The 1,055,432-nt window shown below is 42.2% G+C and overlaps 6 protein-coding genes, 2 non-coding genes and 1 pseudogene across 30 annotated transcripts; 6 read left to right on the top strand and 3 right to left on the bottom strand.

Moving 5' to 3' along the window:
- Positions 1-24,016: 24,016 nt before the first annotated feature.
- Positions 24,017-37,167, top strand: Ltv1 (LTV1 ribosome biogenesis factor). Its single transcript, XM_028861332.2, has 11 exons — positions 24,017-24,162; positions 25,017-25,148; positions 26,655-26,825; positions 29,786-29,873; positions 32,546-32,684; positions 33,180-33,432; positions 34,702-34,829; positions 35,616-35,755; positions 36,046-36,098; positions 36,464-36,664; positions 36,779-37,167. The coding sequence occupies exons 1-11, from the start codon at positions 24,160-24,162 to the stop codon at positions 36,887-36,889; spliced, it is 1,419 nt and encodes a 472-aa protein (XP_028717165.1). The 5' UTR covers positions 24,017-24,159; the 3' UTR covers positions 36,890-37,167.
- A 93-nt stretch (positions 37,168-37,260) lies between these two features.
- Zc2hc1b (zinc finger C2HC-type containing 1B) lies at positions 37,261-89,868 on the top strand. Of its 2 annotated transcripts, XM_028861343.2 has the most exons (8): positions 37,261-37,808; positions 43,926-43,987; positions 46,437-46,556; positions 47,491-47,629; positions 60,837-60,976; positions 64,398-64,506; positions 88,847-88,931; positions 89,688-89,868. In XM_028861343.2, the coding sequence occupies exons 1-7, from the start codon at positions 37,781-37,783 to the stop codon at positions 88,915-88,917; spliced, it is 669 nt and encodes a 222-aa protein (XP_028717176.1). In that variant the 5' UTR covers positions 37,261-37,780; the 3' UTR covers positions 88,918-88,931; positions 89,688-89,868. The 2 variants fall into 2 exon arrangements, with proteins under 2 accessions (XP_028717176.1, XP_037056208.1); XM_037200313.1 differs by lacking the exons at positions 88,847-88,931; positions 89,688-89,868 and adding an exon at positions 87,517-87,721.
- Positions 89,869-91,743: 1,875 nt separating this feature from the next.
- Positions 91,744-135,749, bottom strand: Plagl1 (PLAG1 like zinc finger 1). 11 transcript variants are annotated; one of them, XM_037200486.1, is made up of 6 exons: positions 135,574-135,748; positions 120,565-120,605; positions 112,530-112,561; positions 108,410-108,498; positions 97,480-97,845; positions 91,744-94,841 (listed from the first exon to the last, which is right to left on the bottom strand). In XM_037200486.1, exons 5-6 carry the CDS (start codon positions 97,629-97,631, stop codon positions 93,263-93,265), a joined length of 1,731 nt encoding a protein of 576 aa, XP_037056381.1. In that variant the 5' UTR covers positions 97,632-97,845; positions 108,410-108,498; positions 112,530-112,561; positions 120,565-120,605; positions 135,574-135,748; the 3' UTR covers positions 91,744-93,262. The 11 variants fall into 11 exon arrangements, with proteins under 11 accessions (XP_037056381.1, XP_028717109.1, XP_028717130.1 ...); XM_028861276.2 differs by having other exon boundaries at positions 108,410-108,482; XM_028861297.2 differs by having other exon boundaries at positions 108,410-108,482; positions 135,578-135,748.
- Positions 135,750-175,179: 39,430 nt separating this feature from the next.
- On the bottom strand, positions 175,180-175,311 carry LOC114687144. The gene has a single exon (XR_003733650.1). It is a non-coding gene; the product is annotated as a small nucleolar RNA SNORA40 (small nucleolar RNA).
- Positions 175,312-201,334: 26,023 nt separating this feature from the next.
- Positions 201,335-202,037, top strand: LOC114687096 (annotated as a pseudogene).
- Positions 202,038-206,518: 4,481 nt separating this feature from the next.
- Sf3b5 (splicing factor 3b subunit 5) lies at positions 206,519-207,263 on the bottom strand. The gene has a single exon (XM_028861787.2). It carries the CDS (start codon positions 207,104-207,106, stop codon positions 206,846-206,848), a length of 261 nt encoding a protein of 86 aa, XP_028717620.1. The 5' UTR covers positions 207,107-207,263; the 3' UTR covers positions 206,519-206,845.
- A 34,996-nt stretch (positions 207,264-242,259) lies between these two features.
- On the top strand, positions 242,260-273,712 carry Stx11 (syntaxin 11). 2 transcript variants are annotated; one of them, XM_028861273.2, is made up of 2 exons: positions 242,260-242,852; positions 271,692-273,712. In XM_028861273.2, exon 2 carries the CDS (start codon positions 271,697-271,699, stop codon positions 272,558-272,560), a length of 864 nt encoding a protein of 287 aa, XP_028717106.1. In that variant the 5' UTR covers positions 242,260-242,852; positions 271,692-271,696; the 3' UTR covers positions 272,561-273,712. The 2 variants fall into 2 exon arrangements, with proteins under 2 accessions (XP_028717106.1, XP_037056234.1); XM_037200339.1 differs by lacking the exon at positions 242,260-242,852 and adding an exon at positions 247,150-247,510.
- Positions 273,713-288,780: 15,068 nt separating this feature from the next.
- Positions 288,781-288,863, top strand: Trnal-uaa. The gene has a single exon. It is a non-coding gene; the product is annotated as a tRNA-Leu (tRNA).
- A 56,417-nt stretch (positions 288,864-345,280) lies between these two features.
- On the top strand, positions 345,281-860,135 carry Utrn (utrophin). Of its 11 annotated transcripts, none has more exons than XM_028861232.2 (75): positions 345,281-345,378; positions 352,326-352,496; positions 463,380-463,441; positions 477,460-477,552; positions 479,000-479,077; positions 479,423-479,515; positions 480,399-480,571; positions 483,589-483,704; positions 484,646-484,806; positions 489,401-489,604; positions 490,972-491,153; positions 492,236-492,386; positions 493,654-493,773; positions 495,008-495,109; positions 499,221-499,328; positions 499,598-499,777; positions 500,782-500,951; positions 505,675-505,798; positions 507,483-507,570; positions 513,218-513,459; positions 514,015-514,195; positions 515,945-516,090; positions 517,260-517,472; positions 526,043-526,156; positions 527,012-527,167; positions 532,073-532,243; positions 534,419-534,598; positions 537,462-537,596; positions 539,631-539,780; positions 541,422-541,583; positions 542,433-542,561; positions 543,057-543,230; positions 544,643-544,798; positions 548,578-548,748; positions 555,255-555,434; positions 556,934-557,062; positions 557,355-557,525; positions 559,583-559,744; positions 560,356-560,493; positions 565,317-565,508; positions 566,533-566,705; positions 569,751-569,901; positions 571,346-571,521; positions 575,462-575,597; positions 577,328-577,477; positions 580,987-581,062; positions 586,404-586,609; positions 588,925-589,042; positions 593,215-593,420; positions 596,172-596,326; positions 607,707-607,896; positions 700,965-701,137; positions 715,543-715,699; positions 743,066-743,195; positions 760,870-761,138; positions 765,985-766,131; positions 768,847-768,925; positions 771,898-771,958; positions 787,178-787,239; positions 789,216-789,290; positions 797,860-798,061; positions 804,753-804,838; positions 808,784-808,941; positions 811,216-811,382; positions 815,019-815,130; positions 830,376-830,512; positions 836,542-836,580; positions 836,790-836,855; positions 837,911-837,976; positions 844,163-844,321; positions 844,684-844,924; positions 848,034-848,142; positions 849,586-849,678; positions 855,111-855,133; positions 858,106-860,135. In XM_028861232.2, exons 2-75 carry the CDS (start codon positions 352,418-352,420, stop codon positions 858,112-858,114), a joined length of 10,293 nt encoding a protein of 3,430 aa, XP_028717065.1. In that variant the 5' UTR covers positions 345,281-345,378; positions 352,326-352,417; the 3' UTR covers positions 858,115-860,135. The 11 variants fall into 11 exon arrangements, with proteins under 11 accessions (XP_028717065.1, XP_028717075.1, XP_028717070.1 ...); XM_028861242.2 differs by lacking the exon at positions 345,281-345,378 and adding an exon at positions 345,492-345,577; XM_028861237.2 differs by lacking the exon at positions 345,281-345,378 and adding an exon at positions 345,893-346,039.
- The last annotated feature ends 195,297 nt before the right edge of the window (positions 860,136-1,055,432 follow it).

The raw sequence follows: 1,055,432 nt of genomic DNA, 5'->3' as shown, positions 1-1,055,432 counted from the left end.
TCTTGGCTTTTAATGGAGGAGCGAAACCCTGTTGATACTGCAGTAATGAGAAAACACTAAGTCCCCTTCATTCAGCAGCCTCATGGCCATGACCAACCAGCATGACAAAAACGGTCCTCGAATCAGCATTCACTGGGGACGTCTTGACTAGTGATTTCCTATACACGTGAAATGTCTTGTGTTTTTGTGTTAGCTGTAATTTACCTTTGTGTTTATTCCTTAAATCATTTAACTAAAGTCTACAACATTCAGAGACCCATCTTGGGTATTTGAACAACTATTAATTAAAAAGGAAAAAGCAAACAGACTGGGTTCTCAGAGTTACCCAGAAAAGCTGCCGCTCTGGTTTCTTCTTCCCACCTTTAGTAGTGGAGCGAAGGCAGGCACTTCTCTGTCTCTGGTGTCACGAGAAAGTTCTGAGATTTAATTGAAAATAGACTTAAGGAAATAGAAGAATCTAATATGCTCTTCAAAAGTCACCAAATATGGAAAATGAGGTGTGAGCCCTTAGGGCCTCTGTCAGAGTTTGTATCCCGCGATAATTCGGTGATGCGCTGGAGCTTTAAAAAAAATAATACGGTAGTTTGGACTTGAGAGGGAAAGAAATGTGGGTTAAGACCACATGTCCTGATATACCCCACACCAACACACGGCAGACAAACCTGCCAAGACTAAGCTGTAGTCACAATAGGAAGAGGCGAGTCTACCGCATAGTAATATGTCTGCGTTTGAACAGGAAAATATTTTCCTTCGTCTCTTGCTCAAAAAGTCCATCCTGTGTTGTTCATGCATGGTCCTTGCAGCATAATTTAGAGTAATAAACTTTCTTTAGTGTGGTGAAACAGACTTAATCTAATATGGGACACATGGATTTATGTCATTTTCATCAATATGGAGAATTTGTTTATGCATTCCTAACTCTTCACTTATCATTACTAGTAAAAGAAGCTGTGCTTAGAGATCGTTATTCGTTCCCTCACATCCTTAGAGTATACAAATTGTCCCCTCACCCCTTAAAGTGATTAATCTTTTGTTAGGATTTGCTGTCTACTTACTGGTGATATGTTTCCTTTAACAAAGCAGAAGGAACCTTTAGAAGATAGGCCCTAGAGAGGACAACAGCGGCAAAAATAAGCAGTTGTCAAATTAATGGGGACAGCTTCCTGAGAGAACGTGCATTCATTCCTCAGCAACTCAAACCCGAGTTCCGGAGAGGGGCTCTGGGCGCCACTGCAAAGGCAAGCAGTGACCAAAGGGTGGTGGGGGTGAAGGTAGGAAACCCCACACCATCCTCAGTTTTGCTTTCTATTTTACCTTTCCTAGTTGCTAAGCTTCAACAATGTTTCCAAGCTTGAACTGCTATTAGCATTTCTAGAAAGCAACTGTAATATAGACCAATTATTTTTTTTCTTTTTGGTATGATCGTATTTTGTCTTGTGTGTTGTTGTTTGTTTGTTTGCTGTGGACAGCTTCATCCCAAATGAACAAATCTCATTTTACATAGTATAAGGTTTTTTTGGCAAAGAAATGGAGAATCCTGTGGCTGCTATTCCTACCTAATGCCGAGTTTTAGCCATGCTGGGTTTTATTGCAGGAAAATGCCATTTAGCTTGTTGCTTCTCTACCACAGCTGCGTATGAACAAAGAACTGTTGATAGATGCCTCCCAGTGGGGGTGCTGTTGGCATTTGGATCTGGGCAATTCTTTGTTGTGCTGAAATGTACCACATGTTGCAAGATGTTCAGTATCCCAGGCTCCTAGTGACTCAACGCCAGGACCAGGATCGTTCCCAGACATTGTAAAAACCAAAAAAAAAAAAAAAAAAAAAAAAAAAAAAAAAAAAAGAAAAAAAGAAAAAAGAAAAAAAAAAAAGCCTTCTCACATATCTATATACCCGCACAGAAGGGTGCACCTCCTCACCTGAATACCACTGTCTACTGCAACGCATAGGGGAAAGTGCCTACCCCCAAATACCATCTCCACTGCCTTGCATGTCTCTGACCCACTTCAAGCCTTCTGCTTAGATGCAGCTTAGATTGCCATTCTCTAGGAAAGAGGGCTGCCAGGCATTACAGTGGGCAGAGTGATGTGGTCTGATGCTTGTCTGTACTTCTGGAGGGCTTATGCGTGAAGCAAACTTTTGTTCACCCCTTCACGGTTCCACTTCAGAACTAGACTGCCTGGTCGCAGGAACACAGTGGCTCTGAACAAACCAGATAGTCTTTGGAAGTCAACATTAGATTCCACCTGGTAACGCTGTATGCCGAGGTGTGCAAGAGTCCCCTCTTCCTTCTGGAGACAACACAGTTAATTCACATGGAAATGCTTGGATTCCCTTGTGTAAACATATCCATATGGTTCAGATTTCCTAATAAGATGTGCAAATATGACATTGTGGCAGAAAATGTAGGTTAACTGGATTGCATGCATATTGTTCACACCACAGAGCCAAGGATATGCAAAACAAAGTGAGTTTTCCCCCAGGTGCAGCTCAATCAACCTGTGCTAACCATACAGAAACATACTCTTTATGCCACTGAAATTGAGTAGTCAATATGTCTTGAAAAATATTTAGATGAATTGCAGCCAGCTGCAAGGATGGAATTAATTCTTCCCACCCTAATATTTTTAATATTAAAATTCTAAAGACACTGTTTTTGGAAGCAGAACAGCTCAGCGTCAATAAAGGTGGTTAGAGTGTAAACCTATAGATGGTGCTTAAAAATTCTTAATTTCTTAATATCAGTATTTTTTTTTAAAGAGAATAAATTGAAGGAGTAAATGAGTCAGGATGCCACTCCCACCCTCGGGTCAATGTTGAGGTTTATTAAAATGCCAATAATATTTGTGCCACTTGCCAGCTTGGGGGGCTTTTCCCTTAATGGATGCTCTTGACTTGATTGTTGACTGTATCACTAAATTGCTTAGAGGGCATCCACCGTGAGAGATTGCCACTGTAGTGCTAACTAGCATTTGAGAAGAATTAGCAAGAGCTGAGGGTCAGACCACTTTTCATCACTCACACTACAGGCACTAATTCTTTAGTACTTCTTCTGTGACTGAGACATGTGCCAATGTATTCAGAGCATCCTGCACCGATTTCCCCAGTTAAGTACCTGCTGAGCATTCAAACCAGTCTCTCTTTTTCCCCCTATGTAGCAGTGGTTTTCCCCACAATGGACTGTCTGTGTTCTTTTGCTATTTCGCGCTTTGGTTCAAGTGATAGTGACTGCAAACTGTGATCATTTCCAGACTAGCTGGGTGAGTCTCCAGTGCGTGATCCAGTCTTTACACAGGTCTGCTTTCTGTGGGTGTTAATAACTGGAACTGCACCCAGACAAACGCGACAGTTCCTCCTTTTGGTTCTTCTTAATCCATACTATGTGGGTATGATAGTTGCAAGTGTACACGCCGAAACATGTATTCCATGATGATTGTAACCTGAAAAGTCCATGTATTATCTTTTTTTTTATTCCATATTGGTGTTTGTGTTATTTAAAGTGGAAAATTATACTCTGTCTAGTAGTATAATATAGAATGCTTCGCTGTGCACAATTCCAAGTGCCTTAGAGTGTTGTTTAGCTTTCCTAAGTATATGTATATGCATATATGTGTGTGTGTAAATTGTGAAACGTTACCTCAATAAAATCATTGAAAAACCCTAGTGTCTGTCTGTTACCATTTGTCTCATTTTCAGATAGTTTTTGGCCTTTTTATTTTAGATTTCTTTATTCATTTGTTGTATTTCTGAGACAGGGTCTCCCAGGCTGGCCTCTAACTCAAACATACAGTTGAGAATGACCTTGATCTCCCTGTCCTCTTTCTCCACCTCCCAAGTGCTAAATTACAGAGATTTGCTGCCCACACATCATGCATAGTGTTTTTTTTTTTTTTTGCATAGTCTTTTTTTTTTTTTTTCCCGAGACAGCGTTCCTCGAACTCACAGAGATCCACCTGCCTCTGCCTCCCGAGTGCTGGGATTAAAGACATGCGCCGCCGCCGCCACCGCCGCCGCCGCCACCACCACCACCCGGCTGCATAGTCTTTTTAAATTAAAAGTTCATGGAGCTGGAATGTGGTGGCATATGCCTTTAATCCCAGCACTTGGGAGGCAGAGGCAGGTGGATCTCTGTGAGTTTGAGGCCAACTTGGTCTACAGAGTGAGTTCCAGGACAGCCAAGGCTACACAGAGAAACCCTGTCTCGAAACAAAAACAAAAAAAGTTCATGGAGGTCTCGTGTAAAGCAAGATTCAGATACATTTTATAATTCCCTAGTATTTCAACCCCATCTAACTTTTAATGTATTTTGTATGTGAGACCTAGTGATTTACACTTTTAATTTTAAAAACCTACCTAAAGAATTGTTGTTTTTTAAGAGTGTGTGTATGAGTGTGTGTGTGTGTGTGTGTGTGTGTGTGTGTGTGTGTGTGTGTGTGTGTGTGTTAGGATTCGCTAGAGGAACAGAAATGATAGAATGAATCTATATCAAAAGGGGATTTACTAGAGCAGCTTACAGGCTATGGTCCAGCTAATGCAACAATGGTTGTCTCCCAATGGAAAGGCCGAGAATCTAGTAGTTGTTCAGTTCACAAGGCCAGTGTCTTCTGCTGGTCTTTGGTCTGTGTGGGAGGCCTGAAGAAGTGTGTTCTAATCCCAACAAAGGAGTGCTTCATCAATAGGCTAGATGAACATGCCAGTGGGAGTGGAGCAGGCAGGCAAAGAGCAGAAGTTTCTTCTCTGGGTCCTTTTACGTAGGCTGACAATAGAAGGTATAATTCCAGATTTAGGACAGGTCTTCCCACCTCAAATGATTAAATCAAGAAAAATCTCTCACAAGTGTGCCAAGATCAAGTTGATAATCAAGATCACTCATCAGGAGTCCGCCCCTTGTCAAGTTAACACACTATCATATCTGCTTATGTCGTTCTTCATTTCCAGCTATAAATAACAACCAGGTCCTAATAGTGGTTCATATAACTAACCGACAGACAAGCTCAAATGCATGTGTGTGTGTGTGTTAGGATTCGCTAGAGGAACAGAACTGATAGAATGAATCTATATCAAAAGGGGATTTACTAGTATATATACTAGTATATATCTATATACTAGTATATCTATATACTAAATATAGAATATACTATTCTATATTTTAGAATAGGTGGCAATGTCCCCTGAGGGACATTCTTGTAGTGTCTCATCACTTAAATATGATAACCACTGCTATTATCTCAATTCCTGTTACGTTACATGATGAAGACAGAGAGAAGGGAAAACACAAGTATCTACTTAATATGTGTCTATGTATGCACAAACACATTCTTAACAAGAGATGACAGAGCATTGTTGTTTCAATTATAATCCTTATTTCTGCAACTGCTCATGTGGCCTTAGCTGGTCATTACAACTTTTACAGCCCATTCTGTATTTCTTACACCCCCAGTAAACACCTCAGCAGTTCCTGGTTCTTTTCCTGAAAGACTGACTCATATCTTCATTCCTGAAGGTCTTGACTCTTCATCATCCTGCCTGCATTGGGTTGATGAAGTTTCCCATTGACTTTACTCACAGGACATGGGAACACCAAGACGCTCCCTAAAGGATCTCCTTCATTTCACACATAATCTTCCTTATCTCCGTTGTAGAGAAGCAATTGAATTTCCTCTTGCTAGTCTGGTGCTGGTACCCAAAAGGCCAGAAAAAAAGTGTCAGATTCCCTAGATCTGGAGTCATAAGTTGTGTGACATCGGTACTGAGAAGCAAACTCGGGTCCTCTGGAAGAGCAGTACACGCTCTCAGTACCATTGAGCTGTCTCTCTACCCCAAGAATTGTTGCTTTGCATTATGTCAGTGAAATTTTGATAATATTTTTCTGACATAAAAGCATAAGATAGACAGACTTCTTTTCTAGGAAAATTTAAATTTTTAATTTTTAATTTTTCAGACAAATTTTATTATTAAAAACACAAGTAAGCACAAACAATACATTATTTTCTATTATGTGCATGCCATGTATTTTTTCTTTTGTTTTCCTTGTTAAGAAATTTTCTACTCACTCCACATACTATCCACAGATCCCCCTCCTCCCTCCTCCCACCCCCCATTGACAGACTCTAATAATTAATAAATGAGGAAACAGTCTTCCTCATTTCGTTTAACTCTTTAATTCACTATAAGCAAGAAAAGAAGCTGGAAGCATATTATACCTAGAAATGGTGTTAGAACATGCCTTCATGTTCCTCAACAGGGATAAACAAATATAGCTTAGCCACTTTCAGCTCCAGGACGAAGTTATGGATGAGAGGAAAATGAAAAGGAACCCTTATACCATTATTTTCCTAGACAGCAGATATGAGAGAAGATGACAGAAACCAAAAACATTAAAAAGAGGGTTTGAAAGACCAGTGTAGGAGTAGTATTAAGAATGACCTCTACAAGAGAGAGAGAGAGAGAGAGAGAGAGAGAGAGAGAGAGAGAGAAGAAAGGAAGGAAGGAAGGAAGAGAGAAAGAGAAAGAGAGAAAGAGAGAGAGAAAGAAAGAAAGAAAAAAGAAAGAAAGAAAGAAAGAAAGAAAAAGCCTGGAGTCCTATTTGGGTTGGGTTGGGGTTTGTTTTGGAGATTTGAGGAGGAGGATACTGATGATTGAACCGAGCCCCCCCCCCCCCCCCCCCCGCCCCCCCCCCCCCCCCCCCCCCCCCGCTTGTAAGGCAAGCATTCGACTGGTGAGTTACTGCTGCCCTAGTTTGGGATTTTTTATTTTTTAAGAGAGAAAAACAACACGAAGTTGAACTGGTCTTTGTAAACTTTATCAAGGAATTTGTAACTTATCCTCAAGACAAAAGGAACCTATTAAATACTTTAATCTCAGGACTAGTATGTAGATATAATTCTAAACGGTCTTATTAAATAAGAAACACAGAGTCAAATAAAGAGTTAAAAGCCCAAAGACCAAAGCAGTAGCCAAGAGCTAAGACCACCTTACCTTATCTTACCACTCACTGCTGTCCTTCCCCTGAGAGAGAGATATCTTCCTGTGTCCTGTCTTTTTATTGCCTTTCTGTTTTGCCTTCTCATTGGCTGTAAACCCAACCACATGACTTCCTCGTCACTGCCTGTCTATACAGACCTCCAGGTCTCTATGGTTTGTAGTGAGATTAAAGGTTCGGGTCACCACTTGGCTGTGTCCTTGAACACACAGACTCTTCCTGTCATGTGATCCGATTAAGAGCGTGTGCTCCCACTACCAGACTTCTGCTTAATGGCTTGCTCTTAGCTCTGATCCCCAGGCAACTTTATTAACATACAAATAAAATCACATTTCAACACAAATAAAATATCACCATACTAGTATTCTTACATTCACCTCAGTTGTCTTGACCATAATGAACTAGATGAAGCAATGGGGAAGCATGGTGGCTGTTCCTATTGCTACAATCTGGTTGGGGGGCAAACGTGGCTCCAACTAAGCTATTTACCCTAACAAAGAAATGTAAACTAATTCAAAGGGTAGTTATGAGTTGGAAGTGTTGCATGTGGGGAAAGGAGACATGGAAAAGTTATGTCTATACTTAACCATGTGTCTGTACTGTATTAAAAAGTGGTAATGCCCCTTGCTGAAGGATGGAAGAGCAGAGACATAAGTTTGACAGAAGGGTAGGCTTGAGTATAGAGAGGAGGGTCAAAGAGGCTGAGGACACAGGGAAGCGAAGCTTTGCAATTCAACATGTTTGGTTTGCCTTCGGCTGGGACATCACATGTTGATAGGTGTAAGGAGTCAATCGCACACAGTAGTCTGGAGGTCAGGGGAAGTGTCTAGGTTGGGAATCAGGAAAGTAGCTTGTTGGGAGAGTATTTGCCAAGCCCGCATAAATTCCCAGGTTACATCCCCAACCCCATGAACTGGGAGGGGAGGATGCCTCAGAAACAGAGAGGAAGTTGAGAAATATGAACACATGCAATGGAAGCTATAAAAATGATTTTTCATATATATATATATATGAAGCTATAAAAATGTCAGAAATGACAGAAAAAAAGTGTAGCATAAGTCCATGAAGTTATCAGTAGAGTCAAAATTCAATAAACTATTTTCTCATTGCTTGATTTTATCTCTGAGACCACAACATCAAATTATTTACATCTCATTGGGCACTTCTGATACTTGCTTGTTTTTAATTTTATAGGATTTTGCTAGTTACTTTTATTTTAAATAAAATACAATAACTTTTTTGTTCAGGATATTAAATTATAAAGCAAAATTACATTTGAAAATTCCTGATATTGCACAAAATACTATATATAAGAATATTACCTTAATGAATCAAACAGTCTATTTTTACTTCTTATTAGAAAAATGGCTCATTCTTTAATATGGTCACAAATGAAATTAGTTTATATTTAGTTGCTTTATTCTGTGTACATATAGATATATATGAATTTTATCTCCATTATCCAACTTTTTTTAAAGACATTAGAAGATTCATATATACATAATGAGGTGCCCTGGGGATAGACCCAAGTCTAAACACAAAATTCATTTGTTTCATCTACATGTTGTGTAAATAGCCTGAAGATCATCTCTTACAACATTCTTAGCACACTTTGATGGTGTCTTGTCATATAACCTCAGATGTGGAATTTTCCATTTATGTCTTCATGTAACCATACCTTTAAATTATAATATAAGAATTTCTGCGTGTTGTGAAATATACCTGTACTCCCAACACTTGGAGGCAGGCAGATCAGGAGCTACATAGTGAGTATGATGCCAACCTAGGCTACATGAGATCCTTTCCTTGCAAAACACTAATAAAAGCAGCATAAGAATTACACTCCTCACAGAGAGATGACCAAGATGTTCACAGTACAAGCCGCACAAGGAACAGAACAACCGCATATCAGTATGATATGAATGTACAGAGAGAAGTGGATGCATGTCTCAGGTCACCAACATTCTAAGCATGTGCTCATTGATAAAGGACAGGTGGCATTGCCCATGTCCCTCAGTATAAATGTCTGTAATCTTTCTTTTCTCCCATTTCCTGAAAGCATAGAGTTAAGTTCATAAGTTAAATGGATACATGATGCAATTACCTCATAATTTCAAAAAAAACCTTATCCTGTGCAATAATGTCTGTTACTCGAAGGAAAGGGAAATAATAATGACTTATGAGACACTTATTTCCTGAAACTAAAGTCAGTGGAATGGAAACCTACAAAAGAAAACTTTAAAATTCACTTCAGGACTACAGAGACATAGTAAAGAAAATTCAGATTGTTATTTGCAGTGTATCCATCAATCAAATGTATAGACTCTGGATTCCAAGGACAGGAGTCAGTGAATGGAAAGTCAAGGAATAGGAAGTGACTATGACTACAAGGAATTTTAAAGAACACAATTAAAATCGTAGGTAGTGATTATACTTGCAGCCCTAGCTATCTGGAGGTTGAGAGAGGAGAGTTTCTTGAGTACCATGGTTCAATTCCCCACCTAGACAAAACTGAGACCTTGTCTCAGAAATAAATAAAAAGTAAATGGATAAGATAAGAAAAAGTAATAAATAAAAAAGTAAATGGATAAGATAAGAAAAAGTAATAAATAAAAAAGTAAATGGATAAGAACACGTGCTTTCTGGGGCTAGAACCAAGTAAACTATTTGAAATATAACTATTACAAAGAAGCTGAAAGGTACCAGAAATGTTAAAAAGCCAAAGGAGGAGGTCCAGAGTCAGTGTGCAAGTGAACTCAACCCCGTGATATGAGCAAAGCTCATGTCCTGACATATCCCAAATGATGAAGGTCCTAGTTTTGGAGACGGCCAGCCTGGAGTATGATGTTCTTGTCCGTGGGCCAATAACTCATGTTAGTTAAATGCTTTCTGTAGGCCAGGCACATCACACACGTTTCCTCATTTCACAGCAACCATGAAGCATCGAGGTAAGTAAACCGAGTCTCACTATCCTCAAGTTACACAATAAGAACGTAGCAAAGACCCCGGAAGTAATCTCAGCCAGCACACCAGTTGCACACTCCTGTCCTCACGTCCCACTGGAGGGAAATGCATTCTTCAGTGACAAATGACGTCTCTGTAGATGAGTATTTCCTTCCCATTTGGACTTTTAGAGAGCTCCATGGAAGTGGAGAGTAGTGTGTGAGCACTGTTCTTGTTTCTAGGTATGTACATGAATTCTATCCAGCACAGGTCCAAATACCTTCCCTTCCTCACTGTAGAAGAAATTGATTGGGGGTTGGGGATTTAGCTCAGTGGTAGAGCACTTGCCTAGCAAGCGCAAGGCCCTGGGTTCGGTCCTCAACTCCGGAAAAAGGAAGAAGAAGAAGAAGGAGGAGGAGGAGGAGGAGGAGGAGGAGGAGGAGGAGGAGGAGGAGGAGGAGGAGGAGGAGGAGAAGAAGAAGAAGAAGAAGAAGAAGAAGAAGAAGAAGAAGAAGAAGAAGAAGAAGAAGAAGAAGAAGAAGAAGAAGAAATTGATTGACTCTTCATTTACACATGTGCCAGAGACTTGCTTCAGCAGGGGGGTTCAGGTCCCCAAGGGGTGTGTGGCTTCAGCAGCAGGAGAGAGGGAAGAGACAGGATCTGAAGGTGAAGCGGGTTGGCTGCCAGCGGCCTTTAATTGAGAAAAGATTACACCTGTTATACTGTAGCTTTGCACATAGGACTAAATGGGCGACAAGGAGCATGTGAACTGGGGTGTGGCTTGAGGTCAGGGGTTGAGGAATCTAGCCTTGACCTTGACAATAGGGACCAGTCATAGGTTAATGGAAAGGCCACAAGTTCCTCTTGCTGCAAATAAGAAGAATGACTGTTTTATCAGTTACTTTCCTCAAGCTCCCAAGGGAATGGAGAGACAGGATACTAAAGTTTCTTAGTCTTACTATATGGGCCTGTTCCCCTCATAATGCTCCTAAAAGGGAAGGTCCTGATGTCTTATTCTTTTCTCATTATACCTTACCGTTCTAATTTCTTAACTGAACTCTTGACTCTAATGGCCTCAGGCTCTGGGTCTGAATTGCAGGCATTTTATCTTTGGGATCAGGTGTGTGTAGTAAATCTCTAATGTTCCTGTTCTTGGTGTAATTAGGAGGGCACAATGGAATTCCTGCTTCCATGGTGGTGGGGATTTTTTCCCAAAGAATTATTTTGTTTAGAGAGGCTATCATTGTTGGCATTCTAGCCCACCCCTTGGGGACCCGCCCTGCATCCTGGCGTAAATCCCCCTTTAAGGAAAACCCCCTCCCTTTTCCTTCCTCTCCCCCTTCCTCCCTTTCTTGCCATGCATGAGGTGTGCATGCCTCTGCTTTCCCTCTTTACCTCCCTTCCTCTTTCCCTCTCTTTCTCTATCTCCCTATTATAATAAACTCTCCACATGGATGCTGTGTCGGCATGGTATGAGTGATTTCCCATGCTCCGCAGCCCACCGCTGCATCTACATGGCATGTCTCCCTCACTCACGGGGGCGCCTTGGCCTAAGCTCCCAAGGCCACCCATGCGCTGAATCATTACATTGGTGCTGCGTGACTCTGCAAGTTCCCCCTGGTGTTTTCTCCTACCCACCAGCAGTCCAAGAAATGCTGGGACCCTGTACCCTCTAACACCATCACCTTTCCAACCGGAGGACCGCTGGGTCTCTTCACCCTATTGGTAAGATTCCTCCCTTCCCTTCTGGCCATTTTCCATGAGTGAGGAGGATTCGACTTGTCTCCCCACTGTGGTTTCTCAAGTTCCAGTACCAGCAACCACATGTCTCAGGCTTTCAGCCCTCCGGGCCCTGTTCCTATGCAAGAGCATATGGCACAGTGTGCACCCACTCACTCCTCGGCCCATAGCCTTTAGAGGACGATTCACTGGCTGTCTTGTGCCATCCATCATCGATCCTCGCTGACCCTCCGGGATCCTGGAGGTCAGTCTGTTGGACCTTCTACTTCACTGTGGAAAATGTGCCTGCCACCTAACCTCTATCCCAGCTCTAGCCTGCTGGATTTCTTCCTTGTCTCTGCTCCCTCATGCTCTTCCAGTCTCTGCCAAAGCAGTTACATCATCACCTGTCGCCAAGTCACTTTCTGCGACATGTGCAACCTTTAAAATTGCCCACCAGGCAAAGCTTGTTCTCTTCACCTGTCCCTTGCCTCTAATTCCTCTTCTTGTCTGTAATTTCATCCCCAGCCTCTTTTCTCTCTCGCTTAACTCTGTTGCCAGGACCTCATCAGCCTATTCCACCAGCTGACCAGGGAAGGGGTGGGCACTCGAGCCGAGGCTCTCCTGGCAGATGATATATGTGGCCCTGAGCCCCACCCCAGGCTGACAGGTGGCCCGGGGCTGGTGTATTGGGGGTCCCAGGCCCCTCCAGCTGGCAGCTGAGTGAAAGGGATGGTGGATGAGCTGCAGAAATATCTGGCCACTTGACTATATTTCTTCATGATTTTTAAGTGCTTGAGGTTCTCTGTTACCTATCTGTTCAGTTTGCCTTGGGGGAAACAAAAAACAAAAATCAAACAAAACAAAAACCCACATGACCCGTGGTTAGTCACCATATTTGATAAGGACAATGACATGGTCAGGGATGCCATCTTAACTGAGGTCAAAGACAAACAGGTCCTTTGGCTTCATCACCATCTTTGATGTGGTCCAGTCCTGCCTCTCCCAAGTCTCCACCCTGATACAGCAGACCCACTTCCCTCCCACCTGTACCAGGCCTCCTTTCTGATTGCTTTCTTGAAGCTTTACAACGTGTGAGTCAGAGATGAAGAGGCCAGCTTCGTCCTGTTCAGCACACACTGGTTCTTCCTTACCTTAAGACTTAGAAATTTAGAGCAAGATCCATGAAAGGCACAAAGCTACACAGGGAAACCCTGTCTCGAAAAACCAAAAAAAAAAATTATAAATTTATTTTATTAGATATGATTAAAAATCTGTTATAATTAAAAAAAATTAAAACTATTAACACTGGAAATTAAAATAACGCTTGTTTAATGAGGTATTAAAGCTGTACCTCAATACTTTTATACAAAAGAATACACTTTGCTCTGGCAGCTAAACTTTATAATTTAAGAGTAACTCAGACTATAATGGTTTGATTATGGTGATGCCATGTTTTCTCCCTCTTAAACTAAAAGAAAATACTTTATTTTTGACATTGCAGGAAGACATTTGAGAGATTTAAATGTTACAGATTACCTTTCAAATAAACAGTTTAAATGCTTTAGATTAATTTTTCCTTCCATAATATTGTTATGTTAAGATTTTAAATGTTCAGATTTTAGCACTAATAGAATTCTTATAATATTTGGGTAACAAGCTCAGGATTTTAAATTTTCCTTCGTTGTCTTCTAAATATGAACTTAAACTTTTCATTAGGCCAAAGACATCTCTGTCCAATCTGTACCTGGCTCTCTCTAAACAAAAAAATGTGCATACCTTTCAACCCAAACCTGTAATTTTTCTAGGACTCAAAGGGATGAGCCTAGATACCCATTACCTGCACCTGCTTTCCTACGATTTGGATTTCAATACTGACTGATAATACAAATATATCTAAAACTTTTATGTTCTTTTATAAAATGAGAATTTATATAAGCCTCAGAGGATCAAAAGAAGCCATTGGATCCACTTCATAGGAGTCAAAAGGACTCCAGATAAGTACAACAGTACAGCCTGAGTTTTCAAACTCCTCCCCTTCCCAGTTACTAAGGCTGTGGGCCTAAAGGTTCCAAATAAGTTCATGAATTTTAACTTTTGTCTCTAGTCTGTCTGCTTCAGCAGGCTTCCACTTGGCTGGCAGACACATCCAAGCATCAATTGCTGACTCTGCTCCAAATGACCACAACTTCTAGACTTGCTGAAGCTGATGTGATGTAGACCAGTCCAGCCAAACATAATGTTCCCTGTCTCTACAACTAGGTCAGATGACTAGACACTTTTGATAAATATCTCATTGCCTGGGTCCACTCTTTACCTTTGACTGGGCTTTCAACCTCCTTGGGCTCTGATCACCTGAGCCCTGTTTCAGCTTCAAGCAGCTATAGAAGAGCATTGTCTCTGCCCACCCCCCAAAACAGGCAAAAGGACTAAGTCAAAGAAAAACTCCATGGCATAGGGGATTAAATGTTTACCTATAATGCCAATTGATATCCTAAAAAATAGTTGTCAATTAATGGATTTATTAACTAAAATGGTTCTACAATAAGATAAGACACTTGACCTTCTTTATGTAGAACCAAAAAGGTATTATATGACCTTAAGAAATTATTATTTCTATATAAATCATTCAGGATTATAAACTGGCAGTACTCAAAGATCAGAACTATAGGGACTTAAAACAATAACATTACAAGAATGTATGTCTAGCCTCCCTGTTTTTGCTACCATGGTAAGCTGTAACTAATTGGGAAAACTGCATGCTCAGATTTAATTTATATATGCTCTCAAAGTTAATTTAGATATACCTAACAGATTTTGTCCCCCTGGACCTCAAACACCTTTAGGAATCTGAGAATATGGCATTTAATATAAAGGCATTTTATGATAGAGAGACAAGTCAGCTCCTGGCAGCATCCTGTATCTTCTCCAAGAGATGGATGACCACAGAAGAATTTCTACCTGGAAGCTTATGGCAAGGTCAGCCATGCACCAAAAAGCCACCTTGGACTGCTGCTGAGATCCTGTCCAGACTGTGAATAAATGGAGCAACAGAGGATCGAATGCCCCATGCTGCAAAGTCAAGGATGGTCAGTTTCCCCAAATTCCTATTCCACCAAAAAAAAAAAAAAAAAAAAAAAACCTGTCAGATCTTCTGGGCTTAGCAGCTGAACAAGTGCTGCCCTTGGGGCTTCTGTCCTCCATTAACCATGGAGAGACTTGGGATTGCTGCCTGGGTGGCTGGAAAGCTGTCTAATTTCTTCTTTAATTTACCCTTCTCAGCTCTGATGGTGTTTGATGACCAGATTAACACCCCCAATCCGAAGACTGGAAGCACCTTGATATCTCATTATTAATAAGTTTCTTTAAAAAAAACAAAAACAGACAGGTATGCCTCATTCACAGACGTCATGGTACAGGAGGGACTGGTTTCAGATATAACTCCAGAGGTTCAAAGTCTTAATACTGAGAAATGCAGTTTTGATAAACTGCTACAACATCGACTACAAACAGTTGTTAGGAGTCCTTAAATTTTTTTTTCTTTCTTTTTTATTTTCTTTCTTTCTTTTTTTTGTTTTTTGTTTTTGTTTTGTTTTGTTTTTCGAGACAGAGTTTCTCTGTGTAGTTTTGGTGCCTGTCCTGGATCTCACTCTGTAGACCAGGCTGGCCTCGAACTCACAGAGATCCACCTGGCTCTGCCTCCTGAGTGCTGGGATTAAAGGTGTGCACAACTGACACCTGGCCTGGAATCCTTAAATTTCTATGGATTTTTAACCCTTTTGCTATAACACCAAGATGTTAATCTGTTCCAGCTGTCTGCCAGATACCTGCAGGCTCCTGGGAAAAATTCTGCTATGATATCAAGTAATCTGGTCTGATGAAAACTAACAGTCTCCAGAGTCCATTTTGACCCCACCCATTTTCAAGCACATTTTGCCATTTCACCCCTCCTGCCTAGGCCAAGGCCAACCCACAGAGGGTCCTCCAGATATGCCAGCCCCTGCACCAGTTCCAAGGATGCCAACCACCAACCAAGGATGCATGCACCCCCACATCCAGAGAAACAACAGATGTGATATCTCAGGTACTCCTGAAGAACACATCATCCCTCAATTCACTGCTGGTACCACCTCTCCAGGCTCAAGTGGGTACCTACCCAGCAACCAGAACCTGGTTTTCCAAGATGTTCCAATAAAGGGCATATCTGCTCTTGTATCTCACTCATTCATTCACCCTGCCTCTTCTGTACAACCAGGGCACTTCTCCATCCCATTCTTTTTGGCAGTTATCACTCTCCCCATGGCTAGCCCCTTCTCCCGCTCATGAGGCCAATGATAACAATCTATTTTTTTCTCATAGCAATTTGACTTCTCAGCTCCCTCAAAAAAACAGACACCTGAGATCTCCATGCCTGAGATCTCCATGATGACAGCCAATTGAATGATTCTTCAATCATACTTCTCGCCCTACATGACCCTGACTCTTAACTTCGCCCCTTCCACTTTGTTGCAGGAAGCAGTCTCAAGAATTCAACGACCTTATTTCCCCACTTGCTATCCATAACTCACCTTCTTATAATAATCAAAACAGAGGAATGTTGGCATCCTGGCCTGCCCCTTGGGGACTCACCCTGCATCCTGATGTAAATCCTCCTTTAAGGAAAAACTCCTCCCTTCTTCTTCCCCTCCCCCTTCCTCCCTTTCTTGCCATGAAGTGTGCACACCCCTGCTTTCCCTTCCTTTCTCTTTCTTCCTCTCTCCTTTCTCTCTATCTCTCTGTTATAATAAGCTCTCCATGTGGATGCTGTCTCTGCATGGTATGAGCGACTCTCCACACTCACACAGCCTACCGCCATGTCTGCATGACGTGTCTCCCTCACCTACCAGGCATCTTGACAAAACCCACCAAGGCCACCTGCATGCCATATTATTACAATCATTGTACACATTTTTATCCTTTTACCAAAGCCCATGCAAAATTTCTCAAAGGGAAAGGCATTAATATTGAGAATCATTAAAAATGAAAGTTAAAAAGTGTTGGAGAAGTGTGGTCTGCAATGTTGAAATGCTGGAACTCTGCGAAGCAGCAATGGTCAGCACGTGGTCCACACCACACATGCTTTCAAATGTTTCTGCTTTGAACATGTCTTAGGATGAAATGTAACCTTTACCTGTTGCTGTAACAGGGCACCAGACTTAGTAGGGCCTGAGAACTTAGCACAACTGACTCCATGATGGAAGTGCCATTCAGGCTGTAAAACTCAGCATGGAGACAGCACCACCTGCCAAAACTAAAACATAGACCTAATCCATCAAAGTCTACAGTTAAGGAAAAGTCTCTAAATTTACTAATCTTGCTTTTTGGCTTCTGTAGTTCTGCTTCTGGCTAACTGTTACTTGTTAACTAAAGTATGTCAACCCAGTATATGGTTTTCATGCTTAAAAGCTCACCCTGAGAAAGGCTTGGGGCTACACTGGGATCCCACTGTAGCCAGCAGCTGGCTACTAAAGACTTTCTGTTGGCTTAAACCCAAGTCCAAGCAGTCTTCTCTGGTGAATACCCCACAACAATTGCTCCATTGGTAATGTATAAACAGAATCCTTAATATTTGCCAACTTTATGGATATGTAAGTGGCATAATTTAATCATTTTAAAACTTATAATTTATAATACTTATTAGCCTCGATTATATATTTCTAATATGTTCCATCCTTGCTTTCATTTTTATGTGTATCTTTATCTAAATATGGTCAACTTTCTGCATCTGAGAATTACACACTGGAAGATCCAATCAATGATAAATTGAAGAAATCTCTCCTTAAAAATGTGTCTTTAATGAACACATATACTCTCCCTATTTACATTACCTGCTTTCTTGCTATTAGGTAGTCCAGACTGGCCTGGAACTCACAATCCTGCCTCAGCCATGCAAGACCTGGGATAATAGGTGTGTGGCACTACCTCTAGCTCAGACTTTTTTAAAAATTGTTCCCTACAATAGAGAATAACAATTTCCACAGCATTTACCTTGCATCCAGCTTGCATTCAGAATTCTAAGTCATTAGAGGTTATTTGGTGCTGGGGATGCTGTGAATGTGTTCCTCTGATTGATTGATAAATAAAACACTGGACAGTAGCCAGGCAGGAAGTATAGTATAGGCGGGATAAGCAGAGAGGAGAATTCTAGGAACAGGAAGGCTGAATCAGGAGTCACCAGCCAGACACGGAAGAAGCAAGATGTAAAGATACTGGTAAGCCATGAGCCACATGGCAACTTATAGATTAATAGAAATGGGTTAATTTAAGATATAAGAACAGTTAGCAAGAAGCCTGCCATGGCCAAACAGCTTATAATTCTCTGTGTGTATACTTGGGTCTGAGCAGCCGCCAGTCCTAGTGGGACTGGAGAAAACTCCAGCTACAATTTTGAATGTCTATATGAGGTGTACAGGGACTCAGGCACCCTCTGGACATACCAATCTCCTTCAGGCACAGAGACATAAGGGTTGTGTGACAGACTTTTCCTGGACAGACATGAAGTTTGCTTACCCCAGGTAGGGAACTGACAACTAATCAAAGTACAGTTACCATAAGCATCCAATGTGATGAGCCACTGAGTTTTATTGGGTGTGTGTAAAGGATTATAGGTGAGGGGTTACATACAGATGCCGAAATGACACCAAGACAGCATTACCAGAGCCCACCCCTGCATGGGTGACAGCTCACCAAAACTGGAAAGCTGGAGCACACTGCACAGCCTGCAGGCAGCCCAAGCAGGCTGAACAGTGTCCTTTCCAAGTGGCTCAGTTGGCCAGAGCCGCTTCCAGAAAGCTGGTCTTTGTTTCTTGTTTGCACTTCAGTTGGTCTCGGCTTCTCCCTGGCTGCTAGGCTTCTCAGGGAGTGACTCTCAACTGTATTTATTGCTTCTATACTCTTGGGGATGAAAAGGATGAGTGGATTTGGTCAGTTTCAGTGACATCCTGGAAGTATTTTGTGTTCTTTACTTTTGGTCATAAGGAGCATCACTGAACGTTTCAATCTCAGAGAAAACTGTTACACAACTATCCTAGTTAGAGTTTCTATTGCTGTGAAGAGACACCACAACCACAGCACTCTTACAAAGGAAAACATTTAATTCAGGCTGGCTTATGGTTTCAGAGGTTTAGTCCATTATTGTCATGGCGGGAAACACGGTGGCATGTAGGCAGACATGGTGCTGGAGAAGGAGCCGAGAGTTCTACATTTTGATCCACAGGCAACAGGAAGAGAACTGTCTGCCACACTGAGCATAGCTTGAGCAAAGGAGACTTAAAACCCACATGCTTCCTACAAGGCCACGCCTACTCCAGCAAAGCCACATCTTCTAATAGTGCCACTCCCTTCAGGGGCCAGTTTCTTTCAAACCACCACAATTCTCAATATAAAGACATATACAATGAAGGAAGGTTTATAGTAGCCATTGAAATTTCCATGCACCTCCCTCCCAGCTCTTGAGGGATAACTGCTACTAGCAGTACTACACTTTTCTTCAGTTAATTCTTTACCACTGGATTTGTAATTGTTTTTCTTTTTCTCTATTACAAGCAGCACTTCAGAGCACATCTTGGACATATTTTCTCTTTTTATACTTCCATAAGCACTGTTAATATTATCAAGCATGTCATTTATAACTCCTGAAGTTACTGTTTCAGATTCTATTTAGTTTGCCTATCCCAAGTAATAATTCTCCATTTTTGTGTACATTGGTTTCCTGCTGCCCTGGAATTCTTGAGTGTGGCTGATGGAAAGAAGTTTTCTAAATAGGAGAAATACCGAGGGGGTAGAACTGAGGCTTGCATGATAAACACACTTTCAATGGCTGAGTTAGTTTCACATGGGAAAAACAACTCTCCAGAGCTCAGACAAAACCACAAGTTCTGTTTAACCATTTTAAAATAGATACAGTTAATTACAGAATACTAATAATAAAGTAAAAGTATGATTTAGATTTAATATCATTACCCCAAACTCAATTGATAGGCACTTTGGTAAAATAATAATGATAATGATGATAATAATAATAATAATAATAATAATAATAATAATATCCTGCTAAGATAGCACTCAAAACTATCTCTGATCCTGTAAGATCAGCACATGTGTTGGTATTTGGTGATGGTGAAAATTATTTTTGAAGTAGAATGTTTTATAGTAGTTTAGGATTTCACTGAGCCAGGACCTACACCTGAGCTCACACTCCGCATTCATCAGGGGCCACCTCTGTACCCTGGTACAAAAATCACCCAATGTTATGGTCCTCAGCTTCAAATCATTTTTCACACTTATCACTTATTTGTATCTGTGAGTGTATGTGAACAGGTACACGTGTGCCACCCCATGTTTGTGGTGATGATGATAGGATAACTTACAGGAGTCAGTTCTCTATTTCCGCCATGTGGGTCCTGGAAATGGAACTCCAGCCATCAGGCTGGGAGGCAAGTGCTTTTATCTGCTGAGCCAACTCACTTGCCCCAAGTATGTTTTTAAAGATAACGGCATATGTATTTAAATCCTGTTTTGGGGGAGTTAATGAATAAACATATGTGAAATGCCTGGGATAGGGCAATCAGTACAAAGCCTTTACTATGTAGTGAGAAAACCAGTAGGTTACTGCAGTCAGGCTACAGAGACCCAGGGAAATAAGGACTTCCAGGTCAACAGAACTGAGCAGGGTAGTGCAATCAATAGATACAGTGACAACATTTGAGATGGTCCCTCCTTTTGAATGATACACAAGAGAGAGAGAGAGCTGGAGAGCCCTCCAGATCCAACTGCGTGCTGACAGAAACACAGAGAACCTTGACTGTTCCATGACCTGGCCAGCTGCATGTGTTTTGTTCCCTGTAGGCTTGAACCTAAGATGGAGCCTTGAACGTTTCCAGGCACTGATAAAGCTGTGTAGGTTATTTCCCAAGGCAGGGAAATATGAAAAGATGTTGCTCAACAATCGAAACTTGCCATGGCTCTGAGCCACAGTTCTTAAATCCTCATATGGACTTTGAACTGATCCCCCCAGTGTTTACTGCCTCTTCCTTTGGAATCTCAACTGACCTCATCTCCAAATGGTTTGGCAAATCCGTTTCAAGAATTCCCTTGCCACCCATCTTGGGGCAACTCCAGCCTAGGACATAGAATGCTAAGACTTAAGAAATAGTGAGGGGAGGAGAGCCTTTTAGACAGGCAGGAAAGAGCCCATCTCACCCAGGTGCTTTGGGGACCTACAAACAGTTTGACAGGCCTGGGATATGAGGAGTAGTTGGAAAAAATAACAGGATGTTAAAATGAGATCAAATCTCTATCACCATCCAAGAGTTTGACTTTATCCTGAGGCTAGAATGAACACAGTGTCTAGGGAAGAGACTTGATGAGTGTTTAAAATGAACAATGTAATAAATTGGGTAATGAAACTACACATATGGAAATTTAGAAAGTAAAATCAACAGAATATGCTGGTTAACCATCATTGAGAGACAGCAAAAAATATGGGTAAGAGTATGACCTTCCTAAACTAGTTTTTCTATGTTTTCCCACTTATTCTACTACGCGGGATCAGTAACTTCGGTTTTCTGAATGTCAGACGTACATCATTGAGATGAGCTTAGTATTATCTAGTTGTGTTTCATAGGCCTGTGGAAGTAATTAAATGACATAATAAATAGAAAGCACTTTGCCATGTGTTTAGTGTTAGCATTAGAGCAATAAATAATACAATAAGCATATTAGTTTTTTAAAGTAAGTAATATCATTTAGAAACCCAGGTTCTACTCACGCTCTTCTACTTTAAATCTCAAATTTTCTACCTATTAAGTTTACTACAAAAAGTCATTTATTTGATACCTTGTTTTTTAGTATGTATAATGTTGGTGAAAATGTATCCAGGTGGTGGTGGCACACGCCTTTAATCCCAGCACTCAGAAGGCAGAGGCAGGTGGATCTCTGTGAGTTCAAGGTCAGCCTGGTCTACAGAGTGAGTTCCAGGACAGGCTCCAAAGCTACACAGAGAAGCCCTGTCTCGAAAGAAAAAAAAAATGTATCTCTCACCTCAAAGGGAAAGGAGTTTATTACACAAAATATGAGTGCCACACCCAGGAACACAGATTCGGATTACGCTGATTAACTGTAGGAGTGGACACACGGACTTCTATTAATTATTTTATTAAGAATCATAAATCTAATCCCAGCACTCAAGAGGCAGAGACAGGTAGATCTCTGTGAGTTTGAGGCCAACTTGGTCTACAGAGTGAGTTCCAGGACAACTAGGGATACACAGAGAAACCTTGTGTTGAAAAAAAAATCATAAATCAATGCATTTGCTAAATACATTGCTGGGCAATGCAGGTAGACAGTTTTCAGTAGCTCTGGGGAAACTCTGTTTTAATTGCTGATGCTAGCAAAAGGTTGCTAGGTCAGACACGGAGGAGGACAATGAGCAACGACTTAGGGGACTGAAGACAGGCTGGGGTAATCTGGTCCTGGGTCCGCAACATTCCAACTTTCCATACTCACAAAATTCCCATCAGTCATTTAGCCTTGTAGAACATTTAGCCTTCAACACGGGTGTGGTTCTTTTCTTTGGGAAACTTTGGTTTTTAGGAAGATAACCATCATAGCACCTTTCTGGCAGTGTCAGTGTGAGAAATAGGTTCTGCATGTAAAATGTCAGACCACTAAGCCATATAAACAAATGTTTATTAGGTGTATGTACCACGAAGTAGATACAGTAGTAAATAAAACAGACTGAAATGAAGCAAGTGGTACCTTCATGGGTCTTATTTTCAAATAACAAATAATAATGATTCTTCAGCTTAAAGCTTTGTTAAATGATGAATCTGCTTTACAAAGCATTTTCTCTTGACAAAGTTTGTGGTCCTAACCTAAATCATTTCTATTATTTTTCTTGTAGAAAAAGGACGTAGCCCACAAACATTTAGGGTGATAATATTTTGGCTATAATTATGGAGACATTCTGACAGAACTCAGACATTGAAAAAGACGCCAGAAACACAAATTGGAAAAAACATTGACTGTTAAAACTTGGAATTATTTCATCACTCTTTGTTCCAGCACCTAATGGAAATCTTCCTAAGAAATTATACTTATAGCCTGTTTGCTTAAGCCACCATAAAATATGTGAGCAACAACCTGGGGGATGGAGATGTTGTCACAGATCACCTGGTAGGGTGCTCACCTAGCTTGTATGATGCCCTGGATGGGTTCAGTCCTCAGCACATGAACAGCACATACCCATCATTGGTGTGGTGAAGGTAGGAGGATCTGGTCGGTAGTTGAAGGTCATTCTCAACTACATAGGAGGTTGGACGAGAGGCTGGACTACATGAGACAATGTCTCAAAAAGAACCCCCTTGGGATTATTAGTTTTCATTTTAGAAAATATGCAATCGCCGGGCGGTGGTGGCGCATGCCTTTAATCTCAGCACTCGGGAGGCAGAGGCAGGCAGATCTCTGTGAGTTCAAGCAAGATCAGCCTGGGCTACAAAGTGAGTTCCAGGAAAGGCACAATGTTACACAGAGAAACCCTGTCTTGAAAAACCAAAAAAAAAAAGAAAGAAAGAAAGAAAGAAAGAGAGAGAGAGAGAGAGAGAAAGGAAGGAAGGAAGGGAGAGAGAGAGAGAGAGAGAGAGAGAGAGAGAGAGAGAGAGAGAAAGGAAAGAAAGAAGGAAGGAAGGAAGGAAGGAAGGAAGGAAAGAAAGAAAGAAAGAAAGAAAGAAAGAAAGAAAGAAAGAAAGAAAGAAAGAAAGAAAGAAAGAAAGAAAGAAAGAAAGAAAGAAAGAAAGAAAGGAAGAAAGGAAAATATGCAATCATGAGAGTTTCCGAATATACTTTACTACGTCAAAATGCCCCCTAAAACCAAGAGTCTTAGGGACTGTGTTAAAGGGACAGTGGGAGGTGGCCCATCAAAGGGTATAAAATGAAGACCCTGATGACTTCTGATTCTGCTTATCAAAGCTAGGCTTTGGTTGCATGTTGTTAGGCGACCTTCTCCTCTTGTTCTAGAAGCCCGGGAAGTGACCACTTTCCTTCTGAGAACTTGTACAAAGTTAGTTTTTGTTTTGTTCTCATCTCTGCTGGTAATAGGTAAGGAATAATCTTCAGCGATGACGTTTTAGTTCATCCTCCCCTGTGTTCCAGACCAGAAGTTGGCCTTCAGGTAGCCTTAGGGGTAGGTGGGCGTGTCCCGTCCAGCTCCAGGAGACCGCCTCTCAGGGAAGCCCCGCCCACTCGGGGGGAGCCCAGCTAGCCCCGCCTCCCGGGAGTTCCCGCGATCGTTGAGGCGACGCGGGCCACGCAACTTCCGGGTGCCGGCCCGGCAGCTCCTCGGCGATTGGTCCGTGACCACGCTGCGGTGTGACGTGCGGTCTCGGACTTGTGTACCCACGTGTGGCGCGGCCGGCGGGCACCGGGGAGCCGCGGACCGGCTTACGCGGTCCCGGAGACCGAGTTCCGAAGCCCCATCATGGTGAGAAAGCCGCGGTGGTCCCGGCGGGAGCCGGCGGCTCCCGGTTCTTTCTGTCTGGGTTTGCAGCTCTCGGCGGCTGGCTTGGCCACTGGCCGCGCGGCTGGGTGTCCTGAGAGCGGTCACCTTCCGAGCTCACCCCTGGGTGCACTTTGGAAGGAGACTTGAGATGGTTTCCCTTTCGCAGGACCCCGGGAGTTTATGGTTCTGACGGCTTAAAGTTAACTCAGTCCCTGTGACATTTACAGAAGCTCCGCCCCCCTGCTTCCGGGGTTAGGTCCCTTGGTTGGCATGTTGATTTGAAAACTCATTGCTGAAGAGTAAAAAAAAAAAAAAAAAAAAAAAAAAAAAAAAAAAAAAATGTATCAAGGAGTAATGAGTCTAAACTTTATTTGTCTGTGTCCTGGTTTTATTTACTAGTTAGTAGATGAAGTGTCTGTCTCCTCTACATTTTCTTGTGGTAGGCTACTTGTCTGGTTGGCTCAACTTTTCCGGGGGGAACCTTCCTAGAGCACTTATTACAAAGGATTTAAGGCATTTGTCCTCCACTATGTTTGATTTTTATTCACTAAAGTCATTAGTTTGATGACTTACTTGCTAAGAACGGATAGTTTCTCAGACAGTCCTACCCTCTGTTAGGTATCTCACAGAGTAGGTACCCAATCAGTGTTTGCTGGAGAGGTTTAAGTATGGTCTCTACAGAACACCCGGACTGTTGTTTGGCTTAGATATGCAGATTTGAAAACAAAACAAAACAAAACTGTTCACCCTTTACATACTTCCACAGGTACATGAACTTTTGGAATCGTTCCCTGTGTGGGGATCCTGTTTTGTTGACCTTTCCTGATTATTTGTAGCCTCACAGAAAGAAAAAGCCCTTTATAGAGAAGAAGAAAGCTGTGTCTTTCCACTTGGTCCACCGGAGCCAACGAGATCCTTTAGCAGCAGATGAAACTGCACCCCAGAGGGTACTGTTGCCCACCCAGAAGGTAGGTCCTGCCTTGTAGCCACAAAGTGTTTGGATGTATGGTAGTTTTGTAGTCCTGATGATGGAACTCAAGGGCTTTGTGCATGCCCAGAAAGCACTTCACCTCTGAACTATACCCCCCAATCTCTATGAGATTTTAATAATCAGTTGACACTCTCAGAATCTGGTCCCCTAAGAAATGAGCTGTGACTCAGATTCCAATCTATGTGCTGACGTTTGATCTTGTGTATTTATTTTGATTAAGAGGATAAAGCATCTTTGAGATTATTAAATAAAGAGATCTTACAGAATATTAGTAAAGTTCACTAGACTGCAGCCTGCAGTGCTGTGCAGTGTTATTTAGCCTATGGCCATATGCTCGGTCTCTGCTTTCTCTTGGGATTCTGCCAGGTTTCAGTAGTCTTCAGTTTGCATTTTTGCCTCCTGGTCACTTATCTGTTGAAATACAAAACATCTGAACTCATGAATTAGCTTTGGAAATCCTAAGGGAGCCTTGAAAAGGATGGTTTATGTTAGCATACACTTGTTGAAATGGGTGATATAAAAGTATTGAAGGATGCTGGAGGGATGGTTCGGTCTTAAGAGCACTTTCTTGCAGAGGACCCAGGGTCAGTTCCCGGCACCCATATGAAGACTCACAACCATCCCTAAAACCCTTCCAGGAGATCTGCCTTTTTCTGTCCTCTGCGTGTACCAGGCATCCAGACACTCATATAGTCAAAACACTCATTAAAACATTTATTTTCTTTCATGTTTTAAATATTAGGGGGCATTGGCCTTCGTTTAGCTTTTTATTAAAGCCACCCACACCCCACTCCCATGTACCACCAAAAAAGCTTTCTTTGCTTATAAATACAAGAAACTGCTGGGCAGTGGTGGCGCACACCTTTAATCCCAGCACTTGGGAGGCAGAGGCAGGCGGATCTCTGTGAGTGCAAGGCCAGCTTGGTCTACAGAGCAAGTTCCAAGAGAGGCTTCAAAGCTACATAGAGAAACCCTGTCTTGGAAAAAAAACAAAACAAAAAAAACCCAAGAAACTATACATACTCTCAAAGTCCCCCAGATCTTGGAAAAAAACAAAACAAAACAAAAAAAACCAAGAAACTATACATACTCTCAAAGTCCCCCAGATCTTTTCTTCCAACGCTCCAGCTGCATTTTTGAATATGCGTTTTATTTTAACCTGGAATTGTACTGTCTAGTTGAAGGAATTGTTTTCATTATCATTTTGTGTCTCATGTTTTACTTTGTCTTTTGAGACAAGGTCTTGCTTGCATTGTTCAGCCTTGTCTTGAACTCATGGGTTCAAATGGTCGGCCTCGGCCTGGCTTGATTCCATTCCCTTTTTTAATGTTATGTAGCACTTTGGTTTGGATGCTTTGTAGTTTTGTCAAGAATTGGTTGTGTGAGTCCTGCCAGCCAGTATTTGTATGCCCTCTAACGCCTGCTCTGTCAGGATCCTCATCTTACCCATGACAGGATCGCTAATTCCATCTTGTTACCCGAGGTAAATGATGAAGAAAGACGAGCAGAACAGAGGAAGTATGGGGTGTTCTTCGATGATGACTATGACTACCTGCAACACCTGAAGGAGCCATCGGGGCCCGCAGAGCTTATCCCCAGCACCGCCTTCAGCACCTACAACAGTGATGAGAGAGAAGAAACCTCGTTGTGTTCAGTAAGCTTTCTTGGCAGTTTAAATACAACTTTGTGCAGCAGTGAGTAAGGACGGTTTTAACTGTGGGGCAGTAAGTGGTGTCAGTATGAAGAATGCAGACATGCCATGGCTGCCTAAGATTGTATAGATGTGTGTATGTATATCTGAACCCTTCGGAAATCATAGGCCCCTTCTCTGGTGGGCAGGTGTCAAGATTAACAGCTTTTTGTTTGGAACTTTGAGTGGTCAGGCAGCATTTTCCATAAAAGAAAGGCAGAGGACATTCTGCATTCTGATTGTTTCCTGATCATAAACTGTTCTAGGTGTGAAATTTTGACATCTCTTAACACTTTTGTGGAAGCCGCGAGGTAATCATGGAGAGAACAGCATGAATGGGTTGTAATGAAATGACTGTTAATCTTCTCAACAAAAGGACAGGCCACTGTATTATACTTTACGCTGTAAATACAAACCAGCATGTTTATCTGCACCTAGTGCTACTCGTACAAGTGCCTGTTGTGTTCGGTACTCCCCTTTGCATGCTATTTTGTCTTTATTTAGTCACCTGGCCCTTTAAGAAGGAAAAGACTTTCATTGGGGTTATCAACCAAACAGGAGAGATGGCGGGGGTCAGGGGAGGGTTGGGGAGGACCCTAATTTTTCTTCTATTTCCGAATCCTCTCAAGGCCTGGGCATTTCTTTCCTCAGAAGACAAGACCTTAACTCACCCAGGGCAAAGTGCATTGCTGAGGAGATGAAAGAGTCAGGTTTCAGGGCATTGTCCTGAAGAAAGACAATAACCACAGCTCCTCAATTCCTTTTCTCTTGTAAGGCCCCACATGGCACCACCACAGAACCAGCTTCTCTTGTCCCTCCCCTAGGCTGTCAAATCAGTAGCAGGGTTCTTACTGCTCATTCCCTTTTGTGTCCCACCAAGGGAGAAGAAGCTGTCCTGCTTTCTCTTCCTGGGAAGACAGGTTTTAGTGAAGTCATAGCATTGGTCAACATGAATTCTACACAACAGAGAAAGGCTAGATTTTAATCCTTTTGTTTGTTTGTTTGTTTGTTTGTTTTTCAAGACAGTAGCTTTGCGCCTTTCCTGGAACTCACTGGAGCCCAGGCTGGCCCCGAACTCACAGAGATCCGCCTGTCTCTGCCTCCCGAGTGCTGGTATTAAAGGCGGTGTGCGCCACCACCGCCCGGCTCTAGCTTTTAATCCTTAATTCATTTAGGGGGAGAGTAATTACTATTTTTTTTTTAAACAAATTAAGGCTATCTATCTAGTGGGCCATTCGTTTGTGTTTGTGTAGACAGAGAATAACATTATTTGAAAACAAAGGCGTCATTTGATACACATGTAAAGATGCCGTATTGCCATATAGTACATGGCAACCTACAAAGAAATGGCTTGGGTGCCATGGAGTTTGCTGTAAAAATGGTGCTTAAAGCCCTTTTTAAGTTGAAATTTGTCAGAAGAATTGACCACAGCATAGGAACAGAGTGGATTGAATGCAGTGCAGAGCGGTGGTGTACACGTGACTGCCTGAGCTCGTCTTGATCTCCAGTGACAGCGTACTTGGGAGTTACTACAACTGTTACAATAAACATACCTATATAGAAAGGAAAGTGATCATTATTGAAACTGTCATTCATTTGATTCTGTGACTACTTTTCAAGACTTGGAAAAAATCCCATGGGTAAATTTAGTAAATCCTCTTTAGTGTCAGAATTTTAAGAGGAATAACTGAGAATAAATCTAAAACATATATTAATTGTTTTAACCATTTTCTTAATAATTTTGTTGTTGATTAGGACAAGATATTGAATACTCTGTTCAAAGTAACAGAAAACCCCAATTCAGACTTGTTTTAAAAATAATAAATGGTTGGTGTGGTGGCACATGCCTACATTCCCAGGATTCAGAAGGTAGAGGCAAGAGGATCTCTGAGTTTGGGGTCAGTCTGGTCTACACACTGAGTTCCTAGCCAGCAGCAAGTTAAGACAGCAAGAGAGGCTGTGCCATTCCTGGACCATGGGATGTTATCACTAGTGTAAAGAGAAAAAAAAATGCATTAGTTTTGATACTCCAGGCAGGTAGAGTTGTAAAGTGTGTTGAGTGTGGACTGATCTCAGGCATTAACTCTTCATTTTTTGAGCTTCTGTTTTTCACAGAAATGTTCATGCTAACAGTTTGGAGATTAAGTGGAATCGTATACAAGGACAGTATGAAATATTTGAAAGGTCCCAGTTAGGGTGATGCTGGAGTGTTGAGAATGTGTGCTAGTACATGGGTTAGAGATCCAAGGATGTAATGGTAACAGCCTCCTGAGACTCTTAACAAGTCACTACAAACAGTGATTTACAGCAGAAGTCTGGAGGCCAGAAGTCTGAAACCAAGTTCTTGACAGGCTCAGTTCCTTTTTGGGGACTCAAGGAGATTGTGTCGTTACTCATCTAACTCTTACTTCCAAAGCTTGTCAGCACTCTGTCTCCAGAGTTCCCTGACCTGTGGGTGCTCCACTCCAGTCTACATATCTCCATCTCCACACCTCATGAACCCCTTTATGTAAGGGCAAGCCGACCACTGAACTCTGTTTGAGATCAAGGGAATACAAATGGTTGTGGCCTTCTTGCTGACAGAAGACCTAAGGTAGTAAAGGTCCTCACATAGAATGTGTGAGACACCTATCCCACTGACCTTCAGAGCAGATCACTATGAACTTGTTACTCCTTAGTCAAATGAATGGCTGAATCTATTCATGAGGACAGCTGATCAGCTGTTAAGGTCCATATGATCTCAACCTTAATGTTATAAGTAATGAGTAAATTGCATTATTTCATAGGGAATAAACCAAAGCAAACCTTATTTCAGGTATGGTCACAGCCTGAGGCTGAGTGGATATGAATTTTGGAAGGATGCTTTTCAACCCAGTACAATGGCTGGGCAGTATTTGCTAAATAACCCTCATTTCCTTTTTAAGAGCACTGGAATTAAGTTACCTTCATCAGTGTTTGCATCAGAGTTTGAGGAAGATGTTGGATTGTTAAACAAAGCAGCTCCAGTTTCAGGTGAGTTTTAACTTTTTTTTTAACATTTATTTTGTCATTGGAAAATTTCATACATGAGTACCATATTTACATGATTTCCATCCCACACATTCTCTTCCCCTGCATCCTCCCCTCTCTCTCAACTTCATGACTGCTTTAAGTATTGTTCATAATGTGTATATATAAATACAGCCTGCTGGGTCCATTTAATGTTGTTCATAATGTGTGTTTAGGGATGACCATTTGGGATTGGGTAACCTATCGAAGGTTGTCCCTGGAGGAGACCAGTTCTCTCTCATTGTCTGTCACTTGTAACTTTTGATCTAGGTGTGGGGGCTTTGTGTAATTCCTCTGTCCACCCATCTACATTGGAGTGTCAACTGGTGTTCTCTTCGTATGGATCTTGTTTAGGTGGCAGTATGGTTAAGATTCCATGGGTGCAACTCCCGTTGTATAGAAGATCTATCTTGTAACAGACATCTTGGACCTCTGGCTCTTAAAATCTTTCCACTCCCCTTCATGATGTTTCTTGAGCCTTAGTTGTAGGGGTTGTGTTGTAGATCTACTAGTTGGGTCCAGCCACCCCACAGTCAGTTGTTGTCTACGTCTACAGTTGTGGTTTTCTGTGTTGGTCTCTTGTCTGCTGCAGTAAGAGGCCTCTTTGGTGAGGGGTGGGAGCTGCATCTATCTGTGGATTTAAGAATGGGTATTTACAATGCAGTTGTAATGCAGTTGGGAATTATACTGGTTTAGGAATGTGGAAGTAATAGGTTCTCTTCTGGGGTCTGTGACCTCAGCAGTCATAGGTAATTGGCTAGGCTTACAGTACTAGACATAAATTTTCTCCTTTTAAAGTGTGTCTTAAGTCTAGTTGGTTGGCTATTGGTTACCCAAAAATACAAGTATCACTACTGCATCATTGGGTATATCTTGCTCTGCTGGTCATTGTGGTTGTAGTTCATGGTAGCTCAGCTAATAAAGGCTGAGGCTCACAGCCAAAAGGAAAAAATTTAACTTCTTTAAGCCGGGCGGTGGTGGCGCACGCCTTTAATCCCAGCACTCAGGAGGCAGAGCCAGGCGGATCTCTGTGAGTTCGAGGCCAGCCTGGGCTACCAAGTGAGCTCCAGGAAAAGCGCAAAGCTACACAGAGAAACCCTGTCTCGAAAAAAACAAAAAAAAAAAACAAAAAAAAAAAATTTAACTTCTTTAAGTTTTCATTTGAGTAAATTTGTGTTTTGCAAAAAGAAACACAAGGATGTAGGATTTTTCCATTGACAGTGGAGAGTTTATTGAAACAATAAAGATAAATGTAGAATTCACATAATAGAATATGAAGAGAGTGCATGGCCAGCAGTGTTTTGTATTATGCACCAAATTCTTATGTCTTTATAGATCTCATTTGGAAAAAAATGTGAGAATCTAGTAAGGGAAGTTTAATGTTTATATGCTCTCTTACGAAGATAATAGGAATGATCATTATTCTTTATCATTTTGAACAATGCCATATAAGTATTTCGAAGAAATCTATTGTATGATTCACTCAAGATAAACTGAAGAAGTATTTTTAAAAAAAAAAAAAACTTGCAGTACCGCTACTGTAGTAAGTTAAAACAAAGGTTGACAGAAGTAGTTGGTATTTTTTCCTAAGTTAAACAACACTTGCCCTTAGAACATTGTTACAATAATTTACTTTACAGGGTGGTCGTTGTATAGTAGAGTCTTAAGTTAAACCACAATAAAACACAACCTGAGAGACTTTCTGTCTGTAGGAAAGAAACTACATGGGGTGTTAACACTTGGGACACAGGAGAATAAATGCAAGGAGCACCAGGCCTGGCCTGGGAAGCTGGGCAAAGCTTTCAAGAGAATAGCAGGGTTGATTTGCTGCTTTGGGGTTGTTTGTTCAGAAGGGCTCTGTGAACGGGTCCAGTTGCTTTCTTTAGAAGGCAGGTGGAAGGAAGGGGAGAAGGCTGGGAAAGAAGGTCTTCCAGACAGCACTGACTGCATACACACTGCGGGAATGTAGTACCAGACAGTGTGTCCATTTCAGCATCCCAGGAGAGCAGGAAAAGATGAAGAGAAATGCAGCTGCAGAGTGGGGAGGCCAGCGTAGCAGACCTCATTGGCAGCCTTGTCAAAGAAAGGTTTGAACTGGAGACATTTGCTTGAGTTCATTTTATTAAATAAGATCACAAAGCTGAAGAAACCAGCTGGGGGTTATTAAAACTGTGTGGTTCAAATTTGTGGAAGCACAAAAGTCACCAAACACTTATTTTTAATAAATGAATTTGAAACCTGGATTCTTTCTGCTGGTGAAAATTTAGGAGTTTTGCTAAAAAAATTTAATAGAATAGATTGATAATGGAAGTGCTTTTACTAGTGAATATTGATGAAGAATGGGTTTTTTCCTTCTATCTAAACTGTACTTAAAAGTTTTTAGTCTTTCTTTTATCTGAAGTATATAAGTAGATCAGATTGTATAAAATCTATATAGACCCAGCTTTCTTGGTTCACTCCTTACCCCCCTGTGGGAGAGTGCAGGGACCTGAAGTTTCTGTTCTGTTTTCTTTGCCACAATGGTTGCATGTAGTCGAGGCTGGGGTCAGACCCACGGTGAAGCTGAGGTAGACCTTGAACTCCTGAATGCTGGGATTCAAGATACATATTTTGCTCCCTTTCTCTTGTCCTTTCAGGACCTCGACTGGATTTTGATCCTGATATTGTTGCTGCTCTTGATGATGATTTTGACTTTGACGATCCAGATAACCTCCTTGAAGATGACTTTATTCTTCAGGCTAATCAGCCAACAGGAGAAGAGGGAATGGATTTGCCGTATGTGTGGTGCTTCTGTTGAGGGAGGGTAGCCACAGTCTAGGAGTTAAGAGTTTTAAGAACATGTGGCCCAGCCGGGCGGTGGTGGCGCACGCCTTTAATTCCAGCACTCGGGAGGCAGAGCCAGGCGGATCTCTGTGAGTTCGAGGCTAGCCTGGACTACCAAGTGAGTTCCAGGAAAAGGCGCAAAGCTATACAGAGAAACCCTGTCTCGAAAAACCAAAAAAAAAAAAAAAAAAAAAGGAACATGTGGCCTGAGATATAGCTGTATAGAGCGGAAAATAATTGAATTTGAGACATACTCTCAGTAAGTGGTGTTAAAATCCCAGAATCCTGGTGGCTGGTTGCTTTACCTGCCGTGCCAGATTAGTCCAGTACCATTTCTAGTTCCGCTTCCTCTAGAGCCAGCCCTCAGCAGTGGCCTCTGGGCTTGTGTGAAGTTGCTGTCGGTGTTTCAGGGGTCTTGACAGCTGACTTGTGACCTATTGGCTCTAGGGAATCTGCGGGTGAAGATGACAATGAATGGGAAGATGTGGACAGTGAGGAAGGCAGCGGTGATGACTGTAGCTCAGCAGGCCCACTGTCAGAAGCAGGGGACAGATCTGTCCCTGCGTCACCTCAGGAAGCCATCAAAAAACACCTATTTTGGGAAGAGGAAACTAAAAGCCGTTTCACAGAGTATTCTATGACCTCCTCAGTCATGAGGAGAAATGAGCAGCTGACGCTACATGATGAGAGGTTCGAGAAGGTAAGATCCCTGAGAAACACCACTGAGTTCTGTCTCCCTGTGCAAAAGAAAGATTGGAGCCAGAGTTAAGCCTTTCAGGAACTGCCTGTCCCATTAAGACTGATCAGAGCTGCACCCTGGTCTGGATTCTGGAAAGAGCCTGTATAGGGCCCAAAAGTTGAATGGTCAAACATCCTAACATCTCTTTCTGATATTTGCATATGACCATAATTGGCAGACTTTTGCTATTTTCCTAAGAGTTGCCTGGCTTAGCATCAACAAAATTCCATTATCTTAGTTCTTTATATATAACTAACACTAAACAAAAAATTAGACTGTGAGATACTTTAAAACCTGATGTATAGCAGTTTTGATGCCTGTGACAGGCCAGCTCTGGTTTACAGCACAGTGTGGACTATCCACACAGGTTCTCTCACCTATTCTATCTCTAATGTGCTGATTTATGTACATCATCTACAAGTTTGTATTGGGTTAGGGTGTGGTTTCTCCACGGGCAGAGATTCTCAAGTGTACATCCAAGTCCCTAAAGCAGTAGTGTCTGGCATGTGGTAGGACTTGAAGTGTTCTTGTCAGTAGTGAGCAAATGAAGGAGTGCTTTCAAGATTACAGAATGTACAAGTTTGCTAAAGTATCACAAAACTGTTCTCTTCTTGTCAAGAGGGGTCCACTGTTCAGTACAAACACCTCACTCATCAAGATGGAAGGATAATGCATAACAGTGCTAACAGCATCTGAACAAGAGTAGAATTTATACAGTAGGCTCCCTCAACAGCGTGATCCTTGAGTCTGCATCTCTGAGGGATGCAAAATTATCTTTAAAGTGTTCTGAGGCAAAGATCTCTGCATAGCATTTTACTTTCCAATCTGAGTAGAATAACTACTTTTTATTTTAATGTTAAATAGAAAGCTGTTTTCAGACTAATTGTGTGTCTCTGAAAATATGTCGTCTGTGGAGTTGGAAGTCCATGCTGCTTTTGCAGAGGATCTGAGTTCGGATCCTAGTTCTAGAGGATCCTGGGCCCATTTCTGGCCTCTGAATGTACAGGTCCGAGTGTATACATGCAGTTACTAATGAACATAAAAATAAATCTTGAAAACAATATCTTCTATGCCATTGTCAGTGGTGCTTCCTCTCTGCTGATATAGTAATGATAGCTGGGAACTTCTTGTAGTGCTGGAATACTATGTAGGAGTCGGGTTAATATAAAAAATACATAGTTAATTCCTGGTATGTTTTTCATGGCATCCTTTTTGTTGTTTGTATTCAAGTTTTATGAACAATATGATGATGTTGAAATTGGAGCTCTGGATAACGCAGAACTGGAAGGTTCCATTCAAGTAGACAGCAGTCGGTTGCAGGAAGTTTTGAATGACTACTATAAGGAGAAGGCAGAGAAGTATGACAGCTCTTCCTTCTTGAGCTGCTTTGTTTTCCTACCTTCAAGTGACTGTTGGGGGGAGTCAAAGTCTAACTGACTGACTTGAGCTCATGGTGTAGTAGCTAAGGTTAAAGTGGGAAATAAGGTACAAAGAGACATTGGAGTCAGGAAATAACAAGGGCTTCTGGCCTTAGGCTGAAGAGTCATAACTTAGAAGTGTCTGCTTTCTTCTTTTTTCTGAAATGGTGGGTGTTCCGAAAAGTGAATAGTTATGGCTAATAGATAAGCTTTCCTTCAGTGGATTAGCAGAGCTCACCAGTGAAGTATTTGCTCAGTCAGCGTCTATATCAAAGTGCCTCTTATCTGAGAGAAGCTGATGTATTAAAATTTGCTAACAGGTCTTGTACCATGAAACACTGCAGCATGCAGATCCCACAGCATGCAAGGCGCCATAGGATTTAAGTGAATTCTCCGCATACTTTGGAGAGATAGATGAGCAGCTGGTGTTCATCTTAGGGAATCTGCCATCTTGTGTGATGTGGAACCATGTACAGATACAGCTAGATTTGATGTGCCTGTCAGCAGAGCAAATGAATGTGCAAACCCTGGGAGAGTGGAGCAGGACTGGGTAGATGTGCAAACCCTGGGAGAGTGGAGCAGGACTGGGTATGGTGACATGTACCAGGAGCATGAGAAGCACAGGAGTAGGATTTAAAATTGCTCTTGTCTCTGGAGCTGTTTTAGTGACATGCGATTTAATGTTTTCTTTATCATGTTTCCATTTTATAAAATGCACAAAAAAAGTTGTGTAAAATTGAATACTCTTGAGCCTTTTGAGGATCAAGATCTGCCAACAAACGAGCTTGATGAATCTGAAGAGGAAGAGATTGTTTCTGTAGTTCTTCAGGAAGCCAAAGAGAAGTGGGATTGCGAATCCATTTGTAGTAAGTAGCTTATTGTCCACTCAGCTGCTAAAAGTATGAAAGTAATTTAAAGTGTGTGGGAAAGTAGATATATTTTAGTAGAAGTTCAACTCTTACGGAATTTGTGAGAAAGGCTTAGAAAAAATACGACTGTTCTGCTATTGAGTTGTAAATAATTTCAAAATGGTTTTCAGAGAGGCTCTAAAGTGATTTTGCACTATAAAAACACTGAGACTGGGCACGTGGTGTGAACTGTGTGGTGCTTTTGCTGAACTTACAGTGTACTTAAGTGACACATGATCTTCTTCCAGGTACATACTCCAATTTGTACAACCATCCACAGCTTATCAGATATGAACCAAAGGTAAGTACTGACATCTGGAGCTTGTTAGAGTACCATTTTCAGGGCTGGAGAGGTAGTGCAACAGTTGAGATCACTGCCTGCTCATTCAGAGGACCCAGCTTGGTTCACAGCACACACATTAGGTGGTAACTCCAGCTCAAAGGATCTGATACCCTCTTCTGGCCTCCAGAGGCACCCATACATATGGCATATACTCATGCAGATACCCACTTAGAAATAAAAGTTTATCCTTAATGCTCTTTTCTTGCAGTGAGTAATCCTTTGTTGGTGGCATTGCCATTAGGAAAAGCACCAACAGTGTATCATTAGTGAGCTGTTTTGAATAGGAATGGCAAATAACTAGTGCTCTTTTTTCTTTGCTTCAGCCCAAACAAATCCACCTATCTTCTAAAACGGGAATACCTCTCAATGTCTTACCTAAGAAAGGACTCACAGCAAAGCAGGTTGAACGCATGCAGATGATCAATAGCAGTGATCTACCCAAAGTGTCAACCCAGCCACGTCCCCACAACGAAAGCAAAGAGGATAGAAGAGCCAGAAAGCAAGCCATAAGAGAGGAGCGGAAGGTAACTGCCCTCTGATGTGGGCTTGTAGAGAGCTGCTGGGAGGGCATGGTGGAAGTGCTCTTTCGTGGACAGTCAGTCTGTATACACGTGTAACCTGGGGATCCTCTCGTACAGGAACGAAGAGTTGAAAAGAAAGCTAACAAACTAGCATTCAAACTGGAGAAAAGAAGGCAAGAAAAGGAGCTGCTGAACTTGAAGAAAAACATTGAGGGTCTAAAGCTGTAGGTGTGGAACATTCAGTATAAGTTATATTTCCGTTTCTTCATTATGCTCCATAATTAATCAGGATCTTAAGAGAGATAAACTTGTCCCTATCATTTTTATATGCAAATAGCTGAGAAAAGTAGAATATTTGTATTTTTATTCAAATGAGGTTCTTTTGTCAGCTACCTTGTAACTATTATAATGTTTTGAGTTTATTGTAAGCTTATATTTCCTCTGAAATAAGTGACTTCATGAAGGTAAAATGTTTGGCTAAATTAAAGGAAAATGTCTTTATAACATGCACGGAATTAGTGTGTTCATTTATTTGTATGGTTGTCAGAGTTGTTCTTTGCAGATGTTCTCAAATATTTCTTTGAAACCTCTCCACGCCTTCTCAGGAATTACATGGTTTAATTTGCCGTCTGTAGAGGAGTGGTCTGGTTAAGCTCAGTTTTGAAATGCTGAGTTTATTCTCAGTGGTGAGAAGACTGTTCCTGAGAAGATTCCACGGGTAAGAGCTGATTTTCCCGTGTCCACAAAACGACCCTTTCAAAAGGACTGTGAAGATGAACACTGCAGTTGTGGTTGGGATTTCCTGCCCTGGGAGCAGATGGCTTTTTCCCTTTGGGATTTAGGAACAGCATAGCTGGAGCGATCAGGAATACTTACTTCATTGTAACCTAGAAAGTTTGTTGTTTAATGTTTGGAACTGTCCACAACTTATTAAAATACATACTCAGAAGTGTCCAGGTTTTGATGAGTTGTTCCTGTTTGGACATCTAGAGACTGATTCAAGGCTTAGGCAATGACTCCATCATAATGTTCATTATTTGGTCAACTGTGACTTCTCACTGACCTTTGCCCATTTGCCCCTGACCAGTGTGGACACTGTTGGTCAGAGGGAAGAACAAAATGGCTGAGGCAAGGCCAGCTGTGGCAGGTGAGCTGCACTTGATGGCTAGATTTTTACAAGTCTTACCACCTGTTAGTTCATTAAGTCTTGCCCACGGCTGATGGGTATCACCTTGTTCTAAGTTTTATTCATTTAAATCCAAATTACTGTATTTCTTTTAGAGTTGTGAAAAACTCCAAAATTGTATTCTATTAAAACGTAACAACCAAAAGTAAAAATAAAAAGGTGCATACGGTTTGTCATTGAGGAAATGTAGCATTACTGAGTGTGTGCTTAAATGCCAACCTGAAGAAACAGAGTTAGTTGATGTTTGATGTGAATATTGGGAATAAAAATCCTAAATGGATGGACCATTTATCATGTTGACCATCTCCACAGAAGAGTCTCCAAGCCTTCAAGAGTCTTGGGCACAGGATGTCACTCTGGTGTGGTCCTCTTCAAATTCATCTCTTATAAACAAGAAAATGCAACTCAGCTTTCAGTCTTGAGATGGCATGTTGCTATGGGGGCTGATGAATTTATAAGCTTAAAGACTGTAATTCTATTCCGGAGAACAGTTCTGTGGTGACTTTAATGAATTACTAGGATTTTTTAGCAAATTCTCCGTACACACCCCAGACCTGAGAACCACCCCCTCCCCCAAACACACCCCCAACTCCTCAGTTTTTAGTTCTCTGTAAACCCGGTGTTGAAAACTGAACATATCAGCTCCATGCTGCATGATAGGAGTTCACAGAGATAAGAGGGATTTTGCCTTCAAGAACTACTTGGTTGGAGACAGTTCAGAAGCACAGATAAGTGCTGATGCCATCATTGTGACAAGCACCACTTGTGATGAGGACCTGCATACTCACTGCTCCCCTGAAGTCTTTAGATAAGCCTTCAAGGTTGCTCAGTTGTTGCCTTCCTTCGATGATTTTCAGAGTATGTGTTTTAAAAGCACATCCGCCTCCCTGGCACTCCCTCTTCCCCTGCTCTGTGCTCTCTGTAGCACTGGCATACAAGGCTGCTTCTTAGGATCCTCTCTGACTAGGGAAAGGTTGGAGAGCAAAACCTTTTGTTTACCACTTTACCCTGCTGGCCACGCTAGCGCCTGGAATTTAGTGAATAGTGTTAAAGGGCATAGGAATGGATGGGTACATGGTAAGATAGTTCATAAAAGAACGGCTTAAACTTGGGCCAGTACAATGATACATTCATAAGAGTAAGCAAGGAGAAACCATCCCAAGTGGGCATTGAGAAATCTACTTTTGGTTATTGTATGTGTAGATGCACATGCCACTGTGCACATGGCAGTCAAAAGATGGCTTCGTGGAGTTGGTTCTTTGTGTGGGTTCCGGGAACTGAACTCAGGTCACTGGCCCTGCCTACTGAGATGAGTCTTGTTTGAACATTGCCCTGGATTGGTTTCAAAGCTTTGTCATTAGATGCTTCTGTAGTATTATAAGTCTGTGTGTCTTCACTGCTGGGGCCCTTTGTGCATGCTGTCTTAATGCACTGTATAGACATGTAGGATCCAAAGCCTGCATTGTGACATCATTCTATCACCTCAGTGGAGAGCCACCCCAAACCCTAACCCCTATTCACATATTCCATGTTGTTTTTGTTTTTACATGTTGACAGTGGTTTGCTTTAACTTGCCTGTTTGATCGAGTTAGAGGGCAGAAGCATAAGGATTCCAGTGCTTTGTAAGTGAGTTGTGAGTTAGTAAGTTAGTTATGGTAAAATATGTCATATGCAAACACGTGCTTGTGCAAATAAGAGAACACAGAAACAAGCGGCCTCAGGATCTATTCTAGACTTGTTTTCCCCCCTACTCATTTATAAACTACCCAATCTTACACCAGACATTGCTCCTTTTTTTTCTAAACCACTTATACCCGTTAACACAGCCTCCTTATCTTTGAACCAACTAGAAACACAAACCTGCCTCTGAAGGCAGCATTTGCAGCTTAGTCGAGGTGTCTTAGAGATGACCTAAACAGCCCCTAGCTCTGACTTCAGCTTCTAGAGTATGTGCACCTGTGTGCACATGTCAGCGAGCAAGGTGCTGAGTGAATCCTGGAAGCCTTCTGCCATGGGAGGAGTTAGGCTTGCAAGCTGCATTCTTGGCTTGAGTTTCTGTGTCTGAGCTCACCAAGAAGGACCTCCACCTTAGTGTCAGTGCAGAGCTACGGCACTAGCCTGAAGTGGTTCTGAGTTTTAGAATAGCGATGCACATTTGGAAAGGAAGAGAGAAAGCAAAAAAGGAAGTTAGAAAGTGATTATCATTTTTATTCTTACCACTCAAATGTAGTTACTGTGTGTTTTTGCGGTTTTGATTTTTTGTTTTATGTGTGTGTGTGTATGTATATATATGTGTGTGTGTGTGTGTGTGTATATATATATATATACATACATATATATATATATATATATATATATATTTTTTTTTTCCAAGATGAGGTTTCTCTGTGTATCCTTGGCTGTCTGTAGACCAGGCTGGCCTCAAACTCTGGGAAATCCTCCTGCCTCTGCCTCCCGAGTATTGGGATTAAAGGCGTGCACCATCATCGCCGAACTCTGTTTCTTTTGTCTACATGTAATTCACAAATCCTTTTGGTTGCTTGGTTGATTGTTTTGATTTGTTTTTTTGTTTATGTGTTTTTATTTTGTTTTTCTAGATAGGGTTTATCTGTGTAGCCCTGGCTGTCCTGGAATTCAATCTGTAGAGCAGGGTTACTTCAAACTCCTCCTGCCTCTGCCTCACAAGTGCTGAGATTAAAGGCAAGTGCTGGGATTGTTAAAGGTGTGTGCCACCACACCTGACTGTACCTTTTTTTTTAAGTCTCTTACTGTAGTCTTGGTCAGAGTTGAACTCAAGTCCTCTTGCCTCCTAAGTGCAGGCGTGGCAAACGTATTTTTAATTGGCGTATTCTCGTTCATCTGTCAGCAACCCATGTTCCTGAATGGCCACACAGTATGCTTTTCTGCTTTCCAGGTCATGTGTCCTCTCAGCGGCACAACTGCAGATAGTGTGAAAGCAACAACAGCTATAAGGAGACGAGTATGGGGGCACTCCCATAATACTTGATCTTCACAAACATTCCGTCTCCGTGTGTTCATGGGTCACGGTTCGCTCACTCCTACTTAACTGTTTCCTTTTGACAGAATATGCATAGCTTTGCAAAAGGTGGCAGGATAGCCAAGGGATCCCTTGCACCCTTAACCCAGCTTTCCCCCAAACTTCTTGTTGAACAGCTGCACTACAACATCCAAACCAGTAAATGTCATTAATGTGTGCTCTTGGCTTGGTACTGTTTGACATGTAACCACTACCCTCCATTGGCAAAGAGCCAAACCTCTTCCATCACACAAAGGGAGATTGTTCTCATCCTACCGTCTCACATCCAGCCTCCACGCACCAACCATTCCTACAGCTTGAGAATCTAATGTCTAATTTCCATCTCTGTCATTTTGACATTTGACGATATTTTGCAAATGGAGTCATGTCAAATGTAACTTGGCTTTATTTCACTCAGCATTGAGATCCTTTTAAGCTGTCCCATGGATCAATAGCATTCCTTTTTATTGCTGTGTGGTGTTCCAACGTATGGGTACTCCACAGTTCATGTAGCTTTTTGCTCATTGAAGGCTATTTTGCTTGTTTCAAAGTGTTCTTTTAAGGTTATATGGATCAAATCTTTGATTTGAGTCAGTACAGAGTATGACAGTATAGACCTTGAACTTCATGTGTGATTCAGCTGTTAAGGAAGATACCCTCTTCATTGATTATAGACAAGCTTCCAACTTGAATGTTGTTCAGAATGGAGTGGTCCATCCATATCCAGGTTTTTAATTGGGTCATATCTTTTATTTTAATGTACTTGAACTCATTAAAACTCACTGATTTAAGCCAAAGATCATTGGTCTTCTGGGGGTTTCCAGGTACTTCATTGATTAACAGGGACATCATAAACCTATAGTTGAATTTTTGTCTATCCTTTGTAGAGGCAGAAACTTGGGTTCAAATTTCAGGGTTACCACTTGGAATTTGTGGACTAAGAGAAGTCACTTAGCTTTCAGCCTCCATTTTCTCTGTGAAAACCACACCAGCCCTGTCTTAGAAGGTAACTGTGAGGAGCCGGTGAAATAACCTAGACATGGAAAGAACCAAATAAATATGACTTTAACAAATATAAGAACATTACCTTCAGTAATGTTGCGGGGAAAGGACAGTTTTAGAATCAAGTATTTATTAACAAGTTGGGGGGGGGAGTAGCTTTGTTGAAATGTTTACTTTTTTTAAGACCCAGTTTTGTGGACAGCTGAAAGGACTGGAGGGGGAGTATTTCTGTGGGCTGAGGTGGATGGCCTGTGCTGAGAACACAGACACCAATTAGCAGACCTGTGAAGAAATTGTTTAAATCAACAGCGTCTGCACACCCTGCCATCTGCTTCCTGTTAAGCAGATCTCTCTTTTTCACATGGTTCCCCTGTCGGTTTCCATGGCCCTGCTCTCTGCTTCTCCTGGCTTATCACCATCATTTTCTTGGCCTTAAGTGGAAGCTTCCCTAAGGATCCTCTCCACTGCTTTTTCCACGACTTCGTCCCTGGCAGTGTCCTGCTTTACCTCATTCCCCAAAACCTACATCTGCGTCCCTCACCCTGACCTCCCTCATTTCCATCCTGCTGGCTGGACAGCTCTGTTGAACTCAGTAGTTCCCAGACTAGGTCATTTTTCTTCCCCAGATGCACTTTTTTTTTTTTTTTTCAACTCCCTAGTTCTATCCACAGACCCAAGGTCTTCTCTGGCTTCCTGCCTGTACACGTAGCATTGTCCCCAAGCATTCATCTTTCTATCACTTCCCCACCCTCACCCCAAAAAACTCGTCCTGTTGGAGAGTCTTCGGTACATTTTCTCCTTCCTCGCCTGTTTAAATTTCCATCCCAATTTTAAAATTAACACACCCCTATCCATCTTCAAGTATGTCATGTGAATCCTCCACAGCTCTGTGCCGGTTCCCTTGAGGACCACAGCGTTCCAAGATGTCCCTCCTTGTCTATGTAAAAGCCATATTTTTATTCCAGTGTAAGACCCCTGTGCTTAGAACTGAAACTTTAAAAAAAAAAAAAATTACGTACTCAAATTCAGACTAACTGAAAAGAAGTACTAAAAAATGAAATCTTAGCAGTCCCTAATATTTTGCTTTTCTCTAACTTCTTTTAAAGTAATTAATCTTCTAACTTAGAAATGTATCTTCCTATTTTCTGTTTTTGTTGTTGTTGTTGGGCCCATGTAGGGTTCCTTTCAACATATTTAATTATTTCTTACAAGATTTGCTAGTCCTGTGCTAGAAATTCAGTTTTTGTCTGACTTATATCTTCCAGCAGTACTTAATTTCCCTCATTATCTAAGTGTGTGTGTGTGTGTGTGTGTGTGTGTGTGCGCGCATGCTTGCACATGCCTGTGGTAAAGAGGTCAGAGGTTGAGGTCGTGTCTTGCTTAACTGTTCATTCTATTGACGGTCTCTCACTTGAACCCGAGTCTTGCTGCTTGGCTGGGTTGTCTGGCCAGTGAGACCCCAGGATCTGCCCATCTAACTCCCTCCAGTGCTGGAGTTGCAGATGGAGGCCACCATGCTAGCATTTATTTAAGTACTGGGGGTCCATAATCAGGTGCTCATGCTTGTCCAGCAAGAACATTACCCCCGAGCCACCTCTCCAGACCCTCAGAGACACTTTCCTTTGTCTAGGGAAGGCATGGACCAGTTTTCCTTGAGACATCAATGGTAGTCTATCTTCAGCCTAAGCAGAATCCCAAAGATGTCACCATCAGATAATTTGTGACTTTATGCTAATACATTACCTCTGTACTTATGTCTAATGCATAGCTCTCAGCACCCCATTTACCCACCAAAGCAAATAATTACACTCTGTTTGCCTCAAGTTTGTGTAATTTACTTGTGTGTGGAGGAGAGAAGTTTATATTAGGAAAAGAAAACTTGTGGGATTGTTAAGGCTCTTCCGAGGAGGAGGAAGCAGGTGGTGGGGATGGACAACTGTGAGGCTGACAGGTGACTGAGGTCACCTACAGTCACCCGTCTTTCCTCAGCCAGGCAATTCCATGAAACTTAACATAATGTGCTCTTGAATCTCATGCAGATGGCAATCAGAAGCTATTTCCCTGTGAAGTCTGTGGGAGATGCTTTGCAGCAGATGTTCTGGTAAACATAAAGACATTTTGTAGATGTGTTTCATTGGAGTTAAATGAACTGTCAAGTCAGTGAGGAGGCAACGGTGCCAAGATTAAAGACAGATGTGGAGAGGGGCGGGGGAGAGAAGTACGTAACCTATGGCTGCCAGGCCCGGAGGACACTGAGGCAGGCTGATAATGCCACGTTCAGAAGTGACCCTGTTAACCACGGTCTCCCTGAAAGCATGCCAGATGGAATGGTCTTGGCACAGACCACTTCCCTTGAGAGATTCTGGCTCTCCCGCCTTTTCTTTAAGCATCAAAAATTCAAATTTCAAGGCCAAAACACCAGGGAAATTAGCTGGTCGAGAGGAATGAGCATTGGATTTCAGGCATCTGGAAACTTGGCTCGTAGCTGCAAATTTGTCACTAATTCTGACAAGTCCTGTAGCCGTCCTGTTTTCTGCCTTGCCACGTACACGGAACTCTCTGATTTCAAGGGGTTTTTATACCGTTGGAACAAATAATACATGGATACAAGCCTGCTCCAAGATCTAATTTTCCAGATACGAACTAACTGCATGTCAAGTTCCCAGGCTTTAAAGTTGAACAAAAGTTTGGATTATTTCAAACTTGAGGGGCACAAGAGGTGTGGGGGGGATGGGTTTCAAGCAAATGGTACCACCTTAGTGTTGTAAGGAGATAGCCAAGAAAGATAAATTTTTAAAAAGGAATTCTTACAATGATAATGTAATCATTTGGGTATTTTAGATCATGGGATAGTATATTGAACTTGCAGATTTAGGGTTTGGATGACAAGGGACCTCCAAAATGCAGTTGTAGGTTTTGTTTTTCTGGGAAATTTTAGAAACGAAATATCTGTTCTGGGTAAACTGTGGTTGGAGCCCCTGAAGCTACCAGTGGAACTCATACAAGCCTGTTGCAGCCCAGTGTCTACCAGTATCTTTCAGCACTCTGCTACCTTTGCTGACTAGGAGCTGCACCCCTGAGAGGAGTTGAGACCTAGGTGGTACCTCTGGCTAGCAATTGCTAAATGCTAAGTATGCTTACATACTCCCGAGTCTCACTCCTAAGCCTGTCTCTCGGCTGTACAGAACACTGAATCACATGGTCTGATACTCTCTCCTGTAGTTTAACATGGATGACTTGGAGGAACAGAGATTTTTTATAGAACCTGCATTTTGAGAATCCAGACAAAGCAACTTTGTAAATGGTAGCCATTATGGACGAGGACAAAAATGTGCATGTTGTGCCCTAGAGGCACTGTGACCAATTGTATTAGTCAGTAATTTTCAGTTGCTGTGATGAAACATGCTGACCAAAAGCAATTCAAGGAAGAAAGGGTCGTCTTTGGCTTACAGTTCCAGATAGATAAAGCCCATCGTGGCCACAAAACCATGGCATGGTGGGAAATGCATGGTAACTGGAGCTGGAAGCTGGCTGGTCACATTTTATCTAAACAGAGAAAGCCAACTAAATGAACAGGAAATAGGCCAGCCCTTGGTAAGAGACTTTGTCCAGCAAGGCTCCACCTCCTGAAGGTTCCATAGCATCCTCACACAATGTCCCTAAAAGGGGACCAAGTACTCAAGTCCCTGAGCCCATGAGGGACATTTCTTTTTCAGACCACCATACCATAACTTTCTGCAGGGACACCAAGCAAAGCTCTATGTGTCTTCTAGTTTGTCCTTTAGACAAGTTGAGTAATTTAAAGACTACTGACTGGAATAAAGAGCACATGGCCTAATTTTTAGAGTTTGAAATGTAAAATCAAATTTAAAGTCAAACTCTTTAGCCACTGTTTTAACCTTCTGTTACTATAACAAAATACCTGAGACAGTCACATTATGAACAGAAAAGATTCACATTTGTCCCAGTTCTAGAGGTGCCATTTCATGAGAACTTAGCTCCATTGCTTTGATCCTATGGTTGTAGCAGTAAAAACATAAAAGGAGGCAAAGCTTTTCCATTCATAAGCAGTAAGCAAAAGAAAATTAGAAGAAAGGGGTTTGAGTCCACAGTTTCTTGAAAGGATATACACCCCTGATGACCAAAAATCCTCCCAGTAAGAACTCACCCACTTTTGCTGTCCTGCTTTTGAGACAGGGTCTCTTTATGTAGCCCACGGTGCCTTGCACCCACAACCCTATTCCCTGGGCTTCCCTGCTACTGAAATAGAGGCCCACACCTCCATTTCCAGCTTAGACCTCACCTCTTAAAGGTCCACAAGTATAGGAAGCTGTAAAACGCCTTTTGTTACCTTTCCCTAAATACAATATTGAGCTGTGTTTGACATGACTGGGGAGAGTAATGGAATTTCTCTACTGTGGCCTAGAATTAGAGAATGGACTAAATTCTACAAGCACTTGCCTGTCACCATCCTGGAGGTTAAGTATGTCATCATTAAAACTTTGTGATCATACATTTTCCAAATCCAATCCCTTCCCTTCCTTGTCCAGGAAAGACATGGACCAATATGTAAGAAACTTTTCAACAAAAAACGCAAACCCTTCGATTCCTTGAAGCAAAGATTACAGGGAACAGACATTCCCACCGTAAGTCAGCCACCTCAGCCCAAGGTATGCCAACGATTTCTTTACTTCTCAATACAGAAAGGACATTTAAGCTGGTTTCTTGGCTCTCTGGTTTCATTTTTTGCTTGATAAGGCAGTGTAATGGAATTTAAATATAATCCACCTTTACTGTTTTCTGTATAATCTTACTTAGATTTCCAAATAAAGTTTAGATACTTTCCAGATGTAGTTGAAAGAATCCTGTTTACATTTTCATTAGCATGCCTTTCAGTCTAGAAAGTGGTCTGGGAAAAAAGTTACTCCCCGCTTCCCTGACCCTCTGAGATAAGGTTTCACTGTAGAGCTAAGGTTGGCCATGAACTGCCTGCATAGCCCAACTAGCTTTAAGTTCACAATCCTTCTGCCTCAACTTCCCCAGTGTTGAGACTGCACATGTGTATGCAATACCAGGAAGAAAGTTACCGTTGGGACCAGCAAGATACCTGCCACCAAGCCTGACAACCTGAGCTCAGTCCCCAGGGAACCAGACGGTGGGAAAACAGTCCCGAGAGCTGTCTGTCCCCTTACACTCCTCGAGAGCTGTGGTCTAGACACACCCCCACCCACAAATAAATCAGCTAAAATGAAATTTCCAAACAAAAGTTTAAGAAAGTCACCTTTCATCTTGCATCTGTCTTTCTCTAAAGTTTTATGGTTTCATTGTTTCTCTGATTTTGTGTGTGTGTGTGTGTGTGTGTGTGTGTGTGTGTGTTGTCACTGTTATGATTTGTAAATGATATTGCTGTAGTTTGCAAACTTTTTAAAATAGTTCTCGGGGAAAATTTTTTCTCTACAAAAAAACTTTCTCTGCCAGCTACACGACCCCATTTGCTATAAATTCAAAACCTAGGCTTTTTTTTTTTTTTTTTTTTTTTTTTAAATCTGTGCATTGGTATGTAGTGTGGGGCAGTAGATGCTGCTTTGGTTTTGTTTCTCACAGGGTCAGCCCATGAGGAAATCCAACTGGAGACAGCAGCATGAGGATTTCATCAATACGATTCGGTCAGCAAAGCAGTGCACTCTAGCCATTAAAGAGGGCAGGCCCCTTCCGCCTCCCCCTCCTCCATCCATCAACCCAGGTGTGTGCGTATCTGGCTTGCTTCGGGGGTCACGGTTGACTTTTAGCCCTATAAAAATGACAGTGATAATGACATTGAGGTAGTTTTATTCATTGTTTAAGTGAATATATGCAGCCCACATTGTTACCCTTTTCTTCCAGTTCACAGAGCTTGTATGTTCCCTCCTGTCGGTCCCACCTTGAGATGCCACCAGGAGACACCATCACACCTGGTAGTGTCAGTACATACCTAAAGGGCACGCCATTTGCACTGTGGTTGAGGGGCAGGAAGCTGTTCACAGTTCTCTACTGGTTCCACAGGGTCAGCAACGTACAGCTCCGTGTTTGCAAGTGATGTGCTCATAAAGCCAACCATGGAAAGTCATATGGGTTAAGTGGCTTCACCGCTTTCCTTCCTCCAAGCCTTGTGCTTTGAAAAGTTTCAAATCTAAGAAACAGGAAAGAATAGGACAATAATCATTTACGTGTCTTCTCAAGTCCAAGGATTGTGGACTGTACTACCTTACTATCTCTGTATCTCTGTCTCTGTCTGTCTGTCTCTCTCCTCTGTCTGTTTGTCTGTCTCCTCTCTGTGTGTGGGGCGTTTACCCACCACCCCCACAGTTCCCCAGAGCTTTCTTGAGTGCAATCGGCAGGAAATATTAGATAGAAGGATTTATAGTGGAGAATATCACGGAGATAAACAGAAAATAAAGGATAGCCTCGAGAGGGCCTGGAACCTATTCCAACGGGCCCCGACTGTCTCTGCCCCAGAGTATTTATAGAGACACCAAGGGGTGGAGCAAAAGACCTCCTCCCCCAGCACAGCCAAGTGCAGACCATCTCAGACGCCTGCACCCAGGTCCGTGGTCCTGATCATCCTCTATTCGGACCTGCTGGGTAAAGCCACGAAGAACCCGAGAACGGGCTCCCACATCTGTGTCTCTCTCTTCTCTGTCTCTCTGTCTCTTTGTGTGTATATGTGTTTTATTGGGTCAGGTACCACACACACACACACACACACACACACACACTCATGCATGCACGCACGCACGCACACACGCACACAAAGATCAGAGGACAACTTTTAGGATTGATTCCTTTCTTTCTACTGTGGGTCCTGATGATCAAACCAGGCTGCCGGGCTTGGTGGCAGGCAGACACCTTTACCCACTGAGCCATCTCAGTGACCCTGGAAGATGTCTCTAACCGTGCAGTCTTAGATAGCGGTACTTTATCCTTGACAATGTCAACAATTCATTTCTGAAGGAAAGAAAACACAGATTCATGTTTTCCAAGTTATTTGAAGAATGTGTCTAAGGCTCTCCCCATACCCACCCAGCCAGAATCCAGAATCGGGTCAAGGTCCAAATGTTGCTTTCCCTTGTCTTTTCAGATGGTTTTCGATGTTCTCCACCTTTGTCCAATGATTGAACTTTCAGAATGCTGCCTGTTCTGTACTTGTCTGCCTGTTTGGTCATAGCGATGTTTAACTTGTCTCTGTCCCATCTTTTACACAAGTTGGAAGCTAAGACTGGAGGCCCAGTTAGGTTCATTTTAACCTCTTGTCAGATGTGTGATTTGCAAATAGTTTTTCTCCTATTTTGTGTTGCCTTTGGACAGTATTGTATTTAGTTAAAGCACAACATTTTAAATTTTGAACTACTTTTTCTTTTGTGGTCTATGTTTTTCATGTTATAGAAGACAGTATCATTGCCAAATACAGCACTAACACCTCTCCCCTGAAGAATCTCTTGTTTGGGGTCAAAGGTCTCACGTAGCTCAGACTGGCCTCAAAGTTGCTGTATGGTCAAAGATGACACCAAGTCCCTGGTCCTCCTTTCACTTCCACATGCTGGAATGACAGGTGTGCACCACCCGGCCTAACCCCCTGTGTTTCTTATTCTGAAGTTCTAGGATTTACTGGGAGGTGGTTTGTCTATCCTGAGTTAGCATTTGGGGGAAATGCAAGGGAAGGCTTCCCTCTTACTACATGATATAGTTGGTTAAAATGTTATCACGGAACCCAACACTTTGTACAATGACTATGCAAAAATAAAAAATGAATCATTTAAAAGGCCATTCTTCCCTTCTTAAACAGTAACAGTATCTTATTAAAAGTTCCGGAGGACCCAGTAAAGTGGCTCAGTGTGTAAAGGTGCTTGCCACGAAGCTTGACAGACTTTGTTCCAACCCCAGGACTCGTATGGTGGAAGGTGACTTTCACATGCTCCTCCATACATACGCACACAAATAAATAAACCTGATCTTTAAAAAAATGTAAAGTCAAGTCACTGTACACTTGGAAGTTTAATCTCTCTGTCCTGTGCTACTCATCTACGGTTGTCCTCCTACCAGTGCAGCTCCACCTTGATTACCACAAGAATAAAGTAAGTTTTGAGACCAAAAACTGTGAATGCTGCAGACACAAGAAGCTGTTTTGGCTGTTTGGGGTCTTCTGACATTCCATATGAATTTTAGGACTTTTTTTTTTTTTCTATTTCTACAAAAGAAAAAAAATGTCACTTTGGGGGATGGAGAGATGGCTCAGCATGATAGAGTTCAGAAGACCCAGGTTCAGTATCTAGCACCTGCATGGAGGCTCACAACCTTGTGTAACTCCAATTCCATGAAGTTACAGAACCTCTGTAGGCGCCTGCACTCACATGGTGTACATTCAGACAAGCAGGCTGTCTCAGTTACTTTTCTATTGATGTGATAAGACAAGACCAAGGAAATTTAAAGAAGAGAGAGTTTATTTGTGCTTATAGTTTCAGAGGGTTAGAACCCATGGCCATCAAGACAGGGAGCAGGGCAGCGAGAAGGCAGGCACGGTACTGGGATAATACCTCAGAGCTTATATCTTGACTCATAAGCACAAGGCAGAGAGAGCTAATTGGGAATGGCATGGGCTTTTGAAACCTCAAAACCCACCCCCAGTGATACACCTCCTCCAACAAGACCACACTTCCTCCAACAAGGACACACTTCCTCTGACATGGTCACACCCCCTCTAACAACACCACACCCACTCTAACAAGGCCACACCTCCTAATCCTTCCCGAACAGCCCCACCAACAGGAAACCAAGCATACAAATATCTGAGCCTATGGGGAGCCGTTCTTATTCAAACCACCACACAAGCGCACACACATACACATGAAAAATAAACACAAATGTTTTGAATGCCACTTTGGAATTTTAACAGGGACTTCACTAAACCCATAGATGACTTCGGATAATACTGTCATTTTAACAGTATTATTTTCTACTGCATGGGCAAGAAAATGGCTTTACATTTATCTGTGTTTTCTTTTATTCTTTCACCAATGTTTTCCATGTATTAGTCTTTTGCTTTCTCATTTGAATTTATTCATAAGTTTTTTATCCTTTTTGATTTTCTAGAAAATGGAATTTTTAGCCTTGCTCATTATTCATTGTTTGCACATACAAAATGCAGCTTAGTTTTGGTATGCCGACTCTGTATCCTGTAACTCTGCTGGATTTATTTATTAGCTCTAACACTGCTTCTGTGGAATCATTAGCATTCTGTATATATGTCATCTGTAAACAGATAATGTTATTCTCCCTTTTCTATCTGTATGCCTTTTATTTCTCTTTCATGCCTAAATTCTGTCTAGTACTCCCAATACTTGTGAGATACAGGTGGCAAAAATGAGTGTTCTCATCTTGTCTCTACTGAGTACAGCACCACCAGTAGGCTTTATGTCACTGTGTAAAGCAAAAATAAGAGTATTCTTGGTAGGATTTTGACGTGTGAAATGAAATGTGTGAAACAATGGCACAAAGTTGAATGAGGAGAATAAACATATTTTTCAGGGTTTTATACAAGAATAGATATAATAGCGTGTGAAGATACATTGGAGGTTGCTACAGGGCCCATTCAAAAATACTGAGGTGTACCTAGTAAAACATCAGGTATGAAGAATGGGGGTGTGGGCAGAGAACATATGGGATAAGGTTGGACAACTGCAAATAAGTGGCCTGCTACTCCAGATAAAGACAGACACCGTCAAGCTAGTTAATAAAGCAAGAGCCAATGGTATGCTTTTCACAAGAAACACCCTTTAAGGACAGAATCTAAAAGCCTGGAGAAAGATAAAAGCAATAATCATAGAACTCGAGTATCTGCTGACATTGGGCAAAGAGAACTTCAGGATAAGTGTTAACAGAAACAATGATTCAAAAGCCACAGTCATTAAGGTGACCTATGTGCATGTCCTTAGTGCTTCTGAGAATGTAAAGCAAAACTTAACTAAGCTAGAAAGAGATAAATTCACTGTTCAGTTATTTTCAGACATCTTGTCATTCATATCATAATAACTGATAGGCTGACCCAAAGGAAAATCAGTAGTGCTATAGAAAACTTGGGTAGCAGTATCAACCAGTCTGTCCTCACTGACATAAATAGGACAAACAGAGCAGAATACACATTGCTCTCAAGTACACAGAGAACATTATATTCAGGGCTATAAAGTTAGCGACAGGAATCTTAGGAGGATTGAAATAATATAGAATATATTTTCTGACCACAATAAAATTAAATTAGAAGTTAATGAAAAAATATATCTGGAAAATTTCTGAGTACTTAGAAATAGCAAGTGATTTCTAAACAGCCCACAAATCTAAGAACAAGTCACACATTGAATTAGAAAATACTTTAAGTGAATAATAATGAAAACATCAAAGTTACAGGGTCTTGGCTTATAAGCTGATAAAATTTTGCTTTTAAAAGTAAAATATGAGCAAACTAGCCTAAATTAAATAGAAGGAAAAAATAATAAATGTAATTTATTATAACAACAAAATATTTTAAGAAGCATTTTGATCATCTCAAAAGAGCAAAACTGTTTGACAAAGTACAGCACTGTACATATTAAAAACAAAACAGAAACTCTCTCAGCAATTGGAAAATAAAAGATAATTTCTCCCGTAAAGAGAATCTTGGAAAAAATCTCTATTTCTCAACAGTGACCAACCAAACACATTCCCACGTAGCTCAGGGGGGAAAAAGCAAGAATGTCCATTCTGTCCACTTCTGTTAAACATGCTAGAAATAGTACCCAGTGCAATAAGAGAAAAATCAATGTATAATCATATAAATACACACATATAATATATATATATATGTATATATATATGACACATATAATATATGACATGAAGACTGAGCTGGAGAAGTAAGGTTACCTGAATCACAAGCTGTAATCACTAAAGAGGAAACAAAGAAAACTCTAGAAGGATGCTAGAATTAGAACAAAATCAGTACATTCTGGACTTCTGTGGGCTATACAGAAGCAATTAAATATGAAATTAAAAAACAACACAATAACATAAAAATGTTAAACATTAGGGATATAGTTGACAAAATATGTACAGAAGTATAAAATGAAAAACAGTATACTCCTTCGAGGAATTAAAAAGGACCAAAATTAATAGAAAGACTTACCATTTCCATGGCTTAAGAGACTCAGTAGTGTGCTGTGATGTCAACTCTACCCACATTTCTCTATGGTTTCAATTTAATTCCAATAAAAGTAACTGCAACTCTTCTTTGCCAAGTAGGAGTTAACCAGCTGACTCTAAAAGCATGTGCAAATTGAAAGGATCTGGAATAACCAAGCCAGTTTTGGGGGGAAACCCATAAAACAGAGGACTGATGCTCTCTTAGTGTCCAGACTCGCTATGAACATGGTATTTGTGGCAATGCAATGTTAGAAGGGCAACTGAACAGAAAATGGAATCTGCTATAGAATCAACCCCAAGCATGGTTGGTTTTCTTTTAAGGTGTGTTCTGGCTAAACTTGATATAAACGGAAGTCATCCAAGAGAAAGGAAAGTCAATTGATAAAACACCTCCATACACCTGGGCTGCAGGCAAGCCTGTGGTGCATGTTTTTTTTGTTGCTTGTTTTTGTTTGAGACAGGGGCTTACTACATAGCTTTAGCTGTCCTGAAATGAAACTTACTCTGTAGACCAGGCTGGCCTTGAACTCCCAGGGATCTGCCTGCCTCTGCCTCATGAGTGCTAGGATTAAAGACTCAGGCCACTATACCTGGATTGTTGTGCATTTTCTTAGTGGTTAATATGGGGGGGGGGTCGCCACTGAGCTGTGGTTCTCCTTCTGTAAGAAAGCAGGTTGAGCAAGGCATGAGGAACAAGCCAATAAGCAGTATCCCTCCATGGCCTCTGCATCAGCTCCTGCCTCCAGGTTCCTGTTCCTCTTGAGTTCTCGTCTTGACTTTGATGGTGAACATTGATGTGGAAGTGTAACCAAAATAAACCTTTCCCCCTCTAACTTGCTTTTTGGTCATGGTGTTTCATCACAGCAATAATGACCCCAAGACAAGATGCCAAGGTAATTAATTGGAGGGGAGAGTAGTCTTACCAACAAACATTGCTAGGAAAACTGGATATCAATTTGAAAAAAATAAACTCTTATACTTTGTATAACAATCACTTCAAAATAGATCATTAACAGAAGTATAACAAGTATTAAAATTAGAAAAACAGTGAACAAAACTAGGTCAATAAAGATTAACAAGGCTGAAGGAGCATGGTTCACTCGGTGTGGTGACACATGTATGTAATCTCAGCACCCAGGACTGAGGCAGGAAGATTCCAAGCCAGGGCTACTAAGTGAGAGCCTGTCTCAAAACAACCACAGCAGAGAGTCAGTTTTGTTTTGTTTGTGGGTGTTTTGTTCTTTTTATTGTGTGTGTGTGTGTGTGTGTGTGTGTGTGTGTGTGTGTGTGTGTGTGTGTGTGTGTGTTTGAGGCAAGGTTTCTCTCTGTAGACCAGGCTGTCCTCAAACTCAGAAATCCACCTGCCTCTGCCTCCTGAGTGCTAAGATAAAAGGCATGCATGCACCGCCGCCCCCACCACCACCTTAGGGGGCTCATGTTAAGACTACTGTCTCAATAACACTTAAAACTCACCATAAAGGGGCAAGAGATGTCATGAAATAACAACTGACCTTCACACGACAAAGCACTTAACGTTAGTTTCACTGTGCAAATTAAGGCCACAGCGAAATGCTACGACTCATGCTTCTGGTTTGCTTTCTGTTGGCATGGTAACCATGACAACCAAAGGAAACTTGGAGAGGATAAGGTTTATTACATCTTATAGTTCATCACTGAGGGAAGCCAGGGGAAGCGCGCAAGCAGAGGCCATAGAGAAATGCTGCTTACTGGCTTGCTCCTGATGGCTCCCTCAGTTTGCTTTTTAAAAATACAATCCAGGACCATCTAGGGGTGATATCACTCACAGTGGGCTGGGCCCCCCATATTAATCCTACATTAATCAAGAAAATACCCTGTAGACTTGCCTACAGGCCAATCTGATGGAGGCACTTTCTCAATTAAGTTTCTCCTCTTCCCAGATGACCCTGACTTCTACCAAATTGACAAAAAGAAGCAAACAAGCAATAAACCAGCTCAATCGATTATTTGTCAACTTGACACACAAATACATTATTATTAAGCCATAGTCTTCCCTTTATTGTTTATTCTAAGATCCCATGTTTATATCACAATATGAAGCATACTATAACTTTATAGATTCAAAGTCTTTTAAAAATATTCAGTCTCATAACCATGGATTCCTGTAAAATCCAAAATAAGTTGCATACTTTATAATTCCAAGGCAGGGAGAACCAGAGCAGAATTACAATCGGACCACAGCAAAATAAAGTCTAACCGTGTGAAAACTTCAATGCCCAGCGTCTGGAACTCACTCATGATCTTTGGGGCTCCAAAGGGCTTGAGCAATTCCTCTTCCCTAGCTCTGCCATCCACAGCACACACAGTGTGCTTTGTAGGATAGACTGGCTCCATTCCACGTCTACCACTGTCTTTAGGGGTCATCTCCCAGCCCTGCCATCTTCCATATGTTGGGGTCTCCACTGCAGCTGAGCCTGTGCCTTCACCGATGGCCTCTCCTGGACTCTCAGTGCCAGATCTCAGCTTCTCTCCATGAGACCTTCAACCTTGTAGTTTCCATGCTGTCAGAATAAGTACCATGTAGGAGATTCTTACATGTTACCAAATTCAGCTGCCAGCTTGAGATGCAGCTTTCAGCCCCTTTGGACCATAGCTTCTGTGTGCTGTCCCTGAGGAAAAAACTTCTGAGAAGATTTCACCTCAGGGATGTTGGTCTCTTCTCAATCGCAACTGATTTCTCAACCCTAATTAACCAGTGTCAATCGTCCCAGCAAAGCAAAGGTTTCACTTCAGTGGTGTTGGCCTCTTGCTAATCACAGCTTATTCTTCTGCCCCAGAGGACTGGAAACCACAGATTCTTCATCCAACCTGACCATATCTATAGCCCCAATAGTCCTTGCTTCCCTCTGAACCTTCATAAACCAGGCCTCCATTGTGTGCAGTTCTCCACACAAGCTCCCACAAAACAGCCCTTTAAGCTTTGAGCACGCCAGAGATTTTCTGGTTCAAAGTTCCAAACACTTCCACACTCCTTCCCCAAACAACACTGTTAAGTCTGTCTGTCGCAGCAATAGCCCAGTCTCTTGTACCAATTTCTGTTCTGTTTTGCATTCTATTACTGTGGGGGAAAAACACTGATTAGGACCAGTTTAGAGAGGATAGGGTTTATTTGGCTTACACATTCCAATCACAGTCTATCATTGTTGAAAGAAGTAAGGAAAGGAACTCAAGACAGGAATCTGGAGATAGTAACTGAATAAGACACCACAAAGAAATGCTGATTACTGGCTTGATCCGCATGGGTCACTCAGCTTGATACACACACACACACACACACACACACACACACACACACACACACACACCCAGGACCACATATATAGAAGTGGCATCACCCACAGTGGGCAGGGACCTCCCACATCAATCATGAATTTTTAAAAAAATGACCCATATGTTTGCCTACAGGACAATCTGATAGTGGAATTTTCTCAGTTGAGGGTTTCTCTTCTCAGGTGTCCTTTGTTGGTGTCTAACCAGCACAGCACTCACGTGTATAACTAAAATTGAACTCTGACAATTGGCTGGAATGTGTCACACTTAGAAGTCACATATACTGCTGATGAAAATATAAATAATGCCATCACTTGGCTCTGTCTCCTTAAGCACATATTTAACCTGTGCAAGAATCCTACTTCCACACATTTATGCAAAGAAATCTATCCATGAAATAGTCTTATAGTCACATTTGTTTATATAACATAAACTGAAACAATTGAAAATGCCCACCAACCAGCATGAAGGAAAACAAGCCATGAAATATGTACAAATGGAATCTACTCCATAGTACCACGATAAATATAGCAAGATGGATTATCTATTACCAAAACTACAGAGTGAGGAAAACTTGTCTATAGTGACAGGGAAATAGATCAGTGACTTGTCTGAGTGAGGCTACATCAGTAGAAGAGTGTTTGAAATGGGGCATGAGAAAAATTGGGGGGGGGTGTAAATGTTTTATATTTTAATTGGAATGGTTGCACAAATGCATGCATTTGTCAAGACTCACAAAACCACCAGCTTAAAAGAAATGCATTTTACTATGCAAGTTACTTTTCCAAAAGTTCTCTTGAAAAAAAGTCTAGAAACAAGCCACAGTGTAATCACACAATAAATACCTCCTAAAACTCAAATCATTTGAACAATTATACCAGAAAACAATCTTAGTAATTTCTTTATTTTTGCTCTATACTAATGAAAATGTAGCTTAAAATAATGCATCATCTTAATACGTTTAATGCAAAGATTTATGTCTACCATGTTAGTAACAAGAATCAGAAAACAAAACATTTCTTTGTATGTGCCTGTGAGTCCATGTGGGTGTGCAGATGCATGTGTGCCCATGGACATGCATGTTGGTGTGGAAGCCAGAGACTAAATTCAGATGTTGGGCTCGGGAGCACCAGCTACCTCCTTGGAGATAGTCTTTCATTGGCCAGAAGCTCACTTATTAGAGTAGACCTGCTGCTGGCCAGTGAGCCCCAGGGATCTCCTGTCTCCACACCTGCAGTGTCGGGATTGCTAGCACATGCCACCACACACAGTGTTTTTATGTGGGTTTGGGGGAATCAAATTCAGCTCATGGTACTGACAAGGTAGGTGTTTTACCTCCTCAATCACCTGCAAAGAACAAAGCATACCTCTTATGAGAAACAGCTTCATTTTCACACGAGAAGCTGCAGCATGTTGATGACTACCTTACAGTTATTTAGTGACGTGAAGCCATGTCAGATGGGGGTGCGTGATTTTCTTTCCTTACCCACTAGGCTCTAAAATGACAGGATGATTATTCCTCTAAAAAATAATTCTCTTTGCAGGTCTCATCACATGCTCAATTAATTTTCTTCCTTTCAGATTTTTATGCTAAAACAGAAATTTTGTAATTAAATTCCTTACTATATGCACTTAACAATGCTTCACAATGGTGTATTTTTATTGCAATTTGATTATGTTGCTTGTGCAGGGATTTTATATTAACCTGAATTCTTAGGCTTATGTACTAGAAAATTTATATGCACGTACAAGGAGAGCTTTATATATAATATGACCTAATATGCATGAGTTTGCAAGCAATTTCCTCTCACTTGTCAGCATGGATCCCCATTTTTATGACTCAGTTTTCATGACCTGTATATATTTATTCTAGTTCTTACTGGATTAACCAAGTACGCTAATGATTCAAATCTCCAGGTCACTGCAACACTTTACAGGAGGGGTGATACATAATATTTAGGATTGGGATCATTCTGTGGCACTTGAATCGGTGGTTAGCATCTCATGGGTTGCATAAGGATCTCAACGTAATTTTTGCATTTAAAAATGTTTTTTTATTCTTCTACTTCAATTTTATATGAGACCTGGCCACCATCTTTCCCATAATAATCCTTCTGTAGTGCAGGTTTTGAACTCACTATCCATGCTGTAAGGGTTAGCACCCTAAGCTTTGAAATTATTTTCAATAGAAATAAATAACATGTAGTTATTTTTTGTGAGCTCATAACTAATAAAGGACGAAGATTACTCAATTTGAGACTAGGATAGAACAAGCAGCTGTGACACACCATGTTCAGATGATTGCTACAGGGAAAAAAAATGCTTTTCCTTTCTCAGAGTATTTGAAAGTCAATGTACATGCAAACGGCAAGTCCAAATATTCAGCCACAGGACCTTTTCTTTTCTGTACAATTCTCCCATGCCCAGGCTTCTTGTTCCCTCTAGGGATCTCGGGGGACCTGGTGTCCATTTGGAAAGTGTGTTTGCCTCATTAGCTCAGAGACTTTGTTTGGCAAACATTGTTGCTTCTGTGGTAGCATGCAGCGAGGGTGGCAGTGAATAGATGGACTAATGGAAGTCTAACAATGCCTTTGACCAACCTGGAGCAGCGTGTCTGCTTCAAGGCTTGGCTTCCTACCTGGAAAAAAAAAGCGTGAACTAACCGCCATGCTGAATGCCCACTTCTAAATAGTTTTTCTACAGTGCTGTGAATGAGTTCTTGAGTGATCTCAGCACATTGTAGCTTCTAAGTGTTAGCCTTCTTGTTTAGCTGTTGGAAGCATAGGCTTGCTGGACCTGTTTCCATACAGCAAGAGCCAGCATTTATAACCTTCTCGGATGTCCCACCCTTCCCGCCGTGCCAAGCCCTAGTGTGGATTATCTATTAACTTTCACAACAACCTGATGAAATCAGTGATATAGATGTGCTGAGGAGATGGGGGCCTATGTAAGTTGAGCAACTTGTCCAAGTTCATACACATAGCAAGTGAAGAACTTGGGCTCAAAACCAGTCAGGCAGGCTCCAAAGCTAAACTCGTCTTTATTTCTTAATGCTTTCCAGCTTTTTAAAACCATTTATCACTGTGTGAAATTTTTGTTTATTGTCTCTGTACTCAAATACACATTTCTTGATTGCAGAGACATTGCATCTCCATCTAAAAAGCACTGTATGCACTACAATAGGCATTAACTGAATGATTAGCATTGCCTTCTAGAATGGGAAAACAAAGGGATGGCAACTGGATCATCCCTAAACGTTGACAGTTTTTACATTTGAGGAGTATTCATTTTAGCAAGCAGTTTGTTCAAGTAGAAAACTCTTCAAACTGCTTAAAGATAGGACTTCAAAAATAAAACAAGTTCTCTTTAAAGACATGGCTGTACACGGAGGAATTTTGACTATTCAGTAATATAAACGTCCATCCTGAGTGTAAGGATGATACAGCTCAGACCCTTTCTGGGAAGAAAATCCTTATGTCTGGGAAGGAATTCTTTATGTCACTCATATCCCTTAAAGATGCCTAAGTCAAGAACAAAGCTAGCCCTAATCCCTGCGGGCTTAGAGAGGGTAGGCACAGACCCAGCTTTGCTTATGAGAATCTCCATGTTATAAGATGACTTCAGATCTTTCTCAGTTCCCATGTCTTTCACTAGTCAGTTGTATCTGATAATAGCACATGAAAGAAAATTTAACAAGGTGTTATACAGAACCACAGACAATCTAGGGTCACCAGAAGCTGCCTGGGTTTTGGCCTGGGAAGCCGAAGCTCGTTCTCAAGCTGCTTTCCCATCCCCTTCCTTGTTTGGTCTTCAATTTTTGACCCCCTACCAACTTTTGTCTTTTTCTCTTTTTATAATTTCCCATTCTGAATATGTCATTTGCCTCCTCATATAAGTGAAAAAAAAAATGTAGCTTCTGCAAAAAGATATTCTTGTTGCTAATGATAACACTATGATATTGGAACCCAACCTCATCCCCTAAACCCACATTTTGAAACTAAACAGTATCTCTCTGTATAAGTCTGAAAAACCTTCTTTCTCAACTAGTACCATACCTGGGCTTCTTCTGGATCATTTCTGCACTTCCTTACCATAGAAACTAGCATGCTGTCATGTTAGGACTGTTTCACAAAACTGTAATTTTGAAGTTCCTAAATATAATTAATCTATTATCTAAAAAAAAAAAAAAGACACTATGCAAACATTTCAAAAGGATATTCTTAGTTGAAATAAGTACCTAGGGAGCACTTTTTCCCTGCCATGTCTTTATTTAAGTTTCCTCTTTTGGACTAGGTTATCTCAAACCAGAGTTTGGGACCTTGTTCTTCAATGTTGGAGCAGAGTTTACATTCTACTTCATCCATTTCCTCCAGTTCCATTCCACAGTTGTGTTTGAAATGTTAATTGTGGTCTGTTGGTGTATTCACATCCAGATTATATTCAATGCCCATACTGTATGAGGAGGTTTAACGAAACTGCTGCCCAGCGACACATTAATTTCTGCAAAACCCAGTCCTCTCGATGCGTGTTTGATCCAGCCCAAACAGCAGCTAGACTGGCATCCAGAGCTCAGGTACGTATCTTTCCTCCAGGTGTGGGCTCTGTGTCCTTGCATGCCTCAGGCAAATAGGTAGGATCTACCCAGGAGCGCTGTGGTGGTGACTTATAGAATTCGAGCAACAGAGCTCAACCATCCATCCTCAGAAACACAAGGGTCAGAAGACTGATCACTATCATTCGTCTCTGTGGGCGTTGTCTACTCCTGGCTTGAAGTACTTTTGGGTGTTGCAGGAAAAAAAAATGATTTCTAAAATGTTTGAAGCCTTTCAGGATGAAGACTTCAGTATATAAAGAATGTCTCTATAGCATTACACTAATCCCCTGCTTATTCAACGGTGTTTATCAGCCTAACCCACCCAGAAAAGAACTATGACTCATAGAAACTGGTCTGGGTGGGAGAAATGTTGCCAAGAAGATGCCTCACAGCTTGGGTCCTGATCTGGAGAGGAGAAGGGGGATGGATGAGATACACAACATGTCTAGTTTATGGCCTGAGGCGCCAACCAAAGACACAGAGTCTCTGATGGGGATTGACAAGACGGAACAGCAAAGGCAAGAGATTTAGGAGGGTTATAGTTCAGACAGTTCAGATTGGAGGATGAAAGGAATCGATCAGTTAGGCACTCCGAGCTCTGGGAACAGCCAAGCCTGAGAGTCTGGGAGCAGAGACAGGAAAATATCTGAGAAGCCAGGCTGCCGTCATCCCCACCTTCCTTTCCAGCCTTTTCCCACGGCTTCTTCTTTTTCTTTTATTTTTTTAAATTGAAACAGGGTTTCTCTGTGTAGCCATGGCTGTCCTGAAACTCGCTGTGTGGAGCAGGCTCTCCTTAAACTCAGAGATTTGCCTGCCTCTGCTTCCCAAGTGCTGGGATTAAAAAAAGACGAGTGCCACCATGCCTGGCAGCATAGTCTTTTCTGTCCCATTGTCTGTCAGTGGCTTCCTGTGTCCTCATAGTCAATGTAGACCTGAATGTAGTAGGGAAAAGCAGAGTGGCGTGCAATGGACTTTTAGAAGGGTCACTTCTGCAGTGACTGTCCAAGATGAACTGAGGGCAACCAGGAAGGAGACCCAGTGGGGAAAATTAGGGACCCTGGAGTGAGGGGACTAGTAAGAGAACAGCATAAGGAATAATTAATGAAGCTGAGAAAATGATTGGCACTAAAATAAAACTGGGCATCAGCGTTTGGGCATCTAGATAATAGTACAGGTTGTAAATCCCTTGTCTAAGATGATATTTCAGGTTTACTCAGAAATATTTCTGATTTTTATAATTTTTTATTTTTTTTTTTTTTTACAAAATTGGCATGTGCATGTATACCCAATACACATAGCTTGAAGGTAATTTATACAAAGTTTCCCATGTGCCTGTGTGTCAACTGCAACACATCCCGTGAGGTCATCTGAGGAGATTTTTCTCTTGTGACAGCCTGCTAGTGGTCAAAGTGCTCCTGATTTTGGAGCACTTCTGATAACACATCTTTGAATTAGAGGTGCTCAAAACCTGAGGGAACACAGGAGGGAGGATCCATGATACATGTGTGTTGGGTGAGTGGTAAGTACAGGTCTCGAGAGTTAGTCTTCCCAGCTGAGATAGTGTGTGTGTGTGGGGGGGGTGCCATGTGGAGAGGCAGGACTCTGGCACCAGCAGCAAGGGTTTGACTTCCCATTGTGTGGTGGATTGTTTGTAGGTAAGTCTTTGAGATTTGCCTTTGCCTGTAAATGACATTAATCACGTATAACTAGTTGAGTGCTTGGAAGTCTGGCCCTGGCCCAGAGAGTCCCTTGCCTGTCTTCTCTCCACTTACCTCATCCTCCTTCCCCTTGCAAAAGCCTTTTCTCTTGCTGGGGTTGCAATCACAATTTTGAAGGACCGTGGCAGCTTTAGGCTTGAATTCAACCTAAGTGTGGAGAAGTCTGGGGGTTCAACTCTTCTTCCACCATGTACAGCAGTACCAGCAACTGACATTACTACAGACGGTCTGTCCGATCCATGGAGCTTGCCAGTGTTGGTGGGGCCAAAGAGGGTGGAGGGAAGGAGCAAACAGAAGTGGTTTTTTTTTTTTTTTTTTGCTTGCAAAGAAGGCCAGCTGGCTATCCCGAGCATAACCAGTGACTTGGCCCTGTTCCCCTCCTTGTTTTCCAGAGCTTAGTAGCGACTGGGAGCACAGAGGGGAAATTGCTTGCTCCCTGAATTCCTTTGCTCTCTGTCGAGCATGTCTGAATGGCAGTGTTTTCTCCCCGAGTGCCAACGCCACCACTCTGGGATCTTGCCTAATAGTGAGCTTGTTCACAAATGGAACAAGAAGAGAAAGTTTGTTTCAGGCTTGCAGGACTGTTCATGGCACAGCCAAAATGTGTTTCTATTTCAAACATAATCAACTTTAAAAAAAATCTGCCATACCCTTAACCAGAGGAGACCAATATTGGCCTCTAAAAATAAACCTTTGGGGGCAAGAGAGATGGCTGGATGGGAGCATTTGCTGTGAAAGCAGGAGGACCTGAGTTCGAATCCCCAGCACACAAAAGCCAGTCGTGGGCACACATGTCTAGAATGCTAGCACTGGGGGCAGAGTCAGACAGATCCTGGGAGCTTACTGGCCAGTCAGATAGCCAAAACATCGAGCTTCCTGTTCAAGGACAGACCTAGTCTCAAAAGACAAGATGAATAACAATAGAAAAGGATATCCAACACCCTCCTCTGACCGCCACATGCTTGGGTAGACACTAACATCCACTTGAACATGTACACACACACACACCCCATACACACAAAATACTAACAACAGCAACAACATTATAGTTATTATTTTAGCTGCTTGAGGATGGATGATCTGTCCTATCACAAAATCCTTGCATTGGTGAGGAATTTACTTAAATAACATTGTCTTGGTGCTGTGTTTTCCAAGGGCCTGGAGATAGATCCACAGAGAGCTACAAGGGGCCTCCCCAGAATGCTTTGGTCTTTGTCTGCTTTCCATCTGTGCAGCTGCTCTGTAGGACTAGCGAAGGCCTGGGGGTATTGGAATTCTATGCTTAAAACATGTGCTGCCTGTCAATCTCCGTTTTCCATCTCTGTTCTGGTTAGGAAACAAAGCCATCTTCAAGGGTAAAGAAAAATAAAACATTCCATAACTACATCCTGACTGACATTAAATGATTTCTTCTGTCCACACACAACTGATTTTATAGGATGAACAGACCACCACCAACCCTGAGGGCTTCCTTATAAATGAATGTTCCCAAACTAAACTGCGGCATTGAGCACCAGCAAGAGACCACAGCCCAGGCTAACGGAAATGCTGGGTGTGTCTCTCCTTCTGGGTGCAAGAGTCCCCGTGATGACTCTAACCTTCTGCTAGTTGAGTGAATACTAACTAGTTTACTTCACGCTTGGTACCCAAGGTTCCGGTGTTGTGTCTCCTTCTATCCGTAGGGTAAGGCCCAAGCAACTCCCAAAAAACAACCAACTGTTACGAGTGCTGTGGGAACCCTGCTGCAAAACAGGGCTGTGGAAGCCAAGAATGAAGTCACGGCCAATCCAAGTAAGTCAGAGCGTGCACTTGGGTCATCCAGTTATGGGGGTAGAGCCGGCATCCTGCCATGGGGATCTGCTGGTGGTCAGTAAATGCTAAAATGGCATCCAGTGCTGCTGCTGCTGCTGCAATACACACACACACACACACACACACACACACACACACACACGAGCTTGTTGGAGGTTGAAGCTTATTTACCAGGAGGGAATATTTCTTATCAGGATGGCACCACTCTGACCAAGTGGGAAGTCCTGTTTGATTACAGCAGCAGGAGCCCACAGCTGTTGTTCCCAGTCTGCTAAACCTGAGAAGGTTGAGATTGGAAACTCACAGGTCGGGTGTACAAATGAACAATTTCTCCGGAGTGGCAGCAGGCACAGCCATCATTACAGTGCCGGCCTTGTGCCTCCCAGGGACCCGCTACATAGTTTACTCTGCCGCCTACGGAGAAGGGAACTGGGGCTCAGAGAGGATATTCGACCTTGCGAAGGCGCATAGCTGGTCGGTAACCAGCAAGTTGGATTAGATATCTATTGTACTCTCCACCCGCAGCGAGCTGCACAATAAACAGGGCTGTCTTCTCTGTGCCCAACATGCATTTTTGTAAAATCAGCCTACAAAGAACAAATTGCCCTATGGCATTTGCATACCTACTTTGCTTCCCGCTCCACGTCCCCTTCCCCTCCCCCCAGTTTCCCTGGCCCTGATCCTCATGCTCCTTTCCAACCGCAGGACTCACTACTTCTGCCTACATATCACTTGTCAGCAGGCACTGTTCAGACAGCGTATAGCATTTCACAGCCACAGCATCACTTCTGGACAGTCGTCAGGTTTTGAAGTTATCAGCCAGTCTCCGCCGGAGGGACAGCACCAGGAAGATTGGCTGTTGATTTGGGGTGGCTTTATCTCAGGCTGAAAAACCTAAGGGAGGGTCCCGGGAGATGGCTCAGTGGGTAAGAGCGTGGGTAAGAGCGCTCGATGTGAAAGCATGAGAATTCCAGTTCAAATCCCCAGTTAAAAACCTGGGTGTGGCCAGACGCATACCTTTGCCCTAGGGCGGTGGAGAAAAGTGATTAGAAGATGGGTGGTGCCAGTCTAACTCTGGATTCTGTGAGGGACCCTGTCTCAAGGGGAGAAGGAAGAGAGGGATAGAACACGACACTGACATTCTCCCCTGACCTCCACACGCCTACACCCACATATGTAAGTGTGCACATACATCATGCACAAAATACCATACACATATGCCACACACACACACACAACACAAAGACCTGAGTCAACACTTTAAAGCTGTCTTCACAGCCTTATGAACCCAAGTTGTTAGGGTTTTGTTTCTTTGGCTTTGTTTTGGCAACAATACTATTCGTATTTTTTTAATTAAATTTTTTTTTCATTTTTTCCAATTTTTACATACATTTACCATCTTAACTATTTTAATGTACAGCTCTGTGGTATTAAATGCATTCATCATATTGCATGAGAAAACTCCACCAACGGTTTCTAGCCCTTGTCCAGGTCTGAGAATGGAGCCTGGGTCTTTGCACACTCCGCACGAGGGTTCTACCCCTGAGCTGCATCTCAATCCCTGTCTTTGTTTCTTTTTAAATCACATTCATTTAGAGCGTGGGCATGTGGGCATGCACACGCCGTGACGCTCCTCTGAAGGTCAGAGTACACCTTGGAAGAGCCAATTCTCTCCTTTTATCATTCGGGTCCTGGGGCTTAAACTCAGGCCAGAAGGCTTGACAGTAAACACCTTCACTTGCCAAACCATCTTGCCAGCCTTATTTTGACTTTTTTATTTTCAGAGACACACTAAGTGGCCCAGGAAAGGCTTGAACTCATTCTAGAACCCCTGTAGTCCCGGAATCTGGGATCCTCCTGCCTCAGCCTCCCCAGTAGCTGGGTGTACAGACCTTTCACTCTGTAAAACTGAAAGTGTGTACCCATTCAACGTTAACTTTGTATTATCTCTTCTCTTGTTCTTCTATGATCTTGTCTGTTTCACTTATTCCCACAGCTGCACAGCATTTCCATATTTTCATGACTATATTATTTCTTAAGATTAAGTCGTAGGGTAATGTCTTCAAGGTCCAGCCATGATGCAGCATATGTCAGAATTGCATTCCTTTTTAAGGCTTTACATTTCATTGTGCATGTGTGTGTCTACGTGTGCATGCTTACTCCTCTACTTATCTGTCGGTGTGTACCCACAGCTTAGGTGCTGCAAACATGTCCAAGGCTCTTCTTTCAGTTCCTTGAGACCTGACTTTCAACTCCTGGGGTAAATACCCAGGAGCAGAATTGCTGGGTCTTATAGTAGTTCCATTTTTAAGTTTCTGAGAAGTCACATGATGTTTTCTATACCAGCCGTACAATTTTACATTTCTACCTACTAACATTGTTCAAAGAAGAGATCCATGTTTCCATGTCCTCACCAAATCATGTGTGTATGTGTGTGTGTGAGAGAGAGACAGACAGACAGACAAAGAAGCCATCCTAATGTATGAAGTGATATGCCATCGATACTTTGATATGTACTTGTTTAATGATTTATTTAGAATGCTAAAAAAAAAAAAAAAAACTTTTCAATGGCTTATTGGCCATTCATGTATTACCTTTGGAGAAATGTTTACTCAAATAATTCCCATTTTTAATTTACTGCTGTGTTCATTTCTTTTGAATCACTGTGATGAACAAATACCCAACAGAAACAACTTAAGGCAGGAAGGGATTTCATAGTTGGTTTTTTTTTTTTTTTTTTTTTTTTTTTGTGGGCCACCACCCAGCTCACAAATAAATACATGGAAACTTATTCTTAGTTTTGAATGCCCAGCCTTAGCTTGGCTTGTTTCTAGCCAGCTTTTCTAACTTAAATTATCCTGTTTCTCTTTAACTATGTTTTGCCTCTGGGCTTTTTACTGTTCTTTATTCTATATGTCTTTCTTCCATTCTTACTCCATGGTTGGCTGTGTGGCTGGGTGTCAGGCCCCTGGCATCCCCCTGTCCTCCTTTTTTTTTGCTCCTCCTCCTCTCTTGAGCCTAGAATTCTCCTTCTATTTATTCTCTCTGCCTGGCAACCCTGCCTAACCCTCTCCTGCCTTGCTGCTGGCCGTTCAGCTCTTTATTAGACCAATCAAATGTTTTAGGCAGGCAAAGTAACACAGCTTCACAGAGTTAAACAAATGCAACATAAAAGAATGTGACACATCTTTGCATCATTAAACAAATACTCCATAGCATAAACAAGTGTAACACATCTTCAACTAATATCCCACAACAGGATTCATTTAGGCTAGTGGTTTCAGAAGTATCAAGACATACATTTGAGGGCATGGCATGGAAGACAAGCTCACATCATGGTGGCCAGGAAGCAAAGGAAGGAATGCATTACTGAGCTGGCTTTCTTTTTCCTTTTTCCTCTTTTATTATTTGAGTCCCCAGCCTTGGTAGATGGTGCTTCCCTCATGAAGGGTGGGGTCTTTCTTCCTAGTGTAGCCATCTGCAAATGCCCTCAAACACATACCTGGAAGTGTTCAACTGATCTCTAAGTAATTCTAAAGGCATTCAAGTTAACAATCAAAATTAACCATTTGGCTTGTATACTTTTCTGTTGCTGTGATAAAATTACCTGACAAAAGGAAATTAGTAGAAATTAGTAGCAGCAGCAGGAACTTGAAGAAGCTGATCACATTCCATCCACAGTCACGAAGCAGAGAGCAATGAACCCTTATGCACTGCTCACCCTCTGCTCTTTATACAGCTCAGCTGCCTCAGCCTAAGGAATAATGCACTTATAATAGGTGGGCCTTCCCACTTCAGTCAACTTACTCAAGATAACACCCTTGAGGTATACACAAAGGCCCATTTCCCAGATATTCTAGACTTCATAAATTGAAAATTGAGATTAGTCAATCACAACTACACCTCTTATCACCTTGATACCCAAATACAACATCATTTAAAACCATAACCTTTCACTCCTTATCACCAAAGTCTCATGTTCATCTCATAAATCAATAAACAATCCAACTTCAAAAGTTCCCATAGTCTAACAATTCCAATGGTTCAAAAACTCAAAAGTCCATTTCTCATCCGAGACTTCAGTCGATCTTTAGCTATAATCTCTGACAAAATTAAAAAGAAGTCGCATGATCCCAACATACAACAGCACAGAATAAACATCATCATTCCAAAATGGACGAGCTGAGGCATAGCGAATGAGTGTTGGACCAAAATGCCAAAATTCAAAGGGCAAACGCCAAATCCTAAAACTCCATGTCTGGCATCTGAGACTCAAGATGAAATTTGCTGGAATCCAAAATGCTTAGCTTGTTCCACCCTTCCAGCTAGGCCACATGCATAACACACAACCTCTCTCTAAAGCCAGACCTACTCCATTCCTGCAGCTTTCCACAGAAGATGTCCAATGAGCCAGATGTCTCAAACAATCCTGAAGTCTTTGTTACAACTTAGACTTTGCCTTAACAATTTCTGGCTCCTTAGGACCTCATTGCAGGAATGCTGACCCTGCCATACATTGCTTGGCCTCTGCTGTTCTCTGGAACAATGGAACTGGACTCCATGTCCCCCAGGTCTTGCATCCTTCATGCCTACAAAACCTGTAGACAGTGCCCTCAACTTCTCTTGCCAACTCATGATTTAGCTGGACCCTCTTGTAACACAGCTGAATGGACTTCTGTGTGCTGACCCTAGGGAAACACTTATCTTCAGTTTGGGCATTCTTGCTCCAAATAAATTTAGATCTCTACAAGACAGATCCTCTGATGGGTAGGTTTAACCATTAAGACACCTTTCCTATTATCCCAGTGTAGCACATGAGGTTTCTCTTGAGTGGTTCTGATCTCTTTAGAAAAAAACAGCTGTTTGCTTAGCACCAACCTGAATACTATTCTGCCTTGAAATTTCCTCTGCCAAACAGATTAGTCCATTGCCTTTGAATTCAACTGCATCCTAGATCTTGAGACACGAGAGGCTAAAGCCAGATTCTTAGCCAAAATAGCACATGAATGGTCCTGTTCCCAGTTCCTGATGGAGTCCATGTTTATCTCTGAAAACCAGTGAGCCAGGCTGCCACTGTATGTATTTTTCTCAGGAGTCCTGTCTTCCAGACTCCCGTCAGGATAGCCCATTAATCTCTGCTTTCAGCATGCAAGAGCTTTTCTAGCACAAAATAGCCAACTCTCCCACATTCCATCCACAGAACAGTTCCAAAGGCCTCAGGACCACGTGGTCAGACTTACCACAGCACTGGTTCCACTTCTGTGTCCCCCCCCCACTTTAAAAAAAACAAAAACCAAAAAAAAAAAAAAAAAAAAAAACCCTAGTTACTTTTCTGTTATTGTGACAAAATATCCTGGCAAAAGTGACTTAGGATGAGGGGTTTATTTGCTGCATTGACTCTGTAATTACTTGGGAAAGTATAGACATCTTGATAATAGGTCTTCCAGTCCATGAACGTGAAATATGTTTCCACTTACCTTCTTAATTTTTTTTAGTAGTTTTGTAGATTGTTTTCCCCCTGTGCTTGGGATTGAACTCAAGGCTTTGAGCATGCTAAAGAATGTTAAATTAAGTTAAATAATGTAAATAATTAATGTTTAAAACAGTTAAATACCTACCCCTGATTTGTACATTTTATTTTACAAGTCCTAAGTGTCTTTGACTCATTGCAGAGTAGTTTATTATTTTTATGGTGTTATTAATAGAATTGATTTCATAATCACCAGTTTAAATTGTTATTATTGTGTAAAAATAGAGTTGATGTAGTTCAGTTTGTATGCTGGTACATTCCTGAATTTACTTATTATCAATTCATCTAGACAGTGATTTGTCAATGTCTTGCCCTTTCTAATGAAGTCGTTTATGGTTTTACTGAGTTTTCTTTCCTTTTTTCTAATCTCAGCTTCATTTATGCCTCCTAGAACCTCTATCATTTATAATTTCTGTAGCCTTTACATTGATTCTTCTCTTTTTCATGCCTTAAGTTGTCAAATTAGGTTTTTGATTTAATTTTTTTTTAGTTGAAGGGATTTTTTTTTTCAGAGCTGAGGATCGAACCCAAGGCCTTGCGCTTGCTAGGCAAGCGCTCTACCACTGAGCTAAATCCCCAACCCCAGTTTAAGGGATTTCTAAATCAAGATCTTGCCATGTAAACCTGACTAGAACTTCCTATGGGGACCACATTGGCCTGGAACCTCAAATGGTTCTTCCTGCCTCTGCCTTGCTAATGCTGGGGTCACAGCTGTGAGACTGGACACCAGGCTTCTTCCTCATGGTTTTTTAAAATCTAAGCCATTATGGCTATAAATTTCCCATTACTCTGCCTCTGCTGCATTTTATAGGTCTTGGTATGTTGTGTTTTCAGCTTCACCCCTCTCTGCTTTTCTTTTCTTTTCTTTCTTTTTTTGTCATAATTTCTTCTCTAAACCCTTGGTTATTTAACAGTATATTATCTGATTTCCATAAAGTTGTGGATTTTCTATATTTTATTTCTATTATGACCTCTAACTTCATCTTGTTGTGATAGGAGAGGACACTTGATCACTATATGTCTTTTTTCACTTTCTGCTATGAGTGAGTGGTGTAACGTGGTCCACGATGGGAGACGCCCTATGTGTACATGAGGAAATGTATATGCCATGAGACAGAGTTGTACATAGATCCCTGATGGAGCTGGTCTGTGTTGTGCCAGCTCTCGGTGCCTTGCTCACCTCCCTCTGGTTGTTCTGTACATCACTGAGAGGCGAGAGTTTAAATCTCCAACTATTGCTGTAAAACTGTTCATCTTTCCCTTTTAATTCCTTCATTTTTGTTTCATATGTGTTGAAGGACCTGATACTAGGTTAATGGTTATTATTTCTCTTTCCTTCATTGAACCTTTTATTAATGTAGAATATCCTTCCTTGTCTCTTGTAAATTTTTTTATGTAAAGTCAATTTTATCTGACATGAGTATGGCTATTCTTGCTCTTTTTTAATGACCTTTTTGTATGATAGTATTTTCTCTCCTTTGATTTCCAACCTATTTGTTTATTTAAATCTAAGATGAGTCCCTTATAGGTATCATTTGGTTGGATCACGTATTGTCTATTCTGCCACTCTCTAGATCTTGATTGGAGCATTTAACCTACTCACATGTAAACTAATCACTGGTGAGGAATGGTCTTCATTTTGCTATTTGACAATAGTCTTTGTTTTTGTCTCCTGTATTGCTTTTATCATTTGTCTTTTGTTGGTTTTTATAGTGGAATATTTAAGCTCCTTTCTTATTTCCTTTTATATACATTTTATAGCTAAGAGTTTTGTGATTACCATAAGAATTACATTCAAAATGTAAAGTCATAAGACTCTAATTTGAATTTATAGTATCTTATCTTTCGTAATGATCAAAGATTCTTTCTTGTTCCTTTAATAGCTGTTTCCAGGCCTTTGGATTTTTTTTTTACACTTATTTATTTATTTTGTATACATGGGTTCCAGAAACTGAACTCAGTTCTTCAGGCTTGGCTGCAAGTACCTTACCCACTAAGTCACCTTGCCAGCCCTGAGCACCCCCCCTCCTTTTCTGTTTGTTTGTTTGTTTGTTTGTTTGTTTGTTGAGACAAGATCACAGGTAATCCAGACTGGCTTCAAATTCACAGAGACCTACTGTTTCTATCTCCTAAGTACCGGGATTAAAGGCACACCACCATGTACCTTCTGGTTTTTGATGTCATACAATTATGTTTTTATGAACTTTGTATACATAAACACAACTAATCATTCTCTTAAATTATGTTGTAAAAAAAGATATTACAAGCTAAAGTTATATGTATCAGGCTTTCCTTTAGGCCACCAACCAGCTCCCAAATCATGACAAGGAGACTTACTAGCTATGAATGCTTGGCCTTATCTTATGCTCATTTCTTGCTAGCTCTTAGAACGTCTCTTTATCTCTATTTTGCCTCGGGGCTTTTTCCTACTCTGTGTCTGCTGGCTGGTGGTTGCCTGGCTGGTTGATCTCCTTCTCCTTCTCCCTAGTTCCCTCCTCTCTCTCCTCTCTCCTCTCACCTATATTTCTCCTCCTGCTTAGTCCCTCTGCCTGCCAGCCCCACCTATCCCTCTCCTGCCTAGCTATTGGCCGTTCAGCATTTTATTAGATGAATGAGGTGCCTTTGGCAGGCAAGGTGAAACAAATGCAATACATCTTTACATGATTAAACAAATGCAAGATAAACAAAAGTAACACATCCTTGCATGGTTAAACAAACGCAGCAGAAACAAATGTAACACACCTTCACATCGTTAAATGAATACTTCACAACATAAATGTAACACATCTTGCCATAGTTAAAGTGACATTCCCTAACAGTAGTATTAATACCAGCTTTTATCCTTGTCCACATAGTTACTTCTATTAAATCTTTATCTCTCCCCCCCCCCACACACACACCTCCCATCAACATCTGAGACAGGTGGGAGAGCTGGCCCCAAGGTCAGAAGGGCAGGAGAGCTGCCCCTGCCCACCACCAGCTGCAACATTCAGGAGAACAGGCCCTGCACCTCACCTGGGCAGCACAATAGAGCCAACCCCATTGGCAGAGGCGTGGGCAAGCCAGCCCTGAAGTTGTGAGCATGGGAGAACTGTTCCCATTGCTCATCAATCACGTGTGGCAGCATGGGCGGCGGGAAAAGATGGTCCTCTGCCCATCCCGCCATCAATGCCTCAGGCAGGTGGGAGAGCCGGGCTTGATACCCTAAGAGTGGGAAAGCTGGCCCTCCCCCTCATCTGCTGCAACATTGGGGAGAGCGGCCCCTACACCATATCTGAGCAACACGATAGAGCTGGCCCTGAAGGTGTAGGTGTGGGAGAGCTGACCCTGAGGACACGAAAGCAGGAAAACTGGTCCCATCCCGTACTCACTGCTGCAAAGGGTGAACTCGCCAGGGCGATGCAGGAGAGCTCACCCTGGTGGTGAGGACAAGGGAGAGCTAGCAAGCTGAGCAACCCAGGGTTACGGATTGGCCCACCCCAATATCCACCCCAATATCCACCCCATCTGTGATCTGCTGGAGCACATGAAGGGACCGATCCTGTAGACCCCAAGCTATAGGAGTTCCACAACATGGGGCAACAGCAAGATAACCAAGAGGAGTCCCAGTGAGGGCCCAGCATGGATAGTGTAGCAGAAACCAGAGACCTCGAACCAGGCCAATGACTCTTTGCAATGAACACGTGCAAGTAAAGATCTATGAACTAAAGAGTTTATTGCATGACTTACTATGTCACACGAGAGCTTCCAGGATGAGTTTTTCTTTTCTTCCTTAAATTTTATCGGGGGAGGGGGGAGTTAAAGGGTAGAGGGCAGATATGCAGGGACATGGAATGAATGGGAATGAGGTGCATGACACGAAAGACACAAAGAATAAATAAAAAGAAAGTTTAAAAAAATCTTTATTTCTTCATACAGTTTTGAGTTACTTTCTAATTTTTTTTAATGGATTCTGAAGCGTTTCCTTGAGCATTCCTTACAAGACAGAAATAGAAAATTCTTTTAGCTAGGAATTTAGTTTCTCTCTTACATTTAAAGGACATTAAATTACTGGTTGACAATTTTTTGTTTATTTAGTTGGCTATTTCTTTTATTTCTTACTTTTTTTTGGGGGGGTTGTTCTGAGTCAGGGTTTCTCTGTGTAGCTTTGGAGCCTGTCCTGGAACTTACTCTGTAGACCAGGCTGGCCTCAGAACTCAGAGAGATCCATCCCCCTGCCTCTGCCTCCCAAGTGTTGGGATTAAAGATGTGCGCCACCACTGCCTGGCCTAGTTGGCTATTTTTTAAGACATACTGTCTTCTCATTAGGTTTTGATGGAAATTGCTGGTGGTCTTATTGGGGTCCCTTGTTCCTGATGTGCCCCTTCCCTTATGCTGCTTTTGGGATTCATTGTCTTTGGATGTTTGATGTTTGCTTTAGTTTTGTCTTTAGAGTTCATCTTGCTTGGAGTTTGTTGTGCTTCTTGGATGTTTATAATTATGGCTTTCATTAGATTTGGGAAATTTTCGGACATTGTTGTTATTAATCTTCTCAGCTCTTCTCTTTGCCTTTGATCCACATTGAGTGTTACCTCCCACAATGCATACATTCATTGGCGTAATGATTAATCTCCATTGTCAACTTGACTGTATTTAGAATGACCATGGAAACACACCTCTGGGAGATCTACAAAAGCATTTTCATAAAGATTTAAGTAAGCAAGGGAAGACCCACCCTTAATGTGGATGACATCATTCCATGGACTGGTGTCATCCTGAACTGAGTCAAAAGAACGCTGAGTCCCAGCATTCACCTCTCAGTACCATTTCATTGAGCCATTACTAGCTGCTTCACACTGTGGTGACCACACTTTCCACACCATAATGGACTCTATCTCTATGAACTAGGAAACCAAAACAAGCCTCTCCTTTTTTAGTTCCTTCTGTCGGGTGTTTTGTCCCAGCACATCACTAGAACGGTTGGCTTGATGTACTCCCACAGATCCCTTAAGCGCTGTTTCATGTTCTTTAGTATTTGTATGTGAATATTCATGTGTGCAAGTGTGTGTGTGTGTGTGTGTGTGTGTGTGTGTGTGTGTGTGTGTGTGTAGCTAAGAGGATAGCCACCCACTTTTCTTGAGACAGGGTTTCTCACTGGCCTGAGCTCCCAATTGGGGTAGGCTGGCTGACCAACAAGCCTAAGACATCTGTCTGATTCCACCTCCTCAGCCCTGGGCTTAGGAGTGAATGCAGCTTTTATTTGGGCTTTAGAGGCTGAACTCCGTTCCCCAAGCTTGTAAGGCAGACATTTACCAACTGAGACATTTCACCCAACTCCTTCAATCTCTTTACTCCCTGATCATTTCTAGTGTCCGATTTTCAAATTCACTCTTCTACCTGATCAAATGTGTCCCCGAATCCTTCTAGTAAAATGTTCACTTTGGTTCTATTTTTCAGTTACAGGATTTATTTTTTGGTTTCTTTTAGTAATCCCATCTCTCTGTGGCTGTTTCCATCCTACTCATATTTCCCTTCCTTGACTTTTTCCAGCATTCCTTTGGTTCTTTGAGCTCTTAAAGACAGTCATTCAAGTTTTTGTCTACTAGATCTGTCTAAAAAAGTCTGTCACTAGGTCATTTTCAGGGACAATTTCTATTCATTTATTTTTTTTTCTTTTGAATGAGCCACATTGCATTATTCCTCTTTGTGCCTTGTGGTTTTCTTGTTGAAAACTAGGTAGGCGGGAGCTAAAGAGAAGACTTGGTGCTTAAGAGCACTTGTTACTCTTGCAGAGGACCAGGGTTTGGTTCCCAGCACCCCCATGGTGACTCACAGTCATCTGTAACTCCAGATCCAGGGGATCTAGTGCCTTCTTTTGAACTCTGTGAACAACAGACATACACCTGGGTACGTGTCGGTACATACAGGAAAAACATTCACACACAGTAAGTAAATCTCGAAAGAAGTTGTTGCTGGTTTTTTTTTGTTTGTTTGTTTGTTTGTCTGTTTGTTTGCTTGTTTGTTTTAACTAGGCAGGCAAATTTAATAGTGTAATGACTCTGGAGACTAGACTCTCCTCCTTGCCCAGGACTTGCTGAGTTTCAGTATTTGTGACTGTCTCTGTGCCCTTCGCCAGCCCAAGTAGAGCCTCTAAGCCAGTGGTTCTCAACCTGTGGATTTCGACCCCTCAGGGATCAAACGACCTTTTCACAGGGGTCACCTAAGACCACCAGAAAGCACGTATATTTAGATTATGATTCAGAACAGTAGCAAAATTACAGTTATGAAGTAGCAACAAAATAATTTTAGGGCTAGGGGTCACCACAAGGTGAGGAACTGTTTTCAGGGGCTGCAGTAGCGGGAAGGCTGAGAACTAATGCTCTAAGTTCTTTTCAGATCTTGTGCCTTTCTCTGGGGATACATGCTCATTTTTCAGTTTTCCTGGATACGTAGTATGATCCTCGAAACGTCATGTTTCTAATACTTAATTGCCCAAAAAAAAGGCAAAAAAATTTGCCTAGGCAAAAAAAAAGATAAAAACAAATGATTCAAAGCATTTGCTTTTTAAATCCCCCAGAGCCAACACAGGAGATCATCACAACAGCCAGCCTAGGAGACTAGGAGACTAAGCCAGCATTGCATCCATGGGGGAAGATACAGTGCTGGAGGCCACCTACCTCTTTGCCTGCACCCTTTTGATTAGCAACATCAGTCAGTGGTCAGAGCACAGATCTCAGTTAGAGAATAGAATCCTTCCTGCCCACCCTGGCTCCCACAAGTTACATGCAGACGTGCAGATTGACCCAGGGACGCATGGGTGGGCCACTGACCGCTCTACTGATGAAGGTACAGAAAAGTGAAATTGCTACTGTGCTCAGAGTTGAAGTTGATAAAATGAACTACGCTTTATTGTCTGAGCCTTTTCCTGGGAGTTGCAAGCTTTGGATAGTCTCCAGAGCTCCACAGCAGTCCATCAGTGGACTGGGGCCCTACAGTGCTGTCTGGATGGGGGATTCCTGGTGCTTCCCACTCTGCCTCCTCCCTAGAATTCTCACAATTTTTACTTTTCTCCTGAGCTGTGAAATAATGTAACAGTGAGGTAGATTTTGCTTATAACTAAGCACACACACATATACACACACAAATTATTCAATCTGTGTTTAATAAAATTTTACTAACAAACTTTTCTCTAAAGTGTAGTGACTCATCTACTAAATTAAAAAGAAAATTCTACTTCTTTCTTTAGAGAGTATATGATAATGCTTAAAAAAGGAAAAAGCACTATGTGAATTTTGAGGTTAACTAAACACATTGGCCAACAGGGAATATTTCCTAATTCATCAGGGTTAGGTGAGATTGACAGTGTGCAAAGTTGAAATCTGACTTCAGCCCCAGATATCTGGGACCTTTGACGTCTAATCTACTGAATTTGGAAAGAGGGTGGAAACAGAAAAACGAACAAACAAACAAACAAACAAAAACCAAAAAACAACTGGCATGTGAGGTTTACTGCTGAAAATCTCAGTTTTCTCCCTGGAATGATTCCTTCAGTATGTCAACATGACGGGAATGAAAAGGTCCTAAATGAGAACCCAGAAGTCCTGTATTCCAGCATGGTCTCTTGACTAGAGCACTCACTCTAAGCCCTGGTCTCATCCATCAGGTAGCAGAACAGTGGGCCAGTAGGTCTCAGCACATGGTATGTTTGGTCTCGACCAGCTGATGGGAGTTTATAACCACGATGCTCTTGCTCCCCAGGGCAGCTGTATTGAGAGGTGGGGCCTTGAAGATGTGACGTGGTCATCAGAACTCTGCCCTTATGAACAGATTAATGCTATTACTGTGAGAATGGGTGGGTTACCAGCACTGTGTTCTGTGTAAAAGGAGGTGCTTATTCCCTTACCTCTCTGGCTCACATTCACACATAGTTGCTGTCTTAGTTAAGGTTTTTACTGCTGTGAAAAGACACCATGACCTCGGCAACTCTTATAAAGAAAACATTTCATTGGGGTGGCTTGCTTACAGTTTCAGAGGTTCAGTCCATTATTATCATGGTGGGGAGCACGGTGGTGTGCAGGCAGATGTGGTGCTGGCTACATCTTGATCAGAAAGCAACAGGAAGTCAACTGAGTCACTGGGTGGTATCCTGAGCATAGGAAACCCCAAAACACATCCCCACAGTGGCACACTTTCTCCAATAAGTCCATATCTGCTCCAACAAAGCCTCACCTCCTAATAGTGCCACTCCCTATGAGATTATGGGGCACAAATACATTCAAACTACCACATTCCACTTCCTGGCCTCCATCAGCTTGTAAGCACATCATAATGCATTTAGTCCAACTTCAAAAGTCTCCATAATCTATCATAGTCCCAACAATGTTTAAAAGTCCAAAGCTCAAAGTCTTTTCTGAGATTCATGCAATCTCTTAACTATAATCCCCTGTAAAATCAAAATAAAAAAACAGATCACTACTTCCAACATATAATGGCACAGGATGTATATTACCATTACAAAACATAGCAGAGGAGCATAGTGAGGAAATACTGAACCAAAGCAAGACTAAAAATCATCTGGGCAAGCTCCACACTCTGCATCTTTACGTCCGATGCCAGAATGTTCTTCAGATCTTCAATTCTCTTTAGCTTTGCTAATACAGCACACTTCTTTCTCTTGGACTAATTGCACTCCCTGTTAGAAGCTCTCCTTGGCAGGCATTACACGACTGTAGCATTGCTAACATCTTGGGGTCTCCAAGGCAACCCAGACTTCAACTTCACAGCTTCACACAATCGCCTCTCTACTCGGCCTCCATTCAGGGACACCTCTGACACACGCCTGACCTCAGCGGTTTTCTTCAGGTGTGGAGGCAAATTCCATAACCCATTTCGTCTATCCTTAACTCCAAAGCTGCCAAGTTCTGCTGCTTACTTGGGCTGAAACATGGCCCCCTCATTCAACTCCACCTTACGTTCTGTCCTTCCCTGCCTAAGCTTGGCTATCCTGAAATTTGCTCTGTCAACCAGGCTGGCCTCAAACTCAGAGATCTATTAATCTCTGCCTCCCCAGTGCTGGGATTAAAGGTGCACCCCACCACACCCAGCTCTAAGCTTTTCTTTAGTTCCAAGTTGAAAACTTAGCTGGGTAGGATCTTGCCCTGAGGCCACCATTCCCTGTATTACATTTCTTAATCTGTTTATCTCCTCAAACACAGTACTTAGCTCCGTTTTACTTCCTGGTGCTCTTTTTCTCCTCAAAGTTTACATTTTGTAAGTTACCCTGCTTGCACCTTTTTATTATAAATCGTTATAAGCATGAACACTAGTAACCACATGACAGAGTCTATACTAGGCTGTTTTGGGATTTCTTCTGCCAATGGAATTAATCCAAAACTCTGATGGGAATGTCGTTCTGTATGCTGTGAATGTGTGTTGCTCTGATTTGGTTGATAAATAAAACACTGGCTGGCCAGTAGCCAGGCAGGAAATATGGTATAGTCAGGATAAGCAGAGAGGAGAATTCTGGGAAGAGGAAGGCTGAGTCAGCAGACGCCAGTCCGCCGCCGTTCAGGGAGCAGCACGTAATGGCATGCAGGTAAATCCATGGAAGACGTGGCGGCATATAGATTAACAGAAATGGGCTGAGTTTAAATGTAAGAGCTAGTCAGTGGTAGGCCTGAGCTAATGGCCAAACAGTTTTAATTACTATAAGCTTCTGATTGATTATTTTATAAGTTGCTGCGGGGTCTGTGAGGCTGGGCAGAACTAGAGAAAACTTCAGCTACAAAATTCTTCAATTATCCTCAGGCACACTCTTTGATAAGGGCAAAAGGCAGTTATTTCTTTCACCAAAATATCACGAGAACAGTCTCTAGGCGACATGCTAAAATTCTTCTCCTCTGAAACATCTTGAGTGAGCCCCCCACAGTTCATCAAATCACACTCAGCACCACTGTCTTCCACATTCCTACTAGTATGGCCCGTTAAGCAGTGCTTAAAGCATTCCACTGCTTTTCTAATCCACAGTCCCAAGATCTATATTACTCCCAACAAAAACATGGGCAGGCCTATCACAACAATACCCCAGTCCCTGGAACCAACTTCTGTCTTAGTCTCTTGCTGTGAAGAGACACCATGACCATGGCAACTTGTAGCAGGATGTTTCTCCAGTCCTACCCAGCCCCGAGGTCCAGACGAATCTCTCCCACCCATGGGTCCCACAGCCGCTTATAAAATAATTACTCAGAGGCTTATATTAATTACAAACTGTATGGCCTCCCCACAGCAGCAACTCTTACAAAGAAAACATGTAATTGGAGTGTCTTGATTACAGTTTCAGAGGTTCAGTCCATTATCCTCATGGTGGGGAGCACGGTGGTGTGCAGGCTGATGTGGTGCTGGCTACATCTTGATCAGAAAGCAACAGGAAGTCAACTGAGACACTGGGTGGTATTCTGAACATAGGAAACCTCAAAGCCCGCCTCCACAGTGGCACACTTTCTCCAGCAAGGCCACACCCATTCTAACAAAGCCACACCTCCCAATAGGGCTACTCCCTATGAGATTACGGGGCTAATTGCATTCAAACTACCACAGTTGCCCTCCTGCTATGGATGGTGCAAGCAAGAAGGCCCTTTGGCAAATGCAGACAATTCACCTTGGACTGCCCAGCCTCCAGAACTGTCACAATTAAAGCTCAGTCTAAATGACTCCGGTCTCAGATATCCCGTTATAGAAACACAAAACAAACTAAAATAGAAATGAGCACCAAGAAGTGGTGGCTGTTGCTATAACAAATCAGAGACACATCTGGGAAGCCACACATGCCGCTCTTGAGCTGGGTAATGGGTAGAGGCAGGAGGAATTTGGAGAATTGAGCTAGAAAAAGTCTAGATTGCGGTTCATAGGCTAGTAAGACTAATTCTGTTGAGGGCTCAGAAGACAAGAGCAATAGGCAAAGCCTAAATAATCTTAGGAATGGCAGTCATGGACCACATAATAACATGTTGGTCAACAGTGGGCTGCATATATAATGATGGTTCTCATAAGTTTCCAGTGAAGCTTGAACATGAGTACTGGCTAATGATGGCATAGCTTCCATAAGATTGTAATGTAAACACACTGGTGATGGATTGGTGGTGATGCTGATCTAAGCAAATCCATCGCCTGATGGCTGTACAAAAGCATAGCACATCCGATATGTGTGACACAAAGTACTTCCTGATGGTGAAGTGCCTGGGTTGCCGATTTACATGTTGATAGCATACGTTTTTAGCATTACTTTAGAGTATGTTCCTATTTACTAAAAATTACTGTATGGTAAAGCAGCTGCATTGTGCTGGCAATGGCTTCATACATCTCACGTTCACTAGTCTCTGGCCACTACAGTCTGGCCGGGTCCAGTTTCTAGCTCACCTAGAGGCCACTGAGTAAGTGACTATCCTGTGGATAGGTTTGGGTTTCTGTAAGTGATTTCTGTGCTATTAGTGCACCAGAACTCCATACCCACACACTCTTCAAAATGTATCTCCATTGTGAAGTGGTGTGTGACTGCCTGCCTGTACTTAAGTAGTTGTGCTCAAAATGCAGAAATACAGATAACAGAAGGCCATTGCACTGAGGTTCCGGAGGGAAATGAGAAAAGAGTATTAGAAACCAGAGTTTCTACTGCAGCTTCTCAGAGCTTGGCAGGGTTTGTCTGCGTGCTAGGACTTCAGAGCGGGCAGAATTTAAGAGCAATAGACGAAGACCTCTGGCAGAAAGAATGTCTAAGCTGTGAAGGACTCGAGGTACCACGCGGCTGTCTCGGCCACAGACAGTAAGGAAAGAAAACAGACATGATTTAAATGTGGAATTTATAATTAAAAGGGAAGCAGAGAGGGAGGATTTGGAAACCCCTCAGCCTGGCCATGTAAAGAATAAGAGTCTGTTTGGGAGAGACTGCAAAGGGTGTGGGCCAGCAACTGTTTGCTCAAGAGATTAATGGATACAAAGAAGATAGCTTCTAATCCTCAAGTCAGCAAATGACCCTGAAGGTATTTCAGAGAATTTCCAGGCAAGCTAAGACTTTTGAGCATCCAGAGATGTGCCCACAGGACTTCAGCATTCGATGCCCTATACCTCAGGACTCCCGCTCTCTGAATTCTGGGACAGCATCCCTCAGTAGCCTCAGCCATGGTTCAAGGGGGAGCGGGGAGGCATGTGACCCCACTCACTGCTCTGGAAGGCACGAGCTATAAACTTTGGTGGTATCCACCTGGTCTTAGCTCTGTGGGTGTAAGAAGTGTAGGAGCGTTGGTACCACGGTGGCCTGCCTAGACTGACAGCTTGGGGACCCAGGCAGAAGCCTCTCACAGACACATAGGCACTGCAGAGTTCAGCCTAAGGCAGTACTTCGTGGAGTTGTGGGAGCAGGCTAGCCCCTGAGACCATGGGATTGTGGGGACACATGTCAGTTACTTTTCTTGTTGCTGGGAGAAAAACAAGGCAAAGGAAACTTAAGGGATAAAAGGTCTCTTTCGGTTGACAGTTTGAGGGTATAATCATCCCGGCAGCCGAGGCACGACGGTGGCCAGGGTGGCTCCAGTTGTGACAGCAGGGGCTTGTCACAGCTGGTCACATTTCACCTGCAGTCAAGAAACAGAGAGAAATGAATTCTGGTCTTAAACTCTCTTCTTCCTCCTCCTCCTCCTCCTCCTCCTGCTTTTAATTCAGTCAGAGACGCTTAGTCTGTGGGATCGTGCCACATACATTCAAGGTGGGTCCTTTCTCCTGAGTTAAAGCCCTCTAGTAATATCCTCACAGACACACCCAGAGGTGATCGCCTAGGTGATTCTAATCCAGTCAAACTGACAGTGGGGCTTAACCATTGCAGGCCCTAAGCACACAACTCCGGTCTAGGAAGTCTGCAGGCAGGAGACTCCAAGCCGCAAGAGTTGCTGGGTAGACTGAGCAGAGCAAAGCCAGAGCAAAGCCGGAGAAGTGGGGCTTTCCTCAAACCCTGGGGGCCGACCCACTACTGCAGTGAGTCCAGAACGTGAGGCATCGTGTCCAAAGAGATTACTCTGGGGTCTTAAGATTTAATGCTATTTTCTCTCTTGTATTTTGGACTTATTGAGGAGGAGTTAACCTTCTTTCCTATTAAGATGAGGCTCTATTCTAAGCCTGTCTCATTGTTGCAGAGCCTTAGGAGGAGAGAGAGAGAGAGAGAGAGAGAGAGAGAGAGAGAGAGAGAGGCAGACAGAAGCAAGATGAACGCGTCATGTTGAAAGAAGTTATTGGCATATGTGGCAGAGGGTAGATAAGAAATATGGGTTAAGTTAAAATGTAAGAGTTAGCTAGTAACCAGCCTGAGCTATCTGCCCGAGCATTTACAATTAAGTCTCCATGTTAGTTATTTGGGAGCGGCTGCTGAGACACAGAGAAACCCCGCCTACAGAGGACAGCTTGTGGAAGTAAATTCCTTCCTTCCACCACGTGGGTCCCCGGGTCCAAATTCAGGTCTTCAGGCTTGGTGGGAAGCACTTGTCCTTTTGAGCCATCTTGCCAGCCCAAAGATGTAGCCAGACTTTCCTTTGGGCCACCAGCTCACAAATAACAACACGGAGACTTATTATTAATTATGAAAGCTTGGCCTTCCTTATAATAGGCTTTTCTCCAATTAGCTCTTATAACCTAAATTAGGGGAAATTTGCCGGGTGAGTGAATTGTGACAGAGATGAAACTCCCAACTCTGGATTTTTGAATTAGGGCTGGAATGAGTTAGGACTGGCGCTGTTGAAATAGAATGGATTTATTTTGCATAAAAGGACATGAATTTGGGCCTGCTTAGGCAGAATGCTGTGGAAAGAATATGTCCACCAAAATTCATGTTTTGGAAACTTAATCCCCAACGCGACTGTGCTGAGAGGGAATTTCTAAGAGGCATTCAGAGTGTGAGAGCTCCATCTTCCCTTGTGTATGAAAGTGTGGTCTCCAACCATTGGGTGTTCTGTCAAAGGTTGATACCACAAGAAGACTGTCACCAGATTCAGGCACCCTGAGCTCATACTTCCTAACTTCCAGAACTGTAAAAAAAAAAAAAAAAAAAAAAAAAAGTGTCTTTATGTTGTGGGATATTTGTTTCACCATGTGAAGATGCGTTTCTGCCTAAGGCCCCTTCTGATTGGTTTAATAAAGAGCTGAATGGCCAATAGCTAGGCAGAAAAGAATGGGTGGGACTTCCAGGCAGAGATGAATCTAGGTGCATGAGAGAGAGACGCAAGCAAGACACTGAAGAAGTTGGACACATGGTACAGAGGAGAGGTGACTGAGCCATGTGACAGGATATAGATTAATAGAAACAGGTTAATTAAGGTTATAAGAGCTAGTTGGGGAAAAGCCTAAGATAGGGCCAAGCTTTCATAATTGATAAGAAGTCTCCAAGTTGTTATTTTTGAGCTGGTGACCCAAAGGAATAATAGCTCAAAAGGACAAGTGCTTGCCACCAAGCCTGAAGACCTGAATTTGGACCCTGGGACCCATGTGGTGGAAGGAATTTACTCCCACAAGCTGTCCTGTATAGGCGGGGTTTCTCTGTGTCTCAGCAGCTGCTCCCAAATAATTAACATGGAGACTTAATTGTAAATGCTCGGCTGATAGCTCAGGCTGGTTTCTAGCTAACTCTCACATTTTAAATTAACCCATATTTCTTATTTACCCTCTGCCACGTGTCTGTACCTTCTTTCAACATGGCACATTCACCTTGCTTCTCTCTGTCTCTCGCTCTCTCTACTCCCAAGACTCCACCCGTCTTCTTCCCAGTGTCTTCTGTGTCTTGCTGTCCTGCCTGTACCTCCTCCTCCCTAGCTACCGGCCAGTCAGCTCTTTTATTAAACCAACCAGGCGGCACCTTGGCAAAGACACATCTTCACAGTGTACAAAAAGATTATTCCATAAACAGTCCTCTGACTTTGATATTAGTAGTTTGGGCTACTCGGTCTTACTCTGCTTTTTAAAAGTATGGCCATCTATGGTGCCATTCATTTATCTGGTAGTTAACTTTTGTATTCATCCATTTTCAATTACGATAATGAGAACCTGAGACTTTATGAGGAAAACAGAGTTGTTTAGCTTTCAGTTTTACAGACTGAAGGTCATGGGCTGGGCCAGTCATTGTGATTGATATTCACGGTGGCAGATGTGGGAGGGGGGGGGCGGTGGAGAGAACTGCTTCACTCCTTCCTAGGGCCATTCCACTAATGACCCCTCCCCATTAGGCTCCATCTCTTAAAGTCCACTCCTTCTTGACATCACCACACTAGGGACTAAGCTTCCAACACACCAGCCTTTGGGAACACACCCAAACAATATCCAAACTATAGCAACTTCTCCAAACTCTGGCCTTCGCCGCCCAAGTCTCATCAATAAAATATGCACATAGCACCTCCCATGTGCAATGTTCATTCTAAATTCATAACAGCGCAGACACATGAGTGTGTTAGCCTTCCTTCTAGAGTCTTATAAGAAAGCACAGAACACACAGGAGTCTCGAATACCCAAGAGCTTGTGATGTTATGTGAAGTTGACAAGCCCTCACAGATGCTCAAGAGGAATCACTATTCAACATAAGTTACTATATATGGTTGTTCCCTAGGTCTGTGAAGTCTAGGAGCACAGTCAGTCATGATATATATATACATATAAAAATCCCATGGGACCGCAAAGTCTAAAGGGAAAGAGTGAAAGAGACCAGCTTTGTCTCTGCGCCTTTATGGCTGAAGTGAAATTTTAGGAAGTAGAAGCATTTAGGATGAAGGAATGCTGAAGGAGAACAAAGACATAAACATAGGAATCCCAAGGATGTGGTCTGGAAGCACAGCGTTCCCTTGGCCAAAGCACAGGAACAAGTTAGAGTGTTTAAGAGGAATTACAGCTGGAATACAAGGCTGGTACCAGAACAAGGAAGACAACGAGTGCCAGGCAAGGCATCCAAGTCCAGGTCATCGGTGCCATGCTGAGTCCTCCACACCTGCCTGGCAGGCACATCCATGTGATCCAGCAGTTGGAATGCCCTGGGAACTTTTTGTTTCTGGCCACTTTAAGTTAGTCTGTCAAAAATTTGGTTTGAGAAATAGCAATTTTGAGAATTTTGTAAGAAATTCATGTTTACTGTAAAAGACATTGGGAAATGAAGGGAAAGATATAGAGCAAGTAAAAATTGTTCCGCATCCTAACATCCTAACCATTGGTAATGCTGACATTTTCCTGCATCCTAACATCCTAACCATTGGTAATGCTGGCATTTTCCTGCATGCTAACATCCTAACCATTGGTAATGCTGACATTTTCCTGCATCCTAACATCCTAACCATTGGTAATGCTGGCATTTTCCTGCATCCTAACATCCTAACCATTGGTAATGCTGACATTTTCCTGCATCCTAACATCCTAACCATTGGTAATGCTGGCATTTTCCTGCATGCTAACATCCTAACCATTGGTAATGCTGGCATTTTCCTGCATCCTAACATCCTAACCATTGGTAATGCTGACATTTTCCTGCATGCTAACATCCTAACCATTGGTAATGCTGGCATTTTCCTGCATCCTAACATCCTAACCATTGGTAATGCTGACATTTTCCTGCATCCTAACATCCTAACCATTGGTAATGCTGGCATTTTCCTGCATGCTAACATCCTAACCATTGGTAATGCTGGCATTTTCCTGCATCCTAACATCCTAACCATTGGTAATGCTGACATTTTCCTGCATGCTAACATCCTAACCATTGGTAATGCTGACATTTTCCTGCATGCTAACATCCTAACCATTGGTAATGCTGACATTTTCCTGCATGCTAACATCCTAACCATTGGTAATGCTGACATTTTCCTGCATGCTAACATCCTAACCATTGGTAATGCTGACATTTTCCTGCATGCTAACATCCTAACCATTGGTAATGCTGACATTTTCCTGCATGCTAACATCCTAACCATTGGTAATGCTGACATTTTTCCCCACCCCATTTTGTTTCTGCTCTTACCTGGGTTTTCTGGCCTAACACAATTCAAACATTCCCCTATGGTAGAAGAGCCCTTCTGAAAGCACAGTATTGTATCAGGAACACATGGTCTATTTGCCAGTTTTCTTGATGTTGAGCACATCAATTGTTCCTATTGACTTTGTGTTTAATATATATATATATGTGTGTGTGTGTGTGTGTGTGTGTGTGTGTGTGTGTATGTATCAGTTGTGGTGGTACACACTTTTGATCCCCAGCACTTGAGAGACAGAGGATCTGTGTGAGACCCTGTCTCAAAAATTAATTAATTAATATTAATTAGTTAAAGTTCCTTGTTGATGGACAAGAGGTTCATACACTGCCCCCCCCCATTTATACTGTGCACTCTTCTAAGTACTGCAGGGACAAAATCTCATTTAATCCTTACCATAGTACAAGGATATCAATGTAGATTCATATCCCTATTTTACAGATAAGCAAGTTACAAGAAAGATTAGGCAACTTGGACAAAAGAGCAATACCCCAAACATCAAACCAAAGAAGATACATCTAATAAGAAGCAGCAGAGCTTTCCCCAAAACTTAGTGTCCTTGGAAAAACTGGGTCCAAAACCGTAAATATCAAGGTTACATCAGGAAACTATTTCAGAAAAATAAATGACTCTTTTTTGCTTTCCACAAAGACTCCGATGTTCAGACGGAAAACGGGTTTATAACTTAACAGGTAGTGACTAGTAGCTGTTTCTTGAAGCTTTGTGTAAGAACAGTGAATGTCCTGGGGAGGTGGCGCACCAGATTAGTTCCCCAGCACCTCCATGCAGGGACTAAAATCACCAGGAAACTATAGTGGCAAGATGCAGACTGGGGTGGTGGCTTCATGTAGCTACTGAGCAGCTTCATCCAGCCCTGATGCTGTGGGCTCTGGTTTTATCCCTGGAGCTACCGGTGGTTTGTTAGCAAGCTAAGCATTTACCCAGACCAGGTTCCTCCTTCTTCCATAACTGAATGAATGGTTCAACAACCATAGTGAGGGTCGGAGTAGCAGTTGTTGGTTCTTTGGCAGAAGTAAATCCTGCCTATCTTCAGGTAAACCTAACCCCAAAGCCTCCATTTATTCCTATGTCCTTTGATTCACAATGCCCTTCTTGCTGGCTCTTCATGAAATACTGAATGGTTAGGAAGGAGGCCTCTAGGGCAGAGGGAGCTCCCTTCCTACGAGAGTGAGTCCCGTTTCAGAGCATACAGCCAAGCACACCTCAGGGTGGTGTGCCAACCTCCTTAGACTCATGCATCTCCACACCTGACAGTTGTGCTGAGAGTGTGGAGCACGCCCATTAAAACAACAATCCAGCGTGGGGGCGCGGTGGGGGGGCTGCAGTCTTTTTATGCTTCCAGAAGGCTTATCAAACCCTTTCCAGACGAGAGCTGGCAAAGAATTGGGAAGAGGTGAAACAACAGTTCATTGTGGAAGGATGTTGAGTCACGTTATATAAATGGTTGGTCATCGGGGGCTGCAATTTAAAATTCCCAAATGAACCACAGACTATAAGGTGGTGGTGGTAAGAAGCACCTGAAAGGGTCCCTGTTGTCTGTCTGTCTTTATTTATTTGTTTGCTTATTGGTTTAATTTTTGTCCCAAATTCAAGAATGGGTGAGTCTGTGTCTATAGCTACCAGAAAGAAAGCAGGAGGAATAGGGAGCTTGGAATTCAGTGTGATGGTTTCACAATTTTTCCTTATTCCCCCCGCCCCCTTGGGAATGTTCCATTTTGACATAATAACAAATCTGTTTATGTTTGCAAAGGATTAGCTACGGATCCTGCTTCTGGAGGAAAACTCAGACAAGGATTTAACAAATCTCCTAAAAAAGATTAACTCCTAGAGGCCAGGTAAGAACAAAGCCACATGCATCCCAGCGTAGCCGGTCACGTAATATTGTGCAGGATCCAGTGAGTGGACCCCTGAGGGAAGAGGCCTAGAGAAAGCAAGCCCTGAGAGGGACTGGCAAAGTATGCTCTTGAAGCCCAGGACAACCTCGGGTTTCATTCCTCGGGAACAGCCTCAGGTATCATTCTTCAGGTACCAGCTGCCTCTTTGTTTTGAAGCCGTGTTTCTCTCTGGCCTGGAATACAACAAGTAACTAAGCTGGGTGGTTATTGAACACCAGGGATCCACCGATCTCTGCCTCCCTAGCCCTGGGATTATAAACACACTTCACCATTCCTGGCTTAAAAAAGAAAGAAAGGAAGGAAGGAAGAAAGAAAGAAGCATAGGTTCTGAAGATTAAAATCCCACCCTCATGTTGCAAAGCAGTCACTTTACTGAGCTACTTTATGTCTTGACTGGATAGGAAAGGAATACTTCCCTTTGACCTGGAAGCTATTGACTTTCCCATTTTTTTAAATAAATCTACTTCCCCTTTTAAAAAGGTATCTCCCACTCACATCCATAGACTCCTACATCTATCTCCATCCTTGAGAGTTCTGCTGGGTGTGCACTGTGATTTCACTTGAGAGACAAGGTATCTCATGGTATGAGACTAAACAATCACACTTCCCGAGACTTCAAAATCTGGAGGCCCTGGTTACCTAACGTTTTCCACGTGGAGACTGAGGTAACGCTCATGTCCTTTCTTCTGTCCTCAGACTGGCTTCCTGTAGCTCTGCAGCCTGGATGGTCGGTCACCCAGAAACACCCACCAGAGAAGGCCAGAAATGTCTATTCTCATCTGGCATCATTAGAACAAGTGATAGATACTAGCTTTCAAGTTTATTTACTCCTCTGACACTTTTCAAAAGTTATTAAATTTATCAGCCTATATCAGGATGGGTTGCTCAAAGATTCAAAGATTTGCTTGAAGTGTCCTTAACGCATTGAAGAACAACAATATGTTTTTGATATTTATATCTTTTTGTGAACTAGTCATTGGAGAACTACAGTTACCTGCTAGGAAATATTTGTTTGTTTATATAATGTAGGCTGGGCTCAAAGTTGTAGAGGTCTGGCTGCCTCTACCTCCCAAGTGCTGGGATTGAAGATGTGTGCCACCATGATCAGCTCCAGACTACATTTCTTAGAGTGGAGGAAAAAGGTTGAAGATACTTTCTTTCTCTGTGAAAGAAAGCTCTAGCACACTGGTTCTCAGCCTCTCTGATGCTGCAACCCTTTAATACAGTTCCTCATGTTGTGGTGACTCCCAACAATAAAATGATTTTGGTTGCTACTTCATAACTGTGATTATGCTACTGTTATGAATCGTGATGTAAACATCTGTGTTTTCTGATGGTCTGTGTGTTGCCACCCACAGGTTGAGAACCACAGCTCTAAGGGCTTTCTTTGTACTACATTCTTCTATCACAGCTAAAAAACCTGAAGTCCTCATTCATGTTTTTTTTAATTTTATAATTAATTTAATTTTACATATCAGCCATGGATTCCCCTGTCCTCCCTCCTCCTGCTCCCCTACCCTCCCCCCAATCCACTCCCCATTCCCATCTCCTCCAGGGCAAGGACTCCCCTGGGGATTCAGCTCAGCCTGGTAGATTCAGTCAGAGGCAGGTCCAGTCCCCTCTGGACCCATTCATGTTTTTATCATAGCTTTGTTTATACAGTTGTGTTGGGAGGTGAGTCAATTCTTCCTTCTCTTTGGAGTCTTAAGGGTCAGGAAACATCCTTTTGTAGAGTTATTTACATTTAGTTCCTACTTCTTGGTTCAAGAACATATTCTTAATCGGGGACTTGAATTAGGAAAATTAAGCCATGTTCTCTGTCAACGTTTTAGCAAAAGAATCCCGGGCTACTCCCACTGCCGGTGCAGGGTACTGAAATGTTAATGATCTGGACCATGGGGACCAAATGCCATTGTTTCATGTACAGGAAAATCATGTATTTTCTGCAACTGACCAAAGACTACAGTAGACTATGTAAAGGTATTTGTGGAAGCGTCTGTGACCAGACCTTGGCTGAGGTTAGCTATTGTTTGGGGAGACTGCTTTCCCACCCAGAGGAAAGGGGGACTGTGGGAACTTAGATATCCCAGGGCGGTGAATTCGATTCTGTGAGGTTATCTTACTGCCTCATTGTCCACTGTGGGTCAGCTGTGGCTTACAGACCCTGGTCTCATGGCTGATCCCATAGTATAAGCTTCCCGGTTACCGTCACTCCACCTTGGGCTTCTTGACAAAGACTTTTTCCATATACAAACAAACTCAGGGCTTCCCTTTCTTTCAACCCCCTCCCATTTAGAACACACACACACACACACACACACACACACAGAGAGAGAGAGAGAGAGAGAGAGAGAGGAGAGAGGAGAGAGGGGAGTCATATCTAGGGGATATAATGTTTTCTGAAGAAATCCCAATAAGTAATAAGTGGGGATACCAAAAATCAATTGTAAACACTACTGTGAAACTGAGTCTGGGTAACATGGGAGAGATCACTCTGGTGGCTATACCTGTACATCAGTAAGAAAACATATGACACTCTAAGTGCTGAGAATGTGACCAAAGCTTATAGGCTTTTTAAGTCATCTTTGCTCAAAGGAGGTAAAAGTTCTGATGGGTGCTGATGCTAAAAAATAGTTTCTGGAGAAGTAATGACCAGGAGGAGGCGTGAGGGAGCCAGGAAGGTTTTTTACATCAATGGGAGTGTAGCCCATGTTGATGCCGGTGTCGCTAAATGAAAAAATGCAAGCCAGAGTGCTAGATGCTTAACGTTTATTATATGTAGGATATATATGTTGGGAAAGACAGTCTCAAGACGAGATACAGTCTTCAAAGGTTAGGTTTTACACTTTCAAAATCGATTAACAAGGTATCAAGTGAGGGAGATTACAAGTACAGTTACATTTTCAAAACACAATCCTCGGGATACAAACTAATGACTTAAACTAATCAACTACTACAGATACATTTTTCTATTGGGTGATTACAAACACAATCACCGGGATACAAACTAATGACTTAAACTCATCAACAACTACAGATACATTTTTCTATTGGGTGATTACAAACACAATCACCGGGATACAAACTAACAACTTAAACTCATCAACTACTACAGATACATTTTTCTATTGGGTGACTACAAACACAATCCTCAGGATACAAACTAACGACTTAAACTAATCAACTACTACAGATACATTTTTCAAATGGGTGATTACAAACACAATCCTCAGGATACAAACTAACGACTTAAACTAATCTACTACAGATACATTTTTCAATTGGGTGACTACAAACAGTACTAACGGGACTTTTAGCAGCGTTGAGTACCGCATTAAGATAGACAAAGAAAATTCTTATCTAATACACTAATACACTTATTTTTCTAATTCCAGTATATTGTCTTAAATTCCTGTTAAAGACATGAGCATGAGAGTCGGGGAGACACTTCTGACTAATGCCTCCAGTATTTTACTACTTAACTTGGTTACACAGTGATTTTTTTCTCTCAGATCTAACTGACAACTAGTTTTGTCTCTAAGATAAATGAAGTCATAACTCACATTGCAACAACATCACATGAAAAATATTGAGGACTACACTAAAAATTCACTTTAAAAATGAAGAAATCAATAGCTTCACAAGGAACTTTTCCTATAAACTACAAAGTAGGCTACAAGAAGAGGAACTAAACTACATCCAACCCTGAAGGCAGGCGAGTCCCTGAAAAGAAAAGAAAAGAAAAGAAAAGACACAACATACCGCCTAGTTCTAAATGCCATACAAAGATTACCCTCTTCTCTTAAAAACATCTTCCAAGTTGGAGAAATCCAAGCCTTTCCATCATGTCCTTCCTAGGCGGTGCTACACACAAAGTTACTTAGTCAACATCATTACAATAAAATTCAACACGATAAACCATTTACAAAATAGCAGCTGTCGTTTTGGATCTTGGTTGTGATTAAATGCGAGTAAAATGAGGATATAATATGAGGATAATAATATGATAATAATACGATAATATTTGCAGTTCAACTACAGAATACGCACGCGCTCACTAAATTTGGTACAAAGCGTCAACACTAAGGATATATATTGGCACAATGCATGCAGTTAGAGAATTCTTTCTCTCAAGCTAGTAAATCGCGAATAAGCTAAAGCCCCAATCCTGTTTTCCAAAGCTTCCTCCTCCCAAACTGTAACTGATGTTTCCAACTGTAACTGATGCTTAAAGCATCTTCCGCAAGCTAAACGCCTTCCTAAGAATCAATTTATCTGAAAGCGTGGTGGAAATGGGGCAGGATGGCGGTGTTGGTGCCAGTTGTAAAAACGTGAGGGATAGGGGGCAGCGGGAGCTGGCCCAGATTCACAGCGCTCACTGCTATTTGGGCTTCTTGTGGCAGTGGCTGTGGCAGCAGCGGCTGTGGCATCGGCTGCGGCAGCGGCTCTGGCTGCGGCAGTGGCTGCGGCTGCGGCTGCAGCTGCAGCGGAGGTGGCTGTGGTTGTGGCGGCTGTGGGGGCAGCTGCGGGGGCAGCTGCGGGGGCAGCAATGGTGGCTGCAGCTGCAGTGGCTGCAGTGGCTGCAGCGGCTCAGGCTGCAGCTGAACCTGCAGCTGCGCGTGTGGCTGCTGCTGCTGTGGCTGCTGCTGCTGCGGTGGCGGTGGTGGTGGCTGCATCTGCGGCTGCGGCTGCTGCGGCGGCAGCAGCGGGGGTGGAGGCGGCAGCGGTGCTACATGCTGCTGCGCCAGACATGTGATCGTGTGGGGCATTGGTTCCCCGGGCCCCATAGGGATGGTGTTAGTCACAAAACCATTCTGGGGGGGAGGAGGGGGGATTTGCCAAAACCCCAACAGAGAGGAAATCTCCAGAGAGGCAGGGATCGTTATATTCACAGCATCTACCAGCAGCTCCTTGGGCATGGTGACTTTCCCAAGGCCCTCCTTAGCCATCTCAAAACATGGGCTGAGTTTGAGAGGCGACTGAGGCTCTTGCAGAGGCAATTCCTCAAAGAAACTCATGTTGCAAAAGCCTTTGGCCTCTGATTTAATCGGCAGGCCAGCAAGTGGGGCAAATGAGGTAGAAGGAGGACTGTACTTAGGCTCCTGAAGGGTGTGAGGAGGAGAGGTGGGAACTACCCCAGGGTGCAGAGTAACAAGCTGCTCTGCCATTGGCGGCGGCATAGGCTGGGGGACCTGCTCTGGGGGAGCAAGCACTAGACCATGAACCTCGGGTGGCAAGCCACCTGCAAGCCCGTTCTGCACGGGCACCCCTAGCTGGAAAGGAGGCATGGCAGTAGCCTTCAGCTGGAAGGACGGCGCAATGGGAGGGAAGGTACCCATGTATTCCCCTGCCTGCATGCTCTCTTGCATCAGCTCCTGGGAGTGTGTCTTCTTGGTGTGACGAGTGAGGTGGTCTTTGCGCCCAAATCGCTGGGCACAGAACTGACACAGGAAGTCCTTGCATCCTGTGTGGACCACCAGGTGACGACGCACATCCTTCCGGGTGTAGAAGCATCTCTCACAATGGTCGCACTGGTGTTTCTTCTCTCTGGTCGCATGGTGGGCCTTCTCTTCCCGGTGGGCCTTGAGGTGGGTCAGCAGGACCTCGGTGCTCCCCAGCTCGGCAGAGCAGACCTTGCAGATGAGACCCCCACCGCTGGCGGAATGCAGGGCCATGTGCCTCTTGTAGCCCAGCATGGTGTGGTACTTCCTGCGGCAATCCTGGCAAATGTAGGAGATCTTGTTGGGATCGTGGGTCTGGAGGTGGTTCTTCAGGTGGTCCTTGCGGTTGAACGACTTCTCGCAGTGAGCACACTGGTGATTCTTCTGGGGTGAGTGTGTGGCCATGTGTCTGGAAGCAGAAAAGGGGGTGGGGAGAAAGAGTTCGCAACAGAATTAGTTTATGAACGAAGGCACGGAGAGAACACAGTCAAGATGTGACTAGTTATTTTCCCAAGGTCTTCATGGCATTTTCACTTAACAACTACTTGGCTGTATTTTCCAATTGCATGCGTTTTATCATTTAAAAGGGCAAGAATTACTAAATGCCAGATTCAACTTTATACCTGTAAGAAGTATTGACAAATTGTTTTCCTGTTATATAAGGCAGGGGACATTGCTGAAGGGTAAGAACCAACATAATAGTCATTTGGGATATCTGAAATACATAGTGGTTTCCATGTTCCTGATGTACTTAAATACATTCAACAGCTCAGCTGCAGAAAGGGGATTTGGACTGCATCAGATGGCCATGTCATCCCATATGATGTCTACTTATGCCTAACAGGGATGAATATAAAGGCAGGACTGGCTTGCAAACTTGGTATTTAAATCATTTTCTATTTGACTTGGTATTAATGAGCTGGACCCCAAAGTTCTGTTCAGGGTTTTCTATTGTTGCCTTTCCCGCCCATCCTTTGTAGGAGATTTAATCATCTCTCACCCATGGTCAAATATGGATAGTAACTTAACCTGGGGTTTCCTACCCATTTCTATGCTATCTCGGAGTGGGACACAGCTTGGCAGTGGTACTTGAACAGTTCTCATTTGCTCCTGTGGCTAAAGAGTTGACTCTTTCTCCTGCCTGGCATCCAATCTTCCCATTGACATTTATTCTTCACCTTACTTCCTTACGCAAGTTGAAATGATCTCACGATGGTGCCTTCCCTTCCCTTCTCTCATCTCACAATGCATGAACTACAGGCTTCAGTACGTCCTGTGGCTCGCACAAACACACCACCTTTTGCACAGCAGGTAGGTCACGCCAAGACTCAGAAGTCTTCATGGTGCTCATTCACAGTCAGACTTCCTTAGAGGTCAGCCTGCCCCACCAAATCAGCTTTATCTGGTCCATGGCTGTCTCTTCTTAGCAGCCAGCTGTTTATGGTACTGGGACCCACCTTCTCTTTCTGGTTAAGCAAGTCAGTTATTTTTTTCTTTCTTCGATCTCTGCTTAGAAAATAGGTTGTGATGGTTGGAAACTGGATGGAATGCTGCCCTATCGCCTTTAAGAAAAACCTAAGCATCCTGCCATCTCGCCAGGATGAGGATGGGCTAATGAGCTGGACCCCAAAGTTCTGTTCAGGGTCTTCTATTGTTGCCTTTCCCGCCCATCCTTTGTAGGGGATTTAATCATCTCTCACCCATGGTCAAATATGGATAGTAACTTAACCTGGCATTTCCTACCCATTTCTGTGCTATCTCTGAGTGGGACACAGCTTGGTAGCCGTACTTGAACAGTTCTCATTTGCTCCTGTGGCTAAAGAGTTGACTCTTTCTCCTACCTGGCATCCAATCTGCCATCTCGCCAGGATGAGTCCAGCTCATGCCTTAAAAGAGCATGGACTCTGGCCAGGGAAGCCAGAAGAGCTGGGGCAGGGACAGTGGATAACCATACCCTGCTTCCGGCTTTGCTCTCCTTTCCACCTTGACGGAACAAGTCATTTCTCCTGAACCACCACCTCTCTAACAGTGTGTAAGACACCAGTTCCTCTTACCAGGGTAGTTCTAACTAATTCCATTTATTGCAATAATCCATTTGCTCTACTGTCTTTTTTCCTTCCCGGGTCTCCCATAGAACCCTGGGGTGGTCCCAGTGAAGCTAAGGCTACCCTCTGGGTTTAAGTAATGGTGCCTACATGTATGCAAAATGAATCTGATGCTGAACGGGGAGCCCTTGACACAGAATCAGTGCACATGGTAGCCACTTGATATGGTTACTATGACAACTAGAGAATGGACCTACAACAAAAGATATTTGAATTTTAAAATACAGAAGCATTTTCAGTCTCATTTTAAATATCAACTTATATTACATTATCAGTGATAGTGATGCTCTTAAGCCCAGGAGCATAATTTATATCTTCCTTTTACCTCTTTTAAGTGCCTTCCTTCAGAGTACTCCAAGACGGAATGATAATGCAATGCTGCTACCACTCAGATTGGAAGCCAGGTTGCTAATTCTCTCACCTATGCATTTATATGTGAGTCGCCAGCAAGCTGAAGCTTGGAGGATCATTTCATGAAGATTAAACACAAGCAATATCGAGAGAAGTAGTAGTATACTGACAGCACTCACTGTCAGACTATGGTCTGATTGCATAGTTTGTCTTTCCTGTGGCATTCCCAAAACCATTGTGGGCAGAATATACATCTTGGGTACCACTTACCTCATAGCAGAGAGTACCTAATTGACATTAGAGAAATAATGCATACTATATGCCAACTCTCTTTGAAAACCACTGGCCTGGCATATCGTAGGTACTCTGAAAGTCTGAGCAAATGCCCATGTACGAAGTCTGGATACCCAAGTGAACTCATCTTATTCAGGTGTCATAGTGATCACTGGAGATACGACTACTTTAAAGAGTCCCTGAAAGGCTAAAATGTACCCACACCCTGCCTTCTCATCCCCTTCAGTGAGAGCCCTGAAGGCCCGAAGAGACACTCAAGGGTCCGAGTAGAAGTGCACACCTTATAAAGCCTCTCACCTCATCAATTTATATTTAGAGACGAAGGCTTTGCCACACTCAGCCTTCGTGCACGTGAACGGCCGCTCCCTGGTGTGCGAATAACTGTGGATGGTGAACTTCTCCAGGGTGAGGAAGGACTTGCCACAGGACTGACAGCGGAACGGAGCCATGGCCTTTGCTCTTCACACCTTCTTTTTCAGATGTGATGAGCAAATGCTGTGCCATTTAAAGCACAGACAGAAAGAAGGTAGGGAGTCGCTACAGCCGGACTCCAGAAAAGGGTAGTAGAGGCGGCAGTGTGGCCAAGCAGAGTGTGAGACACAGGAGAGATCCAGGGCAGGAAGGAGATTTTCATCACAATAGTTCGGCGTCCTGAATGGCCGTCTGTGGAGATAAGAGGAACAGTTTTCTCACACCAGCTATTGGAAAACTGTATCCGCCACCACCACCGCTTTGGAGCCAATGACCCACAATCAGTATGTTTCTTTAAAATGGTTCAAACGGGTCCAGCTCCCCATCCTCCTCTCTTCCTTCCCGCGGTCCTTCATCTGCCCCTGTGTTCCAATGGCTGATGAAACATTCTCCCCTCCTAAGAAGGGCTGCTATGTTCATAGACCACGGCCATCGGCTTCATGGTTTCGGCTCAGTGTGAGACTGGGTTGATTGATTCAGGGGGAAACAAAAAACAATAACAAAAAAGCAAGCCTCCCTCTTCATCGTCATCGTGTGTCACTGGTGCACAATGACCACCCTTTTTTTTTTTTATTCAAACCATGAGCCTGCCCTCTTTGTGCACTGTGAGCATAAGGGAGGTTGTGGACAACACCTGTTCAAACGCTCAGGGGACGAGAAGAAATCATTTGTATACGTCTCGGTGAATTTGTTTGCGAGATCACTATGCACAAGGGCAGACCCAAACAAAATATGAGGAAAGAGAGCCTCAGTTGCACTGATGTGGAGGAGAGAGAGAGAAAAATGTTCTTATGGTAAACAAGACTGGTGGGGTCCCAAGGGGGGCTGGGGCCATGGCTCTACAAAATCATCCCACATTCCTCAGTTACCCCTGATAGGAAATGGGCCTTTTGTCTCCTCCAGCTTGTTCTGTCCCTAATCCCAATCCTTATCACCCTTGTAGCCCAGTCAGCATCCCAGAAACCCTGGATCTCCTCCTCTCGCCATAGGTTGAGCTGCCTCAAGTATCTAAGGTAACATTGTAAACAACAGAGCAGACCACTGTTCAACGGAGTCATTTTCAGGGAGGGGGAGGCTAACTTCGCATGTGGCAGTACTTTTACGCATTTAGAGTACAGGTTGAAGAGCCCAAATCGGAAAAACGTCCGTGCTCCAGCAACTGAAATTTTCTGAGTCAATTTCTAATAGTACAAGAGGAAAATTTCATACCTGAACTCTATAGGACCAATCACAAGTCAAGATACCAATAACTTGAAAACACTTATAAAATTACCTCAAGCTATTGTATGAGGTGGGTATGAAACTGAAACGTGACTAAATTCCATGCTTAGGCTTAAATCCCACCCACAGGATATCTCATTATGTTATACACAAATACTTCAAAAGGCAAACCACTCTGAACTGCTCTCCCAAGTGCACTAAGGCTTATGTTAAATACATGTGAGTAGCTGTTGTGCACAGATTGGCCTTTAGGGCAAGTCTTTAAAGCTCAGCTGCCTGTAGCCTTTTGTTTATTGCTCTAAGTCTTTAGAGTTGCCATTTATTGGTAAACATTAATTTTTACTTCTCTTTTAAGGTACCCTCAAATCAGAAGCTTCGGTGGCATGTGAGCACTGGCTGAGCCGCCTTTAACTATAGCAGTACCCAGTACGTGCACACATTATTGCAAGAACCTTGTGTTTTTTCCTGCCCCAGATGGCTTTAGTGTCTGGGCAGAGGTCACTACACAGGGGATATGCTTGTTGTTGCCTTGTTCTATCTGCTTGGAACCTATCCAGCTGACTTCTGTGCTTAGGCCTAAAGATTCTGGACTCGTCTGAAGCAGGGGGCACACTGGTGTCCTCAGCCAGGATCATGGCAACAGGGCTTTATGATGGCTTTGGTTCTAGCGACATGCATACCCTTAGTCCTCTATTACCAAGTAAGATTTTATTTGTTTTTGATTATCCAAGACAGGGTCTCACTTCATAGTACAGGATGGTCTGGAACTAAACTATGTTACGCAGCCTACACTTGAACCTATGTCAATCTTCATGCCTTGCCCCCGCCCCCCAAATGCTATGATAGAGTGAGCCACCACACCCCACTCAAGAGTAACTCTAACTGGGTTCCTGCCCTAGCTCTACCCAAAGCCCTCCTGCTCCCACCCCTTATTCCTGTTTCTTATTCTAGCTCATGCCCAAGGCCCTTCCTTGAGTCATCTCCAACAGCTCTAACCACAGATTCTTTTTAGAAATTCCGCTGTGTGTGGAAAGCCGTAGTACGGGGCCAGCTTAAGAACACATTCATTCAGTTGAAACTGCCTGATGTTCTTTCCAGGTCTGTTTTCTCAAAGACTAAAACACACATGGATTATACAGTGTGAAATGTTTCTTTCTTCCCTCCCTTCAGAGCTAAAATAGCACTGAGCACTCATCACTTTGGAGGAGCCAGTGGGGAGGGCTCTGTACTCCTTTCTCCTACTAGCTAGGCACATAGATGGCTCTTTTCAATTTATCTAAGGAGATTTATTCTCCCCCACCCTTGCTTTAGGAGATGAACAGTATGCCCAACATAACTTCCTGTGATGGAAGTGTGATACAAACAATGACTACCCCACACTCCAAACATGCTGCTGGGAAACTGCAATTATCTTAAGGTAGACTTAAACAGCCACCGGCAGCCAGTGGGTGACACTGGCAGACTCTTAGATGCCCTGTCAAGAGATGAGGGGAAGCCTGGGCTTTCCTTGCACATGACTATGCTACTGATTAACCCTCGGGTGTTTTGCTGAAACACAAGAGGGATTTAGATCAGCTGTTTTATTAACACGGGGGGGAAGGGGATGTGGTTCCACAGTTCATACTCCAGCGCTATCCTAAATTCCAAACTCCTGGTTGATATAATCACATAATGTATATAAAATGGTCTGTGGGGGACAATGAACTGAAACAAAAATGACTCATCATCTTTCTAATTCTGATTGTAATCTGAAAAAAAAAATCACCAAGTACATAGTAGTTACAGACTAAGGACCAGGTGTCACAGCACAGCTAATGGTTCCTAACCATTGAGCTATACACATGACGGAGCAGTGATACATGTTGTCTCCCAATGCATACACCATCAATTACTCATCATGGGAAGAACCAGCATGGACCAAACATGTACAGAGCAACTGCAGGCTTAGCTTCACTGCAGCTGTGAACCTTGAGTGACGACATGTCAGCACACCATGAGAACAGCAGAAAAACAGCACTTCCTCCATTGTGAAAGCTGTCTTTTGACACTGTCAGTCCCAATCTCTAGTTACTTCTTCCCTAGATTCCAAATACCAACCGTCATGGGCTTTGTCCACGCCATTTCCCCCGGGCCTTCAGAGACTGGGCACAATCAGAGCTGGCTAGATGTGGCTATGATTTACTTAAGAGTGAGGCAGATTCCTCCAACTTCAACAGACAAGCTCCTCACAAAACAGAATCTCTCCCCCTCTCAGCTTAGGTGCTTCAAGAACATATTTCCCTAAAACTTGCTGATATTTAGGTAGTGTTAGACATGCCCAGCCTAAATATGAAAGGCAAAAACATTCTCAAATGCTGAGCTAATAAACCACACCGTGGTGAACACTCTTTAATTTCTCTGGAACATCTTTAGAGATTCTCAGTTTCGTACTACTAATATTACACTCATCATCTTTGCATATTCTATACACATGGAAACTTAGAACACTGTTTTCATGATATAATCACAAACTTCCACAAAAAAAATTTCCCAACTGACAATAAACTCTTTATGACTGAGGATCAAGCCTTACCCATTATAAAAAAGCTAATCATGTAGATATATACACCATCTCTCAGCCACCCCTCGCCTAATTCATACTAGCTCTATACTCATAATTCAGTTAAAACTTGATGTACTTAAAATAGACGGTCCACCATGTAGCAAAACATCAATAATTATAACAACTGAAAGACTATCGTCCCCCAAGAGAGTCAGTCTGCCCTGCATCTTGACATACAGATCCCCCCTTTGAATCTTAAGCATAGTACTATTTCAACACCTGTCACCCTGGAAAGACAGTAAATCGTACCCCCACCCCCAAACATCTCAGGACTTAATTTTCAGTCCCCCTGATTCTAAAAATACTGAGTGAGTGATACAGATCTGCCTGTGTGCCAAAGAAGGCTTGGCCATCTGCTTCATTCTGCCCATGCCGAATATTTGAGGGATGAGAGAGGATCAGACTGAAATAAGAACATATATATATATGGTAACAGTCAGGAAGACTGTAGTCCCTGGGGGCGAGGGGTATACAACAGTGAAGCAGAGGTCAGAACACAGATGGAGCCCCAGGACTTCCCCAGTGCTGAGAAACACAATCATTTAATGGGGAACAACTGCTTTACAGCATTCTCAAAATAAACCAGGACTTCTGGCTCCTGTGTCCATTGTCCCCAGGAATACAAAGTGAGGCCCATAGCTGAGAGGAAACGAGATTTCCATTTTGGTCTTCCACAGTATATACTCTTAAGTTGGTCGGTTGTTTTCGTTTGGTCTGGTTTTGAGCAAGTACTACTTGGAGTTTAGAAGGTTCTGATCCAAAATTTCTCTCTCACATTCCCAAGACTTGGGACCGTTACCACATGATAAAGATCAGTTTTAAAAGGGTCTTTAACAAGGTTGAGTTTTTGTGTGTTTGCTTACTTCCTCTCATAGTCACAAACTACCAAGGAGCCATTTGTCAAACAGAAAGGGTAGAAAATATTTTTCATATCTGGCTTCAGGGTACTTTTCTCAATTCTTTGAAGGACTGGATATCAAGTCTCTACTGGCAAATTAAAAATACATCCAGACGCATTAGCAGGAGAAAGAGGAAGCCCTGAAGCATCCTATCTGTTACTGCCTATCTTGTATCCTGTGCACTCATTACATCTATAGGGTACAGAACTTGAGGAAGGGCAGTGTCAGAAGAGATCCCACATGCCTTGGAAGTGTACACACGTGAGGCTCCCGAGCTACCTTACCAGCCTTGAGACACGAGGCCCATAGCAAGGCAGCAGGCCTGTGAGTTCTCTGAAACTCCATGCAAAATTAGCATGTGTACTAGAATTCTTATGGAAAAGAGAGCCATGGTTTTCTTTACATTTTTAAGGGGTTCTATACTCAAACAGGTTTAAAGGGCATTCCCTGAGGTGAAAAATGAGAGAAAGCTCTTCTGGGTGCTGGCAACATTTCACTCAAACATTTACAATGAACTAACACTTCCGAATTCATGTGCTACATGTCGGGTGCTATGCTTCATCAGATCAAAATGGGAAGTTCCTTAATAATGTTTTAAGCAGAATCTACACAAATTGATTTGAAGGGTATGTACAGGTGATAATTTAATAGGCCCTGTCCTGTAAGGCAGGCTGCTCACCTATCACAGGGGTTCACTTGTTGGCATATTTAAGCCTTCTGTGAAATATATAATACTCAATAGTAAGCTATTCTCGCTAAAATCCCCTGACATTTGAGTTGACACATCACTTAGATGTGTCACTTGCCTGCAATGAACTCATAAATCGGCTCCACTAAGCCTGTGATGCTGCCATGTCTGCAGACCTCTCTCCCATGGCGGCTCAAAGGCGACCAAGGCCAAACATCAGTCCACTGGGCTACTTCCCTCATGTGCTACATTCTCTTACAGCAAATGTGTTTCCTGTCCTGGAATGCCAACCATCGCCCCTCTGCCAGGCAAACTCCTGTCCCTCCCAGATGAAAGAATGAAGTCCTATGCCACACTGCGGGGTTCACTTAGCAGGTTAGCAGACATCTCCACCCACATCTGTCTGGAGCTCATACACATGGGTGGGAACCCCCCAGCTGCACTGCCCGGCTACCACCTCTGAGGAAAGACTCTCCACAGCCAGCTGACCAGTCGGGTTTGTGGCCTATGGGTTCCTTTCAACTGTCATTAACTGTTAAGCCAATGGCGAAAGCTCTTATTTTCTTAGAAATAAAGCCCATAATAAGAAAGCCGAACTGAAGTTTTTTTCATCTAATATCCAAGTTTAAATGGACAAAGCATGTAGCTGCTTAAACCACAGCTTCAGATACAGAACGCATTACACGACCCAGACATCTTAAAAAGGAATGAATGCTTTCTGTTCAAATAGTGTGAACACGATGGGGTTCAAGATGTGGACTGACTTCAAGGAAGTTACTCTGGCCACTCTTGAAACTCCACCCAAGACAAGAGCACATGAATCTTCAAAGGTCCCCCTGTGTTAGTTACCGGACAATGAGGCCCATGTTGATGCCCCTCCTTAAGTATACAAGGCTTCCATCAGGTTGGTTTTGTTTGTTTGTTGGTTTTTGTTTTGTTTTTTAATGACCCTCTACTCATAATAATAAAGGTCTAAGAGAAAGTAGCTGGTGGGGCCAGAGATGTTGAGACCATTTAGGTTTCTGCTCTGTCTCTACAGAGAGAACGCTGGCTGGTAGGAGGAGAGTAGAGGTTCTGGTGCTACTCTGTGAGCAGAGGACTTAGCTTAGTACCTGGACCAGTGGAGAAAGCACAAGATGGTAGTCAATGTTTCTTTTCCCTAGGGTGGGCGGATGATGAAGTACGCCGGCCCTGGGGTATAGACAAGTTTGTTTTCTTTGCAGCAGGCTGCAGCCGGACTGAACGATTCTATTCGGGGCTGTGGAAGGGGAGGGGAGCAGGCGCGTGAGGACGCGATGTTCCCAGAGCCCCAAAGACAGGAGCCTCTGCCCATCATAAATTCCCCAGCTTCCTTCAGGGTGAGACAATGAGGGGATGGGCTACAGTGAGGAAAAAATAAGCAAAGGAGAACTAAGTCTCACTTGCAAAAACTTAGTCAGAGGCCTCTCAGGAACTTGTCTATGTACAGCGGGAGTATAAAGGAGACCCAAATGGCTAACAACTACCACCTTCGGTTGCTGGACCCACCAGCAAAAAGCAGGGGTCTTTTTTGTTTGTTTGTTTTTACAGATGTGATTTCTTTGTGACCGGTTGTTCCGTTTTCATACACTAATCCTGGATTTGCATTTGTACACGTGTGCATGTGTGTGCATGTTGCCTGCAGGTTAAGAAACCAGAAAGAGGCTCACGAAAGGGAAAGAAGCGACGGGGTGGGGGGTGGGGGGGGGCGGACAGCAAAACGGAGACTATAACGGAATACATGTGACATGGGAAAGCAGAAGGAGGGGCTACGGGATGGGGGTGGGCAGCAGGAGGGAGAAGAGAATGGGGGAGGGGAGGAGAAGGCGCACTAGGAAGAACAAAAAGTATACACATAAAAGTGGTCCAGTGACTATTTTAGATGCTACTTTTAAAAAGCAGTAAAGTTTTTATTCGGTGGGTTGAAGACCCTATCCGCCCACGCCAATCACCGACTCTGTCCACAGGAAGGGAGAAAGGAAGAAGAGCAAACAATAGGTAGAGAGGGCCAGCAAAAGCATCTCGCCCGGAATGGGAAGTATATGAACCTCAAAGTGCCCCAAAGGAAGGAGCCATACCACCACAGCTGCTTCCCGTGTAGGACTTATCACCACGTAGGCGCGGCCTCGTTCACACGTCTGTAGCCTCCCCGCCCCCCCCCCTCCCTCTCCCCCAACACCATCACCAGCCCCCTTCTCTTCCCACGGAGTGGACACAGGGGCTGGGGTGGCTCCATCCCCACAGTGTCATGGCCTTCTGGGGGATGAGAGACGGAAGAAAACAAGGGAGGAGCCACCTTTGCAGACCCCCCCCACCCCCCACCCCCCACCCCCTCGTCACACACTGAATTCTGAAATGGAAGATTCAGGAAGAAAAGGGTGAATGTCTCAAATGAGCCCAATAGACAGGTGCGTCCAGGAAGACGAGTGTGGAGTCCCAGACTCGCTCTGAAGTGGGGAAGGGTCATCTTTGTTTTAAGACTATTTCTTGATGGAGACTAGGTAGCCTGGTGTGAGGTAAGGGGCTGCAGAGCAAGGCCGCCAATCCAGACAAAAGCCTTTGGTATTAGAAGCAGATATCTGAATGTCAAAGTCAGGGATGGAGATTGTTCCTTTGTGACAGCTGAGAACATATGCCTCCCCTCCCTGCAAATCCCTCCCGACTGGCCTTTAGACCCTTGCGCTTCTAGAGCTAATACTGAGGAAAACAAAATCAATCTGGGGTACACTGACAAGGGGAAGCCAGATCCATGAGTTAAAAGAGTATCTGGAAGAAACTTATAATCTGCACTGTCCAGAGAGGACACTCAAGAGTTGAGTGGGTCAATGTAGCCTTAGACAGTGATCCCTCCAGATAAACAGGAAGGGACCAAGAGGGTGGACACCCACGTGCCTGTAGGTGTGCTAGTCTGGATGATCAGAAGGTATAATTTTTTTTGCTGCTTTTGCTGAATATCTGCACAGCCGAAGTTCTGATTACCTTCGAGTAGGCTGTTTATACCATATACCAGGAGGACAAAAGAGAGGAGCTGTGTGCTGTAGATGGAGGAAAAACAGAATGGCAGAGGGATGGACAGGGAACGGTGGTAGGGAGCCCAGGGTTCAGCCTGCCCTGGGGGCATGAGGTGAGGGAAAGTGCAGCCCGAGAGTCCAGACTGGAGGCCCTTCAGGCATAGGAAAGAAGACTTATCTCCCGGGGAGCTGGGAGTCTGTGGAGGTCAGGGCCCCCGCAGCAGCAGACTGCTTAACAGAGAGGGCATCAGTCACTGCTCTCTCTTGCATGACTATCAGAAAGGAACAGGAAATCCGAGGCCCTGCTCAGAAGCCCCTGATGAATCTTTTTCCACACAAGAGTGAGTCCAGGACCAAATCACCCCAGACACACATTTGACAGGCCCTTCTCAAATGACAACGTACGCTATTATTTCTAAAAAGCTCTCTATCCGTGGATGGCTTATCCAGAACTTCGAATCTGTGCTATGAAAAAAGGGAATGTTCTTTAATCTGTCAAGCAAACTGTTCGTCTAGAAATAAATCTGAAATGTAGAAGTATTTAATCATTGGACCTTCACAGTTCTCCCTGTCTCATTCTTTTTTTTTTTTTTTTTTTTTTTTATTAAGCTGGTAAACATTTTATTGGGTTTCTGCTTTGAAAGAAAGTGACGGTAAAGAAAAGAAGAAGGCAACATTTCTAAGCTTCTGCGTGGTCTTCTCTAAAAAGGGAGAAAAGCTTAAAAGGAAAGAAACACTAGCTAGGCGGGCCTCCTCTTTTTTTTTTTTTTTTTTTAACCTTACGTCTCTTTCCTCCCCCCATTCGTAGCTTTAGGTCCTTTGTTTGTGTAACAGACCATTACAATCATACCCCGTTCAATGGGGGAAGAATGTGAACTCTCTAAGTAGCTGTCGGAGCAATCCACATGTGTGGTCCCTCCCCCTGCACAGCCGGCCCCATCTGCCTTTCTGAGCGCCAAGCCTCCAACAGGGCAGGCACCTTGCTTACAATAAGCCCAACTTCCCACTGAGGCATACAGGCTGCCCCTTCCCAGGAACCCACAGCCTCCCCCTAAGCCTCTCTGCCTTCCCCACTTTGGTACACATCCTGCTTGGGCCTGTCCCTTTCAGCCCCATTAAAAGAGCTGTCTACGTTCCTTTCTTCAGCCTGCTGGCTCTCGCCTGAATCCTGGGCAGACACATTCCAGATCTCCCTGGCTATCACACACTCTGTCCTCCAAAGTCATGTACACTATAAACAGAAGACACGAGTCAAGACTCCTCTCCTCTAGCCTTCCCAAACTAATTACAACTCCCTGGGCCTTTGCCCGTTCTTGGCAGATAGTGCTGACCCTCCTGGTATGAATTTCAAGTTCTTGGTTAATGAATCAAAATAGCATTTAGTAACAGTTGTCTTTCCAAAGGAAACAAAGTATTTAAAACACTACAAGAGTGTGTCAGTTGAGCTCATAAAGCCTTCTCACAGGATTCAGTTTAACTTCTACCCAAAGCCCCACCATATACTAGAGAGGCATCGGGTTTGTGTTTGACGCTCAGTGAACTGATTTCCCGGTCGTTACTAATGAGATACTAGACTAAGAAAGTGTCTAAGTCCGTGGTGAGCTCCTGGGAAGGATTAACCTTCTGCAACGGTACTGATGAGGATAGTGTGGAGCAGAGGCTACGCCAGTTGTCTTGGGCTAAGCCATGGGCTCTTTTATTCCCCACTCAAGCCGTAGCTTTTTAACCACTGTTTCCAGATCAATCCCTCCAATGGGTAGTGGGCTCCCTGGCTGAATGCAGTCAGCCTCCTCGGGTTTATGATTGATTCATCCTCTTCCCTGAGGGAAGAGCAACTTGACGACATCTTTAGCCCACAGGTCTGTCATCAGCCTATGGGTTTTCGAATTGTCTGGATTATCAGTAGAAAATGTCACAGACCTGCTAGGTAGAGTTGGGGCTGCTGACAGGGTAAGAGAGACTCAGAGGATGTGCAAAGTTGCTAAGGGCATCACCAGAGTCCCTAAGATGTAGACTAGACTGATGCTTTGACAAAAGACTCCTCAAGCTTTGTGCCGTTTACGGGGTATCTTGCACCTCAATGGCATCCCTGCATCCCTGAGTTGACCATGTGCTTCCAAGCAGCTTTGTGTTTTGAGTTTGTGTCCCTGGCTGGCTTGGGACTCCCACTATAAACCAGGAAGGCTCTGAAGTCATAGAAATCCACTTGCCTCTGCCTCCCATAAGTTGGAATTCAAGGCGCGTGCACCACCACATCCAGCTCCAAGTAATTCTTATCAAACATGTCCAGAGAGGAGTAATTTTTAAATTTTCATACCTTCTGCACGACCAGGAATGTCAGCTGTTGGTCAGGTATGGAGTCCTCTAGAAGTCTGTCCGAAGACTCGAACCTGTAAGGAGAGACACCTTGGACATTGTCAGGGAATGGAGCTAGAAGAACATTCCCCCATGAGTCTACCACCTGAAACTTTCTTTGAGAGCACCCACCCCCCCCACCCCCCCGTGGTATCAAGGCAGTCCCCTACACCATCTCAAGCATCTCAATTGATGGTCTTAATTTAAAGTATATCCTTTGTCCTACATGCAACTACATTAGAACTCTGAAGTTTTCCCCTGCTTTCTGCAAGCAGGAAAAAAAAAAAAAAAACAAACATATGAAATTGCTTACATAAAATATTCAAAACAGCACTCAGAGGAAATGGTGTTTCTTTTAAAACAACAATATTAAAATGCCATAAAACAGGTATGCAAATCTATGCAGTAACAGAACCTGAAACAAATTATGAATCAAAAGAAAGCAGTGAGTGGGTGGCATGCATTTGCAACAGGAGTTTTATGTAAGCATATAGATTTATCAAATTTTCAGAAAGGCTGACATCCCTAAATTGAATATGCAGTTAAGTGGGTACTAAACCTGACTATGCATTAGAATTAGCAAGGAAATCTTTTTGTTTTAATAAAAACTAAAAAAAAAAAAATAATAATAACAAATTCCAAGACCACCTCACAAATCAGCAGACTGAAAGAGCATGACCAGGGCCCTGGAAATTGATATCTTTCCCTAGTCTTCAGTAACCTGGTCCTCACACCAACCTTGTACCACCGAACAAACACACATTTAGAAATCCACATCCCTGTTCATCAATCCAGTCCATGACTTGGCCTTTTCCAACTCAGACTATTCTGCCAAATTGATTTTCGTGGGGTAGGGAGGATGCCTCGATTTTCTTAACCAATATGAAAATGATTGATTGTGAAAAGCTAATTCTCTCATCTAAGTGTTTGTTCAGTTGACCTCCTGTTCTCTTAATTTGATCAAAAGGCTACGTCTGTTTGTTTTGTATATAAACATCCTTTTAAATTAAAAAGTGGAAAAACTGTAGCTTTCTTGAGACAAGTTTGAAAAAAAATAATCAAATACAGTTCAGGAGAAAAAAAAAAAACTGGAGGTGACCATGAATTTGTCTGAATCTGTTTGTTTTCCATCTGGTCCTCAGTCTGCACATGTAAACAGACCATGTACGTGGTTCACCTCATCTCACAATGCTCCACGCTGACTGTGGTCATTTAATTGGGTGGTCCCCAGAGGCCTGTGTTAACTTTTTTTCCCCCAAGAGATTTAAAACACATGAAAGCAAAAGAATAAAATGAGTCTGGATGATTCTTCATTGAGTCTGCCCATCTCCCCAGCAGACAATACAGATTTATGTATTCAGAGAGGAGGGGACTCGAGTCTGCTGCCCAGGAAGGAGCTTACAGAACACGGGGTACACAAGCCAGGCAGTAGAGTAGCTTGGCTTTATTGTCAAAATATTCAAATCATCATGAAGAGAAAGCCATTCCTTTCTGCATTCAACAATACTTGGCCTCCGCGGACCCGCAGAGGAGCTTATTCTTCAGGAGCACAGTATGAGCATTGGTGAAAGGGGGAGCCCTGGAAGGGAGGGGATCAAGCCCCTCAGACTTTCCCACCTGCCCACCCAACACTGCCTCACACACAGAGACTGAACAATGAGGGGGAGAACCTGGAACAGGCCAGACGGAGCCCAGGGGGCCATCTTGTGCATCATGCGACAATGTAACGTGGCAGAGATGAGACCATCAAGAAAGAAAAAACAAAAACAAAAACAAAAACACTCATCTCAGACAGAATGCCACTTTTCAGGCCTTATATTGCAAAAGCTGAGAAAAATCCTTTTCAAATGTCAATTAAAAAAAAAAAACACACATGAGGTGAAAATGAAATTAAACAATGTTAAGGCGGTGTCCCAGAGTTCCAAAAGAGCAAGAAAAAAAAATCACATTTTTCTAAGAAGGGAGTTTGGCATGTGGTTAATAGAATTACATTCATTATTTTAAATGCATTTTTTAATGCCATTCATGGACAACAAAAATGGACGTTTCACCAATCTAGAGTGTATGGTTTCTGCCTTCGTGGTATGTTTACACCTTAGAATGTACCTTTTCCCCAGTTAATGAACTGGGTTCTCTACTGGCTGAGCATTCACCAAAGTTCAAATTGAACAAAGGGATTTCTTCCAGTTTCAGCTTATTCATGTTGAGCTACTCCTGGCTTGAGTTAAGCAAATGCTTGAAACTTACTTTTTTTTTTTCCTAAGGATCTGAGTGAGAAGGAATTGGGCAGTGCCAGACCCTGAAAAACCTGCTCTAGTTTTCAGTAAAACTCCTCTCATGTAAAGGTGTGAAGGGTTTTGCTTGGAAAAGCCTCTCAGATATGTCTTTTTTATTTTTTAAAAACTATGATCTCATATGCAATGGGGTCTACCAATTGGGAAGCTTACAGACAACTAAGTCTTATCACAGAGATTCTATCTTGGAAGAGACCTTAGGGGAGACCACATTCTCTTCCAAAGGATTTATTTTAAGATGCTACAGAGGGGCAGGCTGACCAAGGGTCACATGAAATTTTAATAGATCCAGGGACCTCATTATCTGGCCTCTGCTCTCCGATTTTAGAATAATCTCTGTATTCCCCACTCATAAAACTCAAGGTTTCAAATACGTCCTGAGTTCAGAGGGCTCCCAAATCGCTGTCCTGAACTCTCTTACAAATCCCAAAAGCTCCTTCCTTCCCACGGTGCCAGTCATGGATCACGAATCTTCTAAAGCAGAGACTTCCCCTCCAAACCTTCTTGTGGCTCCTGTCCACTGTCTACCAAGCTAGCTAGGGACACCACTGTGCAGTCACAACTGCAGACTCTTGGATGCTCACCAGGGGATGGCTGTGTGTTAAGTGCTTAGCCCCCTGAAAACTCGAAAGAGTGAGCAGTACTCCTGTTGTATTTCTGGACAAATGAAGACCTGCAAATATGCTAACGTGCCAGGCCCTGTAACCAGCAACAGCTGAACTGGGTGTGTGATCTGAAAGGCTGTCCCTACACTCTAACCTCTAGGCCTCTACACAATCAGAAATTCTGCACTCACCTTAGATTTGTTTTTTTTTTTTCTCCCCACATAATCGTGCTGCATAGATCGTGTGTGCTTATTACTGTTTCTCAAATCTGTTTTCTTCTTACACAATCCCCTACCGTCCAAGCGCCTTTCCTGTGGCCATTAAATCAGCATGGTGGGAAACTTGGCAATTTTATTTTGTTTTGCCAACAGGGGTCCTCTCTAGCTCATTTTAAACAGGTGGAAGCTTTCCAATCTTTCATATTTTCTCCCAGATGAAAACAGGCAAGACCTAAAGTCCATTTGTTAACATTTAAACCTGTCACAGAAATTCGGCAGAACTTACAGTAACTCAGGAAGGGAGGATGGATGGGGGTGGGGGAGAGAGACTCTTCCCTCCTTCCCCAGGTCACTCTAGACCCAGTTTAGAAAGGAAAATGCAATCTGTCTGTGCAGCAAGGGGGCTGGGGGGTAAGATCCCTAACCAGACAGCTGCGTGGGAGCATCCGTGTGAGGGAGGGAAGCTGACCTCCCCTAGGACTCCAGCCTCCACTCCCAGCCCTGTGGCCGACAGCTGCAAGGCTTCAAGTCAGCAGTACTGTGATATATGGAAGGGCAGAGGGTCAGTTCCTCACCTTCCAGGCGCCATGAAAATCTCTCTCTCGGTTCACGAAAACACTCTGCTAGTGTAAGCAAGGAAACTAAAACTGGTCTAGATGGCGTTCTGTAGGTGGCCATTCTGGGGGCTGTGGTCTCAGTGATGGTGACTGACCGTGTTCAGGGAGACTCAGATTTATGGGTGCCACCTCAGGAAGGAGCCAAAACTCTCGCTTAGAATTATGCCTCTCCTTTAGACTAGGACCTCTAGGACTGAAACCAATCTGTCAAAAGCAAACAACAAAGGCCACCTGGGTTTGCAGAGAGAAGCACAGCCACTGGAGGCAGGGTGGCCTGGGGCAGTCCAGTGTTTTAGCAAATAGAGCAGGAAGCCCCGAGACGATGCGCTAATGTTAGAGTATACTCACAGGATTAACTCCTCTGATTCCTATGCAAATACCTAGAAAGGGAAAGGCATATGGTGTTATTCTAAGGCCTTTATCTTAAGCTCTGAATTGCTAAAAGCAAACAAACAAAAACCAGAGGGAAATCTACTTGGAAGAGGCAAGAGGTAGGGCAGAGCAACTGTAGGCTGAGGTCCAGGAAACCCTACTTCCTAACCTAGATAGGCTTCCTAGTCAACAGGCTGGGACAGGGAGTGGCCAGCTGATTTCCCTAAGATGAAAATGATGGGAACTAGAACCAAGGTGCTTTGGGGGAGAGGAGAATCTACCCCTAACACAGAGAAGAAGAAAAAAAAGTACTTGAAACCAGGTGGGTCGATTCAAAGATCCTTGGGGCACTAGCCACATGTCTGAGTCTGGGGAAAGGGGACGGAGTTCAGGGTTTGAGGTCAGTCAGATCTCCCAAGCAAATTCCAGTGCAGTCTGGGGCTGGATGTCTGAGACCTATGGAAGAGGTTTGCAAAGGCCTTGATAAAAACTGAAGAGGGTTTGGGATAAGCCAAGACACATGGCCACAATGGAATGTTTGGAATGGCAGACCCCCTCCACATGTTCTATATCTAGAGTAGGCGGAGAGAGTGTGGCACATGTGGGAAGATGACCCGGCACAGGAAGATGTCCCTGGGGAACGGTGAGTGACACTGTGGAGTCGGCTAAGACAGTCCACTCAGACTAGGACCCAAAGCCCCAGCGCTCTGTGTTCTGAGCGGAATGGGCCTGTGCTACACTGTACTCAAGAAGAGACAGCAGAGTAAGAGAATGTGGAAGTGAAGACAATGGGCAAGTGGGGTAAGCGGGACCACTCTGGTCATAGAGTCTAGTCTCTATGGTCACTTGCATCAACCCCCCCCCCTCCCCCCGTCTCCTGAGACCCAGAAGGAAGGCAAGAAAGAACCAGTTAGTGGCACACCCCGCCCCCAGTAACAAGGGCAGCCTACCTAAGGATACTACTCTCCCATCTGTGGTACCTAAAACCTTGGGGGGAACAAATGGGAAGAATACTAAAGAAAAGACCAGTCCACTGTACTGGTCCAGACAGAACTTTTCTGTGGCTTCTTTGAAACATCCCACCAGCCTGGTGAGCAAGAAGTCTGAAGTCAGGGCCACCAAAGGGCGATTTCCACATGTTGGAGACTGAGGTCCACACTGGTCCCTGCGTTTTTTGGACTAGCTCCCCTTCATTCTAAATTACAACAGCCCCATCAGGGTGGGTCTTACTAACATGCCAGTACGTTCCTGTCACCTGCCCGTTTGGAATTCCTCAATGGTCCCGTTAGTTTCTGTCACTTGCCAAGAGACCCGCCTAATCCGGACCACTCAAGTTTTTCATCAGGAAAGCAGTGTGGCTCAGGCTTGTGTTCCAGAAAGAGACCGCACACTGTAGGCAGAGATTATGCCTTTGGATTTCATCACCGCTATACATTATAACAGGTAAACAGTAATTCCCATGGGGAGGGCAGGCAGAATATCACTACCACCAACAAAACACTGCCCACAAAAAAACAAAAAACAAAAAATTAACAGCGCCATTCTGCAGTTTTTCTATAACACCGTTTACAGAGTTTCCACTCTTCTGTGAATCATAACCAGCAGTTCTCCTACGCACTGCGAATTGAATAGATGGGCCAAATGAGAAGCGTTTAGAGAAAACAACCTAAAATGGCTGTGATCTTAATGTGGCTCCAATTTACATGGTGATTGTGTGCGCGCTTTATGAATCACTTTTAATTCCTGCTGCTGAGATAAAAAGAAAGAATTTTACCTTGGTAAATGCTACATAATGGGTCAATTATGTTATTCTCTCAATAAAGTACATTTGTTATGGTATAAACACACATCATTTCCAGTATTGTTTTAAATACCAATAGGGAAGTATGCTACATTGGCTAATTTTAATAATATGCAACACTCTCCTCTGAGAATATTCACTGCTTTCCTTTTTGTTTTAATTGCTAATGGAGACAGGAAGTAGTTTTAAAGATTTACTTATTTGTGATGTGTATGAATGTTTGCCTAAAACGTATGTGAGTGCATCATAGGAAACCTACTCCCCACAGAGGTAAGAAGACAGTGCTGGATCCCCTGGGAGAGCTGCCATTGAGTGCTGGGAACTGAATCCTAGTCCTCTACAAGAGCAAGAAGCACTCTAACTACTGAACCATCTTTCTAGCCCCAGAAAGTAATTTTAATGATATTCTTTAGGTAGGAATTTTTCATATCTAAAATTGGCACAATAATTTATTTTATTGTATTTTATCCCACTGTGGGACACACATATCCAACTTAATATAAAGTTATGCTCCTAAGATTAAAGAAGCAAACAAATGGCAATGTTCTTTCATAGAACCCAAGGCGGACAGTGGAGAAAGAGCAGCAGTCTTAGAGGTGGATCGTTCTAGGTCTGAATGGTGACTCTATAATTTGGAATGTGTGTTACCTTAGCCACAATGTATTAACTCTAAATTCCATGAATTTTCCTGTAAAGTGGGGATATCTGCTGTAGCAGAGATGTTATTAGAATATACATTACATACATCTAGGGGCAGAGTGATGAGTACAGAGTCCAGGTACCAAAAAGTACCAAGAATGATCTTGTACAGAGGGAAATCTCCTAACAAAGAGGCACTAATAACTTATTCGGGCACAATATGCATGATGAAAAGAATGAAATTGATTCACTGCAATCACTTTCCCAGAGTGCGGATCATTATCCCATCTCTTAACGTGAGCTTTTAAAATAAATGACTACTGTGGCCTGTTTCTGTATGTCGTGTATGAAAAGATTCCCCAGTTCTTAAGCAGTGTAAGAGCACTTGCTGTGTTTTTTAATTTGGTATCATATTTAATGACTGAAACCAATTACAAATAGGCCTGGAATGAATTGGTCTCATAAGTATCACCGAGTCCCTCACAAGACATACTGAAGCAGTTCACTAGGCACTTTTGGACTTGGCTAACTTTTCTCTCCTGAATGTGGTGGTGGGCAAAGTATGCCAGTTGCAAATAGAGTGGGTTGGAAAACAGGAATTTAAATGGACACACCTATCACTTTTCTCCATTAAAATGGGTTGGACAGAGAACTAATCCACAATCTTTTGTTGTTGTTGTTGTTTTGTTTTGTTTTTTGGAGACAGGGTTTTCCTGTGTAGCTATGGCTGTCCTGCAACTTGCTCTGTAGACCAGGCTGGCTCGATCTCAGAGATCTGACTGCCTCTGCTTCCTGAGTATTGGGATTAAAGGCATGCAGCACATGAGAACTAATGCATATTGAGGGGAATCCCACAAAAATGTTGGATAGGAAATCTAAGGCTGGATTCAGGGCCATTATCTTGAATTGAGTGCATGAAAGCACTCATGGTTGGTTTTCTTTTTAAAAGAAGATTTTTTCATAAGTTCCCAACCTTTTTTTTTTTCCCCAATTCTAGTTTGAATTCAGGGCCTGGGGTTCCTCAAATCAAAGTCTCTGACAGCCAGTGTTTTCTGGAATGTTATAACAACCCCTTCTACTGTGTGAGAGGTGGAAGGTTTTAATGTGAGCTTCAACTCAGAGAGCAAACAAGAGCTGACTTAAGACTGGCCAGGGGAGAGTTCAGTGGGCAGGCACCTGACAGCTTAGTGGAGACACATTTACTTTCCTTTGCAGGGGACAGATGAACCCAGAGGACACTGGAGGCAGAGGCCACGTCAGGAGTGGCAGCAATGGTAGAGGGATACATAATGGAAAAGTCAGAAAAGGCACTGAGGGGGGACAGAAATGGTATGTGTGGACACATGTCTAGGTATAAAGAACACATGAGCTCAGGAACATCATGGATGTCTTTGTCACATGTCACCCTGCCATTTTCAAGCCAGTGGTTAGTCCTGAAGTGGTCTCCAGTTTAGAGCGGCTATAAGCAGTGTGGTGAAGAGCACAGTTACGGGATCAAATCCCAGTGCCTCCTGGAGCCACACAACGTTTAGTCAAGGGAAAGTCTGCAGAACTCTTCAAAGCTTTTTCATCTTCTTCATGCAAGTATCGATCGATACATGACCCCAAGAATCTCTCAGGAAAGAGTGAAAACAGAAGCTAGCCCCCCAAAGGACAATGCCCGATGCTTTCAATGCCTCCTCCTAGAAGGGCTGAAGGCAACCCACAAACTCACGAAGGCAAAAACAAAACCAACCAACCAAAAAAAACCACCAGTGTTGGGTATGCTTCCTAAAGGGAAGATTTTTTTTTTTTTAAAGTAACAGCACTGATCAGGTACAATAGACCAATCAGGTTTTCCTAAAATTTAGTATTTGCAGTTGAAGCCTGCATAAGTAATTACATTCACAGGAATGTACAGGGAGCCATCAACCCCTATTCATTCAGCCACATTTAGTGAGCCAAGAGCTTTGCGAGGCTTGAAGATATAAAAATGAATACGGCACAGCTGCCTTCCTTCCAGCTAAGAGAATGCACCTAAACAAAGAGCTATGGGTATGTGGTAAGTGCTACGATCGAGGTATGCACAAAGGGCTGGGGCCAAAGGAAAAAGTCATAAATTCTTTCTGGGAAATGAAGCAAGTAAGGGGAGACAGCTAAGAAAGGGTGAGATATTTCCTCGCGATAAACTGGAGAATTTTCTTTACTACGTTCTGAAAAGGAAGGTAGTCATTTTGAGACTTATAAACTATTGTTATTCCATGAGCTAGCTTGCTCCACTCTCCGTCTCATTAACATTTGACACACACTTCCATTTACAACATTCTAAGACTATAAAAACCTTCTGATGAGTAATCATTATGTTCCCACAATAATCACACAACATGGGATGGATGAACTGAGTCCCTGGCATGAACTTAGAGCTCAAGTTCAAAGATGTTTTGAAACAAACAAAATGAAAAAACAAACTTTGGAGAAGTCATATGTAATAATATTCATGCTTCTCCTAACATAAAAAAGGCATCACCTGATTATATCCCGGTTCACATTTGTCTTTATGTCTGTGTTTTAAAAAGAGACGGGGGGTGGGGGGGGGTGTTGAATGGACTTCTACTTCCCATCATTCATTATGCAGACCATATTCCTACTTATAGCATAGTTGTGACAAAGTCTCCATTGTTCATTGCACACTAGCCCCAAACTTAAGTCATTCTAACGTAAGCATGAGAAACTCCCGGCTCCTTTGGGGTGAATTTCCAAATTCCTCTGTGTTAAATTGAGGTCTAATTTTCCCCTGTGCCTGGTTTTCACAAGAAGGTCCATTCCACCCCATGTGCCCCCTTTCAGCTGTCAATAAACAGAGGCAGTGAATTCCCTACAGCTTCACAAAGCTGGTTAGACAGAGCCATTCATTCCTCCAGGAAAACAGGGCATTGATTTCAGCGAGTTCCCAGGGAGCAGCTGAAACAAAGAGATCAAAGGCCTACCTCTCTCTCCCTCCAAAGCTTTCATTAGGCCCAGCCCAGACAAACTGCGACAGGTCTCCTTGAGACCAGGAGAGGGCCCGACAGACCACCTCATGGTTCCATTCAAATTCATCCGTTTTCTACATTCCAGTGACAGTCCAGAATGCTAACCATGACAAACCGACACAATCGTCTGGCATAATATACTGCTCACTAGTTCATCCAAGGTCAGAGGGAGAAAACAAGCACTGAGGGAAGTCTTAGGCTTCTAGGGCCTGCTGGGCCTCAATGGCCCTCTGACATTCCATAAATAAGCTTCTTCTGGGTCTCACTCTCCCTTTCTTCCGCCATCCTGTATCTTTAGGAGCGATGATCTCACTTAATGGTCTGAAATTTTTCATGCCACTGCACCCAAACTCTCTGGAAACTTTAATCCCAAAAAGTTGTCAAGGTGCCCTGGATGGCCCCATGGGCCGCCCTTGTCCATCTCTTCCTGTGTTACAGCAAACCTGTTTCGCTCCCACTGAAAACGGTCATTTCTAATTTCTAAGCTTTCCCAAAAGCGCGATCCCCAGGGAAGGCCACGCAGCTCAAAGAGCAGCGTGGTTTGTATAAATTCTGTTTGCAAAACAGAAGTGGTACTGCAGATGGAACAGTTGCTTTTTTTTTTTTTCTTTGATCCAGGGAATCACCCAAGCTGGCTAACCAGGTCCTCAATAGCGGTCTGTGTGTGAAAGAGTGTTTGTGCATTTGTGGGAGTGAAGAGGGCTAGCCAGGAGCAGGGTGAACCAGAGGGAGTCTAAAAGAAAATGTGTTTTCCCAAGGGGGGTTACCTCTATTGAACAAACATAATTAAAAGGGTTTCTAAATTTGCCCTTGAATTCAGAACTGCTCCTTTGACGCAACCCTCCCAGAACCCTGTTAATGAAATGCGTTCATTTTCTTGTGGCTCACTCCATGTCTGTCACTCACCCTGAGTAAACACGAGGAGAGATGGGTTACCTTTCAAAATTCCTAAACTGAAAAGAAAATAAACAACACGGGAACGAAAGATATGGAAAGCCTACTTCTTGACGCAGAACACACCCTTCCCACAGGGCCATTCCAAGCGTCAGTGCTGTCCCGGGGCTCACCACAGATTTCCTGAGCCCTCAATTCACTGATTCTTGTCTCTCTTTACCTACTGAAGAGGCACCACAGAGGATCCTGAACAGCCCCTCTGTGAAAGACTTGAGCTTATTTTCAGGGTGCGACAGAAATTAGCCAGGGTAGACTGTCATAGCACATACCTAACATCTCAGCACGCCACTCAGACACTGGAGCTGCTGGGCCATGAGTCCAAGGCCAACCTAGGCTCTATAATGAGACCCTGTCTCAGAAAACTAAAAAGTGGGGAGGAAAGAAAGGTGACTTGTGACGAATACAAGTGGCTGTTACATCAATAACGTTAAAGCTAAATCTGGCCACTGACTCACTTTAGGTTAAGGGGTTACACTAACGTCTCTGTCTTCTTAGCCTTCTGAAATGGAGACAGAAATATCTGTCAAGAATCTTTTTACAAGGTACTGTGAAATTAGCATGCCACAAGAACTTGCTTCATTATAGGAAGCTGGTCTTATGAACAGCTTCATGTAATTACAGGTCACTCTGACTCAATAGAGGTTCTCTGGAAACTCATTAAGTTCCTCTAAATCAAATTATTTTTCAAAAGTACTCATGAAAATGTACTACTTAAAGAAAACCCGTGGCAAAGGTCAGACGCACTCATCAATTCATCTGCCTATCTCTCAGAAGCATTTGCAAAGAATGGAGATCTTACAACTTGTTCTTCCTCATAACTACCTGAGACATTATGAATTTGTTTTTCAGAGGGGGGAAGAAGGGGGTGGGGGCTCTAGTGAGGTGGAGGGACTTGCCAAAATTGTAACAGTAACAGAGTGGAAACTTCAAGTGTTCAGTCTCTAGACCTCACACCGCTCCCATTATACCCAGCTACCGTGTACTCTGGATATAATTATCCACTGAAGCCCTCTACCCATAACTACATTTAATAACCAATCATGTTACTACTCTCAAGAACCCTTCCTCACATCTACCTTTCTGATTTCCATGATCGATCGATCTATCTATCTATCTATCTAATCTTTCTAAACTATGGATATGGGAGTCACATTATAATAAAGCTTCCTTCTAAATCCTTATTTCTCATTTAACAATCACCCTTGTGCCATTTTTGATTTTGATACAGAAGACTTTCATAAGGTAAATTGAATTTAAAGACACCAATTACTGTTGCTGCCCAGGGTGCCTTTATTTTCATTATGATAGCAACATCTTCTGACAGTTCCTAAATCAATATATTGACTTTTGTGCTGAAAAGTCATGTCTCACCTATCTTGGGGGGTCCCAGAAACCAGACACATGTGACACAGTCTCCAAAGTTTTTGTCTTACCATGCTTATTCTCAGGATGTTAATTGACATTATGTAGCAAAGGGTACTAGAGTCCTGTAATTTGGGGGGGGGGGATGTGTCAAACATGTCCCCCTGTGATGAGAGAAGGCAAAATGCTGGGGAGGAAGAATTTTTTTTTTAAATGGAAGAAAAAAAAAGAAATATCAACTTACAAAAGCCAATGACTCTGGGTACGAAATCAGGCCGGAGCAACCTGGAAGCAAACAAAAGGTATCCATGAGCATCCCACAGACGTTGAGCGTGCTTTGGTTACGGGTGATTTTTGAGACTGTTCAAGATTTGAGTTCAGTTGTTTAAGACGGCCTTGACTTAGTTTCCCCCAGCAGTAAGAGTTCACAAAACTATTAAATGTTACAACCAAAACTCGGTTCACACAATTCGATCTCCAGCTTGATCAGAGATGTGCCTTAACTTCTACTATAGGATCACATCACCACGAAAGTCAAGATCTAGAGCAGGTCCAGAACCACAAGGGGCTCCCCCACGGCTTTTTCATAGCCACAGGCATAACTACCTTCATCAAGCTGGTGTCTGTTTTAATACTAAACATCCATCCACTCATTAAGAAAAAAATAAAGACATCATTCATACTTAAGAGACTATTACCAAGTAGTATATCAAATCATGATTAAAGAATTCTGTTTTGTGCATTAGAATCAGTTTTAATTCAGAAAACAAATTTTCTTTCTTCCCATTGCTAATGCAGAATAAACCATTTATTTCAAAACCCAAACAGTGAAAATGGGTATGTTCTCTAAATTCTCATATTTTCAACATATCTCTAACAAGAAACCTTCAGCCATTTACCATCAGGCCATGTAGGTCTTTTACATATATCTTCATTTAATATACATAGCATTATCACCCCTGCGTGACCCAGGAGGAAACTAAGACCCTGGGAGGCTGAATAAGTTTTATATGGCTATCCTAGCAGTGTTTGGGATCAGAAAGTTGGCATTCAGCCTCAACTGTCCCTCAAGAGAATCAGTGTTAATAACATTAAGATATGCTGTGTTGTCGCCACAAAACTCCCAATTATGGCTAGGCTTTACCTTAACACAGAGAAATTGAATAGGAAAAAAAAAATGCCCCCCAAATAATGACATGAGTGTTTTGTTCTTTTGTGAGACAGACACATGTTATATAAACCAAGACTGGCCTCAATTCTGCTGTTCCAGCCTCCCAAGTGTGTGTGCCACATTATCCCAAACAGTAATTTACAAAATGAAAATAGCTCTTTATTCAAACACAAAATGATAGAAAATGGTCAAAACAAAACAAAACCCAAAGAATAGAGCCCACGGGAAGACCCCTATTAGAACAACGAACTGTTCAGCAGCCCCTTGAATTGCTATCCTGGTGATGTCAGGCAGTCGCAGACACGTAGCCAAGCTGACCTTTGAAAAAGCTCATTCAACTAGCCAAGGTGATGATGAGAAGTGAAATTTTCAGTCACCGATAAAAAGCTTCAAAATTAGGCTCTTCAGCCAATAGCGACATCTAAAAGCCTAAAGGTAACGTCTAGATAATGATAATAATTCAGCAGAATACTGATCAGGACAGAATTTCTGTAGGTTTATTAGCTTAATGACACAGCATTATTACTGAAGATTAGCAGCTATTTTCTCGTGCAAAACCAAACAACACATTTATGCATAGCTGTGGCAAATTGGCCAATTCAACAATACTTAAGAGGTACCTATCCAATAAGCCACTGATGTCCTGTCCCAGATCCTCGGGCTAGCCTTTGTTTACAAATGTCTCCTTAATGGTCTAGGGTCAGGAGGTGGCCAAGGGAGGCAGACTCATTCCTAGCATTGCTTGCTGTGCATATAAGTTATACATAAAAACAAGGGAGTATGATGAGTTTCACCTCTACAGGAGGCCACATATTCTCATTCCTTGTTTTAAGAGATGGAGATGACTCTACCTCATCAACATTTTAATCTCTCAACAGCTTTAAAATGCTTATATTTTATTCCACGTATAGAAGCTATTATTAGTTAATGTATTTAACTAAACTTTCTAGTAGCTCTTAGTTAACAGAAACAGGCCTTCATCACTGTCTGCTTACAGTCACAAAGACTCCAGAGACTGTCTAACATAATGCCTCCCCATACTGTGGTCATTCCACACATTTCTTCTCTTCCAGCTGCCCTTCCTACTCCCAATGCTTGTACACATGGCCATCAACATCCTTGCCTCATGGTTCACTGAGAAAACAGAAGCAATTGGCGAGGGTTTCTCACCCTTCTAACTCTAAACATACAACCATAGGAGAACAACCTCCTAAAACCAGAAGCTCATCTCCATCTCTCCAGCTAAACTTTTCTCTGCTGTATCACTTCCCTCCCTTCCACTATAGCACATGTCCCCACTTTACAACATATGCTGGCATGTCCCAACTTTAAAAACAAACATTCCTTGACCTAATGGTGCCCTCCAGCACTGATTCAACTTCCAGCCTTTCTCAGAGAAGCTTCTAGAAAATCCTCATTGCCTTGCTTCCTACTCACTTGCTAACCTTCTTTGAAACAGTGTGTCAAAGAATGCTTATTAATGCCATCAAGGAATTTTTATCCTCATTTTAAAAATTGGGAGATTGGCACTTAAGGGATCATGAAAAGACCTTCCTTGGAGCTACTTGGGAGCCCAGGGCTGACCCAAAGCACTCTCTCAGGATATCAGATTAGAGACATTAAGTACCCCTACACCTCCTTCCTATCTTATGTCATCCTTCCTGCAGAAAAACCAGACTTATCCCTCAGAATATCACTAATTTTTTATTATTTTTTATTTGATAAAGGACCTTTCTTTACTGGTATTTCGGTGTTAACTTATTTGTGTAAATTAATTTTCTTGACAACTTGAGGAATAGGTGATTCTATCTCCTTGATAAAATTCAACCATGGCTGAAAGGGAATAAAAAAAATCTTTCCCTGTATCACACTAAGTAGAGCAAGCAGTTGACCTTGATCACCTAGATTCCTGACCACAGATTCCCTGCCCTTTGTCATGGTTCCTTTCTCTTAGTTGTTCCCATTAGATGGTGACATGATAAGGGAGCCACTCTGAGATCTATGACCCAGTCCTATTACCTCCATGAGATAAGAGAATTTAGAGTTGATGTAAATTCATTACAAGGCCTCAGAAGCTTATTTATCTATCACAATGGGACTGTGAGGATTTGCATTGTCAAGATAAGATCCTCAGTTGAGGTGATCAGGGCATTTACCTCCCCTAGCTCTAACTCAAAGCTGACTTAGCATTATGGAGCTTGGGACTGGCCTGGAGGTCACCCCACATCCTACCCTCATTTTTCTAGGCACAAAGACACTGTGCTTTCTCAGAGCTTCCATAAGGCCTGGGTGAACAGTGGATCTGCCTCGAATCCATGCTTCCTTCTAGACCTTCTCCAGCGGCACAATCTGTGAGGCAGGACCATGCAACTAGTTCTAGGCTATGAATAACCAGGTTAGCTACTGGCAGAGGAGTTATCAAACATAATTTCCCTGCCACGTAGCCAAGAAGACTAAGCATTCCAAGAAGCATACAACTCTAAGATGGTGGGATGTTAGAAGACTTGAGTCTTCTTGCAGGGAACAAATCTACAGTGGATATTTGTCTGAGCAAAAAAAAAAAATTTTAAATTATCTTTTGAGTAAAGTCACTGAAGATTGTGAATAGCTTGTTATCACAGGATGACCTTAACCCATCCTGACTATATAGAACACGGTACCAGAGTAGGTTTCTGCTTTAGCAAAACTCCAAATATACATAATTTTCATTTAGTGGTCAGGAAGCAAGAAGGCAACCGACCTCAAGAGACAGAGAGATGCTACTGTGTTTTACATAGCAGTAAGACATGGGGTTGAGCTTTTGCCTCTGACAGGACAGGGCATAGATCTCCTTGCCTAATGACCTTGTCATTGGCTCTGAGAGAAGGGGGGGGGGACCAAAACATTGGAAGTCTGTACATGTCATTGCTGCATTCTTCCCAAAAGGGAGTCCAAGAAAGCTGAGTTCAGAAAAAAACTGACCAGTTTCAAAAAAGGAATGGGAGCCAGGCATGGAGGCTAAGTCAAGACCATCATTGAAAGTTCAAGGCCAGCCTTCACTGCCTGGTGAGACCCACTTAAGAGAGGATGTCAGGAAGATTGTGAAGGGCCTAAGTTCAGGAAAATGTTGCCAAATTAAACTGCCTCCAGGACACATGACAGCGAATGGACTAAATAAAGGCTAAGCTTTCTAAGAGAAGCCAGGGAGTCCCAGACAACTTCACTGACAGTCTAAGAGGAGCCAGAGAAATGAGACACTAGATCTACGGCATTCATCTCTGGACTCCATATCCAAAGGGGAAAAAAAAATCAAGGGTATGTTTATTAGCATACAGGACAGCCTGAAAACACAATACACGAATAAAGACATAAGAAACCATCCAAGTTTGGAAGTCTATTGTGCTGCCAAAGACAAAAGCCTCTCAGTTGAAGTGTTAAAATGACCCTTTGGCTGGCCCTCATACTTCCACTTGTAGGAAGTGAGTGAAAAAAAAAAATTGGTTAGTCCCCAAGTGAGGCAATTGCTTTAACCCCCACTTCCAATGTGCCTGAGAACAGGAAGATGCTCCAAACAATGACCAGACAGACTCAGAGGCCAGGAAGAAACATTTTGCTTCCTTTGTGGTATCCTGTTTCAAACTACAGGTCAACCTTGCTACAGGTCAATCAATGACTCTTTAAGTATAAACTTATAATAAAAAAATATCAAAGACTAGGTTTGGATCTGTATTATTTTAATAAATCCAAAGAAGTGTCAGGAGTGCCTAATTTTCCTGTACATCCCAGATTTCAAAACCTCACACTGAATGGCATGTCCCTATGTTCTACACAGCATCCTCTGGAGCTGTGAGCATCTTTCGTGGGCTTTTAAAAAGCAATTCTCTAGATTGCAGCTTGAACCATCTCTTTAGAGTGCAACAAGGTATTACACTAAAAGCATATGATGTAGACATACTCTACAGAAGGCCAGCCAAATGAACAGCTCCACCTCATACAAGCGCTCAAAACCTCAACCAGGAGCCAAAGTAATGGCATTGTAAAAAATAACTGACATTATGCCTGAGAGATATATGGCAGGGCTGGGAGACAGCATCATAAACATGAAAGCAGCTAATCTCCATTTCAACATTTTACTGCTCTATCTGTGGATGGCTCGGGTACTGACAGAGTGGGTCCCCGAGTCCCTCACAGTCCCTATGTCAAAGTGTAACCCCAGGTGAGAATGCATCTAGAGGTAGCACTGGTCCAGAAGTAATTAAATTTAGATGAGACCAGAAGGGTGGGGCCCTATTCCAAAGGATTAGTGTCTCACAAGAAACAGAAGAAATGAAAGATCACTTGCTCTGATCCTTCTGCCTTTACCTCCTGAGTGCTGGGATTACAATGTGAGCCAACACACCCAGTTTAACATTTTTAATGTTTGGGAAATTATTTTTTTAATTTAATTATCACTAAGAGTTCAAGTTCCCAGACAAATAAACCTAACAGATTAATTTTTTTTCTTCTGTTAACATTTTTAATCAGAAAGCAGGGTGACACATACCATGGCACACATGTAATGGCCAGAGAACATATGGTAGAGTTAAGTTTTTGCCTCCCACCATGTCCCCAAGGTCAAAGTCATCAAAATTGGTGGCAGGCATCTTTACTCACTGAGCAAGTCTACTGATCTTCCTGACTCAGACTCCTAGATATTGGGATGTCCACCAACATGCCAAGCTCAACAGACTTAACATGTATTTACTATGTGTGGTGTGTGTGGAGGGGTAATACAAATGCCATGGTGCTCAGCAAAGCAAAAACAGAAAAACAAAGAATGGGGGAAATTGGGCTGAAGGTGTTAAGTCTGTGGCAGAGGACCTGCCTAGCATTTTCCAGGCCTCGGGTTTAAATCCCAGCACTGCAAGAACTCATAAAGAAAATTGAAACAATGAAATATAGAGCCGAGTGTGGTTCCTTTGCTTTGTCTGAGCCCAGTGAAGAACACTGAAAACCTATCCACTAGTAACAGTAAAAACTAGACCAGAAATCTAACGGAAGCCAGTGTCCACTGGTTAGTGCGCACAACGAGTGTGGACTCGAAGGGCGGACTCCAGACAGCATCCTGCCAATGAAGGAAGGCACAGCCACCTCCGGGTTTGCTTTGCTGTAAATATTTCTGCTCCGTAATTTCATTTATTTGGCCATTTATTTTTAGCACCCAGGCAGCCCAGCATAAACAAGCAAGGGCAAACCAGTTTTGCAACTTACTAACTACATGGTGTTGGGCCAGCCTCTTGATCTCTTCACTGAGTTTCTTCACAATTGAAAACAGAGATAATGCCCCTTACCTTGCAAAACCAAGCACAATTATCACGGGCATTTAATAGCGGGGAGCTATTTAGCAATAGTGTTTTGTATGCTAAGTACCATGCAGGGCGTTTGAATAGAATGTCTAAGAACCTGACCAGCTGGAAATGACATTTAGATAAAAAAAAAAAAAAAAAAAAAAAAAAGATGGATGATGACAGCTAACAATTTAAGAAGAATGATAGATCACAAATAATAGGGCTCTGATCTAGCTAGAAGGATTACAGCGTATCCTCGAACTGGGCCCTAGAAAGTGTCAGTTGCAAATTAGTTGAGGTGAATGTCTTAAAGGTAGGGGAAGTGACAAAGAGAAGAATGTATCTATTGACCCAATAGAGGGAATCTTCTGGAACTGGCGAGGTGTGAAGGCCACCTGACCACTGGACCCCGTCTCCGAAGCAGTACATATGGGGGAGGCCAGGAAAGAAAGCCAGGAGTGAACGAGGAGGAGCGACGGCCAGGCTGGCAACCAAGGAACTCTGCTCACAAGAACTGGGATGCCGGAGTGTCTTAGCCAGTGGTCATCCCACGTGATGAGGAGGGGAGAAAACTGTACAAAGCAGGGGTGCATCACACAGGAGAACAGGGGCCTAACGCTAAGGGGCTCATAGGAGTGCCAAACAGAGGGAGAAGTTAAACAGCTTGGTTCCGTCAACTAAAAAGATGAATGACATTTCCCACACTGGTACAGGTAGGTCCGTCTCTCAGTATTCAAGGTAATCCTTACTAACTCCTGAAGTTCTCAAGGATGTGAATGCATTCAAACCAGCAAAACACACTCCTTGGCATGAAATATTATTGGTGGATGACTCTCTCTCAAAAACTCTAAACACAAAATGAAGAAATCCAATGTATGGCTAACTCAATCAAAGGTAGACTCACTTTCCCTTTCTGTAGAGCGGGAAGCTAGCTCTATCTCTAGCGTATCAAAAGACTCAGATAAAAATCGCTCCAGAAAGCCTGGAAGCTTGCCATCTTGGTTGCCAAGCTCTTGTGTAATACTGGTTTGGGAATCTATCATTCATTATGTTCTTTGCTACAGTCAAAGAACAGTTGCTTTATGACTCATAAGTATTACACTAGAAAGTCTATTAAATCCCAATCATAGATACATGTCCAAGGTTTACTTAAGAACATAGGCTGGCTTGATGACTAAGCAATGATTAGAATAAACTAATCTTAACATGCTAAGAAATCAAAGAAGAAAACAAAACAAATACTTCCTAGAGGATAGGAACAATTCATAATCCTTACTATATATTCACTCAATACTCTCACCAATTTTGCAGGAGAGAGCCCCTGTTTTCCATATTTTGTACATGGAAAAACAAGGCTACAGGGAGGCTAAACAGTTCCCCAAGATTACACTACAAAACAAAAGGAAAGAACTAGCAGATGAACAGAAACAACTGGGCTCCGAGATCCAGTCAGACTTTAATGAAATCCATTTTCATTTGTGACTCCATAGCACTGAGCCCTGGTGGGGCACAGCACTCCCATTTAACTTAGAAACAAGGTAGGAGCCTCTACAGTCACTATGGCTAACTCCTACTGTCCTGTTATTCTCTACCCAAATCCATGGCATCAACATAACTGGGAAAGGACACAGGTCTAAATTAAAAGATGTTCTGCAACATGCATGATCTAGAACCTCCAAAAGTGGGAAGGTGACAAAGACTAAGAAATTGCCATAGGAACAAAGTATGAAAGCAACGTGCTACGTGGACATTCACAAGACAATTGGCAATCTGAGTAGAGTCTATGGCTTAAGGGATTATGCCAATGTTAATTTATTTTGGTAACTGTACCATAGCTATGTAAGATGTTAACGCAGCAGAGTATATAAGAATACTCCACTAGCTTGGTAAATCTAAAAAGTCTCTAATTAAAATTTTTTTTGTAACTGTTTTAATTCAAGGTTTAAATATACCTTTTTAATCTCTGTTTCCTTTTTCTTGTCTTATTGTACAAGCAAAAAACCTCCAAAAGACATTTAACAGAAATTTTAAGGCTAGATACCCTTTTTAAAAATTATTTTTATCTTTGCATATGGAATAATTGTACACTTAGGAAATCCTCCCAAAAATATACACTACTCAAATAATGAGTGAATTTGGCAAAGTCACAAAATACAAGATCAAGACACAAAAATTTAGTACTTTTGTATTGATCAAGATAAATGGAAAATAAAATTGAGAGAAAAAAATATAACAGCATAAAATACATATGAGATAATATATAATATCTAAATAATAAAATGTAACAATCTGTAAATCCTCTATATAGTATAGCAAATCACAAAATAACACTGAGAGTAACCAAAGAATTTACAAAATGGAAAGGTATACTATATATTTATGTTTATAAATACTAATTTTCCATTATGATATTAATAGATATGGCAATAGACAAGTTTCCAAAAATTATTCTGTAAAGTTAGTACAATAATCATAAATAAAAGTCTGACAGACTCTTTTGTTTTGTTGGGTTTTTTTTTTGTTTTTTGTTTTTTTTTTTTTTTGGAGACAGGGTTTCTCTGTGTGGCTTTGGAGCCTGTCCTGGAACTCACTCAGTAGACCAGGCTGGCCTTGAACTCAAAGAGTGCTGGGATTAAAGCAATGGGCCACCACCGCCCAGCAAGCTCATCCTAAAGTTTATACAGAAATGCAAAGAATTTCTGTAAGTTCTGGGGCGGGGGAATCGAAGGCTGGAGAGGGGGCACAGTGGGGAAAAGACTTTAGACCCGCAGCACCCACATGAAGAGTCGGGCATGGTCCCACTCATCTGTAACCTCGGCAGGGTAGAAGGAGAGACAGGGCTTGCTGGGAGAGAGTCTAGGCAAAGGATGAGCTCCAGGTTCACTGATATATCCTTCTCAAATGCCAAGATGGAGAAGCAATTGAGGAAGGCACAGGTCAACCTCTGGCCTCCATATTTGCCCACCTGATGTGTACACATGCCACACATCTCTCTCTCTCTCCTTTCCCTCTCTTACACACACACACACACACACACACACACACAGGAAAGGGAGAATAAGAGAAGCTACTATGCCAAGGGCTTTAGGTCTAGACATGTAGCTTAATTGAAAAGTGCTTGTCTAAGAGCCATGAGGCCGCCCCAGTGTTCAACACTTAGCACTGAGAAACAAAAACTTACTGTAAACTATATTAAAATGGCCTGATACTAACTCAAGAATTGAAAAGTAATCTAAGTGAAAGAGAAAAAAAAAACAAAAACAAAAAACTAAGAAATAGGCCCAACCACATGACCTTTCAATGTTTAACGAAGACTCTGCTATCATTTGATGAAAACCAGATTTTTTTTTTTCAATTAATTCATATAGTGGTTGTTTGCCCATATGGAACAACGCCATTTTGATCCTGCCTTAACGCATACACCAGGATCAAATAGCAATAATCACAGATTCACTGTGAAAACTAAAAAGACAGATAGACCTTTAGGAAGAAGCCACAGGTAAATGAGATTGTGAAATCATTTACGGGTAGGGCTCGTGGAAACACAATTGCCCCTTTCCCCACCCCCAAAACACCCTGATAGACTGTACTTCATACAAATAATTCTGTCTATCAAAAGGCATCATTAAATTAGGCCAGAATGTGAATGTGATTCAGTGATAGAGTACTTTCCTAGCCTGTGCCAGGCCCTAGACTTGAGCCTCAACACACACACACACACACACACACACACACACACACACACACACACACACACACAGGTGGGTGGGGTGGGGTGGGAGGGAGAATTAGGCAAATAGAAAACTAAATTCCATAGGCAAAAAATATTTGTAGACCAGTAAGACAGCACAGGCCTTTAACCTCAGCACTCAGGAGTCAGAAGCAGACAGATCTCCATGAGTTCAAGGCCAGCCTGATTCACACAGGGAGCTGGAAGCAACCCAGAGCTACACAGTCAGACCTTGGTTTTTGTTTTGTTTTGTTTTGTTTTGTTTGGAGACAACAATTTGTAATCATGTACCTGGTAAGTCTCCCTTCCAGAATATATTAAGAATTAAAACACAAATTTAAAATTTGCAAAATATTTAAACAGGTACTTCTTCATAAAAAAAAAAAAAAATGTGATGTTCCAGCACCCAAAGGCAGAGATGGGAGTTCAAGACCAGCTGGACTACATCTTAAATTCTAGACTAGCAAGTCTAGACATAGTAAGACCCTGTCTCAAAAAAAAAAAAAAAATGTAAATGCTACTCATTATAAATACTCATAGAAATGCAATAAACCTGCACAAAGGCCATAAATTCAACTTCTTGGGCTATGCAGATTGTGTGTCCCTTATCATTTGAGGTTTTTAAAAAAAAATCTTAATATCCATAAGATATTTTTGGAGTGGGACCTAAGTCTACACATAAAATACACTTAATTTACCTACTTATTTGTAGGGCTGGGTATTGAACCCTGAGCCTCAAGGGGTGCTGGGTGTGCCTGTACCTGAGTTACACAGTCCCCTTCAGTTAGAAGTCATATATGCTTTATACATATAGCCTGAAGGCAATTTAATACACTATTTTTATTCACTTGTGCTTGGCTGAGACTTCTCATGTGAGGCCAGGCGTGGAATTTCCCACTTGTGGCATATTAGTACTCAAAAGCTCAGCAGATGGAGCAATTCAGAAAGACGAGGTTTTAAGATGAGGGACATTCAATCTGTACCCAAGAGACATATCTCCACCATTTGGGGCTGGAGAAATGCCTCAGCAGTCAAGAGCCAAGTATTGCTCTTGCATAGGCCCCCAGTCCCCAATACCTACTGGAACTCCAGCTCCAGGGGGATCCCAGCGTCTCCAGCTTCTGCAGGTACCTGCACTTACCTGTATGGAACCCATGCAAACACACACACACACACACACACACAAAAGCATCATTGAAATAAAGTAAATTTAATTGAAAGAAAGAACATCGTAGCAATTCAATTTGTAACGGTCCAATATTGAAAGCATCTCAAATGCTCATAAAAAATAAAATGGCTCAAGTGTTAGTCACGAATAGGGGCAAATAAACTTCCTGTTAATAGCCAGAAAGTAAATACTTTAGGCTTTGTGGGTCAGATGGTCTCACAGTAATAAACACGGAAACAGGCTTTGGCCATGTTCCAATAAAAGTTGCTATGTGAAAATATGAAATGGGCTGGAATAGGTTAATAGTTTGCCAGTCCCGTATATAAAGGGGGGAAAAAAACCTTATAATGCAGTATGAATGGCACTCAAGAACACAATGTGAGGGGGGAAAAAAAGAAAAGGAAAATACATTTTTCAAGTTCCTGATGATTGAAATCAAGACAGTCGAGTCGGGGAGTCAGTGCCCCATAGGAAGGAGCAGGGATGAAAAGGGCCTATGACCTCATCTGGATAGTCACACAGGCATATATATACATCAGGCATTTCATCGGGCCACACCCTTCATTTTTGCCTTTTCCATACTTTGTATTTGCAAGTACGTTGTAGCTCAATTTGGAGAAAAGGGCAAATTGGATGACTAGAATATTGATCTAAAGAAATAATATCCAGAATTCAACAGGGCTTAAAAATATAAAAGTCAGATTAAAAAAAATACATGAAGGAGTTTTATGTACATCTATCTAATTGTGGTTCCTAACGAACAGAAAAAAAAAATGTAGGTGCTCAGGGAAGACGGAATCAGGGGTAAAACTTGCCAGGCTTGAAAAAGAAACTTCAGTTCAAAGTGTCAAATATGTGTGCACACAAAACACACTTTAGCTTGTCCAGAAAGGCTTTGATTACACATTCTTTGTGATCATATAAGGAACAATTAAGACCAGTCAGCAGATCAGTGGTATTGACACATGTGCTAACTGAGGGGCAGGTTAGACGTCACGAACAAGGGGGAAACTTCCCCAGCCTTCCACATTGGAGCTGGAGAATATCTCTGAAGACTCTCACAGTGAAAGGAAAAAAAAAAAATACCACAAGGAAAACATGTTTAATTCTTAAAACAGGACCACATACTGCATGCCAAGCAACAGCGTATAAAAAGCCGTCTCTTTCCAGGTGACAAATGGGTAGAGAGCCCAGAAGCAAGCCCAGACTAATCTGAGCATCGCTCATAGCCAAAGGGGCACACCAAGCCCCTGGCATAGGGACAATTGCCTTCCTAGGTGAAAAAAAAAATAACTTAATCATGTGTTACCTTTACCATATAAACAAAACCTACACACACGTACACCCACATACGCATGAGCTCCATAGCTGTGAACAAAATACAAGCTGTAAAATTTCAGAAATCACTGTGGAATCAATTTCATTAACAGCGGAGTTTTTTTTTTTTGTTTTGTTTTTTAATAAATCAAGACACACACGCCACAGAGATGAAAGTCTCTTTATTTATCTGAAAGTTTCTTCAACCACGACCTGCAGCCAGAACGATGTTTCCCCACGAGACATGTGTGCAATGTTGGGAATGTCCTGGTCTGTAGTGTAGGAGTGTGCAACATAATAAAATATAAAGTTACATGGTGGAGGTTGCGCACTAGAAATCTGGCCCGGAGCCACTGAATAACTGAAATTGAAATAAATACCACAACATGCCAGCATTTTAAAACCCAGAGTGAAGGGTTACAAAATTTTTGTGCTTTGTTACCTTTTTTAGTATTTATATTTTTCATAACAAAAACCTCATTTGTGCTTAAATTGCTTAATTAAATTAAAGTTACTTTAAAAAAGAGCACATTGAATGATTTCAATTTTCTTTTAAGTACTTTAAAAAGTATATTAAAATTTTAATGTATAGAAACACATGATGGATTTAATGAATAGCAATGTGCCCACCAAAGAAACTATGAAATACAATCTTAATGCTGTTATGTTTCCTAGGTAACTCTCCCTGATCAAGACTCTTTATGACGCAGTGGAAAATATGAGATTTCAAGCCCTGGATTCAGGCTCCTTCATTTTCTTTAATATATTCGGGGGGGGGGGGTTAACATTTAGACCTACGTGTATCATTTAACAGTTATTAATCCTGAAACGTGGCTCAGGTCACTGCCCACTGGTCAAGAGATGAGGCATTTTCTATCTTCCCAGGAATTCTTTCTCAGTGTTCCCTCATACCCACTGCCCCCCCTCTCCAGGGAGGAGACCATTAACAATGTTCACTGCATTAATTTACATTTTTCCTTTTGTTACTTTTAATATCTCTGAGCTTCCCTAAATAATGGCTTTGCTTGCCAGCTTCTGAATTTCACATAGATGAAATCATGCAATATTCAGTAACTTGGTTTTTTTTTTTTTTATCCTCAACACTGAGAGGCGTCTGTGTGGAAACACAGACCTGCCTCGTTCGCTCCTATACCATGTTCCATTTTATGACTGGTACATAATTTATGTTTCCCCGTCAGATGGACATGAAGGCGTTGTCCAGCTCTGTGGTACTACACAGTAAGCCTTCTTGTACATGTCCTCTGGTGCATATGAAAATGTATCTAGGGCAGTGGCTTTTAAACTTTTTTGACCATGACTCATAGTAAGGAATGACATTTTAGAAAACCATTACACACGCATGTGTGTATAAAACTAAGAGGGGGGGGGTGGTCATAAAACAAAGACCCTCTGGCTTGAGACACACTCTGACATTTTCTCCGTTTGCGATTTTCATTTTTTTTTTTATCACTCTCTACTTAAACGATTGCGCAACTCACAAATACGAGCTTCGCATTTGGAACAACGCTCCTCTGTAGGATGTGTACAGAGGCACGGGACCGTGAGGTCGGGAAATGCAGATGCCAAATGTCGTCAAATCCGATTCTTGACTGAAATGAACGTTCTCATTTACTAGTATGTAAATGTCCCGCTGTTTTTAGAGCGAAAACCGCAAAACAACAGATTTTATCTTGTTCATACGTCACTAAAATATTAATCACTTACCATGCGCTAAGTAAGCAGCCGGAGACTCCAACCCTAGACCGATGGGTTAATACGCAGAGGGAAAAGGAAAAGTGGGGGGGGGGCACACTTCGGGGAGCAGAACCTCGCCGAGGCCCCAGAGAGCTAACAGGAGGAGCCTCGAAGCTGCCTTAGAGGGTGGGGTTAGAGGAAGATCCTTAGAAGAAGGACCTAAGCTGGGACATTTCTATTTTTAATTTTTACTTAATTCCTAAAACATCAAAGTAGCACATTTGTAACGGGATTCCCACCATTTTTGGACCCCTTTTCGGGCACAAAGCGGAAAACCCTTTCTAGCGTCCGTAAAGTTGATGCGCGGACTGGAGAAAAGGCCACAAGTTGCACTTTGAATTCTCCGAGGAATTTTTAGGAGTCCAACGCTTTCAAAGAGCTTTAAGAGCACAAGCGGGAGCGCCCAGTGATCGCCAAAGCATCAAAAAAAAAAAAATAAGTGCGCTTCCCCGAAACGGACGCCCATCCCTTCTCCCCGACTTTCTTTTTTAGCCTTTTGTGGAGTTCAAGAGTGTTGCCAGGTCTCGAGGACCGCGGCTAAGTGCCGCGTACCACCCAGCCACGGGTGCGAGCCAGCGCGGCACGCGCGCGGCGTTTAGCACCGTTCCGAGGGACCCCGGAGCCTTTCCCTGCATCCCTGACAGCCGCAGCCGGGAAACCCGTGCTCGGAGTTTACCACCTCGGTGCCCGAAGGGGCCCGGGACCCTCAGGTCCGCGCAGAGCGCGGCAGCCCACCCACAGCCACCCACCCCGCGGCATTGCCGCGCCACGTCCCCCCGAAGTGCCCCGATCGCCCACCTACTTACCCACCCGAGCTGGACTCAGGCGAGGCCACTCCGCTCGCAGCCTACGCGGCCATCTCGGCACCCCGGAGGTGCCCGCTCTCCGCTCTCCTCCCGCTTGCCGCGAGCCCCCGTGCCCGCGGCCGCGCCTCTCCGTGTGGTTCTCCCGCCTGCCAGGCGAGCGAGGACGGAGAACGCCCCAGCCGCGGCTTTATCAAGGTTCGGGGCGGTCTCTGCCCCAGCTGAGTGACAAATCGCAGACGCCGTGGGCTTTGCCGCGCAACAAGGCAGCCAACGGGATGGCTGCACGGACGAGGCTGCGGGCGGGGCTGCGAGAGGAGCTGGGCCCCCGGGTGTCACGTGGGAGCAGGAGGCCCCGTTTGGAGCTCGGGGGTCTGCGGGGGAGGACAGCCACGCAGGCAGCCCGCCACGGTGACTCATCGGCTGTATGCGCAAAGCCAAGGTCGCCTAGGTGCCGCGTTGGCGCAGGTAGCCTCGACTCGGCCGTGATGAGGGTTGATTGCGCCCGTTCTCCCCCCCACCCCACCCCAGGATGATCCACCCTCGGCCACATCGCAAACCAGAAAACTGGCAGGGTGGGGTGGGGTGGGATGGGGGGGCATGCATCGTGAGCTGGAGCTTGCAGCCAGAGGCCAAAAAAAACTTAGTCCCTGCGTGATCGCTTGGTACCACGGCTGGTGTGGGCCACACGGAGTTCTAACAGCTTTGAGGGTCAATACCCCAAGTCCCATGTCAGCCCCCCGAGAAACCATACTCTCCTTGTTGACGAGTGAGAGAAAACAAGACAGATTGGAAGCAGTTTTTGTTTGTGGCCACGGGCTCGCATTGTTCACTCTTTAAAGACATTTAAAATATTTTATATCATTTGAGTTCACAAAGAGCCCGAAGCGAATCTCCAGCATTTGCTTTCGTCCTTCTAAGGCTGTGCATATAAGAGGTCCGTGAATGTTAAGTGGGAAAAGTAAGGAACACGGCCGTTTCCGACTCCTTTCAGTTTCACGGTCTCCGAAGCGAGAGAGGCAGTTAATCAGCGCGCTCCCTGTCTCCTACCCTCACCCCAGACTCCATTTCCCACCGCCCGCCGTTTGCATTGCTTTAGGCTCGTTAGCAGCTAAACGTGCGGTCTTAACTGGAGATTTAGACGAACGGTCACTGAAGTAAGCCTTTCCCGGATTGCACTTCTCTGGTAAAGAAAGCGGGCTTTTTCCTTACGGCCATTTTTCTTAAGAAGTATGTGACTTCCACGATAAAGAAAATTAGGCTTTTCTCTTTACATGTCGATAAAAAAAAAATGGATATTTTGAATTCCCACCTTATAAAATCTCACAGAGCCCAAAAGCAATTTCTTAGTAGAATTTTTTTTTCAAAGGCAGGGGTCTCATGTAGGCCGGGTTGGCCTTGAACTCCTGATACTCTTGCCTCCACCTCCTAAATGCTGGTATTACATGCGTGCAAGACAATGCCAGACGCACTGCCTTACTGAGGAAAGATCTCCGTGTAAAGGCCTGAATCCTGCCTACGCGTTCCTCAAAGGTCAGTCAGTTTTTCTGCTTGAATGCCTGAAGAATTATTTATCAACGACCGAACGGCCTTCTCCCCCCATCCCATATATATCATGATCTTTTAATTTTTGAGTTACATTCTTTAATGAGCTTAATATGCCATTCCTGTTACATCTGAATCGGCTTCCGTGTTAGGACTGAGTGTTGTTTTTGTAGACTATTTCTCCGGTGAATTCCTTAGGTTTAAGGCTGCGATGAGAGCACGTGGAAACAGCTACGATTGGAAATACAGCTTGCCTCGGCAACTCGGTAAATCGTACAGCCAGCCCTGCACCAGACCCCTCCTCGCTAGAAGCAGCCCGTTTCCATGAACTCCAGCTGGGGTTTTCAGGAGAATACAGCACTCCAGGAGGCGAACTGAATAGCAGTATTAAGTGTTCAGTTTCCCGGACACTTCACAAGGATGCTACAGACTGCTTTCCAGTGTGCAAGATTTTTGTGACTTCTCAGGATTTAGTCTGTTTTTTTTTTTTCCCAACGTGTCTCAAAGGGGTGGGAAGACAGGGTGCATATAGGCACATTGTGGGCACAAAACACTTTAATTAATCTTGGCTCTGCTATCTATTCTCAAATTGGACACCATAAAACTGCTGCAGGTAAAGCACATCTGTAATCCCAGAACTCCCTAAAGGCCAAAACAGAAGAATGGAAAAGTTCAAGGCCAGCCTGCCCCATGTAGTGAGACCCTGTCTGGAAAAGGCAAAGAAAAATAAGACGGCAGGATTTTTTTTCTTTCCTTGGTTATTTTACCCACTGTTTTCTTTCCCTTGGGTGGTCTAATTGGGGCTTTTTCATGCTTTCCTGAAATATGCTTATACAGGAATCTCTCATTGATAATAAATCATAGGAAGCCTTTTTTTTTTTTCTATTATGCTATTTTCAGAGGTCCTTTTTGAATATGAATGGGTTTCCCTGGTATCCGTGACATCTAAACGTTCCCTCAGAAACGCCAAGTCCCCAAAAGGTTTTAGGACAGAGGTTGTAAATAAATCTCCACAAGGTCTAAACCAGTGAGGAATAATGGCTCTACACTAGAGTAGGGAAGAGGTGGGGGTGCTGTACAGCTCACGCTGGGCTGCATGGCTGCAGGGCTGCATGGCTGCAGAGCTGCAGGTCTGCAACTCAACAGTGCCACCAAATCTGTATCTTTTTTTTTTAAAGAATGACACATGATATTTTCTCAGGAAACCCTCTCATTTTTGAAACGGCACAGATGTCAAGCGTGTCTCTCATGGCGAAACTGAACCAGAGGGTCTCCACGGCGGTCCCTTCAGCAGTTAGAAACTCAGTAATTATTCTTTTTTTCTAACGTGCTTCCAAGCATCGTTTCATTCCACAGACTCTCCACTAACTTCTTCAAATGTCTTTATCAGTCAGGCATAGTGGCTTTATGACCCCAGCACTTAGGAGCCAGAAGCAAGAGGATTAGGTATTCAAGGCATTCAAGGTCTCCCTTGGCCACATAATAAGTTCAAGACCACACTGGACTACATGAGAATCTCGCAGGGAAAAAAAAGATGATTTTTCCTTATCAAACAAAAAAACCATGAAGACTGATGCTGAAGTTTACTCTAGGATAAAATGTGTCAGAACCCTTCATTATCAGGGACTCTTTCTTACTGGGGGCAGCGGCAATGACCGTTCTAATATTTACACCATGTGAACAGACAGTTGATACAAAATATGAACACAATAACCAAATAATAGGCGACAGTATCATTTTTCAGTCATGTAGAAAAGACATTGAGCAAAATCTGACATTCATTCTTGAAAACAAAAAGTCGAGCTATAGGGGACCTTCCTTGGCCTGCTAATGGGTGGGCTCATTTCCCATAGCTGTCACAATAAATTACCACAAATGGCTGGTTCAAAACAAGAAACTTATTTTCTCACAATTCAAGAGGGCAGAAGTCTGAAATAAGAAGTATCAGCAAAGACCACGTGCACCCTCTAGTGGCCGTTGAGGAGAATCCTTCCTTGCTTCCAGCCGGTTTGGGTAGCTGTTCCGTTTTAGGGCCACTCTGTCCCCCACTCTGCTTTCCATCTCCAAATTGTCTTCTTGATTGGTGTCTTACTATGACTATCTTATAAAGACACTTGTCATTGTATTATCTTTAAGATCCACCTTAATTACTTCAACACAAGCATAGTACCTAATCTTTTCATTTGGAATTGCCTCAAAACTGGACCTATGGGTTTCCTGGTCCTTGCTGGACCTTAATCCTTAATTTAGAATGCAAAGCCCCCCCTCCACTCTCACTATATATAAAGTAGCCACCACAGGCCCCAGGGATTAGGACATGAATGTGCATGTGTTGGGGAAGGTGTTACCTTTTAATCCTCTGCCCTGGTAAATCCAGATCTAATTTGTTGTAGAAAGCTGGTGGACTGATTGTAACTTTATATGGAAACAAAAGAACACGGAGGAGGAGAAAAAAATAACATTAGAATATAGGTCTGAGTGTCCTTAAGAGGAGAAGGGAGAGGAAGAGGAAGAGTAGAAGGAAGAGATGGAGGAAGAAGGGGGTGGAAGAGGGAAGTAGAGAGGGAGAATGAGAGAGAGAAGAAGAAGAAGGTGGAAGAAAGATGAGAAAGGAGGATGAAGAAAGGTAATTGGAAGGCAGATGCAATCTGGTCTTCAGGCTTACTCTAAAACTATAAAAATTGAGACTGGAAGGGACCAGCATCAGAAAAAAAAAAAAGAGGAGAGTACTGAGTCCAGACAGAGCCTTATGCAGTCCATGCTAGTTAGCCTTGACCTTGATATGTACTGGGGAATGACCCTGAACTCTTTGTCCTCTAGCCTTTACCCTCTAAGTGCTGGGATGAGAGAATGGTATGCTCATCACTCTCAGCTTTAGACCTGTTGATTTTCTGGCAGAAGTATAATCAAACTCGGAAGAGGAATAATGGTGTGGGAACTGGTTGTTTACATGGGGGTGGGGTGGGATCCTCTACTTGCATTTAAAACAAGAAAATGAAATCAGACTAGATCACAGATCAACATAAAACATGGGCGAGATACCATTTCCAAAACTGCTTTATTCATTACAGTAGCCGCTAGTCTGTTTAGCACTCTAACTGTGGCTAGTCCAAACTGAGATGAACTAACCTGGGAAAATTATACTTCAGTTTTCAAGGACCCTGGATTAAAAACAATACACAGGCCGGGCGGTGGTGGCGCACGCCTTTAATCCCAGCACTCGGGAGGCAGAGCCAGGCGGATCTCTGTGAGTTCGAGGCCAGCCTGGGCTACCAAGTGAGTTCCAGGAAAGGCGCAAAGCTACACAGAGAAACCCTGTCTCGGAAAAAAAAAAAAAAAACAATACACAGTGTCTCGTCAACAATTTCACCACATGACTGGCAAGATGGCTCGGCAAATAAGGGCTCCTGACAGGCAAACTTGATGACCTGAACGCCATTCCTGGTGGGAGGAGAGAACTGACTCCATAATTGTCCTCTGACCTCCACAAGCATGTTGCATGGCACTTGTGTGCCCCACTACACATAACAAACACATTAATACGTGTTAAAAAATAACTTTGTACTGACGACATGTTGAAATGATAATGTTCTAGATATATTAGCTTGAATAAAACATATGAGGAGTTTGTTGAAGGAAGCTGTGTTTTTACCATTTTACTGTGGCTACTGGGGAAAAAAAAATCTAAGCTGATGCGTATGACTCACACTTCCGGCAACTCTTATCTAGACAAAACCCTGGGACAGGCAGTTGTTTTGCAGGCTACACACAACAATGATCCTGAAAGAATGAATTGGTAAGTGGATTTACCAAAAATAAAATCGTCAGTTCTTCAGAAGAGATCACTCAAAGAGATGGGAACACAAGCCTTGTGCTGGGGGAAAATATCAACAATGTACATCACTGACATGGGACTTAGAATATGTGAAGGGCTCATGCAGCTCGACATGCAATCATACAATAAGACTGTCATAAAAATGAGCAAAGCATGTGGAAAGAAGCTGACCAAAGAGGACATAGAGATACCTAGCAGTCACACAAAAGACAAAGTTATTTCTCCCTTGCAAAGTAAAAAATAAACTAAAATACCACTACATGCCCACTAGTACAGCAGTCATCACCAAGACTGATAATGCTACCATGTGAAAAAAAACAAAACAAAAAAAAAAACCAGCAGTTGAAAGGAAGCATCTCTAAAAAGAAAAGAAATTGTTACAGTTTGAAAGCTTCTTTGTTTCTTTTCTCTTTTTTTTTGTTGTTTTTGTTTTTGTTTTTGTTTTTGTTTTGAGACAGTGTCTCAGTGTATATGCCAGCCTGACCAGGAACTCATGTAGTCCAAACTAACCTCAAACTCTTGGTGATGCTCCTGTCTCAGCCTCCCAAGTACTAGGGATACTAGGTGTGAACCACAAGGCTTGGATGTAATATTATCTTATCAAGCTAAACATATGTTTGTTTGTTTGTTTGTTTTAATAACCCACGACTCCTACTCTTTTTTTTTTTTTTTTTTTTTTTTCAGAGCTGAGGACCGAACCCAGGGCCTTGCACTTGCTAGGCAAGCGCTCTACCACTAAGCTAAATCCCCAACCCCTCTCCTACTCTTATTTAGCCAAGAGAAATGATACCATGTCTATGTAACAGTACTAGGGATTCTAGGTGTGAACCACAATGCTTGGTTGTAATATTATCTTATCAAGCTAAACATGTTTGTTTTAATAATCCAGGACTCCTACTCTTACTTAGCCAAGAGAAATGATACCATGTCTATGCAAATCCTGCAAACAAATGTTCATATGGGTCCCAAACTGGAAACTCAAATGTCAGCAATAAAATGAGCCCACTGATATTCTTAACAGAATAAAGGGATACATAAAACAGGGTTCTGTATCCAAGAAATGATATGGAAAAGTAACATACTACCGGTATCTTGGTTCCTTTTACTGTTTCTGTGATAAAATATTCTGAGAAAAAAAATTAATTGGGAGTGATTTTATTTTAGCTCACAGTTCAAGGTTACAATCCTTCATTGCAGGAGACGTCACAGGGGCGGAAGCTTGAAGCATCTGGTCACATTTGAACCTGCAATTTAAAAAAAAAAAAGTACAAGGAAATAGATGAATGCATGCTTGCTTGCTTCTTTGCTCCTCTTTTCCTCTTAAACAGTCCAGGATCCATGTCTAAGGAATGATCCCACCCAAAATGAGTGTGTCTTTCCACACCAATTAACATAATCAAGATTACCCACCTCATACACACACAGCACACAGACACGCCAAGAGGTCCACGTCAGTATTTTTTTTGTTTTTGTTTTGGTTTTTTGAGACAGGGTTTCTCTGTGTAGCTTTTGTGCCTGTCCTGGATCTCACTCTGTAGACCAGGCTGGCCTCCAACTCACAGAGATCCCCCTGGCTCTGCCGAGTGCTGGGATTAAAGGCATGTGCCACCACCGTCCGGCCCATGTCAGTAATTTAAAAAACCTGTCAAGTTTGACAATTAACATGAACTATCATTCTGTATGATCACATGTATAGGTTGAAGCTATAATAACAAAACTCAGATTATCTCTTTTTCTCCACATTCTGTGTACCAAAAAGTGAAAACTGGCTTCCGCTACATACTTCCACCACGGTGATGTTCCCACCACAGTGATGGTCTTTCCAAGTACATGGAGCCAAGAAATCATGAAATGAACCCTCATGAAATCACAAACCAAAATAACCCCTGTCTCCTATGAGCAGCCTCTACCAAAGCATTCTGCCACATTGCAAGAAAAGTAATTAATACATAAAATTGGTTCTGAAGGCCTGGTGACTGCTTCTATTAAATCTTGACTATGTGGCTGGTAAGCCTTTGGAACTGGTTTGGAGGAGGAGGAAGAGGAGGAGGAATTCAGAAGAGTTTAGAGATGTCAACTACAGAAACCCTGGAATGCTGTAAGTAGAGCTTACTGGGTGATTCCTGTGAAATCTCAAACAGCCAGAATGTGGGCAGCACATTCTGAATGTACTGAGTGTGAGCAGTAAAAATGCATAACTAGAGGCCATTTGTGTCACATTCCTATAGAAAACCTTGGGTAGATTTTGTCTGTGCCCTGAAATATCACAGGAGGCAAATGAGGGTTATGGAATAATTAATTTAGCAGAGGAATTTTCAAAGCAGCACAGGATTTAGGCTTTTTCTTTTCTTCCCTGTGACTATTGCCAGCTATGTTTAGTCAGGTTTACAGTAACTATTGGTAGCAAAATGTAGAGCAGAAAGACTTGGAAAACCTACAGTTTGGTCAGAAAAGCCTGTGTCAAGTTGGGAATAAGAAAAGTGTGGTTTGGATGAGATTAACACCATTAAAAAGCATCCAGGGACTTTGTACTAGGACAATATGAAAGATTGCTCAAGAATGCCTAAGGGATTAGTTTGCTCCACTGAAGACAGTCTCCAGAATTTGAAGACACTGTTTCATAATTAATTTATTTGAGGAGGTAAGCTTGTCATCGTGCTCATGTGAAGGTCTGAGAATAACTTGTAGGAATTCATTCTCTCCTTCCACCGTGTGGATCCCAGGGATAGGACTTAGGTAGTCTGGCTTGGTAGCAAGTACCTTTTCCCACTGAGCCATCTGTCTGGCCCAGCCTCCAGAATTTGAAAGAGTAAAATCACCTGAAAGATGCTTAGGGAAGTTTCTTCTAGGATTCAGCTTCTCAGGTACTCAAGGACTCTTGCGGTAGTTCAAAGAGACCTGTAGAATACTCCAGCTGACAGCAGACCTTCTCATCATCCACATGAAGCTGGCTTTGCATGCCTGGAGAAGGGAAGAATCAAGAGTGACCCTTCTTCTAGAGGCTTCCACCTATATTTCTAAAGAAAGTCTGAGAGGCTAGGCAATTTGTAAGAGGATAGGAGTCTCTGCAGGCTGTCTCTGAGAGAGTGACTTACAAAGCAATATGGGTGGAACCTAAGCTGCAATAGAGACCTCAGGGTATTGACGGGACTAGGAACATAGACTGTTTACCAAGGAAGCTCCAAAAAATGAAGTCAGTCTGAGAAATGGGTCGTGTGGGACTGCTCATCAAGCTTATTGAACCTAACATCACAACACACCGTACACCAAATGCCAGACATGGAGTGATATCTAATGTTTACCCTGCTGGGTTTGGGTCCTATCTTTTCTTGCAACTGTCCTTCTCTTCCCCCTTTAGAATAAGAACGTTTACTTTGTGGCAATATATGTTGGAAGTACACAAGTTTTAATGTTCACAACTAAGACTTTGTCTTGAGTTTTAGAGGAGACTTTGAACTTCAATTTTTGAATACTGTTGGGGCTGCAAAACTGTAGGGATTTGGGATGAATATATTTTGCATTATAGGGTGTACACAAGCCCTTTGGGAACGAGAGGTTAAATGGCTTAAGGCGATGTGTTCAGGTGTCAAGTCGACAAAGCTGTTCAAGGGGACCTAGATTAATGCTGGAGCTAGAGGCAGATCTTATGATTATCTACACGATGCTGGCATTGGAAGCATTCAGAATGCAAGAATCATGGAGTAACTGAGGCGCCAACCCATATTTTTAAAAATTTAAAAAAAAAAAAAAAAAAAAGCCTGAGAGGCCAGGCTTGAGTAGATTAAGAAACACCAAAAGGAGATAAGTGATGCTTACTTCTCTCTGGATATGTTCTAAAGGCTCTCCAATAATCAGTGGAATGATACCTTATTATGATATGATGATATTGGAAGATGGGGAGAGGATATAAGATCTAGTTAGAGGAAGTCCATCATTAGGGATTTGTAACTGGCTCTTACCTCCTGTCCTCCAAGAGCTGAAGAATAGCCTCTATCTACCACAGGCTCCCATTTCCATGACACGAGGGTGCCCAGCAACCATGAGTGGAACCCTGTGAGACCATGAGCCAAGATAAATGCTTCCTTTTTTAAGTTATGCCAGACATTCTATCACAGGTTCTTGGTGACACTTGGAGTAAGTCAGTTAACCATTAAAAACAAGCAAACATAAGCCGGGCGGTGGTGGCGCACGCCTTTAATCCCAGCACTCGGGAGGCAGAGGCAGGCGGATCTCTGTGAGTTCGAGGCCAGCCTGGGCTACCAAGTGAGTCCCAGGAAAGGCGCAAAGCTACACAGAGAAGCCCTGTCTCGAAAAACCAAAAAAAAAAAAAAAAAAAAAACAAGCAAACAAACAAACAAACAGACAAACCCTAGGGGCTGGAGAGCACTGGCTACTTTTCCAGAGGACCTGAGTTCAATGACTTGGGCCCCTGTGACAGCTAGCAGTCATGTGTAATTCCAACCCCCAGGGAATCCAGTGCCCTCTTCTGGCCTCCATGGACACCAAGCACACACATACAGACATACATGCAGACAAAACAAACCATTCGCATAAATAAAAAATTAATAAAAGCAGACATTGGAGAATCGTGAAAGAACCTTTTAAGGTGATGGGGATGATCCATATTTTGATTGGTGAGTTTATGTGGGTCTGTTTGCCATATGATACTGAATAACAACACACTTAAAATATAAACATCTTATTACACATAAACTAATCTTCAACACATGAATGTAAAAAGTCCATAAACTGGGTATAGTGGCGTATGCCTATAACCTTCACCCTGCTGACCTCAAATTCACTCATGGTGGAGGCTGACCTTTATTTAACTCTTGGTCCTTGTGACTCTACTCCCCTGTTGCAGGAAATTTGTTCACACCCACTCCAAGACTGCCAATAAAGTTAAAGCTTGAATCAGAGGGCAGAGTCCACATTCAGCGGCCCGAATAAACCATAGAGTTTTTGGCGGACCCAGATTAGGCTAGAGAAACACAGGAAGGAATAGGGAGGGGCTTAGAAAGATTCAAGGGTCTTTTGGATCTGGGAACGTGGAGAGGCAGAGTCAGCTGATCATTTCTGCATTGCTCTGTGGATCAACCAGCTCCTCAATATCCGACTCCCGAGTTCTTATTGATAAAGGAGTAACTAAGATAAGTGCTTCACTCCCCAGGGTGAGGGTTATGTGTTTTTTTCATTCATTTCTTTCTTACCCACATGTTTCCTGACTCAAGCTATATAAAGTATATATTCCTTCTTATGGTTGTTTTTAAGTGCTAGGAATTGAAACAGAGTCCTCTCACATGCTAAGCAAATACTCTGTCACTGACCTACAACTCCAGACACAGGGTAAATATAAATTAGGTATTTTTAGTAGGAGAATTTAGAGTTTAATATGAAACTAAATGATGGCATTAAAAATAGAAAGAAAATTCCTCTTTTCCTTTTATTAATAAGTACCTGTGATTGGTGGGCAGTGATTTAAAGTAGATTCAACTGCATCAATTTTCATTCCTGTTTCTTATAGCCCAACATAAAAACAAAATCCAAAAAGGGGGGGCAGCAAATTGACAATGATTGACAAAACACTGGCCTCTGAAGCAAAAGAAATTAGTTTTCAGATGTCAAATGCTGATTATTTATTCTCCTTTTCTACCTACTATAATTAAATTTTCATCAAGAAATTCACTTGCAATAGGCAAGAAGATAACAGAAAAAAAAAGAAAATAATAACTGCTTTCTATAATCCAAAAATAGCAACTCCTTTGCTTGTCTGAGTTATGTCTCAAAGAACCCTGAGAAAAGAAATCTCACTTGGTACCTGTGGCTCCTCCCAGCTTTCACAGCATCCCTTGGTACCTGTGGCTCCGCCCAGCTCTCCCAGCATCCCTTGGTACCTGTGGCTCCTCCCAGCTCTCCCAGCATCCCTTGGTACCTGTGGCTCCTCCCAGCTCTCCCAGCATCCCTTGGTACCTGTGGCTCCTCCCAGCTCTCCTGGGATCCCTGTGGCTCCTAGTATATCTGGGGCTCCTCCCAGCACACCCAGCCTCAGTCAGTACCTGTGGCTCCTCCCAGCACTTCTCACTCTCCAACCCCCACCCTAAACTTCTCCCTCTCAGGGGCTGGGTCTCGGCTTCCCTTCCCCAAGCCTGATCCCTGTAGAACTCCGCCATTTTTGCTATGTTGGCCTTTTGGCCTGGGCCATCTCTCTTTGTCTGTGGCATTTCTCTTGCTCTCCCTGTCCCTCACTCCTCTTCTGGTTTGGTTTAGACTGCCCGCCATGGTGAGCCTGGACTCTTTGCTCTGCCTGCTTTCTCCCTTATAACTACATTAAAATTCCTCTCCATATTTTAGGAGTAGTCATGTCCTCTTCTTTTTCTCTTCCTTTTATTTCACTTTTTTATTCAATTTTTTTGTTTTGTTTTGTTTGTTTTGCAGAGTTTCATGTAGCTCCAGGCTGGCCCCAGACTCACTATGCAGCTCTCTTCAAAAATACTGGAATTTCAGCTGTCCACCACATCTGGTTTTATGCAATGGTAAAGACTGAATCCAGAGCTTTGTGCCTACTAGGTAAACATTCCCAACTGAGCTACATCCCAAACCTATTATCAGTTGTTTTTCCTGTTTGGTTTCTTTTTTTTTTTTTTTTTCTCCCAGTGTGAAGGTCAAAACTAAAGCCTTGCACAGGCTGGACAAGCACTCTGCCATTGAGCTAATAAGTCCTCGGCCTCTCAGCTGCCTGTTCTAATATAAAAGGGTAGATATAGCAGAATAACAAGACCCTTTTAGATCCTTTCCTTCCAAATGCTGCTGAAACAAGAACATTAAGGGAGAGACATGTGCAGCAGCTGAGAGAGTTCAATGAGTTCTAAAAGGTAATTTCAGTGGCTGGGGAGATGGCTCCGTCACTAAAAGGCTAGCCTCACAAGGCCCTGAGTGAAAAGCTAGGCTCATAGTGGCCATCTGTGAGACAAAGGGGCAGAGGCAGATGGATCCCTGAAGGCTCACAGGTCAGCTACCCTGGCCTATGTGGTAAATTTCAGGCCAACAAGAGATATTGTCTCAAAAAAAAAAAAAAAAAAAATGGGAGGCACCTGAGGAGTGAGCACCTTTGTCCTCACCTCCATATGTATAAACACCCATGTGCATCCACATACACACAAATGCATAAATATGAACATGAACACACAGAATTCATTTTGAGAAGTGGAGGACTGGTAGGTAAACTGAGGGGGGGCTCAACACAGCAGTATTAGGGAGCAAAGTCAAGGTGAGGGCTGCTGCAAAGTCATCCCCTAAATCTTCAAAGTACAGAGGAAAACAACCTCACCCAAGGGGCAGGAGGGACCAGGAATCTGTTATCTGTACAAGCTAAACTGAGAAAAACCCTACTTAGAGACCCAGAACAAGAGGCCTAAGATAACTATCAAATACCCCAAACTGAATGTGAACTACTAGGGAAAATTGGATAGTCTTGCATCTACATAGTCTAGCATCTGTCTCCTCACAAAAGCCGTAATTCCAGTGTTACAAAAAAGGGAAACAGTAATTTTTACTGGGAAGAGACCTACTGGAGGGCTGGAGAGATGGCTCAGAGGTTAAGAGCACTGGCTGTTTTTCCAGAGGTCCTGAGTTCAATTCCCAACAACCACATGGTGGCTCACAACCATCTAGAATGTGATCTGGTGCCCTCTTCTGGCCTGCAGAGATAAGTGCAGACAGAACACTGTATACATGATAAATAAAATAAATCTTAAAAAGAGAGAGAGAGAGAGAGAGAGAGAGAGAGAGAGAGAGAGAGAGAGAGAGAGAGAGAGAGAGAGACCTACTAGAATCTACCTGGAAAAGGAGTTAAAATTAGTACCATTCCCATTGTGAGGTGTACACAGCAAGGATAAGGAAGGCACCTATTCCTTACAAATAACATAATTTTACAGCTACCAAACCACAAAAGCCTTCCTGTGTGTGTTGGATATGTATCCAAAGGATGGGAAATCAATGTGTGCAAGAGCTGTCTTCTCCACACTAACTGTAGTGTTATACAAGAGTCAAAATATAGAATGCATTAAGGCTTCCTGTTGATGATTGTGAGATGTACTAATCAACAGTAGAATATCTTCTTAAAGATTTCAGTCGGGTGGCAGTGGTACCTGCCTTTAATCCCAGTATTTGGGAGGCAGAGGCAAGGATAGTCAGGGCTACACAAAGAAACCCTGTTTCAAAAAACAAAAACACAGGATACATTCAAATGGAATACTCTTCCATCTTTAAAGAGAAGAGTGAACAGTTTGTCAAGTGAATAAGCTGAACATTGAAAAGCAAGAACCCCATGACCTTACCTATATGCAAAGCATGAGAAGTCAAACTCATTGATGATAACTAGGAGCTTATAGAGTATAGGGTTGAAGAACTATGGGTCAAAGGTCACATAATTTTAGTTATATAGGAGCAGCTAACAACAAAATCTCACACACTCGATTACTAAAGGAGGACTGGGAATGTACTTCAGCTGGTAGAGTGATTGGCTTGAATGCACGATGAATCCTCAGCATCACAGAAATCATTGTACACTTATAGACACAGCCCCTAAGAAGTGAATGCAGAAGGATCAGAAGTTCATGCTTATCTTTGTCTATATCATGAGTTCAAGGCCAGTTTGGGATATATGAAACTGTCTCAAACCAATAGTATTAAGTATTATTAAGATATTAAGTTTAATATTAAGATATTAATATTAAGATATTAAGTTAATTATTATTAAGAAAGTATTAAGATAATAATGTTTAAGCTCTCACGATGAAGCAATGGTAAGTATGAGACAAGATATATAAATAGCTTAATGTAGCCATTCCACAATATGTATGTATATCATGTTTTACCCAACATATACAATTCCATGTGTCAATTATACAAATGAAATAATGAAAATTAATGCCTGTTACTCTAACACTGATTTAAATTATTCCAGGAATACACTTTTTAAAAAGCAGCACCTATAATGTCAAATTAGCAATTAGCATATGCTTCCAAAATCAATATAAAAAGATACATCACATAGGCAGCATTTTTGCAGAAAACATTGTCTCCATATATAAATGATGGAATAATTAGCACACCAAAATTGAGGTACATAAAAAAATTTAGATTTCAAAAGACATCATTTATAAAGAGAATAAGTCTCAGAGTAAATGAGACTCAAAGCACTAAACTGAGTTAGTACTCAATACCCAAATAACTCCTGGTTTGCTTGTTTTAATGCTAAAATTCTGGATAGACTTGAGTGTGCATTGTACCTTGAATAGTGGGCTGCATTTCCTAAGGACTGGTCTATGGTTATACAAGAGAATGTCACCATTCCTAGGAGATACATGCTGAGGAATGTAAGGCTAAATAATCATAAATCTAATTTACCTATCCAGCCAGTCCAAGAAAATAAATAGACATTATATATTACTGAATGCAAGGGATGCGCGGTGAGTAACATTATACTATTCTCCCAGATTTTTAATTAGAAAGATTTCAGAGCCACAGAAAACTTATTATAGAAGACTAAAGAAATCCCTCCAGGTCAGATTCAAGCTTCTAATTATGTTCCTTAATTCGGGCTGCTGGGGACTTCTTAGGGACCCCCTCCCATAGATGCAGACACAATTCCCAACAGAGTTGTGTTCAGCATTGCCTCCAAGTCTTACTGAATTGTTTTTTAAACAGCCCCCCATATTGTTGCGTTGAAACTGCTGTCCCCAGCATGATGGTGTTTGGAGATGGAGTCACTGGGGGACCAGGGTGGGGCCTGAGTCTTATAAAGGGATACCACAGAGCCAGCTTCCTCCCGGCTGGCCCCCTCCTCTTCCAAAGACCACTGTCTGAAAATCAGGGGACCCCACCACCCGACATCAAATCTGGGGTCCCTGTGGCTGTGCTCCCGGCCAGCAAAACTGTCAGGACTTAGGCTGCTGCTTAAGGCGCCCAGCCAGAGCTGACAGACAGGCCTGGAACACAAGAGGCTGCTAAGTATAGAAGAAGGAGCTTGCTGGAAGCCTCTCCACTGGTAATCTAGTTGAAGCATACACTGCACTCCTCCGCAGGACCATTAGGATGACAGGAACATGATGGTAGAGAGCAGGGATGGACACTAAGTGGGTAATGAGTCATTCAGATGATGAGTTCTGAGTGAGTCCACATGCATTGTTACACTCACTAATTGAAGCTGGAGAAGGACTTCACACTCAGGCTTGAATTAATCACGTCACAGGGTAGGCAGAGTAAGGCACTCGACAAGTTCAATTTTGTCAGAACTTTTTTAAAAGGGAATTTTAATTGCGATTGCTGTAAGATTTTGTTAACTACTTGTTAAAGGAAAAAAAAACTTCTGCCATTATATAATCTACAAGACACTAACTATACCATTGAGCTTGGTAAGCTTTTCTAATATCTTGTATCATATTTTTTCTGCCCTTCAGAGGACATTTTTGCAGGGGGGGAAAGGAACTCTTATATAAAAGTGTGTGTGTGTGTGTGTGTGTGTGTGTGTGTGTGTGTGTGTGTGTGTGTGTGTGTGTACATGCTGGTGGGGTGGGACCCAGGGGTATGCTTACTTGTTTGTGAGCATGTGAAAGCTTGGGGTTGATATCTAGTATCTATTTAGCTTCACCTTTAAAATTATTTGTGTGGTGTGTGCGCATGTGCGTGTGCATGTGTGTATGTGTGCAGGCATGCATGTGTGCTCACAAGTTCAAGTGAGAGCCACAGCATTGGTGGGGAGGTCAAAGGATGACTTGCAGAAGTTCTCGGCCTCCACCACGCCTGGTTTGTCAGGCTTGATGGCCCACGTCTTTACCCTTTGTCCACCTCACCAGCTTCCACCTGATTTTTTGAAACATGGTCTGTGTTGACCAGCCAGCGAGGCCCTCATCACAGGAGTTACAGACATGGGTAACTGTCTCTGGCTTTTATATGGGAGATGGGGATCTGAACTTGGGACCTCATGCATGCGTGATTAACATCTCTCCAGCCTCCAAAATTCTTTTGAATGATGGGATAGCTACATAGCAAAAGTTAGTAGAGAAATTCTAAAGCCTGCTTGCTTCCCTGGCTACCCACAAATGTGCTGTGCTTGGAAGACACGGAAAACATAGAGAATGCTCCTGTGGACAGTACTCGGAGGCACAATCTGGTTGATTTTTTGTCCTCTTTTGATTGTGAAGTGACTGACAGATTAATTTCATTTTGGCATGTCATCATAGCCACTGAGCTTTTAGGTAGTAGGAGTAATAAAAATTCCACAAAGAAATTAAATATGCTCACTGTATGGATCGGGTAGTTCTTTTTCCTTTGAGAGTAGAGCAAGAAAGGTAAGACAATTGGACTGAATGTTGTGGGCATTTCAAGAGGGCGTCAAAAGATCAGGTAGCCATGGGATCTTAGACATGAACATGGAAAAACACCTGCACCCTAGCCAGTAACGTAATATTCTTATTTTGTACACAAGGCAATCAAGTCTGTGAGGCTGACGAATAGGAAATAGAAGAGACGAGAAAGTGGCTGGAGCAGAGACCATCCAGTCTTTTTGGCTACCTCCCACTCACCATCCTTCCTCTGCCTCCAAAGATATGGGATCATGGGTGTGTGCCACCATGCCTGGCTGTCCAAAGGGGCGTGTGTGTGTGTGTGTGTGTGTGTGTGTGTGTGTGTGCGCGCGCGCACGCTTATGCGTGTCTATGTACACGTGAGTGTGTATACAGATGTACTTGCATGTGGACTCCCAGGTGTTATTCTTAAAGAGCCACCCACCTCGCATCTTTTTAAATTTTATTTATAATTAGTGTTCTATGTGTGCTTGTGGACTCATGTACCTTGGCATGCATGTGGAGGTCAGAGGGCAACTGTGTGGGGTTGGCTCTTTCCTTCCACTTTGATGTGGGTTGCAAGAAATTGCCTGGCGTGTGCAGCAAGACCCTTTGCCTGCTAAGCCATCTTGATAGGCCCCATCTTATGTCTTTGAAACAAGATCTTTCATTGGCCTGAAGCTCACTGAAGCTGGCTGACCAGTGAGCCCAGGCACGGCCCATCTCCACTTTCCCGGCACTGGAATTAGAAGCATGTGCCACCAGACCTTGCATTTTACATGAGTCCAGAGGGCCAGACTCAGCACATAGCAAACCTTGCCTGCATTGAGATGCCTCTCCAGCCCCTCAGAGCGGGGCTTTAAAATCCACATGCCAAAGACAAACCCGGTCAAGATAAAACTATTCTGAAATCATGTATCTGATAAAGGGCCTATGTTCAGATAGACCAGGTACACCTGAAACTTAAAAACGACCCAATTAAAAAATGGACAAAAGTTCTAAACAGAGCACACCAAAGGCAATATGGAGATGGGGTATAAGTATATGAAAAGATGATAAATATCATTTGCCTTTAGGACAACACGCATTAAAACAACAGGATACCACTATACACTTACTAGAATGGCTAAAATCCAAAATTCTGACAAGCCCAAACGCCACCAAGGATTCAGAGCAGAGTAGACGGGGCTGTCAAATGGTCCAACCATGCTAGAAGATGGCCTGGCAGCAAGGGAATCCGTGGCTGATAGGTAGAACTGGATGGTTTTGTAAAATAAAATAAAAGGAAAAAATTTTAAAAAAAAAAGGAAAAAAAAAACAAAGTTAAAATCTTGCCACATTGCCCAGTAATTACACTTCTTGGTATTTATAAGGTGGCTAAAAAATATGTATCTACACAAAACACCTACACATGCATGTTTATAGCCTTCCCCAAAGTCTAGGAGCAACAACAGTGTTGTTTTGTATGTAAATGGATAACCAAGAGGTTTGAAAAGACTGGGAGCTGCATTTCCAATCACATGTTGAAAGGGGGAATATTACATAGGAAAGACATAGAAGATGACTGACTAGGTGAGATTGGACTTGTGCTTAGGACAGCAAAGCTCTCCTGTATGATGATGTAGTGATGGATATACAGCTGTATGCACTGGACAAAACCAGAGCATTTCATCACACAGTCAACACAGTAATGGATGCCAAGTCTCAAAGATCAGCCAGGAGGCCACGGGATCCTAAATGAGATGCTGACGAAAGAACCCAACTTAACTACTGATACTGATGAATGGTACCAAGCTATCAAAATGGGGGGAGGGATGTGGAAAAAAAAACACGCTGGCCTAAGGAAGTTGGGAAATGACTGAGGACAAACAGTCTCCACAGTCTAGTGATAAAGTTGTTTCCCACAGTGTGTCTGGGGACAGTTCTGAAGTCACCAGCTATGCCCACTAGGAGCAGGGATGGAGACAAAGCTTTCTCATGGCTGGGGAGGGAAGTTATAGATAAGCAAGAGAGGGGGACTGCAATACACAGTGTAAGCCCTGAGTTAGAGCCAGAGACTGTCATGAATCCATTGTTTGATTTAGTGCAGACACTCACAGGTCTATAAATAAGTGTATGTATCCATGTATACACATGGGTGACTGGATACACTTATATTTTCTAGCTCTACCTGCTGATAAGACCGACATGCAATACCATCAGAGCAGCAACCAGAGAGCCCAACACCCAGATCTCTGCTTCTAATACCGTTCTCCAATAAAAGCAACCAGAGCTCTCGGAGAAACTGCTGAAGTTAGGGCTCAGGCGGGTGCGCATTAGGATGCTGGAAAGCAAGGGAGTGCTCTGAAACAAAACGACAAGGGTGGCATGGCAGTGGGACACAGAAGCCAAGTGAAAAGCAAATGACCCAAACTAGCATCGTTTGTGAAGCCAAATAACTCATGTAGGATTGAATGCGAACCAAAGCAGATGATAAATAACTATTTATATCAGCACGGGCTTGTGCTGACATAAATAATTGAAAAAGAAGAATTCTGAATAATTCATGTGGGTACCGTGCTCTCAAGGTGGAAGAGCGGAGTCCCGCCCCCCCCCCCCCCCCCCCCCCCATCACTGAGCATTAGCTGCTTCATGGATCCTTCCTTCCAAAAGGCAACATGGAAACAGAGAACAGGAATATGGCATTGTGAAAAACCCACCAATGTCACCTCATACAGGTGATGGGCATCACTAGTGGTAAAATGTGCTTAGAGCACATCCCCTCTTTCTTTACATCTGTAGTCTTCTTCCCTGACCATGAGGAAACCCTCGGAAAACCCAAACTGAATAATTTTATATAACATAGTTAACCGTTACTTATTAAACTATCAAAGTCATTTAAAAAAGGAAAATATGAGAAACGGTCACAGCCAAGAGGTCCCTAAGGAGACATCACTAAATACCACAGGATTCCTTGATGGAATCCTGGGGCAGAAGAAGAACAGTGGGAGAAGATGAATGGGATTCAAATAAATGATGGAGTCCTGGTAATAGTAACGGGTTGTTTGCGGCTTGTTAATTATAACAACTGTATGACAGCAATATGAGACCATCAGTGTGAGAGCATGGTGCTGTTCATACAGGTATTAACTTTGTAAGCTTAAAAAAACATCTAAAGGTATTCTAATATAAAAGTGTGTTACACACATACACAGCACATGTACAGGATAGATGGAGAGAGCGCACCTGCCTGGGCTCCACCTGAAAAGATTTGGATTCAGCCAGTAAGGGAACACCACCACTCACAGAGGCTGGCATACATACCACACAACAGGCACAAATCTGTTTGTAAAAGAATTTCTGTCATTTAACCAGCTCCTTGTGAAGCACCCAGTTCTGCCATTCTGCATGCAGTTACATATTTACAGAGGGTCCGAGGAGTTGGAAAGCGAGTGCAGCAAATTATGGCCCTGGCCCCAAGGACCTTCAGCTTATCAGAGGGGAAAAAAGACAAATAAACCTTAGAAAAAGACTCAACTATAGTATGATGAACTTGGAGGGGGTAGAGGGGAAGAACTTGCAGCAAACCAAACCAAACAAACAACCAAAACCACCTTACACCCCAAAAAATACTACATTCACCCATTCACACACTTCTAACCCAGGAAGTATCACTGCAGATTATTTAAATAGTTCACTCTACCATGTCCCCAAAGAATTCCAAGACAAGTGTCTAGCTCAGTTGCTGCACGGGTTTCTCTACAAGCATCCTAACACATTCCCGATGATACTTTTTATTGAAACTCCTATTCCGTGAATTAATGATAAATTCAACTATGCCCAAGCCCCCGTCACTCAAATGTCCTTCACTGTTATTTCAAGTTGAATTAAATGTATTTGTGCACCTCTAGATTCCTTTCACGGGAACAGAGGAAAGCTCATGGTCCATTTGTGTTTCATGTTTTTGGTAGAAAAGTTTCCATCTAAGGGTCAAAAAAGTTGGGGCTGGGGATGTGGCTCTAGCATGCTTGTGGCCCTAACATCAATCCGCAGTTCTGCTAAATAACTAAGCAAATCAATTTTGAAGATGTAATCGGTCCATTTAAGAGCTCCAGATTGAGTCCATTCACTTGGCCTTCTCGATGAAAATTAAATGCATTTTTTTAAATGCACTTTTGAGAGAGAGAGCTGGTTTGGTGGTTAAGAGCACTGACTGATGCACCAGAGGACCCGGGTTCAATTTCAAGGCTGTCTGGTGTCTGATCATGCCAGGACAAAAATAAGATAAATAAAATAAAATTCACTTTTAATAAAACATGATCCTATCACAAGTGCAATCCTTAAATACTTAGCAACATAGAGATTGCAAGTAGGAAAGAAGGCTGATAAGAAAGGGCCTTCTTTTGTTCCTTGAGTGGAAATAGGGAGGAAGAAAAAGCAGGACAAGCAAGTTCTGGAGGCTAGCAATAGTGAATAGTGGAGATGGAAAGAAAGAGGCACAAACCACCGAGAAGGTGAACAAAAACCAGCAAGAGTGACAACTGAATCCAACCCCTACCACTCCCCAGATGAACTGGAGAGCCTGAATAAAAGCCACAGCAGTGCCACCAACAAATTCTGAGATTGCACAGCCCCTGGGTTTATGCAAATGTCAGTGTTCCTCTTCAGAAACAAGGTAAGCCATTTAAGACAACCTTTTCACTGGGAAACAAACACTTGGCCCTGCTAGGGAAAGCTTAATCATTTGATCTAAGAATTTCCATTTCTTCAGTCTCGCACAGACGTGCCAGAGCTCCCATGTAATCTGAGCCTAAAGAAAGGGTTCTGCTGGTACCCTCCCAGTCACCCCAGAGTAGCACTCACTTTCATATGAGAATAAACAGGTGCCACACAGGATATTAAGGGGGGGGGGGGGGAAGAGGACCAGGAAACCAAGAAATCAAAGACTCCAAAATGCAAAGGGTGGCCCTTTGACATCTCAGTATGTTAAAGAATTCAGAGACAGCTCAGGCTACTCTTCATCACTTTCACTTATTATAATTTTATGCTAGAACCTAAGCAAAGTTCCTTTGTGAGGTTAATTATTTAACTACATACAGTTACTCTATAAGCCATTAACTTTTCAAACATTTGTTTCTTCTGAGTTCTCTAAAATTAACTGTTACCCTTAACAGCAATGGAATGAATGCCCAGGAGTATTGGAAATGTTAGAATAAAATCACTGTATTTTTTTTTTTTATCTTTTTCAGTCAGAGCTCTTCGGTGTCCTGGTGGAAATCTTATCCTGGACTATCTTAACTGTGGCAGAACCAGGGGTGAACACATTTGCCAAAACCTGGGCCGTGCGATGAGTTTGATTGAATTTTTTGACGGTTTCTAAACTAACTCAATAAGCCTGTGGGGGCAGGGGAGGTGAGGGGCGGGGGGTTTGGGGAGAAAGCTTTAGTGTTTCAATGTCGGAAAGAAGAATTTAAAAGAGGAATAAAAATTCAGTGCTAGCCGGGCGTTGGTGGCGCACGCCTTTAATCCCAGCACTCGGGAGGCAGAGCCAGGCGGATCTCTGTGAGTTCGAGGCCAGCCTGGGCTACCAAGTGAGCTCCAGGAAAGGCGCAAAGCTACACAGAGAAACCCTGTCTCGAAAAACCAAAAAAAAAAAAAAAAAAAAAAAAAAAAAAAAAAAAAAAAAAAAAAAAAATTCAGTGCTATGAGGGAACGTTAGGGCACTGTTGTAAACCTGTGCTGTGCCTTCTCTACAATAAAAGGCACATCTTTTTGAACATTCGCTGTGGCCCTGACATCTGACCACAAAGGGACTGAAGGAAGCCTGGATGAACCATCTCTGCTCCAGCAGTCACCCGTTTTCTCTGCCCTATGCTGGGCGGCTGCAGGAATGGAAAAGGTCAAGTACCCAAAGCAAGTGGACCCTCTATAAACACCCTACTCAAGATTTATTTTCTTTATTAGTTTAGGGGAAGCACAGACCAAGGAACATACATGGAAATCAGAGGACAACTCTGTGGCGCCTGCTCTCCCCTGCCCCCTTTGTTTATATGGGTTCCAGGGATCAAATTCAGGTCACTGGCACCTTACCTGCTTTTTACCCACTAAAGCATATGATATGCATAATGGAACAACCATGGCACCACGTGTTTTCCCCCTCTAAAACAGCACGCTTGCTTTGGAAGTTTATGACAGAGCCAGGCAGAGTTGCACATGCCTCTAATTTTAGAAGTTTGGAGGCCGAGATAAGAGCGTCTACAAGTTCAAGGCCAGCCTGGGCTACGTACTGAGAGTTCTCAAAGGGAGGGGGGTATGGTAGTACATATATGTAACCCTAGTATTTGGGAGACGGAGGCAGGAGGATCAGAACTTCAAGAACGTCCTTGGGCACATAGTTCAAAGCCAGACTGGGCTATATAATTTAATAAACAAAAAAAAATCTTTACATAATAAGGTAATTATAGTTTTAATTTTAATTTTTCTCTCCCTGTATTTATTTATTTGTTTGTTTGTTTTTGGTTTTGTCTTTTCCCAGACAGGGTGTCTCTGTGTAGCTTTGGAGCCTATCCTAGAACTCACTTCGTAGACCAGGCTGGCCTCAAACTGAGAGATCTGCCTGCCTCTGCCGCCTGAATGCTGGGATTAAAGGCGTGTGCCACCATCATCTGACCTCTCCCTATATTTATATAAAAGATTTGGAATACAGAAAGACTCAATCTAAATACCTCTCCATACCTTTATTTATGAACATATTATTTCACTATATTTGAGGAACTTCCTGGGGCTTTTACCCACACAGGTTGTTTAACAATCTGCTATTTGGCTCTCTCACCATGGAAGTACTCTTCTCCAGTTCTGAAACTTCTATATTATCAACTACTTTAGATTTACACAAAGCACATCTTTACAAATGAACCTTTTGATACATTTAAAGTTATTCCCGAGGAAAGACGACCATTCCTATGTTTGACATAAACTCCAAATGCCACAAGTAAATAAAAAGATCAATAAGTTTAACATATAATAAAATCACAAAAACCCCTAAGTGCAGTAAGAAAAGACAAGCATGCACTGAGGTGGAGACGGGCAGATGGCAGCTCATGATGGAGGACTACTTTTTCTAAATCTACATATCAATGGGGAAAAAAAAGCAGAAACTCAGTAAGTAAACAAAGGATTCAAAAACAGCCATTTTGAGAGAGCTCTTAAGTCTACTGAAAGATACCCCACATGGTAAGAGAAATGCAAATCAAAATTATGTGGAGGGTTTTTCACTTATCAAATTGGCAATGATACAAAGATTTACCTTTACACACACATACACACACACACACACACACACACACACATACACACGCATTAGTTGTCAAGGGTTTGGAGAAAGGCACTCTGCTGGTGGGGGCATGCGTTGCCACAACCTTCTGACAGACAGTGACACAAAGCCTATCATAATCCCACCTTTGAGAATATATCCCTAGGGGATAGAGAAATGATCAGCAGTTAAGAGTGCTTGGCCATCTTGCAAAGGACTCGGGTTCAGTTTCCAGGTACACAGCAGCTCATAACTGTCTGTAACTCCAGTTCCAATGATCTACCACCCTCCTCTGGCATCCTCTGGCATCCACATGGAGTATGCATCCACATGGTGCACATCCACATGGTGCAGGCAAGCAATCATAATTAAATTAAATCTTTTTTGTTTGTTTTTTGAGACAGAGTTTCTCAATGTAGCCCTGGCTGTCCTGGAACTCGATCTCTAGCCCAGGCTGGCCTCAAACTTAGAGATCCACCTATCTCTGTCTCCTGAGTGCTGGGCTTAAAGGAATATGCCACTCCCACCCAACTTAAATTTTTAAGAATATATTCTACTATCAATTAATGCAGCTCTCACTCATCAGAGAAACATAAATGGTCAATAACTATTTAAAAGTGTTTAATATTCTTACTCATCAGGGAAATGCAAGTTAAAACTACTTGGAGATACCAACTTACCCCAGTCAGAATGTCTCCTAACAAATATGACAACATGTTGGAATGGGTGTAGAAAGAGAGAGGATCCTTATTAACTATTGGTGGAGGCACACATTAATACAACCATTGCAAAAAATCATTTTGGAGATTTCTCAAAAAAAAAAATTAAAAAGTAGAACCCAGCTATTTCACTCTTGGGCACACACTCAAAGAACTCCATACTCTACCAAAGAGGTATTTGTGTCCCATGTTAATTGCTGTTCTATTAACTATAGCAAGGCAATCTAAGGGACAACCTAGTTGTCCATCAACAGATGAATGGAGAACGGAAGTTCAGCTTTATAAAAAAAAAAATTTTAAACTTTCTACTCAGCTGTAGAAAAAAAATGAAATCAAAAAATTTTCAGGAAACTGAGTGAACTTAAAATGTATAATACTAAAAAAATGTATAATACTAAACGAAGTTATACAATCTCATAAAAAAACCACATGTTCTCCCTTGCATGGAGACCTCAGCCTATAATATAGATGTTTGTATATATAAACAAATGTACATGTGAGTAAAGTATAGCAAGAAAGGGGAAATGGGTGATAAATGACAGAATGCAAGTAATGGACACTTGAGTCATAAAAGAATATAATGCTAACTGGTTTTTTTGTTTTTAATTGTGACATAGGTTTTTCAGCTTTTGGTGATAGGTAAGTGCATAAAAATACAGTTGATAGTGAAAGTGTAAAATCCAGGACTCACTCCACAACTTCAGAATGGCTTTTCTAACTGTATGGAAGTTCATTGAGATGTCTAGACTTTGGGCCTGGTTAATTATGATGGTGTGTCTTTTTATTGTGGGTTGAACGTTCTTTATGAGTTTAATAAACAACAACAAAAAATGGAGGCACATGGAAGTTAAATCACATGCCCAGGGCCACATGCTCGGTAAGTATAAAATCATAAACCATTCACTGTGGATCAGAATGGCTCTAGAGGCAGGTTTTGTCCTTGAGGTCACTCATTGTCTGGAGAGGGGGTGGCTGAGACAGTGAGTGGGTCTCAGTAGGGTAGAAGAGAAGACAGGTCTGGGCTAGTAAAGGATGCTTCTGAGGCTGGAAGAGAGCAAAGAGCCATGACAGTTAAGGAGGGCAGACAAGGGGCAGCTGTGGGCAGATGAGTCAGAAACTAGCAGCAGTTGCTGATGTAAAACCTCGGTTAGGATTTGTGTTTTTAATGAGGTAGCATGCCAGGCTTTGTCCCTGAGAGCAAGAGAGGCTTGCTCCCAATGTTTATGTGTCTGCCGAGCACAGAACACAATCAAGGCCAATAAAAGAAAAGAGCTCCACGTTGCCATAGAGATTACCCAGCATCCTCATTCCGGAATGACCTGCACATCTTCTATTGAAATGTGAAAACAAATTTCTGAACTAATTATCTTCATTGAAATCAAATAAATTAAATGCATCTGCAATGTAATGCCACCATAAGGTCCTTAATATCAGAGATGAGAACTGGTTCAGCTTCCCTCCCGGAACCCTTCCGGGTATTTTTATCTTTTCTCTGCCACTCTCCTGTCCTCTGTAGGAGAAGAGGACAACACTTGTGTCCTCATTTAAAGTTAGTTTTGCTTCTAGATTTATGTCCCCATAATTAGATTATAAGTTTTTCCTAGGGAATAACTCTCTTATTCATGGCTCTCAAAGCTATGGGTAGTTAAGTACTTAAGTACATCTCTGCTCTAGCCATCTCAGTAGTTGAGATTCTACACTTGTCTCTGAATTAAATTATTGCAGAAAATGTCCTTATTACATGCTCAGAAAAAAAATGTATTTTTAAATAGATTTGGAACTTTAACTTTTTTTCACTCAGCTCACAATGTGAAATAATAAGACCTTACCTTTCCAGTACCGGTCCACCTCTGACCAAATTCCCACAAATTCCCAATTCTACCTGCTCATAATCTATTGAAAACCTCAGGCTAGGCCTGGTGGCATAGGCCTGTAATCCCAGCTACATGAAGGCTGAGGAAAGAAGATTGTAAGTTCAAGGCCAGCTTCTTCAACTTATTGAAACCCTTTGTCAAAGTAAAAACATAAATAAATGAAGTGATGAATAAAAAATTTAAATGTATTTGATATAGATTTGAAACTTGTAAGAAAATACTTTATTTTCGTGTATGTACATTATATTCATGTGTCTATGTGCATGAGTCCATGTACCCATGGAGGCCAGAAGAGGATGTCAGGTACTCTGGAGGTGGAGTTACAGGTGGGTGTGAGCTGTCCAGTGTGTTGCTGGGATCTGAACTACAGTCCTCTGTAAAGTATTAAGAACTGGTAGCCCCTAGGCCATCTCTCTAGCCCCAGATTTGAAACTCTCAACCTCTTTTCCTATAGCTCATCTCTCAGGAAATAAGATCTTACCTTTCCAAGAAATCAGCCTAACACCTGCTCAAATTTCCAGACTCCAAATGCACTATGTATTTTTCAATAGTCTATTTAAAACTCCAGCCAGTTGTAGTGGTGAACACACTGGAAAGCAGAGACAAGGGGATCGTAAAGCTGACGTCAGCTGAAAGTGCATAGTAAGACGAAGACTTGGTCTCGAAAGAAAAAGAAAAAGACAAGCAAGCAAACAGAAAATAATTTAGGGAATTGTATCTGTCACTCCACCATGACAAGTAATATCTTCAAACGAATTCTACAGACAAATATTTATAAATTAGACTTAAAACGAAAACCTGAAATCATGTTAAAATGAGACACTATGCAATATGTATGACATTAAAATCTAAACATCTGGGGCTAGGGAGTTGATTTAGCAGTTGAGAGCACTTGCTACTCTTGCAGAGGATCCAGATTCGAATCCCAACACCCACAGGATAACTGACAACCACCCTTAACACCAGTTCCAGGAGATCTGACACCCTCTTCTGACCACTACAGGTACCAGGCACCCAAGCCGTGCATGTATATAATGCAGGCAAAACATTCATACACTTAAATAAAATAAATAAATCTAAAAGAAAATCTAGACATATGCAGACCCTTTAAAATCAGATGTCTAAGAAACTGCCTCAACCAGGAGCTTTATTTCTCCTAATTCCTCTATCACATAATAACAAAACAAATACGATAAATTAAACAAAAATAACAGAATCACTCAATACAGGAAAATACAATAAACAGAAGCCTGGGACTCAGAGGACTGTCACTACACGGTGTGTGTGTTCAGGAGGAAGCCTGCTGGAGCCCTGTATTCTGAGGTTAAGGGATCTCTACAAGCATTTGCATCTAGTAAGTTCTATTGCACTGCTTTGAATATTCTGTATAAAATACACACACACACACACACACACACACACACACACACACACACACACACAGAGATAGTCCTTTACCTCTCTCTGCTTTTTCCACAAAACATTTCATACTAGATGCCCTCTCGAGCAAAACATTTCAAATGTTTTTGACCAAAGAAAAATATGTCGAACCTAGTGCAACGTATATTCAGGAAATAAAAATTTTATGTGGCATTTGCTGTATTAGTCATGACATAATTTTTTTATTTATTTATTATTTATACAAATTCTATTTATTCTTCTACATTAAAGCTCGAGAGATTGAAAGTGGCTGCTCCAATTATATGATTCACTTTCTTTTTGAATGACATCACCCTATGCTGCAATTCAGAAAATTCACCCTAAAATCAAAAAGTATACATAATTGATCATGGGACAGGACCTTCCCTCTATTAAGCAGTCTCTAGTATAGAATGATTCAATATAAGGTTAGTATTTTTGTTTGTTCAATTTCACGGTGATATGAAAGCATTCAGTATAAATGAGCCCTCCAGTTTTGGATGTTGATCCCTTCCCAGGCTGCTGTATGCAATGACACTCTCTTCTGATCCTGGGTGGCAGCAGGATCCACACAATCACTAAGGGAAACAACCGATCCCCTATCGTGAATGTGCAGCTAATCTAGATGTTCCATAGGTCAAGCATGGTCGATGCATTTCATCCTATGATGTTCTTAAACTTACAACAGCTTATCAGGATGTAACATCATCTACAAATGCAGAAGTGGTCCAGTCCATGGGTTCACTTAGGCCTTTGGGGGGCCTATGGCATACCATACTCATTTTCTAATACCAATCTATAATTGTGTCACTCAAATAAGTGAGTCAAGTCATAGGCACAAGTGGAAGAGGATCTGTGTGTCTACACTATCCCTGTGCCAGGAAGATGAGTGGGAAAAGATAAAAGGACAGTTCTGTTGGTGTTCAGCCTGGGTCCTATGAGATCACACAATGCATTGTGGTCTAGAGGGCCCAGGACTAAATTTGCAGCCTGAATATTAATTCAAGTCTTAATTTACCACTTTGGGCAAGATCTAGTTTCCTCATTTGTAGCAACTCAAGTCAAGGGCTCTTTCCCACGTATGCCTCTGAGCTTAAAAAGCATAGGGCATACAGTTGGTGCCCAATAGACACCACTAAACAGATGAATGGATGGAATTATTCCTTTCACATGGTTGCAGGCAGGATGTCATATAAGTAGTGACTTTTGTCTTGAGATTCAGCCTGAACTAACAAGAGACTCACTATGCTGGCCACTTCACACTGTTGTGTGACTAATAGTGTTTTTCCCTTTCCAAAACTCCAAACCCAAAAGAGGTGAGGGGGTACTGACATTTAATTTTTTTTTTCAACAGCTAGACCTTGTGAAAAGAGAGAGGATACAGACTCCTCTCTTCACCTCTAGGATAGATGGAGCATGAGTGCTTTCTTGCTGCCTAAAAACTGAAGGTAAAATCTGAACTACCCTTTGCTCATACATGAAAGCCCCTCCACATCATGAACTTAGATGGAGGGTACTATAAAGGCAGGACTGATTTTCAACTTCACAAATAGTGATAAATGTCTTGATAAAGATGGGTAAAATTTGTTGACCTGCTGCTTAAATGTAACACATTATCTCTCCGACCTATAACCAGATGGCCTGGTTGACCCCTGGTTACTAGCACCCTGACTCCTCCCACTCTTTTTCTATTTATTTACAACCACCCGTGACTCCACCTCCAACTACCTGTAACTCCACCTCCAACCACCTGTGACTCCACCTCCAAACACCTGTAACTCCACCTCCAACCACCTGTGACTCCACCTCCAAACAACTGTGACTCCCTCTCCAAGAATCTAATGCTTTCTTCTGGACTCTGTGGATGCCTGCACTCACATGTACATATACTCATACACAGATACACATCATTTAAAAATAATAAAAATAAATCTTAAAAAACATAAATGTAAAGCTGGGTTATAGGCATTAAGGGTGCCCCTCTGAAAAGCAAACAAAGGAACAGGAACCAATACTTCTTACACAGGGACTACTCTCAGGACACTCTTCCTTCATGCTTTTCTATATTTTTACTTTTCAATGATGACATTTTTGTTGTTACTTTTCCATCCTAAATTATCATCCTATCAAATCTGACCCACATCGGTGAGTCTTGTAAAGATTCACGGTTCCCTCTTGCACTTCTCCAGGGACCCAGGAACAGCAACAAACACTTTTAACTGCAGAATCAACTCTCCAGCCCCTTATCTAAATATTTTGAGTGCATCTAAATGGTAAGAATGAAGGGAACATTTTGAATTTAAAAAAAAAAAGGCCCCTTTCTTGGGTTAATTTTCAATATATCAAAGATGAAAGGAGATGTGTAAGAAAATATGACTTCCCATCCCCAGGACCACCAAGCACAGAGGAAAGCTGTTAAAGTGCTGAGAGAAAATGGCTCCTCCTAATACTACAGTGCATTGCCAGAAAGTGGAAAGAAGCATTCCCCCTTCCATATATGACTTCCTTTAAAGCTTTCCCAATGTCGCTCCTCCCTGGAAGGAATTAGCTCACATCGGCACTCAGAAAGAAAAATGGAGTTTTCAAAGACATCAACAGTGAGATGTGGTGAGGTGGCAGGTGATGGTGTGAACTATAACAGACATCCATCATTACAGCGTTCACTCCCTTTAACTCCACTGCCAGGGTAGATCCACTACAGCAGAGGAACTGTCTTTGGGAAGACATGCCCCTTCACTTCGCTCCCACCGCACCAGGCTTCATCAGCCAATAGGTCCCAGCACCAGGGTCTTCCCATGCACAGAGCTGTCTGTTGGCCTCACAGATCTTCCACCAGGATTGTGGCAGGCCAGCCAAGATCAAGGGCAGCGGTCACTCCTGCTCTCCGACTTGACACAGGCAGGCACCTCCAAAATACCAGCCTCTCACCCATCACTGTATCGCTCCCACTTCACAGCGGGGCAGATTCATGAGACTCATCCAAGGTCACACAAGGCAGCAGTTATTCTTACTGGGGGCTAGTGTGCCTGTGTATAACCACTACTTTAAACTCTCCTTGTATGTGTTCTGAACTAACTTCTGAAACTGAATGTCTACACACACATCTAGAAAAGGTTTAGGAAGACAATCTCCCCCAAGAGAAGCTGGCAGCAAGGTTTGACTCACCCATTCCTAAACCCCCCACTTCTGTCTTCCGTATTGTCTAAATTCCCCGCCCTCCCCATTTCTGTATCCCCTTTATATTCTTCTTGCCATTTTCCTTATGTGTCCCTTTCCTCGGTCACCACATTAATCTTCTCTAACACAAGAACACATATATTAAAGCAACTTTTCAACGTGTGTGAAAATAACGTATCTAAATACTATTTTTTAAACATATTATTTATGGGTAGGTGTGTGTGTGCCTGCGTGAATGTGTGGGCCTATGTCCAAGAGTGATTGGAGAGGCCACAAGTGGGTGTCAGATCCCCTGGAGTTGTCAGCTGATCCAGGTACTGGGGACCAAACTTGGGTCCTCTGGAAGGGCAACAAACACTCTTAACTGCCGAACCAACTCTCCAGCCCCTTATCTAAATATTTTGAGCGCATCTAAATGGTAAGAAGGAAGGGAACATTTTGAATCAAATTTAAAAGAAAAAAAAAAAGCCCCTTTCTTGGGTTAATTTTCGATACATCAAAGATGAAATGACAGATCGCCCGGTAGAATTTTCAAAGTGTCATTACGAAACCAGAAGTCATTTCCATTTTAGATGATCCGTATATGATTACACTTGAATTTTATCAGATGGGGAGGGAGGGGTTGAAAGAGAAATCTAAACTTTATGTGTAGCTTCTACAGAAGAGGTTACTTCCTCAGCATGCACGGGTTGTTTGTTGTGGAGGCCTGCCCCACCGCTAGGCAAAGCCCGGGCAGCTGCTCGCCCTCCCTGAGAGCACTCTGTTCTCTGTGTACCTCTAGCGTCATCTCAGCCTGTTTACTGTTATTTTGTGTCCTGCCAGCGCATTAGGCTTCTCCGCTAGATGGAGAGAGCTAAAGAGGAGAAAAGCCTCGGCATTGTATTCATCCTTGGATTCCGGGAAGGCTGGGTACTGGAGGGTCCTCAGCACAGGTGCACTGAATGATGGACCAGAAGTTCACATTTAACTGGAAAACATGTGGCTTTCAGGCAGACTGGGGTTGCCACAGGGCAGGGCACTTAAGTGAAGGCTAGCTCTTGATTTGGCGAAAGTAAAAGCAAGCCCTGGGTTCTTGAGAAGAGGCAATATACATGTTTGCATTGCTCTAAGCCGTCCTTCACAGCTTGCGTCCCATCCTGGTGAAATGATTTTCCAAATGGCAGGTGATACCCAGCATCCTTAAAGATCTAATCACTTGAAAAACCAACCCTTCTCTCCCTCCCCTAGTAATGGCAAGGGTAACTCATAGTACTCCTCTTCTTGGGCCCAAACATGGCAAACACTTCATGTCCCACCACTTTGTTCTTATTCTGAGCCCCCTTTTCACACCCTTTCGGCCATCTGGTACTATTTCACCTCTAAAATAAGTTCTTACCGACCCCCTCACGGAGAAGAAAGCAATTGTGCTTCAAGTATGTCCAAGGTCACACTACAAGGAACCCTACTCTGTCAGCTCAGAAAAACCCCTATGGAAATGCTTTTAGCAACTAGCACATTGTGGTGTGGGCCCAACAGTTGGCCTAAAACCAACAAACCCTCTTGGTGGTGCCATTACTTATTCCGCCGAACATACAGGAATCCGTTCTGGCTACTTTCCCCCAAGCAGATGCTCACGGGAGAAACACCCACAGCTGTCACTTCAGTTTTGTCGTTCAACGGGAGTGGCTCCTGCCACCCCCACCTCTGCACACTGGGTACACGAAACTGACACCCAGGGGATCGCTTTCCCATGCGAAGGTCCCTACTCAAGCACCTGCAAGAAGCCACACAACCCTGGCTGTCGCCAAAGTCTCCCGGGCGGCGGCAGGAACCGTGTACCGCCCGCCCCCGCCGCTCTCCCTTTTCTTCCGAAGTGTGCGGGGACTTCCCCGACGGGCCTCGGCCACTTTCTTCCCATCAGTTCAGTCCCTTAGGGGACCCGCCACGCTGGAACTTCGAGGTTCTCACGCTTGGGCTGGGGGGGGGGGGGGCGTGTCAGAAGGTATCAGAGTTTAGGGTCCGCACAGTGTCACCCGGGAATCCGAAGAAATGGGAATCGTGCGGTGCACACAAAGGCGGCGGAGCCCGCGCGCGCGCGCGCGCTCGACCAGTGGTGGCTCTGCGCGCGCCGTAACTGTGGTCGCTCCCGCGGCGCCGCGGAGTCCCCATACTTGCAAAAGTTCCCGCGTCCAGGGCGCGCAGTAGCGTGGGGCCCCTTGTTTGGACCCAGAGAGGAGGAAGAGAAAGAGGGGCGGGCTCAGAGCAGGCCTACTTGCCTCTGGCCCTCCGGGCCCTCCTCCCTATTATCCGCATCCTGGCTGGGGTCTTAGATCACCATCAGGGGTCAGGCCGTCCGGGTGCAGAGCCAACCGTGCTCCTTAATAGTCTATAAACTGACCGTTTAACTTTACCCGTTTCTGCTTACGTGGGGAGGGACATCGTGGTACCTGTCCATGAGAGAATCCATGTGTCCTGGGGCCTGGATCTTAAAAGGTGCTGGGAGAACGTCTTCAAGACAAACACAAGGTTCTGGGTTGTAGAAGCCATCAGAACCAGGCAGCCTGATCCTTAATGGTCGTTAGCTTCAGGCGCCAACACGCGGCTCTTATCTTTGTTAAAGTGGTTGCAAGAATTAAATGAGGTGAACCTGTGAGGCACAGGGCACGCTCTACAGGTGGTCTGTTTATGGGGCTCATTTCTCTGCAACTAGTCAGGTGTTTAAAAGGCACAATGCCCTCAGTTTAAATGCAAACATGTGCGCCGCAGAAAAAACAAAGATGCAGGGAAGCCATGCGGTTTCCTCACGGTCTTGCAGAACTCAGTTGCCACTTTTACAAGAATCTGATTTTTTGCACGGTCCTAGCTCAGCCAGGGTGATATGTAAATCTATGCCTTTAACGTCCGTGTTTGGGGCAAGAAAAGGAAAGAAGAAATTCCCCGTGAAAGAACAAAGTACTTCAGAAATACCTGTTTCTGAACTTTCACTGCCAAATTTCCCCAGCCGAGAAGAACAACAAATTAAGGACTGTCCGGTAAGCGAACACAGGGCTATCCAAATGCCTTCGGGTTACACGTTTGTTTGCTCTCTTAGCCCTGTGCCTTTGCGTTTTCCATGGGTTATTCATATTGCAGCAGTTCAGATGAGTAGTTTTACTATCCATCCCCGAAAGATTTAGAAACAATGGCAAACAACCTCAACGGCAGAAACCTGCTCAATTAGTTACAAGGTACTTCCGGGACTTTCCTCTTTGACTATCCGCATCTCTTTGCTGTGTAGACTCCCTGACGGAATGCTCTAAGTTCACACCAATAGCCAGGATTTGAATCTAGTCTTGCCTGGGTCCTGGGCATGGCTTCTCTTTTTTATTTCATAAGAAGAAAAGTGTAAACAAACAAAGAAAAACCAAACAAGCAAGAACAACATTAACTCAAGTGGTGGCATTTCCTTAATCTCAGCTCTCAGGAGACAGAGGCAGATGGATCTCTATGAGTTTGAAACTAGCCTGGTCTACAAGGCACGTTCCTGGCCAGTCAAAGCTACACACATAGTGAGATTCTTTCCCATAAAATACACCCACTCATAATTTACGTCTTTCAAAAGGGGGTGGGAATAGGCCTGGGAAAGTGAGGACCACCCAATTTTGGTTGTCACCCTCTCTAAATAATTCTCTTTACCAAGAAAGCTAAGCATCAGGCTTGTTTTTCTGAAGTAAGAGGAAAGAGCCTATCACAGCCCGGGCTCAACAGGAAGCACACAACAGGATGAATTCATTCATAACAGAATTGGTGAAATACTATTCAGCCGCGGTACCTCTTAAGTCACAGCCTTTCAAAGCACTTGATTCTTGAAAAACGACAAAATAATGAAGAACAGTCTTCCCTTCCCCCTTTTTTTCTCTCTCTTTCTTGGGTAATTGTTAGCTAATAAAACAGTCAAAATAAATTTTAGAAGAGAGCTCAAGGAGAATGGACAGGATGAACAGCAAGAAATGAAAGGCCCACAGCAAGGGGGGGCCGGGGCGGGGTATGAGAGGCACCTTTTCTTTTGTCTGCTTCTCAGAGGGAAAAGATTTCCTATTTGTCAGAAACTTGAAGAAGAAAAAAAAAAAAAAGTACAAACGTACATTGCATTTTCCTAGCTAAATTGTGCCGTGGACGCCATAGTTTGATGTTTATTGTGTCAGTGGCGGGAGGGGGCGAGCAGTATTTTCTTCCCAAGACAAAAATTGAAACCTCCATCTGCGCACATCCTAGAGCCTAAACATGTCAGTCCTGCTGAGACTTTGGAGTGGCTGGGGGATGGGAAGTTGCTTCTTCAAAAAAGGAAGACAAGTTCACTACCTCTTTTCCAGCAGCGAAGCATTCATGCAGGAAGTGACCTTACAAAGAGTTTCAAAAGAAAACGCAATAAAGGGGCCGAGAGAGGCCCCGCACGCAATTTTCAAGGGCTGGGCGATATTTTTCAGAGGGTCAGAGGAAGAGACGGAATAGCAACTCTGACAGAGGAACAAGAGCTAGGCTTAGCGTTTATCCTGTGCAAGCGTTTATCGCTTGCCTTAGCTTACCACGGTCAGCCCTGTGTAAGGGAGCGAGTTAGACCTTTTAGTCTCAATAGTACAGACTGCAGAATGGAGAGGAAGGGGAGATAGAGGAACTCCGGGTGGCTGCTTAAATGTCCTACCGAGGCTTCTGGGTCTCATGGTCTCCAAGCAAATTTATCCCTCAACACTAGACAGAGCATAGTTCTGCTAAACCACTTTGCCTGCTAGGACATTGATTTGCAAATGTCACCAGTGTGTCCAGCAGCATTCCAGATCCAGAGATCTTTAATCGGGTACAAGGCTGTGCACTGTACATGGATGCACCCCCAAATACCTTTCACACACTGAATTCCAAACCAAGGGTATCATCTGTGGAGGGATTCACACCAGCTAGGAGTTGGGAGTTTCTCTCAGTTGCCTACAAAATGCAGTATGAACTGCTGGAGGCGGGGGCCTCCTTCTCCACCCAACCAAAGAGTCTCTGTCTTTGCTCTCTGTTTCTTCTTACACAGAACTTAGAAGGGAAGTAGATCATGGAAGTGTCTGGGACATGCTCTTTCTGGTACAAGAATGAGGACCTAAAAGTTCTGCAGATAGCCTTCACTCTTAGGTCCTCTGGATGGCTAGAAAACAAAGACCTCAGTTCCAACTGCATGGTCTGCCATGATGCTAATAATATAAGCTATTCAAGTGCTTGGGACATTGTGTTATGACACCAACAGCTGTCTCCTGCCTGGAGTTGCAGGGAGGGGTTGGAAAGACTGACACTTATCAGGTCCCCTGGCTGGCTCAAGACTCAAGCGGGGTGGGAGGGGGGGGTGTTGAAGAAATCATTACAAGGATTTTTTTTTTTTTATCACTTCTTTCTTTCTAGGTATAAGAACCTTTTAGAACATGTTTTTATTTTTCTCTTTTATATTTGCATTTGGGACACACCTCTAGGAAGTCATTAGCAAGGCCTGCTTTAGTGACCAAATGGCTCAGCAGACCCAAAATTCCCTTCTCACTCACATCACAGCTTCTGGTTCTGCTGTGCCCTGTCTTGCTTCCTTTTCTTTTCCTCTGTGACCTCGAGTCCCTAAGCCCCCCCTCCCCTCCTTTCTCAATCCATTGTCTCCATTCTGACACCTCTTACTTTTGTCCAGTTGACATATTCTAAAACCCTCTTAGAAGAGTGAACCTCAATTGAGAAAAGCAGAGTAACCTCAATTGAGAAAATGCCTCCATCAGATTGGCCTAGGAGCAAGTCTGCAGGTAATTTTCTTCACTGATGATTGATGTGGGAGGGCCCAGCCCGTGGGTGGTGCCATGTGGTGATGGTCCTGAGCTGTATAAGAAAGTGGGCTGACTGAGAGCCAAGAGGAGCAAGGCAGTAAGCAGCATTTCTCTTCCAACTCTCTGCTTCAGTTCCTGCCTCCAGGTTCTTGCTAGAGGTCCTGCCTCACTTCCTCAGTGATGAACCCTAAGATGAGATAAACCCTTTTCTCCCGAAGTTTCTTTTGGACTTGCCGTTTATCACGGTGACAGAAAGCAAACTAGACCACCAGCTGTGATAGCTAATCTTGCCTATTGACTTGATGGAGTTAGTTCACTTTCTCCTTTCTAGTCAGTCTAGGATCCCAACCCATTGAATTTGGTCCCTCACAGTTAGGGTGGGTCTTCTCACCTCAATTTGCCTAATCCAAATTGTCCCTCACAGGCATGCTCAAAGGCTAACATTAGAGAAAGACTTACAGGTGTGTGTGCCTAGTCTGTCAATATTACCCACCACAGTAGCCTGAGGCAGAATTTAGACACTCAGTGTTTTCTGTGTAAACACCCTGTACTGAATAGTTTTTTGTCAACTTGATACAAACTAGAGTCATCCAGCCAGGTGGTGGTGGCACACACCTTTAATCCCAGCACTAGGGAGGCAGAGGCAGGCGGATCTCTGTGAGTTCGAGGCCAGCCTGGGCTACCAAGTGAGTTCCAGGAAAGGTAAAAAGATACACAGAGAAACCCCCTCCTTCCCAATTTGTTTTGGTCATGGTGTTTCATCCCAGCAATAGAAACCCTAACTAAGACATGCCTGCTGAAAAGAAGAGGGCAGAGGATTGCAAGCAAGTCCAAGAAAATCTCTGACACTAAGCACAGCTATTATTAAGAACTAAAGGAAGGCTGGGCAGTGGTGATGCATGCCTTTAATCCCAGCACTCGGGAGACAGAGGCAGGCAAATCTTTGTGAGTTCGAGGCCAGCCTGGTCTACAGAGCGCGAGATCCAGGAAAGGCGCAAAGCTATACAGAGAAACCCTGTCTTGAGGAAAAAAAAAAAAAGAAGAAGAAGAAGAACTAAAGGAAACCCTACACGAAACTGTCTTTGCATCAAGGAAATAAGAGGAGCCAGGGCAGTTTGTTTTCCTGGTATTGTCTAGTCTCTTGATACACAAAATGCCTTCATCTCCATCCTTTCCTAAACATGATGGTCTCTCATGGCTCAGACCATTCCCTTTATGTTATCTGTACCTCCTTCCCCCTCATGTCATTATTAAGAGCATCATAAACCACTGCTAGGCATAAAGATTCCAAATCAGCATCCCTGAAGGTTGCTCAGATACCTGCGTACCAGTTGTACATCTCCCCCCGTGGTGTCCTCCAGCCCCTCTCACACAATATTCAAAATGGAACTCGGTAACTTATCATGGCCACTTTCAAGCCTGTGTGCAGCCACACACCTTAGAGCACACAAAAGGCTAGGAGGATTATGAGTTTAAGACCAGTCCAGACTACAGAGTGTCTCTGTCTTAGGGTGACAACAACACCATCAAAAAGTTTGTTTTGTGTTTCAGTGTTCAGAATTGGAACAGCATCCCCATTCTCCCAGACACTGACATTTGAAAGCTTGGGACCGTCTCACATCTGCTTTTCTCCAATGTGCCTCCCAAATGCTATTAAAAGTATGTTTTGAATAATCTTGGCTAATTTATTTTTATGATGTCTAGTTTTGTGTTGTATTATAAGACATGACTATTTTAAAGAAAAAGTTTGCAAAAATAAATTTGAATAGACATATACGGATACCTTGATTAACAGCATGATGTTATTATCATTCACCCTGTGATAGCTCACTTCTGACAAGGACATGATATAAAATCCAACTTCCACCTTGAATAATTTAATTTTATTGGTCTAAAATTGCATACAGTTATTATGTTTTTACCTACAATAAGAGGATATTAAAATTTCAAAGCAATATGCCAGTCATTTTGAAAAGAAATTTTGTTATGAAAATTTAGACATGCATAGAAACAGTAAAATGAACACCCAGAGGACTCCCTTGCAAGGAAGGGAAGGAGGAGCAGAGAGCGGGGAGAAAGAGAAGGGGGGAAATGTTCAGATGTCAGCTTATTCTACCCCTCCTGGTCTCGCTGTGTCATTATCATAGTGTTATATAATTATAATGTTATGTAGAAGGGAAACATAGGCTTGTCCACACAGCATGTGCAGGACAGAGGTACATCATGCTGTACAACGCCATTTTATCATCATCAAAGATGATAATCACAACAGCATAGCATGATTCTCAGTCCCGACTAAAATTGTCTATGTTGTCTCAAAAATGTATTTTCCCCAGTTTGTTTTGATGTGTTTTGGTTGAATTTGGAGCCACATCAGTCCCAACCACTGCTTTTGGTTTGCACTCTGAAGTCTTTTTCAGTCTTTGTGTTTTTCTATATCACTGACTTATAGAACAAACCAGGTCCCTAAGGCCAAATGTCCTACAATTTGCCATGTGTGTTTACAACCTTCCTAGCTTGTGTAGGTTAACAATCTCTTCCTCTGTTCTCATGTGTACTGCGCACTTGTGCAAATCATTTTGAGCTCTCTTTTTCTTTTTTTTGTGATTCATATTCCTTTTCCAAATGCATCAAAACTCATCCTGAACAATGAGTCCTGAATTACAAAAGGGGTTTTAGTCCTACAGTTGTCTTCTATGACTTTGTCTGCAATTGACCAAAACAACTCTCAAAACAACAGTGCTGTAAGGATTGGTTTTGTTCCCATTGCAACTGCCTGAGCTTCACTCGTAAAAGCATACTTCTTGCATAATGCTTTCTTTTTCTCTTGCATTTGTTCCTCTTGGTTCTTGACATTTCCATCAAAGTCAATTGCGATGAACTAGCTAGTCACAGCCTAGCATTTTCCCTAAGAGTAGACCAGTGACATAATGCAAGATCTAAAGACATATCAATGGATAAACAAAAGAAAATTCTTTTTGAAAATACTCAGAAAATAAAAATGGTCTTCATTGTCTTAGATAGCTATATTTTTTTATTCAGGAGGCTTTCCTGGAAGAATATTGTTTTTTGTTTTTTAAGAAAATTTGGGCTGGGGAAATGGCACAGTCAGTGAAATATTTGCTGCACAAATATAAGACCCCATTAGAAAAGCCAGCTTTGTGGGAATGTAAACTTGTACAACCACTATGGAAATCAGTATGGCGGTTTCTCAGAAAATTAGGAATCAACCTACCTCAAGACCCAGCCATCCCACTCTTGGGCATATACCCAAGGAATGCTGATTTATACCATAAAGATACATGCTCAGCTATGTTCATAGCAGCACTATTTGTAATAGCCAGAACCTGGAAACAACCTAGATGCCCATCAACGGAAGAATGGATGAAAAAAATGTGGTACATATACACAATGGAGTACTACTCAGCAGAGAAAAACAATGACAGCATGAAATTTGCAGGCAAATGGATGGAACTAGAAAAAATCATCCTGAGTGAGGTAACCCAAACCCAGAAAGACAGTCATGGTATGTACTCACTCATAAGTGGATTCTAGATATAAAATAAAGAACAATCAGACCACAACCCATAGAACCATGGAGGCTAAATATATAGCATGGAGTCCCTAGGATGACTGTGGCTTATAATAAATTTCGGTTTTACTCAATTATTGAAAAAAAAAAAAAGCCAAATGAATGGAAACACATGAACCAAAGGCTGAGGGGCCCCCAGCTGGATCAGGCCCTCTGAATAGGTGAGACAGTTGATTGGCTTGATCTGTTTGGGAGGCATCTAGGCAGTGGGACCAAGTCCTGTGCTCACTGCATGAGTTGGCTGTTTGAAACCTGGAGCTTATATGCAGGGACACTTGGCTCAGTCTGGGAGGAAGGGACTAGACCTGCCTGGACTGAGTCTACCAGGTTGATCACAGTCCTCGGGGGAGGATTTGCCCTGGAGGAGGTGGGAGTGGGGGAGGGGGGAGAATAAGGGAACCCGTGGCTGATATGTAGAACTGAATGGTATTGTAAAATAAAATTAAATTAAATTTAAAAAAAAAGACTGTTTAAAAAAAAAAGAAAAGAAAAGCCAGCTTTGTCAGTTCATACCTGTAATGTCGTTACTGGGGAGGCAAAGTCAGAAGGACTCTCCTCTTTGCTGGTCATTCGGTCTAGCAAGTTGCCAAACTCCAAAGTCAGTGAGACACCTTGTTTCTTAGTCACTTTTCTCCTGCTGTGAAAAAACATCATGACCAAGACAACTTACAAAAGAAAGCACTTAATTGGGACCTTGCTTACAGTTACAGAGGGTGAGCCCATGACCGTCATGGTGGGGAACATGGCGGCATGCTTGGAGATGGAGCAGTAGCTAAGAGCATACATCCTGACCCACAAGTTGGAGGCAAGGTTAGGGAGCAGGGAAAGGAGACTAGGCCTGGTGTGGGCTTTTGAAACCTCAAAGTCCACCCCCCAGTGACATACCTCCCCCAACAAGGCCACACCTCCTAATCCTTCCTAAAACAATTCCACTAGCCAGGGACCAAGCATTCAAACACGTAAGCCTATGGGGCCCATTCTCACTCAAACCACTACACCTTATCTTAAAAAGTAAAGTGAAGAGCCATTGAGGAAGACACCAGACATTGACCTCTGGCCTCCACGTGCACACCCACCCACACACCTGTGCAAACACATGAACATGTATACACATATACGGTTCAAGTTTGCTTTCTACTGATGTGATAAACACTGTGACCAAAAGCAATTTGAGAGAGGAAAGGGTTTATTTGGCTTACACACTCTAGTCACAGTGCATCATTGAAGGAAACCAGGGCAAGAGCCTGGAGGCAGAAACTAAAACAGAGACCATGGAGCAGTGCTGCTCACTGGCTAGCTCCCCATGGTGTACTCAATTTACTTTCTTATACAATCCAGGACTACCTGGCCAGGGGATGGACGGCTCAGTAGTTAAGAGCATTGGCTGCTCTTCCAGAGGACCGGAGTTTAAATCTAAGCATCCACATGGCACCTAACAACTATCTATAATTCCAGTCCCAGGGGATCTGAACTCCTCTTCTGGCCTCCATGAGCACTGCACACATGGTACATAGGCGTACATGTAGACAAACTACCTATACACATAAAATAAATCATCAATAGGAATAAATAATTGCAGGCCAATCTGATGGAGGGATTTTCCCAGTTGAGTTCCCTCTTCCCAGATGGCCTTAGTTTGTGTCCAGTTGCAGTCAGACCTTTGCGTCAGGACCACCAGTAATGACACAGAGACTCATGAGTTATAAAAGCTCTGTCGTTAGCTTAGGCCTGTTACTAACCAGCTCTTACAACTTAAATTAACCCATTTTTATCGATCTGCTTTTTGTCTTATGGTTTTGTCACCTTTACTCTGTACTGCTCATGTTACTTCCTCTCCATCTGGCTTCCTCTCCACTCTCCGTGTCTCCACTCTTCTTCCCAGCTTGCTCTCTGCCCTGAAAGTCCTACCCAGCCATTCAGCTTTTTATTAAACCAATCAGAATGGCACATTCCCAGTGTACAAAAAGATTATTCCACAACATCCAGTTGACAAACAAAACAAAATGAAAACAAACAAAAAACTAATTCACACATATACATAAAAATGTATTCAGTAGAAAGATATGCAATGGTAACTCATACATCAGTTACCATTTTTGATTAGGAGTGGTAGACTTTAAAGGTTTTAGATATAACAAGCAGGTGACTTAGAAATAACTAGCATTTAGTTTTTATCTGTGCAGATATATGTTGTACTTGGTAGTGTCTGAGGGAAATATTGGGTCTTATAAATTAAAAACTGGAGCTGTATGAAGTAATATCTTTCCCAAGAATGTGTAAATACTGCAGTCAAATGTTATTGCAGATGTATATAATTTTTCATGAAGGTTTAGTTTTTTAATTCTTCCTGCAGATTTGAGGATCATTTCCAACTTAGAGATGCCTGGCAAAGGATATGCAACAGTTGTTAGTTATTTGCAGTTGTTGGACATTCCAGGTACTCATGTGTAATGAGTCTCTTAGTTGTCACCAATGCACCATAAGTTAGCCCCGAGTGCTATTCCTAGTGCTAAGGAAAGCTGAAGCTCAAGCTGATCAGATTTCTTTCTCTCACAAGTAAGCGCCAGAGCCCGGACTGGCATTCGGGTAGCTTAGCCTGGAGCCTTACCCCCTATATTAGCAACAAAATACCCAACAAAGGCAGCTACAGGAAGGAAAGGTTTATTTTGGTTCACACTTCAAGGGTGCAGACCATTGTGGCAGGAAAGTTTTCGTGACAGGAACTCAGCCACGCTGTCATTGTCTGTGATTGAAAAGCAGAATGCACGCTGGTGCTAAGCTCTCTTTGATCTTTATATTCAGTCTTGGACCCAGCTCATGGAATGATGGCACTCACATTTAGGATAGACCTTCCCAGCTTGTTAGCCTAGAAACTTCCTTATAGATATGCCCAGAGGTTGTCTCCTAGGTTATTCATCAGGTTGACGATCAATATTAACCCTCACAGCTTGTGACTTCCATGCTACATACAATACCCAGAGGTTTATGGAAGCAACTCAGAAGCTCTCAGCCTGCAGAGATCAGCATACTTTTATGGAGTGCATGGTGGTTTGAATAGGAATGGTGCTCATAGGCTCATGGACATTTGAATGCTTGGTCACCAAGGACTGGCACTATTGGGAGGTGTGGCCTTGTTGGAGGAAGTATGTGACTAGGGGTGGGTTTTAATGCCGCCATGACTCCCACCATGATGATAATGGACCAAACCTCTAAAACTATAAGCCATCCCCAACTAAATGCTTTCCTTTGCATGAGCTGCTGTGGTCATGGTGCCTTTTCACAGCAATAGAGCATTGACTAAGACAGAAGAAGTTGGTACCAGAGAGTGGGGTGTTGCTATCATAGGCCTGACCATGCTATTTGTTGGAGGAATATAGAAGACTTTGGGGCTTTGGACAATAAGAGAAGTTGGATGCTTTAAGTGTAGCTAATTGGACCATCCTAGTATTGGAAGACAGTAGTATTGAGAGCAATGTAGATTATGACGGCCCAGCTCAAGAAGTTTCAGAGGAGAACAGTATTAGTAAATGGCCTAGAGATGTCAATACCTAAGAATATCTTTTTTATTAAGTGCTCAGGAAACATCAGAACTGCTTCTGCTAAACAAACTTAAAATGTAAAATTAAAAGGTTAGTTTCAGGATTGATCTGTATTCTGAGATATGTTTGCCTTGGTCCATTTAAAAGGTGCATGGAGGTTGGGGATTTAGCTCAGTGGTAGAGCACTTGCCTAGCAAGGGCAAGGCCCTGGGTTCGATCCTCAGCTCAAAAAATAAAAAAAATAATAAAAAAAGAAAAAAAAAAGGTGCATGTATTAGCAAGGATGAGATGGCCAGCTTTGGCTTTGGAAAAGTTGCTAAGTGACAATGCATTTTAACATTTAAATACTCTGCTGGGGCTCCCTTTCACTGGTTCTCAGTCTCATCCATGTGGGAATATTTGGAAACAGAACTCAGAAGGAAGCTTTCTGACTATTTAGTCTGAGAAAAGGACAAAGCAGGCGTGGAGGTCCTGCCGCCAGCTGCCTCTGCCAAAGCTAACTGGGAGACAGTAGTGTGTGTGTGTGTGTGTGTGTGTGTGTGTGTGTGTGTGTGTGTGTGTGTGTTGGGAGGTAGGTTTAGTCAAGTCCAGACTTGGAAAAATGGAATCAAGATGGAACAGAGACCATCATAGGCCTCACAGACAGGCAGCTCCCATTTTCAAAGTGGGAGGTGAGCTCGGGGGTCTTCCGTGAGGCAATAAATGAAAAATTCCCATTCCCGAATAAGTCCTTTGTTCTCTGGTGGAAGTTCCTTGAAAGGCCAGGTTTACGTAGACTCTTCTAACACTTTTCAGGCTCAGCAAGATCCTGACTCCCTAGCCATTCCAGCTCATGTTCTGAGTCAGGCACGGTCTCTCGCTGGCTGGTTCTGCTAAGCTGCCTGGCCAGTGAGTCCTGGTCACTCTCTCCTGTCTCTACCACCCCAGCACTCGGACTACAAACGCATGCCACCACACCTGGCATTTCATACCGGGGTGCTGGACATCAAACCCTTATGCTTGCAAGTCAAGCACTTTTCCGACGGAACCGTCTTCCCAGCCACTTGTTCTGTTTTTCCAGAAAAAGCAAACAAAAACATGGATCACGTGTGAAACCACAAGAAGACAGCCTGGCAAGGTGCAACTTTATGGTTTGTGTTCACTGACTAGGGCTGTCAGAACAAAGGGCTGTCTTTGTTTTTTAGATTTATTACATCTTTTATGTGTATGTTTTGCCTGTGTGTGTGTGTGTGTGTGTGTGTGTGTGTGTGTGCCATATGCATGCCTGACACCCACAGAGGCCAAAAGAAGAGGTTGAATCCCCTGGAACTGGAATCACAGAGCCACCATGTCGGTGTGGGGAACTGAACTTGAGTCTTCTGCAAAAGCAAGCGCTCTCAACTGTGGAGAGCCCTTGTCCGCCCAGCCCACACAGGGCTATCTTACACAACGGAAATCCATTGTCCCAGTTCTGGGTGAAGGCTGAGCTCAAGGAGGCAGGAGGGCTGCTTTCCCCCCAGAATCGCTCCACACCTGACTTGCAGTTCCTGAGGGGTGGTTGGCAATCTTAGGGGCTCCTTGGCTTCTCACCCTAGTGTCTGGCTTCCTGCTCACATGACATTCTTCCTGTGTGAATGTCTGTCTTTAGGCAAATTTCCCCTTTTTAAAAATACACCAGTCATGTTGGATTAGGGCCCATCCTCCCGAACTCATTTTTAATTTGGTTACGTCTGTAAATCCCCAACTTCTAGATAAGGGCACACACTGAGGGGGTATGCAATTCAAACCACAGAATTATATCTCTCAAATGAATGTTTTCTGCTGTTTTGTTTCTTTCTGTTGCTTTTATTTCTATTTCCCTCAAATTAGTTGTCCTGGTTTCCTTCTCTGATGACACGAAACATACTTCTCCATTCTCTCCCATTTATTCCTTTCCTCTGTCCTTTCTTCTATATCCAACCCTACTCCATCCAGTTCTAGCCAATCTGCACAGCGATCCAACGGCAAACTTCTAGTAGTATAACTTTGAATAGGAAATCTTTGCACAGAAATCCTCATCATCCTCAATATTTTGAGTCTACGCTCCTTCCCTTGGCGTTTTTTCAGTCTAACACCAGGCAGAGTTTCTTGAAGACACCTCCATTTTTCACTGGCTTTCCTCTCAAGTGCCTGCTTCTCACTTTCTCTTCTCCTTTCCCCATTTCCCGGCCACCACCCTTTGATTACCTGAGTGCCCCCGAAACAGCCTTCCTTAAATGTGGCAAGACCCATTTCTTTCGAAAGAGCTTCACACCCTAGTTATCACAGCCTCTTCAGAAATCATGAACCATCATTTCACCTGGGCAGGGCCAGTGACATTTATCCCAGGATTTTGAAAGGGCTAGAAAAGTACTCTGCCGCCTAGCTAATCCCCAGCCTTCCTCCTCCTCCTCCTCCTCCTCTTCCTCTTCCTCCCACACCCCCACAATGTTCCAGTCCTTACAGCAAACAAGTGCCTCATTTCATCTAACCTAAAATGCCACTGGATGTCGGATGCACCACTCGTGAATTTATCACCGTTACCAGGGAAACCAATGTTTCCTTTTGGGCTTTCAGTCTCATTAATAAAGAAGTTTTAAATGGAGTCAGAAGGAAGCTTGAGGACAATTTTATTAAATTTTGAGAGAAAAACAACATGACAGGCAGGCTGAAAATCCCTCAGCTATCAAAAGGAGGGAGATGGGGGCGGGGGAATAATCATACCTTTTGAGTTAGGAGTGGCAGTCAGAGAAACAATGGAGAAAGCCTGGAATGGTTGGGGGCGTGGAAATCAGGAGGACAAACATGATTTGTACCACCCCTCGGGGCTGAGTTCAGAGGGTACCTGATCCCAGGTCCTGCGTCCTAGAACAAACGAGTGTATCAGAGACTGTAGCAGGAATAGCAGGAATCTTAAAAGTTCTTATTAATAAAATAAAACCCGAGAGCCAGGTATTGGGGTGAACACTGGAAGGTCAGAGAGACAGAACAAGCCAACAAGCCACAGCTATCTCACCTCGCCGGATTCTCAGCTGGTCTTGTCTCCTCAGACTGGAGGCCTCTGAGTCCTCATCCAGAATGGGTCTCAGCTGAACTGCTGCTCCAAAGCCTGAAAGCTTAACCAGCCGAATGCTGCTAGTTTCTTGTCCTCGCGCTTTATATACCTTTCTGCTTTCTACCATCACTCCCTAGGATTAAAGGTGCGCTTTCTGGGATTAAAGGCATGAGTCACCATGCCTGGCTGTTTCCAATGTGGCCTTGAACTCACAGAGATCCCAGATGGATTTCTGCCTCTGGAATGCTAGGATTAAAGACATGTGCTATCACTGCCTAACTAGTGGCTTTTCTGTTCTCTGACCCCAGATAAGTTTATTAAGGTACACAATATTTTGGGGGACACAATACCACCACAAGAGACACATGATTAGGAATAGAAACACAGTGTTTCGTTTTAAAGAAAGGAAAAGCACTCCCAAGAATGGAGGGCTAGTGAGCCCAGGAAAGAGCCCCAAAAGCATTGGGCTGGGAAGTGTGTAGCCCTCCATAGGCCTATTATTGGCACTAGCCCCTCCTGTTTGTATTGCTTGGGCTATTCTTGGGCATGCTCTGTACCTTAGGTAAAGGGTTTCCAGTCTTTTCTCCAGGTTCTTGCTTCCCTGAGCTATCAGGTAGGCCCTGCTCTGTCCTTTCTGGCTTCTCCAGGATCTTACTTCCCTGGACCACCTGAGGTCACACTCAGGCTCCCCGGATCCTCTGGGATCTTGATTTCACACATGGCTTTCCTGAGATCTTACACCTCCAACGTAATTGAGCAAACTGACTCTGGGCATGGAAAGCCACATCAGGAGGCTGAGGAGAGAGGAGAGGGTTAGCAAGGGATGGGTTGAAACATGGGTGGTGATTGTAATGGAGATAGTATGGGATACTCGAGACTGCAGCCCCCAACTCCAGTCCTGCAGAGAAAAAACAATGTCTCAACTCTCCCACAACTTAGTCTTTCCCTGTACACTATACATACCTCCACTGAAAGAAGACCCAAAGAAAGGCTTAATTAATGAAGTACTTCAGATGTGCAGGTCCCAATGCAGAAACAAAAGTAACATGAAAAAAACACAACGACATGTCTGCCCCCTGCAAAATTACTAACCCCACGGTAATGGCCTCCAGTGAGAATGACCTGGAAGAACTTCCAGACCAATAATTCAAAGAAATAAGTAAATAATCCTGGAACAGTTATGTAACACAAATTGCTAACTGGTCTTATTAATAAAAACCCCAGAGCCAGATATTGGGGTGAAAACTGAGAAATCAGAGGAATAGAACAAGCCAGCCACAAGTTCTAACTGCTAGTAAACCCTCAGACCAAGAGGGAGCTACTTCCTGTGTACTCACGCCTATATACCTTTCTGTGCCCTGCCATCTTACTTCCTCTCTCTGCCCAGCTACATCACTTCCTCTTTCCACCCAGCTCTATCACTTCCTGTCTGTCTGGACAGACCTCCAGACCTCTATGGTTAACTAGTGCTGGGAATAAAGGCATGTGCCTCCACACCTGGCTCTGTTTCGAATGTGGCCTTGAACTCACAAAGATCTAGATGAATCTCTGCCTCCAGAATGCTAGGATTAAGGCATGTGCTACCACTGCCTGAACTCTGTATTTAATGTAATGGCTGGCTTTTTCCTCTGATCCCCAGATAAGCTTTATTGGGGTGCACAAATAAAATATCACCACACAGTTAATCAAAAAAGGTCTATAAAAATGCCACAAAATCAACAAAATGACAGGAATCAAGATACAACTTTGAATAATAACAATATCAATAGTCTCAATGCCCCAAAAAATAGTCACAAACTCACAGATTGGTTTAGAAAACAGAAGCCATCTTCTTACTGCCTCCAAGAAACACATCTTGGCCTTAACAATAGATACAATCTCATATTTGATTTGTAGATATCTGTGAAAAATGGGCATCATGCTAAAAGCAATCTACAAATTCAATTCCTTATAAAGATTCCAGGGCCACTCTTAATAGGCATGGATAGGGGGAATAATATCCAAATATATAAAGCACCACAAAAAAAAAAAAAAAGGTTAGCTGAAGTAACCTTGAAGAGTACTGAAGGAGGTATCACTCTACTTGATTTCAAATTATACTACAGAGCCATAGTAATAAAAACAGTGTGGTAGGGGGCTGGAGAGATGGCTCAGGAGTTGAGAGCACTAACTGTTTTTCCAAAGGGCTGGGGTTTGATTCCCAGCATACACACATCATCCTCTACTGGGAGGATTTTACACCTGGTACTGACAACTTCATCAAAAGCCCACAACTGGAGAAATCTGGATGTATGGATGTATACAGTTCCTGGTTAGACTAGCAGCCCTTAGGAGACAATGCTGAGCAATCAGAAACTTAGAAGTCTGGGGAGAAAAACAAAGTTCTAGTCAATCCTTGAGGCACAAAGCAGAAATATTTGAACAGGTTAGTAACAGGACCTACTGAGTCTGGGCCATTGCGAAGTCAGTGTCTTCCTATGGCAATTGAAATAACCCTAAGTCAGAATGGGAAAGACAGTTTCTATGCACAGAGCCACATTCAAAAAATGTTCCTTGCATGCCTGCTACATACTGGCTTTATGCTAAATCCTGGACTATAAAAATAAAGAAAATGTTTGCTGCAGTCCGGCTTGAGAAAATCCCCCACCAGCCATGGCCAGTTTAGATGAACCTCAGCTGAACTCTTTGTACACTCCAATTGACACAAAGAATAATTTTGCCTAAGTAGCTTCATCAGGAGAAATTTCTGTAATTATGCCATGTAGCAGCTACAGCTTGAATTTCCATTAACTGTGAATTTGTAGTAAGCTTCGTCTCTTTTCATAACCATAATCTCTCCTCATGAAAAATGAAGACATGACACCAATTTAGAACATAGATTTAATACTATCTTTGAAACTCAGCTTGCTGTTTTAAAATGGTTATTAGCGATATCTACATAGAAGGCAGAGAGTAGTTTGAATTAAACCCTCCCTGGCTTATGTGTGGCATGCTGCTGATATTCAAGATTCGATCATTTGGCAGAAATCTAGAACAGAAAGTACTTATATTAAGCCAAAGAGTAAAGAGAACATTATGCCAGGTTGGTGGGATACTTGATGCTTAAGTAAATGTCATATTCACTTAATACTGAACATGGCAGAGATGACCAACTGGTTGGTTGAATAGTAACATGCTTGGCATCTGAAATTACATGTTGGCATTCGCATAAATTAAAGGAACCCTAAGCCAGTCCAAATATGGCAAACATGGCTCTGGCAGGGCTTGCCTGTCTCCCCTATTCCCTCTGCCTTGCTAAAAACTGTTAAATTACCTTCCTAAAGCTAGCCCCCAAGGTCTGTTCCTTTATTTGGCCACTTCCTCCTCCTGAGGCTGACTGCCAAGGTCCAGCTTGGCCACCTTAATTAACATGCCCAATTAAAATTAAACACCTCATCCTAACACGGGGTTTCTACCTTTACCTTTATAAACTGTCATTTCCCTATGGGCTGCCTCTGTCTCTATCCAGAGCAGTTCTTTGGCCCTCGGTGGTGAATTTCCCTTCCCCTTTCTCCCTTGTTCCTCTTCCCATCTTCTTCATCCTCTGTCTCCTGTCTTTGTCTCTTATTCCCTGCTCTTTGTCCCTCTGGGGCAAAGAAATCTCCTTTGAGCTGAGAACTTGGTCTTGGGGTATCTTGTGCTGACTTCAAGGTTCTCTCAATGTTCATAGTCAATGTTCACATGTGCATATCTGTGTGCAGGTAGGTGGGGGTTAGCAGACAACTTTGGGGGGGGTCATTCTTCAGATACTGTCTACTCTTTCAAAAATTATCATTTTATTCATAAGAGTGTTTTGCTTGCTGTATATTTGTGCAATGTGTGCATGTAGTACCCAAGGAGGCCAGAAGAGAATGTCAGATCCCCTGGAATGGGAGTAACAATTTTTATGAACTGCCACATGGGTGCTGGGAATTGAACCCAGGTCCTCAGCAAGAGTAAAAGTGCTCTTAATCCTTCAGCATCTCTCCACCCCAACTTTCATTTTTTTTTTTTTTTGTTCGTTTGTTTGTTTTGAGGCAGGATTTTATGTAGGTTCTGGTGGTTGAGTTTCGGTCCTTGTGTTAGCAGTTTTCTTTGAGATTTTCTTCTGTCATAAAACAACAGAATTTTCTAAGGCAGTGGTTCTCAACATTCCTAATGCTATGACCCTTTAATACAATTCCTCTTTTTGTGGTGACCCCCCCATCATAAAATTATTTTCGTTACTACTTCAAAACTAATTTTTCTACTGTTATGAATTGTAATGTAAATGCCTGTGTTTTCTGATGTTCTTAGGCGACCCCTGTGAAAATGTCATTTGAGGCCAAGCGGTGGTGGTGCACGCCTGTAATCCCAGCACTCGGGAGGCAGAGGCAGGTGGATCTCTGTGAGTTCGAGGCCAGCCTGGTCCTCAGAGCTAGTCCAGGACAGGCTCCAAAGCTACAGAGAAACCCTGTCTTGAACCCCCTCCCCCAAAAAAGAAAATGTCATTTGACCCAAGGGGTCATGGCCCCCAGGTTGAGAACCACCACTGCGAGGGGCTGTAAAAACATTCCATCCTGCAGAGAAGCTCCTTATGCTCAGGAAGCAAACAACTCAAATAGCTTCAGGAAGTCCCTGAAACTGACCAGATTCACTAAGCCACTTCCTTCCCAGGTATATATATATATATGCAATAAAGGCTGCTGAGACACCCTCAGGTAAGCTGAGCTGCCTAAAAGAAGCAGAGACCAACTAAGCTCCCTGGAAGAGGCTCAGACCAGCCGAACTTTCTGGAAGGGACACTCTCTAACCTGTTGAGCTGCCTGAAGGTTGAGTGGTATACTCATTCTCCAGCTTTTGCAAACTGTCACCCATGTAGGGATGAGCTTTGAGGATGCAGCTGTCTCTGAATAATTTATGCCTCTGTAAGTGACTCTCCACCCATATTTATGTAAGTAACCCCAATAAAATTCTGGTTCACCATGTTTGACTTCTGTGGTAACCATACTTTAACCTGCCGTCAGTTCCCTATCTGTAGTCAGTGGGTATCTGTCCACGTCTCCCCAGGAATAGTGTCAAAAAACAGTATGTCAAGCACTTACTAAGGTATCTCCTCCATCTAGAACACAGAGTCGTATTGCAGGCACATGTACACACATGTGTGCGTGCATGTGGAGGCCAGAAGTCAGCATCAGGTGTCTCCTGTAGTACTCCCCACTTTATACTCTGAGACAGGGTCTCATTGACCAAACCAATTGACTAGACTGGCTGGCCAGCTCCAGGGATCCATCTGCCTGCCTAGGGATCCCAGCACTCAGATTACAGATAAGCACCACCACACTCAACTTTGATATAAATGCTAGGGTCCTAATTCCAGTTATGCTGGTCTGTGACAGGCCCTTTACAAACTCTAATCTAATTAATGAATTAAACATGGTTCTGCTGGCTCTTCTCTCTCTCTCTCTCTCTCTCTCTCTCTCTCTCTCTCTCTCTCTCGTGTGTGTGTGTGTGTATGTGTGTGTGTGTGTGTGTGTGTGTGTGTATCTATTTGTTCTCTCACTCTTGGGTCTTATGTATTCAAGGCTTCCCTTGAACTCACTATGTAGCCAAGACTGACTTTGAATATCTGACCCTGCTGAGGCGTCTACCTCACCTGCTGGGATTATGGGCTGTGGCACCACACCTAGTTTTGTGAACTTGAACTACTAGTGATTGAACCCAAAGCCATGTTCAAGCCAGGCAAGTACTACCAACCAAGCTACATTCCCAGCCCTCAGTGTTTCTAGCACAGATGATGAGCTCCTATAACTCCCTGCTGTGACCACACAACACTTGCATAGTATTTAGCACTCAATTCCCCACTAATCCAATTTTATCTAAGAAAAAAACACAGCTCTGCTATCAAACTATGGAATTCTTTATGCAATTATGCCCAGTTCCTACCTTAAAAATACCTGTCTCTATGACACAAAACGTCAAAGATTCATGAAATTTTTTGGCCCCGTATGTCCTAGAGTCTAAATTCTAAAGATGTTTGGGAGCTGAAATAGGTTAAAAATATTCTGGCTAGCTGGGCATGAGGGTGTGTGCTGATAACCTCAGCACCCAAGCAGGGAAGGCGGAGGGACCTGGGGTTCAAAGTCGTCATTGGCTACACAGAAAGTTCAAGTCCAGCCTTGGATATATGAGACTCTGGAAAAAAAGAAGACAGACAGAGAGGGGGGGGGTATTTATTTCATTGCATTAATTATCTGTGAAGCTTCTTATCACAGAACATCAAGAATTCCCCCAGGACCCCTATGGTAGGAAAGACCTGACTCTCTCAAGTTGTTCTCTGACCTCCATTTGCATGCTGTGACATCAGTGTGCTCTCTCTCTCTCTCTCTCTCTCTCTCTCTCTCTCTCTCTCTCTCTCTCTCTCTCTCTCACACACACACACAGTTTTTTAGAAGTTTTTTTAATAAGTTTTAAAAGTCACTTCAATGAGTAATTGGAAAAACAAGAATTGTGACATTTCTTATTCAATCAAAAATATATTTGAGATTTACTTAGCGTGAGGCTATGTAAATATGTGCTCTCTTTTATGTGAGATCATGAAGTTATTTGAGTGACTGACAGTCCTTATACTTTATCCATGTGTCTCCTGATAGGATACATGTGTGATTCCTCCAGAGGCATTGAGGCACAAAGAAACCAACCAAACAACCATCAAAACAGAAAAAACAAACAAACATGAAACTACTGCTCTTGCTAAGCTTGGAAGGATGCAAACTGCTTATAGGTGGATTTTAATGCATTGTGGAACATTAGAGTTTCATTCAGTACTTAATAGATGAAAAGGTCCACAACTGATCTCTGCTTAGGGTTTTTCTTGTGTGTGTGAGTGTTTGTACATGTATGTGAGTACATATTGGTGTGCATAAGTTTGTGTATATATCAGGGGACAGGTAGCAACGGACACTGTTACATTATTATTATTATTATTATTATTATTATTATTATTATTATTGATGATGATGATGCTGGCCAGTGGCGAGCCCCAGAGATCCTCTTGTCTCTGCCTCCCCAGCTCTGGGGATACAGATGCACAGTGCTGTGTCAGCTTTTTACCTGGTGTTAAGGATCCACACTCAGCTTCTCGTGCTTCTGCAAGCACGATGCCTCCGGCACTCATCCATCAGAACCTGATTCTTTTCTGTGGCTGAAGAAGGTTGTGGTCTACGCACATTCCACACTCCGTTTCTTCTTCATTCCTCAGCTGGCAGGTGCGGGGGTTGTTTCCACTCTTTGGTAACCGCAGCCAATGCTGCATCGGACATCAGCATGTAATGCCTGTTTAAATGCTCCGTTTCCTTTCCTTTTGATATATGCCGAGGAAGAGAATTACCAAATCATATTCGTTTGGGTTTGAATGTGAAAAGTCCCCCATAGGGTCTCCTCCAGGTGTTTCAACACGTGACCCCTGTCTTAGTTACGGTTTCTATTGCTGTGATCAAACATCATGGCCACAAACACCTTGGGGAGGAAAGGGTTAATCTCATTTTACTGGTTATACTCCCATCCAAGGAAGTCTGGGCAGGAACCTAGAGGCAGGAGCTGATGCAGAGGCCATGGAGGGGTGCTGCTTACTGGCTTGCTCCTCATGGCTTGCTCAGCCTGCTTTCTTACAGAGCCCAGGACCACCTGACCACGGATGGCACCACCCACCATGGGATGGACCTCCCATACCAATTAAGGAAACAGCTCACAGGCTTGTCTACAGGCCAGTCTTAGGGCTACATTTCCTCTGTTGTGGTTCTCTCTTATCAGATAACTGGAACTTGTATCGAGTTGACAAACAAACAAATAAAACCAACCAGGACCGTCCCCAGCCCTTTTGGGAAGGCTATGGAACCTTTGAAAGGGGGAGCCTTGCAGAGGAAGTCAATGGAGAGGGAGTTGTGAGGGAGAGTTTTTGAGGTTTCATAACCTGACCCCACTCCAGAGTCTCCCTCTGCTTCCTCTGCTAATGAAATGTGACTGGTCTGTCTCATGCTACTGTTACCGAATCTTACCCACCATGGACTGTGTCCTCTGGAACTGTAAGCCAACGTCAACTCTTCTCCTTCAATCTGCTTCTGTCGGGCTATCTTACCACAGTGATAGGAAGGAAACTAAGAAAACACATCAATTCTTTGTTTAGCTTTTTGAAAAGCCGTCAATTTGATTCACATAGTTCCATAAACAGAATCATAATTCCTGATAATAATAATAATAATAATAGCAGTTCTTAGATATAAATAAATGTTTGTAAATGCTCCCAGAAGTGAAGGATTGCTTTAGCAGATGGCTATGTGGAGAGAGGAAATGCTGGGAAAAGAAGGGTCCCAGCAGAAGACATTAATTTTATCTGCAATGCTTCTTTTTGCTCTTTGAAAGTAGGGTGCCACATGCACACACATATAACTTACACACACACACACACACACACACACACACACACACACACACATATATTTAAAACTTCATTTTAAAATAAAGTAGGAAATTGATAAGGATAAGTGCTCGTTAATTTGGAATAGAAAGAATATATTATTACTCTTTATATATTTATTTTTAATTGTAGAAAGCACTTCAGCTCAGAGGCAGTAGAGTCCTCACTTTGCATTCTCAAGGTCTTGCTTTGTGTCTGTTTGTTGTAAGGACAAAACATTTTGTCCCCATATCAAAAATCAATGAAGTATAATATCTGTAATGTCAGGTAGGAAAATAACGGAGCTGAAAGAAGTGGAGATGAACCAGGGGCCAGAGCTAGCTGAGGGCTTGGACCTGAGGAATGGGAGGGCAAGGAAGGGAAAACCCTTAACGCTCTCTAATGTTGCATTACAGCCCCTAAAATTACCTCCTGTGTCCTCTCTACTCCCATTCTCTCTTTTTTTAATCCTACCTCAATTTTTTTTTTTTACACTATGAAGACATTTCTGCTTTGAAGGCCACTGTTACGAAAAGACATGGGAAGAGAAGGCTAAGGCTCTTTGAAGCAGTGAGGACGGAGTGACAAGAGTGCCGGCTGGGGACAGCTGGGGACGGGGGGTGGGAGGGGGGGCAAGACATGCAGAAGCAGAGAATAAGCAGGCCTGGAGGCAACCCAGATCAAAGTGACAGCACTTCAAAAGGCCCTTTGCAGCCCAACGTTTGTCTTCCATGAGTTGGAGTCTTCCCCCACCATCCCGCCCCACTGGGCAGCTTTTACCATTACGGGGTTAAGTGGCACAGTGACATGAAGATGCACATGTGGAGGGCCTGTAAGGAAGATGTAGAGCGTGGAGAGTCTGGGGAAAAAAAATGTGAGAAGTGGGAGGAAAGGCTAATTAAATTGATTGTCACCTCTGTGATGTAGACCATCCAGTGGCCAGATCACTGGCTGTTGAGGCGGCCGGGCAAGCATCTCCCAGACACTGACTCAAATTTCCAGAATTCACAGTAACGCTGCCTTTTTAGCTTTTATTTTTCTTACTCTTATCCTGGAAAAAAAATGAGCCTTAGATACTAAATTTGTGGAATATAATTAATGCCTCATCTCCCCCCCCCCATACTCTTTTTTAAGATTGGGTCTCACTGTGTAGACCAGGGTGGCTGCCAATTCACAGAGATCTGCCTGCCTTTGCCTCCTGAGTACAGGGATCATAGGTGTGCGCCGCCACACCCTGCTCTTTCTAATATTTTAAAGTTGTTAGTCTCACAGATACAGAAAGAGAGAGAGAGAGAGAGAGAGAGAGAGAGAGAGAGAGAGAGCGAGCGAGCTGAGAACAAAACTTTTTATTCGCAAAGGTACTCACTTTCACAGAGAGATACAGTCTGAGAAAGGGGACTTATCTGTGGGTCTGAGTTCCACCCTACATACTACCACCAGAGCCATCTTCCGGAAGCCCAGGGTGGAACACATCATTTTTCTGTTCTTAAATTCAGTTTGGTTCGGTTTTGAGACAGGGTTTCTCTGTGTAGCCCTAGCTGTCCTGGATCTCACTCTATAGACCAGGCTGGCCTCAAACTCACAAGAGATTCACCTGCCTTTGCTTCCCGAGTGCTGGAATTAAAGGCTTGTACCACTACTGCCTGGCCTCGAATTTTTTAATTACCAAACATTCCTCTCATCACCCCACCACACTGGGGAGCTGCTAACACATTTTCAAGGAACTGGAATTCTGTAAAACCCATCTCTAGCAACCTTTGCCTGTGCTGTAGAGCCTGGATGTTGGAACAAGACCCCATGGTAACCTGCTGCTCAACTGCTTGTTTGCCCGGTGAGAGCAGGCAAACAACCTAAATGTGTTTGCTTATTGGTCTAATGGCCTAATAGGCTGCTTGAGTTTGCCGAGAAGATTAACTGAGATCACACTGTGGGAATCCTGGGTAGAGTGACACTTGACAAGTCCTAACAAACATGATTGCTGTCGTCCTAGGAGCTGGAACTTGCTTTTCTAGCTTTGTGAGAGCAGGGGCCAAAGACTAGGAAATCCTTTAAATCACAGTAAGAAGTTATAAACCAGGCATGGGGGTACACATATGCAACCTCAGAACTCAGAAGGCCCAGGCAGGAGGATCAGGAGTTCAAAGCCAGCACCTGGGCAATATAAGACTCTATCTTAGAAAAGTGGGCAAGGGGCCAGAGAGATGGCTCAGAGGTTAAGAGCACTGACTGTTCTTCCAAAGGTCCTGAGTTCAATTCCCAGCAACTACATGATGGCTCACAACTATCTGTAATGAGATCTGGTGCCCTCTTCTGGCCGGCAGTCATATATGCTGTATACAAAATAAATAAATAAATCTTTAAAAGAAAAAGAAAAGTGGGCAAGGGACTTAGAAGTTTTGACCCGGGCATGGTGGACATGCTTATAATCTTAGGGCAGGAAGTTACATAGAAAGACCCTGCCTCAAAAATAATAAACAAAGAAAAGTAATAGAACAGTTTTGAAGTGGAGAAGGCAGATTTGATTTTTCTTCCTTGGATAGTGGTAATAACCCCAGAGACTCAAAACATCCTTGTTTTGATCTGTAGAAATCCTGTCTCATTCCCCGGTTGTCCTGGTCAAGACAGGCGTGGTATGACACATACCTATAACCCCAGCTCTTGATTACCTAGTCAATTCTAGGTCCTTGTAGGCTATAGAGTGAGACCCTGTCTCAAAACAACAGAATAAAAAGTCCTATTCAGTACACCTTTCTTTTATTTATTTATTTTATATTTTAATTTTTATTTTTTGGTTTTTCAAGACAGGGTTTCTCTGTAGCCCTGGCTGTCCTAGAACCCGCTCTGTAGACCAGGCTGGCCTTTAACTCAGAGATCCATCTGCCTCTTCCTCCTGAGTGCTAGGATTACCATGCCCCATTCAATAAGCCTTTCTTAACATGTTCTCCCTCCTTGGTAGTGTTCAATAATCTCAATAACATCTACCTAAAAACACCTAGACTCTTTTTCCTAAACCTCCCCCCACCCTGCACCCCATCCCACCTGCTCCAACCCCACCCCGGGCTGTTAGTTATGGATCAGTTATTTCTGTACCACTATGCATTGCCAAATTATATCTGCTCGCGGGTGGGATCTGCGTCTCATCCGTCCTTGCGAGCATCCACAGTGATCAGTAAGAGAGAAGGATGATGCCTGCTTATCTAATGAAAACTTGCCCAGTGCGCTATAGTTTATCAACGGTTTCCAAACTGCATTCGCCTGGTGACAGGCACAGAAACTTGAGTCCTATCTGAAGTAAGCAGGACTCTTTGTTCGGTGTGGTTCACAAATGTAATCCCTATCCTTTACTGCCCTCCAGTGTTTGATGAAGACATTGCTCTAAGGATGCCTGAAACAACTAACTACATCAGGACCGCACTTTGGTTCCTGGGATGCACTTTACTTTCAGACCCTTGAATGAAAATTTTTAGCACAAAATTATTGTCCCCACTGGGAGTGTTGTTGCCACTTTTACTGATAAGTATACGTACGGTTCGGATTTAGTAGATGAGATACCTCATATGTTCTCACACTCCTTGATTCAAATAAGCCACCAAGGCTTCAACATCTCTATCTTGAAAGTCTGAGACAGTAACTGATGACTTGAGTCAGAGGTGGTGGTGCGCTCCTTCAGTCCTGGAACCTGGGAGGCAGAGGCAGGCAGGAGCTCCGTGACTTCCAAGCCAGCCTGCTCTACAAAGCGACTTCCAGGACAGCCAGGGCTACACAATAAAATCCTGTCTGAAAACAAACAAAAAGCCACCACCACCACCAAACAAAAAGCACTAAACTATTCTAATATTATTTTTCTGTGTTAAATTATGCAGTTGAGATTTAGACTTTTTTTTCTGCTAGAAGATCTGGTTGGAATCTAGACTCAGTAATGATAATCTAGGCTTAGTTGATATTCCAGTTTGCTTTCTGTTGTGGTGATAAACACCATGACGGAAGCAGCAAGGAGAAGGGAAGTGATATAGATATGATAGGATAAAAGGATAGATTATTAAACCTACTTTTAAAGAGCACCTTGTTTAAAATGTTTTACATTGGTATAGATTTTAGTTTATTGATACAAGTTTAAACTTAATTTTGTTATACTGTATATATATATATATATATTTCTATTCCCGTTTGAGGTATTATGTTTATGTAACTCATTTAAAATTATAATGAATAATTTAAAAATACAGATCAATTAGTCTTCTATGATAGTCAAACTTATAGTCATGTTAAGTTTTCTAGGTATACATAGATATATTTCAGATAGACAGGTAATCTTCAAACATTTCAAAGACCTATAAAATATGACATTTAAAATGTTTTAAAAATTTAGACTTTCTGGACAATGAGACATGTCTGCTTCTGACAGCACCAGATTTACTTCAGAGAGGAGGATGGGCATCAAAGACACTCTATATGGAGTTTATCTTCTTCTTGACAAAAATAGTCATTTGGGCAAGAAACTGTTCTTGCCTGGACTGCTTGATTAACTGGACATACAAGACCCATAGAAAGGTGACCACTGAACTTTGCTTGGCAAAATGGTCCTTCAGGTTCCTGATTCACAGAGGAAACTGCCAGACATTCTATAGGACACTAAAAAAAAAAAATGACAAAGATTCTAGGCCCATGCGCTAAAGACAGATGCCCCAATTTTACAAAGGAACATTAGGTGACTGTCCAGGCTGCCAGCTATCTCTGTCTACCCTACAAGACTCCCAAAAGTTGCTTACATCCTTCTCCTGTTTCTCAGGTAATAGTATATCCTTCTGGGGTCTTTGATGTAGTTAAAGACTAATTATAATTTTCCTTAGTTATGATAAAAGATAAGTTAGATATGAAACCTTAGACTCACAAATATAAAATAGATAGGGTATCTTCTTTAATTTTGCCAAATACAAATAAACTAATTATTATAAATAAACTGGATATTATAACTGTAATTCTTTCTTAATAATTGTTTTGTTATCTATAATTTTACTATGTAAAAGTTAAAACCTTCCTTTAAAAAAGGGGGGGGGGGAAGTGCTATGAGATGTTCTGTATGTCAAATATGTTACTCTGATTGGTTAATAAATAAAACACTGATTGGCCAGCAGCCAGACAAAACATATTAAGCAGGACAAACAAAAAAAATTGTAAAAATAAAAGGCTAAGTCAGAGAGACACTACCAGCCGCCGCCGCCATAACAAACAACACATTAAGATACCGATAAGCCAGGAACCACGTGACAACTTATAGATTAATAAAAATGGGTTAATTTAAGATAAAAAAATAAACAACAAAAAGCCTGCCTTAGCCATACAGTTGATAAGCAATATAAATCTCTATATGTTTACTCGATTGAGTCTAAACAACTATGAAACTGACAGATAAAAAAATTTGTTCTAACCGTGGGCTAGACCAAAAAAAAAAAAAAAAAACCTCTAACTACAGGGAAGGATGAATTTCACCAGACAGCTTAGCATCCACCATGGAGGAAAGTGAACACAGGAGCTCAAGTCAGGAACCTGGAGAGAGTAGTGGAGTGGAGCCATGTTAATGTTGTAACCGGCTTTCTCCACAGGCTTACTTACACTCAGCTACCTTTATCTTTCTTTTTTGTTTTTGTTTTTGGTTTTGGTTTTTTGTTGTTGTTGTTTTAGTTTTTTGCTTTCAATTTCCATATATTTTACATTTACTGTTGCTTATCATTTCTGGTGTGTAGCTTTGCTCCTCAGAGAACAATTTGCTTCCAAATATAGTCTTGGTGTTCATCATCCGAAGCATAGTTAGTCTTCGTGTTCATCCGAAGCACTATTCTAAATCCTGGTAAATGTGTAGTTATCATTCTATCATTTCTGTCCTCTTGAAATTACGTTACACATTACTGTATGATCATATAACTGATTTTGTTTCTTCTAAACAGCTTTCTTATTAGACTGGTGAAGACTTCAGGTCTAGGCTGATAGCAGTATCAGGCCTGTTTTCCCCTCTGAGTTGTAGATAACAGTGTTCAAAGTTCCAGCACTGCTTTCATTTCCTGTTAAGTTCATCGAGTGCTGTAACACAAATCTTAAAAGATCTTATTAATAAAAACAAACCTGGAACCAGGTATTGGCGTGAATGCTGAAAGATCACAGAAAAAGAGCAAGCTACAGCCAACCTCACCTCGCCAACTCCTCAGTCAATCTTTTTTCCTCAAACTGGAAGCCTCCTGTGTCCTCATCCGAATGGATCTCAGCTGAACTGCTGCTAAAAGCCTAAAAGCTTAACCAGCCTCTAGTTCCTGGTCCTCATGCCTTATATACCTTTCTGCTTCCTGCCATCACTTCCTGGAATTAAAAGTGTGTGTCACCATGTCTGGCAGTTTCCAGTGTGGCCTTGAACTCACAGAGATCTGGATGGATCTTTGCCTCTGGAATACTAGGACTAAAGGTGTGAGTGCCACCATTTTCTGGCCTCTATGTCTGTCTAGTGGCTGTTCTGTTCTCTGACCCCAGATAAGCTCATTAGGGTGCACAATATATTGGGGGACACAATATCACCACAGAGTGCAGGCTTCTAATCATACAAACTTCTTCCCCTTTGGTATGAATTCTCTGGTGTTCATTTTATATAAGCATTCATTCTCTTAAAGACTTCAAGTAAATATGTGAAGATACTGGCTGGCTTTCAGTTGTGTTACATGGATAGCATATCTTTTTTTTTTTTTTTTTTTTTTTCTTCGAGACAGGGTTTCTCTGTGTAGCTTTGCGCCTTTTCCTGGAACTCACTTGGTAGCCCAGGCTGGCCTCGAACTCAGAGATCCACCTGGCTCTGCCTCCCGAGTGCTGGGATTAAAGGCGTGCGCCACCACCGCCCGGCTGCATATCTTTTTTTTTTTAAGATTTATTTATTTATTTATTTATTTATTTACTTGCTTGTTTAGTTAGTTAGTTAGTTAGTTATTATGTATGCAGCGTGTGTGCCTGCGGGCCAGAAGAGGGCACCAGATCTCATTACAGATGGTTGTGAACCACCATGTGGTTGCTGGGAATTGAACTCAGGACCTTTGGAAGAACAGTCAGTGCTCTTAACCTCTGAGCCATCTCTCCAGCCCAGATAGCATATCTTATTTTTTGCACTTTTCTGTATTTTTCAAAATAAGAATGGAGGTAAAGGTGGGAACTCTGTACCTGCAGAAATGTTATAGTTGATTAATTCCCAAATACCAAGCTTTTATGGAACATATTTCTAAAACTTTAACAATGAGTGGATAGATTTGACACTCTCTATGTAATGAAATTATCTATTTTATTAAATTTTAAAATGACAGCAAAAATATTATGTATTTATTATGTGTATGTGTGTTTTGCTTTCATGCATGTTTGTATACCAAATGTATGCCAGGTGCCCAGGGCAGCCAGTAGAGGGCATCAGATCCTCTGGAGTTACAGGAGGTTGTACGTTGTCTTAGACATGCTGGGAATCAAACCCAGGTCCTCTGGAAGAGCAGCTAGTGCTCTTAATCACTAAACCATCTCTCCAACCCTCAACCACCTTATTTATATCTTCCAGGACCACCTCCTCAGGGTGGCACCACCCACAGTGGGTGAGTCCTCCTCTATCAATCATTAGTCAAGAAAATGCCCCACAGATTTGCCTACAGGCCAGTCTGATGGAGGCATTTTCATTTCATTTCTTTTTTTTATTAAAAATTTATTTATTATGTATACAGTGTTCTGTCTGCATGTATCCCTGCAGGCCAGAAGAGGGTACCAGATCTCATTACACATGGCTGTGAGCCACCATGTGGTTGCTGGGAATTGAACTCAGGACCTTTGGACGAGCAGCCAGTGCTCTTAACTTTTGAGCCATCTCTCCAGCCCCCCTTAAAATTTATTTATTCTTTATGTACATTGGCGTTTTGCCATGGGTGTTGGGTTCCCTGGAACTGGAGTTACAGACAGTTGTTAGCTGCCTTGTGGTTGGTGGGAATTGAACCCAGGTCCTCTGGAAGAGCAGCCAGTGCTCTTAACCATTGGGCCATCTCTCCAGCCCGGAGGCATTTTCTCAGTCAAGGTTTCCTCTTTCTAGATGACATTAGTTTGTATCAAGTTGACAAAAAATTAACCAGCACAGCTAATAGTAATCATCATCCAGGATTAGCTAAAAAAATAATAATGCTAATAATAAATGTTCAGATAGTTAATAATAATATCCAGGCTTAGCTACGATATAACTCTGGGTAAATTAATTTCCCTGAGTCTCTTCCATGTGTTAAATAAAGATTGTATAAACTAAACCGTGAAGTTTATCAGTGTTAGTTAGGACTGTTGTGATGGTAAGATGCATTCCATGATCTGTTTCTTCAGTATGGCCTGTCTTAGTGAAGAATGCTTGAAGCACAGGAATAACAATAGATTATCTATTATTATCTTATTATTGTAAGTCCTTTCTTTCCATATTGAACAGGAAGCATTTACTGAACACCTTGGGATATGCTAGACACTGTTCTAGATGCTTGAAACAAATCAGTTAAGAAAACAGACTAAAGTCTTTGCCTTCATGTCATTTTTACAATTCAAACCCTAACTAGCTTATGGAAGCCTTTCTCAAAAATACTAAGTCCCTCCTCAAATTCTGCAGTTCTGATGTATGCACTCCTTAGTTTAACAGAGTGGTTCTCAACCTTCCTAATGCTGCGACCCTTTAATACAGTGCCTTATTATTTTTGTTGATACTTCATAACTGATTTTGTTACTGTTATGAATGGTAATATAAATTATCTGTGTTTCCTGATGGTCATAGGCAACCCCAGTGAAAGGGACATTTGACCTCCAGAGGGTCCGTGACCCACAGGTTGAGAACCACTGGGCTAGCACATATGTTATTTCATTCTATAGGTCTAGGCCTTTCTTCTTCCTCTCCAGTGCAAGCTGCCATCTCTCTCAGTCTGTTCCTGCAGCCTCCACCAAGAGTTCCCTGGAACAACAATTTGTATTCCTGGATAGGGTTTTATGAAACCGTGATTTACAGCTTAACTTTTACTCTCTGAGGTGAGGGGGTGGGGTGGGGGTGGGGTGATGCATTAGTGTTGACACTTTAATTGCATGAACACTTACAATCTGTTCCCTTTCACTTCTCCTGTCTACTCTCAATGCGGCAGCCACAGGAGCCCTCTGATGCAGTAATTTAGGAGCTCTCCCGAAGTGATGGCTCATTTCACTCATTTTTGAGAAAATGTCTGTCAAATACCCAAGTAACTATTATTTAATCCACTATCAGTCACTCAGGAAAATCAGTAAAGTTGCTGTAAAAGGCATTTCAGGGAATCTGTAAAGTCAAATGCTTCTCATAATAAAAACTGGAGTTTATTAACTTTTTTCACAGTTAATATTTGCACAGATTATACAAAAGCAACATCAACAACAGCTGTGATTGGTGTGAATCAAGACAATGGCGTCAAATTATACTACTAATGGGTATATTCTGCCTCACCTGATCAGTAAGGGCAGTTAGAACTGTTTGATTGACAAGAGTGTCTGTGCTGAAAGGCAGACAACTGGACATGCCTCTAACGCAGCAACTCAAGAGGCTGGGGCAAGAGGGTAAGGAACTGGCGGCCACTGAGGCCAGCCTAGGCTACATACAGCATTTGGGGGGAGGGGGAGTCCTTGATAAAGCCCTAAGACCACTAACTTTACGACATTTTAGCCCTTGACGCAGACCGTCTCCATTTTTTTCCGCACGAAGAAAACAACTCTAGTGTTATTGTTGGTTTCCTATGTTTACATTACTGGGGGGCACACCCAGGGCCTCAGGCACACTGGGGAAGCACTCTGCTGCAGAGCCGCTTGCCCAGTCCTACAGTGTAACTTGCAGACTTGGGCATTTGGCAGATTCGTTTTTGAAAGTGAATCAAAGGGCAGCACCTGGAGACCCTGTGTCTGGGTCTTGCTTGCTTCAACAGTGTTTGGACGGAGCAGACCCTGGAACTCCCTTTGTTAGCTTCCAGTCACCTCTAAGTGTCTCCAGTCGCAGCCTCTGGGACCATCTCCTCGAAGCCTGCGGTTCCTAGGGCCAACCAGCACCGTCTCTTTGTGGTTAGCTCCATACTGTGTATCAGCCATGAGCTCCCAGGTCCGTCAGAATTATTCCACAGAAGTGGAGGCTGCCGTGAACCGCCTGGTCAACTTGCACCTGCGGGCTTCCTACACCTACCTCTCTTTGGACTACTATTTTGACCGGGATGACATAGGCCATTTCTTCCTCAAATTGGCCGAGGAAAAGCGGAGGGCACCGAGCGAGCGGCTGCAGGCGCACGCCTTTAATCCCAGCACTTGGGAGGCAGAGGCAGGTGGATCTCTGTGAGGTCGAGGCCAGCCTGGTCTACAGAGCGAGATCCAGGAAAGGCGCAAAGCTACACAGAGGAACCTTGTCTCAAAGAATCAAAAAAAGAAAAAAGAGAAAAAAAAAAAAAAAAGATGCAGAACGAACACAGAAGCAGCCGCCGTGTGCAGGACGTGCAGAAGCCATTCAAGGTGAGTGGGGTAAATCCCAGGAGGCCATGGAAGCTGCCTTGGCCCTGGAGAAGAACCTGAACCAGGCCCTCTTGGATCTTCATGCCCGGGCTTCTGCTCGCACAGATCCTCACCTCGGTGACTTCCTGGAAAACCACTTCCTGGGTGAGGAGGTGAAGCTCACCAAGAAGATGGGCAACCACCTGACCAACCTCCGCAGGGTGGCTGGGCCGAAGCCAGCACAGACTGGTGTGCCCTCGCCATCTCTGGGCGAGTACCTCTTCGAGAGGCTCACTCTCAAGCATGAATGACTAGGAGATGTCACCTTCCAAGGGGCTCCCTCCCCTGCCTCAGGACCTTCACCTGAACCTCTGGGCAGCTTTGTAACCGTTCCGGAGCCCCTCCCAAGTCTTGGGACCAAGTGAAAATAAAGCATTTTGAAATAGCAAAAAAAAAAAAAAAAAAAAAAAAAAAAAAAAAGGAAAGGGAATCAAAGGGATCAAAGGGGTCTGGTACTTCAAGGAAAAGTACGTATTATTTACTATCGGTGGCATTTCAAGCTTTTGAAGCAAAAGCTGAAACCAAACAGCATCCAGAGTTTTGCAGTTTCTCAGTACTGTAATACATTCCTGATGAGACGGGAGTGATTACCAATGAATGTGATCTTTTATGCACAGAAATGTGTCATCATTTGGAAGCCCATTGGACTCAGTGAGCTAATACCGTCCAAATAACTGATCATAGATAGTCTAATATCTGGGTACAAAGGGTTTAAGTTCATAGTTCAAAATAGGTGAATGAATTTTAATGTAACAAGAGCAGCAGGCACATTGACTTAGCTTTATATTGCATATTGTAATTTGCATTTTAAAGCTATGAATGCTGGCTTGTACTGACGTATCAATTAAGAATATGAACAACTATTTGAAAAGGCTAAACATTCCTTCTGTACTACATACTATTAGAAAATGAGTTTGGGGGGAGCATGAGATGGCTCAGAGGGTACTGGCGTCACCAACAACTCCGGCGAACTGAGTTCCACCTCTGGGAGGCAGACGGTAGAGGAACACAACTCACCTCTACACAGAAGCGATGCACACACACAAAACACGTGTAGTTTTGTTTTAACATAAAGCATTTTGGAGGTTGAAGGTATGGCTCAGTAGTTAGAGCATTTGCCCAACATGTCCAAGGTTTTAAGTTCTAACCCCAGGTCTACGAAACAAAAATTTAAAGTGTGTATCTTTAAAAGCAATCTGCTCCAACAGTCTGAATGTAGAAGCCAATTTGAGAATCCAGCTGACAGAGTTTCTCTGTGTAGCTTTGCGCCTTTCCTGGAGCTTGCTCTGTAGACCAGGCTGGCCTCAAACTCATAGAGATCCACCTGGTTCTGCCTCCAGAGTGCTGTAATTAAAGGCGTGTGCCATGGCCGCCGCCAGGCCCAGCTGACTTCTATTAAGGTAAGATACTGAAGACATATGCAGCAAAAAGTCTGGGGGGTTGGGTTTTTTGTGTTGTTTTTCGAGACAAGAGTTTCAATGTAGCCTTGGAGCCTGTCCTGGAACTCCCTCTGTAGACAAGGTTGACCTCGAACTCACAGAGATCCGCCTGCCTCTGCCTCCTGAGTGCTGGGATTAAAGGCGTGCGCCGCCGCCGCCGCCGCCGCCGCCGCCGCCGCCGCCGCCACCACCTGGCGCAAAAGTGTATTTTTAAAAACATTCTTCTCACACTTGGGAGGCAGAGGCAGGCAGATCTCTGAGTTTGAGGCCAACCTGGTCTACAAAGTGAGTTCCAGGACAACCAAGGCTACACAGAAGGCCCTGTCTCAAAAACAAACAAAAAAACAAAAAACAGAAAAAAACCTGACTGTTCCTCCAGAGGACCCAGGTTCAATTCCCAGCACCCACGTGATAGCTCACAACTGTCTTAACTCCAAGATCTAACACCCTCACACAGACATACATGCTGGAAAAACACCAGTACATAAAATAAAAATAAATAATTACAAGAAAGAGAGAGAGAGAGAGGGAGGGAGGGAGGGAGGGAGGGAGGGAGGGAGGGAGGGAGGGAGGAAGGAAGGCCATTCTCGGTAAACTGTTTTCATAAAAATTTATCATTCAGTGTTTCATTATCTGTGTGTGGTGTATGCACACATGGTACAGGTGTGTCGATCTATGCACACTCAAGGCCAGAGCATTTTACTCCGTCACTCTCCTCTTTTTGTTTGTTTTACTTTTTATTTTCGAGGTTATACTACACTATCTCCCCCTTCCCTTTCCTCCCTCCACCCCCCCACTCCTCCTTGCTCTTCCAAATCCATGGCCACTTTCCCATTCATTGTTGTTATACACATACATACGTGAGTGTGTGTGTCCTAAATACCTGCTCAGTCTATGTTACTGCTATGCATGTTTTCAGAGCTGACCAGTGGAATTAGAGAACCAACCGGTGTGCTCTTCCCTGGGGAAGACTACTTCTCCCTCTCTCAGCATCCCTTAGTTGCCTGTAGTTCTTTGTGGAGGGTTGAGGCCTTTTGTGACCTCTTTCCCTGTCTGCTTTAGCATGTTTATTGTCTTTATTCAGTTCATCTCTAGGCTGCCATGTTGGTGAGACTCTCTGAGTGTGGCTTCTGACATTCCTAGGAGACACTCTTTGAAGCACACTCCCTGATCCTCTGGGACTTATTTCTGTCCCCACCCCCACCCCTTTAGAAATGCTCCCTGAACCTAGGAACCTTTTAGAAGGGTGTGTGGGTTGAGATTGGACACCACAACTCTGCATTTTGATTGGTTGTACTTTTCTGTAATGCTTTCCATCTGGTGCAAAGAGAAGTTTCTTCCTTTTTGCTTTCTTTTGTTTTTGCTTTGGATATTTTGTTTGTTTGTTTTGAGACAGGGTTTCTTTTGTGTAGTTTTGGTGCCTGTCCTGGATCTCACTCTGTAGCCCAGGCTGGCCTCGAACTCACAGAGATCCGCCTGCCTCTGCCTCCCGAGTGCTGGGATTAAAGGCGTGCGCCACCACCGCCCGGCAGGTTTTATTTTATATAAGTGAATGTTTTCCTGCATGTAAGTGAAGCACTTGTGTCTGCTGTGTGCAGATGCCGGAAATGGTTAGTAGACCCACTGGGACTGGATTACAGTTGTGGGCGGCCATGTGGGTGCCGAGGATCAAACCACAGGGTCCTCTGAGGAAGTCAGTTCTCTTACCCATGTAGTCCTCTCTCCAGGCCACCCTCCTCTTGAGACAGGGTCTCAGGGTCTGAACCTGGAGCTCAGCCAGCAGCCAGCAAGACCCAGCTATCCTTTTGTCTCAACTCTCCACAGCGCTGGGGTTATATGCCCATGGAGCTATACCCGGATTTTACAGTAGTAGTGGCGATTTGAACTCAGATCTCCGCGTTTGCACAGCGAGAACTTAGCTCCAGAGCTCTCTCTCCTGAAATCCATCACTGTTGCTTTTGTTTGTTGGAAACAGGGTCTCTCTACATAGCCCTGGCTGTCCTGAATTCACTGTGTTGACCAGGCTGGCCTTGAACTCGGTAGAACAGCTTGGCTCTGCCTCCCCATTGCTAGGACTATAAAGGCATGCCCCACCATGCCCAGCTACAGTTTCTTTTAAACCAATTATTTAAAGTATAATATTTAGTTTTTTCTTCTGTTGAATGCCAACAGATGTAATGCACAAAAAACTTCCCATGTCTTCAGTAATTTTTAGAAGTGTAATGGAATCCCAAGATGTGGTTGGAAATCATGTTTCTAAAATGCATCAGATCATGTTTTGTTTGTTTTGTTTTGTTTTTCCGACACAGGGTTTCTCTGTGTAGCTTTGCACCTGTCCTAGAACTCACTCTGTAGACCAGGCTGACCGCGAACTCAGAGATCCACCTGGCTCTGCCTCCCACGTGCTGGGATTACTGGCACCAGATCTTGTTTTAAGCAAAGACCTCCCTCAAAAGTCCTTGCATTTGCCTAGCAGCCTCCACTTCCTGTTGCTGTCCTGGTGTTCTATGGCCTTTCCCTTCCTGCAACATTGCGGGGAGGGGAGCGTCGAGGCAGGGTTTCTCTGTGTAGCTCTGACAGTCCTGAAACTCGATCTGTAGACCAGACTGACATTAAACTGGAGATCCCCCAGCCTCTGCCTCCAGAGTGCTGGGATTAAAGGCATGTACCACCACGCCCAGCAACTCATACAGCGTGTTTTGGTGTGCCTTCAGGAAGTCGAACACACTGCTGCTCTTGAACCCACTGCACTGACAGGCCCTATTAGAAGGGAAATAACTTCCCGTGCTCTGCATGGCTATTTCTTTTGATTCCCTAAAGTCTTTTCTCAAATGTCATCATCGAAATAACTTAGCATCATAAGCATAGTATTTAAAGTTCTGAATCCTTCAAGCCGCCCCAATCCACCTGCATCTTCTAACCCTTATATCTGCTTTAGCCTCTCTCTCTCTCCAGACTGGCATAATGTATGCTCTGGTGAGCACTGAATGAGTGAAAAAAATTCATTCACCATTTCTGAAGACATATGTCATAAAAGTTGTGTATAACGGAGGTGGCGCACGCCTTTAATCCCAGCACTCGGGAGGCACCGGCAGGCGGATCTCTGTGAGTTCGGGGCCAGCCTGGTCTCCAATGCGAGTTCCAGGAAAGGCGCAAAGCTACACAGAGAAACCCTGTCTCGAAAAACCAAAAAAGTGTGTATAACGGACTAAAGGCAATGAATGCTTAAAACCTTGATCTACAGAACCCTCCTCGAATCCCACCCAAGGAACACGGCAATCCACACCAAAGGATAAGATAAACCTTAAACTTTATAAAAACGTTAAGAACGACAACCAACTATGGGGGGAAAAAACGGACTCGAAACGCGTCAACACTCCCGTGCCGTCTTCTCCCGCGCTTGCCGGTTCCAGCACCGCTCCTCCCGCACAGTCCCCAGGGGTCCCGACGACAGTCTCTCTCTCTCTCGGCGACTCGTTGGGAATCGTCCGCGGGTAGGCAGGCCCGAGACGAAGGAAGACCACACAGCACAGGACGACCACGCATCAAGGAGGGAGCTCGAGGAGGAGGAGGAGGGGGTCCAGGGCTTGGCCGGCGGGGAAGCCTGGTCAGCGCTCGCCTCAGTTCTCCTCGGGCTTGTCGGCCGGCGGCCCGCTGGGCTGCAGCATCTTCTCCATCAGGTTGAAGCGCACGCGCGCCTTGCTCTCATTCTCGGCGATGGCGAAGTAGTTGAGGAGGTCGAAGTGGCCCATGTAGGAGCAGTAGGAGTCCCGGTGCTGGTTCACGAGCCACTCCCACTTGGTGGTGTCGGCGTGGCCCGTGCCGATGTACTTGGACTGCAGATGCTCCAGCTGGCTGTGGATGGTGTACCGGTCCGTCATCTCGCCGCGTCGCTCTGGGCTTCGAGATCAGGCCCGCAGAGCAGAAGGCTGCAGCTCTCAGCGTTCAAAGGAGACGGAAGACACCGCCGCCGCAAGGAACCGCTACCGGCGACACGGAACCTCCACCAGCGCAGGCGCGGGAGAAAGACGCCACCGGGACGCATGCGTAGCCGCTCTCCTCCCGGGCGGAAGCGGAAGAGAATGCTGCCGCGGCATTGGAGTTGCCTAAGAAACCCGGGGCGGTCCTCTTCCCGAGCCCGCCTACTTGGGGAGCGTTGCATGATGGTCGGCTGGGTGGCTCTTGGGTGATTACGTTCTAAGCCAAGCGTTGCATTCTGGGACTTGTAGTCCAAATGTTTGATGGTGGGGTTGGTTGATTGTTTCCTGACTGTTTACCCGGCTAATGTAGGATGGTGTCCAACGGGCTGGAATCATCCTCCAATGGCACCAGGCTACAAGGAAAGGAAAAACCCAAGTGGGTTAAAATTACAAATGACCGGGAAAATTAACTCTTGTCTCTAGACGCTAACGCGGCGTCACGGTCTCTGCCCTTGGTCCCAGCTTTGTCTCTTAGGATCTGGGTACTGGGAAAAGTTTTTTGGTCCCAGATGCTTGGTGATGAGTGTCAACACCAGTAGTCTCGCCTGGTCGCTTCCACATCGAGCTCCAGGCTCAACTCCTCACCCCACCTAGGCGCCAAGCCCTCCAAGCAAATAGCCTCCCTTTAAGGCCGCTCAAAAGCATTTCCTTGAAGTCAGTTGTGGCTCAAGACAAGGAACCTCTTCTTCGCTTGAACCTTGTCTTTTTCTGCTTGGTTACTGCCTGATGTTCAATTTGGAGATTATGCACCTCCTCACAAGGGTATAAACCACTTGAGAAAAAGATAATGTACTTCAAGCCGGGCGGTGGTGGCGCACGCCTTTAATCCTAGCACTCGGGGAGGTAGAGTCAGATAGATCTCTGTGAGTTCGAGGCCAGCCTAGTCTACAGAGTGAGATCCAGGACAGGCACCAAGACTACACAGAGAAACCCTGTCTCAAGAAACAACAACAAAGATAATATACTTCTTTTTTATAATGTTCTTTAAGGATCTATAGCTTGGTGGAGAAAGTATTCTCGGGGAAAAAAACAAAAAAACAAAAAACAAAAAACTGATGAATGGACAAAGAGCAATCTCAGCCCAAGAGAAGGGACAATGGGAGACCATTTGAATATACAGTAGTTTGGGGATATTTTTGTGAGATGGGCTCTGAGCTCCTAGACAGCCTGCTGCCTTGGCCTCCTGAATGTTGGGATTAGAGGTATGTGCCACTACATCCAGTATTTATTCTTCTGTTTAAACTTTGTCATAATAAGCATCTTGCCGGGCAGTGGAGGCCCACGCCTTTGATCCCAGTACTCAGGAGGCAGAGACAGGCAAATTTGAGTTTGAGGCCATCCTGGCCTACAGAGCTAGTTGAGGACAGTCGGGTATACACAGAGAAACCCTGTCTCATGAAAACAAAACAAACCACCAAAAACTCAAACAGCAACATAATAAGCATTTCTAAAACATAGAGACTATACCAGGTACTTATGAATTCACCATCCAGCTGTACTATACCTTGCCTCTTATTATTGCCATCATTATTATTGTTGTTGTTTGAGACAGGGCCTCAAATTCTCTGCACCTGCTTCAGACTTATTGATAATGGATATTTCTCCCATATTTTTGCTATAAAAACAGTGCTTGGGGAGAAGAAGGTATGGTGGTTTGAAAGAAAACGGCCCCCAAAGGGAGTGGCACTATTAGAAGGTATGGCCTTGTTGGAATAGGTATGGTCTTGGTGGAGGAAGTGTGTCACTGTGGGGGTGGGCTTTGAGGTCTCATATATGTTCAAGCCCTGCCCAGTGAGACAGACCACTTCCTGTTGCCTGCATATCAAGATGTAAAAACTCTCAGCTCCTTCTCCAGCACCATGTCTGCCTGTGTGCCACCATGTCCCATGATGATGATAATGGACTGGACCTCTAAACTGTAAGCCACCCAGTTAAATGTTTTTCTTTATAAGAGTTGCCATGGTCATGGTGGATCCTCACAGCAGTAGAAACCCCAACTAAGACAGAAGGCTAGAGAAAACATGATTGGATGTCACATTTAACTCATTAATATGTATGCATTCACATGCATACTAAAAGAAACTGGGCTGGGGAGACAGCCCAGTCTGTAAAGTTCTTCCTCTTCAGGGACCAGAGCCTGAATTTGATCCTCAGAACCTACATAAGAAAAATGTGGTGATATTGTGTCCCCCAATATATTGTGCATCCTAATAAACTTATCTGGGGTCAGAGAACAGAACAGCCACTAGATATAGAGGCCAGAAAATGGTGGCACACACACCTTTAATCCTATCATTCTGGAGGCAGAGATCCATCCGGATCTCTGTGAGTTCAAGGCCACACTGGAAACTGCCAGGCATGGTGACACACACTTTTAATTCCAGGAAGTGATGGCAGGAAGCAGAAAGGTATATAATGCATGAGGACCAGGAACTAGAGGCTTTTTTAAGCTTTAGCTTTTAGCAGCAGTTCAGCTGAGATCCATTTGGGTGAGGACTCAGAGGCTTCCAGTCTGAGGAAACAGGATCAGCCGAGGAATTGGTGAGATCTTTTCAGATTCGTGCTACAGAAAAGCAGGGCTGCGGTGGCACTTGTATTCCCAGCACTGGGAAGACTGGATCCCTGGAACTCAGTGGTCAGCCACCCTAGCATACTTGGTTGTCTGAGGCCAGCAGGAAGCCCTGTTTTAATAAATAAGATGGGTGGCACTTGGGAATAACACCTGAGGTTGGCCTCTGTTTCTACATGAACATCACACACAAACACCTGCATACACAAAGAGTAAGATTTGATGCTGTAATAACATTTCGTTTATTTATTTATTTGTTTGTTTGTTTGTTTAGTGTGTGTGTGTGTGTGTGTCTGCGAAGGTACTTTGTTGCTGGAAGGCTTCTCTCCAGGTTCCCCAAGCCCCGCAGTCCCACAATCCACTTATAAAATAATCACTTAGACGCTTATATCACTTATAAACTGTATGGCCTTGGCAGGCTTCTCGCTAACTGTTCTTTTATCTTAAATTAACCCATTTTTATAAATCTATACTTTGCCATGTGGCTGGTGGCTTACCAGAGTCTTTACATGCTGCTTATCCTGGCGGTGGCTGCAGTGTCTCCTCACGGTTGGTTACATCTACAGTACTTGATGTGGGGAGGGAGGGCACATGCCATATGGTGCCTGTGTGAAGGTCAGAGGACATCTTTGTGGAATCAGTTCTCCCCTCCCACCTTTACGGGGTTCCAGGGGTCCAACCCCATTTACCAAACTTACACTGCTAGGTCCTTCACCAGCTAAGACATCGGCAAGGCCCTGCAAGGAATATTCTTGTGCACATAGTTTTATACATGTGAAACAGTATCCATAAGAGTAGTGATGCTGGGACACAGGGAAGAGTGTCATCAAGCTTTGCTAGATGTGGCTAAACTGCTCTTCACAGAATGTGGTGTTGGTTGTTTTTGCTCTTTTTGGGGGCCCGCCACCCAGCTCCCAAATAAATCACACACGGAGGCTTATTCTTGATTATAAATGCCCTGCCTTAGCTTGGCTTGTTTCTTGCCAGCTTTTCTTAACTTAAATTATCCCATTTGCCTCTGGGCTTTTTCCTTTTCTAACTTCTGTATATCTTAATTTCACTTCTTACTCCGTGGCTGTCTGGCTGTCTGGCCCCTGATATCATCTCCTTCTCTCTGCCTGGCAGCCCCGCCTATCCTTTCTCCTGCCTTGCTATTGGATGTTCAGCTCTTTATTAGACCATCAGGTGTTTTAGACAGGCACAGTAACACAGCTTCACAGGGTTAAACAAATGCAACATAAACAAAAGTAACACACCTTAAAATAATATCCCACAACAGAATGGTGTAACATTTGGACAGGATTAGTGTTTCTTTTACTTCACCCACTTCTCAATACTCAGTAAAGTTTTTAAATCGGATGGGTGGAAAGAAGTTTCACTGTATCTTTAAGTTGAATATTCCTGAATACTATGGAGGCTGGGCTGCTTATTGGTCTGTTGTATTTCTATCATAATTAATTATAATTATTATTGTTATCAGCATCATTGTTATTATTTGGGGAGGTGTTTTGATACAGGGTTTCTCTGTGTAACAGCCCTGGATGTTCTAGAACACTCTGTAGACCAGGCTGACCTTGAACTCACAGAGATCTGCCTGCCTCTGCCTCCTAAGTGCTGGGATTAGAGGTGTTCATCACCACCACCTAACTGGTTCTGTTGCTGTCCATTGTGGATTCAAGTCTTTTGTTCATTTCTTTCTTCTTCTTATTTATTTATCTATATTTTATGTGCATTGGTGTCTTGCCATGGTGTCGAGTCCCCTGGAACTAGAATTAGAGACAGTTGTGAGCTGCCATGTGGGTGCTGGGAATTGAACCTGGGTCCTCTGGAAGAGCAGCCATTGCTCTTAACCACTGAGCCATCTCTCCAGCCCCCGATTTATAATTATAATAAGTGGAGCACTAACACCTTAGAATCTAAATAAACTTCTGAGTACTTTCTATATTTTCCCAAATGACTTTTAGATTTTGTTTTCCTAAAACAAAGTCTGACTTTGTAGGCCAGGCTGGCCTGGAATTTGAGGTAATCCTTCTGTCTCAGCCTTCTGAGTCCTGGGATTACAGGTGAGAGCCACCACTCCAGCCCACATGACATTTAAAAGCACCCCAAAATCCTAACACTTAACTATGTCAGCTTTCAGATAATGGGAAAACTCAGCATAATTTCAGTGGAAATTATATTAAATTTATAGATTAAATGGGAAAATTGTACCTGTATTGTATTGAATTTTCTCATTAGTGCACATAGAATATATTTCCACTTATTTGTGTACTGTTAAAAGCTTTAAGTAAAGCTGTATATTTTATTCAGTCCTTTCCCCATCTTCTACTAGGTTTATTTTGGGTGGCGGAGCTGCCATGTGTTGCTGGAGGGCTTCTCTCCAGGTTCCACCAAGCCCCACAGTCCCACAATCCACATATAAAATAATCACTGAGACGCTTATATTACTTATAAACTGTATGGCCGTGGCAGGCTTCTTGCTAACTGTTCTTTTATCTTAAATTAACCCATTTTTATAAATCTATACCTTGCCATGTGGCTGGTGGCTTACCGGCGTCTTTACATGCTGCTTGTCCTGGCGGTGGCTGCAGTGTCTCCCCCTCCTTCTTCCTGTTTCCCCAATTCTCCTCTCTTCTTGTCCCGCCTATACTTCCTGTCTAGTCACTGGCCATCAGTGTTTTATTTATATAGAGTGATATCCACAGCAGTCATTTTATTTAAAGATATTCCTTAAGAATTCTTGGTGCCGGGTGGTGGTGGCACACACCCTTAATCCCAGCACTTGGGAGGCAGAGGCAGGTGGATCTCTGTGAGTTCAAGGCCAGCCTGGTCTACAAAGCAAGTTCCAGGAAAGGTGCAAAGCTACACAGAGAAACCCTGTCTCAAAAAACCAAAAAAGAATCCTTGGGACCTGGGAAAGACTTCTATACATATTACTGATAAGAGATTTGGTCTAGAACTGGTAACCTTAACATATATGGGTGTTTTACCTGCATGTATATGGCTGGTGCCCACAGAGGGCACTGGACCCTGGACCTGGAGTAAGAGAATAGTTAGCCACCATGCAATCACACCTGGGTCCTCACAAGAGCAGTTGGTGTCCCACCTGTACGGTGACTCAAAATCTTCTGTAACTCCAGTCTCAGGGTATCCTGGGGACAGTGCATGCATGTGTTAAACAGACATAGACAAAACCCTCGAACACATAAAAAATAAAATTGCAAAAAACAAAACAACAAACTCCTTCCCTTTCTTATAGGGTCTCTCTATGTTGTTCTGGCTGGCCAGGAACGCCCTATGTAAACCAGGCTGATGACGATCTCACAGAGATCCACCTGCCTCTAGTTCCTAACTATTAGCTAGGATTAAAGGCATGTGCGACCACACCCAGCTTTCCTCCTTTATTGGTCTTGTTTTATTAGCTGCATGATGTTCCCGTGGCCAGGACATTACTGTAAATAACCATCCTTTCATTGGTTGGCTGAATGCTGTTTCCAACTCTGCAGTGATTAATATCATACATGGGTATTGTTTTATACATGTTTATTTATAGGGCAAGTTCTTCACACGGGCATAAAACACAATTTGAGCAAAACAATTGTTGTGAATACCCGTGGATCATTCTAACTCAGTGATTCTAGAGGACTTTCAACCGTCTTGTGCCGAAGAAATTATGTTCAGATTTAGAAAGCCAAAAGTTTAAATGAAAACCAACTAAAGACATTCCTTTGAGTGAAAACTTATTTTAAATATTTTTTACTATAAGACTTTCAGTATGTACAGGTGTTGCAATAATACTTGACACTAGGGGGCGCCAAAACACCACTTAAAGCCGGCATACAGACCGGTGGTGAACATGTTTGTTAATTGGACCCAAGCGAGCTTCCCAGCCAAAACAGGCCAGAAAGGTGTCTAGTGTCTGAGATGCTGGAGGTCAGACTTTGGTCCGCTGAGTGTTTAAAGAAACGAGCTAAGATCCATAATTTAGTGGGGGGGGGGGAGGAAGGAATGACTTCCTAGTCATCTTCCAAATATTACTTTAGGGTTTTGTATTTAGTTAGAATACTGGTGGTATGGAATGTATGGAATGTATGGAAGTCTTTTTTTCCGTGAGTTTTGGTTTTGGTGTGTGTGTGTGTGTGTGTTGCTGTGTGTTGAAGGAATGTAGTTTCAGACAAATAAAATCCTGTCTCCGATTTTATTTATTTATTTATTTATTTATTTATTTATTTATTTGTGGTTAAACAGTCTTTGGCTTCTGTTCTTTCTCAGTCATTGTGGGTTTTGTGTGTTCAAGAAGAGTTATAGCTCTGTTTGGGAGGCCTGTTTGACCCTACAGAGACACACATAATAAGGTCAAATTATCAATACCTTTTTGCCTTTTTCATACCCCTGTACTGGGGCAGACATGCCATGTGCAGCCAGCCACTCCATGACTCCTTTAAGATTTAATGGGCCAGTCCCTCTGATTTTTGATGATACCAGTAAATCACAGGCTGATACAATTTTTGAAAAATTTCTTATGGGGGAAATTTTTGAAAATAACTTTGAAGTATTCAATACACTGATGCTACAGTAATGTAACTTTTTTTTTTCTATTTTAATGGGAAAAACAGATGTTCAGTTGGAACGTCCAGCTCGACCCTGCACTGTCTGGGAAGCCCTATTCCTGTTTCTTTCTCTCTTCAAACCTCTCCTGCTCACTAAATGAGGAAAAGGCACCAAAAAGCCCAGCTGCAGATTTCTGGCAGCTTCCTCCCCTGAAACGGTCAGCCACTCACATCCTCACCTAAGCTCAGCTTTTGACTATACTTGGGCACAAACCCAGCCTTGCAGCGGACACGTCATCACCCTTAGCCTACAACCTATAAAGTCTCCCTTCTGGCCTCGGATCTCTGGGACTAGAGAGCTCACCCTGGAGTTACTTTGCTCAAATAAACCTGTTGTTAAACTTTTTCAGTTCAGCTTGACTCGGCTTACTTCTTCTGGGAACTTCTGGGGACAGGGACAGATAACCTATCAATAGTGTCTCAGCTCAGAGTGTTATAACAAAATACCATAGACTGGGTGACTTAGTCACAACAGAGATTTATTATTCATGGTTCTAGAAGCAGGCAAGACCAAGATACAGGCACCAGGAGACTTCTCTGGTGAGGTCCTGAGTTCTGTTTCACGGCTGCCTTCTTGCTACTTCTCATGCAGTGGAAGGAGTAAGGGAGCGCTCCCAGCCAACTCCAGTGGAGCCACGAATCCCAATTATGAGGGTTCCACCCTACGACCTCGTCACTCCCCCAGCCCTCTCCACCTAATACCATCATTTTGGGGTTAGGACTTCAACATACTATTGGAATGAGGCACACAAACATTTAGACCATACCAAATTAAGAATCGAAATTCACCCTTTGTTTCTGAGAGGCAAATTGTTGTTGAACATACAATGGGAAGAAGTTTCTAGTGTAAGGAGGGAGTCTGAAAACTGGGTGGTGGCCTTGGGAGATAGAGGCAGCTACATAATGAGTTCACGGCCCTGTCTCAAAAAAAACTGTGTGTGTGTGTGTGTGTGTGTGTGTGTGTGTGTGTGTGTGTGTAAGTGTGTATACTCAAGCACAAGTATATGCGTGCAGGGCTTGGTGGTGGAGTCCGGAGCTGACCGCTTGTACTCCAGCAAAGGGCTGCACAAGAACCATGATGGACAGTAATGGGGAAGGGGTGGGAGGCGTTGAGGGGCGGGGATTAGGAGAAGCATTCTAGAAGGTGCCACTTGACGTTTCTTACCGGTAAGGACAAGCCAACAATGACGGGAATTCTGGAAGAGCATTCCAGGGACAGAACAAAAGCTCGGGAGTCAGAGGAATCTCCAAGTGTCCTCGGAGGCACTGAGACATCTCCAGCAAGGTGACAGAATGCCCTTAGAAGAGGTTGGAGGTGGCAACAGAGACCATTTCGGGCTCAAGACTCTAGAACTGCTATCCTGTCCCCGTTCTCCTGAATGTCCCCCCTTTCCTCTTTAGCACTTACTATTAGCATACTTGCTTAACATGTACATCAGAGAGCACATCGTCTGTCTCCCTAATTAGAATATATAGCCCAGTAGGACAAGGAACTTTGTGTTTGGTTCAGAACTTAGTGCCTTAGCCCTTTCAATTGTCCTAAGTACTAAATACTTTTAATGCTCTTATTTTATTGATTGGAGCTTTAAGTCAGAAAGGAGTTTCTGGGTGAAATGGACTGGCCGCCACAGAGGTGGCTCAACACCCCTGGTGGCCTTTCACCACGCATTTATTGGACATTTTTCTTCAGCTTATATAACTCTCTATGCAAGGCTATTTCAAGTCTCTCCCCTTCTGGATCAATTTCTGCTTCGAGGGTGACTTATAAAGAAATTCTGGCCCTAGGGTATGTGTGTATATGTTGGGGAGGGGTGGTTGTGGACTCTTAGCCTCAATTTCCATGAGTTACCTGCTTAGTAAGTTGAGGAACCGATTCATTGCTAGAGTTGTACAAATATTTTCAGTCAGAGCCCCATCTTTGGAGTCTTCAATCATTGTATTTGCTTTTTTTTTTTTTTTCAAAAAAAAAATATTTTGAGACAAGGTCTCATGTAGCCCAGGCTATATCAACAATGATAATTATAAACTTCCCATCCTCCTGAGGGCTGGGATGATAGGCAGGAGGAGAAATAGCACCCGGAGTCCAGCTGAGTCCAGCTGTTGGAGCTGATTTCTGAGGACTCAGGTGTCAACCTGTAGTTCAGAAAAGATGGCTCTGAGCACTTTCCTATCTTGCAAAGGAAATACTGCCTTTCTTAGCAGGTCAGAAATTGTGTACTTGGCAGCCAGGACCTGCTCCAGGGTGTCATCTCTGTTTTCCTGAAATGAGACCTGCGACTCCCTGCCAGGCAGAGCAACTCCTCTTTCCCATGTAAGGGAAGACATGACGAGGTACAAAGAGAGCAGATGAAATCACACTGCCAGAATTCATACTTTCACATCAAGTTTGGGAATAATCCATCCATGTTGTTGCTGAAGATGTTCGAAATAGTTAAGAGATAAGTACAGCAGACTCCATGACAGATTTCTTGGGATTCAATCTCTCTAAAAGATGTAACTGGTTTATAATTTCAAGTTTAAAACAGTGAGAATGTGAACAAGGATGTGAATGACATGCTAATATTTAAGAGAAATGGATTCAATAAATTCCTGTTAGATTAAGATTTATAAGAGCCTTTGAAATGCTTTGGAAAGCTTTTCCTATTAGGATCCTGTGCTTGCTTGGTCAACCATTTAAAATGCTAAAAATAAATTAAAGATATTAAACCCATTGATGTAGTTTAAAATATTTAAGGGTGGTCGCTGGAGATAAAAATCAATATAAGAAAGTAATAGTGTTTCTATATTTCAGGACCGAGACCATGAAATGGGCCACACATAAATGCATAATTAATTTGTGAGAAAGGCACAGCACAGTGAGGGACAGAAAAGCAATCGTGGTAATAAGGGATGCTAGAACAATTGAGTACCACATGCAAATAAAAAGACGAGGTTGATGCCGGGCGGTGGTGGCGCACGCCTTTAATCCCAGCACTCGGGAGGCAGAGCCAGGCGGATCTCTGTGAGTTCGAGGCCAGCCTGGGCTACCAAGTGAGTTCCAGGAAAGGCGCAAAGCTACACAGAGAAACCCTGTCTCGAAAAACCAAAAAAAAAAAAAGACGAGGTTGGACTTCTAATTCACTCCACACAAAAGTCAATTCCAGGTGGAGATGAGATTGACCACACTGCAAACTTTGAAGCTGTCTGATGAGTCATGTAGGAGAATGCTTTCCTATGACCCCTGACTGGAGGATTTCTTAAAGGGGACTCGCAAAGATCTCGCTGTAAAAACAGGAGGGTGAATTTTTTTTTTTTAAGTTTTTTTTGGTTGAGAGCCACCTTGTTGTTACTGGGAATTGAACTCAGGACCTCTGGAAGAGCAGCCAGTGCTCTTAATCTCTGAGCCATCTCTCCAGCACCCCAGGAGGGTGAATTTAATTTTAAAATTTAATTTTGTGGAAGCAGGACCCTGTGGATCCACAAATGCCTTTTAACAGATGGTGTTCATCTTGACATTGGCATACAAAGCGATGGTTTTCACTGTGGTCTTTTCATAATTGACCTTCCCATCCCTCCTCCTCTGTTCCGGTCCCTCTTCTGGCTACGCCTGCCCCTGTTGTTCCCCTTCTTCCTATTAGAGAGCCCTCCTTTCTGCCTCCATAGCCCATGGGTTCCCTTACCGGCTCTTCTTTCCCCACTGGCCTCCCATGAACTCTCTTCCTTTCCTCTATGGGCCCTTTCTAGTTTCACGGCTTCGCGCCGCGCGCACGCGCGCGCACACACACACACACACACACACACACACACACACACACACCTCACCCACATGTTGCATTTATCAGTGTTTCACTTACCACACTCACCTTAGTGACCTCTCCTACCATCCGTTTTTCTGCAAATGTTATAGTTTCGGTTTTCTTTTCAGAAAAAAATGAAATCTCACAGTGTATACTACCTTCTCTTTATCCTCTCCTCTGCTGATGGCCCTCTGGGCTGCTTGTGTGTGTGTGTGTGTGTGTGTGTGTGTGTGTGTGTGTGTGTGTTTTGAGACAGGGTTTCTCTCTGTAGTTTTGGAGCCTGTCCTGGAACTCACTCTGTAGACCAGGCTGCCCTTAAACTCATAGAGATCTTCCTTCTTCCTCACCCCAAGTACTGGGATTAAAGGCATGTGCCACCACACTGGGCAATGGTTTTCATTATTGCTCTCACCAAAACAGTTTAGGAGGGGTTCTATTCGTTTTGCTCATAGTGTCAGAGAGTTCTGTCCAGGGTCACTTGGATTCATGTACTTTGACAGTACATCATGATGATGGGTGTGTGTGTGTGTGTCAAAGCAACTCACATTATGGTCAATACAAAGCAAAGATCAGGTACTGGAGAGATGACTCGGCAGCTAAGAGCACTGGTTGCTCTTTTGGAGCTTGGAGTTTGATTCTCAGAACCCACACAGGAGCCCACAGCCATCTGGAACTCTAGTTCCAGAGGATCAGACACTTCTTCTGGCCTCCACAGCACTGTGCACACATAGTGTGCAGATAAACGAGCAAACAGCATATCCATACACATAACAGGAAGGAAGGAAGGAAGGAAGGAAGGAAGGAAGGAAGGAAGGAAGGAAGGAAGGAAGGAAGGAAAGAAGGAAGAAGGGAGAGGGAGGAAGGAATCAGAGAGGGAGAAGGGACATGGGACAAGATAATCTGAAGAATCCATCCCCACCCACTCACAGTGACCTACTCCCTCCAGCCAGGCGCTACCTCCTAAATTTTCCAGAGCCTCCCAAAACAGTGATAGCAAGCAGGGCAAGCATGCAAAACATAATGGTGGGAGACATTTCATATTCTAGCCATAGGGATGTATACAGAACCTTTCCTTTCCTTTCCTTTCCTTTCCTTTCCTTTCCTTTCCTTTCCTTTCCTTTCCTTTCTTTTCCTTTCCTTTCCTTTCCTTTTTCCTTTCCTCTTTCTTTCTTTCTTTCTTTCTTTCTTTCTTTCTTTCTTTCTTTCTTTCTTTCTTTCTTTCTTTCTTTCTCTTCCTTTTTTCCTTCCTTCCTTCCTTTCTTCTCTCTCTCTCTCTCTCTCTCTCTCTCTCTCTCTCTCTCTCTCTCCTTTTTATTTTAGGTTTAGCTTTATTCTTAGAACATAATAATCTACAGTGTTCTGCCTGCACGCCAGAAGAGGGCACTAGATCTCATTATAGATAGTTGTGAACCACCATGTGGGTGTCAGGAATTGAACTCAGGACCTCTGGAAGAGCAGCCAGTTCTCTTAACTAACCTCCGAGTCATCTCTCCAGCCCCTTACTCTCACTCTTAGCTTTAATTTGCAGGTTGGCGTATTAGAATCTCGAATTTTCTCTCCTCAGTTCATCAGTGACACTTAGCAGTAGACTCCTGATTCTATACATAGTCCATGGTCGCTGTCTTCCCCATAATTCTCAAACTGTGAGGCTATGTACTGGCTGGGGTATCTCTGGACTTATGCTATCAAATGTACCACAGGCAAAACTCTCAGCAGTCTCATCCCTACAGCATGGAGGGGCCACCAGTGAGTGACATGGTCCTCACTGCAGTCCCACCTGCGAGTGGACAGATTTCAAGACACCCATTCTGGAAGCATCTGTTTAGGATTGCCTCATGGCCCTACCATCTTAGGTTGAGACTTCCAGAAGCACATTTTTAGACAAGGACCATGCTGTAAGAGACCCGTGTGCTCTCAGAACATAGGACACATGGAAAGCTTAGGGCATAGGGAAGCAAGGGTTTAGGGCAAGGATTCTCAGCATTTCCAGTAATGCGACCTTTAATACAATTCCTCATGATCCAAGGATAACATTATTTCCATTGCTACTTCATAACTGTAATTTTGCTACTGTTAAAGAACCGTAAATATTTTTGGAGATAGAAGTTTGGTGAGGGGGTTGCGACCTACAGGTTAAGAATCACTGCTTTAGGACTTACTTAGCAAGGAGGTAGGCTCAGCAGGAGATTCCCTTTAACTTGTGGAAATACAGTCCTAGCATTAGTCACCACCTTGGCTCCAGTGGGATTTGAATTTGGGGCGTGGTGGTGCCTCTTCAGTTGGGGACAATTGGAGACAAGCAGAGATTGGTTGATTGCAAGCCAGGCTTTTACAAACGATGGAGTGAGATGCTGGGCTGCTCAGCGGGAAGAAGCAATCCTGACCATTGCTGGGCATTAGAGCCCCCCTCCTACACAGTTGATACCAACGCCTGGTTCACAGATTCCTTTGCAAGGCAAATGAAGTCGGATGACTGGCAGCTTGAATATAAATGGAATCCAGATAACCCTGGATGTCAGGAAATGGACTGACGAAGTTGTCTGAAGTCTGATGGGAGGTCATAGGGCTTGTGGGAAATAAGTTTCGACCATCAAGATCTGCTCAATGACTCGGTTGTTCATTTAGACAAGTATTTGTGCAAATACCGTAGTGTTTATTACACCCCGAACTTTTGCACCCCTCCCAGATTTCTCTGTGGAAATCTGCTCCCCAAAGTGATCCTCCTAAGATGTGGGTCTTAGGGAACTGATGAGACCATGGGTGGCGCCATCATAAGTTCAGGTCTCACCTCCTGCCTTAGCCTCCTGAGTGCTGGGTTGCAACACCAGGTCTGGTCTAAATAACAGATTCTCTGTTTTCATCTGTTTCAGTGCCGGGGGTCAAATTCGGGGCCTTTTTCATATCAGATAACACTGGCAAACTGAACTGCTTCTCCAAGCTTTTTAATTTGCACGCGCGTGTGTGCACGCATGTGTCTGTACAAGTGTGTAAACTGTATGCGCTCCTATTCGTGTGTGCAAATGAAGGAGTGTGTGTTGCGAGATATTTGATCACACTGTGAAACTTCGAGACTGTGTTAATAAAATTAACCTTGAATCAGGGAGTGGAGCCAGCAACTTGTTGACAGGAATTAGCCATAGAGAGGATGGAGGAGCCAGGAATACAGATAGAGAGACACACAGGAAGGAGGAGGGGGGGGGACTTAGAGATTCATGGTCATTTTGGTTTGGCATGAGAGGAGAGAGAGTCCTCTTGCCGGGTCTCCAGCCAAAAAGGAAAGTCAGCTGGTTGCTTCTCGGCTTCTCTGATCTAGCAGGTTTTCACCCCAACATCTGACTCCCAAGTCTTTGCTGGTGAATAGAACAATAGAGACTCGGTTTAAAACCTGCATTTGGTGGCTGCAGCTGAACCAGTGCAGGCAGGACAGGGCTCTGACTTAGGCCACGGGGTGCAGACAGGAGTTAAAAGATCAGTAGATTCAGGTGCACTGCCAAGCTGACAGAAAAACAAGTACTTGCACTATAGTGCACATGTGAAGGTCAGAGGACCGCCCTCTTTTGATACGACTTCACCAAGGTACCCAGGCCAATCTTCAGTTTAATCTCCTCCTGACTCAGGCGTTGAAGTAGCTGGGATTGTTGCTGTGTCTCATTTGGTGGATGGGGAGGGGAACAAAACAACTTGACCACACAGCTGCCATGACAGGCTTAGAGGCCCAGACACAGCTTCTCGCAGGCAACACCTGGACCCAGGAAACTTGCATCTAAGAGGAAATACCTGACATTTCAAACATTCCCTATACCCTTAGACAAATATCAGCCAACCCTGGAAATCTCCTCACCCCAACCTCTGCTATGATAAAAACTTCACCCTGCCTGGGCTCAGGGCTCTCTGCTCTCACTGCTGCATGGGACAGAAGGCCCAAGCTCCGAGCTTGAAAATAAAGGCTCTTTGCTTTTACATGTGGGATTTGGTCTCCGTGGTGGTCTTTTGGGGGTTCCCCACAATCTGGGCATAACAGGCTCACAAATCTCTTTCCTCTTTTAAGATGCAGCTGGAGCGACATGCTCCTGGACTCAGATCTGCGTTCCAATTCTTGCCAAGCAAGAACCACAGAAGTGCAGAAGATTGTTGTGTGATCAGCTGAGAAGAAAGACCTGTAGATGCAGAGGTCGGAGAATGGCAGAAATAGTGCCTAAGGGATACAGGACATAAGTTTACAAAGGGGTTGACAAAACCCTTTTTCTCAGGAGGACATGTCTTCACAAGGCCTATAATATCTCCTGTTTTAAGTTTATGTGTATGGGTGTTTTGCCTACGTGTGTGTTTTGGGTACCACTTGAACCTCCTCGTGCTGACCCTGACTGAGGTCAGAAAGGGGTATTGGATCCCCTGGAACTGGGGTTAGAAACATCATGTGGAAACTCCATGATCCTGGAGGAATCAAACCTGGGTCCTCCAGAAGAGCAGCCAATGCTCTTATCCACTGAGCCATCCCTCCAGCTCCAACTGCCAGTAAGTTCTTAATTGGCAGTTTATTATTGATTTCAGACACTGTAGTTATATTTTCCTGTCTGAACTTAAAAAAGAGCTAACACAACTGGCCAATATGTACAAAAGATGAAGATAAACAAGATTCTGGTCATGTTTCAACACATAGGCCATCCCATGCTCATGCTATTTTCATTTCTCACTGCTATCACAAGAAAATGAGCAGCAATTAAAACTATTCTTTTTCTTGCTGGTTTCCATGCAGAGCTGAGAGGTTAAAATAGAATGTTAAGTAGCATAAGTGATGTGGAGAATGTCCCAGCAAGTGTTTGACAGAGATAAGTTTTAACACTCCTGCTAAAAATTGAAAAGCTGTCACTTCCGTGTTAGAGCTGAAAATAGTCATCGCTTACAAGTTGTTCTTTCTGATGCAAATGCGCGTCACCCTTTCTGTTGCTAACACAAACATGCAAACATTCCATAGGAATGCAGATTTAGAACTCTGTGATGAATGATGCTGGCTGGTTGATAACACATTTAATCGACTTTAAATGAACGCCGTCTCCACAGGGACCTGACGTGGTTCTAAATTCGAGGCTTCCGCACCAATTCCCCTTAGTAAATATGCATGGTGCAACTTTTAGCTAAAAATTCAGGGACCAGACAATCCCCAGGCTAGACGGGTGAATTAATGCAGGTGTGATAAGTGCTGTGTAAAGTATAATGTAATGGTGGTAAAGTAATGTAATGATTACATTACAATCATAGGAATATGATGGTTTCCTGGCATAATCAGAGCAGGGGTAGCTTCGTTTTAATATATTTGATTAAAAGAAAAGTTGTTTATGAAATGGCCTAACGTAGGATTAGCCAAAGTGGCTCCCATCAGGAGACTGCGAATCGATCGTGGAAGGACAACCAGGTAACAGGATTCTGACTCTCCACCATCTGGCTCCTCCTACCAGACCTAAGCTGCTTCTGGCAGGGATGTCTTGAGAGGGGCGTGAATGCTTGGGCAGCTTAAGCTACTGCCATTGGGACGTCTGTCATTCCTCAGTTTACATGCCACAAGCTGCAATGAGCTAGCCAGTTATGATAAAGCAGTGACGTGTAAATGCAGGGGACATAGAGGAGTCCCTTACCACTTTGTATTTGCCTTCTGTCCCTCAACTGAGTCAAGTTTCAGTGCAACTCACCAAACCACGGCGGCAGAGGCGGACCCGGGAGCCTAGACAGTGAGTTCCAGGTTCAACGAGAGACCCTGTCTCAAAAATAAGGGGGAGAGCAACTGAGGAAGACAGCTGACATTAGCTTCTGGCTTCTACATGAATATGTATACATGTCCATGCATAAGCAATATGTAGTATACATGTGCACCCACACATAGGCACACAGGAATGCATGCATGAATGCAAATAAGTGATATACCACACATTAAAAACACTTTTGAATCTGAGTGTGCACTTTCTTTTTCTTTATTTTTAATTTTTTTTTTTTTGAGACAGGGTTTATGTGTGTAGCTGCAGCTGTCCTGTAAGTCATTCTGTAGATGAAGCTGGCCTCTGACTCAGAGATCCCCATGCCTCTGCCTCCTGAGTTCTTTTCCTTTCTCTTCTTTCCTTCCTTCCTTCCTTCCTTCCTTCCTTCCTTCCTTCCTTCCTTCCTTCCTTCCTCCCTCCCTCCCTCCCTCCCTCCCTCCCTCTCTCTCTCTCTCTCTCTCTCTCTCTTTTTTGATACAGGATTTCTCTATGTAGTCTTGATTGACCTGGAACTCACTCTGTAGACCAGGCTGGCCTTGAACTCAGAGATCTACTTGCTTCTGTCTCTCAAGTGCTGGGATTAAAGATATATGCCACCACTGCCCAGCTCCTTTTCTTTTTTTGAAATTCAATTAAATAAAAAAATATTTTATTCGATGTGCATGTGCACCTGAGTGTACATATGTGCACCACACATATATTCAGGTGCCCATGAAGGCCAGAAGAGGACGTCTGATCCACTGGAACTGGTGTTATAGTTGTCAGCCACCTGATGCCCACGCTGACAACCAAACCCAGATACTCTCCAAGAGCAACAAGTAATCTTAACCACTGAGCTATCCCTCCAGCCCATAATTTCATTTTATTTGTTATTCTTGTATGTATGAAGGATCTCTCTCTGTCTCTCTGTGTATCTCTCAGTGTGTCTTTCTGTGTGTGTCTGTGTGTGTGTGTGTGTGTGTGTGTGTGTGTGTGTGTGTATGCACGTGAACATGGCCTGAGCATGCCACAGCTTGTGTGCGAAGGTTCGAGAATCACTTGTAGGAGTCATTCCTGTCCTTCTGTTTTGCGAGGTGTGTCTCTTCTTTGTCCTGCTGTGTTAAACATCCAGAGTAAGGGCTTCTGAGCATCTGGATGATTCTCTGGTTTCTACCCCTGTCTAGCCCCAGAAGTACTAGGGTTATAGATTTGTGCTGCCACATCCAGCTTTGCTGGGGTTAGAACTCACATTATCAGGCTTACAGGGCAAGCACTTTGACATGAATCATTTCACAGGCCCACTCTCCTTTTACTATATTATTATTATTATTAATTTATGTATATGGGAATTTTGTCTGCTTGTATGTTTGTGTACCATGTCTGTGCTGTGCCCAAGGAGGCCAGAAGATTGTAACAGATCTCCTAGAACTTGTGAGCTGCCATGCAGGTACTAGAATTTGAACCCAGGTTCTTTAGAGGAGTAGCTAGTGCTCTTACCTGCTAAGCCAACTCTTTAGCCCCCACTCTCTTTTTAATAATAAACTCCAACCTTGCTTTACACTGAATGGTACTGAAATTATTTCCTGTGTTATATATCAAGATCTCAGTGGAGATCTCCGAGAACTCTCTACACAGCTTAGTGATGAATGTGGACTTGTGTCTCCTGCTGTGGGAGACAGAACCAGGAAAGGTGTTGAGCAGGAAAACGAGGTTATCAATATAATGTACTACTAACCGTGCCAGGAAAAGGGCCAGCAGGGTGCAGGTTTTAGGCAGATGCATCCAGAGGCCGCTGTGGCAATTAGACTCAAGAGGTATCCTAGTTAGCTTTCTACGGCTGTGATAAACACTGTAACCAAAATCAACTTGTGGATAGAAGATTTATTTCACCTTTCACTTTAGGGTCCATCATGAGGGGAAGTCAGGGCAGAAACCTGTTTACAGGAACTGAAACAGGAGCCATGGAGGAACACTGCTTACTGGCTTGTTCTCCTTGACTTGCTCAGCCTTTCTTAGACAACTCAGGAGAGCCACTTTGCCCAGGAGTGGCACTGTCTATAGTGGGCTGGACCCTCCTCTCATGTCAATCATTAACCAAGAAGATACCCACACAGACTTGCCTTTAGGTCAAACTGATGGAGGCATTTTCCCAATTGAAGTTTCTTTCCCCCAGATCATTCTGACTTAGGTCAAGTTGATCAAAAACTAACCGGCACAAGAGGGGACCGGGAACGGAACAGGGCTGTGGGATGGATTGAAGAAACATGGGACACCCTTCCCCAGAGATGCCCAGGGCCCTTGCAAAGTTTCTCTCTCTCTCTCTCTCTCTCTCTCTCTCTCTCTCTCTCTCTCTCTCTCTCTCTCTCTCTCTCTCTCTCTCTCCCTCCCTCCCTTTCTCCCTCTTCTTCCTCTCCTCTCCCTCCATCCAGCCCCACTTCTTCCAGCGAGAAGGACTCGCCTTGTGAGATTGTCACTGTTCTCATGGACTTTGCTTTCCTGTAACAGTGTGTCCACTCTTTCTTTGTTCATACTGTTGACAATAACCTCAATAAATGAAGCAGATGTGGCCTAGGGATGTAGCTCAGTTGGTCGAGTGCTTGGCTGGCATGTATGAAGTTTCTCCAGAACCACAGACAATGAGAAAAGTGGTGCATACCTGTAACCCCAGCACTTGGGAGAGCGGGCCAGAATTTCAACATCATTCTTAACTTTCCTGACTAACCCTCCCACTTCTACTACATGGATGTTAACAGATGCAGTCTTCTGCAGGCAACCGCAGCTTCTGGGGTTCAAGAAAGTAGTGGCTGTATCATGCCAAGGAAAGAGCATTCCCCAACACTGCCATGTCCTCTGGCTTGCATTCTCTCTGTCCCTTCTCCCATGATGGTCCCTGAGTCCAGAGGGGGATGATAGAGCTGTCCCATTTAGAGCTGTGCATTCAACAGTTACTTATTCTTAGACTTTTGACCAAGTATGAGTCTTTGTAGTAATTACGGCCCACTACACAATAACACTTCTCTAATCAAAGCTGACTGTAGCACTAGTCCGTGGGCATGAGCACCATCATTTAGAAGGCAATTTGATGTACAAATCATGTCCATTTAGCAAAACAGTAGCTGTCGCTTCCCCACGAGGGCCTGTGACCTCCCCAGCCATGAGCTTTTGATCCAGTGCCCAGTACTGGACATGAATTCCCTCCTGTGGAATAGGCCTCAAATCTGATCAAAAAGTGGTTAGTTATCCCCATAACGTATTTGCCCCTCCTGAATCACTGTGCTCATTGTGTCTGGCTAGTCAGCAGTGTAGGACACAGGGTCCACGGCTGAATAAGACTACTGATGGCAATTCTTCTCCTGCACAGTGTCTCCTGGCCCTGTAAGGACTATCTAGCCGAGACAAAGCTTCCAGTTCAGCTATACTGTCTTTTCCGTGTCCTGTGACTAGAGGTTGTCGTGTCTCCAGCTAAGGGTCTTACCATCTAGTTCTGGTGGCCAGTGAACAGCAGTGACAATTGCCATGTATAATAATTGCTATGTACGCCTACGTATATTTAGGTGTTATAAGTTCAAATTCAGTAGTTACTCCTGAGGCTATGACTTTGCAATTGTGCTTTCCTTTTGTAACTTACAAAAATGACTGCAGACTCACAGAAACCTGTGCACATAGTTTAGACGCCAGTGTATCCTTCTCCCCCAGTGATGGCATCTTATGTAACTATACAATATCAAAACAGGAAATTGACTTTGGTGGGTTACTAGTAACTAAACTACAGTTACTCACCCCTTCCATATTAAAATCAAATTCCACTTCACCGTTATGTGTGCGTAGGTGAGACTTGAGTGAAACTCTACTAAATGCACAAAGACGAAGTAAAGAGAACAGGGGAAAACCGACGCTCTCAACAGCCATGGCGGGAAATGTTTCTCACCCAGGCTGCAGCCAACAGAAGCTGGGGTGGCCAAGGATGCCACAGTTAGTGTCAGAAACCTGGTGTTATCTAGAGGGTACAGAGAGATGCCCGACTTCACCTCAATTTGCCCCTTAGTGTTCTGTTAACACGCGCTAAAGCTCAAAGCAGCCGGCAGAATGGCTAAGAATAGACCCAGGATGACAGAGAACTACTAAGCTCATGCCAAGGTTAATGTCTACTTCCGCCAAACTCTTTCATTTTGCCAAAAGAACCTAAAGCCACTATGTTGAAAATTAATATGGCCTGGGTTTATATGTTTTCTTGCAATCTGTTCTTTGCACCGGCATCAAAGTATGTGCATCACTCACGTGACAGCTACTATTAATTTCTTTTTTTTTTCTCAAAAGGAACATTGCCATAGAAATGATTGTCCTAGCAAAAAAAGGCTCCACTTTCAATAAAAGTGGCATAAGGAGATCTGTCACATTCTCACTCAGCTACTCATATATTTTCTGCATGTTAGTCAACCTCTGAAAGTGTTCTGAGTCACCGTAACTCAGGGCCTGCTACTGAAAATGCAATTCAGCTGTTCCAGAGGGGAAATAAGATAATGGGTTAATTTGTTATTTAAGTAATAGCACAGGGAGACACAGCTCAACACAGTCAATGCCCTTTATTCAAAAAGTCAGTGGATTTCAACTCAGAGAGTCCAGGCTATAACAAAACCCTCCCCAAGTACACTGTTGCCTTTCAGTATGATTTAAAATGTCAAGCATACATTTGACTACTTAGAATGTGTTTGGTCTCCTTCCTGCCTGTACACACATGTTTGTATCAATACTGCTCTAAGGCCTTGAGCTAAGCAAGCCTGGGGACTTTTCTGAACTTTGACCTTAAACAGAGCATGCTCAGCAATGCACAACTTAAACAATATGTTTGGGGATGCACTGGTCCCCAAAACGCTTTCCTATAGAGGGTGTATAGGCTCCCTGAATAAAACCCCCTACTTCCTTTGTTCAAAGACAGCCCTGCTTTCAGGAAAACTCCAGGAAGTTTCCCTTACTCTTTAATCTTTCAGTTGTGCTCCTTGGCTTTGCCCTCACCAAGTGATGAACCCATTGTATTGGGTTCCAACTTACCTCTGCTTAGGAGACAAGAATAACTGTTGTAATAGCCAAGACTTGAGAAGGGGTCCTTCAGTTTCTTAGTTTATTATAAAGCTTTTAGAGTTATAGGCACTTGAAAGAGTTTAGAAGATCTAAAATGATGTGGGAATAGAATGGACAGGGGTGAGGGGATGTCCTAGCAGTAATTCTTTGAGCTCAGAGGCTTAAACTTTTGTATTTTTTGATGTTTTTCCATAACAAATAACAAAAAAATCCAGTCCCATTCTTTGCTTCATAGGTAGAAAACCCTGCTAAGAGAGCACGTGGTAATATGATAGTGTGGTAATAATGATGCTCATAGAATTAGCAATTGCTACTACACTCAGCAAAGTACTTACCCATTTCACCTTGCACAAAACATAAGAATCAAGGAAATAATGGCTGTTCAGAAAAAGGCAAGTTAAGTCTTGTTTTATAGTGAAAGTTTTTGGTTATGGAGAATAGATCCAAAAAACCCAATGATAATGACTTACTTACCTTCTGGGTTTTGTCCTAAGTGGTCTGTCTGCATTTGTTATCTTATTGAATCTCATAGTTCCTATATATGATATACCTTATTGCTATAGTCTGAATGTGAATTGTCTCCTGTAAGTCTCATGTGTTGAACATTTGATTTCCACTGGAGGTGCCATTTTTTTTTTTAAAGGCTTGAACCTTCTTTGAGGGGGTGGAGCCTAGCTAGAGGAAGTGGATCATTGGTAGGTGAGCTCTGTGAGTTATTTCCTTTCTGCTTTCTGCTCTACTCAGATGTGGGCAAGCAGCAGGCTCACACCATGATGGACTGAATCCCCTCAAACCATGAGATAAGTAAATCCTCCCACTCTTCAGTTGCTTCTGTCAAGGATTTGGTTGCAGTGATGACCAGAATAACCAACACACCTACGGTGCAGACTTTCTGCACACTTTGACATCTCCGAACTCAGGATGCATCTCTCCACTGCCAGCATAGTCCAGGCGTCAATCTGGATTGAATGATTAATGTTTTCAGAGAATGTGCTTTTAAAAGGATATATACTAAATATACTATTGTGTGAATGGGCGAGTATGCCGTCGCATGATGTGGTGTGTGTATAGAGATCAATGGATAATTTTGTTGAGTTAGTTCATACCTTCCACCTCTATGTGAGTTCCCAGGATCCAACTCAGGATGCCAGGCTTTTGAGGAAAGGGCCATTCTTTACCCACTGAGCTACCCCACCTGCCTCAGAGGGTGTGTGTTTATTTCAGGCAGACAACTGGATATAGCTTAAACCCACTTTAAATCAAGTTATACTTTGTCCTGCATGGGTCAAGTGAATTCAAACTTTAAGTTTCCATGATATAATACATATACATATATATATATATATAATATAAGTTTTCAAGTTACAATATATCACGCGGAGGATCCCAGTTGGCAAAGCCAGGATATTCCACTCATACAGGGAAACATGGTGGGCAGATGCAGTGGTCATTCACACCCAGCACTGCATCCACGTGGAGAGTTTATTATAATAGATGAAGGGAAAGATAGGGAAGGGGGAGACAGGGAGAAAGAGAAGGGAGGGAAAGCAGAGGTATGCACACCCTGTGGGAATGGAGAGAGAGAGAGCAGAAGAGAGAGAGAGAGAGAGAGAGAGAGAGCAGAAGAGAGAGAGGAAGAAAGAATACGGGTTTTTCCTTAAAATGAGGCTTTTATGTCGGGACACAGGGCAGCCCCAAGGGATGGGTTTCCAAGAGGGTGGGTCAGAATACTAACACTGGTTTCCAAGGAGTGGGTCAGAATACCAACAATGACTACCAATCTTCTGCAACCTCTGAGGGGAGATTTTTCCTCCTAGAGTTAATACTGAGATACAAGTAGGGGGTGGTAGTTGGAATTTTCATCACTGTGACAAAAACACCTGAGAGAAACAATTTAAATGAGGAAGCATTTCTTTTCCTCATGGTTTCAGGGGATTCAGTCCATGGTTGCTTGGGTCTGATGTGACATAGAGTTTCATGGTGGTGGAAGCATGTGGCAGAGGAGACCACTCACTTCATGGCAGTCACAAAGTACAGAGAGAGACAAGAGTGGAACAGGGTAAGATAAACTCTTATCCATCTCCTTCTCCCTGCCATGGACCACTTACTCGAAACCAGGCCTTACCTCCGTGGTTGGACTGCTTACTTCCCAACAATCCATTCAAATTTCAAATCCATCAGTGGATGGGACCTTTGATTCAGTCTTATCCCTCACGATCTAACCCTCTCTGCATGCATCCTCAGAGACTCACGTAGAGGTATGCTTTTCTAGCCTTTGAGCTATCTCTAGCGTTAACCAAGTTGACAGCCAAGATTAATCATCGCATAGGGCTCGGATTGGGACCATATGGTGTTCCCAGGGAGAAGATGTCAACAGATGAAACTAGGCATGCCTAGAAGCAGATTTGAGAAAGAACGTCTCCTCAAAATGTCTCCCCCACACACACTCCAACTGATAAGCGTGTTGATCCATGATGACAGTAGCAACACCCAAATGTGTGATAGCAAACAGAGTTGTCTTGTAACATTTCCTTCCAACCCCAAACACAGATTTATATGCTTACCATTAGCACATGTGTGCTTCCTTTCCTGATGACTACAAACCCAAAACAGAGCTTGCTTTCATGTCTGATGGAAGTGTGATACTATGCTACACCTTCTGAGGACATTCCATATGTATTCAAAACCTGTCCTGCAAGACCCTCTTGGCCAGGAACTGAAAGTCAGGTTAGAAGGAATATATGAGGTCCTTTAGCAAGGGCCTCATGACATACGAACTCAACATCTACCACCAAGTGTCAGGGGTGACAGGATCAAAGAGTCATCGGAAATGGAGTCCTCCAAAGACACAGTCCTGAGGGTCTGGGGATCAAAAAGAAATGCAATCATTCGCTTCATTAGTATTTAAAAAATGCAAAGTTGTCTATTCACTGGTATTTTGTATAGTAATATAATAGTAATAAAATGTATTTTCAAACTTAAAAATGATTAAGACAAACACGTTTCCTTACTGTTCTTTCCTGTGTGATGGGTTTTTTTCTTCTACCCTTTTATCCTCTATGTACAGAAGTCTTCTGTATATGCATAGCCCTTTCATGTCAATTTATTTTCTTTTTGTTGTTGCTGTTGTTGTTGTTGTTGTTGTTGTTGTTGTTTGAGACAGGGTTTCTCTGTGTAGCTTTGCGCCTTTCCTGGAACTCACTCTGTAGACCATGCTGGCCTCGAACTCATAGAGATCCACCTGCCTCTGCCTCCCGAGTGCTGGGATTAAAGGTGTGTGCCACCACTACCTGGCAATTTATTTTCTTAATATCATATGAAGAAGAGGAACATCTTGCAATGAAAGATGTATATAGTTAAATAAAATGTATCAATATTCCCATTTTTACAGATTAGAGAATTGAAACACACAGAGATTAGTTAACTTGGCCACATCCCCCAAAGCAGCATGTGGTGGTATGATTGGTACTGAAGACTGGCTTCCCCATAAGCATCATGTTGTGGTGTAGTTGGTACTGAAGCCTGGGCTCCCCATAAGCATCATATTGTGGTGTAGTTAGTACTGAAGACTGGGTTTTCCATAAGCATCATGCTGTGGTGTAGTTAGTACTGAAGACTGGCTTCCCCATAAGCATCATGTTGTGATGTAGTTGGTACTGAAGACTGACTGCCCCATAAGCATCATGTTGTGGTGTAGTTGGTACTGAAGCCTGGGCTCCCCATAAGCATCATGTTGTGGTATAGTTGGTACTAAAGACTGGCTCCCCCATAAGCATCATGTTGTGGTGTAGTTGGTACCAAAGACTGAGCTCCCCATAAGCATCATGTTGTGGTGTAGTTGGTACCAAAGACTGAGCTCCCCATAAGCATGAACTGAGAGAGTCTAACAGCTGCTGATGAAGGCTCATCACCCACTAACAGAAATATTAGAAGCAGAGGAAGAAGACAGGCTGTGATACAGACATGCTAAAACCCCAGTCAACCTGGCAAGAAGTGCCGGAGTAAACAGTGCTCATCAGAGCCCCTTTAAAAGCTGAAGTTGGTTGCACAGGACCCTGGCTGCCTGGGGATGGTGTCACACTTGCAGGTGAAGTGGCTCTCTGTGGCTGAGTCAGACCTGGAGTGCATGGACAGCTGGAACTGCCAGATGACTGCATTTCTAGCAGTCAGACATCAAGCTATCTCCTGGGAGGCGGGGAAACACCAGCTTACTACAATGCCTGTTTACAGAAAAAAAAAAAAAAAAAAGTTGGATGGATGATTCAACCCAAGCAGTCTGGTTTCAGAGCTCACACTTTTGTGTGTATGTGGTTTGTTAACGTTTTTAAAAGTATGTGTTAATTATACACAACAATGGGTTTCATTATGACATTGTGGAACATGTATGTAATGTATTTTGATTAAATTCACTCCATCACTCTCTCTTGTCCCCCATCCACCTCGTGCTAATCCCCTCCATTTTCCCACCAGTCCCTCATCCCACCTGACCCTTGTCTCAACCTAGAAAAGTTCATCAGGGTTACTTCCAGAAACATGGATGATTTAGAAGTGGCTAAATCACTGAGGAAAATGTCAATCCCTCCACCAGTAACCACTGACTGTTTCTGAATCTCCAGTTAGGATAGAACTTTGTGAGTTACTCTACCCTCCATGATGGATTGTTGATGGGCAGGTCTTGTGTAGGTAACCACACCTGCTGAATATTCACGAATGTGGCAGTCACACAAGTCCCAGACTCATACTTCTGAGTGCTACCCAAAGGAAGCATCAGGAGCAGACCCTGGTGGGCCTTCAATGCCAGGCTGGAGACAGACCCAGGACCGATCTCTCTTCCTCGAGGCCACACTTTTTCATGTAGCACAGGCCGGCACTTCTCACTAGTGTTGACGTTTGCAGTGGTCTGCTTGACCTACAAAACTGAATTTTCACTTTGCTATTTCATTAGACTAAATTCTTATTTTACATTTTATTTTCAAGAGACTTTTAGATTGACTCATCAGTAAATCATGGATGTATGATTCGCAAGATGACTATTGCTTAAGCATCATAATAATGATAACACAGAGCCTCTGGGCGGGGATTGTCACTCATGGGCGTGTCCACTGTCCTCAGAATAAAGAGACTCACGTCGATAACAGGTCAAAGACCAACACTCCCAGCACACCTTTCTACCCTTAGAGTAAAGCTCTGTGGTTTTATCAAAATAACATGAAATCAGATCTGGTTTGGGGGGCATCCTTCTAACTTTGTAGTTTTAATGTGGGGCTTGATTTGCATCGGATAGTCTGCAGCCATAAGGTATTTATGTCATGTTCACGTTCAAGGGACATTATCTTTAGATCACTTTATAGTGGAGACAAGTGAACCACACTGGGAGCTGGGTGTGTTCTTTCCTTTGAGCAGGCCTCGCTCAGAGATGTTACGCTAGGACCATGGAAGTGACAGCCCATGTTCAAATCCCGGCCAGCACCCAAACCTGTGGTGTCCTCTCTGAGTGTGGGCTCTGATTTGCACAGGGGCACTTGTTCTGTAAATGTTCCTTTGTGAGTTCAGGCGGAGAGTTGTGGGGCAATGTCCTGTGTCTTAATTCACCTTTGTTCATCGCCGACTTGTAGGACACGGGGTTTGAAGTAATTCCCTGCAGTTGCCTGCTTTCAACACCCAGCACGAGTGGCGCAAGGCCAGGGGTCCCCCTACCACAGCATCCTTTTCAGCCTCCCACGCTGAGTAAGGGGAGAAGCTGCAGACCCAGAGGAGTAGCTGACAGCTTCTCCTGGGCAAGGGTGTTACTCTCAAGGCCACATCCTCACTGGAAGAGCCCACCCTGTACATCTGTGAGTTCACTGCCCACGTTTCAATCTGTTTCGTGTGTGTGTGTGTGTGTGTGTGTGTGTGTGTGTGTGTTTCACACACAGTCTAGGTTGGCCTTGAACTGACCACGTTGTCAAGGAAGACCTTAAACTCCTGGTCCTCCTGCCTCTAGCTCCCAACAGGATTATGCTACCACACCCAGCCTTATGGGGTGCTGGGGATAGAATTCAGGTTTTCATAAATGCTAGGCAAGCATTCTGAGCTGCATTTAACGGTTCTAAATCCCCAGCTTCCACGTCCTGTTTTCATCATGTCACAAATTCACAGGAGACACAAGCCCTCAGCAGAGAAGGGATCTTTCGATCTGAGGAGTGTGTGAAAGGGAAAAGAAAAACAATGAAACTCATGGAACCATACCAGCAGGGTGAAATGGATGAGGAGGAGAAGGAAGAGAAGAAACCAGTGTTCAAACCCAAAGTAAGGCTTTCTGGTGGAGAAGCACGTCTTTTCTAAACTCGAGGCAGGGCTTCACCTAAATGAACAAAGGATGTGAATGTGAAGATGTTTTGCCTGTTTGTAAAAATGATACTGACTGAGAATAAATTACTCCCATTCAAAATCCACTTAAGAAAGATCCGACTTCTCTTCTGGCTGTTATTCTTGGATCTTTCAACGGTCTGTAAGAACATGGACCTTTGTGCTGACCCTGAGGCCTACGCTCTGTGTAAAAGACCTGGCTTATGTACTACAGTGTGTCTATATTTTTCTGTCCAAGTTTTAGAGCAAATATTAATTGTGCGTAGCAATGGGTTTCATTATGACATTTCCATACATGCACATAACACACTTTGATCACCCCCCCCCCCCCGCGCGCGCCCGACAACCCTACCCACCCTGTTTTGCTTTGATCAGCTCTGAAGAGGGCTGCAGTGTTGCATAAAGAAGTTTCCAGAAATGAGCGTTGAGCAACAGTCTCATCAAACACTTCAGCAGCTCAGGCAGACTCATATCTGTGGGAAAATCGGCTTTTACTAAAAGCCAATGAGCAGATATGCCATGGTGTCTCTAAGTGAAAACTGAAAAAAAAATCCATTCTCTTTCACTGAGAACTTTTGTTCTCTTTGCATGTTGGTGCAACCAGAACGTGTTCAACTTCAGGTGCCTTGCAATATGCAAATACACTAAGAGAAATATCCATTTATTAACGTTTTGTTAAAATAAAAATAAAATAGCATCATTTCCAGAACTGACAAGGGTGAAATTTAACCAAAATAACACAGTGAAATCCATAGACTTTGAAAACATAACCTAGTAGAAATGGGGAAATGCCTAAAAACATAACCTACCAAAATTAAATCAAGAAAATTTAATTAAACAGATCCATAATGAGTATTGAGACTAAAACAGTTCTACGATAAAAGGTCTAGTCAAAGAAAGAAAGAAAGAAAGAAAGAAAGAAAGAAAGAAAGAAAGAAAGAAAGAAAGAAAGAAAGAGGGAGGGAGGGAGGGAGGGAGGGAGGAAGGAAGGAAGGAAGGAAGGAAGGAAGGAAGGAAGGAAGGAAGGAAGGAAGGAAAGAAAGAAAGAAAAAAAGTAAGGAAGAAAGAGAGAATGAGTCCTAGGATCCGTTTGAAAAATATATTTCTTATACAGCCTATTTTCTTCTCCCCAAATAAAGGTGTATCGCCTTTAATCCCAGCACTTGGGAGGCAGAGGCAGGTGGATTTCTGTGAGTTTGAGGCCAGCCTGGTCTACAGAGTGAGTTCCAGGACAGGCTCCAAAGCTACACAGAGAAACCCTGTCTCGGAAAAAAAAAAAACAAAAAACAAAAAAACAAAAAACCCGAATTACCGAAAAAAGACAAGGACACAGATGGATCTAGAGATCTAGTCTATCTAATAGCCAAAGAACTTTCTGCCATGAAAGAAAACTCCAGTGTAGACTTCCCAACACAGTGATGCTCATGCTGGTGACCAGAATGCTGCTGACTAAAGTATCTGCCTACAGATACGGTAAGAGAGCAGGTCCAAAACAAGACAGGTCGGAGCTCCCTGAACAGACTGCCTCCATTAGCTTTATTCCCTTTTCAACTGTTACTCGGGTCTTTTTTCTTTCAAATAGCACCGTGTACCCTGCAGTGTATCCGACAAGGAGAAATCCAAGACAGGCTACTGAAAGAATCGCCGTCTGACCCGGTGAGTCTGCTTCGGAGTGGAGCTTCAAAAGAAATCAAAGCAGGACTGAAAGACATGTGTGTGCATCCGTGTTCTTAACATCCCCCTCCTCCTCCTCCTTTTCCTCCTCCTCCTCCTCCTCATCACTTTCTAGTGCTTGGATCCAAGGCCTCAAACTCTAGGCAAGTGCTTGTCCACTGATCCACACTCCCTGGCCTTGGCAACGTAATTCATAACAGCTAAAGGGTAGACGAAACCCAAGGTATGAAACCATAAGGAAAATCCGGTGTAGGTATACGATGGGCTGCTATTCCGATTGAAAATGAATGGGATTTGGATGTATGCTACAAGATAGATGAGCAGTAAAGGCGTTGTGCTAAGCAGAGTAAGCCAGTCGCAAAAGGACATATCCATAGCAATAAAACATGACGGTGGTTGCCGAAGCCTGGGAAAGAGAAGAATAGGGAACTTATGTTTAATGGATACAGAGTTTTAGTCAAGATGAAAAAGTTCTAGAGATGCACAACCATTGGGGATCACACAACAGTGTGACTGTACTTGATGCCTCTAACCTGTGCATCTTAAGATGGTTGCCGTGTAAAGTTTACATTGCACATATTTCATCACAGTCTAAAAAAAAAAACACAGACTGTCTTCAAGGAGTTCTAAATCCAGCATGGAAGAGAAATGGAAGGCCATGATAGCTCCACGGTGTAGAGATGCAGAGTTGCCTCTTAGCCAAAGGCTGTAGAAGGTGCCTTGTACGGTTTAGATGGCTGGATCTTCCGGTGGGTCTGTCAGCCCGTCAGACACGGCAGCAGCGTCTCAGACTCATCCGATCAACTGCCTTCTCGACAACTTGACAACCTGAAGGTGTCAAAAAGGAAATTCTTAGGCTGAGGGTGTAGCTCAGTTGGTGCAGGGGTTGCCTGGCATGCATAGCTCGGGGGTGTTCACCAGAGACTCCTCAGATACGGTTTAAGCCAATAGAAAGTCCTTATTAGCTGGCTGGTGACTACATTGGGTATTTGGGATCCCAGTGCAGGACTGAGCCTTTCTCAGGATGAGCTTTTCAACACAAAATCCATGTTCTAGGCTGACATACTTCAGTTAACAAGAAGTTAGTCAGAGCAGAACTCCAGAAGTCAAAAGGCAAGGTAAGCACATTCAGGGACTTCCCAGAACCACAGACTTTGATGGATTAGGCCTTTGTTTTAGTTTTGGCTGGTGGCGGTGTCTACATGCTGAGTTTTAAAGCCTGAACGGCACTTCCATCATGGAGTCAGTTGGCTAAAGTCTGGGAGCCTTAGGTCTGAAGCCCTGTTACACATAAACCCAGGCATGATGGTACTTGCCTGTAACCCCAGCACTCCAGGAAATTGCTCCAGAAAGGTCAGAAGTTCAAGGTCATTCTCGCTACACAGTAAAGGTCAGTTTGTGCTACATGAGACTCTTTTGCCAAAAGCGCACGTGTGTGTGTGTGTGTGTGTGTGTGTGTGTGTGTGTGTGTGTGTGTTTGGGGGGTGACTGTCTGTTGGGGGACAAATTTTGTGTGCTTTTGTATGGGTATGTGAATGTGGGTGCACATGCATGAAGACAGTGGGTATCTTCCTCCAATACATTCTACCTTATTTTTTCAGTCTCTTGCTGAACACAAAGTTCATCAATTGGCTAGGCTGGCTGGTGGACTCCAGGGATCGACCTGTCTCCACCTCCCACCCCCACCCCAACTCCTCCATTCTATGCTGGGTTTACAGAAGCAAGCCATGGCGGCAACCTTCTTACATGTAGGCTGTGGGTCCAAACACAGGCCCTCATGCTTTCATGGCAGATATTTTATTAATTGACCTACACTGTGGAACAATCCTTTTCTACACTATGAATATATATTACTCTCATTGGTTAATGAAAAGTTGATAGGTCAGTAGCTGGGCAGGAAATTAGTCGAGAAAGCCAAACTGAGAATGCTGGGAAGGACAAGGGGCGGAGTCAGGGAGTCGCCAGCCAGATGCAGAAGAAGCAAGATGAGAATATCGTACTGAGGGGATGGGGATTTAGCTCAGTGGTAGAGTGCTTGCCTAGCAAGCGCAAGGCCCTAGGTTTGGTTCTCAGTCCTGAAATAATAGTAATAATAAAAATGCGAGAATATCGTACCGAGAAAAGGTACCAAGCCACGTGGCTAGACATAGATAAGAATTGTGGGTTGATTTAAGTGTAAGAGCTAGTTCGTGATAGGCCTGAGCTACCGGCTGAGCATTTATAATTAATATAAACATCTGTGTGATAAATTGGGAAGCAGCTGCCTGGTATTTGGGAGTTGCTTGTGAGACAGAAACTTCCATTTACAACTCATCTCCTGAGAGTCTGCCCCTTCCACACACTCACACCAAAATGAACTTTTTATACTCCTCTATTCCCACATTTTTACAACATTTGAGGTGGTCTTCCCAACTCTGTGTAAGAGCCCCTTTTATCCTGGTTGCTCTGAGCAAAATTAGGACTTACTTTTGATTCCCCTTTCCCAAGCCCTACATCTTTTTACCAGTGAGTCCTCTTCTTGTGAACATGGCCAGAATTTGATGGCTTCTCACTTGTTCCATCACCATGGTTTCCTATGAGTCGAGACTTTTCAGAGAAGCCGAACCAATAGCAGATACAGAGAGCTGTCCTGTACGTATGCCTTGTGCATTGGAAGGAATTGGCTCATACATTTATGGAAGTCCCAAGAGCTTCACTCAACAGAGTGAAGAGCCAGAAGATGTAACCATGCAGGCCCAAGCTGGTCCTGAAGACTGAAGGAGCCCAAGAGCCAACAGGGGAGTTCCAGTCTGCGCCTAAGTCCAAAGGCAAGAGGATTCCAAGGTCTCATTTCAAAGACAGGCAGGCAAAGGAACTGACCCTTAGCCTTCTTGTTTGATTCAGGCCTTCAGGAGTTGGTATAAGGTCCAGTTGCATCAGGGAGAACAATTTGCTTTACTGAAGCCACCTATTCAAATTTAATTCCCATCTAAAAATCACCTTCATGGCCATACCTAGAATAACATCTGGGCGCTCTGTGACCCAGTCAAGTTGAGACACAAAGTTAACTGTTACTGTTTCCCAACGTACTCATGCACTTCTCTTTGGCTTTTAATCTATCCTCAACAGAGCTGTGGAGGGTGGAAACGCCATGTCACGCCACCCTGCTGCTGGAAAGTCTTCAGTGTTATCACATCTCAGTGGAAGCCGAATTGAGACCATGAAGACCCATGTGCCCTCTCTCCATCCTCAGCCCATCTCCTGTTACTCTGCCCTTTGCATCCCACCTGCATTGATGGTTCTCGTGGAAGGCGGGTATGTTCCAGCTTCAGGTCTTTATATCTGTACCTTACTAAGCCCCAAAGGTCCTCATCAAAGTACCCACAGACACTGCTTCGCCCCTCAGAGCATATAGCACCCATCTTTGTTCTGGTTCTTTTTCAAATAATCAGGGTAGGGGTTGTGGGTCAGTGGTAAGACGCTTGCCTCCTGTCCTTAAGGCCCTCTGTTTACATAACAGCACAAGTTTAAAAACTGTTTTTTGTTTTTGTTTGTTTGTTTGTTTGGCTGGTTGGTTTTGGTTTTTCGAGACAGGGTTCCTCTGTGTAGCTTTACGCCTTTCCTGGAACTCATTCTGTAGCCCAGGCTGGCCTCGAACTCACAAAGGCTAGGCTCACAAGTGTTTTTTAGAACAGCTTTAGATTTACACACACAACTGATGTTGCCCCGTGTAGTCTGCTCTAGGTTCCCTTTCTATCACAATCTTACATTAACAGACAGATTCATGCTGGCTGATAGGCCAGCCTCCCTCCTCCATCGATAACTGAAGGCCACACTCTCGTCACACTACCCTAGTGTTTTGTTTTTTTTTTTTCGGCAAAGATTTATTTCTTTTTCTGTTATGTGTATGGATGCTTTTGTCCTCATGTACTGTGTGTGCCTGGCACCCACAGAGGCCGAGAGAGGCCTTGGATCCCCTGGAACGGGAGTTATGGACGGTTGTGAGCCACCATGTTGGTGCTGTGAACCACACTCGCTTCCTCTGCAAGAGCATCAAGTGTCAGGCCAGTCTGTTTTTGTTTAACTCCATCCCCCACCTCCTACCTCTAGGAGACTTTTATTAGTCTTCTGGTCCCCTTCTTTAAATTAAAAAAAAAAAAAATTTAATTTAAAATTTTTAGCTGGGTGGTGGTGGCACAAGCCTTTAATCCCAGCACTCGGGAGGTAGAGCCAGGCGGATCTCTGTGAGTTCGAGGCCAGCCTGGGCTACAGAGCGAGATCCAGGACAGGCTCCAAAACTACACAGAGAAACCCTGTCTTGAAAAACAAAACTAAACTAAACTAAGTTTAAAGTTTTCCTTTCTTGTTTTATGACCTTTCAAAGGCTGTGGGATCTGTGTTCCCCACCTACCCAACCCGCCTCACGTGGATTTGTGCTTATGGAGGCCAGAGGCAACCTCAGACTGAAAGTCAGGACAAGTCTACCTTCTTTGAATCCAGGTCTCTCATTGGCGGGCAACTCACCAATGTTTCAAGCCTGGCTGGCCAGGCGGCCCCAGGTGTGCCCCGGTCTTGGCATGGGTCAGCAACCACAACATTTTCATGTGGGTTCTGGAGAATCTATCTCAGATCCTCAAGCTAAAGGGCCATCATTTCATCGCCTCCCAGGCCCGTAGCTAGCGAGATGTAAAGCGTTTCTGGACTTCATCTGGTATGTCCTTCATGAGAAGACTGGGGTACAGAGGAGAAAGGCCTTGGGAGTGATGTTCCATCTCCACCAGCATTTTAGGAGCATACCCCACCAGTGTTCTTTCTGGTCTTGAGCACTGGGTGAAGCGCATGCCAGCTCTGTGTGGTTAAAAACTACTCCCTTTTGCCTACTACCCTTTTTTGGGGGCCGGGGGTGGGGGAGAGCCCCTCTGCACGACCCAGCTTAGAGAAACTTCGTTTCCATGAGAATAGAGTTTCCGCCTTAGATACTTAGATAACAGAGTTACTTGGAATCGCTCTGCCCAGGAGATGGTCATTCTGGCCTCACCATTTGTGGAGCTGCTTCCTCAGCCATCTATTCACATTAGATGAGTAACTTTGGGTTTCCATCCCTCGCTATCTTGTCCCTGAAATTCTTCCTGCTTTGGCATCCGGAGCTCTTTTGGTGGGTGGCTTCCAGTTTTCTTCTTGTTTGTGAAGCTGTTTCTCACCTCCTCACTCTTTTCTGAGGCTCCAGTAAGGTGCCAAGGAATACTCCTGTGAGTGCTCCACAGACCGCAGGCGGGAAGGGGCTGGTGGAAGGCGGGGCTCAGTGTCAGGGTGATCGACAGCCTCCGGTTCAGCCTTCCCGCTGGTCCTCGCTGGCGCAGCCACACCCACGCTCAGAAACGGGTTCTTGCATCCCAGCCTCGGAAATAACTCTGGACTGCAAATGTCATCGGTGCCGGCGGGGTTTCCCCGGGGGAAGTCCAGCGGATCCCGCCCTGCCCGTGTCTCCATCCCTGAGTGCGAGGAAGTTCCCGAGTGGTCCACGTCGTCTCCCCTCACCTCCCCACTGCCACCCGCAACATCTGGAGGCGCTTAGGCGGGGAAGGTGCCTGGTGCCTCGGTTCCCGGCATCCCGCAGCGTGGCGACGGGTCCTGGGGAAGGAAGCCGCGCGCCTAGCCGAGGACGTCCCCCGGGGCGGGGCTTGGTCCCCAGCTGTGCAGCCTCCGAGCGGCGGGGGCGGGGCCAGCGGCGTCCAGATGCGGTCCGGGTGGCGCAGGGCTCGGACTGTGGTTGAGAAGCAGAGCCGGAGCCCGCGAGTAGCGCAGGGAGCCGGGCCGCGGGGACACGCGCAGCCGGTTTCCTCCCGGCCTCCGGACCCTCGATCGGCGCCCCACCGGATCTCGGTTCGTTCTGTCGCGGGAGTCCACTTGGCTCTCTAACTTTTTTCAGCATCGCGGGCGCGGGGCTGGCTGGGAGCGGGGATCGTGCTGGGCCAGGGCTGGGATGCTGAGCAGCAGCAGGTGGGTTTGGGGTGTGGTGCTCTCTGCGCTTCCAGGTACCTTCAAGACGAGGCTCTTTGGGTTTCTCACCTTAGAGCCAAACGCTTTTCAAATGTTTCGGAGTATAATGCTTCATGAGAAGTGCTTCAGAAATGACGAACGTAGACTGACTTTGTATGAAAGCTGCTACCTGAGCCGTCTTTTGTTTTCAGTTGAGTTTTGCTTTGTTTTCTTGAATGGAGGAGGGTTTTTCGGTGTGGCCGCCCTTTTCTCAAACCCATCAGAACGGGCGCTTCTCGACTTGAACTTGACAGTATGACTCAGGAGCCAGGAAATACAAGAACGTTGATACCGCCTTGAAACAACTCTCACAGCCGACTTTGAAGAGTTATTTTGGGATAGAGACCTAAAGGTGGCTTTGCTTAGAGAACCGCAACACGGAATTCTGTCGGCTTTTTGGCTCCACGAACCCCGGCTGAGACGTGCCTTTTACTTCCTGTGGCCCTCTCTCACACTTGTTCGGGCCATTTCTCAGCAGAGGGAGGAGCTGTTGTTTCTACACACGGGTATCCAAAAATGAGTCACCAGGCTGCTCTAATGGCGAGATTTTGTTAATAAGCTTTTGAAAAGTGAGGTTGGATCCCTGTACTTAGAATACGACCAAGAGATGCGAGCCGTCAAAACTGGGGCAGGAGGCCCAGGAAGTAACTCTTCAAGTTTTCAGTTTCCTAAAGCGTTTGATGGGACAACATGCTTGCCAGCCAGGGTCACTAGGCTGATCTGAGATAACCCTTAAAATCACGTGCTTTGCCACAGAAACTCAATAGAAAACTAATTTCATTATCTAATAACCATTTGGTTGTTATTTTCAGTGCTTGGTAGGAATAGCACATTTTACAGAGTGATTGTAAGTCACTCTGAAATTAAAAATATTTCAGGTAGTTTACTTTTACCACATTAGTGCTTTAAAAGACGTTTAGAAGCTTTTGAAGAAGGTCAATGGTTGCTGGAGCCAGATATTAAGACGTTAAGTCTCACTGTGGCTGGAGAGTGGCTCTTAGAAGTGGGTTTCCCTATCCAGAAGCTCTGTAGAGACAGGAATAACTGTGTCCCCGAAGCTGAACTGAGGTCAGCCCTAGACAGCAGTTACAAGGCTCTGGTCTGTTCCAGCCTCTTCAACAAGTTCCAAGTATACAGCCATGGGTGCAGTGCTAGTCTGGCAGCGAGGCCCATAGCTGAGCAGATTCTATGGACTACCAGATGGGTGCTATGAGAAATCTATACCCAAAGGAGGTGCCGCTGTGTGGGGGATGAGTTGAAACCTTGAGATTCAGAGTGTCCTGGATCATCGCTGGGACAGCAAGGGAAGGTTGGAATTCCGGTCACTTGCTTGTCTTTGTAAGCAGCCTATTTTTCGTTCAATACATGGTTTAAAAGCATATTCTTGAGACACAGCTTTCAAGTGTTTGAATTAACCATGTTTCATGTTACGTAATAGCTGTGGGAGGGTAAACGCAGTCTGTTATCACCCCTGGGCAGTTGTGGGCACTCTTAGTTATGCGTCTTTTTAAGAACACAGTGACTATTGAGCGGTTCATAACTGTAGACCACTGGAGCAAAGCAACTTTCTGCTCATGGGCTTATACAGTCGTGACTCTTCATCTGAGGACTGACTCCATGTCCTTGTATCGGGGAAAATTATAAAGGCCACTCCACGTAGTTAAAAGGAAGATTTATTTAGTGGATGACTTACAAATGAAGGAATGGATAGGTTGCGGGGGTCTGGGGAAGGTGTATCGCAATCCAGCGGTGTTCTCTGGAGCTCTGCACAGTCAATCTCCACCGTCCAGGGTCCAGGCGCAGAGCGCGCGCCCAGAGAGAGTGCTCGCCCATCCAGCTCTCGGGTTTCCAGCACCTCCCCTCGCCCCGCCTCGTAGGTGTGACAGTTGCCAGAGTCTCAATGGGGGTTGGAACTTCCAGATCCAAGCTGGAATGGCTACCCACTACATCCTTGACTTTAGTTACCTGAGTTCTGATACATTAAATAGAAAATTCCAGGAGTAGTACTATACTTTGATCTGTTGTGTTTGAGACATGGTCTCACGGTGTAGCCCTGGCTGGCCTGGAATTCACTATGTAGACCAGGCTGACCTAGAATTCATGCATATCTGCTTGCTTCCACCTCCTGAGTGTTCATCTTTAAAGTGTGTGCCACCACACACGGCAGTAAGATACTTGGAGAGAGGGAATGCATTCGTATCAAATTAATTATGCCATATATATATACCATTTTTAATTGTTCTACTACTAATTCTTACTTTGAACAGTTTATGAATTTCAACCTTATCTTAAATATGTGTGTATATAGGGAGCAGCATAAATAGGAGCCAGGCATTGACCAGAGTCTCTTGGGCAGGATCCCTGAGGATTAAGGTGGACCAAACTTCTTTTTCTTCCTTCCTTTCTTTCTTTCTTTCTTTCTTTCTTTCTTTCTTTCTTTCTTTCTTTCTTTCTTTCTTTCTTTCTTTCTTCCTTCCTTCCTTCCTTCCTTTCTTCCTTCCTTCCTTCCTTCCTTCCTTCCTTCCTTCCTTTCTTTCTTTCTTTTTTAGACAAGATTTCCCTGTGTAGCAGTCCTGGCTGTCCTGGATTTCACTCTGTAGACCCAGGCTAGCCTTGAACTCACGGAGATTCACCTGCCTCTGCCTCCTAAATGCCAGGATTAAAGGCGTGCACCACCACCGCCCAGCTATGGATCAAACTTCCTTGTCCTCTGAGGTAGCTAACTAGTAAAGGACAGCTGCTCGAATTAAATCAACTTTAATCTCTACATTTCATCTCTCCCTCTACAGCCACGGAGTCACATCCTCTATAAGAAAGAAAAGATAAAGTATATTATACATTTTGTTCCTGAGTTTTGGTACAGGTTTGACTCCTGATGGCGTAAAGAAGCTTCTTTTAAAACAATGAACCTGCCAGGTGGTGGTGGTACAAGACTTTAATCCCAGCACTCAGGAGGCAGATGGATCTCTGTGAGTTCAAGGCCAGCCTGGTCTACAGAGCGAGATTCAGGACAATGAGGGCTATTACATATAGAAACCCAGTCTTTAAAACCATGAACCTGACTGCAGATGAGGGTTGTCCTGGAACTGGAGGGGGTGGGTGGCCCAGCAGAAGGAACAGCCGTGCTGAGGATTGAAACAGCATTCTGTGGTCAGGAAACTCCAGCTTGTTTCCTGGGGGTGGGGTGAGGGAAAGCTGAGGGGAGAGCAGAAAGATGAGGGTGGAAAGACAGAAGGACAGGATCACAAAGACCACGAGCCACGTGGGCTCCAGGACTTTATTCCGTAGGGGCCTCTGAGGAAGCTAACCACACCAGATACATCTTTAAATCAGTAGGCTCTAAGGAGATGGATCAGTCAGCAAACCGCCTGCCACACAAGCATGGAGTTTGATACCCAGCACCCATGCGAAAGGTAGACCCAACCGCTGCCCCCTGGAATCTGAACCCTTGCCAAGTGGAGACAGAAGGGTCCCAGGACTTGCCAACCTCCTAGTCTAGCTGAATCAATAAGTTCCAGGTCTAGTGAGAGAGCTTAGGCACCCATGTCAACCTCTGCCCCCCACAGGCATGCTGACACACACACACACACACACACACGTGTGTGTGTGTGTGTGTGTGTGTGTGTGTGTGTACCAACACACACATGAAGATGTGCACACAGACACGTGAAGAAACACCAACACACATACCAATGGAACAGGCTGGCTGAGAGCAATGTGGTCCCAGGGAGATGACTGGGATATTGAGTCAAGAGCATGAACAAGGCTAGAGTCAAGTGGTGGTGAGGAACAGAAAAGAAGGAAGGACACTCGGGAGGCAGAGCCAGGCGGATCTCTGTGAGTTCGAGGCCAGCCTGGTCTACAGAGTGAGATCCAGGACAGGTGCAAAGCTACACAGAGAAACCCTGTCTCGAACCCCCCCCCTCCAAAAAAAGAAGGAAGGAGCCGGTAGAACTTACACTGTATAACATGCAGAACCCAGCTGCCTCTTGAGAAGTGGGCTGTGAAGAAGGGGGAGAAGAGTTACGATGAGGCCTGTATTTCTGGTTAATGACTGGAACAGGAGCATCCACCCAGTGGAAGAGCTAGTGTAAGCAAAAAAAATGACTATGCGCTCACGTACTACTTGTCACGTAAAATTTTACATGCCTTGGTGAAATTTTTGACCAAATATAACCAAGATTTTATGCTGCTTAGTTTTGGTGGACTTGACACAAACTCGTCATGTGGGAAGAGGCAACCTCAACTGAGTAATTTCCTGCATCAGGTTGACCAGAGGGCATATCTGTGGGACGTTTTAGTGATTAACAATTAATATGGAAGGGCTAAGTCATCTGTGGGCAGCACCACCCCTGAGTACGTGGTCTTGGGTTATATTTTAAAACCAAGCTGAGCCAGGAATGAAGAACATGCTAATAAGGAGCATTCCTTCATGGTCTCTGCTTCAGTTCCTGCCTCAAGCTCCTGCCCATCCATCAGTGATGGGTTATGACCTAGGACAGGTAAGCCAAACAAACTCTTTCTTCTGTGAAATTGTTCTTGCTCAGTGTTTTAGAATAGCAACAGAAACCAAACCGGGGCTGATATATTGAGTTGTTATGGGGACCAGGCATTATTCTAGGCTCAATAAGTAGATTAAGTCTTTTATTCCTCACTGGTATTCTATGATAAGTTCTCTTAACTACTTTAAGGAATGTTAATGAGTGACAGCATTAGAAATTTATCCCAAACACCTGACTCCATAGTTGGCATTATTGAACTTTTCTACATGCTGGCATGCTTTCTGAAGAAATAAATAACATTTTAGACTTTATACTAAACTCAAGTTGCCATTATTATTATTATTATTATTATTATTATTATTATTTTAGTCACAATGCTTCTCCAAGCAGGAATAGCTCCAGTCATAATACAGACACTTCGTGGCCCCTATTTTGCTATGTAGCATCTTTCTCTTGTTTTCCTTCCAAGAAATAGGTGATCTATCTAGGAATACAAACAACTGGGGTAATCATAAACTCCTCCAGTGTGGTGGGTTTGAATGAGAATGGCTTCCATAGGTTCATGTGTTTAAATACTTGGTTCCCAGTTGGTGAAACTATTTGGGAAGGATTAGAAGGTGTGGCTTTATTTGAGGAATGTCATTAGGGGTGAGCGTCAAGCTTTCAAAAGCCCATGCTATTCCCAGTTAGCGCTCTCTCTCTCTCTCTCTCTCTCTCTCTCTCTCTCTCTCTCTCTCTCTCTCTCTCTCTCTCTCTCTCTCTCTCGTAGATCAAATGTGAATTCTCAGCTACTGTTCCAGCACAATGCCTGTCTGCCTGCTGCCATGTTTCCCACCATGGTGATAATGGACTAAATATCTTCATGGAGACTCCGGGGACCTGAAGGTTCTCAGAACTCTGACCCACAGAGCTGCCTTTTAAGCACTGAATGCTCAGTTTTTCCTGTTTCTTCCATGTGGTTGGTCCGTAGAGAGACTGGCCAGGGGCCCAGGTACTAATCAACGGATTTTGTGGGTCCCTTGGTGAGAGAATCACTGACAAATGCAGCCAGGGAAAAACTCCACATTCTACATTCCTTGCTTATGACCTGCCTGCTGAGGTCTATTTCATCTTGGTTTGACTCTAAAACAGGTACTCTCCTGCCTCTAACTTGAAGAATCTCACACAGTGAACAGACTCTCCTGTACTCTTATCCTCTTGGTATTAGCTGGCAAATGTTATTTTCTGCTGAGATCCTGCTTTGTATTTGGGGCATGTGAGTAGATTCCATTGGTCCTAACAAAGGTATTCTCACCAACAAGCCACCCCAACCCCACTGCCACCAAGTCCAGCCCCAACTCTACACCATTCTCATTGCTTGATGACTCGATCTGCTCCGACTTGGGTAAATAGTTTTTCTTCAACACAGTATTGATCACCTTGACTTTGGATCCTTCAAAGATATAGACATCGAATTAATGCTGTACGCAAACTTAACCAAATGCACCAAGTTTCAAGCTCTAAAATGTTCATATTCAAAACATGGTGCCTTTCGATGTTTTCCTCCTGAGTGAATTAAATATCTTGACACTTCTTCAGATTTATTAGGAAATCGATAGTCACTTGTATGGAGGGCACCATGGAGCCTTCTCAGGCAATACAACCCGCCTGTCTCTTGGTTGAAATTCCTATAGCTGCCTCTGGTTCCTTAAGCACTTCTCTCAATAGAAAGTGAAAGATTTGCATTGCTATTTCATGTGGGTTTGTTTTGCTTCCTCAATTCTGCTGGGAGTTCCCTGAGAGTGGGCCACTGCTATGGTTGGCTTTGGCCGGTTCCCTCAGAGGCTCCCCACCCCACCCCCCGCCCCCACCCCCATGCTAGCCATTCTGTGACTTTTTGCTGATAACAAAACCATCTGTCAGAGTAAGCATTTGTGGTCTACTCCCTGAGCCTATGGACACTAGTGTATGTCATTCAAGTTATTCGTAAGGCTTACTAACTGATAACTTTTAATGCAAATTGGTTTTGGAGTTGGGACTCTCTAGACTAGAGACAATGAAATGTCTTTAGCATTCACTAAGGGTGTTTTCCTTTTCAGTAGGTACTAAGATCCTCTGGACACAAGTCTCCCGATAAAGTATTTCTTTTTTGTCTACTGGACTGTCTTACTCCTCCTTTTGTTCAAAGACACAAAACAATATTCTTGGCAGAACTTCCTGGTTAATAATGTGAATTCCAGCTTTTTGGAATAGTTGTGGAAACAGTACATGTTCTGGCTTCAGGTTCAGCATCTGATCAGCAGCAAAACTGCCTCTCCACCTGGCTTTATTCCTTACTTTCTGCTCACACCCATTGGACTAGTGGCCCACAATCTGATCATAGGTAAAGTAGGACAGTTCATGAGATGAATCCCATAATATCACTGCACTGCCCACCTTGTGCTCTCTTTATTTACTGCATCAAACTACATGGAACAACGTCTTGTCGATATTTCATGGCTCTTTGTTATTACAGAGTCCTTTTATGTGGCATACCAGCCTGGAAGGACAGAAATAACAAGTAGTATCATTACTGCTATCACTGCCTCCCTCTCCCCAACACCTATCTAAAAATCTCCGAACAGTCTAGTGAACCCCACTGTGTAGTCTGTAGGTTATAAATATCAGAATTGCCTAGGATACTTCAAAATAAGAAGGGGGGGGGACAACAAGAAGGAGGAGGAATGGAAGAAGGAAAGAAGGGAGAGAGAAAAGAAATTTCTGCCCTAGCTTTCTCCCATCTCAGATGGAGAGACAAGAAATCAAATTCCTTGAAAAGCTGTGCTTGAAGGAGGGTCCCCTTATAGGAAACAGTAACTCTACTAGGACAGGAAGTTCCAGGAAGTCTTCTGCAGAGCAAATGCTGAGGTGCTGGTTTTAAACCTTAATGGCCATCTAATAGCATGAAAGAGATAGCTTGGGAAGGAAGATTAAACATTCATAGATGCAGGAAAACACATCGTTTGACTCACAGAAATGGGTAATAATTTTTCTTGAAAGGGAAAAGCACTTGAGAGCATATTGATTTTTGAATCAGATCTTTGCAGGAAACCTCAGTCGCTGAATAACCTGGTAGATGAGGGCACTTTGCTGTTTTCTTCATCCCTGAGAAGGCTGGCAGGTGTCATTCCGGGGCCCTCCATGCATGCTTCAGGCCCCTGCGCAAATTGTCTCTGCCTCAGTTTCCTCTCCTCTCCCCTACCAAGATAACTCCTAGTAAGCCACTGGGAATTAACTCAGGCCCTATGTTCTCTAAGAAGATTTCCTGTTCTCAGAGTCTGACACTCCTCTGTGCATCGCCTAACGCTCATCTCTCTGTTTCCAAGTGTATCACCACTGTGAGGGCAAGGACTGTCTCTTTCACCCGAGACTCATGGAAGTTACTGAAAAGAAACATTCTAGTGACCATCTTTATTTGAGAACAGTTTATCAAGGGTCTCCATGGTAGATGCTCTAGAGAACTTTGCAAACAGCGGCCACAGACTCAGGCACAGCCCCGGACGTCATGGAGGCTGTAGGCGAGCAGAACTTGAACAGCAAGAGACTGTGTTGTAAACTGATCAGCGGGGAACATGGTGAATATTAGGAAAGAGGAAACAAGGGGAGTGTCAGTTCATAGACCCAGGCAGAGGTCAGATGAAAGGTCACATTCTTAAGAAGCCCAGTTCACACCCAAATCAAAGCTGAGAGGGTGGCTCTCATCACAAGGTGACCCTTTTCTTTCTTTCTTTCTTTCTTTCTTTCTTTCTTTCTTTCTTTCTTTCTTTCTTTCTTTCTTTCTTTCTTTTTTTTTTTTGAGACAGGATTTCTCTGTGCAGCTTTGCGCCTTTCCTGAAACTCACTTGGTAGCCCAGGCTGGCCTCGAACTCACAGAGATCTACCTGGCTCTGCCTCCGGAGTGCTGGGATTAAAGGCGTGCGCCACCACCGCCCGGCCAGAAGGCGACCCTTTTCAACGAAGGGAGATCTGCTGTATCTAGATCAAAATTGAGGTTCCTTCATACATGCATGTCAGCATGCAAGTGCACATTTGTACGTGAGTGTGTGTGTGTGTGTGTGTGTGTGTGTGTGTGTGTGTGTGTGTGTGTGTGTATGTATGTTTTGGGAGGGTGATGCTGCTAAGAAGAGAAGAGATTCCTTCGTTTGAAGAGTGAAATCAATAGAAAGGAACAGAGAAGGAAGTTTCAGAGTGTTTCATGCAATCTGCTCTGGTTAGAAGTTGGTCTTAACATCCCAGTGTGTAATATAGAGTGGCAAAAATCAAAATCAAACAATTTAGAGCTCAGAAATTCATGCATTAGTAAGGTAGACTTTTTAAAATTAATTTTAAGAATATAGGGTGAGCAAGATGGCTCTGTGGGTAAGGGCATTTGTCACCAAGCCTAATGACCTGAGTTTGAAACCCAGGACTCATATGGTGATGAAAACTGATACCCACAATATGCACACTTACACACACACACACACACACACACACACACACACACACACACACACAAAACTGAATAAATAAATGTGGGGCTTGGAAAGGCAGCTCCACAGTTAAAAGCACTTGTTGCTCTTGCAGAGGACCCCAGACTTGGTTTCCAGCATCCGCATGACTATTCACAGCACAACCATTTGTAAGTCCAGTTCCAGGGGATCTGACACCCTCTTCCACACTCCTCAGGCACCAGGCATGCACATGGTATACACACATGCATGCAGGCAAACACTCATGTGCATAAAATAAAAATAAATCTTTAAATAAATAAATGTAATAGAAATATAGCTTTTAAAATAATTTTTTTAAGAGCCGGGTGGTGTTGGCGGCGCATGCCTTTAATCCCAGCACTCGGGAGGCAGAGCCAGGTGGATCTCTGTGAGTTCGAGGCCAGCCTGGGCTACAGAGCGAGATCCAGGAAAGGCACAAAGCTACACAGAGAAACCCTGTCTCTGAAAAACAAAAAACAAAAACAAAATGATAATTTTTTTAGAGTCACTATTATCAACTAAGAGGCTGCTGTACTTGGTCCAGGAGCATTGTCACCCTTGGGCTTTTGTCCTAAATGGCCCAAGGGGTGAAGCACACTCGTGCTCAGAGCTGCGTCTGCTCTGATTTCTCGTCTGTGAACTCAGCTTCCAAGCAGAAGAGAGAGGTTGCAATACCTGTGTTGCAATAGAGAACCTCCTCCCAGCTATGCGGCTCAGGCTGGGCCCTTCCTTTTTCCTCTTTTCTGGCCAGCTCTTCATCTTTTCTTATTATCCTGCTGGCTTGTTTTTCCTCCTATATTGCAAGCTTATCTGAGGACAGGAATGATGCCTTCTTTGTACCTGAAGTTTTCTCCAGTCCTGCCCGGGCCCACAGCCACTCAGACCCAAGTAAACACACAGAGGCTTATATTTAAAACTGTATGGCCTAATGGCTCAGGCTTCTTGCTAGCTAGATCTTACATCTTAAATTAACCCATTTCTATTAATCTATACCTTGCCACATGGCTCATGGCTTACCGGTACCTAAATGTCTTACTTCTTCTGTGTCTGGCTGGTGACTCCTGACTCCGCCTTCCTGATCCCAGAATTCTCCTCTCTGCTTATCCTGCCTATACTATACTTCCTGCCTGGCTACTGGCCAATCAGCATTTTATTTATCAACCAAATCAGAGCAACACATTCACAGCATACAGAGTGATATCCACAGCGATTCTTGATTTTTTTTTAACTATTAGGATTTAATGTTTCAATTGCCAATCAAGACGTATTACTTACTTTACTGTGGCTGTCACAAAACAACGAGATCAAAGGACACTTAAGGAAGAGACCATTTATTTTGGCTTTGAGTTCCAGAGAGTTAGAGCCTATGGTGGTAGGAAGCATGGCAGCTAGTGGCAGGTATGTGGCGGGAGGAAGAAGCTGAGAGTTCACATCTTGAATCTTGAGCACACCACAGAGAAAGTAAATTAGTAGGAGGTGGGGCTTTTAACTCTGAATGCCCCCCCAGTGACTTACTTCCTCCTGCAAGGCTACACCACCTAAGCCTCCCTGAGCAGTGCCACCAGCTGGGAGTCAAGTGTGCAGTCCCCAAGACTACGAGGGACATTTGTCACTCAGGCTACCACACATTGTTAGTAGTATTTTGATTGGTAAATCATTGTATTTGTGTGGTACTTTGTGACATTTGATATACATGTGCAATTGCATGATTAAATCAAGCTAATATGCTGGCATGTTGTTTGCTTACCTCTATGACACGAAGTGTAGAGATAAAATTTAAATTTAATTCCTTTCTTTTTTATTTACTTTATTCATTTATTTGCATGTGGTATATATACTCATGTGTGTACACACACACACACACACACACACACACACACACACACACACACAATGAATGTGTGGAGACCAGAGATAGACATCATGTGTCTTTTACTATTTATTCTCTACCTTAATTTTTTAAATTTATTTTTTATTGTCGGACCGTTTCATACATATATATAATAAATCTAATTTTTCCCAAAAAACCTGAAATACTTTTTAGGTGATGAAATTTGTGCCTTAAGGAATCAAATTGTAGGCACATCAACTTGTCTTCAAAGGTTAACAGTTGACAGTGGGAATGTCCTATTTAGTCAGCATGTCTTCGTTGATATCGGACTGGACAATTTCTCTAGTTATTAATTACTCTGAACTGAACCTTGAGTGCTATGGGTATTTGTGTATCTGGCAATCACCTATCTGTATTTCATCGCTGTGACCCTCGGCATAAGCACGATGACTGTTTTCCGTTTTTATTACTTCACAGACAAGCTTGTATTCTTCTTATTCCTCTCCTTTGGGGCTAAGTTGCTAAATCTAACTAGTGCCACATTCTTCTTTTCTGTTGTGTGGAAATTTCTGGTTTCATGTGCTTATACTTGCTTTTCTTTTCCTCTGGGATTTCTTCAGACTGTTATCATTATTCTAAAGGACAGAAAAAGATTTATGGATTTTCTACCAGTGTGTCTCTCATTGATTTTGCATTTTTAAGCCTATAATTTCTCTGAGACATATTGGAGTTTATGATAAAGATTATGGAGAATTCAGCTTGTGCCAGCCAATTATGACAGCCTGATTTGTTTAAATTCTTATTTTTCTGATGTATGTGTGTTTACTTACCAGTGCTCTGTATGTAACTGTGATGTTTCTTGGTATTTTACTCATATCCATTTATCTACATTTTTATATCACAGAGTGCTATTCTCTTCATTGTTTTATGAAAGATGTCGTGTCAGCCAGGACCTCCTTTACTTCCTATGACTGTATTTTTCAATTTATAAAAAAAAAAGTGGTTTTATAAGTGGTCATTAGTTGAGAATTATTTTTGTGTGTGTATGTGTGTGTGTGTGTGTGTGTGTGTGTGTGTGTGTGTGTGTGTGTTTCACATGTGTGTGCATATGTTAGCACATGGAAGCCAGAGATCAGACTCAGATGTCATTCCTCTGGTGCTATTCCATTTATTTTTTTGAGACAGGCTCTCTCACTTGTTTTGGAAATCCCTGATCAGCTGGCCAGCCAGCCCCTGGGTCTACCTGTCTCTGCCTCACCAGAGCTGGGGAACAAGCTTGTGCCACCAGGCCTGGTTTTTTGTTTTTTGTTTTTAGTGTCGGTTTTAGGAAAGGAACTTCAGTCACATGGCTGATTAAGCCATCATCACCCCAGCCCCGTGAGAATTATTTTAGGATCATTGTCTCCTCTTTTCTCCTTTTCCACATCAGGGTTTCACTGGGTAGGTAGAACTCAAATTCACTGTACTCTTGCCTCAGCCGTCCCAATGCAGAGATCACATGGATGCACATCTGTAGCCAAATTTCTAACTGGTCTTATTAAATAAAAAACACAGAGCCAAATATAGGGGTGAAAGCCTTAGATCAGAGAAATAGGGAAAGCCACCAGCCAACCTTACCTTACCAGTTTGCAGCTTCCCAATGCAAGTTACTTCCTGTCTACCCAGGCCTTTATTGCCTTGCTGTTCTGCCCTCTCATTGGCTCTCTTAGCCCAGCTACCTCACTTCCTCTTCCTACACAGCTCTGTCACTTCAGACCTCCAGGTCTCTATGGTTGGAACTGGGATTAAAGGCGTGTGTCACCATGCTTGGCTCTGTTCCCAAGTGTGGCCTTGAACACACAGAGATCCTGCCTGCTAAGGGATTAAGGTCGTGTGCTGCCTGACTTCTTTGTTTACTTAAAATGGCTGGCCTTTCCCCCCTGAACTCCAGGCAAGCTTTATTTATTAATGCACGAATAAATTATTACCACATTTCAGCACAAATAAAATATCACCATACACATCACAGCTGGCTCTGGGTAATTTTCCTTTTCAGATTTTTAATTCACAGTCTCGTGGGAAGCTTGGGTTTGTTGCAATCAAAAACGTAACATGTGAAGAGTTTCTGATTCCCTTGTAAGTGAATTTAAGGGTTTATTCTGAAGTGGAATCTACACAGAGCCATTAATGTCAGAAAGGAGCACACTCAGCAGGCAGACAGTTTCTGAATTCTCTCTTCACCCCCCACCCCCATCTTTTGGAGACGGAGTCTCTCTATGATGCCACTCTGGAACTTTCTATGTATACCAGACTAAGCTGGCCTTGAACTCACGGAGATCCTCTTGCCTCAGTCACCTGAGTTACTGGGATTAAAGGGTAGGCCACCATGCCTGGCACTTCTGAAGTCTTAGTCACCCTACACTAGCCCAAATTCATAGCATTAGCCTATTGGTTAGTAATTTAGACTTCAGAGGCAAGTCTTCCTTCCTTCATCCCTCCCAGCCTCCCTCCCTCCTGGCCTTTCTTCTCCTCCTCCTTCACTCCCTCTCCCATTCTTTCCTTCAAGGAGGAAGTTTATTGAGTACACTGTAAGCGGGCAGTGACCTGTGAATAGCTAGGATCCCACCTACAACCTCTTCGCTTTTTTTCAGTACTGGAGATAGAACCCAGGACCCTGCACAGGCTAGAAAACCACTCTATCACTGAGGTACACCCCTGCTGCCCTTTTGCATTCTCTTTTGAGATAGGGTCTCATTAACCGGCCAGTCTGGCCTTGAGCTCAGTTTTAGCTCTGGCAGGCCTTGAACTTGTGATTCTATTACGGTAGGCACCCCCTGCCAAATGGATGAGATTATAGGTCTGTGCCTTTCGGGCCAGCTTGCTCTCTCTCTCTCTCTCTCTCTCTCTTTCTCTCTCCCTTCCTCCCTCCCTTCTTTCTTTCTTCTACTTTTTAATTTTTACCAAACTTATACATTTGAGAAAAGCCAATTAATTCCATGAATGAAAAAAAAAACTCAGTCTTTTTTCTTGTTTACACCAAAGACAACCACATCCAACCCCTTGATGTGTGTGTCCTCAATCTCCAGATAACATGCTTCTGTCACAATTTTCTGATTCTTCAGTTTCAGGCATTGATGGTGCTTTGGCTGATTTCCACCCCTCTGTAGCAGGACACGCACCCCCATCTCCAGTACAACTCTATCGTAATTTAAGCCAGATCAATATTCAGTGATCGTGAGAACACTAATTAAAAAAAGACCTCATATGACATCAGGGGTATGTCCTGGAACTCACTGTACGCTCTGCTTTCCAGCTAGTTAGTTACATTTCTCCTTGTTCTATTCTCACTAGCTTGGTTTTCTTACCAACTATAGAACTCCAGGTCGTCTAAATTGCCTCTCAAATTATGACCCACCCGGGGATTCTGGTATCTTCATCTTCCTGCACAAGCCCACGACCTCCTTCCTCATCTAGAAGATGGACAGTGTTTCAGTCAAGTGCCCAGCTGCCATTTTAGACCTTTCCTCTGCCATCCTACTTAGTAAAGTTCTTCCTGTACAAGCATGAGGGCCTGATTTCAGATCCCTGGCACCTACACGGAGAGCCAGCTATGGAAGCTTGGGTCTGTAATCCCTACACTGGACAGGCAGAGACAGGAAAATCTCAGACGCTTGCTGGCCAGGCATTCTAGCTGAATTGCTCCAGGTTCGGTGAGAGACCCTGTCTCCAAAAATCAGTTGGAAAGTGATTGGCTTCCACACATGCACACATGGGCACATGCATTTGTATACAAACATGTAGCTGGATGTTTTCCTGGGTACTGCAGCCACTTGGTCCCAAATAAACATACAGAGGCTTACAAACTGTAACTAGAGTTTTCCTGCCTTGCCCACAGTCAGGACAAATCTTTGTCACCCACTAGTCCCACAGCCGCTCAGAACCAACCAAGTAAACACAGAGACTTATATTACTTACAAACTATATGTCCATGGCAGGTCTCTTGCTAACTGTTCTTACAGCTTAAATTAATCCATTTCCATAAACCTATACCTTGCCAGGTGGCTTGTGGCTTACCGGCATCTTCACATGCTGCTTGTCATGGCGGCGGCTGGCAGTGACTCCTCCCACCTTCCTGTTCTCTTCATTGTCCTCTCTGTTAGTCCCTCCTATACTTCCTGCCTGGCCACTGGCCAATAAGTGTTTTATTTATTGACCAATTAGAGCAACAGATTTGACATACAGACCATCCCACAGCAACAAACTGTTCCGTCTATGGCTCAGGCCTATTGTTAACTAGCTCTTTTAACTTAAATTAACCCATTTCTATTAATCTATGTACCGCCATGTGTCTCATGGTTTTACCTGTGTTCCATTACATCTTGCTCCCCTGGTGGCCACAGTGTCTTCCTTGACTCCTCCTTTTTTTTCTCTGTATCTTTGTTTTGATTTCCCGCCTGGCTCTTATTCTGCCTTGCCATAGGCCAAAGCAGCTTTATTTATTAACCAATGGTAGCAACACATACAGCATACAGAAAGACCATCCCACAGCACAAACATGCACACAGATGTGTAACACACACACACACACACACACACACACACACACACACAAATTACAATAAATAATAAAATAATAAAAATGAAAGCTAAGCCAAGGACTTTATGGACACTAAGTCATGAGGCTATCAGACCTCAGATTGGCTTGTATACTTCATTATTCTTTAATAGCCTCTGAAATGTGTGGAACTGGAATAAACCACTTTAAATTTATTGAACATAAAAGCACATGTGAACATTCTCTTCCTTTCTAGAATTTTCTTAACTTTTCCAGGTGGCCTTCATCATTCTTCATTTTATTTATTTTTACCTATGCAAAGTTTTTGTTGGTGGAATGTGCCATATGGCTTTCTTGGTGACCCCGTGGGCTGTCCCTGTCCAGAAGAAACCACACAGAATCCTCCGCTTCACCAGAGAAATGTGCTCCACGTCATAGTTCCAGGGTTAGTGCTTTTGAACGTGCTTGCTAAACATTCATAACTTGCTGGGATAAAAGGAATCTGGAAGCAGATGTTTTAGATTTTTAATCCTGGGTTATTTTATAGTTGTGACACGTATTTAATAGATGTTGGAAAATCTTTACTTTTTAAAATGATTTATTTCTTTTCATTTTATATACATTGGTGTTTTGCCTGCATGTATGTATGTCTGTGTGAGGGTGTAGGATCCCTTGGAACAGGAAGTAGAAATGGTTGTGAGCTGCCGTGTGGGTGCTGGGAATTGAACCTGGGTCATCTGGAAGAGTAGCCAGTGCTCTCAACTGCTGAGCCATCTCTCCACCACCACCCCCCATTTTTATTTTTCTATCAAATAATTCTGTGAGTTTTTGTCTTCTTACAAAGAGTTAAACAGGGAAAACAGAGAGAGATGTTCGAATGTTTGGAAAAGAAGTTATTTAAAACCTCAGATAGGGCTGACAGGATGGCTCAGTTGGAAAAGGACTTGCTGTGAAAGTCTTGTGACCTGAGTTCAATCCCTGGAACCTATTTAAAGTTAGAAGGGAAGAAAGGAACTCTCACAAGATTGTCCTCTGACCTCCAGATATAGACATATACACCATAGCCCACACATGCCCCCACATGTCTCCTCCATGGCCCCTCCGTAAAAAAAAAAAAAAAAAAAAAAAAAAAAAAAAAAAAAAAAAAAAAAAAAAAAAGTTTAAATTTGAATAATATAGTAGCTCATAGATGTTAAGGTCATTCTTGGCCATAGAGGAAATAGGAAGTAAGCTGTTAATAGCACTGTTTGCACATGTGGTTACCAGACCTGCATTATTTATTTGAACGGATTAAGGTGCTGTGAATCTCATGAACTGATAAAAGCAGATAGAAAAGACAGAGTGTTTATTCTTCCTGTGTAAAAGCTCCTCATGGGCCATCCCATTGAGTCCTCTCTCAATCTATGCAGTCGGCATTCAAACATGGGAGAAGGTAGCTAGCGAGGAAAGGTGACGTAAGCAGGCTTGGAAAGCACCAGTTTCTTAGGAATTGCATCCCTTTCTTGAGAATCACCCTGTCTACCTACTGGGACCCTGGAAGCCTGAGGAATCCCAAGCGAGGGCTAACAGTGGCACAGGTGGGATCAGAACATGACTTCACGTAACAGCCAGGGCTGCGCCTTAGGCCTTTCATACTTCGATGTGTAGATGTGACATTCTAAGCAGACCCCTGGCTCTGAGGATAATTTTTCTGTCACCTTAACATTCTGAAGGATGAGTCCGGTCACATCAACTCCTGACAGGTTTTAGAGACTTACTTGAACTCCCACTAATTTTGGTTCTTTTAGCACAGTGAAGAAACTCCTCTGGTACTTTTTTTTTTTCCCCTGGCACTGTGTGGCAGATGCAAGCCATTGGGAGGTTGCCCTGTACCTGCTGGCTGCTCTTCATTTGGGTGAGCTGAACAAGTAGAATTGAGGTACACTCAAAACTATCCACTTCCATTCCAAAACTGGCTCTTCGAGTTCTGCGGATCTCTTATCAGACTGAACCCTGGCCAAGGTTAAAGCTACCAGGTATCTCTGTCCTGTCCTGACCTCACAGTTCCCCGGCTCCTGTGCAGCATGGGCACCGGGAAGCTGCTCCGCAGAGCCTTATTGCCTCCTCACTGTGACTCTAGTTTTCAGCAGGGAGGACAGAACTATCCTCTGATTTGTTAAGAAATGTGTGACATTTGAAAAATGAATGTGTGTGCTATATGAAATTTTAGATAAAATATGAATAGACTATCATAAATGTAATGTGTAGTTAAAAATATATGTACCTTAGGCCATGATCATCAAATATTATCATGATCATCAGGATAGTTATTTGGAATATTGCTTATATCTTCATTTCAAAGTATAACATATTTTCACTTTAAATGCATGAGAATTAACTTTCCATAAATTATGATTTTTTTTTCTGTGACTCCTGTTAGCTTCCTAAACTAGGATTAAAGAAAAGTACATTTGGGAGGCAAAGACAGTTGTATCAATGAGTATCCTTACAATAAAGCACCCCCTGCTAGCTACTTGTCATTTCTTGTGAGGGTCACACGAGTTGATCTACATAAGCCTTTCACAATAAGCAAGCTCTGGATGGATCTTCCCTTGATCATTCAGCCCCTCTCTTCATATGGTCCCCATTCTCCAGAAGGTTAGCTCCAACTTCCTCACAATGCCCCCAAAAGGAGGAGGGGGCAAGCCCCAGTGGCTTGTGCTATCCAGGCATCTTCTTCTGTCACGTGGTCTCCTGTCCCCTGGTCAAAGCAAGATTCATTAGCAAGTCCCTATTCAAAGCACAGAGAAACCAACAGTATTTCTTGATGAGTCGAAGTAACCACTTAACCACAGTTTTGCTTTCCGTGGCTTTAGTTACTTGTAACCAACCGTTGCTGCCAAAAATGAAGTGGAAGATTCCGGAAATATTTTATTTACTTTTTAGCTTTTATTTTATGTGTATAAGTAGTTTGCCTGCATGTATGTCTGTGTACCACTCACATGCCGGGTGCACGTGGAGGTCAGAAGAGGGCCTTGGATCCCCTAGAACTGGAGTTAGAAATGTGTGTAGCTGCTGATCATGTCTAATTCCTATTGCCCTAATGGTCAATGGAACTGAAGCGAAAGCTCGACTTTCCCAGTCATTGCCTGAGGGGAGTAGCAGTGTTGGATGAGAAGCTTCACAGATCAGACACTGCATCAGCACACAGTTCACGGGCGGGGACGGTGCCCAGCAGAGTGCTCAGCACGTTCTAGCTAACTCAGGGAAGCGATGGGGTACGCCAGTGCATTTCAGAAGAGAGTCTCCAACGGAAACGAATGAGTACTTTCGGCAGTTGGAGGGAGAGACTTCAGTGACTGCGAAAGTCACTTACCTGACAAACCTCATACATTGACGATGTTGGAAAAACTCAGATGTTTCTTCATCTGGTGTTAAAAAAAGAGTGGGTCAGAAATTTCATATATATACATATATATGTATATATACACACACATATATATACACATACATATGTATGTATATATATACACACATATATATATGTATGTAGGTATGTAGGTTGTCAGGCTTAGGCAGCAAGCATTTTCCCCACTGGCCTATCTTACCTGCCCAAGAATTAAAAGGGACACATTTAAATTTTTTTAAATTTATTTTTAATTTTTACACATTTTTAAACAAAAATAGAATCCCATCACTTTCCTCCGTCTAGTCCCCTGCCAGTGCCTTTCCTCAACTCCCATCCATGTCCCCTCCACTCCAAAATTTATAGTCTCTCTTTTTTATTATTGTTGCATATATATGAGTGTGTGTGTGTGTATGTGTGTATGTGTGTGTGTGTGTTTGTATGCATATGCACAGTATACAAATACAACTTGCTGAGTCCACTTTTTGTTGTTTGTGTCTATGGTTTCGGGGCTGACCACTTTGTATTAGATAACCAGTAAGGGGGCTCGTCCCTGGAAGAGGGAAATTCTCCCTCTCTCAGGTGGGTTGCCTATAGTTTTGGGAGTGGGACCCCATGAAGCTTTCCCCTTTCCATGTTAGCATGCCCGTTGATATTGCCATCGTTCTGGTCTTGTGTATGTAGCCACACCTAGGAGAGAATTTTACAGCAAATATTTTTATCATTTCTTCTAGCCCTAACTTGTATAATTATACTCAACCTCAATGAAGAATCTTTAAAACTCTCATGTTGTGCTTTGAATGAACCCTATGAAGAGGTTGAATATGTTTTTGGTAAATGTACTTAAAAAAAAAACAAAACAAAACACATTTTCCTTTTCGAATTACCTTGAGAACAACAAGAAAATATTTTAAGCTTCTAATGTTTAAAAGATAGAAGAATACTTCCTTGCCAGTGGTGGTGACACATGCCTTTAACCCCGGCAGAATGGGCCGATCTCGGAGTTTGCTACAGAGCGAGTTCCAGAGCAGCCAGGGCTACCCAAGGAAACCTTGTCTCAAAAACAAAACAAGCAAAGAATACTTTCTTCTTTTTTGACATGCCGCTTTTTAAAGTCAAGGAACAGAGCAGAGCACCAAGGATTACTCCGCTGAGTGAAATGATTATTCATGGATTTGAGTCAACCTGTTGGGGAAAGAGCCTTTGTTGTCTTTTAAGGGTGTGTGCTTATGGGCGGGCTAGAAAACAACATCGAAGCCACTGAGACATAGTGGAATGTCCTGTTCCCAACCATATGACTGCGGTGTGGGGGTGGCTGGGCAGGAGGGGCTGGAGCAAGCAGTTGAGCAAGGTCTGTACGAGGCGATCCCAGCTGAGCAGGCTATGACCTCCTCAAGCGTGGGCAGGGCTGTGAGTTCAGCATACCAAGCAGTGTGCCCTGGTGCGGGCTGCACCCACCAGAGAAGGGATGATATAGGAGCTTTTCCCCGGGTCTCATACGGTCCAGCAAAGCACCTTTTGATCTGTCGCTATCATCTCCTTTATTAATTTAAAGTTTGCTCTAAAATCTAAGGTGACCATTTATGCTCTATTAGGGACAAGATCCTTTCTGCTTCGTCCATAGCTGGGTACAACATATCCTTCAAAGTGCCTATGTCTAAATGTGTACTTAAGTTCACATTGAAAAGAAAACAATAAACTTTCTAACTTACATTGTGGTAGTTTAAATGTAATTAGTCCCCCATAAGTTCATAGGGAGTGGTACTATTAGGAGGTGTGGTTTTTGTTGGAGGAAGTGTGTCACTGTGGGTGCAGGCTTTGAGGTTTCCTATGCTCAAGATACCACCCAGTGTCAGAGCCCACTTTCTATTGCCTTCTGATCAAGATATAGCCAGCACGGTGTCTGCCTGCTCTCCACAATGATAATAATGGACTGAACCTCTGAACTGTAAGCCAACCTCAATTAAATGGTTTTTTTTATAAGAGTTGCTGTGGTCATATTGTCTCTTTACAGCAATAGAAACCCTCACTAAGACATCCATGAAAGCAAAATGAAGTCTGAAACCTGTGTTTATCGCACGTATAGAAAGGAAGGTCCCTACATGCTATAGGGTTTCTTTCCTTCCCGTCTTCTCCAATTCACCTCTGTAGCAAACTCCCCATGGTCCGATCTGGAGCGCCCTCTGCTCTGCATTCTGCACACCCATGTCTGATATTTTTTCTCACAATATGTCAAAATATTTGTAACATATTGCTGTGAAACCAGGAAGGATTATATTTGTTGGTATTAGGCAGTATTTTCTTGATGTATAAATTGGTTTATCATAATGAAATATGACAGTCTGGATGGCTTCTAGGCCTGTCAAGTTTGCTGACCACATTCAAGCAAGGGCAGCTATGAATGGAGACCAGTGCAAAACCCACAAACTCAACTTCAAACATGATGAGACGGCTGGTTTGTTTGGCTTTGTTTTTGTCTTTTCAATCCAGTATGGAGTTCTACGGTGTGAACTTCGTAGATGGCAGTATCATATGCCAGTGTCAAAGGCTGGCTGCCCCAGGCACCAGAAACTTGTTTCTCACAGTTCAGAGATGCTGCAAATTCAACGGCAGAGTGTTGACACGTTTGGTGGTTTGAACAAGGTATCCTCCAATGTCTGGGACATTTGAACAACCGGTCCCCAGTGGATGGCACTGTTTGGGAGGTTTAGGAAGTATGGCCTTGCTGGAGGGAGTATGTCGCTAGAGATGGGCTTTGAGAGTTTCAAGACTCACACCATTTTGAGTTTGCTTTCTCTGCTTTGTACTTGCTGGTCAAGATGTGAGCCCTCGCCGGGCGGTGGTGGCGCACGCCTTAAATCCCAGCACTTGGGAGGCAGAGGCAGGCGGATCTCTGTGAGTTCGAGGCCAGCCTGGGCTACAGAAGTTCCAGGAAAGGCGCAAAATTACACAGAGAAACCCTGTCTCGGAAAACAAACAAACAAAAAAGATGTGAGCCCTCAGCTTTCTGCTCCTAATGCCATGCCTGCTGCTTCCCCACCATGATGGACTCCTATCCCTCTGGAACCGTAAGCCTATATAAACTCTTCCTTCTATAAGTTATCTGGGTGTTTTGTCACAGCAATTAAAAAAAAAAAACAAAAACGACTAATGCAGCAAAGTTTGTTTCCTTGGCTTCCATGTGAACTCGTTCTTCTCCTAGTCTTCCTCTGAGTGTGCAAATTTTCTTCTACTGCAAGCCTTATCAGCTGTGTTGAATTAGGATCCCTCACCAAAGACTTCATTTTAGCTTAATTACTTCATTGCCAGCTCTAAATACAGAGGCATTCTGACATGCCAGAGTCAGGACTTTCCCATATGAATTTGGGATGAGGCATAGTAAAGGTGGAATGATCCACATGAGGTAGTTACTGGCAATCACGCTGATTAAGACAATCTAAAAGTTTTAAGTCCTTTTTATTGATGGTCAGACCAAGAGTGGGCTTGTGCCTCCGAAAAGTCTCTTGGTGCCCAAGCTCAGGCACATAGAGTTTTTAGGAGCCAAAAACCATGAATACCAGAATTTACATCCAAGTTAGATGAAGGTCAGTGTAGCCTTGAAACGTTCATTTCTGGCCAAGCATAGTAATGATTTTAGAAACAACAGGCCAATCGTTTCTTACTTAGATATTTTCTAGTTGTTTTGGTTTACTTTAATTACTTTGGTTATTTGTTTCCTTGGCTTCTACATGAACTCTGTCTTCTCCTAGTCTTCCTCTGAGTGTGCAAATTTTCTTCTGGACCATGGTCAAGGCCATGGAAATCTCAAATGTGTTGACAAAGGCAGGCATGGCCACTGGGGGGTGATGGGGGTAGAGGACTGAGAACTGTCCAAGCGAATACAAAGTGGAGGCAGGACAAGATGGTGCTACCTTTGTCATTCCAAAGGGACATAATGTAGAGCATAACAATCGAAAATGTCCTTTTTTTTGGTTGCTTCAGAGTGAGTGTGCTTAAAGCATCTCCTTTATGAGTAGAGTTAAAACTACACACTGTGTTTATGAAAGTTTCTTTAGGGATAAGCAGGGACAGGGACTCTCGTGGCCATTCTCGGTAGCATCTGGTGCGTTAGTTCTGTAGTTACCATCCCCATTCATTGATCTTCTTGAGTCCTCCTTCCTGGTAGGGCAAAGAATGTGTGTGTGTGTGTGTGTGTGTGTGTGCGCGCGCGCGTGTGAAGACCAGAAGTTAACATTAAATAATCTCTAAAATTTCTCTCTGCCTTATTTTTTGAGTAAAGTTCTCACTGAATTTGGAGCTCTGGGTGTAAGACAAATTGTTAAATGCTCTTAATAATAATAATAATAATAATAATAAAAACTTGGAGTCAGATATTTACGTAAATTCTGAAAGATCAGAGGAATAGAACAAGCCAAAGCCAACCTCACCTTACTGACCTTCAGTCTCCAAAAAGACCTACTTCCTGTATACCCACGCCTATATTCCTTTCTGTTCTGCTAACTCATTTCCTCTCTCTGCCCAGCTACATCACTTCCTCTTCCTGCCCATGTCTGTCACTTCCTGTCTGTCTGAACAGACCTCCAGACCTTTATGGTTAACTAGTGTTGGAATTTAAGGCACGTGCTACCATGCCTGGCTCTGTTCCCAGTGTGGCCTTGAATTCACAGAGATCCAGACAGATTCCTGCCTTCCGAGTGATAGGATTAAAGGTGTGTGCTACCATTGACTGACTTCTATGTCTAATATAGTGGCTGGCTTTTCCCTCTGATCCTCAGATAAGCTTTATTGGGGGACACAGATAAAATATCACCACATGCGGGGATTCACCTTTCTCTGCTGTCCCAGGGCCGCGATTACAGATTTGCATCACTGAACACAGATTTTCACATGGATGCTGGAGAATTTCAACTCAGGTCCTCTTGGTTGGGTGGCAAACACTCTTCCAGCTGAGCCATATCTAGAAAATAGCAAGATTTTATGGGCCAAATATTCAACAGTAGGACCCAGGTCCCAACGTCCCATATGTTTAGCTAACAGAGTCACGCCACCCTTCCTTTTGAAGCCTGTTAGACAATTTATTAATGCACTTCACGGTGCCACATCACAGTGAAGCCCTATCTCCATTTCCAGTGCCCTGTTGTTAGTGTCTGCCTTAACTGTTCATGTGAAGAGTGAAGGGATTCTAACAGACTCCTGTCAGTCTTGCTTACTGCACTGGTAGGGCTTCCTAGATTGTTTTCCCGACTTTCCAGACTGAAGGGGAATCTTGGTTGATTCATTTCCTATGCGGCCCCTCTCCATCCTCAGAAGCCAGAAGGCAATGGCTATGAAAGACACCATATTTCTGGGGGTGGGGATAGGCTAAGAACTAGCCTTTTCTTTCACTGTCGGGTCTTGGCCCTTTCAGTCTGTCTTCAACCTGGGGGCCAGGAAGATTCTCCAGAACTGCTCAACTTCTGTAATCACGAAGCATCTACAATAAGAATCTGTGGAATGGGCTACAAATTTGACTGTATACTAAAATCACGAGGAGCTCATTCTAGAAGCCCCAGGACAGCCAGCTGCTGCACTGGAAACCCTCCAGGTGACGTCACTGTCTCCCTAAGGCTGAAACTCACTCGGGCACCATCTTCTCTTTACTTCTCTATGTGCGTCCACGTGAAATGTTATTGCTCAACAAAAGAAGGGTTAAGCAAACCACCTCCCTTCCCTCCCCCCTTCTCTTCCCTCCATGTTGTACTGAGATCTCTCAGGCCACATTCCATGCCTGCATAAAAGGAAGGTTAGAAGACATGAGCAGATTTCTGATCGTTAGAAACCATCTCTAGCACTTTCCACCTGAGCTTGAATTAAAATAGAAGTCACTTTAGCAACTTTATGAACAGCTTACCAACGTTTATTATGTTACTGCTTGCCTCCGTGAAACTCTGGGTCAGTTGAATTGTCTGATTTGTTTTTATCAGTTACTATAGTTTTCTCTTTTAGGATTTCATGGTGCCTATCAACCTACTGACTCTAAAGCTTATTTTGATGCTCTTGTGTGCCCTCCTCTATGTTTTGATGTGCCTCCAGCAAAGATGCATATTTCTAATACCTCTGAAGACATTCTCAAAATGGAAACCTCTTGGTTCACACACACACACACACACACACACACACACACACACACACACACACACATCGTAGTTTTCCTGATGCTTGCTTACTGGCAGCTGGGAGAACTTCTAAGTGGGTAAAACATATCCATCTTGGTCTGTGCTGAGCAGGAAGGGTGGGCAGGAAGGTCGTGGGAAGGGTCCTGTTTAACACCTGCGAAACGGTCTGAACATCCCCTCTGCCTTTCTCGTCTCCTTACAGATTAGGGACTTGCAATGATCTTAGATCTTTACTGACTGAGGACCTATGGTGTCAGGTGGTTAGATCCTGAAAGCAAGTCACGCCTTGGACATTTTCTGATACCATCTTTTAGGTGCTTTGGACTCTGCTTTGCTCTTCATGCTGACAGCGGGGTGATCTCCGCCCTTAGTTCTTTCATAGCGTTAGAGAGCATAGAACCCGCCTATGGACAGAGTCCTAGAAACCTGGCATGTGTGATTCTTTCCCTCTGCCAACAATTACCTTCCATCATAATGCTTTGCAAGGCTTGGCCAAGATTCAAGGAAAGCATCCATGCGCTATTCTTGCTATGTCCATCAAAATGTGTCCATTTCGTTCATCCACTTCTTGGAGAGCAGAATGCACTGAACACTAACTTAAGCAGATGGATGTGGCACCCATTCTATGCTAGTTAGCCAGTGTACTTCCTCAGGAAACACAGAATGTCAATCTAATGGCCACGCACAGACTATACAATTGGTTATGAAATCTGTATGGATCTCATAAAATTGTGGGAAATATAGAATAGCAAGGGGACATAATAGTGACAATCACATTATCCCATGACTCAAAGAAAATTGCTATTAACATTTTGATGCATCTCGTTCAAGTCTCGTTCAGACAGTCATGTGGGACTGCTGCAATTCTCTTCTCCCTAGCTACCTTATCTACCCGAGAGAACATGTGTGCTTTTCATCTCATTAGATGGCCTCCTAAACTCTGTGATTTATGAAGTAGCCAGTAAGTAGCTTAGCATTGTGTGTGTTGAAGTCATTTTTGAATATCTGCAAAGATAATATGGTGATGAAAATATACATACCTACCATGCTCTACACATCCTCCCATGTGTTCTTAGAATAAATATATACTTGAAAAGCTTCCAATATGTATTGCTGAGCTGCCTTCCTGGAAGTTCCTATCTGTTTCCTCTTTCCAGCATTTTCTTTAGAAGTCTCAGAATCCCGTATTACTTTTAAATGTTTCCTGATAACTTGGTGGGAGCAGGAAAAAAGAGGCTGGAGATGGCTCAGTAATTAAGACCATGTACAACTCTTGCAGAGGACTGGGTTTCAGTGCCCAGCACCCACACCGGGCGGCTCTCAACTCTCTGTAACTCTAGCTCCAGGGGATTCAGTACCTCTGTGTGACTATTGGTATATTTGCCACAGGTTCTTTCTAGCCAGGAAGTACCACGTATAAGGGCAGGCTAGCCCCAACTCACATGTCCGCTCCACCAAAAATGTGTGCATGTAGAAAAAAAAACAAAAAAACAAAAAAAAACACTGCTTTGTCTTAGCAACGATTTGTACCAACCTTGTGAAAGGGACAAACGTTTCTGTTGCATGATGGATAAATGAGACTATGTTATATTATTGTCGTAGGACTGTATGATTCAAATTCTCCATATAAAGCTTTTATTAGTTGTGAAAGATGTCAACAATGCTTACCATTAGAAAATATCGGGGAAAGGAGCCAAAAAATCTCAACCTTTTCTCTCCATGGAGTCTGGCTGTATTGCCCAGGCCGTGCTACTGGAACTCAAAGGGTCAAGTGCTCATCCTGCCTCAGCCTGGCCCTAGCTGGAACCTCAGGTGCACACCTCTGCACTTGACTTTGATGTCCAAATTTTGTTTCTTAATCGCCTTACTATTACTAGCGTTGCCTTTATTTTGGTGTTGTTTTACTCCAGACAGGTTTTGCTTTGGCAGCATTTGTTTGTGGTGTGTGTGTGTGTGTGTGTGTGTGTGTGTGTGTGTGTGTGTGTACCTGGGTGGGAGGGTGCACGTGCATGAGTATAGGCAAGCATGTGGAGACCAGAGGCTGATGTTGGTGTCTTCCTCAGTCACTCTCCACCTTAGTGTTTGGGACAGAGGCTCTTGCTGAAGTTAGAGCTCCCGGATTTGGTTAGAATGGCTGGCCACCAAACCCTGGAGGGTCTCCTCTCCATAATCCCAGTGCTGGGATTACAGACGTACACTGCCACATCCAGATTTTGTAGAAATGCTGGGGATCAAACTTGACTCTTCTGAGCCATCTCCTCAGCACCTTTACAGCATTTGTCTTATTTATATATTTATTTACTTATTCATTTAAAACAGGGTTTCATGATGTAGCTGGGGCTAGCATGGAACTCACTATATATACCAGGCTAGCTTCAAATTTATAGAGATACGCCTGTTGTGAGATATTATTTTAAGATGTGCTACATTTGTTTATGCTGTGGAACATTTGTTTAATGATGCAAAGATTTGTTACTTTTGTTTATGTTGCATTTTGTTTAACTCTGTGAAGCTGTGTTACTGTGCCTGTCTAAAACACCTCATGGTCTAATAAAGAGCTGAACAGCCAGTAGCAGGGCGGGAGAAAGGATAGGTGGGCCTGGCAGGCAGAGAATAAATAGGAAAAAATATGGGAAGAAGAGATCAAGGAGCGAGAAAATGAGGAGAAGAGGACTCCAGGGGCCAGCCACCCAGCTACCTAAGCCATGGAGTAAGAAGTAAAGAAAGGTATATAGGATAAAGATAAAAGCCCAGAGGCAAAAGGTAGATAGGATCATCTAAGTTAAGAAAAGCTGGCTAGAAATAAACCAAGCTAAGGCCAGGGACTCGTAAGAAAGAATAAGCATCCATGTGTGTATTTATTGGGGAGCTGGATGATAAACCCCACAAAGAGCAGAGAACAAAGAATAAAGAGTAAAACGACCAACTACATATATCAGTCTTTGCCTTAGGAGCAAAAGGACACACAACACCATGCTCACTCAGCTCTTCGGTTTTGTTTTGTTTTGTTTTGTTTTGTTTTGTTTGGTGTGTGTGTGTGTGTGTGTGTGTGTGTGTGTGTCTGTCTGTCTGTCTGTCTGTCTGTCTGAGTCTGGATATGTGCACATGAGTGCAGTTGACCAAGAAGGTCAGAAGAGGGTATTGGATCACCTGGAGTTAGAGGCAGTTGTGGACCTGCAGACATGAGTTTACGGAAACTGAACTCAGGTCCTCAGCCAGAGCAGAACCTCATTCTGACACCACGGAGTCATCTCTCACGCAGCCCTATGACAGCATTTTTAAGCGGCAAATACATCAAGCCAACTTAACTTTTTATGGTCTTTTTGAGACAGGGTCTCTCCATGTAGCCCTGGCTGTCCTGGAACTCACTGAGTAGACCAGGCTGACCTCAGACTCACAGAGATCTGCCTGCCCCTGCCTGCCTCCCCAGTGCTGTGATTAAAGGCTTGCACCACCACCGCCCGGCTAGTATGTCAAATTCTTGATGGAGAAACAAAAAGCAAGAGAAAGAAATTGATTCCCAAAGCCATCTAAAATTTTAAACTACTGATTGAGTTGAGGGCACCTGTGATATTGAACTGCCGATGTGCAAAGGCCGTGAAACATGGCAAGGGTCATCAGAATCATAGTGTTTCTTTACTTGTCAGTAAAATTTAGCCCCTTTAATACACCCAGGGAAAAGGAATTAGGAGCACTGAGCAGAACCGTTGCTTTGCTTTGAGATTCAGTCCCACTGAACACAAAAATCTGTCACTGCAGGATCCTAACTGCTGTCTCTACTTGTAGGCAAAATGAAGGACCGGCTTGCAGAGCTTCTGGAGTTGTCCAGGAGCTATGACCAGCAATTCCCAGACGGGGACGATGACTTTGACGCTCCCCACGAGGACATCGTGTTCGAGACTGACCACATCCTGGAGTCCTTGTACAGGGTCATCCAGGACATCCAGGATGAAAACCAGCTGCTGATGATCGACGTGAAGCGCCTGGGGAGGCAGAACGTCCGCTTCCTCACGTCCATGCGGCGCCTTAGCAGCATCAAGCGCGACACCAACTCCATCGCCAAGGCCATCAAGACCCGGGGCGAGGGCATCCACCAGAAGTTGCGCTCCATGAAGGAGCTGAGCGAGCAGGCGCAGGCCCGGCACGGCGAGCACTCGGCGGTGGCACGCATCTCGCACGCACAATACAGCGCGCTGACCCTCGCCTTCCAGCAGGCCATGTACGAGTACAACCAGGCCGAGATGAAACAGCGCGACAACTGCAAGATCCGCATCCAACGGCAGCTGGAGATCATGGGCAAGGACGTGTCGGGCGAGCAGATCGAGGACATGTTCGAGCAGGGCAAATGGGACGTGTTCTCCGAGAACCTGCTGGCCGACGTGAAGGGCGCGCGGGCCGCGCTCAACGAGATCGAGAGCCGCCACCGCGAGCTACTGCGGCTGGAGGGTCGCATCCGCGACGTGCACGATCTCTTCCTGCAGATGGCCGTGCTGGTGGAGAAGCAGGCGGACACGCTGAACGTCATCGAGCTCAACGTGCAGAAGACCCTCGACTACACGGGCGAGGCCAAGGCGCAGGTGCGCAAGGCTGTGCAGTACAAGAAGAAAAACCCCTGCAGGACCATCTGCTGCTTCTGCTGCCCCTGCGTCAACTAGCAGCTGGCTTGGGTCTTCACCTGACCCGTGCCATGAGGGAAACGTGTCCAGGGTGCCAGCCAAAGGTATCCTGCCCTGGGCCGAGGGAGAGGATCCCGATGTCTGCAGAATTCAGAGCACAAAGAAAGTTGGGGTTGGGATGCAAGATTTGGAACCCGGCACTTGTCCAGAAGGATGATTGCTAGCATCCAGTGCAAGCAGATTCCCACTGGAGTTGTGTGAGGTCGTTATAAGATTCCTAGCACTCAGCACCACGGGGAGGAACGAATGTCGTCGCTAAGGTCAATGTCTTGAAGACAAAAGCAGGAAGTCAAATGAACGTACGCTAACAATATGAGTACATTATCAAAATTTGTCTTCGTTTGCCTTCTCTGGAAAGTTCCTTGGTGCTATTCGATTTTGAGTGGCATTCACTTGGGTATTTCTTAGTTCTTTCGAGTGGCACTGACCTTGGGTAAACTGGATTTCATTCACTTCTGATCATCTATTTATGCTGTGTGAGTCCTGCCTATGTGGAAACCTTACCTCGACCCTCTTCCCCCACTTATTAAGCCACACTGGACACATACGGTTTCCTTATCTCTCTCACCTTTTATAACTTCCACAAGTTATGTATATATACATACTCATATATATATACTCATATATATGAATAACTTTTCCAGATATTTTAAGCACCAAATACTGAACAAGCACCCAAGTTGGACTTTTTTTTATCACTCACGTTTATGTATTTTTCACAGATAACATTTATTTAAAATTTATCTTTGTACTTAATTTCATATGAATATATGTGTAAATGCAAACTAATATTCACTCACTTGTGTACATAATGGCCCATTGGATTAACTTGGCTTTTGTAAATTCTGTATTTAAATAATAAGAGCAGTTTTTGTGAGTGTTGCCTTGATTGTTTTGAGTGTATTTCGTTCCTGACTGAAGGGTCCACTTGGGGTCAAACTTTATTTTCAGCAACTGTGTGCTGTCATGAGTGAAGATCAGTGGGGAAGTTTGAAAACACATGACACAATTAGAGATACTAAGTCATGTTCTTGGAAACAATAATTGATCTTACTGTGAACCATTCCTTACAGACGTTAAAGCAGAGAGATTTAAAGTGAAATCCCATTTTTCAAATAAACATGACACTATAACTATCTTTTTCTATGTTTGTCTCTTGACCCATTGAAGATAATTGTTATTTTTTTCAACTATTTTTTTTTTCAATTATTGTTAAACTTTCCCCCCACCCCCAACTACAATAGGTGCATGAAACTCTCAGCAAAGGAATTTCTGTCACGGTGCACTGAGTTACCTTTTTCAGGTTTTAGAGATTTGCTTCCACTTGAAAACTTTGAGGTGATGTTCCAGACCCTGGTCACCACACTATCGGTGTGTCTCCTGAATGCACTCTGAATTCCTTCTACATGCTATTAGATACATGAGTGATTTCAGTTGGGAGTCATCTATCTTGAGTTCCTAAGAATATATATATTTTTATTTATTTATTTAATTTATTTGAGTCAGGGTTTCGCTGTGTAGCTCTGGCTGTTCTGGAACTCAATTTGTAGACCAGGTTGGCCTCGAACTCACAGAGATCCACCTGCCTCTGCCTCCTGAGCGCTCAGATTAAAGGTGTGCATTGCACCACCATTGCCCAGAAAAGGTACAGTTTTAAAAGAGAAGAGGAATAGGAGTTCTTTGGGGCTCACTGATCTATTTGTGAGTGAGAAAAACTAGCCTGCCAGGGTCCAGCCTCAGTTCAGGTTCAGGTTCAGAGGCTGGGAAGGGATATCAGTGCAAGGAAAACTTCTGACCACCAAGAAGATTGTACTCAAATGGCCACAGGCCATCTTTATTTATACTTAAACAGATTTTTTTTTAACTAAGGTTACAGGAACAGCTTTATTATTGGCTTCTTTTTTTTCTTTCTTTTTTTTTTTTTTTCCCCAAGACAGGGTTTCTCTGTGGTGTTTTGGATCTCACTTGTAGACCTGTAGGCCTGTCCTGGATCTCACTTTGTAGACCAGGCTGGCCTCGAACTCACAGAAATCCACCTGGCTCTGCCTCCAGAGCACTGGGATTAAAGGCGTGTGCCACCACCGCCCGGCCACTTCTATTTTTTACTTTAAGAAATACATCACAATTTAAGGAACCCATTATGATCATTATGAAAGCCCCCATTGTTCCCCTTTCTGCCTCCCCTGTTGAATCAATCTTAGGGGAAAATATTTGAGAAAGAACAGAATTTCCAGGGTAAATTACAGCTATTGCTTGTGTAACTGACAAAGTAAAACTGAAAACCACCCAAAGAATCACCAATATAATGAAAGAGAAAAGAGGAGCCTGCAAGCTACACGAATTTTGCAATTCCTAAGCTGCCCCGAGGATTACTGGTCCTTGCCAAATGAGAGTCCATTCCTTGCCCTCAGGAAACCCAGTGGTCAGGGAGTCACCTGCCGATCTGAAACTAGGCTGCACGGCTCCCAACACTAGCCCTGGGGATAGTTTTGCTTTCATAGTTCGATATGAGAACTGTACGAAGTGAGCTCCTCCCCCATCCTCTTCTTCTTAGACTTGTCTGGTTTCTTTATCAGCTAACTACTGGGGTGTTCCCCTTTCACTAAAGGAGAGGGGGAGCTTCCACACAGTCCCAGTACCCAAGGTTTTGAGGTTTGGGGGGGGGGTTGTTTTGTTTTTTCAAGACAGGTTTTTTCTGTGTAGTTTTGGTGCCTGTCCTGGAGCTCTCGCTGTAGACTAGGCTGGCCTCGAACTCACAGAGATCCACCTGGCTCTGCCACCCAAGTGCTGGAATTAAAGGCGTGCGCCACCACCGCCTGGCTTCCAAGTTTTTATTGTAGAGAAAAGAGTCTGTCTATGGAAACCAGCTATTTTCTGCAAGAAGGAACAGTCCATAAATTTAATTTATTTGAACTCTGGAAGAATTTCCTTCCTTCCTTTCTTTTTGTCTCTTTTTTTTTTAGAACCATTATGAAAGTAAACAATTTTCTGTGTCTGCATAATTCTTTTTTTCTGAGACAAAGTCTCACTATATAGTCCCAGCTGGTTTGGTACTCACTATGTAGGCCAGAGTGATCTTAAACTTCCTCCTGCCTCTGCCTCCTCAGTGCTGAGATTAAAGTCATGTGCCACCACATCTGGGTAGAACACTTTTTCCCCCGAACTAATCCTATTGATAAAGCTGTTTCCACAGTGGTAACTATTCTAATCCTGTTTGCTTCTAGTAGACCCTGCTGTTCTGTTCTATTCTGTTCTGTTATCATATCCACAAGAAATCAGTTACACAGTTTGGCTAGGACTTGTCCCTGAGAGTCTTCCCAACACACAATCATAGGCTCCACGGGGCACTCTGGGAAGTGACCGAGGCTGGAGCACAGACCTCAGGGGAAGGCATCAGTTACCTCTCCCACATCCTCCATAACACCCCCCAGCCCCTCCAGGAGCTGATAATGAAAGTCCAGCTTTGTCCTTTGGAAAGGGTGTTCAGTCTTACGAGAAGTGATATAGGGTTAGTTCCTGCCCCCTGGACATTCACTTGGCAGACTCTGGAAGGTGACATGGGACAAGACCTTGTGGTGATGCTACAGACTTCAAATAGTAATGCCAGTTTGTGTGTGGCATGAAGGAAAGGGTCACAGTGAAAATTCTTTTTTTTAATATTTGTGTTTGTTTACTTATTTGTTTATTATGTACACACTCGCCAGAGGAGGGCACCAGATCTCATTACAGATGGTTGTGAACCACCATGTGGTTGCTGGGAATTGAGTGAACTCAGGTCCATCAGGAAGAGCAGTCTGTGCTCCTAACCTCTGAGCCATCTCTCCTGCCCCCACGATGAAAATTCTTAAGAGCAGAAGATGGGCCCAGTGAGGTTGCTCAGCAGACAAAAGCGCTTACCTCAGAGTTTGGTGACAAGAGTGTCATCCCTAGAGCCCATAATGGCAGAGAGAACTGACTCCTATGGAATGTCTACTTATTTCTCTCTCCTTTCTCTCTCTCACACACTAACCATAAAAATGTATTTTTTAAAGCAGAGGGTGAACATCTGAAATCATACATTCATTTTTCTTCCCTTTCTTTCTTTCTTTCTTTCTTTCTTTCTTTCTTTCTTTCTTTCTTTCTTTCTTTCTTTCCTTCTTTCTTTCCTTCCTTCCTTCCTTCTTTCCTTCTTTCTTCCTTTCTTTCTTTCTTCCTTCCTTCCTTCCTTCCTTCCTTCCTTCCTTCCTTCCTTCCTTCCTTCCTTTCTGACAGGCCCTTATTATGCAGCTCACACTAGTCTCAAACTCATGATCCTCTGGCCTTGGCATACTGAGTGCTGGTAAACTGTTTTAACATACATAATGGCTACCTCTGAGTAGCTAAATGCTAGAACTTTTAGATATAGCCAAGCAGACTAACACAGCAGGTTACAGGTGAAAACTCCAGAAATGAACAGCAAAGCTCATTGAGGATGTATTTGTATACACAATAATATGGGTAAAATGTTTCCGGAGCCATTCATTCAAAATATTTAAGCTCAAGTCACAGAAGTTATTTGGCTCTTCATGATAGCAATTTGAGCATTTTTTTTTTTTTTTTTTTTTGGTACCAGTGCCCTTACATTTGCTTAAAAACAGTATCTACAAGGCCCAAGGTTCAAGCCCCCAAAATTCCCCTCTAAAATACCTGGCTTAGGGTTTTCATTGTTGTGCAACTTGGGGAGGAAAGAGTATTTCAGCTCACAACTCAGGTTACACTCCATCACTGAGGGAAGTCAGGGCAGGAATTCAAGGAAGGAGCCTGGAGGGTGGAAATGAAGCAGACGCCATGGAGGAGTGCTGCTTACTGTCTTCTTCAGCCTGCTTTCTTATACCATACAAGACCACCCGCCCAGGGATGGCATTACCCTTCTCTATCATTAAACAAGAAAGTCCCTTCACAGACTTGCCTATGGGCCAATCCAATGAGACATTTTCTCAGTTGAGATTCTCTCTTCCTAGATAACTCGATCTTCTGTAACATTAAAAAAATAAATAAATAAATAAACAAACAAAAAAACTAGCAAGAACAATACCTATAGTTTCAAGTGAAATGTCATATGTAAATATGTAGATGTAGCCAAATTGTTAAATAAGAAACACAGAGCCAATGCAGAGATGACAGCCCAACAGGTCAGAGTAATAGCTAAGCGCTAAAAACCTTACCCTTCACTGTCGCTCCTGTCCTTCCCTCAGCAAGAACTCTACTTCCTGTGTTTCTGTCTTTTTATAGACATTCTATTATTCTGCCTTCTCATTGGTTGTAAACCCAACCATATGACCTCCTCGTCACTGCCCATCTATACAGACCTCCAGGTCTTTGATGGTTGGTATTGAGATTAAAGGCGTGTATCTCCATGCTGGCTGTGTCCTTGAACACACAGAGATCTACCTGTCATGTGATTGGGATTAAAGGTGTGTGCTACCACTGCCAGACTTCTGCTATGGCTTGCTATTAGCTCTGACCCCCAGGCAACTTTATTTATTAACACACAAATAAAATCACATTTCAGTACAAATAAAATATCACCATATAAATATTTTTCAAGCTATGCATAAAGTTAACATCTCTGAACTCCTGAAGATGGTGTGCCCTAAGATTAAAACAGGGTGTATTTGTTGGTCCCCTCGCTGCTGTGGCAGAATGATTGCCAAGGAGCAACTTGGTAGAGGAAGCATTTGTGTCAGCTTCATGGTCCTAGGGGATACGGCTCATCATAGCTAGGAAGTCACAGCAGCAGCAGAATGCAGCTCTTTACACTGTAGCTGCAGCCAGGAAGCAGGGAGCGAGGAAGGCTGTGGCCAGTGGCTCCCTTTCTCCTCTTCTGCTGCCAATGAAATGGTATCATCTACATTTAGGGTGGCTCTTCCCGCCTCCATCAACCTAATCTAGATGATCGCTCACAGGCATGCCCAGGAGCTTATCCCGACAATGATTCTAGCTCCTGTCAAGTTGACAATCCAGAGTAGGCATCGTATCGGGAAACGAAAGTTTACACATAAAGCCCCACCTCTCTCTCTCTCTCTCTCTCTCTCTCTCTCTCTCTCTCTCTCTCTCTCTCTGAGACAGGGTTTCTTTTTGTAACTTTGGAGCCTTTCCTGGAACTCACTCTGTAGCCCAGGCTGGCCTCAAACTCACAGAGATCCCCCTGCCTCTGCCTCCTGAGTGCTGGGATTAAAGGCGTGTATGCCACCACCGCCCAGCCTCTTCTCTCTTTTTTCATTGAAATTTGCAAAGTATTTCCAACTGCAGTGTGCACCCTGTCCGTTGCAGTTAATATTGACAGTTGGAAACATAATCAGACTCACAAGCGGGCTTGCTCTTAACAGCACTGAAAATCACTGCAATTAATACAGCATGGCTATTAGCAACAGAGTATGAAGAAGGCAGGAGGAAGCCATCCCCACACCATATTGTCTTCATTCCCAATACATGTTATGGAATGGACAATTGTCCTTATATAGAATAAACTTCTGCTTTAAGAGTGTATGTTTTCTTTAATGTGTAGCAACATTTTAAGTTATTCATTTGTTCATATGTACACAAAGATACTTTGAATAGATGTTATCACATAACACCAACTGGTAATTTTACCCTATATTTTTTCATATTAATTTTCTAGTTAGCATACAAAATAATGTGGGTTTTTTTCCCCTCCAGTTAATATGCATGGTAATGGGACTCAGTGTGGCATTTTTGTACATAAACGTCATTTTATTTTGTTCTTATTCATCCCTCTCACCTCATTCTCTTCCCACCTCCACCCATCCTACCCACCTCTTGCTGATCCCCTTCCTCCCCTCACCTAATAACCAACCACCCCTCTCCCCCACCTTCCCACTGCCCTCTGCTATCAGGTCACATGCATTCCGGTACTCTGTTTTTTTTCCTTCCTCTTCTTTCCATTAAAATATTTCCCTCCTCTCTTTTATTTATTTATGAAATACAGAGAGAGAGACAGAGACAGAGAGAGAGATGGAGGTGAGAGAGATTTAAATCTAGACTCTGAATGTGAGAAAAAGCATGTGGTGTTTGTCTTTTTGAGTCTGGCTTATCTCTGAGTGTTTGTTTGTTTGTTTGTTTGTTTTTGTTGAGACAGGGTCTCTCTCTATGTAGCCCCGAATGTCCTTAAACTCACTATGTAGACCAGGCTGGCCTTGAATTCACAAAGATCCTCCTGCCTCTGCCTTCCGGGATCTAGGATTAAAGACGTCATGCATCACCATGCCTGGCCTGAGTCTGGCTTATTTCATTTAACATAATGATCTCTACTTTCACCAATTTTCCTTAAAATATCATGATTTTATTTTTCTTTATGGCTGAATAAAATTCCATTTTGTGTAGTGTCATATTTACGCACCCATTTATCGATTGGTGGACATCTAGACCAGCTCCATTTTCTGGCTATTGTGAACAGTGCAGCAATAAAAACAGACATTCAAGAATCTCTGTTACATGTTAATTAGAGGCCTTCAAGTATATGCACTTGCACTGGGCTTTTGAAAAGAGCATTACCTTTCCCTTGTAGGGTGCCTCCTTCAAACTCTTTTTTTCTTTTTGTATATGGGTGTTTTTCCTTTGTATGTCTGTGCACTGTGTGCACCTACATCAGCTGGAAGAGGATGTCCCTGGAACTGAAGTGGTAGGTGGTTGTGAGCCACTGTGTAGATGCTGGGACTTCATGAACCCAGGTCCTCCAAAAGAGCATCCAATGCTCTTAACCACCGAGCCATCTCTCCACCCACCTCCCACTCTTTTTTCTTTAAGTTACATATTTTACTATACTTATAAAGTAGTTAAGTATCCATATAGCATTTCACACATCTTTTTTTTCAGTTATCCCTTTCCTCAGTCCTCTCTGAATGTGCCTGGTCTGGGCTCTTGTGCAGTGTTTTCATTTTACATAATTCCATTGGTTCTTCTGAGCCAAGGTGAGTCAAATCATTGGTGACATTTCAATGTGTGATTTTTTTTATTCATTTAAAATTTTCAAAAATCTCAGTTTCCTTGCTGAATTTTTCTCTTCTATGTTACCTGATTTTTTTTTCAGTGCTATAACAACATACCGGAGTCTGTGTAACATATAAAGGAATGAGGTTTCTTAAGCTCATCAATCTGGAAGCTGGAGTACAAATGCTGAGCTTCTTGTGAAAGCCTTGTGTTGCTCCTTGCATGGATCACGGAAAGGAAGGAAATTTATATGAAGAGAAAGGGGACAAAGGAGAGAATATTCGTTATCACAACCTATTCTCTGTATTAGTCATAAGATCCAGTCTCAAAAAAGGGTGAACTCACTTCTGCATGGAAACCATCAGTCTCTTCATGGTGGTTCTCTCCTCATGATCAAAACATGTCCTACTTGGCTGCCTCCTGATACTCACTGCTTTGTGGACACCAAGCCTAAACATGAGTCTTGGTGGGGACTGATACACTGAAATCAGAGCATGAATGACCTGGGCAATTTGAACAGGCAATTTGAAAGGGCTGAGCAAAAAGTGAAGGTCTAGGGCGGATAATGCCCATCCCGGAAGTCATAGGTTATTGAATTTCAATCTCAGTGTCCAATGTGAGATACCTCGTGAAGAGTTGTTGTCTAGAAAAGCTCCAGAGGCCCCCAAAACAATACAGACTACTGCCATTCTTCCTGGTTGTCCACCAGAACTGGACAGCAATAAACTATTGCCAAATACTTTATATACTTGTTTGCAGAACACAAAGAAACCATACTGGGGTTGAGCTTCCTCTCAGCTGTCTTTCTATTTATTTATTTTTTTTATCCAGAGCTGAGGACCGAACCCAGGGCCTTGTGCTTGCTAGGCAAGCACTCTACCACTGAGCTAAATCCACAACCCCACAGCTGTCTTTTCATCATATCAGAAGTTCCTACGCAGGGAGCTGGGAGGGGAAAAATCAACTGTGTTTTTTTTTTTTTTTTTCCAGCTTTGGACCTTACACACGACAATACCACTTGCCAGGCAAGATGTGTTTACTGCTATAACGGTGGCACAACTGTTACAAGGGTATGCAACCGATCTCCGATTGACGCTGAGGCCCATTTCACAATAGAGAGTCATGTGATACTGTGAATTTGGTCAAAGGCCCGTGCTCAGGGAAGTCGTAATCACTAGGAATGAACCTATTACTTTTGTTGTACTGAATTGACATGGTAAGCTACCTCTTACAGACTTATGTTTATAGCCATAGACTAGTGCTATCCTCGGCTTTGATCAAAGAAGCTTCTGTTTGCAATGAATAGGGGTCAATGAAGGCTCTTGGCTGGCCAAGGTTCTGAGGACGAGCACCTGTTGGGTGTTCAGTCTTAAATGGGCAGCTATGCCATCCCCTGCAAGGGTCAGGGAACATCCCAGGAGAAGGGAGGGAAGTAATTAAGACTCAGACAGTGGCAGGAAGGCTATGGAATGCCATGGCACTCATGAACTCACAGCTGCCCACGGAGGACTGAGCTGTCAGATGTTCAGTCACAGATGGGAGAGGGGCTCACGGGGCTCAGCCCTGTCCAGGGGTAAAAACAGAAGGTAGGATTTCTGCAGAGGGCCTGCAGAGACGGCTCAGAGGTTGAGAAAGCATTGGCTGCTCTTCCAGAGGTCCTAAGTTCAATTCTCAGCAACCACATGGGTGGCTCACAGCCACCTATAATGAGATCTGGTGCCCTCTTCTGGTGTGCAGGCATACATGCAGGCAAAACATTGTATACATACTAAATAATATAATAATGAATGAATGAGTGAATGAATACGATTTCTGGAGAGGAAGTCAGTGTATTCAGTGATATAGCCACAAGTGAGTTAATGATGTTCCAATGAGTAGCTCCATGTCCACACATGTGACCAGTTAAACCCAGGGTGTCACAAAGCAAAAACAAAAAGACCTAAAAATGGGATGGAGACTTGAGGTGAGGATTAAGAATGTGTGGGGGTAGATAAGAGTATAACTTGAATGTAATGTGTGTGTGTGTGTGTGTGTGTGTGTGTATGTGTGTGTGTGTGAGTTTGCATGTGTGTATGTGAAATTGTTAAAGAATAAATTAATTTAAAAAAAAAGACAGTGAATGTGAAGAGCTAAGGCCCAGTCACTGACCAGCACCCCTGTCACAGAGCCCAGGAAGGGCTGCTGTGAGGCAGAGTTTGGGAGAGATAGTTTGGGAAAGGTATGACTCAGGCAATACGCATAGAAAGAAATTACAAAACCATTTCATCTGGAAGGGATTTTTTTTATTCTCTTTTATTCCAACCATATAAAAATATTTTCAAAAACAATTGGTGGGGGTAGGGCTAGAGAACAGATCAATAGTAGTGTGTGCTTTGCATTCTCAACACCTTGGATTCCATCCACAAGACACACACACACACACACACACACACACACACACACACTGTAAATTGTTTTCATTTACAGTTCATACTGTCTGTGACTTAGACAGCCGCAAGGCCATTCCTGGTCTTAAAGAGCAAGACTTAAAGAGCAAGGAGTGGATGCAGGGGGATCCTGAGCTAGACTTGCTAAGCTGGGGACTCCTCGGAGCTTTGAGGCACAGACAGATGTTTCATCCAGTTGGCAGGTGTCTCTCAAGCAGTCCTCGGAGAATCCCCGCAAGGGAGAGGGCAATACAAGGAATGTCACCCCCAATTTAAAAAAAAAAGGAGGTATTTAGCCTCCACGTGACAAACCCAGGAATTTTTCTTGCTCTCTCTTGCACACAGGAATGTTTGACTAGCTCATTCTTTGCCTTGCCCTGTGGTTCGTGCCAGTGCGGTGCATCCTTAAATGGGCATAGTGACATGGTCTCTTCATAATCTTCAGCCGCACTTTGCAGTCTGATGGATGGTGGGGAAAAGCCTGTCAAACAGGAAATGTCACTTAGTGGTAAGGTGTGAGGGCATGCGTTTAGGAGAAGCAAGTCAACCATCAAGGAAACTTAAGAATCTCCTTTCCACACCTCATCAAAAGGACTCTCCCCACCAGCCATCATCAGGGTTGGAGGTAATTATTCAACGAGTTCCCATTTCCAGTGGGAAATCACAGTCTCTCTTGCTAACTCTCTTGGTTTGGCATTAAAAGTGGACCTGCAGCATGCAGTGCAGGACTTGCAGCCCATACAGGCCCCTCCTCTCCTTGTGGCTGCCAGATAAACACAACCTGGAGTAGATGCTTTTAAAATAATAAGCCGGTGGGATTAGTGAATTAGTGTCTAAAATAAAATAAAAATAAAAGGATGAGCATCACGACCAGTGCCTGTGAACCCAACACTTGAGAGACTCAGACAGGAGGATTACCATGAGTGTAAAGCCAACCTGGGCTAGGTAGTAAGTTCCAGGTCAGCCTGGGATATGGGGGGCCGGGGGTGGGGGGGGGAGAATGAGTCTCAAAATAAATATTTAAAAGGGGGAGGAAGGAGGGAAAAAGGAAAGGTGGCAGAAAATAGAATACATATCTGGGAGATGTGGCTCAGGGGCAGAGTGCTTAGAGAAAAGAAGGAAAGAAAACAAGTTTTCTGTAAGAAGGCAAGAGAATCCTAGATCCTTCTAGGTTTGCCCCCAAGCAGATGGGCCAAAACCTAGAAGAGAGGAGCTGAAAAATGAAACAGAGAAACAGACATTCCTGGGGCGGGGGGGAATGGGGTGGGAACACAAATAAAGTAATCAATTAAACCAATAGAAAGTGAAAAGGGCCACGCCGTTTTGGAGGCCACTGAAGTGTCCAGGCTGTTCTGACCACCTCCTCCCCACTGCACTGCTCCATAGTGGATGAAGCAGGCAGAGAACGATGTGTTAATTCTCTTTAGTCCATTGTTTCCGTATTTGCCCTACTTTTTATTTTGGAAGGAAAAAAAAGTGTTAAAGACGGGCATTGTTCTCCAAGCTTTAAGTCACACAAAGCCTTAAATGCAAAGTAAATACTGTGGTTTTATACCTCCAAGGAGAGCTTGTAGATAGATCAGAGGTCTGCCGTGTAGTGATGGAGTAGCTGAACTCCTCCTTCCAATTTGCAAGATAAAATAGCAACAGCAAATACTCACACGCTCGAAATTATAGCATCAACTCAACTCCTGACTTGTCTGCCCAGGGAAAGAGCCCTCCAAGTGCACACTGTGTGGGTTTGGCTCACAGGGTGTGCCACGGACTAAGCTGCACACACACACACACACCTTTTACCATAAATCACCAGCTAGATGAAGACAACCGGGGAAATGAGGAAGGGACATCTGTTGCTCCCCAGTTCCTGTTAAAGCACTTGCGTCACGTGTCTTTCACAAGACTGGAATGAACTTGCCTCCTTACCCTGAGTTTGCCTCCTTGTGGACTCGGTGGCCCTGGACACTGTCCTTTATTCGTTCCTCTTTGCAGGCGGTTTTGTTCATCTCATGCTTTGCTACTTGTTCCTGACCGTTTCCAAGCCCTGGTCGGGAGAAGACTGACCACGGATGACCCTCACACTTCCTTAACATGTATAACAGGGAACCAGCACACCGTCCCAGCACCACACAAGATATCTTCTGGGTTGTCAGTACATGTCGGCAGCGGGCACCCAAGCCACCCCATTTTCCTCTGACTGCAAACTGCTCTCATTTTAATCTTTGGGAGGGGGAGGGGGCGGGGACGGCTGTAAGGACCAGGGGTGTAGGTTACTTGGTAGAGTGCTCGCTAGCGTGCACAAAGGTCTGAGTTGATCCCCAACACCACATAAAACTGGACGTGGTGGTACAGGCTTGTAATCCTAGCACTTGAAAGGTAGACCAGAAGTTTAAGGCCATCCTTGGCTACATTAAAGAATTTAAGGTCAGCTCGGGCTACGGGAGGCCCTTACTCAAAGACAATAGCAAAAAAAAAAAAAACAAAAAAACAAAAAAACAGCGCTGCCATTTTGGGGACCCACTTGGGACCTAACATCTTGCCTGCCAGAAGCAACTGGCAAACAAAACCTGAATCACAAGATTTCTGAGTGTAGGTCTTTGTTTATTGGCCACCGATCCTTCTGTTTACCCAGAGTCCTTCCTGAACTGAGTCCATGCAGGACGTTGTCGGCATCACATCATTTGGAGGACCTGCTTCGGACCTAACATATTGTTGTGATAAAACCCCTTCGAGAAGCAGCCTAGGGAAGAAACAGTTTGTGTGGTTTACATGTCAGTTCGTCACTGAGAGAATTCAGAGCAGGAACTCAAGACAAGAGCCTGGAGACAAAAACTGAAACAGAAACCGCGGAGGAACACTGCTTCCTGGCTTGTTCTCATGGCTCACTCAGCTTGCTTTTTCATACAGCCCAGGACCACTTGACCAGAGAGAGTGGGGTAAGCCCATTCACATTAATCACTAATGAAGAAAAGTCCCCACACACTTGTCTATAGGCCAATCTGATGCAGGAATTTTTCTCAAATGATGCTCTCTCCTCGGATGACTGTAGCTTGTGTCCAAGTTGACAAACAAAAACAAAAACAAAATAAAAAACAAAAACCTAACCAGCATCCTGGAGAACATTACCTTAAGTGAAATAAGCCAGACTTAGGAAGACAAATACACATTCTTTTCTCTCATGTACAGACTCTAGAGTTAAATCTCTCTTTTCTCCCCACCCCATGTGAGTATGTGGTGAGGAGGGGTAGAAAGGGAACCATGAGAGAAGAAGAAGAGGTTTTAGGAGAGCAAGAGGGAAGAAGGACAATAAAATACATCTGACATGAAACAGAAGGGGGAACTATTTGGGGGAAGAATGAGAGTCAAAAGCAGAGGGTCACGGGTCACAAGGGAAGGACCATTGGGAAGAGGGATGAGCTATGGGAAAATGCCACAATGAAATTCATTGCTTTGCACGTTAATTTTAACATCAATTAAAATAATGAGCTGAGACCTAGAGTACTCAGACACACAAGAAAGCAATAAAAACATAAAGTGGTAATATAGCCACTTATCGTTTTTATTAATGGTGTATGTAATTAGAGGAGTCAGCTGTTGTACCACCGGCAGAGCCAGAGAGGGTCTGTTCACACCAGCATCACCATACATGCAGGAATACCATGCTACTCTGCGGCAGCCGCCCTGCACTGCGTCATCAGAAACTTTCGGCTTCATTCTGCCTTAAGAGATCGTTATTTCTTATGCAACCCTGGTGGAAACGCTGTTGTATAGAACATGGCTACACTGAGATCATAGATACACACCACAAAGCCTTAATTCCCCCTTGTTCCCAGTAACCTTATCTGTTATCAATGCAAAAACACAGCACTCACTTCAAAGGGAATAAGAGAGTTTATTCTGGAGCTAAATCTGAATAGCCATAGCCCCGGAACACAGATTTACATTTATTTGAATATCATGTTCCAATGTGGTAAGAGTTTGTGAAGTTTTTTTTTTTTTATTAGTGAATAAAAGAAAGTCATAAATCACTTTTCAAAAACATTGATGGGACTCGCAGGTAGACTGTTGCTACAAAGCACAGATTCTTTGCTATTTGCTTCCGATGATGTCTGATGATACTCTTAGCTCTTGGCCTGGTGGAGCCTAGGGGTCTCGGTACATTTCAAAAGCATTTACTCACAGTCACAAGAATATCAGGTCCAACACAGAGGTGGGCAATGAGCAGCTATTCAGAGGACTAAAAATAACCCAGGGTAATCATTCAATTCACCTTGTAGGATCTTTAACACAGGTGCGGCTTTTCTTTTTGTCTCTGGGAACTTCAGTCCACACATCTCTTTATGACATCTACCAGGAAGGACCCGAGCCGTACACTAACCTGATTAGTTGACTTCCCATGCACTCAGCTCTAGGGGGCAGAGGAAGCCCCGAGTGAAAGCCAGATTGAATGTGCATTTTGACGTGTCCAAGGGCTTCGAGGCCTCTGACCCAGGGAACAATTTGGCAAAGCCATTACCCATATGATCCATGCAGGCACGAGAGAAAGGCGAAGTTTTTCTCTGGGGTCTGACTGTGTTTGTGGGCCGTTGACCAGTGTGTGCAAAGACTAGAGGACTGCACACCTACAGAGACCACCTATCAAGATCAGCTAACCCCTTCTCCTCTGCTGTACCTAATAAGCACACTGAGTTGTTAGGAGAAGCCCACCTGATCCCAGCATCATGGTATGTGTGTCCGTGGGTCTGTCCTTTCTCCATCCCGTCGCCTCTCCTCATCAGGGTCCCCGGACCCAAGCTTTGAAGGATGCAGAAAGCACAAGAGAAGCCACATTTGGGTGGCTCGGGAGGCAGGACCAGACAGATCTATGTCAATTTATAGTCAAAGACAGAAGTCACCGGCCCCGTACCAACAGGCTCTGGCGGGGACAAGGTAGGGTGGTCAGGTCAAAGCTCTGCCACCAGCTCCCTGTCCGCTGCTGCAGAACACCTAGCCGGGGCCCTGGGGTACTGGGTGACGGCCAGTGTCATGCACATAAGTGACCGTGACCCCTAAACTGCCTCTTGTTGAGGGTGTTTTATCACGGCAACAGAAAACGAAAGTAGAACACCGAACAAGTTTCGAAAACACAAGGGAACACGGCCCTCTAGGTGGCAGGAACCCGGGAGGCCTTGACCCTGCCTTTGAGATGCTGCAAAGGGGTTATTAGTGCCTGCAGCCACCAGGGCGGGAAATGAGGGACAGGGCCACACTGCCTTGCCCACACTGCCTTGCCCACACTGCTCTCTCCAGAGCCTCCTTCCGGCGTGTCTTGCCCCACGGGCGGGAAAAGGAAAGCGGCGCACAGGTGCAGGGAGGGCCCCGGCACCTCTTTCGATTGAGAATCAACACACTTGAAACTTTGCCCCGCGGACCCGTCCACCACACCACCGCAGGGACTCGGTCACCCGGCCGCTCCGGAGCGCACAAGTTAAGCCTTGGGGTTTGTGTGCGGCGCCCGCGCACCTCCAGGGTGCGAGCCGAGCCGGCGGGGCCGAGCCGCCCGCCCGCCCGCCCGCTCGGAGCGCCGGCCCGCGCGCCGCTCCTGCAGTTGCAGTTCCGTCGCCGCCGCCAAGAGCTCGGGGCGACAGCGAGCGGCGGCGACACGAAATCCGGGCGGCAGCCATCGAGCGTCGCTCGGGAGCTGGGCCGGGGAAAGCCGGGAGCACCGGGCGGCCCGCGCGGGAGCATCCTTTTGGAAAAAGAAAAAGCAGGAAGAGGACGGGTCGTGGAAGCTTTGTAGGAAGTGTAGAAGCAGTAGTGCACGCCGGGACCAGGATGGCCGAGTGGTTAAGGCGTTGGACTTAAGATCCAATGGACATATGTCTGCGTGGGTTCGAACCCCACTCCTGGTATAGGTGTTACTTTTGTCCCTTTCCTCAAGGTCTCGGGTATTTTTTAGGTCCAAATCCCTTGAAAACTTAGAATTCTGATTTCCAGTTGGAAGAAATGCAGTTACAGCCTTCGTAGGTCGCTGCTGCAAGCCGAGTTTCCCTCGGTGAAGCAACCGAGTCTCCGGCGACCTGTGCACGCCCGCAGGGGACTGCAGACCTCCGCTAGCTGCCCCTGCTTGGCCAGAGGAAGCCGGGGAGTCTTGATATCAACCAACTTTTTGCAAAAGTGCTTTTCCCTCTGCCTTTCTCTGCCTCTGTCCCCACCCCCTTTTCTTTTTTTTCTCCTTCCTTCCTTCCTTTTTTTTTTTTTTTTTTTTTTTTTTTGGCCTCCGAAGTTTGACTTGTTCTCATGATGCAACCCTTCAGTTAACTCCACAAAGGTACCATTGTTCTGAAGACCCAGAATTTGAAATATTTTCAGGTTTTTTCCTAATTTCTTCAAAAGTATTTTTTTATCAAAGCAGCCTACGATCTTAAACAAAATTCGTAGGTGCAGCTCCGGGAACTCTCCAGCCTTTTGAATAATCTGAGCATAAGACAGTGATTAAATCCCTCAGTACAACCATAAAACTTAGGAAACATTGACCATTAACGTTGATCGTATATTTCCATCTGATCCTCAGGACTCTCAATTATCTGGAGTTGTAGGAATATTCTTTACACAGAAAGGCTCGTGTTCAGAATGATGTATCTCATTTACTAGTCCTGGCTCAGAACTCTGATGGCAAAATGTTATTAGTAGATTTAAACAGTGACGCCTACTGGTAAACTTGAGGAACATTTATTTGTTTAGATAAACCTGAAACTTTTGAATAACTGTGTTTAGGAGATTAAGGCAATGTCAATCTCAGACAGAAAGTTATCTTCCCCCTTTAAATCTCTGATAAATAATCTTCCATTTAAATAGAATCACTCATCACTGAGATAACTTTTCATGAGCATTGTTTTAATTGTATGATAAAGTCCTTCTCTGGCTTTATTATTTTTATTTCAATTAAACATTTTCTTTCAAACTTTGAAGATGATTATAAAGTTAAAGATATATATATATACTATATATATATATATATTACATATTAGCCATCAGCCTTAAGACACAGGTATCATGGTCACTTTGAAGACTCCTACACAAGAAGCTTTCTTAATCCTCCTCAGTAGTAAGTTGGAGCTTGGGGACTTTGATTAATTAGCTTCTTTCGATTTCCACTTTTATTCATTTATTTTATGCCCTGCTCATGCCTGCCTGAATGTATGCAAGTACACTGCATGGGTACCTGGTGCCAGCCCAGGAGGAAGCCATGAATCCCCGGAACTGGAGGTAGAGTTTATAAACTGTCACGTGGGCACTAGGAACCACACCCAGGTCCTCTGTAAGAGCCACAAGTGCTCTCTGCTGCAAAACTATCTCTTCAGCTCCACACAGCCCAGTTTTTCATTTTTAGGTACAGTTTCAATTAGTCTGTTCATGGAACAAATCAGGTGCAGGCTATGTGCCTCGTGCATGTGCTAATTATTCAAATGAAGTAAATGTTAATGCCCCAAGCTCTAAAATTTTTATTAGAATATTCATAGCACAGAATGATATATTTCTTTTTCTTTTTTTGGTTTTGGTTTTTCACAACAGGGTTTCTCTGTGTAGTTTTTGGTGCCTGTCCTGGATCTCGTTCTGTAGACCAGGCTGGCCTCGAACTCACAGAGATCTGCCTGCCTCTGCCTCCCGAGTGCTGGGATTAAAGGCGTGCGCCGCCGCCGCCGCTGCCGCCGCCGCCGCCGCCGCCGCCGCCGCCGCCGCCACCGCCGCCGCCACCACCACCACCGCCCGGTTTAAAATGATGTATTTCATAAGGACATTTTCAAACATATGTATCACGTGGTTTGTTTGTATTCACGCCTGTTACTCTGCCTTGCCCCACCCCCACCCCATCCCACCCCACTCCCACCCTCTTCCCTTATACTGCCCCTTCTACTTTCAGATCATATATATATATTTGTGTGTATGTATGTATATATATACATATATATGTATATATATATATACATTTCCAATGTAATTCCACATGAGAGAGAACCTGTGATCTCTGTCTTTCTGAACTGTCTTAAGTTAACATGATCTCCAGTTCCATCTTTTTTTCCTGCAAATGGCATACTTTTGTCCTCAGATGTGGCTGAATAAAACTCCATTGTGCATGCATACTGAATTTTCTATATCCACTCATCAACGCTTAAATGCCTATGCTGGCCCCTCTCCTTAGCTGTTGGGGGGGAAAATACAGCAGTAAACATGTCTGCGCATGTGTCTTTGTGGTTGCTGACTTGGACATCTTTGGTAAATACCCAGCAGTAATACACTATATGATGATTCTATTATTAGGCTTGCGTGTGTATGTAACTTCTATTGTTTATTTCCATAGTACCTGTGACTAATTTACATTCCCACCAGCAATGTATTAGGCCTGCCCCCCCCCAATCTGGCCAGCCTTTGTTTGATTTGTGTGTGTGTGTGTGTGTGTGTGTGTGTGTGTGTGTGTGTGTGTTTGAGACAGGGTTTCTCTATGTAGTCCTGGCTGTTCTGCAACTAGGTAGATCATGCTGGCTTTGAACTCTGTGATCTGCCTGCCTCTGCCTCCTGAGTGCTAGGATCAAAGGTGTGGGCCACCATGTCCAGCTTTTGTTTTGTTTGTTTGTGATGTCTTAATGGTAGCCTTTCTGACTGGGGTGAAATACAATCTCAAGATAGTTTAGTTGTAGAGACGCCACCTAGGAGACAGAGAGCATACATCTATTCGTTTTCTATGATTGGACAGAAGACCATTGTGAACCAATGTGGCCTAAGTTAAATTTCCATTAGCATAAATGACAGTGTTCCTAGACCTTTTGTCAGAGTACCTGCAAGGGAATGAGTGTTGTTTACGCCATTTAAAAGAGTGGTACAAATGAACGGCATAGTGGTGACCACCTTTAATCTCAACATTTGGGTGGCAGAAGCAGGTAGACCTCTGTGAGTTGGAGACCAGCCTGGTCTACATAGCAAGTTTTAGGCCAGCCAGCACTAGATAGTGAGACCCTAGTGAAAGAGAGAGAGGCAGACAGGCATATTAAAATAAAATTCTAGGTGATAGATATCAGTATTGCACACAGACTAAAGTCAACATAGAGATGTGTGGAGTGACCTCTCAATGTGAGCAGACTGCCCTGGGCAGTGATGGTCTGTGACTGGGGACACAGGAAATGAGTCAGCCTGGGTCAGCACCATCCCTTATCAGCCATCTCTGTCCAGGGTCAGCACTGGGTGCTTACCAGTGTGAAATGGGAACTTTGCCTAGCAGAGTGCCTCCAGAATTTTATGTACATTGACTATCCACGTGCTGAATAAGTGGATGACCTCAAAATCCACTGGAAAGATTTCACACCTGATTCTGTACAGTGTATCCTTGAGCATCCTGTTCTAGGGTATGTGGTAAAAATGTGCCACGGATGCCTTTGAACTGGGTTTGGTAGACACACAGACACAAAAGTGACTCCTGAGCTGGGCAGTGGGGGTGCAAGCCTTTAATCCCAGCACTCGGGAGGCAGAGGCAGGTGGATCTCTGTGAGTTCGAGGCCCGCTTGGGCTACAAAGTGAGTTCCAGGAAAGGAGCAAAGCTACACAGAGAAACCTGTCTCAAAAAACAAAACAAAACAAACAAACAAAAAGACTGACTTCTGTAAAAGAAGATCGCATAGCACAGATCCCTGGGACAGGAGTCCTGCTGAGTCCTAGAAGGCTGTTGTAGAAGTCTTAAGGTCAGTCATGGGGAGAGGAAGTGTAGGGAAGGGGTGGTTTGCACAGAACGGGGGAAGCAGGAGTGTGGTACCCCTAAGAATTAGCAAACTCCGAAAGGGACATCCTGCTCTGTGTGGGAGGCCCCAGGTCCCAGAGCTTCAGCAATACAAAGAAGAAGAAGAAGAGTTCCCACGGTGTGGGTCAGGCTTTCTGCTGCAGCTTTTGTTTGTCTCTCCCTTTCTTCCTTCTCGACTAGACAGTGCCAAGGTTCAGAAGCCCAAAGGGGAGAACCTTCAAGGCACTAGTGAGTCATTTCTATCTTAGGAGGTTTTACCATGAGCTGGAGCAATTCAAATCTCAAATTTATCTCTGGGGTTAGGCTGTAGTTTTGTCCATTTCGTTCATTGCTATCTATAGTGAAGTGAGGTTGGCAGTTATCTGAAAAGGTACTTTTCCCCCCTCAGACAGAGTCTCACTACTCAGCCCTGGATAGCCTGGAACTCACTTTGTAGACCAGACTGGCCTGGAACTCAATGGAGATACTTCCTTTGTCTCTGCCTCTCAAGTGCTGGGACTAAAGGCTTGTGCCACCACACCTGACAAAAGGTAACTTTTAAAGTTATATTTTAAAATGGATTATTAAGAAAAATTGATGAGGGGCTGGAGAGATGGCTCCGTGGCTAAGAGCACTGGCTGTTCTTCCAGAGGACTGGCGTTCAATTCCCAGCACCCACATGATGGCTCACAGCTGTCTGTAACTCCAGTTCCAGGGGATCTGGCACCCTCACACAGACATGCATACACACAGGCAAAATACCAATGCACATCAAACTTGAAAAAAAAAAAGGATAAATTGGGCCTGGTGGAAATCTGTAAATCTCGGGGGCTTGAGTTAATTACACAGTGAATTCCAGGCCGGCCAGGGTGTAGAGAGTTAACACCTGTCTCAGACAAAGAAAGGAAGACAATAACAACAACAGTGGAAAAAAAAGATAATATTTGCCTCTTGGGGCTGAAGAAATGGCTCAGTGGTTAAGCGCGCTGGCTGTTCTTCCAGGGGGCATAGGTTCAATTCCCAGCACTCACTTGGTGGCTCACAACCACTTACATGGTTGCTCACAACCACCCATGACTCCAGTTCCAGAGGACCTGACACCTCTGACTTCCACAGGCACCTGCACTCAGGTGCACACACCCACATGCAGATATGCATAATTAAAAACAGTAAAAACAAATTTAAAAAAAAAATGGTCTCAGCTCTCCAATTTCCCCTCCTGCAGCAGTACACAGAGAAGTCTTGTTTTACCTGTAGCACAGGGGCTATGCCTTCGTCTACTGTATCTCGGCCAGCCATTGCAGCTCCACAGTCACTGAGACCCAAGAGTCAAAGGCTGGGGTGAAAACCTGCGAGCTCAGGGAGGCTGAGTAGCAACAACTAGCTAACCCCATCTCCTTGCTGGCGTCAGTGGAAGAAATGGGCTTCCACTTCACCAAACCAGAAAAACCTGCGCCACTCTAAACCCCACCCGGCTACCTCCAGTGTCTCTCTATCTCTCCCGGATGCCCTCTGAGACTCTATGATTACTTCCTGTCAACCAGTTGCTAATGCGGCCTCCTGACCAAGGTTACTTGTATTTAATTAACACAAATGCAAACTCAGGGTTCGCAGTGTGATCAAATATCCCTCAACATAGAAGTAAGCATGCTGGTAAAACACACACACAGTATAGTACATGCCCCATGAGGCAACGCAGAACTGGGATTAGCAATCACAGAGCACAAGAATTTTCTGGAGAAGTGGGTTGGCGCCCTCATGGCAATCCTTCTCCTATTTCTCAGGTAATAGTATATCCTTCTGAGGTCTTTAGTGTAGTTGAAGACTACATTGTTATAATTTTCCTTAGTTATGATAAAAGATAAGTTAGATATGAAACCTTAGACTCACAAATATAGGATAGATATCTTCTTTAATTTTGCCAAATACAAATAAACTAAATATTATAAATAGACTAGATATTGTAACTATAATTCTTACTTGATAATTGTTTTGTTATATGTAGTTTTACTATGTGAAAGTTAAAACCTTCCTTTGAAAAAAAAGGGGAAAGTGCTGTGGATATCGCTCTGTATAAATAAAACACTGATTGGCCAGTAGCCAGGCAGGAAGTATAGGAAGGACAAGGAGAGAAGAGAATTCTGGGAAAGGGGAGGTTGAGGCAGAGAGACGCTGCCAGACACTGCCATGACAAGCAAGATGTAAAGGTACCAGTAAGCCATGAGCCACGTGGCAACTTATAGACTAATAGATATGAGTTAATTTAAGATATAAGAACAGTTAGCAAGAAGCCTGCCACGGCCATACAGTTGGTAAATAATACAAGCATCTGTGTGTTTACTTTATAAGTGGGCTGTCGGACTGCTGGGGCTTGGCGGGAGCTGGAGAGAAACCCTCCAGCTACAGTGGGTGTTTTTTTTTTTTTTTTTTTTTTTTTTGGTTGTTTTCTTGGTTGGTTTTAGATAAGGCCTCACTATTTAGCCCAGGATAGCCTCAGACTCACTGTGTAGCAGCCCATGCTGGTCTTGAACTCAAGGCATTCCTGTTCCCCCTCTCCAGTACTAAGTGAAAGGACCAGAGTCAGCACAGGACACACCAAGACCAAGTTGTCAGCACAAAGGAGATTTATTTGCCCCAGAGGGACAGAGGGCTGGGAATAAGAGACAAAGTCAGGAGACAGAGGATGAGGGAGAAGGGAAAAGGAACAGGGGAGAGGGGAGAAAGGGGATGGGGGAAGGATATTTGTCCCGGAGCGGGAACAAAGGACTGACTCTGGACAAAGAAGACAGAAGCCGCTGTGGTGGTATTGTGTTCCCCAAAATATTGTGTACTCTAATAAATTTATCTGGGGTCAGAGAACAGACAGCCACTAGATACAAAGGCTAGAAAATGGTGGCACTCACACCTTTAATCCTAGCATTCCAGAGATAGAAATCCCTCTGGATCTCTGTGAGTTCAAGGCCACATTGGAAACAGCCAAGCATGGTGACACACGCCTTTAATCCCAGAAAGCCAGCCTTTAATCCCAGGGAGTGGTGGTAGAAAACAGAAAGATATATAAGGCGTGAGGATCAGAAACTAGAAGCTTTTGGCTGGTTAAGATTTTGGCTGGTTAAGCATTCAGGCTTTTGAGCAGTAATTCAGCTGAGACCCACTCCGGATGAGGACTCAGAGACCTCCAGTCTGAGGAGACAAGACCAGCTGAGGATCCAGCAAGGTGAGATAGCTGTGGCTTGTTCTGTCTCTCTGATCTACCAGCATGGACCCCAATAACTCGCCTCAGGTTTGATTTTATTAATAAGAACTTTTAAGATTCCTGCTACAAGCGGCTCATAGGCAAATGGTACTTCACAAAGGGAAAAGGGAAAACCTGTGTTAGGATGAGTTGGTTTAATTGGGCATGTTAATTAGGGCAGCCAAAAGGGGGCCTTTGATTGCTGGACTTCAAAACTTCCACAGCTGGACCTTGGTAGTCAGCCTCAGGAGGAGGAGGAAGTGGCCAAATAGGGGAATGGACCTTGGGGGCCTTGCCGGCTAGCTTGAGGAATGTCATCTAATGGTTTTTAGCAAGGCAGAGAAGGGTAAAAGGCAAGACCTGTCGCCCCCTGTTTGCGGATGCTTGGGCCTGTTAGAGCCCTTCCCTGAGAATCCAGCCCCGCTGCTTCGTGCCCTGCTCAGTGCAAGTTCTCACCTTAGGTCCACCCCAGTCAGCCAGGAGTTGGCATTCACGCTCCAACAGGCTAGAGCATCGGCAAATGTGGTGCCGACAGGTCTTGTCAGGCTCTTTAGTTCTCCAACTCTTTGTCGTCTCGCCTATAAGATCTTTATAACAATTGATTCTGAGGGGTCAATCGGACGCTACTGTAATGTTTAGCAAGCGCCTGGCAGGTAGATTGGCCAACAGATTATGATATCGTTGCACGGATGGGATTGACAGATCAATTTTTATATGATGTCCAGGTTGCTCATGAAATTTATTACTTGTATCTTTCATTCCCATGACAATTACAGGACAAGAAAATAAGATTTAATTTCAAAGACAGAGATTTTGGAGAAAGGCACAGATTGCATTTTTCTGATTTGTTTGTTGAATTTTTTTTGTGTGCCGTTTAACAGCCTTTAAATGCCCAGTTTTCTAGCAGCAGCAGCAGCTTGTTCAAAGGAGGAATTTGGGGTAAGTCCTTAAATAATGTCTTGTTTAAAAAAAAAACAAAACAGTAATGTTCTGAAATCTAACTTGAAAAGGGAAGAAAAATAAACTCTTGAGTTTTCAAATACACAGTGAGTGAGTTTATTGTTTTCTCCTGGGTGCCACACCCACTGGTTAGTCATAAATAGCTATATTAAGAATGTTTTTCACATTTTTTAAGCACTAGCAGTTCTGACCCACCCCAGTTCAGTGATTTGAAATGTAACCTGACTTTAATATTTTTATTCTACATTAGGAAAAAAGCAGAGATTTCTATCACTGAGAAGATGTAAAAATTATCCTGTTATTTACATTATCATGTAAAAATTATCATATCCTATAGGTATCATTATCATATCACAATCATAAACATTACCAATAATATTCTGCTTTCAGGTGAGGCAAGGTAATTTATGTGTGACTGCCATTGAAGTCCATTACGATACACACTCTCTCTTTTACTGTGACTAGGTGACATCCTTTGTCCTCTTGGTGCAGGACAAAGAACAGCTCATGAAAGTGTCTTCTCATAGCCTGAAATAACAAGTACATGTTAGAGAGGCGTAATGAGCTCAAATAACCTCAGGATTCCATGGAACTGAATCAGTGAGTCAGTTTCTTTGATTTGGATTTGGAGTCTCCTGTGAGTAATCCTCAGGCCAAAGTTGAGAACGGACTTTCTCTGTTGCGGCTGGAGAAGAATGAAGGGTGGGTGTGGACCCAGAGGTCCTCTCCTCGGCCTTCCTTTCCTCTCCGCATTTCAGTCCACAGGCCAGCCTCCCACTGTCCCTGCAGCACGCAGCTACCCAGTTCGTGCAGTTTTGTGTTCTGTGATTTGTTTTGCTTTGTTTTTTTTTGAAACGGGATCTTGCTATACAGCCTAGGCTGGCCTTAAACTCACAATCCTCCTGCCTCAGCCTCCTGAGTGGTATGATTATGAGTATGTGCCATCATACCCAATTTATCATTCACCTATCTTTTCAAAATGTTTAGGAATGTCCTTTGGGGGGGGGGGCGGGTGTTGAGACATAGTTTCTTTGTGTAGACCTGGTTGTACTGGAATTTGCTCTGTAGAGCAGGCTGGCCTTGAACTTAGAGAGCTCTGCCTGTCTCTGCTTCCTGACTACTGGGATTAACCATCGCCCAGCATTTAGGAAAGTCTTACATTGAGAAACCAGCACATGAAAACCACCAAGCTCTAGTTCCACCTGAGCAACCCTTCATTTAATTAGTGTTTTTCAGGTGCCCCAAATCTGCACTGCTATGCTGGCTGCTGAGATAAGCCAACAAATGAGAGGCACGGTCCTGAGGGGACGTAGCTCAGTTGTTGAGCACAGCATGCAGCGTGTATAAAAGCTCTGTGTTTGATCCCCAGGGCCACATAAAACTTGTTATGGTGGTGTTCACCAATCATCCTAGCTTTTAAGAGGAGACACGGAGATCAGGAGTTCAAGGTCAGCTAGTTAGAGAGCTTGAGGGTACCCTGAGATCCATGAGACCCTGCCCAGGTCAGGGTGGGGTGGGGAGACAAGGTCTTGTCTCTTGTTAGGCAACTAAAAGCAATAATTGTTTCCTGTTGGCTTCATAGTGCTTTCCTTGAACTGTAGCCAGTAGCCATCAACCTCTCTCTTGGAGGGAGGGAGTCTATGTTCAGTACACTTGAATTGGGGGTGGTGGGAGAGAGGAACATTCAGCCATATGGATCCAGTCTCCTTGCTCTCCTCCTTGTACCTGATGCAACTCCTCAGCCCTGGGCCATTCCCATATCTCAAGTAGCTACTAGGGTGCTAGAGAAGTCTCCAGAAGACCACTAACTAATCACAACACAATCAGAAAGAGTGTTTATTATACCACATGCATGTGGGGTCAATCACCTATACAAAATGGCGATGACCTTGAGAGGGACATGTGGGCTCCTTTTAAGCACGGTGAAGAGGAGTTCCTAGGGCCAGCTAGGTCATTTGATATGATTGGCTTACACAAGTGGCAATCATATTAGTACGTTTTAATTGGCCAGGGCTAGTTAGGGGCTGATTAGGATCTACTGGCTCCTTGGTGGTCTCTGAGGGTTTCTCCACACGGGTACAACACAACCATGCTTGTTTTATCGGGTGCTGGGGATCAACCCAGGGTCTTAATGCATGCCACACAAACATGCTATCAACTTGGCTAAAGCCTAGCCTCCATAGACAGCCATTTTTTATTATTTTTTCCCTTTATTTTACGTACCTACCTCAGTTTCTCCTCCCTCCTCTCCTCCTGTTCTCTCCCCCTGACTCCCATCTACCCCCCTCCTCATCCACCCACTTCTCCTCCATCTCCATTTAGAAAGGAGCAGGCCTCCCATGGGCTTGAACATGGCATAGCACATCAAGTTGAGGTAGGACCGAACTCCTCTGCCTGTATAAAGGCTGGGTAGGGTAATCCAGCATGGGGAACAGGTTTCCAGAAGCCAGCTAGGCACCAGGAACAGGTCCTGATCTCACTGCTAGGAGTCTTAGGAACAGACCAAGCTACACAACTGGATAGCCATTTTTAACGTCTTAAGCCCCTATTCTTACTGAATTGTCACTTGCTGTAGAGATTAAAACCTAATTCAGAAAGGCAAGCACACTCCTCTTTAAGAGTAAGTTGTGTCTAGTACGCAATAATGAAACTAAACTACTTGTAAATAGACTATTGCTATCCCAAACCCAGATCTCAGGGCAGCCTTTTAGTTCAAGGGAAGTTTAGAACTTTTTGATGTTCTCTTTTTTTAATACCTTTGTGTGTATGATTGGTTGGGTGGGGTTTGGAGGTGGGGGTTGTTTGCTTTTGAGACAAACCCACCCCCCACTCGAACTCAGGCTGACTTCAAACTCATGGTCCTCCAATCCCAACCTCCTGAGTGCTGGGATGATAAGCATGTTGCACCACACCCAACTTTAATGCCTTTAACCTAGGCTCTCTGAAGTTTAGAGATGGGATGAAAGTCACTTGAGAAAAACCTGCCCACCTACACAAAAGGAGGAAGAGGAGGAGCAGTGGGGAGGAGGGTGAGCAACAGGACCAGCAGCAAACAAAACCTCTCCTGAAACAAGTGCAGGAACCGCCCCCTTGAAAACTTCTTGCTGGATTTCACAGCATCATCGTCGTGTGCAAAGATCACATTCTTGAGCTTGTGGTCGTGTGGAAAGGTCAAGCACAGAGGGAGAGGGAAGATTCTTTCGGAACAAAGGGAGATTTGAGTGGACAAGCAGGGAGAACGCTCCCCACAGAGGCATCTGAACTGGAGAAGGAGAGGCAGTGCAAGTGAGGGCGCTTGGAGCTGAACAGCACAAAGTAACAGAGACATTCCTGTAGGGACAATGACAAGCTGGCACCTGCTCAGAAAAGCCTGCCGATTGCAACTGCCACTTCTGACTGGTTCTCTGGGCTCCTGGGCTTGGGGTGCTCTGGCTGGCCGACCGCCCCTGGGGAAAGTGGCTTAGGATGTGCCTGAGGTGAGCATGCTTTCACTGAATCCAGACAAGCACATCAGTCCTCCACAAAACCTCCCCTACAAATGTAGCATCTTTAGCCTCTGTCATCATCAAATAAATATAGACATTTGGCTTTGTTCCGTCCCAGCCCTGATTATTTAGAAAACAACAGTGACCAGACTGTTGGCTGTCTCCGCCTCTGCTGTCTACTCTCCGTTTCTTCGTTAGAAATCTAAGCACTGTGTTTGGACACAAAGCCCACATTTCCCCATCTTTCCTATTAGTTCCCAGTGGTCATGAAACTAGGCCCTAGCCAGTGACCAAGAAGGAGAAGTGTTGCTAGACAGCTTCCAGGGAAATGTCCTCAAAGGACCCTGCACGTGTGCTCTTTGCCTGTTCCCACAAACATTGATATGGTGGCTGGTGCATTAACATCACATCACACTGTGAAGATGAAAGGCACAGGGAAAGAGAGCTGGGAAAAACTCCTTCTTAAGTCTTTACTGGAGCACAGTGCCATTCAGCTCCTGCCGTCTAAGCCTCCATGCATCCACGAAAACATCTTTGCAGATTCTTCACTTGCAGCTGTTGCTAACTCTACCCGATGGGAATGGAAATTAATACACATTTTAGAATTTCTGTAAGCAATCCCAAAACTCACTACCCGGCCCCCCCATGCTAATCAGTAAGCTCTGCCCTGCCCCCACCCCCACCCCAGAGTTGATCCCAACCCTGGACCTTGTGCATGCTGTACCACCAGGTACATCCAGACCTTAGCCTTTTCTTTTTGTTGCAGGTCCTCTCAATTCTGCATTCTGCTCTGAAATACTGATGTGCAATTTAAGGGAACTATCAGATCTTCCACCCAACTACCTGAATATCGACCTTGAAGAAATTGTATCAGCCTGAAAATCCAGCAAATAGTACCAGCATTTAAGGCATCAGGCAAAACAGAGAAGAGCTTGGGTGTGTGTTTATTTCTGAGTTTCTTAGGACACCACAGTGACAAAAGCCTGTGAAAGTGTAGGATAGGTCCCAGCCATGTAGCCCCGTCTGGGGTTCTCCCAATCTCTGCCTTCCTCGAAGATTCAATATGCAAGAAAGAGGCTAGAGAGACAGGGTAAGAGGCAAGAACCTACTCGTGGCAATGAAATTAAAAAAGATGTAAGGAGCTGGAGATGTAGATCAGTTGGCAGGGTACTTTCCCAGCATGCACCAAGCCCAGGCTTTGATCACTAGCACACACAAAAAAGTGTTTGTTTTTTTTAAATAAATGTCTGCCATTGAGCACATAAGAGGTGAAAACAGGAGGATCAGAACTTCAAGGTTATCTCTTTTTTGTTTTGTTTTGTTTTGTTTTGTTTTTTTGAGACAGGGTTTCTTTGTGCCTGTCCTAGAACTCACTCTGTAGTCCAGGCTGGCCTCGAACTCACAGAGATCCGCCTGCCTCTGCCTCCCGAATGTTGGGATTAAAAGGGTGGCGCCACCGCCTGGCCAAGGTTATCTTCTGCCACATAGCTACATAGTAGTAAGTTTGAGGCCCACACAGACTACGTGAGACCCAATTCTAGAAGATAAAAATAAAGAGGGCTTCTGTGTGCTGTCGATATATCATTAGGATATTTCTCCTCCTCCTCCTCCCCCTCCTCCTCCTCCTCCTCCCCCTCCTCCTCCTCCTCCTCCTCCTCCTCCTCCTCCTCCTCCTCCTCCTCCTTTTTTCCCCAACACAGGATTTCCTGGCTGGCCTGGAACTCTCTCTGTAGACCAAGCTGACCTTGAACTCTGAGATCCAGCTTTCCATTGTAATCCCCTGTGGTGGGCTGGGCTTTTTGGTGGTACAGGTGCCTGTAAGTCCCTGTCGCTGTAAGTAACTCCTTGCCCCATGCTCCTATGAGTGACTCCAATAAACTCACTGGCGCACTAAACTGGACTTGGGCGGTACCATCCCTTTGGTCTGTTGTCTGTCTCTTAGCTGGACGTGAGTAGACGAGATGTTTGTTCTCAGACTAGATGTTTGTTCTCATTTTCCAGGAATCATGTCAAACACACGTTCGCACACACTACCACCGCCGCCGCCACCACCACCAAGTTGCCTGCTTTTCTGAAAGTCATTCCTCTGAAGAAGGGCGTAGAGGCGCACACCTGCCGTGTCAGGATGGGGAAGTGTAGACTGGAGGCGCAGAAGCTCAAGGCCACCCTTGACTACGGAGAGTTAGAGGGCAAAACAACAGCAACCACACAAAAAGAAGGCTGGAGAGCTAACTCAGTTACGCAGCACTTGCTTAGCGTGTGCAAGCTCTAGGTTCGATCCTCAGCCCTGGGGACTGGTTCTAAGTGGATCCGCAGTCTTACTTGAGAGGGCCAGGCAAATATCACGACCCGTCCCTAATAACTCCGTTAAGAACTAGGCCTCAGTTCCTGCACCTACTAACTAGGCCTGGGCCAAACCCATCCTCCACCCATAGGTAATCACCAAATAAGGACAAAACCTGGGACTTGTCCAGGCCTGTCCCCAAATGGAACAGCCAGCGATAGCCCTAATCCACCCCTCACCAGCTCTGGACAATTGGAATGTACTAATATGATTGCCACTTGCTTAAGCCAATCTTATCAAATGACCTAGCCACCCTAAGAACTCCCCTTAGCTGCGCTTAAAAGGAGCGCGCACGTCCCTCTCAAAGTCCTTGCCATTTTGTACAGGTGAGTGACCCCACATGCACGTGGTATAATAAATGTTTTGGGACTTCTCACGGACCCTAACATCACTCTTGATCTTAGGCAAAATGCTAAGAACCAATCGAATCCAGATTTGTGTGGAAAGAAAGAGAAAGCTGGAAAGTGGTAGTCTTACCGGGATGGTGACAGCCGTCTACAGAAGGAACCACAAATGGCCACCACCAGCTTGACCGCTCACGTTGGCCTTGAGGCCACAGCAATGTAAGCATGTGCTCAGCTGAACGCTTACCATACGGACATAGTCTAGAAAATGGGTCAACCAGAAGCACCCGAGAAACTGACCTGTGTTGTGGGAGATTTGTTGAACCAGGCAAAGCTGTGTTACATTTGTCCAGGCTGCATTGGTTAACTATGTAAAGATGTGTTGCATTTAACCCGGGCTCAGAGAGGTGGGGTTAGCAACTGGTTGACCGGAAGCAGCAAGGAGGAGCTTAGTGTGTTTTTGTTGTTGTTGTTGTTGTTGTTGTTGTTAGTTGGGAAGGTGTGGAAGCGAGTGGCTTCCAGAAAGCCTGCAAAGAGAGAAAGGTAGCAGATGCCCTTCTAATTCCCTGATCTCGCAGGTTCTCGCTCCAGCCTGTGAATCTTGAGCTGTATTAGAATGGTCGAGATTCAGTTACAACTGCCTTGACCGGCAGCAACAGAGCCGCTGTCCGGAGGAACAGAATTCCTCTTAGTGGCTGGGCTGCTCGTAGTTTAAAGGGCAGCCACTGTGATGGAGGTAAAACAACAGACCTGCTCTGGGGTAGGGGTGGGGGTGAGAATCAAGGTGGACATTTAGAACTTGGAAGACTTGCTGTCCCCATCCCCCATCCCCATTTGGAGTTTCTATAATTATTTCCCTTTTTGCTAGAGCTTGGTATTCGTACATTTCTTTAAGCGCGAAGAGATGGCTTCTTCTTTTATCTCTTTGCTGGTGCCTGGGTGATCACTTGCTAAATATATTTCACCGTTTTATTTCCTTCAGGCTGAAGCCCCGGCTCCATTATGTTGGCTCCTCCACACCCAACCCCAAGCTGCACATTTCAGAGAGAAATCACTGTAATTATTTATTCTCTTGAAAAGGAGCAGGAGGTATGCGTGTCGAACTAATGTGCACCTTTAACCCACTCGAATGACACTTTGGAGAATGGTTGCGAACCCCTAACTCTGGCTTCATATTTCCAGATTCTCCCAGTTGTGGGAGATAATTGAGGCTCGTGGACTTCGTTGGGGAACTTTTATTTATCTTTCAGGGAGTCCCACCCCTAGCTATATAATTTTAAAGATTTCTATTGAATTTCAACTGTCAATTCTGAGGACTGGTTAATTTTTCAAGGCTCTCGAAAATGAACAGAAAACGAGAGTTTTGAATTCATAGAACTTTCTGAGATCCGGTTATGGAAGTTTTTATTACATTGCTTTGATTTCTTTTTTAGAAGGCTTATTTTTTTTTCTGTTTAGCAATTTCCTTAATCATAACTACAAACACTAATCCTCTTCCTTTCCCTTTACTGAAAAAGAAAAGTGTGTGTGTGTGTATGTGTGTGTGTGTGTGTGTGTGTGTGTGTGTGTGTGTGCTAAAACTTGTTCCCTAGTCTAGTAGGAGGCAGAAAGAAAAGGTTTCTGAATTTTCCCCTAGTCAGGTAGATGGACTTTTTAAAAAATGGGTCACATAAGGAGCTTGAGCTGACTTTGTAGACAGAATGGGCAGAAACCCAAGCGCTGTTTTCATTCAGGGAGTGCAGCAGCCTGGGTGGTGAGGTGGAACACAGCCCTCTTTTCCTCCACACTTGCCAAGTCGAGCTTCAGAGTAACATTTGTTTCTCTGTTGCAGAAATGTCTTGTTCCATTGTTGGGGAACACCTCACAGGCCCTTGGGGGAAAGTCTTGGCTGGTCAGCATAGTTCATGCTAATCTTCTCTGCTGTGGCTCTCTTAATTATAACTGCTTTCCAAAGTCGATCTACTATTTGCTCTCTATGTAAGAAAAATTTGGTAGAATGTGCTAGGGTCTCACTTTCTTTTTTGACTCTTATTTTTGTATTTGTGTGCGTGTGTGTGTGTGCGCGCGCGCGCGCACGCTGGTACTTGGGTGCCTGCAGAGGCCAGAAGAGGGTCACAGATATCTTGGAAGTGCACATATAGGTGGATGTGAGCTGTCACATGGAGGGGGGCTGTGAACTGAACTCAGGTCCTTTGAAGAGCGGCAAAGGTTCTTAACCACGGAGCCATCTCTCTGGCCCCTTCAATCATTGTTTTATAATCAGTTTTCAGATGACCAAAACTAATTATAAACAAAAGACAAGAAAATAATTTTCAAAATTCTAATTCTCTGAAAGGTGGTTTTTCAATGCTAATTTCTAGAATAATCTGTTTCATTGATGTTTGGTTGTAGCCTCAGGCTGTCCTCTTCACAGTCTGGAAAGCCCCCCCCCCCCAAAAAAAAAAACCTCCTGGCTCAGAAAGTCTCTGAATAAAGGAAAGGCACCAAAAATCCCAGTTCTGAATGCTTAGCAGCCATTGGAACTTCCTCCCCTGAAGTCACCAGCTACTTAAGTTCCCACCCAAGTGCTCAGTTTTTGACCATACTTGGGCACAAACCCAGCTTGTGGCAGACACATCATCACCCTTCACCTGCAACCTATAAAATCTTCCTGCTTTAGTTTGGGGGGCACAACTTCTCTGGCCTCCATCTCTGGGACTGGAGAATCCACCCAGGGGTTACTTTGCTCAATATACCTGTTGTTAATTCTTTTTCAGTTCTGCTTGATCTGGCTTACTGCATCATCAGAGAAACTTATGGGTGTGTGTGTGTGTGTATGTGTGTGTAAATCTATTAATCAAATGTGTGTGAATTTTCAAACTTTGCTAGTATTAAATTTAATAAGGATGTTAAACTTATTTATGCATGTAAGTTCAAATTTTCAAAAATTTGTCATTTCTTTCTCCTCTTCCTCTCCTTTTTCTGTGTTTTTGTTGTTGTTGTTGTTTGGTTGGTTGGGGGTTTTTTGTCTTTTGGAGACAGGATCTCATGTAGCCTAGGTTGGCCTGGATCTCCCTATGTAGCTGAGGCCAGCCTTGAATTTTTGATCTTCCAGTTTCTACCTCTCCGATGCTAGCTAGGGTTACAGGCTTGTACCACCACACCTGGCTCAATTCATTGCTTTAGAAAATATACAAGATTGTTTTAACTAAATTCTACTTTTGTTTTAGATAATTTTTAAATTGAAAATGAACATTTAAAGTTAACTGAACTAGAAAACATTCCTGCAACAGCTAATAAATGTATATGTTGGGCTGGAGAGATGGTTCGGTGGTTAGCTCAGTGGTCAAGATCATTTACTGCTCTTCCAAAGCACCCAAGCCAGGGAGCCCACAACTACCTGTGATTCCAGGTCCAGGGGATTTGATGTCACCTGCATTTACACACACACACACACACACACACACACACACACGATTAAAAATAAAACAAACCTCTGTCTGGAGAGATGGCTCAGGGGTTGGGAGGACTTACTGATTTTACAGAGGACTCAAGGTTTGACTTGTGGGACCCACAGGGTGGGTCAGAAGCATCCATAACTCCAGTTCCAAGAGATCCAATGCCCTCTTCTGACCAGGCGTATACACAGTGCACACACATACTTGCAGACAGACCATTCACACGCATAAAATAAATACCAAACAAATAAAATACTTTTGTAATATTTTCATTCTTTTTTTTTTTTTGAGTTTTTCACACAATGTATTTTCAACACCCTCACCTCCCCAACTCCTCTCATTTCCACTCTCCCACCCCTCCCCTTCCCACTTCGAGATTCCTTCTTTTTCTTTCCTTCACTTTCCAGTCCAGTTTGTGTTGCCCAGCTAGTGTGGAAGGTGGGGTCTGCCTACCAGGGCTCACATCATTAAAGAAAACTGACTTCCCCTCTCTCAGCAGCTATCAAATGCCAGCCGCTACTCAGATGGGGGAGATTTCATGCCCATCTTCCTTCCTCGGTGCTGGGATTTTTGTCTGGCTGGAGCTTGCACAGGTCAAAATAAATCTTTAAAGCAATAAATATATTCATCAGTTAAAAAGCAAAAACAACAACAACAACAAAAACCAACCTCCTGAGTGCTGGGACTACAGATGTGCACCACCAAGTTGGGTTTTCACACTTAAACATTTAAAAAAGAAACTTTCTAGGTGATTATAACTTGCATCTGTTGAACAATATTTTAAAAAAAAATGATGCCAGGCAGTGGTGGTTCAAACCTTTAGTCCCAGCACTCGGGAGGCAGAGGCAGGTGGATCTCTGTGAGTTTGAGACCAGCCTGGTCTACCGAGTAAGTTCTAGGACAGCCAAGACTACACTGGGGCGGGGGGAGGCATTTGGTCCATTTTCTGAGGGAGGATGATTTTAAAATACTTAAACTTTCCCCCAGAGATAGAGATGTTCTTATTGTTTGTGATAGGCCTTTGAACTTCATCTGAGTGCATGCTGGGTGTGCTGGGAAGCCTGACCATAGGATTAGAGGTATCTTGAGCTGTAGAGATGCTGACTCAATGACCCAACATCCAGGGTAAGGAAGGTGCTGGTGACTGAGCTCAGTCATAAAGCAATGGGTCAATCAGTCATGTGTATGTAATGAAAGCCCATGGAGAACTCTGGACACTGCCACTTGAGGTATGGACTTGGAGGTTTTTCCCGGTCGGGGCATATACTGCCATGCTGACATGTGTAAGGAGGGAGAATTTTCTCCATTTTAACAAAGTGAAGTCAGATTACTGACTTCACTTTGCTGTAACAAAATAGCTGAGAACATTAGCACACGGAGGAAAACTTTGATTTTGGCCCAGGATTCCAGAGTTTTCAGCCCATGTGTAGCTAGCTGGCCTATCTGGCAGGAATGAATGTATTCTCAAGAGACACTTGTACTCCTATCTTTGGCTATCAGACTATTAAAAGAATGGACCAGAAGAAATTAGACTTTTCCTTGGGACCCTGCTGGGAGAGGAAGCACCTGGGTGTCCAGAGAAGGAACTTGTGTCCTGGAGAAAGGTGCAACTTCTCAGGTGACCTTGCAGGAGAGACTTGGAGCTGAGACACTGGTGGGCAAGGGACCACACTTAGACTGTTCAGTAACACAGAGCTCTTTCTTTCTATCTAAACCCTGCCCTTAGCTGGGTGAGGTGGTGGTGCACGCCTTTAACCCTAGCGCTTAGGAGGCAGAGGAAGGCAGATCTCTGTGAGTTTGAAGTCAGCTTGGTCTATATATAGCAAGTTCCAGACCAGCCAGAGCTACATAGTAAGACTCTGTCTCAAAATAAAATAAACCCTACCCTCAAGTCAGGATCTCAGAAGAGGGACTTGGGGGAGGTGCTAGATCTTCCTAATATGACCACATTAAATAAATCTCCTTTTCCTGTTTTGCACTATTAATTTGTTTTTTTTTTAATTGGCTTATTGAAGACTGGTGTCCAAACCAGGCTTATTGGGGCACAGAATATGATATTTAAGTCCAGGAATTTATGGTTTCATCTTGTTGCTTGGGATCAGACAGAACATCATGGGGTAGGTAGCATTGGCAGGAGAAACCATTTGCCTCGTAGCAGCCAGCTGGGAAGCAAAGAGAGAAGGGAACAGAGTTGGAAATTCCCTTCATTGGCATGTCCCCAATGACCTAACTTCCTCCCACTAGGGCCCCACCCCCTAAAGTTTCTCTCCCTCTCCAACATCACCATAAACTGGAGATCCAACTTTTAGCCTCTGGACCTTTGGGGGACATTGAAGATCCAGACTATAACAGGAACCTTTCCAGACATTACATTATATGCCTCTCTAGCTGGCCAGTGCCCACTAGCGTCCCTTACTGTTGGGAAATATTATTTTAAGGTGTGTTACTTTTGTTTATGCTGCCCTTGTTAACTCTGTGAAGCTGTGATACTTTGCCTGTTTAAAACACCTGATGGTCTAATAAAGAGCTGAATGGCCAATAGGGAGGCAGGAGAAAGGAAAGGAGGGGCTGGCAGGCAGAGAGAATTAATAGAAGGAGAAATCTGGGAGAGGGGAAGAAGGAAGGAGCCAGAGAGGAGGAGGGCACCAGGGGCCAGCCACCCAGCCACCCAGCCACATAGTCAGCCACGGAGTAAGAGTGAAAGTAAGATACACAGTAGTAAGAGAGGGGAAAAGCCCAGAGGCAAAAGGTAGATGGGACAATTTAAAGTTAAGAAAACCTGGCTAGAAAAAAGCCAAGCTAAGGCCAAACATTTATAATTAAAAATAAGCCACTGTGTGCGATTTATTTGGGAGCTGGGTGGCGGGCCCCTAAAAGAGTCAAAAACAACAACACTTTATGGTAACACTGAAATTACAAATACAACCCTTCCATGAATCTTGCAAGACATTCAGGCAAATTCTTGAGCTTCATAAAAGTAGCTAGAGTCCCCAAATTTGTAGCCAGATGGTCAGGAGTGCAGGTGGCCTGGAGATTCTTCAACTTGTAGCTGGCATCTGAAGTGAGAACTGTGTTGTTGGGACTGTTTCTTAAATCTGTGGAGTCTAAAGTCCCCTGCAGGTGGCTAGCGTCAGAGCTGAATTGCAAAGTCACAGCCACCAAGTGTGAGAACCACTGTTCTGGAATCAAGTGGTTGAGAGCATCAGGAGAGTGCCTGTGCCAGATACTTTTATGTCAGCTTGACACAGGCTAAAGTCACCTGAGAGCGGGGAGTCTCAATTAAAAAAAAAAAAAGTCTCCATATGATCAGGCTGCAGGCAAGCCTGTAGGGCATTTTCTTAATTAACAATTGATGGGGGAGGGCCCAGCCCATTGTGGGTGGGGCCATCCCCAGGTAGGTGGTCCTGGATTCTATAAGCAGGTTGAGTAAGCCATGGGGAGCAAGCCAGTAAGCACCACCCTCCATGGCCTCTGGATCAGCTCCTGCCTCCAGGTCCCTGCCCTATCAGAGTTCCTGTCTGGACTTCCTGTGATGATGCACACTGCTGTGGAACTGTAAGCCAAATAAACCTTCCCTTCCCAAGTTGCTTTGGTAATGGCCTTTGATCACAGCAATGATAACACTTACCAGCACAATGCCAGAATCAATAGTTCCGTCAAAGTCAGGGCAGGGATCTTATCAGGATCCACCTAGAACCAGAGAGTTAAGAAAGGCGATGGGGAGCAGGCAGAAATGAAGCCAGGGCCTTGGTGTCTAAATATTGTCTGAGAACAAGAAGATAAAAGATCAGTGTGTATATTGTGGGACAGTATTGCTCATGTTTAAATAAATATGCTCCACTGTAGACTCGGGTAGAGGGCCACCAGCCAATGCCATCACCAAATCACTAGAAGGCAGTCTCCTGGTAACCAGCCAGAGTGGAATGGAGTCAGTTGGCACTACAATTATCACTGCTATATCTGGATGGATCTAAGGCCGGAAATTTTGGACAAAAGGTAAAGAACTTAAATTCCCCCTGTGGATCACTTCTTAAATAAAATATGCTAGACTTGCAATAATCAAAATAGGTTTCGGTACTTTAGATTTCTTGATAATGAAATATGAATGAGAAACACTTTTCAACACTAGATTGTCCACAAAAGAGAAAGCAGACTGGCTGACTTCCAAGTAGTCTCCGAAGTTGATGCTGCTCAACTCCCTCAGTCCACTGTCTTTCCTAGTTCCCAGGTACATAAAGACCAACTTGCTACTGTTTTAGAATTCAGCTTAAGTAAACCTTAGGGCTCTGTAGTATATAAACCAGAGTGTGTGTTTATTTAAATGTAGTATTCTGGGACTGAAGAGATGGCGCAGTGATGGAGAGCACTTGTTGCTACTGAAGAGGACGTGGGTTCAATGCCCAGCACTCACAACCATCTGTGCATCTGTGACTCTAGTTCCTGGTGCTCGAATGCCGCCTTCTCACCTCAGTGATACACATACATCCATGAAGGCAAAACAGTTATAAACACAAAATAAAAAATTTAAAAATCTAATACATTGCCGGGCGGTGGTGGCGCACGCCTTTAATCCCAGCACTCGGGAGGCAGAGGCAGGTGGATCTCTGTGAGTTCGAGACCAGTCTGGGCTACCAAGTGAGTTCCAGGAAAGGCGCAAAGCTACACAGAGAAACCTGTCTCAAAATCTAATACGTTTATACACACGCACAAACACAACCACTCACATTGGATTGTAGTATAGTATAGTATAGTATAGTAGTATAGTGAATGATTCATTGGTTAAAAGTGTTTGCTGCTCGACCATGAAGACCAGAGTTCAGGTCCAAGCATCCACAAAACAAGCTTATAACTCTAACTCTGAGAAGGGAAGAGTCAGGGGGAATCTATGAGACTTGTTGACTTCAAGGCTAGCTAAGAAAACATGAGCCCAAGATTGAGGGAGGGACCCAGCCTGAAAGGAACAGGGGGGAATGATAGAGGAGGCCACCCAACATCCTCTTCTGGCCTCCACATATAGGGCACACACACATGCATATACACTCCTACAGACATGTACATCGTCGGTCTATGCTTGACATTCAAAGAATAATTTTTTTTTTCTTGAAGACACCTCCTCATGTAGCCTGGGCACCTTTGAACTTGCTGTGTATTCAGGATGACCTTGAATTTCTGATCCTCCTGTCTCTAAGTCCTAAGTGCTGGGATTAAAGGCGTTACTACCAGTTTATTCCCAGACTCTATATCTTTACCTATAGATCTCTGTTTTAATGAAGACAGATCAGATCATAGACAGAGATTTTGTTTCATAACACATGGTTAGCACCTGGTACTATTGTTTTGTTTATGTTTACATTTGTTCATTAATCTGTGGTTTTTATTTATAATAGTGATTTAAGGTTTCACTTGAAAGTAAACTTACTTGGAAATAAGGAAGACTATCAGGGCAGTGGTGGTGGTGCATGCCTTTAATCCCAGAACTTGGGAGGCAGCGCCAGGTGGATCTCTGAGTCTGAGGCCAGCTTGGTCTACAAAGAGAGTTTCAGGACAGTCAGGGCTGTTACACAGATAAACCCTGTCTCAAAAGAAAAAGAAAGAAAGAAGGAAAGAGAGAAAGAAGGAAAACTGATGCAAATAAATATTGATAAAAAGACCAGTACAACTTGTATCTTTATCATACAGCAAAAAAATTGAAGATTATATTCAAATAACTGCATGAGTTGATGTAGATGTGGCTTAGTGATAGACCTCTTCCCTAGCATTCATGAGGCCATGTCTTCATTCTCTATCACTAAAAGAGAAAGAAAAGTGGAAGAAATTAGTTGGACTATTTAATGACTCAGGGGTGGAAGGTTTGTGAGCATGCCTGAGGACCTGTGTTCCAGCATGCAAAGAGAGAACACACACACACACACACACACACACACACACACACACACACACCCTGTTAATTGAATCGTTTGGATCCATTCTACCTCTGATGAGTCATTTAAAACCCTTCTGAGACACAGAAAATGTAGTATCAATGCAGGTCATCACATTTTCAGACAGACTAAACTGTTAAAAATGTCAACATCTTGCCTTAAAATCTGTTTCCAGAGCCTTCCTATCATGGATTCTAGTTTATCTCCATGGAACCAGACAAAACACATGCCATCATTCTCGCAAAGTTTCCTTGCTGTTTGAAGAAATTTCTCCTTTAGTAAGGACTCTGCCCCTTTAATATCCTCAGGCACAAGTGCCCCCAGGACTGTTCTTCAAGCTGAATCCCTTTAAGGCTCCTCTTCATTACAATCCTGCCCACGCTCACCACTCCAGACTTTTCTGTTTTCTTAGAGCCCCTCATAAACTATGTGAATTAGTTGAAGTCCAGGCTAAGCTTAGCCTGGCCAGTTAAAAACTTCAGCGGAAGATCCAGTTAAGACAGGGTTTGATACTGAGGTTCACAGAGATCCCAGGCCTCAGGGGTTACTGTCTCTCTCTCTCTCATTCCCCAACTCCATTTTCTTTCAGGAAGGGTTTGTATCCCAGGCAGGCTTTTCCCTCAGGACAGCAAGACAATGTGAGAAGTCTAGTCTTATACCACACACTTCAGTCTAGCAGAAAGCGGAGGGAACCCTTCAAAAAATCCTAGAAAAAGTGTCTGTCACCAAAGGAGGGTGACCTGCCCACTGGCCAAGAGCCAAGAGTAAAGTCCCAGAAGGACAAAGACTTGAGTAGGAAGAGCTGGTGTCCAGAAGGAACGTGGGTTGGAAAATGTCACGTGGTGATGTCCAGACATGATCTTAGTACCTCAGTTGAGCTGTGACCAGGGACACAGATGTACAGTCACCTTCCTTGTTATGACCTTCATTACCAAACATGGATTGGAGGGAGAAAGGGAAGGAGGGAGGGAGGGAGCGCTCTCCATTCTGAAGCTGTTACTTTCTAGACTCCCCTCTGCTGGGAGCTAATGTGTGGTAGAGATGTAGAGAGACTGACACCCACATAAAACATTGTTCTTCAATTTCCAGACCATAGCATATAGTGCGGAGGGGGAAGAGGAGGAGGAGGAGGACGAAGGGGAGAGGAGGAGGAGGAGGACGAAGTGCTAGTATTAGACAGAAAGCACAACCCGAGATGGAAGTTGGCAGCAAGACAGAAAAGAGGTAACTATAATTCAAAATGCAGAGCAGACGTGTCAAAAGACATGAACAAAGTTCCCAATTTCAAACCTAATATAGAACTACAGCAATCAAGACAGTGGGGAATTGATATGAGAAGACATATAAATCAATGGGAAAACATCCAGAGCCCAGAAATAAACAGTGTATTTACGGCCAATTGATTTTTGAAAAGGGGGCCAAGGTAATTCAATGTGAATTGCCTTTGTAACAAATGGTGATAGAGCAATTAGAGACCCACATGTAGAAATAGGACTTCGTATCCTCCCCTCATCCCACACACAGAAATTAAGACAAAGGACAGAGGAGGACATAAAACATGACCCATGAAGGCGTAAATTAGACCCCAGCAAAATTGCTTGTCATGGACTAGGTATGTAGATCAGTGGGCAGAGTCTTTGCCTCAAATGAAAAAAAAAAAATCTCTGGGTTTGATTCCCTACTGTGCCATAAACTATGTACAGTAATGCATGCCCATAATCTCGGTGCTGGAGAGGTGGAGGCAGGAGGATCAGAAGTTCAAGGTTAGCCTCAGCTACACATTTGATTTATCTCAGAAAAAAACAACAGCAGCGACAAAAAAAAAAAAATTACCTTTAGAACTTCAAAAGACAACCACAGAGGTGGAAATAAGACAAAACAAAACAAAACACCAAGCCACAGGGTAGGGGAAAGTATTTGAAAAGCATATACCTAACAACTAAAGCTTATGTAGAGATTTTCAAACGAGGTAGAAGACAATTCAATTTTAAAAATGGGTAAAAAATGTGAAGAGGGACAATATCACCACTTATTAGGAAATTGAAAATTAAAACCGTAATGTGACACTTCTTTAGAACTACTAGGATGATGATGATGATGACGATGATGATGATGATGATGATGATGATGTCAGACAATGGTGCCAGAGAGATGGCTCAACGGTTAAGAACAATGGCTGCTTTTCCTGAGGACCAGGATTTGATTCCCAGCACCGCATGGCAGCTCCCAATAGTTTGTAACTCCAGTTCCGGGGGTTTGACGCCCTCTTCCGGCCTCTGTGGTGCCTACAAACACATGCAGGCAAAATACCCACATACAAAAAATAAGAACAATTTTTTTGAAAAACACTTTTTTTTAGAAGTCAGACATTGGCAATGGTGTGAAGATAATGCCATCTTTATACATTGGTAGTGACAATTTAAATGATGCAGCTGGTTATAAGGAGTCTGATAGTTTCTTTAGAACTTAAACAAAAATCCACCTTAGAGTAAAGCAATTTCACTTCCAGATAGCTACAGAGAGGAAATTGCAACCTTTGCTCACACACAAATGTTTATTTACATCATTGTTCACAATCATCAAGAAGTTGTAATTGTCTACTCTTATATTACATGTCAAATGAATGGGCAACATGGGAAATATCCATATCATAGAAGAGTATCCTACAAAAAAGGAGGAGTTACAAATTACTAATATGTTAGCCTCATCCGTGAGACATGCTGGGAGAAAGAAGCCAGTCACAAAAAAAAAAAAAAAAACCCAAATATTGTATGATTAAATTTAAATGAAATGCCCAAAAGGGGCCAGTCCACATAGATGGAAAGTGGATCAGTGGCTGCCTGGGGCTGCAGGCAGGAGAAAGTACGAAGGATCAATTTGGATTGATGGAAATGTCCTAAAACTAGATTGTGGACATGTTTACACAGCTCTGTATATTTAGTAACAGCCACTAAATTGCATACTTAAAATGGATGGATCTTACAGTCTGTAAACTCACCTACCCCCTTTACAAGGACTATTCATCCCACAGCCACCCAGAGACAAACATTGCCTGGTTTACAGTCCTTGGTTCTATCAGCTGAGTTGAAGAACACACCTAGAGGATAACTTTGTAAGTAAAAAAAAAAAAAAAAAAAAAAAAAAAAAAAAATGCAGCTATGATCCAACTACATGGTGCAATTATCAATGATTTTTATACCTTTCCCCTAACATTTTAAAATTAGCAATAATTGGATTTGGTGGCACAGACCTGTAATCCCAGTTACTTAGGGGGCAGAAGAATTGTTATTTCAAGACTTACATTGGCTATAGAATGAGTTCAAAGCCATCTCGACAACCTTCACACACACACACACACAGTAAAAAGAACTGAGGATAAAGCAGTAGTTGGGGGTGGGGTGTGTACCTTTAAACCAGCACTTTGGAGGCAGAGGCAGGTGGATCTCTGAGTTCGAAGCCAGCCTGTTCTACAGAGTGAGTTCTAGAACAGTCAGGACTGCACAGAGAAAGCCTGTCTCAGAAAACAAAAATAAAACAAAATTTTCAGTGGTGCAACTTTTGCTTAGCATGCGAAAGGCCAAAATTAATAAATGTACTTTTTAGTCTGAAGAAAACAAAACTCATACTTTCCTAAATTACCTCTGAGAGCTGGTGGTTAGCTTAGTACTTAGGGTGCAAGACTAAGTATGTGTGAAGCCTGGGGTTTGATCCCCAACTTACACCAGCTAAATATGATGGTACATACAGCGGGTCTAGCACTCCAGGAGTGGAAACAGGAAGACTGGGTGTATAGGGCCATCCTTGGCTACATAGGAAATTTGAGACCCGCCTGGGCTACATGAAACTGTCTCAAGAGAGAAAATAGTTGAAGATATAACAGCATTAAATGAACCTTATTTTATAGGAAAGTGTCAGAAGGATTGCAACTGCCTCAAAAGGAAAATTATCCTTTTTGTTGTTGTTGTTGAATTGTTGTGTTTGTTGGTGATATTGTAGATAGAGACAGGGCCTCTCTATGTAGCTCTGGCTGTCCTGGAACTTGCTATGCAAACTAGGCTGTCCTTGAATTCACAGAGCTCTGCCTTCTTCTGCCCCCTGACCACTGAGATTAAAGGCATGTACCACCATGCCTAGTTGATACTGTTTTTCATTTAAAAATGACATTTACTTGTTTAGGAGGTAAGTGTCCCATGACATAAGTGTATAGGTCAGAAGACAAATTGCTGGGGTCGGGGCGGGGAGGGCAGAGTTCTCTTTCACCATGTGGGTCATTGGGGATCGAACTCTGGTCATCAGGCTTGGTGGCAAGCACCTTTACAGGATGATCCCTCTTGCTCATCCTCCCATTACGCCATGCCTATGCACAGCTACAACCATGTATCCACACATATGAGAGGCCTGTCAGCAGTTCCTTTTAGTCCTTTCATAACTTACCCATGGAGAATGGCACACAGTGGGTAAATTAAGGCACTTGTTCACCCGTGGCCCTACTGGCCGAGAGGAGCTGTTTCCAGCCCAGGCAAAGGGGGTGAATATATCAGAATATCAGAGACTCGCAATTAACATCCATTAAGAGTCCTCTCTGTGAATCAACTACAATTGCTTTAAGTTTCTAGAAACCAAGCATTCAGCTTGAGAGAGTTACTTTTCAAAGATAGTCCTAAGAGTTCATAGACTGACTTAAGCATCATCTACACCTTCTGGAAAATTCTCTTTTGGGGTACTTGGCATCTGTACATACGACAAACAAACAGCCCTGAGATGGAGTTGCCATGTCACAGCGGACTCCCTGATGGACAAGTGAAACCCAAGATGTCTTTCATTCTTTCCTCAACCCATACACTGAAGAGTGTGACTCAGAAAAAGTGGGGTGTGTGCTCCTTTGTGCATGCCATGCACTTACTGAAGCCATATTCACAGTCCTTCTAAGCTAACTGGTATGAACACTATTTCATTCTGAAAACAAATGGTTCATTCTAAACTAAAATTGTCTTTAAGAGCAGCGGCTAGGCTCTTCAGTTGGAAGACTTTGGATGTTGCTGCCTCTCTCCAGGGCTAACGGACATTTGATGTCAGTGAGTCCCTGACTCATTAAGAAACGTTAGGCTTACTCCCTCCTTTCCTGTGCTGTCTTTATCCTAAAGATTTTCCCACAAGCCACTTAAGTATTTTTTCTGAATGGACAGATTATTCCTCTGCGTTTGTGTGTGTATTTTCCAACACCATCTTTTTTTCTAATTATAGAGATTTAAGCCCTGCAGTGGGACTTTTGAGTTCCTTTCTTGGGTGGGAGATAAGTGTTGGCTTCAGATTAGACTGTCCCAGAATAACCACCATTGAAAAGCCTCCCTGTGTTGACATTTTTCAGGGCCTTACTTGACTGAGGCTGTGCTCTAGCTACAGAGACCAAGTAGAGGAGGGGGATGTATGCCCCAGATTCTTTTCAAGGGTCCCCATTACTTCAAATCACTGTTAACCCTTCAAATCATTGGAGAGATGGCCCAGCAGCAGAGTGCTTATTGCTCTTCCAGAGGACCTGAGTTCAGTACCTAGCACACATTCTCTCTCTCTCTCTCTCTCTCTCTCTCTCTCTCTCTCTCTCTCTCTCTCTCTCTCTCTCTCTCACACACACACACACACACACACACACACACACACACACACACACACACACACTTTGGTGGCTTGAATAAGAATGATTCTCCTAAGCTCATATATTTGAATGCTTGGTCCCCAGGTGGTGGAACTGTTTGGGAAAGTGTCTTAGTTAGGATTTCTATTGCTGTGAAGAGACGCCATGACCACAGCAACTATATAAAGGAATAAAGGAAAACAATTAGTTGGGGCTGGCTTATAGTTCAAAGGTTTAGTCCATTATCTTCCCAGCAACATTCAGGCAGACATGGTGCTGGAGAGGCAGCTGAGAGCTCTACATCTGGACCTTCAGGCAGTAGGAAGAGAAAGAAAGACATTGGGCCTGGCTTGAGCGTCTGAGACCGCAAAGCCCACCCCCAGTGACACACTTCCTCCTACAAGGCCACACTTCCTGATAGTGCCATTCCCTGTGAACCTAGGGGGCCATTTTCATTCAAACTGCCATAGAAGGATTAGAAAGTGTGGCCTTGTTGGAGGAGGGGCAGGCTTTGAAGTTTCAAAAGCCCACGCCATTTCCAGTTAGCTCTCTATGTTCATGCTTATGAATCAGATGTAAACGCTCAGCTACTGCTCTGGGCCGAGCTCCCTGACTTGATGTTTATGGACTCAAACCCTCTAAAACTGCAAGCTCCAAATGAACCGCTTGCTCTTATGAGTTGCCTTGGTCATGGTTTTTTTGTCACAGCAATAGAACTAAGGCACATAGAAATTTTTAAAAAATGAATAAATAAATTTCCAGGTGGTGGTGGTGTACACCTTTAATCTCAGCACTTAGGAGGCAGAGGCAGGTGAATCTCTGTGAGTTCAAGGCCAGCCTGGTTTACAGAGCAAGTTCCACGACAGCCAGGACTGTTACACAGAGAAACCCTGTCTCGAAAAACCAAAGATAAGAAATAAATAAAACTTTTTAAAAAAAATCTTTAAAAAAGGGAAGCTTAAATCTCTACTCAAACCTGTTAGAAGCATGGCAGCCTGGGTAGAATCTGAAGACATGATGGCCAAAAGCAAGATCAAGGCTCTTCAGACTCAGCAGGTCCCTGATGACACCGGAAACGGTCCTCCAGGACCGTGGAGGCTGAGAGGCTGGGTCTCGAGTATTCCAAATCTGCCTAAAAAGCAAGACTTCCTGCTGTATGCAAACCTACTGGATCTTTCCATTAACAATCAACATTTGGAGGTCTGTCCTAGGATCTGTCAATCCCAGAGCCCCTCCATATTCTAGTTAGTTCCTAGATAGTTCTTCGGCTGATCTGACCACATTCCTCTACTCCATTTATTCATTTTCCTCTTTCCTAACAAATGTTTGGAGAACGTAGTCAGCGCTTAATGCTGGTATACAACTTTAAATAGGAAAATTTAGAAATAAACAGAAGGAGTAAAGTTTGCCATACATGGGGGCAGGAAGAAAAACACACACAGGTGTGTGATAGAGAAGAATACACACACACACACACACACACACACACACACACACACACACACAGTGGTATGATAGAGAGTAACATGGAAGTGGAAAATCATCTGTGCCAAGGTAACCAGGGTTGCTCTCTAAGGGAAAGAGGCTAGGTTAAAATTCACCCCCACCTCTCCAGCCCAGGCTATATGATTCTTTGTTGTGCTCTGGTTTGGGAGAATATATTTCATATGATCAGGTACTTTCTTTCTTTCTATTTATTTATTATGTACACAGAACAGGGCGCCAGATCTCATTACAGATGGTTGTGAGCCACCATGTGGGTGCTGGGAATTGAACTCAGGACCTCTGGAAGAGCAGCCAGTGCTCTTAACCTCTGAGCCATCTCTCCAGTCCTGATCAGGCAGTTTCTTTTGATCTGGGTACTGAGCGGTTAACTTCGATGATGAGCTTGACAGAATGACCGGAGAAATGAGCTTTGGGGCACGGTGGCGTCGTCTTAGTAGTCAGTTTATGTGGGAGCACCCATCCTAATGGCCGGCAGGACCTGGGCTGCGTCTGTGGATAAAGAAAGCTGAGCGCCAGTCTTGTCTTCTCCTGTCCGTTCTTGACTGTCCGCATGATGAGACCAGTTGTCTCAGCTCCTTCTACTGTGACTTGACCACCATGATGGACCATAACTTGGAACTTTAGCTAGAATAAGACCTTCCCTTCCTTAAGTTGCCCTTCTCAGAGTATTTTATCACAGCAACAGAAACAAAACAAAGACAGTTCACCCACCCCGTCTGCCATGTGTCTGAAAATCAACCTCAAGATCACTTTGACCTCCATTCCCTCAGCCCGGAGGGAAGGCTGTGCTCCACGAACTTCCAAAATACCTGCTGTGCCTCTTCCTTTGTCTAGAACATCCTGCCTTAAATTTTACCTGCTGTGTGTGTGGTGATATTTTATTTGTGCTGAAATGGGGTTTTATTTGTATGTTAATAAATAAAGTTTGCCTGGAGATCAGAGGTCACATAGCGAGCCATAAGCAGAAGTCAGGTGGTGGTAGCACATGCCCTTAATCCGATCACAGGGCAGAGTCTCTGTGTGGTCAAGGACACAGCCAAAGGTGGTGACAGGAGCCTTTAGTGCCAGTACCAACCATAGAGACCAGGAGGTCTGTATAGACAGGCAGTGATGAGGAAGTCATATGGTTGGGTTTAGAGCCAATGAGAAGGCAGAACAGAAAGGCAATAAAAAGACAAGTCAGACAGGAAGAAACTCTCTCTCTGGGGAAGCTACTGCTGGTAGTAAGCTAAAGTTAGTCTTGGCTCTTGCTCTGATCTCTTTGGCTATTAACTCTGTATTTGGCTCTGAGTTTCTTATTTACTAAGACTGTTTAGAATTTTGTCTACATGTGTGATAATGATGGTCCCATTTGTGAGCATAGATGATCCATGTGTACATAGCACCTCAAATTTTGTAGTAACACTGGCAAATGATGTTATTATCTCTACATGATTGATAAACTGAAACGTGGAGGAAGATTTGTGACCTGTCCAGTTACCCATCTAGCAGGGTAGTATTGAGATTCAAAACATCATCTCCAGGTACTCCATTTTATTGCTCACAACAGATATTAACATGAGGCAAATGACTGTTTTATCATTGTATCCCGAAGTTTAAAATGCTGCTCCTGTGATGAACTTTAATATGACTTTGTTTTGGAAACGCCTCACCCCTCAGTTCTGAAAGCTGGACCAAGGTGCAGAGACCAGTCATGGTCCCCGAAGGTGCTGGAGAAGTATCTGGCTGGGTTTCTCTCCAACTTTTGGAAATTCTAGGTGTTTGGGACAGTGCAAAAATCATCTTCACAGCTGCCTATGTGCTGATCTCCAAATTTCCCCTGTGTATAAAGACATGGGTCACATTTGACAGAATCCAGTGCTTTGTGCGTGGTGGGCAAGCATTCTCCCAGCTGAGCTGGGCAGCAGGAACCTTTACAGGATGAACCATCTTAGCCAGCTTGGAGACACCCTTCTCAGCAATAGGCACGTTTCCTATTAGCCACTGACTGGATAAGGCCAGGTATTTATAACCAATCTCTTGATGGCTACAGTTGTTCTCCATATTTTGTAAGCTGCCCTGGCCTGGGGGATACTTAGAAACTGTCCTAAAAAAATTAAAAAAATAAAAAGATTGTTTTCCCAGAATGGTGACACAAGCCTGTAATTCTAGTGCATGAGATGCTGAGGCAGGGGGACCAAGAGTCTGAGATCAATCTGGACTATGTAGCAAAACCTGGTCACAAGAACTAAAATGAAAACAAGCCCCTTCCACTCCAGCCAACTCATTTAATCATCAAGGCAGGTATTAAAACTATTATTTAATTTTGTAAATATTTTGAAGATTTTTTTTGGGGGGGGTGGGCCTTACAATTTCCTCAAGTAGTTTGGAGCCGACAGAGAAAAGACTAGGGACTTCAAAGCTTTGTTTAACATCAACAGCACAGAAAGATTTTTGTTAGGAAAACCATTTTGGGCAATCTACAGGAAAGGTTTGGCTTGTCAGAGAATGAGAAAAAGAACAATTGAAGAGTCTTCTGAAAGCCAGCCTCAACAATAACATCAACAGCATCAAGACAACAGAAAAAGAGGCTTATACCTGCTTTAAAATACCAGAGAGAGTGAGATAAGGGCTTTCCAAAGGAATTGGCTAGGGTTGTCTTTCAATTGACTGACATGCATAAAAGACAGATTACTGCAGAAAGAAACCTAGTGCTCAGAGTCCACGTTCATTTATGTGACTTGTTTTTCCTGTATTTATCACCCTAGCTCACAGAAGAGGGGACAGGGACTTTGGCACCCACATCTACCCCCATCTGAAGCTACTTAGCGTCCCTGGTATTTAAGGAGAGAGCCTGAATTCATTCAGCATTTCTGTTGAGTCTACAATCTTTTTGACTGACAAGCACAAGCAAGCAAACATGAAAATCGCCCTGGCAACGAAGCCAAAATAATCAGGTCATCTTTGGGGTTAACTTACTTATTTAGACACGGTCTCCTAAAGCCCAGGCTGGCCTGGAATTCTCTATGCAGGTAAGCCTGACCTTTAATTCCTAAGCCTCCTTTCTCTACCTCCCAAGCACTGGTATGACAGGCATGGACGGCCATACTTGGCTTCAGGCCATGAATGTGAATGAATGCTAACTTTCAAACTGTGCAGAAGTCACTCAGCTTCTCTGGGTCTCCAGTGTGGTTTTAAAATGGACTAGAATACAGGGCCAATTTTTTTTTTTTTTTTTTTTTTTTTTTTTTTTTTTTTTTTTTTTTTTGCATTGCTTGGAATACATTTGAAGAGCAGAGGTTGAGGCTCAGACCTGCCTATTGTAAATTGTGGTCTGGCTTGAAGATTAGAGGGGTGGGGTGGGGGTGGGGGGCTAAAGAAGGGGTGAGGCTGAACTTTCTGGAAGTTTTGCCAAGTAACCACACAAACTCTGCTCTAAAATCCCAGGGATGCCTGCAGGAAATTGATGGATATTCCATAAGTAATGTGCTAGCCTTGTACTACATGATGTCATATGTCCTGCACCAAAAACATGGTTAGTAGCTATTTATTCCAGTCTCATAAAGATTCATTTGGGTTGGCCCCAGGGCTATAATGATAAAGGGAATAACGCTAAACTTTACTGCTAGGAAGGCACTCTTCACTGTTTTTGTTTTTATTTGGTTGGTTGGTTGGTTGGTTGGTTGGTTTTGGCTCCTGCAAGCCCTGTGCCAATAAGCTAACTCCTGTCTCAGTTGTTCACACTTCCAGGCTGATCCTCTATCCACTGGGTAGACTGCTTGCCTGGTGCGAAGCCCTAAGTTTAATCCCCGGAACTTCAGGGTGGGAGGAGGCACTTAAAACGTCTTCATATAGTTTTCGTCTGTGTCAAAGATAAAGAAATGAGGTACAAATAACGGAAAACAAAATCTAGTGGCTGGATTCGGCCTGGCTTAGATGAAGGTTTTGGTTTTTTTGTTTTTGAAGATTTATTTATTTATTATGCATACAGTGTTCTATCTGCAGGCCAGAAGAGGGCACCAGATCTCATTACAGATGGTTGTGAGCCACCATGTGGTTGCTGGGTATTGAACTCAGGACCTTTGGAAGAGCAGCCAGTACTCTTAACCTCTGAGCCATCTCTCCAGCCCCATAATTTATTCTTCTTCTTTTTTTCTTTTTTCTTTTTTTTTTTTTTTTTTTGGTTTTTCGAGACAGGGTTTCTCTGTGTAGCTTTGCACCTTTCCTGGAATTTGCTTTGTAGGCCAGGCTGGCCTCGAACTCTCAGAGATCCGCCGGCCTCTGCCTCCCGAGTGCTGGGATTAAAGGCGTGCGCCACCAATGCCCGGCTAGATGAAGGTTTTTACCTGGAGAGATTTAAATGGCTTCCAAATTGGGTGGCAGTGTGGTTTAGTGAGGGTGCGGGAGGAGCTACATGCTGGCATCAAACACTTCTTCAAGTTCTGGTACAACCTCTTTGCTAGCTATGTGAACTGGGGTGACTTCTCAGCCTTGCTAAGTGCCTGTCAACCAAGGCTGTTGTGACAGGGCACCAGAGGGTGGATGGCTGAAACCATGGGGATGTCCTTTTCACAGGGCCAGAGTCTGGCAGGTTCAAGATGGAAGTGATCTTCCTGAGAGGCACCTCGGCTGATTTGCAGATGGCTGCTGTCTTAGTTAGGATCTCTCTTGCTGTGAGGAAACACCATGACCACAGCAACTCTTAGAAAGGAAAAACGTTTAATTAGGGTAGCTAGCTTACATTTTCAGGCATCCATTATCATCATGGTGGTGTGCAGGCAGACAGTAGCTGAGTCCTACATCTTGCAGGCAACAGGAGGCTGACTGAGACACTGGGACATTCTGAACATAGGAAACCTCAAACCACCCCCACAGTGACACACTTCCTCCAACAAGGCCATACCCACTCTCCACAATGCCACACCTCGTAATAGTGCCACTCCCTGGGAGATTATGGGAACCAGTTACATTCAAACTACCAGAGCTGCCTTCTTGCTGTGCTGTGGGAGGAGTATGAAACTCCCTTGTTTTTGCAGGGCACCAATCCCATCACGAGAACTTCATTTAGACCTCACACCCCCTACAGGCTCCAAGTCCAGTTACCATCACATAGGGGATTAGGGCTTCCCCATCTGAGTTTTGGGGGATAAAACATTCAAATGTGTAGCCTAGTGCAGAAGTAACCGTCTTATTAAATAAGAAACACAGAGCCAATGCAGAGATGAAAGCCCAAGAGGTCAGAACTAAGAGCCTTACCCTTCACTGCTGCAGCTATCCTCTTCAGCCAAGAGAACTACTTCCTGTGTGTTTGTCTTTATATAGACTTTCTGTTTTGCCTTCTCACTGGTTGTAAACCCAACCACCTGACCGCCTTGTCACTGCCTGTCTGTACAGACCTCCAGGTCTTCTATGGTTAGTATTGAGATTAAAGGCGTGTGTCTCCATGCTGGCTGCTTGAACACACAGAGATCCGCCTAGCTCTGCCTCCCAAGAGCTGGGATTAAAGGCGTGCGCCACCAACACCCAGCTCTGCTATGGCTTGCTATTAGCTCTGACCCTCAGGCAACTTTATTTATAAACATACAAATAAAATCACATTTTAGTACAAATAAAATATCACCATAGCCTAGATTTCAGTTTATTGTATTACAACTCTTTGTAAGGCTTGAGAATAAAATGTTTATAATCTCAGGCCCATAAGAAAACCAAAAGAAACTGTACTGGCTGGCTGGTTTTATGTGTGTCAACTTGACACAGACTAGAGTCATTGGAGAGGATGGTCCTCCACAGCAGTAAAGCATTTTCTTAATTAGTGACCAATGGGGGAGGGACCAGCCAAGGTGGGTGGTACCATCCCAGAAAGTGGCTCCCCTCCATGGCCTCCATATCAGCTCCTGCCTCCAGGTTCCTGCCCTGTGTAGTTCCTGTCCTGACTTCCTTCAGTGATGAACAGCAATATGGAAGTGTAAGTCAAATAAACCCTTTCCTCCCCAACTTGTTTTTGATCATGGTGTTTCTTTGCAGCAAGAAAAACCCTAACAAAGACAGAAAGCATTCAAAAAATTAATTACCAGTCACTTTTGAATAAAATTTGAGGTCTGAAAAACTGTTTCTTGAATCCCATGTTAGTGTTCTTAGGACTATGTTGAGCATGTTCATGCACGGTAGCCTTGGAATCCTTCATCCTCACCCTTAGGAGGTCAGGTACATCCTCACTAATTTACAGACAAGGAAACTGAGTGGTAAGTAAAATATCTCCCAGTAGAGGCTAACTCTGCCCATGCCATAAGCCAATCAAGCCAATTTAATAAGACCAGGTTTAATCTGAGCAATGCATTCCCGGGTAGTCTCAGGAAAGAGGGGAAGCCAGGAGGCTGCTCCCAGAGAGGTGGCGTTAAATACCCTCTGGGGTCGGAGCCGCTGCTTGGCAGGTTTTCTTTGGGTAGGGTCTGGATTGGGAGGATTCTGGCCGAGCCCCCAGCCGAACATCTGGGCAGGGCTTGGAATTCACCAGCCCCACCTCCCAACCATCCCCCACCACACACAGAGCTGGAGACTCCCAACACTGAGAAGTTCGAAGCCATGTAGGGTAAGAGGCAGACCTGAGATGGGAACCAGAGCAGGTGCTTTTCAGTGACACATGGCCTTCTACTGTTTAGAAAATGTGTGAAATTAATTATTTAAACGTGCCAAGAAATAAACCTAAATGGGTATTTTGCTAAGAGCTGTGAGGTCACAGGGAATTCTGATGATGAGCCCTGAAGGAGAAAACTCAAGTCCTGTATCTTGCAGAGTAAACTGGAGAAAACATGACCTTATAGGGAGAGAGAGCCCAAATAAGAGCCTGAGTGTCCGGTTGGTAATCCCAACTGCCGGACTTGGATCCCTGAGATCGACTTTCAGGAAGGAGAATGCCGACCCCTGCACACTGTCCTCTGATCTCTCTATGTGGCATGCACACACCACACCCATAAACATAACATAAATAAATGTAACAGAAAATTTAAAAAAAAAAGTCAAGGCGTCATGTTTTTTTCCTAATCTCCTTCATCTCCCCTTCCTCCCATCTTCTATTCTTGATGTCTGTCCAAGCTGTTGCTCCAACATTACAAAGGTCAACTGTGAGTGAAGACACACGGTGTTCAAAGCACTGGCCTGAAGGCAGCATTCTTCTGCAGCTAGAATTCTTGTGTAGGGCACCTGCCACCAGCTCCTGGGCTCTGTCTCCGGTGAGTCAAAAACGTGTTTCCACTCTCAATGGGAGAATTCTGCTATGACCTCTTTACCTCCACCCTAGCTTGTAGGCTTGAGCATCTTGCTTGAAGAGGGATAATTTAGTTTTTGGAAAACAGACAAACAAGCTGGGATTGAGTTTTCTTTTTTTTTCTTGTGTGTGTGTGTGTGTGTGTGTGTGTGTGTGTGTGTGTGTGTGCCCACATGTGCAGGTATACAAATATACATTCATGTTTATGTGCATGGTGTGTATGTGTGTATTCAGGTGTGTGCTTGTGCATGTGGATGCCGGGGATCGTTCCTCAGAAGCCATCTGCCATATATATATATATATATAATTTTGCATATATGGGTGTTTTACCTGATTGTATGTCTGTGTAGTGTGTGCATGCCTGGGGCCTTGGGAGGCCAGAAGAGGGCATCAGGGCCCCTGGAACTGGAGTTACACACGGTTGATAGCTGTCGTGAGGGTGCTGGGAATCAACACAGGGTCCTTGACAAAAGCCACCACTGAGCCATCTCTCCAGCCCCATCTTGTTGTTTTGTTGTTTGCTTTTGTTTTAAGACAGGGACTCACTGTGTAGCTTGCCTGGCCTGGAACTTGTTATGTAGACCAAGCAGGCCTTGAACTCATAGACAGCCACTTGCCTCTGCCCGTCAAGTGCCGGGATGGAGGGTGGGCACCACCTTGCCTGGCTTCTTGCCTGGCTTTTTTTTGAGATGTAGTCTCTCACTGAAACTTGGAGTTGACCATTCATGTAGGCTGGCCAGTCACTGGGCACCAAGGACCCTCCTGTCTCTGCATACACAGTTCTCGAGTGACAAGTCCGGGCCACTGTGTGCGGTTTTTTTATATGTGTACTTGGCATTGAACTGAGGAGTACCATAAGTTGCAAAGTACTGTGCTGACCAAACTATTTATTTCCCCAGCCACTTGAGGGTCTTTTTAAAGAAAAAAAAATGTGATATTAATTTTTTTCTTAGTTTCCATATTTTAAATATATATTGATTGTGAACTTTTTGGAGAAAATATGAAGTGGTATTGGAGTTTTCTAGAGAAAGTACATCATGATCACTGAGTTATAAAACGGCTATCCGAAATAAAAGTCTGACTGGAACTGAATTTTTCTTTCTTTCTTTCTTTCTTTCTTTCTTTCTTTCTTTCTTTCTTTCTTTCTTTCTTTCTTTCTTTCTTTCTTTTTTTTTTCAAGATAGGGTTTCTCTGTGTAGCTTTGCGCCTTTTCTGGAACTCACTCTGTAGCCCAGGCTGGCCTGGAATCACAGGCCTCTGCCTCCCGAGTGCTGGGATTAAAGGTGTGCGCCACCACCGCTCGGCAATCACTGAATTTCTATATGTCTCTCAAGGTAACTACCAGAAAGGCTGGAGGTCAAGTTTAGGGAGATGCCACAGAGAAACCATAAATCATTCAAACAACTGAAGCAGCCCACCCATCTGTCTTAGTCAGGGCTACTGTTGCTGTGATGAAGCACCATGACTGAAGGCCAGTAGTGGAGGAAGGGGTTTATTTGGCTTACACTTCCACATCACTGTGCATCCTCACAGGTGGTCAGGGCAGGAACCTGGAGGCAGGAGCTGATGCAGAGGCCCTTGGGGGTTGCTGCTTACTGGTTTGCTCATCACGGCTTACTCCGTCTGCTTTCTTGTGGAATCCAGGACCTCCAGCCCAAATTCCATTCACAATGGGCTGGCCTCTCCTCCACCAATCACTAATTAAGAAAATGCCCTACAGCCAGATCTAACAGAGGCATTTTCTCGGTTGAGAGGTTCCTTCCTTTCAGATAACTCTAGCTTGTGTCAAGTTGGCCTAAAATAGTCATCTCAGACAGAGAGAAAGCCTGCACCTTCTGGGCTCAGAGGATAGCCTTGGGAATGAAGACTCTGCTGTACCAACCTTCAACTGGAAGTTACTATGCTCTAGCCTTTAGTACCCCACTGTTATGGGAAGATGAACCAGGTAACGCATGGCTGGGAGACAGAGTAGGCGCTTAATGGTCAGAGTCTTTTACTATTGAAAGAAAGAATCTGGTAACATTTTGTAGTGATTCAATGAGGATTTACTCATACTAAGAATTGTGTGAACGTTTACACATGTGCGTGCGTGCGTGCGTGTGTGTGTGTGTGTGTGTGTGTGTGTGTGTGTGTGTGTTCCCTTGACCCCTTGACTTTATACCTTACCTTTTCTTTGTAATCCACAATTTCCCCCCCTTTTTTTTTTGTAATCTATAGTTTTTCTTTAGAACAGCTTTTCTCATCTACTGAGCTTTATGGTTTAATCATTTTGTGCATTTTTAAAGATTTGTTTTAGGTGTGTATATGCGTGCATGGCATGCATGCTTGGTACCTGCAGAAGTCAGAAGCAGGCATCAAATTCCCTGGATCCAGGCGGCTGTTAGGGGCTGTGTGGGTGCTGGGTATCGAACTTGGGTCCTCTGCAAGAGCAGCGAGTACTCTCAGCCACTGTGCCATCTCTCCAGTCCCTCTGCTTGATCTTTACCTATTACTTTAGACTCCATATAAAAACCAACAGGTCATTAAATAATTACTTACCGAGAGAATCATAGTAAGAAACATTTTCTGCTTTGCTTGTCTTTAAAAGCAATTCTTTTAAAAATGGTTTTAAACAAAGATGGGCTGACAGTGGTGACCTCAGGCCTAAAGAATTTGCCTTCACCCCTTTGTTGCTGGCAGGCTGGGCTGGCAAGTGATCCACAGTTAAGATGTCACCCCCCACCTCCCTCTCTTTTGCTTTGCATTTAAAAGTCGAGTCCGTAGGATTTTAGGACCTGCTGATGCTTTAAAAGACTGTTGTCGGTGTCGCTGGTTACCTCTTTAGTTAGCAGTTCACTAGCTCAACTAGAGGATTTTGCAAACTTGCACAAAACCCACCATCACTGGATGCTGGAAGGGGAATGTCAGCTTTCTAACTAATTTCGGAAGAACAAACAGTACCTTTTTCCCCAAAGTGAGGAAGTTAAAAATGTGCATGTATTTTATAGGCTTTTGGAGCCACAAAGCAGACAAAAATCCCCTCTTCAAATTTGAAGTTAATACTGTGCTCAAAAATCTTGCTAAGCCAAACTTAATAAGGTCTGTTTCCCCGAACGTACTGCAATGCTGAAGGAAACAAAGGCTCCTTTCCCACCCCTCCCCCATCCTGCAAAAAGCCTGAGTGGGAGGTCTGGTAACTGGACAGCAGAGGGAGGGGTGTGTGCCTTCCTACCGATCTTTGGTGTGTGCAGAGTCCCTTGGGACGGGATGCCGGCTGAGTACCAGACAGGTGGAATTCCCACAAAGAAGGCAGAACTGGACGGGGCAGAATCCACAGCGTTACCCGTTTTCCAGACTGTATCTAGATGCTGCAGGCCGGGCGTTGGACCAGATCATGCTCACTCAGGCTCCGTTGTTGGATTGAGAATGGAGTCAGTCACAGAACATCCTCCATGATTCTGTACCTGCCTTCAGAGGCTGTGAAGTTAGACTCAGAACCAGACTTTTGGAGACCCTCCAGGGAATCCATCCACCCCATTCCACAGCCAGGCTAGGAAAGCTTGGGCAGCTCAGGAACTCATCATATTCATATCACTGGTCTCTGGTAGAGCCAGGACTTGAATCCAGGGTTTTCTTCCAAACCATTCATACTTAATAAACTAAGTAGATAGTATATTAACACTTCTGCATATAATTTGAGTGTGCATAAAAGTGAACTTAGGTAAGTAAATTTGCCTGTGTGTGTACACATTGGTATGTGTGCAAGTGTGTGTGTGTGTGTGTGTGTGTGTGTGTGTGTGTGTAGGATAGAGGTTGATGACCAATGTCTTCATTAAACCCTCTCTACCTTATTTTTTGAGACAGGGTCTTTCAGGAAACATGGAGCTTTCCACCAATTTGGCTATACTGGGTGATCATCAAGTCCCATCTCCACCTTCCCAGTACTTGGAATTATAGGCATGATGCAGTCCAGAGCTTTTACGTGGATGCTGAGGATCGACCTCGGGTACTAACGAATGTGTAGCAAGCACTTATCAAATGAATGCCATAGCCCTACATTTTACTAATTTTTCTTTTTAAAAATATGTTTATTTAATTATTGTGTGCACACTTACCACACACCTGTATCACAGCAGGAACGTAAAGGTCAGAGGACAACTTGCAGGAGTCAATTCTTTCCTTCCACTGTGTATGTCAGTTATTTAAGGCTGTACACTGTGCATCCAATACTGTTTGGTCTAGATACCTTTAGGACCCGTGAAGAACCGTATTATTTGTGCTAGAGTCAAAATACACAAGGCAGTTGTAGCACAAGCCTTTAATGCTGACAGGTGGGAGGCAGAGGTAGGCAGATCTCTGTGAATTCGAGGCTAGCCTGGTCTACAAATCAGGTCACATGACATTGGCCTCCATTGTAACAGGTAAATCCTATGAGCAGCTGCTTGACTCAAGTGTTTGATTTTACCCCATACAAAATTGGGAGCTCTTTGGTCTTTTCTTCTGTTGCTAAAACAGAATAATGGAGACAGGATAGTTTAATCTCACTGATAGTTCTTAAGGATGAAAGCTGAGATGGGGCTGCCACATTTGCTTGGTTTCTGGATTTTTATCTCATGCCATCTCATGATAGAAAGTAGAAAGGCAAGTAGGCTCTCACAGGGGAGAGAGAAGATGACCCAGCTCCTATTATAGACATTAATCCATTCATGAGAACTCTGGCCTTGTGACAGATACCCCTGCCTCACTGAAGAATAAAGCCTCCCAGAGGTGGAGTTTTTCTATCTTGGCAGCCACTCCCAAATAAGCATTCAGAGACTATTATGAATTATAAATGCTTGGCTGATCGCTCAGGCGATCATTTTAAATTAACCCATATTTCTTATCTATCCTGTCACATGGCAGTACCTTCTTTCAACACAGCATGTTCATCTTGTTTCTCAGAGGAGAGGTGGTACCTTAAATATGTTCTGTTGCTATGATAAAATGCCCAGAAAAAAGCAACTTGAAGGAAGGGTTTATTTGCGCTCACAGTTTGAAGGTTCTTCCATCATGAAGGGAAGTCACAGCAGCAGACACTTGAAGATGCAACCAGCCACAGCATACCCACAATCAGGACGCAGGGGGAGATGAATGGATGCTGCTTAGCTTCTTTTTTATTCCATCCAGGACCCAGCCCATGAAATGTTGCAAGCTACATTTTGGGTGGATTTTCTCACTTCAATTAATCTAATCAAATAAACCCCTCATGGGCATGCCCAGTGGCTAACCCATCAGTATTAGTTATCACAGGGTAGAATTTGAAATGGGACACACAGGCATGGACACATTGACAATGAAAGCTTAAAGGACCTTGCAGAAGAATTAGATGCTGGTGGTAGGGATGAGAGGCAAGGAAGGTCAGGTAGAGTGAGAAGAATTTGGATTTCAACTAAATGATTTGGATAGATAGATCAAGAGAGGGAGCTCATCCTAGAGAGAAATTCTCTTTCAGACTCACTGGCATGGAACTATAGAAAGACACCCAAGTGGAAAGCTCTTGAGTACAGCCAGATGGGCACAAAGAACTCTTCAGAAACCTCCATAAGGGCTTTCAGTTTCATCTGCGTCTCTGGGCATGTTTTCAGCTGTGGTGATCTCACTAACTCAGCCAGTTGAAATGGGGATGACTAAGCTGATCATGGTGTCTGATAGACTCTTCATGAGGAAGTCCAAGAGCCCTAGCTCAAAGGCCAATGGCAGTTTCTCTTTCTTTTTCTTTCCTTTCTTCCTATACCCTCTGCTTTTTTTTTTTTTTTAAAGACATGGCCTCACTCTGTAACCCAGGCTGACCTGAAACTCCTTATGTACCTCAGACTGTCCTCCAACTCAAAGCAACCCTCCTACCTCAGTCTCTTGAGCACTGGAATCACAGGAGAGTACTATTCTGCCTGGCTGATATTAAGTTTGCTTTGTAATTATGGAAAAAGAGTTGGAAGCATGAGCTTCTTTGAATGTTATATTCAACTATAAAAAATATATGGAAATTTCAAAATATAGCCCCCAAACTTAGGATTGTTTTACATTCAGCCACTTGGTTCAACCTTTCTAAATGTTATTTGTATGAAATAAACATTTCAAAATATGTAAATTTTAAAAAATGTTTATTATTATTATTACTATTTGTGTGTGTGTGTGCTTGGTGTATGTACCTGTTCATATGTGTGCATATATGTGTACACATACACATGAGGGAGAGACAGAGACAGAGAGACAGACAGAGACAGACTTGGAGATAGAGAAATAGGCACCCGGTGGTGGTGGCGCACGCCTTTAATCCCAGCACTCGGGAGGCAGAGGCAGGTGGATCTCTGTGAGTTCGAGGCCAGCCTGGTCTACAGAGTGAGTTCCAGGAAAGGCACAAAGCTACACAGAGAAACCCTGTCTCGAAAAACCACAAAGAGAGAGAGAGAGAGAGAGAGAGAGAGAGAGAGAGAGAGAGAGAGAGAGAGAGAGAGAGAGAGAAATAGAGACAGAGAGACAGAGACAGACATGGAGACAGAGAAATAGAAGGTTGAAAACCAGAGGTTGGTGTTGTGTCTTCCTCAACAGCTCCCCACCTTACCTTTTGAGATGGGGTCTCTCACTGAACCTGGAGCTCACTCGACTGGCAAGCCTGAGTCCTGCAGTGTGCATGCTTTGTACATGGGTGCTAGGGATTTGAACTCAAGTTTCCATACTTGTTCAGTGAACCCTTTACTGACTGAGTGGTCTCTCCAGCCCTGGTTTTTTGTTTTGTTTTTGTTTTTCTTTTTTCTTTTTTTCTTTTGGTTTTTAGAGACAGAGTTTCTCTGTGTAGCCCTGGCTGTCCTGGAACTCACTCTGCAGACCATACTGGCCTTGAACTCAGAGATCCTCCTGCCTCTGCCTTTGCCAGATTAAAGGCTTGAGCTACCACTGTCCAGCGATTTCTTTTCTTTTCTTTTCTTTTCTTTTTTTTTTTTTTTTTGAGACCGTCTCACCGTGTAGCCAGCCCACGCTAGCCTTGAACTCGTGATTCTCCCACCTCTGCCTCTGTGGTACAGAGATTACAGTTGTATGCTACCATGCCACTCTTGGTTTTATTTTTATTAAAGTGATGTGAACACACCATTTAAATAGCCCCTGAATGCTAAAGTTTTCAAAGGCCATTATCCACCTTCCAATCCTTGTTCTCTGTTTTCTTTTCCCAGCAGTGTCTGTTTTTGAAGTTAATTATTTTAATTTTAGTGCTAGGAAACAAACCCAGAGCTTTGAGCACCCCAGGAAAATGCTCTAACTGAGCTCGGTCCTCAGCCTGAGATTTCAACTTGGAAGGCTCTTTATCACTTATTGAAAGTGATTTTTGTATAATGAACTCCCCTCCCCCAGTTGAGACATTATCTATAGACTCCTGTCAAAAAGATAACTTAGGTTTAGTTTCTCTTTGACCTGAATCAAACTGTCCCAACTACTTCTTGCTCAGCATCCTTGCTTAGAGTTACAGTATTTCTGATTGCCTTAGAGTCTAAAGAAAACACTGTTTTGACTTTGGAGGCTTATTGGTTGTTGAATCATTCATACAGGGAACTTTGGGTACTTTTCCTTTGCTAGATGACTTACAGTTTTACATTAACAGGCATGGTGGCACATGCCTGTCATGCCAGCCCTTGGGAGGTGGAGCCACAATGATCACAAGTTCAAGGTCAGCCTGGGCTACCTAGCAAGATCCTACCAAGAAGAAATAGAAAAGGAAAAAGGAGATTGTCTTCCTACTTCATTTACCTATGTTTCTAGACACACAATTGCCATTCATGCATATTCATTATGACATACTTAAATACTCTATTTTTTATTAGTATATACTACCTATACATGACAGGGAATTTCATTATGACATTTTCATACACACATCTAATGTATTTTGATCCCTTTCATCCCTGTCCCCCTCCTACATGGTCTTCCTTGTTCCAGTTGGTCCTTTTTCTACTTTCATATCTCTATTTATTTACTTTTGTGATCCAACAAGTTTAATTAGTGTTGTTTACAGGAGCATGGATGGAGGATGAGTGGCCACGCACAGAAGAAAATACACCCTTCCCACATAACCATGACATCTATAGATTATATATCTTATTGGTGCATTCATGCATATCTCTTATTACATCAATTTTATCTTTTTAAATTTTTTAAAAATCTCATTTGTGTGTGTGTGTGTGTGTGTGTGTGTGTGTATTATGTGCTTCAGTAAATGTGCACATCTCTTGGGAGTCAGTTTTCTTCCTTTATCATAGGCATCGAATTCAGATTATCAGGCTTGGTGGCAAGTACCTTTACCTGTGGAGCCCTCTCATTTCTTAAATGTGTTCTGGAAGCTTTGAACAGTTCTGGATCCAGAGAGGCTTCTCCTTGTGTAAGTGTTCGAATGCTTTAGCATTGATCCTGCATCAAATGTCATATTATCCTGAACTCATGTGGTCATTTTTCTTGACTTATGCCAGCTTCCTGCTCCTGTGCCCTGAGATCATGCCTGTTCCACCATTATGGACTCTCCTTATGGAGCAGTAAGCCTAAATAAACCCTTCCTTCCTGAAGTTGCCGTTGGTCATGTTATTTTATCGTTGCAACAGAAAATAACTCCTACGCATGGTTTCCAAAGACTGAACTCAGCTTGCCTGGCTTGCACAAGCATCTCTACCCACTGAAACATCTCACCAGCTTCTTGTTTTATTTGAAAAAGAGTCTCGATGTATAGCCCTGGCTGGCCTGGAGCTCACTATGTAGAACAATTTGACCTTGAATTTTCATTGATCCTTTTGCCTCTTCCTTCTGAGCGCTAGGATTACGGGGCGTGCACCACTGTAGCAGCCAAGATTCTCCTATTTTTGTTTTGTTTTGTTTTTTAACTTCCCGTCCATTTATATCAATACTCGCTTGACCTTGTGATTTTTTTGCCTCGGCCTCCCGAGTTTTGATATTAAAGATATAAACCACTACAGTTGACTAATAACAGTCTCAAGAATCTTTTTCTATCTGCTCTTTGTTCCTCTGAGACAGGGTTTCTCTGTGTAGTTTTGGTGCCTGTCCTGGATCTCTCGCTTTGTAGACCAGGCTGGCCTCCAACTCACAGAGATCTGCCTGGCTCTGCCTCCTGTGTGCTGGGATTAAAGGCGTTGCCGTGATCATGGTGTCTCTTCACAGCAATAGAACCCTAACTAACACAGTTATCTTGGAGTACCATACTCAGGCCTTCTTGATTTTAGTATAGATCCCTTACTCTTGACTTCTTTCCCAGGTCCACAGGTCCTGTTTTCCCAGAACACAGTACTCTGCTAGGTGTTTCGGTTGCCAAGCTGTGTGGTGGGCCAAGGACTTGAAGGATCTAACTAGTCCTTTTCCCTCAGGCACTCCATTTTGTCCTTTCTCTGTCACTCTCTATAACCAGGGTAGAGATGAACTCCAGTTTGACGGTTGGTTTTCACTGGTAACTACACATAACCTAAAATCACCTGGGAAAAGAGTCTCAATGAGGGGTTGTCTAGATCAGGCTGGCCTCTGGTCATGTTTTCAGTGGATTGTATCAGTTTCAATAGTTATGTGGGAAGACCCAGCCCAAAGGCGGGTTCCATGAATCCTTGGTTTTCCACCCTGTTTGCTGACTATAGAGAAAGCTGGCTGACTGAGTACTAAGCATAAATGTATTAATTTCTCTCTACTCTTAACTGTGGGTGTTAGGTGGCCAGCTGGCCCTAGCTCCTGCCTTGGTGACTTTTCTGCTGGGATGGACTGTCACTGGACATGGAAGCCAAATAAATGCTTCCTTTCCTGCCTTAGGTACTTTTGGTCAGGGTGTCTTATCCCAGCAACAGAAACGAATCTAGAACATGGTAGCAAATTGAATCAGGAGAATGGAGGGATGCTGGTTACAATCTATCTTATATCACTCCAGCTAATTAATTCTTTTTTTTTTTTTTTTTTTGGTTTTTCCAGACAGGGTTTCTCTGTGTAGCTTTGCACCTTTCCTGGAGCTCACTTGGTAGCCCAGGCTGGCCTCGAACTCACAGAGATCCGCCTGGCTCTGCCTCCCGAGTGCTGGGATTAAAGGCGTGCGTCACCAACGCCCGGCCTAATTAATTCTAAAAAGGGAAAAAAGGATTTCCCTTCCGGTGTTAGCAATGAGAACTCCTTCAGAAGGGCTCTAATGGGCCTCACTGGATTGCTAGTCCCATTTTAGCTTAGTTATGAGGGCTGAGGAGAGAGCCCTAGATAGCCTATTCCTGGCCTATGAGTCCCCTCCAAGGCTAGGGAGAGAAGTGATTGACAGCTTCAGAAAATCTGATTGGAACAGAAGAGGCGAGTCATTCCCTCTAGCAGTGGTCCTCAGCCTGTGTGTCTCAACTCCCACAGGGTCACATATGCATATCAGATATCCTAGATATCAGATATTTACAGTATGATTCATAACTAACAAAATCACAGTTATGAAGTAGCAATGGAATAATTTTATGGTCAGGAGTCACCACAAGGTGAGGAACTGTATTAAAGAGTCACAGCATTAGGAAGATTGAAAAACCACTGCCCTATAGGAAGGTGTAAGTCTTCTTCAGAGAGTGGAGAGCTAGGGATATGTCTTAGTGGTGGAATGCTTGCCTGGGTTCAATCCCCATTACCACAAAAGAAGAAAGAAGGTGTGTATGTGAGGTAGAGGCAAGGACAGGCAACCACAGCAGATGTCCTTTGCAACACATCTGTTAAAGCTCAGCTCAGTGACCCTTAAGGACAGGCAACCACAGCAGATGTCCTTTGCAATGCATCTGTTAAGGCTCAGCTCAGTGACCCTCTCAGTACCTATCCCAGTCCCATCTCCTTATTGGGTTAGGTGTCTTTCTCCTGGCTCATGTTACATTTTGTCTGGACTGGTGCACCATGTTAATCTATAACTGTCTATTGTGTGTGACTTCTTTGATGAAGGTGTCATGGCTTAATTCTTATTTGCATACCCAGGCCTTCAGCAGATCATATGAGGTCCAGAAATGTCTGCAGTGAGGAAAAGATGATCTGGAAGACTTGGCAGATCTTGTTATTGAAAAAGAAAAAGCGCCGGGTGGCGGCGGCGGCGGCGGCGGCGGCGGCGGCGCGGCGGCGGCGGACACCTTTAATCCCAGCACTTGGGAGGCAGAGGCAGGCAGATCTCTGTGAGTTCAAGGCCAGCCTGATCTACAGAGTGAGTTCCAGGAAAGGCAAAAAGCTCCACAGAAAAACCCTGTCTCAAAAAACAAAAGAAAAGAAAAGAAAGAAAAGAAAAAAGAAACAAAGAAACAAAGAAAGAAAAAGAGGGGCTGGAAAGATGGCTCAGTGGTTAAGAGCATTGTCTGCTTTCCCAGAGGACCCAGGTTCAATTCTCAGCACCCGTATGTCAGCTCACAACTGTCTGTAACTCCAGTTCCAGGGCTTCTGACACCTTCACACAGATACACATGCAGGTAAAACACCAATGAACATAAAATAAAAAAAATAATAAATTAGGGTTGGGGATTTAGCTCAGTCGTAGAGTGCTTGCCTAGCAAGCACAAGGCCCTGGGTTCGATCCTCAGCTCCAAACAAAACAAAACAAAAACAAAGCAAATAATAAATTATAAAAAGAGACCAGCCAGATCAGAGAAAGAAAGAGAAAGAACTCTCTGGTCAGCACTCAGGGAGGTCCCTTCTGAAATGAGTTTTAAATGCTCATGTAACTAATGCCTGACAGTTATAGTTAGTATTGAAATGACTCATATCTAGCCTAGTCCTCTGGCAGCTACACTAACTGTCCCTGTTCCTTCTCTTCCTCCCTCCTCCCAGTCCTTGTCAACAATGAGCTGTCACAGCAGAGGGGTCAGGGCTTTTCACTCGGCAGTCATTTGGAGACCTAATTGTTGTTATTAATAATGATATTATTAACTTATACAATTGTGTTCCCTAGATGATCCCTGCCATTTACTCATTTTCTTTTTTATGTAGCCCAGGCTAACCTCAAACTTGCTCCATGGGCAAGGATGGCTTTGAACTTCTGATCCTTTAGCCTTTACCTCTCAAGTGCTGGGATTGTAGACACGTGCCTGTGTTATGTGATGCTGGGGCCTTGTGTGTGCTCATTGGACTGTATCTCTAGCCCCAAGACAGAGCATCTGAATGCAAAACTAACTTTTGCAAATGATGATCAATTGAGTATGGATTTTCTTTCTTTGTTTCTTCGTTTCTTCGTTTCTTCCTTCCTTCCTTCCTTCCCTCCTTTCTTTCTTTCCTTTTCTTTTCTCTTCTTTTTTTGGGGTGTGTGTGTATGTGTTCAAGACAGGGTTTCTCTGTGTAGCCATGGCTGTTCTGGAACGCAATCTGTAGACCAGTCTGGCCTTGAACTCATAAGTCAGAGATCTGCCTGCCTCTGCCTTCCAAGTGCTGGTACTCAAGGTTTGAGCCACCTGAGATTTCTATTTTTTTCTTGAAGAGCATTTCCTAGGCCCCAAGTAATCTATTTGAGGATAGCTCCTTAGAGTACAGGGGTCCTGTGTGGTTTCTCGAATAGTTCTGAGCTAAACTTCCGGGGCAGCTGTTTGCAGTTTGTAGCTGTAGCTTAGTAGACCTACTCTGAGCTTCTGAGGGACAGAGAATGGTCTGAATTCAGAATAATCTCCTTTGGGCATGATGCTTCGACTCTTTGTATTGTGAAAGAATGTATGTTATTTATTCTCAAAGAGTTTTGTGTGTTATTATTTTATTTCCTTAACTTTATTACAAAGAGTTTTATTTGTAGCAATCTTCAACCTCAAATTTCAGCTTGCACAAACATTAGATGTTTGACTAAGGAACTTCTTACATATTTAGTGAATATTTCAGCATATACCTATGTTACAATATACAGTTTTTATTACATATTTTAATCTGAAAAACATAAGGAAAGGTAAATCCCCCAAGCCTTTCCTTTCTTTTCTGTGTGGTTTATGCATACTCAACACTAAGAGAATAGATGAGGTAATAACTTGATTTTTAAGAAATCCACTCTAGCCAGGCATGGTGGTGCAGGCCTCTAATCCCAGCGCTTGGGAGGTTGAAGCATGTGGATCTCTGTGTGTTCAAGACCAGCCTGTTCTACATTGTGAGACCCTGCTAAACAGTAACAACAACAACCAAATACAATCTCCCTCAAAACACCTCTGTGTGTGTGTGTGTGTGTGTGTGTGTGTGTGTGTGTGTGTGTGTATGTGTAGGGCTAGGGAGGTAGCTCGATTGATAAAACACTTGCCTTACAAAGATTTAAGCTTTATCCCTAGACCTGGTTTTTGTTGTTGTTGTTTGTTTTTTTGTTTTCTTTTCTTTTTCTTTCTTTGTAAATCCAGGGGAGAGAGCTAGCACTTAAGCCCAGTGCTGGGGGAATATTAGATCCCTAAGGCTTACTGGTCAGCTACCTAATCTGCTCGATGAGTCCTAGGCTGGAGAGAGACCCTGACTAAATAAATAAATAAATAAATAAATAAATAAATAAATAGATAAATAAATAAAATGTGCCTGGAAACTAATACTCAAGGTTGTCTCTGCCCTCCATGCCCACACATATGAACATAAACATAAATACATATACAAAAATACATCACATATTTTCTCTTGCTTCTATTATTCTAAAAAACCCTGCATCTGTACTTAATCTCTCTCTCTCTTTCTCTTTTATTGATACTGAGGATTCAACCTAGAGCCTTGTACATGTTAGGCAGATGTTTTATCACCAAGTAACACCCCTAATCCATTTATTTATACAGAGTCTCTCACTACGCTGTTCAGGCTGACCTCAAAGTTGTAATCCTCATGCCTCATTTTCCAAATAGTTTTAATTACAGGCATATTTTACCTTGTCCGATTGTATTTATATGTTATTGCATAGGTTTAGTAAAGAACATTTTCTTCTGGGCTCTAATATTAATACACAGTCCCCTGTATTTATGCGAATCATGCCCATATAGTAAATATATGGTATATGCATGTGCATATATTTGTTTATGTTAACTTGTACATATCATACTTTCTGTCTTCAGTAAAAGACTTTTCTTACTATAGTAACACCAGTATAAGTGTCTTCCCTTCTTATTGTTCAGTGGTGACTTTGGGTTAATGGTAGGCCCAGGGCCATGTTCCTATCTGTGGTGGTATTGTGTTCCCCAAAATATTGTGCACCCTAATAAACTTATCTGGGGTCAGAGACACAACAGCCACAATATTAAACATAGAGGTTAGGCGGTGGTAGCACACGCCTTTAATCCTAGCATTCCAGAGGCAGAAATCCATCTGTTCTAGGATACAGCCAAGCATGGTGACTCACGCCTTTAATCCCAGGGAGTGATGGCAGAAAACAGAAAGATATATAAGGCCTGAAGACCAGAAACTAGAAGCATTTGGCTGGTTAAACTTTTCGGTTTTCAGCTGAGAGCCATTTGGATATGAGAGGCTTCCAGTCTGAGGAAACAAGATCAGCTGAGAAGTTGGCCAGGTGAGGTTAGCTGTGGCTTGTTCTGTCTCTCTGATCTTCCAGTATTCACCCCAATAACTGGCCTCAGGTTTGATTTTATTAATAAGACTCTCTAAGATTCATGCTACACCTATCACTATCTCTGCATGCCCCATAGTGACCTTTCCAGCAGCCACTGTGGTCAGAAGGTACTCTTGTCACAGGTCACTGCCTAGCCAGCATGCATTACAGGTGGCCTGCTGGATGCAGGTGCATTAATGGTTACCCATACCTCCTGGAGATCAGCGTCCACAATCCCTCAAGATGAAGCTGGTACTGTAAAGGGTTCGCAATGACTGCCTTTAGGGCACCATAGCCATTTGTAGTCATATTCTGCTGCCAGATGTGGTGTCCTCATCTACTAAAGGACAGGACCAACTTGGGGAACTCTTGGTCACCGTGTTAAGCCTTTTTTCTGAACCCATGACATAGGTTTGCTCAGGTTGCCAAGTACCTTCTGTTATCACTGAAGCTGATGCCTCAAATTTGCTATATAGTTGAAGCAGGTCTTGAACTTCTGATCTTCCTGCTTCTGTCTCCCAGGTGGTGGAATTGTGAGTGTAGGCAATGGTCAGTTCTGTGTGGTGCTAGAAATTGAACCTTGGGCTTCATGCGTACCTGGCAACCACTCTATAAACTGAGCTACATTCCCAATCCCCTCATTATCTTTTTTTTTGCAAAAAACAGATTTATTTCATTTTATTAATGTGTGTATACGCATTTGTGTGAGGGTGCCTGTGAAGGACAGAAGAGAGGTTGTATCCCCTAGATCTAGAGGTTGTGAGCCACTTGATAGGCATTCTGGGAACCAAACTCAGGTCCTCTGCAAGAGCAGCAAGCAATTCTAACCACTGAGTCATCTTTCTAGACCCCTACCCCTTATCATTTTAAAAGAAGGAACACTCTAAATTTCTACCAACTCTACCACTGTTACAGTTTGTATATGAAATGTTTGTGTGAAGGGTCCTTGTGTTGGAGGCCAAGTCCTTAACTGACAGATCAAGTCCATTACCGAGGGACAATTGCATTATGAGGTCTTTGACCTGGTAAATGGATTAAGTCACTTGGTAGATGCATAATTCAGTGGAGGTGGGTCTTACCTGGAGTCAAGTCTTCAGGGGCTAGATCTTGTTCTGGGCCTCTCTCTCTGGCTTTCTGCTTCCTGACAGACACAAAGTGTGCAGACTCTGCCACATTCTCCACCACCACCACGATGTTCTGCCTTGCCTCAGACCCAAAGCAATGGATCCAGCCGATCTCAGCCTGAATCCCCTGAAGCTGAGAGCTAACATAAATCTTTCCCGTTTAGGCTGTTTACACTGATTATTTTGTCACAGTGATGGCAGTCTATACAGCATACTTAATCTGATGTCATGAACCTTGCATACCTTAGCTTACTTACTGAATTCTACATTCTTTTATTATTATTATTTTTTAAAATTTTATAATTTAATTTTACATGTCAGCCATGGATTCCCCTGTCCTCCCTCCTCCTGCTCCACTCCCCTCGCCTTCCCCCAACCTACCCCTTATTCCCATCTCCTCCAGGGCAAGGACTCGCCTGGGGATTCAGCTCAGCCTGGTAGATTCAGTCCAGGCAGGTCCAGTCCCCTCCTCCCAGGCTGAGCCAAGTGTCTCAGCATAGGCCCTAGGTTCAAACAGCCAGCTCATGCACTAAGGACAGGTCCCAGTCCCACTGCCTGGGGGCCTCCCAAACAGTTCAAGTTAATCAACTGTCTCACTTATCCAGAGGGCCTGATCCAGCTGAGGGCTCCTCAGCTATTGGTTCATAGTTCATGTGTTTCCACTAGTTTGGCTATTTGTCCCTGTGCTTTCTCCAATCTTGGTCTCAACAATTCTCGCTCATATAAACCCTCCTCTTTCTCACGATTGGACTCCTGGAGCTCCACCTGGGGCCTGGCCGTGGATCTCTGCATCCACTTCCATCAGAGAGTTCTACCACGACAGCTAAAGGGCAAGATCTGTGTTGGATTTCTATGTACCAACCACCGTGGCAGACCCCGTACTGATATTCGATAAAGAAAGGAATGATGGTGAATGAGCAAGTCATATTAATTTCCAGTTGGTGTTTGGATTCTATTTGGCTTATATGAAGTGAATCCTCAAAAGAGAAGCTATTGAATCCGACTTCATAAGGAAGGCTCTTCCAAGACTTCTCCTGTCTGATCCCACACTACTTCCAGACCCCCCAGGTTTTCAACTGGTAATTAACACAAGGCTAGTGAATTATTTTTACTGGCTCATAAATTAACCCTTAAGTATTAAGGAAGCAATAAGCCAGCACTCCGTCATCAGCCATGCTTTCCTTTTTGTTTATACAAGCTGAGGACTTTGGCTGCTATTTTTTTCTTTCCCCTCCAAGCATGATCAGGGAAACAGTAACAGGAACTCATCAGAATGAAATGTGTAAAAAGAAAAAATGCACACATAACACAAGGTTATGTATTCCAAGATAGGTTTTGACTAATCAGGTAAACTTGCAACAAGTTCTGCAAACAATGTATGTTTGCTTGGAAAAATAGAAAAAAAAAAAAAGTTTGGCAGATGGCGCTGCGGGTAAAGCCCCTGTCTAGTACTAAAGCCTGAAGACAAGAGTTGGATCCCTGGATCCCATATGAAGGTGTAATGAGAGAACTGTCTGTACAAAGTTGTCCTCTGACTTCAACGTAAGTGCTGTGTCACTGGGGCCCCACAGCATGTACACGAACACACACACACACACAGAGAGAGAGAGAGAGAGAGAGAGAGAGAGAGAGAGAGAGAGAGAGAGAGAGAGAGAGAGAGAGAGAGAGTAAAAATTTAAAGGTCAGAACCAACACCGTGTCTATGAATGAAAATATAAGGGCATCAGCATTTAAAACGATGCTAAGAAAATTGCATACAATAAATATACCCTTGGATTTAGAACCCCGAACTCAAACAACGTCGGTAAACTGAGATGGGATGAGTTGGCAAGCAGATCCACATTTGTCTTGGAAAAAAACAAAACAAAACAAAAAAGCACCTAACAGAGACCCTGTATGCCTAGGGGGGCGTGACACACATTTTTGGACAATTTGAATAAGGGGCTCGGTGCGTGCGCGCCATGCCTATTCCCGCTTCTGGCTCTTAGCACGCACGACTGGTTCCGGATTCCCGCACCGCGCACCGCACCGGGCCAGCGGCTGCGGGCTGGGACGGCGCTTAGGGCTAGCGCTGATTGACCGGGCGCGCGGTCAGGTGACCCGAGGCGCCACGTTCTGGGAACCCGGCCCGCGGTGGCTTCCGAGGCAGGGGCAGGGCCGACCCGGGAGCCGAGAGGGACTGATCTCTCCCGGAACAAAGTTGCAGGGCCTGGGGGCCGAGGGCGCGCGAGCGACGAGGCGGCGGGAGCAGGGGGCGGCTCCGACCTGCGGGATCCACAGCTACTGGGCTGGGCTCTCCCTGCCGGAGACCCGAGCTTGGTTCCCGGGGTGGCGGGCTGACCGAGCAGCGCCCCACCCTCGCTCTCCAACAAAGGGGCCGGCGGCGGCCGCGGGGGAGGACCAGGAGGAGGAGCCGGAGCCGCGAGCAGCTCTCGCGCACAAAGTTGTGGAGTCGCCCTTCCCCGGAGGAGGGGAGCGGGCAGCGCCGGGCGCGGGATTTCTCCCGCCCAGGGCCGAGGAGGAGCCGCAGGCTCCCCGAGCCGATCGGGCGACCTCGGCGAGTGGTGCTCCATTTCTTTCGGGTCATTCCTGCAGACGGAAAACTCCAGCGCGCGCCTTCCCCTGGTTAGCGTTTGGACTGTTTTGGTTTTGGCGGAACTACCGGGCAGGAAGATTGCACAAGTCAGGGGGCGTTTCCAATCGAGTGTCAAGTTTTTTCCGCCCCCCCTCTTTTGGATCTTGTCTGACTTTCCACGTTTCATTTAAAAAAAAAAAAAAAAAAAAAGGAAAAGAAAAAACCAAAATCCTCGCATCGCCCAACGTAGGCTCCCGCACACCCGGCTTCCTGCGACCCGAACACGCCCAGAGGAGCCCTTGGGCCTCTGGGACTTGGCGAGCAGGTAAGCCCATGCATTATTGAGGCTCCGGGCTGTGTAATGTGACCGCAGTCCCCGAGGGAACGGGGCGGGGGCTGAGAGGAGGTGGGACCTTTCTGCGGTTCCTCCGCCCGGTCCAGAAATAGAAGCCGTAGCCAACTTCTGCACTTTCCCTGGGAGCTCAGCGCCCCCCTCCCGGGCGGGAGAGAGCTGGGATGAGAAGGTGGGAATCTGTACTTGTCGCCAAGGTCTCAAATTTCTCGGGCTGGTTCAGTGCTGTCGTCTGGTCCCTTCCTGAAGGGAGAGGGTGTCGCCTGTCCGTTCATCGCCCCGAGCGGGCTAGCAGGGCTAGCGATCTCCAAGAGGGGACGTGGCCTCTTTGGAGAGCCTGTCACACACCTCCGGTCCCAGGAAGGCGGGGCCCGGGCGGTGTCCCGGAGGAGAGGGTGGGGAGGGCGGTTGTGCGGTCGGAGGGTTGGGGAGCGCTTCCCTGCTGGCTGGGGGCGTGCTCGACCTCTGTGTGGTTGCTGCTCCCGAGGGTGGGGCCCCAGTGTGGCGAGATCGCCAGCTCTCTGCCAGCCAGCAGCTCTGGAGAGGCTGAAGGGGTAGGGGGTTACTTCATTGGTGCGCAGTCCCGGTCGCCTGCTTTTCCGGACTCTTGGCATCCCTTACTGCAACTGACAAGGTAATTCATGCCCCTCTTTGGCCTGGGTCTGAGACTCTCTCTCTCTCTGCTTGCCCAAGGCCACTCACAAAACCAACAAAGAACTAATTGTAGGCTGTGCAACTTTTAGAAGGCACATTGTTCAAAGAGACTTTTCAAGTCCCTAGATTCCGACGGTGTGGCGTTCCAGGGTTGCTTTCAAGGGGGAGGAGAAAATATGTGTGACCCCTAAGAGCCAGGGACTCGCCTTTTTGGAACCCTCAAATTAAAGCTCCTGGCTGTAATTCCGGGCTGCACTCTCTGGGGTGTCCCCGAGGGAGCATCCTTCATCCTCCTAGTCTTCAGATCACTTGGGGCACCACTATCTAGAGAGGTGGGCTCTCCAAGTGTTGTTTGAGAGGGTGCGCCTTGGCCAGAGCGCACGAATTCCAGACGAGACGGGATCGCTTGGATGACCAGGCACCAGCCTCATCCATTCCCTTGGAACTTGCCCTGGGCCTCTGAAGTCAGGCTGGACCCTCGGGGTCTGGCTGTTGGTGGGCGCGGGGGACTCAGCTTGCGGGTAGCATTGGGGCCTGCCAGAGCTGGAGGAATTCGAAGCTCGTGGGTCGTTCAGCCGGAGGACAAGGCTGTGAGGGGCGAGGGCCATTCGCGCTGAGGCCATCCCCCGCCCCCTTCACCAGCATTTATGAGACCTTTGAGATAGTTCTTTAGCTCTCCTTTGGGTGTTTATCCAAAATTTATTGTGCCTGTAAACAGCATTAATCACAGTGGTATTAACCTTCCCTGGAGCGCTTCCTAGTGTGATTGGCAGTTCTTGGCACTCAGCGGTTTCCTTTACAAGTGGAACAGCAAACTTGTTCCTCCGCTTCCCTCTCCACTATCTCCAGCATTCCTAGCTTTTGGTTACTAGCGAGCGAATAGTTTTTGCAAGGTTTAACAGCTTTCCGCCACGGCTGCACATGGTTGTATGTGCCTTCACGATGACACTTTTTGAATGTTGTATTTTCTCGAACTCTTGCCGGTAAAGGCGCCACTCCTGGCGTTCTGTGTAACAGAGAAGCATCAACCTTGAAGGAGGAACTGGTGCGGGCAGGTGGATGGGTAGGTGTCAGTAGGGGAACCCTTCGCTAAACTTCACCGACTGTCATTTAGAGGGAAGTGACTGGACAGCAATTGTGTGGGGCTCCTAGCACAACCTCGCGGTCATTCACCCCTTGTTTCGTCATTATCTGCGTGGAGTGTGGTTTCTCCCATTCCATAGGTGTCTTTGGGACACACCGTTACTAAGGAAGCTTTGATTCTGTTCCCACAGCTAGTTATTGTAGTATTTTTATTTATGTATTTTGAGACACGTCTCATTATGTGGCCCAGGCTGGCCTTGAATTTCTTGCTTCATCCTCCGAAGTGGCTTGGGCTATAGGTGTGTTCCAGCACACCTGGCTTGCACCTGGCCGTTTGGAAGAAAGTCTCCTCAAGCTTTCTTACTCAACCTGGAGCTCCTGGGACATTAGTGGCAACAAGAGTTAGTGGCTGTGACATGTTTAAATGTCCGTCTTCTGTTAGTGTCTTCCCTGCCCAATCTTTCCTAGTTCCTTGATCATTTTTTTCTGTTACATTTTTGCAGTGTAGTAGGGATTTGTATTATCAACAAGAGAAAGTTGGGAAAATTATCCCAAGGGAAATGGTAGAATCAAACATAATGAAGAAGCATTATTGGTCATATACAAGTGAAAAGAAGGCCTGTTGTACAAGTTAACTTTATTCTTGAAAAGAAATTGGGGGGGGCATTGTTTTTTAAAGATGGCTCAGTGGTTAAGAGACAGTCCAGGCTCACCTTCTTATGCCCTTTTCTGGCCTCCTTGGGCACAAGGTACACGTATAAGGCACACATTCACACATAAATTTAAAAAAAAAAACCATTTTAAATATTTATCGTGTGTGTGAGAGGGAGCAAGTCTCATTGCACTCAGGCAGAGGTCACCAGGCTTAGCAGCAGGTGCCTTTTTAATAGAGTGGAGAAGTCTTTGAGAAGCTTTCATGTGGAGGTCCCTGGCTAAAACTAGTTGTAAAAGAGAGCCCTGGACTTGTCTCTCAAAGGAACTTGATTCCAGGAAAGAGAATTTTCCTTAGGCAACTGGGATTTTCCATAACAAAATGTCCATATGTTCTCTGAGCAAGATTTTGGGTCTCTAAAATATCAAGATACACGTAGGAGTTTAGTAAGTCTTTCACAGTTTTGTACTTCAAGGTAGGGATATAAAAATCTATGATTATATTCTTTGGGAGAAGTTTGTTTTTGTTTATGTTTTGTTTTCTTCAGTCTCATGTAGCCCAGGCTGGCCTCAAACTTTCTGTACAGCAGGGGGTGGTTTTGAACTCTCGATTCTCCTGCCGGGGTTACTAGTCCACTTCTGGTAAAAACTGGTTGGCAAATGGCCAGACTGCCAGCCTTTTTCTCTGGTCACTTTTGACTTTAATTTTGTTTGTTTTTGTAGTTCTGGGATCAAACCCAGAACCATGTGCATGCTGGGTAAGCACTCTATCACTGAATCACTAGGCTAGCCTGGGATTTTCTATGTAGCTCAGGCTAGCCTGGGATTTTAGGGACCCTTTCCCCCACCTCTCTAGTGCTAGGATTATAGCTGTGAGTCATTACATTCAGGTCTGTAAATTCTTCTTTTTTATTGGTTTGGTTTTTTGAGACAGGGTTTCTCTGTTGTAGCCCTGGCTGTCTTGGAACTCGCTTTGTAGACAAGGCTGGCCTCGAACTCAGGGATCCACCTGCCTTTGCCTCCTGAGTGCTGAGATTAAAGGCATGTGCCACCACCACCCGGGTCTGTAAATTCTTAATAATCGTAAAATCATATAAACATTTAAAAAGTTTTTTTATTGTCCCATAAAGTCCGGGAGACTGATGAACCAATCTATATATTGAGAGGAAATGGTTCTTAAAGCTTTAACAATTTGCCAGTGTTCCTTTGCTTCAACTGCCTTAACTCGCTTTCTGCTATCATTAATGGACTCTACTCGCTTCCTGACTTGCAGAAAGAGAAGTTATTATGCTGCATTATTATGTTTATATTTATAAAATAAAGTAATGCTGTATGCTACAGTGTTTGAATGTTAAATAATAGAACACAATACTGTTATACAAATACGAAATTTAAAATAACATTATAGTCATGATTCAATATTAGTTGAAAGAATTGAGGCTGGGGACATGGCTCATCGGTTCAGAGCACTTCTTACTCTTGCAGAGGCGTCGGGTTCAGTTTTGAGCACCCACATTGGGTGGCTCACAACTACATGTAATTCCATTTCTAGGGAATGGAACATTCTCTCTGTCTTCCATGGGCATCGGGCACTTCCAGGTGCACAGACATACATGTAGGCACTCACATTTGCACACACACACACAAAAATACTTTTAAAACAGAACCACCGAAGAACCTAGTGGTCCATTTCTACCTAGAAATAAACCCTAGTTCTGACATTGGTTTTTCATTTCTTCATCTGTGTTTCGGGTCTCCCACGGCAGCTCAGACAGACCTGGAACTCACAGCGATCATCTTACCTCAGGGCTTGCAGACATGAGCCTCTTTGTCTGACTCTGACACTCATTTTAATGTGTGGATTTGTATCCTTTTTCTGCAGATTACTGTGTGGGTGTCTTGAGTACGATATTCCTAACTAATGACTAATTTAATTGGCATTGGGGCACTCATGAAAGGGCCAGGAAAGAGACGGATGCTGAACTTCAAACCGAACACTGCTCCTTTCTGGGAGTCGGAGCAGTATGGAACAGTACTCGCTGGCATTCTTGATGAATGGGGGCTACTACACGGCAGATCTTCAGTTCTTTAGAACCTAAAGATGTTTCTCACAGTTACTGAAGATTGGATTGTTTTAGCTGAGTGGTACCTATATGCAGCAGAGTTGGTGTGACGAACCTTTCAGAATGAAGTCTGTATCAATGGGCAATATACGGCTATCTATATTTCTATATACCTACAATACATACCACCCTTGACTTGATCCATATTTCCAAATGCTTTTGGTCCTTTCCCGTTATATGTATCAGAAACAGCTTGCACTCAGCAAATCCAAATCACATTCATTATTTCTTCCTCTTTGTCCAATGCCAAAGTTTTCCTCAGCCCAGTGGATAGTCCATCTACTTCTGGATTGCCCAGTGCCAACTGAGCCACTCAGCACCCCAGGGTTCTGTATTTCTAATGCCCAGGCTGTTCCCAAGTCTTAGTGACCTCTTTATCTAATATCTAATATCATTTCCCGCCCACCATCTAATCTGTTGAGGCCACAATCACATACTGCCTGTCATATTAGTAATGTTATAATGGAAAGATTAGCATAATAGATACCCAGCTGCTCTTGCTTTATAATATTTGCTTCCTCTGCCTGTGTGTATCTTTGTATACACGCACATGCATTTCAATGTGCACATATAAATGCACAGATATTGAAGATATTGTCACACTTCATTGTTAAATATTTCATCATGTATCTCCTACAATGGAAGATAATCTCCTCCTTAACAACACTATTAATTATTCCTGGAGTTTAACATTGGTATATTAAGAATGCCTAAAGTAAACTCTGTAACGTTTTCTTTGAATATTCTGAATCCAAACCAAGATTGTATTTGGTGGTTAGGTCTTCTTAGTCTTGTTTAATCCATGGAGTTCCCTTTTCTGTAGGTAGTTTTGATTTGAGTGACATTGAGCACGCCCCCAGCCCGCGTGCGTGTGCGTGTGCGTGTGTGTGTGTGTGTGTGTGTGTGTGTGTGTGTGTGTGTGTGTGTGTTAGTTTGGAGGCCAGAGATTGGCATAGTGAGTCTCCTTCCAAAGTTTCCACCCTACTTTTTGAGACAGGATCTCACCCCGAACCTGGGGTTCACTGATTGGCTGTGATCTTCCTGTTTCTAACTCTTAGTGATGGTATTACAGGCACATGCCACCACATACCTGCTTTTTTTTTTTTTTTTTTTTTTTGTCTTTTAATATTGGCATGGGGGATTGAAGTCAGGTTCTCAAACTTTCGCATCAGGCTAGTTACCCAGGGAACCATGTTCTGTTCCCTAGTCCCTTTGTTTTGACACCCAGTTTGTCTGCCCATGATAAGGCTCACGTCTGATATTCTGGCAGAGAAACTCTCTAGATGGTGTGCCGTGTTTTCCGCTGTCTCACATGATGCCCCGTTGATTCTTTGCCATGTTTGTTCACCGGTCAAGGTTGGGATTATTTTCCCCTCACATAGTAGTGTGCAAAAATTTCAAACACAGCGAAAGAGCTGAAAACTTTCCATTCAGCTTCTCCTTACTCATGACCTAAGTTCTCTAATGAGCGCGCTGCTCTGACCTGTAGTCCTGACTGGTTCCCACACGTCCGTCTGTCACTCTGGCCTCCTGACAAGTCACCAGTGTCCACAGGCTTATGTCACCGCTCTGATGATGTCATTGTCCCCAGTCAGGTATCCAAGCCTCTCTCGGAATCTTCCTGCATCCGCACCTTCCTTCCTCCCCTGTTCCCACAGAGATCCTTCCTCTCGTCTGTCTGCTGTCCCAAAGAGACCGATGGCAGCCCTCCCAATCCTCAGTGTCGCTTCTACGCCACATACCAAGCTCTTCTTTTTTTCTCTGCTTCCTGTTTTGACTAATTAACTTCTTCTCCTTGAAGGCTGGGCTTAAATGTCATTTCTTTAGGAAAGACTTCTCAGTGGCCCTGGGCAGGGCAGATTTGTTCACTTTATACCTTTACCACTTTATGTTTCTTTTTGGTAAGGTTGTTAACTCTCAGGGTTGTAACAAAGTAATTCATTATATAATGAATCGCTCGCTTAGTATCTGTTAGGTTTAGCGTATGTGAGGCTCCTAGTGGATGAGGCTGTGTCAGATCCCATTGCTGGGGTTCAGTGCCCTACATGGTAGATGTTCAGTAAATTTTTACTGGTTACTGTACATGACCTGTATTAGAATACATGGTGCTGGGAGATAGCTCAGTGGTTAAGGCGCTTGTCTCCCAATCCCAGCACCCATGCAAATGCCTGCCAGATGCAGTAATCCTTCTGTATCGCTGGCATGTGGAATGTGGCTTCAGGAGATCCCTGGTGTTCACCAAAAGGCCCTGCCTTAATGCCAAGGGTAGAGAGCAGCAGTTGGCCTCCACACCACACACATACATGCATGCCTATCCTTTCACGTATGAACGGCCAGACATGGGCCAGAAGGAAAAAATAAGGAATATGTTTATGCATGTCTAGTCAATCCTTTCTCTTTTCCTCTTAGGTATTCATGCCAAGCTGGACCACTCTTCAGAGCTGACAGTGTGCAGAAGAAGATTTGGGAAAGCCTTTGGATTACACTGAACCTCAGCCAAGATGGCCAAGTATGGGGACCTGGAAGCCAGGCCCGATGATGGGCAGAATGAATTCAGTGATATCATTAAGTCCAGATCTGGTGAGTAATGGAAGCTCCTGGGGCGGCTCTTTCTGCCTAGACTGTGTGGAAGACAGATTTCTTGGCTTGTGTGGCATTGTTCTTGCGAGGCAGACTTCTCCCGAGAAACTCAGATCTGCCCAGTGACCGTTGCAAAGGCGACCTGCCGTCTCTGCGTGGCCTGTCTTGCTTCCTCAGTCTCCTTTTGTTGCCTTGTGTGTAGAGCAGCATCTCCTGGAGAAGGTGCCGCCTGCAGCCTAGTGTTGCTCGGTCATGATGTCAGTAAGATGTACAAACACAGGCGGACATGGTCCCTTACTTCCCGAAAATGGAAGAGAATCACATGACAAGAGAAGTGAATACCATAGTGTCTGGAAGAAAGGTCTTGTGGTGGGAGTCCATTCCCATGTGCCCACCTAACCACGTTGCTCTTGGAGGCCACTGCTGGAATGTGACCTCGCTCCTTTTTGAAATGTCAACTTCTCAAGGCACAGTTTCCCCCGATCTGATCAGATCAGCCAGACTAAGACAGAGGAATGATTTTCATGTGAACATTTGGATTGGAGGACTTTGGACGCCACCCCCCCCCCCATCTTACTATTATATAACTGCTGCTTTTCAATTCTGGTTCCTCACATGAATCAACTGGGGAGTTGTTTTTTTTTTCCCCCACAAATGCAGATGTGTTGGCTCCATTCCAAATGTACTGCATGAAAATTTCTGAATTTTTAAAAAGCTTCAAATATGATTTCGAGACAGGCTCAAAGGGGAGATATTTTTGAGCAAGTAGGGCCTTCTGAGCTCTTCAAATTATGTCGAGCTCTGTCTTGGCTGTGAACATTGTCCTTTAGTAACTTCAGCATTATGAACATTATATCTAGCATCACTCTTAAAAACAACAACAGCTGGAACTCAAAGGTGATTTTTTTTTTTTTTGCTGTGGGAAATGTCCTTGCGTTATGGAAGGGCACATTTCTTATTTGAAACTGCCAAAGTATGTGCAGGAAATGTGATCTCAGTAGGAGATGCATTTCCCTTCATGATGCCGGTGGTGCTGGGTTGGTAAAGTGTCTGGCTGCTAGAGATTTGGCGGAGACTGTGCAGTGACTGTAGTAGCTTGAGGACTCTTTGGAAGGTGCCATCGGCACATCCTGTGATGTGTGGACTGCAAAGTGTACTCTGAGGAGGTTGTGTTCTTCTACATTTCACTTCAAGGGTACAGAATTCGTATTTAGAAACGTGTAAAGTGATAGGAGAGGGGAAGAGAGACCGTTGGGTATCTCCGTATGTCTCATAGTCTATGGATTGTGACGATGAGTGATCCTTACTTAGTTCCATTCTGACTTGACCTCTATTACATGAAGACCTCGGATTTGGGGCTAGGGAGGTAGCTCCGTGGATAAAGTGATTGCCGCAGAAGCCTGGTGATCTGAGTTCAATCCTCAGAACCCCGGTAAAGAAAGGTAGAAGGAGAGAACTCACTCCACAGACTTACTTACTTCCATACGTGCACAGTGGCATGTATGTGCCCACACATACACAATAATAATAAAATAGATTAAAAAATAAAGACCTTAGACATTGATCACTGGTTCTCTGGCTTTGTCCACTAAAGAACAGTTATTATGGAAAATTTTAACTTCTACAGTATATGCTGAGTATTCACACTTCCAAACCATTCCTTAAATGTAAAATGATTATTTATAAAGGCTAATAAACACTTCTGGGGTATAATTTGTTACAGTATATACTTTTTGGTATATACTTTAAAAAACATCATTCATTTGTGTGTGCATGGGAGATGGGGTGTCCATGCCACGGCAGGCCTGTAGAGGTCAGAGGACAACTTTTGGGTGTCCACCCTGCTCATTCAGGGGATCGAAGTCAGGTTGCATAGCTTGTTGATCCATGATGCTGACCCAATGTACTGCTTTTTTAAGAAAGACATATCAACTGGTTGAGTAATTCTGTTTGTAGAGTTTCTTTCTAGGCAGTAGATATACATGTCCATTTCAGTTGACTGCAGTACTGTTTGTAATGGGAAAAAATGGGAAATACCATAAAAATCCAGCTTGGGTGTGAGTGAGGTTGTTGTTGCCTAGAGTGTTTAGAAGTGAACACCAGTTCTAAGGTTGTTGCTATTTTATTTAAAACCCATGTTCTCAGTCAAGGGACTCTAGAAATAGCAGTGAACTTACTGTTTCTTTCCTGGGAACGCACAGCTGTATAGATTACACAGAATCACTGAGGAGATAATTAAGTTAGAGTACATCATAAATTAGATACATGTTCCTAAAAAGTGATATTGATGTGTGTGTGTGTATGTGAGTGCATATAAATATTATCAACATGGAAGATGCCATTGATATATTATTAAATGGTTGTGATACAGGAAGCTATTGATGTGAAAAGTATCTTTTGAAAGATGGCTGGTGGGAGCTGGCCTATGGCTCAGTGGTTAGGAGCACTTGTTGCTGTTGCAGGGGACCCTCATTCATTCCCAGCACCCATATGGTGGCTTTTCATTCCCAGGACCCATGTGATGGCTCACAACTCAATCCCAGGGTAGGCGATGCTCTCTTATGACCCCTGAGGACACCAGGCACACACATAGTACACATACATACGTGCAGGCAAAACACTCATACACATAAAATAACAAAATAAATAAATCTAAAATAATTTGCTGGCCATGGTGGCACACCTGTTGTCTTATCACTTGGGAGGCTGGGACAGGAGGATTTTTAGTTTGAGTCAGCCTGGGCTACATTATGAGATTCTGCTGAAAGAGAGAGAGAGAGAGAGAGAGAGAGAGAGAGAGAGAGAGAGAGAGAGAGAGAGAGAGAGAGAAAGAGAGAGAGAGAGAGAGACACAGAGAGAGAATAAAAAAGATGTGAAATACACACCCAAATCTTCTTGCTATTTGCAATAATTCCTTTTCTTACTGTCCACATGTGTTTTCCAAAGCTGCTTAATGAACCTGTATTATTTAGTTCTTAGTATTTTTAAAAACTCAAATTGCTTGTAGTGTTTTAATGCCAGTGTTATGATGATGTTCCCCTCCCCCCTTTAGTGGCACCTACTTCAAAAAATGATGAAAATTTAGCTGCTGCATAGCTGAGATATGAATCACATTCCTTTGGCTGGATTATGTTGCAAAAGCTGGCAGATAAATTTGGATTTGAATGAGCCTGTGAGTCATCTTGCTTTCTGGAAGGCACGTTCTCAATTTTTGTTTAGGGCAAATGCTTAGTGTACAGTGGCATTATCTCAGGGTACCCTGAAGTTTACAAATTATCAAGAGACTTTTAGAAGTCTAGATTAAATAGTAGGAATGAACTATGCAGTAAATACATTTAATGACTCCCATTGGATTCCTTCCTTCCGTCCTTCCTTCCCTCCCTCCCTCCTTCCTTTTTTTTTCAGTTTTTAAGAAGGAATATGTATTTGCTGGGCACCTGTTGCTTGACTGCAACCCCAGCATTTGGGAGGTGGAGACAGGAGGATCAGGAGTTCAAGTCCAGCCTTAGGTACATAAAAAAGAAAATCACACTATTTGAGAGCCAGCCTGGGCAGTTTAGTGAAATCCTAGGTCAAGGAAACATCCATGCCTCCTACAAAAGAATATTTTCCTATTGAAGAATTAAAAACCTGACATAAAATTGAGAATTTCATGCATGCATATGATGTTCTTTGATCAAATCTACTCCCAATTCCCTCCCCTGCAATTCTGCACCTCTCCCTACCAGTTTCATGAGCTCTTAAATTTTTTCTTTTTTTCATATGTGTGTGTGTGTGTTTGTTTTGTTTTGGTTTGGTTTTTTGGAGACAGGGTGTGGTGGCTACTTTAATGTGAACTTGACACAGGCTAGAGTCATTTTTTTTTTTTTTTCTAGACAGGGTTCCTCTGTGTAGCTTTTGGAGCCTGTCCTGGAACTCACTTTGTAGTCCAGGCTGGCCTTGAACTCACATAGATTCACCTGCCTCTGCCTCCCGAGTGCTGGGATTAAAGACGTGCGCTGCCGCCACCACCACCACCACCACCACCACCACCACCACCACCGCCGCCTGGCAGCTAGAGTCATCTTAAGGTAGGGAACCTCAATTGAGAAAATGCCTCCATAAGATCCAGCTATAGGGCATTTTCTTCATTAGTGATTGATGGAGAAGGGTCCATTGTGGGTGGTGCCATCCCTGGACTGATAGTCCTGGGTTCTATAAGAAAGCAGGCTGAACAAGCCATGAAGAGCAAGCCCATAAGCAGCACCCCTCCAAGGTCTCTGCATCAGTTCCTGCCACCAGGTTCCTGCCCTATTTGAGTTATTTCCTTGACTTCCTTCAATGATGTGGAAGTCTAAGCCAAATAAACCGTTTCCTCTCTAACTTGCTTTTGGTCATGGTGTTTCATCACAGCAATAGTAACCCTAATTAAGACATAAAGTCTTACCTTGTAACCCTGGCTGGCCTGGAATTCACTGTGTAGACCAGGTTGGCCTCAAACTCACAGATATCCACCTCCCTTTGCCTCCTGAGCTGGGATTAAAGGCATGCAGCACCCCACCACACCCAGCCTCTATTTTTTTTAAAGCAGGTCTTTGAGGATTTCATACAACATGTTTTGGTCATATTCACCCTCTTCTCAGACTTCTCCCAGATCTACCCTTCCTTTCCTATCCACCCAAATTTGTATCTTTTTTTTTTTTTTTTTTTAATTCACTGAATCCAGTTTGTGTTTCCTGTATACTCTTGAGTGGCTATCCACTGGATGTCTTGGTTGATCTACCAGGGATGTGGTGGTCTGAATGACAATGGTTCATATGTTTGAATACTTGGTCCCTAGTTGATGAAACTGTTGGTTCCCATGTCAACAACACACATCTACTCAGGACTTTACTTACTCCTTACAACTAAGTTATCAAGAGTGGATACTGAAATAGTATAAAGAGCAAAAGCCACACACTTATTTGTGGTTGCAGTACACAACTTGAGGGTTGTGGCTGTGGGTCACTTTGTAGAGTGCTGGCCTACATGCATGAAGCCTACATTCAATCCTCAGGGGCACATACACTAGTTGTGGTGGTCCACACTTGTCATCCCAGTGCTCAGAAGGTGGATACAGGAGGATCAGAAGTTCATGGGCACCTGAAGCCTGTCTGTACTTGTATGAGACCCTGTCCTAAAACCCAGCAAACCAAACCAAAAAACCCATCCCCCCACCCAATAAAAAACAAAACAGAAAAAAGAACCGGACTAGAAACCACTTGTCTACTGGGTTCGGGTTCGGGGTTGCTGACAGTCTACCGCTGAAGCACTTGTGATAAGCTTGTCACCAGGGCCTATAATATTGACAGCATAATCTGTGCAAGGTGGGAAGCTTAAGAGGTTTACGAAGATTTTGAAGACAGTAGACTGATAATTTCTAGGGGAACTGCATTACTGCTGGAGTGTGTGGCCTACGGACTTCTCTTTGGAACATCATGAAATATGAAATAATAGGCTGGACATGGACACACACACACACACACACACACACACACACACACACACAATCTCAGTGCTCAGGAGGCTATGAATTCCAGGCTTGATAGTGAGTTCCACGTGAGCTAGTTAGTGCTACAAAAGGAGAGATCCCGTCTCAGAAAAGAAATAAGGATAAAACATGGTTCTGGTCACATATAAAATCGAAGACCATCCTCACTGCTTTTAGATTTGGTCAGTGGCTAACATTTATTAAAGTTTGTGATGTTGGATGAATCCTCACCTCTACTTGGTCACAGGGATGTTGAGAGATTTAGCCTGGAGAAGGGCAGACTCTTGGCCCTGGACAGCGCATGTCAGAGAACATATGAGAGACCCTGTTTTAAAACTAAAAGTGTCAGTGGTGAAGAGTGTTTGATGCTCTTCCAGAGAACCCTACTTCAGTTATCAGCACTCATGTTGGGCAGCTCACAACTGCCTGTAACTCTAGCTCTAGAGTGTCTTCACACCCTCTCTGGCCTTAGCACAGGTGACATACATGTACACATACATGTAAATAAAAAGAACCATAAAGGAACCATTAAACAAAAACAAAAAAGTCAAACTAAAGAAACTCCTTTACCCCATGATTTTTTTTTTTTTTTTTTTTTTTTTTTTTTTTTAAGACAGGCTCACTATGTAGTCCTGGCTGTCCTGGAGCTCTCTATGTAGACCAGGTTGGCCTCGAACTCACAGAGATCTGCCTGCCTCTGCTTCCCAAGTGCTAGTGCTGGGACTAAAGGTGAGCGCCACCACCTCCTGGGTTCTCATCTCATCCTGGGTTCTAATTGTTGAGGAAATTAGAGCGCCCGTGCTAACCCATGCTTGTGACGGGGCTACCCTGCTTTTCCTGCTGGCATCTTAATGCTGATGCTAATTCCTGCATTTTACAGTTACTGTCTTACACTTACTGTACACACACTGCGGGCAGACACAATGGCAAGAGGTCAGCCCTCACAGCTGCTCCTTCACCGAGGGCACTCAAAAGCCACACAGAAGTCGTTAGTTACACTAGTCTTTTTTTTTTTTTTTTCTATTTCAGTAGGGCCTACCCAGGTGTGTTGCTCATGCCTCTTTTCTTCATCCCTGTCTGGTTCCCCGTCATTCTGATCAAGGCTTCTATACGGCCTTCACTGGGTGACTTTCTCTGTTGAAAGTCTTGGTTGTCCCCACCCCCCCTGCCACACACACACACACACACACACACACACACACACACACACACATATACACACACACACACCCCTTTTCTTTCTGTATTTATTTGAGAAAGGCCGTGCTTTATATCTAAGTCTGATCCTCCTGTCTCAGCCTCCCAAGTGCTGGTGTGACTGCGGTGCACACCGCACCCTGCTTAGTCACCCTGTACCATATCACTCACTGCCTGTGATTCCCCTTCTCACTATCTGGTACTTTGTTGGCATTAGGCACATGTTGATAGCCTTCCCAGTAGAGTTCAGCTCCATGTGAGTGAGGAACCAGTACACCTCTGGCACCAAGCCTGGTGCCTATTTGATTACAGCTGAGTCATAAGTACGTACCCAATGGAAAGGGTTCCACAGCTTGGAAGTGCAGGAGCTGGGATTTGAACTCAGGTTCAGATCGGACTGGGGAAACCCTGAGTCTGACCTCTGCCTAGTCCGTCTTCTGGTTGACAAGGCACTTTATCCTGTGACTGCTGGGAAGGTCATCATTTTGTGCCCATCTCTGTTCCTGGATTTGCCCTGTGTTAATTGCATGTATGTGTCCTTTCTGTCTCTTCCTTGCTACCGACTGAGGGTGACCCTGGGCTGAAATCTGGAGCTGCTTTGGTTCCCTGGTGGCGGCGTAGCCCACATAAGAGATAGGACCTGCTGCTGCTTCTTGGCTTGCCTTCAGTTTTAGCTCTGTTCTGTCATTCTCTTCCGGGAGTTGACAAAGAGGAAAATACTGGAGGACAGACAGTCCTTGGGGTGGAAGATGAGAGACGGATACTCTCCTCTGACGTGAATGCTCTTTCTCTCTTTCTCTGATGGCTCTTCAAGGCTTTCAACTGGCTGGCAAAAAAGGGTAGGATTTCAGATGCACTGACATTTGGCACAGGGTAGGCCCTGATCTGGTGCCCAGAGAGGTAACTGTTCTGTGGAAAGAGCTGTTTGAGATGTGTGGGGGAGGGCAGAGGAGTCCTTGAAACAAAAAGAAAGCAAATTTCTTTTCTGATGGTTAAGCCATGTTACATTATAGCAAGCTTACTGAAAATGTGCCATGTGATGTCTAGGGTAAATTGTAGTTACCTAACAAGGTCCAGTGGGAGGGGAAGGATGAGGAGGTTGGCTTTCTCTTTTGATCTTTTGGAATGTTTTCTTTAGACAACACAGTGGTTAAACTGGATTTAGGGAATGGGTGGTCTGCATTAAAGTTGTTTTTTTTTGTTTGTTTGTTGTTGTTTTCATTTAAAGTCGTATCTGTGAAGGATTTTTCTCCACGGTTTAAGGGACTGTGAGAAACAGTTCATTGCTCCTCCTGAAGCGTTCCTTAATTGGAATACCTGTGCTTTGAAGGGAAGCCTTTCAGCAGGCTTGTTTTTTTCCAGGAGCCCTTGGGACTTGTGGTAAGGGACAGACAGGGACCCTGCTGGAAATTCAACTCTGTTAGAGGACACAATCCTTGTACCTGGCAAAAAGTCTTGCCTGTGTTACCACCTCACGAGACTGAGGAGGAGCCATCCTAAGACTTGTTTGTGCCAATAGGATTTTCACGAATTGGGTCTGTGGCTGGGGAGGCTGGAGTGGAGATCAGCTCATGACTTGGAAATGGTGGCTGGCTGGGAACTAATCTAGCCAAGGCAGTGTGCTCATTATATGGACAGGACAGAAAACTCAATTTGATTGAACCTTATTTGAACCCAGGAGTTTGAATTAGATGCTGATACGATGGTTTTCCTGGGAACAAGGCAACATGCATGGTCATGTAGGCAGTTGTAAACACTAGTTAAAATTTAATCTAAAGCAATGGAGAACGGGATGCAGGTGGCTCGATTCCCTCCGCTCGTAAACTGTGTGGAGAAATAAGCACTTACCATGTTATTGTTTTGATATTTGTTGTTTTAGGTCGGAACTGCTTAATAGGAGCTACACTCGATTCAGCAGTGGAAATGTGAGCCAGTGAGAGTTTTTGTGTATGTATGTGTACATGTGTGCGAGTGCATAGGGACCAAAGGACAACCTCGCCTGCTGTTTCTCAGGAACTGTCAACATCTTTCTTTGTTTAAGAAGGTCTCTCGCTGGATTGGAGCTCTGGCTGGCTCCTGGGAGTCTGGCTGGCCATTGCATACCAGGGATCCACCTGTTCCCATCTCCTTAGTTTTAGAATTGTAAACATACCACCATACCTGGCATTTTTGTTTCTTCTTAGGCTTTTGGGGTCAAAACTCAGGTCCAAATGCTTGCAAGGCAAGCCCTTCACCGACTGAGCGGCAGTACAATGTAGATTAACTCTTGAGATGGTAGCTCGCCGACCCAGCCATGGAACCCGGTTTCTTTCCTTCTCCCCTTCGCTTCCTCCACTCTCAGGTTGACATTAGTTAGGGCTTCCTCGGAGTTCTCTGCTCTTTGCGCTTGTGTCTTTGAATCCTCAAATCTCTAACGTTTGTTTCTGTACCGTGGGGCCGCTTTAGCTGAGGCAGGCTTGCATGGCGCGGCTCACGCCTGAATTGTTCTCCTCTGATCCTGTGCCAGCTGGGATTCTGGCTCCGTGTGGTACAGCCTCTTAGTAGTTTTGCAAACTCAAGGTCTGTTATATTATTATTATTATTTTAGCATCTATTTTGGTGTGTGCCCGTGTGCCCGTGTGCCCGTGTGCCCGTGTGCGTGTGCGTGCGTGCGTGCGTGCATGTGTGTGTGTGTGTGTGTGTGTGTGTGTGTGTAGGTATGTGTTTCTGCAGACAGCTCATGAGAATGGTTTTCCCCTCTCACCATGTTTGTTCTAGGGATAGAAATCTGGCGATCAGATTTGGGGATGGTAAGGGTCTTTACCAGCTGAGCCATCTTGTCAGCCAGGAAATCTAATTTCATACATATATATGAAATTATATATGTATGTACATATATATATATACACAGAATATATGTGTATATATAATGTATATATGCAGTCACTTCCATCAAAGCTGTGTAGCTCCATGACACAGCAAACACAAGAATAGCCTGTCATGTATGAGTATTTTCACATGAACCTTCTTTTGGTGTGCAGCTGGCTAGGGATTCTTATTTGTTCAGTTCAATCATTTATAACCTATCTTGTGTTACAGCATCCTCCCTACACCTCCCACCTCCCACCCCTACCCAAAGAATAAGGTCCTGGGATGGGTGTGGTGTCCCATGCCTTTCATTCCAGCATTCAGGAGGCAGAGGCAGGTGGATCTCCTTAAATTTGAAAGCTACCTGGTCTACATAGTGAGTGTGAGGTCAGCCAGGGGTACACAGAAAGTCTCTATCTAAAAAAAAAAAGAGGCAGGACCTTTATAGCAGAGAAATCTAGTTAAAAATAGGATTTGGGACTTGGTATATCTGAAGTGATGGAGCTGGAATAGACAGCCTTACTTGCTGCCCTTTCAGACGTCCTACCAATGCTCTGCATATAATTTAAAAGGTTTTGTTTTCTTACTACAATTTTGCACTACAATATTTATGTGAAGGAAATTATAGGGGAGATATATATTTTTTGAGACTGATAGACCCCATCAAGGCCACCTGTGAATCACATTATTTCAAGTTAATTCTGTAATGACATAGATTTTTATGGTTGTGCTTTTGTTTTGAACACTGACTGGGCTCTGAGCTCCATCCAGGCTGTGTGTCAGAGTCGCCCTCCTGGATTCTGACTCAGGAATTTCCACAAGCCCCGAGGGTTTTTTCTTCCTAGTGATTTGGCTTAGCGCTGAGAGACCCAGCCTTAAAGTGAGAGTGGCCGGAATTCCCGGGAGCGAGGAAAGTGAGTCAAGCGTTGTTTATTTTTACTTAGAAACATTTCCTGGTAAACAGTTTTAAAAGGTAATGGTTTTCATAATATTGGACTTTATTTATTTGATGCCTCATATAATTTGGAGTTTGGGCTGTGCTGAGGAGGTACAACATGGCAAAGTGGGTCACCAGGTGGTGATGAATGCTGCTTTGAGATCCTGTGACATTTGAACTAGAAATGTCCCACCCAAATACTGAGTGTCCGGGTGCTGTTTCTTCATACGCTCCTGAGTCATGCTTTAGAATAGTTTACCTCTTCCTTCTGGAAGCCTCGAAACTTGCCTGGAACTCCTTCCTTTTGCCCGAGTGCCTGCGCATTGAGTGAGTGCTCTGGTCATTTCTTGTGAAAACTCAAAATTATACTTTCTCCTTTTCAGACAGAGTCTCACTATTTAGTTCTGGTTGTCCCGGAGCTCGCTTTGTAGACCAGGTTGGCCTCAAACTCACAGAGATTCTTCTGCCTTTGCGTTCCCAGTTCTGGGACTTTGGGTTGTAAACCTCCATACTACCTGGTTGTCTGGCTGGCTCCCTCCCTCACCCTTCTCCTTTCCTTTCCTTTTCTTTTTTTTCTTTTTGAGACAGGGTTTTATGTAGCCTGTGTTGTCCAAATACTGAGATGACAAATATACACTAATCTGCCTGGCTTATGTAGTACTGGGCTTCATGTGTGCTAGGCAAGCACTCGACCAACTGAGCTACATCTCCAACCCCTTAGTATATCTATATTTTTATCTATATATCTCTATATTGTAACAACTAATCTTAAAAGGTCTTATTAATTAAAAAAAAAAAAACCCATAAGCCAGGTATTGGGGTGCATTCTGAAAGATCAGAGAAGCAGAGCAAGCCACAGCAAACCTCATCTTGACAACTTCGCAGCGGATCCTGTTTCCTCAAAGTGGAAGCCTCTGAGTCCTCATCGAATGGATCTCAGCTGAACTGCTGCTAAAAGCCTAAAGGCTTAAAAAGCCTCTAGTTCCTGGTCCTCATGCTTTATATACCATGCTTCCTGCCATCACTTCCTGGGATTAAAGGCGTGTATCTTTCCCAAGCAAGACATGAGCTCTCAAATGCTGGGATTAAAGGTGTGAGTCACCATGCCTGGCTGTTTCCAGTGTGGCCTTGAACTCACAGAGATGCAGATAGGTCTCTGCCTCCAGAATGCTAGGATTAAAGGTGTGTGTTACCATTGCTTGACTTCTATGTCTAATATAGTAGCTGGTTTTTTCCTCGGATCCTCAGATAAACTTGATTGAGTTGCACAAATAAAATATCACCCCAATATATACTTTCTAACACATTATTTCCAAAAGTGATGTTTGTGATTGTTAATGGGGAAAAGAATTCCTCACATTCATGCTCTGTGCTATTTTTCCGATTTTCTTTATGCTCAGAGAGAAATGCTCCCTGCTTTTACAAGTCTAAGTAAATGATGTTTAGCACTTCTGTTTACTATATCTGCTCCCTTTGAAATGAGGCTACCTCTCATTCTTTTAAAACCAGTGATATTTTAAAAAAGGGTGATTTGTACGTCAAACGAGGATCAACTCAAGTTATAAGGGGACAGGAGAGATGGCTCAGTGGTTAAGAGTATTGCCTGTCCTTCTAGAGGACCTGGGTTTGATTTCTAGCACCCACGTGGTGGTTCACAACCACCTGTAACTCCAGACCCAATACCCTCTTCTGGTCTCTTCGTGGGCATGGCATGGACGTAGTGCACAGATACACATGCAGGCAAAACCACCTATACACATAGCATAAAAATAAAGAGAAGGAGGAGGAGAGGGAAAAGGTGGAGTTAAATGGATCATGACCACAGTAGCATGTTCCATAGGGACTTACAAGGACATCTCAGGGGGCTTGTAATATCTTTATGTTTAGAGAACCCAACGGAACTAAACCAAACCAAACCCCAAATTTCTTGTAGACCTCTGCAGGAATAGCACTGAGTTGAACTTTTTAACCTCTTTGAAAGCTTCAGAAGGAATGAATGTCAGCACCTCTCTTCGAAGACAACCTTCAGAGTCCTTTCAGATAGTAATTACTTTGTCAGGTGCCTTTGTGTGGAATTTGAGCACATCCCCCCACATCTGATGGAAGCCATTTCCTGGGCAGTTTCACATGGGTAAGCCGAAGGGTACCCTGGATAGGGCCTGAGTGGCTTGCTGCCAATCTGTGATGGAAGAGTGAATGTTGTGCAGACATTGGCTGCATTAAGAGTGGGGTGAGTTTTAACAACCCATTTAGGAACGACCATATTTAGATTTACTTAAAACAAGAGGCCACAGAATAGAACCAATAAAATCTATCCCAAACAGACTTAAAAGCAAACTTGGGTTCCAAGTGATACAGGATCCAGTTGTCAGTGAATTGTTGTATAGCCTTGTGTGAAATGATACTGTCTTTGGAAATTTACAGTGTAAATATTGACTCAGAACTGAGAGGATGTTGCTGAATTTAATTAGCCTGGAAGATTCCCAGTCTTATCCTCAGAGCCTAGCTTACAGTAAGCTCATGAATCCAGCTCTGCCTGTGTTCTGGTTTTTCTATCTCCGTGAAGTTTCTCCAAGGTGTTTAAGGCAGTGGTTCAGATACCCTGCATATCAGATATTTGTATTACACTTCATAACAGTAGTAACATTACAATTATGAAGTAGCAACAAAATTAATTTTATTGTTGGGGGTCACCATAACATGAAGAACTGTATTGAAGGGTTGCAGCATTAGAAAGTTCAAGAACCACCGGTCTTGAGGATGGCATTCTGCAGAACATAGACATAGGAAGGCATCAAAGTTCATTTTTGCCAATTTGACACAAACCTAGACAGACATCCCTGGGAAAAGGGATCTCAGTTGAGCAAGCCGAGGAGAGCAAGCTAGTGAGCAGCATGCCTCCATGGCGCTGCTTCAGTTCTGGCCTCCCTGTTTCTGCTGTGTGTTCCTGCCCTGTTGACCCTTCACGATGTCAGCTGAAATAAACCCTTTCCTCCCCAAGTTGCTTTTGGCCATGGTGATCATCAAAGCAACAGAAAGCAAACTAGAACGGAAGGTCTGTGTTTTCAAATGTGCTGCCGCTGCTTAGTTCTAGAGCATGCAACGTGCTAGAGCCTCAGTGGTAGAGCCTCCATTTCAGTACTGTTCATGGAGGAAACTCACAGTAGATTATCGTAACTCACACGCGCATTTTCAAGAGACACGAGCTGTTATAAGTTTATAGAGAGATTTGGAGACCACACACATGTGAGCGCTTCCTCTCTGACTCAGAATTAGAGGTGGGCAGACCCTACCCTGGAACTCCTGGCATCAAAGACGAGTTGCTCAGAGAGAGTGAAACAGCTATGTGTGTATGAGTTTGTGTGTGTGTGTGTGTGTGTGTGTGTGTGTGTGTGTGTGTGTGTGCGCGCGCGCGTGCGCGCGCACATGTCTGTGGGAGTGCACAAGCTCATAGGTATACCGAAGCCAGAGGAGGTCAGCAGGTGTCCTTTCTGTCACTTTCTGCTTTATTCTTTGGAGAAAAGGTATCTCTGTGAATGCGGGCCTTGGCTGACAGCTAGAAAACCCTAACAACCCTCTTGTCTCCACCCCAAAAGTGCTCTAGTTTCACATGGCCATGCTTAGCTTTTTACATGGGATTTGCATTTAGATACTCAGGCAAGCACTCTTACCCACTGAGATGTCTTCCCAGCCCCCAAAGGCATATATGTATTTAAACGAGGTACACAAGGAGGTCAGAAAACAACTTGTCTTCCTGACAGCACTTCCTTAAACCTGTCCCCAACCTCCCCCTGTCCTCCCCCACCCACCCCAGTCCTTGGCTGCAGGAGGCTGGGTTGTTCTGTGAAGACCACCAGGGTCCTCTTCTGCCTGACCAGTGGACACGTTCCTCTTCTCCCACCCTTCAGTTTTGAAGTTTCACCCTTCAACCATCAGGATGTTATCAGAAAGCATTCTGCCCTCCCATCACTGTTCCTGACTCCATGGTTCCCTCTTGCTTCCTCTGTATTTCTATTTTTGACTCCTGTGGCTTTTGAATATGCTTTCCTCTTTTGATTCTTTGGTGCCAGCCATTAGCAGAATCTCTACACATGGTGAGTGCTCAGTAAAAGGTTTTCAGGGCTCCTCCCTGGTTTTAAAACACTAGACCTTTTTTTTTTTTTGAGCTGAGGATTGAACCCAGGGCCTTGCGCTTGCTAGGCAAGTGCTCTACCACTGAGCTAAATCCCCAACCCCAACACTAGACCTTCTTGTATGCATACTTTTTGTTGTTGCTCTTCAGCAATGGCCACTGCCCAGTCATCAATATTTGGTGCTGGGCACACAGTTCAATAAGACACATCTTCCCGTTTAATGTGTCTTTGGGCTAGCGGGGGGTGAAAAACAGAAATGGGCATCCTTAAATGAAAACTAGTTGATGTGAAAGGTGGCTGCTGTGGGATGTCGTTCTGTATGCAGTGAATATGTGTTGCTCTGGTTGGTTGATAAATAAAATGTTGACTGACCAGTAGCCAGGCAGGAAGTATAGGTGGGGCGAGCAGATGAGGAGAATTCTGGGAAAAGGAAGGGCTGAGTCAGGAGTCGCCAGCCAGACACAGAGGAAGCAAAGTGACAACGCAGAACTGAGAAAAGGTACCAAGCCATGTGGCTAAACATAGATAAGAATTATGGGTTAATTTAAGTGTAAGAGCGAATCGGTAATAAGCCTGAGCTAATGGCTGAGCAGTTATAATTAACATAAGCTTCTGAGTGATTATTTTTTAAGCAGGCTGAGAGACTGCAGAAGCTTGGTGGGACTAGAGAAACCTTCCAACTACAGGTGGTGGGAACATGGAAGGAGGAAAGCCAAGCTCTTGCCTGGGTGAGGGTGAGGCAGGGCTGGGTACCAGAGGGCCCTTATGAAGGGAAGTTGGAGTGGGCCTTGAAGAATGCATGAGAGGAAGCTGTGTGGACAGTGGACAAAGAACATTCCAGGTGGTGGACAAGGAACAATGTATTTTAAGTTTGTAGCTGGTAGTTGGCCATGACTGGGGTAAGGGGGATGGGTAAGTGGACAAGGGGGCCAATACAGGATTTTGACTAGGTCCCCGTATCACTGTGTACTGTTTGTCTGTGTGGTAATTTGACTGGCAGTACTAATGATAGATTTAGAAGGGTGCAGTATTGGAGGGCAGCAGTAAGCAATTAAGAGTTTTGAAAATCATTGATGTTGCTGTTTGTTGTTTTTTACTTTTTGACTCTTTTGTGGGGCCCACCACCCAGCTCCCACAGAAATGCACACAGAGGCTTATTCTTACGTATAAATGTGTGGCCTTAGCTTGGCTTGTTTCTTGCCAGCTTTTCTTAAATTATCCTGTCTACCTTTTGCCTCTGGGCGTTTATCTTTCTCTCCTTCTGTATATCTTTTCTTTACTTCTTATCCATGTCTGGCTGTGTAGGTGGGTGGCTGACCCCCCTTTTTTTTCTTGATCCTTCCTTCTTTTCTCTTTCCTGAAATCTCTCTTCCCAGATTTCTCCTCCTATTTATTCTCTCTGCCTATCCTTTCTCCTGCCATACTATTGGCCATTCAACTCTTTCTTAGACCAATCAGGTGTTTTAGGCCAGCAAAGCAACACAGCTTTACAGAGTTAAACAAATGCAACATAAACGAATGCAACACATCTTTGCCTCATTACAGAAATGTTCCACAGCATACACAAATGTAACACATCTTAAAATAATATTCTACAACAGGCTGATGTTAGAGATGATTGGAATTTTGGCAGTAATTCATTAGGCGATGGTAAGGGAATGGTTTGACTATGGTCAGTTGGTAATCACGAGCAGAAGGTCTCAACATACGTGAGGCCTCAGTGTAAATGTCACATTCATGGAATGAGCTTTATTTTAATTAATTAATATGAAGATCCAAAGTTGATGTTGGGTGTATTACTTGATCAATCCCTCCTTTATTTATTGAGGCAAGGTATCTTGCTAAACCTGAAATTTGCCAATTTCTGCTGGTCAAGTTAGTCAGTTCATCTTGGAAATCCTCTCTTTCTGTGTCTTGAGTGCTGGGATTACAGGTGGCTATTATGCCTGTCCATTTTACATGGACTCTGGAAATTGAACTCAAATGTTCAATTTTTAATATGTTTCCTAAAATGGGATCTTATGTGTCTAGGCTGGCTTCAAACTCATGGTCCTCCTACTTCAGCCTCCTGAATGCTAAGCTCATAGCCTTGTCTACTAAGCCTGGCTTGTATATAACTCTAAAATAAGTTTCAGTGGTATTGAATTAGGGTTTCTGTTGCTTTGATGAAACACCATGACCAAAGAGCAAGTTGGATCACACTTTCAGATCATAGTCCATCACTGGAGGAAGTCATGACAGGAACTCAAACAGAGCAGGATTCAGGAGGCAGGAGCTGATGCAGAGGCCATGGAGGGGTACTGCTTACTGGCTTGCTTCCCCTGGCCTGCTCAGCTGCTTTTTTTTTTTTTATAACACCCAGGACCACCTGCCCAAGGATAGCACCACCCACCATGGGCTGTGCTCTCCCTCAATGATCACAAGATGAGGAAATGCCTTGGTAAGATCCAGCTGTAAAGCATTTTCTCAACAGAGGCTCCTTCCTCTCTGATGACTCTAGTTTGTGACAAGTTGATACACAAAACCACCCAGTACAGGTATTTGTATCTTCCCCCCCCCCACTTTGTATTCTAGAAGATAGGATATACTTTAGGACAAAGCAGATAAATTGAGAAAACGGTTTATTCATGCAACACAGAGCAAGAGTTCTTTGTGAAGATAACAAAGAAAGAATACTAATCTCATTTTAAAGTGAGAATAATTGTGAGAATAATCATCTTGGGCAACTAAAAGAAAAATCTGTAGGCAAAAAGAGCCTGGAAAACCATCTCAGCTCAACTTTAATTGAAGACTAGGGGTGTTTCACATGATGCTCTGCAGATAATGTCATCCTCCGTTACCCATTTCAACTTCAGTAGAGACGATGGAGTAAATGCAAATTAAAAATAAATCGAGAGCAGATGTTGAAAAATACCTTTCATTTAGGGAATAATTAAGCAGTGGAAAGGTCATTGGAGTTTAGTCAATAAAGCTGGGATGTGCTGAAGTCATAATTATTCAGCTAACAGATGCTTTCTATCTGTGGAGCTCTGCCGGGGAGCATTTGGGAATGGTAACAGGAGGACGCTGTTGCTATCTTGTTGGATGGAAAGTTCCATCTTCCAAAGTCTTCTAATCAGTCAACTAACTTGAAGGTTGACTGTGAGGGGTGCCATCACAGAAATTGTGGTTCATTAACATCGAAGCAAAAAAGAGGACCCTCCCCTCTCTTTCAAAGCTCTTGTAAGCATTATGGGCTGTGTACTGCTGATACCTATGTTATTGGTTTGGCAAAATATATAGCATTTTGTCACCTTCATCTTGCTATGTGTCAGGTGCTCAGATCCTTCACAGGGTGCCCAAGGTAGAAGAAAGAGTTTATTGTGACTCACGGTTCCAGAGGGCTAAAGTCCTGTGACTGTCATGTTGGGGAGTATGGCAGCGGATAGGTGTGATACTGCAGCAGTAGCTGAAAGCTTACTTTTTTTTTTTTTTAGTGGTGGGGGAAGTAGGAGAGAGCTAATTGTGAATGACCTATGTTTTAGAAACCTTAAGACCATGCCCAGTGTCATATCTCCTCCAACAAGGCCACACCTCCTAATCCTTCCCCAACAGTTCCACCAACTGGGGACCAAGCATTCCATAATACGAGCCTATGGGTGATCATTCTTCTTCAAACCACCATAGGAATCTTGACTTTTTTCTCTTGTAGATTGTGGAGTGCATTGATAATATCACTGAGAGAGTTAGAGAGTGATGGTCCCCCAGTTAAGAGCATGTACTGCTTTTATAGAGGACCCAAGTTCTGTTCCCAGCACCCATTTGGGGTGGCTCAGAACCATCTGTAACTCCAGGTCTCTCTAGGAGATCTGATGTCTTCTTCTGGCCTCTGAGAGCTGCTGCACTTACCTGAGTACAATCCCACTTGCACACACACCTATGGACATAATTAAAGAATATTATAAAGACTTCTAAAGTTTTGCGTATTTTATTTCTTTCATATTTCCTGAGGTTTTAGATTGACCATGGAATGAGCATTAGAGAGGTAACTTGAAAGATTGAAGACACTGGAAGGTGAGGCAGTGAGGGATTTTTGAGGCTTAATATTTTGAGTGTGTCACTGACCCCAGGGTCACAGGAAGCTGTTTTGTGGATAAAATGTATTTAATCTCAGGCTGGGGAGATGGGTCACTTAGTATGAGGACTGAAGTTTAGATCCCTAGTACCTATGTAAAATCTGTGATCCCCGTGCCAGGGTGGAGAGCAGTCTCAATGGCCATTTAGTCTACCTCGAATCAGTGACCTATAGTGTTAGTGAAGACCCTGTCTAAAAGTGCTTGGTGAGGATAACAGAGGAAGACATTTGACAGTGACCTCCGGCCTCTCTCTTTTTCTCTGTCCTTCGTTCTCACACAGATACACAAAGATACATAAATATTGTAGTTAAGCTAATTGTAGGGGTGAGGAGAGAAGAGCTTCTCAATAAATGTGATACACACACACACACACACACACACACACATATATTTTGTGGAGTGGTGGTTTCACAACAGGATTTCTCTGTATAGCCCTGAATGTCCTGGAACTCACTTTGTAGACCAGGCTGGCCTCAAACTCAGAGATCCTCCTGCCTCTGCCTCCCTAGTGCTGGGATTAAAGGTGTGCGCCACCACTGCCTGGCTGTATACAGTATTTTAATACTCTTGTTTATGCATATTTTTTGAAAAGTATCCACAATTCTGATACATATTCCTTAAAAAAGTTTTATCTTATTTATTTATTTATTTATTTATTGTGTGTGTGTGTAAACACGTGTGCCACATTACAAATGTGGAGGTCAGAAGGCAACTTTTGGGACTTGTTTCTGTCCTGTGTGTGGATCTGGGGGATCAAACTCAGGTTGTCAGGCTGGGTGCCATGTGCCTTTACACATTGGGCCATCTCTCTGGTCTCTGGTTATAGTCTTCAGGGACATCTGTGATCCATCAGGAAGTGACGTTTTGGATGGGGCGGCATGATGAGCAGCTAGGGTTCTGTGTCCACGGTACTTCGGTCTTTTCTGATGGAGATTCAAATGGCAATCCAGTACTCAGCCGTGAGTTCACTGACTCACAGCCTTGCTGCTACGCCAAGTCCAGAGCCTTCCTTTTTAGCCTCTGTGGTCTCAGAGCCATGCAGTCGCTGGATGGCTCGGATAAGGGTGAGTAGACACAAAGTTTGAAGGACGGAATTTGTGATATTGTTTGACCCAGTTTTGCATATAATGAATTTTTATTTGTTGACGAATCACTCCCTTTTGCTAAAAGTGGCAAATAATCAGACATAAATTACTAATTAACAGCCTGGTTCAGGTTTTAGTTATGTACGTTTTAATGAATGGAATTTGTGCTGCATCAAGCTCTATAGAGTGGGTATCAAAATACTTATTTATTTTTCTGATGTCAAAGGAAATATCTTCATAAAAATGTTGACTTACTTGTCATATGGTCTTTCACAAGGTTCCATTCTTCCCACTCTCTCCTGCCACTGAGGAGGTGAGGCAGTGTGTCCTTGTGTCTCATGTCCTATCTAGACCGGATCTTCCAGTTGACGTTTCACGGTTATGCATTTCCGGCCAAGGCCTGCTGTTGAGATGTGACTTCCTCCCTGTCTCAGTTTTGCTTTCTTGTCCCTCTGACTGAATACCCTGACAAAGCAACGTCGGGGAGGAAGGGCTTCTTTCGGCTTCCACTTCCAGAGGTATACAGTCCATCATGAGAGAGAAGCCATCATGGCAGGGGTAGGGGGCTCAGCGCTCACACTGAATTCGTATTCAGGATACAGAGTGTGACCAGGAAGTGGGGCCCGGCTAGGGACAAGGCCCACTTCTAGTGACCTGCTTCCTTCCCCCAGGTGAAGCTCCACCTCCTGAAGGTTCCATGACCTTCCCATACAGCACCACAAGCTGGGGACCAAATGTTCAAACACATGAGTCGATAGGGATCATTTCACATTCCAAGCACAATGCCCCCCTTGTCATTTTTTTCAGTGACTTTTGTGTCCGGCCTCAGTGTGTCCTTCTACAAGTACCTCGTGTTTTACCCATTTTTCAATATAATTGTGGATGATCTTTCCAACAATATGTTCTCTTCCTGGTCATCTTGTCTTTTATCCTGGTGGCTACATCCTTGGCTTGATGATCGTGCACCGTTTGATCTCATCATCTGGATTCTAGGTCTCCCATTTTCTGCTGCCCAGTGCCATCTATTTCCAGTCGTCTCTGCCCCCAGCAACACTGCTGACCCATTGACTCTGGCACTGTCACCATGCCCCCTTTGCACACGCTCCCTTGTCTTTTCTATCCCGTCATATCTGAGTTAGTCTCCTCCCTTGGTTACCCTGAGTTCTTCATCTTCCTGGATGAACGTCCATGCAGGGGAAGGTGTTTGGGTCACAACAGAGCCCTGGTCCTTCGTCCAAATGCCATTCGTCATCACAGTGGGGACCTTGATGCTGCATGACTGAATGCCTTTCCCACTCTCCTGGGGGGCTCATTTTCGTACTGTCTCCTCAAACAGTCACCATTTTTGTCCTGACTCTCAGCTGGTGACATTGTCAACTATGGTCCTCAGAAAACGGAGGTCAACTGAAGAGGACTCCATTTGATCCCACACCAAGCATTTGAGACAAAGTAAGATGGTGACTGAGAAATGACCCTGGAGAAAGGACCCCTGGATCTCTCTCTAATGCTTCATCTGTCCTTAACCAGGGCTAGTAGTGTTCTTCTCTTTTCTTCATCCCTACTGTCTCCTCATTAGTGGATTCCATCAGGACACAAACATGGTTTGGTTTTTTTTCTTCTCCTGATGGACCTTCATCTGGTCCTATCTGTCTTCTGCTACCTCCACCCTTCCCTGCCTCACTTTAAGAAATGATTTCTTAAGAGCTTTATGTACCAACAGTTGCAATTCCAATCCTTTCATTCTGTCTTAGAATCACACAGATCATGAGTCACCCCTACCAGGCTGCTAAGTTACTAGAGATCTCCATGTTGCAAAATCCATAGTCCTTTCTCCAGGGGTCATTTCTCAGTCACCATCTTACTTTGTCTCTCAGTAGCATCAGCTTAGACCCCTGTTTCTCTCTTTAGCTTAGTTTGAATAGTCCTCTAAGTTTCATGTGTGGAAAACTTAAAACATAAATCCATGTGTTGACAGTATTTAGAGGTGGAGTCGTTGGAGGTGAGATGAACATGAGCAATCAGTCTTTACACAGTCTTCCATGTGTGACTTGATGGATTATCCAGGGTTGGGTTGTATTACTGCATTCACTTTGCTACAGTGAGTTCTCATTGGTATGCCTGCTCTGTCTCATGATGTAGTGCCCTCCAGTGAGTAAGGATAGAACAAGCATTACCACATTCTCAGCAGATACCGGTGCTATACTCGTTTATATGGCTTTTGTACTGTGAGTTATATAAACCTTTATGCTTTGTAAAGTATCCAGTCTCAAGTAATCTCTGATAACAACAGAAAACTGACAAGACAGCTCACTAAAGCTAATCTCAACCCAGTGATAATGTGATCCTTTCCATAACAGTAGACCATGAACTCTATAATGAGTCTCCATTGTATTTCTTTTCTTTTTTTAAAAAATTTTTTGTTTGTTTTTTTTTTTTTTTTTTTTTTTTTTTGAGACAAGGTTTCTCTGTGAAACAGCCCTGGCTGTCCTGAAACTCTATTCGTTTGTAGACCAGGCAGGCCTTGAACTCACAGAGATCCACCTGCCTCCGCCTCCCAGTGCTGGGATCAAAGGTGTGCGCCATCATGCTCTGCTCCCAATGTATTTCTAATAAAAGCTAAAGACCTTTAGGTGATTGACAGGGCCCCATGATTCTTCGGCTTCACCGGCCCTTTACCTTTTGTGCCCCTTGTATAAAAGCAGGTCTCTCTCAGTTCAGGGATTTCTTTTTTCCTGTTTGCTTTTCCATCTCTATGACTAACTCCATCTCTGGAGACTTGCCTGACCACTCAGTGAAAACGGCAAACCTTCCCTAGTACAGCACCCTCCACCATGGTACCCTGACCCCTTTCCTCCCCATGCCAGTCACTGTGTCCCACTCCGGAAGTGACGTGTCCCTATGCTGGCTGTGTCTCTGTGAGAATGCAGACGGCAGCAGGGAAGGTGTTTTGTCTGGTTGGGTCCCTGGTATGCAGAAACCCTTGGCACCCAGTGTATGCTCATAATGCATGTTGAATGAACACACAAATTGGCATTTTTATTCATTTGAACAAGTAGGTAATCCTTGAGACAAATATCAGATAAATCTTTGTAGTATTTTTACATAGTGATTGATTTGCTTGATGTTCGTCTTTGACTGGCTTTTGTGGATGCTGATGAAGGCTCACTTGATGCTTTTCTCCACAGCCAGACATGGGGTGAGGACTGAGTCAGTGTGTTGGACGGAGGTCAATGGATGCCAACCATCCTGCCGACACTGCCTGTTAGTCTATTTGGCATAATGATACCCATTTGGCCAGGTGTGGTGATGCATGCTTTTAATCCCAGCATTTGTGAGGCAGAGGCAGGTGGGTCTCCATGAGTTGAAGGCCAGCCTGGTCTATAGAGTGAGTTCTAGGCCAGCCCTTGAGATACTGTCTTAAAAAGGCAAAACCGGGTTTGGGGATTTAGCTCAGTGGTAGAGTGCTTGCCTAGCAAGCGCAAGGCCCTGGGTTCGGTCCTCAGCTCCGTTAAAAAAAAAAAAAACACAAACAAACAAACAAAAAATAAAACAAAAGATGCCTATTTAGTGAAATGATGGCAGTTTTTTTTTTTTTCCCTAGGTGAGTCTTTGATCATTTTGAATCATGTTTTGTTCAGAACGGGGGATCTAGTTTCATTTTTCCCCATATAGATATCCAGCTCTATGCAGCAATTTGTAAGATGCTATCTTTTCACCACTATGTGTTTTTGACAGCTTTGTCCTGCATGGGGTGACAATGGCTGTCAGGTTTGTTTCTGGGCCTTCTATTCTGTTCTGTGTTCTATGTGTCTGTTTTTCTATCTACATGGCACTGTAGTATAATTTGAGATCAAGTATTGTAATACCCCCAGCACAGCACTGTAATTTAAGATTGTTTGGGCTATTTGGGGTCTTTTGTGCATCCATATGAATGTTAGAATTGCTTTTCTAGTTATTTATAAAGAATGTCATTGAGACTTTGATAGGGATTACATCATATCTGGAGATAGTTTTCACTAATATAGCCATTTATTTTTCAGTATTGATTCTGCCACTTCATGAGCATCTTTGCTTTATCTTCTAGGGTCTTCTGTTGGTTGAGGCTAGAAGACAACCTCAGGGATTGTTCTTAAAGTGGTATCCTCTTGTGTTTTTGAAGATAAGCCTCTCATTAGCCAGGATCTCAACTAGTAGGCTAGCTGGCCAGTGAGCTTCAGGGATCCGCCTGCCTCTGCCTGGTATTATTACTCTGCTGGTATTATGAGTGTGTGTTACTTTGCCTGACTTTCCTTCTCCTCCCTCCCTCCCTCCTCCCTCCCTCCCTCTCTTCTTCCCTCCCTCCTCTCCTTCTTCCCCCTTCTCCTTCCCTTCTTTTTCCACTTCCCACCCTCCCTCCCTCCCTCCCCCTCCCTCCTCCTTTTGGTGAGCAAACTAAGGGCCTTAAGCCTGCAAGGCAAGTACTTTTTTGACCAAGTCATTGTTCTAGCCTTCTTAGGTACTTAAAAAAAAATTGTTACTAAAATGTCTGTTTATTGTGTGTGTGGTGTAAGTTTGTTATTGGGATATCAAAAAGCCCCTGAGCATGTTGTTTCTATGTTCTACTACTTTGCTGGATGTGTTTATCAGTTCTAAGAGTCTCCTGGTGGAGTCTTCAAGTACTGTAAACACTTAAGACTCGCAGCGGAGGACAGTGTAAGGGAGAGGAGATTCGAAACAAAAAAGAAAGAAGGAGAAATCTCCCCAGTAGTGAATAAATTCAACTATAAAATGGATTAGATGAAAGAGTCAGAAATGGAAAACCCACTGTGGTCAAGTTAACATGCCACTGTAAGTGTAGCACAGAGGCAAACAAAAAAGGAGGAAATGAGATAGAGAAAAAGAAGAAAGAGGGAGAAAAAAAACCAGGAAAAGAAAAAAAGACTGCTCCAAAATAGTATAGACAAAATTAGGTGTATATATAGAAGGATAAAACTTGAAAACATGGCCAGGCAGTGGTGGTGCATGCTTTTAATTCCAGCACGTGGGAGGCAGAGGCAGGCGGATCTCTGCGAGTTCGAGGCCAGCTTGGTCTACAGAGTGAGTTCCAGGACAGCCAGGATTGTTATATAGAGAAATTTTGTCTTGGGAAAAAAAATTGAAAACATGAAATTCTTTAAAAAATGTAGTATTGTAAAAATACTTCTGAACGTAGTAAAAAGAAAAGGGCTTCCATCTCAAGAGTCACAAAGGAAATTAAGGTTCACAGAAAAGAATGAAGTGTTGGAACCATGGGAGAGCTTGGAAACTGGAGGGTAAGCTCTTTGCTCAGGGTTGGGGTGGCCATGGCCAGCTGAGCCCGGGGACTGTTTGTTATGGCGTCTGCTGGTGCTGTGTGTGCGGTGAACAAGAGTCTGATGGCAGCTGGTACCTTCTTCACCTTGGCAGCTTGCGTTCTTAGGAACCCACATTCTCTGCTAGCCACAGGGTCTGCAGTATCTTTCCCTGTCCCCACGCTATCCAGATTGTACCTCCTGGCTGGCTGGACTTTCCAGCTGAGGGCTGTCTCCTCATTTTTGTAAGTATGAAGAGAAGAAACTGTATCACTCTCACTCTACAGGTGCAGAACCCAACTTTGTACTTTTTTTTTTTTAAACCCCCTGTATGTTTAGTTCCTTCAAGGAAACATTTATTGTATATTATTAGTGATTATATTTCATAGCAAAATTAAGTTAAACACATACTTTTTTGTTTTGTTTTTGTTTTTGTTTTTTGAGACAGGGTTTCTCTGTGTAGCCTTGGCTGTCCTGGAACTTGCTCTGTAGACCAGGCTGGCCTTGAACTCACAGCCACCTGCCTCTGCTTCCTGAGTGCTAAGAGTAAAGGCGTGGGTCGCCACCACCCGGCTAAACACATACTTTTGACTGACGTGAAATGGAAATCAGTTCCGTCAAATTCGAATGCCGAGCTGAGTCCTTGTTTTGGTTTGGTATGCAGTAGTGAGTGCTGATTCCAGATTAATGGAACAGAATCTTAATGGCACAGGCTCTCTCTTATCTGTAAGAGTTGTTTCCATATCAAGCCCTCGCGTGGGCTCAGCTCTTCCTCGTGGAGACTCCCTTTGCTCTACTCTGGCATCTGTTTCCAAGTCAAGGAAACACTGAGCCCAGCACTCCAGTATCAGGTGCCGATGTATGTATCATAGATGTTCACTGATATACTGAACTGATGCTCGGTCATAACACCTGGTGAGAGAGTCACTGTCCTCAGAGGCCCCCTGACTTCGCAGTCTGACGACCTCCCGTGAGTTCGAATCCCCCTGCTGGAGGCATGCCGCTGAACCAAGTGCGTCTTTGGAACTTTGGAGTTCTTGAGCTCTTCAGATGCGAATAGTAAACCGTTGGCTCCAGAGACTGACCCACCTGTGACTTCAGGCTCAGCGCTATCACACTTCAGAGTTATTCTCAGTTGATGAGATCTGCTCGTGCCCATCAAGGGTGGGGGCTCTCTCTTCCTAGCTACTTCCCGGAGAGCCAGCGTCCTTCCGGTCTCACCCGACAGACAGACGGTCAGAACTGGTCTCTCCTGCTCTCTGCAATGGCCTCCCCGGGCCATTCCTCACCCTGGGGCTGTGGGAGACCGACTTGAAGCTCCCACACCTGAATTGCTCCATGTTCTCAGGCCTCCAGGGTAGCTCAGCTTTTAATAATAGGTTCTCTGCGGAGATGGTGTCTAGCGGCTGCGCTTTGGGCCAGACCGAGTGACAAAATGGGATATCTCGCCATTGCTTGTCGCTGGAGGGATTGCAGTGTCACCAATTGGATTTGAGTTTTGGGAAGGCTGAGGGCTTGACTTGGGGAGATGGGCAACTTGTCTATCTCCTGACTGATCTTTGGGGTTCAGCTTCAGCTACCCATTCCACTGCTGAGGAGCAGCTTAGGGTGTGGTCAGTGTTTTCCAGTGTATTCTCACGTCCTTTGTCAATTTCTGCAGCTTCCTCTCCTCTCTCCTTCTTTGGAATAGTCCATTTAGCTCTGTCTCTCTCCTTTTCTTCTAGCCACCATGTTCCGTGCAGTAACTTCCAAGATCTCTCAGCCCTGTGAACTCATAAGAACACCAGTGTGGCAGGAGCTTGCTCTTCCTTTTGGGGCAGGACACATAGGGAAGTGTTGGCCGAGTGTGTGAGCACGCGCATGCGCCCTGGTGTTTGCCAAAGCTGGAGCAGGATGCTGGGTTCTTCCTCATTTTCTCTCCATCCTGTTGCCTTGAGACAGGGTCTCTCGGTGAACTGAAAGCTTCATGTTTTGCTAGGCTTGATGACCACCAAGTTCTTGGGGTCTGCCTGTCTCTGTTACCATTGAGGTTAGAGGTGCATGCAGCCATGCCTGGATTACTAAAAAGTTTAAAAATTGTATTAATTACTTGTGTGTGTGTGTGTGTGTGTGTGTGTGTACACATGTGCTTGTGCACCCACATGCTTTGGTGGAATGCTGTGGCACATTGTGGAGGCCAGAGGACAACATTATGGAGTTAGTTCTCACCTTTACGTGGGTTCTGAGGGTCAGACTTAGGTCCCCAGGCTTGTGTCATCACGTGACAAGCCCCCTCATCCTCTGAGTCATCTTGCCAGCCTGGCCTCTGTGCCTGACTTTTTATGTGATTTGAACTCAGATCCTCATGCTTACAAAGCAAGGGCATTTACCCACCCGCTTAACCTCTGATCTCATGCTTTTATTTCTTAAACGTATCTAATTAATCCAAATTTGTTGTGTTTTGAGCTATGTAGTTCAAGCTGCTCTCCAATGCAGTATCTCCATCCTTTGCCCTCCTGGGTGCTGGGATATTGGCAGTTCACACTACTCTGGGTCCTTCCTCTTTGTTTTTGATCCCTTTAAATTAGGGGAGCATCTAAGAAAGATTAAGTACTTTCAGCTCACTTTGTGGACTTTGGATGCTTTGGCTAACTTGCATATGAAATTCTTTTATCTTTTTCTTCTGTTACTCACTTGATACATTTTTCTGGAAGGGCTTGAAACCATGAATTCATCTTCCAGTGACTCTCCTGCACTTTTTTTTTTTCTTCTTCTTCTTTCCTTTCCACTTGATGAGGCATGGTCCTTTTTTCTTTTGACTCTGATCACTGGTGTCTGATATCACCATATCCTTGCTAAATTTAACTTAAAAGCAGTTTATTTAGATCATATGCAAATGCACTAGGTAGAGAGATTTTTAAGCCGTGTGACAAAGAAACTTCAAAGTGCTGTGGCTCCAATAAGATTGCAGGGACTCTTGGGAGTCATGGTCTCTTCTTCCTTTTATTAAATAATAACTGACTTATTTTTTGTTCATGTATATGTATGTGTGCCCATGTGAGTTTCTGTGCACTACATCATGCGTGCCCAGAAGAGGGGGTTGGATCCCTCAGTACTGGAGTTACAGGTGGTTGTGAGCCACCCAGTATGGGTGCTGGGAACTGAACTGGTGTCTTCCTGAAGAAGGGTAAGTGCTCTTTGTGTTTTCAAGACAGGGTTTCTCTTGAAACCTTGACTGTCCTGGAACTCCATCTGTAGACCAGGCTGGCCACAAATTCACAGAGATCTGCCTGCCTCTGCCTCTCTTGGGATTAAAAGCGTGTACCTCCCCTGCCTGGCCGCCACTGCCCAGCTTGGGTAAGTAAGTGCTGTTAACCACTGAGCCATCTCTCTAGCCCCTGGGCTTTTTCCTGTTCTCTAGTGCTTCAACTCTATCCATGAAAAGTGAAGACAGGAAATTTAAACAGAGAGAAAGAAAGAAAAAGAAAGAAAGAAAGAAAGAAAGAAAGAAGGAAGGAAGGAAGGAAAGAAGGAAAGAAAGAAAGAAAGAAAGAAAGAAAGAAAGGAAGGAAGGAAGAAATTTCCCCCTTTAAAGGAATCGAGGAATAGGTGGCTGTCTCAGTGACTGTAGCTTACTGACATGGCTTCATTTATCTGCAGTCGAGGTTGAGGAATGTGGTTTGTGGCGAGAGAGCCATGTGCTGAGTTAAAGCCGGGACTTGCGAGAGTTGGTTGGCTTTTTGATGCTAAGAAAGAAGAGGAGAGTGGAAAATAACAAATCTACTGGCATGGCAAGTCAGTGAGCCAGGCTTGATCAAACTCCAGCTCATCTGAGTTCTACATCTGAGCATGGCAGCAGGAGAGCTGACCCCGGAGTCCAGCTTGTGGGCCTTGAGATTTGCCCTCCCATGGTGGCTCAGTTCTGGACGGAGAGGGACTTGGCACCCGTCTGTGCTCACCTGCTTCAACTTCCATGTTCTCTGTCCCTAACCCACCTGGGAGGCTGGTGTGGCGGTGCACACCTTTGAGTCCAGAGGCAGGAGTTTCAGGTCAGCCAAGTCTACCTAGTGAGACCTGTCTGAAACAGAGCAAAGCAAACAAACAAACAAACAAACAACAACAACAGCAAATAAAAATCATCCCTGACCCACTTGCAAGTACTGGTGTGGCCCAGCTTTGCGGTGAGCACAGGGCTCATTTGAGCAGAGATTGCAGAGCACAAATGCACGCTGGAGAAGGTGATGCATGGATTTGTGTGCTTGGGCCTGGGTCCATGTGTCTTCTGGGTTCTGAGGTTTTTCTGGGAGCAAGACGGGGAAGAGGGCATCCAAAGGAGGGCCTCTAACATGCAGGGTTTAGGGCCAAGGTTCTTTTCTTGCCTTAGAGAGAAAAATGATCCAGTCAGTTCTCAAATGGAATCACTTTCCTAATGTTTTCATTTCATTAATATTCATACTTATTTATAGTATGCATATTATTTATTTATCCCATCCAGAGTAGCATAACTTTGAAATTAAATGGAATGTCATTTTAATAGAGGTACAGGGTGGGAAGGGACAAGGAAGGAGCCTGGTGAATATTCACTTATTTAGCTTAGGGTTTTCAACAGCTTAAGACAAAAACACTGAAACCTTTGAGTGGCCCTTGTGATTCAATGGCAGTGTGCCCAGACCAGAGGGAGCTCGTGTTGGGAGTGAATGCTAGATTCACTCTGAAAAATCTAGAAATGAAAAGCTGCTGCATAAGTCCTAAGAATGTGCCCGATGGCCCCAGTCCTGGGAGAGAGAGAGTGAAATCCTGTAGCCTGTCTGGTTTCTGTATTCCCTTTCTGAGTACCCTGGTGGTTCTTCCCTTCTACCCTCCCAGTAACTGGCTAGAAGAGACCAGGACACACATTCTAACCTATTCTAGGCTTGAGCCACTGTTGTGCTCAAGGATGGCCATAGTTTGCTGACGATAAGTCTTCCATGTTGACAAAAGTCTAGCCTGTAAAACTCTACTTGGTTGACCAGGAAGCTGACACCTCTTGCAACTTGGGGCCATGGTATAGACTCTTAATTCCTTTCCAAAACTCTTGGAACTGGGACTAGGGGTGCAGCTGGGTGATAGAGTGCTTGTCTAGCATGTGTGAGGCAGGCTCTGGGTTTGATCACCGATATCTCTAAAACAATGCAATATCTAAAATAGATATATTTTAAAATTGACTTTCCCCCCATTTCAGATAGTACCTGTGCTGTATGTTTCATACTCCCCCGCTCCCCGAGAGGATTGGGACAGTACCTTTAAAATTAGACACATCAGTAGTTCTGCACAAAATGTATGGGGGCATCTGTATGGTAACTATTTTCTTAGGCAGTTTTGCACACATTTCATTTGGAGTGTGTCCAGCAGACCCAGGAGGAATATATTTTACCCTTTCCCCTTAAACAAAACAAGACAAAACCCCGAACCAGATAAAGATTCTGAGGTTTAGTGGCCTACACAACCTCACTTGGGAAAGCAATGTCCAGTTACCTTGCTTTGTGGAATCAATTATGTTTAAATTGATATCCCTTAGGTTTTTTTTTGGTGGTGGTGGCTCAATCCTAGGGTCTCCCACGTACTAGGCAAGTTCTCTAACACTGAATCATCCTCTCTGCATTTTGTGGTGTTATCAAAAGTTGCCAATTTACTCCCTGGAAACTTTGGAAAGTGAGCCTGCTTTGTAGAAAGGCTGCTTCCCGTTCAGTGGCCGCTGGGAAAGGGCCTTCGAACGTCACCATCCAGTGTGAAAAAAAAAAAACAAGACTCGGTCCTTGGCCTCTCTGTCCATCTTCCTCATTTGGCCTTGTGGCTGCTTTTTGTGGTCACTCCTTGAGGCCTGCCAGGGCGATAGGTCTGGGAAGCTGTGGCAGGCTCCGTAGTAGTGTGGGCAGCCCTGGTGAGAATGTGGGCAGGAGGGGACTCGGGTTTGGGGGCTGGGTGTGGGTAGAAGGGAGGAGGACTTGGGTATTGACTGAGATTGCAACAGCCGCTGGGTCCGGTGAACTCTAAACTCGAGTTTCTGTTCTCAGAAGGCGGTAGCCCTTCGTCCCGCTCACCCGCTTGGCGGTGCTTTGTCTTAGGGAATATTAGGCCAAGCCAGTCCCTTTGGGTGGACGTTTGGACAAGGTTGCCTTGCAGGAGAGACAGTACCACGGGCTTTCTGAGGTCCTATTATTCATGCCATTGTGCCGGCTGGATTTCAGCCTTGCCTTGTCACCGCGGGAAGCAATCCAGCAGGGGCCGGGGCCAGCCTGCTGCTCATGAGTTCAGACAGCTAGGCACCAGCGGGAACCTGCCTGGAAAGAAAGCCCTAATGGATGCCAGAATCCTCAGGATCACCCAAGGTCTGAGGAACAGCTGTTAGATTGCTACTTGCCAGCTGAGAACACAGTGGCCCTGTGAGCTCGTAATCATTTCAAAATGGCTCCATTGCTGGCCTAGCAGGACCCTTCCCTGCATACTCCGTCCCGTGACATAGAAGAGGCAGCTAAGGTATTTCAGGATATATTTCCCCCCCGTGTAGTTCTTCCTTCACTTTCTTCTCAAATCCACGCAGAGGTGAGGGACAGGTGGGGCAGGGAGAAGGGAGGGGACCGGGGAGATGGCTCACTGGGTAATTGCTTTCCATAAAAGCAAGAGTACCTGAGTTTGAATCGGCAGCATCCTCGTAAAAGCTGGGCACAGTCTATGTGATGGCTAATCTTGGTTGTCAACTTGATGTACTTGGGAAGAAAGAATCTCATTTGGGGATTGCCTCCATCAAATTGGTCTCTGTGTGTGTCTGGAGGGGTATTCTTTCTCTCCCCTTTTCTTTCTCCCTTTTTTCTTTAAGAAACAGTTTTTTTAAAAAAGAAAGATTTATGTATTTTTATTTTATGTGACTGAGTGTCTTATCTGCATGTATGTAGTAGGTGTACCACATACATGCAGTGCTCTTGGAGGCCAGAAGAGGGCATTGGATCCTCTGGAACTGTAGTTACTAATGGATGTGATCTGCCACATGGGTGCTGGGAACCAAACTCGGGTCTTCTGTAAGAGCAGCAAGTGGCCTTAACCACTAATCCATCTTTCTAGCTCCTGGGGGCATGCTCTTGATTGCTAATTGATGTAGGGGGGCCAGCCTCCTGTGGGCAGTGCCATCCCTTGGTAGGTGGGTTTGGGATGTAGAATAAAGCCAATTGATCAAGCCGGAGGAAGAAAGCCAGTAAGCAGTATTCCTCTATAGTTTCTGCTCAGGCTCCTGCCTTGGCTTCCCTGGATGATGGACTGTAACCCCTAAGATGGGGTAAGCCCATCACAACAATGGAAACTAAAGTAAGACAACCTGTGTGTCTGTGACCCCAGCATGGAGGGTGGCAATGAGTGGACCTGATAGGTGGACCTGCATAGCTTCTGATGTTTTTGGGCTTTGCAGATGTACGGCATGGGCAAGTGTAGGCTTACAGATGTGTGCAAATAATGCACATACACACACACACACACATACACACACACACACACACACACACACACACACACACACGGTGGAAGGAGCATTCTTAGGGAGTGTAGCTCAGTGATAGTACAGCTTTGCCCAGCAGATCATGCATGAGGCTCTGGATTCTGTCCCCAGCATTGATTTAAAAGAAAAGAAAAAAGGAAGAAGGAGGAGGAGAAGGAAGAAGAAGAAGAAGAAGAAGAAGAAGAAGAAGAAGAAGAAGAAGAAGAAGAAGAAGAAAAAGAAGAAGAAGAAGAAGAAGAAGAAGAAGAAGAAGAAGAAGAAGAAGAAGAAGAAGAAGACGACTGTTGGTTCCTCTTTAGATATACATGGTGCCTGGTGGCTCTTACTGACCTTTATAGTCACATCACAGTGAACTCCCTATGAGTTGGCATGTACATCTATGTTAAAAGAAAGTCTAGGCAATTAGAAGGATACATTTATTAGTCTGTGAGTTTCTTTGTTAGTGGTGTCTTCATTTACATTACTTTCATTGAAAATTAAACACAGTCTGTTAATCTTTTACTTCATGTGATGTATGAGTCTAGGAGTTTTAGCCGAAGTCATTGCTTCTTATGGGAAGTATCTGGACATACATTAACTTTTAAAACTTCAGCCAGTTATTTACAGTGTAAGAGCTAGCAACATGGGGACTGATTTATTGCTTGCTGAATGCAGAGCACCTGAGGGAAATTTATTTTAGATGCAGAAAATATTTCCTAAAAAAAGAGAGGGAGGTAGAGAGCTCGGGCAGGAGTTGAGCCTTTACAGACATTGTGTCTCATTTCCTCCCTTTCTGTAGGGGGGATACAGTTGTTTTGGTTTACAGACAAGGGTACACTTCTGATATTTGTCAGTTTTTCAGGTTTTTGTCACCTATTCGAATTCTAAATGATTTTGAAAACAATACAAAACCCAACAAAAATACAGAGGAAAGAAATAAGTATCTATCACCAAGTTAAGGTCAAAAGGAGATTGTGTACTTAAAACACACACACACACACACACACACACACACACACATACACATCACATATGAAAATATGTGTTTTATATACACACATATATTTACATATATGAATATATACACACATAGAAACATATGTATATTTCTTTCCTTCTTTCTTTATCTCAAGATTTATTTATCTATTATGCATACAGTGTTCTGCTGGTGTGTATGCCTACTTGCCAGAAGAGGCAACCAGATCTCATTACAGATGGTTGTGAGCTACCATGTGGTTGCTGGGAATTGAACTCAGGACCTCTGGAAGAGCACCCAGTGCTCTTAACCTGTGAGCCATCTCTCCAGCCCTGTATTTTTATTTTTGAGTCTGAATCTCCTGAAGTTGCTGTGGCATGGAACTCACAGTGTAGATCAGGTTGGCTTTGAACTTACTTCAATCCCCCTGCCTCCAGAGGGCTGAGAATAAAGTCACGTCTGGTGCTATCTAAAATCTTGTCTGCTTTTATAGATGATATTCTACCTGTTGCCTTGTTAAACTTGGGGTATAAATTTGTCCCAATCTGTCCTGTTGGGCAGAACAATAAAGAAAAGGATTAGTTACAAGATTGACATTGCCCATCAATTTTCCAAACTATATTTGTCAAAGTGGAAAGGTTTTGTTTTAAGCTTCTGACCCAAAAAATTCCTATTCCCCCACCCCCACCCCAGAACCTCATCTATGGGACAGAGAGTGATAGAGGAAGCCATTTCTTCAACTCTAGTAACATTGATGTTAATAGAACTCCCATTTGCAGCAAAGAATAAGCAAGATGCAGGCAAAAACCATGTTTGTCTTTTTTTTTTTTTTTTATTTTTGAGACAGGGTTTCTCTGTGTAACAGATACTGTTACACTGTGACTATCCTGGAACTGGCCCTTCTGAGATCCACTTTTGGCTTAGGCACTCTGTTTCTAGTATTAAACAAACAACAAACCAGCTGTAATAGACACAGAAACTAGCTGGCAACTGTTCCAAGCTTGCCTGATGCTGCCATCGTTGATGAAGGGTGGTGTAGTTCTCCCAAGAATCATCTTCCTCCAGCTGCCCCTCCTTCCTGTAATTAAAACACACACACACACCTTCCTGTTCCTTAACAAGAAACCAAGTGTTGTTTAGTTTAATTCCTTTGTGTCCTGTCATAAACAAAAGACCAAGACCTGGGAAACATCTTGTGAATTAAAATAAAATTTCCTTACTACTTTATCTTTCCTTTTTCAATTTAAATGCATTGCATTCTTCTCATGGTGTGGCCCAAGGTGTGCCTGTCCATCAGGCTGTTGAGCCCTGGGTCTGTCTCTTTCTCTTACACATGCTATTGTTGGTCATGCTGGATATCTTAGTTAGGGTTTCTATTGCTGTGAAGAGACACCATGACCAAGACAACTCTTTTTGTTTGTTTGTTTGTTTTTTCAAGACAGGGTTTCTCTGTATGGTTTTAGTGCCTGTCCTGGTCTCGCTCTGTAGAACAGGCTGGCCTCTAACTCACAGAGATCTGCCTGGCTCTGCCTCCCGTGTGTTGGGATTAAAGATGTGCACCACCGCCACCTGGCTCCAAGACAACTCTAATAAAGGAAAACATTTAATTGGGGCTGGCTTACAGTTTCAGAGATTTAGTTGATTATCATCCTGGTGGGACATGGGGCCTGCAGGCAGACACGGTGCTGGAGAAGGAGCTGAGAGTTCTACGTCTTGATCCACAGGCAGTAGGGAGTGACTGTGTTCCACACTGGGTGTGGCTTGAGCATATGCAACATCAAAGCCTGCTTCCACAGTGACACACTTCTTCCAACAAGGCCACACCTACTCCAACAAGGCCACACCTTATAGTGCCACTCCCTATGGGCCAGGAATTCAAACACATGAGTCTATGGGGGCCATTTCTATTCAAGCCTGGAAGGTAGATTTTTCTGTCCCACCTGCCAGCTCCCAAGTCACCTCATGGAGACTTCTTAATAATTATAAAAGCTCGATCAATAGCTTAGGCTTGTTTCTAACTAGTTCTTATAACTTACATTAACCTATTTTTATTAATGTACTTTCTGCCTTGTGGCTTTATCCACCCTTACTCTGTACTGCCCATGCTACTTTCCTGCTCCCTCCATGCCTGGTTGGAGATTCTGCCTTCTTCCCAGTGTTCTCTCTGCCCTTAAAATCTTGCCTATCTATTAGCCATTCAGCTTTTTATTAAAACCAATCAGAGTGACAATTCTTCACAGTGTACAATAAGATGATTCCACAACACAAGCCACCACACTAGGGTTTCTGCGTGTCACATTTTTTTCAGGGACTCTAGCACCTAGGGATTCACATTGTGCTTCGAATTGTTTTCTGAGACATTGGCTTGGTTCCTGGGACATAGATGGTCATTCCTTGAGATGTGTTGGCCGGTGAGTATCCTTCTGCTTCTGGTCTCCATGATCACCACTGTAAATAAGGAAGCTTGGAGGGAGAGTTGTTTTAGGGAATTTTATGTGCCATAAGATGTATTTGAAACATTGTGTATAACCATCCAAACTTTTTCTTTCTTAATTAAAAGAAAATTTTAAGTATCTGAGTTTGATCCCAACACCCACATAAAAAGTCAGGTGTGGTGGTGCACACTTATAAACCTAGTTCTGAGGGAGACTGGTGGGTTCTTGACACTTTCTAGTCAGCTAGTGTCCCCAGCCTGATGATAGTCAGGCCCCAAATCCCAGGGGTAGATCCTCGCCCAGAAAACAAGATGGACAGCTTCTGAGCCTATGAACTTCCAGGTGACTCTCCTTTGTGTCCTCATCTTCATGGTTGGAGTGCTGGGATTACAGATGTGTGCCACCACATCTGGCTTTTTCACATACATTTTTGTGATCTTGCTTAGGTTGTTAGCCTTGCTCTACCCCCTGAACCATCTCCCTGGCCCGCTTCTACATGCCTTTGATGGGGAATAATGGAACACCTCCCAATCCGGTTTATAATGTCATGTTGAATGAAATTGGACTTAAATTTCAGGCCGCAGTGTGTTATAAATAACAATAATCACGAGACTGCAACTGGTTATTACTATTAATTATGTGATTAATTATAATTGGTTATTTTTGCTAGTTGTTACGAAGTTCACTGTAAGTCGGTTAGAATGTGCCTGAGGATCAGACATCTACACTGTGTCATTCTCATGAGATTTCATGGTCTAGGAGGTGAGGGAACAGGCAGGTGAGGAAGAGAGAGGGCTTCCTCTATGGCAAGGACAGTTGTTGCTACTAGGATCACGGAGGGAAATGCTAATCAAGGAGATTCGTGCCTGACAGTGATTTCCACTCCCGCCAGTCTCAGCGAGATGGGGTAGTAGATGGCTGCTGCCGAACTAGCATATGCCTCATTGAGTGCTGGGACCATTTACCTGACTTGGTATTTCTGAATCGATTCAGTCCTTTTCTAACACCTTCTGTTTTCTTGATGCCTTACTTACTGGAATTCTTATGTGTGGAAAAGTGCCTTTTCCTACTAATGGAGATGAGCTGTGGGAAGGTGATGACTGACTCCCGTAAGCCGGCTCCTGCAGAGGCTGGAAGGGTGCAGCTGCCTGGAATGAGCTGATCATTTTAATTTTCATTGCCCCTAGGTCATCCTATTAAACATGCTTGCACATGTCTGTCTCAGTGTTTGTTTAATTCTTGCCTGAGATACTGTTATGGCTCAGCTCTCCAGTGGCCCTCCAAGGCCCATGGCCAGCCTATCACAGAAAGTGATGGCGATGTTGGGGGGTGAGTCCCAGGGGAAGGAAGTTAGCGCAGGGAGGTGGGGAGGCTCTCCTTGAAGGTGATATTGGGATTCCTTCCTCTCTGATTTTTGCTTCCTGGCCACCATCAGCTGAGCAGCTTTGGTTCTGCCTATGTGCCATGCTGTGGTGCTCTTGTTTCATCATAGGCACCGGAGTATTGGAACCAGCAGGCTAAGAATGGGAACTTCTAAAACAAGGAGCCTAGAAATATCTTTTCTTCATTATATTATTGCTGGTATTTTGTTATAGCAAGAGATAGGAACTAACACTTGTGGCATAGAAAACGCTTGGGTGTATCGGAAGTGTTAGTGTTACTTGGAGTGGTGGCGCATACCAACAATCCCAGAACTAATGTGTCCGAGACAGAAGGGCTGTGAATTTGAAACCCCTTTGTACTGCAAAGTATGACTGTTTCCAAAGGGGAAGGAGAAAACACCCATAATTTCTTTCTTAAGCTCCCTTAGAAATATTAATTTAAAAAATAGAAAATATCACATAATTTTATTTCTACTCCTTAGTATCGTTTTTGGGATATATTAAACATATATCAAACATAAGTACAAAATATTTTCTCTGAGCTTCCCTGAATGTCTAGAGGCTTAATCAAATTGGCTGCGCGTGAACTTCTAAGAGTAATTTGGGAACAACTGCAATTTCATGTTGCAAACCCCTCTTTTCATCCACTTGAGAAGTTTCCACCCACAGTCCTTGGGTTGGTGGAGGATTGCTGGTAGCTAGCTTCAAAGTTCTTTCTGGTCCAAAATTTGGTCTTGAAGAAATAATTTTTCCCTTTAAGTCTGTCACTATCGGAAACATGCATGTCTCCATTTAGCTAAGACAGGAAATAACTTCTGTTTGCAAGAATCATAAACAAGCTGTTCTGTGGGTTAGGAGTCATCACAGGCAGCTGAGCACTGGGCTTATAGAACCTGCCTTGGTGGTTTTTCTCCTCCTCCTCCTCCTCCTCCTCCTCCTCCTCCTCCTCTTCTCCCCTCCTCCCCCTCCTCTTCTCCCCTCCTCCCCCTCCTCCTCTCCCCTCCTCCCTCCTCCTTCCCCTCCTCCTTCTTCTCAATACAATTAAAGATTATTTAGTAAATACAGAGGAACTTTGTGTTTCTAGGCTTACATTTTCAGGGATCAATTGTACTAAAAATTTGATAAAATTTTAATACAATTTAGGGTTTTATGTACATAAAGTGACTCTGTATGGGTCCTAAAATAACAGCCATAGTTTGGCTGTATTGAAGAACAGTGTCTAAATTAAAGCTTCACATATGAAAATAGAGAAAAAGCAATTTCGTATTATGATTAAAAATTTCTCTTTCTGTGGAACTCTTTTGTAAATATTGCAATCAAATTTCCAATTCCCTGTAATCATGAAGAAAACAATTGGCAGTTAACAGCTGGTCATTCACAGTATTGTCTAGTGTGGTATAATCCCATCCCTTAGGATGTGGAAGCAGGAAGATTACCAATAAGAGTGAGGCTGGCCTGGGCTACAGAGTGAGGTCATGTGTCGAGAGACACAAATATACAACAGCAACAACAAAACCCCCAAACAAACAAACACAAAATCAAACAAACAAGAAAACAAAAGAGAAAAGGGCCATCCTTTGGTATCTGAGGCCATGAGAACCTACCTTTCTTGTTCAGTTATCATATGGAACTCATGTCCAGGCTTGGGGAGATTTTAGATCCTTCCCAAGTATAAAATGAAGAAAGCAACACTTACAGTCAGTTATTTATCATTGTCTTTGTTTTGATTTGTGTGTATACACATGTATGTGTGTGTGTGAGCTTGTGTGTACGTGTGTATATGTATGATATGTGCACTTGCCTGTGAAGGCTAGAGGTTGGCATCAGATGTTCTTCCTGAATTATTTTCCACCTCATTATTGTGTGTGTGTGTGTGTGTGTGTGTGTGTGTGTGTGTGTGTGTGTGTGTGTCTATTGTCTATATGTGCAGCATATGAATGCAGTGCCATGGAGTCCAGAGGAGGACTTCCATCCCCCTGGAACTGGAGTTACAGTTACTGGAGTTGTGAGCGATTCCAGGTAGTCCTCTGGAAGAGCAGTCAGTGCTCCCAACCACTGAGCCATCTTTTCAGCAGTGTGATTGAGACTCTTGATCTCAAAGGCCACCCTCAGTGACCTGCTTCCTTCTTCAAATCGGCACCACCCAGACCTCCTCAAACATCGCCACTAACTGGGAACAAAGGGTTCAAATATTGGAGCCTGTTGGGGATATTGTCATTCAAGTCTCTCCCTCTCAACAGTACGGTCCAGGGGACTAAGGCATTAACAATTGGTTCCTATTGCACTTTCCAGATCCAAACTTTAATAATAGTATTTAGAAATGTACCCTGTGATGTCAGAAGAGATGGCTCATGGGAGACAGGTCAGCCCCTCAGCAAGACTGCGGCATGCTTGGGGCTAACTTGTATTTCAGTCTTATTCAACTAAAAACAAACTTTGGTTTGGAGAGATGGCCCACTGGGTAAGAGTACTTGCCTTTCAAACGTCAGGACCTGAGTTCAAATATCCAGTACCTAAAAAAGCCAGGTAGGGTCCTGCCTTTGTCCTACCAATGAACAATGGAGATGGGCAGATCCTGAGAAGTCTTTGGCAAGCTAGCATAGTTGAACATTTAGGAACACTGTCTCAAGAGAAAAGGGTGGAGAGGAGGATAATGGAGGAATATCTGATATCCTGCTGTGGTCTTCTGTACATGTGCATGTGGGCATTTGCACCTTTACATATTCATGTGTATGCACTGGGCACGCATCACATGTACACATACATACATACAATTTAAAAACAAGTTATGTGTGCTTATTTCTTATGTAAGAACTGAGAACTATATAACGAGCGGTTTATTTTAGAAGTAATTTATTGAGAAAAAAGTATTGGGAGTATAGAAAATACAACATAGCCCCACTTTTTAGCAGTCGCATACAGCTCTGTGAATAATATGATTCCCCTACATTTTCCCTACGGTGTCTTTTACCAATAGCAATATATTATTCTGAATGTCCTAACATTTTGTATCCCTGCTATGAGGCTTGATACATGCCATGGCTTTAGAAATTATGTTTATGGTCACACTGTGCATGTGGGCTTTTTGTTGTTGTTGTTAAATTTTTCCATTTATTTTACATACCAACCGCAATTTCCCCTCCCTTCTCTCTTCCCATTCCCTCCCCCACCTCCTGTCTATCCCACCATCCACTCCTCCTCCATTCGGAAAGGGGCAGGCCCCCCATGGAAGTCAACAAAGCATGTCATATCATGATGAGGCAGGACCAAGCTCCTCCCCCCAGCATCAAAGCTGGGTGAGGCATCCCTGCATGGGGAATAGGTTCCAAAAAGCCAGCTCACACACCAGGGATAGGTCCTGATTCCACTGCTAGGGGCCCCACAAAGAGACCAAGCTACACAACTGTCACCCACATGCAGAGGGCCTGGGTCGGTCCCATGTAGGCTCCCTAGCGGTTGATCCAGAGTCCGTGAGCTGCATGTGGGTTTTTTTGAGGCAAGTTTCTCTCCTCACATGACACCCACATGTTATTTTTTGTGTTGTTAGTGATGGTGGAATGTTCCGTTAGCTATTTCACTTGTGGTGTTTAGTTGCCCAGTGATGCTACACAACCGTAGGACCTGAGAGTTCTGAGCTGGTCTCTTTCCCCTGTTTTCTGACTTACACACTGCTCTGACAACTCCTCTCCCAGGTCAGATGTAATCGTGAGTGAACGTTGTGTTGGCACAGACTCCCATAACATTGTAGAGGAGTAAGATGATGGAGGGGACCAACCAGCCTCTTTCCTCCGCTATATTGTGCTATCACAGAACACTGTGACATTTTAGAGATACAAGATGCTCAACGGGACCTAGTGGTCCCTTTCCTTGGCTCTGTCACCGAGGAATCTCCGCTAAGGAGGAAGAAAGGATTTTCCTAAGATTAAACTATTGTCCTTAGATGACTGGGTCCCAGACTCTCCATTCCCTCTGCATCTCTGGGCACCTGGACCTCAGTTCCCTCATAGCTCATCTACTATAGATAGTGGTCTGGTGGGTTTGTCCTTAAAAGGGGGGAGGTGTCTTTCATCAGTTTACAGATGTTTTGATGAGAGTACTGGGGTCTTTGTGCCTTTCGGAGGAATTTAGATTCTGTCTGCAGTGTGAGGCTAGGGTTAGGCTTATGAATATTCTGGAAGATATGAGACACCTGCATATTAAAGCAGGCTGACCACACTAGCCTTGGAGTTTAAGTATCAGAGACAGGGATACTGGGTGAGGAAAGAGAGGGAGGAGGATGCAGGGGTCATTTCCCTCCTGTTATTTTTCCTTCAGTCGGAGTGACTGAGAAAGTTAGTAAATGGAATGGGGGGGGGGGGGAGAGGCGCGGGCGGCGCTGAGTGGAATTGCCCAGAATGTGTGTTAACTTCGTGTTACAGAAATCCTGCACTTTGCCCTCTTTTTGAAACAGCACAGATTATGCACCCAGGACCCACTGGCTGCCAAGGAGACGTGGCAAAATTTGATTTTGGGGTGTTCTGTGAACCTTTTCCCCCTGTGAACCCATACCCTAGTTGGTGCTCATGGTTCTCACACTCCATCCATGGCTGGCTTCTGCATTCTCGTCGGAGCTCTTGTTGGTATGCGGTAGGCGTGAACCATGATGAAAGCATCCCCTGATCAGGTGCTGCTGAAGCCTCTGCTATCCCTGGCCGACTTGGGCAGATGTCCACAGAGTCTCTAGAGTTAATAAGGAAGGGCAAATCTCCAGTTGGGAAGCTGGAGTAGAGAAGACCTGGGAAACAAGAGAAATAGATTCCGTGTGTGCCTGCCCATCCCATTTCTTCATGGCTCAGTCAGTGGTGCATCGTTCTTAGGAAATTCTTTTTACTTCTTAGAGTGAAAATATGGGCAGCCCACCGAAAACATAATGCAAGTGTTTCTTGGTGCATCCGATGTTTATCGCTCATGGTGGTGGTTAGGGTTTGTAGTTTTTGTTTTTCTTTGTCTTTTCCCCTTACCCCTTTCCCGTTCAGCATTTTAGCAGTTGGGGGAAGCCAGACAAAGGATTTTAAATGCACAAAATAAAATTCACACACTGTAAAAGAAGCCAATTATATTGACACGCATTTATCAAAATACTTAAAAAGCCTTTGCTAGATGGTGTTTGTGCTTGGCTGGCGCATTTAACAGCACACTCTTATTGTTCTAACTGCCACGCTTTCCTGAACCAAATGATATTTTTCAAGTTACCTGATACAACTGTAAGTGATGTGAAAATGTGGTGTTTTCTTTAAAACATTTATTTAGAGTGTGTGTGTGTGTGTGTGTGTGTGTGTGTGTGTGTGTGTGTGACGTTATCAGCTGTGGTGGTAAGCAGCTTTACCTACCCAGCTGTCTTCCAGCTCTGTGTGTTGTTTTTTTATGGTGATTCCTGCAGATAGTGTTGGTAGTGTGTTTTGTGATCTCGCTTCACAACAGAAGGAGATGCAAATTCCTGTTAGAAGTTAATGAGATCTTTCTCCTGTCTGAATTCATGGACCTCCTGCCAGACGATAACCCAGTATAGAGATGATGATACTGAGTGTGCGTGCTGGTTTGCTCAGAGCCTGGCAATGGTGACCTAATGTTATGGAAAACCTTTATAACAAAGATATCTCTCTGAAATGGAAGTGACTCTTCTGTGAAGTGCTCCTTGCTGTACGCTCTACCAGGCGTTGAGCAACAGATTGGTAAAGCCAACCATCATGGTGTGTAGACTCTTGAGTGTGCCCAGTAGTAGAAGAAACGGATGTCAGGCTGCAGAATATACAGAGAATTGCTTAGTTGCCTAGGTGATAAATACTTTGCAGTTCTGTGAGGGTGAATCATGAGGGGTCTGGGGTGGGCTGCGGAGGTTAGGGAAGGCTTCCTTAAAGGAGTCATTGTCTCCAGTACTTCAGGGTGCCTGGGTTTGTGCAGGCCGTGGGACCCCTGCATAAAGCCAGCTATTGTGGGTGAAGTGTGCCCAGGGCTGTGTGCTGAGATTGGCAGGCAGATTCAACTGGCATTTTCCATAGTAGTGTCGCTCATCCTGAAGGAACAGGCATCTTTACCTTTCAGTTAGAGAGCAGGTATTATTTAGTACTTTAGTAGATGGAGCCCTAAAAGCTTTAGAGATTCATATCGATTACCAGGGGCTAAAAAATTAATTGCCAAAAAAAAAAAAAAAAAAGGTGGTGGGGGGTGGAGAGAATAGATTGCAAAATCTGTAACAAGCTCTCTTGCCAGAGTGAGAGACTCGGAGCGGGGGGGGGGGGGGGGGGGGGGGGGAGTATTTGTATTCGTAAGTTATTTAATTTTTTTTTTTTGCTCGGTCAGATCTCTGGCTTGATTGTATGGGAAACCCAAGGTGTCAGGAGAGAGAGGTGGCCGGAGGTGCTTGGCTTTCTGTTTGCTGAACCATTAGAGCTGTGGTGTTTGTAGAAATGCATGCTTTGCTGGCCTAGGCAGATAAGGGCTGTCACACGTCTGGGTTTTTAAGGCGACAGGCTCCATGCCTGGCAGAGGCTCTGAGCTGCACACTGGGATTGGGCTCTGCTCAGAGGCAGGAATGTGACCAATCTGGTCGGGGCAGTTGGGGAGGGACTCATCTCTCCTCACTCCCATATACTTTGGCCCTGGTTTTCGATTGGGACTTCATCAAAGCAAGGTCTCCAGCCGAGGGGGGATGCATATCTCCCTGACTTCACAGGCCATGTACCGCTGGCTTGGGAATTTAAACCACATTTGGAAGGCATGCTGAGCCCAGGAGAAATGGAAGTGACAGCCGAGTCCACAGATGGATCCAGCAGAGAGTCACAGGCAGGTAAAGAAGACTCACCCAGAGCAGTGCGGTTACTTGGGACATTTTTGTTCATAGAAAGTAAACTAAGGCATGATGCAGTCCGACAAAAAACTGGTATGAAAACTGTTGAGGAACATATAAATGATTTTGGATTTTGAGTGACCGGACAGTGTTTCAAACAAACATTTCTGCAATGTTGTTTTGAAATGTGTCAGTTTTAAAGGAAGGATTTGACAATGTCAGTTATTGAAGATATTTTAGAACAGTGTTTCAGTCAGTTGACCAGGCTTGCTGTCCCGTAGTCTGCCTCTTACCGCCTGCCAGGTGAATGTGTGGAGGGATTAGGCTCAATGTCTAGTCCACTGATGGTTTAAAAAAAAAAAGGTCTATCCTTCTCTGAGATGGAAGGTTTGTCCAAAAGTATCTGTTGTGTGGAAATCAAGTTGGGGTAATGATCTTGCTGCCTATCTCCCAAATCATAAATGGGCAAAGAGGCTTAACTGCGACACTAAGTCTCCAACAAGGGCATCTTGAATAAGCACCCATTTAACCTGTCTATTTCTCCCCTGGATTGTTTTCTTACTGAGTTATTTAATCTCTGCTGGCGCTGTTTGGAGATGGGCTGCTTGGAAACAAATAGAGCAGGATACCTGCTTAGAAGCAGGAGGAGAGTCCGGTGCCGTGTGCTAAGAGGCAGGTTAGGGAGGTCTGTTAGGTACCGGGGTTGGGGGGCAGCGGTCAGGAGGGGCACAGATTAGGAAGAGGTAAATGTCAGAGTGCTGCTGCTCGCTGGGTGTGTGAGTGTGTGTGTGTGTGTGTGTGTGTGTGTGTGTGTGTGTGTGATCAAGGAATGAACGTTTCCCAAAGACTGAGATTTTGAGAGGGCAAAGAAGAGTCTAGAAGAGAAGAATACCGGGCCTATGGGAAAGTTCGGGTCAGGGCACATCTTCGGTGAAGCGTGTGTGAGCATGAATCACGTGTTGAGCTGATGGCTTCGGGTCGGTAATGTGCCTGCTCTCTCTGCCCACTGCTCCATCCGGCCACAGGGGTGGGCCTTCGGCTCCGTGGTTAGTGCTCTCTCCTCCTCTGTGTGGTATGCTGATCCTCAGCCCTTGGCTGACTGTCTCTCCTCTTTCTGGGATTGGGTGTTGAGCCTCTGCCCTGACTCCCAGCCAGCAGGATTCCGTGTAATCCTGGCTGCCCTCATCTACCTGTTGGATGGCTTCGGGCGATTGCCACCATTGCTAATTGTGATGTTTACTTCCCACTGGACCCTTCCAGATCGTATTCCCCATTGTGTTCTCAGTGCTCTGGAGAGTGCCTGTTCTCAGGACGACACATCCCAGGGGTGAGGAGTGAGAGATGTCACCCAAGAAGACAGAGCACTTGTGATGGACCGTTACTTCTGTTTAGTCCTTGAAATTAGAGGCCCGTCCGACCTAGGCACTTAGGATTTCCTCTGTCGATTCTTATTTGGGGTCTTTGGGTGTGACCTCAGAAGAGTTATTTCGGAGGGAACAATTTGAAAAGGAAAGCTAAGTATTAAAAAATTCAAATGCAGGGGGAATATAGTGTAGAATAGTTGTTATAAACAAAAGGGGAAATTCACAGTTTATAAGGGGTGAGTATCTTTAGATACAATCATACTTTCTAATATTTTATAGTTACTTTTCACATATTATTTAGTTTTCCGATGTGTCCTGATGATGTCGATGAATTATTCTTATCTGTGCTCTGAACACTGTATTCATATAATTAATATCATTATAATTCAACCTACTTAAACCCTTTAAATTACATAGTCAGTGGTCATGTTCTCACACTGATAGAATTATTTTATCCCAGTAACACACATCTGTGGGCTCAATTCCATCACCATTGTTCTCCACTATTTCCATCATTTTCCCTCCCTCCCTCCCTCCCTCCCTCCCTCCCTCCCTCCCTCCCTTCCTCCCTCCCTTTTGTATTTTGAGGCCAGCTCTTCTTTCTGTATAGCTCAGGCTGAGTTTACTATATTCCTACGCTGGCCTTCATCTGTGACTTACCTGCCTCACCATCCCAAGTACTGTAGTTACAGACCCATGCTACCACATCCAGCTTTGTCGGTTTTTATATCTCACCCAACGCATTTGTTTCTACAGTGTTTTTTTTTTTTTTTTTTTTCTCGAGACAGGGTTTCGCTTGTGTAGCTTTGAGCCTTTCCTAGAACTCACTTGGTAGCCCAGGCTGGCCTCGAACTCACAGAGATCCGCCTGGTTTTGCCTCCCGAGTGCTGGGATTAAAGGCGTGTGCCACCACCGCCCGGCTTTTCTACAGTGTTTTATTCACGTCCATATTTTCCTTACTACATATGTCATGCACAGCTCAAGGCATTGTTCCGTAGCGTGGAATCAGACTACAGAACCAACGTTATTCTATATGTCCTAAAGTGGGAGGTGGAAAACGTTCTGTCCCACGGCATAGCGAAGGAAAGGAACAACTAAAAGTCGATTGCTTAGTGATTATGACGTTGTCACTTGGCTTTTTTTCTGATACGAGTGTCCCTGCGTGGAAGTGTCAGCCCACAGTCTGGCAAACTAGCTGTCCCCAGGGAGAGTCTGCTTCCCATCATGCCTCTTGTCCCTGGTATCTGATTCTCAATTTTGCTTCTCTTTTTGGGGAAATGGAAAAACAAACAAAAAGCCATCCAGGAACCTAAAATATTTTTTATTAATTGTTTGAGAATTTCATTCAGTGTGTTTTGATCATTTTCCTCATCCCAACCCCTCCTAGATCCACTCCACTTCCTGGCTCCTCCAGCTTCTTGCTCTCCAAGAAGACATCTACCTGCTACCTTGGGGATGAGGTTTTGGCTCTCTTTATTTACGAAGAGGGTTTTCTGCCTGCCTCTTTGTCTCAGTCCCCATTCACTCACTCATGAGGTACCAATGTATTGCCTAGCTCGCGTGTGCCAGCCCCTAGGCCTTAAAGATGGGTACAATGACGAGCGCTTCCCATTGTTTTACGTCGAGTGTGTCTCAAGCGGGCTGCCAGAGAGAAGTTACATTGTGGTCTGTTTGGTGTGGCTGGAGAACGGTGATGGTTTTCTCTTCTGACGTCGTTGCCTAATGTTAGGTTTCTGTGCTTGGCCCTTTGCCCTGCCAAGGTTAAAGGCATTTTGAGGCTTTCTGTTTCCCCAGAACCATGCACCTGTTGCTGACTATTCCGCAATATGAAATCCACAGCCTGGAGTCACTTTCTTTCGCTTCCTTCCCCCCCCCTCTTTCAAGTGCAGTCATGGGGTGGGGGTAGGTTTGGGGGTGTCAGAGAGTGACTTGGAGAGTTGCCAACCCCACCGGTCCCTCGGGTCTGGGATTTCGGTGCATTCATTGAAAGTCACATCTCAGTGGCCTGGTGAGTCCGTGGCATGTATTTGTGTGTGCCAGAGTTCAGGACTGGCGTGAGGTGGCTCTGGCTCTGGCTCTGGCAGCTGCTGCTGCTACCTGACACCTGGAAGCGTAGTGCTTTGAGGAACGCGTATTTCCTCTTGGCATCAAATGTGTTTTGGCTGTGACTGTGAGGAAAAGGAAGTATTGTATAGTATCATTTACTTTCATAAAAATAGCTTTGAACTCTCCCGGGCTTCCTGTGGATCCGGTCAGTGCCTTTGGAGCCAGGGCGCTGCCTCAGAGGGCACACGCTCCGGCAGAAGGAAACTGTCTTGGGCTGGGCCACAATCTAAGTCCAGAGAGCACTTGCAGGATGAGTTTGGTGTTTTCCTTGCTGTCATGGAATGTCAGTTAGCTCACCTTCCAAGTAGGGACTTAGAATTGTGACATGGTGTAACCTGTGAGAGTGCCACGGGCATCGACGGCAGCCAGTGTGAATGAACCATGAAAGCCAGCGATCTTCCCAAGTGGATACTGACTGGATTATGTGCCGAGGCCTGAACGCGAACATGTGTTGCTGTAGCTTGCCACTGAATTGGCATCCAGCTGGAAGTTACTTGAGCCCAATATTGCTAATTTAAAAACCAGCTTTGTTATATTTATCATACTTACACTTCTGTGGCTAGGCAGTCTTACCCAAGGATACTCCCCAGAGGACAAGGCTTCTCTGACAAAGGTTAAAGACTGGCCAGCTTGGGAATGGCTTGCTAACTGTAGAGGTTGCCCCTGGACCCGGAGGGCCTGGAGCTGTGTCACAGAAATGTGACATTGTTTCTGAGCTTACTCCTCTAACCTGCCTCCCTTTTTGTGCTGAAGAACACTGCAATCACAGGCAGAGCTCATTCCAATCTGCCTCTCTCAGGCCCCGCCTTTCCTTGTTTCTTTGGCATGCTCTGGCCAGCCGCAGGACTTGAACTGATCCTTGGTGTGGAGACACAGCCGGGGCCATAGTATCGGCAGCTTGCCTGTTGAATCACTTGGCTGGCCCAGGGGCCAGCTTTTTCAGGGCTGTAGAGTACTCCCGCCTGAATCTATCAGTCAGAGGATGGGCCTATGCCACCTGGACACTGGGAACCTGTTGCTGCTGAGTGTCCGTCCTGACTTGGAGGTGCTGCAGGGAGAAGGAACGCGTGTCCTTTCTGTCCCTCATGATGGTTCTTTCCTGTGACTCTTCCACATTAAGTTAGAAACGGCGAAGCCACAGGCTGGGATGATAGTCAGCAAAGTACTTGCTGTGATGGAGTCCTGAGTTTAATTCCCTGAAATCACGTGAAAAAAACCTTGAGTGTGCTGACATGCACTTGTAATCTCAGTGTGGGGGAGACAGAGGCCAGAGGATCCTTGGGGCTCACTGGCCAGGTAGCCTAGACAAATTGGCCAGTAAGAGGCCCTTTCTCAAACAAACAAACAAAACAAAAAATACGAGGGAAGACACTAGAGGTTGACCTCTGACCTCTACAAGCACATGTAGCCATGTGCATTTACACACACACACACACACACACACACACACACACACACACACACACACACTACTGAGTGGCAAATGTTTCCATTTCTTTTCTCAGGGTTGGTTCTGTCTAGTTATTACCTGGCTTTTCCACTTTCTCCACAGTTCTGGCTCTCACTGTCATAAATAGATGCTTATCTCACTCTCAGTGGAGAGAGATGACACACGAGACTCTGAGTGGGTGGTGTGTCCATGTTTGGACGAGATGTCTGTGCGTTAGCAGCTGCGGGCTGGATCTGCAGATGACTCACATGCGTTAATCCCTGTATCTTCTGAAGAGAGAGTCCCCTCACACTGGCCTGAGGATATTTGCTGAGGGAGAGAACCGGAGTCCTGTGGTCAGGGTTGAAATGCAGACAAGTGTGTCTGGCGTACTGGAGTAGGTGGTGCCATGGAAGCCGGTCTGTAAACAGGGATAGTGTTGCCTTTTCGAGGGGACAGCTGATAGGGCTGGGACACCGAGCCACATGTGAGTGTTTGCACAGGCAGTCTGAGATGGTGACAGCAGTTAGGAACTAGGGAAATCAGTACCTTTGGGTGCAGGGAGTCAGTGGGAAGACACACAGTGACGGGGCATCATGGGGCAGGGTTCTGAGCAACGCTGTCTGAACCCGTAGGCTGGTGGGCACCATTTGGGCATTTTCCCCATTGGATTTTGCTATTGATGGCAGTAAAATAAAACCTCTTGGATATCTTCTTCATACCTTACCATAAAGCTTGATCATTCTAGAACCCTCTAGAGATTGGTCAAGTTTTCTTCATAATGCCGACAAATGTACTTAAAGAGAAGTCGCTTACTGTGCTCCACAATCTGCAGGTTGCTTGCAGATTTTTGTTTGTTTGTTTTTGTTTTTGTTTTTCAAGACAGGGTTTCTCTGTGTAGCTTTGGAGCCTCTCCTGGCCGTGAACTCACAGAGATCCGCCTGCCTCTGCCTTCTAAGTGCTGGGATTAAAGGAGTGCACCACCATCCAGCTTGCTTGCAGATTTCTAAAACACAACATGTAACGCTAGATGTTCTGGCACATGCCTGGAATCTCAGCACTGGGAGGTTAAGGCAAGAGGATTGATTGTTAAGTTTGACTGTAGTTTGGTCTCCAGAGTGAGACGCTATCTCAAAGAAACCCAAGCTGGGATTGGAGGGATGGCTCAGCAGTCAAGAGTACTCCACTTTCAGAGGATCTGGGTTCGGTTCCCAGCACCATGGTGAACAGCTCACAGCTGCCTGCAACCCAGCACCAGGGGAATCTGGCCTCTGGCCTCTGTGGGCATCTGCACTTATGTGCACACACCTTCCACCCACCTACCCATATACAAACAAATCTTTGGCGGGGATGGGGGACCAACTAAACTAAATCAAATAAAAATCAAAATCAAAACAAAATATGTAGATAGTTCAGAAAAATCAACTCTCCTTTCCTTTTTTGAACATAGTATTTGTAATTTTCTCTTTCCTTTTCAGTTTGTGGTTGGTTTATCTTTGGCTGTCTTTGTAAGTAACTGTTCTTGCCATCCTGAAGAGCCTAGGCAATGGCCTTCCTTCCTGCCATTAGGGAAGGTGCCTCTAGTGGGAGGAGCTTTCCCAGTGACTCCAGCTCTAAGCAGTCAGCCATGCTGGACTTCTCCCATGGCTCTGGCAGGCCCATCCTGCTTCTGCAAGGCATTTCTCTCACTTGGCATCCTGGAGTGTGGGTCCGTTCTGCCGCAGATCCCGGTGGGCTACTGATTGTCTCACTGTGGTGGGTGAAAACAGTCACCACTTATGCAGGAAAGCAATACTGGCCAGAGAGAAGCAAGCCTGCTTCTGATACAGACATGCACACCCTGCTGTGAGAGGAGGGCCTGGGGCCTTAGAGCCCTGAGCTTGCCCTCAAGGCTTCACAGCTGTGATGCTCACTTCCTTTCCTCCTCACTGAAGGATGTGATGAGTTTGTTTCTCTCCTCCTGATACTTCTCTGTGACTCTCCTAATCATGAGAAAAGTCATCATTTTCATCTCAAACATGACTCCTAGGAGTCTCCCCTCACTTCATTATTCCAAGTTAGTGTCCTTACCATTCAAAACGCAACTAATTCTTCAAGCACACCGGGGTGGGGATGTTTCTTAGCCTCTGTGTGGTTGGGGATAATTTCTTACCTTTCAAAGTGGCGTGTGGATTTGACTCTCTGTAGCTTGGTTTTGCCAATAATGTCCTTTAATTCCATTACTATACTAATATGGTAATAAAGGCATGATTTTAGATTTTATTTATATCTTCGGTGCTTTGGAAAAATAATCCGATGAGAAGTTACTCCGCCCGTGAAATACCATCCTTGGCTTTGCTTTTTTTGGGTTTGCTTATTTTTACAAGAGTTTTTCCTGGCGTTGACTTTTTTGTAGTTGAATCACATCAACAATAATATGAACATTCTTATCATGTGTTGTTAACATCGTGTGAAGAATTCTTTTCTTGTTAACTTAGGGTTTTGCTAATAATCTTTAATGAGATTAAGAGCCAAGATAGAATTTCATGGTTAGACAAGAATGAATTAAAGAGACCCTGGAATGTCTTTTGAGTATTCGGAAAAGTACTGTTTCTTTTGGGTTCTACATAAGTGGATTCAGCTGGCTGTGATTCAAAAATATGTGGGATAAAATTGCCTCCATAGTGAACATGTACAGACATTTTTTTCAGGATGTTGATTCTTAAATAAGATAGAGTTAGGACTTCTTACATTGTTACTGTGGTAGTTATTTTTAGTACTCTAGAGATGATTTAACGTCTGACAATGGGTGTGGGGGGTATATGTGAATATTATGGCATCTTCTGTAAGGGACTTGACTCTGGATTTTGGTATATGCAGGCAGGCCTACAACCAGTTCCTTCCAGGTTCGAAGAGAACTGGTCCTCAATAGCACTACTCTGATGAAAAACCATCAAAGGGAAGTCTGAAGATGTGGCTCATTGACAGAGCACTTGGCTGGCATGCTCAAGGCCCCAGGTTCCACTCCTAGTCCCACAAGGGGAAAAAAAATGTTACTTAGGTTGTGAGACTCTTCAAGTCAAAATAAGTCTCTTCCATGTTTGTATTCCTGGGTGTAAGGGATGTAGATTGGCTAGCAGAGCCAAGGATGTGGTTCAGATTGTGGGGTGGGTGAACCTGGTGGAGACTGGAGTCCATTTTTACACGGGAAACTTCTAGGGAAGTTGGGGCTACGCAGTTGTGAGTACTGTGGAAAGACCACTTGGGAGCTCCATGGGAGGGAGAAATAGAGGGGAGACAACGTGGTGGCTGGGCCAGCTTTGCAGGTGTGTTGCGCTGAGAGACCAGGCAAACAGAAATGTGGGAAGGGTGTGGTGGGGCTTGGTGAGGCTGTGGACTTCTTGGGTACGGGGTCACAATCCTTCCTCTGCAGCTCTAATATTTCCCTTGTAATGCATTTGAAGTTAGACCCGAGCTTGACCAGAACTCGGTGGGGGAAACTTAACCCAATCTTGTGGGATTCTTTCAAAATCCTTTCTACTTCTACTCACCACTCATAAGGCCTGTCTGCTGCTGAATGAATGGGTTTATTTTGAGGGCATAACCCTGGACCTTGCTTCCTTTTGTTTTCGATGTAATCTGTGTTTCGTGGTGTATAGTTTTTCTCCGGGGGGGGGGGAGTTCTCATTGGCAACCCTTTGGTTAAGGCAGGTGGGGACAGGGACCGTGAAACTCTGTTGACAAGTGGACAGATGAATCCAGGGGCGAAGACCTGCAGAGGGCTGAGTGCCAGCATTTAATGATGACACCAGCTCATTAGCACGAGGCAAAGCAGAACTTCGTGTGGGGATCAGACAGTCATAGATAGGGTATGGTTTATTGATTCTTTGTTTATATGTGGGATCTTTGATGGAATCATGGACCAGAAACAGGACAGATGGGGAAATCTGCATCAGATCTGTAGACTTGTTTGCATCAACCCTTAACCCCTGCTTCCCATCATTACGCCCTGGTTAGGTAAGATATTCACATTTTGGGGAGGCAACCTGAGCACATTTTATATGCTATTTTTGCAACTTGGTTTTTGTAAACCTAAGATTATTTCAAGACAGAAAGTTTATAAGGGTATGAGGCAAAAAACGGTCATCAGATTATTTCAAGATGGAAAGGCTAGACAGAAGTGAGAAGACTCCACATCAGAGAGCAGTATCCTGTCCACTGCTGTTAAGTGGAGAATGTCTGTCAGCAGGGGGGCTGGTTGTCTTAGGACACTGGAATTCTGCAAATTCAAGTCAGGTGTTATTTCAACGTCGGAGGGCCACATCCTGCCCAACCTCTTTCTTTCCCTGATATGAGAAAAAACGAAAGCGTGGCTTCGGCAGTAAAGAAGAGTTGGTGGCCAAGGATGGCATTGTGCAGAGTCGGCAGGAGGCGGGCGAGCCAGGCTCCTCCCCCTTGGTCTCCCTGGTGTTGGGGTGTGGTTTGGCACTAGCTCTTACCTGCTGCTTGGCACTGTCAGGTGTGTGGGTTCATTAGTTTGGACTGACAGTTATAATATGACGTTCAAAGCCAAGAGGGTTGGCCCAGAGCAGGATAAAGAAACTGTACCTTCCGTGGCCCAGTCAGCTGACCTGGGCTTGAAGGGATGTGTGTGTGTGTGTGTGTGTGTGTGTGTGTTTATATTTATGCATATTTATATATATGTTTGTATATGTGTATATGTGTGTGCGTTTGCATATATGTATCTGTATATATGTCTGTGTTTATGTTTGTGTATTTGTGTATACTTATGTGTATAGGCTTATATATGTGTATATGCTTGTGTATACATCTGTGTTTATGTTTGTGTATTATTTGTGCATGCTTATGTGTGTTTATATACGTGTATATGTCTGTGTTTGTATATTTGTGCATATGATGCTGGATATGTTCTTCCACAGAGGATCAATGTCTGAATACCTTTACTTGTTTCTCTCTGCTACACCCCCTGTGTTTCAGCTGGTTCTATATTCTATTTCTATGCCGTTCCTGTCCTTCCCTCCTGATGAGAACGGACCTAGGTGGGCTGCCAGTTGCTGTCGGGCTATGATAGAGCAGGTGGTGTGTACCACATTTGATTACAGCTGTCTCAACATCAGATTGCGTAAGAAAGTGCATACACTGGACAGGTACTTTTGACAGAAATGGCCTGTTGATTTCACACAAGCTAGGACTGAGGCCACGGTGTAATCTAGCAGAAAAAACATCGGTGAGGAGCAGATGTCCACAGTCCGGAGGAGTTTTCAGAAAGGGCCTGGGGGTGGGGGGAGATTTTTAGGAGTTCCTTCTGCCGACTTTGGTAAGTTGATGGTAGTATCTTCTCTTCACACTCCCCCAGGGTTTGGGGCGGCCATGATGCTTTGCCTAATGTGTGTTCCATGCCTCCCTGGCCCTGCAGAGAAGCTGGTGTGAAGCCTTTCCTGCTTTTGATCTTTGATGACGTTTCTGCTTAGCCCAGTGAGATTGTTTTAGAAATTTCCCACAGTGGAAAGTTCTCTTGGACATATGAAAGTTCAGTGGTCACTTGCAGAGTCAGTTGTGTGCCAAGAAATAACTAAAACAATGGATTACGTAGTGCAGCCTCGGGACATGGAAAATTTTAAAAGATGTATGATTCGTGTCATTAATACAGGTTGTGAGGCTTGAGGCCTTGCTTTGGAAAACAAAGAAAAATGGCCTTCTTCTTCTTCTTCTTTTAAAATTATTTCTTTCTTTGGAGCAAAGAATTATTTTTATTTTGTATTATGATTACTTTGCCTGTATGCAAGTATGTACCCCATGTGCATGCATTGTGTGTGGAGGCCAGAAGAGGGTGTTGGAACTGGAATTTTGGTGGTTGTGAGCGGCCATGTGGGTGCTTGTAACTGAACTTGGCCCTCTGTAAGAGCAGCAAGTGCTCTTAACCACTAAGCCATCTCTCCAGCCCCAAGTTTTAGTTTATGTTTTAAGCCACGGCCTCGTGGTATTATTCTCTTTATATGGATTTTGTTCTGTTTTGTTTTTATGAGGGAGGGTTAAAAATTACATTCTGAAGTAGGATGTTACTGAAAGAGGTAACTGATATCATCCTACATAGATTTGTTCAGACATGATAAGGTTTGGAAAAATGATCAGGCGTTTGAATCAGACTTCTTTTTGGCTAGTCTTCTCCTAGGCCAATGCTTTCTATAGGGAAAGGTAATTTCTTGTTACTGTCTGGATCTGGACTTGGCATGGTGGCTCAGCAGGCAGTGAGGCTTGCTTCCAGGCCTGGCAACCTGAGTTCAAGTCTGAGGCCCCACTCCTGAAGGTTTCCCTGTGACTTCCACAAGACGTGGCTTGACACATGCCCCTCTCACATCAATAAATGTTACAAAAGATCTTTTTGTATTTTTTTCTTTTTCTAAGAATAACTATACACGTTTGCCTACCAAAGCCTGCCACCATTGTGTCTACGTCTGCCTAAAAAGACAAAGTGTAGCAAGCGGGAAGCCACACAACTATGGCTGTAAAGGTGATGGGATTCACGGGTCGGGCTTGGAAAAACGATTCCTGTTGAAGATGGATGCCTCTGGATCCTCTTTCCATTCTGCTTACATGAGGGGCATGCTTCAGTTCTCGTTTGTTACTTTGACTGCTTAGCTCTGCCTATGGGAACAGAGACATTTTGGTTTACTGATCAACAGTGACTAGCCATAGCCACCGTGGACCAATGGCGAGAATGTAAGAAGGTGCAGCCATTTTGGAAAATTTTTGTGACCTTCCTGCAGTCCATTTATTATAAAGCTCCTTTGTGAATCTATTCCCGGGGACTTATATGTCTCCAAGAGAAATGAAAATGTGTCCATATAAATCATTTACGTGTGGATGTTTAGAGCCGAATAATAGGCCAATGGTGGAACTGATGCAGTTGTCTGTGAACTGATGAATGTGACGCGCCTTATCCATGCAGTATAGAATGTCAGCTGCCTCAAAAGATAAAATACTGATATATGCTACAGTTTGGGAAAATGTTAGCTAGAAGAAACCAGACACAAAGCATCAACTTCTGTTGATTGCATGTAGATGAAGTGTCTAGAACCAGCCAATCTCTGGAGCCCAGAGGTAGATGGTAGTCGCTGCCTTGGGCTGGGTAAAGAAGGGCGTGGAGAAGGACTGCCGTATTGTAGAGGTGGAAAAGGCTGTGCAGTTGCTGGTGGGGATGGTTGTACAAATTCTGTAAGGGTACCGGTACCGGTTGACTCGGCACTACATCTGTGGTTTCATACTACGTGGATTATACATCAGTAAAATGGTCACTTATTTTGGGTTTTGACTAATGGACATAATCTGTGCCATTCTGATTTCTACCGTCACATCCCATTTTATACATTTGGAGAAGGAGGCTCAGAGGAGGTTTTTGTTTTCCCCCAGAGTCACAGGTTTATGGTCTTCTGATCTAGACAGGTTATTTTTAGTTGAAACTCCAGTGGATTCTGAAAGGGTTACATACTCTGTGAAAAATCTTCGAACTGAGTACTGATTTTCTGTTTCAGAGGAGGGAAGAAAATATTAGATCAATACTAAGAATGTAGTTAAGGCAGTACAAATGCTTTTCTTTCTTCCTTGCATGTGTGTGGATAACATGTACACACATGACATCCAGAGAATAAGGCAAACATCTAAAATAGAAGTCTGGAAAAAGAGTCAGAAATGGTTACCTCTGATAATTCTTTGTGGTTATTACTTTTCCCCTCCCTTCATATTAGTCTCTCTCTCTCTCTCTCTCTCTCTCTCTCTCTCTCTCTCTCTGTGTGTGTGTGTGTGTGTGTGTGTGTGTGTGTGTGTGTGTCCCTCCCATCCTCCCTCCCTCCCTCTTCTTTCCTTTCTTTTTTTTTTTTTGAGACAGGGTTTCTCTATAGGCCAAGCTGGTCTCTCTGAACTCACCGGTCTGCTTCTGTCTCCTGAGTGCTGGGAATAAAGGAGTGTGAACCACTACTGTCTCGTCATGGCAGTTTCTAAGGGATTAAGAAGAAATTCATTTTGGTATCTCATTTCCTTAAGGCATACAGGGATGCAAAACTGAGACACTAACTCCAATTTATTCCTTATAGTATAGTTAATATGTAACTGAACTCTTCAGCTCTGTTGTCTACCCAGGGTAAACACGTGCGTGTATGCACTCTGTGTGTGTGTGTGTGTGTGTGTGTGTGGTAGCGTGTGTGGTAGGCCTTGCCTTCAGACAGCATCAAACAAGAAGAAAAGTTAACATCTCTCTAGTTGAGCTGGAACATTCAAAGGCCCTTAGCTGTGACTATTAAACAAAAGCAAAACCGAAGAACCAAAACAAACTCAAACCCCAGAGTACACCTCAGGAGTTCTCACTGACTGCACAGCGTAACTTCCTGTCTGGTACTGAGGCGAGGTGGGGTTAGATTTAGTCAGATCCTCTTGTGGGAAAAATAAAAGGGGCTTAAAAAAAAACTCGACAGGACATCCCAGTGTGCAGTTCGCAGGCGGCTTTTGTGTTGACTTCCTCCACGGTTTCCCTCAGTCCTCTCAGCCGCCCGCCGTGGGTGATGAGCAGTCTGGCAGCCACCACATTTCGTTGGAAAAAGTGCAGATTGGATTTGCCTGGGCAGGTGTCTCTTCAGGCTTGCCAGAGATCCCCAGGTAAGTCTCCCAGTTGCGTGACACCTGGTAAAGGTGGCTTTGAGAGGGTGTGAGAGCAGGCAGAACCTCCCTGTCACTGGCTAGGTCTGCTTTGTGAGTCAGGCAGCCGCTGAAAAGCCGCGCTTATCGGTGACAGGCAGAGGTGGCCTGTGCCTCCAGATGCCAGGTCACTGTGGAGCCTGAGCGAGCCCACACGGTGGCTGCTGCACCAGGTGATTGATTTCTTTGGACTGAAGCTAATGAACTTCACTGTGTCAAACGTTACCCACCTTATTCAAGGCGGCTCATTCAGTGTTGACTGCTTACTCTTGTTTGATTTTATTTAATGCGCATTGGTGTCTTGCCTGCATGGATGTCTGTGTGAGGGTGACGGATCCCTTTGAACCGGGGTTACAGACAGGTTTGAGCTGCCATGTGAGTGCTGGGAACTGAACCCGTCCTCTTAACCATTGAGCCGTCTCTCTAGCCCTGTGACAGCTTACTCTTTTGTTTTTCGAGACTGGGTTTCCCTATGCAGCTCTGGCTGTCCTGGAACTCACTCTGTAGACCAGGCTGGCCTCAAACTTGGAGATCCACTGGCCCCTGCCTCTTGGAGTGCTGGGATTAAAGGCATGCACCATCACCACCCAGTTGACTGCTTACTCTTAGAGAGAAACCTTTTTCTCTGTGGCAGAGAATCATTAATGTTGGCCAGGCTGGCCTTGAACTCTAGATCTTCCTGCCTCACCTCCTATGAGCTGGATTTTTGGTATGCAGCACCACATCTGATGCTGTGGTGTTGAATATTGACAGACTTGATTCTGTGTTATATTCGGTCTACTGTGTTGACCGAAAAGGCGTCTTGTTCTAAAACACAGGTGTAGTTCAGCGCAGGGGCGGTGGTGGTGGTGGGGGGAGGCACAGAAGTAAACATTACATGGGGTGGGTGGTAGAAACGAGGGGCTTCTGTTTGCTACAGGCTTGTCTGGGGAAGTGCAGAGCTTCAGGAGGGGTAGGTAGCATATGAACAAGATAATAGGCTCATACTGCAAGCAGCCTACTGAGTGGGCTAGCTCGTGTTTTTTGTAGTGATTAGCTTTCTTGGCCAAGTGCCAAGGGGTGTCATTGTGCTGTGATTCTCCACCTTTCCTCTCTCTCTGCTCTCTTACTGAGTAACAACTATCGGGTCCCAACATACGATCACGATACCTTCCAGGGCTGGTCTGTTTACGTAGCATTCTTCCCTTGGCTCTGGCGACTCTAAAGGCTTTGGGAAAATAGCATTTTTCTTTTTAATAAAAATATTTCAAGGTTGTTATTTTCATAAAAATTGAAAACCAATATGTACCTGATCCCAAATTCTAAAGGGGTTCAGCATCTCATCTTTTAACTTGAGCTGGATTTATTGCTGTTTTGTAATGGAGATTTCTTTAATGAGCCTGATAGAAGTACGGATGGTAGAGTTACTGTGAAAACTAGCATTATGAGCCAGGTGGTGGTGGTGTGTACTTTTAATCCCAGCACTTGGAAGGCAGAGCCAGGTGGATCTCTGTGAGTTCAAAGCCAGTCTGGTCTACAGAGCGAGATCCAGGACAGTTACGCCTGTTATACAAAGAAACCCTGACTTGAAAACCCAAAAACCAAACCAAACCACAACAAAACAAACTAGCATTATGGTGGGATGTTAATATTCTAAGGGAAGAAGACCAAAGTTTAAAAAAAAAAATGACCAAAAATTGTGAAGTACAAAAATGATTTGAAAGCCACTGGGGACACATAGGCGTCTGCGAATGACCAGATGACAGGACTGAGCTTTCTCCTGGCCAGGAAACAACTTTGGGAGAGCCTGCTTATCTTGCAGCCCTTCCTGCTCTCCTATTGGCTGATGAGACTTCATGTCTACATGGACATTTCCTTCTTAGATGGATGGATTAGAAGATTCAGGGCTCTAGCTGTCCATTGGAGCCACTGCTGTTCTAAGACTTTCTCCAGGGGCCTTGATGTAGATGGAATGAGACCTTTGTCTTCTCAATAGCTCTCTTTTCAATACCTCTCAGGTGGAGCTGTGTGAATGGGCATAGGGGTTGATGTCTTTTGCCCCAACTGAACTGATGGTTCTACCCTAGATGGGCAAGAAGTAGGAATTATCTCCTCTGTACCCCATAGTGCTGTGGAGAGAGGCATGAGTTCCTTGGGTAGGGTCAGGCAGAGATTTACCTTACAGTGTATGCTGATGTTCAGGGTGTGGTGTGGGAGACTGACTGTTGACGGGGAGGGAGAAACCCAAGGACAAGGTCATAGGGAATGGGTGAGTCACTGGAATGTTCTAATGAGGTGAATTGGGAGCTTTAGAAATACAAATTTCATCAGGAGTTGGGTGTGTGTGTGTGTGTGTGTGTGTGTGTGTGTGTGTGTGTAAGAAAGAGAGTGGAGGGAGATTTGGAAACATTACTAGGAGGTTCTCTTGAGCAATGGCTCATTCTGGTGCTTGGGTTGTCAGCCTGACAGTTTAGGCTCCCTCATGGCTGTTGAAGTCTTCTTTAACTTCTTTCACTCTTTCCTGTATTTAGTTAACACTTGTCACCTGGTACAGGCTGTCCTTTAGGAGATGCTAAGAGTCTAAAAATGGCCTGTATGGGGCAAGGGATAAACTCTGGTGCTGGGTAGGAGGGTGGAACAAGTCGTCTCCCTGTGTATTTGGCTGTTGGACTTACCTCATTGAGGAGCACAGACCTGAGAGCAGAGTTACGGCCGTGCGTCGGCTCTGTAACTTTCATGTCTATAGAGAAGGGTTGGTGGCTCTGAAAACCAGGCAGGCTATTATCTACAAAGGAACAAGAATGCCAGCTAATTTGGGAGAAGACAGGCGAGAGTGACCTGAGAGATGTGTCCAAGAAGACACGGGAGCAGTGATTGTCAACATGTGGATCGTGACCACTTTTGGGGGGTTGAACTGCCCTTTCACAGGGGTCACATACCAGATATCCTGCATATCAGATATTTACAATTCACAACAGTAGAAAAATTGCAGTTATGAAGGAGCAACAAAATAATTTATGGATGAGGGTCACCATGACATGAGGAACCGTTTTACGGGGGTCTCAGCATTAGGAAGCACAAGAGCCAGGTACAAGCCTTTAATCTCAGCATTCAAGAGCCAGAGACAGAAACAAGTCAATCTCAAGGCTAGCCTAAGTACATGGTAAGACCCTATGTCAAAAAAAGAAGTCGGCGATACTGACTGTTTGGAGTCCCGGATGGCACAGGCCCCTGCCCTGAACTGTGTGAATCACTGAATCTTGGTGACTAGGTCTCTCCAACAGGATTCCCCAAGGGATGGTGTTTAGGATTTGCATGTTTTTAAGTACTGTGCAAGATACAATAATAGCACCAGTTAAATAAAAAGAGTAAGTTCTGTAACTGATGAACACATGAGTCGGTTGATAATGGCCTTGGGCTTGCTGTTTAATGCGTAGGAAGAGGAAATCGAACATCACATATGGTACTTGAAAAATGTTCAGGCTCAAGTTTTGGGCCCCATCATCTTGTGGTGTTTTTCTCCTTGGCATCACTTGAATGGTGCCCGTGCGGCTGGTCCTGGATCTGTTTTATGTTTTCACTTCACTTCTCTGACCCTTGCTTGAAGGGCACCAGGTGCTTCCTGCTTCAACCATTAGCAAGTTCAGAACTTGTTGGAAAGCAATGTTAGGGATGGTGTGGGAATTTGATAGGATCTGGGTCCGGTGGCCCCATCCCTGTCTCAACACTTTGACCTTAATTTCAACAGTTGAGTGAACTGGCGACTCTAAGTAGTTTTTTTTCCCCCCACTGTACTAGGACTCGAATTGTTTGGTGGAGGAAGATGAGTCATAGCCTAGTTCTACCATTGTGTGAGGTGAAATCCTAGTCCAGGGCTAAGGAACACAGGCCAGGAGTTTTGTGTAAACCAGAGTAGTTAACACATGGACTGTGAGCCCCGGAGGGATTCGAGTGGCCGTGCTGGTGGGGTCGCTCTCAAGTTGGAGGAACATGTGATTTTAACAAACTTTTTGTCTCAAATGTAACTTTAAATAACACTTTAAAACAATCTTAAGGAGTCAGATTCCTTGAAATAAAATCAATGCATAATCAAAATTATATGAAAATACAGAAAATTGTCTTCCTCACTTTATCCCCTCCCCACAACCATGGTTAATATTGTTGGTATTCTGCTTAACCTTTTTGCTATGAATATAAAAATAGTTCTAAGTTTCCACAGGTACAAAATTTCCTTTTTGTACCCAAATTAAAAGCTTTGTGTGTTAGTGGCATGCTGTTAAAACAAAGCTAAGCAGCTGGGTGGTGGCGGCACACACCTCTAATCCCAGCACTTGGGAGGCAGAGGCAGGAGGATCTGAGTTTGACCCAGCCTGGTCAACAGAGCGAGTTCCAGGACAGCCACAGGCTGTCCAGAGAAACCTTGTCTTGAAAAAACAAAAATAAACAAACAAAAAACAAAGCTAAGCAAAACTAAACTATAAACAAATAACTGAAGTTTATGAATGTCAGGGTCCATATATCTTAACTCATGGGCTACTGGGAGAGCAAGTGTGCTATTATTATTAATCTGCCACCCACAGAGGGTAGGTGAGGGTTTGAATTTGTTTTGTTGTGAAGTGGAATTTCTGTGCATATTTATTGGTTCTCTGGACAAATCCTTCAGTTGTCTTTTCCTACGTTGATGCCCATTTTCTTCTGATGCTGGGATCTCTGGTTTTGAAATGCTTACTGATTCCAAAAGAAATTTCTACAGAAAATGGTAGATTTTTTTTTGAGCAACTTGCTTTAATTTCGTTTGAGTTTTAAGATGGTTAACCTCTAACTTAAAGGATAGGCATTATTTTGCTGATCTCTGAAATAGAGGTTTGAGTTCTTGGACTCAGCCCACATTTTCCCCTTTCTGTCTGGCGGCTGTGGGGACAGCTGTCATCCTAAACCGTGCCGAGACTAGTCATTATTTAGGGGCCCTCAATATTTTCTTACATTTTTTCATATACTGATAATTAATTTCATATGGATGTTAAACCCAGAATTATTTAAGGTTCACTTTCCGTAGATTATGGAGCCTGTTAGAGGTATGAGAAGGAGGCCGTGGAGTGATTCTTGAAATTCAATACCGGTTCTGTTGATACTGAGCTCTGTGAAGCCTTTGGCTGGAGGGAGGGCTCAGTGGCTAAGATCACTTGATGCTCTTACGGGGGACCTAGGTTTGGCTCTCAGCACCCATATGTGGTGGCTCATAACCATCCATAACTCTTGCTTCCAGAGACCCAATGACCTCTTTGGACCTTATAAAGTGCCTTCACACTGATACATATAGATACACTCAGGCATACACACACACACACACACACCTAAAATACAATAAATTAATAAAAAATTTCAAGATAAAGCTTTGAAGGCTCATTTTGTCCTATAAAGGTATATGCATATATACACATTGCTTGTCTTAGCTGAATTGAGGGAAGTATTACAACAAATGGTGACCATTTATGATAATGGAGTCCTTCAAGCTAATGTAGAAAAAGGTATGTCTGGGCATTAAAGGAAGATGAGATTTTTGTTTAAATCAGGCTCCATGTTTGTCAATATTCACTATTCACTGATTTGTTCCTGTCCTTCAATCCAGATCCATGAGGGATTTTTCACAGCAAAGCGTTGAGCTGTGATTTTAGGCTCATTTGACTGCTGATGCTCTGTATGGCAAGAAACATAGCCGTACAGTGTACAAGTGGACTGCAGTTGTTTGGAGGACATGATTGTGGCATGGTGCCCGAAGTGTTTTTTTGCTGGTTTCAAAGTTCACTTTCATTTGTTCAGAAAGGGTCCTCCCCCTCCTCTTCTCTTCCCATTTGCAGGTTTGCAGGCAAGCAGAGAGGCTGGGCACCTAGCTGCCCATGGCATTCTCTGCTACATGACCTATTTGCTTTCTGGTGCCTTGTATAAAAAGCTTTATTTAGTCTGCAGGGAGGGTTATTTCTCCAACCGGAGGAGACCTGTCACCATAGTCTAGAAGCCTGATGGATGCTGTTGAATGCTGCTGCTCCAGATACTGTAGGAGGAAAGTGCTTGGAAGAAAGACACCAAAGATTCTTGCAGCTTGCTTGCACATACATCATCAGTGGAAATACTGCCAGATAGCCATCTGCCTGACCCTCCAAGAAGCAGGCCCTCTTATCACACCAGCACTGTCTCTTTTCTCTTGGTACAGCCAGCTCCTTGTTGAGAACTGGATGCCAAGGTTGATCTCCTGGCTTCTGACCTGGCCTATTTTCTTGTTGACTTCAGGACTGCATGCCTTCGGCTTCTGCTTGGTTCAGAGCACTAACCCCTTTTCTGGTGTTTGTAGCTCTTGGATTCTTTTGCTGAGGATGCTTACACTTCTAGTAGATCCTCTTTCTTTTGTTACAGAAACTCACTCTTGCAGGGTAGCATCTGCTAGTCATCTGAGAGCCATTTGAATTAGTTCAGATAGTTGTAAATATGAAAGCCGTACACGGTTGTATATACTTTTCATGTCAGCCATTGGTAGGGAGAGGCAGGGCTGTCGCTGCAGGCCAGCCTGGCTATATAGTGAGGTCTAGGCAAGCCAGGGTTACATAATGAGATCCAGTTGAAAGCATGCAAGGGAGAAAGGAAAGAGAAGAGTGTATTTATTATCTAACTCTGAGTCACTAGTGTACAAAAGGAAAAGTATAGTCAGGGTGTGTCTGCATGCCGTGCCAGGAAGTAGTGTTGGCCTGGCCTCTTAGGATGAGTAATTCCTAGCCTCTTGAGTATGCATTGGGAAGGATTCAGCATTAGTTTCTGAGTTTCTACACTTTTCATCTGCTTCTCTTTTTTTGAGTTGTACTACACTTGGTCAAGAATTGGAAAAAAAAAATAATGATCTATCTTTTGAACATGCATTGAGTACCTGCTGTTTCCTTGGTCTTAAGACAGTGGAAGTGTTGAAGTGTTTTTAATATTTTTTGTTTGTATTTTTTTTATTGTTGTTGTTCTTTTTGCATTTTTTGAGACAGAGTCTCATGTATTTAGAATGCTGGGGTTATAGGTAGGTACATGATGCACTGCCTAGTTTAAGTGGTACTGGGAATCAAAACCAGGGCTTTCTGCCTGCTAGGCAAGGACTCTTCCAACTGAGCCGAGTCTCTGGCCCTAAATCTAGTTTAAAGGTATTGATTCTACTCCCTGGTCACAGCATACCCTTTGCAGACAGTGCACAGAGCGAGTGGTAGGCATTTGTCCTGAGTTAGCCGCGCAGGAGCATCTTTGAGGTGCAGGAGGACCTCATTTCACACTCGAGTGTTGGTTTTGAGATCTAGATCAGTCTGGTAGGAAGGTAAGTGGGTGTTAGTGCTTCTCACACCAACATCCTGACCCTGCTGAGATGCGCCAGCCAACAGGCAGATTGCAGAGGGGATGGAAAAAAATAGTTGCAGCTCTAAGCAACCTGGTCAAGAGGGCACTGTTTTGCTGTTCAAGTAGGTTAAAATTGGAAAAATAATTAGCATGTGAAAAGGCTCTTCTGGGGAAATGACTGAAAGTGAAAGGGAGCAGGTTGATTTTTTTTTTTTCCCCCGATTTGGAACACCCATTCAGCCTGAAAAATCATGTTTTCTCATTTTGTTCCACCAAAATAGAGTAAAAGCAAATCCCCCATTTTCTGCCGTGGCTGTGGCTGGAGTTGAGCACATCTGCACTGCTGGCTTCCAGCTGCTTGACTGGCACATTGGAGCTGAGAAGCACCGCAATGCTTGCGTTTCTTTGCAGCCCAGTCTGACCTTGAACTACTGACCCTAACGCCAGGATGACAGGTGTAGACCACCATGCCTAGTTTCTCTAGTGCCGAGGATTGAACCCAAGGCTGCCACCCCAGTTACACCTCCAGCCTGGGTGCTTGGTGATGGTTGCTTGGAAGCCAGGCGTGTCCTCACAGTTGACTCTGCTCTTTAGGACAGTTCTCTACTGTGATGGTGAAATACACCTTGTCCAAGAATTCTTCCCTAACTTCTAAATATGGACCTCCTTCTTCTCTGATCTACAGCTTTTCCCTGGGATTGAGTTCAAATATCCCTCCATATCTTTCTCAACACTGCCTTTATGAGAGATGTTGTTGATCTGTGCTATTGAAAGCTGGCCTGTCTCTGCCAAGTAGGACCAGGGAACATCTTTCTGCCTCTCACTGATATCTGATAAATATCCCCTTGAGGCTCTGAGTTGGAGTCTGGATGGCTTGACATCCCAGCTCCAGGGTCATTTTGGTTGCTTGGGAATTTTTTTTTTTTTTTTTTTTTTTTTTTTGACCAATGCACAAGACAGAATTGACTCAGAATTGTGTGAATGCAGCCAGGGTACTGGTGGAATCCAGACATCGAATGAAGCCATCTGAGGAATTCCAGCCCATTTAACTTTATTGTTTGGTCTAACAGATCAGTAGTATGGGAGACTTCAATATGAACACACCACGACTAGTTCTTGCTTCCTTGTATGTTTGAGAAAACTCACTGTAATTCATTATTTGCATTTTAACCCTTAAAAATACATTTCTTCATTCCTCCACTTTTTTATTCACTGTACTTTTTTTTTTGTGTGTGTGTGGTATGTATGTGTATGCATACGGCCAGACATGAATAGGTCAGAGGACAACTTGTAGGGAAGAGTTCTCTTTTCTTACCATATGGACTCTGGACATTGCACTCAGATTGTCAGGCTGAGTGGCAAACAACTTTACGCACATATTGCCAGTCTGCATTTTCACCTTTCTTGTAGAATGATTCTTGTAGAATGTTTTTGCTTTTGTTTTTGTTTTTTTCAAGACAGGGTTTCTATGTGTAGTTTTGATGCCTGTCCTGAATCTCACTCTGTGGACCAGGCTGGCCTCGAACTCACAGAGATCCGCCTGCCTCTGCCTCCCAAGTGCTGGGATTGAAGACATGCACCGCCACCGCCCGGCTTGTGGAATGATTTTTACATTTACAGAAAAATTGTAAAGATGGTTCTGAGAGTGTTGCCAGTCCATTCTCCTACCTTAGTTAATACCTTAACATTTTTGCTATGTTTATTAAACAAATGAACTGCTATTTATATATCCTTCATGAAGTTCTTAACACAAATTAAAAAATTTCCTCGAGTTATTGTTGTTTTTTCTTTAACATTTATAGCTGAGATATTTCTAACATATCAAATTTTGATTTGAATTCTTTTTGAGTGTACTCAAGCTCAGTACTTTTGATTCCTTACATGTCATAGTTGCAACACATCCACAAAACAAACAGGTGGATACTTGTGACATGAGTATATGTATCTATTTAATTGCCTTCTGGGACCTGGTGAAGAGAAGGCTATTTTAAAGGCCATTATGTGTCTGATTTCTTTGAATTACCTCTGTAGTAATGAAAATAATTACTTACCAACACCTTAGGTCTCATAAGACATATAATTATATATTTGTTTTAGTTACTTACAGCCTTCTCAGGCAGAAATTATCATTCAAAATATTTAACAGGTATGACACAGCCCTTGACCAAATGATGAGAAAAGATGCCAGCTCATAAATGCCCTGCTAACTTAGAGTGTCCTATGAATATCTCTAGACACTGTTGTATGTCTCAGTTGGGAGCCCTGATGTAAGGCAATAATAGCAGCCAGGCTTGCTGACAGTGAGTACTGTGTAAATATTTGTCATTGTTGATGTCTTCTTTCACTTCTTAGTTATTTCTGATCAGTTTAAAACATACAGCTTAGTGGGACATCAGGAGATAAGTCACCATGTGTTAAAAATGAGGTTCCACGTCAGCAAGAAGCCTCAGTGGTAGAAGTATTTGCTACGTGATCCTGAGTTTGGTCCCTGGAATTGATGGTGGGAGGAGAGAATTGCCTTCTGCAAGTTGTCCTCTGACCTCCATGTGTGTGCTCTGATTTGTGCATTTATATACACAACACACACACACACACACACACACACACACACGCATGTGCGGATGAGTGATAAGTAAAAAACTTGAAAGAAACCTGAGAACTTGTTTAAAAAGATAAACATAAGTTTCCATTTTTTTTTTTTTTTTATGATGAGAGTACATTTTTGGGTTGGGGATACAGCTGAGCTGGCACAGGACTTGTTCATCATGTAGGAGATGAGACCCTGGCTTCAATCCCCAGTGCCGAATAAGTCAGGAATGGTACCTCACTTCTGGAATGGAGGATCAGGAGCCCACTGTTATCCTTGGCTACATAGAGAATTTGAATTGGAGGCTAGCCTGTGCTGCATGAGACCTTATCTTTAAAAAAAGGGGATGTATTTTGAGGAGTTCAGATTTTGTGAGCGAAGCACACTGCGGCAGAAGACGTGTGTAGATTCCTTGGTTCACTGCTCTCCTCCCGGCCCCTCTGCCACCTGTGGGAAGAGAAGGTGATTGAGAGGACAAGGTGTGGGATTTGGAGGCCGGTGGCTCCCAACCCCTTTTCACCCCCCACCCCCACTTCCTGCTTTCAGTGATCACAGCAGCAGGCTGGGAGCCTGTACTTTGGTTCCTGCCAAATCCCCCTCATTTCCCCGTGATGATGATATGTTATTAGTATCTTGATCCCTGTTATTTGTTAAGTTAATCTGCTCTTGGGGAATCTACGAAGATCTCGTCTGTGAATTCATTTTGTAATGTATGCTCCGGGTGGGTGCAACCACGCTGGAGATGGTGAAGGCCAACGATTTGATACCGACAAATGGGGTTTTATATCTGGCCTTCCGGTCCTCCTCAGAGCTCTAGAACAGACGTGTCCATTGTTAAACTGTCCTTCTGTTACGTGTTCTTAGGTAGCTATTTTTCTGTTAATAGAATGAGTTTTGTTTTGTTTTTTTTTTTTTAACCATACTTGATCCACTGAAATAGAACAGTCCACAGGACAGGAGCATCAGCTGAAAGTCCCATGCAGGCACCCTTGATCTCAGTGCTTCTGTGGAAATGTGGGCAGCCTTACTTTAACTTAAATTGACTGGGTTGTGTTTCTTAGCTAAGACGTATTTTGCCAATATTGGTCGATTAGAAAGTTTCTGTTGTTGTTGTTGTTTCCTTTTTCTTAAAACCCAGGCTGGCCTCAGACTGGTTGGTATTTGAAGATGACCTGAACTTTGGATCCTCCTACTCCCAAGGGCTGGGAGTCCACGCCTCCATCACCACACTGTTCTGTGTGGTAGCGTGGATCCCACCCGACCACAAGCACTGCTTAAAGAGAACTAGATAAACATTTTGCTGGGCTTATTCTTGTTATTATCATTGTCACTGGTTCCTTCCTGGATTCTAGTTACTTATTTTTCATAATCTCCTAGGGACCTAACTTTTGGGATAAGTTTAATTTTAGGGTTATTGACATGATTAAGTGCTGTTCAGGGGACTCAGTCAAGTTTAGTATGTTTGAGAACATTGCTTTCAGCCAGTATCTAGTTGTTTGTATTATATGATGTTTATTTGTATTTTTTTTAAGGATTTTTAATTTTTTTTAAAAGATTTATTTATTTATTATGTATATAGTGTTCTGTCTGCATATACACCTGCAGGCCAGAAGAGGGCACCAGATCTCATTACAGATGGTTGTGAGCCACCATGTGGTTGCTGGGAATTGAACTCAGGACCTTTGCAAGAGCAGCCGGTGCTCTTAACCTCTGAGCCATCTCTCCGGCCCAGGATTTTTAATTTTTAAGTGTGTGGGTATTTTGCTTGCATGTGCATCTGTGTACTGTATATGTCCTGGCAGCAGAAGCCAGGATCTATCTCCTGGGACTGGGATTAGAGACAGTTGTGAGCTGCCTTGTGGGTGCTGGGAATCGAACCCAGGTCCTCTGGAGAGCAGTGCTCTTAACTGCTGAGCTCTTTTGCCAGCGGCCCATTGTTTTCCAAATAAAGATTTGTAACTTTATCTTTAAATTTACCTCTGTGTATCTGTTGGTCATGGGGATAGGTGTGTGAGTACCCTCAGAGGCCAGAAAGGGGAGCTGAATCCCCTGGAGCTGGAGTTACCCAAGGTGATGGGATGCCCCGTGTGGGTGCTGGAGACCGAATTCTGGTGTTGTGAAGGAGTAGCAACCACTCTTAACTACTCAGCTATTATTGTTCCAGCCTCTCTCCTTAAAACAGTCACATCTATTTAGTTATTGTATGTATGTGTCTGCCCGTGCCTGTGTTTATACGCACATGCCATCACTCACACGTGGGTATCAGAAGACAGCTTGCTAGGGTCATTTCTCTCCATCCCACGAGTGGGTCCAGGGGATTGAACTCACAGCATCAGGCTTGATAGCACATGCTTTTACCCATGGAGCCATCTCCCTGGCCCTAGACATTTTTAATTTGAATTTCTGTAGCTATTTGTCAATAGAATCTTCTTTCTTTTGCCTCTTAGCTGCTCTGTGTCAAGATTCTGCTAATGACCTTTGCCCATCTTACCACCCCGTCTCCTTTTAGTCTTACCGCCTTTCATCACTTTCTCCATCCAGGCACTGAATCGGGATGAAACATCTTTGGTCCGTGTTTCAATGGCATTCCAATTAGAACATTGATGGAGGTCCGCACAGATTCTCTATCTTTCCCCATAGTACCCTTGCTTCACATGACAACAGACATTGACTATGTTCTGTGATATGAGACCCGTCCCCCCCCCCCCACCATTCAGGTATAACATATATCCTCTTATTTGGAGGATAATTGTGTGGGAGAAATTTTCAGTTTTGTGTTGTGAGAAACGTGTCCTTGTATAAACATGGTGGCCTCTTATTTAAATATTTCTTTGTGGCCAAGGTTGTTGGTGCCTCGGCCTTACGTGGCATTTCCCTACACTGGGACTTCCAGCTGCAGTCTATAGCTGTGTGTGTCCTCTGGCTGGATAACCTTGCACCCAGAGCTGTCCTGAAGCTCCAGTTCTCATGAACCCCTAGACCTTAAGAGCTGAAGTGTAATTGCTCCATCTCTCTTTATTATCCTTGGTCTGCCTTTGAGAGGAATGGTTCACAGTGGTTTTCCATGAGCCCCAGGGTTTCAAATCAATGGTAACTTGTTTGATAATGAATGATCTTCCATTGGCCAACTGTTTATCTCTGTGCTGGCTAGTTTTATGTCAATTTGGTACAGGCTTGAGTCATTTGAGAGATAGAAACCTCAGTTGAGAAAATGCCTCCCTATAAGATTGGGCTGCAGGCAAATCTGTAGGACATTTTCTTAAATTAGTGATTGATGAGGGAGGGCCCAGTTCATTGTGAGTATCTGGGTAATGGGAGAAATCCATGGAGTCTGCTTAAAGGGTGAAGTAATTTATTAGGGGGAAAACTCACTACAGCACGGGAGATTTATTTTAGGGTCCTGGAAAGCTGAGGTTCAGTCCAATGCTGTTCTGCTGCTGATATGGTCCGCACCATCCAGACCATGAGCAAGAGAAGAGAGCGGCCTACTTGCATGTATCTCAGGTCTTAAGGGTAGCCCTGAGCCACACCCCAGGGGCATGTACTCAAGGTCATAGGCAGGTAGAGAGCAGTCACCTGCTATATCTCTAGGGGCCGTGTTACAAGGTCAAAGACAGAACAGCTATCCACTTCAGCTGGGCTGGGCTGGTGGTCTTGGGTTCTATAAGAAAGCAGGCTGAGAAAGCAGTGGAGAGCAAGCCAGTAAGCAGTACGCACCCCTCCATGGCCTCTGCATCAGCTCCTGCCTCCAGATTCTTGTCCTCTTTCAGTTCCTGCCCTGACTTCCTTCATGATGAAGTGTGATGTGGAAGTGTAAGCCAAATCAACCCTTTCCTCCCATCTTGCTTTTGGTCATGGTGCTTCATTACAGTCATAGTAACCCTAGGTAGGACAATTCCTGTCACATTTTCGTACTTGCTGTATTTCCTGGTACTACCTCCAAGAGAAATGGCAATGACTTGACTCTTTGCCTTCGTATCTGCTTTGGCAAGGAAAACCAAAGTAGAATGTTAGACAGCTCATCCCATGACCTCAGCTGATGGAAGTAGGAGGAGGAACTTTTGAGAAGACCTCACCCCGCCCCCCACCACACCCCAGTCTACAGGACAGGGTTAAGTCATGGCAGGATGAAATTTAGTGCCCTCACTTGATGTGACACCCTGGCCACTGCCTCACACCATAGACTGACTTGGGGGCCTTGCAGGAGGATTTCGGAGAGATTACAGTTTTCACTTGTGGCCTGGCCCACATTAGAACGTGACTAATATTAGGAAATGGGAGGGAACCCTTTATCGCTTTTTCTAATTTTGTCCCTCATTTTCAGCTAATTATTCATGCCATGGGGAAAAAAAAATTAGCTTCGCGGGCAGGACAATATTAGCTTTAATTGCGGGCTTAGTCCAGAGGGCTGTGTTTGAGTGAAAGCCATACAGGAGTTTCAGGAAGAGCAGATGGTTCTGGTTCTGGCATTGGCTGCTGAGAGGGGCTGTGCAGGGCTGTGAAAAAAGCTAGGCATGTTAATTACAGGGACAGGGCAGTTCCTGGGGTCACACTCATTACACTACCACTTCCTCACTGATATCTGTCTGTCTGTCTGTCTGTCCACCTATCTATCTGTCTATCTAATCTATCTATCTATCTATCTATCTATCTATCTATCTATCTATCTATCTATCTATCTATCTATCTATCTATCTACCTACCTACCTACCTACCTACCTACCTACCTACCTACCTACCTACCTATCTATCTATCTATCTATCTATCTATCTATCTATCTATCTATCTATCTATCTATCTATCTATGTAATCTGTCTGTCTATCTATCTGTCTATCTGTCTATCTATCTATCTATCTATCTATCTATCTATCTATCTATCTATCTACCTACATATCTACCTACCCATCTATCTATGGTTTTTGAGACAGGGTTTCTCTGTGTAACAACCCTGACTGTCCTGGAACTTGCTCTGTAGATCAGGCTGACCTCAGACTCAGAGACCTGCCTGCCTTTGCCTCTTGAGTGCTGGGATTAAAGACGTGCACCCCTACTGCCTGACTGTCACTAATATTTAAAGAAATTAAAAACACAGGCCAGATTCTTCCATTACACTTCCATCACCACCAGCATCACCACTGATCATTGTGGGAACAAACCCAAACCTGTTGTAAATATTTCCTTTGTTGAAACAACAAGAAGAAAACGCAGCTCGTTGGTGCTCATTCCTAAAAAGTCATCTTTGGTGAGAGTAAAACTTGCTGTTGTGCTTTGGCTCTGAAGTGCCCCACACAGGCTCACGTCTTGAGCATTGCTTGCCAGGTGGCAGTGTGGCTTTGGGAGGCTATGTAGCCCTTAGGAAGCTGTGCATAGTTGGTGCAGGTAGGTCAATAGGTCCGGGCATTTGATGGTTCTACACAACTCTAGTTGTGGCTTTATACTCCACTTCTGGTTGGCCTTCCCATGTGATCCCGCCACCATAACATCCTTCCGTTTTGCCATGACGGACTGAAAGAATCTCAATTATGAGCCAAAATAAAATTTTCCATCTTCAAGTTGCTCTTGACAGGTGTACTGGCTACAGTTATGCTAACATAGCTAATACAATGGCTTTTATTACTATTTTTTAATGACTGCAGTGGGAATGCTGAAGAAGAGTTGATGTTGGCATCTCTTCCTTCATATATAGACAGAAGGAGGCCTACCAGGGAGGGCAGGTGCTGGGATCACACAGCCTCACAACCGGCTTTTCTGCTCAGTCCCTGCTGTTCGCCCTCAGCTCACCCTATCCAGTCTCCAAACTTCCAAGAGCATTTGCTATAAAGTCATACAGCTGTTCTGTTTCCTCTCCAGCCAAGTGCGGAGTGGGATTTCAGAAAGGCCGTGGTCACTGCACGCTTTGCTGAGGACATTGCACAGTTCTCGGTGACCTTCACTGGAAGCGAACACACAACCCTGAGAAGATGTGGGCCAGCGGAGGTTCACAGTTTCCGAGGGACAATTCTTCCTACGTGGTTTGTGATTAATAACTGGGTGGGATAGAAAGCCAAAGGATTTCATTGTTGAGCATAAAGTTCAAGGTCACGAGACAACTGCCCCTGCAAACTAAACTTTGGCAAGATGTGGTGGACTGACCTGCGTCAACACCTCAATAGTTGACCGGGGCAGAAAACACAGTGATGTGCCATTCTCTATGTGACGTGAGACTTAATGGCAGCTTGATGCAGTGATGTGTTAAGACTTTACCATGGGTGACCTTTGAGTTGGCATTGGGAGTTAGAACTTTAAAACAAAAGTGTATTGAGGACCTACTGTGTGCTGAGAAGTGTGGTAGATGATTTGCTGCAAGTATCTCTGCTATGTTAATAGCTCATTTTTAAGTTTGGTATCAGTTTGGTTTTATATTTGAAGTAGGATTTTATTTAAATGCTGAGGACAGATCTGAGGGCCTTGTGTATTTGAGGGAGGCATTTCACCACTGAACTAATCCCTTGAACTACAATTTGAATCATATTTCTCAGCACTTAGCACTTTCAATGACATTGTTCTTAAAATAGCTTATTAATTAAACATCATAATTGATGGATACATAGGGATACATAGCAGCCCTTATATATAGAAACAAAGAGATTAGGTACATGGAACACTCAATATCTATCTGATAGAACTATGTATGGAAATGCTTTTATTAGCATATTTTAATTATGCATGAGGTTAATTTTGACATGTTCCTATATGTCTATAGTGTATCTTGATCATATTCACCTCCCATTACCTTCTCTTGTCTTTTCCTCATTCCTGCTAATCCCCTTCCTCTTCCCAGGTGGTCTTCCATCTACTTTTATGTTTGTTCTCTGTCTCTCTCTGTCCCCCAGCCTCTGATTTGCTCTCCTTTGGTGACCTGATGAGGTTCATTAGGGTTTTATGAGCATAGGCCCTGTGGTGGTTAGTTTTGATTGTCAACTTGACACAATGTAGAGTCACCTGGGAAGGGACTCCCAGTGAAGAGTTGTGTGGATTAGTTTGGCCTGTGGTGACTTTCCGTAGTTGGGTTGGTTGAGGTGTGAAGACTGTACACAGCTCCATTTCATAGACTGGACCCTCCACTGAAGGAAACGGATAGAGCCTGCAGCGTTGGCGGCCATGCATTAAGTCATTACTTCCTGCTCTTGACTGTGGATGTGATGTGAGCAGTTGGCTTAGGCTTGTGCGGTTGTGACTGCCCTGCCATGATGGTCGGTGACCTCCCTGGAACCGTGAGCTAGAGAAACCCTTCTTCCCTTGAGTTCTTTTTGTCTGAATGTTTTCTCATAGCAATAGGAAAAGAAATGAATACAGGTTCCTTAACCAGTGGCCATACCAAGGTTTTTCCCTCTTTCTAAAGATGCACTATACCAAGATACACCAAGCTGTGTCTTTGGTAATTGAATTAATATTTATTGTGTATTTATATTGTGTAAAGAACTATGGAAAAGCAGTGAAGGGATAAGACTGTTCCTTCCTCCAAGGGTTAAGAATTTCATTAGAAGAGTGGATCCTCCAGTCATGGATATATAAAGCATTTTGTTGTAAATAAAGAGTTAAGTACTGTATGAATTCAAAAGGAGAGGATAGAGTCGGTACATTGCTAAGGGATAATCTTTCTCTAAAGACTCCATGAAAGCATCTGAGAGCATCTGGGCACAAGTGTCAAACACTTGTAGTCATATCTCTTTGGGAGGATGAGGCAGGCCAATCCTAAATTCAGGCAGCCTGAGACTACAGACTGACTTCAACACCAGCTGGGAAAATTAGGCCCTGTCTCAGACTAATTCAGACAGAATGGTGGAGAGCTTGCCTGGCATGTGCTAGGCGCTGGGCTGAATCATAAGTGGCACTTCTATGTTGTCCCCAAAGAAAGAAGAGGGGGCTGATGGGAACATGGGTTGGAGGGAAACAGCTCCAGGTTGAGGGCCTGAATTGTTAGGGCTGGCAGAGGTACCGCTGGTTTTGAAGGCAGTGAGCATCATTTGGAGGTTCTGGGTGCAGGATTTCAAGGTCAAGGGCATGCATGTGGGAGCAGGGATGGCATGGGGCCCATGGCAACGCTCTAAGGGAAAGCTAGAGAGGGCTTCTCTCTTGAGGCTGGTAGTCTGGGCATGATTATCTTGGCTCTGCTGAGTGATTAAAGTGAGTGATGGCAAAGCTCACTGCATGGGTTTTAATATTTAAGATTCTGCTGCCAAAAGGTGAGCTCACTGCTTCTCCGAGTGTGGCCGTGACCAAGGGATGAAATGCCCCCTTGTTGGATCCATCAGCGCCATCAGTTTCTAGGCTGGATCTCAGCTGGTACCCGCAGAAGGCACTTCTCACCGTTATCTGCTTCTCCCACACTCTCCTGTATGTATGTCCCCTGGTGAAAACAGAGCCTGTGGGGTGGGGGTGGGGGGGCACATTTCCATCTTTCAGGTCTGTACACATTGGAGTTGTCCCTGTGTGGATGGTTTGTGGGGATGCTGAGCTGTGTGATTAAGCCTGGTTGGGGCTGGAAGCTCAGGCTATTGGGCAAGGCCCCTGCTGTTTTCTGCTTCTACTTGGGTTGCTGGGTTTTCTAGTCTGTGATTCATATGCATGGATGAGTGATTGAGTGATTGAGACCTGCGCTCGTGTGCTCTCTGTCTCTCTGTCTGTCTCTGTCTCTCTCTCTCTGTGGCGGCTGTGCCAGTTTCTTCTTGCTGCCAGACATGTCCCATTAGTGTTGATTTTCTAGTTTCACAGTCCACCTCTAATCTTCCAGTTGTAGGGTTCTGTTATGGATCCCATTGGGATAAATGAAGATATGGATGGGTTATACCCTTCTTGGAAGCGCTAAGGATGAGTCTAGTTTTTTGTCATGCCCATCTTCAATAGGCTGCTTCATTCCTTGTAAGGCTCATGGTCCACGTCCATCTCAAAATCAGCAATAATGGGTCAGGTTCTGACACATCGTTGACCCTGATACGGTCCTGCCTTCCTCTTGTGACTGTAGAAACCCTTGTGTTGACATTGGACATACTGGGATAAACCAAGATGTTTGCCCTATTCTAAAACTTGATTCATTGACAACTTAAGTTTCACATGCTATTTCATGTCTCCCCTGCCATGAAGTCAAACACTGTCACAGGGTCTCACCATCAGAACATGGAGGTCTTTTGTGGGGAGACTGGACTGGGTGGGTAGACTGTTTTGTCTACCATATTGGGAATTTCTGATCATCATTTCTTTGTAACAGGAACATAGGCACAAAGAATTTAAATTGGGAGTAGTTCCTCATTTTGTTCTGCAAGTCTGGAATTAATGTCATCATGCCTTTTTAGCAACTGATTTACTACTATTATTATTTCTTGAAAGTTTTTGTGTGTTGCTGTAGCAGATGCCTGCTTGTCTGGTGATAGGGGAGGGGAAGGACCATCTCAAGTTGCTTCAACTTTAGGAACAGTAGGATGTTGATTTGCACACATTTTAGAGGTGGATTAACTCTACAGAAACAAGAGAACCAGTCATTGCCATCTACTTTCTCCTGAAGCCACATGCTTGAGTTATTGGAACTGAAACTGCTCTCAGTAGTTTTCTCTCAGGGTTATTTGGCACTGAGAGCATCCAGCAGTGTTCAAGCGTGTTTGGGAAGAAAACAAGGGAACAGCCAAACAGTGGAACGTAAATGACTCCAATTTTAAGGGAAGTGCAGAAGTTCAGAGGTTAGATAACAAGGCACTAAAACAATTATCTGTGCACTTAGTGAGAATTTGGCCTCTGGAAGGAATTTATTTAAAAATTTGATTAAGATTTATTTTTGTTTTATGTGTGTGAATGTTTTGCCCAAGTGGATATGTGTGTACCATATATATGCAGTGCCTGCAGAGGCCAGAAGGCACTGGGTTCCCTGGAACTGGAGTTACAAATGGTTGTGAGCTGCCATGTGGGTTCTGGGGACTGAACTCAGGTTCTCTGGAGAGCAACAAGTGTTCTTAACAGCTGAGCCATTCTCCAGCCTCTCAAATTCAGGAAATTGTTTTTATATGACAGCAGGTACAGATTTTATGTATGTTGGAGTTTTCTTCTGACCTAACAACTCAGACTGTATAATTGCCATATGAATATAAAAAAATGACGTCTTTAAGTGATATAGTTCAGCCAGGCATGATTAGTGCACACCTGTAATTTCAGCTCTTGGAAGGCAGAGGCAGGGGGACTACTGAACTTTTGAGGTCAGCTTGGGCTACATACTGAGTTCTGGGCCAGCCAGAGCCACATAGTGAGCCTTTCTCTCTGAAAATAAAACCCAGCGCACTGTGTCAATCAAAACATAAATAAAATAAAAATAGTATGGTTTGTGATTACCACGGAAAATATGAGTATGCCTACAAGTGGTGTCATGGGGAATTTCAACCTGCATGTTTAAGATGAGATCATCTGTGAACCAGAGATTTGTTCTGAAAATTCCTCTAAGACAGTAACAGTCACTTAAGCGTGCCGCTTTTTGTTAGTTTGTAGGTATGAATTAAATTCTGGGGGATAAAACATTTTTCTTTGCCCTCCCCTATCCCCATAGACTTGTTAAAGAGTTTAACTAGTTTAGAATGTACTGTTATAAAATTTAGAATACTAATATTTAGAATTTTTTTTTGAAAACGTATTTCTGGAAGACTCAGGTTTCTGTTAGGACAGTATGCTTTTCCATAGACAGACACGTGTCCTGGCAGTGTGGTAATGTGCCAACCCTTTTGTTTTCATATGGATAAATTCTCCCCACTTCTGATTTTCGAGGAGAAAATTTTCTTCAAGAAAATTATTATTTATTGGGTGAGAGCCAGGAAGAAGAGTCTAAGAATCCAAAAGTCCCAAATAAAGAGGAATTTGTGTTCATCAGCAAATTGTCTTTCATGATCTAAGAATTGGAGTCCTACAAACTGTCCTCACTTTGTTTTAATTTCTCACAAAGAGCCGCTCTATAGATTGTTGAGAATCACCACATGGACGTTTAATATAGCCTAAGCCTAGATATTTGTTCCTTTAGCTTTTCTAAAAAAATAATTTTTTAATTAAAATTTTTGCACATATCTGTATGTGTGTGTGTATGTATGCATGTGTGTGTGTATGTATGTATGTATGCATGTGTGTGTGTATGTATGCATGTGTGTATGTATGTATGTATGCATGTGTGTGTGTGTTTACATGTATGCGTTGGTGCAGGTACACATCCATTTAGATGCCAGAGGCCAACTTTGAGGGCCTTCCTCTGTTGCCCTCTGCTGTGAGTTGTTCTCTATGCTGTGAATGTGTTGCTCTGATTGGTTAATAAATGAAGAGCTGATTGGCCAGTAGCCAGGCAGGAAGTAGAGGTGGGACAAAGAGGAGAATTCTGGGAACAGAAAGGCTGAGAGGAGGTGCTGTCAGCTGCCAGCATGAAAAGTAAGATATAAGATACCGGTAAGCCAGGAGCCATGTGGCAAGGTATAGATTTGTAGAAATGGGTTAATTTAAGATATAAGAACTAGATAGCAAGAAGCCTGAGCTATTAGGCCAAACAGTTTAAATAAAATAAGTGTCTGTGTGTTTATTTGAGTCTGAGTGACTGGTGGGACTGGAGGTAATTCCAGCCACAGCTCTCCCCTTATATTCTTTGAAGAAGAGTCTCTCACTGAACCCAGAGCTCTCCACTTGGCTAGCTCAGCAGATCTGTGAGCTCTGGGGCTCTGTCTGCCTCTGTCCTCCCATGCTAAGGTTACTAATGCTACCACACCCGGCTTTTAGGCCTGTCTGGGAATTTGAACTCAGGTCTTTATGTTTGTAGCCAAGCCATCTTTACGGACAGAGCCATCTCTGCAGCCCCAGATTTTTAAAAAATTTTTATAATATAAAAATAAAGAAGGAAAAGTCTGGTTTCTAACAGAAGAATGTCATCGTGTCAAAGAACACTGAGCCTGAGGCATAATGGATAATTAATACAAACAGACTTTAAAAGCAAAAAAAACCTCAATAACTTATTCTCTGTGGTTAAGGTGTTTTTTTTTTTTTTTTTTTTTTTTTTTTTTTTTTTTTAAATAGGACTGGCTTCTTTTCTTGACTTAGAAAATTAATTTGCATTGTATATTAAGGAAAAAGAAGCATCACCATTCAGCCCTCCAAATAATACATTTAACAAAAGATACAACAAGTTTGGTGTCAACCTAAGAATCACTGAGCTGGACCTGGAGAGCTGCGGGGGTTGCTTCCTGATTTGGAAGGGAACCCTCTTGTTTGCCTTGGGGACTGCAGTTTGACTTATTTTATTTTTTAATTTCTAGTTCAGTATTTCACGAAGTACGAGGTTAGAGGACCTAGTGTCTACATGGACCTTGTGTGTGTTTGTAACGTTCCTATTAGAGTGTGTGTCCCTAGCGCCTACCTTTCTCCCCCTTTTAGATAGGATCTCGGGTAGCTCAGGCTTGCTTCTAACTTACTGTGTAGTGGAGGGTGGCTTTGAACTCCTGATCGTCTTGCTTCTTCCTCCTGTCTTCTGGGATTACAGACTTGTACCACCACCACCACCACCACCACCACCACCACCACCACCATCACTCACGACACTCCAAATCCTCCTGCTTCTGCCTTCACTTGCTAGGATTATAAAAAGCACGTGCCACCATTTAAAAAATTTTTTAAATACTTTTATTTTTTTTCTGCTAAGGTGCATCATAATTGTACATAGGAATGGAGTACAAGTGTGACATTTCAGATATGTATGTATCCTTAGCATGTTCTTAATTACTTTATGCTTTGTGTAGCATGAACGTAACTTTACAGTCACAGGAAAAGGGCTTGTAGATGAACTTTTCTGTTCAGCATAGCCAGTGGCTGGAATGAGAAGGAGCAAGTGGTCAGCCTGACCTCTGAGCTGCTGAGGCCACTTTGTTCTCATGCCAGTGAGTGCCTGGGCGGGGCTGGGGGAGGCATACATTTTAAAAAGGCCGCGGTGGTGGGAGGGGGGGGGTGTTGATTAAGAAATCAGCCTCCACCACCCAGAACACCCACTGTGACTATTAGCAATGTTTGGGTCTCAGCAAAAGTACCACTTGTGTTCTGAGTTCTTTTGTTTCAACAACATCACTCAACAAAAAAAGAAAGTTTCCTACAATTGAAAAGAACAGAGCTGCATAAATCCAAGTGTTGCCTTTTAAGGCTAAATGCACTTTGTTTTAATCTCACCCTCCTCAAGTGAAGAAGCCGGGCGGGCGGATGGCCCACTGGTATTTCTCCACAACTTCATTGTTGTTGTTTTGTTCTAAGTAAGGGCTTTTGAATCCCGCTTATTTCTTTAATGCTTTTGCTACAGCATCTAGCAAACACAATGCCTGCGACAGTTTAGCAGCCATCAGTGTCCAGTATCAACAGAGGGTGGCGTCTAAAACCCCTCTTCCGGGGTTGCTGACATTGCCTATGTGAAGCTGTATGGTATTTGGTTATCACCTGTGGCCATCCTCTTGTGTCATTTATGCCTCCTGGACATCACTTGTAACACACAGTGCAAATGTAAATGCTATGCAAATAGCTGTTCAGGGGAATAAGGACAAGGAAGTCTGTTTGTACATATTCAGTCTGGATGCAAGGTTTGCTAACCAAAGTCTTGACCTGTAGCTGGTTGAATCTGTAGATGCGGCCCTTTGGATCAGAGAGGACGAGCTGTGTATCCCACTCATGATGGAGGCAGAGTGCTTGGACTGAGGTGTATGCTCCACTTCTTATAGACTGACCATTGCTTCTTTCTCTGCCTCTGTAACAGGAAGGCTGCCCAAAGGCTGCCTCTCTATTGTTGTGAGGATTAAAAGAAGATAATATAAGAGAAAAGACATTGCATAGAAAAACATTTGCACATCGCATCTGATTAGAGTCTAGAATGCAAAGTGTAAAGAATTGTTACACATCAACAACCGGAATGTACGCATCACAGCTGGAAAGCGGGCAGAGAAATAGCTGTTTTCTAAGGAGGATATGCAAATGGCCAGTTAGCCCATGAAAAGATGATTATTGCCATTATGGAAATTCAAATCAAAACCATGGTGGTTACAGTTTGTACCTACCAGGATGGATATGATTTTAACAAACAGAAAAACAAACAAAAATGGCAGAGAACAAGAGTAGACAAGACTGAAGAGAAGTGGTAAGCTTACCCTGCTGGTGGGAATGCACAATGGTCTAGGAGTTTTGCCTCTCAGTTCCTTAGAGAGTTAGATGTTGAGTTACCAGATAACACCACCATTTCCCTCTAAGTTATACATTCAAAGGAGAAGAAAACCTAAGTTCATTGATAAACTTACACACCGATGCCTGAAATAACTGCCCATCTTAAGCAGCAGAGGAGCAACAAAAATTAGCCTGCTAACTGACAAATGATTCAATAAATTATGGAATGTAGTCTGGTCAGAACAAGAAATGAAGTCCTGATCAGGGCTATGATATGTGTGGTCCTTGAAAACATACTGCTAGGTGGAAGAAGCCAGTAAAACCAGCCATGCATCATCTAATTCTACTGGATGGGATGTCTATAGTAGTAGGTAAGTCCACAGAGACAGAAAGGAGATTAGCGGTTGGTGGCCCTAGTGCGTAGAATGACCAATGACCGCTCATGGGTATGGGGTTTCTTTTAGGGACCGTGAAACATGTCGGAAATGAGTGGTAATTATTGCAGAACTTTGTGAATGTACAGAAACCTACTAAATTGTACCTTTTACTACTAAATTGTACCTTTTAGATAGATGCATTTTTGCAGCATGTGATTTTTTTTCTTGTTCAACCCAGGAAGTGATACCACGGCCATGCTAAGCACCATGTCCATTAGCTGATTCCACTTCTCTGCTTGTCATTTGTGTCTTAAAAAGATAATAGCTCCTAATGTGTTTCTGTGACTGCCATTTGCTTGTTTTCTTCAAATTACACAAATACTAGCAATTTGATGTCCCTGAGCGTTTTCGAAGGTCTGCATTTATGAGCAAGCCCCGAGATGGAATGCTGCTCAATTATCGTGAGTTCCTGTGTCCCCTCCTGCTCCCCCCACCAAGTCTCCCCACCCCCTTCTTGTTCACCCTGCATCTTCTTACTATAGGATAAAGGCAGGTGATACACCATTTATAGATTTTTCTCCTTTTGCTCTCTTTGATTTGATTTCTCAGGTAGGACACTTAACTCCTGTGATGGAGAGAAATGGGGGAAAAACCCCCAAACCAAAGGTTGGGATAGTTCATGGATTCATCAGTCTTCATGGAAATTATGTTTTCAGTTGAACAAGGAACTTTCCCTTTGGGAAAAGGATTATGGTGTGAGACTTGGAGCTGTCTGGTATACTGATGATCACACCTGAGGTCTCCTACATAAAATGCAGTTCAGACATCAATTCTTGGTTATCTCCATCAATGGTTGTACAATTTGTTAAAAGTTGTTGATGTGTCTTGAACCCTGCGATCCTGTCTGAACTATTAACAGATGCGACTTGGGGGGGTATTTCAGGATTTTAAGGATTAAGAAGTGTATCTGAACATGTAAAGTGTAATGTTAATAAGTCATTGTGGATAAATGTGTAGGGAAATGTATAGTAGCAGTGTGCTATAGATTCAAATTAATCTGGGCCATAACCTCCACTTTGGGGTTTTCTTCTTTAGGCTTAAAGGGTATTCTAACTTCAATATTAACAGTACCAAGATTATATCACAGTTTCTTGGTGGCTAGGCATCACGGTGACCCCTCTGAGGGCTTTGTTTGGACCTTGCTTGACTTACCTTTGATTTCTGCGTATTTGTACAATCCATCCCTTTACCTGGCCACGGAGTCTCCATATTTCCTTTTGACCTTTGATAGAGCTGTGATATGAGTCTGTGTGTCTCTGTAGGGGACCGACCTGGTGGCTGGGCCAGGCTGTCCCTGGCAGGTGATGCTTGAGTGTGATTTTCTGGGGAGAGGGGACCCAGCAGGGACCTAAAGCAAGGCCCCGCATTTCCTTGCTCTTCCTCTGTGTCTGGCGCTTGCCTGGGGTACCTCTCTTCTGGTCAGTGCACAGGCTCATCTCTGAAATTCAGCACCCTTGGCCTGATTGTTTGATGTCATGCTTTCTCCAGGTTAGGTGGCTGTAGCTTTTGGGGGTTTAGAGTAGGTTTAATTAGTATCCGAATTGTGTTTACTTATATGTGACTTACAAATGGTTGTTGATTTGATATCCAGTGTCATGCTGCTTTGAATGTTTTGACAGTTATGATTGTATTCAAAACATGGCATTTTCTTCGTAGTATTTAGAATTAAGAGGTTTCAGTGAAATACTGGTAATGCAGACATTAAGGAATTTTGTATGCAACTGCTGTGAATTGCTGTGGTCCATTTCTTTTATTAAGATTTCACTTTCAGCTGTGTCTGGTGCCACCTTGGAGTAGTCACATGATTGGGAAAGTGAAGGCAGGAAAATCAGGAGTTCAAGGCCATTGGCTGCATTTCAAGCTTGAGGCACCCTGGGCTACGGGAGACCCTATCTCAAAAATCTCAATAACAAACAAATAACAAACAAACAAACAAATAAATAAATTTATTTTTCTGAATAATTTGTCAAAGTTAAAGTGGTCTAACTTTATGACTTGGCTTGTAAACTTGAGGATAAGTACACACACATACACACACATACACATCCGTACACACATATGTATATATGTGTATATATGTGTGTGTGTGTGTGTGTGTGTGTACTTATGCTGAGCATGATGTCTATGAAGCTCTTGGATCTTGGTGTCTGTAGTGTGGGAAGATGGAAGTGTGGGTGGTTTCTGTGACTTTCCATCATGGGAGCCATGCATAGTTTCTCTTCTGGGTACTTACGTTGCTCTGGTAATTGTGGGGCTACTGCCTGTGTGTGGCCCCACAACCCACAATATCTACCCTCAGAGTCACTCATCTCTAGTTACAAGCAGGCATAGTAGAGCTGGGGCACCGCTGCCTGGTGGTGTGTTTTGGCTTGCCCTTATTAGTATTTCTTGGTTCTTCCACTAACTGGTCTCTGATTTCCTCATCACAGAATAATCTTGCCCTGAATCAGGATCCTCCCTGCGTTTATGCACACTGGGCTTTGGGTTGGGAATGATGATTCATCAAAACTCTGAAAGCTTAAAATAAAATGTTCCTATTTAGATCAATCAGAGGTCGATGTCCTTTCCTAATGGGCTTTCGAACTGCTTTTCCGGCCTGCTGTTAGGGACCATTTTTATACCTGAGTTTCTTGCTGTGGATGTTGCCAGAGTCAGATTGTTATCTTTGTCAATAATAAGAAAGGATCTTCAAACATATGAATAGATGGAATGAGAAAGAAAGTTAGCAGGTCCTCTTGATGTTTATGCTTTAAAATATTTGTACAAGTATGAAAAGGTAATATGCATAATGAATTCATGCATATATGCATGAAGCATACATATTAGCAGTTGAGATGAAATTTTTGGTAAATGTAATTCATTTAGATTTACTGCACATACTACATAAACTCATTCAGTAAGTTTTGATTGACAATCTGTATCAGGAACTACAACCATTATGGTGTTCCAATTAGACATTTCTTGACCTCATGGACTCACCTTCATCAATGTTATCAACCTAAAGTAAGTACTAGAGTACTAGAGGAACAAAACCAGGATGGAGCCTAGAATCTGCTATGAGGAAAGGGCATCTGAATGACATCTGAAATCTTCATTAAAATGTCCAGAGAGGGTAAACATGGGGTGAAGACTAGTGTAGGAGGCAGAGCAACGTGAGTAGAGAGATACCTGGGGCGGGAAAGGCTGGGTCCATCTGGGTGGCAGAAAGGCCCAGGGCCCGGAGCATACCAAGAGGAAGCAGTCAATTGATTCATAGCCTTGCAAATTGTGTTAATTTGGCTGCTGCAAATTTTTTTGTCCAGCCCGCTGCTCTTTAGAAAGCCCATCTGAGAAGAACAGGAATAGAATTTAGGAGACAGTGATAGAAGGTTGTTGGCTTTAGGGGAGAAGTGAGAAATGGCAATAGCTTAGGACGATGGATGTCTTAGTTTTGTCTCCTGTTGCTGAGGTAAAATGTGCTGTGACATCACCCCCCCCCCCCCATGTAAGCCAGAACAGACAGGACGGAATTAAAGCATGCCTCATGCTCAGCTCACTTTGTGTGCTTTGATGCAGTTCAAGATCCCAGACTAGGGGATGGAGCCACCCACAGTGGGTCCTCAAATATCAATTAACATAATCAAGATAATCCCTTAGAGATAAGCCCACAGGCTGACCTGAGCTACCCAGTCTTGCACTGACACTGTCTTTCCAGGTGATTCTAGGCTGTGTCAAGTTGACAAATAAAACCGATCATCAGAGGAGGAAACAGTGGAGGTGTGCATCGATTTTGACTGTACTGAGGGCTAGGGACACTGGATTGTGATATTAGAAGGAAACACTGTCAAGGATCCGGGGTCCAGGCACGAAGAACTGAACGGGTAAAGGCAGGAAGGTGGATTTGAGAGAACACCCGTTTTCAGTGTGTTAATGTTGAGACAAGTCCCTGCTATATACTTCAGTGACAATGTCAGGAAGGTGCTTGGTCTGGAGGGTTAAAGGACGTTCCCTTCCATTCTCTAGAGACTATAATTTATATAAGATAAAGTGACAGCAGACAGATCAACAGGAGAACACATGCACACACACATATATATCCATGCACATGACAACAACATAAAATATAAGATGGGAAGAAAGCCCGAGAGTCAAGTTTACAAAGCCCCAGGAGCTGCTAAGAGAAATGGCGGTGGGTAAGGGAAGATGAGGCAGAACGGACTGTCTTCTTAGGTAGATGTTGCTCAGCAGCTCCCAGTCAAACGCACGACAGGGTATGCTAAAATCTCTAGGAGGTGAACGTGGGCCTGACCTTCAGCTTCCACGGCGTCTGTGGTCGGTAGGAGTCAGCTCTGGCTGATGGAATTCTACAGAGAGGGCTCATGACTGCTAAGTCCAGGAATTGCTTTGTGTCTCGTAAGGAGAGTGCAGAGAAAGTTCCAGAACTTTAGGGGAGAAAGTGGGCGAAGTACCATAGATCAAGTCAAGGCTGGGTAGGCTTCGGTTCTTAATAAGTTCAAAGCAGCAGCAGTCATAACAAAGTGCCATACGTCCGTGCCATTTTTCTCATCTTAACAAATACGTGGGATGCAAAACAATTTACTATAAAATTTAATAGCAAATCCGTATTAGTGGTCTCTTACAGCTTGACAATTTACTCCTGGACTTACCAGCTTAAAACAAGTATCTGGGTCTAAAGAGATGGCTCAGTGGATAAGAGCACTGGCTTCTCTTCCAGAGGATCCAGGTTTGATTCCCACCACCGACATAGCAGTTTGCAATTGTCTTTTAACTCCAGTTAAAAGATCTAACGCCCTCTTCTGGCATGCTTGGGCACTGCATACCTGTGGTGCTCAAACATACATGCAGGCAAACACCCATACACATAAAATAAAAATAAAATAATTAAAAAAAAATTCGACAAGAAAACCCAACAAATATTTGTGATGTCATGCAGGTTTTCTGTTCAGGACTTGGACAGTGGCTTACACAGGTCATTCTGTCCCAGGATCTGAGCAGGCTGCATGACGCATGTTGGCTGGGGTTGACATCACCTGAAGGCTCTACTGAGTTTGGAGGATCTGCTCCCAAGATGGCTTGTGTATGAGGCTTCTGCAAGAAGGTTTGGTTTTAGGTTCTTGTCAGGTGGAGAGGCCACAGTTCTGCCATTTCTATCCTTTTGAGGGACAGCTACTCCAGTCCTCACAATGTGGTTGCTGGCTTCTTCTAGAGCCAAGGAGAGGAGAGAGCATGGATAAAAACCTGCAGGTGTCTTTGGCAATCTCAGAAGCCCTGCATATCTCCACATCTACCATATTGTCTTTGTCAAACGTGAGTCACCTACTCCACCCCCACTCAGAGGTGGGGAATGAAGCTCACTGCCCGAATAAGGACCACCGAACACCATGTGGACATACCTTAGAGCCAACTCACATGATCTTGTAATTCATAGCAGAGATTTGGGCAAGGTTGAACGCTGGCAGTTCACACACAGATTCTGTGCAAGTGAGAAACCACAGGAGAGAGAAGAAGCCTGTAACCACAGGATTTTGGAGGAGGAAGCCGAATCTAGGAAGACAAGAGGGATGTTTCTCAGAAGGGAAGCACTTTCTTGTGTAGAAGCCTCGCTGTGTGTCTCTTTGGCTGTCACTTTAGAGAATTTCTTGTAAAGACATGGTGATGAGTGGCTCTATTCAGTGGAGAGTTGGAGGCAGGAGGATGGTGAGTTCCAGCCCATCCTGGCATGCAGAGTGAGACCTTGTTTCAAGCAACAATAACAACAAACATTTTGTTTTTCAATGAATAAATAAAGGAACATGTATGTCCAAAAATTTTAACTATGAGTAAATTTATTATAGAGACGATTATAAAATTAGATAAATGAAAGAAACATTAAGAGTGTACAATAATCCGGGTCATGGGCTACTTCTTTCTAAAGTGGGTTTTCACTTGCACGGAATCTGTGTGTGAATTCCCAGTGTTCAATTGTTTCATGCCTGTAATCTCAGAACTAAGGGAGGAATGCCCATGAGTTTGAGGTCATCCTGGACTACATAGTGAGTTCCAGTCTAACCTGGGCTCCAGGGTAAAACCTTATCTCAAAAATAGAACCAAACAAAACACAAAACTCTACACACACACACACACACACACACACACACACACACACACACACACACACACACACACACGAGAGATAGCTAGATAGGGGTAGTGGTAAATACATTAATTTCCAGGAAACAAAATATGAATGGTGCTAAAGGGTCTGGAGACATGGCTCAGAGGTTAAGAGCACTGGCAGCTCTTCCAGAGGTCCTGAGTTCAATTCCCAGCAACCACATGGTGACTCACAACCATCTCTAATGAGAACTGGTGCCCTCTTCTGGCATGCAGGCATACATTGAAGCAGAACACTGTATACATAATAAATTAATAAATCTTTAAAAAATGATATTAAAGAATATATCTATAATGGAAAGCTTGTTCATAATGTATTTTGAATAAAGGTTACATTTACTATCAGTCTTCATTTTGATAAAAAAATAAAATAGGTGAAAAAAAAGTCTGGAAGCCTGTGCAAATATGTTAATATTGATTTCCTTTTACGGGGAGAGAAAATAGTTTGCATTTTTATTTTGTTTGGGTAAGTCTTCATAAATACTGTTAGTTGTGTAATATATTTTCACATAGTTTTTCAAATCAAAATGAAATGATAATACCAATCTTTAAAATTTGATTGAGGAAATATACAGTAGGAACCTTGGCTCTGCACTTTAGAGTTGCTCAGCTTGCTGAAATGGCGTTGCTAGGCCAGCTGATGCGTTAGCATTGTTGTTCATTAGGAAGCTGCTCCGTGACTTCTCAGGACAGCTTACTTAGCTGCACCCAGAGTGAGAAGCGGTGATGGCCGCTGCCCCCAGAAGCAATTTCACTAGAACTGTAGAGATGCTCCCATGTCCTAGTGAGGGCAGAGTGGGTAGGTGTGGTGGCATTGTGCAGGATGAAAGTTGTCCTGCTGTTTGGCCTAGGAAGACAAATCCTCTCATCACTTGGGGTAACAATGTGGCAGCTCATGGTGCCTTGAGAAGACAGTAGTTGGCATTCTCAATGACCAGATTCCCACATATCTACTTGACTGGGTCCCACCTAACTCAAGCCTGAACTTTTATTTTAAGAAAATTCTTCATGGAATACTGATGTCCACTGAATTTGGGAATCTGCAGTACACCGTCCTTTAGCAGATGGTGACAGATTTTATTTATAATTAATGCTTATGTGCATGCAGATTATGTTAGCATTTATTCTCATAGCTGTTGTTGGGTGATCGTCTTTTTCTTTCCCTTGTATGTAGGAGGAAAATCAGAGCAGGTAGGTTTAAAACATGCAGGTTTGTCCAACCTTTTGATATGGTGACATGTTGTCATCTACAGAGTTCATGCTTGAGAAGTACAGACACACACACACACACACACACACACACACACACACACACACACACACAAAGAGAAAGAAAAAACTTCTCGCCGTATCATAAGTAGTTTGCAATTTTAGGTTTGGCCTCAAATTGGACATGCCTACAGGCCATCAAAACACAATTTCTGGGGCTTGAGAAATGGCTCAGCTCTTGAAGAGGACCAGGGTTCAGTTCCCAGCACCCATGTAGTAGCTGACAACAATTTATAACTCCAGTTCCAGGGGATCTGATGTCCTTTTCTGACATCCTCAGGTTTGAGACATGCACATAGTATACATACATAGGTGCAGGGAAAACATTCAGAAACACATAAAATAAATTAATCTAAAAAATTAAAACAAACAAACAAACAGTCCCTGGACCTGGAGAGATGGCTCAGTGGTTAAGAACACTTGCTTTGAAGTCATGAGGATTGAAGTCCAGATGTTAGCATCCATGCACAGCTGTGATTATAACTATAAGTTAACTCTCTTCTGGCCTCCATTTACACACAGATGCATATACCACCCATGTATACATGTGTGCCTACACATACAGAAACATACAAACACACCCACAAATGAGTAGATAAAGAAGGTCCTTAAAAACCCTGTTCCTAAAGTAGTTTTGAATGTGGATTCTTTGTTAAAAGATAGTTAAGGTAGAATGGGAATGTGCATGATGTAAACACACCAAAGTTTGGCTTGCAGTGAGTGGTTACTAAATGTTGGCTTTAGTATGAGAAGACATGATTTGTGAATTGAGCCTCTGACTTCTTAGTCCATGGATTCATCTCATCATTTCTATTTTTTGTCTTTTTGGTATTCTTCAGTCAGTATGATGGACATATCACATGGGCTGTTACATTTCATTCTTATTAATGTCAGTTTTAGAGAGGAGGAGTGTTCTCACTTCATCTTGCACTCCAGAAGTATTCCTGAATTTCTTCCTTTGAATTGACCTCAGTGGTATTATGATTGAGTTTAGTAGGAAGTAAGAGAATTTCTCTGGGTTATGTAAGAAGGAATTGATTTTTTTTCTCAGATCAACTTCAGTCTATAGATAGGAAAGCCAGGGCTGCCTACTTGCTAAGGGACCTGGCTGCTTCTGTCTTCTTGGACAAAAGGAAGAAGGCCAACAGCAAGATGTTCATTGTCACCCAGTTCCTCTTCCTGTCACCAGGGAGGTAGTGGCCCTCCTGGGAGTCCAGTCCATAGTCTCTCTGCCTCTGGCCAGAACTTCCAGGCAGCCATCCCTGCTTGCAAGAGCAGGTGGGTGTTTTAACCATGCACCTTGCTGGAGGGGCAAAAATTGAGAGTAACCTCGTAAATGAGAAACTGGAAAGGACATGTGTATTGCTAACCAGCACACTTCACTACAGTGACCTTGAGTAGATATGTTCTTCTTGAGCAAGATGTATTGTACTCATGTGCACATATCCATCTGCCCACCCACCCACTCACTCACACAAATACCCACATTATTAAAATTATGAACAGGAATCTTTTAAAAAAATCATACCGAGCTTGGTGTGGTGTCTCACATCTATAATCCTATTACTCAAGAGGCTGTGGTAGGAGAAATGTGAGTTTGAAGCTAGCCTGGTCTACACAGTGAGTTCTAGGTTAGCTTCAACTACTGAGTGAGATTCTGTCTCAGGAAACAGAAACCAAACCAACCCAAACAAAATAAATCACACTGAGACACCCATGAAAAATACTTATTGCATGTGTTCTCCTCCTATATATTTTTTTAAGTTTGGTAAAATATCTGTAACACTCACCCTTTTAAGTATATATTCATATTGGAACATGCAAATCTTACCATCGTCTTTTCCAGACTCTTTTTTAATATTGCACGGCTTAAATTCTATGCCCATGGAACAATTAACTCCTCACTCAACTCTCCCACCAGCCCCTGGAAACTACCATTCCACTGTTTGTCCCTAGGAACTTGACAAATCCTTTGATTGTGGATTTGCAGGACAGCTGTGTTTATGTGTCATTTGCTCTGATGACCCAAGTGTTCATCCCTGTGGAACGTACGTCATAGCATGTTCTTTGTTAAGACTGTAATAGTTCGTGCCTGCTAATTCTATTGACATCTTGTTTGATCCCTTTGCTATTGTGACTAGCAAGCACCAAGCATGAATGTGTAAAACCTGAGCATCTGCTTTCATTCAGTTCCTGTATTTATTTCTTACACCTTTTGGGGTTACTGGTGCCATTGTTGTTGGGCTTTGGAGACTGGGCTCTGTTATGTTTCCCAGCCTGCCGTCCACTGCCTTGTCCAAGCCCTGTAGTCATGGTGGTGGGGTATCCCTTATCCATCAAAAAGCGCTAAAACCTTGATGAATGATTATCCATCCAAATCTTTTCGTGAGAGTCACTTATTCGAGCAAGAAAAAAGTTTTCATAATGAATCATATTTGAATTGTATTTGATACAATCTATGAGATCAAGGAAGGAAGGAAGGAAATAAAGAGATTGTAGTGTTCCCAGAAGGCACTGGCCATTTCAGGGCTGTGGTGCAGAAGAACATGGGTCCTTGGCATTTAATCAGGAAGGAAATGGGAAAGGAGACTGGACATTTCCGCCCTTTGAACAGCCGTGTTGCTGTGTGCCTGGATGGCTGACTGAGGTTCTGCTCTCTTGCATAAACGATTTAGCAGTGAGAGTGTTTTGAAGGAAACCTCAGCCCTAGAGTGAAGGCTTTTGTTACTCTTGAAAACTGACCCAGATGGGTAGGCTTCTTCAGTCTAAGAAGATAAAAAATTGGAGAGGATTGCTTTCTATAAGATCACAAATTTCAGAAAAGCAACCATGAACATGGCTTTCTAATCTTTATGAAACAAAGCTGAACTTTTTGATGCTTTAGAGAGGCATCTGTTGTGGGGGGAGGGCGTGAGGAGAAAGAGCTATTGCATGCTGAAGACAAATTTATCAAATTTGCTCTTCTCTGTGATGCTATAAACTAGTGGTTCTCAACCTTTGCAATGCTGGGACCTTTTAATACAGTACCTCATGTTGTGGTGGCCCCCAACTATAAATTTATTTCCATTGCTATTTCATAACTATAATTTTGCTACTGTTATGAATCATAATGTAAATATCTGATATTTCTGATGGTCTTAGGCAACCCCTGTGAAATGGTCATTCAACTCCAAAAGGGGTCACGAACCACAGGTTGAGAACCTTAGTATAGACTAAATTTATAATTTTATTTTATGTGCACCAGGGTTGTGTCTCCATGGATGTACCTAGGGCCTTTGGAGGCCAGAAGAGGGCTCTGGATCCTCTAGAAGAGGGGTGACAGATGGTTGTGAATTGCCTTGGGAATAGAACCTGGGTCCTCCGGAAGAGCAGCCAGTGCTCTTAACTACTCAGCTACCTCTCCAGCCCTGTAATTTTGTAAAATGTACTCACTTAGTTTTTTGAGACAGGGTCTTGCTGTTTAGCGCATGCTAGCCTCTGACTTGCAGTGATCCCTCTGTCTTATCTTCGGTGTGCTGGGATTACAGACTTGCCCTGCTTATGTGGGGTTGGGGATTGAACCCAGGACTTCGTTAATGCTAGGCAAGCACTGTACCAACAGAGACAGATCCTAGCTGAGAGCTCTAATTTGTGACAGTGATGTAAAGGATAATAGATAAATATCAGCACTCTAGGGGAATGAATTGAGTTTGAAGTGGGATGAAGGTTTGCCCGCACTGTAGATTTTATCTTGTTCTTGCCCAGTCCTATCAGAATATGCTTTTCAAAGGGGGGGGGGGAAGATAGCTCCCATGAATGCTTTACATCTCATTGTGTGCTGCCTCCTTAAAACGCAGGACTTTGTGTTAGATGGGCTGCTTTCTCAAGGAGATTCGTGGGAAGAAATTCATGTTTTCCCCTTGACGTTTGAAGGGGGAACAAAGTGTTCTTCCCTGACACTTCATCCTGCTTCTTCTAAATGTTTATCTTGGACAATGGATTGCATTTTAGTGGACTTGCTCTTTTGAAGTTTTAGTTACTGGAATGATTCTTCTCCACACATGGTGCATGTGTGGAGGTCTGAGGACAACGTTGTGGAGTTGATTCTCTGCTTCCACCTCTATAAGGGTTCGAGGGACTGAACTCAGGTCATCAGGCTTGCAAAAAAAGTACCATTACCCCCCCAGCCATCTTACCAATCCTTGTTCATAGTTATGGCATTATGTTTTGGTTTTAAATTATGACCCGACATAAAAACCTTCAAATAGAGAAAAGGAATATATATATATATGTCATAGGCCACATTTAAAAATTTAAACATTTGTAGTAGGTGGTGTGTCTTTAAAGTACATGAACAAATGTCAGACATGTTTTGTTTCCCCTCAGATTTGTGTTGTTCATCTGAAAGTAATAAAATCTCTGGATTTTGAGAAAATCTGGGGGCTGGCTGTGATCTGTTTATGCCATTTCTTTTACTTTCTTTCTCTTTTATGACTTATTTTTAAATTTCCATTTAATTTTTTAGGCTTTCTTTTTATTTTCTCTTTGTGTCTTTCACATCATGCATCTCGATCCCATTCATTTCCTGTCCCTTCGTATCTGCTCTCTGCCCTTGCAACCTCTTCCCCCAACATAAAATTTAAGAGAGAGAAAAAAAGAAAGGAAGTAAAGGAAAAAAGCGAAGGAAAAAAATCTTGTCATAGAAGCTGTATTGTCACATGGTGAGTCACACAGTAAACCTTTTTATCCACGTATCTTTTTTTTGTTTTGTTTTGTTTTTTGAGACAGGGTTTCTCTGTGTAGCTTTGCGCCTTTCCTGGATCTTGCTCTGTAGACCAGACTGGCCTCGGACTCACAGAGATCCGCCTGCCTCTGCCTCCCGAGTGCTGGGATTAAAGGCCTGCGCCACCACCGCCCAGCTATCCACATATCTTTACTTGCACGTGTTCATTACAAAGAGTCATTGGTCTGGTTCGAGGCCTCTAGTTTCTTTTACACTTTTGATGCTGGGCCCTCGCTAGGACTCCTCTCGGTTATCCTGCTGTTGCACTGTGTCCTGGAGATCCTGCAGCTTTGGGTCTGCAGGACCGGTCCCTTCACGTCCTCTAGCAGATCATAGGTGGGGTGGATGTTAGGGTAGGCCAACTCATAACCGTGGTTCTGGGCCTGGGTAGTTGCAGGGTTGGTTAGCCCACCAGGGCTGGAGACCCCTGTCTTCACCACCAAGGGTGAACTCTCGAGCATTGCCCCTTGTAGCAACGAGCAAGGGGTGAGGCCAGCTCTCCTGCTTTCACAGTCTCAGGGTCAGCGTTCCCACACCTACACCTTCAGGGCCAGCTCTACCGTGTTGCCCTGGTGAGGTGTAGGGGCCACTCCCGAGTGCTGTGGCTGGTGAGGGGCAGAGACAGATCTCCTGCTCTTATGACCTCAGGGCCAGCTCTCCAACCTGCCACAGGCAGTGAGGAGTTGGGGGGGGCACCTCTTCCCTGCCCACATCTCCATATGGCGGATGAGGGGCAGGGCCGGCCGGATTTCCCATGCTCACACTCTTAGGGCAGTTCACCTGCAGCCGGTCAATAGGGTCAGCTCTACTGTGCTGCCCAGTCAAGGGGCAGGATCCACTTTCCAGAGCGCTGCAGCTGGTAAGGGGGAGGGTCAGCTCCCTGCATGACAGAGCACTGGGGACAGTGAATGACAGAGCACTGGGAACAGCTCTCCCACACTGCTTTGGGTCTGGCTCACCCACACCTCTGCCAACAGAGTTGGCTCTAGTATGCTGCCCAGACGAGGTGCAGGGCCTGTTTTCCTGGAGTGGTTGCAGCTGTTAAAGGGGAGGGTCAGCTCCCTCACCAGATGGAGGCAGTAGGGGCAATGAGGGGAGGGCATCTTTCCCTCACCCCCATCCCCCACCACACTGCAGATGAGGGAGACGGTACCAGCTTTGCCCCCTCATGCCCTCAGGGCTGGCTCCCCTACTTTCCTGTCTACAGGGTCAACTCGACTGTGCTGCATGGCATTTCTTGTATATAATTTTATTTTCTCCATAAGTGACTGATAGCCTGTCATTTTGTCAGTTAGTACTTGAGTTTATTGCAAAAGATGTGTGTTGAGTGAATTGATCCCGTCTTGCACCGTGTTTCTCTACCGAGGTGATTGGAGATATGTGCTTTCCATAGGCACGATTGTTTTATACCTAGCTACCTCTTTAGACTGAAGTGCAAAGCCTATTGGAAGAACAGGTGCAAATCCAAGCAGTTAAATCTGGTGAGTTCCTGTTTAACAAATCTATGAGCTTCGCCATAAAACAGGGTAGGGGCGTCTTTTGCTTTCTTTCTTCCTTTCTTTTCATTAATGAGTTAATTTTTATGTGCATCGATGTTGTCTCAGTTAGGGTTTCCATTGCTATGAAGAGACACCGTGACCAATGGAAACTCTTGTAAAGGAAAATCATTTAATTGGGGTGACTTACAATTCCGGAGGTTTGGTCCATTATCACCATGGTGGGACATGATGGTGTGCATGCAGATGTGGTGCCGGAGAAAGAGGTGAGAATTCTACATCTTGCAGGCAGCAGGAAGTGAACTGACTCATTGGGTGTGGCTTGAGCACGTATGAGACCTCCAAGTCCGCCTCCACCGTGACACACTTCCTCTGAAAAGACCACAGCTACTCCAACAAGGCCATGCCTTCTAAAAGTGCCACTCCCTTTGGGAGCCATTTTCTTGCACACCACCACAGATGTTTGGCCTGCAGGTATGTCTGTGTGAGGGTGTTGGATACTCTAGAATTGGAGTTGTGAGCTGCCATGTGGGTGCTGGAAATTGAACCCAGGTCCTCTGGAAGAGCAGCTTGCGCTCTTCACTGCTGAGCCATCTCTCCAGCCCCCATCTTTTGCTTTCTAATACTCTTTTTGGCTTCCACAGTGGCCTTTCTCATTACCTATTGGCACCTACGTATCTCTCTCCCATCTAGATCCTCCCTGCCCGTAATTACAGATACGAATGGGTTGTCTTATTCTCACCTTCCCCCATCACCATAGACAGGCAGACCTGTCAGCCCAGTTTGTTTCTGGGCTACCAACCTCTCTTTCTTATTTGTCAAGCTGGAAGTGGAAGAAAACACACTTTTTTTTTTTTTTTAGGATGGACACCTTGAGATGTGATAGTATGTATTTTTTATAGAACTGAAAAAAATCTAGAAATTAAAACAATTGAGTATGAGAATTAGAATTGTCTTAGAAATACAGTGGTTATTTTAATTCTTTCTTTGGAGTCATGCACGTGTGCAATGTTTAAGGAGAAAAATATGATACCTCAAGGATTCGGTTTCGATTGCTTCTGTCTCCCCCTTTCTCATCCCTTTTCTCTTCAGCCTGGCGTGCTTTCAGAGGTCTACCGTGGATGGTTCTGAATCCTTTTTTTTCCTATCAGTTTCACTACAGCCCCCTTCGATCATGGCATGAGCTTGTACAGTGTAAGCGAATGGCTTATAACACTCTCATCTCACCCGCTTCCATCCATTAGGACTTGCCTGCGGCCCTTTGCTTCTTCACAAATGCTTGTTCTGACCCCTTCACATGCTCAATCAGCAATTATTTTCCACATAGCAGGGCCTGCCTCAAATGCAAGCTATCCCTAGAATTATTCTCCAATTTCTTCCTTGCAGCATCCAGAAATACCTTTCCTATATACTTCTGAAAATATTTCTTCCTAACATATTAGTTAAAACTGCCTATTTTTCAAACACTTGTCTTATCCCTTTTTGTCAGTAATAACCGTACCTTCTTTGTGTATGAGTGTGCATGTATATGTGTGTGTGTATAGTATGCAGAAGCATATGCATGTGGGGGTCGGGGGATGACCATGGGTGCCATTCCTCAGGAGCTGTCCACTTTGTTTTTCTGAGACCTGGAGCTTTCCAACCAGCGCGGCCAACCAGCCCCAAGGTCCTACCTACTTCCGCCTCTCTGATGTTGGGATTATAAGTGTTCACCACCAAGCTTGGATTTTTGATGTGGATTCTGGGGTGTTGAACTCAGGTCCTCATGCTTTCTACCACATGTACCTTCCCAACTGAGCTATCTGTCAAGTCCAAGAACACTACTTTCTTGAAAGTGCTACGCAGGTGCTTGTTTTGGGAATCATACACAGTAGACACTCAGTGTGGTGATTTGAATGGAAACAGTCCCCATAGGCTCATATGTTTGAATGATTGGTCACAAGTGAGTGGAACTGTTGGGGAGGGACCAGGGGGTGTGGCCTTGTTGGAGCAGGTATCATAGGTGAGTTTTGTGGTTTCTAAAGCCCATGCCAGGCCCAGTGTCTTTTTCTCTGCCTGTGGATTGGGATGTAGCCCTCAGCTACTTCTCCAGCACCATGCCAGCTAGTCTCCCAACCATGATGACAGTGGATCCTCTGAAACTGTAAGGAAGCACCCAATTAAATGCTTTCTTTTATAAGGGTCGCCTTGGTCACTGGGCGGTGGTGGCACACGCCTTTAATCCCAGCACTCAGGAGGCAGAGGCGGGCAGATCTCTGTGAGTTTGAGGCCAGTCTGGTCAACAGAGTGAGTTCCAGGACAGGCACCAAAACTACACAGAGGAACCCTGTCTGGAAAGGAAAAAAAAAAGTTGTTTTGGTCATGGTGTCTCTTCACAGCAATAGAATACTAATAAGACACTCAGTAAATGTCATTATTTGGCTTTTGTATATTGTTTTCTCTGAACTGGTTTACAGCTAACTGCCATTAACTGAGTAGGAGACAAGACTGTGACTGGCCACTGAAAAGTTTCTCTTGTCTATTCAATTGCTGGAGCAGAAGTTCTATAAAATGATCTAGGCCAAAATAATCATTCATGTTGTTAAATTTTCTTTTACTTTTGGTTGACAATGTTAGCTCCAAGCGACTGGAAATGAGATATGAGTATCCACCCTTTCAGGTTTAGAATGGAGGCAAGTATTAGATAAAATGCTACCACGAACATTGGCATTCACCAAACAATCAATATCATCACTGGGTTCCTTAGCAGCCAGACAGCCTGTTTAGCAGGAGAGATAAGCTGTTTCTCTCTGTCCCTTTGAAGGACACGAAGGCTTTAGTTACAGTACATGCAAAGATATTCTAGAGCTGAGCGGACCTTCCATAGCACTGACTGCTGGACACCTGCTCCGTGGCTCATCCAGTTTCAGAAGGTACTGGAAATAAAAGGCACATTGGACCACAAAGTCTTAGAATGAGAAAAAGTATTAGACAACAACATACTGTAAAATATTGAGTATATGCAGTTTAAATAACATGATTTAAGATGCAGTGGGTTAAATGAACTTTTAAATAGCACATAGAGTAAAATGAACTTGACTTGATTTTAAAATGCTGCTAGCAGAGATTTTAAAAGTATGTATGTCAAGGTAGGCCTGGTGTTACAGCTACTTCTCAAACTGGAGGATTACCTGTTCAAGACCAGCCTAGGTTATATCATGAATCTAAGAGCAGCCTTAGCAACTAGTAAAACTGTCTCAAAATAGACAGTATAAAAAGAGGGCTGGGGATTTAGCTCATTTGTAGAGTCCTTGTCTTGACTATACAATGAGGTCCCATGTTCGATCCCTAACATCTCCAAAAAAAGCAATAGCACAACAAAGCCCCAAACATGGTGGTGTTACTTGTGTGACATTTGTCTGGACAACACAGTTTTGGGAATAGGACTTAGGGTGTTGTAATCAGCATCAGAGAGCTGGAACCCTTCCAACTAGTGGCTGAAAGGGCCCTCATGGGCTTAGCTTCTAGACTGAAGGGATTATTTGCTTTTGAACTGATCGAGTGGGATGCCTAGGAAATGTATGTGACCAATTCGTGTTCATGGATGAACTTTAAATTTTTCAACACGGGAATCTTTCTAACAGTCTGACTTTGCTCATTTGGAGTTGCAGTAAGAACACATTTCTCTCAGTCATCAGCTTTCTTAGCAAAGTTCCCGCTGTTGATGGTGACGACAATACAATGGTTTCCTTTGTAGTTTCGGCTCTGGTTGCTATTGCGGTAGATTGGAACAGCTGTGACACCCTCAAGTCGTCCTGGACTCTGTCCTCTGTGGCCATGGACCCTCTCCTGGTGATATCCGAAGCACGTCTTAGACGCTTTCCTTCCCTTTGTCTACCTTTCATTGTCTCCTGTCTGTCTGGCTTCTGATAGAACAGCATCCCTCCCATCATTCCCAACTCACGCCGCAATGTACTGCTGCCAGGCACTCAATACAAACAACATTCAGAACACTCCCTTAAAAATCATTCAACTGTCCAGGGCCTTATTACATCCTGGGAAAGGATTTGTATCTAGCCACCCCTCATCCACTCATCCACCCACATACCCACCTACCCATTTCCCCACCCATGCACCCATCTACCCACCCATCCACCCACCCACCTATCTATCCTGGAGAGAGGATTCTGACGTGAGCTATTCCCCCCAGAGACATACATCAATGTGATTTTTAAATAAAAAACTGAAGTCAGCCTTTTCTTGCCAGAGATTCAAGCATGGTGTAGCTGATTAGTTTGACAGGAGAGAGTGGTCTTGGCAGTTAGGGAATAGAAGAGTCTCCTCTATTATTTGAATGAGAAAAGAGTTGCAGCTAGAAATTACATATTTTTGCCTATTCAAATTTGTGATAAATATTAGTTGTCAACTTAAAAATGTGGGAATTCCTTGAGATGCTTGAACACAAGCCTGTGACTTAAACTAACAGACACACAATACTGTGCTTTGCATGCTGAGATCTCCTAATCTATATGATAGACATGATGCAGACAGAGGTGTTGTGCTGGCTGGTTGTGTGTCAACTTGACACAAGCTAGAGTCATCAGAGAGGAAGGAGCCTCAGTTGGGGAAATGCCTCCCTGAGATCCAGCTGTAAGGCAATTTCTCCATTAGTGAGAGGGGGAAGGCCGAGCCTGGGCTCGTGCCATCCCTGGGCTGGTGGTCCTGGGTTCTATAAGAAAGCAGGCTGAGCAAACCATGGGGAAGCAAGCCCGTAAGTAGCACCCCTCCATGGCCTCTGCATCAGCTCCTGCCTCCAGGATCCTGCCTTGTTTGAGTTCCTGTCCTGACTTCCTTTGAAGGTGAACAGCAATATCGAAGTATCATGGAAGCAAAATAAATCCTTTCCTCCTCAATCTGCTTTTTGGTCATGTGTCTCATTGTAGCAGTAGAAACCATAACTAAGACAGGTGTTAAGGCAAAAAATGTGATATGATCTTCAGAAGAGAAATGGCAGAAAGGTGCAGACTTCACTGGTGTTGGTCTTATTGCAGGGGGACCATGATTAGCACAGTGGTGTGACTGTGTTGTTAAAAGATTATAGGCTATGCCGGCCAGTGGTGGCACACGCCTTTAATCCCAGCACTCGGGAGGCAGAGGCAGGCGGATCTCTGTGAGTTCGAGGCCAGCATGGGCTACAGAGCGAGATCCAGGAAAGGCGCAAAGCTACACAGAGAAACCCTGTCTACAAAAACAAAACCAAAACTAAAAAAAGATTATAGGCTGGTGAGATGCCTTGGCCAGTAAAGTGCTTGTTACTAAGCCGTACAACCTAAGTTCGATCCCAGGGACCTACATGGTGGATGAGAAGGACCTGCTCTAGCATGTTGTCCTCTGACCTTCACATACCTGTGGTGCATGTGTGTATGTACACATTGACACACACACACACACACACACACACACACACACACACATACACACACACACACACACACACACGCAAAATAAAGGTAAAACAAATGTAAAAAAAAGTTTTGCATATCAATTACAGAGAAAAATAATACTGCTGCTACTTAGACATGTTGTGAGATTTTTTGGCTACTGATAATATTGTTCTCTTTTTTAAAGCTTTGGGTTTTTTTTTTTTTTTTTGGAGACAGAGCCTCTTTTGGTGGTCCAGTCTGGCTTTAAGCTTACTCCCTTACATTCTGCATTTTCCCCCACAGCGATAGTGACAGGCTTGTACCACTGAGCTTGCCTCTCCAAGATTTTGTGAGAGATGCTGAAGTTTTGAAAAAGTTTTATTGTGCTATTGTATAAATTTATGGAGAGTTGAAAGGATCCCTCACAGTATGGGGGGAAAGTAATAAAATAAGTCAGTTGAAATGAGACTGTCCTGTGAATGCCTGAGTTTTTTAAGGATATATTTTTGTTGTTGACAAGCAGAACTCATGATAAAGGCTGAAGGTAGATCACGCGTGTTTTCTACGTTAAATTTTTAAAACTTTCATTTTCAGAGTTTTCATAAATCAAGAATTATCTGTTGATGAAAACTGTTACTTTTCCTTGCGATTTCCTACTTAATAAGAATAAAGGTAACATGAGAAATCCAATTTCATAGGAATTTTATTTCATGAGATAATTTAATCTCTCATCAGTCATTAAAAAAAATCAGGTTTCTAGGGGGTTCCCTGACAGTGACTTCTCACTGTCACTCACTCTCCCTGAGTAACCCTTTGTCATTCTATGCTGTAACAACTGATTTTTTTTTTTTTTGAAGTTCACTCCTGGGACAAAAATCCAAAGTGAAGCATTTACAACCTCTGTATTATGCTTGCAACACACATACTCTACTATTTACCATCTTGGAGATTGTCCCTAGGGCTTTGTACATTCTAGCAAGCACTGTACCCGTAAGCTGAATCCCTACCCCCCAATAATTAAGGCTTTAAGAATTTTTTTCTTTCAAAAAATGCACCTTTAGAGAGGAGGTTTATGGCAATGTCAGGTCCCTGTAAATCTTAGACATTCTTTCAAGTGCAGTTTGGGGGCTCCAGAGAGTGAAACAGGAAAACTACAGTTTTGTGTTTGTCCTTGCTCTGACTTGACACCCAACACACTCCCAACCTTTCAACATTTCAGTACTTCGTTTGGATCATTTTGAAGGCTACACTTCTAATTTCAAGGTTTGTTTTGTTTTGTTTTGCTTGTTTGTTTTTCCTGGTTCTCTGAGGGTATGCTCAGAGTCTCCCGTCACTCTGCTTGGGAGGCGTCTGTTTCCTGGTGGTTTGTTCTATGTCTGTAGATGGATACTATGTTACAGATTGTTAGATGATACTTAATAATTCCATATTATATTTTAATGCATAGTCTTTGAATAAATGACTTGATTTGATTTAGAGAGCACACACACACACACACACACACACACACACGCACACACATGCACACGCACATGTGCACACGCGCACACACGGGCGCGCACACACATGCACATGCACACATGCACACACATGCGCACATGCACGCGCGTGTGCACGCGCGCACACACATACACACACACACAAAACCCAAGAGAGTAGTAGGAGGTGTGTCTGTGTCTCATCCTGGTGTGTTAAGGGTCACTCAGGACGTGGGGGTGTGCCTGGCTGAGTGTTCTTAATGCTTCTGCAATTGTCCTCACTTTCTAGTCTGTGTTAAATTTGTGCTTGTTAAAGAGGCTTTAATCAACAAAGTCAGTCCAAGTTCTAAAGCATCCAGCCAGGCATTCCTTATAGTCCACATCTCTTTTCGGAAGGCTGGCATTTTGTGGAACTCAGGTTAGTGCCAGCCCACTGGTTACTATTAAATTGCTTCAGAATGATATGTTAGGGGGTAATGCTTTCCTTTTCATGTTCATGGTTTTCATGATGGCTTTTCTGTTTGTGTGTCTGTATACAGGTGTGTGTGTGTGTGTGTGTGTGTGTGTGTGTGAGAGAGAGAGAGAGAGAGAGAGAGAGAGGGGTGGGGTGGGGGTGGGGGTAGGGGGAGGGGGAGGGAGAGGGAGAGGGAGAGGCTGATTTATTTTTGTGTGGGCACATTTTGGGATACCAGAGTCAATGGTGAGTGTCTTCTTCAGTCACTCTCTACTTTATTTTTTGGGAAATAGGATCTTTCACTGAATTCAGAACTTAACTAATTCAGCTTGATTGTCTGGCTATAAAAGCCCCTGGGATCGCATCTGTGCTTCCCCAGGACTGAGGTTATGGGTATACCACCATGCCTGACTTTTCATGTGTATACTGAGTATCTGAACTTAGGTCCTGATTGTTTTGTGGCTAGCACTTGACCCCTTAGCCATCTCCCTAGCCCCTCATTGCAAAGTTCTATTGAAAGATATTTCATTATACATTTGAGCTAGGGACGTGAAACCATTTTAAACCATGAAGACTTGACTGGTTTGGTTGATGTTTCTTTTTCACTTTTCTTCCGGATCACAGCAATAAAATTCCAGGCCAGGCAGCATCAAAGGCCCTTGGATTTGTATGAGCATGTCAGGAGTATTTAAGAAGAGCGAAATAGTTAGAAGAATTTGGAAGAGCAGCCGTAAGGGGTTTAACACATTTTTCTTCTCCTAATTCCGCCCCGTGCTTTTTCCCCTGATGGAGAAAGGTCACCAATGATGAGATTTGCTAGGACAGCAAAGGCTCCCAGAAGAGAATTCTCAAGCTCCTGTCTAATGCAAACGCTGCTTTAGGTCTGGAACCCTGAAACAACACATGTTGAGGAGGTGGATCAGCATACATTGTTCTCATTACTTCAGTCAGTTGGTGATCAATCTAATTAGATGCGGGTTATGTTGTGCTCTTGTACAGTTTTTTTTTTTTTTTTTTTGAATTAAAACGATCAATTAGCTTGTTTGATGATGAGAACTGTAATAGACTGAAACTGCTTACAATGTTTTCTAAGGTTTATTTTTATTTTTTATTTTTAGTGTGTGTGTGTGTGTGTGTGTGTGTGTGTGTGTGTGCCTGCCATGTATATGCAGGTGCTTATGAGGCCAGAAGAGGGCGTTAGATATCCTGAAGCTGGAGTTGGATCTGTTTTCTCCTTTCAGCAGATAGGTCTGAGGAATCAAACTCAGATCTCCTGGCTTGGCAGCAAGCACCTTTACCCACTGAGGTGTCTTCCCAGGCTTAGTTTGAGACTATTCCAGATCTTTGATGCTCTTCTGTGGAACTGGAGTTGATCCTGGATCGTGAGGCATGCCCGGCCATCACTCTTCCATAGACTACATCCTCAGTGAGGCTCTTCAGGTTCTGTGCAATTTTCTAGGGAGATGAAGGATAGATGAAAACATCCATGACAGATTTTTGGTTGTTTCTGAGTCTCTCTTGCTGAAGAGGAATTTGGGACAGGATTATTTAGTAAATTGTGATGCGGAGGGCAGTTACTGTACTAGCAATGGCTCTACATCTTTTTCTTTAAAAAGTATTTTATTTTTAACTGTGTGTGTGTGTGTATGGGTAGGTGTACCTGAATACAGGTGTCCTAGGAGGCCAAAGGCAAATGATCCCTTGGAGCTGGAAACAGTTTTGAGCTGTTCAACATGGGAGTTGTGAATCCATCCCACATCCTCTGGAAGGGCCCTCCCTGTTCCACATGTTTTACATTTTCATCTTATGATTGAATAGCTACAGGTTATTTCTTGTTCATTTACTGAATCTTTGTAGGTCATGGGGTAGGAGAGGAGAGGAGAGGGTGGGAGAGGGAGATAACTCACAGGTGTATTGAATGAAAAATCTTTCCTTTCCTCCTCTAATTGTTTTAGGTAATGTCTTAGTTAGGGTTTCCGTTGCTGTGAAGAGACACCATGACCATGGCAACTCTTATAAAGGAAATCATTTAAATTGGGTGGCTGGCTCACAGTTCAGAGGTTCAGTCCATTATCATCATGGTGGAATATGGTAGAGTGCAGGCAGATTTGGTGCTGGAGTAGTAGCTGAGAGTCCTACATCTTGTAGGCAACAGGAAGTAGACTGACTGTCACCCTGAGGGAAGCTTGAGCCAAAGAGACCTCTAAGCCCACCCCCACAGTGACACACTTCCTCCAACAAGGCCACACCTCCTAATAGTGCCACTCCCTTTGGGAGCCATTTTCTTTCAAACTGCCACAGATAAATAAAAACAAAAGAATGTTTATACATTTCTGGAGTATTTTTTTTTTTTGAGCATTTGGATATTATTTTTTTTTATGGCCAAACATTCCATTTCATATCAGGTACTGAGGTGTATATTGGTATTGATTTGACTAAAACAGCCTACATTAGAAGAAATGTTGCCTTATTTTTATGGCTCTTAATGTGGGACTTTATTTTTAATTTGATTTAATTCTGTGACTGATGATATAGAAAGGTAAAGTGGCAGGTAATCCTCTCTTTGGCCAACCTATAGAGAAAAACTGTGTATTTTTAGATACTTTAATTACTCCCCGTCACCCACCCACCTGGGGATTGGAACCAGAGCCTTGGCTGTACTGTGCCCATTTGCTACCACTGGGCTGTGTCTCTGGACTGAGTATGTTTGTGAAAGTTGAAACTTCGAAATATGTTAAATAATAAAACGCAGTTAGATTTCTGCTAGTATTTTCCTCATTTTATTTTTGTCAAGGGTTCTTCCTTTGTGTGGACATTACAAAAGTAAGAGAAAATTTATTTATGAGCTTTCTATTTCTTATAGGATTAAATGATAGTGGATACAACAAAACTTACAAACCTCAACCTTCTTTAGAGCCATGGAACAAATTATTAGGTTTTTTTTTTTAAAGTGCCCTACATACAGATGTTTAAAGTTAAGTTCCTTCAGCCAGGCCTATGCAGTGTCCATTGGCAGGTAGATATATCCCATGTAGCCTTGTGCACTGGCTACATTGTCCGCTCTGTCCTTCTGGGGTTTTATGATAAAGGCTGGGACATTCTGCATGTATAAGCAAGTCTCCTTGTTAATGACTATGGGGCATTGATCAGGTAATGTATAAGGCTGAAATGAGGGCTGATGGCTGTCTTCATTGTCCTTTCTGGGAGGGGAGGTCACCTTTCAACACCATTAGCATCAAGAAGTTTCTTAGAGAGCAGTGTCCTTTCATACTGTTGTTCCCTTTGTGCCTTGGGGTTGCTCTCCAATTTCCTTTATGGATCTGTAAACTTACACTCCATTCTAGAGCTGTTATATTTATCACAGGAATGGCCTTTTAATTATAAATTATCTTTCTGTCTTAGTTACTTTCCTATTGCCATGACAAAACACCATGGCCAAAGCAATTTATAAAAGAAGGCATTTAATTTGGGACTCACAGTTCCAGAGGGTTAGAATTCATGGCCATCATGGCAGGGACCATGGCATCAGGCCAGCATGGTGCTGGAGCAGTGTCTGGGAGCTTACATTCCTATCTCTAACTGGAAGCAGACAGAGCTAAATAAGAATGATGTGGGCTTTGAAACCAAAAGATCATCTCCAAATGACACACATCCTCTAACAAGGCCACACCTCCAAATCCTTCCCCAACAGTTCCACCAACTGTGGACTAAGTAGTCAGACAGTTGACCCAATGGGTGACTATTTTAATTCTAATCACTACACCTTCTATAAGTTGCTAGAACACAAGTTTATCACAAAGTTGATGTGTTAACCAGTATTATCTGTAACTATGAAATAAAGTTAAAGACACCATGAACAAAAACAATGTTGGCTTTCATATTCTGGGTCACAGTCCAGGCAGGAACTCAAGCTAAGAGCCTGGAAGCAGGAACTAAAGTTGAAGCCATGGGGAAATGCTGCTTACTGGCTTGCTCAGTTTGTTTTCTCATATATTCCATAACCAGCTGCCCATGGATGATACTATCCATAGTGAGCTGGGCCTTCCCACATTAATCATTAATCAATAAACGGCTCTGCAGACTTGCACATAGGCCAGTCTGATAGAAACATTTTCTCAATTGAGGTTCCTTTTCCCAGATAACTGTACCTTGTTCAAGTTGACAAAAGTACCAACCAGGACAGATAGTTAACTTATAGGAGAAAGAGTTTATGCGACCTCACAGACCTGAAGATTCTAGTCTGTCATTGAGTAGACCTGTAGGTTTGGACCTCTAGTTTCTGTACCAGGAGAGTGGGACAGAGCAAATGACACAGAAGCCAAGAGCAGAAGAGGAAGAAGCAAAGGACCTGTCATTCCCTTCAAGGGCATTCCCCCAGTGATTCAAGGACCTATAAGAAAGTTCGCTCTGTTGAACCTTCTGCTTCTCCCAATGCAGCCAAAGTGAAGGAAGTCTTTTAGTACATGGTTCTTTGAGTGGACCTTCTTTACCCAAACTATAGCACTAGATGCAGTCTTATTTATTAGAGAGAGGGTCCTCATTTGCCAAGAAAAGGCAGTCCCTTTCTGGTGGATGTGATGTGTATGCATGGCTGGTAGAACACACAGGCCTCTTCCTCTGCAGCCTGGCTGTATGCTGGTAGCAAGTAGATCAGGCTCTTAGATGGACCCACAACATCCTAATCTATTCCAAATATAGACAGCTTTCAGAACTACTTACAGGTAGTTAACATGCTACTTTGTAGGTGTTCAACCAATGATGACTTTTGTTAGTTCTAGTTGACAATTGCAGATTGGTTAAAGAGGATATAACTGGAAGTGATAAAAACAGACTGTGTTATCCTGTTTGTTTAAAGCTATATCATCATTGTGACAATGATAAACTAAATACCAAGTGTCTTAGTTACTTTTCTATTATTGCAACAAAACACTATAACCAAGGCAGCTTATAAAAGAAAGCATTAATTTGAGGCTCATAGTTTTAGAGGGTTAGAGTCCATGGCCATCATGGCAGGGAACATGGGACCAGATAACAGGCATGGTTGCTGGAATAGTAGCTGAGAACTTACATCTGAAACATAAGCCCAAGGCAGACAGAGAGGGGGAGAGAGAGAGAGAGAGAGAGAGAGAGAGAGAGAGAGAGAGAGAGAGAGAGAGAGAGGAGAGAGGGGAGAGAGAGAGAGAGAGAGAGAGAGAGAGAGAGAGAGAGAGAGAGAGAGAGAGAAGGAGAAGAAGAAGAAGAAGAAGAAGAAGAAGAAGAAGAAGAAGAAGAAGAAGAAGAAGAAGAAGAAGAAGAAGAAGAAAGCAGAGGAGAGGAGAGGAGAGGAGAGGAGAGGAGAGGAGAGGAGAGAGAAGAGAGAATGCAAAAGAGAGCAAGAGCAAGCCAGCTAACTGGGTATATGATAGACTTTTGAAACCTCAAAGCCTGCCCCTCTGTTACACACCTCTTTTAACAAGGCCACACCTCCTCATCCTTCCTAAACCATTCCACCAACTGGGAACCCAGCGTTCAAATACACGAGCCTGTGCAAGCCATTCTCATTCAGACCTCCACGCCAAGTCTTTGTTGAAAAGTTTCACTTATCAGCATAACCCCTCACAATATAGTGAATATTTATTTCTGTCTTACAGACAAGGACTTTGGGGCTGGATGGCACTGTGATACTTGACTCAATGTCACAGAAGAAGTGGATGGGGATGCGGTTTATTTGGCCCTAAGGCACTTTGTTTTTGCTGCTGCTACTGCTGCTGCTGTACTGTGTAGTCTCCTTACACACTTCATCCCCTCTGCTCATTTTCAAGGAGTTTGGGGTTCTCCAGCTGTTTGAAGTTTGATTGCCTTGTACAATGAATTTGTAATGAGAACCAAAGTTGAAAACGTTTTTTAAAATTTTCTGGTTTCTCTGCTTGTAAGAATGTTTGTCTCGGGGGCTAGAGAAATGGCTTAGCAGACAGAAGCACCCTGCTCTTGCAGCAGTCTGGAGTTCAGTTCCCAGCCCCCACATGGTGGCTATAACCCCTTCTTACTCCAGCGTCAGAGGATCTGAGGCCCTCTTCTGGATTCCTTGGACTCTTGTACTCACATGGATATACCCACACATAGACACACATAGCTAAACATAGTACAACTAAATGTTAAAATATTTATAAAGCTTAAAATCACCATGACTCCATGTCAATTTTTTTGGGGGGGGGTATGAAAATGGGTTAGAGAACTTACTAGAAATCTTACACTCCCTTTTGTTCTAGAAGGTGTAGGAATTCTGTGAAGAAGGAATAGTGATGAACTCTTAAGTTTTTATTGGGTAACCTTTTGGGGGACATGTTGGTCTAACTTCATTGCCTGGAAGGGTTTATGTCCTTGTTCTGTTTTGTGTGGGTCCTTTGAAGAATTAGGGTCACTCCAGGATGAATTTTGTCTTAGCAGCAGCAGGGGAGCTTGCTTCTTGTGAACTGATTGCCTGTTTCTTTGTAAAAGGCCTTTTTTATTGTTATACAGTTTACACTTTAGCAAGTCAATTTCTGCATACCAAAATCTCTTACCTGGAGTCCCTTGAAGGAACCAAAGGCCTGAGCAATTCTCAGTCAGGAGACCTCTTGGTTTTCCAAGTCCTCTAACAACAAAGTTTACAAAGGCCTTGACCCCTTCCGGAAGAACTCAGATAAGAACCAAACACTTCAAATAGTGTCAGGAACAAAAGGTAACACCCCAGAAGGCAGCTCAAAGCCTAGGTAGGTGCCAACACTCCAAGCCAGATGCAACACTCTGGAATCCAAGCCAGATGCCATGCTCTGTGGGGTCTCCTGCCGCCCCTGGTTTATTTGACTTCCAATTCCTGGTTACAGGCCATTATTGCGGGGATTCAGACAAGAGCTTTAAGCAGCCAAACAGATGCACAGTCAAGAGCAGAGAGAGAACCGATGCCCACATGTCTACTGTTTATATGCTGTCTCCAATTTTATACAGTCTGGTACCCCAAACTGGATGATGCCGTTCACCCACAGTGCAGCACCCACCTCAATCAGTACAATCAAGACAATTCCCCACACACATTCCCACAGGCCAACCTGTTGTATATACTCTCTCATTGAGACTCTCTTCCCAGATGATCCAAGATTATGGCACGCTGACATTTAAAACCAACCATCATACATGTTAACGTGTTTATCATGTTTGATATTATTCTGAAAATGCAACTGAAAATGTTACATGTATAGTTGTGAAGGAAGGTCTGGATTGTACTACACAATCCTGGGTCTCATAACTGGGTGTGAGCCACTTGGGTTTAGTAGGGACAGCCAGATTCTTTGGGAGAGGTGACGGAGTCTCACTTTGCTGTGGACATTGGGCCCCATCTGTGGGTTCATTATTAGCTGTGTCCTCTGCCCCATGCCGTATAAATGTCTATTTTAAGCTCTCCAGGAAGGAGATGGTTGTATTTATCACACCCTCCAGCCGTACAAACACTCATCCGGTTTTCGTTTTTCTCTTTCTCTCTTACAGATGAACACAATGACGTTCAGAAGAAAACCTTTACCAAATGGATAAACGCTCGATTTTCAAAGGTAACGGAGACTTAGGCGGATTTTACTGCATTGCCAATGCCTCCTTCAGACTTGTGTCCATGTGGCTGAAAAGGATGGCCAGTTCCTTTAGCACAGTTAACCATTAAAACTCGGGCAGCCTTTCTGCCCTGTGCAGCGACAGTAGGCTTTTCTACCTGTGAACGTGGCTAAATCACATGATCCCTCCTCATTTTCCTTCAGAGATCTGCTCTTTCTCAGTATTTCTAACCATGGAGAATAATCAACACCATGCTCAGTATTTCTTTTTTGGGGGGTGGGGGTGGGGCTGTTAGAGCATGGTGAAGTGAGAGGTTTCACATTGGTTCCAAATGTAACTGATTAGCCAATAGTTAGAGAAGGTAGATTTTTTTTTTCCCAAGTCTTGATGGGAACAGCCTTTGGGTTGATAGACTGTGGGACTCTACCACAGGAAGCTGAAAAAGGAAGATTTCTCTGACTGTCTTTAAAGTAGTTTGAATGCTCCTTTATTTTAAATGTTTTGCCTGTGTGTATGTTTGTGCAACGTGGGCATGCTGGCACCCTCCGAGGTCAGAAGAGAGCATCAGGTCCCCAGGACTGGAGTTACAGTGTGAGCCATGATGTGGGTGGGTGCTGGGAACCCAACTGGGTCTCCTGTAAGAGCAGCCAGTGCTCTTATCTGAGGAGCAATCTCTCTCGTCTTTTGAAACCTCTTAATTAAAAGTAGTATTTGAGCCAGCCGTTGGTGGGGCACACCTTTAATCCCAGCACTTGGCAGGTGGATCTCTGAGTTCGAGACCAGCCTGGTCTACAGAGTGAGTTCCAGGACAGCCAGGGCTACACAGAGAAACCCTGTCTCAAACAAACAAGCAAGCAAGCAAACAAACAAACAAACATTGTGTTTGAAAATGTTCTGTATTTAAAGTTGTAAAGTTCAGGGTCCCAGGCTCTGGTATTTCTCTGAGGAAAAGTGAGGCTATTTTAAGGTAACTTGAAGTAGTGGTGCAGATGAAACCTTGCCCCACATGGCACATGTCAGGTGCAGTGGCTCATGATGCTTGGGAGCCTGAGGCAGGAGATCACTTAGGCCCAGGTGTTTGATGTCAGCCTAGGCAGTGTAGTGTGAGACCCTGTCTGTCAAAGACAAAACGGCACATCTCCAGACTTATAGTTGATCACGTGACTGCAGCGTTTCTTAGGTTTTACGGCTTTTGGTTGGAGGATATTATTTTCTTGCCTCTGAGAATGTAAAAGATGTGAAAACAGACTTTGATAGATGAGTGAAGAATGTAGAGTTAGGGGTCCAGGGAGATGACTAAGTGTGCAAAGATTATCTGCTGTCAATCCTGGTGTCTTGAGTTCAATCCCTTGGGACTCACATGGTTGAGGGAGAGAATGGATTTCACAGATTTGTCTTCTGACCTCCACATGTTCATGTCCCTCCCGTCCCCCAATCATATTGCATGCCCATGGGTACACGCGCGTGCGCGCGTGTGCACACACACACACACACACACACACACAATAATTGAATAAATAAATTAACACAATTAAATGAGTCACTAAGAAGCAAGTGTGTATCTCTGTGTGATCATTTGCAAAACGGTGAGGCATAATGTGAGGATTTCATATATTATATATAAAAACTAATTTAGGCTGGGTGGTGGTGGCACCCACCTTTGATCCCAACACTCGGAAGACAGAGGCAGGTGGATCTCTGTGAGTTCGAGGCCAGCCTGGTCTACAGAGTGAGTTCCAGGAAAGGCTCTAAAGCTACACAGAGAAAATCCTGTCTCGAAAAACCAAAAAGCAAAAAAACGAATTTAGAGAGTGATGGAAGAATAGAGGTGCCTCATGGCTGGCGGTTCCATGTATCAGATTGTTCTAAAGTACTGATACTCATTTTTTGGGTAGATTTTAGATGGTTTGATTCTGTAGTTGCAAGGAACCTCGGGCATGGGCTTGACAGCATTCAGTTCCATGTGGGCATGTGCCACATTCTCAGCAGTTTTAGCAGCCGAGAGGGTGTAGCTGATGGAGCTGCTTCTCCGCATTCTCATGAGAGCTCACGTGTGGGGATCATCCAGCCTGGTTATTCCTGAGGTCATGGTTATTTTCTGTGCTGGAACTAGTGAGGCAGGTGTGATTTTTCAACAGCATCAAGCACTCACTAGGGAAAGAATTGCCGTAGTATTAAATGTTAGAGATCATTTTCAAAGTCTTGGGAGACCTTGGTTGAGGCAACCTGTAACACTGAGTGAATTCCTTGAGAATGGGGTGCAGCAGTCAGATCAGTGAAAGAAACACGGAAGAGGTGCAGGGCAATAGAGACATCTGGGAATGAATAGTGGAAGAGAAACTTTTTTTTGTTGATGATCCTTGACAGTTTCAGAGACCCCAATAACATAGATTCTAGTAGGAGCGCAACAGGTTACTTAATGAAGTTGATATTTACATGTGTGCATTTGTAAGAAGGTACAGAAATCTCTCTACCTCATGGAACTGTGTTATTATTTTGTAGTATCAAAGGGGGCTTTAATCTCATCTATTTGTCCTGGGGTGTTCATAGTTCCTGCCAGGAGAATAGAGGTTATGGACAGGGCTTAGCATGCCGGGTTTGTGTTCTCAGGGAAGCTGTAAAGTCTTGTTTTGTTTAGAGGAAGGGTCAAAAGTGGGATGACCTTGGAAACTTCCTCTGTAGATTGTTTCTAGCAAGAAATCAAAGCCTGGAAGGAATTTATCCAAGACATGATGAGGATGTGAATGTAACGAGGGAGAATTCTGGATGGGGCCATAGACTTCATCCGTGTTCTGTTTTCCTTCCTTCTGCTGGGTTTAGTCTGCGGGTGGGTAGAGAGGGTACGGCATGCTTGTAGACAGGGAGATTTCCATGGATTCCTATGCAGCTTAATTCTGGCTGAGCTGGGAAAGGTTGCATTCCCATGTCTGTGAAGCCTCATTGAATAATCCTGAGTTCTGTCTGTCTGTCTATCTATCTATCTATCTATCTATCTATCTATCTATCTATCTATCTATCTATCTATCATTCTATCTATCATGTATGTATGTATGTATGTATGTATGTATGTATGTATGTATGTATCTATCTCTATCCATCCATATCCATCCATCCATCTATCTATTCATATCTATCTATCTATCTATCTATCTATCTATCTATCTATCTATCTATTTATCCATCCATCCATTTATCCATCCATCCATCCATCTCTCTATCTCTCTCTATCTGTCTGTCCGTCTATCTATCTATCTATCTATCTATCTATCTATCTATCTATCTATCTATCTATCTATCTCCTGTATATACACAGAGTCCTGTTGAAGAAGAGAATAAACTTATTTATTTATTTTTACCTAGGCCTTTTGGCAAGTATTTCAATGAACTCTGAAATATTATTTTGTGTGTCTGCTGGCTCCTTTCACTATAGGACCCCATGATGAGAAATCCAAACAGACATCAATAGCATCTTCTGCCATTTAGGAATTTGTTTTAAATCAGACATCTAGTTGGACATTTCATTCCTGGCCCCCTCCTTCTCCAGAGTGTCAACTAGATAACAAATGCCATCTTGTTAATTCTTACACATGCATGCAATCTAGTATTTGTTCACTCTCTGTCTTCACTGACACCTTCCTTTTTTTTTCTAAGTCACTATTATGTATATTAGAAAAAATTGTCAAAGTTGTAAAATTGGGAAAAAATATTAGTAGATACTTTGTTCAGCTTAGCCATCTGGACTTACTCTACCTTCTATTATTTGTTAATTTGATTCTCCTCCTCCTCTTCTTCCTTCTTGTTATTACTATTACCATCATTACTATTATTATCTTTACTGTTTGTTACTATTATTTTGAGACAGGGTCTCCTGGATCACAGGCTGGTCTCAAACTTGCTATGTAGCTGAGGATGACCTTAAACACCACACCCCATTTGTGAGGGGCTGGTGTTTGGACTTAACTCTTCATGCATGGTAGGCAAGCACCCTATCGATTAGCCCCATCCTCAGTCCTACATTTTGTTATTTATAAGCTACTTTATGGCCCTATACATTGTAGAAAATAGACGATACACATTATTCTCATCCATAAAGATGAAAATTAACTGGAAAGAAATTGATTATTACCCGTAGAGCAGTTTATGCATTTTTGCACATATATTTAATTCTTTTTCCTGCCTGCAGACTTAAAGCTCTTTCAATTCTCCTTTGAACTGATTATAGCTGTGTTTCTCCAGCGAATAATGTGTTAGGAAAGCCTTTACCCCAGGCTAGCGCTACATTTGGCTTAAGAGTTTTATTCCACCTTCTTTGGAATATTGTCTTTAAACACGTGGAGCACAGTAACCAGCTATGAGCTGTTTTTTGTTCTCCTTTTCCTCCCTTCCTTTCTAGTTTTCCGTGAGTAGCTAGCCTGATCTCAGAGGCCTGGTTGCCTCCTTTTCTTTTATAGGGTATCCCATTGTTAATCGCATTATTAGAATCAAATTGGAATTGTATGTGCTCAAGATGTGCAGTGTGACTTTTGATCTCTGTTGACTTTCCAGGCTCTTATAGTTCCCTACATTTACTCCTAATTTTGTTGTTCTTTGCAGCTGATTCCTCCTTGTGCTCCAGCCACATTGTCGGTGTCTCCATCCAGATGGCCTTTGATGGCCTTTGTGCATGCTTTCATCTCCATCTTGTTCTAGTTGCTGGTCCTCCTTATTGCCTGAGTTGACATGTCATGTAGTAATGGATACTGTTTCTGAGCTCACAGATGTGGGCAGATACGTTCTGTATAATCCAAGTGTTATCCATCTCCAGTAGCTATAATTCAAATAGGTGCATGCTCCATTTCCAGATAGTGCTAAGCTCCATGATGCACTCTTTTCCGCCCCTCCCTCCCTCTCTCCCTCCCTCCTTCCCTCCTTCTTTTCCTTTCTCTTTTTTGTTTTTTGAGACAGAGTATCTCTACATAGTCCTGGCTGTTCCAGAATTCACTATGTAGACTAGGCTGCCCTCAAACTCACTGGAATCTGCCTGCCTCTGCCTCCTGAGATTAAAGGTTTGCACTACCACGCCTGGCTTACCTTTTAACATTTAATAAGTGTCCACTGAGTATGTATTGGTTTACTAAATAAATGAGTGACAATAACACAGACATATTTGATATGCTTAAAACCATACATTCAGAAAATAGACACAGCTGTTTTGGAAAGAAATAATGTTTTGAGTGCAAAATACCTTAAGTTGTGTTATTTCATGAAAGTAGATACAATAGGTTGGGATTCTTACTGTATTTATTTACTAAAAATGAAAAAAAGGGCTGGAGACATGGGTCAGCAGTTAAGAGCACTTGCTGCTCCAGGTTCGATTCCCAGCACCACATGGTAGCGAAAAACCATCTGTAACTCCAGTTCCAGGGAATCCAGCCTTAGGCACCATGGCATATATATGGTGCACAGACATCTATGTAGGCAAAACACCCCCCACACAAAAGAAAAGAAATAAATCTTAAAAAGAAATAAGTCCAGCTATCCAAACTTTTTAAATTCTTGGACACTGGAATAGTTGTTAAAAAGCCATTTGGATTTTATACATGCCATTCATTTTTTTTTTGTTGTTCAATAGAATTTCTTTAAAAAAATTCTTTATTTATGTATTTTACGTATGTGGACATTTTGTCTGCAAGTATATCTGCATACCAAAAGAGGGCATTGGATCCCATGGGACTACAGTTATAGATTGTTATGAGCTGATATGTGGGTGCTGGGAATTGAACTCGGGACCTCTGGAAGAACAGCCAGTGCTAAGCCATCTTTTCATTACTCAATAGAATTCTTCATCACGACACCCAACTACTTAATTCACAGTGAGTGAAACAGACTTAACGCTTAAAATTGGTTCAGTTGTTTCCTTGATAAAAGATAAAGGGCTTGATCATATTGAATGATATAGCTCTAAAATTAAGCTTTTACTAATAACTATGTATGGCTATATAGAAACTAAAAAAAAAAAATCACTCACCAGAGGACATTCGATTTGTATGTTTTATGTGTGTGTCTCTCCATGGGCAGATGTCTGCCTGTATTATCTATGTATGTAGCTGGAAGTCCTTGTTAATACATTACTGAGTCCCAGTGCTTCAGAGCCTGGGGAACCTGAAAGGCAACACACACATTGCAGTAGTCATGGTCTGGGGTTTTAAAGAGGTGAAGGGCACAGGAGAAAGTGGGTGCTTAAAAGCTTAGAAACACTTGTGCCTGGGTGTACGGTTCATTTATTTATGACCTCAGGCAAACGGTGAGACAGTTTTAAAAGTAACTGTGCTTTATCTTTCTATGCACTGGACACCCTCAGTCATTATTACCTGTCTTATATTGTCCAGAAGTATTGGTGCATTGATGGGGAAAATACAGATTATAACTGCTTAGGAATGTTAATGAAAAACCCATGAGGTTCCCTTGACTTGTGAAATCTTGGCTCTCTGCTACACGTTTCCAAACGGGAATAAACCACTTTAGACTGTGGCATCATGTGTAAAACTCAGTGTTTTGGACTCTAGCTTTCAGAGTCTCATTTGCATGTGGCCTCTCCCAAGGGAGGCAGCGAAACTGTTGGGAAATTTGTCTCGACTTTGAGCCTGCATTTTCTTTGGCTCCCTTTCAGAGCTGCTCATCTGGCAAAAGCCGTGAGCCTACAAATTACGGGAGCTTCCTCATCGGTGTCGTTAGGGGAAGAATATGCAAACTTGAAAATGCAGAGCTTTATGCGTGTGTCTGCTTTTCTCCTTTGAAAAGACGAATTCCCCTAGGTGACAATTCCAGACTTGAAATTCACATGGACTCAACAGGAGGCAGGGCTTGAAGCATTTATCCTGGATATCGGTAGGCGTTGCTGCTCATGCGCAGTATATATAGCCTTTCATAGGATGGGGCGTGGATGTGGGTGTCCTGCTGTTTTCTGCTCTTTGAATCTTGGAAGTCAGTAGTCATAGAAATGGGAGCCAGAAAGAAGATGCTGCCCAGTGTGTGGTCAGAGTGGCTGGGATCACCATTTCCCTCTTATAGATGGTTCACCCTGTGAGTGTGGTGAGGGCCACTTGAACTGAACTGTTATCCATGGGGTCTGTTACTTCTGTCTACACATCTGATTATTTTAAGGGCTGTACACACTCTTCTTAAAAAGAAATTCCAGTTTTTATTGATTTCCCAAAACCAATGAAAGAAGGAAACAATAAAATGTACTCCATATTCTTGATCACCATCTTTAAGATACTCTGGTAGTGCTGTCTGTCTGTCTGCATGTCTTCATGTTTGTCTGCCTGCCTGCACGCCCTCGTTCCCTCTCCCTCTCTTCTTCCCTCCCTCCCTCCTTCCCTCCCTTCCTCTTTCCTTTCTTTCTTCTTGCTTGAATTCTAATTGATTTTTTTTTTGAAATTAAAAATTAGGTTGTATTTAGTGTGTGTGTGTGTGTGTGTGTGTGTGTGTGTGTGTGTGTGTGTGTTTATGTTGACGTGCTCACATGGCATTGCAGGAAAGTGTGCTGATCCAAAGATAACAATTAGAATCCGTTCTCTCTTTCAATCATACGGATCTGCGGACTGAATTCAGCTTGTCAGCCTTGGCTGGACATGCCTTGGATAAAGGCATTTGAATCATTACCTTGCCACATATGACATTTTGCCCCCTCCGAGACAGGGTTTCTCTGTATAACAGCTCTAGCTGTCCTAGAACTCACTTTGTATTTCAGGCTGGCCTTGAACTCACAGAGATCTTCCTGCCTCTGCTTCCCAAGTGTTGGGATTAAAGACATGCGTCACTATCACCTGGCCCCATATGACATTTTTAAAAATTACATATCTATCTATCTATCTATCTATCTATCTATCTATCTATCTATCTATCATCTATGCATCTATCTACCTGTCTATTATCCATCCATCCATCCATCCATCCATCCATCCATCCATCCATCCACCCACCCACCCATCCATCTATTTATTTATTGTGTGAGTGTACAGCTTGTGTGTCATGTGCCTCTGTGTGTTTGTTCATGTTTGGGTTACATAATTCACAATTCCTCAAGAGACTCACCGGTGACTAATCCTATATTTCATTTGGATGTGGCCTTGCTCTGTGTAGTGATTGCCTGTCATTCACCCTATGACTGTATGCCCGTAGACAAGACTCCTTTGCCTGGTGTGCTGTTCTAGAAAATTACAAGTCAAATGTCAGGAGGCTGCACAGGCTAGTTCAGATTTCCAAGTTCTCTTGTAAACAGGAAGTTCTGCCAAACAGCGAGTCCTAATTCTTACATGGTCATGCTGGGCTGGCGCAGAGCCTGGAGCATCTGCTGACTTTTTGTGTGTGATAGATGCCCATCAGACATGCTTCACTTCATTATATCATCATATGTGTGATAGAGCTCATCAGACATGCTTCACTTCTATAAAATCACATGTGTGATGGAGCCCATCAGACATGCTTCACTTCATTATATCATCATATGTGTGATAGAGCCCATCAGACATGCTTCACTTCATTATATCATCATATGTGTGATAGAGCCCATCAGACATGCTTCCCTTCATTCTATCATCACATGTGTGAAGCCTCCTCCTGACACTTGCCTCCACCTCTCCTCATGTTTGGCAATGACTGTTGGCTTCTTTGCTCAGACACTTTTAAATCTGGTTGCAGCCATGTCCTAGGAGCTAGCCTTGATGTTGGCTTCCTCTTATCCAAACCCGTGAACTTGGGACTGGTGTTACGACTGCCCAAAGAAGTACTGGTGGGAAGGGGGTGAGAGTGGGGGGCCAGTCCAAGTTAGTCACTCCAGGACTCAGCACCTGCCATCATGTTGCTCTGCCGTTACTTGTCTTTAAAAGAAAAGCGGGGGGCTGGAGAGATGGCTCAGTGGTTAAGAACTCTGGGTCCTCTTCCAGAGGACTCAAGCTTAGTTCCCAGCACTCACTCTCAAGGCAGCTCACAACCAATTCCGGGAGATCTGATGCCCTCTTTTGGCCTCCATGCGTACTGCACATATGTGGTTCATAGACTGCATCAAGGCAGACATACCCGTATGTATAAAATAAAATAAAATTAAATTTAAAAAGTAAAATGGGACACATGTTTTATCTTTTCTCCAAGTTCAAGATTGTTCATCTGTACCGTTTTCTGTTTATTGGGAGGCAATTAAAACAGCCTCTTCTGAATGGGGAGGGTGATGTGAACTTGGCATTTTGCCAGGGCTAAGGCACAAAGGAGGTATTCACCAAATATTTGCCTGTTTGAATTATTAAACTGTATTTTCACTGCCAGGGAAGTTGCTGCAAGTCAGTCTTTGCACAGTTAAATGTGAGGTTAATGGTCAAGATGAATCAGTTTTTATTTTTATTAAAAGATGACTTTTGACTTTTCTAGACTTTTTCCCAGAGCCACTGTTTACAGCCCACAACACAAAAGCACCAGAAATGCTTTACAGTGTGGTGCTGGGAAATGCATGTCTTAATTTAGTACAGGGTGGTGATTTTTCTTGGTGCTCTGAGAAGTTATTATCTATCTACATCTACATCTCTTTCTGTATTTACATCTATCTGTATCTCATCCCAGCAACTAAATGCTCGCTTCCCTGTTTGTCACAGTTCTATGCCCTGGTAATATTAGTTAGCTCGGATGCTGCGAACATGGATTTGGGGCCAGGTTTTGTGGGGTGGGATCCTGGTCTGTCACTCATTTGTTATGCTACCTTTATATCTCCCTCTCTTCACTTATAAAATGGGAATGCTGAGGCTGTTCTGTTCCCTTTAGAACACTATTATGAAGAAAGAATGCATATAAATAATGGATGTAAATCTGTATAATTCTGAGAACTTACCTGTGCACACAGTAAGTGCTGGCTAGTATTGTCTTAGAACATTTCACTCTCATACTGCCTGTTTTTGGATAGTCTTTGCATTAAAATCATTGTTATATTTTCAGGTCATTACAAAGGAGGAAAACATTATTTTATAATTTATGGAAATTGTATGGAGTTTGGATTTCCGTATCCATGAAATTAGAACAAAGTTGCTATTCCAGTTGGCTCACTCATTCTTGCATTATGAGTGCTTATTTTCACATTGCAACAGGACTGAGTAGTTTCCACAGAGAGCACGCAGCCAGCAACAGCTACAGTCTGTACTCACTTGTCCTTAATAAAAGGGATGTTCTGATCTTGTGTGTAGAGCATGGACCCTGCTTACACACAAGCTACTTTTGCTTTCTAGGTTGGGAGGGGTCATGTGCTCTTGGTCACAGCTGGTCCTTTCCATATTTGTATGGGACATTTGTATTTGCATTTGTCAGGGATAGTGCTTTGTAGTGACAATCCATGTGCATGGTGAGTGTGCTTGTGTGTGTATGTGTGTGTGTGTGTCTGTCTGTCTGTCTGTCTGGGTGTGACTTTTCTTTTCTTGCAGTGCTGGGGATTGATTCTGAGCATTGTACCTGCTAGGCAAACCTATTTGCTAAGCTCTTGCTCAGACTATTTTTGAGCTTTCTATGTAGACCTTAAACTTGCAATTCTTCTGACTTCTTGAATGCTGGGATTGTAGATGTATGCCATGGGTGTGTGTTTCATGGATAATTTTTTTTCCAATGCATTTTCAGTTCATGTATTACTGCTATGTACACACACACACACACACACACACACACACACACACACACACACAGGTGCAGAGATTTTAACTCTCATGACAGATCCTTTTCCAAGGAGTCAAATGTCTTTAAAATTCCCAAAGACACCGACACCGACTAAGAAGCTGCCAAGTCTACAGAGCGAGTTTGAGGCTAGCCAAGGCTACATAGTGAGACCTTCCTCAAAACAAAACAAAAATTAAAATGAAAACAAGAAGCTACAAAAAAAAAAAAAAAAAGAAGAAGAAGAAGCTTCCTTTGTAGTGCTTCAGCTGTTCAAGGACGCTCGTTCACCTCATCTTATAAGGCAGTGGTGTGGTGGACCGTACACAGAAGAGCAAGTGACCAGCAACACCTGACCTTGAAGGAAGGACACTGATGAACTGGTCCCCACTAGAGTATTTTAACATTCTTCATCTTTTAAATGATAGGAATAGGTGGAGACTAGTGCTGGTGCTTAAAGACTGATGACATGCTGACAGGATACTTGTCTGACCCTTGAGGGAGTTAGATCCAGGGCTGAAGAACTCAGCAGAACGCGGAAGCACATTGTCATTAAGGACGTCATGTGTAAGTTTGGAACCGTAGATGTTGATGACTTCCTTGTGAGAGTCCAGGCACCTCCTTTCACTCTACCCTGGGGGAGCCCTGTCACCCCTCCATGTCTGCCATGCTGCAGATATTTGGCGCTCTTTCATAGAACTGGCTGCCGATGTACAACAATCATGTCATCACTGTTGATGGTGAACACTGGAAAAAGGGTCCACGTTCAAGACACGTTCCATATGGTTTGTCATCAGGGTTAATTTGAAATTGGGAAACAGAAGTAAGACATGGGGCTGTTGTTACTGTAGGCCAGTATTTAAAGGAAAAAGGGCTTTGCCCAGCCTTGCACAAATGATTGACTTCTACAGGGACAGGACTGTGTCTTCATCTTTTTTTTTTTCCAACAGAGTATTCTAGAGGAGTTTTTTTTTTTTTTTTTTTAAACCATAATTTTTTATTGATTCTTTGGGAAATCACATCGTGCACCCCAATCCCACTCATTTCCCAGTCTCTCAGTATCTGCCCTTCTGAAGGAGCCTTTCTTTCTTAAGCTTGTTGCCTAATAGATCAACTCTCTGGATGTGAGGAAAAAAAGAAAGTGTGCTATTAATGCTACCTTTTTTTTTTTTTTTTTTTTTTTGGTTTTTTGAGACAGGGTTTCTCTGCATAGCTTTGCGCTTTTCCTGGAGCTCACTTGGTAGCCCAGGCTGGCCTCGAACTCACAGAGATCCGCCTGGCTCTGCCTCCCGAGTGCTGGGATTAAAGGCGTGCCCCACCACCGCCCGGCTTAATGCTACCTTTTAGAAGTCTTAGTTTGCTATGGAGCGTTCATGGTTTCTGGGTTATACCCACACAGGTGTGCTCTTGCGTCCTTATGTGAATTGTTTTTGAATAGGAAAGGTTCCCACAGGTCATCATTTCTGTGAATTGGGGACTGAGAAGATCTTCCATAAATCCTCTTGGATACTGCTGAAATCTTATGGTTCTTTAAGAAAAGATTTATTTTTATTCTATGTGTCTGCGTGTTTTTACACTATGTGTGTACTTGCTGCTTGAAGAGGCCACAGGAGGGCGTTGGATTCCCTGGAACTGGAGTTGTGGATAGTTGTAAGTCACCCTGTAGGTGCTGGGAACTGAACCTGGGTCCTCTGCCAGAGCAACAAGTGTTCTTAATTGCTGAACCTTCTCTGGCCTCAATAGTACTTTTCGTAACAATAGAAAACATGAAGTTTTGCTTGTGGTATAACTGATAATAGTAATCCATTGACCATTTGAGTCTTGAACAAACAAGTGAGTGTGTAAAGACCAGGTAACATGGCTAAAATTTGTGGCTAATATATAATATAGCACAGCCTGTTTGTGTATAAAACCATTAATAGACATCCATAATTATGTCTGATATGAAGAAAATACTTGCATTCGCTTCATTTTATAAGCTTTTTCATAATGTTTTGTTGGTACTTTGGAAAGTGGATGTAGTTAATGAAACTCATCCTGTTTCATGGACCTTTACCTGATGTGTTTGTTTCTTTGCTGTATTAAGACCTAAGACCGAATTGAGATCTTTGGTGGCTGAAATGTCCTCTGGGAGAGGGGAGGAGAGTTAGGAGGGGAGCCTTGGGGACAGGCAGTTATCAGGGGCTTGTCTGCCCTTTGCTTTGTTTATAGTAGTTAGGAAGTCTTCAGCTTTTACTGCTTCTGGAAGGTGGCCTCTGTGTCCTGCTAATCTGCTTGTTACTGTAATCAGTGGAGATAATCTGTGTGTCCCCATCACAGTGGCAGCATGGAGAATCATCTGTGTTTCAGAGATAGGGCCCAGCTTGTTCACTGTTTCTCTGATGGGTCATGGTCACACTTTCCCTCTTAGAGCCTGTGAGCTTTAAAGATACCTGCTAAGAATCCTTAATGGATTGGACATGGAAGTTATTTAAAAAATGAGTGAGGAGTCAGTAGGCGGGCGGGGGAAACAGGAATGCAGAGTCTCAGGCCCGCTTCCTTCTTCATCTCAAGTTTAAAGTCTTGCTTCCTGTGGAAGATGCACTTTTTTAAAGTCAGAAGTAAAAGACACAGTTATTGATTTTGAAATATCTATGACTGTCAGGAAGACCTTTTAGTTCTGAATATTTCATAAAAAGAAGCAACATGATGCAAGGCCATTACAGATTTATTGCATCATGCATTGTGATTTTTAGTACATTCTCACACAACATTATACTTTTTGATACTTAAAATATTTAAAAGGTGGCATAAGGGAGGTTAGATAGATGAGCTGGGCTCATCAAGAATTTCTTGGTCAAATTGTGTTTGAAACTGAGGCTCCTGATTTTTTGAACAGGAATCGCCTTGTTATAAACCCCTCATCTTACCACAGGAAGGCCAGATCTGTGGAGTGACAGAATGTACTGGGGTTTCCTGGTGTGTTTATCAGGGAGAGTTGATGTTGTGTGTCTATCTTAGTAGCTCTGTAAGCTTTGATTAGCCCAAGTGCTAAGACTGGGATTGAACATCGCCAAAAGTATTTTAAACATTAAGAACATGTGGAATTTCTTTTTGTTTTTAATTTTTATTACATTTATGTATTTATTAGCATGCACATACACATGAACACTCACACTCATGCCAAGGTGCACCTGTGGCATTGAGTAGACAGCTTCTGAGAATTCTCTCTTTTCACTGTGTGTGTCCTGGGGACTGACCTCAGGCCATCACGGCCAGCAGTAAGTGAGTTTGCCCCTTGATCCGTTTCACTAGCCCCAGCCTATGGAGGTTCTGATTCTGAAGTCACCCCTCTTTTACTTCTTCTTTATTGCAGAGTGGGAAACCACCCATCAATGACATGTTCTCAGACCTCAAAGATGGCAGAAAGCTCTTGGATCTTCTAGAAGGCCTCACAGGAACGTCATTGGTAAGAGGACATCTCTATTTTTCTCAGACAGGGTCCCGTGTACCTCAGGCTGGTCTCAGACTAACTGGGTAGCTGAGGATGACCTTGAACTTCTGATCCTCTGTCTCTTCCAAGCACTGAGACTGCAGGTGTGTGTGCCACCACACCAGGTTTGGGCAGTGCTGAGGTTGGAACCCAGGGCTCCATGCAGGCAAGCAAGGCAAACACTCTAGCACCCGAGCTACATCTCCAGCCTGTAAGAGAGGACATCTTTGAGAATGAGGCTGATAGAGCATCTCTGGTGGTTACTGATATCTGAAGACCCACTGTGGGTACTGAGTTGCGAAGGCAAATGGAAAGGTGAACTTTATGTACAATGCTTTAACTGATGTTTAGATAGAGGAGTATGTAGGTTTTCTTGAGGACTCTATATTTCCATCAAATATAAAGTCACTTCAAATGTTTATTGCCGCGAGACTGCCTGTTTTGGGGGCATATAAAAAGGGAATGAATTTATAAAAAGGAGATAGTGCTTTGAATGGTGATAATGCATAGATAGCCACATTTAAATGTCATTTAATAAGCAATTAAGAAATAGTTGTTCAGACATTTCTATTTCTGTTCAGGGTTTCAGCATTATTTCCATGTTTTTTTTTTTTTATTTTCATCACACCCAAACTTGTTACTGTATGTGTAAGGCTTTCTGTCCTGGTATGGAAATAACTCTACTTGTGAAGGTGTCTTTGGTGTCTTTTATGGCTTCCCTAGCGATGACAGTATTTTACACAGGTAACAGTATTTCTATAAAGTGATGAAGAGATATTCTGCTGAAGATGAGATCCCCCCCATCCCTTGCCATAGCCTGAGTATCATACCTTCTCTCTGCCTTCCTGGCGGAGGCTGGGCACCTTCAGGGAGAAGCTGATGTCTCTCATGAGAGTCCCTGGCTGGAGAGGTGGAGGGAAGCTCTGCCTAGCGTGCCATGCCCTAGGTAGGGACTCTTCTCATGTGACCTTGAGTTTGGGACAATGTCTCCTTGCTCTGTTGTTCCTACTTGGTCACGATAAGGCAGGGACAACTTCTCTGGTACTTTTGTGCCTCCAGAAAAGTTTAGATAGGAGAAGCTTTCTCTGACAGAATTGATTCTCAATCATGTCTTCCTGCCTCTTAGGGTAACTAGGGTTATGTTAAAAATACCGAATCCCCACCAAGTCCTTCAAGTGACTGTCTCTTATGGGGCAGGAAACTGCCATGCTCGTTTGGAGGCTCCCTAGGGCATTCCAGTAGGCTCATAGGTCAGTGAGCCACTATTTCAAAACGTTATTAGTGCACTTGCATCCTGTGGTACCCAGGCTGGTGACATGGATACTGACCTGCTGTTCTGCTTACATCTCTGTGTTAAAGTGTGTCAGCACATCCCACAGAAGGGATGTGGCATCTTACTTGCTTTTGTGTTTTTATTTTCCAGCCAAAGGAACGTGGTTCCACAAGGGTGCATGCCTTAAATAACGTCAACCGGGTGCTGCAGGTGTTACATCAGAACAATGTAAGCAACGTTTGGGGTCCTGTGTTGCTGTGGGTGTTATTTACTGTGAAGCCTGCTGGCTGCTGTAAGCATCGGCATTAACTGATGCTTGGAAATGTTTCTTCATGGTAGAAGTTTTGAACTTGTTCTGTGAGTGAAGGATAAGTCATATGGCATTTTTGATGCTCTCATTGATTTGCAGTATAACTAATACATTTTTGAGTTTTGCATTGATCCAATTCTTAAAATAAAATTGCTATCCTCATTTATATTGCTGTACAAATGGACTCAATCAAAAATCTGGAGTTGTGTGGAGACATTGTCCTAAGAGTTATGTTTGCTATTTTTATTATTTTGTTCTGACAGGTAGAGTTGGTGAATATTGGGGGTACTGACATTGTGGATGGAAATCACAAGCTGACATTAGGATTGCTATGGAGCATCATTCTGCACTGGCAGGTGGGGAGATTCCTGATCACTTTTTAATAGACTTTGAAAAAGTATTGTTTCTCTATTCATTTTCTATAGCAGCCAAATCAGAACTCCATAGACTACTTGGCTTGAACAGGAGGTGTTGATTGCCTCAGAATTCTGAGGTCTGCAAGTCCAAGACCCAAGTGATCAGTCTATCATCTGTCCATCCATCCATCCATCCATCCATCCATCCATCCATCCATCCATCCACCTACCCACCTACCTACCATATTCACCAATGGATGAATTATGGACTTCTATATAGAATTTTCATCTTTTGCTAATATTATTCATTCTGATGTGATAGTTGTCTTAGATTTGGCTCATTCTGATCCCTTACATTGGTTAGTGGTCCTTTTGATGTGTCTCCATCATTCTTTGAGGTCTTCCCTTATATATATGCATATGTATATTACTTTAGGATAATAACAAAACATTAGTTCTTGAGTAGATTGTTATTACTATCAGGAAAATTGTTTAATTCTTTGATTTTGTAGTCAGTCAAACATGGCCTATTCTCATTTTTATAGAAAATAAAATTTGTGTTTAGTTTTTATGAAAAAAGCCCTTGCAAATAAAAGGTATTAAAATGTGGCTTTTTCATAGCATGAAAGGAAAGTTCAGTGTAATTAAAGAGTGCAAATATTGTTTTGGACATGGAACGGAGGTAATATATAGAAAATCCTATACCCTAAAAGTCATTTAAAATTTATCTTTCCACCCTTTGAGTAGAAATTGGAAATAAATGCTAATTAAATAGTTTATAATATTTGATTAGTCTAATATTTCTTTTCCAAGAACTTCACTGAAGGAAATGGTACGTTATAAACAGATGTGGGGTTTTTTTTTTTTTTTATTTTTTGCACAGGTGAAAGATGTCATGAAAGATATCATGTCAGACCTGCAGCAGACAAACAGTGAGAAGATCCTGCTGAGCTGGGTGCGACAGACCACCAGGCCCTACAGCCAAGTCAATGTGCTCAACTTCACCACCAGCTGGACCGATGGGCTCGCCTTCAATGCTGTGCTCCACCGGCACAAGTGAGATGCCCTTCGGCCTACAAATTTCCACCTCCTTTGTGTCCTCTCCAATTCTCTTCCCATAACCCCGTCCTCTATCTCTGCTGCCCTTACTGCTCATGTTCTGCAAAACATTAAACAAAGCTATGCAATAGGAGATCAACCACTGGCTGTTCCTTTAGGACTTCAGGGCTACAGTGCCAAGCCCATGACTTCTCCTACACATTTGTAAGTTAAAAAATGGAAGATAATTGACATAGTTCAGTCCCACTCCTTTAGCCCTAACCAGTAATGTATGCAAAGACTTGTGTGTAGCTTTTGTTCTTATGGCAAAAGGAAAACTCTGTTTATTGTGTTCCCCACATTGATGAAGAGCTACACAATTTTGTTATGAGATCTCATCAACAAGATTCCAATTTGTATGTAAGAATATAATGCAAAAATAGCAATTACATCCCAGAAGAGTAAGCGGCCTGAAATAACTTTCTAATAAGAAATCAAGATGACGAATGCGCTGCTATAAAATGTAGTAGGATAATAATAGGTCGCATGTGAAAGTGCCAACATTTGACGGTGCTGGATGTATGAGAAGGATCTCTCATGTTTCATCCTGGAAGCGTTAGGAGCTGAGGAAGAACAGGGAGGTGGTGCTGCACACCTTTAATCCCAGTACTCAGGAGGCAGAGGCAGGCAGATCTTTGTGAGTTTGAGGTCAGCCTGATCTATAGAGCGAGTTCCAGGAGAGCCAGGGCTACACAGAGAAACCCTGTCTCAAAAAAAAGAGCTGAGGAGACGCTCTCTTGTATCGATTGACCTGATAACCAGTTGAGCTGATATCGCAAACTAACTGGGGGTATGAGACAGTTGTTTAACTATGTATTAATATATGCCTTGCCACACAATACCCCCAAATAAATTCTGCATGTGTCAAAGATTAAATGCCACAGGCAGGCAAATTGTATTATGTTTCGTTGCTATTATGAATTATTAATTTTCTCATTGAATTCCCTAAATGTCCCTGGCTGTTATATACAAATGATGTACACTTTTCTATACTTACTGCCTACACCATAGTAATTTGTCTCTGTACACTACAGGTTTGGGTTTCTCTGATTCTTACTTTATTCAGTTTTTTTTTTTTTTTTTTTTTTTTTAAATCTTTGCTGATAGGCACTCAGATGCTGAAGTACTCATGGCTAAGTTTAGAATATCCTTAAAAATATGATAGCCTGCACCCCCCCCAATTCCTCGGCCTCAGTTCTTTATATAGTGTTGATTCAAATTAGTGACAGTGAGAAGAATGTTTTGCTGTTAATATCAAAGCCAGTGCTTTTAATATTTTTCCAGAACATTGATATTTTCTATAGCCTTTTTTTTTTTTTTTGATATTTCGAGCTTGCTATGTGGTTAAAAACTCTTTTCCTCCCCATCTTTTCCTAGTCTTCTTTTACCATCTTGAGGATGCTGCCCTGTACTTTTTTTTAATGTTTATTTATTTATTATGTATACAACATCTGCCACCATGTAACTTTGTATGCCAGGAGAAGACACCAGATCTCATTACAGATGGCTGTGAACCACCATGTGGGTGCTGGGAATTGAACTCAGGTCCTCTGGAAGAGTAGTCAGTGCTCTTAACCTCTGAGCCATCTCTCCAGTGCTGCCCTGTAGTGCTAAGAAACTGCTGAATTTATCTAGTACCTGTTGCATTTATTGGCTCATTGATTCCACAAGTATATGTAATGTGGCTTCCTGTACTAGACACAGGATACAGCAGGAACAAAACAGACAGCCATCCCATTCCTTCCAACTGGAGACAGTCATTAATTAAAAAATAAATGTAGACTGTAGGTGGGCATGGTGGTGCACACTTGACCCCTGAACTTGGAAACTAGAAGGATCAGGGGTTCAGAGACATTCTCGTTAAACAACTGTTCTGAGGCCTGGCTGGGCTCCATGTTGAAGACTCTGTCTCAGAGTGTGTGTGGGGCTGTGAAACTTTAAATGGTATATTATATAGAGATGGTAGGCACACTAAAGAAAAATACACTAGGTAAGTGGGAAGAGCCTTCTGGTATGCGGGAGGCTATTGGCTGTGGTGCCTGAGTGACGGAAGTGGTAGGGAGAGGGTGGGGGAGGCCCGTCTCAGGATGGGTCTAAAGTACAAGGATGGAGTGCAAAGAAAATGAGAGACTTAAGCTTTGTCAAGCCAGTCATATTGTCCAAGTCGTGAGACCAGAAGAAAGACAAGATGTAAACACAGCGCTAGTTGTCCCGGAGGAGGAGGGTGAGTGGAGGGGAACGATCCCCTCAGCACCTTTGTGGTTAGAATAACTAAAGTACAATTATAGCCGTGATTTCTGTCTTTCACCTTAGTCTCTTTTGGCGTGTAGAGGCACCAAGTCAGGGTCTGACACTTGCTGTGTAGATGAGGCTGGCCTCTAATTTGTGACCCTCCAGGCCCAGAACCTTTTTCCTAATCACTGGATTTAGTCTATTAAAATTACTGATTGTGGCTGGGTGGTGGTGTCGCACGCCTTTAATCCCAGCACTCGGGAGGCAGAGGCAGGCGGATCTCCGTGAATTCGAGGCCAGCCTGGGCTACAAAGCGAGTTCCAGGAAAGGCACAAAGCTACACAGAGAAACCCTGTCTCAGGGGGAAGAAAAATTATTCATGTATTTAGGTAATTCATATATTTAGGTTTGAGCTTATTTCTTCTATTGTTGCTGGGTCATTTTTTTTCTTGTCTTCTCTGTATTGATAGGTTTCCTCTACCCATATTTTACTATTTGGGAAATACTATATACTCAACTCCTTTGAGAACTGTAGATTGTCTTACTTATTATTGTCATATCTGTCAATTACTTTCTGATTTTCTGTATTTTATAAACTTTGGAGACATAAAAGATAATAATTTACAGTAGCACCCATAAATTAAAAAAAAATCAAAATTTAGAATGTAATGGATTATGACACTGTCTACATCACCTCCGTTGTATTTTGTCTTCACTAAATTTTGTTTGTGTGGTAATTTCAGGCCCGATCTCTTCAGCTGGGACAGAGTGGTCAAAATGTCCCCAATTGAGAGACTTGAACATGCTTTTAGCAAGGCCCATGCTTACTTGGGGATTGAAAAGCTATTAGACCCTGAAGGTAAGGTTGAGAATATACTGTTGAAGTTGATTCCGCTTTATCATTTTGAATCTTGAGAAGTGATGCTGTTTTCATGTTTAGAATGTATTATGACAATTAAAGAATCTTCATTTTATTGCATTTATTTTCTTATTTACCTTCGTGTGTGTAGTGTGTGTATATGTTATGAGTGGTGTGGGTGTGGCCCAGAGGAAGCCAAGTATCTTTCTCTACCACGTTCTACCTTATCTCTTAAGACAGTGGTTAAGGTGGCTGGCCAATAAGTTCCCACCTCCCACAAACCATTTTTTTGCAGATATTTTTCCTTTTGCACTTCAATGTGCAGGTTCCTTAGGCAGTGGGTTAATTATTTCACTGGATAATGGTTAAGTTGTATCAAGTAGCATTGAAACAATTTTAGGAATCTACTTGTTAGACAAATAATTCAGTGTTGGTTTAGTTTCTTAAAATGCATGTATGTGTGAGCATTTGCATATAGCTTGAAGATTCCAGCTGCAGCTTTAGGCTTGAATTCCGTTCACTCTATAGTATGAATGGAGCCTGTGTCATATTTTAAATGGCAAGTTGTATAGCTTGCCTTTGAGTGTTTTGAGACAGTTTTTTTTTTTATTTTTTTCTATTTCCTCCTGAAGGCATACTCTTAGTGTATAGCCCAGGCAGCCTTCAAACTCATGAACCCCCTGCCTCAGCCTCTCAAGAGCTGAGATTGCAGATTTGCATCATCTTGCCCGGCTTATGGAAGACTGTTACAAATTGGAGGTTGAATAAGTCTTTGCCTCTGCCTCATATTTTGTGATTTGAAGTAGCAATTTGCTGAGACCCAGTGTCCCGGGGTTTATAAATGAGGCATTGTTTCTGGGTCCCAGGGCAGTTCCTCTTTACCTGACGCCGAGCAGTTCAGGTATGTCGCCCATCTGAGCCATCCTTTCTTCTGCTTCCAGATGTTGCCGTGCAGCTCCCTGACAAGAAATCCATAATTATGTATTTAACGTCTCTGTTCGAGGTGCTTCCTCAGCAAGTCACGATAGATGCCATCCGAGAGGTCGAGACGCTCCCAAGGAAGTACAAGAAAGAGTGTGATGAGGAAGAAATTAATATACAGGTACTGGACCATTTTTTCCTGGAACTTTTGACTTGCCCGTTTGTTTTCTCATAGGTACGGGGTCATCATTTCTTGACACATCTATGTCTTTTCTAAGCTTGCTTTTGTTTTTTAGTTAGTGTGCCGTTACACGTATGTGACTCGGCCAAACTGATTAGCAAGGAAAGTGTTTTCTTTCACGTGGAGAGTTGGAGTTAGGGTCTGAGGCTGTTGGGCATGGTGCTGCATGCCGCGCTAAAGGATACGCTTTGCCGTCAACTGACGGCTGAGGGGTGGGTTTGTAACCACAATGGTTAGACCCTGACATTGTTTGCTGTCAGGTGTGAGTAATGGCTTCTCTCATGTCATCTCAGGTTTTTTTTTTTTTTTTTTTTTTTTTTGGTTAGGTATTAATTTTGTATATGTTTGGGGGCCATTAATAAAGAACTTTTTTTCCATTATCTTTTAATAAGGACTTTTAAAAATATACACCTTACTTTCCGTTTTCCTTAGGAGAGGCAGTCTCCCATAAATGGCTCATCACATTTTCCATAGATGGGCTAGCAGATGTTTTCATCAGAGTGTAAATGAGGTTTTCCTAAGGAGATATGAATAATGGATTTTTATCCTGCCTTGACTCAACCCACATTTCATCTCTTTGTGATTTTTCTCTAAAATTCCTGTCGTCTTCATTCATAAAAGGAAGACTCTTTGTTCAGCTATTGAACGTCACACCTCCTAACGTTTTAGGAAGTTCAGAGGTATGTAGAGGAGCTAGGGTGATGCTCAGTCAGTACAGGGTTTGCTGCTCGGCACAAGGACCTGAGTTAGGATGCCCCCATGCACATAAATGTTGGGTTCCGTGGTACCCCTGGAATGCTAGTCCTGGGAGGCAGGGACAGGTGAGTCATGGGAGCTCATTGGCCAGCCAGCCTAGTTGAATGAGCTCCGGGTTCAATGAGACACACACACACACACACACACACACACACACACACACACACACACACACGGTCTCAATTATATAAGAGCAACTGAAGAATATACCTGACATCAACCTGGCCACCACATCACACACCACATGGATATGCACATACAGGGAGAAAGAGGGGTGAGCATTCCAAATTTGTAAGAAGTGCGTTTTGGAGGAGGAAGAATGTGCGTGTCTTCAATCTTAAATTTCATGCTCTGGTACTTGTCTGGCCTCTTAACTGTTGTGGTTAATATTATCCTCTTGGTAAAGACAACACTTGGAATGAACACTTAGTAAACCCGCCTACCTATCATTATTATAGCATTTCCCTCTGGATTTGTTTTGACATTCTCATTTAGCAAATTTTTTTTTTTAAATTACTTAATTCTCCAATTATGATAATAATCTTAAACATAGTATCTTTTCCCCCACACTTCTTTGAGATTTAGAGAATTTACTTATTCTTTTAGAGTTTGGATGGCATGTACTAATCATTTTTATTTTTATCCATTTCAAAAATAATGTAATTTTTAGAAGAAGGAGAAAAATTACTGAGGAGGAAAAGTGGGGAGATGGAGCCTGATTGTGAATCCAGATTTGTTTGTTTGTTTGTTTTGACCATCAAAATAATACACAAGAAAAACCCTTAATTTCTGCAAATTATTCTCTTGTGCCTTTGGTTTTGTGGATGCTGTTCTGCTTTGGGTCACTCAGATGGTGTTCTGGGTTTTCCTTTTCATTTTGCTTGTGCTGAAGGTTGATGGGTCTGGGTTAGATCTCCGGAACTCACATAAAGGTAGAAGAAGGAAATCAACTTATAAAGTTGTTCATTGACCTCCATATGTGTGCACCCACTCACACAGTAATAGTTAATGAGAGAGAGAGAGAGAGAGAGAGAGAGAGAGAGAGAGAGAGAGAGAGAGAGAGAGAGAGAGAGAACTGGACTTTGTTTATTTTATGGTACTTAGATAAAACAATCACTTCTCTTTAGGGTGCAAGGTGACATGGTAAGAATTCCAGAAACCATATACTGTTTGTCTATGATAAGCATGTTAACTCTTACCTTTCCGCTTGTGTGCTTTTATTGCTAACTTAGAGGTTGAGTTACATTAAGTGAGGAAATCACAAGTGATCGAGTCTTAACTGTCTCCTTGTTGACTTGTCCTGCTGCCCACTGATCTCTGATACTGACAACCAGTTCCCTCTCTGGCTCTCCTTTCTTCCAACATGCTGAGTAGCATTAGGTGGCCTGTAGGTAATCTCTGCATCTCTTTAAGAACGAGACTGTTGAAAACCTGTTTTTAAATGAATGCCCACTGAGTATTTGCATGTTGAGCCTGCCTTCCATCCCTCCCTCATGGATGTGTGCCTACACAGGGGACCCTTGGCTGATTATCAACATTCCTAGTTTGACATGCTGGACATTTGCTCCAAAATCATCTTTAGAGATATCTTAGCGCTAGGATTTCAGGATTTTACATTGAGAATGTAGCTTGCTTTCCTTCCTATGGCTTGACATCATTTGTCTTTTAATTAGCCAGTGTTTTGACATATGATGACTGGTTCATTCAACTAACTCCTGTAACTCAGTTGAACAGATTCATCTGATTTCTCTAAAACAACTTTTTTGGGTTCCAACCTCAAGATCTAATGTTAATTTAATACCTCTTATGCTATAATTTCAGTCAGAGTGGGATTTTTCCCCTTAATCTTATGTATGTTAAATTCCATGTGTGGAGTGTATTCTATGTATATGGTCCCTGAGGAAGCTGCCCCTCTTTCCTCAGTTTAGACAGAATCTTTAAGGAAAGTCTTCTCTCATTAACCCATTAAGATCCATCTCCGTGTGCCCACACTGTCTTTCTCTGATTCTCGCCATCTCAGTATTATGGTGAAGTATGTGAAGAATTTTAAATTGTGACTTAAGAGCGTTGAGAAGACAGTGAAGGATTTCAGGCAGGGAGTCCTGTGGGTGTGAAGCCATGAGAGGGATCATTCTCTCTGCTGTCTGGGAAATGGATTGGGAGGTGGGTGCCAAACGTTAGCAAGTCAGTGTAGTCCTGAGGAGAGACATAGGTGGCTGTGGACGTGGAAGATCTGCGTGGATTTGCGTTGAACTTTGAAGGTAGGACGGCCTTGCAGATTAAATGTGGGAGATGAGAGAGAGAGAGAGAGAGAGAGAGAGAGAGAGAGAGAGAGAGAGAGAGAGAGAGAGAGAGAGAGTCTGTCAGCCAGGTTTTCAGCTGGAGTACTTAGGTGCATGGAGCCTGAGGGGGAGTAAGTTTTGGGGTGCAATAATGGAGTGTTTAAATGTGAATACTGTTTGATGTATCTTATAGACACTGGAGGTGTCAGAACTGCTGAAAGTTAGAAAAGAATTTTACTAGAAATAGAATATCTACGGGATATGGACTATTTTTTAAAAAATCCAGTAGAAAGAGAAGATATCGCTCAGTCAAAGTATATAAAGAAAAAGAAGTTTCAGGAGGTTCATCACTTACAGATGGGCAGGACCACTGACCTGGGAGGGACCATTGTGTTCTGCTCCTGGGAAGGAGAGCTGGGGAAGACAGGGGGGGTCAGCTCCAGAGGAGGCCACTGAGAAGCTTCTGGAAGAAACATGTGATGGCTGTCTCCTCTTATTTCTGGTTGGTGTGTGTTATTCCAGCATAGCTGTTATCAGGGACATTTTAATTGGTCGATTAATTGTATGGTCTAAAAGTAAAACTGGAAAAATGGATTTGCCAACTTTTCAGTCGTTTGGGCGCAAATGTTGAGACAGTGTTGAAACAGAATGTTAGGACACACGAGGGGTTACGTATGTGAGCCACCTCTTCATTCATGTGTGTGTGGAATATTTTATTTAAAAATGCGTTAGAGGATTGAACATGGGGTGGTCTGCTCACAAGTTTTAAATAAGTTTTGCTTTGAAGGGAAACCAAAGAAGAAGGAGGGCAGTAGGCTTGATTACAAGACCAGAACGTTCTTCAAGAGAAACTAGAAAGAGATAGGCAGAGTTTTCTTCTACAAGCCTCAACCCCCCCAACCCAAAAACCCCAAACAGAGCAGCACATAAACAAGAGGCCTGTTGCCTCCAAAAATACAACACAAAATCCCGTCAGTAGCACAGGTTGTGTGTCCGCCATTGTTCACTGTTTAACATGCAACATTCAAATGTGGGGTCATGAAAGGATTTTAACCAGGGGTCAAAGCAGAGTTCCTGGCTCAATGTTTTTCTGTAAATTGCAACCATTGTTCAAGGGCCAGCATGTTTTCTGTCCTCCATCAAAATTTTCTATTTCGTGAAGTCAAATAGTGTCCCTTTATGGGACCACTGGCATTTAGAGCTTACTGGAGAGCCATTTATTTTTGTTCAGCAGTGACTCATGTGGGATATTTTTCTCTCCCTGACTCTATGTTAGAATCTCCTCAAATGTGGAACTCATGTGTGTACTCTGTTTGGTATTTCTTGGTGTCTTCTTGCGCCGAGTAAGTGCCCTTTGGTTAATTCATGGCTTTGCTCGCTCAGCTCCTGAGAATTGGATTGTCTCCTGAGACCCTGGTCCCTGCTTGGTTTTTCCAGACAGCGAGAGTTTGGTGAACACCTGTGTCTTCATGACTGCTGTGGTTTTGTTTCCACAGAGCGCAGTGCTGGCGGAGGAAGGCCAGAGTCCCCGCGCTGAGACCCCCAGCACAGTCACCGAGGTGGACATGGATTTGGATAGCTACCAGATAGCTCTAGAGGAAGTGTTGGCATGGCTGCTGTCTGCAGAGGACACGTTCCAGGAACAAGATGACATTTCTGATGACGTTGAAGAAGTCAAAGAGCAGTTTGCTACCCATGAAGTAAATATCTGTGGCTGAGCGCCAGATCTGTCTGGGGTGGTGCCTGATTTAGGGGTGGATGGGGTGACTTCATGATCATCTTGCCCTTTCCTGAATTTTGCTCTGTAAAAAAGGTCACGATGTAGTGCCTGTGTTCTTTTTTTTTTTTTTTTTTTTGGTTTTTTCGAGACAGGGTTTCTCTGCGTAGCTTTGCGCCTTTCCTGGAGCTCACTTGGTAGCCCAGGCTGGCCTCGAACTCACAGAGATCCGCCTGGCTCTGCCTCCCGAGTGCTGGGATTAAAGGCGTATGCCACCACCGCCCGGCCATGCCTGTGTTCTTTAAACGGACTTCGTCAGAGAACTGGAGTGGGCGATGGACAGTTCATGGGAATCAGATCCCAGACTTCAATCTGATGGCAGCTCATGTGTTTTTTAGAACTGCTGATGGACATCAGTGCACATAGATGTTCCTTTTTGAAGTGTTTAGCTGTAGTTAAATATCAAAATGACCAACTGGTATCCAAAATCATTAGGTTTCGGATGCTACCCTAAAAGCTATTATTTTTATTTGTTGTCTGATTAAGCCAGTGTTATATCCAGTATTCCTGCACAATTTTATGCAAGGAGAGCTATTTGCTATAGTAGTATCTTTTGCTGTATGGGGGAATTCTTTTTGGTTAAGCAGATTTTTTTTTCTTTTTTCTTTTTTGATATGTGTGTGATGTTATTTTGCATTTGTGATTGAAAAGAGTAGCAATAGCAGTATTTCATAAGAAGTTTATCTTGTGTGTGAATGTGGTGGGTTTTTATTAGTTTTTTATATATATAATCCTAATTCCACCTATATGATCTATGAACAACAAAATCAGTATATACTTAAAAGAGAGGGCTCAGCTGGTAAAGGGTCTTGCTGCCAAGCCTGATGACTCAAGTTCCTTTCCTGAGACTCACTTTCGTAGAAAGAGAGATCTACTCCTCACAAGTTGTCCTGTGATTCTATGCCCCCTGCACGCACACGCGCGCACGTGTGCGCGCACACACACACACACACACACACACACACACACACACATGTACATGCACTCACACATAATGCACTCACATGTACATGGGAGCTCACACAAATAAACAAATGTAAAAGTTTGAAAGGCAAGCATTATCATCCACAGCATTGTTTGCTTTGACCTAGCTGTCTTTTGAGTTCTAGTTGATGCTTATCTCTCATTTTCAGAGCTTAATACATTCCATCAGGCTCCTTTACCTTTGCTTCCTGTGGGCTACTTTCTCTGTGGCATTGATATGGAGGTGACGCCCTAGTAGTTCATTTTTTATTTTTTTGTTTATTTTGCAATAAGTGCCTCACCGCTCACCACAGTGTCCTTTGCTAGGCTTTCATGATGGAGCTGACTGCACACCAGAGCAGCGTGGGGAGTGTCCTGCAGGCTGGGAACCAACTGATGACGCAGGGCACTCTGTCCGACGAGGAGGAGTTCGAGATCCAGGAGCAGATGACCTTGCTGAACGCGAGGTGGGAGGCCCTCCGGGTGGATAGCATGGAGAGGCAGTCCCGGTGAGTGGAACTCCAGAAACAAGAGCCTCACTCCCCAGACCGCATTGCACAGGGAAGCTTAAGTACAGGTCTGTGGACCTGTGAGAAGGATCAGTACAGAGCTGGCCGGGCGGGGTTCTGACTCCTTCCTGTGGGTCCTGTTGCTGGAATGTTCATGACCTTTGTTTCCTCTTTGATGTGTTAGTCAAGATGTAGGAGAAAGCTGGGATGCGAGAGGTGGTCAGAAGGGAAAGTATAGTTTGCATAGATGATACACCATCGTTTTATTTTTGTTGTGCTGATAAAATACCCTGACAGAGAGTAACTTACGGGAGAAAGGGCTTATCTTAGCTAACAATTCCAGGTTACGGTCTCATCGATTTGGGGACATCACAGGGACAAGAGCTGGAAGTAAGTAGTCACATCTCTTCCACCATCAGGAGCAGGAGGAAGGATTGCACCCATGCGTGGTACTCAGCTAGCTCTCTTTACTCTCATACAGTCCAGGGCCCCAACCAGGGAATGGTGCTGCACTTTCAGACGCGCCTTCCCATATCAATTAAGGCAATCAGTTCAATGCTACAGGCCAGCTTCATCTAAACAGCCCCTCATTGAGACTGTCATCTCAGGTGATTCTAGGCTGTACTGAGTTGACAGTTCAAACTTACCCCCACGGACGGCTAGTAGCATTACAATCAGCAAGGCATTGCTGGGAGGTGACGGCAGGACAGTGTGACACGGGCCTCCCATTCAGTGTTCTGCAGCAACCTTAGCCCATGGTCTGTTTCACTTTCCACACTGTGTTTCACATTCCATTGCCATTTCCACCAATTTAATAGGCAGGAATTCCTGAGTGTAGAAACAATGATTCTGTTATGAATACCGGGAGCTGTTATTTATATTCTTGGGCTGCATTTAATGGACTCCAGTTATGACTGTAATAAAAGCTTTCCCTCTTAGTTTCAGCGTCGATGGACGCTCTGCTGCTTGAATAGGTTAGACAAGGGTGTGTTCACTCTCTCTCTCTCTCTCCCACTTTCCTGTGCCTGGAGTGGGTGCCTCTGCCCCTCCTGGAGGGACTAATGCTGTGTCCCCCTGGCCAGGCTGCACGATGTGCTGATGGGGTTGCAGAAGAAGCAGCTGCAGCAGCTCTCGGGCTGGCTGACCCTCACGGAAGAACGCATTCAGAAGATGGAAACCGCCCCGCTGGGTGATGACCTGTCGTCCCTGCAAAAGCTGCTTGAAGAACATAAAGTAAATTGGCCCCTTGCTTCTTTTCTACCTCATCACATATGAAGGTGGCACTCAGCCTTCCTGGGACCCAATGTATGGAGTTGGGATACTTCTGTGGCCATTTTTTTTTTTTTTTTTTTTAGGAGCTTATAGCAGTGTTTTTGGGGAGGTGAAATTTCTGAGCCAGGGTTGAGAGGGACAGCTTTGCACAGATGTCTGTGTCATTCTTCTGAAAGTGTCTGACATTTGTCACATCTGGCCAGGGTGGTTTTGGACTCACAAGTGTGTGAGAACCTGGGTGTGTGGGCATTCATGCGGAATGTGGGCCGAGAAACAAACTGGAAGATGTATCCAGATCTAATCCTGCAAGGATAACTGTTGCCCCTTCTCACAAGGGCATGCATGGGGCACTGTGTGATGAGCCAAAAATGTAGCGGGCAGTGTAGCTTGGTCCCAACGTCAGTGGTTCAGTTTTCAGTAGAGAGACACTCTTATTGATCAGGAGAACATCTAGATAAGCGATGAATAAAGCTTTAGGGTTACATTAAACACTACCCAAGAGGCATTTCATAACACTATTGCTAGTGTTGAGACAAATTACTCTCTACAGATGTCTAATGACTGTTCTCTTCCCGTGGATGGGGGAAGTGAAGATGTCCATATGTTTGTTCTTGGTTGCTCTCTTGGGGAGCTAATCAAAATAGCTTCTCTGAATCATATAGCATTTTCCTCATCTCACATCTCACGCCTTATAGGACTAGAGAAAATGGCCTCTGATTCTGTGTGGTGGAACTCTAAACCTGGACTTTTTGATCCACCAGTTCTACAGGTCTGTCTTTTTGAGACAGCGTTTCATGATGTAGCCCCAGCTGACGTGGGACTTTCTATGCTGACCAAGCTGGCCTTGCGCTCAGAGATCCTTCTGCCTCTGCCTCTTGAGTGCTGCGATAACCACACTTGGATATATTTCTGTCTTTATTCCTAGAATAGACACACGCTATCCTTCTTTCCCTTCTCCTTCCCCTCCTCTTCCTCTTCGTCTTTTGTTTTTGGGCAGAATTGGGACTGAAGAGGGCATTACGTTTGCACATTTGTAATCAGTTTGGATGTTGCGCTTTCAGACTGGTTCATAATGAAATGTACAGGTGTGTGCGGGCTTCTTTCTTTGGAAGTACTCAGAGGAATGATTGGAAATGGCAATACAATGCCTCATTAGGTTTCCTTAATTACTACTGACAAAGGGGAAAAGCAGAAATCATAGTGTATCTTATTTTCGTTTTTCCTCCAGAGTTTGCAAAATGACCTTGAAGCCGAGCAGGTGAAGGTAAATTCCTTAACTCACATGGTGGTAATTGTTGATGAAAACAGCGGGGAGAGCGCCACAGCTGTGCTGGAAGATCAGTTACAGGTAAGGACACGGAACAAGAAGCAGGGTGGGCCTAAAGATCATCTCTGTAGTCAAGATCTACCTCCTTGCTCCTCCTACGCATCCTAGTCTGAAAAAGTAGACTCTATTAATCGTCCTCTTGTTACTGTAATGAATTGTTCCTCCCATGCATCCTAGTCTAAAAAAGTAGACTCTGTTAACCATCTTTTTGTTACTGTAATGAAGTTCCCGAGGCAGGCTACTTTATAGTGAAAGAAGTTTACTTAGCTCACAGTTTTGGAGGCTGGCAGTCCAGACAGCCTCACACGTGTTCTCCCTTGGCTAGATCCCAATGGAACAGGAGCATGTGTGTGTCTGCGTGGTGTCCTTCCCTTAATTTACTAAACCATTAGGATTTAGTCATGTTGGGACCACCTTCATGCTCTGACTTAATCTAATTCAAAACAAAAAACGAAACAAAACCCCCAAAAAGCCCATCCTCAAGCTAAACTTCCATCCTCTTGATACTATTCATGCAAGACGTTGGGAATTAAAATTCTTGTTTGAATTCAGGGTGGGGTGGGGTGGAGGTGGGGCACAAGCCGTGACACTCACCTTTGGTTGTGCTTCCCAGCTGGGGCTCCGAATTATGTGGGTTACAGGCTTAGCCAGGTGTTCCTTCCTTCAATCCAGCCCTTCCTTGCAGTGAAGGCACGAGACTATAATTCAGTGAGACTATAATGTTAACAAAATTTGAAAGCACGGGAACTCATTCAAAATGATCCACAGGCGTTCCTGTGTGAGGTCACTTGAAGAATTTGTGGAGGCAAACGTAGCCTGGAAAGTTTCAAGTAGAGAAAGACAATGGGGATTGCAGTCGGAGCACAGTGGTTGAGTGCTTGCTGAGCACACGCAGATCTCTGGATTTGACTCCACAAAATGAAAATAAATAAATAAATAAATAAACAAATAAATAAATAAAAAGAAATCTCAGACACATGTACCCAATTTGAAAATATATTGCATCCCCATACAAACCCCGTGGTGAAGTAGGAACAGGAATTCTAGCTGTTTTTTTTTTTTTTCTCAGCTCTGAGTAATTTAAGTAATTACATTCTATGCAAGCTAGTTCTTTTTCTCACCCATACCCTTAAAAGTACTTTTCATAAGCTGGTGCTTTATGACAAGGAGCGGTGGCAATCACGGCTTTCAAGGGAAAGTGTAGTGACTGTGCCTCCTGGCTGTTCTGACGGAGGCTGCCTTCTCCCTTTCCTAGAAACTGGGTGAGCGCTGGACTGCTGTGTGCCGATGGACGGAAGAACGCTGGAACAGACTGCAGGAAATCAGCATTCTGTGGCAGGAATTACTGGAAGAACAGGTATGACATGAAACTTCTGTCCCTCAAAGACACAAGTGACAAGGGGCCCATCATTCCGTTATGGCTGTGGAACACAGCTACCCTCTTCCCCTCCTTCGCAAGGAGATAATTTGAAATCATTTTGAAATTTGGGAAATAGTTGACTGAAGTTTGCAAATAGCTTTAAAATTAAAAAAAAAAATGCTTCGAAACAAAGGGAAAGCAAGCGTTTTGACCACTTATGTCACTTGAAGCTTTAAATGGACCGTCTGTTCAATATTGACTGCTGCTTATTGAAGTAGCTAATTCATTTGCTTGCCTACATTTTTGGTTTGCTTGATTACTTATTTATTCCGTTCTTAGACTTACTGTGTAGCTAAAGATGACCTTGAGGTCCTGACTCTCCTGTCTCCAGCCTGCAAATGCTGGCATTACAGGCATGGGGTGCTATGCTGTTCCCTGTGATGCTGGGGAGTGATGGCAGGTCCTTGTACATAGCCATGCACCCTACCGCCTGAGCAGCTTTTACAGCCCCCTATTTATTATTTTGAAAGTCAAATTTCTATCAATATTATATCCATTTATACAGGTTATTCATTATGGTCATGGTATGTAGCTCCATGGTAATAATCATTTGACCTCTGTTCATTATTTATGAATATATGAATATAATGTTAGCACTTAGATCTCCTCTATTCTTAACTTACTTTTCACATTATAATTACTACTGGGTTTACATTGAGTGATGCATTTGAACATGTACCAACATAGTTCCCAGCATGTAGTTTGTGGTCAGTCAATAACAGGTAAAGGTATAGCCTCAATACACTGTGAACATTAAATGATAATCTTCCTCCTAACTTTTAGCAGCATATGGGCTGAAATGAATGAGAAAATACTCTCTCGCATTGCCTTCAAATGAACACTCAGTTGCACTGTGGCAGGTTTTCTGTTCGAACGGTGGCCCTTTGCCCACCCTTTAGCTTGCCACAAGAGTCATTATCAAAACAGAAGACAAAAAAAGTGTGATTTTTCTCCCCAGTGCCAAACACTTGTAGTCTAGAAAGTAAGCAGATGCAGTGTTCTCACAGTGTCCATCTTTACTCTTCTCAATACACCACACTTCTATCCAGAAAAAGCAGCTCTATTCTCTACCTAGGGATCAGGAACCAGATGGGTGAGATCTTGTGGCTCACCATATGCAGTGGCTGATAGTACATACATTTTAAATACCGTGTTGCAAAACTTGTCCAAACCTAAGTGACTGATCAGCATGGTAGCTCCTGTTGCTATTCTTCTCCTTCCTCTTCCTCTTCTTCCTCCTCCTCTTCTTTCAATTAAGGATAACATGATGGACATATGAATGTGGCTCAGTTGGTATAGAGCACTTTCCTAGTATGTATGAAACCTTGGGTTAACTCTTTCGTTACTCACAAAGTGGGTGTGTTGGTGCGTGCCTGTCATCCCAGCACTAGGCAGAAGGATCAGAAATTCAAGTTCACACTCAACTATGTAGCAAGTTTGAGGCCTGTCTGGGCTGTGAGATCCTATCTCAAAACAGACATCGTATAATAGACTCAGTTCTGCTTTTTGTCATGTGGCTGCTGCACTTTAGCAATATGTACATGAACCTGGAACTTTAGGTTCAGGTCAAAGTGTCCCCTCCAGTAGTTAAAGATTTTGCTTCAGTAATTATTATTGGCATCAGTATTGTCAGAAAAAAGTCAGTGTGGCTTTTCTACTGTCCTGGTTTGTTTATTTATTTATTTTTTCTTTTCTTTTTTTTCTTTTTTGTCAACTGGACAAAACCTTGAGTTATTGGGGAAGAGGGACCTCCATTGAGACAATGTCTCCATTAAATTGGCCAGTGGGCAAGTCTGTGGGGGCATTTTCTTGATTAGTGATTGATGTGGGAGGGCCCAGCTCACTGTGGTGGTCCTCCCCCGGCATGGGGTCCTGAGTTGTAGCAGAAAGCAGAGCAAACCCACAAGGGTAAGGCGGTCATCTCATTCACTAAGGCCTCCTCCCCCTGCTGTGCTGCCCAAGACCCTCAGAGATGGGGCGGGACCTGAGAGTTGAAAGAGGAGATAAAGTCTATCCTCCCCAAGTTGCTTTTGGTCATGGTGGTGTTTCATCACAGTCATAGAAACTGTAAGACATCTAAGTGAAATAATTTATTGATGTCTGGAATAACTTTAAAATTAAAAAAAATATTTAAAAGCCAAGGGATATCAAGTTTTGGCCATTTTTATCACTAGAAGCTTTAAATCAACCATCCATTTACTATTGACTACTGCTAGGACACGTTAACTCTGTGTGTGTGTGTGTGTGTGTGTGTGTGTGTGTGTGTGCGTGTGTGCATATCTTATCAACTTTGCTAGACTGTAGATAAGATCTGCATTTGTCTTTTATTTTTTTATCTTTTTGGGGTGGTAGTGGTGGTGGTAGACTACAAAGATAAGGAATAGCCTGTCAATAAACTGATTAATAAGACAATTGAGAAAGAATTCATCCCATTTTAAGTGCAGAAGTAAGCCCTTGTCTCTAAAGCTATATAGAAAAGCATTTCTGTAATACTTATTCTTTTGGGGAACTGGTTTAACGCGGCCACAGTTGGCCCCTTAAGGTTATCTTACTACATCACTCAGCATCTTCTAAAAGAACATGCACTTTTGGCTGTGACTTTGAAATATTTTGGTGTTGGCCTTGGGCCATCCTTAGATTTCCTCCTTCAATGTAATTGCTTTTGAACTTTGACCATTTGCATACTTTTCCAGCATGGTGCTGTGGACAGACCTTTGATTTAGGGGTAGGCGTCCATGACCCAGCTCAGCCAGTAACTAGCTGACTGACCTCGAACATGTCACTTGACTTCAGTCCTCTTCTCTAAAATATGAGAATCAGGGACAAGAAAACCTCTGAGCTTCGTTTTGCTCAAAACTTAGAGTTACTCTGGGTGATGGTGGTGCACACTTTTAATCCCAGCACTTGGGAGGCAGAGGCAGGAAGATCTCTGTGAGTTCAAGGCCAGCCTGATCTGTAGAGTAAGTTTCAGGACAGCCAGGGCTATTACAAAGAGAAACCCCATCTCGAACCCTCCTACCCCAGGAAAACAAAACAAAACAAAAAAAACTTTGAGTTATTATAGGATTTTTTAAAAAACTTGGCATAGTTGGATTTAGTGTCTTTTATCTACTCACTTTCTTGAGATTTAGGCTTAGTTACTATATGGAATTTTTTTTTTTCTGTTATAATAAAATCCTTAGCCAGCTTTGGTGTCACAGACCTGTGAGTTCTAGGTGCTCAGGAGGCTGGGACAGGAGGATTTCGAGTTCAAGGCCAGCTTGATAACATTAACAAGACCCCATTTAAAAAAAAACAAACATACCCCCAAAACCATAAACAAACAAACAAAAACAAACCCAAACTCAAACCATCCTAGAGGCTGGGTAATGTATAAGGACAAAAAGGCTTATTTATAGTGTTTCATGAGGTGCTGCTAAGGACTGCACCTAGTAGCTCTATACTGAGTGGTGCCCACAGTCCTAAAGGCTTGCTTCATTCATAGTTTTAGAGGTGGAGACATCAAAGAGTATGGTGCTAGCTCTGGTGAGAAGCCCTTGTCTGTCACATCACAACACTTAGCACTGTGGTGGGAATGGACCCCAAAGGGAGAGATCATGTGGGGACATAGGAAGCCAGAGGTCAGGAAAGGGTCAGTCTTGCTCTTTGGTACCAGTGATTCTCAGGAACTTATGGAAGCCCCCAAAAATTCTTTCCTTGTGAGGGCAACACCCTCAGTGACCTCCTACTGGACTCTCCACCTCTCACCTGCCACACTGGTGACCACGATCTTCCAGCACAGTAGCCCTTGCGGGGAGGGGGGGGCACACTGAACTCTGTCCACACCTTACCAGTTACCCTAGTTTAGGACTAATGGCAGGTTAATCTGTTGTAACTTGTTGGAGGCGAATGCTTTTGGCAGTCATTTGTTCCTTGGACGTGGGTATTTGAAGTTCTTATTATCCTCCATTAAATGTGACGCCACTGATACAGGTTAGATATTTGGGAACTTATGCGAATCACCAGATGATTTCCCACATGTATTTCCAACTTTCGTTATTACTCGTAGTGCTTGTTGGAAGCTTGGCTCACCGAAAAGGAAGAGGCATTGAATAAAGTCCAGACCAGCAACTTCAAAGACCAAAGGGAACTGAGTGTCAGTGTCCGGCGTCTGGCGGTAAGTGTGTGGCCGTCGATGTCCCTTGTACGCCAGTGATGTTTAGTGTTTTGTAACTAAGTGTTAATACAGTTGAGTGAATACAGCTGGTGGCTCGTTTCCCATTACTCAAGGCTGCCATCCATAGTACCGAACCAAGACCCATTTATTGCAGCATAGAGAATAGCAGAACATGTTGTCCGTAGTACCACCAAGCTACCTGCTTACCCTCCCCGAGGAGGAGAAGCCATGTTGAGAGAGAGTTGTCTGATAAATATTTCACATGCTAGATCTTGAAGGAAGACATGGAAATGAAGAGGCAAACACTGGACCAGCTGAGTGAGATCGGCCAGGATGTGGGTCAACTACTCAATAATCCTAAGGCGTCTCAGAAGATGAGCAGTGACTCAGAGGAGCTAACACAGAGATGGGATTCTTTGGTTCAGAGACTAGAAGACTCTTCGAACCAGGTACCTTTTGCTTTGGGTAGTATATTCCACCATGCAGTAAAATTGTAAGTGTTTAGGAACAGATAACTGCAGTCTCATATCCAAAGTGTGCAGTACTAATTGACAATCACAATGAATGAGACATCAACATAATGTGGCTGAACCAGGAAAACTTCGTGATAAACCAGTCATGTGCAGTGTGGTTCTGGACACATGGAATGTGCAGGATGGACAAAGTCTGGCAGAATGAGAGGCGCTCATTGGCTTCCAGGGGTGGGGATCGGGGAATAGGATGCTGTGAGGTTGCCAGGGGTGGAGAATGGGCCATGGGATGCTGTGAACAGACAGAAGGTTCTATTTTGGGGTCATTAAGTTATCTTGGAGTGTAAGGCCAGTGAGAAGGAAAGACAGACAAGGGTATGAGCTACTCAGTGATAGTACACGATTTTCATTTGGGAGAATAGACTGCAGAGTGCGTCTCCAGTTCAGGAACTAGAGCTACCATCTGCTTGGGGGCCAGGGTAGTTAGTTACAGGACAGAAAGGGGAGAGGCAAAGGACACTAACACGTTCCTCTTTTGTCCTGTGCAAAGACGAGGTGAGTGGTAACTTAGAAAATGTCAATAAACATCTCTTTTGGGGCATTACCGAGAGTCAGCAAGGTGGCCAGAGCAAGAATCTAGAAAAACAAGTTACTGTAGTTCTTGAAACAAAATTACTTTGGTCTTGGGAACTGTCATTATTCAAGCACAATGGAGGAGCATTACAAGATGGCATGGCCATGGCTAACTTGGAGATAAAATCTGGAGCCAGTTACATACGAATAGCCACTGAAGTAGACTTTTCCCTTTGCTTTTATATAGCTCTGGTTAGCCTTGAACCTCTAACCTCTGCCTCTATTTACCAAGTGCTGGGATTATAGGTGTGTGCCACCATGCTGGGCTCGAATTGTACATTTTCATAGGGAGAATTTTGTGTGACTATCTCTCAGTATGAAGACAAAACTCGGGGTGACTTTTCTTGCAGGTGACTCAGGCTGTAGCAAAGCTTGGCATGTCCCAGATTTCTCAGAAGGATCTTTTGGAGACCGTTCATGTAAGGGAACAAGGGACGACCAAAAAGTCTAAGCAGGAGCTGCCCCCTCCTCCCCCGCCGAAGAAGAGGCAGATCCATGTGGACGTGGAGGCCAAGAAAAAGTGAGAGACTCCATCCCAACGTCAGGCCTGCGCATAACGTAACTTGTACTAATCACTAATCACATGTGAATTTAGACATACTCATTATTATGGAAATTCAGTCCTGAACACATTTGCTGCCTTTTGAGTCTTTGGAAGATTCTGCTTCACAGGACCTAAGCATCTAAATTGCCCCGAGGGGTTTTATTCAGCCTCTGTTAAATCTGGAGACTGATGTGATGTAATTCTTCATCTCTCCTTCCATCCATCCCCCACCCCCAGAAGGACTGTTTGCAGCTCCTCCTTTATTCTTTCTTTCAGATGTACTGACAGTTTGGCTTCTGATAAATTCCTTATTCTTTGTGAATCTTCTTTCCTTTTCTCACTGTTAAAATAGCAGTTCAGGGAAATAATACATTTTTGGTCGTCCCCCCCCCCCCCCCCCCGGCTTTTCCTCCCCATCCTCTCCTTCTTCCATGAGTCCAGGTTTTCTTTGTTAATTTCTTTATCAGGTTTCTAAATAGAGTCTTCCTGTTTAGCTGAAAGACCTCTCTTGGGTGAAAATATTTCTTTTATCTTATTGATTCAAAAGAAAACTGGAGATTGTTAGAAGAACTCAGAGGCCTTCCCTGGGCCTTGGCTATGTCAGGTCCTTTAAGATGTACTGTGTTCCAGGTCCTGGGTCTCATAGGTCCGGTCACAGTGACCCTCAGCACGGCCTTAAGCTTGTTCTTATGCTTCCCCTTGCAGTGAGATCCCGGGACTCAGGTACATGGGCACTTACGAGGGGCCCGAATCAGAAACGATATGCTTTTCATAGTCTCGCTTTTGTTAGAGAAAGCAGGATTCAAGGTGTACCAGCTGACTTTCTCTTTTGCCCCCCAAGCCTGTTTTCTGCCTCCTAATGGTGTCTCGTGACTGACTGGCACACCTGGAGTTGCAAGCAGCAGCTGTGTGTAGGACTGTTGCTTTGGCAATGGCAGCAGGGAAGAAGATAGTGCTGATGTCAATAATATTAGCGGCCGTCTTCCGTTTCCTGAGCCCTTGCTGGCTGCCAGGCGTATCTGGCAGCGCGTGTCTCCAGGGCTGACTTTGGAAAGAGACAGGGTGTATCATGGTGTGAGCTTAATTTATACTTGCCTGTGGTGAATAACGAGCGAGCCTGCCATGGTGGCAAGAGACGGAACACTGTACCCAAGGTGACTTCAACAGCTCGCTGTCATGTCATATGACCAGAAAGTCCAGGGGTGGTCCAGGGGTGGTCAGAGGATGTGCCGCAGCAGACGTTCCCACTATAGTCTTTGCGGTCATTGCCTTGGTGGCTTTTACTTTTAGCCATTTGTCTTCTTAGCAATCTGCGTCCTCGATGTCACTGGCCAGGTCACTTGTTTCTTCAAGTGCACAAACAGCCCTCCATGTACTGGAGGTCCAGATGAACTGTGTTGTGTGTCCCTTCCCCTTATCCCAGTCTACCCAGTTGGTACAAAGATGAGGTTGTAAGCAGCAGTGAGCTGCGAGGGGCTAGTCACGGCCTTTGAGATTAGATCGAGGCCGACATTCGTTACTGGATTAATTCCTGGACAGAGGGCTGAGTACATGTAATTCCTGGTAGCCGAAGGCAGGGGAATCTCCTCATTTGTAATGTTTCTGTGCCCCATGTTTGGCTCTGAACGTCCTGTGTGTTGTCTTTGTAGGGCTGCTCAGAGCCCGGGAGTGCTTCTCTAGGCATCTCCGAGTCTGGTGGCTGCCCACTGCGATCTCTAGTTTCTTATTCCTAGAAGATTGACTTAGACAGGGAGACTTAGGAAATAGCAGAAGCAGAGACAGTTTGTTAAGAAGTGGTATGCACATCTTAGGAGGAGGCCGTGGGCCAGAGCAGAGAGGAAAGACGGAAGCCGAAGCTCTGAGCCCGGGGTTTGTGACCTTTGAGGGGGTCATTGCCACACTAGAACTTCCTCCGTGTGCAGCTCTGCTTCTCTGCATGCTGCAGAAGCAGCTTCCTGTCAGCCTTGCCTGGGGAGATTTCTAGTTTTCCTCCTGTGAGAACCTCTCAGCCTTAATGCGGTTCGATTTTTTTCCCCTCGTCTCTTGATCAGCCCCTCTTCGAAATGGTCCCACATGACTTTTTGAAGTTAGCTCTCCTATTCTTTTCCATTGTCCTAAGGCCCTAGACTCTCCTTAGCTGTTCCTGGTGTGACATAATTTTCAGACCCTTTCGTATATGCCGTCTGTTGTAGAGAAGGGGATGAACTTGTGTTGGAAGTGAACGCCACAGACAGTTGAGAGCCCTAAATAACCACTCATTCCCAGGGCTCAGTTTACAGGGCATGCCTTAAATATGGTGGTCTGTTCTCTTTTCTTTTGATGCAGATTGTAGTCAATTTTATTTTGTTTTCTTTATGGATTTTTTTTTTTTTAATCTGCCCACAACAGGCATTCCCAACTATCTGGTTATCTGGTCCTGGGATCAGTGTATCGAACGCATTTTTAAGGGCAGGAACTGACTTAGTCTCCAAGGCCATTTTAACTGTATGCTCTTTGGGCTTTCTTCTTCTCTGAAAGACTATGTAGCAATCTTAATCAGAAGGCAGAAGTAAGATGTTTGATGACACCTAGATTCTGGTTACTTATCTAAAGCATCATACACTCTCTTAAGTTATATTCAAGTAAAATTCACAAACCCTTCCATCTCTGAAATAAAAGGGGTTTAATGAGTGGCCCAGGGACGAATTTTGAATCCCACAGTAGAAAATCTGCTCAGCAAACAGAGATGGGTGCTTTGGAACTAAGAGCTCAAGATGTGTGTGCGTGCGTGCGTGCGTGCGTGCGTGCGTGCGTGTGTGTGCACGCGCATGGATTCCAGAAGTCAACCATTCCTGAGGCATGGTCTACCTGGCTTATTTATCAGTGAGCCTCAGCAATTTGTCTGTTCCTGCCTCCCTAGCTCTGGGTCTATAAACATGCCACGAAGCCCGTCTTAATCAGATCTTGGAGGGCACGCCCTTTACCTACCGAGCCGTCCATCTCCCCAACCTTCAAGGCATTTTGTTGTCATCGTCGTCATCGTTTTGGCTTTTTTGAGACACAGTTTCTCTGTGTTAGCACCTAGGCTGTCCTGGAACTTGTTCTGTAGACCAGGCTGGCCTCGAACTCACAGAGATCCCTGTCTCTCTGCCTTCCAGAGTGCTGGGATGAAAAGTGTGAGCTATAAGAAAAGATTGGGGGAGGGGGTTTCGGTTTACATTGTGCTTAGCTCGGCTGTAGATGAGAAGAGGCTGTAAGGCAGGGAAGATTTTGGATAAGTGGGTGCACAGGCCCTAAGAGGCATTGCTGCTTCTGGGCTACTAGCCTGGAACACTTATTTATTAACAGATGGTGGTGCTTGGGGTCAGCCACCAGACGCCAAGTTAGTTCTGGTTGGTAGCTATTAATTGATTAATTCTCTCAACTCTTACCTTCTCCACCCTAGGCCTCAGTGATTTAGATTCAAGATCTTGCAGACTTGCCTTTTTTAAAATCACAGATTATACAGAAACTTACCTTAGTGAAGGGGCAATTATTCAGAATCTACTCGAGACACCTTAAGGGATGCTTCCGAGAGGGGATCGTGAAATACATCTTCTTCTGCTTATGATACTAATACACACAGGGTGAGGGGGTTGGCTACATGGACTATCTTTGTTTGAGTAGGTCCCACTTCATTTATTGGTGTGGAAGTTCTTTATACAGCTCTCTGAACTCTCCTGCCTCCACTCTCGCAGGAGTAATCAGAGGTGTGTTTTCATAGGGTGTGCTGAGGATTCTTTGTGTTAGTGATGGACATGAAGGGCTTGGCCAAGAGCTTGCTCATCCATGCTCACCGTTCTTTTCACCGGCTTCTGCATCCCATGCCCAACCTGCCCATTCTTCTTCCCCCATTGCCCCTCTCTTGAGTTCCTCCTGCTTCCTTCCTACGGCAGCCTTTTCTGTGCACTCTTTGGTTCTGTCCCCACAGTGAACGGGACCCTAGGAACAGATTCTTATCAGGTCTGTGCCCAACACCCTTTATGGCTCTTTGTTTAAGTCCAGATTCTGTAATAGATCACCAGGGCCTTCCAGTCACTGGCCCCTGTAATTCTTGGCCTCATTGCTAATGAGTCTTACCTCACAGCACTCACTGTACCAGACACACCCATTTGTAGCTTGCAAAGTATGGCCTCCCTTTCCTTTGTCTTCCCTTTGCAGGGAAAGCTGTTAAGCATAACCACTGTTAAGCCCTGAGACCATCCTTTCCCTGGATGGGTGAGGATTCACTCTTCTGGAGCTCCGCAATTAGTACCTAGCAAATTCTTTTGTTATGACCTGTCACTTTCCATTGCTTCCTGATGACATGAAGCTCCTTGAAGGCTGAGCTAGGTCTAGTTAACTATGTATTGTATAAAACAAGACAATTTTAGGAATGTTTGCACTTGTTCTTTTCTGTTATCATCTAACGAAATCTGGGTTTTGTTATCTATAATCGTTTATAAAGATACAAATGATTCCCAATTAAGTAAAACAATGTTAATTATTTTATTAACCCTACAGTATGTTCACCCTGTAGTGTGTTAATAGTGAAAGTACGATACTGTTATGGGTAGTTGTTCTATTTGGGGGCATTGGTTGAGAGCACATGCCTGGAGGGCGTTCAGGTTGTTCTTTAATGGGCCAAAGCCACAGTGATAGCAAGCCAATGTCAGAGGCTAACGTCTCCATCTCAAACCAGGTTTGATGCTGTAAGTGCGGAGCTGTTGAACTGGATTTTGAAATCCAAGAGCGCCATTCAGAACACCGAGATGAAAGAGTTTAAGAAGTTGCAGGAGACTTCGGGAATGAAAAAGAAATTGAAGGTAAAGTATAAAACAAGCATGCTAGGAAATAAAAATAACCCATCAGGCTCATTTTGCTGTTGGCCTAGAGATGTGGCAGGGCCTAGAAAATTCTGTGAAATAAATGTAGCCGCAGATGGTTTTTAGAGTGTCACACTAAACATCAGGTCCCCATATGGAGGAGGAATTCTAAATTTTTTCCCCTTTTTCCTCCTGAACCATTGAGATGCACATACATACATCCCTCTCCCTCTCCCTCTCCCTCTCCCCCAGTCATCATTTCTGTGTTTTAAATATGTTTAGATCTACATTGTCTGACATCAAGTAACTTAGGACTTTGTGCTGTTCCAAAGATATTTTGCCTGTGTATACAGCAAAACATTTGGTGTATTAGAATTTCCTCAATACATTCTCTTTACCCAAGATAGCTTTTAAAAATAAATTACAATTTGTCATTGGATCCATGGAGCCAATGAACTGGATGGGAAATACTGGGAAGAGCATTTCTAGAAAGTTACTGAAAGCAAACCTTGAACTCATTGCACACCAAACATTCCAGAGAATCTGAATGAAGTGTGCACACACACCCTGCCGTGACCTGCCACTGTTTCACAGCCCCCTCATCCCAACCTAACAGCCTTGTTAGAGAACTGCAACTTTCTGTCTTGTTCAGGTACCATGTGGTGAGTCCGAAGATGTCTGTATCTGAGTTACACATGCACACACACTGGTCACTTTTCCCAGTCAAACACAGCATAACATCTGTTCCCCTTACCTTTACATCTTGTTGGGTATTTTAAGCAAACCAGAGATGACTCGAACTTACAAGAGGATAGATACAGCCAATAGGCAAATAGTACAATGTTTTACATAAAAAGCTTGAGCAGTCTCAGATTTTGGTGTCTGGCAGATCTCCACAGATACTGAGGGCAATTTTTCAGACCAAAAATGCTTTAGTTTGGGTTCTAAAGCAGTTTGTCGGTATTTTAAAATTGTATGTGGAATGTGCTGTGCTCACACTTGAGTTAGAATTAGACCCTGGACCAACCATAATGCCAGCAGATAATTCCGAGGCTCAAAATTATTCTCTTGCTCTCTGGTTTCTCCTTGGTGAGCTCTGTCATAGCATGTCGAGTTCCTTTGTCCCCAAACCATTCTTTTCTTCTATTTTCCTCCCACCCCCTAGCCCTTTTCATTTTGTTTGAGACAGGGTCTTACTACGTAGCCTTGTCTGGCCTATAACTTGCTCTGTAGACCAGCCTGGCTTTGAACTCACAGAGGTCCTCTTTCTTCTGCCTCCCAAGTGCTGAGGTTAAAGGTGCTTGCCCAAACCTTTATTCTTATGATATGAAATAAACTATGTTTGTGAATGGATATCTTAGACCCAAAATGCTAATTCGAATGATTTCCCCTCGATAGTAATTCGTAATTACAGAGTATATAATTTTTCCTTCTAAAAGAATCTAAAATTTATAGTCACTGCTATCATTGTTTTTGAAATTTTCTTTTTTCAGAGTTATTAATTCTCGGAGTGCTAGAGAGTGGCCAGGAATTGCTTAGTTTTTTTTCATTGTAATACTTTGTAGGTAAACTTTGAAATACCTAAAGAACAGTTAAGAGGGCACTAAATATGAGATTTTAAAATAGCATCGGTATTATATTGAGAGGAAGTTTTCGGTATTTTATATTTGGGCTTTATTTCCAGGGATTAGAAAAAGAGCAGACAGAGAGAATCCCCCGACTGGATGAACTGAAGCAAACCGGACAAATCCTTCTAGAGCAAATGGGAAAAGGTGAGACCCTGCGGGGGTTTTCTTTCAGATTTTTTTTTTAAGAAGGTGACACTTAATATTTGCAGTTTAACACATAAAACATTGAATAGAAAAAGCTAGAAAAAAAGAAAGCCGGTTTTCAATTTTTTTGAGGCAGCAGAATCTCTTAAAAAAACTGAAATCTTACATTGAAGCTTTTTATTAAAAACAGATAAAATCAAAGTCATTCTGCTCCCACATGGGGTGGGGGTGGGGTGGGGTGTCAGAAAACTAGAAACCTTGAAAACCTCAGCCGAGCAATTAAAATCCAACAGTGCACAAGACTTCATAACCTCACCTTTGGGGTTACATACTCTGAATTTTTTATATAGGCGAGGGAAAATTCTTATGCTGGCAATATCGTAGATATGAAGTTGCCTTATGGTAAATTTACCCAGCATTCTGGTTTCATTCTGTTGCTGTGACCTATACCATGACCCAAAGCAGCTCAGGGGAAGCAAGGGTTTATTTCAGCTGAAAAGTCACAGCCCGTTCATTATTGAGGGAGGTCAGGGTGGGAACTAAGGCAGGGATCTGACCGTAGAAACCGTGGAGGATGCAGCCTGCTAGCTGCCTGGCCTGTGACGCCCAGGACCACCTGCCTAAGGAATGGTGTTGCCCATGGTGGGCTGGACCTCCCCACATCTTTTAACAATCCAGACCTTTCCCCTCACGATGTGCCCACTGGCCAGTCTGATATTAGATAATTCCTCAGTTGAGGTTTGCCTTTGAGATGATGCTAGGGTGTGTCCAATGGACAATTAAAGCTAACCAGGACACTCACTGATGTTGGATTTTTGGTCATTGTCAGAGGATCACATTAAAGTACTCTACTTTATTTTCTTTCTACTTAAATTTGGTGTCACTTGTATTTGAAATTTTTGCAAGCAATAAAGACCTCCCCCCCACCCCACTAAAGTCTTGCATAGACAAAGAGAAACCTAAAATTAGTATTTGTTTTTGTGACGGCATGTAGGTAGGTATTTCTTTGCTGGGGGTGGACCTTTCTCCCCGCCGCCCCCTTAAGAAAAGAGATGATGAGCTGAGAAAGTCCAAGACTGGGGTGGGGGTTCCCGTCTGGTGAGGGTCACGTGGTGCCTTCGGTGCTGGTAGAAGGGCGGAAACTGTAGTGGGTACATGCCAACTGTAGCACATATGGAGGAGCAAGTAGGAGAGGGTCGGCCTCCTGCAGAACCTCCCTTCTTGAGAACTCTAGATGGAGGGCACCAAAGAGCGCATTTCCTGCGCACCTGCTCCTTATTCTAAAAATACTTAGGCTGTCCGTCAGCTGGCGGGGTCTTAGCTCCACCTGCATAGAATTCATGGATCGGCAAGGGAAGGGTTAGTCCCTTGCAGGCAGCTAGCTCTTGATTCTCTTCACATGGGACAGCAGTGCATGGCCTCAGCAGGCAGGAGCAATAGCAAGGAGTGCCCCCTAGTGTTAAAGGTCTTGTGCCGGCTTCCCGAAGTGGGGCTCTTCTAGAAGCATTATTGTGTCGGCTAGGAAGTCGGGGCTCCTCAGCCCTAGAAAGTGGCTGGCTTTGTACCTTGTGAGTGGGCCTAAGCTCTAGGAATTCCTCGTCCCTTTGGCAATGGTCAGTGTTGTGCTTCCGTGCCCGTGGTGGCTAAGGCTCTTGGCTCTAAAGACTTGGCAGCTTTTCGGGATCTGTTCCGGGGGACTTTAGCTTGCGGCTTCTTCTCAGGCTTTCTCTTGCCTTCTGTCTCTCTCCAGCCTCAACTCTTCACCTCAGTTTACCTCCACCTTCCTTCTTGTTCATGCCCTGTCTGTTCTCACACACTGCTCCGCTGCGGCTTGTGGCCTTGGCTGCGGTCAGTGTTGCGACGGCTCAGGACCTGGTTACCTCTGCCCTTTCGTGGCGGTCAGTCGAGGCCCTGTCTGCTTTGCAGCTGTGTAGACAGCTGGATCCTCTGCTGTTTGCATAGCGTGGTCAGCCAGTTGCTCAGGTCTGTCCCTTCAGGTGTCAAGCAGCTGACTTCCTTGCTCCTTTTGAGGATTAGATCTCCTGGTCTGCTCAGTTCTGTGCTCTCCCCCCCCCCCCCCCCCCCGCATCCTTCCTCCTTCCCCCCCTCCCCCAACTCCTTCCCTGAACCCCGCCTCCATGCTAGGGATTGAAGCCAGGGCTTTGCACACACTGGCCAAGTGGGCTGTCTACTCTGTGTTTTCTAAAGCTATTAGGCGACCAGTCTCCGCATGTCCCCCACTGCGGCCCTGGTTCAGATCTGACAGTTTTGATTTCACTGGTGTCACCTCTGCAGTCTCTGTTGCTTCCTCTCTCTTCCTGTCACTCACTCAACCCATCCGCCTGCAAGCAGGTGAGAAAGGACCACTCAGGAGAAGCCTCTTATTGGGCCTGACGTTGCAATACCAGGGAAAGCCGTCTAGGAGTTGTGTTTTCCAGCCAGTTCACCCGGTGAGCTAAACATCCCACTCACGTAGCCAGAGAAAGGGTGTTTGTACCCATCCCTGCAAACCCCCCCCCCCCAAATAAATAAAGCTTTGTGTTTGTACCAAGTGTCGGATCGACCCCCTTTTGCAGCGATCACAGCAGTGCTTTGGGGCCGCTGGGGAAAGTGCTCCCGCTCCGGCCTCATTGTTAATGGATGCAGTGTCGTTATCCAGTGTTCGCCGAAGGGTGCAAAATGTTCAGTGCAGAGTCTGACATTCTCAGGGGTTGGCGCTACCCATTCAGGAGCTGGGGTTGTGCTACCGCCGTGACTGCCATGTAAGGCACCTGAGGGGCTTTCCAAGCGGCTGAGGCTGGGATGAGGACAGCCTGCTTGTCTGTTTCACTGACAGTCAGTCCTCTTGCTGACGGCAGTAAGGAGACTCTGGGAGCATTATTTGGGGCGTTAGGCTGCCCGCTTCTTTACAGTTTTGTAAAATAAACAATAGAAGGAATGCTTACAGTAGGAACTTATTAGTAAGTTCATATCAGTTTTAACGGGGTTTGATAGCACTTTACATAATGTCCGAATCCTACCCGGGAGAGGTGGGATTCCCTCGCCTATCTTCGTCAGTGTTTTGTGTCTGCTTCTGTCCCTGATCTAAGCTATAAAGAACCATGGCACAAAGTGGCAGGTGAGTTAGACAAAATCCTCAAACCAGTAGTTTTCAGTCTTTAACTTTTTTTTTGTATGTGTGAGTTGTTTTGTTATTACTGCTTTGTGGGTTAAATTTTTCTTGATGATTTATTTTTCTTTTATGTGTCTAAGTGTTTGCTAGCGTGCATGCGTTTGCTGTATGTATGCACCTAGAACTTACTGGGAATAGAAGAGGAAATTGGATCCCCTAGAACTGGAGTTATAGTCTGTTGTGAGCCATCATGTGGGTGCTGGAAACCACATCTGGATCCTCTGCAAGACCATTGGGTACTCTTAACTATCATCTCTCCAAACTCTTATTGTTATTATTCTTATTATTTTGAAAAAGTGTCTCATGTAGCCCAGGCTGGCCCTGAACTCACTATGTAGCAGAGGTTTCTTCAGCTGCCCTAGTACCACAATGAGGCCCTCTCATCAGCTTTTAGATGAATGGTGCTAATCTTCCCTCTCAGAAATTTTAAGTTTCCAGCTTTTCTTTTCTTCTTTGTTCAGCATCAATTGCCCCGACCTAAAATTAAAGTGGCTGGGATGGGGGAGATGGCCCAGTGGCTAAAATATTTGCCTTGCAAGTGTTAGCAGTGAAGTTTGGATCCCCTGAATCCACCGTATAAATGCTGTTATTTGTCAGCCAACCCAGCACTCTGAAGGCAGAGACAGGGGATCCTTAGATCCAGCAGGCTGACTAGACCAACCACATGGACCAGTTCTGAGTTCCTCAGGAGACCTTGCTTCAATACGTAAGGTGGAGAGTGATGGAGAAAGACATTTTCACAAGCCTTACCATGAACATACTTTCATGTGTCTGAGCATGGGTGCATGTGCATGTTTGTGTGTGTGCATGTGCATACACACACAGACACACACAGAAACAAACACACCACACACACACACACACACACACACACACACACACACACACACGTATATAACACTCAAATAACTGCTGGAAGCAAAAGCCAACCCTAAAAAGGGGGAAAGAAATAACAACAACCCAAAAAAATCCCAGAGCAAAAAAAAGTGGCCGATGTTACTCTGCTTGCATCTACCAGAATGGAAATAACCATGCCGAAGCACGGCCTGAATCACCGCTGTTCACACAGTTGCCAAGAAAAAGGTGCCTTTTCTTGCCCATGACTCCATTAACAGTGATACCTGCACAAGGACTTGGTATGAAGGCCTGGCTTCGGTTTAGTGTCCTGGTACCAGCCGGATGGTGGAAGCGCACTTTAACAGCTGACGTGGGTAGTGCTTTTCATCCATGGCGTGCATGTTTGTTTCTGATTTCTAGGAGAGTGTTGTGTGACACACAACCTTCTAAACTTGTATTGTGGGTGGAACAGGAGTGATTTCTTGTTTTCCGTGACATTTTCCTTTTAAGTTGACTTTTCACTACTGTGGATTTTGGTCAAAAATGCTTACAAAGAAGACTCATTCCACTGTCCTCTGACAAATATCCTGAAGATGCTGACTCTACCTTTTTAGCACAGATGTCTGCCAAACAGAAAGATCCTGTTGCCACTTTCCTATACCGTCTCATACTCATTTTAAAAAGATTTGATGGCATTTATAGCACTGGAAAAAAAATATGGAAAGACCTATTGTTATAGATAATTTAAAAAAATCACTTCTAAAAACACTGGGTACTTTTTTAAAATTCGAGAAAAAAATTTTAAGATTCTCAGTGGCTGGTAGGATGGCTCAGTGGGTAAAGGCTTTTGCCACCAAACATAACGACTGAGTTCCTTTCCTGGGACCCACATGGTGGGAAGAAAGAACCAATACTGGTAGTTGGTCCTCTGACCTCCATGTGTATGCTTTGGCACGTGGGCAGCCCCCAACACAACATAAGCAAATAGATGTAAACCTTATAAGATTAACATAATAAGAATAGTGGCATTTTTGAGGTGTGTCTCCCAAGCAGCTATCTTTATCATCACTTTGGCGGTTTTTCATATTCATTTATATGTTTAGAATGTTCAGTAGGCTTGAGGATGCTTCTGGGGCCTGGCTCCTGGTTTCATGTTCCTGCATGTACCCAGTTGCTTGCAGGGGAGGGGACCATTTCATCTTTCGTCGCCACAGACTTGAGCCAGCTCTGTGTTTTGCTAGCTATCTACTTGTCCAGCTCTGCACAAATTCAGGCATTTGAGCTTATTTGGCTGCATCAGACTAGAAGCTGTCAGAGTGGTAGGGTGTCACGGATGGCAGCATGCATTCTTGGAGGAGGAACTGGCGGATGCTCTGTTTTGCTGTGCCTTGTGAGACAGCCACACCGCTTCTGAGCGGCTTGCTCCCTTAGGTCAAGGAGTGGAAGGACATCCAGTTACTCATAGGTGGATCATTTCGATTTTTGGTTGTACTAGAAGGGATCTAAGGGAATAGTCACTGACGGTGACATGGCCTCACCTCTCAGGGTATCAGAGTGTGTAGGACCAATTCTAAACAACCGTGCTATTACTGGATGAAGTGTCTGCTTTGATGAACTTGGACTTTTCTGTTTGTATAGAGGGCCTTTCGACTGAAGAAATAAACGATGTTCTGGAAAGGGTTTCATCAGAGTGGAAGGCGGTGTCTCAGCAGCTGGAAGATCTGGGAAGGAAGGTCCAGCTTCAGGAAGATATCAGTGCTTATTTCAAGCAGCTCGATGCCCTTGACAAAACCATCAAGGCGAAGGAAGAGTGGCTGAGGGGCACACCCTTTTCTGAATCGCCCCAGCAGCCCTTGCCAAGCTTGAAGGATTCCTGCCAGGTAGGGTGCCAATCATCTGGATTATACAGCCTCTCTGTGCTGAGTCTCATATATAAAGAGGATATGCCATTCAATGTGTGCGGTGAAGTCGTGTGTATGTGTGCACACACGTGTGCCCGTCTCTGCTTGTGAAGGCCAGAGGACAACAATGAACGTTAGGTGTCCTGCCCTACCACACTCTACCTTATTTCCTTGAGACGTGGTCTCTCACTGAAGCTGGAGCCTGCTGTCCAGTAAGTCCCAGCTGTCCTCTTCTCTCCGTCCTCCCACAACACGAGGGTGGCAAACATGTTCATGCCCGCATTTTTACATGAGTGCTGGGGATCCGAACTCAGGTCTGCATGATTGCATAGCAAGTGCTCGTACCCACCAAGCTGCCTGTAGCCCGAGAGGCTGTGTCTTGTAAACGGCAAAAGAATTTACGATCTGAAGAGAGAGCAGAATGGAGGAGACAATGGATCTTATATCATGAGCTTTGTGTTTACTTGTTTCCTAACTTTCTCTGGGGATGCTCTTCTTCATGGATTGAAGTGGACTATATTTTCTCTTCCATAGAGGGAGCTGACAGATCTCCTTGGCCTTCGCCCCAGAATCGATGCACTGTGTGCCAGCTGCTCAGCCCTGAGGTCTCGGCCCTCTGTCCCAGGTTTTGTCCAGCAGGGTTTCGATGACCTGCAAAGTCACTACCAGGTCGCGCAGAAGGCTTTAGAGGAACGCCAGCGGCAACTAGAGAATGGTAAACCCTGGCTTTCTGCGGCGGTCACTTCTTCTCTCTGTCTCTCTGTCTCTCCCTGTCTCTCCGTCTCTCTCTCCCCTCTCAGTTTGCCTTAATCTAAAAATGACTCCCAATATTTAAACTTTCAGTGTATCTGAGTTTCTGGTCTTACAGTACATTCACACTATTTCCTATGCTCACACTTGTGTATTGGTAAAATTATTAATTCCACGTAGTTAAAAGAAAAGTTTATTAGTGGCGCAACTTACAAATGAAGGGATAGGTAGGTCGCAGGGTCTGGAAAGGTGTATCTCAGTCCGGCAGTGTTCTCTGGAGCTCTGCTCGGTCAACCTCCACCATCCAGGGTCCAGGAACAGAGAGCATGGCACGTCCCGGATCTCCGGTCTTCAGGGCCCTCCCTTGGCCCCGCCTTGTAGGCGTGATAGTTACCGAAGCCTCAGTGGGGGTTGGAACTTCCAGACCAAAGCTGGAATGGCTACCCAGTACACTTGTGTATAAAATAGACAGCATCACATGCTCTAAAATTGTATACATTGGGTATAATGACTTCTGAAAGATCTTTATTTTCTTTTTGTGGGGATGTGTTGAAACCCAGGACCTGTGCATGCTGGGCACATGGTTTGCACTCCCGCCCTTCTGGAGATTTTTATGGGAGAAACAACTTTGCTCAGACCTGCTCAGACCAAACAAAAACATCATCAATTTCTATTTGTTCCCAGTGGTTAGGGTTTTAGCAGCCCCACCTACTCCTTGAAAATAAATCACTTTGTGCTCCCAGAATGTGAACAAAATCAAAGAATTTGGAATTGGGAAAACTGGCATAAATCTTGTTGGGGAAGTGGGCTTTGAAGGATTTTGAAAGCTTGTGCATCCTGTTACATATATCTTCTCTTCAATTGCTGCACTGGATTGCTGAAGGCTGTGTGCCCTCAGTGCCGGGACTGTCCCCTCTACTCCGTCAGCTCCTGATGTATAGACGTTAGGGATGTATGCGCCATAGACAAACGCGTCATGTTGCCTTTCTCTTAACTGTGCATTTGGACTTGATGCATTTTGCTCATGGAAATCAGTTAACTTACAGTGTGACAGAAATACCAGAGAAGACTCCCTTCTCAGCTGACTGGTACAAGCCAAGCTTTCAGGTTTTGATGAGGATCAGTGGCAGGCAGTTGAACTTAGGCTGCTAATTGGTTTCACCTCTTGGTCCCTCTCATTGCGCTCACTTCCTCTCCTGCACAAATGCTGGTTGTTTGGGATTTTTACAGAGCCACAGAGGGGTGCGCTGTGCTGGCTGGCTCTTGCCAGACACCCATGTTCCTCACTGTCTGTGGGGTTCCCATACAGTTTGTGTACACTCATGGGATGTCAGGGAGGCTGGGGGAGGGATCTTTGCTTTCTTTTCTTCTTTGTGTAGCGGTTGGGGAAGGGGAGGTCGTGCGAGACAAAAGGAATGTTGTCCTTCAAGCTTCATCCAGACATTTCACCATGATCAAATGAAGAAAAATGATAGCGAGTTAATATTTCAAACGTCGGCCTCCGGAGGAACGAAGCCACAATCTGTCTGTTTGAAATGCCAGAGGGATGACCTATTTGATTAACCAACAGAGGTTCTTTTCAATTGGAATCATGGGGTCTAATTTATTATCTATTGGAATCTTTTTACTAAATATAAAAGATTAATGGTGCAGACAATAATAGTATTAGGTTTCTACGTTGTTGTCCCCGAAGTAAGTATGTTTAAATCATCAGAGCTGAAGAGCCAACCTGGACCTGCATACTTGGAAACATTGAAGACCCTGAAAGAGGTGCTAAGTGAGTCAGAAAAAAAGGCCCAGACATCTCTGAACGCCCTTGATGATCTCACGAAGGCGGAGCAGGCCCTGCAGGAGAAAAAGGTAACCTGTGTGTGAGAACTCTATTTCTGACGGCTCATGTTATGCATTTGAAGTCGTCGTTTTTCAGCAATTTAAAAAGAAAATGGCTGTTCTTTGGTTAAGTCTTTAAAAATGATCAAGACTTGATTATAAAGGTGGCAGATTTAAAGACGATTTTAACTTTTGCTTATTATTTGCTAGTGGTAGTATTGTGAAGGTGGGTGCGTGCTGAGTCCAGAGGGCAACGCTGGGGGCTTGGTTTTCTCTTTCGCTCTGAGTTCCAGGGATAGAATTGAGGTCTTCAGTCTCTGTGGCGGCTGTCTTCATCTATTGAACTACCCTGCACCTAAGAATTTATAATTTGTAGCTTAATTACCTCAATCAATTTATATGAGGTCCAGAAAAGATACATCATTAAATGTTACCAGAAAAAAAAAAGTATTTTCTTACACTTCACATAAAATTCTAAACCTGTTCATAGTCTGCTAAATATCTCCCCTAAAATGAGGTGAGGTGTATTAGTTGTATTAGTTGAACTGATTTTTTTTTCTTTTTTCTTTTTTGGAGACAGGGTTCCATTCTATAGTGCAGGCTGGCCTAGAACTGACAGCAATCCCTCTGCCTCAGTGCTGGGATGGTTGCGATGAGCCACCATGCCAAGCCTGAATTGATACTAAATGTTTTGTTGGCTAAACTGTTTCCCTGCTTTTTTCTTAGTGGCCCTAAGGCTCTGCATTGTCGTGCCTGATAAAAGAGACCAACTCTTGACCTTGTGTTCTTGACCCACTGTGTGTGCTGTGCCAGGGGTTTTCAGTGTACAGAATGCATTATGCCGTCCCCACAAAACTCCTGAAGAGAAAGCTCTGATTTTTCTGATTATGACTTTTTTTAATGTTATTTAAGTAAGATACTTTCCTTCCCTCTTTTCACTGTGTGTGTGTATCAGTATATATCTTACTACCACATCTGTGCAGATACATACATTGTTGTGTATGATATATATCTATATCATATTACTACACATGTGCAGACACATACATTCTTGTGTATGTATCATACTACTATACCTGTGCAGATATATACGTTGTTATATTGTTGTATATGATATATATCTCATATTACTACACCTGTGCAGATACATACAGTGTTATATTGTTGTGTATGGTTTTAATCTTTTGAAACTTTTTCAGGCTCTTGATGAAACCCTTGAGAATCACAAACCTACATTACATAAACTTTCAGAAGAAACAAAGATTTTGGAGAAAAATGTGCTTCCTGATGTGGGAAAAACATATAAACAAGAATTTGATGATGTCCAGGGGAAATGGAATAAAGTAAAGGCCAAGGTTTCCAGAGATTTACATTTGCTTGAGGAAATCATCCCCAGACTCAGAGATTTTGAGGTAAATCAAGAGGCCAAGAGGAGTTGAAGCTTGTTTCAGGGGCGCATAGTGATTATCACATAAGATTGGAATGTCTGCTTTCTGAATATTTGGCATTCTTTCTGGTCCCACATTATTATATGCTTAAGTTGGGATTTATAATTTGCTTATCAAAGGCGTACTTTTAATGTGCTGGTAAGCACGTGCACTTCTTTTGTCTTGTAGAGAAGGCCTCTTGGTAGAGGTGAACTAGACCTTGACAAGCACATAGCTTAATAATGGTTAAAATAAAATTTCAGCATGGGGGGCTCTACATGGCATTTGAACCAGTGATCAGAGTATTGTGGTGACTAGTTATAGTGGAAGGAGTTTACCTAGTTAGTAGTAGAGAATGGAGAGGGGGCATGGGGAAAGGTCTCACATACCCTAGGCTGGCCTAAAATTTGCTACATAGTCAAGGGTGACCTTGAACTTCTGGTCCTTCAGTCTCCACCTCTCAGGTGCTGAAATTACAGGTGTGTGCCACTGTACCTGCCTTTTAAAGCAGGGGTAGGGATTACACTCAGGGGTTTATGCTAAGGAAGCACTCTGCCGCACAACTTCAGGTGTCTCCACTGCAAGTGAGTAACTTTTACAACCTTCTGCCGTGCTCCCAGAAGGTGGACATCTTACAATGATGTAAATGAGATTTATGTCTGTGACTGCAAAAATTTTTGATGATGCTCCTACAGTGGCTTATCAATGGCTCACAACCAACAGTGGTATTTTTCCTCCCATCCTAAGATGTGTGTTAGTCTAAAGACATTTTTTGGTTGTCACGGCCATGGCATAGGGATGGGGTAAGCAGGCAACACTGGAGGGTTAGAAACCCAGGATGCAGCTAGCTGTTTTATAGCACACAGGTTGACCCTCACAGAAGCAGAACCACTTAGTCCCAAGTGGAAGCCGTTCAAGGTTGACCCAGGCTGTGTGAACTGTTTCTATGTCTTCAAATCTAAATCTTAGCTCTGTTAGGGGAATTCATGAGTGACTCCTGAAGAGTTTGTTTGAGGGTTAGTTAAATGTAAGTTTCTTTCCTGTTGCTGCTGTGATAAGACATACTGACCAAAGCCACTTACAGGAGGCAAGGGTTTACGCTTCTGATCGCAGTCCATTGTTGAGGGCAGGATCTCAAGCAGACTCTTAAAGCAGAAACCATAGAAGAACACGGCTTGCTGGCTTGCTCGCAGACCTATGCATACCTGGCTTTTTGTCTACAGTCCTAGGTCCCCTGCCCAGAGAATGGTCCTCTTACATGAAGTCAGTTAGCCATCAAGACTATTTCCTACCGACATACCCACAGGCCAGTTGGATCTGGCCAGTCCCTCCATTGAGAGTCCCTAACTCTGGCCCGTGTGAAGTTGACATTTAAAGCTAACTAGGATGGTGTGCCAGTATTTGAATATGGAATTTCAAGAGAATAAAAATCCTTCTAAAACACAGAAGAGAGTCCTGGGCTTAGCCTAATCTAGTTTTAGACTTTACTTCAGTGTTGTTACTATTCTTGCCATTATTAGTACTTGTTGTTGGTTGTTTTTGGTCTTTTGGGGGGCCCACCACCCAGCTCCCAAATAAATCACACACATGGAGGCTTATTCTTAATTATAAATGCCTGGCCTTAGTTTGTCTTAGTTTCTAGCTAGCTTTCCTTATCTTAAATTATCCTGTTTACCTTACGCCTCTGGGATTTTCCCATTCTCTTACTTCTGTGTATCTTACTCTTACTCCGCGGCTTGCTGTGTAGCTGGGTGGCTGGCCCCTGGAGTCCTCCTCCTTTTCTGGCTACTTCTCCTTTTCACTCCTGTCTCCCAGATTTCTCCTTCTATTTATTCTCTCTGCCTGCCAGCCCCACCTATCCTTTCTCCTGCCTTGCTATTGGCTCTTCAGCTCTTTATTAGACCATCAGGTGTTTTAGACAGGCACAGTAACACAGCTTCACAGAGCTAAACAAATGCAACATAAACAAAAGTAACACACCTTAAAATAATATCCTACTACAAGTACTTTTAGTGGTCAGTTGGAGACTGTGTTAAATATATTAAATATAAATATTAACGATATTCCCCATCAAACACACGGGTTTCTATTCAAATATTTGCTATTACAGTAGCAGAGTTTAATGTCCTGTTATTTTTTTGTTTTGCTTTGACAGGTAAACAAGGCTGCTGATAGTTATTTGTATTCATTCTTTAATTGTCCAATTTTATGATGCAAACACATGTCTGATTTTAATGCTAAAGGCACTCATGCTTACTTAGTGGCTTCAAAGGAATTGCTTGTTAATTCACATGGGAAAACTTCAAAGTTTCCATTGCAAAGTTACAAGATAATTGCAGTCAGTAGTCATTCACAGGATAGCCTTTTCCTTATTCTGTGTCCTTATGCATGTTTTAGTCTTTAAAGTTTCATTCTTTAAAGCACTGTGCCCCAGCAGGTGTTAGATTTACTGCCAATTCGTGGAGTTTCTTAGCGATAAAGTAGTGGAATTGTTTGTTTCACTTAATTAAATCAATTCATTTATTTTCTTGAGACAGAGCTTCACTATGTAGGTGTGGACACTACTGTGCATGGTGAAAGTCAGAGATCTCCGATTTTTTAAAATACATTTTTAATCATATATATAATACATGAAGATTGCTGTTGTGCAGATATTGAACAATATAGATATACTCACTGCCAACAATATTCTTGTTCTCATTTCTATTTCCTTTCCTGGTGACAGCTCATATTTACAGTGAGTCCGTGAAGGGTTTTAATGCACACGCAGTCCATTTATACTAGTAATTTGAATCTGTATTTTTTCCTTGCATGATAGAATACATTATAGTAGATCCTGGTGGAGGACATTGTTAGATCGAAAGGAAATTCCATTTCCCCAAATTCCAAAAGGCAGAAGGGACAAATGTCTACTTGTGATGCCTCTTAGCATGCCAAAGTGCATGCCGACCTCCAGGTTCCCTCAGCATCCCGAGCACCTGCTATACATTAAAGTCCACGCTAGCATCCCACCGATCCCTTCTCACAGCCTTCCTTTACCCTAAACTCCCTCTAGCTCGGGAGCTTCCCTTCCCCCACCTTCTCATTCTCCTTACAAGCCTGCTATTCCAGCCATGCTTTGTCTTTTGTCCGCTCTCTCCTTCTCTTCCTCTCTCTGTCCTCCCTACGCACGGGCTCTCCCTCTCTCCCTCCCTGCTCTGCTCCTGCTTTCATGGCCACGCCCAGTCTGTGGGCCATGTTCAGTCTACTGCGCTCTTTCCCTGCTCTGGACTCTTCCCAGTGCCTCTGGCTGTGCTCACTCTCACTTATCTCACAAAAACCTTCCACTTAACCATATCGTGGGGTGGCCATGTCGGCACCTCATACATCTGGTGCTGAAATCCCGGCAGGAGCACGAATGGATCCCTTTCCAAGGGTCTGGGCCTCTCCTAACCAAACCAAACTGCTGATTCGACTCTGCTAGGATGTGGACCAGTTGTTTCTGCGGGTTTCTGCCACCCACCATATTCAACTCCAAATTCTGGAATCCACCCACCTCTTCAGCTGCTTCTTCTCTCCACCTGCTTTCCTCCCCACATGCCCTCAGCTCCCCCCTAGAGCTTAGTGGAATCCTCCCCCTGGCTGAGTTCCTGTTGTCCACCCTTTCTTCTCCTTTTCTAATCTTTCTCCTCAGGCTCAGGGATTCCATTATGCCTCACTGCAAAGGGACTCAGTACAGCTCAGTCGGTGGCCAAAGATGACACATTAGCTTTCCAAATGCTCACAAGATTGTAACACCTTCTCCCACAAGACAAATGGTCCCCCAATCTCCTGTCTTTAAACTTTCTCTGCTCTGTAAATACCTTCCCTTACCCATAACACGGAGTGGTCACATTGTCAGTTTATACAGGCATTTCAATAGCTAGTAGAGTGCCGAGCTTAGAGAATGAATCCCAGTACTCAGAAAAAGTCTTTCAAGAATATAGCACCTTTAGAGGGTGACTTCATTTTTGTGATGTGCTTTTTTTTCTTCTCCTGTTAGTGCTGCGATATTTGTAAGGGGGAGGGGTATCTCTGTGTTTATGTAAATGCTTGTAGTTGTCTCTTATTTTCTTGGCATTTGGTGACATTTCCTGTGTCTTCATAGCTAATTCCTTATGTATAGGCTGAGGTTAGACCTCTGTGCTCTTTCACAGTGCTAGACACAAGTGTGGGCTTAAATTCTGCTCTGTGCTGTGCGTGACAGCAGAAATGCTCCTTTGCACTTTGACAAACCATCATTCCTTACCTGGCAGCAAGAAACAGGCAATTTTTTTTGTTGTTATTGATTTTACTGATAGGATTTTATGAATTATGAGGACAAAATAAAATCCAAGGAGGCTCGTTTTTTTCTCAGCTCCTTTTCCTCTCTCATCCGCAATAGTAATATCTTGGATATCACTGGGCCTGTGATATATTTTGTATCATTTCCTTTCCCCTACTCCAGATCCTACAGTGTAGAATATACCTGGAACATTACTAGCACATCCCCAGATGCACACAAACCCTGGTGTGCCCCTTGGCTCTGGGGACAGTACCTTGCCGCCCTCCTGCCCCTCCAGGCACAGGCCCTCCTCCTACAGCCTACTTCCCCAAAATTCCATCACTCTTTCACTCGACTCCTGCTTCTCATCTCATACTTTGGAAATTCATCTTCCCACCGATGCCAAAGACTTCGGCACGGGACCTGGTTATCCTCACCGGAGTAAAATGTTCACCCTTATCACGTGGTCCCTGCGTCTTCCTTGCCTAGCTCAACTCTGTCCCCACTGTGAGCAGCATCAGACGGGCGGTCATCATGGACCCTGGACTATGCCTTCCTCTGGGCATGTCATGCACTTGCTGGCATATCACCTCCCTGGGGCTGATTCTTTAAGAACAAACGCACCTGCACATCCTTCCCCTTCTGTCATTGTACTGTGTGGCCTCCCATCTACACCCAGTGGAGTTTTACCATGCTTAGAACTATAAGTTTTCTCCTTCCTCTCAGGGAATGATCTCTTTGAAGATAGAACTCTGCAGGGTGCCCAGGCAAGTAAGAGGATGTGAAGGAGGCGATGAATGGCAGCGATGGGAATGAAGTGCTCAGTAGGTGTGTCAGAACAGTGTTCACTGTCTTGGACTACATAGTCTAAAACTCACTCCTCCCCACTGTCCACACAGCTGTCTGCTCACTCATCTTCCTGCAGTTGCTCAAGCTCAGAGTCACTCACCCAACCAATGTGTTCCGCCCCAGAACGCAGAAAGGACATGCTGGCACTCTGCCATTGAGGAAACAGGTTTTTAAATTATTATTTTGGAAGTATTTCAGAATAAATATAAGAAAGAATAAAATCTGTATTTAGCTAATGTAACCTTTCTAAGGAACACAAACCTGGTATAATAATTAATATATTGCCTCCTCCATCATTTTTATTCAGTCCAGGGGACAATTCCACATCGTGGATTTAGGGACATGGGGATAGATAAGCTGATGTAGAGGCGGTATTGTTCTTTGTCTTCATCTCTGTGACATAACACTGTTTCAGGACAGTATTTTGAGCAGGTTTTTGTTATTTGTTGAAACTATAGGTAGTATCTGCTACAGGCTCTGGAATGCTTCAAACCTGAGCAAAATAGGAAGCTCTTTAAATTACTGCACTAATTCTGTTTTCACAGCTGGTTTTCTCTGTGTCTTGGGGTAGAAATTAACAGCTTAAAAATCTGCAGACATTCCAGCTGATGGGGGAGCAGGGAGAGAACAATGTCAGGAATGTAGCTGTCATCAAGTGTGAGGGCTGCTGTGTACCTTGGCGTCTCAGGCTCTTGTGTCCAGAGTCTCCAGGCTTTAAAATGCTTCTGTCTCCAGCTCAGGAGAGGGACAGGGGAAGGTGTGAAGGGATTGTTTCCTTGACCTTACATTCCTTCTCTGTGACCCTGAACCAGGGTGTTGCCTGCTCAAGAAGTTTCTGCAGGAATGGTCGCTGTTTTCAAAATTTCAACCATTCTAAAGGAGAATCTTTGATTTTTTAAGTTCCTCCAATTTCATCTTCACTTGACTATTTGGGAGTAAAAATGGGAATAAGAAATGGTGCCTGTCTTACACTAGGACTGATTGCTTTTTTTTTTTGGGAGATATTTTTATTAGAAATTTACTGATTGTGTGTGTGTGTGTGTGTGTGTGTGTGTGTAAAAGAAACAGAGATAGAAACATAGAGAAAGACAGACAGGAAGACAGACACACACACACACACACACACACACACACACACACACACACACAGATAAAGAGAATATATGTGTGATCATAAGACTGTTTGGAGCCCAAAGGCAAGATGATTGTCTACAGGCTATTTTTTGAAACAAGGTCTCCCCCTGAGACCTGGGGCTCTCAGACTAGGCTACCCTGGCTGGCCAGCCAGCCCCAGGAATCTACCTGTTTTCCTTTTCCCAGCCTTTGGAAAACAATGCTGTGCCATTATTTTCTCACCATGCTGTGCCAGGTGAAACTCAGGTCCCCAAACTTACCAGGCAAGGACTTTATGGGCTGAGTAAGCTCCTAAGCTCCTACTAGACACTTAAAACATATTTATTTATAAGAAGTAAAGTTTCCCATCCTGATCTATAGAGAGAGTTCCAGGACAGTTAGGGCTGTTACACAGAGAAACCCTGTCTCAAAAAACCAAAAAAAAAAAAAAAAAAAAAAAAAAGAAAAGAAGTTTCCCAAAGAACTGTGTGCATGTATGTATGTGGTGTGTGTGTGTGTGTGTGTGTGTGTGTGTGTGTGTGTGTGTGTATTCATATGTTTGTCTGTTAACTTGGATAGAGGCAAAGAGACTATAATTCATTGTTTTAGATGAGAAACACATAAGTGCTTTCGCTGTGTGATTTTTAAGTGGATAGAGAAACTGTATTATTATTCTTGGAGCTCTTTTATGTTCTTTGTAACTTAGCTGCATGCCCTTGGGGCATGGGGCTCTGAGAACAGAGCCCTATTCCTCTCTAAGGGCAGTGAGTACTCCTGTCTGCCGAGATATCTCTCCAGCACCATTTTATTAGCATCTATTAATTTTAGACAATGGGTGTTGTTATGACATTTGCAGGAAAGCAGTGCCATTGGCTTATGAATATTAGTTGGAAAAATAAAAAAAACTCAACAACAAGGAACCCAATCTAAACCAACCAACCAGCTGACCAAACCAAAGCCACATGCCCGACAGACAATTCTATTTCTCTGTCAGACTCTTCCAAGTAGAAGACACTTAGAAGAATGGCAGGTAGGAGATTGGAAAGGCTAAAAATTTTAATTATTCTGTCGGCTTGCTGTTGGTCTATTCTTTATTGTCAACATAACAAAGCGACATTTAGTATTTACAGTGACCCAATTCTACAGTTAAATTAGCAGTCAAGCAATATTTGAGACGGGAAGCTTATTTTGAAGTAATTACTGAGAATACTGGGGTTTTAGTGAATCACAGTGTTAAGGCAGATGTATTTAAGAACAAACACAAAAGAAAGCACGGGACAAATGCACAGTGAGAAAAATCCAAAATCATTTTAGGTGGTATTTTATAGATAAAACATCTGTGTGGTAAGTTCCGTCTTTGTGATTCATTCCAGCTTCATATGAATAATAAAAATTGTTTGGTTTGTTTGGCATATTAGAGGATTATTAAATAATTTTTGTTATTTCTGGAGCATGTGCGTCAGAATTCTTTGTGCATTACCTGGCTGTACTGCCCTAGAAATGTCACAAAAGAAGAAATACTTAATCATCACAGGACTAGGGAGACACATGGTAGCCACTTTTGGATTTGATCATTCAAATTGATTTTATATCTAGGATTGAACAAGAGAGAACTGAAGAGACTTCAAAGAAACATATTAGAGAAATTTACAAGGCAGACTAAGCACTGATGGAATGGGAGGCCTTGGGGAAAATGGCTACCTCTTCAGTATTGAAGTTTAGGTGGGGCTAACGTTGTCTTCTATCCAGCCACATCTATGTGATCTCCTCTCCAAAGTCGTCTTCTTCTAAGAAATGTTTGCCTTCTCTTTGTTCTTAGTAACTTTGAACAGTTGAAAGATCGGAAGTAGACAGTAACTAGTTCTGTTTTCAAGGAAGGAGGCGTCCCACAGTAGAATGAAGAGTGGTAGATTGTGTTTCCTTCATGATGCTGTATATTTACTCCTTAGTTTAGAGAAAAATTGCTCTAGGTTAGTTAAAAAGAAAAGATTTTTTTCAGTTGATTATAACTAGATTAGCATTTTTCCTTGTAATTTGAATATTAGTCCTAAATATGCTTGCCTTTAAACAAAAGTAGTTCATTCCAGAGTGTTTTGAGGCTTGTGGACTTATTGCTAGGCTGTCATTTTTTTAAGAATTATTTTCCAAGTGGGGGGGGGTGCTTAAAAAGGAAATGAAGTAAATGAAAATGATGTTATCAAAGTTTTGAGAAGTTCTCTCTCTTTTTTTTTTTGTAGTTGCTGTTGAGCTTGAGATGTAGTGGGTTGAATGTCACTGATAATATCCCCCTCTGTTATTGTGTTTGATTTAGGCTGACGCAGACGTCATTGAGAAGTGGATGGGTGCTGTGAAAGACTTCCTAATGAAAGAGCAGGCTGCCCAAGGAGATACTGCTGATCTGCAGCGGCAGCTTGACCAGTGTGCTGTGAGTTCTGCTGGGCGGGCACTCCTATTCAGATAAATAACATGTTCTTCTTGTTCTTTGTCATTTGATGTTATTAAAATTGTAAGAATGGGACATATGAAGTCTAGATAAAGTGTCTTTTATTCTAAAGCTTTTATTTTGGCTTTATAGCTAATAAAAGACAGATTGTTCACATTTTATTGCTGCCCATGGTTATAGAATTTGTGATGAGAACAAGAGCAAATTAATTTCCTCAGAAGCTGCTCTCTTCTGTTACAGTGATGATCTTAATGTAAAGATTACCATGAGGGTGTTGCTGTCATTGTATCATCTGATGAGCCTTTATGAGAAGCATATCTAACAAATGAAATGTACTAGTAATCCTACATGCAATGTATGCTCAATGAAGTCATCAGGCATCTCTAAATCAGTGGTTCTCAACCTTTCCTATTCTGCGACTCTTTAATTCAGTTCTTCATGTTGTGGTGACCCCCAACTATGAAATTATTTTGTTGCTACTTCATAATTGTAATAATTTTGCTGCTGTTATGAATCATCATGTAAATATCTGATATGCAGGATATATGAGTCCCCAAAGGGATCGCAACCCTCAAGTTGAGAAGCATTGCGCTAAATTAATTAAAAGTAGTGTTTCCCAATGAAATTAAAGTATGTTTAATCTATTTTTTAGCAAGTGACTGTCTTAAATGCCAAGCGAAATGAATTTCTTGAAGCGAGGCATCTCTTAAGTAGTTGAGAATCCTGACTCCCAGGCAGTATGTCCTAGAAGTATCTTCAGGATTGGACAGACAGATGTGATACTGATATCCATTTACATGGGAGTAGATTCAACATGGGCTTCTTTCCTATATTCAGACATTTGCTAGTGAGATCGAAACAGTTGAATCATCTCTGAAAAACATGAGAGAAATAGAGACTAACCTTCAAAGCTGTCCTGTCACTGGAGTCAAGACGTGGGTACAGACAAGGCTGGTGGACTACCAAGCTCAACTGGAGAAATACAGCAAAGAGGTGAGTGATTCACCTTCCCTAGGAAGAGAGGCACACTGTTAATGGCTTCTCTTGACCAGAAAAATTAAAATAAAAAAAAAAAGTGGTACAGAACTTTTACAGGAAAACAAAACACACACACACAAATATATATGTATACATACATATACGTGTGTGTGTATATATATATATATGCACACACCTATATATATATATATATATATATATATATATATACATTTTTTTTTTAAATTAAGGAAGAATTTGTTTACTCAGTGGGACTCATGACTTGACTTTCCTTTCTTATTTAAATCCAGCTCCACACATTCATTTATGATAGTTGTCTTGCCTTGAGGACATTTGAGTGTGGTATCCACTAATTATAGCTATTAATCTTTGAGGCAGCAGATACTCATTAATCAACTGCAGTTTAGAATTTTGTTAATTAGCGTCTGTGGCCCAGCCTCTGTGCTCTGGGACACAGCAATGCCCAGGCAAACTTTCCTCTTGAGAAGTTCACATTCCTGTGAGGCAGGTGAACTATCAGGGAGAATGGCCAAGAGCTAAGAGAAGGTGGGTATTGTTTCGAATAGGTTGGCCAGGGACTTGCTCACACTGGGGCACTGCAGTAGAGAACTGAGTAAAGGAGGAGGTGGGCCATGCCAGATTCGGGTGAGAATGTGCAGTATGGGGCATTTCCAGTTCTGAAGCTCAGCTGTGGTGTGTGTGGTGTGTTTATTGAGGACCCCAGGCACTGTATCTGAAATAGAGTGAGTGGAGCTAGTGACATGGAAAATAAGAATACCCGAGGTCATAAGGTAAGGTGGGGATAGGCATTCACTGGGGGCAAGCACTTTGCATTTGATTTGATGATGTCAACTAGTTTGAGAGGTTTTTTAACAGTTGTTAACTTATTTTGGTTGTTATTACTATGAGTGTAAATGTATTGGTGCCTTGTGTGCATGGAGAGATCAAGTACAACTAGTAGGAGTCAGTTCTCTTTTGTTGTGTGAGTCTGGGTGATTGAACTCAGTTCCCCAGGCTTGGCTGCAAGTACCTTTATCTACTGAACTATCTCACTAGCCCAAGTTTGAGAGTTTTGAGCAGGGATGTGTCATGTGGCAGACTTTTTAAGGTCCCTTCAGCTTTCAGGTTGATCGTTTAATTCAGAAAGCCTTCAGGAAGCAGGACAGTACTTAGGTCATTGCAGACTTGAAGAGGGAGGATGACCTCTTGGGTCAGAGAGGGTTCGTCTGAGGTCATGAGACACACCATGTGTGGGTTCTTTGGAAACAGACAGGGCTTGGGTAGAGGATGATGTATGATGGAAAAGTGAAGGTCAGGGTGGCTCAAGAGATTGGCAAAGGGTCTACTTTGAGTTGTGGTGCTGTCCATTCAAATGATAAGAACTCAGGAAGAGACACTTCTTGGGGCACCCGAAGTGATGAGTCCTTTTCTGGAAGGATCGAGGTCTAGATGACTCCACACATGCAAATGGTGCTTCTTTTTCTCCTTTTAAAATTTTAGCTTTTTGTTTTTTTAGTGCCCTTGGGGCATGGGAACCGGAAGAAAGTGAGTAAGAGAAGTGAATAAAGCCAGGGTTATGTGAGTCCTTACGCTGGGTTAGCTCAGTTGAAAATCAAGCTTTAACTTTGACAAGGTAGAAGCTTTTGATGGCCCTGAGGAAAATGCATTCCCTAGAGTGGTGGGGACAGAAGTGATGCTGGACCGTGGAGAAGGAATGGGAAGTAAGGAAGGAGTTGAGTATAACCAACGGTGAGCAACCACTCTCTAGAGGAAAGCCAAAAAATAGGGTGTGACCTGGAGTTGGGAAAGGAGTGGTCATTTTGTCGCTTAGTAATGAGAAATAGTACAGGGAACAACTTCCCTTAGAATATGTGACACACAAAACAAAACAAAACAAAAGACAATTGAGTATGTTGGGAAGTGAAGCCTGGTTATGGGACTGAGGACTGAGGACCACTTCCAAGGGATGTCTGCTTACTGCCATGCAAAGGAGAGCATGTCAGGGTTGTGAAGACCCACACAGTAGGTTGTCTCTGTCTGCTCTGTTACCTTGGAAAAATAATGGTGGCTTATATGTAGCTGAGTGAATGCCAGTGGTGAAAAAAAGAGGAGAAAATGGAAAATTCCATCATATTCTACAGACCATGCTGGGACTACTAGATTCTTGATATAATGCTTTTTGGCTAATGTTTATATTGGTATATCTTATGTTGGCATCATTGAATGTTTTGTTCTTGTTTTAGCCCAATTCCTTCATTCTGAACATGTTTAAATGTGGAGAAAAATTCAAATAATGGTAGAGGGAAACACCTATGGACTGGTTTCAAGATTGGTTAATAGCTAGTCTTGTATTACACTTTGTTTGTCTGTGAAAATCTGCTTTATATAGGAAGTTGAAATTAAATATTAAAGACTATTACAAAGTCAAAATGTCATTACCAAACTTAAGAAAACAATCTTTTTGTAATATCATTGAATACACTAGCCAAATTTGTGTTTCTGTATCTGCTTCATAATGTATAATAGCTGGGGTTTTGTCTAAGTAAATAGTGTGGTTCCTAAGTGATATTGAGAAACAAGCAGCTATGTGGCATCCATCCATTTATCTGCTATCTCCCTGTATCCATCCACTCATTCATCTATCCTTCATCTTCCATCATCTTCATCCATCTATCACCTGTCATCACCATCTATTGTGTGTCATATATATCCACCCATCTATCATCCTTCCCCATTCATCTTCTCATTCACTTGCTCGCTCCCTCATTCACTCATAACAATATAAAATCTGCTGTGAATTCTATTTGATTTGAAATATGGGAAGAAAATTTCGGAGTCTTCAGCAAGAAGTAGCTACATGTTGTATGGGTAGTTAGTTAACTAGATCAGTTCTAGACAGTTTATATTAGTCATTAGTTAAAATTTTAAAAAAGTTTTGGAGAATATTTTTTTATTGTAGTTAGCAAAAATAGGTATGTCTGGGGCTGGAGAGATGGTTCAACAGTTAAAAGCTCTTGCAGCTCTTGCAGAGGACCCAGGTTCCATTCCCAGCACACTCATGGTAGCTAACAGCACCCTCATGGTAGCTAACAGCCTATAACTCCAGTTCCTGAGGATCTTGATGCCCTCTTCTGGCTTCCATGGGCACTGCATGCACATGGCATACAAGCCAAACATGCCTTGGGGGGGGGGGGAGTAAAAAAACAAAACAAAACAAAAACAAAAACAAAAAGCTCCACAGAAATGTGTCTTACCTATGTTCTCACAAAAGAAATTATCACTGTTCTAAAATACAAAATATATAGTTGTGATTTTGCAGGTTTTGTTTTCAACTTTTCTATGAATCTATTAAAATGTTAGAACTCAGAAAATGCAAACAATGAAAACCTTTGGAAGTGAGTCTAAGAGTCTACATTTTATATGATTATATTACATTACACACACACTATATATATACATATACATATATATATATATACATACATATATATATATATATATATATATATATATATATATATATATATATATATATATATATATTAAGAGCTGCCTAAGTGAAAGTGTTGACCACCCAGCGTGGGAGCGGCAGCACTCTGCTGCTTGGCTTCTCCATAGAGTAACAGCCCAGCTGAGGGGTGGGCACTGAAAAAAGTTCCCTGTCTATTTTTAAGCCTGGGCTCCTGTTTGGAGGAAGGGAACAGGAAAGCCACTAACTGTTCCTTAACCCACCCTCTTATTCCTGGCCTGGCCTCTGGTCCCTGTCAGGCAGCTCTGGTGAGATGGCCTCCACACTGACATGTAATTCGAGCAGCAGGCTGGTGGACGTGTCAGGGGAAGGTTGTGCTATTCCTGTGCAACAGGATCGGCTCCTCCAGCTGCAGTCACTTTGTGGTTAGGGGAAGGCACTCTGGCACTATTTCCAGACTTCTCTGAAGAACTTCGCAAAGTTACTGAACCAGATTCAGATAGATAGCCATTTTCAAATGTATCTTCTACTTTCTTTCTTTAATTTAATTTTATTTTTATTTTATATGCCTTGCTGTTTTGGCTATATGTATGTGTGTGTAGAGTGTCGCATCTCCTGGAACTGGAGTTAAAGTTACAGCCAGTTGGAAGCTGCCATGTGGATGCTGGAAATTGAACCTGCATTCTCTGGAAGAGCAGCAAATGCGCTTAACTGCTGAGCCATCTCTCCAGCCTGTCTTCTTTCTAACCAGCATTTTGTAGGATAATATCTTATGGACATCTTTTATAATAGCTCTTCTCACTCTCAGTTTTCTCCCTATTTTTGAGAGCTGGTCTCACTCTGTAGACCAGGCTGGCCCCAGATCCACCTGCTTCTGCCTCCCAAGTGCTGGTATTAAAGGAATATGCAACCATGCCCAGTTCCACTCTCATTTTAAGAAGTGAGGACACAATGGGAATTCTGCTTCCTGCTCTTCTTTTTTCAAAATAATAAACAGTATTACAATAAAATTGTATTTGTTGTACATACCTTTATTGCTACAGGTTAATTTCCTACATGTGGAATTAATGGGTCAGAAACCAAGCTGCATTGGAGGCAGAAGCCTCCTCCCTACTGCCTAGCTTTCACAGTGCTGGAAGGTACTGTGAAGGATACCAGGGAGGAAAAAACACCAGCTGTGAACCCTAGTTTCAGAGTTACAGTAGGTATTTTCAGGCTCGGTTCATGTCTAAAATGTTGTACAGAATTCATTATATTTTCATTATTCCTTACATTACATAGCATCAGCACAGGATGTATAAAAAGTTTTACTTGAATATTAAAACATCAGACTTGAAATTTATCACAGTGTCTTTAAATATTAAAGGGCAGAACTCGGCATCTGGTGTATTAAAATTTATTTACTGAGCGGGATGGCTTTTCCTTTTTAGGTTGCTATTCAAAAAAGTAAGTTGTCTGATAGTCAGGAAAAAGCCACGAACTTGAAAAAGGACTTGGCCGAGATGCAGGAGTGGATGGCTCAGGCTGAAGAGGAGTACCTGGAGAGGGACTTCGAGTACAAATCTCCTGAGGAACTGGAGAGTGCCGTGGAGGAAATGAAGGTGAGAGACCCTCCACTGGGCCCCTTGCCTCTTTATGCTAATCAGTCTGTCAGCCCCTCCTCTTTATGCTAATCAGTCTGCCAGTCCCTCCTCCTCTTTATGCTAACCAGTCTACCAGTCCCTCCTCTTTATGCTAATATGTCTGCCAGCCCTGCCTCTTTATGCTAATAAGTCTGACAGCCCCTCCTCTTTATGCTAACCAGTCTACCAGTCCCTCCTCTTTATGCTAATAAGTCTGCCAGCCCTGCCTCTTTATGCTAATCAGTCTGTCAGTCCATTACCTATGGCACTGCACAGAGCCATATAGACTAGTCTTGCTGTCACAGTAGGACTTGAATTTTAAAAGAATGAGATGAGTGGAAGAGCAGCTGTGGTGATTTTAGTTGAGAAAGGAGGCTGATGCCAGTCCGCTGGTGCGAGTCCACCTCAGAGTTGATGCCATGAGGTCCCTGTGGACAGTCATGTAGGTTATATAGCCTTGGGGAGCTACAGAGGACTGCAGGGTCTCCAAGAAGGGCTGTGCAGAGAAACTGTGCTTTTTTCCCTTTTTGTCGTAGTAAACCCGTTTAATATAAATTAACCATTTTAGCATTTTCTCAGTGTATATTTTGTGGTGTTAATTATCGTCACAGTGGCTGTTTCCAGGAAGAGAAATTTTTGGTAAGGAGCAAAGGAGACTTCACGTTAGTTGGAGGTCATCCTGGATCGACTGGGTTTAATTCCAGTCAGTACTGGGGGCCCACAGGCACCCTAGAATGTCCTAGAAGCAGGAAGCAGGTCTGCTGTCAGTACTGGGGGCACATGAGAACCCCAAAACATCCTTAGAGTAGGAGGCAGGGATATACAAAGAAGATAAGGTGAAGATAAGTTGGAGTCACAGGCTAGGGTTCTAGAAACTTCTATTCCTGTGTCGGTAGCTGTTCTTATATAATAAAATAACTGGGCCTCAGTCCCACATTGCCTCCACTATTCTTCAAACATGAGGACATGAGTCTCTCTTTTCCTAAAATATCAAGTGATATGGTATATGGTTACTGCACAGTTAACTTGCCCAATAGTATATCCAAGGCAAAATTTTCTGTGCAGATAATTTTTAAAAAGAGATTTTATGTGATGCTCATGCACACCATCTCTAAGTCAGCACACATGAAAAGAGGCTTACTTAGGCCGTGGAAAGCACTGAAATATTTTTTTGTTGTTTGTAGCTCTTTTTGAATTTTTTTTATTTTTATTTTAGGTATAGACAACATTTTAAAGGTAGCCTACTATATAAAGCACAACTACCCCATTTATCTCTGGCACTGTTGGAATTATAGTTTGGTGCTATTTTTTTTTAAAGTCATTACAGTTGAGAGCTGAGAAAGATGAGATTAAAATCTTTGATTGGGCGGCACTCTATTTATTTTTATTCTTCCAAACAGCCATTAGGAATTTAAAAGCGACTACACTTAATTACTTTCCCCTCACCCTGGGGAGCTGGAATCCATTAAGCAGTAAAGAAAGCTAAGAGGGAAAGTGGAAGGCTGTTGCAGGTAGATTTTCTTGCATATGAGATTAAGCACCTTGAGTGCAGAGAGGAAGCTGGGAGGCAGCTATTTCTAGACCAGGTTGTCCAGTGGAACTTCATCTTTGATGTGCTGCTGTTCATTATGGGAAGGATGGATGTACATACCTATGTTCTGGGAAGAAAAATGCTTTTTATTTTACAAGGATTTGTGGGACATTTTAACAAATGCCTCTGCCAGGGTATCCTGCCATTTTTGGGGTGGTTTATTTACTTCAGAGTCATGTGTTCAGACCTCCAGTGGTCAGTTAAAATGGGCTCATTTAGATCCTTACCCTGCACCCAGAATTGGAAAGTATTTCTTGTCAGTAAACGCTATTTAAGATAGCTTGCCTGTGAACTCTGGTATTACCAAAGGAAAATGTTTTGAGCACTGGGCATGCACACTGGAAACTAGAAAAGTGAGATTTTATTTTTAGCATTCTTCCTTCAGAAAAACTCAGGCTCTATCATTCTCTAAATAATGTTCTGCTCAGGCACCTGGGTGTTTTAATTTTTCATTAGTTATTTTTTTTTGAGAGAGAGAGAGAGAGAGAGAGAGAGAGAGAGAGAGAGAGAGAGAGAGAGAGAGAGAGAACACCATGTTTCAAGTTGCTCCTTTCTTGGGACAGAGGGCGAAAGAGGAGGTGCTGCAGAAGGAGGTGAGGGTGAAGATTCTGAAGGACAGCATCAAGCTGCTGGCCACCAAGGTGCCCTCTGGTGGCCACGAGTTGACATCGGAGTTCAATATGGTGCTGGAGAGCTACCAACTTCTCTGTAATAGAATTCGAGGGAAGTGCCACACATTAGAGGTATGAGATATCCCCACCCCACCCCCCAGGATACAGTCCTGAGATCCAGGCTCTGGCATGTAATGAGCATTTCCAGTATTTTGCCAAACATTGGGTTATCAAAGTAATTTTTATGGACTGAGTATATAAAAACAAGAAAGATTATTCTTTTTCTTCTTCTTCTTCTTCTTCTTCTTCTTCTTCTTCTTCTTCTTCTTCTTCTTCTTCTTCTTCTTCTTCTTCTTCTTCTTCTTCTTCTCTTCCTCCTCCTCCTCTTCTTCTTCCTCTTCCTCCTCCTCCTTTTTTTTAAAGGAGACCAAGATCTGTCTCCATTTCTTTCTTAGAAAGTTTGTTTGCAGTAATTTATTCCCTTCTTCAGGCTTTGATTTTTTTCTGTGTCCACCAGCGTTCTCAGGTTATGAAGGGGCCACAGAGTCTGTTTTAATCCTCAAATTCCTGACCATTTTCTAAGAATCTAGCCTGGTTTCCTTTACCTGGTTAACTACACAGATAGGAATTCTAATTTTTATTTTAAGTAGCATCTAAAGTTTACTGGTGGGAAAAAGAACTTAAATATGTTGATTTTTCATTGCATTTTAGGTAAATATCTCCCCCATTAGATGGAAGATATAGATTATTCTATAGGATGAATTTAATGTAGTGGTCTCTCATGTTCATGGCTTTTAAAAAAATACCTCATTGAAAGATTTAAGAAACTTTTCAACTTACTAGATTTCAATGAAACACAGCCTGAAATTAGTGATGAAATTGTGGTGAATTCTGTAGGCATGATAATGGCGGTGGGAGAATTTAAACTAAGTTTACTCATTGCTTAGCTGTTACCTGTCACCTGGCTTATTGACTGATTGTTTTTGAGGCAGGGTCTTCCCAGGTATCCCTGGCAGGCCTGGAATTCACTGTGTTGATCAGGCTGACCTTATCTGGCGGTGATCATTCTGACTTCTGCCGCCCTGGGGCTGGGATTACAGCTGTGCAGTCCCCTGCCCAGTTCTTATCTTTTGTGTTGAGAAAAATATGTAAATTGAGACCAAATAGTAAGAAAGGTGCTTGATTAGGGATGAGCCTGCATCCTGGGAGTGATTTGCTGTTACCTGTCCCTTCCTGTAAGACCTGACCATATTTCTGTCTGCTTTTTGCTAGAGGAATTGGGGGTGGGCAACTGGAAACCTTCCTTCGCTCTGAACACAAAGTCAGCAGGTGATGGCAGAGGCCTCGTGTCTGAATTGTGCATCTTTTTGTTTGGTTAAGAGTGGTATTTCTAAAGGGTGGAAAAACATAAATACACCTACCTACCCACCCCAAAGATGAATCTGTGATAGACCCTGGATGTCAGCCCCTAAAGTCCAAAATACCTTCTGTCTCTGTAGATATATCTGCTGATCTCCATTTTGCCAAACAGAGCTGATATGGAGTATGGATGGAACTGTGTCAGTAAATCTAAAGAGGACAGATTAGAATTCTGTGCTGAATGGGCGGGGTGTCAAGTAGCCAGGGCAGTGCTGGAGAGCTCACCCTGGTTGTGAAGACAAGGGCGAGCTGGCAGGCTGACCCACCCTGCAACTACCCAGGCCCAGAACCAGGGTTATGTGTTGGCTCACCCCAACATCTACCCCATCTGTGATCTGCTGGAGCACGGAGATGGGGATGAGGTGTTGGTCCTGTAGACCTAGGACTGCAGGATATCCACAAAGCAGGACAGCAGTGGGGTGTCCAGGAAGAGTCCCAGTGAGGGCCCAGAGTCGGTGGTATAGTAGAGACCAGGGGCCTCAAACCAGACCAATGATTCTTTGTGATGAATGCCTGCATGTAAAAACGTATGGACAGAGGGGTTTACTCTGTGACTCACTGTGTCACACTGCAGCTTCCATGACGAGATTCTCCCCTTCTTCCTTTTTTTTTTTTCTCTCTTAAATTTGATTTTGTTTTATTTTTGGGGGGTGATGGATGGGATCTAGAGGCATGATGTAAAAGACAAAGAATAAATAAAAAGAAAGTTAAACAAAGAATTCTGTGCCAAGTTCTCATCTTAAGTCAGATAAGTTCCTCTCATGTGGAGCCAGGCGACAGGAGGTTCTAAATGCCTGCTCTCCTAGCCTCCCCTCCTATCTCAGATTAGTGAGGGCACAGAACCTCCTGCCTCCTGTTTTGGTAAAATGGGGTCATCTTCTTACACTGGTGTATCCTTATTAACTTGGAAAGAAGTCCAAAAGGCTACAGAGATATCTGCTTCCATCATTTGTCTTGGAATTGGAATTGAGTATATCCCAGGAGACTTAAGTTTCTATAAAAAAATACCATGAATGATTTTTAACCTTTTGTTTTTAATATTCATCTATCTATCTACCTACTTACCTATCTACCTACCCACCCACCCACCTACCCACCCACCTACCTACCCATCTATCTATCTATCTATCTATCTATCTATCTATCTATCTATCTATCTATCATCATCTATTTATTTATTGGGTGGTACTACTAGATACTGGGTCTTTGCCTGTCAGGCAATCACTGTAACCACTGAACTAGTCTCCAGCTCTTGCCTTCTCTTTAAAATAAAAGAGTCTCCAGCTCTTTTTCTCCTCTTGTTAATTATACAGGTTTGTTTTTGACCTTTAACTAGGTCCTTGGAATTTATTTTAATGGAAACCGAGGCAAGCTCTTTTCCATTTCCCCCTTTCCCTCCATCTCAATTGCTCTAGTTTATTGACGAATTCAGTTTTGTTTCATTTATTTGATGTTCCAGCATCATTGCTTTCTGAACTCCTGCATTACTCATACTGACACGGAGTTCTTATTGATTGAAGGGATGACATATACTATGGATTCTCGTTCAGTTTTAATTCCCCTTCTCATTCTTTAGGAGGTCTGGTCTTGTTGGGTTGAGCTGCTTCACTATTTGGATCTGGAAACCACTTGGCTGAACACTTTGGAGGAGCGTGTGAGGAGCACAGAGGCCCTGCCCGAGAGGATGGATGCCGTTCATGAAGCTCTGGAGGTTGGCACCTGATGTCTGAGCCGCAGTTATTATCACTGTGATGAGGACAGATGTGCTGTCTGTCTGTCTCCCTGCCTACGTACATCCATCTATCTATCTATCTATCTATCTATCTATCTATCTATCTATCTATCTATCTATCTATCTATCTATCTATCTTCTGTATCCATCATCCATCCATCCATCATCCTATCTATCTATCTATCTATCTATCTATCTATCTATCTATCTATCTATCTATCTTCTGTATCCATCATCCATCCATCATCCTATCTATCTATCTATCTATCTATCTATCTATCTATCTATCTATCTATCTATCTATCTATCCCATAGGATGTGTGTGGAGGTCAGAGAACAACTTGCGAGAGTTTTTGTTTTCCTTCTACTTCATAGATCCCAGGGATTAAATTCAGGCTGTTAGGCTTGGTGTCAACATCTTTTTTTTTTAACCCACTGAGCCATCTCTTTTGTCCCTGGGGACTTTTTATCATCAGCTTTGTAAGGCAGGGGCTAACTCTGTTTTGTTTCTTTGTGGTTATGAATAAGGCATGAACCATGGTTAAGGTGGCTTCTAGTTCATTGTGTTCAGATATTAAAGGTGAAAGCAGGCTGATAGATGCTTTTTTTTTTTTTTTGAGCCACCATGTGGATGCTGGAAACTGAACTCAGGATCTTTGGAAGAGCAGCCTTAACCTCTGAGCCATCTCTCCAGCCTGATGACATGTGCAATTTTGAAGGCAGGGCTAGATGGGAGCTAGCTAGCAGGGCCGGGCTTCAGATCCCTGGGGCCAAGAAATGTCCCATAGGTTTCCTTATTCTGCAGTTTCCAGCCCATGAATGCACATGATACCGTGGTAACTGCTTCTGAAATGAGTTACAGTGTAGCCAGGAAGGTTTGCTGAGGAAGAAGAGGGAGAGCATGAATATACTTTGTGCAGAAATGGCAGGGCAATGTGGAGATCGAATGAACAACTGAATGGGAAGGCAGAGACATTCCAGGGGACCTACCTTCCTGAAGATGGATGCGCTGCAGGAGGAGAATTGTCGAAGATGGAGAGGGTGGAAACCAGTGGACACCCATTAAACAAAGAAGCTTTCCTTGTAGGAGAGTAAACATCCAGTCTAGAGATCCAGAGAATGGAGAAAAGTAAAAGGAAGCTCCATGATAAACACTTTTAAACATTTTGTGTTTCTCCTTTTTTTTTTTTTTTTTTAAATAATTATTACTTTCATACATGTATACTGCAGGGCACTATACTCAATCAAAGGGCTCATAGTCCTAACAGCTTTGAAAACAGTTTGGAACCTTAGCTCGCTCTTTCTTTCTTTCTTTCTTTCTTTCTTTCTTTCTTTCTTTCTTTCTTTCTTTCTTTCTCTCTCTCTCTCTCTCTCTCTCTCTCTCTCTCTCTCTCTCTCTCTCCCTCCCTCCCTCCCTCCCTCCCTCCCTCCCTCCCTCCCTTTCTTCCTTCCTTCCTTCCTTTCTCCCTCCCTCCCTCCCTCTCTCTCTTTCTTTTTTAATTGATTGTTATATGCAGACAAATCAAACTTCCTGTTTCTCTTTTCCCATCTGCAGAATAGGAGTAATATTCAGCCCATAAGGCTAACTGGATTTATTTCTATAAAACTGTGTACATAGAAATACTTAGTGTATTTCTGTATCATGTGGTAGGAAAATGAATCTCCACTTTCACTAATGTAGTTAACACTTGGAATAATTTTATTTGTATAGTATAGTTATGTATCACACACTGGGAATCTCTCATAAAATTAATAATTATTGGAATTATTTTATGGGATTACATTATCACTTATATTCCTGGAGATTTTGCTTTTAGTTTTATGATTTTGTTAATGCTATGGTAGCTAACTATGTGAATTAGTTATTTCCCGAATTTTTGCTGTTATTTCTTGGGTAGATTTCTAGAAAGTAGAATTGCTACTTGTCTTACTATGGCGTTTTGAAGATCTTGGCACATTTAGACTTAGTAAATGTATTATCTTTTTTTTTTTTTTTTTCTGCCCTCGCTGCAGTCTCTAGAATCTGTTTTGCGCCACCCAGCAGATAATCGCACCCAGATTCGGGAACTTGGGCAGACTCTGATTGATGGTGGGATCCTGGATGATATAATCAGTGAGAAGCTGGAGGCTTTTAACAGCCGCTATGAAGAGCTGAGTCGCTTGGTGAGAACCAGACATGCGCAGTGTGGTTAGGTAGTTAGTGCGCAAGCTGACCCGCTTGGAGCCTCCCTGCTGGTTACCCCTTGGTAATTTCTAAATTGGCCTCCGTTAGTTAAGGCTTTGGTGTGGTGGGCGTTAAAGGAGGCAGCGAATATTAATGGTTACCCGAGGGCTTTGAGGTACATATGGAAGAATAGACTTAATATTTGTAGGTCAGACGCAACTTGATGATTAGCAAACAAACACCCAAATTGCCAGGCCTGGCATGGTAGTGCATGACTTTAATCCTAGCACTCAAGAGACAGAGGCAAGCATATCTCTGAGCTTGAGGCCAACCTGGTCTGCATAGGGACTCCTAGGCCAGCTGAGGCTACGTAGCAAGATATTGTCTCAACAAAACAAAACAAAACCCAATCTTGTCAGTGGATGTAGCCCAGTGGGAAAGTACTTGCCTGGCATGTATGTACAAGGCCCCAGAAATTCCCAATACTCACCCACCCCTGTATTTGTTATTATTTCTATTTGTGAACTATGTGATTTTCTGTAAGGATCATATTACAGTTAGGTTAAGAGCATTGACTGCTCTTCCAGAGGTCCTCATATGGTGCATCACAACCAACTATAATGAGATCTGATGCCCTCTTCTGGCATGCAGGCAAGCATGCAGATAGAACACTATACATAGTAAATAAATAAATCTTAAAAAAAAAAAAAAAAAGAATAGTAACTCCTATATCTATATCCTAGGAACTACTAGGGCCACCAGAGTGTATTAACTATTATGAAAGCAACAGCACTTGGCTCATATCCAAGGTTGTATCTCAACATGCATGTTCATATCAATTTAAGAGAAAAGGCATTGTTCTTTTGTAAGAAGGTTGAGTAGATAATTAGATAGCTTTTACAGATTACTAAATAACAACTGTTAAGATTTAGACTATAAATAGCACTGAGCTTAATCCAAAGATGTGAGGCAATTAGAATTTGTTCTCAATTTTAGAAAAAAATTTAGGTATTTATTCTCTTGATAGACATCCTTACTACATCTCATTATTATCATTATTATTTTTTTGCAAGGCATTGGTGAGTCTTAAAATTGTCTTACATCTCTAATAAATAAAAGAATTTAAAATAAATTACAAATTTTACTTAATTTAAAACATTTTATGTATGTGAATGTCTGCATATACATATGTGCACTGTATGTGTGTCTGGTGTTCATGGAGTGCAGAAGAGGGTGTCAGATCCACTACAGTTGGAGTTACAGATAGCTGTGAGCCACCAAGTCCGAGGAGGGACCAAAACCCTGGTTCTCTACAAGGGCAATAAGTACTCTTAACCATTGAGCTGGTCCCCTAAAATGACATTTTTATTCTTTGTTTTATATGTCCCACAGGAGATCTTTCCATATTTGTGTTTTGTCATATGCATTAACAGAAAGGAGTAAAAATGAGAGATTCAGCTGCTTTGTCCATGAGGCCCTGGAAGAACATTCACACTCTTATTATTGATAGTAATTATTTATTTATAAGGAAAGCTCCAGTCTTGAACCAGTACTTTATTATAATCCTCATGGCCAGAAAGCACATTCAGCTATTTATATTTGTGCTGAGCAGTTACAAAGGAAATGTCTGTTCTCTGCAGGCGGAGAGCAAACAGATTTCTCTGGAGAAGCAGCTCCAGGTCCTCCGTGAAACTGACCACATGCTTCAGGTGCTGAAGGAGAGCCTGGGGGAGCTGGACAAACAGCTCACCACATACCTGACGGACAGGATCGATGCCTTTCAACTGCCACAGGAAGCTCAGGTATTGCCTCGAAGTCCGGAGCCTCTGTGTTCTGAGAAAGCGCCCTTGTTAGCCAGCCCCTCAGCTACCGGAGCCAGGAGAATGATGGACATTCTTGATGGAACAACCTCTGTGTTTGAACTGTTCTTGTTCCTGTGTGGGAATTTCACACATCTTCTCTTTAACATTTTATTGTTGTATGTGGATGAGTGTTCTGCCTATGTGTACATAGGTACACTGTCTTCATGCCTAGTGCCTGCGGATTCTAGAAGAGGGCATTGAATGCCCTGGCACTGGAGTTAGACTGTTGTAAACCACTGTGTAGGTGCAGGGAAATGAACCTATTGAATGAATCCTGTGGCAGAGCAGCTAGTGCTCTTAACAGCTGAGCCATCTCTCCAGCTCCTCTCCCCTATTTTCTACATTAGAAATGGCCTATTATTATTATTATCATCATCATCATCATTATTTAGCTATAGAGTTTAGCAGTATATTCTGTATAAACCAGATGTGAACATCAGAAATGACATGCAAAGACACACAGTAGTTTATAGTGCCAAAGTCTATGTTACTGTCATGTATCCCACAAGCTTATTACAGTGTATCAAATACAGGATTATGTATCCTATGACTATATCAAACTTCTGTATTATTATTTCTTTATGTACTTTGTTGTATAAAGACAGGATATCATTCTGTAGCTCATGCTTGCCTGGAAGTTACTGTGTATCTGAGATCAACTTTAAACTCACAGCCATCCTCCTGCTTCAGCCTCCAGAGTGCTAGGATTGCAAGCATGAAGCACTACCCCAGGCTTCTTTGTGTACTTTAAAAACACCACCCCCTTTCCCTTTGTTATCCTCCTGGTAGAAGATCCAAGCAGAGATCTCAGCCCATGAGCTCACGCTGGAGGAGCTGAGAAGGAGTCTCCGCTCCCAGCCTCCGACCTCCCCTGAGGGCAGGACCACGAGAGGAGGAAGTCAGATGGACATGCTGCAGGTAATGACCAGGCTTTCCCTTGGCTTTTTATATATGGTGGGCATAGAAAAGTAAGACAGAAAGGCTTGATTCCTTGGGTACCCTTGCTCTGTACCATGATGCAAACAATGGGGGTATGAGGGGAGTATTAAGGGCTCACTGGGTGCCTTTGTTCTGTACCATGATGCAAATATGGAGTGTGAGTAGAGTATTAAGGGTTCATTGCATCCCATGGCAGCAGAAGCAGACTGTTATCTGGGCAACAAAATAGTGAGAAAATTCATAGGCTTTCGTTCCAGAGACACCATCTCTATCCAGATTTATTAATTTGAGATTGAGATATTAGATGTTGCTCATCCATGGCACTGAGCAGTTCTTTTACGTGATCAGAACCTCCCTAGTTCCTCTGGGGTTTCCTGGGTTGGCCTATAATTTGAAAAGTTTTCCAGCATTCTGTGTTATCCTAATACTGAGTGAGAGAGAGCATGAGTGGCTTACTCCCATTTCCACAAACAGAGGAAACTTCGAGAGGTTTCCACAAAGTTCCAGCTTTTCCAGAAGCCTGCGAATTTTGAGCAGCGGATGCTTGATTGCAAGCGTGTGCTGGATGGAGTGAAGGCCGAGCTTCACGTCCTGGATGTGAAGGATGTGGACCCTGATGTCATCCAGACCCACCTGGACAAGTGCATGGTGAGCCGGAGGGCAGCTCACATGGCCGGAGCTGCTCTTACAGTTTAGTCCAGAGCATCTGTTCTGTCCTTGTTGAAAGATGGAGAACATGTTAAAAAATAAGAAAAATAGCTTTCCCAGGAAAATTAGAAGATAGAAGAGAAATAGGAGGTGGTGAAAACAAGGGTTATTATGGTCTGTGCAGATAAAGGCAGTAGATTAAGCACATAAATAACATGTATTAAAAAACAAACATGTAAATCACAGCATGAAGTGGGCAGAACCTCTGTAGGATGCACTGATAAGCTAAACCTTCCATAATAAGTTTGAAGTCACTAGACATATTCTATCTAATATGAGTATCAGGAATATTATAGAGTTAAAAAATGCTCTTCTGGGAAAATGATACTTAAGTCAAAGTTTAAACTTAAGATGGGAAGAAAGGAATGATAAGACCTTATTCTTTCATTCTTTGTAGTTATGAACAGAAAATTTTAAATGATGTTGGTGAGAGAATCTGAATTTAGCCTTATTGTATGCCTGGCAGTCTTCTGAGAGGAGGTCAGGAGGAGATATTGGTGCTTGTTGAGGCCATCATTTCAACTGTTTGTTTTTTGTGTGGGTGGAAGAGTACATGAATAGGACACGTTTGAATTACATGCATGTTGACATCACAGATACTGGCTTTGTGTCCTTGAGGTGTTTTGGGTTGGATGCTGATATATGGATAAGCTGCCCAGACAGAGTTTGGGGGGGTCAAGGTGACAGGGATCAAGGCAGTTTGGAATTGACATGTTGTCGAACTCCTATTTCATAGAATCATGACCACCCTGGTACTTTAAAGTTTTATGTATAGTTACAGGATGCAAATTACACTCATTGGTAGGTTTGCTTTCTCAGAGAAATAGTCAAGTAAGTGTTAGGGATTCCACATTCCTTCAGGCACAGATCACCAGGGGTAGCTGTCTTCTAGTCATGGTGTTAGAATTATAAAAGTATTCTTTGGGTGCAGAAAACTGAACCAAGGACCATGCATGTGCTTAGTAAGCCTGCGTGTTCCTGCTGAGAAGTCGGCCAGCCCTACAGTGTCGTTCTACACAGAGACATTCCAATTCACCTCCTGCTGTTTCCCTAGTTTTTGAAGGAAGCATGGTTATGACAAATGCCAGGATTTCTACTGACATTTAATATACACATCTTGTTTTATAGTTAAACAAAACCAAACACTGTTAATTTGCTGTCTCATCTGATTTGGAAAGGTGTTACAGCCTTGACTTCACTTGGCTCAACCTTCAAACCATATTTGAGAAAGATAATGCCCTTTGAAGTCTGGGCTGAGGGATTAGCTACCCAGCCATAGAAGCTGTGCTCTGAAATGATGCCAGATGGGGACTGTTTCTGTTAACAATGTAAAATGTTCCTCTATTTTGAAGAAACTATATAAAACGTTGAGTGAAGTCAAACTTGAAGTTGAGACTGTCATCAAAACCGGGAGGCACATTGTCCAGAAGCAGCAGACGGACAATCCGAAAGGCATGGATGAGCAGCTGACTTTCCTGAAAGTTCTCTACAATGACCTGGGTGCTCAGGTGGGACATTGCTCTCTTTCCCCCTTCCTATCTCTCTACTTTTCCATCTCTCCCTCTCTTGATAGCTATCGTATTTTTATTCTTTACATGCATATTAATAATATAATTGTTAGTAGTTATATAGGCATTTATTTTTAACATTTAATACAGAACAATATGTATATTTTCCATGGTTGATGACATTTTATAAGTTATTCTAAGGAAACTCAACAAAGTAATACTTACTGCAAAAATCTTACTTGCTTTGGATTTCTAAAATGAATAGTTTACTGAGGTGTGTTAATGTCAGTATCTAGTAAATGTTGGGTGATAGATAGTCCTTACTAGTCTACTGTCTAGTAAATGTTAGGTGGTAGATAGTCCTTACTAGTCTCCTGATCTAGTAAATGTTAGGTGGTAGGTAGTCCTTACTAGTCTACTGTCTAGTAAATGTTAGGTAGTAGGTAGTCCTTACTAGTCTACTGTCTAGTAAATGTTAGGTGGTAGGTAGTCCTTACTAGTCTACTGTCTAGTAAATGTTAGGTGGTAGGTAGTCCTTACTAGTCTCCTGATCTAGTAAATGTTAGGTGGTAGGTAGTCCTTACTAGTCTACTGTCTAGTAAATGTTAGGTGGTAGGTAGTCCTTACTAGTCTACAGATATAGCTCAGTTGGTAGCCAGTAGTCCCCAGATACCATCCCAGCTTCATCTCTTACACTGCTGGGTTATAGGAATGTGCAACCATGTCAGGTGTTTTGCATGGTGTTGGGATGGATTTGGGGTTTTCACGCATGCATCGCACGTTCTTTCAGTCACGGGGTCGTCTCTCCGGCCTCTAGCTCAGTTGGGAAGCTGCACTGAGAGAAATGAGAACGGCTGTGAGGAGACCAGCGGGGACCTTCCTGTGCTCTTAGTGAGAAGTGATGGTGCCTGGAGTGGGTTTGGGGTCGGAGATTAGAATGGGTTGACTTCAGACCCCTGTAGGAAGTGACGTCAATGTATCTGTGATAGAATAGCCTGTTGTTAGAGGGGAGGGGAGATAAGGCATGGCCTTTATGGTTTAGGTTTGCTTCTGTGGATGACTGTGGTGCCATCACGGAGCATTGGGGTGATAGAAAGGTTGAGAGGCATGCAGAAATCATATGCTTATGTTTGATATTTTGATAAGTTATATGCTTATGTTTGATATTTTGACATTCTAGCTCCTTTTTTTGGGGGGGGTGGTTGATATTTGAGACAGGGTTTCTCTGTGTAGTTTTAGTGCCTGTCCTGGATCTCACTCTGGAGACCAGGCTGGCCTTGAACTCACAGAGATCTACCTGGCTCTCCCTCCCAAGTGCTGGGATTAAAGACGTGCACCACCACCACCTGGCAATTCTAACTCCTTTTGAGAGAAATGTCAAGTACTTAGGCACCAAGGCAGTGGTTCTCAACCTGTGGGATGTGACCCCTTGGGGAGGGTCAAATGTCCCTTTCATGGGGTCACCTAAGACCCTTTAAAAACACAGATGTTTAAATTATGATTCATAATGTAGCAAAATTGCAGTTATGAAGTAGCAATGGAATAATTTTATGGTTTGGGGTCACCACAACATGAGGAACGGTATTAAAGGGTCATAGCATTATGAAAGTTGAGAACCACTGTATTAAGATCTGGAGAGGACATCTGGGCTGAACAGGTGGATTTTCAGAGTCATCTCCATATAGGTGGTAAAGTTTTCAGGACTAATGAGATTATTTAGGTGAGGGGAAAAATGAGGTCATCAACTAAGTATTAGGAATTAACAAAAGGAACTTTAAAAGAAGTAACAAGATAACAAGATGTGATAGGCGTACCATAGGGATGAAATCTGGGAAGCCCGGGGAGGTAGTATTTCAAAAATGAGTTCAATCATTGTTTTTGTGACGACTGTGATGACATTAAAAAAAGGTCCATTGGATCCATCTGCTGCCATTGGGGTTGTTACTGAATTTAGCAAAGGACGTGTGAGAAGTCAGGAAATAGTACCACACTGTGGGAGAACAGCTTTGGTCATGTGATAAAAGTAGAGAATCGGTCTGTGTGTTCTTTATAAATTGACCTATGAATTATTTTCTTCCTGATACACAGATCTTTGTTAGCATTAAGTTTGATGATGATTGTATAGCTGTTTGGGCATGCCAAAGTCAGAGAATCATCATGTAATTCAAGTGTTTATCATTTATATCTGCATTCAGGTGCTATTAATTTAGTGTTACATGTTTTAATTGAATCCCATGGGAAAATATTTCAGTTAAAAAATTAGTAGTAACTGTTTGGGCATAAAAAAAATGAAACTGTACCAAAGAAGTGAGAGAAATGAAGTGTGATCCCATGTTACCTTTGAACTAAATTTGGTCTCTCTGTCATTGTATATCATGTAAGAAAAGTTCATCTCAAATGTGACATACCATCCCCCACCTCTTACTATCTGTATACTTGTGCTTATCAAAGTCAGATGTCAGTTGATTTATGTGTTAGGTAGCCATGCCCCCTAAGGGAGTTGAATTCTCTCTGCTTTCTGGTTTGAGCCATGGCTCTGGTTTAATACCATCATGTCATTTAAGGTGTTAAATCTGTTAAATTAATGCCTCCTTATTTGGCCTTGGCCTCCTTAAATTCTACCTTCCTTTATGTGGAAAGTGGTAAGAGTATTGCTTATCTCAGAAGCTGTTGTGGTGTTTTATTGCATGACACATGTAAGATTCATTAGCACAGCCTGGAATCTGCATGAAGAGGTTGATGAGGGGCTAGGGTGTAGACTGCTTGCCTCGCAAGCTCAAAGGCCTGGCCTCAATCTCCAGTACCACATGAATGGGGCATGGTGACTATGCCTATGATCCTAGCACTCAGGAGATGGAGGCAGAAAGATCAGAAGTTCAAAGTCATCCTCAGGTACATAGTGAGTTGGAGGTCAACCTGGGGTATTGAGTGCCCATTAGGAAAAAAAAAAGAGGATGAATGTTAGTTGATGTATTTTGCTTTAGAAGAAGATTCTAAAGAACAATAAGATTCATGGTGTATAGTCATCTACTGCTTTTTTAAAAGTCTCATGGTTAGTAATAAAACATGTAATTAGGAAAATAGTACTTTTTCTCCTTTACATGGCTGCCTCCCACTGTATATATGTTTTCAAATGGAGAGAATGCTAAGCCATCTTCTCATTGAAATTGTAATATGTACTGATGATTGGTTTCTTAACTTTGCTGCAAGGCCTGAGCCAAGTCCCTGGTGTAAGCATTTCCCTCACATAGTTCTTAGAGCAGTCTTGGGGCCGGGTTCTGCCTCCCTCCAGCATAGAAGTCAGTGGTAGAGCCTGGGGTGCACAGCCCAGGATTTCCCAACACTCGCCCGCTACAGCATATGGAAATGCAAGACCCAGGTGGTGCTGAGGTGATGGAGAGGAAGGTCACGGATGTCTTGGGGCTGACTATGAGCCAGTTTGCATCCTTTCTGGATTTGTCCTCATTCATGGTCATACTTCTCTTATGGTGTCATTGGCTCCTTGTTCATCCTTCTCTTATCATGTGCTTGGCCCCCTTGTTCATCCTTGACTTACTCAATATGTCCTTGGTCCCCTTGTTCATCCTTGGTCCCTTTGTTAATTCTTGACTGACTCAATATGTCCTTGGTCCCCTTGTTCATCCTTGGTCCCTTTGTTAATTCTTGACTTACTCAATATGTCCTTGGTCTCCTTGTTCATCCTTGTCTCATCTTGTCCTTGGTCCCCTTGTTCATCCTTGACTTACTCACCATGTCCTTCTCCCTCCCACCTTGTTCAGGTGACCGAAGGGAAGCAGGACCTGGAAAGAGCCTCTCAGCTATCCCGGAAGATGAAGAAGGAGGCCACCATCCTCTCTGAATGGCTTTCTGCCACAGAGGCAGAGCTGGTGCAGAAGTCCACGTCAGAAGGTGTCATTGGTGACCTGGACACAGAAATCTCCTGGGCTAAAGTGAGTTTCACTTGGGATGGCCTGCTGGTGTCACACCTGTGGTGTTGGTTTGGGCCAGTCTGGGTGAACGCTGTCTCCATTTCGTATTAACTGTAGCCTCTGCTGTTCTCCATTACCTCCTCTCCTGTTGTTCTGTTTGGGGAAGAATATTTTAAATACAATTTGTTTGTTTTCAGGGAGGGTTTCTCTCTGTAGTCTGGGCTAGCCCTGTGCTCACCGTGTATCACAGGATGGCTCTAAATCTGCAGCAGCTCATCTTCCTCAGCTCCTCAATGATGGGATTATAGTCATGTGCAAGTATGCTCAGTAAAACCAACCATTTTAACAGTATGGGGTATGTGTGTGTGTGTGTGTGTGTGTGTGTGTGTGTATGTATGTATGTGTGTATATGGATGGATGTGTGTGTGTATACTGTGTATGTGTTTGTGAGTATGTGTACTCTGTGTGTTTGTGTGTGTGTGTATATGTGTGTGCGTGTGTGTGTGTGTGTATGTAGACCTGAAGTTGACATCAGATGTCCTTCTCGGTTGCTTTCTTTGGGACAAGTTCCTTTTTTAAAATGAAGTTTGCCGATGTCCTTCTCAGTTGCTTTCTTTGGGACCAGCTCCTTTTTTAACATGAAGTTTGCCAATGTCCTTCTCAGTTGCTTTCTTTGGGACCAGTTCCTTTTTTATCATGAAGTTTGCCGATTTGGCTAGACTGACTTGCTACCGTGCTCCTGTCTCTCCTTTCCCGGTGTTGAAATTACCGTCATGTGCTAGTGTTCCTGGCTTCTTACATGTGTGCCCAGGATCTGAACCCAGGTCCCCATTATTGTTCAGCAAGCACTTTACCAACTCAGCTACCCCTGCAGCCCAACAAAGAACTTCACCTTCCTTCCACAAGCGTTAAACTCAAACGGATCATGGAGGCCGTTTACACATTGTGCTTAGGTGATACTTGAAAATGTTATATTAGAAGTTAACCACCTTAGCTGATCATCATGGTGCATACCTTCAGTTCCAGCACTCTGGAGGCAGAAGCAGGAAGATCTCTGTGAGTTCAAGGCCAGGCTGGTCTACCTGGTGAGTTCCAGGACAGTCAGGGCTATGTAGGTAGACACTGTCTCAAAAAAAAAAAAAAAAAAAAAAAAAAAAAAAAAAAAAAAAAAAAAAAGATTAAACACCTTGAAAATCTATGACACTTTCTCCCACTATTCAGTCTTTGCATTATATATAATAATTTTTATACTAATTAACTATATAATGCAAAATAAATAATGCAGGGATCATCATAATTACATAACTTAAAGACAAATTCACACGACAGTTTTCTTTAGCCCTCTAGCTATTTGGAATAAAGGGTTAACTTGTACCTTCTTGCTTCCGAGCTGCACACAGGATTGAATGGGTGGGGGGGCAGGGGGAGGTTCTGTTTTCCTCAGTTTGCTTCATGTGAAAGAGGCAGGTGTGCCTGAGAGCATGCAGAGGATAAACAATGGCTACAGAAACGTGTGTTACACAAAGTCTCTCTGAGTGTCCTCTGTACATGTTTCCTGTGACCTCCATGGGAAGGGACTCTGAGGCAGCTGAGTAACACAGCTCTCACCTGCTTGAACACTCTGTGGAGGGGACACTTGGGAGAAAGTCAGGCTGTCACCCTGGAAAGAATACTCCAGTTTAGAAAACAGCTCCTGGAAAGGGTAACTGTGCCGTGGGTTCTGTGAGGGATGGGGAGTAGAGAGGGGTGGGATTGGGTTGTGTGGGGGTGAGGAGTGGAGAGGGGTGGGATTGGGTTGTGTGGGGGTGAGGAGTGGAGAGAGGGTGGGATTGGGTTGTGTGGGGGGTGAGGAGTGGAGATGAATGGGATTGGGTTGTGTGGGGGTGAGGAGTGGAGAGGGGTAGAATTAGGTGGTATGGGGGTGAGGAGTGGAGAGGAATGGGATTGGGTTGTGTGGGGGTGAGGAGTGGAGAGGACTGGGATTGGGTGGTATGGGGGTGAGGAGTGGAGAGGGGTGGGATCGGGTTGTGTGGGGGTGAGGAGTGGAGAGGGGGTAGAATTGGGTTGTGTGGGGGGTGAGGAGTGGAGAGAGGGTAGGACTGGGTGGTATGGGGGTGAGGAGTGGAGAGGGGTGTGTAAGGACAATGAAGAACACTGAAGGTCACCAGTGCCTTCTGGATGACTGAAAAAGAAAAGACCAAACTTGATTTGGTTAAATCCAAGAAGATATGATCTTCTTTGTTCAGTACACTTTGAAAATAATTCTTCCCTCTCTTCCACCATTGTATTCTCTCTCCTCCCCTCACTCCTCCCCTGCCATCCTTTCCTTTTAGACTGGGTGTCAATATGTAGCTCAGAGTGGCCTTGAACTCTTGATGCCTCAGCCTCCCGAATGTGAGGATTACAGGCAAATGTCATCAGGCCTGGGCCCATTTCTTTCTTTATTAAATCTATGATGTTCCCCATTTCACATGAATCACATACTTTCCTTGGCTTTGGGAATTACTAGAGTCGCAATTTGTGCTTTGGACCCAAACTAAAGTCAAACAAAAGCTATTGTGATCTTGACAAGTTTTTCCCTTTTTAACCTCTGTTTTTCTGTTATATATTAGAGATGAGTAGAGTGTTTCAGTTGTTTTGTTTTTTATTGCCTTGTTTCTCCACTCCTGGCTGTTTAATTTCCCTACCCCCCATTTTCATTATTATGTACAGTTCCACGAAGAATAGACCCGTAGCCGAATCTCAGCATTCTGCTGTTGTTTCCTGAGTCTGTTTTAGCAGCCCGAAAGTTCTCAGGCTAAAGGAGACACCCATTTTAAAGTCTCATGCATGCTGTGAGTCTGTCCTTTAGGGACACTTGAAGAACCACTTGTGTGTCAGTTCCTACCATTTTTTGTTGTTGTTTGTTTGTTTTTGTTCTTTGAGAACACACTTGACAGTGGTACGAAAGCCCCATCTCTGATTTATTTTAATGAGAACTTTTCCAAAGCTTATAGGCCACCTGCAGCCCTTTTTGAAAAATACTCTTCCTCTAGTTTTGACCATTTTTAAAAATTCCCATATTAGTCTTTTATTTAGATTTCTTTGTTAGGCTTAGTAATGCTTAGCGTGCTGTGTAGTATTAAAAAAAAATCCCTTTCTTTGCCATTGGAGTTGACTTTCTGCCCTTTAATTTTCTTAAATAAACACTTGAGTATTTTTTTAAAGAAAGGAATGATCAGACTCTCGTTGCTGTTGTCTTCAGTTTCACAAGGGCTGGCTCTGCTCTGAGGTTCCGTAGTTTCTTCACGATCCTTTGTGTTCTCATCCTTTCAACCTTTAATGCTTTAATCCTTCTAGAGTTTAAGTTGCTGTGTATCAGGAGAAAGGCTCTGAACGTCTTCTCCGATAACTAACCGATGGTGCCGGCATTGTTTATTGAGCTATGAGTTCATTTCCTCCAGTCTAACGTGGAGTTGACAGCCTCTGGCTGTATTCTGTTGTACAGTTCTGACCGGCTCCCCTCCTCCAGTTCCAAAGCTGTTGAGCGCTCTCATTTTGGTGTCCATTTTATCTCACGAAAGGGTCCTTGTCTTTATGACTCTGTGGTTGATGTGCTTTTATAGGAATGGTCACCAAATTGGTAGAAAAAAAATTGTGTTGATTTAGTTCCAATTTATAGATTTGTTAGATGAGACTTTATGTTTTGGCTTTGTATGTGTGTGCGGGCGTGCAGATGCGCAGCTGGAGAAATGCCATACAAGTGTTCTGCCTGCCTTGTTAAATCTTTTCAAAATTAAATATTTGTTGTTATTGTTGTTATTATTATTATTATTGTGTATGTCTGTGTGTGTGCATACACATGTGTATGTGAGTTGAATGTGTAAGTGAAGGCTCACTTGTGTCATAGGACAGATGTAGAGGTCAGAAAGTAACTTCCAGAATTTGGTTTTATCTTTCTACCTTCACGAGGTTTCCAGGGATTGAACTTGGGTTTCCAGACTTGCACAGCAAGTGCCTTTCCCTGCTGAGCCCCAGGTGTAGCCCAGGCTGGCCTCACCTTGAGATCTTCCTGCCTCTTTGCCTTCAGCATATCCTACCAGCATGTACCACCACGAAAGGCTTAAATCCTTATTAGTATGTTACGTCTCAATTTTCCCCACCCCCTAAATTCTTTCTTTTCCATATAACGCTTGATTTTTTTCCTTTATAAACATTTCGCATATATACTTGTCTACCTATTATATACTATTTTGTTTTATTACCATGTGAACATGCACATCTTTTTTAACTAATTGCATATATGTACATATGTATATGTAATGTATGGATGATGTTGACTTGTTTGTATTAATATTTGATCATCCTTTCTGGTCTTATAAGTTCCATTTTTTGTCAAATATCATTTTTAAAGACAGACTATATACAATGGTGAGCTCGTCTCTTGTAAATTCCCATATAATCCTTTTGAAAATTTGAAGTAGTGAGGTTGGAATATATAAACCACACAGTACATTCTTGTCAGTGGAGTGGGAGGAACGTTCATGTGAAACATAACCACCCGCCTTTTCAATGATGTGTTTTCAGATTTAAGGAATGCATTTATCTTATAACATTTCTAGTTTCTTCACTTAAATATTATGTACAATATTTAAAATTAAAGTTTAAGTGGAATTTTTATTAGTGAATTTAGTGGGAATTTTACTCCATAGATTAAATATTCTTTTCAGTATTCTTTATTATAAAACCCACTAGGAATGTAAATATATTTTCATTTATTTTATTTTACAATACCATTCAGTTCTACATATCAGCCACGGGTTCCCCTATTCTCCCCCTTCCCACACCCTCCCCTTACCCCCAGCCTACCCCCCATTCCCACCTCCTCCAGGGCAAATCTCCCCCGAGGACTGCAATCAACCTGGTAGACTCAGTCCAGGCAGGTCCAGTCCCTTCCTCCCAGACTGAGCCAAGTGTCCCTGCATAAGCTCCAGGTTTCAAACAGCCAACTCATGCAATGAGCACAGGACTTGGTCCCACTGCCTAGTTGACTCCCAAACTGATCAAGCCAATCAACTGTCTCACCTATTCAGAGGGCCTAATCCAGCTGGGGGCCCCTCAGGCTTTGGTTCATAGTTCATGTGTTTCCATTTATTTGGCTATTTTTTTTCAATAATTAAGTAGAACCGAAATTTATTATAAGCCACAGTCGTCCTAGGGACCTCCATACTATATATATAGCCTCTATGGTTCTATGGGCTGTGGTCTGATTGTTCCTTTATTTTATATCTAGAATCCACTTATGAGTGAGTACATACAATGACTGTCTTTCTGGGTTTGGGTTACCTCACTCAGGATGATTTTTTCTAGTTCCATCCAGTAAATATATTATTTAAACTTAATTACTTATCTGTAGTTATGTCTTGGTTCTTTCAGCCAGTTCTAGCCAGTCAGGACATAACCACTGAAGGAGTACAACAAGTCTGAAGTACACACAGCATGTCTGAAGTTCTTTTCCACTCACTTTGCTGGAGGAGAGTGAGTGCAGGAAATACCACTGTGCATTTTAAAAGTTTCATGGCCAGGGCAATGTTTAAACCTTGATTCAGTTTTAGATTTGTGATTTGTATCCTTCCTGAAATGTGAGTTTTTAAACAATGTTCATTCACATAAGGACTTGAATTCCTTAAAATGATTGCTCTAAATGTTGATTTAAGAAAGTGTACCAATGGGCTGGAGAGAGGGCTCAGTGGTTAAGGGCTCTTGCTGCTCTTAGCAGAGAACCAGTATTTCATTCTCAGGATCCAACATCTGCCTGTAACTCCAGGTCCAGATCTGATGCCTCTGGCCTCAAGGGAACACACAGATACACAGACACAGACACAGACACAGACACACAAACACACACACACACACACACACACAGAGAGAGAGAGAGAGAGAGAGAGAGAGAGAGAGAGAGAGAGAGAGAGAGAGGTAAATAAATATAAAACTTAAAATTATTTCTTGAAATAAGGAGCAACAGTTTTTAAAAGAAGCAATGCCAGGAGGTGCTTCTGTATGCTGCTTTCAGGAGATTTTGCATTTTTCACCACATTGCATTTCTATACATGTGCATTTCTATACATGTGCATTTCTATACATGTGTATTTCTATACATGTGCATTTCTATACATGTGCACTTTCCTAGTAAAATTTCATTCACCTGTGAGTTCCCATCCTGGCGTGTTCCCGCTGTTTGGTGTGAAGCTGATGCCCAAAGATTGTGTTTTACTGTTTCTTCTCTGGCTTATAGATGGTATTTTACATCTGAATTTTGTACATTTTTTCATAATCTCTTATTAGCTGAGAGTTCTCAATATGTCAGTCAGTTGAGTTTTATAAACCTTTAAGGTATTGCAAGTTATCTAGGAAATCATAGATTCTTATGTTGCTGGAACGCGCGCTTGCACATGCGCACACACACACACATACACACACACACACACACAGAGTTAGGTAAATTTTATAATATTCTGAAACTCAAGTGAGTTGTTTTTTTTCCCTAGAATATTCTGAAGGACCTGGAAAAGAGAAAGGCGGACTTAAACACTATTACTGAAAGTAGTGCTGCCCTTCAGCACCTCGTCTCGGGCAGCGAGTCAGTTCTAGAAGAGAATCTCTGTACGCTCAACGCTGGGTGGAGCCGAGTCCGCACCTGGACCGAGGACTGGTGTAACACCTTGCTGGTATGTTGCCGGAACGCATCAGTGGTGATGTCTTCTCTTCCTAATTATGTTTAGTGCATATGACCCTTACCAGAATTCCAGATCTGTTTCCTGTGTGTCCTGGTTTTGTTTTGCTTTGCTTGTGAATTAACTGTATTAGTATATATTTTATTTATTTTTCTATTGAAAAGGTATCAAATGGAAGAATTTACAATATTTCTATGAAAGTAAAATATTCATGCTAAACATAGGTGTTGTATTATTTAATACTTTAGTAAATATACTTTTATTTTAATTATATTATATAGTACTTAGTTATAATAATATACACTATGTATATGCACAGGCATGCATTTATTGTATATACATTATATACAGTACTTACAATGTCTTAGTCATTCACTAGCTCAGAGCAAAGATTATACCAAATGATGATGCTTATAAAATTCTTGACTTTTACTTCAGTGTAGTTACTTAAAATCTCTATTTTTCCTCTTTTTCTCATCAATGAAGTTGGCATTATTATAATTTCTACCTTGTATGATTTTTATGATGAGTAAATGACTTAAATATGTTAATTATTCCATTTAAATTTGTTTATGATTATGATCATTATGACCACTACATTTTCATAGTGTTTGTTGGTCATCTTTTACTAATGCTAAACATATGGCAGCCCCAATCTCTGAACTAAGAGTTATCATTTACAAATTATTATTTTATTATGACATATCGATAGAACTCTATCTTATATGATTCTCTAGTAATGGATAGAGATAGATAAAAGAATAAATCATCTGTTGAGCAATTTTTCAAATCAGTTAGGATATGTAGGGCAGAGAAGGTTATGTGCTTAGGTTTATATTCATCGGCCAGAGGTTTATATTCTAGTCCATGACCTATTATCCATATAACTTTAGGTAAATTATGTAATATGATAAATCACCACACATCAATGTAGAGAAAAGTTCATCACTAAAACTGGCCATGGAGATGCACACCTGTAATCCCAGCACTTTAGGGACCAAGATGCAAGTATATAGCATTCAAGGTCAACCTCTATAGGAAAGCCATGTCTCAAAAAAACCAACACGCCGTTCCCTTTCAGAAAGTCTGATCTGGTGGTCCAGGCTTGTAATACCAGATACTTGGGTGGTTGAAGCAGGAGGATCACAAGTTGGAGGTCTGTATACAGAATTAATTCAAGGATAGTCTAGACAACTTAGTGAGACCTTGTCTCAAAATAAAAATTAAAAAGAAGGCTGGGGATATATTCAGTCATGTAGTGCATGAGGCCCTATGTTCACACCCCAGAACTGTAAAATATTAACCCCTCTCTTTAAAAACCCCAAACCAGAAACAAGCCAACTAAGCAAAAGTATGTAGCAAACACTATTGTTCCTTGTTGTTTATGATTATGGGACACACATTGTGCTCTTTGAAGGCCTTTTAAATCTCTCCTAAGATCATCATCCTAATATTTCATTTAATTGTGTCAACATTATTTTATTCCTTTGTAGAACCATCAGAATCAGCTGGAGATATTTGATGGGCATGTTGCTCACATCAGTACCTGGCTTTATCAAGCCGAAGCTCTACTGGATGAGATTGAAAAGAAACCAGCGAGTAAACAGGAGGAAATCGTGAAGGTAGTCAACCTCAAGAGTCACATGGGATGATATGCTGTAGTCTGTTCTCTTGTGCTGTGTGATGTTTTGTGGGGGGTTCTCATGCAGTTTACTTTTTAACATTTGGAGAAACTGAGGTCACCCATGGATTTTCTGTGACCAGTTCCTCCTCTGGTTGATGGTGCTGAAATGTCTTCCTAACAATCCCAGATGTTTATTTCAAATACCTTTAATTTGTAGTAAGCATCACACCCATATTCATTTTGACTTTTCCCTTGTAATAATTTATTTATTTGTTTTTTTATGCCATCAGCGCTTACTGTCTGAGCTGGATGATGTCAACCTCCAGGTTGAGAATGTTCGCGAACAAGCCATCATCTTGATGAACGCACGTGGAAGTGCCAGCAGGGAACTCGTGGAACCGAAATTAGCTGAGCTGAACAGAAACTTTGAGAAGGTGTCCCAGCACATCAACAGTGCCCAGGTGAGTCCTGGAATTTTTATAGAATACCGTTTTCCCCATTTTCCCTATACGTCTAAATGGTAGATCATCTTGTGCCAACCCATTAAGTTTTAAAGTAAAATGAATTTTAATAACTTTTGGGCCAAGCAGTTGGTGTTATTTATGTGCGATTATTAATATAAGAGTATTGTTGAGCAAATAACTCAGAACATGTGTTAGAGTCGGTGGACAGTTGGGATAGGAATAGGTCAGAAATAGTGAAGTCAGTTCCCAGGCTAGGTCTGATGATCAATCCCTGACCTTGAACTCATCCTTTTCATAGAAAATACACTGGTGTGTGTGTGTGTGTGTGTGTGTGTGTGTGTGTGTGTGTGTGTGTGTGTGTGTGTTTATATGTTGACAGATTTAAATGTAAGTAACTCAGTTCATGGAGAGATGTGCTTCCTGTATTTACTAATTCAAAAAAGGCTGTATCCATTAAAATGAGGGTCAAAATGAATAACAACTTTCTTTACAAAAGAAAGGTGTTTATACTGCTATGGTATTATTTCTTCAGCTCCCTGTGTATCTTAACCATTCTTTCTCTTTTCATCCTTATTTTAAGAGGGGAGGTGGAGAATCATTTTACTGTAGAGTAAATGGCACTGAGTGGAAGCTTCAGTAATGTGAAATGGAAAACTTGAAAACATTTTGATAGTGCCGAGGGAGAAAATGGTGAACCTTAGATGCCCATCCTGAGGAATCACAGGATGCTGGGTGTTTAAGGATCTCAACTGAGCCCATGTGATGGCACTTTAAAAATCCATTCAATTCAACCTCTTGACGGTTATATATTGAAATAACACAGAGAATAGCCTGTTTTGTTTTATATGTGTGTAGGAAATAGGTATTATCTAACCTTGCTTTAATTTAAAATATCTGGTATAGTGGGCCAAATAAATTTTCTTTCATGCTCAGGAATATAATTATTCACAACTTAAAACAACACAGCAAGACTCTGCTTTAGCTTTTATCTACTTTATTCTTGGCCTTCCTCCTCACTGTCTGAACTGGAGTCCATTTGATTTTTTTTTTAAATAGATTCATGGGAATATTTTTTTTTTGATATTAGGAATGATTGCAGAGGAGTAGGGTAAGAGAAGGAACAGAGAAAGAAAGTTAGTATTGTCCCCAAATGACTTCATAAACAATTTCTGTTGCATAACTGTTTTTACTCATTGGTAGGTACATGATGCTAACATACAGAATTTTTATAGCATTTTGTACATGCTCCCTTGAAATGGATTTTCATGGTAACAATCTACGGTCTGTTATAATTCCCTAAGTTAATCTTATGAGTGTTGTGGGCCCTTGGGAATGTTGTGTTCATTAGTTATCTTATTTGTATCTGCTGGCATCAGAGTTTAGAATTCACTGAACTGCAGAAGTTATACAAAGGCTGTTCCCAAGGCTTTCAGCATGGGCTGATAGAAGGTCTTCAGTTTGAGCGTCTGTACTCAGGATATGAGAGTGTTGCTTTCCTCATACTTGCCTGTCCCTGGATATTACTTTTCTTCATTTATTTTTATTAAAATTGCTATTCTAACTTTTCATTTTCCTGAATATGAAGTTTTTCTGTGTAGACTTAAAAATGTGGCATTTGGAAATATTAATCTTCTTGGAAGTTTGAGTATCAAAATATCAAAGGGAATTCTTCTGGTGAACATGTAAGAGAGGCATTCTCTAGGGTGTCCTTGCACTGAGTGAGGACAGACCACCATTCCTTTCCTGCCTGTGGCAGGCATGGCTTGGATCATGGCCCTGTTTCCTGTAGGCTGTTCACCTTGGCATCTGCCATACTGTAATCCAAGCAACCACAGTCAACCCACAGTCAACCCACAGTCAACTCACACCTCATATCCCTGGCCCAAGGTTGAAAAATGAGTAATTCTAAGAAGCCTAGATTGTCAAAAATCCTTCTTCTATGACATTAAAGTCATTTCAGATAAGTCCTGGTTCCTACTGTTCCCTCCACCTTTCAGGATGAGTTTGGAAAAGCAAGTCAACAGTTCACTGCATTGGCCTCTTTTCCTTCCTAGATGCTAATTGGCCAGGATCCTTCATCCTACCAATGCTTTGGCCCCGCTGGAACTGTTGAAGGTGCCAGGTCTTTCTCAGACTTGGAAAGATTAGAAAATGACATAGAAAACATGCTGAAAGTTGTGGACAAACACTTGGACTCCAGTAATGATGAGGAAAAGGTGGGCTGTTTTCAAACCCTATTGTTCTTCTTCTTTTTTTTTTTCTTCTCTCTTTTAACAATGTGGATTTACTTGCTTGACCTGATACATGTAACTGAAGAAATCCAGATGTGATTTATAAGGGTCATTGTCAAAGCTGTCAAGTGACTCTTACAAAGCTTGAAGTTCACACACAACTCGGCGTGGTGGCACACTCCTCTAATCCCAGCACTTGGGAGGTAGATGTGGGAGGAATGGGAATTCAAGGTCTTCTTCAGCTATGTAGCAAGTATGAGGCTAGCCTGGACTTCATGAAATCTTACTCTCAAACAAACAAAATAATAATGATGATGATGATAATAAAAGAATCACAGTGACTCATATACACCCCATACTTTCTGACTAAAAGTAATCATTAGCTAAGGTGTGATAAACTGGCTTGGGATATTTTATTTTCAAATATAAAATATTTGAAGAAAATCCCAAGCAGTTGGATCATCCAGGCTGATATAGCTTACCCCCCACTGCTCTGTCTGTCTCACAGCTTAGTTCTTACACTGAACACTGGAGAGTATGAAGTCTGTTTGTACACTTTTGTCTTGAGTACATTTTCTTTTTCTTTAAACATTCAGATGGATGAGGAGAGAACCCAGATTGAGGACGTTCTCCGAAGAGGGGACCACTTGTTACATGAACCGATGGAGGACAGTAAAAAAGAGAAGATCCGTTTGCAGTTGTTACTTCTACATACACGTTACAACAAAATGAAGGTATGATGGGATGATCTCTGCAGCAAAGAAATAATTTACCCATTTGGGCCATCCAGGCCAGCGATAGAATAGTTAAAGACACATTCAAGCAAGCCCGTTAGGAAATTATGTGATTTCTTCCACTTTCTTTTTAAGTTTAATTACGTACTTTTTTTTTTTTTTGCTTCCAGAGCTGGGGATTGAACCCTGTGCTTTGCATATGCTAGCTAGGCAGTCTCTGTACCACTGAGCTACACCTGAGCCCCGCAGCCCCCTCCTTTCAAATGTGTTTACTAGATATGTTTCTATTTTTAGATAGGGCACTACTAAAAGAAATAGAAGTATGAAACCTTATTGTTGGTCATCTCTTTTGGATTTATGAAAGCTGCAAGGTCTCCATTCCCTTCCGAAGTGACTTCCTACTTTTTTTTTTTCTTTTTGGGAGCGTTGGCCATGCTATCAATATTTGAAGTTTTTAAATATCTGAATTCCTGAACCTGGGGTAGTATGTCATATTTTCTGGAGTAGGATTCTCTGCTCACTGATTATCTTCTGAGTGGTTTTAAGTGATGCTCCCCGCCGAGGCTCTGTTCTTTCAGGAATCAATTTTATTTGATCAGTTTGCAATCTGGGTGGATTCCTGTGCCTTGGCTTGCTGCCTATTGGCTGCCTCTGTCTGCATGGGCCTTGTTGTATGATCCAAAATAAAGTTGCCATCCACTTCGAACTCCAATGTGTTTCCTTTCTTAGTCAGTCCGCTTACAAACTATCCCATCTGTCTGGAAGGAAGAGACTTCAGTCCCCTTCTCAGCCATTTTCTTGTTTATCACACTGCGTGAAGCAGGAACCACAACCACTGGGCTGCAGACTGTGGACAACTGTCTGGGCAAGCCGGTTAGCTAAGCTAGTCATGTCAGTCAGCGCTGGGTTCAAATGAGACTCTCTGCCTCCGTGAGCAAGGTCGGCAGTGATAGGGGAAGACTTCTTACTGAAGACTTAGGCTTCTACATGCGTGCATACATATGTGCACTCACACACGCACACCACACACAGAGACATATATATAAAGAAGTTATAACATCACTTAAAACCACTCAGAAGATAATCAGTGAGCAGCAAATCCTACTCCAGAAAATATGACATACTACCCCAGGTTCAGGAATTCAGATATTTAAAAAGTTCAAATATTGATAGCATGGCCAACGCTCCCAAAAAGAAAAAAAAAAAAATAGGAAGTCACTTCTGAAGGGAATGGAGATCTTGCAGCTTTCATAAATCCAAAAGAGATGACCAACAATAAGGTTTTACACTTCTATTTCTTTGAATAACCTGTGAGATGATTCAGCTATTAGAGATGCTGGCTATGCAGTCCTGACAATGTGAAGGCGATCCCTGAAAGCCATGTGGAATGAGAGAACTGACCTGGAAGTGGTACTTTGACTTCCACACCTGTCCATGACATATGTGCATCTCCACGTGTGCACCTGCACAAGCACACACACACATGCGCGAACACACACACACACACACACACACACACACACTCTCTGAAAAACTTGAGTTATATAATAATAGCAAATAGATGAATGCTTTCTAAAATACAGCTATTGCCCTTCATTATAATTCAATAATTATTATTGTGTTGGGTTTTGTCTTTTAGTTTTTTAACATATGTGTAGCCACATATGACTATGGTTTTCCTTTGGGATTTTTAAAACTTGTTTTGCCTTCTAAAATGTGATTTTCATTCAGAGAGTTAATGAATAGTAGTAGTTCTGTTCCGTTTCAGTTTTTTTTTTTCTGCCTTAATGGGTCAATAACAACAAAGTAGAAGACTTCATAGATATTCAGTTAAACTCTGATCTGTGTGGACTGTATTGTGGCATGTAATCCACCCCGTGGAACATCATCTCATTTCAGTATTCTGCATGTGGCATTGTGTTTCTGTACCATAGCAGCCTGTGTGTGGCTGTGGTGTGTGGTCTATGCATGGGAGTGTGCATGCAGAGGCCGAGGCCAAGGCTGAGGCATGCGGATGCCTGAGGAGAGCACTAGATAGTTTCCTGTATTGTTTTCTATTTTTTATTTTTGGGATAGGGCCTCACTGAATCTGAGGTTCAAAGTTTCATCTGGGCAGACTGGCCAGTGAGCTCCTGACATCCTCCTGTCTCCTCTCCCCACCACGGGTTACAGGCACATGTGGGGTAAAGATTCAAACTCCCACTGAGCCATCTTCCTAGTCCTCCCTGCCCCCTGGTCCACCTCATCTCTCCCTTAAACAGTCCTCTCCCCTTTTACTGTTTTAAAAATAAAATTATCCAGAAATAAAGTCTAGGTCAGATCTCGAGGACATTTTTTTTTTTTTTTTGGCATAGGGCATTTTGATTGATCACCTGGGGAGAAAAATCTATTTGGGAAGGAGAAAGCACATTTTGAACGGCCGAGCTTCTGCGAAGAGCAGAAAGTGACAGAAAAAACCCTGAGCTGAGTAGTAGATGAGATTGTCTTGAGGAATGTGAATTCTTTTTTGCTTGTTTGCTTAAATCTGGATCTTTAGAATGCTATTATTGATCTGCCCAGCTTACTGTAAAGTCTCAGGTCACTGTGGCCTTGCAGAATAATAGCCTGTCAGGTGACCCAGGAAGCAGCTCAGGAGTCCTGGTCTTGCCACTTGTTAGTGAGGTGTCAAAGTATTTCAGCAGTGTTGAGTGGTAAGATCCAGTGATGTGAAGTGAGGAGAAGTACTGCAGAGATCAATGCCCTCCACCCAAATTCAAGCCCCTGTGGACTTGCAGCTGTCATTGGTCTTTGAGAAACAGATCTGCTTAATGGCCAGAAAGTTGCAGCAGGAGGATGTCCGTAAGTTCTCAGCATGCAAATACATTCATTGGATTGCTTTCTTTATCCGTAAAATGAGAAAAGGGATGCACGAGCCTAATTTTGGGACCTCTTTTAAATGAAATCTAAAAAAACTGTACACATATATTTAGTATTTATAAGATATATAGCATCTTTTTATTTAGAAATGGCTCTAAGCTTGAGGTGTTAATTACTTCGACATTATTTTATATTTGCTAGAACGTAGAATTTTCTTTCTTATATGTATGAGTGCATACCTAGAAATGCCTCCAGATAAGATATAAACATAGAGCATTAAGATAATAAAATCATTATTAGGAACAATTTCAATTAGTTCTGTTGATAGAGTCAGGAAAGCTGTAAGCTTGCTTCAAACATGGCTCTCGGGAATGGTGAGAACGGAGGCTAATTGGATTCGAGAGGGCAGAGCACAATGATCTTTAAGTTCAACAGCACACTCCTACTTCTGTGATTTGCAGCCTGGAGTTTTCATTTCACTTAGAGAGCTTGAAAATTATTATAATCCTTCAATGAAGAAACATGTACTTGTTATTGTTACTATTATCATGAAATTCACAGAAGAATATTCTCTTCTGAAAGTAAAGCATAGGGGTGAAAGCTTTGGCTGGGGATATGCCTCAGTAGGCAGAGTGCTTGCCTGTGTGAACGAAGTCCTAGGTTCGAGCCTCAGCACCATGTGCAATGGGTGTGATGGCACATATTAGTGGCATTAGCACTTAGGAGGTGGCGGCAGGAGGATCAGAGATTCAGGGTTATCCTTGGCTATATAGAGAATGGAGACTAGCATGGTGTCCATGAGACCCTCTCTCAAAAGAAAAAAATAATGTATCAGGAAAGCTCCCTGAACTCATCAGCAGCCAACACTGACCATTTGAAAGCAGTATATCGGCAATCTTGGGAGGCAGAGACAGGCAGATCTGAGTTCGAGGCCAGCCTGGTCCACGAGTGAGTTCCAGGACAGCAAGGGCTACACAGAGAAACCCTATCTCAAAAAAACAAAGCAAAACAAAGAAAGAAAAAAAGAAAGTAGTAGACAACCTTTATTAAACTGTGGCTATCAAGGAGTAAAGAGGAGCAAGCAGTCCATCTCAGACAGCGCTGTATTCTGAGTGGAAGAGGCAGAATTTCTACAGCATAGCAGAGGAGGTCTGAGTGCAGCACGGGAGGATGCTTTAGCCTACCTCCATCAGGTGTCTGTGCTCAGCAATGCTGTCTCAAAGTTACATTGGTATCATTTCAGTCAAAACCCTCATGGCATTTCTTGTGTTGATTAATTAATTAATACACCAGTCACTGAAACCCAGTCTCATTATGTTGTCCTCACTTGCTTTGAACCAAGGGCTCCCCCCTTCTCAGCTTCACACAGCATGAGACATAGGCGTGTGCCACTGTGTCCATTGAGTATGCTTGGGAAACATGTTTGGCTTTAGTTTTGAGTAGTGTGGTCTACAAGTATTTAATCTAATTGTGATATTGTAGAAGGAGGATGTAATAATGATCTCAAAATAGTTTATTTCCTGGAGAACTTACGATGGACAACGTAATTGTTTCCTTCACAACTCAGAGAAATAGTTGTTCTTCCTGCTTGCTAGATAGACGTAGATGCCATGGGTTGACGTTGACTTATCTACGAGTATGGCAGCAGATGGCAAATGGAAGCTAAAATAGAGCTTGTTGAACTTCTGTAGCAATAACGTTTAAAATATGAAAAATTATATTTAATAATGTTTTTATTAGCAGTTACTAGTTTTATATGTTAATGGTTTCATTATGACATTTTTATGCATGTACATAATTTGGATCATAGTTACCTTATTTCTTGATACTTTGGTTGACATTCTTACATTCTTGAATGCTTCCATACAACAACAGTCCTGTAATCTCCCCCCCCCCCCAGTTTGCTGTTACTTTCCTGGGGAGGTTTTAAGATGCCTGCATTATTTCTTTGAATTTTTTTTTCACAGACAATCCCAATCCAGCAGAGGAAAACAATTCCACTGTCTTCTGGAATTGCATCATCGGCCCTCCCTGCGGATTATCTGGTTGAAATTAATAAGATTTTACTCACTCTGGATGACATTGAATTATCACTTAATATTCCTGAGCTGAACACCACTGTCTATGAAGACTTCTCTTTCCAGGAGGACTCTCTAAAGGTAAAAGTTAGTGCTGAGGTGCAGTACTCATGGTTATAATAGAAAAAACAGAGAAAGAATGCAAGGCTTCCCTCTTTCCCTCTGGCCTCTCTCCCTGCTCCAGTCTTCTCTCCCTCCCTTCCTCTCTCCCTCCTTCCCCCTCTTTGCCTTTCCCCTCCCCTCCTGATTTTTAAAGACAGGGCCTCCTTGAATAGCCCAGGCTAATTGGATGCTTACATCCCTCCTCCCTTTGCCTGTTGGGAGCTGGGGTTACAGGCAGGAACCGCCACACTCAGATGGAAGTTGCTGCTGTATTTAAGATGGTTGAAGTCCTGGACTGTTTCAAGTTAGTGATGATGTGTATAAGTAGTGAAGCCTTACTGTATGTACTGGTGGGATATAACAACTTTTTCCAATTTAAAGAAATGTAGGTTTGGATATATATACTTTTATATATGCATAGTTATTTGCAACAGCAGAGACCTTATTTTAATCAGATACAAACCCAATTGTCACTTGTGCCAAATGGTGTCAGGTCATCCTTATTGATTTAAGATTGGCTAGTTGCCTGGGTGTGGAATTGCATATTGATTGCAAGTTAAAGTTTTCAGTTCTTTGAAAGTTTCGTTCCCATATATTTGATTGTACTTCTATATAAAGTCATAATAAAATCTCTGATAGAGCTGACATGTTTGATGAATTTGATAACTCATTTTCTCATTTAAGCTACTGTGATTAGGCGTTTAAAACTCTAATTCCAGATCTAAGCCTTTCCTTACCTTCAGAGAATATTATTAAAGTCTTTCCTACATCCTGTCTGGAAGCCAGTCAGAACATCTGAGAGGGCATTTCCCTTCCAACATTGTGATGGTGGTATTTCTCACATTGTGGAGAACATAAATTCTTATATAGAAAATTCCCCCGTTGAACAGTAGCTAGCCTCACTATTATTTTAAATGAGTGTTATACATGTAAACCTTTATCTGTGATTCTGTTGTTTTTGCTACTTTACTGGATTCTGCTTTGTATGATGATATGTTTGCAGACTATCAAAGATCAGCTGGACAAACTTGAAGAGCAGATTGCAGTTGTTCATGAGAAGCAGCCAGATGTCATCCTTGAGGCCTCTGGTCCTGAAGCCCTTCAGATCAGGGACATGCTCACCCAGCTGAATGCAAAATGGGACAGAGTGAATAGAATGTACAGTGATCGGAAAGGGTATGTGTGAATTAAATGAATATTTAACTTGAAGTAACGTGATTACGGGCTGGAGAGATGGCTCAGCGCTTAAGAGTACTGACTGTTCTTCCAGAGGTTCTGAGTTCAATTCCCAGCACCCATATTATGGCTCACAACCACCTGTAATGAGATATGGTGCCCTCTTCTGGTCTGCAGGGACACATGCAGGGAGAAAACTGTATACATAATAAATATTTTTTTTAAAAAAAAGTAACATGAGTACAAGTGCATGGGTCACAGAAAGAGTACATTTGTGCATTAGGATCATGAAAACCATTTTCCATGTCTTTTAGAATGTGACCTGCTTAATAAGTAGAGATAAGCCCCATTCCTTAAGAGAAATGTGACCATAGACCACAACCATTTACAACATAATATCTTAATAGTATGGAAATCTTTTAGTTTTTAGTATATAGTTTCTCTCTCTCTCTTTCTTTAATTAAAAAGGATTTTATTAATGTCCCTTTCTCCTACATGACATAATTAATGTGAATGAAGAACAGAGCAGAGGCAAGTTCAGATAATTGGAATCCGTATATCACCCCAAGTTTTTCTTTCTTTCCTTCTTCTTTATGAGCTTCTGGTTAATAGAATGTTTTGGAACTTTTCTGTTACTAGACTTTGAACCTGTGAAATGGGAGTAAAGAGAAATGGGTCAGATTTTTCCCAGTAGCTGGGAGAGTGGTGAAATGGAAATACAGTGTGAAATAAATAGTTCAATAAAAAAATACCATTTAACAGGGAGTTTATCCCAGAGGAATACACTGGAAATAATTCAGACACAAAAGCAAGGCATCATATTGTTTAAAAATTTTAGTTCTACAATTCATGTGAAGAAATAGAACTTAATGAGCTTTGTTGCTATGTAGATTTTTAAAATAGTCTCTTTGTGTAGCTAGGAACGTCCTTAGGTACATCCCTGTACAAATTTTTTGTTAGAACTGGCATGGTAGTTACTGTCGTTATTGCTGACACAAATACCTGATCAAAGCACCTTAAAGAAGGAAGGTTGGCCTGACTTATGATTTCAGGGGATGCAGGTCACATGACAGGCAAGTCATGGCTTCAGGAGAAGGAGGTTGTCTGGTCTCATTACATCAGCAATCAGGAAGTAGAGAGAGAACAGAAAGTGGAGTGAATTAAAACCTCAAAACCCCTCCGAGTGATGCCCTTCCTCCAGTGAGGCTCTGTCTTTTAAGGGTTCTGCTTATCCCGGACAGCACCTCCAGCTGGTGACCATGTATTCAAATGCTGACATTTCACATTCAATCTCAACACTTGGTTATTAGATGAAGACAATTAAAAGAATGTTGAAACTCTTTCTGTATTATAACATGAACTGGCTACTGTTCCATGCCAGTGGGATTTATAGACATGCCCTTGCTTTAGAACTCTGGCTACCATTGATAGGACGATCTCACCAATATTACAGTGGTAGGTTATATCACTGTCTTATTTCCACCTCGTCATTAGTGGGATGTGAAAATTCTGCACACCAGTGTGGCTCGTCTTTTAAACCAAGGGATTGCTACTTATTGTTTCAAAATGTTTTGCTCCCTTCAAGATATTATTTATAGTTTTTATTTGTGAATATTCACAGCCTTTTGTATGTCACTTAAGCTCGCATGCCTCCTTGGACATACAACAAATTTAGCTTTATAAAGTCATATCTTACAGTTGTTTCTTTTATGATTGCATGAAATTAACAAAACTTACGTATCCTTTCCTTACATTTTCTGTGTGTGAGTAAGCAATAGTATGTACTTTAAAAACACACTTAGTGGCTTGATTTGAAATTTCTGTTTAATGGTCTGTATCATGTTAAGGCCCAGCTCAGTAGCTATATACTCCAACTTCAGTATCATGACTGCTGTCCATGCACCTTTACTTTTCAAATGATCCTTAGACAACTTTTTTTGTTTGGGTTTTTGTTTTTTTGTGTTTCGAGACTCTGTGTAAGAGTCCTGGATATCCTGGAACTTGTTCTGTAGACCAGGCTGGCCTCGAACTCACAGAAATCTGCCTGCCTCTACCTCCTCCCAAGTGCTGGGATTAAAGGTGTGTACAACCACCACCCAGCCTCCTTAGACAACTTTTTTGTTTTTTGCTTTTTTGTTTTTGTTTTTGTTTTTCAAGACTGGGTTTCTCTGTGTAGCTTTGTGCCTTTCCTGGATCTTGCTCTGTAGACCAGGCTGGCCTCGAACTCACAAAGATCCGCCTGGCTCTGCCTCCCGAGTGCTGGGAATAAAGGCGTGCACCACCACTGCCCGGCCTAGACAACTTTTTTGTGCACTCACAGTTAAATGCTGACTAGCTCTGTTTTGCCTCATTTTCCTTAAACAAATGGCCAGTTTTCCCCAATAACTTTTCATTGCTTTTATTGTTGGTAATAATGTCACAATTTAAAATATGTTATTTTATATTAACTTAGTTCTGCCAATTATGCTTTACTATGCCACCAGCTTTAGTTAAATACCATATTTTCATTTTTAATTTGTAAATTTCTTCAGCTAGTTTAGTAAAATTTTCCTTAAATGTTCTAGAATAATTATTATATTCTTGGCCTTTGTTCTAACTTGAAAGGAAGCCTTTCATCAGTAAAACCTCATGCTTTCTAAGAGAATAGAATAATTAATAATGTTTTTATGTTTCATGGTACTTATATGGTAAGGGTATAAATTCAGGTGGATTAACATGCCTACAATTAATTGAACGCATAAGTCAGAGAAGGAAAAAAATCTTTAAAAAGCAGAGAGCATGGGCAGGGAGGAGGCAGAGAAAGGGCTGGAGTGGAGTTCACACACTGTTTTGCAGTTGGCACAAGCCTCATTTCTCAGAAGGGAATTGGTAAACACAACCTACCTTGACAATGAGTTTTGTAGAGCCAGAAGCTATGATTTCACTCAGTTTAAATTAGATGTGATTGACTGACATTATTATTATTGTAATTTTTTTTTAGAAGAACAATTGTTTCCAGGTTTCCAAAGCTGGGAAGCTCCTCTGATTCTGTTTCTTGTGCTCCAGGTCTTTTGCCAGGGCTATGGAGGAATGGCGGCGATTCCACCATGACCTCAATGACCTCACGCAGTGGATGTCCGAAGCTGAAGACCTGCTGGGAGACACTTGTGCTCCAGATGGCGGTCTGGACCTGGAGAAAGCGAGGACACACCAGCTGGTAAGCTCTTCGAATCCCAGGAGGGATGTTCGGATGCTTGTTTAGATGTTGTTGCTAAGTGGTGTTGCAGAGGTTGGATCCAACTCTATTGATTTTTCACATGTACGTGTATCGCTGTAATTTTTATCACTGTCAGGTTTGTTCTGTTCTCTAGTTTCCAGTTTAAAAATTCTAAGAAACTTTGCTCACCACACAACTTATAATCGGGATTTTCAAGAAGTTAAAAGAAAAAAAGGTACTCCACAGTAGCTAATTTTAGAAACAGGTGTCTTTTAGAGTATTTTAAAAGACATTTCTGGAAATTTTATATTCAGAGTAACACACAAATTTGTATCTAAGACTTTATCAGCAGGGCGGTGGTGGTGCACGCCTTTAATCCCAGCATTCAGTAGGTACAGCCAGGCAAAACTTGGTGAGTTCACAACCAGCCTGGTCTACAGAGTGAGATCCAGGACAGGCACCAAAACTACACAGAGAAACCATGTCTTGAAAAAAAAAAAAAAAAAAAAAAACAAAACAACAACAACAACAACAAGAAGACTATATCAATGACAGGAAACTATATGCATGCTCACCTGTGCTTTCTGCTCCTAAACACTTAGTCATCCCATTTTTTTGTGCGTATGTGTGTCATTGATAATTGTTATGAAAGTATACTATCCTTGATGGACAGGGCAAGCCTCTTGTGGGGCTCAGCCTTGCAAATATGTAGTGTAACACCAAAGTCAGCTCTGCCAGCACAATAGATCCTTAAAGAGAGTAACGGAGCAAGCACAAGCGTAATCTTCCATTGCCAGAGGCCTTTCTTGTTTTACTACATCTTCAAAGTGCATTTTCTGTAGACAGTTCATGGAGAGTCAAAAGCAGTGCCCCCCAACCCTGCTTGTCAACATGGTGTGCATGCTTGTGAAATTTTGAGTTACACATATGTATTTAGACTTTAAAGCAGCCCTTTAATTTGTTACTGTAAAACTTTTCCAGAATGAGGCAACATCTCAATAAAATGCACAATGAAAATTGTTTATAAATAGCTGGACGGAAAAATTGTATTGGCCAAATATTTGTGCGTGCGTACATGCATGTGTGTGTTATAAGATGCTTCTACATACTTGTTTGGAAGAAGATAGGCAGTTTACTTTAATCAAATGCTCACATTTGGATATAAACAGCTGATATTTGTTTCTTGTTATTAAGGTGTCCTATGTCAGTATATTTTGCCTGATGACTTTCATAAGGATAGGTTCAATTTCCAGATAGTTGTCATTTCCATGTGTCCCTGGAAATGTAATTAATTTGTTTGAAAATGTGTTTTCATGAACATGGAAAGCCCTCTCAGGAATTTGTTTCTGTAGCTCGTATATTGATGCTGCAATATTGGGAGGACTTAAGGTATCTGAACAATTTGATGAAGTGGTGGAAATTCATAGTGTGTAATCTGTCATAGGAACTGGAAGAGGGCATCAGCAGCCACCAGCCCAGCATGATAGCTGTAAACCAAACTGGGGAGGGCATCGTGCAGAGACTTCGCCCCTCGGATGCCAGCTTCCTGAAGGATAAGTTGGCAGGTTTAAACCAGCGCTGGAGCACCCTTGTGGCTGAGGTGAAGGATCGGCAGCCCAGGTGATGATTCAGTTCTGAACATTTGAGCAGGAGTGTGTGTGTGAAGAGTTCATGTAAAATACATTCTATCTGATATAATACCATGATATAAATATTGGTGACATTTAAAGTTTCCACTGTCCATATTCCTTGTGACTATTTTCAGATTGCCTAGAAAAGCTCACTATTCTGTTCAGATGTCCTATGTATAATAATTTCTTTGGGGCTAGGAGGTTGACTCAGCCAATAATGTGCTTGCCGTGCAAGCCTGGAGACCCTAGTTCAGATCTCTGGCACCCATGTGAAAGGTTGCAGTGGTCTCTTTCTTTTGCAAAGAGAGGTTTCTTTGATGAGAGATGAGAATTACACTTATCTGGGGGGATAAGTGTCACTATTTAGACTGGATTTAGGGATTATGCTGGTTTAGCTATGTGGCAGTTGTAAGTTGCCATCCAAGGTCCATGACTTCACTAGCCTTGGGTAGCTGGCCAGGTTTCCAGTACCAGGCATGTTTTCCATTTTGCTGAGCGGGCCTTAAGTCTAGTAAGAGAGCTGTTGGTTACACAAAAATGGTCTTATGCCACTATTGCATCCTGTAGCTGGAGAGTTTCTCTCGGGGTCCCACCAAGCCTCCACCATCCCACAGCCCACTCATACAATAATCACTCAGAGGCTTATGTTACTTATAAACTGTATGACCATGGCAGGCTTCTGAGTGCCATTTGGACCCAAATAAACACACAGAAGCTTATATTATTTAAATTGTTTGGCCTAATGGCTTCTTGTTATCTAGATCTTACATCTGAAATTAACCCATTTCTACTAATCTGTAAGTTGTCATGTGGCTCGTGGCTTACCGGCACTTTACATCTTCTCATGGCAGCGTCTGGCGGCATCTCTTCACTCAGCCTTCCACTTCCCCGAATTCTCCTTTCTCTTTGTCCCACCTATACTTCCTGCCTGGCTACTGGCCAATCGGCACTTTATTTATTAACCAATCAGAGCAACACATTCACAGCATAGAGAACATCCCACTATTGCACCCTTCGAGTTCCTGTGCTATGCTGGTCACCACACTCTTCTGATTACTGTCTCCCTTCTACAAAAGAGAGCGATGCTATCAGGCAGTTTTATGAGGATTAAATGAGACAGTATTTGAAGAATATTTATGTCTTAACTTTTCATAGTGAACACTTAAAAATATCCATTTCTTATAATAGTTTCTATTGAGCTTACTCTCTCACCATGTTATTGCTGTATATTGCTAATAGTCAATTAATTTAATCAATTTCATCAATATTCTCTGAGCCTTGTGTTTAACATTGGGGATTCAAATATCACAAAGAACTCAGACTGAGAAGATAAAGTTTAAAGGAAGAAAAATGGTGTGATTAAAGCAAACATTCACATGAGGATGTTGCCACAGAGGTAGGAATGATGACCTGTGGAATTTGGTGTTAATGAAGAGGGATACTGAAGCTGAGTTTTGAGGCGTTTATAACAATTTTCCATAAATTTTTTTCTAGGATGAGCCTTTGTAGTCAGCTTTCTGCTGTGATAACACATAACTGAGACAATTTAGCTTATAAAGAGAGAAGTTTTATTTGGGGGTCACAGTTTTACAGGTGTCCATCGGTGAGTGTTTAGCCCAGTTGCTTTGGCTTTTCTGTGGGACATCATGGCAGGGGTGCCTGCTAGAGCAGATGACTTGCTTCATGGCCAGGAAAGAGAAGAGGTGGAAAGGAAAAGGAGGCTTCCTGTGTCAGATTCTCCTTCCAAGTCACACCCCCCATGAACTGAAAACTTCCTGTCAGGTTTTGTAAAATTTCCATCACCACCCAATAGCCTTGTGGGCCTTTGAGGCATTTCAGAGCGAACCTTCTTGAGAAAAGGTGTAGAACTTGGAGATGTGAGAGGTGTGAGTACTACAGCCATGGCCATGTGAGAGAAGACAGAGAGGAGGATTAGGTATTGCAAGGGGAAGTGCTTCTGAATTTATGTGACATGCTCCTTCTTTCTGCTGTCAAGATAGTAACAACAGCCCCAGAAATTCCCCTTGAGACTTTCTTTTTTTTTTTTCTTTTTTTCTTTTTGGTTTTTTGAGACAGGGTTTCTCTGTGTAGCTTTGTGCCTTTCCTGGAACTCGCTTTGTAGACCAGGTTGGCCTCGAACTCACAGAGATCCGCCGGGCTCTGCCTGGTTTTCTGCGGAGTCTGATCATCATCCTTCCCCAAACTAACAAGATGGCTACAACACATAGTTTACCCAGTCTTTGGAAGTGAAAAGAATAATGAATCTCTTTCTTAGCTTCTTGTATTTTCACTGAAGCAGCATTTGTTTTTCACAAATTCATATTAAACTTCATTTCTGTTCCATAACCTGTTTGTGTCGGGCCACCTTAGAAGCCCAAGAGGTTCAGAATCATTGGGAATTCAGTTTGTTTCTGTATTGAGTGCCTACAGGTAAATATTTGCAGTTTTACAGTTTATGGTGCTATTTCTTAATAAGTAATTACTATCCAGTGTTTAGCCAGGAATTTATAATTTGTTTCTATTCTTAGGGACAATATGTGTACATTATTTAGTTAGTTTTCAGGTGAAAATTTTGGGTTTCTTAAATTAGTCTTATTGAAATTGCTTGATAATATTAGTGTCTTACTATTCTAGTTTTAAAACATGAAAGTAGTCACGATTATGAAACTCTGGATATTTAATTTTTAATATTTCTAAAACAAAAGGACTATATAGGTAGTTTGGGTGTTTCCAAAGTTGTTAGATTAAATACTATTTTACTCATTATAACCTTTATAACATTCATTATAACATTTCATATCAACCACCATCATTAATTGCTTCATTTTTTTATCTTGAAGCTGCATTTTCTTCTTTTTTAAAATAAGTTAATTTTTAAGTAATTTTCATTAGCTTTTAAAAGTATTACAATAGGATTAAATATTATACTTTTGCAATATGACTGTTAGATGCATATTAGCTAAAATTATGTTATATTTATTGTATGATTATTTTACACTTTTTATGGTTAAAACCATAAAAGGTGGCATAGAAATGTAGATTCCCATTAGGGATGCCACAGTGTAATTCATTGAAGTGTTGCACTCAGTTTTCAATCAGCATCTAATTGCTTTAAAAATAATGATGCCACTAAGCTCTTAATAGCATTCAAACTCTTTTTATTTTTTTTAAGTCTAGAGTCTTATTTGTCACATGGGTTCTGGTCATACATTCATCCTTTCATCTTCTGACAGATGGCTGGTATTCCTCGATGCTATTCTTACACCATTAAAAAGATTTAATTAGAGAGTTCTGCTTTCATATTCATCCCATTGCTTTACTTGCACACTTGAACACTCTGATTTTTCCTTGATCTCCTTTTTATAATGCGTCTATTATATTTATATTAAGGAACCAACCAAGCATATATGTGTGTATTTCTCTAATACTTGTAGAAGAATCCACAGCTCAGCACTCTTCCTCATTTATATTTTTGCTGTCATCTGGGTAGAATGGAGTAACACTTGCTGCCTTAGGTGAATAAAATATAAAAGGATGTCTTTCTGTCTCCCTGGAGAACTCAGAGAAAATTATACATTTTCTCTTATTTTACACAAGGACATTTTCATTTTTCCTTAACTAATACTTCATTATACAATAATAGCTGACTTAAAAAATTCCTTATTAGCTTGCCATTTAATTTTTTATGATGAGATGGTAAGACTTTCTTTCAGTGTGTCTGAATTTAATTAAGGGGAAAAAAATCCCTTTAGTCATCCATATAATCTTAATGTAATAGTCTGTATACATGGCTGTTAATAGTAATTTGAAAGCATATACTTAATATAATTATTATTGGGGTTATGGGGTCAGGATTTCCAAAAACAAATATATGCTGTTCTGTTTACTCAGTAATGTCTGTCACTCTTTTCCACACCGTGTTCTCTTAGGTTGAAAGGAGACAGTAAGCAGGTGGTTGGCTACAGGAGACGGCTGGACGAGTTGGTCTGCTGGCTAACCAAGGTGGAGAGCTCTGTTCAGAAGAGATCATCCTCTGACCCCGAGGACAACCCACAGGAATTAACAGTAAGGAGTTTGTCTCTAGATTTCCAGAGCCTTCTGATGCAGGATGATTGCCCTTTAGGAATGAGATAGTTCTGGCCGAAGCAGCAGCCGTCATGCAGAGATCAAGCAAAAAGATAAGTAGCCATGGCCTTGATGTTAGATTAGAAGATTTCGAATGTTTTAAAGTGACTTAGAATACAATGCAGCCATGAAGTATAGTTTTTACTTTATGATTTAGAAGGTAATTTCTGAGTATAATTCATCACGGTGACTTTTAGGAGAAAATCCTAGGTGTTGCGCAATTAGCTCATTGCAGCTGGCAGTAGGCTCAGTGTTATAGTTCAGCAGTCAGATTTCCTTTGTTGATTTGTAGCCAGTGGAAATTTGTAGTAGTTGCACATCTGCACATGTGCACACGTGCACACACACACACACTGTCTATAAAAATATGTGAAGATATATAGACATCTAACTACCAAATCTCTGTGACTATTCATGTCCACAGGCATTTGTAGTTTGTGTTAAGAATTGAGACATTAATAGTAGAACAGTGAGCAGAATCTATTTTCCAGAGGAAATCATGGAGCTGGCAAAATGGTACATCAGATAACATTCCCGGTGATAGTCTGATGACCAGATTCCATCTTCTACCCTTGTAATAACTCTGGATGTGATGGTATGCCTCTGTAGTGTGGGCGTTTCTCCAGCCAGCTGCTAGGTAGACACAGGAGAATTATTCAAAAGCATGAGGGCCAGCTAGCTTGGAGTACTCAGTACAAGAAAAACCCTACTTATGTAAGGTAGAAGGAGAGAACTGACCCCCAAAACTTGCCCTTTGACCCCCACATGTATGTGCAGACACACATACACACACACACACACACACACACACACACACACACACACACATTCTCTTAAAATAATATCATAAAGAAGATTGTGTTTGAATGAGATAATATACACACATGTAAAACTATACTCAAAAAGTATTTACCTATTTTGTGTAGACGTTTTGCCCATAGCGAAGTATGGTCAAAGTTGAGAAAGAAACTTTCAGCAATGGTGGAATAGACGTGGCAATCATATATTAAATTTTTTTTCCTTGAAGTATTAGGCTACCCAATATTCATATGTTACCTAAAGAGTGAAGAATTTTCTTCAAATGGCCTCTTGGTAAAGTATTTGAAAGATTTACAAAGAATAGAACAGTGTGTTCCAATTTAGAAGTAAGGCAGCGATCAGAAATGAACCTTAAATTAATAATGTAAATATAGAATGATCCTGGTGAAGGGTGGGCAAGGAATGAATGAAAATAAGAGAGTGTGTGTTGGGCCTGGAGAGATGGCCCAACTGGTCAGAGCCCTAACTGCTCCTGCAGAGGACCCACGTTCGATTCCCAGCACCCAAATCAGGCAGGCCGCTTGCAACTGCCTGTAACTCTAACTTTAAGGAATCTGATGCTCTCTTTTAGTCTCTGGACTCAATGCATACCTACCCACCAACAAATACATCTAATTAAAAATAATAAAAAACACAAAAAATGTGTTTGTGCGCATGTATACACAAGCATGCACATGAGTCTATGTTCGTGCCCTCTCAGTGAGAGCGTGTTAACACTTTGAGTAAGCTTGCTTTCCATTTAAGAAGCCCGGGCCCTGAATTTATAAGAGCATTTTCCCGAGAGGTCTAGTATGCTTCCATGACCTGCCCTCAGAACCTTCTAACCCCCTGTCTTCGGATGACACTTTCAGGACTTAGCCCAAGAGATGGACATTCAGGCTGAAAACCTCAAATGGCTGAACAGAGCCGAACTGGAAGTGCTTTCAGATAAAAATCTGAGTTTGCGCGAAAGAGACCAGCTTGCGGAAAGTTTGAGAAATGTGAACGTGACGTGGAACAAGGTATGCATGTGGGAATTCTGTACCATGTTTCTCCTGTCTGTTGACTTTTAGAATTATACTTTTTGGTGTGTGTGTGTGTGTGTGTGTGTGTGTGTGTGTGTGTGTGTGTGTGTGTGTGTGTGAGAGAGAGAGAGAGAGAGAGAGAGAGAGAGAGAGAGAGAGAGAGAGAGAGAGAGAGAGAGAGAGAGAGAGAATGTACCGTAGACAAGGGGACAACTTTTGGGAGTTGGTTCTTTTCTTCTACTGTTGATTCCAGGGATTGAATTCAAGTTGTCAAACTCAGGTTGTCAGGCTTGGTGGCAAGTATCTTTCCAGGCTGAGCCATCTTGCTGGCCCGTATTTGTTGATGTTATGACTAAAGAATTGTTCTCTCGCTGCTGCTTCCCGCATCCTTGTGCCTACTCAGCTCTCTACAGTTCTATATTTCGGCACCCATCATCACATGTATTCTTAAAGAACGTTTCTATTGTATGCTGGGTTCTTTGTCCTAGGGAATCTGTATATTATGTAGCACACCAAGTTATGAATGTGTGTTGGAATTTGGCAATAAAATGCCAGTAATTGCATTCTGAAAACAAAGACCTTAAAATAGCTTCTTGATGTCAAACATGACTTTCCCATGTCTGTTTTTGGTGATTTTATTCCTTCCGTATGTATTTATTATTTGAATCCAGTGGAATTGAATGACATCTGACAAAAATCACACTAAGGTGGGAATTGTTTCCTTATATGATTACTTAGCTTTGTGGTAGAAATGGTTCAAGGTGGATGAAATCCCAGGATTCTTTTTTATTTTGTCCGGGTACCTGCTGGATTCATGTCTGTGGTCCTTGTGAGACATTGGATGGGTGTGTCCTGCTCTTGGCTGTCAGTTGCTTTACTCTGTTTCCATCCTGTCAGAGTGAAAGTCATGGCGAATGGGTTGGCCTGCATCTTTAGTTCTGACATTTGGGAGGCTAAGACAGGAGGAGGATATTGTCCAAGTCATCCTGGGTTACATAGTAAAATCCTACCTCAAAAAGAAGAGAATAAGAAGAAAGGAGAAAGAGAAGCTTGAAGAAGAAAAGAGATGAAGAAGGAAGTGGGATTATCCTGTATCTAATTATATATATATATATATATATATATATATATATATATATATATATGCCAGTCTCTGTGATTAATGACTTATTTGACTTATTGTCCTCTCAGTCTCTGTGATTAATGACTTATTGCCCAGGAGGTCACTTAGTTAGCTGCATCTCTGGCCTGGAACTTTCTGTGTACTCTACACTTGTATGGCCAATGACCTGTTCTATGTCTCTGCTTGGGTATCTAATGGTGTCTCAAAACTTAAACTGGATTCCTGGTTTCTACCATTCTTGTGGACCTAAATGTATAGCTCATCCCTCAGTTAATGGCATATATGTCCTTATTATTTTGAAATCAGAGATCCTGAGTCATTATTATGGCACATAAATTATAAATGTGAATTATATCTCAGTAAAAAGACAACTCTTCCCTTTCTTACACACACACACACACACACACACACACACACACACACACACACACACACTAATTCTTTGAAGTCACTGTCGTTGGCTTCTTCCATGTACTTAAGGATGATTTGAAGGATTGGTAGATAGCTACATTTGATAAGGCAGATGAGGGCATAATTTTGATCTCTAGGTGTTGATTGGCCACGAATGTTTCTGCACAATTGCTTCAGCTTTCCTTATGTTGGAAAAAAATTAGTATAAATTGGCCTACATTTCACTAGTTTGTACTGCTGCTGGCTTGTCCCAGTTCACCATCATCTCTGGAAAAGCCCTCCTCCCTGGTCTCTTCTGCTGCCCTTTCTCAGCATCATCTCGGCAAAGCACCGAGCTTTGTTAAGATATAAGTGAGATCCAGTACCTCCCGTGAACAATGTTCACTAACGATTTTCTATCTTACGGGGAGTAAAGCCGTTGTCCTTACTGTGATTTATAAGGCCCCTCGCTGGCTGGCTTACTGACTTTATCTGATGCTCTCTCTCCTGCCCTCCTCTCCAGACATATTGGCTCCCATGTCCCTTGCCAAATCCATTTGTATACATTCAACCAGAGCATACATCTTTATTGAACAAGACTGTGTTGGTTTGTATTGTAGAGAAAAGGGTAGGGCGGTCAGTTTGGGAGCACTGTGCTAGATAAAATTGAAGCTTCTATGATGCAGGAATTGGATTAATATAGATTTTAATATTGTCTACTTTGTAGGATTATGACATGCAAGGCAAAACAATGTTTACTGTGTGGGGAATCTTACACATGTTAAGGACTAGTACTCTGAATATTGCGTTCATTCAATTCTGTTACATACTTAGTGGGTTTTCACTGCATCCCTGGTTTATGTAAGGCACCATTTTAAGAATGAGGAATATAGGGAAAATGAAACTGCTTATCACCTAGTGGGTTTGTCATGGATAAGACAAAGAGACCAAAAATTAAAATTTGGAAACTAGAAACATATAGGGGATACTTAGCACACTTTAGGGGAACCAAAGAGGACCTGTCAAGGGAGATCTTGTCTAGGCTAACTTATAAAAGATGAGTAAGTACTGCTCAGGTGAGGGATGAAGGAACGGGCTTGGGGGCGGGGGGATCAGCAAGTGGAAGAGTCTAGAGGAGACACAGTGAAGTGCATTTGTGTCCTAGAAGGACGTAGAGTAGACACGTGAGTGACAGACAGTTCCAGAGACCAGCTCCTGGTCCATGACCATGTGTGGCACTCTGGAATTTGAGCTCCGTGTTGAGAAGAATTCACTACTTTGAGGGAAATAGACAGCTTTTTAAAAACAGATTCATATTTGAAAGATCCCATGGCTATCCTGCAGGGAACGATGGAGTCATCCTAGGAATTGACACAGAAAGATCAGATAGAGTCCTGAGAGAAGCTTATACAGGCCGTTTCAGGGAAGAGAGACACCATGCATTGAGATTTGGATATATCTGAATATCTATTTGACAGAGAGCTGAACAGAAGTTATATATTATTGGGGGAACGGATTTGGATATATCTGAATATCCATTTGACAGAGAGCGGAACAGAAGTCACATGTTATTGGGGGAGCGGGGAGGGTGTTTAGCCTCTGGAAACTCCATATAGAAAATGAAGAGTAAGAAGGTCCAAGATTTATCCTGCACAGTGATAGCGTTTGATGGATGAACAGAACACTGAGCCGATAAAGGATACTTAGTGAGGCAGGAACAAGGTCAGACTCAAAGATGTTTGCAGGATTTGAGTTATGAGGGGAGTGGACAGCTTCAGTGGTACAAGTGAGTCACAGCTGAGCATTGGTTGGCATTCTTGAGCTTAAAGTCAGGGGACGGAAGGACTCCAGGAAGATCACAGGGGAGAGTAAGGTGGGCACGCAAGCATCGGTAACCAATACAGAACGGACTGAGCTGTCATCTAGAAGAGGGGCTGACTTTCGAAGATACGACCATCCTTATTTTCTCTCTGTGTTTCGCTTGATGCTGCAGATATCCAGAGAGGTGCCTGGCATGCTGAGGACACCCATGCAAGAGCCCTGCTCTGCCTCACAGACCAGGATTACTGGTAAGACACCATTTATTCTTTAGGGATTATTTTTATCAGCACGAACAAATTTACAGTGTGAGCATCCTATTAGAATAACAATTGAAAAAAAACCATAGAATTGCTGTTCATAATTTTGAATTCATACTGTTTGGATGCCCGGTGTGGGCAATCATCACTTTTTTGGTTGAAGAGATTTTTCGTTCCCTGAGTCAAAGAAGTACTTGGATGGCCATAGTCCTGCTGAATGCAGGAGAGGCTAGGTGGAAAACATTAAGTTAATTCAATAGAGAGATGCAGCTTTTCAAGTCACGGGGTATAACCTACCTGGACAATATGTGTTTAGTGTGTATAATTTGTCCCTGATCACGGGGTGGGGTTTTGAAGGCTCCAACTTCCTGGAAACTGTGCATTAGCAAATATTATTCCCTTAGCTGTGGAGAATAGTGTGTGTTTTCTCATGATTTTTGAATTTCCTTCTATCTCTGTCCCAAGGCGATCGCATAGCCACTGTCACTACTGCCTTGCCAACTCTCCTAACCACCCTGTTCTGCTCACAACTGTGAGTCTCCCAGCAGAACTTCAGCGGTGGTTCACCCTGGCTACCCACTTCTCTCTGCCAGCTGCTGCTGGGGATTTTCTTCCTTTTCTTCACTGCCCCCCCACGTCTCTCCCACCTCTCCCGTCAACTCCACTGCCCACCTGCTGCCTCTTACCTCTGCTCACCTTTCCTGTCTCTACCTCTTCCGCCTCCTCTTGATCCTTTTTTCTTTTCGTTTTCTGAGAATTCAAAAAAAAATATCTGTTCACTTCTTCATATGGAGGCTTCTTTACGACTCAGTGTGTATTCTGGAGGACCTGTTTTCCCCGGCACCTTGCATCAGAAATCCCTGTGGCTCGATTGGTTTTCTTGATTCATGTCAGAAACACTTGAGCTGACATTTTACTGATTCAAATATATATTTATATATATATGTATGTATGCAGCTTTAATTCAAGGACCATAAAGAAAGGATGTGCTGCGCTGTGTACAGCTGCAGAAGTTTATCTTTTTTAAAACATCATGACAAAGGAGCAGGGAAACCTTGTATACTTGCATGTATAAAGGACTAATAGCAAAACCACTTTACATTAGGTTTGCGCTTCGTTTGTCTTAAGACAATCATCCATAGGGCAGGTTTGTGACCCGAAGCCAATCTCAGTGTGACTTTCCTTTTATACACTGTTTTTGCTTTTAAAAAAATTTATATTTTTTAAATGATGCATCTCTGTGTGTTTCTGTGTTATGTGTACATGAGGGCAGGTGCCTGAAGAGGCCAGAAGAGGCCAGATTCCCTGGCGCTGGAGCTACTGGCCATTGTGAGCTCTCCCTGATAGATGCTGAAACTGAACTTGGGTCCTCTGCACGAGCCATATGAACTCTTAACTGCTGAACCATCTCTCCAGCCCTTACACAATGTTTTTCGTTTAGTGGTTTTTTTTCCCTTTAAAATCATATTAAAAGTAAAATGAACCATTTTTAAAATAGATGAATCAAGAACTTTTAGTTCATTGACAATGTTGTGCACGCTCCACCTCTGTGCAGCTCCAAAATATTTTTGTTATCCTAAGGTTAGAGGTCTTGACCCCTGAGCATCTTCTCAACCTGCTCAGTTCAGCCTCTGGTATCTATCAGTGGGCATGCCATTTCTATGTGTTGGTCCATCTTGAGTATCTCACACAAATGGAATCACATTGTTTCTTTCATTTAGCATGAGAATTTTCTAAATTATTGGTTAGCAATATGTTTAAAAAAGAACAGTAATAAATATGTTCTACTTTAACAAAATGTAGTTTTATAATATTGCCAAGATGAAAATTAAGAAAGTGGCATTGCTTACCTTTTTACAATTTCTTAAGTATCCGGTTTCACAGATGATAGCTAGGTTCTCACTTGTGTTTCTGGGTTTCATCTGTAGCGATGATGTAGTACCTAGCCATGGTGATGCACCACTGTGCACCATTTTTAAAGGAAATAACTATGGTGATAGTGGTGGTGGTGGTGGTGGTGGTGGTGGTGGTATTACCCGCAGCCAGGGATCTTGGAAGGGGCACAAGGAGGCCAGATTTTGTCAGCTGTCACTTTGCCAGCCTGTGACTGCCAAGTGGTTTGCTTTCATTTTTCAGTTTTCATGTTGAACTGCTTTCCTTGGTATCTCTGTGGTGGACTATCTCTTGCCTCGTCCAGAGCATTAAAGATTAAAAGCGTTTTAACTATTCATTAATTACTTCGTGTGTCTAGCAAATGCCTTTTCTCTTAGTCTTTCAGAGACTTTTAAAATACCTGTTTATGGTGCTTTTCTCAGAACTTTAGAACTTAAATCGTGTATTAATTGCTTGGCCTGTCTTTTTTTAGGTGCTCTGAATCATAAAGACATCCTCTTGCATCTTAATCTCACAGTCATAGGGTTTTGCCCTTCATTCCTTGATCTCAATGCAACTAATTTTCCTTTATGAGCATGAGGTCAAATTCTGTGGCATTGTTTCCCCACTCTAGCTCCCAGGCAGCACTGTTTGCTGAACAGTGAATTCTTCGGCATCGATCTGTAATGTTGTCACTTCCAAGGTCAGGTCTCCCTGCCCCTGCACTCCATGGCTTTTCAATCCTGTTCATCTGTTTGAATGTCTGAGTTTATTAGACAGGGAGGCCGTTACCATTGGTCAAAACTACAACTAAATAGCCAAAAGGCATATTTCCTTACACAAATATTTCCTTTAAGCCTTGTGTGTGTGTGTGTGTGTGTGTGTGTGTGTGTGTGTGTGTGTGTATGTGTGTTGAGGGGGGCATCCTTTCTTTCTTACTGCCCAACTAGAAATTTTCATCTATGACTTTGCCAAGCTGCATGTATACCAGTTGGGATTTTTATTAAAATTGTACTGAATTCATAGTAGGTCCTGGGTAGATGTAGGTATTATCTTAACTACATCTTCTATTGAAACTAGAGCAGTGTAGCTGTCAACTTCTCATCATTAAGAAACAAAAACTAGCGGGCGGTGGTGGCGCACGCCTTTAATCCCAGCACTCGGGAGGCAGAGCCAAGTGAATCTTTGTGAGTTCGAGGCCAGTCTGGTCTACAAAGTGAGATCCAGGACAGGCTCCAAAGCTACACAGAGAAACCCTGTCTCAGAAAAACAAAAACAAAAAAACAACAACAACAAACTGAAGGACCTAAAACAACAACAACAAAAAGTCCCTTAGGTTAGAGCACTGGCAGCTTTTCCAGAGGACCCAAGATGGATATCCAGCATCCACTTTGGCGGCTCACCACAGTCTGTAACTCCAGTTCCTGGGGACTCTGATGCTCTCTTCTGGCCCCTGTGGGCATCAGGCACACACATGACACATAGGTATATATCCAGGCAAAACATCCATATACATAACATAAATGAAAACTGGAACAACAATGATAAAACATAGAATAAGAGACCATTTAATCAGATCTTTGGAGAAGACCGGAATTTCATACTTGTCTTGGGGGAGGGTACGTGAGATCGTGCCACAGGTGACGATGCTTGCTCTGAGATGTGGGAACGGACTCCTGAAAGCCACCCTGTCACCTCCACACACATAGACAATGATAGTAAATGGGACTGCCTCCCTCCCCCACCCCACCCCGAAAGATTTATGAACATGGTTTCCTCAGGCTGTTAAGATTTACGTGTTTACAAAGCAGAAGGAGTTAGGCGGGAGGGGAAGAAGGAGAGAGGACATACACACTTCCAAAACAGAATCAACCCAAACCAACGGCCAGACAGTAGCATGGTGTTCACCACTGAGGTTAACTTGTCATCCAGATTGATAAGGAGGCAGATTTAAAAACAAAACAAACTCACAGTTAGTAAATCTACACATTTGGTTCAGCAGCATGAAAATACTTTTATTTCTAATTATAAATCCATCACAATAATTGAAACAGGTATGCATTTATGTGCACCAAGATTGAGCCCTGTTGATGTAGATGCAGGATGTTCAGCTAGTTATTGGATATGTAAATTCTATTTCACAAGGAAATTAAATACTTGAATTTAAAAATGTTGTCCTATTCAGTAATTCTACTTTGGGAAATTTCTGCTAAGACAGAGAGTAGAAATGTGGAAAACACTATACACAAAAAGATTTTCCTTTTAAGTCCTGTTGGGGAATATTATTTTAAGATGTGTTACTTTTGTTTATGTTGCATTTGTTTAACTCTGAAGCCGTGTTACTGTGCCTGTGTAAAACACCTGATAGTCTAATAAAGAACTGGCCAATAGCATCGTAAGAGAAAGGATAGGTGTGGTTGGCAGGCAGAGAGAAGATACAGAGGGAGAAATCTAGGAGAAACAGATAGAGAAGGGCTAGCAGCCAGAGAAGGAGGAGGACTCCAGGGGCCAGCCACCCAGCTACACACACAGCAAGTTACAGAGTAAGAGTAAGATACAGAAGTAAGAGAATGGGAAAAGCCCAGAGGCAAAAGGTACGTGGGGCTAATTTAAATTAAGGAAACAAGCCAAGCTAAGGCTGAGCATTCATAAGGAAAAATAAGCCTCCATGTGTGATTTAGTTGGGAGCTGAGTGGCGGGCCCCCCAGAAAGAATAGAAAACCACCACCAACAAGCCCTTTGGTAAAAGAATAGATTTCAGGAGAAGTCTACATGTGCAGCTAAAGGAAAGGATGTTACAAAGTCAGTGAACACCTGTGTGTATTCTTATATAGATATTCATGTTGTGACTAGTTAAGGATGAGATATGCAGTCCAGGTATGGTCGCACAGGCCTTTGGTCCCAGAACACAGGAGGCAGAGGAAGGTGGTTCTCTATGAGTTTGAGGCTAGCTGGTCTACATAGAGAATTCCAGGGCAGGGTTACCCTTTGAGACCCTGTGTCTCAGAGAATGAGAAAGACGGAGGAAAGGAGGGAGGGAAGGAGGGAGGGAGGGAATGAGATATGCACATGTGGTAAAGTTAAATGAAAAAGAACAGAAAGATTAGGAATAAATTGGCTTTATAATTAAGTAAGATACCTTGACCAATGAAATAATGTTTCTAATTCTATCATTCTCTGTGTGGGTGTGCTTTACCTACTGATTGGTTTTTGTGTTAGTATTGATCATATGTACATTATTGATGGCCTAGAATTTTGCGAGGTTCCATGTTGTATTGCATTTCTGGCTCTCAAATACATGTGGCTCTTTCAGAAAGCCATGTCATTTCAACATGAAAAATCAGAACTTCTTAGAGAAACAAAATTTTACTGAAGTACACAAATATGCATGCCTTCGCTTCCATATCACGATCACCACATCCTGCTGACTCTTTCTGTCTGGTTGCATCTTTTATTTCAGCTCACCCCAGTGTCCAAAAGGTGGTGCTAGTATCATCTGCATCGGATACTCCGCTGCGTGCCCCCGAGATCTCAGTTCCTGCTGATCTAGATAAAACCATCACAGAACTGGCCGACTGGCTGGTATTGATCGACCAAATGCTGAAGTCCAACATTGTCACTGTGGGAGACGTGAAGGAGATCAATAAGACAGTTTCCCGGATGAAAGTAGGTGCAGAATGCAAAGGCTTGCCAAGGCAGCCCCCTCACCGTGGTTCTCATTTGCTTATCCTAAATTCTGAGAAAATAAGCTTTAAAGTGTTCCTTCTCTGCCAAGCAGGGCTAACTCCAAAGAGAACACTTTTCTTCTGTTAGCTCAGTTGATCAAATGGAACCGAGGACTCAGTGTAGAACTCCAACATTGGTACCTTAAAGCTGGACACAGCATAACTGCTAGCCGTCTTTCCATTTAATGTCCTATACGATATAGAATACTTTCTAAATATATGTTTGCATGTTTGATTTTATAATGAGTTCATCTGACCTTAGAAATGAATGTCTTCTGACTATATATATATGTATTTTTTTCCTCTTAATGAACATTGACCATCTCGTAGCAACTTGGAAAATTGTTTTTCTGTCTTTAGTAGGTTATCTGTTATGGAGCAGCACTGAAAGGAATATTCTAGATAAAAATACACAATAAAATAGTAGCAATTGCTAACGCCCACTAAGTGCTTAATGTGTGATGAACATTTTCTTATTTTCACATGTGTTATCTCATAACAGCCTGGTGAGATAGGCGCTGATTTATTCCCATGTTAGCAAGAACTCCAAGTTTCTGAGATAGTGGTTCTCAACATGTGGGTTCTGACCCCTCTACCCTTTCATGGGGGTGGCATATCTGATATCTTGGGTATCAGATATTTATATAACAGTAGCGAAATTGCAATTTTGAAGTAACAACGATAATAGTTTTGTGGTTGGGGGTCACCACAACAAGAGGAACTGTGTTAAAGGATTTCAGCATTAGGAAGGTTGAGAACCATGGCTCAAAGAGGTCAAGGAGGTGAGCACCAAAATCAGACGGGTTTCTCTGACAAAGCAGTTTCTAATAACTCTCACAGGATTGTACTGCTTCTATAGCCATGGGAATAGGAGGTGGGATTTTGAGATATAATGTGCATGCCATCCTATGTAGCAGACAGACAGCTTGGGTTTAATAGGGAACTGTAGGGGCAACATTTGTGCAAGAGATGTTTTTGTTTGTTTTTTTGTTGGGAAGTGATGTTTTGGAAAAGGCAACTTAATTCTTTGAGGAGGGGCTTGCAAAGCCCTGTAAAGCCCTGTGGACTTAAGAGTCTATAAGCAGTTGGCAAGATCACTTCCCATTTCTTTTTGTTTTCTGAATTGTGGCTGGGAACCGCTGATAACAGTGCTTTGCTTTAGTAGAAGATGGGGATGGATGGGAGGCAAGAGATGCTTAAATCAAGAGAAAGAGCCCTTTGCGAGGGGCTGAGACGATGCTGTTTCCAAACAGAGGAAATGGAAGGGAGGAAAAATGGAGCACCAATGAGCATTGGAGTAATTTACTTTTGGATTTGTTGTGCCGAGGGAAGGAAGTCAGCCGCATTCATAGCAGCGTGCCCTGGGATCTAGGACTAGAGTGTGAGTCATTCATTTGGAAGTACTTGTCCCTGTAGGAGTGAGTGAAATCTACAGAATTAGTGAGCTCATAGCGAGATGGCTAGACAAATCCTTTGACATACTGTTTGTACTAACTGTGAATTGTGCTTTCTAATCTTTATGGTATTTATTAGTTCTGGAATTAAAATAGACTCTTCCTGGAATTCTTATGTGTCTTATTTATCAGCTAAGACACATAGTCCGTGAAAAAAGGGTGATTCATGTCTAAGTTGATTCATTTGCAGTTATTGTAATTATTACTTTTCTAGTACGCCACTTTCATCCTTATAGGGCACTGGTTCCCAACCTTCCTAATGCTGAGACCCTTTAATACAGTTCCTCATGTGGCGACCCCCAACCATAAAATTATTTTTGTTGCTGCTTCATAAAGAAATATTTTGCTACTGTTATGAATCATGATATAAATATTTTTGGAGATAGGGGTTTGCCATAGGGGTTGTGACCCACAGATTGAGAACTGCTGTTCTAGGGGCTCGTTATGTGTGTCCTGATATAAAACAGGTGCACAAGGAGTCAGCAGCAATCATCGCTGATGTTTTCAGAGCATTTTCAGGGAGAGTTCCTTCTTTTTATTTCCTTAGACTTGATGTAACTGAGCTAGGTGCAGTGTGGAGAGGGTGGATACCTCTCCTGGTTACTTTGTTGGTTCGTAAAAGAGCTGAGATTTGAACCCAAGGCCTCTGACTCCAGATCACCTGCTCTTCTGCTGCTGCATTGCTGATGCGTCATTGCCCCTGAGAGGAAGAAAACTTGCCTTCGCTACTAGCCAACCCGTTTACACGGTTAGGGTCTTGTTGTATGGTGCATTAATCCCCGTTGATCTTGTCTCTTCACAGATCACAAAGGCTGATTTAGAACAGCGCCACCCTCAGCTTGATTTTGTATTCACGTTGGCACAAAATTTGAAAAACAAAGCTTCCAGTTCAGATGTGAGAACAGCAATCACAGAAAAACGTAAGTTAAATAAAAAAAATCTATTCTATAAGTTCTCAGCCACTATATTCTATAGATTCTCAGCCACTGTATTCTATAGATTCTCAGCCACTTTCCTTAATGTTCACACACACAGCTGCAAAGATTATTCTACTAGAAATTGTTATTTGGTAATTGGTACTCTTCATTTAGAAGGAAATAGTTCTCTCTCTCTCTCTCTTTCTCTTTTCATCTTTTAAAGCCTCCTCATACCTCCCTTCTGAACTCTTATGCATTTGATTTTTTTCTCTTACGTTAGGATTTTTTTAAAAAAGACACCTAATGGAACAAAGCTAGCCAAACTCGCGGTCACATCAGTCCATTCTGCCATTTCTCTCCACTCACTGAAACTGGCTGTCACCATTTCTTCTAAACTTACCTCAGAATTCTCTCCATACGTGCTTTGTGATTGCCTTCATGTGGGGATGCCTTAGTTAAAGGGATAATTAAACAACCAATGAAATGAACATATGAAATATTTGCACACTATTGTCCCTGTTTGGAGTTAGTGGTTGAGTTAAGGTTCCTATGTTTGTGTAGCACACAGAACCGAGTTTGGATTCTTAAGAATGGTGTCTGTTGGCTATCATATTCTTTTTCCTCAGCCCCTGCCTCTTGCAGATCCCCACCTGCTCTGGATCTTTGTTCAAACCTCCTGACCCTTCCAGCCATTTACTTTTATTCACATTTGTCTTTTTCAGTTGTTTGTTTCAATTTCAGTCTCTTCTCCACAGGTGGAATTACTCAGCAGCCAAGGTGTCACCCCTTTGTGAAGCCTTCCCACCCATTTGTATTCCCCAGTGGACTCTGTTTCCTCTCTTTACTCTCCACTACAGCCCCGTTCCCTATCAATCCACTGTAGATCTCTTAGCTCCTTGATTTTTCTCCTCCATGCACAGACTGTGAATCTTCCCCTGTCTGGCCTCTGGTCCTCCCATTAGGAACTCTGTAAATATGTGTGAGAATATGAACTGGGTGAATAAAGCTGAATTTTTCCTGAGGGAGGGAAGTCAGCTATGGGTGTAATAGATGCTTTTTGCTTTCAAAATAGACAGAGCAATATGGTGACTGAAGGAGATGATTAGATTAGAACTTTCCACACCTGGTGGCACTGGCTTCTTTCTACTCAAAGAGATACTTGGCATCAATCTTCTTGATAATTGACTGATTATGGATCTTGTACAATGGGGGACTCTGGAGTGATCTTTCCTCCCTTCCTTGTTGAGAAATCTCTGTTGCCGGCACCAAACCATTTCCAGCAGCATTCCATTTTGCTTTCTCATCATCATCAGGACTTATTTTAATAGATTTTTTAAAAGTCACATTTGGCCTACAACTTGCCTTGAATTTATAAGTATCCTGTCTCGACTTCTTGAGCACCTGGACTGCTGACATCACTCTGTCAGGTTTACACAGTGTTGCTGGTGAGCATAGGACTTTCTGCATGCTAGGAAAGCACTCTCTTGGCTCAGCTACAACCCAACTCTAATTATTTATTATTATTATTGTTGTTATTATTATTTACAGCCAAGTTTTCCATCTTCGGAACATCTTCCCTCCTCCATTTATTTCTGTCTCTGGTCCCTGTCTCCTCCTTCTTCTCCTCTTCTTTCCCTCTCTCTTTTTCTCTCCTTCCCCTAATTAGTCTCAACTAATTAGTCTCAATCATTGTTTATTTACATGGAGAGCCCTTATCAGCTTGGGTGCTACTAATAGTCACTTCATCATTTACATGAATAAGATTATTTATTTTTCATGGGAAACCAATGATACTTGCTGGCACTTGATACTTTAACTTATATTTGTCCAAATGAACAAGCTGCATCAGTAACAGAATTGTCAATAAGGAATTTAGGTGAGCTTTTAGCTGAGATCTAGAGTATCGTCATAGTTTTGTCTCCCCTTTCCATGAGTTAAAACTTTCATCAATTTCTTTACATTATTAGAACAACATACAACATAGACTCTCATTAGATAATTTTTTTTTTTTTTTCGAGACAGGGTTTCTCTGTGTAGCTTTGAGCCTTTCCTGGAACTCACCCTGTAGACCAGGCTGGCCTTGAACTCACAGAGATCTGCCTGCCTCTGCCTCCTGAGTGCTGGGATTAAAGGCATGTGCCACCACCGCCTGGCATTGGATAATTTTTAAAAATTACAACTCATTGAATAGTTTAATAGAGTTTATGACATGAAAGCCTTTCAACCTTCTGAACATCTGTAAGTCGATAGCTTTATGATTTACAGTAACCAAATATTATTTTAAGAATTTTGTCAGAATGTTCTACAGTAACTAAACCACAATTATTTTTTTTTTAATTTTATGTAGATGAGTATTTTACATACATGTAAGTATGTGCAGTGTGTAAACATGTGCACCGAGTGTGTGCTGGTTCCCATGGCGGACAGAGTAGGGCACTGGACCTCCTAAAAGGAATAAGAGATGGTTGTGAGCCTCCATGAGGGTCTGGGGACCCGAACCTGGGCCTTTTTCAGGAGCAGCATTTGCTGAGCCATCCCTCCAGCTCCCCGGCTGGAGTCTCGTCCTGCAGTTAAGTTCTTCTCGGGCTTGATCTTCTTGGCCCTTGAGGTTGTCTGGCATCCGGAGCATCATCGCCAAGCCTGGTGCTTGCCACCTGTGGGCTGCTGCGTAGAGCTGTCGTTTATTGATATTTCAGCCCACCATCATGAACTTTCCCTGTAGTAATGAGCCAAAAGTTTAAATTTCCATAGATCTTTCTTTTCTTATGGTCCATGATTTAAAAATTAAAAAAAAGAAAGGAGAGGAGAGAGCGTTGGAGAGGGAAAGGAGAGAAGGTAAGGAAAGAAGACATAGAGATGGATACAGAGAAAGCAAGAGGGAGAGGAAGAGGAAACAGTGGAAGGGGAAGGAAGGTAAAAAGCCAGCACGAACTTGTGTGGCTGCGAACTCATAGGTGTGCGGGACTTGCAATGTCTTCATTCTCAGTATTTCTGTTGAACTTGAAAATATAAAAGTGTTGCCCATCAGAAAGGCCTCTCGCCAGAGTAGAGCAAATATAAAAAGTGCTCTCTGCCTGAGAGACGCTCCACTGAAGGCAGATGGAGACTGTGTCTGTGTTAAAGTTTTATCATAGAACACTGTTAGGTTTTGTCCTGGTCAGATCAGCTTCTGTGACTGCATACACTAGGGAATTGTCTTTAATTTTTATCAGTTCAGTAGATATTTTTGTTATTAGATGATTACCACATTTAATATTAATGATATTCAAGCTGCCCCCCCCCAGGAGTAGTTTTAGAAATATGTCTGGATGAGGGGTCACAGGCTTATATGAAAACCAAGCTACTTGAGATACTGAGACAGGGAAGTTACAAGTTCAAGGCTAGACCTGAAAACACAGGAAGGCTCTGACACAGATAAAGCAATTTAGAAGAGCCGTGGGTATAGCTCAGTGGTAAAGTGGTTACATAGTGTGTGAAACACCCTGGCTTTGAGCCCTCCACAGAAGGAAGGAACAGTGGAGAGCTGGGCATGGTGGCTTGTGCTGATAATCTCTGCACTCAGGAAACTGAGTCAGTAGACTCTCAAGTTGGAGCCAACATGGTTTACAAAGCCATTTCTCTCTGTCTCTCTGTCTCTGTCTCTGTCTCTGTCTCTCTCTCTCTCATTATTCAAGACAGGGTTTCTCTGTGTAGCTTTGCACCTTTCCTGGAACTCATTTTGTAGACCAGGCTGACCTCAAACTCACAGAGATCCACCTGCCTCTGTCTCCCGAGTGCTGGGATTAACGGCGTGAGCCACCGCCACCACCACCCAGCTTACATCTATACTTATATAACATAGTGCAATGTATAATATCTATTATTACAAGTTGCACGTACCTGCTGGGCCATCTCCCCTATGTATACAGTTAAGTAGTATTACTAACTATATGATATATAGTAATACATTATAATATGTATAGGTAAAATTGTGGCAGACACACATTAGAGCCTCTTTAAGATGAGTTTCTCATATTGCCCCTTCTTTCTGTTTCTAGACCTATTCATGACAAATTTAGGAACAGGTATTTATTTTCCTCCCCCTGAGAGTCACTTTTGAGGTTTTTTTTTTTTTTTTTTTTTTTTTTTTTTTTTTTTTTTTTTTTTTTTTTTTTTTTTTTTATCCTGCTCGCCAGTGGAAAAGGTGAAGACCCAGTGGGAGAGCACACAGCATGGGGTGGAGCTGAGGAAGCAGCAGCTGGAGGACATGGTGGTGGACAGTCTGCGGTGGGACGACCACAGGGAAGAGACCGAAGAGCTCATGAGAAAATATGAGGCGCGCTTCTACATGCTTCAGCAGGCCCGACGTGACCCCCTTAGCAAACAAGTTTCCGATAATCAAGTAAGACTCCTTGGGTACTTTTTGGTGGTCTCATTGGTTGGGCTTACTTCTTTTGTATTGTTAACTATGTTTTCCCACTTTCTTAGACATGCATGTTGAAATGTACAGGGATTGAATCGCAAAGGCTTTGCTATTTTGGGTAGATGTCTAAAGACACAGCGAACAGAAACACGCATTTGTATGAATGGAGCCATAGTTAGCATCTACAAGGGAAACCTCATTCATTGACTTCTTTGGCTTATTCTGGAGATCGCTTTTACTTACAGAATTTCCCAAGACTTCCATTTGAATACTTCTGTAGTGTGTAAGTCAGGCCATAAGTAAGTGTAATTTCTCTAATGTCTATTCTATGTTTTATGGGTAGCAACAGCTAGTGATCAACTTCATTATAGTGTTGAGAATATTGAACAATTATGGTTTAAAGCGTGTTATTTAAACATTCCTACTACAAGCACAGAAAATTTCCTGAGTTGGACGTGTGGTTACACTTTGGTGTAACATTGTATTTTCCCTTCAGATAGCCTGGAAATGAAAATGTGTATTTAGGAAGAACATAGTAATCTAGTAAATGTGGGAAGCAAATCGAAAACCTGCAAATAATGCTTTAAATCTCCACACCTGAGCACTTTTCATGGGTATAATTTAAAATCCAACTGGCCAACTCCATTAGTTTCTGAATTGTTTTTTGTGTTTATGATTCTTGTTGATTGCCTCCAAGTAATAGCAAAGCTTTTGTACATATGACTAGAGGCATCTAATTAAAACAATGGTCACCAGTATGCCCATCCTCATACCCAGAATGCAGTTGGCCTTCACATCTTCAGTATCCATGTCTACAGATTTTAAACTGAACACATATAGATATTTTTTTTGTTAGCTTGCCATTATTTTTTGAGCACAACAATATGACAGCTAATGATGAAGCATTGATGTTGTTTTAAGTCAGCGGTTCTCAACCTCCCTAATGCTGTGACCCTTTACTACAGTTCCTCATGTTCTGGTGACCCCTAACCATAAAATTATTTCCGTTGCTACTTCATAGATGTAATTTTGCTACTGTTATGAATAGTAATGTAAATACCTGATATGTGATCCCCGTGAAAGGGTCATTAGACCCACAAAGGGGTCATAAACCACAGGTTGAAAGACACTGCCCCCCCACCCCCAGACGGGGTTTCTCTGTGTAGCTTTGCGCCTGTTCTGGATCTCACTCTGTAGACCAGGCTGGCCTCGAACTCACAGAGATTCACCTGGGCTCTGCCACCCAAGTGCTGGGATTAAAGGCGTGCGCCACCACCGCCCAGCTGAGAACCACTGTTTTAAACAATACAAGTAACGTGCAGGAGATTTGCAGTGTACTGAAGGATGTTCACAACTTATTGTGCAAACACTACGCTGTTTAATCTAAGGGACTCATGTAGATTTGATATCCATGGAGGGGAAGGGTTTGGGATTAGTCTTTCACAAGTACTGTGCACTGATTCTCTGCTACTCAAATGACCAATGTGTATAGGTTTCTTCTGAAGCCTTAAGGTGGATTTTTATTTTCACCGCGGCTACAAAAAGTATTAGTCACACATTCAACTGTCATTTGGATTTCATGGAACTATCTTGATGGATTGAGAGACTCTTTCTAGTGTTGGGAAACTGGGAAGGGGCTGGTGTCCACGGTACACTAAGTGTGATGACATTTAGGCCGATGCCTAACAAATCTTGATCCATTTGAACTGTTACATTTGCAAACACTCAGAGTGATTCAGGGGTAAGGAGCAGAGTGAGCCACAGGTGAGGAGCAGAGTGATCCAGGGGTAGGGAGCAGAGTGAGCCAGGGATAAGGGGCAAAGTGATCCAGGGGTAAGAAGCAGAGGATTTCCACCATGGTAGTCTTTGACATGTCTCCAAACACATGTAGAAGAACTTAGTTTATTCTAACATGACTCATATCTTGTGAGAATCAGATATACAGCAAGCGGAATGAAGAAGTCAAAGGTTTTGAGGAAGTCAGGCACCTCAGATGGGTCATCTTTTATTATCACCCACTGTGCACCTGATTTCTCCGGCACTTCCTCTTTTAAGGATTTATTTTAATTATTTTTTAAGTATGTATATATGGGTGTTGGGGGGTGGGGGGTGGGCATGTGTGCATGAGTGCAGGTAGCTGTGGAGGTCAGAAGAGAGTGTCCGTCTCCTGAAGCTGGAGTTCCAGGCATTTTTGAGCTGACCCAGTGTGGGTACAAGAAACTAAACTTAGGTCTTCTTCAAGAACAGTGCATGCTGAACCATCTTTCTAGACCCTCCTCAGGCAGGCTTTTCCTCTCCTTTCTTCTCCTCTCCTCCTCTCCTCTCCTCTCCTCTCCTCTCCTCTCCTCTCCTCTCCTCTCCTCTCCTCTCCTCTCCTCTCCTCTCCTCTCCTCTCCTCTCCTCTCCTCTCCTCTCCTCTCCCTCCCCCTCCCCCCCCCCCTCCCCCCTCCCCTCCCCTCCCTTTCCTTTTTCCTTCCCTTTCCTTTCCTTCTTGCTTTTCTTTTGTTTCCTTTTTTCTTTTCTTTTCCTTTCCTTTTCTTTTCTTCCTATTTCTAGAATTATTTTGATTCAATTATTTTGGCTTAAATTTGAGAATTTGTCCTCTGATTTTTCTTCTTCTTGTGAGTTCTGTGTCTAAAATGTGCTAAAACTTCCCAGGAATACCAGGGTTGGGTAGCACTAGTTCCTGAGTGGCCATTTCTAACAGCTATGCCTCAACTTATGCTCTAGCTGTTGCTTCAAGAAGTGGGTTCTGGCGATGGTGTCATCATGGCGTTTGAAAACGTCCTGCAGAAACTTCTGGAAGAATATGGTAGCGATGACACCAGGAATGTGAAAGAAACCACCGAGTACTTGAAAACATCATGGATCAATCTCAAACAGAGGTAACGTGAAAGCCTTGGCAGGAACACGTGCATTGCCTACTGGAGAATCCAATTCCCTTGGCTTTTTTGTAGGCTAAATATGCTAATCCTAGAAGTGTATTTTATTATTTTTTCTACTTTTAAGTTATGATGAACAAAGTACACATTATTATGCTTTGCGTGGAGTGTGTATTTGTATATGTTCTTGAAATTGTACAATGCATTTTTCTCTCCACCTTGCTAGTAATTTTTAAAAATGTTTTCTCGTGCCATTTTGTGTTATTTAGAATACATTTTGTAGTTCTCTGGTATGGAACACAGGTAGTAGTTGTAACTGCTTTAGGGTAATATTAGTGTTAATTATTACTATAGTAATGTGTGATATTTGGCTGGAACATCTTCAAATGAGGAGCGGACTCTATGAATTTACCACTTGACCTCTGAAATAATCTATGTGCAGAGTTTTGGTTAATTTATTGTCTTTTCTTCCCCTCATTGTCATCTAGTCACTGTGTCTAGAATAACCGAAATGACACATGTGTTTATAAGAGAGGTTCATCTTGTAGGGTTTGAGGAACCGTAAGCAGCAGTTAGCATTTTTATCAGAGTGTATGTTTATGCTTATCATCAGTTAGAAAGTATTTATTTATTCATTTTGGTTTTTCGAGACAGGGTTTCTCTGTACAGCTTTGGAGTCTGTCCTGGAACTCACTCTGCAGATCAGGCTGGCCTTGAACTCACAGAGACCTTCCTGCCTCTGTCTCCCAGTGCTGGGATTAAAGGCATGTGCCACCACTGCCCAGCAAAGTATTTATTTTATACATCTTACTGGCAGTGCTTGTATAGAAGTGAAATTATGGCTTCCCAAACATCTTTCCTATGCTCTTGTGATTCCCTGGAAATTATTTTGATGTCAAACCATGTTTATTTTGCAGTGGATAAAGTTGATATCAGAGTACTTTCTGACATAATAGTTCCAATAATTTAATGGTAGCTTAACATGGAAGAATTTTTGTCTCTAGATTTGTTTTATTTTGTGTGTGTGTGTGTGTGTGTGTGTGTGTGTGTGTGTCTGTCTTTTTGTCTGTGTATGTGTGTATGTGGTGTACATGTGTACCCATGGGTGCTACTGCATTGGTGTAGAGGTCTGAGCACAACATGGAGGGGTAGGTTCTCTTTTTCTACTGCGTGTGTTCTAGAGATTGGACTCAGGTTGTTAGGCTTGGTGGAAATCATTAAGCCACCTTGTTGGACTTCTAGATGTCATTTTTAGTTAGATTCTTTAAAGTAGTTCTGCAAACTCTGTGAAGAAAGAAGATTCTGAGGGGAGAGCATGAGATTGTATATGTCTTAGAGATTTACTCAGGTTCCAGATAAATACCTCAACAAACACAACTTTGCCAAAAGTTAAAGCTGAATGGCTACACTCTTGGTATTTTTAGCATCATGACACATTGATTGGATAGGTCTCATAACTAAGACAGAGAGGAAGGTGAATTAAAAACAGCAGTGAGTGTGGTAATCCTTAAAGCTGTTTTATCCATTATCAGAAATCTCATGAGTAAGAACCATCTTTGTTTTTATTATAAACAATTCCAGCGCCCTCCCCCACCCCCACCAAAAAATAATTCGACCACTCACTTTGAAATGTGCTGTCTGCTTTGTTTAAGGCTTTTCTTGCCTTTACTTTGTAAATATCTTAAGACAGCCCCTAGCTGCAGTTAAATTAGATGGAGGAGGCAATTAAAAATGAATTATGTTCCAAGGTGATCTTTCATTTATCAAAGTGGAGATGGCTACAGAGCCCTGGTTTGTTGTAGTTACAAGGACTTGCTTTACTTTAGTCTCTGTCTATATTATTTTAGAAATAAGTCTTATTAATATTTAGACACAATTTAGATAACGTTATTTATAGAGTTCGGAAAATACAACCAACCTGTAGCTCACAGGATCCTTCAGGAGTGACAGCTAGAGCGTCTATATTGAGATTAAGTGTGTTTCACATCTTGAACTGTCCTAAATAGACATCTCTCAGGAATACATAAACCAACCATTCCTGACTTTCTCAGGAAAGGTGTGAGATTATATTAACCTTCTTTTGTGTTCTTGACTTTGTTGTTATAAAGACAGATTGAGACGTTTCACACCCACTTTAGACCAGTATTTTAAAACTATCTCCCACTAGAAGTTTTTAGAACCCCACCCACACACTTTGAAATTTTAATTAATTAGTTAATGAATTATTTTGGGGGCAGAGTCTTACTGACAGCTGAACTTGCAATGTAGCTCAGACTAGGATCGAACTTTCAATCTTCCCTCATCAGCTTCAATCGTTAGTCGTGGAGTGTACTGTGTGTCTTTTTGTATCCCATGCTCTTAAGCTTTAGAGTAAGACAGAGAGAGGAGTACGTTTTTTCTACCCTCACTCTGGGCATAGATCCACTTAACACCTCCCATGAGAACCCGTGGGCTAGCCTCACACTCCCAAAGTTCCGTGAAGTTAAATGCCATGATCAAAGTCACACAGAACAGACACGTGCTACTTTGGTAAGACTGAAAGCTGGCGATCCTGCCCGTGCTCTGAGTTCTGAAGCATGGGTGGGAATCTGAACAAGCTGCCGCCTCTCTCTGGTGAGCGTCTGCTGTGGTTTTAGTGTGTGTGGGTCAGAGTGGCTGCTCATTGTCCTTCTCTGCAGTAAGCACTTCACGCTGCGCTCCTGCAATTCTCCCAGCAGTCTTAAGAGACCAGAAGCATCTTCATCAACACGCATTGGTAGCAAACGGAAGCACAGAGAAGGTAAACAATTCCTCAGGGCCACACAACTCATCAAGCATAGGCGGGATTAGAATTCGGGTCTTTTTGCCTACACAGCCAGGCTCTTTCTTTCTTTAGCAAGAGTTGAAATTTTCTTCTTTGTTATCAGAATGTCAGCTATTGCTGGTGAATGCTCGTTCTGCACACTTGCTCCTCAGATCTGCCTGTGAGTCTGTTTACTGGTTCTTATCTGCGCTGTGTGTAGAGAGCAGATCAGATTAAAGATATGGGAGCGTCTGTGAATAATATAGCAATCTCTAGCCCATGACTGTACCACGCTGATGGCCCCCCCCGACAGGCCTTTATCATCACTTCCTCTCACTTCGCAGCTGTATTCTAAATATACATCATTGTCAGCGGAATTCTGCAGAGGTGAGGGGCTATTACACTTGCATATGCAATAATGTTAGTGAAGTTTAATATCAGCTTTCAATGGCGATGTTTCGTATGAATTGAAATCGACCATTCACAGTTAAAGGTCCTCGTTCCTTTATCTACAATGTCAAAAATCCCAAACAACTCTGATAACAGAAAACTGTCCTTTGATGTGAGGGTATTTATTATAGTCTTTATGTAGCTCAGTGTGGATCGTTTCCTCCTAGGAGCATAAATATTAGTATGTTTGAGTGTTTCCCCTAACCTCCCTGATGATAATCTGTAGTATAGATACAGTCATTTTCCAATGTACAAAAATTCTTAGTTTTTTTGCTTTCCTTTTTAATACCAGTTAACTAATTATTTATTGCAAATTTAGACAGTTGAAATGTGTTTGCACAAAGTTAAGTATCCCTTATTATGCTTGGGACTAGAAGTGGTTGGAACTTGGAGACATGTAGTGACAGACATAGGAGATGGCACTCCAATGACATGACATGGAATGTATTGTGTGGTAAATGTTCCTGGTAAGTTGGGGAGTGTAGCATGTACGAGGCCTTGTGCCATTCCAGCACTGTAATTAATTAACTAATAAAACTTCATATCTACCATATACATGTAACCTAAAGGGTTTTTTAGGTTTTTATAACATGTTAAGATTTTTTATATAACATGTTAAGCAGTTTAAAAAAAATGAAACAGAATTTTCCACTGTGGCATCATGTTACTAATATGTAATATATACACACACACACATATGTTACACACACACACACACACACACACATATATATTAGATTTCAGAGCATTTCAGGTGGTTAATAGTCAATTTATAGCAAATTCTGGAGTGTGGATGCCTGATTTGGGTCTGAATGGTTATTTAGCTCTATATTTAGGCTCTGAATGAATAAAATAACATTTTATGGGTATGTGTGCTTATATATACACACACATATATATGCATATACATACATATGTATAATGGTATGGAGGTATATATGCATATATATATATATATATATTTCTCTGTACTGAAGGATTATAAAGGAAATCAGTACTGTGGCTGTATGCTATGGTTTCTCAAGAGTCACTAATTAACTGTGGAATTTCTCCTTGTCCTTACTCTACAAGGTCCTGTTCTCCTCTGCCTGTTTGAAGGCATTTCCAGGATGGTACAGGGAGAGCAGAGGGCCTGGTGTGCGGTTTCTGACAGTCCTTGGTTAAAGCCTACCATATGCATCTGCCATCTGTGTGATTCCTGAGCAAGTTAGGTCATCTCACTGAGTTTCCCTTACCCTGGTTCTAAATCGGAGAACATGTCTGATGTGTAGGACTACTGTGAGATCAGAAGTAACATCTAAACGTTCTGGGTGCCTGGTCTCGGCTCCAGAAGAGGTTGCCTAGATTAGCACCATGCCGCTGTGTCTTCCTCGTAGGTGGTCACACTTTGCAGAGCTTTGTATGGCTGATGTGCAGAAAGTGGAGTCTGTAGCTGTTGGTTTGTCATTCTGAACGGTGTCTGCTGATCCTCATGATAAAGTGTTGGATTATCTGCTTTAATGAATGCATTAGCGATACACTCAGTCTTTATTAGTCGATGAAACTTCTCTAGAAATCCAATTATCTTGGTTAGTGAAATCATCATACTTGCTTAATTTATGTTGTATTCAAGTGCTTTGTGCTAAAGCACAAGTCCAACAATCCTGAGAAGAGTTGAAACTTTAAAGATGGGGAGCCATGCATAGAGTTCAAATTGATGAGCCAGAATAGCTTTATTTTCTTCTTTTCAGATGACACTGCCTTTTTCGTTAATACTCATGGACCGGATGTAGTTTACAAGGACTGATAGAAGTTTTGTGAACTCTGAAGACTGAATGCGTGGGCTGGGGCTATAGCTCAGTTGGTAGAGGGCTTGTCTAGTGTATAAAGACCTGGGTTTGATTCCCAAGTGCTGCATAAATTGGGTATGACAACCGTCGCCTGTAATCTTAGCACTCAAGAGATAGGGAGATCAGGAGTTCAAGGAACTCCTCCTTTACACAGGGAGTTTGAGGCAGCTTGGAACATCTGAGACTCGGAAATAAAAAAGATTGAATTTGTTAGATTCTGGACCACGATCGCTTTCCCAGTGTGTTTTGCTGCGTAGCTCAAAGCTTCGATTTCATTTCACTTGCTCAGTTAGTGCTTGCTTATCGCCTCTGTAAATTAAGTAAAAAGGATGCGTTCTTCTAAGCCTGGATCGTTCCTCAGTTTGGTCAATTCCTTTTAAGAGCGGTCAATGAACGATATCGTATCGGGGTCACCACTTTCGCCTGACTTTGGCCAGGCTCGACCACTGACTGAGCTCTTAAAAACGAGCAGCTGACACTCTTCTTCGGGGCAGGCAGTTCTTTCCTTCTCAGTTGTTTACCAGTACGAGATCCAGAGATTTGGGTCAGCCAGCTTCTTTTATCCTCTTGTAAGGTAACTTCTTTCCCTCATAGCCACCTTTAGATTTCAGTCTGTTTCTTTCGTTTCTGTCACTAGCCTTGGCAGTATAAAAATTACTCTCTTCTATATTTGTCTGTTCTGTTATTTAATATTCCGTGTATTGTTTTTCTGCCCTTGAGAAAACAAAGCCTTCATGAGCACTGTTTGTGGTACATGCTGGGACTGCCTCTATGGTCAGTTTGTACAGGCAGACATTTTTCTCAGGTCTGAATCAAATACATTAGAGAGCTAATGGGCAGTCTTTGTCTTTTCCTTCACTTGTTTTTTTATTCCTTTAGTGAATTAATCATTTAATTAAAGAACTGTTCATTAGCCTCTAGCCGGCCAGGCTCTATGAGAGTCCCAAAGAATCAACCTTAACTATACTTGTACCTGCGTCCAGAAAGCTTACATTCTATAAGGGAAACCATGGAGTATGGGAGAAGTTGAGGGGAAAAAAAATCCATAATTCTAGGAGGTTGTTTGGGGGTTGTAAAATAAGTCAGCAGAACAGTGTTAGAAAGGGACTTAGGAAGAGTTGGAAAACCTAAGAAAGCAAACGTCAGAAGCAGTACTTGAGCTCCTTCTGGGGGTCAAGGAAAGCTGAAGAAAGTTCCAGAATAAACAGCAGTTGTAAAAGTCATTGGGCCTGGGATGTGAGGGGAGAGGGGGCAGAGGCCAGATGTGCACTTTGTAAAGCACAGGCGTTTCAATGACATGAGTGTAACAGAAAGCTATGGGAGGGGTGAATAGGGGGCTGGCACTGTTTGTATTGATGAAAATTTAATCTCTGTAGGTCTCACTTTGAGAATAGTTCCCTGGGGTGAAAGAGTAATTGGGAAGAGCCAAAAGGAAGTGACTACTAGGTCTAGTTTAGAAATGGGGACATGGTTGGCTGTTGGGAATCCAGCCGTGGATAGCTGTAAGCTCCTCCTGTGCTTTGGATACCGCTTCGGTGGGTTAGCTATGGGGCTTGATATAGTGGGAATAATAAAAGATTGGATATTTTAACAGATATTGACCACTGAACTGGGAGACACCTTGGGTTTGGGGAGAAAAACAATATGGAGGCGAGAAAGTGCAAACAATTTGTAGGAACAATTTTAGAGAAGTGTGCTGTGAGGAGGAACAGCCAGATTGGACAGGAATAGGGAGGAATTGAAGGCATGGTAATTTTGGGCTCAAGGATTCAGTGGAGGTGAAGGCCAGATGAGGGCTTGACCTGAGGAGACTGGATACAGGGGAGCTGGCTGATTGTGCAGTATGAGCTCCAGGGTTTGATGGAAGGTGCCTTTGGAAGGCAGACTGGGGCATGTTGGGAAAGATTTGGAAGTATAATATTGGTTGATTAATGAAGACAAATGTGAGATGTGATCTAGTTTAAATACACAAGGAAGCAAATAAAGAAGATGTGGAGAGACACAGCCTCCCATGGAAATGTCTGGGTGGTCTATTTTGGTATTGGTGGCAGTAGCAGTCCCAGGGGAGGTCGCTGCTCTGGTGTGTCACCTACAACTATGCATCATGAGTTGGAGGCAGGGCCTCTTCAGCCTTTTAAGTGGTCTAGGATTAGCGTCTTAGCACACAGTCTCCTCAAATCCAATGGAATGAATTTTTAAATGTCTTGGTAAAGACCCAGTCTCTATATAGCAAGGACTGCTCACCAGAAGAGCACAGGGTATTTCAGCAATACTCACTGTTCACTTGGGTGCTTTCCCCGCACGGTGTGTGTTAGTATGTATTTCAGGAAAATGTTAATTTTGTTTTCATGGGAGTAAAATCTGAAGCAATCACTCTAAGTTTTCTACCTGCCACTCAGACTAGTGCCGCCATTTTCTACTCAGAAAGAGATAAATACATTGGAGTCTTATACCATTGTAGAGGTCACCTTTTAAAACATCAAAATTAGCCACATACAATTGTGGCTTTCCTAAAAACTCCTTTTGCATTTTTTTTTAAAAAAAACCCATGTATTTGTAAGACCATTCTCTTTGAGCAATTATAAGCAATTCACACCCTTCATTGAACAGTACATTACATTTTACAGCTTAAAATACCAAATATTGCCTAACATCTTTAAAATGACATTTTCAAAAGCCTGCTATGTAGGTGGCCATATTTTATGTTACAAAATGGCTATCGGCTTATTTTATAGACTAGCACGGCAACTTTTATTACAGATATCATGTGAAAGCTAAGAGTTCATATTTTAGAAAATCTTAGCTCCCTTTAATATAAATGATCACAAATCTGTCACCCATGGATGTCCTTACAGCTTCTATGTGAAACTATTTCTATTTCTTTGTGTCCTATAGCCAGTTATTTCTTTTGTTTGAAGCATAAAAATATTTTAGCTAAAGTCCCTCTTTTATAGACTTCAAATGTTATGTTTTCAGCCTATTTTTTTTTTTTTTTTGGTTTTATAGGTTTAAAGGTTTAGATTTAAAAAAAAAAGTCTCTGCCTTTGTCTTCTAAACAGAAATTTCCTCAAGTTAAAAACTGTATTCCAGTCATAGTCTACTCCTTCCTCCTTCCTCTATACCCACGCATCTGTTTCTCAGGATGTCCTCTACCTCTTTCTGGGCTTATTTGAGACTCAGGTAAGAGTTGGTACGAAGACCTGAGCTTGATTACCCAGAACCTATGTTTGAAAAAAGTAAAAATAGCCAGACATGCTAGTGTGTACCTGTAATCCCAGGGCCGGGAGGCAGAGATAGGCAGATCCCAGGGGCTCAGTCGCCAGCCCTGTAGCCTACATGGGAAGTCCTCGGCCTCTGAGAGACTGTGGGAAAAAAAGATGGCATTTCGGGAATGACATCAGAGTTTGTCCTTTAGCTTCTGCACACACATGTGCATCTGTGCACACACACATATGTGCCCTGGGAGCTGGGGGATCGGTGCCCCCCAGCCTCTTTGCTCATGGATCCACCAGTGACATTTCCTGTACAGAGAGAGACTCTCTAATGAAGTGGAATTTGTAGCTAGCACGGGGCGACAATGGAGGAACCCCTGCCTCAGCTTCTATCATCGTAGCAATGGGGGGCACAGGTTGGAAAGGGCTCCTGGGGTGTCTGCAATGGTTCTCTCACTCATCTAGCCTGAGCTCTTCCTTTTAAGGATAGCACAAATAAATCAAAGGTTTTAAATGATTCACCCCAAGCCACATCCCTGGTTAAAAAAGAGGAGGAAGCAAAATTAGGCCCTTTTCTTCTCAGGGTAGCCTACAAGGGGTCTTAAAGGTAATTTATTAGCTTGCCTGGTTAAGTGTATGTGTATAGCCATGCACTCTCTTCTCTCTGATTCCCCTTCTCATGATCAAAGAGCACCTGGTATTTCCTGGTGTTGGGAGTCTTATTTCTTTGGTTCTAGAATTTTCCTTCTTCATGATATGTAAAGTCTTATGTAGTCTATAACCTACAGTCTTCAGGGAAAATGGTGTTTATGAACAAATCTCAAAGGCATATTATGGCTAGATTGGCAGCTTATAAATGTCATAATTCTGCAGAAAGGACTCTGAGGAATGTGGAACTGTGGAAAACTATTTCTGCCTATAGTTTGTAGAGTAAGTGGGCAGATAAGAAATCTCTATATATTATGAAAGTGTAGTGTGAGACTAGATCAGAATCTAAGGACCTTTCTAGAACACACATGGTTATTTTTTATATAAAGTGGCTCACTGACTTTTTAAAAGCCCAGAGTGAGGGAATATAACTAAGAAGGAATAGTCTAGAAGACACAGACTCTAAACTTTAAAAGACAGGTGTGTGACTTTGTTAATGGAGATGGTGGGAAGCACACTATAATGTGGATATGAAATTTTTACATGGTTGTACCATCAATAATATTTTAGAAGGAACTGAAACATGTTCCATGAACATAAAGAGAATACAAGAGAAAAGTAGAGGATAAAGTTGGGAAAAGAAATTGCTGATAAATTATAATTTTTTTCTCAGGAAAATTACAAGTAAGATAATTTGGGTTCATTTTCTAGACGGATGTGACTAGAGGAATTTTAGGGAGTGAATGCTGGTGTGATTATGTTATCCCAGAGTGTCACATGAATGGATTCACTGGAGTGCTTTTTTGTTTGTTTGTTTTTTGTTTTTGTTTTTTAAATCTGGCTTCTTTTACTTAGCAGAGTGAATGTGAGAGCTTGCCCCTGTCATTGAACATACTTTGTCTCGGTGTCTGAGTCATATTCCATTGCATGCATGGACCGTATTTTACTCTTCAGTTCCTGTTTGGGTTGTTTGTGGTCCTGAGCGGGGGGCGTCATTTGCTTTCACTCTCTTTTAGTTTATCTGATTTAGAGGTTTCCCACAAGTGGGAACTCACAATACATGTCTTTCAGTATGTGGATTCCTTCTCTTTGCCTAATGGTTTTGTGGTACATGAGTGGTGGACTATTTATTAGGACTTTTTTTTTTTTTGATTCTACGATTGAGTAATTGTTCATGTATTACCATATAATATTCCATTGATTAGTTCTTCCTTCATGTGATGAGCCATGGTGTTGTTTCTATATTCTGAATAATAATGTTCTAAACATTGGTGTATGAGACTTTGTATGGACATGCAGTTCCAATTTTCTTGGGTCTAAATAAATAGGACTAAAATTGTTGGTGCCCAGTTTTTAAAATTAAGATTTATTTTAAATTGTACATATATGTGCGTGCGTGCATGCGTGCGTGCGTGCGTGTGTGTGTGTGTGTGTGTGTGTGTGTGTGTGTGTGTGTGAGTGTGTGTGTGATCTGTGTGCCTGCCTGCATAGAGGCCAGAATAGGAATTGTGTTGTATCCCCTGGAGCTGGAGGTCCAGGCAGTTGTGGACTTGTTACTTGCTGGGGCCCAAACTCCCATCCTCATGATTGTGCATGAGGCACTCCTAATCATGGATCCATCCATCTTTCCAGCCCAGTACTCATTTTAAGAATGACTTGTCTATGTCCCACAAGGAAGCGTTGAGGTATATAATGTTAAATGTTGACTATGCAGGTGTGTATCTTTTCCAATTCAAATAACTTCCAGTGCTCCAGTTTTGATGTAGAACTAATGACACATTCATAGAGGCTTATTTGTCCAGTGTCTTCTAAATATTATTAAATATTAAATTAATAATCTTTAAACATTATTATGGTATTAAAGATGTTAAATCAAATATTATTAAATCAACTTGTGTTTACTTGGATTATTAGCAAGTGCCAAACGTTATTATTTTCTTTGTAGTGTTGGGGATTGGGCGCAGGGCCTTCTGAATGGTAGGCAATTGCTTTATCATTGAGCTGCACACATTAGCCCTTACATTATTTGTTTTTAAATCTTAAATTTTTTTTGATTTTGCTCCTTCCCATTCATTTGGTGATATATGAATATGTGTTGTTATTGCCTTTTGATTGAAATCTCTTTTATGGCAGCCCATGGATACTGGCATAAATCTGTGATGTACAAATAAATCTGTTAATGTACAAATATGATATGTAAAACACAGGCACAATTATTTGATGGTGTGGCTGTAGTTTTGTTAATATTTCTATGTTTCTGTATTGGTATCTCGCAAATCACTTTAAATTTCTTTAACGTTTATTTTAGACCAACAGATGAAGAAATCACACAGTCACATTTGGTGGCTTAAAGGGTGGCAGTTCCTCTGAGGCTAGTTATGTTAATTTTGTCTTAGGTACACATGATGTAGGATGTCACCGTGTAAGTCACAGAACTGTGTCTGTCATATTGTTTCTTTCAGCATCGCTGACAGACAGAGTGCCTTGGAGGCCGAACTGCGGACAGTGCAGACTTCTCGTAAAGACTTGGAGAACTTGGTCAAGTGGCTTCAGGAAGCAGAAACCACAGTGAATGTGCTGGCCGATGCCTCTCAGCGGGAAAATGCTCTTCAGGACAGCGTCCTGGCCAGGCAGCTCAGACAGCAGATGCTGGTAAGTGTGTGGGAAGCCATGGGCAGCAATCTCCTACTGAACCTTGTGTGGCCACCTGTACATTGCTTACTGTTCCAGGGTGAGGTTGTCCACTCATTCAGTTATGGAATACATGCTGTCCTGTGAATAACTGATTTCTTAGATATGATCTACAGAATACTTTTATACTTAATATTAGGGTATATTAAGTATAAATTTTATATACCCTAATATTAAGTATAAAATTTATACTTAGTTTTAGGGTAAAGATCCACCTTTATGCATTACTTTATACAAGTAATGATTGTGTATTTACAGGTACTCAAGGTTGCTTGGTTTTCTGTCATTTTAAGCCCTTGTACCATTAGTGTTATTGAATATCAAATTATAAGGGTATTTCCCCTTCATATGAATGGAGAATTCTTATATTATTATTATAATACTATAAATATATATGTTTATTTTATTTATAATACACTTATTATAAATACTTGTTATAGAAACTTCTCATCTCTGTGACTCATTTAGAGCCAAAGCTCTTAGGCTCAAAGGCATTATATATATTTTTTTTTTCTTTAGAACCATGATTCCATACATAGTCTGAGGTTCAAATCTCATTCTAAGAAATGTGATAATATTAAAACTCTTCTTTAAAACAAATTTGTGTGAAATTTTATGAAACATGCCAAAATTTCTCTTCCAATTCCAAGAACCGGCACTTCTGTGCTCTTGAGTTGCCCTTCTCTTATTTTGGTATGTGGATCTTCCTCTTCTTCTCAATCATAGGTAAACCTTCTCAACTACAACTCAATTCACAAGTTACTTCAGTGGGGGTGTCTCCTGTGTGCCCCAGCTGTATAGCTCCTTCCTTCTCTGTGCTGAGAATTGTTTGCAAACACATGGATTCATCATGTGAGCTACTGTTTCCTGATATTCCAGTGAGCATGCATTCTACTGCCACTTGATGCCTCTTTTTACCTACCCTGGTTGGTCACACAGTTCTTCGATGATGAGGATGCTATTCTTGTTCACACAGTGTTCCAGGAGTAGATCCTGAGCAAATATGCTTCACTCTGACTTCTACAGTTGAATCCATTCTCAGGGATATTATTCTCTTGAAACATCTAAAAGACCCTGTTGTAAAATGTCATCAGCTATGTGGGTCTGGATTAAAAGTCCAGAGACTTTCTTGGAACCATTATTCTTAAAATTGGAGTTGTTGTGGGACTCCTAACAGTGGATGTGGGGTTGTCTCTAACTCTTTTGCCTGCTCTTGGAACGTTCGCCCTCCTCTGCTGGGTTGCCCCATCCATCCTTGATACGAGGGTCTGTGCCTAGTCTTATTGTAACTTGTTATGCCATGTTCTGTTGATATCCCTGGGAAGCCTGCTCTTTTCTAAAGGGAAATGGTAGAGGAGTGGATCTGGGGACAAGGGGAGGTGGTGGGGGCATTGGAAGGAGGGGGAACTGCAGTTGGAATATAATATATGAGAAAAGAATAAAATATTTTCTAAGTTAGGAATAATTGTCATTCAACATGTTAAAACGTGAGTGCTGTAAGCTGCACTGCCCCACCCCATACACATGAAACAAAACAAAGCAAAACAAAACCTCACACAAAATGAGTTTGAAAAACCTCTCTTAAAGCAAACCTGTTTAGAATGGGCTTATATATAACTCGCCCTTATGTGTGAAGACTCCTATTGTTTCATAGTGAGATGAAGAAGAGTCAGAGAGGCTGGGAAAAGTGGCTTTGTGGGCAAGGCATTTGCCACACAGGCATGAAGACCTGAGTTTGGATCCCTTTACTCATGTAAAGAGCCTAGTGTGGTGGTAGTCTGATGGTCTTGTGGTGTGTCTCTAGCCCAAGCTGTGGGTAAAAGGGTGGAGACACTTGATCCCAGGGGATTAGTGGCCAACAGATCTACCACAAACTATGGACTCCAGCTTGAGTGAGAGGTCATGTTTCCAAAAATGCAGAGTGATTGAGGAAGACATTTGATGTCAACCTGTCACCTCACACGTTCACGGATGGCCAAGTACAGCCGCATAGACACATGCACACAAAGGTACCCCCCTCCAACACAAATAAAGTTTAAAAAGAAAGGAAAAGCAAAGAGCAAGGAAATCGTCTGTTTGCTTATTGCTTATTCATTGCACACAACTTTTGTCACTGGGTGATGAGTGTGACCATGAAAGCATCAAAGTTAAATGTGCTCTTTTGTCTCACCCTCGGGATTCTCAGAATCTGACCATTAATGTGAATTGCTAAACTATTTTGAGTTCATCTGGATTTTAGGAATCTATAGCCAGCGTTCAGTGTGGGTAAATGGTGGATTATGTTGCCTACTTTATGATTTAGGCAACTATAAGTTTGAGCTGCGCATGTTCGCAGATATTTAATTTATGTAATGGTGTTAATTTCAATGCTATTTGGATGATGCACTCCAGTAAGCAACAACTTCCAGTGAGGAAAGAAGGCACCGAATGCACCCTGCTAATGACTTCGACCAGCAGAACCCAGACCCGTTGCAGAGTCTAATGATGTTTTTCTCACACGTTTTCTCTTAGGATATATTCTTACCATAGCGCCAGCTCCTCTCAATATTTAATGAATATTCAAGCTATGGGAGAAATAAATTTAAATAGAAATGCTAGGAATCTTTTAAATAAAAATAACTAAGCTGAAGCGCCCTTGTCTTATGGCAAACGGTGACAAGCCGAGAAGCTGCTGGCTAAAATATGAGAAGATAACGTGTACGGTAATTGCTTCTCAGAAATAATTTAATGTTGCTAAAATAGTCTGTTTGGGTTCATGTGAAGGAGGGCCTTTGCTAACAGCTGAGTCAGATACCTGTGTATCTGAAGATAAATGTGCATTTATTTGTCTTCAGGATGTCTCACCTTATGGTAATTTACATGATTTTCACTTTTGCTCCTATACTGGATGCTCAGCTCTCCCTCTGTTTTACTTTAAAAAAAAAATGCATGACTTCGTTTTTGGCACCTTACAGGTGCATGTTTGTTAGAGACTTAGTGCCTCTGACTGAGCATTTCTGAGATAAAGGAATTTTACTTTCCCCATGGGCTTGTATATTATTCTTATTTGTGTGAGTGATGTCAAATGGAAACTTATTCAGAAATGGAAAGGTGTTTGAAGAAACCAGAGAAGACATGAAATTATGAAGTAAATTTGCTGAAGTTGAGCGACTGGTAGTGGTGAGCCACCTGAGATTTCTGTGAAAGGTGTGGTGATGACTTCAGTGTATTTGTGTTACATGATCAGGGGATGGATGGATGGGGCTATCCTGTTATTTATCTATGATCTATCTATCGATCTATCGATCTATCTATCTATCTATCCATCCTGAGATGACATGTTCACTGTTTATATTTGATTCATGTCTTGTGCCAACCAGATGTTAAACCACAGAGGTATTCCATGGAGATATAATATACAAACCATGTTCAGTTTAAAGATGATCCTGGATATATTTTAATAAAGAAGGGCTTGGGAGCATAATAGCAGATGAAGACTTTCTGGGCCTGTGATTTTCAGCATGCCATTTCTGTTAAGGACAAGTGATCATTTGGATTCTTATGTTTTGGATTTTCTCCTCATCAGAGGTTTTTTTTTTTTTTTTTTTTTTTAGCAAGAGAAAACTTAATCTTGGGGACTTGAAGGAAAGAGAAGCTTGAGAGCTGACCAGTACATGGAGGGCCTTATGCACCTGGCTATGTAGTTTGTGTTTAATCTGCTGGTGATGGGAGATGCCATAAAGGGGATTAACCCAGAGAGTGAATTGGTAAAGTCTTGACTTACAGGAATCTAGCTGATGGCGTTATTAGAAATGGATTCGTACTTCATGACAGAGACAACAGGGAGCCTGCTAAGATACGCAGGTAGCTGTGCATGCCAAAAGTGATAGTCACTAGAAATATAGCACTGTCGTGAGTCTAAGGCCTTGGCTGGGAGGAAGTGAAGACAAGATTGTGTGTGGTGGTCCAGTTTGAGGTTCGGAATGTAGAAGAAGGTGTCAGAGCAAGAGTCCAAACTCGTTTGGAGGGTGAAGGGGGAATGGCAGGTTCTCTTTTGATTAAACCACAGTGAGATGTGTATGTAACATCCAGGGGAAGGTGCTGAATTTGGCTATTTATTTTTCAAGGAGATGCTGTTGTTGGTTTAAAAACCAGTTTATTAATTGGCACATTCACCTTCATTTTCATAGCCACAGTCTAGGACAATCTTTTTTTTTTAGTTACATTTTTAACTGAAGCTCTGAATTTTAGCAGTATCAGTTCAAATTGAGACACTTTTTTGGATAAACGCCAGCATCCCTGTGGCTTTTATGGAGTGCGTACGAGAATGGGCTGGGTTTGCTCTGAAAGACTTTGTGGTTTAGAATCTTTGTATTGTCCTGCCCTGTGCTTGCTGCTAGCCTGGTTTTGCTCTTTCATCTTGTAGAAGAAGGCTTCCCACATCGTCCAGCTCCTCCCTTGTACCCAACAATGTGCTTGTGGGGCAAACACCTGTTTCACCTGCTGGCTCTGGGACAGGAATTATGCAAGTGAAGCATCCTTAATAAAGCAATCTGAAACCAAGACACTCTAAAATCCATAAATTGTTGAATGCTAACATGATGCCTCCCAGGGAAGAATTCCACACCATGATGTTTTGTTCCATGCACAGATTCCTTAATAATGTTAAAGAAATAAGGTATGTGTGAAACACAATTGACTGTTGTGTGTAGGCTTGGATCCTACCTTTGGAATTCTCATTGTGTTTATGCAAATATTTTATTCCATAATGCAAAAAACCAGAAGTCCCAGATACTCCTGGTCCCAAGCATTTCAGGTGAAACATGCTCATCTTGTAACTTCATATTTTTATAGCAAATCTCCTTATGAAGAGTCACACATAATGCACTGTTTATTTACATTCTATAATTCAATTCTTTGGTATACTCAGAGATGCGTAGCCATAGCTACTGTCGATGTAGAGCATATAACACCTTAGAAATCCACTTTTCCCTTTAGGATCAGTCCCTGTTCTCAACCCTGCAGTCTCTTGACCCTGACTCATCACTAATCTGTTTCTTCCTATTTGCCTAAGAATTTAACATTTTAAATTATGATAATGGACTGTTTTTGGCTTTGGCAGCCTCACCAGAAGGAGGCAGTATAGATCCTCGACAAGGAGCTGATGGAAAATATCCACATGCTGAAGCCCGCTGAAGACTTCCTGATGAACCAGCCCTGTTAGACCCAGTCTAAGAGTTTAAATCACACTAGCATGAGAGATGAGGAGACGGGGAAGGAAGGGAAGCAAAGATGTCCGTGAAATGCCACTTTTCTGTTACAGGATCCTAACATTAGGGAGCGTTGAATGGGAAATGTTCCCTGGGTGATTACAGTAGCCAGGACCTTGATAATGAGAAACATATGGCGCTTCTACCTAGTTGTGCCCTTTTACCCAGCCACTTAATCATCCTGGGATACTCTGGTCCTCTAAGACACTTACCCAAACTGGTATCATGTGAAATGTGTCTCAAACATGATGCACATGCACACATACATAAGTTTAAACCCCCCCCCCCCCCCCAAAATCTGCACTGGCCCTTCATATGGCATTATACAATTGTCATCTTGGATTTCCTATTCATGAATATAACATCTTCATGACAAAATGAGATCATGAGTGAGAGGGAGATGGAGGAGTTGGTTGTGCTCTGTAGTCAATTGCAGGCTTCTTTTTTTTTTTTTATTAACTTGGGTGTTTACTTAGAAGGGTCCTGTTTGATTTCTAGCATGGTTTGCTCCTCTGCAGGGACCTGGAAGCCCACCTTTCTGCTCTGCCTTGGGGATTTAGGCAAACCTGTGTGCCTCCGTAAATATGTTCGGTTTTGTTTTAGATGATGCTGTGGCCAGACTGACTCAAGGTGATTTATTAGCACAGAGGATGTGGGCTTCGGTCCTCCAAGACAGATCCCTCTGTGCTCCTCAGTATTTCTACGCATCCCACAAGCACAGCCTGAGCTGCGTTCTGCCGGGAGTGCTAGCATCCCTCGGTAGATCGCCAGGCTCACTGCCACTGGTCTCCTCATGGGAAGCAGCTATCAGGCATGCACCGAGGCAGTGGCAGGGGCACTGTTCACTCTCTGTCCCCAGGGGAAGTCGGCTTTGTATCTTCAGCTTTAGCGTTTCACTTAATATCCTCTTGGCTCCGGAGCGCTCTCCTTCCTTGCCGCCGGCAGCGCTTGGCTGCCCTGCAACTTCCTTCTTTTCTAGCCACGCCAGGCTGAGCAGGTCCTGGCTGTGAGCATCTGCTGGGGGCTGTCTGGGTGGCGTTCGTCAGTGTTTTTGTCAAACCAAGAAGTTGACGGAATCCCAGCCTCCTTTTCTCTAGAACCTTAACTCCCCCTCCCTGTATCTTTCAAATGCATTTCTGGAAAGGAGCATGCTCAGAGAATTGGCAAATCATTGCCCAGTGACCGGGAGGAAATGATCGCTGCTCTTCATTTATAATGCAAATTCTGAGGAGTCTTCAGAAGTGTGGTAAACTTAAAATGATGGCCGTGGTGAGAACGTCTCTGCAGAAAGTTGTGGTTTTGTTACATCGTTTACAAAGGATGGCTGTTTCCTCTCCGCGCTACCAGAAGCTGTGTAAGGTAACTGATTGGAAATAGGGAGTTGGGTGTCTAACAAATCCACTGTTGCCTGGTTAGGAAATACTCCTCTTTCAGGGTCTTATGAAGGAAAGGAGAAACCCCCTTTCCTAGTAACTGATGGCAAAAGCTGTTAAGAGGAATCGCTACCTTAAAATTTAATTAAGCCTTGGAAACAAGTACTGTTTCAGTACATGTTTATTTTACCATTCACAACCTTGTCTTCTGAGATGGGCTGTTTGGAGAAAATATGACAAACTATTTTCGTTAAGACCTGTTACCTCTGGGGTACTTGGCAATATCTTAATATTTAGTGACACATTAATCCAATGCTAAACTCCAGCAAAATCAGAGAGCTTGAAATGATCTTTCAACAGATTGCTTAACGCGTTCATCTTTTCATAGCTGATTTTTTTTCCCTATTAAGAAAAGTAATGTCCATTTTAAAAGCAAGATTAGCCCCATCATAAACATTTCTTATGTTCCTGGAGTCTCTGCATGTTGTTATTAAAGTTGAAGAACTCCGTTTTCTGCGGACAGGTGGGTTAAGTAGTGTTTTAGGTTGTGACTTGTTTGACAGTTATACATTTTGAATACAGTGTCAGTCATTCTAAACACAAGCTGCCCAGCTAGCTCCTGTATTGCTTTGGATTAGTATTTGTTATTGCCTGTGGTTTTATACTATTCAGGGTTCCTACTGTCTTGTTACTTTTTAAAAAAATGAGATGATAGGATGTAAAGGAAGATTATAATAGAAGTCAATTTTTATATCATTACAGTAACATGCTTTCTCCCTGTAAAATTCTTAGTATGCATCTAAAGGAGGAATCTCACTGTTCTTTAAAAGACCATCTGATCTGTAATTGGAAAGCCTGCCCCTTAGGATGATGTTTTTCTGATGATATAAAATTTGATGTGTCTGATCTCCTAGACTCTGCCTATATGGCAATGGATGGGGGCTGGGAAGCTGTATTCTGTTTATTTGAATTTATCACATTGTTTTGTGTTACAGTTAAATTTAATGTATCCCCTCTCAGAAACTGACTTTTTAAAAATATAATTTTAGGAAATAGATTGAGGGAGTGAGCCATGCTTTGAAGAAATATTTAGTGGTTTTTTCATTTGTATTATTTAAAACTTGGTCCAACTTATTAATTCAGCTGTAAAAGTACACAACTAACTGTTGGATATGTTGTGATTTATTTCACCTACTTCAAAGAATCTTTATGTTTTAGTAACACATTCACATTTTCTACAGAAATCCGGTTTTGATATTAGAGAAGAAAAACCCATTGACTAATGTGTATTATTTTATTTTTAACTAGCAGTATAGATATATGAATCATTAATACATGTTACTTCTTTAAAAAGCTAACAGTATACATGTATGAAGCGTTAAAAAAAAAAAGCTGGGTCATTTTTCTCATCTATTTCCATGACTACTTTCATCAAAGCAGAGGAGTGTTTGAGTCATATGGCCACGGGATGAGTTTAGTTCTATGCACAAAGCAAAATTCAGGTGCTGGAGAAAGCTCTTGACCGGTTTCATGACAAGACCCTAAATAAACACATGTCAAGTTACTGAAGTCCTGGGAAGTTGCTCGCAACAGGCGTGCGTATTCTTTGGGAAGATTTATTGAGATTTATGATTTCCCAAAGATGCCTTAGAATTTAAATATTCAGCAAGAGTGTTACTTTCTGGAAATCTGAAGTTGTCTTATTTGCAATTGAAATTTATCTTTCATATATTCCCTTTGCATATGTGAAATCAGCTACTGCTCAGATGCTGCAGGGGGAGACACACAGTTCCAGTCCTTTCCAGTAGGTGTCAATGTAAGGCAGTGATATATGAGATCTGGGGCACTCCAGACAGGGAAGTGGCATGATGGTGATTACCATGAATAAATGAACAGGTATATTTTATTTGTCTTATTATATTTGGAAAGGGGATCCTAATTCATAGCATTATGAATATGTTTTAGTTACAGAATTAAATGTCAATTGCCCTTGTCAATTAATGACATGGAATCTGTGTCGACTGAATGTGCTCAGTTGTGTGTTGATTCATCTCTGGTGCTGTTGTGCTTGGACTTTCAGGAGCTGTGCTGTTTATACACTTTACGACACTGTATTCTCTTCTAAACAGCGAAGGTTGTGGTGGCTATTCTCCCCTACATCTCTACATTCTCTAAATTTAGTGTTTTGAGAAAGGAAACGTTAAACCCTTCAATGTTTTGCCATAAAAATACAGAGAGAATCTATTTTAAGTACACTTAAAGACTTAAAAAAAAAAGAGAGAGAGAGACAAATATTGCATTGCCCAAGGGAAAAAGACTATTTTGAATTCATCTTGGCATTTTGAAATTGGGCGTCTGAATATTTGTACCCTTTCTCCTTTGCATCTTTCTTCTGCCTGTTGGATGGAGTATCTGTCCTTTGTGAAACTTCCCCTCAGAGGCACTTTATTCATTTATTTGCTCGTTTTCATACTTTGCTCGAGTGTCAGAAGATAATGTAAGTGTAAAACAAGTGGAAATTTGTGCACAGTGTTCTCATTTTGTGTTTTTTATTTTTTCTCGGTCTGTTTTAAAGAGGGGAAGTGATAGGAATGAGGGGAACTTGAGAAAACTGTAGCACTGAATTACCTGCCCCCCCCCGCCACCCCCTCCCCGGCAACCCAGTTATACATGCAGTTGCATTTTTTTTTTTTTAAATCTCTAAAACATTTCTTTCTGGTTATACAACACCTAAAATGTGGGAAGGAAACTGAAACATAACGGCCGCCGACTGGAGATATAATTAGCAGCATTGAAAATTGTTCCTGATGACCTAAAGCCACCCCACATTGGATGCTAATTTTTCCTGATTTGGCTTAGATCATAGCTTCTTTAAAGTATTAATGGCTCCAAAGTTTCATTTTTCCTCTGTTAGAATTCAGAGGAAGCAAAAGCTGGATGTAAGTGACTTTTAAGACTGATACTGACTTTGTTTTCATTTTGCTGTTATTATCATTAAATCCTTGGATGGAAAGCTGATTGAGGTTATGTTGAGTCAGAAAGGAATTTTACAAGCCTTTTACCCCCGTAGTGCCACTTTTAATGCTATATTTAATAATTGACATGGTAAAAAGTAGATTCTTATAAAATAGGTTAGCATATGAGTCATTATAGAAAACTGAAAAAATAATTAGTATTATGAATTGAGTTCTTCATGACTTAAGCATTTAAATTTTTTTTATTTAGTTTTATAAGTTTCATGCTGTCAGCATATGTATGCAAACCAGTTTAGCTAAAATAATTTTGTCCCCAAACATTTTTGTCATGTGTCCTATCAGTTAAAATATTTTAAGCATCCAGCTGTATATTATTAATTCAAAATTGTGCACATATGCCATGGTAAGAATCATAGAGCGTTGATTTGTTCTCGTGTTCAATATTGTCTTCTTACCACCCACACTGATTGCCGCCTCCTTTCTATGTGTTATCCACCCACCATTTGGGGTTTACTAGTAGGGTAAAATGATGGCTTGGAAAATCAGGGTTGATGTGTGAAGTTTAAGCAATATTAGTTTCTCCTCCCCCCACTTCTGTATATGTTCATGTGTGTGAACCACGCAGACCCTTGTGGGTTCCTGTGCAAAGGGTAACTATAAGTCCAAAGACATCTCAGTCTCGCAGTTTTTGAAATGACCTTTAAGTTCACATGCTGTCTGTCATCTGTATGGCAGTGTGAGGTGCGTTTAAGGTTGAGTGTGTGTGTTTTTTAAAAACATGCCAAATGCGGTGGTACATTTAAAAATAAGCTTTACAGGTTTTACTCTCAAACATTCCTCCACCCACTCTTCAGGTGGGATGCATTACTCTCTTTGGATAACTAAATACTGAAGCCCTTCTGGGCATTGAAGGTAGACTTGAGCACCACCTGAATGTTAAAAGTATTTAAAGACCAACTATCAGGCTCCTCTGTTTTCTCTCAATAACCAAACCGTACACATATTTCTTGAGCCACAGAAAATGGATGCCCTAACCTGGGTCCTCTTGATCATTAAGAAGAATTGTCCCTTCTTGGTTTCATGAGAAGCCAATGTGTTGGATAGTTCAGAAGACGTATGAAGGTTGAGATGCCATGGAGGAAAATGGCCTGTGCAGAAGGATTCACATTGATTCTCCCTTTGTACTGACATTCTTTGCTGAGTCTCATCAGAGTTGTATGAACTCTCAGGTGGAGTACTTCCTTAACTCTGTCTTCTGCGGTCCCTCCCGAGGCAGAGATTACTGATGAGGCTCAAAACAGAGGACCTTCATTGCTGCCTGTTTTTAATACAGCTTCCCAAAGGAGCAACAACTTACATGGTCCCTAGCCTTTCTTTTTACCGTAATTCCTCAAGTCAATGTGGACATCAAAATTATTTTTTAATTATCTAATTAAGCCCTAACATGTTGTTAATCAGAAAACTCATGTTACCAATGACTTTGCTTATGATCTAATATAATGCTTTTATATGATTAGAAAATAATAGCACTCACAAAATTACACATTAAATGGTTCTTTAAGAACTGAAATATTATTTGGAACTTCAGAGGAGTGATGCTTTTACATTCAGGAGTAAACACCAAGTCCTTCTTCGAAGAGAGCTGGCATAGTGCTTTGGATATGGGAAAGATTTTCCAAATGTTATTTCATCATTGTGACTAAAAGATTGATGACTGTGTTTTCTTTGGGGTGTAATTTATTAAGTATCAAATGGAAATTTCCAGCCTGGATGTATGGATTTGAGAGCTGCAGACATTAACTGTTTCCTTTTACCTCTTGGCTGAGCCCTGCTGCTATTTCTCAGCGTGGCTGGTTGTTTATATTTAGCTCTCGAAATTAAGCAATTAGCAGAGTTCTCTCTGCAGAGATATAAGAATATAGAAAATGTCATGCCACGGTAGCTTTCTCACTTGCACAGAGTTTATTCATTCTTGGGCAAGGTAAATGAGTCCAGATAATTGAAATTGGAAAGGATGTGAAGTGTGGCAGAGGGTTGCTTTTCATTTTTCTTTTTCTAGTTTGTTCAGTTCTGTGGAGTTCTAGAAGATTGATTTGTAACAAAACTCACTTACAGAAGCAGGCGATGCTTTTTGATGCTTAATAAATAATTGGCTGATGTGACAGCATAGCGTGATAAAGCCTGGACAAAAGTCTGGAAGAATGTAAGGTGAATCAGTAGTCAGGTCAGGCCCCGTGATACAGCTCCTGTAATCTCAGCTAACTGGGAAGCTGAGGCTGGAGGATTGCAAGTTCAAGGCTTGTATGGGGGTAGAAAGTGAGTTGAAGGTCAGGTTGTGTGACATAGTGAGACTCCGTCTCTCAATGCAGTGTTAAAACAGGAAGGCTGTGTGTATCACTCAAGTAGAGCCTTTGCTTAGTGTATATAAGACCGTAGGGTCAATCCCTGGGAGTTGTTGGGAGATGCTGGTTTTCACTGTGGGCACCTCCTCCTCCTCCTCCTCCTCCTCCACTGCTGCTGCTCCACTGCTCCTCCTCCACTGCTCCTCCACTGCGCCTCCTCCAGCTCCTCCTCCCTCTTCTCCTCCTAATGCATGCTTGTGCCTATTTATTGTAGAGCCTGGTAGACAACCTTGGGTACCATCCTCAGATGTTGCCATCTCTTTTGGATCTTCATTGGCCTGGACCTCACCAATCTGTCTAGACTGGCTGGCCAGTGAGCTCCAGAGATGGACTCTCCAGTTTTGCCTTCCCTAGCGCTAGGACTACAAAGACAGCACACACACACACACACCACATGCCATGCGATTTCTGAGATTCAGTCTGGAGTCAAACCCTAGGTCCAGTGAGCCACCCTCTTAGCCCACATTTATGGTGTCTGTATTTTTCCTATTGTGAGAGGATTAGGAAAAGAACTGTGGACAGAAAAACAAAACAAACAGCATCAGCAAAGCAACACCCCCAGACCACATGAGAAAATGTCTAATAAATACTAATAAGATGCTTAATTTATAGTGTTTTAAAGGTTCCATATGTTTTCTAAGACAGCATTAATGTATCTTTATATATTATCTATCTATCTATCTATCTATCTATCTATCTATCTATCTATCTATCTATCTATCTGGAAAAGAAAGTTGTCGTTAGTTCCATTTAACATCTGGGGCAAAAAGCTCATGTAACTTCATGGTAAAGAAACAGGGCAGGAGAAGCTTGCCCAGTATGTGACCCAACTGATACTGTTGACGAGTTTTTTGATTCCAGATTCAGTGTTTCTCTGCATTTCATTTCAGGTAGTTACTGCAGTTATCCTGAGCCATAAGGAATAGCACAGTTTAAAAGTAAAGAAAGAGATGCTAGCTTAACTCTTCTAGTTATTATTGCCTTGTCTTTTCACAGAACGAGGAAGGAAACACACCTCCCAGCAATGATTTTCTGCTGACAGTTTGGGGGATGCCTTGGTGCTTGTTTTCATCTAGAAGTTAAAAAAGAATGAACTACATTATTTTTGAAACTATTTTAACATCTAATTTTGGCTATATGAGACCAAAGAACTTTTTTGTTTCTAGTTTCTATATGCTTTTGTCTAATGGATTCATTTCTCAGCTTTGTACAAAGGATGGATTGGCTCATTTTAATGCAAATTGATCTAGTTGGTTCTGGTTTTTGATTCATAATTTAGTTTGGTTTGAGTCGCAGTACCACAAGTATTGAATTATGTATTCACCGAGCCCAATTCTCCATACCCAAATGTAGTTTTTTATCATCATATTTAAGGCACATAATAGCTCCTTTAAAAGATAAATGGAAAGAAGTCAGCTGTGGTGCACCTTTTTTAGTGAGGCATTTCCTCTATTTGGAAAGTCATGTATTCAGTGATTCTCATGTACCAAATACATATGCTCAATGTAAAGTGAAGTGATGAATTGGCTCTGTAAATCCCAGAAATCCACATCAGTTGTTCTTAAGAAATTTTAGATATTCTCTTTTCAAATTATTTTTTTAAATTTAATTTAATTTTATTATTTTAAAGTATGTGTCATCTATATGCATCTTCCTGTGGTGATGTGCCCATGAGTGTAGGTGCCCTTAGAAGCCAGAGGTTTGGATCCCCTTAGAGCTGGAGCTACCGGCAGTTGTGAGCTGTGAACATGGGTTCTAGGAATCAAACTGTCCTGAAAGAGCATTAGGTAATCTTAACCACTGAGCTAACTCTCCACCTGTTTGTTTTTTGAGGCCTTCTTGGGATAGGTAGCCCAACGTGACCTCAAGCTCAACATCTCCCTGCCTTGGCTTCTAGAGCACTAGGATTATAGTCCTATACTACCACAGCTAGTTCTTTTAATAATGAATAGTAGTCACTATATATACTTTTGAAGAGTCAGTTCGTCAAAGTGTTCATACTAGTCTAGAATAAGACTGCGCATTCACATAATCTGGCCTGGTCATTTACTGCTTTACATTACCCTGATTAAGCCATTGACTGGATCTGCATCTCAGTTCTCTTTTCAGAAAATGAGAGTAGAATTCATTTCTCTGATTACCACTGAGATCTTGAATCCTTACACAGGCTAGGTATTCATGGACCAAGGGAGATGACCCAGAGAGTATGTCCACAACCACATGTGTCTGTGTGTGGTGGTATTGTTGTCCTGGTTGTTTCTAACACTAAGAGAACCCCCAATTCCTAGTAAGGAAGTCCACTTCATAATGGTGTAGGGAATGTCCCTAAAAGATTCATGCCTTGTGGACTCTGACTTTCTGAGATGAAGTGTGGGCATCCTAGGCAAGGCTACTGTAGGGGGAAGTTTCTTGGTCCCGCCTAGCCCCAAGGTCCAGACAAATCTTTCCCACCTGAGTTCTCACGGCTGCTTGTAAAATAATCACTCAGAGGCTTATATTAATTACAAACCATATGGCCTGTGGCTCAGGCTTCTTGCTAGCTAGTTTTTTCATCTTAAATTAACCCATTTTTATTATTCTATGTGTTGCCACATGGCCGTAGTATTACCGGTCTGCTGGCATCTTGTTGCTCCTTGAGGGGTGGGCTCCAGTCTCTTCCCTACTCCACCCTTCTTGCTCTGTGTCTTTGCTTGGATTTCCTACCTGCCTCTAAGCTGCCTTGCCATAGGCCAAATGAGCTTATTTATTAGCCAGTGAGAGCAACATATAGTCACAGCATACAGAAAGACGTGCCACAGCAGGCTACCATACACCAGTGTTCTGGAGTGTGGGCATCCTGGGCAAGGCTACCACACACCAATATTCTATAGTGTGGACATCCTAGGCAGGGCTACCATATACCAGTGTTCTGGAGTGTGAGCATCCCAGGCAAGGCTACCATCCACCAGTGTTCTGGAGTGTGAGCATCCTAGGCAGGGCTACCATATACCAGTGTTCTGGAGTCTGGGAATTCTAGTCAAGGCTAATATACACCAGTGTTCTGGAGTCTGGGCCATCTTAGGCAAGGTTACCCTACACCACTGTATAGAGAAGGAGGAAAGAGTGTTTAAGGGGTGGTGGTATTTTCTGTTTACAGCTCTGTTTGGGGAAGTCCAGGCCATTCCTTCATTTACCAATGGGCTTCAGGTGAGAGTCTTGTAGGTATGCATTCCCCTGTTTTGAGGATCCCTCTGGATTTCCAGTCTTCATGGTGCCTGTAATCTTTGAAGCCCACAATATAACTATATGATACTGATTTAGACTATTAAGAAGCTCTGTTCTATTTTAACCAAATCCAGGAAAGAAGTCTCTTGCCCTGTTATCATTGTAGAACATAGCATGTTTACTAATAGAGGAGAATGGAAATAACAATTTTCAAAATACGTTTCTCAGTATTTTTAAGAACAAACACATTTTGATATCATGAGTTTTGACTAAACACTTGGGTTTAATTTTCTTGGCAAAAGTCTATCATTAATGTTAGCCTGCCTTTTTAATTAATTTGTTAATTAGTTAATTAATTTTGAGGCAGAATCTCATCTCAGATAGCCTAGGCATGCCCAGAGCTCAGGCTGACCTGGAACTCACTGTGTAGCCCAGGCTGGCCAGGGACTCACTTCTTAGCCTGGGCTGGCATCATTCCTGGAATAATCCTGCCAGTTTTGCCTCCAAAGAGCTGGCTTTACAGGCATGTGCCACCATGCCTGGCTTGTTATTGGTAGGCTTTTGGCAAATGCTCTTATTAACTGTTTAATGTATTTTATAAGATGAGAAATTCTATTTATAAAAGGGTAAACTTTACAAAAGTTAGAGGAAGAGAAGAAAGGAACTTGTTTAGATTGAGAACATTTTCTGTATGTATTTTGGTTCAGAATCTATAAGGATCATGCTGCCTGTGCTCCTCTCCAGTGCAAGCTGAAGGGACAGGCATCTCCAAGACTTGGTTTGATATGCAAGCAAGGCAGGTATACTTGTTTTTGCTAGTGAACTTCCTCCTTGTATTTACAGCTTTCCTCTTAGTCTTTATATGTTATGAATGCCTTCTCCTGTGTGTCAATAAATATTTCTTACATTGTGATTTTAAATGGCATAAATAAAATTCTATTGAATGGCTTCAGTTTGCCATAATTTACCCAAGCCCTCAAATGTGGTGTGATGCATGTTGGTTGCCAGCATACTCATGATAAATTACTGTCTGGTGAACATGCTCCTGAGTCACTGAATTTATCCTGATTATTTTCAGAATACCTCTGCAGAATGTAACAGCTGCACTAAAAGTGAAAAACCTTTAAAGGCTTTTATATATCAAGTCAAATTTCCATCTTGTAAGGTGGTACTTGTTTACATGCTGTGGCGGTTTGAAGGAAAATGGCCCCCAAAGGTACTATTAGGAGGTGTGGCCTTGTTGGAGGAAGTGTGGCGGGGTGGGTTTTGAGGTTCTCTTTTGCTCAAGCTTTCCTCAGTATGACACACAGCCCACTTCCTGTTGCCTGCAAGGTGTGGGACCCTCAGCTACTTCTCCAGCCCCACATCTGCCTGCATATCACCGCGTCCTACCATGATGATAATGGACTAAACCTCTGAACTGTAAGCCACCACCCCAGTTAAATGTTTTCCTTTATAAGAGTTGCCATGGTTATGGTGTCTCTTCACAGCAGTAGAAACCCTAACTAAGACACATGATCACTCCCAGCTAGAATACTGAATTTTTAGCATGGTCATCGACATTAGTAAGTATCAATTAAAAATGTTTTAAAGACCAAATATTCTGGCCCAGAATGGAATGCTAAGAACCCAAACACTACAGGACCTAAATGGGATGCAATGGAGAGAGTGTGATAAACCTAAAAACAACAAATTCTTACTGGAATGACAGAAGCATTTAGAGAAAAGGAAACACCTAATATGGATCTTGAGGAATAGGTAGAATTTTAGTGAAGCAGAGGATTCTGGGAATAGGTAATGGAACAAGCAATTACATTGAACATAAAAGTATGCTGATTGCATCCAGGGGGATTGACACAAATTTTCACCAGAGTTCATTCACTAAAATATTTATTATAATAATATTAAACTGTCTTTTGATTTCCAGCTGTGTGCTTGACTCCCCAAAGCCACTGAAATTTAATCCATTTTGAAAATGCTTGTGAATATTAGAGATATTCAAGCATGAATAACATTTCTGAAAAGGAGTTATTAGGTTTTGGGGTGTGTGTGTGTGTGTGTGTGTGTGTGTGTGTGTCTGTCTGTCTGTCTGTCTCTGTGTGTGTATTTGTCTCTCTGTGTGTATTTGTTCATGTGATCTTATATGTTTAGGTGCATGTACATAGGTGTGCTTGTATGTGTGTAGCTAGAGGCTCATAACAGATTTCTTATTTCTTATCATCTTTTTAAAATGACCTTTTTATATGAGGACAATTTGTTCTTTTACAACTTCATGCATTTACACACTGTATTCTGCTCACCTCGCTTTCTTCCCTCTATTCTTTTTTTTTTTTTAAGTAAATTTATTTTACAACATCATTCAGTTCAACATAATAGCCACAGATTCCCCTGTTCTCCCACTCTCGCCCCCCCTTCCCCCTCCCCCCACCCCACGCCCCATTCCCACCTCCTCCAGATCAAGGTCTCCCCGGAGGACCGGGGTCGACCTGGTAGTCTCAGTACAGCCAGGTCCAGTCCCCCCCTCCAGACCGAGCCAAGTGTCCCTGCATAGGTCCCAGGATTCAAACAGCTAACTCATGCAACAAGCCCAGGACCCGGCACCAACACACGGCTGCCTCCCAAACAGATCAAGCCAAATGACTGTCTCACCCGTTCAGGGGGCCTGATCCAGTTGGGGGCCCCTCAACCTTTGGTTCATAGATCCTGTGCTTCCATTCATTTGGTTATTTGTCCCTGTGCTTTATCCAACCCTGGCTTCAACAATTCTCGCTCATATAAACCCTCTTCTTTCTCACTAATTAGACTCCCAGTGCTCCACCAGGGGCCCAGCTGTGGATGTCTGCATCCAGATTCCTCAGACCTTCCTTGGATGGGGTTTATGGCACAACTATCAGGGTGTCTGGTCATCCCATCACCGGAGTAGGTCAGTTCCTGCCATCTCTCGACCATTGCCAGCAGTCTTTTGTGGGGGTATCTTTGTGGATCTCCGTGGGCCTCCCTAGCTCTCTGCTTCCTCCCCTTCTCATGTGGTCTTCATTTACCATGGTCTCTTATTCATTGTTCTCCCTCTCTTTTCTTGATCCAGCTAGGATCTCCCACTCTCTTTCCCTCGACCGTCGCTCTTCATTGTTCCCACTCATGACCAGGCTGTTCATGTAGATCTCATCCATTTCTCCGTGCCTTTTTTGGGGTCCCGTTTTCCAGGTAGCCTCACTGGTGATGTGAGTAGCAGTCCAGTCATCCTTGTTCCACATCTAGCATCTTCCTATGAGTGAGTACATACCATATTTGTCTTTCTGAGTCTGGGTCACCTCACTCAGGATGATTTTTTCTAGATCGATCCATTTGTCTGCAAACCGTATGGTATCATTGTTTTTCTCTGCTGAGTAGTATTCCATTGTGTGTATGTGCCACAATTTATTTATCCATTCTTCAGTTGAAGGGCATCTAGGTTGTTTCCAGGATTTGGCTATTACAAACAATGCTGATATGAACATAGCTGAGCAAGTGCTCTTGTGGTATGATTGAGCATTTCTTGGGTATATGCCCAAAAGTGGTATAGCTGGATCTTGGGGGAGATTGATTCCCAATTTTCTAAGAAAGCGCCATATTGATTTCCAAAGTGGTTGTACAAGCTTGCATTCCCACCAGCAGTGGAGGAGAGTTCCTCTAGTTCCACAACCTCTCCAGCATAAAGTGTCTTCAGTGTTTTTGATCTTAGCCATTCTGACAGGCGTAAGGTGGTATCTCAGAGTTGTTTTGATTTGCATTTCCCTGATGATTAGGGATGTTGAGCAATTCCTTAAATGTCTTTCAGCCATTTGGGTTTCCTCTGTTGAGAATTCTCTGTTTAATTCTAAAGCCCATTTCTCAATTGGACTGTTGGTCGTTTTGATGTCTAATTTCTTGAGTTCCTTATATATTCTGGATATCAGTCCTCTGTCACCTGTGGGGTTGGTGAAGATCTTTTCCCATTCTGTAGGCTGTCGCTTTGCCTTGTTGACTGTATCCTTTGCTCTACAAAAGCTTCTCAGTTTCAGGAGGTCCCATTGATTGATTGATTGTCTCAGTGTCTGCGCTACTGGTGTTATATTTAGGAAGTGATCTCCTATGCCAATGCGTTCAAGATTACTTCCTACTTTCTCTTCTAGCAGGTTTAGAGTAGCTGGATTTATGTTGAGGTCTTTGATCCACTTGGACTTAAGTTTTGTGCACGGTGACAGATATGGATCTATTTGCAGCCTTCTACACGTTGATATCCAGTTATGCCAGCACCATTTGTTGAAGATGCTTTCTTTTTTCCATTGTACACTTTTGGCTTCTTTGTCAAAAATTATATGTCCATAGGTGTGTGGGTTAATGTCAGGGTCTTCAATTCGATTCCATTGGTCCACATGTCGGTTTTTATGCCAATACCAAGCTGTTTTTATTACTGTAGCTCTATAGTAGAGCTTGAAGTTAGGGATTGTGATGCCTCCAGAAGTTGTTTTATTGTACAGGTTTCTTTTAGCTATTCTGGGTTTTTTGTTTTTCCATATGAAGTTGAGTATTATTCTTTCCAGGTCTGTGAAGAATTGTGTTGGTATTTTGATGGGGATTGCATTGAATCTGTAGATTGCTTTTGGTAAGATTGCCATTTTTACTATGTTGGTCCTGCCTATCCACGAGCATGGGAGATCTTTCCATTTTCTGACATCTTCTTCAATTTCTTTTTTCAGGGACTTAAAGTTCTTGTCATATAGGTCCTTCACTTGCTTGGTTAGTGTTACCCCAAGGTATTTTATGTCATTTTTGGCTATTGTAAAGGGTGATGTATCTCTAATTGTCTTCTCATCTTCTTTGTCCATTGTATATAGGAAGGCTACTGATTTTTTTGAGTTGATCTTGTATCCTGCTATGTTGCTGAAGGTGTTTATAAGCTTTATCAATTCCTGGGTGGAATCTTTGGGGTCACTCAAGTATACTATCATGTCATCTGCAAATAGGGAAAGCTTGACTTCTTCCTTTCCAATTTGTATCCCCTTAATCTCCTTATGTTGTCTTATTGCTCTGGCTAGAACTTCAAGTACTATATTGAATAAGTATGGGGAGAGTGGACAGCCTTGCCTCGTTCCTGACTTTAGTGGAATTGCTTTGAGTTTCTCTCCATTTAATTTGATGTTGGCTGTTGGTTTGCTATATATTGCCTTTATTATGTTTAGGTATGTTCCCCGTATTCCTGATCGCTCCAAGACTTTTATCATGAAGGGGTGCTGGATTTTGTCAAATGCCTTTTCTGCATCTAGTGAGATGATCATGTGGTTTTTTTCTTTGAGTTTGTTTATATGGTGTATTACGTTGATGGACTTTCGTATGTTGAACCACCCTTGCATCCCTGGGATGAAGCCTACTTGATCATGGTGGATAATTGTTCTGATGTGTTCTTGGAGTCTGTTTGCCAATATTTTATTGAGTATTTTTGCATCAATGTTCATGAGGGAGATCGGTCTGTAGTTCTCTTTCTTTGTTGTATCCTTGTTTGGTTTAGGAATCAGGGTAATTGTAGCCTCATAAAAGGAGTTTGGTAATGTTCCTTCTGTTTCTATTATGTGGAACAATTTAGAGAGTATTGGTATTAACTCTTCTTTGAAGATCTGATAGAATTCTGCGCTGAAACCATCTGGTCCTGGGCTTTTTTTGGTTGGGAGACTTTTAATGACTGTTTCTATTTCCTTAGGGGTTATTGGGCTATTTAAATAGTTTATCTGGTCTTGATTTAGCTTAGGTATGTGGTACTTATCCAGAAAAATGTCCATTTCTTTTAGGTTTTCCAGTTTTGTGGAGTAGAGGTTTTTGAAATATGACCTTATAATTCTCTGGATTTCCTCAATGTCTGTTGTTATGTCCCCCTTTTCATTTCTGATTTTGTTGATTTGGATACTCTCTCTCTGTCTTTTGGTTAGTTTGGATAAGGGCTTGTCTATCTTGTTGATTTTCGCAAAGAACCAACTCTTTGTTTCATTAATTTTTTTGTATTATTCTCTTAGTTTCTAATTTATTAATTTCACCTCTCACTTTGATAATTTCCTGGCGTCTATTCTTCCTGGGAGACTTTGCTTCTTCTTGTTCTAGAGCTTTCAGGTGTGCTGTTAAGTCACTAGTGTGAGATTTCTCCAACTTCTTTATGTGGGCATTTAGTGCTATGAATTTCCCTCTTAACACTGCTTTCATAGTGTCCCATAAGTTTGGGTATGTGGTCTCTTCATTTTCGTTGATCTCTAGGAAGTCTTTAATTTCTTTCTTTATTTCTTCCTTAACCCATTGGTGATTCAGTTGAGCATTATTCAGTTTCCATGAGATTGTAGGTTTTCTGTAGTTTTTGTTGTTGTTGAGATCTTACTTTAGTCCATGGTGGTCTGATGGAACACAGGAGGTTATTCTAATTGTTTTGTATCTGTTGAGATTTGCTTTGTGGCCAAGTATGTGGTCGATTTTAGAGAAAGTTCCATGGGGTGCTGAGAAGAAAGTATATTCTTTCTTGTTAGGATGGAATGTTCTGTAGATATCTATTAGGTCCAATTGGGTCATGACATCAGTTAAGTCCTTTATTTCTCTGTTAAGTTTCGATTTGGGAGATCTGTCCAGTGGTGAAAGTGGGGTGTTGAGATCTCCCACTATTAATGTGTGGGGTTTTATATGTGGTTTAAGCTTTAGTAATGTTTCTTTTACATATGTGGGTGCCCTTGTGTTTGGGGCATAAATGTTCAGAATTGAAACTTCATCTTGGTGGATCTTTCCTGTGATGAATATGTAATGTCCTTCTTTATCTCTTTTGATTGATTTTAGTTTGAAGTCTATTTTGTTGGATATCAGGATGGTTACCCCTGCTTGTTTCTTAAGACCATTTGACTGGAAAGTCTTTTCCCAGCCTTTTATTCTTAGGTAGTGTCTGTCTTTGAATTTGAGATGTGTTTCTTGTATGCAGCAGAAAGTTGGGTTCTGCTTTCGTATCCATTCTGTAAGTCTATGTCTTTTTATAGGTGAATTAAGTCCGTTGATATTAAGGGATATTAACGACCAGTGATTGTTCATCCCTGTTATTTTTGGTGGTAGTGTGTGTGTACTTCCCTTCTTTGGGGTTTACTGTTGTGGCTTTATCTATTGCCTGTGTTTTCGAGTGTGTATCTGACTTCTTTCGGTTGGAATTTTCCTTCTAGTGCTTTCTGTAGGGCTGGGTTTGTGGATAGGTATTGTTTAAATCTGGCTTTGTCTTCGAATGTCTTGTTCCTTCCGTCTATGATGATTGAAAGTTTTGCTGGGTATATTAGTCTGGGCTGACATCCATGGTTTCTTAGTGTCTGCATTACATCTGTCCAGGTCCTTCTGGCTTTCAAAGTCTCCATTGAGAAATCGGGTGTTATTCTGATGGGTTTACCTTTATAGGTCACTTGGCCTTTTTCCTTGGCTGCTCTTAATATTCTTTCTTTATTCTGTACATTTAGTTGTTTAATTATTATGTGTCGAGGGGACTTTTTTTGGGGGTCTAGTCTGTTTGGTGTTCTATAGGCTTCTTGTATCTTCATAGGCATTTCCTTCTTTAAGTTGGGAAAGTTTTCTTCTATAATTTTGTTGAATATATTTTCTGTGCCTTTGAGTTGGTATTCTTCACCTTCTTCTATCCCTATAATTCGTAGGTTTGGTCTTTTCATGGTGTCCCAGATTTCTTGGACATTTTGGTTCATGACTTTGTTGGCTTTAGTGTTTCCTTCGACTGATGAAACTATTTCTTCTACTGTATCTTCAATGCCAGAAATCCTCTCTTCCACCTCTTGCATTCTGTTGGTTATACTTGCATCCGAAGTTCCTGATCTTTTACTCAGGTTTTCTATTTCCAGCATTCCCTCTGTTTGTGTCTTCTTTATTTTTTCAATTTCCCTTTTCAGTTCTTGGACTGTTTCCTTTGTTTGTTTCATTGCTTTTTCATGATTTTCTTTCAGTGCTTTATTGTTTTCTTCCAGGACTTTAATGTTTTCTTCCAGGACTTTATTGTTTTCTTGGAGGGCTTTATTGTTTTCTTCTAATTTGTTTGCCCTTTCCTCTAGTTGTTTACAGCGTTCTTCCAATTTTCTTGTCTTTTCCTCTACACAAGCCTCTACCTTCTTCATGAAGTTACTCATAAGGCTACTTTCTTCTGCTTCTTCCAATTTTTGGTGTTCAGGTCTAGATGTTGGAGGCGGGCTAGGTTCTGGTGATGCTGTATTGCTCTTCATTTTGCTGTATGTACTTCTGCCTTGGCGTCTGCCCATCTCCTTGTGGTTCCTTCTTCGTCTTATCAGTGTACTTGTTTCAGAAAGAGCTGACAGATTCAGGAAGACTCTCTCTCTTGTCCAAAAGGGAGTTCTCTTGTCCAACTCTCTGGTCCAGAAGGGAAGTCGGGGGCAGGCTGGGAGCTAGGGGCCGGTCTCTAAGTCTCAGGAAGTGGCTGGAGTCTCGGGCAGATGGGCGTGGGGGCAGGGCGCGGAGATTGCAGGGGCTGCCGGGGGGCTTGGAAAAGGGGATCCCTCCCGGTGGGGCTAGAAGGGGAGCTGCCCGGTGGTCAGAACCTGGTGCCAAGTTGGGCAGGTCTTCCCGGAGTGGCTGGTGCCCAGGGATGGGGTCCGGGTTGGACCCGGGTACTCACCTCTGGACCAGAAGGGAAGTCGGGGGCAGCTCTTCCCTCTATTCTTACAAACCCAGCCCCTACCTTACCTACAAATATTTCCCCCTATGGACTAGTTTGGTTTTTGTTTAATATCCATAGAGTTTAACCAAGGTCATCAGTGTGACTCTGAGCATGGGATTAACTATGCGAGCCTATTGGGCTCACCAGTGAGTATAGCACTGGATAGTCTGTTTGTCCCTCTCAAAGACACTCTTGGTTGCTAATAGATCAGTGGTAAGTGACGGGGCTCCATCAGTCCCTTCTCCCTCCAGAGCTGACTGTGAGGAGGACCTGACTTCTGTGCACAGTCAACCTTATTTTTTGAGACAAGATCTCACTGAACCTAGAGCTCACCCATTTGGCAATATTTGCTGCCAGAGAGCCTCAGGGATCCCCCTCTCTCTGCTTCCCTACCGCTAGGGTTATAGGCACGTGCCACCATGCCTGGCTTTTTGCATGAGTGTTGGGGAGCCCCATCAAATGCTCAGACTTGCACACTGAAAAGTTTATCCATCTCTCCAGCCAGAAAAAAGAATTCTGAAAATAAAATTGCTGCATATTTAAAACAAGGACATAGTTCTTTACAATGTCTTCTTTCCAGCAAACAGCCTTCCTCTGGATGTAAGCCACTCTGGTATAGGAGTGACAAAATGCTGTAAGGCAATTGATGAGGAAATGTCACGGTATTTCAAGCAAATTTTGTTTTTTAAAGGATTCACAGTGGATGTGTCTATTATTAACTTAACTTCTAGGCTTATAGAACTTTAGGATTTACAGAATGGTTGAAGTTATTTAAAGTTGTGTATCTGAAGAAGCAATGTTTTAGTATGCACATAGAACTTCTCCAACTACTGTGAATATGGGGTCTAAAGGTTTCCAAGGTTGAACAGCCAATGATCCTTTGCAGTCAGCTTGCCGGGATTTTTCTGAAAAAAAAAAAATATATATATATATATATATATGATTACATAATACATTTATTTATAATACATCCACATAATTATAAAATGCATAGATTATATAATATAAAATCACATTCTGTTGTGTGGTTTTATAATTATATAATTCATATATTATAAAACTGTATGTATATAATTATACACACACCCATATATATATAATGTGTGTGTATACACATATACATTTGTATGGTGATCTATCTATCTATCTCACTTTTCCTAACACTACATTTATCTGTCTGTCTGTTTCACTTTTTCTGTTATAAGCTTCTTAACATAGGGGCCATATCTTATTGCAAGTGTCTTTTACACGGAGGAAGAATATATAAATATTGAATAACTAACCCAATATTCAGAATGTTAATGTAATAAAGCAGAAATGCAATGTGTATTGACTCCAGTTTTGTTTTTAAAAATACTTTTTTATGGACGTGCTGGAGAAATGGCTTAGTCGTTAATCATACTTTCTACTCCTGCAGTGAACCAGGGTTCAGTTCCAAGCTCACAAACTGTCTGTAACTCCAGTTCCAGGGAGTTTGACATCCTTTTCTGGACTCGCCCAGCACAAGGCATGCATGTGGTACATACATGCAGTCAAACATTCTTATACATAAAATTAAAAAAAAAATAGGTCTTAGGGAAAAATACCTTTATTGAAATAATGTTGACATTCAATACAATTTACTCTATTCAGTTAAAAAGTAATGCTTATTTTCATGGTTCTGCAATCATTACCATGATCTTGTTTCTGAACATTTTTATCACCTTCTAAAAAGATGCCCCCCTTCCATGTCCTGTGTCCTGTCAGCTTGAGGCAGCCACTAGCTTTCTTAGCCTGTCTCTCATTAATATTATTTTTTAAATGTCTGTGTCTGTGTGTGTGTGTGTGTGTGTGTGTGTGTGTGTGTGTGTGTGTGTCTGTGAGACTATGCACACAGAGGCCAAAAAATGGCGCAGGTCCGCCTTAGGGTTATAGGTGGTTGTAAACCAGTGGATTTGGGTGCTGAGAACCAAACTCCTGTCCTCTGAAAGAGCAGCACATACTCTTAACCACTGAATCATTTCTCCAGCCCAGCATCCCCACCCCCACCTTTCTTTTAGTATCTGGTCAGGGTTCAGAGTTTGTTACCAGTGTGTCCAGTCAAAGTCATGAAAAAACTCTCCTAATTTTCTTGCTACCTTAGCTTAAAGAATTCAATACTTTCCTTTTTGTTTCTGAGACAGGGTCTCACTATTTAGTACCAACTGGCCTGTAACTCACTATGTAGACCAGACAGGCCTCGAACTCACAGAAATCTGCCTGCCTCTGCTTCCCAATAATAATTCAGCTCTTTGGAGTATAATTATTAATAAGAAATAAAATAGCTAAAGTTCAATCTTTATACACTTTATAGAGCTATATATATAAAATTCACTTTTCATATTAATTATGTGAAGTTTGGTAAAAGTAAGTATAATGGGGAAAGTGAAATTATAATCAGAAGGCCTAAGTTATACAACCCCATTTGCTGCTTGAACTTATGCAAGGCAGACATGACCTATGAACCCTCAGTTTCCTCATTGAAACATCCCATAACTTCAGGAAGATCTCACTGGGCCGGTCTTTATGAATTTGCCCTGAAGAGATGAAGTATGATTGGACTATTACATTTTCTGTGATTTTTTTTCCCTGCAGACAGTAACACTGATAATGTTTATCTGCGTGTGGTTTTACCACATTTCACTGCTGGGATATGTAGGGAAATAGTGAAAGGACACAGAATGCAAAGCATCTGTGTCCGTCATAGCTCACTCAGTTTACTAAGCACTCCAGGTCTTTGTGTAGTGCATGGCCAGTTAGTTTTGTTCTTTCTCGAGGCTACCTCCAGTTTACACATTAAGATACATTTTCTGCCAGTAAAACCATACTGGTATTTCCAAGCACCTCAGTCACCAACTATGACTTCCCGTGTAGGAACATGTCTTCAGAGCAGTGGCTAATGGCCTCTGAGGTGACATGCTTTGAAATCTTCATTCAACAGAAAATGAATTGTGATTTCTTTTTTCTCTTCCTCCTCCTCTTTTCCATTTCTTTTTTCTTTGAGACAAGGTCACACTGTATCATTCTGGCTGGCCAGGAACTACTATGTGGATCAGGCTGGCCTTGAACTCACAGGGATCTGAGTATTGGGATTGAAGGCAAGTGTGACCAAGCCTGGCCAGTTGTGGTTTCTTATATCTATGCATCAGTTACCTCAAATGCTCATGAGCACTACAGAAGGCTTGAAGAAGACTTTCTGTGAGTTTTAATAATAACGAAGCATTCTGGTCCTTCGGATTTTTTTCTGTAACTTCTGTGTTGAGAGCGAGGTTTTGATACATGATGAATAAATTGAATGAATGGCCATGGAAACAGAGTCTTGTTTTGCATTATTCTTGAAGCCAAGCCCTTGTTACTTCCTTGTGTGTAGTGTCATTGTAGAAAATCCTGATGTGGCGTGGAGTGGAGGTAAAGTAAGGGAAATGTGGCCTCGTTTTCCAAGTAATTGCTTCTAATGGAAGCTCAATGACCTATTATGCTTGTCCCAAAGGGTTCAGAGCTTAATAGGAAGCTGGTGAAGGGTTTGAGAAATTACATAATAGGAACCAAAATTTCAGGAAATCGCACGTGTGGTTGAGAATCAATACTTCATTAGGCAATTTAATGATTCAGTGGTTTACTGGTGCCAAATGTCATCCTTACTTTAAGAGCTGTAGGAACTTGTAGATGAATGTTCTCAGGAGTGTGGGCTAACTAAAGGAGAAGGCTGTGCTCTTGGCTTATGTCTTGTATGTAGGTATTTATCTATTTAAATTCTACATGTGTATTATAAAGAGTGAGAAGAGTAGAATTTTCTTACAGCATTGAAATGATTAAAATTTCATGGCTAGAGGTGACTTTGATATTCTCAAGTTTATCTTCCACTTTGTTGTGTCTGCTTTGTTTTTACTTTTGAGATAGTTGCCTTCAAATCTTCCTGGTTCAACATCCCTAGTGCTTAGATTAGAGATGTATGCCACCACACTTGGCTTTCGCTTCCTCATTTCTTTGAAAGACCAGGAGCCAGGAGCATCAAAAGATTAAGTGATCTGTCTTAACTTGCATTAATACTGTCAGTGGCCATCTGCTCTGATGAGGATATAGTCTGGTTTGGGGTTTTATTATATATTATATTACATCAGAAGGAGATTTTTATAGGTCTCTGAGATGAACTGTTGACATCAAATGAAAGCTGACCAAGAAGCTGACTGAAATGATTTGCTAGATGGTTCTTAACATAGCTTTTAGATAAAACACAGGTGATAACAATTTAACTGTTACCAAATCAAGATGCTATTTGATGAGTGTTTATTTTACTAAGCTTTCAACTACTTTGTATGCTTGAATGTTTTTATAATAAGATGTTGGAAAAGTAACAGAAACCCAACTATAAGTGAAGATGATCAGTTTACATATAAGGTACAGTTTTTACTGTTGAGTGGCACACAGGGACCTCAGTGGACCTCTGTAATACATTTCAAATTAAGATAGTGATACATGATGAATGCTTGAAAATTTTTCCATTTACCTGGTGATAAACATTTACAGAACAGATCCGTAACTTTCATTCTTTGAACTCAAATTCAAACTATAAAACTTTAAATAGTAAGTGTCCAGAGCATGAGATGTGATTTACCATGGGTTACAAATTCTTGTAGAGATTGTAAAGAAAATAATCTTATTTCTTTAGCATTCAGTCTTTAGAACTCAATATTGTGGAAAAGTTTGGTTTGATTCCTATTTAACATGGTTTCCTAGTCCTTTTTGGAACTGATGATGTTTGTTTGAGGCTGACATAATCCTTGCACATATTGGCCCATTGATTTTAGGGTTTTTCATATATGAAGATTCAAATCTCAAACTATGGGGCAATCCTCATCTTTATGAAAGATACATCAGCTTTGTCAAAGAATAACATATTCAGGTTAAATGACTGTAAAGGTCATTTATATTTGCATTGTTTAATTTTGCTTTTATTATTAATCTGACATTATTTAAGCCAGCTATTTTATAATTTGACTTAATTGTATCTCCAGTGGTTCTTTCAGAACATAGACTGGTTTGTTTTGGGGAGTATGTGTGTATATGTGTGCTGTATGTATTTGGGTGTGCTTGCCTTTGCATGTAGAGTTCAGTATTTCACTCTGGGCTATCTTTCTCAATCAAGTAAAAGTTTATTATATCATTACTATTATTATTAATTGGTTTTTAGACATACAATGCTGCTGGACCAGGAGCTCACTGATTCAGCTAAATTGACTGGTTAGCAAGCCCTTGGGATAGTCTTTCCCCTACAAGCTAGCTCTGGAGTTATAAACACGTGGCACTGAACACAGCTTTTAGAAGGGAGTTGGGATCTGAACTCATGTCTTCATGTCTTTGCAGTAAGAATTTACCCACTGCATCATCTCCCAAACCTCATCTTCCTTCATCTTTGAGTTAGGCCCTTAGCTCTGTGGCCCAGGCTGGTCTGGAACGCAGGTTAGTTTTGGTCTCCAAGCAATCTTTCTGCCTCAGTCTCCAGAGTTGTGGCTCTTATGACTTTCAAATCATTTTAATTTATGTCTTATTATTTCTAGCACTTTCCACTTAGCTGTATAAAATGGCATTATTATATAATACTTCAAACATTAAGTTCTTCCTTTGTTACTTACTAGAAATGGTATGGAATTTTCACTGATTTCCAAAACTGAATTGGGATGTCATAATGCAGCCTAGAAATAACTGAGACGTTGGAGGATTTTAAAATGTATTTATTTGTTTCTAACATCTAGTTTGCGTCTTGATTAATTGCTCTTGATTAACCTCCCTGCTCCTTAAATTAAATCAAAATTAGCAAATATTTATTGCAGCCTACTGAAAATCTTTTTTTACACTGTGCAGTGAAGCTGAAAGCTTTTGCTTTTAATAAAGGTCAGAAATCAAATACTAGCATTCACCCACCCCTTGTATTTCCTGTTAGAGCGGTTACATGGGGAATTGAGTGGATGATTGAGTCTGGAAGGAGAAAAAGGGAGCCGGATACTCATTTAAATAATTTATATGGTTTTATTTAGTTATTTTATGTTATTATTTTTATTGTGCTGGAAATTGAATCCAGGGTGTTGTATATACTTGGCAAGTCTGTGCCACTGGGCTATCCTAGGTTCATTGTACTGTTTTTTGTAATGTCAGATTTTTTGAGAGTTAATTAACGATTTGGGGTACTTGTAAAGCAGTTAAAGGAGTGAATAGGACCCTGGGCAGGGAGTGGTAAATGAGATTTCTGGACATACCTTGACCAGAAGAGTGAAACAGGCAAGGCACTTCCTTAACTGTTATAAGGAAGGATATTGGTTTGTTCTTTTAAACATAAGCCGGTTTCTGTAAGATATAAAGCATTGTTTTTTATGGTTGGGTGGGCGTGGGGGTTGATGGTTCTCTCAGCTAGGTGCTTGCCTTGTACGGACGGGGACTTCACTTCCATCTCCTGGACCCACGAGAAAGTACTGTGCTGGCTGGTATGTATTTGTGATCCCACTGGTGGGGAGGCAGAGACTGTGGGGTTATGGGAGCCACTGCTCAGCTTCACTGGTGAGCTACAGACCACCAGTGAGCACACCGTCTCAAAGAAGGAGGTGAGCGTTCCTGAGGGCTGCTTCTGCCTCCTTACACAGGCCCACACCAACATGCACTTCCATATACATGACACACACACACACACACACACACGCACGCACGCACGCACGCACGCACGCACGCACGCACATGTGCACACTCACACACACCACATTAAAATATGCTTTTTATGAAACATCTCTGAATTTTAGTAGCAAAGAAGTAGAATGACAGTTTTTGAATATGTATATACGTCAAAAAATCACTCATTTTGTTTGAAAAATTGACATAGACTTCATTAGTTCTAAAAGTGACATTTATAATTTTACTCCTGGATATATTAGAAAGGAAGTACCTGTTTTATAAAAAATCCAGGAGGGAAGAAGAAATAAAGCTGACCAGTTAATTTTGCTAACCAGAAAGCGACATTATCAACATCTTGTCTTGTTTCTTTTCTTTTTTTTATGTGCATATAAAGCTTATTTAACACATTGAAATGATAGTTTGTATAATGCATTCTGCTTTTTTGAATTTTGGGGTTTTTTTTGTTGGTTTATTTCTAAATTATTTTTATAAGCATTTTAATGTTTCTTTATTTGAAAGTCATAATTGTCGCTATGGTTAGCATTCCACTGTACTCTGTATATTAAAAATGCTTTCTCAGCCCGAGTTTGATCTTCCAGTGTGGAAATGACTCCCACACGTTGTCCTCAGACCTCCACATGTGTTCATCCCTCCCACATAAAACAAATACATGTTAAAAAATTCAACGAAAGAATATACGAGATCTCTAGAAAAATCCAATGATTGGTTTTTAATGTGCTATCTTTCTTTTTTTAATTTATTTATTTTTATTTTATGTACATTGGTGTTTTGCCATGGATATTGGGTCCTCTGGAACTGGAATTACAGACAGTTGTGAGCTGCCATGTGGGTGTTGGGAATTGAACTCAGGTCCTCTGGAAGAGCAGTCAGTGCTCTAACCACCGAGACATCTCTTCAGCCCCAATGTACTATCTTTCTGTGAGTGACTCGTTATTCTAAAGTACATTCTTTATGCCTTGGAAACTTTTTTTTTTCCTGTTAGAATTGCTCCTACGAGTACAGCATATGGGATATTTTGTGATTGTTACTCAGCTTTGAATATTAGAGTTCGTGGCATGTTTGATGGCGTTTAAAAGACAAAGTGAAGTCGTTAATGTCTACAGATATTTTATCTGAGTGCACACTCCTGTAATGCTTCCAGAAGAGTGCAGTCATTACAGCCCGCCTTTGGCTCCCCTGTGGCGCTCTATTGTTACTGTGCAAAGCTCTGCTGCTCTGAAGAATCCTTCTGGTTCTCTGAACAAAGCACTCTCTTTGGCCCTGGCTTGATAGATAGAGCCTCTTGGTTTGGGAGCCTGGTTGTTCGTTCCAGCTCACAGCCCCCTCCAGCATCATCATTGTTTTCTGATAGTTTTATTCCCATCGGCATGGTACACCATTTGGTGACAAAAATTAATTTTACATGTAGTGAAATCTTAGAGTGCATCTGCTAAGGTTTGCTGTACCGTGACCGTGGCTGCCCGGAAGTCCAGCGTTGGCACATGATAATGAGTGAGGAGTGTGTGATGAACTGATTCAGGATGGAATACGGGCTATCAGTTTGCCAGTCAGGTCACGGTAGTCAATAGACCACCTTTCCAGTTTGACCATAAAACCCCGATTCCAAGTCTATTTCTATTCTTCTTTCATTATGACTCTAACTTTTGCCTTATCAGCTTCGGCAAGAGAGAAGCTGTCAATTACTTGTAGAAGATGGCGGAGAGATGAATCAGTATTCTATCTGTGTGTCACGTCTGCTTTGAAAGGCTGCATACAATCTTGCCTTCTTGCAACTCATCTTAGAGTACCTTAACTTCAGTGTGTGTACCCACTTTTGGCCATGTAGCTTTTTGTTTAGCAGCCGAACTCACTACTAAGTAAGAAGTCTTTTCTTAGATTGAGCTAGTATAAATGCAGACTAAGTTTCCTCATATCTAGGATATTTAGGAGTTGAGAAGAAATCATCTTGAGGTTTTCAGACAGCATTTGAATCTCATTTTGAATCATTCCCGTCCTCTTTCTAAATGCTTTTCCTTTTGAGTTAAGAAGAATAATTTTTGAGTTGTGCATGTGGTTAGTAGTGATGAATTTTCATGCTGTGATTCTCTCTTAGGGAATTCTCATGGGATATATTTTGTGTTTTTTATTTTTCATATTTTACTATTTTAATTTTAGGGCATTTTCTTATTAGACTCTTTATGGCAATACATTCTTATGCCATTTACTTAAAATGTAATGATCACTCATCTTAGATGAACTCAAATCTTTATTCAAGGATAGCTCTAAAGCACCATTTAACACTGGAAAATAAGAAAACTTCTCTTGGTTATTTTTGTGTGGTGAGAGCATCCTACATAAAACAAAACTTCAGATTGTGGCATATACATGCACAGATGTAGTTGTTAATACAAACCAATGGGAGGGGGGGGATGTCGGGGGGAGCAGGCCTAATGGTGTCTAGGATCTATAGTAATCACCATTTTCAGTAACAACGTCTGTTGCCGGCGATATTGGCAGGATCATAGGAGAAAATAATCATTAAAATTAGCTAGTGCTCTCTTTAAGTGCCACAAAGTGTACTGACATTTTCAATATTTCTCTACTTTTACATTTTCTCATTATACTAAGTATCCACTTGGTGTTTGCGTGAACAGATTCTATTATATTTAAAAAAAAAAAGTCCTCTACACTTTCTTTCCAAACTGATCTAATACTTGTCTTTCCAATGGACCAGAGTGGCCTTTGTCTGCATATTGCAACCAGGTCCCATCAGACACTTTTGAATCAGATCATGGTGAGTTTGCACTACCTCTTATAGGTGCTTTTTGAATTCAAATTTATTCCAGCCTGCAATACCCATTTTCTTCAAATCCTGTTGCCACAATTTTCCTTGATTTCCTGTCCTGCAATTCTTTGAGGCCAGTATGTCAGTAGGAGTGTTGAGATTTTGGTTGAGCTTAATGTAGTTGGAGTAATTTGACTGGTCGTGACGACTCCTGATCCAGGATTCCTCACTTGTCTTGAGCACATTGCCTACTGAACCTCGGGGTCCCCTTCTGTGGAAGAGGGAGGTGCCACACACTGTTCTTGGCCTCATCCTCTAGTGTTTAACCATGTTTGCCAAGATAAAGTCTGCTGAATTGAATGGGGGAAGAAGATCCATTTCCTCTTTAAAGGTGAAGCTCATTTGTAGAATACTTACATGTGGTCAGCATTTGACTGTCTGATAGGACATGTAAACAAATTTGGAGTCTTAATAATTGCTCATCCAAGTAAATGTTGTGCTCAAAAGTCATGCTTCTGAAAACACTGATGAGCTGAACTACTTTCCATATTGTCTTTTTGGTCCCATGTTTAACAAAACAAATCCTTACCGAACTGTGCTCTAGGAGAGAGCATGTAGTGGGAGGTGACTTCTACAGCACCAGGGCTTTGGAAAATGTGCACATTATTCTTTCCTTTGTGGGCATGTGATATATATTATATGTTCGAAGTTATGAAAGGTTTGCAATAACAACATGTGTGTAACTTTGTCTCAGTCTTTCAGAGCATGTTTTCCTTCTGGAGCCAAGTTTTTTTTTTGTTTTGTTTTGTTTTTTTGTTTTGTTATTGTTGTTGTTGCCTTTGGAGCAGCAGGGGGTCAGATGGAGGGAAACAATGTTAGGGATGAAACCCAGGATGCTGAGAGTGTTAGGCAAGGGCACCCACTGCCAACCTGTGTCCCTAACTCTTCATGAGGCAGTTTTTAAATAATGGAAGTGAAGTTGGAAAATACTCTTCCTATCCAGCCAGCTTTGACCTTGTAATTGTCATCCTGTTTATTAAAATTTGCAAAAATCTTTCATTAGTGGAAACCTGTTGTCTGACTATGGATGCCTTCTTTGGCTCTTTTTTTTTTTTTTTTTACTTTGATGACATTGTCATGGCGGGTCTAGATCCTAGACTTGATTGCCACACTAGAGGTGGACACTGTTAACAAAACTTCATCCTAAAACGATGTAAATGTAAATCACACTTGTTAATTTATCTTTGATAGGGACCTGGCTAAGGATTAATATGCCTTTAGTCTGTATAAGTCTAAAGGGAAAGGTCAGAGGTCAACTGAGAGAGACTGGGATCAACAACAAGGCCTGACAAAGTAGCCTCTTTGGGGTGACCTTTGCTATTACTTTTGAGTTTCCAAGTGAAAGCGCTTGCCTCTAGAAACTGTTCAGTTCCCTAGACTAGGATGGCCATGAACTCTGCTGCCTTGTAACACAAGGTTTAGCTGAAGTGATATCCCCCGTACCCTCATTGCATTTTTCTCTCTCCTCACAGGTATTGCCATGGTTTACCCTTACATGCCAGTTTGACTGTAGCATGATTCCCAGATCTTGGATTCTAAGTACATATTTGTGTGGAAATACCTTTTGAAGATGAGAGTAATATTTCATAGATTATCCTTTATATCGTGGAGTGGGCATCTTGGAGGTCTTAATAGAATATATCTGACTGTCCCAGGATTCCTGCAGTAGATCGGCTTGACCTGGAGCTACCACTCTTTGCTAGGCCCTCCTCTACTGACTCACCTGCAGTTTAGACGTAGCGAGCTTTCATGATTGTGAGGCAGTTTCTTAAAATACCTTTGTATATTTGTGACTATCTTGTTGATTCCCTTTTCTCTGGAGAACTCCGATGAATGCAAACCTGTGACCAGATTTTGCTTTCTGCTTCCTGTTTCCCTGTGGTCACCACCATGTTGTTCTTCCTCTGAGACACTTGTTTATTGTTTTTGTTTGTTTTTAGATATCTTCATGATTTTATTAAACAAGTCACTTTCATCAGACCCAAGGTCCAGGAATTCTCTTCTTAAGGTAGATTTAATAAATGACTTTTGAGGGAACATTTCCTGGGAGGATCTTTTTTTTTTTTTTTTTTTTTTTTGGTCACAACTATGTACTAACTTTTTGGTACTGAAAGAGAAAGCAGCCACATTTTGTGAAGGAGCATCTGAGGTGAGGAAGTGTTACAAATCACAACGCTACAGAACCTTCTAGACTCTAGCTACGGGAGCTTGCACAGGGGGTAGTGTTACGCAGAGAGAGCAGTGGGCATCTTGTCTACACTAAGCAGTGTTGTTGGGGGTGGGGAGCTTGAGCAGCCCTGTTTCATAGCCTGCTCTGGTATTTAGTCATGTCTACTCTTACCCCACCCCTACCCTTGGTCACACGCAAAGCTGTCTTGTTATTTTACTTTAGATTTCAACTTTTTTATTTTGATATGATAAGTAATAAGTCCAAATATCCAGGAATATTAGATTTCTCAAGGAGGTAGGGCTTGCTAAAACCAGCATTGAGAGAGGGGAAGATTTTCGGAGAATTTCAGACTTCATTCATTCCAACCAAGACTGGCCGGCACAGATTTAAGTCACTTCCTGCATTCTCTTAAGAATGAAATGCAGAATTGTAGCGTGAAGGAGACTCATTAATTTTGTCTCATCTTAATTGAAGCGGGTCCATGGACTAGAGTATCTTGGGGACAGTTCTGAGGAAGGTACTTCATGTTTTCTGTCATGGCCTTACAGAGGGAGAATTCAGCCTTTTCTGTGTCTGTCTTCCTCTCTTCGTTCCCTTCCCTCATTCTGTTCAAGGAGAGGGACAGTATTGTGTCTTTAAAAGTTAGGTCTTGTATTTCTTTTTTCCCAGTCTGGCAGATGGACAGGTGCACACATGGGCACGTATGCACACCTGCATGTACACATGTCTGCATGTGTTCGTTTCTCCATCTTTGGTTTTTATTTATTTATTTATTTTTTTAGGCACAGATAGGATTTTGAGAATGACTTTGTTGCTGAAATGTCTTTCGCGATGACTCTGCAGATGCCTTTCTTTGCATTTCATCATTTCACAAGGCAGGGGAAGGCTGGGTTGTTTGCCAAGAAGTGAAAAAAACATGGAGTTGGGAAGCTGACAGCCCTATCTGTTAGGGTGTTAATGCATTGATCCACTGTTCCATGGTTGATGAATTCCTTGCACTTGTCCATCTATTTTCAAATTCATTTCCAAAGCCTAGGGATACAACAATAGACAAATTTCATAAAAAGGGCCTGGCTTTCCCCAAATTTCCATTTCAACTGGGAAGGAAACCCAGCAAAGCTGGCTGAGTGCTGGTTGGGGAAAAGAGCCTGGCTCCTGAGTCCTGGGAAGGGAGTCCTTCCTATTGGCTTCATCTACCAGTCATCTGCTTTGCTTAAATAATAACAAAGAACCAAGCTGCTTTTTAGAGAGATCTCTGTTCTACCTATGAGCCTGAGCAACATCAGTTTCTCATGTATTATGAATGCAAGTATTGGCCAATGGTGTTATGAAGGATTTTCAGCAAAGTATTGATAGATCTTTATATAAAATTCATAAGCTGAGAGTTCATTTAAAACTAAGTGCATTCTTAAAATAGTTGTCCAGAAATGTGACTTTCATAGTCAAAGCAGTGCAGGGATGACTTCTGTTTGCTTTGTGTCCTTGTCTTTTGTCAAACAGACAAGCCAAGGAAGAGTACTCTTTTGCCCTCTGAAAGACACTAGATTTAAATGAAAAACAGCAGAGAAATACTATTTAATGACTTTTTTTGTTATTTTTCTAAGTTTAATGACATTCTGAGAAGGTTTAATATAGCAATGGTGATAACAAAATGTATCTTTCATAGCCCACTTAACTATGTTTTTTCACCTAAATGTCATGAAGTTTTGATTGACATGAAGCTGAGCTTATACCTTGGGATTATGGATGAGCTTTAGGGTCCTAGATGGAGATCAGAAGCAGAAAACCAAGAAAGGAACTTAAAATGATAGTTAAGATTTGTCCTATACAGCAAAATAAAAAGTAAATGCATATTTAAAATACACTCATGCATATTATAATGTCCAATGCCACTATTTTATTTATCTGACCACTGAGACTAAAATATTAGTCTGTCAGTTATCTTCTCCTCCCTCCCTCCCTCTGCCTGGCTGTGGCAGAGACAATGGAGCGGGAAGTTTTGCTTTCCATGTTTTATATTTTCAGTATTGCCTTAGCACTACATGTCTGCCCAGCCACCTGGTTTTCCTCCTGTTATTATTTTTAACATATTAAAGCTTTACTATTTTTATATACATATGAACATAATTAGTATATGCTTCCTGTTGCCATGATACAAACACTGTGACCCAAAGCAGGTTAGGGGAGGGAAGGGTTTATTTCATCTTACATTTGCAATGTCACAGTCTATCCTTGATGGAAGGCAAGGCCATGCGGGACATTGAAACAGAGACCACGGAGGGACCCCACTTGCTGCTGACTCTCTGGCTCACTCTATCTCATACAGTATAGGATTACCTAACTAGAGATGGTGTGGCCCACAGAGGGCTGGGGTATTCTGCACCAACTAATAAATCAAAACAACCCTTCACAGACATGTCAACAGTCCAATTCAGGAAAGACAAGTGCTCAATTAGGACTTTTTTTCAGGTGATTCTTGGCGTGTGTGTCAAGTTGATAGCTAAAGCAAACAAGGACAAATAGATTTCATTGTAACATTTTTATACCCGTATGAGGGCACTTTGATTTTAACCCATTACCTATCATTAGTTTTTTTGATGGTTGTAGAGATATCCTGGTAAAATGTTAGCAATTAAGGCTTTTTGCCTGCTTTCTGAGGGTGCTATGAGAAGTATTTAATTATAGTCTTAGTGTTAAGTAAAAGCATACATTCAAATATTTTCTTAAAACAGAAGCAGTAAAGTGTGGAGGAAAGGTCTGATAGGTTCTTGGATGAGCAAGTGCAGAAGGAACATCAGTAAAAAAACAGCCACCAACCATAGACTAAATGTGCAAAACAATGATGTGGATGGAAGTTCCCTGTGTGCCGCCCGGTCCCATGCTCGCTTGGTCCCAAGTAACCACACAGAAGCTTATATCAATTACAAACTGTATGGCCTATGGCTCAGGCTCATTATTAACCAGCTCTTATAGCTTAATTCAACCCATTTCTGTTAATCTATGTTTTGCCACGTGGCTTTATGGCATTAACTGTTCTCTCACATCTTGCTTCTCCTGACGGTGGCTGGCAGCGTCTGCCTGACTCCACCCTTCTTCATCTCTGTCTTCAGTTTGAATGTCCTGCCTAACCTTATTCTGCCTCATCATTGACCAAACAGCTCTATTTATCAACCAATGAGAGCAACACATATTCACAGCGTACAGAAAGACATCCCACAGCACAATGAGAATGACAGATTTTTTTTGAGTCTCCAGTGAATATTTGTGTGTGTGTGTATGTAAATGTGCATGTGTATTCATGTGTGAGTAGGCCTGTAGGGATAGGGGTGCACATCCATATTGTGCATGTAAATAGAATCTAGAGGACAATCCCAGTTATTGTTCCCTGGGACATCTACTGTATTGCTTGAGACAGTGACTCTCATGGGCTTGGAACTCACTGATTAGGCCAGGCAGGATGGCCTGCAAGCCCTACGGATACACCTTTCTTTGCCTCCCCAGCACTGGAATTTACCATCACGCCACCACATCTGGACTTTCACTTGGATCCTGTGGATCAAACTGAGGCCCTCACTCTTACAAGGCAAATGCTGTGTAGATTGGGCCATCTCCCATCCCTCTGCTAAGTTTTTGGATCTAAACATTAGGTTTTAGTCTCAGTTGGCTAGGTCATTGTTCTGGTCTCTGCAAGGCTTCCAAAGTACAAAGTGATGAAATAGTCACAGCTTTTTCAGATACATTACTTTGTGTTGTTTGCTTATTCTTGAGAGAAAAAAAATGAATGACCCAGTGAATGAATGCATGGAAGGAGCCGGGTAGAGTCTGACTGTTGTCAGGGTCCTTGTGGTTTCCATGTTCACCAGTGTGCTGGGCAGATAACGTCTATCAGATGCCCTGTGTTGTTGCACAGTGGTGTTCAATATGGGTGAATTCCGGGACTCCGGGTAGGCTTGGAAACCAACTTGTTCTAAATTATTTCTCTCCTTGGAAGTTATTTTCATGGTAATTACAAAGTTTAGAAGCAAGTTTTGGTATCAAGGAAAGGATAAGATCTGGTATTCAATATCTGAATTCTTAAGAATCCCCACAATTCCAAAAGTACGAATTAGAACACTTTATTTCTTCTTATCCAAGGTTTCACCTGGAGTAGTGTAAGTAACAAACCAACTTGTCTGACGCCTATTTCCTCGTATTCATTTATTAGGGTGCCAGATAATGTAATAGAAAAGTTGAGATATGGAATAAAATACTGAATGATTATGAAATGTTACTACAAATTGGTTATAGCTTTTAATTTCGGGAAGATGGTTTGTAATCATCCAAAAATACTTCTGTTGAACGCATGCTGAGAAACTACCAGATCTGTGGTTTCCTATATTTCATATAGTTGCACATTCGTCAATCCTGAAGCTTCCTCGAAATGACTTCCTGTATTGTTTTGTTTTGATAGACCTACCAACATTGATAGTTATTGATGCAGTTTTTAGGTGTGTGGACATGACCTTGTCATGCTGAGCCTTCATTAGCATGTTTTCATTCATCTCTACAGAATATTGCCTGATTCTTTCAAACTGCTTATACTTATTCTGGGGAGCCCTTTGCTGACTGCTTCTCTTTCTTTGTGCTCTTATGGTACCCATCCCTCCCCTGGCAGTTCATTCTCATTAGTTTCTGAATGCCATAGCTCAAACAAACCCCTGTGACTCATGCTTGTCTGGGTCATTGATTCACCTACCTATTTTGTCCCAGCATGTAAGGCGTTGTTTTCTGGTTCCTTCCTCATGCTGGGATCACCTGCCCAGCTTGTATGTGGCTCTTGGGGATCCACATTCAGGTCCTCTTGTTTGTGAGATAGGTACTTTATCTACTGAGCTACATCCTCAGCCTCACCAAGGCATCTCACTCAACCATTTGTCTCTGTCTTTGCTGCTGGTCCTGATGAAAGTCATGTCCTTATAACTGCACAAATGTAGTAGCACGTGAAGGTTTCTTTTTGCCTCCATTTGTTATCACATTCCTTCATTAGTCCTCTCAGCGCACAAGAGATCTTTGAGGAGCATGGGCCAGGTCCTCTTAGTGCACCCTGATCATCTCCCAATCACACTTTCAACAGTATTGATCCTTAGCATCCACCCTGTGTGACCCTGAATCATTAAGCTCCTATTAGTCCGTTGACTGTTTTTGTTGTTGCTGTTTTGACTTTTAAGTCACCCCTGTCCCTTTGTCTCACTACATGCCAGCCAGACTGGCTTCTTGTCTCTTCCTAGTTTACCCTTATCATTCCTACCACAGTAGGCCTGCATTCCTTTATCATAGTAGGTACAGGATTACGGAACCTACACAGAGACAGTTATCATTCATCTCCTGGTAACAACTGTTGCTTAGTAAAAGCAGTTGGCCCTGGAAGGTATATAATATTTTACCCTGGTCTAATTCTGATTCTGTATACTAGGTAGAGCATCTATTGATGAGCTTGACCTATGAAGAAATATCCATTATGAACTATTAATTTAATAATTCTGTTGTTAACTATAATTAATACTGCTGCTTCAGAACTCCCTAATAAGTTGGGGTTTGGAACTAGCATATAGAGACAATTTACCAGATACCTTCAGATGACAAAAACACGTCATGCTGATGAGAGAAACAGCTATTAGCCACTCTTAGTGTTTAAGGTATAGGCCATAATTCACAGCGGCAACCATGCTAAATACTCACCACTGTTGGCAATCAGTTACATTTGTTTCTTCATCAACAGTGGAGCTCTGGTTGCTTTTGATGTTTGCATTTTGTCTCATAGGATTTTCTTTTGATAGTCTTTCTTAAGAAGATCAATAGATGGAGGTGAAATTCACATAAAATTAACCAAAGTAAACATCTTTACTTGTAAATTTGATTTTTATCTGGATTAGCCTAGGTATTTGATATTGTCTGAGGGGAAAAAAAGACTAGAATATAATCTCCATTTTTTTTTCTCCCAATAAAGTTCTTTCATCTGTGTCCACTGACTCATGGCTCTTTCTCAAGCCCCAGCCTGCTCTGCTCTTGTGAACGGTGAGCCTCCATTTGCTCTGCCAGGCCGTCTTCCAGACACAGGGGTGCTTCTCCACAGTCAGTTCACATGGTGCTCCACTATCCGGTGGAGAAATCCGTTAGACATCTGGAAAGGCTTTTTGTGCCTTTCATTCATGGCTCCTTTGCTTTTGAATCTGTGAAAAGAAATTCATTATCGAATCAACCCCCATGAATTCAATTCAGATCCTGCATTATTGATTTTCAGACCAACTCATTCCATCATACTGTTGTACTGCTGGCTAAGTTCAGTGTCAATACATGATCTTTTGGGAGATCAGAGGGTCATTTTCATTGTGTTTAGCCAGGAAGGTGCCCTACCTTCCATCTTTCCATACACCATAAGTTAATGATTTGAATCCACTTTTGATTGAATTGATCTGCTACCTTGTTACCCTGTGGGCACAAAGCAAAGCATTCTGTAGCATAGAGACGACATGATTCGTAACATAAGGAACATAACAAAATGAAATTTTAGGTTATCTTCTTGCCCACCTATTCAGTCGCCACTATCAGTTAACTGTTCTGAATCTGCTGTTGTCAGTTTTCACTTGATGGCTCCTGTTTTGAAGCTAATATCACTGGATGCTTGAGACATGTCACCTCGGCTTGGTGCCCAGGACTACATATGGTAGCTATTTCCTCTTCATCACTGATTTACAGTTCTAAGCACTGCTCTTCTGGGGTTATGCTTATGGGTGCCACGGGCATTGGGTTGTATTTGCTTTAAACATCTTCCTGCCTGTGGACATGGTTATAATGTGTGAGGACTGCAGGATCGATCAACGATGCGTCTGTGGTAGGGTGAAGTTGGCCCTTGTTTGGCTTCAGCTCATCTCAGGAGAGCTGCGTAGGCTGCCCTTTCGGACCGTTTTTTTTTTTTTTTTTTTTTTCTTCTTTTCCCAAATGTCCCTATGTCCTGTTTTGCATGGCTGGGATGTTGAAACACAACCACCTCACATTTAATCAATGGCTTCAACCTTCTAGTCAGCCGAGAATAGAGCTGCACGGGGGCCGTACTCTCAACTCATTGCCACTCACTCAGGACCATTCCAAGCTTGCTTGGGAGTTTAGGGAGAATTTTCTGAGGTCTGTACTCCAGCCATTTCTTCAGATAATCAAAACGCTGTCCCAGGGTGTAGCAGGCCTATGGGAAATAGCTTACTTTGATTGGATTTTATCGTGTCTTTTATAAGCTTGCAAATCCTGTGTTGGTGCTTTAATATGAGTGTTAATACACCTGCATTGTAATTCAAAAGATGAATTTTTTTTGGCAAATTAAATTAAAAGATACAGAGACCATTCAGAGAAGCCCTCTGTTATTATTGGAGATATAATTATGGCAATAATTTTTAATACCATTGTCATGTGATGGAAAAATGGAAGCTTCAGGACACCAATTGGAGATTTTTTTTTTCCTTCTGAATGCCATGCTAGTTCCAAATTTAGAAAAGTAGTGAGCTAAAAGTTTTCCTTCAGTTTTTAAAATTAAACTCATTTTTAATTATTGATACTACTGGGTACAGTGTCCTCTTGAGTATATAATCCCTTCATAGATGTGTCTTCAGTTATAAGCCTGTTCTGCCACAAGCTAGACTTCAACTTCTAATTTGAGTTGTTACTTTTGTGTATTAATTAGTTATGAATAAAACACAGGAGATTAATACCTGTACCTTGGCCTCAGACCAAAAGACTTTGTGGTTTAAAAGTGTGTTCAAAACCCATTTGTGTTATATCTTTTAGCAATCAGTAGTTAAGAAATTTTAGGCTGGGCATGATAGCACACACCTTTAATTTAATACCAAGGAAACAGAGGCTGAAGGATCATGAGCTCAAGGCCAGCCTTGGTGGCATAGGCAGATCTTGTTTCACAAAGTAAAAATAAAGCTAGTGAGATGATTCAGTGGGTAAAAGTGCTTGCCATGTTAGCCTGGCAATCAGAGTTTGAACTGTGTACCCATGATGTACAGAGAAACTTAGCTCCTGCAAGTTATCCTCTGAGCTGTGTGTGTGTGGCAGACACATGTAAGCAGAGTTTCTTTGTGTCCTGGCAGTCACTCTCAAATAACCATTCAGAGACTTAATATTAATTATAAATGCTCAGCCAATAGCTCAGGCTTGTTACTAGCTAACTCTTCTATTTCAAATTAACCCATTTATATTAATCTACATTCTGCCATGTGGCATTGCCTCTCTTTCATCTTGCACCTCCTGTTTCCTCTCTGTGTCTTGCTGGTGACTCCTCTGACTCTGCCTTCCTTCTTCCCAGCATTCTCTCTGCCCTGAAAATCCTGCCTAGCCATCGGCCAATTAGCTTTTTATTAGCAATATATTTGCAGTGTACAGAGATTGTTCCATAGCAGACATGTGCCCTGACACACATTACTACTACTGCCACTACTGCTGCTGCTGCAGCTATAACAACCACTATTACTACTCCTACACCTACTACTAAATAAGTGAATTGTGTAAAGTAAATCCCACTTCAGTTTCATTTACCAGTGTGCTGTTGATTCGTTTTCTGAATATTTTTGGTGTTGTGCTTACTGTACATCGGACAGTATGATACTGTTTGCTTACTGTTTTTCCTGTGTCATAATTGTTTAATATTTGGAAGTTAAAATATTTTGTGCTCATGTGCTATATCAGTAAGAGCTAAGCATTGATGCTGGATCGCCAAAATATAATAGCTAAAAAAATAGATTTCACCAAATACATTTCATTTATGCTCAAACATTTAATATGATTCATTTAGTCATAATATTTAATAAGTTTTGTTATCCTAATCACAATTTAGACTTTTTGAAGTAGTGCCTTTTTAAAGATGAGAATCAAATTGGCCGTGAACAAGTCTTGATGGGATTAAACTATTCAGTCTTTTAAAGTAGACTGATTGATTTTGTTGACACTTAGCAAATAGCCCATTATATTAAATATAATTGCTTACTGATCACAGTAACTATATGGTCATAAATGACTCCCTCAAGGTCTTAGTGGTACATTACAAACTTGCAGTCTATGAGATTAAATAAATCTTATTTATTAATAAAGGAAAATGGTTTCTTAAGGCATTAGGATTGATTGGTGTTTGCGTAGCGCCTTCTACTTTAAATTTTATTATTTGAGAACTCCACTTGCCAACTTGGCCAGTCTAGAAGTGCTACCTTAGAGGGAATGAAGTAGACTATGTATGAGTCAGAACATAATTTCACAGCCCTGTACACCAGAATGTGGGAGAAATCCAGTTTGCTTTTATAACTGCCGAGTGCCTGCGTGGGGAAAGGTGTTCACGTACCTGGTGAAATGTCAGTGATGAGTAGATTCCTCATTGTTTTCCGTCTGTGCGAAATTGATCTGGAATTTCATTGATCTTGCCCAACGTATACCAAAATTATAAAATAGCCCAGCTTTGTTCATCCTAGCACACATTATAGAACTGGAGATAGGTGGGCTTCATAGGAGAGAAAATTCCTAGCAGTTGCCGCTTAAGATCTCTAGATTCCCGAGTGTGGTTTTGTGAATGTCGTATTTATAACTAAATCAGAAATTAGGTAATGTTCTAAAATCCCATGGGTGGGTAATTCAATATTCGGTCACCCAAGAAGAGAGTTCTGTCTTGAAACTTGGGAGTATGTCACCACATGTATTCATTGTGGACATGCCTTGATTCAGAACTTTCTAACAGAGCTCCACCTGTCTCTTCTTTCTCCCTCTGTTGCTCTTCCTGTCTCTCTCTCTCCCTCCCTCCCCTCCCCCCTCCCAGTCTGTCTTGTCCTCACCCCCTCCCCTCCTCTCCCCCCTCCCTGCTCCCCTTAATTTAGAATAAGTGTTATGTATATGATGTTCCTTTTATCACTGGCATACTTTAGACACCTCCTGCATATGTTGAGCCTTGAGCCTGGCTTAGTTGGGCTGGCTTGTAAATTTAACAAGCTCATTCACTGTGATGGCCATGATTGCTGTGTGGAAAATGTCACTACTAAGTGCCAGTTCATTTATATCATTTTAAAGTACCTACTTGTGCTACTAAACCCTCCATTTGGGTTTTATTGTCTGATACTTTTTTTTTTTTTCCCCAAAATGGGTTCCTTTAACTCTGGTGCTGAGGTGAATCAGTCTGGGTGTGTATGCTGGTGCCTTTCAGCTCCTGTCCCTGTAGTAATAAAGGCACCATCTGCTTAGTTGGAAGGCTCTTATACTTTCCCTATTTTTTTAAAGAGTATTTTGACAAAGCGTAGTTTCAAAATGATGGATCAAGATGAACCATGCCCTTTAAAATGTATTCTTTGAAAGAAGTTACATTTCTACTCCTAACATGGTGAATGGATATGGTAACTGAATAGTAGTGTCTAAAACAGCACTGGTTTTCTTGATCCTTCCTTCTGTCTGTAGATCTATTTTTCTGTAGTTCATGAAAATCTGCCTGCCCTGAGGTTGGATGAGCTGCAGACAGAACAGCTCTGGGCACTCCCCTGCTTTAGATATTCCACTTTTCCTCCATTTAGTAATTTAGCCCTGCTGTTGCCATTTGCAGGAGATGAGGAAGGAATAAGGGATTCCTGCAGAGTAATAGGGCAGTCTAGAGGTCTAAAGCAATGAATGGAAGGAAGGAAAGGACTCAAAGGAGGCGGAAGGCGGAAGGAGGGGGCTTGATGGCCGGGGTTTGGTTCTTCCTGTCCATAGTGTACCTCACTTGGAGTGTGAGGTGATGTTTCTATTGTGAGGCTGGAGTCAGCACCTGGATGGAAGATGGGCTCAAAGAACATTAGGGAGTCAATCAGTGACATTAGTCAAGTTAGTTAACTTCTCTGTTTCCATCTGTGAAGTAGAGACAGTGATGGTGTCACCACTTTTAAAGGTTGTGGTGAGGATTAACTGAACTGTTTTCTTAAAAATGCTTACCAGGGGCTGGAGAGATGGCTTATCGGTGCTGTTCTTGAAGAGACGCTCAGTCTGGTTCCCAGTGCCTTGTCCAACAACCACAACTACCTGTACCTCCAGCACCAGGGGATCTAGTGCCCCATTCTGGCCTCTGTGGACACTGTACTCATTAGCACATACCCACAAACAGACACACAGATACACATCATTAAAAATGGAACTTAAAAATGCTTGCAAAAGTGTTTAATTATAATATTCATAATTCATTATAACTTATTGAGAATAGGGTTATCAATATGAGTGAGTCAAAAATTCATAGATTGTGAGTCATTTTAGTGAGAAACCATTATCTTATTGGTAACGTGAATAGTCCATTCACAAATGAAACTGTTCAGGGCTCTTCAAAGAAGTCATGCGCTTTTCTGAGTTTGTGCCTATTTTTGTGCCTAGAATGCCTTTCTTCTAAAGTATTCTATTTATCCATTAGAGCTTTTCTCAAATGTTATCTTCTTGGTGAATTCTCTAATAGCAATTCTAAGGAAATTTAACTCACTTCCTAAATGGGGCTTGTGTAGTACTGAGTGATTTTAATCTAGCACTTAATCCATTATAATGGGTTCAGACTCATTATGCATACATAATATGACATCATATGTAATGTGATGACACAAAGTCCTTACCTTTGTATGTTCCCTCATTGATGGTTGATGGTGTGTTTCCCCATCATTTCAGTAATGATCGTATGTGTGAAACAGTTGTCTGTGGCTGGCCTTTGGTGTGACTATTCTCACAGTGTTCACAAATCATATTTCTCTAAATACTTCAGCCATCCCACTTTACCCTTAAAATGGCTGCCTTTTGCAAGCATAACAAGTATTGTTTTGTTCCCTGGAAAATGTTCAGAGGAACTTGTAAGCTGTTGCGTTTAGTTTGTGGAAAAGATATTGATGTCACTTTTCCTCTTCCCGGTTGTCGCTCTCCTCCTTTGCTTTATTATTCTCTCTGTTCTCATCTTCTTCCTCCTTTGATTCTGTCCTCTCTGCTTGGCTTCATTTTTCAGGGTTGGGGGTTATATTTAGTTAAAGCTTTTGCTCCCATCTGGTCATTCCTGCAGAGATCCCTCTTCTCTTAGTGTAAATAGATTTTCATCATGTTCATTAGTTACTACATTCTCATGAAAGTTTAATTAACAACCAGTTCTGTTTTTATTTATGTGTGTGTATAAAATGGCCTCCTATATCTGTCACTGAACCAGTGTTTTATGTTAGCAACAGATGTGTTCTATAACATATAGTGTAATGATATAAAGTTCAAGGATAAGAACTGTATGTAAATTTGCTGGATTATCTGGGTTTTTTTTTTTTTTTGGTGGGGGATTTTTGAGACAGGGTTTCTCTGTGTAGCTTTGGACCCTGTCCTGGAACTCTATCTGTAGATCAGGCTGGCCTTGAACTCACAGAGATCCACCTGCCTCTGGCTCCTGAGTTCTTGGATTAAAGGCGCGTGCCACCACTCCGGGCTGTGGGATTATCTGATAAGAAATAGACTGCAGTGTATAGTGTCTTTTGATGGAATATTGATAGCTGTTTTTTTTCTCATATCTCTGTGGATCTACTAAAAAGCATCTATATTGTAAATCATTATTGCCTAATCCCAGAGGAGATGAACGTGTACACTTAGAGGCTTTCATTATAAATGGATCTTTTAAATATCTTTCCTCACAATGGGGAAATTTATTTTTGGGAAACGGACGGACTGGTTGAAATTTCCCTCCCTTTTGGAAACAAGATGACTTGTGTTCATCTTGGGCCTGGTCTACTGCAGGTGACATCTCTCACATTCTCCATCATCTCTACTTAAAGTGAGGTTAACCTAGCTGACAAGAGAGGGCAGGATTAGCGTAAGGTGAGGGCTAGCCCCTGAGGTCTAGAGCCAACACACATCAAATGTGCTTCAAAGAAACGCAGTGACCCCGCTCCCAGCCAAACAGGTGTATTCAGAAGGGATAAAAACAGCGTTCCAAATGAATTCACTGTCATATTATTGCTCTTCATTCATCTCCAGAGCAGTGGCTATGCTGAGCAGAGGACTAGATGTCTGAGCTGGAATCTGGCTTGGCATCTCTGGGAGCTTTCTGAATGAGTTGGGTTCTCTGAGCTCCATTTGTTTTGTTTTGTCTGTAACAGGAGAAAGGCTGCATCCATCTGTGTGGTACTGTTTCCCCAACCCAGCCTGCACAGAAGGATTGGCAGTGTTAGCAAAGCTTTAGCCCGTCGACTCATTCTTCTTTGATACAAAAGTATACCTCCAACTCACCTTTGAAGTACTTTAGGATGCTGTATTTATGAATGGCAATAGTAGTGAGAAGTAGTATATAAAGCTGTTTTTTTTTTGTGGTTCTTTTGTTTTAATTTGTTAATATGTATTTACTTTTATTTTATGAGTATGGGTGTTTTGCCTACATGTATGTTTGTGCATCAGTTACCCCCATATTGCGCAAGGAGGCCTGAAGCAGGCAGGTAGGCAGGCAGGCAGGCAGGCAGGCATCAGTTCCCCTGCTGGAATTATGACATGGTTGTTGGCCACCATGTCGGAGCTGGGAATTAAGCCCTGGTCCTCCAAAGAGCAGCCAGTGCTCTTAACCACTGAGCTGTCTTTCTGCCCCTCTATAAAGCTATTTTGTAAATGAGTATAGATGATTCTAATTGCTCTGTTCTGTTTTAGGTTGTGACAGGTCCCGGAGCACATGGGAGAAGATTGCTTTTAGTGTTATTATCACCCCCCAGAAGTAGTGAGGGTAAAGGGCCATCTCTTCTCAGCAGATGGCTAAATTAGCTTTTGAACAACCAGTGATACAAAAGTGTCCCAGAGCCTTGAAACTGTGAAGTAGTTAAATGAGATAAACTACTCATCTACTCATTTTTTTAAAAATATTTTCAGTCCAGTTTTTGCTTTGTCAGTGTTTTTTTTTAAGAAATTCAAAAGTTTTTTCTCTTTTTATTTATTTATTTTATTATGGAATTTGTTCCTATCACTCAATAATAGGTTTTTACAGAGGTCTTGAAGTCAGAGGTCTTGAGGATGTTACATTTGTTAAGATGTACAAAGGCAGAGAAAGGAAAAATTCACAAGGCTTTTAGTAAGCTCTGGCATTTGAGAGAGCAGATAAAACTTTGTCTCTGAGTAGAACGAAGTGAATATTGAGAGACAGAACCAAACCCCTAGCAGGACGCAGACATTGTTTCTATTTGGAAAAACCTGGCACCCTGGTGAAGGTTATGCATTGGATTTCTAAGGGTGGGAAGGACAGACGAGGACAGGAGTGTCTTGGGTAGGAGGAAGCTTGTACAGTAGATTGGGAATGAGAGGGAGGTCGTGCTGGACTACTGTGTGACTGTTAAAATAACGTATTGGGAAAAAAAAAAACAGAAAGGTAGAGTTAGGTCAAAGCATCCAAGATTATGAGATCTTATCAAAGTATCTAACGTTGGTCGTTTCGAGACCTTTGGGTGTGATTAAAGGTCTTAGAGTGAAGGAGGGCACTGCTGTGCTTTAGGAAAGTTAAACTAAGCATCATGTTTAAGAAACACAGTGCAGTAATGTATAGAAGGGATGAGGGTACCAGGCGCGAGGGTGGTCTGAGTTCCTTTTCCATTGCTGTGATAAGACACTGTAGCCAAGGTGACTTATTGAAGCGTTTATTGGGGGCCTCACAGTTCATGACCATCATGGTGAAGAGCATGGCTGCAGGCAGGTAGGCACGGAGCTGGATCAATAGCAGAGAGCTTATATCTGATCCACAAACAGTAAGCTGAGAGAGTGTGGAGGGGGGAGGGGAGAGGGAGGGAGGGTGGGAGGGAGGGAGGAGGGAGGGAAGGAGGAGGGAGGGAGGGAGGGAGGGACTGGGCATGGGCTTTTGAAACCTCCAACCCTGCCTGGGTGACACGCTTCTCTAATAAGACCACACCTCCTTAACCTTCCCAAACAGTTTCACCAACCGGGGACCAAGCATACAAATACTGAGTCTGTGTGGTCATTATCATTCAAACCACCACAAGGGTGTGACTAATAGTCCCAGAAAAAGTCGTCAAACAACTAGACAGATATGCTAGGAAAAAGAAATGCAGAGGAATAGGTTTTGACATTTAGCTTTGTTACACAATAGCCTCTAAGACCTGGCGAACAGGGCTATATGAAGGAAAAGGGGGGAAGTATTGGAGATAAGTTCTAAAATTCTAGTTTGGAAGAGTAGAAGGGGAGTAGGGAGGATGTCCACCAGAATGAGTGGTGGGAGGTCCAGAGCTAGGCACAATTGACAGGGGAGAAAGGTAAGTACTGCTTGTGAACTGATCCTCATTTTTGCACATATGCCAGCCCTACAGGAGAGCTGTCCTGCAGACCATATAAGGTAGTACCTGGAGTCCACACTTCAGGAAAGTAGACAGCTGTGGAACTCAGACTCATAGACTGTTTGATGAGGCACTGGGCATAGATACTTTCTAATTGTGAAGTCAAGTCTCATGAATATATGCAGGGGGTATTAGGGCTGATAGATTCCTTTTGGGAAAGTGTGTGGGGGTATTGTGTCCCCCAAAATATTGTGTATTCTAATAAATTTATCTGGGGTCAGAGAACAGACAGCCACTAGATACAAAGGCTAGAAAATGGTGGCACTCACACCTTTAATCCTAGCATTCCAGAGATAGAAATCCCTCTGGATCTCTGTGAGTTCAAGGCCACATTGGAAACAGCCAAGCATGGTGACACGCCTTTAATCCCAGAAAGCCAGCCTTTAATCCCAGGGAGTGGTGGTAGAAAGTAGAAAGATATATAAGGCGTGAGAACCAGAAACTAGAAGGTTTTGGCTGGTTAGGCATTTGGCTGGTTAAGCTTTCAGGCTATGGAGCAACACAGTTCAGCTGAGATTCATTCGGGATGAGGACACAGAAGCTTCCAGTCTGAGGAAACAGGACCAGTTGAGGAATTGGCAAGGTGAGATAGCTGTGGCTTGTCCTGTCTCTCTGATCTACCAGCATGGACCCCAATTACTGGCCTCAGGTTTGATTTTATTAATAAGTACCTTTAAGAATCCTGCTACAAAAGTGTAAGCATTGGATGGAAAATATTGCTTCTGAAATTTCAGTGTCCACATCATTGTTTAAACTATAAATCAAGGCTCTGAAATGACTCCTAGGATTGAATGCTTAGACTGGCAATAAAGATCCCAATGAAATATTAGGATATGGATCCAAGTAGAGTCCGATCATGGAAGACATATCAAGATCAGAGGATATAATCAAGCTTGGAGCACACGAGCAAAGTGAGTTCCCAGTATAGAATAGCCCAGTCAGCCTCCCATGTGCTAGGCCCACAGTAAAGTAATGCAAAGTAGATTTAATGGAAAACTTTTATCTTCCACACCCATCACATCTTTCAGATATCCCTGCAGGCCACTTGGCATGTGAAAAGCTGTCTAATTAGCCTACTTTGAGTCAGATTGTACGGTGTAAACTTTCCATAGAGAAATTTGATAGAATAATCTGCGTAGTGTTTGTTTATGTATTTGATTCCTGTGACTTATTGAATGAGTGATCTGAATTGAAAACTCGGCCTTTGCTAAGAGGCATTTTGCTTGTTTTTGGCTTATCACTGATACTGATCCAAAAATCCTTGCAGTGGAATTTACCTAGATTTCTCAGAGGGGACTCTTGAGAAGCTGTGGGGCTCAGAGCCATAGATGAGTGTGTTTGTGCTCAATGAATAGCTACCGAATTTGCGAGGGAACGTAATATAATAAACAATCATCCGAATCCACTTGCTCTGGATAGTTCCCCCTTGTCCTCCAGTCTTCTGCTCCTTGCCAGAACCAGCTCCCATGGTGTGGATCAAACTCTTTGCACATCTTGTCTAAGGTTGCTTCTGCTTTTTCTGAGTCATCTGAATACAGACCTTCCACCTTCTCTATAGGATAAGTGTATTGAGCAGTATTGGCTGATGCTTAATTATTTTGAAAATGTTAAACAAATTTACAGATTTTTGTAAAGCCACATCCTGAAAGTGAAAAACATTGATTAGGATCCACTTCTGACTGAAAAGCAATTGTGTTGAATCCTAGACTGAGCAATCGTTTCTTTTCAGGCAGTGTTTTATAACTATATCCCAAGAAACTCAAGCCCAGTTATGACCAGTGAGTAATGTTGAGTGCCTTGAATTTTCAAAGAAAAGCAAGTTCTTAATTAAAAGATAGGCTAAGAAGGACTGAATGCTCATTTCAAGAAAGTAATAAAAACTCAGATTCACCTAATGAAACCTGCCCTTTTTTCCCTCACCTTTTCAGTCTATTTACCATGAGATCACAAAAGTCATTTCAGCAAATACCTAAAATCTCCTTAGCATGGGGTCGGTAATTCGTGGGTTTTACCTTGTGAAGCTTTCAGTAGCACCTCAGAATATAGGGGTTCATTACCATGTCTAGTTTAAAAACTGGGTTAAATACATAAAATATGGAGCCGTCACCATTTTAAGTGCGCACTTCAATGGTATTAAGTATATTAACTATGCTATGCACCTGCCATCAGCATCTGTCTCTAGGACTTTCTCATCACTTACAGCAGAAACTCTACCCATTTACACAGTATGTCCTCTGATTCCAGCCCCTGGGGACCACTATTCTACATGCCATGTCTATCACCGTGGCTGTGGAAAATCCATCACATAAAGGAAAACGTAGAATATTTGTCTTTTGCGGCTGGTTGATTTATTTAGTTTTTTTACCACAGTGTCCTTAAAGTTTATCTAGGTTGTGTCAGAATTTCCTTCCTTTTTCTGTGGGGATGTTGTTCTATTCTGCATAGGACAGATTTTGCTTATCTGTTCATCTGTTGGTGGGTGTCGGGTTGTTTTTCCTCCTGGCTGTTTTGACAGTCTTGCTGTGAATGTTGGTTAACATGGATTTCTAGAGTCACTACTTTCAGTCTTTGCATATGTAAACAAGACTTTTAACCTGATTTTATTCTTTTTTTTTTTCCATCTTGCTTCAGTATGAACTTCCTTTAAAATCTAAATTCTCGTAACATTCTTTTATGATTTTAGCCCTGGGAGGATAGTATGGCAGCCTTCTCTTCCCTTTAGGACACTCTTGACACTAGGACTATATGTATATTAAGTCCTATTTCTGTCACTGAGGCACATATCTCGGCCTATTCTTTGACATGCATGACCTCTGACTGCTTCAAACATCAACTTGATACCATTTGTTTCTATGCTCAAAGCTCAGCTCTTTGGAAGTAATGTGCATCATGCTTCTTTAGAATTTCAACTTTCAATACTTCTTTTTCACTCCGTGTTTGTAGCCCATCCCCTGCTTTATTTGGACTCTTTCCATCAACAGACATGCTTTGAAAAAAGTTTCTCCATTCTTTGTTGCTCTCTGAACTGGACTACTGACTTACTCTTTATCTAAAGTGAGTTGTCCCCAGACCATGGTCATGTGCTGTTGATTTCAGTTCGCATTGCATGACTAAGACTTCTTACTATATAATGAATCACAATTTTCACCCAAGGTTCTTGGAGTCTGTGGGTTATAGATCACATGATTTACACTTCTCATCTTTTTGAGATGTATTGTGTGTTATAGAGGAGCATGGTCTGCCTTGGGTTGTGGTTTGGGGGTAGAGGCGGGGCACCTGAAGCTAAGGGCTGGATTAATTAATCAGATTAATCAGGGCCTTTAACCTGTTTGGACTCTTTGCTTTTTAAAATAGCATGAACCTTTAGGCTATGGAAACAAGGTTCTACGATTGTTAAATTGACTCATGATTTCCAGGTGTATGGAAAATTGGATACTGAATGGTAACTCTCTTCATATGTACATACGTACACACACACACACACACACACACACACACACACACACACACACACTGAACATGAACAACAGCAGGCAGCAATTACTTCTGTCTTCTGTTTGGCCATAAGACACAAGACTTTTCATTGCCTACCTTCAGTAGCAATACAAAGGCATCAGCAAATCCTTCATATGCTTCCCTGTTTACTTGCTCTTATTTTTCAAAAGATGGTACATATGTTTTGTATAATAAAAAACCTTTTCTGATTGTTGATTGGAGTTTTGAAGGATACTATTTTGTCTTCTTATAGGCACATATGCTATAGTATGCTTTTTGCATGCATGTGTGCATGCATGTGTGTATGTGGGCTCTGAGCTCAGCTGCTTTATAGGGGTTAAGTGCATATACATGCATTACATGTGTTCCTGCATGCTCTTAACCCCTATTCGGGTGGTGTAGAGTCTAGAGATTGATACTGCGTGTCTTTTTTGATTGCTTCTACTTTTTATGTTAAGGTTGGGTGTAGCTACAGTTTTCCTGCCTTGTCCACAGTCTGGACAAATCTTTGTCACCCGCCAGTCCCACAGCCGCTCAGACCCAACCAAGTAAACACAGAGACTTATATTGCTTACAAACTGTATGGCCGTGGCAGGCTTCTTGCTAACTGTTTTTATATCTTAAATTAATCCATTTCCATAAATCTATACCTTGCCACGTGGCTGGTGGCTTTCCGGCGTCTTCACATGCTGCTGGTCATGGCGGCAGCTGGCAGTGTCTCTGCTCCTCAGCCTTCCACTTCCCAGAATTCTCCTCTCTCCTTGTCCCACCTACTTCCTGCCTGGCCACTGGCCAATCAGTGTTTTATTTATTGACCAATCAGAGCAATTTGCCATACAGACCATCCCACAGCACTTCCCCTTTTCTTTTTTTAAAAAGGAAGGTTTTAACTTTTGCACATCTTTAAAGCCAGCTTGGTATATTTGGGAATTTGGGCGTAGCTTCTCTTACTACTTCCTGCTGGAAGGGGGCGCTGTATCTTATGGGGACACAAAGAAAATTTTAGGATCATGGAGTAGTCCGTGAGACTGTATCGTCTGAGCCAGTTGCCTTGAAACGATTCTGGATGTTAGATCATCTGGGCCATGGTGTCATCGGAGACCTTGGAAGACCTTTCAGGTGGTCTTGGCTGGTCAAACCTGATGTATCTTAATCTGGAACAAATCCATAGCCTCTGGCTTTCTGTAGAGACAAAAGCAGAGCCTCTTTTCCAAAGCAACATATCCTTACATCTAAATTTTGAAGTCAAGGTACCTTTAAAATATACATTTTGGCATAACTCAACAGCTTTTGCAATCAAATGTTTTTCTTCAGCTACAAATATCAAAGAGAACATAATCCAGATTCTCTGTGTGATAGCCATCTTTATGTGGCTTATTTTTTATATCACCTTGAGCCTATTGCTTTAAACAGCAGCCTTTTAAGCCTGAAACGGCGCTGTGGCTGCTGGCTCCGCCCACTTCAGCTTCCCAACATGGCGGTGGTACCTTTTCCGCCAGCTCTGGGAGCCATCGTGGGTCTGTGCTTTTATCCAAGCACTGCGCAGCCCAGAAACCTCTTTTTTTGTTTTGTACTAGTAAAGGCTAAATCCACCACGCAGCTTAATGTGCCACTTGCAGAGGCCTCATTCCCGCCATACTGCAGATCGAGCTCACACGCCAGGAACCCGCCAGTAGCTCAAACCGGCCGCTGCTGTTCATTTGAGACAGACAATTAGGAAGCTGTTTTTAGTTCTGTTTTAGAATCTTTTTTCTCAGGTTTTAGGTACAAACTCTTGCCCCACATTGGGCGCCACTTGTAGCTACAGTTTTCCTGCCTTGTCCACAGTCTGGACAAATCTTTGTCACCCGCCAGTCCCACAGCCGCTCAGACCCAACCAAGTAAACACAGAGACTTATATTGCTTACAAACTGTATGGCCGTGGCAGGCTTCTTGCTAACTGTTCTTATATCTTAAATTAATCCATTTCCATAAATCTATACCTTGCCACGTGGCTGGTGGCTTTCCGGCGTCTTCACATGCTGCTGGTCATGGCGGCAGCTGGCAGTGTCTCTGCTCCTCAGCCTTCCACTTCCCAGAATTCTCCTCTCTCCTTGTCCCACCTACTTCCTGCCTGGCCACTGGCCAATCAGTGTTTTATTTATTGACCAATCAGAGCAATTTGCCATACAGACCATCCCACAGCAGTTGGGTCTCTCACTTGAACCCAGAATTCTCCCATTTGGCTCTTGTAGCCAAGCAGCTTTCGTTGGCTATCTGCCTCTACCTCCTGAGCCTTGAGACTATAATAGGCAGGCTGCCATGCTTACATGGCATTGACATGGGTGTTAGGGATCTGAACTCTGGTCCTCATGCAAGGGTTTTACCTGCAGAGATGTAATCTCTAGTCTGCATTTTTTTTTTTTAAATATACAGGTTTCTCTTCATATTCCACACTGGTCTTATATGTAGTGATCCTTCTTCCTCAGTCTCCCATGTGCTTAGGTGATAGTTATGAACCATCATGCTGCCTTGCTTTTTATTTTAAAATACAGAATACAGGCAATATAGTATATAAAACATGGGCACTCTAAGTGACCATAATGAAATACTCACTGAGGAGAATTTCTGGTTTCTGGAAGCTGTATGTGCCTCCTCCATGGAATCCCTCACTACTCTTACACAGTAAACATGCACTGTGAGTCATGTGGTGACTGCACTGCCTCCATTAAGGGAGTAGAGGACTACATCTTAAGTGTTCTTGCCACATGGTATTTAAGCGTAGAGGCTAATTCTCTGAACCCAGGACAGATGTGTCCTGGTAATCATAGTGCTCCTCATCTGGGTTGAAGCTTTCCTTCTGCATTAGCCGTGACATGATGTAGATGTTGCAGAGATCACTCTGCCTGAAAGAGCACTCTAAATGTCATGCTTTCGTGTCATTTGGGGTACACCTGCTAGTGTAGAGTGTGCATTTGGAAAGCAGGAGACAGCTTTTAAAATTTTAGAGCCAAGTGGCACTCTGATTGCCAGCTATGGAGGTTATGTCTTACAGGAAGAATTAGCATGCATAGACTGGGCTGTGGGAGGGAGGGAGGGAGGGAGGGAGCAGGGAGAGAAGGAGGAGGGATGGCAGGTTATAGATAGAGAGAGAGACAGAGACAGAGACAGAGAGAGACAGAGACAGATAGAGAGACAGAGACAGACAGAGAGACAGAGAGACAGAGGGACAGAGAGATTGAGCTTGTTAATTCCCATGATTTTCAGAGCGCCTGCCAGGAAACCTGTTACTGATGAGTATTTGTGGACCAGGAATGAACCACTCATCTGTTGTGTGTTCCGAATGTTAGTGCAGAGACAGGGAGACGAGGAAGAAATTGAGAACTTATTTAGTATCATTCATAGTCATCATCTACACCAAATTCTCACTTGTGAGGATGAAAAATCGGGGTTTGGGGGTGTGGGAAGTTCTTGTGAAAGAACAGAGCAGCAGAATGAACGGTTCTCGGTTTCTGTGATGGAAAATCAGGGTGAGGAAGAAAACTGGGTGGTGAGGATGTGAGGATGGGGGGATGGTGAGGATGGTGGGGATGGTGGGGATGTGAGGATGGTGGGGATGGTGAGTGAAGATGGTAAGGATGGTGAGTGAGGATGGTGGGGATGGTGGGGATGTGAGGATGGTGGGGATGGTGGGGATGTGAGGATGGTGGGGATGTGAGGATGGTGGGGATGTGGGGATGGTGGGGATGTGGGGATGGTGGGGATGTGGGGATGGTGAGGATGTGGGGATGGTGAGGATGTGGGAATGGTGAGGATGTGGGGATGGTGAGGATGGTGAGGATGGTGAGTGAGGATGGTGGGGATGGTGAGTGAGGATGGTGGGGATGTGGGGATGGTGAGTGAGGATGGTGAGTGAGGATGGTGGGGATGTGGGGATGGTGAGGATGTGGGGATGGTGAGGGATGGTGAGGATGGTGAGGATGGTGAGTGAGGATGGTGGGAATGGTGAGTGAAGATGGTGAGGATGGTGAGTGAGGATGGTGGGGATGGTGAGTGAGGATGGTGGGGATGGTGAGTGAGGATGGTGAGGATGGTGGGGATGGTGAGTGAAGATGGTGAGGATGGTGAGTGAGGATGGTGGGGATGGTGAGTGAGGATGTGGGGATGGTGAATGAGGATGGTGGGGATGGCTTGCTCTTATTTCAAGGGAGTGTAGGGCTGTCTCTGAGTTTTGTTTTTTCTTTTTTTAGTCCACTGTGAATCATTCCTCTTCATCTGCTTTTGGTCACTTTCTTTTATCTGTGCTTGTGAGACGTTTCAGGCTCTGTCTGCCTTTTCCTTTTGTTTAAGGCAGAGTCTTTCTGTGTGTGTTTGTTTGAAAAGCTGTTCTTGTTGCCAATGGGAAGACACCAGTGTCGGAGGAGGCCGTATGGTAGCAGCACTCTGAGGAGAAGGATGAGTGGGTGAGTGGGAGGAAGGGAGCCGCCTCTGCTGAGTGGCAGAGATGCTAGCCTTGGCGGAGTCACCTGAGGAAACGGAAGATCCACTAGCAGATTCTCAGGCTCCATCCCAAGACGCCCCAGGGAGGTTCCTTAGAACAGCCTCTGCCTCAGTCTCCCAGTTTCCTGAGGACGGCCGCCTTTCGGAGCATCCAGAGCTAAAAGCAAAATGGTCACAGAAAAAGCTTCATTTCCACTCAGTTTCATCCTCCCCCCCAAACAAGCCAAGTCTCGCTGCCTGGAACCATGAGAAAATGAATGAATTCTCTTCCTTTACTACACCTGGCATGTTGGTTGTACGTCATCTGTGTTCTGTACCGTGATGGTGGGACAAACACATTTCGGAGTCTGGGTGTAGCTCAGTGATGCAGTGCTTGTCTACCATGCACAAGGCCATGGGTTCGGGCCCCATAAAACTGAAATCCCTGAACCAACCAATAAAAACCTCTCTAGGTATCAGGAAGCCCAACAGGAAGAGCTCTGACTGCCATTTGTGAGTAGAGTCCTGAGTCAGAAAGGGCTGCCTCCCCTCCCCCACAGAGCTTCTAGAAAGCAGTAGAGTGTCCAGGTGATAGGATGATGTTCAGTCCTTTTCCTAACTAATTTGTCCCCAGAAAATCCAGAAATACGAGGCATGAAGTAATGAGCTTAACTCCTGTCTTCTGGGACCTTTAAATGAGCCCTCTTAACAACAGTGTGGGAATTATTCTGCTTGGTATTCGACTCCCTCCTCTGCGACGTGACAGTCTTGTTTATCCGCTGTATCTTGCTAACAAAGAACAAAGCATGGCCGCTTTCACAAAGTTTGAGGCCCTGTGTAAGGATGCACTTACTTTTATGTTCCAAAATCTTTACATAGCATTGTCTTTTGGAAATGTGTGTGTGTGTGTGTGTGTGTGTGTGTGTGTGTGTGTGTGTGTGTATGTGTGTGTGTGTCTTCTCATGCCCATGCCGCAGTATGCGTGCGGAGTTGGGAAGACAACTTTCAGGAGTTGACTCTCTCCATTCTCCTTGTTTCTGAATCAATCTTTCTTTTTGTCACTTCTCCTGAGCTGTGTACTCCAGACTAGCAGGCCCATGGACAGTTCCCTGTCTTTCCTCCAATCTTGTTGTAGAACAGCTGGAATTAAGAGATGAGTGTTACTGCACATAGATTTTTAGGTGGGTTCCTGAGTTTGAACTCTGGTCCTCCGTCTCTTGTGGTGAGCACTGTTACCTGCTGAGTCATAGTGATGTCTCTAGCAAGTATTTTTTTTTTTAAACTAGCAATATATAATTTGGTGTTGTGCCAATGTTTCATTGTGCATTTGTGGAATTTAATGAAGTAAATTTACAATATGTATGTTTTATTCTTTTATTTATTCTTTCTCTCTCTCTTTTTATACACACACACACACACCAGGATATCTCTCTCTCTCTCTCTCTCTCTCTCTCTCTCACACACACACACACACACACACACACACACACACACACACACACAGAGAGAGAGAGAGAGAGAGAGAGAGAGAGAGAGAGAGAGAGAGAGAGAGAGAAATCCTGTTGCTTCTGTATTTTGTTCACACAATACTTTCCTTGGCACTGTGGCACCGCATTGCCCATTGCTTGTGTAGTGGTGCATTGTCATTGTCATTGTCGTGGTGAGCTTACACCGTTATACTTTCTTTCCAATAGTCACTGGAATTGCTGTCCAAAGGGAAAACAGGGTGTCTACTGCTTAATGAGTTGTGCTGCCTCAATATTCTTTTGAGTTCTCTTTGATGAATTGACTCGCTATTTTTGGTGATCTGTTAGAACAGTTTTCACTCTCTTTATCCCCCCCTTAACCTCAGGTGTAATGAATTCTTTAAAACTAGTTTCATTCAACCCCAGGAAACAGAAAATACTTGAAAGCTCTACTTTACTGGTTGCCAGAAATGATCTAATCAGAACCTTCATGCGTTGCGGTTCCAATCTTCGTTAGCGTTGTATTTGTTTCTGAGGTGGGGAGGGCTTGGGCTCACTGAGCAGGTAGAGCATTCTGCTTGTCAGAGGTACCCAGTGGCATGGCTGGGCAAGACAGAGCACCCCGACAATCAGAGCATGTCATGCAAGGGAACTCCCATTGTCCTGCCATCTTCATGGCAACTCTAGGATGTGCCGCGGAATTGCAGCATCCCTGCAGGTGGGTGGAATGTAGAGAGACACATTCAGGCATGGGGTCTGGGGTTTGCGGTGGTGGTATCTTCGTGACGACTGGAAACTCAGCACAATGAATGAATGGGCACGAGAACTTTAGTCTATTATTTATTTTAGTTTAATCCCAACTCTTCTGCCACTCAGAAATATTGCAGTCCCTGGAGAAGCCCTGTCCTTAGTGGATACCCTTCAGGTAGCATGGTGGCCTGTCACTCTGCATCTATACATTAGTTGGTGCTGTTGATCAGTCCTGTGCAGAGTTACTGTGTGAGCAACAATTGAAGTCTTTTCCTTCCTCCCTTCCTTCCTCTTTCCCTCATTCCTTTCTCTAGGACCTTACTCATTATGTAGCCAAGCTGGCCTTAAATTCTGCGTCAGCCTCCCTGGATGTTGAGGCTACAGCTGTGAGCCACTTTGTCAATCCATTACAGAGGCATAACTAGATGTTTTAGAGCCCTGACAGTCTTGGCTCAGAAGCTGTATCTATGGAAAATATAATAGGAAAGAGAATCATAAAAACAGTGGAAGAGAGTCTTTTTTTTTTAAAAAAAAATATTTCATATAGGTTACCCATATAAATTGTGTCACCACAAAGCACCATCAGCCTTCCATACCTACGGCTTCTGTATCAATGGATATAATTAACCAGAGAAACAATTGAATGAGAAACAATTAGAAAAACAAACACCAAACAAAACCAATCAACCAGCCAGCAGCAGCAACAACAACAATAACCTTTAATTGCATTATTCTGTAAACAACACAGTGTGTCAGCTATTTACATAGCATTTACATTGTGTTCAGTATCATGAGCAAGCTACAAATGACTTAAATGGAATTGTGGGAGAGGATGAGCATAGATTATTTGCAAACACTGCATCATTTTAAGTAAAAGACCTGAGCCCCTTTGGATTGTGGTAACCTGGAAGGATGGTGTAGACCTGACCTGACCTGACCTTCCTCCCCAAAGACCATGAGATAACCATGCAACTCACAGAATTGTGTATTGTTACTTGAGTCTATTCTAGAACCCTATACCTTATAGCCATTGTCAGCTGATCACCATACTCTCCTGGGCTCAATAACCTGAAAATCTGCCTTCTATTTCTCTGGTTTTACCATTCTTACTGTTTTGAATGATTGGGATCACGTGGTTTCTGGTCTCTTTTGGTTGGCTTTTTTCATTTAGCACTATGCTTTCAAGGTTTGCCCATTTTGTAGTTTGAGTTGGTGTTTTCTTTATTGATAGATAATATTTCATCTTATGTATAGGTCTCATTTGTCTCTCTTGGTTGATGGTTGTTTGGGTCATTTCCATTTATTGGGCTATTATTACTAATCTTTCCGTGAACATTTGTGTCTGCGTTTTATATGGGCAGAGTTTTCATTTCTCTGAAATATTTCACCTACACTGGAATAATTAAATCCCAAAACATCTCTTATTTGCTCTTCTTTTTAATTCATTCTCTCCAAATGTCTCTGTCTCCTTCTGTTTCTCCATGGTCTTGTGAAATAGCATACCTGGGCTTTTACTGTGACCTATCTTTAAGTTTGAAGAAGATTAATAAGATTTCACATGACAACTATTTTGTGGCAGATTCATTAAAATCCCATTTCCTTATGTTTGTCATATTTTCGTGTTCAGAATCTAATATTGCTCTTTGGATCTGAGATGATTCAGTCTTCCATATTGTATTATTTATGGAATGATAATTGGGGTTATTTTTATTGTTGTTCTTGTTGGCTAGTTGACTGGTTTTGTTTTGTGTTTGGTTTTATAATTATTTCTCATCTCTGGTTAGCTGATACAGAAGCCGTGCATATAGAGGACCAGCTGTGCTTGAAATGGTCCACTTTAAATGGTTACCTATAGGAAATTTCTCAGTATCTCTTTTGTAAAATCACATTTCTAAAGTACAGAATTATAAATCATGCATTATGTTATATATATATATAAAACTATATATAAAAACATATATATGTTTACATATATATGTTTGTTTTTCGAGACAGGGTTTCTCTGTGTAACTTTGCGCCTTTCCTGGATCTTGCTCTGTAGACCAGGCTGGCCTTGAACTCACAAAGATCTGCCTGCCTCTGCCTCCCGAGTGCTGTGACTAAAGGCGTGCACCACCACCGCCCGGCTGACTTGTATATTTTAAAATAATGAAAGTTTCCTGAAAGAAAGCCATGACTATCATAGCCCAGGAATGCTATAATAGGAAATGTCTCTTGCCATAAGAGTCTTCATATTCCAAGGGCCATATCCCCGAGCGACCACCAGCTGCTATGTGCTGCCCTCCCCAAATGTTAATACATTAAAAGTATTTAGAGCCACATATGTGTTATAAGTGTTGTTATTCTGTGCATTACACATGCTTCTAGCGTTTCACCTTTTCCCTTCACTTGTATTTGACATTAAATAATGGTTTAACTAATTTCTGCTTTTTCTGTTTGCTTTGGCAGCTGGGGATCTCTGAGCCCATTTACAATTGCCAGGCATCCTGAGCTCATTGCAGCCACCTGCTGTAGCCGAGACTTTCTAGTTGAATTTTTTTTCTCTCCTTCTCTTAACTATTTCTTAAAAAAAAAATACTAGGAAGTGTGTTTTCTTTTTGTGAAGTTGGTTTACACATTTTCAGTGAGTAGGAGGGTTGAATAAGTGGACAGCCCGAGGCGTGTTTGACCTTATGCTGCGGGGAGCGTTCTGTGCCTGTGTAATTTTATTGTGTGGGACATCAGATAGCAGAGTCACGCTTAAGAAATTGCTTTTTCAATGTGTATTTAGTACTGAAATACTCCACAGAGTAAATGTAGCTTACATACTTGCAAAAGCTTTTTATCAGAGTGCATCATTAAAAAAGAATGATTTTCTAGTTGGAATGTTTTAGATACTTTTGTACCAGGGAAATTGTATTTACAGGTGGTACCAGTCACATCCTTAGGATAAGCTCTTGTGTATCTGCAGTCCTGGTTGATGTAATCACACTGGGTTTTTCTTTGGTGCCATATTAAAATAGAGAATAAAAGCTCCTTTCCATTCTTTTGGACTGCAGTACCATGCTTTGAATGTGGTAAATACTGATTTTATTACTATAGCGACTGCTGAGACCCGGATGCTTTCTTTACACATAGATTCCCAGGTGAGAAATCGCTAACATTTTTGTTCAACAGTGAGAGAAATCACTTCGCATAGGAGCACAGCATGCATTTTCTTTTCATAGTGTTTGGCTCTAGCATATATCTGTTAGAAAGTTAGTTCCTGATGGACTTTAGTTCATCCAGGTTTCTTAATGGTGCTCTGGCTACCATTCGTATTTGAAGTTCATTTTGATATTGCAGTGTATTTCATTTGAGATTTCTCTTGGTGATCGAATGCAACGTATTAAGTTGTTGCTGTTCAACTGTGGTCCTTCTAGAAGGCAGCTGAGTGAACTGGCTATTATACTGTTTGTTGTCGAGTGGCTTTAGTGTTAAGAGTCCAGAGTTAGGAGTCTGAGCTCATATTGTTCTTAAAATCCAGGCCACCGCCGCGTGTGTCTCAGGGTCTTGTGAATCCACAAGAACGCAGTGTTTGTGGCATTTGCGCACGGTTTCTTTTACAGTCAGACCTCTCAAAGCGCTTTTATTCCTGTTAGCGTGACACTGCCCTTTCCCATTGGCTAGCACATGGCTGTTCAGAGTCTTCCTCAAGCATGGTCTTGCCGTTGTGAGGATCATTCAGAGCTCTACTGTTTTCTCCTTGCCAATCCTCACTGCACTTTTCTTCACTGCGTTACACTAGCAACCTTCCCCTCAGTTCTTCTCATCTCTGGTCTGCTCACATGCTTACAGTTTTATTTTATTTTATTTTATTTTGATACACTTGCCCATTTCTTTCCCCTTTTCACTATCCTCTCCTTCCTTTGCTCAAGACTTAACTAGCTTTTCAGGCCTCTGTAACTAATCGGTGATGGCTCCCTCCCTGCTCTAAGTCTTTATGTCTAACTGCTTCCTTGATGCTTGAGTTAGTAATGCCGTTGGTCAGACTATAAAACCCCGAAGTATGTTTCTCAAACTTGACATTCCCTTGTTTGGTTGGTCTTGCCTAGTTACCCCCAACAGACATTTAGATATCATTGAATCTAATCGTTCATCACATCGTTCCTACCACTTCCCACATCCAGTCATGTCTCAATTCCAGTGGCTACTTCTTTTTTCCCCTCTTCCTTAGCACTTCACTTTCAGTATTCTTGAATCCTTAAATTATCCAAACATGATGGTAAGTGGAGCCCTAGGGCCATCTGCCGACATTGCTAGCAGACTTTCAACGTGGAAGATACAAGCACTAACTGAGCTTTCAAAAAAAAAAAAAAAAAAAATCAAAGCGAACTGTGGAGGGGAGATGTTGGCAGGCAGTTCTGAAGAACATGTTGGACACAGGGAACTAGAGATTACTATGTGTAGGTCTTACTACAGAGGGAGGGAGGCCACAGGAGATCTCCCATCAGGTATCTGAGATGAGACAGCGGACACTAAGATTTGGAAAAATGGATCCGAAGAGATAGCCAGATGTGGAGGAGCACACCTGTAATCTTAGCACCTGAAAAGCAGAGGCAAGTGGGTCCTTGGAGGTGCTGGCTAGTTCTCTCAGCCTAGTCATCAAATCCCAGGTCTCTGACTCAAAAACCAAGGTGGGTGGCTTCCCCCATAGCCACACCCGAGGTTGACCTATGCCTTCTACATACACATGCACGTGAATCCCATACAGGACATGCGGGCACACACCCCCACACTCAGAAGCAAAGGAGGTTAAAAATTGGCTTATGAGAAATGTACTTAAATAGAGAAAAAGAGAAACTAAGCTGTCATTGTGTTCAAACAGGAGAAGGGTTGTCTTTTGGAAATGTTAGTTTTAGTATGAGACGAAGCTAAAATACATCACAGACAACATGTGTTTCTTACCTTAATGTAAAGAAGACATTTTCTCAACTGGTGTATGGAGACCTGATTCCATATCATGTTGGATGTTTATATAGAAGCTGGAATCATTTGATAAGAATATTATGGATAGGATTAGATTATTCTAAATTTTTTTTTTATTAGAGCACCACTATATTCCAGGCCACCCATATTGTGCCGAGTGTACCTCGGTATGATACTCAAGAGCTTCCTGTCTTTGCTCTTTTAACTATAGCTTGAAAGTGTTTATAAAAAATATGCAGCCTAGGATAGATGGCTCAGTGGTTAAGAACACTGACTTCAACTCCAGAGACCCGGGTTTGAATCCCAGCACCACCTGCTGGCTCACAACCATCTATAACTTCAGTCTCAGGGAATTGGATGCTGTCTTCTGGCCTCTGTGGGCACCAGGCACATATATGGTATGTAAACATGCTTGCAGGGGAAACACCCATATACTTAAAATAAAATAAAATAAAGAATATACAGCCTTATAGTAAACATCTAAATTCCCTTTCCAACAGTTATCATAAACAGAATATCTGCATTTCTCTCCTAAGAATATTAAAATAGTTATTGAGAAATAGTTGCTTTTAGTATCTTATAAATTATATCTTATAATGTGCAGATTCTAGGTAGGAGGTATATAATCAGTTTTATTTATTTGTTCAAAGGCTGGTTTCATGAAAATTGCTCTATAAATACTTATTTTAGCAACTGTTATTATTAGGGGTTTGTATGAAAGTCTGCCAACATGATCCTAATATTTATATAATAGATCAAAATATTTTTGAAAAGTTTGGTCTCAACTGTGATCTTTGTTGTTTTAAAAATCCAAAATATACTTGTTATTTTCATTTATTGCAGCTAAAGTAGTTTCTATCGCCAATCTTTGTTTTTCTGCTCTTAATTAAAAAAACAGAAATTGATACACAAAGAATCACTATTTCATATTAATTAGTGAAGTAAAGTAAGAGTTTTAGGGGTGGAGATTGGGGAAGTTCCGTTAATAAAACAGTGAAACTAGCCCCTACGTGCTAGTTAAGGGTCAGTCTGGTAACTTGTTCTCACCAGTGATAGCAAGACATTATTGCCATTATTTCCTGACTCTAAAGTAATTACAGATTCTTGCTTATATATTAAGTGATGGCAAGCTACTTTTAGAGCCTAGGCTTGTCATACACTTTCAGTAATTCAATAGAGTCAGTTATTAAGAAAAAAAACCACTGATGGTCTGAATAATATCTCCATGAATAAGGAAATTAATGATTGGCTGATGTTATGCATTCAGGTTTACAGAAGTCTTGTTCCTGAGGAGTCTTGACTCAGGCGATGCAGGTGTTTACATGAATATAAAATTAGCAGCTATATTTAACTCTGATTTAATCTACTATGTTATGTGAAACCTGTTTGCCTCTGACTGGGACTTATTTCAAGTTAATGAGCTCTCAAAGGAGATTATAGATAGAGTGTCCCCTTTTGAAACAAAACCAGGGGTGGGTGCGTGGTGATGTTTTCTGTTGCTCCCTTTGTATCGGTTATCTAATTTGACTTAGGTAAGAAGCCATGAAAGGGCTGGGTATGGAGCTCAGTTACAGATCAAGGTTTTCCTCATCACAGGGCTGATAGCACGCACCTCACCCAGGGAGGGCCTGCAGCTGAGATCCCCCCCGCCATCTTTCCTCCAGTGCTGTGATGATGGGTGTGGGTTGTCCTGCTAGACTTACTCTTTCTTGTTCTGGACAGTTTGGTTTAATAGTTATAGTACTTTCACAAACACCCTGCATTGTGGTCGTGGAAATCTCACATGTGTGAATAGAGCATGTAGTGTGGATTCACAGAGGGTGTGCTTGCGGTAGTAAGCCTTGAGTCCCTTCTGAGTTGTCTTAGTTAATATTTAGACCCTCTTTCCAGTGATTTCCCTTTTAACTTTGGGCTAGTCTGACATCATCTCCATAATCATCTTTTCTGTGTTATGTGATCTTTTGTTCTTGTACTCCTAATCTCAAAGGCTAAGTGACTATATTTTGAGGGAGTTTGAGCTTCATACATGTGGCTTCTTTCCAACTGTAAACTGTGACAGCAGAGTTAGCTGCGAGATTATTGAGTGTCCAAATCTGCCCACTATTCCACTTTCTCAAAAACAAACAAGCCGGTTGGAGGTGGTGCACTACTTTAATCCCAGCACTTGGGAGGCAGAGGCAGGTGGATCTCTGTGAGTTCGAGGCCAGCCTGGTCTCCAAAGCGAGTTCCAGGACAACCAGGATTGTTATACAGAGAAACCCTGTCTTGAAAAACCAAACCAACAAACAAACAAAAACACCCCAACTCTACAACTTCCCTTTCATCTCCTTTGAATCTGGAAAAAGAGAAAAGCTGCCAGCTTCCCTGGAAGTCTTGTCTTCCACTAATTGGTAGCCATTTTATTCTGAAATAAAGTGTACCCACTATTTTGAGGTAGAAAACATTAGTTTTTGTAATAGTTTATTATAATTTATTGGTACAGTGATTATACTTGTGACTGCCATGTAAATGCTTTAAAATACTGTTTATTTAATATGCAATTTTTTTTTGTCTTGAGATCTAATTGAGTTACCAAAGACATTGGTATTCAAAGACAGCCTTTACATTTTTCTATGGAATCTTATAGAGCCCAGAACTCTGTTTCATTTCCTCTTCCATTCTACATAATTGCATTGTTTCAGGAAAAAAAATGATAGCTGATTGCCCTGGAAAATTGTTGGGTATGTGGATCTATGTTAAAGAAAGTGTGGAGCTAGGGATGGCGACTCACATCTGAAATCCTGGCCTTTCACAGGAGGATGGCAAATGTGAAACCAACCTTGTCTTGGGGTGAATCCATTTCTAAAGAAATTTCAAAAGCAGCAACAACAAAATACTGCGTAATCACAGGGTCATGTTTCTAGAAGAAATGATGAGTCTAGTAATTGAAATGTGAGTGCCATTCACTTAGAATTAGTGGAAGAAGTCGGGGCGGGGGGGGGGGGGGCTTGAAAAATAAACTTTAGATTTTCATTTACCAGAAAGACAAGAGGAATGAAGTTTAGGGGAAGTAGGAATGTATTTTTAAGGAGACAACAAATATCCAAATATCCAAGATCAAGAACCAAAATATTGTTCACAGGAAAACTGAACAAGAACGAGTTTAACTTTCTCCAGTGAGAATAGGTTGAACTGGATCATTTTGATGAAAATGTGTTGCTTTCCATTTTCCTTGTGAATAATTTAATCATTAAAACTTTGTAATTAATCTTGCTGAATGAGTCTGAGCCAGTGTACTATTCCATTCTTCCACACAATTTTAAAAATAGTATTTGGATGTATGATTGAATCTTTGTCATTTGTAACTGGGTGTATTTGTAGTTTAGTTGTTTATTTTTTAATCTTCCCGAAAAGGATGCCATCAATATTATGTCACACGTATGAGAAAGCAGGGACATAAATGTGCATTAAGGCATGTATCCACACTGGCTAGACCCAGCCTATGCGTGTTAAAAAGCAAAATCCTGTGTAACATGTAGAAAACGAAGTGTTTGTAAAAGCTCCTGGTCCTCACCGTTTCATGCCTCTTAGGAATGAATTCTGAAATTCATACTGGAAACTCTTCAGCTAGTTCCAGTGGCTGTTGTTATGGTCACGTAGTATAAGAGATCAAAATAGTGTCGCCCTTGGGTTCAAAACTTTCCTAATCTGACGTGGATTTTTGACATGACAAAACGAAGTGTCTGACATGCATGGTCTTATTTCACTGATTAAGAGTTAAGAAGCAAACGACAATGTGACATTGTTTAGTTTTACAAACTGCCAGTCTTTTAATCAAAATCCAAAGAAGCTGAGATCATGACAACTAGGAAATATAATTTTTTATTTTTGCTTATTTGTTAATGGTGGCCCAATTCAAATCATTACCCTAGCAGTGTACAATTATAGCTTTCATGATATTTTCATTTCTTCTAAGTAACTGTATTATTTCATAATTCTTAGCTTACCAGAGAAGTTGACTTTATCTCTATCTTGCTAAATAGTGATAATGAATTTAAATCCAGTTGACACAGGATTCTCTAAAGCTCTGGGAATATGTCCATGCCAGTGATTAAGTTGGATTCCTGTTTCCAAGGAATTTTAATGTTTGAAGCTGTTATGAAATTATTTTTTTCGGTCTTAACCTAACTACAGTTCATATTTTTATATATTGACCAAAATAGAATCATATCTTTAAAAAAAAAATGAGACCTTGCATATTACTTAGTTATAAATTACTTTATTTTGAGCGTGTCTTTATGTGTATTGGCTTCAAAGTCCATCTCTTTATTTGATTTTAAAATTATTATTATTTGTTTATTGTTTATTATTATTATTGCCACTGTTTTGTGGGTCCGAGAGCAGGATCTTTCTTTCTACCAATACGTATGTTCCAGAGATTAAAATCAGATTGAAGTCAGAAGTTTGCCTACTGAGCCTTCTCTCATTCCCTATTTCTTTATTCTTCTTAGGCTTTCCTCCAAAAGAATAGAGAAAATATAAACATTTAGATTAATAATGGACATATGATCCACACAGTCAAAGGGTGTTTATAAGGGTTGGTGATCTAGATGTTAAAGTACAGATGGTCGGGCTGGGCGGTGGTGGCGCTTGCCTTTAATCCCAGCACTCGGGAGGCAGAGCCAGGCAGATCTCTGTGAGTTCGAGGCCAGCCTGGACTACCAAGTGAGTTCCAGGAAGGGCACAAAGCTACACAGAGAAACCCTGTCTCAAAAAACCAAAAAAAAAAAAAAAAAAAGTACAGATGGTCGGGCTCCAACACCCCCTTTAAACAAACAAACAAACAAGGGAGAAAAAGCTGTGTCAGCCATGTGAGTGAGGCTTGGTTCTGGCCATGGCAGACAGTGGGAACCTAGAGTAGAGTTGGCTGTTAGGGATGGGAACAGAGAGAAAACAACTCTTTAAAGAAATCTGTGTCAGAATGGCGTTCCGTGGCCCATCACATTAAATCAACACATCTGCGCTGAGAGCGTTATTGAGCACACACTCCAGGAGTGGGTGCATTTTTCTCATTTTCTTAACTTGCAAACCCTTTACTTATCTCCAGTGTGGGTCACTAAACAGGTTCTGTTTTTCTTCATTAGACACAGGATAAGGAGGCCTTAAGTCTACTCTGCTAGCTCACTTTATACCTAACTTTGTCAGGCATATACCTCCTTTACATGATGAAAGAAATCCATGGCCATGCCACGCTACTTCATTCCCCTTGAGGAGTGATTGCAGCCTCTGTTCTTCCCATCTTCTCAGCCTTCATTGATCATGTGACATGTTCACTTGGAGTGTGATGGACCCACATTTCTTGTGCCTAGGTTCAGGAAAACTTAATTTAAAATATTTGAAATTGTGTATGGGTTAATTTTCCTCCTTTTGCGTATCTCAGCTCACTGAGATGTTACTGGGTGCCTCTGTGGAGTGCAGCTATTTGAACAGAGAAGCAACTTAGAATCTTTGCCATTTTCCCATTTTTATAGTTTTTTAAAAGCCTTTTTTTCCCCTTGATTTGTAGGAAGCTGCTCCAAAACACACCATATTAACCAAATACAAGCTTCATGCTCTCCCTTGGGGCTCCTTTCCTCTTAACTATCACAGTGCTCCTTTATCCTCTGTCATAATAAGAATCTAGAAGCACTATATTTTCCTAAATAAAGAAAACCTCTCATGCATAAAGATCCAAACTGGGAAAACAAATATACCAGAGGGTGACTTTTAATTTGACAAAAGACCTTCTACATGACAGCGAATTCCCCTGAAGATTACTTTTAAATAGACAATTCCCTTAGTGTGCTGAGAGTCACATTAAAAAAAATGTCAACATTTTAAAGGCTTTTAAAAACAGGCCTACACCTGTTCCTAATATTTTTATGTAAATGGTGAATATTTACAAGTGTGTCCCCATGGGATGGGTGAATGGTACAGGTTTGTGAATTACTCATTTGTGCCAGTATTAGAGAAATAGGCACGGTGGTGGGTCTAGTTTTGCATCTCTGTTATGAGAAAGCACTGACCAAGAGCAACCTGTAGGGGTGAGGTGGGATGGGAATAGGCCATTTCAGTTTACACTCCCAGGACACAGTTCGTCATCTATCTAAGGAAGCTGAGGTGGGAAGGAACTTCAAGGCAGGAATCTGGAATCTGAACTGAAGCAGGAACCAGGAGAAGAAAGCTGCTTGCTGACTTGCTTCCCCTGACCTTCTCAGCTACCTTTCTTATATGGCCTAGGCCCACCCACAGTATTCTGGAGCACCATGCCCACATGAAGTAGGTTTTCCATGCACGGATGTATTTAACTGGATTCTTAAAGCACATGGAGTTTATAGCAGCCATCACCATAGCTTGTGAATCTGTTTGTTCTTTCTGAAATCATGGAATGAACGGTTTTTCTTACACTTTTTTAGCTCAGAATGTAAAGGCCCCACAAAGCCATACCTGTGCTATGGAATAGTTGCCTAAAATAGAGATGGCATCTATTGCAGCTATTCAGTTTCCATACACGGTACTGTTTGTGGCAATTAGCACTTACTGTGTAACATACACTCGTCTACCGATTTCTTGCTATCTCAATATAGCTCTATGCCGCTTGCCATATTATTGAATAATCGCTTTGCATATAGTGATTAGAGCAGAGACAGGTTTTGTCCTCTCCAAGGTCACATGCAGGGTGTTGCTGGAGAGTTGCCACGTTGGTACCAACTCGTCTTCATTGCCCTTGTCCCCTTCCGTGTGTCCTCACCTCTAACCCTCCACCCTGAACCTTCCATTCTTGTCACAGTGGAACACACATCAACTCACTCATTATTTTTCGATTAGAGTCAGCCCTCATTGGATTAAAAAATTGACTGGGAACAGGATGGAGACACCCCAGGGGAAACACATACAACTTCAAGATAAACCCTTTTCCCCTTTAATGTTAAAATTTAACTTTGCAGTGTTTACTCAACTGTCAGCCAAGTGACAAATCTACGTCAATTCGTGAGGGGGCAGCACTTTCTTTTCAAATTTAAAGTACGACTTAAAAAAAAAATACAGTCCAATTAGGTTTTTCTGACATAAAGTCAAGCTTGAGTGGTTCATAGCAGGATGGGTATCTCTCTTTCTTGGGTGAAATTTGTGAGTAAGATTAGTAAAAAACCCTAGAGTAACTTGTGATTCCTCTTGAAACTTCAAAGTCAACTCTCAGAAATTTTTTTTTGTTTGAAAGCTGCTTAGTGTATGAGTTGATTAATTTGTAATCTCATGAATGTTTGAGTCAACCCAAACCATGACTTTCTCTTCAATTATAGAATTACGTGGGTGTATAATTTCAATATTGTAATTACTTTTCTCCTGCAAAAAGTATTACTTGGTTGTCTATTTTGATTCTACAGCTCACTTAAGGGACAGATGAATATAATTTCATTTCTTTTCTCAAGGAACTTGCCTCAGCTTGGGGTTAGAGAGAAGGTTAGAGCAAATAGATAAAAACAACCTGGCCACCCAACCAGCCACCATGTGATCCAATAAGGGACAATAAATAGCACAGTGAGAAGATAGACTTCAGTGAGCAACTGCAGAGAGGAAGTTAGAGGGTGAAACTTTGTACAGAAGGTGGGAATTGAGTTGACCTCACAGCTTAGATAAGCTTTGAGTAGACAGAAAACACTGGGAAGATGTGATTTAAGAGGAGAGAATCCCATCCTTGGAGAAAATGTAGCCTGTATAGTAGGGGAAGTCATGAAGACTGTACTGTTGAGAGTGCTGTGGGGAGCAGTGTCTGGCTGTATGGAATCCCAAACACCAGGTGTCAACTCTGCCTCCTTTCTCCTTTTTCGGAGTTCTGAGAGTCCCTTGCGCATGCTAGAGAAGGGCTCTTTCACTAAGCTATATGCTCAGCCCAAGCTATACTTTTCTAATTTCAGAATCACTAGCCACATATCTCTGTCTGACATTTAAATTAAGCAGAAGATTAGTTCCTCAATGGCAGTAGCCAGCTTTCAAGGGATTGGTGGCTGTAGTACTTGCTGTGAGAATGTCAATAGCAGAGAATGTTTCCATATCACAGCAAGTCCTGTTGGACAACACAGTGTCCAGTGGCAATAGTTTTAGGCTGGGATATGGAGAGCTGTTGAGCAGAGGATCTGGTATAATACTATAAACTGTGGTTTAATTTTAATGCTGTAAGCACAAAGCAACTGCCCTCTTGTTCCCCTCTCCTTGTCTGTCTTCCTTTCTCCTTACCTTATCCTTCTATTATTAATTGCTATTTTGTTGTCCAAGGACTGAACACAGTTTGCCAGTTTATTACATTTTGTATGTGTTTTTAAAAACGCCATGTTTAATTTACCTCCTAAAAATACATCACTCATATGCTAATTCTGTAACCAAGGAAATAGAGGATGATGGGAAATAAGTAACTTTTTTTTTTAAATTGAAATAGCTTTTGAGGAGAATTCAGTTTGGTTTGTCATGCTGGTCAGATGCAGAAAATGATTTGAGTCTAGAGACTGGGACAGGAACGATGTGATGTTGCGATCCTTTCCGGAGGTAAATTAAAATAGGGGACTGAAGAGATGACTCAGGATGACTAAGATGTATAGAGATGACTCAGCAGATGTACTGTTCATGCAGAGGACCGGAGTTCAGTTCCCAGCACCCATGGGAGCTGGCTCAAGACTACCTGCAACTCTGGCTCCTGGAAACTCTGCACTCCTGACCCCCAGGGGCACCTGCATTCATGTGCACAAATTCATACACAGACCCGAATGCATACACATAATCAAATCCTTAAAATTGGAAGTTATTTTGACACTTGTTTGAATGTAGGTGTACTTTTTGACCTTCTCAAGTTGTTTTAACATTTTAGAATTTCTTTTTAGATAATATAGACATAGTGTGTATGACATTATTTGATAATTCAGTCAGTTTCTTGCTTGTCTGCTATATGTGAGAGACTATTAGTATCTCTAGGGGACACATCCTCGAAGACACAGTGTGTTGCTATTTTAGGAATGGCTTCACTGCTGTGATAAATATTTTATTACTTAATATTACTTTTTAATAATTTGTAACCAGTAATAAACTTTTATGTAATCTGTGTTTATTTTTAATATTTTGTTGCTAATAATAGTCCTACCAACTTGTAAACACTGTGGTTAAAAATGTGCAAAGATATTAAAAGTACCACATACTTGGATTCTTAGAATAAGAGTTTCTATTAATATCCTAAAAATTTATGAAAACGTTAAGAGAACCCTGGCCCCTTAAATACTCAGTGTGGCCACTCTTGGTGTTGCCTGGGATTGTAGGAACATTTTGGTTATCCTGTAACTAAATCTATTCAACTTTTAATGAATTTTTGTTGCCAGTAATGAGAAGTTATATGGTCCCAGTGAAGGACTTTCTTGATAAAAGTGTTTGCTCAAGTGTCACAGGGACATTCTACACAGAAAAACCAAGGCTCAGACAAAGACTTATAGAACCCGATTCGTGTCTGAGATAAAATGAATGGATATTGTACTTTCTTACTGATTTCATGAGAGATACACTATCTTAGGGTTGGGATGAAATATTACAAATGAGTAATCTAGTTCAGATATAACTTCAGTTTTAGTATCTCCTAATTAGTACGCTTCCTGGTCATTTTTCCGGAAGGAGGCGACCCTGTGATTTGTAATAAGAAAATGATCTTCTATGCCTGTGATTCTCAACCTGTGGGTTGCAACCCCTTTGGGGGGTGTTGAACAACTCTTTCATAGGGGCCACCTAAGACCATTGGAAAATGCAGATATTTACATCATGATTCACAACTAGCAAAATTTCAGTTATGAAATGGCAATGAAAATAATTGTATGGTTGGGGATCACCTCAGCATGAGGAACTGTATTAAAGGGTCATGGCGTTAGGAAGGTTGAGGACCACTGTCCTATCCACTGATGTTCTTACCATGCTGAGGAGTTTGTGGTTTTCACTGTAAGGTAATTAAGAGTAGAGGCACCACACAGAGGAACAGCCAGTGGCTTTGGCAGTGAGAATAAGCTTGGAGAGGATGATATAACTATTGCCAAATAAATTAATATTTCTCACAGTATTTCAAAGACACATTTAGATTGAACTTCAGTTTTCTAAATTAGTTTTATGCTTTTAAGTATTATGTAGTTTTTGTAACATCTTAAATAATGTATATCGAATCTAGTGAGTGAGAGACTGTGTTAATAAGTGCAGACTTAGTTTTTGTATCTTAACAGGTCATTCCGATAACGCTAATGATCAATATGGGTGCTCTAATTTTGGTAAAAGTTGCGGTACAAATTAGACAATGACATCTCAACTTCATTATATGAATCTTTTCTTATTTATAAAGGTACCGCCCTAAAGTACTAATCTAAAAAGGTTTTTCCCAGCAGCAGTATTACATGACCTTCCATAATTTGGATTTTTAATTGAACATGGGTCAAGAGTATCTTCAGTTTTTACTTTATAACCGTTCCATATTCTAATTATACAGTTAAAACGGCATCCCAATCAAATTCTTTTTTTTTCCAATCAAATTCTTGATGAAAACTCTGCTTTCAACTCCCTGCTCTTGCAGTTTTTCCTTATGCAGAGGCAGAAATGACAGTCCTGAGCTCCACTTCCTAGCCCCAATATGACATCAGATGGCTGCTCACCATGTCATGGTACATTTCTCTCGGTACTTTTGTTTTTTCCAATAGTAATCTTCATAGCACATCAAAGGTTCTGTCTCTTGGCAAGGCAAGCAAGGTACATGATTTTTTCCTTTTTACTAAAATCACTTTGATCATACATGACACTGTTGTTTTCAGCTAACCTGTCTTTGGTGGGGCTGGCAGACCTTGCCTCCTCTTCTCCGCATACTAGGTGGGACTGCTGAGCCCCACTGGAGAGATGAAGTGATGCTTCCGGGGGCATGCACCCCTACACACAGAATGCATAGCATACAGTACCACTTATCAGATGATGGTCAGATGAAGGGAGGTGTACTGCCCTCTGTGAAGAGAGCAGCTAGAATGATATAGTGCCTATTTAGACACAGTTATTATTTAAATAAGCAGGAGTTGCTGGTTACAGAGTAACTTTACAGAACAAAAGGGCTTTGTCCTCCAGGCCTTTAGAAGAGTTTGCCATTTGCAAACCCGGTTCTGCTGAGGCCCCTTTTTTTATTGAGGGCTGATTTGCTACAATGGTAGACCATCTGGCACTTCAAAACTTCTGAGACTTTCAGGGACAAAAAAATGATTGTGGGCAGTGTCATTAACTCTCAAATATAATGATGCCACCATTTGTGGGGTAGATGTCTACCTGGAAGGCTGAATATGCTTTGCTTAGGAACTTTCTAGTAGACTTCATTTTGTGTGAAAAGAGTAATAATACATGTGATGGTTAAAAAAATTAATTTAAGAAGAGACTTTAAAATAAATCTCATTTATCATTATTCATCTCTACATCTTTGTCTGAGTGATATCCATTATTGCTATCTTATAGATCTTTCCAGAATTGTCATAGATTATTCTTACACAAAGCATCATTACTCTTCCCGCCTTTAGGGATAGTCCTATGGCCTATTTCTATATATTTATTTGATACTTACTTATTTGCTAGCTCATCCACTTTCCCATGGCTCCTCACCATCCTACTTGGTGAATCGGCCATCATTTCTTTACTCATTTCCTGTTGATAGATAGATGTTTAGATTGTTTTCAGCTTTTGGTGGTGTCTAATAGGCCTTATTGAGCATTCTTAAGCACATCTTTGTGAATTCCTATGGATAGAATTTCTGTGTCAAGGATGATAACATTTAAAATTCTCCTGTCTCCAGACTGGGAAGGTTCTAGTAATCTTCAGGAAATGGAGAGGTTTAGTCTAGTTCTACCAGACATAGAACTTCATTCTCTCATCAGCCCATGGTTTTCTTACAAGCTGCCTCACTTCATGGTCTGTGTTCACTGCCTATGTTCAGTGGACCATGCCGGGAAGAAAGAAAGGCACATTGTAGAGCTCAGTGGTTAGAGCACCTCTAGAAGGAAGTGAGGGAAAGACACAGCATGTCAATCAGAGCGTGGGAGGGGAAGGGAGAGAGAAACCAAAAGCGAAAATTACGGTCTCTGTCTTTTGAGGAGCCATGTTTATGCTTCATACGGAAAATACGTAGACTGGCTATAGGTGCCACAAGTGAAGGATAGTCATGCTTAGGAATTTCAGGTCGATTTGGGTGCGGCTTTACAGAGTTCTGAGTAAGTTAGTAAGCAGGGAGCTGGCAGGAACATGGTGAGAGTTGAAACAGCAGCTCAGCTATGATTCTGTGAGTCAGAAGAATCCTGAAGACTCCCGGACTTTATATTAGAAGCAGAAGTTGAGCTGATCTCCTGGGGGTTAATTTGACCTTTTCCTGTGTTCTCTGCCTGTTCAGTTCCCCAAGTACTTATTCATAGTGCGGGAACAACGTTCTTCTGAAACAAGTACCTGTTTTTTTGTTTGTGAGAGAAAATTCTACATGTAATTCTGACATTTCCTTTACTGCTAGTTAAGTTTTTATTTTTCATTGTGACTTTTATTTCCTAAACCTCGGCAGTCCTGCCAAGTTGGTAAAGCTTTATTAAACCTCTAGAAGAGTTTCTAGTCTTCTTCCGAAAGCCCATGGCATGGCTGCATCTCCCCCTCAAACGTCAGCAGACATCTGGAGCGCTGATGCTCGGCCACCTGAGATCATTCACTCTTGCCTGATGCTGCATCCGTTTCAGGAGGATAGAGTTTGGGAACATTAACCTGTCTTGGAATTATTTTGAGTCACCTAATAAAGTGCTCTCTGAATCCTTAAATATTTGGAGGATGCTGGAAAGCTGACCCCTGCACCTGGCTGGCTAATTCAGAAATGGATCAGCTGGCGAGCCTGCCCCCGAGCCACTTCCCCACCCACCCATTCTCCTGAGGAAGATAAAAGCTCTTTGTGCCCTTCGACATCCCTGCTAAAATCTTCTGGCCCTGTACTATGGGAACGTATAGAGTATTGAATTTGTTTGTCTTATGAATGATATTTTTTTATTTCCCAACAACCACCCATATTATTATCAAAATAGATAACAGCATTTATTAAGGTGGACATTATAAAATCAGACCTTGTGTACAGTCATATTGCCCAGCTTCCCCGGATGAAAGGAGACTTCACCCCTTTCATCAGGGGGCTTAGGCCTCCATCTCTTGGTTGAACTTTCTGCCCTTTGGGGCTGTATATTACCTTAAATAGCTTGCAGCTGACAGGCTGCGCTGCTGGCCCAGGCGCACTGAGGCACCCTAATGGATGGGGTAGCCTCTCCTAATGGAACCACAGTGATGGGAGACAATGAGGAGAACTCTCCCATCACGATCAGGGGCTTGGAGCTACTTTATTATTTTATTTTAGCTCCTACCTCCAAGTTAGCACGGTTATGGAGAGGAGAAATGAGGTTATTTGATTCACAAGAAATAAGCAGTCTTTCCTTGAGTCGGAATGGGATGACGGCAGGGAAAGCGCTCTTGTCCATGCCTGAAGCTGTTCATTTTGGTAACAAGTGAGTCAGCTGCCATGTACCAATTTATCCATGGTCACCTATTGACCTCCATATGCTTTGCTTTAGTGGCCCCGAAAATGTCTTTCTTTTCTTTGTGTCCGTTGTGTTGGCCACTACCAGGAGAAATCTGCTAGGTTTTATGCAGAAAATACACGTTATCATTGCATTTTTTAAAATGTAGACTTGGGGTTTAGAAGGAAGGAATGCTGAAGAGCCACTCTAGGAGAAAATACCATTTTTTGTTGTTGTTGTTGTTCCCAGGAAAGCCTTTCTTTAATACTAAAAATCTCTCGTTGCTTTCATAAAAATTACAAAGAAGTTATCTTTTAGCAAATTATATGCAACACAGTTTTTAAATGTGGAATGTTTCTTCGTTAGCCTAGCCTTTGGAAGTTCATGCCAAAGCCATACAGATTTCTTCATTTTGACATTGGAATGTGGTTTTAATTAGGTAATTTGGATTTAGATTTTATTGGTTGGATTTTCCTGTGTTTCTCCATAGTTCTGGAGCCTTCCTTCACTTTCTCGTGGAACTGTATGCTTACTTTTGAAACATCATTAGTTACTAAAGATTCCTGGGTTATTCAGGTTGATCTCTGATAGGAACTGGGAGTGTGGAGTGTACTCCCACTCTTGAGGATTAGTGAGCAATTTATTTGCACACTAGTTTAAACTGAGGAAATGTCAACTGCTTCAAATGCCACCATCCAATTTGTTGTCTCTCTGGTGGCCTTTTAATTTCACTGGAGACTTCTATAGGATTTATAAGATTTACAGAAGATAATGTATCAAAGAAAAACTTGGTGCAAAAAGGGGGTATATATCACAGAGATGGTATTTCATGGACTGAATTTAAACAGAGAAAATATCATTACCAGTATATAGGAAGCAATTCAGTACATTTATATTTTACAAGTCTTGCTTTTAATGTCTCCTTAACAAACTGTGAATTACAGGCTGGAGAGGTAGCTGAATGGCCCAGCACTTCCTCACATAAGAAAGGCCTTGGATTTGGTTGTCCAATACCAAATAAATAAACAAGTAAACATAACATTTTAGGTTTAATGTGATTGCATTGCTTAATTCAAAGGGAGAATTCAGAGATTGGGACTAGGCAGATTGCCTGGCCATGAAGAGTGGATACTGCCCTTCAGGGGGGACTGGAGTTTGGTTCCCAGCATCCAGGCCAGGTGGCTCACAACCGCTTGTAATTCCATCCCCAGCAGACCCAATGCTTTCCTCTAGCCTTTGTGGGTACTGGTACTCTCAAGTGCGCGTGCACTTAAAGATAATCACAACAGGAATTTAGAGATGCCTTGGTAGTGACTCCCCCTTCTTGGAGTGCTCCATGTTGAATCAAGATCCCCTGGTTTGTCCTCACCACCTTTGCCCCCTGTGCCATCAAACTAGGTTTCCCTCCATCTCTGATAGTTTTTGTTTGACCTCCGTGAAGAGATTTCTATCTCCGTACCCCCTCTTCTTTCCTGGCAGAGGATGGCAACTCTGAGAATGGGCGTTGGTCCAGAGGCAGCAGCTTTGGGATGTTCTGCTGCAGAGCGGACGGGGACAACCTTCTTTATCCTTAGCCTGTGCAGAGCACATGCACTTATCTCGCTCATTAAAGTGTCTCCTTTGGGGGGATCTGCCCTAGAAAGGATGCTGTTTAATACATCTCTTGACCTTTATTCTTGTGGAGGGCTACAGGATATCTGAGGCACTTCTTCAGGCACTGTGCTGCTTGGTCTGCTGTAAAACCCCCTGAAGTGTAAGAGCTTGCTTGCTTCTGCTGTCCTAATGCCTGTTGCTGGGGAGTCTTTGCAGTTCCCTTTTCTGATATGTGTGCATGGGGAGAGGCGTGTTTGCACACGTAGCTCATGGTCCTGCCGCAAGCACTCTGGGTGGTAGCTGGACGTTTGCCCAGCTGAGAGAGGTTGCTCTTTTTCTCTCTCTCTCCTTTATTTATTTATTTTTCCGTGCTGGTGATGACAATGTTGGTGGTTTCTTTTGTCTTGAATTTATGTTAAAAGTTTATTTGCTGCTGTTCAAAGGTCTCTCAGCATGTGGCCTGAGCCCTGGCAGACCGGGTCCCATGGTTAAGCTAGTTCCTGAGAATGAGTCTCCTGGGTTTCTGAATGTTGGTACCTCACTTCTGTCAGTTCTGCTTTGAGCCACACTGCAGATTAGTATTTCTCTAGATTTTCCGAATAGTGGTTAGAGGAAGTCGAGAGTCTCTGAGATCCAGAGTATCTCTTTATCCATCTGAATCCAGTGCATTGGAAATCACATCAAGCCATTTTGCCATGGGGGACATGTAGATTTTTTTTTTTAATGAATCAATAATGAAAATATTTTAAAAGCTTGTTAAATTTCGTATAAACGGACATATGTAAAACACATGCTATTGAAATGCTGCTGTGAAAATAAGGAGGTGGGAAGCAAAGGGGCTTGAAAATCAGAAACATGAAGCAGTGATGGATACTCATTCCTGGCGCATTCTTGCTCTTCTCTGATGTGAAAAGGAACCTCTTTTTTTTCCCCCATAGGTTTAAATGGGTGCTAACAACTCTGATACTCAAGAAATTGAAGTAGTCACTGGGGAAAGGACGTTCTGATTTTAATGTGTCGTCCCAACCTTTGGTTATTGACTTGATATACAAAGTAAACTTAGTTGTATTAACATCATTCCGTTTGTAATGTGTCACCATTAAAATACTGTTTATGGTAAAACCCTTCGCACAGCTAGAGAAAGATGTTTCCTATGGACATTCCTGCCATTCTTAGCTTTTATTGCTATGCTAAATAGCTATGTAAAGCCAAAACGGCAGAGCTGTAGGATGCCTGGGACCAGGACCAAGAAGATAGAGTTCGTTCTGAACTTTTTCTTCTAAAGTCACCACACCTGAAACTTCATGCTTCTCTGCCACCGAGGTGGGAAGTAAGTTCAGTGTCATCGGCTGTTAAAATGAGAGTCTTTTCTCTCCGGTTGCGTCAGTATCAAATTCTCCCTATGAAAACAGTCTGAGTGACTTTTTAATAAGATCAAAGAACTTTTAAAAAGTATTTTCCTCGTCATTTTGCCTTTACAGCCCTTTTTTATTTTCTTTGCACAAATAATGGAATTAATCGAGCCCGTTTTCTTTTGTGGCTGGTATTGTGCGGCACGCCCACTCCCTTTTCTTTTCATGGGTGGGCTCCCAAGGGGAATATGGATCCTGGGGTCTATTCAGGACTAAGACAATGTAAAGGATACTGTACTGAAGTTTGGGGCCGGGAGGCCTCCAGGAAGTGGGAGTAAGCTTCGGTGAAGCTGGGTGAGGGGTGGTGGAAAGGGAGGATGCTGATTAAAATAATAAACAAGGGCTGAGGAGAGAGTCGATTGCCACAGTGCTGGCAGATCAGGTCTGGGAGTCACTGGGGCTGCTACAGGCTCCTCTCGGCAGCTGCGCACCCTGCCCTGCGGAGGGCATCATGGGATTTGTCTCAAGACCTTTCCTCCGGACCCAAGCCAAGCAACTTTGAAAACTTTTCGCTCCGCGGCACTGACAGCATATCCCTTAGGCTGAGCTGAAGTGGGGAAGCGAAGCGGAGAGAAACTAGCTTGGTGGTCACCATAGCAACTCAGCCGGCGGCTGCTGTCTGGGAGAGTGGGAACCGGTGGTCTCCTGTCTCGGGTTCTTTGGCGTTTCTTCAGCTAAGAGCACACTCCTGCTTACTGGAATTCTACATAAGTCGTGCTGTTTGGAAACTGGCTCTTTACCCAGATTTTTCCCCCCCTCCCTTTCTTTCTTTTTCTTTTTGAAGCCAGTCTGAATGGAGGAAGTTGGTAATGCTTGGCTTTTTTTCCCTCCCTTCTCTCTTTCAAGTTTCCAGGCTATAGCTCTTTCCCCCGCTTCCTTTCTGCTGTGTGTAATTGAGACCAAACTCTAAGCCTGGGCTCAGGAGAGAAGAGTGGTGGCCTGCAGGTCATTAGTGAGGCGAGCAGAAAGAGACCCTGGGCGTCTCAGGGCAAAAAAGGAGACCATGCCAGCCTCCTGGAGCACCGCTACGAGAAAACACAGAAGCAAGTCTCTGCCTTCCGAGCTCCGAAGTCCGTGAAAGTCCGCGGACCCAAGGTGGGGTGGCTAAAATGTCCCAGCGCAAGCTGCTGATGCTCATGGGCCACCACCGCTCAAGGGCAGGGATTGTAAAGGATTTTACAAAGGATCTGAAAGTATAGCTAGAAAAGATAGGGGTTTTAGAAGTTGGACGCTGTTGTCTGAAGGAAGTTTGCCAGGAGGATGTAGGCTTCAAGGGCTCCCGGACGATGATTGGTCTGAACTTCGGCTTACGAGAATTGTTGACAAAATTTGAAAAGGTACGCAGAAAGCAAACTTCACGGACGCACTTTTTCCTTTCCCCCATTTCGGCTCTCCTCTTTCTTCATCTTCCTCCTTTTATTTCTTCTTCTTCTTCTTCTTCTTCTTCTTCTTCTTCTTCTTCTTCTTCTTCTTCTTCTTCTTCTTCTTCTTCTTCCTCCTCCTCCTCCTCCTCCTCCTCCTCCTCCTCCTCCTCCTCCTCTTCTTCTTCCCCCTTCTCATTCTCCTTCTCCCTCTTCCTCCTCCTCGATTGTTTAGTGTTAACTTATAAAGCATTTTCGAAATAGCTTCTTTGAGATTATGTTTTTAGGAACACAGTTATTTTTTTCTCCCCTTGGTCAGGACGAGTTCTGATGCTTGTCAGCTTTAACATTCCACATCAGAGGGGATGGCTTATATTCAAGTCAGCTGGTAATTTAATTGCAATTTATTTGGGGGAGAAAACAAAACAATAGCCAAACCCAGCAACAAACACTGGGTTTGGGTGCCAAAGCCTGACTTCATCAGGCCGGCGTTCTGTTTTCCATGCCCCTCAGGTCTGTTGATCTCTCGGGCTGCTGCTGCTCAGCCTGCACTTACAGCCCTGTCTGAGGACCCAGTTCTGAGCCCAGACGCTGCTGCCCCGTGGTAATGATGGCAGATCTGCTGTTAGGCTTTTCCTTCAGACGCCCTGTTTTTAAAAGTGGATAGGGTTTAAGGCTTGGTTGGATTAGTAGTTTTGCATTTGGCATCCTCACTTCCCCCAAGGCTCTTGGCACACCCCAGGGTGGAGCACAGCCTGCAGAAGGCTACCTCCTCACTTTTAGAATTAAACAAAGCAGAAACCTTCCCGTGCCAGTTAGTGGCTTCCTGAGTGCCAGTCTTGTTCCAGTCTCTGCTCCTTAAAGGATCGAGGAGAGAAAGAAAAGAAAGAGGCAGAGCCCTTTATCCCTTCCAGCACAGATGACCCTGTTTGTCAACTGTTAAATATGTGCTCTGGTTTTCCCCCACTGTTCACTGAAAGTACAAATATAAGCAAGACTCTGTTGAATCATTCAAAGAATTAATAGGCTTTTTTTCTGAGGAATAACAACTGCCAGAGGAAAAAGATGCAAAAAGTGATACCACTTTAAAAGGTGCTGGACATTTTCCTGAACAGTTACAGCCATCTTGGCCTCCCAACAAAGGGAACAGAACGTCAGGAGTGTGTACAGAAGGAAGAAGAAGTTAGCCCCTTCTTGCAGAGTGGCTGTTCCCTGACTCTCTTTGCACCCCAACTGTTGTAGCGGGGCTTTGAGTGTAACATGGGGCAGACTTTGACCTATTGCTTTCATAGTCATTAAGCATCTGAATTCTGGAGAGCAAGGGTTGGCTTGCAGTGGGTTTGCTGGCCGCTTGGAAGGGGCCTGGAAAAGAAAGACTCTTGTCCTTATAGCACCTGGGAACAGCAGGTGACACACTTTACGGCCATAAAGAAGGTCCGTTAGGTCGTTTTCTGCAGATTTTGTCTCTTTCATCCTAAAAAGGTGTAGAGCATGTGTGACATGAATAAAATTCATGCTTGCCACCCCCCCAACCCCCCACCCCCCTCCCCGCAGTAATTATGGTGCAATCGCTGGACTTGTGAATTGTAATTGCTGCTATTAGTCTTCAAGCTTAGGTCAGGTAGCTGAGGTGAGCAACCTACTTTCTTAAGCCTCTGGGCCACTTTGTGGGTAGAGTGAGATGTTCTGGTGTTGGTAGGCTTTCTCTTTCAACCCCCAAACCTTAGTCTCTGAAGGTGTCTTAATCCTGTTTTTACATTAGTAGTTGACTTGGCAGTCAAAGGAGTCGTATGTCTGTTAAAGGCTTGATTTGGAATTTTCCTCCAAGGGTAGATTTCAAAGAAACGGTCCTGCTTCCATTGAGTATGGAGTTTGTCTATGCTTCCTTTTGCGGGGGACATCTTCAAAAAGCCCCCGTGAAAGTGACACCTTTATGTGTTTCACCAGGAGGAAGTCATCATCCACGAATGTGCATTTTTCCAACTCTTGCCTTTAAAAAAAAATCCTTTGTCTGTTTTCACAGAGCTGTTTCATTTATGGAGCTTATGCTCCATTAAGTCCTTGCCCGGAAAACTGGAGTTCTGGAAAGATTTCCCCACTTCACACCTCTCAGATTCAGCTACCTCCTTTTCTCCAACTCTGAAAGCAGCTCTGCCATTTCTATGGAAAAGTGTGAACTATTGTAATTGGAAAGCTATGGGTGCTGGTGCTGTCATGTGTAATGGTGGACTCAACTCCCATTACCCCATGGGGTGCAGAAGCTGACCTATTACATGCATTGGTGGACTACCTTTATTCTATGGAATACAGAAGGTGACCTACCATGTGCAATGGTGGATCCCCTTTATTCCATGGGATATAGAAGCGGACCTAACTTGTGCAATGGTGGACTCCCTTTATTCCATGGAATACAGAAGTGGACCTACCTTGTGAAATGATGGACCCCCTTTATTCCATGGGATACAGAAGCAGACCTACCTTGTGCAATGGTGGACCCCCTTTATTCCAGGGGATACAGAAGCGGACCTACCTTGTGCAATGGTGGATTCCCTTTATTCCATGGGATATAGAAGTGGTCTTACCTTGTGCAATGGTGGACCCCCTTTACTTTCAATTCCCTTAGTTCTCTCCTCATCAGTATTGGTTGTAGATTGAACACTTGCCTTAGTGATATCATCCTTTGCATAACAGCAGTTATAACTGTTCAATCAGATGGTAGGTTATCACAACCAAATGTTGATTTTACTCTATTTTTGAAGCCATTTGTGGCTTCAGTGAATTCAAGAACCAATATCGGGATAGTGGATACAGAACGTGATATGTTTGGTAACTGAGATCAGTGCTTGGTAGGTTACCCAGTGATGACTAATAGTGAGAGATAAACTTGTTAGATAATTAAGATTCCTGAATGGGATGAAAGCAAACCTTCTGCCTACTTTTTACAGCAGAGGAAGAGGAAGAGGAAGCCACATTATTTTTAGAGAAGCCCAATGGTATTATTGTTTTCATCCATAGTTGAATCTTGCAAATGATTGAACATCTACTCCCAAGATACGTTCCAGGATTGTGATTTCCTGCAGGGTGGGCAGGCGGCACTTGGAACCACCATGTTATGAGATCCTGGTGATCCAGGAGGCAGGAAGTATTCTGGTACACATAGAGATGCTCATCAAAGATTGGGGAACCATAGTGGCTATTTGGATATTCAAAATCTGATAAGAGGAGGAACCTCTTACCAAAGGAAAAGGACCTTACAATAAGATGGAGCTGCCAACAAGCATGTCTGTCTGTAGCCTTAAACCACATGCAGCAGCCGTGTGCGTGAGCCTTAGGATGACTGCACACCAAGCTCACATTGATGGATATTCATCAGTGTTTTCCTTGCACATACTTCATAAAGGAAGCATCATGGCTTTAGTGACATGCTGTCCTGCTGGAGCCACTTGCATTGTGTACGGTTGTTTCTGTCCCTTAATTATACAGAGGACTCAGTAATGGGCAGTTTAGCTCAGTGACGTTTTAAATGACTATCACCTTTATTAATATTTGTAGCCCCGCTGCTAGATGATGAATGATAATGGCCATCCTAAGGGGTTTGTTTTTGTTTTTAATTGACGGATGATAATCATACATCTTTATGGGGTGGTGTGTGACATGTTGCTACATTTATATATTATGTCATGATGAACTCAGGCTCTTTAAGCTATCCATCATCCGAAGCATTTATTATTTTGTTGCTATTCAGATATTCAGAATCTTCTATCACAGCTTTGACACGTATGATACAATGTGATCAATTATAGTCTCCTTCGAGGGTCCCTTACGATGTGTCTGGATAGCAGCATTCTCTTGTCGACTTTTTAAAGGAAGATGCTTTTTGTACTGACAACATAGTCACAAACCCATATAATGTATCTTTATGCCATTTACCTCCTTAAGCATGATGCTAATATTTTGAAAGCTGTAAGAGAGCCACAGTTCATAGGTAGCACTCTATCATGTTGAAGAAGGCATGGTAGCCAGAGTGGTTCTGTTCCCTCCTTGTGGTTGCTAGCTAGGATGCTTTGCTCATAGATGGGCAGGTCCAACATCAGAAAAAGCTGGATTGGAGGTAGGAAAGTGGGGCCAGGTTATAATGCTCAAGGCTGTCACCTACATCCTCCAGAGAGACCCTATCTCTTAAAGTCTTCACGACATTTCAAAACATCTCTAGTCGGTTTGAAATACATAAATCTATGGGGGGAGGGGGTAGGCATTTCACATGCTCGGTTCACAAGCAAACCAGGAGGAACAAGGCAGTAAGCAGCATTTCTCAGGGGTTTCTGCTTTAGTTCCACATCCAGGTTCCTGCCCTGACTTCCCTCAGCGATGGATTGTGACCTGGGAGTGGTAAGCTGAAATAAATCCTTTCCTCCCCAAGTTGGTTTTAGTCAGTGTCTTGTCCAAGGAACACAAAGCAAACTAGAACAAAAGTTTTTCTACTCCACGATCTAACATGCATTTACATCATAAATAATGGGAGAAGAACATTAAAATTGATTTCTAAATTTGTAAAGGTTTCTGTCAGTACTGTCAACCTGACTGTCAAAATGAGATGCTAATGTTAAAATATGATGCAATAGCTTGATTGAAAGTTGCATGACTAATTATTGGAAGAAAATGTCGTATTAATTAATGGCATAATTGCAATCAATAAATAATTGAATAACATTACAACTTACAAACTGTGAAAACATGCTTCTGACTTGACTTGTTTATTTTTCTTTGGAAAATATCTGAATCTTTTTTTTTCAAGTTATGAATCTCATCTTTAAAACAAAAGGTTCTGGTGATAATCCTCCAGTGTTTTTTTCCCTCTGTCTTCACTGTCTCTCAGATCCAGCGTGACTTTTAAAAGGCTCGCTGGATTTATTTCCCTCCGATGAGTTGCTTTGTTTATTTAACCCAAGCTCTGGGACAGGCTGGGGAAGTAATTGCCAACCTCCCTTTTCCACCTTCGGGACAGGGATCAACACTCCTCCGAGGAAACATTGCTATAGCCATATAGGGTTAGAGAAATAAAGCATGCAAAAATAAAGTTGTGTCGACTAGTCTCAAAGAGGATGCATCTAGTCTAGCAAGGGTTTAGCTTTTAAGGTTGGCTGGTGGGATTATGTACTGTCAGAATGGCCACACGGTTCTGTTGGGCTGATCTAAAGGAACATGTTTACCTACACCGTTAGGCTGCTATTGTTCTTAAGACTTAGGAAACAAAATGTATCTGGGCATGGTGTCTGTGTTTGTAAACGTAGTACTTGAAGGGTTGGAATGGAGGATCAGCCTAGGATACGTAGTGACGCCCTGTCTCAAGTGAAAACAGAAACACCACCACAAACAAGTGTGTGTGTGTGTGTGTGTGTGTGTGTGTGTGTGTGTGTGTGTGCACGTGTGTGTATGTGCGTGCTATCCATCATAGCATCTTTGTTTATATCTCTGTTAAAGGAATGTCTAGCTAAGGGCAAAACTGCTGCTAAGATATCAAATACAAAGTAAGTACAAAACAGAATAAATGTATGCCTTTTTTTATGCCATTTGCTGGACCTAGGCAGTGGGTGCTAGTCACAGAAGCACTGCTTGCTCATCAGAAAACCTGGCCTAGTGTTTGCGGCCTTCTTCTGGAGAGCTGTGATGGAGTTCGCATCTTATGCAGTTGATGGTGTTTTGGTCGGAGGAAAAGTAGTCGTCCTTTTTTCCTAGCCCTTCCTCCTTCTTAACCCTCCACACTATGCTTAAGCCCTTTGCGTGCGTCCTTAAGACATTTCCCTGCCCCATTTGCAGATAGTAGTTCAACAACTTGACTGTCTTGCCCTGAGCCCAGTGTGCACATGACTGGCTCGTGTTCAGAGCCTGAAAGAGAATGGCTTTGTGCTTCTAGATGGATTACAGCCCCTTGCTAATTATCAGTCACCATTTAGTGCTATTTAACCTTCCGAAGAGCTTGCAGGGTGAAAGCGGTAAGTGTTAATAGGGCCCATCTTCCCAGATGGGCACCAAGAGCGAGCCTTCCTTTATGGAAGTCTGATTTATTTTGGCATCTGATGCTGCTCGAGGGTCGTGCCCTCACAGACCCCCGTGCCGGCATCTTGATGGTAAAAGCGTCGCATCACTGCACAGCTATCTACCAAGGAGCATGATTCATTAACTTCATTTAATTCTGAGTTTCCAGTGAGAACTTCGACGGGACTCCACAGCACAGGCTTCTAAATGATTTCACGTTTCTCATATCCAACACTTGTAAGTGAGGAAATTGAGCTAACTGTTTACCTCTTTGCCATCCAATCCATTGCCTACTTTCTTCTGGCATTACAGTGGCTAATTTGCTAATCTGTCAAAATGGGCTTGCATGGAAGAAATGTATATTTGTTTTGTGACATTGGTCTTCATATCATCTGTTTTGTTTTATATAAGGCTTAGTCTGCATAACAGAGGATGAGAAGGATGCAGAAGAAACATAATTTAATTTTTTTCTTTAGTTCTGGGCATTTTGGCAGAATATACCACCAAATAGTAAATAAAACAAAATAATGGATGCTGATTTCTTTTGTTTTGATCACCTTTTGGTTGTTGATTTTTCTTCCTGACTGTTGATGTTGTTCATGTATGGAAGGGCTTTCAGCACACTAAAAGCCTTATTCCAGCATGTGCATCACTCTAGTGCTCTCCCTCAGAGTTTTCAGGGCCGTGTATCTTCATTGGCCGGGCCCATTCTCTGCAGCCTTGCTGTTTTATCCCATCCACCGTCTTTGCTGAATTGGAAAACGCACCACCTGCCATGATTGCGAGAACTTTGCTTCACACTTTCAGTATCCAAACTTCTGACATTATGGAGTGCATTTGTGAAATACACTGAAGTGTTTCTATATCCTATTGTATGTCTGTCTTTCTGTGTCTTAAATATGAAGGGAAGCAGTAGTCGGGAGGCAGATCTCATGTCAGGATGTTGTGGCTTGAGGCTATGTTGTGACTCTAGGTGTGGTCCACTGATGCTTAGGAATCTGTGCAGCGAATGTGAGGCCAACTTCTCTTGGCAGTGGAAAGCAAAGAGAGGCCTTGTTGGTTATGCCATTGAGTGTCTTGAGAAATGTGGTGATGATATAGATCTACAGCATTGCAAAACTAGTCTTCTAAGTTTTATATACAGATCTATATGTGATATGTAGGTGATATTCAATGATACTGCAGATTTTATGATTCAAGTAGTGAGAGGAAAAAAAAAAGACAGGGTCTCAGAAAGGAAACGCAGACTGGCCTCAGATTTGCTAGATCGCTGATTCTGAATAGTCAATGAACTTTTACGTGCATTTCCCCCATGCTCATTTAGAACTGGAGATCTTCAGGAAGATGGAAGCTATCTCAGTTTGGGCTGCTGTACCAAAGTGCCATGAGACAATCAGACTGTAGACAGTAGAACTTATTTCTCCCCATTCTGAAGATAAGGAAGTCCAGATCAGACACCCACAGATTTGGTGTTTGGTGAGAGTCCACTCTCTGATTCAGGGATGATGCCCTCATATTATGTCCTTTCATAGTAGAAAAGGCAAGGCAGCCTTTTGGAGCCTCTTTTCCATAAGGGCATTAGTCCTGTTAAAAGGATGCTACCTCAGGACCGGACCATCTATTCAAGGCTTCATCCCTTTATACTATCACATTAGGAGTAAAATTTCAATCTGTCTATGGGGTTGGGAGGCACAAAACCCCAGAGCATTATAATAGGCTTATAAAGGAAGACCAGCTGAGAAGGGCCGGAAACTGTGGTGTTGAAGAGTGCACGCTCCTCTTCCTAATTGAGATTCATTGTCTAAAGCTCTTGCACAATGCTTAATCTACATTATGAGATATGGAGAGGAGGACCACACCTGTATGCCCCCCTCTGGTGCCTGTTTTATGTTAGTAATTTCATAATCATTTGTTCATTCTTAGTGACTATTACTTATTATATTATTAGTCTATTACTAAAAGTGCTGTTGAGGGTATGTAGAAACTTTTCAAAATTCAGAGAAATACACACAAAGAAAATCTAGATTTTTCTATCAGCCCTTTAGGTGAAGATTATATTACTCTAATTTTTTCTCAATCTTTTAATGTATTTCTGTTGTCTTATATACAAGTGTATATAATAATTTGAAAAATATCTTTAAAATTTAAGAAAACATAGCATATACTTTGGTACCTTGGTTTTCAAACTCATTTGCTTATTACCACCAATGTATTATAGATTTCACTTTTAAGCAAACAATTTGTTGAGTGTATTTATGCATTAATGTTCTTAAGATAGATACTTTGACAATAGTTTTACAGCTTTAGTTGTAAATTGCCATGTGCTTCCTTACATTATGTAAGAAATTTTATTATTAATTTTCACTTTATTCTTCTTCCCATCAAGTAAACTATCTTCCTATTTAATAGAAGAAAAATTATTTCCTCCTTATTATTTCTTAATGAAGATAGATGTACATATGAATATTCTTCAAAAGTCTTAGAATATATTGTATGTGATGGAGAGAGCAGGCCCACCTAGGGAAAGCAAGTTTGTGGAAATGTAAAAAAACATCCAAGATTACATGGTATCTTGCTTTGGCCATGTATAAAGAGTAGAAAGAAATAATCACATTGAATGTTGAGCAAAATTCAGTGATTTGTATTAATGGTTATAAAATTTCAAAAGCTGCCCACTCACCCTAAAATACTAACATCAAATAGGCAAACAGATGAAATGTAGATTATTATAAATTCCACTTTTAGGACATGGTGAATCAATGTATTGAAGATTTAAAGGCTGTTATTTTCAATGTCGGAGCTGTGGGGACACTTGGTCTTGTTATATATTACAGATGGTAAAATGAAGTGTTTCGATTGAAAACAACTCTTCTGCGAATACAAAAGTGGCTTTGCAGAAATCCCATGGCATGTCTCGGTGACCTTTAGCATTTGCATCATCTCTTTGCTTTTCTCTTTAGGACATCCAGGCCGAAATTGATGCGCACAATGACATATTTAAAAGCATCGATGGCAACAGGCAGAAGATGGTGAAAGCGCTGGGGAATTCTGAGGAGGCGACAATGCTCCAGCATCGACTGGATGACATGAACCAAAGATGGAATGATTTGAAAGCAAAGTCTGCTAGCATCAGGTCAGAATACCCAATATCATAATAAAATAAAATGTACGTGTGTGTGTGTGTGTGTGTGTGTGTGTGTGTGTGTGTGTGTGTGCAGAATACCCAATATCATAATAAAATAAAATGTGTGTGTGTGTGTGTATGTGCGCGCGCGTGCGCGCGCGCGCGCGCACGCCCTTCTGTGCACATGCACTTATGTAGATTTTTGTGTATCAGAAAAAGAAAGGACAGTCTATCCCTGTACAACTCTATCAGAATTCAAGATTGAAGTCCAAAGTTTATTTTCTTGCCAGTTGGAACTGGAGATGTACTTAGCAGTAGAGCACTCACCCTGGGTGAGGTCTTGGGTTCAGTCCTCAGCACTACCAAAAGAATAGGTAAATAGAAGTTTTTGCTTCCTCTATACCCATTGCACTCTGCTGTTTGCACGAAGCTGTTCACAGATATTCGTGTTGTAATCCTTACAACAGTTATGATAATGTCACTGACATCTGCTAATTGTCAAATGTTTATTTTAATATTATATATCTTATACTGTGTTAACATTGTGAGAGCCTGTCTATCTATCTATGTATCTACCTATCTATCTACCTACCTATCTATCATCTATCTGTCCACCCACCCATCCATCCATTCATCCATCCATCCATCCATCCATCCATCCATCCATCCATCCATCCATCCATCCATCCATCCATGCGTCCATGCGTCCATCCGTCCATCCGTCCACCCACCCATCCATCCGTCCACCCACCCATCCATCCGTCCACCCACCCACCCACCCACCCACCCACCCACCCATCTATCTATCTATCTATCTATCTATCTATCTATCTATCTATCTATCTATCTATCTATCATCTATCTATCTGAGCCCATTAGGTTTCTTAGTGGCTGTACCCAGCAGGACTGCATAAAGAGGTTCATTGGACCTTGGGCCTGGGTACTGCATGACTGTAACTAGCAAGGGGGAGGTCTTTTGCTCCACCTCTTGGCATTGTTATAAATAGACCTGTGGAATAAAGTTCTGGGCCGGTAGATAAGAATCCAGGCCTATCTGAATTTATTTTGTGTTTTCTCTCCACTCTCTCTTTCTAACTAAGTCTCTTATCCCTCAGTCCTCAAGAGTTCCTGTCTGTCTGTCTGTCTATCTATCAATCTATCTATCTATCTATCTATCTATCTATCTATCTATCTATCTATCTGAGACAGGGCTTCACTGTGTAGCATTGGCTGTCCTAAAACTCACTTTATAGACCATATTGACTCTGAACTCACAGAAATCTGCTTGACTTTGCCTCTCAAGTGCTGGAATTAAAGGAATACACCTTTTAAAGATAAGTGTCCTATAGCCCAGACTGGTTTTGAGTTTGTTATGTAGCTAAGGTTGGTCTTTAATGCTTTCCTTAAAACAAAAACAAAAACAAAAAGCCACAAAAACAAACAACAACAACAAAAAAACACCAGAAAAATCCCTTTATTTTTATTATGTGCATATATATGAACCTTGTAAATGTATGTGCACCGTGTGTGTAGCAGTCCATGGGGACAGAAGAGGATGTTGTGTCCCCTGGAACTGGAATTATGGGTAACTGTGAGCTGCCATGTAGATACTGGGAACCAGCCTGAGTCCTCTGCATGAGCAGTAACTTGTGAACTATCTTTCTAGGCCCCAGCCTTTATCTCTTCTTCATCCTTCATCCACAGAATGCTGAGATTATAGACAAGTGCCATCATGCCCATTTAGAACAATTACTTTACTTAGTAGCCATGTAAAGTGTACAGTAGTCAGTCTCACACAACTATATTACTTAATTCATGCTTTCGGGGTCTTATGGCTTCACCTTTTGGGATCTTATGGCTTCTCAGAAGGTGTCTGTGTTGTTAAGTGGCCCCTGAGTGTTCTTGAAAAAGAATCCTGGTATAGCTCATGGTCAGAATTTTTATATGAGGAAAGATAAATGTATTGACTATAAAGATTGAACTAATAAGATGCAAACCAGAGTTTGAATGTAGATTTTTTTCTTTTGGTTTTTTGAGACAGTATTTCTCTGTGTAACAACTCTGGTTGTCCTGGAACTTTCTTTGTAGACCAGGCTAGCCCCAAACTCACAGAGATCCACCTGTCTTTGCTTTGAGAGTTCTGGGGTTAAAGACATGCTGCTGTGGATATCGTTCTATATAAATAAAACACTGATGGCCAGTGACCAGGCAGGAAGTATAGGCGGGACAAAGAGAGAGGAGAATTGGGGAAACAGGAAGGAGGGGGGAGAGACACTGCAGCCACCGCCAGGACAAGCAGCATGTAAAGACACCGGTAAGCCACCAGTCATGTGGGTTAATTTAAGATATAAGAACAGTTAGCAAGAAGCCTGCCATGGCCATACAGTTTGTATGCAATATAAGTCTCTGTGTTTACTTGGTTGGGTCTGAGTGGCTGTGGGACTGGCGGGTGACAAAGATTTGTCCTGACTGTGGGCAAGGCAGGAAAACTCTAGCTACAGCATGCACCACCACTACCTGGTAAATGTAGATCTTTTTATCTCTTGGTATTGAAATTATTTTGCTTCATCAAGTTTTTACGTCTAATTTGAAGTTGTATTTATTGAGATTAAATGCCTGTTATGGACACTAAAATGGAAAGTGATGATTCATGTCTACTTTGGGTAAGAGTAAAATTCAGTAAGTATGAGCCTTAAGATCAGAAGTCTGTCAAGGGGACAGCATTGATAGAACCCAGAGTAACAGAATGGTGCCATTGTTGGATTTAAGCGTATTTTAAGGTCATATTCAGTAGATGACAGGGTTTTTCTAATTGGCAATAAGTTAAGGGGATGCTGACAGAGGAACATGTTAGTGAGAGTGATAATTCAAAAGAGGAATGTTGGGAGAAAGCCTTAGATTTGGTTGTATCAGGTGTTGAATGTGCATAACCGTAAAACCAGATGACCCCCAATTTGATTCTTGCCCTTTACTATTTATTTTCTGATCTTGGACAAATTACTTCACCCCTCTTTACTTTGCCAAATTGTACTATCAGTATCCAACCCACTTGACTGTTGGGAAGACTAAGCAGAATGATTTGACAGTTTCTCAGTCTCTGTAGACCCCATAAATGTAGATTCTAGGCTATTCTTCACATGCAAGGTTGGGTGAGTAAATCTGCTTCAGTTGGTGTTGGGAATCCTTGCAGTGACTGCCAGAGATTAGAAGTCTTCCATTATGATCTGTTATGGATGATTTTCTTAAGAATTAAGGTAGTGTGTTTTGGAACATTTGTGCTCTTCTGGGTCTCATAGATAAAAACATACAGGTCCTCTATTTCTTAAGCAGGATGAGATATGGGATGCTGTCGAGTCCTCTCTCTATAGATCCAGTTGGAAATTCTGTCTGTATCAGCTACCTATTCTGTTTGTGCTGGAGATATCCTTCACTTATCCTGTGTCAAGGCTATGTTTATATCTATATTGACTCACTGGTGTTTTCCATGCTTTGATAAGTGTAACTAAAGATGAAATAGCTTTTCATTTTTATCTTCAAATATGCAAAAATAAATCACTTATCATTTACATATTTATTTGAGATTAAATGGTTTGTTTTTCTCAGTCTTGGGCTGTCCTACATGTAGGAAGCTCAGCTTAGAAAGAAGTGGAACTGGACAGTTTTGGGGAGCACTGCCCTTTGGAGAGACACTGTCTTCAAACACTGATATTGCCATGTAACAGTTAGGCTACAGTGGGCAAGTCGTTAACCCATATGTGTGCCTCAATTTTCTCATATGTGAATTAGGAGTAATTTCCTTAATAAGGCTGCCATGCATGTCTCATTTAATTCATACAAAGTGTCTACAGGAAGTGGTTCATATATTCGTTATCATTATTGGCTACTGCTTTGTTTGGCATTAGTTAATTCAGAAGCCACAGAAATTTCTCCCTTCCCAAACCCCTCTCATATCTTAGTCACTAGTGTAGGAAATGTTCAAGGAATTCACCAGTAAGTAGCGTCCCTCTATCCTGGCTGGATTCTGAACAAACGTGAGCGGAAAGTGGATTCTGCTGGCCTCAAGAACCCTAATGTCATGGGAATGACTGACAGAAGCCAGGAGAAAGGCGATGGCTTAGAGTTTAGATTGCTAACTCAACCCTAGAATGATGAAGAAATCCCAGCAGTCACTCCTCAAGGTGGCTTTCCACGGGAAACACCTTACATGCAGGAGTGGGGCAAAAGAAAGCTTTCTCTGAAGGTCTATTGCAAAGAAAAATTCCTCTCAGGGATCATCTATTTCCAGCCCCACCCACTTTATTACATATGCAAATTATATAGGCGGGGTTGTATATTCAGGACACTCCTCAAGCTGTTTCCTTTCTGGCCTCTGGGGTCCAGCCTGTTGCTCACATTGCCTTCTGTTGGTATCAAATTCTCCAATGTCTTTTATATTTCTACAGGCTCATCCACTACTCTTCCCTGTAATTAATTGAAAATTACCTTTCCTCTTAATTGCTTACTTCGCTTGAAACGATCTTTAATAGAGGTTAATTTCCCCCCATTTTCCTTGCCTAGAAGCCTGTGGGAATACTCTGAGTATTTATGACTGCTATGGATACCAAACATCAGAGTCTCAGCCATAAACTGGGTTTGGAAGACTGTCTGATAAAGGAGCCCGATCACAAAGGGATAAGTGTTAACTGGCAGCCTCACGTGACTAGTCCAGCATCACTTCCCCATCTATCTTTCTTTTAGACGTATTTATCTGTATTTCTGCCCCTTTATCATCTCACTCCTTCTCTGTAGGACCATATGGTTCCTGGATTTTTTTTTGTTTTTTGTTTTTTTGTTTGGTTTGGTGTTGGTTTTCCAGACAGGGTTTTTCTGTGTAGCTTTGCGCCTTTCCTGGAACTCGATATGGAGACCAGGCTGGCCTCTGCCTCCCAAGTGCTGGGATTAAAGGCGCGCACCACCACCACCTGGCTTAAGTGGTTTCTGTTTACTTGATATGGATATATTTTTTCCTTCTACCCTCTTCCCTCTGCTTTCATTGTTGGTGGAAATAGCCACCCTGACAGCTTATTTGTTTGCTTGTTTGTTTGTTTATTTATTCCTGAGACAGGGTTTTTCTTTGTAGCTGCAACTGTCCTGTAACTCGCTCTGTAGACCAGGCTGGCCTTAAATTCAGAGATCTGCCTGCCTCTGCCTCTACTGGGATTAAAGGCATGTGCTGCCACCACCAGGAAAAAAAAACACTTTATATTTTAATTTTCAAGTTTCTCTTTGTATTATCTGGGAAAGTTTTCAGCCCTGTTCTATTCTCAAGTCCCATAGACCGGCTCATCCTGGGCCTCCATCGATTTCATCTTGGCCTCCCTGAGATACTGGGTCTCACGGACCAAGGACAGGCTGCTCTTCAGAGCACGTATCTTGTTTGGTCATATTCCATCTGGTCATATGAATTCCTCAGAGATGGCCCTGGTTCAACCAAATCAAACTAATGTATAGCATCCTCACTAGAGCAGTCTCATGTGAAAGTGATGGACCTTCTCCAACAGGGCCCCTTCTTCCTTAGCTGCTTCTCTATTGGAGCCATCTATATGCTATTTTATAGCTTTGTGATTTTTTTAAATCCAGTATATTTATAATTAAATTGCATTACTCCAGCCACCTGAAGCATATTTAAAAATGTACATCTTCCAGCATTTTCTTTTTATTCATTTATTTAATATTTTTCATGCAATATATTTTGATCGTATTCTCTCCCCTCCCCCACAAGCCCTCTCCGGTCACCCCAAGTATCCTCAATGTATTCTCAGGTATTCTTAATGATGGAATGCTTAATTTCTGTCTCTGTTTGGGTTTCTGTTGCTGTAATAAAAGCAATTTGTGGAGGGAAGGGTTTATTTCACTCAGACCTGTCACAGCCTATCATGGAAAATGGTCAGGGCAGGAATTCCAGGCAGGAACTGAAGCAGAGACGGTGGGGGAATCTTGCTTACTAATCTGCTTTCATGACTTATGCATCCTGCTTTCTTATACCACTCTGGACCACGAGGCTGGTACCACCCACAGTGAGCTGGGCCTTCCTACATCAGTCATTTATCAAGACAGTACACACACACACACACACACACACACACACACACACACCTAGTAGACTTGCCTATAGGCCGGTCTTATGGAGACCTTTTCTCAAGCCCTTCCACCCAGCTTAGAGTTCTTTGGAAGACATTCTAGTTAAAGCTAGGTCCTTAGATTTCCTCCCATGATGAGTGTGCTTTTCATGTTAACACATTGACACATTAGTACCTACTTCCTTTCTATCCCCTGCTGATCTAGGGTTAATTTTTCCTTCCTTCCTTCCTTAGTTCCTCCCGCCATCCTTCTGTTTCTTCCCTCCCTTCCTTGGTGTGTGTGTGTGTGTGTGTGTGTGTGTGTGTGTGTGTGTGTGTGTGTGTATTCATGACCATGTGTCTGTTCAGGTGCATCTGCAGGTAGACATACTTACACAGAGGCCAGAGATCAAAGATGTGTCTCTTCCTCTATAGCTCTCCACCTTTATTTATTCATTTATACGCTCCTTTCTTTCTTTCTTTCTTTCTTTCTTTCTTTCTTTCTTTCTTTCTTTCTCTCTCTCTCTCTCTCTCTCTCTCTCTCTCTCTCTCTCTCTCTCCCCCTTCCTTCCTTCCTTCCTTCCTTCCTTCATTTATTTATTTTTGAGGCAGGTTCTCTCACTGAACCTCTGTCTCCACCTCTCCAGTGCTAGTCTACAAGCTCCACCTTGTATGTGGGTGCTGGGACTCTGAACTCAGATTCCCATGCTTGAATTCCCAGCATTTTGTCAACTGAACCATCAGCCCAGCTTTGTGTTGCTGTAGAAAGGTGTGTGTGTGTTGGGGGGGGGGAGCTAAGGGTCCTTTTATATAATTTGATACTCTATACTTATAATTGGTGTTATAATTCTGAATATTTTCTTATTTTATTCACTGTCATGTCTATCTTCAGAGGTCTTGTTTTTTCTTTAGACTCCAAGCCTCCTCTCTTTCACTTTCTCTGTCTCTTTCTTGATCTCTCTGTCTCTCTGTCTCTCTGGATGACTTTATTATTTTCTGAGGATAAGGCCATTTGATTGATGACCGCTCTGCTCCTTTGAGTATATATTTGTGGATTCTGTATTTCAAATCATGTTTAAGTTGATATTACCATTTCCGGGAATGTTTCTTTTTATTTATTGTTTTTAGAAAGAGAATAGACGCTGTTTATTGAAGTTTTTTTTTTTTTTTCATCAAATCTACTCTTAAGTCCTTTATAGTATGGTCACTAGAATAACTATCTTAAATATTACTTTAAAGTCTTTTTGGATGACCATGATCAAGCCTTTTAAATACTAAAATTCAATGGGCTAAATATTCTTTAGCATCTTAAATACAATATATAGCATTATACACATATTTGTATATATATGCATATATATAAACACACACATATATGTCAGGTCAGTTCACAAGGGATTAGATGAAGACTTAAGATTTCACTTATAAAATAAGCTCTTAAGAATGCTGGCACTATTTTATGATCACTTGTAAAACTGAATTGGAATTATACTAATAAATTCAAGATTGAATGGCATGACTTACATTTTAAAATTAAATTTATTGAATGTAAGATTATGCTAATTAAATATCCTCTTATCAGCTTAATGATGTTTAATATAGATCCATCCTAACAAGAGATTTCAAAGGCCGGGGAAGTTGTCAACTGTAATGGAAACAGAGTTCAAAGATAAAATTCTGTCTTGCGTTTCTTTTATAAGCCTCTTAAAAGTTTGGGGCACCGTTTCAAGCCCTTAGAGAAGATGACCATTTGCCATCATCCTTTATATTACATGTTATGACATTTTACAGCTCCATTCTTAACCTTAAGGAGTTGGTTTTGCTATCCACATTATAAAACTAAAGTCTCCTTTTTCTGAACGTAAGAGAACAAGATTCTACTCCCTCCCTGTTAGAATGTCTCAGTAGGGCTCTCAGCAATGACAGGAGGAGCCCAGTCCATCTGGTTTCTTCATGACCCATTAGCCATAAGTGGCGTATTGAACTCTTACAATGTGGCTAGTATAAATGAGGAACTGAATTTAAATCTCATTTATCTTAATGAACCTAAATTTATGTTTCAATAGCCACACATCACAGGTGACAGCCATATCAGATCATAGCTTTGGGGTACTCTTTAGTGCCTGAATTTTAAGGACTTAGTGTTTTTCTTGGTAGGTCTTCATGCTCATTTTGGGAGCAGGAATAATCTGTTTTGAATGTTGTTACATGATAACTATATTCTTAGTTACATTAGTTAAGGTTTTTGTTGTTTTTATAACACAATTTAAAAATCAATGGGCTTCATAATAAACTGAAAAGAAACCATATTTGTACCCAGAATTACAGATTTCATTCTGTACAGTTTTTTTTTTTTTAATACTACCAGAGGTGATATGGCTTAGCCTCCTCTTCACTGAGACCCTTATACACTTTAGGAGACTAACTTTGCAAATGTGTTTTGACTTGTGTACAATATAGGTGTGCAATCTATATTTTTCCTCTTTCTGCTGTTTAACCAAAGCCTTGGTTGGTTGAAGTCCACATTCTTCCGGGGCTGTGTCCTGTACCTTGTAGAGCGGCTGTCAGATTTCCCGTCTTGGGCATGTATTTAGTGAACTTGAATTTATCCTAATTTGACCTTAGAATGTTGACAGTTTGCCTTTTCGTTCTGGAAGCAGTGTGGCACCTAAGGGGTGCTCTGTGAACACTGGTTTATATTGATAAATGAAAGCTGTTTCCCCCTCTCTCCTCCCTCTCCTCCCTCTCCCCATCTCCTTTCCTTCCTTTGGACGGGGTCTCATGTATCCCAGGCTGGCTTGGAACTGACTGTGGAGCTGAAAATGATCTAGAACTGGTGTTCCTCCTGCCTCTACCTCCTGAGTGCTGGGATTACAGGCGGTGTGCCCCCCCCCCCAACACCTGGTTTATGAGGTGCTGGGGATCAAATCAGGATCTTGTGTGTGCTAAGCAAGCACTCTACATCTCGTTCCTGTCCCTAGTCCCCAAACTGGTATCTTTTAGCATATGATCCTACATATGCTATATTTCTTTGTTGATGCTTATATTCTGCGGAAGGGTATAATGACTTCTTTGATGACCGTTCCTTTGAAAAATCATTTTGGTGATTTAAAACAGATAAGAGTGTGCATTCCACTCTGTAATTCTTTCTCTACTGTCGTTGATTGGTGAAATAAGCTTTTAATGAATTTTTGTCTAAACAAGCCTCTATATTATAATTTTTGAATAACTATTCGTGTAAAAAGTTGTAAAACCTAAGAGCTGTGTAAAAACAGATTTCGTCCAGAAAGGGGTATCTACCTGTGTGAAGCCGAAGTCACTGTCGATATTAGTGTTAATGCTGTAGTCAATGAAAGGGTCTATTGCACTACCCACATCACATATCCAGAGATTGAACTTGTGCAAAGACGACACTGTGCTGAGCCCACTACTGAGAAGCAGTTGTACATCTACTGAGTTAGGTCAAGCAATGTTCTCCCTGAAAATGCCCAAAACATGTTGATGGCCTGCTATCTGTAGTGCTGGGGCAATTCACGTTATAGTCACGGTGAGAGAACACAGCTAAACCAAACACAGACATGCAGTTTGTCCTCACAAAGCCTTCAAGCCACTGGCCAGGAAAAGGCCAATGGCTTCTTTCATCTTTCAGCATGAAAATAGAACTGAAACGAAACAGGAACCCCATAGGCTACTATGGAAGCCTGTGCCTATTTGGGCATATGGTAGTAATCTGCTAAGTACAGAGGTGTGATGTACTGGAGAATAAGCAGAACAGGTTTGCCAGGCAGAGGTTCTGTCTGATGAGCTCAGTGTTTACTATGGGAAAGCAGAGATGCGGAGAAGCACATGGAATCGCTGCTTCCATTTTCATTGCAGAGCATCTCTTGTAAGAAGTATGGCCTTCATTTGTACAGATGGCCCTTCGGGGGCTGAATACCTGAACACCATAATGCTCAATGATCAATTCCAGTGTTTCTGTGCGGTGAAAAGAGTGTATTGCTTTGAGAAAGACATTTGTGTGCTCTGCAGGCAGCCTGTAGGACTGGATTACCAAGGAACATGATATGTAGCTTAGCTATTGATTGATGTTGAAACTACAGACACTGAGGACGCAGCACCAGATCTCACTAAGAGGTTGGATGTGCACCTAAGTGGTTTACTCGGGAGGTTCAGCACCCCTTGGTTGAATAGGAACCTGTGATTTCTAGCTGTCTTTTGAATTTAACATGGTTGGAAAGCAATTGTAACAGCCCTGTCAAACATACATAATGCAACAAGTATTTTACATTAGCAGCTTATGACTGTACAGGGCGTTCAGTTCCTACAGTTGGAATTACTTAGCTGTGCTCTATGGCACGAAAACTTGTTGTTTATCAGGAATTTTTTTTTTTCCCAAAATTAATAGTGATACAGAAAAGCTGGAGCTCAAGCAGACTCAGACCGTTTTATCAAGTTAGGTAAATCCTAACATCTGTGGAAGAAGTAGAAACAATAGTAAAAGAAAGAAAAGGGGGGGGGGGCGGTGGTGGCACATGCCTTTAACCCCAGCACTCGGGAGACAGAGGCAAGCGGATCTCTGTGAGTTCGAGGCCAGCCTGGTCTACAGAGTGAGATCCAGGACAGGCACCAAAACTACACAGAGAAACCTTGTCTTGAAAAAAAAAAAGAAAGAAAGAAAAGGAATGTTTTTATGTGTGTGTGGGTTGTGTGTACATGTGCGTGTGTGGTCGCATGCACACACATGTAAGTGCGGAGGAGGCCCGAAGTCCAGTGTCTTCCACTGTTGTTCTCTACTTAATTGAGTCAGGGTTGCCAGCTGAACTCAGAGCTCATGGATTCCAGCCACTGTAGCTAGCTGTCTTTGTACTCACCTCCCACCCCCAGGGCTGGGATTAAAGGTAGCCACCTTGCCTGCCTGGCTTTCTTGATGTGGATTCTGGGGATCCAAAGCCCACTTTTCATGCTTGCACAGCAAACCCTCTGTCCACCAGTCCATCTAAACTAAACTAGCTCAACTAAAATGAAGTTTCCAACCACCCAGTTCTGAGATAATTAGAAAAAGCTTTAGACATCTTTAAGACTTAAAAATTCATGTCTTAGTATTTTACAGCTAACCTTTCGGAATGGGGCAGAGAATGTTCAAGTTTGAGTAGTTGGTTTTATTAGCCAGGTGGCAGTGCAGCTGTGACTAGATGGGAAGATAATTGGCCTTTGCAGTTACTATGTGAATGCAGGCTCGTGGGATTTTCAGGTCAGCCTGGAGCACCAGCTTTTCCTTTTCTGCCAGGAATATTGGATGGTAGACTCTGGTTATTGTCTTGTGAAGTAGAGATGAACTAGATTAACTTTTAACCAAGACTTAGGATGTCATTGAATATCTACTGTAGCACAAGTTGTTAGAAGGTCTTATTAATAAAAACAAACCTGGAGCCAGGTATTGGGGTCAATGCTGGAAGATCAGAGAAGCAGAACAAGCCACAGCCACCTCACCTTGCCAGTTCCTCAGCTGATCCTGTTTCCTCAAACTGGAAGGCTCTGAGTTCTCATCCGAATGAATCTCAGCTGAACTGTGCTGCTCAAAAGCCTAAAAGCTTAACCAGCTCTAGTTCCTTGTTTTCACGCCTTATATACCTTTCTGCTTCCTGTCATTACTTGCTGTGATTAAAGGCATGAGTCACCATGGCTGACTTTTGCCAGTGTGGCCTTGAACTCACAGAGATCCGGATAGATCTCTGCCTCTGGAATGCTAGGATTAAAGGTGTGTGTGTGTGTGCCACCATTTTCTGGCCTCTATATGTAGTGGCTGTTCTGTTCTCTGACCCCAGATATTTTATTAGGGTGCACAATATTTTGGGGAACACAATATCACCACAGTCTTCTGCTGGAAATAGCATGTAAGTGTGACCAATGAAGTAATACTTGTTGGGTTACCTATAACCAGAGCTGTTAGCTTTGAGACAAAAGCTTAAGTGGATCAGATGGGCACCGGAAATGCCTGAGAGGTCTGAGTGACAGGAGTGGCTGATCCTGGTGGGTTGCTTGCATGGCCTTGGTAAAGGATGGAATTTATGGAGGTGAGGATCATAATGCCACCATCATGGTAAAAGTAGTCTTTGAAGACATGGAGCCTGAATGTATGTTCTATATAGCTGAAGCTCCCCAGATAACTCACACATACATGAACCTCACCCCTTTAAGTCCTTCCCTTTGGAAGATGTTGTGTAATGAGGCTGTGTGAATCTCCAACAGCCTTGACCCTCTCAGCCAGATTGATCACAGACAGGTTAGACAGTCCATCTTGCCAGCTTAGCACTAAATCCACATTCATGACTGTCTGCTTGGGTACCGCAGTGCTGAGAAAAGTCCAATTCCTTGAATGCCTAGAGATTCTCAACCTGTGAGTCGTGACCCCTTTGGGGGTTGAATGATCCTGTCACAGGGGTCACTAAGACCATTGGAAAGCACAGATATTTACATTATGATTCATAACAGTAGCAAAATTACAGTTATGAAGTAATAACAACAAAAATAATTTTATGGTTGGGGGTCACCACAACGTGAGGAACCATATTAAAAGGTCACAGCATTAGGAAGGTTGAGAACCGCTGCTCTAAATAGTACATGATTTTAAATACAGCCCTTCTATGCACCCAGGCTGCATGGGTGGGCTTCTTCTAGGGCCTTAATAAGAACAAAGGAGAATTTTTTCCTCTGATTAGTGCTAAGGTTCTCAAGTGATTTCACTGTGCTAGAACTGTAACCAACTATTTCCTAAAATCATCCTGGGTTATGAAGTTTGTAATTGATGGCTGTGTTAAAAGGGGAAATAATTAATAAAACAAAGATGTCACCATTAAGTCAGTGTGTGTGTGTGTGTGTGTGTGTATGTGTGTGTGTGTGTACACATCAGAATACCTAACATGTACAAGGCCCCCAGTTTAATTCTTAATATGTATATATTTATTTATTTAATAAGTAAACATATTTATTTACTTATGTATATATTCATGTATATATGCATGCATATATACATAAGTAAATAAATAAGTGTATAAAATACTGTGGTCAGTGATTTTTGCCTACTTGTTTTCTGTTCACATGGCAGTTTGGCACAGGATACCAGCCAACCTAAGGCCAAGTAGTGTCCTGGTTAATAATGTTGTCTTAGGGTTTCTGTTGCTGTGAAGAAACACCATGGCCACGGCAGCTCTTATAAAGGAAAACATTTAATTAGGGCTGGCTTACAGTTTCAGAGGTTTAGTCCATTATCATCGTGGTGGGACATGGCAGCGTGCAGGCAGACATGGTGCTAGAGAAGGAGCTGAGAGTTCTATATCTTGATCTGCAGGCAGCAGGAAGTGAATTGTGTACCACACTGGACATAGCTTGAGCAAAGGAGATCTTAAAGCCTATTCCCACAGTGATACATTTCCTCCTACAAGGCCACATCTACTCCAACAAGGCCACACTTCCTAATAGTGCCACTACCTTTGGGAGCCATTTTCTTTCAAGCTACCACAGATGACTTACTGTTTTTTTTGTTTTTTTTTTTTTTTTTTTTTATTGTTGCTGTTTTTGTTTTTTAACAGTTTGGAATTAGAAATTCCAACAATTAGAAATTGGAAGTATTTCTAATGTCTTACTTCTAACAATTTACTTGATTATAAGAAAAACTGAGGGTTAATGACCTCCTTCTTCTTAAAAGATCAGTCTTTTTTTTTCTATTTAGAGAGAAAAATAAACTTTGAATATAAAGTTTTAAATTAATTTTCTTTTAATTGTAAAAGGTAATAACCAGTGTCTGTCTTTCTTTTTCTCTTTTTTCTTTTTTAGAAACAAGGCCTCACTGTTTATCCCTGGATTGCCTACATAATCTATGTAGACCAGGCTGGTCTTGACCTCACGGATATCTGCTTGCCTCTGTCTCCTGAGTGCTGGGACTAAAGACATGAAACAACAAACAGGCCCCAGATGTTTTATATGCGTTCCATTTCTCTCCTCCCTCTCACTATGTATTGAGATAAAAGTGAGGAAGATTCTTTAAATCTCTGTATTTAATATGTGTATAGTGGATGTGAGCTATCAGAACCTGGTTTGTAACTTAATGTAGTATAGACATAGCCTGGATAATATTTGATATAACTGTTTCTCACAGGGTATGTTGTCTGTGCGCAGAATCAGTCTTTTTTTTTTTATTTGGGAAGTGAGTGTTATTTGGTCACACAGGACACACTTAGGCCACCTGAGTGTGTATCACTTTTCAGTTGTAACTGGCCACTGGCACGTCTTCATGTGGTCATCTTTGTCTGTCCACAGGGCCCATTTGGAGGCCAGTGCTGAGAAGTGGAACCGACTGCTGGCATCTCTTGAAGACCTGATCAAATGGCTAAATATGAAAGATGAAGAGCTCAAGAAGCAGATGCCCATCGGAGGGGACGTTCCCGCTTTACAGCTTCAGTATGACCACTGCAAGGTCAGTGTGCTGTCCGCCGGGCGCTGTTTATTTATTTATGTTAAATTCAGTGTGGGTGAATACATTGAATGAAGTTCTAGAAAAATGGAAATATAAACTAATTACCGTAGCTTTCCCCTCTTTGACTTCTAGTTTTCGATATCTGGGCATTTTATTTAATTATATTCTTTGCTTTCGTTTGTTTCGTGTTTCTTGGTTTGTTCATATTTAACTAAATACTTTCATACCTCAGCTATCCAAAGCAGAATATTGATTCTAGTTTATCATGAACTTCATCTAGCTTTCTAATAGAATTCGTTGGATATCAGTGTATTGGAAAACACTTCAAACTACAAGTTATCCTTTATTTTGATGTAAGCATGCATGCATGTATGAATGTATGCATATGTGCATGCATTTTAAAGATAGGATCTTGCTTTGTAGCCCAGTCTGGCCTCAGACGCACCATGTAACCTGAGTTCATCTCAACCTTGTATTGATCCTTCAGCTTCAGGCTCCAAGTGCTAGGATTGGATTGCAGGGTTGTGCTCGCTGCTGCACCACCCGACGGCAACTTCACCGTAGGTGCAGAAGTCCTGCTGTCAGAAAGAATTACACAGTGGAGTGGGGTGCTGGTTTGCCTTCGATTCCAACACTCAGGAGGCAGAGGCAGGTGGATCGCTGTTAGTTTGAGACCAGCAAAGGCGACATACTGAGACACCACCCCCCCCCCCCCCCCCCCCCCCCCCCCCCCCCCCCCCCCCCCCCCCCCCCGTCTCAAGGAAATGAATAAATACAGAAATGAAATTGCAAAGTCGTGGCTCCATGGTAGAGCCACTTGCCCAGTTTGCAAGAGGCTAAAACAAACAACTAAACCTGAGACCATAAAATAAAAGTAGAGAAAAACTGTAGGGCGGATTTCAGTCCTGTATCAAACGAAGACCACAGTATGAAATGAAGTTCATTTTATGTTTTATTTCCCTAAACTTCCATCTTTCTTTAAGTTACATTTTTCTTCTGCACAGACATCCATCCCTATACACACTTGTGCTTTTATTCTGAAGAATCAACAATTAATCCTGAAATCTCATCTGACATTTCCCTCAGTGCTATATCTCTGCCGAGTCTGAGTTCCATTACTTTATTTATATCCTTTTGTACTATTTTCTCATATATTGCATATCATTCAGTTCTATTGTGTTTTTCCTACTCATATGCAGTGCCAATTCTCATTCTAAGTCTGTATATTTTAATCCAACATTATGCGCCTGTTCCCATAACAGATGAACACTAATATATGCTTTCCTGGTACAAGATACCATCTATTTAATAAGATGTTCTAACAGATATTGACAGGACCTTGAATTTTGTCTTATTCTGACCCTTGTGCTAAGTGAATAAAATTACTATTTCAGTGGAAAGAGAACACGATGGAGAGATAACTCTGAAATAGAAAGACAGAGACATTGTTGCTCTAAAATCGACAACAGTAGTGGATTTTAAATTAGTGACTTTGCAAAAATCACAGAATTTTTTTTTTCTTTTAGTTGTTTGTTTGAGACAGATTCTCTATGTAGTCCTGAACTTGCTATGTAGACCAGGTTGTCCCTAAACTCACAGAGACCCTCTTGCTTCTGCCTCCTGATTGCTGGGATTAAAGGTTTACTCTCCATGCCTGGCTCTCTTTGTATTGTTTCAGCTTCCTTCTGTATTGTGATTATTTCCTTCCTGCAGTTCAGGCGTTGGTAAGGAAATCAAGTAATACCAAGCTTCTCTAATAGTACTTAGTGTTCCACGTGTGCAGTAAATCCTGCTGGTGACCATGCCTCACTAGTTTTGAATAAAACTCAATTCTTAGGTATGAAGTCATTTTCCTCTCCTCACAGAACCTTGGCCGCAGCACAAAAGTTGTGCTGGCCCTCCTACTCAGTCCTGACTGTTTCCTTGCCTCTGCCTCTCAGTGGTGTTGCCTGACTTTAGAACCATCATACTCTATTTTTTTTTTTTTTTTTGAGACAAAGTTTCTTTGTGTAGCTTTTGTGCCTTTCCTGGATCTCGCTCTGTAGACCAGGCTGGCCTCGAACTCACAAAGATCCGCCTGCCTTTGCCTCTCGAGTGCTGGAATTAAAGGCGTGCGACACCACTGCCCGGCCACACTCTGTCTTATAGTCCTTCATGAGTTACCCTGCTGTAACACTTTAGCCCCAGGCATTGACATGATCAAGATAATGCTGATAATGATGCTGGTAATCATGTCAGTGTTTAGGAGCGGCAGATACACACTGGGTACTCTGCTTGTCACTGATGAGTCAGTGCTGTACAAAAACCTGTTTTTTTGTAGCTGGGAGTGTCATTCAGTAGTGGAATGCTTCCATCGTGTGCAAGGCTCCTGATTCATTCCCAGAACCATAAAAATAAATATATGAAGATGTTGGAAAGATTGTTCAGGGGTTAGGAGCAGTTACCCAGGTTTGGTTATTAGCACCCACCCACATGGATGTTCACAGCCATCCATAACTTAACTCCAGTGCCAGGCATCCAGTTCCATCTGGCCTCCATAGGCACCAAGCATGCTTGTAGTGTTTATGCATCTCTGCACTTACACATATAAAATAAAAATGAATACATCAGAACAAAATGAACAAATAACTCAAAACCTGGTTCTTGACTGAGATGGCATAACAGTAAGAAGAAAGAAGAGCAGCTGGTTTCTAAATACATTTAGAAAGAGAAGAACAGGATTGGTAGCTGCAGGATTGAATACAGGATTTGAAAGGGAAAGACTGAGGTTTGTCATGGAGCAAAAGTTTTTGGACAAAGTAAATGAAAAGCAGAAGTTTCATTTAGACAATGGAAAAAGTGAAGGAACAGACAGGGCAGGTAAGTCAGGACCTTGAGATTTAACGTGATAAGCTGTCCATGCTCATTAGGAAGTGGAATATGTAAACTTGAAGTTAGGGGAAAGGTCAGAGTCAGAGAAAAAAAAACTGTAATGCATAGATCAGCCACAGGATTGGATGGAGCCTCGTAGGAAGTGATTATAGATAGACAAATGGAGTGTAAGGAGTGAGCAGCGAGGAACCTGGATTTTACAGGTCAGGAAGTTGAGACTGAGATGGCAGTGCAGAAGAACCCAGAGGGAGCCGAGTCTAGGGTACCAAGCAGAGTACTGTACCGAGGGCATTGTGCAAACAAGGATCTAATACTGCTGAAGATTGAGAAGAGAACAGAACACCAGATATCCTGAAGGCTGGCTCGTTGCCTTGAACAAGGGTGAGTTTAGTAACGTGGTGGAGTCTGAAGCATGATTGGATTAGACTCCAGAGAGAATACAGGCAGAAATACAGACGTTTATTCGAGAAACTTTTACAAGAAAGAGCAGGTATGAAGGAGCAGATTCAGGAGGAATATGCAATCTAGTAATCGTTTTATAAAGATGGAGAATAATTCTCTGTGCTTATGGAAATGACTCTGGAAAGCAGAGAAAAATCAATGACGTAGCAGAGAAGGTCTGATGGAGAAATGACTAGATAGGACCCATTGAACTGCCTGGGAGCTGGTTTTAGGTAGGACTACAGAGAGTTAACCGTCTCAATAGCAAAATACATGAAATAGATAGACATGGATAGAAATGGTTTGATGGACTTGAGTTGGGAAATGTGTAAGTGTTATCAATGAAATGGAAAGTGAGATCATTAACTGAACAGAAGAAGGAGGAGGGCTGGAGATGTAGCTCAGTGGTAGAGTACTTGCCTAGTATTCACAAAGCCCCTGGTTCAATCCCCAGTACTAGGCTGGGGAGTGGGTAGGGGTAGCGGGAGAAAGATGTATAGATTTGAAGAGAGCACAGTCTGAAAGCCGGTAAGTTAACCTAGGAAGCTTTCCATAATATGACTGGCCCACATTATGCGATGGCTTGATGCTGGTGATTAGGCTAAGTGATTGGGCTGAGCGATTGTTCTGGTTGCACAATGTGTGTGTGTGGGTGATGTGTAAAGACAGCAGGTGTTAGATAAACAAAGGATATTCATGAGGTGTGTGTGTTGGGGGGTGGGTTACTGTTAATGATATTCCTGTGAACATCGTTTGTTGGTTTGTACGAAGAGGGGGGGGAGCAAGGGCCCTGGGCGAAAACCAGTGGCGCTCTGAGAAGCTAGGGTCATTGTGTGGATACGCTCTCAAAATGAAGAAGAGGGGGAGCCAGTTGTCAAAAGGATGACTATGAGAAGGAAGAGTCGTGGCGACACCATCTAGGATTCTAACCCAGAAAGGCTACTTTAAACATTGGTTCTGGTCACGTGTGTTGGACTAGATTGTACCAACGTTGTTCCCAGCAGCATGAATACATTCTCATGCTTTTGCTTTTGCTTCTGCCTATGTGCTTTTATTCTCTTCAGTGCCACTTTGCTGGCTTAAATTGATGGGTGATACTATCTATAGTCAACTCGCTACCACCTTTTTACTGTATACTCTTCTTTATCTACCTTCTGCTATGGGTTAAAAAGTAAAGATTAAACTATTTTAAGGACTAATATTACATACAACAATACATTTCAACTAAATTAATAGCACTTGTTTGTTGAGAAAAGTAACTCACAGAGTTTAATGGAAACAAATCACCAGTTATCTATTTTGCTGTGGAATATGATCTAATGATACAGAGCAGTGTGCATGCATGTAGGGTAAAGATTCCGTGTTGGTCATTGCTGCTGGTTCACTCAGGGTGGCTGTCATATGCTCATAAGTATATTACTTGATATCACACCAGGCTTTGCCCCTGTGAATTATACAGGAAGGAAAAATTTAGGAGAAAACATGAAGGCTAAAAGCCTGATTCTTCCGTACTTTTTCTTTGGGTTTTACCATTTGCTATTGTGTTGTGAGTGACGGTGTGAAAATTAGAGGTGTGTTGAGTCCTTCCTCGGTGTGAGATACAAGTGTGCTGGGTAGACAGTCTATTGGGACTCTGTTGGCATGGGGTTCAGGGTACACTGGAGTGGGTTAAGAGTTGCAGCTGGCTGCTTATGTGTGTGGTAGTGGGGGTGAGAGATGTGAGCAGGCATTGTTTCTGGGGAGATGGGAGAAGAGGGAGGGTCCTTGAGCTAAAAGAAGAATACCTTCACTTCAGTGCTGGTTTTGGCACTGCCATCCTGGGTGACTCTGAATATGTTAACTGACTTTACCCAGTCTTCACTCTCCACACAAATGAAATGGGAATAGTATTATTTTAGTCAGTTTAGACATGCTAATAAAATATAGCCAATTGGCTAGCTTGGGAAACACCAGTCACTTACTTCTTAGGGTTCTGAAGGCTGAAAATCCAAGATCATGAAACAGGGAGATGTGTGGACTGGTGGTGGGTGACTGCTTCTGGTTCAGAGAGTATCCTTCTCTTTCCTTGCATGGTGGAAAGGGCTTCTTTTTAAGGGGGTGAATTCCATGCTTGGAGCTTCCTCCCTCATGATCTGGTGAGCTCTCAGGGACTGTCTTCTCCTGCTACTCTAGCTCTGAAGCGAGACTCACAGCTTGCAGGTTTTAGAGAAACATAAACATTCAAACCATGCTGAGTACTCCTAACTCCTCTGCAGAATGATTCCAAATGGAATGACGTGAATGACAATAATTTTCAAAAATGTGAAGTGCCATAGGGCAGTGTATCATTTTACTCAATTATGCATATTCTGTCAAAAGCTGCTTTCTTTCCCAACAACCAAGAGTAATTTTTAAAATTATGTAATTATACATATGGTGCAGATGGGTATAATTATTATTAGTTTACATTAATATAAGTGCACGTGATTAGAATTAGAGCATAATCATTATGCGTTAGTACAATTACAGCATAATTTAAAGAAATGTGTTACTTGTTGTGGTAGTTATTTTCTTGTCTAGCAAAAATGACTCATCGGGGGAAGGATTTGTTTTGACGCTGAGTTTCATGTCAGGGAAGGTATGGCAACATTCTCGTAATGGTTCCTGCCCATGGCAGTGGTAGCATGAGCAGCTTGCTTCTATCTATCTCACCAGATGAGTAAACAGATTGTCCTAGATTGCTTCTCAGTTGCTGTGATAAGACATGGACCCAAAGCAACTTGGACAAGGCAAGGCTTACAGGTACCATTCTATCATCCACCATGGCAAGCCAAAGCAAGAGCTCAAGACAGGAACCTGGAGGCAGGAACTGAAGCAGAGGCCAAGGAAGAATGCTGCCTACTGGCTTGCTCAGCTACCTTTCTTCTACAACCTGGGCCTAGCTGCCTAGGGTGAGCAGGGAATGGGGTCCTCCTACATCAATTAGCAATTAAGAAAATCCCCCACAGGTACAGCCACATGACAATCTGATGGAGACGCTTCCCCCATTTAAGTTCCCGAGGGTGTCAAGTTAACAAACCAAGATTTTGCATCACACAGAGATCTTGGGTCTGAAGTAGAACTTGTCCTAGGATGCTCCAATTCCTGCTCCTGGGCTGCATATCCCATAGCTTCTAGAACCCCCCTAAACAGCATCACCAGCAGCCGATGACCAAGTATCCAAACACATGATTCTATGGGGGATGATGCAATCAAGTCTTAATACCTGTCTGTAGTTCTTGTGGAATGCCACCATTCATAATCATCTGAGAAGTCTCTGTACAGTAGAGGCAAGTGATGTCCTTAAGTGAGTCTCTTCAGGTGTGTTGCCAGGCAGCTCGCTCGCTCGCTCGCTCTCTCTCTCTCTCTCTCTCTCTCTCTCTCTCTCTCTCTCTCTCCAGTCTCTTTTCTCTGCTTTCACATTTTTCCTATCACAAGAAATCCGTACTCGCTGTGTGTGTGCATGTAACTTCAACTGGCCGGTTGTTAGAACCCCAAGGGCTCCAGGACATGCTCACTGCACAGAGGAAAATGGAAACACAGCACGGTTCGATGAAATCTCAGCAGCGGCCTCTGCCTTTCCCTTTCATGTCCAGAAGATACTCATCCTATTCCTTCCGTGTGTTTGGTAGTTTCTAAGACCCTGGTGCAGAGACCAGTCACAGCCCCTGACCATGTAGAAGTTTTGTGGAAGGGGCAGCCTGTGTGTTTCCATTTTCCATGTAATGAGAGAGCTTTGGGAAATGGATTATAGCAGAACTGTGAAATGCACATTCCCATTGTTCGCCCTGGACTCTGGCTGTCTGCCATCACCATTTGTTTCCCTCATCCTCCATCTTTGTTCTTACATTGCACATAGACTTTGAGTTCATGGACACATTTATTTCCAGGCTCCTCTAAAGGATCTAGAATGGTCTTCATTTAAAATAGCATGGCAATGCAGCTTCAAGCAGAACATGATTTTTTTAAACAATGTTTTCACAGATACATTTTTAACATAGTGAAACAAGGTTATTTTAGCTCTTTTAGATTTTTTTAATATAAAGTTCAAGTCTTTTTTTCCCTGATTACCTGCTTTTTAGGCTTTAGTCTTAATAAAGTTAAAAAAAAAAGTCTTCCTAACTTCAAATAACTTTTAAGCCTTCTAGCTTAAAAGTATATAATTAGAATCAATCAGAATGTACCCTTAAATAGCATTATGCTTACTTTAGGCGTGATTTTTCAGTTCTATAAAATTCCCCTAAAATAAGATGGAGTTCTTTTTTCCCTTGATTTTGATTTGTGTGTGTGTACGTGTGTCTTTAAGTTGACTGTTTGGCAATTTCATACATGTAGAAAGGGGGGTGGTGTGGTATATGATTTTGAGTTCATTCTCTAGTCTTACAGGTAGAATGAGTTCACAGGTCTGAATTACTTTATTTCCAATGAGATAATACTAGTCAATATAAATAAATAAATAATAGATATAATAGCTGATGTCTAGATATTGCAAAATGATTTTTTTGTTGTTGTTTTGTTTTTTTAAGATAGGGTTTCTCTATGTAGTCCTGGCTATCCTGGAACTCACTCTGTAGTCTCGAGCTCAGAGATCCCCTTCCCTCTGCCTGCCAAGTGCTGGGATTTAAAGGCGTGCGCCACCACAAAGTGGAACATTTTTAAAGAGACAAATGAAAACACTGATTTGTTAATTTTTCCAAGAGAAATGATTTCCTAAAAATAAATTTTGAATGGCATATAGAGATCAGCTTACAAAGCGATGCCATATGTACATTCACTGTAGACAAAATAAAGAGGCACATCTACCAGATGTACCTGAATACCACGTATGCCGATGTTAGTCAGTCAGGCACGTTGGCTTTGAAATGGTATCACCAGTGTTATCGCCTTACACAGTTTTTAAAAAGTAAAGCTTGTGGAGCTGGAGAGATGGCTCAGAGGTTAAGAGCACTGGCTGCTCTTCCAGAGGTCCTGAGTTCAATTCCCAGCAACCACATGGTGGCTCGCAACCATCTGTAATGGGATCTGATGCCCTCTTCTGTCATGCAAACATACATGCAAATAGAACACTCATATGCATAAAATACGTAAATAAATAAATCTTTAATAAAAAAAAAAAAAAAGTAAAGCTTGTGTCTCTGAGCCTCGAGTGGATGCACAGTTGTTGTAATAAGACAATTAAGTGCATCCATCACTATCAATATCTGATGCCAAGGAATCATTTGAATAATTTAAATAAAGTAATTGTATGTAAAACAAATGTATTTGTTACCTATATTATCATCAGTTTGTACATATGAATTGATTGAACTTTTATGAGAGCACATCTCGTGGATTTTGGGGTACTGTCCAGTATTCTGAGGTACATCCTGTTGAGCTCTGGCATGTGGGTTTAGGTAGTAGGCCTGGCTTTGCTCTCTATTCCCTCTCCTCTCCAGCTATGTGATCTAACCTGAAGGACACGTTATCTGACCTCTTTAGTTCCTCATTAGTTCCCATCAGCATGGTTAACTCATCACCATAATACAGACCTCTAAGTATTCACTTAACAATAGCCATTGGAGTTGTTTTTTTAATGACTAATTTATTTTACTTTCATGAATCTGAATATGTGTGTCAGCTTGCTGCTATGTACACCATGTGCATGCATTTGCCCACAGAGGCTAGAGGGCATTGGATAATGGCAATACCATTACTTCACCACCTGTGCCCCATATATACTATTTACTAGATTATTTATATGTTAAAGAGTTAATACTTATATCCCCAAAGCAGTAAAACTTGGCCTCTGCACCTCTGTGATACATTTTAATAGTTCATGTTCCCCAGAGATCTTGTGCTTGTGGTTTGTTTGAATATATCTTAAAGAAATACCATCCATTTAAAGTTTGACCCCAGATCTCCAGTTAGAAAGGTGGTATAGGATCATGCTTCAAGTCACTCCTTGTTCAAACATCTAGCAATTAGAGATTAAGACATTAAAAAGCAGAAAGCCACCCATAGTATGTCTAGGCTCCAAAACATGACAACTGCCCATGGCCCACAAAGCAAAAGAAGCAAAGTAGCTAATGAGGCTGGTACTCCTAAAGAAATGGAACAAAGCCTGCAGGAAGATGAGCGTGGAGAGAGATGAGCAGGAAGGAAGGCCTAGAGCAAAGCCTGCCCGGAACCTCTCCCTCCTTGCTGATATGAGCCATCCATGGATGGGAATCCTTCTCTTTTTTGGCATAAATGCTAGAACATGGAACCTCACAACCTTTTGTACCCTTAAGTGAATGCCTGTAGTTTTCTTGAAGATGTGTTTTATTAACAGTGATGCTTTTGGGCTTATTGATGAACTGTCTGGCCTGTGACTGGGCACAAGGTACAATGCTCAGTGTGTGAAGGCTGGTGTTTTCTCTGGTCATTGCTCAGAGTCTGTGCATTACTTCTGTCTCTGTTGCTGTGTTAAGATGCCCTGATTAAAAAGTAACTTGGGAAGAAAGGGTTCATTTTAGATCACAGCTCTAGGTTACAGCCCATCACTTCAGGGACGGGATGTCAAGGGAGTCACATCATAGCCACAATCAAGAGGAGACAGAAATGGCTTAATACAAGCATGGTTACTGCTTGTCTCTCTTTACTGTTGAAGGGGTTCAAAACCCAAGCCAAGGGAATGATGCTACCCACTTCATGCTGACTCCTTCCACGTCAATTAATGGGATCACAACAGTGTTCCATAGCATGCTCACAAGCTGACCTCATGTAGACAATTTCTCATTAAAATGCTTTTCCAAGCGGATTTTAGACTGTGTCAAATGGATAATTAAAACTAAGCACCACAGTCTGTGTTGATGATTTTGATCACCTCTGTCTTTATTCTATATAGGGAATATGAACTGTTTCATGGGAATAAAACTCCATTGATACCTATTATTTACTATCTAACACAGCCCAACAGTTTTGCACACACACAGACCCTCCACTACTTCCTATGTAGTATTAATTTGTTGAATTATTTACGAGTCGTATTCCAATCTTTACAGATTGGGTAGACAGCACAATTGTGCTCTTCTTGTTATGTAAGTATATATTTAATTATTTTAAATATTAAAATAATTACCATATAGCTGTTTTAGTGGCTTGTGAAATGAAGATTGCGGAACATTCCCATCAATGACATTAATTATTCTTTTTTTTTTTGAGTTTGAAGAAAAGCAGATGTTTCAATATGCAATTTCACTATCAAGACCATGTCATCCAGTCATCAATTTCTTATAAAGCACCTATAGTGTGTATAGCATTAATATACAATGCCATGAACTTCAGTCAGATATTCTAAATATGCCTACAGTTGCAAATGCAGTTTTTAATATTCAATTTGCACTTTATTTTCATAGCAATGTAAATATTGAGCTATGTAGAGGCAATTATCAGAGCTCTAACACTCTTTTCCCAATAAAATGCATGTTGGTTTTATAAAAGCAAATCACCAAGAATGATTAAATTGCATGATTCAGGTATAATTTCTTAGTGTGTGTCCTTCCCTCAGGGTTACTTTGCCCTTTCCCTAACTCAATTTAATTTCTTATATCCAGACCTCATTATGTAAGAATCAGGACATTTGGGGCTTAAACCGAATTGCCAAGATACATAAGAAACTTTACTCATTAAAGTAACAGATTCTAATATTGTCTTTAAGCCTCCACCAGGTGTGGTGGCACATGCCTTTAAACCCAGCATTGGGAGCCAGAGGCAGGTGGATCTCTATGAATTTGAGGTCAGCCTGGTCTACATCATTAGTTCCAGGCTGGCCATCACTACATTGTGAGACCCTTTCTCAAAAAAAAAAACCAACAAACTACAGCAAAAATAAAATGTTAATGCCTCATTGTTAAATTTGGGTTCGGTGTATTTGCATGTGTGTGTAGGGTGTGGTTTTCCTATTAATCTGAGATTGCCTATAAGCCTGTAACGTAGAGGCCTTGCTGTGTGTTATGAGGTTTTTGTATGGTAGTAATTTGGTCATTTTCTAATCGAGTTGAGGAGCTCACATGCATGTATACACACAACTATGTGTACAACTATGTGTACATCCATGTGGAGGTCAGACAACTTGGGTATCAGTCCTTGGACATGTCCTTCCTTCCTTCCTTCCTTCCTTCCTTCCTTCCTTCCTTCCTTCCTTCCTTCCTTCCTCCCTCCCTCCCTCCCTCCCTCCCTCCTCCCTCCCTCCCTCCTTCCCTCCCTCTCTTTTTTCTTATCCTTATTCTCCTTATTCTTATTCTTTTTTTTTAGGCCAAGTCTCATTAGCTTGGGTGATTGGCCAATGAGTCTCAAGGTCCCATGTAGCTCCCCCTCCCTCCTGGGTGCTGAAGCTACAAGCACATGTCCCACTGTGCCTAGCTTTTAAAAAGTGGATTCTGGAGATCGAACTCAGGTCCTCGTGTGTGCAAGGCCATTGCAAGCACTTCACCAACTGAACTGTCTCTGCAGCCCTGATTTCTAGAATTAAAAAGAAGAATTCTAAGTGCCCCTCTGACCATTGCATCTGTGCTGTTTTCCTTTTCAGAGACACACAGCCCACAGCGCCCTGTCTGTTGGTAGAGCAGTTACCAACGTGCAGCCTGAGTCAGCAGTTTTCCAAGGGAGCCTTCCCCTTTAGCTGTTTACTGTGTGTGGTCCTGTCTTCGGAGCTTGAGAGCCGCAGACGAAGCCTCATTCCCAAGAGCCAGGGCTCCCAGAATGTATACTTAAAGGGGCACAAGGAAGCTTAATAGTTATCAATCTGGTGACGAAATAAAGCAGTTCTCAGGGGTCGCGTATCAGAGATGCTGCATATCACATATTCATATTACAAATTCATAACAATAGCAAAATTGCCGTTATGAAGTAACAATGAAAATAATTTTATGGTTGGAGGTCACCACAGCATGAGGAACTGTATTAAAGGGTCGCAGCATGAGGAAGGTTGAGAACCGCTGGAATAAACAGTGTGACTGACCATACTTGGGGAAGAATTGGCCCTCTATGAAACCAAGCGGCCGCTTCCTGGTGAACCAATTCTTGGATCTATGTTGCTTAGTGCCGGTTTCCTGTATCTAGCAGTTCAGTTCTCCTTTCCATGTCGTGTCTCCTGGTTAACATCCTGTGTTAGGTAGTAAGCATACATCTGTCACTAGAGGGGCCTTATTTTCACAGGACTCATTGCCTGGTAGCAGGAGTGGGTTTGCCCAGAAGTAACGATAGTCACTGTCAAAAGCCCTGAAGAGGGGGCACGGGCACAGTGAGGAAGCATGGATGCACTGTGACTTTGTGCTCTCGCTGATAAGCAAAGGCTCCCTGAGAGTCTAGGAAATAAGACATTCCTAAAGGGTGCTATCCAAATTATGTGGTGAAAATCCTGCAAGTCAGTGGTTGTGTTTCTCAGAGTATGCGTTCAGTGGGGTGCGTTGCATTCCTCCCGTTAGTTAGCCTCATACCGAGAGCAAAGCTCAAAGGGAAAGAACCGTGCTAATAGATTTGCTGAATTAGAGGGATGCAGAGGTGATTGTATGCATGCGTGTGTGTGTGTGTGTGTGTGTGTGTGTGTGTGTGTGTGTGTGTGTGTGTGTGCATGCACAGGCACATGAGTTCAACAGTGCAATAGAAAGACTGGGAGAAGTTGGAGAGTCCTGTCTTGCTTTTAGCATTCATACTTTGTATTCCGATTTAGCCTTTATTTTTGATGTCAGTGGGGTGGAACCAAAATGAATTTATACATTTAACTCATCATTTAGGGACATTAGCCAAAACTTTTACGGCGCTGTGCACTATGAAGGAGAATTAAAAATATTTTTTGTCTGCATACCAATGGAACATAATCCCGTTTTCTCCTTTTTTTTTCTTGTAGTTTTATTAGTGCTATCAAATTTAACGACTCTCTGCCCTTCTTTGCTATCATACAAAATGACTTAGATCCAGACATGCTGATTTAGCTTTGAAAGCAAGTCGGGAGGGGAAAGGGAATAAATTATGTTCTAGCAGATTCTCCTTATGTTTGTACCGTTTTTTATTTTCTTTTTCCTGATTCTATTCTCCAGTAAGCAGTAAAGTTCTTTTGGGAAGCAAAGGTTAAAGAAACCTGCTGTACCAACACTGCCTCTAACCTGCTCCGATTTAGATGCCCCATGTCCAAGTCAGCGGCTCAAGTACTCCATATGCCCCCACCAGGGCCAGCTCTTTAGAAGGGTCCCTAGGCTTCATTGAATGCCTTGCTGTTATCTTGTAATTCCTAATATTTGGATAAGGGGCCCTGTGGTTTCATTTTGCACTGGAGTTTGCTGTTTTAGTTAGATCTGATCAGGAACATTTATGTATGTGCTTTGGCAGATATAAACCAAAATATTATAAAAATAATAAAAGAGTCTCAAAACTTACCGTAGGAGTCGTCTATCTCCTCTAGTCCACTGTTCAGCCGTGGTGGTCCTCACACTGAGTCACGTGCCCTTGATGTAACTTGTTGTGGATGTTTGCGTGGGCCAAGTCTTGGTTTGTGGCCCACACTTGGTCCTGGCCTTTCCTGGTGACTCGCTCACTGTTCCCTGTGCTTCCATTGTACTTGATCTCTCCCTAGGGCGCCATGCCATCCTGATTTCCTCATCCTCTCACAGCAGCTCCTTCTCTTTCCCTTTCTGGTCCATCTTCAAACCTCTTGAGAAAGTAGGATGCACTAGGAGCCATGTCATGCCATTCTCTGTACTCGGTCTTCGTGGGGTTTGGACTGTCTGCAAGCCAGCCACTCCCAAATGCATGAATGTGTTCATGTATCACCTCTCCAGGGACCCTAATCTTCGCATATGATATGGCCAAGCTGCAAGCATTGCAGTATTGGCCTCTAGAACATTCTACTCAGACCTCTCCATCTCACTTGGTAGACGTGCAATTTCAGTGGCTTAAATTAAAAAAAAAAAAATCAGCCAGGCGTTGGTGGTGCACGCCTTTAATCCCAGCACTGGGAGGCAGAGCCAGGTGGATCTCTGTGAGTTCGAGGCCAGCCTGGGCTACCAAGTGAGTCCCAGGAAAGGCGCAAAGCTACACAGAGAAACCCTGTCTCGAAAAACCAAAAAAAAAAAAAAAAAAAAAAAAAAAAAAAAAAAAAAAAAAAAAAACCAAAAAAAAAAAAATCACCTTGAATCCCATCTTTCTCTTTTAATGTTTTAGGGAGTCTAAGTTCTCTCCTCAAGATGCAGAATCTGAATTGGCCACTTGTTACCATTCATCTGTCTCTGGGGTTCCCAGCACAGTAGCCACCATGTTCCTGTTAAAATAAGTCGAATTTTGCAGGAAAGACTTGGTCTCAGGAAGGCACGCACGGCCCTGTATGAGTCCCCTATGCCTCCCCTTGCACACACCTTGCTCATCTGGGCGCTTGCTGTTTCTTCTTGCTTACTGGTCTCGGCCATGCTGGTCTCTTGCTGTGATTTCAATCACAGCACCATGCTGGGTCCTAGAATGCTCTTTCCTGGAGTCTACAAAGTTAACTCTGTTGCTTGTCAAGGTGCAGAATGGCACCTTCCCACGGACCATCCATCCTGGCACCCTTTCTCATCTCCCTTCTTTGTTCTAGCATTTTCATCCTCCAGCTGCATTATTTCCTATTCTTTTTGTACCCACATTTCCATATCCTCAATGAAGATTTGTTGAATGCCAACTGAGTGAAATACACCTAAGGGAACACCTCTTTGAATAGGATGTTCTTTTTAATCTCTTTATTTTCTGCGATTCCTTTTATTTGTTCATTTGCACATTTTAAAAACACTCATATATATATATATATATATATATATATATATATATATATATATATACTGTTTTTTTTTAAAGACAATGTCTCACTTATGTTTACCAAGCTAATATGAAACTTACAGTGTCAGTGAAGGTGACCTTGAACTTCTGATCCCCTTGTCCCTGCCTCCCAAGTGCTTTTACAGGAGTGTGCCAACACACCTGTTATGCTGAGCCAGGGATTGAACCCAGGACCTTGAGCATGGTAGGCAAGCCCTCTAGAAACTCAACTGTAGCCTCAATCCCTTTCTACTTTAAGTAACCAGATCTTTAACAAAGAGTGATACTTTCCCTAGAAATATAAGCAAGGATCTTTCATAAACAGCTAGAGATAATTTTGTGGTAATTACATGGGATATTTGGAGTCTAAGACAGCTCATCAGCACACTGATGTTTTAACATGTGTTAGTTAAGAGGGTTCTCTTGTTTCTATGTCAGGCTCTTGCGGTGCAGTCCATGTTGGCATGGAATGTGTGGCTGCCCCTGCAGTGCCCTCCTAGTGCTGAGAGTGTAAGTGTGTGCCCCCATCCCAAGTCGAGAAGTTACCTTTTCCCTGTCTTCACGTTCCCTGAATTGTTCGACTCAGGAGTGGGACAGTTCTGTATAGGAGCTGAGAGGGAGTGGACCGACAAATTTTGGGTATTGAGACACTTTCCGGAATATGGTTTGCTCTCTTCCCGTCTGTGCTGAATGCCGTCAGATTGCCTCAGTGTATGCTCCCTTTTACCCCGTGAGTATATACATTAAAACTAAACATCGGCTCTGCTTTAAAACTACATATATTAAGATCTCCAATGAACACAGGAATTTAAACATATGGACTCTCTGATTCAGTAATTGTTGTGTATCTCATTTTATAAATAAACCTAGCCTGGGAGGAATCACTGAAGGAAAAGTTGTATGTAGTGCTATAGAAATGAAACATTGGCTTCTAATACATATATTCTCCTTTTCTGTACAGGTTTATTTTTAATTGTGTGTTTGTGTATATTTGTTTATCTGTCTGTGGGTGTGTGCACATGAGTGCAGGTGCCCATGGAGACTGGCAGATGCCCTGGGACTGGAGTCATAGGTAGCTGTGGACCACCCAATGCTGGTACTGGATGCTAACTTGGGTCCTCTGGAAGAGCAGCAAGCACTCTTGGCCACTAAGTCATCTCTCCAGTCCCTACATATATAATTGTTAATAGTATGTTATTTAAAGGTACTAATTTGCTCCCGAGTTCTATTGTGCAGCCTGATGACTATAATTAAAAACAATGATGACTATAGTTAAAAACAATGTTAACTATAATTAATAACATTTTAAAAAATTGTTGAAAGAGTATATTATAAATAGTTATAATATTATAAATATTATAAAAAGTTGTAAGTGCCAGACATTATATAGGATGTGTCATTCTGCAGTGTATTAATTACTTCAAAATAAAACATTATGTGAGATAGAAGTATACATTTTTATTTCTCAATGAAAATAGAAAAAATAAATTAATTTAAAATTTTACATTAAAATAGTAATTTTTCAATGATTGATGAACTCCCTATTAGGTATTCTTTTAGTTATAATCTTCAATCGTGAAGATAATACATTACAGATGTTATAAAGCTATGAGCAACTGGGACTTGGTTGTTCAAGCCTGTAACCTCAGCTTTTCAGGAGCTGAGGAGGGGGCTCACACATTTAAACCCTGCCTGGGTGGGATACAATACCCAGGGAGTTTAAGTCCATCCTGGACAATGGAGTGAGACATTGCCTCAAAATGAAAGTGAAAGCTGGCTGGGTTTATAGCTCAGGAGTAGAACTTTTACCAGATTTGCAAACTCTGTCTTGGTTCCATCCCTCACACTGCAAAGAGTGAATAAATAGGAGCAAACCAAAAACAAACTCTTCCTCCAGAGCAGGGGTTCTCAACCTTCCTAATGCTGCGACCCTTTAATCCAGTTCCTTGTGTTGTGGTGACCCCCCAACCATAAAATGATTTTGTTACTACTTTGTAACTGTAATTTTGCTAGTTGTGAATCCTAAGGTAAATATGTGTTTTCCGATGGTCTTAGGTGACTCCTGGGAAAGGGTCTTTCAACCCCCAACCTGTTGGGACCCACAGGCTGAGAACCGCTGCTCCACAGCAAACATGCTCACATGGTGTTATTCCCTTCTTGCCTATGCGTCTTCCCCAGTTTTAATGGGAAGCGTAATTTTCGTTTCGCCTTTCACCGTTTGATTCCTGTCCTGCTCATTTCCCCACATTGCTGGGGTGGTCATCATCATAGTAATTTTTCAGTGTTGTGTGACGGTTCCTAGTGTGGCCCTGCCGTCTTGGATCTAAATACTTTCCAGGTATTGGATATTTAAGTTGTTCTCAGAATTTTAAAGGCATAAATGATGTTGTAGTGGATACTTTTTTATTTGTAGCTTTTTTTTTTTCTGGTTCCTTTTCTTAGGCTCTATCCCCAAGGGTCGAATTCCTGTTTCACTCCAGGTGACCATGATCATGGCTTTGTAGATTGCCAACTTGAGTTTCCCAAATAATCTACTGAATTCCTTCCCTCTAGGAGGTATGAGTGTTACAGTACTCTCTTGCTGTGATCTCTCACTTCTGTTCCTGGGTTGGTGGACTCCCATGGCTAATACCCAAACTCTGGGACTTCACAGTTGGTGTGGGAATTTTTGAAGCCCCTTTTCAGATGCTACAGGTCTGATCCAACTTTCTCCCCTTTCAAAAAGAATGAAGAGGAGAAGTTGGGGGATGTGCCTGATTTAGCCATGTCCAGAGTGGCAAGAAGAAAGTTGTCTGTGGTTTGTTGAACTTGTTGGGGGAGAAAGTTTCTATTTATATCACCTATGATGTGATGTAGTCAACTCACACTCTCCATAGCTTTACTTTGTTGTTACGGGGGCAGATTTAGATATTGAAAAAAAAAAAGACTAAATTTATTTCTCTTCTTTCTAAGAATCTAAATGTCTTGCAGCATAGTTTTATATGAATTCAATATTTCAGCTTAATCTTGGAGAATCACAAAGTTTCACATTCTTCCTAATTAGATGACTTGACCATTAGAAGAAATATTAGCTTCAGTTTTTCCTGCCGAGAGGACTGGTGTGTTAGTGAGTTTTCCTCGCTATAGCAAAGTACGTGAAGTAACTAACTTAGAAAGTAGAAAGGTTCACTTCAGTTCATGCTGCAAGAGGTTCCTTTCCATGGCTCTAATCTTTTTAGGCATGTGGTGAGGGGCCAGTATCACCCTGGGTGGTGCACCACTTAAGAAGCTGCTTGCCCCTGTCTCAGCTCAGGGTGACGGATCCCAAGTTCAGCACAGAAGGGGATGGCAGAGGTTCCTCACTGCCCTCTAGAAGCCTGTTTTCTTAGGGAGAGACATGCAGCCTCCATGCGTTGCTGCTGCCGAGAATAACTAAATCACTCTTTGCTTAGAGCATCAACTTGGCCATCGCACCACACTGGGTTGTGCTCTGGATGAAAAGGAAGAGCTGTGATTGACATGTGGCAGTTTCTGATCTCCACCAAGCCTGTCACATCTTATACCACCTTACTCTCTAATCCCTGGCCTTTCCACTAAGTTTGGGCATGTGGCAAGAATTGTTCCCTGATCATTAGGCCACAATGAAGAATCTCTGCAGGTATTTAGAGTTTGGGTAAGAGGCAAGGTATCCTGCTGCTTAGCACTCTGGGAAATAGCAGTAGCTACCCCCACCGCCAACCCCCCCTCCACTCCCCATCCTGGCTGTTTAAATGCTCAGGCAGGTCAGGTGGAAGGAGGGATGGCACTTTTAAAGGCTCCTAGACATTCTGGTAGGAGTGAAATCTGTGACATTGGTGACAGAATTCTGATGCTTACATTCATGCATTCATGCATTCATCTAGGCTCTGTTTCCATAAGCACACAGAAGGCATGAAACAGGCCACAGTGTGAGAGACTAGGTGGCTTTCCTCTGTTATTCTTTCTTTGGGCTCATTCAGGTAGGTTTTTGTTTTTGCTTCTTTATCTTTTCAAGACAGGGTTTCTCTGTGTAGCCTTGGTTGTCCTGACCAGGCTGGCCTCGAACTCACAGAGATCAGCCTGCCTCCACCTCCCGAGTGCTGGAATGAAAGGTGTGCACCATCACTGCCCAGCTTCAGGTGTCCTTTAAACATGTAGTGCACATGAAAAGTTCAAAGGGAGATGCCTCCGCAGTTAAAGCATTTGCGTGGCAATCATGAGAACTGGAGTTTGGCTCCTGAAAACTCAAGTAATTGTCAGGTGGGCATGGTTGCCCCTCTGTCATTTCAGCCTCAGAAAGAGGGGACAGGGGATTCCCCAGTACAGACAAGCTGGTGAGATGGGCCCAGTATTTGATTCAGAGATGATGATGCCTCAGTGAATAAGGTGGGAGAGCAATTGGATAATCAAGAGTGATGCTTCACTTCAACCTGGAACCGTCACATGCATGCTCACACGCATACACATGGATCTTGATCCATGTGCGCCTATGCACATGCAAAGCACACATGAACACTCACTCACACACATACACTCACCACACACACACATGCACACACTCACACACACACACACACACTCATACACACACACACACACACTCATACACACACACACACAAGAAAAAATACAAAAAAAAGAGAGAGAGAAACAAGAGAAAGTGTACATGCTTTTAAGAGACTTGTAGTTTTGAGACGTTCCTCCTCCCTTCATGCTTTGTGAATTTGTGCACAGTAGGGTTCTTGATGCCCTGTTTGCGCCTCTCAAAGCCTGGTGGTGATTATTATATTCTGCTATTCTTCTTTCCTTTTTAGATTGACGGTGTCACATGATCTGTAACCACGTCTAACCTATTTCTTTATATCCAGTATGAGATTAATTGATGTTTTAGCCTTCTGACTTGGATGGAAAACCCCACTGTCCTTTGCTAGCTCCCTAGCTTGGAGACACAGAATGTCTTCCCCTGCAGACAGGTTGTCACCGCAGCCCCGGCTAGCCTGGAACTTTCAATGTTCCTGCCTCAGTCTCTTGTGAGTGGAGAGCATGGTACCCGGCCAAGTGGACTTTTATTTTTTATGGACACAAAATAATTTTTGCATTCTCCCTTGACTACCCTTGACTCTTGAGGGTCTGGGGTCTAGTAAACATTTTTGAACATTCAGGTTTTCAAATCCAGTTTCTGCGTTTCCTTTTGAAGTTACCTCGAGTTATTTTGAAGTTCTCGCCTTTCTTGTTCCAGTTGAGTCTTGTCTGCTGCACGTAAGCTGAAAATTCCCTTTACCCTGGCTTGCCCTGGAGAGTGTTAAGGGGTTTCCCACGTATTTGCCGGAACCGTGTATTAGTTCATGTGCTTTTGCTAGAACAGAGGACCGGAGACTGGACAATTTATAAGGAAAAGTAGTTCATTTCTCTCATCGTTCTAGCGGCAGAGCTGTGTCTGGTGAGGGCCTCATACTCCATGCATGTTGATGACAGAAGGCAGTGGATTCCTGTGACAGCAGGGGACGGGACAGAGGACACAACCTGCTGTGCAGTAATTGGACCTTTGAGAATTTTATCAGTTTCCCGGGGAACTTGTCCAGTCTTGCAAAAGACATTATTCCCCTCTTAAATCCTCATGTTCCAACCCTACTTCACTAATCACCAATTTCAGCATGAGTGGTGATTGTGCCAATGGAACGTGTCATAGGCAGTGTGACAAGTTGCCACACGAGTGTGCTTCCAGCTTGGTGGCCAAGTTCTGGGTAGCAGAACCACCTGGTGTCTGCAACACAGGGAAGCACATGTTTGCCAGGTATGTCTCCTGGCAAACACAATGATTCGGTGTCTAAAACATTGCCACAGAAGCCACATCCCTGATCCTTCTTCACTTGGCGGGACTTCACCTGTCTCTAAGTAGCGCCCACTTGGACATGCCTCACGGCCTGTAAAATGGCTTCTTTGGACAGTAGTGAATATTACCATTCCCAATCCACTGGTCTCCTTCCTGCTTGTCCTGTGTACTAGATTGTTGGAATGATGGATTTTGCCTTCTTCCAAAGCTGACATGGTTGCTCCTGTCATGGAGCAATCAAGTGATGGAGTATAGCTGTATTCTCATTTGCAGGTTACTGCAGGGACAGGAACATACCTACCCAGGGTGTCCAGACCAGGGAGGAAGCGTTCCAGAGAGAGTGAGAGGATCCATGGTATTACCGAATATGCTTGACACTGGAGATAAACTGTTGCTTACACACACACACACACACACACACACACACACACACACACACACACACATATCCATGTTTTATATATATGAGAGACTAGAAAAGAAACATTACCTGCAGGATTTTTCATGATGTTTTTTTTTCTTTAAGAACCAGACACTTGCCTATCATTAAGTTTACCCCTTTAAGTGTATGGTTCAGCGTTTGCTATATTTACTGAATTGCGTGGGCACCATCGATTCCTAAATTTAACGTTTCATTGCCTTTAAAAGAATGGAACAAAAAGTTCAGCCTTAGCTTTGGCCTTATTGTTGCCCAAGCCTTAGTGGCCTGAGCAGACTGCATCCTCTCTGTCCACGCCATTCGGGGTAGGTAGATAATTTACAAGTCAGGCTCGTAAACTTGTAAACCGAGCATGTGTCCTCAGTGCTGGAAGCATCCCTTCCAGTAAAATTGCCAGGCGCTCCCTGTCCCTCCAGCTGCGGAGTGCTGTGAGCCACCACCGTGAAGCTATACATGGGAACAGGAAAGGGCCGGGTATCTCAGGGTGAATACCCAGAGTTTGGCCATCATCCAAGTGTTGGGGAAGGAGGTTGGAAATGGGTATGCGGCAAGTGAGAGTGCTGTGGGCAGACTGAGGTAAAGCCTCATTCACACCCAAGGGCTGGTTCTGGAGGGTGTGGCCAAAGCAGACCATAATGTCAGATCCTAGCCTCTCTGTTAGTTCAGGAGATCCTCATCTTTCTATGAGATGGAATGTTTCGGCTCCTCTCTCCTGTTGAGATAAAATTCCAGTCCCGTCCCCTAATAATAGCTAAGGGTTTTGTTTTGTTTTGTGTTCCTTGTCATGGTTCACTAAACTCCAAACCTTCACTCTCAAAAACTGGAAAAAATACTTTGTAGTTAATTAAGATATGCATTTTAATTAGTTAAAAATGACCTCTCTCTCTCCTCTCTCTCACTTTCCTTCTCTTTCTCTCCCTCCTCCCCTCCCTTCCTTCCAGCATTGATTTAAAAGGTGCTTGTAAAATTCCTTTAGAGCCAACTATTGTTTGCCCTTAAGTACCAGTGTCTTCCTTCAATCCTCCTTTGGATACATTTACCATTTGCATCAATCACCTCTGTGGTGGTTTGAAAGAAAACGGCCCCCAACCGGAGTGGGAGTGGCACTATTAGGAGGTGTGGCTTTGGAGGAAGCCTGTCCCTGTGGGAGTAGGCTTTGAAATCTCCTAAGCTCCAGCGACTGCCAGTTAGACCATGTTCTGTTGCCTGTAAGATGTAGAACTCTCAGCTCCAGCACCATGTCTGCCTGCACGCTGCCGTGTCCCACCAGGATGATAGTGGACTGAACCTCTGAACTGTAAGCGAGCCACCCCAATGAAATGCTTCCCTTTATAAGAGTTGCTGTGTTCATGGTGTCCCCTCACGGCAATAGAAACCCTAAGACCGTCCAGATTGACTTGTTGCTATTCATAAGCTCCAGGACTCAGGCCCTTTGGTGCATAAGGATTTAATGATTTACCTAGTAGCTTACTGTATTGCTGTCCAGTGTGGAACCCGCCTCATGGAGTTGCTTTGATTAAGCCTTTGTGTGGCTAAGTGCTTTAAAGTCAATCTAAAAAAAAAAAAAAAGAGCACAAGTTGTAAGTACAGAAGAAAGAGCAAACTACCTGACCTGAGAAGCATCCCCAGAATTTTTGTCCTGAGAGCTTTTGTAGATTTTGGTTCCACATTTGCGGTAAGCTGCTCAAAACCTCTGGAAGAAAACGTCTAAAACCATTTGTGTCTTGTATGCATTTGTTACTCGATGTAATAAAGTTTATTTTCACGAAAAAGAACCCCAGTCTATCTCACTCACCCGCTCAAGCTTCCAATCCTAGGCAGCTACTGATCTACTTCCTGCCTCTGTGGACCTGGCTGGCTGGGGTAATGGAATCTCACATTGTAGGCTTTCTTCTAAATCATTTCCCTGAGCACATTTGTCAGGTTTATCCAGTGGTAGCCTGTATCGGTCTGTAACTCATTTTCCTTGCTAAGATCCATTGTGCCAATCTGCTGCATTTGGTTTGGCCATTGCTCAGTGGATGAGTGTTTGGTTGGTCCCTCCATTTGGCGGGGATATCATGCTATTATGAGCACATATATGTATGTTTTTAATGTGTACAGATGTCTTATTTCTGGGTGTATCTAGGTGTGGGATATTTAGGGCACAGGGTAACTCTGTGTTTAGCATTTGAGGAACCACCAAACTAAAGTCTACCATTCTCCCATTTCCCAATAGCCCATGAGGGTCCAGTTCATCACATCTTTACCAAAACATGTTATTGTTTGGAAGGAAGATTGTTTTCAGTAAAAATATAAGGTCATTAACATAGAAAAATTCCAATTAGATTATCTTATACTCATTTGAGGTAGTTCACAAATGAGTCACATGATAGGAGAAACCTGATGCCACTTTGTAGCTTTGTATACAAAACAGCTCATTGACGTCTAATTACCTTATCATTAATGCTCTCCAGGTGCTTAGGAAATGCAGATTTTTCTTTTATGTCTAATGAAGAGGTAAAGGGTGGCATGATGGTTGTATTTGTAATGCAGTTGAAAGTTAAGTCTGTTTCTGAATGCAATTAAGTAAAATTGAAATAGGACAAATTGAATGACAAAATTAAAATTTCAAAATAGAGGATGCACAGATATAATATAATATATGTGGTTCTCAATGATATTGGGGAGAGTGTTGGCATTAGGGTGAGAGGCCCAGCATTTTATTTACTTAGTTAGTGTGGTTTGCCCATGCCTACTATGCTACTATGCTTCTTACTTGGGCATAGCAAACCAGTTCCCAGACATTTCCCAGCAAGCATTTTTGTCTTTTTTTTTTTTTTTTTTTTAAATACTCAGACTTGGTTTTTATTTATCTAGCAGACCTAACAATATTGTTAAGGAAAATACGTAAATCTGAAGTCACTTCCTAACCCAAGTTGTCTGACTCTTTAGTAGCTTGGCCATCATCCATTCTTAAGCATCAGAAGTGCAAAAGCATGTAGGTGGTCTCTGATTCCACCTCGCCTGCTTCTTCAGCCTCAGCAGCTGCCATGTATGGATGCTAAAGGGGTGTGCTTCCTCTTTCTTCCTGCTACTGGTGTGTGATTTTCTCTGGGGGAAGAACCTTTCTGTCTCTACAAGACTCAGATGAACTCTACTATCATGAGGGAACACTTCAGTGCCGAGTTCAATGCTTGGCTTCCTGGAGAATAAGATCCAGAAGTGCACAGAATTTACAGTGTATCTGAGAAAGACAGAGATGTAACAAAACATTAAAAGTGAATACATGCTGTCCTTGCATAGTGGAGGCAGTAGGTCTGGGAGGTACAAAGACAGAATCAGAGTAATGGGAATAGGAAATGTGGGACACAAGAAAAGTGACTGCCACTGAAATGCTGGCATAGCTGTGTGAACCTCTGTCTGTAAGGCATCTGTGGTCAAGAGTGTCTACAGTGTGGCTCTCCGGGGAGAGAGCGTTGTGAGCACAGTAAACAGCCAGCCAAGGAAACTGCTCTGCTGTAAGAGACCCCATGCATAATTGATAAAATTCTAGCCCTGTGGGGGAAATTGATCAGTTTGTTTCCTCGGTAGTTTTTCTGTAGACAGACATTTATTTCTAGGACTTGTGAGAACCTAAAAATTATCCTAACACAAACTCTTTTTTTGTCCTCTTTCCAAGGTACAGGAATACTGTTGCTTAAGTTGCAAGGATCACCTTCTCCCCACAGCATCTGGATATACCCTGTGGACATCGCTCTATAAACACTTTCTTTTCCCAGAGGCTCAGCACTGTGTCTGCTCTTCCTCACAAGAATTAGTCTTTCTTCCATCCTTTTATGTCCTTGTACATCTGTTGGTGTCGCTAGTTTCTCTCTTTCAATGTCTCTAAGATGCCGCCCATGGAACTTTCTCCCTGTTGGATGAGCCAGGGTGAAGGGATGGTCTTCTGGGACCTTTTCTTCAGCCACCTTGGACTTGAATGGTTACATTTCCGGCACATCCCCACCCAAAGGAAAATTTCAGAAGAGCCCCATGAATCATTTTATGAATCCTCACTGCTTCTGTGTTTACTGGTTATATTCCAATTTGGGGGGATAAGTATTCTTAACTATTAAAATTTTAAAAAAAGTTCATTGCTTTTTAAAAATATAAATCAACGTGATATTCTCATACTATCATTTTATATTTATTTACAAGTGATTTTGAAAGTAACTACTAGGGATGCTTTGCAACTCTTGATCTCTTTCATCTAAATATATGAAAATCTTCTGTTAAATAACATGCACCAAAACTCTAAATGCATATGTACATCTACAGACTGAAAAAAAAAAAAGATCTATTTTGTCTCAATTTCTTCTGATGCCTTTCTTTCCACACATCAGAACTTTACATGTCAGAAGACAGATCTGTTTTATTTCATGGAGCTGTCAGGCCCGGGGGCCACCTGAGCTGTATTTCTTGGACAGGAATGTTGAAGGCTGTGTGTTCCCTAGCATGGCCATGGAGGACTCATTGGTTGGGGTGTGGCTGACCTGTGCTCACGTCCCTGCCCAATGTGATAAATGTTAGGGAGTACATGTACACATGTTTACAGGTCTTGAGAGATCTGTGATTTTATTCCCGCCTGTGTCCTTACATATGATCGCTCGACTGTGGAGTGCTTACTTGGTATGGGAGTGGGTCTTGCTTTTAGTCTTTAATTTTCACCAAATCATAACTGTACATCATCTAAAAGTCAATTAACCTTTGACTGTTCTTGTCCTGGCTGTCCCTTCCCCTCTCCACCAACGAACCGGCCCTTGTGGCTTCCTGGCTCGTGTTTGTCTCCTGTTTAGTTTCACATTTCTGTATAGGATGATGATTCTGGTACTTTTAAGATTTGTTTTTCACTTTTCGTGTTTTACTCACTGTAGAAGACAAGAATTTAGCCTCCAAGTAACCTTTCATCCTAACCCAGTTATGTCAAACACTGTTAAAACATTTAGTTATGTCCAAAAGAGAAGACTATTGATTCTACAACACCAAGAAGTATTTTAGTGAGGAAAAAAAAAAACTCTTGCGTTTCCATAGTGCATTGCCAATGATTTGCTCTATAAGCAAATTATTAAGGCCTGAAGATGTGGCTGTATATGAATTTTAAAGGCTAACAATGTTAACAGCCACTTTGATTTAGCAACAGTATTAAAACAGTGCATGAGATGTCTTTGCATGTTGGTGTCTTATCCCTGAGTGAGTTGGGTTGTTTTGAAATCCTTGTCAGTTAGAGTCTTAAACACCAGACATTTTCGAGAAGTGAGGGTGAAAGTTTATCCCTCCTTCAAAGAATAAATGTGCTAAAGACAAGTTGTTCTGAGAGTCACAGATTTGCATGGAAGACCTCACCAGGACAAAATAGTAATTGGCTCAGCATGAGAGATGGATGGACTGTATTTTAAGATAATCACAGACTGTCTTTTATGTGTTCTCTTTCGTTTAGTTTTGATCTGACGTAATTTAATTGGCTTCTTTCTCTTAATTTTTCTCAATATATTCTAAAGAACATAAAACCCTTCTGAGGATCGCATTACTACTTTGAAATTGCCTTCTTCAGTATCATCGCATGCAGCCTTCCCTGTCAGTCTATAGGAAGAAGTGTCTTACAGCAGGCTGTTACGTTTTAGCAGCTCAACATAGTGCGAATTCTCCGAGTTCACTTTTGGTAAACTCAAGGACAGCGTAGCTAACTCCAGTAGATGAATATCTTAACACCCCCTCCCTCTCCCCTTCCTTTTCTTCTTTGGTTCTCAGAAACCATCCTTTTGGCTTTTATTCATGCTTTTTGTTGTTCCTACCTGTAAAACACTTTCACTTGTAACAGTCTGAATGCCTATTTAAACCATTGCTCCGCAGCTTCAGCCGGAAGCGGTCAGGCTAAGCGCACTCCTTCATTTACTGAACAAGTGATGGTTGCTTACCCATTCTACTTCTGTTTCTTTTGGCAAAGGTGCTGAGGCGTGAACTGAAGGAGAAAGAGTATTCTGTGCTGAACGCCGTAGACCAGGCTCGAGTTTTTCTGGCTGATCAGCCCATAGAGGCCCCTGAAGAACCAAGGAAAAACCTACAGTCAAAAGCAGGTGAGACCAGTTTGAAACCCATGTTTTAGGGGAAAAAAACAAAACAATAACGACAACAAAGTGAAAAACAAATGGGCATTATTTTCCTCGCAGCATCGAGGATCTAAAAATAACAATAGCATAAAATTGAAGCAGGGATTTCTTTACTAGGAAAAAAAACCAGAATTCACCACATAGTAAATTTAAGAGAAAATTTCCTGATGTATCTTGGGGCCACCATGGCATTACTAAAATGTCCACTGTTGCTAATAAAAGCATTCGGGTGCATTGAAAAACAAGCAACCGTGTAGAGCTGGAGATACGGCTCAGCAGCGAAGAGCACTGGCTGCTCCACCAGAGAACCTGGGTTTGATCCTCGGCACCCACATGGTGGCTCACAACCATGTGTGACTCCAATCCCAGGGGACCTGATGTCCTATTCTGGCCTCCAAGGATACCAGGCACATACATGGTGTGCAGACAAACATGCAGGCAAAAATTCCTATATGCATCATATGAAGGTAAATACATCTTTTTTTAAAAATGTTGTTCAGAATGTCTTTCCATCCTTCGCTTTACACAGGAAAAGCGGGCATGCAGAGTGGCTCATTGTGTCTAGCAGCGTGGGTCACAAGCAGTTATTACTTGTAAGCGGGTGGGGTGGGAACCCTTCCCCCACCGAAGCTGGAATTATATATGTATCGCTTACCCCCAACACACACCCAGAGTGCATTCGGTGTCTTTCCCACCACTGCCTTTTATTTTCTGCTCTTGCTCTCACTGTCTGGGGAAGCAGCCTGCTGGAATCCCAAGTCAGGTGAAGTCTCACTGTAGTCGAAAGATTTCGCTAGTCCTGCCCAGCCCTGAGGTCCTGCAGCTGCAAATAAAAAAATCACTCAGAGGCTTAATATTATTTACAAAATGTGTGGCCTATGGCAAGCCTCTTGCTAGCTAGCTCTTATATCTTAAATTAACCCATTTCTATTAATCTATGTTTTGCCACCTGTGGCGTGGCTTTACCAGTCTGCTGGCATGTTGCTCCTTGGGTGGCAGGCTGGCATGTCCCTAGACTCTGCCTTTCTCTTTCCTGTCTCTCCTTGAATTTCTTGCCTAACTATAACTTGACTTGCCATAGGCTAGAGCAGCTAGCTTCTTTATTAACCAGCCATAGCAACACATATTCACAGCATACAAAAAGACCATCCCACAGCATCTCACCTCTTGTCCAACTAAATCACTCATGGTTATCTTTCCCTTCTTTCAAAAGTAAGTTCTTCCCAGGGCTGTTGGCCCTTTGCCTCATTAGGCTCTACATCTGCAGATCTAACTGATATGGCTTGAAATTATTAGGAAAATAATTTGTATCTGCATTAAGCATGTACACATATTGTCTGATATCAGTATTGCATAAAATCTGCCGAGGGGCAGCTATTTACCCAGCCTTTGCATTATATTCAGTGATTTAAGTAATCTACACATGATTTAAAATATCCAGAAGGCTGTGCTGCGTAGGCTGTATGCAAATACAGTGCTATTTCACCTGACGGGCTTCAACCGCCACTGTTCTTTGGCATCTGCGGAGTGTCCAGAGACTGATGTCCTGCTAATAGGAGCTGTGTTCCCTGTTGCACGTGTATTATTTACACACTCAGAGCATGCATGAGCACGTCTGTGCAATGCGTACACACTGCTGTTAAGTCCAGGTTCTCAGCCTTTTGTGTATGGTCTTGGGATAGTTATAGGGTTAAGCAGCTGCTTGTTCTGCTTGTTTCTCTCTCTCTCCCCCCCCCTCCCCTTTTTGAGTGTGTGTAGGGGCTCTCTTATAGCTCTGGTTGCCCTAGAACTCACTTTGTCGACCACACTTCCTTGGAATTCACAGAGATCCGTCTGCCTCTGCCTCCGGAGTGCTGGAATTCAAGGCGTGCACCACTGTGTCCAGCTGGATTCGCTGCTTTCAGCAGTACTTGTCTCCTGTTTACAACACGTAATCTTGCCCACGCCTTCTCTGCCTTCCACTTTAGTCTGTTCTGAATGATGAGCGAGCGACTCTCAGAGAACCTGACCCTGTTCCTGTCCTGGTGGAACTCCCTCACTGATGAGTTCTTGGATCTAGCATGGTGTTTAAGATCTGTGTGCGCAAAGCTTTCCTATGTGGTCTGAAAGCCTCCTCGGCTTTTCTTCTTACCGCTGTCATGGTTCTAGTATGTCAGAATTCCTTGAGTGGTCCTGGAACTGTATCACCACGGTTGTTCTACATGCTCTTATTCTGTCTGTTTCTTTAAATACCCTTTGCCCAAGATGTTTGAGAGATTCCTTTTAGATAGAAGGTTTGAATGGTTAAGATTCGTAGAGGTGAACCAGTAAGATCCACCCAGGCCTCCTGGGGGAAATTACCTGCTTGGGTCCCGGCCCCACCCTCTCCATGCTCCAGTTGCTACTGTAGGGTTTGGCCCCTCTTTTTTGCAGATACTAAAGTCCCCTTCTTTGCCCTGGGTTAAGTGTTCCCATTTTACTAACTTCATCCTGTACAGTTTCATATATGTATGAGCACTGGGTTAGATTCATAAAGAACCTATATAAAGTGTGAGATAAAGTTTTATTTATTACTCTGCCTTTACCTACAGTCTCCTCCAGGAATGTGTTTATGAAACAGAGTTAATAATCATTTACTACCAATGTAAAGCATTGAAATTTTAATTTTTTTTTAATTTTAAAGCTAAGGAAACAAACCAAATTATAGAGAATTATTAGGAAGAATTCATCTCCCCAGAACTTGCTTTTCTTCTGCAGCCGAGAGTAGGGATGTGTGGTCAATTATTGATTTATCAGATGAAATGAAACCAGACTCCAGCGACTTAGAACACGGGACGAGTGTTGATGGAGTTTCTGTGCCAGAGTGATCACCAGCCTCTTGCTGCCCTGTGTCTGCTCTTCTTACAGTTCTTGCACCTTGCCTTAGGAGTTCTGTCCTCTGGGTTGTTTAGCCCGAAACTCTTCTCATCACCAGGGGCCTCTTCGTTCTTCATCACCCAAACCCATTCCATCAGCAAGTCCCCTCCTGGCTCCATGGAAACTACACCAGAATCCCTTACCCCTGCCTGCATCTCGCTCCCAGCCCCATCACTCCTCACTTGGATGACCAACTATCCTTTCAGCTTGGCTCCTCCTCTGCCCTCCTCTTCAGAGACTTCCTTCCCAGCAGCCATGATGAGTAGCTGAAAACGGGAACCACGTGACTTCACTGTTCAGCTGGACTCCTTAGGTTGGCTCATTCCCGGGTGGTTCTGTTATCTCCAACCTGTCTTCCCCATTGCTCACGTTCTCACCCCTATGTCTGCCCTATTGACTATGTTGCTGTTTCTCGCGTGGTCATAAGTGCTTCAATCTCCAAACCTTTGTGCATTTCTTTCCTCTTCCTGGAGCTTCCCTGACCCTCTTCTAGGTCCTTATGCTTGCTGCTGGCACCATTACCTCGTCCCTCCTCCTCCTTCCTCCTCCTTTCTCCCCCTCCTCCTTTCTCTCCTCCTCCCTCGCCTTTTCCACTTAGGTTTTTATCCAGATGTAGTGTCCTTAGTAGTCCTTCCCTAGTCTCCTCTGCTACAAAGTCTCTTTTCTGTGTTTCCTGGTGTTCGCTGTTCAACATGGTCTGCATTTGGGCTGTTGGCCACGTGTACTCTCACTTCCTACCCGGAGGACTGTAAGCTCCATGGAGACAGGGCTTTTTTTTTTTTAACTGAGTACTTGAAAAAAAAAAGTGTGTGTGTGTGTATGTGTGTGTGTGTGTGTGTGTGTGTGTGTGTGTGTGTGTGTGTGTGTTAACTCAGATTTTGGGGCACCTGGAAAGTTGGACAGAACTTGTTTACTTCATACAGTGGGGAAGAAGATGATCTTATACTGTCATGTGTTTAAACCTGGGAGAAAAAAAAAAGTGGTTCATGTGACCTCGTGGTACTTAAAGCCTTGCCCTAGACTGCTTTTCTGATCTCCTTGACTCTCCAGGACTTGGCAGAAAGGTGAGGGAGGATGTTGACCATGAGATGCTTTTGTAGCGGGTATGCACTACTTCCTGTCATTAAAGCTTCATGGTGCTGTTAGCACTCCTGGTCGTCAGCCATTTAAAGCCTAAAAGCTACTCCTGTACCTTCTTTCCTTGACTGATGGACCCAGCAGATTGCTCAGGTCCAGTTTCCAAACACCACATCCGGGGGTTGGCGAGAGAAAAGTGGTATGTATCAGTTTAACTTTATGAGTTTTTTTTTTTTTTCCGGTTTGGTGAGTAACCATTTTCCAACCCTCTCCTCCCTTCATATTATTTTCTGTAATGGTAGCTGATTTTACCTGCTGTTAAAAGTAAATGGAGGAAAATTATCCATAATAGCTTTGATACTTTTGTTGTTTACTGTGACTTATGCACAGCTGCTATCCGAAGCAGGGACTGTTTGAGCATTAGTCATCCCGTGTGGTACTAAAGTACTCAATGTTGGACGCATTACTGCTAGCCGAACCCGTGTTATGGTTTTTCAGTTCTATTTAATAAGCAGTTTTTGAATATGCTCCATGTCTTGTGCCCTAGGGTACGACGACGATAGATCCATCTCTTTTTAATTCCAGAAAATAATTTTCTCCATCATTTTTCTCTCAGATGCCTTTTTCTCTTGCAAGCCCTGTTCCTCTCATTTCCTGTCATCAATTCTCTTAACAATACAGTGTTTCGTGTAGTTTTGAATATTCAAAAGGCAGTACCTCCCAGCATTACTCTGTGTGTGGGGTGCATGTGTGCCTGTGTGCATGTAGAGGTCAGAGGTTAGCCTTGGGTGTCTTCGTTAGTTGCTCTTTACCTGTTTTTGAGACGAGGGTCTCCCACTTTTCACTGGTAGGCTCTCGATTCAGCCATGCCGTCTGCAGAGCGAGCCCCAGGTTTTCATATGTCTCAGCCTCCCTGTCACTGGGATCACAGGCCTGTGACACCGCACCTGCGTAGGAAGAGTTTTTCATCCCGCCAGCCCACTCCCAAATACCCACACAGAGACTTAGTATTAATTATAAATGCTCGGCTGATAGCTTAGACTTGTTTTTAACGGGTTCTTATAACTTACATTAACCCATGTTTTTTTTTATCTACCCTCTGCCACGTGGCGGTACCCTCTTTGAGCACAGCAAGTTCATCTTGCTTCTCTCTGCATCTCGTCAAGGCCCTGAGACTTCACCCTTCTTCTTCTTCTTCCCAGCATCCTCTTAGTTTGGCTCTCCAGCCTAACCTTATCCTGTCTCGCTGTCGCCTCGTCAGCTTCTTGATTAAACCAATCAGGGTGACATATATTCGCACAGTGTAAAGGAATATTCCACGCACCTGGCTTTTTAAATGTGAGTTCTGGGGACTGGATTCAGGTCATTGTGCTTGCGTGGTACACACTTTACTTACTGAACCATGAGGCCAGCAACCAAATGATCTGCCTAAAGGCCAGCATTAGCATTTCTTTAGAGTGGGATCAGGGCTTCTCCTGCTGGGCCATGGAAGGGTAGTTGAGAAGAGACTTGGCCTCGGCTTTTCTGTCTCACCCTATCTAGTGCCACACACTCTCTGTTTTATGCTCGATGTCCACTGAACACCAGATTTATGCTTTTTGCAACCATGGTCTCTAACTGTTCCTCTTGGTTTTTTTCTACCCATATAATCCCTCTACTCTGTTTTCCAGCTCTTCCCTCATAGACTGGAACTCGACTTGTTCTACCATATCCTCTCTCTACCAATCTCTCAGCAACTTCTTAAACATGTTGCTGTTTGATTTCTTCCATGATCCCCTGACACTCTGTCCTTAGGCTACCAATGTCGGGCCATAAGCTTAGCCCTTCCTGGTGCCTCAGTGACTTCCTGTTTATTGAGGATCTGAATGTGTGGGCGATTTGAGCGTCTACAGAAGATGCAATGAGGGAACATATTGATCTCACTCTGGGTGCGGGCAAGCTGTCAGGCACTTCCTTCCAGACACAGACTCACACTTTAGACATGGTGTAAGTGCTTGAACTCCATGGCCTGTGGATTGTGAACAAGTAACCAAGTGGAAGTGACGAGGCAGGGACAAGGTTGGCAGGGATGACCATCACCAACTGACAACAATGAGGACAATGACAGCAGTGTGGATACTAGCTAAGACCTGGAAAATAAAACAAGCCTGGGTCGCCACTGAAGCTTTTTGCAATCAGGAAAATCTGAAGCTATGAACTGCGGTTTATTTTTGAAGGTAGACTAGGAATCCATTGGAAGAAAGTCTAAGAAATCCTACTGTATTTTAATACATTTCCTTCCAGAAGTGAGAACCATAAAGAAATTGGGTTAAATGGGTCTCATGTAATTATCTGGAAAACTCAGCTACCAGGACAACCTATTCAGTTTAGAAATGATTCAGGTAAATATGATTTTTAATGGAGCTAAAGTTACATTAATAATCGTAGGAAATTTAGAAAGCTTTATGTTCATCCACTTGTCTGAGCAAAGTGGTACTAATGTCATTTAATGAATCATATCAATATATTTTTTTCCTTTTAATGCAAATTGCTTTTAGTTGCTTATTATCACCCACTTTATAATGGAATATACATTTCTTGTCATTTGTATTTTTCTTTCTACTTTTAAAACTGTTTTTGTGTTCATTGTTTGAGCCATATGAATTTGTTAGACAGATTATAAGGTACAATTTTTCATTAAAAAAAAAAAGGGGGCCGAGGGCATCTAGCACTGCTGACCAAGGTCGTTGAGGTAATGAGAGGAAGATGCAGGACCAGCAGTAAGCGTGTGCTTATTGACCTTCTTTCACCCCTGGGTTTTCACTGGCTCGTGGCCCATCACGGTAATTTCATCTCCTCCATCTCTGCTCATGCGGAACCTTCTGGCCACTGACCTCCTCGCTCCTCCTTGACTCTCCATGTCAAGAACCTCTTAGCCTTGCACACATATTTCTTGGTTCTTCTTTGTGCTGCCAACTTCCCTTTGCTGTGCTCAGTCAGACCTGCATCAGAATCCCCGTGCTGTGTTAAGGATCTGCTCACTGTGGGATTCTCAGCCACAGGCAGACCCTGCCCATCCACCCCATCCCCTCTTCTCTAGAGATAGCCAGAGAACATGGCATTTTCCAAACTGTTTATCACCACCAATAATAATAATTACTAATATATTATAAAATAGTATGTTATTTTATTCATTAATTTTCCCATAAATCAGCTTTAAAAATAATTCCAATTAAAGTCTTCCTGTTATACTGACTACCATTTCATGCTCTTCCAAGAATCACTTTTGTTTTATTTAGTAGGCTCATCAACTTTGCTTCATTTAAATGATATTTCGCCAATAGTCATAAAACATATAGTTCTTAATGTGTTTATCCATGTATAGTTGTATGTTGTATGTATGTTAATGCTATACATCTAATTAGTTGTATGTGACTGGATCTGGGGTCAATGGTTAATAATCATCTTTTCAGATCAGTGTTTCCTCCTTGGCTCTTTGATGGCTTGTTATGTGTATTAGCAGTACTTGTTTTATCTCAGCATATGCTGTATTCTTTGAAATACTAAATGCTTCATAATGTTTCAGCAAGCCAAATGGAAGTAGTGTTTCTCTCTTATGGGGACTCATATTTTATGATCTGGTGCTGATTGAAAACTGATATGGGAAGGCCCAGCTCACTGTGGATGGTCCAACCCTTGGGAGCCGTAAGAAAGTGGATTGAACAAAGCATGGAGTTCAAGCTAGTAAGCGGCATTCCTCCGTGGGCCCTGCGTCAGCCCTTGCCTTCGGGTTCCTCCCCTATTTGAGTTCCATACCCTGACTTCCCTCACCAATGGAGGGTGACCTGAGAGTTGTAAGCTGAAATACAGCCTTCCTCCCAAGTTGTTTGTGGTCACGGTGTTTTTATCACAGCAGTAGAAACCCTAGGACAAACAGATGTGACCATGGAGTACTACTGGACCTGTTGCTGATGGGTGCTTATCCTTTGGAGAACTATGGACAAATGTCAATTGTGAAATCACATTTTAACTCTATGTCAGTCCATTTTATACCAGCAATGACCAGCATGTGCAGGTAAAACTTCATGGTCATTGAATGAGCGACGATGTGAAATTGTATAGTTTAATAGAAGGTCCTTTTGTATGGCTTCTCCAAGTAACTTAGGGCTCCATTATTTCCTTGTAGCTAATAAAATGAGGCCAAATTCCACATTACCTAGCAGAAATAATTAGGCTATTAAAACTAGCAGGTGGATTTTTCCCCTGGAGGCTTTTTATTTATGTGTTTTCCTAATAACAGATTTATCAATTCAGATCCCTTTATTGTAAATGGTAGACGCTCATGCTTCTAACAAGTGTCCATGCTTCCACACACCTAGACCCAGGTGGCCCCATTACTGGGGGAGGAGAAGCAGGGATACAACTGGCCGTGGCAGCTGAAATGCCACCCAAGAGCCTGTCCCTCCTGGCTTCCCTTCTCCCCCTCCGAAAGTTTTCATTTTCTTAGCTTTGCTCTCACAAGAGAGGGATCCGCTGCCTCTCTTTAGACCTGGCTCCTCAAGGAAAGGACTCCCCTCACTCAGGTTGAGTCACAGGATCAAGGTTTTTTCTAGGATTGGCAGGCTCCCACTATAAACATGCTATGAACGGAGAAGCACCACTCACATAGGACGGGCAATGGAGAGATGCTACATAGATGCTCACAGCAAGCTACTGCTTATCAGATGTCAACACTGGGCCAGGTCAATAAGAGGCCACCATGCTGTTCATTCTTATGCCAACTCTCTGCAATAGCAGTGTTTTCTACTACCCATTTCACAGGTAGGGAAATTGAGGATGGGCAGTTCAGAAGCTGTGCACGTTATGAGCCAAGATTTGTGTCCTTAAACTTGGTGCTTGTAGCCTCTGGAGTTTTTTTGTCTACTTCTGTACTCCTTAGTATGCCTATATATCCAGCAGAAATGTGATTTCTTTTTCCTTTAGGAAACCTAGAGCATAATTAAATGCATATAGTTCTTCTTTGTACCCACTGTTACATTTCCCCGACTGAAATACCACACTGCTTACATAATAGAGTCACAGGCCAGTTCACTGATTCCCCGTTACCGAGGGAGAAGGTGTTTAGGCAATGTTAGAATTTGTCTTTTTTAATTTTCACATAAAAAGTTGAAGTATAAGTAATTGCTTTCAGGCCTGTAGAGCACAGCAATAATTTAATTAGCTTCCCAAGTCCAAATTAGAAGGGTAAAGTTGTAATGCATCAAAGGGCATAGAAAAATATGCTACTTTCTCCAGTGTTCTAAATTACAGAGCAATAGCTGGATCCTCCCAAAACTAAAGTTCTGTAATATCTATATGGATGTAGTGGACCAGTCTGGAACTGGATTGGGCAGAAATTTTAAAAAAGCAATTTTTTTCATGGTCTTGAGTATCATTGCAATGAAATTCCATTTAAGAATTGAAGTTGTATTTACTTAAAAATCCATTGAAATAAACATGTCGGCATTCTTGACGTTGAGAACAGAAGTTAGTGTGATGGACAGCGACATTTTTAATGAATTGCCTGCCATCTGCTACTTTCCCCAGTCAGCGCTGTGACCATCAATAAAGCACATTTGCCTCATAAAATATATAGGAGCAATTTACAGGGATATATTTTATGGGGACCTACATCTGGGATGTTACTTTCTGGTTTTAGCATACAGGGCAGTAAAGCATGAGGAGGTTATGATGCTTTTGTTATTGTTTCTCAGCGGAGGGCTGCAAACTCCCAAGGTGTCACCATGGTTTAGAAGATACAGTGCCAGCAACGGCATAGATGTCCCTCTTCAGTTCAGCTCCCTGCTTATTTAGCCATGTATAAACTAAAGGCATACTTAACTTCTTTCATAAGACTGTCTAAGCTTGGGCAAAAAACTCCTGAAATTTCTTACATACAGATCACTGTCGTCTGTGTGTGGCTGGGAAACAGCCCAGACTGTGGGGAGAAATGGATAGTAATGTGGTCAAAAGGAGATTTTAAAGGGGTGTGTGTGTGTGTGTGTGTGAGAGAGAGAGAGAGAGAGAGAGAGAGAGAGAGAGAGAGAGAGAGAGAGAGAGAGAGAGAAGAAGAAGAAGAAGAAGAAGAAGAAGAAGAAGAAGAAGAAGAAGAAGAAGAAGAAGAAGAAGAAGAAGAAGAAGAAGAAGAAGAAGAAGAAGAAGATTGTGGGTGGGCATGTGTGTGAGTTTGCCTATGACTGTAGAGGGCAGAGGACAGCATTAGGTATCTTCCTCAATGACTTCTTCAGCTCAGTTTTTGAGAGTCTGTCCACGGAACCTGGAGCTAACTGTCCAGACCCTTCGATCCCCACCTCCTCAGCACTGGGATTGCATACATACTGCTACACTCAACTTTCTATGTGGGTGGTGAGGATTCAAAACGCAGCTCCTCACACTTCGTGGCAAGCAGTAAGGACTGAACCATCTCCCCAGCACCTAGCTGTTAGTTTTTTTTGTTTGTTTGTTTTTTTTTTTTTTTTTTTTTTTTAAGAAGGGAAAGAGAGTAGAATGGGAGAATTTCTTTTCCTTTTGGTTGTTACATCAAAATTGTACCGAGAGAGCTATCTACTCCTTTAACAATACTTACTGAACACTCACCACATGCCTGGTGGTATTGGGAATACATCTGCCGGCATGGTGGAATTCCTTGTCCTGTGGACACTGATGTTCTTAGCGTCTCTTCTCCCAGTTTAGTGCCATCCCCTGGCACCAGTGACCCACGTATTGCTGTCCAGTGTGACACTGAATAAATGTGTTGTCAGCACAAGGACATGCAGGGGATACATTGCTGCAGAAAGTCGGGAGTTGACTCTCCGGTTGCTAGCACAGGCCTTACTTGTCTGTTCAGGTTCTCCCCACCCTTCCTGTCCCTTCCCTGGGTGTTGATGGCATTAGCCTCAGCTCAGTGCTGTCTTTGCTTACTTTGGTTCCCTCTGCAGGAAGAATAAAATCTCAGTTACCTCCAATGATTTTCTAATCAGATGTGCCCTTAGTGAGTGAGGTCCCCTGGACCTCAGGGGAGCCTCTGCACCTGCTTTCTCCTCACGCCCCACCCTCCTTAAAACTTGCATTTTGTTATTTTGGAAGGTATTCCCTACCTCTCTTTTCTTGGCCATTTTTAATTCCATTAGATGTATCTGCATCTTTTCCGCTCATTCCTCTTCTTTTTCTTGCTTTTGGATTTTCCATACCACCTTTAGACTGTCTTCACTGAAAGATGTGGTTTATACATTTAGTGGGTTAACCGACTCTCGGTGGCCTCTAGTTACTGTCATCCTTATAATTCACTAGATGAGCATAATTAGAAGTCCTGATCAGTGGAGGGCCCTCGATACTCTTGTGATCTGGTTCTTAATGAACTGCTACCGTCAGTCATCTCACAGACTAGGATGTGGGCAGGGTCCTCTTAACCACTGAGGGAGCATTTTAGAGAGATTAAGTTGATTTTAATTATTTAATCAGGAGATTTGGGAATGAGAATAAAATAGTCCCCATTATTTTAATCAGAAACACCTTTTATTTATGAAGAGAGTAGAGGGACTGTAAAAAGGGAAAAATAAAGAGATGTGGAAAGTGCGACTCTCAGTGGGTAGACACAGCCCGTCACTACTGCCAGCATCTCGAGGAGCTCTGCTCTTTTGGTATCTCCACTAAGAGAAAGCTAGGTTCTTAAGTGAGCCACAGAAAAGAACTTCAGGATGATCCAGAATAAGGCAAAGTATATTAAGTGACTTTATTAAGTATTTAGAAAGACATATGGAAAGAGGACAGTATTCATCTAAAAACGTGAGTGTGGGTTTAAGAGTCATTTTCAAATATCTTTAAAATGCACACACATACACACATACATGTGTGTGTGCACACCTGTCAATGATGTAATTTGCAACAAGGTTTAAAGACGAAGCCAAACTGAAAAGCGAAGTTTAAAAGTGAAGTAAAGTCTTTCAGCTGGTTTACTTTCTTCTCTTACCTTATAGAATTTCCTTTGGTAAAGGAAATTGCAAAGTGGTTTTACTGATGTACACTGTTAGATTTGGGCATGAGACATGAGTGTTAATACATTGAAATCCAAGATTAGAAACATTCCAGCATCCTGGTAAGCATAGTTCATTTGTTTGTGGTTTTGAACATCCTTGGTTTGAGATATCTTTTGTAGAACCTACATTATCTCTGCAGGCAACTTGGGTTTTAACTGTTGTGTTGAAGCCCCTTGACTGTCAGCTGTGCATTCAGGAAAGGCCAGTCAGATCCTACGGTGAGAGGTTCCTTTTACATCCCATGTCCCCTTGATCTAACCCATCTTCCCATTATGTCTCAGGAGCACCAAAGAGCTTAAGTTTTTTTCTCTTGAACTCTAGTGGGCTAATCAACTGGGTGATGTAGAAAATTTCTAGAGGCATCCAGATCTCCTAGACTTAGAAGCTTCATTCATTGAGGACCTACTGTGTACCAGTCATGCATACACACATGTGCATGCATGTGTGTGTGTGTGTGTGTGTGCGCGTGCACACGCATGTGTATTTGTAACTTTGTGAACCACATCTAGGATGACATCTGACTCCTGTTAGAACTGACATGCAGTCTCCTATTTCTTTTTACAACAAATTGTGCAGCAGTGAAAATCCTACTTGACATCCTTTTCTTTGTCATTTTTTAATTATCTTTTCATGCTTTGATGACATGTATTGGACTGCAAATACATTCAAAATAGCACATAGGACAAATCAGATACTGGGAATGATTAACCATACATTAAATGACTTTCTTATGTTTTTTTTTTAATCTGAATAAATAACTTTGTATGGAAAGGAGGGAGAAAAATGAATTGGACATTTTTTTTTCTTTTCAAGACAGTGTTTCTCTGTGTAGCACTGGCTGTGCTTGAACTCACTCTGTAGGCCAGGCTGGCTTCAAACTCACAGAGATTGGCCTGCCTCTTCCTCCAGAGTGCTGGGGTTAGAGGTATGCTTCACCACAACCCAACTGAAGTGGATATTTCAAAATGTTTAGTGATGTTTTTAAAAAGTAAAGCCAAAGATTGTATTCACTGCAACTCAGTTCAGTAAATATATGTATTAAGAACAGACTGGTCACTGGTCTGGATTCTCAATCAAGACAGAAAGAAAGGAAATGTTCATGGCATAAAGATTTAGAATCAGTAGTAACAATAGAAGTTATGTCAGTAGCTTAATGAAAAAAAAAATAAGATAACCTTAGGAAATCTTCCTTAACAATAAGACCAGGATGATTCCAATAAATGTCTATCATTCTTTTATAAATGAAATATGTTTGTATTCGTAAGAGAACTCTTTTCACAAGCACACAAAGGCAGAATGTCTACCTTTCTTAAAGTAAACACCGAGTAAGGTGTTTTCCTGTGTAAGAGAAAATGATTCCATGGGGTTTGCACTTGACAAGACAGGGATGAACAAATCAAGTAGCATGCCCGGCACTCCAGCAACTCGCATGCACAAGAAGGGAGCGGCCCTGAAGCCTAAGCCTGGTGCTGGCTCCTGGCCCAGGTGGACTTTCTTCCCTGTAGTCTTCCTTCCCATGGCATAAAAGAACCCGTTACAACTGCCAGACAATCCATGAGCACACTTGAAGAAGTAGAAAAAAGACTTACTGAGCTTTCTTCTCCTTCTCTCTCTGTAGCCTAGGCTGGCCTCAAACTTCAAGGGTAGAGATTATAGTCATGTGACATTACAGTCGTGTGACATTTTCTTCAACTTTACCCCCTTTTTCTTCTTCCCTTAAAATCTGTAGCATAGTATAGACCTTATTATTTAGAACAATAAAAAACATGCAAAATATCCATAATGTGTGATAGACTGTATATAATTATATATATATTATATAATTCATTGGAGTATCAAAGCATGTAAATAATACCTTTTGAATATAATTCCACCTTCAAAATGTGGGCAGTTAAATTGTAAGGCCTGAAAGGAGGAGGTTGGGGAGGGACAGGATGAGAATATACACACAGATGCCAAGGTGGAAGGCCTATGACATGGGAAGAGTTCTTTTGGTCTCAGAACTATAGGCAAATGTGTTTGGCTTTATCCTGCTGTTTCTCCTCTCTGGCATCAACCTCTGGTACTGCTTCTCTAAGGCAAATTAGATTTCCCTCTTATCACTGAGCTCCCAGACTGCCTGTATTTAGTGGCCATGTTCTACATGGGATTGACACATCAGCCCATCAGAGGGGAAGTGTGTCTTCAGCTGCAGGACCAGAGCATCAGTGTTTGTAGTCCATTAAGCTCTGAATGCTCTACTGACGGAATACTGGAACCACTGCGGCAGTGTGGGCGTCTATCCAGGGATCTACACCTGGGTGGGCTAAATCAGTACACTCTAGTGTGTGTCTCTGATATCAGCTTCTAGAAAGTCCAGTTTTAACCAGCTCTCAGCAGGGCTCCTCATACAATACCAGGCTATGACTGGTAAAGATGCTTTTCCACTTGGGGCTTCAGAATTTGCCACAGAACCTTTTGAAAATTTAAAAGAACATTTATCCCTCAATTTTTCAAATGGGAGGATTTTGTTTTTAAAGAATGCAGTCATTTCCCTGTAATTCTTTTCTACCTCTTTGAAATTGTCTTTCTTTCTTTCTTTCTCTCTCTCTCTCTCTCTCTCTCTCTCTCTCTCTCTCTCTTTCTTTCTTTCTTTCTTTCCTTTCTTTTTTTCTCCCTCCCTCCCTCCCTCCCTCCCTCCCTCCCTCCCTCCCTCCCTCCCTCCCTCCCTTCCTTCTTTTCTGTTTTATCCCCTCAAATGGTCCTACCTCGATATTTCACATGTCGCTTCATTTTCCATGCCCCGCAAATGTGGGAAGTTTTGTTTTCACTTTGTCTGTTCTGTTCTTGGCTCACAGCAGCTACTAAGGCTTGCTGCAGTCTGACGTACTTGTGTTCTGACTCGCAAGTGCTCAGTGGGCACGGGGCCTCGGTGGCAAGCCGGTAGTTCTGGGGAGCTCCATGAGTGGGGGTTACATGATAAATGGACAAAAGGACCCTCAAACAGAGCAACTTATACTGAGGACAGAATCATGGCAGCCAATATGAGATATTCTGATGAGAAAGCTGTGGATGCCTCTCTGTGATATGTTGTTAATGGTTGACTCAGAAACAGTTTTTACTTTATCTAAGAGAAACCATTGTGAGTAAGCTGTCCTTTCTGGAACTCTCTCTCTCTCTCTCTCTCTCTCTCTCTCTCTCTCTCTCTCTCTCTCTCTCTCTCATTCTCTCTCTCCCCTTTCTCTGTCTCTCCTTCTGTGTCTCTGTCTCTGTGTGTCTCTCTCATTCTCTCTGTCTCTCTCTCCCTGCCCCGTCTCTTTCTTTCTATAATAGCCATTGAAACACAAATGCTTAAAATAAATTCTTCGAAAAGCCCCTGTAACTTATTAACCAGAGCAGGTGTAGCCCTTGTAAAAGTTACCCCATCTCTCCTGAGGCCACTGGGAATGAGATTTTCATCTCACACATAACATTTTTATATTTACGTAAAATATAAAATATAGGTGTTATATTTAGCCTTTTACAGATGTCTCGAAGGTAGAAGGATTTAAATGAGGGTTGCCCTTCTGAAAGCCCCATGCCCCCAGAGTCTGGCGGTTCTGGAGTCCTGGTGTGTTAGTTGTACAGTCAGGCAGTGGCTCTCTTAACTCCTTGGCTTAATACCCCGGCTATTGTTTGAAGTTGGCTTTCACTTGTTATTATTACCGTTTTATTGGGGGGCTCTAGTCTGGTATATTTGGGGTAGCCACCATGTTGATGCTCCCTCTTCTCCCCACTCAGTTTAGTTACCAAGCAGTCATGTGACAGCCCGGCCCAAACGTTTCACTAGTTTGCAGCTGCTGGACTCGTTGGAGGCCATTTGGTTTCAATTTAAGGACCAGTGGTTTAAACTGTTCTGGAAAATTAGGCAAACATACACAGTCTGTTCCCTTTTGGATCACATTCATATGAGGCCCGATAGGTAGGCAGATTTATCATAAGGATAGATGTTAAGGTCTAGACATGCTTACTTTGGGTCATTTCAGAACAAAGTTCATCTCATGACCACGGTGGATAAACTTTATTTTCCCAAAGAACCATTTTGGGGTGAAGTAGAAATCACTAATGCAGTTCATACCAAAAGGTGGGATGTTATTGCAGATAAAGACCTATGGTAAGTCATCGTAAAACATCTCAAGTGACCAGTGATGGGAGACTGCACCCCTGCAGCCATTCCGTTTTAATCATTTGGTACAGTATTCTGTACATTATGAGACCTTTAGTAAGGGAGCTTTTGTTCGATGAGTTTGCCCAACTCTAGGCTCATATCAGGACTCTATCCATGTTCCATACAGGCTGAGCTGTGATACTTGGGAGGTCAGATCAAATAAACGTGCTTTTGATTTCTGATATTTATTTCCAGCTTAGGATGGGTTTATCCATAACCTTACCTTAAGTCCAGGAGTATCTGCCTGAGGTTAACCTGGTGTGTGTGTGTTTTTTTTTTAATCATGATTGTGTGTTTTTGACCTGCATCCCTGTTTCTGGGCGTAGTTCAGAAGGTGCACTCAAACTAGCTAGATAGGAAAGAGGGGATCCCTGAGTGTGGGGGTGATAGAGTCCCAGGCTGTGCTGCGTAACTGGTTGGCCTGCTTTTCGAGTCACTGTGTCCAGTTGCATGCTCTTGTCCTTGTCTTGTTGGGTTTGCTGTTCCTGGCCCTGGGCTTTGGATCTGACATGGATCTCTGGATCTTTTCTTCACTCCTGGGTTGTGACTCTTCCCACCAGTACTGTGCCTGCCCTTTCTTTTGGAAAGGCTTAGTTTGTTTCTTATACTCAGACGGCCCTCTTGGCTCTGTCAAAGATGGCCCTTGTCATCTTGCAGTCTTCCTGGTGAAATGTGGATAGACACTCTGTTTCTGTAGATCCAATCTTCAGAGAGTGCCTTTTGTGGAAAATGAGCAACCAAGCAAATTTAAGGATGATGAAATCTTTCAGATCTCCTATGCCTTGAGTGTGTTCTTTAAAGAAACAGAATAAATTTTTCTAAAGATTTATTTATTTATTATATATACAGAAGAGGGTGCCAGATCTCATTTCAGATGGTTGTGAGCCACCATGTGGTTGCTGGGAATTGAACTCAGGACCTCTGGAAGAGCAGTGCTCATAACCTCTGAGCCATCTCTCCAGCCCCAAGAAACAGAATAAATTAATCTTATATTTTGAGAGTTTTTCTTCATAACTTACAGCTATTCTCTGCTAATTATGCTTCTGATTTCTCTTGAGAACAATGACATGAAAAACTGTCTTTGGATTTTTACATACATAAATTTATGATAAAGGAAAAAATGTTTTCCTTCCTGAGTTATCTTGCTACATTTCAAGGCTTACAAGTGTTGAAGTATTACAATTCAGAAGTCACCATGAACCATAAACCGTTTACTAATCTGAGCAACCCTTTTCTCCTCCTTTTGAGTGTATGTTTAGATGTAACTATGCCTTACTGGTAAAGGAGTAATTTCTTCTTTCTCTGACCATTGTAACTCAGCCTCTATTTACCCTAGTAGCCCTTAAAGGGGAGAATCACATCTGGACATGAAGGATGAATGACTAACTGACTAGATGTCCAAGCTGTAACTTCTGCTTTTTAATTACAGAATTGACTCCTGAAGAGAGAGCCCAAAAGATCGCCAAAGCTATGCGCAAACAGTCTTCTGAAGTCAAGGAGAAGTGGGAGAGTCTAAACGCCGGGATGAGCAGCTGGCAGAAGCAAGTGGGGAAGGCGTTAGAGAAACTCCGAGACCTACAGGGAGCCATGGATGACCTGGATGCAGACATGAAGGAGGCCGAGGCGGTGCGGAATGGCTGGAAGCCCGTGGGAGACCTGCTCATAGACTCGCTGCAGGATCACATAGAGAAAACCATGGTCAGCACCTTTGCCTTTGACAAAGAATATTTAAGGAATGTTTGGTTGCTGCATAGAACACAAATAAAGAGTCCCACATACAGGAGTCATTATAAGGGATTCTTATGAAGCTAACACTGCTTCAGCTTCCCACCCAAGTCAGGAATTATGGCAGATGTTTTCCATATGTGCCATTCTCCCAAAAAACACTGAGGTGGCTTTTATGATAATTCAGTTTGTTTAAACATTTTTAAAATTCCAGTTGAGAATCCCTAAATAGCTTAGATTAGGTTTACCTATTTAAAGCAAAACCAAACTTTTTAATTTCACTTTGTTTCTCAATATGCCCTCCATTTCGCTTTCTTTGTTTCCTATTCATTTGTTAAAGAAATTGGGTGTTTATTTTGTAATTATTCCCACAGCCTAGATTTAACAGAATCATACCCATGTGGTACAGCCTACAGGTTCTGTCTCCTAGACACTGGTGGTTGGATTTAGAGGTTTAATAAAAAACAAACTGCTTTCCCAGGAATTCTCATCTATAATTTCTGTCTTATTGTCTGAGTAAATGAAAAATGAATTTAGTTATAAATTCCTTTTGTAATCAGGAATTGCCCAAGGTTAAGGATATTAGTCCTATGGTGTAAATCCACTTTGGTTACTCGTATTTTGTAACATCTTCAGGAAAAAAAAAAAAAAACGATGAAATGTAGGCAGTAAAAGATATTACAACTTTAGAGTATAACAGGGTGTGTACAGTCATGAATCATGCTGGAGGATGAGCCATGTGAAACTCAGAAGGGACAAGTCCAATGCCACCTATCATGCATGGAATTTTTATTGCAAAAGGTACACACATCTTTTGTTCATAGACGCTGGATAACATTCTTTTCTATGAATGTGGCTGAGTGGAAAGAAAAGATCTGGGAAATTAACTTAATACTTGGGCCAGTTACACAAGTAAGTATCTGAATGTATAGACATAGGAGTAGCAATAACTGGCATTTATTTATTAAGGCTTATTATTACATGCCAAGAACTGTTCCTAGTCAGTTCATTTGGATATCTCTTTTAATCCTCACACCATCCCAACAAGGTGGGTACTATTTCATGAAAACAAAACCGAAGCTCACGCCCACACAGCTGGCTAAGTGGTGAAATGCTTGTGACTAATGTTCTTAAAGTTCTTCTCCTTCACTACAGAGATGTCTTTCATCCTAGTGGTGTTAAACACAATCTTGACCAACTCTTTGAATTTAAACCCTCTAAATTTTAAACACTTTTTAACTTAAAACTCTTCAATTTAAAGCAAGTGTTGCAAAGAATATTAGTGTTTGCCATTTTTGACGGATGTGTTTCTGGCTATTCAGTGAATTAAGTAGGCCTCTCCCAAACCCATAGCATCCTAAAATACATTCCTCTGGATACATGTGAGTTTCAAATAGTCTAAGAAGAACATAAGCACTAGTTGATCAGCGCAGCTTTTTCCAAAACTGAACACTTATTGTATGTTTTCTGTTTATTTTAGGTGGTGTAGATTGTATTTGAGGCCTTCTACATTTTGGGCAAATACAACACCATTCAGCCCTGTGCACAGTCCTCTTTTTACTTTTTAATTTTAGATGAGCTCTTTCTAAGGTGTCTAAGTTAGTCTTAAACTCAGTTAGTAGACCAAATAGACCGTCATTTTGCAGTCTTTCTGCCTCAGCCTTCCAAATACCTGCAACTACAGACCTTAGGTACCAGGCCTGGCTTAATTAATTATGAACAATGAAAACTCTTTTAGTGTTTTATAATATGTGAATACTATCAAAAACAACAACAAAATGCTTCTAGATTTGAGTGGGAATTTACTCATGTGAATTTGAAAGTGTCACTTTTTAATATTGGATGATTAATGTTAAGAAAAACAAAAATTGATATCTGGAGGGAAAAACCCAATAGTTTGGAAATTGTTAGTCTTATTTAGTTAAAGGAATCACTCTCCTCTCAAGCCATATCCCTTTGCTCTTAATCTACTTAAGGGAGAAAAAAACAACAATAATTAATTGTCTAATGGGAAGGAATAAATTGGATTAAAATACTTTTGCATTTTAGGAAGTAAAAGATTAAAAACTCAAGTCTCACTAAATAGAATAAATTCAATGTCTGTGATATTTGGCCTGTGCCCTAAAGTATATCCATTTCTAACTGAAGCTATATGGGGAGGGAGAGATGAAGTATTAGGAATTCCTAAATATTAGTAAATTCATCAAAGCAGCACTGGAAAATAAGATCTCGAGGAATAGTGAAATCATTTCAGTTGCTAAAGTTATCTTTAATAATGCCGTTTTCTGCGTATATACCTTCTGGTTGCAGACGGCTTTGAGACACACACCTGCCAGCAGTCTAACGCGCACCTTTGATAGTAGCAGATGTTTCTGTTTTTACAGCAACGAGGGCCACGTAGACGCTTATTCTCTCATAGGAAAGTGCAGTCAAAACATGATAAATTACTTCTTTATACAAGAACACATGGCAGTTCTGAAGCCATTTATAACTCGATTTATTTCAAGCCCCTTAATTTGGAAAGTCTTAAAAGGCGAAAGATAAACTTCCTTGATAGAAAGGTTCCTCGTTGCCATAAAACACCTCACCATAAAGCGAAAACAAAGCCAAAAAGACTTTGCCTGTCAAAGCTCCTTTAATGCTTCACCTATGGCTTGTAACAGAAAAAAAATTTTTTTTACACAGTGAAAATTTAAGCTTCTTATTGTTCCTTAAGATAAAAAAAAAACAACTCACCTGTCTTGAAGGTATGATCTACTTCTAAAACACCTTTACCATCTGCTAAAATAAATTGGTTATTATATAACAATTATAAAACTATTAAATAGTATGTTGATTTTAATCTTTATACCTAAAAACTAAAAGGATGTTGATTTTAAAACCTGGATCCAGCTTTGGGGTCTTTGTATGTAACCATGAAAAGGAGTGTTGTTATATCAAGCTAAAAGCATTGGTTAAAAGCCTTGGAAACATTTGAGTTCTAGCATGTGTGTCCACCTGGGGGAATCTGGATTCCTTCTGCGTTTATGCTGAAACGCTCTCTGTCCCTCACATCTGTATTAATTGTTAACCCTTTGGACCTGTCAGGCCTGTGTCTATGTGACTGCATGTCTGCATGTGCACATTGCCATATTTGGATATCCAACATCAGTAGGGGTAGATAAACACCACTGGAAATCAACACTCTTTCTCTTTCCATATTGGAAAAGGCCATGTGTCTTTGGAGCTTCCTTTCTTCTGTCTTCTATTGACTCATTGGTATCTGCTGAGGTTGCAAGTAGATCATACTAAACACCTGTTGACGTCCATGGATTCAAATGTCATGTATACACTGCTGTCTCTGATACCTTGATTTTCCTCACTGGTTTTAGGCTCTAGGTCTCTTTCTGGTGGTTTGTTTTTCGCCTCTCCTTTGGACTTAACCACCTACCTTTGGGTCAAGAATTTTAAAACACTAAAATATATTCTGTGATTTACCTTTAAAACAAAGTTGATTCCTGAATATTGGGTTTTAGCAACCATTATGATTCAGGATAGATTATAGGGGAGGCAAAATTTTATCTCTGCCCTCTTGGGAGACTATTCATCTGATCCTAAAATTCTGACATAATACAGAATAACAAAGGTCGATTCTGTTCTTTATTGTAACATCAGAAAGAAGCCTGATGAATACTGTACTCTGTGTGTATGCACACACACACACACACACACACACACACACACACACACACTCTGAAGGTAGGGAAGTGTCTCCTCTCAAACAGTTTCCTTGGGACAGGAAGAATCTAAATGCTAGCAGTGGTAAGAACTAAAATCTGAGATGTCTAGCAGTGGATTTGGAATGGCTCTAGGCAGTCAGAATAGCCCTGCCATGACACTTGGTTTGTATGGTGTGATATGTGTTAGTTGAAAGTCATAGTTGGGCTGAAGACACCAAACAAAGTCCCAAGAGTGCAGGGAAGGGGCCTCCAGGGAGGGCTGCAGAGGTAAATCCCCTAGCTGAGTCATTTAAGGATCCAGGGGGAATAGACAAAGACTTTGTCAGAGGAATGGAGCCAATGCTTTAGACAGGTGGGATTCTGTGGAGAAAGGAGACCATGACTCGATCATTATTCTGTTTGTCTCATTGGTCACTGGTCTAAATGTCTAGCTTTCCGTCTTCATATGCTCGCCCATGCTATACACCTTTTACCTGTCTGCTCTGCACCCAGAGATAGCAGTTCAGTTCTGAGGCTCATCCATAGCTTTTCCTTTATGCTCTTCTCTTCCTGCCCCACCCCTCACCAAAGCACAGACTGTGATCGCAGCAGGATGTGAGTGACAGAGCTTTTCTCTCTGGTGTCCAATAATCATAGGCTGGGGATGAGGAAAGATGTTCTCACTGGCCACCTAACCTAAGCCTGACTGAGTTCAAGTCAACTTATTGCGTCAGATGAAAAAATGGAGTAAGGCAGCCATGTTATAATAGAATCAATGGAGAAAGTATGAAAGCAAATTAGAATCAAGTCTAGAAACAATCAAGTGAAGCACGCAACGAAACAGTCCCATGGCTTGCACATAATAGAGACGAGACAGAAATGCTTAGCAGCTTAAATGAGTTTGCAACATGAGTTTTCCCTTTACACACACACTTAGATGCCCAAGGAGTATCTGGCTGTATGGTTTACGAAAGGCCTGATCCAACCAGCTACTGTTAAGTGCCATCTCTACGAGATGGTCTCACAACCGCCTTCCCATGGTCTTTGGTAGGAAGATGGCAACTCTGGCTTTATAAAGAGTCTCCTCCGGTGACATTTTAAAAAAGTCTCTTTTCTATCAGGCGTTTAGAGAAGAAATTGCACCAATCAACTTGAAAGTTAAAACAATGAATGATCTGTCCAGTCAGCTGTCTCCGCTTGACCTGCATCCGTCTCTAAAGATGTCTCGCCAGCTGGATGACCTTAATATGCGATGGAAACTTCTACAGGTACCAGCTTAGCCCTGTGAGAAATGCTATCTAACAATTGCATAAAGAATAAGGAAAGGGAATAGAAATGTCAGGAAGCTGTGAAATTGTTGATTTGTATTTAGTTTCCTAGTGTACCAGTTCTTTGCTTTTTTTTTTTTCCTTTTTACTGTGGAGAACATTCTATAGGATGTACGCAGACAGAAGCCCTTGGGTGGTCTTTACAACCCACCTTACTTTCAACACGCGTATTAATCTCTTCTCTTCCTTTACTCGATGTAGTTATTCGATAAGTATTTAAGTATTTGATAATGAATTTAGCAAGGTAACATCAGGTATTTGTCTTTCTATATCTTAAATTCAAGGGCATCATTTATTTATGAGTATGGATTTTTAGCATAATTTCTATATGATACTTGTAGAAATTTATACAAAATATATTGAATTGTAGTAATTGGAACCTATAGTCTGCCATAGAAACATTTATCCTATGGTGGCTTGTAAAGGAATCATTTTCTTACCTTTATTATGTATTTGTTTTCCTTTGGAAGGTTACAAAGCTTTTGTCCTTTCTCTTCACATTGCTCACTGTTTAAGACCTTTCTACATCTTTATAGAAAGCATGTCTGGACCTTAGCTCCTAGAAATGACTTTCTCAAAAGGCAGGTCAAAAAAAGGCAGTTGTTTCAGTGGCCCACTTGTAGTAGACTCCAGACTTGTAGACCTTACTTGTAGACGTTAAATTGTAGAACTTACTTGTGGACTCCAGATTTAACTGAGCCAGGACTCAAGTATTCTCAGGTGTGAGCATTGGCTGACTACTGTCCATGTCAGGCAGAAGTTCATGGTACAAAGGATCTGTGACACATTCATTATCCACCTGCTAAGAATCTGAACAACTATGTCATTCTGCTGAAAATTAGCAGGGGCCGATGTGAGTAGAGAGTGACAGTCAATAATTCTAATTTCTCTAAAATATGACACCTAACAAGACAAATATTTCATTTCATTTTATTTTAAGAGTATGATACATTTTATGTTAGAATATGTTTCTTGTATTAGTTCACACATCAAAATGCCCAAGGAGGTCACTGAGATGGCTTAGTAAATAAGTGTATTTGCTGACAAACTGGAGTTTGCCACCAGTAACCCACATGGTAGAAGGAAAGAACCAACTCCTACAAGTTGCACCATGACACCTGTGCCCCACACTCATCCCCGAGTATTTTTTAATTTAATGTTACTTAATTCCTTAATGAGACTGAAGATGCAAGATATAAATATTCAGTATTTGATAGTCTTTCCTATCATTGTGAAGAATGTCGATAATCTGGGATTTGTTGGGCAAAGCATATTAAATTTGTAAGTGCTCAGAGAAATGTTTGAACTTCATTCTTTTTTCTTCTGCTCCGTTCCTCCGCATCATTATCTTTCATTATACTCATTTAAAGATTGTTCTGGTCTTTCTTGATTTCCTTTCTGCTCTGCCTGTTACCACCATCTCTAAAGACGTCAGACAACATGTTCTATTTGCAGGGAAGTATTTATTCTCCCATCCTTATCTTCGACCCTGGTAGCTGCCAGAGTTCAAATATCAGTCATGAATAAGGAAAAAAAGAAATCTACCCTAGCAGACAGTGCTGTTAAATTTCAGGAATAGCAACTTACTTGCTCATAAAATATGACATTTGAGTATTTGCCATAATGAATAAAGTGTATTCTGATGCAATTTAATGTAGCTAACCAGGAGAAACCTGAGCTGCCCAGTGAGCTAGACAAATACAAGTTTTATTGACAGGTAGCTGAAAATGAAATTGTCCATCCAAATGGAACAGCTCCCCAACACTTTAGGGACACGTAAAAGGAGGAAGGAAATGGCGATGCCGTTGTTGGTTTCCATTGTTTCGTAGTGTCGTAGCTGTGTTTTGTAATGTGGTGGCACACTAACCATAGAATGTGTGCTATAAAAGGTAGTAATATACTGGGATATGCTGGAACACATCGCACCTACAAGAGGGATGCTCAGGGACTCTTCTTTCTTTTGGTAGTGATCATCAGATGCAAACTCCTAGGAAAATCAGAAGGCGTTTCACACTCATCTATTATATATTTCTATCTATCTCTCTATCTACCTATTAATATATCTATCATCTGTCTAACTGCCTGTCTCCCCATCTATCCATCTGTTTATGAATTTTCCTTGGAGTACTCCAAGCTTTATTTTCCACTCACTCTCTGGCCTTTTTTACCATTCTTCTTACAAAAGAGAGATGAATATGGACTCACTCCATTGCCACATCTTAACCTAATCTGCCTTAGAAGCATGATTCCTGAGGGGAAGTGAAATAGAACAGTTTGAAATCATAGGTCTGGCCCCAGAAGGCCAAGGTAAGAATATTCAAGTTTTTTGACTAGTTGTATCTTCAGAAACTTCTTTGTGTCTGTTTCTTCTCTGGAAACTTATAACTGTAATAATACTTAGCTAATGAAGTTATTTATAGATTTAAATTTCATATAAATAGTTTAGAAGTGGCTCTGGCTTTCTTTACCATTATTTAATGTCAGAAGTTGGTTTTCATACTACTACATTAATAAGAAAGGAAAAGAAGGATTCTGCCCAAACAGCAATGAATCGATTGAGTAGCAGTATCATTTAATGTAGTAATTAAACCAAGGATATTATGAAAATGATTGTTTTGAAGTCAGTAATTTCATCTGGCTTGTGCATGTGTGCAGGTTTCCGTGGACGATCGCCTTAAACAGCTCCAGGAAGCCCACAGAGATTTTGGGCCATCTTCTCAACACTTTCTGTCTAGTAAGTATGAATAAATTTGAGATCTTATTAATTGAAAATATTAGCAAATTCCTTCAGTTCTGCCCAAGAAGCTACATTCTTTGATATAACTATAATTAGAATAAATACATGTTTAAGAGAAGATAATTCATGAAATATTACTTACTGCTTATGTAATACAGTATACAAATTTGTTTGTCTTTAGATATATTTTCTCATTTAAACACTGGTTATGATAACTAATATAGTATAATATTATTGCCTTATCATGCAAAGGTTATGAACTTTTCACACCAAAAAATTTATGCTTTAAGATTTTGAATTTGTTTATCTCCATTCACAAAATAGTATACTTAGTGTTTTTGGGGTTTTTTGTTTGTTTGTTTGTTTGTTTTTGTTTTAAGCCGCATGTGCATTTTAAATTTCTAACTCTACAAATCCTTAACTGAGAAAGTTTTGGTTTACCAAGCTCATGGTATTTGTGTGCCAGCCTCTTTTGTGGGCAAATGTTGCAGATTGAGTGTTGCACATAGAGTTAATGGAACATCCTTCAACTGGAATTTCTAATTTTTTGTGCACTTCATGTGGACTTAAATAAATAAATTTGAGCCCTGTCTGATTTATCATTCACTGCTAAGGATATTTAAAAATGTTGAATTTTGAAACTCCCAGATTGAGCATAAATGTTAATTCTGTCTTTTACCAGACCTGAGGATTTTTTGAAAGTTAATTTCTTGGTCTTTGCATACCTATTTACTCAGATGGCCTCGAGAATTAAATGCAAAAGTCTATCAAGCTATACAAAGCAGCCAACCCACAGCTTGGCACAAATGCTTTCAGCACATATTAATGCCTTTCCTTTCATTTCAAATGGCAAGTCTATGGAAGAACGCAAGTTATGTAATTTAATTCCATTTCAATAAATCTTAAGCTCAAGGCCAAGAGTGTTTCTCAGTTATGGCAAATTTTTTTCATCTAGAACCATAGAGAAAGATGAAATCAAAGTCCATGTATCCTAAGTTAATGCCCTTGGTATTTTGTCTTCTTTTGTTTTTGTTTTTGTTTTTGGTCACTGAGAGAAAACTGGGAACCTGAATCAAAGGTCAGGCTTTACTTTCATATTTTTGAGAAGTTTAATTAATTATTTCCTGTCCCCTGCCTCTGACATACCCAATTTCACTTCCTAAACTGAGTCTGAAGGTATTTGCCTCTAAATAATGTATAGCCCTTTCTAGTGGGTAAGGATGGATTTTTTTAAAAAATATTTAACAAATGGATGTCATTATTGTTGAAATAAATAGGCTTTTATTATACTCATTAGATAGTAAGTATTATAATTTCTAAATTCTATAGAATAAACCAAGATTAAATTAAATAGGAATTTGTAAATAATTGAGATTTTCTTTATAGTTCAAATGATCAGTTATCTGTTAATGTTGATGAAGCCCTAACTTTTTACCTGGCAACCTCTCCCATGGAAATCTAGTTCATGTTCCCTAAGATGTGAAGTGTCGTAGAATTGGCACAGACTTTGTGGTGCTCAACCACACGGCCTTTCAGTGTTTAGCAACTGACAGTCCAGGAAGCTTGGTTATTTGAATCAATAATTATTAAATAACATGAAAAAGTGTGAGCAAAATTCCCGTCAGTACATTTAATAATTCTTCTCCCTTGCTGCTTAGAGTCTTCGGCTTGATTGTGTTCTTTGGCCTTTATCCATGGTTATTAAAGAAGCCTGTTCCATGAGGCACATAATAAAACCTGACCTATTAGCCTGTTGCCAACACTGAAATGGGGTTGACTCTCATGAGAAATTAGTGTGCCTGATTCCTCGTTTCCATGTCCATTTGTGAACTTCCGTGGACACAGAAGAATGAGGGCTGGCCTTTCATCAAGGCAGGCACAAATGTTAAGGAGGCAGTTTACTGAATTAATGTTTGGGAACGTGTTTGCGTCTGAACTGTACCACTGATTCACTAGGTCTACTTAGGAGTGCTATTTTTATCCCTGTATACTTAGCTTCCTCTCTATCAAATTCAATGTCAATGTGTGGATCTTGCTGCCACACATTTACTTTTTTAAAAATAAAATGTGGATTTGGAAAGCTTGGCAAAGTTTAGAATGCTACAGATTTGTAAGGTATCAATGTGCCAAGAAATTAAGAAAACAAAATGGTGACAAATGTCTACGTGACGGTCTAGTGATACTTGCAAAATTTGTTTCCAGTTTACCTGGTAGCTTGCTTAGCAAAATTCCTCTAGCTCTAAATTCATGAGGGCTACTCAACCCAAATAAGTTTTTAAATAATTGACTTACTAAGACAGTAATGTGTTTTTTACAAGTAATCAGTAAACAAAGCGGTAAAAACTGAAGTATTTCCATTAAAAACTAGAGCATCTCAACCATAATAATTCCTACTACAAACATGGGAAATTGTTTTCTGTGTATTGCAGATGAAAAGAAGTGTCTAATATTCTTTTTAGACAATCGGCTTGGCTCATAAATACCCTTGCCCATTTTTATGTTAAATTTTCTTTCTAAAGACTTCTTATAATTAAATTTGAGTGCCATCTGTTCTTAATAGCTGTGCCTATGACTATGGCACAAAGCGAGGAGTTATTATTAGTGATCTAGAAATTCAGTCTTGAGAATTATGGCTTTTAATCTGAATACACAGTGCGTAGGGGCACAGCTTGCAGATGGCGCCGAGTTCTGTGTTGTGATGGTTGTGAACAGTTACCTGAGTTTGTGGAAGTCTTTTCATCAACAGGTTCCGACAGAATCGCCCCTGGCGGGTGAGTCTCGGTTCTTTTCTTCACTTCACACAAATCTGAATCTTTAAAGCTGTTCTGCTTGGCCTCGTGCTTTTCCTAATTGCAGGAATCCAGTTTTGACAGAGCAGGTCTCTCAAGAGCTGCTCTGAAATGTGTTCAGTTGTTTTGCATTAAGGTGTAAGGCTTGCTGCTTCTAACAACTTTCCTTTGTTTCCTCAGCTTCAGTCCAGCTTCCCTGGCAAAGGTCCATTTCGCATAATAAAGTGCCCTATTACATCAAGTAAGTTGACTTTGCTTCTCCTTTAGGTACCAAGAAAGTAAAATTTTACCAAACAACTTAGGAACTCTCCCTCCCCTGTAACTTGTTTTGTTTTGTTGGGTTTTTTGTTTTGTTTTGTTTTTCATTTTTTTTGTTTTGTTTTTTGGTTGTTAAGTGAGATAAGGTCTCACTATGTAGTCCTGACTGGTCTGGAATTCATTATGTAGACCAGACTGGCTTTGAACTCAGGGAGATTAACCCAGCCTCTGCCTCCCAAGTGCTGGAATTAAAGATGTGTATCACCAAACCCAGCTCCTGTACTTTTAAAAACAGAATTTAATCCTCTTACCTAGAGGAAGCTATTTGTAATTATTGTTGAGAAGAAATGAGTTTCAAAATCAGAGAGTTGTCATTCATTAGGTTTTCCTGGTCTTGGGGAAAGGTATCTGAGTTACCATTTTACCACAATTATCAACTTCTTCACCTCCCTCTTCCACCTTAGCATCACCATAAGGTGGTTGTTGTTGTTTTCAGCCTACTTTCTCTTTTCTGTTTCTTCTTATGTGACATTTTCTGAGTCTTGTCTAGTTTATCCACCATCCCAGGATGCTGATCCTTGGCTTACTCTGTATTTTGTCGCAGAGCGGAATGATGAAGTACTGCTATTATCCCTGGAAGTGTAAGTTAGTGAGGCCGTTTGATTTACAATGCAGTCTAGCACTAAGCATTGTCATCGACCCTATTGTGTGTAAGGAGAACTAGGTCGTAATTCTGAGAGTGCACACCGAGTATCCAAAGACAGCCATGGTTCACATTAGCTGTGTGGCCTTGGGCATGTTAGATAAAAATATCTTTGCCAAGTTTTCTTTGTATTATTCTGAAACAAAGTGTGGTCTCTTGAAATCCTATGCCAATTTTAATTGACCTGTCTGATCTTTCTTTTGGAAAAGTTTGTGAAGACAATATTAATGGACTAGTACTTCTTAATGTGCCTTTCCTTCTATCCTAAAATCTATCCTCTTTTTTTTTTGGTTTTTCGAGACGGGGTTTCTCTGTGTAGCTTTGCGCCTTTCCTGGAACTCGCTCTGTAGACCAGGCTGGCCTCAAACTCACAGAGATCCGCCTGCCTCTGCCTCCGAGTGCTGGGATTAAAGGCATGCGCCACCACTGCCCGATTCCATCCTCATTTTAAAAACAAGCTTGATTGTCATCATCTATAAAAGTATATTAAGCAATATGTACTGCATTGCTTTGTGAGAATCTAACTCCTTTGTTCATGGACAGCATATGGTATACTGAGTTGTGATGAATTCAAGAATGACGCATCAAAGCAGTTGATGAGTGTATAATTTCTATAGGCACAGATGGAAAGGAGTCTGAGGCTGGGTGAAATGACTTGTCTTTACTGAAAGCACTTGTGGTCATCTATTTCAAATTTAAAACTTTCTTTGATGTTTTACGGTTTTTATTCCAATTAATAGTAACTAGAGCAATAGTGTTTGAGTTAGTTTGGGTAAATATTGACTTGAACCAAATAATAGGGCTATAGTTATAACTCTGAGACAGAATAAGCTCTCTCTTTAATGATGTCCAATACTAAAGCCCCTGGAACACAGAATATGCTAGGTGGCTTAGCCGGGTAGTCTCCAGATTATAGACTGCCATAGGCAGATTATTCTGATAGAGTAAGTGAAAACATGGGGACTTTTAAACAGGAAGAGAGCAGTAGAGGAGAGGCCAGACTTGGGGAATTACAGATGTAACATTGAAGATGGAAAAAGAGAAATGTAATCCTGGGAATAAAGACAGCCTCAAGAGGCTGGAAAAGGAAGGGAGTGAGGTCCTTGTAGACCCCTCCAGAGAGGAACACATCCATGCCAGATTCAATGCCAGTCTTTGGAAGTTTTTGTGTGGTAGCATTAGAAAATGAGTATATATACAGTCCCAAGTCTTAGAATTCTATAAAGATTGGTTAGCGTTAATTAATGGATTGGAGACCTCTATAATCAGATTTTTTTTTAAAACATGCAATCTTGATCTAGTATAAAGGAGTTTGTTTTCACTAGATAAAGATAATAGGAAATCTCTTACTCAGTGAGGCTTACACACTGATTTTTCTGGGGATTTTTTGTTTTTGTTTTTGGTGTATGTTGGGCAGAGGGATTTCTATAGTGCCTCTTTGTGTACATTCTTCCATTAGCTAAGAATTTCTGTTTGTCCACATCACTTATAGATGACCAGGGGTTAACTAGCAGTTAGACTTCCTCTAACCCCTAGCGTTTATGCTGGGATCCTGTGGAAGAAAGTTTTTGCTCAGACTGTGAGTTTTTATGGAGAGAAAACCGTGTGGGAGAAAAGTTAGTTTATCTGATGTCTTGTTGCTTGGTCATAACCAATGCTGGAAAAATAATAAAATAAAACACAGTGATAGAAATTCTTTAATGATGCTGGTTATGGGTGAACCTTCCTATGTTGTCTTCCATGTCTTTAGTAAGTATCAGAATTTGTTTCTTTGTTTCTTTTTCTGTAGTAATTATTTGATAGTCTGGCACATGCATATAATGCATTCTGGCCGTGTCATTTCCATATTCTATCTTCCCCTCTTCCCACCTCCATAAATCCCCTCCTACCACCAGGTCCCCATCTTACTTTTATGTGTAAGATGAATTGCTAAATGGTCTTATTAATTAAAAAAAAAAACAAAAAAAAACAAAACCCAGAGCCAGATATTGGCGTGAAAACCTGAGAGATCAGAGGAATAGTAAAAGCCACAGCCAACCTCACCTCACCAACACCTCAGTCTCCAAAGAGACCTACTTCCTGTATACCCACACCTATATGCCTTTCTGTTCTGCAAACTCATCTCCTCTCCGCCCAGCTACATCACTTTCTCTTCTTGCCAGCTCTGTCACTTTCTGTATGTCTGTGCGGACCTCCAGACCTTTATGGTTAACTAGTGTTGGAATTAAAGTTATGTACCACCATACTTGACTCTGTTCCTAGTGTGGCCTTGAACTCGCAGAGTTCCAGACGGATCTCTGCCTGCCAAGTGATAGGATTAAAGGCATGTGCTACCATTGCCTGACCTCTGTGTTTAATATGGTGGCTGACTTTTTCCTCTGATCCTCAGATAAACTTTATTAGGGTGCACAATATTTTGGGGGACACCATACATCACCACAGTTAGTCTTTTTGTTTTGTTTTTGTTTGTACTTTGTGACTCAGGTCCTCCTTTGTGAGCATCGGTCTATAACTGTCCACTAGAGAATGGCTCATTTTCTTAAATGCATATAGATTTAGTGTTAAATGTCATTTAAGGTTTTCACAATTTAGAGCAAATTCTCCTGGTTTTATGAAACTCATTTAACTGGCATTTTTACATTACTCTGTTATGCAACTTTCTAGTTTATTTCCCCATAGAAAAGGAACATTAAACTTGGGAGGTAGAGTTAGAGAGCCAGTATTTCATATGGAGAATTGTTATGAAAACAAAATTTAATCCTCAGATAAATTCATAAGCTAGTAAATGATAAATGAAAAGGCTTTTAACGTGTACTTTCCTTTGCATGCCCGTACAAATAAGTAAAAGAAAAATGTTAAAAACCTATTTAGCATTATTGTCACACCATTAGAATTTCCTGGGGCAAATTGAGTGAATTAATTTAGCCAATAGAAAATAGTATTCAAGTGGAAATTTTAAGTTTACATGTTAATACTTTTAATGCTAGAGTACAGCAAGAGAATTTGAAAGGAGAGGTCAAATTATTTATAGTTTATATCTTAGTTGTATAGGTTAATTAAAATATATATTATGCACATCAAGATGGTCCTTTATTAACATTTTGAAGTGCACTGCAGTGAGTGACATGTTTTTGAAGAGTGGCAGGATACAGATCTGAAATGTAAGAACTTGTCTATGGGGCATGAGTCTTTGTTAATGCCCGTGTTAGTCAGGTTTCTGTTGCAGTAACAAATGCCTGCGATGAAAGACATACGCTCCTAAAGAAAAACAGGTTAAATCAAAAGGAAGAGCTGTGGAGCCCAGTCCCGATGGACACATCTACAAACACTCCCTCACCTGAGAACATTGCAGAAGAGGGGGTGGAAAAATTGTAAGAGCCAGGGCATCAGGGAGTTTGCTGTGAGATTGCGTCTCCTAGCAACGTTAGAAGATCCACGCAGCGTGTCTTACCAACATGTCTGCCCAAACACGAGCTGAACAAGGACGGCGCCAACGGGCATACCAAACTGGATGGGGAAAAATCCACATCGCCTCAGCCCTACACAAAGAACTACAGGCAACCGAGGGAAGCTGGGAGCGGGAGACATGACCCTCTTAGAGGAAGAACATACATGCCAGTTGGTTGTCCAGTGCCAAACCATCAGCCATGAAAACATGCATACAAGTAATGTTATGTGGACTTGGCAGCTTATATTTAGGACTGTATGTGTATATGTATGCATACATACATATATGGCTCATGCAATAACCAATAGTGGAAAAGAGGTCATGAATTTGAAGGAGAATGGGAAGGTGTACATGGGAGGTCCTAGAGGGAGAAATGTAAACATAGTCTCACAAATAAAAAGAAAATAAATGTGTCTTAATTAAGGTTTTTATTGCTGTGAATAAACACCATGACCACAGCAACTTACACGATAAACATTTAACTGGGGCTGACTTACAGTTCAGAAGTTAGTCCATTATTGCCATGGTAGAAGGCATTGATGGCCTGCAGGCAGACATGGTGCTGGAGAAGGAGCTGAGTTCTATATCTAGGTTGGCAGGCTGCAGGAAAACCCAATGAGCCCCTGGACTTTGTTTGAGTTTCTGAAACCTTAAAGCCCGCCCCTAGTGACAAATTTCCTCCAACAAGGTCATACCTCCTAATAGTGCTACTCCCTTGGAGTGTATGGGGACTATTTTCATTGAAATCACCACAGTCCATAAAATGAAAAGATTAAAAAAAAAAAAAAAAAAAAAAAAAACACCAGGAAGAAGGAGAAGAAAACCAGATTACTTTTGGCTTACAGTTCTGGATGCTCCAAGTCATGGTCCATTGTCCCTGTTACTTTGTTACTGTTAACAAAAAGCATATCACAGAAGAAGCCTGTGGAAGTCAACCTCTCATCACATAGCCAGGAAGCCAAAGACAGGAGAAGAAAGGAGCTTCCAAGGCATGCTCCCAAATACCTGATGATGCCCCACCAGACCTCACCTCTTACAGGCTTCACAGCTTCCCAGTAGTGCAGTATCAGGGAGCAAGCCTTGCACACAGAATCGGGGGGGGGGGGGAGCGGAGTAGTTAACACCAGACTGTAGCAGTGTCTTACGTTGACATGATCTTTAAGCTGTATCTGCTGCTTAGAACGGAGACTTTCCTAAAGAAAGCTGCTCGGGGTTTTGTTTTGTTTTGCTTCTAAGATGGTCCAGTGGTAGCTTACCCTACTCTGAGCTTAGAAAGTTTGACCTTGGCTCCTATTACTGTCACAGCCTACAGAACACAAAATCAAAATCTGTCATGAACTCTAGCTCTCTCCATTGTGACTTGTTGGTTCCACATTTTGTGTTTTGTCTACATTTCTCTAGTTGGAAGTTAACTGGCAGGGTGTTTGGGAGGTGAAAAAGTGATGGCTACAGCTTTGGGCTGAATTTTCCTAATATGCCACATGTATTAGGTAAAACCCACTGTTGGGGGGGGGGGGAAGCCACTGCTTTCTTAATAATAATAAATAGTTGTCCGAGCTAATAATAACCATAACTGAAATCAATTACATGTAAAACAGTTTCCCATCATTTTATATGGGGTTTTTTTTGGGGGGTGGGGAGGGGGTATACTTGTGTGTGTTGAACACATATGCAGTGGTGTAAGTCTGGAGGTCAGAAGACAGCCCACTACGGACATGTAAGGGAAGTTCACCCTGTGGTTTGATTGTATACTAAGGTGCTTTTCTATAAATATGAGAATGCCATTCTCTACAGCCCTGCAAGGGAGAGGGCTGGCAAGACAGCTTAGCACAGAGCATAGAGCATTATTACCATGAGACCACGGAAGACAAAAGAACGACCCGTTTTCTTCTCTTCCCTACAGCGTACTCTCCAAATCCCAAAGGCTCTACTTTCTAGAAAGCCCTCCCCTTAGTACAAATGATGAGCTTGCCTTTGTGACAGAACTTCGCCATCTCAGCCTTCCACTTGTCTCTCTCTGTCTCTCTCTCTCTCTCTTTTCTACTGAAATCTGAAATACAGATGTTAATTGTGCATAGAACCCTATGTACCACAGACAGTCTCATACACTAATCTTTCGTATGGATGTTTTAGTAAATTCTGATGATAGGGAACAGGTACAGCACATTCCCTGAAATGTTCCTCACTGTGATAAAGTGTTATGTAGAATTTTCTATACCATCACACGTTTGTGGTGTTTCTTTTCTTGTAATAACTCCAACTTTGTGTAGATCTCAATTGAGATTTTTCTTTAGCTGATCACCTCTCCCTTTGTGTTCTTGTTTTCTGTTTTTCTCTTGGTATCTCCCAGAGCTCTTTGAGATCCCTACTGACCTCTCCAGTTCATTCTCTATCTGCTCCAACCTATCGAATGGTAGAAAATAAGAGTAAAAATTAAATTTTAGGGCTGAGTTTTCTTTACCTCATTTATAGTTTATCTACATATGCATTGTATGTCTGTCCTGAATAAACAGCTTACATAGGGTAGAGGAGAGAACCAAAGTGAATTTCTTTAGGAATTGGAGACCTAGCCTAGGCAGTACAGCAACACTATTTTTTCCCTAAGAGTAGAGAAGATGGGCTGTTGTGGGAAACCGTACTACCCAGCCAAACATGAAAGTGAAAACTCTTGAAGGTGTTTGTCTTCCAGCAACAGCCACATAACCAGAGGTAGTTTACTTTTAAGGATTCTAGAAAATTGAAACCAGAAGCAAAATGAATCCTCAGCAAAGGAATAATGCACAGTGAGAGATAAGTATGTTTCTCTCTGGAGGTCTCCCTACAGGAGTGTTTCTCTCTTCCCCTTCTCCAGAGGACAGATTATATCCCTGGGCTCCAGATTTATAAGTGGCGGCCCTCAGGACACACTTTGAGCCTCTTTCAAGAGGTTAGAGCTTGTGGTGTTTTTTTTTTTTTTTAATGTTAAGTGGCAAAGAAATAATTGAAATTGAAGTTCAAGAAGACTCCTAAGAAATGGTCTGTGACTTATGATTGGAAAATAAATTTTTAAAACTCACTGGGCCAAGTCTGCTGATGGGGAGGAAAGAAGAAAATTGCTCTATGGAAGGATGGAAGCATCTCGGGAATCACTAAATTTCCCCTGTGCTTGAAGACGGCCCCAGACCAATGAGCACACCTTGTCCAGCTTAGGGAACCAAACGGCAGGCAGGCAGTCCTATGTAGCTGGCTGTCAAGAGGCTGTCACTGGAAGCATCTCGCACATTCACCCCTGTTTTAGTTAGTTAAGGTCATGTGGATGGAGCTTTTGAAAACACCCTTGCCTTTCCTAACATGCATATACACATTTCTAGGGCCAGGCCATAAAACTCTGGCTTAGAAACTTCTGGATTCCTCAGTACCCTTGCATTGTGATAACCCCATCATCCTCAGTTTAAAGTGTCATTAAAAAAAGAAAATGATCAGAGATAAAGAATGGCCCAGCGGTTAAGAGCATGTGCTGCCCTTGCCAAGGACCCAAGTTCAGTTCCCAACACCCAAGCCTAATCTGCTTACTCACAACTGTCTATAACCCCAGCTCCAGGGAAATACCGTAGCCTCTGGGGACACCTACACTCACATGCATATTTCCCCCCTGCACGCACGTAATTTTAAAAAATACATAAAAATTTAAGTTACATTTATTTATTTGTTTATTGTGTCTCTGTGAAGCAGGGCATCGTCACAGTTCAGAAGCAGTGAAAAGACACCTCGAAGAAACTGTTTCTCTCCTTCCACCATGTGGGTCCCCAGGGTCAGACTTAGCTTGGCAGGCTGGGTGGTCCACACTTTCATTTACTGAGCAGTATTGCCAGCCCTAAAGTTTGATTTTTTTTTTTTTAAGGATCAGGAACATATTCAGTTTGTAAGTATCTGCCATGTGACGCAGAAAGGACTGCTGTGGAGACTCCACAAAGAAAGTCTGTGTGTGTGTGTGTGTGTGTGTGTGTGTGTGTGTGTGTGTGTGTGTTTCATTTTGTGAAGATTAAGTGATTAAAATTATTATATAATTAAGCAAAAGTACAGAAGTAATAATAATTAAAAACTGTAAAATAAGTAGACTATCTTCTGTTTCAGCTATGAGGTAAAATAATATAAAAGGGATTTCACATAACTATAACAAATTAGAGGTCACTAATCTGCTTTATAAATAAATGAACAGCTGAAGTGGTAGTTTTTGTGTTTTCTTGGGTTTTTTTTTTTCTTTTATTTGAAAAACTATTAGATGTACATTCACCTTTAGAGAGGAAACCACGAGGATATGATGATAAGTTCCTCTGGTGAGATCATACTCCTGATGTCCCTGTCCTGAATCAGAGCCATGCCAGGCTCCCCAGGGACAGGACAAAGGCAGATGGCTGGTAGAAACATTGATGGGTGGTTTGATTCCCCTTATATGAGGATCAAAGGGAGGTAGAGGTGTAGTGAGGTGGCAGCTGGGGTTCCCTATGAGTTCTGGGGCCCGTGTGTTTATTGACCGTGTGTGTGTTTACCCTTCGAATCAATTTTTAGTGCCCCTGCACCAAAGTATCACTTGTCCTTTCCCTTACACGCAGATCTATCCTGAGAATTTAATTGTGCTACTTAATTTGAACCATGTGCTGACAAACCTTCTCCCGCAGTTCTGTACCAACTATTCTATCATCCCTGCCCACAGTATTGACTTTCTGAATTTGGCAATGTAGTATTCCTATTTCTTACAGCCCTCTACAAGCTGTGCCTTTGGACTTGCTCCTGAATCTCAAATTATTTTAAGTGTACTTTACAGTCGAATCCAACAGAGTGCTTTACTGTTTATATTTTGTGTTTCCTTCCCTCATGTCCTCATTACCAGGAGGAGCCAGTGACATCTTGTAAGGAAACTTCTCACCCTTCACAATATGTCTCATGTGAACTATGAGCAAAGAAAGCTCTTTGTTTTGGAATTTTGACCATCAAACTTTCTCCTTTACCCTGTCAATTTCTAATTACATCCCCCAAAAGGTGATCTTGAATTTCCTGCCTTCAGAAGTCCAAAGGATGAGTAAATGTGAGGGAGGACCTTCAGAAGCTGCCTACAGCTTGAGGAACATGGAGTTAGTCCTTCCTCTCATGTGCAGTCTCTCACTGCCCCAGTGGCCCCCCCAGAACATGCAATCCTGTTCATAGCGTGAAGACTCAAGAAACATCAGGGCCTCTGGGTACTGGATGTCCTTTTGTTTTGTTTTTCAAGACAGGGTTTCTCTGTGTAGTTTTGGTGCCTGTCCTGGATCTAGCTCTGTAGACCAGGCTGGTCTCGAACTCACAGAGATACACCTGCCTCTCCCTCCCGAGTGCTGGGATCAAAGGTGTGCGCCACCGCTGCCCGGCTGGATGTTCTTCTTCTAGCCCACACTCAAACCAAAGATTAAGGAGATGACAATGGCCGAATCCCTCCTCTTAGACCTTTGAGATGATATTACTCAGATGATTGCTGTCACTCTGGGCAGATGGCATTTATTTCGCTCTGTATTTTAGACACTTGTGTCAAATGGATTGGTTGAGATGTCTTGTTGGATTCCTGGACAACTTTTATAAGTGTATGTAGAGCAGTTTTTCCAATAATACCAGGGCTTATGCTTTGCCCTAATCAGGTTTATTATCTATTTTCTTTCCTTATCATTTCTTATCTTCTAATGTACGACACAGCTTCCCTAGGAAACTTCTTATCCCCAGAGATAGGGCCTTTCCACTGGGCACCTTGGGGCTTGTTGATAGTTTTGATAAGAGCAGCTTGGATGGAGGCAAAAAGTTAGAGGCCAAACGCAAAGGGGTTGAGTAGATAATGTGACGCCAGGAAGTATAACTGTTGCACAATAGATAGTCAGTTTTGTTTGTGGAGAAGTGGGAAAGCGGGTGAGAGCTAGCAGAAAATGTAAATGTAAAGTTTGCATGTGTGTATGTGCGTGTAGGGCTTTCGAATTTGTTTCTTGGGGAGACTAGTTTTACTGTGAGGACTGATTATGTTTTATATATATTAACCATTGGTGGGGAATTGGCCACTGCTCTCAGTGATTTTCAGTGGGGAAAGGAAGGCAGGCCTGTTACAGATTTGGGAGCAAGGAGATGGAATCCTCATCTAGCAGTTTTTAATTTTTTTCAATGCAGTACAAGACAAAGGCAAGATAATTTTGGGGAAGGGGACCCCTTTTGGAAAGGAAAGAAGAAAGAGGAAGGAAGGGGGCTATCACCTTGGAGTTTAGAGACACTGGTACACTTGTCAGTAGCCAGATGTTTGAGACTTGGAATCAAATATTTAAAGTAGCAGCGGTCTGTCTCTTGAGTGCTTTTCTCCATCTTATTCAGCCACAGCTGGTTTGGTTCAGAAAAGGCAGAGTGATTGAGCAGCTCCAGGCCTGAGATTTGCCAGGGGTGAGAGGGAAGGCAGGGTGATAAAGTTGTTTGGAGTGATTATAATAATGGACTGCCGCCTCAAATCTGGATGGCTTCATCAAGAAATATTTTAAAAAACCTTCATTCTGCAAATCCACTTCCATATCAAGAACTCGGGCTTGAGTCAGACCATCTGTGCTCAGATCCTCGTTCTGTTCCAGGCCTGTGGCCCCCGGCAAGTTATCTAAGTGCCTTCCTCTCTCCTCTCCCACGTCTGCAAAACGGTGATCGTAGTCACCTAAATCACAAACAGCATCATCCTGTGGACTGAGCTTCTCACACACAGTTTGCTCACTGGAATAATAGCCTATTATTTAATTGATTAATAATATTTATCCTGAACAAGCCTTTTATCTTTCACTTGGTCCAGCAAAGAAGAAATCTTTCTTTCTCTGTGATTGTCCTGGCACTGGCCGCCCATGTAGCGGTTTCTCTCCCATTTGTGTTTACCATGAATCGGTCTCCGTTAGGTTTTGCTCTAGTGTGCATCTATATTTATAATTAGAATAAAACAACAACAACAGTCAATGGCAAACCTTGGGGGATCCTGTTCAGCTGTAAAATTGGATAGATAGTAACGGGTAGGTAGATTTAGCCGCCTGCCAGCCTTTGAACAAGAGAAATACCTTCCATATTCAGTTCAAATTTTCAGGTAGGGAATGTGAAGCTACACTGTTAAGGACAAAGAGGCTTAAAAATTATCTTCCCACTGCAGGAGTTTGCCCAGAAATCCATATCGTTCCCATTTATCTCTCAAACAAGCCAACAAAGATGGACTATGCAGTTGGTTGGTTCGTGACCTTTTTGCAATGTTGGGATACAGCATTTTTGTGTTGCATTTGTTCATAAACTTTCTTACATGATTTGCATTTTACCTTCTATGGCTTATGAAATTACATATTCTCAATAAGAGCATTCTCAAGATAGAAGCCTCTACTCCTCCTTAACCTATTTCCTTTAAAGGTATAGAATGTGTAAGCTGTGCCTTGTCCCTACTAGAATAAGAGTCAATTGTCAAGGTAAAATTGTCACTTATAATCATTACACCAAAGTGCTAGAATATAGCCTCAAGAAAGACTGTCTCACATGTTGAAGGACAGTTTTCAAAGCAAGTAAAATCTTGACTTTTATGTAAACAGAAGAACAAGCAACTTTAATCAGCTCACTCACAAATCAGCATTTGTTCTTGTATGCCTTTGTGTTTATAACTGGAATGAAATGATCAATACTAGACCTCATGAAATCCAGTTGGAAGCCTAACATTGGATAGACGCTAGCAGTATTTGGCTCTATGTCAGTATTTAGACAGCATGCCTGTCTGATCATCCTTCATAACTAATTAGTATGAGAGTCAGAAAGAAGTTACAACAGACCCCAAGGAGGCAGAGAGCCACATCGCTGTAGAGTGGGTTAATGGCTATGAAGATGAGTTGACTCGGAGAAACAAAGTTGACAAAGTAATCAATCTCTGTGAGACAATAATCCATTACATTTCAGGAGACACGATTTGCATTTCTGTGGACAAGACTGACCTGATGACTACTGTTCTTCAGTTTAGAAAGTTTAAAATAGCGCAGAAATAATGTAGGTTTCACGGGGTACCCAGCAGAGTTTTCCTCATCGAAGGCTTCAACAGTTTGGTTGTTATTTTGCCTACAACGGCAAAATGGAGGTAGCTGGACACCCTAGGAAGAGCTCACCACTCTCACTATCCCGGGCTTCCTGAGATTTTTGAACTTAAACATTCATTGGGATTTTTAAGTTTTCATTTTATTCTGGGTTGCCTTCCTGAACCAGTTGCGTTTTTGAAGTAGGATTTTTGATAACAACATCAGAGTGTGGCATGATAGTGTCTCTGGCTGCAGGAGAGCGCCTCTCCACACCAGCCCTCAGGTTGCTCCAATGCCATGGTTATTTAGAGGGAAGACGCCGCTCTCGCTCTGTTTTGGTTGCTTGCTCTGGGCAAGCTGGAAGTGTTTTGGCAAGAGTTGCCTGCCGAGCAGCCTGCAGCTGTCCAAATACTTGCAGCCTTTATGTTTAGTGTGGATTTTGCTCTGACCCTCTTTCTGTACTTAAAAATGAAAGAAAGGGGAAAAAAAAAAACCACCCGTGTCTACTTCTTTTTTTTTTAACTGTTGTTTTGTAAACCACAGCTTTACATTTGTAACCAGAGGCTGTGTTTACTTTCAGTTTTTGCAGTTCTGCCTAATGAATCAACTGGTATTGAATTCACAAAGGAGACTCTCTTCCCCTCCCTCCATCTGTTTGCCAAATGTGTGTACTCCTTCAGCTCCCAGGGCATGGCGCCTTCACTTCAGAACCGCTAGCGGCATGCTTTGGAATTCTCAACTGTTCACTTGACTAGCCAGTGGTATTTTGTCCTATTACATAGCGTTGTCCCAGGGGAAGGTCCACCTCTGTAGCTCTAGAGAATACATACGTAATATTTAAGTGTGACGCTCAACTCTGCATTGCTTAGAGCTATAGTTTGCCCCATGAACCTCCATTTGTCTTATTACAATGGGTTGTATATCTCTGGACAGTAGTGTTACCATGAGGACAGAAATTGCTTGAAAGAAAAGAAAGGAAAAATAACAGTTAAGTCTTGGTTGTCTAAGATTGGCAGCCCAAGGTAGCGCGATGGAATTGTACTGCAATTTCACAAAACTATTCTTTAACTCTTTCTTATTGGTGGCTGAGAGATGTGTTTCTGCCAAGCTCACGACTATACTATGAACAGTCATTTTTAGGGTCAGACAACTTATAATGTTTAGTACAGTATAGCGTACTATAGGGATAGCGTAGTTTTGCTAGTATTCATGTCAAGTGGAAGTACTTCCTCCATTGCACTGGAGTTAAACTCAAGTATAGAGCAGCCAGACAGCCTTCCAACGGGTTTTAAAACATCTTCCCATCACAGAATTAGTCTGTCTGAGATCCTCGGGACATCTAACCTACTATTTATTTATTGAAACCCATTATGAATTACTGGGCCATTTTGTTACCCAGGTATACAGAACAATGATTCTGTTCTTTGCCCAGCAATGCAAACTACTTTTTTGATGTATTACATAGGTTGTAAAAGCAATGATTTCTCTTAAATTTTTTATGAATATTTTAATATCATCTCTCATATACCGTGTGATTTCACATAGCTTTCTAAACAGTTTCTTAAGAAGGAAGGTGCAACTAAGAAGTCTTTTGAGGACTATTAGATGTTATTACTCTGTTATGGCCAAGATAAGGGACATTAAACTATTTTTAAGCATAACCTATCAAAGTTATGAGCATTTTAACTTACACTTATGCACATAAAGACACACACATGCTTACAGTCACACACACATACACTTACACTCACATATGCACACACATACATATACACACCTAATTTAAGCCCTACTGTTATTTGTTTTGTTACCATATTCTCCCTTTAAGATTTCCAACTAATATATGAATTATAGCAATAACATAAAGATGTGTTTTCCGAATAAATAGTACTGGTTATTGAATAAAACTAGGAAGATGGAGGTAGAATTTAAATGGCAAGAGAGGAACACCGACCTAAGGAGAGGCTGGGGACCTGGGTGTGTAGGGAGAGGAGAGTAAGCAAGCATGAATGGGGAAGGAGAGAAGACCCAGGGTTAAAAAGGAGGGAGGCTCAGTAGATGGCAGGGCGAGGAGATGGTATTCAGATTTAGAGTCTTCATTTCTCTGGTCTTTAGAAATCCGATTAGGGCTCTTAAACTGTGGTAACTCTTCATAACGCCATGACTCTTCACAGCCTTTCTGCTGTCAGAGCGTTTGCTCTGAATGAAAATCGCCATCTGCCTCACAGCAGAGAAATCGTTCCGGAGCCCACATTGATTTGGCCACACCCAGCTCAGTGCCCAAGGGTCCCTGGCAGTTATTCTTTATGTCTGGGTTTCAGCTTGTAATTGTAATTGGTGTTCAGATAGAGAAAGCAGAATTTTATCTATCTTTTCATAATACAGTTGCACAAAATAAAAAAAAATGATTATTCAGAATGCTTTTCATATGTGTATGTGTCTATGTGGTATGAGTGTTTCTTAGTGTTCCTATATGTGTGGGATCAGATGAGTGTGTGCCTGTGTGTGTGTGTGTGTGTGTGTGTGTGTGTGTGTGTGTATGTGTGAGCACTCGTACATGCAGAGATGAGAGGTTGATATCAGGTATCTTCCTTGACTCTTAAGACCTTATATATTGAAGCAGGATGTCTCACTAGAACCAAAAGTCTAGCTTGCCAGTTTGCTTCAGACATCTCCTGCCTCTCTCCCCTGTGCTAGGGCTATAAGTGGTCTTCCAAACCCACCCAGAGCTCATGTGGCTACTGGGGGTCTGAATTTTCATCCTTATACTTGTATGGCCAGTACTTTACCCTCTCAGCCATCTCCTCAGCCCCTATTATTCATACCTGGAATATTGAATACTCATTGTGCACTGGGTTTCCGGATGATCCTTTATGGGGACAAATTTTTTGCATATTTTAAAAATATATTTGTGATTTGTAGGAGCTGTAGCCTTACGTTGTATTTTGTAGTCTGTTGTTTATGTTCAAATGTTTTGTTTTTCCCCCCCGCCAGCCATCAAACACAGACCACCTGTTGGGATCATCCTAAAATGACTGAACTCTTCCAATCCCTCGGTGAGTGTTGCTTTATTTAGTAGTGATGAATGGGCCTACAGAGCCAAGGACTGTGAATTCATAAAAAGACATCCAGCTACTCACCTGCTCCTCATGTATGGATGAAAGACTCCTGCTGTGGCATGACAAGACAGTGACATGACGTGTTACGACAAGAGTCCCAAATGTAAAGGCAGGTAAACTCCTAAGGTCGACACACACAACAAACATTGCCTTTCTTCTCAAGAGAATATGCAATTTGGAAGGGTCGCAGCCGGAAAGACTTCCGTTTCCAGAAGAAATGTCATTGTTGTAGGGTCTCACATCCCTCGTGTTAGTGTTGACCCATAGTTGAGCTTTTCCTGCTTTAAAAAAAAAGGAAAATACAGTAACAATTTAATAACCTCCAATTTACTGATTTATATCTTCGTTTTGCTTTCTATATGGGAAATTTTTTATCCAATTAACTTACTTAATATCATGTTTAAGTCATAAGCCACACTTATTTTAATAGAAAAACACAAGAGCTCTGCTCTTGGGCTAGTGGTCAGTAGGCAGTGCCTTTCAGCTGATGACTCAGATGCCTTCTTCAGTTGACTCAGTGGCCTTGAAAGTTTACTCCTCGGTGGGGGGGTGGGGTGGGAGTAGGGGTGGGGGTGGATTGCTGAATGCTTCTCAAGGAAAAGAGTGGCACAGCCTGTGCTCCACCCCTTCCAGTTTCAAGAACGGCCACATACACTTCTTTTTTCTCTTTAAACGCCAGGCTCCTGCGGGTACTCTGCTTTGGCCATTGGGGCCACAGAACAAAAACAGGAGAAAAAAACACGGCTTTACTTCATTTAGAGACGGAGAGGGGGGAAAACATTGGTGATCTTTGAGTTTTCCTCCTGTTACTTCTCTGGAAATAGAGAAAAAAAAATTGTAATATCCACTGGTTCCAGGCTAGGAATGTTGATTATAGGGTTGTTTTAACTCGATCTATGAAAGAGCAGAAAGGCAAATTGATCAAGGTAGAAGAACACAGAAGGAGAGCCTCATGACTACTGAGGTGGACTGGCAGTTGACAGAAGACTGATCGTCCTGCGGGGCAGATGACTCTGAAGGAAGAAACCCTGTTGATCGGTCAGATAGTCCCCAGTACTAACCGCACCTCCTTTCTTTTCCTCCATAGAGCAGAAGGTCAGGAAACCTTTGCCTACCCTCATGATCCCCAAGGGTCATGGCTGTCACTCCTGCAGCAGAGGGCAGATTAAATAGAAAATCAGTGCCAAATTATCAGTTCAGAGCTTTGAGTTATGAAAGAAATATGAAAAGCAAGAAAGCTTTATGCTCTTGTAGAGGTTTGATGGAGCCAGTTAGAAGTCTGCTTTGACTAAGCAAGATGTTCTACTGGTAAACAGATAGAAGGAGAGGACAGCTTAGCCGGTGTATCCAGGTTCTGCCCGGCTTCTCTGTGCATCATCCTCTTCCTCAGTGTAGGGCAGGACACGCACCACAGGAATGGCTTCGGCAGGGGATGGAGAAGGTCGGAGTGACCTCAGTTTTTATGACTTGTTTTGGGAAAGAGGCATCCAAGTTTCTATGATTTGTTCAGGGAAAAGGATTCTGTTTTTTCTGTGACTTGTTTTAGGGGAGAAAGGAAAAGGAGATGGGGGAAATGGAGGTCAGCCCTTACCTCTCAGGCTTTTTTAGTCTCCTCCTTGAGTTCAAGCAATTCAGCACAGGGTGGGGTGCGGGGTTGGTTCAAAACCTACCGCCTACTTGAAAATGCTTTTCTAGAGTTCTCTGCAAAAGACTGTCTTGCAATTTATCTCAATATGGTGTGAACAATCATTTGATTGCATTCATAAATTGATGTGAGATTTAGTAGGATTTTTTTTTATTGTGAACAGACACATTTTTCCATGATCCAAAATAAGCAAATATGTTCATTCTTGGCATTCAGTATAAGTAAAATAATTAAGAAGGCTTTTAACTTGTTCCCTTTTCCATTTCAGCGGATCTGAATAATGTACGTTTCTCTGCCTACCGCACAGCAATCAAAATTCGAAGGCTGCAAAAAGCTCTCTGTTGTGAGTTATCATCTCTATGTGAATCACCTTGTATTTTGGGGGGGTTACCTTTGTTGTTATTAGTGTTAAAACAAAGACAAATGAAGAGGGTGGTGTATTTGCAGAGTCAATCTGATTTTCAGGGCCCCTCCTTCAAGGCGCTAGCTGTGTTTCTATAAATGCTTCATGATTGGCCCCACCAGTGAGCACTAGCAAAACAGATGAGCAATGCCACTTGCATTTTGAGCACAAAATTAATCAAAACCCAGGGAAAGTGTTTCCAAAAATTATGCTGCCACCCAATTTTGAAAGATTAAATCATTGAATCAAAGTAGTAGGCTGTTGCCTGTGAAGTCCTTTTTGTCCACTTAAGACTGTAGGATTCCACACTGTTTGGCTCAGTTCGGTCATGTGACAGAGAAGTGCTAAGCAGTCGCATTGCTGATCTGTCTAGTAACTGGAAGCATCAAACTGATGGAAATTCTGGTTTTTTTAAAATGTGACAGAAGTCAATTTGTGTCATTAATGAATTTTTCCTGTGGAGGGCATGCTCGTAGGGGTATTCTCTGGTGGTCACTTTACCCAAAGGCTATTTTTGTCCCCAGAATATTAAAAAGTAAGCAGACATGTGAATTCTTGTAAATAGAGTATTGATTTATGCTTTCCCGATTCTGTCTTTGCCTGGATGATTAACCAAGGAACATTTAAGTCTTGCTAGATATGATTATGCAAAGTAACATTTGTATGTACTTTAAAGATGGAGAGAATTGGAAAATTCCATCGATGCTTGTTCTCTACCCTCTGTTAATAGCTGCTATCTGTCTGGGTAGCTCTGAGAGGCTTGAAAACTACCCTCAGAAAACATGCTAAATTAGGGCTAAAAAATTTGCTTCTTAAAAATTCAGTGGAGGGAGTCTGATGGCATGTCTCGTCTGGCCAAAATACTTTCTATACACACCTAGTGACTTCTATTCCTGGACCTCATGGTAGAAGGAGAGAACCACTCCTGAAAGTTGTCTCTGACTTCTGTGTGTACACACTTGCAGACTTGTTCTCTCTCCCCACTTCCCCCTCCCCCCCTCTCTCTCCTCTCCCCTCTCTCCTTTCCTCTCTCCCTCTCTCCCTCTCTCTCTGTCTCTGTTTCTCTCACACATTATAAAGAAAATAAAATTTCAGATTGTCAAAAGCTCCATAGAAGTTATGGATACATTTTAAGTTGGCTGGGTGAACAGAGTTGAGCAAAGAGTTAGTTGTTCCATCACTTAGGGGAGGTAGTCATGGAAAGGGTTAAAGAAGAAAAGCCAAAGTTCTTTTTTTGGATGAGAAGTCGGATGGACTGAGAAACAGCAGCAGATAAGCCACAGGAAGGAAGGGCAAGATGAATGCATGTCTTACATCATCCTCCACAGGCTCTAAGGTAGTGCTCAGGTTGTATACTTACAACCCATGTAGTTACAGCCCGTGTTTCAAAATGACCTGTTCAAATCATGGGAGCCCTGGCACTCTGGCTGGTGATCTGTGTATTGAATGAGAAGGGAATGGGAAGCAGTTTGCAGACAGAAGAGGGGTGGTCTGCCTCTCAGTGTGTCTGTAGTGGTAGTGGTTTTGAACTTAATGTCCAGCTGTGAAGTCTAGAAGGCCTTCCTAGGCCTGGTGGGTTATAAAATGAGGATAGATGATTGAGACACGAACTCTCCACCATCAGGAGACTGTTTTGTTCACATGCTATAATACCCCTGGGTGGAGAAACCTGACCATGCCCTTGGGGGTTGTTTTTGTTGATTCCTCTTTCTCCTGAAGAAAAATGCCTCACTTTAGCTCACATTCCAACCCGAGAGGGACAGAAGAGAGACTCCTCCAGTCTCTGAGGTAAAAGATATTTTATAATGTGCAGTGAACAATGTCCCCTGTCTGTGCAAACTTAAATATCTGAAGATCTCCTGAGAGCTGCTGGCTTCTACTTTCCCGCTGCCTCTGGCCACCACGGGGCTCTCGTCTGGGGCCTGAATACCACTTGCCACATTTACCTCTTCAACCAAATCAATTCTTTCCTCTCTTATCTTCTGTTTACTTGAAAAGCCCTGGCTCATCTTCTGTAAGTCTGTCATCCTTCATTCCTACCTGACATTGTCAAAATTTTCTCTCTTGTAGAACCATTTACATGCTCATCCCACCAGCTTCTAATTTTTCCAGTATTTTGTTATTTATTTATTTATTTATTTAGTTTTTTTGAGACAGGGTTTCTCTGTGTAGCTTCGCACCTTTCCTGGAACTCACTCTGTAGTCCAGGCTGGCCTTGAACTCACAGAGATCCGCCTGCGTCTGCCTCCCGAGTGCGTGCGCCACCGCCACCACCACCCAGCTTTTCCAGTGTTTTGTGATGACCTATGGCTGCTTTTCACTTGCTTGCCTTGCATGATAGTTGTATGTTAGGAGGCTGACCTGTCTCTACACAGAGTGGCTTTTAGGTCATGGTCACCTCTCATTTTGTGCCCATCCCCATCCAGCATATTGCTCTCTTGCCAGCATAAAGAGAGAGCACATTTGTCATCGTTCAGCCATTCCTCATTCATTTGTTTGGCTCCAAGATCCCCCAGGTATAGATAAAGCGAGACAGGGGACTCATTGCAACACTCAGATCCAGAGAGAGCACGCAGGTAGACACAGCGTTCTTCCTCTCACAGATGACAACACTTCCCTTAAAATGCAGTGGCCTTGGCCTTTCCTGTCTCTGCTCTCTGTCCACTTCCTTTACTTTGCTCCCATTAAGTTCTAATTGATATCTGACCTAGCAAGTTTTAGCCTGTTTCTCCTGCGTAAAAGCTCTGGTTCCAGCTCTTCACATTTGCAGTCTCCTTATGGCTACTGTGTGGGTCTCAGGGTGCCAGCTGTGGTTTTAGACACATGGCTTCTTTTCACTGGCTTCTGGTAACTCCATCTCATCCATTCTATTGTTCCTTTTTGTGGCATTTTTTTATGGTGCTTTTCTCAGACACAAAGACACACTGTCAGAATTGTAATTCTCAATATTCTTTTTACATACTTATTGTCTGCCTTTCCAAATGAATTACATTTTTATGAGAAGTAAGAGTCTGTGTTTTTCTCGATGTGAGCCCTCCTATAATTTCTGGTGTAAAGCTGGAGTCACTTAGATCATACTAAATAAATGATGTGAGTTTGGAGATGGCATAGGTGTGCGCCAGAAGACATGTACAAGATTTAGAGCCAGGCTTTGTAGAAGTAAGCTTTATTAATTTTGGCTTATTCAAAGTATGTTACTGTACAGCAGCAAAAACTGAATGAGCTATCCCTTAGCATCAGCATGGCGCATGTGAGAGCTGTAAAACTAAGTGGAAAAAGGCAAATGACAGAAGAAATTTGTACAGTTAAATTCCATTTACATACAGTTGAAAGCCCTGTAGAACGAAAGGCTGTTCTGTTTATGATGCACATCTGCTTTTAAGAACTGAAAATAAATGCAAAGGTTAGCGATTACTCCCATGATCATGATGGGTCATAATTACATATGATATTAGTATGTTCTTTTTCTTTGATGTGTAACGAACTGTGTATTTTTTATCATTTTCTTCAAGCCAGATTATGCATTTTATATATTACATATGCATATATATTTGTATGTTGACTAGGACATTTTATAGCAGGTCATGGCAGAGTAATAAGGGGAAACACTGTCTAAGCGGGAAGCAGCCCCTTTATCGTATAGAAGAACAGTATCCTTGCCTAACAGATGTATTTACTCAACCATAAAAGCTACCTTGGACTTAAGTGTGTGGGCACTAATCTGAGATAAGAACAGGGAAGATAGATGCATCCATCCAAAGTGTGGGTACAGGTCAGAGAGTGTCAAGGAATATCGTGTGGTGGAAGAACTTAGTTCTTTCTCCAGTATAATTTCCTTAAATTCCATTTTGGTCAGTTTAGGGGCCATTGAAATTTTTTTTTGTGTGTGAAATTTCTCATTTGGAGGTATTATTATTAACTATTACTAACATTACTTATTAAGAGAGGCTCTTACTGTCCTAGGATAGCCTGGAATTCACTATGTTGTTTAAGTTGGCCTTGAACTTGTGTTCCTCCTGTTTCTATCTCCCTAGTTACAAGAAAAGAGATGGATGGTGACTTGAAACCATTACTAATTTCTAATTAGTGTTTTGATCCTCATGTACTAGCTTTTAAGTTCGGATGATTTTTCTGTATAGCCTAAGGAAGTATACAACCATTTTCTACTTTGAGAGAATCCAAAGATGGTACCAAGTAGAGGGTGTGTGTGCTAAATAGTATTTTAGCATGAAGAGCAGAGGGAATAGGATGGGTAGATGGTTCTTGCCAAAGAAGATGGAGGCTGAGCCGGCTGGATGTAGCGGGAAAGAGATGAAATTCTAGATTCAGAGGATGCCTGAGGGGCAACTGGTTTGCACAGGGCTTGATAGTTGGTGATTTGTGAAGGATGAAGGATGGAGGGTGTTAGGAAAGCTAGAGATCTGTAGACCAGATTCGGAAGAAAGTGAGATTTTGATTTGGAACACACCAAGGTAGAGGATTCTGAAAGAAAATGGTTATAGCTCTTGAGTAGAGAGCTGAACAATAAGGATGGGTTGGTGTTCACCAGGAGACAAGAGGCAGGAATGGGAATCGTCTAAAGAGATGTCAGTGTTGTGAAATGAGTGAAACATCATTCCTGCAGATTAACCATCCAAGCCTGAAAGCTTGATTGCAGAAATGTTTCTCAATGCCTGGGAAAGAGGACGTGGGTGGGTGCTAAGAAGGCTAGAACACATAGCCAAGACCTAGATAGATGCCTGAAGTCCCAGGTCAGGGGCTCAACAGTGTTACTTCTGTTTTTAATTAGTTTCTACACCCCCCACCCCCAAGACAGGAGATGGTGATGCATCTCTGTTTGACCCCCTGTGCTTCATATTTGAGAATTTATAAAAGTCTGAAACTTGGTTAGAAAATGAGTGGCCTGTTTGTTCAATTTATCGCATGACTGGGCTGTCATTTTTCTCCCTCTGAAAAGACAAAATCATAATTTCCTGTGATTTAAATGTAGTCTGTTCTTTAAAAGGTACCTCACTGTGACACACTTCAGGAAGATGCATGCTTGGCTTAGGCACTCAGTCGGAGTGTCAGAGTAAATCACTGGAAATTGAAGACATGATCATCCGTGGGATGTGGCAAATTACTGTCTGAGCCCCAGAGTGGGAAACAAGGGAGGCTTTTCTGAACTAAGTGAAGGACGGACTGATCCAGGAAACAGTCTTTTTGAAATTTGGTCTTTTGTCACTGTATGTTGTGTGGCTGGCGTAATTAGTGTTGGAATTCAGTAATCTTAGCATTCTGGCAGCCATTGAATATATTTCTTTGTATCTGTGGAGAGAACTGTGATTCTCCATCTACTGTCCCTTATTAAGCATGTCCCTTTTTCAAATGCTATAAAGAATGGGTTTTGCTAGTGCTCCCCAGAGGTTCATAATTGAAAACAATATAGTACCAAGAAATGGGGGGGGGGATGATAATGAAAATGCTAGAGAATTCCCAGGTCACTTATTATTATTCTTTGGTGTCATTTCTAGCTCATGGAATGCTTATGCAAATTATTTTTGTTAGCAGCATACATTTAGCAATGTTGACATCTAAGAGAAAAGGACTGGGTCTTAATCAGGCTTCTTATATCTCCTGCTTGAGTCTTTTTAAAGTCTTCCCTATGGAGATATTGTAGGCATTGTATTTGTCTATGTCATTTTAGCATTAGTTCCTTTCTACTGTAGACAACTTGGGGAAAAAAATCATCCTTTGTTATTTAAATAGCTGGCATAGACACATTTCATAAATGTCCTTAAAACTCAAATTCAGTGGTTAGTCAGTAGCTGCAACCACTCAGAAACAAAGGAAGCTGTTCATTCATTTGGGCTAATTGTCAAAATATGTCATATGGGGGGGGGGTAGGGATAGTTTATTCATTAGGCAAGGAAGTAGTTACTTAAATGTTTTAAGTCCCACTTAGATGTTTTTCAGTGCTATCAATTGGAATATGAAGATAGAGCATACATTTTGCATAATGGTAATTTCCATGAAAAAACTTTAAATTAGTCCTAGTCTGTCATTTCCCATGCCCGTATGTTGAGAATTGGTTTGAGGGTCTGCTTGGTTTCATTTACAGCTAGCCGAGGAGTAACTCAGTTAATTTTTAATAACAATTTTTTTTCCTGGGGGCTTTGGGTAGAGTGTCTGCCTCAGTAAGACCACAGGCCAAGCATGTGTCACACATGCTGCAATTATTTTCCCTAGTCTACTCCTAGATTGACTTAGCAACATCTCCTCATGGAAGACACTGGTTTTGAATACCTCCTTCTACCTTGCCTCCATGGACCTCTTACCTCTTTATCTTCCTTGTCTTTTGAGGCCCATTTCAAATTTCCCCTCCCAGACAGTCTTTTCAAGTGGTCCTTCTACAAAGTCTTCCTAATCCAGGCATCTATAATCTGAACACTACAGTATCCAAAGTTTATGGTTGCTGACTTGGTGGCAGAATTGCCTATGACCTTAGGTGATGAGTCAGTCATATTAAAAATACTCTGCATGGGGCTAGAGAGATGACTCAGCACAATGTTTGCTGCTATTTTGGAGGAACAGGGTTCGGTTCCCAGCACCCACATCAAGTGGCTTACAACTGCCTGCAACTCTAGCTTCAGAAGATGGAATGCCTTCTTCTGATCTTCAAGGACATTCCCACACATGGCATAAAGACACACATAGACACAGAAATGAACATCAAGATAAATCTTTAAAAATACTTTATCAGATTACCTTTGCACTACATACATAAGGTATATGTAAAACATAGATGCCTTCTGTGTTAGACGAGTCCCATCCACAACAGCCTTTGCTGAGTTTATGCAAATGTTACAACACCATAAAGGTAGAGAAATGGAAATTGCAAAATACTTCCCTTACAGCATTTCCTGTGTCTGCTCTTACAGAGGGTTGTACATTGTTCCCCGAAGATGTTGTTGTTCTTCCTATTAGTAGTATTACCCGGATGGATGTATCTTAAGAACGGGTTCCCTGTTAATAGTATTACCCAGATTTGTCTTAAGAAGGAGTTCCTTGCACACTCTAAATGCTCTGGCGCTGGCCATGCCAGTCATCTGTGATTTATAAATGAAGAATAAAGATAGAAACAAATATGTAAAGATCAGTGAGCTGGTCTGAATCCATCTTAGCTACAGGTTGTCTAAAAGGCAAAACAGCATGGGAAGTAGCCTAATTTGGGCCAGTTTTGGTTGTTCATGTTAATTCTAATTTGATTCTCCTCAGGTAGTAGAAAGCTGTTAATTTTCTATAAAACCTGGTTCTTTTTTATTTATTTGTTTATTTACTTCATTTTTTAAAAACTATCTTCAGTGACTTTTTAATGTCCACTATATACATTTGCAAACACTGTTAAGGAATGATTTGTTTGACAGTGGTATGAAGACTGGCTGGTTGAAGGACACTGGGTTGTAATTAGAACTAAGATTCGAGTGTGCTGTTGTGACCACAGGGAACAAAAGTTGCTTTACATTTCAAAGAACTAGAATAAAGGATTTTGAATGTTTTGCCTACAAAAATGATAAATGTTTGAGGAGATGATGGGTTACCCTAATTTAAACATCACACAGTGTTGACTGCTGTGGGATGTCCTGTATGCTGTGAATATATGTTGCTATGATTTATTGATAAATAAAACGCTGATTGGCCAGTAGCCAGACAGGAAATATAGGCAGGAAAAAGAAAAAGGAGAATTTGAGAAAGTGAAAGGCTGAGGCGGAGAGACACTGCTAGCTGCTATGACGAGAAACAGATGTTAAGATACCGGTAAGCCACGAGCAATGTGGCAACTTATAGATGAATAGAAATGGGTTAATTTAAGATATAAGAACAGATAGCAAAAAGCCTGCCACAGCTTATACAGTTTATAAGTAATAATAGAAGCATCTGTGTGTTTATTTGAGTCTGAGTGGCTGTCGTCCCGGGCAGGTGTGGAGATAACTCCAACTACAGTAGACATGTTGAAAGCATGGAGTTCCTCATCAATATGTGCAACCTTGGTGTTTCAATGAGTATCACTTAAAAATAAATGTAGAATATATAAAAAGACAATTAGCAAAAAGGGATAGCTGGGAAGTGGGGAGCTGACTCTTGAGTGAAGATGAGGTGAGCAATGTGTTAACTTGAAGTGTTCTGATGTTTGAAATAATACTAAAGACTTAGACCTTTCTATATTGAAAAGTACAAAGAACTTAAAAACAGGAATGCCAAAAAAAGAAGGAATTCAAAGGTCAAAAAAATGGGGAAAGCTCCAGAAGCTGCGGCGTTTAGATGGAAAAGCACAAAGTTAGATAGAAGACGATAATGGAAATGAAAGAATGGAAGCATTGTTTATCCCATTAACAGCTGAAGTTAACTGAGAAGCATCAGCTCATGAGTTGAATATTCTAGCTAAATGCTAGAGAATACAATTGCTTGTGCTTCTGTGTTGTTATATAAGGCAATGACTGTCCCTAATTCTTTCTCCTCATCTGATTAGTGGATCTGTTAGAGCTGAACACAACGAATGAAGTTTTCAAGCAGCACAAACTGAACCAAAATGATCAGCTCCTGAGTGTCCCAGATGTCATCAACTGTCTGACCACAACCTATGATGGCCTTGAACAATTGCATAAGGACCTGGTCAATGTTCCGCTCTGCGTTGATATGTGTCTCAACTGGTTGCTCAATGTGTATGACACGTAAGTTTGTAATTTATCCATTAAATGACCATAAGTGAGTGAAACAGGTTGATAATAAACTCGGTAGTATCATCATCCTCGTCACCTTTGTCATCATCATTATCTTTATCATCATCATTATTGGGTGATTCTAACCCAAGAACAAGCTTGCACATGCTAGATAAACACTTTACCACTGAGCTACATCCTAGGCCCTAAAGTGAATTTTTGGAAGTGTACTTTCATAATCCTTTTCCCAATGGAAGGATTTATTTTGATTGTTTAGAGTAAATGATTTTTGAAGCCATATAGATCCTAACTAATAGAATAAGAAAGAACACCTAACTGTTCTTTTATGACAGTCAAGAAAGGCTGTGAAAGTAGCACCCTTTGTCAAGGAGCAGCTAGGGAAGCCTAAGCTAGTCTGATTCCTTTCTTTTTGTTCCTTACTACTTTCAAAAGAAAAAAAAACCTTACATTTACTATGAATTGAAAGGATTTATTGCCATATAAGAATCTTTGTATGATGATTTGAGAGCAATTTGGACAGCAATGAATAAGACTCCCTATGTCTTCAGATCTTAGGTACATTGCCATTGTTTGTATAAGATGCTTTTAAATAATTGATGCTACAGGCCACTGACGTGTGTAACTGAACTGTTTCTCACCCTGCTGTTGAGCACGCTCAACTTCCAGCACAGTTCATCCTCCCATTTCCATGACCCTTCTGATTTTGACAATGAATTTTTGTGCGCTAATCAGTTTTGAAGACTTGCTGTGAGCTGGCATTTCGGAAATACTGAGAATTATTCATTCTTCTGGTAGGGGGTTGAATTATGCAAAGATGAAGAAGAAAATGAAGACTGTTGCTTTTCTCCCCAATTCTAAAAGTTAGTTCCCATTAACTAGCTATGGGAAATTTGCATTTGTCAGACTTCGATTTGAAGAAGAGGAGGAGAGATGTTATTCATGAATGCACATGTTAAGCCGCTGAATGATTCTGTATAAGAAATAAATGATGGTGATGATGATGATAGCTTCAGACACAGTTTATCTGTAATTCTTGTTTGCTTTTTTCATTAGAAAATCCCTTTATCTTTCAATATTAATAAATACCATACAGACTTTTTAGAAAAAATACGGTAGTCATTGTGTGCTTGAGCACACCTGAGGATATGACTCAGTTACTAGAAAGAATATAGGGTTTACTGCAATACGTTGCTGTATGGTGTCTTTTTATATGTTGTCTTTTAATACAAGTTTTAATTCTCCTAGGGTACTGTATTAATGTTTGCATTAATATCTCATTAATTTACTTAAATGTTTTAAAGCCTCAAAGGAGATCTTTTCCACAGTAAATTCACAAAAAAAAAAAATTTATAGCTGGTTAATTTCAGTGTTTTCTGTATAGTAACCTGTAAAATGAATTCACATTCCAGGAAGAAAGCTAAGTTAGAACCCTTGGGGGACTTCATCTGACCCTGTGCAATAGCATTGAGAAAGATATCTTGATCAAATTATATGGAGAACACTCTTCTCCCATAGCAGTGTCTGGCGATGACAACGTTAGATTTCTAGGCTGCTGAGATAAAGCTGTCAGGCTGGGTTGCCTCAACATCATTTCCTTGTGTTTGTAAAGGCTAAAAGGCTGAGATCAAGGTGTGGTCTGGGCTGATTGATTTGTTGTTGTTTTCTCCAGAGTCTCTCTCGTTGGCTTTTCACTGGCTTGTCTTTTCTCTGTTATACGCCTGATCTTTTTTCCTATAGGCACGCCAGGCATACTGGACTAGGGTCTGCTCTTCCAACCTCATTTTACCTGACTCCTTAAAGATGCAGTTGGTGAGAAGAGCAGTGTTCTAAGATACAAGGAGTTAGAACTTCGGTGTATGAATGTCAGAGGAGCACAGCTATGCTCAGAATGGACACATTTGCTATAGAACATGTACACATAGAATGGACTCATATCTAGAACAAGGGAATAGGGCTCACAAGTATGTGAAATGTTGTGATTCGTTTCTGGGAGTTAAATGTTGGCATAATTCCATTTCTGACTGTCAGATGTGAACACAGGAAAATGCCACACTGATACAGTTCTTTTTTTTTTTTTTTTACTTCAAAGATAATGCCTCGAAAGGTATCATTGTTCCATTTTAATGGAGAAAAAGCCTGCAAGCCTTAGCTCCCTTTTATGCCAGTGAAATATATCAATCACCCTTCTGGGTCAGCTGGATTCTTGGAGTAAATGAATTAAACCAAGGAAAAATGAGTTACTCTGTAGGCAGTAATCTCCGACGCCCAGAGTTGACAGCCTAAGTTTCTCTACTGTGTGTGGCTTATTCATTTATCTAAGCAATGGCTGTTAACTCTATTTCAAGCAGTGGTACTCTGAGTGAATCTGATAAACTATAATTTACTCCTTTCAGAGTAGTGATCCTGGGCATTACAGCATCTCAGGAAGTCTTTGAACTTAGAAATGATGCCCGTGTTCAGCTTTTTTTTTTTTTTTAAGTTTTATGTAACAGAGTTATTGTTCTTTAAGAAAATGTTTTGACAGAGGTTTACTTTGAACACAGGTGTTGGGGTAGAGAAAAAGGTTCTTAGGAAAAGGACAGTGTACACCTAAGACAGACGAGCAGACTTCTTAAAAGAGTTGCATTGATTTACTTATTCTCACATCATCATCATCATTCATTCATTCATTCATCCATTCATTCTAGTCAGTAACCCAGCACTATCATAAATAGCTGATGAGATCAGCTCATTCATACTTTGGATAGTCATGTCAGATGTTTCAGCCCATGAATGACTTGCCCCTTGCTGTAGGTGAGGTAACCCAGACAGGTGAGAAACAAAACTGTTCCTTTGATGAGCAAGAAGTGCAAGAAAGAGGACATTCCTGTTAGCTCCTTGAAGAGTTGCTTCTCAGAGGCCTTCCACTAGCCTCTAGCTCTCAAAGTTTCTACTACCTCCCAAGAGCATCGAGTGAAAGACTAACTCATGAGCCTTGGGGACCACTTCAGATATAAATTATAGCATTGTTGTGTATTTTCAACTATTTTATTTATTGAAGTATGCTGCAACCAGGACAGACCTTCTCAGCTGCAACTTGAAATGATGAGTCATGCAAACAGAGATCAAAGAATTCTAATCTAAGTGTGGCTTAGATGAGATACGATCTTTCCATTCCGCCCTCTTTTACTGATTGAAAAACCGACAGTGAGGTGCCAGAGTCTATCTGTAACTACCTGTTACAAAGTAATCATAGTTAGGAGACTAATTTGCAAGGTTTTTTTTTTTCCTAGTCATATGGATATTCTTATCACATTGCTATAGCTAGGCCAATCACACATTATAAATCAAGTAAACTTTCAAGTTCTCACATGTACCCAAATTCTCTTTATATTATACATTTCCTGCTCTGGTTGCTATGTGATTTGGCAACCACTTAACTTTGGCATCTCAATTTCTCATCTGAAAAGTTGAGGTAAGAAATCTGCCTAGTCGCCGGGCGGTGGTGGCGCACGCCTTTAATCCCAGCACTCGGGAGGCAGAGCCAGGCGGATCTTTGTGAGTTCAAGGCCAGCCTGGGCTACCAAGTGAGTTCCAGGAAAGGCACAAAGCTACACAGAGAAACCCTGTCTCAGGAAAAAAAAAAAAAGAAAAAAAGAAATCTGCCTAGCTTACCACACAAAAGGTGAGTGTGAAGGGCAAATAAGCTAATATGCGTAGAAAGGCATTTATAAACTGTAGCTATCAAATTGATTCTACTTATGAATTCACAGCCTCCCTCAGTCTCCATCTTCCCAGGTTAAAAGGTCTTAATTTCACAATCTTCCTTCTAGATTTAATGGAAATCAAAACTGTTTAAATCATGCTTCAGAGCAATAGTCTGGAACACTTGGTTCAGACATTTTTTTTTCTCTATAGAGAATATTAGCTTCATTTGTTATAGTAAGTCATATTTTCCCTACTATTCTGAGATGAATATAATTTTAAAGGCACTTAACTTCACAGTTAAACTAATTTCAGAAGTTACTTACAAAAACTGTCAGGGGAATTGAATACTTAGCTACTAGGCTAAATCACTCACTCATATTGGCTCCAAGATGCATCTCCGATTAGATATTGTATGGAACATCAAAACTGTCTATAGTGTGTTCCCATGTATGCACAGATTGATCACCAGTGGGCCTGAATAAAAATGCTCACCCCACTCTAAGTTTTGGAGGGGCTATGTTTGCACCCATGCCTGTGTCCTTTTGCTCAGGCTTTTACCACAACATCCCATGTCTGATTGTAGACTTCTCTTTCTTAGAAGAAGGAGGGCAATACTAGGAATTGAACCTAGACTTTCCTCCATGCAAGGCAAGCATGTTGCCCCTGAGCTCCAGCTGCAGGCCTTGGTTTGGACTTCATTAACTGTGAGAAGCTGTGGACTGCTCAAGGTGCTCCCAAGAGCCTACCAACCACAGTGACCTTGTGCTTCATTTTTCATTTCCACACACGGTTGATATTGTGCGTTCTCTAGTCAGTCTCTTTTCTTACTCCCTTAGCTAGTGTGTGAGTTTATTGAGTAAGAATCATGTCCTATGGTTTTTCTTGTTTTTTTCTGGTTTTCCCCAAAGTTCATAGAATAATTCTGGGATCATCAATTACGGGAAGCCTTTATAACTTTTGGTGGTGGATTGGAGAGATAATTGACTTGTCTTCCTGATGATGTATCTCTCTTATGTTTTCCCAGTAGACTGGAGGTTGGGTTCTACTGGTACCATTCTTATCCCTTAAAGGACTGCTTTCATGTGCTAGTCCCTTAGTGCATTCATTCAATAGTCTTTATTATTTTCTACAAGTCAATTGTCTGTGTTCAGAGGATAAACACTTTCCAACTCTTGAAAAGAAGAGAATAAACATTGTCTATCCTGTAGTAATTTAAAAATCCTAAAAAAATTAAGTTAAACATGATGGCTCAGGATTTTTTTTTTTTTTGAATTGGCTGTTATTTCTTGTGACTAGTCTGGCCTAGAACTTGTAATTTCATTTTATTTTATTTTTTTTGGTCTCTGCCTCAAGTGCTGAGAGTACAGATGTTGCTACCACACTCAGCTATAATTTCAGCATGCTTTCTTTTTTAAAAGAACATTTATATGTTTTGTATCATGGTATATGTACAGACATTTACTTGGTCATTTATCACTTGAGAATGGAAGAATATTAATGAGCATGACTAGCAAAACACCAGCAAACCAAGAGTTGAAGGTAATATAGCAATGAGATCATTTCACACTACACCCACATGTTACAGATATTTATGTATATTTTTAAAATACTGTAGATTACATAGAATGGTAGTTACTCTTCTATTGCTGTTATAAAACACCATGGCCAAGGGAGCTTATAGAAGGAAGAGTTTATTTGGGCTTGCAGTTCCAGGGGCACAAGAGTTCAGAACCATCATGGGAAAGTGGCAGCCATGGCTACAGTATGGTGGCTAGAGCAGCAAACAGAGTAAGTCCACACCCAATAACATAACCTCTTCCAGCAAGGCCACACCCCCTAAACCTACCCAAACAGCCACCAAGTGGTGACTCATAATCCAAACATCTGAGCCTATGGGGAGCATTCCCATTCCAACACCACACCTCCTAAACCTCCCCAACAGCACCACCAACTAGGAACCAACTTCAAATACTAACGGGGACATTTCTCATTGAAACTACCACACTAAATCTTATGTGTCTGTGTAATAATGTCAATATTTGCATATTGGTTTTAAGTGTACTATAGGTGTGCCTTGAAAACTGTCCTCAGAAAATTTAGGATATGAACCTAAACTGAAAACTAATAATGGAGTTGTGAGACAATAACTACAGTGATAAGGCTTTTTATTGGACTGTGTGTTGTTCCACTGCAAAGACCGTGGTGTCTTATTAGTTTTTCAGTGCTTTTCCCAACTTTGGTATCTCCTACCGTGACCAGCTCTTGTTTAACAGCATACTAATACTCTGATAGACATTAGAATAAAGACAGCCCTGCTTTTACAGATAAAAATAAATCTTTCTTTTAGTCAATTCATAAGTGAAATTGAAATGGTGTCTCACTAGCTTAGTGTGAAAGTATTTCCTAGTGCGGATTAATTAATACATCCCATTTTTAATTACAATTTCATGCTTGCCCTAATACAGATTTCACACCTGCCTATTTGAAATCATTCACTATTAAAATTGCAATAATTTAGAGACTACATTCACAAAGATCAAAGTATATGGAGACAGCAAGTTTTAAAGTTTTACAAACACTGAGTCTTCAATATATAATTTTCTACATTTTTTTACATTTGATTTTTAATTTATTAGTATTCCTCTCTCGTATATAAGGTAGTATGCATACTCCATGTAGATTTTATGTATTGATTTTGCATTTATAATCAACATATTTTATTTATAGTATTTTTGAAATTGAGATCATTTTGGTTATATGCTTGCTATTTTTATATTCCTGTAATTTGTTCTTGTGCTGTATGTTGTGTGTCAAATGACTTCAGTGTATTTTCCTGGACTTCTTTAAAGACCATTGTTAAACTATGTCATGAAGTTATAGTATAGGTTTGACAGTAATTGTTAAAACTAAATAGAAAAGTTGTTTGTTCTCAAGAAAGTGACCTTTAGCATATTGCATATAGTTTTAAATGCATACAACCATCTTATAATTTCAGGGGTCGGACTGGAAAAATTAGAGTTCAGAGTCTGAAGATTGGACTGATGTCTCTCTCCAAAGGCCTCTTAGAAGAAAAATACAGATGTATGTAAGACCTCCTATAGCATAACACTTCCAACAATAATATCCATTCACCAAAGACTGGGTTTATATGGCTTGCTGTAATGCTAGTTTCCATTTTTGAGAACCTTAATATACATGTACCAGTTTGGGCAAAGAGAATCAGGTTTTTGTGATTTGAGAAGCTAATTGTAGGGTCACAGGTGAGGTGACTTGATGGCGTAAGAACCATGCACAAATGTGCACCTCATTTAATTCTTAGAATATTCTCTCCATAATGTAGGGTTCACAATTTCCTTTTTTAAGCTGAGCAAATTAATGCCAAAACAAGTCAAGAATCTAGTCTAGTCAAAGGCTGTGACACATTAAAATGTTGGGCTTGAACTAGAAGGAACTTTTTTTTTAGGGGAGTGGGGCTACCATGTGCATTTTTTAAAAAAGCCATTGTGGATAGACATGTCTGTGTTACATCTGTAGACTCAACTTTTATGACTCCAACCCCCCTTTTTCCCCTCTTCTTTTTTTTTTCCCTTATGTTTATGTTCAATGCTTTTAAGAAAAGAAAAAGAAAAGTAAGAGGGAATAAACTTTTACTAGCATTAATCCTAAATAGTTACATTTTATAGTTTCAGCCTTGTGAAATGATAACTGCTTTTATTTTTATTTTGGTTTAGTCATTGAGTAAACCAGCGGTGCCTTTTTAGCTCTCCACTACTGAAATATGTCTTTGCATGCTCGAGAGACGGGGAGACCTGCATTGACCCCTCTCCCACCTAGTGACCAAGTGTCATTAGGTAGATGCCTTGATCCCCTTGAGTATTTCTAGCCAGAAGTAGTGTTACTTCTGTTTCCTGGTGTACTGAGCCGCATTTCAGAGGGTGAAAGATGAATCCAAAGATTGAAGCCTCGAAAGGAAGTTGAGATAATATATTACAAGTTGCCAAAGAAATGAGTGGTCAAATAAATGATTCCCATCCCTATATGTCTCCAAACTCATTACCATGGTAACTGTCTTTTAGTTTAACTTGTCCATAAACAATAAGTAACTTGTTACTGCCAAGTCCACTTCCAGATGATTCTGTGCAGATGAATCTGTGTATTTGGAGGAGAGGATGGAGGATAATTCGTGAATAGGAATACATCAAAAGACAAAAGATGGGTACAGGGAAGAATGGGGTCTATTAATAGCTCAGTGGTCCAGCACATGCTAAGCATGCCCAGAATCAAGAAAACAAACTTTTTCCCCAGATGAAGGTATTTGGTCATTGATCTTATTACTTAGCTAAATTTCATCTCTCTAAAAGCATGCTGCATTCAAAATCATGTACTTTTGGGGATTACTGTTAGATTTTTTTGATTTTGAGTGTGAAGCCTAGAACCCAAAAGCATGATTTTCTTCCATAATGTGATAGAAATGGTGAGGGAAGACTTGTGGCTTGGCATAGAGCACAAACTTACTGTGGGATCAGGAGGTGAGAGTCTATGATTCTGTGTGAGCCCTGCAAGCCATGTAGAGAACAGAGAAAAAAAAATAGCCTTACATAAAATTTGGTTGGTGGCCCTTTGTTTAGAACTTCAGGAGTCTTCATCATTACCAGGAAAACATATGGTCTCCAAAGCTGAGAACTTGGCATTTCTAAAATGACCGAGAAAGGAAAGAATAACTGAAAAATCAGCATTCCAAAATTAGGGAAAGATTTTTCTTTCTAATCATCTGTGATTCAGGGATTTCATATGCTCCTGGAAGACTGGGGGCTTTAAAAGTAACAGTTACATCATAGTGCTGAGTGGACACTAAAATGAATGCAAACTCAAGCTCCAAGATTTGCATTTTCTGCAAAACAGCATTAAATGCTCAGATTGGGTAAGGAGGCAGAAGCCCAAGAAGAAGGGAAGTATTGCAAGTTCCTACTACTTAATGTAACCCACGATGGATGCCAGTTTAGGACATAATTAAATAAGAAATCTCTTGGGTTAACTCTTTAATCTAAGTCTTTCCCTCAATATTGAGACTCTGAAATGTTCTAAGGTTCAGTTTTGTTTCTTATATTGAAACCCTTAGCAACGGTGATTCCACGCTTGATTTCCCCAGTGGTGTGAGAACATCTCTTCATGATTACTTTCTTTGTCAGAATTAATATTCAAGACAAATTGCTCTTCCGACTCAGTGGCAAGAGCCAGCCATAGGAAAACAGGTTTTTTGTGGTGACTGGAGTCAGAAGTCTCTACGTTGCTGGTACTTATGACTTGTGACTTAATGTGAATGCCTCTGGAGTGGATTTGGCATTCAGTGCAAATGGCCAAGAGCTTGCCAGCTTCAGCAGCAGAAGCACAATCACCAAGCACCTTTTGGAGAGCTCTTTGCATCTCCTCTGGGTTGATTTATTCCAGTGTGCCTCTTGATAGTTATTTTTTAAATTAAACAAATTGTGGCCCATTCTTGCATCCTCATACTGCTGTTTGTGTCTGACTATAGTAATATGAACATAGAACTGTACTTAGTGACACTTCCTTCTCTAGCATCTGTGAGTAATCTCACCTCCTTAGTGGCATAGCAGCATAGCTGTCTGCCCAAGGAAGACAGTTGGGCAGATTTGTTGCTCTTAACAATGCACACTTCCATAAAGACCATTGCATGTGTACATAGATGCTCAATAAGCATCATTATAAGAATTCTGGGTCAATGTTTTGGGGGTGTGATAGTCTTTTTTTTTTTATGATGAAACAATTGGAGGGCTAAGAGAATCCAAGTGAACAAGTGATAACAAAAAGTTAAATTTATCTCAAATGAATTTGCTTTCCCCTCGTGTGCTTATAATTGAAGCTGTATCTCATTGTAATTACTGTGTCAATATCACTCAGTATGCTTCAGCTTGGAACTCCACTGTTGACACTGTTAGCGCTGGCATCCTTCCCCTTTGGCAAGAGGAGCATGACATTTTTATCTGCTATTCATTTATCGGATATTGTTGATGATAGTTTTGTAGAAGCTCCCAAGTATTTACTCCTCTTTCTTCTCTTCTTACCACCACATGAAGAGCGTTCAGACAGCATGTCTCTTGGAGCGTTAGACTTGAAAACACCTCCCAAATGTGTCAATTTCTGTAAGGGAGAGATTGCTTTTTATTAGCTGTGTCTCCCTGTTGAAAAACTGACTTCCTTCACTTCATTAGCTTCCTGAATGGGGATCTTATAATCATTGTGATCCTCAAAATGTTACCAATAGTGGATCCAAGATAAACATCCTGGGAAGAGGGGTTTTAATGTTGTTTTAAGAAACTTAGGGGGGAAAAAAAACACTGTTTTTGTTTAGGCATAAGAACAGCAAAGGATACAAACATTTTTTAAGTCTTAAAATTGAAAAAACATGTTTCATTACATAGAATAAAACAAAAATAGCTTATATGGCTAGTAAAATTCCTAAAATGAAGAGCTAAACCTCCTTATATTTTTTTATATTTGCAATATAAAGTTGATATGGACATAGACATACCTAAAAGAAGGTAAAATATATGTTCATATAGTATTATATTTGTGAGTGAACACAAAAGTTGGTAAATCAATTGATACAATGTAAAGGTATGCTTTATAAACTATGTTCTTTACTAAATAATAAGCAAAACTTTGTTTTTCCACATTCTCTTTCTTAAGGGGATATCTTAAAAAGAACATAAAACTAACTGATGTACATTTATTGTGGTATTTAAAAAGATACTTCTGATTATATGTAGTGACAAGTAAAATCAGATTATTCTTAGACACCTGGGTCATGTGGTTCTGATCACAGCTAGCAGATTAAGAGCCTTTGAACTCAACAAATCTGATCTCCATTGTGCCCCTCCACGTTTTTTTTTTTTGTTGTTGTTGTTTTTAAGTTTACATAGTTCAACCTGCATCACTGAAAATACGTTTTAAATAAATAACACTTTGAGTGGGTAGATGGTAATGTCATGTTCTGTCCCTTTGTAGGTCTCTTTAAGGAGGTGGCAGGGCCAACAGAGATGTGCGACCAGCGGCAGCTTGGCTTGCTACTTCATGATGCCATCCAGATCCCTCGGCAGCTAGGGGAAGTAGCAGCTTTTGGGGGCAGTAACATTGAGCCCAGTGTTCGAAGCTGCTTCCAGCAGGTAAGCATGGGCATCAAGGGTGTGTAGGATGTGTTGAGAGAGAGACTTAAAGATGCTTCCAAGAAGTGAATCAGTTTGTTGGACTAGAGTCAAATAGTGGGGAGTGGGTACCAGCCCTTTAAGTGGATATTTTGTTTCTTAAGGCATGTTGGATTCAAAGAATAGTAAAACCTGGATAGAGATATATATCTTTTTCATGAAGTAGAAATTGAAGTGCGATGTCTGAATTCCAGTGCCCCTGGCTCTGTCTTCATTTATTATCACTCATCTGCTTGTTCTCAGCTTTCCATCATACTCACTTCATGCCCTGAATCCTGCTTCCACACCCTCCCATGTCTAAATGTGTCTTCTGTTTGGAATGCTCTCCTTTTCTGTACACACGCTGTCTTCTCTGCTTGTCCTATTCTGTCTCTCCATGTTGACTTAGCTCTTGAGTCCTCTGAATGTCCTCCTCAAACCCTATCAGATGAGGATATTCTCCCCGCTTTCATGTCCTCTCCTTCCTCATGCTCACTACAGTAGGACATCATACTGAATTGTGTAATTAGTTGTTTAGTGCCTCTTCCTTGCACACCCACGCTTCATGAAGACAAGTTGTGCCTATCACATACTTTATATCCAGTCTTAGGCTGCTCATGCTGCTACAGCAGAATGTATGAACTGGATGGCTTATGAACAACAGAGATGTATTTCTCAGTTCTAAAGGCCAAGAACCAGAAGAGCCAGGTTCCAGCAGATTTGACATGTGCTGAGCGAAGGAATTCTGACAGCACTTGTTGTTGGTAGACGAGGGGCTTGTCCCATGTACTTCAGAAGAACATGAACATCTGATGCTTATCCCTTCATAATACATTGAACCTTATATTGACATTAAAACATGTCTGTTTATTGAATGAATAAAAGTGCCTTAATGTTCTCTGTAGGGAAGATCTTTTCTTAAAGAGTGTACATACTTACAGAAAGAGTCATATACAAAGTTTTCAGTGATCTGAGTTGCTAATTTTCACCTGGGCAAGAACTGTAGTTTCTTTTTTAAATGCTTACTGTGCATAAGCACATTTATAAATGCTACTGATGTCATCCATATGCATAAAGTTAGAAACCTACAGATATTTTTCCAAAGCATAGCCAATGATTTATCACTGCTGAGAAAAAAAATGCTCACACTGTATCTTTGAGGAGAATCAATGTCATGGGTTATTACATTTTATAATGGACCTCTTTCTTATTTTAGAAAGAAAAAAATACTACATGATTTTTTAAAATATGATTTATAGTCATATATGTCAGTGCGCAGAATGACCTCAACCACAGAGGGAAGAGGCAGTTGGTGAAATTTACCCCTGTTCTCTCACACAAATGACTGGAGGATTTGAGGAAAGCTTGAGATCTATCCTGATAAGCTTAGAAAGTCTATGAAGTGTATTTGTACCAGTCAGCCCCCAGTGTGGTGGTGTGACAGAACAGGGACAAGACACACAAGGACTCCCTTTACTCTGCGTTTTTAAATGTCTTCCACTTTGTTGGGTTACCAGGGAGTCCTCACCTTCATACATTTACCATCTTAGATAAGTGAGTTTGACAGAACTATAGAATGTATGTGGAAAGGTTGACTGGAATTGTGTGGGGTTGTTTTTTGTTTGTTTGTTTGTTTGTTTTTCTATTTTGCTTCCTTCTTTTTTCTTTGAGTATTGATGGGCTAGGTAGATTGCTCAGTTGTAAAGGGCTGTCCGTATAAGCATGAGGACCTGAGGCTGTATCCCCACAACCCACTTAAGTCTGGTGCAGTGGTAGGTACATGGCACATGCTTGTAATCCCAGCATCGAGGAGGCAGACACAGGCAGATCTTTGGGGCTCAGTGGCCAGACAATCTAGCCTATCCATGATCTCCAGGCTAATGAGAGGCCCTGCCTCAAAAGCAAGGTAGACAGTACTTGGGGAATGGAACCTGAGATTGCCCACTGACCTCTGCATGCCTATGAACATGCATGAAAGTGTACCAGTAGGTATGCACATTAAAAAAAAACACTCATAAAAAATAAAATCTGAGTATTCAGCAACTGTTCCCTCCCACACTCTTTTATGGAAAATGACTCCTTTTTTCCCCCTGCATTTTTCTAATTTTAGTTTCTAGAAGCCTCTTACCTTGAAGAACCTATTTGTGACGTCGCTGAACTGGAGCCATGTGGCTTTTCTCTCAGGCAGATGGGCGGCAGCAGCACTTGCTGTGGCTTCAGTGATGAGCTGTCCTTCACTTTCTGTCTCTTCCCCAGAATAACAACAAGCCAGAGATCAGCGTGAAGGAGTTTATAGACTGGATGCGTTTGGAACCCCAGTCCATGGTGTGGTTACCGGTTCTGCATCGGGTGGCAGCCGCGGAGACTGCAAAACATCAGGCCAAATGCAACATCTGCAAAGAATGTCCGATTGTTGGGTTCAGGTGAGATGCAGTGAGGGAAAGCAGAACTCACGGGTTTCTGTTCTTGTGTGGTCTTGTGGTATGCTTCTCATCCCTCCCCATGTCCCGTCTGGTGAGTTGCCTCTTGGGTCCATGTGGTACTCGGCATTGTGCATTCTTCGAAAGTGACATCCCTTCTCATCATCTATATGCAAACTTCTTTTTGTTCTTACAGTTGTTAATAAATGCTTTAGTGCAGAATCTAGTGCAGAATCGGGAAATTTTCTATGGATAACTCTTTGCTGAGGCCATAGGAATGTTCATGCAGGATAATTGCATTGTAGATCACATACATACAGTCTTGATCAAATTTGTTGGCTGTTCCACGTTGTTGGGGATCAAACTTAGTAAGATGGGAACAGCATGTAAAATATGAGGAGAAGTCATCAGGTAACTCCATGTCACCTCTGCTAAGTTTGTTGTGATCAATCCTACTTTACACCTGCCCATTAATAATGGTGCTAAAGTATAGTCTCTCTCTCCATCCCCCACCTGTTCCTCTGTGAGTGTATATGTTCATACTCTAGGATGTGTGTGCATGTACATGGAGACCAGAGGTTGATGTCAAATGTCTTCATCTTCCTTGGTCATTCTCCATCTTATTTTTCATATAGAGCTCTCACTGGATCTGGAGCTGGAATTCAACTAGGCTGACCAGCAGGCGCCAGGCATCTTCCTGCCTCCACTTGCCCAGTACTCTGATTACAGGTGCATGCTACTAGGCCCAGCTTTTTTATATGGGTTCTGAACTCAGATCCTCATGCTTAGCTGAGTCAGCCCTCCTTGGCCCAGTCTATCTTGTAGTGTTCTCACTGAGACAAGGTCATTGGTTTGTGACCTTGGAGGAGACCATATAGGGCCTGTGGACCATGTTTGTCACAGGGTGGAGTGTTTGTTCATCCTGTTTCTTTCATCTCCTTTTGGGGTAAGGATGCATTCGACCTCGTAGACTGGACTAGAGTCTAGGTAAGGATGCATTCGACCTCCTAGACTGGACTAGAGTCTAGGTAAGGATGCATTCGACCTCCTAGACTGGACTAGAGTCTAGGTAAGGATGCATTCGACCTCCTAGACTGGACTAGAGTCTAGTTAAGGATGCATTAGAGACTCCTAGACTGGGTGCTAGACTGTACTGCATTCTTTCCCTGGGGTTTATGATTTCTGTTAGGAATAGTTACCACATAAGTGTCCAGAGCAGTATGTACTTTACACAGCAAACACCAAGCTCTATTATTACCCATGACGTATTAGTTATGGCCAGCCTGATACAGAGAATACACTAAGACTACAAGTTACATTGAACTTTTCTGTAAAGTGGAGACATGAGAAGTATGCATGTGTAAGTGTAAGGTTTATTTTTATTTATGTGTCTATATATGCATGCTTGTGTGTGTGCCCATGGGAGCCAGAAGAGGGCGTCAGATCCTCCAGAACTGGAGTGACACCGGGTAATAAGCCATCCAGTATGAGTGCTGGGGACCTGATTTGGATCCTCTGGAGGAGCAGCAAGCACTCTTAACCCATTGTGTGCCATCTCTGCAGCCCCTGTGTACTGAGCTTTCATGAACTGGTGGAATTTTCTAGTAATTACTTCCAAATTGAATTTAAATTTTTTTTCTCAGTTTATTTATTTTCTATGCATTATATGGCCTGCATGTATATCTGTGGACCATATGCATGAAATGCCCATGGAAGCCAGAAGAGGGTGTCAGATCCCCTGGCATTGGAGTTATAGATAATTGTTAGCCATCACATGGGTGCTGGGAATTGAATCTGGACCCTCTGGAAGTGCAGTCAATGCTCTTAAAATGAGCCATCTCTCCAACCCCTCACATTGAGTTTTAGTGAAATCTTAGATCTACAGGGTGTTTACTAAGCTGAGAATTGTCTCAGTTATAATTACCCACAGCTACTCAACAGCAGCAGAATGAAGGAGAGGCTTCATTTCCTTTCATGTAAACGCAGTGCAAAGGCAGAGAACCCAAGACTGGTGATGCTTGGTCATCTTGACCTTTAGAGTCCCTCTTATCCCCAACTTGTGACTTGCACATTCACAGTGACCTCAGACCAGCAAATTGGCTCTTCTGGATGTCACTTCCATCTTTAGTAAGGAGAGAAAATGAGTGTTCTTTCCAGTTGCGTCAGTCCCTTCATATCCCAATGGGAACCCTGGCCCAGGACTTCATCCTGGATTGCCCTGCTTACCACCATCAGCAAGCAAGCCTGAGAAACAGTATTTTTAGCAGAGCGCATTGCGGAAATGTGCTGACAGTGCAAGAGTTTCTCACTGATGAAGAAAAGGAAAGAGCCATCAGCATGAAACAAGATTCCACTAAGCAAAGACGATGTCAATCATACTTGTCAAGCTATGCCAATAGGTAGAAAGATGTTAGTACAAGTGATACGTCAAACCAGGACCATAAACGCAGCTGGGGTAAATAGATTGTCTCTAGATATCTTGCAAACAGCTTTGCATATCATTTTAAAAGCCCTTCATCACTCAATAGTTTATAATGCTAGCCTTACATAACCTTTACATTTGGACTCTGCTAGTGTTAGCATTTATCTCCCCCCCCCCCCCATAGAACAGCTATAATGTGTGTTTCTTAGTTCCACTAGCCATCTTACCTGAGTGGAAGATCTGGGGAACATTTTACATTTAGACCCCAGAGAAGTGTAAGACTTAGAGTGTTGTTTCTACAAATAGACATCAATGTAGAGTGTTATTTTCTATGAGAGGCTTTAAACATTATTTCTTTCAAGATTATGTAATCATTACATAGTCAGGATTTTATTTAACATGTTCCTAGTTACAGGGTATTTCTTTTTTTCTTTTTTTTTAAAGTTTATGTGCATTGGTGTTTTGCCTGCTTGTGTGTCTGTGTGAGGGTAACAGAAGACCTGGTACTAGAGTTACAGACTAGTGTCATGTGGATGCTGGGACTCAAACCCGGGTCCTCTGGAAAAGCAGCCAGTGCTCTTAACCACTGAACTGTCTCCTGAGCCACTGATAGGGTATTTCTCGCTGTATTTTTTTTTTTCTAGTGACTATTTTAAACCAAACCTAAACATTTTCATTGTAAAAACCAATGTTCTTGTGAAGGAATTTTATACTCATTAATTACTGCTAATCTAACTGGTATTTTAAAATTACGTGTATCAAACTCATTATCATAACTTTTCTCTGTCATTTTCTGTCCACATTCAGATATCATGCAGAATCTTTTGACATTGATATTTGACTTGTCATCATGTGTAAACATGTACAAGCATGTTTAAGACTCTTAGGACACATTTGCATCTGTTTTTCATATTTCATTGAATGCCTACATGCAGTTATAAAGAAAAAATTTTTAAATAAAAAAATTATAAAACTTATGAACAAAGTTTCCACTTCGTCCACTATCTGGGACCCTTTTCAATAAATAAATAAATCCCAAAAATGTTCTCCTACCCCCATTATTGGAGAGATGAATTGTCACTTCTAAATTGATGCTAAAATACAAAATTCTCAATTTGTGGTAAATGCACTGTTGATTTGAACCAATGGTGCGCCTTATCAAGTGACTGGTTTAGATTAAGTACCAGGAGTGACAGCCACTCTCTTCTTCACCACAGGTATAGAAGCCTAAAGCATTTCAATTATGATGTCTGCCAGAGTTGCTTCTTTTCGGGAAGAACAGCAAAGGGCCACAAATTACATTATCCAATGGTGGAATACTGTATCCCGGTGAGTACAGAGCTTTTGAACCAACTGATCAAAGATGACATTTCTATTCATTGCATTTTTACTTAACTTTGTTTTAAAACCTCTTTCGAGAATGTTTGGTCATAATATTTTTGTTTTCTTTTAAGTATATGTGCTTCTTGTGTTGAATTAATTAAGAAAAATTCTTCAATACTCCAGTTGTAATTGGTTAACTTCTTAAGTAGGTGTTTTGACTTTAAACTTAACTTCTTTTAAGCAAATTAAGAACTGATACTGACTTACCTATGTTGAAAATGAAACTATTTGCTGAAACCGACCATGTTTATCTTAGTCCTTTAAAGGATATTTTCTGAAAAAAAAAAGTTACACATTATCAAAATGAAAAATAGAGAAATCAAAAATATCATTCATAGATTTAGTTTTTGAACAAACTAACCTTCTAATAGCTTTACATGTTCTAACTATATAAAAATCTGAGTATGCATATATATGTATATGTATTTTGACTTAATTTTCTTAAGGAACTATGTAGCTCACTATGTAGCTTTGGCTGGCCTAGAGCTCACTATGTATATTGGACTAGTCTGCACATAAAAATATCCGCCTACATCTACTTCCTGAGTGCCAGGATTCAAGACATGCACTACCATGCTTGCTGTTAATATAATTTTTTAGCCTGAGTTTTTCATTTGACTTTGTAGAAAATAGCTGCCCCCCATTTTTCCTTAGACAATAGCTTCCCATCACAAAGTATTAATTGAATGAATGACTATAATTGGCCTAACCACCTTTGAATTTAGGTCTTCAGTCTCCCAGTGTTATAAGGCATCTTTAAAAACATTACTGAGAAGGTAGCAGCACTTTATATGTGTTACATAAATTGTGTTTCCATTGAGTTAATGACTAGAAGTGGTCATCTAGGTCAATGAATATGAGTATCTTCACAGCCAAAATACTTGATCCCAAGTCACATTCCAAAAGAGATCTCTGCCACCGTATGATATTGCCACATTTGCTAATGTGTTCATTTTCCCATTACCCCCCCCCCCCAGCACTGGATATAGCTATTGTGGTTCCTTTGACCTAAAGCTGCTTTGTCCTGAGATTATGCTCATTTTCTGTCAGGAGCTATCCCTTAGCTTCCTCCCAAATCACCCCGAAATTTATTCATAGAGTTGTGTATTTTCTTTGGTTTAGAGAATTAAGTAACTTTTTGGATCATAAACCTATACAAAGGCAGCTGTACTTATAAAATATGTACATATCATTCTCCAATTCTTTTTTTTTTCATTCTCCAATTCTTAGTGTCTTATTTTAAGTAAATAAAGACTCATATATGGAGAGGAAATTTCTAGAAAATGTTACTGAATTATAATGGATGAAATAATCTTGATGCCTAACATTAACCAAGAAAATATTGCTCCCAAGGAAGTTCAGAAAGTTTATTTATTACAGTTCTTAGTTTATTTACTAAATCAACTAATATTGAATTCTTGCAGTGTGTCAGGCATTGTTAGAGCTAGGTGCTAGTTGAAGTGGTAATGACAGATTCTAGTCAGTAGATAGTCTGCATGCATGTGTAAATGGTTATGTCTGTACACTTTGGTGCCCAGAAGTAACTGAGTGTGTTAACAGAAGATTGCTGGCTAAGGGAGAGAGGAACAGGAAGTGAGGGTAAGCAGAAGGCAAGGGGAAAGTGACAAAGGACAGCCAGTGTGATGCCTGAGACCAGCTGTGTCTGCAGTTAGAGAAGTTAACGTAAGTCTGCATAGAGATTGGGAGATACAGTCCCTTCTTGCCTGATAATCACCTTTCAGAGAAATGGCTTTCAAGAGAGACTCCTGAGTGGTAAGCGATCATATTCATCTCAGGGCCAGAGCACAGATTCAGAGTCCTCAGTCCTTTTTGATCAGTCCCCTTGGAGTGGTCAGGGCTTGTCTTCAGCTTTAGATGGGAACGAACAGTAAATTTTTTGAGCAGCATAGTTCCTTCAGGTAGATATGCTTTTAAGTGAAGCTGGGGGGTGATGGTCATAAGAAATAGGCAGCCTTAAGCTATCAGAAATTAAGATAATATTTGTTAAGGTCTTTTAAAAGAAAGCGGGGTTGGGTGGGAGGAATAATTTGAACTGAGAATGTACTATTTTTATAGGTCATAACTTTAACGGAGTAGAAGGCTAGCAACCCCAGCTTTAGCTAGTTCAAGGAGAGGATCTGTCTCCAGTGCTAGCTCTAAGGATTTGTTGGTTGCTCCCAGGAAAGACAAGATTACTGACGTTCCTGCTGCTGTCTACATAGGAGGAGAGAGTCTGTGATATTGAGCAAGGAAACAAAGAAAGGAGTTGATTCAGGATGTAGTGAGTGCCTTTGAAAAGCAGGATAAGGCAATAGATGATAAGAGGAGCCACTGTAGTCGAGCAAAACCAGGTCCTGCTTGAGAAGCCGATCTTTGGGTTGAACCTGAAGGTGGAGAGAGTCAGCAGCCATGTAAAGAAGTGGGGTAGAGTAATAGATAAGACATGGCACAAGGAAGGAGCAGCATCCTTAGTGTGTTCCCACGGCGGCAAAGAGGCTGACAGGGAGGTCTAGAACCGAAGTGGAAGGTGTCCCTCAAACAAGATAGGAAACACTTGGTTCCTGTGCTTCAGGATGAGGTACCCAGAGAAAAATGAAAAGTAGGGTCTCCTGTTCAAAGAGCACCAAGACTTTTGAAATGACAGTGAAGAGCCGTCAACTGAGCTGGGGTCTTCTGAGCGTGGGATCACTCGCTGCAGATGCTTAGGCCTTCTGTCCAGGGAATTTCTCCTTCACTAAAGGGACCAAAAAAAAAAAAAGGCTTGATGAAAAAAACAGAGTCAGGTTGTATGACACCATTCAGATCCTTGAAAGGGATTTGGATTGGGAGGAAATAAAATGTTAATATTTACATGATAATAATTAAAAATTCAGGGAGCCAGTTATAAAGATCTAATGCTAAATGGGAAAAATAAAAAATAAGTACATGAGGTTAGAGTAATGATATAGAATTACTAATTTTATTCTCATTACATATAATCATTTCTAATAGTTTTCTAACATTCTCAAACAGTTTGTAATCAATACGTGTTTAATAATCATTGGCCGATGGAAGCCTGCTTACAATCACTAGTGAGTGTATAAAGTCCTTTCTCCTACTACTAAATGTTGAATCGAACAAAACAAAACTCTAAGTCAGTGTTTCTCAACCTGTGGATCACAACCCCATTGGGGAGCTAAATGATCCTTTCACAGGGGTCACCTAAGACCATCAGAAAACACAGATATTTACATTATGCTTCATAACAGCAGTAAAATTACAGTTATAAAGCAGCAACAAAAATAATTTTATGGTTGGGGGGTCACCAAAACATGAGGAACTGTATTAAAGGGCCATAGCATTAGGCAGGTTGAGAACCACTGCTCTAAGTTATTCCAGACTGTTTTTGTTACGTAGTCCTTTCCAAGTGACTCTTCCATTTCTGGGGTTCCAGCTTGCCCCTTGATTTCCTGGGTGATATCCCTTTTTGAGCCATGTTTTGGGAGATCGTTTGGCTTTTCCTGAACTTCAGCAGCAGTCCTATCTATCGCTATATTGGGTTAGTTTTTGCATTTGACCTACAAGTTTTTGTTCCTTTCCACCCGCTTTGTGCAGGGAATCACACCTAGAGCCTCATGCATCCTAGGCAAACAGCCTACCACAGAGCATGCATGCCAGGCGAGCAACCTAGTACAGAGCTAAACCTATAACTTTTTATAAAGTACCTAGATATATTTGTAAACTGAGTCTTAGAGGCACTCTTGCCCTTCAATGATATGACACGACTTAACTGCTTTCCATTTTTTTTCACCTCCATTCTTAAGATCTATTCCTTTTTCCTTCTGCTGTCTTATTTTTAAATACGCTTTATCTATGCTCCATCTATCTTCCACCCAACATCTAAATTCCCTTAATATCTACCTTAGAAAATGGGCTTAACCACGAGCTTATTTTTCCCAGTAAAGTGATAATAAGTGATACTTGCACACTAAATGGATGTGACCTTCCCATAAGCATCTTGGTCCTTGCAGTTCTCATAGCCCATCTCCATTACTGGCTAAGAAAATGGCCTGTTCATACCATACTGGCTCATCTCTTTCTCCTACAAGGTCACATTTTACCCTTCTCTCAATGCTTTTTTTTTTATGGCTGAAAGGTATAATTTGTAAACCCCATTTTAAGCCCTCAGTACTCCCCAAGTGTTTCACCAACCTATCAGCTTATTATTTATGACAGTGTTTGTGTTTAGCTATATGAAGACTAATGGTGCATGAATTAGCTATCATGATTCATGAAGATATTTTATGATACTGATAATAAAATATTAACACGAGGAAGTGGAGCAGATTGTTTTTCTAGGAAAATTATTTTCAACTCTTACTACCCATTACTGTTCTATAATCCAAATTTGTACCTTAATAACTTCTTCACTCAGCTTTATAAAAGTTTATGCTCAAGAGATAGCGTGACTTGGATTACATTTGATGTCTGTCACCTTTCTCTCCATTCACGTGCAGCCTACATTTTCACAAAAACACCTCAAATGATACTTAGAGAGGAATCCTCATAGCTTCTTCTAAGGGGTCAGGCCTCTGGTAAAGACAGCACATTATGGTAGGAGCATGCAGTAAACATACTTATATGCTGAGCCAGAGAAGCAGAGAAGAGCAAAGACAGTGTCCCACAGTCTCCTTCAAGAGCACTTTGCCAGTGGCTCGGCTTCCCACTAGGCCTTACCTTTAAAAGCTTCCACCAACTTCTGATAAGGACACCCTCGAGATTGCCTTTAATATGTGGACCTTCAGGGGACACTCATCAACCAAGCTTAGTCCCTTATTTGCTGCTGTAACAAACCACAGATGTTGGTGTTTCATGAGCAGACTCCTGCTTGGCTCCTGTTTCTGAGGAACTTCAAGCTGGAAGGCACCTCATGGGGCCAGGGCTATCTCACATCCTTTCCTAGTAGGAGATAAAAAGGCAAGACAACACACATGGAAAAAAGAGGAGAGGGAGCCCAACACATTTTCTGTCAGGAATCTTGGCTGCTAAAATGTAGCCCTTAGGATACAATTCACCCTTGAGGATCTGTGATGTAATCCAGTCTTAAGGATTCTGCCTTTCAACACTGCTGCTTCCAGAGAAACTTTCCAACACATTTAAATAATTAAAGCATTTACCTCCACAGTGAAAATTCCCCCATTCAGTCTTCTTTAAATTCGTCACTGCTGTGAATAACCAAAATTTAATTTGAGTTAGAAAAATAATCATGTTATTAGAGGATGCAAAAGTCTTTTATTTTTAAATTCACACCATAATTTCATATATACAACATTTTTGTTTGGTTGGGTTGTGATTTTGTAACTGGAAGTGATAGAGTCCAACCACAGGGTCTCCCACATGCTATCCCAGATCTTTTAAAGGTTATTTTTACTTTGAGAGAGGGTTTCAAAATTGCCCAAGTTGACCTTGAACTTGCAGCCTTCTACCCTCAATCTTCTGAGGGGATGGAACTACAGGGCTGCGCTGCCAGAACCAGCACACTCTTAACTATAGCAACAATACCATCTATGATGGCTCTGGAACTGACTCGTGTTACAACTGACAATTTTGATGTGTTTCCATTTCTAAACTTCTCTCCAGATTTGGCAGTCACCATTCTACCCTCTGCCGCTATCAGTCTGACTTCTAACTTTTTAAACTTTTTTAAAGATTCTATGTATAAATAAGACCTATGTATAAATATATGGAATATTTCTCTTTGCATATCTGAGTCATTTCACTCAGTATAATGTCCTCAGGTTCATCTGTGTTGTCGAAAATTTGAAGATTCCTTCTTTTATAAGGCTGAGTAATACATCTCTCTCTCTCTCTCTCTCTCTCTCTCTCTCTCTCTCTCTCTCTCTCACACACACACACACACACACACACACACAGAGAGAGAGAGAGATAGAGAGAGAGAGAGAGAGAGAGATTTTCTTTATTCATGTATTGTGGGATATTTAAGTTGACTCCACATCTCACCTCCTACACATAATGCTACTATGACCGTGAGAGTATAGTACCTCTTTGAGAAGTTGGAGTGATTGTCTTTGTGTCCAGAAGTAGGATCTCTACTTACTTGGTAGAAGTAATTCACTTAGTCTTGATCTTTTAACGCCTTTAACTCCTTTAAAGCAGCTCCGACTGTTCTTTATCAAGGCTGGACCACGAATGGTATGCCTTTAAATTTCAGAGTGCTAGGATGCATGTGGTTTATAAGAGTGTGTGCAATTGCTAACTATGAGTGAGCACTGAATAGGGTTAAATGCTAAGAGAATGGGAAATGTTTAGAATCTCTACTGGGGTCAGTCTGGAGTCGCTAAAAGATGAGTAAAGATTGCTACCTTGCCACAGGAGCACAGCTGAGGTTAATTGCCAAGAATCTGTTATCTATGGTTCTGTCATTGTTCAGCAGCTTTAGAGTTATACAATAATAGATAAGGTCAAAGGAGTAAGAAATTCACAAGTAGTCATGGTGCTATGGTTGTCATGGGCTTTCCTCACGCTGAATAAACCTAATGCAGGTGAAGGGGCTAGAGGCAAATGTTTGGGGGTGAGGAAAACTTTATTTGTATTCAAAAAAAATAATACAAGGAGAGGAAGACTCCAGTCTAGTCAACAAGATATTCTTTTCCCCCCAAGTTATAGTTTTTAGAATGAAAGATGCTTAGCATTCTGGCAGGGCCGAAGGAAGGTATAGTCATATCCCAATATTTAACCAAAATAGGATGTAGAGGATTTCAGAAGTGAGGTGGCATTTAGGGCATCATCACTGGGTCTCTAGAAAATGACGGGTTCTAGCTGTGTGCCATTGTATCTTAAAAGGGACTTCAATAGTACATCGATTGTAGATAGTGAGGCAGAGGGGCAAATTGCAGAGGAAGGAAAAACCCATCTTTTCCTCCCATTACTGGGGTCATAGCTGAAGACAGATTAGCAAATGTACAAAAATTCACTGAATGACAAGCTTTCATTAATTCTGAGGCTTTCATGAGGAAATGAAAACCCAGGGAAATGGAGACACACCTATTTAGTTTAATGCTAAGGACTGCATGAAGAGTGGACCGTCAGAGAAGTCGACATGAACAGAAAGGTTGTGACATAGCCTCGGGGTACTAGGGAAATAAAAAGCCTGCTTGTAGAGATGCTGCTCTAGGTCCGTTGACCTCAAAAGATGTCCCAGTCATTCACTGCTGCCGTAGCAGAACACTTCTAAATGAATAACTGACAAACTACAGGTGGTTATCTGCCACAGAGTTTCGGAGACTGAGAAATCCCAGATGGAAGTCTCCATCTGGTAATAGCAATTGCGCCATGTTATTCCATACTGAAAGACATTACAAGATAACACAAAGAGGGGAAAAGAGAAAGAGCTATACACATCCATTTTATCAGGCACCAAGATCAGTAACAACCCTCTTCTGCCATAACATTAGTCCACCAGAGCCCACATTACCTAATCATGTCTTAACATCCTGTCCTTCAACACCGTTTACTGGGAATTAGGCTTCTAATATAGGGGATATATGGGACACTTCCAACACTTAGTGAAAGATAATGGTGGCAATTCCTACTTGCCCAAGAGAGGCTTTATGAGATGCTTCAGGGGACAAGTTCAGAGGATGACCTTCCTGCTTCTGCTGATGTTTCAAGTGCCATAGTTTGGGGTAACATGTACTAAATCACAGTGAATGTAAACCTCCTTTCCTCTTGCCCTGCACAGTACTCTCATCAGCATTGGGATTCATGTATGGGAAGGGCTATGAACGTGCTGTAGGGGAATTTGTGGGAAACAAGTAGAATGCACAGCAGTGACACATGGAAAGTACACAGATAGAGGCTGTGTGCATGGGCTGAGGAACAGTGGCCCCACCAAGTTAGGGAAAAGGAGAAATTGAGAGAGTGCGGTGTTGTTAAATACAGATGTCAGGATATGAAGGGCTGGCTAGGATGGCAAGGTATTTTGAGAGACATGTTAGCTCGAGATGAAGAGACTAGATAATTTGGAAAAAAAAAATGTTATCTGGAAGGGCAGAGGTGTTGGCTACTTCCAGCTTCGAAATGGTGGGTTTGCGTCGCTGTAAATTTTCTCACTCAGTTGAAGTTCGTTAGACAGAACTGGTTGACACTTGTATTTTCACTGAGATTTTTGCTAAAAAATAGGAAGAGTAGGGGAAAGTATCTCTGTGGAGAACAGCTTACTAAATTTGTATCACTTAAAACAGATTTGTAGTATAGTTTTTAAACAGGTGTGTAGTCATATTTTCATTACTTAGGAAATACTTTGTTTAGTCAAACCTATGTGGGTAAGGCCTTACATATTTAATATAGCCTGTGACTCCTCATAAATAGAAACAACAGCAGACATTTATAGACCAGCATTAATTTCAATATGGTATCAACTCAACACAGTAGGTAAATGGAGATAACTTTCTTTTCAATGTTGATAGCATGGCTAAGGTTTCCAAATACCTAAATTATGTGTGTGATTTGTTCATATAAAAAGTCCAATAATAGCAATATGTTACACGATCACATTAGCAACTTCATCAGGTCCTATTGTCAACCAAACAAAATGATGGAGACTTCCAGGGTATTATAGTCAAAAGTGAATGTTATGTTTAAAACCAAGTTCAGCATATTTGTCATGCTAAGTACAGTGTGGAAGACAAGAGGTATGGGCAGGCAAAAAGAACTTAGCAAAAACAGAGACAGACAGAATTTATTGAAATCTATTGTCTAGGAGCTGCAGAGGAGTTCTTATAGAGTACAGATATGCTGAGATGACTTTGGTTGATCTTATCTCATGGGCCATTTATGTGGGTCTCATCTAGCCCTCTTACTAAAAGTAAATTTTACAGCGTATGTTGTCTTTCTTGGGGGTGGGCATTTGAGTAGAGGCCATAGTGGTCCATTAGGGGTTGGTCTCCAAATGTGTTCTTCTTTGGAGTCAGGTTCAAGTCACTGTGGCCTGGTTGTTTAAGTGTAGGGCTTTTGCTTTTGTTTTTTGGCCTCTCGTCTACAATACCGTTCTTACTGCTGTGGATTTATAGACGTAGAAATAACCCCAGGTTTGTATTTCCTGTGCTTTTAGAAACTGATAGAATCAAAATATTATATGGGAAAACAAAACAGATTTTTAGAAGGTTAAGGCTGAATCTGTGCCTTTTGAATTCATTGGCAAAAGTAAAATGTAAGGATAAAAAGGGACACGCTGGCACAAGTCGCTTTGTCTCCTCCCTCCTGCCAGCATCGGTGTGTTGGGAAGGCTGTGAAAACCAACTGTAAGAAAATGCCGAAATGCTGATTCCGTCCTTGTGAGGTTGGCATGGTTTGTGTTGGCAGCCCTGTGTCTTCAGATGCGCTTTGGGATATTGGCCAATATGCTAAAATCATAGCATTATTGCTGTTTCTCTGACTTCAGCATCCCGAAGTGTTTTGTTTTTTTTTTTAAAGCTCTTATCTTCCCGATGGTGATTTCCCAGCAAGTCCGGTGCATTTAGATGGTGCCATTAGCTCTTAAAGCTGCAAGAAGCTCTACTTCACATCAGCGGCTTATGACCATGCTTGTTCTTGGTGATTCTGTCAATGTTACTTAATTTTTAGCTTCCTGTTTTTCCATTAAGACCCAAAAGGCTCTGAGTTTCTCTTACTGATTTCAACCAAGCTGTAGAATCCAAATGTGTCTGAATTTTAACTTGTTGAAATCAGTGAAAACTGAGTAAAAACCCAGGGTTAGTTTTGTCATTAAAAATGAAAATTTCCCTGCCAGTGTTTCAATGTCCTGTGATAATGAAATGGACCACTTGGAAGTTTGCATACAACCCTCAGCTCTGTCTTCGAGCAGGAAACCTTTGCTAATGAGTGTGCTTTGCCTCAGTGACTCCAGCATTTGTCCATGGTCCACATGGCAACGTTTCATTATTTACCTATGTGTCAGACGACCGTGCATTTTTATATAACCTTGATTTACATCATTGCACTTCTGTGTTTCCCTCTATATAACTTATTAATATTTGAATTTAAAAGTTGAAAACCCAGTGTTGGAAGTGTTTGTTATGGGCATATGTAATACCGTTATTTAAGCAATGAACTAACCAAGAAAATCACTGGGAAATGAAAATTAAATATAGTTTGGCCTCTTTTCAGTTCTTTTTGTTATTTGGTTTAATTGATGTGAAATTAGCAGTTGTGTTTTGTCCTTGGGGACTTTTGGCACCATCGTAAACAGTCCCGGTCTATGAGGTGCCTTGTGGATTTCTGATGTTAGTAGTGGATGGTTCTTCACCTTAAGTAGAAAAGCAATTTATTCAAGCAGTCACTTCATAACAAATAGCACAGGGCTTAGCATCTCTGAATTCTAGATTCTTCTGCACCTTGGCCTTGCTTTTTGTCTGCGAGTCACATTAATGACAAGGAAATGCCTTTCAGTCATCCATCAATGTGTTTGAAGTACAAGAATGTGCTGGGGGTCAGCATTTAAGCTAAGGATATACAGTTTAAAATACGGAACAGAGATGTAGGGATTCATGCACATGAATTAATATATAGATACACGATCGAAGCCAAAGATAACTTCAAAGTATACTTCACCTGAAGTGACTATATTGGCTCTCAATTAAAGAGTAATTGGAAAAAATTTTAAAATACTCCTGATGGAGGCTGCGGAGATGGCTCAGTGGTTAAGAGCACTGGCTGCTCTTCCAGAGGACTTGAGTTTGATTCTCAGGCCCCACATGACTGCTAACAACTGTAACTCCATTTCTAGGGGATCTGATGGCCTCTTCTGGCCCGTGAAGTACAGACATACATGCAAGCAAGACATCCATATATATATACAATAAAATCAAATAACTCTTAATATAGCATATATAAGTATACTATATATTCATATACTATAGTGTACATAGTATATATAAGTATACTATATGTATTAAACTACTCCTGACTTTTACTGCTGTTATTGCCATTGGTAAAACAGGACCAAAGAATGAAGTTGTCTGGCTGGCTTCAATACCTTAGGGTTTTGATCGAAGCGTGCATGAGGAGATTGGCTCTACAGTAGATTTTATAATTGGGCAAAACTTACAAAAATTTTATTCATTCATTTATGATGATGGAGACCAAGTGGAGATCTAGCTATTGATATTACTCAAGTGAGTTTTTATCCTTTTACTGCTACTTTACTTCAGGATAAGGGAATGTTTCTTGAGTATTTACATGCCGACTTGTGTTTTCATTCAAATTCTAACTATTTCACCATGGCTCACTATAATTAGCTTTAGAAGAAGAAAATCACTAATTTGGAGGGCCACTCTCACAAGAGTGTGAGTTCTTCCAAGTTTGTGGGTAATCAGTCTGGGGGAACTTGGATGGAGATGGTGGCTCCATCTTCAGGCTATCTCAATCTCTTTGTGTTTGTCGTTTCCCCTCATTTGTTAGTTAGATAAAAACAAACAGGGCAATTAATCAGTAAAAACAGAAATCCACATAGACAATAATCACAATAAAATCCTGTACTAATAAAGCCCTCCAACAAAACTGTATGGTGGCAGGCCACCACTAGCCACAGAACCCACAAGACTGTCACCACATGGGGAACCGAGAAGGAAGCAAAGGTATTTGAGAACTGTAGATCCTCCCAAGACATCAGATGGTCTGTAGCAAACACAATGGCTGTGTTTTTGAGCAGAATTCTACCATGGGGGCACTTATCCTATCCAACTTCAATGTGATAGTTCTTGTTTTATCTAATGATGTTTTACTTTGTTATATTTTAATATTTTTAGAAGCCTGCTCTTTTCTAATGAGAGACAGAAAGGGAGTGAATATGGACAGGAGAGGAGGTGGAGAGGAACTGGGAGAGGTAGAGGGAGGAGAAACTGTAATCAAGATATATTATGTGAGCAAAGAATCTATTTTCAATAAAAGAAAAAAAAACCCTACTGTTCCAAGAAATGAGTGTGGCATTTAACAGGTTGACTCACTGTACAGTAATTTCCAGTAAGTTCCTTTCTATTCCATCTTCCCACCATAATAGCAACAGCTGTCTGCTTTTAAAGACCAAAACACTGAATCTAAGCTGAAGGGTGAGTTGAGTTTGATGGCATCCTTTAGACTAGGTGGTGGGCTTCTTTTTGCCAAGGCATTGCATTAGCATTATAAGATTAGGAGCTACTAGATACTGTTGTTAGGTGGCTAATTAGACCAAGCTAATGTAAATATTTTTACCATTTTTGTGCAAACTATTAGGCTTAAATCATTGCTGTGGCTCTATTCCAACTGCAGAATTACATTCTGTTATCCTGGATGTTGTCCCTAGCCACTATGGGAAGACTCATGTTTCATTATCTCCTTTAGTGTTGGGATGATGTTTATGGAGCCAGTGAATGACAGCCTTGGATTACAACTTTGGATGGCACCTATCTTCCCTCAATATGAAAACTATTGTAGAAGCCAGAGCATACTGTTTCTGTGTGAATACATACTTTATAATACACATGCTTTGTTAGAAACAATTTAACTTCATGCCTTAACTTTGGGGAAAGTGAGCAGGTGTTTGGTGGTGTTTTTGTAGTGGGGGCAGAATAGAGAAGTGTTTTTTTTTTTAATTGCTTGATTAGTTTTATTATAGTTTTCTAGGTTCTGGATATAGTTGGTATATTTGACTGCCACATGTGTAATGTGGGGTTGTCCTTGTGCCTTGGAGTGGTCTGTCACTTTTCCCTCAAACATGAGTCCACATAAGAACCCAGAATAGATAAGCTAAAACAACATAGAAACCAGAGCAGACATGCTAGGTGAAGCTCCGTCTATGAAACACCCAGAATAAACAAGCTCATAGACTCAGAAGGTAGATTAAGACATGCCAGGGTTTGGGCATGATTGGCAGGAATATGGCACCTTTGAAGAGTGATGGAGTCATGATGTATGTAAGTAGATAGTGGTGTGGTTGTTCACGTAGGAGTGTACTCACAACCAGTGAGTTGTACACTGTACACTGCCCAAAGGTGGGAGGTAGGGGGATTTGGAGCTTTGCTCACCTGACCTTTCTATCTCCCACCCAACTCAGGGCTACAAGTTAAAAACCTCTGGACTTAAAAATGAATGCCTTCACATAGCCAAGCATAGAGACAGGCTATGCTGAAGCAGGAGCACATCCTTCAGTCAGTATTTCTGTATACATTAACTGCCCATGCTAAGAGCAGACATAGGAGCAATGGAATCCCAAATGCTTCTTCCACGGGTCTTCCTTCTGAATTTCTGTTTTAGAAAACCTCTGCTCTTTTCCACCTTCACAAGGATGCACATGCCTATGGCATCCGCTGTCTCAGAGTCATGCTGTTGTAGAAGGGGTACGTGCCCTTTGCAGCTGATGGTGAAGTCTTTTGTTCTCCATTCCAGGCATTCCTCGTTTTTTTTCTCCCTCGACTTTATTCTGCTTGTTTCTCCTTTCTGCCTGGTACAGATTGGTATAAATACCAACCCTTTTCCCATAGAGTTGCCTTGAGATGCTGTCGGCATGTGTGTGTAGGTGTATGGGAGAACATGCTGGTGTGCACTACTCATACCAGTGCTTAGCACATGTATACATATGTGTCTGTGGAGGGCAGAGGTCAACCGTGGGGTTCATTTCTCAGGAATTATCCTCCTTATTCTCTTAATTTGCTTAAAGTTCACGAACCCCAGCGATCTGCCTGTCTTTCCCTCTCCAGTTCTCACTGATGATATACAAGCAGTCCCCAGCCCCCAACTTGAATGTCTTTGTTTATGTACCTTCTCATGAAAAGCTTTGTCCCTCTGCACTTCTGCTTCATGAAAGACAGACCATCTCCATCGCACTTCAGATTGTCCGGTTTACTTTCCGTTACTAAAAACAGGCTCGACGCTGTGAAACTGATGATGACAAGAAGTTGCCCTTGTTGGGGATATTTGTTTTAATAAGAAGAAAAATTAATGGATTATTTTTACTCTCAATGTCTGCAGCTCATGCATACTTCTTTCTGCTTTGCAAGCCCAGAGTAGATTTAAAAAAAAAAACCCTCTCTAATTGTTTAATAGAAGCAAAGTATTTATGTATAAAAAAATCAACTACAAAATAGAAAGCTATATACAGATGTGTGTGTGTATGAGATAAAGTACAACTTGTTTGTGTAAAAATATCTTTTTTCAAAATTCCATGCCTAGCTTGATAATGCAAGCCTATAACCCCAGCTACTGGACTATTAGGGAGGATTTCAAGTTCAGGGCCCCCCCTGGACCATAGAGTGAGTTTAAGGGCATTCTGGACAACTTTGTAAGACTCTGTCTCAAAATAAAATTTTACAGAGGGCATATATTAAAAAGATATACATGGGTAGCGAACTTCCCTAGCCTGAGCGAGAAACTAAGTTCAATCTCTAGTATCTAGTACCATAAAATAAAGAGTTTCAGTTCATAAACAAGTCTGTATGGTGCTGGATCACTTGCCATTAAAGAAAAGGCATAGAGTGGGACTCAGATAAAACAGTACATATACATACCCATCGCTCTCTTTGTGTTTTATAGAAAACTTCTCTGACTCTGTATAAAGATGGGGAATGAAGTCTATTCAGTGATAGATTTGAAAGCAACCAAGCTGATATAGGACCCAAGTATTAATTCAGCTCTCTGTTAATAATATGAATATGTAAATGCACCTTCATGGCTAAAGCTGATGTCTGTGTTGAATATGAACACTAGAGTTGCTGATCGTATAGAATTAATCCTAGAGGATAGCTTATAGAATAAGATAAGGGAGTGGGCTTTGAGGAGTTTAAGCATCTCTCTTGTAAATGGTTATAGAAACTAGTCCTGCCAGGCATGGTGGTACATGGCCTTAGTCCCAGCACTCAAGAGGCAGAGGCTGACCTGGTTTACAGAGCAAGTTGTAGCCTATCCAGGGCTACATAAGGAGACCCTGCCTCAACAAAACAAACAAACAACAAACTAAAACCCCAGTCATTTTGAAGTCCTTAAGGAAATAGAAACACTGTATATCACCATTACATTTTAATTCAGGTAAAATAATATATAAATTGGCCAAAATTGTTGGCATTTAATAGCATTTAAGTTACCTCTGCTCAGATTTTGTTGTAGGTGTTGTTGGAGTCCTTGATATTTTAATGAGAACTGTGAATCTTTCAACCTCATAGACAACATCTGGGGAAGACGTGCGAGACTTCACGAAGGTGCTGAAGAACAAGTTCAGGTCCAAGAAATACTTTGCCAAACACCCCCGGCTTGGCTACCTGCCTGTCCAGACCGTGCTGGAAGGGGACAACTTAGAGACGTAAGTTCCATTCTAGCATTCAGTCTGTGAACACTTCTATCGCTCTATGTTTAATGCTAACAACACAAAAGAAATTCCACAGTACCAAAGAGATGTGTGTCCCAGTGAAATGTTTTATTTTGAAACAGGTAAATTCATTCTCCAACAACAATTAATTGTATTCCTTGTTTTTTTTTTTTTTTTTTTTTAATTTTTCCTTTCACACTGTCACAGCCTGTTTTTCTGAACTTGCAACTCTTTTTTTTTTTTAAAGAACTATCTAAGTCAGATTGGGTATCATTTGCTCTTTCATTTATTTCCCTTTCTTTTTTCCCTTTTAGAGTTTTTAATCTTTCTGTTATAATAACTTTTATTATTGTTTTATGGTACAGGGATGGAACCCTGAGCCTCACACATGCCAGACAAGTGTTCTACCTTTGAATTATAGTCCCAGCCCTATTTTACATCTGTTTAATATAAATTATCAGTAATACTTCATCTTGTACTTCAAATACACATCTATCCTGAAATCTCATTCTCTGTTTCTTCTTGGCCTTCTTAGAGATGAAAGTGGCAAAATGCAACAACTTTATTCATTGTATGAAATAGACAAAATTGCTTAAAATCTGCGTTTTGAGTTGATAAGCATCTTCACAGAAGTTATGAGAGAGCAAAATCATAATGGGATCATAAAGCTGAGACAGAAAACAAAAGAATCTAGAGCCTGGAATGAGAAGGAGAAAGGCTTTAAAATGAGCCGGAAGACATGCATGGGCATTTTAAATCACTGGGCAGTTATCTATTGAGATCAAAGTAGATGAATCACTTTCTAAAATACCTACACCAATATTTCAACTGCAGCCTTCTTCATGTGCTTGAATGTGCTAGCAAAACCCTGTATACCTAAAATATGTGGTGAAGAGTGATTAAGGAAAATGCCCAGTGTTTACCTCTGGCCTCCACATGTATGTATGTACATGTTCACATACTCAAACAAGTACATATAGCACCCACAAAAATATAAGCTTTTCTAATTGTTTCCACACCACATGTTAAAACAAGTTTTATTAAATTTATTTTATATAAGAAAGCTATTTAAATATATTTACAAAAAGTATTTATCTTCTGGTCTTTTATGAATATGCTTTTGTCTTCAAAGATTGTGTATTAAGAATTCTTCTTTTAGTATCCAATACTGTTTGACTTGCTGAACACTTGATAAGATTTTACTTCTGTTTAGATCACATCTAATTAGCCTTTGCAGGAGCAGCTTTGGAACATAATATTGTAGATATGCTGTCGCATGGTCCTGGGATTTAGGAGGGTAATTGATAGATTTGTACTGAGCAACGTTGCCTTGCACTCTTTCAATGAATCATTGCCTTTTATATCCATCTTTCACATGAGCCATAGATAGAAGGGTGTTTCATACTCCTTTTAAGCATTTTTAATAATTTGCCCATTATAGTGTGAATTCTAATTGGTCTTAATAATAAAATCCCACAGCCAAATATTGGGGTAAATGCTGAAAGATCAGAGAGACAAAGGAGTAGGCCACAGCTATTTCTTACCTCACCAACTCCTCAGCTAAAAAGGAGGGTGAGCTCCTGTCTCCACCCACCTTATATTCCTCTCTCTGCTCTGCCATATCACTCCATTTCCTCCTCTCTAGGGCTGGGATTAAAGGTGTGTGCCTCCCAAGTACTGGGATCAAAGGCATGAGATCCCAAGTGCTGGGATTAACAGTGTGTGCCACCACTGCCTGGCCTCTCTGGTTAACTAGTGGCTAGCTCTGCACTCTGATCTCCAGGAAAGCTTTATTTGTTAGCACACAAGCAAAATATCACCACATTCCTTCAATGTCAAAATAATCACAAGATTCAATTTGTGTATACACACACATGCATATATTGTGTGTGCAGAGGCAAGAGGCTGACATGGGTTGTCTTCCTCAGTTGCTGCCACCTTATTCTTTGAGACAGGGTCTCTCTCTAAATCTGGAGCTTGCCAACTAAGCTAGGCAAGCTGGCCAGCAAGACCCAAGGATCCTCTATTCTCTGCCTCCTAAACACTGGGATTATAGGTATCCAGCTTCTGTGTAGGTTCTAGGGATTGAATTCAGGTCCTTCATGCTTGCAGGGGACATATTTTACTGACTGAGCCATCTCCATGGCTCCCAAAGTGTTTTTGTTGAAGTAAAAATTATCAGGAAAAACATGCAAAATAATCTTATTCTCTGATTTTGACATACTATGCTGAAAATGCATCACCATGCTTAACATAAAATTTCCACCATTTTCCAAGAGGGATACAAGAAAAAAAGGAAGGGGTATCTGATTTAAATTGGCCGTCACAAGATCCCTTTTGAACAAGATTTATGAGTTACTAGATAATGTGGGCAGGTTTTTTTTTCTTCAAATCCTACATAGAGCTCTGTGGATCTGCTGTAGTTCATTTTCTGCTACAAGGTCACTTAATCTTCCAGTAGAACAATTTGTGTGAGTGGGTAGTTTTAAAAAAAAATGTTTGATTTCATTTATTCTCCTACTTGTGGGAGGAGAACATTGGAGAAAAACCACTGAAGTGGGGAAGGTATTGAAGCTGTTTATGGAGCTGGTTAGAATTTCCCTTGGCTTATTTCTCTTTCATCTTTGCAAATGTGGTGGTTTATCTCCTGACCGGTAATTAGCTATGCAGGCATGCGTGACGGGACTTTACAGGAAGAAACACTGATTACTGAGAGGGGCAAGCACGTCTGTGCTAAGGCGTATTCAGTTCATCTTACAAATCTGTATGCAAGAATTTTCAAAATGGAAATAAGTGAGCTATTAAAGAGCGTAGCATTCATAAGAAAGTTAACAAATAAGCTAAAGGAGTGGCAAAAGTGGTTTGAGAGTCCTGGGGGATCATTATTGGCTTGAGAATTTGGTTCGTTTCCCTAAAGATAGAGAGCTCTGATGCTGGGTCAAGTGCCCATAGTGTACTCTATCACTCTTTGAAAATTTTACTGTGGCAAGAGTCCACTCATAGCAGATACAGTTGTGGAGATGAATGTTCAGGAGGGACAAACAGCTGTGCTGAGCCCAGCCTGCGCGTCATGTGCTGAGAACTTGGCGTGCACAGAAGTGGACGAAAAGACTTACTGGCCAAATGAGTCATTTTCAAAAGCCTGGATTGAAACTATCAGGAAACTAGTATCAAGAACAAAGAGTGAGAGAGAGAAAAAAAAAGCCAAATAATAGAGGGTCGTTTTTATCCAACTTCTACGGAGTTTATTCTGAGAGTAGTGGAGGACCTCGAGAGTTCACAGGTAATGTTAAAGAGGAAAAAGTGGTCAGTGTTTCAGGAAAGGTGATAACAAAATTACCCTCCATAAAATGAGCATTATTAGGAGTGAGGGGGCTTCACTACCACAGGATCCATGGTCATATCTTGGGTGGTGGGGCATTATTAGAGACAATACATCATTATATTGTAGGCGAGCATTATAGAAGCACAAAGAAAGTTGTCTGGGGGGGGGGGGCGGAATTTCTCAGTGGTTAACAGCACTAGCTGCTCCTCCAAGGACCTGAGTTCAATCCCAGCAATGATGTCAGATGGGTCTCAACCTGTATCTCCAGCTCCAGGGAGTCCAATGCCCTCTCCTAACCTCCAGAGGTACCCACACACATATGACATGTACATACGTGATGTAGACCCAGTGGCATGTACACAGACAAATAAAAATAAGTCTTGAAAAGAAAGTCACCTGAAGGTGAAAGGTAGAAGAGGTAAAGATAGCCATCCTAGGCAGCATGGTGGAGGCAAGAAGTGTACAATCCAGAGAGATGGAGAAGTTGGGGGGCGTGGCCATAGTTCCACATGAGAGAGATAAGGAAGTCTATTTGTTTACACTTTCACATTACATTTGAGGAGATAAGAACCAACCAGAGCCGCCATGGGGGGCTTGTCAATTCATTGTCCCCAGGGACAAACCAGAGGGGTTGCCAGGTCTGGGGTCTTAAAGCAGCAGGCATAATCTAACCAGTAGGACCAGTTACCAGCTTTCAGGCAAATGGATTAAAGAGACAAAAGACAAGAAGTATGAGGAGACTGATGGGAATTCAAGTCATCAAAAGGGTCGCCAAGTTTTTTAAAGTGTATGTTGGATTTCATAGACTCAACATTTACATTTTAGAGTCTGAGTCTTCAAATATCGTATGAAACCCCCTGCTCAGCAGCTACATTGAAAAACAGGAAGCTCCATTATTAAGTCAATGGCAACTCACAGACCAGTGTTGCCATTATTTTATGTATTATTTACTTACCTACATTTGGGGCCTGGGGAGGCATTCAGAACCTCATGCATGTTAGACCAGCAGTCTTGTCAAGCGAGCTCAACCCTCCTTAACCCTAGGTCCTAAGTGTGAAGTACTTTGCTATTTTTTCTTCCTACACAACTAAAATGTGAGCATTTGTCACAATTTTTCCCTCCAAACCAAAATCCTCTGAAGGAAGAGACCTAGCACTCGAGTTTGTATCTCTGTTTCCTTTCTTTGATACTTTCCATTAAAAATGTTTGTCTTTTAAGAAACCCTTCAGCCCAGCTTTCTGCTCCCACCATTCTTAGTTTACAAATGACTTCTGTGCCAACAATTACCTTCCAAAGAATCAGTCAAGCCATTCCACAAAGCTTTGCCAAGGCCTCTTAAGAACACACACACACACACACACACACACACACACACACACACACCAGTAGGCATTGATCTTCTATTGAAAGCTTATAGCAAATGTTGTCCTATACTTGAATTTCAGAGATGATCTCCTAAACAGTTACTGTTTCAGGAAGTGTGGTGTAGATTTGTCTGTCTCCTAACATTTAGTATCCCTATTTGGGGATACTGAGTAATACTGATGTGCTAAAGGTGTGGGATAATACTGTTGCTCCGTTGTTCCTGCTTCTAATTTCTACCTTACACTACGCAGTTAACTCTAGTTACAGAACAGGTGTTTTGACAGACATACAGGTTGAATGCTCTTTTTTGAAAATAGGTCTAAGGAAATTTAGCTTCCCCAAGAAGATGACCTTCCATCTCTTTAGCCTCTGCCCCACACATACCATCTTGTGCTTCACAGCAGGAGATAATGAGATCATTAACCATGTCTCAAGTTTGCACATATAATAGAAAAGGAAGTCTAGAAGGATTTTGCTTGAATCAGCATTCGCTTTTTCAGAAACGTTACATAATTAAGCAGAGTACTAATTTTCTTTCTGCATTCATTGGGTAATTCATCACTACCTTCCCTCAAAAGTTAGAGTTTAAACTACCTTTTCATTGGAACAAATTGTTTCGATGGCATTTCGTGGCTATTTGGGGGTTTCCAGGGGATCTGGGAGACCAGGTCTTGCCTACATGTTGCAGGTATTACTACATAAGCCAGCCTCAGACCAAAGTCCAGGGTCAAGCAGAATACGTTTGCCAATCTGGTTTCCCAGAGTGAATGTCTAGGTAACACCATACAGATGGAAGTCTGTCTGTCCTGTCTTAGAGAAGCTGCTCTCAGTGTGCTGATGATTGGACTCTGAGTAGAATATGCAGAGGCAGGAAGGCCTCACTCTTCTCAGTGTATCTCAAGTTGAGAAACTTGGTGTACACATGACTTTGGATGAAGAAAATTTTTTTTTGCTTCAATTCTGCTATTTAATAAGTAGGTAATAAATTCACCTTTCTGATCAAGTTTCTTCTCCAATGAAAACAAAAACATAATTGAATCTTCCTGGGAATGTTCTAGAACATTATCTTTGAACAGCCTATAATTTGGGGGGTGATTTTTAGCACGTTCTACCGATCTTTTCAGTCTGACTGTTCTAAAATATGATTGCTGTCTTAAAATACATGTGTCATAAGAGCTGGCAAAGTTGCTTTTGATTTCCCCGGTGGTGAATATCGAGGTAGCCAATCGTGAGTTCACGGAAGATGACCGAGAATCCCGCTCCTTCCGCTTTTGTCTGAAATCGCTCTAAATGTTTGTCCTGTGACTTTTGTCTCCCTCTCCCCTCTCTGCAGTCCTATCACACTCATCAGTATGTGGCCAGAGCACTATGAGTGAGTATTCACAGGCCCCGTGCACAGGAGGGGAGTTCTGATCGGGCGCATTGCCTTAGCGTGGGTCCACACTCCTGGTTTTCCCTCCCGGGTGACACCGCTGGTGGTGTGTTTGCATGGCAAATCCGTTACTTCACTAACCTTCTAACTGGTAACGTCTGTCGAGACTGAGAATCAAGCCCTTGCCTTTCTTTCTTTTCTCTTTGCAGCCCCTCACACTCCCCTCAGCTGTTTCATGATGACACCCACTCAAGAATCGAGCAATACGCCACGCGGTAAGAGACCGATAGACATCCCCTGCTCTGCCCCCCCCCCCCGAGTATTTCTGCTTTTGTAGCCATTCAATGCTACTGACAGACCTTGCTGTGGGAGTGCATTTGCAGAAGTCATGGTTCTACTACATGCGGAACTTGAGCCTTTATCTTTTTATGGTGGGATTTACACGTTACCAAACACCTGCTATGTATTCTATGAAGAGTAGATTTCAATAGGCTGCAGTTACAGAGCTGCTGAGACCGCAAACAAACATGGAGCAGGCAGGATCCAGATAATGTCACCTAGTTTCAGTGAATGAAAGTAGTGATTGGAGCTCCTCTCCAGAGACCATGCACATATGAATTGCAATATGTAATTAAACTTATGTTAATGCCTGATTGTTAGGGTTTGTCTTTAAATCCCTAAACAATGCAAAATACAGGCCTGCAGGTAGTGTGCAGAACTTTCGGGAAATTGCTTAATACCAACCGTTGGTGATCCTGGAAACCCGCTGTGTCCAAATCTCTAGTTTAAGACCCATTAAAACAAATGGTAACATTTGAGCTGAATTGAGACTAAGTCAGATTTTTGGAGAAAGGCACTCTTGGGCTGGTAGAGAACATGCTGTGAAAAGACTGTGGCTTGTTTACTGAGCCACAGGAGGGAAAGGACTTGAGAGACGATAGGATGTCAAAACCGTGGTCTAGTAACACAGAGCCAGTTGCCCAGCCAGGAGTTAGCTCGCACTCTAGATGGAGAAAAGTCATGGTGACTTTTCAGACCTGAGAGAAGCATACTTAGATTTGTGTGTGAAGGATATTTCACTTCAGTGGGGACCAGCTAGAGGTCCTGGGAGTTCAATGAGAAGACTGCACACTGTAGTGTGAGATAATAGCCTACAGACCCTATGTGAGTGGTAAGCAAATGACCCCTCACTAGGAGAGATGTTTTCTACTCAGTACTGTGCAATATCTGGACCCTTTTCTGTTTACAGAATTAATGAAGATTTAAAAATAATGGATGACCACAGCAGTTGTGGCCACATGATTTTCGTCCCTTGTGTTTGTATTTTCAGACTGGCCCAGATGGAACGGACAAATGGATCTTTTCTGACAGACAGCAGCTCTACCACGGGAAGCGTGTAAGTGCATCCTGAATTGCATCTTCCCAGGAGGCTGCCTGAAAGGGCTTTGCTTGGAAAGAGTATCTTGGCGATTAGGGCCAAGGCAGGCTACAAAAATCACACCACCTCATGCAAGAGATTTACTGGGGAGGTTTGGGGGGCGGGCACATAAAAGACTGCCTCTGAACGGGATGGAAAAACAGCAGTGACCAGGTTGTGATGGCAGGCTTTATAGGGGGTATGGAGCATACACATAGGGAAAATACAGCATGGTGGGAACATGTCACATTAATGATGACAGGAGTGTTGGTGGTGAGTCTTTGAAGGTGAGAGGAACCTAATTCTGGAATGTTCTTTGTTGACTAATACTACCTCATTGTGTTATGGTCTCAGAAATAATCTTCATGGACCTCTGGTTTGGGATTCCAATCAAAATTGATGTGTGTTTCCAAAAAGTCTGTGCATATTTTATGCTTTTAAGTCATCTTAGTGTAAATGAAATATGTTTATTTGCTTATTTGCTTGTGTCAATGAATCAGCTCACCTGCTCTAGAACAATCAGATTGCTTTACAATAATATAATATTGATATGCACTTTTGTGGATGTGTGTTACATGTTTGTATTTCTGTGGGTGTGTATACATATTTATATAGATGCATATGTTTGCACATGTGTGTGGAGGCCAGGGATCAACATCAGGTGTCTTTCTCAATTGTTCTCCACTTTACGTTTTTGAGACAGTCTCTCTCAATGGAAATGGATCTCATCTATTTGGCTAGGTTGGCCAGCCAATAAGCTACTTTCTCTACTCCCCACCTCTAGGCTCCTTGATTTCCATCAGCCTTAGTGTTGCAGATATGTGCTACCTCACCTAGATTTCACATCAGTGCTGGGGATCCGAACTCACGTCCTCATGCTTCTATGGCTAGCACTTTGCCAACTGAGTCATCTCTTCAGCTCATAATATTGCTGTTGAATGATCATTTTAAAATACACTTCCATAGAATCGACGAACTTTTGCAAACCCCTCTTTTTCCTGCTCACTACCATTTTCTCCATGGTCTCTGTTCTCTTAGCAATGCTATCCACACATGCTTAGACGTATTCTCCCTGCCGTTCATTTGAAAGTAACTCCCTTGCAAATATTTTATTTTATTAGGAAGCAAGAAAAGCCTCATTGACTTTAGAATATCTTTTTAAAGTAGCTTCAAAGCCGGATATTTTATGTTTAGCTTCCTCGCTGTGCATCTTCAGCTTGGTTGTGGAAGGCTCTTGGCAATTGCTGTCTCTCTGATGATCCACTATAATAGCTCTTCTTTCTTTGGAACTTGTTTTGACCTTGTTTTTCACATTAGTAATGAGATGATGTCTAAGAGGCTTCTGTAGTTTCGAGTTGATATGATTTGTGAGCTCAGTATGGTTTGACCAGACAAGGAGGCCTAGGAGGAACAGAGAATATCTAGAACATAATACCTACATGGTTTTCACTAACAAAGACGGGAGAAAGCCAAGTAGAATACCTTAAGCCAATGGTTCTCAACCTTCCTAATGCTGTGACCCTTTAATACAGTTCCTCATGTTGTGGTGATCACCAGCTATAAAATTATTTTTGTTGCTATTTCATAACTGTGATTTTGCTAGTGTTATGAATAGTAATGTAAATGTCTGGTAAGCAGATGCTCTTAGGTGACCCCTGTGAAAAGGTCATTAGACCCTCAAAGGGGTTGTGACCCATATGTTGAGTACTACTGCTAAGCAAACTGATAAAGAATGTCTCCCTCATGTGTATTTTATGGTTCATTTGTCATTAAGCTTATACATGGATGCTCTTGTGAAATTTTTCAATTTTAAACACCAAAGTTTGGCATCTTAGTACTTAACCTTCATACAGTCATGACTTAAGCATCATTATTCAGGTGTTATGAACCAGAAACCATTTCCAGCTCAAGATAGCAAAGTGTTTGCTCTGTTCTTTCATATGTAACCTACTAGTAGGTATTTCCTCTAAAGTAATTAAGTATCTTAAGTAACTCTTAAATCAGCCTAATTCTCACCAGTGTTGAAAGTAGCAGGGAATTAAATGGAAAAAAAAAAGTTAAGATAAAAGTCTAACTTCCTTAACGTATCTATTTTTGTATGTGAACAGAGTACAGGCAATGTTCAAATTGAATATATACACTGTCTTCAAATTAAAATAAACACTGTTTTAAATTTTATCACTGATGTTTCAGAACAGAGAAGATAACTGGATGATTAGCAGCTGAACAGATTTAATATGCTGCCATTTGATGTGATGATTCATTCAACAGATGTTTATTTTAGTCCTAGAGTATAAACATACAGTAAAATGATGGAGCCACTTGTGAGAGGCAGTTATTTGTAGGCTATTTGGTAGAGCCCTACTCAAGTTGGTATGCCCTCACATGTATGTGCAATTACAATTAAATTAAAATATTATTAAGAGACAGTGCTCAGAACCCCCAGCCCTGTTTTTTGTTGTTATTTTGTTTTTGTTTTTTATTGTTTGTTTTCTTTTTTCCTTTGTTGTTGTTGTTGTTTTTTGGACAGGATTTTACTATGTGGCACATGCTGGCCTCAAATGTCCAACCTTCTACCTCACCCTATGAAGTGTTCTTGATAACAGGCATGTGGCACCACCTTTACGTAATTGTACTGTCCTTGCTGCCCTGGAATTATGTTTAGGCAGGTGACATGCAGCTGTGTGTCTTCTCCAAACTTTGTTGGAACGGTGAGCTAACAGTTGCCCACGGTGAAAGCCCTTCAGCCACAGAGCTAGGAAAGACCATGGTCAATGCTTTCTTTTGTTTGTTTGTTTGTTTGATTGATTGATTGTTGTACCTCCAGCAACAGCCAACATGCCTGTACTTTGAGTTGGCTTTGATCCCTCAAATTTGATCAAGGAAACAATTCCCTGTCCTCTCCCCATGCATTCCCCTCCATGAAATCTTTCATTGTTTATTGCACTCTCTTGTATCGTAGGGTACTAATTTCTTAGCCTGGACTACGTACCAGTTTCCCAGCTTTAGTCCCTACATACATCCAGTCTAAAGCACTCCTTATTTTTTCCCAAAGCCTGACTCTGGATGATTTAGTGCAGCATTGATTTTAAGGCTACCAAGCACCTTTGTACGAAGAGTTGATCATACAAATGTAGGAAAAGTTGATCATAAACAACAGAAGGGACAGGACTCAGGACAGCCCTAGGGACCCTTAGGCCACAGTTCCTGAGGCCTTTGCCAGATTCTCACTCCATCTACTTTGTGCCATTGGGTGGATTGAAGTGGGAGCTTGGTTGTGGTTTACATTGGAATTACTGTTTCTGAGTCTAAAACCCAGAAAAGACCATTGGTTTTAAAAGGCCATCAAGAGAATCACAGTTCTTTCATCATGTGATAGGTACTAATTTTGTATGTAGATACTATTTACTATGTGCAAAAAATACAGTATAATTACATTCCACTTAACGATACTTCTTGGTGCAGGCCTACATTTAAAAAATACTTTCTATTTCAGCGTGGTACATACTATTGATACTTAATGACCCTAATCTGGTGTATGATGTAGCATCTACATAATGAGGGTGCTTTTGGTTTTTATTATTGCAATTAAAGACTAGAATGTATCTATTTTTTGAATTTAACCTTTATGACTAATAATCTATGAAAAACATTTAAGGCCCAAATTATAGGCTACACATAAATTATTTCTATTTTTTTTTTTAATTTTTGTAGAGATGGTTTAAATTCTCTTCCAGATACCATAACAAACAATGTACTGTTAGTGGCCATGATAATCATAACAACACGCTGTAAACACCATCCAATTCATAAAAGAGGAAAACTTACGTAAATGTCGACAACAAAATGCTTCCCAAATAGAATTTCAAGGGATTTCTCAGTGCCCAACTTTAAAAAATATTTATTACCTCTGTGGGTGTGTGTGTGTGTGTGTGTGTGTGTGTGTGTGTGTGTGTGTGTGTGTGTGTGTGTGTACATACGCCATGAAAGTCAGAGGACAACTTACGGGAGTCAGTTCTCTCCTTCCATCTGCTGGGTCCTGGAGATCAAACTCAGGTCATCTGGCTTAGAGCAAACACTTTTACCTGCTGCATCGTCTTGCTGGGCCTCCCTGCCAGATTTCTGTTTGATTTCTCTGTGTGGGTAGCCTAGGAGTTCTGTCAGCTCTGCAGGGATGGTGTACCCGTTTTTCTGTTCTCCAGGAGATTTTATAAAGGCTCCTTTTGTTCCCCCAGGGACCTTGCATTTACTAACAGTGAAAAGATGATACCATAGCCAACACCACCTCTTATGCCATCTACCTGTTGATTTGTTCACTCTACCTGTGTTGTAAATAGCCCATCAACAGCCCTGGTCAAAGGCATTTAATAGGAAGAGGGAGGTCAAGTTAAGCACTTAAGCTTAGCCAAAGTCTATAGCTTTTATTTTTAATACACACATGTATGTATATACATATTAATATGTATGAGTATATACAGTGAGAGTCTATAGTCAGTCTCTCTCTGGGGGGTTGGAGAAGAGAAAGGGAAGCTACATGCAGGAAGGAGTCACTGGAGCTCTGTTCTGGTACTTAGGCAAGCATAATACCCAGTTTTCTCTTTGGCTTCATTGTGTCTCTGATCTCTGTGCCGGAGCAAACCTTCTCCAAGAACACACTAAATTATAGATGCAATTTCAGACCCCTGATTGCCAGAGCAAAGGTGTGAGACGCCAACGATGGATTTTGTGTCACGCACAAGAATCAGAGTGCTCTCCCAGTATCCGGTACGAGATACTAACCTGTACGAGAACAGAGAGCAGAGTAATCTCAAGGCCCAGGTGAAACAGTGAAAGATCCAGGACTACTGGGTTCTCCTTGGCTGTTTTAGGATATGCTCTGGTCCAGGGCAGCAGACGAGGATGCTGAGAGATCCCTGGGCCACACAGCTTACACTGACCGTTCAGCCATAGGACAGTTCCATTTTAAACTCTGGTGGCCGTATCACTTACATCTTATTTTCCTGAGGCCTTATCCTGTATCTCCACTGCTGGTCAGAAACTATCAAAATGGGCCAGGTCCAGTGTGCCAGAGGGCTCTGTAATCTCATGAGCCAGATGTGGCAGTCACACCTTCCTGAGGACATCCAACTAGATCTACCTGGAAAAGAAAGAAAAGATATTCCCGGCAGACTGGCTTTGTCTCCTTCATCTATCTACCCTACTGTTGATGTGTCTATTTCAGTGACAGATCATTAGATGAGGAACCTCACTGAATTAAATGCAATTAATGATTTAGTGCAGAATAAGGGTCCTAAAAATTACTTGTGATTGTACCAGGTAAAATATCTATTGCTATTTTTATAAATATGTACAACTGTACCTATGCTGTTAATTAAATAAAAATGTAAGTTAAATATCCTTTGGATTATCAAACATGGCAAAATTGGTCACAACCAAATCTAAAGATCGGTTGTTCTTGGCTCAGTGATCTTTTAATCTACTATTTTGGTAGTCATCGAGTGATATGTTTGCCTATAACATCTTAAACTTTTATATTAGCTGCTTCTAGGCATGTCCAAATTTTGAACATTGTAACATTATGTTGTTATCTACAAATATGTTGGACCACATCCCAAGCTAATTCTGGGCTGCATGCAGCCTGTGACCATAAGGTGGGAAACATCCAGTTAAGCCTATTTATAGCAACTTGTTACTCTTATTTAGAGGAACTTCTGTGCCTTATTTTATTTTCTCTGTAGAGTGGAATGACTCTTTGGGGATTGTGAGAATCACAGATTGTGACACTCGTGTTTTGAGATGTTGAGTTTATCATATACAAGCCCTGAATATTCAGCCTGAGTTTTCTTTTTCTTTCTTTTTTTTTTTTGGTTTTTTGAGACAGGGTTTCTTTGTGTAGTTTGGAGCCTGTCCTAGAGCTCACTCTACAGATCAGGCTGGCCTCAAGTCACAGAGATCCGCCTGACTCTGCCTCCCGAGTGCCGGATTAAATGTGTGCGCCACTACCACCCAGCCAGCCTGAGTTTTCAAAGGACTATCATGGAGACACAGAGTTTCAAGACAGCCTGGTCCAGCCCCCAGTCCCAGCATCACTGTTGTTACTTCTTATGTGCTCAGAGACCTCACCTCTCAAATATGAACCGCTGTCCATCTTCTTTGTCTCCCTAGGGAGGACGAGCATGCCCTCATCCAGCAGTACTGCCAGACACTGGGCGGGGAGTCTCCCGTGAGCCAGCCACAGAGTCCAGCTCAGATCTTGAAGTCCGTGGAGAGGGAAGAGCGCGGGGAACTAGAGCGGATCATTGCTGACTTGGAGGAAGAACAAAGGTGTGCTAGACCCAGCCAAAGAAAATACACCGCTCTCTCCCTCCTGGGAAGGCCAACAGCCCCTCCCTGCCCTCTTTTTAGAGCTGTGTCAAAGACATCACAATGAGGTCGAGGTTTGGATATTAGCTGGCTGGGATGTGAGTGGAGCCTGCTGTAGCTGAGTTTTCTTGATGGAGCCTGGAAGCACTCTTTCTTGAAAGCCATTTTCTTCCTCCTCCCTCTTCCTGTTAGTAAATGTTTCTCCATAGGACAAAGTTAAGTAGTACAAGCTAAATTTGGAGTTCCTAGACAGTTTGGGAGAGAAGAGGATGGACCTCATAATAATTCTGTTGTTTTGTTTTGTTTTTCCTTGTCTGGATTAGGAATCTGCAGGTGGAATATGAGCAGCTGAAGGATCAGCACCTGAGAAGGGGATTCCCTGTGGGCTCGCCTCCAGAGTCCATCGTATCGCCTCACCACACATCCGAGGACTCAGAACTTATTGCGGAGGCCAAACTCCTTCGGCAGCACAAAGGGCGGCTGGAAGCAAGGATGCAGATTTTGGAAGATCACAATAAACAGCTGGAGTCTCAGCTGCACCGCCTCAGACAGCTTCTGGAGCAGGTAGGGATGCGGAGTCCTGTGTAGTACCTCTACACAGCACCTCCCAGAAGCCTGGGTCTGGCCATGGTAGCTGTTAGGATATCCACCTTCAATTCTTCACTGCCACAGTTAATTCAGTGTTTACTGGCTCAGAAATCCCTGTTCATGTGTACAAATGTAATCTTCACCAATACAAACATGTGTTTTCCCATCGGATTGTAGAATTTCTTCTTCTTCTTTTGTGCTGAAATCTCAGCTTGGAATATTTTAATTTAAAAGAAAAATCCCGGGGTACACATGAACCTGCATATGGAAAGCATCCATGGAGATTGGGGACAGCAAGTGACCTAAAATCTTCCATCTAACTCTTTCTTCCAGTGAACCAGGAGTGAGCGGATACCTAAAAAATCACCCAAGGAACATACAGCTAGGAATTTGCTATTGCCATTTCCTCACACCGGGGGAGGGTTCCATAGCAGTGGCCTGCAAACTTTCTCGACAATAAGATGTACAATTTATGTTGAGAGGAAAACTGTTTATGCTGAATCCAAAATAATGCAGGCCTTTTTTTTTTTTTTTTTTTTTTTTTTTTTTGGTTTTTCGAGACAGGGTTTCTCTGTGTAGCTTTGCGCCTTTTCCCGGAACTTACTTGGTAGCCCAGGCTGGCCTCGAACTCACAGAGATCCGCCTGGCTCTGCCTCCCGAGTGCTGGGATTAAAGGCGTGTGCCACCACTGCCCGGCAATAATGCAGGCCTTTCACAGAGATGGCACCTCTTACCCTGTGTTCCCTATTTTTCCTTTTCTCCTTCCCTTTTCTCTTTCCCTGCTTTTTCCTTCCCCCTCCCCCTCCCCCTCCCCTTCCTTTTCTCTTGCTTTTATTTCTTGATATTGATCAGACACTGATACACTCCTTTTACAGTTCAGCACTGACTAATAACTTACAACTGTGAAAAACCGCTGTTCTTTGGTTTACAAAGGAAGCGTAGGATGCAGCGTCTGCCTGTCTGCTCCTAGCAGTCCTGTGAGAAAAGACAGCATAGCGAAGACATGGCAGGGTCCATGGCTTGACTGGCTTAGCGTGAGGAGGAGAGTCAGTCAGCTCACAGAACTAGCAGTGAGGAAGGCTCTGCCGTAGACGCCTGTAGGGCCGAATCCCCGCAAAGGATTTCCTGACGGGCACCAGCATCGAATCACAGTTGACCTTTCCCTCCAGCCTGTGTGCTGTAGCATCCGGTGACATCCTCACGGAGATGCCTTTTTTTTTTCCCCCACCAGTGATGTATTGCATCAAAGCAAAAGCAGCCTTTCTCCAGGGGATTGGCTTGCCTTCGAGAAAGCCGTCTTGACACAGCTGCCGTCAGGGTCTTTGTATCCTGTCGGGATCCTTGAGAGCATTATGATTTGTGCATTACCTACGTCGTGAGCCGGAGACCTCTCTCCTTCCTTTGGCCGTTTCCTCTTCTCTCTGCCCGTCATTGTAGAGTTTCCTTGACATGGCTGTGCGAGTCATTTTCCTAAAAGCCTGGAAATTCTGTATATTTAGAAAATAGTGGTTTCCTAAGTGAATCCAGACTTGGCTTTCTGTTAAGACCTCGGATTGTCTGCTTGAGCCTAACCTTGATGTCACATACACTGGAGGCAGGGAGGACATGTAGAGTGAGTTTGAACTTCCTGAGCAGTGCCTCAATAGAGGATAAATTTCCTTGTGTGAGCAATTAGAGCAGTGGTTCTCAACCTGTGGGTCACGACCCCTTTGTTTGTGTATGTGGTGGGGGGAGGGGTTCGAGTGATCCTTTCATGGGGGTTGCCTATAAGATATCCTCTATGTCGAATATTTACATTATGATTCATAACAGCAGCAAAATTACAGTTATGAAGTAGCAGCAAAAATAATTGTGGTGTTTGGGGTCAGCACGACCTGAGGAACTGTATCAAAGGGTGGTAGCATTAGGAAGGTTGAGAACCACTGGCTTAGAGCATCAAATGTTAATGTACACACCTTAGTGTCTACCTGGAACCATCCCAGGAGCTTGCTTGCAGCCTTTGCTCAGCGGCAGCTTGATGATGCTCTTAGGAAGCAAGAAGAGGCTGCTGGGCTCATTCTAACCTCACCCCGCTCCCTCCATCCTATTAGACCCAGCGCCTAATGGCTCCTGGGCTTCCAGACTTACACGGTAATGCTTTTGGAACTAGCTGATAGCCAAGCGGCTCAGACTATCGCAGTCTGTGATGCTCTTATCTCTTTGTAACGATTTAGCCTAAGTGCCAGAAGTAGATGGGAAATGTAACTCAATGTGAACAGGGGAAACTACCAGACTTCAACTCATAGAGATTTAATGGAGAATCTGCATTAAGAAGTAACTTCTACATCCCCATACTCTAGATCTGACTTCCTATTTTGACTATGTACTTCTCAGCACACCCATCACCAGTTCAAAAGATACACACAGCAGCTCGTATGAAGGGTTTGCCCTGCGTCAGGCTGTGAAAATGGCTTTAGAAAGACTCATTCATCATTCTCCTGACAGAATTCTATGACGTGGCTATGGCCAGTTAGTAAAGCTTTTAGCACAGCTTCCCCTTGACTCTTGAGTGCACACCAAGTTAACACTAAAACAGTTCATACACCGAAAACCTGTGACACAGAAGGTTCTGTGGTTTGCCTCGAACTATACCGCTCCTGAGCCGCACAGCCGGAATCCGGTTTCAACCTGCTGAATACAAAACCACTCTGATGAACACGCTCTCCACATCACCTCGGAAGGGAGCAATTTTGAAAGTTACAACGTTTGCCATTTTAGAATCCCAGTGCTAGTTTCCGAAAAGACAAACCCGACCTACTTCTTCTAAGTTCACTAGGTTGATATAAAAATAATGCGGAATTTGGAAGATGGAGATAGCAGAAATAAATCCCGCAGCTTCACCCAGTGAGTCCTTCAGAGGACAAAGATGGTGGAAAGGGCGTGTGGTACTCATGCTCCCACGCAGCCAGTGCTGAAATGCATCCGAAGGCACCCAAAAACAAGCGCTTCTTTAGGCTCTTCTGCCCATGGTGGGGGCGGGGGAGGAAGCCCCATTCCTTCTAGGTTCTGTGAAACTTTCTTCCTCTAACTTCCCGTGTGGTTTCAGCCTGACTCTGACTCCCGCATCAACGGTGTCTCCCCCTGGGCTTCGCCTCAGCATTCTGCATTGAGCTACTCCCTGGACCCCGACCCAGGCCCACAGTTCCACCAGGCAGGTGGGTGTCTCCGAAGCAAAGCCGCTGCGTGCGGTCTGCTTGGGATTCAGCTATCTTTTCTGTTTTTCAGTTTGTCAGCATTCTTACATCTGGGTGCTTTAAGCATGAAAACATTATTCTCTCTAGTCTGCAATGAATGCAGAGCCATCTGAATAATATCAAAAAAAAAAACACTTTAGTTACGAGGTGCTTGTTTGTAAAATGTGTAGGAGTGGATTCAATTTTGGTGAATGATGAAAAGTGCTCTTTTCATTTGAAATAAGCAAGAAATTAATGTTTTCTGCTTTGAGAATAGTCTGTGGTGTGTGTGTGTGTGTGTGTGTGTGTGTGTGTGTGTGTGTGTGTGTACTATATGTACATGTATGTGTGAAGGTGCTCCCAGAGGCCAGAGGAGGACATCAGTGTCCAGCTCTCAGTCTCCACTTTATTCTTTGAGACAGGGTCTCTCACTAAACCTAGAGCCAGGGTGACCAGCAAGCCCCATCAATCTCTCTGTCTCAGCTCACCTCACCCCCTCATCACTAGGGGTTACAAGCACACATGATCACAGCCAGCTTTTGAGGTGGACTCTGGCATCCAAACTCAGGTCTTCATGCCCATGCAACAAGCAGTCTTACCTTCTGCGCCATCTCTTCAGGCCCCGGGAACGATCATTTACAATATATTATTTCTCTGCGATCTTTACAGTTGTGCACATTCCAAACCTAATGCTGAAGAACATCACCAAACATGGTTTTCTCTACTTTATCCCTCTCCGTCTCAGTGGACCTGGCTTTGCTCACCCTCTGAGGCAGAAGTGCCGCCAACACCATCAGCCACAAATGGGCACCTCTCCCTGACAATTATGGCGTTAAAAACACTATTGTGGTTTCAGTCCTAGAATAAAATACATATCAAAGCACAAAGAACTATAGAACATAGATATGTTTTACATCAAGATAAAAATAGCCTGTGATAAAGGCTCCCAAATAAAAATGAAAGAAGAAAGAAATTGGTAGAATATTTTTATGTGCAAAGTAATGGATTTTCAACTAACACATTGGCATCAAATCCACTGTTCCTTATTTTGCAGTTTTATGCTTTCTCTTGGTATATAAATTTGTCCACACACACATAGAATACATTTTTTAACTATATAAAAGTCTATTGCTGGGGCTGAGGATATACCTCAATGGTAGAGTACCTCCTAGCTTTTACAAAGACCTGGCTACAGACCCCTGTGTGTCTCCTCTCTATACTATGTGTGCATATGTGTTATATTACACCTGTCCAATGAATACAGATGTCTCTCCTAATTCCCTCTAAAATTGTTCTTTTCAATGAGAATTCATATCCCATTAATATTTTGAGGGCTGATTGCAGTATTATTACCTGCATGGGGTTCTTTGGTAGAAGGATGCACAATAATTTCAAGCTCCCTGCTTTTTCTGTCTTCCGTCACAGCATCTGAGGACCTGCTGGCCCCGCCTCATGACACCAGCACGGACCTCACAGAGGTGATGGAGCAGATCAACAGCACGTTTCCCTCTTGCAGCTGTGAGTAGGAATGACTGTGACACTACCACAGGGTGTCTGTCCTGTGTCCTTTCTCTTTCTCCTCACATAATACTCTGTCTTCTTTGGTATGATAACAAAAGCCAGTGGTAGGAGCAAGATGGCAGGCTGTTCTGAAATGATACAGGCATATACAATGGCAAAGAAAATGGAGCCCCACAGAGACGTCAGACAGATCATGAGATGCAATGAGTGTATGATCTCGCTCTTGGAGATTTTCCCACATGGCTTGTAAGTGACTAAATAAAGTCCAATAGAACAATGCCTGCTTTTAGGACAAAACTTCCCGTAAGTGCAGGCTGTAAGAAACTTGTGCAACTTCAAAGAAGAACATTGAGTGGCATGCCAAGGTAGGATGAAAATAGCCTTTCTAAGGTAACTCCCTAACTTCCCTGAGACATATCATCAGATGTCTTCATAGTCAGGTTCAGAAAGAAATTATTTCTGGCTTCCCCTCCCCTTTGGAAGGGGGATTTTTTTTTTCCAGAAAATAAAATAATCATCGTGTAAAAGCCAAACAATTCACAGGGTCATAGATTATGAGTCTGAATTCTCCATATGAACAGCCAAGAACCAGAAAGTCGCCCAATGAGAGCACTCCAAATCCCAGGGGCAATTACATAATGATTTTAATCAATTGAGTTTTTTAAGTGGTTTCTCTCTGGCCTCTTGCCACCTTGCAGACTCTGCTGGGCTATCACCTTAGAGACCTCCGTGGTCTCTCAGTTCAACAATGATCTGCTTGTGTCCATAGCCACACCACTTTAATGTTTCAAATACTTTTAAATATCATTAACGTGTCATTTATAATTCAGGGGTGAATCCTCTCAAACTAATGTTAAAGCCGGCCAGTCAGTAAACTAAGATTTTTGTATAAATCTCAGGCTTTCATTTCACTGTTTATTTCAGCTCCATAGAAAATTCCATCCTAAGTGAGAAAAAAAATATCAGTTGTTGGTACTATAGATGAACATGTTAAATCTGTTATATTAATTGTAGTTCAAGGTTGAATTTCTGAATTAAAATTTCTGAAAATGATTACCTTTTCGCTCTGCTTCCACCTAAATGCATTCATCATTTAAAAACAACTTCTGTAAATTGAATTCTGTTTAGAAGTTTTTATTTAAATGTCATGCTGGACCTTTTCAATCTAAAAATCTGTTGGCAGTGAAGTCAGAGTAGGAAATATGCTAAAATCTATGCTTTGTAATAAATACAAAATGTATAATTTCTGTATTGAAAACGTTGTGCCACAAGTGCAGGATTTTTATTTTTCAAGTTTCTTTTTCTAAAGCACTTTTAAATCTTTCCCAAAGCATATTCTAATCTGTATATTTGATTTTAAAAAATGTTCATCTATGCCTTAAGACAGACTATAATGAAAAATAAAAAAAAAATTATAACTGTAGAATAACATTGAATCTTCAGAAGTAAATGTTGCTGCCTTATGCCCCGACCCCTGATGCAAATATGTAATTACCATTGTTTGGGGACAAGATGAGATGTTCACAGTGATTGGTTCCTGAGATGAGGTTTAGTCTCTATGGAGACCACACTGCAGAGGGTAAACCCTTCCCCTGCCTTGGGCTGTCTTTACCTATGAAATCATCTTATCTGTGACATCATCCTCAATGTTCACAGGGTAATTTATAGAGGCTTGCAATTCTTTCAGAAGAAACTGTTGGTATTCTCCTTAAGTCTACATCCAACAGTGTTTATAATGTTGAAATTTTCTGTGGATGAGCACTCTTAGTCATGTGTGCTATTATGAAGAATTCAACTACCTCTTAAGTAAGAAATGGTACATGGTATATTTTAGAATCCTGTGGAATTTACATGCTATTTGTTTTACTTCTGAAAATGGCACTGTTTGCTCTTTTTCATTACTTATATTCATTTTTTTGGATGACATAAAAAATCTCCAAGATAGGGAATGCTTTCTGTTTTGTTTGAAAAAGGGCTTCATTGCCTCATTTATAAAATTGACACATATCTCAGAATTCTGCCGAAAATTATTAAATCATTTCAAATCGGTACAGAGTCAATTAGTGCATGGCATAGACCTGGTACCTAATGCACACTTCCAGACCATGTAGTCAGTGGTTTGCTGGGATGATAATGTTTCTAGCTGGAGAGGTTTAATGACTGAAAATTTCCCAGTAGCACTTAAGAAGGTTTTGCAGGATTCATTAGTTTTAATGCTTCTTTGAAATTGCTCAGTTAGCAAATATTTTATTAAGGCTCTACAATTCCCAAAGCTTATTGACCACCTTTGGAAGTTTATCTAAATAAATAGGATTGGCACCCTCTCAATGCCAAAATGATCTCCTGAGTTTCTGTAACTAAGGAGAACTTTCAATTTGCTTGTAGCCAGTGTGTGATCTGCATGTTAATGTTGACTTTTGATCCTTTGTGGATTAAAAAATTTGCATGGCTACAAATGAATTTCCACTCGTGGCAATTTTGGAATTAAAATGAGAGTCTGTATTTATAAATCCTAATTGCATGAATTGCCAACTTTAGCAGATTTTTTAAAACCATGTCTGCATGGTGTTGTGTATAAGACTTTAAAATTCTTGCATTTTAAATTAATATTGCAGTTGGCCCTGAGGGCATCTTTGAATTGTGCTCTTTTAAAATGGCATTGCATCTCAGCACAACAAGGCAGGCATCACCATCTCATCCTGACTAGGAATTAGTGAAATTAGTGAATGGAATTTAATTTGTGCTGACAATTAGCCAGTCACGTAGTAATTCTACTTAAGACTATAATCATTTCTTTCTTAGCATAATATAGTTTTCTTATGTTGTTTAAATGTATGGAATATTTATAGTGAGTTGAGTAATTTTTTGCTGCTGGAACCAATGCTTTTAGAATTATTATTAACCTATAGGCATATTTCCCCCGTGACCTGACTGCATGTGTCAAGCTTGAATGACATCTATCAAAAACTCAAAACTTACAAAAGTGCAATGATTTCCTAATTTTCTTTAATATATATGTGTGTGTGTGTGTGTGTGTGTGTGTGTGTGTGTATACATATATATATGTGTATATATATATATATATATATATATACATACATACATACAGTTTGTTCAGGGGATCTCCTACAGCCTTTTATTTGATTAAGAGAGATAGGAAGGCAAAAGGATTAGACTTCTGTCAAGGGTTTGACTATTATATATTCATTATTTAAGAGACAAGCATAACTGTCTTTCAGATGGAATGTATATGTAACCTGTCCTTACTAGCAATTCAATTCAGCTACCCTGGGGTAAAGCTCACATGCTTATACAGGTTCACTCTTTTTTTTTTTTTCTCTCTATCTCTCTGATGGAACATACCTTTAGGACTGGGCTTGTTTAGCCTAGTTCTTCTCCCAAATCCTAGGTAGGGCTCACATTTTCCTTCCTGCTCTCACAGGGAGGTGCCCCTCTCGCCTCCTCTTTTTTCCTCACGATGACCTAGAGTGGGCCACTGATGTCTTTTCTTCCTCAAAACAAAAACAAACAAACAAAAACAGGAAAATGAGAGAAGGAAAACATGCGACATGATTAGAGACATTCCCCATTTGGCCAAGAATAGATACTGCCATCATCAGAGAGCAAATCTCCTTTTTTTTTCCCCTATGCTGTGTCTGATTCTGCCGTGAAAGCGTCAGATATTGGCAAGCTTAGAGGACATAGTCAATGGCCTTAGATGACATAGTCAATGGCCTGTAAAACGCAACTGTGAATAGCAAGACTTTAGTTACTGTTCAGGAAAGAAAAATGGGTCCTGAGTCATGTCTCTGGCATTGGAAGGAGGTAAACATCCTACCCAGAAGGCTGTAGGAATCCTAAACTTTCTAAGGTTACTGTGTGGGCATTAAGGACAATATACCACTTCTCCCTCTTGTAGGGGACAGTCACCCAGATTTCTGCAGGAAGAGCTACTTATTCCGAGATTTTTTTTAAAGGATTTATTTGTTCTTATTTTATGTGCAAGAGTGTTTTGCTTGCCTGTATGTCTGTACCATGTATATGTAGTGCCAATGGAGGCTAAAAGGAGTCAGATCCTCAGAACTGGAGACATAGACTGCATTGGGTTGCAATATGGGTGCTAGCAGCCAGTGCTCTTGACTGCTGAGCCAAGCATCTCTCCAGCCCTGGGATCTTTGAAAATAGTATAAAGCAGCAGTTCTCAACCTGTGAGCTGAGATCCCTTTGGGGGTCGCATATCTTATGTCCTACATATCAGATGTTGGGATTATAGTTCATAGCAGTAGCAAAATTACAGTTATGAAGTAGCAACAAAAGTAATTTTATGGTTGAGGGTCACCACATGAGGAAGTATATTAAAGAGTCCCAGCATTAGGAAAGTTGCGAACTACTGGAAGAACTGTCTAAAATGTGGATGTGGACAGTGGTCTCTTAGGTCATTACTGTTCTCCTTCAGGGGGGCTCTGTCCGGCTCTGTAATCAGCTCTGTCTGCTAGGCTACACTCTGTGTAATCTTGTCTGAATTTCTTTTAATGGAGATCACAAGAACGAGGGACATGAGGATGATCTCAGTGAAAGATAAGGCTGACAATGGAGAGATCCAGAAGATACTCAGAAGTGCTGGCTCTCATTAAGGCCATGACATCAGCTTCTCTGGGGTGGGCTCCATTAGGAAGACACTGAAGGGTGCTCTTAACTGAACCCATGGAAGGCGTTCTTATTGATCCCAATCCAGAAGACTGCTGAAGAACAGATTAGCCCTTTTTTTTTCATTGACGGCAAACGTATAACCACCGTCTTCCCACAACTTCCAGGCAAGAGTGAGCCACAGATGACAGAAAATATATCGCCTTGAAGGACTCTTTTGGTCAGAATTGAATTGTATATTCAGTACAATATATAGGATCTCCTCTGTACTTATTATTCATAAGCCAAAAAATGCATGGCACAGTTTTAAAATGAATTTTTTTCCTTCAGTATTTCTTTTATTTTTATTAACATTTTTTTCTTTATTTTACATACCGACTACAGTTTCTCCTCCCCTCCTCTCCTTCCATCCCCTACCCCCTGACTCCCATCTACCCCCTTTAAGATTTTTTTTTAACAAAACTAAGAGCTTCCTGAATGTTTTAGTGCATATGCTTTTAGAGAGTTAGCATGTGTTTTGTATGTTTTTTTTTTTTTTGGTAGAATGTTTGTATTTTAAATCACATGGACTATGAGACCCTTACTGAGGAGACTAGCTTTGATTAGAGCACTTGACCAGAGGGTTGGCTGGGGAGGCTGGCCCCTACCTCTCGCTGGCACTCCTGTGAGGACAGAGCTGCTCTGTCCCTCTGAGGAGCACTCAGCACGTTTGCATGCACGAGGAGGGGAGCCACAAAGCAACAGTAAAGCCCTCAATTGATTTCTTCTCTCTTCTTTTCCAGCAAATGCCCCCAGCAGGCCACAGGTAAGAGCTAATGGCCCGATTGACTCTACTGTCTCGATTCCGACCCGGAGCAAGCACATTCCCAACTATTGATTTAGTCCTGCTTCATTCTCCATACAAATGAGTAAATCTACTTGATGTTTAAGTGTTACCTGATTCTATACAACAGATTGTTGTTGCTCTGAAGGTGTCAGGCAGGGAAGTGGGGTTCCCAAGCCAGATTCTGCCAGGTACCCAAAGTCAGACGCTGGATCTCTGCTGTCATTCCATGCTATCTACTATGTAAAGCCACTCTGTATAGATTTGACTGACCTTTCACCTCACATGTCTATTTAGGGTCCCTGTCCCAGAACTCTGACTTTAAAGTATGTCTGGTACCACAAGGATAATACCGAGATCAGTACTCCAGTGAAGGGGGAGTTGCATTTTTTTTTCATTAAAAGTATTTATTGAGCTCTTCTAGAAGCTGCAGCCGACTAGCTATCAGTTTTGTTTGATTTCCTAGGGGGAACTATTAGTTACAATATACCACAGGGCCACAGAAAATCTTTGGAGAACATTTTCTTCCATGAATTTATTAGTCTTTTCAAAAACAATGAACATTGTCTCATCTTATTGGCAAGCAGAGCTGGGGTCTTGGCTAGAAGACAAGTATCTGTGAAGCCAACTGGTGACGCAGTAGGGGGAGGTAGCATCTTCTTCTGACGCCTTCTGTTGTCCTGGGAAATTGGAAACAAGGATTATAAAAGGAAGTGAGACAGCAGAAGGTGATTTGGAGGTGTAGAGAGAGACGGGAGGATGTGGTGATGTGCAGAGGAGCAGACACACCCCTACACAGAGTGTGACAGGGTAGCTCCTAAGGACACCCCTTTGTATGCCGGCCATCCCGATGGTTGTGTTGACCTCTGTCCACAATGAAGTTCACGAGCAGAAGCAGCAGAGGTGACTCGTTTTGCATTAACCCATTTTGAAAAGTTGAATGTGTTAAGCCCGTTGAATACAATTATTGAAGAGAAAAGGCAAAGAGGTGGTTTTTAAGGATTGAAACAGAGTCTTGAGTTCAATTGTGAGGGAAGTGAGGACATGTTCTGGGCAAAGATGGAAGAAGGAGAGGCAATGATCTACATCTTAGGCTGTCAGAGGATGGGTGAAGTTACCATCCTCTGCAGAAGTAAGCTGAAGTTAGAGATGGCTACCAGAAGGTGTGATGGCAGAAACTGAAGTATTAGAGGGGCCATAAGCAGAAATAATGGTTGGATTTGGATGTTAGTGTGAATGGCTAAAGAGGGTGGAGGGCAGGGTCCCTGGCAGAGAGACCAGAGTTTTGGCAGATTCATACTCATGGGTGTTAAAATTTTTAAGCTTTACAAACAGCCTCAAATTGGGTGATAGTGAGATATTTGCTCCCTGAGAAATGAATGAGCATGGCTTAAAGGGCTAGTAGATGGCTGCACAGTGGGTTACTGTACTCTGATCATGTGCAACTCCAATAAGCATCTTAGGGAAAAGAGGATGAAGTGAACCCTAAAAGCCCCTGTCCAGCCTGGTAAGAGGCTCATGGTGGTATGAAGCAGCATGGAGGGAAGAGTTATAGGGATCTTACAGGCTATCCAGAGGCTGTGTCTTTAAGAAGAGCTGGATGCTGATCCAAGTCAGTAGTGAAGGAAGTGTTCTGGGATGAATAGAGGGTGTGGGCTTCTTAGGTGATGGGCCATGTGACCCAGAGAGTGAAGAAGGACAGACTGAAGAACTAGTGAGGGCAGGGCATGGCGACACATGTAGGAGTGTGCAGATCTCTATATGGTACAGAGCAGAGGGGGTGGAGGGAGAAACAAGAATCAGGGGCATGTAGCAGAACTGGGAGAAAGGCCAAGGGTTCAGTTCTGATGGCTCCCTGGTGGGGTCGCGGCTGTAGAGATGGAGGTCAGGAAGGGAGAGGGAATCTTCTTGTCAGTCCTCAGACACGTTATGGCACAAGGCACATGACTTGAAGCAGAGAGTGAACTTGGCAACCTTCTACTTTGGTATTAGATTTGATGAAATTGAGCAGATGAGCTATATTGTTCCCTACTATAAAGCAACCTGGTGGGCGCGGTAACTATATAACTTTATAGAGGTCTATGTACAGTGCAAAATGTACAGTGCAGAAGCAAGTTCAATGGCGAATAGGCTTGAAACAAGACTCAACTGACTTTTAGTAGACCTGGAAGTAAAAGAGCCCCTTGGGGACCTTTGCCAGCAACTAATTTATGAATTCCCTCCAATTCCGGGGAATCAGTTACACATCAAGGTCTTCCACAGAATGAGAAGTCAGCGTAGGCAGGGGATCTTTACTAGGAGTCCCCAAAGAGCCCACGTGATTCCACGAGGCATGTCTTTCCTTTAGGTTATTCCATTTGGAGTAATTTGTTAAAAGTGTCTAATTTCTATACTTTTAAAAGTCCAGTTGCTTGCCTTGCCCATGGAAACTGTTATGTCATTTCCATAGATCTTCGAGAATTTTCTGTTAAATGGACTCCTATGTACATCTTGGATTGTAACTCCAGTCTCCTCCTCTCTGGGACAGAGAGGTTGACTTTATCAAAGTGTCCCTCTCTAGGAGTCCTCTTCTAGTTCCCCAGGAAGACTGAGGTGCGGTCTTGGTAGTCTAACACGTACATCATTGTTACCTTCCCCAAGATCTCTCAATTTTTACCAGCCTTGTTTTCCAGCCTGGGCAAGAAAAAAGACATCTGAACACCCTCCCCCACTTTATGTTGATGTTGACTACTCTAATGAAAAGCTGACCATGTGACTTCAGGGTGGAAGGAAAAGTCCTCATCCTAGGGAGCAGAAGTCAGATGGGCAGTAGGGGTCCCCTTTGAACACAACCATATAAAGTTGGGTTAGTTCTGAAAGAAGCCCTATTTTTCCTTGTAGACTTGACAAGTCTTCATTACCCAGACAGCCTTTTGCAAATGCTGTTCTGACCTTGGTGTTTTCCCTTGCCACAGGCAATGTGAAGCACTCATCTAGCCAACCAACACTTCTCGACCTTCAGTATTGCCCTCTTCTGCAAATGCCAATTCCAAGTCCCATTCAACCTGAAGCTCCGTGGCTCCATGACACATGCTGTTGAGCGTTGACTGTGTGTTCTACTGAGGGAGTGAAACACTGATTATCCAAAGAGAAGAGGATATTTTGTTTTTATAATAACATATATTATTGTTTTCTTCTCCCCTTTCTATGCAACTGTAAATTAATGAACACAGAAGTATTTGGGAGGTGGTAATGCATTTGTCACTGATTTGTATAATATATACAGCCGTGGGAAAGTGGGTGGGGGCTTTCTAATGAAACTGTCTTTTTAATAGCCAAGAGAAAAATGGCATAAGAATTAGACCACTTTGCATTATTACATTCCTTCTGCTGTTCATAGTAACCTTGTACAATAACTTCATTTCTTATTTGACTATTTTACCGTTATATTTTTTGGTTATTTATAATTCATCAGCCACACGACCAAATAGATTCTGTGTATTTGTTTCTATGATTTGGCCAAATTAATAAGTTCATATATTTGAAACAAATATGTATGTGGAGTAAGCAGCAGTTCTGGAAATGCTATTTAACTTTAGTTGACATCACCCACTTAAACCTCTAGTAACCACTGGATGACTCCATTTAGAATCCTGTGGACTAATTGGCAAGGCTGCTGGGGTATTTTTCTTCCTGCTTTTTATTCCTTTCTTGTAAGTAGATCTTGATGTCTTTATTTATTTCATCTTGCAGTCTTTCTGATAAAGAAGACTATCTTGTAATAGTTTCAAAGATCATTTTACCAAAGGTTGCCATTTAAGCATATTTTCATTTTGACTCAGAAACAAAAGTTGGTACAACCTCACGTACCTTCTGCCTTGGTTTTCATCATAAGATACACAGTAGACTTTTTTCCCCTTTCCCATTGTGAGACTAGATCACATCATGGTCTCCAGTTCCCTTTAAACAGGATTTAATTGTCATTTTTGTATTTTCAAGTCCCTTGTAAGTTTTGAAAGCCCTGGTTGTTTCACTTATGAAAGCAGACAGACACTTAGTGCCTGTCTCATGGGAAACTTTGGGGCAAATGGACAGATGTCTCATGACCCCTCATGTGACCAGTAGCACATCTGGGAAGGATGTCAATCCAAGCCTGTACCACTGCTTCTCCAGAATGAAACCAATGCTTAGATGATTGTACCCCTGCCTCTACTTCTGAGTACATTCAACTAGATATTTGGTTGTTTTTTCTCTCTCTCTTTCTTTTTTAATTTAACATTTAATTAATTACCAACTGTAGAGAAACCAAAAATAAAAGCAAAGGTAATATGTTTTGATTCAAACATATGTGCTTTTAAAACATCAGGACATGCTAACTTTGGGTTCTCTTTCGCTGGGATCTGGCTGGAAGGAGGCTGAAAGTCAGCAGTTGCTATTCTTTTAGGATTGGTTGGGTGGGTTGGGGGGCAAGGGTATCTATTTGCAGCATAGATATTTTGAGAAGAAGAAAATTGTTTTATATACGAGGAGAGCCATGATCACCTTTCTACCTCAGGACCACCTTCCTTCATCGTGTTGGACATAGCTTTATGTGCCGAAGTGTGCAAAGCCTAGTGCTTCATTCAGGCCATTTCATACCCAAGAAAGCACCTATTTAAACAACGTCAACAAAAAACTCCCTGAACTCAGAAGCCCAGGTTGTAGATTTGGTGTCTTCCTTGTACTTACTTTGACAAGTCGTGTACTCTTTTTTTTTTTGTTTTTGTTTTCCTGCCTGTATTTGTATGCAAAATGAATTCTATCTGCTATTACAGCAAAAGCTACACAAAACACTACATTGTAAGCTTCTGAATAATAAGAGGAAATATATCGCAGTAACCACAATGAGAAATAAGTGTATTGTTCTTTTGAAATACGTGGTAAAGAACTAATCACAGACTGTCATCTAATCTGGTTACATATTGTATTTTTCATCCTGAATAAAAGTAATTTTAACACAAAATGACTCTGCTGTTTGGCTGTGTTCACTGATGGAATCTGGTCTTTGAATGTATATGATGAAAGCAAACTGTAGAGAGGCCTATATTCTGATAAATCTACATATTCTAATCCAGTCTCCTTCCACTCATTATCCCTCTCTTTCCTTTCTCGCACATACATATGTGTATCTATTTCTCAGTTTCCTGTACAGATCAAAATCTTGTTGCTAGGGGAAATGGCTGTTACAAGTATATCCGTGTAGCTTATTGGGCTTTCATTTGAGAGAGCCGGTTACTCTTGCAAATCCACTTTCATCACTAGACTGTCTCAGTTAGCTTTCCGTTGCTGAAAAGCAACCCCATAACCAAGACAACTTATACGGGAAAACATTTAATTCAGGGACCCACAGTTCCAGAGGGTTAGAGTCCACGATCATCGTGGTGGGAAGCATAGCAGTGGGCAGGCAGGCGTGGTGCTAAAGAAGTAGCTGAGAGCTTCCATCTGATGGGCAAGCACGCAACAGGTAGAGGGGTGGGGAGAACTGGAATGGCAGAGGCTTTTGAAATCTCAAAGCCCATGCCCAGTGACACACCTCCTAGTCCTTCCCAAACAGTTCTACCAACTGAGAACCAAGTACTCCACATATGACCCTCTGGGGGCCCTTCTCATTCAGACCACCGCCAACTCTCAAGTCATCTGTTCATTGGTACTGTTGACTTGAACCAATCTGATAACAGATACAATTTGCTTCTGAAGCTCTCCAGTATGAAACAGTGTCAAGAACTGTGTTACTTAACAACCTTCCAAGAATTAGAAAAATTCCCCCATAATGTATCATTGGAAAAGAGAACAGAAACAATCCAGTGACCTAACATTTTAAACATCTTGTCTACCATGAAGTATCACATACGTTAATGATTCCTAAAGAAACCTTTGGTTTCCAATGACTGATTCGTCACTGAAAAGGGGAGTGACAAGGAGAAGAGCTTTGTTTCTGTATTTAGCCTTCACCTTACTATGTGCCATTGAAATTCTAACTGTACTTGAAATAAAATAGTTGCTCTCAATATTTATTTACTATTTGAGCAGACTGGCTCTTCAGATACTCCCATGTGATTAGCTAAAACTTAGTGAAGATACACCAAAATACTGAAACCTGCGTGCTGAATGCAAAACCTTATTGACTTGGTTACTCCGAAGCTCTTGTTAACTGACTGGGCTTGCTGTAGGGGCTGAGTCCACACTATCAGAGTGTTCAGTACCTGTGATGGCCATTGTCCCCTGATGAGGGTAAATAGCAGCCATCAAAGCTCACAAATAAACGCTGGTTCAGTTCAGGGGGGATGTGGTCAAGCTCACACAGGAGGACTATAGAAACTCGGCTGTATTCTTTCATCCACTAGCAAGCTAACCTGGTCTCACGCAAAGGCAGAGATGTGGAGGGTTTTAGCAAAGAAAATCACAAGGCTAGGGAAGAGTAGATCACGTCTCACTGAGATAAACTGCAGAGAGTTGCAGCCTCATAGCACAGGATGAAATGGGGCTTTTTATTTTTTATTGTTTATGATTTATTTATTTGTTTGTTTGTTTTTCCATGCAAGCTCTAGGATATGTAAAAGCAAAGCTTTTAGGACCAAAATATTAAAGTATTCTTCCTCGGGCATCTTACCCATCACCTCAGTGGAATTGAATAGGAAAGAAATTGCCGTGATTTTTTTTCTTTCTGATTTATTTCTATATTACTCTTTTTCAAGTCATGTGTATGGCTTTAAAAATCAGACCTTGCTGATTTGGGTGTATTAGATGATTTATTCTCCCTTTGTACCTTGCCAGAATACAGCCTGCCTGCCTGTGAGTCTGTCTGTCTGTTTGTCTGTCTGTCTTTCTCCCTTTCTGTTTGTTGAAAAAAAAATTTAAATTAATGTGAATTACCTAGGAGGATCTGGGGAAAGGGAAAGAATATGATCAAACTGCATTACATGAATGAAATTTGAAATAATAATAAAATTAGTGTGTATTAAGTCCCTCCCACTCAAGCTAACAATACAACCTCAGAGGACAGGAAGACTTGGCATGTCTGTGGCCCAAAAAATCTTAAGGAAAAAAAAAAAAAACAAAAAAAACAAAAAAAAACCTTAAGGGTAAAAACAGAATTAGAAAACACAGAGGAAATTTAGATTTAAAAGTAGAGTAAAGGTATCCTAAGTTCAGACTGAATGAAATATTTTAGGTAGAAGAATATTTTGTAGGCTACTCCTCACTTTCCCAGATGAGCAGGGTACATGTGATGTATTTGTTCCCCAGCAGCCCGGCATGTGTTTAGAGGCATGGGGTTTGCATAAGCTTTCAAACAGGTACTAGCTCTCAGGACCCTTTACATGGCGGCATTGTAGAATATTTACGCTCAACTTGCACTTGGTTCCAGGTACTCCCTGGCAGGCAGCTTATTTGCTGCTCTTTTTTCAATATTGTATGTAGGGAATTTGGAAAATTCATTTGACAGCTTACCCTTAGCCTAGCTCTGTTCCCAGAAGTTCCAAAAGTCACAAATACCCAATTTCTAATTCTATTTGTCAAGGTTCTCCAAGAAACAGATTCAAAGTATATAAAGGGAGACAGATGCAGAAAATTACTTTGAAAGATCAGCCCACACTATTATGCAGGCTAAGAAATCCTACCGTCTCTGGCTTGCAAGCTGGAGGCCTGGTAGCGTCCTTTCAGTCTGTTTCCCGAGAGCTAGGGAGATGGAAAGTGTGCTCCATTTGTAGTCCCCTGGCCAGAGAGCCAGAAGCATCAATAACCAAAACCAGCAGAGGGTGGCTCTCCCAGCTCAAGCAGAAAGACCCAGTTTACCCTTCTGGCTTTCATTTTACTTTAGCTCCCAATGGACTGGCTAGTCCTTAGCACACCCATGTCGAGGTGAGGTCTTTCCATCTAGCATCTCAAATGCTAAGTTCTTCCAGAAATATCCTCACTGTCTCCAAAATATTTTACCAGATATGTGAACATTCCTTAGTCTGGTCATGTTGATACATGCAACTATTTCATCATAGTACATGGGACAAGTTTCCAAGTTACTATGGGATGTAATTACAGTTAGTATCCAATATCACTCTCTTATGACCATTTCCCTTGAATGTTAAGATACTGATTTTCAATGTTTTACTGTAAATTAATTATTTTTTAATCTTGTCTGCTTTAATTTAGATAAAATAAAATTTCACTATTTAAACTACTGGGAGGACTTAAATCATTCTAGTATAAGTCTGGCTCAAGTTGAAGTTATCAGAAATCCAGGACAGGGTCATTTATTATACTCTGCCTCCTGTGGGCTCGATTTACCCCATGGATAGCTGTAGGCAGTATCACATGTTGTACCTGTGCCCACAACTGTTGCATCCAATCTTCATGCGTGCTGTTCTCATCTTCCAAACTTTGCCATCTCAAGCTGATTTATCACGTCAATAATTTCAGAAGCTGTTTGCCACAAAGCAAGAATCTTTGCTGGATACAATGTCCACACAATTTCAGTAATAAATAATAAATGAGACCCAGTACTGTATGATTAACTGGACGATGCTAACCAGGCATCAGAATGCTATCTTGACTTAAAATTTGGTCATATAATTTAGACTGTTACTTCAAACAAACAAACAAATAAACCACCATCAACACAACAACAAACCACTGTCCAAATTGCTAAAGACAGAATGAGTGACCAGTCTCTGCCTCAGGGTGTTCCTAAACTAGCAGATAAATTCAGGGCTAAGCAAGATGTTTCAGTAACAGTAATGGGAAGTAGAGGAGGCTGAGTATGTTGCTATACAGGTGTAGCTGCACGCCACACTCCCTGCATACAGGGATATTGCTCTAGAAAAGCATGGATGGAAGTAGCCAACCCCTGTTGGAGCTGATGGTGACAAATGATGTCATTCAGTGATGTGCATAATGGGGACACTAACTTGCAAGTGAAGTCCAGCATTTCCCTAATAAAAAATGCTTCTGAGTTAACTAATTTGAGAAGCTCTATTGCATTAGTGCCCTTTGGAGACTCACAGCACACATCAGCATGTTAAAAGCTGTGAGAAATCTGAGGAAAGGTAACTTGCTTTAATGCAGTGGTTCTCAACCTGTGGGTCATGACCCCTCTGGGGAGCAAAGGACCCTTTCACAGGGGTTACATATCAGATACCCTGCTTATCATACATTTGCATTATGATTCATAACATAAGCAAAATTACAGTTATGAAATAGCAATACAATAACATTATGGTTGGGGTATCACTACAACATGAGGAACTGTATTAAAGGGTCGCAGCAGCATTCAGAAGGTTGAGAACCCCTGCCTTAATGCAAATCACTCTGGATATCTACGGCATTTAACTCTTGTGTTTTCTCAGCATGATCTGTGATGTATGAAGTCTATAAAAATGACTCAAGAATAGCTGTCTAAAAAATTATCAATAATAATTTAGGATTTTAAACATGAGAGGAGTCCTGCTTGGCGACTAAAGAGAGCCTTATCAAAAGGCCTGCTTGAGCATGAATAAGGAGCAAGGAAAGGAAATCAAAATGGTACTTTGTGCTCGGCTTCGCTCGGAAAGTATTGTTCTTAAATAAAAATGATCCATACTTCTAGGAAGTGTGTCTTCGTGATGGCTCAGGCAGGCATGAATGCAAATGTAGCAAGAGGTGGGACAGGCAGAGCTGTCTACCTGCTCCTTCCTGATACCTCACTGTTCACTGTTTCTTCATTAGACTAACAACAGGATGCCGGGCACGGAATGCTTGCCTGTGATGCCAGCACTGGGCAGGTGGGGGCGGGAGAATGGGGAGTTCAGGGGTCATTCTGGATTATATAACTAGCTTGATGATAGCCTGGGGCTGTCTCAAAACAAAAAAAATAAATTAGTAAACAAAATAAAGAGAAAGGAAACAGGAATGCCAGACATCTTCCAGCCAGAACGTGACTATCACACAATACCTGGAAACACCCCATTTATTTCCTCTCTCCTTTATTTGAGGATCTGATTCTTTCGTATACAGGTAAAAACACTTCCGGCAGAAGTTCTGGGCTGTAGAGGTCACAGCCTCCTTCAGTGTGCTGGGCGTCTCTGCGCTGGATGCCAACTCATTTGTCAACAGAAAGAGGAGTCGTAGAGAATAGCCACTGGGTTGCAGACAGAACCGTCTGGCTGTAGTTAGCAAGCTCAGTGCTCCCCAGTTGTCTCAGACACACATCTGTTGCCTGAGACATAAGAGAAGCCCACAGCCAGTGGCACCAGAGTTTGCCATCAATGCTGGCCTTGCCTCAAAGATGAATTATTTAGTGAACTGATTTCATCTTAACCAGCCTAGGTGTTAGGGAAATGAGTTGTGGTCCTTATATCTCTTTCCTCCTGAGGTCTAATGTGGCTCTCAAGGGACCCACAGAGTATCTATAGGTCATGCTTAAAAACCTAACCTGTTAGCCTGCTGGTCTCCCAAAATGCCATTAAAATAAATGATAGGATGGAGCAGAATTTATCTTTTAAGACAGCAAATGGGGACAACATTTGACTAAATGTTCATGTTGTCTCAAAGGGGAGAGGCCCCAGCTAGGACAGCAAAAGAGAGGGTAAAATGAGTCTGGACCTGCAGCCACAGCAAGAGGAGCATGTTCTGATGGAGAATTTTATCATCATGGGAACACAGTTTCATGTTATGTGTTGAATGACTGGATTTTTGATGTGATATAAATTGATTTTTCAGGGACTTTCTGTAATAAAAAAATAATAAATCTGTAATAAAGATTTTATTTTGTTTTGTTTTTGAGAAGTTTTTGGGCAGCTCAAGCCAGCCTCAAAATCAATATGTAGCTGATGTGACTTTGAACTTCTTTTTAAAAAGTTATCGTGTGAGTGCAGATATGTGCATGCAGATGTGTGTGTGTGAAGATATGTGTGTGTGCAGATGTGTGTATGTGCAGATGTGTGTGAAGATATATGTGCAGATGTGTGTGTGTGTGTGAATATGTGTGTGCAGATGTATGTTTGCAGATGTGTGTGTGTGTATGTAGATGTGTGTATATGCAGGTATGTGTGTCTATGCAGATGTGTGTATATGCAGGTATGTGTGTCTATGCAGATGTGTGTATATGCAGGTATGTGTGTCTATGCAGATGTGTGTTGCATAAGCAGATCTCTGTGTGGTGTGTGTGTGCAGATGTGTGTGTATGCAGATGTGTGTGTATGCAGATGTATACATGTGTAAGCAGATCTGTGTGTGTGTGCAGATGTGTGTGTGTGCAGATGTATACATGTGTAAGCAGATCTGTGTGTGTGTGCAGATGTGTGTGTATGCAGATATATACATGTGTATGCAGATCGGTGTGTGTGTGTGTTTGTGTGTGTGTGCAGATGTGTGTGAGGGAAATGTCGTGGCCCCTGTATGGAGGTAAGAGGAAAGCTTGCAGGAGTCAGTTCTCTCCTTCCACTGCATGGTTCCTGGGGACAGACCCAGCAGCCAGTGCTTCTACCCACTAAGCCATCTTGCAGGCCCTAACCTTGAACTTCTTAATCCTCCTGCATCTACTTCCAGAATAGTGTCATTACAGGCACACCTGGTTTTAGTTATTGCTGGTGATTGAACACAGGGCTTTCTGTATGTTTGACAAGCACTCCTATCAACTGAGTTATACCCCTCATCCTGAAATAAAGTTGTAATGGGGTCATGATGATAAAGACGGAGGAATGGTGCAGATAATTTGGTAATGATAGCGGCCCTTGAAGTCATTACACTGTGTGTAGCTATAGATGGTATGGGTTTGCAAGCTTCCCGCAGACCCACCCAGTAGAACCAATAGACACATCACCACTGATGGTGGAGACAGGATCAAGCTACATTATCACAAAAAAAATTGGGTGTCATGGTTTGGGGTGGGAGGAGTCATTTAAATGGCCCCAAGGTCAGTTTCTCTCATTCCTTGTGCTGGAAGGTCATTTGATGGGTCATGAGTTGGGTCGGGGGCTATATACAGCATGTAAAGCCCTGGCTTCTCAGATTTAATTTGTGCAACCATAAAAGTAAAACAGAAGGATAAGATTTAGAGTGCAAGCCTACTTCTCATGCAGGGACCACCCAATCAAACTGAGGGAGATATCTGTGGCATTAGAACTAGAGCTGAGGCTGTAAAACAAAGTCTCTCACCTAATGATGTCTCTGAATCCTGGATCTTGTTAGTAGCATTATACATACCAAAAATGGCCGGGAGAGATAACAGCAGACATTGTTCCCTGGACACAGTACTCATTTTTTTTCCTCTGAAATGTCCATTTAAAAAAAAAAATCTGAAGCCGCTCTGTTTTGAAACACACTGTTCATTCAATTTTATGAGTCTCTCTGGCCAGGGTTTCTACAGCATTAGTGACATTATGGAGCCCGATTGCTAATATATCACAGTATATAATATATAATGTGTATGATTCCTCCGGCTCCTCGGGTTTCTTTTAAAGTGTGAAATAGAGACTATTAAAGAGAGAAGAAAGTGATTAAGAATGCCCCCTTGATAGTATAGTTCCCAGATCTAATATCACCTAATGGTTTCTTTGTCCAGGAAAGAAAGCTGATTGCCCCAAATCTATCCTGGGTGATGTCAGGGATTTTACTGAAAGTAGGAATAAGTTTACCAAGTTCTTGTCCAGACAGAGAGACTAGTGAGTTTCTTTTTGGGGGGGATTGAGGCAGGGGAGAACCCTGTGAAATGTTGTTGAGCCACCGTGAAACAGCTTTTTTTTGCTTCTTTGTACTGCTCATGGGGAATATAACAATAATGGGACCAGACAAGGAGAAGTAGTTTGTCAGGGGGCTAAGGGCCGTGAGAACAGACACCCTCCAAACATAGCCCCTTTGTTCCTAAGTTCTATTTCTATGCAAGCTCAGGCATTAAACCTGGCTCTTAGGAAAGGTCACTGAATGCCATCTCTGTGGCAGCAGGAACCAACTTTTCAAGACATGGTGTAATAATAATGCTTTTGGATTTCTAAAGGTCTGTCCTGCTGTGGGCAGCCATAGTTATAGAACTCGTCTGTCTTTCAGTAATCTGGGGAAGTGTGGAAAGGTCAACTTTGTTAAGAAAATACCTATATGTGCATACACACACACACACACACACACACACACACACACACACACATCAAACCTAGATTTTCACCAAATTAGGAATCAATCAATGGGTTACTTACTCTCTTGAAATAGGAAGCTTTTTAATCCAATCACCTTGTAGAAGGATTAGCAGTCAACCCTTCAAGACCTGAGCCTTTTAGGAAGATGCTTCATTTTCAAATGATGGCAGGCTAGCCTTCAAAGCAACTCATATCAGTAGAATAGTGGCCACGTAAGTTTCTAATCTCTCCTTGATAACTGCCATGGATTGCTCATTTGAGATACATGGGTATTGCAAAGCTCACGTCTAAACTCACTCTACCATCTTTAAGAGGAGGGAGGCTGTGGGATTTTGAGAAATGCACTGTGAGAAGACTGTTTTATCTGGCCATTCAATCTGCAGAGTAAATAATGCCCTACATGGTTTGCAGGTATGTCTGTGTTCACAGGAAGGAAACAAATGTATCTGTTGAAAATCCAATAGTGACGATGTGGATTAGGACATGAGGAATGTCTAAAGGTCACCAGCAACATCTACTGCCTGGGTGGCTGCTCATTCCCAAAATGCAATGGTGTAAAAGAGGAAAGGTCTGAGCTGATGGTGCAGGGCTGATGTTAATTTCTTTCAGAACTCCTCTTCCCCTCCCTCTTCTTGTGAAGGTAAGAATGAAAAGAGAAACTGGGATTTGGTTTCCATTCACAGAGCTCTCATTGATCATCCACTTCATTTTCCCACATAGATTTTCGGTTAGCCCAAGACAATTCTTTTTCCAATGCCTTTTTATTTACAGGGAGTTGATTATCCACATCTCAAACAAAGATCCTCTTCTTCTGTATACAATGGTCCCTTTAAAAAAGTATCCATATGGTTCTGGGTTTGTTGTTGTTTAAATTATATAAAATGATAAATTCATCATGAGTCTTCTCTGTTATTTTTTGTTGGTGCTGTTCTTTTTACCATATCTTCAGCAAAGTAGTGGAGGCTTTTTAAAAGGACTATTTGCAATCTCAATTTTGCAACTGTATTAAATTCTATATTTTCAGATAAGACTTTGGATATAAAGTGAGGAGCCTCAGAGAGAAACAGCCTTCCCTTTTTACACTTCTCATTTTTCAGCTGGAACCTCAGTTACAAAACACAGACTAACAAAGGGAAATCGCATTGAAAAAATTTTTTAGCATATGTATGTATATTAAAAATTGTGTGTGTACATGCATGTATATGTGTGTGCAAGTATATGTATTTGTGTGTATGCAGTGTATGTGTGCGTGTGTGTGTGTGTGTGTGTGTGTGTGTGTGTGTGTGTGTGAATGTGTCATCAGGGAGAAATCTATACAGGAAGAGCAAGTACATAGTACATAGAAGCTGTCTTACAGACCATGTTCAACTGAAGGAGAAAGTTAAGGTGGATAGGGTAGGGCGTTAGGGAGGTAACGTTTGCAAAGGCATCCAGAAAAGTACATTAGATGGAAGCGAGGCTTGTTGCACAGATGTATGCCCATGGCATCTAATTGTAATCAATGAATTGATGATCATTTAGCAATATCACTGCAGTCTATTTTATGGGATTTTGGGGGAGAGCACCCAGGAGACAGGGTCCAGCACCTCCAACTTATCCAAAGTCCTCTGGGTTCTTAATTAGATTAAGATTATTCTAAGCAATTAGATTTTTTTTCTGTTCTCATTTTTTTAAAGATGGTTTTGCTATGTATCTGAGCTAGACTTGAGCTCATTATGTTGTCCAAGCCAGTCTCCAACCTGAAACAACCTTCCCACCTCAAGCCTCTTAGTGCTGGGGTTACAGGTACACGCTGCCATGCCTGCCTTCCAGTCTACTTTTTGCTCTAAATTTTGTGTGTCTGAATTCTTTTTGTTTTTGTTTTCTGAGACAGGGTTTCTCTATATAATAGTCCTAGCTGTCCTGGAACTCGTGCTGTACACCAGGCGGGCCTCAAACTCACAGAGATCTGCCTGCCTCTGCCTTCCATGTGCTGGGATTAAAAGCATGCGCTACCACTACCCCACCTGAGTGTGTGTGTTTGAATCAATTTCTTTTTTTCTTTTTGGTTTATGTGTATTGTGTATGGTGTATGGTGTACATGTGTGTGCAGTATATGCATCTCAATTGCCAGAAAAGGATGTTGTGTGGCCTGCTGTACCACTGTCTACATTATTCCTTTTGAGACAGGATAGTTTACTGAAACTGGAGTTAGGCTGGTGGCTAGCAAGCCCGAGTGATCGTTCTGTCACCACCCCCATAATGCTGGATTGACAGGCATGTATATAGCCATGCCAGGCTTTTTACATGGGGTAGGATTTGAACTCAGATCCTCATGTTTGCATAGCAGCAGCGCCCTTACTTCTTATGGAGCATCGATCTCTGTAGCATCTAAAGTGGATTTCTTATTCCAAAGAGTTTCAGTTGGAATGTAAGAAGCTTAGTTCATAGTCCTTGTGCAAGGGCTTTCTATGCACGTGTAAGACGTTGCCCAGTGTGTAACAGTTTCCAAATTCCCACATTGCAAGACAAGTGTCTTCAGTGACCGTCGCCGACTGATCTTGGTGGGCATTCTAAGACTATCAAGTACCAAACAAAATGGTCAAGTAACCAATAGATCAAACCATGATGATAGGAAAGTGGATGTTGCCAGATAATCAATAAGTGTGGGGCAGGTGACTGGTAACACTCTGGGGTTTTAACTAATGTGGTATCTCAAATCTATCTCTAGATTCCTAGAGAGTGAGATGATCTTGACGAACACAGTGAAGTGTATACAGTAAAGTAATATAGAAAAGCCATATTAGCACGCATAGTCAGTGTTGCAAATGTAGAGTCTAGATTCAGAATCGTGCACTTGATCACAATTGGAGTATTGCACACATACAAACTATAACTGCATCTACAATGACCTTACTGGCCAAAAAAGTAGACTTCACACCTAGAAACATCAATATTAAAACTGACCAGTGGACACACCACTGATAATGTTTAAACCCTACTCATCTTTATTAAAATTTCATCTTGCACACCACAAAAGTGTTTACTGGCAAGTATTGTGTAAATTTTACATTTTGAATTTAAATGTATAGACTCCGGGCCTAGCTTCCTCTCCAACACTGTGGACAGGGATGGCTCCTGATAGGGTAAAGCCCTGTGCTTCTCTCTGTCACTAGGACATATCATGGAAGAACTACCTCCTCTTATAACCACCCTGGAGAAAAGCATAGATAGCATTTAAGAAATTTCAGTGTTTGCTTACTTTGAATTCAGAGAGGCAACCCTCAACTTAGGGCCACAAATATTCTCTTTTAGGAAGAGTTTACCTACATCCATTCTCTCTTTCTCTGTCTCTGACTCCATCATTCTTTACATCCTCTCTGTCTCTGTCTCTCTCTCTCACACACACACAAAATCAAAATGGAGTTGGATCATATTCTCTGATTAAAAACAAAAATAAAAAACCTCCAGATCAAAATCCCACTGATGTAGCCCATTCACCACAAGCCCCGTGGAAAATAGGAGGAAATGTGAAGCTTTCTCATGCTGAGAATGGAGCACTCTGATTCTTGAATGAGAAACTTTCCTCTTATCTCTTTAGAAACAGATGGTTCAACCCCCCTGAGCAGCCTAAGCCTGCAGCTCCCACACATCCTCCTGCCTTTACCACGTTCTCTCAGGGATTCACAAATCTTAGGTGCTTTTTCAAAGAATCATGATGTCATTATTAATAACATAGAGTCTGAATAAGCTAAGAAAGAACACATGTTGCAATTATTGAATTCCTACAAATAACCCTAGTTATGCCTGAATTTATAGAACACTTACAGACACGATACACTTATGTGGTGATATATTGTGTACCCCAATATATTGTGTACCCTAATAAAATTATCCGGGGACCAGAGGTCACAGCAAGCCACTAGATTAGACATAGAGGCCAAACAGTGGTGGCACACACCCTTAATCATATCACTAGGGAGGCAGAAATCCTCTGGATCTCTGTAAGTTCAAGACCACACTGGAAACAGAGCCAGGCCATGGTGGCACAAGCCTTTAATCCCAGCACTTGAGATCTCATGTCTTTGCTTTGGAAGCACACACGCCTTTAATCCCAGGAAGTGACATGGCTGGGTGGAGAATGGTATATAAGGCCTGGGGAGATAGGAACTAAGCAGCAGTTCAACTGAGACCCTCAGGGGTGAGGACTCAGAGGCTTTCAGCCTGAGGATTCATGGAAACAGGATCAGCTGAGGAGTTGGCGAGGTGAGGTTGACTGTGGCTTATTCTGTTTCTCTGATCTTTCAGCGTTCACCCCAATATCTGGCTTCTGGTTTTCTATTCATAAGATCATTTAGAAGCTCGTCTTACACACTCATGTTTTTCCTATTTGACTTATCTTGGGCATTTGACTTATCAAGACCCCTTCTGAATCTTGTCAATTTTTTCTTTGCAATCCGGGGTATTAAAGGTGTTGCTTTCACATGCTAGATAAGTATCCTACCACCAAGTCACTCTTCAGCCTTCTGCTCACTTATTAATTCTTCTTGCTGGTTTAGGGGATTTATTCAGTCACCTCTGGATTCCACTATTAAAACTTGCCTGGCACATCACTAAAAATTATGATAATGAGCCTGGCCTTTTTAAATAAGCATCATCTATGTTGCCTGGGACTTGTACTAGGGCCATGGCACACACAGCTCCCGTCCTCACAGACCTCTACAGGACGTCATTATGATCCTCATTCAGAGATGGGAGAAGCTGCTGGGTGAAGACGCCTCCTCGGCAGGCAGCATCACACCTGCACTCTGAACCCACACAGGCTGGACTCCGGAGCAGCTCTGTTCTCACCTGCAAAGGCAGCCTCTTTTTAAAGGGCAGGACTTGCACAGACAATTTAACATCAAGCAGGCTAGAACGTGAACATGGCCACGGTGCAAAAATGGTTTGGGGTTGACAATTGTTTGTAGCAGAAAGTACACACCTCCCTTCCTGCTCCCTATCAGATGGTGGTTTGGAAAAGCTCAGCTGGATACATCTAGACTCCTGCCCCTGACTCTGGTGTCAGAGACATTCTGGGCATCAAGCCAATTCTTGTTGGACAGGTGCAGAGAGTAGAGTTAATCATAGCCCTTGGTTCGTGTCATGTACCCACCAAGGTTGGGGCCGGGCCTTCTTTTCATCTCTCTTGTTCCTATCCATCTGATTAGTCCCTCTATTGCCATTCCCTCCCTGCTCCTCCTACCAAGGCAAACAGTTTGATGTGCCTGATGCTATCTTGTTATTTGGGCTTGAGACATTTTATCACGCTCTTGCACGCAAGTGTGCGGATGTCAGTCAAAAGGGACAGCACGTTTCAACACAGACTTTGGAGAAGGCAGTAGTCCTCCATAAGGCGGGACAGAGATCTCACGGGAAACCAGCCTTGATCTTGGACTTCCATCCCCCGCTCCATGACTGTGAGGAAATGGATTTCAATTGTTCACACCACCTGCTCTATGGTATTTTGTTATGGCCACCAAGAAGACTGAGACACAGATATTTCCCAGCACTATATGACTTGTACACATAGAGAACAGCTTTGATGGCATGATTACCGAGCTTGGGGAGTCTCAGACACAGAGGAATGATTTAATTTGATGTATTCTGGAAGGCGTGCACAGAAGGAAATCACAAGCTAGGATGGTCCCATTCTTCCATGTCACAACATAGCAGAGAAGCATCCATGAGGCATCATCTTTTAGAGACTCGGTGATCCATTAGCTCTCTCTTAGAAGAAAAAGACTAACACAGAGTTTCAGAAAACTCATTTATTATTTTCAACACCTAGAAAATGAAAATAAAAACTAGGAAAAGCTTAGCTAGGTGATAGGTAATGAATTAAGTAATTTCTCCTCATCCGATATCTCATTGCTGCATCTGTCCTTTAAACATAAGTAGACACAAACTTCATTGCCAATATAACTTATTGAAAAGTGGTCAGTATTAGTAGGTCCCCATCAAATATTGGATCCCTCACAAAAAGAAAACTGATTTTGTGTTGTAACAATACTCTGGTAAAGCTTAAGCATAGACAGTGAGATGTCACGGGCTGCAGGAAGGAGTATAACTGTCCTTTGAGAGACAGAGGAGGAATGTGCCTATGATCAAGAAATAGAAGGAGGCAGAGGACAATATTTCTGGAGTCTGGTGAGAGAGAAGGTCTGGGTGTGGGACCCTTTTTTAGGACTCTTCCATCCTTCAGCAGAGGTGCTGTATCTAAGCTTAATGTGAATATATAATATAAACTCAAATGAAAGGCGTGGCTTGCATCATAAAAGCACCCAAGGCCACTTGTCTGAACATAGCAGTATGGTTAGAAGGTAACTCGGAAAAGCCAACCATCAAGACTTGGCAGACTTGGCATCGAAGGGACTAGGTCCCAACGGGCCTTTTAAAAATTACATTGCCAGGTCAAACAGCTGCTCACATGGAATTCGCGATATTTTCAGATGTGTTGGGGACCCACTGGCTGCTGGTGCAGGTCTGAGAGGGTACATCATTTTTCTTTCCTTCATTCTCTGCTGACAGCAACTTTCTGAAACACCAAGGTTGGCTCCTTCCTCTGGATAAATACAGCATACTTTGTAAATAGATGCATCACGTTCAGCTTCAGAAAACAGAGTTAGAAAGGACTGAGTGGGTGTGGGGTTAGTTGCTTTGCAGAGCTGCCAGGGACAAAATTGATCTCTCTGACTCATGTATTCATTTTTTTTTTTATGCTTCTCCTGCTGCATGGAGCTGACCAGCTTTAGTTTGTTATTAAGACAGAAAGGATATCATTGTCTATGTGAAGGCTCCATCTCTTGTACTCTCTACAGCCTACTTCTGCAAACAAAAGGAAAGAACAATGGCTTGACCTATTTCTTTCCAATTATAATCATAGCCCCTATCAATTAAAAAAAAAGGTGCAAACTTGATTGAGCAGGGCTTGGGACTGAATGAGAATGTCACTTCCCCTCCTCAGTGGCATATTTCTCTAAGTGTAATGAACACATTCCCTTGGAGGCAGAAACCCGAGGCTAGTTGTGACAGAGATGGAGATCAAGCATTTCAAGTTCATTGCCACAGAGGGTGATGATTTCATTTCAGTAGACTAGTGATACCCGGGGGTGGGGGAATTGGGGGGAGCTCTCATTTTGTGACACTCTCATCTTCAACCTGCACTAAATTAACTTAATTGGAAATTAGAATTTACACTTTGGGGGATTAGGGTATTCTCTTTCCTCTCTAGGCCATCCCCCTGGCACTTTTTCACAGTGTCCATTTGTGGTAAGATGGAAGAGACTTGGGCAGGGAATGCTACCCTGGAGGTGAACTGATACAGCCGGGCTTTCCTGTCTCCTGACATGTACACAAATGCACCAGAAATGTGTATGGAAGCTTCTAGAGGGACTTCTGTGGAACTGCACACATAGAAACTTTCTGGAAGTGGGCTCATTTCTTTTTATGTAGTGGGTCATTTTGACAACCAGGATCCATAGTAGAATTGGTTACTAGAGGTTAGGGAGATGGTCCCATGGGTAAAGTACTTGCTGTGTGAGCATGAAGACATGAGTTTGGATCCTCAGAGCCTACATAGAGTAAGATGGTAGTGCACACATGTGTAATCCCAGTGTTCCTATAGACAGTGGGAGGCAGGAAAGCGGGAGAATCCCCAGAGGCTAGATGTGTATTCCTGACAGCAAACAGAGACTGTCTCAAACATGGTGGAAGGCAGGGACATATAGTTGTGGCTGTTCTCTGACCTCGGTGTCATCCTGTGGTACAAGTGTGCTCTTGCATGAACATGAACACACACATATGCATGCACGTGCACACACACATATTAAAACATTGGTTACTAGGTTCTTAAACATCTTGTGATAGCAGAGAAGACAAGAGTAGGCTGGAGCTGTCCCTGGCTCATGTGTACAATATCAGGTTGGTGGTTCATGGATATGATATCAGAGGGCAACATTATTGGGAGATGCAGACTCCAGGTAAGAATAAGACAAGGAATGGAGGAAGCCCATGAATGGCTTGCCTGCACTTGACCCCTGACACTGTTGACATTTCTTCTCTGTTGCTGGACTCTGGCAGAACCAGAGATGTCTAGCTGTTAGAAAAAAAAAACCTAGCCGGGCTGAAAAGAGAACATTTTGACTGGAAACTCAAGGAAGATACCGCATAACAAATGTAATATGTATACAACAACACCAGATAGAAATCACCCGTGGAACATGCCTCCTCTCCTTCACTGTTGTCACACTCCATCAATAGCCAGTTTTCCCAGATACAGATGGCATGAGACAACACCAGGAGTCCCGGTGTGACAGGCGGTGACAGCTCTCAGAAATGTTTACTGTGGTTTGCCAACAAGGGACACCCACCCCACTGCTTCCCTAAAGCTCAAGGCACTCAAGGTCAGCCTGTTGTGCTTGGAAGAATCCTTGCTGGAAACCTTGCTTGTAAGCTGACAACAAAAGACAGATACTCCCAGACAAGCTGGAGACATGCTGTTGGGCATTGTGCATCTGCTTTGATAGACATGCCGGCAAGCAAGGGCTACACGAGGTGCAGGAGAAACACCTGCCTGACTTTGACCACAGGACTCCTTAGAGCCTGATGTGGCACAGCCTGGAGAGAGTCGGAGAGTGAACCCAAGGCTTCTTCAACATGTATGGAAATCCAGCGAGGCTAGATTCCAGTGGCTATTTTTAAAACTATGAGTTTAAAATAACCCAAGTAGTTCTTAACAGTCGGCTAGTTCTACTGCCAAGACAGGCTGCGAGAGAGGAGAGTGTTTCTTAAAGCATCACACAGAGGCCAGGCTGCCAAGCTCAGAGACACGGTGGCAAAGACACTTACTTAAGGACTCCAATGGTAAATGCGACTGTGTGGGCTGAAAGTGCCCCGAGAGGGCTGTGGTCTGCCTTTAGAAGGATTAACAAGACACAGTCTTCTGGAAAGAGAGTCAGAAGTCTGCAGGGAGCCCAGCCTACACAGGGCTGTCGCCTACCAAGTGCACCCAATGTAATCAACACTGTAGGACCCAGAGGTCAACTAGGTCTGGGCAGGATCGTTTTCATGAGGGCTGTCCAACCCTTCCTTCTCTATTAGAGGCTGGCCATGTGTCCTTCCAAATCTATGCACTGAAAATCCTAACTCTCAGTACCCCAGAATGTAACCGTATTTACAGATAGCATTAAAAATAAAAGTGGTACCAGGCAGTGGTGGCGCACGCCTTTAATCCCAGCACTTGGGAGGCAGAGGCAGGTGGATCTCTGTGAGTGTGAGGCCAGCCTGGGCTACAGACTGAGTTCCAGGAAAGGTGCCAAAGCTACACGAGAAACCCTGTCTTGAAAAAACAATAAATAAATAACTAAGTAAGTAAGTAACTAACTAAATAAATAAATAAATAGAAAAAAATAAAATGGTTAAATACAATGGGCTGCCAGGAGAGGCCCTAATCCAGTTTGTGTCAAGGGTATATGTGGGTGCAGAGAACCATGTGAGGGGGTGACTCAAGGATAGCCAAGAAGTGAGTCCTTGGGTCAGTGGTGTCTGTGGAATCTTGATCTTCATTTGGAGTCACTAGACTGGGTTCCTTCACCAGGGCCACCCTAGAAAACCAGAATGATACCTTTTTTTAAAGCCTTTATTGCCTTCTCGTTATCCCTTCCTGTTTATTCTCTTCCATGTGAAAATTTACTGTAGACATTTCACATTTATTTTCATTCAAGTGTAAACGTCAACCTTGAAATGGCCTCCTTTTCCCCTAGGTTGTCATATCATTTGAAGGTAGCACAATCCCTGCCATACATCCCAAGAGCAAAAACCTAAGTAGGCAGTATTTTATTTACTTTTCCTGTCGCTGTGATAGAACCCCCTAACAAAAGCAACTTAAGGGAAAACAGACTTATTTCGGCTCATAGTTTGAGGTTACAGTCCATCATGAAGAGGGAGCCACAGCCGCAGGAGTTTCGGGGAGCTGAGCATTTTGCATCCAAAGTCAAGAGGCGAAGAATGCTAATTCTCAGTGCACTGTCTTTTTTTTTTTTTTTTTTTTTAATTTTTAAAAATAAGGTCCAGGATCTCAACTCAGGGAATGGTGCCACCCAGAGGTGGCAGGTATTCCCACCTCAATTAATGTAAGCAAGTTCTCTCAAAATCATGCCCAGAAGCCTGTCTCCTAGGTGATTCTAAATTTTATTTAGACCATCAAAGTTGACCATCAAAATTAATCATCACAATGTATCAGGCTTCCCTGAAGAGATTATCAGTGAATAAGAATTCTTTCTGAGTGTCCCCTGAACACCGTCTCCCACTCCCACCTCTGATTTGCTCTCAGGCATCAATCAGGCCAAATGTCAATATGTGGTCTGTGACACCAACACACAGGGAATGAGTATCAGTCCTGAGTAAGTGGTACCAGGTTCTGTGTTTGAAAACTATCCTTTATTACAAGAAAATCCCAGTGCTTTCCATCCCTATCATCTTCATCAAAAGACTGAGTAAAATGGAACAGTAAGGTGTATAAAGTAACAGGAACCCCAGTGTTGTAGACTATTATTTTAAGGTGTGTTTCTATGTTGCATTTGTTTAACTCTATGAAGCTGTGTTACTGTGCCTGTCTAAAACAGCTGATGGTCTATAAAAAGCTGAATGGCCAATCGCAAGGCAGGAGAAAGGGTAGGCAGGGCTATCAGGCAGAGAGAATATATAGAGGGAGAAATCTGAGAGGAGAGGAAGACAGAGAAGGAGCAAGAGAAGGAAGACCCAAGGGCCAGCCACTGAGCTACACAACAAGCCATGGAGTAAGAGTAAGATTTACAGAAGTAAGAGAATGGGAAAAGTCACAAGGCCAAAGGTAGATGGGATAATTTAAGGAAAGCTGGCAAGACACAAGTCAAGCTAAGGCCAGGCATTTATAAGTAAGAATAAGCCTTCATGTGTGATTTATTTGGGATCCAGGTGGTGGGCCCCCCAAAGAGCAAAGACAAATGACAACACATTGGTGCCCAATGTGGGGCTCATATTTCCATGGTGCCTGAAAAAGCTTCGGGGGGAAAAAAAAAAGGAGGATAGGAGCTCTTTTAAGAGTTTCTGCTAGACAGTGAGCCCTTGAGCAGTCAGTATGTTAAGTAGGAACAACAAACTAGTGGAAACACCTGCCACAGTGCAAACAGTGGCATTCTAGAGCTCTAGGAAGGTTGAATGCAGTTTCTGGTCAGACAAACCTCCAACCAGCTATGAGTTTCACACTTGGTTTTCAGAACCCAAGAAGCACGCAGAGCCAGCTGAGAGACATGCTTGTGGAGGATTCATGTGTAAGTTAGCAGTTTAAAGATTTGCTCATATGGTCAAAAAAAAAAAAAAAAGTTGAACATATGCAATAAAAGAGATCCAGACTGAAAAACCTCTAAACAGGTAATAGTGTATTTAACAATGTATGTAGGCTTAGTTAAGAAAAGAAAAAGAGTATAGTTGTAGAAAGAAATGAATAGTTTAAAAATAAAAATAAAGTCTTTAACGAGAGAGTAAAAGTAATATAAAAGAACAAAACCACTAACATGGGAAATATACAGGGAGTCTGGATCCTGTGTTTTATTGTGTTGATTTTAAATTTTTTGATTGTTGAAAAGCAAAGGACAGCTGCAAAGAGACCTGAAATTAAAAGAGGGACTGTTGAAATCAATCACTCTATTACTTTAGGAATACATTAACTTTTAAAACATCAAAAAATATATTTGTCAATGGAAATAAAAAATGCTTTGGAGTTTTGTTCCCACAGGAAATGAGAGGTTGCGGATTCCTTTGGGGTTAATATAGATCAGGCTTGATGAGGCAAAGATTTGTCAAGATTTGTCATAAATCTTGACAAGTAATATCTATCAGCAAAGATTACTGCTGGTCTTTCCAAGACTTGGAAATTATCTGAAATTTTCTCTCTGGGGCCTTAAAGATATTTCATCCACAGACAGCAGGAAGCAATATGGAGAAAACTACACCCACGTTCCCAAGAGTTGGGGTGTGTGGGGGTGGGTTTTAGTTATTTGGTGGGTTATGGATGTTTGTTATCATTTAGGGGAATATAGAATATTAGTACAAATTTAAGGTTATTTTTGTTTCTCTCTATATCTATATCACCTATATCTATATCTATATCATCTATATCTATATCTAATCTACTCTTGTTTAAGGAATTTTTGAATATTGATAAAAATTTAAGGTTATTTTTGTTACAACGTAGTGTATGTATGTTTCTACTTTTGTTTGAGGTATTGTGCCTATGCAGTTCATTTGGAAATGCAGGGTGAAGTTTTAGCTTTTGAAAGTTGCTATTATAAACTATATAGGATAATCAGAAAACATAGTTTAGTGATCAGTCATTTATAACAATCAAATTTGTAGACATGTTAGGTATGCTTTCCAGATCATAAAGATATATTTTAGCTAGATAGATGGTCTTCAAAACTTTTAAAGACCTACAGAATATGGCAACTTAGGGCTTTTCATGACAATGAGACACATCTGCTCCTGGCAGCACCAATTTACTTCAGAGATGATGGGCATTGAAGAAACTCCTTTTGGAGTTTGCTTTCATTTTGGCAAGGTTAGCCACTGGGCAAAGAAACTGTTCTTGTCTGTCTGCTGACAATGCGCTGTGTAGACTGGACATGTAGGACACATAGGAAAAAAACTGTTGAACTTTGCCAATACAAGAAAGGACAGTCCTTCAAAATTCCTGTATCATAGAAGAGTCTGCCAGATACCCTAGGCCTGTAGGCTGAAGGTGGATGACCCAATGTTGCAAAGGAATTTTGGATGACTGTCTAGGCAGCCAAACGTCTCTGTTGTTAGATAATGCTACATCCTTCTGGGTTTTGATGAAGTTGAAGACTAAATAGTTGCAGTTTCAGTTTTCCTTAGTTATGATAGAAAATAAATTATGTATAAAACTTTAGAGTCACTTAGATGGAAAGATGGTAAAGTGCTTTCTCAGAATTTGCTAAATGTAAATGGACTGAATAATTAATAAATTAATCTTACTTGATAACTGTTTCTGTTGTATGTAGTTAATACTATGTTAAAGTTAAAACTTTTCTTTTAGACAAAAAGGGGGAAATGTTGTAGAAAATTATTTAAGCCAAGCTAAGGCTGGGATTTTATAAGTAAGAATAAGTCTCTGTGTGTAATTTATTTGGGAGCTGGGTGGTGGGCCCCCCAAAAGAGCAAAGACAAACAACAACACCCCAAACTCTAAGAGATTTAAACACAAATGAGGAGTGTGTGTGTGTGTGTGTGTGTGTGAGAGAGAGAGAGAGAGAGAGAGACTACAACTTTCATATTGTAGTCCATCACTGAAAGAAGGCAGGGCAGGAACCTGGAGGCAGTAACTGATGCAGAAGTCATAGAGGGGCGCTGCTTATTGGCTTGCTTCCTGTAGTTTGCTCAGTCTGCTTTCTTATAGAAACACACACAGTTTTGTGTTTCTTTAAGGTATTGTTGATCACATCTTGACATTCACTTTTGTTTTGACTTTTATTCTTGAATGATGGCAAGCCTGGGTTAGAAACAACTTCAGGTTGATGTTATGGTCCAGGCTGTTTTCTCTCTATTCTTTGCTGTCACATTCACTCTCCAATGTGTTAGCAACCAGAAGAAATGAAGTTATCTCTCCATAGCCTTTTCCTAGGAATAAAAAAAAAAAACTTCCTTAAAGTCCAAAGCCTCCTCAAGCATTTCTCTCTTTCTCTTGGGGTTATGTGAGTAAACAATGTGGCAAATGGGATTCAATTCCAGATAGTATCTTTTCAGGATGCATTGTATTGTACTATATTCCCAAGTCATCAGTGCTGTAGAGAACACAATGGTGGATGATAATCAGAAATGATTGTTGGGTGGTTGGGAGCTTAAAGGTACCTACCAACAGGACCAATGGCATGAACAAATCATGAAGGGTGTGCCTACCGACCCCCAAGCTGCTCCACCACGCACTTTGTGACTATACTACTATTTTGCTCTTGGCTTGTCTTTATATTAGTTTTATTCTTTTAGTGTCCACAAGGTTAATTCTCACTTACTTCCCCTTCAGGCCTGGACTATTTGTGCTGTTATAACAAAGTGGTCAAGATTGGGTAATCTATAAACAATAAACATATTTTTCACAGTTCTGGAAGCTGAGAAGCCCAAGTTAGAGGTGCCAATAGGTTTGATGTGTGGCAAAGAGCTGTTTCTCATAAGTGGTGCTGCCTACGTGTCCTCATGCAGAGAAGCAGATGAAAGGGTACAAAGAAGGAATAAGTGCCATGTTCTCCTGAAATAGAAGGGAATGAACTCATTCTCCCAAGTCTTTTTATGGAAGGAATAACTTATTCCGCTTTGTATTACTATAATGGAATACCTGAGGAAATTAACTTCTGAAGTGCAAAGATTTATTTAATTCATGATTCTGGAAGTTCTATCCCCATTAATGTTGGCCTGTCTTTCCTCAGGCAAGGGTTATAAGCAGAGCAGAAATATTGACATATTGTTTAGTTATTACTTATTTCTCTTGCACCAACAGCATTGTCCATATTTGTGATGATGATTGATAGCAATTATCAATGTGAAAGGATCTAGAATGACTTAGGACACAAGCTTCTGGGCTTGCCTGTAAGAAATTATCTTGATTAGTTTAACTGGGGTGGGAAGAACCTACCTTAACTGTAGCACAGTCCTGTGGGCTGGGGTTCTGGATGGAATAAAAAAAGAAGAAAATGAGCTGAACACCAGCATTCACAGGTCTCTGTATCCCTACTGTGGATATAATGTAGCCAAGTCTTTCTGCCATGACTCCCCACTATGATATGACTATACCATCAAACTAGAATATAAAATAAAACACTTTCCCCTTAAGTTGCTTTTGTTGGAATATCCTATTACAGTGTCTTAGTTAAGGTATCTATTGCTGTGATGAAACACCATGAACAAAAAGCAAGTTGGGGAGGAAAGGATTTATTTGGCTTACACTTTCATATTGTAGTCCATCACTGAAAGAAGGCAGGGCAGGAACCTGGAGGCAGTAACTGATGCAGAAGTCATAGAGGGGCGCTGCTTATTGGCTTGCTTCCTGTAGTTTGCTCAGTCTGCTTTCTTATAGAACCCAGGACCATCAACCCAGGGGTGGCATCACCCTCAATGGGCTGAGCCCTCTCACATCAATTGCTAATTAAGAAAATGCCTTACCATCGGCCTATAGCCTGATCTTATTGAAGCATTTTCTCCATTGAGACTCTCTGCTCTCCAGTTACTCTAACTTGTGTCAAGTTGACATAAAACTAACCAGCATACACAGCAAAGAGACAAGTAACTAAACAACAATTAAGTTTTTTAAGTGTTGCCATACCAAAATAGAAATGGATGTTACAGTACAAATAAAAACTCAATAAAGATTTAATGCCATCATCTGATGTAATATGGTGTGTCCTCTTTAGCATGTAGGGTAAGAGAAGCAATTCAGGGCAGGGACTATAATCATTTATGGTTGCACTCTTATTATGAGAGTCAACTGCCAGGTACTAGGGTATGGAAGCATATTGGATGTTTAAGGTTATTAACTAGGTATTATCCTGTGGGTCCATTGTTATCCAGGTTCTGTTCCTTCAGTCTCAGTCATAGAACACAGAAGGAAAGAATAACAGTGCGGAATTTTTTCCTTTTATTGAAAAGTTATCTTTTCTCACATAATATGTCCTGATTACAGTTTTTACTCCCTCTACTCCCAATTCCTCCCCACCTCCTCTTCTATTCAGACCCACTCCCTTTCTGTCTCTCATTAGTAAAGAAAAGGCTTCTAAGGGATAATAATAAAATATAACAAAAAATATAATAAGATGAAACAAAAACCATCCCATCAGAGTTGGACAAAGCAAATCAACAGAAGGAAAAGGGCCCAAGAGAAGGCACAAGAAGCAGAGACCCACTTGTGTGCACACTCAGGAGCCCCATAGAAACACGACACTGGAAGCCGTACTATACATGCTGAGGACCTGGTGCAGACCCTGTGCATATTGCCCTAGTCTCTGTGAATTCATACGAGCTTTGCTCACGATGATTTAGAGGGCTTTGTTTTCTCAATGGGGGTAGTACTTCCAGGACACAGCTGGAACAGTTACCCACTACAAGGAAGCTCCTACTTTATTAGGTTTCCATACTACACCTCAAATGCCCCTTAATTTTAGCTGTGTCTCCTCATGTTCCCTACCCAACTTGATCCCCCTGTTCCATCTCCTCTCCCATCCATCCATGATGATCTACTCTATTTTCCTTTCCCAAGGAGATCCATCTGTACCCTCTAGTTCCTTACTCTATACCTACTCTCCATAGTTCTACAACTTCTAGTTTGGTTATCATTGACTTAACAGCTAATTATCCACATATAAGTGAATACATGCCGTTTTTGTCTTCCAGGTCTGGGGTACCTCACTCAGGATGATTATTTTTCCAGTTCTATCCATTTACAGTGAAGGTTTTTTTTTTTTTTTAAGTACTGATCCATATACTGTTCCTGAAGAATACTCAGCTGGGCTTACATTCTCTTAACCCAAGGCCAGAATTGTGTCTGCTCTCTTTGTCTCTGTCTTGTGTAGTATCTCAGAGAAGACACACCATCATGTGCATCTGGTCTCTCCCAAGACTTTTTCCAACAGTGTGTGACTGTCTCTGCTGAGTTTCCACTTTGACAGGCTCTGCTCCTGTGATGGCAGAATAGACAACACACAGCTGAGAAATCTGCACAAGTAAGAGTGGAGCATGGGGAGAAAGGCATCTCAGGAATGGAAGAGCAGGGATGAGTGGAGATGGCAGTGGGGAACTTGGAAAGGGGGATGACAAGCTGGGCGGTGGTGGCGCACGCCTTTAATCACTCTGTGAGTTTGAGGCCAGCCTGGTCTACAGAGTGAGTTCCAGGAAAGCCAGGGCTACATAGAGAAACCCTGTCTCAAGAAAGAAGAGAGGGGGTGGGGGGGAAATGACTAATTAATTACAGAGTCTTACCACCCTGAACATCCTTAATCCTGGGGAAATGCTGTTCAACTTGGTACATTCCATTGTCTTATGCCTTGCCTTTTGTATCTCTTTTCTCCTGCAAGGATTAGAAGCAGAGACAGGAACAGTGTGTGTGTGTGTGTGTGTGTGTGTGTGTGTGTGTGTGTGTGTGTGTGTGTGTTGTGTGTGTGTGTTTCTACAGTGGACAGGAATGTTTTGGAAACATTCCTGATAGTAACAGGAAATCAAGGAGTCCTTGTCAAGTTAACTAAGAAAGAAGTAGGTAAGAACCAACGTGAAGCTCGTTACAGAGACGATTGCTATAATTATAAGCTCAATAGCAGTTATTAAGATTGATTGCTGTAGCAGTAAGCAAAGACTCAACATGGATCAGTTTAGAAAGGGACTATAATAAAGAACTGTACCCAAGTGGGTGAAAGACAGTGAGGGGTGTGTGCTGAGTGCATGTGTAAACTCAAAATGGCCAGGGGAAGTTTAGGATGAAGAGAAATTCGAGGGGAAGATGATAATCATATCATGAAGCTGCTGAGCTTCTGCAGACAATAAACAGTGTTAGTTTGAATTAGGATATCCCCTGCGGGCTCATATTTTTTTTTTTAATGTTCCAACCCCAGCTTGTAGTGCTATTGTGAAGTCTGTGGTGCCTTTGGGAGATGAGATAAGTGGAAACAGGTCACTAGTGGGGAACTTTTCTATTTTTTAATACAAATCCTTTTATTCTTATTTTTAATTTTTATCTTATCTTATATTCATGATTGATTGATTGATTGAGATGGGGGTCTCACTGTATAGCCCTGCCTGGCTTGCAACATGCTATGTAGGCCAGGCTGGCCTTGAACTCACCGAAATCCACTTGCCTTGGCCTCCTGAGTGCTGGGATGAAAGCCTGGCTAGGGGAGAGCTTTTGAAGGTTATGCTCACCCTGGTTTTTACTGGGCTCACTGCTTTCTGTTTGTGGGGTATGAACAGCTGTTGGATAGCACCCTTACCACCACACCTTCCCTGCCACCATGGACTGAAATCTCTGAAACAGTGAGGCAAAGTAAATCTTGTTACCTTAAGTTGCTTCTATTGGGGATTTGGTCTCAATCATGAGAAAACTAACATGAAGAAGTAGTATGATAAACACTTGGTGAAGGCGGTTCCCATTACAGAGTGGGTCTCAGTGTAAAAAAAATGATGAACAACAAAGACACATCACAGGACATGGATTGCTTGGAACTGTGCCTCGTATAGGGGGGCTTTATAATGTTCCTTATGTGAAGTATTGCACGAAAAGGTCATTGCCTCGGTCATTTCCATAGTTTTAGACTGCACAGACCTCTGTAACACTGGAAGAGAGCTCCTGGATCCTCCTATGCTGCCAACACCCTGAACACAAGAGTTGCATGTGATCTTAGAAGTCTTCACTGTGGGAGTCCAGCTGGGAGACCGGCTCCCACATTTTAAGACAGGGTACTCTTGGGGAGAGAGGGATAAGAGATATTAGATAGAAGGATAGAGGGGAGAGAAACAGATACACAGGATAGCCTCGGGAGGGCCTGGATCATTATCCACTGGCTCCTCCTGTCTCTTCTAAAGGGCTACTTATAGGAATGTCAAGGGGTGGAGGAAAAGAACTCCCCCTAGCTCAGCCAAATGTAGACCCTTCCAATTACCTAGAAGCTATGCACATGGTCAAGTAATCCTCTACTGCAGCTCTGTTGGGTAAAACAAGCTCATATCTCACTAGGAAACTTTTGTGGGTCTCCACACTTCACTAGCAAAACTCTTTTTGGAACAGAGAGGTGGCACTTGCACAAATATGAGGACCTGATTTCAAATCTCAGGCATCCAAATGAAAAGCTGAGCATGGTAATGTGTTCCTGTAACCCCAGGACCCGTAAAAGGACACGGGAACATCATTAGGCCTCCTGACTGCCAAGCTAACACTAGGTTCACTGAGAGACCTTGTCTCAAGGGGATAATACAGAAAGTGATAGAGCAAGGACAACAGATGTCTTCCTCTAGCCTGCAGAAGCACACACACACACACACACACCTGGGCACACAGTTGTCTTTTCTCTATATTAATGAAACGGGAGGGTCACATATGCATTTTCTTCAAGTAGAGAAAAACCTACATTTAATTTAAATCTTAGGATCCCCCTCTTATTATTCAATTATGTGTACTTTTTTATGTCGACTATCAGAGATTTTCTTGTCTGTGTGCTCACTAACAGCCAATTAGTCTGGTTGATAAGATTTAAAAAAATAGTTCCCTACTTATTTGTAAATGTATTATATATGCAGAAAACTTGGCACAAACTTTTCAGATTTTTGTATCAAAAGCCAATAAAGGAAGATTTCACATCAAAACCACCCAAAGCTGCCATATATTTCTCCCAGAGGAGAGTTGGCCACTCTGAATGAACTAGGGTACCTGGGATCCACCTGAATTTATTCATTCATTCTCTCCTTGCTCCCTCCCTCTTGTCTTTTATCCCCAGTTAATGAAATCTCTTTGGAAATTGGAATTCTTTATCTGGTCACAATTTCTCCCCCCCCCCCAGCTTTTCTCTTTTTCATCCTGAAATAAACAGTATCATCACAAGACACATTTAAAGAGACTCGTGAAACAAGCCAAGATGAATGCATTCGCAATTACAGGTTCAAATTTTACCCACCAAAATCATTTTCATCCTGACACCTGCTTTGAATTGAGCACTGAATCATATAGTTTCTTTTGAAAGACTCAATTAAAATAATATGCAGGGATTTCAAAGAGCTGTGGAACCACAGAAGTAATGCTTTTCCTTGAATGTGGCAGCATTTACATTTCTTTCTGCTTTGAGGACCAGGGCGACAGTTACATGGCATCATTTCCAGGGTTACATCGCAAGATACTCAAGACCCTGCTTGGCCTGAAGCCTGGCTCAAAGGTCTCCCATGACCCATGAGGAACTCCGTGAAGAAGGTGGCCATGCTGAAGAGGTCCACATGGCAATAACTGAAGACAACTTCCTGGAGAAAAGGGTGACATCTTAAATAATTCTGTCAATAACCTGAATGAGGTTGGGAGCAGATGCTTTCACATAAGCTTTGAGGTGAGAACTGTTTATTTTTATTATTATTTGCTTACTTACTTTTTGCTGTTCTGGAGTTAAACACCACAGCCTTCTCTCAAAGGCTAGGCAAGTGTTCTACCCCCTAAGTTTTACTGTCTAACCAAATGAGAACTGTTTTAATTCACAAAATGTGATGCACAAGATCACTGTTCAAAATAAACTATATTTCTATAAAAAATGCGATAAGTAATTGGAAACAATTTTGAGGCAATTTAAAAGCTAATACCATTAACTAGCATAACACATATAAAGTACACAATGAACTAACATATACTCAAAGAAATATATGCAAAACTATCACTGAACTAAACTAAGTAGTAATTTAGTGAAGTACCTGTTAAAGAATTTTACTATTCTTTTTTTCAAAGACTATATTTTCAGAATATTATTCTGTGGAATTTATACATTAGGGATTTTAGACTTTAGAATTTTTGCTTTACAACGTTTCTGCATTCAGGATTGTGGTGGTCAGGATGGTGTCTGTTGAGATACTAGGCCGAAGTTGATAGCCAGTTGTCAGCAGGTCAGCAGGACCACCCCTCTTTCGGGGGCTATAGGAACGTCTTAGTATTCTATTGTTGTGAAGAGACACACTGTGAGCACTGCAGTTCTTATCAAGGAAAGCATTAAATTGGGGCTGGCTTACGGTTTCAGACGTTCAGTCCATTGTCATCATGGTGGGACATGGTAGCACACATGCAGACATGGTGCTGGAGAGGCAGCTGGGAGTTCTCCATCCACATCCACAGGCAGCAGGAAGAGAGGGACACTGGGCCCAGCTTGGGCTTTTGTAGCCTCATAGCCCATTCCCCAGTGATACACTTCCTCCAACAAGGCCACACCTTCTAATTCCTGTCAAGTAGTGCCACTCTCTGATGACTGAGCATTCAAAGATTTGAGTCTATGGAGGGGAGGGGACTTTCTTATTTAAACGACCATGAAGAGAAAATCTTACTGCCTCTTCCAGCCTCTGACAGCTCCTGGCCACCAGATCACAGCACGGCTCCACCTCTTTTCTGCTTTTATTTCCTGTGTCTCTCTGTGTAAGACCTACACCGCTCGGGCACTCTCTTTTACAGTACTGACTTCTGTGTCCAGCAATGCCTTCTCTCTAGAAGGTATTTTATTTGCACTTACTGGGACTTACAACTGGGTCATCTCTTTTGGTGGGGAGCAGGGCACATATTATCACACCTATGATCCCACATGGGAAACTACCTAATTTTCATTAATAGTGGAAGGGTGTGGGAAAAACAAAGTGTAGTACATCCTTATGATGGAGTATGCTTATTAACAAAACAGACTAAACCATTGACTCACCCACACCCTGGATAACTTTCAAGCTAACTTATGTAGAGTGAGGCACATTGTTCAGTTTATGTAATATTCAGGACTGGCAAAGTAACCCGTATTGACAGAAGGCTGTCTGTTCCTCCTTAGGGGACTTCGACTGTGGGGCTGGTTTCCTTACCTATGCAGCTGCTGGTGTCTGCTCTGGGGAAGCAGCCTCCTACCCAGGAGTCTTTCTTTTTCACTCTGCATGCTTATGCTTGGCACGGTGTGTAGGCCTGGGCAGGACTGTAGAAAACTCCAGCGACAAATGGCACCCAACAGGTTGGCAAGAGTGTCCACCTAAAACCTGAGAAACAAGATTGTGAAATGGAGCTAAAAAACAGCTTCCTGTTTACCTCTATTAGCAGCAGCCTGTGGGTTTGAGCTGCTATGGTGGGTTCCTGGCATGCAAGCTTGACCGGCAGAATGGCCAGAAGGAGGCGTCTCCAAGCCGCACATTATGCCGCTTCTGTGTGGTGGATTTATCCTTTGCTAGTTAAAAAAAAAAAAAAGTTTCTGGGCTACACGCTGCTTAGATAGAAGCATAGACCCACTATGGCTACCAGCACTAGCGGTATATTATCTCCAACATATTGAACAAATAAGTTGGGTGGAGCTAACAGCCAAGACTTCTGCTTTAGTAGTAACCACTGTAGTTTAAAGCAATAGTTACACAATAAGTCAGATTCAGATGAAATAAGACTTTAAATGGTTTACAATGTATGTAAAAATGTAGTAGGCTTGAAAAAAGAGAGAAAAGGGAATATATACAGTTATATAAACAGATAGTTTTTAAAAATAAAGTCTTTAAAGAGACAATAAAGGTAGTATAAAAAAATTAAGCCACATAAAGATGGATATTACACAGAAAATATGGATTGTATTGTCTTTGGGATTCTTAACTGCAGAAAAACATTTGATTGTAAAAGTTGTTGAGTTAAGCCAATATGTATATTTTAAAGATACCTTGACTTCAAAATTTGGATCTAAGGATATGTTGCTTTGGAAAGGAGGCTCTGCTTTTGTTTCCACAGAAATCCAGAGGCTATAGATTTGTTCCAGATTAAGATATATCAGGAGCCGGGCGGTGGTGGCGCACGCCTTTAATCCCAGCACTCGGGATGCAGAGCCAGGCGGATCTCTGTGAGTTCAAGGCCAGCCTGGACTACCAAGTGAGTTCCAGGAAAGGTGCAAAGCTACACAGAGAAACCCTGTCTCGAAAAACCAAAAAAAAAAAAAAAAAGATGCATCAGGTTTGACCAGCCAAGACCTCCTGAAAGGTCTCTGATGACACCATGGCCCAACTGGCTCAGACAATACAGCCTCATGGAATACCCCATAAGCCTAAAAATTTGTGTCCCCATAAGATACAGTGTGCCCATCCAGCAGGAAGTAGTAAGAGAAGTTACACCCAAATACCCGAATATACCAAGCTGGCTTTAAACTCAAACATATTATTAAAAGAAAAGGTTGAGTGATTCTTGTGTCCCATATTAGAAGAGCCCTCTGTTGTGGGACAGAGAAAAACCAATATTTTTATTTAAAACAGGTTGATTATGAATGCAATCTTTCTAAAGAAGAAAAGGGGATATGATATAGATACGATAGGATGAAAGGGTAGATTGGTGAACCTACTTTTAAAGAACAACTTGTTTAAAAAGTGTTTTACATTGCTATGGATTTTAGTTTATTGATACAAGTTTAAACTTAATTTTGTTATACTGTATGTATATATATTTCTACTCTCATTTGAGGTATTATGTTTATGTAACTCATTTAAATTGTAATGGTAATTATAATTAGTCTTCTAGGCTGGGCAGTGGTGGCACACACCTGTAATCCCATCATTCAGGAGGCAGAGGCAGGCGGATCTCTATGAGTTCGAGGCCAGCCTGGGCTATAGAGCTAGTCCAGGACAGGCTCCAAAGCTACAGAGAAACCCTATCTTGAAAAAAACAAAAACAAAAAATAATTAGTCTTCTATGATAATCATACTTATAGCCATGTTAGTTAAGACTTCTAGGTTTACATAGACATATTTCAGATAGATAGGTAATCTTCAGACACTTCAAAGACCTACAGAACATGGCATTTAAAATGTTATAAAAATTTAGACTATCTGGACAGTGAGACATGTCTGCTCCTGGCAGCACCGATTTACTTCAGAGAGGAAGATGGGCATCAAAGACATCCTATATGGAGTTTATCTTCTTCTTAGCAAAAATAGCCATTTGGGCAAGAAACTGTTCTTGCCTGGACTGCTTGATCAACTGGACATGCAGACCCATGGGAAGGTGACCACTGAACTTAGCTTGGAAAAATAGTCCTTCATGTTCCTGCTTCCAGGAGGAAACTGCCAGACATTCTACAGGACACTGAGAAGTAACTGAGAAACTCTAGGCCTATGGTCTGAAAACAGATGCCCCAACTTTACAGAGAAAATTTGGATGACTGTCCAAGCTGCCAGCTGTCTCTGTCTACTCTCATAAGACTTCCGAAAGTTGCTTGTGTCCTTCTCCCATTTCTCAGGTAATATTATATCCTTCTGAGGTCTTTGATGTAGTTGAAGACTAGATAGTTAAAATTTCCTCAGTTATGATCAAAGATAAGTTAGATATGAAACCTTAGACTCACAAATATAGGATAGATAGGATATCTTCTTTAATATTGTAACTGTAATTCTTGCTTGATAATTGTTTTGTTCTATGTAATTTTACTATGTTAAAGTTAAAAATCTTCCTTTAAAAAAAAAAACAGAAAAGGGGAAGTGCTGTGGGATGTCCTGCATGCTGTAAAAATATGTTGCTATGATTGACTGATAAATAAAAAGCTGATTGTCCAGTAGCCAGGCAGGAAGTACAGGCAGGACTAGCACAGAGGAGAATTGGGGGAACAGGAAGGCAGAGGAGGAGACGCCAGCCTGCCGTCCAGGGAGCAGCATGTAAAGGCAGCAGGTAAAGCCATGGAACATGTGGCGACATATAGATTAATAGAAATGGTCTGAGTATCATTGTAAGAGCTAGACAATGGTAGGCCTGAGCTAATGGCTGAGCAGTTTAATTAATGAGAGTTTCTGAGTGATTATTTTATAAGTGGGTGTGGGGTCTGTGGGGATGGACAGGATTGGAGAAAACTCCAGCTACAGCATGGTAATTCAAGGGGCACCCAAGTCCACTGCCACATGTGGTGTAAGGGAGCTTCCTGGCTCAAGTGATGGTAAGAAGGTGCCATACCCTTGATGTCCTCCAGTGGCCACTGTGTTAGGTTCTTCTGTGTTGCTGTGACCATGGTGTCTGACAGAAACAATCTACCAGAAGAAAGGTCAATTTTGATCAATTTTAGACTTTCAGACAGAGCAGTCTATGGTGACAGGGACCTGTAGCTGATAGTTTGCATGTCAGCAGCTCTGAAAGCAGAGTGGAGTGGTAACTGAGGGCAGGATAGATCCTTCTAGAACTTCCTTCTAGAGAGCTACATCTTCCCGTCAAACACTACCTCCTAAAAGCTCCACAGCCTCCCCTGACAGTGTTGCCACCTGCCCCTGACATGTTCAAAATAGGGTCCTGTGTTGGGGTGTCTCAGGTTCAAATCATAACAAGCATGTTGAGGGGCATCTTTGCCATACGAGGAAAGAATGTTGTTTAGAATAAAAGACTCTTGATTTCCAGAAGGAAGCAGGGAACAATGAGAGGGAAAAGGGAGACGAACTCTGACGACTTCTTTTCGAATCCCCAGACTCCACTGTTCCTAAACCAGTCACAACATGACACTTTCCAAATATGTCAACCCTTAAGTTTCCTTTTGGTCCTAAGATAACTTGAGCTGGGTTTCAACCACTGTCACCTAATGGAAGACTTAATGCAGAATCCAGATTCATATCCATCCCTAACCAAAGCTTAGGGTTGCCTTCATTGCCTTATTGTCTTAGCATGCAACAATTAGTCTGGGGAAATGTCACCTCTGAAGGTAATATATGATAATTAAATTAAGTACGAAGTAGACACACGGGGGGTGACGCCAGTGTTTGTTTATGATGCAGGAAAACACAAACATCAAACAGTTCAAAAATAATTCAGAAGCCTGCCTGAGTAATGACATTGTACCGTCCTTTGGAGATGACAGACAAGCACAGGAGACTCATCAGGAGTGGGACCTGTCAGATTGACCTACCTTCCATTTCTAAATAGCATGCCTGCCAGATAGATTAATGAGGAGTTCTTACTGCAACAGAACATTAAGTTCCAGACAGCCAGCCTCCCTTGCCTGACCTTGGACGAGCTGTGTCTTCCCTCGGGTCCTCAGCTTCCTCATCTGTGCAGTGAGGTTATTTCAACATCTGTGCCCTTCAATCCCATGACCTAATTTAAAGAAAAGATGTGGAGGTCTAGATGAAGGGATGCCTGGCTGGTGCATTGGAGGGGTGGGCTCAAGCATCCTTCCCCTGTTGGTCCCTATGGTGCTGTAAAAGTGTTTTCCTTAGGGAAAGGCCCTTCAACCTCAGCTCTGGGACCTTGACATTAAGGGATCAGTAATAATTTGCTCTGGGAAATGTTCTGTGCATTATTAGCTGTTTAGTGGCATCTCTGGTAATTGCCTGTGTGATACTAGTAGTTCCTACCCCCAGGTATAACAATTCGTAGTATCTCCAGACAGAACCAACATCTATCTATTGGTGGTGGCTGGGCTGGCATTCATGTTGAAGACTTCTAGAAGCTTTTTGCTAAGATAGTGTACTCAACTTGGGAGGCAATGAAGCAGGTAGTATTGGCCTCACAACTCAAGGGAAAAGATTAGGGGCAAATAGTGTGATGTTCATTGAGTAGAAGACAGACATTCAGAAGAAGAAAAGGAGCCTGCCTGGGAGTGAGAGGGAGGGCAAGTGCCACAGAACCTCAGAGAACAGACTCAACAGCAGAAAGAGATACAGAGGCAAGAAATGATTTGTAGGCCAGGAGTCCAAATTTCTGATGACAATCACAGAGGCCAGCATTCTCCTTGGGTCTAAAATGGCTGCATCATGGTCATGGGCCTGTGCTGAACAGGATCTGCTGCCCTTTCCTGGAGATGTGGGCAGAGAGTGCTGACTGAAGATTATCCCAGAAGAGCTGGAGGAAGGGTTTCTGGACCTAGAGAAGATGGGCCTGGGGGTTAGGCCACTGATGGATGTTGAGGATAGCCTGTGCTTGCTGTTCAGGCTTCTGGAACCTTCTAACTTCAGCCTCACTGTGGCAGGAGGTTACTTTGTTTGTGGTGGTGCTGTGGCCACCCTCCTCCTCCTCTTCCTCCTCCTCTCCTCCCTCCTCCTTGTCCTTCCATTAGATTATCGTTGTTGTTAGTAATAGTACTGTGCTGTGAATTAAAGTAAAATCTCTTTCTTCTTAGCCTTTTGCTCCCAATAGAGGACTGGCTCTTTTTAGGGGCAGCTGTGTCAAAACACGCATTGCCACACTGGGCCGTTTGCTTCCTCTGATCATTCTCTGTCCGGGGTCCTGGCTTTTGCTTGTCGGAGGCCCTTGGCAGTTAAGTTAAAGGTTACTGGGGATGTTGAGTAAGAACTATATCTGAGGTGAAATACCGGCAAAGACTACAAAAGAAACAAAGGAAATAATTGTTTTCTGAACCCTTGAAATTTTTTTTTATTTTTATGAATCCTTATCTCAGTAAGGAGAGCCAGGCAAGGGTGGGAAAAATAAACAAGAGATAAATACAAGAGCCAGGCTGTGGGAAGTCGAGAATCCAGGTTTGTTCCTATCTGAAAGACACGTGGTGGGCTGGTCACGAGAGCAGAAAGGCCCCATTGGTGTCTGTGCCCTTTGACATACAATAATAGATATGTGTGTGTGTTTCACCGTGAGGAGAAAAAAAGTAGTAGCTTTTATTCTTTTACTACTGATCATGTTTCTAGTCCATAATCACTAGATAGCATGAAGGATAGGATGTGTACCCTATATAGGGTAGAGAATTAACTTAGTCCAATTTAATACTTCTATAATGAGTATAACCTATTTTTCTGATTAGATAAACAACTCAAACTCATAGAAAATCTAAGCAGTACATAAAAATAGGAAATAAAGGAAAAGTCACACGAAGATTTTGCAGCCAGAGAATGGCTGTGGTGACTATGGCTGTGGCTGATTCTGTCATTTGAACAGTCTCTCGGGCCCAGACGCTTGGGCAGATCATCTCCCTCCTTTGCCATTGTTAGGATGCTAAGATAAAGGGTCTGTGCCGGTTAGTCTTGACTGTCAACTTGATGTGACCTGGAATCAACCAAGAGATGTGTCCTTGGGCATTTAGGATAGCCCATGGGGACAGGGCTTCCCTAGAGTATGCGGTACTTTGTAGTAGGTGACACAGACAGAAAGATGTCTCAGGAAAACAATCGACACCGCTCCTTGGCTTCCCTTTGCTTCTTGCTGACGTCAGGATCTAGCTCCTTTGGGTTCCTGTGTGGACCAAAGATCAAAGACCCTCTAAGAATCCTCTAAGCCTTCAGCACTTGGCTGAGCCTGCTGAGACATGCGGCTTTGTAGACTGAGTGGCTACAGTGTTCTCAGACCTAGGAAATATATTTGTTCTGTGAGTTCTGTTTCACTAGACAACACTGACTAATCCGAGATCCCCTGAGGCACCCTGCTGCTCTCGGTGCTGTTTCATGCCCTGAGTTTCTGCTGGAATTTTCAGCTGATATTTGGAACTGGAATGGGTCATGCTTATGTCTCACTTGCCTTGGTCAGAGCCCTTGAGTTTATGGATCTCCTCTCACTCCTAACGGGACTTCAGACTCTGTCTACAACATATTTCCCTTTATCCCTTTGTTCTACCAAGACAGACCGATGGCAGTCCTACAGACGCCCATCTGAACTGTTTTCCAGGCCACTTGAGAGTAGCAAGTACTTATGGTGTCCATCCGCAAAGTGGAGGCAGGTTCAAGGCAATGTTTGAGAAGGAGATGAAAATTCCCCATCCCCTATCATTCTCCCAACACATGTAGACTATCCTCACAGTGAGCTAGCTGCACACTGCTGTTGTAGCTTCTCACTCTTGCAAGGACTGCCCTGCGGAATAGAGAAGATGGGACTCTCTCCCTTGCTCATCCCAATACTGCCTCCCTCTGCTTCTCCCAGAAGCTAATAAGGCAGGTGGGCTGAAAAGAAAGAGAAGCAGACTGGCTTGCTTGTTGCAGAAGTACAATACCTGCTGTAAGGTATAAGTAGCTGAATGCATTTAAAGCAGAGGGCTGGTCCAAGTGGGGAGGATGAAAAAGAATGGATTGTCCTTGTAGGAGATCAAGTTCTCTTTCTTTCTTTCTTTCTTTCTTTCTTTCTTTCTTTCTTTCTTTCTTTCTTTCTTCCTTCCTTCCTTCCTTCCTTCCTTCCTTCCTTCCTTCCTTCCTTCCTTCCTTCCTTCCTTTCTCTTCCTTCCTTCCTTCCTTCCTTCCTTTCTTTCTTTCTTTCTTTCTTTCTTTCTTTCTTTCTTTTTTTTTTTTTGGTTTTTCAAGACAGGGTTTTTCTGTGTAGTTTTGGTACCTGTCCTGGATCTAGCTCTATAGACTAGGGTGGCCCAACTCCCAGAGATCTGCCTGGCTCTGCCTCCTGAGTGCTGGGACTAAAGGGGTGTGCCACTGCCGCCTGGCAAGATTTAGTTCTTTAAGTTACAAAATTTCTCTTTTCTGCAAGTTTTAAAATCAGATACCTCAGATTTCATGAATCTTCCCCTCTGGCATTTTCAGTACAAAAGACACCCTTTCTTTGTTCCATAGGCCCTCTGACCCTCAGATGTGTTGGCTATGTGTTGAGTACCTCCTAACGAGTGTCTGGAATCGCACACATCCTTTATAAATAGCTCGGTGCCCAGCATGGCTGCCTCTCCAGTATTTGAAGGAAAGAACTAGAAGTCAATGACAGATATATACTGTTCTACACAGCTTCGGTATATTTCCCCCTGAGGAGGGGGGAAAAGGAGACACCCCTCCAAGGTCGTGCATGATTCTGAGAACTTCTGCACACGTGTCCTGGCTAGACAGCGCAATATTCAAGCCTGTCAGCGTTAGCATGCCGTCCACCTAGCTGGCTGTTCCTGCTGGCTTGGCAATGACAACTGTAAACAGGCCATTTGTATTCTCCTGTCACCCACATTACTCGGAAAGAACATCCCTCAGGTTTACAGAAATTAGTTATCCTGCAGGCTGGGTAGATGATGGATAAGAAGGCTTTCTCACCTGCCCCGCTCCACGTGGAAAAGGCCAGATGCTTGCACGGTGTGCCACTTTCCTGATGTACGTGATCAGAGAGCCAGGCACCCTCAGCTCAGGAGCATTCAAAGCAGACATCTCCTATCATAGGGAGGACGCTCTCTCAAATGACCCCCTCCTCCTGTCTGCCACTTACTGGGACAATTTTCAAAGTCTTTCCCACTCCCAGTCCCCCTCAGAGTACAGCCTGCCTGGGATGTGGTGCTGGTACCAAGTGGCTGTAGCCTGTTTACTTTGCAGGGTCTCTTTGTCCTCATTGTCCCATTAACTCTTCCTGCTCTCTTCTAAGAGCCTGACATCCGAAGTATGAACAATTTTGTTTCAGCAGGTTGCCAGGGAACAAGACAAAAACCTATGTGCTTTGGAGTTCCAAAATCCACCTTTCTAATAAAAATCAGGGCATTTGTTAGTTGTATTCTTTGGATGCCAACTGCCTTCTGTTTTATTGACTCCTCTGAAGCTGTCTTTGTGAAAGAATGGCAGGCTTCCTCAGCAGCTCTGCAGCCCACTGCATGCCTCCAGCCACATCCCTAGACTTCTGTTCCCAGTCTCTGGTGCACACTATTACATCTCGAGTTCTATCACATGGTGAGCATACTGTGAAAACTCGACTGCATTCTATTCTGCTGGTTTTTTTTTTTTTTTTTGTATCCTCAGGTAATTTCCACATATTTATGCTTTAGTGTGTTACGTGCAAACACTCTGGAGAATATACTTGAGATCTTGGAGTGTACCAGTGCTAGGGCTGTCAGCAAATGAGCTTTTGATTGTTTGTTGTTACACAACCTGTAACACTGACAAGGGAGGCGCTTTTCTGTTGTCTTGCATTTCCGGCAAACATGCACTGCCCACCGCTCGAACGCAGGCCGGTGTTCTCCATCGGTGGAGATCAAGCACTGTATTCATTTTGCTACGGCTTTAGTTTTGCTCCGGCTGTCGTAGTGAAGTACCACAGACTGGGTGCCTTAGACCACAGAAACATGGTCCTTGTTCTAGAAGCGGGAAGTCAGAAGGGAAGATCTCTTCCTGCTTTCTAGACATGGGCTTTCCTGCTGTATCCTTACCTGGTTTGGGTTTTCAACTGGGCATGTGTCACGTGACCACGTGTCCACATTTCTTCTGACAAGGACATCAGTGTCCTTGCCTTGGGACCTCCAGTAATGGCTTCATTCATTGTAATTGCCCCTTTCAATTCTGTTTTTTTTTTCCTCTCTTTTTGAGACAAAGTCTTACTATGGAGCAGTGGCTGGTTTGAAATTTGCTGTCAGTTGGCTTCAAATTTCCAGAGAGTTATAGGATTACAAACATAAGCCACCATGCCCAGCTTATTCCATGAATATTCTCACGCGTCAGCCTCTACAATAGAGGGTGATGCCCCTGTCTAATCCCCATATGCCATGACCTTGAACAGTGATGCTCTACCTAATCGACATTTTAGCACACCCACTCATTATCCACAGAGAAGCTCGTGGGGGTTTCTTGGCAGTAGACTTCATCTCTGTGTGATGCCCTCACTTCAACCTACATTGCTTCCCCTGTGACCTGTGGTTCTCGTGGCCCCACTCCTTCTGCTGTGCCTCCCAGGGCCTGCTGGACTCCCCCTCCCAAGCCTGGGAACCAGACTCAGGGAGAAGAACCTGAGAAAAATGAAACAGTTGAGATGCAGTGATTTTTTCACAAAGACACACTCCAGCCTGTGGTGGAAGTCTGACTCTGAGCCCTGACTCAAATCAAGCCATCTGACTTGTGTCCTGTGCAGACAAAGGTTGAAAGCAACTGAAAGGAAAACAGTCTCCCTGTAGATCTTCCAGATCACGCCAGACCTTCATAAACATGACCTGAAGCAGCCATGCTAATGTTGAATCTAGTAAAGCAGCAATTTGTCAACTGCAGAGAGAAAAATTAGTCTCTCTCTCTCTCTCTCTCTCTCTCTCTCTCTCTCTCTCTCTCTCTCTCTCTCTCTCTCTCTCTGTGTGTGTGTGTGTGTGTGTGTGTGTGTGAGCTCAGCTCTCTTAGGAAGAAGCATAGGGTAGGGACATTCTCCTGTCCTTTTGTCCGGCGTCAGAGATGGTGCTATCGATCACATGATGTGTTTTCAAGCTCTTGGGAATCAGCCATTGGAATGTCTGACCTTGGTGAGGGTCACAGTCCTTTGTGGTCAGCTTTCTTATTTCCACAGGCAGTTCAGAGTTTTCTGTTACAGTTGCCATGGCTTCGCCTCTGATTTGTGGTGCTCGCTGCCGCAGACACTGCCAGTACCTCTGACTTTTAAAACCAGGACTGGGGCTCTGTGTGCTTCCTGTCATCACTGAAACAGTTTCTGTGAGGTTTTCTTTCTCAGTGACTTGGAAGTTGCTTCTGGATCTGACCTTAAATTTGCTCTTGGGGGCTCCTGAAAGTTCCTTCTAATTGATGGGTTAACTGGTAACCAGTTGACACAGACTTTTGTGACATGTGTCCTCTGCCTCAGCTTGCCTGCTAAGAAAAAAATATCCCGGGGTGAGGGTGGGAGGGAGATAGGAGATGGTTCATAAAATGGCAAGGACTCAACATGGATAAAACATATTCTCCCTGTGTATTTGTTAAATGCACATGCCAGCAAGATGGTGAGCTTATCATATTTTATTTTATATTTTCAAAAAAATGAATGAATGAGTAAATGAATGAAAATCTAACCACTAAGGTAAAGGTTAGCAACTGAACTGTCATTTATACCTTCTGGGCCAGGAAAATCAGTTTTCTCCCACTGCGCTGGGTATATCAAACATTCCAGGACAGGCCTAAAGTTCAGTAGTAGTTGACCAACATATAATTAGACTTTATAATTGTGTGTGTGTGTGTGTGTGTGTGTGTGTGTGTGTGTGTGAGAGAGAGAGAGAGAGAGAGAGAGAGAGAGAGAGACAGAGAGACAGAGAGACAGAGAGACAGGGATAGACAGAAAGAGAGACAGAGAGACAGAAATAGACAGACAGAGAGACACAGAGAGACAGAGAGAAAGATTTATTTTTATTTGGTTATAGTTTGGTGTCTTGTTTTGTTTGTTTTTTTTTTAGATATAGTTTTATTTTGTTTTCTTGGTTTTGGGGGGATCTTCTTGTTGTATTAGGTTTTTGTTTGTTTTTTTGAGATAGAACTTAAAGTTGGGTAGGTAGGGAGGGATGGGGAGAGGATCTGGACGGACTTGGGAGCGGGGAAGAATATGATAAAAATATATTCAAATTATAAAAAAATAAAAAAATATATAATAGCAATCAAAAGCAAAAAGACTGGGAAAGAGCATCTTATCGACAATGTAGTCAGCGCATGAGCGCCGATCTTCCCATCCATTCCTGTCTTCTTGAAGTGCTCTCAGCAATTTGTAGTTTGTAGGTTTCAACAGATAGGCATTGTGTTCCTTGGTCACATTTATTCTTAACTACTTTATCCTTCTTTTCTGATGTTCTTCTCAATAGAACTTCTACTCAATTTCCTTTTCCAACTGTTCATTGCTGACATGTACACAACTGACTTTTGTGTTTTGGTCATGGATCTTGCAACATTACTGCATTTGCTAAATTTACTGCATCTATTAAATCCAACAATTCTGTCTTTTTTTTTTTATTTTTTAGTTTTTACTATTTCCTATATACAAAATCATGGCATCTGTGACTATAGTTTTACTTTCTCAGTTTCAGTGACTGTCTTTCTTGTACTTCCCCAGCTACAGCTAGACCTTTCCTTGTGATAAGGAATAACAAAAGCCTATTTAGGCCAGAAGAGGATGCCGGAACTGGATCCCCTGGAACTGGATCCCCTGGACCTGGAGTGGCAGGGGGTTGGGAACCACTATGTAGGTGCTGGGAACAGAGCTTGGGTACTCTGCAAGGGCAGCAGATGCTCTCAGTGACTAAGCTATCTGCCAGCTCTTGAAAGTTTTTGTTTGTTTGCTTGTTTTTGACAGTTGTTTTTAAATTGGAGTTTCTAAAAACAAAACAAGACAAAACTGTATGGCAGGCAAGCTGTAAAAATCTTGGCAGCTACCTGAAGGAGGGAGATGAAGAGAAAGGGAGAAAGCCATGCTGGTTGTAAGCACCCACATGATATAGACATTTGAGGTCTGAAGCAGAGATTTCTCTAATTTGCTATAACCTATACCTGATATTTCCACCAATGTATTTGGAAAGTATTGGCTTACGACTTTCTTTGTTCTGTTACGATAAAAACTTAGTGAAATTGTTACCACCTTAGAACACAGTATTTGAGATGACCTAAATCTGTATTCCTGGGCCTTGGACACTCTCATGTTTGGCTCTAGAGTAAACTGTTTCTTCTAATTAAAATTAATTTAATTAAAATTAAAATTAATTTTTTAATTAAAATTTTTTTACATTCATTTTATATACTAACCACAGATCTCCCTATCATCCCTCCTCCCACTCTCCCCCCTCCCATGCCCTCTTCCAAAGGAGTAAGTCCTCCCATGCGGGGACAGCAAAGCCTGGTACATTCAGTCGAGGCAGAACCAAGCCCCTCTCCCATCAATGCCCCCCACCCCATCATTTTTTTTAAAATCATGTAACAAATACTTTAATGTATCCATGCCTCCTGACCGCAGGTGAATTTTATTTAATCAAAGGTAACACATCTTTGCATCATTAAACAAATATTCCAGAGCATAAACAAAAGTAATACACCTGAAAATAATATTCTACAATAACCTTTGGCTTCATAAAATGTATTTTACCTTCTTCCTGTGTGTTTCAGTCTAGTCTGTATGTTTTCCAGTCACTGGCCTTTTCTTCTTGAAGCTTTCTCATCTTTTCAATGCAGTGAGACAGCTGTGGCCTTGTTTGTTTCTTCATTCTGTGTGTCAGTCTAGAACATGCCATCCAGCAGAAATCAGAGCAAGGACAGTGCTCGTCTTGATCCCTTTCCCTTCACGACATCACAGTCTTGTATTGCATGCTGTCCATTGCCCGGAGGCCAGAGGCTCACGGGTTTAGTTTTAAATTGTTTAGGAGATCGGAAAGAGTTGGTGATGCTACTGTGTCATGGTCCAAAGCGCTAGACTCTCAAAGCCTTTCCTCACTTGGAACTTGATTTTAGTCCAACTTCACCTTTATAACTGATTAGTGTAGATGTGCCCAAATGGTTCCTTGACTCTGAAATTGACTGGCAAACCAGGAACCTTGTCTGCATGATTTCAGAGATGTCCAGCAAGAGGTAGAGAGTGTTTGAACCAGACTCAACCAAAGCACAAGAATCCATTGATTCAAAGGCACAGAAGACAAATGCACTTTTCTCACTACTGTGCCCTCCCAAACCCGTGCTGAATTTCATTCCCATTGTTATGAGTTAAGGGGTTAAATCAGATGGAACTATGATGAAGTTGAGCCACAAGGGATCTGACCTCAGTGGCAGATTAATCTACCTATGGACACAAGGATTCATGGGTGGCGGCTGTTTACTATGACTAGCTTTATTACAAAGGGGAACTCTATTGGTCAGCTTTGAAGCATTACAGCGAACAATTCAAGGCAACTAATTTATAAAGAGAAAAGTTTTTTCTAGCTCATCGTTTTGGCACATGCATTGGCTCAGTTCTGCAGTCCTGTGTGGGCATTATGTGGTGACAGATCATAGCACAAGAAAGTGAAGATCAAATTCTTACATCTCAAATGGGTGGGTGGGGGTGGGGGTTAGAGACAGAGATAGAAAAACAGATGGGTGTGTGTGTGTGTGCATGCACACACAATCTCATTCAGAGACATGATGCTAATGAGCCAAGAATGTCTCTATAAAGCCTCATTTCCTAAGTATCTTCAACACCTTCCAATGGCGTCCCTCTGGGAAACCAAGCACATGAACCTCTGGGAGACACTATGTACATTCCAGCCAAGTCAGGGACTCTCTCTGGCCTCCATGCTTTATCTTGCTATATGATACCCTCTGGCATATCATGACCCCAAAGGAAGATTTTCACCAAATTTTAAGCAGTTGCTGGTTATAGCAAGGTTTCTTGTTGGACTATCTTTGGACTGCCAGCTCACACATAATGACCTGGAGACTTATTAGTTATGAAAGCTTGGCCTTTAGCTTAGGCATGTCTCAGCTAGCTCTTAACAAATTAAATGAACCCATATTTTAAAATCTACATTCTACCATGTGGCGTTACCATTCTTTCATCTTGCACCTCCTGTCTCCTCTCTGTATCTGGCTGGTGACTCTGCCTTTCTTCATCCCAAGTCTTCTTTGTCTCCAGAAGTCCCATCTAACCTCTCCCTGCCTAGCTATTGGACATTCAGCTATTATTTATTTATTTATTTATTTATTTATTTATTTATTCATTCATTCATTCATTCATTCATTCATTCATTTTGGTTTTTTTGAGACAGGGTTTCTCTGTGTAGTTTTGGAGTCTGTCCTGGAGCTTGCTCTGTAGACCAGGCTGGCCTCGAACTCACAGAGATCTGCCTGGTTCTGCCTCCCAAGTGCTGGGAATAAAGGCGTGCACCACCACTGCCCGGATCAGCTCTTTATTAAACCAATCAGAAGATGCCTTGGCAAAGACGCATCTTCACAGTGTAAACAAATATTCTGAAACAGCTGGTACCTCATTTTTTTGGGTCTTCCAGAATCAAGGACTAAATGAGCCTCTTTATTTTCAAAATGATCTAATCTGTGGTATTGAGTTATAGTAACAGAAAGTGAAGTCAGTCATCTTGACAGCACAGTGAATTAATTCCATGCCACCATGTCAAAAGTGGATGATATCCCCAAATATTCTAGAAGATACTGCTGCTACCAATAGGTAAGCTTTGGTGGCCTTCACAATATTGTTTTGACTTGTGTTTTATATAGATTTGTTTGGGGGAACGTGTGTGTGTGTGTGTGTGTGTGTGTGTGTGTGTGTGTGTGTGTGTTTCTGATCATAACAACTATGCTAGGGAAAGTAGGGAGAGAGAGAGAGAGAGAGAGAGAGAGAGAGAGAGAGAGAGAGAGAGAGAGAGAGAGAGAGAGAGAGAGAGAGAGCTATTTTACCAATTTAGGAATACTGAGACTTTTGAGGTATTAGGCTAAGGGACAGGAGAACCAGATTTTAAATTCCTATGTAATGTCTTTAGATGTTGTGTGCTTCCCACCACTTTGTATTGGCACTAGTGTGTTCTGAGAAAGGGACTAAGCTATAGGCTCCTACTGACATCCCATTTCACACTTCAGGGAGGACCAACGTTCTCTCCGCAACAGCTCCCTACTGAATAGCTAGCACTAATTGATTCTCTTGCTAAAATATCTAAGAGACTCACAGAAGTATCCCAGGTCCATATATTTTCTTTTATACTTTCTGAGGCTTCACCTGGTTTGGGCCCCAGTTATTCCTCTGAGACCTTCCTTCTCATGTGCCTGTCCCTAATAATGACTTCCAGGAGCAACTTAGTGATGCTCATGGCAAAACCATTAGAATGCCAGCTTCCATGTGGACGGGATTATTTCTTTGGCTGTAGTCAAATTTTAAAACACTCAAGTCCATAATCATACTTAATCAAATTGCATTTTCTACTATAATTGCATTTTGTTAATGATAAATTAAACAAACCCTTTTATAACCTTGTATAACCTAAACCTGGTGATTCTGAGAGTTGACAGTCTTAGATTTTTCCTTTTCCTATTATTTGGAATATAATGTCACAATAGTTAGGGGTGGTTGAAAACACGTCAATAGTCTGGTATTGAAAGAAAATATTTCAAGTACAGTAGACAGATTGAGCCAGTCTGCAAATCAACTGCCGAATAAGATTTGGGGATCCTATTCAGAAAATGTATTTTTTCCTCCAATTGACAATTTGATTAGCTCCTGGCTTTTGACAATGGTCCATTTCCAGTTATCTTGAAAACATACCTGAACACACAGAGATACTCATTTTCCTCTCTGATGAGGTACAACCAGCTGTCTTGAAGGGTAGGCTCAGTTCACTGTCAGAGCTCATCACCAAATAAGTCCTATCTTAGCCAGAGACAATGAGCCAAGTTAAAAAAAAGTTAGCATTAATAAGTCTAACAATAATTTAAGTACCCCAATGAGTGTCTGAGGCCTAAATGTTCCCACGTGGCTCTTGCTCACCTAGTTTTGTCTTTATTAGGCATTTAAAATTACAACAGGAAGAGGCTAAAGAGCTACATGATTCTTTTATCTTCCAATCATATTATCTATCATATTTCAAAGTAATTCCTTCATGCAAGCCTTGGATACTAGTTAGTTACCTCTGCTGTCATGGAAGGCCTGGTATCATGTCAGACAGAAAAACAGACTTTAGAAATATTTAAATAAAAAGTACAAATGATTTCATGTCTTAAAATGTAAAAAAAAAAAAATAGTCATCTTAGCTGTGGGAGTTTCATGAGAATTCATTGACTTTAGTGTGTGTTTGTGCGTGCATATATTTACTGAATTTATTGTGAGTGTGTGCACACATTTCCCGAGTTATCGTGTGTGTGTGTGTGTGTGTGTGTGTGTGTGTGTATACACATTTGGCAGTTTTTCAAAAATAATATATTTTACAACATAAAGTGAACAACAAATGCCTATATTCCTGCCGGTGGCTAGTGTTTCACCATATTTGTTTTCTTTAAGCAGAAAAAAATAATTACAGCATGAGATTAGATTTTTTTTAGTGGCTCTCAGCCTCAGTTCGTTCTTTTTCTCTGTGAAGCACATCCGTATGCAAGTCCTGCAAAATACACTTTTGCTGTGTCTGTGTGGAGTTTTTAATCTTCATTGTTATGTTCCTTACTATATACTCTTCAGTGCACAGGTGTTTTCTTTCAGTGAAGTAAAGATGAGCCCTAATTCTTTTCTGATTTCAATCACTAACACTTGTCTATCTTTGGTTAGTCTAGCTCATTTTGTTCCGATAGAAAGTATTTTTTGTGTGTTTTCATTTAAGGTATTTGGTATCCTACATACATTTGCTTATCATAAGTTGGTTTCTATTTTCTTTGGATTAAAAGAAAATCATCCAAAGCTTTGTTATTCAGGATGTCCGTATAGCTATTGGCAATTCTGAACAATTCTCAGTTTTATCATTTTGTAGTATATATTTTTGTTAAGTTTTTGACAATTTCATACAATATATTTTGATCATATTCATCCCACTTCTCTCCCTGACTCCTCCCAGATCTACCCTGACCTCCCCACTCCTCTCATCTTCCCGTCCCCCTATTTCTCTTCCTTTTAAAAACGTAAATCCACTGCCTCATCCAGCCTTAATATGAGCTATGTGCCTAATCTTATTGTAACGTGTTATGCCATGTTTTCTTGACATCCCTGGAAGACCTGCTCTCTCCCACTACAATACCATTTGTGATGGGCTGCAGCCTTGAACTGTAAACAAACCTTTCTTCCCCGCGTTGCTATTGGCCAGGGTATTCCAGAAATGACATTAGAACAGAGCCTTTCCCCAGTGTTTCTCTTTTCTCCTTCTGAAACATTGTGTAACTCAAGGACACAGATGCCGCATCTTCTCATGACATCTGTCCCACTGTTCCGCTCTCCTACTTTTACCTGTTCAATGGGCTTTGATGAATTGTCTGGATTTCTGGAGTTTATCTTCCATTTCATATTTCTTTAGCTGCTCTCATTAACGTGGCTTGTCAACTGAGATTTTAATTTTGCGAGGTAGATAAATTTAAGTTCTTTCTATAAACACAAATCACCTAAATTTTTGTTCATTCTATGATCCTAACTTTTTAGGGCATTAAGTTTGCTTTACTTCCTTGTGTGTTTCATAAATCTGTGCTATTCATTCACTATGGTGGGGCATGTTTTGTGGAACCCTGTGAATTTTGAAGATTGTGCATTAAGAAAAGATGTCCGTTTGGGGACAGGAGAGGTGGCTCAGTGTTTCTGAATGCTTGTTTCTCTCTCAGATGACCTGTCTTCAGTTCCCAGCACCAAAGTTGAGCAGCTCACAACTACCTGAAATCAGGGGACTTTGCCTTGGCTTCTGATCTCTACATGTATCTGCATACATGAGACATGTACACGTACATATACATAAATTAAAATTAATCTTTAAAAAATCTTGTAAAAAATGAAAAGATATACATTTCCTTAGGTAGGCATGTGGGGACTATTGTATGTTGATTCCTCAAATGTCCTTAGATGATATATAGTACATAGAGTCATGTGAACATAAGCCTGAACTGTCTGGCTGTCCATTAGTAAATTTCTTCACACACACACACACACACACACACACACACACACACACACACACACCAACATATGTACTTTTCTTTTCACTAAGATACTATCCTAAACACACAAGAGAAATGATGCATGGTTTTTCTGTAATTCATGATTTGGGAGGCCCTATCCATGCAAAGTCCTATCCCCATGAGAAGGCTTTCAGTCTCATTCCTTGCTCACAGGACCCCAAGATCTTTATTCCTGCCCCTATGAGGATCTTAATGCCCAAATCCGTGGACAGGCAGGGAAGGGACCTTCACTGCCATTAACTATGGTGTGGATTTCTCCTTGCTGATTCCTTTTAAATGTTTCCCTTGTTTGGGCCCCTGGGATTCACAGTTCTTGGAAGATACTTGTATTTTTGAAAGAAAGTACTTCCAGTTACTGCTGATAAACTGCACTGCCAGAGACAGATGTGTCTACTGGGTTTCCTATGGAGGTGATCTTATTTTCTCCATCAGATGACATTTTTATTTCTTCCTTTCAAGAATATGTCCAATATTTTCTTATTAATGGCACTTTTGCCTCAAAGAATTATGTTGGCTAAGGAGAGTTTGAGTAGATTTCTTTATTCAAATAAAAATAAATTCTTCCCTAATCTCCATTTTTAAAGTCTTCCTCTTTAAATCACAAACGAATTTGAATTTATTAGATTTTTTTTTCCTGAATATGAAAACCCCTTTTGTTCTATATCTAGAATATCTCTGGATTTTTCTGAAGTTGAGAGGGTGTGTATGTGTGTTCCGAATTATCAAAACAGTGTTAACTATATTTTCATTTGGAGGAATGGACCTAATCACTTGATCCTGATATTGTTCACACAGCGCAACTTTTTATGCTAGAAAATTTCAAATGGCTCACTGGCAAGTGCCCTCACTCTGACCAACGTTTAGATCTTACCACCTGTGTAAGCAGCCAGCTGTCCTGTCCTAACCATAGCTCTGAACGGGGTGGAGACAGGAGGATCACTGGGACTGGCTGCCTTCTAGTCTAGCTGAGAAAATCTGAGTCCCTGGCTCAGGGAGAGATCCTGCCTCAAAGAAATAGGCAGAGAAGGATAGAGGAAGGCATCAGCGCCCTCTTTTGGCCACTGCATGCACACAAATACATTCATCTGCACATACATACGCTCTCTCTTCTTCCATGCCCCCTCTCTCTGTCTCTCTGTCTCTGTCTCTCTGTCTCTGTCTCTGTCTCTCTCTCTCTCACACACACACAAATACACCCACATAAATGTTTTAAAAATATAAAATCTACAAAAAGTAAAAAGCAATAGTGTAGTAAACACTCACAGACCTTTCATCCAGATTTGTTGACTTTTAGTCATATTTGTGTTTATCTCTTTGTTTTTGTTCATCTCTACTCCTGACAGGCTATTTTGCTAAACATGTAAAAGTAATTTTTGGTCACTGCTACATTTCTAAGTGCTTTCTCATGGATCTTCTAAGGACATTCTCCAAAGTAACTATAATACAAAGATTATAATTTGAAAATCCTAAATGAAAAATTTTAGACACAAATAATAAGGTATAATATAGATCATTCTGCTGTCCTACTGGGCCCTGTCTCAGATGTAAATAATCCCTCTGTCTGTGTGTCCTTGCTGTATAACTTATTCACCTATTGCATACTCAATAACCATTTAGGCTTTTGGATCAACTCTTGGCAATAGTGCCATAATAATAAACAAAAATTATAATGTGCCAAATAGAAGTCAACAAAATTCTTGATTTTATTGTAAGTATGTCTATATAAGGAAAAAAACAGCATATATAGGGTTTGATAGTATTTACAGCTTCAGCCATCTACTGGGGATCTTAGAATGGAAAGTTTACAGCTAAGCAGAGAGACAAAAGACTATCGGAAACCTGTCATAATTACAAGTCTACTATAAATGAATGGTGCAGAAGAAGCTGAGAGAATACTTGAAGTGCCTGAAAATCCTTGCAAATGGAAAGTGAAATCACAATCAACTGCACTAGATTTATTAATTTACAAACGCTAGGGAGCTAGGCAGGAAAGTAGACATGGAAGAAGAGAGGCGATCAGAAGACCAAATAGAAGGTAAGTGATGTGGGTCTGGAGTGGGCTGGAATGCAGTCCACAGGAGCGGATGGAATTTTTGTTGTGTGTTGTTTATTTGCAATAAATAAATAAATAAATAAATAAATAAATAAATAAATAAATGAAAGTCATTTCTGTCTGACAGCATAGAGGCACTCCTTTACTGTTCGTCTTGGTCGAACACTTCCAGGCACAAATAACTCTCGATGCTTCTCCTGATCGTGTCTGGAGCATTTTGTACTAGCTTCTCATTGATTACATTCCTCCGGCGTCAAACACGGTTGGACTGTATATTGCAAAAGACTGTTTTTTCTTGAGAGTCCTAAAAGCTTCCGAGAAGTAGGCAAGAGCTTGTTGTTCATCATAAAATTCAAAACAAGCATATAAAGTGCAGCTTGTGTCTCTACATCTTATTGGAAGGCTAGACTTTCCCTTTGACCTTATGAGAAGCATCATGGAAGAACTACTGCCAATGTAGACTTGGTGATCTCTTCGTGTTGAGGCCACACTGGGCTTCTGTTGACCGTGGATGACTGAAGGCTACTGTAAAGACACAGATCACAGCACAGCAGCTTTTTTTGTTTTTTACCATATTCAGTGAGAGGACTGAAAGAAGTCAGTGTGTCACATGAGAGGGATACCAAACACAGGCTTGTTAGCTCTAGTCAAGAAGGAAAGCCAAGGAATTGCTTGTCAACCTTCAACATCTGCTAAATGCTTAGAGAAAAATGTTAAGATAAGAGCTACATTTATCATAAGCAAAAGACAATGAAAACTTAGATCAAATAAATACGCTTAAAGAAAATGGTACATTAGAATAACTGACTTAAAAGGAGTGACTTGAACGTCTGTATAGGCCAACAACCCCTAGAGGATTAAAATTCGAATAAAAATTCCTACCTGGCATACTTAGCTACCTCCCCCAAAGTTAGACTGGGTATGTAGGCAAGTTCTTTTGCATATTTTCAAAGACAAGGCAAACCATATTTTATAAAAATGTACCTAAAATGCACCAGAAGCCTTTCTAACTCATTTTTATCACCTTGCTTATAAGATCTGGAAGAAGAAAGTACAAGAAAATGTTACTGTGGGCCAGGCACCTGAGCCTGTTAGGAGCAGAATCACCAACACTCCTCAAGCTGCTCTTCTGCGGGGTGGATTGACAGCTTCAGCACGCTCATCCGTGGAATGCTCCCCATCACCTGGAGATGAGTGAGGATGATCGCTGGGTAGAAAACAGAACTTAGTAATATTCACATTAGCTCATCATAAAGCCACTGGCAATAGGCACCAGCAAACTAAGAGCAGACTGGCACTCCTAAATTCAGTAGGATAGCAAAGAAAAACATGATATTTAGTGGTTGACTGTTACGATGTGTCCCTGCAGAAACTGACACAAGATGCTTGCTGTCTCTAGTATTGTTAGTCATCAAAAGGCAAAGCAATGAGAAAATTTTGATTGCATAAATATATTTTAGTATCTTTTTTATGTTTGTTAATACTGTTTACTTTGAGCCAAATCATGAATGCTTTTGTTTTCTGAGATAATCTTTCCGCTGAGATATGTACTTCTGGCTGGCCTGGAACTTGGGGTAATCCTCCTGTCTCTGCTTCCTAAGCATTGGGGTTACAGATGGGAGCCATCACGCCTAGTCTATATTACGATACATCAAGTACCAAGCACCCAAATAAATACATGGGTAAACTCTTTGGCTAAAAGTGCGCTTAACAATAGGCAAACCGTCACAATGTTTCTTTATATCATTAATACCAAACTTCCAAAAGGAGGAGAAAAAGCTGCATAAAATATTTAAGCCCTTTTTACAAGTTAGCCTAAAGTATAATTGTAGTGAGGGCTTTACAAAAGTCAACCTACCCACAGATGTATAACGAAACTAGAAGAGAACCGAGTCAAATAAGCATGGTATTTTCCGAGTCTTATTCTGCTCTTGGTCTGGCTTTAGATGCCTGCTTTTGAAGAAGGAACTTCGTTGAGTTCTCTATAATAACTCTCACCAACAGAGCCTGTGGCTGCAGTGGCTTTCCCTGTCGTCTCCCCCAGGGTCCCTCCTTCAGGTCTTACTCTGTCTCCCCCATCTCTGTATTTGCACGGTTGCAGACTGGTACTTGGGAGAGGGAGACTTGGCCTGTGCCTCTTTAAATGTCTTTGTAATTACCTGATCACCTGATACAACGTATGGAAAGAATCGACATAATTTACAGAACTCAGAAAAGGCTTCTCTGCAGAAGCTAAAAGGGAAGCTTTTTTATGCTTGTGGTGAAATATCAGGAAGTAGTTGAGGAGGGCGGCGTTTCCAAGTATCTGCATGACGTACACAGGCTTTTGAAAAGATACCCTTTCAGAGATCTCTGTAGGCATTCGATGGTGAATTGTGAATGGACTCATCCCGAGATTCTTTTTTTTCCCTCTTGAACTTCTGTTTGCATTTCATCACACCAGGGTTGGTGCCAGTGATCACTGTCAGTGACGGGGCCTGGAGAGGGGAGTCCACCATAAGGGCCCCAATTTCATCAATGACTTAACTCATTGGTGAATCCAAGCCTCCATGGACTATTGGGAAGTGAATCGGAAATGGTCATTGTAGGTGTGGTCTTGAAGGGTGTACCTGTTCCCTGCTCTTTGTCTCTCTGCTTCCTATCCACCGTGAAATGAACAACTTTGCTTCCTCCTGTGCCTCCATCATGGTCTGTGTTACTGAAGAAGACCAGTGACCATGAACTCTAAACTCTGAAACTACTACCCAAATTAAATCTTTTTTTCCTTTAAATTGCTTTTTCAAAGCTACTTTGTCACAGTGATGGAAAACTACCATACATGTGTTCTTAGTTACTTTTCCTGTTGCAGTGCTAAAATGCCCTCACAAAAGCAACTGAAGGGCAAACAAAGGTTTATTTTTACTCAAAGTTCAAAGTTATTTTCCATCCTGGTGGGGCAAGTTGCAGTGGAGGGATCTTGAGGCGCCTGGCTATGTTGCCTCTACCATCAAGAAACAGAGAGTGCTGGATGCCTTGCTAAGTCCATGATCCCAGCCCATGGAGTGATGCCACTGCCAGTGAGCAAATCTTGCCACCTCAATTAACCTAATCCAGAAAATCCTGCAAAGGCATGCACAGAGACCAGTCTCTCGGGAGATTCTCATCAAGTTAACAGCTGAGATTCCTCATCACATGCTCTAAAGAGGATCTGATACTGAGTACAGGGGCAGGTAGCAGAAGAGACTCCACAGTGTGATTTTTCAGTTTATATAGCAGCTGGAACAATAACTCCATCATAGAGAAAGAGAAGAGGGTTTTTTTTTCACTAGATTAAAGGTTAATTTTTTACTAGATTATATTTTATTCAACATGTAAATAAATCACAGGGAAAGCTTGTATACAGGAAATTAAACTATTAGCTTGAGGGGGGGGGGATAAGGAAGATGTAATCATCTTTGAATGAGAGCAGGTGACTCCCCCAAGAAGGAGACAAGCCATCACAAATGGAATACCCACAGGATCTGAGCAAGTGGTTCTGGGAGGAAAGGGAGACATTCCTTACCACTGTTAATGCTCTGAGGTTCACACTGAATAGGACATTCATCAACAAAGGAAGGGTTAGGATTGCCTTACCAGAGTGTCTCACATTGAATCCAGGGAAGTATCTGATATGTATCTGTTCGTGTTGTAATAGCACAAAACTCAGAAGCCTTTTGAATGCTATGATTTAATATAAAATAAATAAGATAACATAAATCCCAGTGTCTTTCCTAGTACCCACTCCATGAAAGATGCTTAATAAAATTTATGGAGTAAATAAATAATAAACAGATTTAAAAGTAAGAATTGTTCTTTACAAATGATTATGGGACTTTAATGATCTAGATAATATTACAGAGATGTTCCCTGTGCCTTTTTCTATTTTTTACTGTAGGACTTGGAAGGTGGGCATTATTAATCATGGTACATTATGCTAAAACAATTATAACCTACTTTTCACATGGTATCCTGTGTTCCTTCATTTCCTTTCAAGAAACGACGCCTTAGGTATAACAAATCTTGTACTGTCTCAAAAACGAGAGCTTGGTGGTCATACGTGACACCTCGAGAAAGCCAAGGGCCTAAACAGAGGGCTTCAAAATTTCTCTTGCCAGTGTATACCGGGGAGTTCTCATTTGCTTACAAATGACAGGAAATCAATTCAAATTATTCTGAGCCCCAAAGAAAATGTATAGGAAGGACAATAGGTTGTGCGATTAACCTGGAGGGCAATGGGGTGACCAGGCCTTGGGGATCAAAATCAAGATTGCTGCATTGCAGGAACCTGGAGTCTGTGCCCCATGTCCAGTCCCTGTCTCTTGCTCGGTGCATCTTGACTCTCTCACTGTTTTTGCTGTAGCAGCCTGGCCTTGCGTAAAGCGGCTGTTCTCTCCTGCTCCAAAGTAACGTTTACTGTTACAGACTAAGGACCCAGAAGTCAAAGATTTCCTGTTCTTAGAGACTGAAGAATTTCTTATCTGATTTCCATCTGAAAGAACCCCGATGGCTCTACTGGGACAGGTACCCCATCAATGAAATCACGGGGTCTCGGGGTGCCAGCACACTGTAGGAATATGTTGGCTTCTGACTAATGTCGGGCAGCAGGAGAAAAAGCAATTCCAGGGAAGCAGAATAAGATGATTCGGTAAGTGTTCACTAGAGTAACTTTTAAGAACTACTTGTGAGAAAAGGAGGCCATCAACTCAGGAAACTAGGAACTCATAAAGCAGGACAATGGCACAGTAGGCTAATTAAGAAAGAGAATGAACTATGTAGAGTTGTGGGAAGACAGAGCAAATGGGACTCAGAGGGACAGTGAGAAGGTGGAGATTTTCCAGTGGGGAGGTAATGGTGCTGAATTTTCCTAGAGGTTTTCAGTTGTCTAATGAGCAAAGTTTAAAGACAGTTGGTCATCTCTCAGGTGCTGGTCAACAGAACTTTTGGCAGTGTGGAGAATCTTCCATTTCTGCATCACTCAATTTGGTAGCCACCAGCCATATGGGGTTGCTTTGTGGCTGGGGTGTGGTCAATGTGATGAATACTGACTGTGGTGGTTTAAGTAGAAATGACCCCCATAGATTCATTGTATGAATGATTGGCCCTTAGGGAGTGGCACTATTAGGAGGTGTGACTTTTTGGAGTAGATGTGACCTTGTTGGAGGGAGTTTGTCACTGTGGAGGTCTTATATGCTCAAACTATGCACAATATGGTACACAGTCTCCTGCGACCTGTAGACCAAGATGGAGAACTCTCAGCTGTTTCTCCAGCACCATGTCTGCTTGCGTGCCACCCACCATGATAATAATGGATAAGCCTCTGAACTGTAAGCTATCCCCAATTAAATGTTTTCTTTTATTGGAGTTGCCATGGTCATAGTGTCTCTTCATAGCAATAGAACCCTAAGATACTGTGAATTTTAATTTTAGTTAATTTAAATTCAACTATCTGTCTAGGGGCCACTGGTTTGCATAGTACAGCCTCTGACCTGAGAGGCTCATTTTATAAATAAAATGGAGCACTGACCAAGTCTTACATCCAGCAGCCTCTCCAGGAAGCCAAGCCTAGAAAGCAATCTGTTGTCAGTCAGTCTGGATGGCCTAACTCTGTCTCTATTCACCATCCAGTAAGATGGACGGACAGCTACAATGGCCAGGACTTGACTAATAACTGATGGTGGCTTTTCTAAGTTTTACTTCCATTAATTTAGACTAAAGACTCACCTTTGCCTGCCTTGTGGCGTATCTACTGCTATGGAGCCTGCCCACAGTGTCTCTATGCCAACAACCTGCAGTGAAGCATTCTCAAAGCATTCTCTCTTTTCTACTGTGTGTTTCCCCACCCTTCTCCCTGCCAATGAGTTTTAGCAAAACCCAAGTGAAGGTGGCCAACTTCTGTGCTATTGCACACTCAGAATAAAGAGGTTTGGCTTGTTCCCATTTGGTTGGTTACTGTTCATTCATGTTCAGAAAGTATGAACTTAGTTACTCACCTGAATTTGCCTGTGTTCCTCATTGCTAAACTTTTATGGTTTCTAAAGGGAAATTACTATCTAATGGCATTTTGCACAGTATGTAAACTGGCAGAAACCTTCTTGTCCTCTTTTATCTGTTGTATGTGCCTATTAAGAAGTCCAAAGAGTAGGATTTCCAGATTTAGAAAATGATGATAAAGGCCTCCCAATTAGATTTGAATTTCAAATAAACAACAAATTAATGTTTAGTATAAATATATCTCACGGATAAATGGCCTTATTATGCTAAAATAGATTCATTGTTTATCTGAACGTTTAATTAACTTAGAGCCCTGGAGACTGCCCAGCAGTTTTCTGAAGTGTGACTGTGCATGTTCAAAGGACAGCAAAAGAACCTGAGTTGTAGGGAGCCTGACAGGCAAGAGAAAATTACTGGGAGGTTATGGGAGAAAGTCTAACCTTATTCTGGCTCTTCTTGAGTCTAGGAAGGAGTTCTGACGGTCTTCAAAGTGATTTGGAAAGTCACTGACAGTTTATATAGAAGATTGGTCTGATTTACGGTGCCAAAGGAACACTTAGAGAGAGCAGAGAGCTGGGCCTTTGGCCATAGGGAGATGATGAGAAATCCCAGGTATATGATCATATTTTGAAGATTATATGGCCTAGAATGTTAGGAAAAAGAAAAATCAAGGTTACCTCTTACAATTCCCATTAAACAACTGGGCAGAATTGTTAAGTGTGTTATATACAAAATTGTGGTCCTTTCAAATCCACATTAAAGTACTAACATCCATGGTGAGGCATATGGTCTTTAGGGAAATAATTAGAGTTAAATGAGGTCATTTGTTCCCAAAGGACTGGTTATCCTCCTAAATTAAAGGCACACACCTTTAATTAATTTTAAATTAAAATTAAAGCCCACGCCTTTGATCACAGTGCTGGGGAGATAGCAGTAGGCAGATCTCTACAAGTTTGAAGCCAGCCTGGTCTACAGAGTGAGTTCCAGGACAGCCAAAGCTACACAGAGAAACTGTCTCTCAAAAAACTAAAAAACCAAATCAAACGAACAAACAAACAAAAAACTCAAGTAACTACAATCATTTAATTTAAGTGGGAAATTTCACTCCCATCTGCTACTTAGCTAAATCATCTTATTATGCTGATGAAGAAACTCAGACCCTAAAAATAATTTGTCTAATAGTGTGGTTAATTTTTTCATTATCAACCAAACAAACAAAACCAAGAAATGAGGAAAGTAATTTCATTCCTATGAATATAAAATAAATGTGCTTGTTATAAACATGCATATAGACTAAACACATACATTATTCACTTAACATTTATTTATTTATTTATTTATTTATTTATTTATTTATTTATTTATTGGGATTGAAGAGCTTTCTAGAGAAGACAAAGATGAAAGCAGATTTTTCTTGATCAGCACTGGTTATATTGAAGCACTGTTTTCTAGATTCTATGACATTTGTCTTTGGCCTAATTAGTTAATTGGTTTTGTGTTTGTTTATTTGTTTGTTTGTGATAATGTCTCATTGTGTAGCTCTGGCCTGGAACTCCCTATGTAGACAAGGCTGACCTCAAACTCCCAGAGATCTGCCTGCCTCAACTTCCTGAATGCTGGGATTAAACATGCATGCCACCACGCCCCTCTAATTAGTTTATTGCTTAGTAAAGAGAGCAAGAGCAAACGGAGGCATTAGTAGATTCCTGCAATCTTTTGCTTGCAATCAACTCTCTCCACCCTTAAATTACTTTTGACTTCTGGAGATGGCAGGCCAAAGTGTTTTCTCCCCTTTGGTTTTCTTAAGGGCATGGGCATGTTAAGGGATGCTATCATGTCTCAGGCTGCTGAAGGATAACACTAACAACACTGTGTGCTCTCTGAACATAACATTCATTCTATAATACCCTCCCTTGACAGACATAATTACTTGAGTGATCCACAGAGGCCTCTTAATGAAACCTTCTCCACTAGTGTTAGCTTTTGTTTCATTTAATTAGCTGTCTGCACCAGCTGCACAGGAAGGCGGTTCTTTCTTTCCGCAAGAGGGATGCCAACTCCTTTCTGAGGATAGGTAAATTCAAGGTGGCAAAGTTCGAATAATAATTTTCCAATTGAGCCAAGTGACAATATTTTGTTACTGCCTCTCTTTTGTATTTCCCCTCACTACTTTTCTCATTTCTTTGTTAATTCTTTGTTGTTGTTTGTTTGTTTGTTTGTTTTTTGAGACAGGGTTTCTCTGTAGCTTTGGAGCCTGTCCTGGAACTCACTCTGTAGACCAGGCTGGCCTCAAACTCACAAAGATCTGCCTGTCTCTGCCTCCAGAGTGTTGGGATTAAAAGCATGCACCACCACCACCTGGCTAATTTTTTGAGAAGTTTTTACAGTACCGATGTGTTCTCATAAGGATTTCATTAACTTCCTACTTCTCTGCATATGGTCTGGGAAGCACTTTCTAGGTTGTAGCTAGTTGTAGCATCCTTAGACATTCATCCTACAAAGGGTAAAGTAGTTTCCCAGAAGAGTTTCCACCATATAAATCTTAGAATCCTAACTTCCTGCTTCTACATGCAAATTACTCAACATTAGAGAAGTAATGGATAAATTTTGGTACCAGGACCATTTAAGGGTTTCTAGACTCAGAAAGATCACTTCCTAAGTTCAACAAGACCTCCATCCATCTCCCCCTAGCATCCTGCTATTTATTTGCCTTATGTGTATCAAGATTTTCCCTACACTGTCAAGTTTCTAGTGCCCTTTCCCTTTCTGCTGGTCGAGATGCTGTCCACATCCCAAAGATAATTGGAGCTGAAGTGGGATCAACTTCACACTCAAGTCTTCACTTCCCAGCCTCAAAGGAAAGCGACTTCTATTTACAGCAGATCTTGAGCTCACGCCTCCATCCTCACTTGTCCCCTCTATATTTATCCCTCTTCTGTATTTTTAAACGGTTCCTCTTCTCCTTTTAAACAGAAAGGAACCCCTCTTCGCCCTTGCGTTGCTTCAGCCAAAGTCCTAAGGCTGGGCTCTCCTCCACCACTGAGAATATTAAAATCAACCCTGTCTTCTGTTTTCTCAGAGTCCATTGCTGTGGATGTATGTCCCTTCCAACTGATAACCACAGTGTAGCCTTTTCATTGGCTCTACGAGATTTGGTGTATTGATGATCCCTTCTTCCTGCAGACTCTGACCTTTTGGCTTCCAGAATATCCCTCTCACTGTATATCTTCTTTCCTCCTGATACTGCATTCTCTCTGTCCACCCATCTCAATTTCTAGTTATGTCTTCAGAATTTGATTTTTTTTCACTTTCTATTGCTGTGGATATTGCTCTGTATAAATAAAACACTGATTGGCCAGTAGCCAGGCAGGAAGTATAGGCGGGACTAGCAGAGAGGAGAGAGGAAAAGGAGAGGAAGGTAGGGGAAGGGAGACACCAGCTGCCGTCCAGGGAGCATCATGTAGAAGCATCAGGTAAAGCCACGGAACACGTAGCAACATATAGATTAACAGAAATGGACTTAGTATAAAAGTAAGAGCTAGACAATGGTAGGCCTGAGCTAATGGCCGAGCAGTTTAAATAATATAAGAGTTGGTGTGTTTATTTTATAAGTGGGCTCCAGGACTGCCTGGGCTTGGCAGGAGCTGGAGAGAAATTCTCCAGCTACATTCTATTTTCTCCATAAATGACAGCAACCACTCTCAAAGTTTTAGTTGTAGATTACCTGGACCCTGGACTGGATCTCTGTATGTTACAGACTTTGAGCATCTGCACCTGCGATTTCCCTCCACCAATACCACATTTCTAATGGGCATCCTCTTAGCTTAGATCAAAAGTGGGACACATAATAGATTGGCAAATGGCATCACCTATCATCTTGATACATACCCAAGACATACATGAAAGGAAGTGTCACCTGTTTGTTTTTCCTCGATATACCCATAGTTCCTTTCATTTTCAAATCACGCAAATTTTCACACCTCAGTATCTATTCTAATCCATAATTTTCAGCCTCTTCTGAAATCTCAATCTTGAAACTGGAAACTGTCTGTCATGACTATAGTCATAGTGCATTTTCTTGCTTAAATATTTTTTTCTCCCTCTGCCTTCTAGACTAAAGCTGAAATTTCCCAGTTTTGTGGGGACTTTCATGACACAGTCTCTGTCTCCCTCCCCCAGCATGAACCCTTCAGGCTCTGTATTCTCACTGCCTCAGTACTGCCCTGAATCTTTCTCATTGCCTAACTCGTTGCTTGCCTGCTTATATGACGGGCAATAACAATTTCAGTTATTGATAAATCACAAAAGAAAATGAATACTCCTTTTCTGTTGTTGTCTTTGAACTCATCCCAGATTCACTGGTAGCCCATGGAGGAAAGCACAAACGCTCAATGATAATCCATGGAATCCCCAAATGTTGACAGTGGTAAAAATCTAACTGCTGACACCCAAATGGTCAACGGTGATTGTGATGGTTGCTCCTTGTCACCATGGCACAAACTAGAGTCGCCTGGGACTCTCAACTGAGGACTTGCCTCTATTTGGCCACTGGGCATGTTGGTGCAGATCTTCCTTCGTTAATGGTTGCTGTAGGAGGACCTAGCTCACTATAGGCGGTGCCACCTTTGAACAGGTGGTCCAGGGTGGTATAAGAAGGCAGGCTGAGCAAGCCAAGAGAAGAAGGCATTAAGCAGCATTTTTCTATGGTTTCTGCTTCAGTTCCTGCCTCCAAGTTCCTACCCAGTGATACAGCAAAACTGTTCATAGTGATTCAGAAAAAATGTCTAACTATGGCATGAGATGGAAGAAAAATGTTCAGAATCCAAGGACCCTGACAGAGTCAAGGAAAAGTCAAATGGGAAATACTGATTAGGGTGGCATATACTTCAAAACATTTGCTTTTGTGAACTAATGCCATTGGAAATATAACCCCCTCCACACACACATACACAAAATTTCAGATTATTTGTGACTCACTCATGAAGCTACTTTAAATGCTCTCTTTAATTATTGTTGACAGTGACTGGCCAGTATAGCGGTCTCGGGGGACTAGATTGGAATGACCACTGAGTGTGCTCAATGGAAAAAAAGCCCCCACCACAGTGCCAGTGAACATAAACACCCTGAGCTGGCTGGAAAGCACCCTTTTACTTTCAAAAGGGGGATTTTCACAGAAGGGATGATGGAAATGTTTTTTTTTTTTTCTTCAGAGAAACAGACACAAAGAAATCTACTTCACAAGGAGCAAAACTTTCACTATTATGAAGAGAAAGAAATGACAAATTCTGTGCCCTACTCCCTAGGGTCTCAGAGTGCACTTTTCTTTTCAGGCACTAAATTAAGGTCCTGTGTTTTCTCAATCTTGTATTTTCTCCAAGAACTCCAAGTTCCACGTGGAGGAACTCTGGACTGAAAGTGACAGTACCTCTGCTAGCCATGAGCTTTCAGTTACTGCAACAAAATAATTAAGAAAATCAACCTAAAAACAGAGAAGATATAATGCCCTAAGTCAAACCAGTAGGACCCAGCTTCTAAAGTTTATAACCACCTAATAGCCGTATGGACTAGGGACCAAGACTTTACTACCTGGGCTTTTGGGGTTGGGGCATTTCATATCCAAACTGTAGCTTGTACTTAGAGAAATAACATCACATGTGTTAGGACAATGTCTGGAAAACAAAGGAACAAACAAATTTGTCAGAAGGCCGTGACAATATAAGCTCTTCTACTGCAGTTGGCAGACTTTCACAGTGTGACTCTCTCTGACTGTCTTTCTGTCTGTGTGTCTGCTGAAGGCTGGAGCTAACCCAGACTTTCTAATATGGGGAGTCAATGGTCTAGCAGGTGGCCACACTATTGAGTTGGCCAGAGATTGTTCATCAAATCAAAGTTCATCCACAAACTTCTAACCCATCTACCAGTCCACTTACTATTTTACTTTTAGTTTTATTGTCTTCTAGTGCAAAGTAATAACTACCCCTGACTGGTAAACACAGTGACTGGCATATACTCAACCTCTTCTCATCGCTGTCTATGTGCTCCAAATCACCACCAGTTCTCTTATGATTGGTACGGTCTTAAAAAGATTGCTACTTTTTAAAGTATGAGTACATGCTTTTATGTATATGAGTGCAGTCCAGGCAGAGGCTGTAAGAGGGCATCATGTCACTATAGCTGGTGGTTAGGAGCTAGATGTGGTTGCTGGAACCTAAAATCAGGTCCTCCAGAAAAGCAGCATGTCTTCTGAGCCTCTGAGCCATTTTCCCAGGCCCTCGTCTTGATTGTTTATAATTATGTCTAAGTTGGTTCTGTCTCTGCCCTCTGTCCCCTTTCGTTCTGTTCCCCGCTACAGACAGACTTTAAGCAAGCATCACTAGTCTTGTCTCACTTCTATGCGGTATGTCCTTATTTCATTTTGAGCAGAACCTGGACTCCTTATGTCGGCATCCAAGTTTGTCTGGTCAGGCTCCTCTGGGGTGGTATTGTGTTCCCTGAAATATTGTGCATGCTAATAAACTTATCTGGGGTCAGAGAATGGGACAGCCGCAATATTAAACACAGAGGCTAGGCAGTGGTAGCACACGCCTTTAATCCTAGCATTCCAGAGGCAGAAATCCATCTGGATCTTTGTGAGTTCAAGGCCACATTGGAAACAGCCAGGCATGGTGACAAACACCTTTAATGCCAAGAAGTGAGCTTTTAATCCCAGGGAGTGATGGCAGAAAGCAGAAAAGTATATAAGGTGTGAAGACCAGAAACTAGAAGCTTTTAGCTAGTTAAGCTATCAGGGTTTCAAGAAGCAGTTCAGCTGAGATTCATTTGGATGAGGACTCAGAGGCTTCCACTCTAAGGAAACAGGATCAGCTGAGGAACTGGCAAGGTGAGGTGGCTGTGGCTTGTTCTGCTTCTCTGATCTTCCAGCATTCACCCCAATACCTGGCCTCAGGTTTGATTTTTATTAATAAGTACCTTTAAGATTCATGCTACGCTCCTCACTGCATCTCTTTCCATCTCCTGTTACTCTTCGTGCGCACTCTACTTCAATCCCTTCTCATTGCTTGTCTGCTGGTATCGGGACACAAAGCCTTCACATGTTGGTGATCTTGTTGAACTGCTCTCTCGCTGAAATCCTTCAGGGCTTCCTGTGGTGGTATTCTAATTGTACTGAAATGTGATTTTGATTGTATGTTAATAAATAAAGTTGCCCGGAGGTCAGAGCTATTAGAGCCATAGCAAGAGTGTGGCGGTGGTGGCGCACGCCTTTAACCCCATAGATCTCTGTGTGTTCAGGGATACAGCCAGCATTGGAGACATATGCCTTTAAGACCTGGGGGGCTGTACATACAGACAGTGACGAGGCAGTCACGTGTTTGGGTTTACAACCAATGAGAAGGCAGAATGACTATGAAACGACTTACACACAGGGAAATAACTCTCTTGCGGGAAGCTAAGACCACTGCAGGAGGAAGGGTGAGATTTTAGCTCTGAGCTCTGATCTCCTGGCTTTCTCTTTTACATTGGTTCTGTGTTTCTTATTTAATAAGACGGTTGGTTACATCTACAGCTTCCCATAAACAGTCATCTTTCTGAGGAAAGTTTCCTGTCACCTCCATTCTTCTTTACTCTTATCTTAAGTATTCGTCATTGTCGTGTGTCTATCTTCTTTACCCCCCATTGTCTTTTGTACCACCACAATGGAAGCTTCATGAAATAAGGAATCTTTCTAAATCACTTTTACTATAACTTCCCTCTCTCTTTCTTTTAGAATGTCTTTTATTTATTCATCACCAATTTCATTCTTGTGTCTAATGTATCATCATATCCACTCCCAACTGGTTTGTGGGAGGAATTTGGAAATGTTCAGAGCTTCAAAGTAGAGAAGACCAATATTGTAAGCAGAACTTAATGGGCTAATCATATGGGAGGCCAGAAGGCAAGAATGCCAACAAAATTGTAGATCATAAAATGTGCTCATGAGGTTTCAAGAGGGAATAAGAACTATAGCAAGTTTGTCTTGGACTGCCAGCTCCTGAATAATGACATGGAGACTTTTTATTAATTATAAAAGCTTGGTCTTAGCTTAGGCTTGTTCCCAACTAGCTCTTTAAACCTCAATTAACCCTTTTATATTGGAAGCAAACTCCGTATAGATGTTCTTTGATGCCCATCATCTTTTCTGAAGTAGATTGATGCTGCCAGGAGCAGATGTATCTCACTGTCACAAAAAGCCTTGTGTTATTAAAACATCTTAAATGCCATGTTCTACAGATCTCTGAAGGCTTTGAAGACCACCTATCTATTTAATATATATCTCTCTTTAACCTTGAAAATATAGCTAACATGACTACAAGTTTGATTATTATAGATGACTAACTCCTAACCTGTATTTTTTAATTATCCTAAACATTTTGTAATAATAGCTTTCAAGGACTAGAACTTTGCATTACATTTTTAAATGAGCTGCATAGATACAATACCTTAAGCAAGAATAGAAACATAAATACAGTGTGTTACAGCAAAAGTAACCTTAAATTTGTATCAATATACAAAAATCCATACCAATGTAAAACATTTGAGACTAGTCATTGCTTTTTAGCTTAAAAGTAGATTCAATAATCTACCCTTTTATCTTATCATTCCTATAAACCCTTTTTTCACTAGATGGGGAGAAAGAAGGATAGAGAAAGAAAAAGAAAGAAAGAAAGAAAGAAAGAAAGAAAGAAAGAAAGAAAGAAAGAAAGAAAGGAAGAAAGAAAGAAAGAAAGAAAGGGACTCCTTAATCTAACCTCCTTTGTTTAGTTTCCTTCCCTGATCATGACCAATAACAACTTGCAACTAACCTCCCAAACAATGCTAAACTTCCACAACCCACCCAATAATCAAAAACCACCCACCCCACCTCTTAGAAATGTGGGGCTGACAGCATCTTTAGGGGACCCTGCAAAAAATGGTATAATAGTCAAGTCCTGGGAGAGCTAGCTGTATCATTTGTTGTCCAGTCTCTGTGTGATGGGAAATTACAAGGCTTAACTGAAGTCCTGGCTACAGTAGTCTGTGAGACTGGACCATCTTAGCTAGCTGTCCTGTATAAATTCTCTCCCACCCCCCAGTTTCTGAATAACCACTCAGAGGCTTAATATTACTCATAAATGCTCAGCCTGTAGCTCAGGCTTATTACTAACTAGCTCTTACCCTTAAATTAACCCATAATTCTTACCTATGTTTTGCCACATGGCTTGGTACCTTTTTTCAGTACGACATTCTCATCTTGCTTCCTCTGCATCTGGCTGGCAACTCCTTGACTCTCCCTTCCTCTTCCAAGCATTCTTAGTTTGATTGCCCCACATATACTTCCTGCCTGGTTACTGGCCAATCAGCATTTTATTAAACCAATTCAAGTGGTAAATCTTTATAGTGTACAAGAGGATTATTCCACAGAAGTCCTAGATGCAGATTTTTGAGAAAACAGCAACGGAGACATTCTGTGAGGCTGGATCACCTAGGCTACTTGTCTTGTCTTCATTGGTGTCTGGTCCTTTTATTCTGAAAACACACAAACTTTTAAAGGTAACATACATATTTGCATTAACATAAATATGAAGTTGCAGTATGCACAAATCAGGTAAAGATAATTCTCTGCTCTATGTTTGAGCAGGTAAAAGGCATCTGTTAACTTCATAAGTCTATTTGGACTGCATAACCAAACTATAATATAGATCTCCATCCATGCCATGTGAAAGGATGCCATATAATGATAAGTCATAAAGACCCTGTAGCCAACAAGATTTAGCATGTCTCATTCAGTCTCAGAGTTGTTCCCATATATAGGGACCAGCATATATGTCACCTGTCTTGCAGTTTTTCTGTTTTTTTTTTCTTCATGTCTAGAGCCAAGATTTTCAGGATGTCTTCCCTGGTCAAATCTGATCTTTATTAATTTTGTAAGAATCCATAGCTTTTTGTTCCAGTGGAAACAAAAGAATAACCTCTCCCCCAATATAACACATTTCCTGACTTCAATTCTGAAGTTAGGATAGCCTTCAAATATATAGGCTGGTTTAATTGAGCAGTTTTTTTCTACTATTCAATGTCTCTCTGAAGCCATTGTTCATTTTTCCTTACCATTTAAAAATTTTAAAGTTAATAAAGCACTATATAGGGCTTGAACATCCTGTGTTATGGTATTTTCTATTCTTATATGGCTTGTTTTTTATATATTACTTTACTCTCTTTTGAAAGACTTTATTATTTTAAAATTATTTATTTATATTTTTCCTTGACTGTCTATACCTATTTTATTTTCTTTCTTAAGCATCTAAGCACATTTTCAAGCATACTGTATCTGTTCAGAGGTTTTATTGGTCTGGACCTGGCTTTCTGTGCACCGATAGCTGCTCACTGACTGCATGAGCCAAGCTTTAAAGGCCAGGCCACCCCTGTGTGTCTGTAGGCTCCTTCTGTAACTCTTCTTAGCACATAGTGTTGTCTGCAGGCTCTTCCCCCCCACCTTGGGTAAGTCCAGCAGGTTACTCCACTGATTCTGGGCTATAGCTGTTGCCTTTCTGTGTGAGCCTAGCCTCATACCCATGGACGCCAGTTAGGAGCCAGAGAGACTGCGGGTGTTAGGAAGCTGCATCTGGCTCCATGTCCAGAACTTTTCTTAGCTTTCTCAGGTCTTATGCTTGGATATATGTGCCCCACAGTGGGCACCATTTATAACAAATCTTTCTTGGACTGCCAGCTCCTGAATAATGACACAAAGACTTTTTATTAATTATGAAAACTTGGCCTTAGCGTAGGCTTATTCCCAACTGGCTCTTTAAACCTAAACTAACCCTTTTATATTAATCTATGTTCTATCATGTGGCTCGTTACATCTCCTTCCATGAGAACATTAACAACTAGGCTATATCATGATTACTAATTATTGTTTTTAGCTAGGTTTATAATAAAACTCCAGAGAAAAAGTAGAATAGAAAGACATGAAAAACACTCATTTGGGCCAAAAATATAGCATGAACACATTTAAAATTATGAAGAGGATACTGAAGAGAAACTGTAGGTACTTGTTTAATCAATTAAAACCATAAAAGATAAACTAAACACTTTGTATGGCAACCATAGGATAGGAGCCTTGAGTGTAAGACCCCATCCATGAGCCTTACAGTATGCAAAATTAAAAATTCATTTGAAAGATAAGTGCCTGAAAAGAGAGGCCATCCCCTTTCCACAGCATTATCCAGAAAAATGTTTTCCAAGTTTAGCTACATGGGCACCCAACAAGTTCTATAGTCATGGGAAATGTGGGCCAAGCTACATCTTGATAGTGTGTCATCCCATGTGGTGCTGATCGTGTAAGCATGACGAATGAAGAGTTAGAGAAATCTAGGACTCATACTGAGGTTTTAAGGTAAAGCCCCCAAGACAGGGCAACATGTAGAAGGTTGGATGTCCTTCTAACCCACCTAACATGATGATATGTAAAGTCTGGAGGTAAACCCTGAGTTTCAGCAGATGCCAGGATGTTAATGATGCCTGGAATATGGAACATCTGCCAAGGAAAGCTGTAGGCATCGAGTTGAGTCAGCTGGAGAGACTATGCGTAGTACCAATTTCAGGGTGACAGAGGCAGGGCTGCCTAAGTCCATTAGAGCTAAATGAGGGCACCACTCATTATGTGTGCTAGACATGAGCTGCAGGGCTCTTCTAGGTTGTGGTCTTGCTTTGGTTCCATTTTTTCTTTGCTATCATACTGTTCTGCTTTTTGGAATTGCAGTGTTTACTCTGAGATATATATATATATATCTCATATATATATAATATGTAACTTCGATTTTGATTTTATAGGGATTCACAGCTAAGAGTTTGCTTGAGTTCCAGATGAAACTTGGAACTTTTTAACAGTGATAGAACTTTTGAATTTGGATTGAATGCATTTGCATTATTAGATACACATAATCCTTTAGAGATCAAGTGTAGAATATTGTAGTTTGGCTCTGAAATGTTCTGAATGTCAGCCCTTGTGACATGAATTTAAAAGCCTTAGTGCCTTTGCTAAGTGGGTCCTTGAAGTATGTGTTCTTTTTCACACTCATCAAGATATGAACAACTTTGCCACATGCTCCTGTTACAATGGATAAACACACCTTTCATGTCATATGTACCATGATGAACTGACTCTCCTGGAATCATGACCCCAAATGAACTTGTCTTTTCAAAAGTTATCCCTATCAGCTATTTGGTGACAGTGATACAAAGTAACTAACAAAGAGAGCAAGTGAAAGCCAAGTTTTGTAAAAGCTCATAAATCCTAGGAAGTGTTTGCCTCAAAGACAGAGCATAAATGGTTTTCCCTAGGAGTTCTGAAAAGTGGGATGGTTAGTTCTAGACAAAATCCAGAAAGGTTTGGATTTGGGAAATATAGGCTGAAGTTCCACATTTGGGACTGATGACTGAGATAAGAGGATAGCTACCAACTCTAGAATGGCCCAAGACCTTCTAGCATCCTGTTGAATCTAGGACTGGGAGTGAAAGAAAATCATGGGAGTTAATGGAAAGAAAATAGCATTACTTCTTCTCTCAGTAGTACAGTAACTAGAGCATAGTATACTCTTCCCAAATATGTTCCTAATTAGTGCTGGAACCAAATGTCACCAGCCTCTTTGGTTAGAAAATTTTCACTATCTAGACAGGAAATAAACAAAGGTCTGGACAAAATATTGGACCAAAAGTCATTAGGGATAAAGACATCATAAAAGGGAAAATTGGGCTTTCAAATGAACCATTATCAGAAGAATATAATGATGGGAAGACTATGTATCATTCTTCAATAATGGAAATGTACAATTAAACTATTCTTCCAAAGAGGCCCTGGAATGAAATATGGCTCAGTGGCCAAGAGCACTTTTGGCTCTTGCAGATGACCTTAGTTGGGTTTCCAGAACCCATGTTGGCTCACAGTCACCTGCAATTTCAGCTGCAGGGGGATCTGGAGACTTTTCTGGCCTCTGCAGGCAATTTTACTCATAGGCTCACACACACACACACACACACACACACACACACACACACATACACACACACACTCGATTGAAAACTAAAAATAAATCTGTTTTTCAACAGATGCAAAACAAAATAGAAGACACATTTGAGTGTCTAATCAGAACCTCTACCCCCAGAATTCGTAACTCCAGCCAACACACTCCCATAATAAAGACATAAATTAATGACATAAGTGCTTCAGACACACATAAGCTGAAGCAGATAAGCCAAACATTCTCTATTTTGTAAAATTTTCATTTTTAGATTTGTTTATTTTTATGTGTGTGAGTGTTTTTGCCAGCATGTGTGTCTGTTTGTGCTACATACAAATGCTTGTAGTTATGGACTGTTGTGAGTTGCTCTATGGGTGCTGGAAATCAAACCCAGATCCTCTGTAAGAACACATGCTGTTAACTGCTAAGCCCTCTCTCCAGCCCTCCTCCCTTTCTTCTTACTTTACTCATAACAGCGATGTAACAAAATGAGGAAAAGGAGGAGCTTCTCTGAGGACTTATTGGCACCTGAGTTTTGACAGGAAGTTATTTGTAAGACAGGTTATGACCTGCACTATAGAAGAGACTGTTGGGAACTCTGAGGGGACATTTTATTTTATATCCACAGTGCTGGTACATGTCAGTTTAGAGCAAGTAAGATTTCTGATAGTGTGAGAAACTGATCTGTGCTGGAGGCATGACTCTATGATGTCAGAGGAATGTAAGGCTGACAGTTATTTCCAGTTTGTCCTGTGATGGGCACCCACATTCACCCAGTGCATTCCAGGCAGGTTGAGGTTAGGCTGAATAAGCACATTTGCTCTCTATAGGCATCGAGGACATGGGACTCTGAGGTCAGATAGTCTAACATCTGCCTTTCTTCTCATAGTTTGCTAAAAGGGAGATTTAGTCACATGACTTTCTCTATGTGCCTGATTTGCTTATGCCTCTCCCTGGAGTAGCTTCCCCTGACACTACCCTTTCCTTCTTCATAGACATAAGACCAATTTATACTCCTTCTTTAGGCATCTATTAATCAACGTCCATGCCTGGTATTCCCACAAGTAGGATGCCTGTACATTTCATATTCTCCTGTCCTGTACATTTATCTGTCATTATTGATATACTTATTCCATGATCTCCTACCTTGTTAGACAGAGATTCCATGAGGTTATGAATGGGTTCTGTATGAACTAGTTACTTCCCCCCAATGGATGTCACCAAATACCTGACAAGAAATGAGGTGATGGAGGAATGGATTCTTGGGGGCTCACATTAGAGAGGAGTGTGGTCCATGATGGTGGGGAAGGCAATGGTGGTGAGAGCGGCCTCATCTGTGGCTCTGACTAGAATGAAGAGAAAGAGGAATGCTGGCACTCAGCTGGGTTTCTCTTTTTCTCCTTTTTATTTAGACTGGGGCCCCAGACCAAGGGATGATTCTAGCCACACTCAAGGCATGCTTTGTTCCTTCAGTTGATCCTCTCTGGAAACACCCTCACAGATACACCCAAAGATGTACTTGGTTATTTAGATTGACAGTAGAGACTAGCCATCACACTGCCCCCGACTCTAATTCTCAACAGCAGGATCAGCACAAAGTAGATGATCAAGAAATGTGTTCTGAATATAGAACAAGTTGTAAAGCAATCTTTCATGTTTTAATCTCATATTGGTTTAGCTTAATGAACCTGCACAGTTGAATGATTCTCTTAAGAAGATCATTTTAAGCACAAGGAGGTAAGTTCACCTTTTTCCATGTAAAGGACAATAGAATTCTAGCAGAAACAAAGTTGAGAATTGGGTCAGTGTGCATCAGAGAATAAACCAAGCACTATTTCAACAAAAGCTGAATGATGGGTCCTTTTTGCCTCAACCACCAATATATTACATTCAGAAATTTCTACACAAATTTATTCCTTTTCCTTTTAGTGCTTTTGTGTGTGTCCTCATACATTCATTAGTGCTATGGTTTGTCCCCACTGAAACTATCTTAGAGATTTAATCAGCATTTGAGACAATAAGAGGTTAACATAATGGTACCTTTAAGATTAGGGCTCCACTCTCATGAATGCATTCATTCATTCACATGGTTAACAGCTTCCTAGTTTATTGCAACAGCAGGTCTCTTGTCACTCTCTGTCTTTCTCTTTATGACACGCCATGTCATCTCAGGACTCTGCTAACAAGAAATGACTCTACAAAAGATAGAACACTGAATTTTGCAGACAGTGGGGCTGCTGTTTATTGTCAACATTTCAGTGTAGAAGACAAGTATCCAAAAATACCACCCTCTCCAAGCATGCTTGGACAAAATACTGAAAACTGAGCAAAGCTTGTGGCATGACTTATTCCTTTAGGTTCATATTGTAGTGCTCCAGTTCTTCAGCATTTTGAGTTCTGAGATGAACTTTCTCAGTCAGTAGAGGCAGAACTCTTCTAGCTTCAGCAGACAGTCTCAGAGATGCTTCCTATGTCATCACTCAGGGATCCAATGCCCTCTTTGTGATGAGGAAGGGACTCTTGCTGTTTTAGATTTTAAGATTTTGATGCTGTGGTCCAAAGGCTGTACCTATCAAAGAATCACATGACAGTACTATGGTATTAGAAGCTGAGCCTGTGTAAAGAGATGAAGTCACAAGGGTGCTGTTCTATGTGACCAGTGTTATTTTAAAAAGAAATGTGAGAGAAATGATCTTTCTCTCTAACCATGTGAGGATATAACAAGAAGACATCTGCCTGTAAACCAGAAATAGGACTCTGGCCAGAGCTAACCTTAGACATCCAGCCTCTGGAACTGCAAAAATTAAATTCTGATTGCTGAAGCCACTCAGTTTATGATAATTATAATGCAGACTAAGACATTTGGCAATGGCTATGATTAGCTCCTCAAGGAATTGAATTCAAGTGAAGATACATGTATAGATTTTGATAGCTTATGTACTGATGTAAAATATTAATAAGTGCTTATTAGGGTATTAGCATTAGAGTTGCTTCTAATTCATACATCTTTATGTTTATTTATAATCAGGTAAACTAAATATTATGAAAAAATCTATTTTTTTTAATCTTTGGAGATTTCCCCAAGCTTTCATGCTATGTCCACTAAGTTTTACTTCTTTGAATTATGATTACAAATATAGAAATTGTAAAAAAAGACTCAAAGGCAGAGTGTGAAAGGCTTTCCCTTGTCTTCTAAATTATTAATATGAATTTATTTTCTCTTACTTAATTGTTTATTTCCTTTACAATTAAAAGTAAAAAAATTCAGCTGAATAAATTATACAGCTTGAGAAGGTCCATTTTAGGGGAGCCTTCCATTTCACTTCTAACCCCAATACTGGAGAGACAGAGTCAGGGGGATCACCATAAGTTAGAGGTAAACCTGGATAACACAGTGAGGTCTGGAGTAGTTACTGAGCAAGACTTGTTCCTATGCAGGTAAACGTCAGGCATTTTCTTTGGTCATTTTCTACCTTGTCTTTTGAGACAGGGTATCTTACTGAACTTGGAGATTATTGCATTGACTGGGCAGCCTAGACATGAACTGCAGGGATCAACTTGTGTCTGTCCACCTCTCCATTGCTAAGTTACATCCACCTATTCCTGTGTGTTCTGGAGCTCGGAATCCTGGTCCTCACGTTTGTACAGCAAGTGTGTATTGACTGAGCCATCTCATGAGCCTTCGATGTCAAATTTACTTTAGATGTTGAGATCTGAGGTACAAGAGCTTTTGCTGAGTTTGAGAACCACGTTTGTAAATAGTTTTGTATATGTGCATGTGATTCTGGGATTCTAAACAACTCCCTAGGGGTGTGTGTAGATAAGTTGCATTTTCTCAATGCTTTATATTTAATGGTGTAGAAATTATATTTCTAGGGGATGCAATTGGCCTACGGTAGCCAGCAACTGGGAAAATTAGAAAAAGAAAGCAAGTTCTGTGGATATAGGCTGAGAATGAGAAGAGAGATTGAAATGGTTTTTTCTATTTCCTAATTGGCAAAGGAAGATTTACTTGTCGGTAACAAATGCAAACAAAATGGTTTATGCAAACCATGAGCATTTTATAAGCAGTAAGGCTACCATTGTCTGTCTACTGTTGCCTGCTATCACACATGTGTTCAAACATGCACACTCAACCTACACAAAAAGGCCTTATTCAATCTTTACAGTAGATTTTTGAGGTCAGTAGATGCTAAGCTAGGTAGCTGGTAGAAAAATTCAAGCTTATTCCAAAATTTGTGACCTTTTTATTATTCTCAACTGTCAATTGCATAAAATTAATTAGAATTTGAGCATTTTTGAGAATGAATCACCAAAGGAAAAGGCCTGAATGAATCATGAATTTGGTTAAAAAAATAAAGCTATAAGTATTCAAAAATCACAACTCAGTCCTCAAGTGGATCTGGAAACCATAAATCAAAGGTGTATTAAATTTCATGGTTGAGTCCAAAGCCAAGCAGAAAAATACAATGAAATGAAACAAAATATACAAGGAAGCACAATACTGTGAATGATAAGGGCCATTAACAATACGTAAGAGTTAGATCTGAAAAGCATTGAAATTATCAGACAGGTAATTTTTATATTAAAGATGATTTAGGATAGGAAATATCCTCTTTCAAATGAGTAGACTATAATAATATAAAAATGACTAAAATTTCTTATCAGAGAAATAGCTAGAGATTTTAGAAATGAAAAACATTGTGTGGAATGAGCAGAAAATTAGAAGCAAGTAAGAAAAGGATCAAGAAAACAGAATAAAACTTTGAAAATGTTCATTATTCAATCAAAAGAGAAAAGGCAAAAATGGTTAATAAATTTGGATCACAACATAACAATTCATTTGTTCCATATATTTAAGGGATAAAGGAGGGATTTTTTGTTGTGTGTGTGTGTGTGTGTGTGTGTGTGTGTGTGTGTGTGTGTGCTTGCGCGCGTGTGCGCCACACACACCCCCCACACAGTACAATGAATACTGATGTGAAGAAAATGAACTAGGCCCTTCACAACTGCTTGTTTGTGTGTGATAAGGTCTTCTGTAATGGACTGTCTTGGCAAATTTCCAAAACATAATCCAATATCACGAACTATTGTCGTTATGCTGTACATTGGATCCTAGGACTTATTGATCCAGTATCACTGCTACTTCATACCCTACAAGACAGGCTATGCAGTACTTGTTCTTTGGTGTCTGGCTTGTATCATTTAACAGGATGTCCCAAGAACTGTTTTAGAAGGTCCAATGCCCAGAGGAGCTAATATAGGGTATGAAGAGGAGATGATATTTGAGGAGATAATGGATCAGGATTCGAAGAGAGCTGATAAAAGTTATCAAACTTCCAATATATACCTGTCTGAAGGAGGAATAAAAAGGAGCACCATAGCAGAGAACAGCAATGCAAAAGAATAGCTCTTAAATATGTGTAGAGTGTCACCTCATGGAAGAAATAACTTAAGAAACATCTTCTAAGGAACAATAATAGCAACAACACAATAAAAATATAGTTGACCATCTGTGCCCATAGGTTCTATATCTGTAGATTCGATAAAGTTCAAAATACTCCTAAAACGTATGTCTGTGCTATGTACAGACTTTTCCCTTATTATTCTTTCCTAAATAACACAGTGTAACAGTTATGTGCATAGCATTTACATCATCCTATGTATCATAATAATCTAGAGATGATTTAAGGTATATGGGTGGATGCTTGTTCACTATGTACAAACCCTCCTCCACCTTATTAAGCCTTATTAAGGGAATTAGACATCCAGAGTTTTCTCTGTACAGAAGGTCATCGAACAAGTTCCTCATGTTTACTGAGGGACTATGTAGTGGAATATTATCTGCTAATTATGGAGAAATAGATACACTTTGAGGTTTGAATTCTTTGAGGAAACTACACAAACACTCACAGAATTTGCCTTTCAATATGAGGAAGAAGCACACATGTCAGTATGGTTTAAAATGGAAAGAGGCATTGGGGGAAATGGCCCCATTAGTTAAGTGCTTGCCTTGAAAGTATGAGGACCTGAGTTCCATCTCCAGGACCCAGTTGAAAAACAAAAGCAAAAACAAAAAGTCCCCCAAACCCCCAGCAAAGCCAGGTGTGGTGGTCTGCATGGAGGAGGTGGAAATAGGTGGATCCCGAGAGGTAGTTGGCCAGTCAGCCTAATGTACCTGGTAACTTACAGTGATTGGGTTCAGTAGAGAGAGTCTCTGTCTCAAAAAAGTGCATGACACCTGGGGTTTTCTTCTGTACAAATGCTCCCACACCTACATGCAACCACACATATGAATGGATACATAGGCCATGCATAACCCCTTACACACACACACACACACACACACACACACAAAGGAGAAAATACACCAATAGCTTCCTATATCACTCAGCATAAAAGGAAACATCTTAGAATGACATTCAGGGCCCCAGTCAACTTATCCTCTTTCTGTTTATCCTTCTGATTGTACCTATTCCTCTGCTCCTAGCCCACGTCACTGTGATCAGGCAAACCTCCACTGTTCTCTGAGCTGAATCTTACAAATTCATATGTTAAAGCCTTTCACACATCAGAATGTGAGTGTGTTTGGAGTGTAGGCGTTCATGAGGGTGACTGAGTTAAATTAGACCAGCAGATTGAGCTGTAATCAATATACTAGCCTCATCACAAGGGGAGATAGGACATGTAGAAAGACATCGGTGGCTTCCAAGCACAGAGGGATGCCCATGTGCAGAGTCAGAAAGAGGAATGCCATCGCAAGGCTAGGAGAGAGCTCTCAAAAGAAAATAGATTATCAACACCTTCATCATGGATTTCCCCTCTGCAGAACTATGAGAAAATAAATTCCTGCTTTTTTTTGTTTTTGTTTATTTTTCTGAGACAGGGTTTCTTTGTATAGTTTTGGTGCCTGTCCTGGATCTCACACTGCAGACCAGGCTGGCCTCGAACTCACAGAGATCCACCTGGCTCTAACTCACGAGTGCTAGAATTAAAGACACGCACCACCACGGCCCAGCTTTAAATTCCTGCTTTTTATATCATCAAGTCTGTGGTATTTTGTTATAGCAGTCCTTGTAAGCTAACAAACTCAATAGCCCTAGGGCTTTTTCAATTTCTCCTTTGTACTATGGACAGTCTTCCCACAACTATGCCTGCCTCATTTACATACTTCAAGTACGGTCCTTACACAGATATTTTCAGTGAGGCATTCCCTGGCTGTGTGTAGATTTACAAGTGCCCCTTTGCCGATTTATTCTCCTCATGACAGCAGTCCTATCCAACATTTCCTGTATCGTGCCGGTTTGGTTCATCATTCTTTGTGTCCTCTCACTAGATGGGATGACGAGGTCCGTAAGGGCAGGTGCCTCCATCTGTTGCTTGCCCTGCTCTGTTCTAAGAACCACAGCTGCACTGACCACAAAGCAGGTATTCAATACGCTCACCAAGTGAACGTTAACACACCTTTCTCAGTAAAACTAACCTTAAAAGGCCAACTTACTGCTTGCTTAATGTGGGTCTTGGCATTCCATACTGAGAAGGCCAGGCTCACTGACAAGGACACCAAAATGCCTGGGGAGGTGTGTGGTGATATTTTATCTCTGTCCCCCCAATAAAGTTTATCCGAGCAGCAGAGGAAAAAGCCAGGCACTATATTAGACATAGAAGTCAGACAATGGGAGCACACACCTTTAATCCTATCACTTCCTACCCCCGGGAGGCAGGGATCTGTCTGGATTTCTGTGAGTTAAAAGGCCACACAGGGAATATAGCCAGGCATAGTGGCACATGCCTTGAACTATAACACTAGTTAACCATAAAGGTCTGGAGATCTGTACAGGCAGACAGGAAGTGACAGAGCTGGGCAAGAAGAGGAAGTGATGTAGCTGGGTGGAGAGAGTAAGTGAAAGGCAGAACAGAAAAGCATATAGGCATGGGTATATAGGAAGTAGGTTTCTTTGGCTGAAGATCTCCAAGTGGTAAGAATATGGCTGGCTTCTTTCTGCTTTTCTGATCTCTCAGCTTTTCACCCCAGTATCTGGCTCCTTTTATTATTATTATTATTATTATTATTATTATTATTAATAATAAGACGGTTCAGCACTTCATCCAACAGAGGTAGATTGTCTTGGCTGGCAAATGAAAGCTCACTGAGAACCTCTTCCAGAAAATGTGTGATCTTGTCATTTCCAGAAGGTTCCAAGTTAGACCTCATAATTCTGGAAGCCAGAGAACAATTATGTTTTCTGAATGACATTAATAGATGGAAAATATTTTCTTAGGAAGTTTCCCAGGGAGGAGTGGGGCCCACAGGCCCCTCCCCCTTTCATGACAGGATGTTGGTGGGCCCAGTGTTGTGTAGGCAGTCACAGCTGCTGTGAGTTCCAGAGTGAAGCAGCCACATCATGTCTGGAACTCTTGTGTTCCCCTCTTCTTCCAGCTCTTACGTTCTTCCCTTCCCTCCTTCCATGATGTTCTCTGAGATTTGGAGGGAGTGATGTAGATGTCCCATTTATGGGTTAGGCATTCAAAAGACATTTATTTTTAGTATTCTGACCAGTTATGAGTCTCTGCATTCACTGCTGATGATTGCACAAAGAAGCTTCCCTGAGTAGAGGCAACAGCACAAGGCAATTTGATGGGCACCTTGTGTGGATTTAGCAACAAACAGCAGTGACTTCCCCTCTAGGGTCCGTGATATTCTCAGCAACAGGTTTGTTTGGGTTTTTTTTTTTTAACTAGGTGTACAGTATCAGATATGAATTCTCCTTTGTGTAACAGGCATGAAATCTATTCAGAGAGCACTTCTGGTAACCTCCATAACAGACTTGCCACTATTACACGAGTGAGATAATTTTGTCTGGCTGGTCTGTATCACTGCACATGAAGTTCTGAACTGAGTAGGATTGTGGCTGACAGTTCTTGCAGTTGATGGTTGATGGGGTAAAGGGAGTAATTTTGTTAACTACTGTAGCCATGCTCTTGTGATCAACCTTAATGATTATCACTGGGACACATACACACACACATACACACACACACATACACACACACATACACACACACATACACACACATACACACACACATACACACACATACACACACACAACACACACATACACACACACATACACACACACAACACACACATACACACACACAACACACACATACACACACACATATTCACGTAAAACTGAGAGGCAATTAGCATGAATGGAAGGGGGTTAGAAATGGGAAGAGGATAATTCAAGGTAAAAGAGTGGTAATGATGATAAAAATACATCATATCCATGTGTGAAAATGCCATTATGGGACCAACTATTATGCATAATTGATATGTTGCTGGAGGGCTTCTCTCCAGGTTCCCCAAGCCCTGCAGTCCCACAATCCATTTATAAAATAATCACTCAGACGCTTATATCACTTATAAACTGTATGGCCGTGGCAGGCTTCTTGCTAACTGCTCTTTTATCTTAAATTAACCCATTTCTATAAATCTATACCTTGCCACGTGGCTGGTGGCTTACCAGAGTCTCTACATGCTGCTTGTCCTGGCGGTGGCTACAGTCTCTCTCTCCGCCTTCCGCTTCCCAGAATTCTCCTCTCTCCTTGTCCCACCTACCTCCTGCCTGGTCATTGGCCATCAGTGTTTTATTTACATAGAGTGATATCCACAGCACTTCCCCTTTCTTCTTTTTTTAAAAAGGAAGGTTTTAACTTTAACATGGTAAAATTACATATAACAAAACAATTACCGAGCAAGAATTATAGTTACAATATTAAAGAAGATGTCCTATCTATCTTATATTTGTGAGTTTAAGGTTTTATAGCTAACTTATCTTTTATCATAACTGAGGAAATTACGACTATCTAGCCTTCAACCACATCAAAGACCTGAGAAGGAACATAATGGTACCTGAGAAATGGTAGACGGATGCAAGCAACTTCGGGAATCTTGCAAGAGTAGACCAAGACAGCTGGCAGCCTGGACAGTCACCTGATGTTTCTCAGCATTGTTGGTGCATTCAAATTGGCTACAGGCCTAGAGTATCTGACAGACCATTTTTAGAAGCAGGAATTCTGAGAGACCATCTTACCCTGTCTTGGCAGAGTACAGTGGTCGCTTTCCTTGTGTCCCGCTTGTCCAGAAAGGACAGCATTGCATTTGTACTGTCAGCCGTCAAGGCAAGGGCAGTTCTTTGCCCAGTAGGCCATTTTGTGCCAAAAAGACAAACTTCCAAATGGAAATGTCTTAGAAGCCCAACATTCTCTCGGGATCAATTGGTGCAGCCAGGAGCAATTGTGTCTCACATCAACAGAATTCTAAGTTATTTAAATGCCATATTCTCCAGGTCTATGAAGTGTTTGAAGATTACCTATCTATCTGAAATATATCTATGTATACCTAGAAGACTTAACTAACATGGCTACAGATATGATTATCATAGATGACTAATTATTAATCTATTTTTTAATTATCCATTACAATTTTAAATGAGTTATATAAACACAACACCTCAAACAAGAATAGAAATATATACATATATAGAGAGAGTATAACAAAATTAACTTCAAGTTTGCATCAACGAACCAAAATTTATACCAATGTAAAACATTTTAAACATAAACTAAAATCTATACTAATGTAAAACACTCCAAACAAGTTATTCTTTAAAAGTAGGTTCATTAATCTACCCTTTCATCCCATCATCTCCATATCCTCCTATATATCATATCCCCTTTTCTTTTTTAGAAAGAGATCACATTTATAATCAACCTGTTTTAAATAAAAACATTGGTTTTTCTCTGTCCCACACCAGAGGGCTCTTCTGATTTGGGACACAAGAATCCCTTAACCATTTTTTTTTTTTTAAAGCAATATGTCTGGGTTTAGAGGGGGAGTGAGCCAATTCCACCTCCAAAGCCAGCTTGGTATATTTGGGAATTTGGGCGTAGCATCTCTTACTACTTCCTGCTGGAGGGGGGCGCTGTATCTTATGGGGACGCAAAGAAAATTTTAGACCTATGGGGTAGTCCGTGAGGCTGTATTGTGTGAACCAGTTGCCTTGAAACCGATCTGGATGTTGGATCATCTGGGCCATGGTGTCATCGGAGTCCTTTCAGGGGGTCTTGGCTGGTGAAACCTGATGTATCTTAATCTGGAACAAGTCCACAGCCTCTGGCTTTCTGTGGAAACAAAAGCAGAACCTCTTTTCCAAAGTAACATATCCTTATATCCAAATTTTGAAGTCAAGGTACCTTTAAAATATACATTTTGGCATAACTCAACAGCTTTTGTAATCAAATGTTTTTCTTTAATTATGAATATCAAAGAGAACATAATCCAGATTCTCTGTGTGGTAGCCATCTTTATGTGGCTTATGTTTTATATTACCTTGAGCCTTGAGCCTATTGCTTTAAACTGTACCATTGTAAGCCTGAAACGGCGCTGTGGCTGCTGGCTCCGCCCACTTCAGCTTCCCAACATGGCAGTGGTACGTTTTCTGCCAGCTCTGGGAGTCATCAAATCTCAGAAATAGTGGGTCTAAGCTTTTATCAAAGCAGCGTGTAGCCCAGAAACCTCTTTTTTTTTAAAAAAAATACTAGTAAAGACTAAATCTACTACACAGCATAATGTGCCTCTGGCAGACCCCTCATTCCCGCCATACTGCCGGTCAAACGCACTCGCCAGGAACCCGCCAGTGTTCAAACCTGCGTTTTGCGGCGTCTAGCTGCTCATATGAGACAAGAAGCAGGAACCTGGTTTTGGCTCTGTTTAGAATTGGTTATTAAATATTCTCAGGTTTAAGGTGGAAACTCAAGCCGTTGGTCGCCATTTGTTGCTGGAGGGCTTCTCTCCAGGTTCCCCAAGCCCTGCAGTCCCACAATCCATTTATAAAATAATCACTCAGACGCTTATATCACTTATAAACTGTATGGCCGTGGCAGGCTTCTTGCTAACTGCTCTTTTATCTTAAATTAACCCATTTCTATAAATCTATACCTTGCCACGTGGCTGGTGGCTTACCAGAGTCTCTACATGCTGCTTGTCCTGGCGGTGGCTGCAGTCTCTCTCTCCGCCTTCCGCTTCCCAGAATTCTCCTCTCTCCTTGTCCCACCTACCTCCTGCCTGGTCATTGGCCATCAGTGTTTTATTTACATAGAGTGATATCCACAGCATTGATATATGCAAATAACATTGAAACTAAAATATGCAGTTTATTTCTCCTCAGTTAAAACATTTTATTATTTGGTCTGTGAATCAGGAAGTCAATAATAGCCTGCATAGTCAGGGAGAGGAATACTGTGGATGTGTAAGTACTTGTATGTGTATATTTGAACTCAGCTAAAATTTAAGGTTATACCGAGATATTTTAAAGGGAAGAGCAGGTTTACTTGGTCTTCTTGGCTCTCCTAATTTACATGTCCCGTATAATAAGTGGATTTGTTGTGCTGGGCAGGCTCCACTGATTTGAATTAAAAGATGTATTTCCTTTCATTTTTTTCATCCATGCATGACAGGAATTTAACTGTGCATGAAACCTATTACTCTAAACAAGAAGAACTGAAATATTTTCAGATGCCTTTCCCCAGTGAGGTGAAGCAGCTAGGAATTGTGGGAAGAGGTTCCATCTTTTAGAACTGAGGATATCTGTGGATTCTGACTTTGGATTTAAGCTACTGTGGCCACACTTCCAAATATCATTCATATGATTTACTTGTTCTTATAATGTTAGATGAGGTAGTACATATAGACAATTGAGATCAACACTTAGGAATTTGTGGCAAATGATAGCACTTATTAATGTCATTATCTCATGGCTTCCTTATGCGTTTCTTTCTTCCATTTTCTTCCAAGTTTTCATACTTGTGGGAAGATTTAAAAAAACAACAATAATTACAATTGAGCCTTCAAAGACAACTTAACAGCCAAAGGACCTATGTCACTAAAAGTGAAATTATACTAAATTTCAAGTCCCTTTCTCCATCTTCTTGAGATGTAGGTTAGACTGTAGGGAAATTTCTTATCTCCAAAGAGAATAGAAAGTTCCTTTCTGGCAACTCTTCACATGGCAGAATACACACACATTTTTGCTAAGTAAACAAAGTGTTCCTTATAATGATCCTGCTTATTTCTGAGTTGGGTTTCAAACCTAGAAAAATGAATTCAGACAAAGCAGCTATTCTACAACTCAGTTGTCCGAACTTGATTGTGTAGGCTAGGAACTTGTAAGCAGATAGGGACTTCTAAGCATCTGGTGTGGTTCCCCCTCTCATATGTAAGTGTGAGGGACCCTGCTTTGGCCTTCTTCCTCTGAGCAAGCCCTTTTCTGTCAAATGAGGAGATTTAGGACAAACCAGTTGGATGTGCCCACATGTATTACTTCCTCCCCTTGAAGACATGAAGTACTCAGAAGTCTCCCATTCCTGCCTTAACGGCCCCATGAAAACCTCCCACATCTCTTCTTCCAATGTTGACTGCAGTCACTGTGTACACCCAGAAGCCCAGGGCTACAGAGCATTGGTTTGAAGAAGGGAATAGTAAGGGATGGGATAAGGAGAGAGGAGGGGATGAAATAAGCATGAATGGAAGCTGCACGTGTGACGTGAGATGTCAACACATGTGTGCACAGGGCCTCTCACTGTGCAATGCACAACTTAGCTGAGGAGAGAGGAGAAACCGGTTGTAAGCTAGAGCTCTCCATGGAATTTGGGGTAACTTTTTGGCACTGTTTGGAAGCTAGGACCCCCTACATTCACATGCCAGTCTCTCAGGTCTTTGAAAGGCATTCTCTAAAATAGGGACCTCTTTTCGATTGATGTTTCCTTAGTTTGGGTAATATCTGTGCTATCATTCTAGAATGGATTGTCCCCTTGTTCTGAACTGCACCAGAGTTTGAGGCCGTCTGCAGTATGAGACACAGATTGCAGATGTCTGAGCTGGAGACCTTCACAATCAGTGTAGTACAACCAGCTCATTTAGAGAGACAAAAACTGGAGGCTTTAGGTATCAGCAAAATTTATAGCTATATCAATGCATCACTGGAAGATGACACAGGTAATATTAATACAGAGGATGTGATGGTTAAGTGTAACTTTTCTCATATGAATTATTATTTTTGAAACATCGGAAGAAATTAATATTTTATTGTATATATTTTATATACTTTAAAAAGTACATAATTAACTTCTTCCATCATTTGGAACTGTACAGCCTGCATCAAGCCTCACACTGTCAGATAACACTGTGCCCTCTCTCAGGACATCTTGACCTATGTCCATTTGATAGCAGACCTAGCTTAATCTCCACCTGTGCATATTTGGACCCCTTATACCATCTCACTTAGAACTGGTTGTTTATACATCTGGTCAACCTCTCTATCACCTGTGTAAGAACCCATGGAGAATGAATAAAGTCTTGTGTGACTATCCATTGCTGACACAAGCACACCCGTGTCCTAAATGCCAATGTTTCACACATATGGAAATGGCAAAGTCCTCCCTGGTCAGGCTCATCATTCTAGAAAGCCCTCCCCTGGTCTGAGTACAGATATTGACAGTGTGTGCAGAAAGTACCAACCAGCTTCAGCTTCCCCATCCTGGATGCCAGCAGCCAGAGATTTCCTCTACATAGACACCCCACATACACACAACCACCACCATCACCACCATCACCAAGATTGACTAAACTGCCTACTCGTTTCTGCTGTACATAACTCAGTTTCTGGGTTGCTGTCTCATCTTCATCAGAGAGCACATGGTTCTCCCAACCCCAGCATTGCTTGTGTTACTTGTGTCTGTCTTTCTTAATCTCATATTACCCCCAGTCAGGTTTGCAAATCTAGCTACACTGACTTGAATAAGAGCCATTTTATATTCTCCTTATATAGAACAAAGCATGGGTCACAACACAGTAGACATTCAAATATATAATTCTACTAGTCCACATAAAGGGAGAATATATTTGTAAACAGATGTATAGGTGGTACAAAAAGGGAATGCACATGTGGATATACAAAAAGGTACAAATGGTACCTGGATGGTCCTTGTTTGCTTTACCCACGGCTATTCAGTAGCCACTACAAATTGTACCAGAAGCAGCTACCCAACTCAAAAGAGCCCAGTTAGTTCACCAAACACTTACCATGTGGCTGGTAGGAGGGTATTTGCCTGGCAGAGCTATTCTGGATTGATTAGAGCTCCTCTTAGAAAAATCTCAATGTAAATTGCAAAAACAACTGGGGACAGACATTGAGAGCCAAAGATAAGTACCCCAGGCTGTAGCTGGAGTTTGAATGTGTTGCTCTGATTTGTTGATAAATAAAATGCTGATTGGCCAGTAGTCAGGCAGGAAATATAGGTGGGACAAGCAGAGAAAAGAATTCTGTGAACAGGAAGGCTGAGTCAGGTGTTGCCAGCGAGACACAGAGGAAAGATGAAAAAGTACTGGTAAGCCGCAAGCCATGTGGCAACTTATAGATTCATAGAAATGGATTAATTTAAGATATAAGAACAAGATAACAAGAAGCCTACCATAGCCATACAGTTTATAAGTAATATAATATAAGTCTCTATATGTTTATTTAGGTCTGAGTGGCTGTGGCCCAGGCAGGACTGGAGAAATCTCCAGATACACAAGGCATAGAAAAGGATCTCATAAGCAAGTAGAATCTCTGGATGGCAGATATAATAAAGTCAAGGAAGACAAAGAGAGTGAGGGAAGTGCTGAGTCAGGGCAGTGGAGCCTGAGTCATGGCCAGCAGATCTATAGTTGAACAAATACAGGGTTTTCAGAAGGTAGGGAAAATAATTCATTCATCAGCAACAACTCAAATTCTCAATGTCTTCTCATTCATAGAATTTCTAACTTTATAAGGCCCTTCTAACTGAAATTGATTTCCTTCCCCAGAATTCTTACCATTTCACTTTTCCTAGAACTTGGAAGTATAACGTTGATAATGGGTAATGTTTATTGGCTTTTACTTTTTGTCATAGCTCTTTTGAAAAAATTTTAAGGCTATTCTCTTCTGACCTTGTAATTATTTGAAGAATAAACTTCTATTAACCTCAAGATTATAAAGTGGAAACAATAAAAGTTAAATAGCTACCCTAGATCAGATTATACACAAGGAATAGGACACAAAACTCAATTCTAGGTAGAAGAATTTAGAGTCCAAATGCTAACTACCCACAGGGATGCCTACATGGCTGAGGTATGTTCTCTGTGTCTATATGTCTATTATTACTGAATGAAAAAAAATTTTAAAAGGGAAGGAAAGGACATGGCTGCTCCTAGGTATGATGGGGGAGAAAGTTTATTGCAAGTATATGAGAGATCATAGAGTGGTCATGACCAGGCTGAGCTGCGCCATTTGGAAGAGGGAAAGGGGAAGAAAGAGAGGAGAGAGGAGAAACAGATACAGCAGTCAGGAGGCCAAAGGCACAAAAAAAGGTAACCAAAATGTCTTGATTATATAGGGAAGAGCCTTTGGGGGAGGGTAGCCCAGTCCCTGGGTTGGAGAATTCAAGGTAGAGGTTAGGGTATGCCAGTCATACTCAGTAACAAGTAGGGACTGAGGGATGTTGGGAGAACCTGGTGGCCAGGTCTGCTTTGATATGTTAAATAGTCCTTTGTCTGGGGTTTGAAACTTAAAACTTACCACTCATTCTTTTTGTCCTCCTGCATCGTATTCTAGAATGAGTTTATGCTTCTTACAACTCATAGTTCCTGATTAATTGAATTCTTGGAAATGGCATGTCCGCTTGTCTCAGTCACTAAGTCATCGATTGGTACTCTATCTGTAGGTGTATTGACAGAGGTGTTAGCAACCTGTCTCCTTGGAACAGAATGTTTTCCTGTTTGGTTTGTCTGTAAGGAGAATGATGCTTTCATCGCAGCACACCTTGTCCTAAACTCAACCGAACTGTCATCTGTCTCCTTCCTTACAGCAAGATGCCCTAAGAGTACAAGGTGCTTGCAATCTTTGTTTCTGGTACATTTCACATTGGCTGGGTCGAGGCAGATGCCTGAAACAGCCCAATGAGTAAATGGGGTATTTCTTACCCAGACTCAGTGCTGTAAGCATCTCCCCACATTCTCTCTTAGCTTACCCTGGGCGGGAGCCAACTGACCACTCAAAAGCCCATACCCAATTCCTGGCAACTTCTAGCTGAAAATGGCAATACCAAGCATTTTAGCAAAATTTGCTTGGATACTAGAGAAAGAACTTGAAATCAATTTGCATGTAATTATGTTATTAGACCATAATTTAAAACAACACCTCAAGTCATACAGCATTTGATAGATTGAAAAGTATCTTTATTAGGTGCCCCAATGTGCCTTTGATGAATTTTTCTGTTCTTGGTCTTGCAGGCTGCTCCTTTCTGGATCATGGTGAGCTGTCATGTTGGCAAGTGAAGTCTTCTTTTATGTTGCAACCTGGGGGTCACCAGCAACTCTGATTAGAAATCTCCAGAATGGGGTGGAGTAGAATGTGAATGGAGACTTTCTTTCTCTACTCTCCCTAGAATCAAATCTCTCCATTCTTCTCCAACACATCACATAAACAATTAAGCTAGAAGATGAAGATATTGGCCTGTTACATGCGTTTATTTATGGGATGTGTATGTCTATGTGCATGCATACATGTCATGGAGTGTGTGTTTGGAAGTCAGAGGACAACTCTCAGGAGTTGGTTCTCTAATTTTACAAAATGGATTTTAGGGTAGAACCTGGTCTTTCAGGTTTGGCAGCAAGTGGTTTATCTACTGAACCATTTCACTGGCCTGAAGATAGTTTTGCAAAGGATTCAGACTTCAGACAAGACTTTATCTATGTATAATGACTTGACTTCAGAGAGGGTTGGCTCTGTGGTTCCCTCTTTCCTTTCTATTTCAACCTCTTTTCTTTTCCACGACCTGCCCTCACAAAGTACCCTCTTTCTCACCTCGAAAATCCTGACCATGAGAATCTCTTTTATTCTCTGTGGAAACACATCCTTTACTTTTTTACCTTCCTTGCCTTCATCCTAGTAGGAGACTGCTTCAATACAGGAGACTCTTATTCAAAAGATATGCTATGGGTCTGGATCTTGCAAATTGAGGTACAGGACATTCTAATCCACTGTAGTCTCCCTGCCAGAGAAAAGCATAGTGAGTTTCTTCCCAAGTTTTCCTGGGGTGCCAATGTGCATCCCCACAAGCAAAAAAAAAAAAAAAAAAAAAAAAAAACTTCCTTCTTGAGAATAGTCACTTTTCTTGTGAAAAAAAGAATAGTCACCTGCCCTCTTAAGAACCGAGAGCTTGAGTGTCATTGTCTGAAACTGTGACACCTTGGCTGGGCTTGGATAAAACCTCTGCTAGGTGCAAATGAATTTCTCTTTGTTATCCAGGAAGGATGACCCAATCTAAATTAGGTTTCAAAAGTTTCAAATCTTTTTTCTTTCCTACAGCAAACCCTATCACCACCCTAAGGGAGTAGGACAATGATGCTACCTACTATAATACTAAGAAAATAGAACCATAGAGAAGTTAAACAAATTGCCAAGCATTGGCTGATGCAGTGTTATTGCTCCATTTGTCTGCATAAACCTGGGAGAGAGGAGACTAAAAATGAGATGGACTAAAGTCTCATACAATAGCCACTTTATTCAAGGCATCAAACTGTTGTTTATTAGGAATATTAGTTATAGATGTGTTACATTTGCTTATGCTATGGAATATTTGTTTAATGATGCAAAGATGTGTTGCCTTCTTTTACGTTGCATTTGCTTAACTCTGTGAAGCTGTGTTACTTTGTCTGTCTAAACACCTGATTGGTCTAATAAAGAACTGAATGGTCAATAGCTAGGTAGGAGACAGATGTGGGGGTGGCAGCTGCCAGGCAGAGAGAATAAATAGGAGGAGAAATCTAGGCTTGAGGGAAGAGTGAGGATGGAGGATTGAGAAAAGGAGGAGAGGAAGACACCAGGAGCTAGCCACTCAGCCACACAACCAGCCAAGGAGTAAGAAGGGAAGAAAGACATATAGAATAAAGAAAGGTAAAAAGCCCAGAGGCAAAATGTAGAAGAAGAGGGAAAAGGTTAATGTAAGTTAGAAAAGCTGGCTAGAAACAAGCCAAGCTAAGGCTGGACATTCATAAGTAAGAATAAGTTTCCACATATTTATTTGGCAGCTGGGTGACTGGCCCCAAAACAGTATTTTATAAAAAGAAACCAATTACATCCAACAATTTATATTCTGAGGGCATTCTGGGGGTTAAGCAAGGTCATGTGAGTAAAGTTCACTTGAGTTCAAATTGTGTACAGTTACAAGGGCAAAGTCACGTGAGTTTAGGCTTATAGAGTCAGGAAGACACCATTCTAAATAGTAATGGGTAAGAATACGGCTAATCTAAAGTAAAATCCTCTTTATTACACTTTGGAGGGGCATGAAAATACATTCTAAGAACAATCCATGTTATGGAAGAATAGAAGTTACAAAACTCTTGTCTTGTTTACTTGGTGTTTGCTCTAAAACATATTCTCATGCTGCTTCATTCATGGACTACGTTCTGACATCGCAGGACCTACATATCCTATTCATAAATATTAATTGAGTACTTTGCAAGGGATTTCATGGCACCTGTAAGGAAACAGCTGATAATAAATAATTGATCTATGTGTTGATCTCATGATGGCAAATGATTAAATCTATCACTTGATCTCACTTATGTATTTCCTTCCCAATTCCTCTTTATTAAATTAAAAGAATATAGCAGTGTTAAATCTATTGAAAAGGTCTTGATTTAGAACACCCAGGAAGTAAGGCTTCATCTCCTACACTGCAAGTTGGATGTTTCTGAAAACAGTAACGACTGAATACTCCTGGTGGAATAACTCCTAGATTATCATAGCTTCCCTAGAGTTTACACTCACCACATCTGCAGTTTGTTCAGCTGTCCTCTGCCCTGGTGCTGCACCTTGCATGTGTCACGAACTTTGTAAGTGATTTGAATTTTAAATATGACTTCACTGAAAGCATGCTGCAACCCAAACTCTCTAAAGTCCAATCTGGGCTCTCAGTCAGAGGACCTGATGAGAGCATGGGAATGAGTTTTGCACTGTGAGAAATTCAAAGTGGAAAAACAAGAGTTTCGATTATTTTTGCGCATGCAGTGTCCTGAGCGGGGAGTGGGGGGATGAGGAGGTGGGGGGGTGGGGGGGTAGGGGGTGGGGTGGTAGGGGTGGTGGGGGAGTGGTGGAGGGGCGGGGAGGGATGTGATCATAGGACCAGAGAATCTATGAAATTGGAGTTTCAACATTGGCCTACACATGTATACAAGCTTTGGCATATGGTCAAAATAAATATTTTCCTATAAAAAAAAGTCTCATTAGATTGAGAGTTCATCATAATTTCCATCATGTCATATAATGGCAAATAGCAAATCTGCATTGTTAGGTCTCAAACCTGGGACAAATGACTAAGTGAGATGCCTATTTAACATATCAAAGTGGATCTGGCCACCAGGTTCTCCCAGCATCCCTCAATCCCTACCTGTTTCACAGTTGGCTCACCCTACCCTACCCTTCCCCCTACCCTAAACTTCTCCAGCTCAGGGGCTGGGCTGTCCTTTCCCAGCTGACCTTCTCTATATCATCCAGCCATTTTGGTTATCAGATCCTTTTCATCTACTCTTTTCTCTCCTGGCTCTCCCCTCCCTCATCTCTTCAGATGGTCAGGCTCGGGGTCAATTTCACTCTGGATTCTCTCAGATGTCTCTGCCTCTGGCTATGCTCTCCATTTCATCTACAATAAACCTCCTTCACCATACCTAGAAGCAATCATGTCCCTCCTTTTTTACTTCTTTCATTCAAGTGTCTTATTTGTTATGGAAGGCAAATAAAAAAATTAGTTTTTTCTCTAAAAGATTTTCTATAATCAAAGGCAGAGTTTTTCTTCTTTTGAGCCAAATACAGTCTCCGTTTCCTCTTACTAACCCATTACCAATAACTTTCTTTCTATATTTTTTGTTACCTTGGAAGTATTCTATTGGCTATAGCTATATCTCTTTGAAATCCCTCTTTTCTCCTACCTAATTTCACTTTCTGAGGCTCTTTGCATGTCATCCCATCTGATTGCAGAGTCGTTTTGAGTTGTCTTTTTGCATGTCAAAGGGGTGGTGACTACACACTGTGGTATAGTCAAGACCCTTGTGCAATCCTGCACAGCCATGCATCCTTTTATGACCAAGTCTTCAGTTTCATAGCCCCTCAGATCAGACAGAAGCTACAAGGCTGTGGAGGCAAGACAAGCAGCGTGCATCACTGGAACGTGCCTAACCAGACAGTGGGAAGAGAGGGCAAGGGTGAGGCAGATCCACGACATTCTGTACGTGGCCCACCCTGCTGCCTTCTCCTGATGCTTTGCTGACAGTCAGGCACAGTTTTGGAGACCATGGAGCTGCTGCTTACTGACCTTTGCAGGCATCCTAAGTCTGAACTTTCTACCTGGGTAGCCGTGGGCTTATCTCTGTTGTCAGGTTAGCAGCATTACATTGTCATCTGCTGTAAGCACCGTCATGGGTTGCTGTACTTTGCATGTCTCTGAAAGGAAGTTCATGTGCTGAAAACTTAAGCCCCAAATTTGTGTGTTAATGGTATTTGGATATCAGGCTTTGGAGCTAGTTAGTACTAGATATTTGTGATTGATATTTATGTCTACAATGATGAACAAGAGCAAGGTGAAAGGACACAATGTCCTTGTGTGTCAGACCCTCCTTAATGCTCCAATGATGTAAGCAACTCATTATGTTGGAAACAAGGTCTGGGCTCCTGTGACAGTATTTGTAGCTTCACAAGAAGAAGAGATCTGAGGTGGTATCCTTGCTCTGCTATACCTTCCACCAAGGATACTGAACTTCCCAAGTTCTAGTCCATAAATTACATAACTTCTGGGGTTTTTTTTGTAAGAATTTTTTTAATTCATATTACATACCAACCACAGATTCCCCCCTCTCATCCTTCTTCCTGCTCCCCCCTGCCCAAGCCTTCCTCTCCCAACCCTCTCCCTCATCCCCTCCTCCAAAAGGGTAAGACCTCCCATGGGGAGTCAGCAAACGCTGGTACATTCAGTTCAGGTAGGGCCAAGACCCTCCCCTGCATCAAGGCTGAGCAAGGCATCCCACCATAGGTAACAGGCTCCAAAAAGCCAGCTCATGTACCAGGGATAGATTCTGATCCCACTGCCTGAGGACCCTCAAATAGGCCAAGCTACAGAACTGTCTCCTGTATGCAGAGGGGCTAGGCTGGTCTCCTGCAGGCTCCACAGCTGTCGATGTATAATTTGTGAGTCCATGAGCTTGGCTCAATTGTCTCTGTAGATTTCCCCATCATGATTTTTGACCCCTCTTGTTCATAGAATCCCTCTTCCCTTTCTTCGACTGGACTCCCGGAGCTAGGCCTGGTGCTTGGCTGTGGATCTCTGCATCTTCTTCCATCAGTTACCGGATGAAGGCTCTATGATGACAGGGTATTCACCAATTTGATTACTAGGGTAGACCAGTTCAGACACCCTCTCCACTATTACTAGTAGTCTAAGCTGGGGTCATCCTTGTGGATTCCTGGGAATTTCTCTAGGACCAGGTTTCTTCCTAACCCTATAATGTCTCCCTCTACCAAGATATTTCTTTCGTTGCTCTCTCACTCTGTTCCTCCCCCAGCTCAACCATCCCATTTCCTCATGTTCTCATCCCCCAAGCCCTCTCCTCTATTGCCCCCCTCACTCCCAGTTTATTCCAGAGATCTCATCTATTTCCCCTTCCCAGGGCTATCCATGCATCCCTCTTAGAGTCCTCCTTGTTAGCTAGCTTCTCTGGAGCTGTGGGTTGTAGTCTGGTTATCCTTTGCTTTACATCTAGTATCCACTTACGAGTGAGTACATACCGTGTTTGTCTTTCTGAGTTACCTCACTCAGGATGATATTTTCTAGTTCCATCCATTTGCCTGCAAATTTCATGATGCCATTGTTTTTTTTACAGCTGAATAATACTCCGTTGTGTATATGTACCCCATTTTCTTTATCCATTCTTCACTTGAGGGACATCTAGGTTGTTTCCAGGTTCTGGCTATTATAAATAATGCTGCTATGACCATAGTTGAGCAAGTGTCTTTATGGTATGATTGAGTATACCTTGGGTATATGCCAAGTACTTATATTTTTTGTTGTTGTTTAGATTTATTTTATTTTATATATATGAGTGTTTTGCCTATATGTATGTACATGTATTGTTTGGGTGCCTGTTGTATACAGAGGTCAGAAAAGGGCATTGAATCCCCTGGAACTGGAGTTATAGATAATTGAAAACCACCATGTGGGAACTAGGAACTGGAGCTGGGTCCTCTGCAAGAGGACTAGATACTTTTAGTCACCAAGCCGTCTCTCTAGTCCCTAGATTTGAAATTTTTTTTTCGAGACAGGGTTTCTCTGTGTAGCTTTGTGCCTTTCCTGGAACTCACTTTTTAGCCCAGGCTAGCCTTGAACTCACAGATATCCACCTGCCTCTGCCTCCCGAGTGCTGGGATTAAAGGCGTGCGCCGCTGCCGCTGCCGCCGCCGCCACCGCCGCCGCCACCACAACCGGGCTAGATTCGTATTTTTAATAAATGGTTCAGTGTGTGGTATTTTTCTGGAACTTTTTCTGCGCCTGACATTTGAAAATAGATTCACACTCCCTAAACTTTACCTGGCTTTGATTTGATCATAAGACTAAAACCCATGACAGCCTTACAAAAGAAAAGACCTGGGACTTTTCTGTCTCTTTGTGATGGATAGAAATCTATCACATCAGTGTAGTACTAGTAAATGTTTTACAGTAGGCTTTTCAGAAAGCTTTTTCACACATATCCATCCATACATTTATTCTATCCTTATTGGTGTACCCAAAACATACTACACAACCCATAAAGCAATAAATAAATAATATTCTTTACTATAAAGTCTGTATTAACAGTTGATTTTCACATACTCATAATGCTTTGTTTGGGCATTCGTTTTACTGTCCAGGTCTTCTCCTATATTACAGTTTCCAATCTTGTGTTACTATGGGATTTCTGTGTGCGAATGTGTGTGTCTCTACATCTGCATATGTTTCATGTACCTTTTCTTTGGCTCCTTTTCCCCTTTGTTCGTTTGTTTTATTCTGGTTTGTTTGTCTTTATTTTATCTTATTTCATTTTATCTTTAGATGCCTGCTTGTTTTCTTATGAGAGAGAAATAGAAAGGGTGTGGATTTGGGTGGGGGTTGGGGTAGATGTGGGAAGAGTTGAGGAAGGGAAACCATATTTAGAACATATTTTAAGAAACAAATCTATTTTCAATTTTAAAAAAAAAACGTAATTCTATATGGCCAATTGATTTTCACAGACTACTATGGCTGATTTTGCTGAGGTCTTTGCGTACAATTGATGGATAGTGTAGGTCCTATATGAAAAGTGATTGATATTTATATTTACATTAACAAACAAGACACAAAGTGAAAGGAAGCAATGGGTATGTGGGCCAGACCTTCACTGATGTTCCATTGACGTGAGAAGCTCCTTGTGCGGGGTACTGAGAGAATGACTCCCAACCTTTTGTGCTATTCATATTTTCATGGCAAATTAAAGTTGTAAATTTAGTCTACATTACTAGCACTCTGTCCACTGTTTCTCATATCCACCATTTTCTCATGGGTACACTTTCTTTACCCAAAGAAAAATCGATCAAGCTCTTAGTGATGGCTACCACAGTCAGTTTACAGCTAGCGACATCATGCCACCGATTGCCGAGCAGTGGAAGGATACAAAATAAGCTACTTTCATGTGTCGTTGCTATTGCATTGAGACAACAGCCCAAGAAACCCCAACCGCACATATAACAGAAAAAAAAAGTGTAGTAAAAGATAATTAGGCTGTGAGAGTTTTGAGTCATTTGTCAATGCCGTATTCAGTGATTCATCATGATAAGTTTATATGACTTAATTTTACAAAATGCTTCCCCTGCTCCCCCCCCACACACAAAATTCTTGAAAAGTTAAAAATCAGTCAGAGCTTATGATCTAGTACAAATGGAATCCAGATCACTAGTGGCCACCTCTTGTAAATAGACATTAGAATGAGGGAAAAATTAGAGCTAAAATGGACTGGAAGAATCAGCCTGTTCAATATAGGGCCTGTAGAATGTGGGCTCGGATGAGCTGTGCTTTGAGTAGGAGACCGCACAGCAGAGTGGGTTCTGATCTATGTCCCAAGCTCCTGTGATAAGAACTGCTGGGAGCATTTCCAGCAAAGGTGGGTCCACTTCAGGGCAAATTTGACAGGGAATGGCAGCTGAATACAGTAGGATCTTAAATGCCAGGTCAACTTCTGCTCCTGTGTGCCATGCTTCTGTGGTGTGTTTGTGGAGGTGGAGCAGAAGGAAGTGAGAAAGAAAATGAATCATATATGTAAATATTCTAAGGTCCTAAGGCAATGCTAGAGCTTTGGGGATGTGTGGCTACCCTTCAGAGAAGGAGTTTTTTTCTCCCTGTATATTCAGAAGCGAGTCGGCTGAGGGTGAGCATGGAGGAGACACAGCTTTAGGTCAGAAATGAAGCTTCAGAGTCGTGATTATGCAGAGAGAGGGAAAAGTTGAAATCAACTCCATCTGGGACAGGAATTATAATCACTAAGAACAGTTAACATTTACTGATTTACTGCATATTTATCATATGCTAAGCATTTGACATGCATAATTTCGCTTAAACTTTACAACTGCCATATGAAAGAGAATCTTTTTCTCACTGCTTTTCAGACAAGGAATCACATGTGGTAATAGATAAGGTAACACAGAAAAGGGCAGAGCTGATTTCATAGAAATAATGAGCCTTTAGATCCCCAATAGCCACAAGTACATAGTATTGTGCATCAGCTCCCCACTTCCTGGGACCATGAATGGAGTTATATTTTACTGGTTAGACGAACAAACAAAGAGCATAGGGAGAATTGTTCTTAATTCTCTAGACTATTTACAAAAAAGGAGTGTTGCTGGAGGGCTTCTCTCCAGGTTCCACCAAGCCCCACAGTCCCACAATCCAAGTATAAAATAATCACTCAGATGCTTATATTACTTATAAACTGTATGGCCATGGCAGGCTTCTTGCTAACTGTTCTTATATCTTAAATTAACCCATTTTTATAAATCTATACCTTGCCACGTGGCTGGTGGCTTACTTTACTGTTGCTTGTCCTGGTGGTGGCTTCAGTGTCTCTTCCCCAGTCTTCCTGTTTCCCCAATTCTCCTCTCTCCTTGTCCCGCCTATACTTCCTGTCTGGTCACTGGCCATCAGTGTTTTATTTATATAGAGCGATATCCACAGCACTTCCCTTTTTCTTCTTTTTTTAAGAAGGAAGGTTTTAACTTTAACATGGTAAAATTACATATAACAAAACAATTATCAAGCAAGAATTACAGTTACAATATTAAAGAAGATGTCCTATCTATCTTATATTTGTGAGTTTAAGGTTTTATATCTAACTTATCTTTTATCATAACTGAGGAAATTACAACTATCTAGTCTTTAACCACACCAAAGACCTGAGAAGGAACATAATGGTACCTGAGAAATGGTAGATGGATGCAAGCAACTTTCGGGAATCTTGCAAGAGTAGATCAAGAGAGCTGGCAGCCTGGACAGTAACCTAATGTTTCTCAGCATTGTTGGTGCATTCAAATTGGCTACAGGCCTAGAGTATCTGACAAACCATTTTCATAAGCAGGAATACTGAAAGACCATCTTACCCTGTCTTGGCAGAATACAGTGGTCGCTTTCCTTGTGTCCCGCTTGTCCAGAAAGGTCAGCATTGCATTTGTACTGTCAGCTGTCAAGGCAAGGGCAGTTCTTTGCCCAGTAGGCCATTTTGTGCCAAGAAGACAAACTTCCAAATGAAAATGTTTTAGAAGCCCAACATTCTCTCGGGATCAAATTGGTGCAGCCAGGAGCAATTGTGTCTCATGTCAACAGAATTTTAAGTTATTTAAATGCCATATTCTCTAGGTCTATGAAGTGTTTGAAGATTACCTATCTATCTGAAATATATCTATGTATACCTAGAAGACTTAACTAACATGGCTACAAATATGATTATCATAGATTACTAATTATTCATCTATTTCTTAATTATCCATTACAATTTTAAATGAGTTACATAAACATAATACCTCAAACAAGAATAGAAATATATATATATACATATATATATATATACAGTATAACAAAATTAACTTCAAGTTTGTATCAATAAACTAAAATTTATACCAATGTAAAACATTTTAAACATAAACTAAAATCTATACCAATGTAAAACATTTTAAACAAGTTTTTCTTTAAAAGTAGGTTCATTAATCTACCCTTTTATCTTATCATCTGTATATCCTATATATCTATATCATATCCCCTTTTCTTTTTTAGAAAGAGATCACATTTATAATCAACCTGTTTTAAATAAAAATATTGGTTTTTCTCTGTCCCACACCAGAGGGCTCTTCTGATTTGGGACACAAGAACCTCTTAACCTTTTTTTTAAAGCAATATGTCTGGGTTTAGAGGGGGAGTGAGCCAATTCCACCTCTAAAGCCAGCTTGGTATATTTGGGAATTTGGGTGTAGCTTCTCTTACTACTTCCTGCTGGAGAGGGGCACTGTATCTTATGGGGACGCAAAGAAAATTTTAGGCCTATGGGGCTGTATTGTGTGAACCAGTTGCCTTGAAACCCCTCTGGACGTTGGATCATCTGGGCCATCGTATCATCGGAGACCTTTCAGGGGGTCTTGGCTGGTGAAACCTGATGTATCTTAATCTGGAACAAATCCACAGCCTCTGGTTTTCTGTGGAAACAAAAGCAGAACCTCTTTTCCAAAGCAACATATCCTTAAATCCAAATTTTGAAGTCAAGGTACCTTTAAAATATACATATTGGTTTAATTCAACATCTTTTTCGATCAAATGTTTTTTTGCAGTTAAAAATCCCAAAGACAACACAATCCAGATTGTCTGTGTAATATTCATTTTTATGTGGCTTTTTTATATTAATTTATCTTTTTTTTGTCTCTTTCAAGCCTACATATTGTGAATCTATTGCTTTAAACTGCAGTATTCTAAGACTGAAACGGCGCTGTGGCTGCTGGCTCCGCCCATTTTAGCTTACCAACATGGCGTTTTCCACCAGTTTTGTGAGTCATCAAGTCTCAGAAATAGTGGGTCTAAGCTTTTATCAAAGCAGCGTGTAGCCCAGAAACCTTTTTTTTTTTTTTTTAAATACTAGCAAAGACTAAATCTACCACACAGTGTAATGTGCTGCTGGCAGACACCTCATTACCGCCATACTGCCGGTAAAACGCAAACGCCAGGAACCCGCCAGTGTTCAAACCCCGCGTTTCGAGGCGTCTAGCTGCCCTTATGAGACATGAAGCATGAACCTGGATTTGGCTCTGTTTATAATTGGTTATTAAATATTCTCAGGTTTAAGGTGGAAACTCGAGTCGTTGGGCACCATTTGTTGCTGGAGGGCTTCTCTCCAGGTTCCACCAAGCTCCACAGTCCCACAATCCAAGTATAAAATAATCACTCAGATGCTTATATTACTTATAAACTGTATGGCCGTGGCAGGCTTCTTGCTAACTGTTCTTATATCTTTTTTTTTTTTTTTTTTGGTTTTTTCGAGACAGGGTTTCTCTGTGTAGCTTTGCGCCTTTCCTGGAACTCACTTGGTAGCCCAGGCTGGCCTCGAACTCACAGAGATCCGCCTGCCTCTGCCTCCCAAGTGCTGGGATTAAAGGCGTGCGCCACCACCGCCCGGCTCTGTTCTTATATCTTAAATTAACCCATTTTTATAAATCTATACCTTGCCACGTGGCTGGTGGCTTACCAGCGTCTTTACATGTTGCTTTTCCTGGCGGTGGCTTCAGTGTCTCTTCCCCAGTCTTCCTGTTTCCCCAATTCTCCTCTCTCCTTGTCCCACCTATACTTCCTGTCTGGTCACTGGCCATCAGTGTTTTATTTATATAGAGTGATATCCACAGCAAAGGAGACTAAGCCAACCAGCTCTACTACCATTAAAAATTGGGTCAAACCTGGTGTGGTGAGCATGTGTGTAATTCAGCATGCAGAAGGCTACTGTAGAGGATTGCCCTGAGTATGAGGGTAACCTGGGCTACATGATGATACCCTATTTCAAAATATCAGCAACATAAACACAGAAAGCCCAGGCAGCATTATCACTGTTGCAGAGTGAATGTTTGTGTCCATTCTGATGCGTTGACATCCTAGTCCCCCCCCCAGCATTGGAGACAGAGCCTTTGTGAGCTCAGCAGAGTTTGATTAGATCCTGAAGATGGGGGCTCACGATAGAACTAATACCCTGACTAATAAACAAACCTGAGATGTCTGCAGTCAGTGTTCCCTGGATACCTCTGGTGCCTTAATCTTGGACTTTTCCACCTCCAGAACCATGAGAAAGAAATGTCTGTTTGTAAGTCACCCAGGACACGGCAGTTTGTTATAAGAGCATGAACAGAAATGACCATCACTGCCAGCAACAACAGAGGAGAATGAAAAACAAAGAGATTATCAGAGTCCAGACACCAAGACAGAAGACCAATAACTCTCCCAGCTTGAGTTCCTAAATATTCTCAATCATTTGTCTTCATAGAACATATTTCACCCATAAATGCACTGAGAGAAGTGGAGGAAGCTAATATATAACTGGGGTAATAAAAAGAATATTGTCGCAGTAGCTTTGCTCTCTTCAGGATGACAGGACGGGCAGTATTGACAAAGAATACAGAAAATATTGAGTCACCAATTAAGGACAACATGAGGCCAACTCCTGCAGGACAGGAGTAGCTTGATGGAATGAATGTCATTATCCACTTCTGCTCCTAGGGGAGCTTTCCATAGTAGTTGCATGGTCCACTGAGCCCTTACTCCCTGTGAAAGGACTGACCTCCACAGCTCCTTATGCTGTCTTCAGCCCTACAGTCAGGAATCACCTTCCTCTTAATAGTTAACCCTCAATGCAATTCTAACAGGAAGGATGAAGGGAACAGGGAGCACTCTTGCTAATATCATGCATTATTTCTTTAAAACACAGTTTCAGAATCCCCAGTCTCTTGTTCTTCGAGGAAATGAGGCCTGTGGCAGGGTCCTGTGCTGTCATTCCCTTTGGGGGAGGGGTCAAGTAGGTGCAGAGTCAACAACACAGACTCTGGAAGAATGTCAAAACAACAAGCTCAGTTTATTCAGGAAAGCTTTATATACCCTCCAGCCCACCTTGGGAGGAGGTCTGATGAATATGCATCAGCTGGTGTGACATGGTTGCCTCTCATTGGTCCAGGTCATCTCTAGATCATGTTTCAGCTGCTGTTGCTAAGGCCCTTAGGCAGACCCAGGTTGGCTCTCAGAAAGGCTCTTTTTTACTTGTTTGGGCCGGCTGGCCCTCAAGCCTATTAGGGATGAGTCATCCCACAGAGGCCTACAGCCCTCTTGGTATATTGGTATATGTGGTTGAATTAGTAACTCTTGGTTGATGGCTCGCAGCATGGTGGTTTCTGTGTAGCTCCTGAGAATCTTCTCGTAACTTTCTTCATAAGCCACCCCCATTCAAACCTCAAGACATAGGCCACAGGGAGAAGCCATGTGGAGGTGATATCTCATAGTTTAGTTAGCCAGTCTTCAATTCACCCAGCCAAGCAAGTGACTAAAGATGACATCTTGGAAGGGATTCCCCTTGTCCTGGCTCTTCTACTTCTCAGCTGTGCACATCTTTTTGGCAAAGAACCCAGACACCATAGAACATTCAAAAGCTGTCCTTGCTATCTGCTTTCCCAAATCCCAACCTACAAAATCTGTAAACATAATTAAATGCCCACAGTTTCATGTTAGTAAATTTCAATGGTTTGTTTCTACGTCAAGAAAACTAAAGCATAAGCCGATATGAACGCCACAGTGTATCTGTCATATGTAAAAACCACTAAAACATCATTCCTCTGCATGTTCAGAAGCAAGATTTTGTTTTTTGTTCTTCTGTTTTTAGTTTTGGTTTTCTTTGGCTCCTGGTGGAGACCCCATGACAGAGTTCCCCACACCCACCTCTAAACATTCTGAATTTATAGTTTCTAGAACTCATTTGGGGGATACTTCTATATCTCACTACTCTGTGTGCAGTTGAATCTGTGTGTTTTGGGTACAGAGTGTTCTAGGGCTCTATTTCTATTTTGTTTGCATCTGGGTCTTTTAGTGTTTAGGGTACATTCTGGTAGCAAGCATTCAGGGTGCTACATCTATGTGCCCTGCGGCAACATGAAGCACAGGCAAGCATCCCACCTGAGTCCTAATCAAATGCAGAGCCACATGCCTCCCCTCTTTAGTGGCTCTCCAGAGGCTGCTGTGAGTGAGATTGCTGAGACCCAACAGAACCTTGTTCCTTTTCCTGAGGTAATTAGACTCAGGCAAGTATGTCAGAGCAGCTGTGGTGGGAAATTGTTCTGGGGGTAGGGGTTTTTCTCTTTTCAGACTTCCAAGAGGATATAAACAACAGGCATGGTTGCAGCGCACGTCTAGTGTCTGCAGTGGTATCAAAATCAAAATGGATTGTTTTGCTCTGTGTTCAATTCCCCAATGACATTCATTTCACCTTTAAAAAAAAAGAATTGAAAGAATGAGAAAGTGGGTGAATTCATGGTCTTCCTTATGTGCAAAATGCTTCTTTAGCCACTAGTCCAAAGTGGGTGTACTTGTCAATACAAGAACTGATTATTTTCCTCGCTTATTTGGTTACTTAATTCTAAAGAATTACTCACTGGATGAAGTAGTTGTATTTATGCAACACTATTGCCATCTGGGGCAGACACATTATTAATTATACATGTAATCAAGTATTAAAAAATATATAAATTAGACATTTAGAACATCTACACTCCAAAACATTTTTAAGAAGTATAGCTTTCACATCCAGAGTTCTTACTATAATTACAGAAATACGGACAAGTATGTTAATGAAATTAGAAGCAAATGACGCATCTTCTAGAAAGCACTCATTAACTGCAGCATTTTTCTAGAAAGAAAGACCCCGTGAAGCAGATATGTGGGTTCTGAGTCATTGTTTTCCTCTATATAGGGACTACACAATGGCTGAAGAAGAAAGAAAGTCCTTCCCCCCCTTTCCTTCTGAGGGTTTACCCTGGACAATAGATTTATACTTGCTCTCCTGATATACTGACCAGCAGAACCACTGTTCACTCAAACATGTTCTGGTTTAAATGATGAATTATATGGATACTGCATACAAAATTCCAGAGAAGGAGTCCTCAAGAACCCCCTCTTCCTCCCTCTCTATTCACACCACCCCCAGCATAAGCATGTGTCCAGTTTCCTCCATCAAGTGCAAACCAGAACCAGAATCAATTAAATCTATATTGACTTTCATTTTCATTATAAAACTAAATGACTTGCAATTAAAGCCAAGTTCATCTCATTTGTGTGGATTAAACATCTGTGCTTTGGGTACACAATGTCCTAAGGCTTTTATGGAGCACATTCTTATATTGGCTTGGATTCTTCAAATGTTATCAGAAATTATTAAGAGCTAATTTTTAAATATGGTGCTCCAGAATGGCATATCAGTCCCTTTCTACACCTGTATTGAAATAATGAAGGGAGGCAGATGCTTATAAATAGAAAGAGGTTTCTTTAGCTGTCAGTTCTTAAAGGTTCAAGGTTCTGCCTTGGCTCTATTGAGGGTTCTCTTGATAACATCACGTCATGGCTGATGGCAATGGTAGGGGGTACACAGGGTAGCAGGAGGTCGTGTGATGAGTCAGGAAGCCAGAAAGGCTGGGTGGGGTCAAGTTGTAGGGTTTTTTTTATAATGTATATTAATTGAGTAAAGTAAGAGATTGGTTCTGACATTTAATGTCCTTTGATCAGTCATTCTCCCTATTACCCTTTGTTTTCTGCCCTCTTCCTTCTCCTTTCCACATGCTCAGTGGTTCACATTTTACTTTTATGTCCTAACTTCTTTCCTGCTTAGAACAAGGGCTCTATAAAGAAATGGGCTAGCCGGGCGTGGTGGCGCACGCCTTTAATCCCAGCACTCGGGAGGCAGAGCCAGGCGGATCTCTGTGAGTTCGAGGCCAGCCTGGGCTGCCAAGTGAGCTCCAGGAAAGGCGCAAAGCTACACAGAGAAACCCTGTCTCGAAAAAACCAAAAAAAAAAAAAAAAAAAAGAAATGGGCTAGAGGACAGTTCTGGGACAAACTATGACTGCATTTTCCTTGTTCCTGAGAACTTCCATGAGGGTTAATTAAAAAAATAGTTGTTTTGTTTTGTGGGGGAAATCTCAACTCGGGACAACATTCAGGCTTTGCCGCGGTTACTGCTGAGTGCTCTTGCCCAGGTCTCCAGTGTGAGAGAGTTCTCCGAAGGAGTAGCAGGATGATAAAAAAATATGCTGTTTGGTAGGGAAAGAAGTGAGTTTACAGTTACAGAAAAGGCAAGCACTAGGAAAGCAGTTGTAGTTGTTAAGATATTCACGACACTAAATCAAACTTCCTTCTTTGCACTAGAACATTGGGAAAGGTGCCTTGGCGGCAAGACCTCACCCACTGAAGGCTCACTCTTGTGAAAATAAAAATTCATTGGAAAGTAAGAGTCTAAAGTGAGATTGCTTCTGAAGGGGTTTCCTGCTGGAAACAACCACCTATGGTTTGTTTGTCTAGAATCAAAACACAGAGGTTAATGTAACTGTGATTCAAGGGGGGCAGGCTATGTCTCAAGCTGGAAGAAGAACTTGGTGGCATATTCCACCTGGTAATAATTTTGCTGAAAGATGCAACAGTGAGGGTCATGGAGGCTTGTACTGAAATTTCAGAAAGCTGCTGAGGCCAAGCAATGTGTGGTAGTGTCAAAAGTCTTGCAAAGAATTCCAGAGACCATTGTATGAAGCTTAAGTTGCAATGGAGACACCAGGATTTTGGAGAGCTGGGGCTATGTGATATCTGCTAAAGAAGTTTTAGTGCGCAGGGTGTAGCCAGTCTAAGAGAGAGGCTGTGTGCTGCAGGTGCTGAAGCTGAATGGTCTGAGCTACTCAGTCATGTTGGAACCTAAAGAACTATGAGGAATCCCAGATGGGAGACAGGAAGCTTTAGGATTTGGCTTTTGCTCTACTAGGTTTCAGCTTCGCTTTGCTCTAATCTTTCTTTGCTACCCACCCCCACCCCATTCCTGCATTTTAAAATGAAAATATTTTTTTCTATGCCACTTTATGTATGTAATTTGCTTCTGCAAATATATAATTTACTTTTTTAATTTTATAAGGCTCACATTAAGAAATTGCTTCAAATTTCAGAACAGAAGTGACTATACTTTTTTTAAACTACAGGCTTGAATTGTGAAGGAATTAGAGACTTTTGAGGTCGGAATGAATGCATTTTGTACTATGTTATGACTATCAGCTTACAGAGGCAGGAGCAGAATGTTTTTTGTGCTTTGAATGTTTGAAATGTCCCCCATAGACTAACATGTGTTTTAAAAATGATGTTAATTATGTGCACATGTGTGTGTATTTGCGTGTGAGTGTGACTGCCAGTGGAAGCCAGAGGAGATGGAGCTCCCGGAGCCGGAGTTACAAAGGTGGGTGAGACATCCGGTGTGGGTGCTAGGACCCAAATGTGGGCCTTCTGCAAGATGACACTCTTAACCACTTCGCCATCTCTCCAGCCGAGGGTCGTGTGTTTAAAGCAATAGGTCCCCAGCTGGTGGTGATGTGTGGGAAGATTGTGGAACCTTTAGGAGGTGGAGCCCCAATGGAGGAAGTGAATCCCTGGAGGCAGCCTTGGATTTTTATAGTCTGCCTCTGCTTCCTGCCTGCCCTCCTCTTCTTCCTTCTTGGAGATCCAGTGTGACCGGCTCCTCCTGCTTCGGCTACTAACCTTCTCTGCCAGGATGGACTGTGTCCCCTCAAACTGTACATCTAAATAAATCTTTCCTCTCTTCAGTTGCTTTTTTCCCCCAGGCAGTTGGTAACTGAAACGAAAATAGTAACTAATGTAGGAAGAAAGGTTTATCTTGGCTCCTGCTCTCAAGATGATTTCAGTTCACTGGGGCAGTGACGGTGTGCCAGAGTTCACGGCAGCAAGAGCAAGTAATGCAAGGTTCTCACACAATGGCAGCTCAGACACAGAAAGTGGCCAGATCCAGGCGTCAGGTTGTTCTATTAGTCTAGTCTGTAAAGGCTCTCTTCCCCAGTGACATAGTTCCACTAGCCGAGACCACTTGCTAAAGACTCAACAGCCTTCAAAATGGCACCGGAATTGGAGGACCAGAAGTGGGCGGGCAAACATTTTTGATGAAAACCATAGCACCCAGCCTTTCTTGCAGGAAGATATGGTCATGTGACAGTCTTGGCCAATGGATGTTCACACACATGATGGGATCTCCTGTTTTGGTCCGTAAAAAGATCCCACGTGTTTCTTCTACTTGATCTCGATCTTCCTGGCCAGGGTGAACTGTCCTGCTGGGGAACTGAACGTCGTAGATTAGAGGGGCTCACTGTGAGTCGGCTGTAGCCCCAGAATTATCGTATAGGAGAGCAACCAAAGAGAAGCAAGGGCAGAACCCATTAGCCTTTGCTGGTCCCAGTCTCTGACCTTGAGACTTCCTTGGCATAGCGGGCAATGTATTGTGCTTTCTTGTTTCTATCAGAATAACCAAAGCATCACACTTTCCCCTCACAAAACTATGGCACAAATGACAGCTTCTGGATGAATGTATGGAATGCCTAATTTGTCTTGATTTTAGAAATATTAGGAGAAAGTATGCATCCCAAGAACTGTGAAATCAGATAATTCAGTTTTTCAATGCAACTGTGTTAAACCATTGTCCCTATCAAGATCCTTGAAGAATAAAGAACTCTTTTATCATCAGAAAGCAAGCTAGGAGACATTGCCTGCTTTTTTAATTCGATTTATTTATTTATTATTTATTTATTTATTTATTTATTTATTTATTTATTTATTTATTTATTTATTTATTTATATTTACTGATTTGGGGGAGATTTAGTTCATAATATAGTTCATGATAGCTTAAAATTCACTATGTAGCCCAGTTGGCCTCAATCCCACAGTCTTCCTGTCTCAGTACTAGGATTATAGATGTGTACCACCATACTTACCTGTCTCTGTCACCCCTCCACTGACATTTAGAATGTAATCTGGCACATCAGATACACTGGATAAAAAATAATGACATGATGCTTGAGAGATGCAATGGCAATTTGTTAATTTGTGTTAAGAAATCCAAATGAACCATAACACCTACAGCATTGAAGCTCCATGTGGGGCGAACTCTCGGTCTGTAGTTAGAGAAAGTGAGCAGCAGTGAGGAAATAAACTTACCAAGTATAACCTGGTGCTAAATAGTGGGACCTTGTAACCAATCAGAGGATAGTATCCGGAGACCAGGACCTTACCTCACAAAGCAAACTCCTGACCAAATGTCTCAAGACTTCAAAAGGTGAGTTTTCTCATTTTAATGATGGTCATCAGTATTTTAAAATGTCTGTCAAGCTGTTTGCCCTATTTAATCCTAGAAAATTTTCAGTGATGTTATTTCTCACCACATGAAGAGTAATGGCTGCATTCTCCCTGGTGACTGTCTCTCAGGTCCCCCTGAGGCACTCTCTATGGCTGAGAGGCACCCACTGTGTTAGAGCTTGCTCAGACCTGCCTTGTGTTGGCCTCTGAGGCACAACAGTAAGCAAGGACTGAGGATTCCTGGTGCTGTGTCTCTCATGTCCGTTCTAGCACCAGGCCAAGTTGGTGAACAATGTGTATGTGTTGAAGAGCTTGTAACTCCTATTTAGAGTGACTTGGTAGGTGACCCAAAGCTGAAAAGTATAGCAGCTCCTCTCTGGAGTTGAAATACAACATCAGCCTCAATATTTTTGAGAGGGTATTGAGAGAAAGTACTCTATATGTGTGTCATGTTGTTTAATATAAGCATGTGGTAATAATAGTAATAGCTCTGTAAAAAGAGGATATAGCCATGAGGGGTGAGAATGCTGCTTGTCTCTGCTACTTAGAAGATTGAAGCAGAAGGATTACTTGAGCTTAGGAGTTTGAGAGGAACCTGGGCCACAAAGTGAGACAAATAAATAAATGAAGAGAGAGAGAGAGAAATATGTATATGCATCAGATCTCAAAGGCATTGCATTTGATTGTCCTGCACTTGATTGCAAAGCTCTGGGTTTTGCTTTGCAGGACCACAGGGATGAGACAGAGAAAGAAGTTGAATCTGAGAGGACAAGCCATTTACAAAATAATTGCCAAGTGACAGAGCTTAAGTTGTGTGCAGACTAAAGCCATTCTTAGTCACATTGTCCTGTTTTTAAGACATGTCCATTTTGAACAAGGCAATAGCGCCATTGTTTCAGAATGACCCAGCTCTGACTGTGGGTCCTCTTGCATTCTGGGTCAAAGAGTTTGCCCTTCTGAGAAAAATAATTTTAGTGGTGCACTGCTGTTCCAGTCTGGGAGTCTATACCACCAGGTGAGAGCATGCACAGGCCGGGAATTCCTATTCATTCCACACCCCCATTATAGACTTAAGAGTGGCTAAAACATTTGTCAGTAGGTAGACCTCTCAGAAGTGCTAGAGCTAGGTCTCCCTGGGAGATGAAAAGATTACGGTGTCACTGGCCTTTAAATTATAGTAGAACACTCAGATTTTCTTTTAATCTGAATGAAAAATGGACACGCGTTTGCCCTGTGGCAGAATAGAACCACGGCTTACATCTCAAAATAGTTATTACTGACATCATGTTTTATGTACCATTTATTTTAACTCGGACACTTAGCATTTGTTTTTCCTCCAGGAGGTTGGTCTGGCAGGGAACATATTGCTGCATTTTCCTATCTCCTAACTTTTGCCTTCCCTGATGTTACCTCTATTCACAGCAGCATACCAGTCACAGGTTGAAGAGACCACACGTGTGTTGGAATCACTCAGCATATGCCACATTTCAGATTGGCCCACTGCTGCATAATGCGTGTTTTATTCAGCGCTAGGAACTCAGCGCAGTGGGGTCTTCACCTGAGAACTGATGGTTTCTCAGACAGTGGTTTCGGAAACAGAACTTAACTGTTCTTTAAAGGGGCTGTGAATGCCATGCTTGCTGTTCTGAGTGTTGGCGGGAAACGAGAGGCATAGTGTTGGCTGTGCTGATTGGATCCAGAAAGTTTCCAGAGGTACAAGATGCCTCCTGGGTGTCTGACTGCTGTGCAGTAGAAGACTATGGAGAAACTGGAGCACAAAGCAGTGTACTGTTCTCTTACGAAAAACATTCTGTTCTGATTTTGTGGTGCCAATAGTGAAGAAAAGAGGTAACTATAGAACTGGGAGCCAGTCATTGTTGCAGTACTGGCAAAAAAAAAAAAAAAAAAAAAAAAAAAAAAAAAAAAAAAAAAAAAAAAAAAAAAAAAAAGAAAGAAAGAAAGAAAACTGTGAATGAATATGATAGGGATAGCATGGGCTGTCTATTGAATTATTCTCAATAAAAGTGTTGTCCTCCATACTTCCCTCAGTATCATATCTTTACTGATAAAAATGTGCTTGTTATTTTAACTTCTCTGCTTAGTGAGGGAATAACCAATATCCCACATAAAATGGAGACTATGATATTTGTGAATTTGCAAGTGCACACTCAAATCTGGGCATGCAAGGTGTGTTACATTTCTTAACTGTGTAGTGATCTACCCCAAAGCCACCTCTTGTCTTATCAGTGGTAAACTGGCCATTTCTGGGGAGTAGGGTGTTCCCACTCAATTAGAAAATGGTAGCAAGGGTGATTTAAGTGTGACCTCACCAGATGACAGAAAGAACGGAACTGTGCAAGTTATTGATGTCCCTGAAAGTCAGTTTCCATGTAGCTTTCGTGGCTCATGAGGTGAGGGTAAGTTTCCATGCAGAGAGTTCAACCTCCTCAGGCCCATTAGTTAGTCTGTTTCCTCTGGGATATATGTTAGCCAGGACATGAATCCTTTGCTTTCTAATCCTGGTGTCTAAGTCCATCATTTTTTTCTGTTTCCTCTGGGTTATATGCTAGCCAGGACACGATTCTTTTGCTTTCTAATTCTGGTGTCTTTACATTCCTCTGTCTGGAAGTGAATTTACTCAAACTCTAATAGAATTTACATCGTGGCATCTCATTTGCAAAAGATCCCACTAGGATCATTAATGTTAGGTCACAGGCACCCCCGTCTTTCCCAGAAATCAGGCCATACTTCCTGTAGGGTACTTGGCGTCTGCTTCCCTTCTATTGAACTTGCCCATTGTTTTACTTTTATAACAATTGAGAGGGTCCTAGTAATTCACATTGTCACATGTTTGTGCAAATTCTCCAAATACAAAACATTTTACCCATCAACTGAGACTACCATATACTCGGATTTCTTCCCATTTTAGGTGGCTTCAGGAGCTTGTGGCATCTTGGACCTCATGGTAGGTGGAAGCTGAACTGAGAAGCTATTCATTGAGGTCATACTTGATGTCTTTTGTACATGAAGGTGTTGCTAGCTGTCTGAAAGACAGGTCTTTCCACAGGTCTTCCCAGGATGTTAAAAGCATTGTTAAACAATAGCGCAGGACCAGAGGTAGAATGTAATGTAAGCATAGCCTAAGAGACACACCAGAAATATCAGCATCCTGGAGGAGAGATGAGGGGTGAAGCCAGAAGCTAGTCTGAGGGACATTCTCCTGATATTTATATATTTTATATAGATGTAATCCTTACTGACATCTAGTTAAGACATTATCTGTAAGGAATACACTTGTGGGCACATACAGTTACTTAAAGATCACCTATGAAAATCTTAAAGTATTATTTGTAAGATTCCTGCATATTTGTAGAACACTGCATAAGAGTTCTGTGCAGGCTAGTGCTTTTGTGAGTGGAACCACATATTCCATCCCCCCATATATAACATATATATATATATATATATATATATATATATATATATATATATATATAACTTTTCATCTTAGCACATCTAAGACATTGTCTGGAAATAGTCTGGGGGTTCCAGATGAACTACCATGCAAAATAACCTTCAACACAGCAAATATCCAGTGACACAAAGGCTCCAATATTCATTAATATGCCAATACTAGGACATCATTATTATACAACTGTAACTTACTGCAACATGGCCTAAGACTAAACATAAATGTGAATTGATTTTTCATGTGCATTAATGCCATCTTAATGCTGCACACTGTTATCTGGACTTGTTAATTGTGTGATGATCCAGATACAATGGGAGAGAGTTTTCTAACAAAAGCCAGACATCTATTATAAAGAGAATTTTGGCAAGAAAGAACTTATCGCAAATAAACTATACAGTGTGAGGATTGAAATCGAAAAGGAGTAACAACAACTATAGATACAACAAAACAAAAAAGAATGTGAGCAGACAATATCAGTGGAGAAGGTAAAGAGATTGATAAACTTTCAAACTAGAAACAAAAACAAGGAAGAAGAAGAAATAGAATAGCAAAGAAAAATGATTTTTATGTCACCCATATTTGTAGGAATTTCAGCAACTTCTGGGCAGAAATTAGTTGACTTTGATAAATACCACATTCAAGCTGGTGAATTTCCTTCATCACTATTTAATCAAAGAAAATTGTTTCTCCCCAAGCCATGCAAATAATATTTGCAAAAGAATTTAACCAAACATATAATGGGCAATAGAAATGGTTTTCAAGTTGTTATAATAGAAATGAAAAGGAACAATATTGATATTGCTGTGAGAGCCTATTTTATTGAAAATGAGAGGACTTGTGGACAAGAAGGTGTGTGTTCTGGGGAAATCGCTCAGCTGGTAATGTCCTTGCCTTGCAAGCTTAAGGGCCTAAGTTCTGTTCTCATTACCAACATAAAAGGTCAGGCATGGTGGTGCCTGCTTGCAATCCCATCAAGAAGGTGGAGACCAGTGGATCCCTGGGGCTCACTGGCAGACCAGCCTAGTGATGAGTGAGCCCCAGGTCCCTATGGAAGACCCTGTATCATAAACAAGGTTGTGAGCAACTGAAGAAGACTGACCGCCCCCCTCCCCACACATGTGCTTTCTCACACCTGTGGTGCTTGTCTTCATCAAGCACTGGTTGGATTTCACAATGACCTCAACAGGAGGGCTGCACACACACACACACACACACACACACACACACACAGAGAGAGAGAGAGAGAGAGAGAGAGAGAGAGAGAGAGAGAGAGAGAATATGTATGTCAGTAGAATTAAAATGTTTTTTTTAATCGTATGCTTTAAAGAACAGAAAAGAGAAACCAGTCAGATCTTTTAAACAATGTTTAGTATTTTTTAAGGATTCAAAATGGAAGTTATATACTGCAGATTTTGTAAATGAAAGAGATTTGTTCTTCAGAGAGCACAATGAGAAATGATATTCTTTAAAAAATGATAATGAGTCAAGTCATGAGAATTAATGACTAGATCATTGAATTTGATTTATTTTTATATGACCCCCTTGGAGAAAATGTGAAAATGGAAAAAAAAATAAATGTAACTTAATATTGCAAACAATTGACCAGAATGAAATGGTGAGAAAGGCATAAAACTGTGGCCTTAAACCAAATAAACTAGACCCAAGAGCCGCTGTTTTACTGTCGTGTCAACATCAGATGTAATTAGCTGAAACCCCATTGAATGACTTTTCATTACTTTTAAGCTAAAAATTCTCTCTGTATGAAAGTAATAAATAGCAGTAATGAATATGTTCTTAGACTGCTTAATAATCCAATTAATGAAAATAAGTGACTCATGGATACATTGGAAAAAAGATCTGAATTTTTTGTGGTTCTGATATAGAATAGTGACTTTGATGATCAAGTGAGACGTGCCTTTTACAAAGCACAAAGAAGACATCGATGGCAACCTGGTCACCAGGTGTCACATATTAGAATGAAGGTGGGCTCCCTTGGGAGGCCTGTCCCTTTCTGAATGGAGGAGGAGGAGTGGATGGGGGGTGGACTGGAGGTTGGGGGAGGGAACAGGAAGAGAAGACGGAGAGGAAACTATGGTTCGTATGTAAAATAAATGAAAACATTTAATAAAAGAAAAATGAAAGTTGGCCACATTATTTTGGGGCTGGAAAGGTTGCTCTTTCAGAGGACTTGGGTTTGGTTCCCAGCACCCAGGTCAGATGGCCCACAACCACCTGCAATTCCCATGCCAGGGGAACTGGCACTGTCCTTTGGTCCTCTTGGGTACCCGCACATAAGCAGCATACACTTACACGGACACACATACATATATGCATATAAAAACTTTAAAATGTTGATACTCCAAAGGGAAACTTGAAGTGACTTGAAATCTTGAAAATTGATAGAAATTTTTCTGAACTTGAGAATTCTGAAAAGTTAAATGATTTTATCAAAAGGGGTTGTACACTTTCAATAATAACTAATGACAGTTATATACCAAAGCTCTATTTTATTTTGCCATGACAGAATAAAGTCTTGGGTATCTACAGCCATGGAAAACACAGTTTTCATGCAAAGAATCGTGTGAACAACACGCAGCTGAAACCATATTACACAGCAGTGAGGGTCAGTTGAGAAATAAACGCTATGGATGTGACTTGGCGTTGTTTTAAAATGCCTTCAAAAGTTAGTTTGTTATAATGTAACTTTTCCTTCTGAATGAACTTCCCCCATCTAATTTGTATTTATATCTCTGCATTGTTTTCTTTTAAGAAAGAAACCCTGCAGAGAGTCAAAGCTTCATACTTATGAAAACCTTGACTTGTCTCTGTCCCAATCTTTGGCTTCTTTCTAGATCAGGAGTTCTCTATTTCTCCTATTCGGATTTCTCTCTTCCTGACAGGAACAGGTTGTGATCTGCAACACTGGTGAGGAGGCCAAAAGCCAGCTCCTGCATCAGGACACAGTGGTGCTGCTCATCTGTAGGAGAACCACCAGCCTAATTCAAGTCTTTGCCTCTGTGAATTGGAGTTGCTACATAGCCCGAGAGTTCATCAGTTCTTCCTTGGGCCTTCCCTTGTATCTCTCTTGCTTTGAGGTCATTGTTAAATTAGTGTTCGGTGGACACAGGCACCAAAAACTCACTGCAGTTGGAGAGTTTCCTGGGACAGGTTTTAAGTGGCTAACAGGTGGGTAGCATATACTGCATTGATATCTAGACATAGGGATGGTTCGTATGGTGGGCAGCAATGATACAGGGCACTGCAATATTCACAGTTTAAAATTTGTCAATTATTGCCGGACGGTGGTGGCCCATGCCTTTAATCCCAGCACTCAGGAGGCAGAGCCAGACAAATCTCTGTGAGTTCGAGGCCAGCCTGGTCTACAGAGCAAGATCCAGGACAGGCACCAAAACTACACAGAGAAACCCCGTCTCCAAAATACAAAACAACAACAACAACAAAACAAAACCAAAAAAAAAAAAAAAAAAAAAGAAAGAAAAAGGAAAGGAAAGGAAAAAATTGTGAATTATTACCTTCTGGATGTTTTCATTTAATGTTTTGGAACTTAATGTTTTAAAAAGTTAAATGTATTTTACTTTATATGGATATTTTGCCTCCACACATGTATGGGCACCCCATGTGTGCCTATTGGGTCCATTGGAACAAGCATTTGGGGTTGCTGTGAGCCACCATGTGGCTGAGCCATCTCTCTAGCCCTAGTATTTTTGAATGTGGATAACAAAGCTGTGGGAAACAGAACTGTGGATAACACAGAATTAGTGCAACGACACAGTTCTCTCTCCAAGCCCTACAGACCAGCAGTGTCTTCTGAGTGTAAAGGAGGGAGTGGAAAATACCCAGAGATCACAACAAATCTATTTTTACCTGTCCACCAGTCAGCCTTATACAACATCTTACCAACTAACATGGCTGCTCTGCCATGGTACTACCCATTTCATCAGAGCAATCTCCAAGCCAAAAATGAAGCCACGAGTGAAAACCTCACTCAGCCACGTGCCTCTCACGTCTTTGATTTTTGGACGCTGCTCTGCCTGAACAGCCCTGTACACAGATGCCAATTTCAAAGGTCTTGAAGTTCCAAGGGGATCGTAGGCTATGCGCTGAGATTGGAGAAGGGGGCTCTGGAGATCCCTCGAAAAGGTGTGCCTTTGGTACCTCCTACGCTGAGCCCCGAGACTGAACCTTCCGAAGCATGCTGTGAGTGTTTGAAACGATTTGGGAAGTCATTAGCCTTAAGGAATTTTGAAGTCGTGACTGTGACACTCTGGAGGATCTAGCTTGCACTGTTCCTTTTCTGGCTCATGGCTGCTGGCCCCCAGCCTGTATTCTTTCCTCCAGACAGAGGGATCTGTAGACATCTCTTTGCGCATGCGTGTTGCCTACTAGCCGTTCTCTGTCACATACTCTTCCCTCCCTCCTGTCCTCCCTCCTCCTGGAGAGACAGACTCCTTTGTTACACGCCTGCTGCAAACCCTTCAGCCCAGAATCCCACTCTGCTTTCCTCCTGACCCTCGGCAAGGCCCTGCACCACCTCCTCGTTGCGGCTTTAGCACCAGACTCCGACATGGTTAAGTTTCCTCATCGCCAGTTTTCAGCAGTGTTTGTCTTGTTCGTCTGGCACCTCGGGGACTTATCTCAGGAAATGGTATGCCGAAGGGACACGACAATAAAAGAATGAAGAAAAAGAAAACTTATGCCGACCAAACTAAATCAGTCAAGTTAAGGAGAGACACACTGAAATGACATTTTCGGAGTCACGGTCTCTTCTAGCCAGAGTGACCTGCCAGCTACACTCCGCCGCATTCCTCCAGGGCCGCGCTCTGTGCTACCCGGAGTCAGCTGCCCTAAGCTGTCCCTGCCACAGTCTATTTGGCAGGCCTGGGGAGGGGGTGTCTGCGTCATGTCCTCGTCCCACCTCTCCATGCTTTGCAAAGAGCAGGCACTGGCCCACTTCTGTCTCCAACACTAACTCTACCGTGGGCAATCTACCCTCTTTCGTTATCAGACATATTAGGAAAAACCTCTTCATCATACTTGTTACATTTCTGAGGTAATACTCTCAAACCAATGCACGGTTTAAGGATCACATAAAGATAACTTTTTTTTTTTTTTAATCCAGAAAAAGAGGTTGATTTCAAAATATTTAAAATGTTGAGCACAGCCTGAGGGGAGATGGAGACACAGATGTGATCAGGACAAATGTGTCCCTAACATGGTCCAGCTGTGGAAGCAGAGTTAAAAAAAAACAAAAACAAACACAAGACTCCATCTTTAAGATGGTTCAACAAATGGCGATTTGACTTTACAAAGGGACACGAGAGATGCACATTCAGTGTTTTCCATATATGACTTCACAGTGTGGCCTGTGATTCTATCTTTCTCCCTGCCCCTCTCAGGCTTCCATGCCCTTCCTCCTCTTTTCTCTCTCTCCCTTCTCTCCCTGCCCTGGTGACAATGACCTGCAGCTCTGAGACCCCAGTCCATGACCAGGACCCGGAGGGGAAACTCCCAGTTCTCTATGTTGAGCCGCATTGCTAAGCCACGATAGATAACAGGTTTATGTAGACATGCATTTTACACTTGTGATAGTCTGTAATTTAAAATGGGTTTGTCAAGGTATAACTCCTTCATGACATGAGGAGTGTCTGCACCCAGAGAACAACCATATTTGCTCCTGGCAATTATAGTTGAATTAACACCAAGCGCGACTCTACTGCTCCATGGGCGCAGGCTTGACCTTCTCTGTAGCTACCCACTGTTCTGAGATATGCCACTGAACAAACGGGAGCTTGGTGGAGTGGGAAACTGGGTTGAGGTTGTTTGTCCAGTCATCTGGAGTGTAGAGACTCTTGGAGAGGAGGAGGAGGGAGAGGAGGAAGTGGAAGAGGAGGAGGAAGAGGCAAAGGAGGAGGAAGAGGAGGAAAGGGAGGAAGTCTGTGAGGCAGTAACAGAGAGCCTGACAGCAGGCGTCTGGCGATGCTCTTTGACAGAGTAGAGTAATCAAGCTGCCCGGTCAGCCTGTAAGCCTAGGACACCACCCAGAGGTTCTTTTTCTGAAGACGTCTTATTATCCACTTTTTTGCTTGATTATGATTAGACACACAACTTTCTCTCCCCTCTCCCCCACACAGAACACTTTCTCTATCATGTAGATTACATAGATATCTGTGATATCTGTGGGTAAGTGTAGAACTCCAGTATCATTTATGTATGTGCTCCCAGGGTAAGATTCCTTCTTAAATTTCCTTTCTACGTTCTTCTGGTGCCCCCCTCTTGTAGGTGGGGTGTGCCTACATTGCTAGAGAGGTTCCTCCTTGCAGTCACTGCTGAGGGTTAACTATTACATTCCTGGTAGCAAATGATAAGCCTTCTTCTGTCTCCCAGGAAGGAAAATGCAGTTTTCATAATTTGATTGCTGAAGAAATAGTTGTCATGGCAATAATTTGTGTAACTCTGAACAGCCACAGGGTATGTGCTGTTAATCTTGTGCTTTTGATGCATCAGCAAAGCGCTGCCCGATGAGGATTCACTTGAGGTTTCCTTGGAGGTGCTGTCTTCCCCTGGTTCTCCTGACATAATTGATTGAGTCTTCAGAAGCTCTAGTGATTTCTGTGCATTTTTATTTTAAGCCCTCAAGGTACTTCTTTAAGTCAGGAGCCATCCCTCAGCTTGACCCCATGTTCAATTACTTCAGCTGCGTGGGTTGGCACTACGCACCTGCAAGATTAAAATCTTAGCAACACTGTAGCAATTTAATTGAATGCACAGACACTCTTGAGTGCCTACTGTGAGCAGAACACAATGCCATGCCCTGCAGAGGACAGACTGTGTATGGAAACACGTGTTTAGCAAAACACAATAGGCGGAAGTTTGAAAATAAGCCTTGCTTGGCATTGTAATGGATATAGAATGGTAGTTCTGTTTGAATTCACCGCACAAATAACATAAGAGTGAGGTTTGAGTGTGAGGCTTGAAAGCACCAGGCAACTTTTCTAGAGTCCTTTCTTCGTTTATTTTCTTATGGTTCTTCCTGGGAAAGAAAGGCAGCCAATGCCATCAGCGAGAGCTAGCTTCAAGGCTCCTCCTTTAAGCTAATAGTTCCACTCTCTGGGATTCATGCCCCTATTTGTGAAACAAGGTTCAAAACTAGGTTCTTTAGAGATGACTTTTGGGTATAACTAAGTGAACATACACCAAATGTATATGTTAGTGACATACAATTAGTGACAGTGTAGGATAATCAGCAATATTGACATTGTTACTCCCGGATGAGACTTCATCCAGGCATATATCTGACACCTCTTAGTTTCATGACTTAGTACAATGCTGAGTCTTTTTAGAAATTGATTTCTTAGGGTTAGCCTACAAAGCGATGGGTTTTCATACATAGATGTCATTGTAGTTTGTGCTCAACTGTTCCCACCAACTGTTCTGTGGCACAGCCATATCTGATGGGAACAGCAGAAGTCATAAAGCCAGCACAGCTGCTTGACAAAGATCCAGCAAAGCTGAGCCACACGATGGCTCCCATGTCACCTTTGGTTTTCATCTCCACCTGTTACATACTTGGGGCACTTTTAATATTTGTACAATTTCAAGATATTGGATTGATAGGAAATTTCTTAAGAATAATTTATGCCTTCTCCCAGGAATGCTGCTTCCAGGCTTCCCCAAGAAAGTTCTGAACATCCTACCCCTCCTGCTTTTAGGGCAATATCCTTATCTACTTGAAGATCTTCCTTATACCTAGAGGTTGTGACACACATAAAGAAGCTAGAGGTCTCTTTATGAGGCTATGAGACATTCTTGAAATACCTGTCTCTGTACTTACTCAGGAACAAAATACTCAAAACAAAGTAAACTTAAAAAGATCAACAAGATTTGGTGGGCTAGAGGAGTTGATCACAGTTCAGATTGCAAACCTCTTCCCACTACACAGTCAGGCAATTGCATGGCATATACAGCAACAAAGTTAGATTAGCTGAGGTTACCTCTGCCCTATACAGAGATTTAAATTGATGAGCAAAGAATGGAATGGAAAGATGATAAAAGAATGAGATGTCAGGACCTCCCTTTCATAGAAAAGTTAGCACATGCAGAGTCACTGTGGTATCATATGATCAAGGAACAAAAGAATGCAAGGATTAGATATATAAATAAATTCTATAAAGATATAAAATATAAACATTGTATTATGCCAGAATTTAAATAATAACTGCAGCAGCTTTGGCCTGAGACTTTTTCTTGGGTACTCTGACCATTAAGAGTTAGTAATACATTGCTTAGGAAATGGCAATATTCCCCAGGTTGGCTTGAAGATTTTGTTTCGGTCTAGCATCCTTGAAGCAACCAGAGCTACCAGACTGGGAACAGGCTGTCATATGCTTCTAGACTCTTAAAAATTGCATTATGGGGTTAATGAGTAAAAATGGTTATAAAGGATAACTGTTTATCAATGATGATTAAACATGAGGGAAAATGATTGTGAAAGATAACTCTGGTCTGTCATGGTTTATCAGTGATGACTAAAAGATATGCAAAAGGGAGTGAAACACGTGTCCAAAACCAAAAATGATAGGATCTATGTTTTGGAACAACATGAATGTATCCCTGATTACTGAGTTCTGGATAAATAAAGAAACACTCTGGCTGCTAATCAGTCAGGCTGCAAGATTCTCACCACCACGATGGCTTGGCTCACCATCTTCCCTTGCCAACTCCTTACATCCTCTACTGGGACCTGTCCACTGCCCGGGACGAGTCCTGGCAGTTCTGCACCCCTGTCTCCTCTCCGGTTAGTTCCCCCCTTTTCCACTCAATAGTCCTTATTTCTATTTTCTTATTCCTGTCTCCACTCTTAAGACATTCTCTGTCCCTTTCATGATCCCTGTATAGTTTTATGCCTAATACATTCTTATCTATCACAACTTTGGGTCTTTTTAGTTAGTAAATCTTTCCAGAGATGGACTCTATTGCTCCAACTATCCATCAACTCATGCATTCAGAAATAATTTATTCAATTAGCATAAATTGCAGGCTAAAGATTTAGTTGCTAGATCTACAATGATAAATAGATAGTCCTGGAAGAAGGGACAGGATTGGGGTGTAGCCTTTTGGGATTTCATGGAGCAGTAATATTGCAAAAATTCATTTAAGGACCAGCATGAGGCTGACAAGATTTTATTTTTTATAGAGCAAGCATGTTAAAAAGAAACATTTTTTTAAATTTTATATTGCTGTATTTTAATGCCTTAAATAGTAGAAGAACATAAAATCAGAATTCATAAGTTTTTGAAGTTAAGCAAATTTGTGACAATTGAGCATTAACTCTGTTTACCTGGCACCTAATAAAATCTCAATAGTAATATATTGAATGACTGCATCATTTCTTTGTTTTATTTAGCCTTTTGTAGACCAATGAAACTCTGGTTGCAGGCTGATATTTAGGAATGTGGGGAAAATGGGCTTCTTGATAGATTAGAATCAGCAGACATTGTTAACTTCACACAACTTCAAGGGAAAGAAATGAAACAAATGTAAAGTTACCTGAGAAGAGACATTGACTAGTAAGGTCCAATAAAACATGTTACGGGGACCAGACCGAGAAAGTTCTTTCGCAAATGATGGAAATGGACCTTATTTCACAAATTAATTTTTTTTTTATTCTGTGATCCTTACATGCTCTGTGACTGAGGGTTATATTTCTGAGAGTTGGAAGAGAAATTTGATGGCAAGTGGTTAAATATCTCTGAAAGCACTTTGCTTGTTTCCAGCACAGATAATGAGATGGGCCATGAGGTGCAAGCTGAGAGAACCTGTCTTCAGTGAGATCATCTTTTATCAGTGCCCTCTGTCCACCAGGATCTGGTTTCCAAGGAGTGTTACTATTTTCTCACCTTCTCTGCTTTATCTTCCCAGCACACTACTGGAACAGACTTGCTTCTTCCCAAGGAAGGCTTATTTGTTTCCATCAGGCACTCTATTTTCTTGTAATGTGAACTATGACCAATTTTTTAACATTGTTTCATTTTGACTAATGAAGAAGATGCAAGTGTAATAGAATTGATTGTGTGTGTGTGTGTGTGTGTGTGTGTGTGTGTGTGTGTGTGTGTATACATGTGTGTGCAGGTACACTTGCCCATGCAGTCAGACGTGGAGGCCAGAGGATGCTTTCTTTAGTTGCTTCTTTATTTTACTATTTTGAAACAGATTGTCTCGGTGGATCTGAATCTTGTTGTTTCTGCTAGACTGACTAGGCAGAGAGGCCCTGGAACCCCCCTCTATTCACATGTCCCATAGCTTTGCAGTTACAGGCACATGACACTTCACCAGGCCTTTTTCATGTGGGTTCTGGGTATCTGCACTCAGGTTCTCAGGCTTCTGCAACAGGTACGTTCTTCCCAAGTCTTCTGCCTGGCTCATGGAGCTGCTTTCTTATGGTTGAGAGTAACTGCATTTCTTTGTGAAGAATGCAATCTGTAGGTCTAAAATCAGTCAAGTGAGATCTGGAAATGTTTAGATTTGAATGACAGTGTATTAGTGTGGGAGCAATGCTGTGAAAGTTGTGAATCCCCCCCACCCCCATCCAGGAGCCACCTTGAAAACTTGCTTGGTTGGAAGAGGCTGGCCATTGAGGAGACGGAGGGTATTGGGAGGAGGTCCATTTTCAGATTGCAGGAGCGAGGAGTCACATTTCCTGGGAGGCCAAGAGCTGCTTTTTCACCTGTACTGGAAAAGAACAGTGACAGATCCCAGATGACAAGGAACTACTGAGAGCCACCTTTGTGACAAGCCTCCATGGTATGTATATAAACCAAATTATCTCTAACCACATGGCATCGTGTCTATTTACATTTTGTGTTTTTCATGTTTCTATGGAAATTATATAAAGCACTTCCTATGCTTCTAAATAAAAATAAAAGTCAAGATCAGGGATTGTGACGGCAACGCTCAGCTGTCAACTTGAGAAGAATCAACCAAAAGGCACATCATTGGGTTTCCTGTGAGAGGTCTTCTTGATCAGATTATTTAAAGTGGGAACACCCACCCTAACGTCAACAGCGCCTTCTGGTGGCAGGTAGATAAAAGGGGGAGGGAAGAGGGAAACTGGGCTCTTTGCTTTCACTGTCGAATGCAACTTTAGCTGTCCTCTTGCTGCCCCCCTCATCAGTCTTAAAACCAGCCTCCCTCGGCTTCCAACACAGGCTGGAGACCAGCCCCTTTCCAGGAGTCCTCCAGTGTTCCCTCTTGGAATGAGCAACCACTGGATTCTCGGCCTCTTTGGTAGAGATAGCCATTGCATGACTGTCAAGACCTTACTGTGTAAGTCAACCTAAGAAACTCCTTTAATATGTCTTCATTCTATCAATTCTGTGCTTCTACAGATGGATGTCAAAGAAGCCCCTGAAAAGTAAGTTATTTTTTCACCTAAAACCCAATCACCAATTCCACACACGACATTAATGCTCTTAGTTACTTGTTGGTTTGTGTCAGTAAAGGAGTAAAGCAGAAAGCTGAGAAGTTGGAGTTAAGAAAGCAAGGGCTTTAATTCTAATTTAGGAAAGAAAAATAGATGGGCATGGTGATGCGTGTTGTAATCTTTGGTAATGTAGCCCTTGGTAGGTGGAGGCAGAAGGGTCACAGGTTGGAGGCCAGCCTAGTTACACAGCAAGATGAGAGCTCAATAAATAAATAAATACAGAGCCTATGTTCAATGAGGACATTGAATTGCAAATACAACAAAGGCACACAAAGCAAAGAAAAACAAAATAAAACAAAACATCACTCAGTCCCTTTCATCAAGTCTGGGGCCGAACCTCTAACATTCATTCAGTTTTTACCCCCAGAAGAATAACATACGTAGGACTGGAAAGACACAAGTGCCCATGGAATAAATACTGCGCTTTATTTGCATTTAAACAGATTTTTAAAAAGGGTGAGGGGAGTTGACATGATCTGGACAGTAGTACATTTCTTCTGCTGGAGTAGTCCATGAAATGAGATACATTTGTGAGAGATATCTTTGTAAATAAACCTATCCTAGCTCTTACTACACAATCCTTTCCATTCCTCTTTAATAAGCACCCTTCTACTTAGTAGGGGAAGAAAAGTAGCATGAAGAATTAACTAGGCTGAAGTTACAGACCTATTTTGTATTTCCTAAAGAAGAAAAATCTAGAATACCTACTGTACTTTTTAATGGTTTATTTATTCTTGTTTTATGTGCATTGGGGTGATTTGCTTGCATGTGTGTCTATCTGAGGGTGTCAGATCTTCTGGAACTAGAGTTACAAACAATTGTGAGCTGCAATGTGGATTCTGAGAATTGAACACAGGTCCTCTAGAAGAGCAGCCAGTGCTCTTAACCGCTGAGTCATCTCACCTAATTTTTTTTCTTTTGCAATTTCTTTAGCATCTACAAGAAAAGTAGGCACCAGGGAGATTGGATGGCTCAGTGCACATAGCATTTGTTCTATGTACAATGTGAAGACCTGAGGTCAAGTCCCTAGAAAGTGATACCCAGTATTCAAACGTAAAGATGGGAGGCAGAGGCAAGAGAATCCAGGGAAGCCCTGGGCTTGCTAGCCTAGCTCACACAGTGGTGAACAGCAAAGGAGCCTTGTCCCAAACCAGGTGGAAGGTGAGGAGCAATATCTAAGGTCCTCTGACATCCACATGTACACTACAGCATGTGCCAGCCTACACTCACACACTTCATATATGTATACACATATCATATATATCCACAGGATTAAAAAAGGCAGGATTTATACGTCATGGATGATGCTCAAAAAGGTATTATCCACCTTCATTTTCAGAACTTCACTAGAAAGGAGCTGTCCTGAGATATTTTTGAGAGGTTTTTTTTGAGTCTTAACCATTGCATATCCATGGTGTAGTCATGGACCAACTCTAAGATGGACCAACTCTAAGCCTTTTCTACCTCTTCTCGTGATTGATCTCTGTATTTTCTGAGCCAGAGTAATTGTGGCTTATGCCACAGAATGCATTCCTTTGTTGCCTTTTCCTTCTTCTATTCAGATCCCTGAGCCTGGATTGCATTATGAACTCTGCAAGGGTATCTCAGGGTGCTCTCTACATCTCATCCACACAAAGATAGATCAGGTCTGTGACAAAGCTGTCACTCAATAAATATGAGATGAGCAACTGACATTAAAATCTACATTTAAGAGTGAACTAGCTGGGGCCGGAGAGATGGCCCAGCAGTTAAGCATACTTACTGCTCTTAGAGGACCCAAGACTGGTTCCAAGCTCCCCACTGAATGGCTCACAACTGCCTGAACCCCAGATCTGAAGACCCTCTTCTTCTGGCTCTTGTTGTGGATATTGCTCTATACAAATAAAACACTGATGGCCAGTGACCAGACAGGAAATATAGGCGGGACAAGGAGAGAGGAGAACTGGAGAAACAGGAAGAAGGAGGGAGAGACACTGTAGCCACCGCCAGGACAAGCAACATGTAAAGACGCCGGTGAGCCACCAGCCACGTGGCAAGGTATAGATTTATAAAAATGGGTTAATTTAAGATATAAGAACAGTTAGCAAGAAGCCTGCCACGGCCACACAGTTTATAAGTGATATAAGCGTCTGAGTGATTATTTTATACGTGGATTGTGGGACTGCGGGGCTTGGTGGAACCTGGAGAGAAGCTCTCCAGCAACAGGCTCTGTGGGCCCTCTCATGCATGTGCATGTATGCCTGGACCCATGTGCACATGCGCACGTGCACACACACACAAATAAAATTTAAAATAAGCTGGGGGGCAGGAGGAGAGAAGAGGGGGGTCTTTGACTGGTGTGTAAAATGAATGAAGAAATTTTCTTAATAAAAAAATTAAAAAAAGAGTGAACTGGAAAAAGAAACATTGAGAACTAAAGATATATTCACATTATCATATTTGGAATATATTTATAAGTTAACTCTTTTCTTGAATAAAAAGTTAATGTGATTGAATGTAACTTTTTAAAGCTAAGACTGCTTACTTGGAATTTCCCTGATTAATTACTGGCACAGATGTCAGGAAGTATATTTATGATGATAATAATGTGGTTCAAACATTGTGCAGTCCAAAAATATTTTTGTAAAGCCTTTATGGATCTGCATGTTTTTAGAGCTAGGTAAGGCTGCTTTATCTCATATGCATTTCCTTGCACGTCTACAGCATGGGGATAATTATACCAGTTAAAATCTCTTCTTGTCTGGAGGCTGATAACAGGCTTTCTGCACACCCTTCACAGAAAAGCAGAAGCTACGGAGGTTCATTTGTGCTTAACCTGGAGCCCAAGACTCTAAAAACTCTTTATGGTAAGGGAGGTCATGTGGTTTTTTCTTTCTTTCTTCTATTTAAATTGTCAGTCTGTTGTGGACCTGTTATTTTTGAAAAATATAATAAAAATAGGCTTGACTATCAGAACAATGCAACATTCCCTTCTTTAAAAATTTTATTAAAAATTGACAAATTGTATTTATGGCATATAAAATATTATTATGAATACAACATGATATCATTAAATGAAGCTAATTATATAAATCACCTCAAATAGCTATTAAATTTTGGTATGTTAAAATATATTGTCTGAGCATTTTCAAAAAGTATAATTCACTATTATTAATTATATTTACTATACTTTAAATAGATCTCAAAAAACAAAAACTTATTCCTCTCATCCTAGATTTTTGTACCTGTAACCGTTGGTTTTCTGTTGTTATAACAACATACTTGAGGTTGGGTGCTTTATAAAGTAAAAAAAGGTTTGTTTGGTTCACTAACCTGGTGGCTGGTGAGTCCGAAGAGTATGGCATCAATGTCCTGGTGAAAGCTGGAAAAATGTGATGTTCCCGTTTAGGTCTGAGCCTGTCACCATCACTTACTCTTGACACTTCAACCAATTATGGGTTCCTACATTAGCCACTTCCCGCTGCAATATGAGAGTGTCCGACAAAGGCTGAGTTCAGCACTCATCTCCAGACATAAAGAATAGTATTTAGAAAGCAGTGTGACAACAGTAGTCTTAAGTCCCCGTCCAAGGCAAATTTCTAGCTACAGGCAATCTTGGTTAAGTTTACAGAAGCAGGCATGAGTTTACTGCCATGGAATGGGACTCAGATTCCATCAGAAAGCAAATGGTTACCTTCATAGCCATCATGCCACTGCTCTGCCAGAGGGCACGTCTTTCCTGGAAGGTTGCCATTGCAGCTCCTAGTATTCACAGCTGGGTTAGACTGTTGGTTGCTTTTCCCCCGACCGAGGGCCTGAATAGTACCTTCTAGCACCACAGAGGTTAATCACTAGGGAAAAACCTTATGACTCAGTTCTGGCTTGACTTCTCTAGTCTGCAGCCAAAGTGTGTGGTATCCTCATCAACACAGTCTTATCATGAGGTTCTGGGATCAAACCAAAGCCATAGCAATAGCCTGTATTTTTAGGGGGACTTCTGTGACTTCCCTAACCAGCAGCTCCAAAGGTGGCATCACACAGCTGAGTAGGCTCCACTTCTTAAAGGAGCTACTCATTACCCCTCAACACCACTACACTGGAGATGAAGACTCTGGCACATGACTGTGGACAAACCATATCAAAGCCATTTCATGGTTTTTGATCTATCACATTCCATACAAGTATAGAAAAAATCTGCAAACTGGTATCTTCATGTAAAGAAGCAGTGGTCTGAAGGACATTAAGCCTAAATGGCTTTATTTACAATTGTTCTATTAAACTGCTGACTGCCTTGGGGGGTGGGGTTGGAGTGGGGGGCACTCCAGCAGTGGGAACATCAAGATCTTAAAGGAGTTTCTATAGTCATACAGCCTTGCTATTCTGTTCTCTGAAATCAGGGTGCTGTATTTATCAGCCAGTCAGTATGCATGTAGGAGATAAAAAATATGCAGGAATTTTAAAGGAAAGTTTAATATAAAAGTCAAAATCTATAGCAAGAAATTGATATAAGGAGGGGTTGTCCCATGAGAAATAAATAAAGCTCTGAGATACAGGAATAGCAGATATAGAGAGCAGCTTCTATAGCGTGGGCTGAGGCAGAGCACCCAGGGAAGAACAGCTACACTACTGAGCTCCAGACCACACTGGTGAGGCCCCCTCAGAGCTAAAACTGACTGGATGGCACAGAGGTGACTATGACACCAATTCCACAGTTTGGAGCCCAGGGAATCACCTATGAATCAGATGCCTGAGGGGAATCAAGGGAAGCTTGTTTAAACTCAAGGATCTCTATTCCTGTTCTTTCTGCTCATTTTCTCTTCTTCCAGGTGCATCTTTCACTGCACTTTGGCATGTCAAATCCTGGGGTAGAATGTAATAAGATCTTGGGTCTCTTGAAAATTCTTTTCTGAATGTGGTGGATATCAAGAAGAAAGAAGATGGAGGGTACCATGTCATCTACAATGGCTGATGCTTTTCTCCAGGAGGATTTAGAACTCATCTTCACTAATATGCTGCAATAGGATTATCTTTGTGGTTTCTTAACTATATCTTAAAGGAAATATTAATTTGATTTTTTTTTTCAATTTTAGGATGAAAGGAACAGATACCGATTCTTCCTAGCTTAAAGCAGAGAATTCTTCAGGAAGATTTTAGGGAAGCCCACTAGATTAAAGAAATTGTTGAATAGCCTGGAGTTTTGAAGGAAAGGAATTAATGCAACTCTAGGGTCTCAGCAGCCACGAATATCACCCTGTGCAGTTTCAGCTCTCACCAGGCATTCAACTCAGCTTCAGAGAACCATAGTCCTCAGGCCACATCATTAGGCATAGGAGGGGCTCTGGTTCTGTGGGGGATGCGACTGGTGCTCATCTGAATCTTCCATTGGTGGTCCAGGGCCCTTGAACAGAGTGTCAAGGGCAGACCCGGAGATGCTCACTTTCTGTTGATCTCCAGCCTACAGAAGGCAGGCCACACAAAGGAGACACCTAACCAGCAGCCCAGTGTTGCTAATAAAACATTTGAGGAGCTCTCTGGAAGCAGGCAGCCACATTCCCTCAAATGATAACTTGTTCGCTTTGGGGAGTCTTAACTTTGCGAAGAGCAAGAAATCCATTTCCATCAGATAAAGCCTGGCAATAATGAACATCTTTCTGATAACTCTTGTCACTCTTTCCAAGGAGCTGAAATGGTAATTAATGCAAAAGCTGTGTTTATTGGCTCGTGAAATTGAGTGTGTGCAGCCCTTTGATACTGGGTCTCCTAGATAGTTAAGGTTTGGAAGGAGGGGCCCGAAACACACTGCACATTAAAGCCTCAATTTATTTGACAAGGTATTGCAACAAAGCAGACCTCATGTATATGAAAATCAGAGGCTTTTGTTTGCTTTACCAAAGTAGTGGCAAAGGGGCGGCTGTTCTCCCTACCCCTCTTCTCTGAGTCCCATGCTTGCACCTTTACATTGTGTACTTTCTTCATAAGGCAACCACAGGGTTCACATGACATTATCTGTTGTTCTCAAGGACATAACTCAGAATTTACTTCTGGAAACTCCTGCCACTCAAGAGTTTTTAGTGAGAGGCCAGGGGATCAATTCTGTGTCGTAAGTTTCCTAAAGTTCTCAATGAGGTATCAAGGCATGGTGGGGGTGGAGCTGAAAAAAAATCCTCTACAACAAAAGAGAACAGAAAATGTAATTTAATTTATAAAGATGCTGGACTGGGACTGTTAAAGCTTGAAAGCCCGTTCCTCTTTTCAATATTTTAAATTGTTTTGATTGTTGCTAAATCTGGATTTCATAAAATTTATTAAATATTAATCATGATGGGTGTTAAAGAATACTGAAATGAGGCTTTAAGAAATCTTACTTGCACATGCAGAGTACATGTACATGTTATATGAATACATCAAGCCAGATAAAATTTTCATGTAGGCATTAACTATGCACATATATATCTATACACATTGTCTGTACATAGAACCACATATCACACACATGCAACACAACTACACATACCATCACAGTTACAAACTCATATAACTACCTGTATGTCCAGTAGTAGATATTATAAATTCTCTACCTTAAGGGTGGCTGAGTGAATAATGGCCCTGGAAATTTTAAGACTTCATTTCTGGAAGCTGAAACTATTACACTATTTAGAAAAAAGTATTTCTTTGTGCATGTGTTTGAGTCAAGATCTAGAGACGGGGAGATAACCTTGGTTTATTTAGGTTGGCCTTTAACACAATTTAAAACATTTTTACAAGGAAAAAGCAAGGAGAGGTATCTGTCTCCATCTCTGTCTCTGTCTTTCTCTCTTTCTGGCACTGTGACTGGAGAATAGACTGGAGTGATGGCCCAGAGCCAAGGCCTGCTGCCAGCCAAGAGTTGTAATTTTTGAGTAAAGGCCTTGAAGTGTAGGCAACTTTAGACATGAACTTAGACAGTTAGAGACTAAACAGAAATCATGAGCTATGTAGTCGAGAGACTTGAAATTTGAAGACTTAGGGTTGGATAAAGCCAGTGATTTTTGAACTGTAGATACTAAAAAAAGTTAATGGGTAAAATAGAACAGCGACTCATTGGCATTCTCCACTGAACAGTAACCTTACTCCCACAGGAGAGAACATGCTGAGAGTATTTCCTTCCCATTCATTTCTAAGGTTTAAGCAGTTGGCCTCAAAGGAGCCACTGTGAAGACTAAAAAAGCTGTAAGTGTGGGAAAGCCATGAAGTTAAGTAGGGCTTGATAATATGTCATAGGTTCCTGGAAGACAAATTCCCAGTAAATATATCCAGGAGCTATGGAGAGCTGTGGGTGAAGGAGACCCTCTGAGGGAGCAGGAATAGTCAAAGCAAAGAAGGGCCACCCCTGTCTGGCTGAAGGATTTTTATTTTTCCTATTGGTAATTCTTTCCTTCCTCCCTTCCTCCTTCCCTCCCTCCCTTCCTTCCTTCCTTCCTCCCTCCCTCCTTCCCTCCTTCCTTCCTCTCCATTTTCCCCTTTCCTCCCTTTGTTCCACTGTGCTAGAATTCTCAGCAGATGACCCTGCTATTTTATCAATGATTCTTCAGAATATCAGACATGAACTTTTTAGAAATCCTGACTCCCCTTCCAAGTGCCTTTATTCCTCTTTTTGTTACTCCCTTTTTATTTTTTCATTTTTCTCTTTAGGAGGGGGTGTGGTCTCACTATGTTGCTTAGAGAGCTGGCTTTGAACTCGTTATGTAACCCATAACTTGCAATCCCCCTGTCTTGGCCTCCTGAACGCTGGCATAACTAGTGTAGATCATGGGTAGCCTGAGGCAGATTTGCCAGGGACCACTCTTCTCTCTTCCACTCTTCTCTTTGCACAAAAGAAACTTTATTTATTATTATTATTTTTAAATTGGTGTATATGTGTGGGGTTGAGGGTGGGGGTAAGGGGTGGGTCTTGTGTACTTGACTGCAAGAGTCTGTAGAGACTGAAAAGGGGACATTATATTCTCTGGAACTGGAGTTTCAAGCAGTTGTGAGCTGCCTGCTATGGGTGCTAGGAATTGAATTCAGGTCGTCTGGAAAAGCAGCATATGCTTTTAACCTCTGGTCCAGCTGTCTAGCCCTGTCAAAGGAAACTTGAATTGGACTGAAGGTCACTGGGTCACTATGGAGAATACTGTATGCTAGCAGGATCTGCTAGACTTCGTTTTTGCTATGGGAGTTAGATAAGACTTGAAGCTGACTTTCTTGGGGTGGTAAGTATTTTATGAATGGGAATCTGCTGCATTAGAGATGAAGATCACAGCAGAAGGAACTGACTGTCCTTAAACATCAATGCTTCCTCTGCGTTATTGCTGCTGGGGGAAATAAAGCCTCACATTTGGCCACTGTTGTTAACCTCACTTGACCCATGGTGGAAGTCACATGATAGGTACTCCTTAAGAAAATAGGAGAGAATGTGATACATATCTTTCCTTGCTGAAGAAGGCAGCATATTTTTTTTTCTGTTTTGCCTGTATGCAGTCAACTGTGAGACCTGAAAGTATGGCAGGAGTGAGGGTCTTGAATTATTACACAAAATGTAATAACCAATAATGTGTAGTAACCAATGGGATTGTGACATGAGAGAGGAATAAATGTCTTTTATTTTAAGCTACTGTATTGTAAAATTTACTTATCATAGCAATAACAAAGTAATGAATAACTAATGTAAACACATCTCACAATACACACATATCAGGTATCATAGCACACATACATACAAAGCACATACACTTCCTTATACTCCACTGGGAGCATGAGGATCTTGCTGTAGAAAGCCCCAGAACCCATGACCATTTCAGATCCCTGAGGAGACAGACACAAGAGAGCACGTTCCAGATTAGCAGAGACTCATGCTTCATTCTCTGAGCCTCCCTTCCTTACAAAGGTCAGAGGCCATCTTAGTATACATGGAGACGGTCAAGTGAGGCGGTCCAAGGGAAGAAGATGAGCTGAGGAAACATAACCTGAGTGAACTGGTGGATAATTACCAAGATGGAAGAGCCGAGGCAGTTTTTAGCAGAATGAAGCAGAGAGAGGTCTTCCGATCCCTTGTTCGATAATCATTCTGTTTGACTGGTCTTTCTCCCATTTGAGAAGCCATTTGAAACCCACATTAGGGACAGAGGGCCACTCTAATAAAAGACTCACTCCTAGAGGAAATTAAGACTATTGACAACAACAGTTTAAGATGGCCGGTGAGCCCAGTTACTTCACTGTAAGCTGCATGAATGATTAAAGAGGAGGTGTCTGTGGTCGATAACAAGCACTCACTCTGCCATCATTATGGAATTTTCTATTTTCTAAGAAAGTGTTTCCAGTTTTGCATGTTTAATATTTAATTTTTCAGCCTCATTATTTTTGTAAGCTTGAATAAATATTTCAAGTGTAACTTCTGCTCCATCATTCTAGAATTCTCAGCAGATGGCCCTGCTATATTACTAAGGATCCTTGAGACCACTGGGCATGACCTTTAAAGGTTCCTGACTGTTCTTCCAAACTAGCTATATCCCTTTCATTCTTAACTAATTTAAGAATGGAAATTAATTTTTTCATGCCTATCTACAAACATTAAACTTGTGCTCACAGCTGCGTTTCTGTCTCGTTCTTATTAGAGATTATACCATCAAATAATCCTTCTCTTGCATGTAAAAACTGTCATCTTAGTCCATTAAACAGATGTGTGTTAAAAAACAACTGAGGATCACATACAAAAATAGGAAGGCAGCCTATGTTTATTAACTAGATAAATCAATATTGTCAGAAATGTTTATATTCCCTAAAATGATCTGCAGATTCAGTGTAACAACTATGAAAATATCATTGGAAAATGACAACCCCTAAGATCATAAGAAAAAAAATCCCACCTCAAATACGTATAGAACTACAGAAAATTCCAAATAGACAAAGTAATGTTAAATAAAAATAATAAAACTACAAAAATTATAGCATCTGACTTGAAAATATTGTAAAGATGAGTTAAAACAGAAAGGTGTTCGCATAAAAGTGGACACATAGACCGGTGAAAATGTGTAGAGAGCTGAGATATTGCCATCTCTGCACATCTACTGACTGTCAACTGATTTAAAGCAAAGCTGCTAAACATGTATTGGAGAAAAGACAGTCTTTTCAGGAAACAGTGTTGAGGAAATTGGATATCCACAAGCAGAAGGATTAAACTTGATGGGTAGCTCTCATTGGTCATGAAAGTCACCTGAAAGTGGTTGGAAAACTAGAATATAAGAGTTATGGCACTTGTGGAAGAAAACAGGAGAAAAACACTTCAGGACAAAGAAGTGAGCAAAGGTTGGATGGACATGAGTCCAAAGCTTCAAAATAGCAAAAAATACAATCAACCAAGTGAAAGGACAACCCAAGGAATGGAAGAGAATGTTTACAAACTATATAGTCTGACAAGGGATTAATATCCAGAATATACAAGGAATTCCAAATGTAGAATTTTCAAAAAAAGTCACATAATCCAACTCCAAAAAATCAACTATAGACCTAAATAGACATTTACCAGAAGATAAAATGGACCAAAAGTTAGTTAAAAATGCTCACTGTCATTCATGGTGTGAGATGTAAACAAACACCACAGCATGTAGTGCTTCATTCTAACTTTCTTTGGGAGTGTGACGACTAGTGGGTTGTTCATTTCCCAATCGATAACCCCACATTGATGCACAAGTGGGAAACACTAGTTGTGCTCCAATGGCTTTGAGGAAAATAGAATTAAATACAAAATGGTAGATAGCATCATAAAAATATACAAAAGATAAGTGCCGAATGTGGGCATAGACGTGGGTGAGGAGAAAAATCCACACTTTTTATGGGAATATCAATTAGCACAACCATTATGAAAAAAAAATCCGTGGAAGTATGAACTATCATTTGTAACAACATGGAAGGAAAGGAGGTATCATTAGGCTAAATGAAAAGGCTGGACACAGAGAGTGCTGTGTGATCTCACTTGTGTGGAACATCAAAGCTTTGCTTGTTTTGAAGTTGAGAGTAGGGTGATGGTGGTTACTAGAGTCTTGGGAGACTAGGCGGCCACGAGGGAAGAGGAGAGGTTGACTAGTGGGTGCCGAGTTACAGCTAGAGAGAGGTGAGGCACTCTGGTGTGTCACTATATAGTGGGCTGACTCCATGACATGCAGAACACCAATGCACCTGCACCATACATACATTTTTCAAAAAGCAAGAGAAGAGAATTGTAATTGTTTTGACCATAAATGATAAATTGAAGAGGAGCTAGCTCTACCTAAATGGATGTACACATGCGTGTGTAATATATCAAAACATTATATGGCACTCCCATAGAAGGTATAGTTTTTAAGTCTCTGTAAGTTAAAAATAAATTAAAAATTAAAACACACTGCTTTGATGAAATACAACAAAATTATCTCAGTTGACTCAACTGACTGTCCTTATTGTAGAAATGTTTTATATATATATATATATGTATATATAATTTTGCTCATGTACTACATTTTGCTTATGCTACATGAATTAAGCTGTACTTACATCATATTTTGTCAATAATTCAGAATATGCAAGCAAAATATCTCAAACTAAGCCTTTCAACCATGAGTCCTCTTCCAGCTAAGGCTTCCCATTCCTTCTGCTGATCACCCAAGGTGTCCAGAATTTGCCCCCTTCACCCGCTTAACTCTCCGGTATGCCTCACTTTCCTGGCACTGCAGATGCTCTTAAAGTCACTGGTACCTTTCTTGTAACAAAGCAGTTGAATTTCTCTCATTCTCAGCTGCCTGGACTTCTCATTTCATCCCAAGTTGGCTCTTACCCCGCCTTGCGCTGCTAATCAAAGACTCTTTGTCTACCTCCTCTACTGTACCTGATGCACCTGCTTCACCACCTTTGTCCTCCTTAGAATTTCAAATAGGAATAAAAACAGTGCTTAGCCCTCAGAGACATCAGGTATGTAAAAATTACATAATATGCAAAGTACACAAGAAAGCACTTAGGGCCAAAACAAAGCAGCCCTTGCCAGCGGGTCCATTTTCAGACCGATCAGGCTGAAATGCACGTGGAAGCCCAGAGAGAAGCAAAGTAAGTGTCCGGGCTTGAAGAGTGAGAGCGGGAGGAGTAGATCGGACTTGTCAATGTGTTAATGGCAGCTGGAGTCCAGCCGTCCCCAGGGAATAGGCATCTGTCGGGACAGGCTAGGTTATGCTGGGCCCCAAGTTTTGGTGGCTTTGAACCACACAAGTTTAATTCTCGTTGACGATCGCATTTGTGTTTGTCCGTTTTCTGTAGCTAAAAGCACACCACCGGTGGAGAAAGTCACAAAGCAAAAAGGTTTATCTTGGCCCACCATTCTTTTCTCATGTCAAAGGGTTGCATGCACCACTGTCATGTTTTCTGGCAGAGTTCTGAGGTGATACAGGGTCAGGGATCACACATGTGAATCTCTTCTCGCTCCTTTCCCTCTTTTTATAAAGATTATCACGTTCAACTATGGTGTCCCTTCTGGATGACTTCATCAGATTCTGCTTACCTTCTAGGCCCTCCTCTTAAATTGCTATGGATTATTTCTACTCTCTTATACCAGGAGACATGAGCTTTTGGAAGGGATAAATCATATCCCAACCATCGCTGTATTCTCTGCAGGCCATGCAGAATCCTGCTCACTGACATCATTTCAGAAGCCAGAGTGTCAATCCAGTCACCAATCCGATATGGATGGTTACAGTGTCATAAGGAAGATGGACAGCTCTAGAAGGCCTCCCATTAAAAAAGTGACATGGCATGCAAGTGGCCCACGTTCCTTTTATTCACATTTAACTGACAAAATCCATAAGAAGCCTTCATCCTCAATGGAGCTAAATCTTTATTTTACCATTTGCCGGGGAGGTGGAGAGCCAGGGATACTTGAAATAACAATCCAGTCATGACCATAGTGTGTCTAGAAAGGGAAGTGAAGAGGATGCACATCCTACCTTCCTCTTCTGTGTGGTTAATTTTATGAATCAATGGGACTAGGCTACAGCTGAGCTAGATGATAAAACGTTTCTAGTTCTGTCTGTGGGAGAATTTCTGGAGGAGATTAGCATTGTACCTGTGGATTGGAGGAATACTTGTTACTACCAGTGTTGTTGGGCTTTGGTAAATTGGTCGAGGGTCTAGACAGAACAAAAATGAGGAGAAAGAGAGCATTCTCTTTCTCTTATTGAACTGGGATTTTCATTTTCTCCCATTGTTGAGTACCAGAACCTCTGACTCATGGGCATTGAGATTTGGTGTGAGTTGTAACCTCCTGGTTTTTCTGGTTCTCTAGTTCCTGCAAACTTCCCAAATACTAGAAATTGTGTGAGCTAAATTTCTACATGGGTCTCTTCTTATTTCTCCCTATACACAGTGTTGATTTTTTTCTCTGAATAAATGTGAATAATACACCATCTTTAACCCAATATCTTCACTGTGCTCCAAATCTCATACCACCAGAACTCATTGGAGTTCTCAAGTACGCCATTCTTAATCCACCCACGATTCTTACCACCTCCACTCTCTGTCTCCAATGTGAATATAAAATTACATAAATCCACTAAGCAGCAACATATTTCCTGAATTCATCCCCCACTCCTCTATTGCCTCTGGGACTATTATTAAAGCTTTCAAACCACTTTAGGTTGGAATGACTTTCTAAAACAAAAATATCCTTTCCCCACACGACTTTACATTTTTTTCTTAATAAAATAATGTTCTAGAAGGAATACAGAGGGAATGATGGCAGATATGAGAACTTTTATTTCTAAAATAAAGAATAAGTGTATAAAATTTGTAGAAAATGGACATATATTTAAAAAAAACAAATTCAGATAGCCCCTTGTGGCACTGAGCATGGTTATTGTTTCTTTTCTGGAACTGATCCTGTCATTTTAGCAATTTCTCTGGTTTTCATCTGACTTTTAAAATCTGTTTTTTTATCATTTTTTTATTCTTCTTTGAGTGGCCTAAATATAAATACATCTAAAGTATATTGTTTTGCCACAGATCTCATTTGACTTCATGTAGTCTGTAGTGGTTTCATTCATATGTTTCACCCCGTCTCTGTCTCTGTCTCTCTTTCTCTCTGTCTCCCACATATGTGCACACAGACACACATGCACAAACATACAAACATACACATGACATTCCACCCCTGACCATCACACACACACACTACTAATATAAGCCTTTCCAAAAATAGACTGGAACCTCCAACTTCCTTCTGAGCATTTTAATGTTCTCTGAGAAGATTGAGCCCATTAAGTTAAAATTTTAACTCAGCTCATCTTCTGCAAATATTCTTCTGCAAAGGTCCTTATAAGTCTCATGATCCAAGCATCTAGGAAACATCTTCTTTCTTTTCGATTCTCCTCATACAGTTGGAAATACAAAGTACTTTTTTGGGGGGGGGTAATCTGAGTCTCACTGACCTTCTTAACTTCCTTCTCAATTCCCATTGCTGGTGCCTGAATTCAGATGCAGATCACTTCTTACATGGGGAACTTCAATAGCAAGTTTCCTTCTATCCCTCTTCTTGCTCTGCAAACCCTAAATGCACCAATATATCCCTCACTGAGTAGACCAGATGTTCATCAGCACAAATAAGCCTAACAATATCTTATTTCTCTTCAATTCTCCAATGGATGCCCTATTAGCTTTAGGATACAAAGCCTCAAGCATGAGGCCTGGGGAGATGGCTCAGTTACTTGGTAAAGTGCTTTCCACAAAAGCCTGAGAACCTGAGTTTGGATCTTCCATGCTCACCTAAAACAGCAGGACATGGTAGTGCCTGACTGTAACCCCAGAGCTGGGAATACAGAACCAGTGAGGTTCAGGTTCAGTGATGGACTCTGTCTCAAAAACTAAGGTGGACAGTGATGATAAAGATACCAGACATTGACCTCTGGCTATTACACACACACACACACACACACACACACACACACACACACACACACACATATATATATATATACATACATATATACATACATACATATATACATATATATGCACATGTACACACACATACACACACACAGTGCTAGGCGTGGAAGACTTCTATGATGAGGTTATGAACTTTACAGTTGTATCTCTTGGAAATCCTTTAGGAATACCTTTACTTAGAGATGTTTGCTCTTGTCAGTCACCAGATGATTTACTTCTGTATGAAGATCACTGCTCTGGTCTGCATGTAGGTAACCTGCAAATTTACATAGAAATTCTAACCCCAAAGTGATGCACTGAAAGATGGTCTTTAGGGAGGTAATTAAGGCCTAAGAATTGATTCCCCCATGCACATGCATAAAGTCGGTGTTAAAGAGAACCCCAATAGATCCTTTCCTTCTTCCACAGTGTGAGGATACAAAAAGAAGTTACTGTTCAAGACTAAAAAGCTCACCTGGCAAGATATCACCCAGTGCCTTGATCTGGCACTTTCCAGACTCCAGAACTATGACAAATTAATTTCTGCAATGTGGAAGCCACTTGCTTTGTTAGAATCCATCATCACAGGTGGACTTAGACTGAGAGAGCTGTGTATAGCACACTTTTTTCCTGTCCTTCCTGTCCCTATGGGGTAGAGTATGCTCTCATTATGCAAGATTCAGGTCTAGAGAAAATGCCTTTCCAAGTCTGACCTGCCCCTGCCCCAAGATTCCCCTCATTATCTGGCTTCATGTTCTAGTTTCAGCTACATTCTGTGTTTCACTTTTAATATGGAGCTTGGTTGTATATGATGTTGTACTGACTCCTTTCCAAGGAAAAGTGAAAGGGTGAGAGATTAGAAGTAGAAGAAAGAAAAGGAAAGAATGAGGCAATCGTGAAGGGAGGGAATGCTTACTTAGTGATAGCTCTGACATTTGCCAAAAATAAAAAAGTTAAAAATCTTTGATGTTTTCATGAGAAAGACATGTACATATATAATATACATGACCCCATCAACATACTTATTTGAATATATGATTAATCAGTACAGTAGACCCAATATTATACTTAACTTGTGAATTTGTCACTTATTAGAGGATACAAATGTACTTTACTGTACTCATTGGTTAAGACAATTCTTTGTTACATATCACACTGTAAGAACACTTGTAATGCTGGGATAAAAGAAGCATTAGCATTTCCAGCACTTCTTAAATGCATATTGACAGATGAGAACAACAAATAATTTTTGATGTGTTTTTTTTCCTTCTGTTCCATTTTTATATTTGAATGACCTCCTTAAAATTTCTAGTTGACTGTGTTTCATCAGTTTTGAATTATTTTCTTGGGGGAAATGATTAAGGGAAAAAATTCTGCTAGGGGAGAAGTTCACAGTAATAGGAGTTAATCAAAGCACAAATGAAAGAGGATTAAATTAGATGAGGCCACTCCAATTCTAAATATTTTTTCCCATCTCTTCAATCAAGACAAGAGCCTTGTTCTTAAGAGTGCTGTAATCTAATTGGGGAGACTGAGCACATACATAAAAGGATGAACAGCACTGTGGGGACTCAGAATGAGGAGTCTACATAGAAAATGCATTAGGTTTTAGAACTGGGAATCCTGCCTAAAAGCTGAGATATCTGGGATTTGAGTGAATCTTCAAAGAAACGAAGGGGGATCTTTAGCAGTGGGGAACAACAGTTAATGAGTAGAGTTTCTCTCAGCAATGCCGAAAATCTTTGAGAATTGTGGCAACGGTCACACAGTTCTGTGGCTGTAATAAACAAATTCTATTGGATCACAGCTCACCAACTAACTGATGAGGGTTGTGGCCTTGTGCATTTTATCTTTCAAAGTTGTTAATATTAAAAATATTGGCTATGGTCTTGGTGCCACAAGTGGAGAGTGCAGCACCTGTGGGTGTTGGATCTCTCACACTCACTTTCTGTAGAGGTACTGTCCATCCCAGGTGAGTTTATAAGTCAGTGCCCTAACCAAAAGCCAAACGTCAAATAGACATAGATGCGTGCATGCTATGTACAGTTCTACCTCGTTGGCATTGCTATGGGAACTGGCAGGATACGTGTCTCGTTTCCTTAAAAAGAGCACAAAGGGCAGATGGCTCAGAGGGTAACAGCATATGCTGATCAAGCATGACAACCTGAGCTTGGATCCCTGGGAGGGATGGTGGAAGAGACAACAGGAGTGATCGTCATATGAGTGAGTCATGGTGGAGCATGCTAAGGGAAGCCTCCCACCTCAAGTTCATTGCCACTGATGAAGAGGCTTCTGTGGGTGAGGGTAGGTGGAAGATGACAATCTTGGCTTATGACATCTTCAACTGAAGTAAAACCTAGCAGGTGTTGGATGAGGCTGGACTAAATCTCAGAGAAGTACCTGTAAATCAGGAGTCAGTAGGAGAAAACTGAGAAGGCAAGCTAGAATTCTCTGGAAAGTAGTGCAGCACAAGAAAGATGAGAACTGAATGTCCCACCACATCTGGGGTGGAAGAGGAAGCAGATTCAGAGAATGTGCAGATATGACAAATTCAAGTGCAGTGCGTTCTCTCTGAGTGACATTCCCCAAGCTCAAATCCTTCTCAAGTGGAGCTATTGCTTTTGTCCATGTCCCGCACATTTGCATCCATAATAGACATCTCACAGAGTGCTTTGAATGGCCCTAATGTTTTCTCACAGTTAAGAAGATGAGCCCATTCACAGAAGCACACGAACTGAAAGAGATGTTTCGGCAAATGGTTCGTAATAGGCACATTCCTGGGTGACAAAACACACTGAAGATTCCCGGGCTTGTATGCATCAGAGCTGAGTGGGTACATTTGTACAGCTGAGAGAGAAAACACGAGTTCCCTGGTCAAGTCTTCAAGTTCTTTCTTCAGGAATTGAAGGATGGATTTTTTTTCTGTTCTAATCCCTTTGAGGTACTGCACAGAAAGGTTCTTTTGGGGATTCATGGTGTCCTGGTGTACCCTGATAGGAAAGCCTTTTCTAAGACATCTGACATAGATGAGAAACAATGATTTATTCATCTAAGATAAGCTCTTAACAGTATAAAAATCTCATGTTGCTTAGATTTAACACATTCTTGAAGGTACAAGTAACATTTTCATAATATTCAACTCCGATCCTCAATGGAGTCAATCCAAATCACTTGGATCAGAGGCCAATGAAGTGGGTGGAGGGAGAGGTAAAAATTATGCAAATGTCACTTAAGAGAGTTCTTGAAATACACACATTCTGGGATCTCTCTCCATTTCCCATTGTATATCCCCCCCCCCAAATAGCACTACCTCACACTTACCTGAGGAGGCCCCTTGGAATAGTTTAAATGAACTTGTATATTGATATGGAGCTTTCCACTTCATGGAAAATTCCACTCATTAAGACTTTAGAAGTACCTAGATGTTTCTATGAATGCTATTTAGTCTCCAACCTTTATAAATGGAGAGGTTATATTCTAGCTTCAGAATGGCATCTTAATTGCATTAGAAGGTGATCCTACTCCTTGGTGGGGCTCTGATCCTGTCTTTCCTCTCCATTCTCACTACCATATGTGGCTCAGGTCACCAGCCTTTATTCAGTAGAAAGACTTGTTGTGTGCCATGAGATTCCAGAGAAACAACAGTGATAAGAAAGAGACCAGTGGAAAAGCAGCACAGTCAAGAAATTATTCCAAAGAGCATGAGTATGTAACAAAATGACTTGACCTACTTGGAACATCAGGAAAAGTTAGCCAGAAGTAACATCAGAGGACAGTCGTGAAAAGCAGAGAAAGAGGGTAGCTTCCTCTTGACAAAGGAAGCAACATGTGTAATGTATGTGTCAATGAGGGTATATGGTATGTTCAAGGTGCTGACAGAATACCAGCATGGTAGCTGCTGAAAGAGAGGGGGTGGAGGAGGAGGAAGGACACACACACACACACACACACACACACACAGAGAGAGAGAGAGAGAGAGAGAGAGAGAGAGAGAGAGAGAGAGAGAGAGAGAGAGAGAGGCGGGGAGAGTTGAATTAAGTAGCAAGAGGCAAGTTAGAGCCCTCTGTAAATGCTTTCGCCCTGGGGGCACCATGAACTATAACAGCAAAGGGGGCATTTGGTTTGCATTTTCACTAGCTTTGGCTATGATGTGAGCACCAGGAGGAAACACTAGTGCAAATGGAGAGATCAAATGGTCTTGTGGCCCCTGGATCCAGATGAGAGTCATGGTAACTTGGATGAGGATGATAACACTGCAAGGGATAAATTGATGACTTGGATAGATGGTCTAGTAGTGAATGTTGACCAAATGCATAGGAGAGTACGTTGAGAAGATTTAATACCAGGGCTGTCGAAATTGCTCAGTGGGTCAGAGTGCTTATTCCACAGGACCTGGGTTCAGTTTGCAGCATCCCTGTTGGGCAGCTCACAACTTTCTGTAACTCCAGATCCAAGGGGATCTAATGATCTCTTGTGGCCCCCACAGATACCTGTATACACATGGCAGATGCACATAACCATGTATACATGAGTAAAAGTAAAACAAATATTTATTTTAGAAAAAGTATGTTCCTGCCTTAGGAGCTCGCACAGGTGATGATGACACTCTCTGGAACACAGATAAGAGCTGTCTTTGGCTGGAAACTGAATGCAGACTTCAAATGTAATAAGTATGGAGTGAGTTCATGTTTCTGCTGAAAGTGTTGACTGGCTCTTCATTGTCCAAATAATGCAACAAACCTCTTGGAACCAGATACATAAAGCCCTTCTGATCTACAACCCACACTCCTCTATTGTTATACACAAACACATGCCATACTTAGTGCAAATGTCCTGAATGCCTCGAATATTTCATAGCTTTATATCATGGCAAGCATTCTGATTTCTGCTGGGCAGTTCTTACTCCTCAATCCCTCCCAGGATGCTGAATTAACACTGTAGTTCTTTTAGACGAGTTTAGACGTTATCTCCTTTTGAACAAGTTCTTTTTACTCCCCTAACATTCATATTCATATCTCCCCAATCTTTGTAATTATTAAAAATTGTCAATTTCCTAGTCTGTTCCTCCAAATTTTGAAGGCCTAGAGGTTTGGGACCATTCTGCTCATTTCTGTAAATGCCGTGTGTGGCAGTCTATAAATGAATTTGCTGATAGAATAAGTAGAAAAAAGATTTGAACCATTTCTTTTACTTCTTGGAAAATGATTTTTAAACTTTTAGACTATTTTTTTGGCTAAGATAACTCGGAATGCTGGTAAGACTCAAAGATATGAACTTAGGTACCAGTGGAAGATTTAACAATGATGAACTAAAGGATTAATCAATCATTGTTTCCTTGCCAGATTAAAATTTAGAGTTCCAGTAAAGCCATGAGACCATTCATGATCCTCTTAGCATGGCCATGAGCTATAAGTAAAGGAAACATTATGAAGTACCATTTAAAAATATTCATTCCTGGTTATAAATCTCACCATCAAACACAGACAAGTTATAAAAATAGTTCAGATTTATTTATTTATTTATTTATTTATTTATTTATTTATTTATTTGGTTAGTGTGTACAGTCATCTCACAGAGAATTTAAAAATTTAATACAAACTTAACCAAAATATTTCTTAGGAGGCAGCATCATACCATAGAGAAACAAACACTGTTTTAGGAGAAGCTGCGTGGAGGAATTGACTGCTTGTGGTGGTGTGTGCATGCGCTCCCACTAGGGACTTGGAAGCATGGGAATGAAGAGCTCAGTCATCTTTGGGTAAACAGTGACTTCAGAGTCAGCCTGATTTTCATGAGCCCATCTCAACCACAGCAACAACAATAAACCAGAATCAAACACTCCAGCCATGTGGAGGCCTATTTTCTTCTACTTCTCCTCCATAAGAGACTAGAGGTAGAGAGGACTCGCCAGGGCCAGGCTCAACTTTTCTCTCCAGAAATCTATGCACCTGGCAGTGCTCAGCATGGGGTTTGGAGGGAGGTATTTAAAAGTAACCAACCAACCAACAAACCAACCAACCAACCAACTAACCAACCACCACCACCACCAACAACAACAAATTGAGTTCTAAGCAGTGTACCTATTGCAGTTTTTATGGCAGCCTTGCTGTGTGGGTTGCTATTCAACGACTGGAAGTTACTCAGTCAACTGCTAGGCTTTCTGAATCATTCTCTGAGTCAGAGTTCATTTTCTTACAGTATACACCTTCTTAAAGAGGTGTGTGGGAGTGCAGGTGGTTACTAAGAACATGACAATTTCTGAGTTTCCAGTAAATGGGTATCACTGAAGTACATTTAAAATGTTGCAACTAGATTCTAAAAAATATCATGTATAGCAACCCAACCCATTAAGGGACAAGATGGCCATGTATAGGTCTCATGTAATACTATGTGGAATGCTGCAATACAGGCTAAAGGATCACTGAATTCACACCACCAATACACACATACTACATATGCGCACGTGCGCACGTGCACGCACACACACACACATATATCTGCACAAGTATATATATATTCACATAATTCCCACACAGGTTTATATAACCAACAAAAGTAGGCTTTTTTTTTGTGTCTAGGACATTTGTCAGAATTATATCTACTTATTTTACAATAGTTTTTTAATCCCCAAATGTGTTTGGTTTATTTTTATTTGATTTTACAAAATGACAGCACTTTGAATCATTTGGCACAGTTTAATTCTAATGTATCAGAGTGGTTTGTTAATTATTAGCATCTTTCTCCCAAAGTGTTTGCTCATTCTCTCATTATTCAGTCAGTCACTTGGCTGAGGAGAAATGTCATGATAATTGGCTGTGAATTCCTCAGTTTAGTTTTTTAAGGCAACAGGGACACCGTCAATGTCTCCTTTGGTTTGTCCATGGCTCTGCCTCATCAAGTCACTTGCTTGTGTCTGGGTTTAGCAGTCTGTGTGTACTTTATTCATGGCCTCAACTCCCAATTTGCTTCCCATGTGGCACAGTGAATTTTGTGAACAGCCAAAGAGAATACAAACTACAGCTCCAAGTCCACAAATCTCAGCCTCCCTTCCCTTTCCAAGTCTACTAAGAATCATCCTTGAACATGTCATATTTTACTTTTGTTTTTCCTAGACCTTTCTCATTCAGGAAGATGCTGAAGATTTATATATATATATATATAACCATAAAGAAAAATGAAATTATTAATTTAAAGGGAAATCATGATCTTAAGTGCTATAAACTGGACACAGAGGGGCAAACACCCATGCTTTCACTTATATGAGGATTTTAGATATAAAACTTTATAGATATGTGTACATCTATATATGTGTGCACGTGTAATTCACAAAACTAGACAGAAGGTTATGAGAGATGAATACATCTGAAAAGAGGTAGGGTATAGAGTAATGGTTTACATGTGGTAAGAAAGCACGACAGGCTAATTGGGAGAATAAAAGGAACCAGATAGAATGGGGGAGGGGAATACCAGGATGCTGTGGGGAAAGAGGAATGAATGGGAACAAATTATAATGACACATGTATGAAGATGTCATGATGAAACTATTGTTTTGTATGATAACCTTAAAAGATGATTATTGATGATGATGATGATGATGATGATGATGATGATGATGTTAAACCACCCTAGGGAGGTGTTACAGTTTTGACAGGAGTATAGATTTTTCTGGAATATTTAAATCCAGAAGATCCAAAAGAGTAACCTCTTATGAAGTGAAGGCCAAGCCAATGAGTCTATGATAGGTCATCCCCAGCAGTGTCCTTGCTGTTGGAGCAGTGCACACAAGTCTTACTGCATTAGGAAAAAGGGCCCAGTGGTCTATTTGGACCTTGATTATCAAGTGATGTGGCATCATCAGTAAGTATCCTCTTCTAGCATCTTTTGGTGCCTTTGCTTTGTTTCCATTAAATTAGCTTCTTAATTGGCTGTTGTTTTTATGAGTCTTCTCCTTTCACCGTGCTATCTAACTGACTTATATCTTGTAACTTATCCTATACCACAGCAGAATTTGCCATGCCAGAGCATGGCACATTGGCATAACGATTGTTTTGAGTTAAAGGCACTTGAGAAAAACAGCAGATGCAAGAAGGGCGCTCCGACTTTTCTTCCTGTTCCTTGAAAGCAGGGGGTAAAACGACTGTGTACAACCACCTTCCAGTGCCAGGGGAGTGAGATGGAGATTGAAGGGGAGACAACAGTTACTCTCTTCCAGATTCACTGCCTAGCTTAAGCCTTGGCTTATCACGTTCTCACAATTTACCTTGTCTCATCTTTTTAAAGCTTTTCATCCTAACTTCTGCTTTGAGTCTTTGGTTTTCTAATAAAAGCCCCCATGTATATGTAAAACTTATTAAGTAAAATTTGTATTTTCCTAGTGCACTTCACTACTCCTTAAACCATTGGTTACAATCCCCCGTTAGGAGTGCTTAACTGAATTCAGGGATTGGCAAAAACTTGATAACAAGAAAGGGTTTCTGAATGAACAATGGGCAAAAGTTAATTCAGAATCAAATGCATAATGAATCAGGGGATTCTGGCAGGACTTGTCTATGTCACATAGTGGGGCTTCACTGCATTCTGGGTTCTGAACACACAACCCTTTGAATTCTGCCTGCTGTCGCATTGTACACCACCAACCATCACTTCTGGAAACAGCTTAGCTTAGATTCAAGACTGCTGTCTGCTATGCATTGTAGTGTTTTTACTGGACACCTGAAGTTTCCTCTTCTTGTAGAAACATAAAGATTTAATTACAAAAATCTAAGACTTTGACTATTTTCATACTATCATTCCCTCAACACATATCAAATGAGTCTATCCTTGGAATGTATTATGTTAGAATGTTTGATTTTTTTTTTTTTGGTTTTTTTTTGAGACAGGGTTTCTCTGCATAGCTTTGCGCCTTTCCTGGAGCTCACTTGGTAGCCCAGGCTGGCCTTGAACTCACAGAGATCCGCCTGGCTCTGCCTCCTGAGTGCTGGGATTAAAGGCGTGCGCCAACACCGCCCGGCTAGAATGTTTGATTTTTTAAAATCTTCTGTTTGTGTTGATGACTTGAATTCCCTAAAAAAAAAAAATACGTTAAATGAATTTTGGCTTGAGATTAGGATAGAATTTCTGAAACATCCCTACACATACATATGCCTTTTTGAACTATGTATTTATGCAAGCTGGCATCCTTACTATTGATGATTATAAAATCAAAATATTAATCAACTCTGAAAAATGTTGAAAATGCTCTGTGTCCTGAAACATCAAATGTTCAGCCAAGGATTCTTTTTTTTTTTTTTTTTTTTTTTTTTGAGACAAGGTTTCTCTTTGTAACAGTCTGGCTGCCTGTCCTAGAACTTGCTTTGTAAACCAGGCTGGCCTTGAACTCACAGAGATCCACCTGCCTCTACCTCTCAAGTACTGGAATTAAAGGCATGTGCCACACCACCGCCTAGCCAATCGAGAATTCTTTATATAAAAATCAACAAGGGATTCATCTTATTAGTACAGAAATTTGTTTTCACCTTTAATAAATGCAAAAATTATCTTAATAATTAACAAAAAATTTTTATTGTCCACCTATTTTATATTCCTATGTATCTGAGATCTTATTTAAAACTTCTTGTGTGGAAAGCAGTTGGGAGTGGAAAAAAATTTTAAACGCCTGTCCAGTTTGCAGAACAGCAGTTTGAACAAAAGAGAATTTTGCCTCCTCTGTAAAGCTGTTCTTTGAATATGTTTATATTCATAGAAAACTCAACTCTTAACATAAATGTGGGTATAATATTATAGTAAATATTAGTCATTCGTATGAGCCACCCCAATTTTATTCTTATTTAAAAAAAAGGAATGAACTCATGGTGTTATCATCACGGGGTGTCAACCAAGCTTAAAGAAGACTGATTCTCTTCTGGAGAAGCCATCCATCGACTCGCTACATAGCAAGGGATGGGTAACCCTCTTCCATTCTGGAATGTTGACTGGCTTCATCTTGTGCAGACAACCACAGCTGCTCTGAGTCCAGCAGTGCCACCGTCCTGTTATGTCCAGAAGACACTGTTTCTCTATGATCTTCCTTGACCTTTGACCTTTACAATTTCTCCATACCAGATGGTAACGTCCTTCTCCATCTCGCCACAATATCCTGCATGGTGGATCATTGTGTAGTTACAGTTTTTCTCTCATTAGCAGCAACCACTAAAATCCTCATTTATCCACATCTCGAGTCTCACCTGTGCATAACGAGGTCGTCCTTAACTTATAGACCTGAACACTTTTAGTGTGGTTAGAAGAACCATGTGCCACAAGAGGTGGTTATAACCTGGACCACGGCTAGGATTTGCTACTAACGTTATCTACCTGAGACATTTGGAAGTCTCTTAAAGGAGACCATTATTAAAAATACAACAATATTTTAACATTTGTGTTAGTATACAAAGTAATGTGCTTCATTATGGCATTGTCCTTTTTATGTGTCATTATATTTTGTTCTCATTAGTTTCTCTCCCCTAATGCTCCCCATGGTACCCCCTACATCTGGTTCTATTCCTCCCTTGAGATAGTTCCCTACTAATGTAGACAGTCTGTCTTGAGAACTTTTGGCATCATCTTATAGGACACCATTTTTTGCTCATGGCAGCCAATGGCAGGTAAGCTTTAGGCATAGAACATAAATACTATTCTCACATGTGCTTGACTCTGTTTCATTTTTTATCTTTAAAACAAACACAAACTATCAGACAAAAAGATCACATTTTCACTGCCTTGTTAAAAGTTAAAATATTTTATTCTTATAATATATTTGTTTATTTATTTATTTGTTTGTTTATTTATTTATTTATGAGACAGGGTTTCTCTGTGTAGTTTTGGTGCCTGTCCTGGATCTCGCTCTATAGACCCGGCTGTCCTCGGACTCACAGGGATCCGCCTGGCTCTGCCCCTCAAGTGCTAGGATTAAAGGCATGTTCCATCACTGCCCAGCCTTAATAATAACATTATTTTAAGAATGTAATACAATAAGATACTTTACACGTTGTTTCTCATTTATTTGTAATCCAACACACTTTAATTCCCTCCAAGAAAATGAAAGAATGCTCTCCTCAAGTGTCCAATTTTTCTGTGCCAGAACTCAGATGGTCCTGGGTCAGAATTCTAGAAGCAATATGCTATGAATTAATTGATTCCATAGGTTCTGCTGCTGAAGGGAGGGTCTGGAAGTCTCTCATTTGGACTGCAATCTCCTCCGTGGAAATAGAAGGGCCAAGCAATGCGGCCCCCCTCGCTCATTGGACCTCATTGGCACACTGTGGGGTTCACCTAGTCAGCATTCCCTGCAATTCTGTGTCGGTGGCCCATCAGCTTTCTATCTGTCAGGGAGGCAAATAGCACTTTTGATCCTGATTACCTGGATTAGTACTGAAAATCCTCCTCAGGTTGATATCCCAGAGAAATTGAAAAAGTTCCCTGTCCATTTGAAATGGCTTCAACAGTGAGGCTGGAACAAAAGAGCCATAGCTTTGATAATCATCTCCCCTTTCTTGTCATTGCGAGTCCAATTAAATAAATGGCGATGTGATCTTTTGTCAATTGTCAGTGGATCTGGTTTTCACTTTTAGTCAGCCCACACATCATGTGGCCTTCTGAGTTCTCTCCTCACCCTTTCTGTTGTCCATAAATACGATGGGAGTGGGAGTTGAAAAGAGTAGGCTTAAGAATAAGATAAATATTCAGAGTTCTCTAAGCGTTTGTCATATACTCTTTACAAGTCACCTGTTCTCTCTGTGAAAAATAATTATGCCACTGACTTTAGCTTGTCAAGATCATCGAACAGCTTTTGAATGCTGCAGGAGACTTCCTTTCAGTAAGACATTTTAAGAGGGCTTTTTCTCATTTTCACTTCTATTCCTGTCTTTAAAGCACACAGCTTCCATTTAAACAACAAGAAACATGTTTTGCTTTTTTTTTTTTTTAACTGGAAATTGGTTTGGGAAAAGTAGGTGCTTGAAAGCAGAAGTGTATTGTCTGCTTCTGAGAGGCTAGCGAGGCCACCCTCTCCATCTGTAGGTACCGTCTGGTCTGGTAATGAATTTGTCCACACTACCCAGGTTATAGGAGACACCATCTTTTTTATCGACAAGTAAAAGTCCTTGACTGGAGGAGGAATACACGTCAAGGGGACACCAGATAGCAGATGGCAATGTGCAGAAAGTGATAGATAAAAATTCTGGAACATTCTCCCAGAGCAATCAGCAATATAGATCTATATGCAGAAGTACATTTCAGTATCACCCACATACAGGTATCATACATAACAAAGGAAGAAGATGAAATACTCCCTGGCTGGGGTATAGATGTCCCACGACCTGGGGAAGAGAAACGTGTGTCACTCATCTTTCCCTTAATTCAGATGGAAACAGTGACTTTCTTTTGGTATGTGTCAGGAGTACTGAGAGTAAAATAATCAAGGAGAGCCAAGAAACACTTGTGAGACTTTCATATTCAGCAATATGACCTATGGAGGATCCTGCTGTCCATCCAAACATGTTACTAGACAAAGTTTAATAAGAATTTTTGATTGCTTAGCTGTGTTTTAAAGACAAAGAGAAACTTCCAATCAAGAGGAAGCCAGAAATCAGGAGCTGAGTTCCCTCAAGGACCAAACTTCAATTGCCCCCTGGGATGGGAGACAAAACTTGGGCTCTATAGATGGGAAACCACGTAACTTGGTCTAAAATAAGAACCATATACTTAGGACAGTATGGCCTAAGGAAAAAAATCTATGTATATATATATGAAGAGTTTAAACGGGGACAATGACTTTCCTAGACATCATAGGTGCCAAGTAGGGATTACCTTTTTGTACTGTTGGTAAGTAGGTTCCCATAGACCCCTCAACCATTACAGACAATTGCCATGGCTCTTGGTTATGCTCTAGAACATGATAGTAAGACCTTCATGCTGAAGACAACATATACTTCAGTCACAAGATATGGAGAAACCAAGCTGGTACTGACCCAGGAGCTTCATCTGTCCTGTCTAGCTTTCCTAAAGCTAGAAGGTAGTATGCCAGTCTGCATACTACTGTGGGAGAAAAGTCACGAACAGTCTTACCCAGCTGTGAACCAGTCAGCTGTAACAGTGACTGGCCTGATAAGATGTGTCCACCACTGGTGCAATAGTGGCATGACAGCCAGGACAGCTGTAAGAGTGACATCACTTTCTGATAGAGTTCAGGGCCCACTCTGTGAGATGGAGTGTATGTCTATGACTGTTAACTGAGCCAAGAACCTGTGACTGGATAGGTCACAGACCCCTGAGCAGAGCAGGGCCTACTATTATTTAGTAATCCATAAGGTATCTTTCAATATTCATCAGAGATGTTTATTTTTTTTTTGCAGTAGATAGCACATAGTACAGAGACCCATAACTGGTCAAAATGCAGACGGTAAGAGACTGTGGGGTGCTCATCCTAAATAGGACATCCATATCATATCCCTAGAACAACTCAAAGATCCTTAAAGAAGAAGGGATTGAAATATTGTAAGCCGCAGAGGTAGTGAATGATTGTAGTAAAACTGTTTCTTTTTTCTGTTTTTTGTTTTTGTTTTTTGTTTTGGATGTAACAGGACTGATGTATGCAAGCTATATTTCTTTTTAAGAAATCTTCATGTAAATTGTCACACATTGCTGGTATATTAAATTTACCAGAATTTTTTTTCTTTACTAGGGAATTTTATGTGGGATTTTTATTTACCAGTGAAATATTTAAAAATTGGTATTATACGACAAATAAAGCCTCACCCATTCATCCAAGTAATTGAATTTTTGTTAACTATCAATTATGTTCTTATTTTGACTATTCTGTGAGAAACATTGAGCTTCCATTCAAAACAACTCTCCCTTTGTGCCTTCTATATTTGCTTCATATAAGATTTTGGTTTAATCAGATTGAGACTTCAATGGAAACACCAGCACATTTTGAGTATTGAGAAAGTTGGTTGACAGGTCCTAAGTTTTCAAAGTTAGCAAACAAGGCATGATTTTGTCACAGCGTCTTCACATGTCTTTATGGTTTGTCCCTTGTTCCCTTCCACAGCCCTCCTCCCCCTGCCCTGCCTCCTCCACTGACTCCCTCCCTCCTTGCCCTCCCTCAACAAGTCTGCGCTTCTGCCTTCTTATTATATGTGTCTTGCCTTCTTTTATATTTCCCACCTCCTTAACATTTCTTCCTTACCTGCCATTATCCCCTTCTAATTTCATGACCTACACACTATCCTCAGAGCTATGTGAATACACCGTACACATACATGTACATAACTTCAAATTCTGCCTCTAATTTTATTAATTTGGTTTTACTCTCCCTTTCATTGGTTTGTCTAGAAGTTTATAAATTTTGCTTGTTTTTTTTTTTTTCAAGACAAAAAACTTTAGAAGAGTCAGCTCTATCTAATTTTCTTTGAGTCTTTCCAGTCCATTACTTTCTTCTCTCATCTGTTATTTCTTACTCTCGAATGTGGTTGGATTTGGAGTGTTCTTGTTAGCTGTAACTTAGAGGTGTGTTGTTGGGTTATTTGATGTCATCCTGGTTTTCTAGAGGTAATCACGCAGAGCTATAAACTTTCATCTTCACACTGTCTTAACTATGTCACAGAGGCTCTGGTAAGTTGTGTTTTAGTTTTTGCTTCTTCTTAGGACCTTTGGGGTATTTTTCCTGTATTTAATTTTTAGTCCAGTTAGCCTGTCTGTGTCTCTTCATTGGTGAGTTGAGGTCATTTGCAGGTCAGATGATTATTGAGAGGTATTTTCTGACTCGTCATTTTATTGATTGTTTTTTTTGACTTGGTTGTATTATTATCGTTTCTTTATTTTATACCCTATTAGTATCAGGGCTTTTCTGGTTCACTGTATTGGATTTGATGAATTCCTTCTCAACTTTCCACTGCTTGTCCATTCCTTTCACGGAATTTATTCTTTTGTGTTCTCTTGTGACTGAGACTGTCCTTCTCTTTGGTATATAGTATTCCCTTAAGTGTCTTCTGCAGTGGGGGCTTGAGTATAAAGAACTTCCTTAATTTGCACCTTTACTGAAATGTGTTTAATTCTCCTCTGGTTTTAAAAAGATAGATCTGTTGGCTAATTCTGGCTACAGTTACCATCATAAATAGTCTTCCTTTCTTTCCCAGCTCCGGTGGTTTCAAAAAAGAGCTCTGCTGTTTTCTGAGGCTTGCCTTTTGTGGGTAATTGGTATTTCGCCCCCCTACAGTTTTCAATATTGTTTCTTGGTTTTGTATTTTTGACATCCTGACTGCAGTGTGCTTTTAAATAACAGGTTCTCTCTCCAGATAGTGCACAGCTGCGGCTTTCTGAGTCAGACGGTGTGACAAACTGGGATTTCTCTCAGCCCTTGACCCATCTGGGAGAAGGAAGCGTTGACACATAAAACCTTCGACTGGATTGGACTTGGGAGGGCGTGTGGCTTTCACGTGACTCACTTTCAGGAAACAGCTTCTGAGTGGACACTGCAGTGAGGAAGTGTGGGCCCAGACTGTGCGCATCTGCTGAGGTAACGTGCGCCTAGACTGTGCGCATCTGCTGAGGTAACGTGTGCCCAGACTGTGCGCGGCTGCTGAGGTAATGTGTGCCCAGACTGTGCGCGGCTGCTGAGGTAATGTGTGCCCAGACTGTGCGCGGCTGCTGAGGTAATGTGTGCCCAGACTGTGCGCATCTGCTGAGGTAACGTGTGCCCAGACTGTGCGCGGCTGCTGAGGTAACGTGTGCCCAGACTGTGAGCATCTGCTGAGGTAATGTGCGCCCAGACTTTGCACAGTTGCTGAGGTAATGTGCGCCTAGGCTGTGCGCATCTGCTGATGTAATGCGTGCCCAGACTGTGCGCATCTGCTGATGTAATGCGTGCCCAGACTGTGCGCATCTGCTGATGTAATGCGTGCCCAGACTGTGCGCATCTGCTGAGGTAATGTGCGCCCAGACTGTGCGCGGCTGCTGAGGTAATGTGTGCCCAGACTGTGCGCGGCTGCTGAGGTAATGTGTGCCCAGACTGTGCGCATCTGCTGAGGTAATGCGTGCCCAGACTGTGCGCATCTGCTGAGGTAATGTGTGCCCAGACTGTGCGCAGCTGGCCCCTCGGTGTGTTGCATTTTCCTTTATGCTTTCCTTTAGTCCTTTCACACACTTCATGGGTTTCTGAAGAAAGTTTTGAATTTCTTTCTTTGGGGTAGGGTCTCTTGTTCCCTATTCTGAATCTCTCCTCTGCTGGCTCACCCAAAGGGATCTTCTGGTGTGCCATCTTCCCTGGAAGTCAAGGAGCACTTTCATGGGCTTACTACCCCAGCAGTTGTTTCGATGTGCCAGGAAATCAGAAGTGAAAACAATAGCAAGGTTTGGTTGTCATGGAGTTTACATTCATTCAAAATGCCACCCCCGCCGCAGTGTCTCATGGAAGATATTTTTAAAAGGCACCTGTGCATTCAAAAACACAAAAATGTTGAGCCAAGGCTATTTTCTTCAAAGAGTTTATAAGTTTGTGTAAGGTTTTATAGAAATAATACAAATTTCTAACCGAGATTAGAACTATACTTTCTCCATATTATCACAATTTTCCTAGTGAACTAATAATACCTGAGACATTTTGGACAACCTACTAAAACATGAGGGATATGAAGCGGTTACATTTAATGTAATGAGTCACTATATTGGATAGCTGCATCTTATGGGAAAAAGAAAGGAATGGGATGTTAAGGGGTGGGGTTTCTACAGTCTATTTCAAGGTGGCTGAAAAAAAAATTTCTGAATGTTCAGGAGCAGGGCTCTGTCTGTTTTGTTTTTTTATTTTTATTTATTCCCTAGCATGCAGCACAATTCCTGGCACGGAATAAGTGCTCAGTAAATACTGATGGAATATCATGCAGTGAGTGAATGGCCATGGTAAGTCAGCTTAACCAAACTGCATCACCCAGGCAAAAGAAAAATAAAGCCAAAGTCAATTGCATCTTTTCTTTCCTTATTACAGGAGACCAGAGACAATGAACTTGAGCACAGGAATATATGTTATATCCTTTAAGTGAAAGCTTCATATGAATTAATAGTTATTAATGGCAAGATATTAATATAATAACTAATAACACAATTAATAGATTTAATAATTGTTACATTTTATGATTAATGGTTATTATAATTTTAAATTTAATATTCAGAATTAGTTCTTTGTCTATTATTTATTGAATAATAAGGATAGAAAGCTATATGTCTGACCATACTTGCCAACTAGAGTCACTCACAGGGGTGAGCTGTTCTGGGGATTAAATGGGTAAGGCAATGTGTATAACATAAAAAAAAATAAATACAGTTGCTGCTAACTTTGATTAAAAATACCTTTTTTAACTTCCTGGGTAATGGTGGAGCACATGGGATTGTGGGCAGCATGTATAGGTCCCCCCATCTTTTCTGTTGCATGGACGGGGATGAGATGAGAAAGACCACAGCTCCCAGCCAGCAGTATAATAGTAGACATTGCTTCAGGGCTGGAACTCGTCATTTAAAAACCTTAGAATGACAAAGGTCCTCAATAAACACCGAGGGACATCACAATTGGCTTAAACATAAAAACTATTGGAACTGATTTGGACCCTAAACTGATTTGGGCTTTACAAGAGGATGCTGGTGATAAATTCAATGCATGGAGCCATGCCACAACGTTAGACTGCCCAGAAGAGAGGAGGAAATGGGAGGCTAAAGCATCCCCATATGATGCTAAAGCAAATAGATGGTTCAAGCCAAAACAAACAGTGAAACTGGTGATGTTAAACCCCAGAAGGGGGTTAACAGGCAGAGAATACATGTATATGAATGACTCAGGCTTTAATTCCTGTGTTGTAAAAGCTGAGCATTCCCCCCAAATATCATGGAGAGAGAAACTTGGGGCGAGTGCTAGGGAGTTACTTATGAGGGAAGGGAAAACTGATCTGAGGTATTCTGGGGGTCATTTTTGTAGTGGCTCAAATGTGGAATTACATCTTAACTTCTCCAGATGACCTGGTGTAAACACATGGACTAGTAACCATACCCGCTGTACAATCACGTGGAGTTTTTTCCTTCCGTTGAAAACCATAGCAAACAGAATTCAAATATTTTCACAGCCTCTTATCGTTACCCTGTTGTCATGACCAAATACACACCGAGTTTGTAATTATTAGCAATCTGACTAATGCGGGCTAGCAAAGTCAGTTTGCTAATTGGGATGAAATGCATTTTGTCATTAACAAATTGAAACAATATTGTGTCTGCAGGCTACAGCATTTGTTTGTTTGCTTTTCCCCCTTTTCCTATCCTAATGTGAAAACACCACCAATTTAGCTCCATGTCATATCCTCTTCTCTCCGAGTTACAGAAGAATTTCCAAGGAAGCAAATATTGTGATAGGATGTACTCAGGATCTCGAGCTCCACTCATTAATTTTGGAAATTAAAACGGCCATGCTTATTAATGTGAGCTTTCACCACACGCCACGCTTTCAAAGCCGAGCTGAGAAAACTGCCATGACATGAATCCACACTGGGAAAATGTGAATAATGTCAGTGTTCTTTTTCCCTCGATGGGGGAGTGATTCTTCAAGGGCAAACCAAATTGTTTCTGTTCTATATGCATAGGTTGGAGAGAAGCAGCTTATCAAAAAGACAGGAAATAAGGGAGCACTGTAGCTATTACGGAACTTCAATTTAGAATTTTTGAATTCGTTGTGCTCAACCTATTGCTTATGGCAGCGCATCTGAAAAATCACAGAAATCAATATCAGAGAGGTTTAAAGGTGCACAGCTGGATGGCCCCGTCCATTGATTCCAATTCTTCAAAGTCTGTGCTCTGGGACCTGGGAGGAGGTCAGGCATATGCATTACTGGGCTTAAATGAATTTGAGTTTAGGACACTTTCCCAGGATATGACTTGACAATGGGTTTTTGTGTCCCCAATTCTGTTTTCTGTTTAAATAAACAAATCTTCAACACAGAGACAGAAACCATGTAACAGAATGGTCTTTGATTTTTAACATTCACGAATGCTGGCACAACCCGGAAGGGACGTAATCTCAGAAGAGTGAGGAGGAAAAAGAACAGCGATGAATGGTGAACTCCAACTCTTCTTTAAAAATAGATGGATTTTACTTTTGTTTATCTGTGTGTGTATGTCTGTACATATGACCACAGGTATGCAGGTGCCTTTAGAGACCAGAAGAGGGCATTGGATCCCCTGGATCTGGAGTTACTGTGCTTGTGAGCTGCTTGATATGAGTGCTGGGAACAGAGCTCAGTACTTCTGCAAAAGCTGCAGGTGCCCTCCATAACTGTCTGGTAACCTCTCCAGCCTCTTTCTCTTCTGAAATACTTCTTTGTTGGGTTCATTTGTTTCGAAATCTACAGTATTACAAAGCAGGTTCATTGGCTTTACCTGGCCTTACCTTATGTTTCAAGCAGTAGCCAGCAGCCACTTGAACAGTTTGATCTAATACGCTCTCTGCTGTCTTTGTATCTCACCCACTCATTCATGTCATCTTATTCCTTAAAGAGAAGAGACTGCCGACTTCTGTTGGGTCTCACTGCACTTGGGTGATGCACTGATACAGCCATTTTCTTTGCTGTACACCAGACTGTTTTGTTATTTGTATCACCGGAGTATGCGGAGGAACTAAAATTTCATAATTGGTCAGAATAATCTTGAGCTCCTGTGTGATGGCTGTTTTTTTTTTTTCATTTATTTTCTTTTAGTGTTCATAAAAATCCATCTCTGGTGTTGGTATTGAAACCAAATAAGAAATTACTTGACAATTCATTTCCAGAATTAGCATATCCAGTTCACACTGGATAGTCAAAACCGCCGGGGAAAATTTGTTTAAATTTCTCATAAAGCATAATAAACATGATAATGTGTATATATTCATAAAGAGATGTATGGATGTCATCAGTTCATCACATATGCACATGAGTATCTATAATAAAATGCACAGATGTAAAGGGGGATTTTTCAGTGTTTTCTAATTATGTAAAAGAGAACCATATGGTAGGATATACAAATATGAGTGTAATATAATGTCTCTTCTTTACAAAAGAGATAATTAAAACTCAGATGGGTGCCTCAAGTCATATATTAAGATACAAAATTATAATGCATACTAACATACTCTGAATCCAAGCCTAGTTGATGTCTATTGCTTATAGAAAAGATTAAATGCACTAGACTGCAGTAAATTAAGCACGATAAGATTTATTTATACAAACTAATATTTATTGACTAGGTTAGTGGTTACAAAAATATTCCTTGGGCATATTGGTACCTGCTGCCTCTCATGGGCTTCTGTCCTTTACTTTACTTGCATGGGTCCAAAGACGGACCAACTGTGTCAGTGAGGGAACAGATGGCCGACACTGAAGAACTGACAGACATATACACAACAGCTCTGCATTGGGTGGTCGAGGCTCTCAGCTAGAGCACAGCACAGGACCCAGAAGCTCAGTGTATTTATTGTATACAGTTAAGCATAGAGCCAGGGTTATTGCATACAGATGACAAGGAGGCAAGGTTATTATAAACAGCTGAACGAGGAGGCAGGTTTAACTAAACTTGGTAGACACAGCTTCTTCAGGCTGTAAGCCAAAGTGGCAAAAAGCCCCAGTGGACAAGTTTTGCACACACTATCAATGCCCACACACAGTCCCAGGGAAGGCCTTGCCATTTCCCAAGGGTCTAAGGTATTGGTAACTTGTCTAACAATACACATTCACTCAGGACTTCGCTTGCTTCTTATAGGCTTCTCCTCTAGAGCAGACTTTTGTGTTGCAGCTCATTTCTTGTCTTTCAAAAGAAAGCATTTAGACAAATATAGTCCTGGGAACTACACCCCAGAGATGATTTACATAACAAACAGCACACACTGTACTAGAAAAAGAAAACACCCTAGTTCTCATATTGATTATCTTTTTTTTTATTTAGAAAAATTTTAAACAGTTTATTTTCCCTTTATTTATGTATAAGTATGTGTGTGTGTGTGTGAGCAAGTGTGTGTGGATAACCACAGAGCCAGACTATAGCTGGAGATACAGGCCATTATGAGCTGTTCAATTGAGTGACTCGGGAGTCTAAATCTAGTACTCTGCAAGGCCACAACCATTCTTAATGATTAAGCCATCGCTTCAGCCCTAAGATAGATTTGGGTTTGGTTTTTATTTTGTTTGAAGGCGGGGTCTCACTATGTAGCTCTGACTTGCCTGGGACCAGGCTTGCCTTGTACACATTCAAGTCCACTTGCTTCTGCCTCCCAAGTGCTAAGATTAAAAATACATGCCACCGTGTCAAGCTCTGGATATCTGCCGTATTTGTAGTTTACCTTGTTTTTGAAAGTATTTTAGTTGTTCAATGAACAGTGTGAAGACATGTCCAAACAGGAACACTAATCCTGAGCACGAGATTTTAGAAAACATTGTCCAGAAATTATGCAAATTGTCTCTTATTTTTATGTTTCGTATTCATGTGTGCAGTTTCATGTGCATATCTGTGCATGCATGCATGTCTGTGGAGGCCAGAGGTTGCTGCCAGTTGTCTTTCTTTATCACTCTCTACCTTATTTTTTTTAAGACGAAATCACTGAATCTGGAGCTTCCCAAATGTATTAGGCTGACTGGTCAGTGATCTGTATAGATCTGCTCAGATCCCTCCGTGCTGGGATTCCAGGCCCACACTACCCCATCTGTCCTCTTAATGTGCTTTCTGCGGGGTCAAACTCAGGTTTTTATATTTGCATGGCAAATACTTTCCCTACAGCTGTCTCCCTCAGCCCCACAAATCACCTGTTATTAAGGCAATGGATACCAGAAGGTCTATTGACTACAGAGCCTTGGAGTCACACCTGTACCACAGTTTATTATTGTCAGGATGAAAGGAATGGTAGGATTTCCAAAAAAGAAGGAGCACGTGCAAGGTGTAGTGGGCTGGAATTACTCTCACTCCTAGGCAAGTCCACTGCTTGGAATTTGTGATCCAGAGAGTTTTCCAAACTGGCAAGCTGGAAAAGTTCCTTCCACCAGTTCACCTGTGATTTTTCTCCTTTAAGGGACAGGTCTGAAGAACATGTAGGATTTGTGCTTTGCAAATCTTCTTGCATATCATGGTTTGATACAGTTTACGTGCTCTGGGATTCAGAAGATAATATGGAAAGCTGTTTGGTTACAAAAATGCTGAAAAATTTCATTGTTAGAATTTGTATTTCAATAGAGACAGCATCTATGATTCTTTCCTCTTACTCTAGCTGTTTATTCTTTAATATTTGTAAATTAGCAGAAATGTAGCTGACACTGTGCTATTGCTACATAGAGTTTATTACCTACCCAGGCAATGATTTAATTACATGATTAAAGTAAGTACAATTTAGCTTCTTCAGTTGTATTTTCATTTAAATAAAATACTATTTTTGATTTAATTATTGTCCAGTTCATAGGGGAGTATAGCGGAGTTTACCTACTATGGACGACAAAACATTGACTTAGCAATATACCTTTTGATTTTCAGATAATGACATAGCTACTCAAGATGACATCCATTTCCCCTATTTTCTGTAATGAAGAGTGACTCTTTGATGAAATTATGGCAACAAAATATAGCCAGGAATAGTTCTAACGTTCCAGAAAGCGTGGACAACTGAAAGGGAGTTGTGTAGCTTCTTCAAAACTTTCCCCTCCTGAGTTAGATCAGCGATTTTGTACAACCTACAGACTATGTGAAGGATGACAGAAAAACAAAACACAGGGGACCAGGGTCTCTAGGGACCACTGACTCCCTTGCAGCACATGCCTTTGGAGTTTATTTACTTGGGTGTGATACACATCTTTTTCTTGGTAAAAAACATTTCTATTTTGAGTCTCCTGCTGCTACACAAATATCTTCTTCTCATAAATTAGATAAACAAAAATTCAAGCCCCTCAGAGAGAAATGATGGTTGGAATTCTGAATATTTTAAGCTTTAGAGTTTTTAAATGATCAGGCTTTGCCACATTTCTTATATAACACCTCACATTTTAGAGAGTTCTCTAGATGTGAACTTACTTGATCTTATGGCAAAGCTTGTAAAGAAAACAGGAAAAGTACTAATGACCTCATTTCAGGGACAAGAGAACTATGAGTCAGAAGCATTATCACATGCCTGAAATATGGAGTGGATTAATCACCCCCATAGCTGAAATCTAGGCCACCCCTGGTCCAGGGGTTTTCCCAATGTAATTCTTGAATGACAGAATGTCCTTTCTATGGCACTCAATGACCATAAGGGGTTAAAAGAGACCCCACATTTCTGTTGTAGCAACTCAGGTTTAAATGTAAATCACAAATTTAGAAGGACTTTAAATTTTTTGGAGGCAACTAAGAAAAGAAGGTTGAATCTGGGTGTCTGGGCATCTAATCCTGAATCTGTTCAAACTCAACTACTTTGCTATTAAATGAAAAGGAAAAGAAGAGTATTATCTCTAAGGAATCTTCTCATTTTCTGATGGTTCATTATAGTCTGCTTCCTATTTTGGGAGAAATCTTATAAAATCTAGGAAAAGATTCTATCTAGCTATAACACTTTTGGGCATACATAAGTATTCTACATTCTACTATAAAGATATCTGCTCATTAATGTTCACTGATGCTCTACAGACAATAGCCAGAAAATGGAACAGCCTAGATGCCCATCAACTGATGAATGGAAAACAAAATATGGTACTTTCACACAATGAAATATTGTTCATCCATTAGGAAAAATGTAATTATGAAATTTTACAGGTAAATGAGTGAAATGGCAATTAATTCACAGTTAGGTAACCCAGACCCAGAAAGGTGAACATCAGCCGGGCGGTGGTGGCGCACGCCTTTAATCCCAGCACTCGGGAGGCAGAGCCAGGCGGATCTCTGTGAGTTCGAGGCCAGCCTGGGCTACCAAGTGAGTTCCAGGAAAGGCACAAAGCTACACAGAGAAACCCTGTCTCGAAAAAAAACCAAAAAAAAAAAAAAAAAAGGTGAACATCACATGTTTTCCCTCATCTGTAGATGTTAGCTTTGAGTATTCAGAAATGTGTGATTTATTTGGAATACCATACAGGTCAGGAACTTAGAAAGAGGCCATGGGAAACTGCTTTCAAGGGAGAGGATATAGAATTCAGTGATATAAATGCTTAAAGGAAAATAATGGTGCAGGAAGGGTGAAATAGTGGTATTGGATGGAGGACAAGGTTGAGGCCAGAATACAGGGAGGGATTAAAAACAGTTAGGACCTTTCCAAAAAATCATATGGAAACCTAACTACAACTGTAGAAGCTTCTTAAAATATACATATATGTATATACAAAAGGACTTAAAATAGAGTTACCCCATAAAGTGGCAACAGAGTCACTATCAAATACCACAGGCTAACAAAAAGCATAGGCTTCAGAAATGGATCACATCTTTTAGAGATGTTGGCCAATGAGGTCCCATAGAACCACTAAGCATTACTAACTATTGCCAAATGCTCTTGGCTACCCTCTATCATTTGATAGTAAGACTCCATTGCTGAATAAAACACATACTTGAGTTATAAAACATGGATACATCAAGCTGGCACTGACCCGGAAACTTCATTTCTACTGGCTAGCTTTCATAGTTCTGGAAGGTACAATGCACGCTAACAAAAGGGAGAAGTAATCAACAGTCTTACCAAGCTATAAACCCCAACTGCTCTAATCATAACTGGCTTGGAAAGACGTTCCCACTAGTGTAATAGTGGCACAGAGATCATGAGAGTAATTACCACTTTTTGATTGGGTTTAATCCTGCTCTGCAAGATGAAACCCATACCATTGTTTGTCCAAGGGCCTGTGACTAGACAGATCACAAGTCCTAGCAGAGAACCTATCACTATTATTTTCCCAAATAAACATAGTATCAAACCAATTTTAATGACTTATCATTATATCCATAGATTAATAAATCTATTATTCATTACCAGAGAAGCTTCTATTTGCAGTAGATGGTGATTAATACAGAGACACCCAACTGATCAAGTAACAGAGAATAAGAGAGTTGGGAATGCTCAACTCTAAATGGAACGTCTATGTCACACCCTTCCTCCCAGGACTAAGGTATCTATCTGCAGGAGAGAGGGCAGGAAGAGAGGACCGTAAGAGTCAGAGATGGTGGATAACTATATGCAAATAATGTCTTCTGCACACAACATGGCAGTTGCCGAGAGGACTCATGGTGGTTGTCATAGCACACACAGGACCTGTGCAAGCTCAAGGAAGACCCAGCATGGAGAGGGGAGGTGACACAAAGTCCCATTCATAGAAAAGGAACTATTGGCAAATGTGAACTGGTTAGAGACAGAGGGTCTCAGTCTTCTTTAAGAGGGTAGCCCCTGCTTGGTTGACCATACTCCAGTGGAGAACCACATGTCCAAGAATTTATAGGCAGCACAAATTGAACTTGATGGATGCCCAAAAAAAATGAGGACACATAGTTGGATGGGGAGGGAAGGGGACATATCTGGGATGAGTTGGGGGAGGTTAGAGTATGATCAAAACTCATTGTACAAAATTCTCAAAGAACTAAAGAAAATATTTCCATTAAATATTTAAAACCACCCTATTCTGATAATCAAAACTTGAGAATGAATATCTTTAATACATTGTATGATTGGAGTTACCTCAATGTCTGTTGGTTTCCATGGGAGTAGATTTGACATATTTAGCAAATAAAAATTAAGATGCACAATTATAGACCAAGTTCATGTCAACAATGGGTATTTCTTTAATGTAACTATTTCAACATTTTGGAAATACTTATACTAAGGGCTGGTCTTTTGTTTATCTGTATTTTATGTGGCAATGCTATTTGTGGATAGATGAATCCTGGCTTGCTTACGCTCTAGCTCGTCCTCTGTTGGGAGCAATTCTATAACATGCAAATCTGTCAATCATTTTACTTCAGCCTGTGGTTTAAGTAATGTTTGTTGGATATACTTGTTCAGGAGTTAAACTGGGTTACATGGCAGGAAAAAGAGGGCACGAAGCTCCAGCTGATCAAGGCAGATTCTACAGTGTTTTCCTGGAGATAATTGGTGAAAGAAGAACTTTCCACTTTCGTCAGCTGCTTCCTGATAGCCATGGGAGATATAGGACTTTTGGTGGCCCCATTCTCTAGCATGGTCTTGGGAGCCATTGAGAAAACTGTGCCAGATTCTGCTTCTTCAACCATTGTGCTCACTCTGCATTGATGCATCCTGATGCTCATCCTGCACCTCATTGAGCTCAAATGTGTCTCTTTTGCAACTGGACCATGACTGATACAGTTCTCTAGCTATTTTAGGCAGCAATAGGAAGAGGAAAATGACATTAATGGCATTTTAAGCTTATAAACAACAACCTGAAAATGAACACTCATTAAACAGTGCCGTAGAACCTTGTCAGGCCACTCAAAATCATTCTGTGTTTTGACTTATCAAATCCCTTTTGTTTTTCTTTGAGTTTTAGTTCATTGATAGATGTTGTTTACTATATTGAAATCATAAAGCAGATATAATTTTACATGCCACTTTTCTCCCTTAACAACCTGTCATTTTTTTATTTTGCTGTGGTTTCTGTAATTATTTTAATGGCTCTGTAATAGTTTTTCTACTTGCTGTATCACAACTCATTTAGTTATTCTCTTTCTTTTGGATGTAAAGGATTTTTTTCCAGCATAAATATCCTTTAGTTAAACTGAGCTTTTTCTGTCTCCTGAAATGATTCTTTAAAATAAATTCCCAGCACAGCAATAGGATAATTGGGTCAAAGGCTGTGAACACTCAGAGTCTTTTAAAATGTTTTTCCAAATTGCTTTTCACAAGGGATATAGAAAGGACAATTTCAGTTGGGTGGCAAATGTACTGATGGTTAAATTAAGGCAAGCCAGGGAAAGCTAACACCATTCAGAATGCTGAAGGCACACCACCCTCCCACCCTGATGCTCAGGGAATCTGCAGGCTGCTTGTGGCAGGATTGTGAGGGAAATCACAGCGGTATTAGGAGGATTTCTTTGTGACAGAACATTATGTTCTCAGATTCCGTAAATGAAGTGAATCTTATTTACTTCCAAATCATTTAAAAAAGTGTCTCCTCTGAAGCCAGACGTAGCTTTCCTGGTCTTACATCTGTTTTCATTCCGCACTTCGTTACTTCTTCTACAAAGTGAGACTCATTAGGAATAGCTTGCTTTTATTAGTCTACATGCATAGCAAATGCTTAGTGCTTGGTCTCAGATTCAGCCCAGAAATATTACTATCGATTAATAGTAAAAAATGCCTGAGGACCCCCTACAACTCAATAGCACAGCCTGCCCCCTGACAAGATTAGAGAACACATTTCTCCAAGGAAAGTGAAAATACAAAAATTGTCTTCAATACCACCATCATCAGGAAAGGGCAAATCGAAGCCACAATGAGAAATCAGACATTTTGGGATAACCATTATTAATAACAACAATCAATCAATCAATAAACAAAAACAGAAGTAGAGTGTTAACAAGGATGTTGAGAAAGGAAATCCTTGAAAATGCGTACTGGTGCAACCATTGTGGAAACAGTATGGGGGTTCTTAAAACATTGATTGGTATTACAATTAGTAGTTGATCTGACTATGATATTTCTGTGTACATGCCCAAAGGGGAGGAAATCAATTCCTTAAAGACATTTCCAAGCTCCCATGTTCATGGCAGCATTCTTTACAGTAATCAAGATGCAGAAATAACCTGTGTCCATCAACAGAGGAGTGAGATAAAGAAAAGTCATATGAGATAAAGAAAATGTAATATGTTGGGCGTGTGTGTGTCTGCTGAGTTGTGCAAAAATAATACTTTCATTTAAAAAAAATTAAACTAAATTTTTTTGTGTATATGAGACAAGACTCAAGACTCCAGCCTCTTCACACTGAAGCTCAACCTTTACTTAGAACATTTGGATCCCTACCCCTCACGGAGCACAGACTCATGGGAGATAGTGACAAATAAGAAAACAAGAAAACAAGCCAGCCCTATCACTGAGGAAAGTCAGGGCAGGACAGAAATATTATTCAAACTTTGGGGCCTCACAGATGGCTCAGTGGGTATGAGAACTTCCGCAAAGACCTGAATATGAATCCCTCAGCACCTGTATAAAAAGGGCAGACATGGCTGTGCATACCCATTACTCCAGAATTGGGGAGCAGAGACATGTGCATCTCAAGAGCTCAACAGTCAGCTGTCCTAGCCTAAATGGCAAGCTTCTTGTTCAGTGAGAGATCCTGTCTCAAGGCAATGAAGTAGAGAGTGACAGAGGAGGACATCTGTCCCACTCTGGCCTCCAGATAAACACCACACACTCAGAGCACACATACAACAACTCACCACCAAAACAAAACAAAACAAAACAAAAAATATGCCTAAATTAAAGACAAAGAAGAGATGTGCATTTGCCCTTGTTTTGCCCTATGGCTCTCTACATTTCATGAGAATTTCCCTTTGTGGAGTCTTAACACCCATGAATGTTAAAAATACCCACAACAATCATGTCACAAGTTTATTAAACTTCAAATTCTACCAAGCAGGGGCTCATGGCAAGCAACAAAAGCAAAACAATTATTAATATCATCATCGTTAGACCACAATAGAAAGAACATTTTTTTAACTCTAAAAGTGTTCCATAAAAACAATGCCTCAAATTGAATTCGTTTGGCTCTCAGCTCTGTACATTGTCCTTACATTTTTCATTTTGCCTCTGACAGCTTATAACTTAATTTTGAACTGGCCAATGTCCAAGGCTTGGTACTTGGGAAGTACTGGGGTAATGGAAAGACTTTATCTTTGGAGTCAGAGAGATTTGACTTCAAATGTGGCTTCTGCACTTGACCTTGAGTCACTCAAAATATGGGTTGGAGCTGTTCTGAGGGAGAGGGTGTGAATTTAGCCTCGTGCACAGGGGCAGGTGGGGGTGTTCTGGATTCATGCCCATTTCTGTCCCTTCTCCTCTTTCTATCTCAGTCACAAAACAACATCCTGACTTTACTTTCTCATTATTTAATTTTAATTGATATAACTTTTCTAAAAGAAATCTGTGAATATCAATTATTAAAAAAATAGCGTGAGAAATTTGTAACTCATTCTTACAATATTTTAAACACTCACCAAATAAACCAAAAAGAAATCAAACAAATGCAGAACACAAGGGTAATTTCAGTCCGTTCTCAGACTCTTACTGTATCCTTTGACATGAACTTGGTCTTTGTCTTCACTTAGCTCAGGCTTCTGGAGGCCTTTTCTCTCACCCTTGTTCTTCAAAGTAGTGCAAGAATATTCTTATTGAGGGGTTTAGCAGGAATCCCACATGCTCAATATAACCAATCCTGTCTAATAAATTTCCTAACATGTCACTTTGCAAGCCCCTGCATTTCTGGTGTTGAATCCCCTTCTGAAATAAAACTTACTCTTACTGTTATGTCTTGATGGACAAAACCTCTCTGAGCCATGAAAGTTTTCCTTGCCATATCCCAACCCTACTCCATGTTGGAAAGAGATCTACTTAGAAAGATGCAGAGGGTCACATGAGGTAGTAGCTTCAAGAACAGACAACAACAGAGTTTATACATTAAAATTTTGATTTCCGTGATTAAAACCAGATGGGATTGCTCTAATTTAATTATTTTGTGGGAAAAGAAGAGTCGCTTTCCATCCGTAGGGGATAAACTGGTAATTGGAGAAGAAATTACGCAAAGGGGAGTCACTTCTTTTTTTGTTCACAAATGTTTAAGTGCTTTGCATTACCGTAATGGTTTTCCTGATGTTCAGGAGACTCACTCGCAGACTTTCTCTGATGTCAGGTTCCTTGGAGGTAAGGATGCTAGAGGGTTGCTTCTAGCAAATGTCAGCACCGAGGACCCTGTCAGTAGTTAACTCTCCCCAGCCTTCTTTCCTGCTGCTTCATGCTGGCCACCTTGGCCTTTTTAATCACTGAAGGGAAAGGAATGGGGATGTGTGTGGACAAAAGCAGATGAGATACCTCACTCTTCTCTGCAGAGCTATTCAGGGAGCCAATACATTTGCATTGTATCACTGTGTCCCCAAGTTATTTTTTTTTTTAAGTCAGTGGGAGTTTTGCAGCCATGAGACAACTAAGCATGTGGCGGTGGGTTCAGGGGAGCACCTGTCCACATCCAGAAATTTCCTAAACTGTTCTTCATGCAACTGAATAACTCTGACAGTGACACCTCCACGCTTTGTTTAACAGAACCATTTTTTTTCTAGTGTTTTAGACAAGAAGCATCTAGAAGTCTTCTCTCTGCAAATGGACTGGTTTAAAGCAATAGAAATTTGTCCTTTCCCTTCCTAAAGATGAGGAATGTGAAAGGAAGTGTTTGGTAAGGCCACACAGTTTTAGAAAGCTCAGAAAAGTAGCCTTCCCTTACCTCTTTATGGATTCTGTAAGTTCTTGGCATTTTTTTTTACACTCTTTGCGTATGGCCACATCCTTCTGATCACCCCCATGGCTACCTTTTTCAGGACTGTGTTCAAATCCATTTCTTATAAAGAATCTAGTCATTTGACTAGAGTCATTCAAAGTTAGTATTTCATGTCAACTTTGTTTGCAAAGACATTTTCCCAATACCACAGTTCACAAAATCCTGGGTGAAATGAACATGGAAGGACATGATTTATTGCAGGACAATGTCTAAAGAAGCTTTCTGGTCTTCCCTACTTCTGTCTATATCTCTGTACATCTCTCAACACCAGGTATTAAAACTTTCTTGAGGTTCTAAGTTCTACCCTAAAACCTCTTGATGCCCATGACAATCAGCTATCAGGCAGTGCTACCCAACTTCTCAGTTTCATACCAAAGGAAATAGCTTTTTGCTTCCCAGAACACAGCTAAAAACAGTGAGCAAATTACGATTATCCCAAGTGTCTGCCTCCCTAATGCGAATCCCTCTAGACAGCCCTTTTTCAATTAGGATGAATAATTTCCCTTCACAGACCTCTACCTCTTCTTCACATCTGTGCCCTTTGAAGTCTGGAATTGGTGTAAATGCTAATTTGAAATTAACATACAATTCATTTCTATACTAACCTCCTCTGGTTCATTTCCATCTCTTTAAGACCTTTCCCAAGTACTTGGGCAATGAGAACTCTTTCTTTCAGATCAGCCGGGGACATACTGGAAGCTACTGTTATCTGTGGTGTGCATGTGTCCCAGCACAGGTCAAGAGCCAAGAACCTAGAGACAAAGTTCTTTAGTGTCTTCTCTACCTCAAGTGCTTGTGGAAGCTGGGTGTACTTGTCACCCAGAAGCAACTGATTTCTTTGTTCATCATTAAATATCACTAGTTTCTGGGGGAATCTCTTTGTTTTCAGGAGTATGTATAATTTACAACACACATGAATAGTTGGTCCCTTAGGGCACCACCTCAAAAATCATGGCTTCTGCCCAATAGGGTAATATTTTCTGACAATCATTGTGATTTTTTTTTCCGTTCACTTGTGGTTACCAGGTAGGGTTGCTCTGATGCTGAGCTCTGTTTGGACTACTACATGGCATGCCAGGAAGGTATGTGCCTCCTATCTGTTTCTGAGCCTCAGATAAGTTATGCTATCATGAAAAGTACATCTGAAGACACTGTGGAGGTCCTTTGGACCCTTCATTTGCCATCTGGAGGGAGGAGGCCTTTTACACACCAATAATGGGCAGATTCCAGAAAGCTCCCATTTCTGGCAGAAATGATAAGCCCTTTCCTGAAGAAGACTTGGATTTCTTTCACAATACCCAGACTTTGCAAAAGGCCCAATGGAGCTCATAGTTCTTGGCACAGTAAGTCTGTTGGACCCTTCTGTTACTGGCTCATCATAACCAATGATGCTTCACTGCCATTGTAGGCTACTTTCTCTTGCTTTTTCTCCTCAGGTGTTTAGATTCCATTCTTTGCAGGGTCTGAGGCCAGAGCCTAGTGAAAAAAATTATAATATAGAATTTGCTCCCAGAGATTGAATGTATATGTAGGCAATGGCCAGCCATTAAGGGAGAATAGATCTCCAACTTGAAGTCCTTGAAGTGGTCAGCAATGTCAGAAACCAAGGCACTGTCCCTGACTGGTTAGCCCAGAGTGGTCAGAACATTGTCACTGACTAGCAGTTTCCTTTTTAATTTTTATTTTTAATCTTTTGCATCTACTTCCAAATTAAGATCAACCAGAAAGACAGTATGTTTCCCAAATCAACCTCATATGATGTACCACTTCTGCCTATTCAGTCCAGCCTAAAGCTTCCCATTCCAACCAACAGATACCTGAAGCTTCCCAAAGCTCATTTCCTCACCCTCTCCCTTGTCTTGGAGTCTCTGCCAAATACCATGATGGTGGCCAACTGCCCTACCGAAGGAAGTTCAGAGTAAACACGTGCGGTCTCTTCTTTCAGTGGGCTTTGTTTATTTCCAAAGAAGTTCAAGAAATTTTAGAAGTCAAACCCAGACATATTAAATTTTTACAGGGTGTGCTTGAGCCTTTAACAATTTCTGAATTGGGAGACACTAGATTTCACTGCTTAAAATTTGGAGTAATGGGGAAAAAACTGTTATAAGATTGTAGTACATGTATGACAGAAATTGTTTGATTAATTTGAATGGAAAGTCCCTAGTTGGAGGTTACTTGAAAGTTTCTGGTGGGAAAATTCTATGGTTTCATTTTACTGTTCATGTTGAGCTTAGTTATGTAAGGAATTAAGAAGAAAAGAGCTTAGGTCTTGCAATTTAAAAAGAGGCTATTAATGAATCATCCTGCACGATGATAAGCCAAGCAACCCAATCATACACAAGATGCTAAACCAGGATATAGCAGTTATTTTTTTTATTGATTGGCTTATGTTATTCTTGGTGAAGAATTCTGAAGCAGAAAATAGGGTTCTGGTGAGTTCTTCAGAAGAGCTATTAAGTCATCAATGAAGACATGAAGGACTGTGGGTAACTTCTTCTGCCTTCATTAGATGGGGATGCTGCCCTAGTGGCACAGCCTCTGATGTACTCAGCCTGAATGTGCAGAGCAAGAAAGGATGCTGTAGTCATTGTAGTGTCTGTTGTCACGACACTAAAATAAATGGTCTAAATAAATGGTCTAAAGTGCTCCCAGCCAGCAAGTGACTGGTGCCTGCATTTTTCTGTGCCTGACTTCTTGGTGCACTTCCTGACTCATTGAGATGTTTTGTTTGTATTGTCTAACTTTTCCTACTGATAGAAAATTTGTCTTCATGCCTTCCTTACTTTACCGCCCCTGCCCTCACTGTTGATTTTTTTCTCCTCCACTTCCTTCATGCTCTTTGCCTTCTCACTTCCTTTTCCCTTTCTTCTCAAAAAAATTCTCCTCTTTCTATTTCTACGAGAACTATTTACTATTCCTGATGAACACCTCACACGATAGTTCATTTAAATGACTTCTAGTAGTGATCAGTTCTAAAAATATGTGCACATATATTTACTTAGTCTTTTAAACAAGTTTTTCTTTGAGTTCACCATTCACCACTGATAGAAATTTCTCATGTAAAAAAATAAGAAATATTCACTACAGTCTGAGCTATGGTGAAAGGATGGCCTTCTGAGGGGAGAAGCTCTTCTGTGGACTCAACATGCTTCAGACAGTGCAGTGGTGAGCTCACTGTATCCCTGCAATGGGCTTTATAGAGGTGGGTTATTGTTAATGAAATCCAAGGATTCATTGGGAGAGGGTGACACAGATTCTGGCTTATCATTTCTCCCAGAAACAGAAGCTTTCTGGAATCAGGCCATCTATCAGTCTGTGGAAAACGATGGCCTCCTCCCACCATATGGGCCTCATGATAGTAATTGCTCATCCTACGTAGGTGCCAAGCACAAGCTGAGTGTAAAAATTGAAACTATAAAAATTTCAGTGGTTGGGGTGTTTCTACCAACTGTTTGGCTTGCCATGCCCAGAAGGCATGATGACATGATCATCTTTTGTCAGGAATTGTGTGGGAAAGGGACACAAGGAACTCTTTTGGTAGAATTTTAAGTGTCATCACTGCATAGAGCTTTTTTTTTTTTTACTTTATTTGTTTAAGTTGATTTTATTTTGTTTATTTTATTTTATGTGTATGAATGTTTTGCTTGCATGTATGTCTGTATACCATGTGTATGCCTGGTACCTGTGGAAGCCAGAAGAAGGCAATGGATCCTGTGGAATTAGAGTTACAGATGGTTGTGAGCCACCATGTGGTTCCAGAAATCAAACCTTGATTCTCTTGGGAGGCATTAGGGCTCTTAGCTAATGAGGTATTTCTCCAGCCCCTGGAGTTTACTTCTTTTAAAAGTTTGATCATTTTCAGCCAGCATGACTTAAACATACAATTTCACTCTTTAGATATCCTTCCTAATAGGCATGATTAAATTTTTCCTGGGCTGAGAACACTTTGATAGGTTGGCCTACAAAAACTACTGTTTCTATTGAGGCTGCTACTTCCCTTTTTCCATGGCCAACTAAGCCCTTTCATAGATCACATTGTAGCTCTTACACTATGACTGAACCTTTTCATTTCTTTATAGTTAAAATTTTCTGGGCCTATGTAGAAGTCTTTCTAACCAAGATGAATTTGTTCAATTCATTTCTAATCTTTATGCATTGATTTTTGCTCTAACTCTCAGAAAAGAAATTTACTTCAGAGTTTGAAGAGACACCTCTCTCCAGCTCATAAGATCTGTCAAGAACTCCTACTTAAAAAATAATCTCTTTTCTTATTCAGTGATTGACTCGTTTCTTGAGTGTCAACCCTCATAATTATTCCTTGGTGAAAAAAAGCTAAGGATTGTAATGAAGAGCATGGAATTTCTCACTCACAGTTCAGAGGAGAAATTTGATGTTAGGGGTTTACTACCGAAGCACTTAGGTCCTTAGCACATAAAACCCCTCAAGGGTTCAGTGGAAAACAATCTCAAAGTCACATGACGTCTTTCACAATTTGATAGTTATACAGATATCCAATGTGTAAATATCAAACATCAAGTGAATGATCCTTAATAGAAAAAATGAAAGTCCTTGGTGCTTCAAATTCTAAATTGGTAAATTAGTAGTAATAATAATACAACCATACAAGGTTACTATTTAAATTCTTTGACAAGTTTGTACATGGCTATCATGAATTTTGGGTCATCTTTCATCATCTGTTACTCTCTAACATCCCTTTCCTTTCCCAATAAAACCCTTCTCTCTAGTAACCCACTTTTACACCTCCCCCGTGTGTGTGTGTGTGTGTGTGTGTGTGTGTGTGTGTGTGTGTGTGTGTCCGTCCAGTGATTTTAATCATAGTTTCTCTCATGAATGTAATAGGGAGGTATTTACTGAAAAATGGGCAACATATCAGTGGGTACACCACAAACACAGTGACACTCTCTTCCTCAGCACCCATTAACTGCTGAGAGTTCCCCAAGGCTATCCACTCATGATAAAGTGTTAAGGGGCCCAATCTTGCACAGGCCAGGCCTTGTGCATGTAACCACAGCTCCAGTGAATTCTTTGGTGCAGCGACAAGTCATGTCCAGAAGGCATTGTTTTGCCACGCTCCTCCCAATCCCCGGTCACTTACATTCTTTCTGCCCTGCCTTCCATGCTTCCTGAGCTTTAGTGGGGTCAATATACATATCTTGTTTATAACGTAACACAGTCACTTATTCTTTGAAATTTGACCAGTTGTGAGTCTTCGAAGGGTTTTAGTGAGGAAACCAAAATTTGTGAAAAATGTACTACTCTTTAGCCACGCTATTTTGATAACAGTGATATTAATCCTTAGAGTTTGTAGAGTATACTATGTGTGCTATGTAGAGTATACTGTGTGTGTTATGTAATACTTCCCAGATTCCTTCCTTAGAACTAAGTATTGTTTTCAATGCTTGGAGTCTTCCTGTAGTTCCACTTCACCAAGGGTCAATTTCTCAGGGACTGTCCATAATGGTGATTGTCCCCTCAACGTGAGCCTCTACTCCGGAGCTTCCCAGTGTCATCAGCTGAAGCCATCCTGGAGACCGGATCAGAGTTGAAGTCCCCCTATGTCATACGCTTCCCTTTTGTTTCTTTGTGCAAGACTGATCTCAAGATTCCTTCCAAATCCATAACCTGCACCCTCATCTATGCTTCAAAGTCTTCTCTGCAAATGATTCAGACTTCAGAATTGGGTACCAGGTCCAGGAAAACAGATGGTGATATGATACCATGGAGCTGAATCAACTCATGATTAGTTGGAACTGTTGAATTGTGGGACAAAATAGCCCTTGGCACTAACCAATGCAGTTATTTAAATGCTCACTGGCAATGTCCTAGGGTGGTATACTTATGAACTTGAATTGTATCATCAGTGCCAAGTGTCAGTTGAACTAAAAGTGCAATGGAGATGAGCAAGAATTAATAAGATTGTACTCTAGGAAAAAAAGTAAGACTAAATGACTAATTGACAACAAAGCCAATTGGGAAAGCCAGAGGGCTTCAGTGGTATCATGTAATGAGGCTTTTATTTCCTTTAGTGGATGGCCAGCGAAAGCAGAAATCAGTCATGGCCTTCTCCTGGAAGAAGTGAGCTTCAGAGGCTTTCTGCTTTGCCAACTCAAAAGCCCTGGTTGGACTAGAAAGGGGCCTGTACTCACTGAAGCTTTCAATTCCTTTGAGCTTGCAGCTGTGCAGGCTGGTGCTCCTCCCTGTGTGAAAGCCCTCTCTTTTGCAGAGGAACAACATGCATTGACTCTTACCTTTGTGGCTGCAGGGCTAAGGATTTTCAGGGTCTCCTAGTGAGGGAAGAGAAAGTGACTTGTGACTGAAATGTGAGACAGAGACAACATCTATTGTTCAGAGTTAGCAGAGTAAATGTGATTGCCCTCTGAGGATGATGGAACAGAAAGGGACAGAATATAAGTTTAGACAAAGGAAAATTTTATTATGAGAATGCTCCTCTGAGATGTGAAACTTAACACCCTACGAGCACCTGGGAAATGCTAAGATTGCTTTAATAAATATGGAAAGATCAAGTAGGAATTCCAGAGCTGATGTTTTAAATAAATAAAGGAGGAATGGAAAGGTCCAGAAAATGAGCTTCTGAGAGAGGGTGTAAGGTGTATTTCTAAAAATTTTATCATAAGACTGTAGTCCATTAGGGTGCCAGAAGGCCATGCAATAGCCTATGTCAAATATGACATAGACAAGACTGGTAAGATCAATAACTCCCATTTCCCATTTGGGAAATTCCAATCTATGTTTTTTGAGACAACTTTTCATAAGATAGAGGATGTTCTCATGAGAGCCATTATAGTTTGAACCAAGGCACACCCAAGCAGAAATAAATATAGGGAGACATCGAAATTCCTCCACTATTGCTGTCCTGACACTTATCTTCCAGCTAGCATGGTGAACCTTTGCTCTGGTTGCAAAAGAAGAACCCTTGGTCCATTTTCCAGGGACATTTCTGCCCTCAAAGCAGAGCACACCTGTATCTGGTTTTCTATATTGTGGGGCAAGGGTAAAACACACGCCCAGAGGTGAATGGCTTGGATGACATATCTAGAATCTTGAGGAGGAAGATTAGAAGACTGGACACAAAGAGAGATAGAAGGAGAATCCTGTAGATGGACTCTCAGAGGAGACACTGATAAGTCAGAGTTGAAACTTGCCAGCTCCCCTCTCCATTTACTACAGCACTGTTGCATAGATACATGAAGTAAGTGGCTATCATTGGAGGGATAGACATGGACAGAACAGCCCATATGAAGAAAAATGATTGAGTGACAATGACCGTTCAAACCAGAAGCAAAGACCAGTACTGAGCCACCAACACAGCACCACCTTTCTGGAAGACATATATTTGAAGGGAGCAGTGATTCATTTGTAGGAACAGACACATACTCAGTGTACTGGTAGTTGGCTTCCTAGCCTCTTGGGCTTTGACCAGCACTTCTCTGGGACTTGCAGAATATTTCACATCTGAGCAAGTATCTCACTGTATCAGACACATGAGTTTACTTCATAAGTAACCAGGTATAGTTAGGGGTCCATGACAATAGGAGTCACTGTTCTAATAGAATACTAAAGCACCCTGCTGGACTGACAGAATAGAAAGCCAACCTGTTAAAAAGCATAGATGAAATGCTAGTTCAGTAGTAATGCTTTGCCAAGAAGGGGATTTATCCTTGGAGATCAAAGTATCTTAAATAATATTTTTTTAATTGTGATGTACACTCAGTAGATAGAATACATGGTGTTAGGAACCATGAATGTGGAAAATGAGGTCAGCCAGCATTCCCATAGACCATGGGGAAAAATGTATGTTTATCATCACTGTGAGTTTCCAGGTCCTTGTTCTTAAAGGAGGAGTATTTCCATCAGACAACACAAAGACTTAACTATAGACCTTAGTTGCCTCCTGGTCTCTTTGGACCCTTTAAGCCAAAGACAAACAGGCTTATAAACAGAATTCTCAAGTTGTAGATATGACTGATTCTTCATAGAAAAGCCATTCAGGGCACTTTTTTTTCCACTGGAGAAATTCACTTGTATACATCTTGGTAATCTTTTGTTCTCCAGTGACTAAAAATACACCAAGGCAGCAACCAAATCAGAGAAGGTCATAGAGCTGAGAATCTGAAATCACACTGTCAGATAAATTACCAATACCAGAATTGCTTCCTGTGAGGCAATTAGAATATAGGTTGGGTGGTGAAGGAGTGTGACAAGAAGCATCAGGTATGGTGTTGTGATTAATCCCCATTCCAGGAAGCAGGGCATTTCTTACTCATTTCCTCTTTTGAGTTTCTCCCAGGAAAAGAGGATTTCTGAGATCCTACTGAAGTTGCTTTCTGAACCTACAGGAAGAAACGGATGTTCATGAGTCAAGGGTGGCTGTGGTAGGTGGTTCCTACACTGCCAGATATCTTTTAGGAAATGATTGTGCATAGTGCAAGGATGTTTGTGGTGGTGGGTGGTGTCTTATATTGCCATATATTTTTTAGGTAATTGTTGTGCATGGTGCAAGGGTAACTGTGGTGGGTGGTTCCATATACTGCCAGATATCCTTTAGGGAATGGATGTGTATGGTGCAATGATGGCTGTTGCCTTTAGGAGTAGATGGCTTTTCCCCAGATGCTGGCAGAGCTTTAGAATGGAACCTGGCTGCTATTCCTCTTTGAGAATCCTTCATCTGAAGAAAGCTGATCCATAGACATGGATCTTTTCTTGAGAATCCAACGGTTGGGAATTACAGGGTACCTTGGACCCATTTAACACTAGCTGTGGATGGTCACTGTGGCCTGACTGAAGGTGCCAGTAGGCTTATGCTGGGTTCATCTTCTTCTTCTGTTTGATCCTATTTCCACTGGTCTTGTCCCCACTGTTTGTATGAGATACTGAGCTGGTGTGTTTGTATCAGCCCCATCACCATAGAAAGAAAATATCAACTGGAGGGGAAGTTAAGAGAGCTGGCACTCCCCACCCTTTTCTCCCTACAAATGTAGTTTGAACCTTGAGAACTTGAGATGCTGCATGGAGTAAGGATGACATGTAATATAAAGGGTATGTTTGACTGGAGTGGATGCAATTCAAGATGGAGAAATAGAAGAAAATGTATCATTAGTGGTGTAAAGGCCCTGAGAAAGAGAGGCAAGAGATTGGAAGTCCTTGCTCATCCTCTTTCCCATTTTATAGCTACAGCTAATGGAAGTTCAACTGTATTTTTCTCATAGTTTTCTGAATCAGAAAGCTGCTTTTACTGAAACCCATATATATATATATATATATATATATATATATATATATACATATATATATATATATATGCAAGCCATCATTTTTAAGATAGCTTGAATTGTTTAATCGAGACTCTTCCTAGAAGAATTATATAATAACTTTAGTTTATAAAACTGAATTTGCTTGTGCCTTTGTATTCATATAAAAATTAAAAGTCTGAGCTAAATGCTTTACTTGCATATAATGAATGCAAATTGAAACTTGTATTAGTTAGACAGCACTCCATTGAGACTATCCCAACATTGTGCAGAGTATGAGTTTTGGGGCTCGCAGGTGAAGTGGAACCAGGACAGAGTTCCCATTCGTATTGCTTTTCCTTTCATGCAAATGTCTTTGCAGCAAGGAGAATTCTGTGAGAGTCGAAGCTGCTTCATTCTACAAAAGGGAAGGATTGAGACTTGGGGAAGCAAGGACACAGCAGATCCATGCTAATGTTATTTCATTAAAAAGGCATAATTAGAATTCCCATGGATTTCTCCCTTCTTTTTTCAAAAGGCAATGCCATCAGCGATATGTGAGGGATGACATGGCATCATTATAAGAATAAGTATGGTGACTTATTTTTAAATGTATTACCGTTAGCATGCAAGAATCTTTCCCAGAAGATCAAGCCAATCGACTGTCTCACCTATTCAGAGGGCCTGATCCAGTTGGGGGCCCCTCAGCCTTTGGTTCATAGTTCATGTGTTTCCATTCATTTGGTTATTTGTCCCTGTGCTTTATTCAACCTTGGTTTCAACAATTCTCGCTCATATAGACCCTCCTCTTTCTCAGTAATTAGACTCCCAGCGCTCCACCAGGGGCCTAGCTGGGGATGTCTGCATCCAGATTCCTCAGTCCTTGGATGGGGTTTATGGCAAAACTATTAGGGTGTTTGGCCATCCCATCACCAGAGTAGGTCAGTCCCGGCTGTCTCTTGACCATAGTCTATCAGGTCGATCCCAGTCCTCGGGGGAGACCTTGGTCTGGAGGCAGTGGGAATGGGGGGGTGGGCTGGAGGGACGGGGAGGGGGGCAGGAAGGGAGAGAACAAGGGAATCTGTGGCTATTATGTAGAACTGAATAGTATTGTAAAATAAATAAATAAATTTTAAAAAAAGAATCTTTCCTAGAAGAAAGGAAGCAGGGACATTCCAAGCTGCCATGTGAGTAGGGATGACAAGAATAAAGGACTTTATTGAAAGACCAGTGGCTTCAAAGTGAGCTTTGCACTGTACCAACAGTAGCATGCTTATAACAATTGCTATAAATGTCTCCTTGTCTCATCAGTACCCTAGCTCACAAGGCTAAAACTCTAACCTACTAAAAAGCAGCATTCCGTAAGTCCTATAGATACTGGTGTCAACTGCCAAGGTGATGTGGTTTTTTTCCCGCAGATTGTTGAAACCCTAGAAGAACTACTGCCTTAGAGGTTGGGGACATAGGTTGTGTTTGGTGCTGAGAGACCAGAAAGTTGGAGCCTCATTCCCTCAGATCTAGCCAGGTTATGATGTTTGAAACCAGCAGACCCTGCTGGCTTGCCGCTGGCTTGCCTAAGCGTCAACTATAAGAAGACAGAAGAGGAGGGGAAAAAAACATAGAAAGGGAAATGCAATCTAGAATCTTGCTTCACAATCTTGCTTCTAAGTTTTCTTATATTCTCTTGGTATGTAGTGAGCATTCTGTGGTAAATATGGTAAAAGAACTCATAAGAATGTGTATATTCTTATATATGTGTGTATGTTTATGTGTTCATGTGTATGTACATGTCTCTGTATATCTGTACATGCATATACATATCCATATGGAGGGTAGATATCTATATTAGGTCTTATCTTTCTACCTTAGTTTTTGCATGGTCTGTCACTGAACCCAGAGCTCACTGATTCTGCAAGACTGGCCAGACAGAGCATTCTGAGGATCCTCTTGTCTCTGCCTCCCCAGGGCCAGGATGATGAGCATGTGTTGCCATCTTTGGCCCTTTACGTTGGTGCTAGGAATCAGTAATCAGGTCCTCATGCTTGTACAACAAGCACTGTACCAACAGATCCATCTTCCTTACCCTGATACAAATATTGTAATTAAACAGTTGCACAGTGTTTTAACCATGTCTGTCTTTGAAATCAATGAGAAAGTACATCTGGTACCTGGAATGATGAGTCCACACAGAATCCTTCCTGGATTAGCTAAAATTCATATTCTTCTGATGAGACCAGCTTCTACAGTCAACTTGGGTCAAAAATCAAAATAACCAACCTGAACTTAAATCCCACAGGTAAGCTGGGCAGCAGTGGCACATGTCTTTAATCCCAGCACTCAGGAGGCAGAACCAGGTGGATCTCTGTGAGTTAGAGGCTGAGGCCAGCCTGGTCTACAGAGTGAGATCTAGGACAGGTGCCAAAATGACACAGAGAAACCCTGTCTTGAAAAACAAAAAGCAAAAAAATACAACAAAACAAAAAAATCCCACAGATAAGCAGGCACAGAAAACACACCTACTTCTTCCATCTGTATGTCAGGATGAAGATTTTGAGACTGTGTTTAAATTCCTCTATCTAGATTCTAGTGATTCATTGTTTGCTGGGTGATATGCTTTTGTGTGAGTGAGAGAGGCATTTAAATACTTGCACCTGATATCATAAAGAGACATCACAATGATAAAAATAATTTTATCTCCATTGAGTGCCAAACTCCCAAGCATAAATAGTCAGAGAGCATGTTAATTAGTCACCAAGATAATTGATAATTGAAATTTGAAAGTACCTAACTCATTATTTTATTTCCAAAGCTATTTAGCATTACTTGGAAGAGGAAAAATAGTTAATGTAATATTAATATGATCAAATGTGTACCGTAAAGTACAGGTTTTTCCATTTTTTCCTATGTTGTGCAAATTATAGAAAGCTACTGAACAAGTGTAAGCCTGCTTTTGTTCTAAATTTGCTTCCCTAGCTCCTAAACTTTGATTTGTGTGGACACGTGGAGCTGTCATCAATAATACAAGCTGTTTTGACAAAGATGAATAAAAAATAAAGTTTGGGGGCTGGAAGGGTGGCTTGTTGCATGAATCCTAAATGGTCTTATAATAAAAACCCAGAGCCAGATATCAGGGTGAAAGATGAAAGACCAGAGAAGCAGAGCAAGCCACAGCCACCTCTCTTACCCCACCAACTCCTCAGCCTAAAAGAACCAGAGTTCCTGTCTCCTCCCGCCTCATGCTCCTTTCTCTGCCCAGCCATATCACTTCCCGTTTCAATCTTCCTAGTGCTGGAATCAAATGTGTGATCCCAAGTGCTAGAATTAAAGGTGTGTGCCACTGCTGCCTGGTTCTGTTTCTCTTTTAGGCTGGATTAATCTCATGTAGCCCAGTGTGGCCTTGAACTCACAGAAATACAGATGGATCTCTGCCTCTGCCTGTGGTGGTATTGTGTTCCCCAAAATATTGTGCACCCTAACAAAATTATCTGGGGTCAGAGACAGAACAGCCACTACATACAAAGGCTAGAAAATGGTGGCACTCACACATTTAATCCCAGCATTCCAGAGGCAGAAATCCCTCTGGATCTCTGTGAGTTCAAGGCCACATTGGAAACAGCCAGGTATGATGACATATGCCTTTAATCCAAAAAAGTCAGCCTTTAATCCCAGGGAGTGATGGCAAAAACAGAAAGATATATAAGGCGTGGAGACCAGAAACTAGAGGCATTTGGCTGGTTAAGCATTTGACTGGTTAAGCATTTGGCTGGTTAAGCTTTTAGGCTTTTGAGCTACAGTTCATCTGAGACCCATTCTGGATGAGGACTCAGAAACTTCCAGTCTGAGGAAACAGGATCAGCTGAGGAACTGGCGAGGTGAGGTAGCTGTGGCTTGTTCTGCTTCTCTGATCTTCCAGTGTTCACCCCAATAACTGGCCTCGGGTTTGATTTTATTAATAAGAACTTTTAAGATTCCTGCTACAACTGCCTCTGCCTCCCGAGTTAGTGCTAGGATTAAAGATATGTGCCACCACTGCCTGACCTCTTTGGCTAACTCTGTGGCTGACTCTGTCCTGTGATCTTCAGGTAAACTTTATTTGCTAAGAGTACAAACAAAATATCATCACAGTGGCTCAGTGGTTGGGAGCACTGGCTGCTCTCCCAAAGGACCAGTTCAATTCCCATCACCCACATGGCATCCCACAACCATCTTCAATTCCATTTCCAGGGGATCTGATGCCCTGTTCCAGCTTTTTAGCCACAAGGTACACATGTGGTACATATATACCACACACACACACACACACACACACACTGGCATATACCCCTGCACACACATGTGCACTTACAGAAATAAACAAACACACATAAACAATAATACACAAATGGATCTAGGAAGGTATAATAAACATTGCTGGAAAAGGTAAGTAAATATATGGTCCAATTCAGGATACCCATGTACTAGCCTGTGCATATTAGAACATAATAGAAAACATTAGGGAAATTTAGTTTTTCTTTCTAGTCACTGGAGTAAATAAACATTTACTGTATTAATGCAGTCCACTCAAATCTGTACTCAAAGATTTGATCATAACTTGAATATCAAAGTATTTCTCTAAGAATCTCAGCAGCCATGCAGTTTAGAAGTATTCCAGAGGACATGGTGCTCTAAGGCACACTTGGAAAGCATGCTGTGCAGAGAGAAAAAGGAACGTGCAAAAATTAAACAGAGTAAATTCTGCCATGTCTCCAAAGACTTCCTATCTAAATGAAGAAAGCAGATGGTCTCCATTAGAAAGATATGAAATTTGGTAGCAACAGCCAGACAGAAATCGGGCCATCAGCTTTTCTTTAATTCTAAGCTTCACCTTAAACTACAAATTGAAGGAACTCTCCATACCATCACAGTATTGTGATGCTGTTGAAATTGTTTTGGGAGGACCCAACTATTGTGATCCTTAGGCATTCCATGGGTTCTTGGTTTTAAAATATTAAACTTTCTACGTTAAAGGAATCTCTATGAATCTGTGTTTAATATTGTCCTTTATTTCTTATCTTTCGTGTTTTTTAGTCCTTTCCTATTGTTTTTAGCACTTGCTTTTGGTGTTTTAAGACACCATGCTATTGACTTCAATGTATAAACTAATATAAAGAAAAGTTATTGTCAACATTCTGTTACTAGGCTTGGACAGTATGGTTTTCCCTAATAAGACTTTATGCTGAATTAAACAGTTTCTATTCAGACATTATCTGCATTGGTTGTATAATATACTATACTCGTGAAATAGGTAAGGACTAAGCACTTTCCCTCAGGATGGGGCATGGAGTAAGTACTGTTCCAGCATTGTTAAAGTTTGTTAAAATTGTTCTTACTGTGAATGGTGAGTTCTTAAAATTTATATCAAAAATATTCTTTCTGATGTTCATTTTCTGTACGTAAGCAGAGATGTTGGGAATGGGACAATTTGATTCCACGATTAGAAGCTGCTGGATTTTCCCTTGCTGCCCTGACAGCCTTGAGCAAAAGAACTGTAAGCCAGCTTGACTACTTTTGTGCCAGCACAAGACATCTTGAACAGTCTACCGACATCTTGGGACAACTACTCGAAGGTTGCTGCTGGTTGCTCTGATCTTAAAGGAACAGCCCTAGTCAAGGCTGTTGGAAACAGTTGCAGGATAGTTTCTGCAGCCTCAAGACTTAACAAACTCTAGCTGACCCTGAAGTCATTTCTGTCTTGAAAAGAGAAGCACTTCCATGGATGGTCTAGCAGCAGAACTGCTCTTGAGTCTTGCTAGGAGACAAAGCGGTGACTGACACAAAGGATAAACTTTGGAGATGGCTCAGTGCATGAAGTGCATGAAGGGCTTGGTCCTCAAGCCTGATCACCAGGTGTTAGACTCCTATAGCCCATTCAAAATTTGGACCTAAGAGTGTATGTGTCCTGTTGCTGGAGGGCTTCTCTCCAGGTTGGCCAAGCCCCGCAGTCCCACAATCCACTTATAAAATAATCACTCAGACACTTATATCACTTATAAACTGTTTGGCCGTGGCAGGCTTCTTGCTAATTGTTCTTATATCTTAAATTAACCCATTTTTATAAATCTATACCTTGCCACGTGGCTGGTGGCTTACCAGCGTCTTTACATGCTGCTTGTCCTGGCAGTGGCTGCAGTGTCTCTCCCCTTTCTTCCTGTTTCCCCGATTCTCCTCTCTCCTTGTCCCGCCTATACTTCCTGTCTGGTCACTGGCCATCAGTGTTTTATTTCTATAGAGCGATATCCACAGCAGTGTCCAATTCCACTCTTTCTCTAGCAGTAGTAAGAGGCAGGAGAATCCATGGACGCCTGCGGGCCAGCCAGCTTAGTATATGCAGTCGTGAACACCAAGAGAGGACCTGTTTCAAACAAGGTGGAAAGTGAGGACTGACATCTACAGTTGTCCTCTGACCTCCTCATGTGTATTGTGACAGGTGCTCCCCGCCCCACAAGACAATAGAGGCTTTTCTTGATTGGTCTTTCCTTGCCTACTTTCTCTAGTGCAGACTGACCTGGAACTTGAAGTGGGCACCAGACACAGAGTGGTGCAAGTTGCGGTGCTGGCAGCAACCGACAGCTAAAGGAGGGGTAGTGTGGTGGTTCCATAGCTCTGCCTGATGTCCGGTCTCCAACAGCTGCCTGTCAAACAGCCCCGCTTGCATCCCAAGCCTTATGTCCCAGCTTCTGTGCACAGTCATGGAGGGGACCGTGATGGCAGCTCAGCTGCTACTTGACAGTCGAGGAAGTGACAGTGGACTCCCCTGATGATTCGGTCGGTGGCAGTGAGAGCCTTGGCATGAGTGTTCCTACCACGCATAGTACCCAGCTCCCCAGTAGCCCACTACATCCAGTTCCTGAGAGAGCATGGGTGACCAGGCTCACACTGTGGTTCCTGTGGACAGTCCCAACAGAGGAAAGAACTCTGAATCATCTTGGCAGTAGAAGAAGGGGGAGGAAGATGAGGAGAAAGAGAGAGAGGACGAGACAGCATATAGGCAAGATTAAAGGATAAAAGATTTCAGGGTTCCAAAGAAGAGAACCTGTAAGCACTAGTCACTAAAATTTTCCTTGATATGTGCCAACTCTTATGGGCTAAGGATTGTGGGCCCCAGGTGGAGAGCTATAATACTGACCGCTGCCAAAGGCCAAGGATATCCAGGGACTTCGTGGGGCTACAGAATTAGAGAGTGCCAGTTGCAACTGCTTCTGTCTGTCTGTTGCAACTTCCTCCTGCTGCCATACACTGAGAGAGACAAGATGTTGTCTACTTATAATTTCTATCCAGGTAAAGTAAAAGAAACCTTAGGCCTCTGATTCGTTCACACTGTTCATAAAAGAACTGAGTGATATTTTTCAGAAAGTTTTGGCTTTGCTGATGATCTACCTATCTTGATAACCTTCCTGTTGTATTGGTAAAATACCCCAGTGAAAACAACCTAAGGAAGGAAGGGTTTATTTGGCTCACAGTTTCAGATTACCGACTGTCATTGTAGGGAATTCAAAGAGGCAGGAACTTGTGATAACTGATTACATCAAAACTGTAGTTACGGAGAGAAGGATGAATTAATTCATGAAATGCTAGTGCTCATCTCACTTTCTCTAATCTTACACAGCCCAGAATCCCCTTCCTAGGGATTGGTTCTGCCCATAATGGGGGGTGGTCTTCCCACATCAATTAATGCAATCAAGACATCCCTCAAATAACATGTTCATGGACTGAACTGATATAGACAATCCCTCATTAAGACTGTCTCTCCAGGTGATTCTAGACTGTGTCAGGTTGACCTTAAAACTAACCACCAAAATTAATGAGGGACTAGGGGGCCAGTGCCTGGGCTTCAAGGGCCTCAGCAAACCTCTGAAATATAGACTTTTCATGCATAAAACATGACAAACATTTACAGTTCTTGAAAATTTCAATTATGGTAAATATATTGAAAGTCTGCTAGGGAGCTAACTGTAGGCTTTATTGAAACATTCTCAAATATTTGACACACACAAGCTGCCTTCCCCAGGCCTGTGTCACTCAATCATCGTGACATCACATGCCACGCTTAAAGTCTAGTTTCTGTTACTTTGGACTGTTTCCATATATTTTTCTAGGATTCACACATCTCAGACCAAGATTTTCATCAAAGTAAAAGGACGGGCCTACCATAACTGCTTATTTTCAAGGCTTAATTGTGGAAAATCTGATGGTGTACGCATGTCCAGAAGTATGCAGTGGTATAGGAACTAGAAACTAAATGTTCCTGGATCAGCAAGAGTCTTTGAATATGTTTCAGAGAGCCCAGAAACTTCCTGAAATATTAGGGAGTTTCAAAATGTTCATCGCCCCCCCCCCCATTAAAACAGTAATCATTTTATCAAATTTAAGACAAGTTTGAGAATCTGTGATGATTGGTCCTCATGTCTACATGACAGGGTTTAGAATCACCAACGAAATGTATTTTTAGGTGTGTCTGTGATGGCTTTCCCAGAGAGGATTGGCAGGAGTGCATGACCTGCCCTTACCGTCCTATGGGCCTCGTTATAAAGAAGTCCAGACACAGGTTGGATTCATGTGCCTGCCTTGCTTCACACGGAGTATATCAATTGTTGCAGGATCCTCTGCTGACATGAGGCTCCAGCGTCCTGGGCATTCCACGATGAGCTCAAAAATCAGCTGCCTCTGAGGAGCTCCCAGACATTCAGTACCAGATTGGGACCCACCAGGCTTCCAGCTTCTGGGGCTGAGCATCTACCACGTTCTTTCCCCCTCCAGGTTATATGCAGCTATCATTGGGTTGCCCAGTCTCTACTGTATAAGCAAATCTAGTCAATTTCCTTTCAAAATATATATGCATTTACTGGATCTGTTCTTCTAAAGGACCCTGCTTACCCCAGGATCAAAACATTTAACAAAGGCAGCCATAGAAGGACTGAACAGGGACTTTAATATGAAAATCTGGGCTCAGCTACTGACACCAGGAACTCGGTTGAGAATGATACAGGCATCTGAAGGACAGGGACATTTACCTTGGGGAGCACAAATATTTCCAACTGTATAATATAGCTTTGGGGTGCAGTGCTGTTAGCAATTCCAGACTTAAACATTTCTTAGTTTGTGAAAACCTGACAGTCTGGATGTGGCTTTTTTTTTTTTTTCAATTTAGCTCAATATTGTCCAGAATCTCAGCCAAGGGTGATATGGAGCTGAAAAAACAGATAGACAGGCAACAGACAGACAGACAAACCTGTCACAGTTCAGATCTTTTTCTTAGATTCAGGAAAGACTTCTGGAATGGAACTGAGGACACTTGGTGTCCCTGGGGCTCAGAAGTTCATTGCAACATCTCCTGGGTGATTTGGAAAATGAAATTCCAGTCTCCTATCTCTCTGAAGAGATCCAGTAAAAATTATGTCTGGGTATCAATTTGTTCTGAAATTGACAGGAAATGTGGGCTCTGAAGCCCCTCTGGCTCGCTCTCTCACTCTCTTGCCCCTTGCTTTTGCTCTCTCTGCCTGGGTTTTTCCAGCTTGGTGCAGTAAATGTGAGTCAATGTACCATCTTGCCAAGGGGAGGGAAGCAAGCTAGTGTTTACAGGCTGTAGAACACTGGACCTTTTAGAGCTGACATGTTCTTGCTGATTTTCTGTGTTTTTCCTCTTTAAATTTCTTCTTCTTCCTTTAACTTCCTGCTACTTACACAAAACGAAGAAAGCTCCTGGATTTATCCAGAAAGCTACATGATATTTACTCAAAGATATTAGCCATTGAAACCCCTGTGGCTGTATCAATTTGTTCTAAAACACTTTAACATTATTTGAAGATATGCTTAAACACCACTAAAACAATGGCTAGTAAATCCTGTCTAATAGGGTTTGGGGATCAAAGGTGTTTCTAGGGGTCCTTGGTCAAGGGACATGAGGGAGGGTCTGGAGCATCCAGGCTGAGTGAGAATACTGGATGCCATACTTCTTCATTTGGAATTGACTGGTTCCCTTCAGATGACCTTGGAGCAGTCAGTGATCTTGGTTTCTGTTTCCCTCATAGAAATACTCACTAGGGCCCAGATGAGGTTAAGTACCTCCCCCCTTCCCCAATTCCTTTACAGATTTCCTGACTCAGATCAGAGACTGAGCACTGGGAATTGAATTGTGTCATAACACAGTGGCTCTCTTGTTGAGGATTCCTTAATATCAGAACTCGGGTGCTTTTTCCTGTCCAAAGGGGCCTCTTAGCCTCTTCCAAGCCCTTCCCGGCAGCCCTTTGAACCTTTTCAATCTAGTGTCTTGACTTCTTCTCTGTGAACTCACCTGGCTCCTCAGAGTCACTGTTCAGTCTCGTGGTCTTCAACTATTTTTAATCTCTTCCTGAAGTCTTTTTTTTTTCTCTCCCAAAGATTCTCATACAAATAATATGGCAACCACAGGATTCTAGATCTTCCAAATTTCATTTAAATTGTTTATTATTATTTTATGTCTGTTATTAAAGAAAAATGTTGGCTTTTACTTCACTATTTTTTGGAGGTTCCTACTTTATAGCTTAGACTGGCTTTGAACTTATAACCCTGTGCCAAGACCTACTGAGTTCTGGACTTACAGACCTGTACCACTGTGTTCTGGCAAGAAACAGCTCTCAGTTACATTTCTCGAGAAATCCAAAATACGCATAGCAGAAGATTAGTTTTCAGTCAGGCAGTCCCTCTACCTCCTAGCACAGCGCAGATTAAGTAACAACACGTCCACAATTCAGATAAATGGTATTTTGTTCCCACGTTTCTCCACACTCCTCAAATGTTAGTGTGGAAAGGGGTTTTGATGCTTCCTATCCAATTATAAGTTATGAGACATCGATTCCTTAGACAGGGTGGCCAAGATTGCTGTCAAGCTTTTGATGTAGTGAGGTTTTTCATATTTCAGCCAGAAGCAGATAGAGTAGGACCATGCCCATTCTGTTCCTTAAAGTCGTGATCTTTCGTTTCTATTAATTTAAAATTGACTTATAGTTTGGAAACTAAAGTCAGGACTAAGTCATGAATTACATTCAACGGCTCAAAAGGACGCTGCCATGGTAGTTCTTGAGATCCAGTGGCTCATCGGAGCTGTCCTCAAGGTACATGCTCCCTAAAGGCCGAATTTGGTCTTCCCTGATGGACATGTACAGCACATAGTACACTATATGAAGAAGGAAAGACTTCCAGGACCCTTTTAAAATGATTTAAAAAAACAAAAACACCTACCTTATTTCAAAGATCTCAAGAGATGTTGGTAATGACAGTAATTTAGGAAGTTAGAAAAGAATATGGATGGAAGGAATAAGGACATAGAACATACCTGGAAGTACTAGAGAGAGTCAGGCCGTATAGGCAGTGAGGGAAAAAGAGTATAATGTTGAGTATGCAGTCTCAGGAAGACTATCTTTATAATTGGATAAAGCTTGCAAAACCTTCACGAAAATCTGTCTCACTTTTTTTGGCTGGAGCTTTTAAATCGACTTTAAAAAATAATGTAGGTAATTTCACATTTTCCCAACTAGCTATGTGAGATGACTGTGTATGGCTACTGTGTTGTGAATGAGTCATTGTGTTTAACCAAAAGCATTCCTGATATTAAAATTTCATTCCTGTTTCCTAAGAAGTCATTTTCAGTGCAAGAATAACATTGTATGAACCACGGAGAGTTTTATGTACGTGCCACATTATAACAACCAGAAGACCATGGCACTCCATAGAGTACCATGCCCATCAACAATGCCTGCCACGATGAGATAATCGTCACTATGAGTGTTCAGGGACAAAAAGGATGAATCATGGAGCAGAGTATTGTCACTAATAATAAGCACTGGGAATAAGGTAATGTGTTTTTCATCATTACGCTATGGCATCCATTGTGGACTTACTTGCAATTGATGACCACATAAAACTCGGAGGGTTGACAGAAGTAATAAAATGTTTGTGAGTTAATGTATTACAAAAGCCTTGAGAAGCAGCCTTTACTAATTGCTCTGCTGCGTGGCCTGGGTCTTTAGTTAGTGGATAATTGATGCAATGATGTAATACTGCCAGCAGCTTTCTGTGCATTCTGCTTCTGTGTTTTCAACCATTAACAGATCCCAAACACTCAGAAGATGTGACTGTGTCTGAAAGGAATACACATATCCCAAACAACAGAGTACAGGTATTTATACAGTGTTTACCTTATAGAATGAGTAATTCATAGATTACCCGAAGTATGTGGAAGGAGATGTGTTAGTTCCATGCAAATATTGTGCCATTTAATATAAGGGATTTAAACATCTGCAGATTTGGTTATCCAAGTTAGACACGTGAGGAGGAAGTTGTCCTCGGGTGTCTTAAGGGTGGTAATGGATGACTGTATTTTCCAGTGATCAAGAAACCTAAGAGGGCTCATATACTGAGGAGGACTCTGCAGGTGTCCATGCAGGGAAGGGAACAGTGAAGAAATGAGAATGAAAACTCAATTCAGATTGACTTCGCCAACATCTCAAGTGGTTTATTCACAACAAATTTCAATACAGTATAATTTGGAAAAATTTTCCTGATGTAATACAATCCCTGGTGCACAAGAAAGCATAATTGCACAGAAACTTGACTCAGGGTACATGACCAAGAAGATGGGTTCTAGAGATAGGCTACCTGTACTAGCTTAAGGGCCTAGGGAAGGGTCTGGCTTGATCTCAGCCATATAGATAGTATAGAGGTCATTTGGGCTATAAGCCACCTCTGCTCCTGTTTGTGGGAGCTTGGGGAAGGGCTGGCTAATAAGGGTCATTTATATGCTAGCCACCTCTGGTCCTGGCTGTAGAAATTTGATATGACCTGGCACAAAAGATAATGCAGACCACCAGCTATCAATCACTTCCAATCTTTATAGTAAAAAAAGGTTGTATGTCCTTCCCTTTGAAAAAAATGATGCTGGGTGCTTAATATTCCTGGGTTCCCTGGATATCTGTATGCACAAGGACCTTCATGCTTCCCAACAATGCACCCTACATTGTTGCTGTCAGTCAGGGGTAGCAGACAGCTATAAAGGAGACAGAAGTCACCCTCAACTGATTTCCTAATCAAATCCCCACTTCTTGTGAGCAATGTTTTAAGACTTCCCTTCTTCATGAAGCTTTGTGTGTGTGTGTGTGTGTGTGTGTGTGTGTGTGTGTGTGTGTGTGTGTTGAGGAGAAGAGCCTCTTGGGTGTTTTGTGCTCTCTCTGTTCATGGTGGTTATTATGTGATCCCTCTTCTTGGCATTTATGCACCCACTACTGGATGTTTATGGACCTCCTGAAAAGACCCTAAGTTTCTTGAGGCAGAGACTATGCATCTTAGTTTTTCTGTTTCCAATGCACATGACACTATACTTGCACAGACTTTTAGAGAATGAGATGTAAATGATATAATTAAGGCATTCTCAAACTCATGAAATGTACAGAAAAATTTCAGCCCTACTCTCACAGATATAATGATGCCAACAGATGATAAGTTCTTGTTCAACAACATAATTTCAAGAGAATCCAAGCACTTGGTTAGGAAGTCTGCTTTCTTTATATTCTTGCTTACCCTACCTGTTACCATACTAAAACTCCCTTTTCGCCAACTTTAAGAATAACAACCCATTCCTACTCCTGAGAACAGGGAGGGCTGGATGTATTTGCTGGTATCAATGCATCTCTGATGTTATCAATATATACTCAAATGCTAATGAACTTTGTTTTTGTTTCATGGTTTAGACTACATTGTGAATTCACTTTTCCTTGCTCCAATCAGGATGATTCTGTTTCAGAGAGCTTTGTCCCTGTCCCTATTTTATTGCTTACCATAATTAGACCTGTCTATATAGTGGTTTGGTGAATAGATGTTTCTCTCTCTTGCTATTATTGGGCCATTTGAGGGTGGGAAATCACATAATGATCATTTTGGCTTCTCTACAACATCTCGCTCCAGTTTACTGTCTGCAGTGGGGACTTTGTGAATGCTGAATAGATTGTCCCACCCAGTGGAGTACAATAAAATGATAGTTCCTGAAAATTGAGTATTTTGCATGAAAATACTGGTCAGAACCTATTGCCCATTACTTTAAAAAGAGAAAAATCACAATGCATGTCAAACCTCAAACAACCAATCCATTTTTTTTTTTAGATTTTTAAATATTATTTTATGTGTATGAGCATTTTGCCAGTTTGTGTGTATGCCCACACGTACATACTTGGTGTCTGCAGAGATCAAAAGAGAGCATTGAATCTACTGACACTATAATTGCAAATAATTTTGACCACCATGTGGGTGGTGGGAATTGAACCCAGTCCTCAGAAAGAGCAGCAAACACTCTAAATTACTGAGCCATCTCTCCAGCCCCCAAGCCATGTCTTAAAGTGAATCTAAACCTCAGTGAACTATCTAGGTTGAAGCAGCATCATGTGAGACAGGAAAACGGACATCGCTTTCTGATCAGCACACACTTAAAAAGGCTGCTGGTAATGACTCTGTGCAGTAGCATGTTCAGTGTTTATAGCATGTCATAAATATTATCTTTATGATAGAACATAGAAGTGGGAGCAGCGATAAATAGAGCTTCTAGGGACAAAAAATGAGATGTTATAATAAAAATTAATATCTTGAAATAAACATCTTTTTATGTGCAGCATGCCAAAAGTTGAGAAGATTGCTGGGGAGAAGGAGAAGGTCGTCATCTGACAAGGACTGTGGAAAGCCATGGTGAGCGAATAAACCTGAATGGCTGTCCTACTCAGGCCAGGCTATTAGCACAAGTTTATTTTTCGTGGTTCTGGAGACTGCGAAGCTCAAGATTAGTGCATCTGGTGTCTGGTTAGGGTCTATTTCTTAGTTTATAGATTGTGCCTTCTGACTCTATCCTCACGTGGAAGCAAAGGCAAGTGAGCTTTCTGGGGTCCTTTCTAAAATGACCTCTCTTGTGATGGCTCTGTTTCATGATCAAATGGTTTCCTGTGGTGATTATGACCCTATCACTGTGATGATGTAAACAACTTAGAAGAGGAGTGATTGATTTTGACTCATTGTTTCAGAGAGTTCAGCCCATGGTCATTTGGCTCCCTGTTTCTGGGCCTTTTATGACATAGAACATCTGACTACAGGACTATATTAAGGGAGAACTTGTTCACTTGAGTGTGGACACAGAGTGTGATAATGATCGGGCCAAGATGTATACCCTTCAGCGATACACCTCCAAGTAATCCATTTCCCCAAACAAAGGTTCACCTTGTAAAATTCTAGGTCTCTCCTGAAACAGCACCAACCACTGGGGACCCAAGGGAACCTCGGAGGAATTTCACATAGACCACACCACTTCCCAAAGGCCCTACCTCCTAATGTTGTCACTTTGGTGGTTAAACGTTCAAAATACAGAATTGGGTCAGGCATATCAAGATCATGACACTGAAAAGATGAGCAATTTCAGGCAAACATACCAACCAGGGAAAGAGCGGGCAATGTTTCATGTCTAAGGCCACCAGGAAAGGTTAAGAACAGGAGAGTGCTTTCAGTCTTCACAGAAGATGGTCAAACTTTGGGGGATGAAGACAGGTTAAATGCAACCAACTTTAGCTGTTTTTTTTTTAAGAAAGTGTGTGTGTGTGTGTGTGTGTGTGTGTGTGTGTGTGTGTACGTGTGTACATGTGTGTGTTTGCATTTGCATAGGATAACCTGGAGAAGTCCAAGATCAAATCAGATGTCTTCCTCATTTGTTCTCCATCATAGTTTTTGAGATAGCACCTCTGACTGAGCCTGGAGCTTGTCAAGTGGGCTCGACTGACTGACTAGAGGGCCCCTGGGATTCTCCTGTCCCTCCTTCCCCAGCCACTGCACCTAGCTTCTTCCTTACAAGGGCTGTGGGGGATTAAAGGCAGAACCTCATGTTCACACAGCAAACACTTACTTGCCCAGCATCGCCCAGCTCTCAATGCTTTTTGAAGCAGGATTGTCACATCTCCCCTACATCCCCTTTCATTTGCCTTCTCATCTACAGGATGCCCTTTACCATGCCTGTGTCTTAGGCTTCACTTGGACACTACCAATAGTTGAGACACTCACGCTCCCTTCAAGCTTCACATGTTGTTGTATATTGGTTATAACTTAAGACTTTTATCTGTGTATCATGTTGTAAATAGTGTTGTATTGAGTTTAGATAAAAATCAATATTGTTTTCTTTTTGAATACTTTTATTAACTTTTTGAGATTATTATTTTTTCTTCTTTTTTCAAAAAAATTTATCTTACATGCATTAGTGTGAAGGTGTCAGATCCCCTGGAACAAGAGTTACAGTTGTGAACTGTCTTGTGGGTGCCAGGAATTGAACCCCAGTCCTCTGGAAGAGTAACCAGTGCTCTTAACCGCTGAGCCATCTCTCCAAGCTCTATTTTTTATTTTTCACTGTGTTGCCCTGGATGTCCTAGAACTAGCTCTATAGACCAGGTTGGCCTCAAACTCACAGAGATATGCTTGCCTTTGCCTCCCAAGTGCTGGGGTTAAAGGCATGCACCACCATACCTGTTGAGAATTTTATATAGTATTTTGATCATAATCGCTCCTCCCTCCCCCAAGTCCTCCCAGATCCGCTCTCACCTCCCTATCCATTCAACTTCAAGACAGCTTTAAAAAATCAGACTCAATTTTTGTTTCCCAGATATTCTTGAGAGTGGGTCCATTCCCTGCAGTGTGGTTGACCTTCCAGGGGTAGCGTTCTTAAAGGCGACAGACTCTCTCATCAGCACTTATCATTTACCAATAGCTCCTCAACTATGGATGAAGCTTCATGCCCATCCATCTCTTCCCTCCATGCTGGGATATTATCTCTCTTGAATTTGTACATGTCTTGTACAGGCTGACACAACTGCTGTGGATTCAGATGTGACCTAATATGTCCAGAAATCACTGTCATTGTCATGATTCTGGCTCTTAATAATTTTTATAACAAATTGGAACCTAATATGGCACTGTTAATGGGTCAAAGAACTTGTGACTAGATAGGTTATAGGCCCTATGGGAGAACCTATTATTATTATTATTCTACTAAACGGACTTAATATTAAACCAACTCATAATGCAGTTCTTAACTGTCATCAAAGAAGTTTCTTTTTTTAGTAGATTAAGTAGAGCTGGGCAAGTAATATTCAGAGCATAAGAGACTGTGGAATCCTTGGCTTTTTATGCTGTCTTCTTTATCACTGTTAATAGGAAGGACCATTGTTTATTGTATTCAAAGATGCATGTGTTTTGTGAAATCTATGTATTAAGATCCCACCTTAATGGTACATATTCTATGGAATAAGGATGAATTTCATACAGTTTTGCTTTCATCGATTTCAGTTACCCATGATCAACCATGCTATGAAAATCTTAAATGGAAAATTCCAGAAGTGAATAATTCAACAGTTTTAAATTGTGTTCTGTTCTGAGGAGCATGATGGAATTTCACACCACATTGTTCCAACTGTCTAAGGACATGAAGCATCCCTTTATTCAGTGTATTCACACTTCATATGCCACCTACCTGTCAATCACTTAGTGATCACATAAGTTATCAGGTTGATTTTAGTTCTGTCTCACGATACTTGTATAAAATGTTTGGTACTTTCTGAATCTTTGGGGGTCCACCAGAGGTCCTGGGAGAGATTTATAGTGGTGGAGAAAGTACCAAATATGGACTCAGCTTGTTTGGTCCCAATTCAAGGGGCATTACAATAAAAGAATTACAAAAGAATGAAGTCATTAAAATGACTTAGCTGTATAGATTGTTTAGATCATAGTCAAAAGAATTGTGAAGGGTGTGTAAAGATCACCAAGGAGCCTGAGTCAGACACATGATCTAGGGAGGGCTTTCTAAAACAGGATATTGGAATGAAGAGCCTATCACAAGAGGAATAGCTGTATCTAGTGGGAATCAAGAATGCTTGTATTTGTTGGCTGAGGGGCATCTAGGTTGTTTCCAGGTTCTGGCTATTATGAATAATGCTGCTATGAACATAGTTGAGCATGTGTCCTTGTGGTATGATTGAACATTCCTTGGGTATATGCCCAAGAGTGGTATAGCTGGGTCTTGAGGACGATTGATTCCCAATTTTCTGAGAAACCATCATACTGATTTCCAGAGTGGCTGTACAAGTTTGCATTCCCACCAACAGTGGAGGAATGTTCCCCTTGCTCTACATTTTCTCCAACAAAAGCTGTTATCAGTGTTCTTGATCTTAGCCATTCTGACAGGCCCTCCACATAAGGGAGACAGTTGTGTAGCTTGATCTGCTTAAGGGGCCCCCTGGCAGTAGGATCAGGATCCATCCCTTGTGCATGAGCAGGGTTTTTGGAGCCCATTACTGATGGTAGGACACCTTGCACAGCCTTGAGGTAGGGGGAGGAGCTTGGACCTGGCTCTACTGAATGTATAGGCTCTGCTGACTTTCCATGGCAGGCCTTACCTTCTTATAGGAGGGAATGGGAGGGAGTAGGTTGGGGGTGGGGGGAGCTGGACTAGTGGGAGGAGGGAAGAGGGGGAATCTGTGATTGGTATGTTAAATGAATAAAAAAAGTTCTTAATAAAAAAAGAGATGCCTGTATTCTTGTCAAAGAGGAACTTCACTGTTTAATTAGGGTTCTTCCTGCAGGAAACAGGAGAGAAGCCAGTTTATTATGCTGGCAAGCTTGAATTTCAGTAGCAGGTGGTGACTTCACATCAACTCTTTTCCTCTGCAATCTAGGCCTTTGTTGTGCTTACAGATGAGGCTTTAGCACAGAGAGACTCTAAAGTTCTGAAGTTGTCTGTCTAGTTCCTGGGAAGAGGAGAGACAAGAGTAAGGAAGTCATCAGCGTTCCCTAATATTATGTGTTCAATATGAAATCACGTTAATAACTCAAGCTGCCTGAGCCCTTGGTTAATCCTTGAAAGGTGCTCTTAGTAAGCATCAGGACAGTCTAGAGCACCCGAAGGCTGTAGAGCTAGCAGGGGTGTAGCCTTCGACTACAGCCAAAATCCCTTTGCTGACTACAAGCACTTTCTGCTGTTTTGAAAACCAGTGCTTTTTCTCATCTGGTGCTGTTTGTAACTTACTGCTGTCTCCCACAGCCTGGGCTGCTTTCAATCTGTTAGTATTTCTTTCCTTTAGTAGAGTGACTGGATCAGGGAATATCATGTCCAACCAGAGGACAAATTAGACATGTTTGAGGGTGGGGCAGCATTGAAGAAGTTTCTTCTCATTTCCAGCAACAAAGGAAAATTTTCCTTCTCTATCCTTCTTTGTGGGCTAATGTAGGAGAATCAGGCCCAGGATATGATGTTTGTTACTTTTATTGCCTATTTTGTTGTTTATTTTTATTTTGGTTTTGGATTCCATGAGGAAAGAAAAATGGAGCTCCTGGAGGATGGAAAAGCTGTTTCTAGGTGGATCAGGGTAAAACAGTCCCAATGCAGAGGAGAGAAACAGACAGAGGCAAGCAGACAGACAGACAAAAAACACAGACACAGACACACAGACATACACAGACACACACACACATATACACAGACACACACACACACACACACACACAGAGAGAGAGAGAGAGAGAGAGAGAGAGAGAGAGAGAGAGAGAGAGAGAGAGAGAGAGAGAGAGTTTGAGGACTGTGTTAGGGCTTCTGGGTCAAGCTTTACCCAAAGCTGATCTGTGTCTAGCTTGTAATGTTGTGAACCAAAATTTTTTTTTAAGTTAGATTGAGCCCTCTATTACATG

This window comes from Peromyscus leucopus, chromosome 8a, assembly GCF_004664715.2.
Source record: "Peromyscus leucopus breed LL Stock chromosome 8a, UCI_PerLeu_2.1, whole genome shotgun sequence".
NCBI classification, from domain to species: Eukaryota; Metazoa; Chordata; class Mammalia; order Rodentia; family Cricetidae; genus Peromyscus; species Peromyscus leucopus.
This window is presented reverse-complemented; position numbering and strand designations above follow the sequence as displayed.

What these genes read in the sequence shown, in the direction of transcription:
- Stx11 (XM_028861273.2), top strand. Translation starts at nt 271,697, where the DNA reads ATGAAGGACCGGCTTGCAGAGCTTCTGGAGTTGTCCAGGAGCTATGAC.
- Ltv1 (XM_028861332.2), top strand. An exon ending in GGATTGCGAATCCATTTGTA is followed by an intron (nt 35,756 to 36,045) that starts GTAAGTAGCTTA and finishes ATCTTCTTCCAG; the next exon opens with GTACATACTCCAATTTGTAC. An exon ending in CCATAAGAGAGGAGCGGAAG is followed by an intron (nt 36,665 to 36,778) that starts GTAACTGCCCTC and finishes CCTCTCGTACAG; the next exon opens with GAACGAAGAGTTGAAAAGAA.
- Plagl1 (XM_037200486.1), bottom strand. Translation starts at nt 97,631, where the DNA reads ATGGCTCCGTTCCGCTGTCAGTCCTGTGGCAAGTCCTTCCTCACCCTG. An exon ending in TCTAAATATAAATTGATGAG is followed by an intron (nt 94,842 to 97,479) that starts GTGAGAGGCTTT and finishes TTCTGCTTCCAG; the next exon opens with ACACATGGCCACACACTCAC.
- Zc2hc1b (XM_037200313.1), top strand. Translation starts at nt 37,781, where the DNA reads ATGGCTGAGGCAAGGCCAGCTGTGGCAG. An exon ending in GTCAGCCACCTCAGCCCAAG is followed by an intron (nt 46,557 to 47,490) that starts GTATGCCAACGA and finishes TGTTTCTCACAG; the next exon opens with GGTCAGCCCATGAGGAAATC. An exon ending in TCCTCCATCCATCAACCCAG is followed by an intron (nt 47,630 to 60,836) that starts GTGTGTGCGTAT and finishes ATTCACATCCAG; the next exon opens with ATTATATTCAATGCCCATAC.
- Sf3b5 (XM_028861787.2), bottom strand. Translation starts at nt 207,106, where the DNA reads ATGACGGACCGGTACACCATCCACAGCCAGCTGGAGCATCTGCAGTCC.
- Utrn (XM_028861227.2), top strand. Translation starts at nt 410,185, where the DNA reads ATGAGCAGTCTGGCAGCCACCACATTTCGTTGGAAAAAGTGCAGATTG. An exon ending in CAGAAATCTCCTGGGCTAAA is followed by an intron (nt 548,749 to 555,254) that starts GTGAGTTTCACT and finishes TTTTTTCCCTAG; the next exon opens with AATATTCTGAAGGACCTGGA. An exon ending in AACAGCAATCACAGAAAAAC is followed by an intron (nt 589,043 to 593,214) that starts GTAAGTTAAATA and finishes CCTGCTCGCCAG; the next exon opens with TGGAAAAGGTGAAGACCCAG.